The sequence below is a fragment of the Rhineura floridana genome, chromosome 8, assembly GCF_030035675.1.
Source record: "Rhineura floridana isolate rRhiFlo1 chromosome 8, rRhiFlo1.hap2, whole genome shotgun sequence".
Lineage (NCBI taxonomy): Eukaryota > Metazoa > Chordata > Lepidosauria > Squamata > Rhineuridae > Rhineura > Rhineura floridana.
Genome location: NC_084487.1, coordinates 45,239,622 through 46,354,575, shown reverse-complemented (window position 1 = coordinate 46,354,575; position 1,114,954 = coordinate 45,239,622). Strand labels below are relative to the sequence as shown.

Sequence of the window (1,114,954 nt, the reverse complement as noted above, 5' to 3'; positions counted from 1 at the left end):
TCTATAAAACAGCTGTTCTAAAATTTTGTGCAGCACACGTCTTAGTTACTAGGATATCTTGGACTTCTAGCATTTCATTCTGAATGCAGCATCCACACTCATCACTTCAAGCAGCATATCATGGCATTATTTGCACTCACTAAAATTAACTATACAAAATAGACCATATTACATTAATATTCAAACAAGAATGCCTGATGCAATATTGTGTTGTTCCCACAATATTTTGGGGGCTTAGCATATTCCACGAAAGGGTCTCAGGGAACAGACAATATGAAGGAATAATTTGTCCATGGATCACCTTAAGCTGGTGGGTGGTGACTTAGATTGCAAGAGGATCCCAAGTCTTTATCTTTTGCATTCATTGAGACATCCCTGGTAGGGACTTGATTACAAAGCCTGCCTCTGGCCTGGTCTGGAAGCTCCAGCTAGTGCAAAATGTATTGGCTAGACCTGTGATGGCAGCAGATGGCCAACAGCATGTGACAGACACATCTGTTAAAACATCTGCACTGGCTGCTCATATACTACCAGGCCAGGTTCAAGGTTCTTGAGTTGATATATAAAGCCCTGAACAACATGAATACAGGATACATTAAGGGTGCTAGAACTTTGGTATCCGAGCTTGATCACTGAGATCATCTGGTGGAGTGCTGTTAGTTGTTTCTCCATGTTACAGAGTCCTGACTGGTCCCCGCTAGAAGTCAGCTATTTAATGTTCCCAGTTCCATGCCACATTCTTCCAGCAGAGATTCAGCAGGCATCCTTGCTTTTGACTTTCAGACATTTCTTGAGGACTTTTTTATGTCCTGGCCTTTACTGATATTTAAATTGATTAGCCAGTCACTTCAATGATTATCTGTATTGTTTTGAATGGTGTTTTATTGCTGCATACTACCACCACGATATTTCATGACATGGTGATATAGAAATAAAGAAATAAAACTTTACAGCCAAATCTGGGAAAGAAGCTAATCCCACTAAGTGCTGAAATAGTTTTCACATTTGTATCAGAAGATAAAATCCACTTTGTTGATTCTTGATTTACAAAATCCCTTTGTGAGGAAGAATACACACTAGAAAAAGTGCTATTTGCTTGATAGCCAGGGTCAATCCTCTCTAGGCTGATGAAGAAATGAGGCATACAAAACATGACCTACAGCTAAGTAAATAACCTAGTGTCTTCTGTATGGTAAAACATACAGAACATTGTGCAACCAACTTGTTCAGAACTTTCCTTCTGTCCCTTTGATGACAGATAAATTGCATTGAAATACACACATTTGCAACATATCACCCTTTGCAGTGACCTTGAAAACATTCATCAGAAGATAGGTTGGGAAGAGAAAGAGTAATGCTTGGTGTGTAGAACAATGAACTTACAAATTGCAAGCTTCATTGTTGGCTTACTATTATCAAGATATCCCAAAGCTGTGTGCTGACATGTGTTTGCTTCATTCTATTTGCTTGATTTACAAATGCATACTACGTCCAATTTGATCTCCCCAGTTTATTCTGGAGAATGATGCAAACCATTAAAAAAAAACACAGACAATGATTCTGAAACCATTTCAAAAATTCCAGATACTGGATAGAGAAAAACAGATAATTGCTTTCAAACCAGGATCTAGCTTTGCTTCCGTAGTTTTTGCCCCTTGTGAGGGAGAAGATGGGAGAGAACGGAGGAGGATTAAACTGGCTTGAAAGTCAGTTATACTTCTTCCTCTTCACACATGCCAAGTTAAATAGGTAACTCATTCTCCAACAAGCAGCAGCTATTTTGTTACCTTTATCATCACAATCGGGCAGAGATGAAGACATCCCATTTTAATTTTGAAATTTTATTAGCCCTATAATACAAAGGCATAGCTGTTGTATGATACAGAATACTTTACCAAATATTGATTGTCATACTCTTGTAATCAGAGGAAAATATTTCAAAATGCAACTCTATATAAGGATTCTGACACAACAACAGGTACTCAGAATATGAACAGATATTTATGAAAAGGTTTACACTGGAATTTCAGGTGAGCAGATTCCTAGGTCCCTCTCATGAATGAAGGTCTGCAACACATTTACTAGACACGAGTCCCCCACATTACATTAAAAAGTATGAAAACATTTAAATTTAGAAGTTAGGAATAAAAATGTTCCTTATTTTGTTTCTGAGTAACAATAGCTACCAAACACTATAATGTGACACAAGGATACCAAAATTAGAAAATGTAGTTTTAAAAACTTATGCAAAGTGTTTTGAGTCTAAACCCATAAAGTGTTCTCAAGTACCAAAATCTAAAGGCATCCCCACAAAAAAAGCTTCTTGCTGCTAAGAGAAAGTGGCACTAGCAACAAAATATTATAGTATGGAGTGCTCCTGTTCAGGGTTACAGTCAGCCATGCCTCCATTCCTCATCTTTTGTGTTCCCTACCACCACCACCAAAATCAGCATTCCACGCCCATGGAGCATAGTCTTCCCTGGGCTGTTGGGGCATTTTTCTCCATTTTTAGTATTTTTATACTTCTGCAAACTTTGAAACCCCCCCCCAAAGTGTGGATACTTCCCTCTTATGTGTGAACAGTTTTGCTTTATCCTACCAAATATTTTTTCATAGTAAAATGGAACTTCAGGATAAGATATCTTTTCATATACAATACCATTCATACTCTTAACCCCTCATAAGCAACTAGTGATAACAACCATAACATTTTGCTAGTGTGAAACATGCACTGTGTGTAAAACTAAAGGGAAAATATGAGTAGGTGAAATGCAACAGGGAACTAAGTTTGGTGAGAATACAATAAAACAATTCACACCAAGAATAGAATAAGGTGCTTAAGAACTGAAAATAGGTATGTAGGAAAACCACCAGGAATTTCAGCTTTCTTTTGCTGCACAAGGGACATGCAAGTAGAGTGTGGATATTTCAATAACTGGGGGAGCAGGAGAAGATTAGGATGGCCAAAGACTGTGAGTAGTGTGGCACCCTAAAAACATTTATTATGACATGTTTTTTTCAAAAACCAGAGTTGTCTTCATCAAATGCATGAAACACTTTCATAAGAATGTAAGAGTAGCCCCAATGGATCAGACCCAAAAGCCTCTCTATCCTGTTTCCCACAGCTGCCAACCAAATACCTCTGGGGAAACCCACAAGTAAAGCATGAATAACAGCAACTCTCTTGTTGTTTCTCAGCAACTAGTATTCTAAGCTATACTGCCTCTGATTCTGTGGACAATACATATCCATTATGACTGCTAGCCATTAACACTGTTATCCTCCATACATTGGTTTACTCTTCTTTCCGCAGCCATCACTACATCTTGTAAGGAGAAAAGCTATCCACAGTTGGAAGATATACATTGTATCTCAACATGTACACGCACAAAGGAGCTATGCAAACGGTGGCATCAAAGAGAACAACTACTGTCCCCTTACCAGTTGTGTAGGAGGAGGAATGTTAGAAGGTACAACTTGGTGGATTTGCGTGTGTGTGTGGGTCAGAGAGAGAAGCTGCAACTACCATATAATCCCCTCTACCAGGGGCCTCCATACGGGTTTCACGGGCTGATTTGTCACCGACACTCTGACACACGCACCTTCTCAGCCTGGGCTAGGTAAAGCCAGAGCCGCCGCCAAGTGCCGAACTTCTTCCTCTCGCTGAAGTTAAAGGCCATGTCGGGGCTGGCGTAGCGAGAGACGAGAGGCGAGCGATACCGGCAAAAAGCATCTTCCTCGCCAGCGGGAGCCGGAGTCGCCATAGTAACTGGGGCGCAGGCGGGTGGGTTTCCCTCTGAGAAACGGCAACCCCACAGCAGCCAGTCCCAACGATCGGGAAAGGCAGACGACTCTCCTCAGGACCGTATAAAGAGAGTGGAAAAGTCCCGCCTCCCAACTTAACCTCACCTCCTGCTTTTTCTCGAGCTCTTCCCATTGCCCAGCGGCACGCAATGATTGGCCAGGCACGTCGGTGTCGCAGCGGCCTCTGCTGCTTGGGAGGCTGCACAGCAGCTGTCGCTCCTCCCACTGAGAATAAATATGTTGCTGAGAGTCTGTCCTCGTCCTTTCATTTCCTACTGGTTTTGGGAAAACAAAGTCTTAACGAAGGGAAAGCGAAGGGGCTGCTTTTCTTTCCCACGTGTCTCACGCTCAGTCACACTACACCATAGATGTTGGGACTTTTTTAGTTATCAGAGGAGCGAGGAGCTGTATTAAGGCTTTGGGGGATTTTTTTTTAAAGACACGGTTTTAAATGCCTCCTTACCTCGGAAACTAACGGAATGGCGTGTTAACATAAGAAGAGCCTGCTGGATCAAGCCAATGGCCCATCTAGTCCAGCATCCTGTTCTCACAGTGGCCGACCAGATGTCCCAATGGGAACTCCGCAAGCAGTACCTGAGTGCAAGAGCACTCTCTCCTTTTGCGGTTTTCAGCAACTGGTATTCAGAAGCATGGTGCCTCTGACCATGGATGCAGAGCACAGCCATTATGGCTAGCAGCCACTACTACACAAGAGTGGCTGTATACTATAGTCAGCATGGATTTTTTGCATTCTGCAATGTTAAATTGAAAATGCCCCCATGCCATTCTGATCCTTCCCATAAGCTCATTTCAAAACAAAACCTTACAAAGCCTATACTCCTGAACTCAGAAATGCTTGCTTAACAACCTTCTCAATTTTCATGGTGATACACAAACCAGTCAGAGAGAAGCGAGAGTTCAAAGTGTAAAAAGGGAGAGAGAAAAACCAGACCCCTTCTGGACTTTTTTCTGACAGAGTTCTCATAATCTGCTGAAATTAATTAAAAATCAGCCATGTTCACAGAGTACCTATAATCCTGTTACTGACCTGGCCCCATACTCTGACCTTCATGTTCTGCAGTTTATAAGTTTAAAAAATGCCTGGCTGATTTTTAATTAAATTAAGAAATTTTAGCTTGAACTCAATTATGTCAGGTTCTAAAAGCCAGACTTTGCCTAATCATGGGGCCACACCTACACCAGACTTTGAGTGAAGGACTATTTAAAGGAGTGGTGGCAGTATACCTTCTAGGGTTGGCGTTAGGTATAAACTAACCCTGGGAAAGTGAGTGTTTGCCCAGGAAGCAGTGGCCCAGGGAATTGGGACCGTTCTCAGAAGCAAAGACATCCCCTTAGGGTTGCTGAGGTCAAAGGACCCCAGGGGGCAATCTTTGACACTATCTATATTGCTTGTTGACACTCTCAAAGAACTCTAAAAGGTTAGTGAAATAGGACTTACCCTTGCAGAAGCCATGCTGGGTCTGCATCAGCAAGGCTTGCTCTTCTATATGCTTTATTATTTTATCTTTAACAATATTTTCCACCAATTCTCATAGGACAGATGTTAAGCTAACTGACCTATAATTTCTAGGATCCCCTTTAAAAGATTGGTGTTACACTGTCCACTCTCCAGTCCTCAGGTATGGAGGCGGATCTGAGGGACAAGTTACATATTTTTGTCAGAAGATCAGCAATTACAGATTTGACTTCTTTGAGAACTCTGAGATGAATGCCATCTGGATGCAGCAATTTATCAGTTTTCAGTTTATATAATAGGCCTAGTTACCTTTTCACCTCCAACTTTTTTGGGCCGTGCCCAGGAAGTTGGTAAAGCTGTGTCTAGACTATGGTTGAATGCTCCTTCATGCACATTTCCCCTGCCTAGAAACTAGATAGCAGGGGATAGGGTTTCAGCTCTAGTTTCCTGTTTCAAGGATTCACTTCCTTTACTCCCTCTGCCCCCCAAAATGATATGCAACAGAGGAACAGCACAGGTTTATGGTTTCATGAAGTCTTGTAGTGGAGGCTTAGTTCCTGTCTTGATGTGTTGTATCTTGCAGAAATCCCTAATATTGATCTTGGGCAATTTCCTGACCTTGTTTCTGGATGTATTTGGACCTCAACTGATTCCCTGTGCTTGACCTTGAATTGTTTGGATTGTGTGGCACCAGCAACCCAGCCTACGTTACATGGAATAACTCTTCAGCAATAAACCCTCCTTTAAAAAAGAAGAGACGTAAATTTGCTTTCCTTTCCTGGCTGCGAAGGACAGGGGAAAATCCCATCCTATCCCAAAACAGAGAGCTACCTTGGATTCATCTTTCCATCATAACAATGAGTATGCTTAAGAGGAAATCCTGTACATGCACGACAATACACCTAAACATTCCAAATGACTGCTGCTTATGGGCAGCATTGCACTTTATTGATCTGTTGAAAGGCAAGCCAATTTCATCATGTTGTCCCTGGTGGCTTCTTACGATGTGATCAATACTTCCTCTGCTAAATCTTAATACCTGTTGTAGTTGTTTTACTGTTCTGTACACTGCTTAGAGATCTTTTTATATATTAAGCGGTATAGAAATAGTCTAATACCTCAATACCTTGTGGAACGCCTCTCTTGCTACGAACCTACCCGTTCACTTCGTTCAGAATCTAAGGCCCTCCTCTGGGTACCAACCCATCGGGAAGCCCGGAGGGTGGTCACCAGATCTAGGGCCTTTTCTGTGGTGGCCCCTGAGTTGTGGAACAGCCTCCCCGAAGAGGTACGCCTGGCGCCTACACTCCTATCTTTTCGGCGCCAGGTAAAGACCTTTTTATGCTCCCAGACATTTTAATCTTTTAATCTTCTTAACCTTTCTAATCTTTTAATCTGTATTTTCTTTAATTTGTGCTGCATTTCGTTTTTGTCATTTTTTGTTATTTGTATATGTTTTTGTGGTCTTTTATTATGATATATTGTATTTTACTTTGTTTGTTCACCGCCCTGAGAGCTATTTTTGCTAATGGGCGGTATATAAATCGAAATAATAAATAAATAAATAAATAAATAATATGTAGCATCAGCTAATGATGTGAACCTCCGCTTGCAGTGTGAAGTGGTACAGTCCAAACACAGTGATATTTATTTATATAATTTAAATGTTTACATTTTAAAGCATTTATACTCTTTAGGCCAGAGGTAGCCAACGTGGTGACTTCCAGATGCTTTGGACTACAACTCCCATCAGCCTCAGCCAGCATGACTAATGGTAAGGATGAGTGGGGTTGTAGTCCAGTAACATGTGGAGGGCACCATGTTGCTTACCCTTGCTTAAGGCAAAGGGGCACCCAGAGCAGCTCAGAAAAAATATAGTAAGCCTCTACATATTGACTCATAAGTTACAACTGCATTGAACAGAGCTTACTGCCCTTCTGTATTTAGGACTGCTATTCCAATCTGAAATTAGCTTGCACCCATTAGGTTGCTGCTTATAAGACAGCAAGCCCCACTGAACACACCACATTGCACAAATGACTGGGCTCCCCATCTATAAAGAACTTTACAGTAATTTCATTCCTCGCTCACTGGAAATACCTAATATTTCCAAAAACAAATGGTTAGCTGACACATGGTTTGAACTGCAACAAGTGGAGCTATGGCCATTCGACTATTGTCACTCTTTACCTCTCATAAATGTAATTTAAAAAACTGGTTTAAAGATTCTTTGAGCTTTAAACATTTAAGACGAATAAAAGGAATATAATTTTAAACATACTTACCTGGAAGTAATGAACTAATAATTCTTTATGATGCCAAGTTTTGAGTAGTTCAGCCTGATTCTACACCTGTGTGCATAGGATGTAAGGGGTCCCTACTATCAAACCATATCTGGTTCTTGTTTAGTATGAAGTTGTTGAAGATACAAGTATTACTAATTCTGGGGTGATGCATATTTACTTCAGTAATTCATATAGAGCAGTGTTTTTAACCTTTTTTGGGTCACAGACCTGTTTGAGAAGCTAAAGAAAGGTATGGACCCTCTTAAATAAATACAATTTATTTTATTGCATTGAAAATTACTGTATTTTTTCAGCCAGTTCACAGAACCCCTGAAGCCCATGGAGCAAACGTTAAGAAACACAGATATAGAGGATAGCTCATGGGTTATGTTTTGTCAAATACAGCTGTGTCAAAGAACTGAAGAGACTATACAGTGGAGCCAAGCTGGTTGTTGATTGACTTCATTAGGTCACAATAAACAGTCAGCACTCTGAACATAACTGAGGCTGGATGGTTTTCATGCAAGAGTATTTAAAAGGTCACAAAAGTGAAACTGTTGCTTAACAAAAATGTAATTAGTGCTATGCTCAGCCTCATTACCAGCAGATAGAAAGTTGCCATTCTAAATGTTTTTCTAAAATAACAGAACTGGTGTATGTATGAATGTTGGTGGTGAAGCGAAGGGCTCTGGAAAACACAGACCTGCCAACCTAATTTCCCTATCCCATGTAGAGAAAAAATTGCAAGAGGTATAATTAATGCTAGAATTATTAAACAAAGAAGTCCTGCTGAGAAAAAAAAATCAGCACAGCTTCCACACTTGTCTCATCCACCTTATGGGTGTCAAAAAACATGAAGATACTTTACACACTGTATTTTGGTCTTTCACCTCATAAGAAAGCAGGTCCTCTTATGGAAGTGTATCTGATTAAAAACAAACAATAACAGCAGTAGGTAGGAATAAATTGACATATTTCCTCATGGAGGAAAGTAAGAAGTGGGATCTTCAAAGGATATGCATTAGAATGGTACTTTTTAATGTATTCATAAATGGTGTAGATCCAGTCAAGGGTGGATGATGAGGTAACCAAATCTATCCCACAGGGGTAGGCTTACTTCAGTCTTATGCCATCTTTTTTCCCCTAGTTTCCAAAACAACAGTACCCAAACTATGTACCATGTGAAATAAAAGGTGAATTTGACTGAACCCACAGGCTTGCTTGCTTTATCTTTGAATGGTTCATTGCTCTAGCATTGCCTCTATCCAGTTAGCCTCTGACAGTGGCAGGTAATCTCTGTATAAGGTGGGAATGAGTGCATACCTCACTCACTTACCTGTTCTGAGGCTAACAGTGAGTCATGTAGAAACATACTGAGGTTCAGTACCTCTGAGGGTAGTAATTCTTATTTACATATTCAAAAATTAACATGAAAAAAAGTAAGTTATATGAAGTTTGGAAAACTGGTAACTGTGCACCATTCATGTTGCATAATTTACAAAGAGCTCAATAAACCAGCTGGTTTTTATTATTACTGTTCTAAAACAAAGGATTATAGCACCTGGCAGGCAAGTACACGTAGTCGGTGGACAATGCTTGGATTGATAGGCTTGCTCAACCTTGGACCATCCCTACACTCAATGCTAAGTTTTAGGCCAGAGAAGTCCCAAGCAAAGGAGGAAGCTCTTCCAAGCTCCAAAAAGATTTCTTAGCAAGTGTTTGGATAGAATGGCAGACATTATTAAGTGAAAAGTGATGCACAGTTGCAGCACAAGCACAAAATTGAAACTTCATATATACATTTATGAAGTACGTATTGGCTGGAACCCAAGGAAAAAAATTGGGTCACTGTAGAAATCTTACTGAAAACAGCTTAATGTTTTATTGCAGAGGCCAGGGAAGGCCAATTCAATGTTAGGAATTATTAGGGGAGGCTCTGAGAATTCTAAGAAGCCAACAGCAACCTCACTGACAACCAGTGCAATTTTGAAAGGTTCAGTCCACCATCTCGATTTAAAATGGTATCCAATGGTATCCAAACATAGTCAAAAACCCACTCCTTGCCATATTTGGTTACAAGTGTCTGGATCAGTGCATTTTTGAGATTCAGTCTGCCATCTTGATTCAAAATGGTATCCAAACAGAAACCTGCTCCTCACCCTCAGGGACCATCGTGCCAACTTTGGTTATGCTATCTTAAAGAGTTGTCCAAATTAGTGCAGCTTTTAAAGGTTGAGTCTGTCATTTTGTTTCAAAATGGTATCTAGAGGTATCCAAAAATCCAAAGTGCTTCGCACAAAATCAACTTCATTCATTGAAGAATTCATTGCCATGAGGTATTGTGATATCTACTGGTTTAGAATGTTTAAGAACAGGATGAGAAACTTGTGGCTAGGTCAAATCAGTTGTGGTTTGCTGTTCTAACTAAAATCGAAAGAATCTATACGTTGGACACACACTTCTGAGTACAAGATAGGGAGGATAGCCATCACTTTCTTTGTGCGCTTCCAGAGGCAGCTAGGTGGTCACTGTAGGAAAAACAAATCCTGGAGTAAATGGAGCTTTGTTTGATGCAGGAAGAGAATTATTGTGAAGTTTTTTACAAATCTCTGTTCAGCTTTTGATCCCTTTGTGATCTTTATTTTTTTATTTATATCCCGCCCTTCCTCCCAGGGCGGCAATCTTATATGCCAGTTGTTTTCAAGGGCTGAGATACTTCAGTATCTACCATTTTGAAGCTTAAACAATTTTGTTGCCAGGTTTATAAAGTGTGCTGTTTGATCAACTGGCTTCTGATGTGGACATTCTTGACAATTGATAACATTGATATGAGCTTGTTCTGTCAACAGATTAATTTTTCTAGCTACTATTTGTTATGTTTGTAAACTTTAATTCCTCCAAGGAGATTAAAGCAACAATTTCAGCCTTGCCACAATCATGTGGAACCAAGTTAAGGATGAGAAATAGTGAAGGTTTATATTGGACTCTAGCAACATTAGCTTTGCATATTTTTTCCACAGTGGTAAATGATAGCTTGTTTGGAGTAAATCTTCTCTTGTTCAATGTGTATTGTGCTGAAGAATAAGAGATGGTTACCCACATGCTACCTAGAACATGTACTGCACTGTACCACCAGGAAACTCTTGTTAACCTGGGTGGGTGAGAGGGTGAAAAGGGACTTCCCTAGCCACCTTGGGAGCTCTTATAGCCAAAATAAGAAAGTTATTTTGCCCCTACTGAATTCCACTTCATTTGGGTTCAATTATGGAGGCGAGATTTGCTCGTCCAACGAAAGTATATTAATCAAGGTATCGACGGATTCACATCTTCCTGCTAAATAGTGCTTGGAGAGCTTGCACTAGCTGAGGCTTAGTAGGGAGGTTAGACAATGGCTGTCTGGTATCCTTGTTAACCAGAAAAACCCAATCAGATTCCAGAACCCTGAAATGCTTTTTGACCCCAGAATAGCCATGCACTATTGTGATAAGTGAAGATGCCATTTTCTTAGTAAAATCTCTACCTCTAAAGCTATTTGCTCTACTAAGGAAAAGAGTGTGAGCATTTTTACTAGTGCACCAATCTTGGGGCACAATCTATGTTGTACAGGGCAAGAAATCCATCTTATTTTATTTACATAATTGAGGAGAGAGTGAAGGTAGAAGATAATCTATCAATAGGACTTGCTACAAGGTTGTGTAAATAGTGTGTATGAACGCCTGCAGGGATAATGCACAGCCAAGAAAGGTTATTTTCCAATTAAGACAGCATTGTGTAGACCAAACAAATTAACAAAAATAAATTGACAAGGAGTCACAGGATTAAATGCTTAGCAGCCAAACACATTTATTAGTCTTTCTTTTTCCAGGAACCCAAAAATATTTTGTAGTTATAATGTAAGCAACTGAGTTGCACATAATACAATCATATCTTTAAAAAAATAAAAACAAAATAAAAATAAAAGCTGCTTAAAAGCAAAAAAAACCCTTCAGAAAACGTAATATGTATTACACCATCTCTCAATTTCAATGAAATGACGACGACTTAATTCCTTATTACTCTCAACTTGACACACTCCAATAAAACATCACCCTTTTGTTGGTTTGAAATCCAGCATGAGAAATACAGTACCTGCTATGGCAAAATACACATAAATGCAACATTTCAGCTTATTTGTACATTAGTAGAGTTTAAACATTTTATTGTCTTTCTAAGTGAAACAGTGATTTTAAGTACCACTATACTAAAATAAAAATAGAGAAGAGAGGGAGAAGGGGAAGGCAGCATGCCATGCAAGAGCACATAAAGTGCTATGTTTCTGTGTCCATGTGAATTCCTACGACAGAAAGTAAACTGAAATAAAGGTGATATGGGGGAAAATTAAGAGTGTAATCTAATATGAAAACACTGTGCCTCTTCCTACTTTGCACTATTACGCCCTTCCTGGATGCCCAGCTGACAAACAGAGATGGTTAAGTTATTTCAAGTATAAGGAAAAATACTAATAGGTATCTTTGCAGAGAGCCCTCAGTACATGTATTAACTATTATGCCTGCTTAGTGAAGGGACAGTATTTCACACAATAGCATTTCAGCTGTACCTTCGTATTACCTATTTATGTGCAAAGTAGAAAAGCTGCCTTTTCTAATCCAGGTGTTTTAGACATAAAAGATTGTTTGCTTCACAAATAAGGCTAGGTGGAGTTAACTTCTTTCATTTCCTGTTAAGACATTTTCCACTACATGGCTTGTTCACCAAAAATGAAGTACAATTCATTAGTTGGATATCCACAATTGGTCATTTTCCTGATCAGTTCTTTGTAAACACAACCCCAGAGGAGCTCTGAAATTAAAGCAGCATTTCAAGTCTATATCTAAACAAAGGAAGCTAAAGTAGTTCTAAACTCCTTACCCCACTGTTTTTCTTGTCCCTTCCTCCAAACACAGTTGTTTTAAAGTATTTTCCAAAGGAAGCAGTGCACAAGTATTAGCAAAGCAAAGCTGCTGTGTTGGTTTTTGTTAGGTGATATGCACTTCAGTTTTCTTTCCCTAAACTTCTGGAAGGTGAAATCTCGAGAGAACATGCATATACACAGATACGAATACACCCACATCTTGCTGCATTTGATCACTGTAGTATTAATTGCCTAATAATTGTGGACAGGAGCTGCTACTTGGGGAGTAAAGGATTAAAAAGATCAAGGGAGTGTCCAATATGGAGACCTCAAATATAGAATGAAACTAAACCTTCGGTTTTCCAAGATCCAAATGCTGGGCTCAACATCCACATCCCTGAGATGCACGTCTAAGATTGAAGAGAGAACAGTGACCACACTATGATCAGAAAAGGAAGCAACGACGACTCCCTAACTATGGAATTTAGTCCAAACCTCTTCTTCCACCCACCCTCCCAAAGTTTTTGAGAAGGCTGTAAGGCGTATTCACAAGCAGCTCCTATTAATGAACATTACTATGTTTCCATGTTCTGTTGGCATACAATGGCTTGTGTATATTGGGAATGAGGCAGCATATGTTTAACACATAAACAGGGAAAGAAGTGGGAATAATGCCCCCATATTTAAGCAGACTACTGGACTGATCTTGTCATTTTTACAGATCACATGCAAATTGCATGCAACATCTCCTCCGTTCCCAATGAAAGGAAGAGACACGCGTCCATTGTTAGACCTAGCTAAAACTCCAAACCTAAGTAACAGCAAATCCTATATATTCAAATTAAAGAGGAAATATACTTTCTTTTTTAAACGTATCTGTTAAAAGACTGGCATTTTTATTTGCTTGTATGTGGAAGTCAAATGAGGGAGATTTATACAAGGGAAAGGAGATAAAGCCATGTGAATGGTTCAGCTGTCTAGCTTCTAATTGTTAAAAGTAGTTAAGAGTATTTGATGGCTTAAAAAGTAAAATTTAAAAAACATAGTTTCCTCTCCCATTCTCTCTATGCACATCCCTGAAATGCACGTTTAAGATTGGGAATGCAGGTAGCCTGCTAGTTACACCTCCATATAATAATACTTATAAAAAGTACTTTTTCTTTGAAGCACTTCTCAAAAACCTTTAGTCAATCCTCACAAACCCCGTGAGGTAGGCAAGTATTATTATCCCCATTTTCTAGATGGGAAAACTGAGGCAAAGGTTAAATGACTCTTGCCGAAGGCAAAAAAAGGGATGTGTAAAGGCCAGGATTAGAACTCAGGAGCTTTAGCCTCTCTATCCAGGCATCAAACCACTAGGACAACTGCAGGAAGAGTATAATTTCACTATGAAAGAGAATGTAATATTTCTAAAAGGCCAGTTACACTAAAGATAAATGTGCACGAGGTATTTTGCGACAAAGAGCTGAAACCGTTTTTCTTCAACAAAAAAGGCAATCTACCAGAGTAGAAACCTGATAAGATCACATCTGCAAGGCAAGTATGCATGTGAGAATGAGCAATCAAGTCTATTATTCATTACAGTACTGTGAACTCCCAACAAAAATTGCTGCATGAAAAACACTGAATTATAGATAGGAGATTTTCTTGGCTATGATAATGCCAAGGTGAAATGAGGCAGATACCATAATTCACAACATCCAAGGGAGACAGTAAAGGAAACACACCTCCATTAACACAGGAAGCAGCCTCTACATTCTGGAAGTAAGGATGTGAAATATTTTTCCTTTCACAGCAGCTTCTTGCCAGTAAAAGTGTCCACAAATTTTCTTCTTCTAGTCACTGCTATCACTCACCTCCATTTTATTAGTGGTAGCACTAGATCAGACAAGTCACAGATGGTCACTAGAATGTCCAAATCTTCCTTGACCAATTTTGATAAATATTAGAAGACAAGGAATTAAATAATGTCAGTGCAGTATTTCCAAACTGGCATTGCTCCTTAAAGTTTCGTGTGTGATGGGAATTTGTAGAAAATTTTAGGACAAAAAAATTGGAAATGCAAGAAAGGAAAAGCCACATTGCAATTCTCCTGAGGAACAAGGGCAGTTGTAATGGACAGCAAGTAGTAGAGTAATCCTTAAGACAGTGCATGAGGTGCCATTTCCTGAGGTTGAACAGAGAATGGAGGAGGTGCTGTGGCGATAAATTCTCTCCTTGTTGAAAACAGGGATGTTTCGTGTCATGCTGTTGATCCTGGTCTAACACTGCATGGCAAGAATGCATAGTCCTGTGGAACAGGCAGACAATACTTCATTTCTGAAGTTGATGCCCCCCCCCCAAAAAAAACAAAAACAAATCTGCCTGGCAATCAAAGAAGTCAAGTTCTGAAGAGATAGGTTCCCAAGAGTCCTCCCAGGACATCAACCTCTTTCCTCCTACACCATGTGGGAATTCAATGGACACAGAAACAGTTTCAACAGTTTAGCAGGGCTCTCTTTTCTTCCCCCCAACCATCTCTTGCTGAATGCATAGTTTACAATTCACTTACAAGATAAAGAAGCAATGCTGACCACATATGGGACCTTTTTTTTGTTTGAAAAAGAAACAACCTCTTCTTAAAGTTCAGTATCAAAATTCACATTTGCATAATAATACATTTCAAGGCCATTAGAGAGGAATGAGAGCGAAGCAAGAAAGCTGCAGCATCTCTCCTCCCTTTGTCTTCCTGAATGGAGATGAAGAGAGCCTGCTAGAGCTTTCATTTGGGAAGGTTGCTGAGAAGTGCTACAGCAGCTCTTGATTTTGTACACCTTGCATTTGAGGTGGGGAGAAGAAGAGGTGGAATATACACGAAAGAACAAATGAAAATAGACACTGCAGATTCCCATGTTTAGCTACAAACAGCTTCAAAGAAACAAAGTATTACTTTTTGATTAAAAAACAACACTTCTTCCTCACCATTTCAAAAACATCTTATTTTCTTTTGTAATACCCTGTTCATTTAAATGGCAACATTAAGTGTGCTAGAAGTTGGGTAGATTTCTTTTCTATCATCAGGACACTGATAGAGGGCAAAAGTGTGTCTACACCCACGAATGGCAGAAGCTACAAAATACCTTCTTCTCTACATGCATAAATGTGTCTCAACATCACTGCGTTTCAGTTTTCCAGTGCTTAAAAAAAAAGTTAAAGCAAGCCACATACACAAATGTAATACATAATACAGATACAAATTCAACCAGCAACTGAGCGCTAGCCTAAAAAATGTTAATGTGTGAATTATAACTCATCCACACCTGGATGCATCTGCCACACACAACTGCATACTGTGCAGCTTAGAGACCAGCCCCCAAAGACACTGTCAAAAGGTACCAGCAGGCTGGAATCTTTGCATTTGACCTTTAGAGAATAAACCGACCACCCTCTCCCCCTGTCAAGCCCAAGCAGTCTCCTTTGAACTGACAGTCACGTACTCACAAAGGCACATTCAGAGATACCACATTTAACTTACTGCTTGTTTAAAACTAAAAGAAGAAAACCCACAAGGGAATGTTAAGCGCTTATATCCCAAATCCCATACCTACTGACCCAGCAAGAAGCATCACAACGTATCACTTTGTGAGACCCTACTCTACCTTCAGAAGGTACATATTTCTTTAAGAAGTTAACACTTCTTTTTGCATAAATGATTTTTTTTTCATTTTTGGCTTACACAATTTGGAATACAGCACACCCTCACTATAAAGCTCTGTTGTAAGGCTACTCCCTAAAGTAAGGCTGCTCTACCTTGGCTCCCTTTTATTTCCTTTATGCCCCTGCCCCCTCCCACCCAAAATTCAAAGCACTCAGCACTTAATATAAAAGGAGGGTGAGCCAATCTGGCTGGGATAAGGAAGGAGAAGAAAAGCACTTGATATTCACAACCATGCCACAAAAATTATTATCCAGCAAGCTAAGCGATCTTTGTAAGGACGACTCAATTAACAGTTGCATTTTCTAATACAGAAAATATCCATTTATCTTTTCTGATTAAAACATGGTAAGAAATGAGGAACTTGGTTATTTGAATGCATTGATTGGTACACTATTACCTAAGATGAGGCACTAACAGCTTAAAAAAACCTCTTGCTCAACACTGCTCACCTGTGTTGTTTATCCATGGGACATTTTCCCATATCCTTGTTTTATTTTGCTCCACACATAGCCAATCATGTATCAAAATATACCAACAGGTTGCCTGGCACAATGCTTTAACTTCAATAACCTGGTTTTGTGTTAAAATGGATGGTTGTCAGGCTCAAGTAAAACCACATTCAGACGGTATGGCTAAAAAAATACATTAAAAAATTACAAGGATATAACCCTAGCTGTCACAACTACCAAATATATGAAGAAGAAACTGGCTCTTAGTTGAGGTTGATTCTTTTGATCCTTCTATGGCGCATTTCTTTGAGAGATTTGTAAATATATGCTGTACTGCACAAACTCAGGAAGCAGGTATGCTGATGGTTTCACATCACAGATTTGGTTATGTCCCTGGTGCCCATTAAACATTTTCCTGACCATGTGGAAGCTACTTATCTGTTAGAGAATCCAGTATGTCTGGGGAGAACTTTTAAAGGGCACTTATGTTGGTCTGACAACTGCTAGCATTTAAGGCCTGCCAGTGAGAATTTTGTTCCCCTTTGTAGCTTAAGAGGGGAAATGAACTTTTCAATTTGGCTACTGCTTGTACATGCTTTAGCAACATTCTGAAGGAGGAAAACAGTTATCTTCAACACAAAATTTGTTTACTTCTGTACTTTCACTCAGCCTTAAGAGCAGTACAGAATTTTCTTAGAAATTTGAAAGTTCTTAACAGATTAACAATTGTATTGACCAAACTGTATGGATAAGATTCAAAGGTACTGTATTTTTTTATATATAAAAAACCCCCTTTATCTGAGAAGGTTTAAATCTTTGAGATGGATTGCTACAGTAGGAAGTTCTGTAAAACGTTCCTGGAGTAGAGATTACACAACAGTATTAGGTCTTTGTTGATTAAACCTTGTATTCAACAAGTACAACTGTAAGATTTAACACACTATCAAATCCTATTGCTCCCTGTATCATTAACAACATGGAGGCTAACTAGCACGTATGAATAGATGTTCTGTTGGAAAATTAGGGAAGGCAATATTATAGATTCTATACAATGTTCCTTCAACCAATACCATTCAAATCAATTCATGCTTCTATGAGTATGTATTAGTTTCAGAATGCATCATTTTAACTGCATTTTGGGTAGCATTTATATTACATGCAGAGGATTTTTGTTGTTGTTGTATTTAATGAAGGAGCAATACAGCCAAGCTACACAGAACCTTATCAGGGAGAACAAAGTACTTCCATCAGCCATTATTATAAAATATAAAGGTGGGTTATTTGAATACTACTGTTTGAATGTCCAATGAAAAGGTACAAATAGAGGAAACTGGGTAACATTTGTCAAGGCAGTGGAGGACAGAATAGAGAAAGCTGACTTGAATGAAGAGTTAATACTTGTCACACTTGCCAGTTCAAATGCCTGCATTTAAAATCAAACTGGAAATGTCTGTTTCTTTACATTCATCAATTTATTTTTTAAAACTTCAAAGATAATCTGAATTAAAAAAGTGTTCCAATTTACAGTAACAATAAAATTTCTAATCTTTGATGAAGCTACTGCGGCCAAGGTGAACGGTTATGTTTCAGGTCAAGAAGCAGAGGAAAGGCATGCTTTAACATCTGCCTTAAGGAAACCAAGGACAAAAAACCTCACACCATCCATTTTATACAGGTGTGCTAGAAGAGACTGCAAATTTCCCAGTGATATCAGCATGTCATATTAAGCAATTTTCTTGAAATACTACTGTTATATAGGAAAGATATTATAACAAGACAGAAGAGGAAGACCAAACCCATCCAATTAGATTCTGATCCTGGCATGAGATTTATATAGGCCATACTTTAAAGAGGGTAAAGAACCAAAATAGGCAAGGGATTAAGGGTTGAATTTTAAGTTGGAGATGGCGTTTACAATCTATTGCTAAAAAATGGAAAGACGAAGTATCAATATGGACTGTTTCTCCTTTCCTTGTAGGAAACAACTTGTCAGATCAGGAATAATTTGACATGTATCTTCAAGCTGGGGAGGGTATAGTGGCAATTCTAAGAGGTCTCCAACACCCCACACTGCTCTTGCCTTTATGTGTGTATAGAACATACATGAAAGTACAGTAACACCATCCACAAAACAAAACATTTTTCCTTGAGTACAGGTTGGTGCTTATGTTCCCAAAAATATCACTTTCAACGGCCAGAGGGAGTATGGTGGATTTAAAACAGAAACGGTGTTTGGAAACCTGTATTGCTACAGTTCAAAATGGGCCAACTAATCAACTTCAGTACGCATAGGTCAAAATGTTGAGACATAAAGGATGCTTTTAATGTGACAGAATTACACATTTACTGTTCTACCTTCTTCAGCAGTTGTCAGCCAAGGCTCTTGTAAATAGGCTTAGGTTATTTCCTACTCAACAAACAAAATCTTCTGGGGGATAGTAAGTCAAAGCCTCTGACAAAGCATTCAGATAAATAGCTTCCTTTAAAAAACAAAAAGAAACTCTCATTGGCCTATCACACTTGGAATTAGTTGGTGCATCTTTTTAAATGTGCACTTTCATGAAACAATGCAACACACAGCTATAGAGGGCAAGTGATGTCACAGAACATCCAAGCTTTACTTCACGCTTCACTATTTCCCCACACTGAGATGGCATTAGTGTAAGAAAATATGAATACAGTAATGTGTAAAGCGAAGCATGAGGAATTTTGGGAATGTAGGAGGAGTTATCAGCACACCAATGAGGAAACTGGGATAGGAATTTTGTGCCACACTTCACACATTCTGGTAAACTAGTATTTTCCTATATGAAGAGTATTTCAAAACAATATAATAATGCATGAAGCTGCTCTTAGGTTTCCAAAGAAAAGTTTTTTACATGTATGTCATTTATGTGTAACTCTTTGCATGGCAGGCCTTTGAAGCTTCTTTTCAGCATGCTCAGAGAAATTGTTTTTACTAAGAAAAATGGGTTCATTCATTTCCTTGGAGTGACTGGACTGCATATATCTTTTGCAGGATGCAAGGATGTATTACAAAGGCACTAGAGTGGCTTGTTATTTTCATTCTACCAAAATAACCTTCAAGCAGATTAAGTCCTTCTCTCTATGTGCTGGAAGCTCAGAGCTATCCATCTCAGAACAGAGCTGCATTGAACTAGTTCTTAAGGATGGGAGTCCCAACAGTTGGCAGCAACAGTTAATATATCTTATCTCCTCCCAATATCCTGCAATTTCTCATTTAAATAACCCTGGCTGAGAAATGAAAAAAGCAAATATGAAAATCTTCAAAAAGATGATTAAAATAAATCAAGCCAATTTTTCTTCCATGTACACTTCACTGAATTCTCCCATAATCACTCTTTCTCATTAGCTGTTTTAAAATTAATATAAGTTAAAACTCCTCCATTACTGGGACACAATAAAGGTACTGGTTATCTAAAGCACTATCAATTTAAATGTTGTTTCAAGAAGCATCATCCTGTACTCCCAGCAATTCCACTTAACTGTGGTTGACTTGCTTAGTCAAATCAAAATGCATTTTATATATATGTATTTTGTTTTTTTATATAAAAAGGTGCTTGGAGGAAGATGTTATGTTCATTATGAAATAACTAAATGTTTATAGTTTCATTCATACACAACCCTCTCCCCCACTCAACTGTGCACACACACTCACTTGAGACTAAGCTCTACAAGTATAAATCTTCTCACAACCTGGATTTTTAAGAATATAATGAATTTTTGTTGCTGCTATTGAGAGTTGTTTTGTAATCAATTTATACTTCTAAAAAATCTAATCCCCAGTTCTGATAACAATTGGAGTTTGTATTTGTTAATTTTGTTTTTCAAATTTTTTGCTTTTTGTAAAGATTTTTTTTTAAAAACTTTTTGAAGATTCACGAACTTGTAAAAGTTTATGAAAGAAACAGCCATCTATCTAGGATAAGACAAAGGTTAAATAAACCATCTTCAAAAACTGGCTTCCTACCCTAGAATTCCTGAGAATGCTTGCAAATTTAAAGCAGGAAAATAAATGTTAAAACACAAAAACACTGTTAAATGCTCCCAGAGTTAGTCTTCATCTTATATATATATATCTATATCTATATATATATATGCACACGCACTTTTTGGTCTTTTAAAAATCAGTTTTAATTTTCCCCACTTTAAGCTTGCGATGGAAGAACATTTTAGCTTTTCATTTTCTAAATATTTTATATCCCTCATTATGTCTTGTAAACAAGAGGGGCTCTAGCACCCGGCTTTCACCGTAGTATCGTAATGAACTCAACAAATCCAAAGTGCAGGCAAAGGGACTGTAGGGCAGTTTGGGAGAGAGTGGTAACACAGTAGTGAACCAGCTTGTGTGTCAAGTCACTACTGGAGCACATAGCTGTTTTCTAGGCTATGAGGTGCTGCAATTTGATGTCCTCCCAGCTCAGGGCTTTTTCTAAAGTTTGTCCTACATGTTTTCAACACTGAGGCCCCAGGGACAAATATAGCTGTTTTAGGAGCTGGCATGTGTAGGGGTTGCAAGGGAAACTTCACTGGCAGGAATGGGGCAGGGACATTTTGCTTCAACATACAAGATACCGTGAGAGAGGGAGAAATAAGAGAAACACTTAAAGATCCACATAATGCTGCAGATTCTGAAGGTTAAATACACAACACCTGTCTATGTTTACCACCCAAATTTACAGCAAAATAGGCAGATGTAAATGCAGCAATCCCCTTATTTAGTCTTTCTTGTGACATTGAGTTCATGTGCAGAATTCACAAAGTCCTCCCTTTTGATGTAAATCTATGGAATTTTGCTTTAATTTTGCCATCAATACTTATGTTTATATAGCAAACATGGCTGTACTTTTTAATGAAACTGCTGAAGGAGAAAGACACTTCTGTTGTGATCCTATACATTATGATTTGCTACTTCCACGTGCCAGAGTACATAGGTAATTGCTGGTACAGAATATTGCAGCACTTTTGTTATTCAGTATAATGTACAGCTAGTAAAAATCCAGAGCTAAGCTCTAACACTTCAAAGAATAATGCCTCCATCTCCTTGTTTTCATCCTGGCTGCCCATCTTCAAAACTGCTTTGTGTAAAGGAAATGTTTGCTACAGCTTTCTTTACAACAAGCAATTCTATTCCCAGTGCACACACTGGCTATCTTCTGAATTTATAGGTCTCCCCTATCCTGCCCGGAGTACTACTACACTGTTGTTTAAAAAAATAAAAACAACAACAACAACATACAACCTTTCTTTAAATACCAACAATAAAAAGCAACAGTACAGGGAAAAGTAAAAATAATAAAGGTGCAATACTTTATAAACAAAAGAAGTCTTTGCTAGTTATATGCCTGCCTAAGCAAAGCCTAAGCAAGACATACACAGGAAATACACAGAGAGAAAAAATGCTCAAAGTACACACTGGTTTAAGAACATTCGTAAGTAAACGTTTCTGTCAGTGATGGTCTGGTGCTGTAATACACCTAGGCCTGGCACAGGTAACGCTCACTATGGAGAAAGGAGAACAAAAAGTTGCTGCATGTGCTTTCACAATGAGATAGGCCAGCAAACTACTGACATTTTAGTTTTGTCACAAACAGCAGATCTCTTAAGAAAATACAAGAATTTTGGTGGATTTTCCATTAATGGATTACAAGAACCTTTGTATACAGACTTGAGGAACAGGTACAGGATTCAGTTTTTAAGTACTGCAGAAGCTTCAACCATTACATAGGTCTTTGTCACAAAGAAATGTGATGCCCGTTACTCAGCTGTTTTCCAAAAGGTGAAAGACCTTGTCATAAAAAGTTAACTTGGGTTCACCAAAAAATTCTCATTAGAGACACAAATATACTTCTAGGCAAAACAGAATATCCCCGCTCCCCCCCCCCAAAAAAAAACTCTGAATATTCACACTGGCACCCCTCTCACCAAATCCTTAGGATATGGCAGTGTTTTGCTCTGTGTCAGGGTCAGAACAAGATCTGTACGGCACTGAATACCCTGCCAAAATAAAAATACCACCAACTGTCAGCTTTTAACACAGGTCAATTTGATTTTGCACCAGTCACAGGCACCATCATTATTCAGCAAGAGTTTAGCCAGATAGGTTGCTGACCAACAGCAATGCAGCTTTCCAAGACAAAAATGCTTATATACACACACACATACACACAATCATGCACACATACACGCTCTCACAGAAACACACACACATGGGCAGTTACATGTGCCAGAACATACTGGTTTATATCAACCAGCCAATCACAAAGTGTTTTTTTTTCCTTTTTTGTTTTTTAAAGTGAGGCTCCGTCAAGTCTTCCCACCCCAACCCCAATTCTTTTGAACCCCGCCCGTTCCCGACATAGTAGACCTAAGGACGGAAACACACCCAGTGCAAACGAAGTTAAAAAGCTATTTTTCAGTATATATGTTTCTTAGCAACAACTTCTGTATAACATGAAAAAGTGAAAAACTAGAAACTAATTTTTTTAATTTTTTGTGTTTAGATTTAAATGGTATGTGTACTTGCTTCACATTGTCTTTCTAAGTTGGCGTTCATGATTCAAGTATTTCAAGAGTGATATGTTCTCTTTTTGGATTCATATTCCAAACAAAAAAACTGAAGTTATAAGGGAGGCAACTATGTGCTCAGACAGTCCTGTCAATGACCCACCTTTTTTCTCTCTCCATTTTCTTTTTTCCTTTTAAAATGTATTTATTGCAAGTTGAAAAAAAAGAAAAGGTCAAGTTAGTGCTGCTGCTGTTCCAAAAAAAGGTCACGAGGTCAGAGTTGAAAGTTTTAAGTTCAGATTGAATCCGACCCTCCGCCTAGAAGGTCTCCAGGTAGTAAGGGAGCAGGGCTTCCCATCCTGTGGGGATCTTCTACACTTTGAACCCCCCACAAGCTTGAAGAGTAATTTGGGGAGGCCCATAATGAAGCACCAGCAAGGTCACCCCCACTGCTGCTGCCACCACCGCTGCTCCACTGCCCAAGCCCTGTTGACCCTCCAAAAAGATTCAAAGCAGGTCCAACTGGATCTGTCTGGTTCTGTCCTGTCTCTAAAGACTGCCAGCCTGTTGCAGGTGTGCTGGGTGTTGCTGCAGGTGTAGAAGGCTGAGCTTGTGCCAGAAAGCGACTAACCTCTTCGTCTGTGGCAAACTCAGCCAGGATGGTAGTGTTTCCCAAAACGCACCTACAAAAAATAGGGTACAGTGAAGAGAAAGAAAATTTAATAGAAAAAGATATAAAAAAAATGAGCAGGATTCACAGTTTTTAACATTGCATGGAAAATTATGCTGGTGCACATTTGCAAAGCAAGAAAGACCCAGCTCATAGGCTGTTGCAAGCAGGGTCCTGGTCACCTCACAAATGTGAGCGTCTGCCACCTTCCCCAAGCGTCCATAACCTTATCTGGGGCAGAAGAAGAGGGCAGTTGCAGGAGCCCCAACTGCACAACAAGGATTTGCATGTTTTCCATGCATAAAACATTGTGCGAACGTAAGAGAAAGTAGAAGAGAAGAATGGGCTAGCAGAGAACATGCCAGCCCTAAAGAATAGGTGCAATGCAAACCTGAACTTTAAGATCTATACAATAAGATCCCAACCATCTGGGCAACTGAACCAACCACAACCATATTTTCTCTCTCTGAATAACTTTTTTTTTCTATGTGCCGTGTCTTTTTCATTTTTAGCCATTGGGCAGGGACTGCTTTATTACTGATTTCCCAGCCTATGGTCTCAAGACACATAAGGCCAGCTCCCTGCTGAAACTAAAAAGGGTCAGGTCTGGTCAGTGCCTGGATGGGGGACTGCCTGGGAACCATATGTAAGCCGCCTTGGGTTTCTATCATGAAAAGAAAGGTGGGGTGCATATGTAATAAACAAACAAACAAGCAAGCAAACAAATGGCCTTTTTGGGCTGAAGAGTGGGGTAAAAATGTTTCATATAAATAACTATTTTTAAAAAAATTAAAAGAAAACAAATGTGTCAAATAATAATTAAGCCAAACGGAACAACTTAGAAAAATGGCTATAAAAACAGCATGGTGATTCATCTCATTTTAATAACAAAGGTTATTTTCAATTGAAAGCCATCTTTAATTTAAAAACTGTTGCTTGGATTCAAAGAACTATATAGGGTATTCCGTTTGTGCCTTTCCTGCTGCAGTCTCTTATGCTTCTGAAAATCTGCTCCTCAGAGTGAGGTAGCCCTGTGGAATGGCATCCAATGCAGTACAGAGGACTGCAAACTGGGGTCTGTGTGGAACTGGCACATATGGCACAATTGGAAAGAGTCCTCCACTCATGCAAAGGTATTCTGAATCCAAGCCTGAATCTTTAACTGACCCTTAAAGTTATAACTCTGTTGATAATTGTTTACTACAGTTGAGGTTGGGATTAAAGAGGCATGACAACCTCTCCCAAATCTGAAAAGAGTACATAGATTATTCCATAAAATGCCAAGTCCTTAATGATTCTATGGTTGCATTCAGATGTCCAAACAAAGCATGGTTTGCCATGACCAGAATGAACCAAGGTCTGCCTCTGACTTGCATGCTCCCATTCCCCTTCATTCACAAGATTTAAAGCTACCAATCACCGTTTGAAACCCCTGCAGCTTCCCATTTCATTTAAATAGGGGGAACTGGTTTATCTAAAAACCAAGAAAAACAAGTTCTCAAACTAGGATCAAATGGCATTCTGATATATTAGTTTGGTAATTAACTGCAGTTATACAAACCATAATTTCCTGTATTCAGTTTGTTTCAAATAGTGACTGGAAGCTTTAAATTTCTTTTTCCCCCTCCCATGCAAAGAAGGGAGGAGGAAGAACATAACTGAGGTTTGCTGTGGCTCTGGCAAATAATTACAAACCATGCTTTGTCATTTCCGAATCAAAGCCCTGACTCAGTTAATCTCTTCTCAGCTCTAATCTCTCTAAAAGAATCAATTGAATTGAAGTTATTCAGCCATGAGAGTGGCTGTATACTATAGCCAGCATGGATTTTTCACACTCCACCATGTTAAATTAAAAATATCTCCCATGCCATTCTACTGCTTCCCATGAGCTCATTTCAAAACAAAATCTTTCAAAATTTAAAGTCCTGAACTCAGAAACGCTTGCTTAACAACCCTCTAGGTGTTCATGGCGACACACAGAACACTAAGAGAGAATCTAGAGTTCAAAGTGTAAAACAGACCCATTGGACTTTTTTTCTATCAGTGGTCTCATAATTTATTGAAATTAATTAAAAATCAGTCATGTTCACAGAATACCTGTGATCCTATTACTACCTTTGCCCCATACTCTGGCCTTCATCTTCTGCAGTTTACAAGTTAAAAATGCATGGCTGATTTTTAAAATTAATTTAAGTAGTTTAACATTAGAATCTATGATAGAGCAGGCATGCTCAGTAAAAACCAACTGTCAATGTTCTAAAAGCCAGTCTAACAGCTGTTTGGCTTAGCTAGTCAGGGGGCCACACCCACACAGACATTTTTTTCTACTTTAAACAGCCATGGCTTCCCCCAAAGAATCCTGGGAAGTATAGTTTGTGAAGGGTACTGAGAGTTGTTAGGAAACTCCTGATCCCCTGAAAGAGATACAATCACCTGAAGAGGGCTGACTGTTAAACCACTATGGACCTGTCAACAGTTAGCCCCTCTTCTGGTGATTGTAGCTCTGTGAGGGGAATAGGGCATCTCCTAACAACTCTCAGCACCCCTAAAAATTATACTTCCCAGGATTCTTTGGGGGAAGGCATGACTGTCTAAAGTGGAAAAAATATCTGGTGTGGATGTGGCCAGTGACAGCTTTGGTTTTAATTTGAGTGGAAAACTACACACATCTGCTGCAGAATAAAAAGGTGGGGGAAACCCCGAAAAATAATGATACTGTTAACAATGTTTTCCTTTTTCAAAAGGAAAGGGGATTTTCCTCTTCCCAGTGCCGACCCACCCACCCAATCTTCTCCCCTCCCTCCCCCTGCCCCAGGTCAGTCTCGCCTATCTTAAGCATGATTGTGCAGGAATAAATCCCATTAAACTCAATAAGCATGCAAATGATCAAACCTACCCTCCCCCGTTCAATCCCCTCCTTCCCTTCTTCTCTTCCCCTGTGGTCAGTTTCACCTTTCCTAATCATGATTGCATGGGAGGAAATCCCACTGAACTCAGTAAGCATGCGAATGATCAGACCTGCCTTTCCCCTCCCCCTCACCTCTCCCTTCTTCTTCCTCCCCTGCTCACTCCAGCCCTCCCTTCCTCCTGCTTCTCCTCCTGCCCTGTGGTCAGTTTCACCTATCCGAACCATGATTGTACAGAAGTAAATCCCACTGAACTCAATAAGCATGCAAATGATGAAATATGCTCCCATCCTCCCCTCCCTGCTCCCATCCTCCTCCTCTCCTCTGACCTTTCTCCCCTGTGATCAGTTTCACCTATCCTAAACATGACTGCAAGGGAGTAAATCCCGTTGAACTCAACAAGCATGCAAATGATCAATCCATTCTCGGCAAACTTGTAAATGATCTAATTTCTTACCTCCCGGATTAAAAAGCAGAGAAATTCACTAATAGGCAAAAAAACCCCTTGCAGTTTAAGAACGTACCTAATACGTTGCTACTTAAGCAATGAATCTAGCTGTTGGAAAAAACAAACTTGGCCTGCCCAAGATACAAGTGTTCAGCCTGCAATGCTTAAATCACTCCACTTAAGGAAGGGTGGACATGGTCAATTAAAAACAAAGAGCACAACCAGAAATTTGCTAGAATATATTTCATCTTCCACCATCTTATCTTGTGCAAAGTGAGACACTCCTCATGTCCACTGGAGACTATTCTGCAGTGCCATTATTCCACAATTGTTTTAGTGTACATTATGCAAAGTGTTGTTGTACTTCACATATTCACAGAACCAGAAGCAAAAGAAAATAATTTACTATAGGAAACATCACTAACATTGCAAAGTAAATCAGACATATTTAAACTGACTATCTGAACTATATCAACTATCCTGAATATTGTTGCTTTCTCCCTGCTAAAACAAGATCAGCACAGCACATGTCTTGTTTCTGTTATTTGGGCTGATTGCAGGTGTTGCCACCACTCATATGCTCAGAGGCACATGTTACCAAATTCTTCCAAGCTACACAGGAAGTGGACTGAACTGTAAAAGACCAGCCAAAATGTGTTTGTATTTTTACAAATTTGTAGGGCAGTACAATATCTCAGCAAGGAGGTAAGGTCTCCTGATCCCCTGGTGCATTCACTATAGCTGCCCAATTTCCCTGCTTTTTAAAGTTTGATAGAAATATCTGTTGGCTTATAGGCCCATTCTTAAACCGCAAGGGTTTTTTTTTCTATTAGTGAATATATATGGAGACAAGGCTGACTACCTTAACCAGAATACAGATTGAACATCCTTTTGGGAGTCCTGTTAAAAATTAATTAATGTTAAAATATTTTAAGTTAACGGAAAGATTTCAAAAGCTTTTAAAGAGAACTAATTGGCTTTTAAAAAGAGCTACACCATTAACAGAAATATTTTTTGTTTGCTTTTTCAGATTACCTAACTACTGGAAGGCCACAAAATGGACTTTACCTAGAGTTCAGAACAGTTCAGCCAGATAATAAAATACTCCCCTACCTTCTGATACTGTGCAAGAGCCCTGTTAGGATTGGATGGGCAGGCTGTCTAGTCCAACATCCCATTTCCAAGTAACCAACCTGATACCCATAAGCAGCGCATGAAGGCAAGAATTCTCCTCCACGGTTTGGCCCACCAACTAGTGTTCAGAGGTCTACTGCCTCTGAACATGAAGGTTCCTTTTACGTAACCTGGCTAATAAGTGATAGACCTATCATCCATGAATTTGTCTAATGCCCCTTTAAAGCCACCTAAACCAGTTACCACCACACTTTGTGGAAGTGAATTCCAATATTTAATTGCATGTTGTGTGAAGTACTTTCTTTTGTCTGTCTTTAACCTACTGCCAAGCAATTTCATTCAGTGACCCAAAGTTCCAGTGTTACGAGAGGGGGAGTAATTTCTATCCACTTCCTCTACATCATTCACAATTTTTAAAAATGTCAATCATTTTCCAGTTTAGGCACTACATCTTACATCCTGAAAAGTCCCCAATGCTTTAGCTTTTCTCCATAGGTTGCCCTTTTCTGTATCCTTTCCAGCTCTATGATACCCTTTTTAAGATGGGTCTATCAGACCTATTTCATAGTATGCCAAATGCAGCTGTACCAATCAGTGATTAATAACCTAAGATAGAACACATCAATTCTGATCCTAAATGGACCCATTGCAATAAAAGAGAATCAATATATTACAAATTCATACTAATTACTTTTCTAGGCAAGAATCATTATTACAACCAAAGCAATATAAAACCATCATATTTGGAAGGTAGTCCTGCAATAATAAAATTGCAGCTAATCTGAGGAAAACCTGTGAATGAAGAACAATTAAGCCTAAACGTTCCTTCATGACTTCTGCTTTAGTTTTATAAGGAAACTGAAAAGCATAGTCCGGCTGTAGTTAAAATATATGCTAAGTTTAATCAATCCCCACAAAAAAGGGCCTCTTATGAAAAAAAGAACTGCTGAGTGCACATGTGTCAGTCATATCTGGGCACTAGACAGACAAAACACACTACTGAACCACCTCTTGCACCCATCTACCGACAAAATGAGGCTGTGAATGGCTAGAGAATGCTACTGGTGTAACTCACATGTGCAGTGCAGTCTGGGCCTTGGCTGCCTCCTGCTTGGTGCTGTATCGGATAAGAGCGGTGCCTTGGGTCAGGTTCAGATGGAATGTCAGCAGTGGACCATGCTGCATGCAGATGGTCCTCAAAGTTGACCCATCAATCTTGGGAAGAACAGGAAAGATAAACAGCAGGCTTATTGAAAGAAAGTCTGTACATTTTTTTAAATCTGAAAAAATAATTGAAATAGTATGGCTAACACATAAAGCAATACCATCAGGTAATGTAAATGCCACAAGAGAAATAATCTGAACTCCAAAGATTGATGAGAATGCATGGTGCCTCCAGCCTTATTAGTGTATCCTGATTTTGTGTAATCTAAACATCAACAAACTGCAGAAATGACTTTTTTAGAATCCAGTATAATCTCTCCCACCCCCCACACACATTCTTGCATTAGCTATAAAAATACAAACACTCTTTAACTAACTAGTTTGGTTCACAGCATAGCAATACTCTCCTTTCTTGAGCAGGAGGCAGCCTGTTCTCAGCTAAAGGTTATGTAACTAGAGGCAGCAAGTTTAATACTATGAACAACTTGGTTCATGGCCTTGAAGCACAGCATTATACTAGCACTAGTCCTAGCACTAGAATATCATCATCATATCAATATAGATTTCAAATTTGAGGGCTCATGCAAATGTGGCCAAAACTGCATCACCCATGTACAAGAAGGAGCTATTAGCAGACAGAGTAACCCTGGGGTTTGCAAGTTCAAAATAACCAGTGCTAGTAGTACAGTATTATCTGAATATCTTAAATTACTGATATTTCTCCCTCCAATTTTCACATCTCTTTCATCTTGGTCCAATCCCGCTTTCCGTATGATTTGTTCTGCGTATAGATCAAACAAATAGGGTGATAAAATACACTCTGTCTCACACCCTTTCCAATTGGGAACTAATCATTTTCACACTGTCCTTACAGTAGCCTCTTGTCCAGAGTACAGGTTGTGCAACAGGACAATCAGATGCTGTGGCACCCCCATTTCTTTTAAAGCATTCCATAGTTTTTCATGATCTACACAGTCAAAGGCTTTGCTGTCATCTATAAAGCACAGGGTGATTTTCTTTTGAAGTTCCTTGGTTCGTTCCATTATCCAACATGGATATGCCACGACATTCAGAGGCTAGGCGGCAGATGCCGGAAAGGTGCTAGGGGCAGGTCAGGCCAGTTTTGGGGAACAAGAGATAGATGCATAATATCCATCCCGTTCCAGGCCTGCTCATGACCCGAAGATAACTGGGGGATGTACAGCTCCAACCAATCTTTGACTGCTGTTGTGTAATGCCAGGTCTGTGGTACAGAAAACATCTCTCATCCATGACATGATCATGGATGAGAACGCAAACCTGATATGCATTACGGAGACATGGCTGGACGAGGCCTCAGCTCCTGTGCTTGGGGCCATGTGTCCAGCCGGTTTCCAGTACGCGCAGCAGCCGAGGATTGGTAGGCGGGGAGGGGGAGTGGCAGTTATCTATCGGGGGTCCTTGATTTTTGCCAGACCCCCTCTCCACGAGACCAAGTTTGTTGATTGCATGTACTGGAGGTTGGGCCCTAAGGGCAGTTTAGGGATTCTTCTTGTGTACCGCCCACCCCGCTACACAGCTGACTCCCTGACCGAGGTGCTGGAGGTTATCTCGGCTGTGCGGGTTCTCTCCCCCAACCTTTTGGTTCTAGGGGATTTTAACCTGCATGCCGAGACGGATCTCATAGGAGCCCCTCGGGATTTCATGGAAACCATGACTTCCTGGGAACTGCACCTTAGACTATTTCCAAGTGCCTGGAGTCTATAAGTGAATGGATGGGAGGAAACAGGCTGAAACTGAACCCTGACAAGACCGAGGTACTGCTTGTGGGAGATAAGAGGAGGATAGGAGATATTGACCTGACGCTGAATGGGGTTAGATTGCCCCTGAAGGACCAGGTTCGTAGCCTCGGGGTCATTCTTGACTCCCAGCTGTCCATGGAGGCTGAGGTGTCAGCGGTGAGCCGGGCAGCTTGGTATCAATTACATCTGATACAGAGGCTGTGACCCTACCTTCCGGTCCATCTGCTCCCACGGGTGGTGCATGCCCTGGTCTCCTCTTGCTTAGACTACTGTAATGCGCTCTATGTGGGGCTACCCTTGAAGACGGTCCGGAAATTACAACTGGTACAGAATGCGGTGGCACGGTTGATTAAAAACAGCCGCCGCCGGGATCGTATCACCCCAGTGCTGGAAGATCTGCCCTGGCTACCAGTTGTGTACCGAGCCCAATTCAAAGTGTTGGTGTTAACCTTTAAAGCCCTATACGGTGTCGGTCCAGTTTATCTAAAGGAGCGCCTCCAGCATCACCAAATATGCCGCCTGACGAGATCTGCCTCACAAGACCTTCTCTCGGTCCCACCAGTTAAGACAGCTAGGCTGGTGCGGACCAGAGAGAGGGCATTCTCAGTTGTGGCCCCCACCCTCTGGAACTCTCTGCCATACGACCTTCACCATGCCCCCTCCCTGGTAGGTTTCCGCCAAGGATTGAAAACTTGGTTGTTTCAGCGGGCACACAAGTCTCCTAGATAATTTTAGTTTACAGTGTATAGATGTAGGTTGGTGGATTATAATTGTTTTATATGTTAAAACTGTATTATATGTTGTATTTTTAATTATGTACGCCGCCTAGAGTGGCCGTTCATTCGGCCAGATAGGTAGCCTAAAAATAAAATTTTATTATTATTATTATTAACATATGTTTGCGATATGATCTCTGGTACCTCTTCCATTTCTAAATCCAGCTTGGACGTCTGGCATTTCTTGCTCCATATATGGTAAGAGCCTTTGTTGTAGAATCTTGAGCATTACTTTACTTGCATGGGATATTAAGGCAATAGTTCAGTAATTACTGCATTCCCTGCAATCCCCTTTCTTTGGAATTGGGATGTATATGGAACACTTCCAGTCTGTGAGCCATTGTTTTCTTTTCCATATTTGTTGACAATTTTTTGTCAAAATTTGGACAGATTCAGTCTCAGTAACTTGTAGCAACTCTATTGGTATGCCATCTGTTCCTGGTGATTTGTTTCTTCCAGGTATTTTAAGAGCAGCTTTCACCTCACATTCTAAAATTTCTGGTTCTTCATCATACAGTTGCTCCATGAATGAATCTAGTCATCTTCGCATCCCTTTTATATAGTTCTTCAGTGTATTGCTTCCATCGTCCTTTTATTTCATCTCAGTCAGTCAGTGTATTCCCCTGTTGATTATTCAACATCCCTACTCTTGGTTTAAATTTCCCTTTCATTTCTCTAATCTTTTGGAATAGGGCTCTTGTTCTACCTTTTTTGTTGTCCTCTTCTATTTCTATACAATAACTATTGTAATAGTTCTTTGTCCCTACGTACTAGTCGCTATATTGCATTTAGGGTTCTAACCGTGTTTCCGTCTTTTTTTGCTTTCCTTCTCTCTTTAACCATTTTAAGAGTCTCTTCAGTCATCTAATGAGGTCCTTCTGTTTTTTTATGTCTTTTTGCATTCTTCTCTGATAATGTCTCTGACTTTAATCCATAGTTCTTCTGGTTCTCCATCAACTAAGTTTAAAGTCTCAAATCTGTTCCTTATGTAATCTTTATATGCTTCTGGGATGTTATTTAAATTGTATTTTGGCATTATCATTGCTTTGTTGTTCTTTAGCTTTAATGAAGAGGACATATCCTAGCAAGACGGAGACGCTGTGGGTTGGTGGTTCCCAAGTTCAGATAAATGGTCAGTTGCCTGCTTTGGATGGGGATGTACTCCCTCTGAAAGAGCAGGTTCTTAGTCTGAGGGTGCTCCTGGATCCATCCTTGTTGCTAGAGGCCCAGGTGACCTCAGTGGCTAGGAGTGCCTTTTACTAGCTTTGGCTGGTAAGAGAGCTGTGGCAGTTTCTGGACCGGGATAGCCTGACTACTGTTGTCCATGCACTGGTAACCTCCAGGCTGGACTACTGTAAAGTGCTCTATGTGAGATGCCCTTGAGATTGGTCTGGAAGTTGCAGCTGGTGCAAAATGTGGTGGCGAGACTGCTCACTGGGGCAGGGTATCGCCAACATGTCACCCCGCTGCTGAAAGAATTGCACTGGCTGCCCATTTGCTACTGGGCCAAGTTCAAGGTTCTAGTTTTGGTGTACAAAGCCCTATACAGCTTGGGACCAGGATACCTGAAAGATCATCTTATCCCTTATATACCTAGTCCATCACTCCACTCTACAGGTGAGGGTCTCCTGCACATACCATCTTACCAGGAGGTCTGTTCTGCACAACATAAGAAACGGACCTTTAGTGTGGCGGCACCTACCCTGTGGAATTCCCTCCCCTTAAATATTAGACAGGTCCATCTCTGTTATCTTTTCAGCGCCTATTGAAGACCTTCCTCTTTTAACAAACCTTTTAAGTTGAGACCTTATCCCATCTGTGTTGGAATTGCTTTTTAATATGTTTTTAAACCCTTAAAAAAAGTTTTTAACCTTGTAAGATGTCTTCAAAGCTTTTTTAAAAATGGTTTTTAAAAGTGTTTTAATGTATTTTAAAGTCTGTTTTTATGATATTTTAAAGTGTTTTTAGTGCTTTTGTTTGCCAGCCTGGGCTCCTGGTGGGAGGAAGGGCGGGATATAAATCAAATAATAAATACATAAAATAAATAATCTGCCTTCAGATTTCTCTTCTACCGATTTTTCAGAAGAAGATGAGGGGGCAAGTATGGCTAAGATGATGACTTTCTTCTTACCCACCACTTTTCCCTATAGTTTTTGCTGTTGCAGTTCAGGAACAATGGCCTGGGCTGCTCTGCACTGCACTGCATTTGAGCTTACATCCCTGCAGTGTCTCAATCAACATTGTCCAGATCTCAGAAGGAATCAGAGGCTAGGAAGAGTTGAGGTGTTTCCAGGTAATACTGATAGCTGCTTTGTTTACAGTTTGTAACTGACAAGATTTCTATTCCACAATGACATTCTGAGATCAAGCAAAAAGACAAAGGATTGAAAGCACCAACAGTGTGTTCTAAAAACAGTAAGGCAAGGATGTCGTATGGTGTCTAACACACTCAACTGATAGACTTTCTTTAGCTACTAGTTCAGAGGAAGGCAGCCTCTTCCAGTGTTGCCCTGATAGCTTTTTTGTCCTCCGGGTCTTGTTCAGCAAAAAACGGACTCAAAGGAAAATGCAAACCTGCATCTTCCATGAAGGCAAGGAGGAAGGTGTCCACCTTTATTTAGGATTTTAATACAACCTTCTTTCTCATTATTGACAGACTCCTGTTTTTCCAGTGTCTACTGAATCATCCTGACATTCATTAATGCTTACGAGACTTTCTTTTCATTTCAGCTGAATCAAAGCTCTACCACTTCAGTGCCTCCATGTTTCCTACAAAGAAATGTACAGATGTTGCAACCTCCTACTCCGGTTAAAAATATTCCATGTTAGGGACTTATTTTCGCTATGAATAGCAATAAGCTGTTGAAACCAAGGATGCAAAAGAATTTATTCTGAATGAAGAAACTGAGACACAAACAAAAGCTGAAGTACCCTTACTAGGCTTCATTTTTGGCAGCAGTGCTGGAAACATTGTGTGATTTCTCTATGGAAACATAAGGAAGGAAACTGGCAGTCCTGCTTAGCTTTGACAATGTCCTGAAGAAGCTGGAACTTTTGTAATAAATACTCCATCTTTCATTCATACCATTATTTACTTGCCTAACTGAAACATGCAGTGCAATTAATTCACAATCCAAGAAAAAATTAAGCTGAAAATAAGGTACCTGATGTAAACCAGTGTCTCATGTCCTAAACATACTGTCATATTAGTTAGCTCATGTTGCTACTGAGGTAAACATAACTGCAAGGATATTATTTAAAACTATCAATAATTCAACTTGTCTAGTATCAGTAATGAAGAGGAGGCAGAAAATAGAAATACCTGTGGAGTGAGATTGTGAAGAACCAGCCAGTGGCTGGGACGAACAGATCCACCATCACTCCATGTAGAGGCTGCAAACGATTAAATAGCAAACAAGATACATTTGGATGAGATTTGCTTTAAAACTTTATGTTAAACAAAAACCAGAATCAATTCTGTGCTTTACAGAAACTATTTCACTTGCCACATTTAACATGAAAGACAGGTTGCTTACCTGTAAATGTTCTTCAAATGGTCATCTGCGCAGTCAAACAAATGGTTTCTGCAGCTATACAAAGCATGTTCAAGACTTTCAAGAGCTTAGTAACGTTTTGGCAAGAAGCCTGCCAACTCTCAGTATACACATTGAAATAAGTGTGGCTTCCACCTTCCCAGTAATTCCCAGTAATGTTGCAGCAGCTATGTAAGAAAACATGCGATTGAGAGCAGACCAAAACGACACTTGCAGTAAGGTAGAGGGTGGAACTATAGCTGCTGGGGACCATGGCATGAACAAGTTCCCATGGAGCAGATTGCTGGTCTGCATTTACCACTGGAAGCAATGCAATTGGGGGGCGGCAGCGACAGGCAAACAGCTCCCACGGGAGCATGACAGAACCCAGCAGGGCTGATGCTGGCTGCCACAGCATCATTTCCGTCTGCTTGGAGAGTCGGGAGGGGGGCAGGCAAGAACATACATGGTTAGGGATTGTCATTTTATTATTTTTACTTTGAATGTGTATTGTCCTTTTCTACAACAAAATGGTGCTTAGCCCCAAGTAAAAGTGTTTAGTTTCAGGGCTGCAGAAGCAAGGCCCAATGTATCAGGAATGTAAAACCAGTTGTAAAATGGAATGGCAGAGAAGGGGGAAGGCACACCTACCAATATGGGTGTTAAATCCAATTAAAACAGGCTTAAGATATTGTATACATGCTTTTATTGTAATATTCATGTGAATTTTTAGATATATTTTATAATTGTAAAATTCTTTGTTTTGTATATGATTCACTTTGGTCTCATGTTATGTATATTGTTTAGAGATTTATTGCTCAATTATGCTACTTAAAATGTAGATTATTGTTTTTCCTATTATTAGCAACTGTATTGAATGTAAAACTTATATTGATTTTTGTTGAAATGTAAACCACTTTGAGATTTTTTGAAATATAAGGTGGTATACAAGCTAAATAAATAAATAAAACCTAAAGAGAGAAAAGATGAGGCATTTTACCTGGGAGTCCACCCCTGGTTGGAACACATCCAGGAACCATCACTAAACAGCACACATTCTCAGATGGGTAGAGATGACACCTTTTAAAGCCATTAGTCCCAGGAACCTCCAGATCTGGGTCTAACAGCCGTGTCAGTAGCCACCCCAATAAAGCAGCAATGGAGAAACTTTTTTAGTTGAAGGGCTGCATTTCCTTCTTGGCAATCTTTCGAGGGCCGTATGGCAGAGGCAAAAGTGGGTGGAACAAATGCAATTTTTACCTTTGTACAGTAGGATACAATCCCCTCTATTATGTATCCAGGCAAGCAAGAGGCATTATCAGAGTTCAAGGACACATTCCAGCCATGCAAAAACATAGCCAATGAAGGGTGTGGCCTAGGAAGATTTCTGAGCCCAAGATAGAAAGACTCAAAAGGCTGAACTGGGCCATTCACCCCTGAAACAAGGGTTTAGACTTAGACACAGAAGCATAACCATCTACAAGAATCTAAGAGAGCACTACTGAACTTGAGGTGATGTGTAAATGAGTCTTTGACACATTAATACAGAAGTCCAGAGTGCTGAGGAAGCAAAACATAAACGCAAGTTGGTCAGTCAGTGGATGCAGTAGGTAGGCAGTCAACCAAGTATGAGAAAATCAAAATCCCTTACTGATAGATGTGTGCAATTAGGTTGACTGAATTAGAAGCTGCAGCCCCCCAGAGTGAAGTGAGGGAAGCAGCAATTCCTCGGCTGGATGGCTACATGAAAGGAAGCATCTTTCCAATGTATGCATGCAAACCCAGCTCTGACATGATGGATGCTTACTTTGACATAGAAGGTTGACAAATGTTACCTTCCTGATAATTCTTCAGTCTTATGAAGCAATCAATGTGCTGAAGATCCTCAGTGTTCTGGGGGATGGTGAAATATTTAAACAGAAGACCTAAATTTACAGGGCACTGGGTACTAATTATGCTATCCCCTTTCAGAGGAGGATTTTGATTTCCTCCTCCGAAGAAAAGCCCATCTGGGGGAAGCAAGAACAACTCAATTGCACACCCTTATGAATGATAGTAAGAGGTCCCCATGTTGTGTGGTGACTGCACACGTCAAATATCTCCAAAGTGGTGGTGGTGGGGAGAAAACAGAACTGGAAATCCGCAAAGCCCTCCAGCTACCTCTTACTTCAGAGGAGGCATGATGAGTCCCTTACTCCTGCGTAGGAGGTTTGGGCACTCCACTCATCACAGGTTTCCCTCCAGCAGATTGTGATTTCTCGTCTCCCTCATTTTCTTCCCAGGATTCCATCAGTAAGTTCCTTCCCCTTTCTGGCTTGCCACTTCGTATTTAGATACAGTACAAGTTGCCCTTTGCTTGGCTGATTTCTTCCGTCCGTTGTCCCCTGCTGCGTTAGAGGCTCCAGCTCTTCTGCAAGTCTTCACCTTCCTGTTGGCTGTGCCAGCTCTTTACGCAGCCATGGGGGAGGCTGGACAGAAACATAGGACACTGCCATGCAAGACTCTGTGTGGTCCATGTAGCTTGGTACTATCTACACTGACTGACAGCAGCTCTCCAGGGTTTCAAACAGGGAGTCTCTTCCAGCCTTACTGAGAGATGCTGTGGATTGAACTTGGGACCTTCTTCGTACCAGGCACGTGCTCTACCACTTAGCTACAGCCCTTCCCATGCACTGCAACAGACAGTTGCTATTTCACCATGGCTTCATGGGTTGCCATTGTACTGCTAGGCTGGAACTTCACTGATGGGAGTAACTGCTTGGACCCAAGCAAAAATGACTGAGGGGAGGTTGGTGTCCTTGGTGATCAAAATATAGGACATCTGGAGAAAACTCCCTGCCAGAGCAAAAATGTTGGTGGAGGGAATGCAGTTGTCAGAGGCTTGTGTTACACACAGCGGTGAGGAGTTTTTACACCTCTCCAGGGTGTTGGTTTTAGCATGGAAGAGGTTCTCTTATCTGAACCATGATCTGCTATGTGCAGGAAATGGGGATCTGTAGTTCAGCCATATGACATGTCTCATGTTGGAAGACTTATGCCATCTCAGGTGACTGAAGGAGCATGGCATTTTCTCCCAAAGGAAGTTTTAGTACTAACACACATTATGCAGAGAAGAGAGAATGTGGGCTGTGGTGGAATAGAAATTCTTTCCCATAACATATAACTGTCTGCCCTGGTGGACTGTTGGGGCAGAGTGGGGCTTTTGTTGGGACTTTCACTGAGTGTCTTCCACAATAAAAGAATTTGAGTCTGGATGCTTCAATTGAAAACCATTATCTTATAAATTATCCCACCATCTAGAGAGAGATGTAAGAAGTTTTTCCATGACTCCCTTGCAACCTGGGGCAAAGCGGGAAACATCAGAATGCAGATGCAGAGGTATCTGTGTGGCTCAGCTGTAACTATGCCATTCACACAGCGGGTATAAAAGCTCCTCACTGTTGTGTGTAACATAGGCCTCTGACAACTGATGGGGCTGCTTGATTTCCAGCTGCTTGGTGTTAAGACCTAGTGTTCTCTATGGGTGAAAGGAAAACAAACAGCAACAATGATGTCAGATGAGGAGTTAGAAACAATGTTAGAGGAGAGGGACACAAAGTCTATTAAGTAACCATTGATATGAGACGAAGGAGCAACCTGTGTCAAGTAATTTAATCAAGGCAAGGAAGAGAATATCAGTAGCACTGCAAATGGAGCAAGAGGTTTCAATACCGAGGACACAGATGATATAGAGGTCAGCTCTGAGGTCAACACTAAAAGCCCTAGGACAGAGATCACGGCAGGTAGTAATGAGGTGGATGAACCAGATTGAAATTAATCAGCTAAAGAAATGCACAACTGAAGGGTGCATGGAAAAGAGATGAGAGACTGCAACAAAGAAGTTGTAACCATGGTAAGAGCTACCTCCCTGGCATTGGTAGATGTTATTGTGTGAGGGGATTGCAAGACTATTGCTGGATAATACTGAGGAAGCTCCCTGAGGTGCAAAAACCGGATCCTGTGACGGCAACAGTGAAAATGAGACCCATAAGGCCAGGGATCATGCCTTGTGGGTATCTGCAAGAGTCCTGGGGTCATCTTACAGCCCTGCCGGTATTACTGGAAGTGGGAATACTGATATCAGTGGAGCTCCTTGGTAATAGGATCCCAGGGATATACTGGGTCAAGTACACATAGCTATGGCTGTAATGGCAGAAGTCCCTGAATGACCAGGACCTGGGAGAAGATGGGAATGAAATGTGGTGAGCACATTATAATTTATTAAATTCTTCCGAAAAGGGTCCAGGATGAGAGTTGAACTATATGGGAAGAATTTTTCCATCTGGGAGGGATTTAATGTCCAATTGCACCTTTGGACAGCAAACTGATAACCTGGCCTCACTTGGGTCTTTCAGTGTCATTCATCTGGGACTGGATGTTGAACAGGGGAAGGATTGACTTGGAGGAAACTGAAGCCTTATGTTCTGACACGTTAGGTTGGAAGGGTCTCAAGTGCTAATTCCTGAAACAGAGACTTATCCCCTTTATCCCTCTTTTTCTTTTTGGGGCTTTGAAGCAAGCAAGGAAGAAGACTGTTTATCCTTGTATTTTAGCATCCGATGTGCAATAAATAAGATTGCTCCAGTGTTGAGGTAACTGTCTGCATGGCAAGCTTTGAAGCCAATACTGGTACCAAAGTGGAAACAGCCATGCCCAATGTCAAGGGCAGGTCAATTTCCATGACGGCAGTATAGTAGGCAGGTGAAAAGAGACAACCATAGCACAAGCAACTTTTTCAATGCCATCAACAACAACATGGGCAGAATTGAGGTGGAGCAGGGTTGTGAAGCTTGTGGTGCTTTGGAGCCCTTGACCTTGGCACTGAAAGCCAAGATGGCCTGCTCCCACAACATTCCTTGTAGCTGAAATAAGTGATTTTAGTGTGTCTGCTTAACCAAATATTGACATTTCTCCTAATGCTATCACTGTAGCGATCAGGAAAGAGGTGGGAGCCACATCCACTCTTTTTTAGCTTGTGTACTGAGGGTTGGAGGTTGCCTTCCAACGAAAATTCTTTCACCTAACTCAAGGAAGTGCTGACTACTGCTTTGTGCAGATCTGTGGGCCTGCACAGAGATCATAACAACACAATGGGTGGTATTCAATGCTAGCCCTGCTCAGAGTAGACCCAATGAAGTTAATGGATATGACTAATAGGTGCATTACTTTCAAAAGGTCCACTCTGAGTAAGACTTAGTTGAATACAAACATATCTTTTCAAAATCTCACCCCCCCAAAAAAAGCACACACACAATCCAATACATGTTCCTCACCTGCTTTCAAGGATGTTTTATGATAGGAAGGTCTAAAAGTGTTATGCTAACTCCTTCTCACTAAATTTCTCCAGCAGTTACTGACAAACAACCAATATAACTGTTGATGTCATTTTAAGAAAGGGATATACTTCAATTCATTGAGCAAACAATCCTTTCTCACCTGAAAGTCTTATCATATCCATACTAATGATGCTGTGGAACTTTCACATCATTTATGGTCAAGTAATGAGATTACTAGGAAATTCTACTCACCAGAGGCAAGCCTTGAATCCTGTGCTCCCCACCCCCTTAGTGAGCGGGGTGCTGTGCTACTCCAGGGAGAGGATGGTTTTGGATTACTCAGACCAGGAGGTGGGCGGGGCAGCCCTGTAGTGTTTCTTGAGGAAATATGGTTTTTCCACATCTTGTTGGAGAGGTGAGTGGGATTGGGTCCTATGGGATCTGGGGACCATGTTGATTTGTAATCACTGAACTTTGCTATAATAGAGAAAAGGAAACAATACATTAGCGATAGTTAATACACATAATAAAGATCATCATCATTTTAATTTTTGCCAGCCGGTTGTTATAGTATATCTACATGTGATACAATTGCTCGCTCATTCCTGGCTCAACAAACACGTTTGGGACAATTTTAATATGTGAATCTGTAGAGTCTTTATCAGAGAGGTATTTAACATGTGAACTCCCTATGATTCAGTCCTGTAGGCTGAAATGCTCAAAGATGATACTAAGGCAGGACTCAGGATGCCAGATATCATCATGTTACCTTCCGAAAAATTACCCTTTTAGATGATTATCCACAGGAATTGTGCATGCATATCTAGTAAATATATATGCATAGTTATTTGAGCATGCTACAATTAAAGTGCCGTCACCCCACTCCCTTCTATTTAAATAGTGTAAAGATGCAACTGAATTGTTCTGTCTTAAAATATTTACAAGTATTTCAATAAAAATGATTTCCAAATAAAGCTTTGCATTTGAATAAAACATTTAAAGCACAGTAAGTGTGTTTAATTTTTTCCTTAACTATTTCAGTTCAAATAATTTTGGCTATTTGCGAAGTGCTTTGAGATATTTATATATCCTGTAAAATTAACATGGCATGCTTTTTAGTTTCATTTACCAAATACAGGTGAAGCAAACATGTCAAATCAGAGTCATATTAAGCTAGTTAGAAGTACTTTATATAGCACAATTTAAGACAGTTAAAGTGATGATGCTTGGCAGTTTCAAAAAGATCTATTAGCCAAGAACATTTAAACTCAGCAACTTCTAACTAGAAACTACTATAGGAAAAGTGTTATAGCTTACTCAACTCTGGCTGCTAAAGTGAGCTTATTGCTTCTTTGCCATACAAACAGGATACAGTAGGGCCCCACTCATACGGCGGGTTACTTTCCGGACCCCCGCCGAAAAGCGAAAACTGCCGTAAAGCGGAACTCATTAAATAGAATGGCGCGCCACGCCCGAAAGCTGCCGTAAAAGTGGAACAAGCGCCATACGAGTGGGGTTTTAGTCTAATTTCATCTAATTGAGACCGCTGCATTAGCGAAGTGCCATAAAGCGAAGTGCTGTAAAGTGGGGCCCTTCTGTACTATGTATTTCTTCACCAAATAAAACTCATTCCAACACTCAGACATAATGGAGCAGCACTTGTATTTCCAGTCATGTACATCTCTAATGGGAATTTAAAAAAACGCTTAACATCCAGTTGGTTGGATTTTTCACATGGGCCTAATTTATATGCAATGCTGAACCATAGTTTAGTGTCAAGGGAATAAGCCTTGGGCTTGCCCCCCTTCCTCCTCCAGGCCTGTAAGGAACATGATAAAACCTGCACTTTAGAACTAAACAGAGCCCCATGAAACCTGAATTTGGATAAATTGTGGTTTGTTCTAAGTAAGGTTGGTCAACAAACCAGAATTATCAAGCCATGATTTGAGATTTGTTTTTAACCAGCTATAGTTAGAACTAACTACAGTTTCCAGAATTCAGATGTTACAGGGAGTTATGGATAGTTCAAAAGTGAAAGCCTTCAACCCACCCAAGACTTGTTCCACTAGAATGAAACAATGGTTTAATATGTCTGAATTGGCTGCCTGTATTAAGTTAATTACAGCTAGCAAATACCAAACAGACACCAAAAGTAAACTGGAATTAGGAATGCGTACATTCAAGCAAGGCAGCAAAAAGTTGATATAAAATATTGCTTGCATCACCAGGGCTGGTGCCAGACACGTCTCGCAGGGATGGAGCTTCTTCCACCTGCCTGTTCGCTGGCTCCATCTCTCCTGTCTTTTGCGGCTGCACGGGCTGCTATGTGTGTGCATCGCTGCCATCAACCAAGATGGTGGTGGAGGCTTCAGTCCCTTAGGGAAGCCTCAGCCACCATCTTGATTAATGGCAGTCCTGTGTGTGCAGCCCGCACAGCTGCAAAAGACAGGAGAGACGGGTAAGTGGAGCCAGCGAACAGGCGGGTGGAAGAAGCTCCCTGTCTGTGATCCATGGGAGCTACTCTGCCGCGAATCACAGAAAAGGAGCGCTACTCCTCCCCAACCCTATTGAGAGGCCCTCAGGGGCCTCTGTGGCTCCAGGGACCCTCACCCAGGACCTGACCTGGCCACCCTCTGAGACCGGCCCTCTGCATCACTATTTTCCACTGCATCAAATGAACAGATTGTTATTCATAGAAGTCCTAACAAATGGATGATTAACACCTTACACAAAATCCAAAATTCTTTAAAGACATCAAAACAAAGCTGGACTAGAGATACTATCTAAGTAATATGAAGTGCACAAAATAATATATTTTGTCACTGCTGTAGGTAGGCTGGCCGGGATCACATGGAGGTGCTATCTGTAAGAACTAATGCCTTCAAATGGGGGCTGTAACAGACACTCTAGGCAGACTGTTGAACTTATGACAATGCATCACCCAATTTCAGACAGAAGATATGGTGCTTCTGTAGTAATGCATGGTCTATTTGTCTAAAAGAAGTGACTGTTCAATACTATTTTTTTTTAACAAAAACCAGTCATAATGGGTGTTAGGGTTACTGAGGGTAAGGGAAAAACCCAGTTCACTTTCTACCATCCAAAAACTATTATATATGACTATATCCGCTAACTCCAATATCTCAGTGTCTTCCACCTAAAATAGAAAAAGTGAGTTAAATACATTGATAATGAAAACCCAGATACCTGAAGTGCTATGAACATTTGTGAAGGAATTGTCAGAGGCACTGTAGGGCCAGGCACCAGGTGAAGGCAGCGAGGTGTTGAGGGAAGAATTAGACCCTACAGCAAAATAAGGTAAGGAAAAACATTATAGAATAAAAGGAATGTATGTAACAGACATCTTTCAAATCTGAAGACAAAGGTGTTTCTAGCAGTGACACTGAACAGCAGGAACATGCTACGTATTTATATAATTCTCCGGTTTGCCAATGCTTATCCTTCAGACAGACTGTTCCCCATTTTTCCTCCAGCTGCAAATAAGCCTGGCTGGGAGAAAAAGTGGCCTGGCAGAAGGAGTTATAGGGAAGAATCAGTAGTTGTGCAGAGATTAAACATCCTGAGTCCTTCTGATTCTACCCTGCAAATGCCTCCTCACTCCAACTGTGAGCCAGCAAGCAAATGTTTGCTTATGCTACATATTATTCCAATTTTAATTGTTGAAGGGAAACAAAAATTCTATTATATAATATACAAACCTGTGTTGTTGTCCCGTAGAAGTTGGTGATCAGTATCTACAATGGGGGATGTGGCTGTACCCCCAAGCACACTTCCTGGGGTCACATAGGGGTCAGATTCAGGGTCAATGTTTGGAATACCTTTCCATGGCACTCCTGGCTGAAACTCTGAAACAAAAACAATAATTAGATGATATTTCAAATAAAATGTTCAAGACTTTATTTCAGGTTGTTGAAATCTTCCAACTAAGTTATGTTCTAGGATGTCCCGAGGGGGGGGGGGAGGAGAAGAGAAACAATTCTAGTTCTGGGGTTCTTGAGAGGAGTTTGTGAGTGCAGCTACCATGTCTAAAAAACCCCAACAGGATTCTTCTGGTCACAAATACTAAGGCACAAATGTGTTTCCTAGTCTCTTCAACATGATCAGACCTTCCCCTCCTTCCTGCCCTTTATGCTACAATTAATCATATATACATAATTGCTGTGTGCATGTCAATCAGCCAGTTTTTTAAATTGTTTGTAGCCAATCAAAGAGAAGGTTAAAACATATCAATGTTCAAAACCTCAAATTATCAAAACTTAAAACAGTAAAGTTGACCCAATTGTTAGATTAAAAAATCCCCTTGACAGTGTGTGCAATATAGATATAAAATGTACACACACACACACACACGTGTTTGTTTGTATCTTATGCCCTGAATTTATTTTGAGCACAAAATCTGTACTTTCTTGGCACAATGGAAAATGGAAAAGCAGTGGGAGAACAGTGGGAAAACACTGGACTGGACACAAAAAGTCTTCCCTTCAACTTCAATTTTTTGTTAGCTGCGCCCCTTTATGGCAGCAGCAGATTCCACTGCAACCGGATTTGTTGGGCTATCTTCTTTTCTCGGCAGACCAGATAAAACTCCAGTGTTGTGAATTTTAGTCTTTGTATGCATCCTAGAGACACTTGCATTTCTTGGCAGCTTCAGTTCTCTACTACTCCACTTTGGGGACTAATACCATAGAAATTAATAGAAATAATGACAATATATCCCTAGTGTACTGTAATGTACTCTATATGGGGTTCCCTTTCTGATTCCTGTGAGTCAGGAATTGGTTAAGTAGCAGGAAGCAAGAGTAGGAATAAATGGACAGTTCTCCTAATGGAGGGTTGTAGAAAATGGAATTCCCCAAAGATCAGTATTCAGACCTATGCTTTTTAACTTGTTCAGAAACGATCTAGAGTTAGGGGAAAGCAGTGAGGTGGCCAAGTTTGCTGAAGATACTAAATTGTTCAGGGTTCTTAAAACAAAAAAAGTTTATGAAGAGCTCCAAAACAGCCTCCCCAAACTGAGTGAATCGGTGGTAAAATGGCAAATGAAGCAAGTGTAAAGTTATGCATATTGGGGCAAAAAATCTTAATTTCACATCTATGCTCATGAAGTGGGGGTGACTGATCAGGAACAAGACCTTGGGGCTGTAGTGGATAGGGTCAATGAAGATGTCGAGCCAGTATGCGGCACCTATGAAAAAGGCAAATTCTATGCTAGGGATCATTAGGAAAGGTAATGAAAATTAAAGCTGCTGAGATCGTAATGGTGTTGTATAAATCTATGGTGCGGCCACAGTTGGAATACTATGTACAGCTCTAGTAGCCTCATCTCAAAAAGAATACTGTAGAGTTGGAAGTTTCCGAAAAGAGTAACCAGAACAATCAAGGGGGTGGAACAGCACCCCTATGTGGAAAGGTGGCAACATTTGGGGCTTTTTGTTTTAGAGAAAAGGAGAGTCAGAGGTGACAGGATAGAAGTGTATAAAATTATGAATGGCATGGAAAAAAGGATAGAGAAAAGTTTTTCTCCCTCATAACACTCAAACTCATGGACATCCAACGAAGTTGAATATTGGAAGTTTCAGGACAGACAAAAAAAGTACTATGTAGCTCATAGCTAAACTGGAATTCGCTCCTGTAAAAGGCAGTGATGGCCACCAACTTGCTCTACTTAGGTTCTTTCAAGATGATTTAGAAACTTCTGACTGGCTTGCCCACTCTCCCCACCACATGACCATTTCATCACCAAATGCCCTGTGGGAAGGATTCTTATGCCTTTTTTGTTTGGTGATACTGTTTACAATTTTTTTTAAAAAAATGTAATTTAATGTTGCTTATAAGCTGCCTTTGTACCCTGGAAGATGGGATATAAATAACTGTAATAAATAATTAATAAATGGTTTGGGATTGGGTGACTCATATGAACCTGCTCACAACTTATGATCTGCAAAGTCCTGCTTGTGTAAGATCAATCATCTTAGCAGGTACGCAGGGGAGAGCCATCTAAGTGGTGGCCCCATATTTGTTGAACTTGATCAACAAATCTCACATGCAGTCCTACAAGCCCCATTGCTACAAGCAGATCTTGAAGACACTTGTTCTCTTTTTTTATGGAATCATTTTAATTGGAGTGCAGAAATGGTGGCACTGTTTTATTCCGATTACATAATGTTTTATTATTGTAATGAGCAATCTTTTATGGCGCTACTATTTTAAGATTATTTAGAGTTTAAAGTTTTAAATAGTGTTTAATATTTTCATTACATGTTGTTTACAGTATACATTTCTGTTTGCTACTTTGTGAGGGTATCTTCCTAAAAGCAAGATAAATATGTATTAAATAAAAAGTAACACCTCATTCACTTTTTTTAACCAGATGTTTGCCTAATTTGAGGTTTCCATTAGCTAGAAAAACCTGCCTATGAAGAAACTGTCTCTGAGGGCAGCAGACAAGCATCCCTCACTATCATGGTTGAAAAAATAAGCAAAGATAAGCAACTGCATTATGGAAACAAGTTCTGTGTAGAATCAGTGTTGTGTGTATAATGATTCCAAGCAAGTAGTAAGGTACTGAGCAGCTTCAAAAAAAGGAAGTACACCCCAAACAAGTGTTAAGTCCTCATGGTCATGAAGATGTTTGTCTGTGCAGAAGTGGAGAAAGAGACAATGCCTACTGAAGCTTCAGAAGCAGAGGAACTGCTAAATACCATTTCCAGCGGTCAAGCGTAAGGCTTTGTTGTTAGGTGCAGCTCCTTGATCCTCCCCCAAAATAAAGTATGCAGAATGAAAACAGGTTTGATTTACATAATTTATATAGGCCATAGAAGTTTGATTTCTTTGAAATGCAGAGTGAACAAAGCCCTGTTCAGAACTCTGACAGTTTTACACAGTCTTTGCAGACATGCAAATGGTCCATGATCTGAACAAACTTCCACTATTCAATTCTGCACAACAGCAACTTGCTGTAAATAGAACGCCATTAGTAGGAGAATTATCCATCCACTGGGATGTACAATCTTTGAACAAATTTCAGGGAGCTCAGGGAAATTACCTGGAGGCCAACTGGCATTGCTGGATTTGCTTCCAATCTTACTTGTTGGTGGAGATTTGGCTGGTAACCAACTATCTCCAGCAGGACCTGTATGGCTGCCCAGTGGGTCACCAGGGATTATATCAAATTGATTATAGGGTGACCCCCCTCGGGCTTTTCCGGGGGGCACAATCGTCCCTGGAAAGCAGAAGAAAAACATATTTTGGCACAAGGAAATCATGGCATCATCTGAGGGAGGGCTCCAGACAACATGAAAGCAAAATGCCAATTCACACCAGCTTCACAATAATTAATAAAGCCACTATGGCAGGGGTTGCCAATCTTTTTTGGCTAGTGGGCACATTTGGAATTTTCAGGAAGTGCCATGGGTGGCAGTCACAGTATGGCTGCTGTGGAGATGTGCAGGAGAGGACACACCTGCACAAACAGGAAATGAACAGAAGCAGCAGTTTCTCATACATTGTGGTTTTTGAGGGGATATTTATTAACACCTTTCATAGATGCCATAGGAGATACTGCTGGGCAAATTGGCACCCACAGGCACTGCATTGGCAACCCATGCACTAGAGTGAGAAAGAAAACAGAATACAGATAACTAATACAAGAAAAAATAGAATATACATATATATCTAACAATTTGGGTTGGATGAAAGGCAGAATCACAAGCAACTAAGCTTACAAAAAAACAGAATGAAATCAGTGGTAGCATTTAAAAAAAAGTTACCAGGACCAAACACACATTATGATGTATTCTGAAGATTTATCTCTAACCTTTCCAAAAGCATTTGCATTGCTAAGAGCAGCTTAGAACATCTTAGAACAATTAAAATACAATAATCCCACAATAAAAACAACAGCATAGCAGAAGTTGCTGTTATTCTAGTGTTTTGCTAGAGGTGACAATGCAAATCTACCCGTGTTAACTGTTTTTGATAACATAAGCTGGAATCTCTCACCATTTTTGTGCATACTGGCATCTTGGGAAGCTACAGATGGCAACCCATCCATCATAGAAGTCCATTGTTTAAAGCGAGATTCTGTTCCAGTTTCTTTCCCTCCCACCATGCCATAATCCATGCCACTTGAGCCAAAACCTGTGAAAACATCACAATATTAGTTTTATTTTATTTATGTGTGTGAGATCAATTATAGTGTTAACTCAAATAAAACTAGGAAAGCCAAGTACCTCTGCATACTGAAAAGATCTATGTAAACAGCTCTATTCACTATAGTCCCTATCCTATGCCAAAATATACCCATTAAACTGTTACCAAATCTTAGGTATTTTTCATGCCACCAGTGCTGACAAAGAGAGGAATCATGTTCCATAATGACAAGGTGAACAATGTACAGACCCAGAACTTAACTATGATAACCCAAATATGTTTTTGAACACAAAATACAGCAGCTGGAATAGCAGTTTTAACTACTTCCACAAGGAAAAGTGCTAACACTGAACCACATATGCCATTTCAATGAAATTTATCCTATTTGGATAGATTCTTTTGGAGAGTTTCGCAATTCCTTATTTGTTTCTACAACAATAAATAATCTGGTGCCAGCCACAAACATGGCTGCCTTATTCATCCTAACTCTAGTTCATTTAGAAGAATGAGGGGAGAGGAAAAAGCGTCTCAGTTATTGAAATTCTCTGTGTGGGTGCCAAGTCTACAGTGGGAGTACATTATGCTCTTACACCTGTGCCCTATTCTTCCTTCGAAGACTGCGGAGTGGCTTAGATGTGGTCTTTAGGCAGTACTCAGGGACACATCCACAACTTCAGTATGTACCTTCAGACAATTCCTTGAGCCCAACATTACAATCCATCCCCTCTTCGTTTTGTGATCTTGTTGGATATGAACACAAGACCCCTCAGACACTAATACCAATACTTCTAGAGCAGGGAATATTTGTGTAGATAAGTTCATAGATTTAACATACATAGACACTCAGAAGTATTAGTGTAGAGGCCACTGACTAGAAATCAAGCAACATAGGTAATTCTAACTAACACCCAGCAGCTTTCCTTGGACTTTATTATTGAGTGAGTTCTATCTTACAAGTTCTGTTCTCTTCCCTTCATTATTCTGACATCATACAGAACTAAATCTTTAAATATGACTGTGGACACCATTTTCTACTGTAATGGTTAAGAACTGTAGCCACATTCCAACAATTCACTAAACCAGCAATGGGGAACTTGTGGTCTTCCAAAAGTTGTGGGATTCCCAACTCCCATCAGTCCTAGCCAGGACGTTCAATGGTCAGGGGTGATGGGGGCTGTAGACCAACATCATCTGGAGGGCCACAGGTTTCCCACCACTGCTTTAAACTAAAATGATCTCTGATTAGGCTTTTAAACTATACCGATGGCTGTGATGATGCAACCCCTCAGTCACACTGCAAGGCTAGTTTACACTCTTGTACAAGTAAAGTTATCTGTGAAATGATATCCTGGATTAAGCAAGGTGGTCTTAAAATAAAGTTAGGCAGTTTACATAACACTGAGTTATACTCTGCAGGAAGCAACTACAGCTAGATAGTTCTATGCAGCAACACTGTTTCAGCAATGCAACTGACACAAACAAGAAATCCAGTAATTGACTTTGCTCCACAGATTCTTAGTGCATTAAAAATTGGTGCAGGTTACAGAGTTTTAGCTCTTTGCGGTACTTACTTGAACTGTATCCAGGAATTTGCCCTTTGGTGGGTATATCCGAAAGACTCACATTCAGACCACCAGGTACTATGCTGTCTAAATGTGGCTTAGATCCAACTGGATGGGATGGAGAATGTTTCATGCTAGGTTGCCTCTGCTGTTGCTGAAAGGCGCTCACCATACGGGCAATCTGCAGTCAAAGAAATAAGAAATGATTTACCTTAGTACAAACAATTACATTTAGAGCAAGTAATCAAGCTTTAGAAACATCTTCCTTGTATATTGCCAGACTTTATTATACACAGCACTCACACCTTACTGATTAAATATTGTACCTGCTGCTCTTGCTGTTGTCGTACAACTTGGGAAATCTTTCTCTGACTCTGTAACAGTTGTTGTTGTTGTTGTTGTTGCTGCTGCTGCTGGAGGAGGAGTTGACAAGCCTGCAAAAGGCAAGTAGAGAAGAAAGAGAAGAAGTTTATTTGCAGGAATTAACTGTTGGCAAACAATCTTTCTGCAGACTTAAACAGCATTATGAGTTCTTTATAATAAAATAATATTACTACAAAAGGTTTAGACTCTGGAGGAGCACAGTGCTTTCTCTTTTACATCTAATGAATTAAAAATAGTATTTCTAGTATCAAGTTTAATTTATTGTAAAAGGTAAGTCATGTCATTGCAAGAAAGTGCTCCCCACACACAAACTACATAAATGACTTTTTTGTGCATTATCAAGCACAAAGTGTATCTTTTCAGAACATATCCAAACTAAAACCTATTTCCAAGACAATTAAATCTACAATAACAGGCACAAGAGTTTATGAAATTCAGTCTGCTACTGTAGGAAGATACTTACAAGCTGAAACTGGGGAATCTGTGGAAGTTGGCTCAACATAGCAATCTGTTGAGGAGAAAGCTGGGGCCCCATATTGAAGAGTCCTGGGTTCAGACCACTGTTAGGAAATTGCTTGAGCATGGAGGCAGACACCTTAATAAAAAGAGTAAAAACATTTATGATTCAAACAAGAAACTGACAGAACTCCAAAACATTTGTAGTAGAAGAGTTCATGCAAAAGCAAAATGTCTTTGTTGAAAATTGGAAAAAAAGGAAACCAGATCTTAATCATAATGCAATGAAACAACGAATATTACAATTACTTGAAAATTAAATAAAAATGTGATACAAGTACAGACAGAAATACGATAAAAATATAAACGACTATACTTGATGAATTGGAGATTTGTTTCATTGAAATTTTACATAATGCACAAGCATTTTGTGTATTTAAAGAAAACTATCAGTTTAATGTGGAAGATGGAGTTAACATATCCTATTTCAGTTTGTTACAGCCCTGGTGGACAAGCAGTTTCACCAGTACATGTTGAAATGTGTGTGCATGTGTGTGCATGCACACACACACACACACACCATTTGAAATGTGTGGGGGAGGAGGAGGAGAAGCAGAAGAAAGACTGCAGGAGGAAGGACCAACTTGTTCAAGTGAGGAAGACGACCAGGAAGACAGATTGTAGACAGTATATACTAATGAGGTTTCCTATTCTTGCTTACTCCTGTTTCTCTCTCTCTCCTGTAATGGCTATGAAATTTTAACAAAGAGCGAACGGGAGAAAGGTTAGCAGCTTAGAGTGGGGAGGGGGCAGAGAACATCCCTTAGGGGGTTAAACTAAACAGACACAGAATTTAAATCCTGAGTCACAACAAAGCAAATCTGCAACAAATCTGCTAGTTATTTACTACCAAAGGCCCTTAGGGGACAAGACAGCAGGGTTGTTTCAACTATAAATAATCCTTTTATTTGTCCTTATGCCGACACTTGCAATGAGACAGAACCTTACAGAAAGCTCTGGCAGGGTGAGGTTGTTGCTAACCTCTCTTCCCTTCAGCCTCATCTTTTTCACTTTCAGGATGAACTAAGGAGTGGGGCTGTCAAACCATGGGTAAACATTAAGTGATTTAACATGAATGAGTAGCATTGGGAGCAACAAACCACAAGCTTTGGCTTATCGTTACATGTGAACTTGGCTCGTGGTTAGAATTTCCCAAGGAAAACATAGTGGTAACCCAAGACCAAACCTTGGCTACCAGTCATGGTCTGTTACTCCCACTGTGGAGCAGCAGAGGAATGAAGTGAGAACCTTTGAGTAGCATGAATCAGCATACTGCTCATTTGTGTTAAACATAGTCAAACATAGCTCACATTATGTGTGAACTGGGCCATTATCTTGCTCAGTACATTATGAATGTAGACTCAATGTACAGAGCAAGAAAATGATTGCCCCATTCCTTAGTTCACCCTAAAAGACCATCCCCCACCACCCCAAAAAACCATAGTAGTTTGTGATTTGGAAGCAATGTTGGGTTGTGCATTGAATGTGCAGTCAGTGTCAAGAAAGCCCAAGCTTTGAATGAGACTTCTCTGTTTTGGAAGGGGCTAGAGAAGCAGGCAGGACAGATTTGGCAGACATTTAGGCTAAGCAGTTTCAACACCACCTTCTACACTAGAATTCAGATATGGTTGCTATGCTTCTTAATGAAGCATGAACAAATGGAGTAAGGCTCTACACTATGTTCCTCACCCAGATTGGAGAGAGACGGTTTGTTGCCACGGACAGCTTAACTCCATCATAACACCACTTTTAAAAACTGGCCCTCAGCATCATGAAGTAGAGATTATCTGTCTTTCCAAGGCCCTCTCAGTGGTGTCATTTGATTTCTTGCCCACCCTTAACCATAAAAAAGGTAAAGGTGTCCCCGCACTTGTAGTGCGAGTCGTTTCCGACTCTTAGGGTGACGTCTTGCGACGTTTACTAGGCAAACCGTATAAATGGGCTGGGATTGCCAGTTCCTTCGCCGGCCTTTCTTTACCCCCCAGCATATGCCGGGTACTCATCTTACTGACCACGGATGGATGGAAGGCTGAGTGGACCTCGACCCCTTTTACCGGAGATTTGACTTCCTTCTTCCATTGGAATCGAACTCCGGCCGTGAGCAGAGCTTCGGCTGCGTTACCGCCGCTTACCACTCTGCACCACGGAGGGTCTTCAGAGCAGGTTACAATGATGTAAAAACAACCTCTGAGTTATAATAGGTTAACACAATATAATAAAAAAACACTATTAAACAAAAACCAACAAGAATTTTTTAAAAAACTGCAAAACTGTAAACTAACATGGGAAGGCCTGGGAGAAACAAAATGTTTTCAACAAATGTTGGAATTATAATATTGGCTGGATAGTAGGTGGGCAGTACACCAGCAGCATCCCCTATCTGTTGCGATGGCCCAATACCAGATGCAGTCCGTCCCATTCTGATCCCAAGCAGAGAGGTTTCCCAGTGAGGGACATGGAATTCTTATGGACCTCGGCAACATCCCTTTTCCGACCCACTAGTTTGTTGATGCTATACCAGGTACCCAGGTGAGCAGAGCTAGGTCAGATATACTCCACCCAGGTCTCAGTGATGCACATCAGGTTGGTGCTGTCATCTAAGATCAAATCCTGGATGAGCAACGGCGTATTGTGAATCAATCTGGCATTGCAGAACACCACCAGAAGACTGATGAGCACCAGTGGCAGAACAACCACATACATGAGAGTCACAGGAAGAATCTATCATTCCTTCTGGCATCATAACTGCCTACTCATTCCACATGTTATTTCCCCATTGCTGGAACCACCAGAATTAAAGTTCTTCCCTCCCACCCAGAAACTAATATTCCCCCAATGCATCCCAATGATAGAATCCAACAGTAACTCACCCATCAATAGTCTAACTGTGCATTCTAGGACACCAACCCGTTCCTACCTAGACTGTTCTCCCTTAAGTGCTCACCAGAAGATAGGTTAGAAGTCACACCCTCCCTCCCTATGGGAACTCCTCCCTCTCACCAAGGAGTACCCATCACTCTCATGCCCCCACTGCACTCCCATAAATACAAATTAAAATAAATGGAAAGGGGATGGCGCTCTCACTGGTATGACATCTTTGGATTCCCTTGTTATAAGCTTTGAAATGAAACCAACTTGTCCTAACATTTAAAAGGCAACAACAGAAAACAGCAGCAAATGCAGATGAAGAAGGAACCGATGTAATCAGAAAGATGTAGGAAGGCATTGTTCCTACTCTTTGACTTCTGATGAGCCATACAAAATATGTAGCTATGGGAAAAGGACTAATGCCTCCTCAGTAGGCCAGAGCTTTCTGTAATCTGCTCGAGTGCAATGCATATGCAAAACCAATGAGACCATAACAAACTATTTACAGAGAAGCTTTTAAATTGCTTACCTGGGGAGAAAGAAACTGGGGAGGCACTTGTGCCCGGATATTTGGGGAAGAATTTAGTGGCTGCACTGGTGGGTGCATTCCTCTCGACTGTGTTGTGCTGTTTCCATACAGACCTTGATTGCCACCCTAAAAAAAAAAAGTCAAATCAAACTGAGTAAAGTTGTTTAAATAGTTGGAGCCTGGAGTTAATATGACTGTGGGAATATTGCAATGAAGCCAATTCTATTCTACACAATCTATAACATGCTAATGTCAGTCACCACTATTTCATCTTGATTCCTTTGGCTGGCATTTTTTCAAATTTATCCCCTTCTATAAGGTTTGATATCATACTATATACATTTGAAAGTTGAGAGAAAAAGGCACAGAGAAAATATAAAGGCACATGTTACCAAATTCTGCAGAGGTCAGGTCTCCTGCTCCCCTGGTGCATTCACTATAGCAGCCCAATTTCCCTGCTTTTAAAAATCTGATAGAAATATCCATTGGCTACAGGTATGTTCTTAAACTGTGAGGGCTTTTTTCCCTATTAGTGAATTTCTCTGCTTTTTAATCCCGGGGGGGGGGTAAGAAATGGGTTCCTGTGCGAGTTTGCTGAGACTGGATTATCATTTGCATGCTTAGTGAATTCAGTGGGATTTACTCCCCTGCAATCAAGTTTAGGATAGGTGAAACTGACCGCAGGGGGGTGGGGGAGGAAGAAGCACAGGGGGAGGAGAGAAGGGGGGAGGAGGAAGGGCAGAGGAGGATGGGAGCAGATGGACAGGTTTTATCATTTGCATGCTGTTTCCCTAGGTTAAAGAAAGGTCAGGCTGTTCTAGGTGGGAAAACAACAAACACAAAAGACCTGCCTGGAAGGCGCAGCCCCTTGCTGAGATTAAAAGCAGCCAAAAGCTTAAACAGCCCCGCCCCTCGCTCAGGAAGGAAGCCTGAGAGAATACTAAAGAGTTAAGCCCCAGCTGATAGCCATCAGCCTCAAGTAACACATCATTGGCTGGCAGCAGTAGCTGGGAGGAACCAGCCACACATATAAAGTCAGAGCACCCTAGCGAGGGAGCCTGCTCCACGAGCTAGAGGGAGCCCCAGCTGACGAAGCGTCAAGGCCCCAGCTGACGAAGCGTCAAGGCCCCAGCTGACGAAGCGTCAAGGCCCCAGCTGACGAAGCGTCAAGGCCCCAGCTGACGAAGCGTCAAGGCCCCAGCTGACGAAGCGTCAAGGCCCCAGCTGACGAAGCGTCAAGGCCCCAGCTGACGAAGCGTCAAGGCCCCAGCTGACGAAGCGTCAAGGCCCCAGCTGACGAAGCGTCAAGGCCCCAGCTGACGAAGCGTCAAGGCCCCAGCTGACGAAGCGTCAAGGCCCCAGCTGACGAAGCGTCAAGGCCCCAGCTGACGAAGCGTCAAGGCCCCAGCTGACGAAGCGTCAAGGCCCCAGCTGACGAAGCGTCAAGGCCCCAGCTGACGAAGCGTCAAGGCCCCAGCTGACGAAGCGTCAAGGCCCCAGCTGACGAAGCGTCAAGGCCCCAGCTGACGAAGCGTCAAGGCCCCAGCTGACGAAGCGTCAAGGCCCCAGCTGACGAAGCGTCAAGGCCCCAGCTGACGAAGCGTCAAGGCCCCAGCTGACGAAGCGTCAAGGCCCCAGCTGACGAAGCGTCAAGGCCCCAGCTGACGAAGCGTCAAGGCCCCAGCTGACGAAGCGTCAAGGCCCCAGCTGACGAAGCGTCAAGGCCCCAGCTGACGAAGCGTCAAGGCCCCAGCTGACGAAGCGTCAAGGCCCCAGCTGACGAAGCGTCAAGGCCCCAGCTGACGAAGCGTCAAGGCCCCAGCTGACGAAGCGTCAAGGCCCCAGCTGACGAAGCGTCAAGGCCCCAGCTGACGAAGCGTCAAGGCCCCAGCTGACGAAGCGTCAAGGCCCCAGCTGACGAAGCGTCAAGGCCCCAGCTGACGAAGCGTCAAGGCCCCAGCTGACGAAGCGTCAAGGCCCCAGCTGACGAAGCGTCAAGGCCCCAGCTGACGAAGCGTCAAGGCCCCAGCTGACAAAGCGTCAAGGCCCCAGCTGACAAAGCGTCAAGGCCCCAGCTGACAAAGCGTCAAGGCCCCAGCTGACAAAGCGTCAAGGCCCCAGCTGACAAAGCGTCAAGGCCCCAGCTGACAAAGCGTCAAGGCCCCAGCTGACAAAGCGTCAAGGCCCCAGCTGACAAAGCGTCAAGGCCCCAGCTGACAAAGCGTCAAGGCCCCAGCTGACAAAGCGTCAAGGCCCCAGCTGACAAAGCGTCAAGGCGAGTTAAGCAGCAGAGCGAAAAGAGGGTAAGTAGCTCCCATTTATTCCATTATTTAATTGAAGTAAAACAGCTCAGAGCAATAACTAATAAGGGCAGCCCAAGGTCACCCTGAGCTAGGAGCCAAATCCTGAAAGAACCTATATCTTAGGAGACGGATCCTAGGAGAAGGAAGCCTATAGAAAGCTAGTTTTCAACACCACCCTAGCAGGAAAGCTTCAGGGGACACTGTAAACAAGGCTAAATTCCAGTCGGAGAGAAGGGGGAAAAGGAAACTCCACCGATACATACAGGGAGAGAGTCGGCTCAGTCCTTGCTAAAAAGGCCAGCTTCAGCCTTCCTGAAACACAACCACAAGCTCTGTTTCCCTAGGTTAAAGAAAGGTCAGGCTGTTCTAGGTGGGAAAACAACAAACACAAAAGACTTGCCTGGAAGGCGCAGCCCCTTGATTAGATTAAAAGCAGCCAAAAGCTTAAACAGCCCCGCCCCTCGCTCAGGAAGGAAGCCTGAGAGAATACTAAAGAGTTAAGCCCCAGCTGATAGCCATCAGCCTCAAGTAACACATCATTGGCTGGCAGCAGTAGCTGGGAGGAACCAGCCACACATATAAAGTCAGAGCACCCTAGCGAGGGAGCCTGCTCCACGAGCTAGAGGGAGCCCCAGCTGACGAAGCGTCAAGGCGAGTCAAGCAGCAGAGCGAGTTCGGCAGCAGGGCGAGGAGGCCAGGGCCCCCCACTCTGCCCGTCTGTTCCCTGACCTCAACTAAACCGCAGTCTCCAACCCATTGACATAATAAATCTTAAACAAAACTATGCAGGTAAGAAGCCAGCAGGCGTGTGGGGGCTTTCCAGTGTTTTGCACCGCCTGCAGCATGTACGACTATCTGCCTGTTGGACAGAAGTCATGGGTATGCTCTCGGTGCAATGAGCTCCTGGTTCTCCGGGAATGACTTCATTTCCTTGAGGCCAAGGTGGCGGACCTGGAAAAGCTGAGAGAGGCAGAGAGGTGTCTGGAGGAGGCCTTCAGGGACGTTATAGCTGTGTCCCACTCCAACGATGATAGCTGTCCTGTTATCATGGAGAACGATGGTCTCGGGGAAGGAGAACATCCAGCTGAGGAAGAGGGAAACGATCCCTTAGAAGGGACCCATTCCTTGGGGGATGAGCAGCTATCCTCTCGTGCCGAGGATATATCTCCAGGGGGTGGAGGGATCCTTGTAGTGGGTGATTCGATCATTAGGAACATAGACAGTGGGGTGTGTGATGGGCGTGTAGACCGCAAGGTGTTTTGCCTGCCTGCTGCGAAGGTTGCGGATATCGCCCGTCGTTTAGATAGTTTGGTAGACAGTGCTGGGAAGGAGTCAGTGGTCGTGGTGCACGTTGGCACCAACGACATGGGGAAATGCAGCCGTGAGGACCTGGAAGCAAAATTTAGGTTGCTAGGTAGGATGCTGGAAGCCAGGACCTCCAAGGTGGCTTTCTCTGAAATGCTACCGGTTCCACGCGCAGGACCAGCCAGACAGGCCCAGCTTTGCAGTCTCAATGCGTGGATGAGACGATGGTGTCGGGTGGAAGGGTTTGGATTTGTTAGGCACTGGGGAACATTTTGGGACAAGCCGGGCCTGTACAAAAGGGACGGGCTCCACTTGAACCAGAATGGAACCAGACTGCTGGCACTTAAAATTAAAAAGGTGGCAGAGCAGCTTTTAAACTGACTGAGGGGGGAAACCCGACAGGAGCTGAGAAAGGTCCGGTTCGGAATAAACCTCCCCCCTGGGATAAAAACCAAAGAAATGATGAAATTTTAAAAGGGGTAGGCCTAGAAGTAGGCATTGTGAGAGCAGGGGCACAGGATATAAATTCAGAAGAGCAAAATTACCACAGGCCTAACCACAAGTGCCAAAGACACTTGAAGAGAGACACTGCTTACAAGTGCCTGTACGCCAATGCTAGGAGCCTCCGAACCAAGATGGGAGAACTGGAGTGCTTGGTCTTAGAGGAGAGCATTGATATATTGAGCATAACCGAGACCTGGTGGAATGGAGAAAACCAGTGGGATACTGTTATCCCTGGATATAAACTATATCGGAAGGACAGGGAAGGACGTATTGGTGGCGGAGTCGCTCTATACGTGAAAGGCGGCATTGAATCCAGCAAGCTCGAAACCCCAAAAGAGGCAGACTCCTCCACAGAATCGTTGTGGGTGGTGATACCATGCCCCAGGAGGGACTTAATACTGGGAACGATCTATCGTCCCCCTGATCAAAATGCTCAGGGAGACCTGGAGATGAGATATGAAATTGAGGAAGCATCCAAACTAGGAAATGTGGTAGTAATGGGTGACTTCAACTACCCGGACATAGACTGGCTGCATATGTATTCCAGTCATGACAAAGAAGCAAAGTTTCTAGATATTCTAAATGACTATTCCCTAGACCAGTTGGTCATGGAACCGACCGGCAACCCTGGACTTAATCCTCAGTGGGGACCGGGACCTGGTGCGAGATGTAAGTGTTGTTGAACCGAATGGGAGCAGTGACCACAGTGCTATTAAATTAAACATACATGTAAATGGCCAATTGCCAAGAAAATCCAACACGGTCACATTTGACTTCAAAAGAGGAAACTTCACAAAAATGAGGGGATTGGTAAAAAGAAAGCTGAAAAACAAAGTCCAGAGGGTCACATCACTCGAAAATGCTTGGAAGTTGTTTAAAAACACTATATTAGAAGCTCAACTGGAATGCATACCGCAGATCAGAAAAGGTACCGCCAGGGCCAAGAAGATGCCAGCATGGTTAACGAGCAAAGTCAAGGAAGCTCTAAGAGGCAAAAAGTCTTCCTTCAGAAAATGGAAGTCTTGTCCGAATGAAGAAAATAAAAAAGAACACAAACTCTGGCAAAAGAAATGCAAGAAGACAATAAGGGATGCTAAAAAATAATTTGAGGAGCACATTGCTAAGAACATAAAAACCAACAACAAAAAATTCTATAAATACATTCAAAGCAGGAGACCATCTAGGGAGACAATTGGACCCTTGGATGATAAGGGAGTCAAAGGTGTACTAAAGAACGATAAGGAGATTGCAGAGAAGCTAAATGAATTCTTTGCATCTGTCTTCACAGTGGAAGATATAGGGCAGATCCCTGAACCTGAACTAACATTTGCAGGAAGGGATTCTGAGGAACTGAGACAAATAGTGGTAACGAGAGAGGAAGTTCTAAGCTTAATGGACAATATAAAAACTGACAAATCACCGGGCCCGGATGGCATCCACCCGAGAGTTCTCAAAGAACTCAAATGTGAAATTGCTGATCTGCTAACTAAAATATGTAACTTGTCCCTTGGGTCCTCCTCCGTGCCTGAGGACTGGAAAGTGGCAAATGTAACACCAATCTTCAAAAAGGGATCCAGAGGGGATCCCGGAAATTACAGGCCAGTTAGGTTAACTTCTGTCCTTGGAAAACTGGTAGAAAGTATTATTAAAGCTAGATTAACTAAGCACATAGAAGAACAAGCCTTGCTGAAGCAGAGCCAGCATGGCTTCTGCAAGGGAAAGTCCTGTCTCAGTAACCTATTAGAATTCTTTGAGAGTGTCAACAAGCATATAGATAGAGGTGATCCAGTGGACATAGTGTACTTAGACTTTCAAAAAGCGTTTGGAGCAAAAAATCTTAATTTCACATATATGCTCATGGGGTCTGAACTGGCGGTGACCAACCAGGAGACCTCGGGGTTGTAGTGGACAGCACAATGAAAATGTCGACCCAGTGTGCGGCAGCTGTGAAAAAGGCAAATTCCATGCTAGCGATAATTAGGAAAGGTATTGAAAATAAAACAGCCGATATCATCATGCCGTTGTATAAATCTATGGTGCGGCCGCATTTGGAATACTGTGTACTGTTCTGGTCGCCTCATCTCAAAAAGGATATTATAGAGTTGGAAAAGGTTCAGAAGAGGGCAACCAGAATGATCAAGGGGATGGAGCGACTCCCTTACGAGGAAAGGTTGCAGCATTTGGGGCTTTTTAGTTTAGAGAAAAGGCGGGTCAGAGGAGACATGATAGAAGTGTATAAAATTATGCATGGCATTGAGAAAGTGGATAGAGAAAAGTTTTTCTCCCTCTCTCATAATACTAGAACTCGTGGACATTCAAAGAAGCTGAATGTTGGAAGATTCAGGACAGACAAAAGGAAGTATTTCTTTACTCAGCGCATAGTTAAACTATGGAATTTGCTCCCACAAGATGCAGTAATGGCCACCAGCTTGGACGGCTTTAAAAGAAGATTAGACAAATTCATGGAGGACAGGGCTATCAATGGCTACTAGCCATGATGGCTGTGCTCTGCCACCCTAGTCAGAGGCAGCATGCTTCTGAAAACCAGTTGCCGGAAGCCTCAGGAGGGGAGCGTGTTCTTGCACTCGGGTCCTGCTTGCGGGCTTCCCCCAGGCACCTGGTTGGCCACTGTGAGAACAGGATGCTGGACTAGATGGGCCACTGGCCTGATCCAGCAGGCTCTTCTTATGTTCTTATGTTCTTATTGAGTTCAGTGGGATTTATTCCCTGCAATCATGCTTAGGATAGGTGAAACTGACCGGGGGGGGGGGAGGAGGAAGAGCAGGGGGAGGAGGAAGAGCAGGGGGAGGAGAGGAGGGGGATGGAAGCAGGCAGACAGGTTTGATCATTTGCATGCTTAGTGAGTTCAGTGGGATTTACTCCCTGAAATCATGCTTAGGATAGGTGAAACTGACCGGGGGGGGGAGCGAGGAGGAGAAGAGGGAGGACTGAAGTGGGCAGGGGCAGGGGTGGAGGAAGGAGGAAGAATGGAGGAGGAAGGAGGAAGAATGGAGGAGGAAGGGAGAGGAGAGGGAAATGGAGGAGGAAGGGAGAGGAGAGGGAAAAGGAGAGAAGGGGAAGGAGAGAGAAGAGGGGGAAGGAGCGGGGAAAGGCAGGTCTGATCATTTGCATGCTTATTGAGTTCAATGGGATTTACTCCCGTGTGATCATGCTTAGAATAGGTAAAACTCACCATGGAGGAGGAGGAGGGAGAGGGACAGGAGAGGGAGGGGATTGGAAGGGGATGGGGAGGGACAGGAGGGAAGGGCAGGTTTGATTATTTGCATGCTTTTTGACTTCAGTTTACTCCTGTACAATCGTACTTAGGATAGGTGAAACTGACTTGGGGGAGAGGGAGGGAGGGAAGAGGAGAGGGAAGGGGAGGGGACTGGATGGGCAGGCATTGAGCAGAGGGAAAGCCCCTTTCCTTTCCAAAAGGAAAACATTGTGAACAGTACCATTGTTGTTCAGGGTTTCCCCCATGTTTTTATTCTACAGCAGGCAGTCTCCCACCCAAATTTAAACCTAAGTTGTCCCTCACCACATCCATACCAGGCCTTTATTTCACTCTCTAGACAGTCAAGGCTTCCCCCAAAGAATCCTGGGAAGTGTAATTTGTGAAGAGTGCTGAGAGTTGCTAGGAGAGGCCCTATTTCTCTCACAGACATACAATCCCCAGAAGAGGGGCTGACCGTTAAACCACTGGAACTCTGTCAGGGGAATAGGAGTCTCCTAACAACTCTCTGCACCCTTCACAAATTAACTTCCCAGGATTCTTTAGACATGACTGTCTAAAGTGAAATAAAGGTTTGGGCATGGGTGTGCCCCCCTGATTAGCTAAGCCAAACAGCTGTGAGTCTGGCTTTTACAACACTGATAGTTGGTTCTTACTGAGCATGCCCGACGTAATAATAAACTTCAATGTTAAATTTCTTAAATTAAAACTCAGCCAGGCATTTTTTAAACTGCAGAAGATGAAGGTCAGAGTATGGGGTCAGTAACAGGATTACAGGTACTCTGAACATGGCTGATTTGTAATTAATTTCAACAAATTATGAGATGACTGACAGAAAAAAGTCCAACAGGGGCCTGAACGTTTTCCCATTGTACATTTTTAACTCTCAGTTCTCTCTGACTGCTGTGTGTATTGCTATGAAAACTTAGGGTTGTTAAGCAAGCGTTTCTGAATTCAGGACTATAAGTTCTGAAAGATTTTGTTTTGCAATGAGTGTAAGGGAAGCAGCAGAATGGCATGGGGACTATTTTCAATTTAACATTGTGGAATCCGAAAAATCCATGCTGGCTATAGTACACAGTCACTCTTGTGGCTGTATAGTAACAATGGAAAGTGCCTCAGAGGTCTTAAAGAGCCCCCCAATTTTTATTTTTAATCATATATACCAGTTCCAATTTTCAGAGAGCAAAAGAGAGAGTTAAGCAGAGGTTTCTTAAGTAGCCAAAATGGCACCATCAGCAGATTCGGGGAAGCTTAAGCAGGGGGAACCCCCCAAAACAACCCAATGAGGACTGAGCATGCTTAGTGGCCTTATAATGTAGATGGTGTGTGTGTGGGGAGACCCTAAAACAGGGGGTGGGGAATGGACTGAAGTGACTGGAATTCTGAACAGGGAGTACTCCACTGCAGCATTTTGTGTCATGCCCCACTTGTAGATTCTATTTGTAAACAAATTCCAGTAGAAGTGACCCAAACCCATGCTGGGATACATTCACTCTACATATTAACCTTAGAAAAACTATTTGTAGATATGGTTCTAGCTTGCATCATTGTTTCTAGAGATATCAAAATTGACTGAACTGTTAGTCTTCTGTTTTTATGCCTCAAAACTGCTCCAAGAAAAAATTAAAAGCAAACAGAGACACACACAAACAGCACCCACACAGCACAAATATAAAAAAAACCCTCCAAGTGATATCTAAACAAAGTCATTCCTGCACAAATATAGTGTGAGGTTTTAGCATCAAATTTGGTTTTTAGAACAAAGGCAAAAGTGTTTATTCTGGCACTGTGTTCCAATAAAGTTATTCACTGACTTTTAATGAATTTCCTTGAGAAAGTAAATCCACAGAAACTGTTGTGAGGTGTTAGCAAAAATAACATACGCAAGCAACATACTGAATTACTAGAAGGATGAAATAAAGACTGAGCGACTCTTGAATTTGAGACTTATTTATCTTAGTACATTTTCCAAAAACAAAACGCATAAAACGCATATTAGTTTTTAAAAAATGGGTGAAAAAAATCAGCTGACCAGGATTAAATACAGGATGCAGCCAAGCAGTAATATAATCAAGAATGTGACCTCCTTACTTGTCTAGCAGTGAAGGTTTGGGGGTTGAGCCCTGAGCCGATTGCCCCAAGGCAGACGCTGGGTAGTGTGGAACCAGAGGGAGATAGCTTGTAGTTGGGAGAAGGGGAGAAGGGAGAGCAGGGAGCCTCATCCCCAAGGCACCCATCTTGATTGGAGAAAGGCAAAGTCAGCTGAAGCGGTAAGTAGCCAATCAGCAGGAGTTGGTTAGTGAAGCAACAGAATGCAAGAAGAGAGAGAGAGAGTGATTGTGAGTGACCAAGATTATGCAAAAGTAGTATGATTTTAAAAGGATAAATTCCAACAAACTACACTACTTCCTTTGGAGATACAGCCTAAAAGGAGACAAGTCAGAACAACCATTTCAGGCATTAAAAACCTTCTCCCGTAGCTAATGCTGCCCTGATTATGGAAATAATCTTCAACAGAAGAAATGAGTTTTTCTTACTGACAAATTCTGTTTCTCTTCAGTAGATCTACAACTGATATCTACAGTAGATGAGGCGAGTCGATCAATCCAGGCAGATAAGGAAGCAAATTTTCCCACAATAATATCTGGATTCTTGGCAATTTTAAGGCCTTCCATCCAGTACATTATTACAAACCGTACTTGAGTGACACTAGTATGTCCATCTTTCTTAGGAAGCAAGAAGATGAACATGTTTGCATTGAGTTAGCAATTTGCTATCAAAAGCTCTTGAAATGCACTTTCATGAAAGAAGCTATGTAAGAAAGGACAAAAATATGAAGTAACCCCCAATGTCTCTTCTTTGAGACCTAACTCTTTCTGGGTAATTCTGCTTCAGCCACCTCTACATTTGTCCTTCTCCAAAAATACATTACAGAAACTCAATGGTGACAAACAGAGCTTTTGAATTTGTCTCTGTTCTTAAAGAGCAAAGGTAGATGCAGAAGAGAGTCACTACTCCATCAGCCACAGAACAGGCCAAATGGCAAACGGAAACCAAGAAGAGTAGACTATAAAGGTGCCTCAATCTTTTAAGCTGTATGCCTTGACATATCAGACTCAATTCTTTTCTGCTCACATTGGATGATTCTGGCAAACACAGAGGGCCAAGAACATTGAAGAGTCCTTCTTCATTAACAATTTTATTCACCTGCATGTTCCATGGTAATTGCAATTTTGTTTGGAATCCTGCCAAAAAGACATGGATCAGTTATCTTCTTTCTGTGGGTAAAGTCCTAGCATTGAGTGATATAAATGGAAATGCAGGTGTCCAATATTTATTCTTGCTCTAAGACCACAATTAACAAATTAAGCAGAGGCAAGTATGTTTACATTGTATCAGGACTGCCACACCAAAAACTATCAGAAGCCAGAAAAGAACAGCATTAGGTGCCATCTTAAGCTGAAGATCTGACACTAATAAAAGAGTATCTTACAATAGTGCACTGATGGATTTCTTGTGATATGACAGATTCAGAGATGACCCAGTGTGAAACCATTTTCATGGTGATGTAGAATTATGCAAATAAGTTACATCTCCTGGCACTAAAAAAACAGATTAGTTATCATGGGTGGAGAGGTCCACTGCAAATGCTTTCTCGTGAAGATGATCAAATCCTGAGATAGTGTGATGGCTCCTACTTTCCAAGTAATGTTGACTAGAAGTATGTTTCTTGCTCCCAAATGAAAACACATCTTAAGTAAGAGGGATTTGAAGCCTGAGTTTTTAAAAAAAGTTTAACTCTATCCCAGAGTGAAGCTTTGGGGGCAGATAAAGATCTTGGACTGTTGGACAATATTAACATCCATACATTTTAGCTAATCCATGTGTACTGACAGTATGGTCTTGTCATCTAATGTGTCACAAAAACAAAGTTGAAATTTGTATGGAACTCCAAGAATTTGGAAGATGACAGTCCTTTAATGGAAGAAGTAAAAGGTTCCAGGAGATACAAGTATGTTCCAATGGGGTCAAAACTGAGAGAGGAACCATGGCTGTGGTCATGGCCCAGACCTACAGCAGAAAGAATTTTGACAGAGATAAGAAGGCGACAGCCAGGTTGAGCAAGCCAATATCAGAGGCAATGGACTAATTTTTTTATGAGTTTGGGGTTGAGATAGATGATTTCTATGAGTCCCCTACAGCCTCTGATTTGGAACCCTGCACCTGGAGGTGAGAAATCTGCTCTGCTGGCCAGATCCCCCTTTGTTAGTCTAATAGAGTGGCCAGATGAGTTAATGGGCCTATCAAGTGCCCATTAACTGGGGAATGAGTCAGAGAGATCCTATTGTTATTGAAACCCTTCAGGAGAGCCCCCCCACCCTTCCTGAGGCCAAGGAGAGGCTTGAGTTTGGAGTAGAGTCAAAGTAAAAAAAGGCTGGGGACTGAAGGCAGGCAGAGAGGCTCTCGGCACCATGACTCTAGGGTGTCTCCTGTATGGAAAAATGCAAGAACTATTGGACTGCTGATGCCTTGAACCCCTCCATCCTAAGGTCAGGTTGGAGTGTAAATAAATAAATCATATTTCATAAAGACACCACAGACTCTGTTGACCTTCTTTCCAACCAAACCCTGGACAAGCACAGGGACCCCTGGAAATCTCTCACTGCTCCAAGATTGGGGTGGCGTGCAACACTATCAATGGTGAGCCTGAAATTTACAGCTAGAAGACCCTGGAATACAAGGTCCCTTAATTGGGATTCCTAGAAAAAACAACCCCAAGCTGCACTCCTCAGAAGAACCAGAGCTTTCATCAGGGACTCATTCTCCTCAATCCCTCACACCAGCACACACATATGGGAGCAAATAGAGTGATGAGGTGCTTGGCTCAAGGGCTGCCCATTTAAAGCTCCATTGCTCTGCCAAGGAGATTGGACCCAGGAGGGGAAATCAGGGCCAGGTAGTATATAAAAACTCACATAAAATTGAGACTCCACGAGAACTGATCAGCTCATAATGAACTTTCCAGGATCCTGACAACTCTATCTTCCTGTTCTTGAATTTTATTTCTGTTTAATGCTTGCCTTGTGGTGCTTTCTGCCTCTCACTCTTTGTGCTCCGAGAGCTGGATCACATACTGGATTCTAACTGTCCTACCAGGACCTGCTTTCTTAATCAGCTTCAGATTACTGACCACCTTATGTGTCCTATTGACCTGCTTCCTCAGGACATAGCAGTTGTAATGGTGTCATCTGAAGGCAAAGATGAGCAATGTTGAAGGTGGTAGGTACAGCCTTGTATTTGAATCTAATACATGCTTTACTATTAAGATGAAAAAAAGAGTGTTGCTTATCTCAGGGATCTTTGGCATCTGTGATAGTGCTGGGAACATGAGAAGGGCAAGTGGAACTGCCACATTAAAAGAAATTATTTGTTTGGAATAAAGCCAATGGTCTCTGTTCACATATTAGCCACAGTATGTTCTGGGAAGGTTCTGAGGCAAGATCTGAATCACTGAAGGATTCAGAATTGTCTTTGAAAATTGAGCCTACATTTTCCTTCTGATGAAGATATTGAGGGTACCTTTGAAGATACTGATATAGCTTGAGTCAATGACAGTAACTAAGGCAATGCAACTGCCTAGGTCTGTGTCTTCCAGGTCTCTCTTCTTGCTACTGCTGGTAAAATCCTTGCAAGGATCCTCGCAAATTGTCTCCTACCTATCTCAGAAGATATCCTCCCCGAATCTCAAAATGGTTTCCACCCTTCCAGGGGGACAGTGGACACGATCTTCCTGCACGACAGCTTCAAGAAAAATGCTGGGAGCAAAACTAACCTTTATACAGTAGGGCCCTGCTTTTCGGCGTTCTGGTAATACCGTCCTCTGCCCCCTTCTCCTCCTCTGGGAGCGGCGGCGAAATCAGCTGTAGTGCGGGGAGCTTCAGGGGCCAAGTGCTGTCAGCTGGAGCATGGTGGCTGTAGCTCCCTGCACTACAGCTGATCGATCACCTCAGCCTGCTTCTGTGCCGGTGCGATCAGCTGTAGCACAGGGAGCTTCAGGGGCCAAGCACTGTCAGCTGAAGCATGGTGGCTGGAGCTCCCTGCGCTACAGGTTATCAAAGCCTGCTGCTGCGTCGGCACGATCAGCTGTAGCCCGCAATCAGCTGTAGCGTGGGGAGCTCCAGCTGACAGTGCTTGGCCCCTGAAGCTCCCCGCACTACAGCTGATTGCACCGGCGCAGCAGCAGGCTTCACTCGCTCGTGCTCTCTCTTTCTGGATAGGCTATATTCCACTTTTCAGCGGGGATCAGGAACCTAACCTGCCGTATGAGTGGGGCCCTCCTGTATATGGAATTTATTGATCTGACTAAGGGCTTTGATACTGTGAAGCAAACTGCTCTCTGGGTCATCCTTCTGAAAACTGGATGCCCTGATAAATTTGTGAATATTCTGCAACTCCTTCATGACAGCATGATGACAATTTTGGATTAACAATGGCTTTCAGAGCGATCCATTCAGAGTCAGATCAGTCATAAAACAGGGATGCGTCATTGCTCTGACCTTATTTGCTATTTTCATTGCTATGATTCTACATCTTATTGAGGGGAAGCTTCCTACTGGTGTGGAAATCATATATCGAACAGATGGAAAGCTTGTTAATATTTATTTATTTATTTATTATTATTTTTACCCCGCCCTTTTTCCAAAACTGAAACTCACAGCGGCTTCCAGATACAAGAACACATATAATTAAAAACATACAAAAGTCTAGATTAAAATAGAATTAAACTATTTACAGTATTAAAACCATTCATACATACAGTTAAAATAAGTGCAACTCAGTTTAAAATAATACAATTAGACAATAGCAATGCAGCACCCTTCAAGCCCTGTCCTTAACAGCCTTCAGTTCCAAAGGCTTGTTGGATTAAAAAAGTCTTTGCTTGCCGATGGAAGGACTGCAAAGAGGGGGCCATTCTTGCCTCCCTAGGAAGGGAATTCCAAAGCCTTGGGGCAGCCACCGAAAAGGCCCTATCTCGCGTCCCCACTAGTCGTGCTTGTGAGGACGTGGGTATTGAGAGAAGGGCCTCTCCTGAGGATCTCAGGGCCCGGGCAGGCTCATATAGGGAGATATGGTCTGACAGATAGCCTGGCCCTAAGCCGTATAGGGCTTTATCACCAGCACTTTGAATTGTGTCCGGAAACAGAGTGGCAACCAGTGGAGCTTTTGTTAATCTCACTGTGGCCACATCTATCTGGTCTGTGGTCACATCTATCTGACCTAAATGTGTAATCTCACTCCCCTGTGGTAACATGGATAATGTTGGCAGGGAAATTATGATGTATACAAGGAGAATCATCTCCTAATGTTCAATCTAAATAGTCGGTGTGTTGTTAATCTCTCCTTCCAATATGGAAGCCAGAATCTGAACATCCAAATTTGTACAGAATTATATGGACAGAATATTGAGCACAGGAAAGATTCAAGTCAATGTGGGGGTAGGGATGGTTACACTTCACTACCATGCCATTTCTTTAGGTTCATCAGAAGTCTGAGGATCTATCTCACCATGAAACGGTGGTTGGATAGAGTATGGGACACAGCTCTCTCCAAAAAAATTAATGCATCACAGATGTGCTGTCAAGAGACCAATCATACAGAGAAAAATTTGACAACACATGGCACTCTTTTTTGGCATATATCAATAGAACTTTGCCTATTGTCTCCCCACCCACTACCCATGTCTTTGTGGTGCAGTTATGTATTCAGGTCTGAGAACTAGATTTCTGTGACTGTGAAGCAATGCGAGACAAAGGAGGCATCATTCATGACTAACTGCAATTGCTCAGGAGAGTAAAATATAAATCTCCTAATATTTTGTAAACTAGGTAATTGTACGCTGTGACCTTGTTTCTGTTTGTTCATTTTTATTTAAAAAATTAATAGAAAATATTAAAAAAGAAGTCTGAGGATCCAACAGGTCAAAAGCTTGTGCCCCCTTTCACGGTTCTTGACCACTCCTTTGGATGCTCAGCACCAAACATGGGCCCAGAATTGGCCTTCAGAGATAGAACCAAACCAAGTGGGTATGTCAGGGTTTAACTATGGTGGGTAGCAATGGCAGCAAGGCCAGTTTGGTAGCCTTCAGGTGACACTCAAAAGTGCCATATCCTCATAAATGGCAGCTAAAGTCCACTCCCACCCAAAGCAAAGCACAGATTTGGCAAGTGGCTCCTTGGGGTTGTTTTGTAAATTTCTGGGACCATGGTATTCCCAATCTCTATGTATGGACGTGAAAGTTGGACAGTGAAAAAAGTGGATAAGAGAAAAATTAACTCATTTGAAATGTGGTGTCGGAGGAGAGCTTTGCGCTTACCATGGACTGCGAAAAAGACAAATAATTGGGTGTTAGAACAAATTAAACCAGAACTGTCACTAGAAGCTAAAATGATGAAACTGAGGTTATCATACTTTGGACACATCATGAGAAGACATGATTCACTAGAAAAGATAATAATGCTAGGGAAAACAGAAGGAAGTAGAAAAAGAGGAAGGCCAAACAAGAGATGGATTGATTCCATAAAGGAAGCCACAGACCTGAACTTACAAGATCTGAACAGGGCGGTTCATGACAGATGCTCTTGGAGGTCACTGATTCATAGGGTTGCCGTAAGTCGTAATCGACTTGAAGGTGCATAACAACAACAACAACAAACACATCAATCACCATTATGTTTCTTCCCCAGAGAGATTAACTCATAGCTGTGCTTCTCTGAAGTAATGATTTTATAGTGCAACCATGATATATTTAAAATGTGATCTATTGTGCCACAGGTACATGGGCTTGAAAACAAATACTAGATTTCCTACAGAAATAAAAACATTGGTGTAGCCATGCTAGCTAAACCACCAAACAAATGAAAGAGGGGGGGAAACTCCCATATGAGACAACAGACAACAGAACAAAACTTTTGAAACAAGTCTCATAAAAGGCTCTCTGCAATCATTACAGCAAACAGAAAAAACTACATTTTAGGGCTTAAGAGCAAACTCAAAAAATGCAATAGTTTCTTGTCAAACTTTAGTAAAGTATATCAAGGGTAACTCTGCACATAAAATTGAGCTGTTTGGTGTGGAAGGGTAAATGCTTTTGCTTTAGTAAAACAACGATTAGAAATATACCCAGTTTTACAAAAGATACAGCTGCGGCACAGCAAAGTACCCACGTATATCTGCCAGCATGGCCAACAGTCAGGGATGATTATTTAATACATCTATATCTATGCAGTTTCAGGAAATAATGTATCCTTGGAAAATAATACCCTGACTATTTCTTTAATCAGAGTCAATGTATAAAAGATCCATCGTTTATTATGCTAAACTTTCACTGAAATAAGCTTCTTCAACTCCTTTCACATGTTAGTTTGTTCCTTGACTTTGCTTATGTATTTTGTTTTCAGCTGATATAGAAGATGGATGGATCTGAGACAAGTGAGAGGCATAAGGCTATGCTGTACAATGATCTTGCCACAATGATGCTAGAACAATATGATTGGCAGGTTTTTAGGTTCCCATTCCAGAAAGAACCAAATAACAAGTATCTAAATGTGTTCTGCATTTTCATTATCAAGTCCTTTTGCTTAAGTAAACCAATCAAATGCAGAAGCAACATTATCATCATCATTTCTGTATTTCAATCGAAGACCTACAGCTTGTGATTTTTTCTGCAATATTATTTTTAAAAACTGCTTTAAAAAGTAATTAATTTAACTTATTCTGAAATATAAGGTGGTTTTTCAACTTTTCCCAAGATTTCCAAACCCACCCACCCCCATTTCATGCTGGGGCTGGGGAGAGGGAAACGAGAAATACACTACTCAGCCCCAAATTTAATTCTTCCCTGGGCCTTCACATTTCTAAAGAGAATTGAGAAGTACCTGTCCCATCCCTTCGAGAGGCCAATCTGCTCTATTAGTAGGGAAGAGGCAGAAGTGCCAACCTCCTGACTCAAGCTGTAGATCAGTTATGGGAAACCTGTGGCTTTCCTGTGGTAGTGGTTGGACTACCACTCCCATCACACCTGACCATTGGCCATGTTGGCTTGGGCTGATGGGAGTTGGTCCAACAATAACTGGAGGGCACAAGTTCCTCAGTCTAGCTCTAGATGATGCCACAGCTGCTCTATGCAGGCACAGAACCCAACTGAAGGACTGCACAGAGACCATGAAGATGACATAGTATCACTATGTATTATAAAAATGTAAATGTACTGCCTTCAAGTTGATTCCGACTTATGGCGACCCTATGAATAGGGTTTTCATGAGGTTGAGAGGCAGTGACTGGCCCAAGGTCACCCAGTGAACTTCATGGCTATGTGGGGATTCGAACCCTGGTCTCCCAGGTCCCACTACACCACACTGGCTCTGAAGTAAAATTTATATAGTATCCTAAATTAAGATACTTTCTAAATTATAAACCTATGTATTATTTCGAATAAAAAGAACGACCATTTAGAGGAGTATTAGGCTACTGCAGTTTATAACAAAAGTCACAGGGAAATTATGAGTGAAATGAATACAATCTTGCATATTGGTGTAAATTAGAAGTATTGTTTCAGCATGTATATTCAGAATAAGAATTAACCTCTTTTCACTCACACGCCCGCGCGCACACACACACACACACATGTATGAGGAACCTTCAGGACAAGTGTTATCCCAGAGTAGCAATTATTACCCCAAAGATTTATCTATGTGTTCAGTTCACCATATTCTCTCTAATTTGCCCCATATTAAGCATTGTTTTCCTTCAACGTCTTGTATTAAAACATTGTCCTCATGTTCAGAGATGGAATGCTAAAATTATTATCAAGAATAAGCAGCCATTTTTACAGCAGATTTTTACAATCAAAATGTGTCTCACCTTTTCAAAGTAAGGCCCACCATCTGGGGTTCCCATGTCTTTGGAATTAGGAGGACGAAAACCAGACCGATTTTTTCTCATTATGTCATTAAAATCCCCAAGATTCACGCCTCGTTTATCCACATCAAATTTCTTATCCTGGAGACCACCTGAAGGGCAAAAGTGGAAATTAGAAGCATTCACACCAATGGTTGTTATATGTTTGGGCAACACTTCAAAAATTACTCCATGAAGCATTTTTCGCTCATACACATAATTGTACTTAAAAATTCCCCTAAGAGTCTATTTATTTTAGGTGTTTTTAGCTACCATATGATCTCAGGTTGGATTACAATATAGTTAAAAACAAATAATGCCAATAAAATTAAAGAAGCAGGTAAATAGTCACCACATCCATAAAAATTGAACTCCCCCCCAGACTCACCCCTAATTACATAAGTAGATTAATATGAACATCTTTGCAAAGGCTCAGGCAAACAGGTGAGTCTTTTCTTGGTGCTGAAAACGCCAGAAGCATTAGTGACAGTTATAGTTCTAGGGGGATGGCATTACATAGTCAGGGTGATGCCAAACAGAAGGTCCTATTTCATGTCACTACAGAATATAGTATACAGAATATACCTGTCCGGATGGTGGGATGCAAAGGCCTTGCTCCTAGATCTAAGGATCTAGGCAAGCTGATAAAGGGAGAGACATACCTTCAGATACTTGGACCTGAAGTCATTTAGGGCTTTTTAGCTCAACACCAGTGCCTTAAATTCAGCCCAGAAGCATACAGGCAGCCAATGGACATATTTGAGAATTGGAATTATGTGATTTGAGCTAGCTGCCCCTGCTGCAGCTGCATTCTGCACTATTGTAGCTTCCAGACCATTTTCAAGTGTGGTCCCATATAAAGCACATAATAATTATCCAAATGTGAGGTTACCAGGTATGTCTCACTGTGACCAGACTACCTCTGTCCGGGAACAGCCATAACTGGCAAACCAGCCAGAGCAGTAAAAAGACACTCTGTCATTGGAAGCCTGAGGACTTCAGCAACACAAAGCTAGATCAAGAAGTATCCCCAGACTATGCACCTGTTCTTTGAGGGGGAGTTCAACCCCATCTAGACCAGATTGCCTAACCAATTCCCAGACCCCAAAACCTGGGCCTCTGTTTTATTAGGATTCAGCCTCCTTATATTGGCCCTCATCCAGCCCATTACTGCCTCTGGACACTGGTCTAGTACCTACAAAGTCTCACCTGACTTAGATGACAATGAGAAATAGAGCTGGATGTTATCAGCATACTGTTGATTCTGCATTCCTGCTGGGGGAGGTCATCTCCTGATGACTTCCCCCAGTGACTTCATATAGATGTTAGAGGGCATGGGGTACAATATCCGAAACCCACAATCTACCTTTATAAGACCCTGTTGGATGATGGGAAATTTTATGTGAATGGTCCGAGGGAGGACTGGAACACAGTGCTAGAACACCCTATACTTTTGAGACAATAGCAAACTGTATGGTTTTGCTCATTATAGTTTATGTCTAATTCAGCAAAAGCTTGCCTTTTGGTAGATTGGATTCCTCATCACCTTTGCAGAAACCTATTACAACCACAGATATTTGTTGGTGTTTTGTTGGTGATCTGGTCATGCCTTGCACATAAGTTATCTATATTAGCTTGGTCCAGGAAAAAACCTTAAAACTATCAGATGTTCATACTATACTCAGTTACATTACAACTTTGTGGGCTTCAACAGAGGGGCAATGTAACTGGATCTTGCACAACCTGTTGGTGGCTAAAAGACTGGTGGTATGCACTGGAAGGAACATATGGCTCCCCTGACTGCTCAGTGTTTGGAAGACCATCTACTCTTGCTACGTATGAAAAAGCTACTAACTTTGTTCTCGTAGTGTCTCAGACATGTGGAATCCGTATTTGGAGTTGTATGCATTATGTGCTTGCCGAGCCTACTCCCTGCCCCAACCCTTTTAGTTGTCTTCTGATGGTATTCACTTTTAATTATATGGCATTCCACTATAAGTTGCTATGGTCTTTTTAAAGTGCTTTTTTCACTGATTGTATTAAGGGATACGAAAGAAAAACCAATAAATATATAAATAAAAGGAGCATGGGGGACATGATGGAACTTTCTGCAGGACCCCACACCATAAATGACATAGGACTGAGCAGAAGTCCTCCAATATTACTTTCTAGAATCAGCCTTGCCAATTTATGTATTGGTCTATGTTTATCCTCCAAATTGCTTTAATTTTACTAAGATTTGTCAATATTCTCTAAGCAGGGGAAGCTTTGCTTAGGTTAGCTACAGCTTTGGGGGGGGAATACTCTGCTCTGTGTATACACACAGGCAACATCCTAAAAGAATTTTGTCTTTGTAATGTCACTAACCAAAATAATATTTCTTTTTTACACAGTGGATCCTTTATATTGCAATTTTCCCCAGAAGTCCATGAATCATTATACACTGTTCATCAGGATGAAACCCAGTTATCACAAGGTAATTTGAGCAAGGACAATTTACTTACCAATGCGCACACACTCAGTAACCAGACTCAAGTCCCTTCCCACCATCCTAGCTCAGACTCCCCTTGCCCTCTACCACAGCAATTACCAGCCAAATTATAGAAATGGTCTATATTTATTCAAAAATTCTTTTGCAAGACCACATGCTGCTCAGTTATGCTGTTTTAAAAGCCATGCATTTGATCCTCAAAAAACCTTTTTCTTGCTGTATTAGATACACACCTACTGATAAGTCCATCTTATTGCCTGGAGTGTCCTCAGTTTGATTCTGGAAAAGAAAAAAATACACTAATTCTTAGAAAACTAAACCTAGTTTGGGACAATTTTGCGAGAAAATGTATTTCAATATAAAATTCAGTATTGGGGAAAAACATGCATTTGCAAGAGCTGAGTTAAATGGACAGGCCTAAAAATAGAGGGCTAAACTAACCTGGAACACAGCTTATTCTAATTGCTGCTGCTGCTATGTGTCAAAATATACAACCAGAAACGCATGAACCAATTGCAGAGAGACACAGACAGATAGAAAGTAATAGCTGGACAGCTATTCTGGACACAAAACTCTCTATCCTGACATTTCTATGGGCAGGGATTATAAGAAGAGCAGCCAGAATATTACCTCATCCTCAAGATGCAACTAGTTTTATGCAGTGCTGCCAAGTAATTTTTCTGTTGGTAATTTGGGACAGGATGTTCCCATAACTCTCAAAAGGTACAACTGTTTAACCCAATGTGTTGGAGTTTGTATTGACACCTACATGCTCTTTGATACCAAACTCTGGGTGACTCTCACGGGCACCATAAGCATTATCACAGCACTATAATATCTAATTTTCCCAATTGAGACTTGGATACAAAAAAATCTTCCATGTGCCAAGCAATGAGTTCTCCAAAAATTTTCATGAAGTGAAGCATAGAGACCTATTCCCATGTCCTTTTCAGACATTTACAGTAGCCCAGACCTAGCCTGTGTCAAGTACAATGACCTATATTAGAAGTAAAAAGAGACTCCAACTGTGATCCCATTCTTATCCAACCAAAAATGTATACATAATACCCTCAAGGTTTAAGCTAATTTGATATTACACACTGTTTTCAACTGGACTGCACCTATAAAAAGCATACATTTAACCAAATAAAAAAGAACCTCATCTCATCCACCTAGCAAAGGTTTCCCAGTTTGGTCACCTGGAGACAATTCTTACTTACCACAGGTGCTGGGATTGATAGTTGTTTAAAAGACTGTTAAATACAGGTCAGTAAACTATTGTTGTAAATATAATTTTGACATTTAAAAGGCCTTACCAGCAATCCCATATTTGAAATCTGATCAGATAAAGCATTCATCCATGAATCATTACTTCCTCCTTTTAACGAACACTAAAGCAAAGAGACAATTTATCAATTTATTTCACCACAGTGATCATGAATGGGAGCAAAAAATGGAATTCCCTGGTTCAAGTATTGGCCATCATAAGTAAAACTAGGTATGCTTTAGATACGCTACTATCTCACAGCTTTGGTTCTAGGGCAGATGATAAATTGCAATAAGCTGTTGAATACTTTTGTTGAAAGACAAGGAAGAAATCTCTTTAATGTGTTTATTCGTTAGCATCATGTCAAGAAAGACCAGAACCCATTATCTGAATTTAATAAGAAATAACTCCATCAAATGCAAAGGATCAATTTAACCACCAAGAGTGGAAACAAAAAAAAGAAGAGAGCAAGTCCTGCATCCACTAGCTGGCATGATTCCTTCAATTCTGGACTCAAATGTAAGATTGTAAAAGCAGTAACTTGCTAGCCAGGCCCATAATCTGTCCATTTACCTGAACACCACACTTAAGAGTTGAATCCAACACTGCGCAAGTGGAGTTCTGCTCATGCAGCAGGGCTTCTGCTTCTTCTCCTTCCCCCATGCCCCCTCCAAAATCTGCTCCAGAGGGTCCCCAACCCTCCGGAGCCAATTTTGAGGGTACACGGTGAACTGGAAGGGATAGGAGAGGAAAAGGAAGTTCTATTGTGTGCATGGAAGTTTGTTGTGCCAGCAGAGCTGTAGCTTAATGTTCAAAGATGAACAAGTCAGCGTAACAGCATACGATTTCTTCATTTATTGCCAACAGCTTGTCCAGGCTTCAGGCCTGGACATGGGACTGAAACAGCCGTGGTCGCCTTGGTAGATGATATGAGGAGGGCGTGGGATAGGGGCGAATGCACCTTCCTTGTCCTCCTTGATCTCTCAGCGGCTTTCAATACCGTTCACCACGTTATCCTCCTGGACCGCCTGAAGAGGTTAGGCATGGGGGGCACTGTATTGCAGTGGTTCCATTCCTTCCTCTCTGGTAGGTACCAAAGAGTGGCATTGGAGGATGAGGTTTCGGATCCTTGGCCTCTCACTTGTGGGGTGCCACAGGGTTCCATCCTCTCCCCGATGCTGTTCAACATCTATATAAAGCCGCTGGGGGCAATCATCAGGAGATTTGGGCTGCAATGTCATCGGTATGCGGATGACATGCAGCTCTATCTCTCATTTAAATCTTCACCGAGGTTGGCTGTAGAAACCCTGCCCAAGTGCCTGGAGTCGGTGAGTGGCTGGATGGGAAGGAATAAGCTGAAGCTGAACCCTGACAAAACCGAGGTACTGTCTGTGGGAGACAAGGGAAGGCTGGGGGATGTGGACCTGGTGCTCAATGGGGTACGTTTGCCCCTGAAAGACCAGGTCCGCAGCCTGGGGGTCATTCTTGACTCCCAGCTGACCATGGAGGCTCAAGTCTTGGCTGTGAGCCGGGCGGCGCTGTATCAACTCCATCTGATACGGAGGCTGCACCCCTACCTTCCCAACCATCTGCTCCCACCGGTAGTACATGCCCTGGTCACCTCTCGCCTAGACTACTGTAATGCGCTCTACGTGGCGTTACCCTTGAAAACAGTCCGGAAGCTGCAACTGGTACAGAATGCGGCGGCTTGTCTGATTAAAGGCAGCTGCCGGCAAGATCACATCACTCCAGTGCTGAAGGAGTTGCACTGGCTACCGGTTGTTTACCGGGCCCAATTCAAGGTGTTGGTTTTGACCTTTAAAACCCTATACGGTTTTAGCCCAGTCTATCTGAAGGAGCGCCTCCAGCATCGTCAGGGATGCCGCTCAACAAGATCAGCCTCAGAAGACCTTCTCTCGATCCCACCGGTTAAAACAGCTAGACTGGTGAGGACTAGAGAGAGGGCTTTTTCAATAGTGGCCCCCACCCTGTGGAACTCTCTCCCAAATGATCTCCGCCATGCCCCTTCTATGATAAGCTTCCGCCGGGCCTTGAAGACCTGGCTCTTCAGGCAGGCTTTTGGGGTGGGTTAGGTTTCTTACTGTTATGGTTTTAAATTTTAATGTTTTAATGTATTGTTTTATCTTGTACGTCGCCCAGAGTGGCTGGACAACCAGCCAGATGGGCGACTAATAAATTAATTAAATAAATAAATAAATAATAAATTCTATTGACTGTAGCTTAACTGCCTGTATCAAATGTGACAAATTTCTTAAACAGATTATTTATTTATTTAGTACACTTATCCTGCTTTTCTACCATCATGGAAATGAATACGGTGTACATAGGGCTCCCACGTGGTCTCTCATTCAGGCACTGACCAGATCCACACCTAGTTAGTTTCAGCAAGGTGGCTGCAAAATCTGCCCTCAGATTGTGCCCTGTGGTACAACTTGCGTGTAGGGAAACTACTGTTTTCTCCCATGTATATGCAGAAAAAAAAGAGACAGTTTGCCTATAGCAATTTCCACACTTTTCTCTATATAGGAAGTTCATCACATTTGAAGAACTCAAAGTACATTCAGCTTACCTTCTTTAAAAAGAAACTATTTAGTTATTTTCTTACTTTACACAGATGTTAGGCAGTTTTTCAGCATTGTTGGTTTGCATTTCTCATATGTTTTGGTCCGACAATGGAGAATTAAGGGCATTCAGGGCAGAATTCTCCCAGTTTTTGACCTTGACTTATAAATTCTTTTATGCTTTAGCTCTGCGCTTTGTTTTGACACTGCATTTCTCTGATTTTTTAGCTTTCAGTTAGAATTTCAGAAGAATCAAATTTCCATGTGATGCATGCTGCTGAATGACAAGCATTATGCTGCACCAACCTTCCCCAACCTGGTGCCCTCCAGATGTTTTGGACTATAACTTCAATCTTGCCTTACATGGGCTTTGTGGTTAGGACTGATGGAAAGTGTTGTTTCAAACATCAAGAGGGCACCAAGTTGGAAAAGGCTACTACACTGAAGACAGTTGTCAGCTGGGCAACCCATTATGACTGTCAAAGTGCTTTGCTCTGCACCTTACTTCAGATGTACATTCTCATCATGGGTGAAAATAGTCTGAATGTCATAGGTTGCATGTTACATAACCTCCCCTCCCCCGAAGGCTTGATTACGCATAGCCGTCGCTGGGATCATATCACCTCAGTGTTATTAGATCTTCACTGGCTACCAGTTGTTTACCGGGCCCAATTCAAGGTGTTGCTGTTGACCTTTAAAACCCTATACGGTTTCGGCCCAGTATATCTGAAGGAACGCCTCCAGAATCACCGATTGTGCCGCCTGACAAGATCAGCCTCGCAAGACCTTCTCTCGGTCCCACCGGTGAGAACAGCTAGGCTGGTACGGACCAGAGAGAGGGCATTCTCTGTTGTGGCCCCCACCCTCTGGAACTCTCTCCCTTTCGATCTCAGACATGCTCCCTCCCTGTCCAGCTATCGCCGAGCCTTGAAGACCTGGCTGTTCAGGCAGGCCTACAAGATTGGGACAGATTAATTTATGTTCTGAATTAATGAATGGTTTTTTAGCTTAAAATTTGATTATGTTGATCTCTATGTATTGTTTTTATTCTTGTTGTTTGTCGCCTAGAGTGTCCCTAACCCGGACAGATAGGCGGCTGAAAAATAAAATTTATTATTATTATTTCAGAGGCCTAGCCTCACAGCAGTTCAGTGGATACTTGAAGCCCAGCTAACTGATGCTTTGGAGTGTGATGTCATCAAGTGGAATAAGCAACTTGGGGCATTCTCTGCCAAGATGCACACTCTGATTGTGAAGCCTTCATGCCTAAAAACATTTTGTAAACACCAAAAGACACAAGTAATAATGTGTTGTTTTCAACAATAAAACCAGTCATTACACATAGCATCTTTCAATACCAGCAGATATACTTAATTAAGATTCCTTATTGCTAGCAGTTAAGGTAAAAGGTTTGATGTATTCATTTATCCAGTGAAACTTTATATCATGTAAGCATTTTCTCACCTTAATTGGTGGTTTCTTTCCTCCTTGTCCCCAGCTTGTTGAATTATGGGAGGAACTGCTTCCCTGAGAGCCTGCTGTGTTCCAGACTCCTCCTTCATCCTCTTCTTCCCAGCTGGAATGCCGTGTTCCTGTTACTGGCCCATCATTATCCCCCCAACCATCTTGAGGTGGTTTGGAACCTTTGAAGGAAATGAAAACATTGTCAAAAGCTAACCACATTTGTCAACCAATTTGATTTTATTTATAATTACATGGCAAAATCAAGGAGTGACATGAGAGTCCTCATCCTTTTGGGGTCATGGGCACATTTGAAAATTTAAGAAACTGTTTCACAGAACAATTGTGATGCTCAGAACCGACACTCCACCCCCTAACACAGCACAAAAATAAATCAATCAAAGACAAATAGGCAATACCCCTGAACAAAAAACAAACTGTTTAAAAATTGGGAAGGGCAGAGGGCCTTGATGAGTGCCAAGAGGGTGTTCTGAGGGTGCTATGGGTGATACTCTGAGGACCCCAGGGCTATAATCATCCCTTCCCATTTTTATTCAAAAGTTCAGTCTCCTTGTATTTAGTACAGATTAGTTCAAAGTAAGTGTGCATAGGATTACAGTAGGGCCCTGCTTGTTGCCGTTCCGCTAATATGGCAGTGCTAGCGGGGCGATCAGCTGTAGCGTGGGGAGCTCCAGCGACCGCGCTCCAGCTGACAGCGTGCTCCAGCTGATCCCTGTCAGCTGTAGCGTGGGGAGCTCGCACGCTCCAGCTGATTGCTGGCAGCTGGAGCTCCCCGCATTCCAGCTGATCACGCAATCAGCTGTAGGGTGGGGAGCTTGCGCATTCCAGCTGAGTAGGGTCCCACTTTCCGGTGGTTTTCGCTTTCTGGCGGGGGCCTGGAACGGAACCTGCAGTGAGTGGGGCCCTACTGTATAGGTTTTAGTTTCCTTTACTCCTTATCACAAAATAGTAACAAAAAGTCACAAAATATCACAATGCATAGGTTTTGGTGTTAATTAATAGAAATTTCAGCTTCATGTTCTATAGTAGCAGTCTGTTATAACAACTTTTTTAAAAAAGTAAGCAATTCCCTCACATTATCAAGGAGAACCTCTCTAGTGCAACATAATACTACCTGAGAGGAGAACAGTCAGAAAGGTAAACTGGAAACTAGTCACAAAGAAGCACTAGAATATGATAACCAACATAGTGCCTTTCAGATGCTGCTGGACTTCAACTCCCATGAAGTCTGACCATTCACCATGCTAGCTGGGGTTGAGCGAAGTTAGAGTCCAACAACATCTGAATGGCACCAGATTGGCTAGCTCTGTTCTAGAAGACTGCCCTATCTGTTAGTGACTAGAGTGTAATGGCTAATTTGTAGTCTAATTTTGCACAATAGCGTGTAAGCACAGAGAATGGTCCCTTGGACCCACCTGAAGGGTGATTTTCACAGGTACGCCTGCCATCAGATTGGGTAGTACTGCCATCTAGCGTCCGAAGGCAAGAATGCACTAGAGTTAAAACCTGGGTCTCGAGCCCCTCCCACTCCAGTCTTCATGATGACGAGTCCGAAGTGGTAATCTGAAAGTAACCAAAGGGCAAAAGCCCCAGCAGCAAAGAAAATATACATAGCAAATATCATAGAACTTGCAACATAAGAACAGGTTTTAAGTAAAGAAAATCAGACAGAGCACGAAGCACATAGATTGAACTATATACGAAATACTGAACCAATTTCCCCAGAAATCCCCCACAAGGGAGGGACGTGATGGCAGGCGTACCTGTGAAAATCACCCTTCAGGTGGGTCCAAGGGACCATTTTCCACAGGTAGCCTGCCATCAGATTGGGATGTACCAACGTAGCCCCCTAATAGGGAGGGATTCCTAGGAAGTTACAAATCAGAAATAACGTGTTGCAGGACACGTCTCCCGAAAGAGGCGTCAGCTGAAGCATAGCGATCAATCTTATAATGCTTCACAAAGGAGTTAGGGGTAGCCCATACCGCCGCTCTGCATATGTCTGTAAGAGGAGCATTAGTTAGGAAAGCCGCCGTAGTGGCAGCAGACCTGGTCGAATGGGTCGTGATGTTAGACGGCACTGGCAAATTAAGTGACTGATATGCAAGAGAAATACAGGCTCAAAGCCAACAGGACAAAGTGGATTTGGACACCTTTTTTCCCAAAGATCTCGGATGAAAGGATACAAATAATGCGTCTGTCTGTCTAATATCCTGGGTGCGAGAGAGGTAAACTTTGAGCGCTCTCCTAACATCCAGCGAATGCCAGGCCTTTGCGAGGGGATGGACCGGCTTTGGACAACAGGATGGAAGTACAATGTCCTGGCTACTGTGGAACACTGAGTTGACCTTAGGACAGAACGATGGATCCAGCCTCAGGACTACAGAGTCCTTATGGAATACGCAGAGATGACGGGCCGATGACAGGGCCTGTAACTCCGAAATCCGCCTCGCTGAAGTGATAGCCACGAGGAAAAGGACTTTAAAAGACAACAGTCTTAGAGGCACTGAGGCAAGAGGCTCAAATGGAGGTTGCTGTAATGCCTGCAAAACTTTGGAGAGGTTCCAGGATGGAAAGTGGAGAGAGGTGGGTAGCTCCTCTTAAGAAGCGTTTGATGAGCGGGTGAGTGCCCAGGGGTGCTGCCGATGAAGAAACAGACAGAATTGAGGAGATGGTGGAGGCCTGTCTACGCAGGGTGTTCGGTCTGAGTCCCAATGTCATGCCTCTGTGTAGGAACTGTAGAACGTGCTGTACAGTGGCTTGGGGTGCTGAAAAACCTTTAGAAGTGCACCAGCTGGAAAAAGTACGCCAAGTACTCTGATAGATTTGAGTAGTTGACGGACGCTGAGATGCTAAAATAGTGTTTATGACCCCTTGAGACAGACCAGCAGAGATTAACTGTGTCCGCTCAAAAGGCAGGCTGTCAGTCTCAGCCAGTTCGGGTCCGGATGCCAAACTGGTCCTTGGGAGAGAAGATCCGGCCTGATTGGAAGAGTCCAGGGAGCCGCCATTGACATCGAGAGGAGGTCCGAAAACCAGGGTCTGCGAGGCCAGTAGGGTGCTATGAGTAAAATCCGTGTCCGTTCGAGTCGGAGTTTTGTCAATGTCCTGCCTAGGAGTGATATAGGCGGGAAGGCATACAGGAGCCCGTGTGGCCATGGTGTCGTCAGCGCATCCACTGCTTCCGCCGTTGTCTCTAGGTACCTTGAGAAGTAACGAGGCAGTTGGCAGTTTTGGCTGGAGGCAAAGAGATCCAGTGAGAGGGGGCCGAACCGCCGAAGGAGGGTGAACACAGCTGGATGAAGTTTCCATTCTCCCGGATGGATCGTTTGCCTGCTGAGCCAGTCGGCCGTAACGTTTAGCGTGCCGCTGAGGTGTTCTGCTTGTAATGACAGGAGGTGGGACTCGGCCCCGTCGAAGAGTCGTGCCGCTTCCTCCTATAGAGCCCTGGACTTTGTGCCTCCTTGTCTGCTGATGTGAGATTTCACGCAAACATTGTCCGTGCAAATTAGGACGTGTTGTAGAGCGAATAGTGGCTGGAAGTGTCTTAGAGCGAGATGAGCAGCCCTGAGCTCCAGCCAGTTGATGTTGTAACTTAGTTCCTGGGTTGACCACACGCCTTGGACAAAGGTGGAGTTGCAATGGGCTCCCCAGCCGGACAGACTGGCATCCGTGGTGATTAGGACTCTGGTTGGGTCCCAGAACGGTGTCCCCTTGGTAAGGGAAGTTGTGGATACCCACCAGCGGAATGATTGCGTCAGAGATTGGCCCAGAGGAATTACGCGATGGTTGGACTTGGAGATGTCCGCTTGAAAGGGTAGGAGAGCCCATTGTAAAGGTCTGGAATGATGTCGGGCCCACGGAACGATGTGGATGGTGGAGATCATTGCCCCGAGAAACTGGGCCAGAAACATGACATCTGCTGTGGGGAGATGTAGAAGTAAGTTTGCCATGGCTGTGATGGAAGCAATATGGTCTGGGGACAGAAAGGACATGGCTAGGGATGTGTCCAGTATTGCCCCTAAGTGCTGGAGGCGCTGAGTTGGTTGTAGATGACTCTTTTCCGCATTGATCAGCCAGCCGTGAGAGTGTAGTGCCTCTAGGGTGAACTGGATCTGCCTGTTGGCCAAGTCCCGGGAGCCTGCTCGGAGAAGGAGGTCGTCGAGATAAGCATAAATATGGACCCCCTGGAGGTGGAGATACGCCAGCATGGTGGCCATCACTTTGGTGAAGACTCGGGGGGCCGAGGAGAGACTGAATGGAAGGGCCCGGTATTGAAAATGGAGGTGGCCTAGTGCAAATCTCAGGAACCGTCTGTGACCCGGGCAAATTGGGATGTGTAAGTAAGCGTCCTTCAGGTCGATGGATGCGATAAAGTCCCCTTGTTGTAGAGCCTCTACAATAGACGCCAGAGATTCCATCTTGAAGTGGCGGTATTTGACGAAGCGGTTGAGGCCCTTGAGGTCTAAGACCGCCCTCCATGAGGAGTCTCGCTTGGGAACCGTAAAGAGGATGGAGTACACGCCTTGTAGCCGTTCGGATGGGGGAACAGGCTCTATAGCGGCTATCTCTAGTAGATGTCGTAGTGCATCCTGCATGATCTTTTTGCGTGCCCTGGAGACGGGGGAGATGCAAAATTTGTCCGGTGGTGTCCGCCAAAATTCTATATTGTAGCCCTGGGTGAAGAGAAGTCTGACCCAGGAGATGTTTGTCAAGTTTAGCCAGATGCTGGAGAAGAAGGAGAGTCTGCCTCCAATGGGGATGGAGTCAGAACTGCCTGCGTTGACGGTTTCCTCTGCCATATGCCTGCCTGCTCTGGTATTGGCCCCTGTATTGTGATCGTTGTCTGGACCAGGGTGCCTTGAAGGGACGGAAATTTGTAGGCCTGGTGTCCCGTCCTCGTCCACCGGGTCGTCCTCTCCGAAAGGGTTGGAAGGAACGGTAAGGGGTAAACCGTCGTCCGGGTCTGCGGTCGTCTCTTTTGGCCGTAGCTAGTGCAGGTGTACGATTGTCCTTGGGGTCGATAAGGACTGCTTTGAGAGCGTCCTCGCCGAAGAGCATATTTCCCGAGTATGGAGCTAAGGATAAGTTGGTTCTGGCAGTCGAGTCGGCGTCCCAATGTTGGAGCCATAGAGTACGACGAGCTACAATTTCGGCTGCAAGGGCACGTGCACCGTGATGGGAAGCGTCTAATGTGGCGTCGGCCACAAAGGCAGCAGCCTTGTGTATCTTGAGGATACCTTTCCTTAGTTTGGCGGGATCCGGGTTGGGTTCGTCAAGGATATCCTCTAACCACATCATGGAAGCCCGTGAGAAGATAGAGGCAGTAGAAGAGGCCCGGATGGAATGAGCGGAGGCCTCATGGATCTTACGGAAGACAAAGTCAAGCCTCCTCTCATAGGGGTCCTTGAACAGTGATTCGCCTTCCTTTGGAAGGAGAGAACGGGATACAAGATTGGAAATAGGTTGGTCCACCCCCGGGACGTTCAGAAAGGACATGGATTCCGGGTCCAGGGTATAGAGCTTGTTGGCTAAGGAGGAGGAACGACGTGGACGAAGGGGACGGGCCCATTCTTCTCTGGTCAGTTTTTTAATGGGGTCTGGCACGGGAATGAAGTGCTGCACTGATCTAGGGGACTTGAGAACTCTGGCACCCTTGACAGGAGGGACAACCGGTTGAATAAGTTCTGGTTGAATGCCAAGAGCGTCCAAGACTCTACGTGACAGACGAGAGAAATCCGCCGGGTCAAACAGGCGATAGGAGATCTCTTCCTCCTGGTCAGATTCCCCACTCCATTCATCCAGGTCAGTCTGAAAAACGTTCATGTAGTCATCAGACTGAGATTGTTCTACGTCCAATCTACCCCTGACCACCTCATATGGGTTAGGAGAGGGTAGTGGAGCATCAGTATTGTCACCGGGTTGTCTCGCAGAGCTGGGCTGTCGTGAGGTTCCGGGCTGAGAAGACAAATGTAGAGTAGGCTGGGGATGAGATAGGCACCCCAGCAGCTCTCGTAGTTGTTGCAGGAAGTCAGGGGTCAACTGTATCCCTGGGGGAGTGGAAGAAGGTAGTGCCTGTTCCTGAAGAGGAATTTGAGGCTGCCCATGCGGAGTTTGAGGAGCTTGACAGGGGAATCCTTCAAACTCTTCCTCTGAAGACTCAGAAGGAGACTGGAAAAGTGCAGGAACGGCTGCATGGCGAGGTTTCTCTGGGAGTGATGATACGTAGCGTGCTCTCTTGGGTGCTCCGTGACCAGACAGGTGTTTAGTCTTTGCTTTTGCCTTGGCGTGTTTATGTTTAGCTGGCTGGCGTGGGGATGGACGGCCTGCTTCAGGGGATATTGTCACCTCAGGGTTCAAATCCACCATGACAATCTCTGAATGACGCCCACAATGGGGATGGAGCGGTAACAGAGCCAAGGTAGAAATAGTATAGGACAGACTAGAAACAGTATGACAGGAGTGAGTATGCCCAGTACGAGAAAGGTAACAACTCGGGTAAGGTTGGCGCCAAGCTAAGTACACGCACACAATGGGGAAGGTGCGAGACCGCTAGTTACACTGCCAACTTGGCCTTGAGCTAAGTACACGCACACAATGGGGAAGGTGCGAGACCGCTAGTGACACTGCCAGAGAGGTAAGCTTTATTTAAAAATCGCAGTGTGGCCAAGGTTAGATACACGCACTCAATGGGGAAGGTACGGTACCACCAAGGTGCACAGACTAGTCAATTGGATGTGCACCTACAAATATACACACACACAGTGGGGAAGGTGTGGTATAACAGGGCTACTGGATGTGCACCTACAAATATACACACACACAATGGGGAAGGTGTGGTATAACAGGGCTACTGGAGGTGTACCTACGAATATACACACACACACTGGGGAAGGTGTGGTATAACAGGGCTACTGGAGGTGTACCTACGAATATACGCACACACAATGGGGCAAGTGTGGTATAACAGGGCTACTGGAGGTGCACCTACAAATATACACACACACACTGGGGAAGGTGTGGTATAACAGGGCTACTGGAGGTGTACCTACGAATATACGCACACACAATGGGGCAAGTGTGGTATAACAGGGCTACTGGAGGTGCACCTACAAATATACACACACACGAAGAGGAAGGTGTGGTATAACAGGGCTACCTGATGTATCTGAAGGGAATACTGATTAAGTGAATATAAATTTGATAACCGGAGACTACACAAGTCCCACAACAGGGCTACTTGCTGTGTCTGAGGGGAATACTGAATAGGTGAGTATATGTTTGTTAACAGGAGAGCACGCTGCTAAAAAACAGGCGAGAGGGGCGATATCAGTAAGCGTAATTGAGCCCAAGCCGGGTTGAATGAACAGCAGGGCTGAGGGGCTTCTGTAAAAAAATAGAAGAAATTGCAATGGCGGCCGCCGAGGGAGCCGCAGCCGCAAGCTTCCCTAAGGACAGAAATAAATAACAATGGCGGCCGCGATATAGGGGTTGGCGGGAAAAACGGGAGCGCTACAAGAGGCTTCAGAACAGGCGGGGTGTCTACGAGGGAGCCGCAGCCGCAAGCTTCCCTATGTAGAGGCTAAAATATAGACTGAAATAAGGAGGGGGGAGACCGCAGCCGCGGAGCCCCCGCTAAACGAAAAAACAGCAACCGCTGCTGTTGGAGCCTAACAGCCGTGGAGCCCCCGCAAACACGAGAGAGCAGCAGCCGCTGCTGGAGGAGGCTGAGTAATAAACGGCAAAAAGGGGGAGGGGGGTACCGCAGCCGCGGAGCCCCCGCTAAATGGGAAAGAGCAGCAGCCGCTGCTGGAGGAAGTTCTGAAAGCTGAGTAACAAACGGCAAAGAAAAAAGGGGGGGGGAAGGATCGCAGCCGCGGAGTCCCCACTAAATGTAAAAGCAGCAGCTGCTGCTGGTGAAGCCTCAGGGAAGAGCCCCGAAGAAATCAAGAGGTAAAAAGATAAGAAGAGTAACAGAATGGAAATAAGACTTAGCTACGCTCTGTCTAAATTCAGATCTGCCTCGGACGGAGGCAAGAATGAAGACTGGAGTGGGAGGGGCTCGAGCCCCAGGTTTTAACTCTAGTGCATTCTTGCCTTCGGACGCTAGATGGCAGTACTACCCAATCTGATGGCAGGCTACCTGTGGAAAAGTACAATACTGGTACTATAACTTTAAAAAGCCATATTCTTATACAGTAATCCCCAAAAACATTTTCCTCACTGACCACTTGAAAATTGCTGAGGATCTTGGCGGACCACTTAAATTATTTTTCTGCCTGTTGCAGCAATTGTAATGCACTGTGTCAGGGGCTGTATGATTTTAATTGTATTTTTAATGGACATGATGTGGGCCTGGAACCTCAGTCTGGGAATTTCTGTTCTAACACATTAATAATTTCATCTACTAAAGCTAGTAGAAAGATTTCTTGTATACTACACTTGCCATAAAGCTTAAACATTTCTATTAGATGCCATTTAATGCACTAATTAGGCTTTACAATTCTGTAAGATTAAATATTAGGCAGGCGCCATCTGTGTTATCTTTCCGGTGCCTTTTGAAGACTTTCCTCTTTCAACAAGCCTTTTAAGTTGAGACCTATCCCAGTCTGTGTCTATGTTGGAATTGCTTTTAATATTTTTTTAAAAAAATGTTTCTTAACCCTTTCTAAAAGATATTTTTAAAGCTTTAAAATTTTTTTAAAGTTGTTTTGTTTTCATGTATTTTAAGGTCTGTTTTTAGGATGTTTTGATGTGTTTTTAGCACTTTTGTTTGCCACCCTGGGCTCCTGCTGGGAGGAAGGGTGGGATATAAATCAAATAATAAACAAACAAACAAGATGACTTCTACCTCCGACTCAAACACAAGACTAATCTGATACAGAACACTAAAAGTTTAGCTGACCAGAGGGGAAGAACTCACCTAAATTGATGCACAACAATGTTCGTAATTCTGACCCACTGAAGGAATTAGTTTTCAGAAACTATAAGTTGTCATGAGCTTCTTCAGATTAACAAAACAGCCTTTAACTGTCAAAACTATATTTTAGTGAGAACTGTATTTTATTGAGAACTTTGTTTTATCAACCATTGTAGCTTCCTGTTTATCTACTTTATAGAAAAGCAAGTTTAGGCTGCAATCCTAACCATGCCTACTCAGAGGTAAATCCCTTTGAATTCAATGGGGTTTTCTCCCTGGGGTTAGGGCTGCAGCTTTAGTTGTTCAAGAGCATAGTTTCAGAACTTAAGGAAGAACATGGTTAATTGCATTTCAGCCAGACCATCCACATCCAGAAAGATATGACTTTTATCTAAAAGAATAAAAACATCCAGTAGTCCACCTGCTAAGTAACATATCAACTCTAAACCTAATGCATTTTCTGCATTTAGTATCTAGTTTTACTAATTCAAGGACTTGCAGAGTGCTTTACCTTTTCCCTACCCCTGATATCCTAGGGATCACTGGTAAAGTTTTATCAGAATGAGAGGCTTTGATACTATAAACTCTACTGTTGGGACTAAATCCAGTATTTCACATTATATAGTAGGACTGCAGTATCCTCTTTAACAATTAAAGTTTTAGTTTAGAAATATACCAGGAATACTTAATTTTTAGAACTGTCTTCCAATTTCTAACCAAATAACCCTCTAATGGGATTATTACTGTACCCTTTTCTGCAATTTGTCCAAAAGGATAAAGGCATTAACATGGAATAAAGTAATTATATTAAACACTCTGCTAGATCACAACAACATATATAATAAGAGTTACAGCCAAAGAAAAGGAATAGGGAACCTGTGACCCTCCAGATGATCCTGGATTAGAACTGCCATCATCCTTGGATGTTAACCATGATGGCTAGGGCTAATGGGAGTCTATTCAATATCTGGGGCGCCACAGGTTCCCACCCCTGATTGCTAAGTGATGGAAACAGCGTGGCCTACCCAGATACAAACTTACATTTTACTTTGTCTTTCTTCTCTGCCTTACAAGGTACCAGAGAGTTCCAATTAGTGACTAATTACCATGTATTAACTTAACAAAAGGAAGATCCTCCATTGGCCCCTTGCCCAACATGCCACTGAACAACATGCCATCTTTGCACAAGTCATAGTACTAATGCAATCAGCCATGTAAGATTTCCTCTATTGCCATGATGGCACTGAAATAAACACAGGACATGGGCTTAGCACCACACCCTCATTCAGAAACATCTTTGTTTTTATCTAACTCACATAAAATTGTTACAGAAATGGCAACTAGAAAGTACTCACTAGGTTTTATGGCATTTGGTGCACTGGAGGGCCCATTTCCCCAACCTGTAGAAGCCCCTGTGTCATCAACTTCACCCCATCCAGGACTGGCTTCATTTGGTTCACCCCAAGCAGCTGTACCATTATCTGCAGCAGGTGTGCTTTTGTTCCAGACTTCATGTAAAAAGAGTTTTCATTATGTACTTTTAATGAACAGAAGTTACTTTCTGACATTTAGCACGGAATCAACTGGGAAAAAATCTACGTATTTCTATACTACTGACTCCATTCTGTCATACTTCATACTTGTTCTAGACCTTACCCCACTTGATTTTTAGTGCTGGAAGAAAGCACTCCATGTGATAATGCAATCTACTGTATTAAGATGATAATCTGATTCTACAGGTTCACTCAGTTAATATTAGATGTTCAATATACTAGGGCAAGGAAAAACTGTAAGCAAATGTTTTAAAATATAGCTGAGCAAGGTCAGAACATTTGTAGTACAAGAGGCAAACTACATGTTACATTGCAGTAAAGTGAAACTAACTGCATCCGTGGGCATTCGTAGTCTGCTAGGAGAACATGGGTCTGCAACAGTGGGAAGTAAAATAAATGAGGGTGATTATCCTTCAGCTGATTGTCGGATGCTATGGAAAATATGTGCAAAACACTTTGAAAGCCCTGTGCTTGGCTTGCAAAGGGCTTTGCATAGCACTTCCCAAATGCTTGACAACCAACTGATTGTTTAATTTTTGGGAAGTGCTGCATGAAGGGCTTTGCAACAGCTGTACTTGGCACTTCCCAAGCACTAAGCAAAGGGCTTGCAAAGCCCTTTGTTCAGCCCTTCCCAAGTGCCTGACAACTGGGCACTTGGGAAGCGCTGCACAAAGGGCTTTGCAAAAACCCCTTTCAGCCAGGCTCTGTCCTTACTTGGCTTGGCGAAACCAACCTATGCGGAGGCCTGGCAACCCAAATTTGGCCTGCAGGCCAGCAATTCCCTACTCTGCTTTAAATTAATTGCAGGCCCAATGCTGTTTGTAGATGAAACTATGCATTTCTACTGACAAAAACAAGGACTCACAAAAATCATCATTACTGTTAATAATGTATCTTGAGAGACAATTCCCCTCTCTCACATTTCAACGCGGACTCCACACAACAGTCGGCTCTATGTATCAGTTGGCAGCTTTGAAAGCACCAAACACCAGCTGGCTAAGAAAGCTGAATTCAATCCCCACAGAACCTTCACTACTACTCCTCATGACAGTGATCAGAATGTAAAAACTGACAATGCCAACCATTTGCAAGGTAATAGATGAGGTCCCAATCCAGCAGCTAAAATAGTGCATGCAATCCTGGGGGTTGAACAATGGGATCCAGCTATGATAACCATGGACACAGTTCCTGATCCAGCAAGGAATACACATACAGAAGCCTTCTACTGCTCACAGATCCCCTTGAGAGTAACAAGTGAATATGTGAACTCAAATTTGTACTAACAGGAAGCTAGCAGCTTGCAAAAACATCCCTTTAGGGCACAGCCTCACCAGCTGGATTTGCACTGACTATACACAAGCATAATAGGATCAGGATTGCATATGGATGAAATTTCTGTGTTGACAAACAGCTTTTCAAGCAATACTGGCACTAGATAATTCTGTGTCACACGATTCCTTCTTTAGGACGTTAAAGATACCTAGGACTCCCCACTCCCTTTTCCTATCACAGCCTTCCTTGTGAACGGTGAACATTTCACAAGAAGCCATAATTAGATAGACACCTCTTATATGAATGTGTGTCTCAAAGATAAATTTAAACAACACAGTTAGCTACAGAATGCAGGTTACCCTTTTATCATATTTAGATGTGCATTTAATAGTTTGAATTATAACGAAGAAGGCAACTGAACAAAATACCTGAGGTTGCTACTTTGCTAGATCTTGGAGTTGGGAGATTCTGTTCTCGTGGAGCTTGCCCACCTTGTGAGTTCTTGTCCCACAGGTTCACATTCTTGTAGTTGTAACTGCTGGGATCTCCCCATGCTGAAGTGCCATCATCAATATCCATTTTCCGGCTAATTGTTTGGGGGGATGGTTCTTCCCAGCCACTGGGCTCCTCTTCCTTTGAGGCAGTTGGCTGTGGCCCACTGTTCCAGTTAGGATTGGGTGGCCTCCCATTACCAGGAGGCTGTGGTGGTGGGCCCCATGAGCCAGGTGTTTCTGACTGCGGATGGTGTTGGTGTTGCTGATTATTCCAGGAATTGGTTTGTCTACCAGCATCATTCCATGCTGGAGTTCTTTTACCATTATCCCACCCTCCTTTTGAAGAACAGTTTACATTTGCACCATTACCCCAAGTCCCAATCTCATTTTGCCCAGCTTCACCCCAACCAGACATTGGCTTGTTTCCTGAACTTTCCCAATTACTGTTTTTTGTTTGGTCAACTTCCTCTCCCCAGCCATTCTTTCCAGAAGACCATCCCTGATTAGGTGGCCGTCCATTCCATCCTGGGTCTTTGTTAGAATTCTCATTCCAAGATGCTGTCACTTTTTCATCTGGTCTTCCTCCTCCCCAGTTAGAACAATTGTTCTTGAAATCATTCCATCCTCCAGTGTTTTTGGGCTCTTTCCACTCTGTTGGAGTAGAGAGCTCCCCCCATCCAGACTTGATTTGATTGCTTTGGCTGGGTGCATCTCCCCAGCCCCCTGAGCTCTTTGTCTGCATGGCAGAACTCTCCCACCCCTCAGTTCCTTTATCAGCCTTTCCCTCTGCCCTTGGCATCTCTTCTATGTCCCAAACAGTATCTTGCTTGATTTGAGTTTGACCCCAGCCAGTATTTGAAAGCACTCGAGGATCCAAATCAGTCCTGTTTAACAAAGTTTGCAAGACTGCCTGACAATCAGGATGTGTAGGCCTATACGATCGACGTCCAGAATTGTGACTGTCGCTACTTCCTGCTTTATGGTTGCTTCCAGTGCTTTGACCTCCAACCTCACTTCCTGTAGAGCTAGGAGATCTACCCCAACAGGGAGCCTGGGAATTGCCTTGGCTTTCAGGAACGGGATGGCCTCTTTGATTGTCCCATGCTCCAGTGCTAGAATTTGGTTGGTTTGGACCACTCCATTCGCCAATCTTCAGTTCATCAGACCCAGACGGCTGTTTCCATTCTCCCTGAGACACCCCTGATGTCATTTTGTTCCCTTCACTCCATTTACTTTCACTAGAGTGTTGAGGGTTAATGGTCCAAGACCCATCACCTGTAGACCTGTTACTATTATCCCAAGAATCGTTTCTTGACCCATTCGATTTTTGAACAGAAGCTCCCTTCCACGAGTCCTCCCTATCCTTTCCATTGTTCCCATGATTTCCAGAGTTGCTTTGACCAGAGACACTGTCCATTCCAGAAGGCCCCCTAACTGTACCCCAAGACCCAACACTCCCAGTCTTTCTCTCCCCAGTGCTTTGTGAAGGGGCATCAGTGCTCCTGGAGGGGTTCCCAAATCCCATTTCAAAGGACATTCCCTTATTCTCCATTGGATTTGGTGAACTTAAGTTCAAGGAGTTAGTGTTTCCACTTTTTGGTCCATCAGTGTTGTGAATTTGAACCTGTTCTCTGCCAGAGACAAAGTTAACACCCGCATTTTCCATCTTTGACTGCTGTTCCCTAGAAGTCTGACCTGCTGTAGTAATCTGTGCATTGGAGCCACCATTATCAGCTTCCGAAGTTCCTTTCCTTGAATTGCCCTCTTGAATTAGTGCTGGCCAAGCAGATGGGTTGCTATTTGGGTTGAAATTGCTGAAGCCAGAACTGGGGCCAATTCTGTCCTGCCCACTCAAGTTCCTCCAGCTTCCTAGACCACTGTTACTCTCTGCTGCAGGATTGGAAGATTGAACACATTTAGCCTTAGGATCAGATTTCCAGACCCCAAGATTACATTCGTTACCAGGGCTTCCAGACTGGCACTGGTTTCCTTTTCCTTTGTTGCTAGTGGTGCTTCCTGGCTGAGTGCTCTTCTCCAAGCCAGGGTTTGAGGCACTGTTGTTGTCTGTGGTGTTTTCGGAAGAAGACTCAGTATCTTTGCTGGCAATACAAGGCCACTCTTCCATGTCAGACCTGTCTACAATCACCTTGTCCCAGATGTGAGTTGGGTTGGCATTGGTGTTGTTGGAGGCTCCAGGACCCCAAGTGGAATTTGCATAATTTGAAGAAGCACCACCTCCAGTTGTTGAATCTAAAAAAATGAAACATACTCAGAATTAATCATAAACATATGGAGGGCCTCAAAGAGCACATACCAGTTGTTTGTTCATCATTTGAACTATAAATTTACAAACTATCTTTTATACCACAAAATATGAAATTAACAATTGCAAAATCTGTAACTGGTAACATACGGCTTTTTAAAAGTATTCAAAAAATTCATGGAAGGTGTGTCTATCAATGGTTATTAGCCACAATAATCAAATGGAACCTCCATATTCAGGGGCAGCCTGGCTCTGAAACAAAATGGTGGTAACGAACACAAGACTTTTGTCTTCAGGCCTGCTTATGCGTTTTCCAAAGGCGCATAGTTAGCCCCTGATGGGAACAGGATGCTGAACTAGATGGACCTTTGGCCTGGTCCAGAAGGGCTGCTTTTTGCTTCTTAAGAATGCCACTTTTGTATGCTTTCTCTACCCTACTCAATAAAAGAGTGCCATATCAAATAAAAGATTATTCTATCCCTGCAAATTCCAGTGGACAATATCAATTGCAATAATTAACTTTGAAGGACAACTCGTGGAAGATGTGCAAATTGGATGAAAAAACAAAATGAAAGTATTAGTATAGAGTTTCTTTGCAGAGGAAAAAATCCTTAAAACATTAACATCTATCGCATTTTCAGTTAGCCTTTGCAAAAGAGTATTACACACTGAGGATCTGTTTACTTGGTAACTTCTGGAGAGAAATTTTAACCCATCTCAACTTTTCAGTAACCAAGCCCCTCCTCAAAGGCAAGGGGTAGTGAACAACCACCTAAAAGCAGTATAAGAACTGTCTTGTAGGATCAATCTCTATCGCATTCAGTATTGTCTGTTCAAAACGTACTAGCCGGAAATCTCTGGGAAGCAGAGGACAAGCACACTGGCCTTTTCCTGTCTATTCCTAGTCTCCAATATTTAAGGCATAGAGTAGGGCCCCGCTTTACAGTGCTTCGCTTTACGGTGCTTCGCTAATGCAGCTGTCTCAATTAGACACAATTAGACTAAAGCCCCACTCATACGGCACTTGTTCCACTTTTACGGTGGTTTTCGGGCATAGCGTGCCATTCTATTCAATGGGTTCCACTTTTTGGCGGTTTTCACTTTTCAGCGGGGGTCCGGAACGTAAGCCGCCGTATGAGTGGGGCCCTACTGTACTGCCTCTGAACACGGGTGTTTCATTTGGCTATCGTGGCTAGTAACTCCACAAATCTATTTCTTTTAAAAAGTCATCCAAGCCAGTGACCATCATGGTGTTGTGGTAGTGAATTCTATAAGCTTTGTTGTTGCTGTTATGTCCTTCAAGTAGATTAGGATTTATGGCAACCCTATGAGTCAGTGACCTCCAATAACATTTGTCATAAACCACCCTGTTCAGATCTTGTAAGTTCAGGTCTGTGGCTTCCTTTATGGAATCAATCCATCTCTTGTTTGGCCTTCTTTTTCTAATCCCTTCTGTTTTTCCCAGCATTATTGTCTTTTCTAGTGAATCATGTCTTCTCATTAGATGTCCAAAGTATGATAAACAGTTTCATCATTTTAGCTTCTAGTGATACTTCTGGTTTAATTTGTTCTAACACCCAATTATTATTTTTTTCGCAGTCCATGGTATCTGCAAAGCTCTCTTCCAACACCACATTTCAAATGAATTGATTTTCTCTTACCCGCTGCTTTTTTCACTGTCCAACTTTCACATCCATACATAGAGATCAGAAATACCATGGTCTGAATGATCCTGACTTTAGTGTTCACTGATACATCTTTGCAATTGAGGACCTTTCCTAGTTCTCTCATAGCTGCCCTCGCCAGTCCTAGCCTTCTTTTGATTTATTGACTATTGTCTCCATTTTGGTTAATGACTGTGCCAAGGTATTGATAATTCTTGACAAGTTCTATGTCCTCACTGTCAACTTTAAAGTTACATAAATCTTCTGTTGCCATTACTTTAGTTTTCTTGAGGTTCAGCTGTAGTCCTGCTTTTGGGCTTTCTTCTTTGAACAGCATTCATTTCAAACCATTATTGGTTTTTGCTAACAGTATGGTATCGTGTGCATATCTTAAATTATTGGTATTTCTTCCTCCAGTTTTCATACCTCCATCTTGATCCAATCCCGCTTTCCGTATGATATGTTTTGCATATAGATTAAACAAATAGGGTGATAAAATACACCCTTGTCTCACACCTTTTCCGATGGGGAACAATCTGTTTCTCTATATTCTGTCCTTGTAGTAGTTTCTTGTCCAGAGTATAATTTGCACATCAGGATAATCAGATGCTATGGCACCCCCATTTCTTTTAAAGCATTCCATAGTTTTTCATGATCTACACAATCAAAGGTTTTGCTGTAATCTATAAAGCACAGGGTGATTTTCCATAGGAGGTGGGCCATCACTATGGGGTAATAGTTCCACCTATCGTGCGAAGGCAAGAATGTTTTTGAAGTCAAGACTAGGGGCGTCAGGCCCCTCCCACTCTCCAGTTCATTCTTGCCTTCGTACGAACAAGATTGAGATCCTAAGATTGAGATCCTATAGCATAGCATTTAGCTAAGTTTTCTCGTATTTGTTTATTTGTTTTGACTGGGTGCAAGCCCAGTGTTACTTGTGCGTCTTCCCAGTCCTTTTTTCCCTGCTTGGTGTTTAACTTGTTTTTTAAGTTTATTTCCCTTGCTTGTCTGAGGGTTCCCTCAGAGACCGCGGCTGCGGTTCTCCCTCTTTTGTATTTAACTTGTCATTTAAGTTTATTCCCTTGCTTGTCTGTCGGTCCCCACAGAGACCGTGGCTGCGGTTCTCTACGTTTTTTGGCCGAGAGCTTCGGGAGATCGTGGCTCTGTCTCTCCCGTAGCGTTTTTTCTGCCTCAAGCCGCGCTCTGTGGAGCCCTCGGAGAGGCCGCGGCTGCGGTTCTCTCCCAGGCGGGAGTTTGCGGCTGCGGCTCCTTGCCTTTTCCCAGCCACCTAATTTCAGCCTGCCGGGGTTCTACCTCACTGGAACCTGTTGATACGGCTCTCTTTCTCCCTCTCTCTCCGTGACTTTAATTTCGCCGCGGAGAGCTCTGCTCCAGGCGGTGGCAGCGGCTTGCCTCCTGCTGCCTTATCCGTCACAGGCTTCTCTTGGCACTCTCTTTCTTGGGGTCTTTTGGAGCTGCAAGTGCGGCTATCGGCCCCGCGGCTCCTCCTGCGAGACTGTGCTGGGCAGCCCTTCCCCCAGTTCGTCCCCAGACGGCCGCCATTGCTCCTTCTCTCTCCGCCATTTTTGGATCATTTTTCCAGCTCTTTTTTCTGGGTGCCATTTTTGGTTGGATTCAAATTTCCCGCCTTTTTTGTTACCCTTTATTAACCAACGGATACCTTCCCTGCAAGCTATCTGTATGTGTGTTGTAGACAGGCTTACACAGGGCTTACTTACACACAAATTTACTGTGGCTGTATCATCAAGTCTGGAGCTTTAACTTCTGTGGCTGCCTCACACAAATCTACTGTGATTGTATTACAAATTTACTGTGGCTGTATCAAGTCTGGAGCTTTAATTTCTGTGGCTGCCTCACACAAATCTACTGTGATTGTATTATCAAGGCTGGAAATTTAATCTTAGTGGCTGGTTTTGTATTCTCAAGGCTGGAGAATTTAATTTTAGCGGCTGACTTGCACTAAATCCGATTTATATTCGGTACATCCTGCCCCCTCTGTGGCCGTGTATCACGCCTGAAATCCAGCCTACAGCACTAATCTGAGTGTACCAAGCCTAAAATACAGCCTATATTATTACAAACGCTGATACCATAGTGCATCCTGCCCCCTCTGTGGCAGTGCACTTAGCCATCTGCCAGTGTATCCTACCCCCTCTGTGGTCATACGCTGTGCCAGTTCGGGTCTTTACATCCTGCCCCCTCTGTGGCCGTGTACTGCACCCAAGTTACTATAAGATGGCGGAACAGCCAGGCATGTCGCAATCAGCCAATTTGATGGCAGATCAGCCAGGCATGCCACAAACAGCCAAGCCACAACATTCTAAGGCGACTAAGACCAGACATGTTAAAGCACTGGCTAAGACAAAACATTTTTCCAGCCATAGCAAACCAAAGCGCCCATGCTATGACTCTGTGCCAACCATCACCACAGCAACTCAGGCACACATAAGCGATATACTTCATTCCCCTGCCGCTTCTTCTGACGAGGAAGATTTTGCTGGCTTTCCCACTCAGCTTTTGCCTAACCAGCCTCCCTCCGTTCTACCGCCCCAAACATCTGTTCCAATAGCTACTCAGGCACAAACATCTGCCACATCCGGGCTGCAGCTGTCTCCTGATTTCCTCTCCCAACTTCAAGCCATGCTGGCATTTTTCACCCAAATGCAGTCACTACCACAAGTTCCTGCCATACCTCAACTCAACATGGACCAACGTGCGTGTCATGAAGCTCATCCTTCCTGTTCACCAAATCCCTTCGATGTAGCCAGAGGCCGATGTTTTGACGAAGCCTCATATGCGGAGGAGTCAACCTTCACTGACCATGTTGAAGGAGACGACTGGAGCGACTATTCAGATCATGAGGAGGATACATCGTATCGCTTGTTTAATGCCTCAGACTATCAGCCCCTGGCACGCAGGGTAGTTAATACCCTTGGACTCCAGACTGCGCCTTCAACTTCTTCCACCCCAGCTATCAAAGGGGCCAAGGTCCTCAAATCCCCTGCACCTACTGAACACTACATCCCGGTGCCGGACCCAATTGCCAAATTGGCCTCTGAAGAATGGGCTCACCCATTCCAATCTCGACGCTTCAAGAACCTGGCTGACAGGCTTTACGCCCTAGCTCCGGACTTTGCCACCAAGTTAGACGTCCCTGGCATAGACGAACCAATCGCTCGCCTCGTTTCCCGATCTCTTTTGCCCAGGGAAGGGGAATCCCAACTAAAGGACATTACTGAGCGACGAATAGACTTCACCCTCCGCAAAAATCACGAGGCCACTGCCCTCTCCATGCGTGCCTCCGCTTCAGCCTCCATTTTCTCCAGAGCAGCTATGATGTGGCTGGATGATCTTCTAGAGGACACTAACCCTGATCCTGTCGCCCTCAGAAGGTCACTGATAAAGTTGCGTAAGACAGCAGCTTTTGTGGCCGGTGCCACCTTGGATGCCACTCAATTGGGGCGCGAGCCATGACGGCTCAGATAGTCGCTTGACGGACTCTCTGGCTTCGCCACTGGCAAGCTGATTCAGCGGCCAGAATGAATCTGTCCAGGGCTCCTTACTCCGGATCTTTACTCTTCGGCGAGGAAGCTCTAAAGGCAGTGCTGGTTGATCCCAAAGACGCCCACAAACCGGTTCTGGCCACCGTCAAGAACATCGACCACAGGCCTTTCAGGCGATTTCCTCCCTTCCATACTAACCAGCCCTTTCGAGGAACGCGGCCAGGAGGACGAGGCCACGACTTCAGATCCTATGACCCCACTTCATTCAGGGGCTCCTGGAACCGGCGCTTCCAGGGCAGAGGTCAGTACCAAGGGCGCAGGGGCAACTCACCATCCTCATATAGGGGAGGTCCTCGCCAACGCAAGCAGTATCAACACACTTCCCATAGGTGGCAGATTACTTCATTTTGGAGACCGTTGGTCTCTACCGTTGGTCACTACGGTCTCCTGGATCAGGGAGCTTTTCAGTTATGGCTATGCCATAGAGTTTTGGGCAACCCCATCAGACAGATTCCATCCGTCCCCTTGCCCAACGGCACCAGCCAGGCACAGAATCATGCAGACAGCTATACACCACCTCTTGGACATAGCGGCAATAGAGCCAGTCCCCACAACGGAGAGGTCGGAAGGGGTGTACTCCCTCCTATTTGCTGTGCCAAAACGAGATTTATCATGGAGGGCGCTATTGGACCTCAAGTTTGTCAACCGTTTTGTAACATATCGCAGGTTCAAAATGGAATCACTCCACTCCATTACAGAGAGTCTGCATGAAGGAGACTTCCTGGCTTCTATCGACCTTAAGGAAGCGTATCTCCATGTGCCCATTTGCATACCCCACAGAAAGTTTCTTCGGTTTGCTTTTGGCCAGCAGCACTTTCAATATAGAGCGATGCCATTCGGCCTCTCCTCTGCTCCAAGAGTGTTTACCAAAGTGCTACTCATCCTAGTGGCTTATCTCCGGACCCAAGGGGTTCATCTCTACCCATATCTGGATGATCTGCTAATACGGGCCAAGTCTGAGGAGCTGGCTCATCATCATATAACGATCACCCTCAATGTTTTGCAGGCCTACGGCTGGCTTGTCAACTTCGACAAAAGCCATCTCCAACCAACCCAACGCCTACTACATCTAGGGGCAATGTTGGACACCCTGCAGGCAATGGTTTTCTTGGCTCCAGATCGCATCACTGCGATCACAAGCATCGCAAGGTCCCTGATGCAACAAACATCCGCAGACATCATGCTTCTCGCCAGAGCGCTCGGAATGTTCATCTCTACAATCCACATTGTGCCATGGGCTCAAGCCCACACACGGCACCTTCAATGGACTCTGTTGCCCTTTCAAAAGGACATTGCCAGCTCCAACCATCGCAAAGTTCATTTGAGCCCCGCACTGCGTCTCTCCTTCCGCTGGTGGACCAAGGTTCAACACCTCTCCAAGGGCACGTCGTTCAGGGAACCCTGCAGAACCGTTGTAACCACAGATGCCAGCCTCATCGGTTGGGGAGCCCACTGCAACTCCCAGTACGTTCAGGGGGTTTGGTCCACCGCAGAGCAAACTCAAAGCATCAACTGGCTGGAGCTAAAGGCTGTCCACTTAGCTCTACGTCATTTTCAGTCTCTGTTCCCTTTGGACCATGTGCTCATTCGAACAGACAACATTTGAACAGACAGGGGGGCACCAGGTCTCGTCCTCTGCAGGACTTAGCCTTCCTCATCTTTGTCTGGGCAGAACAACATCTACAATCCCTGAAAGCAGAACATCTCAGAGGGATTTGGAATGTGACAGCAGACTGGCTCAGCAGACAACAGGTCTTTCCGGGAGAATGGAAACTTCATCCAGACATTTTCCATCGTCTCCAGTGTCGGTTCGGCGTCCTCTCAGTCGACCTGTTTGCTTCCAGTCGCAATTGCCAGCTTCCCAGGTACTTTGCCCAATACCTGGACTCAACAGCGGAAGCAGTGGATGCTCTGACAACACCGTGGCCAGACGGTCTCTTGTACGCCTTTCCTCCCATACCATTGTTAGCCAAAACCTTGAGGAAGGCGCGAACCGAGAGGGCACAGCTGGTTCTAATAGCACCATTTTGGCCACGCCGACCGTGGTTCTCAGATCTTCTGGCAATGTCAATGATGGATCCTTGGACACTTCCAGTCAGGCCAGACCTTCTATCCCAGGGTCCAGTATGGCACCAGGACCCTACTTGGCTCAATCTAACAGCGTGGCGTTTGAACGGGGACATTTGAGGTCAGCTGGACTGTCTGACGCTGTGATTGATATTATTTTGGCCTCGAGAAGACCATCTACCACTCGTATTTATCAACATACCTGGGTGGCTTTCTCCAAGTGGTGCCAGTCCCACCACCACGATCCATCTCAGGCCACTGTGCATCAGGTGCTGCAATATCTCCATAGCGGCTTTATGATGGGACTTCGACCCAACACTCTACGTCGACATGGGTCCACTCTGTCATCCATTCTCTCAGTGTCCTCTCCTGGAGATCATATTTCCTCACATCCGTTCATCAAACTTTTTTGAGGGGAGTCGCCCTACGCTCTCCGGCTGTTGTCCATCGGTTCCCCTCATGGAGTTTGCCTAAAGTTCTGCAGGCTTTGCAACACCCTCCATTTGAACCCATCAGGACTGTGCCCCTACGTATGCTGTCCTTCAAGGTCTTGTTCCTGATCGCAGTCACATCTGCCAGACGCGTTTCGGAGTTGGGCACATTGTCTTCTGCTCGACACCTCTGCGTCTTCCATAAGGACTCTGTTGTGTTGAAGACTGATCCTTCCTTCCGTCCCAAGGTCGATTCAGTTTTTCATTGCAACCAGGACATTGTTTTGCCTTCCTTTTGCCCGAATCCTACCCATCCTCTCGAGAAGGCTTGGCATTCGTTAGATGTCCGGAGGGCTCTCAAGACCTACCTGTCTAGGACCCAAGAGATTCGACGAACGGAGTCTCTGTTTGTATCCTTTCATCCAAGATCTATGGGGCATAAAGTATCCAATCCTACCTTATCCCGTTGGTTAAGGGCATGTATTACTTTAGCATATGAGTCTCTGAAGCTGTCAGTTCCAGCTAGTATAACGGCTCATTCTACCAGGTCAGCTGCCACTTCGGCTGCTTTTGCCACTAATGCTCCTGTTGCCGATATTTGTAGAGCTGCAGTCTGGTCTACCCCACACTCGTTTATAAGGCATTATAAAATTGATCGTTATGCCTCTGCTGACGCATCTTTCGGCAGACGAGTGTTGCAACAGGTTCTTAATGAGGATTAACACATGGGTGGTCCCTCCCTGTATGGGCTGCTTTGGTACATCCCATAGTGATGGCCCACCTCCTATGGAAAATGTACCATTGGTCTCACCTGAAAGGTGATTTTCATAGGAGTGGGCCATCACGACCCTCCCAGTTAGAGGATGACTAGATAATTTTAATGGGTTACATATTATTGTTACGCTATTATATTTAAATGTAAGAGTGAAGTCAAGACTTTTAGTCTGTTATATTGTTATGTTAGAGTCATGTTATTATGCATGTGACTACTGTGTTATTTTCCTGGCGGGTCTGTTGGCCTTGTTCTTGTATTTTTAGGTATCTCTTTTTAGACTCGCTACGAATGAACTGGAGAGTGGGAGGGGCCTGACGCCCCTAGTCTTCACTTCAAAAACATTCTTGCCTTCGCACGATAGGTGGAACTATTACCCCGTAGTGATGGCCCACTCCTATGAAAATCACCTTTCAGGTGAGACCAATGGTACATTTCCTTCTGAAATTCCTTGGTCAGTTCCATTATCCAATGTATGTTTGCGATATGATCTCTGGTGCCTCTTCCCGTTCTAAATCCAGCTTGGATATCTTGCATTTCTTGCTCCATATATGGTAAGAGTCTTTGTTCTAGAATCTTGAGCATTACTTTACTTTCATGAGATATTAAAGCAATAGTTCAATAATTACTGCATTCCCTGGGATCCCCTTTCTTTGGAATTGGGATGCATATTGAACGCTTCCAGTCTGTGGGCAATTGTTTAGTTTTCCATTTTTGTTGACAAATTTTTGTCAAAATTTGGCAGACTGATTTTGTTTAGAAGTACTTCCTTTTGTCAGTCCTGAACATACTGGCAACCAATTTAAGAAACAAAGTTCTATTGTTAAGAAAGAAAAATCACCTTTTACTCACTCTGCGCTATTCATCATTTTGTAAAAAAACCTGTAACATGCCCCCTTCATTTTCTGGCCTCAGAAAGTAAAAAACTCCAAATGCTTCAACACCATCTATACATAAGGAAGGTGCTCAGACCTTCTGATAGTTTTCCTTTTCTGTGGTTTTTTTTTTTTTTCATTTTTAGGACATCACTTTTCAGATGGAGTATCTCCCTATCCACCCAATCAAAATCTTTCTTGAAACAGAACAGGATGCATTCAAATGTAGTTCAGACTTGTTCATTCACTGCTTTCTCACTGCAATGGTCTATTTAGTCCAACATCTGATCAGCCAGATGCCCAAGATGCTATTATCCTGTGTTTCCATATCAGCTGCACAGAAGGGGGTACTGTCAGCATGGAAACACAGGGCTATATCATTTTTAGGAGAAGGGCCATAGCTCAGTGGAAGAGCACCTTCTCTGTATGCAGAAGGTCCCAGGTTCAGTCCCCTGCATCTTCAGGTAGAACTGGGGGAGACCCTTGCCTGACACCTTAGAGAGTCGCAGGTCAGTGTAGACAATACTGAGCTAGCTGGACCTATGATCTGATTCAGTATAAGGCAGCTTCCTATGTTCCTACTTACAAGGCTGGATGAGCCCTTAAAAGGAACTAATCTACAAATATAAAATGAGAGTATCGTAAATGAATTATTTGAATTCCTCAGATATTTATTATAAGTTATACTGTATCAGTCTCAAAAAAGCAAATATTAAATAAAGTTCCTTGAATCTAGCTCTTCGTCACACTCAGCACTCTGCTTTAGACCTGTGAAGGCGATATATGAATACATTCTAGATGATGCAAATTGATGGCGGCATGTCCCCCAGCCCAGAAACTACATAAATCAGTGACAGAAAAAGGTTTATATCTGTGCTGGTAGTGTTACTTAGTACCCCATATTACTTCATCCTAAGCAACTGGTGCCCCATGGGATAAAGTTCTACACTTAAGGGAACTGTTGAGGTTGGGACAAAACAGGGGTCTCTATGATATATGGCTCCTTCATGTTTCAACCCTCCCCCAATCATAGTGACAGAAATGTTGCTGGTTTCACACAATCAATACAGGTGCATGGAAGCAAAATTATCAGTTTTTGGAGATTTTAAAAATATTAAGAGGGTAGTTCAAAAGTATTATTCAATATCCTATAAGCATTAGAATTATGTAGCAAATGTTTCAGAAATAAGAGATGTATTTGTTGTTATCATTTCTGTGTTCCACTTCCGATTATTGTTTTTTTTTGCAATATTAATATTTAAGATGTTTCCACGGTTGCCCACAATATAAAAAGCGTATCATTAAAAATAAAATGCAAAATTCAATAAAATATGATGGAGCATAAAGTTAAACTCCAAATCAAAGAGGAGGAAAAAAAAAGCTTTCTTACCTGTCGCAGTCCCACTGTCACATGGCAGCAGCACTCCTGTTATTGGTTGTGCGTTGTTTGGATTTGCTCCAGGTGCTGGAGAAAGAGGTGGCCCAACTCCACTCCCAAGGAGCATACAAGATGGCGGAGGGGGCTGCCCACGTTTCAGTAACACTTTGTGGTCCTGCTGGCAACGGAATCGCGGTGGCACCTCCCGAGGCATGTAGCGGGCGGTGCTTGGCGGTTGACCGTTCGGCACTGCCACCCTTTTGGCATTGTTGCCACCATTGACTGGTGGCGATGGAGAGCTGCCAATTGGGCTGGCGGTCACTGGTTGGCTTAAACTTGGTTTCGTCGCTTCGGGCACTACAACAAAAAAATAAGTTGATGTTCTGAACTGTTCTGCAAGTTGAACCATATTTAATATTATATTAAGTTATTACAAACAATTTTTAGCATTATGTATATTAGAAGCATGAAGCCATGTTCACTGTCAAATGGGTTCACAAAGGCAAACAAAACTGATCAAAAGTGAACCTTCTATGCCAATAAAAACTACTTAAGTTTCCACAAACATCAGCTAAAATAAATCTAAGATCACTGCCACCACCAGCCAGAACACAAATACATTTAAACCCACCAAATCCCAATCCATCAGGAAAGACTCACAGAAAAAAATGCCCTGTAAAAATAATCAGACCCCCGACCAATGCTCTCATATTACTGAATTACAAATGGTACATTGTAATTTTGTTCTGAATGATATTTTATTTTGAAACACTGAAACTCAAAATCAATTATTGTAAGGTGACATTGGTTTTATGTTGGGAAATGTTTGTAAGGAACATAAAAAACTGAAGCATGTTGCTTGCATAAGCATTCAACCCCTGCGCTGCGGAAGCTCCTAGTTTACACAGATGAAAGAAATTGCCCTATCGAGGACACAATTACCTTACCATTGGCCTCCACCTGTGAACCATTAAAGTTGCTGTCACATTGTCAGGATAAAAACTCCACTGTTGAAGGATCATTGGTCAGGCTGTGGATCTGAAGGAAAATGAAGACCAAAGAGCATTCTACACAAGTGAGAGATAATGTAATACAAATGCATATATTAGGAAAAGGGTACAAAATAATATCCAAGTGTTTGGATATTCCAGTGAGCACAGTTGGATCAATAATCGGGAAATGGAAGTTGCATCAAACCACCTAGGCATTGCCAAGAAAAGGCCATCCCTCAAAACTCAGTGCTCGAACAAGAAGGAGATTTGTGAGAAGCCACAGAGAGGCCAACAATCACTATGAAGAAGCTACAGAGTTCAGTGGATGGGAGTCAACCATATTAAGAGCTCTGCATAACTCTAGCCTGTATTGGACGGTGGTAAGGAAGAAGCCGTTACTCCAAAAGTACCATCTGAAAGCATGTCTGGAGTTTGCCAGAAAGCATGAGAGTGCCCCAGGTGCGATGTGGGAAAAGGTTCTGTGTTCAGATGAGACCAAGATAGAGATTTTTTTGGGCAAAACTCCAAGCGCTATGTGTGGTGCACACCTAACATTGCCCATGCCGCCTCAAGACACACCATCCCTACAGTGAAGTATGGTGGTGGCAGCATCATGCTGTGGGGATGCTTCTCATCAGCAGGGACCGGGCATCTTGTTAAAATTGAATGAAGAATGGATGGGGCAAAATACAGGGAAATACTGCAAGAGAACCTGCTTCAGTCCATATAAAACTGAAGCTTGGGAGGAAATTCACTTTTCAACAGGACAATGATCGCAAGCACAAGGTCAAAGCAACATTGGAGTGGCTCAAGAACAACAAGCTCAATGTCCTACAGTGGCCCAGTCAAAGTCCTGATCTCAATCTCACTGAGAATATGTGACCCACTTTGAAAATTGTGGTTCACAAGAGATATCCAATCAACCTGAAAGATCTGGAGCAAATCTGCCAAGATGAATGGACCAAAATCCCTCCAGCACTGTGTGCAAAGCTGGTATATACCTACCCCAAAAGACTTAAAGCTGTTGGTGCAGTGAAAGGTGGCTCTACAAAATATTAATGTGTGGGGGTTGAATACTTATGCAAGCAACATGTTCCAGATTTTTATGTTTCTTACAAACATTTCCCAACATAAAATCCATTTCACCTTACAATAATTGATTTTGAGTTTCAGTGTTTCAAAATAAAACATCATACAGAACCAAATTACAATGTACCATTTGTGATTCAGTAATATGAAAGCATTGGTCAGGGGTCTGATTACTTTTGCAAGGCACTGTATGTCAGGAGTGGGGAAGCCTTTTCCGTCCAAGAGCCACTTTCATTCTGGGCAAGCTTCTGAGGGCCATATGCCAGTGGCGGGCAGGGCCAGAGGCAAAAGTGAGTAGAGCAATGCATGTAAATATTACCTCTGTACAGTAGGCTAGTTTCTACACACACTCACAAACCCTCTGTCCTCCATCCAGAAAAGCCAAAGGCATTATCAGACTTCAAGGACAAATTTCAGGTAGGCAAAAGCACTCAGGGTATGAAGCAGAGCCAGTGGTGTGGCCTGGGAAGACTTCTAAGGGTCACACTGGGAGGCCTGGAGGGCCACACTTGGCCCCTTGGCCTGAGGTTCCCCATCCTTGACATAGCTCATTGAACTACTTCTGTTCTCTGAGGGTGGCTGTATTCACACACATTAAGCTACAAATCTTGACTTAATAAGTCACGATATTCACAAGCTGCATGTGCGTGTGTACAAAACTCCTTTGCAACCTCTGTGCTAACAGCTGAACAAGCTAGGATTCAGCACTTAACCATAGCCTCAAAAGTTAGCATCAATGGCTTCAGAACAAGCCATGATATGAAGCCATGGTTTAAATTAGGCTGAATATCCTGTCTTATTTTGAAGCCATTAATCATAGTTTCCAGGTTTGCACCATGGTTAACTGCTGCATTCTGCTCATACAAAGGGAGAAATAAAGCAACTGCAAAGGAGCTCTATACACTTACACACAGCTTGTGCATATCCTAACTTACTAAGAGAGAATTTGTGGCTTAGCATTGCATATGAACATGGCAATGTATTACAGACGTGGCTATTTACCTTCTGGCACAATCAAAACAGAAATGTAAGCAGAGTGCCTGTTTGTGTGTTCATACATGTACACAGGCACCTACATGTGGCAGAGAAGAGCTCACTTATCCCTTAGCTCCAGCTCCAGCCAGCAGCTCCTCAGGGAGAACCATAAATTAAAGCAGCATGTCTTAGTGTTTGAGGAAGATACTATATTACTAGCACAAAATGACCAACAATGCCACTTGTTTCAGGTAAAAAGTCAAGCCAAGTAGCAATCTGAGGGATACATTTCCACAAATATAGAAAGAACAGAAACCTCTTAAAGTAACAGAGGCAAATAAATCAGTCAAACTATTATTAGGATTGTTAAATGAGAAAAGAGTGAAAATGTTGTAGAACACACAGGGAAAATGCAAAAAGTTTGAATTTATGTGCTTTAGTTTTCATTTCAGAAGTTATGGGAAACAGCAGGGGTTGGCAATGCTTACAGGTAGCCCAGAACCTGAGTTTTCATTTTAAAAGAAGTTAGTTTCTAACCCTCCTAGAAAAAAACATTGTGGAGCAGAGTGTATAGGAATCTTTCTAAGCAATTTCTGTGAAATGAGGCAGTCTACCTCCTGGCTATCAGTATCATTAGCCAATGAGTGAACTCAAAGCTGTGACTGATAAGCGAGTTCTCTGGACACCAGGCAATAGGAATCCCTGTAGTCCTAAAGAGCTACAGTTCTGCCCTTCCTTTTAGTACACTTTTTCTGCTTCTGTCTTTTTTCTCCATAGTTTGCCTTTCCCCTAGCAACCAGGATGCATCTTTCCTGTGCTGGGTTCACCTGAGATCAGGTAGTGGCTAGAAATTATTTTCTGCAAATACTACTACACAATAAGCGTGGGTGAATGTAAAAGAAAAACAAATGTGAAAACTTGGCAAAGAAGCCTAGGTATATTTTCTGCTGTGTAGGAGCTAAAGACCAGGGACTCGTTAAGAATTTACTGTATAGTTAACTTACAGTACAATGGTATATATCCTCAGAAGACTTTTTCTGTTCATTTGGGCTTACTTCCAGGTAAATGAGTACAGGATGGCAGCCCAGCTGTAGTTTATGGTTAGAATTGGGGGAAATGGTTCTTGTGTATTTAGCAGCTGTATAGCAGACAGAAATTTAACTGGTCAAGCCTTTTCTAGTATGGAAATACAATTATGGAAAATGCTTCACCATCTCTATTCTTTAATTTTGTGTTATGCCACACCACCATGGTAGCCATTTTGTAACTGGTGTCCCCAGCACTTTCTCAAAATTTGAAATGCGCCCTCTGGTCTATAAAGGTTGGTGGCCCCTGGGAAAGTCTCACACCTAAGCCACTATGTTGGTGGGATGCGCAACTAAAATAAATGATGAGAAATAGAGGTAAGAAAGAATGAAGTTGCAGAACTTACAAATAGCATCACTTAAATTAGCCTTCTTACCAGACATTCGAATTTAACCCAAAAAAATAAATTACAATAATACACACACACTTTTATAAAGGGGTGATAGATTATTATTTCAAATTCCCACAGCCTCAAAGGGTGCCTAAAGCAGCTCACAATAACATTACATAAAAACAATTTAAAACAGCACTGTAACATAATACAGACAACATTTAAAGCCAACAGTTTAAAAACTTCTTAAAACTATTGGCTAAAAGCCTGGATAAATAAGAAAGTCTTCACACATTTCCAGAATGCAGGAAGAGAGCAGTGTCGCTTCCCTTGGATAGGAATTCTATAGCCAGAATCATTAAATGAAGAGACATCCAGGAAGTTACAGGTCTCTGAAACTAACATCTTTCAAGATTAGATGGTGGAAAGCATTAATGTCCGAGGGTGGGGAGCCTTGGGATAGGGTCAAATGGGGGCCTTGAGACTCTCCCCAGGCCACACCCCCAACCAGAAGCCACACTCTGCCTTGAGTGCTTTTGCTCAGCTGGAATGTGTCCTCGAACTGTGATAATGCCTCTTGCTTACCTAGAAGGAGGGTAGATGGGTGAGTGTGTTTAGACACCTATTGAACAAAGGTAAAGATAAAGATCCACTACTTTGCCCACTTTTGTATCTACCCCCATGCAACACTGGTATGTGCCCCTCAGAAGGTTGCCCACAAAGGAATGTGGTTCTTGAGCTGAAAAATCTTCCCCAACCCTGAGCTGTGCCTACACTTGTTAAATCATATAGAACAAGGGCAGGGAACTTCAGAACCGAATACAGCCCTCCGGGCATCTTAACTCAGCTCCCCAGGACTTTCTGCAGCTGTACCACCTCTCTCCAGGCCATGCTCCACATCACCCCTCCTTTGTCCGCTCCTAAGGAACCCTTTTCCTGGATCAAATATGTCCCTGAACTGTGGCAAGGCCTCTTGCTTTCCTGGACAGAGAGAAGTGGGTGGTGTGGCTGTGGAAACCTGTTTTTTTGCCTAGCAGTCATGTAGCCTACAATACAAAGGTAAGAATTCTATCTGTTGCTCCACCCACTTTTCTCTCTAGCCCCACCCACCACTAATATGAAGCCACCAGAAAGTTCCCCATATTTGCAAGCAGGCCTTTCTTTATAAAAGTAAAGGCAGCTTGGCTCACAAATAAGAAACGTAGAATAAGGTAAAATCAAAAGCCATAATCATCAGTGCAACAGACAAGGGATATAGGATATGTTAGGCAATCATATCCTTGATTAAGCCGATACATGAGTAAGACTTTTGTTTGCACATGCAGCCGCTTACTGCTCCCTGCACAGCACAAGCAAATGGACTAGGGTACCTCAAATTACCTATAGCTTACTCTTTCGTCCAAACTGGAAAACTACAGCTACCACTTCAGAACAAGCCAGGATATTAACTCATGGTTTGAAGTTGGTTTAATATCCTGGCTTATTCCGAATCTGGTAACACCAGTTTTCTGGTTCAAAATAATAAAAAAATAGGAAACAATAAGAGTCTCCCTGGTTTAATCGCAGCTCACATAAAAAGTCTATGTGCGAAAGGAAATGGCTCGTTCATGTCTCAGCTTATTAAGCAGAAAGATGACTGTCTGAACCAGCTCAAAACAGGTGACAGCAGCAATACTAAAAAGCCAACATAAAAGTCCTAAAAAGCCATCTTCCAAAACACCAACACAGGCCTTTCTGAACAGAAAGGGTTTGACACCACAGGAGATGCACAGTAAGGAGGAGACAAAGGGAGCTCCAAGGTCAGGGTACAGCAATAGAAAAGACCCCCTTCCATCATTCCCATCAAGTGTCAGCTTGTAAGAAAGGAGGATGACCTATGTGGATTATCTTATTGTGCAGGAAGGCTAATATGGCAGCAGTGGTCTTTCAGTTTGCGATCTTGACCATATATTGCTTTAAAGTTCAAAACTAGCCCTCTGAATTTGGCCTGGAAACAAACAGGGAGCTAGTGCAGTTGTTTATCAGTGAAGTCACATGCTCCTGATACCTGACTTCAGTCAGCATTTTGACTTCAGTCAGCATCTTATTTGCTACATTATGAACAAGCTAAGTTTCTGCACACTTTTCAAAGGCAGTGCCATACAGAGCACACTGCAAGAGTTCAATAATTATGCAACTAAGGCAGCCTTCCCCAACTTGGTGCCCTTCAGATGCTGTTGGACTACAACTCCCATCATCCCTGATAATTGGTCATGCTGGCTGGGGCTGATGGGAATTGTAGTTTAACAATCTGCAAGGCACCACACCCTATTCTTGGGTTACCTGTTCTACCAACTAGATATTTTGTCAGAATTTATTTTCAGTTTATTAGCCCTTATCAAGTCAGTAGAACAGCTAACCCAAGAATAGGGATTCAGCTAGTGCTGAATGGAGTACTTGGTGCACCAGGTATGTGTTTTGGCTATGGTGACACATCCCCTAGTTCAGAGGAACGAGTGTTTTTCACTCTTAAGCATTATTCACATACCTACTACTTACATTCTTACAAAAGGTACTAAAAAGGGCACATCATGCATGATAATGCTTTGAGAGATTTATGCTGCTTTTGAATTTATCAAAAGTTTTGAATATGAGAAACTGACCCCTTGTCCCCAATCAAATAGAACATACAAGTGTCACAGGACTCCAGAATGGGAATCTTCGGGGATTGCAAATAACACTAGCTACCAAGTAAAAACAAAATCTATTAAGCCCTAGGTATGTGAATAATGTTTAGGAGTGAAAAACATTCTTCACTTTTATTCTGCCACCTCTGGAACAAAATTACAAAATGTATTTAAATGAAATTAAGTACATTAATAACATAAGAAGCACGTCAGGATTCTTTGTTTTTTTTTTTAAGTCAGCTATGGTTATAGTGAAGGGCATATGTGGGGATTCTGATTCCTGCAGATCTGGAAGATATATGTAGTTCAGGAGATTTATGATGTATCAGAAGCTAGACTGTATTGCAACAAGCACTGGTATATTGTTTAAACTTGTGCACCTTGAGATGTTACTGGACTTCAACTCCCTTCATCCCTGATGACTGGCCATGCTGGCTGGGGCTGATGGGAATTGCAATGCAACAAGACCTGTGGGGCCACAGGTTAGCCACCCCTGGTTTAAACTGTGTACTTTAATTTCCCATTTTGTTAAAGCATAAATTTTCTTATATCAGCCAGCAAGCATATTTCACAATGGCTGAAAAAAGTAGGTAGTTATGCAGGGTTGGGGAGCTATGAGCATTAATTCTTGCCTTTATTGACATTATTGTATTCAATTAAAACACAAGCCATTGCCAGGACAAGGGCTTTCTGGGCCAGATAAGATGAGCTTGAATTAATGTACAAGGAAGAAGTGTGTATCCCAAACACTCCTCTGATTCAGACTTTTCCCTTTGATGGTTTGGCTTATGGAAAGACAACATATTTGCCCCTTATTTTCAAAAATAAATATTTCATGCCCTGCTCATATAATGGTACGTCATATTGGAAGGAGAAATTCACCTTTTCTCTAATAGGATAGAGGAATGTTAGAAGAATAGAAACAAAACTGCTCAAAGACCAAGAAATATTTCTAAGTTCAGAAAAATTAAAGGTCTCTTACCTTTGGTTTTTTGATCTGTGACCTGCAAGTAAAATGATAAGAATAAATAAAAACAGTCTTCTTAATGTTAAGTTGAAAGCGAACCTGTTTAGGTATGTGCAAATATTAAGATGTCAGTCAAATAACTTACTGTTTCAGTAATTATACAATTTATTTTAAAAAGATCTTTTCCTCCTTTTACAAATATCTTGGTATTACTTTCATTTTGCAAGTAAGCATATGAAAGGAAATGGACACTGATGTATACTGTATAATGGCACCCTGATAGGCAAGAAAAAATATTTCATTTAATAATGGAAGTGTTTTAGAAAATATCCCCTAAGAAATACAGTCTCTTAAAGCATAAGCCTACTTACTATCCAGTAAAGGATTGTTTGAAGAAGAACTGCGTATTTCATGAAATTCAAGCAAACAAACATAAGCAAGAATGCAAATTTGCAACATAAGCTTCCAAGGGCCACTCAGAGAACATCAGTTAATCTCCTTGCAGAATAACACACGGCTTTCTGACACAGAATGGTCACAACTGGAAACATCTCAGGATTCTAGCAGTATTAGATTTTCAACAATTCAATACAAGTTGCAGACAAAAGTTTCACTGGGGTAAAACACCTTTAGCAAGTAAAAGTCAATTCAGAAAGTCAATTTAATGTGAACTGAAAACCAGGCCAAGTGTTGTATCCAGTGCTAGTCCTACTCAGAGTAGGCCCTTTGAAATTAACTGCTATAGTTAACTTTGGTCTATGAGCACATAAAACCAGTAGCTGTAAAGATGTAGATATATATATTCAGGCATTTGTACAGTGCCCTTCTGCTTCTATGAACAAAGGCAGCTGCCTTATACCAGGTCAGACCACTGGTCCATTTTGCTCATCATTGTTAACAATGACTGGCAGCAGGTCTCCAGTGTTTCAGACAGCTCTACCTTCTCAGCTCTACCTGGATACACCATGGACTGAGCTGGAGACCTTCCGCATTCAAAGGATGTATAGCCCTTCCTTTAAGAGCAGAGAAACAGCGGACAGATCAGAGGTCTACTACTCTATGGCTGGAGTCAACTGTAATGAACTGTGAGATAAAAATCTTGTTGGGAGGAAGCAGGAAGACAGCAGAGTGCGCTTCATTCATTCTTTGGCTTAATTCCGACAAATCTCTAAACCATTTTTTGGAGATTGAGACTGTGCCATGTTCTCATGCACTTCCTTTTTCCTTCTTGTGTATGGATTCTCCCCACCCCTTTTGAATAGTTCTAATAATAGTTTACCAGGAAATATGAATCTGGCAACTATAGTTAACATTAACCTCCCTATCATACTTTGAAATGTGGTTGGAGATTAGCAGTAACCATAATCTGACCAATTTGGACATATAATTGTGCCAGGGGGACAGGGGGCGGGGAGAGAACAGGGTTGATTTGATTTAAATCAAATTGATTTAATTCATGATTTAAATTTCTTCTCTGAAGGACTCAATTTTAATTATTTAAATCACAGTTTAAGTCACTAGCAAGGAAGATTCAATTTAATCATCATTTTTAGTAATACATAAATATAACCATAATCCATATTCAGAGATTAGGTTTCATTAAAAAGTATATATATATTAAGCAATTATTCTGAATTGTTTTCGCATCAATTTTCATCAAAAACAGGATGATATTTTGGTCATTTTAGTACTAAAGCAGAATGAACTTGTGAAGTCATTCAGGAGATGAACCAGCCCCAACTGTTCAATTAATCATGATGTTTTGATTAATTGTCATGATGTGCCAGAATAACCACCACCAAACAGGCTTTTAGATTGTACTAATAAGATTGTTGAGTAAGAGTAAGAAAATAAAACATGTACACGGATTTTGGAATGGTTAATTATTTCAGCTTTTAGGTAAATGTAAAGTTCTTTAAAAATAAAATTTAGGCCATTTCAACCAAATCAACATGAGAAATATTGGGTGGTACAGTTAACTCAGTCTTCTTCACTTCTGTCTTCCTTGTCTGTTGTCTGGAGAAGAAATACAAGCTTTCCTGCTTTTTCAGTGCCCAACTTATTTATCAATTTAGAATGAAATTAGTCCAAAGGAAGAAAAAGATTATTTCTTCACCTGCAGAACAGGCTTCTGCTGTTAAGAGCTGGATTACCACTTCAGTGGTCTCCTCCTTGTTCAGTTCTACTCCATCTCCCCAAATTCTCTATTCACTGACCTTCTCTAATGAAATTTAACAAGGATAGGTGCAACGTTTACACAGGGATAAATGCAAAGTTCTACACCTAGGAAAAAGAAACCAAGTGCACAGTTATAACATGGGGGATACATGTGAAAAGGGTCTGGGAATTGTTGTTGATCACAAGCTGAATACAAGCCAACAGTGTGATGTGGCTGCAAAAAAGGCAAACGATATTTTAGGCTGCATTAACAGACGTATAGTTTCCAAATCACATGAAGTACTAGTTCCCCTCTATTTGGCACTGGTTAGGCCTCATCTTGACTACTGCATCCAGTTCTGGACATCACACTGCAAGAAGGATGCAGACAAAGCGAACAAGGGCAAAAAGCATGATCAGGGGACTGGAAACAAAGCGCTATCAGGAAAGACTGAAAGAACTGGGCATGTCATGTTTAGCCTTGAGAAGACTGAGGGGAGATATGACAGCACTCTTCAAGTGCAAGGTTCTCAAACAGAGGAGGCCCAGGATCTCTTCGCAATCATCCCAGAATACAGGACACGGAATAATGGGTTCAATTTACAGGAAGCCAGATTTCAACTGAACATCAGGACAAAATTCCTAACTGTTAGAGCAATACAACGATGGAACCAATTACCTAGGGAGGTGGTAGGCTCTCCAACACTGGAGGCCTTGAGAGAGAATGTGCACTTCATGCACACCACCTGCAGAATAGGACTGATCAGGCTATCTCCCATCTCCATAAACCACTGTTAACATTCACAGAATAAAATTAGAAGTTGTACAATTAGTATTCATGATGGTATCTTTCACCTAAACTCTTTTTTTACAATTTGTTTTAATAAAATATTTTAATAAAATGTTGATATATGATTTAAATTAAAAATCTGATTTTTAAATTTATTTATTTATTTATACTTCTTTAAAATTCATTGATTTTTGTGAACCCTGGGAGTGAATAATTGTGCCAGTGGCAGGGATCAGCATGTGTACTTACAGCATGTTCTCAATCCTCCAAATCATGGTTTACTTTTAAATGATTGGAAAGTGATGCCATATAGCACAGAAACAGTGGCTTCTCAGTGCCCAAACCGTGAATCCAGGTAGCTCCAAAGAGATCTCTCACATGCATCAGTCCAGTCAATGTTTAAATTCTCCCATGTGAAAAAGCTGGATCAGATGTGCTGAGCATTTTAACTCTTATTGGCATGAAGCAGAACAAAAATGGTAAATTCAGACCAGCTAAACACAAAATATAATTGAATAAGTTGTTTAATTGTTCTACTCTATATACAATTATTCAAACCTTCTACTTGTGATCAGCTCCAACATACTACTAGTAAGTTTCCTTAAACTCTGTGTTTTACGCACATCTAAGTGTTGAACCTTTTAGTAAGAGCACTTTTACATAAAAAGTGGAAAAACCCAAGATCATAGTGTGTTGTTTTCAGCTCCCTCTTCTTAAAAGAATTTGCTGTGCTAGCACAAATTCTAGTTGAAGCAGTGCTGCAGTATATAATAAAATTACAATGTGAATTTATTCTTTGAACCAACCAAGCCAAATCTCTCTTGTTCAATAAAGCAGACTTACAAAAACCCTCCTCTTTTCTTGTTGCCCTTCTCCCAACTGAGAAAAAAACAGCACAACATACCCTTCTATTTGAAACAGGGCTTCTCACAAACAACTTTGTCCCATTTATTTTCGTAACTCTTTTAGCCTAAAAAGAGTTAACAAAAGCTTACAGGTATGTTTTCCAAAGGTAGAAGCAGGCCCTAAAAGGCTGCAGGCAGACCAGAGATACAAATCCAAAGGCAGAAACAACTTGAGAGGGCAAATTTAAACACAAGTGTTATAGAGGATACACAGGTTCCAGTAAAGTCATTCCTCCTCACATAGCTTAGGAAGGGCCACAGGGGGGGTCCAGCTCAGCTAATTTAAAGATTTGCAGGAGAGAAAAAATGAGTAAACCAAGGAGGAACAGTTAAGGAACAGAAGGACTACAGTATCAGAACTTGTGGGACATTCAATGAAGCAAAACGTTGAAAGATTCAGGACAGGCAAAAGGTAAAAAAGACAGACAAAACTTCACACAGCACATAGTTAAACTATGGAATTTGCTCCCACAAGAGGCTGTGATGGCCACCAACTTCAATGGCTTGAAAAAAGGATTAGACAAAATTATGGAGGATAACGCTATCAACAGCTATTAGCCACGATGGCTATGTTCTATCTCCACTGTTGGAGGCAGCAAGCCTTGAATACCAGTTGCGGGGAATCACAGGTGGGAAGAGTGCTCTTGCACTCAGGCTTCCCGTAGGCATGAGGTTGGTAACTGTGAGGATGCTGGAAGGGATGGGTCACTGGCCTGATCCAGCAGGCTCCTATGTTTTTACAGGAGAGGTATAAATGTCATAAAAAATAATTTTTTTTTCAAACATGGACTGCAGACACAAAAGCTGCTCCTGCATCTGCTTTAATGAAAACAGTGTATGAGTCAATAATCCCAGGACTTCAGCCACTGGAGTTTGGGAACCAGTCCCAACAGTTTTGATTCATGTGCTCATGTAAGGAAGTTAGCCCAAAGAGTATAGCATTTATGAATGTAAAACACATCCTGGGAAAACTTATCAATCCAGAAACAGATTCTGGGTAGTTTATTTTGTTAAAGTAAAGTAATCTTATTACATAGTCACAAGAGTGGCTGTATACTATAGTCAGCATGGATTTTTCTCATTCCACAATGTTAAATTGAAAATACCCCCCATGCCATTCTGATGCTTCCCATAAGCTCATTTCAAAACAAAACCTTACAAAACTTAGTCCTGAACTGCTTGCTTAACACCCTCTAAATTTTCATAGTGATACACATAACAGTAAGAGAGAATTCAGAGTTCAAAGCGTAAAAAGAGAGAGAGAAACCAGACCCGTTTCGGACTTTTTTTGTCAAGAGTTAATTTGTTGAAATTAATTAAAAATCAGCTATGTTCACAGAGTACCTGTAATCCTACTACTGACCTTGCCCCATACTCTGACCTTCATCTTCTGCAGTTTAGAAGTTAAAAAAATGCCTGGCTGATGTTTAATCAATTTAAGAAATTTAGCATTGAAGTTAATGATAAGCCCGAGCATGCTCAGTAAGAACCAACTCTGTGTTCTAAAAGCCAGATTCACAGCTGCCTGGGTTGGCAAATCAGGGGGCCACACACACACCAGTCTCTTATTTCACTTTAGACAGCCATGGCTTAATCCTGGGAAGTGTAGTTTGTGAAGGGTGATGAGAGGAGACAAACTATTTTCCCCAGGATTCTTTGGGAGACGCCATGACTGTCTAAAGTGAAATAAAGGCCTGGTGTGTATGTGGCCAGGGCCAGCTTTGGTTTAAATTTGGGTGGGAGGCTATGTGTGCCTGCTCTAGAATAAAAAGGTGGGGGAAACCCTGAAAAAGAAGTATACTGTTCACAATGTTTTCTTTTTGGAAAGGAAAGGGGCTTCCCCTCTGCCCAGTGCCCACCCACCCAATCTCCTCCCCTCCCCTTCCTGCCCTCCTCCTCCCTCCCCCCCCCCAGGTCAGGTTCACCTATCCTAAGCATGATTGGACAGGAGTAAATCACACTGAACTCAAAAAGCAGGCAAATGATCAAACCTGTCCTCCCCTCCTATCCTCTCCCTCTTGCCCCTTCCCTCTCCTTTCTTTCACCCCTCCTTTCCCCTTCCCATGCCCTTCTCCTTCCCCCCTCCCTTCTCCCATGGTCAGTTTTACCTATCCTAAGCAAGATTGCATGGGAATAAATCCCATTTAACAACATAAGTATGCCAACAATCAAACCTGCCCTCCCCTCCTTCTCCCTCTCATCACCTCCCTTTTGCCCCTTCCTTCCCCTTTCTTCACCCTTCCCCTCCCCCTCCCCTCCTTCTGTTCCCTCTCCCCCCCATCCCTCTACTCTCCCCTCCCCCCCCATGGTCAGTTTTACCTATCCTAGCCATGACTGCACAGGAGTAAAACCCACTGAATTCAATAAGCATGCAAAAGATCAAACCTGCCTTTCCCCTCCTTCCCTTTTCTCCCTTCCTCCTCTCTTCCCCTCTCTCTCTTTCCTCCTGCCCTGCCCACTCCAGGTCTCCCTCCCCACGGTCAGTTTTACCTATCATGATTGCATGGGAATAAATCCCATTGAACTCAATAAACATGCAAATGATCAAACCTGCCCTCCCGCCTGCTCCCATCCCCCTCCTCCCCGTTCCCATCCCCTGTGGTCAGTTTCACCTATCCTAAGCATGATTGCACAGGAGTAAATCCCACTGAATTCAATAAGCATGCAAATGATCAATCTATTCTCAGCAAACTTGCACAGGATCCCATTTCTTATCTCCCAGATTAAAAACTAGAGAAATTCACTAATAGGCAAAAAACCTTGCAATTTAAGAATGTACCTATAGCCAACAGGTATTTCTGTCAAACTTTAAAAAGCATGGAAATTGGGCAGCTATAGTGAATGCACCAGGGGAGCAGCAGACCTGACCTCCTCTCTGAGATATTGGACTGCCCTACAAATTTGTCAAAATGCAAACACCATTTGCAAAATGCAAACACCAAAGTCCAATCCAATTCCCGTGTAGCTTGAAAGAATTTGGTCATATGTGCCTCTGAGCATATAATGAGTGGTGGCAACACCTACAATCAGCCCAAATAACAGAAACAAGACATGTGCTGTGCTGATCTTGTTTTAGCAGGGAGGAAGCAACAATATTAAGACAGTTGATGCAGTTCAGATAGTCACTTTAAATATGTTTGATATACTTTGCAATTTGAGTGAAGTTGCCTATAGTAAATCATTCTTTTTTGCTTCTGTTTTTGTGAATATGTGAAGTACAGCAACACTAAAAATAAGCTCCAAAAACAATTGTGGAATAATGGCACTGACTGTTCTGCAGAATAGCTTCCAATGGACAGGAGGTGTGTATCAGTTTGCATAAGATAACACAGTGGGATTAGAAATATATTCTATCAAACTTCTAGGTGTGCTCTATTTTTTTAATTGACCATGCCCACCTTTCCTTAAGTGGAGTAGCTTAAGCATAGCAGGCTGAAAACATGCACCTTGGCAGGCCAAGTTAGTTTTTTCCAACAGCTAGAGTCATTGCTTAAGTAGCAACATCTTGTAATCAATCTGATTTTACATCAAACTGCAGTTTTATATTCAACTGTTAATGCACCCAAAATTGAAATAGAACATAACCTCCAATTTGAAACACAAATGGCTGTCTTCACCATCATATGACATTGACCAATAAAAAGGCTTTGAAATTAATAAAAACAAATTTGACACAGATTTCTAGGATGAATAATGAGAAAAATATTATTTTTTAGGTTAGATTCTCTGTAGAAACAGTAGTAACACAGAAAAGAAGCAAAGTAAGAAGAACAACATACATACAAAAATGTAATCCTCCATCTTTGGAGATGGCAGGTGTTGCTACTACTCACCATATGCTCAGAATCACGTTACCGAATTCTTCCAAGCTACACAGGAAGTGGATTGGACCACAAAAGACCAACCCTAATTGTGTTTGCATTTTGACAAATTTGTAGGGCAGTATCATATCTCAGAGAGGAGGTCAGGTCTCCTGCTCCCCTAGTGCATTCACCATAGCTGCCCAATTTCCCTGCATTTTAAACTTTGATAGAAATATCTGTTGGCTATAGGTATGTTCTTAAGCCGCAAGGTTTTTTGCCTATTAGTGAATAATTTTCTACTCACCTGCATTTCTGAGAATAGCACCAATTGTTGCCACGCAAGCACCCAACTGGAAAACTACATAAAAGGAACAAGCTGCTTTTGCAGTTCAATCAGCACTGATCAATGTTTAACATAGCTTGGCTGAACTGACTGCATGAAAAATTCAGGATGTCTCCTCTTTTAACTTTAAAGGACAGGCATTCTAATGTGACAAGACAGATGCTGAGCTGAGGCGTACACAGAATCACAGAGTTGGAAGGGTCCTGTAAGGGCATCAAGTCCAACCCCCCGCTCAATGCTGGAATCCAAATTAAAGCATAACTGACAGGTGGATGTCCAGCTGCCTCTTGAATGCCTCCAGTGTTTGTGAGCCCACCTCCTCCCTAGGTAACTGGTTCCCTTGTTCTACTGCTCTAACAGTTAGGAAGTTTTTCCTGATGTTCAGTTGAGATCTGGCTTCCTTTAACTTGAGCCCATTATTCTGTGTCCTGCACTGTGAGACATAAAGCATTATTGTGGCGGACAGTGTGAGTATACAATAGTTACACTGTACCTGACACTCATTGGCCAACTATTAAAAATGGATGCCCGTAAAAAGTATGATCAAACAAATACCTGGCATACCTTCTGAGTAGATTCCTTCTTTTTCTTATCCTCTTTCTTTCTTTTCTTGTCTTCCATTAACTGTTCTTCCTTTTCTTGCTCCTTCTCTCTGTTAAAGGTTAAAATTACAAAAAACATTCCTATATATATATATATACACAAACACACACATACGCTTTATTCAAAAAAACAAGAGAACAACACTTCTGCAATATCAAAGGGATATTATCCCTATACTCAGCAGATCACCATGCAATGGTTAACTTGAAGGACTACCTCTCCACATATGAACCTACCAGGACCCTGCAACCATCATTGGAGGCCCTTCTCCATCTGCCTCCTCCAAGGAAAATGTGGAGGATAGCAACAAGACAACAGGCTTTTTCAGTGGTTGCTCTGTTTGTAGAATGCTCTCCCTAGGGAAACACATCTAGTACCAACATTGTCAGCTTTATTGTTTGCCCAGACCTTTAGTCTTCAACTTAAATCATATTGTAGTATGATTTATGGCTGCATCTATTAGTGGGGTGGAGTGGGATTTGTCCTTTTTGTTCTCATTGTTGAATAAACACCTCAGGAAATGTTTGTTCTGTTGTATTTTATTCTATGTATTTGGTTTTAAATGACTGACAAGCTGCTTGGCATTTTATATATTCACTAACAGGCAAAAAACCCTTGTGGTTTAAGAACATACCTATAGCCAACAGATATTTCCATCAAACTTTAAAAAGCAGGGAAATTGGGCAGCTGTACTGAATGCACCAGGGGAGCAGGAGACCTGACCTTCTCTGAGATACTGTACCACCCTACAAATTTGTCAAAATGCAAACACAATTTGGGTTGGTCTTTCGCAGTCCAATCCACTTCCTGTGTACCTTGGAGGAATTTGGTAACATGTGCCTCTGAGCATATGAGGAGTGATGGCAACACCTGCCATCACCAAAGATGGAGAATTATATTTTTGTATGTTTGTTGGTGTTCTTACTTTACTTCTTTCCTGTGTTACTACTGTTTCTACAGAGAATCTAAAGTAGAAAATTGTATTTCTCTCATTATTCATCCTAGAAATCGGTGTCAATTTCATTTTTATTAATTTCAAAGCCTTTTTACTGGTCAATGTCATATGATGGTTTAAAGTTTGATAGAAATATCTATTGGCCTTAGGTACGTTCCTAAACTGCAAGGTTTTTGCCTATTACTGAATTTCTCTGCTTTTTAATCTGTGAGGTAAGAAATGCTATACACATTTGCTGAGAATGGATTGATCATTTGCATGCATGCTTATTGAGTTCAGTAGGATTTACTCCTGTGCAATTATGCTTAGGATAGGTGAAACTCAGCTGGGGTAGGAGCAGGGAGGGAGGGGAAGGAAGAGGGTAGGAAGGGGAGGGGGAGGGAGGGAGGGGAAGGAAGAGGGTAGGAAGGGGAGGGGGAGGGAGGGAGGGGAAGGAAGAGGGTAGGAAGGGGAGGGGGAGGGAGGAAGAGGGAGCAGAGGAGATTGGGTGGGCGGGCACTGGGCAGAGGGGAAGCCACTTTCCTTTCCAAAAGGAAAACATTGTGAACAGTATCACAGGATTGTGAACAACATTGTGAACAGTGCTTTTAGTGCTTTTGTTTGCTACCCTGGGCTCCTGCTGGGAGTAAAGGCGGGATATAAATAAATAAATAAATAGTATCATTTTTCTTCAGCATTTCCTCCACCCTTTTATTCAACAGCAGGCACATGTAGCCTCCCACCCAAAGTTAAACCAAAGCTCTCACAAGACCTTTCATTTTAGCAGTCATTGCTTCTCCCAAAGAATCCTGTGAAGTATAGTTAAGGAAAGGGGGCTGAGAGTTGCTAGGAGACACCCTGTTCCTCTCATAGAACTTCAATCAGAGCGGTTGACTGTTACTCTGGCCACTGGAACTCTTATCAGGGGAATACAAGTCTCCTCTCAGCATCCTTCATAAACTACACTTTCCAGGTTTCTTTGGGTTGGGAAAGCCATGACTGTCTGAGCCTAGCTTTTAGAACACTGACAGATGGTTCTTACTGAGCATGCCTGGGGTTATCATTGGCTTTAATGTTAAATTTCTTATTTTAATTAAATCAGCTAGGCATTTTTAAAAAACTTTTAAACTGCAGAAGATGAACATTAGAATATGGGGCAAGGTGAGTAATACGATTACACGTACTCTATGAACATGGCTGAGTTTGAATTAATTTCAACAAATCATGAGACCACTGACAGAAACAAGTCCAACAGGGGTCTGGCTTCTTTTTCTCTCTTTTTACACTTTCATCTCTCGATTGTCTGACTGTTGTATCACCATGAAAATTTAGCAAGTTAAGCAAGCATTTCTGAATACAGGTCTGTATGTTTTGTAAGGTTTTGTTTTGAAATGAGCTTATGGGAAGCATCAGAATGGCATGGAGGGTATTTTCAATTTAACATTGCGGAATGTGAAAAATCAATGCTGGCTATAGTATAGTATATGGCTATATAATTTGTAAGTTGCTTAGAGACTTTTTTTTGTAGAAAGCATTAAATAAATGCAAAAAATAATCATGACAATTTAATGCAGGACTGTCCACTCTGGGTCTAAAGCAGAGGTGTAAAATTCCTGGAAATATGAAGCCTTGGAGAACAAAACCTTTTTTTCTGGGGGGTTGTGTGGAGAAAATGGAAATTTCAGGGAAAATATACTATACTTTTTTTAGTGCCCTCATAGCAACTGAAAAGACGACTGTACATGTGGACATCACCAAATGGTCAATATAGGAATCAAATTGATTATATGATTGGTAACAGAAGATGGAGAAGTTCCATACTTTCTGCGAAAACAAGACCAGGAGCAGACTGCAGTACAGATCATGAACTGGTAATATCAAAAATCAGAGTAAAGCTAAAGAACAACAAAGCAATCATACTGCCAAAATACAATTTAAAAAACATCCCAGAAGAATATAAAGATCAAATAAGGAACAGATTTGAGGCTTTAAACTTAGTTGACAGAGAACCAGAAGAATTATGTAGTGAAGTCGGAGATATTATCAGGGAAGAATGCAAAAAGACAGTACCTCTAATTAAAAAGAGAGAAAGACCTCAATGGATGACTGAAGAAACTCTTAAAATGGTTAAAGACAAAGGGAAAGCAAAAGGAAACAGAAACACAATTAGAACCTTAAATGGAATAATACAGCGACTAGTATGTAGGGACAAAGAGAACTAATAGTTATTGTACAGAAATAGAAGAGGACAACCAATAGGGCAGAACAAGAGCCCTATTTCAAAAGTTTGGAGGAATTAAAGGGAAATTTATACCAAGAGTAGGGATGTTGAATAATCAACAGGGGAACACACTGAGTGACCAAGAGGAAATAAAAGGAAGATGGAAGCAATACACTGAAGAGCTCTATAAAAGAGATGCAAGGATGACAGATCCATTCACGGGGGAAGCATATGAAGAACCAGAAATTTTAGAATGTGAGGTGAACGCTGCTATTAAAATACTTGGAAGAAACAAATCACCAGGAACAGATGGCATACCAATAGGGATGCTACAAGCTGAGACTGAATCTGTCCAAATTTTGATAAAAGTTTGTCAACAAATATGGAAAAGAAAACAATGGCTTTTTTCTAATGCATGGTTTCTGCATACCTAGGTTGGCTTATGGACCCCTTTCTCTCTGGGCAGTCCTATTTCACTGCCATGCTAGTTGGCACTAAGGCCACTCACTTCACTTTCAGATAATTCATTCCCATAGGCAAATAAACTATTGACGCCACGGGTATTGAATGATGAACTTGACTAGAAAAATCAATCCCTGGAATAGAACTATAAGACTCTAGTGCATTTCTACTTCATTCTACCTGTTGCATTTTTTAATGTAAAACCTGACCAATTTATTTTTATTTATTTTATTTATTTATTAAATTTGTTAGATGCCCATCTGGCGGGGGTTATCCTGACACTCTGGGCGACATACAATAAAATATAAATACATTCCATAAAAACATAAGCAGAAAAATTAAAACCACCCCTAGAACTGCAATCTAACAACCTACCCCCCCCCCCAGCCTGGTTGAACAGCCAAGTCTTCAAGGCCCGTCGAAAGCACAGCAAGGAGGGGGCCTGGCGGAGGTCAGTTGGCAAGGCATTCCATAGCGAGGGAGCCACTACAGAGAAGGCTCTTGACCTAGTCCTCTCCAGTCTAGCTGCTTTTGTTGGGGGAATAAGGAGTGAACCATTCGTGGACAATCTTGTTCGACGGTGCCCCAGGTGAGAATGGAGACGTTCCTTTAAGTAGAGAGGGCCGGCTTCAAATAAGGTCTTGAAAGTTAAAGTCAGAACCTTGAATTTGCCCCGAGCGACCACCAGCAGCCAGTGCAGCTCCCTGAAGACTGGAGTAATATGATCTCGGCGGCTGCCTTTAATCAGGTGAGCCGCCACATTCTGCTTACGGACCGTCTTCATCACAACCTCCCCCCACAACTTCATCACATATTTGATCAACAGTAGTCACACCAAATTTCCAGATGCAGTTACAGCTGAGGCATCAGACATAATTCGAATCTTGAAACAAACACTGAAATAGCAACTAGTGAAAGAAAAGTAATTGTGTCCAGTAAGACAGTAAACTTGAATTAACCATTTATTGTACAAGGTCCATGGATTAATTCCTATAATACTAAAAGTCATTTTGTGCATTATGCTATAATTAATACTGAAGAACAAGGGAGAAGGCTAAAGTTTATGAGCTGAATCCATGTTGACAAATTTCAATGTTTGTAAGTACAAGGTCATGTCATAGCATAATATGATTAAGACCAAATATCTAGAAATTTAAATAAAAATATGAAGCTATAACCTCAGTTGAAAAATAATCTTCATGAATTAAACAATTTTTCTGCATTAACCAAAACATATAATGTAATGGTTTATATATAATAAGATTTTACATGGAAAATGGAAATGGACTGCCTTCAAGTCAATTCCGACTTATGGGCGACCCTATGAATAGGGTTTTCATGGTAAGTGGTATTCAGAGGTGGTTTTACCACTGCCTTACTCTGAGGCAGTGACTGGCCCAAGGTCACCCAGTGAGCTTCATGGCTGTGTGGGGATTTGAACCCTGGTCTCCCAGGTCGTAGTCCAGCACCTTAACCACTACACCACACTGGCTCTCTATGTCATGTAGAATGGTCTAATAAAACCCCAACTAATCACTAGGATTCTTCCACAGCCAACAACTAGACCTAGTTACTTACCTGTTGCCAGTTGCTTCTTCATAGTCTTCACCTAGCTCACCTATTGCTGCAAGAACACTAACATACCTGAGTGCCAGGATTTATAGCCTCAATGTACTGTATACCTCAGTCCAGTATATATATGGTGATGTAAGGTTTTTGCCTGTAATTCCTCAACATCTAATAGGCCTGCTGAATTGCCCCTTTGGGATCTAGGTATTACAATACTGGCCCTAGAACATTAGAGTAAAATGAACACATTTAAAGGAGGGTTCCTAATTTTTTCTTCTCCTTGGTTCTTTGTGTTGTAGGGTAAATAAGAGGAATGGAAATCTGGTGTTTGTGGCAGAAATTCCTGAAAATGGAAATGGACTGCCTTCAAGTCAATTCTGACTTATGGCGACCCTATGAATAGGGTTTTCATGGTAAGTGGTATTCAGAGGTGGTTTACCATTGCCCTCCTCTAAGGATGAGAGGCAGTGACTGGCCCAAGGCCACACAGTGAGCTTCATCCCTGTGTGGGGATTCGAACCCTGGTCCCCCAGGTCGTAGTCCATCACTCTAACAAATGAACTGCTACTTTGAGGCTAAAAATTCCCTAAGGTTGTAAGAGTTCTATCTGATATTCAAAAAGTTATTTGAGATGTAGAGGAACACATGCGAGGGAATAATTAAGATTCTTTGTTGTTGTTATATGCCTTCAAGCCCATTCCCAGCTGGGAGGAATTTGGAAGCATTTACTTCTAGGCCAACAAACTGCATTTAGTTCAAAACCAATATGGCTTATGGAGCTGGCTTGTTTAACAATGATTAGTTTATTGTTAACCAGAGTTCTGGATGCATGCAACACAACTAACTGCAGTTAACAGAAGAGCAGAAGCTTCTGAATGCCTCCCTAAGCCATGCAGTGGGAGAAAAGGGGTGGGAGGAAAATGCATTGTGTGAACCCAGCCTGTGTTGACTGCTATTAGCTTTGTTATTGTAATTTGGCATGCATTTGCTATTGGTTTTATTTGTCTTTAACCTCTTTAGGATCTTTGTTAAACTACAGGATGAAAAATCACCAAAACAGACATATTTGTAAAATTACGTGGCACTGCTTTCATCTTCGCTGGAAAAGGTTATGGTCCACAATTTCCCAAAGCATAATCTTTCTACTCATCACCAGTCATTTTGCAATTTATAAATATACTTGGTAGTGCTGTTTAAGGCCCTGAAGGCAGTGTAGTTTAGATAGGATACAGGATAGCGAAGTCCCTGATTAGTCTATGAAATGGCCATCTAATCTGATGTGATAAAGAGGACAGATAGTTTGAGAGAGGTCACAGACAGTTTAATACAGCAAGGCAACCCTTTCCTGCTGTATTAACCCCATAATCTGCTATGAAAATTGTATGTGAGAGCTGGTGTAGGAGATTTCCTGCATACACTGCAGGTGTACTGTCTGTAAGAACTTCACACATTTAAAAGTGGAAAGTATCAAACAAAACCCTTATAGTTTCATAGATTCAAGAAGAAACCATTAAATGCCTCCACGAGTGGAATTCATGTGTTCCTCACATGTAAGGCATAGCAGAGTTGTTGGAGGACCAAGACCATGTTTTTAGCCCCAATCCTGAGGTCACCACACCTTTCTGAAGACCTGTGTGTTTTTCTTACAGACAAAAGAGGCAGACTGAATATGGAAAACACGAACTGATTATAAAGCCAACACTTCATGCCTTAAAACAGGGTGGATAATGACATGACATCAGTGAATACAGAGACTAAATCAGGAGAGTGGGGCTTGGGAGAGAAGATGAAATACCCATCCAAAATATAAAGGTGGGGGGCTATATAGAATTCAGTGAATGGGAAAGCTGTGACATACAGAGGAAGAGCTAGGTGTCCGTGTAGAAGCAATACTGCAAGCTACAGGATTTGATGAGATCATCCAGAGGCAACATGAACAGGTCAAGAACAGATCCCAGACAGATACTGGCTGAGGGGGGAAAAAAGAGGAAAGCTCCTCCCCACCCCATTGATTGCACTGAGCTAAATCAACAATTAGGTAAAAAATAAGCCATGGACAGCCAACATGATGCTGTCCAGAATTTAATGACTCCAGCTTTTATCAGTTTCAGCCTGCATGGCCAATGGTCAAGGATGATGGAAGGTGTAGTTCACCCAACACCTGGAATGGTAGCATGTTGGTTACCTCTGGAATTACGGGCAGAATCACAGAAATCTTGGGCAATGGAAGCAGATAAGGGTAATCAATTGTATAAGATAATTTTGCATCCAGAAAGTCCCAGCTTCAAATCTTGACATCCCCAGCAAAAATGACTTCAAGTAACAGGTGCTAAGAGGGACCTATGCCCAAGACCTTAGAGAGCTGCTGCCAGAGAGAGTACACAACATCAGGACAAATAGCCTGAGGTGGTATAAGGCAACTTCTATATCCCTGTATTTTGTTTCAGTATGGTATAGTATTTAGTAACTGTTTTAATCACAGAATGAAGCACTGACAATACACACCAGAAGATTTAAGATGAACAGCATGAAGTGCAACATTTATTTATGATCAAAGCAAGTCTAGTCCATGAGATCAAACTGCTATTATCAGAGATGTTATTCTGAATAAATTTTGGGCAATACATCAAACTGGGCAACTTCATTAATGTATGCTTTACCTTTAGCACAATTACTTTAAGATTCTAAACACAAATACAGAGTATTCACTCAAGCAATTCAATGCTATACAAATGGGCAAGTCAAAAATATACTAAATCCATAATCTGTATTGTAAAAGAATCATACTATTTGTCTATAGTGCCCTTCCTGAACCAATGAAAGGATGGCTTTTCAGTTATAATACCATAAATGCTCTTCATGTTTCACCTGCATTTAAGAAGTTAAATGCAATCTCCTCTATTTCTAATGTTCAGAATTCCATTGCTTACGTAGCCAGAGCACCACCTATGCACAAAAGGGAGATATGAACAGGCTTGGGGGAAATCCAAAGCTTTGCAGGTATACAAAAAATCTTTAGAAAGACCCTGAGTGGGGGACCCAACCAGAAAACCAAGACTAAGCATGTTCAGTGACCATCAAATGCTGCTGACTATTGGGGAAAAGAGATAGAAAAACAGATGGGAGGGAGAAATGCAGTGTTGTGGAGAAGGGCATGGCTGACTGGAACAGTGAACAGGCGCACTCCACACTTCAACATATTGTTATAGGTTCCACTTGTTCCATATAATCAGAGCGGTTTTAAAAAACTTAGTATCAGGGGGGAAATCAATTCATAACATTGTCTCAAACTAACACTTAGACTTCAGTAGAATTTTGATTTACTGGAAATATTTTTATATAAATTTTGAGTTTCCTGTTACCTATAAAACTGCAGCTCAAATATCTGAATGATTACAAATATGCTGTAGCAATTAAAGTCCCCACTTTTCAAATCTTCAGAGAAATGCGAGTACTGCAATACTCACCAAGTCAGCTCAAATGCTAGATCTGTTTTTGTTCAAGTTCTAAAATCTTCACTCCCCCACAATTTAGTTCTAACAAAGAGCTAGGCCTGTAACTTGTCCCCAGAAGCTTCAGGACAATCATCCTTATCCTTCCAGAACCCAGCAACTGCTAGAGATGAACAAGTCAATTTGTCTTTTTCATCAAGATATTAAAATATATTCTGTAGTATCATGTAGAAAATTGCTTCAGATGAAAGTATATTAAAAACTACAGCAGCACAAACGCAAAATATGGCACTGTCAGAATGCAATGTCCCACATGAGTATGCCAACTGCTTCTCAGAACTAGTTTAACTTAAATCTGAAATGCATCTACTACACTTTTTTCCAGAAAGAGATTTCCCCCATCTATTTCTGAATCTGCAGCAGCACATAAAGCTTTAAAGACAACTATTAAGTCCCTCTTGAATTAGGGCTGCTCCACTATAGCCCTATTACCAACCACTCATGCAGTTAGACTGGGAGGAGGATATGGAAGAAGTTCAATGATGTGACTGGCTGCTATAAGCAGATTTGAAACCGCATCTCTCTCATCACTGAGCTTCAGAAGAGCTATTCAATGAAAGAGAAAACACATTTAAGTTATTTTTAACTACAGCAATTTAACAAAGGAACAAAGCTCCTTCATACTGAAGGATTTATATTTCACCCAAGGGTATCTTCATCTCGCTTATTCGCTCATGGAAAACCAGAAACCATTCTAAAGAAATCTAGAGTGAAGAGCACTTAAGAAAAACAGCAAAAGACTTCAGGATTCATTTTAAAAAATCAGTCTCTCTGAAACAGTGATATGGGTTTTCCAGAAAATTTTCCAAAGCCTTAAACAGATTAGAATCAAACTTGGCATGTTTGGCTTATATTTAAGTAAAAAAATACATGTCCATTTTTATATTACATAAACATGTTAAAAATGTAATACCCAAAAACTTAACTATAAAATTTGTTTAGGAATAAACTCAAACCACACTTAATATGGTTTAGGCTACAATCCTACAACACACTTACTTGGGAACAAGTCTCACTGAACTCAGTGAAATTTATTTCTGAGTAAGATTGCATAGGATGGCATCCTGAAGCGTTAGTTGTCAAACAAATTTACTCTCCTTACATTAGCTTGTATTTTATATACAGCTTTAATTGCTTGGCAGGGCTGTGGAGTCGGAAGCAATTTGGGGTGGAGTCTGAGTCAGTAGAAATGTACCAACTCAGATTTTGGCTTCAAAATAAATTTTGATTGACAAATTTTTTAAAATATAAATTCAAAATGTCAAGCTTCCCATGAAGTCAGCTGTAGTTGAGCATTTCACCATAACTCAAGATGGAAAACATTTCGTGTGTCAGTGTATGACACAGGACCCAGATGAAGACAAATGCTGTGATGCCAAGATCAGTGCATATTCAGGCAGTGATAAAAATGCTCCTATGAGAGCTTCCAATTTAAAAAGACATTTACAGCCCTTTCCAGGGCTGTGGAATTGGAAGCAATTTTGGGTGGAGTTGGAGTCGGAGTCGGACAGTAGAAAAATAGAGGAGTCGGAGTCGAAGATTTGGCGTACCGACTCCACAGCCCTGATTGCTGGTCTTTGTTTTTTATTCTGATCTTGTATCTTTATTGTGTACCTTGTAACTAACTGCCCTGAGAGTCAATTGTTGAAGGGTGGCATACAAATACATAATTAAAAACTAAAATACAAAGTTTTACTTGAAAATTATCTTTATAGCAATATTTTACTCAAGTATTTGAGTAGTTTACTCAAGAAATAAATAGCATTTACATTTTCTCAAATCTAGCAGTGAGTAAGGTTTGGTTTTGCACAGCATGACAGCAAAAAAGGGCCAGGGAGGAGTAAAGCAGCTGCAAGCTTCTTGCTTGCAGGATACACACATCTAGGATGCACACCTTAAGGTGGTGAGGGGGTTTGAGAGTGTTGAAGAAGCTGAGAGCAATGCCATCAGGAGTCTAGACGAAGAGGCTAGACTCCTAGCAGGGGCAACCAAGGCGGAACGGTCAAAGCTGAGACACCAAACAAAGATGCATCCAGACTCAGAGGAAGGCAATGGTAAACCACCTCTGGATATCTCTTACCACGAAAACCCTATGAACAGAGTATCCAAAATGCAACACAAGATAGTGTTGGAAGATGAGACCCCCAGGTCAGAAGGTACTCATCGAGCTACTGGAAAAGAACGAAGGACAAGTACGAGTAGCGCTGTGACTAATGACGCAGCTGGGTCAAAGCCGAAAGAAAGCCTAGAGGCTGATGCGCACAGATGCGAAAGGAGAGTCCGGAGTTGTACGATCCACACAATAGGAACATGGAATGTGAGAAGCATGAAGCAGGGAAAGTTAGAAATTGTCAAGCAAGAAATGGAATGTATCAACATTTCAATATGGCAGGAGTAAATTAAAATGGACAGGAATGGGACAACTACAAAATATTTTATGCAGGAAATGAGAAATTAAGAAGAAATGGGGTTGCTTTAATAGTGAGAACTGATGTAGCAAAAGCAATTAGGAGCTATAACGCAAGGTCTGAGCGAGTGATATCAATGAGATTAAATGGGAAACCTATTAACATAACCATCATCCAAGTCTAATATCCAATGACAAAAAGCAGAAAAAGAAGAATTGGAGAGATTTTACACAAAAGTACAAGAAGAAACTGATCACGCACCAAAACAAGATGTGCTGATAATCATGGGGGACTAGAATGCAGAAGTAGAGAACAGAGAAGAACTAGGAATTGCGGCGAAATGGGGCTCAGGAGACAGAAATGAAGCAGGAGAAAGACTTATTGAATTCTGTGAAGCCAATCATTTGTTTCTTGCAAACACATTTTTTGAGCAACCGAAAAGACATGTGCACATCACCAAATGGTCAATAAAGGAATCAAATTGATTATATAACTGGCAACAGAAGATGGAGAAGTTCCATACTTTCTGCAAAAACAAGACCGGGAGCAGACTGCGGTACAGATCATGAACTGGTCATATCGAAAATCAGAGTAAAGCTAAAGAAGAACAAAGCAATCATAATGCCAAAATACAATTTAAATAACATCCCAAAGGAATATAAAGATCAAATAAGGAACAGATTTGAGGCTTTAAACTTACTTGACAGAGAACCAGAAGAACTATGAAGTCAGAGACATTATCAGGGAAGAATGCAAAAAAAAAGTACCTCTAATTAAAAAGAGAGAAAGACCTCAATGGATGACTGAAGAAACTCATAAAATGGTTAAAGAGAGAAGGAAAGCAAAAGGAGATAGAAACACAGTTAGAACCCTAAATGCAACAATACAGCGACTAGGAACAAAGAGAACTATTACAATAGTTACTGTACAGAACTAGAAGAGGACAACAAAAAAGGAAGAAAAAGAGACCTATTCCAAAAGATTAGAGAAATGAAAGGGAAATTTAAACCAAGAGTAGGGATGTTGAATATCAACAGGGTAATACACTGACTGACCGAGATGAAATATAAGGAAGATGGAAGCAATACACTGAAGAACTCTATAAAAGAGATGCCAGGATGACAGATTCATTCATGGAGGAACTGTATGAAGAACCAGAAATTTTAGAATGTGAGGTGAAAGCTGCTCTTAAAATATTTGGAAGAAACAAATCACCAGGAACAGATGGCATACCAATAGATTTACTACAAGCTACTGAGATTGAATCTCAATTTGTCAAGAAATATGGAAAACTAATCAATGGACCACACACTGGAAGCATTCAATATACATCCCAATTCCAAAGAAAGGGAATCCCAGGGAATGCAGTAATTATCCAACTATTGCCTTAATATCCCATGCAAGTAAAGTAACGCTCAAGATTCTACAACAAAGGCTCTTACCATATATGGAGCAAGAAATGCCAGATGTCCAAGCTGGATTTAGAGAGGGAAGAGGCACCGGAAATCATATCGCAAACATATGTTGGATAATGGAACGGAGCAAGGAATTTCAGAAGGAAATCACCCTGTGCTTGATAGATTACAGCAAAACCTTTGATTGTGTAGATCATGAAAAACTATGGAATTCTTTAAAAGAAATAGGGGTGCCACAGCATCTGATTATCCTGATGCGCAACCTATATTCTGGACAAGAGGCTACTGTAAGGATAGAATATGGAGAAACCCATTAGTTGCCCAAAAGAAAGGGTGTGAGACAGGGGTGTATTTTATCACCCTATTTGTTTAATCTATACACAGAACATATCATACGGAAAGCGAGAATGGACCAAGATGAAGGAGGTGTGAAAATTGGAGGGAGAAATAGCAATAATTTCAGATATGCAGATGATACCCATACTACTAGCAGAAACCAGTAATGATTTGAAATGACTGCTGATGAAAGTTCAAGAGGAAAGCACAAAAGCAGGACTACAGCTGAACATCAAGAAGACTAAAGTAATGACAACAGAAGATTTATGTAACTTTAAAATTGACAATGAGGACACTGAACTTGTCAAGAATTATCAATACCTTGGCACAGTCAATAACCAAAATGGAGAAAATAGTCAAGAAATCAGAAGAAGGCTAGGACTGGAGAGGGCAACTATGAGAGAACTAGAAAAGGTCCTCAAATGCAAAAATGTACCACTGAACACCAAAGTCAGGATCATTCAGACCACGGTATTCCCGATCTCTATGTATGGATGTGAAAGTTGGTTATCAAAAAAAGGGAGTAAGAGAAGAATCAACTCATCTGAAATGTGGTGTTGGAGGAGAGCGTTGTGCATACCATGGACTGTGAAAAAGACAAATAATTGGGTGTTAGAACAAATTAAACCAGAACTATCACTAGAAGCTAAAATGATGAAACTGAGGTTGTCATGCTTTGGACACATCATGAGAAGATATGATTCACTAGAAAAGACAATAATGCTGGGAAAAACAGAAGGGAGTAGAAAAAGAAGGACAAACAAGAGATGGATTGATTCCATAAAGGAAGCCACAGACCTGAACTTATAATATCAGAACAGGATGATTCATGACAGATGTTATTGGAGGTCACAGATTCATAGTGTAGCCACAAATCTTAATTGACTTGAAGGCACTTAACAACAACAAAGCTTCTGGCATCCTCACTATGCAAACTTTTGGCTTGGCATGGTATGTGAACCAGGCCAACAAATGGATATAAACCCAGTGAAGTCGATATAAACAAGACCAGTAGATAAATTATGAAAATGCATTTTAAGATATGGTAATTTTTCTGTTCTACATCACTAGGCACAGATGGGTTTCATGCCATTCCCCCCAAATGTAGCATCTTCCATGCCCCATTAACGGAAAGATCTTTTTCTTCTTCTTAAGTAGAGCACTAGGTAACAGAAAACTAATTACAACCTTTCAAGACTTTGGACTTCCTTGTAGTCGTAACAGTGTAAATAGCAGTTCAACAGCAAATAGTTCTGTTTTTATTAGAATTATAGAATATATTTGAAGTAAGTTTTCCATTTACTAGCACTGGAGGCTTCTACGCGTGGAGCTCCTTAACTGTGATGAGCTTTTACCTTAATACAGCATTGCAATAGGCTTCAATGATGCATTATATTATATGGTAACCAACAGTACCTCATTCAGAAGCTGTACCACGCTACTTTGTGACAGTCTTGTGTTTGCATGTATATTACACACATTATATGAATAAGGATAAAGTGGGGTAGTTTACCTTCTTCCTGCTACTAAACATTGTACTGAGTTATCCATGTCTTTTTAAGAAGTAGGTTGCTGGTTTACAGTCAAGACAAACTGGTTGTTTCCTCAATGGGAGCTAATGGTTAGGTTAGCTTGGAATTAGTGTTTGGATAAGATTTCACTGTTGCGGTTAAATGAGATGGCTGTCAAAACTCGGGGAAGGTGACTGCGGGGCATATAAGGTTCATGTGTGTTTTTATATAGAGAAGCTATGTGTATGTGTTGTAACAAAAACAGATAGAGAATGTGTGCAGTGAATTGGTTGAAGGCATCTTTAGGAGTGTGGGATGTTTTATGCTCTAGTTTTAAAAAGAGCAAATATTAAAACAATAAAGTCTCCACTCCTCTCTCACCCAAAAGGAAACCAAATCTAGGTATCGCTGCCCCTGGAACTAATAGCCAAGGGCATAGGAGGGGGGGGAAGCAAAAGGCCTAAAAACAGTAAAATCTGAGGAGAGAGTGAAAAAGGCCCCACCATCACAGACTTCAGACAGGGCCAGTCTGGAGGGCAGGACGATTCCTCCCCCTGCAGAGGAGGCAACAGGCTTTGAAGTCCCTGCCTGTCAAGTCCGGTAGGAGGGGTAATCCCAATAAGAAATGCCATCCATCGCTATCTGGCAAATATGCTATATACACACAGCTGTTATTCCAAGGATTGTTATATGGGCACTTTAATGTCCTAAATCAATGAACTAAGTACAGATGGACTTTGACAGATTAGTATAGAATGAATCTTGCCTAAAGAGCCTCCATAATTTCATCATCTGGAAGTAAAACTAATACTGATTAAATTAAATTTCAACATGTGAAACCTTGGATCTTAACTCTCAGCAAATTCTAAACTTTCATCTAGCCAATTACTTAGTTGTACTAATTTTATGTTTGCTCGAAAAAGCCAAAGCAGGTGAGGGCGTGTCATCAGCACTGATCTAAGATTGAACTTTATGTATGTGCAATAGCAAATATTTTATTTTTCCTGTATTGTCTCAGTAAATATAAATGTGGTTTAAATCTGTGTGGTGCTTCTATTGATTGGTTCTATAGCAGACAGTACTTCTCATCAGAAAAGTTCCACTGTAATTATCACCTTGATCAGATAATGCTCACCTCTTTTCCTATGTAGTTGGTTAAACTGTGTGCCACTTTAAATCTCCATCCCTGTTTTTCCTCAACATGGAAATGCACATTCAGTGAGGGTGGAAACTCATAGAAGAGAAAAAGTGAACCTTAATGATACTACAGAAGGAGATATAAACAAGTGAGGTTGCAAAATGCTCTATAACTCCATTTCAAATCCAAGGCTCTATGTTACACAAATACACAGACTGGTTTACCACAAAAGATGCCTCAATACATACTACTTTGGAGAAAGTAGTTAAGACTGGCATTTCAATAATAGTTGCAACTATCTTGATGGCAAGCCAGAGATCTTCATCCATAAGCCACTGCCTCAATTTAAATATTTGACTTTGCCTGACAGGAGGTTTGTCTTGCAAGATTTCCGGCTAAGGAACTGTCAATATAACACACCATAAGAAAATTGCATGAGGATTTGCATAGGAATTAGAAGTTCAATTATCAATATTGACAACTGATGTAACTTCTCTCCAATACAGTGGATGCCACTTCAATCCACCTTGTTCATGCCTGTAAGGACAGTTTATTTCTTTCACACATATATGCAAGGAACTGTTCCTGATACAGAATAGCCTGTTTCATGGGAAGAGGTTTAACAAAATGATGTACCACTATCCTTTCAGGTCTACAGTGTTTCTTTTGTAGGATGAACCAGAGAGAAGCTATCGTATTGAGGAATTTACTGATGCAGCAGTAGCGCCAGTACCCTTTCATGACCAGGGTGTAAACATTATGAAGACATTCAGTTATACTAATCAACCATCAGTGAAGATTTTAAATGGCATCATGATACATGCGCAACCGCTTGAAAGTGAGTGAAAACACATTAGCAATGTAAAAATCTATGCATGGATGTTCAAGACACATGCATGGACACCCAAGACACACCATGTGAAATATTGGGAACCCTATATACCCTTGTACTATTAAGCCATATTCAGAAGACTTTCCCCATTGCTCCATATCACCTCTTCCCAGTACCTTGTGAACCTGGGTTAAGTCGGCCAAACTTGCCCTGCCAGGGATTCAAATTTGGCCTATGCCTTAAAGTGTGCTCCCAATTGTGCATTGGAAAGGGACAGCAGACTTTGGCTGATGGACGTTAAGCGTTGAAGCCTGCTGGATTGGTTGTGCTAGCGAGTTCTCTGCCTGCCATAAACATCTATCAAATTTGGTGCACAAGGCTAGGATCTGATAAGGATCTGGCCCACAGAGCCAAAAATTCCAGGATCCTCCCTGGATATCTTTTTAAAGATTAGTGTTACATTGGCCCCTTTCCAGTCCTTGGTTATGGAGGCAAAACTGAGGGATCAGTTACATATTTTTGTTAGAAGGAAGGCAATCATACATTTGAGTTATTTGAGAACTTTTGGGTGGAAGCTATCTGGATCCAGTGATTTGCCAGTTTTATTTTGTCTGTTAAGTCTAAAACTTTATCTCTCATCACCCTTATCTGTCTCAGTTCCTCAGACTCCCTTCCTATAAAAGGGAGATCAGACACTGAGATATATCCTGTATCCTCCACTGTGAAGACAAATGCAAAGAATTCTTTTAGGTTCTCTGTAATCTCCTTATCCTGCTTTACCACACCTTTTACTACCTTGTCATCCAAGGGTCCAACCACCTCCAGAGCTGTCTCCTGCTTTTAAATGTATTTTAAGATTTTTTGGGGTAGTTTTTATGTTCTCAGCAACGTGCTCCACAAATTCTGTTTGGTATCCTTATCATTGGTTTGCATTTCTGAGGTTAAAGTTTGTGTTCCTTTTCATTCTCATTTGGACAAGTCTTCCTTTTTTTCTTTTTTGAAGGAAGCCTTCCTGCTTCTAATAGCATCTTTCACTCTGCTTGTTAATTACACTGACATCCCCTTGGTGTTGGTGGCATCTTCGTAATCTGAGTACATACTTGAGTTTCTAATATTGTGTGTTTAACTCTCAAGCATTTTGAAGTGATTTGACCATCTGGACTTTGCCTTTCAATTTTTTTTACCAGTCCTCTCATTTTTGGGAAGTTTCCTCTTTTAAAGTCAAAAGTGACCATGTTGAATTTTCTTGGCCATTATGGTCACTGTTCCCAAATGGTTTGACAACACATCTTGCACCAGGTCCTCGGCACCACTTAAGATTAAGTCCAGGGTTGCCGCTCCTCTGGTCAGCTCCATGCACAACTATTCTAGGGCAAAATTACTTTTCTGTCATGACTGGAACACATGGTATTCCCAATCGCTATGTATGGATGTGAAAGTTGGACAGCAAAAAAAGTGGATAAGAGAAAAATTAACTCATTTGAAATGTGGTCTTGGAGGAGAGCTTTGCACATACCAAGGACTGCGAAAAAGACAAATAATTGAATGTCAGAACAAATTAAACCAGAACTATCACTAGAAGCTAAAATGATGAAACTGAGTTTATCCTACTTTGGACACACAATGAGAAGGCATGATTCACTAGAAAAGACAATAATGCTGGGAACAACAGAAGGGAGTAGAAAAAGAAGAAGACCAAACAAGAGTTGGATTGATTCCATAAAGGAAGCCACAGATCTGAACTTACAAGATCTGAACAGGATGGTTCACGACAGAGGCTATTGGAGGTCACCAATTCATAGCGTCGCCATAAGTCGTAATTGACTTGAAGGCACATAACAACAAACTAAGTAAGGGTAGTTGAAGTCACCCATTACTACAACATCTCCTAGTTTGGATGCTTCCTTGTTTTCATTTTTTATCTCAATATCTCCCTGAGCATTTTGATCAGGGGACAATAGAACTTAACTTCCCCAGTTCTAAATTACTCTCCCAGCATGACTGCCCATAACAATGTTGTGGAAGAGTCTGCCTCTTTGGGGGTTTCTAGGTTGCTGGATTCATTGCCCTCTTTCACATATAGAGTGACACCACCTCCAATAAGTCCTTCAGGTACAGTTTATATCCAGGGATAACAGTGTCCCACTGGTTTTTCCATTCCACCAGGTTTCCATTATGCTCAATCTATCAATGCTGTTCTCCAAGACCAAGCACTCCAGTTCTCCCACGTTGACTTGGCAGCTTCCAGCATTAGTGTATCAACACTTTTATACAGCATCTCTCCTTAAGTGTCTTCGGCACTTTTGTTTTGGCCTGTGGTACTTTTGCCTCTTTGGATTGATACTCTATGCCCTTACATCGTAATGCCTAGTTCTAGGACTATCCCATTTAAATTTTCATCTTTTTTTTGTCGTCATCCCAGGGGACAGATTTGTTCTGAGTCAGACCATCTTCAGCTCCTGTCAACTTTTCCCTATCAATCAGTTTAAAAGCTCCTCTGCCATCTTTGATTTTAAGCACCAGTAGTCTGCTTCCATCCCAATCCAAGTGGAGCCTGTCCCTTTTGTATAGGTTCCAAAACATTCCCCAGTGCCTAACAAACCTTACCCCCTCCTTCTGACACCACTGTCTCATTTACACCTTGAGAGACTACAGAGCTGTGCCTGTCTAGCTGGCCCTGTGTGTGGAACTGATAGCATTTCAGAGAAAGCTACTTGGAGATCCTGGTTTCCAGCTTCCTGCCTAGCAACTTAAATTTTGCTTCCAGTACCTCACAACTATATTTCCCCACATCACTGACACAAATGTGCACCACAACCAATGACTCCTCTCCAGTACTACTTAGAAGACTATATTTTGATTATTGCGGCCTCAGGATGTGGACAAGCTACTTGAAGTACAGCCACCCACTCACCCACCCTGGCTTCTTAAGAGCTAGCTGTAGGGAGTTGACTGGGTGGGTCCAGGGAGTGATCAATGTTTCACTGGAGGAGAGTAAATATCATCTGCCTTGAAGGAGGTGGTGGTGTGTCCCCTGCTTAAGATGACTTCCTTGAACCCAGAAATGTTAAACAGCTATTGCCCAGTGGTGAATATCTGCTTTTTGGGTATGGTGCTTGAGATGGTGGTGGAAGTCCAGTTTCAGGCATGCTTGGAGGAGACTGAATATCTGGATCCATTCAGTCTGACTTTAGGTCCAGTCACAGCACTGAAACAGCCTTGGTTGCCCTGTCTGATGACATTTGTCAGGAGAGAGATATGGGGAGTGCAACCCTGCTCATTCTTCTTGATCTCTTGGCAGCTTCTGATACTATTGATCATGGTATCCTTCTGTGGCTCAGAGACGTAAGGGAAGGGGCATTGTATTTCAGTGGTTTTGCTCCCACCTACAGAGATGTTTCCAGAAAACAGTGATGGGAGGCTACTGTTCAACACCATATGGAAGCTTTCCTGTGGTATCCTGCTGGATTCCATCTTGTCCCCCATGCTATTTAACTGCCACTGGGAGCTGTCAGCAGGTGTTTTGGAGTGAAGCATCATCAACATGCAGATGACATCCAGCTTTATCTCTATTCCATCTGAATCAGGAGAGGCAGTTTAGGTGGTAGACAGGTGTTTGGAGGCAGTGATGAGCTGGATGTGGACCAGTAAACAAACTGAATCCTGAAAAGACAGAGGTATTATGTCTTCCAGGTTCTCAAGTCTAGAGAGCCAGTTCTGGATGGGGTTGCACTCCTCTGGAAGGAGCAGGTTTGTAACTTGGGGGTACTCCTGGATCCAACACCATCATTTGAGGTGTCTTCAGTGGCTAGGAGTGCCTATTTCCAGCCCTGGCTGGTTTGCCAGCCACAGACCCTAATGCACTGTGCTCTGCTACCTTCCAAAATGGATTACTGTAATGCGCTCTATATGGGGCTGCCCTTGAAAAAAGACTTGGAAACTTAAATTGGTCCAAAACGCAACAGCCAGATTACTGGCTGGGGTTGCTTTTAGAACTCAGATAACCAATTCTAAATCATCTGCATTGGCTGCCAGTTCATTTCCAGGCCCAATTCAAGTTGTTCATGCTAGTGTAAACAAACTAGGCCCCAAATATGAGAGCCTCGTTGGCAGTTCCACCATCCTCAAAAGTTTGGGAGACGGTAGCCCGGGAAAAGGCACTCTGAGACAGCCCCGAAGTTGTGGAATTCCTTCTTCAGAGAGGTGTGCTGTACAGTGTTTGATAAATGCTGAAGATGCATCTCTTTATCCTGGTCTTTGGCACTTGATATATATGTTTTAAGAAGCCACCCTATTCCTGTTGATTGTAATTTGTTTTAATTGTTTTTAATACTGCTGGAACCCGCTCTTGGACCTGCTGGTGAAGAACGGGTAATAAATAGTATTTATCATCAATGAATAAGCAGGCTACATTACTGGAGAGATGCCTATGCCGTAGAAAAGGGGAAGAAACAGTAGATACCATATGGAAAAGTTACAACATGTCATTCTGAAGAAAATAGAAGGCAACTACGAGACTATGATATATCAAAGGCGGAAACCAGTTTAAAAGACAATCTGTAAGGACAGAACCAAGAGATTTGGTGTACTCTGAAAAGTAGAGGCAGTCCAGATCTACACATATTTGCAGCTATGAAATTGTAGGATTGACCTTAGATCAAGTATATGGAAATTTCAGGAAATTTTTTGTTCTCCTTCCAAACTTCTGTACCGAAGAATGCGATACCTATCACACAAAAGGTAACGGACCTTTTCATTATTTAACACTTGAACCTGAATCCGATTCAAATAAGTACCCTCAATGGAAAAGCCATTAAAGTAGGAAAATGCCCATTTTCCCAAGGATGATCAAATCCAATGGCTACTAATCAACTCTTCCACCTAGATTCAGAGTATTACTTAATGTAGGACACACATACCAGTTTATATTTCCTAGTGCTTAGCACTGGATACTACTCCCATTATACATTTTTATTAGCTGCATTCCAGTGGAGAACAGTTTTCAATTTCATGTCCTTTTTCATGTTGAAAAACTATATCCAATCCACCCAGCTGGAAATGAGGACATGATTTCATAGAATGAGGGAAATCAAAGACCACGGAGTGCACTGTTTGCTATAAGGTGGATAAAGATTCTTTTAAACCGAGGCTTAGTTTAAAAATGCAATTAAATAAAAAACAAGTTTACAATGAAATCTCAATTCAATACAAAACAAAACATATTTATTTATTTATTTATTATTTGATTTCTTTCCCGTGCTTCCTCCCAGTAGGAGCCCAGGGCGGCAAACAAAAACACTAAAAACACTTTAAAACATCATAAAAACAGACTTTAAAATACATTAAAACAAAACATCTTTAAAACATTTTTTTAAAGCTTTCAAGAATCTAAAAAAAGGTTAAAAATATATTGTTTTAAAAAAAGGTTTAAAAACATTAAAAAGCAATTCTGACACAGATGCAGACTGGGATAAAGTCTCAACTTAAAAGGCTTGTTGAAAGAGGAAGGTCTTCAATATGTGCTGAAAAGATAACAGAGATGGCTGTCTAATATTTAAGGGGAGGGAATTCCACAGGGTAGGTGCCGCCACATTAAAGGTCTGTTTCCTATGTTGCGCGGAACGGACCTTCTGATAAGATGTATTTATTCCTGTTGAATTTCATTCTGTTGTTTTCAGCCCAATGCTCCAGCCTATCAAGGTACCTTTGAATTCTGTTTGTCTTCCATGGTATTAGCTGTGCCCCCCAATTTTGTATCATCTGCAAATTTGATAAGCATGCTCTGTACCTCCTCATCCAAGTCATTAATAAAAATGTGGAAGAGCACTGGGCCCAGGTCCGAGCCCTGTGGTACCCCACTCGTTACTTCCGCCCAGTTTGAGAAGGAACCACTGATAAGCACTCTGAGTATGATTCTGGAGCCAGCTGTGGATCCACCTGATAGTCATTCCATCCTGCCCACATTCAGCTAGCTTGCTAATCAGAATATCATGGGGCACTTTGTCAGAAGCTTTGCTGAAGTTGAGAGTATCGTCAGCATACTGCTGACACCTTGCCCCAGGGATGACTGCTCCCAAGGGCTTCATATAGGTGTTAAACAGCATGGGGAATAAGATGGCACCCTGCGGCACCCCACAGCACAACTGCCAGGGGGCTGAAACATAATCACCCAATGCTATTCTCTGAAAACGACCCTGGAGACAAGATCGGAACCACTGTAAAACAGTGCCTCCGATATCCATCTCACCAAGTCAGCCCAGAAGGATACTATGGTCAATGGTATCAAAAGCCGCTGAGAGATCAAGTAAAAGTAACAGGGTCGCACTCTCCTGTCCTTCTCCCGATAAAGGTCATCCATCAAGGCGACCAAGGTCGATTCAGTCCCATAACCAGGCCTGAATCCAGACTGAAATGGGTCAAGATAATCTGTTTCATCCAAGAGTACTTGCAATTCCTGCACCACACCCCTCTCAATCACCTTGCCTAAGGGGTATTGGTGACTGGTCGGTAATTGTCGCAGACCAATGGGTCCAGGGTGGGCTTTTCCACACCCTGGATTCACTTGGTCAAAACCCCTCTGCAAGCTTTAATAGGCCAAGAAGGACAAGGGTTGAGAGGACACGTTGCTAGCCTCATCATCGCAAGCACCCTGTCTACGTCATCAGGCCACATCTATTGAAAATGTTCCCAAGAAGTTGCTGCAGACGTTGCACTGGACACCTCACTGGGGACTACAGTAGATTTGGATGGGGCCATCAAGAGTGCTGTAGAGGTGAGTAACTTTACCCTCAAAATGCCTTGCAAACAATTCACAGTTGGTCTCCGAAGGTTTTAAAACTCCATTTCCTACAGACCCCTGACAATAAGGAAAAGCTCCACTGGACAGCTACTTGAGGATGCGATGGAAGCAAAGAAGTGGGCCTTCTTCGCCATCCTCACCAGCACACAGTAGGCACCATTATGATGTTTTACTCATGCCCAATCAGCCACACAGCACGTCTTTTGCCACGCGCTCTAGCCATCATCCTGCCTGTTTCACTGCCCTTATTTCACTGGTGTACCAAGGTGCAAACTGGGATCCACAATGCCGGAGAGGGCGCTTGGGGGCAACCATGTCAAGAGACCGATGCGCCTTGCTGTTCCGCAGCGTGACACCTTGAAGTCTACACGTAGATTGAGATCAAGATTCCTCCTCCTCTCACACAAAAGCAAAATGCAATGTGTCTCTGGTTTGTTAAACCACTCTTTCCCACTACATATGGACCAGGGCATTGTTTTAAACTGACTGCAAACCAAGCTCTCAAACCAGACCTGATTCGTAGTTCAAGATTAGAGCAGTTTTCCAGTTAATATGCAATGGAAAATTATCGCTTAACAAACCTCCGAAGTCTCATTACAACTCATGAGGTAGAGAAGGAGGGAGCATGTTGTCACAACCTCTGTTCTCAGTCAAATAAAATAATGATTTGGGCTTTAGACATTATTCAGTTTTAAGAGACTATCAAATAGGCTGCTTTTCACCATTGGGGAAGAATATCCAACTTAAGGGAAACTAATTATAAACTAAAGTAAGGAGTTGTCAACCCTTTTGGACCCATTTGCACTGGAGAAACTATTGTGGGCACCACACACACCCTATTGACAACAAAATGCGTCTTTCAAGCCTAATTTTTTGGGGAAGAGACCCCTGAAAGCACAGGAGGCAGCCTCTAAGGGTGCATAAGGACCTAGAGGTACCATGCTGGGGACTCCTGCATTAAGTCATGTATTTATTATAATGGACTTTCTACTAGACACAGGGATCAGCCAAGTCAAAGGTGACAGAATCCAGGAGCTGCCGTCATAGTTACCTACTGAGTTCATATAAGCGATCTGGAAAAGGTGCTGGAAATAATTGAATTGGAAAAGGAGAAGAGTAGCCAAAATGATCAAGGAATTATACCACCTTCACTATGAGAGAAGGGTAACACATTTCAGGGTGGGTTTTTTGGCTTAGAAAAAATGACTATGAGGGTGGGAGATAGATACGAGAGGTTTGCAGAATTATGATATTGAGAGCAGACTTGCTCCCCCTCCCCATAATGAGGTCACCTGATGAAACTACATAGCAGTAATTTCAGGACAGACAAGAGTAGTTTATACACCAGTATATGAAATTCACTGCCACAAGGTATTGTGATAATCACTAGGCAAGATGGCTTAAGAAGGGGGATTAGACATTTATAGAATATAGGTCTACCAATTACTATTGGCCGTGATGGCTAGATAGAACCTCCCTGTTCATGGGCAGTATGCTACACAATACCAATGGGGGGGGGGAGACAAGAGAGGGCTACTGATTTCATGCCCTGTTTGTTGGCTTCCCAGCATATTGGACTAGATAGAGCTCTGGACTGAGTCAGCAGGGCTATGCTGTTATTCTGTACCCCTATTTTATGCCCTGCACTACATGAACCCAGAAAAATATTCAAGTATGAATGTTTATTACGAATCAGAGAGCATGTACATCTACCTTCCATCTCATGGAGAAACATGTTGGCCAGTAACCACCACCACTTACTTGTGGAATGTTCTGGATATATAGAGTCTTATTATGCATGTTTACTCAAAAGTAATGCTACTTTAGAACCAAGTCTGAACTAGATGTATATAAGATTGCAGCTTCCATCTTAAGTGATCTTGCTTAGTATCCTTACATGATGGGCACAGAGAACCAAAAATACCAACTCTTGTCTCCTAAGCAAACATAATTTTCAGTGCATGTGGCTGAATGACCAGAGATTTCAAATTATGCTTCTAGAATGTATAAAGACTGTCTGGTCGCAAACCAATGTTTTACTTATTACAGCAACTAGCATGTTAGTTTAGAGAAAGAATTTCAGAATGGTGTGCAGTCTTTTTTCTTGGTGATTTAAAATCAATCACCTTGGCCATAGCTTTCTGCACTCCTCTCTCAGGAAACAGCTCATATTAATCAAACCAGCCCAACAGCCTGCATGGCTCAAACATTATTCACTATTTTTGCTGACTTCTAAAGGCTATCCGTATTTCTTTAATGTTAATTCTATGCCCTTCGCTACATCTAATGATACAGAATTTTTTGACACAGAAGCATGCAAGCTGCAATGCATGGTTAATTAAGCTAACCCTCAAAACTGAGCCAAGGTTACTTGTCTTAAGTAGGTCATCCACTTCCATACATGTGTGCACGCACACATGATGAATACATAACAAGCTGGGGGGGGGAGACACTATCAATAGGACTAAGACTCAAACACAAATAGGGTTTATTTTATCAAAAAAATGTATAACCCAATCAAACAGTGGTTAAAATCCTGGTAATTGTGCTCAATTGTGCGAGCTGACTAAAAATCTGGTTAAATGGTTCATTTGTGCTGTAAGAAACATAGAAAGATTCAAGAAAAGCATCAAGCTACCATAAATACTTTAATTTCAACTAATTATTCTGGTAATTTATCACAGCACAAAAATTCACACCTCCTCTCTATAATAAGAATCACAATACAAACTGAACCAAGGCCCTTTAGAAAGAGGGAGAAAAATACATGACAATCAAAATGTACATTGTCCTATTCTACCCCACAGAGAGGTGCATTACATCACATTCTCACAACGCAAGGGGAAAGGCTTGCCCATAGAAAGCAAGATTTACAATTATCTCTAGTTAGCAATCTGCTTCCTTTGGAGAGAAATATGAAACACAACTTAATTTTAAAGGGAAAGCATTCGAAATCCATGGAAAATACCGTCTTTATTCTGCTCGTATGAATATTAATTTTACATAGCATAGTGTATTTAATATATAAAAATATTTAAATATGTTTATAAATATTTTTATAAATAAATGTACGTATAATATATAAAAATCAAGGCCTTATTTCACATGTTTTTAAAAGATTGATGCTAAGGCAGTGGGATTTATAACTTCCAGAGTAAGAGGGAAAAGCAGCTCAAGAAAAGGGACACTAGTACTGACTAGCAAGATTGCTCCTTTTGAACTCTAAATGGCATGTTTACAGGACACAACTATGTAGTTCCAACTGCAATCCAGATAAATGGGTCTGGTTACAACGGAAAAGGGGGAGGGGATACAGTCTGACGAGGGGGGGCACACCCGCACGCAAGAGAATGTGCACCCGTATACATTGTGCATGGTAGGCTTTGATCAGTAGGCATCTTCTAAAACATCAAACCGCTTCAATACTCGCTTAAAAGCCGTATTTTAAAAAGGTGCTAGGAATGCTGCATTTTAGCCTTCTGAGTCTCTCAAAACTACAGCTATATTGTAAAATATGAATCCCCCTTTTCACAGCCAATCCTAGCAGCAAGAAAGAATGCAAGCCGATTTATATTAATTTATGCTAGTTTTTACAGCAGATTTACAAGCCTCAAGTGTATAGAGAGGACAGAGCCTTATGAAAATAAATTTAATACAGTCAAACGCTTTAAGGTAGTTTGCATAAAGACATTTTAAAGGCATTTAAAACCTCCCATAACATGCCACGTATTTGTTTTAGTTTTTTCTTCAAATTCTGGCAACTGCACTTGAACCAAGATCAAAGCGTTTCACAGACGCTTATGCGAAGCAAACGTCATGGTGCAAATATCAGATGAAACGGTCAAACTAAACGCCCCCCCTCCCCAAATCAATACGCTACCAAAAAGAGATAGAACTACTACTAACCTCATAAAGTGCAACAGTGCTTTAATCCAGCAAGTTGAGGCATACAAGGTAAAAATGGAAGTTAAGCGATCTCAAAATGATTTTGCTATATTTCTATTAGAAATGTTCAAAAGCCAGCAAAGTCTCCGTCGGCCATTTTGGCTTGAATTCGTTCTCTCCCTCACGCACGCACGCGCGCATTCCCTCTTGCTCGCTCTCCCCCTGTCTCTATAAAGGAAGCTGCTTTTTGTGACCTTCAAACAGAGGCAGGTCATGTGACTCGGTTACGCTGTCAATCAGGAAGGGGGTTGGAAAGCTATAATATTAAAGGAAACTCGGCTCTTTTATTTTCTCCATCGTGAAAGCGGTAACAGCGCACGTTTTCTATTTCTCACGTGCGTAACCAACAGCATTACACATTTTAAAATAAAAGTCCAGTGACAAGTTGAAGTTTTTACCCTACCTAGGGTTTAAGCCAGCTGAGTTTTAAAAAAAAATCTTTAAAATTAGACACAAGTTCTCTTTCTATTTCTTACTTATGCTACCTTACAGGGTACATAAATCTGGACAAAATGTACAGGAAAAGAGTCAGCGAGAATGAGAACAAGAGATATCGTTAAACCCACAGGATATAGTTAGCTGCTAATACAAGTATGCAATCCACAATAACCTTATTACTACTATAATTTGTATACCATCAGTTCTGTCAACTACTCAGTCAATAAAGGTAAGACTCTGGTGACAGCAAACTGTGTGGTTACAGACTGGGAATAACGATTTCAGTTTTTCAAAAACACCACAACCAAGAATGTGCATTTGTAATTTACAATTACAAACACTTTAAGAAAATCACTCTTCAGAGCTCTGATTTCATTTTCCAGATGCTGAAAATCTATTATTTTATGGCTCTGCGATACAAACCACTGTGACTCAAATATACAAGGATTGCTCCATGTAGTTCTACAAAATGTATACTTGTTTCTAATTCTTTTAATTTAATATATGCAGTAGCTACTTACATATTAAGACAAACAAAATTGTGAAAGTTAATTGTGCCCATATTAAGATAGCTTAAAACTCCTTTAACTCAGTCTAACAGAATCCATTTTGGCAAGCAAGTAGTATATAATTATTCATATCCATTGTTTAGCAGCTTTTACAACTTATCTATATTACCATTCCTAAAACCTGAATATCATTCCATAATGCATTTCAATGCACAAAATGCTTTAAAATACTCAGTCACTACAAGTTCCTTGCAAGGTAGGCCAGGCTAAAACACAGTGACTTGCCAGAGGCCACCAGTGAACTGCATGACGGAGATGGAATCTGGCCTCTGTCTCAAGTCCAAACCACAAGCTATAAATTTGCTACATAATGCAAGAGAATTAATGGACTCCATCCTTCAGTGTCATTTTTTTTAGCGTAGCTACAAGATTAAAAATGAAAATAAGGTCATGATAAGTACCACAGACAGAAGCAGATTAAGACAATCAAGGGTTAGAAACCTTGGAAAATAAGAATCTTCACTTGACATTGAAATGACAGAGTGGGTGCTCAGTGAGGTTTCTTGAGGTAAAGAATGTAAGAAAAGCCCTTCTGGATCAGGTCAAAGGCCCATGTACTTCTCACAGCAGCCAGCCAGATGCCTATGAGGGTTCCTGCTTGCAAGACTCAAGTGCACTAGCACTCTCCCCACTTGAGAGTCCCAGCAACTGGTATTCAGAGGGAAGACAAAGATTTCCATAAGTCAAGCACCTCAAAGGAGAAGGCTCTCTCCTATTGGAGCCTTCTCTCCAATCAGCATCTGCTTCACTTCAGATGACAGAAGCACTCACTCAGAGGTTTTTAGAAGAACAGAGTGCATGGGCAGGTTGATGTGCGAGTTTTCATCAATATAGGGCATTTACATTATCCCATCTGTCCGTGTTATTTCCATTTAACTAAAATAAGAATTAGCAAGACATCAACACTCTTCAGCCAAAAGCTGCTAGTTAACATCTGAAGCCTATCCTACCCCACAGGGATTTTGTGAGGAGTGTGTGGAAGTCCTGTTAGCAAACAGGGAAACACAGTTCTGAACCCTATTAAGGAGGGAGGAAATACAATATGAATGAAGTCTCGTTCTCACAATATAATTTCTTCTTCAGGTGAATTTACAGTTATTCTAATCACTACTAGCACATAATAACTTCTAGCAACTAACAATGGTCAATGGCGATAGTACCTTAATACTGGGGTAGGAGATGCTCATGTTTAGGTGCTCAATTCCTTGTGAGGCAAGGGGCCACCTGTACAGTTCTCATTCTTCAGAATATTCCACACACATACATGTTCCACATATACCTGCAAATGCTTCTAAATTTGTGCCATTTCTACACACTGATAACTGCTCAAATGTGAAATATTTCATTAACATTCCTGTTCAAAAATACAAGCCCTTTAGCTCCAGAATAGCACATTTGTTTTGTTTTTTAAAACCTACCTTGAGGGAACACTTTCTATCCCTCCTCAACTTTAAAAAGGAGTTGGTCTGTCTGATTATCCATTAGGGAAAAAATCCAAATGCACATTCACCCAATTCAAACAAGCAGTGAGCAAGCTTACTAGTTCATCAGAACTGTTTCAGGCTAGATAAAGAGAATTATTTGTTACTTGTCATTTAAAAATCAGCCCAAAGTACTAAATTGAACTTGCAATGAGATGCAGGGGAGGGAGCAAGGTGTTTAGATCATTAGCGATCAAAACCTGAACCTTGAAATGTGCCAGAACTAGAAATACATTCCCAACAATATATACCTATTAGCAGGTAGGCTGTTGGGTACTATGCCAGCTGAACCTTCAGCAATCTCTAAAGTGAGCACAACGTAACAGCACATCATCAATCTGGAGCAATCTTCCCCAGGCTGGTGCCCTCTAGATGCTTTGCACTAGAACTCCTAGTGTCCTTGACCATTGGCCATACTAGCTGATGGGAGTTGAGGGCATTATGTTGGAAAAGGCTAGTCTATGACCTTACCATATAGATTCATTAATAGTCAAAAACAATAATGCTGGGAAAAACAGAAGGGAGTAGAAAAAGAGGAAGGCCAAACAAGGGATGGATTGATTCCATAAAGGAAGCCACACACCTGAACTTACAAGGTCTGAACAGGATGCTTCATGACAGGGGCTATTGGAGGTTGCCGATTCATAGGGTCACCATAAGTCGTGATTTACTTGAAGGCACATAACAACTAGTCAAAAAAACCCTTGTGGTTTAACAACGTACTTATAGCCAACAGATATTTCTATCAAACTTCAAAAAGCAAGGACATTGGGCAGCTATAGTGAATGCACCAGTGGAGCAGGAGGCCTGACCTACTCTCTGAGATATTGTACTGCCATAGAAATTTGTCAAAATGCAAACATAAATTGGGTTGGTCTTTCACAGTCCAATCCACTTCCTGTGTAGCTTGGAAGAATTTGGTAACATGTCCTCTGAGGCGCCTTCCAACTCTACTGTTTTATGATTCTATGAAAACAGATAAAGCAGGAAGGGAACTCCAAAATGTGGGCACCACTACACTAAAAGGCCTAAATGAAAGCATAGCTGGTAATTAGCTTATCTCCAATGTGATATGGGCGGGGGGGGGGAGAGAAAACAGCAAAGGAAAGATGAAAGATTATATTTTTACAGCAGCAAGAAGCAAATGATTAGTTATTACTTGATGTGGGCAGCATATAAACACAAAATACTCCTCTATGAGATGGTTTCCATGGATTTTGGCTTGGGCTGTAACTGTGTAGGCCAAGCTTGCTACTTATGAGTAAACAGTAAAGTATGCAGACCTTTAAAATTAAACTGTCTCATCATTTATATGAAACACACTGTGGATTACTCACATAATCTGGCATTTTAGGACAAAAAGAAACACTAGAAATACAACACAATAATTCCATAATAGAAGCTAATTTTCTTCTAAAGTAGCTCTGAAATGGAAGCAGTTGTGCAAATACAGCATTTATTTTAGTTTGCATGTTATGATCTGCTTCTTCTAGAAAGTTTAACTGGCATCAGGTTTCTGAACAGGACCAAAGGAGCTGAGGCACAGGAACTCTGCAACCAGTTTTGGCTACTGACTATGAGCACTGGAGCAGTGCTAAAATTTGATAAAAAAGTTTTCCCTGAACAGTCAAAATCCAATCTATGGATATTCAGATTTAGAAATAAGGGAAAAGGATTGTGGTACCTTTCAGGCTACTTGGCTTAAGTGAACAAACCTTCACATACAATAACCTATTAAAGCCAAGGAGAGAGAGAGACTGACAAAGACATACCTGCCTTCTACACTAGCCAATTTTGGGATTCCCTATATGAAGAGCACAAGAATAGGGAGTCCAAGGTATGCCAGACACCACTGCAAGTTTAGATATCTACGGTCATGAAACTTGGTGTATCATCTATGGTAACTATAAAAACTAAAACTCAGTAGCATAATTACACAGAAGTAGAGTTAGTTTATCAATCGGCATATGCAAACTGGTGCTAGATCAACCTGCAGCACCTGCCTAAAAGTCCTTTGGGAATTGGCTCTGATCTTTATCAAAACAGTGAAGTCAGAAACTATCATATATTCTTGGCTCCTGTATATAATTTACCACTGTAAATTGTTAATGGCTCCAGAGAATGGGAGCTTGAATTTCACCAGGCCTCTTAATATATATATACAGAGATCTTACATTATTTCCTTAAAAGCAGAGCTACTGTGGAAGTTAAACAGATATTCCCTTCCCAGCTGTAGCATTGGGATTTGAGTCATTCTGTATTTATCTTGCCATTTCTTAGATTCACCCCCACCCACCTCAGAAAATTAAAAAGGAGGAGCCATTTTCTATGAACTGAAATAACTGCACATATCTTGGAAATTCTATTCACCATAAACCTCTTGAATTGATGACTCATTGAATGAACCTTGGATTCCAACTACAAGCCAATTATCTAGTGGTATCATCAGATGGCAGTAACCAACTCACAAAATGGGTCAGAGAAAAACAGAATGGTTAAAAACTGAATCTGTTCCATCTATTTTGGTAGATATAAGGAAAAATGGAAGGCTCTTGCCTGTAGCACTTCTGATCTTGTTAGCCATATATTGTTATTACGTGCCTTCAAGTCAATTACGACTTATAGCGACCCTATGAATCAATGGCCTCCAACAGCATCTGTCATGAACCACCCTTTCAGATCTTGTAAGTTCAGGTCTGTGGCTTCCTTTATGGAATCAATCCAACTCTTGTTTGGCCTTCCTCTTTTTCTACTCCCTTCTCTTTTCCCCCCAGCATTATTATATTTTCTAGTGAATCATGTCTTCTCATTATGTGTCCAAAGTAGGATAACCTCAGTTTCATCATTTTAGCTTCTAGTGACAGTTCTGGTTTAGTTTGTTCTAACACCCAATTATTTGTCTTTTTCGCAGTCCATGGTATGCGCAAAGCTCTCCTCCAACACCACATTTCAAATGAGTTGATTTTTCTCTTCTCCGCTTTTTTCACTGTCCAACTTTCACATCCATATATAGAGATCGGGAATACCATGGTCTGAATGATCCTGACTTTGCTGTTCAGTGATACATCTTTGCATTTGAGGACCTTTTCTAGTTCTCTCATGGCTGCCCTCTCCAGTCCTAGCCTTCTTTTGATTTCTTGACTATTGTCTCCATTTTGGTTAATGGAGGTGCCAAGGTATTGATAATCCTTGACAAGTTCAATGTCCTCGTTGTCAACTTTAAAGTTACATAAATCTTCTGTTGTCATTCCTTTAGTCTTCTTGAAGTTCAGCTGTAGTCCTGCTTTTGTGCTTTCCTCTAACTTTCATCAGCAGTTTCAAACCATTACTGGTTTCTGCTAGTAGTATGGTATCATCTGCATATCTGAAATTATTGATATTTCTCCCTCCAATTTTCACACCTCCTTCATCTTGGTCCAATCCCGCTTTCCGTATGATATGTTCTGTGTATAGATTAAACAAATAGGGTGATAAAATACACACCTGTCTCACACCCTTTCCGATGGGGAATCAATCGATTTCTCCATATTCTGTCCTTACAGTAGCCTCTTGTGCAGAGTATAGGTTGAGCATCAGGACAATCAGATGCTGTGGCACCCCCATTTCTTTTAAAGCATTCCATAGTTTTTCATGATCTGTACAGTCAAAGGCTTTGCTGTAATCTTTCAAGCACAGGGTGATTTCCTTCTGAAATTCCTTGGTCAGCTGCATTATCCAACGTATGTTTGCGATATGATCTCTGGTGCCGCTTCCCTTTGTAAATCCAGCTTGGACGTCTGGCATTTCTTGCTCCATATATGGTAACAGCCTTTGTTGTAGAATCTTGAGCATTGCTTTACTTGCATGGGATATTAAGACTATAGTTCGATAATTACTGCATTCTCTGGGATCCCCTTTCTTTAGAATTGGGATATATATTGAATGCTCCCAGTCTGTGGGCCATTGTTTAGTTTTCCATATTTCTTGACTTATATTACTTAAGAGGAAAAGTATATTGTAGCTCAGTATGTCCAGTGCCCTAGTAAATGCCATATCCAGAGGAGTGAGATTTGAAAGGTTAGGGGGGGGGGAGAGAGAAAGCTGTGTGTGCACATGGGCATGTGAAAGAACTGGGCAACTCTCTCTTTATCCACTTTGAGCAGGATCTTACCCAAGTGTGTATGCCTTCAGTTGAGGGAGCTACATCACATCAGTGCTGGCCAAACTTTCTCTCTAATCCATCCCTCTTCTGTTAGAACATTTCAACAAGGCTACACATGACTGAGCTCTTTCACCCATTATATCAGCAATACACACAGTGTCTCCCAAGAGATAACATACTGCAGGAAGCCATGGCCAGTTCTCTGAAGTATGGACATGTATTACACATTTTCAACAGAAAACATTTTTGTATACAATCCAGGTACACACTAAAAGCAATGCATGGATCGGCTACATTAATTGTTTTCATACTATGCCATTGCAATTTTGTTTTCATTTGTACCACCAGTACTCTAACCTTCTAATTAATCAGTGGCTTGGGCACAGATCAGTTCTTACTAACACAATGCAGTATGGCACTTAAGTCACTCGACAATGTATTGAGGGTAGTGAAGTATATCAAAGTTGACTGATAATTGTTACTGCTTAAATGAAGGTTTTTCTCCATTGATACAAGAGGAAAAGCCACCCATATGAACCTACATAAAAAGGTCTGAGCATCATGAATGCTATGGCTTTTTATCCACTTCAAAATCTCATGAAAAGAATCCCTTTTGGCAAATGGTTTTGCCAACTACACCTTCTAGGTAAGGGGACCATCATTTGAATGCCAACATCATTTGGACATTGACAATCAAGAACTTATATTTGCCCATTTATTTCAAACAAAAATGCTTGGGCGGGAAAGGAGGTTTCACATAAAGACTCTCTTCCAGAATGACATGGAGAAGCCCAAAAGCAGCATCTTCCATGCTTAGAAAAATATCACATAATACAAATACAATAACTGCCTACAAAGACTACCTCCATGTTAAGCTGTAATTCTACTTATCTCAAAGCTCAATATGGTACAGAATGTCATTCCATGCAGTAGCATCATGGGTCAGCATGTGATGGCCCTCAACATTTATTCCAATGTATCACTTCAACTGTTAGATAGGAAAGTCCCAGGTGCAAGAATCAATTTAGGCTGCAGTCCAAGACACACTTACCTGGGAGTAAGTCCCATTGAACCCAGTGGAGCTTGCTTCTGAACAGACATGTATTGGATTGCAGCCTTAGTCATAACTCACATGCCAGCCTTCAGCAAGTTAATAAATGTTGTTCAGATGTTACTCTTCACACATGCATGCAATTCATATGCTTTCTCCCTCTGTTCCCTCACAACAAGTAGAAGTGAACACCCAAAGCAGGAAATTGCACAGAGATCACCTCTACCCCTGGATAACGAAACCCTTTCCCCTGCACCATACCAAAACATAACATCTAAGTGGCCTTCCTCTCTTGCCTAATTTAAGTAAAAAGATTGTTAATTTCAATTTCATTTAAGAGTAGTTGTATTAAACAAGTCTTATAGAAATGATTAATAGTGTAGACCCCAGCAGCCAACTTCTCCTGAGCCATGTCCCAGCTTAAACCCATCCACAACATTGCACATGATTTTAAAAACTTTTCATTTTAAGAGTAAAGGTAAAAATCGTAATCTAGGTCTGTCATCTTTACCCATGTTCTTTGAGAGAGAAAAGGATAGGGAAGAAGAGAAACAGTAATACAACTGTTGATACAACTTAACTTTGGTCACAGAGACTCAGAAACAACACACCAGTTCAAGACTAATGATGTAGCCAACTTTCTCTAATCTGGTGCCTTCCAAATGTTGGAACTCCCATCAGCCCTGGCCAGCATGGCCAATGGTCAGGGACTATGGGAGTTCCAGTCCAAAACATCTTGAGAGAACCACATGGGGAAGGCTGATGTAGACCATGTGTACTCAAACCTCTGCACTCTGTCAACATACAATTACAGGTGTTATTTTAAAGTACAACCATGAAAGTAGGAGACATTATGGCCAGATTTTTATGAATTATCTAATGTAGTCTGGCATCTACTCCCTTAGAATTAGGTTTATTAACTCTTCTGAAACCTGAAACAGGCACATTCCTGTTATTCCTGCATAACGTAAGACTGCTGCAAGATACTAGGTGAATCCACAGTAGGCAATCAACGTTTAAGGGCATTTTTAACCAACATATATTTTAGCATTTTCTACCAAATTTGTGACAAGTGCTGAAATGGCCCTCAAGAAGTTCCAGATCCTCAGACTATACACAAAAACAGAGCAACACTCCACGCTTTAATGACAAAAAGTAAAAAATATTACTATCAACAAAAAACAGGCAACAGTAAATTATAGAACACATAACCGGTGAAATTTTGCCTAACATAAAATGTCCTGAATTTCAAAACCCAAGTGTTTCTTAGAGTGCAATTCCATGGTCTATAGCTCCCAGAGACCACAAAATTGCTCTGAGAACCTTTTGGACATTGCAAAAATACCTTTATGTGAGTACAAAGGAGAACCAACCTGGAGGCCTCCTTGGTGTGACTGTGAGAACCTTTCTAGGCAGCACTCAAGAGCAGTAGAAAGGGAAAAGGCATGCATTTGGGACAGATGGAATCTGCAGTATCCAAAGCCCTCCCATCCCTCTGGCACACCCCTGACCAGGTAGGGAAAGCATGCCAGTTCTGGAGTTGGTGTACTTTTTTCCTCTCTGGCTGTCCCCACCTTCTGTGATAGCTGGTGCAAGACCAAGAGGGCTCTGGATTTTCTTCTGCCACAGATTCTCCCTCCTCTGGTACCACTGGATTTTTGTCATGGGTAGCCACAGACAATGTTCTCCAAAAAAAAATAACAGAAAGCACAGAGTCTTAACATAGGGACTCTTAAGAAGTATGAGTTCAACATGCTTTAATCCCCAGTTATCCTAGTACCCATGCAGTTCTTAACTAGCGACTGTTAAATTTTTACAGTTTCCATGAATAGCTGCATTCACTTCTACAAAAGGTGCTGGAAAATGTAGGAAAAGATAGAACTGCAGATGGCATTATTTGGAATATACATTTTGAATGTATCTTGCACCTTTGAAACAAGAGATGCTTGTACCAATCAAGTTCATTAAATATATCAGTAGACTGCAAAAGCACAGATAGCAGAAATTGTCCTGGGTCTGGTTTCAATTACAGCAGTGTGTAGGAGTTCACAGGTTTCATTCAAATTACAATGACAGAAGAGATTTTAAAAAAATGTTTAACTGAACTACCGCTGGAATACATTGCATTTTAGACATTAAATCGAGCCAGTATAAATGATTAGAATGCTGGTCTATGGCCAGGGAGACCAGGGTTCAGAACCCCCATTCACAGCTCATGAAGTTCACTGGGTGACCTTGGGCAAGTTTCTCTTGACCTCATGCTGGCTGGTGCTGATGGGAGTTGGAGCCCAACAACATCTGGAGGGTCACAGGTTACCCCATCCCTGAGCTACTCCACACTGCCACTATTCTGGTTGCAAATGCAGGAGAATTGTTTCACCCATGATTTGTTCCAAGAAATTCATGCTATCTTAAAAAGACAGTCTACCAATAGAAGTAACTTGAATAAAGCATGTGTAGATAGTATAAGACAGCCTCCTATATTCTGAGTCAGACCACTGATCCATCTAACTCATCATTTCAGACAGACTTCTTTCCCAACCCTATCACCTGATAGGATAGCACCCGATAATCCTTGGGCCATGGTCCCTGGCCATAACACCCTGGCAGAGTGCACTGCTGATGCTTGCCCTAGACCCTTCTATCTTTATTTCCCCCTGCCCTTGCCCTCAGCATTTCCCACAATGCTGCCTGCAATCACTGCCAGGTAAGCCCCCTAAGACCTACTGACTGAGGGTGTCCAAAGTGGTCTGGACTTCTTCTAAGCTGGAACAAGCACCGCAGACATCTACCTCCTTTCTGCAGCAGCCTTCTGCATTTCTAGCTGTGTTTAGAAGAAAGGGCTTGCATCCTTTTGGAGCACAATTTTTTATGCCTCTTGGTTTCTATGCTGTGTGCAGAAGAGGGATGGACTGTTCAAATACCTCTTCTGTCAGCATGCTCACATGTATGGAATTCCTGTCACCTATGGTTACCAGCTAATGCTTAAACACATGACTAAAAAACCCTTTCCCTTAAATAGCCTGATCATTTATCACACATCATACCACTACAATCCAACTGTAGCATTTACCTTTAATACACTGGAACTAGTTATAGCAAAGATGGGGAACCTCAGGCCCAGGGGCCAAATTCTTTAACTTTAGACTACGCCCAGGCCATGCCACTCACCACACCTGCTTCATGCTTTCAAATGCTGGCTGGAATGCGTTATAATCTGTGATAATGCCTGTTGCCTGGACAAAGTGTAGAAACCTGACTTTTACATTTCTATAATATTACCTACTACACAAAAGAACAAACGTTATTTGCTCCTCCCACTTTTGCCTCTGACCTTGCCCACCATTAATACAAAGCCCCTGAGAGAATGTCTATGAAGGAATATGGTCCTCTGGCTCAAATAGGATCCCACACCTGAATATAGCCTGCATATGTTTGTATATGTATATTGCCTGCAAATGCACCCTCCCCTATTGGGAAGAGACTTGATAATATTGCAGATGTCAAAAATGGGTGGTGGGGTAGGAAAACCAGCAATGGAAAACCGAAAACCATGCAGGAGTAAAAAACACACAGAGAGAGGAAAAAGCTGTGTGCTGTTGGTAATGAAGTGCAGAGGTAAGGATGACAGACACGACAAGAGGCTGAAGGTTAGGAAGCTGAATATGCATGCCTAGGAGGGAGCAGAACAGAAGACAGGGTATAGAGGTAGAGTAGCTGAGGAGGACAGAAGACAGCGTGGAATGAGATCTAAGAACAATCAGTAGTAGTAGAGAAGGCTAATACAGCTATCAATTCAACCATATACCTTCTTGTATTATTGACAATGGAAACACTTTTTTTCCTACAGGAGCTGCAAAATCAGACTGTACTGCCCAAAATAATTCAGTATGCCACCATACTCGAATACATATTTCAATGTTTGTGTATATTAAAAGTAAAAAATCTGAATTTGGGGTTGAAATGTAAGGCCCACATTTGAGAAAGGATCCTGCACCTCATAAATTAACAGACAGGGCGTACTTTATATCCTTCTATGCTTTTTCTAGGAAAGCATTGTAAAGTTCTATATACCACTTGTGATACAGCATGTTCTCCATCAAAAGCATGTTTATTCAGAAGTAAATTCCACTGTGTTCCATGGGGCTTCCTCCCTAGTAAGAATGTTTAGGATTGCAACCTTATTCTGGCCACATAAGATTTAATATTAACACAACTAATTGGTGAATATGTTAAGGAAACAATGCTTCAGATACATTTACTCCTGAGGCTTTCGTATCCATTAAGGCCCTTTTTAAAGAAACATGACTCACTGTTTGTTTTCTTCACCAGGAGGTGGAGTCTTGCCATGCCCTTCCATTACAAAATCCTCATGTTCCATCTGCAAAGGCAAGCATTGCAAGTCAGCATTGATGGAGCAAAATATGCATTGTCCACTGTGGCCCTTTTCCCTATCAGAATTTATCAGTGTTTTCAACTATTAGCCCTAACAAAGAGATTGTCATTTGTAGTTTAACAAATGCACACCCCACAGTTGTATTGCCACTCTTGTAGTATATGTGCTCATAGCTAGATAAGACAAACATGAGAAAAAGTTTTAGATGAAGCATGAAATTAGTAAATATGGGAGGTAGACTCTTTACTTCTTCATAGAAGGACTTTCCACATTTTTGTATAAGTTAAAGAATCTGGCTGTACAGTTGTGTTGACTGCTCATACATTAAATGATTTCCCCCATCATTCTAAATTTGGTATACAGTATTCTCTTTAGTGAAGGGTCCAAATTGCCCAAACTTGAGAAAATGAACATAACTGCCAACTCAGTGTCTAAGTCATTTAAGGATTCTTTCCATCTTTTAAGGCAGCTTCAAATTCTGCCTGAGTTCTAGTTTTCAAAAATTCAAGTGTGCCACTGAGGTGTGCCTTTCATTTAATTTTTGAAAATCCATTGTGGACTTTTAATGTTCCCTTGCTTCCAGTTTCCAAATTATACAACTGAAAGAGATGCAGATTTAGCCTATATTATGCATGCTCAGTGGTAACAGCCACTTTGGGTCGTGCAGTATGTCAGTAAATCTGATGAACAGGGATCTAGTCAAGTAGTATATCATCCCAGGAGAGGTAAAATGTTGCTGCCATCACCTCTCTTCACACATAGATCAGAAGGAGGCTCAAGTAGGAAGAGTGAGGGCAAAGCAAGCCTTGATTTGGGGACACAGGCAGAGAAAGACTGAAAGCACACGGGAAAGCACAGACTGGGACATTTGGTTCAGTTTTCAGCAAGAAAAAGATGGATGTGGAGAGGGTCTCCTGCAAGGAGGAAATTTTTTTGCAACTATCTTTGAAAATAATTTGCAGATATTCACCGCGTATGATTTGATTGAAGGCCCACTCTGTAGCGGATCAGGCCACATCCTGCCCTGCCATCCAAGGCCTAATTGTCACTGAGATGACAAGCATCGCTACAGACTACAGACAGACTCACATAACTGAATACTTCTCTTATCCAAAAAAATCCTGTATGTAAGAAAGCAGAATACCAGAAGAGGCCAGACTAGAAACTGTCTTCCTGCATTATACAGAATCACAGGAGTAGCTGTATAAATAAGGCATTTCACACTCTCTGTCAAGCTATCAAATCTATTCCTTATGAAAACTGAGATGATTTTGTCACATCATTATCTTTATCTGTTTATCTCTATCGTTATCTTTATCATCATTATCTGTTATCTTTTCAGTGCCTATTGAAGACCTTCTTCTTTCAACAAGCCTTTTAAGTTGAGACCTTATTCCAGTCTGCTTCTGTGTTGGAATTGCTTTTTAATATGTTTTTAAACCTTTTTTTAAAGATGTCTTCAAAGCTTTTAAAAAATGTTTTTAAAGTTGTTTTGTTTTAATGTATTTTAAAGTCTGTTTTATGATGTTTTAAAGTGTTTTTAGTGCTTCTGTTTGCCACCCTGGGCTCCTGCTGGGAGGAAGGGCAGGATATAAATCTAATCATCATCATCATCATCTTTATTTTTTAAATGGAGCATCTCTTTGTCAATTACACACAACTCAAATGTCAGAGATTAGATGAAAAATGGCTGCAATATACCAGTGTCAAGAACTGGAAAGGATCTCTCCCCACCCACCCCCTGGGTGTGGCCACCTTTTTGCTGTTGACTCGGAAAACAATGTTTCAAGTTAACAGTTGGGAAGCAGTTTAGAAAATGCATGTACCCTTGAAAGTATTATTTCAATTAGTTTTTAAAACTCCACTATGTATTTTTAAATGTTGTTTCCTCTAGTACATTTTATTCAATAGAAAGTAGGGAGAGAGGGAAGGAGGGAATGACATCAATCACACATGCAACGCAAGTGTCAGATACCAGTAGGGGGGGGGGGAGACATTAAGTGCCACCCTATCTGGTCCCCCTAGTACTTTATTACTTTATAAATAAAGGCAGCCAGAAGGTGCCTATACCCTACTACCAACACTTCCAGGTTGAGATGTCTAGCTTCATGCTGTCTTTCAGAATGTGCAAACACAGTCAGAGTTCAGGAACTTCCTCACCATGGCTGTGAGCGCACTCAGTACAGAAGAAATGAATGAAGCCAGAAGCTCCAGAGTAACAGCAATGCAGCAGTGACAAGCTCCACTATGGCTCTTTCTTCCTATCTCTAGGCAGCAGACAATGGAGGAAGGCAATGCTAGGGTGGCTCAAGTTGGGGTTGCCCTGTGAACACGGGGCTTCAAGAAGGAACAACAAGGCAAGCTTTGCCTTTCTGCAAAGTTTCTCCTTCCAGCAATGCTTCCCCCTCCTTTTCAGCACTAGCCATAGTTAGTGCGACATATGCTATGATCTTACTAACCATGATCAGAATTAGATTTGTGAACTCTGGCTTCCAGCTAGTCATGGCTAGCACTGGTATCAGTGCATGGATTAAGACAATTCATAGATAGGAGATCATACCGCATTACACCTGCTCTGGACAAAATACTTGTTTATAGATTTGTAACTGTGCGCTTAAGTAACTGATAGGTTCCCCTTTCAGAATAGAAACCACACAAAGATAGTCAATGTGGTGTCTTCTGGATGTTGTTGGATTCCCATCAGTCCCAACCAGTATAGCCAGTGGTCAGGTATGACGGGAGCTGTAGCTGAAACATCTGAAGGCATCACATTGGCTACCCAAGTGACGTTTAAAACAAAAGTATTGTACTTGTTGGCTTTCTCTGAAACTATTTACATGTGCCACCTCCAGAGTGGGGTAGTGGATTATCCAATACTACTGTACATACATTCCGAGATGCAGCTTTGTTTGCTGGATTTTTCGGATAGCTCTCGGTTATGAGTTCGAGCCATTAGAATTCCAGATTTCACCTCTTTAGGCAAGCATGTTACTTTGCCCACATATTTCAGTTTTTTACTTAAACAGTGAAGTTGCTCATTACTTAAAAGACTCAGGGCACAGGCCCATGACACATGTGGATAAAATACTATCCTAATTTATATTAGTTTGTTTAAGATATTTATACACCATTTAATTATTAGCATTTCAAAGCAGTATAGATGTAAATTTAGGCCAACTTTCAGAGGGGGCAAAACTCTTGCTTTGGGGGTTTATTCTTGATGTATCAGATGCCAATAGGATTTTTTGGGCTCAATATACTGTATATGGATTGAGCTCTCCACTTCGCTTGCACTCTACTAGAAAGAACTACTGCTTATGTGCACATTAAGAAAAGGCTTGTCCAACATCCAGTTTTCTTCTCTCTCACATACCTTCCCCACATATCTACTGCATGTTCTTTGAAGTTCTCTGTCATCAGCCAATATCATTCACATTGAACACAATCTGTGCCACAACCAGAAAGCAGGGAAATATCCTATTAGCAGAGTAGATGTCTCAAGAATACAAGTCAAACCACATGTGATGTGCATTATACCAAGAAATTAAGCATGTAGAGAACCTTCCAGAAAACATCTGCCCATTTTAGAGATGGGAACATAAATCTAAGGGTCGGGAGACACACAGGAAATTGCTATTATTCTTATATCCTACTTGTGCATGTCCCAGAGACATTACATTTTTATCCTGCCCATTCCTCAAGCAGTTCAGTTCAGTGTTCCTTGTCATTAACTGTGCCCACTTCATCCTAATCACCCTATGAGATTGGTTAGGATGCAAGCGAGTTACTGGCCCCTTGGACTCAGACAACAGACTACTACCCACATGATGGACCGGCATCCAGGGAAAATTAAAGCGTTACAATTCAAACAAACTATAATATCAAGAATTTTAAAAGCTACATATCCCATACCTATCAAGTGCAGTACCACAGAATTGAGTACACAGAATATTCATACTTATACCTGCAGATTACCTTGTTTCCTTTTTTTTAAAAAAAGCCTCTCAAGTGGCAAATCAATCTTGTTTTGGGATTAGAGAAGCTTCACCTACAACTTTCATTGAAGTCTGCCTAACATTAATTTGCAGAATGCTTTAAAAGAGCTTCATACTCAACCATCAACAGCTGAGTAGCTAAAAGGGTTCCAAACTGCACCCACTCTGCATTTAACCAGATCTCCAGACACCTGGGTGAAGGCAAGCCTTAGTTACAACAGCATTCTCCTCAAACAAACCACAGAGTCAGACACTGTGCCAGTTTTGGATTATTTCTACACCTCACAAGAACAATTCAAGATATGAAGTGGCAGCTTCATTACAAAGGATAACATAATTACTGTCAACACATTACTGATGGGGACACATTCTGGGACAAGATCATAAACGTATTCAAAATAAAAACCTAGGAATCCCCTATAGAATAGAAATCCTAGATATATGGATTCTTACCTCATGACTTTAAAGTATATAAGTCCCTGAAGCTAGTTTAGATAGAACTCTCAAATTGAATATATGAACAGAAGGAGAACAATTAAGACATACCTGCTAAAAAGTAATAGTCATACCTGTTATGGAATGCATAAGATCATACAATTAAAGGCTAAACCTAAAAAATTACTGAAAGGAAAAGGGAAACAATGCATATGACAATATTTCTTGGTCTTCAAGCCATAGATGATTCATAGCAGGCTCTTCCTTTTCTGATCTAAGCCATTTAATCAATTCTACTAATACCTTACCTTTTTAAGATTTCACAAATTATTCCATCTCCATATTTCTCTAACCTCTACATCCCTAGAGGATCCTCAGAATTCTCAAAACTCAAGAGGCCTCTGCCTTAAGTGAGAGCCTAAACACCTTGCTGGGCTTTAGTGATAAGCTCTTATCATCCTCAGACATCCACTGTTTGGTTGTGCAACATGAGATGGCCAATTTTAAACTCCTGACTTGCATAACCAATAGGAAGATTGTAACTTCTTGCCATTTTACATGTTAGAATCCAATTTGGCTGAATTCATTTCAAAAGCTTATTTCAAAGATGAAAGCAACATGCCACAAGTCAAAGAATAAATCAGGGCAAAAATATGGCTGGATGACTATTACCACAGGGGGTAATGCATCATATAAAATGTATTATATCAGCTTTTCTTTTACAAAAGTATTGTGAAGTACCTGAAATTGGTAGACACCGTGCAAAATTGACACTGTCCCACAGGCTTACAACGAAGACAAAACCAAGACACATTAGGGAAAGTCCTGTCTCAGTAACCTATTAGAATTCTTTGAGAGTGTCAACAAGCATATAGATAGAGGTGATCCAGTGGACATAGTGTACTTAGACTTTCAAAAAGCGTTTGACAAGGTACCTCACCAAAGGCTTCTGAGGAAGCTTAGCAGTCATGGAATAAGAGGAGAGGTCCTGTTGTGGATAAGAAATTGGTTAAGAAGCAGAAAGCAGAGAGTAGGAATCAACGGACAGTTCTCCCAATGGATTGGGCTGTAGAAAGTGGAGTCCCTCAAGGATCGGTATTGGGACCTGTACTTTTCAACTTGTTCATTAATGACCTAGAATTAGGAGTGAGCAGTGAAGTGGCCAAGTTTGCTGACGATACTAAATTGTTCAGGGTTGTTAAAACAAAAAGGGATTGCGAAGAGCTCCAAAAAGACCTCTCCAAACTGAGTGAATGGGCAGAAAAATGGCAAATGCAATTCAATATAAACAAGTGTAAAATTATGCATATTGGAGCAAAAAATCTTAATTTCACATATACGCTCATGGGGTCTGAACTGGCGGTGACCGACCAGGAGAGAGACCTCGGGGTTGTAGTGGACAGCACGATGAAAATGTCGACCCAGTGTGCGGCAGCTGTGAAAAAGGCAAATTCCATGCTAGCGATAATTAGGAAAGGTATTGAAAATAAAACAGCCGATATCATCATGCCGTTGTATAAATCTATGGTGCGGCCGCATTTGGAATACTGTGTACAGTTCTGGTCGCCTCATCTCAAAAAGGATATTATAGAGTTGGAAAAGGTTCAGAAGAGGGCAACCAGAATGATCAAGGGGATGGAGCGACTCCCTTACGAGGAAAGGTTGCAGCATTTGGGGCTTTTTAGTTTAGAGAAAAGGCGGGTCAGAGGAGACATGATAGAAGTGTATAAAATTATGCATGGCATTGAGAAAGTGGATAGAGAAAAGTTCTTCTCCCTCTCTCATAATACTAGAACTCGTGGACATTCAAAGAAGCTGAATGTTGGAAGATTCAGGACAGACAAAAGGAAGTACTTCTTTACTCAGCGCATAGTTAAACTATGGAATTTGCTCCCACAAGATGCAGTAATGGCCACCAGCTTGGACGGCTTTAAAAGAAGATTAGACAAATTCATGGAGGACAGGGCTATCAATGGCTACTAGCCATGATGGCTGTGCTCTGCCACCCTAGTCAGAGGCAGCATGCTTCTGAAAACCAGTTGCCGGAAGCCTCAGGAGGGGAAAGTGTTCTTGCACTCGGGTCCTGCTTGCGGGCTTCCCCCAGGCACCTGGTTGGCCACTGTGAGAACAGGATGCTGGACTAGATGGGCCACTGGCCTGATCCAACAGGCTCTTCTTATGTTCTTATGTTCTTAATCTAGAAGTGAGAGGGTCAATTGGGATAAGTGAGAGGAAACACATGAATTTTCCAATGATGCTTGAGTGTACAAACAGAGAGCAAGGCTGATATCATTTGAAACAACATTCCAGTGATAGACAGCTGCACACAGAAAAAAGGATGCAAACAGGAAACGACTTAACTAAAAGATTGGTATTTGTAGAATGAAGGGTCCGAGGAAGAGCATTTAAAGAAGTGAACATGTTACAGTAGAAAAGCAGGACCAGTGATGCATGGTGAATGCTTTCCCATTTTTAGGGTGCTATCCAACTAAGTCATATTCAGATTAGGCCCACTGAAATCAATGAACTTGTCAATGGGTCTACTCTAAGTATGACTTACACTGGATATCACACTAGAAATGTATCATTTAATAAAATTGGGAGCAAAGAATATAATGCCAGTCAAATTAAAAATCCAAGCTGAAACTAACTTCAGGTGACTACCCCTAGGAAGAATATTCAATGATGAGCACAGTTCTTTAGACATACAAAAATTAGTTAAAAAGTTTATTAAATGAGGAGGAAAGGCAAACAGTGTAACATATATTGAGTTGCCATGTTAATATTTTAAGACAAGTATTCCAATAAAGCGTTCCATATACATCCCAATTCCAAAGAAAGGGAATCCCAGGAAATGCAGTAATTATCAAACTATTGCCTTAATATCCCATACAAGTAAAGTAACGCTCAAGATTCTACAACAAAGGCTCTTATCATATATGGAGCAAGAAATGCCAGATGTCCAAGCTGGATTTAGAAAGGGAACAGGTACCAGAGATCATATCGCCAACACACGTTGGATAATGGAACGGACCAAGGAATTTCAGAAGAAAATCACCCTGTGCTTTATAGATTACAGCAAAGCCTTTGACTGTGTAGATTATGAAAATCTATGGAATGCTTTAAAAGAAATGGGGGTGCCACAGCTGATGTCCTGATGCGCAACCTATACTCTGGACAAGAGGCTAGTACAAGGACAGAATATAAAGAAACCAACTGGTTCCCCATCGGAAAGGGTGTGAGACAGGGGCGTATTTTATCACCCTATTTATTTAATCTGTACGCAGAGCATATCATACGGAAAACAGGATTGGACCAAGATGAAGGAGGTGTGAAAATTGGAGGGAGAAATATCAATAACTTAATATATGCAGACGATACCATTCTACTAGCAGAAACCAGTAATGATTTGAAACGAATGCTGATGAAAGTTCAAGAGGAAAGCACAAAAGCAGGACTACAGCTGAACATCAAAAAGACTAAAGTAATAACAGAAGATTTATGCAACTTTACAGTTGACAATGAGGACACTGAACTTGTCAAGGATTATCTATACTTTGGCACAATCATTAACCAAAATGGAGACAATAGTCAAGAAATCAGAAGAAGGCTAGGACTGGGGAGGGCAGCTGTGAGAGAACTAGAAAAGGTCCTCAAATGTAAAGATGTATCACTGAACACTAAAGTCAGGATCATTCCGACCATGGTATTCCCGATCTCTATGTATGGATGTGAAAGTTGAACAGCGGAAAAAGCTGATAAGAGAAAAATCAACTCTATTTGAAATGTGGTGTTGGAGAAGATCTTTGTCCGGATACCATGGACTGCAAAAAAGACAAATAATTGGGTGTTAGAACAAATTAAACCAGAACTATCACTAGAAGCTAAAATGATGAAACTGAGGTTATCATACTTTGGACACATCATGAGAAGACGTGATTCACTAGAAAAGACAATAATGCTGGGGGAAACAGAAGGGAGTAGAAAAAGAGGAAGGCCAAACAAGAGATAGATTGATTCCATAAAGGAACCCACAGACCTGAACTTACAAGATCTGAATAGGGTGGTTCATGACAGATGCTGTTGGAGGTCACTGATTCATAGGGTCGCCATAGGTCGTAGTCGACTTGGAGGCACATAACAACAACAACAACATTCCAATAAAAATAGTTTCCATGTCAGGCTTTGAATTCAGACATTTAAGCCACATTAAGCGTGCTTTATTGACCCCCATCCCTATCAAATTATACTACTTTTGGCAACTGATAGAATCTTTTATACGCTCAGAGTGTGTAAAATTAACATGGCATACTTTTTTAGTTCTCTTTACTAAAAGCATGTGAAACATTTATAAATCAAATCTCTATCTAGGGCAGTGGAAAGTTTTCAAATTAAAAAAATGTCCAAATATAGAGACATTTGAAAAGAAGTACAAAAAGTTTTGGCTGAAGATGAGGAGAAACAAGGACTGAAACAATAAGGACTGAAACAAAAAGGTACATAATATAATCAGAACAAGCAGCAGTGTTTAAGGGCTGAGTAGAGAGGTTTTAAGAATAGAAGGAAGGCCAAGAAAAATATTACAGCAATCAACACAAGAAATTAGAGCCAATTAACATTTTGGTAAGATCACTAGAAAGGAAAATGTGAATTCTAGATCAATTCAAACTGACAGGGGCCTGGCAACAACTTGGACATAGGGAGAAAAAAGATTTTGGAACCTTGCATTTTTAAACTTGAGAGAAACAAATAATACTATCAAGAACAAGTGACAGTTCTATTGAAAGGTGGAGAAGCAAAAGGAAACACGCAAGTTCAATTTTAGCAGAGTTAAGCTTAATAATATGTGCATTACTATATTCCAATGAGACACAGTGCAGATAACGACAAAAGGAAAAAGGCAAAGTTGTAGGGCAGAGTTGACATGAAGGGGGTTTTGAAGACCAAATATAATGGGAACAAGACCATAGGTAATTTTTAAAAAGAGGATGCTACCATAAATTTTATATGGTATTTAACAAGAAAAAATGCTCACTGTTCATGTGCATTTGTTAAATCATGTAATTGACCATTGTCCATGTGTTACATGGATACTGAGTTGATAAAAATCTACACCCACAGCAAACTGATTTAAGAATAACTGTCAAACCCAGGGCCTCTGCTAGAGAGGAGGTATTAGTCTATGAATCATCATCACTAGTGGATGATCTTTTAATGTATTATTGCTGGTTGTAGAAATATTCATATGAATGTTATAATTGTAAACAGCTTTGAAACTCATGGAGAACAAAAACTATTACCCCTACTTCACATTTTTCTACACCACTTTTTGAATTAATTTCAAACTATCTTCAGGAAAAGATCAGATACACAGCCCTGGAGATACTGGAAACCAGAATATTAGAATCACAGAGCTGGATGGGGCCTTGCAGGCCATCTAGACTAAGTCCCTGATTGATTTAAGAAATCCAGAGCTAAAGCATCCAAAAGGTGGTTGCACTGTCTTTGCCTTAAGTAGTTCACTAGTGTCCCCACCACCACATCCACAAAGTGGTTTTACTGTTTAACGTTTTACCATTAAGCACAGTCTCTGAATGTTCAAATGAAGTCTACCCTTCTGTAGCTTAAGCCCACTGAAGCTAGTCCTGCCCTCTGGGGCAGCAAAGAAAAAGTATTCGCCCTCTTCCACACATTAGCCTTTCAGGTATTTGAAGAGTTATCATATTCCCCAGTAGTCTCCACCAAGCTAAACAACCTAGTTCCTTCAAACTTCCCCATAGGATTTGTTTCCTGTACCCTAGCTCACCTTCATTGGCCTCTAAACCCATTCCGATTTACCTACATCCTTCTTGAAGCAGAAGCTATTTGAGCATCAAATAGAATCAAAGAATACTAGAGTTGGAAGGGGTCTATGACCTATAAGGCCACTGAGTCCAACCTATTGCTCAATGCAGGAATCTAAATTAAAGCATATCCGACAGGTGGCTGTCCAACTGCCTCTTAAATGCCTTCAGTGCTGGAGAGCCCAACACCTCCCTAGGTAATTGGTTCCACTGTCATACCACTCTAACAAGAAGTTTTTCCTGATGTTAAGCTGAATCTGGCTTCCTGTCACTTGAGCCCATTATTCTGTGTTCTACACTCTAGGATGACTGAGAAGAGATCCTAGCCTTCCTCTGTGACAACCTTTCAAGTACTTGAAGAGATCTATTATATCTCCTCTCAATCTTCTCTTCTCCAGGCGAAACATGCCCAGTTCTTTCAGTCTCTCCTCATAAGGCTTTGTTTCCAGTCCCGTGATCATCCTTGTTGCCCTCCTCTGAATCAGTTCCAGTTTGTCTGCAGCCTTCTTAAAGTGCGGTGTTCAGAACTGGACACAGTACTCAATCTGAGGCCTATCTAGTGCCAAATAGAGCGGAACTAGTACTTCATGTGATTAAAAACTATACTTCTGTTAATGCAGCTTCAAACAGCACTTGCCTTTTTTTGCAGCCCTATCGTATTATTGGCTCATCTTTGGCTTGTGATCAACAACAATTCTAAGACTCTTCTCGCATGCAGTATTGCTGAGTCAAGTATCCCCCATCTTAAACTGTGAATTTGGTTCCTTTTTCCTATATGTAGAACTCTGAACTTATCACTGTTAAATTTCATTCTGTTTTCAGCCCAATGCTCCAGCCTATCAAGATCACTTTGAATTTTATTTGTCCTCCAGGGTATTAGCTATCCCTCCCAATTTTGCATCATCTGCAAATATGAAAAGCATTCCCTGCAACTCCTCATCCCAATCATTAATAAAAATGTTGACGATCACTGGGCCCAGGACCGAGCCCTGCGGTACTCTGCTTGTTACCTCCCCCCACTTTGAGAAAGAACTATTGATAAAACTATTGAAAGAACTCTTTGAGTACGATTCTGTGAAAGTGACTATTTTATACTTGAGTTCCTTATTTTAAAGGAAGCAAAAGCTGAAAGTAGCCATACTTGTCTACTAAACTTCAGGAAAGCCGACTGTAATAAACTCAGAATAATAAATAAGGTTCCATGGCAAGCAACCCCAATGAGAAAAGGATTCCAAGATGGGTGGGAGTTTCTAAAAAATGAAATTCTAAAGGAACAATTGCAAACAATTCCAAAAAAGAAACAAAGGTGGAAGGTCGAAGAAGCCAATGTGGCTTCACAAAAAGCTTAAGAGATGACCTGAAAACTAAAAAGGATGCATATAGGAAGTGGAAGGCCAGATACAAAAGAAGAGTACAGACACGTTGCATGGAATTTCAGGGATGGTGTCAAGAAGACTAAAGCTGAGAACAAGCTGGGGTTAGCGAAGGATGTTAAAAGCAACAAAATAGCTTTCTTCAGGTACATCTATAGTAAAAGACAGAAAATAAATGGTGGTACAGCTACTCAACAAGGATGACAAAATGATTAACAGATAACAAAGAAAAGGCAGAAATGCTCAATTCCTACTTTGGCTCAGTCTTCTCCCAAAAGAGAGTCAACGACCCTTCTGGCAACCGTGAAGAACAAGTTGAAGGGCAGAATTGTAGCTTGAGATAGATAGACAAATGGTCACGGATTACTTAATCAAGGAATACCTAAATATCCAAGACAAGATCTTAGAAAGTTGCAAGATTTAGGAAACGCCACTATAAACATGGTTATAAGAACCCCAAGAGTTGCACCCCAGGCGCAAGGGGAGATAGATCAGGGAGAGGAGTCAGATGAGGATAAGGCCCCTGGGGATGTTATAGGAGGAGGGGCTCTGTCAGCCCGCAGACTTTCTCACCCATCCCTCCTGCCGAGGCAGATCCCGCCCCGTCTGCGAGTTCATCTGAGCCATTGCGAAACGACCCTCTGAGCGTGCCAACCCTACCAGTGCCGGAAACCCCACCTGGCACTTCAAACACTTCCCCGCCAACCAGTTTCCCACTCCCTGAGGTCGCGCCATCACCTAGCAAAACCACACCGTGGGATGGGGTGTCGGAGGCTTGCCTCCTCTCACCTCACGCGAGAAGCGGGTCTCCCAGAGGGTGGAACTGCAGAGGAGCCGTCGGATACGGGCGAAGACCTTCCCTACTTAAGCAGGTGCCCACCCAGACTCCAGTGCCGAGTCAGCTCCCCCCACATGCTGCAGAGACTGTTTAGGTAGCTTTGCTAGTGAAAGTAGTGAGCTACAGTAGACAGGTTTATGAAGCGCACTGCTTTGGATGTAACCATAACCCTAATAAAAAGAATTAAACGAAGCCTTGCCTCCGTCTTGTGTCTCGGGCTCTGGGCAGGACACCAAGCTCCCCACGCAATTTAGCGGAAAGCATTTCTATACTGAAACATTGGTCTGCATTTCTCATGATCATTGCAGACTACCAGGACGTCTTCATTAAACTTAAGATCATCAGAGAAGGTCAAAGGACTGGAAGACAGCATGTCAACAATGTATCAGCATAGCAAGGATTTACTAGCCACAACTGCTTCACAAACAAAAGGCACTGAAGAGAACATATGCACGAAGAGAATAAGGAATGCTACTGTCACTCTGTGCATCGCCACAATAAAATGAGAATGCATTCTATACAGGGGAGAAAAAAAGCAGTATAGGCATTTTCCATTCAAAGTGAATTTGCCTACCATGTAACCTCAGACACTGCTGGCTAGGAAGGAGGGTTCTGGATGCCTAGAGAAAGTTTGTTTTAGGATTACTTTGGCAGAAATATTAATTGGGAATAGCAGTCTGTTTACACTTTGTGTTTTTATTGTGGTAAGCCAATTGGACAGGCTTTGCCTAGAAAAGCAGCATATAAATAAAAATTTTGATAATTCAGTTTGTTTTTGTTGTTGTGTGCCTCCAAGTCGACTACGACTTATGGCGACCCTATGAATCAGTGACCTCCAAGAGAATCTGTCATGAACCACCCTGTTCAGCTCTTGTAAGTTCAGGTCTGTGGCTTCCTTTATGGAATCCATCCATCTCTTGTTTGGCCTTCCTCTTTTTTTCTACTATTTGTCTTTTTCTGCTCCCATGTTTTGTGTTTATTTGGAGCTATGCCCCTGCTTGCTTTGCTCACCAACCCCACTTACCCACCTATCCCCAGCCCCCCTTGCCATCCCCCCTTTAATGGTCACCAAAACTAGACTTCCTCCTCACTCTCTTTACTATCCAAAGTCAAACCTCCTCCTCTCTCTACACCTGCCTCCCACCATCCAATCCAGTTCAATTCAGGTGCATGGGATAGCTCCCTGCAGGGAACACATTCATCTTAACATACTCCGTTTCACTGGGCTTTGAAGTTCCAAAGTCTGGATAAAGGTCTTTTAGCAATGTATTGCTGCCTGTGAGGTGTTTTGAAGTCCAGGCTCAAAATTAAGAAAGTGGCTGAAAATCTGGAAATAACTATGTTTCAGAAAATAATGGATGAGATTGAGATAATGAAAATTGAATTGAGTAAAATGAAGCAGGAGATTAAAGATATAAGGGTCCCTGTGAGAGAGGTGACCCTGGAAGGGGTCCCTGTGAGAGAGGAGACCCCGGAGATTGGAACAGGGGTCCCTGTGAGAGAGGCGACCCTGGAGACTGGAATAGGGGTCCCTGTGAGAGAGGAGATCCCGGAGATTGGAACCAACGTGGAACAGGAACAAGATTTGGAGTCTATGGACTTTAGAAATAAAATCTATTGTTTGGAACTCAATGTTATCTCTGAAGAAATGAATGAAGATTCTAGAGATAAAGTTATCAATGGCATGGATAATCTTCTGGACTGGAATGATGTGATGGAGCCCAATATAGAGAAAATCTATGGAATTATCTGCAGCCATGTGACAATGGAAAAACTTTTAAGAGATGACCCAGTGTATTTTGAAAAAAAGAACAGAGATATGATTTTACAGCAGTATTTCAGCAACCTATTCAGAATGGATGGCAAGAAAATATTTGGGATAGAGGTAATCCCCATCAGACTCTTACTATATGACTATGGCTTTGACAGCAAGATTATTATGGAATACTGATAATGGAAGATTGGATATTGAAATTACTGGACTTAACAAGACTACTGAAGATGGAAGATGGAAAATGGAACTAATAGAGATAATAGAACAATGGCTACTGAAATTATTGAACCTAACAGATTCTGATGTGATGGATTAATTGAAATGTTTATTTTGACTATGGTTATGACAATAAGATTATCATAATTAGTAATGAGATGGATTAATCGATATGCTTATCTGGAAAAAAAAATTGATAGATATATTTCTTAAAGAATTGAAACCTCTCTTTGACTTTTTGTGGAAAGAATAAAGTAATGTTTATGAGATTTGATGATTAAGTAAGATAACTACTGGAGGAAAGTGATTTTATAATATGACTTAAGAGACAGGATTGTTATATATTATAGACTTATAACTGATTTGATCTTTGACAAATGGGAAGTCAATATTTTACTCTTTATTTTTTATTTTTGTTTTTTTTTTCTTTTTTTCTTTTTGTTTAACTATTTTTGATTTTGTTTTTTGTCTTTGAATGTTTTATGATTTTGTCTTGTATGTTTTATGAAAATCTGAATAAAAATTATTGAAAAAAAAAAAAAAAAAAAAAAAAAAAAGGACTTGAAAGTCCAGCAAAACAGAGCATGTTCAGGTGAACAAGAGAGTACCCTGCACGAAGGACCAGGCATGCACAACCAAACACAGCCCTTTGCAAGCTGCCCTGCACAGCTCCCTTCAACAGCGAATGTGGCTATCCCTGTTGCTCCTTCCCCCCAAAGTCCTCCTACCCTCCTCTTGAGCTCCCCTTAAGTCACTTCCTCCTTAGCTGTCCACTCTTCTTCCTCAACCTCCTCTCCATCACTCCCCGTCCTGCCTCTTCCTCCCAACTGTCATCTCACCACCACTGCCCATCTCTGCCTCAACCTTCTCTCCTCCTCCAACTTGTCATCATGCTGTAGTTCACAGGGCTAGCACCATTAGTCAGCAGCCACGCAAATTACACTGTGACAATACTCATCTAAATGTCTTACATGAATATATATTAGAATAGATATTTTCTCTGTGCAAGTTGTTTTGACACCAGATAATAAGTTTAAAATTTCCAAATGGGCTACTTCCCTTTCATGGGTATGATTTACAATGTGTAGTCCACTGGATCGGTTTATGCATTTAATGGCAAATTATGTTTTGACAGTTTGTGGTTCAGCCCTTTGGCTCATCACTCTCCTGTCACCTTGCATTTTTCAGTTCTTTCACTTGAATTGTGGAAGCCAAAATTTGCTTCCAATTCTTGTTTTCAGGAATGGTCTGCCCAGTTTAAGATAGAATTATTTCTGTTAAAGATGTGAGGGGAGAATATGAGCACACAAAAAGATAAATTGCATAAAACTGAAGCTTGGGCACAACAGTGGCAGAAACCATGGCTTCCCTTATGTGTGAACAGAGTTGTGGAGTAAACCCAAATTTAAAAGGTCTCCAAGTATCAGATGACAGGCAACAGACAGCTGCAGTGCTCACTTAGTATTCCTATCCATGGAAAAGTTTTGACTACTTCATGAATATGCACATCTACAGAGCATTGCAAGAAGCTCCATATGTCACCATGACGTCCCATAAGGATTTTTTGCTGGCCTGAGAAGAGATCTTAAAAAGACAAGGTAACTTTGAACACTGCCTTGGCCAGATCTACTTAAAACCCCACAAATAAGCATTTCCCTTATTTAGTTCCCATCCATCTTTCCAAATACTGTAGGCCAGTGCTTCTCAAACAGTAACCCCTTGCTCATTTTCAGGAAGGTCTCAGTGCCACAGACTGCCCAGTGCCTTCTCATTCACCAGGATTGCCCCCTAGCTCTGCCATAGCCTTTTGATTGGACAGTGCCAGCACCAGCAGTCCCTTGCATGCTGAGTAAAGGTGACCAGGAGACAGAAAGGATCTGGGAGGAGAGAAAGGTTTCTCTCCTCTGTACTATAATATTTTTTTTTAAAAAACCCAATAAATGCAGTAATAACAATTGGAATGTACTGCTCTAGACTATCAAGTACCAAAACATCAACCTTCAATATTTTACTTTACATTTTTACCCTATTCTTCCCCTAAGTACAGTGTGGCTCACATGGTCCTCCTTTCTCTCCATTTCCCCCATCCATTTTATCTTCACAATAGTTCTCTGTGTGTGCATGAAACTAAGCAAAGTTGAGGTTCATGCCCAACAGGAGATATGAATAGGACTCTCTTCATTCCTAGTCCAATCCCTATGCCAAGCTGTGGATTTAGGAGTTGAAGGAGGTGATGGTATAGCACTGTATATTAAATTTTTACGTCACACAGCCAGGTGACAAAAGAGTGGGACTACAAAATCAGTTGACAGATGTAATACTGTATGTTGATAACTAGTGACATTGAATATAATCTGAAGTAAATAAATCAAATCTGCAATCTTGTCATGGTAGCATTTCAACTATTATAAAAAAGACAGCTGAGTGTTTCACTAGTGTCTAGTCCAGCGTTTCCCAACTAGTGGGCCACCAGATGTTGTTGGACCACAATTCCCATCTTTCCTGACCATTGGCAATGCTGGCTGAGGCTGATGGGAGTTGTGGTCCAACAACATCTGGTGGCCCACTAGTTGGGAAAGGCTGGTCTAAAATGCATTGTTACCAACTGCTTTGGCAAAGTCTAGCACAAGACCATAGTGTGTAAGATCTTCTACTCTGCCCATTTGTAACTGGGATTAATTTGAGAATTTAAATTGTATGGATTTCAGAAGGAAAAACTGACAATTCTAAAGCAGAATTGCAAAAATGTGTTTATCAATGGGGTCTAAGGATGCAACGAGCAGGCTTTGCAATATAATTTCACATGCTATACTACAGTTTAACAATAGATAACCATATTTCATAGATTTTAACTCACTTACAATACCTGTAAAACGTCTATTCTGCCACAGTCTGGCAAGGCAGAGTTTTCCCATGCAGTGTGGTAACAATATTCATTAAGACCTTCCTGGCCTCACATTGCTGTCACCCTGATAAGCCATCCCTGAGGTTCCCCATATCTATTTGCATGTCCTAGGGCACCACAAACTACTAATCTAAATGACTTAGTAGAATAATTTGCAAGGGCTGCATTGGTTTCAGGGGTTATCAATCTTTTTTGGTCTATAGGCACTTTTGCAAACCAGAGAAACTGTCATGGCCCCAAATACACATCAAATTATTATATTGGTCACAATAAAATTCTTCTTTCAAGCTTAATTTTAGTGGGGGGAGGGGAGCCTGTGGGCACATATACACCCACAGATGCCACATTAGCAACCCTTAGCTTATAGTGATCTAAAATGGTTGCTTTTGGGAAAAGTACAAAAATCCAATTTATGGAATCTCTTAAGTTGCTTCTAAACTAGACCATCCTCCAATTAATACCTGCCAGTTGCATATAATGGCAAGGCCCACAACACACTGCACACATGGGAGGAGAAAGCAGCTTCCTGCCTTCTTCAGTAATCCAGGTATCATTTGCCAGACCCAATGCAAGAGAGGCATCTCCACCCCCCTTTTGCACTAATTAAAGTGGAAACAATCCCCCTGTGATATTACACAAAAGCACAAATGAAGACAAAAATCATCTCTGGCTATAAGAAAAGCAGTCTTTGTAATAGTGTGGATTAGAAATTTGCTTATAGAGAGACACAAATTCTCAAAATTACAAATTGTGTTAGTTTTAACAAATTACATATAGTACACTACCTTAACAACTGCCTTGGTTTTTAGTAACTATTCACATTCTCTTTTAATTTTTTTTATTTTGGATAAGCATGGATCAATCCTATAAAAGTTTAGAAAAACATGTTAATGTGGACAAGTAGTGACACAAAGCTGCTTCCTGGTCAGTATATTTAGAGATCATTTAGCAATGAAAGTATTTGAAAACCTGGTTCTCTCCCCTTCCAATGACACGATTAGCTAAAATGTTTCACAAAAGAGGCTGCCTTTCTGTCCCTTTACAAATATCAGACTAACAAAAACTAAATGTGTTTACCCATGGACAAAGAAGCACAAGCCAAATCATCCTCAATGGCCCAGAGGGAGCTAAGCCCCAGCAGTAAACTGTCCAAATTGACAACTGATCACAATGGATTAGCCAGCTTGGAAGATCTCAAAAGAAAATCAAATGTGGAAGAACTAGGTTAGATTGCTTCAAACAAATATTACCATAGCACTTTTAGTTTTCCAACTGTTTTACAGCTATGCCTCATTCACCTTAACAACCAGTGATAAAAGTGTGCCTTTTACTGGGGTGGAATGCAATTTGCCTCATACTATCCAGAAAATTGCCAAGCAAGAAGTTAAAACTCATGGTTGATATTAAAAATAATTCAACATAATTGACCAGCAAGTACTCAGGAAAAACTTAAAAACAAGTTTCAAAAGTCTTCTTTTAGATTTTAAAATAACAAGGACAAGGCTGGATAATGAACCAATTTGCATGTGCATGCTCTTTAGCTCATGTAGCATATATAGCCTCACTGATTTTTAGTAGCACAACATAACCCATTCAGTTTCTGCCAAATTAAGATACTAGTGTGTTTGATTGTGGGGAAGGCCATAGTTCAACGGTAGCAGACATGCTTCGCACAGATTACAGTACGCTGCACTTCCAGTTAAAAGATCAGGTATCAGGGCTGTGAGACCTGTCTTGAGATCTTGGAGAGATGCTGCTAGTCAAGAATAGATAGTACTGATCCAAATGGATGAATGTTGTGACCCCATATAAAGTAGCTTCATATGTTCAGTGCCAAAAATATATGTCCAACATTGGTTTCAGCAATGTAATTTGTTACTTGTGACAAGCACAATTATCCTGATAAGTGGCTATTATACTTACATAAATGTTGTATATTGCCTCACACACTGAACTCTGTTCTACAACCTAGATCAATGGTTCCCATTTTCCCCCTGCAGACCACTTGAAAACTGCTGACGTTGTTGGTACACTACTTCTTGATGTTTTTGCCTGTTGTAGCAATTGTAAAGCACTGCACTAGATACTGTATGTATGATTTTTAATTGCATTTTTACAGATACTCCAGGGACCACCTGAATGAAGCTTGCAGACCACTGGTGGTCCATGGGAACCCTTAAACTAGATCTAGCATAAAAAGGTTTGATCAGAACACAAATTTATGCTGCTGCATTTTCAGGACTGACTAGGTTACAAATTCTAATAGTAGCAGTAATGAGCCAGTTTTACAGACTGCAACTTTTCACTGAATACTTGTTCAGTACTATAATGATAATTTGTTACATTTGCAACTTTTGCTATAGATAGATAAAACTAGTTAAAGTGAAAGATGTTAAGTTACCTTAAGGCTTACATGAATTGGTTTGAAAACAATTATATATGTGCTTCTTCATTAGGTAAGCTTATTTACAAAAATTGATTGAAGCCAGTCCAGGTTACTAATCAACAAAAGAAACGTCTAGCCAATGCACCCCTGTATTATTTATAGTACATCAATGGCCTAGAAGTAACACTCAACTCTTCCAGTTTATCAAAATTTCACTGCCCAGTTGCCTAAAGACAACATTTTCTTATCACAAGCAGCCAGGTGAGTGACTATATCCTCATTTGGAATGTGTATAGTGACCTGGAATTGTTGCTGCATACAGATGAGCAATATCTCCAAGATATGAATATCCCTGTGAAAACAGCATTCCTGTATTAGCTGCCATCTTCTCTAGTCTTGTTAATATTAGCACAGGTCTAAAACAGACTTTTTATTTGGAATCGCCCTGTATACATTTCAAACCTACATATTAACAGTAATAGTCACTCATATCAACATTTATCCAAGTCTTATTCTGCTAACTCACTGACCTTGGAACCAGCTTTCGACAAAATTTCTCCTTCATCAGTTTGCATGAGAACAGAATCTGTGCAAAACTCTGCTGAAACACGAAATTCTGTCTACAAGAAATAAAATGAAGGAAAGCACATTATAATAAAATAGTAGGGATTTTTATGAGTCATACTGCACATTGTAAATATTGAAAATTCTTGGACCATAAAAATATCAGATATTTCAGTTGCAATCAGGGACATTCAGTAGATGGCACAAATGTCTCAGCAGTAAAAGCTGATGTACACAGATGTTTAAAGAGGGCTGGGACTGGTAGATGCAGTCTGTGGAAAGATCGTTATTCACTCCCCTGCTGATTAGCATGCACTTTTAGAATATGAATAGCTTTTTTTAAAAAAAATCCTTTTTTCTATATGTAGACTCTAATACCATTGATCTGTGGAGGGATGCCAAACAGGTCACCTCTGAGACTACCCATGCTGGGGTATTCGCAGAAAGAAACACGTGCCCAGCATTTGTACAAGCTAAGCGATAAGCCTTGTGGTATAAACTAAGATCTGGAAAATTAAATCCTCCTTCCAAAATTTACAAGTGACTGTGAAACAATGAGATGAAGAGGACCCCCATATAAACTTCTGAAATCCTGCATTAAACCTTCGGGGAATTTATAAAGGAATGCCATGAAGCACATAAGTTATCCATGGCAAAACAGTCAAAACCATCTTTCTAAATCAAAATCTCCTTCAACAATCTATTTAAATTCAATTTAATCATTTTAAAATTATCTCTAGGAACCAAAACACCTAAATATGTTATAGTCTCTGGGCACCAATGAAATTGCTAGTTAACATACATACTGTATAACCTTATAGTGCCCACTGGCATTTTGACCAATTAATCATATATCCAGAAATTATAGCAAATGTATTAATCCATTTTATTAATTCTGATAGATGATTTGGGCCTACTGGTAACAAATTATCTGCATATGGAGCTATTTTAAATTCTACTTGTCCATGTACAAACCCATAAATGTCATTCATTTTATTATTTAAAGCAACCAAGCTCGCTACTAGCCTTAAATTATCTGTTGCATAAACCAGCAGCTCCTGACCCAAATCTAATATCAAAGCAAAAAGGACAGCTCTGCCTTGTACCTTTCTAAACCAAATGTACTCAAAAGAATTCCATTTGCCCTCACCTTTGATTTAAGGGACAAATACAGAATTCTAATCCATTTCGCAAACAACTGAGGAAACCCAAGCTTTTCCAAAGTAACAAAAATAAACCACCAATACATTTTGTCAAATGCTTTATCAGCATCAAATGAAATAATTACAGCTGTGTCATTTCTTTTATTATTAAGAGCAACCAAGTTTGCTACCAACCTTAAATTATCTGTTCCCTGCTTGTGCTGAATAAACTCATCTGATCTGGATATACTAATATAGCCATTCAGGGTCTGAAGTCTGTTAGCAAGAATTGCTGTTGGTATCAGCATCTATATTAAAGAAATTGGCCTGTAATTTGCACAGCTAGTATGGTCTTTTCCAGCCTTGCCAATTACAGATATGAGAGTCATGCACTGAAAGTGGCAAGGTCCCTGACTCAAAGGCCTTTTACTAAAAGGCAAAGCAAACAGGGAACTAAGAAATCTGTATATGCCTTATATCATTCTACAGGAAAGCCATCTGACCCCAGGACTTTCCCATTCCTCATACTATCAATAACCTCCTTAATTTCCTCCATCCACAAAGGTTCTGCAAGAAATTCCCTTTGTTATATTTACAGATAATTTATTTAAAGAAAAAATGCCCCCACCTAGAACTCAGAACAGCCATTATAACTAGTAGTCACAATAGCCATGTTCCTATCTTGTCTAATCATTCACTTAACAAATTCCTAAGAAGACAGGCTTCATTCTCATTGTGGCTTCTATTTTTAATCTACTGAAGTAAGAGTTTAATGTTATCAGTCCCAAGAAGCCTGTCCTACCTGTGACACATGGTGCTCTGAAAGGTGCAACATCTTTCATGAGCAAATTCAATTCTTTAATAGGGCAAGAAATATGCCACCCTATCAACTGAAAGTAGGTGGAAAGCAAAAATGTAAATTGTTGTACAAAATAGTTCCTGACAAATTACTTCAGTGTTCCTACTGTATGAGTACATGCACTTTCAGATCTTGTAGTACAGGTTACTGAACAGACTAAAAATGCTGCAATGCATTTTTGCAGTATTTGTAGAAATATTTTCTTGCTAGGAAGTATGAATAATTCCTACTGAAATCTGATCATCATGTTTTAGGGATCAAAGTGTGGTTTAGCCAGCAACAGTAGAGGTAGACCTATGCTGTAGAAGGAGCAGAACACAGAAAGGCAGAATAGAACCCCTGTAGAAGGAGTTAGTGAGAGAAACTGCCAGGGGCTGAAGCCTGTGTTGTCTGCAGTCTGCATGGGAACCCTTAACTACAGATCTCCAGAAAACGCAGACTACCAAGAGAAAAAAAGTGCATTGGATGTGGTTTGTGTTGGGTTTTGTGATGCTAGGATACAAGGCTGTGCTTTTGCTACACACTGCATTGTATATTTTTAATAATGTTTAAAATGCCCGAAGTTAACAAACTGTTTATAAATATAATAAACAAACTAAGCAAATGTACATATGAAAGGCTACTCAACATTCTGTTTTGGGGGGAGAGGGGCAAAGTGAAAAACATCCCATCCTTCATTCTCTTCACTGTTACCACTAACACTATATACAAAGTGTTAAATTAGTAGCAAATTTCTTTAACCTTAAAAGCAAGCCATGAAACTTGTTATGAGGCAATTGAGAATGCTACAAAACCACATATTGTTGCTATTATGGGGTAACTTATACCATTTATATAATTGGCTGTTTTGGGGATACAGTACTGGGTGTTATGTGTACGAGGGTCCAAGTTGCAATGTCCTAAAAGAACAGTCAGAGATAGTAAACCTGAGTCATTGCACAGGGTGTGTATCTGGGGTTTGGAATTTACCTTACACCAGTGATTGATTCAATTGTACAATACAATGTAGCAAGAGCAAGGGTGGGAAATTGGATCCAGCCTGCCGATCGGGCTGTCAGAGCAAACCCCTTTCAAGTAAGCAGGGCTGAACCCAGATTGAAATGGGTCAAGACAACCTGTAAAGAAATCCTAGTTTTAGGCCTAAAAACATGGCTCTACTATTTTGAATTATGGGTAAAGATCCTGTTGCTGGGAACAGTCTGCTCTCCTCAGCAAAGGAATAAGCTTATGCTGCAGTCATCCACATTATCTTTGCAAAGCCATGCTTAAGGCCACAGCTGAAGCTTGTTAACTGGGAATGTTAGCTGGCTGAACATTTGCTATGGTCAGGAAGCCCCTGGAAAGTTCCATCCCAGGAGCCCCGGGATTGGCCCTGAGGCTTCCATCCAGTTGCTATGCTTTTTTCTACAAAAAGTTAGCTTCTGCCTCATATTTTTGTCCCCACGTCTTCCCTGACATTGCATCTTGGGTGATGGACTCCACCAGGAACGGCAAAGCTCATCTTCCTCAGCTATGCTGGTTTGTATGTTAGAGCCAGCCTTGATTAATTTGTTATTTTTATATTGTATTTAATTCTCAGTGCTGGTGTTTTACTTCTTTAACTTTTATGGGTGTTCTGGGTTCTTTATGTCATTATTCTTAATTAGTCACTATTAATAAAGCTACCTTGAATCGGATTATCTAGACCCTTTTCAATCAGGCTTCAGGCCTGGTCATGGGACAGAGACTGCCTTGGTCGCGCTGCTTGATGACCTATGCTGGGCATCAGACAGGGAGAGTGCATCCCTGTCGGTGCTGCTGGACCTCTCAGCGGCCTTCGATACGATTGACCATGGTATCCTTCTGGGCCATCTAGCTGGGATGGGATTGGGAGGCACTGTTTTACGGTGGCTCCAGTCCTAACTGACAGACAGGACCCAGAAAGTGGTGCTGGGAGACTACTGCTCGACCCCCTGGCATTGGCCTATGGAGTACTGCAAGGTTCCATTCTGTCTCCCATGCTCTTTAACATTTATATGAAACCGCTGGGAGAGGTCATCAGGAGATTTGGAGTACAATGTCATCAATATGCTGATGACATTCAGCTCTATCTCTCCCTACCACCTGACGGCAGGGAGGGAGTGCTCATCCTAAACTGGTGCCTGGAGGTTGTGAAGGGCTGGATGCGGACTAACAAACTGAAACTTAATCTAGACAAGATGGAAGTACTGCTGGTCAAGGGAAACACTGCACCAGGGACAGGTTGCAACCTGTTCTGGATGGGATTGCACTCCCCTTGAAGGAGCAGGTCCGCAGTTTAGGAGTCCTCCTGGATCCTGCCCTGTTGCTTGAATATCAGGTGGCTGCGATAGCCAGGAGTACTTTTGGCCAACTCAAACTGGTCTACCAGCTGCGTCCATTCCTGGAGGCAGTTGACTTGGCCACAGTGACACATGCATTGGTGACATTGAGGCTTGATTACTGTAACGTACTCTATGTGGGGCTGCCTTTGAAAACGGTTCGGAAATTGCAGTTGGTTCAAAATGCAGCAGCCAGAATGTTAACTGGAGCATGGTGCAGGGAGCATATCACCCCTGTGCTTTATTGACTCCACTGGCTCCCAATTTGTTTCTGGGCTCAATTCAAAGTGCTGGTACTGACCTTTAAAGCCCTAAACGGCCTTGGACCAATATACAATTCATCATGTGATGTTTTATTGTTCTTTTTACTGTGATTTTAGAGTTATTTTTATTACTCCGATTTTAATAAAAATCCCAAGTAGATTGGATTTATTTTATTTGGAGTATTTGTTATCTGACCAGAACCCTCAGGTCACAATAAACGTAGCCAGTTTTTTTGCAGCAGCTGTTGAGTGTCGAAAAGCAATGATTAAACAATTCTTTTTAATTCTAATATTTTAATTTTATTGTTTTAATATGCAGTAAGAGGGTACCTCACAAGAGTGATTATGTTTAATGCTTCTTTTAAGTATTGTTGTGCATTTGTGTATTTGTATATGTTCAGTTTGGTCTATGACCGTAAAAAATGAAAAAATATGTACCTGAGGGACCACTTACGCCCGTATGTACCTGCCCGGGATTTAAGATCATCTGCCTCTGGTCTCCTCTGCATGCCTGGAATAAAAGATGTTAGACTGACAGGCACGCGGGAGAGAGCCTTTTCAGCTGTGGCCCCCAAGTTTTGGAATACCCTACCACAAGAAGTCCACTCTGCTCCCTCCCTGTTGGTTTTCCGGAGACTTCTGAAAATGATTTTGTTCCAGAGAGTCTTTGGGAGGGACTGAAGGTAGAGCCTGACACTGATTTTATGCCTTCTACATTAAATTTTACCTTTCTAGTCCCTTTAGTACCACTCCCTATATATATATATATATAGCATCAATCACAGTTGCTTGGAGCATACAATTAAAAAAATATCTGATTGGAAATTAAGCTAGAAATCTTAGCTAAAAGATGGAGCCTGGGTAGGGAACATTTAATCTAGTCTACTTGCTTTTGGCAAAAAGGGTTTAAGTGCCTTCGGGCCAGGCCAGTCACCAGAAGGCCATTGTAGGAAGAAAGGAGCCTAGTGTTGTGGAGATGTTAGATGGGAGCATTCGGGAGTAAAGATGGATGCCCCTGAAGGCTGCAATTCTAAGCACACTTACTAAGGGACTAAGCCCCATAGAACTCAACAGGCCTTACTTCTGAGTAGATATAGTTTAGATTGTGCTGTTGGTAAAGCTTGACTAGGGATCCTCTGCAAAGACATCCATATCCAAGCAGGGTTGGCAACCCCCTGCCTGGAATGCCCTGCCCTTATCTTTTAATGTGGCTGCTCCAAACTTCTTTACAGATTTGACCCTTCACTTCAGAAAGAGGTCTGAGAAATGAGTAAGAGTAAGAAGATTCTCTACCCTTTCTGTCTACCCTGTGGGCTGCTACAAACTCACTTTGACAGCCAACCCAATTCCAGTGAGTAATAATTGATAGAGAGAAAACACACATGATTTGGACTACCTTCACAGGCAGCAGCTTGGGAACAACAACTGCAGCCACACTTTCAAATATGTGAATTCTCTTTTACCACTATTGGGCAAGAAACAAACTGCCATGCAACCGACGCATCATCAATAGGCTTTAGGGGGTTGAGCTGAGCACATTCAACCACTGCTGTTGCTTCTATGGATGTAAGGGAGTGTGGTTAAATGTTAATGAAATGCAAACAGGAAATGAAAAACAACATACAGTGATGCTTTCCTAAATGCAATACGATACCAAACACAACAAGATTCCTATGAGTAAGGCAGACAACTTAGCATCTCACAACCAGTCAGGATTCATAACTGAAAACCAAAACTAAAAAAAAATCATTGCAGCCAGTCAGTTAATGCAGAATGCTGCAGCATGATTGCTGACATGAGTGAGATCCTATCAGTACATAATACCTCTGCTCTGAAATCTGCATTGGTTGTTGAAGTTCAAGCTGTGCGTTCCATGTTATGGGTGCCATATAGTACTTGTTCTGCTCTTGTAAGAAATCAGTCCTGTAAAGTGGCAGCATTTTGGATACTCTATTCATAGGGTTTTTGTGGTAAGAGGTATTCAGAGATGGTTTACCATTGCCTTCCTCTGACTTTGGACACATATCGTACTTTGGACACATAATGAGAAGACATGATTCACTAGAAAAGACAACACAGAAAAACAGAAGGGAGTAGAAAAAGAGGAAGATCAAACAAAAGATGGATTGATTCCATAAAGGAAGCCACAGACCTGAACTTACAAGATCTGAACAGGGTGGTTCATGACAGATGCTATTGGAGGTCACTGATTCATAGGGTTGCCATAAGGCAAAATTGACTTGAAGGCACGTAACAACGAAGTGGCAGCACCTACGCTTTGGAACTCCTTGCCTATTGACATTAGGCAGACGCCTCTTTTCAGCACCTGCTAAAATCATTTTTGTGCAATCCTATGTTTGTTTACTCAGAAGCAAGTCCCAATGTATTCAATGGGGCTTACTCAACCAGGGAAAACTGCAGCTTCAAGTGATAAGCAACTTGTTCTTTTAACAAGCCTTTTAAGTTGAGACCTTATCCCAGTCTGTGTCTAGGTTGGAATTGCTTTTTAATATGTTTTTAAACCTTTTCTTTTTTTTAAAAAAAATGTTTTTAAAGCTTTTAAAAATGTTTTTAAAGATGTTTTGCTAACATATTTTAAAGTCTTTTTAGTGCTTTTGTTTGCTGCCCTGGGCTCCTACTGAGAGGAAGGGCAGGATATAAATAATAAATAAAAATAAATAAATAAACTTCATTCACTCAACCCAAAATTCAGAATCATGTCACTTTAAGCTGTTTTGCAACTGTTTATACTTGTTTTATGGTAATTGGTTTTTAAAGGGATTTATTTCTTATTGTGAGCTGCCTCGGCTTCCAATCATCAACCCTACCTCACAGGGCTGTTGGAAAGACTCCATACACACACACACACTTGTAAAAATACACCCCATATAATAGTCTATTGTCAAACCAGTTGGTGATTGCAGAACATTTTTTTTAAAAATCAGTATTAGTTTCCTACATAATAAAAAATGTGATACCTAGGTAAACCTTGCCTAATTGCTTTAAAAATAGGATTGGGGAGAGAGAGAAAGATTTACAACACAAACACTTCTTTGTTATGTTTACTCAAAAGTCCCATTAATTTACAGTATAATCCTAACCATGTCTACTCAAAAGTAAGTCCTAATGATTCAATGGGGTTTACTCCAGGTACATGGGATTAGTATTGCTTTACTCCTAGAAAAGAAAGTATTGGATTAAGTACTTTCACATTGCCAAGGTTTTCAAAGCACTGCCCTCTCCAACAGCCCAGGGTCTGACACTTGCACACAAGAAAAAAAAACTTTAAGCCATATTCTTACTAACTCAAACTGACGATCTCAAAGCCACCATTTCCTGACATTGCAATGAAGTCTAGGCACTGCCTGGGTCAACAAATCACAACCCTGGCTTCACTTATTGGCTACAATCTTGAATTGGCGGGGTTAGAGCTAGGAGCTGCTATACAGATCCGTTAAACAGATTTAACAGTCCCACGTGGGGGCGGCGGCTGACGTTTTGGTATATATCTCGGGAACAAGACCACCTAGAAACTTTAATTTTAAAAATTGAAGCTGAGAGTCCGGAGGTTAAGGTGAGTTACCCAGAGGGTACATATTATATTTTATGTATTTTAATTGTATTTTATGTATTTTAATTTTAATGTTTTTGTGATTTTACTGTTTACAATTTTATTATGTACATGTTTGATTTTATTTTTGTAAGCCACCCTGAGTGCCCTATTATAGGGTAGAAGGGCGGGATGGAAATATTTTAAAATAAATAAATCAGCACCAGCCTTTCGGCTATTGCTACTGAATAGTCTGCTTGGCTTGGGGCTCCAAGAAGCAGAGAGTCTAGCTTTTAGCTCTTGCCTCTGTGGAATCCGAGGGATATCCATTTCATTGAAGATTTGGGTTTCCCCGGCCCAAACTGGTGAAGTGAAGGGTGGTGGCAGCGGCGCGATCTACCTTACAGGGTTGGTTTGGGGCAGCCTTTTCCAACCAGTGTGCCTCCAGATGTTGTTGGACCACAACTCCCATCAGCCTCAGCCAGCATTGCCAATGGCTGAGGCTGATGGGAGTTGTGGTCCAACAACATCTGGAGGCACACCAGTTGGGAAAGGCTGGTTTGGGGTATTTTCCAACTCTAGCAAGTTTGGCAACTGAGGATGCCTTATAAGAGCTGGGGTTTCCAGGGTTTGGGGACCCAGTGGTGTTGACAGGCACAGCTTGTACAGGAACAAAAGGGGACTCACTTTAAGCTCCCAAATGTTCCTTTGTAGTTGGGGGTGAATGTCTTCACAAGTGCCTACACAAGTGCCTACAGGCAGATACTCCAGACTCTGAGCTTTCATTTTTAAAACGTCAGTCTCTAGCCCACCTAGAAAGAAAGTTGTGGAGCTTTCTGCAAATACTACTACTAAGTGCAGATGGATATTAATAAGCTCAGTTTTGGGGGCAGATCTTTGTGCATGGTGAAGATGATCACCCAAGAAGCTGTGGAATGGAATGGAAGAAAATCCTGGTCAAGAGACTCTGACTCATGATAGAAATAGGCCTGAATGCTTGTTTGGAGGGCAAAAATGTTTTTCTGTCTGAAGCGCGTGAGAAGCAGAAATGCTGGCAGGGCCTTAGTTGAGCTAAGACAATGCACTTGTGTGAAGAGGGTACAAGATTGGTTCTTCTATGTGGCTAGCATCACTGGATGCCCTTCATGAGACTCCCTGTACCAGATAAGGCTTGGCATGATGTTAACCCTTAAAACAATAGAAAACTGTTTCTGCAAGTGTTTACCCCATATGATGTCATTTACCAATACCAGTCAAACTTTATTGTATATAGCCAAAGAGCTTAACAATGTATACAAAATATTGCTTAAAATACCCGTTTTAGCATTTACCAATACAGAACCAAATTTAGTTGTCAGCAAGGGGCAAACTAAAAATAAGCCAATCAGTGAGCAGGTAAAGGTTTTGGGGATGTTAGGGTACAAAGAGAAATGGTAGTTTCTTGTCTGGACTCCATCTTAGCTATATCTCTTTTCCACACAAGCAGGTTTTTCTGATGTCTTTTTGTGCTGTAATTTATCTCTTCTCTGGAAGACATACACAGAAGAAAACTTTGTTTTTAGATTCCATTTTTCCTGCTTGTAATAATTCTATACTGGGTTAGGTTTTTCTGTACCGAGTTTTCCATATGCTTACAGCTCTGATTATTTTATTCCTGCATGATGATCCGATTCAGGCCTCACTCTTTTATTTTTAAACATTTTTCTATCGTTTTTATTTGGACTCATTTTCTTATTGGATTTTTCTGGAACCCCGGACACCAGCTCAATTAACATGCTTCTAAGACCATAGCAGCCTGATTACTGGAATGTCACTCTGGATTGGTAGCTACATTCTTCTCTTAAACTAAAGGATCATGTAGTTAGGAAAGCTAAGGTAACATAGTAAGCTTTAACAAGCATGCTGGTAAAATTTAAGTGGGCTGATGTAGGATTCAAGTAATGGTGAAGTTATTAATTTTCATCCTGCATATTGTCTTCCGAGTATAGTTAAGTTGCATATTCTTATTCTATTTTGTTTTTCCATATACTGTTCCTTATTGTCCCCTTCCCCAAGATTCATTCATGTATAATGTGCTATTGATTTTTTTTTAATATTACTTCACTCGTATCTTTTATATACCACAGTGTATTTCTGGACTTCTGCTTATGTATTTAAAATAAATCTTTCCACACATATTTTAGTCTTTTGAGTCCTCTCTGGTCATTATCCTCTCACCTGTTGGGGCAATTTAAAAACCTCATTTTCAGATGTTAGAGAATCCCCTTCCCAAATGGCAAATGCAAAATGAGAAAACTTTGCGAAGAGGTTTAGGCATGTCTCTTGCTATGCAGGACCTAAAGCCACACACTTATTAAGAATTCACTGTATAGTTAACTTATAGTATAATGGTATACATGCCTACTTCAGACGTATGTAAACACAAATACATACTTCTGAAGTAAGCATGTATACCATTACGGGTCTTACACATAGCTAAATGGATACAGAATGGTAAGCTAGGTTTTGGTTTAGGATTAGCATTGGGGGGGAAGTCCCTGTTCTCTTTACAGCTGTATCTCCACAATCAATACCAGCAGGACAGAGCTGATTTCCCATGGTAAGCATAAGGAGGAAGGGGGAGAGAGAAGCAACAATGACTAATTTTATGTTATGCCATGCCCCCATGGCAGCCATTTTGTGACTGGTGCCTCAACACTCTCAACATGTGCCCCCTGGTCCAAAAAAGTTGGTGACCACTTTTTGGAGCCATGAACTGACCCATACCTGATGTCACATATGCCAAGTGTGGGGCAGGTGGCCATAGTTTGGGGAAATGGCCTTGCAGGCCAAATTAAGACTTTTGCCAAGCCTAATTAGGCCCACATGCTGGAGGTTCTCCATCCTTGAGCTAGAGGATAAGGATCTCCAAAACTTATTTAGTTGGAAGCTTCCAGCTTACAGGAATACCCCGCTATACGGACCTTCACTTTACAGACACTCGTGAGTACGGACATACTTACAGTAGCACCATTCCCCTGTTTATGTACTTCGCTTCACAAGAAGAGACACTTAACCTTTGGTTGTGGCCTGTTCTTTCGGTGGGGGGATGGAAAGAGACGCGATTGCATGACTGCGCATCAGCTGGGAGGCGCGATCAGAATCAGCTGGGAGGTGCGGCCGCACAACAGCAGAGGCTTTAGCGCGGGGCTTTGAGGCTCCGCGTGAACGAGAGGTGGCACAGTGGCGGCGCAAGTGAAGAAAGGTAGTCCTTCACTTTAAGTACATTTTCGGTTTACATACTCACTCTGGAACCATTGCGTACATTAATGCGGGGTATTCCTGTATATGCATGCAACTCTCCCACAACATCTGATTAGCTGAAAAGTTATAGTATAAAGAGCAAGACTGTTAGAAGTCTGGATGACTGTATTATTGTAGGCACATATTTATTGACAGCACGTGAATATTGACATTTATCTGAATATATCATGCTCGAGCAATGCCTACACTATAGATATAAAGCTTCACATAAAACTGGACAAGATAATATTTCTGTACTAATAAGGCATTCTGTGTGACTCCTGCATCATCAATATATCACAATTCCCTTCAAAACAGAGTGTATTCCCTCAATTTCACAAGATATTGAATACAGAAATTACTTTACTACATCATAACTTATGTTCAAAAGTCACACAAATGTCAGTACACATTTACCTTTGCCACCACCTCTGCCTTCTAGCAGCACACTTGTATTTTAAACAGAAATTACCTTAACAGCTTCTCAGGGCTGCTGAAGCCCGTAAGGATCTGTTCCAGCTACATTCAGTGCAAAAGTCAAACCACTGCAAAAGAGAAGGGGAGGAGAACTGTTACTACTATTGAAAATACATAAGCATGACAGGCAAGAATTCCACTTTGAAGTCAGGGAAGCTTCTAAGGTTCCTCTCAAAAACCAAGGCAATATAAGTAATCCTGGTGGTTTTGCAGCCAGTACTTTTAAGGCTGCCAAAGATGGCAGGAAATTTCAGGTCAACAGTAACATGACTGCACTTGCTATTTGGAACTGACAATAGAAAAGAAACACTGAATTACAGCACTGTTCTATAAATTTGCATAATAAAGTAACTGGCTAAAATACATTGTGACTGTTAAGATCAAACAGTTCCTCACACTAAGTACTAAATTACACCCTGCAGCACCTAAATCAGCAAAACAACTTGAAAGGTGGGAAACAGAAAGCCATAGTGGCAACCACTGACATGCAGTTCAGCAGCCTGATATTAATGAAAAACATAAATCACGTTGCAGTTTAAGTTGTTCTTCACGAGAAGCCACACTAACATGTTTTATTCCAAAGAGGACTTGCTACAGATATCATATTGCCCAATCAAGTAAAAAAGTGTAATCTGAAGTTACTAGATCATTCAGAACAGGCTTCTACATTTGTAAACATATACTTATGTAAGGGAATATCTCAACAGGTAGTTAAGGGAAGTTGCAAGTAAAGAAAATTAACATGCTTCAGAGTTCAGAGACCTCACATCAAACGTCCACACCAAAGAGGCTGCAGAGAAGCATTCTTGACAAGTATCTTATGTTTTTCATCAATTTAGCTTTCTGTGCTTTGTGTATTAACGAGAATGCAGACAATACCACCATGCCAGTTTGGGTGGGCTGATTTCTGATTCTGACAATAAATTGAAAAGGCAGATCTACTTCAAGGTATATGCTCTCAGCTGTATATTATACTCAGACCTAAATTAGTTTCATATTGTATTAGCTGATAGCTTAATTATTTATGGAATTCATGCTGTTAACAGAATCCACATACACATCTGAGTACAAATGTTTCACTTTTGAAGGGCAAGTTGTTCAGCTCTTACGATTACAAAAAAAACTCTGGAAAACACACACACAAGAGCATTATAACTACTCTTGCCTAATACAAAGCAGTATTTGAATTTTGTTGGCCACTGTAGCAGGAGATGAATGAAGGGAACTAGACAAGTTGCAGCATTGTCCAGTGCCTTCAGGCATGCAGGGGTAGCCACTGTCCTAGGTGAAGACATAATCAATTTTATATGCCACTAATATTTGCCAAGGTGAATACTTCCTTTGGAACAATAAAATAATTTCCATCCCCTAAAACAGATGCAAACAAGTTTCTGTAAGGGCCAGAAGGCCACATTTGACCTCCATCCCTGAGGTCCTCCATCCCTGCCCTGCATAATTAGTGCAAAGTACTCCTAGCACTACCAGTCTCCACTCTGCCAACACCTCCCAACCCCACTCCTGAGCATGTCAGAAATAGCAGAGTGAGAGGAGAGGAGACACTGCTCTGGGCTAACCTACAGTATGCACCACAAGGAATTCAAATAATGAAGCAATCAAATAATAAGGTCTTTTCACAACATTATGACTCATACAAAAGCAACCAACACTTAAGGGATTTATACTCTGCTTTGCAAAAAATCCTCCACCAGGTAGTTGATAATTCACCAGAATAATTAAATGTTATGATTTTTAAATGGTGAATTATTTTAAGTTTCCATATAATAGAAATGCCATTTTTAAAGCAAAGGCATCACAAAAAGTATATAGAAAGTTAAAACTCGGATGGCAGGCACACATCCTGCAAGAAAAGACATCACACTGATAATTTCCTTATGGTCAAGAACAATCCGAGGTCATCCCAGATGCATACAGTACTCCCAATTGCCGCCCTGGGCTCCTACTGTGAGGAACGGCAGGATATAAATTTAGCAATAATAATAATAATAATTCAGAATAGAAAAATAGGACACTACTACCCCATAATAATAAAATCCTTAGCCCACCTAGTTAACAATATTAGGATCCCACCAAGTGCATGAGACCACAATACATACTCCAATGAAAATTCTACATCCAAACAAGTCACACAAGGATTGGCATTTCCTTTTAACACTTATTTTTAAGTATTATGCAGCAGATGAGAGACAGAAGGCCAACGCCCAACAAAACTCAATGTAAATAATTTGTTTTACTTTGCAGTAATCAGAGAATAAGAGTACCCTACTGCTCCATACCCACACTTTTCAGCACGTTCTTAAAAGATTAGAAAACTTCATTGAACAAAGGTTATGCCTCAATTTTAACCCTAAAACGTGGATTTGAAACACAGTTCCATCACTGATGTCATTTTACAAGAGCAAGTAAATGTAAATTTTACCCTATACAATCCATATGAATAGGAAAGCAGCTTAAGTATGGCAAGAGTAGGCCATTGCCTACAGGTTCCCAGTAACTGCAGTTCAATCATGCCCTGTTCAGTACCTAACATAAAATCTGCAACAAAATATTTGGTATCAGAAAAAGAATGGGGCACTAAAACTATAGTATATTTTATATCAGCTGTTTCTCTACTCCTAGAAAGCTGTTTTCACGTTGCTTAGCAGAAAGCTCTTCTGGACTTTGCTACTCCCCTCTTTCATCACACTCGTTTGATCCAAAATATGTAGCATGATTGCATATAGTATGGTAAACGATTATCACGGTCTCTGGCACTACTGATAAATGGACCCCGCCCCCAAGGAGACATCTCTAGCATTTCTTATCTGCTTCTAATATTATTATGCAACGTGCAAAATGAGTTACTCTCGAGGCAGTCATCACACCTTGGGTGGACGCGAGTCTCGACGACGGTGGCGAGCACAGAAAAAGCCCGTCAGCCGGCTATGTTTATTTATATCTCTTAGGATCATTTTTCATACTGCATTGGAAGGGCTGGGACTTGCTACAACCGGCGCTACTATAAATAAGACTTTAAAAGCAACATTCGGGGTTCTTGGCTGTTTTCAGCAGCAGCTCTTGGTCTTGACTGGTTGTACCACAGAAGCCGAGTTTCCATCCAGAGTTATCAGAAGTCCCGGGAGGGAAGGGGAGGAGGAGAAGAATCACACAATTAGGGGAGGGATAGGAAGAAAAGCCGTCATCCCGTTGCCCTTTTAGGCGTTTTAAGATCATCATCATCCAAGGAACGACTCTCAGGTCCCACTCCAAATACTAAACTATCTCCCTTTCCCTCTTCCTCCTCCTCCTCCACCACCGCTAATAATATCCTCAGAGAAGGAAGCGCCATTGCGCACGCCAAACCAACGGAACCCCCCAATAGCTTCGTTTCAGTTGCTGAGCGCAGCTTCTACAGCCACAGCCATGGAAATCGAATGGGAGAGGCATCCCTAAGATCCCACCAGTAACGTAAAAATTGTACTGTTATAATGCTAATAACAATGACACCCTCGTAACTGAGAGACAGCTGGAGGGACCGAAAAGCCGAAGCAGCCGTTTGACTCCTCTGAGGAGGACCTGCAGTCTCTTCTCAGAAGAAAGCGGAGAAGCGTCCACGTTCTCCAGTTCGAGCAACCCTGAAAGAGCGCGGGTCGGGTCCCCAAGGCCTGCCTCGCTACTCACCTTTCAGGTGCCACGGCCGTCGCCTCCTTCGCCCGCAGCGGCGCACAGGCAGAACCCACCTCTTTCCCACTGCCGCTGCTGCAGAGCCACTTTTCCCGCCCGTTTTATCCTCCAGGGAAATTGAGCCACCAGATACCGAGATCAAAACAAACGGCGAGGGGAAGAGGAGGGGGGAACCACCACCAAAAAATAAACTTTCCTCGTCGCCGCCGTCTCACTCCCTGGAGGAGCACGAACCCAAACACATCGAGACCCGCCCTCAATGTCATCCATTGGTGAGCACTGCAATAATGTTAATTCCAATTGGCTTAGTCATCTAGCCGTCTTAACACGACCTCCCCTTCTCTATGCCCTCCTCAGTTCCCATTGGGTGACTTTTCAACCATCTTACAACTCATTAGTCACAGTAGCTGCATATCAAGCGAAGCTCCGCCTCATAAGCTTATGATAATTATTGGGCAGCGTGTAAACCATACGACTCCTTATTGGTGAAACCAACTACCTCTACTTTCTCCGCCCTAGCTTTTCTCTAAATGTAAATGTACTGCCTTCAAGTCGATTCCGACTTATGGCGACCCTATGAATAGGGTTTTCATGAGGCTGAGAGGCAGTGACTGGCCCAAGGTCACCCAGTGAGTTTCATGGCTATGTGGGGATTCGAACCCTGGTCTCCCAGGTCGTACTTGGTCAAAAATACCACCCCGTCAGGCTAAGTCATGCATTTGTCCCACCCATATTGTACTTTGCTCCAACACTATTGGTTACACATTCCGTCATTATAACCAACCAATCACGGCCGCCGAATTCGCCCCGCCGTAAAACTGGAGGCTAAAAAAATAATAAATACGTTAAAGGGCGTGCGCATGGTCTTCGTTTCGCCTGCCCTCTTTTTTTTCATCATAAGCTACCCAACTCTGTGGGTTTAAATGCGTATCTTCAAAGACCAGGTGAAACGATAAGACAGTATGAAGATGTCAATCAGTGTTAAGCCTTCTAATCACATATCTCAAAGACTTCGGTGCGTCCGAGTGGTGTAATACGTCTAGCCTGAAAACGAGTAACGTAATTGGTCCCCTAGGTGACCAGCTTGAAGGGGGTCTGGACTAATTTCTCATAAGGCGACGTATGATTGGCTAATATGCTTTGGTTCCTCAGACTCTTTAAGAGCAGCCTCGCCTTATCTTTTTTTTTCTTGGGGGGGGTGACAGCAAATGAGCATATCTGTTTTACGCAGCCGCAGTGCTGAGTGCTCCGTGCAGTTAAAGTACAACGTGAGGCTTTGTGGCCGGTGTTTGCACGTGTCCTTGGGCAGACTCCACGTGAGGGTGCTGGCGTCCAATTAGGGGATGCTCTGCTTTCCCTTTCTCTGACTTGCGTGCCTCAGTCCGCTCATTTTTCCCGGCTCCAACCGTGGCCTTCTCTCTTGGCGCGGGGATGATTAGCTGCTTGCCAGTGATCCTCACCATACGAGAGTCTCACTTAATACTTTAAGTAGTGTCAAAGATATTACTTATCCGCACGTAGACAATTTGTTGCAACGGTGGTGGGGGGAGAGGACGTCAAAATAAAAATGTCTGGGCTCGAGATTTTTATTTATTATTTATTTAACGTGTGTTATATACTGCTTAATCACCAAAACTCTGAAGCCCTTTACATAAACCAGCCAAATCTACCACACATCGGAGCTAACGGTGTCAACAAACCAGAGCATGGAAGTAATTCGTTGTAATTCATTACTTTTTTGAGGAATGAGTGGGTAATTACATTTTGATTGTAATAGAACTAGGAGTAATTTTATTACTTTTGTGGAGTAATTGTAATGTTTCCAGCATTACTTTGGGGCATGGGGGGGGAGTCTTCTGCTCCTCTGATTGGTGGAGGAAAATCATGTGCCTCAAACTGGGCTTCTGTGCAGCGTTGCTCTTCTCTCATGCTCTGTGGGTGTGTAGGAGGCGATGACAGAGGAGGTGGAAAGTGAGACAAGGTGGAGTGGAAAAAACAATTGTTTTAAAAAATGGATGGTGGTGGTGAAGAATGGTGTGTGTGTATGTGTGTATGTACGTATGTTTGAATACTGTGTTTGCACTTGGCACACAAAATGGCCTCCACCACCCTCTCTGGCTACTGTGTTGTATTTGCAGTATTTTAACTTTTTTGCATCTTGGGAAAATGTTTGCTTGGGTGAGTGTCCCTTAGTTAGTGGCAGGACAGGGTCTGGGAGGTGGTTAAGTGAGAGAGATTGCTTGCTGGCTGAGTGGGGGGGTTGCACTTGGTTTGACATGCAAAGATCTGAGCTGTGGCCTCTGCCTCCCTCCCCACCTCCTTTACCAGCGGAGAGACCACCATTGCTATCTTATGGATAAAAAGAATTATTCTACTACCTCTGTATGTGTGTGTTTATTTTTAATGTTGTTTTAGGCTACTTAGATGTGCAGCAACCAAGGCCAGCACCTTGTAGGCGTTTTTTTTTAAAATTAACAAATGTAATTGTAGTGATTACTTTTGAGAAAAAGTAATCAGTTTCAGAGCAATTGTAATGGTAATTATTACTTTTTGGGTCATGTAATTGTAACTGTAATTTATTACTTTTTAAAAGTAATCTTCCAAGCTCTGCGACAAACTATGTTTTTATTACATTTATATCCCACTTTCCCTCAACTCGGATCAAAGCAACATCCATGGAGTCTTCCCTTACTTTTTATCTTGACAACCTGTGAGAAAGGTTAGGCTGAGCAATGATGACTGGTATTAGGCCACCAAAGTTCCCCAGTTGCAGTCTGACACAAAACCACTACATGCTGGCTTGTATATTGTTGCTGTTACTCTTACTATTATTTACCATCTAAATATGTGATACTTTACAAAGACCAGGAGGATAGGCACCAGCGTTTGGAGGCATGGGGAAGGGTGAAACACTGAAGGAGAGGAGACTTGTTTCTCCCACCCACCCCCAAAATGAGAAGTATAGTGCCTGTACATTTTGCTTTATATGTCAGGTTCTGCCCTCTCTTCCCACACCCACAGGAACAGGTTCCCTACCCAAAACGGCTCACAATCTAAACCTGGAGAGGGCAGGCTTCAGGGTTGCAGAATCTTGTGTGTGTGTGTGTGTGTGTGTGTGTGCGCGCACACACACACACACACACAGGTGTTTTGTTTAACTAGAACTCTAAAATCCAACAACTAGAGACTGATAGGAAAGCATATACTTCAAATAAAAGAATTTGCAGGAATTTTATTTTTGAGTACCATAACTGAATGGAGCTCAAAGTCCTTTCACCCTAAAATCCACTCATGGTTACCCCAAACTTCCTTCATTTCAGCAGTATAAGGGGTGCATGCCATTTTTTGCTTTTAATGTTAAACAATTGGGAATCAGAAATCCTTGTAAATCTTCCGAAAACACCCAGAGATGATGTAGTAGATCCAGATCTACCTTATGACCCCCCTCCATGATTTAAACATCACTGATCCAGTGCTTCATATCACTGCCATGGCAAAAAAGAAAAAAGATCCTCTTGATTATTCTATGGCATTTCACCCCACCCCTCTCAAAAATGGGATCCAACTGCCTTTCACAGAGTAGAGCCATGGGACTCTAGGTTTATTTAAGCATCTCTCTGGAATAATGAATGTTTGCAAGGATAGGGCTTTTAGGAGATGCAATTTGAATTTGGATAGTGCTATGACAATAACTGTTTATCAAGCACCTGCAAATACAGGGTGATTACTAGATACCTGTAAGTTTTGTGCTTCATTTTCCCTTTTGAGGTCCCATTTCATGTTGTTGGCAGTCGTTAATATATCTATCATTCATTCATTCATTCTGCTAACGAACATTTTCAATACCTAAAACATTTCACTTTTCATTGTTGGTGGCATTTAATAGTTCTGGGGGTTACCAACCCAGTGTCCACAGGCACCATGGAACCCACAAAGGCCTTCAGTGGTTCCCCCAGCAGGTGGTTTAGACTCTGAACTTCCACTTAAAAAAAAAAGTTTCTAGCTCTCATTGATACTTATGAAGCAAAATGTGCAGGCACTCTTCTAAGCAATTTCTGTTAAATGAGCAGGCCTGGCTATTCCCACCAGTCAGTGTTATTAGCCAATGAGTGAAGTCAGAGCTGTGATTGATAAAACAATCCTTGAAGTTTTAAAGAGCTGCTGTATCTCGCCACACCACACACACAAAATTATGGCAAAAACTTTATGACTACATTCTAATTTTGTTATGCCGTACCCCCATGACACCCATGTTATGTTACACCACACCCCCATGGCAACCATTTTGTGTTTGGTGCCCCCAGCACTTTCAAATTTTGAAATGTGCCCAATGGTCAAAAAGATTGGTAATCTCTGCATTAGCCAATGTGTATGTAACATACTGTTGATAGTGTGTGTGTGTGGGGGGGGGGTGTTGCACAAAGTGGCCCTTGTGTGCATAGAATCTCAGAATCGTAGAGTTGGATGGGCCTAAAGGCCATCGAATCCAAGCCCCTGCTCAATGCAGGAATCCAAGTTAAAGCATAACTGACATGTGGGTGTCCAGCTGCCACTTGAATGCCTCCAGTGTTGGACAACTCACCTCCTCCCTAGGTAATTGCTTCCATTGTCGTACTGCTCTAAGTTATTTTGTCCTGATGCTCAGACGAGATCTGGCATCCTGTAACTTGAGCCCAGTATTCTGAGATGATTGAGAAGAGATCCCGGCCCTCCTCTGTGTGGCAACCTTTCAAGGACTTGAGGAGTGTTATCATATCTCCCCTCAATCTTCTCAAAGTTAAACATGCCCCATTCTTTCAGTCTCTCCTCATGGGGCTTTATTTCCAGTTCCCTGATCATCTTTGTTGCCAGCCTCTGAACCAGTTCGTTTGTCTACATCCTTCTTAAAGTGCGGTGTTCAAAACTGGACGCAATATTCAAAATGAGGGCTGGCCAGTGCCAAATAGAGGGGAACTAGTACTTCACGTGATTTGGAAACTATACTTCTGCTAATGCAGCTTCAAATAGTATTTGCCATTTTTGCAGTCACATTGCACTTTTGGCTCCTATTCAGCTTGTGATCAACAATTCCAAGATCCTTCTCACATGTAGTATTGAGCCAAGTATCCCCCATCTTATAACACTGCATTCGGTTTCTTTTGCCTAGGACCAATGTAAACCTTGCCCTTATGCCTGTTAATTTTCATTCAGTTGTTTTCAGCTCAGTGCTCCAGCCTATCAAGATTACTTTGAATTTTGTTTCTGTCTTCCAGGGTATTAGCTAAAAAAAAGAAGGTTTAAGAACATATTAAAAAGTAATCCCAACATAGATGCAGACTGGGATAGGTCTCAACTTAAAAGGCTTGTTGAAAGAGGAAGGTCTTCAACAGGCGCCGAAAAGATAATAGAGATGGTACCTGTCTAATATTTAAGGGGAGGGAATTCTACAGGGTAGGTGCCGCCACACTAAAGGTCCATTTCCTGCGTTGTACAGAACGGACCTCCTGATAAGATGGTATCTGCAGGAGACCCTCACCTGCAGAGCGCAGTGATTGACTAGGTATATAAGGGTCTTTCAGGTATCCTGGTCCCAAGCTTTGTACACCAAAACTAGAACCTTGAACTTGGCCCGGTAGCAAATGGGCAGCCAGTGCAATTCTTTCAGCAGCGGGGTGACTTGTTGACGATACCCTGCCCCAGTGAGCAGTCTTGCCACTGCATTTTGCACCAGCTGCAACTTCTGGACCAACCTCAAGGGCAGCCCCACATAAAGCGCGTTACAGTAATCCAGCCTGGAGGTTACCAGTGGATGGACAACAGTGGTCAGGCTATCCCAGTCCAGAAACGGCCACAGCTCTCTTACCAGGCAAAGCTGGTAAAAGTCACTCCTAGCCACTGAGGTCACCTGGGACTCTGGTGACAAAGATGGAACCAGGAGCACCCCCAGACTACGAACCTGCTCTTTCAGAGGGAGTACAACCCTATCTGAAGCAGGCAACTGACCAATTATCTGAACTTGGGAACCACCAACCCACAGTGCCTCCATCTTGCTAGGATTCAGGCTCAATTTATTGGCCCTTATCCAGCCCACCACCGAGTCCAGGCAGCAGTCCTCTCTCAATTCAGATATTACAGAGAAACAGAGCTAGGTATCATCAACATATTGCTGACATCTTGCCCCAAATCTCCTGATGACCGCTCCCAAGGGCTTCATACAGATGTTAAACAGCATGGGGGACAAGACGGTACCCTGCGGCACCCCACAGCACAACTGCCAGGGGGCCAAAAGACAGTCACCCAGTGCTATTATCTGAAAACGACCTTGGAGATCGGATTGGAACCACTGTAAAACATTGCCTCCCGTACCCATCTCATCAAGTAGGCCAAGAAGGATACCATGGTGAATGGTATCAAAAGCCACTGAGAGATCAAGTAAGAATAACAGGGTCACACTCCCCCTGTCCTTCTCCTGATAAAGGTCATCCCTCACGGCGACCAAGGGTGATTCAGTCCCATAACCAGGACTGAACCCAGACTGGAATGGGTCAAAATAATCTGTTTCATCCAAGAATACTTGCAACTGCTGTGCCACAACCCTCTCAATCACCTTCCCTAAGAAGGGGGTATTTGTAACCAGGCGGTAGTTGTCACAAACCAATGGGTCCAGGGTGGGATTTTTCAGGAGTGGTTGGATCACCACCTCTTTCAGAACAGCTGGAACCACTCCCTCCCACAATGATGCGTTGGCCACACCCTGGATCCACTCGGTCAAACCCCTTGGCAAGCTTTAATAAGCCAAGAAGGGCAAGGGTTGAGAGGACACGTTGCTGGCCACATCATCACAAGCACGTTGTCTACGTCATCAGGCTGCATCAACTGAAACCAATCCCAAGAAGTCACAGCAGACATTGCACTGGACACTGCATTGGGGACTACAGTAGATGTGCATGGGGCATAAAGATTGCTACAAGATTGCAACTTTACCCACAAAATGCCTTGCAAACAATTCACAGTGGACCTCCAAAGGGTCTAACACTCCATTTCCTGGAGTTGATGTCAACAGACCCCTGACAATACAGAAAAGCTCCACTGGATGGCTACATGAGGATGCGATGGAGGCAGAGAAGTGGGCCTTCTTCGCCGACCTCACCGCCACACAATAGGCAAAGTTATGTTTTATTCATGTCCGATCAGCCTCACAGCACGTCTTTTGCCACTTGTGCTCTAGCTGTCATCCAGCCTGTTTCATTGCCCTTAGCTCACTGGTGTACCAAGGTGCAAGCTGGCTCCACAATGCCAGAGAGAGTGCTCGAAGGCAACCATGTCAAGAGTGTGATGCACCTTGCTGTTCCACAGTGTGACAAGGGCTTCAACAGGGTCACCTGCTCTATCTACTGGGAACTCCCCCAGGACATTCAGGAGTCCTGTGGATTCCATTAGTGTCCGGTGGTGGACCATCTTAATCTGTCCATCACCCCTGCAGAGAAGGATTGCAGCCATAAGTCTAAACTTTACCAGGAAGTGGTCTGACCATGACAATGGGGTGACATCCACACCCCCTATCTCCAGAATACCCCTTCCTCCATCTGGAGCAAAAGCCTAGTTGAGGGTGTGCCCTGCCCTATGCGTCGGGCCGGTGACAACTTGAGACAGTCCCATGGTTGTCATGAAGTCCCGAGCTGGAACACTAGAGGCAGCCTCAGCATGGACATTGAAATCACCCAGCATTATTGTTCTGTGGCCCCCACCCTCTGGAATTCCCTTCCTTTCGACCTTTACCATGCCCCCTCCCTGATAGGTTTCCGCCGAGCCTTGAAGACCTGGCTGTTCAGGCAGGCCTATGGGATCCCTGGGGTGGGTTAGTTTTTAACACTGTTATTAATCAGAATTGTAGTGTTTAGTCTAATTATTGATTGTGGCCCTCATTGTTTTATATTGTATTTTATTGTATTGATGTACGTCGCCTAGAGTGGCTGTTAATTCGGCCAGATAGGCGACTCATAAATAAAAATTTATTATTATTATTATTCCAACACTACAGCCAAGACAGCCTCTGCCAGCTCGGTCAGAGAAGCTGCCGGGCAGCAGGGTGGACAGTATACCAGCAGCAACCCTAGTTTACTGTCTCCTCAGCCTGACACCAGGTGCAGGTCCTCACAGCCAGCTCCAAGACAGAGTGGTTTCCTGGTAACAGAGATGGAAGTTCTGTAGACTCCTCCCCCCGTCCTTGCAGCTTGTGCTGGTGTTGCACCGAGTATCCAAGTGGGCAAAGCTGGGTCAGATCAACTCCTCCCAGCTCACCCACCCAGGTCTCGGTAATGCACACAAATCAGCACCGTCATCCATGATCAAATAATGGATGAGTATGGTCTTATTGTGTACCGATCTGGCATTAAACAACACACACAGGCCAGCGGGCACAGCCGATGAGCAACAAGGAACCCATACGTAAGAGGAGTGGCAGCAAGGCACAAGGCACAGATAGCCTTGCACTCATCTTCTATGGCAATTCATCACCTCCACATGGCTATACTTCCCTCTATCCCTAATCACTGAAATTGGGATGGCATCACCCATATTCTTCCTTACTAAGACTCCCCTAAACACCTGATAATGGACCCAACAAGAACCCACCAACAAAACCTACCTGAGCCAATTATCCCAGTAGGCCTCTGCAAGAATTGGGAACAGTAAGACACATTCAATATTTTTCACACAGGGCATATCTACTCCCCTCCGACTCACACCCAGGGAAGGCCAGGCTTCTGCCAATTACATACTCTCACTCTGAAGGCATCTGGCAACTTTCTCCTATCATTCAGTTCACTACACAGGCTCTCACCCTGGGCAGGAACTACACATGTGCCACACACCCTCCCCACCACCATTCTCCTCTAGATTGGTTTAAAAGAAAAAAGCAGGAGGGGGAAGGAAACATAAGGGGGTAGTGCCCTCGACCTCAGGACTCCCTAAGGGGCTCCCCAGGTTCTTCAGCCAGTTCCTTCATTGCTTTAGGATGCAGTTCATCGGGCCCTAGAGATTTGAACTAATTCAAAGTAATTATATATTTCTGGACCATTTGTCTATCAATCTCAAGGTGCAATCCTTCAACTTCTACTTCACATTTGCCAGGAGGCTCACAGACCCTCAAGGGAGAAGACTGAGCCAAAGTAGGAATTGAGCACTTCTGCCTTTTCTTTGTCATCTGCAATCATTTTGCCATCCTCACTGAGCAGCTGAACCACCATTTAGTTTATCTGCCTTTTACTATGCATGTACCTGAAGAAAGCTTTTTTTGTTGCTTTTAGCATCCTTCACTAACCTCAGTGAGGTTTTCTTTCTTTCTAGGTTTATAATCAGCAATCATACATACAGTTTAATATTGTGTGTCGTAGTCATTTTCCCCCATACAATTTTATATTAAATGTTGTACCTTATATAGTAATGCAGTTGCATTCTTTATCACAATAGATGTATGCTTAGGAGCATTATATTATTTATTGACAATGGTTGCATCTATATTTCTCCCCTCAAAAAAAAAAATCACCACCAAATCACAGTTTGCATCCTTACCAAGTAGAAGGTGGATGGTAGGCAAAAGACTGCTCTGGCTTGTGATGCCATCAAATGACAGTTTAGGATTTAGCAGATCCTGGGACAGCTCAGCCCTATTTGGGGGCTTTCTGCAGGCTACCACAAGTGGTAGTTCCACAGGTGGTACTTCCATCCACCCGGACATTTGGTGCAGTACACAGCAGAAGCAAGAGGGAAAGGGAACAGTAATTGCCTGTGTGAGTGGGACATTAAGAGAGAGAGAGAGAGAAATTATAAAGGGTACAATACATTCAATACTGACTTTGATATGGCCTGCAATGCCCATGCCCTAGTTAAAATGATAACATTATGGAATGTGCACCTGACCAATGGGAAGGCAAGCTGTGAGTAAAAGAAGGAGAAAATTGGGAGACTTAAAGATGAGGGCATCTAAGAAACAGTTGCAAGAAGAGGGAAACAGAGAACCAAGGAAAAGAAGGTTCAGGAAAGCAAAGCAGTCAAGAGAAGCAGAAAATGGGGGCTACATCTCTTACCCCCTCCCTTGTCATGGTCAGATCACTACTTGGTGAGAGTAGACCTTTTGATGCCACACACCCTCCGCGGGGGTAAAGGACCCATTAGGATGGTCTGCCCCAGGCGCTTGATGGATCCTGATGGATTCCTGAATGCGCTTGGGGACTTTATGGAGCCTGCAGACAGGCACTCAGGTGAGACCATGGTGGAGGAATGGAATAAGGCGATCACCGGGGCATTAGACCGGGTGGCTCCGAAACGCCCTCTCCCCCTGAATAGAGCTCAGACAGCACTGTGGTATACTCCATGGCTGCAAACTCTGAGGCGGGAGGTGAGATGGCTAGAGCGCCGGTGGCGGAAATCTCACTCTGATGACGATTGGACATGGGTTAGAGCAGCTGCAGCAGCCTATCATGTGGCAATAAGGACAGCAAAAAAGGATTTTTATGTTATTTATTTTATTTAATTTTATTTAAAACATTTCTAACCCGCTCTATTTTCCTGGGAAACTCAGAGCGGCGAACAATCTGACAATAAAAAGACATAGAAAAATAAAACACAATGCAATTTACAATCTCTATAAATAATTAGTATACTATAAATTACAATCAATAAACTCATATTTACTATCAAAAACAATCAAGTTAAAAAATCTTATTCCGTATTCGATTTAAATGCAACCCGGAATAAAAACGTCTTAACCAGGCAGCGAAATGCAAAAAGCGAAGAGGCAGATCATATCTCCAAAGGTAAAGCATTCCAGAGACTAGGGGCGATAACAGAGAACACCCTATCTCTGGTCCTAGATAAACGAACTTCTGTAGCAGAGGGGATCCCAAGAAGGAAGTCATCAGATGACCTCAAGGGACGGGGAGGTTCATAAAAGGACAACCGATCAGACAAATAGACAGGGCCCAAGCCGTGGAGGGCTTTAAAGGACAACACCAGCACCTTGAATTGGGTCTGGAAGCAGATCGGTAACCAGTGAAGCTGTTGTAACAGGGGGGATGTATGGGCACAAAGGCCAGCCCCGGTCAGCATCCTAGCTGCTGCACGTTGCACCAGTTTAAGCTTCCGAACTATCTTCAAGGGCAGCCCAACGTAGAGTGCGTTGCAGTAGTCCAACCGGGATGTAACTAAGGCATGTGTTACTTTCGTCAAGTCAGACATCTCTAGAAATGGGCGCAGCTGGCGGACTAGTCTTAACTGGGTGAAAGCACTCCTGGATACAGCCGAGATCTGAGCTTCCAGGTTCAAGGCCGAGTCCAGAAGCACACCCAAGCTGCGAACCTGGGTCTTCAGGGGGAGTGTAACCCCATCCAACACAGGTAAATTCCCTGTTGCCAGTTCAGTCCCACGACTGATGAAAAGCACCTCTGTCTTGTCTGGATTTAGTTTCAACTTGTTCACCTTCATCCAATCCATCACCGAAGACAGACACTGGTTCAGGGGTTGGACGGCTTCCTTGATATCAGGAGGGAAGGAGAAATAAAGCTGAGTATCATCAGCGTATTGATGGTAACACACTCCAAACCTCCGGATGACCTCGCCCAGAGGCTTCATATAGATATTAAATAGTAAAGGGGATAGAACAGAACCCTGCGGAACCCCACAAGTCAAAGGCCAAGGGGTTGAACAGGAGTCTCCCAACATAACCTTCTGGGTCCTGTCCACCAGGAAGGAACGGAGCTAACCCAAAACAGTGCCCCCTAGTCCCATCCTGGATAAACGATCCAGAAGGATACCATGGTCGATGGTATCAAAAGCCGCCGAGAGATCCAGAAGAACCAACAGGGACACACTCCCCCTGTCTAGTTCTCTGCGGAGGTCATCCACCAAGGCGACCAAAGCCGTTTCTGTCCCGTGACCAGGTCTGAAGCCGGACTGGAATGGGTCGAGATAATCCGTTTCATCTAGAAAACGTTGAAGTTGAGTGGTCACCACCCGCTCCACTATTTTACTTAAAAAAGGTAGATTGGAAACTGGCCGATAATTACCCAAACACAATGGGTCTAAAGAGGGTTTTTTCAACAATGGTCTTACAACTGCCTCTTTTAGGCACCTTGGAAAAGAGCCTTGTTGGAGAGAGGCATTAACTACCCCACAGACCCATGAGACCAGACCCTCTCTGGCCTGTTTTAAGAGCCAGGAAGGGCAAGGATCAAGTGGGCAGGTTGTAGGTCTCATCCTTCTAAGAAGCTGGTCGATATCTCCAGGTTGAACAAGTTGAAAAGAATCCATCTTAATAGAACAGACAGAGGCCGAAGGTACATCCAAGGAGACTGCATCAAAATTGCCATCCAGGTCGGAGCAGATCTGATCGATCTTGTTTGCAAAATAAGAGGCAAATTCTTGACAACGAGATGGCGAGAGGTCCGCATCAATCTCTTGATGATCAAGATTGAGCAGGCCTTTAACCACTCGAAAAAGTTCCGCTGGTTGATTAACGGCTGTGGAAATAGACATTGAAAAGAAAGCCTTTTGCGTAGTTCGTCTTGTAGATGAATAAATTTTTGAGAATACTTTAACAAGAAGTTGGTCTGATTCGCTTCGAGTTTTCCGCCAACGTCGCTCTAGACCCCTACGAGTGCGCCTCATAGCTATCAGTTCATTGGAAAACCATGGAGCTGATTTTGCTCTGATGCGCACAAGGGGACGCTCAGGAGCAATTGTGTCTATTGCCCTGGTCATCGAGCTGTTCCAAAGGTTGACCAGGGCATCGGCAGGATCGCTTACTTGAAGGACAGGGAACTCCCCAAGAGCTGCCATGAAACCAATCGGATCCATTAATCTCCTGGGGTGGACCATTCTAATAGGTCCCTTCTTCCTGCAGGGGGTATGAATCGCAGTTAATCTAAAACTGACCAAGAAGTGATCTGTCCAAGACAGTGGAGCTATTGAAAGATCCACCACTCCCAGATCATTATCATCCTGTCCCGCATAAAAAACAAGGTCGAGGGTATGGCCAGCTGTATGGGTAGGGCCAGATATTAGTTGAGACAACCCCATGGTTGTCATGGCGGCTATAAAGTCCCGGGCTTCTCCATAAAGTACGGACTCCGCATGGACATTGAAGTCACCAAGAACCAACAGTCTAGGAGATTCCAACATCAACTCAGAGACCAGCTTAGAGAGCCCGGATAGGGAGAACACTGGACATCGAGGGGAACGGTAAACCAGTAAGATCCCTATCCTGTCTCGACCACCAAGCTTAAGGTAGAGACCCTCGAACCCAGTAAATTGCGGGAGAGGGCACCTGGTCATGGGGATGGAGTCACGGTAGACCACTGCGACTCCCCCACTCCGACCCTCCGGTCTAGCTTGATGTTGTACACAGAAACCTGGTGGACAGAGATCAGAGAGATTAACCCCACCTAATTCATCCAACCAGGTTTCTGTAATACACGCCAGGTCGGCATGTTCATCTAGGATAAGATCATAAATGATCGAGGTTTTACCATTTACCGACCTGGCGTTAAAAAGAAGAACTAGTAACCCAGGGGAACTGTCATCCAAGTACACCTGTCTATTTGCCCGAGGAAGTCGTACAGGGATCGATAACCAGTGATGGGATTGATTCCTCTTGGGATGATATGAGACTTTCCTCATATCATATCTTCCTCTACCGAGCACAGTTGTCATAAATTCCCCGACAGAAGGGTCCCTTGGGGCCATTGATGAGTCCTCGTTGGTGGTCCCTAACAACGCTACAGGAGAAAAAGGCAAGATAACTGGTTGAAACATATGACATCAAGTTGGTCTAGGTTCCTCTTGGTGGACTGAAACTGGATACTGACTAGCAGCATCCAGTAAAGCAACATTTGCTGGTAATTCTATAGTATGGACTTTATAAGATAGCTCAGGTCCGGAATCCTTAAGGGAACAAACGGACAATCTCCTATCCTGTAAATTTCTTAGAAGTTTTTGCAAGTTACTAATAATATCTTGCTGGGCATTATCGGAAAAGCTAGTAAAATTAGACAATAATTCATCTGGTCCATCATAGGGGGGTACAGATAACATGTCCTCAAGGTGACCCTGAGTAGATGACTCTAATGGTGACAGGACTAAATTATCTATAGCTAAGGGGCTAGTAGAGCCACTGTAACTATCCAGGACAACAATATCACTACTTGTGATGTTAAAATGGGTAGCTGTCATAGATATATCATTGTCCTGGAAAGACTTCTCTTGGACTAATGGTTGAGTATGGACTGTTAGATCAGACCGACGCCAATTTACACATAAAGGGCGTGGTTCTGCTACATTAGTAAAATGTCTTTGGACCTGGATACCAAACCACAACAGGGAAGATCTATTAGCTAAGAATATATCAGCCATTCTATAAGAACTAAAGGTTAATAGTGTCAGCAAATCAAAAGACGTTACAGTAAGGATTTCTACTTTAAATATATCTTGTAGTTTAATTGGGGTCACATTCAGGGATTGTAAAAATTTAAAAATATAAATTTTCCAATTTACGTACTGGTCCCTATTACTAGGACAAGGGAGATGAGATAGGACTATTTTATTCCGACTAAGTCGCAAGGACCAATACTCTGAATCATCTTTTTTAGAAAAAGTCCTGGCAGGAAGAGCCCTCTACCTCTTAACAACCATGGATGGTGGTGTTTCACGAGGCGTCATAGACGTCTCGTGAACTAAAAGCGATAGATTGGCATCCTTCTTAGGTGACTTCTTAGACAGCTTCTTCTTCGTAAATATATCCAGACAGTATCGCGGTTGTATTTCAATTGAACTATCAATCTCACCAGAACAGTGAGATTGTACTTCAGTTGGACAGTCAGTGACAAAGAGGCAATCATTTTGATGCTGACCAGAAACCGGCTCAGACCTCAAGGGGGTCAGTTCAGGTCCAGGCACTGGTGGAGCAGCAGAGGTCATTAGTGAAAGCCCAGATTCGGGTTTCGACCCGATCCGATGAATCGCGTTGGGGGATCCCGTTACTGAGGAGGATGAGGACAGCGAATGTGCAATTGTATCCAAAATCTTAAAGAGAGGTTTATAATTCATTTTTTTATAACAAGACGGCCTTTGATTTTTAAGATTCTTAGATTTTTTTATTTTTTTCTTCGTTGTGGCATTCTTTCTTTTAAGTTTATAAACTGCTATATTCCCTTGTCTGTCCTCATTGGGGGGAGATTTCTCTACCCTGGTTTTATCCTCTTTGGATTGAATAAGCATGTTGACAGCATCCACCAGGGTATTCAATAAGCTGTTACATTCGGAGATGAACCCTTTAACAAGATCAAGTTCCTCAAGTGTAAGGAGAGACCAACCCAGAGGGTGGGCATAATTTCCAGAAGAAAATATGGAACTAGTCACAATATTTCCAGATCTATTAACCACAGGTGTGCAGGGGTTACAACGTGATGGTTCAAGGATTTGAGGGTATATTTATCTAGGAGCCTCCATCACATATGATGACATATCCTTATCAGAAGGAATATAAAAACCTGCATCCTGTAATTCGTTTGCTAGGTTTTGAGAAGAGGAGTTTCCATCTGAGTGATATATTCCCAATTTATAATCCAATGACCAATCCAAAGGAGGTTCAGGAGGCAATAAGGGATCCTGTAATACCTCTTGGGTACAGGGATTGTCTTGCTTGAGTGGAGAAAACTGCGCATTCTTTATTTGTTGTGGGCTAGGAGATTCTTTTCCTTCGTATTGTGTCATGCCCAGATCTTTACACTTCTGCCTTGTGAGCACCATTAGGATACTATTTAGAATCTTCTTATCAGTAAAAGTATAGATTGATGAAAACAGCTGTTATATTGTGTTAAAAAATGGAGTTTTTATAAAATGGATCATCAACCTTAAATTAACTTCGGTCCCAGTTCTACCACAGCCTTCAACGTTGATCTCTATCTTATTCTCTCAGGTTATTAATTCTGCTCATTCCCATAATTATTATTCTCTCCAGATTTTAATTCCAGCCTTGGATTCCTGTTATTTAAATTCCTAAAAGCAGAGGAACGATATTTCATCCTTATCTAGTATTAAGTATTAGATGTATTGCTGCTAATGCTGTAATTGGAGTTATCACTTTAAATATATGGTTCTCATCTACGCTTCTGGAACAAGTTCAATAAGCACCAAAGGTAGTAGTAAAAACAATGAAGCTGTTTTTAGGGCTCGAAGGTTGTTTACATTCAATTTAAGCACTAATAAGTTGCAGATTAAAATAGTAAATTTAAAAAGTGAGCAAAAGTCTCTTTCAGTGTAGATAGATGGGTCGTTCCGTTGAAGATATAAATTGCTACTTACAGTGGCGGGCTAGCAAACAGCAGACAACATCCATCCTCCTCTCTCTCCACCTTATCTTTCTCCACCGTTTACATCCAGTGATTTCCTTGCAACAATAATATACTCCCCATTACTCTCTATTGCGTCCGCAGAGTGCTGTCCAAGGAGGCTTCGGAACCTATGGAACATTCTAAGACCTCCTGTGATGAGTTTGCAATGCACTTTGCAGATAAAATCGATCGTCTAAAGAGTGCGATTCCGCACGCTATGGATACAGTGAGCGAGCCAGAGTCGGCCAGTGGTTCTCCGGTGGTGTGGGATCGGTTCCAGCTTCTTCCTTCTGATGAAGTGGACAAAGTGCTTTCAACCTTAAGGCCAACCACCTGCTTACTCGACCCTTGCCCGTCGTGGCTCATTATGAGCTGCAAGGACAGTCTGGGCGAGGGGATCAAGGCGGTGGTAAATGCGTCCTTGGAAGAGGGCGTAATGCCATCAGCCCTCAAGGAGGCAGTAATAAAACCAATTTTAAGGAAGCCCTCCTTGGATCCCCAAGATTTGAACAACTTTCGCACAATCTAACTTACCATTCTTGGGCAAGGCGGTTGAGCGGGTGGTGGCGAAGCAGTTGCAAGCGCAATTGGAGGAAGCAGATTATCTGGATCCATTTCAGTCAGGTTTCAGGCCTGGACATGGGACTGAAACAGCCTTGGTTGGCTTGGTGGATGATATGAGGAGAGCATTGGATAGGGGTGAGTGCACCTACCTCATCCTCCTGGACCTCTCAGCAGCTTTTGATACCATTGACCACGGTATGCTTCTGGATCGCCTGGAGGGATTAGGCGTAGGGGGCACTGTATTGCAGTGGTTCCATTCCTTCCTCTCTGATAGGCACCAAAGAGTAGCATTGGGGGATGAGGTTTCGGACCCTTGGCCTCTCACTTGTGGGGTGCCACAGGGCTCCATCCTCTCCCCGATGCTATTTAACATCTATATAAAGCCGCTGGGGACTATCATCAGGAGATTTGGGCTGCAGTGTCACCAATATGCGGATGACACGCAGCTCTATCTCTCATTTAAATCTTCACTGAGGTTGGCTGTAGAAACCCTATCCAAGTGCCTGGAATCGGTGAGTGGCTGGATGGGAAGGAATAAGCTGAAGCTGAACCCTGACAAAACCAAACTACTGTTCGTGGGAGATAAGGGAAGGTTAGGGGATTTGGACCTGGTGCTCAATGCGGTACAATCGCCCCTGAAAGACTAGGTCCGTAGCCTCGGGGTCATTCTTGACTCCCAACTGTCCATAGAAGCTCAGGTTTCGGCTGTGAGCCGGGCAGCGCTGTATCAACTCCATCTGATACGGAGGCTACGCTCCTACCTTCCCAATCATCTGCTCTCATCGGTGGTACATGCCCTGGTCTCCTCTCGCCTTTGTTGTTGTTATGTGCCTCCAAGTCGACTACGACTTATGGCGACCCTATGAATCAGTGACCTCCAAGAGCATCTGTCATGAACCATTTGGTGATGTCCACATCCATGTTCCTACTGTGTGCGTCATACAACTCCGGACTCTCCTTTTGCATCTGTGCGCATCAGCCTCTGGGCTTCCTTTCGGCTTTGACCCAGCTGCGTCATTAGTCACAGCGCTACTCGTACTTGTCCTTTGTTCCTCTTGCCTAGACTACTGTAATGCGCTCTATGTGGGGCTACCCTTGAAAATGGTCCGGAAGCTGCAACTGGTACAGAACGCAGCGGCGTGCCTGATTAAAGGCAGCCGCCAGCGAGATCATATCACTCCAGTGCTAAAAGAGTTGCACTGGTTACCAGTTGCTTACCGGGCCCAATTCAAGGTGTTGGTTTTGACCTTTAAATCCCTATACGGTTTTGGCCCAGTCTATCTAAAGGAGCGCCTCCAGCATTATCAGCTATGCCGCCCAACAAGATCAGCCTCAAAAGACCTTCTCTCCATCCCATCAGTCAAAACAGCCAAACTGGTGAGGACTAGAAAGAGGGCTTTTTCAATTGTGGCCCCCACCCTGTGGAACTCCCTCCCAAATGATCTCCGCCATGCCCCTTCTATGATAAGCTTCCGCCGGGCCTTGAAGACCTGGCTCTTCAGGCAGGCTTTTGGGGTGGGTTAGGTTTCTTACTGTTATGGTTTTAAATTTTAATGTTTTAATGTATTGTTTTATCTTGTATGTCACCCATGATGAGTTTCCACCAGTCCTTGAAGACCTGGCTCTTCAGGCAGGCTTTTGGGGTTGGCTAGATTTTATCTTCATTGTTTTTAGATTTTTAATGTCTAGGTATTGTATGCCTATTTTGTACGTCGCCCAGAGCGACTGGACAGCCAGCCAGATGGGTGACTAATTGAAAAAATGGGAAAAACTGTTGTAGGCAGTACACATAACCTACAACAACTAAGAAGACATCACAACCTATTCTACTAGCTACAATAGAATGCTTCTTTCAAGCATAATTTCAGCAGGAAGAGGAGCTTGTGGGTGGCAGAAGGCTTTTGTGGGTGTATGCAGTGCCATGTTGGCAACCCCTCCATTAGAGTATTTATAAATAACTTTCTTTTTAAAACTCCTACAGTGCTGATGTTGATTACTCCTGCATCTCCTCCATTCTGAAACTCCCTAATCAAACTTGTGTGCAGTACCGGCTGGCCATTATTTGTTATATGAAAAATTGGTTGATTTCTCAGATCAGAAAACACTGCAGTGTTTGAATACTGCTTGGGGCAACAGAGCAGAGGTGTATATTGCTCAATTTGCTGGTTTTCATTGTCATATATGAGAACCCAATTGAGATGTTCTAAAAGTTTAGGTGCGCTATCCCATATAACAAAGAGGACAATAGGGTATTCCAACTGATTAAGGTATGTTTACAGATTAGAGGCTCACATTTTGAACTATACTGACAGAAATATATAAAGGAGAATACATTTTTCAGCATAAGCAGAAATGTCACGTGATGGTTCTCTGAAAGTGTAAAACTGAAGACTTTGTATTGGCCCAGTACTTGATGCTTTGAAAAAGGAAAAAAGACAGATGGGTGGATTAATGGGAAGATTATTTTGCCTTTTGTTGAAAAGTTCAGATAGAGTGAAAAGGGGGATTCTCATCAGAGATGTTGCAGGTGACCCTGCTTAAATGCTGATGAGCAAGGCCTTGCCCCTAACTGATTACTGGCCACAGATGGTTGGCAAAAATAGGCTTCCATCCAGAAAAGGAAGCCTTGTTCATGGACTGGGTAGGAAGAAACCAGCTCTCAGCCCCTCTTCTCTATCTCATTCCTATAGAGAGTGGTAGAGCCTCTTCAGACACATCTGAAGTCAGGTGCCAGAAGTGCAGCCTTTAAGGGCTACCCATCAAGAATGACAATGTTGATTCTCAGGACTTGACCAAATCCCATGGGACAAAACTCTCATTTCAAAAAATAATGTATTATGTGTGGCATTCATTTTAAGGGGGCACATCGTACACTCTGAGCACTCATATCAATACATTTTTCCTGAACTAACTGTTCATCTAATGTGATCACCAAATGTGAACCCTGCTAGATAAATTTATTGTACATTATATAATCTCTACAATAGCCCTGTGAGGCCTGATGATTTTGGAGATGAAAAGATGCTTTGCAATCTAATTTATGTTACTTAGCTGAAATGTTTTCCTACCTTTTACATAAATTATGCTACCCCCTTCTCCCCTACCTTGACCAGATAGATTCAAAATCCAGTTCATGATAACCTTTGGGCTCTTGTTTTAAGGATATTCTTTTGTGTTAGGTAATACCCTCTTAGATATGTAGCATCATCCTGTATTATTGCACCTGAAAAATAGTTCTGTGTATTCAGAACTCATACACTGTCAGTAGTGTGAACATGCCCCCTCCCCAAAAATGTTATTTTATTAGTTTTGTTGGTTTTTGTCGTAGTTAAAAATGTGAAGAACGTGCATTACATCCGTTAGCCACTGTGTGTCACCATTATACTGTTATTTGCCTTCAAGTCGATTACGACTTATAGCGACCCTATGAATCAGCAACCTCCAACAGCATCTGTTATAAATCACCCTGTTCAGATCTTGTAAGTTCAGGTCTGTGGCTTCCTTTATGGAATCAATCCATCTCTTGTTTGATCTTCCTCTTTTTCTACTCCCTTCTGTTTTCCCCAGCATTATTGTCTTTTCTAGTGAATCACGTCTTCTCATGATGTGTCCAAAGTAGGATAACCTCAGTTTCATCATTTTAGCTTCTAGTGATAGTTCTGGTTTAATTTGTTCTAACACCCAATCATTGGTCTTCTTTGCAGTCCATGGTATCCGCAAAGCTCTCCTCCAACACCACATTTCAAATGAGTTGATTTTTCTCTTGTCCACTTTTTTCATTGTCCAACTTTCACATTCATACATAGAGATCGGAAATACCATGGTCTGAATGATCCTGACTTTAGTGTTCAGTGATACATCTTTGCATTTGAGGACCTTTTCTAGTTCTCTCACAGCTGCCCTCCCCAGTCCTAGCCTTCTTCTGATTTCTTGACTATTGTCTCCATTTTGGTTAATTAATGACTGTGCCAAGGTATTGATCCTTGACAAGATCAATGTCCTCATTGTCAACTTTAAAGTTACATAAATCTTCTGTTGTCATTACTTTAGTTTTCTTGATGTTCAGCTGTAGTCCTACTTTTGTGCTTTCCCCTTTAACTTGCATCAGCATTCATTTCAAATCATTACTGGTTTCTGCTAAGATATCATCTGCATATCTTAAATTATTGATATTTCTCCCTCCAATTTTCACACTTCCTTCATCTTGGTCCAATCCCGCTTCCCATATGATATGTTCTGCATATAGATTAAATGAACAGGGTGATAAAATACAACCCTGTCTCACACCCTTTCCGATGGGGAACCAATCGGTTTCTCCATATTCTGTCCTTAGTAGCCTCTTGTCCAGAGTATAGGTTGTGCATCAGGACAATCAGATGCTATGGCACCCCCATTTCTTTTAAAGCATTCTATAGTTTTTCATAATCTACACAATCAAAGACACATTGTTGCTGACCTAACAGTCATAATTCTCCAAAAAATAACTTCACAAAGGGATTCAAAAATGAAATTGCTCAACTAGTTTATTAGTTTGATTCTCTTTGCTTAGGACTCAGTTGAGACCAAGGTTCTCTCTTGCTTTGTATGTTTGAAATGAAATGAAATGAAATTTATTGTTACAGTCATTTGACCATTTCAGACAGACAAGATACAAAGACATATGTCAATAGAATAAAATGGGTACAAATAATTTCAATATTTAGTTTGACAATAAAATAGTTAATAATTGATTCACATTAGGAACTAGTATGCAGCTATATGTTTCACCATTGCTTTCCTACGTTGAATAGCAGCAGCACTAAATTTGGTGACTGCAAATGTCACCGCAGGTGAGTAGTCTCCTAGTAAATAATCAAGATAAAATGATTCAGGTCTGCCTGGGTAAGGCAATAAAATAGGTAAAATCAATTGCTGTCTTAAATCACAATAATAAGTACATCTAAAAAAGACATGTTCATTGGACTCAATTTCTTCACCAGCACATGGGCAAAGTCTCTCAGGATATGGAATTTTATTATATCTGCCCGTAAGCACAGCGGACGGCAAGATGTTTAATCTGGCTAACATAAAAGCCCTGCAATAATTGGGTAATTCCAGGGTCGAAAGATATGACATTAAAGTACAAAACTTCGGGTTGTGTCTTTGTTTTTTAATGAGCAATAGATGGTTCTGGAAGTCAATGTCATTAAGCCGTTGTTTAACTGTCCCACGAGCAGATTCATAACCCAATTTGAGAATATAGGATAACGAGAAACCTAAAGTTAATAACTTATCATGTATAAGTTTTCCCCAAGGGGAATGAAAGTTATCAGACAGGACATGGGGAGCCAACCCAATAGGGTTGAAAATCAGTTTCAGCCATAGAAAAATTCTCAGCTTCCATGCACAGGACTCTATAGATGGAAGTCCATATTCTAACCTCAGAATATGATTAGGGACACAAGTGGGTACACCTAATATAGTTCTTAGAAAGGAGTTTTGAATAGCTTCTAGTTTTGAGAAATTAGTAAATGTGGTAGTTTGAACACCATATAGAAGTTGCGGTATAATTTTTGCAACAAATATTTTCTTGGCCGGGAGGATGAGTTGGCCCCCTTTTGTGTAAAAAAAAGATATTAAGGCCTTTGTTGTGCGTCTAGCATTCAGCAGGCTAGAGGTGATATGCATCTGTTGTGAACCTGATGATTGGAAGATAACTCCAAGGTATCTGATGGTTTTTACCTGTTCAATAGAATGAATACCTATCCTCCAAACATGTTTTATCTTTTTTTTAGTAAAGACTAGGGCTTTGGTTTTCTGATGATTAATTGTTAGTTCCTCCTCTAGGCAAAATGATGTTAATGTCGCCAACAGTCTTTTGAGGCCAACAGGTGTCTGCGAGAGCAAGACTATATCATCCGCATATAATAAGCAGGATCTTGGAACGTGGCACAACATTGGTGGGTGTGATGAAATAGGTGCAAGTTTGGTAACTAAAGCATTTATATAGATGTTAAATAATAAGGGTGCAAGAACGCATCCTTGTTTTACTCCCTTTGAGGTAAAGATTTGTTTTGTTAAATGGCCTTTGTTGTTACAGCGGACTTGTACAGAAGTGTTATGGTGGAGCCCTTGGATCAAAGTTAATAATCGCTTATCTATTCCCCAATTTTCTAGTTTTAGCCAAAGTCTTGATCTAGATATTGAATCGAAAGCTGCTTTTAAATCAATAAAAGCGGTGTATAAGGAACGGCCATTGATGTTACTATACTTAGTGATTAAATGCTGGAGAACCAGAGCATGATCACCTGGTGATCGTCCTGCTCGAAAGCCTGCTTGCTCTGGTGCTAGGAGGTCGATTTGGTTAACCCAGTCTAAAAGTTTCTTATAAAGGTAGGTGGCATAGAGCTTGCTTATTATATTGAGCAAACTTATTGGTCTATAGTTTGCTGGATCTAAATATGATCCTTTTTTATGGATAGGTATTATAATTGCAGCAGTCCATCCTTCTGAGATGACCATGGAGGTGTTGATGTTGGTAAATAGGGCCGCCAAGATGGGAGCCCACCAATTTGCGTTTGCTTTGAAGACCTCTGAAGGTATATTATCTGGTCCTGGTGCCTTATTTAATTTAAGAGTGGCTATAAGATCTAGGACTTCATCAATGGTGACAGATGGCCATAGCGGGAATTCCATTTGTGAGCCTATAGAGGCTTTCGCCATCGTGGTACTATTATGGTATAAAGTAGCATAGTACTTTTCCCAGACTGCTGGAACAATGGCACAATCCAATTTAAAGTTGGTTTTAGGCCACTGTTGGTCTATTATATGCCAAAACAAGGTTGAGTTTTTTAATCTGGAGGCCTGGATAAGACTATGCCACGTTTGTCTCAGTGTGAGATTCTTTTTTGTTTTTATTAGTTGCTTAAAACTTTTCCTAGACTCCCTAAATTTATCTAAGCATTCTTGAGATCCATATAGTTTATATATTTGATGCGTGAATTTAACTTGTTTCCTAAGTTCAAAGCATTCCCGATCAAACCAAGACCTCTGTCTGTAACTAGAGCTGGCTGGTATTTCAGTTGAGTTCCTCTTAATCAAATCTTGGATCTTAGTAATCAATTGGTAAAAGTGGTGGTAGTAAAGAGTGTCATGGGAAGCTGAATTAAATTGGTTTTTGATGGTCTCTATTTCTAAAGAATTGAGACCATCTGAAATCCCCTTCTGAACTTTAGGAACCCACTTTAACCGAGGTGGGCGTATTTCCACATCCGTTATATCAAATGTTCTTTGAGTCAAGAATGGAGATTTGTTGTTACCATGGATTGTAAATATTACCGGAAAGTGATCACTTTCCGGTCGAGCCAACACTTTGCAGTAATCAATTAAAGTAAAGAGTTCCTGAGAGATGAAAATCATGTCTATAGCAGAAGCTATAGTTTATCTGCCTTTTACTATGCATGTACCTGAAGAAAGCTTTTTTTGTTGCTTTTAGCATCCTTCACTAACCTCAGTGAGGTTTTCTTTCTTTCTAGGTTTATAATCAGCAATCATACATACAGTTTAATATTGTGTGTCGTAGTCATTTTCCCCCATACAATTTTATATTAAATGTTGTACCTTATATAGTAATGCAGTTGCATTCTTTATCACAATAGATGTATGCTTAGGAGCATTATATTATTTATTGACAATGGTTGCATCTATATTTCTCCCCTCAAAAAAAAAAAAATCACCACCAAATCACAGTTTGCATCCTTACCAAGTAGAAGGTGGATGGTAGGCAAAAGACTGCTCTGGCTTGTGATGCCATCAAATGACAGTTTAGGATTTAGCAGATCCTGGGACAGCTCAGCCCTATTTGGGGGCTTTCTGCAGGCTACCACAAGTGGTAGTTCCACAGGTGGTACTTCCATCCATCCGGACATTTGGTGCAGTACACAGCAGAAGCAAGAGGGAAAGGGAACAGTAATTGCCTGTGTGAGTGGGACATTAAGAGAGAGAGAGAGAGAAATTATAAAGGGTACAATACATTCAATACTGACTTTGATATGGCCTGCAATGCCCATGCCCTAGTTAAAATGATAACATTATGGAATGTGCACCTGACCAATGGGAAGGCAAGCTGTGAGTAAAAGAAGGAGAAAATTGGGAGACTTAAAGATGAGGGCATCTAAGAAACAGTTGCAAGAAGAGGGAAACAGAGAACCAAGGAAAAGAAGGTTCAGGAAAGCAAAGCAGTCAAGAGAAGCAGAAAATGGGGGCTACATCTCTTACCCCCTCCCTTGTCATGGTCAGATCACTACTTGGTGAGAGTAGACCTTTTGATGCCACACACCCTCCGCGGGGGTAAAGGACCCATTAGGATGGTCTGCCCCAGGCGCTTGATGGATCCTGATGGATTCCTGAATGCGCTTGGGGACTTTATGGAGCCTGCAGACAGGCACTCAGGTGAGACCATGGTGGAGGAATGGAATAAGGCGATCACCGGGGCATTAGACCGGGTGGCTCCGAAACGCCCTCTCCCCCTGAATAGAGCTCAGACAGCACTGTGGTATACTCCATGGCTGCAAACTCTGAGGCGGGAGGTGAGATGGCTAGAGCGCCGGTGGCGGAAATCTCACTCTGATGACGATTGGACATGGGTTAGAGCAGCTGCAGCAGCCTATCATGTGGCAATAAGGACAGCAAAAAAGGATTTTTATGTTATTTATTTTATTTAATTTTATTTAAAACATTTCTAACCCGCTCTATTTTCCTGGGAAACTTTGGGGGCAAAGACAACATAAATAGGAGATTTGTATGGGAGATCTAATAGACACAACCCCAGGCAGCAGATAGCAGCCTCAGTCCTCATTCACCAGGTCTGCTTCTTCCTCTGTAAGCAATTCCCAACATGGCAAGTGAAACCCAGACCCAGAGGTTCTGCTTTGGACTGGATTCTGGTTGGGGGGTCATCTGCAACTGTTCTATCAGCAGCAGCAGACATCAACTACAGATAAATGCATCCCAACTACTATTAAAGAAAGGTATCCCTTGGACTTTTATAACTTACCTCACCACCACTTTGCTTTCCCCCACAAATCACATACCATGGAGAAACACCAACTTCTGCTGGTTGCAGTAGACCATTTGTTGAAACTTCAAGCAATTGAGCCTGTCCTAGTGACCCAGAAATTCTTAGGATACCAGTCATTTTTCTTCATTGTGCCAAAGAAATCTGGTGAATGGAGGGCTACTCTGGACTTGAAGGTTAACAGGTTCCTAAAGAAGTATGGATGGAGACTCTCAGGACCTTCCTGAAGGGTCCCCAGAAAAGAGATCTTCTGGTTTCTTTAGCTCTCACAGAAGCCTACCTACATGTTCCAATCCACCTTAGCCACTGCCAGTTTCTGCACTTTGCTTATTAAGGGTAGCATTTTCATTACTGGGTTCTTCCCTGCTCCCCAAGTGTTCACCAAACTGATGGTGGCAGTGGTGCTGCACTTCAGAAAACAAGGAATGCACCTGTTTCCCTGTCTTGATTACATTCTAATCCATTGTTCATTCCAGCAGATGACCCAGGATGTGAAATGCACAATGGCCTATCTCAGTCACCTTTCTATTAAATATCAACAAGAGCCAGCCAGTGCAAGAGTTACAGCAGTTGGAAGCACTAATCAACACCAGATTGGGAGTGACCTTTTTTCCACAAGAGAGTCTCTAAACTATGCAATTCTGTGAGATTAGTCTTGTCAGCCAGGAAGGTAGATGTCCAGTTTCTGGAACTTACTGGGATCCATGGTGTCTTGCATGGACATTGTGCTGTGGAGTAGGAGCCACTGAGACCACTTCAGTGTTCCTTCTCTACTATCATCCAGACATTGCTGAATGCCGCCATCACAAGGTGGGAGTATCATCCCTAGTAGTCACTTCAGTGGTGGCTTTCCTCTGCCCTCCTGAAAGATTTGGGATCCACCTCGAGTTCAAATAAGCACAGATGCCAGGCTCAGAGGTTGGGGGTCTCACTTAGGGTGTCACCTTTGTCAGAGAAGGTGGTCTCAGAAGCTCTACCCATATATCTACTATAGTAAAGGGCTATTCATCTGACTCTACAGTCCTTTGCCTGTCTTACAAAGGGAGAACATGTCCTTGTACATGTACATACTGTACAATGCAACCACAAAAGCTAATGTCAAAAGAAAAGGAGGAACAAGCTCAAAGGCTGTCACGGGGGAAATGTCAACTCTAGTAACTTTTCAGGCATGGAGAATTCCAGGACTGACAGGCTCAGCCCGGAAGACATCAGGCTCAGCCAGGAAGGCATCAACCAGGAAGAGTGGAGCCTGCAGCTAAGGCATTTCACCAGATTTCCAACAGATTTGGGGTCCCAGTGTTGCATCTGTTTGCTTCTGCGCTGAACCACAAGGTGAGGAAGTTCTATTCCTGATACCTGACAATACAAGCCAAGGGGATGGATGTCCTAACTCGTCCATGGCCCAGGGACTTGCTGTACATCTTCTCCCCTACAGCCATGTTACAGAGGACCCTGAGGAAAGTCAGGCAGGAACAAGCAGAACATCTACTGGTGGCCCCTTTTTGGCCTGAAAGGCCATAGTTTGTTGACACTGGAGACCTATCACAAGGAGAACTGTGGGCCCTTCCATCCAAGCTGTATATCCTAAGCCAAGGGGAGGTTTGGCATCAAGATACCACTTGGCTACAACTACATGTTTGGCACCTGAGCAGCAAAGACTACAATACTTCTGTGATTCCACCATCCTAACCTTCAAGCAGGTTTCCACCTAATGCATTTATGATCTGACCTGGAGGACTTTCATCCACTGATGCTGTAAGAAGGAGAAGGAACCAATACCCTTAAGACTGCCTTAGCATCAATTCTTACCCCGGGGAAGAATGGCAACTTGTCCTCTCACAATCATGTCAAATGCTTCCCTGCTCAAGTCTCCAGTGGTGCACTACTTTCTTCATGGGATCTCCACAAGGTGTTGAGAGCTCTAAACCCACCTTTTGAGCCCTTCTAGTTGGTGTCTCTAAATCTGCTGAGCTAGAAAGTTTTATTTTTAGTGGCCATCTGAGTTTCGTTTATTGATAGTCTGTATATAGCCATTGGCTGTTACAAAAGAATAACAAATATAAATATACATAAAACAATGAATAATACAGTAAATAAAAACTCAATATTAAATTAAGTCAAATTAAATAAATTTTAAAACATTTATTGCTCATAAATTTTTAACATAGCTGGCTCTAAGCTTCTTTGCCGCCAGAGCAAAATTGGCGGTAGCAATCATTATATATGGTTGATCCGAGGATAAAAGAAAGACCACAATCTGGGACCCACTTAAGTCTTTGTTCCTATGAATCAACGGAAATAAAAATTGTCCTCTAGGGACACTGAATAATGGACAGATTAGCATGTAATGAATTAAATCCCCAGGAACCTTACATCCTGAAACACATAGGTGCTCAGCATAAGGAATTCCGAGGTATCTACCTTGTAAATTCGCAGAGGGCATAACCTGGAATCTCAATTCCGTGTAGGCTCTGCGAAGAGAGGCCTTCGTTAGAATATCAAGGTAAGGAGACCACTCATAGTTGGTTTTAATGAGTGGAAACCAGGTAGAAAAGGGTGCTGTGGTAATAACTGCTCTATCTTGTTGTGCCTCATGGTCAAAAATCTGAATGCGAAGTGCCTTAGAATTAAGATTACTGAGGAGGTTATCTGTCAAATAGTAATTTGGGGCTAAGACAGAGAAATTTGTCGCCCAACCCCCATTTTCCAAATGCTCCTCCCAGCAAAGCCTAACCAAGGACCGTGAGTTGATTGTAAATAATTTCTGCCAATAACGTAGAAAAGCCAGGTCTTTTCTAGCCTTTAAAGAAGGTAAGTTAAGTTCAGCTCTCACATGGGCTGCAGGGGTGTCTTTAGGTAAGCCCAAGATTTGTTTAAATAAAGTATTTTGAATTTGCTCCAGGGCAAGACGTAAGGCGGGACCCCAAATTTCAGATCCGTATAAGATTATCGGGAGGAATTTTGCAACATACAGTTTGAAAAATGGTCTTACCAGTTGCCCTCCCCTGGTATATAATTTTTTTTTCAGTTGCCCTAGGGCCTTGGTTGCTAGCAACTTAACATATGCTAAATGGTGGGACCAAGCCAAATTATTATTAATGTGGATACCCAGATATTTAAAAGTATTTACCTGTTCTAAACAGTAACCGTTTAAATACGAAGTAGATTTAGATCTACTGTTTTTCCTGCATACCATTATTTTAGATTTGGAATAGCTGATATGCAACACATGCACATCACTGAATTCTAGGAGGGAAAGAAGCATGCGTTTAAGGCCTATCCTGTTTTGAGACAAGAGAACTAGATCATCTGCGTCCCATCTGAGTTGAATGCCCTTTACTGTCACAAAGAACTGTGCATTTTCCAGAAGTACTGTGTAGTAATCAAAGTTGACCCAATATTCATACCAAAAAATTATTCTTTCTTTCACAGGAGCCAAGATGTAGTTCTTCCATCTTTCTGCCTGAATCATAAAACTCCCAAAGAGAAGGAATGGCAACCTACCACCTCCCTAGATTGGTTCCATTATCATCCCACTCATTTTTTTTCCTGTGGGAGTAAAAGCTCTGAGCAGGTGTGTGTTTTTGGTACTGGGGTTCTCTCCTGTTGAGGGAGGAAATACAGTTGCTTCTTGGGGAAGTTTAACTGAGCACTAGAGGTAGAGGTAGAGGTCAGGTTTCCTCTGGAGTGCTCTTTCATCTTCCTGCTTTGTTCTTTTTTGCATTCTTATGTTCTTCACTGTTGCCTTGAGGTTGGTGTTTTTTACTGCACCTATGCCACTTGGAACTGAAGGGATCTGTTCTCCCATGCACAGAGGTAAGACTCCCTAATTTGCATATGACCTTTCTAGTGATTGAGGAGGGACAACCCATCCAAGGAGCCCCTTCGTCCACAAAAAAAAGAACTTACCATGGTAAGTCCAATGTTCTAATTTCTGTAGTTTACCCTTCCTTTTTTCCCTAGCAATGAGAATGTATTTTTCCTGTGGTGGGTTCGTCTGAGATCAGGAACCCCCAGGTAATTTTCTCAAAATACCATCGCATAATAGGTACAGCTGAATGTTATTGAATCCCCTCCTGAAACAGCAAATATAAAATGTGAAATCTTTGAAAAGAGCCTTAGGCATTTCTCCCGCTCTGCAGAATCTAAAGCCAGGCACTCATTAAGAATTCACTATGTAGTTAATGTACTGTAAAATGGTATGTCTACTCAGAAGTAATCCTCTTTGTGTTTAATGAGGCTTATTCCCATTAAGTACAAGAAAGCAGTCTATGCTAGGCTTTGGTTTAGGATTGGAACTGGGGAAAAACAGGGTTCTTATACCTATAGAGCTGTATAACAAGTTAAGCAGGCCCAGCAGCAGGCAGCTGGGTGAGGAACTGGCTGGGTGGCCCCTCACCAGCCTGACACTGACCCTTACTCAGTCACTGCCTCCCTGCTGCATTGGGTAGGCAGCATAGGAACCACTCAGCTCCCATACGTAGTGGCCACCCACAATCAAATTACCCAATATTCAATACCTGCTCAAGATATTGCATATTGGGTAATTTGACAGCAGGCACAAGCAGCTACGGTATATGGGAGCTGAGCTTGCATCTGGCTCTCATTCAAAACTGCTAGCTTCTTGCTTCCTGGAAATCCTCTTGGGCAATACTTGGCCTTAGCAGTGAGAACAAGACACTGTGGATGGATCCTTCCTTCCCTTCTGGGCAGGCCACAGCAAGAGCCACAAAGGAGGAAGAAACTAGTATGACTAGTAGAGCTGTTATCACTACTAACTCAGAAGCGGGTGTGATGTAATTACTGGAGGGCAAAGAGAAGTCAGTGAGAAAGGGTGAACTCTCTTAATGCTATCTATGACCTTTGTTGGGAGAGGGACAGGGGAATGCAACCTTGTTAGTTCTCTTTGACCTTTCAGTCGCTTTTGATAACGTTGACCATTGTATCCTCCTGAAGTGGCTCAATGGTTGGGAGTTGTGGGCACCGAGTTACAGCAGTTGCACTCCTACATCTGAGGCCAACTACAGACAGTAGTAATGGAGACTACTGCTTAGTGTCTTGGGAGCTAACTTGTATGGTTTCCCAGGGATCAATGTTGCCCCCATTCTTTTTAACGTCAATATGAAGTTATTGGAAAATGTCATCGGGGGATTTAGGCTGAGGTGCCATCAGTATGCTGATGCCACACAGCTCTCTGTCTCTCCATTTCATCTGAATCAAGAGAGGCAGTTTAGGTACTTGACGATTGCCTGGAGGTGGCAGTGGGCTGGATGTAGACCAGTGAATGGAAACTGAACCCAGACAAGATGAAGGCATTGTACATTTCAGGTTCTCAAGTCCACGAAGTAGAGAGAAGGGCATTTCTAGATGGGATTGCACTCCCTTGGAAGAAATAGGTGCATAGCTTGGGGATACTCCTTGAATATCTATGTTGCTTGCTCCTGCCCAAGAGGCCAGGAATGCCTATTTCCAGCTTGAGGTGGTTCACTCTTTCCTGGATAGTGACAGCTTAGGCAGTGATCCATGCTCTAGTAACTTTCAGAGTGGACTATTGTAATAATCTCTATAGGGGGCTGCTCTTGAGGATGGTTCGGAAGCGGCAACTAGCGGAGAATGTAGCAGCAGGGCTGCTGCTGCTATCTCTGGCCACACATATATTATGTTGGTCTTGAAAGATCTGCACTGGTTGCCAATTTCCTACCAAACCCAACTTAAGGTGTCAAACACTGAGATATAGTCCTGATTAATTTAGGACCCACATATCTAAAGGAGCACCTTCTCCCATATCTTCCTGCCTGGATATTACGTTCAGAGGCAGCCCTGTTGGTAGTGCCACCTCCATTTGTGATTGTAAGGGCAGCAGCGTGTGAGAGGGCCTTCTCTGTTATGGGCCCAAGTTGTGAAATGACCACCTCTCTAAGGTTAATCTTACACTATTACCATATCCACCATCGCTGTATCCAGGCCTTTATGTGAATGGTATCTTCCTTCCTCCTGCATAGCTGAGTTTTCTGCTCTGTTTTGTGGTTTTATTTTACATTTTTAATGTCATTTGTATTTGTTTTTAATTGTGGTAATTTTGTAACTCACTGTGGGAGCATTTGGTGAAAGGTGGGACATAAGTACAAGTAACTGATAAATAGGTCCCACCCAACACACTTTGCTACACTTTGGGATAAACAGAAAAGCAGTTCTCACACTGCATTTGTAATAGCTAAAGGACACAAACACTCACTGTAGAAAGACAAAAAGAGAAGAAATGTGCATGCTTACTTATTTAGGCAATTTCAATACCGCTTAATATATAAAAATATCTAAGAAGTGTACAATAAAGAAAACAAAACGTTACAAAAATACACAATAAAACCATTAATACAAGTTACTAATAAATCCATACATAAATTCCTTATTCTGACACACTTCCCCATTGAACTTCTCTCACCCTCCTGGGTCTTGCCCAGGCCCCACACAAACTCACAGATCACCCCCATCATCTCATAACACAGAGGGTCCCTGGAACTGCTGACATCACCCTAGTCTTTCACTCTAGAGTTTATGGACAGGCACAAAGGTATGATAGAGCTTCCTCAGGTTGCCCACTGCTATGTCCCATTCAGCACTCAAATCAACTGAGCAACACGGGGTCCCAAGGATGGAAAATAGGGCACCCCTCCACTAGCAATTCTTTCTTTGGCCTCTGCACACCTCTCTTCCAGTCCACATTCATGGAACATAACAAGGCCAGTAGCTGGTTTGAGGTCCTCAGATGGGTGAATATCTTCATACCAATGGCTCTTAGGATAGAAATGGGCACTGGGGCTGAGGGAAAGATGTCACCCTCCACTAATCCCAGTAGGATAATTAATTGAAGGGTATAAATTCTCAAAATAAATAGATAATCTAATTACTGATTAACTGTGCTGTGGAGTACCTAAACAGCAATGATAAGAGGGTGAAAGAAGAGATGCTTCCCTATCTGAGTGTGTTACTTCTAGACAAATTTGAGCCCTGGCCAAGTGATGACCCTGGCAACTAAAAAATACCATGTACATTTCATATGAGAAAATATACACCCAAGCTTCCATGTATGTGACTGCATGTGTTTTTATTCAAGAACTCTCCCAGTCCATTTACAATCACAAGCCAGAAGATATTTTGGCCAAATACCAGCATTTTAAAAGTTGGAAAAGTCTAGAGCACACACATTAAATATTTCTGCTGAGAAAACCTGTGATTTGTTGAAATGCTCCCTACCAAGATTCCTTTCCCTTGCTCTGCATTTATTACTGTGTTCCTATCCTGAAAGGATAACAGCAGACACTTTGGTAGACTGAAGACGAAAAAAGGTCATTTTGTTTCACTGCTGCAACAATCAGAGCTTCTACATACTGAGTATTTCAACAGATGTAATGTGTAACTTTCTGACCGGGACAAAGCATGGGAATAGACTCCTGTGAAATACAAATGGTTGAATCATTTACAAATTGCTAGAAAATGTACTGAGGAGAATAATGGCACTGGAAAAGAGCAAAGGACAAGATGACCCCATGCTTCCCCCCCTCTGCTTTACTTTGTGCGATTGCTGCAGTTATCCCTCATTGCACTAAAACGGACCCATCATTCCATTCTTTCAAGCAGTAGCACAATGCTAGTAATGTCTATGCAAAATCAGAGCAACTGATGTTTCTATACAAATGCAGCACACTTAAGTAAGGCAGCTAAGAGTGATCACATTTTGTTTAGACTCATCCCCCCCCCGCCTTTCAACTGTAAGCATTGTTGGCAGATGGAGTTTCTGGCAGAAGGCTAGAGATAACTGAGCACTCGGTTTCTCTTGAATTTGAGAGTATGTCAAATACTTTAAAAGCAAAGCCAATCATTTTTGAAGACTGAGTAATTTTCCTGTCAAAAATATAGGCACGTATATATTCTCTCCATGGATATCAAAATCGTTCTAGACTTTGGGATGTTCTAATCAGTCTCACAAAAAAAAAAGCAATTGTAACCTTTCTGATGGTAGCCCTGGGCCAATTTCAGCCAGGTCTCAGCCCTGGCACTCATTCCAAGCCTCAGGGTTCTGCTTCAACACAAAATCATAAGACTGCCTTTGGGCATAGGAAGAGTACTTCCCTGGAGGTGGTAGTGGTGGTATTTGACTATCAAAAAATAATAATACCACCACCTCTACAGCACTTTCTCATTTTAAAATTATCCTGCCAATCAAGACAGGCTAAATACAATTTTTCTCTTGATGTACTATTGACAAAGTGATAGGTAACAGTATAGTCACTTATTACTTAAAAATATGAACCTATTTCATAATGCTACTACACACACAGTGCCTTGCAAAAGTACTCAGACCCCTGAGCAATGCTCTCATATTACTGAATTACAAATGATACATTGTAATTTCATTCTGTATGATATTTTATTTTGAAACACTGAAACTCAAGATCAATGATTGTATTATCAATTATCAAGGACACAATTACCTTACCATTGGCCTCTACCTTTGAACCATTAAAGTTGCTGTCACATTGTCAGGATAAGAACTCCACTGTTGAAGGATCAGTGGTCAAGCAATGGATCTGAAGGAAAATGAAGAATGCATAGAATGCATAGATTAGGGAACGGGTACAAAATAATATCCAAGTATTTGGATATCCCAGTGAGCACAGCTGGATCAATAATCAGGAAGTGGAAGCTGCATCACACCACCCAGGAACTGCCAAGAAAAGGCCGTCCCTCAAAACTCAGTGCTCGAACAAGGAGACTTGTGAGAGAAGCCACAGAGACACCAACAATCACTTTGAAGGAGCGGACTTCTGGGAAGGGTGACTTAGCCTGTGCCTGCTTTTGAGACGGGCTCCTGCCTCAAAAGAAGCTTATTCAGATATATCAGTCAGTTTTTTCTTTTTTTTTTGACTGATTAAACTTCTCCCGGGTAGGGAGAAACGAAGAGATTAACCTCAAAGCCTATTTTTGTTGGGACGACCAGATCTCATTAATTTATGGGACGAGGTCCAGCCGACGAAGGTGGGACGGATTTTTAACAGCAAGCTCTATCTGATAAAGCGAACGTTCACCTTATCTTCTAAGAGAGAACGCACTAACAGGCAAGCACCCTTCTTTCTATATTTTTCTTTTACTTGACTTAAATTGTTGCTGTTTAAAAGAGATTTGCCAGATTGATCAGTTTTTGACATCTCACTGGGGAGCCATAACTTCTCTCTGCTACGCACTAATTAATAGCTTATCTCTGTTTTTGTTGCAAAAAGCTGTCCTGGATTTGCATTCTAAAGATATACACAGAAGAGGGATTTCTATTCCAGATTTTTATTTTGAAAAATATTATACTGTTTTGAGACTACTCTCTTTTTGGTCTATTTTATTTTGACGAATCTGTTTCTTGACGATTGCCATTAATTGTTTCGATCCTGGGAACTGCATTTTGTTTACTTAACTATTGGAGAGATAAGGCTGTCTGCTCTGTTTATACTGTGATGTCACCAAGTTTGGAGTATTAACCCAATTGTTGCTGAAATAAGAAGTGGTTTTCCTATATTTTTCTTTTAAAATGGCAATTAAGAAAGTGGCTGAAAATCTGGAAATAACTATGTTTCAGAAAATAATGGATGAGATTGAGATAATGAAAATTGAATTGAGTAAAATGAAGCAGGAGATTAAAGATATAAGGGTCCCTGTGAGAGAGGTGACCCTGGAAGGGGTCCCTGTGAGAGAGGAGACCCCGGAGATTGGAACAGGGGTCCCTGTGAGAGAGGTGACCCTGGAGACTGGAATAGGGGTCCCTGTGAGAGAGGAGATCCCGGAGATTGGAACCAACGTGGAACAGGAACAAGATTTGGAGTCTATGGACTTTAGAAATAAAATCTATTGTTTGGAACTCAATGTTATCTCTGAAGAAATGAATGAAGATTCTAGAGATAAAGTTATCAATGGCATGGATAATCTTCTGGACTGGAATGATGTGATGGAGCCCAATATAGAGAAAATCTATGGAATTAACTGCAGCCATGTGACAATGGAAAAACTTTTAAGAGATGACCCAGTGTATTTTGAAAAAAAGAACAGAGATATGATTTTACAGCAGTATTTCAGCAACCTATTCAGAATGGATGGCAAGAAAATATTTGGGATAGAGGTAATCCCCATCAGACTCTTACTATATGACTATGGCTTTGACAGCAAGATTATTATGGAATACTGATAATGGAAGATTGGATATTGAAATTACTGGACTTAACAAGACTACTGAAGATGGAAGATGGAAAATGGAACTAATAGAGATAATAGAACAATGGCTACTGAAATTATTGAACCTAACAGATTCTGATGTGATGGATTAATTGAAATGTTTATTTTGACTATGGTTATGACAATAAGATTATCATAATTAGTAATGAGATGGATTAATCGATATGCTTATCTGGAAAAAAAAATTGATAGATATATTTCTTAAAGAATTGAAACCTCTCTTTGACTTTTTGTGGAAAGAATAAAGTAATGTTTATGAGATTTGATGATTAAGTAAGATAATTACTGGAGGAAAGTGATTTTATAATATGACTTATGAGACAGGATTGTTATATATTATAGACTTATAACTGATTTGATCTTTGACAAATGGGAAGTCAATATTTTACTCTTTATTTTTTATTTTTGTTTTTTTTTTTCTTTTTTTCTTTTTGTTTAACTATTTTTGATTTTGTTTTTTGTCTTTGAATGTTTTATGATTTTGTCTTGTATGTTTTATGAAAATCTGAATAAAAATTATTGAAAAAAAAAATCACTTTGAAGGAGCTAGAGTTCAGTGGATGGGAGTGGAGTAATGGTGCACCAGTCAATCATATCAAGAGCCCTGCATAACTCTGGCCTGTATGGGAGGGTGGCAAGAAAGCAGCAGTTACTCCAAAAGTACCATCTGAAAGTTGGAGTTTGGTCAGATGAGACCAAGATAGAGCTTTTTGGGCAAAGCTCAAAGACTGCCCGTGCCTCAAGACACACCATCCCTACAGTGAAGTATGGTGGTGGCAGCATCATGCTGTGGGGATGCTTCTCATCAGCAAGGACTGGGCATCTTGTTAAAAATGAAGGAAGAATGGATGGAGTGAAATACTGCAGGAGAACCTGCTTCAGTCCACTTAAAAACTGAAGGTTGGGAGGAAATTCACTTTTCAGCAAGACAATGAATCCAAGCATAAGGCCAAAGCGACACTGGAGTGTCTCAAGAACGAAAAGGTGAATGTCCTACAGTGGCCTAGTCAAAGTTCTAATCTAAATCCCATTGAGAATCTGTGGCACTCTTTGAAAATTGCAGTCCACAAGTGACATCCAACCAACCTGAAGTGAATCTCCCAGGAAGAATGGGCCAAAATCCCTCCAACACTGTGTGCAAAGCTGGTACATACCTACTTAAAGCTGTAATTGCAGCGAAAGGTGGCTCTACCAAATATTAATATGTGGGGGCTGAATACTTATGCAAGCCACATGTTTCAGTTTTTTGTTTCTTACAAACATTTCCCACCATAAAATCAATGTCACCCTACAATAATTGATTTTGAGTTTCAGTGTTTCAAAAGAAAGTATCATTTATTGTTATGTGCCTTCAAGTCGATTACTACTTATGGCAACCCTATGAATCAGCAACCTCCAATAGCATCTGTTACAAACCAGCCTGTTCAGATCTCTTAAGTTCAGGTCTGTGGCTTCCTTTATGGAATCAATCCATCTCTTGTTTTGACTTCCTCTTTTTCTACTCCCTTCTGTTTTCCCCAGCATTATTGTCTTTTTTAGTGAATCATGTCTTCTCATTATGTGTCCAAAGTATGATAACCTCAGTTTCATCATTTTAACTTCTAATGATAGCCTGACCACAGTTGTCCACACACTGGTAACCTCCAGGCTGGATTACTGTAATGTGCTCTATGTGGGGCTGCCCTTGAGGTTGGTCCAGAAGCTGCAGCTGGTGCAAAATGCAGTGGCGAGACTGCTCACTGGGGAAGGGTATTGCCAACATGTCACCCCGCTGCTGAAAGAATTGCAGTGGCTGCACGTTTGCTATCGGGCCAAGTTCAAGGTTCTAGTTTTAGTGTACAAAGCCCTACAAAACTTGGGAAAAGAATGCCTGAAAGACTGTCTTACCCCCTACATACAGTCAATCACTGTGCTCTGCAGGTGAGGGCCTCCGGCAGATACCATCTTATCAGGAATTCGTTCTGCACAATATAGGAAACGGACCTTTAGTGTGGCGGCACCTACCCTGTGGAATTCCCTCCCCTTAAATATTAGGTAGGCGCCATCTCTGCTATCTTTTGGGCGCCTTTTGCTCTTTCAACAAGCCTTTTAAGTTGAGACCCATCGCAGCCTGCGTCTGTGTTAGAATTGCTTTTAATGTTTTCTTTAATATGTTTTTAACCCTTTTAAAAAGACGTTTTTAAAGCTTTTTTAAAAAAATGTTTTTAACATTGTTTTGTTTTAATGTATTTTAAGGTCTTTTTATGATGTTTTAAAGTGTTTTTAGCGTTTCTGTTTGCTGCCCTGGGCTCCTGCTGGGAGGAAGGGCGGGATACAAATCAAATAATAAATAAATAAATAATAGTTCTGGTTTAATTTGTTCTAACACCCAGTTTTATTTTATTTTTGCAGTTCATGGTATCTGCAAAGCTTTCCTCCAACACATTTCAAATGAGCTGATTTTTCTCTTATCTGCTTTTTTCACTATCTAACTTTCACATCCATACACAGAGATCGGGAATACCATGGTCTGAATGATCCTGACTTTAGTGTTCAGTTATACATCTTTGTATTTGAGGACCTTTTCTAGTTCTCTCAAATAGTTGCCCTCCCCAGTCCCAGCCTTCTTCTGATTTCTTGACTATTGTCTCCATTTTGGTTAATGGAGGTGCCAAGGTATTGATAATCCTTGACAAGTTCAATGTCCTCATTGTCAGCTTTAAAGTTACATAAATCTTCTGTTGTCATTACTTTAGTCTTCTTGACGTTCAGCTGTAGTCCTGCTTTTGTGCTTTCCTCTTTAACTTTCATCAGCATTCGTTTCAAATCATTACTGGTTTCTGCTAGTGGTATGGTATTGTCTGCATATCTTAAATTATTGATATTCCTCCAATTGTCACACCTCTTTTATCTTGGTTCAATCCCACTTTCCGTATATGTTCTGCATATAGATTAAATAAATAGGGTGATAAAATACACCCTTGTCTCACACCCTTTCCGATGGGGAACCAATCGGTTTCTCCATATTCTGTCCTTACAGTAGTCTCTTGTCTAGAGTATAGGTTGCGCATCAGGACAATCAGATGCTGTGGCATCCCCATTTCTTTTAAAATATTCCATAGCTTTGATCTACACAATCAAAGGCTTTGCTGTAATCTATAAAGCACAGGGTGATTTTCTTCTGAAATTCCTTGGTCCGTGTCGTTATCCAACGTATGTTTGCAATATGATCTCTAGTACCGCTTCCTTTTCTAAATCCAGCTTGGACATCTGGCATTTCTTGCTTCATATATGGTAAGAGCCTTTGCTGTAGAACCTTGAGCATTACTTTACTTGCATGGGATATTAAGGCAATAGTTTGATAATTACTGCATTCCCTGGGATCCCCTTTCTTTGGAATTGGGATGTATATTGAACTGTTCCAGTCTGTGGGCCATGTTTAGTTTTCCATATTTCTTGACAGATTTTTGTCAAAATATGGACAGATTCAGTCTCAGTAGCTTGTAGCAACTCTATTGGTATGCCAATATATATAAAGTGCAGAATTAATAAATTTTCATATGAAATCATGTTTGTACATGAATTAGTGATACTCAACTAACACTGAGCTAGTGCATGTTCAGTAGGCTTATCACAAGGTTGAGTTCAGTAAGTGGTTTGCACTTCTCAGCCCACTCCTTATAGCATCTTGTTGTTTTATGATTGCCCCTATAAGAACTGAGGATGGTTGGTTCAAGCCCTTTCAAATACTGTACCTAGGTTTAGAAGCAACAAAAGCAAGTTGCTGATGAAGCCTCATTTGTAGAAGGAACAAGAGGGAAGGAAAAGGGCTACTTTTCTCAACTGCATTTGGACTAACATCCACAGCTGGGCAAACACCTTTGTTAAGACCAACCAATATGTTATAATAGAGACAGCAAGCTTTCAAATTCTTCAGAATTCTTCACCAGGCTAGATGCCAAACAAAGCAGGAAGAGGGAGGGCACTAACCATATACCATGAACTCCCATTTAAAAGGACACTACCTCTCTGTAACATGTACTTTCCTAATAGTTTAAAATCTTTTTCATTAGCTCCCCCTCTGTTCTAGGATCAAAAAGCTACAGTGCTGTCCATGAGCAAAATGAACTTCTACTTGTTCAGTGGGGCTTACCCTTCATCTCCTCCCCACTGAGCCCCTCAAAAAGCTGCACTGGAAAGTTGGGGCATCTTTCACAGCCAATTTGGAGGATAGGAAGTCCTGTTGTACAAGTGGAAATCTACATGCATATTATCCCTTCAGTTTAAAAGAAAAAATTCACTAATAGGCAGTGTAAGAACGTACCTATAGCCAACAGATATTTCTATCAAACTTTAAAAAGCAGGGGAAATGGACAGCTATAGTGACTGCACCAGGGGAGCAGGAGAACTGACCTCCTCTCTGAGATATTGTTCTGCCCTACAAATTTGTAAAAATGCAAACAGTTTGGGTTGGTCTTTCACAGTCCAATCCACTTCCTGTGTAGCTTGGAAGAATTTGGTAACATGTGCCTCTGAGCATATGGTGAATGGTGTCAAGTTAGAGCTGCACAAATTGGTAAAATAAAAGTTACAGATCATGCCCCTGTAAGTTTAATATTGAAACAGCAAATTTCTGCTAAAAGGAGTTATAATTGGAGGCTTAATCCAAATTTGATTGCCTTATCTCTTCTTTTGAACTGCAGATTTTTTGATCCTAGAATACAAAATATAGGAAAACCCTGTCTAAATGGCTACGTCTACCATTCATCCAAACTAGGAGAGAATTAGGGCAAAATGAGTTGAATAAACAAATGTGATATTTCCATTACATGTGTCTGCCTGTCAACATATAAACAGAGTGCAAGATCTATTTTTTTAATCAGCAAGAAGTAGACAAGGTGAGCTCCCTCCCCTGACTATATCACTGCAGGCTATTTTTTCCTATTGCAGCTCTCAGACCAGACACAGTCTGAGGAGAAAAGTGCCTCAAGTATTGAGATAAGGCAGGAGAAAGGGGGCAAGAGCTCAGCTCCCCTCATCTGCAAGTACCTTATCTTATCCAAATAAAAATGTGTCATGCTGCAGTTTGCAGCACCGCAGACAGGTGGCACTGTGAACTGTAGCATGCTTCCCCCCCCCACTTGCACACTGCTTGCATCACCTGCTTTGGCAAGTAGGTAAGGCAGCAGTGGCAGCCTAGCTGGGGAGGGGGTGGCTGGCTAGCCAGCATGCTGAGCAGCAGCGGCATTTGTGGGGCAGCGGCAGGTTGGGCGAGAGGCTAGTCTGCTGCCTTGCCCAGGCTGCAGCACTGTTTGTCTGGGGCAGTGGCAGCAGAGGAACAGGTGAGGGGGTAGGGGTTGTACCTGCCTGCATCACATCTACTTTCACAGAAACAGAATGTGAAATAATATGCAAACTGCTGGAACTCACAGACTATTTTACTCACAGAGTAATAGAATATGGCCAAGCACCTGTTATAGATGCCCCAGTGTCTATATACAAGACAACTTTAGAATTCATAAAGAAGAGATTCGAATAAAAAAGGACCAGACTGCCACAATCCATTTACAAATTAAAAAAGAATTGATCACATTTGGAGAGATGACACCCTGTGGAAAAAAAGATCTATTTAGAACACAGTATCAAATTTGTTATATAAAATGCATTTGTCATGACAATAAGGCACAAGTACGTTTATGCATAATAATCTAGCACACTATCATGAGGTTGCCCACCACCGCAGGTTTGCTGTTGCCAGCAACAGCCAGTATAGGCTAGGGCTAGCCCATGTATCTAAAAGGCATGATCAATTTCGGCCTTGTGAAGACCAAAAGGGGAAGAAAGGATAAAGAGCTACCTTCTCAGTGGTGGCCCCCAAATTATGGAATGATCTCCCTGGCGAGGTGCGCCTGGCACCAACACTGTTATCTTTTCGGTGCCAGGTCAAGATTTTCCTCTTCTCCCAGGCATTTTAGCATGTGTTTTTAAATTTTTTAAATTGCGTTTTTAAATTGTTTTTTGTGTTTTTAAATTTGTATATTTGTTTTTAATGTTTTTAATTGCTATAAACCGCCCAGAGAGCTTCAGCTATGGGGCGGCATATATAAATAAATAAATACATACATACATACCTTCCTTGGCTCAAGGAAAGCCAACAGCATTGTTTCGTTGCAATGTTCTCAGTCTATTCCACCAAAGGGGGAGATTAGAAGGTTTTGTGTGTCTATCATTCAATAAAGCTTCAAATGAAGTTTCCTAAGGCAAAAGCCACAACTCAATGAATGGATGATTTCTGGGAAGCTGCATCATGGTGGGTTTCTTTTGGGGAGCTATATGTACATCAGCCTTCTGCTATTCAAGCTTCAACCCTGGAATGATTCCCTCCACCAATTATCTGTACTCCAGATAGGTGCATTCACAGCTAGCAGAGGATGTGCAGTCACCACAATCTGATATGTGTTTAAGGCTGAAGGCTTTATTGTACCATACCATGCTTTCCCCCCCCATGCTTCCAGCCTAGTGCTACAGTCCCAGAGCAAAAAGCATGGCACAGTCCTGTAAAGATCAGATGCACCCTGAGACACAAACTGAAAACCTTATCAAGTTTTCCTCTCCTGTACTTTGTTAGCAAGGGAGATGCCACACAGATCCATTGCACAGGCTACTGCTACATATTTCTCAAGGGTTAGAAATACAAAATGAATGAGACTGGCAAAAATAAATCATAATTATTTCCACCATCACACCCATCACTGATTTCATGGAAGCTGCCAGGAAGCTTCAACACACACTAAAGTCCTGAACTTTACACCAGAAAGTCTAAAGTACATCCATGCTGTCAACATGCACAAAAAAGTTTCAACTGAGGCAGTCAAAGAAGAGAATTGGTATTAAAAACTACTGGAGTGTGAGAAAGCAAGTGTCACGGAAGCTACATGAAATCCAAAAAGTGTAGAAAGGAGTGTAAAAAAGCAAAACACTGTAATAAGATCCAAGATTAAATGCCATAAGCTCAGGCTCAGAGAAACCAATTTCAAGATCCACTAAAGATCTGTTCTTAGAAAAGGATTAAGGCATTCAGAGTATGTTTTTAAAGGTTGGGGGAAATACTGCAGCATACTTTCATGTTAACCACTGAGGCCAATGCTTTGGGCCGGGGGCGTGAATTGTTTTCCTACAGAAAGGCAGCTGATAATCCAAGTTCTATCTTCATGTTATATATGAAGTGGCCTAAGAGGTTTTATACTCAGGAAAACACTCAGTAATTTTATATGTGAGCATGGGGTTAATTTAAATAGTTGAAAGACAGTTGGGAGATTTCATTTTAAGCCTAACCTTAACAGAAAATGCACAGCAAATAATTTTTGGATAAATAGGAAGTATTGAAGACCTTTAAAAATATTGATGAAATTATTCAGAAGATGGGTATACAATAAGTCAACAGACTGTGAGATGAATCTTCAAATAAACTCCTGAGAACAAATTTAATCAAAGCCTGTTAGTCTTGAAGAAATGGAATGTTTCATAGAATAGTAGAGTTGGAAGGGGCCTATAAGGCCATCGAGTCCAACCCCCTGCTCAATGCAGGAATCCAACTCAAAGCATATCCCACAGGTACCTGTCCAGTTGCCTCTTGAATGCCTCCAGTGTTGCAGAACCCACCACCTCCCTAGGTAATTGGTTGTACCACTGTTCAGTCAAAATCTGGCTTCCTGTAACTTGAGCCCATTATTCTGTGTCCTACACTGTGGGATGATTGAAAAGGGATCCAGGTTTCAAGAGTTTCAAGGACTCAAGAAAAGTAGTTAAAATTTTAAATAAACATTTAACATTTTTTACAATAATGACCAGATCCACTTCTCTTCAGTCCTGTGAATGTAATGAAATAATTCCCAAATATATACAACACATTTAGGATTAACTACAGAGGAAGTGCACTGCACAAATAAAATCACTAAACATAATTTGCATAACATTCACATAAACATGACTGATTCAGGACACCTCAGTTCCTCTATGCTGCCAATTTCCAGTGCAAGAATAGAACGGATGGTTTATAAGATGATCATCAATTAGTTGCAATCTCAGACGCAAATCTTGCTCTCAGTTATGCCTCTTAATTAAACAAATAGAACTCTGGTGCATTGTTATAACATATAGATTTTCAACTTGCACATATCAAAGGCTTAGCAATGACAAGGTCTGCTTACTAACATAATATGATCAGCTTCAGATGTTATTAAAAGCTTCAGTAAGCAGATGCCCCATGCTCTCACTAAGTTAACCAGACAATTATTATATACACACACTAAACAGTTGTATCCCAAGTCAGACTATTTGTCCATCTAGCCCAGCATTGTCTGACAGGAGCTCAGACAAACCACTCCAGGGCCTCATCACTTAATACCCAAGATCCTTTTAACTGGTGGTGCCAGGGAGTAAACCTGGGACCTTCTGCATGAAAAGCACCATGCTACAGTCCCTCTTCAAAGTACATGATAGAAGTTCTTATTACTATGTAGAATGACACAACCAAAGCCTAGAATGAAAGACTTGATAACAGAATAATTTGTTCACCCCGGGCATAGTTTGGTTGACTATCATACTACTTAGAATTAAGGAGAACTTTGTCACACAACTCTGGTAGAATGATAAAATGGTTGTCTGTACAAGTTTCAAAGGGCAATTTGTGTGGCATTGTTTTTTTGTGCAAGTGTTAGGTACACATAGAGCTTGCACGTCTTTTCCCAAGATGTTTCTCTTCCAACACCATTGTCTAAGTGCAAGCATCTTGTACATCCGATTATTGGAACGTTTAATTGCACCTGAAGCTGCTCATAAAGGAGGAAGGTTGTATACAAATGTACATAATTTGAGGGTAAACCCATCATAGAAACATACTAATGTCTTTCTTAATAAATAAAAGCTTCTCTTCTGGAACAAGTTCAGGAGAAACCTTTAGTGTGTTTGCAGTGAAAGCACAGCACTAACTGGCCTGAAACAGGTGACATACTCACCTCCCACTCCCCCCTGAAACAGATTTCCAGTGTTTTTAAAAATGTTCTGCTGTTAAAGGGGTGGATTAATATATATTTGGAGTTTAAAAATGTACATTTTAAAATGGTGGACATGGGAACCAAAACGAGACAGACTACTGAAGGGGCAGGTAAGGTGGTGCACTCCAGATAATGTAGGACTCCAACTCCTATCAGCCCCAGCCAACATGAGTAATGGTCAGGGATGATGGGAGCTGTAGTCCAATAGATGGAAGGCACTGGATTGGCTACACCTGGACAATAGAATGAGAATTTGATTTGCTGGCCTGTACATCTATCAGATAGGGGAAACTGAGCTTCAGCTGTGGAAGAAAAACAATCCAGTCCCTAGCTGCATGCACACTGCATGCATCTAAGCATATTCTGAATTGCATTCCAATGGGTAAACCTATCTAAAGTAGAATTCCAGTACCAGACTGAGCAACCATTCTGCCTGGGTTTTTTTTATTTCAGCTGGATGTTAAACATTCAGACACACCAGTTCCTTGATATCATTTGTGGGTGCACAAAAACATGATGTAATGTTGTTCAAGATTTAGTTTCATTTCATTTTGGGATTTTTTCATTTCTACAACAAAATACTATCACATTTAAAAAGTGTATCTCCATAATCATGAAATACTTTTAAAATAAGTGTGGCCTTTTTTTAGGATCCTGAACAAAACTAAGAGCCACAAAAACATGGATTGGCAGAATTCATAAGAACCCCCCCCCATTGTTACTTGTTCTAAAAACAAAAACCACGTTAATTTATAGTTTTTCAGAATGCCAAAAACCGAACCCTGCAAATACTTGCATATACATATGGAATTTAAATACACAAGTTAGTTTTTTTAAAAAAATAATGACCTTTTAAATATAAATTTAAACATGTACATATATTCCTATAGGCAGAGGCATGTGTATGTAGAGCTACTACTAAAAAACAGACTATCAAGGGAATTGAGGCAGTTTCCAAGTAAGCATACTGTTGATGTTCAGCATAAGTGAAGTCAGAGGCTGTGGCTATTACAACTCTGGTTGCACTGATAGGTTTTCAAAGTACAATTATCTCATTTGGTAGCTAAACATACTGCATACATATGCCACCTCTGTCTGAATGTTAGCAGTATGAATATAGATGGAGAAGTGGGCAAATTCCATTGCAGTTTTTGTACACTGCTCATCTCCATAGCGTCCACTATAACTGGCCATTTGAACAGAAGGGAAATCACTGTAATGAAGAGCTTCCAAGCAGAGTACAGCATGAGCCAGCATACCATTAAATCAATATCACATGATTGGCTAAGGCCTGAGCTCCTGTCCCCAAGCCCCCCACCAGCCACCCAAAACTAATCAATTGCTACAAGATCCTCTTAAAAATCAAAATGTCTGTGACATTTTCTCTTGGACATATTTCTTCCTGAACAGAACTAGCATGTGTGCTAAATAGGGATGGAAAGATCTGTCAGTTGCAGTTCTCTGTTTCTTATGTTTCCAATCTTAAATTAAGTTCTCCACATTTCTGCAGCAATTTGTGATTTTTTTAAAAAAAAACTTCATGAAAATTCTCTAGCATCTTAGCATTTCTCCTAATAAATGCATTTCTGTAGAGTTTTGACTAATGTACACATTTTTGCAAGCTATTTCTCATCATATAATGCATTTTGGCATCTTATTTTTCACTCATATATTCATTTTTATGCACATTGTCCCCTAACATATGCATTTTTTGTAAACATTGGTTGGAGAACTGTATTGCCAAATTTGAAAATTTGAATTTTGAAGGATTACTATGTTTCAATTCTCATATTGTTTGGGAAAGTGCAAATTTGATAAATTCAGCTTGAAATTATAGATTCAGCTTCTTGCCCATCCCTAGTGCTAAACAAGCCTAACTCTGCACCTCTCTCTCTGCTAGATTAGTATGCTATCACAGACAGAACACCAAAAGGCAGACAGTCATCGTCTTACAGGACAGACATTTGGAAAACAGATTTATTTATTTATTTATTTATTTATTTCATTTTTAAACCGCCCATAGCAAATAGCTCTCTGGGCGGTGAACAAAACAAGATTAAAATACAATATTACAATAAAATTACAATAAAATCAGCAACAAGTTAAACGAAAAAAAAAATTAAATGGAACACATTGAACATTAAAATGCCTGGGAGTATAGCCAGGTCTTAACCTGGCACCTAAAAGAAAGTACCGAAGGCGCCAGGCGTATCTCCACAGGTAGGCTGTTCCACAGTTTGGGGGCCACTACAGGAAAGGCCCTAGATCTAATAACAATCCTCTGGGCATCCTGATGAGTTGGTACCCGGAGGAGGGCCTTATAGGAGATGTCCCTATATTGAATAAAACCCACTGAACTTGTACAAGTAGCAAGAATCTCTGTTGGATTTTTGCACTAACAATCTTGACCTTTTAAGTCAAATGAATTCAGGCACTTTTAATCATTTGTCATAACTGTGGGTAAAGATAAAGAGATCTGTGGAAAGATTAAATAATGCTCTTTACAGCAGCCAATCTTGCATTATTTTGCCACCTGCAATTCTTATGATTGAATCTTTGAAGTTGTTCCATTTATGGAAACCATGCAGAATCTAAGCAGTACACCACAGTATTATGACCCTTGCCTTCATCCAAATAACTGTTTTACTGCATAATGTTTTCTTAAAAGTCAAGCTCTATAAGGAATGAAGAGAACTTGTATATAAATTCCATTGACCACTGGACAGAGCATCTTAACAGACTGTTGTCAAGAGGAACAACAAACATGCACAGAAATGCTTAGGCCATTTTTATCAAACGGAAGGAGCAGCAAGAGAAGTGGGGGCAGCACATGAAAAATTCAGAGATTTTCATAGGCATATAAATTCCACCAGCTTAGGGATAGCCACTTTTTTTGGCAGAACCCTGCAGTTCCTTCTGGGCAACCTTCCATAGGCAGAGCAACATATGTTAATTTTACCTTTGTGTAGTAGACTTGTTTCTACACACATCCCTCTCTGTCCTTCATCCAGGCAAGGAAGGGTTCAGGGACACATTCCAGTCAGGCAACATACTCAGGGAGGATACAAAGCAGGTCCAGCAAGGGGTGTGGCTGGCCCAGATAGAGAGGCCTAGAGGGCTGCATTTGGCCTCAGGTTCCCCATCTCTGAACTAGTGCAACAGTGCAGCACATATGCAGCTCCCTGTACCAGAGTATAATTTTGTATAGTCCAAAGAGAGAGCTATGCAGATCAGCAGCAGCACAGGCCGAACTCTATACTGTAGTCAGGACCTTGACCCCAGTGGATCTTTTCTAGACATACCACAACCCCTTGTTGCCTATGTCACTACCAGAAGCCATGCCACAGGTTGGCTACCCATAAATTAAGGTTACAGAAAAGGTTGTGGAAGGTGTAGAAGACCTAGTAAATTTTAAAGGTATGTGGATGGTTGGAGATTTTATGAAGTTTGAGAAATACCAAAGCAAACAAAATCCCCAGGTATGACCATCTTCACTAGATTTTATCTTTAAATTTCTAACTCAACAAATTAATAAAAGTGCAGTACAGTTATCAACGATGCAACAATGTTCTTTTGAAGTCTGTAACCAGACAAACTGAAATAGCACCACATGGAAACAGAAAGCTCTCCTGCATGTATGTCAGTATAGAATTAAACTCCAAAATCCAGTTATCACAGTTATTTAATTAATGCTACTACCCCTTCACATAGCAATCTTCCAGGTCATGTGTTTTACTCCACAGGTGTGCTTTAGCTGGAAGTACCAGCTCTGTCTTTGACCATACAGTGCTTATACAGACCATTGTGAGGAAACTGGACTGCAGGTTTGAAAGCCACCCAGAGCTGTATATTCCAGGAAGCCCCTTTGGGTTCTCAGTTTTTCAGTTGCTGTTTTCCTCAAATCATGAGACCACACAGGCTGACTGTTTGGCTTTTTCCCCTGGAAGGGAGCTTGGACTCATTTTGTCTGTAGCAGAAAAACAAAAATAAATTCAATGTTTCTAATTAAAGATTTCAGGCATGTTTTTTAAAAAGGAAATTCACACATTTAGCTATGCCCTACAGGATTCTCACTTTTTTCTTCTTCTGTAACTCGTGATACCCACCCACTCAATCACAGGAAACAAACTCCATAAACACTTCCATAGAGGAGCTTCTTTTCAAACTATATTGATTGTTCATTCCTAATTAACATACAAATTTCATAAGGTATAAAATAAGGTCTTTCAATATATTAGCAGAGCTGCAGATACCCTTGAGGAACCATTTTTAATTAATCATACTTTTTATAGAGTTGTGTCCATTTGAGGGATTCTTGTAAATAAAGCTTAACTTCAGTATTTAAGCATTAGACAAACTGAATGCATCCAGTTCAAAACAAAATTATCTAAGTTAACTGCATGTTACATGAAGGGCTGGCCCTATCATTAGGCAGAAAGAGGCAGTAACCTCAGGCAGCAGATACTTGGGGTGGTAGCAGTCTCTCCTGGCCTTTCCTACTGAGCTTCCTCCTGCTGTTCTCATCCTCTTTAGCTGATTCCCTGGCAGAGCAATGCCTAGTACCCCCTTCCCCCCGTGTGTCACAGACAGAGCCACTGGGAAAGCCCCCTAGCTGAGCAAGCAGGCAGGCAGCTCTCACACACGTACGTGTGTGACACACGTACGTGTGTGACACACACTGGCATTGCTACTTTTGCACTATAGCATTTGTTTGAGCAGATACTGAGCAGGTGCCAGGCAGAGCAATTCAGCGGTGCCAAGGTGTTGGAGAGCAGAGCTGTGTGTGCCAACTGGCCTGTCATGTACCCCCTAACTTAGCCTACTGCCCTGTTGCGAGTTATGAAGTAAGATTCAACTGCCAGTCCAGTCAGTTTCTGCATGTGGAATGCTCAGGTAGTAAAATGTTCTGGGCCAGTCTGGCTAAATTTGCTGCATCTGAAGAATTCCTTTGTGTTCTACACCCAGCTTTGCCTCAGGGGAATAAGTATGCAAATACATGTATCAGAACATTTAAAATGCCTAGTTTGGGAGAGAGAGAATCTGGAACAGAAAAGCAGCAAGGAGAGGAATATTTAATCCTGTCCTTGCCTGCCATTTTTTCCTACTATGTACAGAGTACCTTCAAAGTGCTTCCCCCACTCTTCCAGTGGGATACCAAATGCATGTTTGCCTTCCAAATGACATTTTGCATGCATCAGACAAGCAGATATTTAATGTGCAGCCCAGCTGGCCATTTCATATTTTAGTTTTTGACTCAGCAGAACTCCAGTGGTGGAGAGGGACTGTTGCTCAGCAGCAGAGCACATGCTTTACATGCAGAAGGTACCAGGTTCACTCCCCGTCATCTCCTATTAAAAGGATAATGGAAAAGAACATTCTCTGCAAGAGAACCTGGAGAGCAACTGCCAAACTAGAAAATACTAGGTTAGTTGAACAAATAGTTTGACCTGGCGTCAGACCTGTAAAAAGACCCAAAGAAATAGCATGTTTCCAACCAAGCAGCCCTGTGACCTCCTACAAACCTCTTCCAACTTCTCACATTTACAGCAGATGCCACCTTGTGCCACATCCCAACTTATACCTGAACATTGTTTCCTTGCATAGTCTCCTCTGAAGATTACTAGACAATATCTTGGCACACTGGTACCAGGACAGTAGTCCATGTTCAAAGGTAAGCTTTAGATTCCCCCCACCAATAGTCAGAAATCTGATTTCAACAACTCTGAATAATTAGGCTTTGGGTGAGGAAGTCATCTTTAACTTGCATATCAATGTGCCCATTAGGCATCTGAGCTGAACTGCTATTTTTGTGCTTTAATTGCTGGAAAATAAGATTGGGCAAAACTTGTTTTTTCTCTGTAGAGAATGACAATTTTCTACACTCAGAAAGCTTTACTAACCTTTGCTTTGTATTAGATATCCGTAAAAGCCTCTTGTTATTTTCTAGTTTTGTCACTAGGGGCTGCTGCAAGCCCTCTGGTCAAATTTAATAAACTGTTACAAAAGATAAATTGTTTTCTCTCTGCTATGAATTGCCTTGTGTTATAAAGATTTCTACTGAAAAGTAAAACTCCCCATATCCAAGAAGGGTCTCAAAATGTATCAACTGAAATATAAATAAATTTTCTGTGTCACATTTCATACTCTAGTGGGTAATTTTGGTGCCTCAAACCATCTTTTCCACACTAAAACTGTAGAATTCTCAAAATGTCCAACCAGAATCTCTTGGGCTTCCTATTTCCTTTCTTCAACAGCTGGGAACCTCCCCTTACACATTCTAGTAGGGAAAACTCTAGTTACATGAAATGTCTCTTCCCAGGGGTGGAAAGCCTCAAGCCCAGAGGCCAAATGTATCCCTTTAGGCTCCCCATTTGGCCCTTGGGACTCTACCCAGGACACAATCCCTCTCTTCTGCAGTGCCTTTGCCTGACTGGAATGTGTCCTTGAATTGTGCTAATGTTTCTTGATTGCCTGAATAAAGGATGGAGAGATTGTGGGGTATATGAGCATGTGCATGAGTGCACAGAAACCTCTTGACTTTTGTATGGCTGGACTGAAACCTACTGTACAAAGGTAAGAGGTACAGTCACTTTTCTGCCCAACTTTTGCATCTAAACCCACTAACCACTGGTAAGTGGCCTCCAGAAGGTTGCCCACAGCTGAATGGGACCCTTTGGCTGAAAATGGTCTATCCCTTCCCTTACCCCTCCAATTTTAACTGGAGTTAAATTAGGATAACCATCTGTATTTGTCAAATCCAGGCCCACAGCTAAAGAATGTCCCCATTGTGAATTGTCTTCTCCAGCAGAAGTGAACTGCAGAAGTAAAATACATTCCAGATTTTCCTCTTCAGTTTTAACTTTGATTTTCTTACTTAAGTTAGCATATTATATTTCTGAATTTATACACTTTCTGAACACGTAAATATTGATCACCCTTTTTTTAATGTAAAAGAAAAAATCTAAAGGGCTTTTGACAGAGATAAACTTTGTTTTAAAACTTTATGACCCAACTGTAATTGTCCCGCTGTCCTCAAGTTCATTTGGGGCCTCCTCAACTCCCAGAGTGATCTTCAGCTTTGTCAGGACACAGAACTAGTTTATTACCCTCCCAGTTTGGGCTAGTACCTTGCTTTGGTCACAGTTAGAGGCTACACTAGGCAGTGAACTGACTGACTTCAAAGCAGGGGTGGCTAACCTTTTTTGGGCCAAGAGCCACAATGACCCATGGTCAATGCTCCAGGGGCCACATGTCAAAGGAGGTGTGGTGAGAACTATCTTCGCAGTTTCCCATCAGCTATTCTACATATCTGAAATACTTTTACATCATTCATTATTCTATTATTAAATTTAGTTTCTAAAAATCCATTTTTTTTAATACAGTAGGGCCCCGCTTCTCGGCGCCTTGCTTTTTGGCATTCCACTAATACTGTGCCAGCGGGGTGATCAGCTGGAGGGGGGGCTGGAGCTCCCTGCTCTCCAGCTGATCTCGCCAGAGGAGGGGAAGATCAGCTGTAGTGTGCTACATCTGATCTCCTCCTCTTCTGGCGCAATCAGACTCCCGCGCTCGATCTGATGGCACTGGAGGAAGGGAAGATCAGCTGTAGAGCACATCAACTATGTCCTCTTCTGGTGTGATCAGACTCCCACGCTCGATCTGATCATGCTGGAGGAGATCAGCTGTAGAGCACATCAACTATGTCCTCTTCTGGTGTGATCAGACTCCCGCGCTCGATCTGATCGTGCTGGAGGAGGAGAAGATCAGCTGTAGAACGCTTTAGCTGATCTCCTCTTCTGGTGTGATCAGACTCCCGAGCTTGATCAGATCGTGCTGGAGGAGGGGAAGATCAGCTGTAGAGCACTACAGCTGATCTCCTCTTCTGGTGTGATCAGACTCCTGCGCTCGATCTGATCGTGCTGGAGGAGGAGAAGATCAGCTGTAGAGCACTACAGCTGATCTCCTCTTCTGGTGTGATCAGACTCCTGCGCTCGATCTGATCGTGCTGGAGGAGGAGAAGATCAGCTGTAGAGCACTACAGCTGATCTCCTCTTCTGGCGCAATCAGACTCCTGTGCTCAAGCTGATCGCACTGGAGGAGGGGAAGATCAGCTGTAGCGCTCTACAGCTAATTTTCTCTTCCTCCTGCACAATCAGCGGGATAGGTTCCAGACCCCAGCACTGATCTGCTTTTCGGTGGGGGTCTGGAACCTAACCTGCCGTATGAGTGGGGCCCTACTGTAGACATATTTGTGGGGGCACAAAAACCCTTCAGGCATCATAGTATCACAATGGGAGAACATATGGGAGCAGACAACAATGTTTTTTTTTACAAAAATTAAATGTAAATTGGAAAATTCAGGGGGGACAATATGGGGGCACAAAAATGCTTTCAGCATCACAGCAGGAGTCATCAGCATCACACAGGATACATCAATTTAAAAAACTGTTTACAAATTTGGAGAGGTTCTGAGGGCACAAAACCTTTTGGAGGTCATTCGCAGCCCACATGTTAGCCACACCCACTTTAGAGGGAGTACTTAGTAGTTACAGGAGTTTTTGGTCATTTAAAACTATAAAAAATACTATCTGATAATTCAGGGATAAGAACCTGTGGCCCTCCATATATTGTTGCACTATGGCTCCCATCATCCCTGACCATCGGCCATGCTAGCTGGGGATGATGTAAACTGGAATCTGACAACATCTGGAGCACTAAAGGTTAGTAGCCTCTGAGTTATGGGGGACTAAATAACTGTAAGTCATACCTCAGCCAGTATTTGTAAGTAAAATGGGAAGAGATGCTGAATGGATTTGTCATAGAATCATAGAGTTTGAAGGGGCCTATAAGCCCATTGAGTCCAGCCCCCTGCTCAATGCAGGAATCCAAATCAAAGCATTCCTGACAGATGGCTGTCCAGCTGCCTCTTGAATGCCTCCAATGTCGGAGAGCCCACTCCCTCTCTAGGTAAATGGTTCCATTGTCGTATGGCTCTATGTCTGCTCTGACATGTCTCATTTCTAACCCCATGCCATTAATAAAGAGATCAGAATTCCACCCTTCACACTTTCAGGGTGTAAGAAAGCAAATACATCATGGGATCTTACAAAAACAATTATAAAATAATTTAGAGAAGTCTATTTAGGACTCAGCTGGTACATTAGGGGATGCATCTTAAATAAGGACACCTCCCATGATTGTCACAGCAACACTCTCCCCAATCATAGAATCATAGTAGAGTTGGGCCTATAAGGCCATCACATCCAACCCCCTGCTCAATGCAGGAATCCAAATCAAAGCATTCCTGACAGATGGCTGTCCAGCTGCCTCTTGAATGCCTCCAGTGTCAGAGAGCCCACTACTTCTCTAGGTAATTGGTTCCATTGTTGTATGGCTCTAACATAGGAAGTTTTTCCTGATGTCCAGTCGAAATTTGGCTTCCTGCAACTTGAGCCCATTATTCCGTGTCCTGCACTCTGGGACAATTGAGAAGAGATCCTGGCCCTCCTCTGTGTGGCAACCTTTCATGTATTTGAAGAGTGCTATCATATCTCCCCTCAGTCTCCTCTTCTCCAGGCTAAACATGCCCAGTTCTTTCAGTCTCTCCTCATAGGGCTTGATTTCTAGTCCCTTGATCATCCTTGCTGCCCTCCCCTGAACCTGGTCCAATTTGTCTGCATCCTTCTTGAAGTGCTGAGACCAGAACTGGACGTAGAATTCAAGATGAGGCCTAACCAGTGCTGAATAGAGGGGAACTAATACTTCATGTGATTTGGAAACTATACTCCTGTTAATGCAGCCTAATATAGCATTTGCCTTTTTTGCAGCCACATCACACTGTCAACTCATATTCAGCTTGTGATCAACGACAATCCCAAGATCCTTCTCACATGTCGTATGGCTGAGCCAAGTATCCCCGTCTTATAACTGTGCATTTGGTTTCTTTTTCCTAAGTGTAGAACTTTGCATTTATCCCTGTTGAATTTCATTCTGTTGTTTTCAGCCCAATGCCCCAGCCTATCAAGGTCCCTTTGAATTTTCTTTCTGTCTTCCACGGTATTAGCTATGCCCCCCAACTTTGTATCACCTGCAACTTTGATAAGCATGCTCTGTACCTCCTCGTCCAAGTCGTTAAATGTTGAAGAGCACTGGGCCCAGGACTGAGCCCTGCGGTACGCCACTCGTTACTTCCACCCAGTTTGAGAAGGAACCATTGATAAGCACTCTTTGAGTACGATTCTGGAGCCAGCTGTGGATCCACCTGATAGTTGTTCCATCCAGCCCACATTTAGCTAGCTTGCTAATCAGAATATCATGGGGCACTTTGTCAAAAGCTTTGCTGAAGTCAAGATATATTATGTCCACAGCATTCCCACAGTCTACAAGGGAGGTTACCCGATCAAAAACATGAGATAAGATTAGTTTGGGAGGATTTGTTCTTCATAAATCCGTGTTGGCTCCTAGTAATCACTGCATTGTTTTCAAGGTGCTTACAGACTGACTGCTTTATAATCTGCTCCAGAGTTTTCCAGGGATTGATGTTAGGCTGACTGGTCTTTAGTTCCCTGGTCCCTCCTTTTTGCCCTTTTTGAAGATAGGGACAACATTTGCTCTCCTCCAGTCGTCCAGCACTTCACCAGTCCTCCATGATTTCGCAAAGATAATAGACAGCGGTTCTGAGAGTTCTTCAGCCAGTTCCTTCAATACTCTAGCATGCAGTTTATCGGGCCCTGCCAATTTGAACTCATTCAAAGTGATTAGGTATTCCTTGACCGTTTGTCTGTCAAGCTCAAGCTCCAATCCTGCCCCTTCTACTTCATATTTCCCAGGAGGGTCATAGACCCTTTCTTGGGAGAAGACTGAGCCAAAGTAGGAATTGAGCACTTCTGTCTTTTCTTTGTCATCTGTTATCATTTTGCCTTCCTCATTGAGTAGCTATGCCACCATTTCTTTTCTCTTTCTTTTACTATGGATGTACCTGAAGAAAGCTTTTTTGTTGCTTTTAGCATCCCTCGCTAACCTCAGCTCATTCTCAGCTTTAGCCTTCCTGACACCATCCTTGCAATTCCATGCTACCTGCCTGTACTCTTCCTTTGTGGCCTGGCCTTCTTTCCACTTCCTGTATGTGTCCCTTTTTGTTTTCAGGTCATCTCTAAGCTTTTTGTGAAGCCACACTGGCTTCTTCTGTTGTTTTTCCCCTTTTTTCCTTGTTGGAATTGCTTGCCATTGCGCTTTTAGAATTTCCTTGTTTAGAAACTCCCACCCATTTTGGATTCCTTTTTTCATTACGGTCGCTTGCCATGGAACCATACTTACAATTGTTCTGAGTTTATTGAAATCAGCTTTCCTGAAGTCCAGGGCGCACGTATGGCTACTCTCAGCTTTTGCTTCTGTTAAAATCAAGAATTCAAGAATGGTGTGGTCACTTTCCCCCAGAGTTCCCATAACTGCCACTTCATCCACCAAATCATCTCTATTGGTTAGAATCAAGTCCAGGATAGCTGATCCTCTGGTTGCTTCCTCCACTTTCTGTAGGAGAAAGTTATCTCCAACACAAGTCAGAAATTTCTTGGAGGGGCTGTGTTTGGCAGAATTGGTCTCTCAACAGATATCGGGTTAATTGAAGCCCCCCATTACTACTACATGACTCCTCGAAACACTGGCAACTTGCTTTTCAAAAGTTACATTCTCGTCTTCTCGTTGATTGGGTGGTCGGTAGTAGACTCCAAGCACCACATTCCTTTTATTACTTGCCCCATTAGTTTTAATCCAGATACTCTCAGTGGAGCTACCAAGTTCATCTTCCTGAATTTCTGTGCATGGATATACTCCACCTCCCTTTTTTTCCCTTCTGTTCTTTTTGAAGAAGTTATATCCTTCAATTGCTGTATTCCAGTCACGGGAGTCATCCCACCAAGGTTCAGTTATACCTATGAAGTCGTAATTGCTCTCCTGTATTAAGAGTTCAAGTTTGTCCAGCTTGTTTCCCATGCTCTGCGCATTAGTATACAGACATCGAAGACCATGTGATTTATGGCTTGGCTTCTTTACTACTTTTTTCTGAGGACTGTTACTGGGCCCTCTTAGAGCTGATCTCTCTGTTCCCATTACTGTGCACAAGCCTTCACCAGTCGTTACCACCAAGTTTATGTCTCCCTCCCCCTTAGGATTCAGTTTAAAGCCCTCCTGATGAACTTCTCCATGCTGTGGCCAAACACATTCTTTCCAGTCCTTGTGAGATGCAACCCATCACTTGCCAACAGTCCATCTTCCAGGAAGTATAGCCTGTGGTCCCAGAATCCAAATCTCTCACGTTGGCACCACCTTCGTAGCCATTCATTCACACAGAGTATTTTCCTTTCCCTTTCTACTCCTCTTCTAAGTACTGGAAGGATGGATGAAAAAACTATCTGGGCCCCAAAGTCCTTGAGTTTCCTTCCCAGAGCTTCATAGTCTGATGTGATTTCTTCATAGCTCCGTTTGGCAGTATCATTTGTTCCCACATGGATGCGGAGAAAGGGATACCTGTCGGTGGGTTTGATGAGTGATGGTAATCCTTCTGTCACATCTCTAATCCGTCCTCCTGGTAGACAGCATACCTGGCGACTCCACAGATCTTCTTGGCATACTTGGGTTTCGATCCCTCACAGTAGGGAGTCTCCCACTACTAGTACTCTTCTCTTTTTGTTGTGGGGCGTGGTTTCATTGCCCCTGCTTGACTGAGCTTCAGCCTCTTGCTCATTATTGCATGGGGTCTCCTGTAATTCTTCCTCCACAGGCTGTCCTCCAGTCTCATCCTCGAGTGGTTGAAAGCGGTTCCATAGTTCCACTGGTGAAGGGTGTCTTCTAGCTCTTCTCCTCCTGTCACCCTTTCCCATGGAGTTTCCTCCACTTTGTTGCTCCTCTCCAAAGCAGTCTCCTCTTCTGCTACTTCATGCTGTTGCTCTTCCACCTCCACTTCTCTTTGCTGCTGTTGTTCCAGCGTTCTGTCTAAGAACTCCTCATCTTCTCTTATAGTCCTCAGTGTGGCCACCCGCTGTTCCAGGCCTCTCACTTTTTCTTCCAACAATGCCACGAGCTTGTACTTGTTGCATGTGTACACCATGTTGTTCTCAGGCAAGAAAACAAACATGGTACACACCTTACAGGTCACAACTACTGGAGCATCCTTCCCATTCATTCTCTCTTCTACCTTTTGCTTCTTTCTAACTACTTGTTTTGGAGTGGCCTGTGCTTTGTCCTGTCCTATTTCAGGGTAAACTTGAGAGTCCCACTGGTATGTGCTGCACAGTACAAGGGGAAATAGTATTTTTTCTTTTCTTTTTTTAGGGACCTCCCCCTTGACCTCTCCTGTCGAACTCCTTTGTCAAACTCCTGTTTGTTCTGTCTGTTTGCTCACTCTCTGAAAGCTGGCTTGCTTATATCTCCTCACCTGTAGACCAACTGAAACAGCTCCCTCTGCTTTGTTAGGAGTCAGGAAACAGAATGCAAGTCCCAGCACACACAGCTGCTGCTTGTTGCCCTCAGCGGTTCTCAGGCCACACCCTTGAGCCAATAGCTATCAGGCCACACCCCTTCCAATCAAGCTGCTATGGAGCCCTTCAGAGCACACAGTTGAGAGCACACGGCTTCAGAGCCCTCTTGGCGTTTTTCCTTTCCTCGCTACAGCTCCTTTGTCAAACTCCTGTTTGCTCTGCCTGTTCACTCGCTCTCTAAAAGCTGGCTCGCTTATATCTCCTCACCTGTAGACCAACTGAGACAGCTCCCTCTGCTCTGCTAGATATAAAGCTGTTTGGCTGGAGACATCTCAGTCTTGTTAATAAACCTGAACACACTCTCACAATTCAGTATGACAAACTGCTTCCTCCTTAGAATCAAAAGACGTGATTACTGAATCTAATTTATGAAAGGGAGAGAAATGTAAAATTCTTCCATTAGCCCCCAGGTTTTGTTAAAAGAAAGCTATCAAATGAAGTTACTCAAGAAGTACCAGGCTTCAGGATTATACTAATATTGGATACAGCTGCCCTTCTTCCACTCTGCCCTTAACAGACAAGGAAGAAAAATTATGGGCTCATCACTATACATTGAGTGGACCTATTAACCAGTAGGGAAGTTTAGGGATGTGAGAACAGAAGAAAGGAAAGGGCATTCTTTTCTGAAAAGAAATCCTGAAAGAATAATTATTTGTTGGTAGAAATTAGAAAGACTGAGTCTTCTCCAGGATGACTTACCTGAATTGGCTCCACTACTACGAACACTAACAGGGCGAAAGCTAGCTTGGCTTTCCTTCCCTGTTTTCACAATCACAAAATCTTCAGCAGTTTCACTGGCAATAGAACTGGCATCGGCACTGAAAGGTGGTGGTCGCTTGGCCCGTCTGAAAAATCCACTGCCAAACCTCTTGCCTGGTTTGGAACCAGCCTCCCCATTGGCAACATCGTCTTTCCTGAGGTCACGGATGGACTCCCTGGATTTGGATTTATCTTTGAAGTCCAGATGGAACCTGGAAAATAGCTTCTGAGGACTCCGGTTTGCAATATTCAGGTCCTCAAGTGGAGGCTCAATATCTGGCAATACCTGATCCACTGTTAAAAGATCATTCAGAAAAACGTGTAGTCGCTTATCTGACTCACTTTCTTCTTCCTGTCCTTCTTGTGTCCCTTGTGACTCTTGCCTTTGGCGGGAGGCCCAGCGCATCATTTCACCTGGGGGAACTCCTACCACTAGTCCATACTTTGGGTTAATGACCTTCCGAGCCACTGTGGAGGAAGAAAATCCCATTTTCCCAACACCTTGGCGGAAAGGGCATGGAAGGTTCAGTTCCTTGTAGAGGTTGACCTCCTCTGAAATGGCATAGAGCTCACGGAATTCAATATCAAACATCTCCACTTGCTGCCCAGTCAAGTACAAGACGATGTTTCTGTCTACGTGGGATGAGATCCATGTGAAACTATAAAGCAAGAGAAGTTGTTGTTACTCAGAAACAGTTCCTTTCTCAAACCCAAGCTCTTACCACCCAGGAGCACATGTCGTAGTAACCAGAAATCATATTTACCTGTCCAAGTACACAATAAGAGAGCTTGTTAATTTTACATTTTTAATTTGTAGACCCACATAACAGAGGAAGGCTAGGTAGGAGACATTCAAATTATGGAACCTGAAGCATTTCTATTAATTACTTTATATTACATGAAAACTAGCTACCAAGGAAATTCTCCTAGCACAAAACTGCATTTTGTGACTTCTGCATATGCTTGAAGGACTGCATATGAAGACCTTTATGTGGACTTCCTCAAGCAAACCACAATTCATCTATATGGATAGCACAGCAACATCCATTCAGCTCAACAAGCTCCAGGCTACACATGCATACACAGGGCTGCCCTTGAAGAGCATTTGAAAACTGCAATTAGTGCAGATTGTGACAGCAAGGCTATTGGTGGCGACCCAGTTTTATGGCCATAATCAGTGTCATCTCTAGTAGTCTGCCCCACCCCTCAGGTCAGATGAGTGAGCAGGCAGACCCATAAACACAACAATGGGGAGAAGGCAAACGCAGCACAAGGGTTGATATGTATGAGGGTGGGGGGCGTGCAATGCAATTTCCTACTTTGCAGCAGTTATCAAATGCTCATTCACTGCCTAAAGCAAGGCACTCTATTCCCACTGCTGAGCAAGAGTGTCATCACTGCCGCTTTTGCTTTGCACTGCTCCAAAATGTTTGGGGCACCTACAGCACAGGTGCAACTTGGGAGCCCACAGTTTCACCTGCCAACAGCCCTGGCTTCACAAAGTGTTCCCTTCCTCATAAGGGAAATTATGAGCTTATCACCCTGGAAGTGGGGAAAAGAGCAGTACCAGGAATGTATGCAGCTAGAAATTTAGCTCTTGTTGGATGAAAGCAAAAGAGGAGCAGAGTGGGCAGCCGTGATTCCCGTCCCTTCTCCAAGATGTGTGTATTTGCCAAGATATGGCTAATGATGGAGAAGTGGCCCTTAATCCACAACTGCCAGCTCACCTTTCCGTCCCTGTCCAAAGTATGTGCCTTCTGGAATACAGCACAGACACATTTCTCTCTGCCCAACATGCAAACTGAGTCATCCACCAGTAAATCCACCAGATATCTGCATGTTTATTAGGAAGTAAATCCCAATGAATTCAGGGGGGCTTACTCCCAGGTAAGTGTGCAGAGGGCTGCAGCCGTATCTTTGTCATTTTTGTGTACATCTTTTCTCTTATATTCCTCCTTCCCTTTTCACTCTTAATCTTGCTTCTAATTGCTCATATGCTTGTCTTCATCCCTTTCTGTTTGTATTGCATTTCTCATTCCTTTTACACCCTCTTTTCCTCATTCCATCTGTATCCGGTGCATTTTTACTTAGAAGCAAGTCTTGCTGAGTTCATTGGGACTCTCTCCCAAGTAAATGTGCATTGGCTTTCAGCCTTAATGTTTTGCTACCTGCACACCTTTTCACCCTCTTCCACCTTTCCAAAGGCTGCCTCTCAGATTTCTGCTTCTAGTGCAGTGCTCTTTCTATCCCCACTAGACAAGCTCATACAGCCCCTGTACACTGGCATTGTGGTTACCAAATGCCAAGGAAAAAGCATTCTGTACATGCTTTAAGGCAAGGGTGAGTAGACGTCAGGTCTCATGGGTGCTACTTTGCTTTTTTAGGTCCATAAACTAGAGCCAGGTGCAAAATAGTGCCTCAGGCAAGTGGCCATTTGCTAAGAACTAAGGTGCAGGGATCCTCTGAGCACATGCTCAGCTAAGGAATATGTTGTCAATATCATCATAAAGATCTTTTTGTTCAATCCCCAACACTTCAAGCTATCTCAGAGAGCAGGGTTAGGAAGAACCAGTGCCAGGCAAAGAGTGTACAATCCTGGGCTAGATGGATGAAGTCTGACTTAACATGTGAAAAAGTGTCCCTGTTACCTGAGGGGAAGTCACCTATCTACCTTTAAAGGTCTCCCATCCTGAGTTATCAACCAACCTGTAGGATCCAGTGAGAACTTTTTCACCATCCACCATCAGGAAACGAGTGGCCAGGTTGCCTTTGATTTTCCCTGATGGCATGTAGAACCCAACTCCAGTCACACAACGCACACGGATATTCTGACAGAAGGAAAAGACACAGTAAGCACTGCAATAAAGAAATCTTATGATGTCCTAGAGGTAGGCACCACTTTTATCACTTCGCTTTCCTATGTTCCCATCTGACATCACACCTGGGCGAAGTATACTTTTGGGGTCCCCTATTCTGTCAGTGGGTTGTGGCAGGCTTAGCTGGCTACGATGGCAGCATACCAAACAGTATAGGGCAGTTGGGTCTAGCCATCCTTTTTCATTTCCCACAATGCTTCAGATTACACTAAGTCAGCAGCAATGTAGGAAATTAAAACCATGGCTAGACCCAGCGGCCTGGCACTTCTTGAAGAGCCAGGCCAGAAAAACATGGGGGAAGGATGGTGATGCAGGAACAGTGAGCTCTGCGACAGCCACCTGGCAACTGCCGAAGGTGCTGCCACCAGCCCTATATACACTTTCACATCAGCCTTCATAGGGCATGGGGAGAAGTTGGATGGCAGTGGCATATTCATCACTGGGCTCTTCCTCTCATGACCCAGCTTATTCACTGTTTACAACACAGTTCATTTAAAAGGTCTGTTTATTTTTAACTCTGTTCTACTCAATTATTCATATTAATAGGCTCTAGGTAGCTGAGTAACCACATTTGAGGTTTGGCTCAGATAGCCGAGACCAAACTCTTTTGGATGAATTCGTAAGAATAAAGGAGGTCAAGAAACTAAGGAACGTGCGGTTAAGAAATCTAAGGCAGAAAAAAAAGTAATGAGGAAGCCAGTGGCCATAGTTATATGAAATATAACTATCTTTTTTGACACATGGTATCTTGGCCATATTGCAAGCTTGGATCCTTACTTGGCATTTATTTATTTGCAGATTTATAAACTACATCACAATCAAAAGTTACTGAAATGGTGTAACAATAAAATAAAATGCAAAAAAGGATTACAAATTCAGTATATTAAAACCCATAAAACAATTTCTACAATTATTCTTCTACAAAATTATCAGGTCATACGTCAGGGAAAGCCTTCTTAAGTAAAAATATCTTCAACAGCTGTCCAAATGTCAAAACGCTAGGCACTTGTCCAATTCCCTTCGGTAACTAATTCCAGAGGTCTGGAGCTGCAACACTAAAAGCTTCGTTTCTAGTCTATACTAAGCACACATGTGGGGCATACAGTACTCTAAGCAATGCCCTATCTGAGGAGTGAAGTTGTCAGGCAGGGATATATAAGACAGCGTGTTTGTTTGTTTATTTATCTTGCATTTAGCCAAAGGCCATTGCAAATACAACATACATCACAAATACAACAAATACCACAAAATGTGATAAAATAAAATAAAATCAGCCACCGTAAGACCCATGTTGAGCCTGGTGGGTAGAAATAAAACATTTTAAAATTTCAGGGTTTCTGATTTTGAATATAAATCGTGCGTAACTTTTTAGCTGCCAAGGCAAAGTTAGCTACGGCGATAGTCACATGTTTAAAGTTATCATTTAGGAGCTCTACTACTAGCTCCTTAGGGCATTTAACCAAAGGAGAATGGATGAATTGGGCCAAGAATTTCTGTCTGGGGTCAGCGTACAGTGGGCAAAATAACAGGTAATGGATAATGTCCTCCACAATATTACACCCAAAAATACATTTCTGTTCCTCGATAGGGATTCCCTTATACCTCCCTTCCAGGTAGGCTGAGGGCATTAATTGGTACCTAAGTTCCAGAAATGCTTTACGAAGAGAGGGATGGGTGAGTATCTCAAAATAAGATGATCTAGCATGATTGAGTTTGAGTTGGGAATACCAAATAGAGAAGGGGGCTATTAAAATGTCTACCTGATCTTTCCTCGCTGCATGATTGAATATCCAGTTCCTAAGGGCTTGGGGGCTAAGGTTCAGTAGCTCACCCGTGGGGAGGTTATATTGCTCCAGCAGTGCCTGGCTGGTATGGGACCACCCACCCCTTCGACAGCTGTTCAGACCAGCAAAGTTTGGTGAGGGAATTGTTGTCCATTTGATATATTCTCCTCCAATATCTGAGGTGGGCTAGATCTATTCTGGCCGCAAGAGAGGGTAGCCCAAGTTCCGCTCCGAGATGTGCGGCAGGGGTTCCCAGCGGGAACCCTAGAATTTTCCTCATAAACTGGTTTTGTAAAGTTTCTATTTGTTGCTTAGCCACGGACCCCCAGAGTTCGGCCCCGTACAGTATGATGGCAACTGTTTTGGCAACAAAGACCTTAAGCATCGGGGGAACCATTTGCCCCCCTCTAGCATAAAAAAATCTTTGAAGTTGTACTAAGGATCTCGCTCCCACAGTTTGATGGCCTTTATGTGGGGGGGTTCCATGAGGAATTCTCGCTAAGGCAGATGCCCAGATATTTGAACATGCAAACTTGATCCAGCGCATGGCCTTCAATTGACCAACTGGAAGCTGCCTTCTTGTTGCCAAAGATCAAGATTTTGGTTTTGGTGTGATTAATTGTGATAAGGTGCTCCTTACAGTAGGCACCCAGGTGAGTGAGCATCCTTTTAAGGCCAATTTTATTTAAGGAAAGTAGGGCCAGGTCATCATCGTATAACAATAAGGGAATCTTACGAGAGCCTATTGAGGGAGGAAAAAAGGACGCGAAAGCCATAGCAGGGATGATGTTGGGGAGGCTACAGGCCGAGGGAGAGATGCAGCCCAGGGAGCTCCCTTTGATCGTTTACAAAGGGGCCTAATTTATTATCTTATAACTCACTATTTGCTGCCTTGCTGCCGTATGCTGACCTCCCCTCTTCGACTGCTGCATGCCAGCACTATTTTTTCTGGATTTTTGACCTTAGAGGGCAGTTTTGTGAAGATAGCATTCCTCCCCTTCTGCCTTGGCCTGCTCTGGACGTCCATACTGAGTGAGTAAACATCGTTAGCCACAGATAAGGAGTAATCCTTCTACTACCCAGCAACAGTAACCTCTAAAGGTCCTTAGGATTTTTACACCATTTCCCTGACTCTTCCATTTGGTCATTGTTTACAAGCTCTAGTTTGCAGCGTACATTTTAATTCGTTTTATCTCATTCACTTCAAGGTTCACCAAATATGGACAAAATGAATTAGCAGCCTTAAAGTAACAGGGTTGAATTTTCTATAATTATTATTATATGTTTAGTTTAAGCAGTTAATCCTGGAGAACCTTTTAAACTAAGCGCAATGGTCCTTACCAGGAAGGGCTACAAGTGGCACGGCCTAGTCCTCATGGTAGAGGACAACCAGTTAGCCAGTAAACAAGAAAACCAACGCATGATTACAAACTTTTTTGGCCCAAATTTAACTGTCCCCCTTGTCAAGCGTCTATCGGCCCCGACGCCTTCAGGAGAAAAAGGAGAATGACTTGACTGGACCCTGGGTTCATCCCATTTACTGCTTTCATTGCATGGGGCAACCACCCGGGTGGATGAGTGCTCCCTGGCTGTAGAATTGGATCACACCCAGTTTTCACTTGTAAATGCTGGTTTGCCCGGTAGCCCCAGGCAAGTTTACACCTCTCCGAACTCTACTCTGTTTGATGGTGAGGAGGCTATGGAGGCTCCTAATATGTTTAGCGGTACCCTCCCTATATCTCAGCCACACTCTCCACCAAGATACCAACCTGCAACTCACAAAGGAGTCCACCATGAACCCCCGGCATTAGAGCCGATAGCAGACCTCCTCAACGCACAGCTCGAGTTAATCAAGAACTTGTTTATTAATTGGTCGGAAGACCTATCACAAATCAAGAGCCTTCTTACATTATGCTTGCACCAGTTGGACCATCTTGGACCATCTTTGACTAGACCAAGGGGAACAAGTCTATCCCCTCCAGCTAGCATGGCCAACTCCAAGCAGGCGCCAATGCCCTGTACCGATCAGACTGCAACTTACTCTTATGGTCTTATCTCTCCTATCGGGGCACCAGCTCGAGATACACAACGTCGTGATGGAGCTGCTTTAATTACTTCAAACCCTGCTCCCACCTCCACGAAGCAAGCTTCCAACGTGATGGCCTCACCTAAAAAGGGCCCAACTTGGAGCAACTCTAAGACCCAAACAAAACTGAAAAAGAAAACGAAAAACATCCAAGGTCCTGGTAATCTCAGGAAAGGATCCAAAATGAACTTTAACAAACTTTTCAAGGTCCTGGACCTGGAGGAGAAGGGGCACAAAAATCCGGGCAGACCTCAGTATTCAACTGGGAATAGCCAGAAAACCAAGCTTGCTACAGTCAGATCCAATCAGACATCCAGGCTACCTAACTCCTCAATATTGCTTAATGAAAACCAAGTCCCAACTCGTCTGGAACTCCCGCTCACCGTGCCTTCTGTGACTCAGACCCCTGCCTTCATAAGCGGAATCGGGAAAGGAGAGCTACAGGTGGTAGCTAGGCCAACAACTTTAGGACAAAAGAAATGGCGACTACAATTAGATGACAGGACCTTAGCTTTTACCAACTACCCGAAGCCACCCGGCCGGATGTCCCAGAGGGAGAGGAAACTGTATTTTTTGAAGACAGCGTGGTACCTTAGGTAACCTAGTCCCAAGTTGTTTAGGGCTTTAAATGCTAAATGCAGAACCTTGAACTATGCCCAGCAGCATATTCACAACCAGCACAGGCTCCCTAACAGAAGTGTATGGTATTGATGGGATGTCCCAGTCAACAATCTAGCTGCTGCATTCTGCACTAGGAACCGTATGATGAAGAACCAGAAATCTTAGAATGCGAGGTGAAAGCAGCTCTTAAAATACTGGGAAGAAGCAAATCACCAGGAACAGATGGCATACCAATAGAGTTGCTACAAGCTACTGAGACTGAATCTGTCCAAACTTTGATTAAAATCTGTCAAGAAATATGGAAAACTAAACAATGGCCCACACACTGGAAGCGTTCAATATACATCCCAATTCCAAAGAAAGGGGATCCCAGGGAATGCAGTAATTATCGAACTATAGCCTTAATATCCCATGCAAGTAAAGCAATGCTCAAGATTCTACAACAAAGGCTCTTACCATATATGGAGCAAGAAATGCCAGACGTCCAAGCTGGATTTACAAAGGGAAGAGGTACCAGAGATCATATCACAAACATACGTTGGATAATGGAACACACCAAGGGATTTCAGAAGAAAATCACCCTGTGCTTTATAGATTACAGCAAAGCCTTTGATTGTGTAGATCATGAAAAACTATGGAATGCTTTAAAAGAAATGGGGGTGCCACAGCATTTGATTATCCTGATGCGCAACCTATACTCTGGACAAGAGGCTACTGTAAGGACAGAATATGGAGAAACTGACTGGTTCCCCATCGGAAAGGGTGTGAGACAGGGGTGAATTTTGTCACCCTATTTATTTAATCTATACGCAGAACATATCATACGGAAAGCAGGATTGGACCAAGATGAAGGAGGTGTGAAAATTGGAGGAAGAAATATCAATAATTTTAAGATATGCAGATAATACCATACTACTAGCAGAAACCAGTAATGATTTGCAACAAATGCTGATGAAAGTTAAAGAGGAAAGCACAAAAGCAGGACTACAGCTGAACGTCAAAAAGACCAAAGTAATGACAACAGAAGATTTATGTAACGTTACAGTTGACAATGGGGACACTGAACTTGTCAAGGATCAATATCTTGGCACAGTCATTAACCAAAATGGAGACAATAGTCAAGAAATCAGAAGAAGGCTAGGACTGGGGAGGGCAGCTGTGAGAGAACTAGAAAAGGTCCTCAAATGTAAAGATGTATCACTGAACACTAAAGTCAGGATCATTCAGACCATGGTATTCCCGATTTCTATGTATGGATGTGAAAGTTGGACAGTGAAAAAAGCTGATAAGAGAAAAAGCAACTCCTTTGAAATGTGATGTTCGAGAAGAGCTTTGCGGATACCATGGACTGCGAAAAAGACAAATAATTGGGTGTTAGAACAAATTAAACCAGAACTATCACTAGAAGCTAAAATGATGAAACTGAGGTTGTCATACTTTGGACACATAATGAGAAGACATGATTCATTAGAAAAGATAATAATGCTGGGAAAAAGAGAAGGGAGTAGAAAAAGAGGAAGGCCAAACAAGAGATGGATTGATTCCATAAAGGAAGCCACAGACCTGAACTTACAAGATCTGAACAGGGTGGTTTGTGACAGATGCTCTTGGAGGTCACTGATTCGTAGGGTCGCCATAAGGCATAGTCAACTTGGAGGCACATAACAACAACAACAAAAAATGATGAAATGCCATCCCCCTGTCGCACAATACCTACTTGGACAAAGAGATGCCTAGGCATCCCCAGACATCTGCAGGCATCAGATCTGCATATTCCTCTTTCAACAAGCCTTTTAAGTTGAGACTTTATCCCAGTCTGCGTCTGTGTTGGAATTGCTTTTTACTATGTTTTTAAACCTTTTTTAAAAAAAACCAATATATTTTTAACCTTTTTAAAAAATGTTTTTAAAGATGTTTTCTTTTAATGTATTTGAAAGTCTGTTTTTATGATGTTTTAAAGTGTTTTTAGTGCTTTTGTTTGCCGCCCTGGGCTCCTGCTGGAGGAAGAGCGGGAAATAAATCAAATAATAAATAAATAATCAACATCTGATGGTGGCTCATCCACTTCATCCTGCCCCCTTCAATGAGTCAGCAAATTTTAAACTAATGTACATGCAGGAAACATCTGGACGGTTATGGTCATTTCAGACTGTCCAAGGGCACTTCACCACAGCATAATCATATTTTTCTACAAATTGTTAAAAGGGATGGGCAGGGAGACAGCTTTTAAAGGAAAGAAAATTACCCTCAATTCAAGATTCTTAAAATGCTGCTCAAGAAGCAGAATCCAAGCTCTGACTCTTTTTTGTCATCCCCATATAGCTGAAACTCTAGTCATGCAAGATAATGCACACCCTTATGCAAAAATGTCTTCCAGTAGAGTCTTCCCCTTGGTTTTTAAAGTAAAAGTGCTGGAAGTGAAACCAAAGTTCAAAAGTTTAATTAAAAACAAAACAACAAAAAGGCAAGCTTATCTGAGCCTGGAAAATTAGTTGTCTGGCAAAAGATGAGAATCCTCAGGATTATTTATTTATTTATTTATTTATATCCCACCCCTTCCTCCCAGTAGGAGCTCAGGAAGGCAAACAAAAACACTAAAGACACCCTAAAACATCTTTAAAAGCAGACTTAATATATTAAAACAAAACATCTTTAAAAAACATCTTTAAAAACACATTAAAAAGCAATTCCACACAGATGTAGATTGGGATAAGGTTTCTACTTAAAAGGCTTGTTGAAAGAGGTAAGTAGATGCCGAAAAGATAACAGAGATGGTGCGTGTCTAATAGTTAAGGGGAGGGAATTCCAAAGGATAGGTGCCACAACATGTTGTGGGGAACAGACCTCTTGATAAGATGGTATTTGCAGGAGGCCCTCACCTGTAGAGCACAGTGAATGATTAGGTATATAAGGGGTAAGGCAATTTTTCAGGTATCCTGGTCCCAAGCTGTATTCGGCTTTGTGCACCAAAATCAGAAACTTGAACTTGACCCAGTAGCTAATGGACAGGCAGTGCAATTCTTTCAGTAGCGGGGGACATCTTGGCAATATCCTGACCCAGTGAGGAGTCGTGCCACTGCATTTTGACCAGTTGCAGCTTCTGGACCAACCTCAAGGGCAGCCCCACATAGAACGCATTACAGTGATCCAGCCTGGAGGTTACAAGTGCATGGATAACAATAGTCAGGCTATCCCAGTCCAGAAACAGCTGCAGCTGTCTTAGCCAAAGTTCATAAAAGGCACTCCTAGCCATTGAGGTCAACTGGGCCTATAGAGACAAAGATGGAACCAGGAGCACCCCCAGACTACAAACCTGTTCTTTCAGAGGGAGTACGACCCCATCCAAAGCAGGGAAATGACCATCTGAATTTGGGAACCACTAACCCATAGCACTTCTGTCTTGCTAGGATTCAGACACAGTTTATTGGCCCTCATCCAGCCCACCACTGGTCCAGGGCTTACATGGCATCTCCCAATTCAGATGTTACAGAGAAATAGAGCTGGGTATCATCAGCGTACTGCTGACACTTTGCCCCAAATCTCCTGATGACAATTCCCAAGAGCTTCATATAGATGTTAAACAGCATGGGGGACAACATGGTACCTTACAGCACCCCACAGCACAACTGTCAGGGGGCCAAAAGACAATGGTCCAATGCTATTCGCTGAAAACGACCCTGGAGATATGATTGGAACCACTGTAAAACAGTGCCTCCAATACCCATCTCACCAAATTGGCTCAGAAAGATACCATGGTGAATGGTATCAAAAGCCACTGAGAGATCAAGTAAGAATACCAGGGTCGCACTTCCTCTGTCCTTCTCCTGATAAAGGTCATCCATCAGAGTGACCAAGGCCGATTCAGTCCCATAGCCAGACCTGAACTCAGATTGGAATGCATCAAGATAATCTGTTTCATCCAAGAGTACCTGCAACTGCTGCACCACAACCCTCTCAATCACCTTCCCTAAAAGGGAGTATTTGCAACCAGGCGGTAGTTTTCACAAACCAATGGGTCCAGGGTGGGCTTTTTCAGGAGTGGTCGGATTACCACCTCTTTCAGAACAGCTGGAACCACTCCCTCCCACAATGATGCGTTGGCCACACCCTGGATCCACTCGGTCAAACCCCTTGGCAAGCTTTAATAAGTCAAGAAGGGCAAGGGTTAAGAGGACACGTTGCTGGCCACATCATCACAAGCACGTTGTCTACGTCATCAGGCCGCATCAACTCAAACCGATCCCAAGAAGTTGCAGCAGACATTGCACTGGACACCTCATTGGGGACTACAGTAAATGTCGATGGGGCATAAAGATTGCTACAGAGGCGAGCAACTTTACCCTTCAAGTGTCTTGCAAACAATTCAAACAATTCCGAAGGATCTAAAACTCAATTTCTTGGAGTTGATATCAACAGATCCCTGACAATACAGAAAAGCTCCACTGGACGGCTACCTCAGGATGCGATCGACGCAGAAAAGTGGGCCTTCTTCACCACCCTCACTGCCACACAGTAGGCATGGGTTATGATGTTTTACTCATGCCCGATCAGCCTCACAGCACATCTTTTGCCAGTTGCGCTCTAGACATCGTCCAGCCTGTTTCATTGCCATTAGTTCACTGGTGTACCAAAGTGCAAACTGGGCTCCACAATGCCAGAGAGGGCACTCAGGGGTAACCGTGTTAAGAGCCCAAAGGGTCTTGTTGTTCCACAGAGTGACAAGGGCTTCAACAGGATCATCTGCTCTATCTACTGGGAACTCGCCCAGAGCATTTAGGAATCCAGTGGATTCTGTTAGTCTCCAGAGGCAGAGCATCTTTATCTGTCCATCACTAATGCAGGGGAGGACTGGAGCCGTAAGTCTAAACTTCACCAGGAAGTGGTCTGACCATGACAATGGGATGACATCCACCCCCTATCTCCAGAACACCCCTTCCTCCAAGTCGAGGGTGTTCCCTGCCCTATGTGTCGGACCAGTGATAGCTTGAGATAGCCCCATAGTCGTCATGGAGGCCGTGAAGTCCCAAGCTGGAACACTAGAGGCAGCCTCAGCATGGACATTGAAATCACCCAGCACTATCGTTCTGGGCTCCTCCAATACCACAGCCAAGACAGCCTCTGCCAGCTCGGTCAGAGAAGCTTCTGGGCAGCAGGGTGGATGGTACACCAGCAGCAACCCTAGTTTACTGTCTTTGGCCCTACACCAGGTGCAGGCCCTCACAGCCAGCTCCAAGACAGAGTGGTTTCCTGATGACAGAGGTGGAAGTTCTTTTTTTTTTTTTTTTTTTCCAATAATTTTTATTCAGATTTTCATAAAACATACAAGACAAAATCATAAAACATTCAAAGACAAAAAACAAAATCAAAAATAGTTAAACAAAAAGAAAAAAAGAAAAGAAGAAAAAAAAAAAATAAAATAAAAAATAAAGAGTAAAATATTGACTTCCCATTTGTCAAAGATCAAATCAGTTATAAGTCTATAATATATAGCAATCCTGTCTCTTAAGTCATATTATAAAATCACTTTCCTCCAGTAGTTATCTTACTTAATCATCAAATCTCATAAACATTACTTTATTCTTTCCACAAAAAGTCAAAGAGAGGTTTCAATTCTTTAAGAAATATATCTATCAATTTTTTTTTTCCAGATAAGCATATCGATTAATCCATCTCATTACTAATTATGATAATCTTATTGTCATAACCATAGTCAAAATAAACATTTCAATTAATCCATCACATCAGAATCTGTTAGGTTCAGTAATTTCAGTAGCCATTGTTCTATTATCTCTATTAGTTCCATTTTCCATCTTCCATCTTCAGTAGTCTTGTTAAGTCCAGTAATTTCAATATCCAATCTTCCATTATCAGTATTCCATAATAATCTTGCTGTCAAAGCCATAGTCATATAATAAGAGTCTGATGGGAATTACCTCTATCCCAAATATTTTCTTGCCATCCATTCTGAATAAGTTGCTGAAATACTGCTGTAAAATCATATCTCTGTTCTTTTTTTCAAAATACACTGGGTCATCTCTTAAAAGTTTTTCCATTGTCACATGGCTGCAGTTAATTCCATAGATTTTCTCTATATTGGGCTCCATCACATCATTCCAGTCCAGAAGATAATCCATGCCATTGATAACTTTATCTCTAGAATCTTCATTAATTTCTTCAGAGATAACATTGAGTTCCAAACAATAGATTTTATTTCTAAAGTCCATAGACTCCAAATCTTGTTCCTGTTCCACGTTTGTTCCAATCTCCGGGATCTCCTCTCTCACAGGGACCCCTATTCCAGTCTCCAGGGTCTCCTCTCTCACAGGGACCCCTATTCCAATCTCCGGGGTCTCCTCTCTCACAGGGACCCCTTCCAGGGTCACCTCTCTCACAGGGACCCTTATATCTTTAATCTCCTGCTTCATTTTACTCAATTCAATTTTCGTTATCTCAATCTCATTCATTATTCTCTGAAACATAGTTATTTCCAGATTCTCAGCCACTTTCTTAATTGCCATTTTAAAAGAAAAATATAGGAAAACCACTTCTTATTTCAGCAACAATTGGGTTAATACTCCAAACTTGGTGACATCACAGTATAAACAGAGCAGACAGCCTTATCTCTCCAATAGTTAAGTAAACAAAATGCAGTTCCCAGGATCGAAGCAATTAATGGCAATCGTCAAGAAACAGATTCGTCAAAATAAAATAGACCAAAAAGAGAGTAGTCTCAAAACAGTATAATATTTTTCAAAATAAAAATCTGGAATAGAAATCCCTCTTCTGTGTGTATCTTTAGAATGCAAATCCAGGACAGCTTTTTGCAACAAAAACAGAGATAAGCTATTAATTAGTGCGTAGCAGAGAGAAGTTACGGCTCCCCAGTGAGATGTCAAAAACCGATCAATCTGGCAAATCTCTTTTAAACAGCAACAATTTAAGTCAAGTAAAAGAAAAATATAGAAAGAAGGGTGCTTGCCTGTTAGTGCGTTCTCTCTTAGAAGATAAGATGAACGTTCGCTTTAACAGATAGAGCTTGCTGTTGAAAATCCGTCCCACCTTCGTCGGCTGGACCTCGTCCCATAAATTAATGAGATCTGGTCGTCCCAACAAAAATAGGCTTTGAGGTTAATCTCTTCGTTTCTCCCTACCCGGGAGAAGTTTAATCAGTCAAAAAAAAAAGAAAAAACTGACTGATATATCTGAATAAGCTTCTTTTGAGGCAGGAGCCCGTCTCAAAAGCAGGCACAGGCTAAGTCACCCTTCCCGGAAGGGATGACAGAGGTGGAAGTTCTGTAGACCACAGCAATGACTACAAACACACATGATTAGGAAAGGCTCTTTGTACCAAAAAAAAAAGTTGTTGACAATATTTTAACAATAACAATTTCTGTAGTATGTTGGATATAAAAAGTGCTTTACAGTTCTTATTTTGTTCACATAAGCTACTCTGTAAAGTAGGCAGCTCATATTCCAATTTGACAGTTAGGGAAGTGAGGCTCAGAGGCATTGCCTTGTATTGCCCAAGACTAACCAGGACTACAGATGTGAAAGACAGTGAACAAAGATGGTATTTTCTCTCTAGAAGGATGGCAGGGCAACTCTTTACCTAATGAAAGAAAACATGCCGGCATCTGCAGAGAATGCTTAAACAGAAGAAAGAAACCTCACCTCATGTATGCAGAGAGAACAGTTAGTGGCAGAGCAGGATTCCAGGCAAGGGCTCCAATCCTGAGCACAATTATTTAGCAGTAAGCTCCACTGAAATCAGTGAGAATTCTCATGCACATATGGACAGCCATATTTTTTCCATACAAAGGTGCTGGAAACCATGCTGTGCCATCATCTAGCAATGTTCCCAGGGCCATTCTGAAGCAATTTTAAAATCAACTGGCAGCTGTTGTCAAGTATAAAGGTTTGCCTTTCTTTAATATTAAAAAAAGGAAAACGACTGAATAGTCACACAACCTCTTAACATTTTCAACATGCTACTATCCAAAAATCAACAGAGTTTAATTTGGTCTTTTGGGGCTAAATACTTGTATTTTCTCTAAGGAAGCTACCTTATATTAAGACAGAATAATTGGCCCATCTAGCTCAGTAGTCTACAGTGACTGGCAGCAACCCTCCATGTTTTCAATGGACATTCCCCGTCCTACATGGAGATGCTGGCGATTTAATCTGGGACCATTTACATGCAAAGCATGTACTCTACCACTCAGCTTCTGCCCTTCTCCTGAAACTTATTTTCTTGCAATGAAATGTATTATGCTCTTCATTACAATAAAATGGAATTTTATTACATAAGCTGTGTTTGAGGTGCGGGGGAGAAGTAGACAACATAATCCAAGGTTTTGTGAATGTGAATCGCTAGTTGACTTCACTCAACAACGTTGACCTTGGCTCTTTCCATATGAAACTGTCTTATCCAGAGTCAGATCATTAGCCCATTTACTTAAATAATTTCTATCTCACAATTCTACACCAAAGTATAGTCAAGGTGGCTTGCAATAAACTAGCAACCAATCAAAAATACAAAATAATAAACACAGGATAGTAGAAAGCAACAAGTAATACAATGAAGAAGCTAGGTAGAGGATCTGCTTTGAATGCAGAAGGTCCCAGTATCAATCCCTGATATCTCCAAATAGGGCTGGAAAAGTTCCCTGTCTGGAACCCTGGATAGCTGTTGGCAGTCAGTTTAGACAGTACTGAGCTAGATGAACCAATGGTCTGACTTTGTATAAGGCAGCTTCTTAGGTTCCTATGTGGGAGAATGCTTGCTGGAATAAAATCATCTTCACTACCTGCAAAAAGGCAAGCAGTTGCACAGCCTAGCACACCTCCATTGGCAAGCTGTGCCACAAATGAAAGAGTCCCCTTGTGCATGCTCACTCACCAGACCTTGCATGGCAAGTGAATATGGAGTAGCGGTCAGGACATCTGAGGAATATTCACTACAGAGAAACAGAGTTCTTGGACAAGTTTGTAGAAGAGGAAGATATTCAGAAGGTGTCCTGATCCCATTTTCAAGGGCAATCCCAAGTAAAGTTCACTGTAATCCATGGGGTGGGGAACCTCTGGCCCATCTTGGCCTGCTCCAGGAGGGGGGGAAGGTCCAAGTTGGCCCCCAAGGCTATTTTACCCACACAATGCCTACCCCACCCATCACATGATGTCACCTGATAGGTGGGAGGGCAGGGTTAAATCCTGCAGTGGCTGAGTAAACTTGTTCCCAGAAGGCAATCGGACACACTGCCAAAGCAGCAAGATTTAATCCGCCCCTGCCCACCAGTTAAATGATGCTCAGTTTGGGTGAGCGTCCTGTTCCCTACTGGGGTTTGCATGGAATCCCCTGTAAAATGATTTCCCCCCCTCCATTTTAGTATGCAATTTTGGTGCAAACTCTCAGGAAAGGGTTTGCATCAAAAGCCCTGCTAAAACAGAGGAAAAACCCTTAGTTTTAGCAGCACCTTTCATCTCACTTCATTGTGGCATCTGGTGATTGACAGGTGGGTGCCCCCCCACCTGTCAAAGTTGGCCCACAAGACCAATCCCAATAAGGACCTAGCCCATGTATCCAAAAGGATTCCCCACCCCTGTCGTTATCCAACCTGATTAAGGCATGAATTACTGAATCTAGATCTCACTGCAGGTAAGGGCACAGCTGGCACATCAGCTGAAGTTGGTAAAAGGCACTCCTGGCTATTGTCACCAACTGGGCATCTAGAAGAATGCTAGATTCAGCACTCCCAAGCTGCAAACCTGCTACTTCAGAGGGAGTGCAGCTCCATTCAAAGTAGGTTATACCTTCCTCCTGAACCATCAAATCACCAGACTAACAGTGCCTTATCTGGATTAAGCTTTAGTTTGTTCACCCACGTCCACACCAAAACTTTCACCAGCTCCCTGAGATCTCACCCAGAATTGTCTACTCTGACTGGCAGCAACTCTTCAAGGTCACAGGACAGAAGTCTTTCCAGCCCTGCTGAAATATATGGGATTGTATCTGAGGCCTAGAACCGATACCTGGAAGTTCAAATACTATAAGAGAACAATTCACATGTCTGCAAAAACTTACTCCAACCTAACATGCAAATTGTGCTGACTCCCTTTTGAGAAAGAAATATGTATTATCTTTGTAATTAAGTTTCCAAGTTCATATGCCAATGTTCTGTAAATAAGATTTTTCATTCATGTACTCTGGATTCTAAGGAACCAATACAATAACTTAAAGCAGGGGTGGGGAACCTCTGGCTCGCGGACCTAATTAGGCCCACCAGGCCCCCTCATTTGGGCTGCAAGGCCATTTTTGCCAAGCCATACCTACCTGCCCTACACCCAATGATGTCATGTGTGGGGTCAGGCAGGTAAAGACATGGCTCAGCCAAAAGAGGATTTGCACCTGCAAAGCCCTGAGCACTGGGCTTCACAAGACACAATCAGCTGATTGTTGGCGTTTTGTGATGTGTGCCTTTGCCCTCACATTTAATTTAATTTCATGTGAGGGCAAAAATGGGTCGCCTGACTGGCCACCTGCAAACTGTGGCTTGTAGGGGAGGGGGAGATTATGAAATAACCGCATACAAAGTTCTGAAAGACTTGACATTTTCACATCAGAAATTGGTATTCAACTGGTGGACTATAACATACAACTTGTTTAGACTTGTTTGGATATTTCTTGGGGCACACCAATGGCATTATCATGGCCTTGTATTTGACAGGTTGCCCAGTAGCCATAATGGAAATGGACTCCCTTCAAGTCGATCCTGACTTATGGCTACCCTATGAATAGAGATTTCATGGTGAGCAGTATTCAGAGGGGGGTTACCATTGCCTCCCTCGGAGGCTAGTCCTCCCCAGCTGGCTACGGCCTGCTCAGCTTGCCACAGCTGCACAAACCTGCCCTTTCCTTGTCTGCAACTGCCAGCTGGGGGGCAACTGGGCTCTTTGGGACTACACAGCTTGTCCACGGCTGCACAGATGGCAGGGCACATAACCCCTGAGCCACTCACTGTGGGGGTGATCTTTAGCTGGCCCTTGACACCCAGAAGACAAGCAGGGATTTGAATTCAGACTCTGGACTCCCAGCCAGGCTCTCCTCCCCACTGTGCTATACCAGCTGTCCAGTAGCCATAAGCGACAAAGAATTCTGTGCAAGTAAGCGAGCAGGCTGGTAGAAGAGGGATGAATCTTTCTATCCCTCCTCTGCCAGTCTGCTTAGCTTCCATACTGGCCATGGATGAAGTGAAGCCCATCTGTCTCTCTTCCATCAGCCTGCTTGATAGAGGGCAATGCGGGGTTTTTTACTAGCTTGCAAAGAGGCTGGAATCCTGCGTTTCTATGCTTGTCATACAAAAGGCTTTCTGTCCACTGAAGCCAGCATTAAAATACAGGATACTAGCCTGTTAGCAGACAATTTTTGTTTGCAAGGTAGCAATGTTGTTGACTTATTTACAAGGCTGCACTATCATCATTTTCTTTTTTGTTATTTAGAAGAAAAGGGGGGAGGAGAAAGGAAAAAACTGAGAGAAAGCAGGAAACAAGATAAATGGTTAATAATTAGAAATGGTTGCCACACTATAGATTATAGTTAATGGTGAATTCTGGGTCTAAAAATGTTGAATACTAGTACATTTATCTCAACAGCTTAACTAACAATATTAGGCTCAGTGGCTCTACAACTTGAATAAAGAATCAAATCTTCCATCAAGACGTCAGTTCTTCAGTCTGTCTCAAAACTTATATTAAAATCTGTGCTCTGATCTCTCTTGGGTATGAACTTCATTAATCATTACAAAGTGCATTCTGTCAGCTTACCCGGATATAGAAATCACTGAGTTCCAGGCCTTTGCACATCTCCAGGAAGAACTTAGAACCTTCTTCATCCAAGATTATATAGACAGGGATCCGACGCTTGTATGCTGCATCTACAATATCCCGAAAGATGTCCCTGTCAGTAAACTGGTCCATGACTACTGCAATGATCTGGGCATGGACAAAAACAGAACATACAGTTATGTTAAAAAGCAACATTGCAATAAGGTAGAGATTTGTGTCTTTAGGCCATCAGGGCATATCACCGTTACCTGTGACACCCAACACGCTATAAGAAACATATACTTTAACATATTCAAGACTACATTATTTCTTAGCATGGTTTTCTGCTGTTAAGTTCTTGTTGGCAGCCACCCCAGGATTTTTATGGAGTACTCCATCTTAAGTAGTGCCTGGAAAACGCTGCCATAATTTTTTGCTCTGTTTTTCATTGCACAGCCTCCTGGCTTCTCACAATGTTTTAATGTAAATCGTCTGGAAGCAACGTACTCATCAACTCCCAACAAACCAATCTGGTACACCCAACAGGAATCATAGTCAACCTATAATGCAGGATTTAATCAAAATACCATTTTATTTTAACAGTCCTCACCCTCTCACTTTTACTAAAAGAAAATATAAATAATGAGATGGAATGCTAAAAGTCATGATTGACATGTTGGCAGTTAATAATGGTAATAATCAACTACACAAATGTCTGTAACTCAGTGGCAGAGCACATATCTTGGCATGCAGAAGATCCCAGGTTCAATCCCCAACAAAAGGATCAGGCATGTGATACAAACATCTTGGCCTGAGAGCCACTGCTAGTCAGACAATACTAGGCTGGATAGACAAATAGTCTGAGCTGGTATACAGCAGCTTCCTATGGTGGATTCAAAAACTAATATTGCTGGTTCCATATAGCAGAAGGCAATTTCACAGTATGTCTGCCCCCCAAAAGGAAGTTTTTTAAAATTAACAGTATATATAAACATCAAGCCCTAAATTGCTCCCCTCCTATCATTGGGCAATTATATGTAAAACTAGTACTATTCTTACAGTGAAGTTCTATGTATGCATACTCATAAGTCCCACTAAATTCAGTGGGACAAACTCAAGTTAAGTGCACTTAAGCGCATTTGTTTCTCAAATAATGCACTGCTTTTGAATTAGGAACATTTATTTGAATGAGTATCTCTTTTGCCATGTTGAGCCATTCTGAATATCAGAAAAATATTGTATATGTTTGTCAGTGTTACAGACAGACTGATTTAACTCAAATATTAGCAACATTATCAGTCCTGCTTTGGTGCAGATTCCTAATAGCTGCTTTTCCTCCTAAATTAGATTCTTTGGGAATCTTGCTTGTGCCACGGCTTGCAGAGCTGCCAGTCCTGATAGAGGTCAACTGTGCTTCAAAATGGTTAGAACTTGTTAAATGTTCCTCTGAATGAAGACAAGACCATACAAGCAGAACAGAGGGCCAGCAAGAACAAGTGAGAAACAGGGAGGTGCTCTTCAGACCTAAAGGCAAATGTACACATGCACTACCTATTGAGAAGCTCATTACCTTGGAAACTGGGAGAGTTGCAGAGCCCAGACACTACTTATTAAACAGGATCCCTCTTTCTTTGCTTTGGGGTTTTGATCATTCTGCATCACTGAATTACATTACTACAAAGGCAACCATCTCTTTTCTATTTGTTTGGACACAGGACTGAGAAACAATGTACTATTCTGTCGCATATCCATCGCCAATTTACTTAACCCCTCTAGATTATGTGCATCTCTAAACAGAGTGGGGGAGGCATCACATTTTTGTAAAGATGATACCTCTCATAAAAGGTATTATGGAATCAGAAGGTTTGGGCTTATGATGGTGGAGCAGTAAATATGTTGGAAGACAGATTTGCAAAAGCAAACGGAGGGACTCAAGTTTAAAGAGGAAACCAGACAGGGGAAGAATTTAGCATTCCCTCTCCCAGCTTCTTCTTCACTGCACATTTGCACCCTCCCACAGCATGTTACCACTATATCAGAAGAAGAGGGAGGGAGGCATGCATGAACCTACAGCCTGATCCCAATTTTCCAAATCATGCTTTTGAATATAATCTTAATAGAGCTCTCTGTCTCACTTCCTTAACCCATTAAGGTGAGGATATGGTAAGGGGTAAAAACAGGGCTCTGCTCTACAATATTCAATTATTATGGTATTCAAAGTTTTCAGATATCATTGTATCAACGCCAGTCAGTCAGAATTATCCAGGATTCTCCTCCATATGAAGCCACTTTAGAATGCAGTCACTACCTCAATTCCAGTAAACAGCTCACATTAAAATTTACCTGCATGTTCCCACTGGTGTAAAAATCGACCACCATGGCATTTGATCTCTACAAACCCTGTAATGCAACATTTGTACTTATAATACTTAGAATCATAGGGCTGTATCCCACTCTGCAGCTCCATTCACACAACAGAACTTCTTCCATCCCCTCTAGCCTCCTGCACATCCTCAAAATCAGATTTTGAGGGAGGGCGGGGGAAGGGGAGGAAACAATTCCCGTTGTGCAAGGAGAACTCCACTTACACAGAGTTGGATAAAACTCAAGAGTTGGAAGGGACCTCACAAGTCAACTAGTACAAGCCCCTGTCAAAGCAAGAAATCCACTGCTAGAGCATCCCTGGTTGGTGGCCCTAGCCTCTACTTAAGATGATTTAGTGAAGTCGAGTACAAGAGCAGCTCATACTGTACAGAAGTTCTTGTCAGTGTTCAGTTGAATTTCTCGTCATTCGAACCTGTTGGTATAGGTCCTACCCTCTGGAGCAACAGAAAACAAATTTGCTCTATGTGACAGCCCTTCAAATATTTGAAGGCGGCTATCATATCACCTCTTAATCATCTCTTCTCCACACTAAACATGCCCAACTCTTTCAACCTTTTCTCCTAGAACTTGGTCTGAACACAGATAATGTCAGCCAAATATCTCAACACTTATAGAGAAATATAAAAAGAACCTTAGGATGTTACTACATGAGCACAGTATTAAGATACCTGATGACTCTCATAAATGCAAGCACCTTCAGGCTCTGTTGGGTGGAGATTTTCCTGATTTTTTAAGGCAGCAAAAAACAAAACACTGAAATTACTAAAATTAACTCGTAAACCTGCAGCATCAGCTGCTAAAACACACAATCTTGTAAAGCATTGTTGTAGCTAATGGAAGAATGTTTGCTCCAGTGATACAGGCACACGCATCTACAACACTGTAACAGATATTCCCATCTAAATCACGTTCTTGTAAATGACTTCACAGCCTTGAAGCATGTATTAGGGGGGGAGGGAGGGGAGAGCTAAAGGCTAAACAGGTTGTTTCCCAGTATAATACTATGCTGAACATTCATAGCCTTAATTTCCAGAAGGATAAATGTTGCAGCAAAACACACCTTTATGGCACTTTAAAGACTAACAAGCGTACCACGGCATAAGCTGAGGTGGTTTTCTGTTGTCCACAAAAGCTTATGCCATAACAAACCTGTTAGCCTTTAAGGTGTCATAAGACTCTTTTCATACCATTCAATCAGATTTGGTTTTCAAATTGCTGGATATATTCAGGGAGAAGGGGTAAGCTATATTTCCTATAGAAGGCAGACTGAGAAGAATTAGAAAAATTGTTGGGGGAAGGAGGCAAATGGGGGTTGGCATTGCAATCTTTGCCATGTCCAACTTGACTCTAGGCAATTTCCTAATTCTCTGAAAAATTTAGCTGCACCGACATGCATATAACATGAAATCACCTAGATTTTTCTCCACTGGTCTGCTTTCTGGCATGCCTATGTAGACAAAAGGTCATGCATAGAACATAAGACTACCAGACTAAAAACTGGAAAACTCAGGAGGAAACCTCCTGAGTATACAGACAGTTAGTGTTCCATGTGTTTTATTTTAAAATACCGCTTTACCAGGCAAAGCAATTCACAACAATGAAAACTGCAAGTAAAAAAAAAGTATTACTAAAATGAGAAATGGAACAGAATTCATAAAATAAAAACAGAACTCCATCATCATATTTGAGCCTCCATTCAGCAAAATAATTTCTCATGGAGGCCAAGAGAAACAAATAAGTCTTTAAGGCCTCCTGAAAAGCCTTAAGTGTAGCCACCCACCGCAGCTTTTCTGGAAGTGAGTTCCAAAGGCATGGAGCCACTGTAGAAAAGGCCCCCTCTCTCTAGTCTGCCCACCTCACAAACCTAGGAGGTGAACACATCAAGAGGGCATCAGATCTCAGTGTGCAGGCACAATGGTGCATATGTGTGTGTGATATATATGAAGCAGATTCACTGGAGGCAATAGCCGAAAACAATAATCAATCAATGGATAGCTCAGTAGTGAAGCACATGTTTTGCATGCACAAGGTCCCAGCTTCCAACCCTGGCATTTCCAGGTAGGGGTGGGATGAATTCTTGTCCGAGTCCCTGAAGAGCCACTGCCAATCAGTGCAGTAAGCCAGACAGACTAATGGTCTGACTTGGTAAGGCATCTTCCTCTGTTCCAAATCCAGCTTTCAATATAGTACCCTGTCCAGGATGTAAATTCTTACCTGAGTCATTTTGATAAAAGAAAAAGAGTTTTTCATTACTAATGAAATGGCAGGACATAGACAGAGGCTTCACTGAACACCAATTTAATAACACTAAACTTAATCAGTGCCTAGTTAATGGAAAAGAACTCCTTCCATGAACTTTATTTCACATTTACTGGCTTTTTAACATTTCTGAGACACACCTTTTATTTTTCCATTAACTGCTTCTTGGGTCAATGAATTTCCATTGAGAGCAGCAGTACAGTCTCATAATAAGATCAGAGAAGCATGTAGTATACTAGGGAAAGGCAGGTTGCTCCATTCCCCTGCCTGAGAGTGAGCATGAGAAGCCAGCATATGGATGGCAGAGTCTAAGCTGGTCCCAGTTAACAGTACAGATCCAGCAGGAACTTGTCACTCAAGAAGGAAGTGAGAAGGAAACCAGAAAATTTGAGCATAAGCAAGGATCAAAATAATCAGGAAACAGACAGGAAGGAAACAAAGATTTCCAATTATTTTCACAGCGGAGCATCACTCTGAACATTCAGAAATGACAAAATAAGAAAAGGCAAAAGAATATGACTCTATGAGGCATAGAAGAGCAATTAAGAAACCTCCATGGACATGTTTTTCTATGGCTTCAGTTGTTATCACTGAACACAATGTAGAACAAATATGAAAATCTTAAGCCTTTAATTAATTAGTTACAGAGCAATTCAAACACCCCTAATGCTGAGCTGGGGTGGGGGGAATTAGGTCACCCACTAGTCACAGTGGGCACCAGCCATCATTGGGAAAAGAGTTACGAGTTGCTGTGAACACTAGATCCATTTTCAAAATGGACTGAACAATGGATAATATAACACCTAATAGACAGCAAGAAAATCTCTTTGCTGCAAGAAAGGTGAGCTCCCTTATTTTTACCAAACATAAAACTTGCTGATTACACCTTCTACAGAATTAAGCCACTTTAAGAAACAACCTAGAATCCTCAAGTACTGTTCAGCGTCCTGTATTAAAGCTATTTTATTTAGAGCTGGTCAACATGAGTTGCAGGCTCCTCAGGGCATGTTGCAAAGACCAAGCCTCCATTTTTAAATGTACTGATATTGATGGTGGATAATCATAAATGCCCCCCTCTAGGATGCACACCTTAACGTGGTGAGGGGGTTTGAAAGTGTTGAAGAAGCTGAGAGCAATTCCGTCAGGAGTCTAGACCAACAGGCTAGACTCCTAGCAGGGGCACCCAAGGCGGAATGGTCAAAGCTGAGACACCAGACTAAGATGCACCCAAACTCAGAAGAACGCAATGGTAAACCACCTCTGAATAGCTCTTATCACGAAAACCGTATTAACGGTTTGTATCCCAAATGCAACACGACATAGTGTTGGAAGATGAGACCCCCCAGGTCAGAAGGCACTCAACGAATAACTAGGGAAGAACAAAGGACAAGTATGAGTAGCGCTGCGACTAATGACGCAGATGGGTCAAAGATGAAAGGAAGCCCAGAGGCTGATGCACACAGATGCGAAAGGAGAGTCCGGAGTTGTATGACGAACACAATAAGAACATGGAATGTGAGAAGCATAAACCAGGGAAAGTCAGAAATTGTCAAGCAAGAAATGGAACGTATCAACATTACAATAATTGGTGCGAGTGAATTAAAATGGACGGGAATGGGATGTTTTTAATCAGGCAACTACAAAATATTTTATGCAGGAAATGAGAAATTAAGAAGAAATGGGGTTGCTTTAATAGTGAGAAGTGATGTAGCAAAAGCAATTAGGAGCTACAACGGAAATACTGACTTGCAGGGCTGTGGAGCTGGTATGTCAAACCTTGAACTCTGACTCCGACTCCTCTATTTTTCTACTGTTCGACTCCGACTCCTCTATTTTTCTATTGTCCGACTCGGACTCCTTCATAAATGGCAATTAATATTAATATTAAAATATTAATTTTATTTTGAAGTCGGAGTCAGTACATTTCTATCGACTCTGACTCTACCCAAAATTGCTTCCGACTCCACCCAAAATTGCTTCCGACTCCGACTCCACCCAAAATTGCTTCCGACTCCGACTCCACAGCCCTGGGTCTGAGCAACTGATATCAATGAGCTTAAATGGGAAACCTATTAACATAACCATCATCCAAGTCTACTCTCCAACGACAAATGCAGAACAAGAGGAATTGGAGAGATTTTATGTAGAAGTACAGAAAGAAATTGATCACACACCAAAACAAGATGTGCTGATAATCATGGGGGACTGGAATGCAAAAGTAGGGAACAGAGAGGAACTAGGAATTGTGGGGAAATGGGGCCTAGGAGACAGAAATGAAGCAGGAGAAAGACTTATTGAATTCTGTGAAGCCAATAATTTGTTTCATGTGAACACTTTTTTTGAGCAACCGAAAAGACAACAATACACATGGACATCACCAATGGTCAATATAGGAATCAAACTGATTATATAATTGGTAGCAGAAGATGGAGAAGTTCCATACTTTCCGCAAAAACAAGACCAGGAGCACACTACGGTACAGATCATGAACTGGTCGTATCAAAAATCAGAGTAAAGCTAAAGAAGAACAACAAAGCAATTATAATGCCAAAATACAATTTAAATAACATCCCGTAAGAACATAAAGATCAAATAAGGAACAGATTTGAGGCTTTAAACTTAGTTGACAGAGACAGAATAACTATGGAGTAAAATCAGAGACATTATCATGGAAAAATGCAAAAAGACAACATCTCTACTTAAAAAGAAAGAAAGACCTCAATGGATGACTGACAAAACTCTTCAAATGGTTAAAGAGAAAAGGAAAGCAAAAGCAAAATGAGATAGAAACATGATCAGAACCCTAAATGCAACAATAAGGCAACTAGTACGTAGGGACAAAGAGAACTATTACAATAGTTATTGTATAGAAATAGAAGAGGACAACAAAAAGGGAAGAACAAGAGCCCTATTCCAAAAGATTAGAGAAATGAAAGGGAAATTTAAACCAAGAGTAGGGATGTTAAATAATCAACAGGGAAACACATTAACTGACAGATGAAATAAAAGGAAGATGGAAGCAACACACTGAAGAACTCTATAAAAGTGATGCCAGGATGACAGACTCATTCATGGAGGAACCGTATGATGAAGAACCAGAAATTCTAGAATGCGAGGTGAAAGCAGCTCTTAAAATACTGGGAAGAAACAAATCACCAGGAACAGATGGCATACCAATAGAGTTGCTACAAGCTACTGAGACTGAATCTGTCCAAATTTTGATTAAAATCTGTCAAGAAATATGGAAAACTAAACAATGGCCCACACACTGGAAGCGTTCAATATACATCCCAATTCCAAAGAAAGGGAATCCCAGGGAATGCAGTAATTATCCAACTATTGCCTTAATATCTCATTCAAGTAAAGTAAAGCTCAAGATTCTACAACAAAGGCTCATACCATATATGGAGTGAGAAATGCCAGATGTCCAAGCTGGATTTAGAAAGGGAAGAGGCACCAGAGATCATATCGCAAACATACATTTGATAATGGAACACACCAAGGGATTTCAGAAGAAAATCACCCTGTGCTTTATAGATTACAGCAAAGCCTTTGATTGTGTAGATCATGAAAAACTATGGAATGCTTTAAAAGAAATGGGGGTGCCACAGCATCTGATTATCCTGATGCGCAACCTATACTCTGGACAAGAGGCCACTGTAAGTACAGAATATGGAGAAACCGATTGGTTCCCCATCGGAAAGGGTGTGAGACAGGGGTGTATTTTGTCACCCTATTTATTTAATCTATATGCAAAACATATCATACGGAAAGCAGGACTGGACCAAGATGAAGGAGGTGTGAAAATTGGAGGAAGAAATATCAATAATTTTAAGATATGCAGATAATACCATACCACTAGCAGAAACCAGTAATGATTTAAAACGAATGCTGACGAAAGTTCAAGAGGAAAGCACAAAAGCAGGACCACAGCTGAACGTCAAAAAGTCTAAAGTAACGACAACAGAAGATTTAACAGAAGATTAAAGTTGAGAATGAGGACATTGAACTTGTCAAGGATTATCAATACCTCGGCACAGTCATTAACCAAAATGGAGATAATAGTCAAGAAATCAGAAGAAGGCTAGGACTGGGGAGGGCAGCTGTGAGAGAACTAGAAAAGGTCCTCAAATGCAAAGATGTATCACTGAACACTAAAGTCAGGATCATTCAGACCATGGTATTCCCCATCTCTATGTATGGATGTGAAAGGTGGACAGTGAAAAAAGTGGATAAGAGAAAAATCAGATCATTTGAAATGTGGTGTTAGAGGAGAGCTTTGCGGATACCATGGACTGGGAAAAGGACAAATAATTGGGTGTTAGAACAAATTAAACCAGAACTATCATTAGAAGCTAAAATGATGAAACTGAGGTTATCATACTTTGGACACATCATGAGATGACATGATTCACTTGAAAAGACAATAATGCTGGTAAAAACAGAAGGGAGTAGAAAAAGAGGAAGGCCAAACAAGAGATGGATTGATTCCATAAAGGAAGCCACAGAGCTGAACTTACAAGATCTGAACAGGGTGGTTTGTGACAGATGCTCTTGGAGGTCATTGATTCATAGGGTCGCCATAAGTCATAGTCGACTTGAAGGCACATTACAACAACAATCATAAGTGCATTGTAGTTTTGAATTACAAGTAAACATGCTTAGAACTATACCTGTATATGTACTAAAATCCTACTGAAATTAGCGAACTTGCTTGCATATATAATGTCCAAGATCACACCTTGAAAATAAAATTATGAATGAGTGGTATCCCACTAAGTCACACTCAGGATACACTCATTGAAAAATCAATGGACTTAAGTTAGTCAGACTAATCTAAATCCATTAATTTAAATGGATGTATTCTGATTATGACTTAGGGCTCATCTACACCGTGGTATAGTTTGTGTTTGGTGCTATTCACATTCCCTTTTAATTCGCATGGTTCACATGATATTACTGGCAAACAGAAGGTATCACGCAGGTTTTCAATCTTCTCATAATATGAAAAGGGAAGGAAAAAATATCTTCACTCCGTATCTCTAGTGCTTGCAGACGGTTTGCTCCAGTGCTTTTAGGTGGGTGTTGTGATGTTCCTGCTTGTAGGGTAAATATGGTAAGTGCTGTTTATATAGAAGACATATGGTAAGTGGAGTGAAAGAGGAGGGGGGAGTACATGAGCAGTAGAATGCTGGATGATTGGCTGAGCGTTTGAATGGCTGGGAGTATAAATGGAAGAATGACAGTTGAATCTGGGTGGATGTTAGTAGGGTGGAGAAGAAGGTGTTTGGTGGTGGATGTTGGGAGTGTGGAGAAAGAGGTGTTTGAGGGTGGAGGTCAGGAGTGTGGAGAAAGAGGGAGTTGGAGTTCTAATTAATAATAAGTCAAGTACAAAACAGGAATAGATGAAACCATACGCTTGTGAAACATTCTAAAACTAATCTTATTATTTCTGATATTTAATAAATACTTATTTGGTTTACCAAAGGCCTGATCCTTGGCTGGGGGATATACATACCAGAAGGGAGGACAAGGTAATTACCAAGGCTGAACAGAAACAGTATCTAATGGTGGCAGCGGTGAAGGGAGGAATAGTAACAATTCAAGTATCCAGAGCAACCCAGAGTTGTATGCGTTATCTATAAAGATACAAGGGGGTTGGGAACAGCATAAGCACGCAGTCACAAAAGTAACCAGCTAGAGAGAGACTCAGGCAAAGTCTCTGGGAGTATTGGTTATACGACGCGACTGGTGGTGCTGCCTAGCAGGGGGATCTAGTGAGATCTGTGCTAGAGCGGCGTGAGAAACCATATAAAGGACGGTCTGGACTGGTGGTATCCCTGGTGGTGCCTAGTGAAAGGCAGTAGCCACAAGCAGGTGGGAACCTGACAGGGAGAACTGGGGAAGGACGTCACAGTTGTGTCAATCATTCCCCTCTCCACGCCTCCTCCTCCTTTCATTTCATATCCTGTGGGCTGAAGAGCAACTTCCAGCTGCTTTCTCCCGTACTACTGGCATTTTTATGTTGCTGCGAATGGTGCCTTTATTTTCTTTTCCCCCTAACTTGTGTGTAAAAGCATAACACTACTACTCAAACAAAGATTTGTATTTCAGCTGTATTGTACCAGTGAAAATACAAATAATCGCACTTCCAGGTTGTTTTTTAAATGAAACTAACTGGTAGAACAAACGGAGCATGCTTGGTTGCCAGGTAATCAGAGGGAGTGGAAATGTTAAATTAGAGGGCGTGGTTATTAGGAAACAGCATGATTGATCCTTCCCCTCAGTGTAAACAGAAAACACTGTGTTTGCAACTGGCAGAGTCCTTAATGTGGACGGTGCAAATAGAAAATGGAGGTAAAAACAGCATCTTTAGTATGAGGTAATGCTTCAATGTGGATAAGCCCTTAGTTGAATACCACCCAACTATAACAAGATTACATATCCAAAAGAGAGGATATGATACTGATTCCCAAGTACATAAAATTGCATATTGGATCACACCTTTAAATTCAGATTAATTAATCCACAATGTTATGCCACTGTGAACAACTTGGAGGAACAGTAGGTTAAAAATATAGTAGTAATAATATGGGCTTCTACGATATTTTAATGCCATAGCAGTCAACATGGCATCTAGAGTCTTCAAATGGGATCACGAGGGTTAAAGGTAGCTCCTCCAAGTGCCAACTATTCTTTTAGGAAGTTCTTAAAAACATGCAATGAGCAAATTGTCAGAGGACCTACCTTGGCCTTGTTCCAGCCAGTTTCCCTGCCTAGAACTTATTTTTATATTTCATACTTCCTTGGAACACTTTTACGTCAGTATTTTTCAAAGCTTCCAGGTTTTCCCTCATTTTTAAAAACTGAGCTTATAGCTTGATCATAGCTAAGCATATTTACTCTGAAATGAACTTCACTGAAGTCAATTAATTAAGTGCAAATTTAAACTTATGGTCCAAGAGAAAACTAACCACCGCTAAGGCCACTGTCCCTGACATACATACACCACAATCCTAAAACATACAGAAAGCAGCAACGATGGGCCTGAGTAACTGTTGTAGTTATATTTTCAAAAAGGAGTGATCAGCCATTATTTGTTTCTTTATCCCAGCAGCCCTTGGTGTCCTGGTTGGAGTACCATTTACTCCAAAGAATCCCCACAGATTCTTCCCTCAATGAATCTTGGGACCTGTAGTTTACCCCTAACAGAGCTACAATTCCCAAGACCCTTAACAAACTACAGATCCCAAGATTCTTGCATAGGGGGAAGCCATAACTGCTAAAGTGGTATTAAGAGTGCTTTTTGTATGGGGTGTATGTGAGGTCTGCGAAGACCCAGGTTCAAGTCCCTACTCAGGCAAGCTCGCTAAATGATCTGCAGGCACTCACCATTTCTCAGCCTATCCTAACTCACAGAGTTGTGACTTGTGAGGTGGGTTAAGGAAGTGGGGAAGGACCATATATGCTGCCCTGTAGTCTTTGAAGGAAGGAAGGAAGGAAGGAAAGGATAAAAGTGTCATAAAACAAAATGAAAGGTACAAAATCCACTGGCCAGTACTTGTACTTCTGGCACTCATGTCAATGGGGCTTTAACAGGAGAACACAACGGACTGTACATTTATGGTTATAAAAACTGCCCTTACTTGGAAGATGTGTGATCAGGGCATATAATCAGAGCGAGAAACCCATATGGGATAATGAAATAATTTCTCAGATGAAAATATCAAAACACAGGACACTAAAAAACATGGCGGGGCTTGTTCCTGTGGAGTTGGTTTGTTTCAAATAAGACATCTACAACGTTTATTGGAATGCGAAAAAAGAGGCAATCCTTTAAAATAACTTATATCCTTGAGGAGTTTACCTGTTACGGCAGAAAGAGAGAAGCGCGGTTTGTTGTAACAGGAGAAACGACCTAAGTCCTGAGGAGCTGAAAAGGACTGGCCTAAGGAAAAGTCCCTTTTGGTGCCACAGTACCTTTCGCCTACGAAAAGAATTGATGTGGCAACCTTAATCCACGCTTTCGACAATAATGCAAAGAGCAGGCGACTTCGATACCTCTGAGGAGGCACACATTCCCCTCGTCTCGGAGGGTCTCGAAGGCGAGATACCCACCTTCTGCGCCTGCTGGATCATTTCGCGCGCCACTTGCTTGACATGAGGCGCCTTGTCTTCCTTGCGCGGGTGTGTATACAGCCCCAAGCGGGTGACTCCTCTATAGAAAATGTTGTTGGTCCACCCCAGGTCCAGCGGAGAGATCTCGGTGTCGGACCGCGCGGGCCAGTAAGCCAGAGACAGGGGCTTGCCCGAGGGTCCGATAAGCCGTTTGCCACCGTCGAGGTGGGCATCGTAAGCGCGCCAACCGCCTCGCAAGGCCTGCAGCTCCCGACTGGAGAGGAAGTCGCGCAGCTGGTCTTTCTTCAGGCTCTCCTTGTACGCCTTTTCCCCCTGAAGTACTAGGGCCTCCACCGCCCTCCGTTGCTCCTCGCTGTAGTAATAGCGCGGGTGATGCTCGCTGACCCTCTCGTTCACGTGAGCGTCGTCCAGGCAAAGCAGCTGCGAGTCCGCCATTCTCCCCCCCACCGCCACGACTCCTTCAACTGTCGAGCTGGAGTTGCCAACGACACCTGGAGCCCGGCAAGGAGGGGAGGAGCCGGCTTGTCCCGCCTCGCCTCACCTGGTCTTGCACTCGGCTCAAGGTGCTTCGTCTGAGCTGCAAAGTCAGCAAAGGGCTGCGGGTGCAGGCGTTGCCACAAGCGCACGTCCTTTTCTCCGCGTGGGAAGACCGAAAAAGAGAACAAGCAACGCGTGCCTTGAGCTCTAGAGTTTTTGGAGTCTAGTAGGCCTCATTCTGTCCCCTTCACTCACCCAGAAGCTGTATTTTGGCGAAGAGGAATGCAAAAATCTGCATAGATATAAAGGCCAAATGGAAATTCAATTCATATATTAAATTATATTGACTGCTACTGATTTTACTGTTTTAAAATTGTTGTTTTATTGTAGTATGAACCTGTGCTCTATTGTTTGCATTCTGTGTTATATAAGCCACTTTATGAGGGGTCTCCCTTAAGAGGCAGCCTAAAAAAATTATGTATGAATAAATTCATATTTTATTATCTGTTGATTTGATACATTTTTAACCTGCTCTTCAGCCAAAAAGGCTCTGAAGAGCAACTTGCATACAGTCAATTAAAACAAGACAGTCCCTACCTGCAGGCAATCAGAACACAAAAGAAAAAGGGATGGAGAGGGAAGAGGAAGAAAAAGCAAAATCCAGGAACAGGTCTTAAAAGTAAAAAAAATTCTGCCAGTGATAATCTGATGTGTATCTTAGCTTGCAATCCTACACTTCCTATGCGGGAGTAAGTCACATTCATTTTGGAGTAACTTCTGAGTACACATGTATAGAACCATGGTGTTAGAAATGCGTTGACATATAGACTTTATTATTCTGGATGAAATGTTATTTATTGGTATGGTTGTTCTGCTGCTACTTTATGGCTACCGCTGCTTTTTAAAATGATGCTTTATGATGACTGTTTTTATATTTTATGTTTGTATGATATAAGGCTCTGTCAGTCATTCTAGATGTCCCTATTACACCAAGAGTTTTGGGGTCATTTGTGTTAGGATGCTTCAGGTGTCTCATGTCAAAGTATAAAACGTCATATCAAGACAGGCTTTAGATGCAGGTACTACAGAATGCTACAGACTACTTAAGAAAGGTAGCAGATAGTATATTCTGTTTTGTTAACAGCCTGATTCTCATTCAATTTTTTTAAAAAATTAAACTTTACTTTTGGTTGTTGTTATGTGCCTTCAACTCAATTTTGACTTATGATGACCCTATGAATCAGCGATCTCCAATAGCATCTGTTATAAACCACCCTGTTAGATCTTGTAAGTTCAGGTCTGTGACTTCCTTTATGGAATCAATCCAACTCGTTTGGCCTTCCTCATTTTCTTCTCCCTTCTCTTTCCCCCAGCATTATTGTCTTTTCTAGTGAATCATGTCTTCTCGTTATGTGTCCAAAGTATGATAACCTCAGTTTCATCATTTTAGTTTCTAGTGATAGTTCTGGTTTAATTTGTTTTAACACCCAGTTATTTGTTTTTTTTGTGGTCCATGGTATCTGCAAAGCTGTCCTCCAACACCACATTTCAAATGAGTTGATTTTTCTCTTCTCCGCTTTTTTCACTGTCCAACTTTCACATCCATATATAGAGATCGGGAATACCATGGTCTGAATGATCCTGACTTTAGTATTCAGTGATACATCTTTGCATTTGAGGACCTTTTCTAGTTCTCTCATAGCTGCCCTCCCCAGTCCTACCCTTCTGGTTTCTTGACTATGGTCTCCATTTTGGTTAAGGTATTGACAAGTTCAATGTCCTCATTGTCAGCTGTAAAGTTACATAAATCTTCTGTTGTCATTACTTTAGTCTTCTTGACGTTCAGCTGTGGTCCTTTTGTGCTTTCCTCTTTAACAGCATTCATTTCAAATCATTACTGGTTTCTGCTACTAGTGTGGTATTGTCTGCATATCTTAAATTATTGATATTTCTTCCTCTAATTTTCACACTTCCTTCATCTTGGTCCAATCCCGCTTTCCATATGATCTGCATATAGATTAAACAAATGGGGTGATAAAATACACCCCTGTCTCACACCCTTTCCGATGGGGAGCCAATCAGTTTCTGCATATTCTGTCCTTACAGTGGCCTCTTGTCCAGAGTATAGGTTGCACATCAGGACAATGAGATGCTGTGGCACCCCCATTTCTTTTTTTAAAGCATTCCATAGTTTTTCATGATCTACACAATCGAAGGCTTTGCTGTAATCTATAAAGCACAGAGTGATTTTAAACTAATAAAATAAGGGAGGGAGCCCCTTGCTGGGTCAGCACATATATTCTCATAACCCAGTGTCCTGTTTATGATTCCATCCTTCTCTGAATTATTTAAGGAAATGAAGAACAGCAGAGAATGCTAATAACGTACTCCATTCCGGTGGGTCACTTCCATCTTGCAACCGTTTAAATGTTAGGAGCAATTTTGACAAGGCAAGGTATTTCTATAGCAGCCATTTTATAGGATTCTGTGTGTAAGGCTCTCAGTGCAGCCACAAGTAGAGATGGGGTTCGCTCTTGGTTCCAGTCCATGTTAGTCAATCCCGATCCAAAGACACAGGATTTACAGATTCTGACAATTCGGTTACAAATCCGAAAATGCCGAAATTCACCCCCATCTCTAGCCACAAGGGAACAACTTTGTCACTTGTGCCTTGTATAGCAGTGCCATATATGAGTTGCTGTGTGGGAAAGCTCAGTTTAAATTAATAGAGGATACACATCAACAGTGCTTGATGGATCACACTCCCAAGTGCTCTGTGATTTTTAATGGCAATACAGTTGCTAGAAGCAGAAGGAATTGCTTTCTTTAAGGTATTTGAACTTTTACAGTGTAAAATGCTCTGCTGGGTTACTATCATGTCAAATTGGTTCCTGAGCTGAACTGCTCCATTGCATGTATTGGACAAGTAATATTTCTTGGGAAAAGATGATGAAAAACAGAGAGGAGAAAATAGCAAATGTTTTTACTTGCACAATTTATTTGTTTTATTTTAACGACTGAGGTGACTGACAGCCTGCTCAGCAGAGAGGAAACGTCTAGAAGTAGATGAATTAGGAGGCAAAGGTTGGTGAGGCAGTAAAATGTGCTTGATGAATGCAATTTATGGCACAGATTTGTAGTTTGTCAAATACATTGCTATGTCAGTGGTGTATCTGTGTGTTTGCAGTATGCATTCAGTGTACACTTAGGCCATCTTCTAATAGTTCACTTTTCTGGCAAGATCCCTAGAGAACCTGTATCTGTGCCTTTCAGAAGGAAAGGTTTGTTTAATTATTTCATTTATATACCACCTTTTATCGAGGGAACTCAAAGTGTTGTACCTGGCTTTCCCCCTCTCCATTTCATCCTTTCTCAACAACCCAAGAGACAGTGACTGGGCTAAGGTCACCCAGCAAGTGTCAGGGCTAAGTGGAGATTTGAACCTTGGTCTCCGAGGTCATAGTCCAACACTAATGATTACACCACACTGTTGTGCTAGTTCATGTGGCAGAACCAATGCAAAATGAAAATTCCAAATTCTAACAGGTTATGCAGGGCTAGGGCTATAAGACTGAGAATATGCATTTAAACAGCTTTTACTCTGGCTAAAGCCAGTGAAAGCAATACCTTGATACAGACCTTTTTGTTCCAGGCTTTTAAACTGCTGTTTTCAGCTGTTGTCTTATCATTTATTGTATTTCTATATTACTGTATTATGGATTCCAGTTAATAACAATTTCTGTTGTCATTTGCTTGACATATCATGTATTGTGATGTTGTAGTGGCACAGCCACGTTCTAAGACCTTACATGCTGGTCCAGCAACTGTTAGAATTAGGTTGTGAGTCTGGATGAAGATTCTTCAGCTTAAGTGCTTTGTAGGTCACACCATGATCATGTAGACATCTTTTTCAATTCAGGTGGTACCTTGAAGTTCTAAACATCGTGTCACTGTCAGAATGTTCCTCTAGTGTTGCCTTTGCCAATGTGTTTTGAACTACAACTCCCATCAGTCCCAGTCAGCATACCAGGTTCGCAAAGACTTCCCTAAAACTGTGCCCCTGCCTGACGTTGTTGGACTTCCAAATCCCATCAGCCAAAAGATGACCGGATGCCTTTGAAGTAATACCTTCCACAAAGTTAAATTTCTGTTGTGTGGAAATTTAATCTTCCCAGCAATGAAACCATGGTATCATCTCATTGTTAAAATGCATTACCCCTATTCCCATTTGTGATTGAAAGAGATTTTGTTTAGATTGTAAGTGCATTGTGGAATGCAGTTGCACTAGTATCAGGCAACCTGTTATGTCACTTGTGATGAACTCACCATCTCCTATCTTTATGCCCAATGCCATTTTGTGATGTTTTAAAAAGCAATGCAGTATATTTAATAATATGTTTTCATTTTACATTTTAGAGGCTGACTGCTCCCATCCTATACTATTGCAAAAAGCATAAACCAGAGAAGTGGCCCTCTCTACACTTATACATTTTTCCTTAATTTTATAGTCCTCTTCCTTCCTGTTTTTAGCATTTCAACACTTTGTTTCTTGTGTCCTACATTGCAGCTCAGACTGTAGTGTAGGATTGTAGGGCTGTTCCACAAAGGCTAAAATGCCATATATGTTTTGCAAGAATCATGTGGATAAGCCCTAATAATTAAAAAAGAGATGAACTAAAACGATAATCTTCTGACAGAGTAACAATATCAATTTAATGATGTTATTGTCTGAGGATCACAGAAATGTTTGGCTTCACTCTTCCACAGGTGTGCTTTATTGTCTGCACATAATTAGACCCAGTGACTTGAGAGGGATTATTCACAGAAATTAATTGTATGCAAATAATGAGACAGAAGGCCAAAACCTGACCTGTTTCCACGCCTTGTAAAAATAGTCCCATTAAACTTCAGATGTATGGCAGCTTGAATGTACATGAAAGCTGTGTTATAGAGTCAAGCCATTGGTCTGTCTAGCCCAATATGATCTGTCTGGCTTCAGACAAGATTTCCCTAGCCCTGCTTCTCCAACTAGAGTTTACCAGGGATTGAACCTGGACATTTCTGCATGTATAGCATGTGCTTCACTACTAACCTATGGCCCTCTAGAAATCTGGCTACAATCTTCAATTTCTTTGAGTCACAATCTACAAACCAACCGGACTCAAGTACCCTGATATCTGACCCTCCCAATATTCCAGCATCTGATGTAAGGAAGAGCCCTCACTGCACAGGTGTGAAGACCAGAGAAGAGAGACAGACACAGGGGTACCGTTTTTAACGATTTAGAGTTAACATGTTCCTCCTGCTGACAGTTTTTGATGTTGTGTATTTAATTTAATTGATTGGATTTTTTAGTTGCCCATCTGGCTGGCCATCCAGCCACTCTGGGCGACGTACAAAATGAACAAAATAACACAAAATGACACACCAATACAATAACATTAAAATCTAAAAGTGATAATGGTAAAATCTAGCCCACCCCAAAGGCCTGCCTGAAGAGCCAGGTCTTCACGGCCCGGCGGAAACTCATTGTAGAGGGGGTTATTTTGGATGGGGAAGCGTTTTATATATTTGTATAATATTGGCGGGGTGGGTAATTCATGTGCTTATTTAATTTTATTTATGGATTTTTAATGTTTTATATGTTACAAGTCACCTAAAGGTTTTTGGCATAAGTGACACACAAATTTAATAACAATAATTCCTATGGCAGATAGATTGGGAAGGGAATATTCTTCATCAACTCCTCTCTGTCAAAGAGCCTGCTATCCTAGATCAATATATATAAATGTAGGGAAAAGGGCAAGAGAAAAGGAGAATGGGCATCCTGCAAAAATTAGGCCTAAATAGCTTAGGGTGGCCATTTACACATTGTCATAAACGAGGCAAAGATTTGCATAAAATTTGCATATGCTTATTTATATGCATAGACACATATTTTGAAATAATTCCCATAATTTAAATAGAAATATAGTTAGCCTGTCTGCCTGCTCAATCTGCTACCCAGGAACTAATAGTCAATGGGCAACTTTAAGGCTCTTGCTCTCCCTTCTTAAAATGTATTTAAACCAGGCTTGGGCTAGGCAACCCTTCAAACAGTAGACCTGGCCACCCTACAACTGCCTTCCCTAATCTCCCTAAATTAAGTAGGCAGATAAAGGGCCATGGATCAAGGGAAAGGCTGTGGCTCAGTGTTAGAGCCTCTGCTTGCATGAAGAAGGCTTCAGGTTTAATCGTCAGCATCTACACCAGGTAGGGCTAGGAGTAACCTGGGTCTGAAGCCCTGAAGAGCTAATGACAATCAGAGTAAACAATACTGAGCTAGATAGATCAATGGCGTGACTTGGTTTGTTTATTTAAGGAAATTGTACTTTTGTCAGAAAATAGAAATAATAGAATAACATACATAGTGTAATGGCTTCCTGGAATAAAGTTGTTTTAACCCAGCTTCTGAAATAGCAGGGATGGTACCTGCTTGATTTCCAATGGGAGGAAGTTTCATAAGTTGGGCCTGCTACATTGATGGCATGGCTCCTCATGGACATGAGTCATGCATGCTTCTAGTCCATGGATGACCACTAATAGTGGTGCCCAGATGATCACAGTGATTGGCTTGCGACATATGGTGTGAGAGCTTCCTATGTTCCTAAAACTTGCCAAGGCCTACCTGGCAGGTCTGGGGCAGTAAGGCAAGAACAAGAGGGGAAGAATTAGAGGAGCTGTTCCCCTGGAAGCAAGGCACAATGATCAAGAAGGGCCTTTTAACACATGAGACTTAAGCATTTTTGCCTGAACCAATTTGTAATCTGAATGTAAAACCTACATTGACAAAGAATGCATATTTAAATTAGAAATAACTCTCTTCTGCTGTCTTCCATGCTAACATTAATAAGAAATGCACATCAGTAATGAGAGAGAGGCTTAAAGGTGACCATTTATGTGCAAAAACACTCTTAATTCTTCTTACCTGGCCTCCAACAGAAGACACAGTTCTGAGTTATCTAAAACAGAGAAACAAAACTTATTTTTTAGCAGGCAATACACCTGAAGATGTGAAAAGTACACAATAATGTCTGTTCCTTCCTACCATACTTTTACTTGGATTCATTTCTTTATATGTCTACTTTTCATCACATTGTCTTTAACAGGCATAGGATCAGGAGACATATGGAATAAATAGTATAAAAGGCCTATTTCATGCCTCTATATACGCTGGATTTCTCCCAGGCAAATCTTACTGAGTGTACGCTTATGTTCCTGGTTTGATTCCAAATAATTCCCAAAGCTACCAAAATATTATTTCAAGAAACATTGCCTCTCATTGAAATCTTCCCTTTACTCTTATTACTTAGCTTTGAACCTTCCTCCACCAAATGCCTCCCACATATATTCTGGTTACTTGGCCCTAATTACTTCACTTTACAGCGGCTTGTAGGTTGTGTATTAGATAAAAGATGTGACACCTTATATTTAACATTTAATTGTAGCTGTGTTTGTCTTAGTGTATGTGTCCCTTGCCAGTTTCTCCTGTGTAATTTTAGTCCCTAAATAGCCTGCCTCATGGTATATTCTTAGAAAAATTCCCTAGCAGTGTTTTTCTTTTCTTCCTTGTAGGAATTTCTGTCACAAACTCTTGTTATAAAACTTTAGATGCCCAGTTCTTTAAATGCAAAATCCTCATTTACTGCCTATTTGTTTTTAAAGCTAGCTTCCTGCTCAATACCATCAACCTCAAATGCATCAATAAATAATTTCTGTGCTGAAAACGGTGAATGCATGTGGCAATTAAAAATGAGCTTTGAGAAGGAGAGTGGATGATGATTAGGATGAGAGATAAATTCACTAATAGGCAAAAAAAACCCTAGCAGTTTAAGAACATAGCCAACAGATAACTCTGTCAGACTTTTAAAAGCAGGGAAATTGGGCAGCTATACTGAATGCACCAGAGGAGCAGGAGACCTGACCTCCTCTCTGAGATATTGTAAAGGTAAAGGTGTCCCCGCATTTGTAGTGCGAGTTGTTTCCGACTCTTAGGGTGACGTCTTGTGATGTTTACTAGGCAAACCTTATATACCGGGTGGGATTGCCAGTTCCTTCCCCGGCCTTTCTTTACCCCCCAGCATATGCCGGGTACTCATTTTACCGACCACGGATGGATGGAAGGCTGAGTGGACCTCGACCCCTTTTACCGGAGATTCGACTTCCTCCTTCCGTTGGAATCAAACTCCGGCCGTGAGCAGAGCTTTGGCTGCATTACCGCCGCTTACCACTCTGCGCCACGGAGGGTATTGTACTTCCCTACAAATTTGTAAAAATGCAAACACAATTTGGGTTGGTCTTTCACAATCCAGTCCACTTCCTGTGTAGCTTGGAAGAATTTGGTAGCATGTGCCTCTGAGCCAGAGCTTGGAAAAGTTACTTTTTTTTAACTACAACTCCCATCAGCCCAATCCAATGGCCATGCTGGCTGGGGCTGATCGGAGTTATAGTTCAAGAAAGTAACTTTTCTAAGCTCTGCTCTGAGCATGTGGTTAGTGGTGGAAACACCTGCAATCAGGGCTACATCTCCAAAGATTGAAAAATACATTTTTATATGTTTGTTAGTGTTCTTACGTTGCTTCTTTCCTGTTTTACTACTGTTTCTAGAGAGAATCTAACCTATATTTCTCTCATTATTCATCCTAGAAATCTGTGTCAAATTTATTTTAATTAATTTAAAAACCTTTGTTTTGGTCAATGTGATATGATGGTGAAGACAGCCTTTTGTGTTTCAAACTGGAGGTTATGTTCTATTTCTTTTTTGGGTACATTGACAGTTGAATCTGAAACTGCAGTTTGATGTAAAATCAGACTGATTACAATATGTTGCTACTTAAGCAATGAATCTAGCTGCTGGAAAAAACAAACTTGGCCTGCCTAAGATGCATGTTTTCAGTCTGCTATGCTTAAACCATCCACTTAAGGAAAGGTGGGGATGGTCAGTTAAAAACATAGAGCACACCTAGAAATTTGCTAGAATATATTTCAGCTGTTTTATCTTGTGCAAACTGAGACACTCCTCATGTCCACTGGACACTATTCTGCAGAATAGTCAATGTAATTATTACACAATTGTTTCTAGACGTTTGTAGTGTAAATTTTGCAAAGTGTTGCTGTACTTCACATATTCACAAGAACAGAAGAAAAAGAAAATGATTGATATAGGAAACTTCACTAAAATTGCAAAGTAAATCAAACATATTTAAAGTGACTATCTGAACTATATCAACTGTCTTAATAATGTTGCTAAACCAAGATTAGCACAGCACATGCCTTTTGGGGCTGATTGCAGGTGTCGCCACCACTTACCATATACTCAGAGGCATATGTTACCAAATTCTTCCAAGCTACACAGGAAGTGGATTGGACTGTGAAAGACCAACCCAAATTGTGTTTGCATTTTTACAAATTTGTAGGGAAGTACAGTATCTCAGAGAGGAGATCAGGTGTTCTGCTCCCCTGGTGCATTCACTATAGCTGCCCAATTCCCCTGCTTTTAAAAGTTTGATAGAATTATCTGTTGGCTGTACGTACATTCTTAAACTGCAAGATTTTTTGCCCATTAGTGAATTTCTCTGCTTTTTAATCCGGGAGGTAAGAAATGGGATCCTGTACAAGTTTGCTGAGAATGGGTTGATCATTTGCATGCTTGTTGAGTTCAATGGGATTTACTCCCCTGCAATCATGCTTAGGATAGGTGAAACTGACCATGGGGGGATGAGGAAGGGAGGAGAAGGAAGCATAGGGAAAAGGGAGGAGGGGGATGGAAGCAGGTGGGAAGGGGAGGGAAAGAGGAGGGCAGGTTTGATTATTTGCATGCTTATTGATTTCAGTGGGATTTACTCCCGTGCAATCATGCTTAGGATAGGTGAAGATGACCAGGGGGGAGAAGGAGGGGGAGGGAGGAAGGGCTGGAGTGGGCAGGGGAAGAGGAAGGGAGAGTAGAGGGGAAGGAGGGGAAGGAGGGGAGGGAAAGGAGAGAGAGGGGGAAGGCAGGTCTGATCATTTGCATGCTTATTGAGTTCAATGGGATTTACTCCCGTGCAATCATGCTTAGAAGAGCTAAAACTGACCATGGAGGAGGAGGAGGGAGAGGGGACAGGAGAGGGAAGTGATGGGGAGGGAAGGGTGAAGGAAGGGGGAGGGGAGAAAAGGGTGGGGATAGGAGGGAGGAGAGGGCAGGTTTGATCATTTGCATGCTTTTTGAGTTCAGTGGGATTTACTTCTGTACAATCATGCTTAGGATAGGTGAAACTAGCTTGGGAGAGAGGCGGGGAGAGGGGAAGGGGAGGAGATTGGGTGGATGGGCACTGAGCAGAGGGAAATCCCCTTTGCTTTCCAAAAGGAAAACACTGCGAACAGTATCATTGTTTTTCAGGGTTTCCCTCACCTTTTTATTCTACAGCAGGCACATATAGATTTCTACCAAAATTTAAACCAAAGCTGTCCCTGGCCACATCCACACCAGACCTTTATTTCACTTTAGACAGTCGTGGCTTTCCCCAAAGAATCCTGAGAAGTGTAGTTTGTGAAGGGTGCTGAGAGTTGCTAGAACTGGCCCTATTCCCCTCACAGAGCTACAATTTCCTGAAGAGGAGCTGAGTGTTAAACCATTCTGGCCACTGGAGCTCTGTCAAGAGAATAAGAGTCTCCTCTCAGCACCCTTCACAAACTACAGTTCCCAGGATTCTTTGGGGGGAAGGCATGACTGTCTCAAGTGAAATAAAGGTCTGGCTTGGGTGTGGCCCCCTGATTAGGCAAGCCCAGCAGCTGCGAGTCTGGCTTTTAGAACACTGAAAGTTGCTTCTTACTGAGCATGTCTGACATTATAATAGACTTCAATGTTAAATTTCTTAAATTAATTAAAAATCAGTAATGCATTTAAAAAAACTTTTAAACTGCAGTAATAGGATTACAGGTACTCTGTGAACATGGCTGATTTTAATTAATTTCAGCAAATTATGAGACCACTGACAGAAAAAAAGTGCAACAGGGGTCTGGTTTCCCCCCCTCTTGTTTTACACATTGAACACTCAATTCTGTCTGACTGTTGTGTGTACTGCCATAAAAACTTAGAGGTTGTTAAGCAAGCATTTCTGAGTTCAGGACTATATGTTTTGTAAGGTTTTGGTTTGAAATGTATTTATGGGAAGCAGCAGAATGGCATGGTGGGGTGTTTTCAATTTAACATTGCAGAATGTGAAAAATCCATGCTGGCTGTATAATCCCTGGCAGACACTGAAGAGCAATGAACTTCATACCTTTGGTCTTATGCTGTGGTTGTTGTAGCCCAAACGTTTATGTTTGATTGTGGTTAAGAACATAAGCCCTGCTGGATCAGGCTAAAGGTGCATCTAGGCCAACATCCTGTTCTCAGTGGCCAACCAGGTGGCCATGGGAAGCTAGCAAACAGAACCTGGATCCAACAGGACACTTTCCACCCGTGATTCCCAGCAAGTGGTATTCAGAGGCATACTTGTATGGATAGCCACCTCTTTGTAATATAGTGGTTTCTAAACTTAGATATACATTTGCAAGGTGGTTTTGAAGAGTGGCAGATGTATATGCTTGCACCTTCGTTCTCTGCAGGACCCCTACCTGTCCTCACCTGTTCAAATCAGAGGCAATTGCAGGACCAATATAGATAATAAGAACAGGTCATACCCACACCATACATTTAAAGCATATGGCTTCTCCCAAAGAATCCTGGGAACAGTAATTTACACCTCACAGAGGTACAGTTCCCAGCATTCTTAAGAAACTACAGTTCCCAGGATTCTTTGGGATAAGACCAGTGGTGTGCTGGAGCCGGCTTGTACCGGCTCGTGAGAACCGATTGTTAAAGTTTCGAGAATTTTGCGAGCCGTTTGTTAACAGAGGGAGCAGGGGAAGTCTTCTGCTCCTCTGATTGGTGGACGAAAGACATGTGCCAGAAGCATGGGCTTCTGGGCAGAGCTTAGAAAAGTTACTTGTTTGAACTGCAACTCCCATCAGCCCAATACAGTGGCCATGCTGGCTGGGGCTGATGGGAGTTGTAGTTAGAGTTGCCATATTGCCCGGTTAGCCGGGTTTTACCCGGATTCTTTGCATGCCACTCGGCACCCGTTTAGCCCCTTAGGTGGCCCAGATTCTTAGCTTTAATTAAAAAAAATTGAGTTTCTAGGTGGTCCGGTTCTCGAGATATACATAAAAACGTCAGCCACCCCCCCACTGTTAAATCTTTTTTTAAAACTAATCTGTCCTTTATAGCCCTTCGTAGCTCAGTCTAACCCCGCCCGTTCAGGATTGCAGCCAATCAGTGTGAAGCCAGTTTGGTTGACTTGGGCAGTGTCTAGAAAACCTCATTGCAATGCCAGAAAATGCCCCCCCCCGGTTTATCTGAAAATCTCATAAATTGGGTAAGTATATACAGTTCAGTTTTTTTCCCTCTTTTGTGCAGGAGTCAGATCCTGGGCAGTGATTTCAAAACCTTCCCAATACTTGCTTTTGTGGGGATAAAAGCAATACTAATCCCATATGCCTAGAGTAAATCCCATTGAATTCAATAGGCAGTGGGGTAGCTAGAGCTTTTGCCACCCGGGGTGGTCCCTGAGTTTGCCGCCCCTCGCCCGTCCTTCGCATGAGCCCAGAACAGACTCGACACAGAGCTCTCCAACACTGGAGGCATTCAAGAGCCAGTTGGGCAGTGACCTGTAGGGTATGTTTTAACTTGGATTCCTGCATTGAGCAGCGGGTTGAACTTAATGGCCTTACAGGCCTCTTCTAACTCTACTTTTCCATGATTCTAAAGCAGTCTAACTTGGTGGCCATGACTTGTGGTAGTCAATTCCACAGTTTAACTGTGCACTGTGTTTACAAATCCTTCCTTTTGTCTTGAATCTCCCCCAGCTTAATTGTATGACCCCAGGTTGTGGTATTATGAAAGAGGGATAAAAACCTTCCTCTTTCAACAAGCCTTTTAAAAAGAGACCTTATCCCAGTCTGTGTCTGTTGGAATTGCTTTTTAAGATGTTTTTAAAGCTTTTTTAAATAGATGTTTTAAAATATATTTTGTTTCAATATATTTTAATATATTTTGTTTTATAGTGTTTTAGTTTGCTCCTACTGGGAGGAAGGGTGGGATATAGATTTAATTAATAACAACAACTTCACAGTAGCCGCTTTCTCCACATTGTGTATAATTTATTCACCTTTCTTCCTAAACTAAAAAGCCCCAAGCATTGTAACCTCTCAAACGGCAGTTAATAATTCCTACAGAGGAGGAGTTATTATTGTTATGATTTTTATCCTGCCCTTCATCCCAAAGGAGCTCAAGGTTGTAAACAAAGTGATGTAAATATTTTAAATTTTTTTTAAAACAATCAAATATTCTCTCAGCTAAATAATTTTAAAGTTGTCAGGAACAATATCTTTCAAGACTCAAATACCTGGGTGAACAGATTTTTTTTTACATTCCACCTAAATTTTAACAATGAGGCCTCTCCAGGTATCCTTTTTTTTATTGTGCATTCATGATGATTTGTTCTCATGATGGCATAGGGGCAATTATAAGCAACCTCACTTTCAATACCGTTTGCACCTACAAAAGTTTCAGGACAGACATAATGCTTTATTTTCCATTGGTGCATATCCCACAATTTCCCATTAAAATCCTGTAACTTTTGATACATTCATAATGTTGGGCGTTCATAACATTGGGGAGAGGTCCTACTTTTGTTGCACCAAAAGGCAATAACGAGGTCACACTGGGGAAGCATCACAAAACAACTAATAAAGTAGAACGTTGCGAGGCTAGTCCAGTATAAATCCACCACAAACTTACTATTACTGTGTCAATGACATGATGCAGAATACACCCGCCAAAAAAGGGTGGGGAGTCAGTCTGAACGGAGGCTACCACCTACTTTAGAACAGATTAGGTAGGCTAGTTTTGCCCAGCCCCTCAACTCTCCCCCCCACTCTGAACCCAAAGCAGGAAGCAAACTGAAGACCAGAGAATCCTGCGAACTGTAGTTTACCCTTCACAGAGCTACCATTCCCAGCACCCTAAAAAAACTACAGTTCCCAGGATTCCTTAGGGGAAGCCATGTAGTTTAAATGTGCTTTACATGTGTAGTGTGGATGTGAACCTTCACACAAAGGGGTATTCCAGCCGCCACGTCTGCTGACTTCGAAGCCCGAAAGCAAACAGTAAGGCTATGCCCAGGCTTGAAGGAAAAATCTGCCTGAAAACCGCCCAGCCGATAGGAAAGCGAAAGCGCTTAAAACGAGAGCGCCTTGCCTTGGCCCGGCCACGTTGGGCTTAGAGCCAAACCGCGTGGTTATAAAGGGAGGCTGCTCTCCTCCCACTTCGGCCAGGGAAGGAGCGCCCAACCCAGCCGCCCCAAACCTGGCCACCTCGTTCCTACCTGGTGAGGCGGCGAAGAGGAGGAAGAAGAGGAGTCGCCCTGAGGGTTTTGGTGTATCTTCCGCACCCGGTACATGCAGGTGGGGAGGTGCACATGAAAAGTGCCGCCCCCAAAAAAGTGCCACCCGGGGCAGACCGCCCCCTCCGCCCCCCCAACTACGCCACTGTCAATAGGACTTACTTTTGAGTAGACATGGTTATGAATGTGCTGTAAATTAATGGGACTTTTGAGTGAATATAAAAAAGAATTGTGTTTGTGTTCCAACCCTTTCTGTCTCCTCTCCAGTCCTATTTTAAAGCAAGTAGGCAGGTATTACAGTTTTTATTCTGTAGGAAACTAATACTGATTTTTTTTAAACTGATTTTTCTGCAATGACCAACTGGTTTGACAATAAACTATTATATGGGCTGTATGTATTTATACATCTGCAGTGTGTGTGTGTGTATGGAGTCTTTCCAACAACCCTGTGAGGTAGGGTTTATTTATTTATTTAATTTAATTTATATACTGCCCTAAGCCAAAAAGGCTTGGGAAACCAAAGCAACTCTCAATAAGAAATAAATCCCTTTAAAATCCAATAACCATAAAGCAAGAATAAACAGTTGGAAAACAGCCTAACGAGGCATGATTCTGAATTTTGGGTTGGGTGAATGAAGTTTATTTATTATTTGATTTATATCCCGCCCTTCCTCCCAGTAGGAGCCCAGGGTGGCAAACAAAAGCACTAAAAGCACTTTAAAACATCATAAAAAACAGACTTTAAAATATATAAATACATCTTCGAAAATATTTTTTAAAAGCTTAAAAAAAATCTTTTTTTTAAAAAAGAAAAGGCTTAAAAACATATTAAAAAGCAATTCCAACACAGACTCAGACTGGGATAAGGTCTCAACTTAAAAGAACAAGTTGAAAGAACAAGTTCCTTATCATTTGAGGCTGTAGTTCTCGGCACACTTCCCAGTTTGAGTAAGCCCCATTGAATTGGGACTTGCTTCTGAGTAAACAAACATCGGATTGCACTATAAATATATTTACAGATTGTGTAATTCATAAACATATTTGATAGTCATGTTTATATAAATATTTCTTCATACTGTGTCCTAATAAGTATTTGATTTCACACTATGGTTGCAGATGATTTTTTCCTCTACATTTTAAGTGTGCCCGTCTTCCTCGGGGTGGTCATGGTTCTCCGTTGTTTTCATCCTGAGGGGAGGATAGGCTGAGAGATGGTGAGTAGCACATTTAAGGTCTCTTCACCTCCCCCCCTTTTTTATTTGTATTTATTTTATATTTCTCCAATATCTTCCTCTGGCTGTTTTTATGTATTTTAAATATTTTTAGATTAAATAAATAGGAAATCATAATTCTGAACCTCCCTAAAAGCAATTTACCTATCCTTATGTTTTGGCAAATTGATGGTGTGAAGGCATGCTGGTAGAACAAGAGACCATGTTTGAGGCTGTCGTGTCCAGGACTGGACTCAGGAACCAGACCAGTTGGTGAAAGCAATTCAGTCTTTATTAAAGTAATATCCAAACAGAAACTACACCTTCTCATGAAGCAACACAATAACACGTGTCCAGTGACATGCAAGAGAGTTGACAGAACAAGGAATCCCTGCTCCCCCTGACTCTTATAAAGGGGGCTTTCTGGCGTGAATTCTCTCACTCTGCCTCAAGGTGCTCTCTTCCATACCCCTCCTCTCTCTCCCCCTTGCTCTTTTTTGTTTTCTCCGGGTTTGTGGTGAAGGGGGAAGCGCTGCCCCCTCCCCTTCTGATGATTCTACCTCTGGTATTGGGGAAAGAGGGGGGTGGACGCCATGCCCATCAGGCGGGCTTTTCTCTGGCTGAGGAGGGAGTTGAATTCCCCCTCCTTCCGTTTCTAACTGCTCTGGCCTGGGAAGGGGGGTGAGCGTGGGAAGTTCCTGGGAAGAGTCTGTGTCTGTGTCAGCTAGAGTTTCAAGGTCTTTACTGCTGGGCAACACTAACTCTGGGATTCCATACCCCTCCTCTGGTTCTTCTTCACACAACTCTGGGAAAATAATCTCCTCCCCCTCCTCATCCTCTGAAGTGCCAGGACCCCAATCCTGCATCCGGACAGAGGCATGTTATAAGGTGTTTGAGGACTTTGTCACACATTCCTTTTTGAGACCTGTAGATTCATGTTGGAAAGAACACATGCACGTATTGAATGGTGGCTTGGGTGCTGTTTTTTCAGTCTACGCTGCATGCGTAGGGAAGGCGATACATCATCTGGCAGCTAGTTTCATAACGTGAGAATGAAAAACATTTGGATCACCATTCACTTGTTTACTTTTCTCACTATTGAGACCACTTCATATATTACTTTTTCATACACAGAAATTTAATCTTTGTATAGGAAAAAGTATTTTGTAAAATATGAAGGACAGTGGCTGCCCAGTCAGTATAACCACTGTACAAGATCTACTCAGCCACTATAATTACCTTTTTGTTTTGAGTGCCCTGTTGTTTGGGTCTTAGTTCAGGTGTGTATCCAATTTTGATGTGCTTATGGAAGGGGTGTGCAAGTAGTGCCCCCCCCAAGTGTGCAGGCTTGGACAAACATTGTGTTATGGAAAACCAAAGTCTGTGTGAAAGTACATATTTGGGAATGCCATCAGTGTAATCCTAAACACATGTAATAAATAATATCGCACTTGCACGTCACAAAATATTTTATGGTCATGTCCATAAGCACCAGGAGGGTAGTCACCCAGGGGGTCTTAGTCCCCCTGCTTTTTTAGGAGCAGGGTCCCTATGTCTCCAAGCATCCTACAATCAGCATGAAAAGGGAGTGTGTTAGTCACTGAGAAGAGTCTTCTAATATGCTTCCTTGTCTTTCCTGCTGATTGGAGCCTGAAAGGAGGTGAGTCAGCCACTCAGAAGACTCTTCTCAGTTGCTAACGCTCTCCACTTACATGCTGATTGGCTCCTAGAGATGTTCGTTGTTGTGAGAGAATGCATTAACAAAGATCTCATTCTTAATCCAGGAGCAAAAAAGGATGTATGTGGCTGCAACTATCATGAAGGGACTCTGCATTTCTGAATTTTCTACTAAACAACTGATAAATACCTATGTAACTTTGTGTCTGGAGACTTATTATTAAGAATCACTTTTCATAATTGTAAGGAGGTATGTCCACACACATGCATCCCAGGCACCTAAATGAGGGGTGAGAGCAGCATAGGGACATAAGCAGATGTCTTATACCAGGGGTTCCCAAACTTTTCTTCTACATAGACCACTTGAAAATTGCTGAGGGTGTGAAAGTATCTGAAAATTTACTATGGGCATATGCAAGATAATTAACTCCCATTAGTGATAAGAGCAAGAATTTATAATTATTATTTTAATTAAAACAAGAGGCTTATCAGTACTTTGAAGAGGTTGTTGTTGTTATGTGCCTCCAAGTCAACTATGACTTATGGCGACCCTATGAATCAGCAACCTCCAAGAGCATCTGTCATGTACTACCCTGTTCAGATCTTTGTAAGTTCAGGTCTGTGGCTTCCTTTATGGAATCAATCCATCTCTTGTTTGATCTTCCTCTTTTTCTACTTCCTTCTGTTTTTCCCAGCATTATTGTCTTTTCTAGTGAATCATGTCTTCTCATTATGTGTCCAAAGTATGACAACCTCCGTTTCATCATTTTAGCTTCTAGTGACAGTTCTGGTTTAATCTGTTCTAATACCCAATTATTTGTCTTTTTTGCAATCCATGATATGCACAAAGCACTCCTCCAACACCACATTTCAAAGGAGTTGATTTTTCTCTTATTCACTTTTTTCACTGTCCAACTTTCACACCCACACATAGAGATTGGCGATACCATGGTCTGAATGATCCTGACTTTAGTGTTCAGTGATACATCTTTGCATTTGAGGATCTTTTCTAGTTCTCTCATAACTGCCCTCCCCAGTCCTAGCCTTCTTCTGATTTCTTGACTATTGTCTCCATTTTGGTTAATGACTGTGCCAAGGTATTGATAATCCTTGACAAGTTCAATGTCCTCATTATCAACTTTGAAGTTACATAAATCTTCTGTTATCATTACTTTAGTCTTCTTGACGTTCAGCTGTAGTCCTTCTTTTGTGCTTTCCTCTTTAACTTTCATCAGCATTCGTTTCAGATCATTACTGGTTTCTGCTAAGAGTATGGTATCATCTACATATCTTAAATTACTGATATTTCTCCCTGAATTTTCACACCTCCTCATCTTGGGCCAATCTCTCCATATGATGTGTTCTGCATATAGATTAAACAAGTAGGATGATAAAATACACCCCTGTCTCACACCCTTTCCGATGGGGAACCAATTGTTTTCTCCATATTCTGTCCTTATACTAGCCTCTTGTCCAGAGTATAGGTTGTGCATCAGAACAGTCAGCTACTTTGGTACCCCGATTTCTTTTTAAACCGTTCCATAGTTTTTTGTTATCTACACAATCAAAGACTTTGCTGTGATCTGTAAAGCACAGGGTGATTTTCTTCTGAAATACCTTGGTCCATTCCATTATCCAGCCTATGTGTGCAATATGATCTCTGGTGCCTCTTCCTTTTCTAAATCCAGCTTGGATTTTTTTTCCCGGAGAGCTGGTTGTTAAATATTTACCAACACACCACTGGATAAGACTATCTACTCCAGCATCATGCTTCCCACAGTTGCCAACCACCAGTTCCAGCTCCCCCAAATCAGATAACTGATTGTTCAAGTAACCCACCAGAGAATTGTAGCTCTGTGACATAGAAAGCCTAAGGAGTTTTTGGCAGCTTGGCTCCTCTTCATCTTGTATGTCAGTGTTGGAAGAATGCATGTTGACAAAACCAGTGAGATTTCATACATGTTGTTTATACTGATTAAATGGGGGGAGGAATTGATAGCTTACTCTGCAACATAACAGCTGCCAGTATAATGGCAAACCTTAAACCTATGTCATGCAGATTAATTTTTTAAATATACAATATACATTGAGTCAGGAATGTAAAATACACATATATATTGTATTGCTTTGGTTCTATCTTCGCTTGTTCCTGTATGCTGATTTAAAAAACACGACAACAAATGCATAAAATAAAATGTGTGTTTTGGGAATGGAAGGTGCCAGGTTTTTTCCAAGGTACCCACTGCCTCCTTTTTCTGCATTTTCCATTTTAGTGTACAAGCTGAAAAATCAAGAGAACTGGAAGACTGTTGCCTGGGTGGTGGCCCACCTTTCTGGTCCTAGGCAAGTTCTATTTTATTACTATCTGGCAGATATTTGTGGTCTAGTTGTTGGATCAGGTATGCAATTACCAATAAGTGGAGACATCACTGTGTCTTAGTTGGTATTTCTATTGTAGCATGAAGCCTTTGATCTTCTAAATGGTCAACAGAGACTGAACTACTTAGCCTTGTCCAAGATGACTCGACTGAAAAGATGCTTATATGTTAAACCAGTTGCATGGCAGCTGTCTCATAAGATTTTCAATATGCAAGAGCTGAATAGTCAGCATATTTACAGTAATATTTATATTGAAGTTTCACAGCTGTTTAGCCTGTAGTGTTTAACCACAAATCCCTCACTGAAATGAGAGAGCTTGTATATAACCATTAATAGGTGAAATTGTGCCTTAACATACCATCTCAAAGGTGTCCAGAGATGCACAAGTTACATTGATGCACCATTTTAATTAAAATACCATGTTCACTTTACTCACATTTGGATTAACTGAGTTTTTACTCACTTGAATTTTCGGAGCCTTTCTAGATTCATATATGGGTTAACACATGTGTAATTGTTGCTTATTTGTTGCACAAGATCCAGATGTTTTCCCCCTCAAAGCAGCACATCTGTTTCAGGGGTACTGCATTTTCCCAGTGCTCAAACCATAATATGTAATTTCTTTCGATTCTAGTGGGTCTATTGAAATGTGGAGTGTCATCAAGAGTGCCTGTGACATAGTGATAATGAGCCACATATTTCTGGCCCCCATCCATGTCATATTATAGAATCAGAGAATAGTAGAGTTGGAAGGGGCCTATAAGGCCATTGAGTCCAATCCCTTCCTGCATGCAGGAATCCAATTTAAAGCATATTTATTTATTTTATTTATATCCCGCCCTTCCTCCCAGCAGGAGCCCAGGGCGGCAAACAAAAGCAGTAAAAACACTTTAAAACATCATAAAAACAGACCTTAAAATACGTTAAAACAAAACAACTTTAAAAACATTCTTTAAAAATGCTTTAAAAACAGCTTAAATAAAAAGGGTTAAAAATATTGCTTAGAAAAAAAGTGTTTTTTTAAAAAAAACATATTAAAAGCAATTCCAACACAGACGCATATGATTGTTATACCATTGTTCAGCGTACAAAAAGTAGACGCATAGGTGTGGAACTGACTAGTCACAAGACAAACATGGAGAAGCCCTTTGTCTTTTTTGTTCTATGGCAGAAAGCCTACAGATTTCATGGAACATTACCTAAACTCGCTGGATTGATGAAAATGACAAGGGTGTGCTTCAGACATTGCCTTTAGCTTTTTAAATGGGATTGTGGGGAGGATGTTGCATGGAATCCTCCTTTGCTCTATGCCTATCCCCCTTCTAATAAGACTAATCTCCCCTCCCTCCGTTATAAGCAGCCTGCATATCATCCTGAGGTCAACATCTGAGACCCTTATCTGAGACACACACACCCAAGAGATTCAGAAGATAGCAGCAAGAGAGCAGGCCTTTTCTGTGACACCACTCCAATTGTGGAATGCTCTCCCCAAGGAAGCATGCCTGGTGCTGACTTAGGGCTCGTTCACACGGAGGTTTAGTGCGGATCTGGTGCTATTTGCAGACCCTTTAAATTTGGATGGTCTACATGACGTTTTTGCCAACGTGAGTGCATTCAGCTGCTTTTCCCTTTAAATCCAGATTTAATCGATCCGAAAAAAATGCAAAACATGTTGGAAAATCTATCCCCACTTCGGTGCCCACCTACCATGTAGTCACTTTTCTTTGCTGTTTTTGGCTCTGCGGTTTGTTTGCCATTTTAGATCCTCCTCTTTCTCCACCCATTACACTGTCTATGGGCCTCATTTTGTTTCGTGCCACTGACGAACAAATTTCTGGTCATTCTTGCCTTCCTTTCTCCCATTCCCCCCCCAATAAATTTCCTCCCCTGCTCCTTTAAACGAGTGATAATATTAAACAGGTGATGCTGCGTTTAGTAGCTATTTTTAATGTCTCTAAAGATATGTGTTTGTATGAATAGCATCCCCCACTGTCTCCCGCCTTAACGTGCAATAGACAGAGAAAGCCCGCCCCTTGCCCGCCTCCAGAGTTAACATTTTAATGGGGGGGCATGGCAACAAGGAAACAGCGATAGCAATAAAAGCGAATGCATGTAAACGCTAAACAGCAAAACAGTGAATTTATTTAGAGTGAAGGCGGACGTATGTGAACTGTCAAAAACAATCGCGATGGAAAAAAACAGCGTTTTTACTCTGGATTTTGGCTCCTATGTGAACCTGCCCTTAGTCATCTTTCTGAAGCCACACAAAGATGAGTTTATTCTCCCAGGCATTTGTACAACACTGATGATCAGGCTTTTGGTGGCTGTTGATATTCATCCTATGCGGAGGGGTTGGAGTTTTGCTGTTTTAGATTACTTTTGTTCATGGATGAACACTTTTAGTATTTCATATTTGTATTGTTTTATTGAATGTCTTTGTGTTTGGATTCTTGTAAATTGCTTTGAGATGCCTCTGGATGTGGGAAGCGATATATAAATATAATAAAACTATACTAGACTATTGCACTTGAATCAGATCTAGTTGAATTCTGTTTTAAAATTTCTGTCCTAGAAGCTGAATGTTTATGTTAAAAAGCACTGGGAACATGACGAAACTTTGTAGTATTCCCCAAGGAGTGGAGCAGTCACCCAATGCTACCCACTGCAACCATACCGTTATCAGATAGGATTGGAACTACTACCTCTTATTGCCATCTATTCAAGGTGGTTCAGAAGGATTTGAGTAACTAAAGTGATAAAAGGTTCAGAAAAAGCAACAGGTCACAACCCCTCTGTTTCTGTTAAAAAGCTAAACCTGAAACTTGACTGATCTGGAAAATTGCCTACGAGGGTTGGTTCAGGTGTAATGATTCTGGCTTAAAAAAGCATAGTTTATTAGTTGGGGACATGTGCACTCGCCACTTCTCTTGCACAACAGCTTCTGTGTTTCGATTGGGGTTACATCTAAAATGGGTAGCTGTGGTTTATTAACCAGGATCTGAAGTCATATTTTGATCCTGGTTTCAGATCTAGTTTAGCTAACAGAATTTAAACCGCAGTTCCCTGTTTCTGGTGTACCTGGAAACTCCGAATTAATAAACCATGAACAAAGCTAGTGCATGAGGGGAAAGGGGGGGAAGTATGTGGGACTCATGCCCTTACCTAGCCTAATAAACTTATGGTTTATTAAGGCAGGATTGTTATGTCTGAACTAGGCCTGTGCACAGCTCCTCCTACTGTATTGCCAATCACCACAAGAAATCTAGATGTACACTGAGGAGATTAGAAATGACACGTGAATTAGGGTTGCCAGGTCAGAAGCAGAGGTGGAGGCACACACTGAAGCCAGCAAAACTGCAAGTGTGTCTCTACTAGGGTTGCCAGGTCAGAAGCATCCCAAACCCTGAGATTTTGGGGGCGGGCATGAGTGATGTCATGGGGCGGGTCGAAGTGACATAATTAAGCATGATACATTAAGCATCAACCACAGTTGCTTGGCACATACAATTCATACACAAAAATAAATCTGATTGGAAATTAAGATAGAAATCTTAGCTAAAAGATGGAGCCTGGGTAAGGAACATTTAATCTAGCCAATTTGCTTCTGGCAAAAAGGATTCAAGTGCCCTCAGGCCAGGCCAGGCCATCACCAGAAGGCCATTGTAGGAAGAAAGGAGCCTAGTGTTGTGGAGATGTTAGTTGGGAGCACTCAAGAGTAAAGATGGATGCCCCCGAAGAGCTGCGATTCTAAACATACTTACTAAGGGACTAAGCCCCACAGAATTCAATAGGACTTACTTCTCAGTAGATATGGTTTGGATTGTGTTGTTAGTAAAGCTTGACCAGGGATCCTCTGCAAAGATATCCATATCCAAGTAGGGTTGGCAACCCCCTGCCTGGAATGCCCTGCCCTTACCTTTTAACATCCAAACTTCTTTACAGATTTGACCCTTCACTTCAGAAAGAGGTCTGAGTAATGAGTAAGAAGATTCTCTACCCTTTTCTGTCTCCTCTGTGGGCTGCTATAAACTCACTTTATCAGCCAACCCAATTCCAGTGAATATAATTGACAGAGAGAAAGCACACATGATTAGGTCTACCTTCATAGGCAGCAGCTTGGGAACAACAACAATTGCAGCCATGCTGCCCAGTATGTGAATTCTCTTTTACCACTATTGGTTGAGTGGAGCGCATGGAACCACTGTTGTTGCTTCTATGGAGGAAAGGGACTGAGGATAAAGGTAAATGAAATGCAAACAGAAAAAGAACAAAAGACAATGATGATTTCTTAAATGCAATACCATACCAACCACAAGAAGATTCCTACGAGTAAGGCAGAAAACTAAGCATGTCACAACCAGTCAGGATTCCTAACCAAAACTATGACAAATGAAGAAATATTTGTATAAGCATAGCTATCAAATATACTTATAATTTACACAACCTGTAAAGATATTTATAGTGCAATCCTACATTTATTTATTCAGAAGCAAGTCCAATGTATTCAGTGGGGCTTATTCAAACAGGGACAGAACTGCAACTTCAAATGATAAGCAACTTCATTCACACAACCCAAAATTCATAATCATGCCACTTTAAGCTGTTTTGTAACTGTTTATACTTGCTTTTATGGTTATTGGATTTTAAAGGGATTTATTTCTTATTGTGAGCTGCCTTGCTTTCCAGACTGCAACCCTACCTCACAGGGTTGTTGGAAAAATTCCCATATACGCACACACACTGGAGATGTAAAAATACATACACCCCATATAATAGTTTATTGTCAAAACCAGTTGATCATTGCAGATCATTAAAAAAATCAGTATTAGTTTCCTACATAATAAAAACAGTGATACCTAAGTAAGCCCTGCCTAATTGCTTTAAAAATAGGATTGGAGTGGGAGAGAAAAATATACACAAACGCAATTCTTTGTTCACAAAAGTCCCATCAATTTACAGCACAATCCTAACCATGTCTACTCAAAAGGAAGTCCTATTGAATTCAATGGGGTTTACTCTGGGTATGTTTACTCTGGAAAAACAAGTACGTACTGCATTAAAGCTTCAATTTGGGAAGTTTGCAAAACACTGCCCTCTTCAAAATTTAAACCTGTCTGACTCCTACACATAAGAGAGAAAAAGACTGAAAGCTTACTTAGTCAATTTGTGAGATGTTCAGAAAAGCAGGAAAAAGCATGTTTTCTGAGCCTTGGGCCAGTCACTGTCTCTCAGCCTCAGAGGGAGGCAATGGTAAACCCCGTCTGAATACCGCTTACCATGAAAACACTGTTCATAGGGTCGCTATAAGTCGGAATTGACTAGAAGGCAGACAATTCAATTTGACTCTATCATTTTTTGGTTCTATAATTCATTGTCAAACACAACCCTGATGTCTTATTGGCTAAAACCCCGCTTGCATTGGCTGCCTGTATGTTTCCGAGCTCGATTCAAGGTGCTGGTTTTGACCTATAAAGTCTTACACGGCTTAGGACCACAATACCTGATGGAACGCCTCTCCCGATACGAACCCACCCGTACACTACGTTCAAGATCAAAGGCCCTCCTCCAGGTGCCTACTCCAAGTGTTGAACTACAACCTGGGAGACCAGGGTTCGAATCCCAACACAGCCATGAAGCTCACTGAGTGACCTTGGGCCAGTCACTGCCTCTCAGCCTCAGAGGAAGGCAATGGGAAAACCACATCTGAATACAATTTACCATGAAAACCCTATTCAAAGGGTCACCATAAGTCTGGTTGACTTGAAGGCAGTCCATTTCTATTTTCAAACATGATTGCACAGAAATAAATCCCATTGAACTCAAAAAGTATACAAATGACCAAACCCACCCTCCCTTCTCCTCCCTCCTATCCCCTCCCTCTTGCCCCTTCCATCCCCCTTACTTTGCCCCTCCCTCCCCCTCTCCCCTTCCAATCCCCTCCTTCCCCTTCCCCCTCCTCCCCTTCCTCCTCCTCCCCTTCCTCCTTCCCATGGTCAGTTTTACCTATCTTAAGCATGATTGCACGGAAATCAATACCATTTAACTCTATAAGCATGCAAATTATCAAACCTGCCCTCCGCTCCCCCTTCCTTTGCCCCCTCCAATATGCTCCTTCCCCCTCCAATATGCTCCTTCCCCCTCCCTCTCCCCTTCCCCCTCCCCTTTCCCCATGATCAGTTTTACCTATCCTAATCATGATTACATAGGAGTAAATCTGATTGAACTCAATAATCATGCAAATGATCAGACCTGCCTTTCCCCTCCTTCCCCTTTCCTCTCCCTTCCTCTCCCCTCCTCTCTTCCTTCTTACTCCTCCCCTGCCCACTTCAGCCGTCCCTCCCTCCCTCCCCCTGGACAGTTTTACCTATTCTAAGCATGATTGCACAGGAGTAAATCCCTGTTTATTAACATGCAAATGATCACATCTGTCCTTCTCCCCTCCCCCTCCTGCCTGCTCCCATCCCAGTCCTCCCCTCTGCCTTTCCACCCCTCCCTCCTCTTCCTCCTCCCTTCCCCATCCCCTGTGGTCAGTTTCACCTATCCTAAGCATGATTGCAGGGGAGTAAATTCCATTGAACCCAATAAGCATGCAAATGATCAATCCATTCTCAGCAAACTTGCACAGGATCCCATTTCTTACCTCCCGGATTAAAAAGCAGGGAAATTCATTCATAGGCAAAAAAAACCTTGCGGTTTAAGAACGTGCCTATAGCCCACAGCTATTTCTATCAAACTTTACAAAGCAGGGAAATTGGGCAGCTATAGTGAATGCACCAGGGGAGCAGGACACCTGACCTCCTCTCTGAGATATTGTACTGCCCTACAAATTTATTTGCCTATGAGTGAATTGAACATATAGCCTGGAGGGAGAGAGGAGACCTTGCTTTTCCTCCTCCCGACCGAGATGGAGGTTAATTCTGCAGGGTGCTCTGATGCCTCCTCCCCTTATCAATGCCTCAACAGAAGCATTGATGGGGGGGATTCATCACAGTACCCTCCAGAATTGACTCTGCTGAACAGCTGATCAGTGGAGGGGGCAATCCTGTGCAGGTGATGCTCTGCAAAATGCTTTCCTAAGGAAAGTGCCTTGCAAACCACGCACACATCAGGATTGCTCCCTGGGCTCAACAGCTGACAAGCCGAGGGACCAATCCTGTGTGATGCAGATTTGCAAGGCAAACTAGCACCCACAGTGATCCTATGGGGTGGTGACGGCACAGGGAGGAGAACTGTGGCGGCCTCTTTTCCCTGTCTGATGCCCCACCCTGACAACCCCAGGTCGCTATGAGTCATTGAATCTAACCCATATCAATCCGTGGCTGTTAGAACCCAACTGAGGCTCAAATATATCCAAATGGCCACACTTTGGCTCAGGACTCGGTTGAATCCAGAGCACAGTCCTAGTCCAAACTGACCTGTAAAGAGCAGCCTATTGCAATAATTTCTCATGTTTTGGTATTAATGCACAGGAATGTTACATCACAATAATATTCCATAGAAATGAAGGATTATCTTATTTATTTCTAACATTTTAACTTTCTCACATAAAAATGCTCAAAACAACAAAAACATCTAACTAATTTTCTCTGATAAACTTCTGGGTTGGAACCATTCCTCCTCTATTTCTCCTGAGTCTTGGGGTCAGTACCTTCTAGGACATTGTCACAAACAGCTTTACAACACCCCCAAATTTCAGCCAGCTTCTACAAAAAACAAAAAACAAAACTACCTGGGGTCAAAATACAGCCAAGAAATGAATTGAATGTTGCCATTGGGGTCTATTTTGACCCCGGCCTACGTTAGTGGTCAAAAAAGATCCAATTGTTTTTTATAGAAGAAGGTCAGGGAGAGGTAACCAAAGACCACAGGAGTCAAATTACCCCTCCCACCTTTGCAAGGGCATACAAGCTTGAATTTTCATGACAAAGGATGGGCAAAAAACAAAGGAATTACTAATTGCTGGAGTTTGAATCAACCAAGAAGGAAGGATTCAAGTTTTGCTGCTTGAAGGAAAACATGACTTCTACAAGCAAAATAAGTTTTATTTTATAATTGGTGGTAATTATAAACCCCTTTCTTTGCCCGAACATCCACCCAATGTGACATCTACCTTGGCAGGCAGCCTAGAAGGACATGGGAAACCCAGCTTGGTTACAATGTTGTTACCAAGCTAGTAGAACCATGGTACAAAACTCGTAGAAGTTTGGTTTAGAAATGTAGTCTGGGACAACATCTTCACCAGCGCTGAGTTGGCTGAACATTTGTTTCAGCAAGATCTAACTCATGTCGGTACCATGAGGAGAAATAGACCAGACATGCCAAATCCCCAAAGGCAACTTTTGGTTTTGCTTTGATAGTGAACATACACTTGTGTCATATGTCCCAAAGAAAGGGGAAGCAGTCCTTCTGCTATCAACCATGCATCATGACATGGTAGTGTCTGGTGAACAGCAGAAACCAGACATCATCACACATAACAATGTAAATAAAAGTGGAGTGACTACTCACAGAACTTTCCCGACTGGAAGCTTACATCTAAACGGCTTAGAAAGTGCCTAGTGCTGACAACTCTGGGGAAAGAACGAATTGACCCAGAGACAGACTGAAGGATACAACTTGTGGATTCTCCAGACCCAACCATCCGGGCAGCAGCATCTGCTCTTGGTCATGCAGTCTCATCTCAACCTACACCTGCAGCATCCAGACAACATGCACACTGCCATGGTTGCACTAGGGAACAGGATTAAAAAAAAAAACCCAGCAAACAGTACAACAAGTGTAGAAAGTTATGTTGCAAGAATGACAGCATGCCAGAAATGTATTGTTGGGGGCAAGGTATCAACAGGTTGGCACACACTATATAGTGTTGTTTGGGGACATTTCCCTAACCAAAAAATGTTTTCTTGCAGGTTAATTAATAGAGTCAGAAAATATCCCACAAAACCATCAGTGTTACTTCTCTATTGTAATAATTTGTTTCTAAACAGTTTACACTGTTTTCATGACATTTTAACCTTTTTTTACTTTAAAAGTTTTTGTTTGTAATTGAAAATAAAAATCATAGCTTTTAAAGGACCAGAAATTGTGTTATTTACAATATGTATAGGGAAGGGACAAGCATTTACTGCTCAGAAAAATTCAACCTCCTCGAAATAAGTATTTTATGGCTCTGGGTTTTTGGGTATTGTCCAGCACATTTGCATTTAAAACCACGTTTATCAAATGCACTTTCCAAAACAATATGAGAAGTGAAACACAGCCATCCTTTCAAATTCACACTTATCTAATTTTGTAATGCAGTTCTTCAACTAAGCAGCATTTACAAAAAGGCATATATCGGGGAAAGTGTGCATAAAAATGAATATATTCATGAAAATAAATAGAAAAATGCATTATATTAGAAGAAATTGCTTGCACAAATGTGTGCATTAGTCAAAACTGCATACAAAAATGTGTTGATAGGAGAAATTTGCACTAAAATGCTGAAGAACGTTCCTAAGGATTTTTTTTTAAAGATAATTGCTGCAGAAATATGGAGAACTGAATTTAAGATTGGAAAAATGAGAAACTGAGAGAACTGAAACTGACAGATCCTTCCATCCCTAGCTGACCCCCTCCCAAAGGTTTACTGGGGTAAAAAATGATCCCCACCTTACCAATGGAAATCTCGCTGAGGACAAAATATACCCCAAAAACCAATAGTGTGATTCCCCCCCCCCGACTCAGGATGAAGATTAAGTGGATCAGTAATGACTGTGAAAAATTGTGTGAACTTCTGGCTCCATCCCACCCAACTTGTATAATGAGTATGAAAGTGACAGAGTTCCCTATTGGGAACCAATCGGTTTCTCCATATTCTGTCCTTACAGTAGCCTCTTGTCCAGAGTGTAGGTTGTGCATCAGGACAATCATGCTGTGGCACCCCCATTTCTTCTAAAGCATTCCATAGTTTATGCATGCTTACTCAGAAGTAAATATCATTATGTTCAGTGGGACTTACTCTCTGGTAAGTGTGTTTAGGATTATAAACTTTCACTGGTGCAGATCTTCCTTCATTGTAAGAGGATCCCAAATGTAACCCCAAACTTGTTTACTTAGAAGCAAGTTCCACTGGGTTCAGTGTGGCTTGCTTTCAAATAAGCGGGTCTAGAGTTGCAGCTTGAAGACATGTATTTAATCACTTTGCAGCAGTGGTGTGCATTATTTTGCCTTTAAACTGATTGCAACCGGATCCCAAATAGTTAATTTTATATAATGAAAAGTAGAGTATAAACTTTAATATATATTTTTAAAGTATTTAATAAGAAATCTCTTTTAATTTAAGTAAAAGAGATTGGGTTCAGAGGCTAAACTGATGTAATTCCCAATATTTCTGCTTTTACCAGAGTTTTGGAGTTGTCAAGGGATAACTTGTCCCAGCAAAGTGCCTTTGGTAGCTTCAGCTGCTGTTGAAGGGTTATTTTTCATTTACCTGGGACAAGCCACTGATAATTGCTAGAGAAAGTTACCAAGACCATGTTGTATGCCATGATCTGCCACTTCCCTTGTGCCTGCTTAGAAATCCACTTCCTGGTTATTTCTTTTCTCTCTGCCCCCACATATTATTAAGGAGGAAAAAAGCTTTCCCATGATTGACAGCCTAATGACTGGACAGGTCCAGTGTAGCCTTTTTTTCTTGGCCATTTTCCCACCTCCCTCCGAGGGTGGGCAGAAGGCAGATCAGGATCTACTAGTAGATCTCTCGGGGAGTTGTACTAGATTGGCAAGGGTATCTGGCTCCCAGTAGTTTAACAATGGAAATGAACTGCCTTCAAGTCAATCCCGATTTATGGTGACCCTCCAAAAATTCAAAATGAATTCATTCATCTTCTGGGAAATTACGTCAAAGAAAAAATAGTGGTGGTTATTAAAAAAGCAAAATACTCTGGAATTCTTTTTGATAGCACTCCGATGTTTCACATGCTGATCAAATGTGTGAAGTGATCTGATACGTCCATATTGAAGATGGTAAAGTTGAAATAAAGGAATCATTCTTGGGCTTATTTCTTATTTCCAGGAAGACTGCTGCTGAACTCACAGAAGAGATCTTGAAACAACTGGATAGTGATGGACTGGACATAAACCTCTGCCGTGGTCAAGGATATGACAATGCTGCAACTATGGTCGGTATTCACAGTGGTGTTCAGGCAAAAATCAAAGAAATTAATCCCAAGTCCTTATTTGTGTCAGTAAAGACAAATTTTAAAAAGTTAATCTCAACCTTTGAAGTACTGTGTGATCCAAAAGAAAATGTGAACATGAGAGGATCAGCTCAGATTTTGCTCTCTGCTGTATGCGATTTTTCTTTTCTGAGTTATCTTTTTTTCTGGTGTGAAGTTTTAGATGAGATTAATCAGACACAAAAATATTTGCAAGCAGCCGGAATTAGCCTTGAACAATGTACAGTGAAACTCCAAGCTTTAAAATTGTTCCTTGAAGATCGGTGCACAGAAATTGTGGAGAAGGCCATTAACTATGCAACAACAAAATGTAAGGAAATGGACATTTAAATAGAAAAAAGAATCAAATTTTGAAGAAGAGAGAAACAACAAAAGATGCTGGTCTTACATTGCCAGAAAAAATCAAAAGGGCAATGTTTGAATGCCTGAATCATTTTCACCAAGAACTGGACACTCATTCTAAAGCAATGGATCAAATAATGTCAATGTTCGCTATAATTCAGCCATTTTCTCTGATTTTTGCAGAAGAAGAAAAACTTTGGAAGTTTTTACCAAATATAATAGAAATTTATGATGAATTTTCTGATGAAGATATTTTAGTGGAAATTTTTCGACTGCGGAGACATTTGACAACCGCTAGAATCGATCCCGAAGAAACAAAGACATAGACAGTATTGCAATTTCTGGAATTTATTGTGAAATGGGATTTTTATGAATCTCTGCCAAACTTATCCTTATGTTTAAGACTTTTCCTAACTATTTGTATATCTGTTGCTTCATGTGAAAGAAACTTTTCAAAATTAAAATTAATAAAAAGTGTTCTTCGATCAACTATGAGTGAAGATAGATTGACAAATCTGACTATACTGTCTATTGAACATGAATATACGAAGAAAAAGTTTGACGAGGTCATTGACAAATTTGCAGATGTTAAGGCTCGAAAACAGAATCTGCGACAGACCAATATATGTAGGTATATGTTTTCCCCCTTTTTTCAAAAAATACATTAATGTAATTAAAAAGTATTAATCCATTGCCTTTTTCCTTTTTTGTACTGTAATATTTTTTATTTATTTTATTTTTTTACTGGCATGATTATATATATGAAGTTCAATAAAAGAAAATTTTCACTGTCTGCGTTTCTTTTCTGGCCATTATTATTATTTGTTTCATTTCATGATTATTACTGAAAATAATTTAGTCGTATAGAGGAGGGGGGTGTTAAAAAATGATCCGCTCCGGGTGTCAAATACGCTAGGTACACCACTGGGAGCAGGGCTTGTAAGTGATGTGGTCTGGGTAAGGGGCATGGCTGAGAGGGAGTCTGAGGGCAGATAGAGTGATCTGGAGGGCCATATTCCCCCTGCCCTACAACCCCTGCTCTAGACTCCTAGGGCTAGTCTAGACAAAAAATGGAGAAATACAGTTATGTAACAAAATGGATGGAGGCTGACAGGTTCTAAACTGGAGGAAGAAAATGTGTCAAATGATTTCAGCCTGTCTTGCAGCTCAGCCTCTGGCAGAAAAAGCAAAGTGCTGATTTGGAAAATTGCCGTAGCTGAGTCACACTGTGTTCACATGACCCTTCTTTTTCTGTCTATGACCCAGGAAAATCAGGCTTTTAATTCCTTTCTTCACCTACTGCTCTAATGCAGAGGAGTAAATTGTGGATCTGACTGGTGAGCAAGAAAGAACAAAAAGGTTTTCAGGCTGATTTTTCTTGGCGATTCTTAGAGTGGAGATAGCAAGAGAACAAGTCTGTATGTATTTGTCTTTTGCTTGTTGTTCTAGCAGTTTAAGTTACAGATCGATAAGACAGGATCTTTTTTTCCAGGCATCATCATTACTTTATTGCACAAATAGATAAATTCACATTTGGTTTTCATTTGTTTCACAAAGTCTTCATAGCTTCCCCTCAAGATAGTGTTTCAGTTGTGATTGTTAAATTGTGAGATATTGTTATTGGCATTTGGGAATGTTTCCTAACTATACAGCATCCTTCGCCAAGCTGGTACCCTCCAGACGCTTCGGATTACAACTCCCATCAACCCCTGCTAGCATAGCTGTGCTGGGTGCGGCTGAAGGGAGTTGTAATCCAAAACGTCTGGAGGGCACCAGGTTGGAGAAGAATGCTATATATTTTCATTGCTTTAATTTTGTAGATTGTAGCTGTTAGGTTCAGGCAGGCACCAAAAGAAGCCTTGTCTGGTCTTAAATAAAGTTCTGAACCCTGCTGAACTGGCTGTTGGTGAAATTATTTCATTTGTGATATTGGACTTCCCGCCCCCCTTTCCACAGCAATCAAATGTCACTATTTTGTACCTGAAAAGTAAGCTCTTCACCTGAATAATACATTCACTATCATTTTAATTGCTGGATGGAATGTGTCTGTGTGTGATCAATTAAATTTAAATAAATAGTTGCCTATTATCAAAAATGGCTGGTGGCTCCATGTCAGTGGGGCAGTAGAATCTGCTTGGACAGTAGAAGCAGAATGGACTGTTCCTTGAAAGTTCAGATTAAAACCCAGAGCAGGTTCCATTGCCCCACTGACATGGAGCCACTAGCCTGAACATAGGTACTCTTCTGAGATACTGAATGGAGATGAATTTAGCAATGAAAAGCTACCACTCACTGACAGAGGAAAAGAGCATGTTTAATACTTCCTTTTTCATTTCCTATTGTCATAACATCCCAGAACCAAATAACCTTAATTCTCAGCTACACTGATTAAAGAGGCTGCTCCCATCACTTGGATACTATGCATCTCCTACTGCACAGTCCCAACACAGTAGTACTTAGAGAGAGAGAAACACATTAAGCGGCAGATGCCAATCAGCAAATTTGTTTTCCTTCACAGCAATGCTCTGCAGTTTTGTTGACAGTTTGATGTATTTTCAACAGTGAATTTACACTATTTGTCAGGGGTGGTACAATCCCTTCGTACTACACTGAAGCACAAATGTCATCAGATTTTTAAAGGGGAGACACAGTAACCTGTCTGGCTACTGACAGCACAGGGCATTTTTTAAGGAATTGTTACCGAGTGTCCATTTTTTTCATTCAGATAGCTTGCAAATGGAAGTCTCTACAATGTACAAGCCCATGTACAAGAGTTTTAAACAAAACAAAAACAAAACAAAAAAACAGGAAATATAGCCTTGCAAATGCATTTACACAAGTTACTATCCTAGCAAAATTTTTACTAGCCTGCCCATCTACCAGTAAATACATGAATTAAACAGTAAATTAAAATTAAAAACTGCTGCTTATGATCCATGCCCTGCTGTAGCAGAATTCTTACAGGAAAAAGAATCAACATACAGAAAACTAGACATCACAGTGTACAGGGAGAGAGAATTTAAGACTTTTTCAGAAAGAGTGGTGGTTTGCAATAATAATTGTAAGAATTATTGTGTAATGTGCCCCTATGTTCTACTGTTTCTATTCAATTTCACTAAAATTTCATACCTCTAGTCAGTGTTTCAGTGGCTTCTAATCTGAATTTGTGTTCTTGGTTCTCTGATTAAATTTAATGTGTCCATTTGTGTCCACTGGGTGTCCAAAAACTACGACTGGGTGTCCATTTGGACACAAAACTGTTACTTAAAATATGCCTTGCGACAACAGATAGGGCTAACTGTAGCCATTGCTGTTTGCCACACCCCTTTTAGAAAATCTGCTCAGTGATGTTAATTCTTGGCAAACCATCCAGGATTAGGGAAGAAAAAGAATTATGTCTAACATCTGAAGATTAGATGCCAGATATGCAGATTAACACACTTAAGGGTGCCTGTGATATAGCAGGATCTTAAAGATGGATAACTGGTCTAGGAAGGAGGATCGGATCGGTTGTAGAAAGATTTCTGTCTAAAAACAAAAAGTAGGACTGTGTACACACATTTTATTCTAGAATCAATGAGACTGAATATTTGTTTTTTTCTATGTAGTCCACGCACAATCTAGATCTATCATATATTTTTTGCCCCTGAAAATCACTTCTTGAGAAATTGTTTCATTCTGAAAATAAAAGTGTGTCCATTTGAAAACAGAGGTCAACAGTTCTGACAATATGAAGTGTACCCACATCAGCCCAACGATGTGAGTGGGTGTATACCAAGATTGCAAACACCACTTCCTTCTTCAGTCACCTGGGCCATGTGCAGGGAGGAAAAGGTGTGGCTAAGCTAATCAAGGGGAGGGTTTTCAAATATATATCAAGTAGCCACACCCACCCTTGTGGATGGAAGGATCTAGAATCAATCTAGATTGAAAGCAGCATGTTGAGGATGAACATGAATGATTCCGGGATGAGAAAAGCTACATTTTTGTGCTACAAGTAAGTTAGTGTGTATGCAGCTTAGTGGACAGGCATGTGGTAAGAAACCAGGTGAAGAATCTTTATGAGGACAAAGCTTGTACCAGAAGTAATGATTAGTGTGCTAGGAGACTGACATTGTAGACCAAAAGCCCAAAAGAACTTCTATTTCTCCATCCACCCCCGTAACTTTGTATCTGGGTACCCTGTAAAAATAAAACTACTACCACTTTTAGCCCTCTAAGCATCTGAGAGTAGTAATACTAGACCACCTCACATCAAACAGCTACACCACGCCCCTTTTGAGTTTGACAGGTGACATCAGAGGAAGGCCCACCAGAAGGCCCACCCCGGAAGGCCCACCCCGCCATTTCCGTTTCCCCTGATGACCTCACCGGATATCCCATCCCCCAGAAGCCCCAACCCTCACGCCCCACCCCGGAAACGGTGACCCCCCAGGAGCATGTGGTCCTCACTGGACCAATGGGCATATTTTTACTCAAAACGGGGTCCCAGATTGGTCCCTATAGGGGCATGTGACCCCTCTATGAGCACGTGGATGCCTGGGGACCAATCTGAAGAGGTTTAAAACCCAAAGGTGAAAACAGGGTACCGGAATTGCACCCCGAAGGGGTGCATTTCCACCCCCTCTCCGGACTGCTCCCTATAGGGGCATGTGACCCTTCTACGAGCACGTGGATGCCTGGGGACCAATCTGAAGAGGTTTAAAACTCCTAGGTGAAATTAGGGTGCTGGAAATGGACCCCAAAGGGGTCCATTTCCACCCCTCCTCTCCAGAACAGCCCAATAGGGATAAGTAACCCCTCTACAGCTATGTCACCCAAGGGGGGAGGTTTTGAATCCCTAGCCAATCAGAAGAGGGGACGGAGAGACCTGATACAGAAGTGCATTTTGCATGCCCAGACACGCGCTGAGGATCGAACATGGAACCAGCCAGCACCCCATCGAGTCCTATGGAATTAACTATGCCGCCACCTACAGAGAGACCTAACCCTCGAAAGCGTTTTATTAGCACAACTTCTAACGAAGATGAATGTTTTTCACCAACTAAACTGCTAAAAGAGGAAGAGAACAGCCAAATGTGGAACAGCATGTTGGAGGCCATTGCAACAGATAACGCTGTAATGCCGGTAAGATTTAAGTGTAAACTACGTGCATGGAGAACTGCATAATATAGGAGGGGGTAAAAAAAAATGTGAAAACATGTCCTTACTTTTCTAGGGATCTTCAGTAACTGAAAACTCTGCTGCAGCGAGTTCCCATCCATGTCCAACACCCCTGTGGAAGACGGTATCAACAGAAAACATTCACATGCAGGTTTGTAGAGTGATTATTTGCATGTGTATTATAAAAACAAACAAAGGTATGTGTTTGATTTTTCTATTTTTTTCTTTTCTTTTTTAGAACTCTGCAGATCTGACAAGAAATCATCCCAGGCATATCATCCTTAGAAGCATTCTTGGCATTCAAACCCATGAAACAGACAATATTTTACCAAGAAAACGGAAGACAGCAATGAAATGCATTGTCAGAGCAGCAGTGTATGCCATTTTGAAGCACTGTTTAATGCAAAATATGTATGATTCTTGTGAGGGCTGCCTAATTCAGGCCCCAGCTCAGAAATCACATCCGTGTCTGAACTGGACAAATCCTGTCCTTTCTAGAATGTTGAGAATTATATGTGGAAAGAACTGTTTTAAAAGTGTGCTCCATGTTGTTATCTTAACAGCATACAGTCTGAATTGTCTTGTTCTAACACAAGCAACTGTTGATGAAGTATTAAGCCTTGTTACCAGAGTAGGCCGTTCCCAGAAGTCTGTCAAAGTTGTTGAAAAGATACTGAGAGACACTGACCAGTCATATCTAAGCCACATTTTAAATGTTATTAAGAACAGAAGTTACAAAACTTTTCTTACATCTCTCAATGAATCTTCTGAATAAAACGCTCTTTTGGAAACACAGTGTGTTTTTCTTTCTTTTTTAAAAATAAAGATGTAAATACATGACTCCTCCTGTGGAACACATGAATGATTAAATTAGGACAGGGCTCACGGTGGTGAGTTAATCATCCTCACCATTTCTGTTTTAATGCCAAAAGTAAATAAATATATAGACTGCTGACCATGAGCAGCTTCCTAGGATTTAATCCTATATGGTCAGCTTCTCCTAGGTCTTAATTCAAACTGTGGAGATTACTGTTTAAACAGAATAAATGTACAGGATCTGTTTTTTATATCCCTCTAGGTAAATCTCTGAAAACTAAAATATAGGGTTACCTGTGAGCTAAGGATGCTGCCCCTGCATGCAGCATGCTTGTAAGATGTAGGGTTTTTATACTGTATAATCTGAATGAACTGTGTTAAATTCAGGCTTACCAGAGAGCTATAGCAACCCCACAACAACAAAAAAGAGCCACTTTGCAACATACCTGTAATATTGTGGAACCAATCACAGATCAAAGATACCCAGTTTAGCAGTGTTTTTCAGGATGCAGTTATCCATGGTTATTTTTGTAAAACACATGGTTTTTGCATGGCACCCTAGAAACTAGCCAGCCATACAGTGTAAGGTCCTGGGGAAAATGGCCGTGACCACATGGGCCAGAAAAATGGCTGTGATCACATGGTATTGGATTGGCCAATACAGGCCGGTCTCTATAGGTAAAAAAAAATAGCAGTTCTCCAGGGCGTAGTATAAACCAATCACAAAGCCCAGGTCTGCATACATTAGGTGTTGTGATATAAAAGAGCCTACACAGCCCACGATCTCTCTCTCTTTTACCAGGCATCGGTGAGTACCATCTATTGTTTTTCTAGCATGATTTAATAAGTTTGAGGCCATGTGGCTGTTTCTAGCACTTTTTAAAATTCTTTTCCCCCTACAGTCTGCAAACACCCTCTAATCTTCTAGAAGGTAAATTGTTTATTTCATTAATGTGGTGCATGGTTTAAACATAGTATAGATTAGCCCACAGCAATTATTTGCAAGGATGTATTTTTCCCTAGCACTTTTTAAAATTCTTTCCCCCCCGCAGTCTGCAAGCACACTCTAATCTTCTAGATGGTAAATTGTTTATTTCATTAATGCGATGCATGGTTTAAACATAGTATAGATTAGCCCACATTAATTATTTGCAAATATGTACATTTTTTCCCTAGCACTTTTTAAAATTCTTTTTAAAATTCTTTCCCCCCCCCGCAGTCTGCAAACACACTCTAATCTTCTAGAAGGTAATTGTTTATTTCATTAATGTGGTGCATGGCTTAAACATAGTATAGTTTAGCCCACAGCAATTATTTGCAAGGATGCATTTTCCCCCAACACTTTTTAAAATTCTTTTAAAAATTCTTTTTCCCCTGCAGTCTGCAAACACGCTCTAATCTTGGGTAATTGTTTATTTCATTAATGTGGTGCATGGTTTAAACATAGTATAGATTAGCCCACAGCAATTATTTGCAAGGATGCATTTTCCCCTAGCACTTTTTAAAATTCTTTTTAAAATTCTTTTCCCCCCGCAGTCTGCAAGCACTCTCTGAGCTTCTAGAAGGTAAATTGTTTATTTCATCAATGTGATGCATAGTTTAAACATAGTATAGAAAAGTCCACAACAATTATTTGCAAGGATGTACATTTTTTCCTAGCACGATTTAATAAGTTTGAGGCCATGTGGCTGTTTCTAGCCCTTTTTAAAATTCTTGTTAAAAAACCTTTTTTCCCCACTGGGCTATTTCTCTCAGTAAACACTCTCTGAGCTTCTAGAAGACACATGTTTATTTCATTATTGTGATACATAGTTTTATTTCATTAATATGATACATAGTTTAAACATTGTATAGAATAGTCCCTAGCTATTAATTGGAAGTATGTACAGTTTTCTAGCACGATTTAAAAAGTTTGAGGCCGTGTGGCTGTTAGCGCTCTGCTGCGATAACATGGTTTAAATTTACTTTTCTTTTTAAATATAGTATAGAAAAAGCCCCCAGCATCATAAGAGAATGTCTGCAAGTAAGCTCTTTTTTTTCTCGTCAAGTTTGCAACATATAGTTTATTTCTGGTCCCATGTGAAGAATTCCCCCTTTTTTCCACAGATTCTGTTCTTCAGGGTGGGAAAGCATCAAAGACAATGCAGCAAAATTTATCCAATCTGTTTGAAGGTAATTAATGCTTGTTTATATAAAGAAATCAGGCACGAGGTCTAAAGACCGGTTCATAATGTTATGGGCCTTGTACATTTATTTCTCAGCTAGAAATTATACAGGATATATTAAACAGGGTATATTAACCAAAACATGCTATAGTAATTCTTGAATAAGTCCATGATTCTGATCTTCACATTGTGGAAAGGTCTCTCAAAATGCTTAACAAAACCGTATTCCTGCAATAAAGATAGAGAGTATTTATTGTTATGGCTGAAGGCAGCTAATTTCTCAAACTTAAGAACAATATATTTTTGTCATACTCACCCATCCTCCATTTTCCAAGATCCATTCTGATTTTGTACTTGTGATGTATGCTGTGATGTAATGTATAAACTGATCCTCATTGCTTTGTGTCAGAGGAACTCCACACATCTGTAATTTTTTAGCGATAATACCCCCAAACAGAAGGGTTGTTAAAAGACGACCCCAATTTGATTTTCCATCAGCAAATACTGATCCTGCCACTCTGCCAAAAGTATTGCATGCTGCCTCTGTAGATTTAATTTCAAGAGAGTTCAAAAATGGGGCTATTTTTTCTTCAATCTCATCTTGAATTGGGCGGGCAATATTTTCAAAAACTAGGACCGGTTTGAATTGTTGTATCTTAGGTACTGTTCTCCCACAAACAAAATTTAAGGAGCTTTGAACCATGATGAATGTATGATTCTCCATCTTTTCTGAATGTGCTGCTAAACCCTAGTTATGCTATGTATTGGTTCCAAGGGGGCAGGTCTCAACATGTATTCCTTATCTTCAGAATCTCCAGGTCCAAGCTTTCGACATGTTTCTAAACTGAAGAGAAAGATAAGCACCACCCCTTCCAGGATCTCAATTAATAATGACATTAATGGTATGATAAAGGGACTATGAAAAGAAACAATTTCTAATTTCAGTAAAATTCTCAAGCGTGTAACGCAGATATGTTTTCTGGCTGTAGGTAACAGGGTTCAGGAAATTGAGGTGGCAGGACCGTCCCTTAAAAAAACAAAGAAAACGCACCACATAGAAGTACCGCAGACCTCAGATGGTATAGGTAAATAAGATATTTCAAGTTGTAGTGGTCATTTAAGTTCAATAAGGAAACCATCAAAAGAGCTAATATGGTTGTTATTCCTCACAGTGTACATCAGCAACAAACCACCACCAACAGCAGAAGTTACAGACATAGAGATCCAGGCTGTTCCTGATCCAGAACCTATACAGAGAAGGTGTGACAGCCCTTTACATTCATCACAAGGATCCCTAAAATTATGGATTCCCACACAGGGGCCTGAGGAGCAAGATCTACATAATTGTGTTGAGCAGTATAGACTGGTATCAAATACATATGAAGCTATTGAGAACATGGTTAAAAAAGCTAAGAATATGTTTAAAAAAGCTAGCATGATGATGATGAATGCCAAACAGTATCAAACATCTACAAATCAGTTTTGTAGAGGGGGCTGTATTGATTCACCAGCCCTGACAACACTTCTTAAAGAGATTAAAAAACAACAACAGTATCACTGCAGTGCTAATAGTATTGCTAAGCATGTACAAAGGGGTGGTGGTAAACCCAAAAAAAGGTTCGGGAAAACCAAACCAACCCAGTCCCAGCTGTACTGGAGAAGGAGAATTAAAAAAATACTGTGCATGGCTAAAAAAACACTCTCAGCCTCTAAAAGCCATAAGCGTTCAGGTAAAAAAGGCTGTAAAAATACTCCACTAAAAATACTTTAGCTGTTCTAAAACATTTCCAAACACCACAGGATGCAGGGTCTTCAGGCTCACACATGTCTACACCAGCTCAGGATGTGGAGCCTATAGGGACTGTCTTGCATTCATCTACACCACCCCCGGATAGTGATGGTGAATGTGCACCCAGTGATCATGAGGGACTGGTATGTGTAGAACGTGTTGCAACATACCAGAGACATTTTGAAGGCTTCCAAGCATTGCGCGTTACTGAGGTATTCCGATTTATTAATCTAGACCGTATCAGATCATATGCCCACGCTGTATCCGAATTATACAATGCCATCCAGATGGTTCTACAAGATATTAATAGTAGAATCGCTCCTGAGGATTTTGTTCAAATAAGGTTAGAGGGTGGGGGTCTATCAGATCCACTATTTTCAGTCAGAAGGAATAGGGATGCCCTGAATGCCGAGGACTTTCTAACGCACATGAGCAACCTCTTGCAGAGCAATGTACAAATACTTGCAGATGTCTCTCTGCGTTTGGTTGTTACAATTGTGAGGCCTCCAAATGGTGGAGGCCATAGGGCTATAGGTTCTATACCCAACAGTGCAATCATCAGTAAAAAAAGACAATATCTGGTAGATTTAAACTCCATGGGTAACAATCTCTGTTTTGCAGGGGGGGCTCTTAGCTGTTATGGCTGAGAAGACCCGTACAGATAACGAATTGTTGACAGCAGCAGGGGAGTTGCATAAGGAACTAGGCTGGAGTGATCAAAAGAAAGTTGCCCTTAATGATGTTTCCTTTTTTGAAGACCTTCTAAAGGTCAACATCCAAGTAGGCCACTTCAATAAAAAAAAAGGGATGGAATCTGTATCACACAATAGGACCGAAATACCCTAAAACCTATACTATGCTTCTCCATGATGAACATTATTATGGAGTACACAATGTAAAAGCTGTTTTTGGATCTAAAAACTATTGTGAGTATTGCAATACGTTATACACACACATGCATAATTGTATGTATCGCTGCAGGCTTTGTCTGAGTACAGAATGTGCTAGTAATGTTGGTACACTGCAGAGATGCAATAATTGTAAGATGGTTTGCAGATCTGCATCCTGCTTATTTAGACACAGACAATTGGCCTCTAAGAAAAGTGTAAAATGTGAGCACAGAATCTACTGTGTAAAGTGTTCCTCTCTCCAGAATCCAGGGCATGATGACCAAAAATGTAAAGGAAGACAATGTAGTGTTGCTGGGGGTTTATCACATTGGACAAGAATCATCAGTGTTACATGGCACCTATTAAGCAACCTAAAGTGTCTGTAAAATACGTGTTTTATGATTTTGAGTGTCATCAGTCAACAGGCGTTCACATTCCAAATTATTGTTTTGCACAAGCGTTTGCAGGGGAAACTGTGGAATGTTTTAAGGATAGACGCAAGGACTGCAAAAAGAAAGGGGGGAAGAAACAGAGGAAGAAGCCATGCCAGAAAAAGAATGAGTGGCCCCCTGCAGGCAAATCTTGGGAGTTTAAGGGTGAGTCATGCCTTGCTGAGTTTATAAACACCTTCACTAAGGATAGCCAGTTCAGCAACTGCACATTTATAGCTCACAGCTCTAAAGGTTACGACTGTTATTTTATAATTAGTCAACTGATCAAGGAAAAAATGGATGTAGATATTGTTGCTCAAGGTGGGTTCAAAATTCTCATATGTTACCTCTGGATGTGCTAAGGGATATTCTTTATTTTTAAGGATGAACAGATACAAACTGCAGACGTCAAAATATTTTATCTGTTCTTCAGCATTTGGTTTATAATAAAGACTGATAGCATTAGTGCGTCCACCATAGAGAGCGGTGGTGAGAGCATCGCTGGAGGAGACATCCTGGCCTGGCGGTGGTGAGAGCACCGCTGGAGGAAACATCCTGGCCTGGCGGTGGTGAGAGCACCGCTGGAGGAAACATCCTGGCCTGGCGGTGGTGAGAGCACCGCTGGAGGAGACCAGGCTGTCATTACGGCCCGGCTGGCGGCGGCGGCGGCAGGAGAACGTTGTGAAGGACAGCACCTCCTGCAGACGAGGCTTGCTATGGAGGAGGGTTTTTAATCCCTATTGAAAAGACTTATACTTTTCTGTTATCATCGCCATCTGGATCCTTCGGAGGTAGCGTTTTTCGTGAGAAGGAGAGAGATCCAGAGTTGGCGCCTACGCGCACAGAGTGCGGGACTATGTTTGTTATGTTGGTTTGATTTGGATGAGTGGGTATGTGTATATTGTGTATATCAGTTTTTTGTATTTATATTTTTATTATTCTTATTTTATTTTTATTTACGTGCACAGAGTCTCGGACTGTGGTTGTTGTGTTGATTTAATTTGGATGAGTGGGTGTGTGTATGGTGTGTGTAAGGTGTGGAATGTGAGATGTGTGTGACAAGAATTGTATGTGGGAATGTATGTAGGTGTAGTGGTTATAACTCTTATATTTTAGTAGTGTTGTTGCAGTTGGATGTACCCTCCCATTAATTGAGGGATTAGCTGATTGTTGTCAGCGTGTATTACGGAGGTAGGCCTCCGTTTTGTATATTGTTTAGGGTGGGTGGCCTGTCCATTAAGCGGACAGGATTAGGGGCATGTGTAGATCTGGGGGGGTTATGACAGAGAGGGAGGGGGGCCAAGCTATATCAAGATTGGGCGGCAGACGCTGGGTTGATGCTGGGGGCAGACCATGTCAGTCTAGAGGAACAAGAGATAGATGTATAATATCCATCCCTTGTTCCGGGTCTGCCCAAATCCAGAAGACAACTGGGAGACACAGGATTCCTACCGACCTTTGACTGTTGTTGTGTAATGCCAGGTCTGTGTCACAAAAAAATCTATCATCCATGATATGATTTTGGATGAATGCGCAGACCTGGTGTGCGTTACGGAAACTTGGCTGGACGAGGCCTCAGCCCCCATTCTTGAGGCCATGTGTCCGCCGGGTTTCCGCTACGCCCAGCAGCCGAGGGTGGGAAGGCGGGGAGGAGGAGTGGCAGTCATCTATCGGGAATCTTTGGTTTTTACCAGACCTCCCCTCCCGAGGACCAAGTTTGTTGATTGCATGTATTGGAGGTTGGGCCCGAAGGGCAGTTTAGGGATTCTGCTTGTGTACCGCCCGCCCCGCAACACAGCAGACTCCCTGGCCTAGGTGCTCGAGGTGATCTCGGATGTACGAGTGTTGTCCCCAGAGCTATTAATTCTCGGGGACTTCAACGTGCATGCTGAGACCACTCTCGTTGGAGACCCTCGGGATTTCCTGGAAACCATGGCTTCCTGGGAACTGCACCTTAATAATACTGAGCCCACCCACGTAGCCGGTCATGCTCTCGACCTTGTATTTGTCCAGGGAGAGGAGGGAAGTGTTCTGAAAGTGGGGGCTATTTCTTATACCCCTGTGTCATGGTCAGATCACTATCTGGTGAATATAGATTTCTCGTTGCCACACGCCCTCCGCAGGGGCAAAGGACCTATTAGAATGGTCCGCCCCAGGCGCTTGATGGATCCTGATGGATTCCTGACTGCGCTTGGGGAATTGGAACCTGCTAAAGGTCGCTCGGTTGAAACCCTGGTGATGGAGTGGAATGAGGGGATCACCAGGGCATTGGACCGAGTTGCCCCGAAACGTCCTCTCCCCCTGAACAGAACTCAGATAGCGCCATGGTATACACCACGGTTGCGCAATCTGAGGCGGGAGGTGAGACGACTAGAACGCCGGTGGCGGAAATCTCGCTCCGAAGGTGCTCGGACACAGGTCAGAGCAGCAGTAGCTGCCTACCAGGTGGCAGTGAAGGCGGCAAAGAAGGATTTCTTTGCTGCCTCTATTGCATCCGCCAAGTGTTGTCCCAGGAGGTTGCTCCAGGTGGTCCGAAGCCTGGTCGGTCCAGTTGCTCAGGTACCCCTGGAACATTCTAAGACCTCCTGTGACAAATTGGCAAAACACTTTGCTGATAAAATCGAACACCTAAGGAGCTCAATTCCATACGCCGTGGATGCAGTGAATGAACCAGAGTTGACCATTTGCAATCCGGTCCAGTGGGATCGGTTTCGGCCTCTCCCTTCTGAGGAAGTGGACAAGGTGCTTTCATTTGTGAAGCCTACCACTTGTCTGATTGATCCATGCCCATCATGACTCCTTGTGAATTGCAAGGAGAAACTGGGCGAAGGGATTAGGGCGGTGGTAAACGCATCCTTAGTGGAGGGTGTGATGCCACTGGCCCTCAAGGAGGCAATTATAAAACCTATCTTAAAGAAGTCCTCCTTGGATCCCCAAGTTCTGAACAACTTCCGCCCTGTTTCGAATTTACCATTTTTGGGCAAGATCATTGAGCGAGTGGTGGCTAACCAATTGTCAGCACACTTGGAGGAAACGGATTATCTGGATCCATACCAATCGGGTTTCAGGACTGGACATGGAACTGAAACAGCCTTGGTCGCTCTGGTGGATGAAAGTGCAAAATGTGAGCACAGAATCTACTGTGTAAAGTGTTCCTCTCTCCAGAATCCAGGCATGATGACCAAAAATGTAAAGGAAGACAATGTAGTGTTTGCTGGGGGTTTATCACATTGGACAAGAATCATCAGTGTTACATGGCACCTATTAAGCAACCTAAAGTGTCTGTAAAATACGTGTTTTATGATTTTGAGTGTCATCAGTCAACAGGCGTTCACATTCCAAATTATTGTTTTGCACAAGCGTTTGCAGGGGAAACTGGAATGTTTTAAGGATAGGCGCAAGGATTGCAAAAAGGGGGGAAGAAACAGAGGAAGAAGCCATGCCAGAAAAAGAATGAGTGGCCCCCTGCAGGCAAATCTTGGGAGTTTAAGGGTGAGTCATGCCTTGCTGAGTTTATAAACACCTTCACTAAGGATAGCCAGTTCAGCAACTGCACATTTATAGCTCACAACTCTAAAGGTTACGACTGTTATTTTATAATTAGTCAACTGATCAAGGAAAAAATGGATGTAGATATTGTTGCTCAAGGGGGGAAACTGCTCTGTGTGACAGTAAACAGTCTAGGTATCAAATTCATTGATTCCCTTAGTCATTTACCCATGGTCCTCTCTAAATTTCCATCTGCTTTGGGTTTTGAGGGTTGTAAGGGCTATTTTCCCCATTATTTTAATACTCCAGAGAACTGGAATTATGTGGGACCGATGCCCAGAGTCGAGGACTATGGTGTACATCAGATGATGCCTGAGGAAAGGGAGAAATTTTTAATTTGGTATGAGAAGAACAAATCAAACATTTTTGACATGCAGAAAGAGTTGGCATTTTATTGCAAGCAGGATGTAACAATTTTGGTGCAAGGCTGTACCAAGTACAGACATGAAATCATAGAAATGACCAAGGCTCAGAAAGCAGCAAAGTCTGGCAGTGAATGGTGCGCTATAGATCCATTCCAATACCTCACACTGGCTAGTGTGAGTCTAGCAATGTTCCGGTTTAAGTTTCTGAAGGAGGACACCATAGCCCTACCCCAACCAGACAACTATCACAGGCAGTGTAAGAGATTCTCTACCTCTTCAGTACAATGGCTATCATACTTAGAACATAAAGAAAATATTCAGATTCAGCATGCCCTAAAGGGTGGTGAATTCAAAGCTGGTGATTATTTTCTTGATGGCTATGCAGTCATAGACAATAAGAAAACGGCTTTTGAATTTAATGGGTGTTTTTGGCACGGCTGTGTCCTATGTTATCCTCCAGAAAATAGGAATCCTTTGATGGGTAAATCTTACGAGTCTCTTTACAACTCTACAGAGGAAAAAAACTGCTGAACGTAGAGGGTTGGGGTATGAGGTCAGGAGCATATGGGAGCATGAATGGAAGCAAATGTTGAAATCAGATAAGGAGCTTAAAAACTTTCTGACTTCAGCGGAGTTTCCTGAGCCTCTAGAACCTAGAGATGATGATAATAATAATAATAATAATAATAATAATAATATAATTTTTAGGCCGCCTATCTGGCCAAAGCCACTCTAGGCGGCGTACATATTAAATTCAATAAAATACAAAATACAGTAAATACAATAAATACAATAAAATACCAATAATCATCAGTGACAGAATAGCAGCAATTGTAATACATAGCAGCTGGGATTGAGTATATAATTAGCCCATCCCGATAGTCTCAAAGGCCTGACCAAACAGCCAAGTTTTTAATGCTCGGCGGAAGGTATCCAGGGAAGGGGCATGTCGAAGATCGAACGGGAGGGAATTCCAGAGAGTGGGGGCCGCCACCGAAAAAGCCCTCTCTCTAGTCCCCACCAACCTAACTACTTTTGTTGGTGGGATTGAGAGAAGGCCCTGCGTGGCAGATCTTGTCGGGTGGCATAGTTGGTGACGCTGGAGGTGCTCCTTCAGATAAACCGGGCCGAAACCATATAGGGATTTAAAGGTTAACACCAACACCTTGAATTGGGCCCGGAAAACTACTGGAAGCCAGTGTAGATTAAATAATATTGGTGTAATATGATCACGGCGACGGCTGTTTGTAAGTAAACGAGCCGCCGCATTCTGTACCAGTTGAAGTTTCCGGACCGTTTTCAAGGGTAACCCCACGTAGAGCGCATTGCAGTAGTCTAATCGAGAGGTGACCAGGGCATGTACTACCAGTGGGAGCTGATGAACAGGGAGGTAGGGTTGCAGCCTGCGTATGAGGTGTAGTTGGTACCAGGCTGCCCGGCTCACTGCCGAAATCTGAGCCTCCATGGACAGCCTGGAATCAAGAACAACCCCCAGGCTGCAGACCTGGTCCTTCAGGGGCAATTGTACCCCATTAAACCTCAGGTCAACAGAACCCAGCCTACCCCTGTCTCCCACAAGCAGTACCTCGGTCTTGTCAGGATTTAGCTTCAGCCTGTTCCTTCCCATCCATCCACTCACGGATTCCAGGCACTTGGACATGGTCTCCACAGCCAACTCTGGTGAAGACTTAAACGAGAGATAGAGCTGTGTGTCATCCGCATATTGGTGACACCGCAGCCCAAATCTCCTGATGATAGATCCCAGTGGCTTCATGTAGATGTTAAATAGCATGGGAGAGAGGATAGAACCCTGTGGCACTCCACAAGTGAGGGGCCAAGGGTCTGAAACCTCATCTCCCAATGCTACCTGTTGGTGCCTGTCAGAGAGAAAGGAACGGAACCACTGTAAAACAGTGCCTCCAATTCCCAGTCCTTCCAGGCGATCCAACAGGATACCGTGGTCAACGGTATCAAAAGCCGCTGCAAGATCTAGGAGGACAAGAAAGGTGAATTCTCCCCTATCTAATGCCCTCCTCATATCATCCACCAGAGCGACCAAGGCTGTTTCAGTTCCATGTCCAGTCCTGAAACCCGATTGGTATGGATCCAGATAATCCGTTTCATCCAAGTGTGCTGACAATTGGTTAGCCACCACTCGCTCAATGATCTTGCCCAAAAATGGTAAATTCGAAACAGGGCGGAAGTTGTTCAGAACTTGGGGATCCAAGGAGGACTTCTTTAAGATAGGTTTTATAATTGCCTCCTTGAGGGCCAGTGGCATCACACCCTCCACTAAGGATGCGTTTACCACCGCCCTAATCCCTTCGCCCAGTTTCTCCTTGCAATTCACAAGGAGTCATGATGGGCATGGATCAATCAGACAAGTGGTAGGCTTCACAAATGAAAGCACCTTGTCCACTTCCTCAGAAGGGAGAGGCCGAAACCGATCCCACTGGACCGGATTGCAAATGGTCAACTCTGGTTCATTCACTGCATCCACGGCGTACGGAATTGAGCTCCTTAGGTGTTCGATTTTATCAGCAAAGTGTTTTGCCAATTTGTCACAGGAGGTCTTAGAATGTTCCAGGGGTACCTGAGCAACTGGACCGACCAGGCTTCGGACCACCTGGAGCAACCTCCTGGGACAACACTTGGCGGATGCAATAGAGGCAGCAAAGAAATCCTTCTTTGCCGCCTTCACTGCCACCTGGTAGGCAGCTACTGCTGCTCTGACCTGTGTCCGAGCACCTTCGGAGCGAGATTTCCGCCACCGGCGTTCTAGTCGTCTCACCTCCCGCCTCAGATTGCGCAACCGTGGTGTATACCATGGCGCTATCTGAGTTCTGTTCAGGGGGAGAGGACGTTTCGGGGCAACTCGGTCCAATGCCCTGGTGATCCCCTCATTCCACTCCATCACCAGGGTTTCAACCGAGCGACCTTTAGCAGGTTCCAATTCCCCAAGCGCAGTCAGGAATCCATCAGGATCCATCAAGCGCCTGGGGCGGACCATTCTAATAGGTCCTTTGCCCCTGCGGAGGGCGTGTGGCAACGAGAAATCTATATTCACCAGGTAGTGATCTGACCATGACACAGGGGTATAAGAAATAGCCCCCACTTTCAGAACACTTCCCTCCTCTCCCTGGACAAATACAAGGTCGAGAGCATGACCGGCTACGTGGGTGGGCTCAGTATTATTAAGGTGCAGTTCCCAGGAAGCCATGGTTTCCAGGAAATCCTGAGGGTCTCCAACGAGAGTGGTCTCAGCATGCACGTTGAAGTCCCCGAGAATTAATAGCTCTGGGGACAACACTCGTACATCCGAGATCACCTCGAGCACCTAGGCCAGGGAGTCTGCTGTGTTGCGGGGCGGGCGGTACACAAGCAGAATCCCTAAACTGCCCTTCGGGCCCAACCTCCAATACATGCAATCAACAAACTTGGTCCTCGGGAGGGGAGGTCTGGTAAAAACCAAAGATTCCCGATAGATGACTGCCACTCCTCCTCCCCGCCTTCCCACCCTCGGCTGCTGGGCGTAGCGGAAACCCGGCGGACACATGGCCTCAAGAATGGGGGCTGAGGCCTCGTCCAGCCAAGTTTCCGTAACGCACACCAGGTCTGCGCATTCATCCAAAATCATATCATGGATGATAGATTTTTTTGTGACACAGACCTGGCATTACACAACAACAGTCAAAGGTCGGTAGGAATCCTGTGTCTCCCAGTTGTCTTCTGGATTTGGGCAGACCCGGAACAAGGGATGGATATTATACATTTATCTCTTGTTCCTCTAGACTGACATGGTCTGCCCCCAGCATCAACCCAGCGTCTGCCGCCCAATCTTGATATAGCTTGGCCCCCCTCCCTCTCTGTCATAACCCCCCCAGATCTACACATGCCCCTAATCCTGTCCGCTAAATGGACAGGCCACCCACCCTAAACAATATACAAAACGGAGGCCTACCTCCGTAATACATGCTGACAACAATCAGCTAATCCCTCAATTAATGGGAGGGTACATCCAACTGCAACAACACTACTAAAATATAAGAGTTATAACCACTACACCTACATACATTCCCACATACAATTCTTGTCACACACATCTCACATTCCACACCTTATACACACCATACACACACCCACTCATCCAAATTAAATCAACACAACAACCACAGTCCGAGACTCTGTGCACGTAAATAAAAATAAAATAAGAATAATAAAAATATAAATACAAAAAACTGATATACACAATATACACATACCCACTCATCCAAATCAAACCAACATAACAAACATAGTCCCGCACTCTGTGCGCGTAGGCGCCAACTCTGGATCTCTCTCCTTCTCACGAAAAACGCTACCTCCGAAGGATCCAGATGGCGATGATAACAGAAAAGTATAAGTCTTTTCAATAGGGATTAAAAACCCTCCTCCATAGCAAGCCTCGTCTGCAGGAGGTGCTGTCCTTCACAACGTTCTCCTGCCGCCGCCGCCGCCGCCAGCCGGGCCGTAATGACAGCCTGGTCTCCTCCAGTGGTGCTCTCACCACCGCCAGGCCAGGATGTTTCCTCCAGCGGTGCTCTCACCACCGCCAGGCCAGGATGTTTCCTCCAGCGGTGCTCTCACCACCGCCAGGCTAGGATGTCTCCTCCAGCGATGCTCTCACCACCGCTCTCTATGGTGGACGCACTAATGCTATCAGTCTTTATTATAAACCAAATGCTGAAGAACAGATAAAATATTTTGACGTCTGCAGTTTGTATCTGTTCATCCTTAAAAATAAAGAATATCCCTTAGCACATCCAGAGGTAACATATGAGAATTTTGAACCCACCTTGAGCAACAATATCTACATCCATTTTTTCCTTGATCAGTTGACTAATTATAAAATAACAGTCGTAACCTTTAGAGCTGTGAGCTATAAATGTGCAGTTGCTGAACTGGCTATCCTTAGTGAAGGTGTTTATAAACTCAGCAAGGCATGACTCACCCTTAAACTCCCAAGATTTGCCTGCAGGGGGCCACTCATTCTTTTTCTGGCATGGCTTCTTCCTCTGTTTCTTCCCCCCTTTCTTTTTGCAATCCTTGCGTCTATCCTTAAAACATTCCACAGTTTCCCCTGCAAACGCTTGTGCAAAACAATAATTTGGAATGTGAACGCCTGTTGACTGATGACACTCAAAATCATAAAACACGTATTTTACAGACACTTTAGGTTGCTTAATAGGTGCCATGTAACACTGATGATTCTTGTCCAATGTGATAAACCCCCAGCAAACACTACATTGTCTTCCTTTACATTTTTGGTCATCATGCCCTGGATTCTGGAGAGAGGAACACTTTACACAGTAGATTCTGTGCTCACATTTTACACTTTTCTTAGAGGCCAATTGTCTGTGTCTAAATAAGCAGGATGCAGATCTGCAAACCATCTTACAATTATTGCATTTCTGCAGTGTACCAACATTACTAGCACATTCTGTACTCAGACAAAGCCTGCAGCGATACATACAATTATGCATGTGTGTGTATAACGTATTGCAATACTCACAATAGTTTTTAGATCCAAAAACAGCTTTTACATTGTGTACTCCATAATAATGTTCATCATGGAGAAGCATAGTATAGGTTTTAGGGTATTTCGGTCCTATTGTGTGATACAGATTCCATCCCTTTTTTTTTATTGAAGTGGCCTACTTGGATGTTGACCTTTAGAAGGTCTTCAAAAAAGGAAACATCATTAAGGGCAACTTTCTTTTGATCACTCCAGCCTAGTTCCTTACGCAACTCCCCTGCTGCTGTCAACAATTCGTTATCTGTACGGGTCTTCTCAGCCATAACAGCTAAGAGCCCCCCCTGCAAAACAGAGATTGTTACCCATGGAGTTTAAATCTACCAGATATTGTCTTTTTTTACTGATGATTGCACTGTTGGGTATAGAACCTATAGCCCTATGGCCTCCACCATTTGGAGGCCTCACAATTGTAACAACCAAACGCAGAGAGACATCTGCAAGTATTTGTACATTGCTCTGCAAGAGGTTGCTCATGTGCGTTAGAAAGTCCTCGGCATTCAGGGCATCCCTATTCCTTCTGACTGAAAATAGTGGATCTGATAGACCCCCACCCTCTAACCTTATTTGAACAAAATCCTCAGGAGCGATTCTACTATTAATATCTTGTAGAACCATCTGGATGGCATTGTATAATTCGGATACAGCGTGGGCATATGATCTGATACGGTCTAGATTAATAAATCGGAATACCTCAGTAACGCGCAATGCTTGGAAGCCTTCAAAATGTCTCTGGTATGTTGCAACACGTTCTACACATACCAGTCCCTCATGATCACTGGGTGCACATTCACCATCACTATCCGGGGGTGGTGTAGATGAATGCAAGACAGTCCCTATAGGCTCCACATCCTGAGCTGGTGTAGACATGTGTGAGCCTGAAGACCCTGCATCCTGTGGTGTTTGGAAATGTTTTAGAACAGCTAAAGTATTTTTAGTGGAGTATTTTTACAGCCTTTTTTACCTGAACGCTTATGGCTTTTAGAGGCTGAGAGTGTTTTTTTAGCCATGCACAGTATTTTTTTAATTCTCCTTCTCCAGTACAGCTGGGACTGGGTTGGTTTGGTTTTCCCGAACCTTTTTTTGGGTTTACCACCACCCCTTTGTACATGCTTAGCAATACTATTAGCACTGCAGTGATACTGTTGTTGTTTTTTAATCTCTTTAAGAAGTGTTGTCAGGGCTGGTGAATCAATACAGCCCCCTCTACAAAACTGATTTGTAGATGTTTGATACTGTTTGGCATTCATCATCATCATGCTAGCTTTTTTAAACATATTCTTAGCTTTTTTAACCATGTTCTCAATAGCTTCATATGTATTTGATACCAGTCTATACTGCTCAACACAATTATGTAGATCTTGCTCCTCAGGCCCCTGTGTGGGAATCCATAATTTTAGGGATCCTTGTGATGAATGTAAAGGGCTGTCACACCTTCTCTGTATAGGTTCTGGATCAGGAACAGCCTGGATCTCTATGTCTGTAACTTCTGCTGTTGGTGGTGGTTTGTTGCTGATGTACACTGTGAGGAATAACAACCATATTAGCTCTTTTGATGGTTTCCTTATTGAACTTAAATGACCACTACAACTTGAAATATCTTATTTACCTATACCATCTGAGGTCTGCGGTACTTCTATGTGGTGCGTTTTCTTTGTTTTTTTAAGGGACGGTCCTGCCACCTCAATTTCCTGAACCCTGTTACCTACAGCCAGAAAACATATCCGCGTTACACGCTTGAGAATTTTACTGAAATTAGAAATTGTTTCTTTTCATAGTCCCTTTATCATACCATTAATGTCATTATTAATTGAGATCCTGGAAGGGGTGGTGCTTATCTTTCTCTTCAGTTTAGAAACATGTCGAAAGCTTGGACCTGGAGATTCTGAAGATAAGGAATACATGTTGAGACCTGCCCCCTTGGAACCAATACATAGCATAACTAGGGTTTAGCAGCACATTCAGAAAAGATGGAGAATCATACATTCATCATGGTTCAAAGCTCCTTAAATTTTGTTTGTGGGAGAACAGTACCTAAGATACAACAATTCAAACCGGTCCTAGTTTTTGAAAATATTGCCCGCCCAATTCAAGATGAGATTGAAGAAAAAATAGCCCCATTTTTGAACTCTCTTGAAATTAAATCTACAGAGGCAGCATGCAATACTTTTGGCAGAGTGGCAGGATCAGTATTTGCTGATGGAAAATCAAATTGGGGTCGTCTTTTAACAACCCTTCTGTTTGGGGGTATTATCGCTAAAAAATTACAGATGTGTGGAGTTCCTCTGACACAAAGCAATGAGGATCAGTTTATACATTACATCACAGCATACATCACAAGTACAAAATCAGAATGGATCTTGGAAAATGGAGGATGGGTGAGTATGACAAAAATATATTGTTCTTAAGTTTGAGAAATTAGCTGCCTTCAGCCATAACAATAAATACTCTCTATCTTTATTGCAGGAATACGGTTTTGTTAAGCATTTTGAGAGACCTTTCCACAATGTGAAGATCAGAATCATGGACTTATTCAAGAATTACTATAGCATGTTTTGGTTAATATACCCTGTTTAATATATCCTGTATAATTTCTAGCTGAGAAATAAATGTACAAGGCCCATAACATTATGAACCGGTCTTTAGACCTCGTGCCTGATTTCTTTATATAAACAAGCATTAATTACCTTCAAACAGATTGGATAAATTTTGCTGCATTGTCTTTGATGCTTTCCCACCCTGAAGAACAGAATCTGTGGAAAAAAGGGGGAATTCTTCACATGGGACCAGAAATAAACTATATGTTGCAAACTTGACGAGAAAAAAAAGAGCTTACTTGCAGACATTCTCTTATGATGCTGGGGGCTTTTTCTATACTATATTTAAAAAGAAAAGTAAATTTAAACCATGTTATCGCAGCAGAGCGCTAACAGCCACACGGCCTCAAACTTTTTAAATCGTGCTAGGAAACTGTACATACTTCCAATTAATAGCTAGGGACTATTCTATACAATGTTTAAACTATGTATCATATTAATGAAATAAAACTATGTATCACAATAATGAAATAAACATGTGTCTTCTAGAAGCTCAGAGAGTGTTTACTGAGAGAAATAGCCCAGTGGGGAAAAAAGGTTTTTTAACAAGAATTTTAAAAAGGGCTAGAAACAGCCACATGGCCTCAAACTTATTAAATCGTGCTAGGAAAAAATGTACATCCTTGCAAATAATTGTTGTGGACTTTTCTATACTATGTTTAAACTATGCATCACATTGATGAAATAAACAATTTACCTTCTAGAAGCTCAGAGAGTGCTTGCAGACTGCGGGGGAAAAAGAATTTTAAAAAGAATTTTAAAAAGTGCTAGGGGAAAATGCATCCTTGCAAATAATTGCTGTGGGCTAATCTATACTATGTTTAAACCATGCACCACATTAATGAAATAAACAATTACCCAAGATTAGAGTGTGTTTGCAGACTGCAGGGGAAAAAGAATTTTTAAAAGAATTTTAAAAAGTGTTGGGGGAAAATGCATCCTTGCAAATAATTGCTGTGGGCTAAACTATACTATGTTTAAGCCATGCACCACATTAATGAAATAAACAATTACCTTCTAGAAGATTAGAGTGTGTTTGCAGACTGCGGGGGGGGGGAAAGAATTTTAAAAAGAATTTTAAAAAGTGCTAGGGAAAAATGTACATATTTGCAAATAATTAATGTGGGCTAATCTATACTATGTTTAAACCATGCATCGCATTAATGAAATAAACAATTTACCATCTAGAAGATTAGAGTGTGCTTGCAGACTGCGGGGGGAAAAGAATTTTAAAAAGTGCTAGGGAAAAATACATCCTTGCAAATAATTGCTGTGGGCTAATCTATACTATGTTTAAACCATGCACCACATTAATGAAATAAACAATTTACCTTCTAGAAGATTAGAGGGTGTTTGCAGACTGTAGGGGGAAAAGAATTTTAAAAAGTGCTAGAAACAGCCACATGGCCTCAAACTTATTAAATCATGCTAGAAAAACAATAGATGGTACTCACCGATGCCTGGTAAAAGAGAGAGAGATCGTGGGCTGTGTAGGCTCTTTTATATCACAACACCTAATGTATGCAGACCTGGGCTTTGTGATTGGTTTATACTACGCCCTGGAGAACTGCTATTTTTTTTTACCTATAGAGACCGGCCTGTATTGGCCAATCCAATACCATGTGATCACAGCCATTTTTCTGGCCCATGTGGTCACGGCCATTTCCCCCAGGACCTTACACTGTATGGCTGGCTAGTTTCTAGGGTGCCATGCAAAAACCATGTGTTTTACAAAAATAACCATGGATAACTGCATCCTGAAAAACACTGCTAAACTGGGTATCTTTGATCTGTGATTGGTTCCACAATATTACAGGTATGTTGCAAAGTGGCTCTTTTTTGTTGTTGTGGGGTTGCTATAGCTCTCTGGTAAGCCTGAATTTAACACAGTTCATTCAGATTATACAGTATAAAAACCCTACATCTTACAAGCATGCTGCATGCAGGGGCAGCATCCTTAGCTCACAGGTAACCCTATATTTTAGTTTTCAGAGATTTACCTAGAGGGATATAAAAAACAGATCCTGTACATTTATTCTGTTTAAACAGTAATCTCCACAGTTTGAATTAAGACCTAGGAGAAGCTGACCATATAGGATTAAATCCTAGGAAGCTGCTCATGGTCAGCAGTCTATATATTTATTTACTTTTGGCATTAAAACAGAAATGGTGAGGATGATTAACTCACCACCGTGAGCCCTGTCCTAATTTAATCATTCATGTGTTCCACAGGAGGAGTCATGTATTTACATCTTTATTTTTAAAAAAGAAAGAAAAACACACTGTGTTTCCAAAAGAGCGTTTTATTCAGAAGATTCATTGAGAGATGTAAGAAAAGTTTTGTAACTTCTGTTCTTAATAACATTTAAAATGTGGCTTAGATATGACTGGTCAGTGTCTCTCAGTATCTTTTCAACAACTTTGACAGACTTCTGGGAACGGCCTACTCTGGTAACAAGGCTTAATACTTCATCAACAGTTGCTTGTGTTAGAACAAGACAATTCAGACTGTATGCTGTTAAGATAACAACATGGAGCACACTTTTAAAACAGTTCTTTCCACATATAATTCTCAACATTCTAGAAAGGACAGGATTTGTCCAGTTCAGACACGGATGTGATTTCTGAGCTGGGGCCTGAATTAGGCAGCCCTCACAAGAATCATACATATTTTGCATTAAACAGTGCTTCAAAATGGCATACACTGCTGCTCTGACAATGCATTTCATTGCTGTCTTCCGTTTTCTTGGTAAAATATTGTCTGTTTCATGGGTTTGAATGCCAAGAATGCTTCTAAGGATGATATGCCTGGGATGATTTCTTGTCAGATCTGCAGAGTTCTAAAAAAGAAAAGAAAAAAATAGAAAAATCAAACACATACCTTTGTTTGTTTTTATAATACACATGCAAATAATCACTCTACAAACCTGCATGTGAATGTTTTCTGTTGATACCGTCTTCCACAGGGGTGTTGGACATGGATGGGAACTCGCTGCAGCAGAGTTTTCAGTTACTGAAGATCCCTAGAAAAGTAAGGACATGTTTTCACATTTTTTTTTACCCCCTCCTATATTATGCAGTTCTCCATGCACGTAGTTTACACTTAAATCTTACCGGCATTACAGCGTTATCTGTTGCAATGGCCTCCAACATGCTGTTCCACATTTGGCTGTTCTCTTCCTCTTTTAGCAGTTTAGTTGGTGAAAAACATTCATCTTCGTTAGAAGTTGTGCTAATAAAACGCTTTCGAGGGTTAGGTCTCTCTGTAGGTGGCGGCATAGTTAATTCCATAGGACTCGATGGGGTGCTGGCTGGTTCCATGTTCGATCCTCAGCGCGTGTCTGGGCATGCAAAATGCACTTCTGTATCAGGTCTCTCCGTCCCCTCTTCTGATTGGCTAGGGATTCAAAACCTCCCCCCTTGGGTGACATAGCTGTAGAGGGGTTACTTATCCCTATTGGGCTGTTCTGGAGAGGAGGGGTGGAAATGGACCCCTTTGGGGTCCATTTCCAGCACCCTAATTTCACCTAGGAGTTTTAAACCTCTTCAGATTGGTCCCCAGGCATCCACGTGCTCATAGAAGGGTCACATGCCCCTATAGGGAGCAGTCCGAAGAGGGGGTGGAAATGCACCCCTTCGGGGTGCAATTCCGGTACCCTGTTTTCACCTTTGGGTTTTAAACCTCTTCAGATTGGTCCCCAGGCATCCACGTGCTCATAGAGGGGTCACATGCCCCTATAGGGACCAATCTGGGACCCCGTTTTGAGTAAAAATATGCCCATTGGTCCAGTGAGGACCACATGCTCCTGGGGGGTCACCGTTTCTGGAGTGGGGCGTGAGGGTTGGGGCTTCTGGGGGACGGGATATCCGGTGAGGTCATCAGGGGAAACGGAAATGGCGGGGTGGGCCTTCCGGGGTGGGCCTTCCGGTGGGCCTTCCTCTGATGTCACCTGTCAAACTCAAAAGGGGCGTGGTGTAGCTGTTTGATGTGAGGTGGTCTAGTATTACTACTCTCAGATGCTTAGAGGGCTAAAAGTGGTAGTAGTTTTATTTTTACAGGGTACCCAGATACAAAGTTACGGGGGTGGATGGAGAAATAGAAGTTCTTTTGGGCTTTTGGTCTACAATGTCAGTCTCCTAGCACACTAATCATTACTTCTGGTACAAGCTTTGTCCTCATAAAGATTCTTCACCTGGTTTCTTACCACATGCCTGTCCACTAAGCTGCATACACACTAACTTACTTGTAGCACAAAAATGTAGCTTTTCTCATCCCGGAATCATTCATGTTCATCCTCAACATGCTGCTTTCAATCTAGATTGATTCTAGATCCTTCGATCCACAAGGGTGGGTGTGGTTACTTGATATATATTTGAAAACCCTCCCCTTGATTAGCTTAGCCACACCTTTTCCTCCCTGCACATGGCCCAGGTGACTGAAGAAGGAAGTGGTGTTTGCAATCTTGGTATACACCCACTCACATCGTTGGGCTGATGTGGGTACACTCCATATTGTCAGAACTGTTGACCTCTGTTTTCAAATGGACACACTTTTATTTTCAGAATGAAACAATTTCTCAAGAAGTGATTTTCAGGGGCAAAAAATATATGATAGATCTAGATTGCGCGTGGACTACATAGAAAAAAACAAATATTCAGTCTCATTGATTCTAGAATAAAATGTGTGTACACAGTCCTACTTTTTGTTTTTAGACAGAAATCTTTCTACAACCGATCCGATCCTCCTTCCTAGACCAGTTATCCATCTTTAAGATCCTGCTATATCACAGGCACCCTTAAGTGTGTTAATCTGCATATCTGGCATCTAATCTTCAGATGTTAGACATAATTCTTTTTCTTCCCTAATCCTGGATGGTTTGCCAAGAATTAACATCACTGAGCAGATTTTCTAAAAGGGGTGTGGCAAACAGCAATGGCTACAGTTAGCCCTATTGTTGTCGCAAGGCATATTTTAAGTAACAGTTTTGTGTCCAAATGGACACCCAGTCGTAGTTTTTGGACACCCAGTGGACACAAATGGACACATTAAATTTAATCAGAGAACCAAGAACACAAATTCAGATTAGAAGCCACTGAAACACTGACTAGAGGTATGAAATTTTAGTGAAATTGAATAGAAACAGTAGAACATAGGGGCACATTACACAATAATTCTTACAATTATTATTGCAAACCACCACTCTTTCTGAAAAAGTCTTAAATTCTCTCTCCCTGTACACTGTGATGTCTAGTTTTCTGTATGTTGATTCTTTTTCCTGTAAGAATTCTGCTACAGCAGGGCATGGATCATAAGCAGCAGTTTTTAATTTTAATTTACTGTTTAATTCATGTATTTACTGGTAGATGGGCAGGCTAGTAAAAATTTTGCTAGGATAGTAACTTGTGTAAATGCATTTGCAAGGCTATATTTCCTGTTTTTTTGTTTTGTTTTTGTTTTGTTTAAAACTCTTGTACATGGGCTTGTACATTGTAGAGACTTCCATTTGCAAGCTATCTGACCCCTTTGGGGTCCATTTCCGGCACCCTAATTTCACCTAGGAGTTTTAAACCTCTTCAGATTGGTCCCCAGGCATCCACGTGCTCGTAGAGGGGTCACATGCCCCTATAGGGAGCAGTCCGGAGAGGGGGGCGGAAATGCACCCCTTTGGGGTGCAATTCCGGTACCCTGTTTTCACCTTTGGGTTTGAAACCTCTTCAGATTGGTCCCCAGGCATCCACGTGCTCATAGAGGGGTCACATGCCCCTATAGGGACCAATCCGGGACCCCGTTTTTGAGTAAAAATATGCCCATTGGTCCAGTGAGGACCACATGCTCCTGGGGGGTCACAGGGTTACTGTTTCCGGGGTGGGACGTGAGGGTTGGGGCTTCTGGGGGACGGGATATCTGGTGAGGTCATCAGGGGAAACGGAAATGGCGGGGTGGGCCTTCCGGGGTGGGCCTTCCGGGGTGGGCCTTCCGGTGGGACTTCCTCTGACGTCACCTGTCAAACTCAAAAGGGGCGTGGCGTAGCTGTTTGACGTGAGGTGGTCTAGTATTACTACTTCTGAGGTTCCTTAATTCCCTCTATACAGTAGGGCCCCACTGATATGGCGGGTTACGTTCCAGACCCCCGCTGAAAAGCAGAACTCATTGAATAGAATGGCACTTGATGCCCGAAAACTGCCGTAAAAGTGGAACAAGCGCCGTATGAGTGGGGCTTTAGTCTAAATGTGTCTAATTGAGACCGCCGCATTAGCAAATGCCGTAAAGCGAAGCACCGTAAAGCAGGGCCCTACTGTAAAATCAAAATATCCATGAGTAGCATTCAGCACAGCAAAGTATATTATTATTACTGTCCCTATGTCACCAGCATCCTATGAGCCAATCAGCATGAAAGGGGAGGGGTATTAGCCACTGAGAAGAAGCTTTTAACTTGCTTCCTTCTCCTTTCCTGCTGATTAGAGCCAATCAGAGGGAAATAATCTCTTCTCAGTAGCTAACACTCCCCCTTTCATGCTTATTGACTCCTAGGGATGCCTGTTGTTGTTGGAGAAGGCCTCACAAGACCTTCTCTCGGTCCCGCCAGTTAAAACAGCTAGGCTGGTGCAGACCAGAGAGAGGGCATTTTCGATTGTGGCCCCCACCCTCTGGAATTCTCTGCCATGTGACCTTCGCCATGCCCCCTCCCTGGTAGGTTTCCGCCGAGAATTGAAAACCTGGCTGTTTAGGCGGGCCTACGGGACTTTTGAGTAATCTAGTTTTATTCTGTAAAGATGTGGGTGGGTTTAGATTAAGTAGAGTTTGATGTTGTATTTGTATTTATATGTCATATTTTAATTTTCTGTACGTCGCCTAGAGTGGCCGTTAATTCGGCCAGATAGGAGACTTAGAAATAAAATTTTATTATTATTTATTATTATTAACAAGGATGCTCCTGGATCCATCTTTGTTGCTAGAGACCCTGCTTACCTCATTGGCTAGGAGTGTCTTTTACCAGCCTCGGCTGGTAACACACAGCTATGGTTGTTTCTGGACCGGGAGAGCCTGACCACTGTTGTCCATCCACTGGTAACCTTCAGGTTGGATTAGTGTAATGCGCTCTATGTGGGGCTGCCCTTCAGATTGGTCCGGAAGCTGCAGCTGGTGCAAAATGTGGTAGTACAACTGCTCACTGAGGCAGGTTATGCCAACATGTTACCACACTGCTGAAACAGTTGCACTGGGTGCCCATTAACCACCGGGCCAACTTAAAGTTTCTGGTTTTGGTGTACAAAGCCCTACACAGCTTGGGACCAGGATACCTGAAAGATCATTTTACTCCTTATATACCCAGTTGGTCACTGTGTTCTACAGGCGAGGGCCTCCTGCAGATACCATCTTATCAGGAGGTCCATTCCTCACAACATAGGAAGTGGACCTTTAGTGTTGTGGCACCTACCTTTTGGGATTCCCTCCTCTTAAATATTAGACAGGCACCATCTCTGTTATCTTCTTGGTGCCTACTGAAGACCTTCCCTTTCAACAAACCTTTTAAGTAGAAACCTTATCCCAGTGTGCACCTGTGTTGAAATTGCTGTTTTAGATATTTTAAAGCTTTTTTAAAAAAGATGTTTTTGAAGATGTATAGTTTTAATATGTTCTTAAAGATGCTTTGTTTTAACGTTTTTTTAAAGATGTTTTGGTTTAATATGTTTTAAAGTATTTTGTTTTTATCAATGTTTTAGAGTGTTTTTAGTGTTTTTGTTTGTTGCCCTGGGCTCCTTCTAGGAGGAAGGGCAGGATATAAATTAATAAATAAACTAATAATAAATAAATAAATGTGCAAAGGGAAGAAACGTTTTTATAAACATGCACTGAACATGTCCGAAGGATTCTCAGCTGCCTATGACTCTCCAGCACATTCCATCATCATACGGGAGCTGCTGTAATACAGTGGCTAACAGAGCGAGCTGAGAATCAGGGACTCTGATTTGAATCTTGCCTCTGCTACTAATGCACTAGGTGGCCTTAGGTAACCTATTCTCTCTCATCTGCAGTTTCTCCGTCTGTAAAAGGGGTATAAATATACAGGCTTATCTTACAGGGTTGTTATAATGTGAGGATTACAACTAGATCATTCATGTGAAGCTCTTTGAATACTTGGATGCAAATGTTAAATATTATTTTATTATATGACCATGTGTCTTTAGAGATGTTAATTTCTCCTTCTTTCTTTATGTTGTCATGAAGAGATATTATATACACATGTCTGACATGCCAGCCATGTAAAGTGTAAATTGGCTCTAAGAAAGCATTAGATTTTTTTAATTGAGCAGACCGCTTGTTAGATATGATGTTGAACATGCTAGATATGAACATGCTACTCCTATGAGGATTGTGCTGAACAAATAAACTGACTAATTATCTTCCAAATGCCTGAATGGATTGCCTATGCTAACTTCTTCAATCCTCATAGCAGTGTTCATTCAATGAATGGGAAAAAGGAATGAACACTGCTATGAGGATTGAAAAAGTTAGCATAGGCAATCCATTCAGGCATTTGGAAGACAATTAGTCAGTTTATTTGTTCAGCACAATATAATATCCTGAGATATATTCCTGGTGAATGAATTGAGCTTTATTGCCTCTCCTGCTCCATCCGTAAAGAAGAGGTTAATATGCACAGTCCTCTCCTTCCACCACAGATTTGAATGAGCAAAAGTTCCATGTGTTTGTTCAGTGCAGCCCAGACAGCACATGGGAAGATAAACCTGGTCTGGCCCCCTGCATTATCTTTTACGAGTGCCTGGTTTATGTGATCTAAATTGCATGGTCCATTGTGTGATGCCTTTGTGTGATTGTGTGATGCCAACATAGAGTTCTCACATACTAAACAGCAATTACCTTTTTGTAAGTTTTCTCCTATACTTCCATTAAGAGCACAAACAAGACATTTTTATACAGGGCTCAAGCTGAGGAAGTCAGGTGGCATACCCTGCCCTTCTTAAGTTCATTATTTGTTGGCGATTTAAATGGCTCATGACCTTGATCTGACCTCAGTCTGAATTGCTTACACAGCCAGTTAGGCACATACATTTGTGCAGTAGGTGAATGAAAACAACACCAGAACCTGAGTCAGTCAGCATGTTATGAAGCAATATAATGTAGAACAAATATAGGATGATGTTACTATCAGGAATGTGTCACATGGTACACTGAAGTATTTCTTTTTCTTTCATATTGGACATTATTTCAGACATCCAGGGCATAAGGCTTCAGGGCGTTTTGTTTTGTTTAGAGCAGTGGTTCCCAACCTTTATGAATATGGAACCCCCTTTGTAAGCTAAAATTTTTTCATGACCCTCCCCTACACTAATTGTAATTTTAGTCTCTGTTAATTGAAAAAATGGTGCGTGGCAAAATCATATATCCAAATATCCCTTTCCATTAAAGCTCCCTGCAGACAGGGAGGTGTTGCTTTCTTTTCTTAATGCAAAGATCCAATCAAATTGGCATCCCCCCGCCCTACAGTCTGAATATGTACAGTTCTGTCTTCCAACACCAGTGGGTTACAGTGATGGACTAAGATCCAGGTTTAAGTCCTCACCCAGCCATGAAGCCCACTGGGTGATCTTGGGCCAGACACAGTCTCTCAGCCTGACCTCTCTCACAGGGTTGGTGTAAGGATAAAATGGAAAGGGGGGGCATGTGCACCACCTTGAGCAACTTGGAGGAAAGGTGGGATATAAATGCAATAATAATTAAATACATTTCTGCTGAAATACCAGAATCCCAGCCTCAGCCAACCTGCTGAACTTTTTTTTCTTTAATAATAATCAAGAAGCAACAATGTGTTGGTGATGGGGATGCTAGACTGTGCACTGCAGACAACAGGGTGCAGAGACTGAGGAGGGTTTTTTTAGTGCTTTTAGGCATTAGGATGATCATCAGAACTGATGACTTGGTTAGCGTGCACTTGGGGAATGAGAATGGAGCAGAAGACAGATCAACACATACACACCTGCCCCACCTGCCCCACCTGCATGCATCTGCAGGACAGCATGCGTTCCAGCACATGGGAGCAGGGAAGCTCTCAACTGCTGCAGCGTCTTGGAAAGAGAGATTGGGGGGCGGAGTGTAGGTAGAAGAAAGGAGGCACACACACTTAGCCTCGGAAATGGAGGGTGAGCATGTCCTGCGCTTCCTCACTGCTTCATGGCTCTGTCGGAGCTGAAAGCGAGATCTGGGCGGCCTCGCAAATAAGAATAATTTTTAAAAGGAGGTGGCAGCAAAGCAGGAGCCAAGAAAGGCAGGCAGGCAGGCTGCCAGGAAGGAAGGGGGAAACAGCCTTTCCTTGCAGCCTTGCTTATTTTTGCTTAACGAAAAGCCCTCTCCTCTCATTCTGAGCAAGGGCATCGTCAGCAGTGCCAGTGCAAGGAGACGGGAGTCGGCGATAGTCATCCCCTCATCTTCCTGGTAGCTCCGCCCTCAGCCTCCTTCGGCATCTGCCATGTGTTTTATAGGCAGACACCTGCCCTCGGTGTATTTGAACGACTGCCGTTTCAGCAAAAGTCCTCCCCTCTTGTTTGGAGCAAGGGGAAGGTGTCGTCTGCAGTGGCAGTGGGGAGCAGACAGCATCCATGAAGGGAAGACCTTTTTAAAATAAATAGATAAATAATTTATTTCTTTACTGTTCATAGCACCCCCAGATTACTTCGCAGCCCCCCTGAGGTTAGAGTAAACATGCTAGCTGGGGGTGAAGGGAGTAGCATTTATACGTTTGAAATGTGGTATGTCTCTAACAGAACCCCTACTGGAGAAAAGATAGCAAATGTATTGCCTGCAGAGCAATCATTTGGAAAGACCCTAAAGCCAGATTCCAGCTCTGCCCAGTACTTAATAGGGATTAGATCTGACTTATGTACAGTTTCTGGTGCATCATGTGTTGCCAAGGAAGCACATTCCCCAGCCATTTTGAGGGGTTCCTCTGCACTTTGGCTAAAAAAAGCTCCAATTTGCCTAGGGAAGTGAGCTAACAAAGAGGACTGGTCATGAAGAGCAAAAAAGCAGCAAATCTACCCTGGCTGTCCTCTATACTCCATGGAAGCGGTTCCGCCTCCCCCCCCCCCATTCAGCAGGCCTGGGGCATTCAGAGTATGTAAGTGTTATGCTCCTACTCAGCTCCCAGTTCCTGATGCAATTAAGCCTCACGGCACATCTATCTATTGGCAAACCAAAGCCCTGGAGAGAGACAGCATCATGCAGGGCAGGAAGCACTGTGCAGCCAAAAGATAAGGCAATACATAGGGGCACTTCCAGACTGTTCACTATTTTTGTGTGGGATTCAGTCATATGCCAGCAAATTCAGGATGTGCAATTATAGTTGATTGGGAGGTCTTGTGCAACAAACCTGCCTTCACAAAAGAGTGGGCTTTTTCCTGTAAGGACAGTGAGAGGAAAATGCACTGGTGAGTGTGGGATAACACTTGCTTTGACACATCATCATCTACCTTCCCTGCAAACAAATCAGAATGAATATGCCATAAAAAGCCAGTGTCGTTTAATCTCCCTGTAAACAAACCAGGAAGAATGCTCAATAAAGAGACTGCCAAGAGGGGTCTATTAAATGCACCTACTCCCATTAAAGTTTGGAGCCTTCACCCAAAAAGTACACACAACCTACTCTTGTACTTTTGCACTCATTGCTCTCAGGGGGAAACCCCATCAGTGTCATCTACCTTCCTTTTGCTTTTCATTTGTGTGAGGAAAACTCCAAGCACTGTACAAAAAAAAAACAAACCACACAAGGAAAAGCCACCCGCTACCCCACCCCTTGTGAATCAGCTTGAGCAAGGACAACTATCTCTCATTTGTGCGTGCCTGGGAATGGAAACACCCTTCAAATATGACCCTGTTCCTTGTAAGCCTTTTGTACTTAACTGCCCTTGCATGGCAGAATTCTCCTTACCTGCTGTTCTCCATAGGATTCCGTCAACTCCTGAGTCTCCCTACAGTTCTCCAAATGTGTGCATGTTGTTAATTTTCTGGTTGACCTGCTTTGGAGCTCTCAATTGGTTCTCACCTTCCCTGCCTTGAATCATTGTCCCTTTACTTGGATTTCAGGCAGAACAGTTAGGAAGGATTGATAAATTTCTTTTTCTACATTTTCAAAACTCTTTTCCTGTCCTCTTTTCCTAAGTTCTGCTTAGGGATGGGCAAGAATTTTGATTCAGTTGGCATTTCAAACTGAATCTTGCACTTTCCGAAACAATATGAGAACCAAAACACAGCCATCCTTTGAAATTCACACTTGCTCGAATTTTGTGATGTAGTTCACCAACCAATGTTTACAAAAATGCATATATTAGAAGGAATTGGGCATAAAAATGAAAAGATGAGTGACAATAACATGCAAAAATACATTATATGATGAGAAATGGCTTGCAAAAATGTTTACATTAGTCAAAATTGCCTACAAAATGTTAGGAGAAATTCACACTAAAATGCCAGAGAATTTTTATGAGGATTTTTTTTGAAATAGCAAATTACTGTAGAAATGTGGAGAACTGAACACTGGAAAAATGAGAAAATGAGAGAAATCTGGAAAGCCTCGTATGTTTTATTGCTATTTTGCTATATTTCTCTTAATAAAAAAACAAATTATCTGGAAAAGCTCTTATTTCTCATATTCTATACTTCTCACCTGCTCTTCTTTCCTGCCTGGTCTGCCAAGAGAGGCACATGCTTTTCTGTTCTTTTGACTCATTCATTGCCCATCTAATCTAAATGCTCCATGTGTTTTGTTTATATATTTCTGTCATAAATCATGTTTTTAGTACTTTAAATTCTAACTTGCTGGCCTCATTCACACAAGTTAAGGCAAACCTTACAAATGTGTGGATATCGGAGATGAGCTCATAACCACTGTGCTTCTCTCCCTCATTTTTGTCCCACACTGTTTTGAGCCAAACTAAATTTTGGCTTGGCATGTTGTCTCAACTGGGACTTGTGGTTAAGCTCTCTTCTCACTAACCATGAACTGAACCAAACCAAAAGGTTTGGCTTAGCATGCTGTCTAAACAAGACAATTATCTTGTTGATCGTTCTCCCTTCTTGAAATACCATGTCTTGCTGCGGCATGCCATGACATAAAGTACAGACACAGCATGTGTTCCCTGGGTGTACATGTGTAGCAGCGTACATGTTCATTCATTCACTTTATTAATAGCTTCCATGAAACATCCCAAAGCAATTAACAATAAAAACATCAGCAATATTTATCTGTACACACACACACACACACACATACTCTACTCCAATGCAACTAAAGACTGCAACTAAAATATGTAACTTGTCCCTCAGGTCCTCCTCCATGCCTGAGGACTGGAAAGTGGCAAATGTAACGCCAATCTTCAAAAAGGGATCCAGAGGGGATCCCAGAAATTACAGGCCAGTTAGCTTAACTTCTGTCCCTGGAAAACTGGTAGAAAGTATTATTAAGCTAGATTAACTAAGCACCTAGAAGAAGAAGCCTTGCTGAAGCAGAGCCAGCATGGCTTCTGCAAGGGAAAGTCCTGTCTCAGTAACCTATTAGAATTCTTTGAGAGTGTCAACAAGCATATAGATAGAGGTGATCCAGTGGACATAGTGTACTTAGACTTTCAAAAAGCGTTTGACAAGGTACCTCACCAAAGACTTCTGAGGAAGCTTAGCAGTCATGGAATAAGAGGAGAGGTCCTCTTGTGGATAAGGAATTGGTTAAGCAGCAGAAAGCAGAGAGTAGGAATAAACGGACAGTTCTCCCAATGGAGGGCTGTAGAAAGTGGAGTCCCTCAAGGATCGGTATTGAGACCTCAGAGGAGCTTGGAAAAGTTACTTTTTTGAACTACAACTCCCATCAGCCTCAGCCAGCATGGCCACTGGATTGGGCTGATGGGAGTTGTAGTTCAAACAAGTAACTTTTCCAAGCTCTGTGAGACCTGCACTTTTCAACTTGTTCATTAATGACCTAGAATTAGGAGTGAGCAGTGAAGTGGCCAAGTTTGCTGACGATACTAAATTGTTCAGGGTTGTTAAAACAAAAAGGGATTGCGAAGAGCTCCAAAAAGACCTCTCCAAACTGATTGAATGGGCGGAAAAATGGCAAATGCAATTCAATATAAACAAGTGTAAAATTATGCATATTGGAGCAAAAAATCTTAATTTCACATATACGCTCATGGGGTCTGAACTGGCAGTGACTGACCAGGAGAGAGACCTCGGGGTTGTAGTGGACAGCACGATGAAAATGTCGACCCAGTGTGCGGCAGCTGTGAAAAAGGCAAATTCCATGCTAGCGATAATTAGGAAAGGTATTGAAAATAAAACAGCCGATATCATAATGCTGTTGTATAAATCTATGGTGCGGCCGCATTTGGAATACTGTGTACAGTTCTGGTCGCCTCATCTCAAAAAGGATATTATAGAGTTGGAAAAGGTTCAGAACAGGGCAACCAGAATGATCAAGGGGATGGAGCGACTCCCTTACGAGGAAAGGTTGCAGCATTTGGGACTTTTTAGTTTAGAGAAAAGGCGGGTCAGAGGAGACATGATAGAAGTGTATAAAATTATGCATGGCATTGAGAAAGTGGATAGAGAAAAGTTCTTCTCCCTCTCTCATAATACTAGAACTCGTGGACATTCAAAGAAGCTGAATGTTGGAAGATTCAGGACAGACAAAAGGAAGTACTTCTTTACTCAGTGCATAATTAAACTATAGAATTTGCTCCCACAAGATGCAGTAATGGCCACCAGCTTGGATGGCTTTAAAAGAAGATTAGACAAATTCATGGAGGACAGGGCTATCAATGGCTACTAGCCATGATGGCTGTGCTGTGCCACCCTAGTCAGAGGCAGTATGCTTCTGAAAACCAGTTGCCGGAAGCCTCAGGAGGGGAAAGTGTTCTTGCACTCGGGTCCTGCTTGCGGGCTTCCCCCAGGCACTTGGTTGGCCACTGTGAGAACAGGATGCTGGACTAGATGGGCCACTGGCCTGATCCAGCAGGCTCTTCTTATGTTCTTATGGATAAAAATCTCCACTTAAATATGCTTGTTGGAAGAGCATGGTCTCCAATAGGTGCAGAAAAGTTAATATTTATTTATTTATAAATAACAATTTGGGTCCAGGATACCTTAAGGACCACCTGAGCCCTTATATCACTGAGATGATCCAGAGGAACACTGGTGGTTGTCTCCTGTGTAATAGACGCCGAAACACTTCCAGCAGAGATTTGGCAGGCATCTTGGCTTTTGATTTTCAGGCATCTCTTGAAGATTTTTCGTGTTGTCAGGGCTATGCAGCTCTTTAAAATGTTTTTTGAGCAGCCAGTCATTTTAATGATTGTTTTGTATTGCTTTTAAATGTTTTTATGTTGCTGTACACCACCCTGAAGTTTTGCAACAGGAAGGGGTTTATAAATACTTTTATTTATTGATTCATATACTACTCTCTTGCAAAATGTCAGGACAATGTACAGCAGCATAAAAACATTTAAAAGGAACACAAAACCATCATTAAAATGACTGGCTACTCAAAAAACATCTTAAACAGCTGCATATGCCTGTTAGTAACAGAGATTGCACCTGTCTGATATGCAATGGGATGACGTTCCAAAGGACATATAGACAAAGGATAGCGCAAGCTTTGCTAGAGCTGTTGAACCATAATCACAACATGGGTCAAACACTGAAAATATGCCAAATGATAAGAACTATAGTAACTCATGCTTAGCCATTATTCTCTATTTCCCAGTGGGGTTTATTCCCTTAAAAATCTTCTCAATGCGACTAAAAACCCACTTTTTTTTCTCAAACTAAGAAAAAGTAACTTTTATAGATTAATCTGTGACATTTTTCCCCTGCACCCATTTTATATTCTAATCCATTCTTAAATATTTTTAGCATAACTGACCTTGAACACCTAAAATGTGTGTTCATTATGCGTTTTTAAACTATTTGTCATGCAGTGGTCACTAAAGGATGCATTGTGTAGCTGCTCTAATGGTATGGAGAGCTTGCACCTGTAGGTTCTGTCCACACTGTGAGGGAAATATTGACATGCTGCCGCTTTCATAGCAGTGAGCATCATTCCATGTGGTTCAAGCTACCACAAGGTCAGTTTTGATTTAACCACCACAGCACAGATGCCATCTGAAACTTGTTTTTGGAATAGTTGCAGATCTTGGGAACAGGAGCTAATAACCAGACCCTTACCATGTAAAGGACAAAGCTAGTGTTTAACAGGCACATTCACTCCTTGTGCAATGTGTCAGCAACATTCTACTAGAATTGACTATGGTCAGTACAAGCTTCACAATTTCAGAAACCCAAATGAAACCAAACAGGGCTTGGCACACTCTTCCCCCAAAGACTTAAGCATTCATGCATAATATGCATCAAAGGCTAAACTAGATGTGACGTGGAAGATCCATGACTGGAATAATCCTGGGGAAAGGTGTTTTTTTTAAAAAAGCCTTCATCATTTCGCTGATAAAAGTTACTGTGAGCTTTGCTGGGGGGGGAAGACAGGCACCTAAAATGTTCCTGTTTTTTCCGCAAGCTACCAGTCAAGAACCAGATGATAATGTGTAGAAGGAAGAAAAAAAGTCTAAATTCAGTAACAAATTTCTTCATTGAGACTAAGAATAAACTTTTCTCAGGGAAAAAAGTACATTTTATAGATTAATCTGTGACATTTCTTTCCCTACCTCCATTTCATATTCTAATCCATTCTTATTTTCAAACCTTTTTAGCATTAAGTTTTTGTAAACCAGTTCTTTCATTTGTTCTCATTCTTACTCTTCATTGTGGGTTTCCAGACTATATTGCCTACAGTCAGTAACTTGTTCTCAAAAAAGTTATATGGTTTATTAGAGTGATGTTTATGTTTCTCACAGTGGTCAATACAAGATCCTTCAGCAGGACATGAAAGAAAATACATAGAAAAAGGCCTACATATGCCTGGTGCAAAGTAAGGCACATTTTATGGAAGATAGGGATACCAGCAGATATTGACTAAGATGCCGAAAGCATTTATCCTACTTTGTTGGCAATTTCCAGAGCTTAGAAAGCAAGAGGTTGGGCTGTTTTGTAACACAGATAGGTCTCTATGCTGTAATATACTCCCTCAAGCATCTGAATCGATACACAATCAGAGACAAGATAGTATCAGTACAGGTCTTCAGAAAACTTTCCATAAAATAATCCTTCTGTCCTTTCAAGGAGTCAGTTGTGGGATTTGAGGTGGGGCAGTGGTGCTGCACCATTCTTCCAGCTTCGGCAGATTGGTGACAATGGGCATAGATGCATGTACACTTCTGCCAGAAGCTGCTACCAACCTGGTGCTCCCCCACGCATGCTATTGTTCTTCCCCACACCATCCCAGTCCTCGTGAGTGGTAGTGCCTCTACAGCCAGGTGGGTGGTGCAATGGCAGTGCCCCATCTCATGTGCTGCAACTGCATGCAGATTAAGGCGTTCAGCAGGTACCAGTTATATTGACTGTGTACCGTCTCTAGTGTCAGAGGCAGCATGCTTTTGAATGCCAGTTGCTAGATAACGTGAGTGGGAGAATCCCATTGTGCTCATGTCCTGTTTGTGAGCTTCTCATAAGCATCTGGCTGGCCTCTGCGGAAACAGGATGCTGGACTAGATAGGCCTTTGGCTTGATCCAGCAGGGCTCTTCTTATGTTCTTATATTTTTATGCCTTGCAAATCTACCTTCAATATATTCCATTCACAAACAGGACAGTATCCCGATCACAATATTTATACTTAGTCTTATTATACAGAGACTTCTTCATCTGCAAATCATTAATTTGCCTTGTAACATCACTGTAAAGAAGGTAATGGAGTATCATTATCCCCCCTTTTTACAGATTGGGACAATAAAATACACAGGTGAGTAATTCTTCAGACACAGTCACCTCCCCATAAGAAAGTCTGCACCCACAATTAAATGAATACTATGTAATCAAAGTAGAATTCCACCAACTCACAAAATGCAGGACAATAATTGATTCAGTAAAATCAATTAATGCTACAATATGTTTTTGCAGAATGCTCAAGGTCCCACTTCCTATCCCAACCAGTTATCTGGTTTTGTCAGATTAATTCTCTCCATCTCTTTTTTTTTAGTTCAAGTACAAATACCAAGTGTTCGCTTCTTGTCTTACAGATCTCATATCTAGTGAACTCAATGGTTTATCTAAACAGAAAGTAGCTATAACTGGTATGGTTCTTTCTTTTGTGGCCTCACATCAGAAGTGACAGTGAAATGTTCACAGTCAGCATTAAAACACTGCTGTTACAATGCTTTCAGAATGATGAAAACTATGCAGATTCCAGATGATAGGTTCCTACTATAATTCTGCTCATACTATGTTCAAGATGTGTAAGCATTGAAGGGTTTAACAAACTGATCAACAGAAGAGATAGGTGCACCCAACCCAAAGGGATATCAACAACAAGAGTTACTCGTTTAGCCAGTCTGGAGCGCAGCGAGAAAATCTCTACCTATGAGCATGTCTTAATTCCCTCTCCCATCCCCTCTCCCAAAATACACAACTGTTTGGACAAACTGAATGTGCCCAACACAGATGCACAATTTACTATATACATTTTAGATTCCAAGTGCAAGAATCTTGTATGTAATTAAAGGACTTCAGTTGATTTTAAATAGGCTGTAACCTATAATTGGCTTCATCCAGGGGTTCCCAACCTTTTGGTGCCTGAGGCCAATGAAATGGTCACTGACACCACATAATGCACATTTCACAGTAGAAAAACTGGCAGTGTTGAGCACGCACAACCTGTCAAAACGCATACACAAATCTCCCCAGAACAAAACACAGACAAAAAAGGAGGACCCCCCCCCAAAAGACACCACAAGTCCAAAACCTCCTCAAATAGTAATACTTGGGAGGAAATGATGGCGAACGTTGGCAAGGGTGATGTCTGAAGGTGTCATGGTGGTGATGATGCCCACAGGTGCCACAATGGGACTCCAGGCTTAATCGATACTTTTATCAACTAAAGCTTTAGTTTATGATTCATGGGGCCAATTTTAATTAGTGGGGTTGCATATTAGGCACTCTTGTTTTTCTTTTTAAAAGATTATCTTGGCTCTGGTATCTTATTGTAGAAGGGAGTTAAAAATATAATTTTATAGAGTTTATTTTTCTTTCAGCAGTAAGGCAGGAAGTGACAGCTTTTGTTTACTAAGCTGAAAACTCTCTTATACTTCAATACCTCAAAAGGGATATGGCTTTGATTATAAAGACATTTTCAGCATGATTGAAAAATCCACCATGCCCCTGCTATGATGAACTTCCACCGGGCCTTGAAGACCTGGCTTTTTAGGCAGGCCTTTGGGGAGGGTTAGGTTTTTATTATTCTTGGTTGAGATTTTACTGTTTTAATGTATTTATATGCTTTTTCTGAACGTCGCTCAGAGCGACTGGACAACCAGCCAGATGGGCGACTAACAAATCTAATAAATCAATAAATAAATTTGTTAGTCAAAAGCCAGATGATTACTCAACTAAAAATCCTTTAGTCACCTTTCATTTCTATCCATGTGACTATATTTTTGTAAAAGTTTGCATGGCCAGATGAGATAGCATGGGCAGCAAGAGAGAGAGTGGCAGTATGAGCAGCCACACTGAGCTCAGGGGTGGGGGTGCAGGGAAAGGAAGGGGAGGAAAGGCAGCCAGCCAGAAAAGACCTAGTGGACAATGGGAGAGCAAGTGAGCATGGCAGACTGGGCAATCCACAGAACCGCTTCATGGGAGGGCATCGCTACTGTTTGGCCTCCCTTTCCTCCAGGCCAAGGGGGGAGGAAGGAGGGCAGGTGAGTCTGGGCAGAGAGTGGGGGGAGGTGACTTGGCGACACGGAGAAGGGTTTGGTGCACAAAGCAGGCAGGGGCAGAGCCCCAGTTAAAAATGTTTTAATCAAATATTTTAGAAGAGAGTTTCATTTCACGTCAGATTTAAGGTTGTATCCAACTAAGTTCTATCAGAGTAGACCCACTGAAATTAATGAACACACATTAGTCACAGCCATTAATTTCAAAAGGTCTATTCTGAGTAGAACTTAATTGGACACAATCCTTGTTTTCTAAGCCAGTGCCCCCAAACTCGCTAAGGGGCATATGCACATGGAAGCTGAATTTGTTTACTATCTTGGTGGCTGAGGAGACATGCACACAAACCAATGCTGTGCCTGCATTACCAAGATTGATCCCACAGCTAAGGCAGCAGATGCGTAGTCCTGGAGAGGAAATTTGTAATAGTAATAATCAGCTGTTTATGAGATTCTAGCAAAGGAATGTATTTAGTTTCTCCTGCTCCCTCACCCCCCCTCAGATAATTTAGTCAGTGCTACCATGTGTATATGTCAGCATTGACACAGGTGATGGTGAGTGCTACACAGACCACAAAAATGAAAAAATATAACTCAATTTTATTCGACATTACAATAACTACAAGGTGCAAAAAATTTGTCTACAAGGTTCCGCTACGATAACTTTGCCTACAAGGCTTCAAGCATGTCAGGGGATAACTGCTGAATAACGACTCACTGCAGCTTCTTCACACCTGCAGCAAAAGGGGATAAGCAAAAGGGTAAGCCCTCCGATCTTCAGGGGGAAGCAAGACCTATTTATTTATAGAAAAGATTTATATACTGTCTGTTACAATCTATTTCAAGGCAGTGTATACTTTAAAATTATAGAACAGTAAAATGATAGAATAAAATCACAATAATGTTAATTAAATGCAACTGATAGCCAAAGGGCATGATTAATTTATTCCTGATGTTACACACCTGCGGAGACTTGAATGCATAGGTACGTTTTAAACAAGTGCTGAAACATCATAAGCATTGGTGCTTGTTAAACTCCAGAGAGGTGGGGATTCCATAGGAAGGGAGCCACCACAGAGGTTGCACCACCACCAAGAAGGCCTCTACAGTTGACCACAATGCTTGGACAGTAGCACAATACAGACCAGTTCCTGCACATAGATCTAGACATCTTCTGATCACACCTGAGCAAGGCTTCACCCATGGAAGACAGACAGACTATGCTGGAATCTATCAGCGAGAGACTTCTTTTTGAGAGCCTAAGTGTCACTTTATTTTAAATCAACCCAACTGGAGCTGACTGTGTTAGAGGGTAGAGACTAAGGTTACCAGACCTCCATTTTTCAGAGACTCAGGTTTTGGGGGGTCCCCTCCGGGTCTACGGGTAACTCACCTTAATCCCTGGACTTTCAGCTTTCATTTTTTAAAAAATAAGTTTCTAGATGGTCTGGTTCCAGAGATGTACACCAAAATGTCAGCCACCCCCACAACTTCTTAGGTGCTCTAAGTTCTGCTCTAATCTCTGCCCTTTCAGGCTTTTAGCCAATAAGACATCAGGGTTGTGTTTGACAATGAATTATAGAACCAAAAAATGATAGAGTCAAATTGAATTGTCTGCCTTCTAGTCAATTCCGACTTATAGCGACCCTATGAACAGTGTTTTCATGGTAAGCGGTATTCAGACGGGGTTTACCATTGCCTCCCTCTGAGGCTGAGAGGCAGTGACTGGCCCAAGGCTCAGAAAACATGCTTTTTCCTGCTTTTCTGAACATCTCACAAATTGACTAAGTAAGCTTTCAGTCTTTTTCTCTCTTATGTGTAGGAGTCAGACAGGTTTAAATTTTGAAGAGGGCAGTGTTTTGCAAACTTCCCAAATTGAAGCTTTAATGCAGTACGTACTTGTTTTTCCAGAGTAAACATACCCAGAGTAAACCCCATTGAATTCAATAGGACTTCCTTTTGAGTAGACATGGTTAGGATTGTGCTGTAAATTGATGGGACTTTTGAGTGAACAAAGAATTGCGTTTGTGTATATTTTTCTCTCCCACTCCAATCCTATTTTTAAAGCAATTAGGCAGGGCTTACTTAGGTATCACTGTTTTTATTATGTAGGAAACTAATACTGATTTTTTTAATGATCTGCAATGATCAACTGGTTTTGACAATAAACTATTATATGGGGTGTATGTATTTTTACATCTCCAGTGTGTGTGCGTATATGGGAATTTTTCCAACAACCCTGTGAGGTAGGGTTGCAGTCTGGAAAGCAAGGCAGCTCACAATAAGAAATAAATCCCTTTAAAATCCAATAACCATAAAAATAAGTATAAACAGTTACAAAACAGCTTAAAGTGGCATGATTATGAATTTTGGGTTGTGTGAATGAAGTTGCTTATCACTTGAGGTTGCAGTTCTGTCCCTGTTTGAATAAGCCCCACTGAATACATTGGACTTGCTTCTGAATAAATAAATGTAGGATTGCACTATAAATATCTTTACAGGTTGTGTAAGTTATAAATATATTTGATAGCTATGCTTATACAAATATTTCTTCATTTATCATAGTTTTGGTTAGGAATCCTGACTGGTTGTGACATGCTTAGTTTTCTGCCTTACTCGTAGGAATCTTCTTGTGGTTGGTATGGTATTGCATTTAAGAAATCATCATTGTCTTTTGTTCTTCTTTTTCTGTTTGCATTTCATTTACCTTTATCCTCAGTCCCTTTCCTCCATAGAAGCAACAACAGTGGTTCCATGCGCTCCACTCAACCAATAGTGGTAAAAGAGAATTCACATACTGGGCAGCATGGCTGCAATTGTTGTTGTTCCCAAGCTGCTGCCTATGAAGGTAGACTGAATCATGTGTGCTGTCTCTCTGTCAATTATATTCACTGGAATTGGGTTGGCTGATAAAGTGAGTTTATAGCACCCACAGAGGAGACAGAAAAGGGTAGAGAATCTTCTTACTCATTACTCAGACCTCTTTCTGAAGTGAAGGGTCAAATCTGTAAAGAAATTTGGATGTTAAAAGGTAGGGGCAGGGCATTCCAGGCAGGGGGTTGCCAACCCTACTTGGATATGGATATCTTTGCAGAGGATCCCTGGTCAAGCTTTACTAACAACACAATCCAAACCATATCTACTGAGAAGTAAGTCCTATTGAATTCTGTAGGGCTTAGTCCCTTAGTAAGTGTATTTAGAATTGCAAGCTCTTCGGGGGCATCCATCTTTACTCTTGAGTGCTCCCAACTAACATTTCCACAACACTAGGCTCCTTTCTTCCTACAATGGCCTTCTGGTGATGGCCTGGCCTGGCCTGAGGGCACTCAAACCCTTTTTGCCAGAAGCAAATTGGCTAGATTAAATGTTCCTTACCCAGGCTCCATCTTTCAGCTAAGATTTCTATCCTAATTTCCAATCAGATAAATGTTTGTGTATGAATTGTATGTGCCAAGCAACTGTGGTTGATGCTTAATGTATCATGCTTAATGATGTCACTTGGACCCGCCCCATGATGTCATTTGGACCTGCCCCATGACATCACTTGTCCTGCCCCATGACATTGCTTGGGCCCGCCCCCAAAATCTCAGGGCTTGGAATGCTTCTGACCTGGCAACCTAGTAGAGACACACTTGCAGTTTTGCTGGCTTCAGTGTGTGCCTCCACCTCTGTTTTCTGAAAGCACAAATACACAATGCCAGGCAAACTCCACCCCCTTTTACTCCAAAACCTCAGAGGTGGCAGCTGCAGCACATTTTACCTCAAAGTTAGCTTCACACTGACTTCAAAACTAATTGGCCATCAACACCAATGCCAGTGATTGGCCCAACTCTTTGCTGTGGGAGGTCCTAATCAGCAGGGGAAAGGGAGACTTGTCCAGCCATAGGCAGAGTTGTTTCAAAATGCAGCCGGAAAAACAGTCTGGCTGCTTTCGAAGCAGCTAGTGTGTGCAGCCAAATTGTTCTTAACTCCCTCTTTGTCTTTCCCCAGTCTGTATACCGCCTCCTCTTCATGCAAGTTTTTCCCCACCTCCTTTTGTAACTAAAAATAATTTATTTAGGTCTGTGGCTTCCTTTATGGAATCAATCCATCTCTTCTTTGGCCTTCCTCTTTTTCTACTCCTTTCTGTTTTTACCAGCTTTATTGTCTTTTCTAGTGAAGCATGTCTTCTCATTATGTGTCCAAAGTATGATACCCTCAGTTTCATCATTTTAGCTTCTAATGATAGTTCTGGTTTAATTTGTTCTAACACCCAATTATTTGTCTTTTATGCAGTCCATGGTATGTGCAAAGCTGTTCTGCACCACCACATTTCAAAGAGTTGATTTTTCTCTTATCCGCTTTTTTCACTGTCCAACTTTCACATCCATGCATAGAGATCAGGAATACCATGGTCTGAATGATCCTGACTATAGTGTTCAGTGATACATCTTTCCATTTGAGGACCTTTTCTAGTTCTCTTATAGCTGCCTCACCAGTCCTTGCCTTCTGATTTCTTGATTATTGTCTCCATTTTGGTTAATGACTGTGCCAAGGTATTGATAATCCTCGACAAGTTCAATATTCTCATTGTCAACTTTAAAGTTACATAAATCTTCCTTCTAACGTCTGCCAAATTTGCATATATTAGCCATAGAATTAGTTCAAACTAATTCCACTATGTCAGCATCTGATCAGGGCATCATCTTTTAACTACAGGTCACCGACTTGTAAGTACATCATGCCGTTGTTGTGTTCACTACATTCATAACCATAATATTTTGTACAGATTCATAGGAACAATGGCATCACTTGTACCAGGGCAGTACTCTCACTAACTGCATAAGGACTCTGTGTGTGCACACAGGTGAATGTGCATAGTAATTTCCAAACTGTGGTGCAGCACCCTCCTGCTTTGTGGCATGCTGGACATGTGAAGGGGATGAGGCGAATTCAAGGGAAGGAGAAGCTCCTCAGACAGATGGTATCAAACTTCCTCCAGTAACCAAAACTTAAGCACTGGATGTGTAGTACCTTAGTTCACTGGAACAGTGAATGTGTAGTACCTTAGCAACTCTATGTTCAACTGTTTTACAAGAACCTTCACAAAATCACTTGTGAAATTGACTACTGGTACTGGGTTGTAGGGGGCAACGGGTAGAATAAGTTCAGAAGAGTTTGCTCAGTGTTTCAAAAACACTGATATATCTGGATGAGGGCCAATGCTCCTTACACTTATTTTACCCCATATTTAGGCAATATTCCACATTTCTTTTTGGTGGACATTCTGGAAGGTTTACTGGCCAGGGACTTGCCATGTGTTGTCTTCTGCAATACTTTGCACATCTTTCCTAGTACATCCTTTGTCAGGTTTGTGGCTTTGATTTCTTGTTAGTGTATTGCATACAATGTGTTTTGAACATTTCTTTTGCACTCGGTTCACTGTGAGTTCTTGCTTCACTTGTCGGTTTCCTGCAGACAAGTAGCTGACAGGTACATTTGCAGCCCTTTCCGGTTGTCAGTTCTATTTCTGTAAATGGCATTTTTCATGTTTCATGCAAATTAACCCACTTCACAAAGCTGTCTCCTTAAAGACTCCTCTGAAAGTGAAAGTAACTGGGAATGCTTTGCCATTTTTATGAACACTGATAAATATTGTATAACATGGTGATTTTCTACTTGTTTCCTTTTGCAAAATTTAACTTCTCAGCCATTAGAGTGGTTTGGTTGTCAGATAATTCTTTTTGAAAGTTCTGGTATCATTTGGAAGGGTAAATGTTTATTTGATTCCACTTTAAAAGGGCAAAAAGCTGGTCTCAAGAACAACCCAGCTGAGAGCAATATTTAAAACAACCTGTGCTTTTACCAGCCTTTCCTTTGTAGTCAAAAGTGTCAGTCTTTTCTAACTAGTGTTTGCCTTTTCCTTCATGTGGGGAAAATGCCCTCTCTTTCCCATATACTCCCTCAGCTCTTGTGTACTGTATGTAGCTCATGTATTGTTCTTGGAGGAAAGTTCTCTAAACAAAACCTTTGCCTATTTTTATTCTCTTTTCCAGCTGTATAAACAGACATCAGTTCTAGACTATTTTGTTCAGAGCTTGGAAGTAATTTGTTAGGAAAAACCAATTACTTGTAATTTATTAATTTTTTTAAGGGACCAGCAGGTAATTTTTGATTGTAATAAAACAAGGAGTAATTTTATTACTTTTGAGCTGTAATTGTAAGGTTTCCAGCATTACTTTTGGCATTACTGGGGAGGGGGGGAAGCATTCTGCTCCCGATTTGTGGATAAAAATCACATGTTTCTGTGCAGTGTCATTCTTCCCTTGTGCTCTGTGGGTATGTAGGAGGTGATGAGGGAGGAGGTGGAGAGTGAGAGGGGGTGGAGTGGAGAAAACAATAGTTAAAAAAAAAAAGGACGGTGGTGGAGAAGAATGGAGTGGAGGGAGAAAGGAGCCAGAGGGCAAGGAGGCAGCAGCAAAATGGACATGAAGAGCTGTGGAGGTGAGAGACAACGGCGTGTGTGTATGCGCATGTGCGTGTGTTAATACTGTGTTTGCACTTGGTGCAAGGGAGTAGCTTTCCTTTGCTACTTTGCTGCATTTTCAGTGTTTCAACTTTTCCCCATCCCTGGGAAATTTTTTGCTTTGCAGCAGGGCAAGGTCCAGGAGGTGGTTGAGTTGAGCTTGCTGGCTAAGAGTGAGGGTTTGTCCTTGGTTTGGCACACAAAGCTCTAAGCGATGGCCTCTGTCTCCCTCCTCTCCTCCCTTGTCTTACCAGCAGAGAGACAAGAGACCACCAGAGCTATTATTTATTTATTTATTATTTGATTTATATCCTGCCCGTCCTCCCAGCAGGAGCCCTGACCCAAGGCTGCGAGGAGGTTGTTAGCTCTGCTGCTTTCTCTCTGAGCAGCTCCGCTACTTCTGGGGTGGCTAGTGAGTGGAGGCAGGTAGCGCAGCAATTTCCAGTACCCTTGGATGAAACAGATTATCTTGACCCATTCCAATCTGGGTTCAGGCCTGGTTATGGGACTGAATTGGCCTTGGTTGCCCTGATGGATGACCTTTATTGGAAGAAGGACGGGGGAGTGTGACCCTGTTACTCTTACTTGATCTCTCAGTGGCTTTTGATACCGTTGACCATAGTATCCTTCTGGGCTGACTTGGTGAGATGGCTATCGGAGGCACTGTTTTAGAGTGGTTCCGATCTTGTCTCCAGGGTCATTTTCAGAGAATAGCATTGGGTGATTATCTTTCAGCCCCCTGGCAGTTGTGCTGTGGGGTGCCGCAGGGTGCCATCTTATTCTCCATGCTGTTTAACATCTATATGAAGCCCTTGGGAGCAGTCATCCCTGGGGCGAGGGGTCAGCAGTAAGAAATTTGCATTAAAATGCTGAAATTTTTTCGTGAGGATTTTAAAAAAATGTAAATATTTGCAGAAATCTAAAATTGGAAAAATGAGAAATTGAACCAAAATTGACAAATCATTCTATCCCTACCTTTGATAGCACTGAGTATTTTTTAGTGGGTTTTCTCATGGAGGGCCCCTCAAAGGGATCCTCAGTGCTACACACATATAAGGTTACCACCATTTTGTCATTTCAAAAAGAGTACATTTGGCTTTGATAAGTGAAAAGTAAGAGTATGCTGCTGTACCATCTCAAAAAGAGTTCATGTACTCTTAAAAGAGTATGGTTGGTAACCCTACACACATATATAGTAGTACATGCATAGGGCCACGTTTATACTAATGCCAAATGCATGGCTGCTGGGGAGCATGAACATCAGCTACATAGTGGTGACAGCATAGTCAGTGGATGCAATCCTGCTCCCATCCTCATGTTTATTGTAGAGTGGGGGGTTGTGTGCAATGCATATCCTTAAGCTTGCTAGTGAGAACAGTCACCTACAACTGGTTTCCCCCTCTCTCCCCATAATGAACCAACCCTAATTACCTCTCCCCCCATGAGCCAATCTGGAACCTATGTTATTCATCTGAGGCCCTTCTCTGTGTGCCCCTCTGAGGGAGGTGTAGAGGGTGGCAACACAAGAACGGGCCTTCTCAGTGGTGGCTCCCCATTTGTGGAATGCTCTCCCCAAGGAGGCACACCTGGCCCCATCACTATCTATCTTTAGGGCCAAAAACATTGTTGTTCTCTCAGGCATTCGGATGTTAATTTTCTGCTTATTTTTTAGCGGAGGGGGGGTGCTCAGTTCGATCTGTTCTTTTATATATGTTAATTGTGTATTTTAGGTGTTTTTTATCCTTAGTTTTACACTTGTTTTACACTTTTTTGGAAAAAAAGCATCACCATCATCATAATATTCAATAAGGAAACTACATGGACATCATAATATAATGCATTTTCTTGTCCCTTCTCCAGTGGTAGCCACTACTGTAGAGTGGGGCAGGGAAACACATGGCATGATGTCGCACATTTCTCTTACTATAGGGATAGAAAGCTGGCAAATTGAATGCAGAGTTGCCATTTTTGTTGGCAACTCTGTGATTATTATCCCATCTAGTTCTTCCATGTGACCTAACCATTATGTACATTAAATGCATGCACTGTGGTAATGCATTATCTGCATTAAATGCATGTACTGAAAGACAGTTCTTCCTTCATATATTATTTCTGTTTCACATTTGCTGCTGAAAGATAAGTAACCTTACAAATCTGGCAATAGTATATATGCAAGCTTTGCTGGTGAGTGCTCAAAAACGGCTTGATATTACTTTGATTCATTTGGACTGATAATGAGTATGCTCATTTCTTAAGGTACTGGCATGGTTTTGCTAGCTGATATTTAATTCCAAAAGAAAGAAAAACTTAACACTGCCTTACTGAGCTAATATGACTGGCTGACACAATTAGCTGAATTTTAGCATAATTACTTCAGATGCTTGGTTTTAGGATTTCTGATGTCTTTTTTATTGTACTTTTGACAACTCCAATTTTCCTTTTGCTGTATATTTTCCTCTTTGTTTCCATTGTGCTAAATAACCATCAATTCAAAATAATAGAAATTCAAGATTTTTTTAAAGAGCAAAACTTTATACATTCTCAGGATTACAGAGTAGCTCCTTCTGGGGCACTCAACAGATAAAAAACATATAGCAGTAAAATTGTTGTTTACAGCAAGCACATAGTTTGTCTTCACAACAAAAAGAGAGCGCTACGGATGCTGGGGTGTAGTTGGATTATCACAACCTAACAGGCAACAGCTATAGACAATGGCCTAGTTTGCACATCATGCTAAGCCAGACTATGGTTTAGTGCAAATGCATGGACATACAAACTCCCAGAGAGGACAAAGCCTTTGTATAGCTCGTGGTTAGTATGGAGAGAGCTAAACCATGAGCCTGGGTTCAGATAGCATGCTAAGCCAAGCCATGGTTCAGCTCAGTGCAGCGTTGCAGCAGAATGACTGGGGAGGAGCAAAGCGGCTGCAATATCTCTTCTGGAGCCCACATACTTATATTAAGCCATGGTTTGACTTAGTGTGATGTGCAAACCAGGTCAACGAGAGCAAGAGAAACCTGTTTTGGAAATTTGGATACTTAGAAAGCTTTCAGACTTTACATTCACCACCTATAAATGCAATGTATAGGATCACCCTCTTTCTTCAACCACTTTCCATTGTGGCATGTATTAGCAGCCTAAGAGAACATATGCATGTCTGCCACAAATAAATAAATGCATGACATTAAAACATTTGCTACACAAACACTAGGGATGGGGGTGAATAGCCTCTAAATCAGACTCAGTACTGGATTTTGACTGAATCTGACAGTCCGCTGCCTTTTCAGACCGGAAGATTTCTTGCAGCAGGCCGTGGCTGTAATCGGCACAACTTTTTCCTTTGATTCCCCCCCCCAGTTTTACATAAATATCTTTGTAATTACAATTGCTGTAATCCATTAACTTCCATGGATTTACAAAAGCATTTATGTTAAAAAGTATGTGATTTTTTTCACTGCCGAAACAACAACAGCGGATCTAATTTGCAAGTGCAAAAGCAAGAGGCAACAAAAAAAAGGCGGGTTGGGATTGAATGATGGGCTATTGGAATACGAAGTGGATCAGAACTGGGCAGCGAATCCCATCCCTAACAAGCACAAAATGAATATAAATGCAATGCCTTAAATCAGCCACCTTACTGGTTTCCTGTAAGCTTGGTTTGACTTGGAAAAAAACTGTGGGCAAACCTATACTGGATTGAGAGTCATTCCTTCTCCCAAAGGAACCTTAGAAGCTATAAAATTCTCAGCACTCCCAACCACTTTCCATTTCCCAGGATTATTTGGAGGGAAGTCATTACAATTAAACTGGTATCAGTGGTCGCTGGTGCTCACTGGGTCTGGTAGGACAGAAGGCAGGGAGGCCAACAGGAGATGGAACCAGAGCCAAAGAGAGGAAGGGATAACTAAGTCTGGTTTTGTCCCTATCCTCCTTCCTGCTGAATTCTGTAAGGGCAACGGTGAGACTGAGGAGGCAGAAGCTGACAGCCAGTACCACCCCCTGGAGTGGATATAAGTAAGAAGGCAGTGGCCCATTTGCCTTAATGGACCAGGCACCAAGGACTGATACATGTTTTCAGTGTGGGTTCACCCTGGGTGTTTATGTGGATCCACATAGTTACTGAAAAGAGATAATACAATTGCTGTCTTAAACCCAGTGACCACAATCCAAACTGCTCCATATATATGGGGCTCCTGCTGCTAACTGCTGCAGAAGAGCTCTGTGAAGAAGAGCTTTTTCATTCCATGCCTAGTACTAGAGAAGCCCAAGCCAAATAAAAAACAAAACAGCAACAACAAATCACAAGTCCAGTTCAAGACACAAAATTGAAATGTTCTCAGGCGATGAATTATTGAATAAAGTAAACATGCATATGCACCTTTGCAACAGAATCTGCAATGGCAACCCAACCACAGCATGAATTCTGCAAAGCTTTTTAACTTGGGAATTGTATCATATTGCAATAAAGGAGAAGCAGGGTGTGTAAAGATGTACCCAAAACAAAACAGGAGTTACACTGCATTTCCCCCCATCAAGGGAGCTTCCTCCTATGTTTGAAATGCAGATGACAGGTGTGCTAATCAGTGAACTGAACACTGATTCAGTCATTTGCCTAGCTTCTCCCCTTGTGTTTCAGGTGAGCTATCTGAGTTAAAAAAAAAATCAAGCACTGTATGTACATTTATAAAATTAAACATACCTTTATCCACTTTTTAAAATTAAAAGCAAACAATCAATTTTAAAGTAGTTTAAAGTAGTTGATAAATTGTTCCAAGGAGGATCCTTGTGCCATCACTGGTTCAAGCCAATCAGAGCTGTGCATAATGCTCTTCTGCTATGAAACATGCCGAACTAGTCCCTGAGCTCCCCTAGTGGTGACTGTGCTTGCACAGAAAGCTCTCCGTTCAAATTATGTACATCTGTATGCACCATTAAAGATAGAATTGTACCCAAGTGTACCCAAGTGTTCATAGTTCAGCTGTGACAGTCGTAACAGCTGTGAAGGTGGGGTGACTCACAGGGTGCTTGAAGTGAAACCAAAGGTTTCTCTGAAGGATTTCCTAAGACTAAAAGCACTTTTAGCCACTAAAAGCAAGATGCATGTTAGCTTAGATCTGTTAAATGAGGGACAACACATAGAAGTTCAGTGAGATTTTTTTAGACAATCTAAGGCTCTTGCCACCATTAAGAGCAAAAAGATCAGCTCTCCCCTTTGATAAGCTCTTTTAATATTGAATACTGAACAGCTGTATGTTATGCTTGTGAAGACTATATATGTCACCCGGATGCATGATTGAGATTTCTTCTGCTATTGATAAGATGAAGCATCCTCATTAAAACAGACACAGTTGCAAACTATGCAAATTCACCAGGTCACTGCCCCTACATAGTTGGCAGGGAAGAGTCCAAATTCTCCATGTAAACAGCCTTTCCACCAAAATGCATCAGAGTTGTCCACAACTTCAATGATATCTCCAATGCAGAAGCCTAGCTCGTCATTCTCCACTGCCTCAAAGTCATACAAGGCACGGACCCATCGTGTTCTCTAATAACAGAGTAAGAGAAAGAAATGTGTCAGGCATAGCTATGAATCTTACCAGCTTTCACCCAGCATAATATGCCCTCGCCAAACCACTGAGAGGCTAGAGTAATGATGTTTGTACAGTAAATATGGGAATGGTTGCTTCTCATTTGTTGAACAGAGTCTGTGCACTCTCCTTTAAGGTTCCATGGATATTTCCTGCAAGCCAAATATTTTGTTCTTCAGAAAATAAGATGCTTGCCCCAGATATTCCATTAATTCCCTGGCACCTTTGTATTCCTTTATCTTTTTTTGTCCCACTCTGCTACCCTATATTTTGTCAACCATGAGGTCATGAACATTTTTTTTTATAAAAAAAAAATTATGTAAGGCATGTAGTCCTTTTGAAAGACAGTATAAATGATTTTAAAAGTCACAGCTACATCTAAAAATATAGAGAAAAGTTTGGGATTTCACTACTCCTTTCCCACCATAGATCTAACAGGACAATTAAGTTCCTGAACTTTCACATGTGTTTTGCATAACTTTTCTTTTCAAGTGACATATGCAGAATAATACATTTAGCCTGGTTCTTTGAATAGAAACTTGCTTCACATCTCCCACTGATCTAGACTCTACCTCTCAAAAAAAGACAGGTACCGGCCATACCTGTGGTTGCTGTGCTGGATCATTGTGCCTCCGGAACATAGATGGTGCACTCCCTTCTCCATGGTTTCTTTGGCCCTGAGGCCCATCTTGAATATCCAGACTCCTGCCACGTCGGTCCTAGAAAGCAAAAAGAATAAGGTAACCATGAGCATATTCAAATGAGGAACTGAGACATTTCCTGCTAAGCAGGAAATCCTTAATTATAATTCCTGTCTATGGCTGAGAAAAGCTAGTGCAATGCAATATGTAGTGACTGACACTGAGGTATTTGTGCCCATTAATTTTTTTTAAATGAACAGCTAGAAATCCCTTTCCTATTTTTTCTTTAGGGCTGACAACTTTTCCACCTCTGTGCAAAATCCCAGTCTACACTGCAGTTCACTGCAATTCACATTTGCTAAGTTTGGGGCTAACGTGGATGTCCATCTCCATGCATTTATCCACAATGGTAATACAAACTTTTCTAAAAAGGAGTTAGGGTCGCCATAAGTCATAATCAACTTGAAGGCACATAACAACAACAACAACAACAAAGGAGCACAACTTGAACTATGCAAACTTATTTTTTCTTTTCTGATTTCCAAATATTATCAGAATTGCCTTATGTGCCACCTACCAGTTAAATCAATACAGCACAAAGATGCTATAAATGTATAATGCAGACAAGGCATTAGATTCTTCATCTTAAGCACAGATAGGTGACTCTTGGTGTCCCCTAGGCCAGGCATATATTTGACTTGTACTGCTCATAGAGGAATAGCCCAGATACTTTACGAAATGCTGGGTCTGACCTGGATTTGACAGCTCATCCTGCCTCTTGCATTAGTGTACAAGTAGGATTTATTTTTATTTATTTATTTATTTTATTTAATTTATATACTGCCCTAAGTCCGAAGGCTCTCTGGGCGGTGTACAAAAAGATAAAAAACAAGCAATATATAAATACAATAAATACAATAAAACAAGAAAACAAAACAAACAAACAATAAAAGAACCAAACAACATCCAAAAATACAAATAATGATGAAAATACCATTAAAACGCACTTTAAAATGCCTGGGAGTATAAAAAGGTTTTCACCTGGCGCCGAAAAGATAGTAGCGTCGGCGCCAGGCGCACCTCATCGGAGAGGCTGTTCCACAGTTCGGGGGCCACCACAGAAAAGGCCCTGGTTCTAGTCACCACCCTCCGAGCTTCTCGATGGGATGGCACTCGGAGGAGGGCCTTAGATGTTGAGCGCAGTGTCCGGGTAGGTTCATATTGGGAGAGGCGGTCCACCAGGTATTGCGGTCCCATGCCGTGTAGGGCTTTATAGGTCAAAACCAGCACTTTGAATCTAGCCCGGAAACAAATAGGAAGCCAGTGCAGACGGGCCAGAACAGGTGTTATATGAGCGGACCTTCTGGTCCGCGTCAGCAATCTGGCCGCTGCATTCTGGACTAGTTGTAGTTTCCAAACAGTCTTCAAGGGCAGCCCAACGTAGAGCGCATTGCAGTAGTCCAGTCTAGAAGTTACCAGAGCATGAACAACTGAGGCGAGGTCGTCACTGTCCAGATAGGGACGTAGCTGGGCTACCAGGCGAAGATGGTAGAAAGCATTCCGTGCCACTGAGGCCACCTGGGCCTCAAGTGACAAGGAAGGATCAAAAAGAACCCCCAAGCTACGCACCTGTTCCTTCAAGGGGAGTGTAACCCCATCAAGAACAGGATGAACATCCTCCATCTGGGCAGAGAAGGCACTCACCAACAGCATCTCGGTCTTGTCTGGATTGAGCTTCAGTCTGTTAGCTCCCATCCAGTCCATTATCGCGGCCAGGCAGCGGTGTAGCACGTTAACAGCCTCACCTGAAGAGGATGAAAAGGAGAAATAGAGCTGCGTGTCATCAGCGTACTGATGACAACGCACCCCAAAACTCCTGATGACCGCACCCAGCGGCTTCATGTAGATGTTGAAAAGCATGGGGGACAGTACCGATCCCTGCGGGACTCCACAATGGAGAGTCCAGGGCATCGAGCAATGTTCCCCAAGCACTACCTTCTGGTGGCGACCCACCAAGTAGGAGCGGAGCCACTGCCAAGCAGTACCCCCAACTCCCAACTCCGTGAGTCTTCCCAGGATACCATGGTCGATGGTATCAAAAGCAGCTGAGAGATCAAGGAGAATCAACAGAGTCACACTCCCCCTGTCCCTCTCCCGACAAAGGTCATCATACAGGGCGACCAAGGCTGTTTCGGTGCCAAAACCGGGCCTGAAATCGGATTGAAATGGATCAAGATAATCAGTGTCATCCAAGAGCCCCTGGAGCTGGCCGGCAACCACCCGTTCTAGCACCTTGCCCAGGAACGGAACATTCGCCACAGGTCTATAATTGTTCAGGTTATCTGGGTCCAAAGAGGGTTTCTTCAGGAGCGGTCTCACAACCGCCTCTTTTAGGCAGTCAGGGACCACTCCCTCTCTCAGAGAGGTGTTTATTAACTCCTTGGCCCAGCCAGCGGTTCCGGTCCTGCCAGCTTTCACCAGCCAAGAGGGGCAAGGGTCCAGTACAGATGTGGTCGCCCGCACCAGTCCAAGGATCTTGTCAACATCCTCAAGGATGATAATTTGGTACATTGTGCATACTGAGGTAAGCAGAAAAGACATCAGTTTGACCCCCCCCCCATGGTTTTCTAGACTATGGAGGTGGACTAAGCCCAAGAGGGATATTGTATCATGAATTGGATGGAGCCTGTGGTGTCAGTGGTCCTTAGAAATACTGTTCCTCCCCACAAGCCACTAGATGGGAATGCTGAGATTCACCCAAGGGCAGGCTGGTGTCAAATTAGTAGGGGCCATTGGTTACAAAGACAAGATAGGAAAGAAATTGATTTACATTTGGGCTCCAGAGCCTGATATTCCTTCCATTTATTAATTTATTATCCCGCCCTTCCTCCCAAAGGGACCCCACAGCAGCAAAGAGATGACACAACACTAAAAACATCTTAAAATGTTCAATACAATTCCAGAACAGATGCAGACTGGATTAAGGTATCTGTTTGAAAGGCTTGTTGAAAGAGGAAGGTCTTCAGTAGATGCCAAAAAGACAACAGAGTCTTTTGAGCTACACTGTGAAATATTTAATTTTATCGGCTTATACCAGGGATGGGCAATCTTTCAGTATTAGGGATCTTGTACCTTTAATGCAGAGGTGAGGAGCCTCTGACCCTCCTGATGTTGCTGGACATCATCCCTGACCATTGGAACGCTGATTGGGGCAATGGGAGTTGGAGTCGAACATCTCTGAAATCTCATCTGCACAACAGTAAAAGGTACAGGAGATCTGATACTGAAAAGTTTGTTATCCAACCTTTTTTATACTGTACAATGATATTACCCCATATATGTTCACCTCATTCCCTTCTCTCTGTTCCATCACACTAAATTCATCAGTGCCAGGGCTGGCCCTATTATTGGATAAAGTGAGATGGCAGCTTCAGGTGGTAGATGCTCATACAGCAGTGAGATGAGGACAAAGTTGTTGTGTCATGTACCTCTAAGTACAGAGTACAGAGCCACTGTGGTGTAGTGGTCAGAGTGCTGGACTAGGACCTGGGAGATCAGGGTTCAAATCCCCACTTGGCCATGAAGCTTGCTGGATGACCTTGGGCCAGTCACTGCCTGTCAGCCTAACCTACCTCATAGGGTGGTTGTGATGATAAAATGGACAGGGAGAACCATATGCACCACCTTGAGCTCCTTGGAGGAAAGGTGGGATATAAATTTAATAAATAAATAAATAATAAGTTTGCATACTGGTTGTTGTTATGTGCCTCCAAGTCAACTGCGACTTATGGCGACCCTATGTATCAGCGACCTCCAAGAGCATCTGTCACGAACCAGCCTGTTCAGATCTTGTAAGTTCAGGTCTGTGGCTTCCTTTATGGAATCAATCCATCTCTTGTTTGGCCTTCCTCTTTTTCTATTCCCTTCTGTTTTTCCCAGCATTATTGTATTTTCTAGTGAATCAGGTCTTCTCATTATGTGTCCAAAGTATGATAACCTTCAGTTTCATCATTTTAGTTTCCAGTGATAGTTCTAGTTTAATTTGTTCTAACACCCAATTATTTGTCTTTCTTGCAGTCCGTGGTATCTGCAAAGCTCTCCTCCAACACCACATTTCAAATGAGTTGATCTTTCTCTTACCTGCTTTTTTCACTGTCCAAATTTCACATCCATACATAGAAATCAGGAATACCATGGTCTGAATGATCCTGACTTTGCATTTGAGGACCTTTTCTAGTTCTCCCATAGCTGCCCTCCCCAGTCCTAGCCATCTTCTGATTTCTTGACTATTGTCTCCATTTTGGTTAATGACTGTGCCGAGGTATTGATAATTCCTTGACAAGTTCAATGTCCTTATTGTCAACTTTAAACTTATATAAATCATAAGTCTTTTTGACGTTCAGCTGTAGTCCTACTTTTGTGCTTTCCTCTTTAACTTTCATCAGCATTCTTTTCAAATCATTACTGGTTTCTGCTAATAGCATGGTATCATTTGCATATCTTAAAATATTGATATTTCTCCCTCTAATTTTCACAACTCCTTCCTCTTGGTCCAATCCCGCTTTCCGTATGATATGTTCTGCGTACAGATTAAACAAATAGGGTGATATTATTATTGTATTTTCTAGTGAATCATGTCTTCTCATGATGTGTCCAAAGTAGGATAACCTCAGTTTCATCATTTTAGCTTCTAGTGATAGTTCTGGTTTAATTTGTTCTAACACCCAATCATTGGTCTTCTTTGCAGTCCATGGTATCCGCAAAGCTCTCCTCCAACACCACATTTCAAATGAGTTGATTTTTCTCTTGTCCACTTTTTTCACTGTCCAACTTTCACATCCATACATAGAGATCGGAAATACCATGGTCTGAATGATCCTGACTTTAGTGTTCAGTGATACATCTTTGCATTTGAGGACCTTTTCTAGTTCTCTCACAGGTGCTCTCCCTAGTCCTAGCCTTCTTCTGATTTCTTGACTACAGTAGGGCCCCACTCATACAGCGGCTTATGTTCCGGACCCCCGCTGTAAAGCGAAAACTGCTGTAAAGCGGAACCCATTGACTAACATTGACCAAAATGGCGCCCGACGGCAAAAAAATGCCGTAGAAGCGGAACAAGCGCTGTAAGAGCGGGGCCTTTCCGCAATTGACAACCGCTGCATTAGCGGAACGCTGTAAAGCGAAGCGCTGTAAAGTGGGGCCCTACTGTATTGTCTCCATTTTGGTTAGTGACTGTGCCAAGGTATTGATAATCCTTGACAAGTTCAACGTCATTGTCAACTGTAAAGTTACATAAATCTTCTGTTGTCATTACTTTAGTCTTCTTGACGTTCAGCTGTAGTCCTGCCTTTGTGCTTTCCTCTTTAACTTTTATCAGCATTCATTTCAAATCATTACTGGTTTCTGCTAGTAGTATGGTATCGTCTGCATATCTTAAATTATGGATATTTCTTCCTCCAATTTTCACACCTCCATCTTGGTCCAATCCCGCTTTCCATATGATACGTTCTGCGTATAGATTAAATAAATAGGGTGATAGAATACACCCCTGTCTCACACCCTTTCCGATGGGGAACCAGTCAGTTTCTCCATATCCTGTCCTTACAGTAACCTCTTGTCCAGAGTTTAGGTTGCGCATCAGGACAATCAGATGCTGTGGCACCCCCATTTTTTTTAAAGCATTCCATAGTTTTTCATGATCTACACAGTGAAAGGCTTTGGTGTAATTTATAAAGCACAGGGTGATTTTCTTCTGAAATTCCTTGGTCCATTCCATTATCCAACATATGTTTGCAATGTGATCTCTGGTGCCTCTTCCCTTTCTAAATCCAGCTTGGACATCTGGCATTTCTTGCTCCATATATGGTAAGAGCCTTTGTTGTAGAATCTTGAGCATCACTTTACTTGCATGGGATATTAAGGCAATAGTTTGATAATTACTGCATTCCCTGGGATTCCCTTTCTTTGGAATTGGGATGTATATGGAACGCTTCCAGTGTGTGGGCCATTGTTTAGTTTTCCATATTTCTTGATAGATTTTTGTCAAAATTTCGACAGATTCAGTCTCAGTAGCTTGTAGCAGCTCTATTGGAATGCCATCTATTCCTGGTGATTTGTTTCTTCCCAGTATTTTGAGAGTAGCTTTCACCTCACATTCTAAAATTTCTGGTTCTTCATCATACGGTTTCTCCGTGAATGAATCTGTCATCCTGGCATCTCTTTTATAGAGTTCTTCAGTGTATTGCTTCCATCTTCCTTTTATTTCATCTCGGTCAGTCAGTGTGTTCCCCTGTTGATTATTCAACATCCCTACTCTTGGTTTAAATTTCCCTTTCATTTCTCTAATCTTTTGGAACAGGGCTCTTGTTCTACCCTTTTTGTTGTCCTCTTCTATTTCTATACAGTAACTATTGTAATAGTTCTCTTTGTCCCTACATACTAGTCACTGTATTGTTGCATTTAGGGTTCTGACTGTGTTTCTATCTCTTTTGGCTTTTGCTTTCCTTCTCTCTGTCCTTTTGAACAGTTTCTTCAGTCATCCATTGAGGTCTTTCTCTCTTTTTAACTAGAGGTATTGTCTTTTTGCATTCTTCCCTGATAACGTCTCTGACTTCATTCCATAGTTCTTCTGGTTCTCTGTCAACTAAGTTTAAAGCCTCAAACCTGTTCCTTATTTGATCTTTGTATGCTTCTGGGATGTTATTTAAATTGTACTTTGGCATTATGACTGCTTTGTTGGTCTTCTTTAGCTTTACTCTGATTTTCGATACGACCAGTTCATGATCTGTATCACAGTCCGCTTCTGGTCTTGTTTTCGCAGAAAGTATGGAACGTCTCCATCTTCTGCTACAATTATATAATCAATTTGATTCCTATATTGACCATTTGGTGATGTCCATGTGTACAGTCGTCTTTTTGGTTGCTCAAAAAGTGTGTTTGCAAGAAGCAAATTATTGGCTTCACAGAATTCAATAAGTCTTTCTCCTGCTTCATTTCTGTCTCCTAGGCCCTAATTCCCCACAATTCCTAGTTCTTCTCTGTCCCCTACTTTTGCATTCCAATCCCCCATGATTATCAGCACATCTTGTTTTGTTGTGTGATCAATTTCTTTCTGTACTTCTACATAAAACCCCTCCAATTCCTCTTCTTCTGCGTTTGACGTTGGAGCATAGACTTCGATGATGGTTATGTTGATAGGTTTCCCATTTAATCTCATTGATATAACTCGCTCAGACCTTGCGTTGTAGCTCCTAATTGCTTTTGCTACATCAGTTCTCACTATTAAAGCAACCCCATTTCTTCTTAATTTCTCATTTCCTGCATAAAATATTTTGTAGTTGCCTGATTGGAAATGTCCCATTCCCGTCCATTTTAGTTCGCTCACACCAAGTATTGTAATGTTGATGCGTTCCATTTCTTGCTTGACAATTTCTAACTTTCCCTGGTTCATGCTTCTCACATTCCATGTTCCTATTGTGTGCATTGTACAACTCCGGACTCTCCTTTCGCGTCTGTGCGCATCAGCCTCTGGGCTTCCTTTCGGCTTTGACCCAGTTGCGTCATTAGTCACAGCGCTACTCGTAGTTGTCCTTTGTTCTTCCCCAGTAGCTCGGTGAGTGCCTTCTGACCTGGGGGTCTCATCTTCCAGCATTATCTCGTGTTGCATTTTGGATACTCTGTTAATAGGGTTTTTGTGGTAAGAGATATTCAGAGGTGGTTTACCATTGCCTTCCTCTGAGTATGGATGCATCTTAGTCTGGTGTCTCAGCTTTGACCATTCCGCCTTGGGTGCCCCTGCTAGGAGTCTAGCCTCTTGGTCTAGATTTCCAATGGCATTGCTCTTAGCTTCTTCAACACTCTCAAACCCCCTCACCACGTTAAGGTGTGCATCCTAGAGGGGGTGCATACTGGTGGTGGAGGACATTGTCTCATCTCCAGGTTTGCAGTACAAATTTTGCAGTATACCCTGTGAGGTGTAGGGCCTGGAGCAAATCATACTGTGTGGGCCCTTTATTGCCATCAACTACGCCCTGCCTCCCTCCTCCTCTTCATGGCAACGGCAGCAGGGCCTCCCCCTCCCCTTGGCTTATGTTGCTGTTTCTTTTGCTGCCATTTTAATGGTAGTACTGACCTTTTCCTGTCCCCCTCCCCTCGGCTTGCATTTTTTCCCTTTTGCTGCTGCTTTAGCCTCCTGCCTCTTCCTCCCTGCCTCACTCTAGAGAAGCAAGAGGTGGGAGGCAACAGAGCCAACCAGGCAGCATGGCTACCAGCTGTGGCTGCTGGTATGAGACATGAGGCCCTTCAAAGCACAGGCCCTGGGGTGGTTGCCTTGATTGGCTTCCCTCTAGGGATGGCTCTGGATTCATCTACTAGTCCAGTTAGCTTCTACAAATGAAATTTAGAAGGCGGGGGAGTCACCATCTTGTCTTTTCCCTTAGGCGGAAAAATGTCTTGAGTCAGCACTAAACAGTGTGTTATATCTTCTTTGGTGCCTGTTTCGTTGGGGCTTGTGGGAGGAATTCAGAGGTGTGGCAGAATCCATTACTATGTCAAATGTATTAGTCAATCTGGAATAAAGCTTTTGTCAGAAATGTTTGTGGTTCACATCTATCCTCTGAGGCAGCCTTTGCCAACCTGGCGCTCTCCAGATATTATGCTCTACAACTCCCATCAGCCCCAGCCAGCACAACTGATGGGAGTTATAGTTTAAAATATCTGGAGGGCACCAGGTTGGCAAAAGCTGCACTGAAGGAAAGAAAGGCTTGTATGATAGCCTCTTTTGTCCATAAAATAACTCCTGACCTTTAGGTCTCCTAACATCCTTGTTTGTAGCTCTGGAAGTATTTTCCAATTTCCTTTTACAAAATGTAACATTTCAAACTGCTCCTGAGGGTGTCTTACCTGCATTTCAGCCAGCACGAAAGGTCAGTGTGACTCAGTAAAGAGATGTATGTCAATTATTCTCTACTAGAGATGTTAAGAGTGAGTCAAACTCAGTTTGACTTTAAACAAGGGGTGTGTGTGTGTAATTCACTTTTCTGCTTGTTGTCAGACATAGTTAGCATGCTTGTTTTTGATGAGATATAACCTATTATAGAGGGCACTCTTGTATACACATGGTGTACTGTAGGGCATTTTTACTCCATTATAAGAACACCCATTCTTGGATTGTGAAGCATTTCCAAGTTCCAGCTTGAGGTGTGAGCCACCCTTTCTCCGCTTCATGACCTCTTCCACTCAGATCAACTAGAATTCTCAGAATATTTTTCACATCCTCCTGTTTGTATCACATGGACAACCTGGACAAGATCCAGGGTAAAATCACTCTATTTAATTTATTTAATATATTTAATATGTTCTGAGCTGCATAGTTATGGCTAAAAGATTCACAAGAAATTGATTTTGAGTTATTATTATTATTATTATTTATTGGATTTATTAGTTGTCCATCTGGGAGGTTGTCCAGCCACTCTGGGCGACATACAGCCAAAAATATAAATTACATTAGACAATAAACGTAAAAACATTAGCACATTAAAATCACAACCAATAGCCACAGAACCTACAGAACCTAACCCACCTCAAAAGCCTGTTTAAACAGCCAGGTCTTCAAAGCCTGGCGGAAACTCATCATAGAGGGGGCCTGGCAGAGGTCATTTGGTAGATAATTCCATAAGGTGGGGTCTACAATTGAAAAGGCCCTCACCCTAGTCCTCACCAGTCTAGCTGCTTTGACTGGTGGGATAATGAGTAGGCCTTTTGAGGCCGATCTTATTGAGCGGCACCCATGATGCTGCTGAAGGCGTTCCTTTAAGTAAACTGGGCAAGCACCATATAGGGCCTTAAAGGTTAAAGCCAATACCTTGAAGTTGGAGTGCATCAGTTTGGGCCACAGCTCAGTATGACTGAGTGTAATCCCAGGATCATGCAAATACAAAGGCAGGGATATGTCATGAAAATACTAATATGGATGACACAAGAACATAAGCCCTGTTGGATCAGACTAAACAGTGTGTCAGTGTGCATGCCTGCCATCACCAAAGATGGTGACGGGGGCTTGTTGATGCCCCTACCACCATTTTGAGTGAAGGTAGGCATGCATGCTGATGTGCAAAGTGAAGTGACCAGGCATATTTAAGTGCCTGCCAGTTGCGTACATAGACGGGGATGATGTTGTCTGGGAGAGTGGAGCTTCTGCTCTGCAAGCTGCATTGCCATTCGGTCGTGGCCCATGACCTGATGCTGGCAAGGATTGCATAGTGGGAGAAAAACCCTCTCAGCTTCAAGGGCCCTTGGCTACAGTCAGGGGTCCTTGGCCAGCTGCAGGGCCCTCAGCCAGTGCCCAACCTGGCCACCCACTGGCCCATCTAGTCCAGCATCATTTTCTCAGAGTAAATGGCTAGATGCCTATGGGAAACTTGCAAACAGGACAATGCACTTCTGGTCCAGCTCTGCCCACTTTATGTTACCTGCTTATGCTGCCAAGATGCAGAATGATCCACATCTTTCTTTTGCCCTGATGCTCTCGCTTCTTTCCCATGTCCTCCATTCAGGTGAAGCACTTCCTGTGTCTTTCTGGCCAGGTTCCAAACACATGCTTCCTGGAAAGAAGGTGGTTTCCCTTGTTAACATTTCCCCCCCAGGGTGCTTCCAGATAAGGGCTTTATAACACAAACAAGTAATGCATTACAAAAAAATTTCTTTGTGCATGATTGGCATCTTAGCTTCCATACATTCAATTTTCTCAAGTTGTTGATATTGGTTGCTATTTTACCATTTACCATTCACACCTGTGGGCAGAACTAGAGGGAATGTATCTATACAGTGTTTTTTTCTGTCCCTTTCCTCTCATTTATAGTCATCTATATCACATGAGGAGAGCCAGTGTGGTGTAGTGGTTAAGGTGTTGGACTACGACCTGGGAGACCAGGGTTTGAATCCCCACACAGCCATAAAGATCACTGGGTGACCTTGGGCCAATCACTGCCACTCAGCCTCAGAGGAAGGCAGTGGTAAACTACCTCTGAATACCGCTTACCGCGAAAACCCTATTCATAGGGTTGCCATAAGTCGGAATCGACTTAAAGGCAGTCCATTTCCATTTATAGCACATGAGATAGTGTCCAATGCAATTTGAGCCTCACATGTAGAAACATTCATAGCTGCCGCTTATCTGGGGACTTGCACTGAGAAATCTGGCATGCCCAGACTCTTTACTGCCATACTAGGAAAAACAGAAAACACTGCTTTACTAAAGATATGTAGGTATAGATCTGATCAGCTACCTCATGCAGCTACACACATACAATATATATATTTGTTTTAAAAAGGAACTGCTTAATATTTTAGATGTTATGCCAATTTGTGTAATAAATGCATGAAAGGGAGACTCATGTACCTAAACACAGCACACATTCAGCATGGAGCAATGGCCAAGTGTGTTACATTTAACTTCGTATTCTTGCTCTCAACCTCCCCAGCAAGTCCTGAAATATTTAACTCTTTGGAAAACTGAGGCATATTTCATTGGGTTTAATCATACATAGAGCTTCATCAATGTCTAATCTTAATCACTGGTGCTTACATTTTGTTTCACAATTGAACTTTTAGGCTTAATTAGTTTCCGCAACTGGATCTGCAAATATTCCTACAATTCCTTTAATCCTAGCAAGCAAGTACAGCATTGGAGTCAGGCAGACAAACCTTCTCTATCCTTCAATTTATGCATCAGCTATCACTTTTACTTCCTGGTATTTTCACCTTTGAGCCTCTCTCGTGCTATTTATCTGAGCATGGGATCACCAATGCGGAAGAGAAAGTTGATAAAGACACTTTTGTAATGCCAATGGGCAGTTCAGATCCATGTAGGCTTTTTATTCACAATACAAAGTGGAGGCAGCAAAAATGATTTAAGTCCCATGTGTGCGGGCGTGTGTGGGGGTTTGCTAGGTACTAAAAGGACTTGAGTCATAGGGCCCATGTCATCAAATTTGCACATTCTAATTTATGGATAGATGCCTCTGACCATTTTAGAAGGGTTGCCATGTCAGAAGCATTCCAAATCCTGAGATTTCAGGGGCGGGCCCTAGTGATGTCACAGGGTAGGCCCTCAGAGCTGGCTGCATCCCATCAGGGAAGCAAGGAGGAATTTTTTTCTCCTTGCCTCTCCGATGAGATGAAGCCGGTTCTAAGCTGGGATGGTGGTGGTGCAACAATGGGCCTAAATTTCTCTGGGGAAGGGAGATTTGGGCCTGTTGACATGCCCCACCAGCTTCAGAACTGGCTGCATCTCATCAGGGAATGAGGAGGAACTTCTTCCTCATCCCCTGATTGAATGCAGCTGGCTCCAAAGCTGAGGAGCTGAGTCAATGACCCTAAATCTCCCCAAGAAGGGAGATTTGGGCCCATTCTCATACACCCTGGTTTTGGAGGTGGCTGCGTTTGATTGGGGAGCGCAAGGAGGAACTTCACCCTTGCCCCCCCCTACCACCTCTGAAGCTGAGAGTGTGTCAACAGACCTAAATCTCCCCGGGGAAGGGAAATTTGGGCCTCTTGTTGCATTCCCCCAGCCTCAGAGCTGGCTGCATTCGATTGGTGGAGTGAGGAGGAACTCCTCCTCACCCCACCAATCAAATGTAGCCAGCTCCAAAGGAGGTGGTGGTAGTGCATCAACAGGTACAAATCTCTCTTCCACAGAGTCTTCCCAGTCCCTGGTCACTGGGGATTGCTTGTGGCCACAGTGGTGGTTGTGGGTGTGGTGGTGCATGTGCGGCCAGGCAGCTGACTAGAAACCTGGAGGTTGACGTGACTTGCTCAGAGACCTGAGGAGGACCCAAAAAACCAGGCCTGGAGTTCTCCATCCTTGCCTTAGTCAGTTTTTAATAGCTGCTTCACCCTGTCAGTCATACTTCCTCCTAACTCAGTTATCCCTGGTGCAAATATTTCATGCAATTTTCCTGTCCTTTCACAGAAATGTACTTCTTTACATTCCAAGACAGTGTTTTAAAAATGAATATAACACTGAAGTCTACAAATATATATGGCTTCTCTTTGAAGCCGGTAAGGAAGTGCTCCTTCCTGCACAATGTGGGTTATGAAACCTCATTGCTATTGTGAGCACATATTATTTTCTGCTTTGCCTCAGCATTCACATCCTGGTAATTTAATATCTGAGTCCGCTTCCTGGTTAAGCAGGGCTCTGGTTACTGTAGTTACCGTACATTCTCCCTCTCAGTACTGCACTGTGCGTAATGGTTTACAACCTGTGTGACCTGTTCCTTCCTTGTTATTCTGGCACAGATTGAAATAAACTTGGAATCTTCCTACTTCTCAAATACCTTTTGCACACTCTTTCTCTCCTCGTTGTAGTGTTTCATTCACTCCAAATCTAGTTTTTTTCTTTTTGTCACTATGCTTAAACCATGTCCCTGTCTCCAACCTCAATGCCCTCTTTGCATTTTGGGTAGATTGCTATGAGAATAAAGTAAAACAAACAATAAACTGCAGTGACACAAAACCTTCAGCTCTAACAAAAAGTGTATTCAATGAACCAGCATAAATACTTCTCCCCCCAATTTCCACTTTTTGTTCTGTTGAAGATATTGAAGATCTTCCTTTTTAGGCAAGCCTTCCCAGAGAAGTAATCCCAGACATGTCCATTGTCAAATTTCTTGAAATTTACTACTCATCATCACTTGGTCTGGAAAGGTCAATTCCTGATTCACACAGAGAAGCTATTTTAAAATGTCCTCAGGGATGGAAGAGAGAGCTGCCCACAGGCATCAATGGAGATTAAATATTTTAAAACTTAATGTAGCTGAGATTAGGCACAATGCTGTCCACCCTACAACTCCCCCCCTCCACTGCAGTGGGGAAAGCAAATGGAGAACCTCACCCAAAAACAGCCTAGTGAGGATGCTCAGTGGACACAGAATGCTGAATGACTGGGTAGGGGGTGGGGATGGAATGGAGTGTCTGGGACTCTGAACAGGGTTACTGAGGTGATAAAAGTAAAGCCTGAAACTCTAAAGCACTATATAAATCAGGGGTGGGGGATTCTTTTGGCCCAGCAGGCCAGATCTTTTTCTTCCTGCACCCAACAGACCAAACTGGATAGTCCCACCCACCTTGTCAAAGCTGGCCCACGGGGTTGAGGGGAAAGAGCGACCAAGCAAGATTTAACTCCCCATGCATTACCTAATGCATGGGGAGTTCAATCCTGCTTTCTGCAAGTTTGGGTACACGAGAGACTTCCCCGCAAGAAACTGTTTCACGGACCCAAGCCAAGCAGGAACGAACTCATCACATGTCAGCTGAGGGGCTGGCAAGCTGGGGGTTCAAGATTGCTTCCGGCAGGTTTCAGGTGCACAAACAACCAATCCAGCCACGCTTCTACCTGTCCCATACCTAATATCACATAGGTGATATCAGGTGGGCATGATTTGATGAAACCAGCCTGAGAGGCCAAATGGTGGGCCAAATTTGGCTTGCTGGCTAGAGATTCCCCACCCCTAATATAAATGCTAAGTCTGATTCAGGAGTGGCCAGCATGGTGAGGCTGTGCTGTGACACCAGCCTCCAGATAGGTGTGGGGAACTACTACTTCTATCATCCCATTGACCATGCTTGCTGGGACCACTGCTTTTTAACTTGTTCATAAATGATCTAGAGTTAGGTGTAAACAGTGAGGTGACCATGTTTGCTGATGATATTAAATTGTTCAGAGTCATTAAAACACAAAGGAATTGCAAAAGCTCCAAAAGGACCCCTCTAAATTTAATGAATAGGCAGTAAAATGGCAATTGCAATTCACTGTAAACAAGTTGTGCATATTGGAGCAAAAAATCTTAATTTCACATATACACTCGTGGGGTTTGAACTGGCTGTGACTGACCAGGAATGACACCTTGAGGTCATAGTGGATAGCTCTTTGAAGATGTCGACCCAGTGTGCGGCAGCTGTGAAAAAGGTAGATTCCATGCTAGGGATCATTAGGAAACGTATTGAAAACAAAACTGCTGATATCATAATGCCGTTACATAAATCTATTGTGCAGCTGCATTTGGAATATTATGCACAGTTCTGGACACCTCACTTCAAAAAGGATATTGTAGATCTGGGAAAGGTTCAGAAAAGGGCAACCAAAATAATCAAGGGGATGCAGCGACTCTCTTATGGGGAAAAGTTGCAGTATTTGGGGCTTTTTAGCTTAGAGAAAAGTCAAGTAAGATGTGACATGATAGAACTGTATAAAATTATGCATGGCATGGAGAAAGTGGGTAGAGAAAGGCTTTTCTCCCTCTCTCATAACACTAGAACTCATGGACATCCAGTGGAGCTGAGTGTTGGAAGATTCAGGACAGATGAAAGAAAGTACTTCTTCACACAGTGCATAGTTAAACTATGAAATTTGCTCCCGGAAGAGGAAGTGACGGCCACCAATTTGGATGGCTTTAAAAGAGGATTAGATAAATTCATGGAGGATAAGGCTATCAGTGGCTACTAGCCATGATGGTTATGCCCTGCCACCATAACCAGAGGCAGTCTGCTTCTGAAAACCAGTTGCTGGAAGCCACAGGTGGGGAGAGTGCTCTTGCACTCAGGTCCTGCTTGCAGTTTCCCATGAACATCTGTTTGGCCACTGTGACTAGATGGGCCACTGGCAGGCTTTTATATTTCTATGTCGGGGCTGACGGGAGCTGTAGTTCAGCAACACTGGGAGGCCCAAAGGTTCCCCAGCCCCGCTCTGTCAGGTGTATTTTGGAGGGGGGATGCTTCGGGAGTTCGACCCGTTACTTTTTCCACAGCCGCCCCCCTGCCGGCCCCCTCCAATCCACCACCCACCCACTCACACACACACACACACACCAGGGTGAAGGAGGAGGCAGGAGGGGGGAGGGCTCCCCAGCCAAACCATACAGCAGAGGCTTCTGCAAAGCTTCTCCAAGAGACAGGCTGTCGGCAGAAACCAGCAAAAAATCTGCTTAATTTCACTGGAGGGGGACCAGAATGAAGCAGATATTTGCCCGCCCCAGCCTACAGCCTGTCTCTTGTCCCGCAGTGTGGCTGTTCTTCCTCCTCCTCCCTGGGCTAGCACTCCAGGGAAGGATATTGCTGAGGCCTCCGCTATATGGATGTGCGGGGGGGGGGGCTCCTGCCTCCTCCTTCTCCATGGTAGCGGGGGGGGGCAGATCTGTAGCAGCACAGTGTGAATGTGTGTGTGTCTGTGTGAGAGAGGTGGCATGAAGGGACTCTGCACTTGAGATAAGGAGTTTACGCGGGAGAACGGTGGCAAGGATGATGGAGGTGATGGATCAGTTCAGGTTTCAGAAGAGGAGGAGGGGCACATTAGTTGCAAAGCATTCAAGAGGGATGAAGAATCGTGCCCTTACTCTCTCTCTCTTAAAAAAGAGGCGTTAGAAGTTTGTGAGATCTTCCCGCCTTCTCCCCACATTTGAACAAGGTAAAAGAGGACAAGGCTCCTACACCTTTAATAGATATGTAGAAGAATCTTTTACAGCTGGTATAGCACAGTGGGGAGGAGAGCCTGGCTGGGAGTCCAGAGTCTGTGAGTTCAAATCCCAGCTCGTGTCTCCTGGGCGTAAAGGGCCAGCTAAAGATCACCCCACAGTGAGTGGCTCAGGGGTTATGTGCCCTGCCACCTGTGCAGCCGTGGGCAAGCTGCATAGTCCCAAGGAGCCCAGTTGCCCCCCCAGCTGGCAGTTGCAGAGAAGGAAGGGGCTGGCTTGTGTAGCTGTGGCAAACTGAGCAGGCCCTAGCCAGCTGGGGAGGACTAGCCCTAGCCAGCTGGGGAGGACTAGCCCCAGAGGGAGGCAATGGTAAACCCCCTCTGAATACCACTTACCATGAAAATCCTATTCATAGGGTAGCCATAAGTCGGAATTGACTTGAAGGCCGTCCATTTCCAGAAGAGGGAACTTCAGCAGATGGCATGCAAGGTGCATCTGCTGAAATGCTGTCTCCTACACAACTATTGCAAGTGCAGCAGGCCACTCTAATAAAGGATCATGCAAAGGGCATCCTCTGACCCTTTGCCCCTTAAGCACCTTGCTCTAGTTAGGGTACTGATTTTCCACCAGAGGTGGCTGATACCCCAACCTAAGGTGGATCACAGCAGTGGCATCACCACTGTTTTTTTCAGCCATGTTTGTCTTAGGGTAGCCAGATAATGTCATGCTTACTGGAATTCCCTCTTCTACACAACTATTGAGGGTGCAGAAGCCCTACTCTCTTTAATATGGCATTTGCACCGTTAATAGTTGTTGTGTATAGTCTAGAAGAGGGAATTCCAGATGGCGTAGCTTGGATGATGTGACACCTACTGAAATTCTCTCTTCTGCACAAGTATTAAAGATAGATGCAGGAACCATCCTGGTTTGTTTTTGAGAAAGACATAGAAGGAGTGACCAGAGGCAAGGCGACAACAGGGCTCCTGTGCTTTGAATTGTTGTGTAGAAAAGGGAATTTTGGCTTTTCTTGCCCCAGCATCCCTTGTTCATTGTAATTATTACAGGTACAGGAGCTCCAACTTCCTCTGATGCCTCTGCATCCCACCCTTCACTGCCCCCTTCATCATGAGGAGACAAGGGGATGATTCTTCCACCATTTAAAAAGTGCATGGCGCCAAAGGAAGAGGTGCAAAGAGCAACAGTCTTTCCCACTTCCTTTTCAAGCTGTTTGGGTCTTTTGAGGCTCAGATTAGTACCTGAGCAGCTGAACAGAAAGTGGAATGACAGAATAGGAGGAAAAGTAGGGGACAGAAGTGAAATGGGGTGGGTAGGAGGGAAAGGGGAGTGGTCTGAGACTGAAGGGGGAGGAAAGTGGAGCAACAGGTGGGGGTCAAGAAGGAGAAAGTGCGGGTCATATCATCAGAGTCAGGTGGGAGTGCCAGAGAGAGAGAGAGAGAGAGAGAGAGAGAGAATGGGGTGCTCGAGAGAAGGCACAAACTAGTATGCACACGAACACACACAAGCACACACACACACACACACACACACACACACGATCTAGTGAAATAGATCCTTTTGACATGGCATAATTTCTTCACAGACTCTTCCTCCCTTCCCCCAAACTACCATCAAATTACATTTGTCTCCATTGATTGAACTTCTGACATAACAAATCCAGTGCTTTACAGCTTTACCATGGCATAGATTCTTATGGCTCTGTTGGGTAAAATTAGAAGTTAGAAGAAATAAAGCTGATTACGGTTTATTTGCCCCTCACCTGCAAGGTTCCCAAGCAACTTCACAAGGGAAACAGGATACACAGAAATGAGTAAATTCCACTCTTTCATGTTTATTGAGCTTTACCAGAGATATGTCAAGGGATGAAAGCCCCTGCCCTCACAAGTATGTATCGAATGCCTGATTGAGGCTTGTTTGTTTAGATGTCCCCTGTAAATCTGCTCCCAGGCATCCTGGCACCAGTTCTTATCTCAAGGCTGTATAATATGCAAGACTGATCTCAAAAGGGAGTAGCATGTCCCTGGCATTTGTCCTTTCATATTCCCCTCTTCCTCTTTCCGACCCCTGCCTTGATATGTATATTCCTTTGTGTTTTATGACGTTTTACTCCCCTACACTGTAACCTCTTGGGGAGGGTATATAATCTGTACTCTTTCAATAAACGGGGTTTCCATCTCTGAAAGGCATCTTGCTGGACGGATTGGGACCCCTTTGCAAAGGTATACTGTGTGTTTGTTTTCCTGGGGACTCTGGCAGTGGGGAATAGATCTCTCAACTCTGCACCTTCCCGGGTGAACGAGAGGTGAGTAGGTTGTGACGGCTCGTGGTTGGGTTTGGACCTAACAGCTCCTTATGATTTTTACAAGGGATCCCCCCACAAAACCACAATCAAATGTTGGTTAGGATGGGCAATGTGATGATTGGGGAGCGAAGTGACCAAATGGAAAGGTGCACTCTCTCAAAATTCCAAATAGCCTCACAGTCCCTAAAAGCCTAGCAACCTCTGCCCTGGAGATAAAAGGTGGGAAATGGCTATATAGGATTAAACATGTTTTTAGAAGTGAGATTTGTTTAAAAGTGAGCCCGGGATCTGGAAAGTTTTAAAATTACTCAGGGGATAACAAGTGAATAGTCCTTCTAGGCTCAGTGGTGATGTGCATATAATACCGCTGTGGTTCTCCAGTACAGCATAAAACATTGCACCAGGAAATCATGCTATATAATGCAGGGAAGGGGAACCTGTGACTCTCCAGACATTGTTGAGTTCCAAAATCCCATCACTCCCAGCCAGGATAGCCAAGGGTCAGGGAAGATGAAAGCTGTAGTCCAACAGTATCTGGAGGGCCACAGGTTCCCCAACCCTGATGTAATGATAAAAACTAATAGGTGAGTTAATGTCATGGCAAAACCCATTAGGATGTATAATTACATGCTTCTAAACTGTGAATGCAGGCAGACCTGAACTTACAAGATCTGAACAGGGTGGTTTACAACAGATGCTACTGGAGGTCTCTGATTCATAGGGTCGCCATATGTCATAACACAGCACACACACACACACAAACTATGAATGAGTGAACTTTTCCTCCATGGCTCTGTAAAAACTGAGGTCTCTGAGATTTACCTGCTGTTCTTTCTGGGTCTCATCCCGCAGGAAGATCTGTGTGTGTCTGGAGATGGAAAAAGTCTTGTAGTACTCCACAAGTCCATTTAGCGACTGGAACTTTTCACTCCATAAAAAGTAGTTGCCCTTTGAGTCCTTCATCACTTTAAAGTGCTGGACATCCTCTTCATGCCTGAGTATCAAGGGGAGGAAAAAAACAGTGCTGGAATTATGCTCATCTGATTTTTAAATGGCTTTGTTCTGCTTTGTATCCTGCATTAAGGACATTCATAAAGGTCACATATTAGATGAAAAGTGGCATTTGGAGCACTTGTGAAACTGCTCTCAGTGCTGGTGCAAACCAGCATGGGGTAGAGCACTAAAACAATGCTTAAAATCCCTAACATTTAGAGTCCTTTGGAAGTCCTTTATGAAGTCCAGACCCTTTTACTAAATATTAAGAATTAATCACACAATCCTCATAGAATCATAGAATAGTAGAGTTGGAAGGGGTCTATAAGGCCATCAAGTCCAACCCCCTGCTCAATGCAGGAATCCAAACCAAAGCATTCCTGACAGATGGCTGTCCAGCTGCCTCTTGAATGCCTCCAGTGTCGGAGAGCCTACTACCTCTCTAAGTAATTGGTTCCATTGTCGTATGGCTCTAACAGTTAGGAAGTTTTTCCTGATGTTCAGTCGAAATCTGGCTTCCTGCAACTTGAGCCCATTATTCTGTGTCCTGCACTCTGGGACAATCAAGAAGAGATCCCGGCCCTCCTCTGTGTGACAACCTTTCATGTACTTGAAGAGTGCTGTCATATCTCCCCTCAGTCTTCTCTTCTCCAGGCTAAACATGCCCAGTTCTTTCAGTCTCTCCTCATAGGGCTTTGTTTCCAGTCTCCTGATCATCCTTGTTGCCCTCCTCTGAACCTGTTCCAGTTTGTCTGTATCCTTCTTGAAGTGCGGAGACCACAACTGGATGCAGTACTCAAGATGAGGCCAAACCAGTGCTGAACAGAGGGGAACTAATACTTCACACGATTTGGAAACTATACTACTGTTAATGCACCCTAATAGAGCGTTTGCCTTTTTTGCAGCCACATCACACTGTCAACTCATATTCAGCTTGTGATCAACGACAATTCCAAGATCCTTCTCACATGTTGTATTGCTGACCCAAGTATCCCCCATCTTATAACTGTGAATTTGGTTTCTTTTTCCTAAGTGTAGAACTTTGCATTTATCCCTGTTGAATTTCATTCTGTTGTTTTCAGCGCAATGCTCCAGCCTATCAAGGTCCCTTTGAATTTTGTTTGTCTTCCACGGTATTAGCTGTGCCCCCCCCAATTTTGTATCATCTGCAAATTTGATAAGCATGTTCTGTACCTCCTCATCCAAGTCATTAATAAAAACATTGAAGAGCACTGGGCCCAGGTCCGAGCCCTGTGGTACCTCATGGCTATTTTGAATCACCATCATCCATCACTAAAGGGGATACGATGGGGGAGTAACTTTTTTGGCATTTGTTATTCTAATAATAATAATTATTATTATTATTATTATTATTATTATTCTAATAAAGTTAAACCAGTGCAATATAAATCATCCTAAACCAATAGCCAATATTAAGCCCACTAGCACAAGCACCAGTTCTCCACTAACGGCATGTATGATACCTGGCCTGATAGAGAAAGGTGAACCATAGCCCTATTGTGTCAGTGTACTTTATAAAAGCTCAGAGAAGAAGGAAACTGTTTACATGGTTTCTTGTTGCCAGACCCAGGAGGGAAAGTCCCTGCTCACCAAACGTTTCCCCACTTCGGTCATATTTGAGAATAAAGTGGGTCACTTAGACAAACTGTAGCTCAGTGGCAGAGTACACATGGATTAGGCAATACCCGGCTTCAATATGTCTGGGGCAAGACCATCCTATCCAAAAGGCAAACACCAGGCTCTTATGCATTGCTGCTCATGGGATACCACTGGGCTCCTTCCTAGTTTAAGCTACTGCCAATGCCTGCTACTAGAGCAGCCAGAGAAGCAGGGTACGAGTGAGTGGAACAATTGGACTGCTCCCTATTATTTGGATTTCTTTCAGCTTTGTCTTCCATTTGTTCATCTTCCTCCACAGCTCAGAAGGCTACATCAGGTTTCCACCCAGATTACTCCCTTATTTTAAGTTGCTGCCTGTCAATACCAATGTGGTATTGTGGTTAGAGTGCTGGACCAGGACCTGGGAGGCCAGAGTTCAACTCTCCACTCGGCCATGAAGCTCAGTGAGTGACCTCGGGCCAGTCACTATCTTTCAGCCTAACCTACCTCACAGGTTGTTGTGAGAATAAAATGGAGCAGAGTGCTGCCTTGAACTCCTTGGAGAAAAGGCAGGATATAAAAGTATTAAATAAAATAAACAAACAAAATAATTTGTTGAAAGGCAATGGGCATGGGAGCCTGCTTGTTCAGAGTGAGAATTTGATATTGTGCAAGCAGTGAGTGTATTGAGGTGGATAGGCTCATTGTTTTATTTCATAGATTGGAGATTGTGTTGGGAAAAATATAGTCTAGCTGCAGCTGCACCTAGCAGGGTTGTTGTAAGGGAGGAGGATGTGGCACTGGAAGACAACTGAGAAGTGTTGAGATATGAAGCTTTAGATAATTGTGTGTTCCCACCCTCTTCAACAGCACACCCAACACAGGGAATGTGAAATGCTGTCTGAAATTCCACCTTGGTGCTGGTGAAGGTCTGATTAGTGGCTAATAAAACAAGCTTCCTCCTTGATATCACTGGGGAGGATACAGCTGTCCTGGCTTGTATCACTGAGACCCGAATGAATAACGCTGGTTTGCCTGTTTTAGTCCAGCTTACACCTGCAGGAGTACCAACATGGGACTGGGAGTGAGGAGTAAGAGATGAGGAGTGGCCATTGTATGCAGACTTACTGTCTCTGTTAGATATCCAGTGGCAGAAATGAAGTACTGCTAGTGTCGATCCTTTGTGTTGGACATCTGAGAAAATTTTATTGTATTGTATTCTGCTGCATTTTACTATATGTACGTCGCCTAGAGTGGCCATCGGCCAGATAGGCGACACATAAATTAAATTTTATTATTTTTTTATTATTATTAAAAGTGAGAATTCAGCTGGTATACCACCTGCCCTGCAGAGTCCCTGGATGAGATTGCACAGGCAATTTCCAGCTGGCGTTATGGTTCCCCAGGTTATTGTAGCTCAGGTCCTTCAACGCCATACTGAGACTAGCATAGTTCAGGACCTCATAGCTGCCATGACAACCAAGGGGTTTTCTCAGTGTTTCACTGGCCCCATACACATTTCTAATCATACACTTGATCTAATGTTTCCCTAAGAATAGCAGAGTGACTGTTTTGTGTATGTGTGCCCACGTGTGTGTCCGCAGGGTGTTCTATACCTCTGTCATTGACAGATCATTATATGGTGTTGACCTGTGGGATACTACTATGATCCATCTTGTCTCCCCGCTTTTAAAATTCCATATGCAATGACTAGAAGAGATAACTCTGACGTTTTAAAGGGCAGCATCCTGATGGGACCCAATTCAATCTTCCTTTGTCAAGAAATCTAGAAGAGTGCCTGGCTGCCATCAAGGTAGGAGGGCTAACCATTGGCCCTTCCAGATGATGACAGACTACAACTCCTGACTCCTCTACCCATTGGCCATGCTGGCTAGCACTGATGGGAGTGGGAGTCCAACAATATATGGAGGGCTGTGACGCCCTTCCCTGGCTCTCCCTGTCAGGTTCCTACCTGCGCGTGGCTACTGCCTGTCACTAGGCACCACCAGGGACTCCACCAGTCCGGACTGTCCTTTTTTATTGTTTCTCTCCCCGCTCTAGCACCGATCTCAACAGATCCCCCTGCTAGGCAACCACCAGTCACGTCCTAATACTAGTATTCCCAGAGACTCTGAATACTGGTATTGTTATTCTCTTCACCGCTGCCACCATTTGTTACAGTTTCCCTTCAGCCTTGGTCATTACCTTACCCTCCCTTCTGGTCTGTGCAACCCCAGCCAAGGATCAGGCCTTTGGTAAACCAAATTAAGTATTTATTAAAGATAACAAAGCTAACAAGATTAACAAGATTTCTTCTTAAGGCACATAAGCATATGGTTTTACTCAATACTAATCCGAACTCCACCCCCCTCCTTCTCCACTCTCTCCTGGCAAACAACTCTCTAAACCCCACCAAGCAACCCACTCAGTTCACCTCATCCACCACCACCACCTCCCAGATTCCGCTGTCTCTCTTCCTTTTATACGTTCAGCCATTTTAAACACTCAGCCAATCATCTAGCATTCTACTGCCCATTCACTCCCCCTCCTCTTTCACTCCACTTACCATGTATCTTCTAAACAACCAACACTTACCATATATACATTAATATAGGAACATCACAAGGGCCACAGGTTCTCATCCCTCACTTAGGGAGAGGGTCCACTCATGTTCCATTTTTGCCCAAATAAAATATATAAGAACTAGGAACAAGGCCTTTTCTTTTACGCGATGTAATTCATAGCCAATGGAACCTGGCCTGACCATCTGATGTGTGGTCTGCCAGTGGACTAGTGCAGACATTTGTATTATGGTCCTGCTGTTCTATTTTATTGTTCATATTCTTGCTATGAATTATCCTGCTGACTATTTCCCTTTTTGGCCCTGCTTATTATATATTTGTACGTTTCTATAGTATTGTCACATTTATTTCAGCCTGTAGTTAGTTAGTTTGATTGGCTATTATTTAAAGCTGGGCTTCATGCTGATGTTGTAGAGATAATGATGTACTTTGTATTGTTTTATATTTCATTTTGCTTTTTTTTTTTTGGCAGTGGTCTTTGGCAGAGAGGCAACTCATAAACATCAGAAAAGATGGTACAATGGCCTACCCTGGAAAGCAGCAGCATCACACAGTCCCTTTTGAGGCACACTGTGCTCTGTTTTCAGTTACAAAAGCATGGATGGGGGAGGCTGAGAAAACAACTTGAGGACAAAGTACTGGCTAGAAGGTCCAAATGGTGGTTGCTTCAATATAAGGCAGATTCACGTGTTCATAACATACTGGGCGTGAAGTTTTATTTATTTATGATTTATTTCAGATATTTATATACTGCTTTTCAGGCGAACCTCACAAAGCGGTTTATTTAAAAAAATTAAAACAGTAAGCATCAATCAAAACTATATAAATAAAACAGCCAAGACAAGCATCAAGGGCAGAAAAACTTTTTGAAAACTAGATCTCTCCTCCACTTAGGGCAAGAAGTTCCCTGGCAGCCCTGTGGTGATAGCTGGGACCTGCTTCTGAGTAAACATGCATAGGATTGCGCTATAAATATCTTTACAGGTTGTGTAAATGGTAAACATCTTCAACATTCATGCTTATATAACTATTTCTTCATGCTGTGCCTTGATATGTATCTGATTTCACACTATAGTTGTAAATTATTATTTACAAATTATTATTTCCTCTACATTTTAAGTGTGCCCTTCTTCCTTAGGGTGATCCTGCTCCCCCTCTGTTGTTTTCATCCTGAGGGGCAGATTAAGCTGAGAGATGGTGCATAGCCCATGGTCACCCAGTAAACGTTGTTGCTTATTTCCATTAAAAAAATTAATTACAATGATTTATACGCAGGCAAAGTTTATGAAGTAATGCAGATCCACATAATATATTAAAGTACATCCAACTCGCATTTAAAGCACATGACTTCGCCCAAAGAAACCTGGAAAGTGTAGTTTCCCTCTCACAGTTATAGTTCCCACCACCCTTAACAAACTACAGTTCCCAGGATTCTGTAGTGGGATTCATGTGCTTCAAATGTATGTTGACTGTGCTTTAAATGCAAGGTGTGGATCTGCTCTAGTATGCTGTGCATTCATTAGTGAATTGAAAAGAACAATTTTAAAATATAAGTTTTTAAACAGGGCTACAGTTCAGTGGTAGGGCACATGCTTGGCATGCAAAAGTCCAAAATTCAATCTCTGGAAGAGACTATTGCCTGGAATCCTGGAGAGCCAATGCTAGTTCATGTCATCAGTATTGAGCTAGATGGCATCAAATGGCCTGACTTGGTACTCAAGAGGAAAGAAACCCAAGGTGCACAGTAACTCCGAAATTTGTTTATGTATTTTATTTACATTTATATACTGCTTTATTGTAAAACACCTCAAAGCAGTTTATATTTATTTTATTTTATTTATTTAATTTAATTTATATACCGCCCTAAGCCCGAAGGCTCTCTGGGCGGTGTACAAAAAGATAAAAAACAAGCAATGTATAAATACAATAAATACAATCAATCAATCAATAAATCAATCAATCTTTATAGAAAGAATTAAAACAATAAAATTATTGGCAAAAACAGTTAAAGACAGGTATTTAAAAACATTCAAAATAATAAAACAAACAATGAGTTAAAAACAGATAAAAAACATAATAGCTTTACATGCCTGGGTAGGCTTGCCTAAACAAAAATGTTTTTAGCAGGTGCCATAATAAGTACAATGAAGGCACTTGACTAATGTAAATAGGCAGGGAGTTCCACAGCATAGGTACTACCACACTAAAGGATCAATTTCTTACAAGAGCAGAAGAGGTATATGTGGAAACTGTAACATGGAAACACCTTGAACATGGCCTGGCAGCAAATCGGCAACCAGTGCAGATATCAGAGCAGAGGTATTATGTGCTGATAGGGTCTCATTCATGTCAGCAATCGTGCCGCAGCATTCTGTACTGACTACAGCTGCCAGGTCAGTTGTGCTACATGGGGATTTCTATGACCTTGCTGACTGGCTGCCAGGATTTTTTTAGTTTTAGTTAGGAGCCCTGACTGGTTGTGGGATGCTGAGTTTTCTGTTTTACTCATAGAAATCTTGTTGTGATTGGTATGGTATTGCATTTAGGAAATCATCACTGTCTTTTGGTTGTTTTTTTCTATTTGTACTTCATTTACCATGTACTCCCTTACATCCATAGAAGCAGCAACAGTGGTTCCATGTGGTCAGCTCAACCCCCTTAAACCTACTGATGATGCATCTTGTTGGTTTCATGACAGTTTGTTTCTTGTCCAATAGTTGTAAAAGAGAATTCACATACTGGGAAGTGTGGCTTCAGTTGCTGTTGTTCCCAGTCTACTGTCTGTGAAGATCAAACCATGTGTGTTTTCTCTCTGTCAGTTATGACTCACTGGAATTGGGTTGGCTGTCAAAGGGAGTTTATAGCAGCCCTCAGAGTAGGCAGGAAAGAGTAGAGAATCTTCTTAACTCTTACTCATTTCTCAAACCTCTCTCTGCAGTGCAGGGTCAAGTCTGTAAAGACGTTTGGAGCAGCTATGTTAAAAGGCAGGCAGGGCATTGCCAACCCTGCTTTGATATGGATATTGTTGCAGAGGATCCCTAGTCAAGCCTTACCAACAGCACAATCCTAACAATATCTGCTCAGAAGTAATTCCTGTTGAGTTCCATGAGTCCCTTAGTAAGTATGTTTAAAATTGCAGCCTTCAGGGGCATCCATCTTTACTCCTGAATGCTCCCATCTAACATCTCCACAACATTAGGCTCCCTTCTTCCTACAATGGCTTTCTGGTGACTGACCTGGCCTGAGGGCACTTGAACCCTTCTTTCCAGAAGCAAGTAGGCTGGATTAAATGTTCCCTACCCAAGCTGTCTAAGCAGGTGAGAAGGAATAATCCCGTCAATTCAGCTGGACCTAGAAACACCCTAATTTAGCTAAGATTTCTATCAATTTCCAATCAGAGAAATTTTTTCGTTTGAGTGGTGTGCTCCAAGCAACTGTGGTTGATGCTTAATGTATCATGCTTAATGATATTACTAGGGCTCACACCATGACATCACTAGGGCCTGCCCCTGAAATCTCAGGGTTTCGCATGCTTCTGATCTGGCAACCCTACCCCCTACACACACACACACACACACACACGCACACACAAAATATTCAAGCTGCCGATTGCCTTGGCTAAATTAATAAGCTCTCATTAGGCTGCCTGGGCCTTGGAGACCCAGCTGACTCACCTCTCTGCTTCTTCTCAGGTCCTAGTCTAAGCCCAAAAGCCTAGGCACACCCATTAGATGTACTAATAACACCCACCACCTACAGAGGTTGGCTGAACATTGCAGAGGAGGGGAAGATGCTCTGCAGTGCATAACAATCTGTCCTTCCCCCCTTTCCTTCCTCCAATTGCAAACCCTTAGGTTTGCCAACTCCCTCCCCCATTCATCAAGATTTGCATTCACTTCACTCACACTTTCAAGTCTTATATTTGCTGTGTTCACATTTCCTTGGTAACTTTGCCCTGCTCTTCTCTTTGAATGCTTAAACTGTATTTCTAAAAGCTCAACTGAAGTTTTAAGTTACTGCAATGCTGGAAATTTGGGGACTGAAGGAAAATTAAATTTGCAGGGGGCAGAATTGTCATCTGGGGGGCAATGGCCTCATTTGCTCCCCCCAGTCGCTACACCCCTGGTGCATCTGGCACCTACATTATACAATTTTCATCCTATTCTGAAGACACACCTCTTTATCCTGGCCTTTGATTCTTGACAGATATATTTTTAGGACCCACTCTGTTCTTGTGGTTGTAATTTGTTTTAAACTGTTTTCAATGTTGCATTTTAAATTGTTGTGACTTCCCCTGGGATCTTAGGTAACGGGTGGTATAATACTAATAATACTAATAATAATAGCAGCAGCATTGACCAAGGTAGCATTAACCAAAGTTCACTAATATAAATTCATTTGTAGGCTTAACAATGAAATAGGGACTTATCCACATGGGAACATTACTTCACACTAAATATGCTGTTTTTACCTCCGTTTTCTATTTGCACTGCCCACAGTAAGGGCTCAATGCCAGCTGCAAACACAGTGTTTTTTATTCACACTGAGGCGAAGGATCAATCACGCAGTTTCCTAATGACCACATCCTCCAATTTAACATTTCCAGTCCCTCTGGTTACTTGGCAACCAAGCATGCTCAGTTTGTTCTACCAGTTAGTTTCATTAACTCCCCTCCCCCAAAGTATGATTATTTGCATTTTCACTGGTACAATACAGCTGAAATACAAATCTTTGAGCAGTGTTATGCTTTTCACACAAGCTAGGGGAAAAGAAAAATAAGGCACCGTTTGCAGCAACAGAAAAAAGGCTTGCAGAATGGTAGAGAGCAGCTGTAAGTTGTTTTTCAGCCCACAGGAAATGAAATCAAAGAAGGGAGGAGGAGGGAGTGGGTATGGAGAAGGGAGCGATTCACACACTCACCTAAAAGCATTGGAGCACAGCGTCTGCAAGCACTAGAGATATGGAGTGAAGACATTTTTTCCTTCCCTTTTCATGTTATCAGAAGATAGAGTTAGTACGGATTTACAAGGGGGAAACTGTGTGATACCTTCTGTTTGCCAGTAACGTCATGTGAACCATGCAAATTAAAAAGGGATGTGAGTAGCACCAAACACACATTAAACCACTGTGTAGATGATCCCTAAGTTTCTCTTATGACTTTACATCCTTGATCAAGAATTTACTTAGGAATGTCACTTTCAAATGTTTCATTTTTTCTTTACTTCGTTCTTTTCAGCTCTTCTCTTCATTTAAGTTCATAACCATTTCCTTAACAATACACAACAAACTTCCATTGGTCGGTGAAATGTTCTTAAACTACAACCATGATATGGCCGTTTATGGTGGATCTTCTTCTGTACTGTGCATCTCTGGTGTCAATGGCTCCCTTCTGTATGGCACATTTAACTTCTTTCCCACTAGCTTGTCTTGCTGGAACCAGTGTTCTTTGACTTGTGACTAAATTTAATCCTGAATTCAGTTTCTGTTTCCAGAATAAGATACATTACACAACCATTACACAGTGTAAAGACTGTGCTTAGCTACAGAGAAATGGTTTACCCAATTAATTCTAAAGGTTATATACAGTTAGTACATCTTCAAGATAATTCTTCCCTCTGACTGGAATGGGAGTCCATGATGCTTTATCACCATCTTATGGATGGCTGTAGCATCAGCAGGCTAAGAAATCTGATTTGGCCATGAATCAGTGCACAGCCCTGGGAAGCAAGCCTCAAAATGAAAATAAAAAGCACTTATCAGACGAAGAATTGGAACGTTTTTGCCAGGAAGCATTTTACCACCATGGATAACTTGCAACCAGAGCACACCCTCCTCCTCCTCCTCCTCCAACTAAGTTCTCTCAGAAATACAGGATAGGGTTCAGCCCTGCCCAAGTTTCGAAACAGGGTTACCTTGGAGGAGGAGAAGAGGCAGGACCCCTAGCCGAACACAACACTGTCAGTGACCCTGAGGCACCTTTGGATCTAGACATTTCAGTCACAGGACTGGAAGTCTCCAGACTAGTTGCCTGGAGTTGCTGGCTAGCTCTCTAAAGATGCAATACATAATAATACATAGGGTTATGCTTTTAATATATCAATTTTATTGACTAATATTTTTATCATATTGTAAGTCAGGCCTCCTTGGAGGAAGGTAGCAGGAAACCAATTCTTAAATAAATAAATGATCTTTCTCCTACAGAGAGACGGAAAGCACAACTGTTTCAAGATGCCTATGGGAGGGAGGCCCCCTCCATCCCAAACATCTTTCTTAAAAAAATAGGAAGGGAAGCTACAAGTCACAGGTACCTGACAGAGATGGAGAAGTCACCTGGAGAATTCTGAGTAGCTCGGACGATGAACGAGCCGACACCCTTGTCCCTGAGCATATTCTCAGCCTTGTGGCGGGACACTTCTTCATGGAACCAACTGTCAAGTGTGACAAATCACATGGAGATGAATGTAGGTAGTAAAAAAAATAGGGGAAGGAAGGAAAGAAGGAAGGAAGGAAAATAAAAGAGAAGATTTACAGTGCATCAGGAAAAGGGAAAAGGAAAAAGGGTACAATGGTAGAAAATGCTGCATGATTCCTTCTGAAACAGCATGACCCCACTGTTTGCTAAAGAAAGAATGGGTAAGAAATAAATGCACCCCTTCCATATATTTCCAAAGTCCAGCGTGAGCTGCTTCCACAAAATCAAATCAGCCCCTTTCTGAGAGCAATGCTGTTAGGTAGGACTTTGAGGCAGAACTCCAAGGTCCCAGTCAGCAGTTTGAGCAGGAAGACCCTCACGTGCCATGGGGCTGCCATACTACATTTTGAAGCTATACACATTACCATCAAAAGAATGGGGGAGGGGGGAGACCATTAATCATGAATTTACCCAAATTCACAGTGATTTTGAAGCTCAAGCTGGAAACATGCAATTCCTGTTGTTAAATGCATGCCTGCATGCATCCCTATTGTATCAAATTCTTAGAAGAAACATTTAGCTCCATGTGCGGAGACCAATAAGTGATATAGTTCAGGAGGCTCATAGAACTGAGTGTGTATCATCCTAATGTAACAACCCAAGGCACAGGCACTTCTAAGAGAAAAATGGATCAATTTGGCTAAAAATAAAATAAAATACAGACCTGTGTTTATTTATTTTTGAGGTCTCACCCTCAACTACCAGCAGATGGAACTGTTCTATACAAATAAGTCCTTTTGGTTCTATCCAGCAGGAGCCAGTGGTGGAACACAATGAAGAGCACAATCCCCCAGAGCCTAGAAATATTGCTTCTCTTGCACCTGCTCCAGGTTAATAACATGCCAATAATTATTTAGATGTCTACACTGCCCTACTGTAGTCAAGCCACTAGGCATAATCTCTGCTACAACACAGTACTCTCAGAACAGAAGCTTTTAAAAAAGGCTGCAGAGTTGTTTGGTTGTTGCTGTTACCTTTAAATTTGCGGAGGAAGATCATAAACATGCATATAGTACTGTACCATAGCATATGAGCATGGGAGATTGAGAAACTTCTACCATGCGCTATGAACATGTCTTAATTAGCAGCTATGATGCAAACCATAACTTACTTAGGGCTACTAAAGCATTTGTACTTGACAAATGACTGAGATGTCCCTCTCCACCTCATATACCTAATAAATCCTCTTTTTACAGTGGAGCAGCAGCAGCGGACTGAAGGTCAAACTACACTTTGTTTAATTGTGTGTCTAGCAGTCACCTCAGGGGATTTCAAAATTTTAATTCTTGGCTGGCCTCCACCCAATTTTAATGAGGACCACAGTGCATAAGAAGGGGAGTTTTAACAAATCCCCTCATGCTACAGTTAGCTTTAGCGGAGGGGGAAGCTTGCACTGGTGTAAGTGGGAGCTTTCCCTCTTATGTTATCCTTCTGACAGTGTAGGCTTCTGCAATCCTAGAAGTGTTGTCAGGATTGAGGTTATAGAGGGAAGGGTTAAACCTCTGCTTAGGTGAACTGAAAGAAGTTGCAGTCCCTTTAAGAAGCATTAAATGAAGAGATTTTCTTGAAAGGTTTCTGGAACCAAATCACAGCTGTCTTCTTTCATGGAAGGGTTAAACCTCGCTTCCCCCACTCCCCAATACAGTACAGCTTGTGTGAAAAATCCTCCTCTCCCATACACAGAATTAGTACAAAAAATGTGTGTGTGTGTGTGGGAAGATATGGGCCATTTAGGCTTCCTCCTTTGCACCATCGGAATTGCTTTTTAAAATGTTTTTAAAGCTTTTTTTTTAAAAAAAGATTTTTTAAAATATTTTATTTATTTATTTATTTAATTTAATTTATATACCGCCCTAAGCCCGAAGGCTCTCTGGGCGGTGTACATAAAAGATAAAACAAGCACAGTGTATAAGTACAATAAATACAATAAATCAAGAAACAATAACAAACAAACAATAAAAGAACCAAACAACGTCCAAAATACAAGATAATAGTGAAATACTGTTAAAATACACTTTAAAATGCCTGGGAGTATAAAAAGGTTTTCACCTGGCGCCGAAAAGATAGTAGCGTCGGTGCCAGGCACACCTCATCGAGGAGACTGTTCCACAGTTTGGGGGCCACCACTGAAAAGGCCCTAGTTCTAGTCACCACCCTCCGAGCTTCTCGATGGGATGGCACTCGGAGGAGGGCCTTAGATGTTGAGCGCAGTGTACGGGTAGGTTTATATTGGGAGAGGCGTTCCACCAGGTATTGCGGTCCCATGCCGTGTAGGGCTTTATAGGTCAAAACCAGCACTTTGAATCTAGCCTGGAAACAAATAGGAAGCCAGTGCAGACGGGCCAGAATATGTTTTTAAAGGTGTTCTGTTTTAATATGTTTTAAAGTCTTTTGTCTTTAAGATGTTTTAGAGTGCTTTTAGTGTTTTTGTTTGCTGCCCTGTGCTCCTTCTGGGAAGAAGGGCAGGATAGAAATTTAATAAATAAATAGATTTTCAAAATCCCCTGATGTGCTGCTAGCCACACAAATAAAATAACATCTAATTTGGTCCTGAGCTGCAACTTGCTGATCCATCTCCTAGTCTCAAAATGGCCTGCTCTATTAAGCATAAATTATGAGACCGGAAAGCCTTCTGTGTGGCACAGTACTGACAAACAGCAGTTAAAGGAGACAGCAAGGGTCACATGGTTGATGTTAGTGGGTGACTTACACTCCCACGACAGTGCTTGGAACCAAATGTCTAGTTAATAATCTATAGCACAGAACAGTTGCTCATCAGATCAGATTATGAGAAAAATCTGCAAAATCCAAGGTGTGGTCTAAGAACACATGATGGAGTCACCTTGCTAAAGCAAAGCAAGGCTGGGTCTGGTCAATGCCTGGATGGGAGACCACTTGGAAACACCATATATGCTGCCTGGAGTTCCATGGTAGAAGAGAAGTGCAATATAAATGTACCAAATACATTAAGCTACTGCCATGTCTGTCTCTTCTCACATCAACACAGACTTTTCTGTAGCATCACAGTAAAAGGAGGCGGGGAAAGATCTTTTTGAACACCTTGTGTTCTATAGTGCTAGAAAGCGGAAGACAATTTAGGGGTAGGTAAGCAGATGCTTTGGTACAGCTAAGTAATTTTAGATCTTGGATTTAATGGTTTTATTGCTCCTTCCCCTTTAGGCAGCTGTATATATTAGTTCACAATTAATATTTTTCATCTCCCCACCCCACCTTTTCATGCTTTACAATTGCCTTTGCATTCCTGGCTGTGTATACACCATACATTTAAAGCACATTATTCCCCCCAAAGAACTCTGGGAACTGTGATGTGCCTGATGGTCGTGCCCTCCTTTGTCATTCATTTCTGCATTCAGTGTGCAAGAAAGGGCCCTATGCATGTACCATCATATGTGCTTAGAGTTCTTTCATGCAAGGTGGGATCCTGAATGGCCAAGGTTGGCACACATGAAGGGCCCCTTCTCATGTGTGTCAAATGTGTGGGCAGTTGGGGCATGGCTGGCATGTACATCAGTGGCAGAGGGAAGCAGCTACCAAGTGCAACCCCGCTGCAATCCCCTCAACATGTGAACAGTGTGCCTATGAACATATATCACATGATCCACAGATTGTGGCCTCCTATGACTTTACAAGAAATCCTGGGATATGCCCAGTAGGGGCTGGTGCTCATTAGGACTGGTAGGGTGGAATGCAGGGAGGCCAACAGTAGGGGGAGCCAGGCTGCCAGAGCAAATGGCTAGCAGAGCTAGAGGTAACTAATTTTGCTTTTGTCTCCATCCTCCTCTGTTGAGCTCTACCAAGGCAACACTGAAACTAAGGAGGAGGCGGCTGATAGGCAGTGCCACTCCCTAGACTGGCTGCAAATAAGGAGGTAGGCAGGTGGGAGGTGGCTGAAGGCAGAGTGAGTTTGGTGGGGCAGTGCCACACCTGCCCTAATGGACCAGTCTCCACTGGGCATGCTGCTTAGATGGCATGCCACTTTCTTGGTTTCTATGAAAATATTTCTGTCCAAGCTCCCACTTGTACATTCAGGCAAGCCCTGACAAGCAGAATGTGGATGGTTTGTCATTTGTATAATATCCTTAGAGAGTGTAATGTCCCCATGAGTTTCTTTCAGCCTTGGCGACTGTTACATTGGGACAGTGGTGGCTGATGCTCATTGGTAATGGTGGGGTGGAAAGCAGGGAGACCAACCTCACGGACTGCCTTTTCCCATATGACCTTACATTTGGCATCTGAAGCCCTTCTTCCTATACCCCTCTGAGGGAGGAGCAGGGGGTGGTGACATGAGAATGGGCCTTATCAGTGGTGGCCCCCGTTTATGGAATGCACTCCTTAGTGCCTGGTGCCATCATTATCTATCTTTAGGTGCCAGGCAAAACCATTTCTCTTCTCCCAAGCATTTGGCTCTTAATTTTGGAGGGCTTTTGATGTTGAAGCCTCTTTTTGGGGGTGGGCTGCTCCACCGCCTTTTATATCTATGCATTGTATTTTTTAACTTTTTGTTTGGTTTAGTTTTTTATATTGGTTTTAATTTTTTATTGATTGTACATTGCTTTGGGCTCACTTCTGTTAAGAAAAGCAACTAATAAATTTAATAAATCATAATAAAATAATAATAGTGGAGCCAGAGCCAGTGACAAAGCCAAATAATTCTAGTTTTATCCCCAACCTCCTTGCTGCTGAGTCTTACAAGAGGGCAACACTGAGACTAAGGAGGAGGAAGCTAACAGGCAGTGCCACCCCTGGGACTGGTTATAACTAAGAAAGTGGGGAAGTGGTGGCATGCTGAGGGCATACCAAGGTTGGTGGGGCAGTGCCCCATTTGCTCGAATGGACCAGCCTCCACTGCATCAGGGTATCCAACATGGTACCCTCCAGATGTTGTGGACTACAACTCCAGTCACCCCTGATCATTGGCCACACTCACTGGGACTGATCAAGCTGTAGTCAAAAACATCCGGAGGGTGCAGCTAGGGCTGGGATCCCCTTGTTGTTTCCAGTTCAATTGCATTCTGTCAAACTAGAAGGCAGTTCCATCCAGAGCTTGGAAAAGTTACTTTTTTGAACTACAACTTCCATCAGCCCAATCCAGTGGCCATGCTGTCTGGGGCTGATGGGAATTGTAGTTCAAAAAAGTAACTTTTCCAAGCTCTGGTTCCATCCCATGTTTGTTGGTTTTCCACTATTTTCTCCTTTTATCATTTTGATTTTTTCCTCCTTAAAAAAAATACTTGTATCATTTTTTCTAACAATGTTTTCCCTTACGAAAGGAAAACGGCTTTCTCTCTGCCTTCCCAGTGCCCACCACTCACTCCCCCACTATGTCTGTTCCTCACCCTCACCCTGAATTGTATTGGATTGTATTCCCCACCCCCACCCATGGGAGAAAGCAAGAGAAACAGAAAGATCTTTTGGTCAATTTCACATTAGCAAAGCAAAGAGCAGGCTGGTTAATTTCATCCATTCTGTGCCAGCTCTTTACCTGGTGCCTGCCCACCTGCCTGCTGATCCTGACTACCATCCTGGGAATTTGGAAAGAGCTGCTGCTGCTGCTTCACCAACAGATCTGTGGCACCAAGAGAGTCGGGAGTGTGAGCCGAGGAGAACCATGTGCCTGCCTGCCTATTGTTTGTTTCCCATCGGCTACGGGCTTCAGGGTGGGCTTTTGTGTGGGTATGTGTTTGTGTGTGTGTGCTGTTGTTGCCGTCACTGCCAAGTGTGCCAAATAAAAACTGAACACACTCAAGATAAAGCACCTTGAAAAGATGACATACTTACGTCGGACTGTGAAAATCTATGAAATTTTTTGGGACATATCCTTCATAACTATTCAGCTCAGCCTTGTACCAATCTTCCTTAGAGCTTAAGATCTGTGCATGAAAAGGAGAATCACAATTGGTTTAAAGACATATAGGCCTTATGTCAGCCAGGTTTTGAAAGCCCCATGCCTCCCCAATCCATATGCAGCACATTCCTCACTGATAGCCATTGTCAGCTTGTTCACAAGGCTCTGAAACAAGCTTCAGCAGTTCTCTAGGTGTAAAAAACCCCCTCCATTCTCTCTCCTTAGAGAGAGAGCATAGCATAGCCACTGTGCCTAAATAAGAGCCCCCTTCATACATTAATGCATGTGAAGGGTGCTCCACCTTGTCAAGGACCAGTGGGGCAGCACTGCTCTCCCTGCCCCTGAGGTTGCATAACTTCCCTGGCCCCATCTCAGATGTCCACACATTAGCTGTGAAAGTCTGCACGGGGGATGCCCATGCACTTAGATCTCTACATGCGTAGGCTTTCCTGGGAGAAGGAATCCAGCTCTTGGGAAAACCTCTCCATGCCTAATGTGGGGATGGTGCAGCCCTTGTATAGTGCAGTAACAAGTATATTGTACAAAGGCAGCTCATCTTCATATGATGCAAGGACATAATTCCAGTAACAGACAGAAATAAGGTTCCCAAACTGAAGGCAGAGAGGTGTTGCTGAGGACATGTCCTCAAAGCATGTCATAGCTAGAACCTACCTAAATTAGGAAACAGACTATTAAATCTTCCTTAGCGTGTGATTGGTTAGTTGCTGTTGCTGGGGGAATGGTTCAAGGGGTGATAACCCTGCTCCTGAAAGTGATATGTAAAGGGTCTTCCCACTCATGTTTCACCAGATCCCTTAGCAAAGTTTTGCTATGAAAGTAAACTGATATCTTCAGGAGTCACATGTACGAACACAGACACTTGGCCAGCATGGAAGACTTCTGCCAGACTCATCAGCTGCACTGAACTTAACTGAATGGCAGTGTATATACTATCTCTATAAATGAGTTTTGTTTAACAGTTGCTTCTGCCTGTCAGTGACTAATTACAGTGCTGCTTCAGTCCTGCCTGATAACACTGCGTTTTCAGCCTTCATACAGGTATGGTCACTCAGCCACAGAGACAAGCAAGCTTCCTCTGTCCTGAAGTGGTAATCTCACACCACACCACAGCATACATAATTTTCTGCTTCACATGTGGTGCAGGCCACATGGGACAGCTGCTCTCCCCCATTCATCACCCTCTGACTGCAGGGAAGCATAAAAAATAATAGGTGCTGGGAGTAGCATACATGCACTTGCTACACAAAGCACTAAGCAAAGAGGCCAACTTGGCTAAGATCCTGCTCTGTAACATAGTTAGCCTAATATTTAATCCACCCTGTAGAGAACCTGACTTCAAAGGTAGGCAATTCAGTCAAAAGGAAAATGAAACAAAATCAATAATTTGTAACGACAATTATAGACTGCATTGGGATTGTGGAGCTGCTGATATCAAGAGCTCTTCTAAAACAGCAGCCATGGTGGAAGCTAAACATTAATCAGAAGAAGTAAAACTATGAGGAAGACACATATACATTAGAGGAAGTGCTGTTTAGTTGTGCCCAAATTCCTACAGACTTCTTCAGATGGTGGAGGAATCCTGAATGAGTATTTCTAGTAGGTCTGTGATGGAGTTCTTGTTTTGAAGATCTTACAAAAGGCTTAAGGCATTGTGTGAGAGTTATTTTTAATAGGTTGCTTTATTTTTATTGGTCTGCTCCAGCAAAATACAAACCCTTTCATTTAACTAACATGTGGAAGAAAGCTAAAAAATCTCCCTGATGTATGGAACAATGTGCAGTTCCTACATTAGAGAAATTCAGCAAGACCCTATGGATGTTTACGGGGAAGAAAGTCCTACTGATTTAAATGGGACTTACTCCCAAGTTAAGTGTGTGCAAAATTGCTTTTGCTACCGTGCACCGAGGAAGCTGAGGCATGGAGTAAAAAATGGCTCAGAGGCTGTTTGTTGTTTTGACCTGCATGTGTTCCATTTTCCATGGATTGCAAAACATACCGAGCTCAATTCAATGCAGAGAAGTGCACTTTAGTCCATTGATTTCAATGTTTAAATATCTGTGTTGTATGGTGGCCATTGTGTTTTGGCTCTACCTCTTCATGTAGCAATCCCTTTCCAAATTTGGTAGCATTTAAGTTCTTTATACAGGTGTAAATGACAAGAAGGTAGAAAGCAACGAATAATTCCTACAACTACATTCTGCGTATAAATTCTCCCTTTATTTTTCTCCTCACAGAAATAGCCACAAATTAATTAACTAGTGAAACTTAACAATATCACCTGCTACCAAACTACCAAAATTTGTACCACTACGAATGAGGTGGGAGAGCTACACCAGCGGCTAGAACTACAGATCCTTTATTACAACTACTTTTCTTCCATGGGGGCCCAGTGCTCATATTACGACAGTACTAAAAGTGACATCTGTTTAGCGCTTGCTTTGCTGGAACTAGGGATCCAGACTTGCTCTGGTGTATGGAGGACTGGCTTCTGATGGTTTCTTTCACAGAAGGGGTTGCAATGTGGGGAGATAGGTTTCCTCCTCACAGTGAACCTCACACTTCCTGACTCTTTAATCTCCACATCAATGCTGTGACCCATATTGCTTTTCAAAAACAGCTTGATACTCTCCAATTTTGTGTGTACATGTTGTGCGAGAAAGAAATATTTCACAATTATGTTGCTGTTTCAAAGGACAGCTTTCCCCCAGCCTGGTTGCCTCTATATTGTTGTGATTATATCTCCCATCAGCCTCAGCCAATATTACCAACAGTCAGGGATGATGGGAATTGTAGTACAAAACATTTGGAGGGCATCAGGTTGGGGGACACTGTCATGGGATTTGGAGAACAAACACTGGTGAACAAGATTCCCCCACCTTTATTGTTCACTTCCCCTGGAAATTGTCCCAAATTATTTCATAGAATCATAGAATAGTAGAGTTGGAAGGGGCTTTTAAAGCCATCAATTCCAACTCCCTGCTCAATGCAGGAATCCAAGTTAAAGCACACCTGACAGGTGGCTGTCCAGCCTCCTCTTGAATGCCTCCAGTGGTGGAGAGCCCACCACTTCCCTAGGTAATTGGTTTCATTGTTGTTAGGAAATTTGTCCTGATGTTCAGTTGAAATCTGGCTCCCTGTAACTTGAGCCCATTATTCCGGGTCCTGAACTGTGGGATGATCGAGAAGAGCTCTTGGCCCGCCTCGTGTACTTAAAGAGTGCTATCATATCTCCCCTCACTCTTCTCTTCTCAAGGCTAAACTTGCCCAGTTCTTTCAGTCTCTTCTCATAGGGCTTTACTTCCAGTTCCCTAATCATCCTTGTTACCTTCCTCTAAACCTGTTCCAGTTTGTCTGCATCCTTCTTAAAGTGTGGTGTCCAGAACTGGACGGAGTATTCAGGATGAGGCCTAACCAGTGCCAAATAGAGGGGAACTAGTCCTTCACACAACTGGAAACTATACTTCTGTTAATGCAGCCTAAAATAGTATTTGCCTTTTTTTGCAGCCACATCGCACTGTTGGCTCATATTCAGCTTGTGATCAACAACAATTCCAACATGCTTCTGTCATGTAGGATTGTGAATATTTCCTTGTGAATAACTTTTCCACTGTTTGTGATTGCTTAATATCTTTATAGGAACTATCACCTTGAGTCTTTGTTCTTCTTGTTCGTCTTTGAAATGCAAATTTAAAGTATGGACTAAGAGGAATTTTCTTTTTATTTGTTTTATTTGTTTAACAATATATATACCACTAGATTGCAATAAAACCTCTAAGCGGTTTACAAAACATAAAATTGAAACATTACTATTATCAATAAAAGACTGCTAAAAACAGGTATTTAAAAACATTCAAAAGTTAATTAAAATCAACAGTAGGCTAAAAGTATGTATTTTAATCTGAACTTCTACAAGTCTGGATAGCCTTGCCTAAACAAAAATGTTTTAAATAGGCACCTAAAAGAGTTCAGCAAGAGTGCCTGCCTGATGTCACTGTGCAGAGAGTTTCAAAGTGTAGGGTTGCCATATGAAAAGATTGATTTCTTACAAATGCAGTATTATGTGGCACCTGTAATAATGCCATGTCTGTAGATAGAAGCAGTCAAGTGGGCACATATGGAATAAGGCAATCCCTATGCAGCCTTGCAATTATCAGTGAACTGCTAATCCACAGATGCCAGTTTAGGGTTTAATGGCTTGTAGAATGGATGGTTAATACAATCCCTTAAGCATTTAGAAGAGCTTACAGTGTTAGACAGAAAATACTTTGGTGAAACCTTGGTTGGCACTTACCTTCAGAACATCTCCAGTCCGGAAACTCAGTTCATTCTCTCCTGTTGCATTGAAGTCAAACTTTGCAATAGCTTCCATGCTGTCTCCTGTGAAAGAGTCAGTTGGAAAGAGTAGGATAGTACTTACAACTATTATGAGGAACTGTATTGGTCACAGGAAAATTTGGTATAGCCCATTTATTCAGAGGATCTTTGGATGAACTCATTCCTCATTTATGCTGCCAGCCACTTGGACTGGCTGATCCTATGGCCTCACTACACTGGTGGCGTAACCTAGTCACAATCCTAAATTCAACCTGCAGCAGAATCAACAATACATCAATAGCCAATGAAACAAAAGCTAAGCATAGCAGCACCAAATCAGTCACTATCTTGGGCAACATCATCACCCATGCAGGAAAGGCATTACTGATCAGCATGCAGCAATGGCCAGATAATACCATTTTATGTCTCCCAGCCTAGTACACATACGCACATGCTCTCGCTCTCTTGCACAAGGTGCTGTGAATAGATGTTCTGAATGGAGCAACCATAGGCATCTCAAGAGAAGGGTTTGAGCCATGTTGAAGGAACAGTAACTCCACACTGAAAATTTCCATAATAATACACACAATCCAGTTTCCAATTGGTCTTCAAGAGCTGCAACTTTATGGACAAAGCACTACAATAGCCTAGCTGTGAAGTTATCAGTACATGTGTAACAGTGCTCAAATAACATTTTCCAAAGAGAAGGACCAGCTGGAGTATCAGCTGAACCTGGAAAAAAACAGCAGAGTGATCCCTCCCAGTGGATCACGAACCAGTTATGATTGCAGAGATGAGCAGAGGTCAAAGACATCATCACCTCAATTCTTTCAACAAACAAAAGGCGCAGCAGCCATCTATGAACACCACAGAAAGAAACAGCCAGGGTATTTCACGATAGTACATTAAACAATTGATCTTCTGGATTTGTAGGAGAGACAGCCAGAGCAGTACATGTCAGTCTACGAAGATCAACATTGTTTCATACAACCAGAGGACACTTGCAGTGTGTAGCCTTCTGACACTGTAATGCCTAATGTGTACAGAGCAATAGCCAATTCATGTTCTGCACTCTCCCCAGCCACCTGCCTAGCAGAGATGCATTCCAAGAAGTCCAGAAATCAATGTTCCGAGGCTATATTGCAGGCTGTCCTGGTGGAATCACTGAATAAGTTCAGGGCAGGAAGGCAACAGTGTTGTAGGGACAGCATTGCTCTTATGAATGTGCTGAAGCTAATTGAGAAGAACTCTAAGAATAACATGGTGGTATACCAAAAATTCGTTGACTCCTTTCAGGTCACAAACAGCCTTCTGGCCACTGCTGTGAGTACGCTTCGGGGTTTGTCATGGACAGTAAAAGAGCAGGCTATTGTCCAAAACTATTGTGGTAAGGATATAGGTGACGGCTGCTGCAGCACAACATATGCAGGGCCGGAAAGTGCTGCAGCAGCAAGTACAGATGGTATAGAAAAAGACAGAAAAAGGCAGGCATTCCACATAATGCATCAAAATTCAACAATGTTTTTAATGATGGCAGACCATCCAAAATAAAAGTAAAGAAAAAAAATAACAGGCCAGAAACCTCTGGTGTGAGGAGTTAATTACAGAACCAATTCTCTCAAAAATTATCCTGGTAAAGCGTTCTGTGCTGGAGTTGCTTTCAAATATGTTTTTAAAAGTTTTTTTTTTTTTTTAAGATGTTTTTAAAGATTTTTTAAAAGATGTTTTGTTTTAATATGTTTTTAAAGATGTTTTGTTTTTATATATTTTAAAGTCTGTTTTAAGATGTTTTAGAGTGTTTTTAAAGTTTTGTTTGCCACCTTGGGCTCCTTCTGGGAGGAAGGGCGGGATATAAATTTAACAAACAAACAAATAAAAAGGCAGCTCAAGCCACTGTGTGAAAAAAGCTTCAATTTCCTTTGAGATAAAAAGATTCTTGAGAAATATAAAGACAAAGGGAAGGATATTAGTTTTCACAGCTGTCAGAACTGCAAAGTTGTTGTACAACAGAGGTGGAGAACCTGTGGCCCTCCAAATGTTGTTAGACTATAACTCCCATCATCCATGAATTTCACCATTTTGGCTGGGGCTGCTGGGAGTTGAAGTCCAACAATATCTGGAGGGTCACAGGTTCCCCATCCCTGTTGTACTGAATGTAAAGATATCAAAATACCTATATGTGTGCACAGGATCTTTACAAGCATTTTATCTTAGAAAAAACAAGAGATATTTACATAATGCAGGGGCTGGGAACCTTTGGCCCTCCAGATATTGCTGGTCTACAACTCCCATCATCCCTGACCATTGGCCATGCTAGCTTAAGCAGATGGGAATTGGAATTCAACCAGCGGTATCACTAGGGTTGGTGTCACCCGGTGCGGCCCGCAGCGCCTTCTCTCTGAGATTGTGAGCGACTGTGATCGCGCGCACACAGCGCGCACACGGCCTCTACAAGCGCGCGGCTGAACGACAGGGCCCGGGAGCGCACCGAGGCCTCGCTGCCACCGCTTCCACCTTCTAGCAGCCGGCGCGCCACGTGAAGGCTCTCGTTGGTGCCTAGGCGGTGCCTGGGGGGTCGGCTCTGGGGGTCACCCCCGTCTGGTGGTGTCACCCAGTGCGGCCCGCACCTGCCACACCGCCCTAGTGATGCCCCTGAATTCAACTACATCTGGAGGGTTGCTGCCTGCTTCCCCACAGCTGCCATTGTGGAAGAAGTCATCAATATGAATAAACTATGTATTTTACTAGTAACTGTATAGCTATCTTCTAATAATGCATTCAGGTGGATCAAATGTATAGCCCATGAACCCATATCAAATAAATGCACTAGTGTCTGATTGCACTGCAGACAAAAAAAATATTTTTATGATTTCTGTAGATGATGCCAGGATAAGGGGCAGGAAAGCTCCTCTTACCATTTCCTGCTGACATGGTTGTGATATGATCTGAAAGGGCTATAGATGCAACAGTCCCTTTATCTCAATCTGCTCCTCATCCCTGCTTAAACTGGCAAAAGCAGGGCAGGAAGTGGCTCAGTTTATAGCACATGTGAGAGGCTGTAATGTGAGCTGCTGTTAAGAAACAGATAACATGGCCCTTGCAAAAATATGCATAATGTGTTTCATTACCCATAATTCTTTTTTATCAACTTATGTTCATCCTCTAAAATGGGTGGGCAACCTCTGGCCCTCTAGATGTTGTGGATTACAGCTCCCAACAAGCTCTAGTCAGAATGACCAGTAATCAGGAGTGATGGGAGTTGTAGTCAAGCAACATGTTTTCAAAAATCACAATCCAAAAACACAACATTTCTAAAAATTTATAGCAGTTCAAAACTATCCCTTCCTCATGGGAAGTGATTCATAAATGAAATAAATAAGTAAATAACATCTGGAGGGGCAAAGGGTGGCCACCCCTGCTCTAAGATATCCTTATCACTTTTAGTAACTTAAAGCTTTATGTAACACAGCTAGTAGGACATCGTCATACACATAACCTTTTAAAAAAATGTTGATTAATAATCATCACCATACTGAGTAGCTGCAATAAGTTGTAAAGGGTTCAGTATTATGACACATACATTTTCTCAATAATCCTTGCAACAACCAGGTAAAATAAGTCATTATTTTTATTTCTAGACAGGAGTTAGGGAGCCAAGGCTGAGTGAGAGTTTGTCCAAAAGCAGGGATGAAGAACTTGTGGCCTTCCAGACATTGTTGGACTCCAGCTCCAGTCAGTCCCAGCTAGCATGGCCAACATTCAGGGCTGATGGAGTTGTAATCCAGCAACATCTGGAGGAACAAACGTTAGCCAGTTTTGGCCTAAGACCACTGAATGACTTCATAGCAGAGAAGTAATTTGAACCAGGGGCTTCCAGGTTAACAGCTCAGTCTCTTAAGGCAGAACTACATGTGGCATGGCAGACCCTGGATTGCTGCCAAAGAGCAGTAAAGCAATGGGGTGGATGGTCTGCAGTGAAGAATTGTGGGTGGGTGAGAACTGAACCCTTCCCCTATCTGTAACCCCCCTCCCACAGCATAAATTTTATCCCTGCTGTTCTTCAAGATCAGAAATAAACCAAGTTGGAGAAAATGGCTTGGGCAGGGGAAAACCTGTGGCCGTCCAGATGTTGTGGGACTACATCTCCCATGATCATCCCTGAATGTTGACCATTCTAGCTGGGGCTGATGGGAGTTGTGGTCTAATAACAGCTGGCGGAACACAGGTTCTCCACCACTGTGTTACATGATAAATGAAACAGACGATGATGATGGATGATGATGATGATTTAAATATATATCTTACCCTTCCTCCCGAAGGAGCCGAAATTGTAAACCCTTCAAGCATAGGAGTATGGGTATAATAATGCTGGGCTTTATCTGCATTGCCGTTGGTGGAGTAATTTTTTAAATGTTTACACACACAATGTCCTGTCTTTGCTGCTACTCCACAATCACAGCTGCACTAAAATCTAGGACACCTGAATTATTTTAGGTGGGGCAGCAACTGCTTCTCCATAAGGGAAGACCAGCAGAAAAGGTTTCAAAACATTTTATTAACTTTGTAATTTTATTATCGTATATGTTTCTATGTTTGCCGCCCAGAGAGCTGTTTGCTAGTCGGGCGGGATATAAGCTGAATAAAATAAAAATAAATAAAATAAATAAAACAGACTATGGCCGCTCCTCTCTAACCTTCTCTTTGTCTAATTGACTAGATCTGCTTTCCTAAATGTCAGTCATTAATTGCTATGATTTCATTCATTGTCTAAAAACATTAAAAGGCAGGAGCAGGTTAGTTTCTCACTAAAACAACATCTCAGGTGCCACAAATGCTAGAAACTTTTTTTTTTAAGAAAAACAAAACCTAGGAATCGGGATTATGGCTCATCCAAGCCCCCCCCCCCATGCCCTTCGTCATCAGTCAGGCAAGTCTACCTCAACCTTTTCACCACATTTTATTTATTTATTTTATTTATTATTTGTTCTATATCCCCCCTTCCTCCCAGCAGTAGCCCATGTAATGTTAACAGGTAGGATTTCTTACTCTTCATTAAAAGGGGCGGGGGGGGAAGCAAGCGGTCTTCCCCGTGAAAATACCATGAGACACCACACAGAGATGTGCATATAATCTTTTAAAAATCTAGCATTTGAGCAATCCTTTGGTGTACATGTGGCAGCTTTTTGCTATTAAGCCACATGTTTTGCCAATCATTCTGCAGAAAACCTGTCACTAAAGCCACCAAACTGTTCCAATCTAGGGGGGGGGGGGAATTCAATGTTACCTACGTTATATCTATATTATCAGCTCTTTTTTCTGTCTCATGCTCTCATAGTTTACAGTTCAGTGAATCTGGCCACCAGCTCCTTCTAGTACTCCCATATTAGCAATGGATTCTGTGTCATAAGGCAACTCTGTAGTCCTTAACGAAAGGGTAGAATACTTTTGTGGAATAGTAACTTGGGCATTTGCACTTTTTCTAAATCGGTGCAATTTTCAGCATAATACCATATGTGCTACAACATTTCCCAGTTGTTATAACTGAATATGACACAATACATGTTTCAAATACCTAAAATGGTAACTGATGCATGGTAAACTAGCAATGAAAACATGAAGGTGTAAGGTTTTATGTCCAACCACCAATCATGTACAGAAGAAGAATCTGTTTTTCAGAGTCTGGAAAATTGGTGGATATCCTCTTCACTAGTTCATTCAACATTCATTCATATTCTGCCATTTGACTCCTCTGTGTATATAGGTTCTAAACATGGTGGATCATGGGAACTTTTAATGTGAACTGGATCCTTTGTACAACGATAAACCCAGTTTCTTTAGGACATGGGACTCATTCCTAAATAAGAGAGCATTGAAAGGAGTTGGCAGCCCTATATAATGTGTTGTAAATTATAAGAACCAATGTGAATGGGACAGAGCACCGTAGCAGGCTCGTGAGGGTGGTAATCAAGCATGACAATTCTGAGGAAGTTTGGTAACCATTTATTTATTTGTTTGTTTGTTTACTTACTTACTTACAAATAGGGGAGTGGAAAATGCTGGGCCCCCAAGACACCAGCATTCATTCTGGAGAGATTTACTGAAATTAACAAGAAAGACAACTTGTTGGCTGAGTGTGAGAGTATCATACACTCTGTAAATAACCAGGAACTCAGGTGTTTATTCTGTTCGAAGTTGATGAATACTTATTAAGTAATTTAGTGAAAACTTCATTAAAAAGACATTTCCCCCCTAAAAAAATCACCCACCCTTTTAAGGCTGCGGTCCTATATACACTCAACCTGGAGTAAGTCCCATTAAACTCAATGGGTCTTACTTCTGAGAAGATGTATATAAGATTGCACTGCCTTAATGGTCTTTTAGCTTCTATTCTTATCCTTCTTTTTTGGTTATATTGTTTTATCTTTTTGCTCTGCTATTTCTATCTGATTGTCACTTAGAATGTATCATTTATTAATGTTATTATTTTTACCAAAGTAAGCTCCCTTGAAATTTGGTTTTACAGCAAAGAAACCTCAAGGAGATTTCCCCATCTCCTCCAAATCACAGGAACGCCATCAACCCCACTCATGAGATCTGTCTGCTGAGAAGAAAGAGAGTAAGGAATGGATCCACGAGTAGGACTTGTTCATGTAGGCCCAAAGCATATTAAAGGTTCTGTGTGTGTGCACATACACATACCCATGCATGAGTCAGAAGCTTGTTCCTGTGCTCCACCACATATAGAACCTATATGCCAAACTCTCACAAGGTCCCTCCAGAATCCTTTTTGTGTTGAATTCATGATGATTTGTACCCAGGATGCTATCAGGGCATTCTGCTTTTAATACAGTTTGCACCTGCAAACATTTGGTGATCACCCTGCTTCATTTATAATCAGTGCATATCCTGTAATTTCCTGCTGAAATGCCATAACTTTGCATACCACAAATGCCCTGGTTCATTTTTGTCCTGTCTTTGTCTCAAGACAGCAATAATGTGGTAGCATTTGGGAAACATCACAGAACAACTAATGAAGCGGAATAAAGCCACCACTAACACACTATTATTGTTTCAAGAATATGTTTCAGAATATGCCCATCACCAGTGTGGAGGGGCCTTAACAAGGAGGCCCATCACTGCCTCTCACAGAAGAAGTAAAATATACCAGTAGGGATCTTCTTCACACACTTCCTCCTGGGTGTCTTTCGGCACTTTCTGTTTTCATGTTGCTTATTTTAGATGAATTTGAATTCATGTGACAGAACACGAGAGAGGCACAACGGAGGCAAGGTGTCTGGCTGCCTACACACAGTTCAGCTTGCACAATGGGACCCTGTTGTTCAGCATTCTGTTTAGGTTGCAGTTCCTGGGACATACATCCCATGTAGTTCTGCAGTCTTACAGGCTCATTCTATCTTGACTGGCAGGAGCTCCTGAAGCTTCTTAAGAGTTTACCAGTTACACAGATTCAGGCTATGGACACACTTGCAGATGCTGGTTTCAGTGCATCTCCATCTTTGTGTTGTGAATCTGGGGACACACAACGTCAGTCAAACTCCTCCTCTTTTAACTCAAAATTTGGGATTTTTGAAATTGAATGTATTTTCCCTTCAGGCCAGCTTCATACCGACTTCAAAACTATTTGGTTTTGAATCAACCCATCACAATTCCAAGGTGTGTCCAATGGAAACAGCTTTGCTGTGGGCCATCCTAAATGGTCTGACATCAGCAGTGTGGGTGGGTGTATTCCAATCAAACAATAAAGATGTGTACAGTGGGGTGCAGATTTGTTTCAATCTGTACCCAGACAAACTGTTCTCGCTGCTTTTTAAGGAACTAGTGTGCAAATACAAAAAGTTAGAGCCATTTAATTCAACCCACTGCTTCATCTGCAAGCTCCCCCCTCTGCCCTGACTAGCCTATAAAATCCAGTATGTAAGCATAGTATACACTTTGGAGAGATCCTCAAAAAGCTAACAGTACATAGAATAAAGAAAAGCATCCATTAAGTAGCTATATGTGTTGATTTACAATCAGACACATAAAACAAGTATTGTACACAAAAGCAGCAATTGCACCAGGAAGGGGGAAAACAGTTTTAAAGCTTTTTTTCAATTAAATGGAGTCAAATTCTATCATCGGTTATTATAATAATACAATGTGTATAACATTTTTATATCATTCCAGAAATTTAATGGAAGCCAGTCCACTAACCCTTCATACAGAAAACATAAACGTAGCATTCAGTTGCTATCTATGGGTCTTACAATGGTCCAGTATGGAGAGATTTCTCCATTAAATAACAGAGGAGCAGCTGAGTTTGTCTGTTGGAGTGAAAACAACAAAGAGTCTTGCAGCACCTTAAAGACTATAATATAAATGTACATGGTTGACAGGGTTGGGGGAGAGAACTGTAAACAGCGAGGCCAGAAGGAAAGGAAATGCAGAAAAGTCCAGATGGCAATAATTATGAGTTGTATTCAACTAAGCCCTACTCAGAGTAGACCCATTGAAATCAATGAACCTACATTACCCATGTCCATTAATTTCTATGGGTCTATTCAGGGTAGGATTGGAATTGACTATCACCCTATGATATTAATAGTGACCATTCACAAAAGAATGTTCTGGCATTCATAAGCCAATTCATACAATTTATCAAGAGATTCCTCCTCTAGGATGCACACCTTAATGTGGTGAGGGGGGTTGAGAGTGTCGAAGAAGCTGAGAGCAATGCTGTCAGGAGTCTAGACCAGTGGTTCCCAACCTTGATGAGTACAGGACCCCCTTTGTAAGCTCAAAACTCTTTATGACCCCCCCAAGCTAATTGTATTTTTAGTCTCTGTTAATTGAAAAAAATGAGGGTGGAAAAAGCTCCCTGCAGACAGGAAGGTGTTGCGTTCCTTTCTTAATGCAAAAGTTCAATCAAACTGGGATCCCGCTCCCCCCCCCAACAGTCTGAAGATGTACCGTCCTGTCTCCCAACACCAGCGTGTTACAGTGTTGGGCTAAGATCCAGGTTCAAATCCCCACCCAGCCATGAAGCCCACTAGGTGACCTTGGGCCAGACACAGTCTCTCAGCCTGACCTATCTCACAGGGTTGGTGTAAGGATAAAATGGAGGGGGTGGAACCATGTGCACCACCTTGAGCAACTTGGAGGAAAGGTGGGATATAAATACAATAACAATTAAATAAATACATGTCAGGTGCAGTATGTGAACCCCAGCCTCAGCCAACCTGCTGAGCTTTTTGAAAATAATTATCATCATCAAGAAGCAGCAATGTGATAGTGGTGGGGGTGCTAGATTGTGAAGACAAAAGGGTGGATAGGTTGAGGAGGGGGGTTAGTGCTTTCAGGTCTTGGGATGATCATCAGAACTGATGACTTGGTTAGCGTGCACTTGGGGAATGAGAGGGGAGCAGAAGGCAGATCAGCACACACACACAAACACACCTGCCCCTCCTGCAAGCATCTGCAGGTGTTCATGCATTTGGGCACCTGTGAGGGGGGAAACCCTCAACTGCTGCAGCATCTTGGAGAGAGAGGTGGGAGGGGCAGAATGTATGTGTAAGAAAGGGGGGACATTGGCACACACTCTCAGAGATGGGGGGCGAGCAAGTCCAGAGCTTCGTCACTGCTCCTTGGCTCCATCTGGGTGGCCTTGCAAATAAGAATAATTTTTAAAAGAAGGTGGCAGTGAAGCAGAAGTCAAGAAAGGCAGGCAAGCTGGCTGCCAGGAAGGAAGGGGGAGAGCAGCCTTTCCTTGCAGCCGTGCTTCTTTTTGCTTCACAAAAAGTCCTCTCCTCTCGTTCTGAATAAGGACATCAGCAGCAGTGACAGTGTGAGGAGGCAGGAGTCGAGATAGTAATCCCCACTTCTTCCTGGTAGCACCTCCCTCAGCTTCCTTTGACGTCTGCCATATGTGGTATAGGCAGATGACTGAGCTCGGCATGCCTAAAAAGATGCTCTGGCACTTTGGCAAAGTCCTCCCCTCTTGTTTGGAGCAAGAGGGAGGTGTCATCTGCAGTGGCAATGGGAGCAGACAGCATTCAGGGAGTGAAGACTTTTATAAATAAATAAATAAATAAATAATTCATTTCTTTATTGTTCACGGCCCCCTCTGGATTACTTTACGGCCCCCCGGGGGTCACAGCCCCCAGGTTGGGAACCACTGGTCTAGACTCCTTTTGTACACCGCCCAGAGAGCCATTCGCTATGGGCGGTTTATAAATGAAACAAACAAACAAATAAATAAATAAATAGCAAGGTCACCCAAGGTGGAATGGTCAAAGCTGAGACACCAGACTAAGATGCATTCAGACTCAGAGGAAGGCAATGGTAAACCAACTCTGAATATCTCTTACCATGAAAACCCTATGAACAGAGTATCCAAAATGCAACACAAGATAGTGTTGGAAGATGAGACCCCCAGGTCAGATGGCACTCAACAAGCTACTGGGGCAGAACGTGTAGTGCTGTGACTAATGATGCCACAGTGACAAAGCCGAATGGAAGCCCAGAGGCTGATGTGCACAGATGTGAAAGGAGAACCTGGAATTGTACAACGTACACAATAGGAACATGGAATGTGAGTAGCATCAACCAGGGGAAGTTAGAAATTGTCAAGCAAGAAATGGAATGCATCAACATTACAATACTTGGCATGAGTGAATTAAAATGGATGGGAATGGGACACTTTCAATCAGGCAACTACAAAATATCTTATGCAGGAAATGAGAAATTAAGAAGAAACAGGGTTGCTTTAATAGTGAGAAGCTATGTAGCAAAAGCAAAAAAAAAAAAAAGATACAGCTTTCTAATTCCCTTTTAGATTTTCTTCGACATGTTAAAACATTTCTATTTCGACAAGCTTTTAATATGTAAATGTTATTGATTTATCCAATATTAATTTTTGCTAAGTTTTAAAAGGCAATCATCGTTTTATCCAATTTTAATTTTAATTGATGCTTAATGGATTTGTTATTTAATTTTTTGAGTTTTATTTACATTGTGTGAGTTATATGGTTGTCCGCCGCTTTGAATTCAGTGAACGAAAGCGGGTTATAAATTGGCAAATAAATAAATAAATAAATAAATTAGGAGCTATAATGCAAGGCCTGAGCAAGTGATATCAATGAGATGTAATGGGAAACCTATTAATATAACCATCATCCAAGTCTATGCTGCAATGGCAAACACAGAAAAAGAGGGAGAGGATTTATGCAGAAGTACAGGAAGAAATTGATCACACACCAAAACAAGATATGCTGATAATCATGGGGGACTGGGATGCAAAAGCAGAGAACAGAGAAGAACTAGGAATTGTGGGACAATGGGGTTTAGGAGATAGAAACGAAGCAGGAGAAAGACTTACTGAATTCTGTGAAGCCAATAATTTGTTTCTTGCAAACACATTTTTTGAGCAACCAAAAAGATGACCACATGTGGATATCACCAAATGGTCAATATAGGAATCAAATTTTTATAATTGGTAGCAGAAGATGGAGAAGTTCCATACTTTCAGTAGCAACAAGAGCAGGAGCAGACTGCGGTACAGATAATGAACTGGTCGTATCGAAAATCAGAGTAAAGCTAAAGAACAACAACAAAGCAATCATAATACCAAAATACAATTTAAAAAACATCCCATAAGAATATAAAGATCAAATAAGGAACAGATTTGAGGCTTTAAACTTAGTTGATAGAAAACAAGAAGAACTATGGATTGAAGTCAGAGACATTACCAGGGAAGAATGCAAAAAGACAATAGCTCTAGTTAAAAAGAGAGAAAGACCTCAATGGATCATGGATGAAACTCTTAAAATGGTTAAAGAGAGAAGGAAAGCGAAAGCGAAAGGAGACAGAAACATGGTCAGAACTCTAAATGCAGTAGTACAGCGACTAGTACGTAGGAACAAAGAGAAGTATTACAATAGATATTGTAAAGAAATAGAAACAAACAAACAAAAAGTTAGAACAAGAGCCCTAGAAATTAAAGGGAAATTCAAACCAAGAGTAGGGATGTTGAATAATCAACAATGGAACACACTGACTGACTGAGATGAAATTATTTATTTATTTATTTATTTATTTCGTTTCATTTCTAGACCGCCCATAGCTAGTAGCTCTCTGGGCGGTGTACAAAACTGGATTAAAATACAATAATATAATAAAATCAATAACACATAGCAGCAAGTTAACTAACAAAATTAAACGTAAAAACATTAAAATGCCTGGGAGTATAGCCAGGTCTTAACCTGGCGCCTAAAAGAAAGTACCGTAGGCGCCAGGTGTATCTCCTCAGGTAAGCTGTTCCAGAGTTCGGGGGCCACCACAGAAAAGGCCCTAGATCTAACAACAGTCCTCCGGGCTTCCTGATGAGTTGGTACCTGGAGGAGGGCCTTAGATACTGAACGAAGTGAACGGGTAGGTTCATAGCGGGAGAGGCGTTCCACAAGGTATTGCGGTCCCACACCGTATAAGGCTTTATAGGTCAAAACCAGCACCTTGAATCTAGCTCGGAAACAGATGGGTAGCCAGTGCAAGCGGGCCAGGACAGGTGTTATATGCGCAGACCGATAGGTTCTCGTCAACAACCTGGCTGCCGCATTTTGCACTAGCTGGAGTTTCCGAACAGTCTTCAAGGGCAGCCCTACGTAGAGCGCATTACAGTAGTCCAATCTAGAAGTTACCAGAGCGTGAACAACTGAGGCGAGATCGTCACTGTCCAGATAGGGGCGTAGTTGGGCTACTAGGCGAAGATGGTAAAACGCATTTCGTGCCACCAAGGCCACTTGAGCCTCAAGCGACAAGGAAGGGTCAAAAAGGACCCCCAAACTACGAACCTGTTCCTTCAAGGGGAGTGTAACCCCATCTAGAACAGGATGAACATCCACCATCTGGGCAGGTAAAGGGCTCACCAACAGTGTCTCGGTCTTGTCTGGATAAATAAAAGGAAGATGGAAGCAATGCACTGAAGAACTCTATAAAAGAGATGCAAGGATGACAGATTCATTCACGGAGAAACCGTATGATGAAGAACCAGAAATTTTAGAATGTGAGGTGAAAGCTGCTCTTAAAATACTTGGAAGAAACAAATCACCAGGAACAGATGGCATACCAATAGAGTTGCTACATGTTACTGAATCTGTCCAGATTTTGACAACAATTTGTCTAGAAATGTGGAAAATAAAACAAGAGCTCACAGTCTGGAAGCATTCAATATACATCCCAATTCCAAAGAAAGGACTATTGCCTTAATATCCCATTCAAGTAAAGTAATGCTCAAGATTCTACAACAAAGGCTGTTACCATATATGGAGCAAGAAATGCCAGATGTCCAAGCTGGATTTAGAAAGGGAAGAGGTACCAGAGATCATATCACAAACATACGTTGGATAACGGAAAGGACCAAGGAATTTCAGAAGAAAATCACCCTGTGCTTTATAGATTATAGCAAAGCCTTTGATTGCGTAGATCATAAAAAACTATGGAATGCTTTAAAAGAAATGGGGGTGCCACAGCATCTGATTATCCTGAAGTGCATCCTATACTCTGGACAAGATGCTACTATAAACTCAGAATATGGAGAAACCAACTGATTCCCAATTGGGAAGGGTGTGAGAAAGGGGTGTATTTTATCATCCTATTTGTTTAATCTATATGCAGAACATATCATACGGAAAGCGGGATTGGACCAAGATGAAGGAGGTGTGAAAACTGGAGGGAGAAATATCAATAATTTAAGATATTCAGATGATACCATACTGTTAGCAGAAGCCAGTAATGGTTTGAAACAAATGCTAATGAAAGTTAAAGAGGAAAGCGCAAAAGCAGGACTACAGCTGAACGTCAAGAAGACTAAAGTAATGATAACAGAAGATTTATGTAACTTTAAAGTTGACAATGAGGACATTGAACTTGTCAAGGATTATCAATACCTTGGCACAGTCATTAACCAAAATGGAGACAATAGTCAAGAAATCAGAAGAAGGCTAGGACTGGGGAGGGCAGCTATGAGAGAACTAAAAAAGGTCCTCAAATGCAAAGATGTATCACTGAACACTAAAGTCAGGATCATTCAGACCATGGTATTCCCAATCTCTATGTATGGATATGAAAGTTGGACAGTGAAAAAAGCGGACAAGAGAAAAATCAACTCATTTGAAATGTGGTGTTGGAGGAGAGCATTGTGGATACCATGGACCGCGAAAAAGACAAATAATTGGGTGTTGGAACAAATTAAACCAGAACTATCACTAGAAGCTAAAATGATGAAACTGAGGTTGTCATGCTTTGGACACATCATGAGAAGACATGATTCACTAGAAAAGACAATAATGCTGGGAACAACAGAAGGGAGTAGAAAAAGAGGAAGGTCAAACAAGAGATGGATTGATTCCATAAAGGAAGCCACAGACCTGAACTTACAAGATCTGAACAGGGTGGTTTATAACAGATGCTACTGGGGGGCTGATTCATAGGGTTGCCATAAGTCGAAATTGACTTGAAGGCACACAACAACAAATCAAGAGATTAAATATTATCACTGGTGGATTTTTATCATACTAAATATAATTCAGCAATTTCACATGACTCCAATAATAGAGCAATATAAATTCCCCTTGCAGCTTCTATCTTGCCTTGCTGGGCCCCCTTGACATCCTGCTGACCACTGCCTGCAGAGTGATACCAGTGCCACTTTGTTGGCAGAGAGTTCCCTTCTGTCTGCCAAATATGTGGGGAGGCAGAAATGCCAGTAGGGGTGGGTCTGAGCCAGCGTGGGATACATTGGATCCTAATGCTATCACATGATGGAATTGGGCCCAGAGAGGTCCAATTGCTGCATCAGCTCCAGTCTGATGCAATAATTTACCTGGCCCCACCCCATCTTTCATTCTGGCCTCTGTGCCACTGTGCCTAGCAGATCTGCAGATGCAGCAGTGGCCCTGCCACTCGGTGAAGTCCTGTCAGGCTCGGGGTGGGTGGTTTGGATAGCTCCCTAAGTAGTTAACTGCCCTTATGTTACTTCTATAATTGCTCCTCTGTTATCTGATCCTGGTCTTAATTAAATCCCCTGCTGGGGTGAATAAATAAAATGCTACAGAATCTTCGTATTGGCTCATAAGATTCTTAATGAGAGAGATAACATATTGGAAATTTACAGCTTTATAAGAAATCATTTCACAGGAATATATGAGTATAAATCATTATATTTACAATTTTTTTCTGCTTCTTGCTGCAACTGCACTTTCTTTGTACAATACTTCTTTTCTTTGCCAGTCTATAAGTCAATATCTCATATATATGCATTTGTATATATGTATGCTATTGGTCCTTGCAAACTACACTGCACACAAGTTTATCTCAGAGCTTGGAAAAGTTACTTTTTTTGAACTACAACTCCCATCAGCCCCAGCCAGGATGGCCACTGGATTGGGCTGATGGGAGTTGTAGTTCAAAAAAAGTAACTTTTCCAAGCTCTGGTTTATCTCCACATAGTTACAGTCTCTGCACACCTATTTGTGCTGCAGTTAAAGGGGATTGTGTGGGACATGCATAGGTCACTGAATTGCTTCAAGAAACTACTTCTGTGTTTGGTTTTCCCATGCCATGTCATTCCTGCTCTGTCAAGAGCTCTTATGCTAAGGCAGCCCTCCCCAGCCTCATGTCCTCCAGATATACTTCCATCAGCCTCAGCCAGAGCTTGGAAAAGTTCCTTTTTTGAACTACAACTCCCATCAGCCCCAGACAACATGGACACTGGATTGGGCTGATGGAAGTTGTAGTTCAAAAAAGGAACTTTTCCAAGCTCTGGACGGTAGTTGTAGTCCAAAGCATCTGCAGGGCATCATGTCTGGGAAGGCTGTTTTAAGCCATCAAGGCAGGTGCATGGGAAACGTCCACAAAGATATGCCCCAGTAATAATTCACAACTCCTCTGATACTTCATTATTCATGTGCTTCTCTTGCCTGTAAAACGGCACAATGGCTTATCATTTGAAGCAATTACACTGTCAGAAACAAAGGACCTTTATTACTTCTTGAGGAGCTGACTATATATTTTAAAATCCTTTACAGGAGAGGCTAATATATATTATATATTATATTATATTATGAGATCCAGTGTGGCAAAGTGGTTAAGGTGTTGGACTGTGACCTGGGAGACCAGGGTTCAAATCTCCACACAGCCATGAAGCGCGCTGGGTGACCTTGGGCCAGTCACTGCCTCTCAGCCTCAGAGGAAGGCAATGGTAAACCCCCTCTGAATACCGCTTACCATGAAAACCTTATTCATAGGGTCATCATAAGTCGGGATCGACTTGAAGGCAGTCCATTATTTACAGTATATACTAATTATATTATATTATATTATATTATATTATATTATATTATATTATATTATATTATATTATATTATATAAGCTCAATCTCAGGACAGACATGTGATGGCTGCTGCTTGGTGAATCAGTCAAGAACACCCTGTCTAGGGAGTCCTTTGATAACAGCTGATTTTTCAGGAGCACTGGGATACTGTGTGTGTGTGTATGTGAATGTGTATGCACATGTGTGTGAACTCATGTGCAGTGTTCTTCAGATTATGAAGGGGAAGATGAGGATCTTTGCACTCAGGTCCTGTCAGGCCCAGGATGGGACTCAGGAACCAGACTGGTGGTTGAAAGCAATTCAGTTTTTATTAAGGTAATATCCAAACAGAGACTGTGCCTTCTCATGAAGCAACACAGAGTTACAGGTCCTGCGACGTAGAAAGAGAGTTGACAGAGCAAGGGACTGCTATCCCGCCTGTCTCTTAAGAAGGGGCTAAACGGGCGCGAAGTCTTTCACTCCGCCTCAAAGTCCCCTCAGTCACCACCCTCCTTCCCCCCTCCTTTCTTGTCTTTTCAACTGTTTTGAGTACGCGGCGACGGGGGAAGCACGGGCCCCTCCTCTTCTGAAGTCTCCGACTCCGGTATGGGGGAAAGGGGGGGCCAGGTTTTAAACTGTCTTGCGGTTTTTCTTTGCTCGTCTCTGTCTTGGGCGGCCCTCCCTCTTCCCCCGTCTGTTCTGAACTTCGGAGAAGAGGAGGCATGGGAACTTCAAGGGAAGGCTCTAAGACTGTGAAGCCTTCAAGGTCCCCGTTGCTAGGCAACTCTATCTCTGGAATTTCCTCTGCTTCGTCTTCACTCCACTCTGGCGAAGTGACCCCCTCCCTTCCCTCCAGTTCTTCCGAATCCCCAGGACCCCAACCCTGCACCCTGACAGGTCCTGTTTGTAGGTTTTCCCTGGGCAACTGGTTGGCCACTGCTAGAACAGGATGCTGGACTAGATGGGCCATTGGCCAGATCCAGCAGGCTCTCCTTATGTTCTCATGAATCAGCTGTTTGTTTGCTTGAATAGTGATCATTATAGCTTTGTGGCTGAGCCAATAGCCATGCAAAAAACTTGATGATTTGCTTTAACTAACTAAGGATAACACAGAAGAGGAGAGCAGAAGACATTCCTAGAGATAAACATGGGTTTTCATTAGTTTATGACATTTTCCTGGCAGCATGGGGCTAATGGGCAAGAATCAGGACAGACGTGTGCAACATTGCATTGACGTTTTTTAAACCTCAAGCAACTTCAGAAGGCTGTGAATCTGAGTGTATTAGCATTGGGAGGGGGGAAAGTGGGTGCTTAACCCTTCCTCTACCAGCTCTTTATATTTTCTTCCATGTGGGGTGGTGGTGGTGAATAGCTTGAAATGAAATTTTGAGCAGAAAATGGCAAACAAAGAAAGGGCTAAGCATGCTGTGCTCAGATTTACAGTACCCCCCCATGCCACCAGGTTGCTTTAGTTTTAAAAAAAGATGTTGGGAAATATGACATTTGGCCTTCAACAACGAAAATGTGTCCTGGATCCTCAAAGGGAAATTTATTTATCTTCTGGGGAAGGGCCATAGCTCAATGGTAGAGCATATGCTTTGCCTGCAGATGGTTCAACGGTTAATCTTGACATCTCCAGGTAGGGCTGGGAAAGACCCCTGTCAGAAGCCCTGGATAGCTACTGCCAGTCACTGCAGATTACTAAACCAGATGAACCAAAATTAAGATGGACCAAAGCTAGAAGGTTTGACTCTGTAAAAGACAGCATCTTATTGTATTGCCGCAGGGACAAAGGTTCTGTAAAGGAATCAGGCAGGCAATGAAAGAAACACCAAATATGCTCTTTAACAGCATTTATTCATAGGATGAGGGCAAAAAGCATAAAGCAAAGCATAAACCAATATCTTCCAGCCCCTTCAGTTGCTGGACAATTCCCCCTCCCCTCTGATTAGCAACGAGCCAAACTCTTGACAATCATAAATCACATCCTCCACCAGATATCCCCTCCTCACGGTATGTGGTGGAATCTCAGAGAGTAAGGAATACTATAAATCTTATAAATACAGTATATCATTGACAAAAGCTGAATGGCGCATTAATCACACCCACTTATGTCATCGGCCTAAACAATGTCTGTGTGGTCATGCCAGGTTAAAGGATTAATTGCCTGGCAAGCAGCCAAAGGAGATAACTATGATGTCATTTGGCTACTATCACACAATTCCCAGATATTTCAAGGGTTGGTAGGCCACCACCATCCACTATCACTGTGGAACTCTGCCAAAACTTAGTTCCAGTGACCTTATGACCTGAAGCCCCCAGCCCCTTGCATTCTATTCTAGTTAACTGCAAAGAAGTGGCAAACAGCCAATAAAGATAACTGGGTGTTCCTGTGCTAATCTTGTGCACTGCTAGTGGCTTTGATCATGTTGGCAAGCAGCCAACATAGGCTTACTTTAAACACACTGTCTTATGAGATCTTATGACATCATGCAATTCCTACACAGAATTAACTCCTTGCAGGACATAGTCTACAAGGATACTCATATTTCCAATGACACAGCAACATATAAAAGTATATACATACTATTAAGCAGATTTAGGCCGCTACTTAGACCTCAGATGGGGCATTAAAGGGGCAATTGCTACCTGTCTCCTCAAAATACGATATTCTTGCACATAGTTTCCAATACACTTATATCTGAGGATCCTGGTAGCAAAAACCAATCTTTTTTTGAATAAAAATCAGTTTGAAAAATAACTCCTCTTAGGCATTACAGCTTTAAGAGATACATGTTGGAAAGAAAGGGAGAGAGAAAGAGATGGTTTCAACCTCCAAACAGTTATTAAAAGTGACATTTGAAGTGGAATCCCTTAAAAGGAACAGTATTTGGAAAGTGTAAAAGGATGACTGGCTTGTTTTCAATATCAGTGATTCCAACTTCAATGAGAAACTATGAGACAGAGTCTTCTTCAAACAACCTAACAGATGGATTTTTTTTTATTGCCAGGGCTGGATTTACACATGACTGAAATATCATACATGGTAGTCAGCTTGGCTGATAAACTGGTATTGCACTAATACCATTGCCTAAAGCTCTTTTTCCCCCTACATCACTCCTGGGCCAGTAATTTTGCCTTTGAACAGCTCCCTAACACTTTCCATCAAATGAACTTCAAGCAACCTCTAAGCCTTGCCTTATGGTTCTCAAAGACTTGTACTGGATTGTTAATGAAAGCTTTTTAGCTAATGATTCATTCTTCTCTAGGCATATGAGAGTTCCACTCTGACATTTGTGGGGTTTGATTCTCCTTGCTTTTGTCTTTACTTATGTATCTCAAGAACCTTTTATCCCAGAGGATATCAAAAACCACACTGTGAATGAAATTGTGCCTTTTGCTATGCTGACATACATTTCTGAAATGTAACAAAGTTAACTGTTGGACTCTATGCAGTGTTCAGCTCTGTTTGGGAAGCTGCTTCCATTCCTACACACAACTGGGCATAATTTGGAAGAGTAAATTACCAATTGGGTATATTCACAACAGCATGAAAAATGTGCTTGTCATGGTGGTGGTTTACATAGATCAAAGGTGGGAAATCTTAGGTCTCATGGCCAAATATGGCCCTTAGGACTCCCCCCAGGCAACACCAACAACTCAGCCACACCCCTCTCCTTGAGTGTTTTTGCCAAGTGGCATGTGTCCTTGAACTCTAGTAAATACCTCTTGCTTACCTGGATGGAGGACAGAGGGGGCTGTATGAGTGTGTGTAGAAACTAGTACACTGCACAAAGGTAATATTTACATTCTTTGTTCCACCCACTTTTGCCTCTGATCCCACCCACCACTAGCATATGGCCCCCAGAAGGATGCTCAGATGGAAATGTGGATCTTGGTCTGAAAAAGGTTCCCCAACCCTGAAGTAGATGCTATCTCATGCATAGGTACTCTTTGGAAAATTGTTCTGAGGGTACATGTGCAACTTCATTGTATGAATATCGCACATGCTTGTTGGAGACAGAAGCCTATGCTGGATAGGTCCAGTCAGGAAAAGAAGCAGCTATGACTTAAACCTGTTATATGAGAGCCATTCTTGTCATTATGCAGAATGAGATGGTAGACTGAGGCGATGGACTTCTGGACTATACTATTTCAGATTGCAGGTCAGGATATATATATATTTCTTCCTCACACAAAAGCTCCCTAGATGTAGTAAATGAGCACATTTGAAGAGGTCTATACCAAGCCTTCCTCCATGACTTGCTAGTTTACTATGTGCAAGTTGCTTTTTATGAGGTGGAGTAGTCAAAATATGACACCCCCAACCTGCAGTCTGAAGTGGTATTGTTCACAGTCACAGTATATCACCTCAGTCTACCATTCCACAAAGAACAAGGTGTAGAATGGCTCTCAGACAAAATGTGTCAACACCACTATCTTTTGTATAAGAGTACAACACAATTGCCAGGCCCACACAATAACAGAAAGTAAAGTTGAATTATATATAAAACCACTGTCTCCCATGCACTTTTGGATATAAAGGAAGCATACTCAAGTTAACTGAATTGAAGCATACTCAGTTAACATTATGCCATTATAAGAATTACAGAACAATTGCTCCTTAAGATAGTTTTTTTTTTTTGGCAGGTTAATATAGACCCAGAGCCTAGTTTAAGAGTTCCATCCATAGTCACTATACTCAAACTAAATCACAGAGCCAGTGTGGTATAGTGGGTAGAGGGCTGGACTAGGACCTGGGAGACCAGGGTTCAAATCCCCACTCAGCCATGAAGCTCACTGGGTGACCTTGGCCAGTCACAATCTCCCAGACCAACCTACCTCACAGGGTTGTTGTGAGGATAAAATGGCGAGGGAGGAGGACCATGTACACAAGCTCAAGTTCCTTGGAGAAAAGGTGTGATATAAATGTAATAAATAAATACATAAATAAATAGGTGACACCAATGGAGTGAGTGGGTAAGGTGTGCTGTTTTACTGCCTTTCAATCCCAGCAGTCCAGTTATATAGGTTGTTTCAGTGGCCTATACGTGGTTTTCACAGCCAACAGGGACTGGCACAGAACCACCACTGCCTGTGCAGTCTGTATGGTGGGCTTCCTGTGGCAAGCATGGGCAGAGAAGTCTCAAGGCAATTTGCTGCCCCCAAATGGTTGCACCATATATCAGAGAGGTGTGCCCAAGGATGCTTTTCAATGTTTCACAGCATGCTGACAAATAGCTCACAGGAAACTGCACACTATTTCACTGGTGCCTCTAAAAAAATGCTCCTCCCAGTGAGCACTTGGATTGCTTGTGCAATCAGGCCTCTGCTGGACCCAGAAGATCATTGGAGGAAAGGGTGCATGCTTTTCTTGGGGCAGTTTCCATTCTTCTGAATGGGTCCTGTAGTGCTCAACTGGGAATGCAGAAAGTTGCTTGCTAGACATGCCCTGAAAAGGGTTAGAAAGAAGGCTGCCTCAAAACAAGCAAAAAACTCCAGTAAATGCAGGAAGCAGAAGTGTCCTCTTCCAAACCAGGGCAAGGTAACATCAAACAAACACAAGTCAAGTCTAATACATTCAGTGATCATCACCTGTACTGATGAAGTAATTGCTTTCTTCTCCTCCCCTCCCCAAGCAGTAGCCTTACACTAGCTGGGGGAAGAGACCAGGCATGCACAAACAAGTCCAACCTTCTCGGGCAAGGATTTTGTGGTGTTAATGTGCTTCACTGAGGTACATGTCAGCCAATCTATGTCACAGGGCAGAATACCATGCTAGGAGGTGTTCTACGCCACATCGATTGCACCAGCCTTTTGCCAGATCAATCTGATGCGTGCTCTCACCATATTGTCAGTCTGAAGCTACATTAATTTTCGTGACCAGGAAACTATCTGGGAGAGAACACCTCTTTGTTGTTGTTGTTATGTGCCTTCAAGTCAAGTATGACTTATGGCGACCCTATGGATCAGTGACCTCCAAGAGCATCTGTCATGAACTTTTTATTGCATGGTTGTAATTATAGGATCTATTACCTACTGAGAATCCCAATGAGAGAGGTCCTATGAACTGACCATTACCCCAGCCATCTGGCAATGTAAAAAACTGGCTAATTTCCGACATAGCTGTAAAAAATATCTCATGGCAAAATCTTTCCACCTCTCAACCCATGATTTCAGTACCATATATACAAATGAAAAGAGCCAGTGATATGTAATGGCAAACCTCCAAAAAAGTTTTTGTTAATTAAATATTTTTTAAGATGGCATTTTTATTTTTAAGTTCACCATCCTTGTTCTACAACACTAGCACCTTTCATGTTGGTTTGTGCTGTTGTAAGAGATGAGGGTTATACCACAACTGCATACGAAGGCCTCATCTAAATGGGACTGGCTACACTTTATGGTGGCACCCTGTGCCAGTGGCAAAGTTGTGCTGAAAATCTATAACGGGGTGGGAGGAATTGAAAGCAAAGAAGCAGAAGGTAGGAGGTGCTTCCCACACCTGTACCTTTCCTACCAAACCTACCTGTCCCCCATCAATGTTCTCTTGGACCAGTTAGGAGTCTCAGAGAACCCATAAGAAAAAAAAAAACTAGGGGAGAGTTTCAGGGGGAAAAGTGAGGGCAGATAAAGAATTCAGCATTCTCCTGTCAGCTTTTTCTAAGCATTAAAACCCCTCCCACTTTATAGAAATTCACCAACAACCTGCATACGGGATCTGCCACCAGCACATCCACTTAGCATCTGAGCTACTTTGATTTAACTAAGGTAGTAAATTTACCCTTATGCCTTTGAAAATGAGTGCCAGTCTCCTGTGGTGGACATACTCTTTTGAATTTAAGAGTGGCTTACTGCAGTGTTAATTTAATTACAGACAGAGTTAGCCAAAACAGAAAAATATAATAATAATGTCATCATAGATATGTTCATCATTTTAACAGCATAGGTTTCAATAAACAACTAAAATTAAACCAGTAGAAGTGCATGAGTATTACAAGGCGTTTCTTTTCACAGTAATGTTTCATTTTTTAAACCTCCCCACAAATGTTTATGTCTTTATTAAAGACACACAGATTATTGTTACCAGCACAGCAACACTGGTTCAAGTGTTTCCCAGAAATCACAATACAAGCGAGTCATTTAGAAATGAATGAGACTCTCTTTAAGAAAATTTAATCTATATCTACAAAACTGGAATAGAAATATCTTACTAAGACAACACCTGCTTGGTAATGGTCCTACAGTCTTTGATTTCTTGATGAATTGTAGGTGTCAGGATAAAAAAAATACTCTCTCTCTCTCTCTCTCTCTCTCTCTCTCTCTGTGTGTGTGTGTGTGTGTGTGCTTATGGCTTTTTTCCACTTTAGTTTTCTGTTTTGAAGGGTGAAATAGCCATAAAAAAATTAAAGTGAATTTTGAAGAGGAACAAGAGTGCAAGTTTCCCCCAGCTCAGATTGCTTCAGTTAACATTTGAGGTTAATTGGAGTTTGGCTCTAGGGCTCTCTTTTTAACATCTAAACTGGTCCAACCTCTTCTTAATTAGTTTGGCTCAGGAAAAGTAATACTGTCAAGAAGTGAAGAGGCAATGTACAAGAAGGTGTGATCTTGGAATTGAGGGGATTTTCAGTTGTCATGTTTTGTAGTGAGCAACAATTAATCAGCCAATGGATGAGAGAAAGTGTGTCAGGCTGTAAATTCACAACTAACAGAGGGTTATGAATGGTTGCTGTCCACTTTTTCCTGATCTTCCGTCTATTTCTGTCCTATGCTCAGATGTGTTCCACATACAGCAATTAATCCTCTTCCTGGCGGCATCTCTCTAAACAAGAACAGCTGGTTTAGGATGCGCGTAATGGCAAGTCATTAATGGTCAGTTATTCCTTTAGAGAAAGATCAAGTGCACATATGTGTCTGTGCAGAGCATTACCAATATATCTTTGTCAAGGCCTGCTGCAGCTCCTGCTTTCTGGGTTCTGCCCTCAAATCTCTCTATGTGACAAGTCGGCTGCACTACTCACATCTGGTGTAATGGGTTCATCTGTGCCAGTTGCTTCACTGCAAACCTGCAAGCACATTCAAGCATGGCCTGGTTGTTATTAATCCTACCCACCCCATTCCAAATCCTGGCACTAATTTAATTGTTGGCTTATGCACTTTGAAAATTTTGTATAATAATGACCCTGACCCCATAGAAATATTGGAAGCCAGGGACACTCAGGGAGGGGTGTGTGGGAGTCATCCAGTATTACAGACTGCAGGTGATTGTCACTCAGGAGCACATAGCTTCCTTCTTGAGTGATAATGTTTTTGAATGGGGCAGTACACTGGCTATGTATGCCAACAGTGAGAATCCCTTTGCTTAAAAGATAAGGAGAAAAAAAAGATAACCTAGGCTGAGAACACTGTTGTAGTTATTATGGGGTTTAAAAAGTAAATGATGGAAATCTTTATTAAGGATTTATTTTAAACGATGGCTTATATATTAAATGAGAACTGTAAAGCTCAATTGCTTATGTTTTATGTGTTTGCTTCAGACATTTTTTCTTGCTTTGTACTATTTGCAATGACTTAGGGCTACAACCAATAAATATTTATTGATTGGGGGGGGGAAAGCAACAAATGCTCTTAAAGTACACTGTTGTTTTGTAATTTCAAAATAAATATCTTCAAGAATAGAGCCTCTGTACCCTACTGAAATCTCCTTGTACCCTCCCCATCCCTACCAACAGTGGAGGCTGGTGGCTCTGATTCTAGGAGAGCGCTTTTAAAGTTCAGAGTAAAACCCAGAGTGGATTCACTGCCCCGCTGACATTGGAGCCACCAGCCTCCACTGCCTACTGAATTGTAAAAAAATCACTTGGGGAGTGAAATAAGACCAGAAAAATTCTGCAGAATCAGACCAACGGTCAATTTAGCCCAGGAACTTGTGGCCCTCTAGATCAGCCTTTCCCAACCAGTGTGCCTCCAGATGTTGTTGGACCACAACTCCCATCAGCCTTAGCCAGCATTGCCAATGGTCAAGAAAGATGGGAATTGTGGTCCAACAACATCTGGAGGCACACTGGTTGGGAAAGGCTGCTCTAGATGTTATTGGATTCCGACTCCCCAGACCAGCCAGCAATAGTCAGGGGTGATGGGCATCGCAAGCTAACATCTGGAATGTCCAACATGCTGGTTTTCACATGCTTTTGGGAAGCCCACAAGGAGGGCATGAAGACAAATGTGCTATGGAAAGATATTGATACTATTAGTTAGGCTTTTTAAACAGGTGCAACTTCACTGGATGTCTATGAGGTATGTGGTCTGTTTCCATCTGTCCTTGTTCTTGAAATATTTTAACTTATTGCCTCAAATTTTGAAATCCTGTAGTAGACAGATGGTAGAGAAAGAATGTAACACCATCGGTCAGTAGTCAGTTATGTATCGCTGTCCTTGCAGGAGAGGGTGGAGAGAAATTTTCATAAAAAGGAAAGTCTTGGATTTAGTTGGAAGGGGACCAATGCTTGCAGATAAAAATAAAGATGACACTTGCATCACTGACAGGACCATGGACCTGAGCAATGATGACAATAGCTAATCCTGCCTTCTCAGTATTGCTCGATAACAGTTTGTGCTGCTGTTAAGATGAACAGGGACAGCATAGCCACCAGAACAAATTTAAAATGTGCCGCATGGGTGGCTGATTTTCTCCTCTGCCAGTCAGCAGGAGAGAAAGAAAGACTTTTTTCTACTGCTCTGAAATTCTAGCCTGAATCACTCAACCACACATTAATTTTCAGAATGTAAATTATCCTTCTGATGAGTGGTCTGTGATTGTGGGGTCTGCTAAGCGTCATCTTTGTGGCAGGAAAGGATAATCTCTCTTTCTCCTCTGCCCCCCCTCTGTCTTTTGGCTTTAATCATGATAAATCTATTCTAATGTGCTTCATAAAACAGACAATGCACTCCTAATCTACCATGATCTGGGCTCTGGCATCACTAAGACCAACCTGCTCGTTGTTTTGCAGAATGCAGAGTTAATATGCTCCCTTCCCTTTGTTATGGAGTGGAGTCCCTCCCCCCCCCCCCTCTCACACACACAACTTCAAAGCTAGCAATTGAAAACTGCAACTTTTAAAATAGTAAATGTGCTTAAAATGCTTTTAAAAAAAATAAACACAGGTGACACATTGCTTGCAACCTCTCTTCCTCTTTAAACACAAACATGTGACAATTGTATCCTTTTTATGATCTGGTTGGGCTGTGGAGAGAAGGAAAGAAACACATCCGCATGGCTTGAGCTGTGTATGAACCATACACAGAACCAGGGCAAGGGGAGTATTTTTCTTGTTGATGTTTTTGTGATGTGGGGTCAGTTCTGCTTTTACTTCCTTACTTTCTGCTCCTGCCCCAGTTTTAAACATGCTGCCCAGGGTCTGATTCATTTATGGTCATACCTCCCACCCACCCCTGCCCAGATGGCTGGTTATTCAAAGACAGGATTTGTTCAAGTTTTTTTTTAAAGTTATTTAAACTTGTTTTGGTTACACTCTGAAATCTGCTGCCAGGGGGTGGGGACGTTGTGGAAGTATATTTTTATTTTATTTACATACCACTTAATCATTCACATTTCCAAGTGGTGTCATAATGGTCAGCCAATCAGCATTGTGTACAGCCCTGCTCTCAGAAGGGAGGGGAATAACTTCATGTTGAAATAGAGGTTGTCCTACTACCTCTGTGCAAATTTAGGGATTAAAATATTGCACTAGGGTCCAAACCAGATGAGAAGACATTATATATGTGTCAGAAATGTGGTGAGTGTGCTTCCCCAGATGGGACACTACTTCAATTATGCCTCTCTGTAGACATCCTTATCCTAGTCAATTGCCTTTCAGCTTTGCTCTTTTGAGATTCTTTTCCATTACTGACTGGAATTTTCCTAAGGCAGTGTCTTCCAAACTTTTGATACCCGGGGAACAATTTTTTTCTAGATTAAAATTGAATGTTCAGTTATACACATCTAAATAAATACATTGGGCAGTAGGGATGGGTGAGAATTTTGATTCAGTTCTCATTTCAAGCAGAATGTATCAAATTCACAATTTCCGAAACAATATGAGAACTGAAACACAGCCATCCTTCGAAATTTGCATTTATTAAAATTTTGGGATGCAATTTGCCAACTAAACAACATTTATAAAAATGCATACGTTAGGGGAAAGTGTGCATAAAACATGAAATGGTGAAAAATGGCTTGCAAAAATGTGTACTTTGTCAAAAGTGCCTACAAAAATGTGTTTATTTGTAGAAATTCACACTAAAATGGTGGAGAATTTTCATGAGGATTTTTTTAAATTTGCACATTGCTGCAGAAATGTAGAGAACTGAATTTAACATTGGAAAAATGACAAACTGAGAGAACCAAAATTGACAGTTCTTTTCATCCCTACTGGGCAGTGATCCTTCTTGCAACTGTCCCAATATAGCTTCAGTGTCTCACCCTCCTCTTTGCATGGCAACTGCTAAGATTCTCTCTTCTGTACAACTATTAAAAGTATAGGCACCCTATCCTCTCTTGCACTTGTCCATTCTGTTTGCCGCAGTCACTTAGGGATGAGGCTACAGCTAGCCACTAGGCTTTCGCACAATGCTTCAAGGATTTCCCCCATTTTTGTCAACTGTAGTGGAGGGTATGCCACTGTTCTCATCATGTCCTTCCTGCCTTCCTCAAGATTATATTATGCTGAAGTCTGAGTCAGATTTTTCTCTCCCCCCCCACATACCGAAGCTGAAGCTGTGACCCTTCTGTAGTTCATATCTGACAGCCAATTCACACCTATATGTTCAGCACTCAATATGTTACCACTCAATGACTCACACTTAGGAATGGAAAGATGTGTCAATTTCGGTTCTCTCAGTTTCTCACTTTTCTAATGCTAAATACAGTTCTCTACATTTCTGCAGCATTCTGCAATTTTTTTAAAAAAAAAATCCTCATGAAAATTCTCCACCATTTTTGTGCAAATTTCTCCAAATAAACATATTTTTGTAGGCAGTTTTGACAAAGGCACACATTTTTGCAAGCCATTTCTCATGTCATCATGCCTTTTCGCATGTTATTTTCACTCATATATTCATTCTTGAGGCCATGTGCCCGCCGGGTTTCCGTTACGCACAGCAGCCGAGGGTAGGAAGGCGGGGAGGGGGAGTGGCAGTCATCTATCGGGAGTCTTTAGTTTTCACCAGACCTCCTCTTCACAGGACTAAGTTTGTTGACTGCATGTACTGGAGGTTGGGCCCGAAGGGCAGTTTGGGGATCCTGCTTGTGTACCGCCCACCCCACTGCACAGCAGGCTCCCTGGCCGAGGTGCTGGAGGTGGTCTCGGCTGTACGGGCGTTGTCCCCAGAATTATTAGTGCTGGGTGACTTCAACGTGCATGCCGAGATCACTCTCACTGGAGCCCCTCGGGATTTCCGGGAAACCATGGCTTCCTGGGAACTGCACCTTAGTAACATTGGGCCCACCCATGTAGCCGGTCATGCTCTCGACCTTATGTTTGTCCTGGGAGGGGAAGGAAGTGCTCTGAAATTGGGGGTGGTTTCTTCCACCCCTGTGTCATGGTCAGATCACTACCTGGTGAACATAGACTTCTCGATGCCACACACCCTCCGCAGGGGTAAAGGACCTATTAGAATGGTCCGCCCCAGGCGCCTGATGGATCCACAAGGATTCCTGACTGCGCTTGGGGAATTGGAACCTGCTGAAGGCTGCCCGGTCGATACCCTGATGATTGAGTGGAATGAGGGAATCACCAGAGCAATGGACCGGGTGGCTCCGAAACGTCCTCTCCCCCTGAATAGAACTCAGTTAGCACCATGGTATACACCATGGTTGCGTAATCTGAGACAGGAGGTGAGACGACTAGAACGCCGGTGGCGGAAATCACGTTCCGAAGATGTCCGGACACAGGTTAGAGCAGCAGTAGCTGCCTATCAAGTGGCAGTGAAGGCAGAAAAGAAGAGGTTCTTTGCTGCCTCCATTGCGTCTGCAGAGTGCTGTCCCAGGAGGTTGTTCCAAGTGGTCCAAAGCCTGGTCGGTCCAGTTGCTCAGGAACCCTTGGAACAGTCAAAAGCCTCCTGTGACAAATTAGCAAAGCACTTTGCTGACAAAATCGAACACTTACGGAGCCTGATCCCGTACGCCGTGGATACAGTGGATGAACCAGAGTTGACCAGCTGCAAGCCGGTCGAATGGGATCGGTTTCGGCCTCTCCTTTCTGAGGATGTGGACAAGGTGCTCTCAACTGTGAAGCCTACCACATGTCTAAATGACCCTTGCCCGTCGTGGCTCCTTATGAGCTGCAAAGAGAAATTGGGCAAGGGGATTAAGGCGGTGGTTAATGCATCCCTGGAGGAGGGTGTAATGCCATTAGCCCTCAAGGAGGCAATTGTAAAGCCCATCTTAAAGAAGCCCTCCTTGGATCCCCAAGTTCTGAACAACTTTCGCCCAATCTCAAATTTACCATTCTTGGGCAAGGTCATTGAGCGAGTGGTGGCTAATCAGCTGTCGACACACTTGGATGAAATGGATTATTTGGATCCATACCAATCGGGTTTCAGGACTGGACATGGTACTGAAACAGCCTTGGTCGCTCTGGTGGATGATATGAGGAGGGCATTAGATAGGGGAGAATTCACCTTTCTTGTCCTCCTTGATCTCTCAGCGGCTTTTGATACTGTTGACCACAGTATCCTTTTACATCGCTTGGAGGGGTTGGGAATAGGGGGCACTGTATTGCAGTGGTTCCGTTCCTTCCTCTCCGATAGGCATCAACAGGTAGCATTGGGGGAAGAGGTTTCAGACCCTTGGCCTCTCAATTGTGGTGTGCCACAGGGCTCTATCCTCTCTCCCATGCTATTTAATATCTATATGAAGCCGCTGGGGACAATCATTAGGAGATTTGGGCTGCAGTGTCACCAATATGCGGATGACACTCAGCTCTATCTCTCGTTTAAATCCTCACCAGAGTTGGCTGTGGAGACCTTGTCCAAGTGCCTGGAATCCGTGAGTGGATGGATGGGAAGGAACAGGCTGAAGCTGAATCCCGATAAGACCAAGGTGCTACTCGTGGGAGACAGAGGAAGGTTGGAAGATATTGACTTGATGTTCGACGGGGTGAGATTGCCCCTAAAGGACCAGGTCCGCAGCCTTGGGGTTGTTCTTGATTCCAAGCTGTCCATGGAGGCTCAGATCTCGGCAGTGAGTCGGGCAGCTTGGTATCAATTACACCTCATACGTAGACTGCAACCATACCTTCCTGTTCACCTGCTCCCATTGGTGGTACATGCCCCGGTCACCTCTCGTTTGGATTACTGTAATGCGCTCTACGTGGGGCTACCCTTGAAAACGGTCCGGAAATTACAACTTATACAAAATGCGGCGGCTCGACTACTTACAAACTGTCACCGCCGGGAGCATATTACTCCAGTGCTGTTCGATCTGCACTGGCTCCCAGTTGTTTTCCGGGCCCAATTCAAGGTGTTGGTATTAACCTTTAAATCCCTATACGGTCTCGGCCCAGTTTATCTGATGGAGCGCCTCCAACGCCACCAATTATGCCGCCCCACAAGATCAGCCACACAGGGCCTTCTCTCAGTCCCGCCAACTAAAACAGCTAGGTTGGTGGGGACGAGAGAGAGGGCATTCTCAGTGGCGGCCCCCACTCTCTGGAACTCCCTCCCGTATGATCTTCGGCATGCCCCTTCCCTGAATGTATTCCAACAGGCCTTGAAGACCTGGCTTTTCAGACAGGCCTTTGGGACTTCCGGGGAGGGTTAATCACTATGATAAATTGCCTAGTACTCTGAACTGTCATTGTTTATAGTTTTATAGTTTTATCGTTGTATTGTTTTATTATGATGTATTTTATTGAAACAAAGATGTACGTCGCCTAGAGTGGCCATTGGCCAGATAGGCGACACAGAAATTAAATTATTATTATTATTATTATTATTATTATTCACACTTCCCCTAATATATATGCATTTTTATAAATATTGTTTAGTTGGTGAACTGCATCCCAAAATTCTAATAAATGCTAATTCCAAAGGATGGCTATGTTTTGGTTCTCATATTGTTTCAGAAATTGCGAATTTGATAAATTCTGCTTGAAATGCGAACTGAATCAAAATTCTCACCCATCCCTACTCACATCTGCATGTAGAGTTGCTAACCAATCAGAATGTTACAGGCTTGGCTAGTGGAGAGCTTTTGGCCCTCCAGATATTGCTGAACTACAACTCCCATCATCCCTGGCAGGGGTATCACTAAGGGGGTGCGGGGGGTGTGGGCCGCACCCGGGTGACACCATGAGAGGGGTGACACCCAGAGCTGCCCCGCCCCTAGGCACCAGGAAGCGGGTCAGCCGAGTGGCTGATTCTTCCGCAACCCAGCCTCTTAGCTTGTCGGTGCTCCAGCTTCGGGGGCCTGGGGGGAGTCCAGGGCTAAGGAGGAGCCGGCCCGGCCTGGCCTGGCCTCCACCACCACTGCCTCTTCGCGGCTCCTGCTGAGGCTGCCAGGCTGCTTGGGCACTGTCTCGGGAGTGGGCAGGGCCAGGCGCGGTTGCTAGGAGACGGCGCCTGAGCGGCCTGGCAGCCTCAGCAGGAGCCACGAAGAGGCGGTGGGGGTGGAGGCCAGGCCAGGCCAGGCCGGGCTGGCTCCTCCTTAGCCCTGGAGCCGGTTCCCCTGCTCCGGAAAGGACACCCCACTTCACCCCTCATGCTGTGGGGGCCGCTGGGCAGGAGCAGCCATGATGGCCCCCCCCAGGCAGAGCCGCCACCGCCACTGCTGAGCCGAGGGAGAGATGGGTGAGGAGGAGCGGGAACGCGGGGCTCTGGGCAGCAGAGCGGGTGAAATATTTAATGGAGGGGTGAGAATTCCAGATATTTCTGGGGCTTAAAATGGCTTTTAAAAATGGATTGGACTGATTAATGGGTGGAAATTGCAAAAAAGCAGATTTCTGCTGAACGTTAGGAGGAACAAATGGATGGTAAGAGTTGTTCAACAGTAACAGACTGTCTCAGGAGGTGGTGGACTCTTCTTTGCTGAAGGTATTTAAGCAGAGGCTGGATGGCCATCTGTCAGGGATGTTGTAGTTGCATCCTGCATTGGAGCAGGAGGTTGGACTAGATGGATATTCATCAACTTTGGGTCACCTGATAGTGTGGGTCTACATAATGTCCATCAATTTTTGCCAGTGATCAGGAATGGAATTGTAAGTCAACAATATCTGAGGAACCAAGGTTGAAGAATGCTGGACCATATTATGTCCAAGGTCCCTTCCATATCTATGATTCTAATGCACGAATAGGTATTTTGTACAGCTATTAGCTGTCACAGCTATACAGAATCTCCTAGTTCATAGGTTAGTATTTCTCTAAAAGATATGTGTGTTTGTGTGTGTGTGATCCATTCATCCTACAGTCTTCCTGAAAACGTCTGTCTGCTTTCTATGGAAAACAAGGTGTGCATTAGATGGGTTTTTGCCTTGATCCTTCAGGACTGTTGAGTAACTGGTGTTTCACAGACATGCTTAACTGAGGAATGTAATGATAGCCACCGGTTTACAGTGCAATCCCAACCATGTCTACCTGGAAGTCAAATTGAATTCATTGGGTTAACTCTTAGGTAAATGAGATTAGGATTGCAGCCACAGATGGACAAGCAACAGAGGAAAGATATCACCTTTGTCTCCTGTCTACAATTGTCCCAGAAGCTGTGACTGATGGAACTTTGATCTGGCTTGATGAAACCTGGATCTTATTCAGCTCTTGTATTGACTGCCCACATATTGGCCTATAACTAAGCAGCACCTCTGCATGATGGCTCTTTAAAACATGCAAAGAAACCTCTTGGATGATCTAGTGATAGTCCAACATAATATTTGTAATAGCAGCCAATCATATGTCTTTTGGAAGCTTACAAGCCATAAAGGCAGCAATCTTCCCCTTGTTTGTCCCTAACATACTGTAGTCTTAAAATATGCTGCTTCTACATGGGGTGTCTATTTAGATCTATTCAACAGCTATGAGTCAAGATATCTATAATCCATGCATTTGTTTAATGTTTTAAAACCATGTAAACTAGTGGTCTTATCATCTCATCTTGTGACATTACTTCATCCTGGAGTAATGAATCTAATCAGTTAAATTCTGGAAATAAATGTTTTATTTTGTCAGTCCTGATGGTATTGCCAGGTGTCTTTGTTGAACAGTGCTGGATTTTAGAATTATGGGAGAATGAGAAAAAAAATCTTGTCTCCATTCATAATTTTTACTAACCTCCATGACAGGTCTCTCTTTCTTTCTAAACTAAGTTCCACATGCTTGTCTTTCCTTTTGAGGAACTTGCTTCAACCTGAATACTTTGAACATTTCAGTCCTACGGTGTCCTTTCCGAGATGGGGTGACCAGTGCACAGTATTTCCAATGTACATTTCTATAAAGATGTTGTGATGCTATTCATTTTGTTTTCAGTTGCTTCCCTAACTATTCCAAACAAGATGGTGTGCATGGTGCCCCTGTCCTCATTTTATCCTCCCAACAACCCTGTAAAGTAGGCTTGCCCACTGTGAGAACACGATGCTGGACTAGATGGGCCTTTGGTCTGATCCAGCAGCCAGGCTCTTTGTATGTTCTCTCCCCCCCCCGCCACTCCTAGTTTAATTTTATTCCTCCATAAGAATCTGTTTCCACCTTTTAACAGTTTATTTAAATAATAATAATAATAATAATAATAATAACGACAACAACAAAAATAACAATAGCTGGAAACTCTGCTGCAACTCCATCCCCTTTGCTGTAGGACTTCCTCCCAAGCCCACCAAAAGTTGGGTATCCTTCTCGGAGAAAAGAAGGGGGGGAAAGCACACTGCACATGAACAGAGGAACTATTGTTTGTTTTTGTTTGTTTTCTCACATATAGGGGAAAGGGGTGAGTCTTGCTGATGACAACAGGTCCTGGGGTTTAGTTCTGGTGTGCCTCAAATCAAGCCCCCTTTATGATCCCACTGCCCCATAGAAAGGTGATCACATCCAGGCTTCAGACTGTTATGAAGTTCATTCATTCCTAGTGCAATCAGAGTTATGTCTGGGATCTTTAATGAGGCATTAGAGAGCCTGTTTCCATTGCCAGGGGACCCAGCCCTGGAATAAAGGAAGACAGTGCCTCTGAGCATGTACAAGCTGCTGTACTGCAGCCCCACTGTGTATTTCTAACATTAGAAAGTGGGGCGGGGGGCTTCACATTAGTCTGAGGTCAGAAAATGTGTCTGTTCAGAAATTAATGCCTGCCTTTGTCGTGCTGTCTGTTAACCCCTAACAGACATGAGTGTCTTAAGCATGAGTGAGTGTGCAAGTTTATAAGGGATTGTTCATTTTCCTTCTTCATTTTCTTTCCTTTTGTTGATTTTTTCCCCACATATGCAACCCTTGGGCAGCGCATTGCTAGAACTGTATTGGTGGGAGCAGGAGCTTCCGTTGCATTCTTGTTGTAGGTAGAGTGGGGAGCAGAGCCCCATATGCCAAGCCCCACAGACTTTGCCCTGGTGATTTGCCTGATACGGGAAAAGCATTGCGGTCATTGTCCCTCTCTTATTTAAAGCAAGTTCCCTTTTTCTGAAGGCCCCTGCACTGTCATCATATCTGTAGAACTGTTGTCATACCTGCAGAACCAGCAGAACAGTGAGTGCTTTTCTACCCTATATCTCAGTGGTAGGCTGAGCATGTGCTTTGCATGCAGAAGGTCCTGGGTTCAATCTTTTGCATGTCCTTGTGAAAGGGAACAAATATTCTAGGTTGTTTGTGTGACGATCCCACAGGTGGCTCTGTGTGTGTGTGTGTGTATGGAGTCTTTCCAACAACCCTTTTTATTGTGCAGGGATATTCTATCATGACACATGTAACAGTAAAGTTTAATGTTAAAATGAACATAATTTTGATGTAGTTCTTAAACGTTTTTACTTTGAATTCTATTGTTTTCTTACCGAATTTTCACTTTAACCACATGAAACTATGTATAAATGTAAATACATTTAGGCTGTTCGTATGATATTGTAATTTAATGGTGTAATTTTAATTTTGCTAGTTGTTTATGTCACTACTATTGCCATTACATTCAGTGACATACGGGAATTATGATTTACGAGTAACATTAGTACAAAAAACATTACTAAGGATTCTGTATGGTCTGGTACGGGAGGGGGTCCATGGGGGTGACACCATGAGTTACCGCACCAGGTGACACCAACCCTAGTGACACCACTGATCCCTGGCCATAGCCATGCTTTCTATGGCCAATGGGAGTTGTAGTTCAGCAACATCTGGAGGGTGAAAGATTCCTCACACCAGGACTAGAATTTTACTATGAATTATGTCACTGAAGATCTAAGAGAACTGTCTTTTGTCCTAAATCTTAGCATCCTCCCCCCAAATGTTTTTGCATCTTCCTGATTGGGGATACGCAGAAGAGTACAAGCTGTTGGGATGGGAAGAGGCCTCTCAATCCAGGTTCCCAGCAGTCACTTGCCTCTGGCACCATCCACTCTGTTTCCACTGCAAGCCTGCCTGCCTGCCTGTGCCCTGTACTTCAGGGATACTATAAAGGCTAGAGGTGGCCAATGTGTTATCCTCTGGATGATGTGACTGCAACTCTCATAATCCCTGATTATCAGCCACACTAGCTGGGACTAAAGAGAGTTGTGGTCTGAACTGTCTGGAGGACACCACATTGGCTACCCCTGATCAAGGCTGTGGTTCCAGTTGCCTGAGAACTCAGTCAACTGACCCCCAAAGACTAATCTTTTCCACCAGACCCTATAAAGTTCTAGCTTCCTTCTCAGTGACTTGTTTCTTCTGTAAGTACATTGCCTAGCTAAGTGCCTGCTCCCTTTCTCTGAATGGTGCCTTGGATCTTGACCCCTGCTTGGTTTTGACTATAGACCTACTTCTCACTCTCCTAACACTTTATTGCTGCCTTGGATCTTAATCCCTGCCTCTTTGGACCATAGAACTGCTTCAGGTCCAATTGGCTTGACAAACACACCCCTTTCCAGTTCTGGAGCCTGAGTCCTGGAGTCTGTCAGGGTCAGCTTTTAAATAATTGGGAACCACAATAATGGAAGAAGAGGTGTATATGTGGAAGAATAGGTGCAAATCTACCAGTCAGTTCAAGGAGCAGAGTAAGAACCAAACTAATTATTGTGCTGTTTTAAATTGTTTTTGTGCAATTTTATAATTGTGAGCTGCCCTGGGCCCTTTGAGGCAGATTATATGTTTTAAACAGTAAACAAACAAAAAGCAGGTTATATTTTTCCTCAGAATTGTATCACATAATTATATGACAAAAAATAGCTGTTTAAAGAAAGGGAATGAATTACCATAAAATAACTGGACACTCTTTGGGACTTTTCCTTTTCCTGAATTCACTCTTGTGCCAAACAAATTAAACCAGCATAGTGAAAGTAGTTGCTGTGCAGAGGAGATATACTGAGATTTAACATCTGTCAACCAAGCACTCTCATTAATATCAAATTAATTGTTTCTGGAACAGGAGTAATGGTTTCTGGACCTTTAATCCAGATGAGCGAAGCAGGAAAGTTTAAGAACCCCCAAAGCTCCAGTGATACAGGATGAAAATGGTCTTTGCAGGAGTTTAGTTCTGTTATTTGGTTTCATCGCATGAAATCTCACCGCTACGCATTAAGATTCTAACTGACTCTGTTCTGAACTACATTTAGTCACCTGGCTTGCTTCTTCTTTGTATTCTTAGCTGTTTCTTACACATGTCACTCAAAGTAGTTTATTCTTTTCTTCTAACTGCACCATGGCCTTTAATGTATAACTAGGATCCTAATGGATCAGAGGTATGAACAGAGCTGGGCTCACCCACTAGCCTATGACAGATTGTAGCCATAGCCACAAGCTCAAGCTATTATCCAGTTTCTTTTACGCCAAGAAGGTAAGCATAGATGCCCTTTTCTTAGTATTCATGGCATGTTTTTCATTCCCATGACAACAATGAAGCCAATGATGTTGCAGCCTGTCCAACAGCTTAGCTGCAGCCTTATTGTGCAACCAAACCACATGTTACAAAAGTAATCAGTAATCTACCACTTTTCTGAGATCTTATCTGATGAGGATCTGCAGCAGGGAACTACATGCTCTTCAAACCTATTTGTCAGAATGCATGTGGCAAAAATTGGAACTTTGTGCAAAGTGTATGATTCAGTCATTTGACATTTTTCAGGTTGACTGAAGACGTTTGCTACATTTATTTGAAATCTCAATACACTATCCACATTCACACATTAAGCACAACAGGAAGAAACTCTTCTCTTTGCTACACACAAGCAAAAATGCAAGGAGATGCTATCTATAGATGATGCCACACATGTGTGGGGGCAAGTCCTTGCAAGCATAAAGGGCAAGCTCTAGCTCTGGAATTGCCTGGATGGGAATTCCTCTCTACACATCTTTCCTTCCTTTCCACTGACTCTGTGCCCCTCCTATTGTCTCTCCATCCCTGCTTGGACCAGGAGCCTCTGCTGCTGCTTTCACTTCAGCCCAAGGACAGGAGAAGGGGAAGGACAAGTAACCACCCCTTTCTCTTGAAATCAGTGGCAGCTGTTGGCTCCATGTCAGTAGGGCAGTTGAATCCGCTCTGGGTTTTAGTCCAAACTTTTAAGGAGCTGACCAAGGCACTTCAGCTCCTTGAAAGGTTGGACTAAAAGTCGGACTGGATTCCACTGCCCCTCAGACATGGAGCCCCCAGCTGCCACCGCTTGAAATGTTGCTAGTTTTAGAGATATTAGGAGAAGCAGTAGTTGCACAGAGATATAAAGAGAAGAGCTCTAAGCAGCCAGCTTTCAAGTGCTACTGGTGGGTTATAATGGATCACTAAGAGATGCATAGCAGCCGTGGTGAAGGACAACCAGAAGTGTCCCTTCCAGGGCCAACACCCGGGACAAACATTCAGTTTGTTCAATGTGTGGGTCTACCCTTCATTTATATAGTTTGTGTGATGATGTTTAGATCAATAATCTCATTTGTCTGCAGCAATGAGAAGAAACACATTTTATTCATATAGATCAGCCTTTCCCAACCAGTGTGCCTCCAGATGTTGTTGGACCACAACTCCCATCTTCCTGACCATTGGCAATGCTGGCTGAGGCTGATGGGAGTTGTGGTCCAACAACATCTGGAGGCACACTGGTTGGGAAAGGCTGATATAGATGCTTGGTCTCACGTTGTCTATGACAACCTTTTCCAACCTGGTGCCCTCCAGATGTTTTGGACTACAGCTCCAATCATCCCTAGCCAACATAGTTTTGGACTACAGCTCCCATCAGTTCCAGTCAGCACAGCCATGCTGCTGGGGATGATGGGAGTTGTATTCCAAAACATCTGGAGGGCACCAAGTTGGTGAACATAGTCTATGTCTATGAACATAGCAATATGCTAATTATTTGCCTATAATTTTAGTAATTTGTGTGACTGTGAACAAGTGCAATAAGGAGTAGGTATGCCTATAGCTTTCACAGTGTTACAACTAACATTTACAATACAATGTATTCCTATCCATGTCTACTCAGAAGTAAATCTCACTGAGTTGAAATTAATCAGGCTTACTCTCAAATAAGTGTGTATATCGTTGTGGTCTGTTTGCTCAAAGATGCCCTTGAACTTCAGCACCCCACACTGGACAGCTTGGCAAACCATCTTTAGATGGCCTTAATTATTTAGGCTAGGGATGTTGAAGATAGGCAGATTCCTGTTTTACATATTTCATATGGAACATCTGACATGTATCCTTGTTGAATTTGCTAGAACATATAAGAGACCCATTATGGTGTATTGGCTAGACTGCTGGGGATTTTGGACATGAGAACCCGGGGTTCAAATGCTATCACAGATATGAAGCTCTGTGGGCAGGTTACTGTCTCTTAGCCTGCACTAACATGGTTGTTGGAACTCCTTGGATAAAGAGAAGTAAGATGTTAAAAATAAGTTCATGAATAGTAAAATAAAAGTCAATATAAACAGGGGACCTAGTCTTATTTGTAAAGAGCCATGACATTAATAGGTAGGTTTGAAAGTTTATATTTTTATTTTTTAACCACACACCACCGTTGATTCATGGACATTCTTTCAAAATTAAACTTTACATGTAGACATCTGAATGGCAGAATCCAAAGTTAAAATTTTGAATTCTGAATTGTATTACAACCATGTGTACACTATGGATGCATGTATTGGCACTGTGATATTTTCGCTAATGTTTTTCTAATACTCCCTAGCACTGTTCATGTTCCCCCCTTATTTTGTTAATGTTGCTGCACACACTGAGCTGACATTTTCAGTGAACAATTTATAAAAAAGGTCTAAGATTTCTTGGTTTGTGGTAAGAGCAAATTCACGACTCAGCATTTTGTATGTATGGTTATTTTTTCTAATGTAAATTGCATTACACTTATCAACACTGAATTTCATCATTTTATTGCCCAGGCACCTAGCTTTGCAAGACCCTTTAGTAATTCTTGATATTCTGCTTCTGACTTGACTATTTCATTAATTTTGCATACTCTACAGATGTTACCAGCTTGCAATTCACTTTCCTGCTCTCATTGCTCATCTATATATTAAATAATGGAGGTCCCAATACAGAACCTTGGAGCCAGTCCCATAGCTGGGGGGGGGAATGGGGGCACCCCCTTAGAGCTGTCCTTTAACCCCCCTCCATGATTTTTTTGGAAATTGCATAATTTGTGACATGACAGACAATGACAGCCTCCAATTAAAGAATGACAGCTTGTTTAAGAAAAGGAGCAGTTTAAGAACAGGACCCTCTGAGGCAAGGCGAGTGTACAACAAAAGCTTCATCTGGAAGACCCGAAAAAGTGTGCTCACTCAAGATTTTCCCTGACTGAGGATAGATTTTTCATGCTCTCAATCACCCTATAAGTAAGTGATCCTGGAAAAAACAGCCAGTACAACAACATGACCCTTGAAGAGTTAAATATCAGAATTTTGTATTATGGGCTAGAGTTAGACTCCACCCCTTGGACTTTCCTTTGCTTGGCTTTTCAGTTTCAATTTCTGATGTATTCTCTACTACCCAGTCAGCAATTGTTTGCCTGCAGTAAGCAGTAAGAGTTTGTTTGTTCTGCAGTTATTATGAGTAGAGCAAGACTGGGTGCTTATTGCTAAAGAGGGAAATAAAGAGATAACTTAAAGTGATATGAAAAAAAGTGGCTACTGTAAGTTACCCATAGTAGCCGTTTTTTCTTTTTCTTGAATACTTGATGGCCAAAGATGAAAATAGCCCTACAGGAACAGAAACACTACCATGCACGCTACAGTTAGCTGGCTGGCCGGCCACCTAGGCTGTAATTCAGGCCTAATTTCTGATCTGCCCGATAGGAACAGCTCAACATGAGGCCTTTTCGGGGTTCAATAATTCACAAGCATGTAGCAAATTTGGTTTCTCTTGCATTTGAAAAAGGACAGTTAACCTTAATTTTGATTTAAAAAGTTATGTTCATTTTAGATAAAACAGAAAGCTGCAACTGTTCTAAAGTATGATTGTTAGTTGCTATGCATTTTTTTCTTATGGAAAAGGTGTATCGTGAACCTGTCATTCAGGAAGTTTTCTTGCATGTTTACCAAGCATTTTTATAAGTTTACAAAAAAAAGTCTGTTATGCAGTAAATATTTTACAGAGTTAAGGACTCAATCTCATTGACTTTCACTAGGAAGTTATGCATATTGTTACATAAGAACATAAGAAGAGCCTGCTGGATCAGGCCAGTGGCCCATCTAGTCCAGCATCCTGTTCTCACAGTGGCCAACCAGGTGCCTGGGGGAAGCCCGCAAGCAGGACCCGAGTGCAAGAACACTCTCCCCTCCTGAGGCTTCCGGCAACTGGTTTTCAGAAGCATGCTGCCTCTGACTAGGGTGGCACAGCACAGCCATCATGGCTAGTAGCCATTGATAGCCCTGTCCTCCATGAATTTGTCTAATCTTCTTTTAAAGCCATCCAAGCTGGTGGCCATTACTACATCTTGTGGGAGCAAATTCTATAGTTTAATTATGCGCTGAGTAAAGAAGTACTTCCTTTTGTCTGTCCTGAATCTTCCAACATTCAGCTTCTTTGAATGTCCACGAGTTCTAGTATTATGAGAGAGGGAGAAGAACTTTTCTCTATCCACTTTCTCAATGCCATGCATAATTTTATACACTTCTCTCATGTCTCCTCTGACCCGCCTTTTCTCTAAACTAAAAAGCCCCAAATGCTGCAACCTTTCCTCATAAGGGAGTCGCTCCATCCCCTTGATCATTCTGGTTGCCCTCTTCTGAACCTTTTCCAACTCTATAATATCCTTTTTGAGATGAGGCGACCAGAACTGTACACAGTATTCCAAATGCGGCCGCACCATAGATTTATACAACGGCATTATGATATCGGCTGTTTTATTTTCAATACCTTTCCTAATTATCGCTAGCATGGAATTTGCCTTTTTCACAGCTGCCGCACACTGGGTCGACATTTTCATCGTGCTGTCCACTACAACCCCGAGGTCTCTCTCCTGGTCGGTCACCGCCAGTTCAGACCCCATGAGCGTATATGTGAAATTAAGATTTTTTGCTCCAATATGCATAATTTTACACTTGTTTATATTGAATTGCATTTGCCATTTTTCCGCCCATTCACTCAGTTTGGAGAGGTCTTTTTGGAGCTCTTCACAATCCCTTTTTGTTTTAACAACCCTGAACAATTTAGTGTCGTCAGCAAACTTGGCCACTTCACTGCTCACTCCTAATTCTAGGTCATTAATGAACAAGTTGAAAAGTACAGGTCCCAATACCGATCCTTGAGGGACTCCACTTTCTACAGCCCTCCATTGGGAGAACTGTCCGTTGATTCCTACTCTCTGCTTTCTGCTTCTTAACCAATTCCTTATCCACAAGAGGACCTCTCCTCTTATTCCATGACTGCTAAGCTTCCTCAGAAGCCTTTGGTGAGGTACCTTGTCAAACGCTTTTTGAAAGTCTAAGTACACTATGTCCACTGGATCACCTCTATCTATATGCTTGTTGACACTCTCAAAGAATTCTAATAGGTTACTGAGACAGGACTTTCCCTTGCAGAAGCCAAGCTGGCTCTGCTTCAGCAAGGCTTGTTCTTCTATGTGCTTGGTTAATCTAGCTTTAATAATACTTTCTACCAGTTTTCCAGGGACAGAAGTTAAGCTAACTGGCCTGTAATTTCCGGGATCCCCTCTGGATCCCTTTTTGAAGATTGGCGTTACATTTGCCACTTTCCAGTCCTCAGGCACGGAGGAGGACCCGAGGGACAAGTTACATATTTTAGTTAGCAGATCAGCAATTTCACCTTTGAGTTCTTTGAGAACTCTCGGGTGGATGCCATCCGGGCCCGGTGATTTGTCAGTTTTTATATTGTCCATTAAGCTTAGAACTTCCTCTCTCATTACCACTATTTGTCTTAGTTCCTCAGAATCCCTTCCTGCAAATGTTAGTTCAGGTTCAGGGATCTGCCCTATATCTTCCACTGTGAAGACAGATGCAAAGAATTCATTTAGCTTCTCTGCAATCTCCTTATTGTTCTTTAGTACACCTTTGACTCCCTTATCATCCAAGGGTCCAATTGTTTCCCTAGATGGTCTCCTGCTTTGAATGTATTTATAGAATTTGTTGTTGTTGGTTTTTATGTTCTTAGCAATGTGCTCCTCAAATTCTTTTTTAGCATCCCTTATTGTCTTCTTGCATTTCTTTTGCCAGAGTTTGTGTTCTTTTTTATTTTCTTCATTCGGACAAGACTTCCATTTTCTGAAGGAAGACTTTTTGCCTCTAAGAGCTTCCTTGACTTTGCTTGTTAACCATGCTGGCATCTTCTTGGCCCTGGCGGTACCTTTTCTGATCTGCGGTATGCACTCCAGTTGAGCTTCTAATATAGTGTTTTTAAACAACTTCCAAGCATTTTCGAGTGATGTGACCCTCTGGACTTTGTTTTTCAGCTTTCTTTTTACCAATCCCCTCATTTTTGTGAAGTTTCCTCTTTTGAAGTCAAATGTGACTGTGTTGGATTTTCTTGGCAATTAGCCAGTTACATGTATGTTTAATTTAATAGCACTGTGGTCACTGCTCCCAATCGGTTCAACAACACTTACATCTCGCACCAGGTCCTGGTCCCCACTGAGGATTAAGTCCAGGGTTACCGTCCCTCTGGTCGGTTCCATGACCAACTGATCTAGGGAATAGTCATTTAGAATATCTAGAAACTTTGCTTCTTTGTCATGACTGGAACACATATGCAGCCAGTCTATGTCCGGGTAGTTGAAGTCACCCATTACTACCACATTTCCTAGTTTGGATGCTTCCTCAATTTCATATCTCATCTCAAGGTCTCCCTGAGCATTTTGATCAGGGGGACGATAGATCGTTCCCAGTATTAAGTCCCTCCTGGGGCACGGTATCACCACCCACAACGATTCTGTGGAGGAGTCTGCCTCTTTTGGGGTTTCGAGTTTGCTGGATTCAATGCCTTCTTTCACGTATAGAGCGACTCCGCCACCAATACGTCCTTCCCTGTCCTTCCGATATAGTTTATATCCAGGGATAACCGTATCCCACTGGTTTTCTCCATTCCACCAGGTCTCGGTTATGCTCACTATATCAATGCTCTTCTCTAAGACCAAGCACTCCAGTTCTCCCATCTTGGTTCGCAGGCTCCTAGCATTAGCGTACAGGCACTTGTAAGCAGTGTCTCTCTTCAAGTGTCTTTGGCACTTGCGGTTAGGCCTGTGGTAATTTTGCTCTTCTGAATTTATATCCTGTGCCCCTGCTCTAGGCCTACCCCTTTTAAAATTTCATCATTTCTTTGGTTTTTATCCCAGGGGGGAGGTTTATTCCGAACCGGACCTTTCTCAGCTCCTGTCGGGTTTCCCCCCTCAGTCAGTTTAAAAGCTGCTCTGCTACCTTTTTAATTTTAAGTGCCAGCAGTCTGGTTCCATTCTGGTCCAAGTGGAGCCCGTCCCTTTTGTACAGGCCCGGCTTGTCCCAAAATGTTCCCCAGTGCCTAACAAATCCGAACCCTTCCACCCGACACCATCGTCTCATCCACGCATTGAGACTGCGAAGCTGGGCCTGTCTGGCTGGTCCTGCGTGTGGAACCGGTAGCATTTCAGAGAAAGCCACCTTGGAGGTCCTGGCTTTCAGCATCCTACCTAGCAACCTAAATTTTGCTTCCAGGACCTCACGGCTGCATTTCCCCATGTCGTTGGTGCCAATGTGCACCACAACCACTGACTCCTTCCCAGCACTGTCTACCAAACTATCTAAATGACGGGCGATATCCGCAACCTTCGCAGCAGGCAGGCAAAACACCTTGCGGTCTACACGCCCATCACACACCCCACTGTCTATGTTCCTAATGATCGAATCACCCACTATAAGGATCCCTCCACCCCCTGGAGATATATCCTCAGCACGAGAGGATAGCTGCTCATCCCCCAAGGAATGGGTCCCTTCTAAGGGATCGTTTCCCTCTTCCTCAGCTGGATGCTCTCCTTCCCCGAGACCATCGTTCTCCATGATAGCAGGACAGCTATCATCGTTGGAGTGGGACACAGCTATAACGTCCCTGAAGGCCTCCTCCACACACCTCTCTGCCTCTCTCAGCTTTTCCAGGTCTGCCACCTTGGCCTCAAGGAAATGAAGTCGTTCCCGGAGAGCCAGGAGCTCATTGCACCGAGAGCACACCCACGACTTCTGTCCAACAGGCAGATAGTCGTACATGCTGCAGGCAGTGCAAAACACTGGAAAGCCCCCACACCCCTGCTGGCTTCTTACCTGCATAGTTTTGTTTAAGGTTTATTACGTCAATGGGTTGGAGACTGCGGTTTAGTTGAGGTCAGGGAACAGACGGGCAGAGTGGGGGGGGCCCTGGCCTCCTCGCCCTGCTGCCGAACTCGCCCTGCTGCCGAACTCGCCCTGCTGCCGAACTCGCCCTGCTGCCGAACTCGCCCTGCTGCCGAACTCGCCCTGCTGCCGAACTCGCCCTGCTGCCGAACTCGCCCTGCTGCCGAACTCGCCCTGCTGCCGAACTTGCCTTGACGCTTCGTCAGCTGGGGCTCCCTCTAGCTCGTGGAGCAGGCTCCCTCGCTAGGGTGCTCTGACTTTATATGTGTGGCTGGTTCCTCCCAGCTACTGCTGCCAGCCAATGATGTGTTACTTGAGGCTGATGGCTATCAGCTGGGGCTTAACACTTTAGTATTCTCTCAGGCTTCCTTCCTTCCTGAGCGAGGGGCGGGGCTGTTTAAGTTTTTCGCTGCTTTTAATCTAATCAAGGGGCTGCGCCTTCCAGGCAAGTCTTTTGTGTTTGTTGTTTTCCCACCTAGAACAGCCTGACCTTTCTTTAACCTAGGGAAACAGAGCTTGTGGTTGTGTTTCAGGAAGGCTGAAGCTGGCCTTTTTAGCAAGGACTGAGCTGACTCTCTCCCTGTATGTGTCGGTGGAGTTTCCTTTCCCCCCTTCTCTCCGACTGGAATTTAGCCTTGTTTACAGTGTCCCCTGAAGCTTTCCGGCTAGGGTGGTGTTGGAAACTAGCTTTCTATGGGCTTCCTTCTCCTAGGATCTGTCTCCTAAGATATAGGTTCTTTCAGGATTTGGCTCCTAGCTCAGGGTGACCTTGGGCTGCCCTTATTACTTATTGCTCTGAGCTGTTTTACTTCAATTAAATAATGGAATAAATGGGAGCTACTTACCCTCTTTTCGCTCTGCTGCTTAACTCGCCTTGACGCTTTGTCAGCTGGGGCTCCCTCTAGCTCGTGGAGCAATGCTCTTCTCCAGATTTTACTGTGTTTACTCATAAGTAAGCTCCATTCAGCAATACTCTCTTGTAATATTAACTTCCCTTTTGTTGGATCTGTCCCTTTCACTACTTCCTGTTCTGTGTGACTGGAGAGGATTACTGATGAATAGCCTGTTAATTAGCTCTTAATAGTGTGCATGCTTTAGTTAATGGCTTTCTCTCATTATTATTTCTTTTATTGGAAAATAGCATTATTTGCTATTAGAATATGAAAAAAGAGGAAACAGTAATTAAAGCTCCTGCCAGAGAACAGGGACTGGCGTTACAGGGCAATTAAGAGAGGTTATTCATCAGTAATGTTGCTGCATGCCCAACAGGAAACAATTACATGGCCAGAACCTGCAAGCAGGACAATTCTAATTAAAGATATGCTAGCCCTTTAAAGACTCATTAGCACCTTGCCAGTTGATACTGGGAGGTTGGTGTTGCAATTGCATATTTTCTAGATTTTCTACAAAAACTTGGTGAACAAGGAATGCCAATTCTCAACTAAACTTCTGGTGTGGAACCAAATTTTCATCAGGTCTTCTCATACTTTGCCTTAAGATGACAGTTTCTTTCTTAGTGTTGACTTCTGCAGTCATTAGGTGATGGGTATCAAGGGGGATTTGATTTTCGGAAAGGATCCAATGCATGGTGGATTTCACAGCCCCAATGCATTGAAGAAGCTAAATTAAGTATAGGTGTGTGCAATAAAAGCTAGGGATTATGAGGAATATGTTGGTTTATGCAACACACTATTCACAAGGTTGAAATGTCAGCCCAAGCTTCTTCTCTAGAATAATTATGCTTCCCAGTAGACCACAGCTCTTAAAAGGAGAGACAGAGGATAATGGTACAATAGATCAGACACTGAACTCGGGTAGGCTATCCAGATTCAGTTCCCATCTGATGCTATCTCTTTCTGCAGACTTGAGATAGTCACCTTTTACCTTCTCACATCAGAAAATGAGAGATTTGGGGACTTTTGCTCTCTTTCCTTTTGTCCAACTTAGAAGTCCAATATCTGAAATGCAAGCCATTTCCTCATCCAATTATGGAGAAACTTGCCCTCTCAGGAGCTTATAACCTAGATGAACTTTGTCCTCTCCTCAACGTTCTGAAAGATTTTATATTATAGCCTACATGGTTCGTCTAATGAGGTGTAATGCTTCATTGGTCTCCCTAGTTATTCACAATTCACTGCCATCTTTTCTAGCCTCTCTCCCTCCCTCTCTTTCTCTCTTTCTGTTCCTGTGTACACTGGGGATAAGATGAATCCCTGTGGACTTTTTTTGTCTGCTGAGATACTTTGGGGGAGGCAATTTTTATATGATACAAAAGTGGACCACAATTTCATGTGACAAAAATAAAATAACTTTACATCTTGTAATCAATACCAGTGCTAATTTCTAAAATAATCCACATACTAACCACATTTGTCAGAGAAAAGCAAAAACTGCAGGTGCTGCTGTGAAATGTTTTGAGCAATGTACTCTTCATCAGGGGTAAAAAAAAAAGTCCATAAAATTACTTAAGGTAATGATGTCAACCATAAATAAACTTTCCACATTCACAAAATGTTTAACACTAAGCAAGATTAAGTGCCTGAGTACTGAATAAATAATGCATACTTTTAAAAGGTAAAATTCATAGCTAAAATCTCACAAGAGTACATCACTGCAGTAATGAAAAGACCAGAAATGCAAAATGAAGCTGAACAACATTGCAACATGAATTAAAATAAACAGCTTGCGAGTATCCAATCAACTCTCAATGCCAAGCAACAGCAAAGCAATTGTAATCCCTGATCTACGTTGTTGCTGGTGGCTAGAATCTGGTGGGAGTCTCCCTCCGCCATGCTTGAACATGGTTTGCTGGCAGGGGGCTTCACTGGTGCAGAGATCCCTACTGCATCCACCAAAAGCACAGATGTGTGCATGTTATTGCCAGAAGTGTTCCTACACAGGGTGATGATCAAGGCCCTGAAACTGGGTGTTAGAGAGATGGAGAGGGACTGGTGATGGATACATTGAATCCAAAGCTGGGTTGTTTCTCAGAAAGAGGTACCAGCATGAAACTGGCATAGAAAAAATGGTGAATAACTATTCCCTTATACAGGCACCTTTTGTTTCAGTAACTTACAGTTAACTGACCAATTTCTAGTATATTAGGGTATCAAGAAGTGGAAAATGATTAGCTCTAATTTTTCATGAAGTGAATGTCCTTTAATGCTTTTGATTCTTGAGGGGGCTTTGTTTTTTAATGGTAAATCATAAATATATCTATATAAGCTATCTCTGTAGTTCCTTTTCTTTTCTTATATATATATAAGCTCGCAGAGAAAACAGCAGAGTCTGTTACCACTTGATGCTTTAAAGCAGGGGTGAGGAACTACCCTAGCAAGCATGGCCAATGGCCATAGATGATGAGAGTTGTAGTTCAGCAACATCTGGAGGACCAAAGGTCCCCATCCCTGTTTTAAAGGAAAAGAGAGGTCAAGCCACTCATTTGAAGAGTTTGAGTGCCTCCTTCTTTGTGTTGCCCCCCTTCTTTGTGTTTTTAAAATACATTTTATTATTTAGTAGTGGCTGCTATTCAGTTGCTTTCTCCTACAGAATGTGAGAAAAAGAGAAGAAGAACAAAGGGTTTGTGGGTGTGTGGTTCCCGGATCCGGGACACAGGCTAGTTGCCTGCCCTGGATGGGGTTGTACTCCATCTGAGGGAGCAAGTACATTGTTTTGAGGTACTCCTGGGACCATCTTTGTCACGAGGTGCCAGCTGCAGACAAGGGGGAGGCCACCGAGGGGGAGGCTATGGTGGCCGTGGTGGTGGCTGCCGTGGAGGTTGCAGCAGGTGGGAGGGCTGTAGCCTGGGCCTGGGAGTAGGAGGGTGGTGGTGGCGGCAGTGACGGCGATGGCAGCAGCCCAACAGCTGAGACAAGCAGATTGGGGTGGTGAGTGTCTCTGTTCTAGGGGTGGCAGTGGCGAAGGGGAGGGCGGTGGGGAGGGGGAGTGTGCATGTGTGTGCATGTGTGCGACAGAGAGGATCCCTCTGTGTGTATGTGTGTGTGTTTGGGAGTGCCTGGTGTGCATGTGTCTCGGGGGGCAGGGGAATTTGGTGCCTCATGTTTTCTGGTGATGCGTGGGGGTCTTAGTGACCCATAGGGGGGATTTGGTGACCTGTGGGAGTGGGGGCCTTTGGCAACCTGTGGGAGCGTGGGGAGATATGGTGACCCCTGGCAACAGTAGGCAGGGTTGGCAAGTGAAGTGAGCAGGGATGGCAGCCCCTAGTAGCACCAATATTTATTACCAGTATGCGTGCATTAATTTTATCATGATAATTTATTGTTTTGTACTTAGTATTAAGACCAATCTATTGATATTGGAGCAATCTCCTCCTGATTCTGTGCATTGCATTGTCATCACAGTTGACAGGAATCTGCATTGGTAGAAGTGGAGCATCTATCACTATATTGGGAAAAGTCATGACCACCAGGTGCAGCATTGCGATGGCAAATAAAATGGCCACATAATGTAGATATGGATGTAGAATATGGCTGGGTGGATATGTTGGCCACCATGGAGCCATGTAATGTTTGCGCAAAAGTATGCAACTTACATTAGCACCTTTTGAGGCTACCAGTATATTTTCTACAGTGCCCTTAAATGGGGGAGGGGGACCCAGTGCCTTTTCAGAGGCATGGGGGCTGTCAGCTAAGGATGGGTGCGAAATCCAATTCAGTTTGCATTTCAAGCCTCATCTATCAAATTCTCACTTTCCAAAACAATATGAAAACTGAAACACAGCCATCCTTCAAAATTTGCATTTCTTTGAATTTTGCAATGCAGTTTGCTGACCAAACAGTGTCCTATGTTAGGGGAAAGTGTGTAGACAAATGAATATATGAGTGACAATAACATACACAACTGCATTATATGGTAAGAAATTGCTTGCAAAAATGTGTACATTAGTCAAAACTGCTTATAAAAATGTGTTTTATTAAGAGAAATTTGCACTAAAATGCTGACGAATTTTCATGAGGATTTAATTTTTTCAAAAACCACAAATTGCTGCAGAAATGTGGAGAACTGAATTTAAAACCGGAAAAATGAGAAACCCAGAGAACTGAAATTGACAGATCTTTCCATCTCTACCTGTCACCCTAGCACCCTGCAGGCTGCTGAATGGCTAGCAGTGCCCAGTGCCATTGATGACATGGTCAGCTTCACTTGCTACACTGTTCATTGCTAGCCATTCAGTAGGTGGACACCTGCACAGAGCTGAGCTAAGATTCCTCGTGCCTCTGATGCCACCTTGCAATGCCCTCCTCTCAGAGTCCTTCCCCCCTCCACTACATAGTGGCATTCAACAGTGGATGCTGCTGACCCTTCAGAGAGCTGCCTCACAAGCTGCTGGCTGGTGATATGTAAAGTGATGATAAGTAGTTACAACGGTACTAGAGCTGGTGCAGAGCATAACCACCCCTCCCTTCCCCTTGCACAGGATTCCTCTGCAGAACAATCAGCACACAGCGCTTTGTGCACTGGTGCCAAAGCTGCATGGAACTTCAGGCTCAGGCTGTTAAAAATACAGGGCTGTCTGCAGATCTGAGGAGGCCTGCATTGGGCAAAAACCAGTCTGGTGGGCCCCTTCCTCCCTCAGTAAGCCCTAGTGGGCTTATGTGGTGGCATTGGCAGGAAGCAGCAGGCAGGAGATGCAGTCTAACCACCCCTTGAATTGTTCCCGATGTAACACCAGTCTAGAGCATTATGGGCCGGGGCTGGAAAATTTGTTTTAAAGGAAGTCCCAGGGCAGGTACCAGTGGTGGTGGTGCACACAAAGATGCCAGGTGTTGATCTGGCCCTGTAAAAATGTGACAGAGCACATCAAAAGAGCAGTACTGCAAGAGCAGAATAAAAAAAAAACCCAAACACAGAAGCCCAGGTGCAAAAGACACATATGTTAATACCAGTGGTAGTTACTACAGGCACCGTGGCTGTTTACAAGTATAAAACCAATGGTTTCCCCTGATGAAGAGCTATTTGCTTGAAGTGCTGGTATTTATACAGCAGGCATTAACAAGTTGCCTCCTGCAGCTCCTATTGGACTTCTGTGTTTTTATTTATTTATTTTATTTAGTTTAATTTATATACCGCCCTAAGCCCGAAGGCTCTCTGGGCGGTGTACAAAAAGATAAAAACAAGCACAATATATAAATACAATAAATACAATAAATAATAAAAACAAACAAACAAACAATAATGAACCAAACAACATCCAAAATACGGAAATGCCGTTTAAAATACACTTTAAAATGCCTGGGAGTATAAAAAGGTTTTCACCTGGCGCCGAAAAGATAGTAGGAATTCAAAGTACATTTGTAAGCGTACAAAGACAAGTCTCCTGAGTTCTGTTTTTTTGGAAGCTGTCATGGTAAATGCATTTAAATTAAACCATGAAACAACAGCAAGAATAAAGAGGTGACATCCAGCACTGCAAGGGAAGATGCACTAAACCTGTTAGTATTTTTGCAATGTCTTGAAAAGGGAGCATACTGTAAAATGTTAAAGGTGATGTGCAAACAAGATTTGTTTGCCACCAAGGGAATAAAGGAGACCCCCCTTCCCTCCCCTTAGCACTGGAACTGAGGTAGGCTTCTAATATTCTCTCTGTTTTCATAGTTCTACATAGCTGACCCGTGATCTCAGTGCCATAATAATGTATCTTTCTCAACAACGCTCTGAGGTTAATTTCTTCTGCTGTTATATTTAAACAGTTGTCAGAATGCCTGCCTAATATGATGATAACAATTACATTTTCAAAGAGGACTCAAATACAAGAGCAATTGCTTCCATAGGGATTTAATATTTTTGCAGGAGGACAGTTTTGCAATGACTCTGGCTTTGATGATAATGACCATTTTCCCACAACGAGGACAAAACCAGTGCTACTTTAATTAGTGGACTCCACATAGACCATCTAGCCAGAAGCTAGCGCTGGCAGTATTTGAATAGGATCACATGCCACTTTAAAATCCTTTGTTATGTCACAGTCACAGGAATAATATGCTGGAACAGAAAAGCTAATAACCATTGCAAATATTTGATCCATCTAGTATCAGGTGCTGCTGTACTGTTTGTCTATACTGTATTCTACAGTACTGTTTGAGGAGGGGAGGGGCTGTAGCTCAGTGATAAAGCATCTGTTTTGCATGGTGAAGATTCCAGGTTCAATCCCCACCATTTTAAGGAAGGATGGGAAAATCCCTCCTGCTATGTTTTTATTTCAAACTATTGAGGGCCATCAGACTTGACAGATGTGATAGGACAAAAAGGAAGGGACAGGGAGAAGAAGGGCTTTGCCAAGAGAGGATGTAGCCCAGCAGGTCACAGCCCGGTAATGGGGGATGGGAGAGCAGATTAAAAGGGCAGGGCATGCAAAGTGAGAAGTTGATCCAGAGGGAGGAGGCCCCCCAAGCAAGAGTGCAGGTCTCCTGGGCTTCACCACTTCCCAAATGAGCTCATTTAAGAGGTCAAAGCTTTCACCTTGGCTGGCCCCCCTCCCCACCCCTTGTCAAGTCGGAGCACCATATGAAATCCAATTGGTTTTGAGACATGCCAAAATATGTAGTGCATGTATAAAACACCAATGCTATCTAGCAGTTTGAAATCAACTGGAATTTATGCTTGAGGCAGCTGCTTATTTGGTCTATGAATCTGTCATATCGTTTCTTAATAGTGCCTCATGCGCATCTGAAACATAATAACATTAAGATTACTCATTCTCATTCTAATTTAAGACATGGTGCATAGCATGGCATACAGCATCACATATACTCCACCAAGTCTAATGGATCATGATAATAAGAATGCAAGTGTACAGGACTCATGGGCAATTAAATCAGAACAATTATAAAGCTTTCTTTCTTCACCTCTTCAGAATTATGAGAATTATTATTAGAGAAGAGAAGCTCAGGCCACGGAGTTCCTGGAGCATATACCAAATTACCAGAAAGATTTTAAAAATTGTTATTACTCTATTGTTTTGATTTTTGTATCATTTTTCTTTTTAGCAATTTAAATTCTAAATGGCTTTGGGTGCATCTGTAGAAAGGTGCCACATAACAGTATGTAGGTATGTATGTGTGCATGTTTGAATGATTGCAAGGGCCAGGATTTAAAGTTTGGGGCCCCCAACATGGCACTTGTGGGTCCCACAGTGCCCTCAAACATTTCCTCTGGTACCTGCCAAGGTCCCCCGGTTGTCCCAATTTTTAAAAATTAAGTGGGACGTTTTTGGTTGTTTGATGGGGGGGAGTTGCCTGGTTCTGGGGGGATGTTTCCTGCTTTTTTGTCTTTGTTGAGGTATGTAGGTGTTTTGCCTGTGTTTGTTGTGGGGGTTCTTCATATTGCCAGATTTTCTTCTGTGAAACAGGGATTTGTGGTGTCTGTGTTAGATTTCCAACTGTACCTGGCTGCCCTCAGAAGCTTGGGGACAACTGACTTAAAGCCAGGTGTGAGCTCGTTGGTTGGCATCTAGTCAGGTGAATGATTACCTGCACTGATGATCAAGGCTGGGTTTTCCTCCCCCTTTTCCTAAAAAAAAGCCATTTTAAACTCCAGAAAGCCCTGAAGAGAAAGGAGGAAGATGAGAAGTAGCAATAATCCCAACAGGTGTAAAAAAGCAGTATCTTGCAGATTTGATGGGGGCTAATAACAGGGAACAGCCAAAGCTCTTGGCATTATTGAGGCCATAATTCAGCAATTAATGTAAACTAGAGATTGCATTTTTGAGGGTCCTAAGGGAAAATTAATGCCTGAATGGGAATCACATGCAGTTGACACTGTGTCAGGCCTTTTTATTTCAGGTGGATCCTGGGGCTTTTGCTACAGCTTCCTGTGTTTGATGGCCTTCTGCTGTTTCTAAGCCAGCAAGCTAATTTCTGGGATGCCTGTGTTACCCAAGGAGAAAATGGTTTGAATGGAGGAGGGTTGAACTTTTTCTGTCAAAAAATAGCAGTAGCCCAGAACCATAAATAGGGCCAATTGAAGATAACGGAGATCTGGAAAAAGAGATGGCCGTACTTCTACATGGGAAAATCAAGCACACTCCCCAAATCACTTTTTTATATAAAGAGTGAAGAGAATGTAGGCAGGAAGCGGAGGACCTCTAAAAACGCTGTTCTTTCTACTCCAGTCACACTGGTGAACAAATGACACTATGTATGTGGCATCTTTCATCTCTTAGTCCAGCCAATTCAACAAGGTGGGCTAAAAGCTGTTAAAAGCATAACAATGGGGAGGGATGCGTTATAAATATAATAGTGACCCCCGTCCATTTTGAACTGCTCTTCTGCTGAAAGAGTGTTGGCCTGTTGTACAAGATAACATAAAGAACTTCTCACAGAGTGCGCAAAATGAGCCCAAAATGGAAGGAAATTAGAATGACATTTCTTCACAACACATACCCTGCTACAGGAGTGGCTAACCTGGGGCCTTCCAGATATTGTTGGACTACTGCTCCCACCATCCCTGACTATTGGCCATGCTGGCTGGGGCTGATGGGAGTTAGAGTCCAACAACCCCTGGAGGGCCACAGGTTAGCCACTCCTGCCTCACTATCATGCCATGCCATATTCTGATGGGGCTGTCTCTCTTAAATATGGTGTGCTTTGAAATTTGCAAAGAACATCACCATGATTCATGAAGCAAGGATTATGTTTGTTCTGGGCCCAGTCTCAGCAACTCATTCATTTTAATAAGTCATTTGGTCAGACCTAATGATCCCCACGTGAAAAGCTTTCCAGTATCAAAGTTACATTGCAGTGGTTTGAAGCTGGATTCTACTGCATTGTCTAACTTTGCATTCTGTATTTTCCTGCCCATGGCTTGAACTAATTATGTCTATATACTATTGTATAGCTGATTTTTCTTTAACAAATAGCTGCTGGTGTGGGTGGGGCAGATTGAGACTGTAGGGAGAGCTAGGCTGTAACCCTTTGTCCTCACCTTGGTCTTGACCTGAAACAGAAGCCTCTGCACCTGCTGTTTGCAATTTGAGGTGTATGCCTATGGCAGAGAAGCCCTCATTTGCACCATAGCAGGTGCTGGGGAGGGAGAATTTCTAGTTGGAACTAGGGAGCAAAGAGTTATGTCCCTGCATCTCTAAACTCATGGTCCTGATTTGGATCATCACCCACCCCCCAACACCAGCCATTTGTTTAAGAAAAAATAACTTTTCAGGGGAAAATTGTAACAAACATCACATCTGCTTTGTTGTGGACTCAGATGTTGAATTTTTATTTTATTTATTTAAATATTTACACACTGTACTTTCAAGTAAAACCTCACAAGGTAACTTAAAACTTAAAAACACAGTATGACAGTAAATCCAGTTGAAAAATGTCAAACAAATCAGCAAAAGCTATTTGACAAAGAATCTCAGGTTTAAAAGGCCTGTCTGAATAATACAGTTTTTAGAAGATACCTAAAAATGAGCAGGGATGACTCCTGCTGAAGGTGTTTTGGCAATGAGTTCCAAAGGGCAGGGCTTGCCACACTAAAGGTTTGGTCCCTGGAAAAGGCCAGTCAAATCACAGGGGATGTGGGACTACCAAAAGAGCCCCATCAGAAGACCTCAGCGATCAAGGTGGAGCACAAGGAATCAGATGGTCCTTCGGGAACTTTGAGTCCAAGTTGAGTAAGGCTTTGTGAATTATGACAGCTATGGAGCCAAAATGGGGCTACTGAAAAACAAGAGGGAGCTATCAGCACACTTGAGGGAACCCCAAGCCTTGCAGAAGTAGAAAAAATAGGATAGAAAACCCAGGGGGCACTCCTCAAACAGTCCAGCAAGGACTGAGAATACTGAGGGTGGGGAAGGTACAGAAAAGCAGGGGGAGAGGGGGATGGAATGGAGTATCCTGAAAGAAAATATGGCTGGCTAGAACCCTGAATTGGAGCACTGCACACTGCAACATTTTGTGGCAAGTCCCACCCATTCTGCCTATTGTCACTTGAATTTACAAAAACATTAGCCACATACCTTTTGAGAGCAGATTAGGCTGGAAAAAGTCGCTGATTTGCTTCTTTTTATTAGATCTCACCACAGAATTTATGAAGTAAAACTATGCTGGAATTGTGTTTCATAACACAGGATCAGCCTGCTCTTTCCTTCACTCTAGGCTCTTGCAAAGCATAGAAAATTTCAGAGCCATTCATGATCACACCAGGCTTTCATCTCCCCCCGCCCCCACTTACCCCTCTCAAGCCAGTCACACAATTAAGAAGGAAACCACAATCACAAGCCATGGAGGAACTTGACGTGACAACTCAGAAAGCTGGGTGTAGGCTTAGAGTTAGTTAACTGCTGTGGTTCTCATTATTTCTTTTCAATGTCAAGTGATATATTGTTATGCAGTTTCATGAGGCTGAGAAATTTCCCTCTGCGTGGAATTGCCTCATGTCTGGTATATTTGGATTTCCTCTTATTTCATAACATCACAGACCGTCACAGACCATCAAATATAATGAGTATCTTTGAGACATAATTAATCTATTTGATAATCTATTCTAGCAGGACTCTCTCTACTTATAAATTATACCTGACAAGATGAGATATTCCTCCATAAAAGGTGACTGCACAATAAAACTGGGCAACTTGTTCTATAACTCAACAGTTTTCAGTGTTGGAAAGTATTTTATATAACCAGCTTAAATTTGCTGTGCTGAAACTTATTTATTATTGGTCCTTAAGGATAGAAAGATCTGTCAGTTTCAGTTCACTCAGTTTCTCAGTTCAGTTCTCCATATTTCTGCAGCAATCTGCAATTATTATTACTATGATTATTTTTTTTAAAATCCTTGTGAAAATTCACCAGCATTTTAGTGTGAATTTCTCCTAATAAACATATTTTTGTATGCAGTTTTGACCAATTTACACATTTGTGCAAGGAATTTCTCCTTATATAATGCATTTTTGTATGTTACTTTCACTCATATATTCATTTTTATATCAACTTTCCCCTAATATATGCATTTTTGTAAACATTGCATGGTTGAACTACACTACAAAATTCAGATAAGTGCAGATTTTGAAGGATGGCTGTGTTTCGTTTCTCATATTGTTTTGGAAAGTGTGATTTCGATAGATTCTGCTCTAAATGCGAACTGAATCAAATTTCTCCCCCATCTCTATTGGACACCTACTGTATATATGTACCACTTTCGATCACAAAGTAACCTCAATGTGGTTTACATAAAGTGCTCAAAAGAATAGAAATACAAATCCTAAATACAAACTTTAAAACCATTGCACTGCAAATAACAATTTTAATCAACAAAACACTACCAAAAGGAAACAAGAACCTAAACGTGGTTGCCAAAAGCTTGGGAAAACAATGTCTTCACCATGCAGTGAAATTGCATGGAGGATAGAGAGGGGTGTGGGTGTGTGTATAGAAACTAGCCAATTGGACAAAGATAAAATATAATGCTCATTGCTGTACCCCTCACTAGTACATGGCCCCTGAAAGGTTTCTCAGAAGGGAATGCAGGCCTTGGGCTGAAAAAGGCTTCCTACCCTTGATCTAGGGGGAGGAAGTTCCATAGCTGGGGTACAACCAGGGAGAAGGCCCTGCTCTGGGAAACCTATGCCCATTTCTTCTTGTCCTCCCCTGGTTGGCCCCTGGTTTATTTGTGCTTCATTTTTGGCAGGGCTTCTGTGTCATTATCAGATGCATGACGTTAACAAAGCAAGAGGGCAATTTTTTACTTGATGTGATGCACTAGTGTCACCTGCTGAATTTCTGCTTGTTACGCAGCTAAGAAAGGAATCTCAGCCCTGCCAAGAAAAGATGGCAATCATAAGTATGCCTAGAAAACCATTATGAAGAGCTATTGTTTCCCAGGGCAATTGCTGATTGCCCCCTTTATTAGGACATTTTCCAAAGGATTGTTATAATCAGAATGTTTGAAACTTGCTATCATATGCCCCTTCATCTTTGTTTTCTCTAAACTACATATTTCTCTAAGCTCCTTCACCATTTCCTCATATATTAAGTGGCTTGATAATCTTTATTTCATGACAGCCATAATAGCTTTGCAGTGTCTTTTTGAAAATTTGGCCTGGCAAAATTTCCAAAACATAGATTCAAGCTTTATTACAATTAACAAATAACATTCTTTAGTCCATAAGGGCCAAACTAGATATTGCCCACAAGACACACAGTCTCCTCTGTCCTTTTATCTTCTGGATAAGAAGAAAAAAGTGAGGAGGTATTTTTAGTGGATAGATAGTTGGAGGGGAAAGGGTTAAGCAGCCCTCTCTGCTCTTCAGCTCCTGCTTGCAGCCTCTAAGCTGCTTTTCATTAATAAAACCATATGAACATAAAAAGAAACTGGTGAAATAGACCAAGGGCCCATTTAACGTGGGGAAGGGGTGCAGCTCAGTGGTAGAGCACATGTTTTGCATGTTAAAGCTACCAGGCTGAATCCTTGGCATCTCCAGGTAGGGCTGGGAAAATACTCCTGTCTGAAACCTGGAAAGCTACTGCCAGGCATTGTCGACTGTACTGAGCTAGATGGACCAGTGGTGCTACATGGTATAAGGCAGCTTCCTGTGTTGCTTCTTATGTTCCCAATCCAGCATCCTGTTTCCAAAAGTGGTCACTTGTATGATTCCAAGAAGCCCACAACCAAGGAATGAAGGCAAAAGCTCTTCCCTGATAATGTCCCCTGATATTGAGAAATACATTGCCTTTGAACACAGAAGGTTCATTTAGCTAACATGGCTAAAAGCCATTGTCAAACATCTCATCCTTGAATGTGTCTAATCCCTTGAAAACCTATCTGAGCCAGAGATCAGAACCTGTGGCTCTCTAGATGTTGTTGGACCCCAGTTGCCAGTAGCCCCAGTTAGCATGGCCAGTAACATCTGGAGGGTCATAGGTTTCCTGTCTAAGCAAATGGTTGTCACCACTGGCAATGGCCAGTGTTGGGAGACTCTATGTCATCTCCTGTATAACATCTAGTTTGTTCTTTAAGGACTGGAGATGACACTGGGAAACAGATCGTTAATGTGAGATTGATGGAGATCAGTGGCTAGCCATGTGGGAAAAACCACTATTTAAATAAATATTGGCTCATACCAGGAACCAGTTGGTACATCGTTGGTACACAAGTCCATTGAAATTATCTCATGTTACTAAAACACAATCTAGTTTATGCTGGAGGGAATGCAGAGAAACAGGTTTCTATTTACATAAGTGGTGGTCCTCTCCATGGTTACAGGACTTTTGGGGAAAGTTTTGGAGGAGATACAGGTCATCAGCCTACTAATAGAACTAACATCACAACTTGCCCTTCTTAATCTATTTTTCTACACAACAAATCTTTAAAAAATAAAAATCTTATTTGTCACCTTCTAAAGGCAGCAAAGACACTCGTTGCGAGAACTTGGAAATCTGAAAAATCTAGGTCTAGACAGGTGGCGGTGTGCTCAAGTGTGGCACATGGTCCTGTTAGAAAGGTTAACTGAAAAAAGAAAGTTGGTTAGTGGTCAAAAGAAAGCAGATACATCTACTTCAGTCTGGTATGACTTTATTGTATTTACAAATCAGCAATTAGACATCCACCCCCACCATATGTACAGTTACAGTTGTCATAGAGGTATAAGTGATATTGAGTCAGCAACTTTGTTCCCAGGAAAACTGCAGACAACAAAGGGAGACAAACATAAATCAGTAATTATTAAATATAAATTGCAGATATATAACCACATAGCAAGGGTCTCAGGAGAAAACTGTTATAAGGCGACCAGGATATTAATTAGATGCAACTCGCTATTTCTTTTTAGGGATAATAGTATAACTTTAGGAACTCAGGAGAGAGGTTTTCAAAAACTTTCCCCCCTTTTTCACTAGTTTTTTAATATTTGCTGGGAGGAAAGGGTTATTATTATTATTTCGTATGTTAAATTTAGGGGTTTTTTCCTGTGTCAATGTGTATTATCATGAACTGATGTATAATGTGGACACAGATTTCCTTTTGGAACTAAATTGTTTATATAACAATTTTTGGGTGATTAAAAAAAACCTCACTGGCAATCACCAGTGTTGGGAGACTGTATGTGCATCTCCTGTGTAACATCTAGTTTGTTCTTTAAGGACTAAAGAATGACTGCATCACTCGTTCTTGACATTCTAGGCAAGCTAATTACATGATGCAATTAATGTATCTAATATTTACAATGTAAATAGCAGGGGTGTGTGTGTGTGTGTGTGTGTGTGTGTGTGTGTGAGAGAGAGAGAGAGAGAGAGAGAGAGAGAGAGAGAGAGAGAGAGCACGGCTGGGACTGTGGTTTGTGGGAAAGTTTTTTTTTAACCCTTTCCCTCCAAACCATGATCCCAATGAAAACCACCCCGTCCATCAAAGCTGCTGTTAGTTCCAGGAGGGAGGCTTCCACTGGCACTGAGGAAAACTTCCCTTCTGAGGATAATAGCAGCTTCAGCAAAAAGGATGGGATGATGAATGATTTTCATTGAGATCACAACATTTGGGGAAAGGGTTAGTCCTCCCAATGGTCCTGAACTTGCTTGAGCACCCTGTGGCTGCTATTTACATTTCAAAAACTAGACATATTAATTGCATTCATGTAATATATGTCTAATTTGGCAGTGCATAGTTAAATGATGAAATTTGCTACCACAAGCTTTAGTAATGGCCACCATCTTGGATAGCTTTAAAGTGGGTTCACATCCATGAAGGACACAGCTATAAATGGCTACTAACCCAGATGACTGTGTATTATGTCCCATATTTGAGGTGATATGCCTCTAAATATCAGATGCTTAGGAGCACAAGGGGGGATACTGCTGTTAGCTTATGTCCTGCTTGTGGGCTTTCATAGGTTTCTGGTTGGCCACTGTGCTCAGGATGCTGGACGTTTAGTCTGATCCAATGTTCTTACTGAAATCAATGGGCTTGTGATAAACCTTTGTGCTAAATTATGACCTCCAGAAGAGATAGATTGATTCCATAAAGGAAGCCACAGACCTGAACTTACAAGATCTGAACAGGGTGGATCATGACAGATGCTTTTGGAGGTCACTGATTCATAGGGTTGCCATAAGTCGTAATCGGCTTGAAGGCACATAACAACAACAACATGACCTCCAGATTTATTTTCTGAGCTATACAGGATGCTTAAAATATAGGCTCCATCCATATACAGGGCTAATTTGATAGATCTGAGTCAGTATAAGGTAGATTCCTTTGTTTCTAAAAGTGGAAAGAGACCCAAGGGCCACAGTGACTCCAAAAGTTATTTATATATTTTATTTACAACATTTATATACTCCTTGATTGTGAAAAAACCTCAAAGTGATTTACAGAAGGCATTAAAATAATAAAATTATTGGCAAAAACAGTAAAAGACAGGTATTTAAAACATTCAAAATAATAAAACAAACAATGAATTAAAAAGATAAAAAAACGTAATAGCTTTTACATGTCTGGGTAGGCTTGCCTAAACAAAAATGTTTAGTAGGTGCCAAAAAGAGTACAAAGAAGGTGTCTGCCTAATGTCAATAGGCAGGGTGTTCCAAAACGTAAGTGTTGCCATACTAAACAATCGATTTGTTATAAGAGCAGAACAAGTACTATGTGGAACCTGTAACATGGCAAACACACCCTGACTTGGACTGGTGGCAAATTGACAACCAGTGCAGATTTTAGAGCAGAGGTATTATGTGCTGATAGGGACTCACTCATGCCAGCAATCGTGCTGCAGCCGTCTGCTCTAACTGCAGCCTCTGGGCCAGGTTGTGCTGCATGGGGATTTCTGTGACCTTGGCTGACTAGCTGCCAGGATTTTTTTAGTTTTAGTTTTTTGTTAGGAATCCTGACTGGTTGTGGGATGTTGAGTTTTCTGCCTTACTCATAGGAATCTTGTTGTGGTTGGTATGGTATTGCACTTAGGAAATCATCACTGTTTTTTCTTTTCTATTTGCATTTCATTCACCTTTAATCTCACTTCATTACATCCATAGAAGCAACAACAGTGGTTCCATGCACTTAGCTCAATTCCCTTAAACCTACTGATGATGCACCTTGTTGGTTGCACGACGGTTTGTTCTTTGCCCAATAATATTAAAAGAGAATCCACATACTGGGAAGTGTGGCTGCAATTGCTGTTGTTCCCAAGCTCCTGCCTGTGAAGGTAGACCAAACCATGTGTGCTCTCTCTGTCAATTATTACTTACTGGAATTGGGTTGGCTGTCAAAGTGAGTTTATAGCCACAGGGTAGACAGAAAAGGGTGGAGTATCTTCTTACTCTTACTCATTTCTCAAACCTCTTTCTGAAGTGAAGGGTCAAGTCTGTAAAGAAGTTTAGAGCAGCCATGTTAAAAGGCAGGCAGGGCATTGCCAACCCTGCTTTGATATGGATATTGTTGCAGAGGATCCCTAGTCAAGCCTTACCAGCAGCACAATCCTAGCCATATCTACTCAGAAGTAAGTCCTGTTGAGTTCTATGGGGCTTAGTCCCTTAGTGTGTTTAGAATTGCAGCCTTCAAGGGCATCCATCTTTACTCCTAAGTGCTCTTATCTAACATATCCATAGTACTAGGCTCCCTTCTTCCTACAATGGTGTTCTGGTGACTGGCCTGGCCTGAGGGCACTTAAACCCTAGTAGGCTAAATCAAATGTTCCCTACCTAGGCTTCCTAAGCAGGTAAGAGGGAATGATTCTGTCACTTCAGCTGGACATGGGGACCCCATGTTTTAGCTAAGATTTGTTTATTTGCAACCAGAGAAATGTTTTTGTTTGAATGGTATACTCTAAGAAACTGTGGTTGATGTTTGATGTATCATGCTTAATGACATCACTAGGGCCCACCCCATGACATCTCTAAGGCCCATCCCTGAAATCTCAGGGTTTGGGATACTTCTCACGTGGCAACCCTTATCCATCTCTCTATGTAGCAGTTCAGAGAGACACATGCTCACAACATGGACACAGAAGAAAGGAGTGTGTTGCCTGAGAAGAACAGGAAGAGATGCTCAGACAAACAAACAAGGTTGCAGGGTGGTCAATGAGAGGAACACAAATATTACTTTTTCTGTCTAGCACCCCACATCCACTTGTTCAGGAAACGAACTACAAGCGTTGTGGTCTCATTCCAATATTGACCTAGGTCTTTCTAGCAATTCTTCATTTTAAAAATCAATGCAGGATATTTGTGATAAAGACTAATCAGTGTTTAGCAGACTGCATAATTGCATACACAAGTTGCCCCTTATTTTCTGCCAGGAATGAAACTGCTCAGTTCTTAGAAAACTGGGCGACTCTTTGGTATAAAAAATGCTACAGTTGCCAGCCATTGGGAGATGTAGAAGGCGGGGCTAGACAAGTGATAGCCAGACACTGGGGATCAATCAGGGCCTGAGAGCAGCACATCTCTAGATGGAAAGTCCTGTTTTGAAACAAGGAAAGGGGTGGGGCTATAGAAGCAACATTCTGATTGGAGGATGAGTAAGAGTGGGTGGATTCTGTAAATGACCGATGGCAGTTTCAAATGCAGGGGGAAAATGCCTTAACTGTCACAGCTCAGTTCTCTCAGGTAGGATAAAATTAGTGGAGCAAAAAACTGTGTGGGGCTGTGACTGGTCCTTTGCAGAAAGCTCAGGAGTGGGATTTTTCCCTTTGAGAAACCAGTTTGTACTTTGTGTGTGTATGTGTGTGTACCTATATATTTGCCTATGTAGCCCAAGAAATATTAGCTGTCTTATTTATACTATATATTTATTTATGTATTTATAGCATTTTTACCCCATTCCTTAGTCGAAAAAAGCTAACAGGGCAGTTTACAAATATCAACAATGACACAGATATAGCTAATATAATTAATGTAACTATGTAATAATGTGAAATAATATCATAAATAATGATATAATAATATGACTAATGTGTTTGTATACTGAATGTCAAACTGCTAGATTTTATAATTTGACATGTGAAAAAATGTACAGAGATCTGTGGGGTGTAACAAGGGTTACCATACCTTATTTTCAAGCATGTTGATGTTTTGAGTGGTGTGCCTCTGAGCATCTACAGAGTGCCTTTCTACAAAGTGAAACAGTTTATGGAACTCCCTCCCTAGAGAGGTTAGGGAGACCTACTCAATTTTGGTTTTTAAGGGGTTAGCTAAGACTATAATGTTCTGGCCAGTATTTGAGGAAAGGTGAATTTTATTCCAGAATTATTTTGTCCTGCTGCTGCTGTTACAGATTTATAGCGGCTATTTATGCTGTTAGGTTTTTTTTACTTTTAATTGATTTTATTGTATTGCATTGATTGAATTTTAGTGCCATATGGAGTGTTGCTGCCAAACAACTGTGTCGCTATATTATGCTACATATCGACTATATATTTGTTGTTCGGGAGAGTACTATAAAAACAAATGAGAAGCAGTCTCATAAAAATCAAAACAGGTTGGGATTGACCTGTGATAAAAGGCAGTAGGGTCAACTGTTCCTTTGTAACAAGTTATGATTCCAACAGAGTTATCTTTGACTTGTGAAAAAACAGATCAATATTTGCTGCTGTATAACCAACGTCACAGTGCATCTCTGCCTGAAAGGAGAGAATGATGCATACAAAACCAAAGAACAAATCCTTTGATTGAAAAATTTAATGGATTCATTGAAACACATTATAAAATGAAAATTATCCCTGCATGAGCAATACAGATACAATCGGTTGCATTTGAAGTGCAAACAAGAGAAAGTATTGGCAAGTGATAGAATGTATAGTACCCACCTAATAAAGATTCCTTTCTCTCCTGCTTCTTGGTATCTGTGGTTTTTCTTTCTACCAAATCTTAATTAAACCACTACATTTTCCATCTAGCTCCTTACTTGAGGGTGTGTATTCTGTGATCAAAAGGATAATTATCTGTATGTATTTTTGGAAAGTTTACAGTAACATTTTTGCTGCAAATTCCTCCTTGGACCTGGATTTAAAACACCCTTATTCGAAACGTACAATAGCGGTCAGAAAGGACAACACTGTTAGTATATAGAGGTATACCAAATGAAAAACAAACCACATTTGTCATGAATTTTAACATTTTGCCATTTGTGCATGTAAAATTTGATTATAGATTGTGTCTCTGGTTGAGGCTGGGTGCATGTCAGAGCTTGAAATCAATTTGATACATGATCGTGGCAATATTCTCTGGCGACTCCGTCAGGAATTGCACAGAGACCTTCCCACCCTGATGCCAACTAATGAAAAGAAGGGCAGGGAGGAGGAGGAACATTTCATAAAAGATGTGATCTAGCAATTCACAATGATTTAAGCTGTTTGGAGGCTGCATTCTTTTTTTATGCCCTCACGGCAGCAAATAAAATGTACACCTGGTTGCTGTGCCAGCTGTGAAACCCAACAGAGTCAAGCTAATCAGTACAGAAACACTATTTCCACAGTGGCTATCAGGCAATGGGCTTTGGATTTCCTTTTTCCATTTCTTCTTAATTTTGGAGTCCCCCCCCCGAATGTTAGATGACAAGAAATGCTTAACTCGTTTTCTGTGGATGCATAAAATGCCTCTATATATCTGCCTTGATGCTGTCAGATCAGGGTAAACAAAATGCTTAGATCTTAATGATAATTCTCCCCTATTTTTTCCCTAGTCCCTTTGCTGTATGTGTGCAAAGTGTTACATTTTAGTAAAGCATTAGAGTAATCTCCAGAAATACTTTTGAAACAGGGAATCTACTGTGTATGGCAGATCCACACCATATATTCAAAACACATTTAACACACATTTATAGTACCTGACTTCCCCCAAAGTATCATGGGAACTGTAGTTTGTTAAGACTGCTGAGAACTGGTCGCTCTGTGAGAGGGAAACCACAGTTCCCAGGATTCTTTGGGGAAGTCATATGGTTTAAATGTGTGTTGGATATGTTTTAAATGTATGGCTGCCAGATTAATAATTAGCCTAACATACAGCAGAGTTGTTTGCACAGTCTTGAATGATTTCAGATGCCATGTTTCTGATCTGGGAAACCGAGCTTGTGTGCTCCCTCTCCTTTATTAATTAGATGTTTTTACCCACCATTCACCATCTTACAGTGGGTTATACTTACAACAATAGAATATACAGTTATAACAATAAATAAAAATGTTGTAATTATAAAACAAAACTGTTTTAAATGGAACAGAACAGTAAAAATTCAGCAAACAGGTGGGTCCCACATAACAATTTACCTTAACTGTCAAAGGCCTGGATAAATGGATGTGCCTTCAGCTTATGGCAAAAGTTGTATAATGAAGGTGCTAGATGCACCTTTTCTACTTTGCCCTGATATCAGAATCTTCAACTATGGATGAGTGTTAATGAAGAATGGTTCCCAAACCATGATTTGAAATGGGTTGCAAACGATCATTTGGAGGCAATCCTGACTAGTGCTAACCCATATTTTGTCTAATTTGAATATTGTGGCAAAGTATGGTTATTCAAACTGAGAAAGGGAGGAGCAAATTTATGAGCAAGAGGGGAGCAAGGAGCATGCATGCCCACAGCACCATGGTTTGTAGGATCAAGGAAAATGATTTCTTAATTTAGCCATTCTTTTTCAGGTGGTCTTTTATCCAGAAATTAATAATAAACTCTCTAATAATATCTAAATTCCCAAAACTTTCATTCTCACAGTTCTTTGCTGAGAAGGTAAGCATTTATGATTAATGTTATACAGATGGGCACAATAAACAATGGAGAGGTTTTGTTCTGATAGACTAAAATTGTCAAATTAGTTGCAAGGACATAGTTGGAATTAGGATCAACATCATCTCCGTAGTATCACTCTCTTTTACAGATTACCAAAGATGTTCATTGTTGTTTTCCTCAAGTTTTCAAATATTTGAATGCAATTATCATAATCACAGTATTGTTTGCTTCTGGTTATTGGGAAAGGATACAATTATTTCATATGATCTACTCCATCAACTCTGTCTACAATAAGTGGCCTATTCTATATTGGCACTTTTCCCCTGAGCGATGCTCTGTGTCTTTAACAGTTGCACAGTAGGTAAGATATTCAACAGGCTACTCTTTCCACCCCTACACCAATTGTCTTTCTTGTATCTCCCAGGGCCAGGGCAGGGCTGAGGTAGCCATCTCAAGCAGCTGATTTGGGATGCCATGAAAGGGCAGAAATGTTTTTAGTTACTTGCTTTATAATGGTTGTATTTTTACTGTTAAGGTTAGGGGAAAGTCCTTGTAGTATTTTCTGCCTCAGGTGGCAACATAACTTGACCACCCTTCTGTACCTTGACTGGGGGCACATTTGCTGCTATGCCTCAGGCAGCAAAATCTTGGGTCAGCCCCCCGGCATAGCATTTTTTATTTTAAGACGTGGTAACTCAGGGCCCGTTTATACCTTCTTCCAAAATTCTTGAACGTTCTCATAGCAATCTGCTATTCTGTTTGCAGAATCATAGCTGTTTGCTGCATGGGAGAATGGAAAGAGACAGTGACATCTCAGGAAAAAACTCTCCACATTTCTCATCAGTTTTTTAAATCAAGTAACCATTTGCCACATTCATGGCACTCAGGAGGCACGTGAAGAATTTTGTGAAAAATTATTCTGAAGCTGAGATAAAAGTCAGAGAAGCAACATCTAATGATCCCTGGGGCCCCTCTAGTTCTCTGATGTTAGAGATAAGTGACCTGACTTTTAACACAGTTTCTCTTACTGAGATTATGAGTGTGATATGGCACAGGATGAATGACCATGGAAAGAACTGGAGGCATGTGTACAAGTCTCTCACGCTCTTGGACTATCTCCTCAAGAATGCATCAAAGAAAGTCATACAGCATTGTCAAGAGGGCTTCTTTAACATTCAGGTGTTAAAGGATTTCCATCATTTAGATGAAGCAGGAAAAGATCAAGGTAAAACTACCAAGTATTTTTAGAAGTTCCTTAAAGTTGTGGTGTGTGTGTATTTGGGGTTAGGGTTAGGGAAGATACTGTTACTGTTATTGTTTACTTAATTTATGTGTCTTAAACTTGAACATCTCAAAGCGACATACATATCCCCCAAATTGTTCAGGGGTTAAAAAGTTCTGAACCAAGATTCCATGTTTAGACATGGGGAGAGGCTATAGCTTAATAGTAGCACACATGCTTTGGATTCAGAAGGGTTCAGATTCACTCATCTCTAGTTAAAGTGATGGGGAAGACCACTGTATTAGCCAGTGAAATCTACATGAACATTGCCAAAAGTTGCAACAGTAAATCAAAAGGGACACAAGGAGGAGCAAGTGACCAAGCATCTCATACCCTGTAAATACCCAAGATCCTAGACAATATGAGTCAAATAAAGATTGGAAGGCCATTTGCACAAAATGCTAGGTAAGTGATAAATATAATTGAAGCATCTGTTGCAGCATCCAGCAGGATGGATTAAATAGATGGCATGTTAGATTAAAAGAAAATTATGTAAACTCATATATGAATCCAGTAATGTTAGAAAAACTGTTGGTGTCATAAATAATTAAAATATTGCACTAGTAAATGCATTAAATTATTAACAGCACTTGCTGAGAATATCAGCAGCTGCTAGATGAAGCAAACAGTCCATCAGCTCTGAGTCTTTTCATGAATATCTGCTGTCAGATGAATTACAACCCTATACGATGCATGTAAATAAATTCCAACTGTGACCAACTTAATTTATGTTTTAATGATTTAGATGTGCCAATTATTTTTATTTATGTGTTCTCTGGGATAAGAAAATCATATAAGGAAGGAAAGTCTCAGCACTGCTTTTGAAATACTGAAGCAAAGTTATTGTATTGCTTCATCTCCTATTGATATGAGTGACAAAGCAACTTGCAAACAAATAATTTCATTGTCTTGCAAGACACAGTGCCTCTTTAGCTTCACTCTGATAACAGATGGAACTGATACATGAATCATATTGCCAGTGCTAGCTAACAGCTATTTCATCTAAAAATCTTCCTTTTCACAAATTATATAAATCTATGCTGTAGGTTAGGTCACAAACTATGGTAGAGAGTATCCACTAATTGGGTAATAATTTGCAATGCCTGGACACCCTTACAATAGATGCAACATGCCATCTATTAAAATGTGTCAGTTGGCATTCCCTCCAGACAGAACACTTATTTTCATTGACATTATATTTATCATTTTTCTGAATGAGTACAAGAGCTATGATATGATTATGAACTAAATAATCTCTTTAAATAATCTCTTTAAATATAGAAATCTGACAACTGTTGAATCTTTGTTTTTCTAGCTCATTGTCCTAGGTATCAAGAGCTTCATGTTATCAGACACGTGGCATCTTCTGTATCTACAGAGTTCTATAGCAGATTTAGTCAGCAGATACAGATAGTGGTAGTAAACTCTTGACATATTTACCAAATGTTTCTTCAATTTTTTCCAACAGGTTATCATGTGAGGGAGAAGGCTAAGCAAGTCATTGTTTTATTAAAAGATGAACAACTGTTGCATAATGAACGTGAAATAGCCCGTCGGACTAGGCGCCGCACTTCATATGCAATGCTTTCCCCCACAAAGGCTTCTGGCAAAGCTTATTTTCTATCAGCGCCTGCCTCAGATCCCATTTCAGAGTTCCCTCCGTCAGAGGACATCCAACGTAAGCAGCACAGTTTTAAATTGCAATGCAAGTATTTGCATTTCAGAGCTTCAGTGACTGAAGTCCTAGCATGATCCACTAGGTATTCTTGGGCCACATTCATGCTACATATTTATTCCACTGTTATTCCACTTTACACAGTCATGGCTTCCCCCAAAGAATTCTAGGAAGTATAGTTTGTGAGGGATTCTGTTAGGAGACTCCTATTCTCCTCACAGAGTTACAATTTCCAGTGGTTTAACAGCCAGTCCTCTTCCCAGAGAAACCAGAGAAGCCTCAGTAGTGCTTTATTAGTTCACAATGGACAGGCTGACAGTGTAATTGTAAAAAATGTAAATGTACTGCCTTCAAGTCAATTCCGATTTATGGCCACCCTATGAATAGGGTTTTCATGAGGCTGAGAGGCAGTGATTGGCCCAAGGTCACCCAGTGAGCTTCATGGCTATGTGGGGATTCGAACCCTGCTCTCCCAAGTTGTACCATGAACCAGGTTTTTTTTTTAATGGGAGGACAATTCAGAAGACTCTGAAATGCAGCAATTTGGCAACATTGTCTGGATTGTGTGTAAAAACTGAGTGAACAAAGGATGGCAGTCGTGGATAAAGCACCTAGTCGGGAAACAACCAACTCTTTGTGAATCAGCGCTGTTTGCATCTTGTCATTCATGAATGTACAGATTTAGCCAGTCAGCCAAACACCATAATTGATCCTGAGAAGGAAATCCTGAAAATGTTGCTGAACCAGGTCTGGAGACACTTACTGCTGCTTCATCTTACTTTTTAAAGATGTGTACATACTTATGTGTCACATATATGCTTGAAGACAGGAGCAAAGCAAAGGAATGTGAGAACCATAGATACCTCTGTCTCTGAGGGAAATGTGAGCTGAGCTATAACATGCAAATTGCCTTCTGTAGTACACTAATGTCTAGGGACCTGTAATGTTAAGACAAGCAAATAAATATATCATTTTGAATAATTGTTTATTAACCATTAAAATATGTAAAGTATAAGAGAGCTTTTTAAAAATTGTTAACAGCAATTAATTAATATAGAAATGAGAGGGCAGCATCAGTTCATTTATTGCAACATATTTCTATTTGTTTCCAGATTTAAAAAATCCCTGTCACAGGACTGTGGCTTTAAAGTTTTCCATTATCTTTCAAGTGGTGTCTAAATTCCTTTTTAGCTGCTCATAATGTGAAACACAAGCTTGCCATGCTGCAGTAATAACACTCCTTTTAAATACTAATTGGAAGATTTGATGGCAGAGAGGAATGATACTGGCCCTAGTTTTCTAGTTTCTTCCATATAATTTTCACCTAAACAACCAGAACAGTTTGTTCTTTATGATAATTTGCCCCTTTTGAGGAAAAAAATTAGACTTGTTTCACACACTGAGGATATAAGCACAGTTAGCAGGTAAGAACAGTAAAGCCTTGCTGGAATTTGATTCTGTCTGGGTTTGTTGATTATCATAGAAATTATAAAAGCTTTTAGCATTCCAATCTAGCTACTTGGCAGGCAGCATTGTAGCTAATGGACTGAACCAGACTTTTGAGGCATTTTTTTGCCCAATTAACTCTAGGAATTTTAACATCTGTCTAATTTTTTTTCTTTTTACCGAAATATGTTTTAAAATAATACATTTCTTTGACAGATGTTCTCCCTAAGGCATCGTCTGCAGGAGAGCTAAGCCAGCCAGTTCAGGCATCAGGCAAAGCAGAGATAGTCCAAGAAACAACAGCACTGAATGTTGTTGCAAACAAGTCATCAGAGGTAAATCATACACTGCATTTGCAGGGAAGAAGTAGATAAACGTAGCATTTAATCAACTGCTCCTATAATGTATTTCACTACTGATGCAATTTACAGAGCAATTCTATGCATGTTTATTCAGAAGTAAGGCCTGCTGTGTTCAATAGGGCTTACTCCCATGTCGATAAGATTGCAACCATAGATGGTAATTCTCTCATGAATGTCAGAGGTCACGTGGGTTCTATAGCTCCCCCTACAGCTTGAAGACAGGAACACCTCAGGAAATGATTTTACTTTGCTCCTCCCTCATTGCTTAGTCTCAGTTTTCTTTCCTGTCTCAGCTCGGAGCACACCCTTTTGGCTGTCTCCCTTCTTACCTTAGCCTCTCTCCTCCCGTTTTGTTCTTCCAAGCCTTTCTGTATATCTTTCTTCACAGTTTTTTCTATTGCTTCTCTCATTATCCAAAAATAAAATAAAAATTTCTTTCTTACCTTGGTCGCCCTTCCCCAGCCTGTCCTTCTCTAGTTTCATTTTCCCTCGCTCCGCTCCCCGCAAGACATGGAAAAGGCAGCGCGTTACTCATCAAAGAAGAAAAAATCATCAAAAACGGCAGGGCAGTACTCACCCTCGGTTATAGTCAGCTCCCTCCCGCTTAAGATTCCCGCCAGTGTTCAGCAACAGCTGCTTATTGGTGCGGATTACCCCCTGGAAGGGACTTCGTCTCGGATGGACTCCATCGCTCCGTGCACACTGGCCAGAGACAGTGAGTCCACCCAATCTACCTCCCCTCTCCAAGCAACTTCAGCGGTTCCATTTTTGGCCTCTCGCAACATGGCGCCCGGCATTTTGATGGACAACCACAAGGCGGCCGCCATTTTGGAATGCCAATCCCCCGTGATTTTACAGGCCGCTCCAGCGCGAAAGTCACAAAAGGCTCATATTGGGGCAGATGCTTCCCCTGAAATGCCTTTGCTACTGCCTCAACATAGCGCCATGACTATTTCAGCGGCAAGGCCTCTGCGCTCCCCCCCACCCCCCCGTGGGTCTAGGGAATTGGAGCATCTCTCTTCTGAAGACGAGGAGCAAAGAAGGTATGATTCCCCTCACCAGGGCACGCATACCCCCGCCTTTCAGCCTGGCCATAACGCAATGCCTCACCAGCAGTTATTGTCTATCTCTGACTTGTTATCCCCTGCTATATTACAACAGCTTAAGGAGGCCATGATTGGGGAGCTGGCTGCAGAGTTAGCAAGTGGCAGGGCGTCCAAGAGGCCTTCTCCCTCTATGCAAGGCAATGCTGACGCTCTCCCCCCAGCATCTAAAAGACCAGCAACTGGGCATCTATGCCTTGATAGGGTACCCTCCCCCTCCCCACATGATGTTGCCAGGGGCCTCAGCACTCAGCAAGGTGCCTCCCAGGACACAGACCAGTCTGATGCGGACAGAGACCCTGATATTGAGGAAGGGGAATGGAGCGAAGGCTCAGACATAAACGACCTGGGGTCTCCTAGACTGTTTGTAGAGGCTCACTTTGCCCCTTTATTCCATAAAGTAGTGGCAGCTCTGGACCTAAATGTCACACAGAAACAACAGGAGCCCCTTTCTAAGAGCTCTATGGTTCTACCCGTCCCTAAACCTTCCACTAGGTGCATGCCCTTGCCCACCTCTTTCCAAAACATTATGAAGTTAGAGTGCAACCTGCCTCTTCAGTGCAGGAAAGGTATTAACTATGCCAACAAGTTCTATGTTCTAGATGCTGCGGTTATGAACCAACTTCGCATTCCTACCGTGGATGGGCCCATATTGGCTTTACTGTCCCATGCCCTCTTGCCACGAGATGGAGATGCTCAGCTAAAGGACCCCATGGAGCGCAAATCAGACGCGGCTCTGAAGCGCTCCCATGAAGCTAATGCGCTATCCATAAGAGCATTGACTTCTGCTTCTGTATTCGCAAGAGCAGCACTGCTATGGATTGAAGACCTACTCGACGACATTAATAAAGATCCAGCTAGAATCAGAAAGACCCTGCTTAAGTTATCTAGATCACTGGCATTCATAGCGGATGCCACGATGGACTCCTCCCAATTCTCCCACAGGGCAATGGCAGCAGCAGTTGTCGCTAGGAGACATCTCTGGCTCAATCACTGGGACGTGGACGCAGCCTCACGAGCCAGTCTAGCCTCTGTTCCTTTCTCGGGCACTAAGCTCTTTGGCGATGAGGTACTTAAAGAGGTCCTTGTAGAGACCAGGGATAAAAAGAAAGTAATGCCATCTCAAAAGTGAGAAGACAAGTGCACATTCAAACGCCCTGCCTCCTCCTCTTACTCATTTCAGTCCTTTCGTGGATCCAGGTTCACCAACAGAACACGGGACTTCAAAAGTGGGCGCTCTTGACTTCCGGGAAGGGTTGCTTTGCCTGTGCTGCCTCTGAGACGAGCTCTTGTCTCAGAAGAAGCTTTTTCAGCTTTAAAATCAGTCACAACACTCTTTTTGACTGGTAAAGATTTTCTCCCGGTCAGGGAGAAACGTAGAGATTAACCATAAAGCCTGTTTTTGTGGGGAGGACTGGATTTCATTTATTTATGAGAGAAGGTTCAAACTGCAATGCCGGACGGACTTTCATCAAGCTCTTGTTGATTACAGCGACACGTTTATCTTTTCTTTAAAGAAAAACGGACTTCAACAGGCAGATAAGCATCCTTCTTTCTATTTTCTTTTTTTACTTGGTTTAAATTGGTGTAGCAAAAAAGAGATTTGTCAATGAATCAGCTGTGAAGAACTTCTAGGTGAGTTTATGGCTTTTCTCTTTCACTAACGAAATTAAGGAGGAAAGAAATCGAAAAAGCTTATCTTTGTTTTTATCACAAAAAGCTGTCCTGGAGGTGCATTCTAAAGATACCAACGGAAGAGGGATTTCTATTTCGAGGAGGGGGGAACAAAAACTTTTTTTTTTTGTCTATTTCATTTTGACGAATCTGCTTGTTCACGACGCCACTAATTGTTTTGATGTTGGGAACTAAGTTTGTTTTTGTATTCCTGAATACATAGAGATAAGGCAGGCTGTAATGTCTACACTGATATAAGCAAGCCTGGAACATTAACCCAATTGCGGCTGAAATAATTTTTGTTTCTGTGGTTTTAAGAAAGACAACCAGGAAAGTGATTGAGACCATGGAAGAAATTATGTTTCAGAAAATAATGGCTGAGATTGAGATAACGAAACAAACCCTGAGACAGGGTAGACAGGAGATGAAAATTGAATTTAACAAAGTGACGCAGGAGCTTAAAGAAACAATGGATTCTGTGAGAGAGGAGTTTGATGGGATAGGGAAGCTACAAGCCCTGGAGATTGGAACAAATGTGAAATTGGAAAAAGATTTGGAGTTTATGGATGTTAGAAATAAAGTTTACTGTTTGGAATTCAACGTTGTCTCTGAAGAAATTAATGAAGATTTTGGTGGTAAAGTTATCAATGTCTTGGATAATTTTCTGGACTGGAATGATATGATGGAGCTTGACATAGAAAAAATCTATGGAGTTGGCTACAGATATGTGACAGTGGAGAAACTCTTAAGAAATGAGCCAGTGCATTTTGTAAAAAAGAAGAACAGAGATATGACTTTGCAGCAATATTTCAGCAACATACTCAGAATTCTTGACTGGAATGATGTGATGGGGCTTGACATAGAAAAAAGTTATGGAATTAACTACAAATATGTGACAGAGCAGAGATGCACCCAGAGCAGAGATGTGACTTTACAACAATATTTCAACAACGTATTCAGAATTGATGGCAAGGACATATTTGTGATGGGGGAAATTCCCATCAGACTCTTGTTATATGACTATGGCTATGACAGCAAGATCATCATGGGATACTGATAATGGATGAATGGATACTGAAACCACTGGATTTAACAGGACTATTGAAGATGGAAGATGGAATTAATATTGATAATGGAAGAATGGTTGTGGAAATTATTGGACTTGGCAGATTTGACGAGATGAATTAATTGATATGTTTGCTTGGACTATGGCTATGACAACAAGATTATTATGGGATACTGATAACGGAAGAATGGCTACTGAAATTACTGGACTTAACAGGATTATTGAAGATGGAAGATGGAATTAATATAGATAATGGAAGAATGGCTATTGAAATTATTGGGCCTAACAGATTTGAATTAGATGGATTAAGCGATATGTTTATTTGGAGAAAAATTGAAAGATATATCTCTCAAGGAATTGAAACCTCTCTTGGACTTTTTGTGGAAAGAATAAAATAATGTTTATGAGATTTGATGATTAATTAAGATAACTACTGGAGGAAAGTGATTTTATAATATAATTTTAGAGATAGGATTGTTATATATTGTAGACCTATAACTGATCTGCGACAAATCGGAAGTCAACATTTTATTTTATTGTTTGTTTTTGTTTTGTTTTGTTTCTTGTCTTTGAAAATTTGAATAAAAATTAATGATAAAAAAAAAAGTGGGCGCTCTTACTGGACCAGACAGAGATTCCCTCAGAAACCTCAAAATTCTTCTGCCAGAACCTCACCCAACCAGACTAGACAAGGGCACCAAAACCAACGTTTCTGACTCACTGCCGCTACTGCAAGTAGGAGGCCGCCTAATACACTTCGCCTCCCACTGGTAAGACACAACCCAGAACAAGTGGGTACTATCCATTGTCAAGCAGGGATACAGGATAGAACTCACAGAGTACCCGCCTGCCAGATTCCTTCCTTCCCCTGTAGCCAAGTCCATCACAAAACACCAGACGATCTCAGCAGAGATTCTTCACCTGTTGGATATCTCAGCCATAGAAGAAGTACCCTCAGAAGAGATGTTCTTAGGTCTTTACTCCGTCTTCTTCTTGGTTGGGAAAAAGGATGGATCCTGGCGCGGGGTACTCGACCTCAAATTCTTGAATCAATTTGTGACTCACAGAACTTTCTGGATGGAGACTGTTACGTCCATAAGAGAAGCCCTTCTACCACAGGACTTTCTAGTGTCAATAGACCTAAAGGAGGCCTACCTCCACATACCCATTTTTCCGTCTCACAGGAGACTACTCCGATTCTGCTACGACGGACGCCATTTTCAATACAAGGCCCTACCATTCGGCCTGGCATCGGCTCCATGCCTATTTACCAAAGTCATGGTGACGCTAGTAGCAGCTCTTCGAATACAAGGTCTGCACATATACCCTTATCTAGATGACCTCCTCATCTGGTCCAATTCGTTCTATCAAGCTCAACAAGATGTCCAGATATCACTACAAGTTCTACACGATCACGGCTTTCTCATAAATTTTCAAGAGAGCCACCTGGTTCCTACCCAGAGACTGCTCCATCTCGGGGCGATTATAAACACGGCTCAACAGTTCATTTCCCTGTTGCCACAGAGGGTACAGAATATCGCATCACTAGCAACTATCCTCTCACGGCGTCGATCCCCAGAAGTGATGTCACTTGCCAAACTCCTAGGCATGATGGTGTCAGCGATAGGGATTACTCCTTGGGCACGCCTGCACTCCTACCCACTCCAAACCTTTCTACTTCAGTTCCAATCGGACATTGCTCTACGCAACCATTGTCACGTTCTCCTTCCAGCTCAGGTCAAACGCTCCCTCATCTGGTGGACGGCCATACAGAATCTATCCAGAGTTGCAGCCCTGTTAAAAAAGAACATCTTGAAGTGACATACAAATGTTAAAAATATATAATCTCAAACTACACTACAGTAAAATATAAAACAGTGAAAAGATCAGAGGACAAGATTATAAAGTCTTCCTGAACAGAAATGTCTTGACCTGGCCAGAAGAAGCATGCACTGTTGGAGCTTGATATATTTCCAGAGGCACTGAATTCCATGTGGCACAGTGAAAAAGTCCACTCTTCTGTGAATGAATGGACATGTGACCAGCAGAACTAATCCAGTGCTCCTGCCTGTATGTTTGCATTGCACCACTCTCCCTACAACCTTGCCCTTCCCCTCCTCATCCCAGTAAGCAGCAGTGACTCACCTGCCCAGAGTTCAGGTAAGCACCTCCGCCCCACCGTGCCATCTGCTATTTCATTTAGGAACCACAAAATGGAATAGGGCATTTGGATTGAATTCCTCAATGGTGCATTAGGTTCTCTAGGTGGTTAAGTTCTGTGAAGTGAGCCATAAACACGGAATAATGATTTAATTAAAATAAAATGGAGCAAGAAGCAAAGCAATATAATGAGAACAATAATAATCAAGAAACTCAAATGACAAGGTGCTGATTATGAAGAATTAAGTGATATACAAGGAAGAGCACAAAATGAATCAATTTAAACATAAAATTAACAATTTCAAAATCATTATATGGAATCATAATTTTAAAAAGTTTTAAGAGCTAAGAAGTTGAGAAATAATACCATAAATCATCGTCTCTCAGTAGTCTCCTGAAGTTTAAACATTCTCCATTCCTTTTCATTCTTCTTCTCCAGCTTTCCTCTACTTTCCTGATCTTTTTGTTTGTTTCTTAATAACTAACAGTGCAAACTTAACCATGTCCACTCAGAAGTAAGTCCTACTGAATTCAACGAGGTTTACTCCCAAGTAAGTGGGGTAGGACTGCAGGCAAATTCATTAATTTAACTGGAAGTCCATCACATGCTGGGGATGACAATGTTGGCTGTGGGCACAATTGTGTGACTTGTATTGCTCAGGATTTTGTATCTATACCAGTTCTGCATAAAGAAAAGGAGGGGGGAGTGCTGGAGCCTATTTCCATACTAGATTTTCATAGGTTAATACTTGTGGACTTGATGACCTAAATTTAGATTAACTGTGCTGGAATTGAGGAGTCCTAAATTTATAGAAATCATAGCACAATCTAGATCATATGGCCTTGAACTACTAAACTGGGAGTAAATCAAACCAGAGTAGGAAATGAGCATTAAGGCATTGGGTAGTGTGAGGCTAATAGCTCAGTAATAAATGAACAGGCTAGAATGGGTAGCCAAGCCATTCAGTTTAGATGTAGAAACAAGATAAAATAGGAAAGTGTGAAGACCTTAATTACAGATGGACGATGAAGTGACTATAGACTTTCTCTAATATCAGAACTCCTTCAGCTCAATGCTGAACCATTCTTCGATTCTTCCAAATTCTTAATAAGAAAGTCTAATAAATATTATTTAATTCCTAGCTTCTTTGTATACCATACAAGTAATCTGCACGTGTGGAAATCTCCTGTGTTTCCATAAGCATGTGCAGTTGTAGCCAAGTTGAAACAGCAAGACATTTACGTAATAATATTATTCCATTATTGATTTCATTTACAGAAACATTACAAAATACGTTTAAAGAATGCAAATTATAATATCACAAGTTCCAACATTTTGGGATACTGATTGCAGGTGGTAATTGCCAAGGTCCACAGTAGTTATTCCACAACAATCTCATTACCTTTGCCCGCTTGTTATTTAAATTGTTAATATCTGCAGTTAAGCATCTTGAATGTCTAATATTTATTTATTTATTTGATTGATTGATTAAAATAATAGACTGCCTCATAACCGAACCTCTTGAAGTGACTGTAATAATAGTATTTATTATTTTTTCAGTGCTTAAAAATATCTGTAAGGCTCTGTACCATATGGATAGTAAATAAAAGACGTCAAAGCCCTGCATGAGCTTTACAGACTACATTGGATAACTTAATGCAGGGCTGGGGGAAATCTGTGGCCCTCCAGGTATTGCTGGACTCAAACTTCCATCAGCCTCAGCCAGCATGCCCAATGGTCAGGGATGATGGGAGTTGTAGTCCAACAACATCTGAAAGGCCACAGGTTGCCCATCCCTGCTTTAACAGGTTGATTAACTGGACTGTATCCAGCAACCTTGCAGTTGTTTCCTTAACACAGACCCATAGCAAGTTTTTCTTGAGGTTTAAAACATTATGACTGGTGTGAAGAGAGAGGGCAGAGAATTTGTTCTGTCTCTCGTAATACTACAACTCAGGATCATTCAATAAAATTGGAAGTAATTCAGGACAGTCAAAAAAAGTACTTCTTCACACAAAGCAAAATTAACATGGAAATTGCTGCCAGAAGATGATGTGAAGGTCATCAGTACAGATGGTGTTAGTGTCATAGAGGGATAGGTCTGCAAGTGGGAATTAGCTATGGTAGTTAAATGGAATGGCCATTTCTGAGAAGCAGGTGCTGGGAACAAAGATCCAGGGATGGCCATCATCATCATACCCTGCTGGTCAGTTACTATTGGGAACCAAATGCTCATCTAGATGGACATTACATTGGTCCAAGCAATTCTTATGTTCATATCCTAATTCAGGGGTGGAGAACCTTCAACCTGCGGCCCAAAGTTGGCCTGCCAGACCATTTTTGGGGAAGCCACACTGACCCACCCTACACCTGATGTTATGCATAATGTCAGATATGGGGCCGGTAAGGGGAGTCTTCAAAGGAACAATTGGGAGCTTAAAATGGACTCCCAATTGCTCCTTTGCTGGAGCAAGGTGTGCTCCTAACTGCCCATCAGTTGATGGGTGGTAGGTGCATGCCTTGCTCAAGGACAGGGAAGCAGTTTCCATTCAGTGGAAGTCACTTTTCCCTTCTACTGCTGTTCTTTGAAGCTGCCCCACGCAGCTTCTTTCCACCTCCAACATAAGAGATGGAAAGCAGAAGTGTGAGGAGGCTTTGAAAGCCCTTTTGCAATCCTCCCCTCGCTTCTTGTTGGCACCTCTAATATTAGGGGTGCAAAGGAGACAAGACCGGGGGGGGGATCTCAAAGAACTTTGCAATCCTTCCCATTCTAACATTGGAGGTGCAAAGAAGAACCACAGGGAGTATCACGAAGCCCTTTCCTGCTCTCCCTCTTTCAAACTCTGATGTTGGTGGTTGAAAGGATCAGCACAGGGCTTTCTTCTGCTGTTGCAGGTTAAAAGGGGGAATGTTGGGGGGCCCTAATTATTATTGCAGTCATTATTAATTAGACTTTTATTGCACCTTTCCTCCCAAAGGAACCCGGGGGGGGGCAAACTACAAAACATAATTAAAAAACAACAAACCAAATATTATCACAATTAATAATTTCAAAGTTGTCAGAAACTATGGGTGATATCTATAACTTCTGTTCTGGTCATGCAACAGATTTCTCCTTCCACAATGGAACTTCCTCCTCTCCTGTCCCCTGCAGTCCCCCACACACCCTCAAAATCTGCTCCAGATTGTTGTGGGACCATCTGGAGCAGATTTGGGGCACTCATGGGGAGAGGAAGCTGGGGTCCAATTTTACAAAAGGAACACTGCACACACAGTGTTGGATACAACCAGGGCCAGCACCAGCCCATTGCTGGCCCCCACCTCCCCCCTCTGTGTGTGCACACACACCTGAATACACCTGGTTGTGCCACTTTGCGCATTAGCATGTCAGTGTACATGGCTGCCATCACCCAAGATCATGGTGGGGGGGTGCTGACCCACCACCACATTGAGTGATGGCAGGCAGGCACGCTGATGCATTAGATGGCACAACTGGGCGTATTTAAGTGTGTGCTGGCTGCACACACGTGGAGTTGATGTCAGCTGGGAGATTTGAGCTCCTGCTCCGCAATCTGCACCACTGTCTGATTGCAGTGTGCAACCCAGTGCTGGTGGGGATTGTGGTGTAGGAGCTCCACCCTCCCAGCCCCTGCCGCAGGGGCCCTCGGTTAGCTGCAGGGGTCCTCAGCCAGTGCCTGACCTGGCTGCCCGCTGGCACAGGTCCTAAATACAACCCTACGTCTTTCAACCACCAAATTATTTATTATTGTTGTTATTATTTAATTTATATACTGCATAATGTCAAAGTAGGCTACTAATAAGTTTTCAAAGTATGAAAAAACAGTTACACAAACGTTAGAATATAAACACCCATAATTAAAATATGGAATAAAAAAATAATATTGAAACTTTAGTACAAGCAACTGCTGTAAAACTGCATATTTTTCGCCTTACACTTTTTGTGATAAATGGTGTCTTTGCTTTGGAAAGAGGCTTGGAAATGTGAGGGCATATTTCTTTGAAAAGCGTTCTGTTGTATTACCCTTCCCTTTTTCTCCTGTGCAGTTTCTTTTATTAATAGAGTAGGACTTGTCACAGTCTGTTCAGAAGGAGTTCCATATGATTAAACTTGGTGTTGCCATTCATGTTGTCTTGGTGTGGTGTGAGATCTTAAACAAAGAAAACAATGGTGCACCAATAGGGAGTTGAAAAGTTCTCATCTCTATGATTGCAAAAATGAGCACAGGGAAAACCTGCCAATATTACAGTTTGAAACATGATTTGAGATAAACAAGTTGAATTCATTTTTTCCATGCACTTAATAGAGATTTCATTTCTAAGCGGAATATTCTTTTTCCTTCTGTTTGGTTTTCATAGTTTATCATACTTCTTACATATATGAAGAGCCTCACAGTTTCAAGTCACTGTTGCTGATTAAGCATCAGTATCACCATTTATGTCAACATTTACCTAGATAATGTACTGCACCATAACTCTTGAGATAATGCATTTATTTTCTCTTTTATAAATAAGGAATTAACACAGTGGCCTGGTTTGGGACATAATGACAAAAAATGGTTTATTGTTACATGTACAAGCCTTGGCTTATGAACTCCTCCCTCCCCTTTCCTCCTCCAGTGTGGCTTCTGATTTCAATTAATTACAATTTATCATTGCATCCAAACCTTAACATTTGGTCAATTTAACTATGGTTAGTTGAAACAAGCAGCTACATAAACTATGGTTTGAAGTTGGGTTGTTTCAACTAACCATAACAGAAAGAAGACTAGCCACACTTTGTCCAGGTTGTTGTTGATGATGAAATAAAATTTATATCCTAACCTTCCTCCCAGTAAGAGCACAGGGCAGCAAACAGAAACACTAAAAACACTCTAAAACATCTTAAAAACTGACTTTAAAATATATTAAAACAAAACATCTTTAAAAAACATTAAAACAAAACATTTTAAAAAACATATTAAAACAAAACATTTTTAAAAACATCTTTTTAAAAAAAGCTTTAAAAACATCTTAAAAAGCAATTCCAACACACATGTAGAGTGGGATAAGGTCGGTTATAAAAGGCTTGTTAAAAGAGGAAGGTCTTCAGTAGGCGCAGAAAAGATAACAGAGATGGTGCCTGTCTAATATTGAAGTGGAAGGAATTCCAAAGGTTAGGTACCACAACACAAAAGGTCCCCTTCCTATGTTGTGCAGGACATCCTGATAATATGGTATCTGCAGGAGGCCCTCACCTGCAGAGACCAGTGATCGACTGGGTGTATAAGAGGTAAGATGAACTTTCAGGTATACTAGTTGCAAGCTGTATAGAACTTTGTACACCAAAACCAGAACCTAGAACTTGGCCCAGTAGCTAATGGGCAGCCAGTGCAATTCTTTCAGCAGCAGGGTGACATGTTCTTGATGCCCTGCCCCAGTGAAGAGTTGCGCTGTGGCATTTTGCACCAGCTGCAGCTTCCGGACCAATCAAGTTCAGACGTAACATTTAACTGTTATAGTTAAAATGCAAGTAAGTTTTCCCTCCCATAAAAGGCACTTTTGAGAGCTTGCAGTCCCCAAAACTTAGTTCATACATGGAAGTTTGTTCCATTTTCTGTAGATTATATTACTCTTAACTGAGGAAAGGAAGAAAGACATGTCCCCTTTTCAAGAGACTTAAAGAAGTTTCAGCCATCCAGAGCAATCAGCCAGCAATCTCCCTAACCATCTGTTCACTTCACAACTATTAAGGGAGTTCTAGTTGTGTAATTCTTATTCTACCTAACCCCCCATTTATACAACAGTATAATGTCACTCCTATCATGAATGAAGCTGCTATGTTCTGCATGTGCTCATCTGCATGTAATGCATGTGCTATGTTCTGCAGGTAATCATGAAAGCAAATTCTAAATAGCATGCATCACAGTAGTCTAATCTGGAAATTATGAAGATGTGAATAATTTCCATAAGATCTGCTAACTGAAAGGACTGCAGTCTTTTCAGAGATGTAGTTGGTAAAAAGTGGTCCTGAGTACCACCATCACAACAAATACTGGAGAACCCCAGACTACAAATTGAACTGACCAAAGAAAAATGAACATGATTCATAGATTGGACGTTCTAGTGATAATTCATTAATAGGCAAAAAAAACCTTGCAGTTTAAGAACGTACCTATAGCTAACAAATATTTCTATCAAACTTTAAAAAGCAGGGAAATTGGGCAGCTATAGTGAATGCACCAGGGAAGCAGGAGACCTGACCTCCTCTCTGAGATATTGTACAGCCCTACAAATTTGTAAAAATGTGTATCTTGGAAGAATTTGGTAACGTGCCAAATAAGATACCAGATATTCTAATACAGAGGTATAAAATGCAAAGATAAAATACACCACATATCTCAAATAATTTGCCAGACACATTTCGACTGAGACAAGTCTTCTTTAGTGGCATCTATTTGGAAAGTTTCTCTTTGAGCATGGACTTAGATAAGGCAATGCTTATAAATATAAAAAATATAAAAAACTTTTTATTAACATGAAAGAACATACCAATTCATATTTAAAAATATACTTAAAATTTAAAGAAAGGCTTACCAAGTGAACTAGGTTGCTGCTGCAGATATCATCTATGGAAAATACTTTACAATCCTTCCATAATGCAGCAAGATCCAGGCATATATGAACATAACCATTCAGGATTATATTCCAATTCAAACAAGAATTTAAAATAAAAATAAAATTTATCTCAATAATCCAAGAAACGTTTACTCACCCAAATGTTATAATTCTTTCTCTTGTTTTTGCTCCTATTCTGCATGCATATGCTTTCTATTCTAAGTCCCCGCTCAGAAATAAACTGATTTATATATGAATTTTATATGGTTTTTTAAATAATGACTCTGCATCTAGTGTGAGGATGATGCAATGTTAAATTATCCAGGACTGGTGCAATACTAACACCCCTGTCTTCATTCTGTCAGTGCTTAACATATTTAGTACAATGATTTCAATTTACAGAACTTAGCATATAATGCAATATATATACAAACCAACTCACAGACAAAAGCTAGGAATAACCAATAAATGAATCTATGAACAGGATAGATATAGTTCTATATAATAAACTGAATGTATTTGCTTCATATATATCTGCTTAGGTGTGAGGCTGCAAAAAAATGATCACAAGCAGTTTTTATTAATCATTAAGAACTTTCCCCTGGATAAAGAGTTTCTTCAAAACATCCATTTGGGAAGCTATCTCTTTTATCTTTGCCTCCCCCGGCTGTAATTGATCCTCTGTTTTTGTGGGAACAATTCAAACCCTAACAGAAACTGCAGTGATAAAATTAGGAAATGATATACTGGGAAGGAATTTATCTTTCTGTCTAAATTCATTGGCAGTGCAATATTGCACATGTCTACTCAAAACTAAGTCCCACTGAGTTCAGTTGGGCTTGCTTCCAGGTAAGTGGATATAAGATTGCAGCCTTAATTTCAACCTATATGCAAAGTATATTTAATTGAGGAATTATTAAATAATAGGGTTTAGGAATGATTTTTGGCATCATGATGCATAAATTACACAGTCTATGCCAGTGGGAAGAAAATTGCTTTTCTTATTCCATCTGCTGTGAAATATCAAACATACTTCTCTCAGACTAGAGAATATATCAATCCTTGTTTCCCCTTAAATCTAATAATATGTTCCTCCAAAAACTCTAGCCCTCTAGTCATATTTCGCAGTGTTGTTTCTCCAATCTCCATACTAATACCTGGAAACTTTAATATTCTCCTTGTAAATGTATTCCTACTATCTCTAATCTAATGAGAAAGTAACTATAATTATTCCTCTTTTTTATTTTGTTTAAGTGTAAAAATGTGTTATTGCTAGAGTTCACTCTGATTTGTTTCTTACTTTTCTTCCCAATGATTACTAATCTAATGATGTTTTAAAGACCTGTTCAGATGTAATGAGGAATCTCAGTTTCACACTCTTTGAATAAGCCCTGGCAAGCCTTGTGCTCATACCTGCCCCCTCCCCTCTCCTTCTCTTTTGTGCTTGCATGGAGGAAATCTGAAGCTTTCCAATTTTAAACAAACTACAGTTCCCTGTGACATCAGAACTTGGGAAACTATGGTCGGTTTGTTCAAAATGTGGTTTAAGAACAGGATTTGTTACCATGGTTTGTTACAAGTTTGTTTTCACTAACCATAGCTTAAGCCATGGATTGTCAATGCAGCACCCATGGGCATACCTGCAAGTTCAGAAGCCTTGCCTAGCACCCATAGGGTCTTGTCTCTACCTATTCCTCCCTCACTGAAATTAGGCTTCAAATAAGCCTTCTGTCGTAGCTAATAAAAGACTTTGTTCAAGCCTAATTGTGATGCAGTGTGTGTTCTTTGATATCTGTATACTAATGCGCAGAGCATGGGAAACAAGCAGGACGAACTTGAACTCTTAATACAGGAGGGTAATTACGACTTGATAGGTATAACTGAAACTTGGTGGGATGACTCCCATGACTGGAATACAGCAATTGAAGGATACAACTTCTTCAAGAAGAAAAGAAGGAATAAAAAGGGAGGTGGAGTCGTGCTACATGTTAAAAATATATATCCCTGCACAGAAATACAGGAAGATGAGCTTGGTAGCACCACTGAGAATTTCTGGATTAAAATTAATGGGGCAAGTAATAAAAGGAATGTGGTGCTTGGAGTCTACTACTGACCACCCAATCAAGGAGAAGACAAGAATGTAACTTTTGAAAAGCAAATTGCCAATGTTTCAAGGAGGCATGATGTAGTAGTAATGGAGGACTTCAATTATCCCAATATCTGTTGGGAGACAAACTCTGCCAAACATAGCCCCTCGAAGAAATTTCTGATTTGTGTTGGAGATAACTTTCTCCTACAGAAAGTGGAGGAAGCAACCAGAGGATCGGCTATCCTGGACTTGATTCTAATTAGTAGAGATGATTTGGTGGATGAAGTGGCAGTTACAGGAACTCTGCGGGAAAGTGACCATACCATACTTGAATTCTTGATTTTAACAGAAGCAAAAGCTGAAAGTAGCCATATGTGCACCCTGAACTTCAGGAAAGCTGATTTTAATAAACTCAGAACAATTGTAAGTACGGTTCCATGGCAAGCGACCCTAATGAGAAAAGGAGTCCAAGATAGGTGGGAGTTTCTAAAAAAGGAAATTCTAAAAGCGCAATGGCAAGCAATTCCAACAAGGAAAAAAGGGGGGAAACAGCAGAAGAAGCCAATGTGGATTCACAAAAAGCTTAGAGCTGATCTGAAAACAAAAAGGGACACATACAGGAAGTGGAAAGAAGGCCAGGCAGGTATCATGGAATTGCAGGGATGGTGTCAGGAAGGCTAAAGCTGAGAATGAGTTGAGGTTAGTGAGAGATGCAAAAAGCAACAAAAAAGCTTTCTTCAAGTACGTCCATAGTAAAAGACAGAGAAAGGAAATGGCGGTACAGCTACTCAGTGAGGATGGCAAAATGATAACAGACGACAAAGAAAAGGGAGAAGAACTCAATTCCTACTTTGGCTCAGTCTTCTCCCAAAAAAGGGTCTATGTGTCTCCCGGGAAATATGAAATAGAAGGGACAGGATTGGAACTTGAGATTGACAGACAAACAGTCAAGGAATACCTAATCACTTTGAACAAGTTCAAATCAGCAGGGCCCAATAAACTGCGCCCTACAGCAGTGGTTCCCAACCTGGGGGCCGGGACCCCCAGGGGCCCCCGCAAAGTAATCCAGAGGGGGCCATGAACAGTAAAGAAATGAATTATTTATTAATTGCTTTAAAAAGTCTTCACTCCTTCTACACTCTGCTTTCCACTGCCGCTGCAGATGACACCTCCCCCTTGCTCCAAACGAGAGGGGAGGCCTTTTGCTGAAGCTCCAGAGCTTCTTTCAGGCGCACTAAGGGCAGGCATCTGCCTATAAAATACATGGCAGATGCCAAAGGAGGCTGAGGGTGGAGCTACCAGGAAGAGAGGATTACTATCTCTGATTCCTGTCTCCTTGCACTGCCGCTACTGGCAACGCCCTTACTTAGAATGAAAGGAGAGGGCTTTTTGTGAAGCAAAAAGAAGCAAGCCTGCAAAGAAACGCTGCTTTCCCCCTTCCTTCCTGGCAGCCAGCCTGCCTCCCTGGGGGGAGGGGGTCACAAAAAATGTTCAGCTTATAAAGGGGGTCCCATGCTCATAAATGTTGGGAACCACTGCCCTAGAGTATTGAAGGAACTGGCTGAAGAACTCTCAGAACCGCTGTCTATTATCTTTACGAAATCGTGGAGGACTGGTGAAGTGCTGGATGACTGAAAGAGAGCTACTGTTGTCCCTATCTTCAAAAAGGGCAAAAAGGAGGGACCAGGGAACTAAAGACCAGTCAGCCTAACATCAATCCCTGGAAAAACTCTGGATCAGATTATAAAGCAGTCAATCTGTAAGCACCTTGAAAACAATGCAGTGATTACTAGGAGCCAACATGGATTTATGAAGAACAAATCCTGCCAAACTAATCTTATCTCGTGTTTTGATTGGGTAACCTCCCTTGTAGACTGTGGGAATGCTGTGGACATAATATATCTCGACTTCAGCAAAGCTTTTGACAAAGTGCCCCATGATATTCTGATTAGCAAGCTAGCTAAATGTGGGCTGGATGGAACAACTATCAGGTGGATCCACAGTTGGCTCCAGAATCGTACTCAAAGAGTGCTTATCAATGGTTCCTCCTCAAACTGGGCAGAAGTAACGAGTGGGGTACCACAGGGCTCAGGCCTGGGCCCAGTGATCTTCAACATTTTTATTAACAACTTGGATGAGGAGGTACAGAGCATGCTTATCAAATCTGCAGATGATACAAAATTGGGGGGCACAGCTAATACCGTGGAAGACAGAAAGACAATTCAAAGGGACCTTGATAAGCTGGAGCATTGGGCTGAAAACAACAGAATGAAATTCAACAAGGATAAATGCAAAGTTCTACACTTAGGAAAAAGAAACAAAATGCACAGTTATAAGATGGGGGATACTTGGCTCAGCAATATGACATGTGAGAAGGATCTTGGAATTGTTGCTGATCACAAGCTGAATATGAGCCAACAGTGCGATGTGGCTGCAAAAAGGCAAATGCTATATTAGGCTGCATTAACAGGAGTATAGTTTCCAAATTGCGTGAAGTATTAGTTCCCCTCTATTCAGCACTGGTTAGGCCTTATCTTGAATTCTGCCTCCAGTTCTGGTCTCCGCACTTCAAGAAGGATGCAGACAAACTGGAACAGGTTCAGAGAAGGGCAACAAGGATAATCAGGGGACTGGAAACAAAGCCCTATGAGGAGAGACTGAAAGAACTGGGCATGCTTAGCCTGGAGAAGAGAAGAGTGAGGGGAGATATGATAGCACTTTTCAAGTACAGGCATACCGCGCTTAACGTCGCTTCACTTAATGTAGCCTCGCTATACCATACATGCTCCATATGCCTGTATTTCTCCAGAAACGCAGCGCAGCAGCAGAGGCTTTAGCGCGTGGGGGTGGAAATAGATGCGATCGCGCCACCGCAAATCAGCTGGGGGGTGCGATCACGATCAGCTGTGAGGCACAGCAGCGCAGCAGCAGAGGCTTTAGCGCGGGGCTTTGAGGCTCCGCATGAAGGAGAGGTAAAAGTTTTAAAAGGTAGTGCTTCACTTTAAGGACACTTTCGGTTTACGTACTCGCTCTGGTCCCATTGAGTACGTTAATGCGAGGTATTACTGTATATGAAAGGTTGTCACACACAGGAGGGCCGGGATCTCTTCTCGATCATCCCAGAGTGCAGGACAGGAAATAATGGGCTCAAGTTACCGGAAGCCAGATTTCAACTGGACATCAGGAAAAACTTCCTAACTGTTAGAGCCATACGACAATGGAACCAATTACCTAGAGAGGTAGTGGGCACTCTGACACTTTAGGCATTCAAGAGGCAGCTGGATAGCCATCAGCTGGGAATGCTTTGATTTGGATTCCTGCATTGAGCAGGGGGTTGGAGTTGATGGCCTTAGAGGCCCCTTCCAACTCTACTATTCTATGATTCTATGATTTGGGGGGCTTACAGCTGGGGAGAAGAGAGTTAATTTCCCTCCAAACCTGTGATCCCTACCCCCACAGTTAGACTTCTAAGAAGGGGAGGGGAGAACTACCCTTTTCCTCCCCAGGTGTGACCTCCATCTCCTAGACCCTTCCCCGCTGAAATTAGACTTGAAAGAAGCCTTATATTGGCTCCAGTAGAAGGCTTTTTTTCAAGCCTAATGGGTTTTGTTTGTGTGTGTATGGGTGTCGGGGGGTGATCTTCATGGGCACTGCAGATGGGAACCCGCAAAATCTCCCCAACCCACAAAAAACAGCTTGGAACCCCCCCATTTTTCACAGCAGGGAGGAACAAGATAGTGTATGCACAGGTGGTTGCGATGCGTGTGTGTTTGTAGTTGCCATACTTGTATGTGTGCCTGGTTGCAGCATATGTATGGACACCAAAACAGTTTTTCAGTTCGCAAATGTGCAAACAGGCCCCCAAAGGTTGACAAACTCTGATTTAAACAAACCATGCTTCCCCAAGTTCAAACAACACAAAGAACTCTGGTTAGTTTAAAAGTGGAAGCATATGCTTCCAGTCTCCTCCCTTGTGACTGAAAAGAGAAAGAGAGGGGAGCATGTGAGATTGAGGCTTCTCAGGGCTCATTTGTGTAGCAGGAAACCTTAATTTCCCATTATTTTGAATGGGGACACTGATAAACTTGATTCACAGCAGTGAACAGTGACCTATAAACTTGGAGGGATCCACAATGGAACATCTAGATCCAAAATATACTTAGAACAATCCCATATTGTCTTAGGGTAGCCAGCTCAGAAGCATCCTAAACCCTGAGATTTCAGGGGTAGGTCCTTGTGATGTCATGGGGGTGGGCCCTACTGATGTCATAGTGGGAGGCCCTAGTGATTAATTAAGCATGACACATTAGGCATCAATCACAGCTGCTTGGAGCATACCACTCCAACAAAAAAAATCTCTAATGGGAAATTAAGATAGAAATCTTAGCTAAATGAGGGTGTTACTAGGTCCAGGTGAAGTGATGGGATCATTCCTTCTCACGTGCTTAGAGAGCTTGGGTAAGGAAGTCCACCAAGACCAATGGTAGATGTGCACAGGACTGCAGCCTTAGTGCATATAGGAATATGCTTTGTTGGATTCCTGCATTGCGCAGGGGGTTGGACTTGATGGCCTTAGAGGCCCCTTCCAACTCTACTATTCTATGATTCTATGATTCTAAGGCAGGTGTGAGGAACCTTTGGCCCTCCAGATGTTGCTGAACTACGCTCCCATCAGCCCCAGCAACCTTGGACAGTGCCTAGAGATAATGTGGGTTTTAGTTGAGCAACATCTGGAGGGCCAGAGGTTCCCCACACCTGCAGTGAGGCCCCAATTCAATTACTGTTCAAAGGAAACCGTGAAATACCGCTCACATGTGGACAAGCCCTTAATTCATCATCTAATTTAGAAATTGTTAGTTTCCTTAGTGATGACACCATAATACCTTCCATGATTGTTAAATCTAGTCATCACCACATAGGCTAATTAAAGTTTGTTAGGCTAATTTGAGCTGATTCTGTTGCAAATTTTTAACAATCATTTTCTTCTCACAATCACAATAGAGCTGCACAGTCTGATATAAAACAATGGGCACACCTTTTGGTAAAGATTGGAACCAAATACATAAATAACATGCGAAGGGAACTTACATGAATATCCTAGTATATTCTAGTACAAAATGTGTCAGCGTATCCTAAGACAAGAGCTTTGGACAGTTCCTCTAAGCAGAGTTGCATATTTGTGTGTGTGTGTGTGTGTTTGGGCTCTACAGCTTTCTGCTCTTAATTTCCATCCTCTTTCTCTTGAGGAATGCTGTCCCACTTCCTTGTGTCAAACATTCCTTCAAGCATATCTTGGAAGATCATATGCTTGCATTTCATTTTGCCTCAGAGCTGACATCCATACTCCAAATCAAAATTATACCTACATCAAAAGAGATGCCAATCTCCTGGGGGTTATTTAAGGAGGTTATTCTGAAAATGCAAACTTCAATTTAAGCAATAATACTTGATAGAAATACCTTGACAACAAAAGTTAACCTGTTGCCATTGTGATTTAACTGTAAGCATAAGCAAAACAGGCAATATTTAGGATTGCTTCAAAAGCTGTGGTTTAAACAGTGCTGAATACAGTTAACTACACCTGTGGTTAAAGTGTTTTCTGTATTGAGCACTTCTCCTTCTGACACCTGTTTAGTTGTTTTTCTATTCTAGAAAAGGTTGGAATAGTTTCAAGCACTACTTTTATTAATCTTCACATCTAAATCCACTATATGTTTTCCATTGCTTTTAACATTTCCTACAAAGATTAGAAAGTAGATAAGGTCTGTACAAAATAAAAATATTATCTCTAAATTGTAGCACTGGAGTGTGTGAGCCCTGATCAAACACAGAAAATATTGTAATCTGATACATTTTATGACTGAGAGGCAACATTTTTTGGCTTCTTGATACAGGAAAACCGAAGATTTCATACATGACTTATCACATATACATGTAACAAATACACATTGCAAATACGTGACTGAAAGAGATACATATTATGGGGAGCTTGGATTGACTGGATGTGTAAAGAGGGTGCAGATATGTTTGATGCTGCATGTATGAAGTAGCTCTTAGACCACAATTTCCCATATTTTGTTTTCCCTATCTAACCTAGTGTAACTCATCATAGCTTCTTTTCTTGAGCAAGGTTCTGCTTGCTGAAGACTTGACCCAATATATCAGATTGCTTAATTAAAAATAAATAAATCAGAAAGCTTTTCTTTCTAGTAATATGTTGTCATATCCTGTGAAATGTTTTGGAATGTTTTCTCCATCTCCCTATCTGGAAACATAACATACTAGTACCTGTGGGACTGAGGCCTGCATTCTTTAGCAATTTTAAACTGTCACAGGAGTCATGAAGGGCACTGTGCAATTTCAAATTATCAGTAGTACAAAATAGCTGTTAAACATTGAAAGTCCTTATTAACACAAACTTTCCAAAGGCAGAGAGGAAATACACAAGACATACTGCCTTTTCTAAGACATTGTGTAACATAACAAGCTCCTTGGGAGTTTTGTGGTAGCCTGGAAGATAACTGATTAGGAAAGCTCTTTTGATGTCCCTCAACCTGTGTGCAGAACATAACAAAGATCTAGTTGAGGTGAGTGGCAGGAGTGCATCTCATTCCTGCCAGAAATTTAAAAGATTCTATGCATTGATGAGGTCTAAGTGGTTCCATTTTCAAATGTATGACTGCACAGAAACCCACCTGAAGAACAATAGTTTTGGGTAAGCGTTTGGATTCAAAGATCCAAATGCACATGGGGATCTCTGGATCTAACTAAAGGAATCATCTCCCTCTCCAAACTAGAGTACCACAGGAACCTATGGCACAAAGGTTATCACTATGGGAGGACATCCATCTTCCCCCACACAGACAGAGGGCATTTCCACTCACAAATTATGGAAGGAGTGATATTTTCTTCTGGCGACAGCTTCTCACACCTTATTGGATGCACTGCCAAAGGCTTCCCTTTATGTGTGTGTGGGCAGTCATGGAGGGATGCCACTGGAAGAGGAACCCAGAATGTGCAAATGGCATGCTGCATGTGGCAGTTGGGATCCCAACCATGATGGTTCCATTACAAATGACATGCAGTAAAACCTCACCGTTTTCCAGTGGTCCTTTGTGTGTACTTTATGGCTGTGGGCACACTAGTCACTTCAAAAGCAATGAGAATGTTTTTTTCTGGTTGTGTTTTGAAGTGACTCTGCCCTCAGCTGGACGCATCTCCCTTCCCACTGCTGACTTCAGGACTGCCCACATTGCCAATCAATGTCTCTGCCTGAGCCTACAGCAAAGCATTTTCATTGGCCACACCTGGAGGGGCAATGGGTTGATCTACCAATCAGTTGTGAAATCTAGCTGAAGCTGAATTTAAAAAAAAACACTCAAGCTGATCCCACCAGGTTTCAGAGTAATAAGGGACCTCGTTTGACTAGTGTTGTCTGCCTGTTTTCAGAAAACAGATGGAGATGCACTAGAATCGGCATAACAGTAAGTGCGACTCTCTCTAGCCTATATTTATGTCTTTATGGATGAGCCTATGCATGTAATATAATTGGGCAAGTATATCTTCACCTAATAAAATAAATAAATAAAATTATTGAGTCTCAGGATGCATGGTCTCCTCACAATTACTTCTGGAAGCCAAGGGGAGACCCATCCTGTAAGCCAAACTGCTGAGAAAACTGGAGGCAGGGAAGTAAAGATCAAACTATATGCAGATGATAGAATGATTAGCTGTCAAAACCCTGTGAAATCGTCTGGGAAACTGTCTGAGGTTATTCACCAATTTGATGCAGTATCTGGATGTAAAATTAATAGAAACAAATTAGAATGAACTGGTCTGCACTTTACTGGCTTATGCAAGCTGGAATTAACCCCCCCAAAAGACATAGGTTAGAATGTTCTCAAAAACCGTTCAGTGCCTCATAATGTATTTATCAGAAGACCTGAAGTTGTTTGTGAATAATTGTGAACCAGTCATAAAGAGTAAAAAACTATTGAAATAATCATGGTTTTGCAAATGAATACAATTCCAAAATGGTTATTTTTCATTTAAAATAATTCATTTTTTACTTAATCTGTTTTTAAGAAATGGGCAGATGATTATAAATGTTTTTATTTGGAAGGAGAGCAAAATCCAGAGTGAGCATTCTAACATGTCAAAAGGGGAAAACAGTGGTTTTGCTATGCAAATATTGCTTTGTGTTATGAGTCTACACAGTTTACATGGATACCATTGTGATTGACATCAATACTACCTAGACTAGAGCAACTTTGTGTTTCAACTTCATAAAATACTTCATTATATACCAATAAATGATTATGGGAAAAGGTTTGGAGAATGTAGTATGTAAGTTGCGGATGGCAAGGGATAACAAGGGAGGGTTAGTCCTAATATATCAGTCACCTTTAAGGGTGCAATTCTATGCACACTTACTTGGGAGTAAGTCCTATTGAATTCAGTGGGGCTTACTTCTGAGTAGACATGTATAAGATTGTGTTATTAGCTTCTATCTTGGACCATATTTAGGCTCTGGTACAAAAAAGTATATACATTTATGGATATGATAGACATTAATTTTATTACATTTAATGGACATAGAGGACAGAGGAAGCTTCTTTTATTAGAGTAAGGTAATTTTTGGATCCAACACAGCCTTTCTTCACTATGTATAGCTGAGGCATTTTCTGACCTCTGCATTTTAATGAAGAATACAGCTAAGGCTACAAGCTGAAATAAACACACTATGAAGAAATTTATTTTTTAATTTACATTATTTTGTAGTCTGTCCTATAACAAAAATCTCTCTGGGTGGCTTACAATAACAATAATAAATCTAAATATAAAAATATAAAGCCATAAAAATTACATGGTTCAGAAAAAAAAATCCATTGTGCCCCAAAGTTAAAACACAGATTTAAAAACTGATTAGCCCAGGCTACGTAAGTTATTTTAAAAGCCTCGGTGAACACAAAAGTCCCACTAAATGCTGTGAGACTTTTTTCTATGTAAATTTGTAAATGGTTGAGTTGCATGTCAATTAACAGAAGCTGAAAAATCTTTATTGATACAATTCAAAGAAACATTATACTAAGGTTGTATAATTTGTTAGTTCTAAATGTGACAGATGTAGACTAGTTTACAACAGATTAGACAATGGCTGCATTAGCGTGTCTCATTATATCAAGCATGGGGACCTGTAACCCACCAGATGTTCTTGGACTCCTCCTTTTCCTGTCATCCCTGACCATTGGTCATGCAGCCTGGGACTGATGGGAGCTGTTGTCCAATAACCACTGGAGGGTCAGAGGCTTCCCATTCCTGTGCTCAAGCATAGTTTAATAGCATCAATGATAGGTGAGTGACAGGCTCCTTCCCTTGCCTCTCCTCATCCCACAAAGCTGTAGTTTGGGGGGGGAAACCCGCTTTTGCTTAACCATGTTTTGTTGTTTCATCAGAACCAATGAGTTTTGGTTAACATCAACTATAATTTGTCTGAAACAAGCCAACTTGAAACTGTGAGTTCTGACAAAACAATAAACCATGGTTAAGCAAAAGGACAAGTGAGAGCTATGAAATTCCTTCTGGCTGTGTCAGACGAGTAGCGAGGAACCATACATATGCAAATGTGGCCAAGACAATGACTAGTATTATCACAAAATAATAGGAAGTCTATCATACAATCTACAAACAAATTTCCATATATCAAAATATAAGATACAGTCATCATACTCATCTATTTTTATACTTGACTCCTGAAAGCTTGTTTCATCAATATATATGTGGATGTTGGACATGTACTGCCTTCAAGTCGATTCCGACTTATGGCGACCCTATGAAAAGGGTTTTCATGAGGCTGAGAGGCAGTGACTGGCCCAAGGTCACCCAGTGAGCTTCATGGCTATGTGGGGATTCGAATCCTGGTCTCCCAGGTCATAGTCCAACACCTTAACCACTACATCACACTAGAAATGTAATTCGGTCATTGGAAATGTAATTGGGTCAGAACAAATCCATTACATCTTTGGTGGCATGTCCTATTGTTTAAGCTCACAGATGTGATACTCCAAATTATAAATATAACAGGTTTTAGCCTCCTTGGTATCTCTAGAAAATATCTTAGGCAGCAAGGCTGAAAAAGATGTCTGCCTAAAACGCTAAAAAGGCCACTTTGAATAGTCAGCACTGGGCTATATGGATCAGTGTAGGAAGTTCCTTATATCCTAATTTTGAAAGTTTTTATTCCCCTGCCCATTACAATAAATGCCACATAAAGTTCTCTCTCTCTTAATATAGCTTATAATTACTTGGCTGCTTTCCCCCCTCTCTTTTGTATCAGGACTTGATAATCTTTAGTGAGGATGAATCTTCTACTACTGCTGTGCAATCAACATTTCCAGCTAAGGTTTCTAGAGAGGAATTGGCAACAGACACAAAGATAGCAGCCAGGAACTCCTGGAATGCAAGTAAGTAGAAAACAAAAAGCAGAATGCAACCAGGTGAAAGAAGACTTATTTGAAGGCTTCTTTCATACACTTCTAGAACTAGGGGTCATCCAAGTACATGGGCTGACAGTTGGTTCAGGACTAACAAAAGGAAGTATTTCTTTACAGAATATATATTTAGCTAATGGCATTTATACTGAAGACTTAGGTGGCTTAGTACATTCTCTGTGACCTCATCAACTGTTGCCATGGAGACAATCAATGTCATACAAGAACACAGAAGGGTTCTCAGGTGCCAGATGATATTGATAGAAAAATAAGCAGTTGGAGCTGATGAACTCAAAAAAACAGGGTTCTGTTTTCATGCCAACCTAATCCTTAGTAATAAGTTGGGGGGGATGACATTAGAACCTTCATTTATTTTTTATTATTTTCTTTCTTATCCTACCCATTTTTGCCTTTACAAATGTGTAGATGGGGAGACATCTATACACATATTTGTGTATACAGAATAGGGCATAAATGTATCTCTCTAAAACCCATTCTTAATTCTGACCGAGGAGAACCAAGAGAGGTCATTACACCACTCCTATAAGACCTGCAAGTCAAAGTGTCCTACAGTAACAATGATTAAACAATAAAGGAGTTTTACAGCTTATTTTGTCATCTTGTAGCCTAAAATAAAGTTGGGATATTTGGAGACACAGGGCCATTTAAAATTAAGTTAATTTAAATTGAAAAATGAATTCATTTTTGAAAAATAATGAAATATTCTATTTTCACTAACGTTCAGGAGGTGGGGGGATTCACTGTGAAGAACAGACTGTCTGCAGTCAAATTTCAGCATTACCCCTCATTATAACAAATTGTACATGGGTTATAGCCAAATCTGTTGTATCTCCATGAATTTGTTTTGGAGAGAACTTAACTTGTGCCTTCACTTAATGCCAGTGGCACAGCTTTTATTTTCTTAAGACGCCATGGATTTAATCTAAAGCACTTCCCTGGTTTTTTGTTCCTGTGTGGCTTCTTTCAACAGAGAATGTGCACAAGTCAGATATCATTCATAGTTTAAGAACTATGGCATTATATATATACAAAGATGGTTATCAGTTTGCTCTCTAGAGACTTTCAGATTCATTAGGTTTCAAACTGTGATTTTGTCAGCAGGAATATCTTTTTGAAAGGTTAGGTAGACTGACAGATAGTAGAACAGAGAAGTAGAGTAAATGCAGATTTGTAGTAAGTATAAACCACAATCCATCTGCTGGTTTTTTAAAAAATGAAATAAGAACATAAGAACATAAGAAGAGCCTGCTGGATCAGGCCAGTGGCCCATCTAGTCCAGCATCCTGTTCTCACAGTGGCCAACCAGTTTTAAACCATTGCAAGTGATAACTTCAGTGAAGTTGCATCTTTCTTGTAAGGGTACAAATAGGGCTGGGCATGATAGGAGTTGTAGTCCAACAACATCTAGAGTCCCAAGGTTGAAGGACTCTGCTGTAGAAGACTTGCTGAGCTTTACAGTACTTTTTCAAGGGTATTCCAGAAATAGCAGGTTCTCTTTTTATGTTGTCTCTAAAAGTAAATTTTAGAAAGAATTGCACAAGAAAAAAGAATTGCACACACAAAAAATTATCCTTGAAAAAGAACGGTAGAGCTCTAATTGCTTCAGGCCTTTTTCTAAAAAATAAAACAAATCTACACTACCTTTGAACATTTTCTTCTTATTTCTGTCATATATTTAGAGCAGGACACAGAATGTCATCTCCCTTCAAGGAAAGGCTAATGACTTCTAGAAATTTGTACAAGGTTGTGCATCAGGGTGGAATTGTTTTCTAACCTCTTGAGAGGAAGGGAAGTATCTCTGTTATCTTTTCGGTGCCTTTTGAAGACTTTCCTCTTTCAGCAAGCCTTTTAAGTTGAGACCTATCCCAGTCTGCGCCTGTTTTGGAATTGCTTTTTAATATGTTCTTTTAAAAACAATATGTTTTTTAACCCTTTTTAAAAGATGTTTTAAAAGCTTTTTAAAAAAAATGTTTTTAAAGTTGCTTTGGTGTATTTTAAGGTCTGTTTTTATGATGTTTTGATGTGTTTTTTGTGCTTCTGTTTGCCACCCTGGGCTCCTGCTGGGAGGAAGGGCAGGATATAAATCAAATAAATAAATAAATAAAAATAATAAATAAGTACAAACATGGGAGAGTGCAATCCTGTCCCATGTAGGTGCAACACTTCTACAAGGAGGGATCCCCATAGAGCCCTGCTTTGCCTCCTCCCGTGTGCATGGAGACAGTAGGCATAACTTGACCGAGTGGAAAGTGGGCTGTTTGGAGATAGGGGAGGTGCACACAGACGTCTCATTATTTGGGTTGTCTTGGTGTAGTGCCTTATGGGGATCTCTCCACATGCAGGCATTGCAGTCACAAAGGGGAGTATTATACCCAAAGGGCATTTTCACACATGAAAGTGTTTTTGGCATTTCTCATACCTGGATAGAATTTAAATTTGCCTTGCTTTCATTTTCTGCCCTGTATGATTTCATTTATTTAGGATATTTATTACATGCTCTTTACTGAGGTAGTGATCCAAAGCAGTTTAAACTAATAACAAATAGGCACTAATATCCAGCAAATGCCTGAGCAAAAAGATGGATCTTCACTAAGGATGGGAGAGAATTCCATTGAAGTCAGATTCAGCACTGGATTTTCCAACAGTTCTCATATTCACTGTAATTGTGGCACAATCATGCTTACTCCAAACTTCAACGACTTTTCCTGACACCAGATTTTTAAAAAAATCTCTTGAATGTAACAATATTGTTCTTATACTGATTTTACACACAGCACAACATGGCACAGTGCAGCACGGCATGGCACAGCACAGCAGTAACTTATACAGGTTTCTCTTTCCTTCACTCTCCCTCTGCTGCCTTTACCTATAGTCAAATAATCTAAACTGCAAGCTGAGAGGCAGCAAGCCAAGGCTAGCCTCTCTGTGTCTGCTAGGGGGAAAAAAATCACCAACCTGTCTGGAAGTACAGCATTCAAAGGGTTAATACTACAGCTATTAAAAAGGCAAGCCTAGAAAATCTCCTTAACGTGGGCAAGACTCTCTAGGCTTGCCTTTTAATCTCTGTGGTAATAACCCCTTAAATTCCCTTCCATCTTGTTCCTTTCCTCTCCCCACTCATCTACGTATAATAGCAGATTGTCAAAACCAGTTGATCATTGCAGAATTTTTTTTAAAAAAACAGTAATAATTTCCTGCCAAATAATAGCAGTGCCACCTAAGTAAGCCCTGCCTAATGGCTTTTAAAAAAAGGATTGGGGATATAGACAGAGAGACAGATTAACACCACAATCTTCGTATGTCTACTCAAAAAGTCCCATTGACTTTCAGAAAAGTGAGTTAGAATTAAAGCCTAATGCGTGGCATGCAAGCTATGAAGCAGGTCAGTCACTTGCAGGAGGAATGCAGAACGGCCCCTCACCCAGAGATTGATACCTCATCCACTCTCACTCTTTCTTCAGTGTCTGGCAGCTGAGATGGTAGGGGTGGAGGTGGACTGAGAGAGGGTCTCTTGCTCATTCCTCTGCTCGTCCCTTCAGCTGCTGGGCTCAAGGCAAGGGATACTTGTTGCTGCTGTGCTGCTGGATCAGCTTGCTTGCCTCATGCAACTCATGCAGTTGTTTAGCAGTGTGGTGGTGCTTGTACAAATGTACTCCCTATACCCTGATTACCAGCCCTGCTATTAGATATTGCGAGCGCTGTTCCAAATCACTTAAAATAATGGACATTTTGCATTGATGCAAATGGGATGGTGATGTGTGTGTGTGTGTGTGTGAGAGAGAGAGAGTGAGTGAGTGAGTGAGAGAGAGAGAGAGAGAGAATTCTCAACTTCCTGGGTATGGTTATTTGCTAGAAAATCAGCTTTTCACATTGCTCCAAGGAAAGCTTTTCTCCCCACAAAAACCCTTCCCAAACTCTTACTTGCTTCAACCCTACTTATACAACTCCACTGAAGTTTGAACTTCTCAGCTGTGTGTGTGCTATAAAACAGCTTTCGATTCCTGGTGGAGTTCACTTATCAATCACAGCTTTGATTTTACTCACTGGCTAAAAACCTGAAGAGGCAGGGACTTGGAGCTGCTTACATTCTTGTGTCTAATTTTTTTTCTTAGAGCACATAGAAAGTTACTCTTTTTTTAAAATGAAAGCTAAGATTCCGGGCCCCCTAGAAACCGACCTTTTCTACCCATCTGTCAGCGGCCCTGGGCCAGTTATAACCAGAAAGGGAAAGATACACAGACACAATCATTCCTGACCCTCCTTTCCTGTCCCACCCATACTGAGGGTAGAGACACACTTAGTGTTCTGCCAGTTCCAGTTCATCTCCACCTCTCTTTTCTGAAAACGGGGCACATGACACTAGTCAAACCCCACCCCTTTTTACTGTAAAACCTGCCAGGATCACCTCGAGTGCGTTTTTTAAAAATTCAGCTTCAAAGAGATTTCGCAAATGATCAGATCACCCTGCTGCCCCTCCAAGTGTGGTCAATGTAAACGCTTTGCTGTAGGCAACTAGTGTGCTCACAGCTTAAGAAAATTAGGTTTTCATTTTGCACACATAACATTTGCATTGTGTCTTAACATGGGAGTTTTCAGGGAAGATAGGAGAGCTGTAGATGGATGTGGAGTTTTGTATCTGAGGGTAAAAACACATTCACTGCTCTGTTGGTTCCAGTGCGCCTCCACCTCTCTCTTCTGAAAACGGGCACACAACGCCAGTCAAACCCCACCCCTTTTTCCTGTAAAACCTGGTGGGAGCAGCTTGAGTGTGGGTTTTTTTTAAAAAACTTCAAAGAGATTTCACAATTGATCAGCAGATCAACTCATTCCCCTCCAAGTGTGGCTTACAGAAACCCTTTGATCTGGCGACTAGTGTGTTTGCAGCCTGACATTGGGAAAAGGGAAAGCTGAGAAATGCACTCCCTATTTACGTACTTCCTCAAACTGCCCATTGCTTGGGCCATGTCAAAGTAGATGGCTTCAGGGAAGACTGAAGGTGACATTTTCACTGGAAGGAGGTGAACATTTCTCCCCTGATCCTACAGTCAGGAAGCTGGTGGGGAATGACTTATCTTTTCCCTGAACCCAGTCTTTTACTTTGCCTTCCAAACTAAGCATTTGGTTTGAAGCATTTTTCTGAGCTTGATGCTCATGTGGGAGGTCAGGTTTATGGATCTTTAATGTCAGATATTTCCAGCTCTCTGTCCTCCCCTCCCTGCTGTGCCTGCACATAGCCTAGTTCCTTATCACTTTTGATAAATCTTTTGCTTTACTGAAATTTGTACAGTATAATAAGCTATTGAATGAAACTGGTATGGTGATTCCTGGGAAGAAAACCTATTCTAGGTGATTAGCATATAAATAGGACAGATAGCCATTAAAGGCTATATTATATGCACTAAATCAGTGTTCAGCTTGAGAAAGACAAATTTGAATACAATATTATTATAGCTCATAATTACAGATATTTAAGTGCAATAAAACAGATGGGTTACATGAAGCCAGGGTTGAAATAACAAGATTTCTTCAGATCAGATTCAAGTTGTAGTGACAAAAGATTTAAGGCTGATTGTATCTGAAATGGCTGCAGAACATCTCTCAGTATTGTAATGGAATTGTTGTCTTCAACATATACATTAAAAGTATATGTATATTTAACCATATATTGTTACAAACAGGGAAATGTTCTAGAAAGTTATTTTTAAAAAGTGTTTGATATATGGCGTATATTTATGATGATCCTATCAAAAGGGTGGTCTCCACAAACTAAATCCCTGTTGCTCTTGAGTACATATGTATACATTATACTTCTAGAACAAATTGTCAGACCCTTTGGGAAAATGCAGAATGCAGAACCTGTTTACGGATAATACTGTCAGCCATATTCTATTCCAGTTTCTAGAGAAAGATAGTTTGGAATTGTAAATGGATTTTTGCTGGAATCAGTAAACATTTCCAGAACTGGGTTTTATGTCATGTAAATAAATGGAAATGGACTGCCTTCAAGTCGATTCCGACTTATGGCAACCCTATGAATAGGGTTTTCATGGTAAGCGGTAGTCAGAGGGGGTTTACCATTGCCCCCCTCTGAGGCTGAGAGGCAGTGACTGGCCCAAGGTCACCCAGTGAGCTTCATGGCTGTGTGGGGATTCAAACCCTGGTCTCCCAGGTCATAGTCCAGCACCTTAACCACTGCACCACACTGGCTCTCTGTGTCAGTGGTCTGTGGGGAAAAATGTTTGGGAACCACTGATATAGAAGATATAGAAATCGCTGATATAGAAATTCTTTAACATGGTTAGCAGGTGCCCTTTTACCTTTCAGAACTCATACTGACTAAACTGCATCATGGTAAAAAGAAGACGATAAAATCTATTGATTTGAACTCAAAGTCTCCTGAGGCCTAGATTTGTATAACATATACCACACTGGCTCTCAAAGAGTGTGTTTAAAATCTAGACATTATACTTCCCCCTTACATTCTCCTTATGTATTTAAAGTACTCTCACTGTAATGGCTTTTAATGGTTTTGGAGACCCTTTCTGCTGTTTTATGGATATTTTATCTGGATTTTTATCTGCTGATCTTACTGTTGCTTTCTATTGTTTCTATTCTATTTCTATTGTTGTATTTCTGTTTTTTAGCTGTGTAAATCATCTTGAGGCCACATGACAATCAGGTGGGATATAAATATAATAAAGGAATGGAACCAACAGCACACTCCATTCTAAAAATAAAGTTGTTTTTGGTGACATAGCTTTTGTTACCTTGCAGGTACTTCTTTGAGTCCCTCAGAAAGAAATCAGTTATCTTTTCAAAAATGGGATTCAGAGAGGAAATCAAGGAGTTCCATTGTTTCCAGAGTTATGGCTAAATCTCCTCCAAGGACACAGTCCAGTGTCTACACCCACAAAACTGCAGGAACTTTGCTTGATCTTCGGTCATCAGGCCCAGAAGAGTTTATCACTACCATTAACAAACAGGTCTCAAAACCAGACTATGTTTGCTGTCGCACTGGAGCTTCTGTTGAAACCATCTACAAATCTCCAACTTTTCAAACCTTTGATCCTTTGGGAAACAGTGTAACAAACACCATGAATTCAACTCCAGCTTCTTCTAAGCAGTTCTGTGGGCCTAGCGAAGATAGCCTACAAAACCTCCACTTCTTAATACCAAGCACAGTACAGCCAGCTGGGTTAAGCAGTCAGCCCACCCCAAGGCCAGGTGAGCTTGTGGTCTCCATGTCTATCACAGAAACATGTCTGTTGTTTCTCCATCCAAATTCATGCTCTGTAGCTTATGCAAAACAATAACACTTTTGTGATAATATCCAGGTAGCTGGCTTCCATTGATTCTAGATGTTAAGATACTGTTACCAACTATCTGTGACTCTAATAATTACTTTTATAGCTGATAAAACTCTTACAATATTTAAAGGGAGGTCAGGTGAACATTATTTTGGAGAGGTTAAGTGGCCTTTCTGAAGCTTCAGAGTGAATATTAAATAACAGCAGCCAAAGTGAAACTTAATGAGTTTAGTGGCATTAGAAAAAGTTGGATAACTATCCTTTCTTGCATGCAGAATTCATACATAGGTCAAGGAAGAATTCAGCCTTGTCTGTATGATGTCAAATTTTGGGCCAGACCAGACAATACACAAAATGTGTGTATGCATTTAATATGTTTTGTTTTAACAACAGATGCAGGGTATCCTATCAAGAATGGGAGTGTAGCATGATGGTGGTGAACTCTTTCCACTTGTGATGCAATTTGGGTTAAAATCATCCTCCAAAGCTGCCATTTCTCCCAAGAAGGAAGATGCCATATGTTCTAATTTGGCCCAACAATTTTCACTGTTATGGTACAAGTGGAAAAGGTTGACCCCCCATCCCGCTGTGTGATCATGAAAGCCTCCTGCCATTATAAACGAGGCATGTTAAATGAATACACAGTCATGCCTAAGCTGTTAATTTGAAACTAGTGGTCTTTCATTGCAATACCCACATCCATTTCCCTAGTCTCTTAACATTTTGACCTTTATACCATGCAACTTTATAAAGTGTGACATATGAACAGATTATATCCATTTGCTTTCTTCACAAATGAAAAAATGTCTATGTAGAGAAAATGCCATATGTCAGTAATTGTCTGTTCAGATTTTGAGAATTACTGGATATCCTAAAGTGAAGAGTTGTAAACAAGGAATTAAAGTTTGCAAGCATTTTTTTTTTTTACTATTCAGTGAAATGTTTGGAAGGTTCAAGTGTTGAAACAGTGAAAAAAGCTGAATTATTACACACAAAGCAGTTCATGTTCATGAGCAGAGCTGGCTCTACCATTAAGCAGAGGGAGATGGCAGCCTTAGGTGGCAGATCCAGTGGGTGGGGAGTAGAGGCAAGATGCTGGAGGACAGAATATGTGTGCCATATGGCCTGCCCTGCACCTCCTAAGCTAGTCTGTTGACCTTGGTTACGGTGAAGGACACTGTCCCATCCCCAGTGATGATGCACTTTTCACTTAGCTTCTTTATGTGGATCAGGAAGGGGGAGACCTTCTAGTCCTTCACCTCTGGCAGCAAAATGTCTTGGGCCAGCCCTATTCACGAGTCTCAAAAATAAAATGCAAAATTCTCTTCTTTAGTGTGAGAAAAATAAAATAAAAAGGATACAAGGAAGAAAGGAAAGCTGAGGTTATGTGGGAAAAAATGAAAGGGGATGCAAAAAATGACAGGCAGGAGAACACAGGAGGACGGCAGAACATATTGAATGCCAGCTCAACAGAACAGTCTGCAAACTTTACTGCGTTACTGAGTTCATTCTCATTCTCTAGCAAGTGATTTGACATCACAGCTTTGTCACATGGAACATCTCTCATGTCAGTTGCCACAAGTTCCACGCTATTGAGCAGACTCACATTTTCTATGCACAGTACAGATGTGAGCAGTTTTTGCTGGTTGTAATGCTGCCTGAGGTGAAGGAAAAGACCCCCCCCTTCCCTGCATTGATTAGATAGTGGTGCAAGGTCTGATCACTTCAAGGCATATCCATTGCCAGAGTTCTGCTGTTTCAGGGGAATGTACCATTGGTCTCACCTGAAAGGTGATTTTCATAGGAAGGGGCCATCACTGTGGGAAATAGTTCCACCTATCGTGCGAAGGCAAGAATGTTTTTGAAGTCAAGACTAGGGACGTCATGCCCCTCCCACTCTCCAGTTCATTCGTAGCGAGTCTAAAAGAGATATCTAAAAATACAAGAACAAGGCCAACAGGCCCGCCAGGAAAATAACATAATAGTCACATGCATAACAACATGACTCTAACATAACTTCATAACATAACAGAACTAAAAGTCTTGACTTCACCCTTACATTTAAATATAATATGGAAACAATAACATGTAACCCATTGATAAAATCGCTAGTCATCCTCCAACTGGGAGGGTCGTGATGGCCCCTTCCTATGAAAATCACCTTTCAGGTGAGACCAATGGTACATTTTCCATAGGAAGTGGGCCATCACTGTGGGATGTACCAAAGCAACCCATATAGGGAGGGACCACCCACATGTTAATCCTTATTAAGAACCTGTTGCAACACTCGTCTGCCAAAAGAAGCATCAGCAGAGGCATAACGATCAATTTTATAATGACTTATAAACGAGTGTGGGGAAGACCAGACTGCGGCCCTACAAATATCGGCAACAGGAGCATTAGTAGCAAAAGCAGCCGAAGTGGCAGCTGACCTAGTAGAATGAGCTGTTATACTAGCAGGAACTGGCAGCTTCAGGGACTCATATGCTAAGGTAATGCATGCCCTTAACCAACGGGATAAGGTAGGATTGGATACTTTATGCCCCATAGACCCTGGATGAAAGGATACAAACAGAGACTCCATTCGTCGAATCTCTTGGGTCCTAGACAGGTAGGTCTTGAGAGCCCTCCGGACATCCAACGAATGCCAAGCCTTCTCGAGAGGATGGGTAGGATTCGGGCAAAAGGAAGGCAAAACAATGTCCTGGTTGCAATGAAAAACTGAATCGACCTTGGGACGAAAGGAAGGGTCAGTCTTCAGCACAACAGAGTCCTTATGGAAGATGCAGAGGTGTCTAGCAGAAGACAATGCGCCCAACTCCGAAACGCGTCTGGCAGATGTGATTGCGATCAGAAACAGGACCTTGAAGGACAGTATACGTAGGGGCACAGTCCTGATGGGTTCAAACGGAGGGCGTTGCAAAGCCTGCAGAACTTTCGGCAAACTCCATGAGGGGAACCGATGGACAACAGCCGGAGAGCGTAGGGCGACTCCCCTCAAAAAACGTTTGATGAACGGATGTGAGGAGATATGATCTCCAGGAGAGGACACTGAGAGAATGGATGACAGAGTAGACGCATGTCGATGTAGAGTGTTGGGTCGAAGTCCCATCATAAAGCCACTGTGGAGAAATTGGAGCACCTGGTGCACATTGGCCTGGGATGGATCGTGGTGGTGGGACTGACACCACTTGGAGAAAGCCACCCAGGTATGTTGATAAATGCGAGTGGTAGATGGTCTTCTCGAGGCCAAAATAATATCAATCACAGCGTCAGACAGTCCAGCTGACCTCAAGTGTCTCCGTTCAAACGCCACGCTGTTAGATTGAGCCAAGTAGGGTCCTGGTGCAGTACTGGGCCCTGGGATAGGAGGTCTGGCGTTACTGGAAGTGTCCAAGGATCCATCATTGACATTGCCAGAAGATCTGAGAACCACGGTCGGCGTGGCCAAAATGGTGCTATCAGAACCAGCTGTGCCCTTTCGGTTCGCGCCTTCCTCAAGGTTTTGGCTAACAATGGTATGGGAGGAAAGGCGTACAATAGACCGTCTGGCCACGGTGTTGTCAGAGCATCCACTGCTTCTGCTGTTGAGTCCAGGTATCGAGCAAAGTACCTTGGAAGCTGGCAATTGTGACTGGAAGCAAACAGGTCGACTGAGAGGGCGCCGAACCGACACTGGAGACGATGGAAAATGGCTGGATGAAGTTTCCATTCTCCTGGGAAGACCTGTTGTCTGCTGAGCCAGTCTGCTGTCACATTCCAAATCCCTCTGAGGTGCTCTGCTTTCAGGGATTGTAGATGTTGTTCTGCCCAGACAAAGATGAGGGAGGCTAAGTCCTGCAGAGGACGAGACCTGGTGCCCCCCTGTCTGTTCAAATGTGATTTTACACACGTGTTGTCTGTTCGAATGAGCACATGATGCAAAGGGAACAGAGATTGAAAATGACATAGAGCCAAGTGGACAGCCTTTAGTTCCAGCCAGTTGATGCTTCGAGATTGCTCTGCGTTGGGCCAAACCCCTTGAACGTACTGGGAGTTGCAGTGGGCTCCCCAACCTATGAGGCTGGCGTCTGTGGTCACGACGGTTCTGCGGGGTTCTCTGAACGACGTGCCCTTGGAGAGGTGTTGAACCTTGGTCCACCAGCGGAAGGAGAGGCGCAGAGCGGGGCTCAAACGAACTTTGCGATGGTTGGAGCTGGCAATGTCTTTTTGAAAAGGCAACAGAGTCCACTGAAGGGGCCGAGTGTGAGCCCGAGCCCAGGGCACAATGTGGATTGTGGAGATAAACATCCCAAGCGCTCTGGCGAGAAGCATGACATCTGCGGATGTTTGTTGCATCAGGGACCTTGCGATGCTTGTGATGGCAGTGATGCGATCTGGAGCCAGGAAGACCATTGCCTGCAGGGTGTCCAACATTGCCCCAAGATGTAGTAGGCGTTGGGTTGGCTGGAGATGGCTTTTGTCGAAGTTGACAAGCCAGCCGTAGGTCTGCAAAACATTGAGGGTGATCATTAAATGATGATGAGCCAGCTCTTCAGATTTGGCCCGTATGAGCAGATCATCCAAATATGGGTAGATATGAACCCCTTGGGTCCGAAGGTAAGCCACTAGGATGAGTAGCACCTTGGAAAATACTCTTGGAGCAGAGGAGAGGCCAAAAGGCATCGCTCTATATTGAAAATGTTGGTGGCCAAAAGCAAACCGAAGAAACTTTCTGTGGGCTATGCAAATGGGTACATGGAGATACGCTTCCTTAAGGTCGATAGAAGCCAGGAAGTCTCCTTCATGCAGACTCTCGGTAATGGAATGGAGAGATTCCATTTTAAACTTGCGGTATGTTACAAAACGGTTGACAAACTTGAGATCCAATACCGCCCTCCAAGATAAATCTCGTTTTGGCACAGCAAATAGGAGGGAGTACACCCCTTCCGATCTCTCAGTTGTGGGAACTGGCTCTATTGCCGCTATGTGCAAGAGGTGATGTATAGCTGTCTGCATGATGTTGTGCCTGGCTGGTGCCCTTGGGCAAGGAGATGGGTGGAATCTGTCTGATGGGGTTGCCCAGAACTCTATGGTATAGCCATAAGTGAAGAGGTCCCTGATCCAGGAGACCTTAGTAAGGCGCAGCCATCGATCTCCAAAATTAAGTAATCTGCCACCTATGGGGATGGCGTTAATACTACTTGTGTAGGCGAGGACCTCCCCTATATGAGGACGATGAGTTGCCCCTGCGCCCTTGGTACTGACCTCTGCCCTGGAAGCGTCGGTTCCAGGAAACCCTGAATGCGTTGGAATCATAGGGTCTGAAATCGCGGCCTCGTCCTCCTGGCCGCGTTCCTCGAAAAGGCTGGTTAGAACGAAAGGAGGGAAATCGCCTGAAGGGCCTGTGGTCGATGTTCTTGACTGTGGCTAGAACCGGTTTATGGGCGTCTTTTGGATCAACCAGAACTGCCTTTAGAGCTTCCTCGCCGAAGAGTAGAGATCCGGAGTAAGGGGCCTTGGACAGGTTCAATCTGGCCGCTGAATCAGCTTGCCAGTGGCGAAGCCAGAGGGTACGACGAGCGACTATTTGAGTCGTCATGGCTCGTGCCCCTAATTGGGTGGCATCCAAAGTGGCATCGGCCACAAAAGCTGCTGTCTTACGTAATTTCAATAGTGCTCTTTTGAAGGCGACAGGATCAGGGTTATCATCCTCTAGAAGGTCATCCAGCCACATCATAGATGCTCTGGAGAAGATGGAGGCTGAGGCGGAGGCACGCATGGCTAGGGCAGTGGCCTCGTGGTTCTTGCGGAGGGCGAAGTCTATTCGACGTTCAGTAGTATCTTTTAGGTGGGATTCCCCTTCCCTGGGCAAGATAGATCGTGAAACGAGGCGAGCGATCGGTTCATCTATGCCAGGGACCTCTAACTTGGTGGTGAAGTCTGGGGCTAGGGCGTAAAGTCTGTCAGCCACGTTCTTGAAGCGTCGAGCTTTGAGCGGGTGGGCCCATTCATCGGAAGCTAATTTGGCAATTGGGTCCGGCACCGGGATGTAGTGTTCAGTAGGTGCAGGGGATTTGAGGACCTTGGCCCCTTTGAGAGTTGGAGCGGACGAAGTTGAGGGCGCAGTCTGGAGACCAAGGGTATGAAGTACCCTACGTGCGAGCGGTTGGTAATCTGAGGTATTGAACAAGCGATACGATGTATCCTCCTCATGATCTGAATAGTCGCTCCAGTCGTCTCCTTCAACATGGTCAGTGAAAGTTAACTCCTCCGCATACGAGGCTTCGTCCGTACATCTGCCTCTGGCTACATCGAAGGGATCTGGCGAGCAGGAAGGATGAGCAGCATGGAACGCGCGTTGGTCCATGTTGAGTGGGGGTATGGCAGGAACCTGTGGTAGTGACTGCATTTGTGTGAAATAAGCCAGCATGGCTTGGAGTTGGGAGAGGAAATCAGGAGACAGCTGCAGACCAGATGTGTGAGATGTATGTGCCTGGTGGGCTGTTGGAACAGATGTCTGAGGCGGTAAGCCAGAGGTAGGTTCGTTAGGCGAACCGTGAGGGGGAAAGCCAACAAACTCTTCCTCGTCAGAGGCAGTAGCAGGAGAATGGAAAATATCACTTATGTGTGTCTGTGCTGTGGTGGTTGTTGGCACAGAGACATAACGAGGACGCTTTGGTTTACTATGGCTGGAAAGATGTTTTGTCTTAGCCAGTGCTTTGGCATGTCTGGTCTTAGACGTGTTAGTATGTTGTGGCTTGGCTGATTGTGGCATGTCTGGCTGATCTGGCACCATGTGTGTTGATGGTGACATGCCTGGCTGTTCTGCCATCTTATATGAACCTGGGTGCAGTACACTGCCACGGAGGGGGCAGAATGTAAAGACCCGAACTGGCACAGCGTACTACCACGGAGGGGGTAGGATACACTGGCAGATGGCGAATGCACTGCCACAGAGGGGGCAGAATGCACAGAGGTATCCGCGTTAATATAATATAGGCTGTTTTAGAGTTGGCACACTCAGATTAGTGCTGTGGGCTGGGTTTTTGGCTTGTTCACGGCCCCATAGGGGGCAGGATATGTAATGTAAATCAGATTTAATACAAGTCAGCCACTGATATTAAAGTTCCAGCCTTGATAATGTAATCCAGCCACTAGGATTAAAGCTCCAGCCTTGATAATGTAATCCAGCCACTAGGATTAAAACTCCAGCCTTGATAATGTAATCCAGCCACTAGGATTAAAGCTCCAGCCTTGATAATACAATCCAGCCCACTAGGATTGGAGCTCCAGCCTTAATAATACAATTCAGCCACTATGATTACAGCCACAGTAAAAATGTGTGTAAATCAGCCTTGTGTAAGTTTGTCAGCAGCACATATACACAAACATACAGATAGATAGCCTGCAGGGGAGGTATCCGAAGCTAAATAGATGGGAACAAAAAAGGCGGGAATTTTGAATTTCAAAAAATGGCGCCCAGAAAAAAAAACGGGCGGGAAAAAACGATCAAAACGGGGCTGAGGGAGAAGGAGCAATGGCGGCCGTCGCAAGCGAACTGGGGGAAGGGCTGGCCAGCACGGACTCGCCGAAAGCCGCAGTAGCGGTTAGAAAAAACTCTGGAAGAGCAGGTAGAGGAACACACGGCAGCCGCCGCAGAGAGAGCCGCCGTCGCGGTCTGTAAAGCCCTTTGCAGTGGGATTTAAGCCACGTAGCGAGGGCGATCTGCGGTAAGGTAGTAACAGCGGGAGCCGCAGCTGCAAGCTCCCGCAGAGATCGGATCAGCCGCAGCCGCGGCAACGATCGGGGGGGGAGGGAGAGGGATTCCCCTTCCCTCACAAGCGATCAAAAGCGATCTTAAAAAAAAAAAAGAACCGCAGCCGCGGTCACCGAGGGAGCCCCCTGGCTACGGGGGGGGGGGAGGGGGCTTGAAACTGCAAAAATAAAGAGAGCCGCAGCCGCGGTCTCAGAGGGAGCACCCCAATCAAGGGAATAAAAGAAATTAAATAGCCCTGAGGAAAGGGGGAAGAGAGTCGCAGCCGCGGTCTCTGAGGGGATCCTCAGTAGGCTAGACACAAAAAACAGAAAAAAGGTTTTGAAGAGAAAAAGAGAAACAAATACGAGACTTAGCTAAATGCTACGTGAAATTCCAATCTTGTTCGTACGAAGGCAAGAATGAACTGGAGAGTGGGAGGGGCATGACGTCCCTAGTCTTGACTTCAAAAACATTCTTGCCTTCGCACGATAGGTGGAACTATTTCCCACAGTGATGGCCCACTTCCTATGGAAAAGTTCCCAGCACCAATAATGTAAATGGTCAAGCCCCACCCGGATGAACATCTGACCAGGTAATAAATAAATAAATCTCACTATCTTAAGTGCCAGATTCCATTGTGTATTGGATGCCATGGTTTGCTTTCATTTTGTTGTTTCTTTGAATATGGGACATTGTAAGTTAAGATATTTAATTTGATTTGAGCACTGTCCAGGAGTCTTAAAAAGGAATGCACGCTTTTGGCAAATAATGTGTAACACAGTGTATTTTTCTTTTATGTACATTTCAGATTCTGCCAGCTCATTGGGAACAACATCCTCTTTTTCTACTTTCTCCATGTCATCCCCTGAGTCAGCTGTTCCAAACAACACCCCACAGCCTCATTGTTTTCCTTCCCATGGACCGTCCTATTTGCTCACACCACCACATGGACTGTCTTCTCTTTTCTTTAAAGATCTCAAAGACAGGATTGCAAATTCCTTTTCTCCTTACCCAGTGTCTGATGTATTTGACAATGCTAGCATCTTAAGCCTTCTTCCAGATAATTCAAAATGTTCGATCAAAAATTTTGATGGTTTTAGGAGTAGAACTTGTCGTGCTTCAGGTGAGAGTTGGGTAAACAGTTTAGTGCCTGATACAACTTCTGTGCCTGACCCTAGTGTGCCTCCTGCAGCTGATCTTCCTGCTGCAGACCTCCTTTGTATGAGCACTGAACAAAAAGGCATGACCATTTTGGAAGAGATTAAAAATGCAGTTTGTGGACTTAGAGGGGACTTCTGCAGTGTGGCACAGGAGCTGCGTACTATCAGTAGTGAGTTGACAAATATGGTGGCTTCCATTCAAAATATGAACAAATTCTTGGCAGCTCCCCAGACTGCTGAAGCTGACCCTGACCAAATGTAGCACTCGCAATAGCCACTTTTATGGCTATATGGATCTTTTAAGTATCTTTCCTTGCTAATCTGCTTTATATAGCTCACCAGATCTTGTAGTTTAGAGTTGAAGTAATGTTTTACTTTAGATTGATGTTTTTATATATGTGCATACACAGATGTGTATCTGTTATTCCTGTTATGGAAAATAAATTGTTTACATTTTGTTTTTTATTGAGGTTTAATATTGTCATTATTTAACATCTCTTTATTTGTTGAATATTTGAAACCCACATATCTCTGAATTAAACACCAGAAACAAAGCATTAGTCCGGGAAATATCAAAGAGTAATTAATTAGTGGTTGGAAAACCAGGCCATATGTCCTTCTATTCCTGTGTACCTTTACGTACATAATATTCCATGCTACCCACAGAACGATATGAGGATAGAATTCACCATTTTGTGCAATAAAAGGGTCTGAAATAGATCTGTGCACAGGGCCTCTTTGGGACGAACACATGTACATGAGAACTACCTGGCTGCTTTGAGGTCACATGAAAAAAGTACACTAAATGATAGCTCCGCCCCCTCACTTTCTTGAGAGCCTCTGCAATGGGAAACAGTAGCAGAAATGCCAATAAGAAAACTAAATTGTCTTGATTTCAAGTGACAGCTTATATATATAACATCTGATAAAGAACTTAACAGGACAATAAGAGACTAGTGAGTTTTGCTCACAAGTGAGAATAATACTGATGGTCACACCCTAGTGGAAAACGGAGACATGATTAATCACCAGTTGTCTGCGAGTTGATAATACATTGCTGCATGCTCCACACTTCCCTACATGGTGAGAAGTTCCAGGAACAGTGCTAGTGAGGTTTTGGGTTTCTTTTGAGGAGAGAGCACTGGAGTCTTGGACTTCCCAGGAGGATCCCTCCACCTGTGCTGCCTCTGAGACGGGCTCCCGTCTTGGATGAAACTTATCCAGTTTTAAATTCAGTCAGAAGGGTTTTTTCTGACTGGGGATGATTTCTTCCGGATAAGGAAGAAGCGTGAGATCTGCCACATAGTTTTGTTTTGATTGTTGGAGCCTGGAATTCGTCAGAATTGTCTGTCTTCCAGCAGTTCAGACAGAGCGAGGATTTTATGCTAGCTCAGCTGGATAAGTGACCCGTTTTTTTTAACGGACTAGCAGGCAAACCTCCTGTCTACATTTATCATTTTCTTATCTATATAGCTAAAGAGATTTGTCAAAGTAACAGCAATTAAGATAACCTAGATGAGGTAAGACTTTCCTTCTTTATTTACGGAACTAAGGGGGAAGAAAATATAAATAGCTTATCTTTTTTTTTATTGCAAAAAGCTGACATGGAAAATTGCGTTTTAAAGATTACAATGGATGAGAGCTTTCTGATTGGGAGAGATAAGAAATCTTTTTGATTTACAAGACTTTTGTGTAATATATATAAGGGACTATTTTTTCTGATCTACTTTTTTGTTGTTGTTGTTGACGAATCTGCTCATTCTCTCTGCTACTAGTTATTTGAACGCTGTGAACTAAAAGCTGTTTTTGCACTTCTGGACATTTAAGAGATAAGGACTGTCTAGTGTGTGACGTTAGTTGGTTGGAAAGATTAACTCCTTTGTAACTGGATAAAGAAATAAACTGCTCTTTGCTTGGGACATTGAAAATTGAAGGAGTTTTGTTCTTTTGGTTTTAAGAATGGCAATTAAGAAGATCATGGATGTACAAGAAGGGACTTTATTTCTAGACATGCTTCAGAAAATAATGGATGGGATTAACTCAATAAAACAAGAACTGAGAAATAATAGACAAGCGTGGAGAACTGAATTTCATGAAATGAGACAGGAGCTGAAAGAAACTCAGGATTCTATGAGAAAGGAGAATAAAGATAGCTCTGGAAAACAAATAAAGGATGAAAGAGAAATTAAAGGCAAGGTTCAATCTATGGAGATTGGCTTAAATATGGACATGAAAAAAGATTTGGATTTCCTGGTTGTGACGGATCCTGGAGATAAATATTACAGTTTGGAATACAGCGCTGTCTCTGAAGGAATTGAAGAGATTGGAGATAAAGATATTATTGGTTCAAAAAAATTCCTGGACTGGAAGGATTTCATGGAACTTGAAATGGAGAAAGTTAATAGAATTAATCCCTGTTTTGTGTCAATGGAAAAACCTTCAAGAAATGTACTAGTGTATCATGCGGAAAAGAGGAGCAGAGATGCGGCTTTGAAACAATACTTCAGTGTTACGTTTGGATTTGATGGTAAGAAAATATCTGTGATGGAGGAAATTCCTATCAGACTTTTATTATATGACTATGACAGCAAGATTTTTGGATGCGTAAAGATGGAAGATGGACCCAATATGGATAATGACAGAAGAGCGATTTGAAACTACTGGACTCAGTAGATTTGATGAGTTGGATTAATTGACATGTTTATTTAGAAAAAAAATTGATTGACATATATCTCAAGGATTGGAAACTTCTCTTTGACTTTTTGTGGAAGATTAAAATGATATGATGTTAATGAGATTTGAAACCAACTAAGATAACTGCTGGAGGAAGGTGATTTTATAATCTATTAAGAGATAGGTCTGTTATATATTATAGATTTATAGTTGAATTATAGTGTTTTGAAATTACTGGATTTAGTAGATTTGATGAGCTGGATTAATTGGCATGTTTATTTAGAAAAAAAATTGATTGATATATATCTCAAGGATTGGAAACTTCTCTTTGACTTTTTGTGGAATATTAAAATGATATGATGTTAATGAGATTTGAAACCAACTAAGATAACCGCTGGAGGAAGGTGATTTTATAATCTATTAAGAGATAGGTTTGTTATATATTATAGATTTATAGCTGAACTATGACAAATCGGAAGTCAATATTTTTATATATATGTATTTTTTTTGTATTGTATTAGTTATTGATTTGTGTTGTTTTCTTTTTGTATTATTTTGGTTTTGAAAATTAGAATAAAAATTAATTGAGAAAAAAAAAAAGGAGAGAGCACTGGAGTCTTATGGTGTTTTTGCAATAAATTTATAAATATATAAATGGAGGCAGCTAGCAAGCACCTCATTCTTACAAGACAGCAGATCCTTGTGGATCTGCCTAAACAAGGCCAGCTATTCTTCTGCAACAATGATCCTGGATGATGCTACATAGCATCTTTCCAACAAGTGGAGCAGGGGAAGGGACTCGCTTCTGGGCGGTTTGCCACATTGGCAAAAACTATGTTAAAGGGGAGCGGAGAAAAAGGGGAAAACTAGCCTCACCATTTTTCACTGTAAGTCCTGTTGTCCCCCATATATTGTGATTTCCCCTATCCCTCTGAGCGTTTTTGGGGGGTTTATCACTAGTTTCTGCATACATACAAGCATACCCTAATTCTCTTCTCCTCAGCTGGAGTGGGGTATGTCATATTCCCCAAGCTCTGATGACTTCTCCATTCAAGATACTTGTTGTGAAGCCGCCCTTCACCAGGGACTATCCCTTCTGAAACCCCACGCTTGGTTCAGGAAATCCCCACCCAGCCTGGATCAGATATGCTCTCTGCACCATAAGTTTCAGCCCTTCCACCTTTTGTCCCACCCAAAAGGTGACCACTGGTGTGCCCTGTTAGCACAACTGGATGTGGAGCCAGTGTGGCGTAGTGGTTAGAGTGTTGGACTAGGACCTGGGAGACCAGGGTTTGAATCCCCACACAGCCATGAAGCTCACTGGGTGACCTTGGGCCAGTCACTGCCTCTCAGCCGCAGAGGAAGGCAATGGTAAACCACCTCTGAATACCGCTTACCATGAAAACCCTATTCATAGGGTCGCCATAAGTCGGAATCGACTTGAAGGCAATCCATTTCCATTTTTCACAGGAAATGAATAGGACCCTCATAAGGTAGCACACGTGACCAGGCAGGCACACAGGAAGTGAAATGAACCAAATAACGTTATTAAAATATAAGATGCTAAATATAAGATGCTAAATAGTATATTGATGTATAGTCCCTAGTAAGTATATTGATCCATTACATTGATGCATAATATAATATAATATAATATAATATAATATAATATAATATAATATAATATAATATAATATAATATAATATAATATAATATAATATAATATAATATAATATAATATAATATAATATATATATATATATATATATATAATCCACCCTTTTCCATCCAGCTCACTCCCATAACACAACCTCCCTTCTTCCATTCCAAATCCCAACAACAAAAAGCTCCTAATTGTCAAAACCAACCCTAGAACTCTGACTTCCACCCACCCTCCCACCTGGCAGTCTTACATCACTTATACTCCCAGGCACTCCATTAACTCCTTTAAACCTGTAACACATTTAGTAACAGTTCCCAACACGTCATTTTGTTACAATACTCTAAGATGATTTTTGCATCAAGGAATCATCTATAAATTATACCATCACAACCAAGAAATATCACCTAACCATTCTGGGCCATTAACAAGCAATCTGTCTGACAAAGAAATGGCCAGCAGGTAGCCATGTCACCATTTAAAAATACACACACATAGTTGGCAGATTGCTACTATGGGAGGAAGAAGGAACTGTTGGCCAGCAGTTTAACTAAATGAAGCAGTTTGACTCCTTGATTTCAAATCTTTCCTTAATTTCCCAGTCAAAGGCTCATAGAAAAAAATCTTCTGGTAATCATCTGGATTCTTCTTAGGGAACACAATTGTGTAAAATAATGTGTAAGGCCTAAATGTGAGTCACATCTTCCTCATGTCCTGGCAAATTCCAGTTTTAACAATTATAATATGCCTGAATTCCTATGTGACTTGTACTGAAGAATAGATGCAAGATGGGTGGAAATATGAACTGTTTTACTGGACCTCTTAGTTTTCAGTACCAACCATGGTGTCTTTCTGGACCATGTATCTGGGATGGGACTGAGTCCAGAAGGCTGTGCTGCGGAGACTTCTGTTCAACCTCTTGGCCTTTGGGGTGCCCCAAGTTTCTATGTTCCCCACATTTTTCAACATCTATATAAAACCTCTGGATGAAATTATCTGGGAGTTTGGACTGTGATGTCATCATGACATGCTGAGAGATCAAGGAGAATGTGCAGGGTGCCACTCCCCCCCATCTCTTCTGTTAGCAAACAGGATGACCATCATCATCATCATCATCATTATTATCATCATCATTATTATTATCCTGCCCTTCCTCCCAGTGGGAGCCCAGAGTGGCACCATGGCAGTTTCAGTGCCATGACCAGACCTACAACCAGACTGAAATGGATCCAGATATTAAGTCTCCTGCAAGCATCCCTGAAGCTGGACTGTCACCACCCTCTCAAGTACCTGACAGAAAAAGGGGATATTTGTCACCGGAAGATAGTTTTTTAACACTTCTAGTTCCAGGGAAGTCTTCTTAAGGAGGGGATGTACCATTGCCTCCTTCAAGGCAGATGGCACTCCCCTCTCCTCCTATAATATGTTATGATACTGTTTTGCGCCACCCCAATCTCTAAGCGCTGAGAGATCTCCAGGGGTCCCTGCACTTGCCCAGGGCTTGGTTTCCTTGGAAAGAAGGTCAGTGGAGTCTGTGGTGTCTTTATGAAATATGTTTTATTTATTTACACACATTCCAACCAGCGCTTAAGATGGAGGGGTTCAAAGTATCAGCAGTCTATTGGATCTTGCATTTTCTACCAGGCTTACAGGAGGTACCCTAAAGCCATGGTGCAGAGAGCCAGTTTCTCTGCCTTCCTTTAGTTCCCAGCCTTTCCTCAGACTCAACTAACACAAGCCTCTCCTTGGGCTCAGGAAGGGGGGGGGCTCTCCTGAAGAGTTTCAATAACAATAGAATCTCCCTGGCTCATGCACCAGTTATTGGGCACTTGATAGACCCATTAATTCACCTGGCCACTCTATTGACTAACAAAGGGGACTCAACTGGCCAGCAGAGCGGGTTTCTCACCTCCAGGTGCTGCGTTCCAAATCAGAGGCTGGAAAGGGACTCATAGAAATCATCCTTCTCAACCCCAAACCCATAACAGTACGTTACCTCTCACTTTTTATAATTTCTGCTTTTTCTTTTATTGTTGCCAGTTTATTTTTTCTTGCCTTATTCATGGTAGAAGAAGGCATCAGCTACTAAATTCACAGAAGATCTAGTTATCTTCTGGTTAATCCACTTATCACATTGCATTAAAGGATTGCAAGACAAAAACATACAGCCCCATGCAAGTGTTTAAAGCCCTAAAAGATTTAGGCCTCAAATATCTGAGGGACCACCTTCTTCCCTACAGACTAGGGATGTGTTAGAACTCCACCCAATTCGGATTTGGTACCAAATTTTCCATTAATTTACTTATTCTCTATAGTTGAGGATTGGATTTTAATGTAGCAATTTTTTTAAAAAAAATCTACCTCTAAAATATTGTAAGAATGCTGATTTGTCTATAGTTCTTTTAAAAATGATATTTCCTTCAAAATATCAATATTTTTAAGGAAAAATGTATATTTCCTTTAAAAATATTGATACTAATATTGATATTTTTTCTGAGCAAAAAAATCACATGGATTGGTAAAAGCAGTGGCTATCGAAACTTGAATCGATGCCAGCTTGTTAGGTCGATGGAATGCTTTCGAACTGGCAATGGCCAACAGATCCCATCCCTACTACAGACCATTTCAGGTGTTAAGATCAGCAGAGGGATCCCTCTTGGTAATTCTGCCACAGAAGTTCAGGGGATGGTGGCCAGGGAGAGGCCAGCCCCTATAAGCAGCATCTATATAAAACCTCTGGGTAAAGTCATCTAGAGATTTGGGCTGTGAAGTCATGATGACATGGAGGACTTACCTCTCCCCACCTCTTATAACCTCCAGGAGATGGTGGCAACCCTGAATCAGTGTCTGGGGCACTTTTGTTCTGGATGGCGGCATACAACTAGTCTTGGACAAAGTCGCACTCCCCCTAAAGGGCCAAGTATGCCCTTTGGAAGTGCTCCTGGATTCAGTATTTTCAATGAAAGTGCAGGTTTCATTGGTGGTCAGGAATGCTTTTTTACCAGCTTTGGCTGGTTTGCCAACTGTAACCTTACCTAGAGAAAGCAGATCTTGTCTCAGTGATATATGCACTGGTTACATCCAGGCTGGATTACTGTAATGTACTCTGTGTAGGTGTAGGGCTGCCTTTAAAGATGGTCTGGAAGCTTCACTTGGTGCAGAATGCAGCAGCAAGGGTTCTTGTAGAAGCTAGGCATTCTTTTTTTTTTTTACAATAATTTTTATTCAAATTTTCATAAAACATAGAAAACAAAATCATAAAACATTCAAAGACAAAAAACAAAACAAAACAAAAATGATTAAACAAAAAAAAATAAAATGTTGACTTCCCATTTGTCACATATCAAATCAGTTATAGGTCTACAATATATAACAATCCTGTCTCTTAAATCATATTATAAAATCACTTTCCTCCAGTAGTTATCTTAATTAATCATCAAATCTCATAAACATTACTTTATTCTTTCCACAAAAAGTCAAAGAGAGGTTTCAATTCTTTAAGAAATATATCTATCAATTTTTCTCCAAATAAACATGTCAATTAATCCATCTCGTTAATAATTATAATAATCTTATTGTCATAACCATAGTCCAAATAAACATTTCGATTAATCCATCTCATCAGAATCTGTTAGGTCCAATAATTTCAATAGCCATTATTCCATTATCCCTATTAGTTCCATCTTCCATCTTCAATAGTCCTGTTAAGTCCAGTAATTTCAGTGTCCAATCTTCCATTATCAGTATTCCATAATAATCTTGCTGTTGTAGCCATAGTCATATAATAAGAGTCTGATGGGAATTTCCTCTATCCCAAATATTTTCTTGCCATCCATTCTGAATAAGTTGCTGAAATACTGTTGTAAAGTCATATCTGTGTTCTTCTTTTTTACAAAATGCACTGGCTCATCTCTTAAGAGTTTTTCCATTGTCACATGGCTGCAGTTAATTCCATAGATTTTCTCTATATCAAGCTCCATCACATCATTCCAGTCCAGAAGATTATCCAAGCCATTGATAACTTTATCTCTAATATCTTCATTAATTTCTTCAGAGATAACGTTAAATTCCAAACAGTAGATTTTATTTCTAAAATCCATAAACTCCAGATCTTTTTCCAATTCCACATTTGTTCCAATCTCCAGGGCTTGTATCTTCCCTTTATTTTTTCTTTTCTCATCTCTGATCTCATTCTCCTCTCTCACAGGATCCCCTATTTCTTTAAGCTCCTGCGTCATTTTGCTCAGTTCAATTTTCAGCTCCTTACTACCCTGTCGCAGGGTTTGTTTCGTTATCTCAATCTCATCCATTATTTTCTGAAACATAATTACTTCCAGATTCTCAGCCACTTTCTTGATTGCCATTTTTAAAACCACGAAAACAAAGCAAAACAAAAATAAAGAAGAACCACTTCTTATTTCAGCAACAATTGGGTTAATATTCCAGGCTTGATGACATCACAGTATAAACAGAGCAACCTGCCTTATCTCTCTATGTTCAAGAATGCAAAACAAATTTAGTTCCCAGCATCAAAACAGTTAGTGGCGTCGTGAAGAAGCAGATTCGTCAAAATAAAATAGACCAAAAAGAGAATAGTCCCAGACAATATAATATTCCTCGGAATAGAAATCAGGAATAGAAATCCCTCTTCTGTTTATTATCTTTAGAATGCACTTCCAGGACAGCTTTTTGCGACAGAAACAGAGATAAGCTGTTAATTTCGTGAATAACAGAGAAGAGCTATATCTCACCCAGAAGTTGTCCAAAGCCGATCAATCTGACAAATCTCCTTTTGCTGCAACAATTTAAACCAAGTAAAAAAAATAATAGAAAGAAGGGTGCTTGCCTGTTAGTCCGTTCTCTCTTTAAAGAAAAGATAAACGTATCGCTTAAGCAGATAGAGCTTGTTAGGAAGTCCGTCCGGCATTGTTGGCTGGACCTTATCTCATAAATTAATGAAATCCAGTCCTCCCAACAAAAACAGGCTTTGAGGTTGATCTCTACGTTTCTCCCTGCCCGGGAGAAATTTCATCAGTCAAAAAAAAAAATGTTCTGACTGATTTATATCTGAATAAGCTTCTTTTGAGGCGGGAGCCCGTCCCAAAAGCAGGCACAAGCGAAGTCACCCTTCCCGGAAGTCCTAGAAGCTAGGCATTCTGACCATATTACTCCTATTCTGTACCAGTTACATTGGCCATGCAATAGAATGGCGCCCTATGCCCGAAAAATGCCGTAAAGTGGAACAAGCGCCGTAAGAGTGGAGCCTTACTCTAATTGAAAGCTGCTGTATTAGCAGAACGCTGAAAAGCGGGCCACCAAAAAGTGGGGCCCTAATGTAAAGAAAGGCCGGGAAAGGAACTGGCAATCCCACCCCATATATATGGTCTGCCTAGTAAACGTCACAAGACGTCACCCTAAAGAGTTGGAAACGACTCGCACTATAAATGCGGGGACACCTTTACCTTTACTGTACTTCAAGTTGTATACTACAGGGCCAAATATGACCAATGGATAGAAAAATGCTTTATGGACATGTGACAGGAAAACCTTTGGTTTTCATATGACAACTCCATTTAACCTTTGTGATCAGAATTCTATGGACAGGGACTGAACGTGATGGTTTGGATGTAATTTGAAAGCTAAAGTCTACAATGTGGTGCCTTCAGATGCTACCTTGGAACCAACCAAAGGCCATCCAATGTTTTTTTAAGAAAACAAATTGTTGCTTTTCTGTAGTTTGCCTGTTTCTGAGGGTGTGTTGCCTGCTTTTTTTGCCTGTGTTTTATTTGTTGGGGGAGTGCAGTGTTTGGTTTTTTTCAGGTGGAGTGGAGGGTTTCTTCTGTGCAAATGGATATTTTGTAGTGACCATGACAGTTTCCCAGAGTTCCAAAAATGCACCCAAGACCAAAGTTTGGGGACCCCTGTCTTAAGCAATAGTTAGGAGTCTAGCATTACCACAAGCCCATGTGCTTCTCTTCCCCTGCTGGCATGTCTATGAAAAGGAGTTTGGAAGCTTTTGATTGTGTTTTTACTTAATTGCAGCTTGCTGAATCATCTAAACGTGGACAAACTATGGTCATTCTTAACTATGGTTAATGGAAACAAGCCAACTTCAAACCATAGTGTATGAAGCTGGTTTGTTTTCACTAACCATAGTTAAGATCAACGTTAATTTAGGGTTTGGATGACACATGAAACTATGAGTAGTCTAAACTGGAAGCAGATCTCTTCACAGCCATACCAGAGGAGCAGAGGTGAGGGGAAGTGTGTGTACTTGGGGAAGGCTAGGCTTGTTCTTATATCACTTAACCATGGATACAGTCAATGTTTAACCACATAATATTCCCTTTTTGGGTCAGGTGCTTGAGAGGGTGGTGGTAGTCCAGCTTCAGGTGTGCATGCAGGAGACTTAATATCTGGATCTATTTCAGTCTGGCTCTAGGTCTGGTCATGCATTGAAACTGCCATGGTCATCCTGGTTGCTGACATTTATCAAGAGAGAGATGGGGGGGAGTGCCACCCTGAAGGACACTCTGCCTGGGGCAGAGCTTGGAAAAGTTACTTTTTTAAAACTACAACTCCCATCAGCCCCAGCCAGCATGGCCACTGGATTGGGCTGATGGGAGTTGTAGTTCAAAAAAGGAACTTTTCCAAGCTCTGGCTTGGGGATACTCCTGGATCCAGCATTTTCAATTGGCCCAAGTGGCCTCAGTGGCTAGGAGTGCTTATTTCCAGCTCCCACTGGTTTGCCAGCTACAGCCCCTTTTGGACAGAGATGACTTTGCCATAGTACTCCACACTCTGGCAATTTCTAGATTGGATTAAAGCAATGGGCTCTACATAGGGCTGCCCCTTGAAGATGACTTGGAAACTCAACTGGCCCAAAATGCAGCAGCCAGATAACTGACTGGGGCAGCTTTTTATAACCTCTATTCTAAAACATCTGCTTTGGTTGCTAGTTCATTTCTGGGTTTATTCTAAATTGCTCACGCTAGTGTTTAAAACCCTAAGTGATTTAGGCTGCAATGCAATACACACTTATGTGGGAGTAAGTCTCATTAAACCCAATAGAGCTTACTTCTGAGTAGACTTGTACTGGATTGCAGCCTTGGGCCCCAAATATCTGAGAGACTGCCTCCTTCCCTACAGACCCTCTCAGGTGTTGAGATCAGCACAGGGCGCCCTCTTGGTATTTCCACCATCCTAGAATTTTGGGGCATTCAAGGGCATTCTCTGAGGCATCCTGTAAATTGTGGAATTCCCTCCCCCCACAGGTGCATTTGGCATCTTCATCATACAGTTTCTGGTGAATACTGAAGATGCATCTCTTTACCCTGGCTTCTGACATCTGAGATTTCAGAGCTTTCCCAGCTCTACCTGAAGATTCTGGGGACTGAAACTGGGAACTTCTCCATACAAAGCAGATTTTCCACCACTGAACTACAGCTTTTCCCAAGGCAGTTCACATTCACATCCTGTATCTTCCACTTTGTTCTGTATCCCACAAACCACCTCCAATTTACACCAGGCAATTTGACTCATCACTGCAGTTCTATCTATCTATCTATCTATCTATCTATCTATCTATCTATCTATCTATCTATCTATCTATCTATCTATCTATCTATCTATCTATCTATCTATCTATCTATCTATCTATCTATCTATCTATCTATCTATCTATCTATCTATCTATCTATCTATCTATCTATCTATCTATCTATCTATCTATCTATCTATCTATCTATCTATCTATCTATCTATCTATCTATCTATCTATCTATCTATCTATCTATCTATCTATCTATCTATCTATCTATCTATCTATCTATCTATCTATCTTAATATGAAACACATTGTATATGCTTAATTGGCTTATTAAAACATTCAGATCAAATCATTTGACAGCTCTGCTGCTCTGAGAGGTTCAGATGAGAAAAAATTTCAATGAGCAGTCATACACTATTAGAGTACCTAGACTCTGTCAGACTTTTGGAGGCATTATACAGTCCTTTGGGACAGAAGATGACATACAAATAACATTTGAATGAAGTCAGCAGTGATTAATACCTTTACAAAAAGAACCACCCAACTGTCACAAAACTAGCCCTTACATATGCTGAGCACTAAAAGTAGAGATGATCTTGGTGTGACATCCCCCCCTCCAATAATTCTCAGTTTAGCAGCTGAGCTCATGAGGCTTATAATGTCATGGAGTACATTGAAATAACAGTCTTGTGGCATGCCTGCTTGCCATCCTGGGCTCCTGCTGTGAGGAAGGGCGGGATATAATAAATAAATAAATAAATAAATAAAAAGACTAATACATTAATTGTCATGTAAGCTTTTGCAGGCAAGAGCCTACTTCATAAAATGAAAGCAGTAACTTGTATCCTTCAGTTCAAATAAATTGCATAAATTGTATTGTTGTCTTTAGAGTTTCTCTTTCAAAAGCTTCAGCAGTAGCAACAACAACAACACACTACGGCCCTGAAAATATATATATACTCCTCTGATTCAGCAGAACCTGCCACCAATGTGCAAAACATGACTTCTCATTAACATTTCAGAGACAGTACAAAGTGTGTGATGAATTGTATTGGTAACTGGAAGATATTTCACAATTGTTTGCATGTGTGCTTAATTAACTGACAAAAAGAAAGTGAGAAAATCCCTAGGGGAAGCAAGCTATCCCCTACATGCTTTAAAGTGTTTATATTCGGTGATCTACTTTTGGAGTAAGGAGAATCGAAAGAACACAGTGGTGCCACAGGGATTAAAGGGAGAAGTTTATTATGTATATATACTGTGTATGTCTTGAACTCATTCGAGCATTCATGTCAAACAACTACCACTTATGTCTTGAGGCAAACATCTAGACTAATTGAGCTTTGAAAACAGCTCCCTAATGCTGGCTGCAGAAGCCGTGTGGCCCTGAAAAGTGGGGAGAATCCACTGAGAATGCTCAGCAATTTCCCTGTAAAGGTAAAGACATTATAGAAGGGGACATGTGCAGACTGTGTTATGAAATGGAATTGCTTACTCTGCTCAGTGCAAGGAAGGCTGAAGGGAAGAAAAATTCCACGTAAGAAACATTTCCACTACATCAATTTCCACGTAAGAAAAAGGAGATATTTACTAACATCATTTGAAAGGCACCTTTTTATAGGAGGAGAATACAAAGATATAATGGATGCAGGAATCATCTCTGTATATTTATTTCAAGTATTCTTGAATATAGAGTGATTTTTAAGTTATGAAATAAAATATGTCAAGGTTATTCACATTTAGCACCCACATCCACACTCTTGTTAGGCATTGTAGAATATAGTGCAGGATCTGAGTCCCTGGAAACCTAATCTTAACCTCAACCACTACAAGTTGGAGAAAACCCAAAGGTCTTGGAGAGGCTCCAAAATATGTTCAGTGTTAATTGACACAATCATATTATAATGGTGATGTGTGTTACTGTGAAAGTCGCAAGTGCTGAACATGTAACGTGATCATTCAATTGCTCTACCACACACCCTGTGCAACTAATCACATCTCTGCAAGTGTTCCAAAACTGTGTGGTGGTTTGGTGTACTGTCACCTGGGTGAAAGATGGAGCAATCAGCTTACCAGATCATGCATATTCACACTCACATTTGTCCAGGAATACAGATGTTCCAAGCCAGAAATGGATTTAGCTTTCATTGAGTAAACTTAACCAAGGTAGGTATAGACTCCTTTTGCCATGAGTCTGCTTGCTCACAGACTCCCAAAGAACAAGCAGTGTTGCTTGCTTATTATACAGCCACAAGAGTGGCTGTATACTATAGCCAGCGTGGATTTTTCACATTCCGCAATGGTAAATTGAAAATTCCCCCCATGCCATTCTGATGCTTCCCATAAGCTCATTTCAAAACAAAACCTTACAAAACTTGCTTAAACTCTTGCTTAACAACCATCTAAATTTTCATGGCGATACACAAAACAGAGGCACATGTCACCAAATTCTTCCAAGCTACACAGGAAGTGGGTTGGACTGTGAAAGACCAACCCAAATTGGTTTTGCATTTTGACAAATTTGTATGGCAGTACAATATCTCAGAGAGGAGGTCAGGGCTCCTGCTCCCCTGGTGCATTCACTATACCTGCCTAATTTCCCTGCTTTTAAAGTTTGATAGAAATATCCATGGGCTATAGGTATGTTCTTAAACCACAAGGTTTTTTGCCTATTAGTGAATATCAAAATAGATCAGTCAGACAAACTAACTGATTCTGACCCCAGAACATTGGCAAAAGTCTCCAACGCATCCAAGCTGCCTCTTTATTCAAACTGGCAAGTCTCAAAGATTATTCGAGACCAGCCTTAATTACTTTGTTGAACACTTTGAGCATATCAACAATAATTTCTTCATTCTTCCACAAACATAACATGCTCTTTTAAGAGGTCTGATAGGCAACTGGCTTGTGCATAATCTGAGTTGTGAGCCACTTGCACTTCAGATCCTTTATCCACATATTTCATCCATAAACTATGGAGACAAAGTGACAGTCAAAAGCAACCATACTGATGGCCAATATCAACTTGTAGTTTTACACCTACGGATGGGGGATAAATTCAATTCAGTCTGCATTTAAAGTTGAATCTATCAAACTTGCACTTTCTGAAACAATATGAGAACCAAAACACAGCCATCTTTCAAAATTTACACTTACCCAAATTTTGCAATGCAGTTCTCCAATCAATGTTTCCAAAAATGCATGTATTAGGGAGAAATGTGACAAAATGAATATATTCATGAAAATAACATACAAAATGCATTATAGAGTTTTAAGAGAAATTGCTTGCAAAATGTGCACGTTAGTCAAAACTGCATAAGATGTATTTGTTAGGAGAAATTCACACTAATATGCTGAAGAATTTTAATGAGGATTTAAAGTCACAAATTACTACAGAACTGTGGAGAACTGAATTTCAGATTGGAAAAATGAGAAATGGAGAGGACCGAAACTGACCAATCTTTCCATCCCTATATACATCTGTTCAGCTCTTTGACATATTAGATGTTAAAATCAATGAGTATATTCTCAAAGTTTTGAAATGCAATTTGTAAGTGTCTGGCAGCAGGTAACCAAAGATAATAGCTCAAATATTATGTTGCCAAGATGTGGCTCAAACACAACACACCCATCTTTGGAGAGGGAGATCTGAATAATTCTATGGCCCTTGGGACACCCTTCTAAGGATCTACAGCCTTAACTGACTTCTTGTTAGAACCTCAAAATTTAAAAAAAAAAATCGTCCCCGTGAAGCCATCAGATTCCAGTTTTGAATTTCTGAAGTGCTGTGAAGTATATTGTAAGTGTTTCTTTGCAAATGAAAAAAGTTATTCCTTTTTAAATCACACAAACATGCATCTACCAACCCCTCGAGTCATGTTGGCAGTAAAGTGTGCCATGGAATGTGGCCAAATGTTTTGTTTGGTTTTTGTTGTTACAAATTCTGTTGTTTGACCTTTTGCTTAATATGTTTCCCTGCCTCTGGCATCTGAGATGCGCAACATTCCAAAAGGGAGAAATAAAATATAAAATGCAATTAACAAGAAAAAGCCAACCTTTTCGAATCTATGTTCTCAATGCCTGATTCAACCAGGTGTTGAGACAGAAATAAAGCCACCAAGCTGCTGTAAAACAGCATTTGACAAAAATCAAGAATTCAAAGAGGGGAAAATAATACTTTCTGAGATAACTGTCCAATGATTCTAGAGGACATTTAATCCATGGTATATGAAAACAGACAATTGATATCATTACCCATGTGCTAGAGACACATTTGCTTGAAGATGGCCTGTTTTCAATATAATCATCGAACTGCACTTTTTTTTTATGAAATTCATGAATCCTATAGTCATATTTTTGTATGTCACTGCCTTGCGCAGCATTTTAGGAAGGATTTGTGCGACTAACCACTCACACAACTGAAATTACACTCCTTTGTTATAGGCACAAGGGTCCTGTGAACTGGCTTTCAAATGCTGCTGTGATGGCTGCTATGGCACATTTTAGAATGCATTTATTGGGGGAAGGGTTACCTATTGGGTGATTTTCTGCATCATTCATGTTACTGTTAGGCATACAGTCTCATTCAATCAAGATCATAAAGAGGCTCAGTGTATGAAGCTTCAGGGGACCGGTTTGCCCTCAGTGAATGTACCCACTACTAAAAAGCCCTCCTCCCAAAAAATAACTTTAAGAAGAGCCCTGCTGGATCAGACCAAAGATCCATCTAGCCCAGCATCCTGTTCTTACTGTGGCCATCCAAATGCCCATGGGAAGCCTGCAAGCAGCACATGAGGGCAACAGCTCTCTCCCCGCTTGTGATTCCCAGCAAGTGGCAGAGGCAGTAGCAGGCAGTGGGGGTTCACTGCTCTCCTGGCTTCCCAGCGCTGCACGCTGCTGCTGATTAACAAGAGGGGAAGAGGCAAGACAGCAGGAAGCTTGGGATGGTGTGGTGCAGCACAGTGGTGGAGCCAACCCCATGCTTCTGGCACTGTGCTTGCACTGTGTTGAGCTTCCCGCTGCCTTGCCCCTCCTCCTCTCCCTCTTGGTAACCATTAGCAATGTGAGCTGTTGGTAAGGTGGGAGAGCAATGCAGCCTCACCTGCACAGCCCCTCCAGCTGCTAATGTTCAGAAGCATCCTAACTCCAACACCGGAGGCAGCATCCAGCCATCATGACTAGTAGCCATGGATTGCCTTATCCTCCATGAATTTGATAAACCCCCCAAATTAGTGGATTAGTGGAACCTGCAGCCCTCTAGATGTCATTGGACTACAACTAGATCCTCCCTGACCCATTGGCCATGCTGACTGGAGCTGATGGGAGTTGGTGTCCAACAACTTCTTGAGGGCCACAGGTTCCCCATCCCTATCTTATAACCAAACTAGATGCAATGCAGGAGACCTGGGATTACTAAATAGTATCCCCACAGGGAAATGGTGCTCTTGGCAGGAAGTCTGACCACACTCAGACAAGGGGCTTATTGCGTTAGTTTTACGGATTATAATGGTAGCGCTTCTGTCCTGATTTCTAAAATTTCTTTCACACTGCAGTACCAGGAATCATGGCTACGTGTCTTTCACACCGCTGCAACGAATGACTTGTTTCCATCATTCAGCCGTTATACACATGGGTGCTATAGTTCCCCCAGAATTCACTGCATGAGTGTATCTTGACACATCTGCATGTGACCCTCCTCCTTTCGTTTCTGACATTTTTGTGGGGAGTATGTGGGGAACTGCTACCCGTGCCTATGCTGGAACATGCTGGAATACCACTATAATTTTCATGAGGTTAAAAAAAAAGAGGGCAGCAAAATGACAGCACAAAACTCTGGCGATTCTCTGGATTTTAGGGCTTGCAAATGAAATATTTCTGGAATCGTTTATCATGGAAACAAGTGCTAAACTGCCAGTACTTTATGCTAGATTTCTGGAACTGGCTTCAATGTTGTGTGAAAGACCAAAAAAAAAAAAAAAAGGCAAAAATTATGAGGTAAGGAATCATCAGGGAAACAGATTAAACTGCTGTCCGAAAGTACCATTTATCCCTTTCCTCACATGCCCATTCCCTAACCTCAGTCCTGACCCCTTCAGCTGCTGTTACTTTGAGAGGGAAAAAATAGGTACTGTATCTTTCTTTACTCCCCCCCCCAGCTAATAGCAGTTGGGGGAAGGGAAGTTAGGTTGAGGAAAGGGCCCAGGAGAAAGGGGTCATACAGCCATGCCTGGAATGCCACTTCACTGATCTTCAAAATAGCCTTGTGGGTTTGCTATTTAGAAAAATAAAAAACCCTCTCCAGGTCAAAAGCAAGAGACAAACCAGTTGCTTACCGGGCCCAATTCAAGGTGTTGGTTTTGACCTTTAAATCCCTATACGGTCTCAGCCCAGTCTATCTAAAGGAGCGCCCCCAGCATCATCAGCTATGCCACCCAACAAGATCAGCCTCAAAAGACCTTCCCTCCATCCCATCAGTCCAAACAGCCAAACTGGTGAGGACTAGAGAGAGGGCTTTTTCAGTTGTGGCCCCCACCCTGTGGAACTCCCTCCCAAATGATCTCCGTCATGCCCCTTCCATGATGAGTTTCTGTCAGGCCTTGAAGACCTGGCTCTTCAGGCAGACTTTTGGGGTTGGCTAGATTTTATCTTCATTGTTTTTAGATTTTTAATGTCTAGGTATTGTATGCCTATTTTGTATGTCACCCAGAGTGGCTGGACAGCCAGCCAGATGAGCGACTAATAAATTCAATAAATAAATAATAATAATAATAACAATCTTCTTCTTCATATAGAAATAGCAATCAAGGGATATAGGTGCAAATGGGGCAATTTTCTCTGAGACCACAACATTCAGGGAACTCCCCAACCATGATCCTCATGAAAATCACTCACCCCATGCTGCAAATGGCATTTGAATAAAAGCTCCCATTGGCGCCAGTGTTTAGAAACTCCATCATGATTGTTAACTCCATATTTACATAGGAAGCTGCTTTATACTGAGTCAGATCATTGATCCATCTATTAATTCCACTGACTTGCAGCAGCTGTCCAGGATTTCAGATAGGAGTTTCTCCCAGTCCTACCTGGAAATGCTGTGGACTGATCTTGGGAACTTCTGCATGCAAAGCAGATGTGCAGTTTGACTCTAATTTGTCCCTTATTCTTAAAAGAAACCAGGCGTCCTATGCAATCTCTTGCATCCATCTAGTTCAAGCCGTCCCCTCTCTGGGAAGAGGGACTGACTGTTAAACCCAATAGTGTAGTGGCAAATTCAGAAGTGCAGGGTCCCTTCATGTTAGTCACACTCACACTCCCCCCTTTTTGCTGCTGGGATGAGAACCAGATCCTTGTTAATTCCTTCTCCCACAACAACACATCCATGCCTAGGAGCCAATAAGCCTGAAAGGGGAAAGTGTTAGCTGCTGAGAATCATAGAACTGCAGAGTTGGAAGAGGCCTATAAGGCCATCGAGTCCAACCCCCTGCTCAATGCAGGAATCCAAATTAAGGCATACCTGACAGGTGGTTGTCCAGCTGCCTCTTGAATGTCTCCAGTGTTGGAGTGCCCACCTCCCCTTCAACGCAACTCCATCATGAGAAGTACTTGGGGTGCCCTTATCACAACAAAATTGCTCCAGAGAATCTCTCGTGAAAATTCTAAACATTCTGACCAATTGGGCATACTACATAGGATGATAGAATAGTAGAATTGGAAGGTGCCTAAAAGGCCATCGAGTCCAACCCCCTGTTCTTTAAAGCATACCCAACAGGTGGCTGTCCAGCTGCCTCTTGAATGTCTCCCGTGTTGGAGAACCCACCACCTCCCTAGGTAATTTGTTTCATTGTTATATTGCTCTAACAGTTAGGGCATTTTTCCTGATGTTCTGTTGAAATCTAGCTTCCTGCAACTTGTGTCCATTATTCTGTGTCCTGCACTCTGGGACAATCAGGAAGAGATCCTGACCCTCCTCTGTGTGGCAAGAGTCTTCTCAGTAGATGACTCACCTCCTTTCACTCTTATAGTAGTAGCAGTAGTAAGTTTATTACGGTCAAAGACCAGCACTCTTATTGGCTCCAATCAGCAGGAAAGGACAAGGAAGCATGTTGGAAGACTCTTCTTAGTGACTAACACGTTCCCCTTTCATGCTGATTGTCTCATAGGATGCTGAAGACATAGGCACCCTGCTGGGACCCTGCTCCCAAAAATGTAAAGGGTCTGAGACCCCCTGAGACTCTGTACGACTACACTCCTGGTTAAACCACTCTGGCAACTGTAGCTCTGTGAGGAGAACAGGAGTCTTCTAACAACCCTCAGCACCCTTCACAAACGACCCTTCCCATGATTCTTTGGTGGAAGCCATGACTGTTTAAAGTGGAATAATAGTAGAATAAATGTACAGTTTGAGCATGGCCATAAACTGCCATAAACTCAGGTCTACACTTTATCAAGAACATTGACTCTATTAGTTCCCAGCTGCTCTAAACATCTGGCTGGCCACTGTGAGGATGGGATGCTGGACTAGATGGGCCGTTGGCCTGATCCAGCAGACTCTGATTACGTTCTTATGAAGCATCACAACAAGGCATGGATGCACTCTGAAGAAAGCCACCAGCTGAACAATTATTATCCAAAGTGAGCACTATCATTTTTCTGCTTCGTGGCAAGGTTCATTATACCTTGTTTACAGCTATCCAGGACCAGGACTCTCCTAGTTCACAATGCATTTTCGAGGCAGGCCTTGAAAATGATTCTGTTTCAAACTGCTTTTAATTAAGATGGTAGGTTAGGGTATTCGTGGGAAACCTTTTTTCTGCCTGGGGGTCACATGCCCTTGTGGACAGCCCTCCAGGGGCCCCGTGGCAGTGTTGAATGGGGCCAGGGCAATGAATGTAAGTTTTGCAGTAGGATTGTTTCCACACACACCCCTCTCTGTCCTCCATTCAGGCAAGCAAGGGGCATGATCAAAGTTTAAAGTCCAGCCAGGTAAAAACACTCAGGGTGTGAAGCACGGCCAGTGAGGTGCATGGCCTGGGGAGAGTTCCAAGGGCCAGATAGAAAGGCCTGGTTTAGGGTTTCACTGCGCTGCTTTCATGGCTCTGCTTATATTTTTTAATGCTACATTGACTAGCTCAACTGAAATGATTTTATTTCCCTTTGCAGCTTTTTGTTTATTAATGTTCTTGTCTGTTTTGTAATTTTAATGTTCATATGAGTTTTAATTTATTTTATTATCCCTTTGGTCCACTGCCTTGGGAAAATTTGTTTTTTGAGAAGCATCTTATAAAGCTGTAAAATAAATCAGTAAAATAAAACATTATAAGCCCTCTTCACCTGCCAGTCATGCACAGGCCTACCTCCCACCAATTATTTCCTGTTTTGTGTTTCTGCACCTGCTTTTTCCTTTCTTACATTCTTATGTATCATATTTCCACATTTGCTATGATTTAACCCAGGGCAGATAATGTTGGGCTTGAATTCACTTTTACAGAATAAATAAAGGAAGTTAAAAGCTGTTAGAATCAAAGCATCTGGGATCAAAGACTATAAATCCCCAGTCATTCCTTGACAGAGCTGATCTAGAGATAATAGGTCCTGGCCAATTAAAGGAAGGAAAAAGGTATTAAGCAGGTAGTAGGAGCCCTTTCTATCTCAGATGTTCGGAACCAATGCCTTTCACATTTTGTTTTAAATTGTGGAGTTGCTACAGTCTGTTTACCAAGGTTTGATTTAGCCTCTCCTCCTGCTGAAAAATCAGACGAGGACACAGCTGGAGGATGTATCACAGATCACACTAGTCTGACCCTTCTATTTCTAACTCAGTCCTGTAAAGCTAACTCTAAGATCACATTGCTATGGGGATCATGCAGGTTGTGGGGTGGCTACCTGTACATTGCTAAAGAAAGAGGAAATGTATCACCCAAAGGGGACACGTATTTGTATGAAATGTGCATATGATAATTATCCTCCAAGTTTAGAAATAATTACTACAGTTTGCATAGAACTACATCTCACCATAGTGACGCAGACTGTGACCAGGTGACCTCAGTTTGTCGAGGTGCTAACTACTGGTGAGCAACTTGGAGGCTCTTCTTGCTCTCCTTTCTTATGGTTCTTTATCTTCAAATGGGTTTGGACTGGACAGTCCTTCAAATAGAGGACGCTTATACCTTATAATAGGTACTATTATACCTCTAACATGGTATAATAACAATGTTTTATCCTGTGCTCCACCCACAACTCACCCTATTTTACTATGCCACTGCTGGGTGAGATCCTCTGGGCCTCTGATCTAACAACCACCACCAGTTCCATGCCTTACTATTGGCCCAGCCAGATGTCCTTTTTATTGTGCATTCATGATGATTTGTGCTCATGGTGGTATCGGGCTGGTTATATGCAATCCTGCTTTCAGTACTGTTTGTACCTGCAAATGTTTTGGGGTAGACACACTGCTTCATTTCCAGTCAGTGCATGTCATATAACTTCCTACTGAAATCCTATAACTTAATTAACTTCTCCAGCCAGGCCGCACCTCTGAGTCAGCTCTCCAGGAGCTGGCATCCAGGATCATTGCTGATTCTCTTAAAGGGGCCACATGTCAGATACTTAGTTGATAGTGCAGGGATGGGGACTCTCTGGCCTCCGGGCCAATTATGGCCCCCAAGGGGTTCAATTTGGTCCTTGAGGCCATTTTTCCTAAACCATACCTGCCCAACCACCAGCTGATGACACTAGTGAAGGTGGATGTTTGAAGGCATACTTCCACCTGCCCTTCAGCCGATGGGCAGATCAGAGCGTGCCTTCAACCCCCTCTGTAGGTCTCTAACAGGCAAGCACCCTTCTTTCTATATTTTTCTTTTACTTGACTTAAATTGTTGCTGTTTAAAAGAGATTTGCCAGATTGATCGGTTTTTGACATCTCACTGGGGAGCCATAACTTCTCTCTGCTACGCACTAATTAATAGCTTATCTCTGTTTTTGTTGCAAAAAGCTGTCCTGGATTTGCATTCTAAAGATATACACAGAAGAGGGATTTCTATTCCAGATTTTTATTTTGAAGAATATTATATTGTCTGAGACTACTCTCTTTTTGGTCTATTTTATTTTGACGAATCTGTTTTCTGACGACTGCCATTAATTGTTTCGATCCTGGGAACTGCATTTTGTTTACTTAACTATGAAGAGATAAGGCTGTCTGCTCTGTTTATACTGTGATGTCACCAAGTTTGGAGTATTAACCCAATTGTTGCTGAAATAAGAAGTGGTTTTCCTATATTTTTCTTTTAAAATGGCAATTAAGAAAGTGGCTGAGAATCTGGAAATAACTATGTTTCAGAAAATAATGGATGAGATTGAGATAACGAAACAAAACCTGCGACAGGGTTGTAAGGAGCTGAAAATTGAATTGAGTAAAATGAAGCAGGAGATTAAAGATATAGGGGTCCCTGTGAGAGAGGTGACCCTGGAAGGGGTCCCTGTGAGAGAGGAGACCCCGGAGATTGGAACAAACGTGGAACAGGAAAAAGATTTGGAGTCTATGGACTTTAGAAACAAAATCTATTGTTTGGAGACACAGGAGATTAAAGACATAGGGGTCCTTGTGAGAGAGGAGACCCTGGAGACTGGAACAGGGGTCCCTGTGAGAGAGGAGACCCTGGAGACTGGAACAGGGGTCCCTGTGAGAGAGGAGATCCCGGAGATTGGAACAAACGTGGAACAGGAACAAGATTTGGAGTCTATGGACTTTAGAAATAAAATCAATTGTTTGGAACTCAATGTTATCTCTGAAGAAATTAATGAAGATTCTAGAGATAAAGTTATCAATGGCATGGATAATCTTCTGGACTGGAATGATGTGATGGAGCCCAATATAGAGAAAATCTATGGAATTAACTGCAGCCATGTGACAATGGAAAAACTTTCAAGAGATGACCCAGTGTATTTTGAAAAAAAGAACAGAGATATGATTTTACAGCAGTATTTCAGCAACCTATTCGGAATGGATGGCAAGAAAATATTTGGGATAGAGGTAATTCCCATCAGACTCTTACTATATGACTATGGCTTTGACAGCAAGATTATTATGGAATACTGATAATGGAAGATTGGATACTGAAATTACTGGACTTAACAAGACTACTGAAGATGGAAGATGGAAAATGGAACTAATAGGGATAATAGAACAATGGCTACTGAAATTACTGAACCTAACAGATTCTGATGTGATGGATTAATTGAAATGTTTATTTTGACTATGGTTATGACAATAAGATTATCATAATTAGTAATGAGATGGATTAATCGATATGCTTATCTGGAAAAAAAAATTGATAGATATATTTCTTAAAGAATTGAAACCTCTCTTTGACTTTTTGTGGAAAGAATAAAGTAATGTTTATGAGATTTGATGATTAAGTAAGATAACTACTGGAGGAAAGTGATTTTATAATATGACTTAAGAGACAGGATTGTTATATATTATAGATTTATAACTGATTTGATCTTTGACAAATGGGAAGTCAATATTTTACTCTTTATTTTTTATTTTTGTTTTTTTTTTTCTTTTTTTTTTTTTTGTTTAACTATTTTTGATTTTGTTTTTTGTCTTTGAATGTTTTATGATTTCGTCTTGTATGTTTTATGAAAATCTGAATAAAAATTATTGAAAAAAAAAAAAAAAAAAAAAACCCCTCTGTAGGTCTCATTCATACCTCTGTGGTCTGAAGGAGAAGTGCGGAGGGAGGACATTTGAAGGCATGCAGTAAAATTGGCGCTTCAAGGGGAAGCATCACCTGATGCTATTATGATGTCAGGTGACTGACAGGTGGGTGGCCCCTGTCAATTTTGACCCACCAGGTGTTGGGGAGATGAAGATCTGCCTCTTAAACCAAAAAAAAGTTTGCCACCCCTGTGATAGTGCATATGTTACAGTCTTGGAGGGAGCCTATATCTATTAGCAACCTAGGAGCAACGGTGTCAGTCTTGAGTAGTGTTTGAGAGCAGTGGTGGAATGGATGAAAGCTAACAGACTGAAGGTGTTTTCAATAGGATATATGCCCTAGTTCCTAGTAAACGTGCATAGAACTGCAGCCCTAAAGGCAAAAGGGGCTGCAGAGGAATAGGATCTGTGATAATTTGACCATGGGCAGACAGTGAGCGAGAGAGCAAGTTCAAAGTTAGGGCCCTGGTCCTCCTCTTCTAACTCCAAAGAATAGCAAACTCAATCAGTAATCATCAACCACAAAACCCATTTTAGTTTTATTTTTGCTCTAAATACCCATTTTTATTATTTGCAGAGCATCATCAATGCACATTCCATCTTCATTCATTCATTCATTCATTCATTCATTCGATTTACATCCTGCCCTTTCTCTCAGTAGGAGCCCTCTTTTGATAAAGAGCTGGCTGTAGCTCATAAGGGTCCAGCATTTTAAATAGTAGTATGGTGGCAAATTCAGAAGTGCAAGGTCTCTTCGTGATAGTCACACCATGCCCCATCACAACCATGCCCCATTTTCCACTTCCCCACATCTCCTCCCTGTCATTTGCGAGTCCACGCTCCACTATAACAGATATCCCTGGGAGCTAATGAACATGAAATAGGCTTTGTGTTAGCTACTGTATACCCTGTGCCAGTATATTGTATTAGCAAGCTAGAATAGCCTTAAAGCTGATCAATATAGTCAGAATTCAGTATGTATTTGTTAGCTAGCCTGGAGGCTTGTATTCCCCTTTCAGGCCCCAGCATCCTTGGGTATGTCAGATCACCTCATAGCCACCTGCAGTCTAATCTAGGTGTTTTAATGAGGATATGATGGCTTGCCCAGTATGATGTTGGGAATGTATCTTGTTAAAGAGCCCAATTAGGCATATGTTCAAGTATATGTTTATCAGTAGGTATTTCATAGTTGGTTTGCCCAGTATGATGCTGGAAAGTACCTTGTTAAACTTCAGAGAGCCCTGATAGGCATAGATTCAATGGATGGGTCGAAGGACGGTCAATGGGCAGATAGTGCAGCTGTGGCTTGTTAGTGCACAAGTCAAGTAACGGTCAATGATAAACTATGCTTGTTAGTGAAGATGAAGATAAAAATGGTAGCTATGTAGTTTGCCAAGGGAGGATGCCAAGGTGCACCTGGAAAGATACTATAGTTTTCTAATAATTAGTCTGCTTTGAAGATGTTCTGTGAAAAGGTCAGAACAGCCAATTATATGCAACAGATGTCATTATATGTTACTTCAAAGTGTATACTCTCATTAATCATATATGTAACCTCATGTGTATGCCAATGTTATGTGCCAAGATTTATGCTATATAAACATGACCTGTGCCCAGTTTGGGTGTTCAGTCTGACACGAGCTACTGCAGAGCCGTGTGGCTGATCCACTTTTATTGGGAATACTTGGCTGAATGCTGTAAGTTACTCAATAAATTTTAACTCTTTGTAAGCAAACCTCTTGTCTGCATCTCATCTCTGGTAATCCAAAACAACCCTGAAGGTACACAGCTACTCAGAAGAGTCTTCTCAGTCACTGACTCACCTGCTTTCATTCTGATTGGTTCCAACCAGCATTAAAGGATAAGGACTCTTCTCAGCGGCTAACATATTCCCATTTCATGCTGATTGGCTCATACATAGGGACCTGGCTGGGACCCTGCTCACAAAAATGTAATGGGCCTATGACCACCTGCAACCCTGGATGACTACACCCCTGATTTTAAACGAACTACTGACCCCACAGAATGCATCATTTCAACCATTCTCTGCTTCTCATATAAATGGAACTTGAGGTCTAGGTATGCATGAGCGATTAATGGATCTTTCTCTTGGTGATTCTAATCTTGCCCAATAAATCAACCCTTTTGCACTTTTCTGTTGTTCTCTGACTATCCTCCAGAGCATCCCGATAGCCTGCACCATTGTATGCAGGATTCTTAGAAAGCCCCCAAGTACCAGCAGTAAGCAACTCATACTGATTCAGAGAGAAAAACAACAGTGCTCACCCATCCATGGCCTTCATACCCCCACTGTTTCCTACTGTTTCCAGTACTCAGAACATGGGAGCAGACAAATGAGCGAACAGGAGTTCCCAGTTAGAACATGACAGGCCCTGTTTATCCTGTCAGCAGCTTATTCTTCTGGAACAGGAAAGTCTTAAATTGTGCCACAGATCAATTGACCTTCCGTTTCACTTAATCTTCCCATGGATGTGGCTGACAACATTAGGTAGGAAAGGAGGAAAAGAGCAAGGAGCATGTAAACAGCAAGATTTGGCTTTCAATTTGGAAAACAAGCTGAAGAAAGAGTTCACATTGGATGTCAGCTGAGTGTTTCTCACTCTTTGGTTCAAGATGCAAGGTTTGGATCATCGGGAAAGGTCCCAACCAATCAGCACTTACTTTTCTACTAGCAGTCATCTGCATCAGAGCAGTGGGTCCTTCTATTCCATAGTATGATGGGACTGAATATGTGGCTTGATTTCAGAATATGTTGTGATTAGTAAAGGCAACTAAAAGCAAGTGTGCTACAGTGGTACTGTTAGAGAATTGACCTAGGACTTAGGAGTCCGAGGTTCAAATACCAGCTCAGCCAGGAAGCTCACTGGGTGACCTTGGGCCATTCACTATCTCTTAGCCTACACTGCTTCATAGGGTCGCTGTTAGGATAAAATGGGGAGGGAGAAAACTATATATGTTGACTTGGAGGGCAGGCGAGATATAAATGTAATGAAATACACATAATAATTGTTGGCAAAGGCTGTCTTGTATAAATCCAGGAGGTTTTGTTACAGAAAGTCTCTCTGGCTTTTAAAATCACACATTTGTGTCCAGATTATAATGTGTCCAGCTTCACAGGCACTCCCCTGTGAGCAAAATGTGAGGGTATTAACAAATGGATAGTACATAACAAACAAAAATAACAACATGCAATTTAAGGGACTGTTTTTCACTGATCAAGTTCCAGGTTCTATGAACTTCCTCACGTCTCTTCCATTGCGATATCCAGGACAGGCTGAGAGCATGCCGGCTTGACTTGCTCATGTTATTCACATAACCCTGCACATAGCTCTCTGGAGACAGACCATGTTGGCAAAGGAAAAAAAATAAAGTGTTTATAGATTTGTTGTACTATACCAGAGAATTTTGAGAGCTGGACATGATGTTGTGTTAAAGAAAATGGTTGCAAGTGTGTGCCTAGACTATGAACGAACATAAACACTAAACTATGGAATGTCCTCTGCTCACAGATTTGACTGGTGCTGATGATCTTGATTGCTTTTTAGTGCCAACTAGAAAGATGACTATTCACCCAGGCTTTTGGTTCATGAGCATACAAGAATACAGTAATATAAAAAGAGCCTGCCAGATCAGGCCAGTGGTCCATCTAGTCTAGAATCCCATTCTCACAGCGGCCAACCAGATGCCCATGGGAAGCCTATGTAGGGGCAAAAAAAAAAAAATTCTGGAAGCCATCTAGATGTAACTGAGGAACTTCAGTGTGGCATGCCCCATTCCCCCTGTCCCATAATTCTTGTCTCATACCCCTGATTTATGGGGTGCTTATGGCTTTTGCAAACTTCTTGCATAGTACATGGAATCTAAGAAAGCTCTGTTTAGAACAGTGAGCTCAAATTTGCAGGCTGCCTGAAGTTCTTCACTCTGCCTAGGACAGGCTGGGAAAGACTGTTTAATTGGTCAAAACAATGAACTCATTGCAGGGGCAGGGGAAGTCCTCACAGCTGTATTCTCAGCTAGCGAGAACAGCTCCAAGGTGACTGGGAGATAAACAAAAGTCAGAAGTGTGAGAGCAATGACACTTGCCTTTGGGAAAGATATAAATCTCACAGGTAAAGGTGCCACCTGTGCCCCTCCCAGAGGGTCTTTTTGGGTATAAATAAAGGACCCTTGATCTGGGTAGATAAGCCTCAACACCGGCTAGAAGCCTTTGCACCAGCCTGCAGGGAAAGAGCGGTGCGGTGTAAATCTAAATAGGGCCATAAGGGATCTCTCTGTCTGCTGTCTGGGGGCTTCCGGCAGGGGAAAAGAGAGAATGTAAAATAAGCTCTGTGCTCTTTAGTTGCTTTAAGTGCTAGCTTTTGCCTGCAAACCAACAGCTTAGCTTCAATAAAGGACTAAATTTTCCTTCTTCACAAATGTGTTTCATGGTCATACTGATCTCGAACTTTCTTGCCTCAGGGAAGGGAAAAAACCCTTTGGCAAACAGCCCACAAGCAAGTGGCCTGCTCTTGTTAATGTGTTGTATTGATGTTGAGTGTTTAAATAATATGGTTTGATCTTATTGTTTATGATGCTTTTATTGGACCCTGTTCTAGGATTTATTTTTAAATGGAGATGATACGATTATGTAATACAATTATTACAAACATTAAAGCAGAGATGGGGAGTCTGTGACCCTCCAGTTGTTTTTGGACTTCATCTTTCATCAGTCCCAGCCAGTATGGCCAATGTTCAGGGATGATGGGAGCTGTAGTCCAACAACATCTGGAAGGCCACAGGGTTCACCATTCCTGCTTTAAAGCTTTCCTTCAAGTCATTCTTGGAATTGTAGTTTGGGTGTGTTACTGTTTGTTGGGAGAAGCCCTTGCGAAATCATGGCACATGGTGTTTCTGAATTACAATGACTAGACTGCTACTTTCCTTAAAACATTTAACCAAGGAAAATTGTAACCCCCCTCCATTTGTTACTTATCTGTCAGGAGGGTCATCCCTGCTTAAGCTCTTATTTTGCATTTGCCTGCACCCTTATAAATCCACAGAACAATTAGAGATGGGTGGGTACCAATAGATGATCTGTTCTAAACACAAGCCCTTAAAACAAGAAGATATAAAATCCCCACCCCCACCCAAGAGAGATGTCTCTTCCTTTTCTTGTTCAAAACCTCTAAGGTAGATGATTCAGCGACTTCCATAGGCGTACAGCTGTCTGAGGGCCAAACTAGATGTGACACCATTCATGCAATTAGTGATTGCATGAATGGCTTTTTAAATGTAAATAGCAGGTGTGGGGCCCCAAATCTGGATCAGGACTAACTCTTAACTAAACCATGCCATGTATTTCTAAATATCTTATTTCAATTCATGGTTAAAATGAGCACTGCCATATGTATAAGGGCTCATTCACATGGCAGTTTAATTTGAGATAGAGCCTTCCCGCATACCTGTGAAATTCGCAGTGATCACATGACATAGGAGGCAAAGGGGAGGTGTCCCGCTGCTTTCCCCTTTAAATCCAAAGCAAATAAATCCACTTTAAATCCGAAAAGGGAAGGAAACTTTTTTTGTGCTTCGCATCTCTAAGGGCATGTAGACGCTTAGTTCCGATGCGTTGGTGAGTCCCCGCCGAGTCCCTCCCCCCCCTTTGTTTACCTTTTCCTGCTGGCTCCCCTTCTGTAAGCATGCTGCAAAGGAAGAGATACTTTGACCGTAAGAGGGTGTGGTCATTAGGAAGCTACAAGATTAACCCTTTAATGGAAAAAAGTGGTTTGAGGGCTCATATAAGGTAAGAAGTGTGAACCTTTAAACCCTATCCCAATGAGAAAAGCTTCGCCATTAATCCGAAATTCAGCTGAAGTCATCTGCAGAGTGAACCAGTAGCTATGCTACTGCAAGTATATCTGCTAGCTGAACCTGCTGAGCCAAGTCTACACATAGCTCCTTGGAGGAATGGCAGGATACAAATGACATCGATAGGAACATAAGATACTGCCTTACAATGGTCCACTGGTTGATCTAGCTCAGTATTGTCTACACTGACTGGCAGCAGCACTCCAGGGTTTAAGGCAGGAGTCTCTCCAAGTCCTATCTGATGCTGGGAATTGAACTGGGGACCATCTGCATGCAAGGCAGATGCTCTACCACTGAGCTATGGCCCTTCCCACATAGACAGATAGATAAGATAGATAAATATGGCAGATGAGAAAACATACCTTTCCAAAATATGGGTAAGGGACTTGCAACAGCATCCTCATTGTTGTATTGCTTCTGTCATATGCTGATGCATGCAGCTCATTACTCTCGCCTTTGACAGTTAAGGTATTTTGGTGGGAGATATCTCTTCGGTTTTGTTTCATCTCTACTGTGCTGCTTTTAAAAAAATCTTTTACTTGTGTTTATGATTGTATAAACTGTTTTACTTGTTTTTATAACTGTATAATGATATTGTTTTAATGTGCTCTGGGACCTTATGGTGGAGGAGTGGGGTAGGAAATGAAATGAAATAAATCCTAGATTCCCATTCTTTCCTATTAAGAATAATATAAAAAACTCTCTAGACTCTGGACCTAGAGGGAGACCTGCTGCAAAGCCTACCCCATGAAAATTGGGTAACCAGTGGTGAGTTGGGCCAATTTCCTCCTATGTTTGGAAGAGAGAAAGATTTTCAGGGGGTAGGGATGTTCTCCCCATAGCTTGCTATACTCTTCATCTAACAACATAACCTCAGCAATAGCTTCCAGCCCTCTTCCACTTTGCGTTATTATGTCTTATTGAAATGCTGTTGCTCCTTCCTGTCCATGTCCCAGTTTCCAGAAGACAACGGGATGGAATGTGACTTGACTTCAAATAGGTTATTCTAAGCTAGGGACAAACAGCCAGGTGCACCCGAGGGCCCACATACATTCAAATGATGCGTTAACCTCAAACATATGCTGATAAAGCTTACCTTGTCGTCCCTCCACATCACAATACATAATCTAATGGAGAGCAAAGATAGGGTAGGCATATTCTCCACTATATACTTGCCTTTCTGTTTTCAGTTGCCTGTTAGGGGTCACTAAAACCTAAGCACAGAATAACCAGAGCTTTTCCTGGAAACAGATCATAATTTCCATTTTTCTTTTGCGGCAATGTTATTTAGAAATGAAAACTTTCTCTAAAATGCTCAAACATGCATAGATTTTTCTTTCTCCTGACCCTGCTTTCAAGTGTGAAAACAGAAAGTATAAAAGGTGCAGAAGACTTTGCAATAAAGCATTTGTTCCTCATGTTGTTGACATGGCACGAGTGCAGGTTTCTCCAGAGGAGATGCATGTATGTTGCTGGTCCCCCCCCCATAATTAGTGTGAGCTCATTGGGTACTCTGGAGAGAGTGGGTGCATGTGTCTGCACACACACATGTACATACAAGCAGTTTAGCAGATGAAAGCAATATTTTAAGTAGGCAAGCAAGGTTCAAACAGAAAATCCTAATCAGCCCAGCATATTATAAATCTCAAATGTCAGGACACAAAGAGTTTAACTGAACACCAGCCACTACGTACAACATAAAATGAAAGCCACACTTGGGAAGACCAGCTCAGGACAGTTTTCTACATCCATTTTTGTTAGAGTCGTAGCTGGGACCTGCCACTCCCACAAGGCCATCATCACCCACTCACTGACCTGAAGCACATTGTGATTTCATCTTAAAACGACTCATGATGCCTATGTGCAGGTAACAATGCCTGCACTTCTTCAGAGGACACATGGAGATGCCTCTAATTTTGGTAGTTGAGGCAATGTGTCAATGGGGCAATGGGGCAATGGCCCCATTCAATACCCCATAGCCCTGGTGTGTGGGTTGTCCCAATCTATGCTGATTATCCATTGACCTCACCTGGGAACTAAGGATGGACAAATCTGTTGATTTTGGTCCTCCACGTTTTTCATTTTTCTAATCTTAAATTCAGTTCTTCACATTTCTGCAGGAATATGTGAATTTTTAAAAAATCCTCATGAAAATGTCAGCACAGTGCAAATTTCTCCTAATAAACATATTTTTGTATGTAGATTTGACTAATATACATATTTTTGCATGCAATTTTTCCTAATATAATGCATTTTGTGTGCTATTTTCATGAATATATATACTTTACTGTAGTATATTCCTTTAGTATAAACATTACTTGGCTGAAGAACTGCATTACAAAATTTGGAGAAGTGTGAATTTTGAAGGATGGCTGTGTTTCAGTTTGTATTTTTTCCCCAAGAAGTGCAAATTTGGCCGTTTCACCTTTAAATGTGAACTGAATCAAATTTCTCCCACATCTTTACCTGGGACTGACGCAAATGGCACACGCTACAAGGTGGACTGGCTGCAGTGTGTGTATGTGGGAGATGGATGATGATACTTGCTTTTCCAAGGCTATGGGACCCAACAAAAAACATAACAAACTGCTGCCTGGACATGCCTTCTATAATACCAGTTTTTTCACTAGGAACATGTTGGTTATACACCTTACATTTAAAGTACATTATTTTCCCTGGAAGAATCCTGGGAATTGTTACAGGTGCTGGGAATTGTAGGTTTATAAGGGATAACCTACAGTTCCCTCTCCAGGATTCTTTAGGGAAAATAATGTGCTTCAAATGTATGGTGTATAGTGTGCTATGTATGGTGTATACGTAGGCAGTATATCCTGGAACTGAGGCTGACTCAGATATTGTACTGTTGTCTTGTTTATTTTGTAAAAAGGTAGGGAAGGAATACTAGAAAGAAACCAAACCAAATAAACTATTCAAGACTCCTGAAAATTGTTTGGCTGTAGAATTTGTGCTTGATTCGAGACTTTTATGCGAGCACGATTCTCTGTGACATTGTTGTACATCCATAGGATTATACACTACTTCAGTACTGATGTCCCTAAAAATATTGGCACTTCAAGTAACCTCTTAGCTTCCTTATTCAGTTGCCTAAGGCTATTTGGCTTGTTGAAAACCAACATTCTTGCCTTAGAACCAGATCTAACAAGTTTTCTAGGACTTGCAAGGCTCAGTAAGCTAGCACTTTAGATCCAAGAGTTGTGTTCAATGCTATGACTAAATTAGGTCCATTAATTTCAATGGGTGTACTCAGAACAAATTTATTTGCATGGTATTGGAAAAAATACGGCTTTGTCCAATCAAAATTGTGTATATTTATTTATTTATTTTATTTATTTATTAAATTTATATACCGCCCGACTAGCAATAGCTCTCTGGGTGGTGAACATAAAATAGCATAAAAATACAATGAATAACAAAATAATACTAAAATACAATCAACAATCCAATACAATAAACATTTTTAAAAGTAAATCAGTGTAACTTAAAATGCTTCAGAGAATAGGAAGGTTTTGACCTGGCGCCGGAAGGAGAGCAGAGTCGGCGCCAGGCGTACTTCCTCGGGGACACTGTTCCATAGTTCGGGGGCCACCACTGAGAAGGCCCTAGATCTTGTCATCACCCTCCGGGCCTCCCTGTGAGTTGGAACCCGGAGGAGGGCCTTCGTAGCAGAACGTAGTGCACGGGCCGGTTCATATCGGAAGAGGCGTTCCGCAAGGTATCGTGGTCCCGCAACGTATAAGGCTTTATAGGTTAATACCAACACTTTGAATCTAGCCCGGAAACATATTGGCAACCAGTGCAAGCTGGCCAGAACAGGTGTTATATGCTCGGACCGCTTGGTCCTTGTCAGCAATCTGGCCGCCGCATTTTGCACTAGTTTTCTAGAGGGGTACAGATATGTACTAGCCTTAACAAATTCTGAATAAGTGCAACGTGTTTTATTATTATTATCACATAATTAAGTCTGAGTCATTATTGAAGTTATGGGAAACATGGGCTGACAGTTCTATGCTTTCTTGTTTTGTTATTTAAGGGGTGGTGTGATTCTTACTTGTAATTTTTTTATTGGCTAGTTATATTTATGTAGTCTTTGGTTTTCACTTCATGAAGAAGGTATGTGTGCTTGATCTGAGTTGCTGTGACCTTTTTTTGTTCACATAAGTTAATTATACTTCTAGCCACTTAAGGAAAATTAACATAAAAATAAAATAAAAAGTTTACCAATTCAATAGAATGGTAAGTTTCAGTCATTGAAAGTGACTGCTCCATCTGATAAATTTCAAAGGGCTTGTCTCTGTCTAGCATTTCTTCATTGGATTATTTTATGCAAGCCTTTGCCAACCTGGCACCCTTCAGATGTTTTGGACTACAACTGGTGCTGTGCTGGCTGAAGGTGATGAGAGATGTAGTCCAAAACAGCTGGAGGGTGCCAGGTCGGCGAAGGTTGTCATATGCCTTTACACCGCTGCATGATTCATTTTCAATTACAATCACAGTCAAACTTGCCTGGTCTGCAGCTCCAGTGCTGGTGAGCTCACCCAGCACTAGTTTAAATAGCAGCTCATCCAGCTGTTGTTTGAACAGCAGCAAGGCTACCTACACAGAACTGATTTGCACTGCTACCCCATTTCAAGAACTTCTACTTTATTTTTTATATATTTTTAAAAAAATCCTTGCTGGCTGTGCACTCCCTTGCAGAACCGTGCCTGTGCTGGAGTTCACAACTAGCTCTTACAACCACATCTCTATCTTTCCTGCACTCCCCTCAGTGATTACATGAAGGCAGGGTAGGAACAGAGGACGCTGCCTTATACTGAGTCAGACCATTGGTCCATCTAGCTCAGTATTGTCTACGCTGACTGGCAGAAGCTCTCCAGGGTTTTAGACAGAGGTCTCTTCCAGCCCTACCTGGAGACACTGGGGATTGAATCTGGGACCTTCTGCGTGCAAAGCCAATGCTACACTACTGAGCTACAGCCCGTCCCCAAAAGATATGAGGCTGGATTAGAGTTATAGCATGTTGAGTGCTAACAACTGAAGTAAAAATGCATCTGGAAAGACCTATAGGATTAATGTTAGCATGAGCATACCATTCACCACCAAGCAGATACAGGAAGGAAGAGTGGTACAACTGCAGGTATAAACAAATGAAAAAGATGGACTTGAATTTATAATCTGCACATCAGCATGACATTCTGTTTAGCTGCTTCTAGTACAAACCTGCTACTACTACTATGATGATGATGATGATGATGCTCCTTTCTCACAGCGTATTTATTGCTAATTCTAGTGCTGGTAACTCATATCTTTTGCCCCTATGGTGTAGTGGTTAAGGTGTTGGACTATGACCTGGGAGACCAGGGTTCGAATCCCCACACAGCCATGAAGCGCACTGGGTGACCTTGGGCCAGTCACTGCGTCTCAGCCTCAGAGGAAGGCAATGGTAAAACCACCTCTGAATACCGCTTACCATGAAAACCCTATTCATAGGGGACTTCCGGGAAGGGTGACTTAGCCTGTGCCTGCTTTTGAGACGGGCTCCTGCCTCAAAAGAAGCTTATTCAGATATATCAGTCAGTTTTTTCTTTTTTTTTGACTGATTAAACTTCTCCCGGGTAGGGAGAAACGAAGAGATTAACCTCAAAGCCTATTTTTGTTGGGGCGACCAGATCTCATTAATTTATGGGACGAGGTCCAGCCGACGAAGGTGGGACGGATTTTCAACAGCAAGCTCTATCTGATAAAGCGAACGTTCACCTTATCTTCTAAGAGAGAACGCACTAACAGGCAAGCACCCTTCTTTCTATATTTTTCTTTTACTTGACTTAAATTGTTGCTGTTTAAAAGAGATTTGCCAGATTGATCGGTTTTTGACACCTCACTGGGGAGCCATAACTTCTCTCTGCTACGCACTAATTAATAGCTTATCTCTGTTTTTGTTGCAAAAAGCTGTCCTGGATTTGCATTCTAAAGATATACACAGAAGAGGGATTTCTATTCCAGATTTTTATTTTGAAGAATATTATATTGTCTGAGACTACTCTCTTTTTGGTCTATTTTATTTTGACGAATCTGTTTTCTGACGACTGCCATTAATTGTTTCGATCCTGGGAACTGCATTTTGTTTACTTAACTATGAAGAGATAAGGCTGTCTGCTCTGTTTATACTGTGATGTCACCAAGTTTGGAGTATTAACCCAATTGTTGCTGAAATAAGAAGTGGTTTTCCTATATTTTTCTTTTAAAATGGCAATTAAGAAAGTGGCTGAGAATCTGGAAATAACTATGTTTCAGAAAATAATGGATGAGATTGAGATAACGAAACAAAACCTGCGACAGGGTTGTAAGGAGCTGAAAATTGAATTGAGTAAAATGAAGCAGGAGATTAAAGATATAGGGGTCCCTGTGAGAGAGGTGACCCTGGAAGGGGTCCCTGTGAGAGAGGAGACCCCGGAGATTGGAACAAACGTGGAACAGGAAAAAGATTTGGAGTCTATGGACTTTAGAAACAAAATCTATTGTTTGGAGACACAGGAGATTAAAGACATAGGGGTCCTTGTGAGAGAGGAGACCCTGGAGACTGGAACAGGGGTCCCTGTGAGAGAGGAGACCCTGGAGACTGGAACAGGGGTCCCTGTGAGAGAGGAGATCCCGGAGATTGGAACAAACGTGGAACAGGAACAAGATTTGGAGTCTATGGACTTTAGAAATAAAATCAATTGTTTGGAACTCAATGTTATCTCTGAAGAAATTAATGAAGATTCTAGAGATAAAGTTATCAATGGCATGGATAATCTTCTGGACTGGAATGATGTGATGGAGCCCAATATAGAGAAAATCTATGGAATTAACTGCAGCCATGTGACAATGGAAAAACTTTCAAGAGATGACCCAGTGTATTTTGAAAAAAAGAACAGAGATATGATTTTACAGCAGTATTTCAGCAACCTATTCGGAATGGATGGCAAGAAAATATTTGGGATAGAGGTAATTCCCATCAGACTCTTACTATATGACTATGGCTTTGACAGCAAGATTATTATGGAATACTGATAATGGAAGATTGGATACTGAAATTACTGGACTTAACAAGACTACTGAAGATGGAAGATGGAAAATGGAACTAATAGGGATAATAGAACAATGGCTACTGAAATTACTGAACCTAACAGATTCTGATGTGATGGATTAATTGAAATGTTTATTTTGACTATGGTTATGACAATAAGATTATCATAATTAGTAATGAGATGGATTAATCGATATGCTTATCTGGAAAAAAAAATTGATAGATATATTTCTTAAAGAATTGAAACCTCTCTTTGACTTTTTGTGGAAAGAATAAAGTAATGTTTATGAGATTTGATGATTAAGTAAGATAACTACTGGAGGAAAGTGATTTTATAATATGACTTAAGAGACAGGATTGTTATATATTATAGATTTATAACTGATTTGATCTTTGACAAATGGGAAGTCAATATTTTACTCTTTATTTTTTATTTTTGTTTTTTTTTTCTTTTTTTTCTTTTTGTTTAACTATTTTTGATTTTGTTTTTTGTCTTTGAATGTTTTATGATTTCGTCTTGTATGTTTTATGAAAATCTGAATAAAAATTATTGAAAAAAAAAAAAAGAAAACCCTATTCATAGGGTTGCCCTTAAGTCAGAATCGACTTGAAGGCAGTTCATTTCATTTTTTCAACATTCTTTGATTGGGAAGGGAAGCAACAGACTGTATTTCCAAAATAAACTGCCCTTTCCTCTGCAGTATATCTCAGCAGCTACAATCAGGAGGGCCGAAAAAAGCACAGGTCACTTGGGAACCTGGAACTCTTGCTATTGCTCCTGCGATAAAGGATGAGTATTGCCAAGGGCATGTTTTCCTCATAACCTAACAAGAAAGCTATTTCAAGAAGATGTCGCTTGTGATAACACAATTTTGAGCCTCCCTTCGACAGTTAGGGTCAAATTAGACAGGATAGGCTCACCCAGATTTGTCGTTCAGGTTGATCTATAATGTCAGCTGTGTGTGTGTGTATGTGTGTGTTTCTAATTTTTACAACAAAAGGTGCAAGTGGGTCAGGGGAAAGGAATTCCCGTCTCCAACCCTTCCTTTCACTTTGTTGCATTTCTCTTCCAGCCATGCACCACCACCACCAAATTGAGCCGGACTTGGGGGTAGGGATGGGCAAAAAATTCGATTCAGTTCGCATTTCACGCTGAATCAATCCACACTTTCCAAAACAATATGAGGACCAAAACACAGCCATACTTTGAAATTTGCACTTCTCTGAATTTTGTAGTGCAGTTTGCCAACCATCCAATGTTCATACAAATGCATATGTTAAGGGAAAGTATGCATAAAAATGAACATATGAGTGAAAATAACATACAAAAATGCATTGTATGATAATAAATTGCTTGCAAAAATGTGTAGTTTAGTCAAAACTGCCTACAAAAATGGGTTAAGAGAAATTCACACTAAAATGCTGGAGAAGTTTCATTAGGTTTTATTTTTTAAAATTTGCAAATTGCTGCAGAAATGTGGAGAACTGATTGGAAAAATGAGAAACTGAGAAAATCGAAATGATCTTTCCATCCCTACTTGGGAGCAAAATAAGTGACAAAGCATGGTGAGATAATGCCAGGGGATGGGGAGGGGGGTTCTTCTTTCCTTGCCTGCATTTTGTTGTAAAATTTAGACTTAATTAGAATAGGGCAGACGTATGAATAAACAAGCTGGTCAAATCTAGTTAAGTATGACATAGAATATATATTCTCTCTGTTTCTGTTTAAAACATGAAAGGATTTTTTTTTTTAATTGTCGTTTGGCCATCAGACAAATGGATGTACAGATGTATTGCTAGCTTTCATGTGAATTTCTAAAGTTCCACATCACATGGGGAGCCTACATGAAAAGAAGCAGGATCTACACTTCCAATGTCACTAGTATTGCCAGGTCAGAAGCATCCCAAACCTTGATATTTTGGGAGTGGGCCCTAGTGATGTCACAGAGCAGGCCCTAGTGATGTCACAGGGGTGGGCCCTAGTGATGTCATTAAGCTTGATACATTAAGCATCAATCACAGTTGCTTGGAGCATACCATTCAAACAAAAAAATTTCTCAGTACCAGCAGTTTCACTGTGCCCCAAAGGCATCTCAGGACTCCCACTCCCTATTCTAAGCCATTTTTACCCTTCTCCATCAAAGTGCATACAACTCTCTTATCAACTTTTTATTGTTTCTCAAATGTTTTTAAATTCTGCAGTGCCATCCCTTCCTACTGCAATCAGAAAAATCTGTGCTGTTTTGAACATATTATTTGGCTCTGAAGAATTGGACTTTAGCAGGCCTAGAATTCTTGGGCCACAATCCAATACCAATTTAGGCACAGACTCAAGAGAGAGTGAGAGTGTAGTGTAATGGTTGGAGGGTTGGACTTTGGCAAGGGAGATCTGGGTTTAACTCTCTGCTCAGCCATGATTCTTAGTAGGTGACCTGAGTCAGTCACTCTCTCTCTGACTAACCTGGTACATCACAGGGTTGTTGTGAGAACATAAGAACATAAGAAGAGCCTGTTGGATCAGGCCAGTGGCCCATCTAGTTCAGCATCCTGTTCTCACAGTGGCCAACCAGGTGCCTGAGGCAGCCAAGCATCCTTTGGACGGTTGCTTGCTTTATTTAAAAGCATTTACATGCCATTTAATATTTCAAAACTCTCCAAGCAGTGTACAGTCTCAAAAACACTATATCATTAAAACATCAAAACAAAAACACAACCTAAAACCAGTAAAATAGCAATATAAAGACAAATAAAACAGAAATGCAGGATATTCAAATACATAAAACAGGGTCCAATCTTATGGATCAGAGAAAGCCTAGGCAAACAGAGAAGTCTTCACAAGATGTCTGAAGCACCTGGTGGTTACTTCACATATGGTAGAGGGAAGGGCATTCCACAGTACAGGGGCAACAGTAGAAAATGCCTGTTTTAGGGTCACCACTCTATGATAGTCTGGAGGGTACAGCGCTACGTGTAAGATACAGGGGCTCTAGCTGCCACCTATACGGATGGGCTCCTGAGGATGCCACTGTAATGGGACTTTTGCAAAGGCACACAATGAAAGCCACACAATTGGTGGACAGTTCTGAGAGAAACGGATTGGAAAGAGAATCTTTGGTCCTCCAGATGTTGCTGAACTACAACTCCCATCATGCCCAGAAGGCATGATCAATGGCCAGCAATGATGGCCATGGACACTTCATGCAACCAATTAAACCAAAAGGTTGTAGAAGCACACCTAAATCTGTGTTGGATGTGGCTGTATTGTGGCAAATCCTGCCCTTTGCTTCTCTTGCTTTTCATTTGGCATCCTCCTCTTCTGTCTGCTTAGCCTTAGAAAACTTTCCAATCCCTTTCTCAAGGAGAATTATGGCAATCCACATAGGTCAAGCTCTGTAGGCTGTCCAAATGGAAGGATTAAACTGCGCTGCTTTCTGTCGAACCATTCTATTTTATTTATGATCTACAAAGGAAAGATGGACTAGTTACTGGATGAGCCAGTGATGCAGGTAGCTTGATAGCTAGGCACGAGCTTCTGCCTTGCAGGGAATAATCTCCCAGGACCTGCTTTCTCCAATTAGGCTGTGGCAGCAGCTTTATGAGAGTCATTTAAGAAAGCATGTGGCCTTCTTGGGTATGCCCTGCCATAATTTCTGAACTAGTTTTTTTAAAACTCCCAGCTAAGTCAATCATGCTACTATAACTACCACCGGTTTGCTATTTCTCCTCCTGGATCAAAAATCATGCAGACAGCATCTATCTATGACTCACTGACTGGTCCCCTTTGGAGGGTCAGTGGTTCATTTACAGGTGGTTTTCTCAGAAAGAAATGCCAATAGAGCTGCAGGAAGCTGGCATTTAGCTTGCCCAGCTCAGTCATTTATATTGTCTCTCTCTCTTACACACACATACATTTCCTGTCTACTTTCATTTGAACAATTTCTCTGTTTATGCGGTATATGAAGACAAACAATCTCAGAGAATGATATATACAGGACAGCAGGGAGATCTCTCTCTCTCTCTCTCTCTCTCTCTCTCTCTCTCTCTCTCTCACACACACACACACACACACACACTAGTTGGAAACACTTGTAACTATTTGTAGTCAACAAAATGAAATAAATAAATAGGTAATAAAACTCTCCCATATGTTAAGGGAAACATTAAAGAGTGGATTCAGTGGCACTGGCTTGAAACCAGAATGATGCCATTGGCCTGTTTATTGAGTATTCATCTTGATTTGTTTGCACAAAGCTTACAGGGAGGATAGACTATATCCTGTCTTAATTGAGAATTTGTTCTGATTTGTTTGTGGGGTGGTTATATGACAATGAGCATTCATCCTGGTTTGTTTGTGGGGCGTGTACACATCTTCCCTTTAATCACTCTTTCATCTCACACTTTTCAGTGCATTTCCCCATCGCTTTCCTAATGGAGAAAAGTCCAATTTTTTAAACAGAATTGTTGTGCTAGGGTGACAGAGTGCTTTAATTCACGTTAATTTCATAAACCTAAATTTCCGGTATGCACCTGCATCCCTCCCGGAAAATAGTGATAATCTGGAGGCACCACTAGTAATCTACAGTGGAACCTAGTTTTCCTGCTCAAATGACATATGTTAATCGTCCCAACAACAGCAAAAAAACATGCTTTTTACCCCAAGCAGATGCCCAGGCTGCAGGCTCCAATGGGAGTCCAGTGTGGAGAATAAGCATCTTAACCCACTTTCCTCCTCCTGTTTTGAGTCTCCAAATCCCCCTTCCCACAAGCTGGTTTTGACACTATCTGGAAAAGATGAAGAATTGGTTCTGTGAATAAATCAAAGGTGGTGAGGTCTCTTCAAATGTTACAAGCTTCATACACAGAAATGTCTGTACAGGAAAAAGCATGGAATTTATCTGTAGCTAATAAAATGTGACCACATCTCTCACTCTCTGCTGTGAAACAGACACACTGTGATTGTGTCTAATGTGACAATCAGCACATCCAGTTTTTACACCATTCCTCCTTAGAAGTGCTTTGAGGTGCTTGCAATAGCCCTCAGTTTTCTGGTGAAGGTGTCAGTTTGGCATCTTTCACCAGCATTGTTCTGTTTACATAAAGAAGCTGGTGGTGAGAGTGGATTATTTCAGTCCTGGAAAATGGAGGATCATATTGTTTGCTAATAGGCAGAGGAAAGAGAACTGCACTACGGACTTGTGACAGGCAGCCAACATCTACCCACTCCCATTGATCCACATGTGTACTCATACTTACCTTTAGTTCTTCCTCCATAACAGTCCTATTGCCATAGCAACAGAAATCTTAGGTCATGAGTCTTTTTTAAAAACAACAACAACCAACAACAACTATGCCATCACTGACTATAGCAGTGGCAATGGAATCTAATTTTTGTCAGAGATATAATAGCAGTTTTGCATAATTGTATTATTAATACTCAATATGACAGTATTTGGTTAAAAGTCATGAGTTCTGTTCTAAAATAAGGGATGGCAGCCAGGGGCTTATTTCTTCTCCTTTTAAAAACACTTTTAAAGCTTGAATTCATATTTTAGCAGGCCCCTTTTAATAATATCAATACTAATGAGGAGAAAAGGGTGCAAAACACACAAAGCGTCCTCAAAAAAGAGGCCGTTTTAATTAAATGTAATTGTCGGTAAACAGGGATGTTGGAGAACTCTGTTGGAAACGGAAATGAGAGCAGAAATTGCCACAATTAGCATGTTTGTCTTAGGTCAGGAATGGAAATCACACAAGTAAATTTGAGTTATATCTGCTGCTGCTGTTGTTTTAGTCCAGAAACATTATGTATATAATTACATTATTTTCTGCATTGTTTTTGAGGGTTCCCTTCCATTGAAATGCACTAAAATCACACTAGTTTTGGCCATAGCAATAGAGAGACAAATAAGTAGTGGAAGCTAAACTGTAGTAAAATTGAAACAGCGTTGATTATGACAAACAAAGAACGGGATGGAAGTCGCTGCTTCTTTACATCCCTAACAGTAACATACAAATTACTCAAGAGGAGTAGAAAATGTAAGTTCTAGTCCTGCGCAGATTGTGGAGGGTCTGGCCACACTCTTCAAGCATCAACATTTTGGGCCTACCCCTAATCCTCTGCCCACCTGAAGGACAGAAGGAGACTATAGAAGGACCAGTGCAGATAATGACATACCCTAGAATAAACCAAGGTGGGGTTCTCTTGCATCACATTAAATCTAGGGGTGTTTTTGTTGTTGTCTGAAGGCTGAAAGTAGTGGAAGAAAAGGAGTAGAAAAGGAGAGTCAAAATGAGGAAAGATTGCAATGTTTGGGGCTTTTTAGGTTAGATAAAAATGGTAAAAAGGGGACCTGAAATAGGTGTATAAAATTATGCACAGTGTTTTGGTAGAGATATGTTTTTCTCCCCCTCTCATAATACTAGAACCAGGGTCATCCAAAGAAGCTGAATACTGAAAGACTTCAGGGCAGACAAAAGGAAGCATACCGTTTGCTGGGGAGCACAAATGGGGAGAATGCTGTAGCCCTCAGGTCCTGTTAATGGGCATCCCAGAAGCATCTGGCCGGACAATGTGGGAAACAGGATGTTGGACAGGTAGGCCTCTAATCTGATCCAACAAGGCTCTTATGTTTTTACGCAGTGTGTCTCAATGCTCTCATTTGCATACACCACTTATCAAGGCACTTTAAGTAATAGTTGTGTGTCCAGATGGACATCCAGTCCTAGCTTGTGGACACCCTATGGTCACCAATGGACACATAAAATATGATCAATGAACCAAGAACACACATTCAGATGGAAGGCCACTGAAACACTGACTAGAATATGAAATGTTTGTAAAACTGAATCGAAACAGTAGAACATAGTAGTACATTACACAATAATTCTTAGGATTATTATAAACCACCAGTCTTTCTGGTTCTCTGTATCTTCATTCTTCTTTTCATAAGAACTTTGCTACAGCAGGGTATGGATCACAAGCAACAGTTTTTAATTTTAATTTGCTTTTTAATTCATGTATTTACTGGTGGGTGGACAGGCCAGCAATCATTTTGCTAGGCTAGTAACTTATGTAAATGCATTTGCAATGCTGTATTCGCTCCCTATATTTGTTTTAGTTTGAACCACGTTCATCTCAGTCCAAATGTCAGGGCATGTATGTGGTAGAGAGGCTTCCATGTGCAAGACATTTGAATGAAAAAAATAGACACCCAGTAACAATTCCTTAAAAAATACCCTGCCACTTATCTAACATAAGAGTCATTTATTTATTTATTTAATTAATTTATTAAATTTATATCCTGCCTTATGGCCAAAAGGCCCTCAAGGCGGCTTACAAAAACACAAATATAACACATCATAAAGCATAAATACAATAATGCAATTCTCAAAATTAAATAACAAATAACATTATTAAAAGAAAAGAAAAAACATTTAAATGTGTCACAATAAGAGAATCAAACACTTTATAAAAAGGCCTAGATAAAAGTCTTCAATTTCCCAGCAAATAAGTAGCATTTTTATTTTTAACATATAAATATACACAGTATATAAGTAGCCAAACAATAATAATAAACAACAAACTAATGAGAACATCTCAATAAATATACAATTAAACAATCCCCACACACTTCATGTGTCATGCTCATTTGTTGAACATCCCTCCCCAATACTTGTTTAAATCCTCTATCCAAGTTAGCCTTTTAATCCTAATAAGTCCAGTGGGCAGTATCCAATGCTCCTGTTCCACTAGTGTGAGGGACTTGTGCTAGTGGAACAGAACTTTCCCTCCTCTTCACTCCCCATGGAACCTTCTGGAGAATATTGGGGGCTATGGGGGAGAAGAGGAAATGGAAGTGCTACTGTACCAGTGGAACTCTGCTGATGCTGCTTTAGATACAACCCAGTGAAATTAGTACTTGACCAGACATTTATAAGAAGCTGAAAATTGCAAAGTATAGGGTTGCCAGGTCTTTGTTTTTTGCCCAAGAAACTCTGGATTTTTGGGGTCATCCCCAGGTCTCTGTGTGAGTCACCTCAATCTGCAGACTCTCAGCTTTCATTAAGCAATTAACAATTAAGTTACTAGGTGGTCTGGTTCATGAGATATACATCAAAACGTCAGCAGCCCCCCACAACTCCTATTAAATGCTCATAGCTGGCTGCTCTAGCTGGCTGCTCTAACCCCGCCCTTTCTGGTTTGTAGCCAAAAAGTGAAGTCAAGGTTGTAATTGACAACGGATTTATTGACCTCCAGGCAATACCTAAAACGCATTGCAAGTCCAGAAAACTACTGTTTTTTCCTGCTTGTTTGAAAATCTCATAAATTGAATATGTTTATAGCTTTCAGCAATAGCAAATTTCTCTCTTGTGTGCAGGAGATCTGAATACTATTACTGTTGTGTAAATTTGTATATTTGTTAAGCAGAGAACGGCAACCGTCTGAAATGAGTGTGTGCCAGTGTGTGCGTTTACCTAAGATAGGAGGCTTTTACTCTGCACTGAGATCACTGAGACGTAAGACTTAGCAAAATAAGAAAAGCTACTTTATTTATAGAAATACATAGTAGATAGAAAGGCATACCTAGTTCTAACTAACTAACTAAGTTGGAGGCGCAACGCCCAGGCTTGGGAGTTGCCCTCATGGCTCAGGAGAGACAGCAGAGACAAAGGTGTTTCCTCTCTCTTGGACAGTCGAAGAAGAGAAGGAGAAGGAAAGGGCGGAAGGAGGAGGGGCAGATAAGCATCCCTAACACATATCAGTCTAACGACGGAAGGAAATCAGTCAGAGCATCACAGGTAAAGGTAATCAAGCCTATCCATCTGGAGGACACTAACTCTATCTCTCTTCTGGAACATAAACAAAAGAACAAAACAGGAGTTGCTCTTGCCCCACTTCCAGCACCCCTTCTCAATGAGTGTTTGGTTCAGCCCACAAGGTTCATTTTGTCTCACAGCTTGCAGTGTCTGATTTTGCCCAACGCCTTCTTGAGAGTGTCTGCAGTCATGTCTTCTGTTGGACAATACTCCATCTGGAGTAGTCCTCTGCGTTAGGTATCTCTAATGAAATGGCCAGCAAGGCCAGTGGTCATGGATGATGGGAGTTAGAATCCAGTAACATCAAGAGGGCCACATGATCCCAATCCCTGTTTTACAGTTACAACCCCTGTACTGTCTGGTTGTGCCTGACACTTTTTTACTTGAAGTCCTAATCCTACTTCTGATTGTATACCCAATGCCAATAACCTCCCTTCTTTAACAGCCACCAGCATAGTTCCACTGATATAATTTTTAATATTTTCTCTTGCTGTGTCTCCCATTCAATGAAAAAAAACACGCTATGGCTTTCTGATGTTATATGTTTGAAAAGGAAAGTTAACCTAACTATTTCAGCTTGGGAGGAGAAAACAAGCGGAAGCTTGTGACCATTTGTAGTCCTCTGCGGTAGGCATCTCTAATGAAATGGTGCTTCACGTCTATGTGCTTGGTTCGTGAACTCACCCCTTCTGATTCCATGAGTCCAATGCATCCTTGGTTGTCTTCATGCATCACAACAGGCCCAGGTATAGAGATGCCTAAATCTTTGAACAGTTCAAGTAGCTATGTCAACTGTCTGCTTGCTTCAGAAGCTGACACATACTCTGCTTCTGTGGAAGAGAGTGCTACAGTCTCTTGTTTCGTACTTGCCCTGCTGATCACAGAATCTCCATAGTAGAAGATGTTTCCACTGGTGGATTTTCAATCTGTAGTGTCTTCATCCCAATCAGCACCTGCATATCCCACTAGTTTGGGATCTCAGGTAGCCGCTAACTTCAATTTCATGGTTGCAGTGCTCTATAGATAACTCGCAACTCTCTTGATTGCTTCCCAGTCCTTTTTAGTTAGTGAGCTGTTTTTTTGGCACAGGTATCCCACTGCTAACACCACATCTGGCCTGCTAACAGTGCTGATATTCAGAAGTTTTCCGATGGCTTGTCTGTAGCTCTCATGGTTTTCCCATGGTTGTTCTGGTGTGGTTTCAGGTATCCTACTTCAATTGGAGTAGGTTTTTTGTTGTGTATCCTTCAGTCCTAGACTCTCGAGAAGGTCTTGGATCTTTTGTCTTTGACTCAGCAAGAAGGATCCATCATCTTCTGTCTCAATTTGTATTCCAAGCTAGTGAGTGACATCACCTAGGCACTTCACTTCAGCCTCCTTGTTGAGATGATTCACTAGTTGTTGCTGGTCTAGAGGATCTTGATAAGCCAACAGTAGATCATCAACGTAAATCAATAAGTAAGTCCATCTGTTGTTCTTGGATCTGCTGTACAGGCATGGCTCTGCTCTGCTTTGTACAAAGCCTTCCTTCAAGAGCATTTTCTCAGTTTCTCATTCCAGGCTCTGGCGACCTGTTTAAGTCCATAGATAGATTTTTGAAGTTTACACACTAGGATTTCTTTTCCTGGAACTTCAAACCCTGGTGGTTTATTTATTTATTTTTATTTGTTTCATTTATAAACCGCCCATAGCGAATGGCTCTCTGGGCGGTGTACAAAAAGGTTAAAATACAGAATATCACAATAAAATCAACCTACCAACAGTAAACATAAGCAGCATGTAGATTTCCTCTTCTATTTCTCCATGCAAGAATGCTATTTTTATATCCATGTGCTCCACCTGCATTTTCTTGTTAGCAGCAACATTCAGAAGAGTTCTGATAGTCGTGTGTTTAACTACAGGAGCAAATGTTTGATAGTAGTCTTGTCCATACTTTTGAGAGTATCCTTTGACTACTAGTCTTGCCTTGTATCTCTCAACATTTCCTTCAGCATCTGGCTTTTTCTTGAATATCCACTTGCAGTCTACAGCTTTCCTTCCTTGAGGAAGCTTGGTCAGTGTCCAAGTTTTATTCTTGTGTAGAGCTTCCAGCTCTTCCTTGGCTGCCTGCCTCCACCTCTCAGCTTCGGCTTTGGGTAAGGCTTCAATTTCTTTCCAGGTGTCTGGCTCTGGAAGTTCATCTCTCATGAGGTAAGCAAGTCTATCTGGTGGTACACCTTTGTTGGTATGTTCAGAGCAACTGGGTGCTGGCGCTTCCGTTGCCCCTTCTGGCTTTGATGCCTTTTCTGGCTTAGATTCCTCACCTTCCTCTGCAGGTATATTATTGTTATACCTTCTGTGGTGCCCACAGCTTTTCGCTGTCATCTGTTTGGTGTGGTGCCCCTTCTGATTGGTGTGCGCACTTTCCTTCATCATGTATACTCCAACTTCGTCAGTTTTGGGATCTATTACTCAATATCCCTTCTGCGTTGAAGAATATCAAATGAATATTACTTCCCTGGCAGTGTTGTCAAGTTTTGACCTCTTTTGTTTTGGGATGTGCACAAAGGCCTTGCACCCAAATACACGAAGGTGAGGCACGCTTGGTGTCCTATCATGCCATACATAGTTCAAATGGTGTTTTGTTGGTTGCAGATGCAGGAAGTCAGTTCTGCAGGTAGGTGGCAGTAACCGCTGCTTCCCCCCCAGTACTTCTTTGGTAACTGTGCATCTTCCAACAAGGAATGAATCATTTGTCCAAGGGTCCTGTTAATTCGTTCTGCAACCCCATTCTGTTCTGGGTTGTAGACAACTGTAGTCTGGTGCTCTATGCCTTCTTCACAGAGAAAGTCTTGCATAGCCCTGGAGACATATTCTCCTCCATTGTCAGATCTTATAATCTGTGGCTTTCTGCCAAATTTGTTGGACATAATTCTGACATAGTCCTTCAATTTTTGAAGTGCTTGACTTTTCTTTTAGCAGGTACATTGTAGTATACCACAAGTAGTCATCTATAAAAGTCAGCATGTAAAAATTTCCACCCTGGGATGGCACTTTCATTGGCCCACAAAGATCTGTGTGAATTAATTCTAGAGAGCTTTTGGTTTTCCTCACTTTTCTTAGGAAATTTTGGTTTTGCACTGTGTCCTTATACAGCATTCACATTTCTCTGTACATTTGCACTGTCCCATTTTAATGCCTTTTGCCAAATTCTCTTTCTCTAGAGTAGTTACTCTGGCTAAGCTAGCATGTCCCATTCTTCTATGCCAAATATGCAAACATTCAGAATTACAGGTTTCCTTGACCATATTTGCATGCATAGCTTCAAGGTATTCTAAATGCAAAAGTCCATCTTTCAATTTTGCAGTGCAACATATTTCTCCTTCATCTAGAACATGGCAAAATTCTCCACTCATATAAAGTTCACCCCCCAATTCTATTATCTTAGTAGCACTTATTAAATTGTCTTTGAAATCTGGAACATATAGGCAGTTTTTAAGTTCAAGCTGTCTTTCACCTTCTTGCGTTTTGCAAAGCAGTTTCACTGTACCTATTCCTTGACAATGAAAAATATCTCCAGATGCGGTTTTTACTTCTTGTGTAAAGTTCTTGAAATACTTAAACAAATTTTCATCTTTTATTAGGTGGGTTGTACATCCTAAATCGATTAAAAATCTGTTTTTATAATCATCTTTCCTTTCATCTGATACATGGTAACTAGAAGCCTTTGTTCTTCCCTTTTCAGTCTGCCTTTGTATAAAGTCAGGCTTTGCTCCTGTCTGATACCTATCGCAATCCCTTTGAAGATGATTTGGAGATCTGTACTTAAACCAGAGATTCCGTCTGTGACCCTTGCCCTCCTGTTGATTGTTGGTGTTGCAGTTCCCCAGGCTGATGGTCCTGGGTGACTTCAACATACATGCCGAGGTTAGACTCACAGGTCCAGTTCTGGACTTCATGGCTGCCATGACAACCATGGGGCTGTCTCTAATATCATCTGGACCAACACATGTGGCAGGACACACACTTGATCTTGTGTTCTGTTCAGGACAGGAAGAAGGTGATCTGAGGGTGGAGGGGTTCTTAGTGACTCTGGTGTCATGGACAGATCACCACCTGACAAGGTTTAGACTTTGTGCCCCCGGTAATCTTCGTAGGGGTGAAGGGCCGATTAAGATGGTCCCCCCCCCGGAGACTCATGGATCCAGATGGTTTCCTGAATGCTGTGGGGGATATTCCCAGCATGGCTGGCGATACTGGCGAAGCCCTGGTCAATCTCTGGAATACGGAGGTGACCTGGGAGGTGGACACTATTGCTCCAAAGCGCCCTCTCCCACCAGGAAAGGCCCATAATAGGCCTTGGCTTGCTCAAACCTTGGGACTGATGAAAAGGCAGGGACGACGGCTAAAGCGACAATGGAGAAAAACTCAGTCCACTTCTGATCGAACACAGGCTAGAGCTCATTTTCGAGCCTATCATGTGGCAGTGATGGCAGTGAAGAAAGTGCACTTCTCTACCATCATTGTGTCTGCTCAGTGTCTTCCGATGATGCTTTTCCAGGTGGTCTGGGGTCTTTTGGGCTCTGGCCCTATATTAGACCCTGAGCCTTGTCGCTCGCTGTGACATGTTTGCGAGGCACTTTGCAGATAAAATTGCTCGCATTCGGACTGACTTGGACTCCTCTTTAACTACAGTTGTGCCAGATGTCCTCGAACCTTCCTCTGGTCATTTTTCTATGGATACTTTTCAGCTTGTAAAGCCTGAGGATGTGGACAGGACTCTGGGAGAATCGAGGGCCACTACTTGTTCCCTTGACCCTTGCCCATCCTGGTTAATCAAATCTGCCAGAGTGGGAGTGGCTGACTGGTTGGCATATTTAATTAACATCTCCCTAAGGGAAGGTTCTATGCCAACATTGTTGAAGGAGGCTGTGATTAGACCTTTGTTTAAAAAGCCTTCATTAGACCCTGTGGATCTTAACAACTTCCGCCCAGTCTCTAATCTCCCCTTTCTGGGCAAGGTGGTTGAAAGGGTAGTGGCTGCTCAGCTCCTAGTTTTCCTGGATGAATCAGATTATCTAGACCCTTTTCAATCAGGCTTCAGGCCTGGTCATGAGACAGAGACTGCCTTGGTCACCTTGCTTGATGACCTACGCCGTGCATCAGACAGGGGGAGTGCATCCCTGTTGGTGCTGCTGAACCTCTCAGCAGCCTTCGATACTATCGACCATGGTATCCTTCTGGGCCATCTAGCTGGGATGGGATTGGGAGGCACTGTTTTACAGTGGCTCCGGTCTTACCTGATGGACAGGACCCAGAAAGTGGTGCTGGGAGACTACTACTCAACCCCCTAGTTGTTGGCCTGTGGGGTACCGCAAGGTTCCATTTTGTCTCCCATGCTCTTTAACATTTATATGAAACCGCTGGGAGAGGTCATCAGGAGATTTGGAGTACAATGTCATCAATATGCTGATGACACTCAGCTCTATCTCTCCCTACCACCCGATTGCAGGGAGGGAGTGCTCATCCTAAACTGGTGCCTGGAGGCTGTGAAGTGCTGGATGTGGGCTAACAAACTGAAACTTAATCCAGATAAGACAAAAATATTGCTGGTTAAGGGAAAAACTGCAGCAGGGATGGAGTTGCCACCTATTCTGGATGGGATTGCACTCCTCTTGAAGGAGCAGGTCCGCAGTTTGGGAGTCCTCCTGGATCCTGCCCTGCTGCTTGAATATCAGGTGGCTGTGGTAGCCAGGAGTGCATTTGGCCAACTCAAAATGGCCTACCAGTTGCATCCATTCCTGGAGGCAGTTGACTTGGCCACAGTGACACATGCATTAGTGACATCGAGGCTTGATTACTGTACTGCTATCTGTGCCTTGTACCTTGCTGCCGCTCCTCTCATGGATGGGTTCCGCATTGCTCATCTGCTGTGCCCACTGGCCTGTGTGTGTTGTTGTTTAACGCCAGATCGGTACACAATAAGACCACTCTCATCCGTGATTTGATTGTGGATGAAGGTGCCAATTTGGTGTGCATTACCAACACCTGGGTGGGTGAGTTGGGACGAATTGATCTGACCCAGCTTTGCTCACCTGGATACTCAGTGCAACACCAGCACAGGCTACAGACACGGGGGGGAGGATTTGCTGTGGTCCACAGAACTTCCATCTCTGTCACCAGGAAACCACTCTGTCTTGGAGCTGGCTGTGAGGGCCTGCACCTGGTGTTGGGCCAAGGAGACAGTAAATTAGGGTCGCTGCTGGTGTACCATCCACCCTGCTGCCCAGCAGCTTCTCTGACTGAGCTGGCGGAGGCCATCTCGGCTGTGGTGTTGGAGGAGCCCAGAACGATAGTGCTGGATGACTTCAATGTCCATGCTGAGGCTGCCTCTAGTGTTCCGGCTTGGGACTTCATGGTCTCCATGACGACCATGGGGTTGTCTCAAGTTGCCACTGGCCCGACGCATAGGGCAGGACACACCCTCGACTTGGTTTTTGCTCCAGATGGAGGTAGGGGTGGTCTGGAGATGGGGGGGTGGATGTCACCCCATTGTCATGGTCAGATCACTTCCTGGTGAAGTTCAGACTTATGGCTCCTATCCTTCCCTGCAGGGGTGGTGGACAGATTAAGATGGTTGACCCCCGGAGCCTAATGGAATCCACTGGATTCCTGAATGTCCTTGGGGAGTTCCCAGGACATAGAGCAGGTGACCCTGTTGAAGCCCTTGTCACACTGTGGAACAGGGAGGCGTGTCAGGCTCTCGACACGGTTGCCCCCGAGCACCCTCTCCGGCATTGTGGAGCCCGGTTTGCACCTTGGTACACCAGTGAGCTGAGGGCAATGAAACAGGCTGGACGATAGCTAGAGAGCAAGTGGCGAAAGATGTGCTGTGAAGCTGATCGGGCATGAGTAAAACATCATAACTGTGCCTACTGTGTGGCGGTGAGGGCAGCGAAGAAGGCCCACTTCTCTGCCTCCATCGCATCCTCAAGTAGCCGTCCAGTGGAGCTTTTCCGTATTGTCAGGAGTCTGTTGACATTAGCTCCAGGAAATGGAGTTTTAGACCCTTCGGAGGCCCACTGTGAATTGTTTGCAAGGCACTTTGAGGGTAAAGTTGCTCACCTCTGTAGCAGTCTTGATACCCCCTCCACATTTACTGTAGTCCCCAATGAGGTGTCCAGTGCAACGTCTGCTGCAACTTCTTGGGAACGGTTTCAGTTGATGCGGCCTGATGACGTGGACAAGCTGCTTGCGATGATGCGGCCAGCAACGCGTCCTTTCGACCCTTGCCCTTCTTGGCTTATTAAAGCTTGCCAAGGGGGTTGTGACAGAGTGGATCCAGAGTGTGGTCAACACATCATTGCGGGAGGGAGTGGTTCCGGGTGCCTTGAAGGAGGCGGTGATCCGACCACTCCTGAAAAAGCCCACCCTGAACCCATTGGTTTATGACAACTACCGACCGGTTGCAAATACCCCCTTTTTAGGGAAGGTGATTGAGAGGGTTGTGGCACAGCAATTGCAAGTACTCTTGGATGAAACAGATTATCTTGACCCATCCCAGTCTGGCTTCAGGCCTGGTTATGGGACTGAATCGGCCTTGGTCGCCCTGATGGACGATCTTTATTGGGAGAAGGACAGGGGGAGTGCGACCCTGTTATTCTTATTTTATCTCTCGGCAGCTTTCGATACCATTGACCATGGTATCTTTCTGGGTGACTTGGTGAGATGGGTATTGGAGGCACTGTTTTACAGTGGTTCCGATCCTATCTCCAGGGCTGCTCTCAGAGAATAGCATTAGGTGAAAGTCTTTTGGGCCCCGGGAAGTTGTGCTGTGGGGTGATGCAGGGTACCATCTTGTCCCCCGTGCTGTTTAACATCTATATAAAGCCCTTGGGAGCAGTCATCAGGAGCTTTGAGGTGAGGTGTCAGCAGTATGCTGACGACACCCAGCTCTATTTTTCCATAACATCTGAATCAGGAGAGGCCGTGCAAGCCCTGGACCGGTGCTTGGACTCAGTGGTGGGCTGGATGAGGGCCAATAAACTGAGTCTGAATCCTAGCAAGATGGAGGCGCTGTGGGTTGGTGGTTCCCGAGTTTGGATAATTGGTCAGTTGCCTGCTTTGGATGGGGTTGTACTCCTTCTGAAAGAGCAGGTCCATAGCCTGGGGGTGCTCCTGGATCCATCTTTGTTGCTAGAGGCCCAGGTGACCTCTGTGGCTAGGAGTGCCTTTTATCAGCTTTGGCTGATAAGACATCTGCGGCCGTTTCTGGACTGGGATAGCCTGACCACTGTTTTCCACGCACTGGTAACCTCTAGGCTGGATTACTGTAATGCACTCTATGTGGGCTGCCCTTGAGATTGGTCCGGATGCTGCAGCTAGTGCAAAATGCAGGGGTGAGACTGCTCACTGGGGCAGGGTATCGCCAACATGTCACCCCGCTGCTGAAAGAACTGCACTGGTTGCCCATTTGCTACCAGGCCAAGTTCAAGGTTCTAGTTTTGGTTTACAAAGCCCTATACAGCTCGGGACCAGGATACCTGAAAGACCGTCTTACCCCTTATATACCCAGTTGATCACTGTGCTCTGCAGGTGAGGACCTCCTGCAGATACCATCTATATCAGGAGGTTCATTCTGTACAATATGGGAAATGGACCTTTAGTGTGGCTGCACCTACCCTGTGGAATTCCGTCCCCTTAAATATTAGGCAGGCGCCATTTCTGCTATCTTTTCAGCACCTTTTGAAGACTTTCCTCTTCCAACAAGCCTTTTAAGTTGAGACCTATCCCAGTCTGCATCTGTGTTAGAATTGCTTTTAATATGTCTTTTAATATCTTTAACCCTTTTTTAAAAGATGTTTTTAAAGTTGTCTTTTTTAATGTTTTTAACGTTTTGTTTTAATGTATTTTAAGGTCTTTTAATGATGTTTTAAAGTGTTTTTAATATTTCTGTTTGCCTCCCTGGGCTCTTGCTGGAAGGAAGGGTGGGGTATTAATAAAATAATAAATGAAATATAATAAATAAATAAATAACACACTCTATGTGGGGCTGCCTTTGAAAATGGTTCAGAAATTACAGTTGGTTCAAAATGCAGCAGCCAGAATGTTAACTGGAGCACAGTGCAGGGAGCATATCACCCCTCTGCTTTATCAACTTCACTGGCTCCCAATTTGCTTCCGGGCCCAATTCAAAGTGCTGGTTCTGACCTTTAAAGCCCTAAATGGCCTTGGACCAATGTACCTGAGGGACTGCTTACATCCATATGTACCTGCCCAGGATTTAAGATAATTTGCCTCTGGTCTCCTCATGCGTGCCTGGAGTGAAAGACGTTAGGCACGCAGGAGAGAGCTTTTTCAGCTGTGAACCCCAAGCTTTGGAACACCCTACCCCAAGAAGTCTGCTTTGCTCCCTCCCTGATGGTTTTCCAGAGACTTCTGAAAATGATCTTATTCCGGAGAGCCTTTGGGAGGGACTGAAGGTAGAGCCTGACACTGATTTTACGATTTTATGCCTTCTACATTAAATTTTACCCTTGTAGTCCCCTTTAGTACCACTCCCTATATATATGTATATATGTGTGTGTGCGTGTGTGTATAGTATTTTATGTATTTTAATTGTATTTTATGTATTTTAATTTATTTTAACGTTTTTGTGATTTTATTGTTTACAATGTTATTATGTACGGGTTTGATTTTATTTTTGTAAGCCACCCTGAGTGCTCTATTATAGGGTAGAAGGGCGGGAAAGAAATATTTTAAATAAATAAATAAATAAAATACTGATTTTATTTTTTTTAAATGTTCTGCAATGACCAATTGCTTTTGAGAATAAACTATTATGTGGGGTGTATGCATTTTACATCTCCAGTGTGTGTACAGTGTGTATATGGAGTCTCCAATATCCCTGTGAGGTAGAGTTGCCAACTGGAAACCGAGACAGCTCATAATAAGAAATAAATCCATTTAAATCTGATAATCATAAAACAAGTATAAAACAGTTGCAAAACAGCTTAAAGTGGCATGATTCTGAATTTTGGGTTGAGTGAGTGAAGTTCCTGATCACTTGAGATTGGAGTTTTGTTTGAGTAAGCCCCATTGAATATATTGGGATTTGCTTCTGAGTAAACATGCATAGGATTGCACTATAAACATCTTTACAGGTTGTGCAAATAAACATCTTTGACATTCGTATTTATATACATATTTCTTTATATAAGAATGGCGTCTACAGGCAGGAGTTGCCCCTGTGGCGGTTGGCCAGCATGGTGGTGCTGCTGGAGGGGCTCGATGCTGTCAATGCCTGCAACCCCCTCACCAACTTCTGCATCCTGGCCATTGTTGTCGCAGGTACGCCGTGGCTCGCCCTCATCCAGCGGGGCGGCGGGTGCACCTTCTCCAAGAGATCTACGTGGCTGCCAAGCAGGGAGGGGCTACTGCTGCCATTTACAACTAGGCCAGCGGGATGGGGAATGACACCATGCCATGACCCACCCTGCTTTTGCAGGACCGGATGGTGCTGGGGAAAGCTTACTCATATTTTGCCATCAGAGAAGCTGATCAGAAGTTCAACTGTAGGTGCTGGACTTGGAAGCACAGAAGGAAAGAGAGAGAACCCACTCACAGCTTTGTTAGGGGCAACCAGAGATGTTTCTGCCACTCCAGGCACCTGCACCACCCTGTATTTTCATTGGAAGTTGTAATTGCTGTTTTTTTAATAATGTTATTTGTTATTTAATTTTTGTAAATTGTACTGTTTTATTGATACATTTCTGTATTTGTGTTTTTCTTGTAAGCTGCCTTGAGGGCCTTTTGGCCATAAGGCGGGGTATAAATAAACTATAATAATTATAATAACAATAATACTGTTCCAATAAGTACCTGATTTCACACTATGATTGTACATTATTATTTCCTCTACATTTTAAGGGATGGTCTTCCTTGGGATGGTCATGGTTCCCCTCTGTTGTTTTCATCCTGAGGGGGAGATTGGGTTGAGAGGTGGTGAGTAGCCATGGTCACTTTGTAAACATTATAGCTCATTTCCATTTAAAAAAATTAATTAAAATGATCTACATGCAGGCAAGGTTTATGACGTAGATCCACACAATACATTCAAAGCACATCCAACTTGCATGACTTCTCCTAAAAAATCCTGGGAAGTGTAGTTTCCCCCTCACAGTTATAGTTCCCACCACCCTTAACAAACTACAGTTCCCATGATTCTGTGGTAGGATTCATGTGCTTTGATGTATGTTGAATATCCTTCAGATGAAGCCCTAAGTATGTTGTGCATTCATTAGTGAATTGAAACAAACAATTTTAAAACATACTTTTTTAAATAGGGGAAGGGCTGTAGCTCAGTGGTAGGGCATATGCTTTGTAGGCAAAGGTCCAAAATTCAATCCCTGGAAAAGACTGTTGCCTGGAATCCTGGAGAGCCAATGCTAGTCAATGTCATCAGTACTGAGCTAGATGGTACCAAATGGGCTGAGTCAGTACAAGGCAGATTTCTTTGTTCCTAAAAGTGGAAAGAGACCGAAGGGCCACAATGACTCTGAAATTTATTTATGTATTTTATTTACAACTTTTATATACCACTTTATTGTAAAAAACCTTAAAGCGGTTTACAGAAGGAATTAAAACAATAAAATAATTGGCTAAAACAGTTAAAGACAGGTATTTAAAATCATTCAGAATAATAAAACCAACGATGAGTTAAAAACAGATAAAAATACTCCCACAAAATACCTGAATTATGTGTTGTATCAAAATGATTTAAGAACCTAGGCACTTAGCATCTGAGGTGAAACTCTACCCAGCTTGCTGCATTCTGTTAACAAATCCAAAAAGCATGGCCAAATCTTCTGAAATTTGTCACTGCTCCCCGCCGGCCCACTTAGTATGAAGTACTCTCTTGTGGCCTACTCAATTTAGTAGGGCCTGCCCCATATCCATCAGTCAGTGTGTTTGGGGCAAAAGTCCGTCTAGCCTGAAATATGCTTGGCTATCAGGGTAGGTTACAGAAACAATGCCTGGTGGTCTTCTTCCAGGCAGTTGGTGAGAATGACGCCTAGGAAGGCCTGCATACTTATGCACTGTGCAGGAGGACTCCAGGGCCATAGAAGGTTTATTTATTTAGACAGGAGTTTTAAGGTACCTCGTTTTAGATATCCTGCTCTTGATTACTGTTTGTTGGAGCTGTTTTGGGTGTTTTGTGGGTTGTTTTAATTGCAATGTTACTGTATAGGGTTGTCAGGTCAGAAGCATCCCAAACCCTGAGATTCAAGGGCAGACCCTAGTAATGTCATGGGGGTGGGCCCTAGTGATGTCATAGTGGGTAGCCCTAGTGATGTCACAGGGGGCGGCCCCTAGTGATGTCATTAAGCACGATACATTAAGCATCCACCACAGTTGCTTGGAGCATACCGCTCAAACAAAAACATTTTTCTGATTGGAAATCAGTTCAATTGGGTGTTTTACAGGCTCCACCTAGCTTCCACCTCAGCTTTGTGAATGGTCAGGACCGCTACAGAAACCTGTCAGGTCAGACCAACTGTGATTTCTTATGAACTTGCAGTTGGAAAGTCAGAATTCCTCATCCAAACCTGCTCAATTCTGCTTCTTCTGCTGTTGTCTTCCACTCTCCCTTATATGATCTTTTCATCCCTAGCAGCAGCAGCAGCACACAAAAAACAAATCCTTTAAGAAAACAGAAAGAAGCTGTCCTACTGCCACTGTTAATGGTGAACTCCAATCCCTGAGGAACAGCTGGAGAATTTCTCCAGCTCCCCGGAGTACACAGGGACATAGGAAGATGCTTCATACTGAGCCAGACCATTGTTCCATATCGTTCAGTATTTTTTACACTGATTGGCAGCAGCTCTCCAGGATTTCAGATGGGTTTCTTCCAGCCCTACCTGGAGATGCCAGGGATTGAACCTGGAACCTTCTGCATGTAAATGAAATACTCTGAGCTACAGCCCTTTCCAGTGCAAAGAAATCCCCCCCAATTTTGCCACCTTCAAATAGGATGGAGAACTTCAAGAGTCCATTAGGTGTTTGAAAAGGGAATTAGAGAGAGAGAGAGTGTGTGTCAAAGAGGATGCTATGTCCATCACTTCTGAAAGAAGAGGAAACCCCGAGCAGATGGGGTTTAAGAACCCCATACATCCAAGGTGAAGATAAACCTGGAAAAATAATTTTTCAGCATGCATTTGAGAAGCACCTTGATTCTATGAGATAAAAGGAGAGAGGGGCCTACTGGGAAAAAAAGTTAAAGAAAATTAAAAAGCAAATCCCAGTGAAGAATAACTGGTAAAGCAGACAGACTTGTCCTGCTGATAAATATCTTTTGCCTTTGCTTCCTAAAATGTTGTGAATAACCCTCCCTTGCTGACTCAACAACTCTTTGCCAGTCAAGTGTGTCTCTTGTTTCTGGCAGGGCCCTTCCTTGGGGTCTGCAGCAGAAGAGAGACGGGGGGGGTATTGCTCTTCTTCCTGCATCCATCTCATACTCCATCTTTTTTTTGCTTCAGGAGGGCATGTCTGATTAGTCTTGCCTGCCACTGCAGTGGAACATCATTACCAGCCCTGGAGTTCCTTAAGGGAGTGAGTGACAGGCAGGAAGAGTTATAGCTCTGTTGGGAGGGAGAAAAAGCTCCAAACAACCCTTTCCATGCAAATTCAGGCCTTAAATCACACAGAACTAAATCACAACACTGAGGATTTGAGTGACTATGCTCCTGTTCCCATTTAGAAGGGTATTTAAGCCTGCTGGATAGTGAATCAGGCGCTTGATCCTGCAGTCCAAACAGCTGTGCCTTTTATTTATGTATTTATTTGTTTATTTGTTTGTTTGTTTATTGATTGATTGATTGCATTTGTATACCGCCCCATAGCCAAAGCTCTCTGGGCGGTTTACAACAGTTAAAAACATTAAAAACAAATACACAAATTTAAAAACACATTTTTAAAAAGCAATTTAAAAACACATGCTAAAATGCCTGGGAGAAGAGGAAAGTCTTGACCTGGCGTTGAAAAGATAACAGTGTTGGTGCCGGGTGCACCTCATCAGGGGGATCATTCCATAATTGGGGGACCACCACTGAGAAGACCCTCTCCTTTGTTGCCATGCTCCGAGTTTCCCTTGGAGTAGGCAGCCGGAGGACCTTTGATGTTGAGCGTAGTGTACGGGTGGGTTCATGTCGGGAGAGGCGTTCCATCAGGTATTGTGGTCCCCAGCCGTGTAAGGCTTTATAGGTTAAAATCAGCACCTTGAATTGAGCTTGGAAACATACAGGCAGCCAATGCAAGCAGAGAATCAGACATATAACTGGACCTCGGTCATGCCTAGGAATGAACCACATCTTGGGCCCTCCCACCTCTATATAATCCTATCACGCATCTGACCACACCTGCGTGGATCAGTCATATAGACCCACAAAAGCAGACATCCCCTCATAGGCTCCATCTACACTATACATTTTAAGCACAATTACACAATTTTAAACAGGCTTCCCCCAGAGAATCCAGGGAGCTGTAGTTTGTTAAGGGCGCTGAGAATTGTTATGAGGCTTCTGTTCCCCTCACAGAGCTATAATTCCCAGAGTGGAGTAACAATCAATCCCCCTTCTCAGGGAATTTTAGCTCTGTGAATGGAGTAGGGGCCTCCTAACATCTGGAGCAGCCACTGGCTTATTGTCTCTTCTCACTTGAGTATTTCCAGCACTCTCAGAGAGAACTGATGGAGCTGGGCTTTGTTCTCTCATCTGGTCCACATGTTGACGTAACACATGGCTGTCTGATGTCTGAACCCTATAGGACAATTGTCCCCTATCTTGGGTCACAGTGGCAGGAATCCATGTCGCACCAGCATCGTAGTTCCTGACATACACCAGGTCATCTGGGGTGAACACCCGTGCCAGGTTTTGAACTGCAATGGACTCCCTTGGTCGGTCCTTGGTCAAGTCAGGAAGCATCCGATCAAGCAGTCATTAGTCATCTGTTCATTAATAGTTCAGCTGGGCTCCTTCTAGTTGTGGCACAAGGTGTGATGTGTTGTGTCAGGAGAAAACTTGCAAGATGTCGGTCCCAGTCACCTTCAACAATCCTTGTCAATGCATCCTTTGTTGTCCTGACCATCCTCTCAGCCAAGCCATTGGTTGCTGGATAAAAAGGGGCTGATGTGACATGCCGACTCAGTCCACTATCCAGGAATGTGCAGAATTCTGCAGAAGCGAACTGAGCCTCATTGTCTGACACAATGGTGTTTGGCAACCCATGTGTTGTGAAAAGCCTGCGTAAGGTTTTGATAACAATACGGGATGTCATTGACGATACCGGAACCACTTCTAACCGTTTGGAGTATGAATCAACAACAATCAAGAAGGTTTGCCCCTGGAAAGGGCCTGCAAAGTCAATATGAAGCTGTGACCATGGCATTTTTGTCAATTCCCATTGGTGCATTGGGGCATGTGGCTTGAAAGCTGACACCTCACATCTCTTCAATCTTGCTGTCCATCTTGGGCCCCCAGATGTAGCTGTGCCCCAGAGCCTTCATTTGCACTATACCAGGGTGTCCGACAGGTAGGGCCTCCAGCACTCAATGTCTCAACACAGTGGGAATGGCAACACTGTTTCCCCACAGGAGGCATCCCTTGTGCACTGATAGCTCATGTTGTTTGGATACAAATGGTCTGAATTTCTCCTCAAGCTTTCCTAATGGCCATCCCCTCCACACCCAGTTGAGAACATGGGCAAGAACTGGATCCTTGGATGATGCAGTGGCAATATCCCCAGCATGGAGGAGTGGTTCCGGTAACAACTCTAATAACAGCACGTCCAGCGGAGGTGTTGCATCAACCCCAGCAGAAAGGAGAGGGATGCGACTCAAAGCATCAGCACAGGCAATGCTCATGCCAGGTCGATGTTGCAAGGTGTAGTCATACGCATTCAGGAAAATCTCCCACTGCAACATGCATGGAGATAATATTTGAGACGTCTGCTAGTTAGGGGCAAACAATTCCAATAATGGCTTGTGGTCAGTAGCAATAGTGAATGGTCGACCGCAGACATAGTCATGGAATTTTTTTAAGCTAGCCACAATAGCCAGGGCCTCCTTATCAATTTGGGCATGATTCCATTCTGTTGAAGACATGGTTCTGGAGTAGAAAGAGATAGGCACCTCACGAGAGTCCTCAAGTTGGTGGCTCAGGACAGCTTCAATACCATATGGAGATGCATCACACATGAGAATCAAGGGCTTCCGTTCATCATAGTGAACCATGACACTGTCAGATGATAACAGGTGTTTTACATCACAGAAAGCCTTATCATGCTGGGCTGTCCACTGCCATGCAGCATGCTTGTCAATAAGGTGATGCAATGGTTCTGCCACTGTGGCCTTATGTTTCAAGAATGTGTGATAGAAATTCAAGAATCCCAAGAAAGCTTGGCATTCCTGTTTATTACAGGTCACTGGAGCTTCATGAATTGCTTTAATTTTTTCTGGGGTAGTCCGAATGCCAGCTGCAGCAATACTGTAGCCAAGGAATTCAGTTTGGGATACACCAAATACACATTGCTCATGCTTTACCCAGAGACCAGCAACAGCAAAACGGTGCAGTACATCCCGCACTTGTATTGCAAGTTCAGCAATGGATTTGCCAGCAACCAAGACATCATCAAAATATGGCATGGCACTTGGTATTCCTTTAAGAATGTCCTCCATTAAGCTCTGAAAAATTGCAGGGGCCACAGAAACACCCAGAACTTGGAAGCAACTAGTTACAAGTAACGAATTACTTGTAATTATTACTTTTTTGAGTAACGAGTGGGTAATTCCTTTACATTTTGATTGTAATAGAACTAGGAGTATTTTACTACTTTTGTGGAGTAATTGTAATGTTTCCAGAATTACTTTTGGGCATTACTTGGGAGGGGAGCAGGGGAAGTCTTCTGCTCCTCTGATTTGTGGATGAAAATCATGTGCCTCAAACTGGGCTTCTGTGCAGTGTCGCTCTTTCCTCATGCTCTGTGGATGGGTAGGAGGCGACAACGAAGGAGGCGGAGAGTGAGACGGGGTGGAATGGAGAAAACAATTATTTAAAAAAACGGATAGTGGTGGTGAAGAATGGAGTAGAAGGAAAAAGGATCCGGAGGTCAAGAACATGGATAAAGGAGGAGAAGGAGGCAACAGCAGAATGGAGATAAAGAACTGTGGAGGTGAAAGATGACAATGCTCGCACGTGTGTGTGAATACTGTGTTTGCACTTGGCACACAAAGTGGCCTCCACCACCCTCTCTGGCTACTGTGCTGCATTTGCAATATTTTAACTTTTTTGGATCTCAGGGGAAAATGTTTGCTTGAGTTAGTGTCCCTTAGTTGGTGGCAGGGTAGGGTCTGGGAGGTGGTTAAGTGAGAGAGATTATGATGACTGGCTGAGTGGGGGGGTTGCACTTGATTTGACGTGCAAAGATCTGAGTACAGTAGGGCCCCACTCATACAGCGGGTTACGTTCCGTACCCCCTCTGTAAAGCGAAAACCACTGTAAAGTGGAACCCATTGAATAGAATGGCACACAGTGCCTGAAAACCACCGTAAAAGCGGAACAAGTGCCATATGAGTGGGGCTTTAGTCTAATTGAGTCTAATTGAGACCGCTGTATTAGCAAATCTCTGTAAAGCAAAGCGCTGTAAAGCGGGGCCCTACTGTAGTGGCCTCAGCCTCCCTCCCCACCTCATTTACCAGCAGAGAGACCACCATTGCTATCTTATGAATAAAAATAATTATTCTACTACCGCTGTATGTGTTTGTTTATTTTTAATGTTGTTTTAGGCTACTTAGATGTGCAGCAGCCAAGGCTAGCACCTTGTAGGTGTTTTCTTTAAAGTAACTGAAATGTAATTGTAGTGCTTACTTTGGAGGAAAAGTAAAGTAATCAGTTACTTTCAGAGCAATTGTAATTGTAACGGTAATTACTACTTTTTGCGCCATGTAACTGTAACTGTAATTTATTACTTTTTAAAAGTAATTTTCCAAGCTCTGGAAACACCAAACTGGAGGCATTTTACCCTGAATGCTCCACGATGAGTGATGATAGTCTGAGCATCAGCAGTAGCATCATCCACAGACAGTTGCTGATAGGCCTGGACCAGGTCAAACTTCGCAAAAACTTTTCCCTGTGAAAGTGATGCCAAAAGATGACTCACCACTAGGATTGGATATGGATGCTGATGTAGGGCTTTATTGATAGTACACTTGTAGTCACCACAAATGTGGATGTCGCCATTGGCCTTCAATGGAGTGACAATGGGTGTCTCCCATGTAGGTTGTGTCACTGGCTCCAAGATGCCTTGCTCTATGAGGCGATCAAGTTCAGCATCAATCTTTGCTCACAGTGCAAATGGAACACGATGGGGTTTCATATGGATAGGAGCCACAGTAGCATCCAAGGACAACGAAATAGGAGGCCCCTTATATCCCCCAAGACCTTTATCAAAAACAGCTTTGAAATCATTTAGGATGCTATCCCATAATGATTCACCAATCTGGTGGAACCCTGTGAGAGCAATGCCCAATGGCTCAAACCAGTCTAAGCCAAGGAGACCGGTGCGATGCCCTTGAGCAACCAATAACTGTAAAGTCCCATGGAAAGTTTGGTAATGCACCTCAGCTTCACAGATGCCTTGTATTGGAACTTGATTTTCCTGGTAATCAGTAAGTATAGAGTGAAAAGGGACAATTTGTGGTCCCTCACAAGGAAATCTCTTCAGGTAAGTTTCCAGTGAGATGATAGTGTATCCTGAGCCAGAATCAACTTCCATGGTGCATGGAGTGCCCTGGATGGTGGCTGTCACCTTCACCTTCTTTTTTTAAAAAAAATATTTTTATTAAATTTTCACAAAGGACAACATATAGCAGGTTGTATTAACTTGTACAAACTTTTCTCAGGTAAACAACTGAACGTAAAATACAAACTTATGTAGTGTGGTTCTTTGAAGATGTAACGTTATCAAATAAATTCATTGGAGAACATTCATATTGTAAACATCTTGCTGACATCAACGTTTTACTCATAATGCATGTACATAACCTCTCCGCACAGTCCCATGTGTACATAGAGGACGAATGGTCCCGTCTTTCGTGTTAACAAAATTGATGAAAGGAGACCATATTTTCTCAAACTTGCCATTTTGTGTTAGGCCACAAGCCACCCTTCTATATGGAGTCAAGTGTTCTGATAAGGTGATCTCCCACACTCTTTCTAACCAGCCTGAGTGTGAGGGACCCGTAGGATCCCTCCAATGTCTTGCTATTTCCATGCGGGCTGCAGTAAACAGTAAAGCAGCTAGCTCCCTGTGATTTACCTTAGGATTCATACCACTTTCCAGTGATATCAGTGCCAAGGACAAGTCTTTAGCCACATTCTGAAGTGTCATTTGGGATACTTCAGTGAATATACATGTCCAAAACTTGGACACCACCCCACAATTCCACCATAAATGCATTAATGTTCCTGGTTCACTGCAACCCCTCCAACATAATGGTGACAAAAAATGTAAATGTACTGCCTTCAAGTCGATTCCGACTTATGGTGACCCTATGAATAGGGTTTTCATGAGGCTGAGAGGCAGTGACTGGCCCAAGGTCACCCAGTGAGGTTCATGGCTATGTGGGGATTCGATACGAGAGAGTCTAACTGGGGTCTAGTGCCATCTTAATAAGGTTTTGATTACTGCCTCTTGTATATGAGTGGATGTAGTTTTCAAGGGGGGAGATGACCACAGATTTTTCCATTTAGTTTCTTCTGTTCGGATGTTTAAGTCATCTTCCCAAGCCTGACGAAAGGTATCATTGTTTCCCATTTTATCATCAACTAGTATCTTATATATAAATGAGGCTGATCCTTTCAATGCAATGTTTGAGGAAATGCAGTGGTGCTCGAATGAAGTGAGGGAGCGAGGAAGTGCCCCACCCCTTAATAGCTTTTTGGTAAAAGTCATGACCTGTAGAATGCTAAACCAATTGATTCGGAGACCACATAGTTTATCTCTCAAAGAGGCTTCAGTTATTGGGTGACCCCTCTCCACTAGGTCTCTGATCCTGAACAAACCTCTCTCTCTCCAGTCTCAAAACTGTTGGTATTTTTCAGGAGAGGAGAATTCTGGGTGGTCAAAAAAGGGGATTAGGGGAGAGTTCCTCAGAGCTAATAATTTCTCCCATCTTTTCCAAACCACGAGGGTAGCATGAGTAAAAGGATATGCTATTTTATGGAAGGCCGCCCAAGACAAATGTAGAAAGGGGACTGCTTAGAGAGAGGGGTGCCCTGGGGTTAATTTGATTTGGACCCACGGAATATTTCCATTTCCATTAATGATATGTGTCATTTGCTTTAATTGAAATGCATCGTAGTATAGTTGTAGATTAGGCATAGCTAAGCCACCTTTATGTTTTAGTCTATATAATGCAGACTTAATGAGCCAGCTTTGCTTTCCCCTATGGCAAATTCATTAAAGATCTTTTGCCAAGCATTTATATTTTTAGCTTTTAAGTGGATAGGTAGGGTTTGGAACAGAAATAATTTTTTTTGGAAGAATAGACATCTTAATAGCCGCTATCCTTCCTAGCCAGGAGAGGTTAAGGTGTTTCCAAGAATGTAGCTCATTTAATATTGAATTGCGAAGGCTGCTGAAATTTCTTCTGTATAATTGGTTGAGATCTTTTGGGATAATTACTCCCAGATAGCGAGAGCCCCCATAGCATGGAGTCTCAATTGATGATCTAAAAATTTGATCTCTCTCCCATTTAGGCATATTTAGTGGAAGGACTAGCAACTTAGAATAATTAACTTCCAGGCCTACCACTGTGTGGAAATCTGCTAGTACTGTCTTAAGGGGTGACAGGGCCTTCAGTGGGTCTATCAGTATTAAAAGCATGTTGTCGGCAAATAGATTGATTCTGTGTTCTACTCTCCTGATGCTTACTCCATTTATTTCTGGATGAGATCTGATGTTATTTGCTAGTACTTCTACAACAAGTGCAAACAGCAGGGGTGACAATGGACACACCTGCTTTGTGCCTCTGCAGAGCTTAATACTTGAGGAGTCAAGCCCATTAATGCCTATTGTCGCTTTTAACTCTGAATAGTACTGGTGAAAAAGATGTAAAAATTTCTCCCCAAAATTCATTTTATGTAGTAGACATTTTAGGAAGTTCCATTCGATTCTATCAAATGCCTTGAAGGCATCTAGTGATATCAGGGCTGCCTTAATTTTTTTATTGGTAGTCTCATAGACTATGTTTAACACTCTTTGAATGGAGTCCACTATGTTACGGTGTGGAATGAAACCCGTCTGGTCTGTGGAGATATATTTCCCAATGAACACATTTAAACGGGCTACCATAACTGCAGATAGTAGTTTTGCGTCTATATTGATTAGGGCTATCGGCCTATATGAGCCTACTACAGTGGGGACTTTGCCTGGTTTCAATATAACTGCAAGCCTGGAGTGCTGCCATGTTTCCAGTATTCTCCCCCGGGATAATATGTCATTGAACAATTTAGTGAGCCTTGGTGTTAGCTCATTACTGAAGGCTTTGTAGAAGTCCCCTGAATTCATTACAAAGAATTGCTAAAGATTAACTGAAGCATTTTAACTACAAGATAACTTCGAAGCTACACCTTGTAATCAGTATGTGAGTAATATGGGTGTTATGATTTCCCCATACCATGGCTATTGAACTGTATGATGAATATTTATAAGAATGTATCACTGAATATATATTTGTATGTTTTAACTTTTAGCCCCTGACGAAGGCCAACTTGACGTGGCCGAAACGCATTTGGCTCGTTTCCTTGGATTTGGAATAATTTTTACAAGCTATATTTCTTGACATCTTGGGGTTTTCTCCCCCCCCCCTTTTTTTCCTTTCTGCATTTAGACATTTGGCCTTCAAAATGTGGTTTGGAAATTTGTTAGGGCAAGGAGAGGGTACTCTGCCTATAGCTTTCTTAATGTAATGTTTAACGCAGCTTTGCCTTACACAGATGCACAGACCTCTGGAATGTAAACACAAATGCTCTCAGGTTTACATAGACATTTATTTTATAAACTCTTAAAGGCTAAAACAGATATGATACTGGAGATCTATAATTAGAGAGAAGGGCCTTCTTGGTGGCTGCCCCTAGGCTTTGGAATTCCCTTCCTAGGGAGGTAAGAATGACCCCCTCCTTACAGTCCTTCCGCCGACAAGCAAAGACCTTCTTATTCCAACAAGCCTTTGGAATTGAAGGCTGTTAAGGATAGGGCGTGAAGGGTGCTGCATTGCTAATGTCTATTATATTATTTTTAAACTAGTTTGAACTCTTTTAGCTATATGTGTGTATGGTTTTAATATTGGAAATAGTTTAATTTTATTTTAATGTAGACTTTGTATGTTTTTAATTATATGTATTTTTATCTGGAAGCCGTCGTGAGTTCCAGTTTTGGGAAAATGGCGGGGTATAAATAAAGACAACAACAACAACAACAACAACAATAATAATAATTTTAAAAATAAATTATAAGCAGCTGAGTGGGACAAACTGGAATGGACAATGGTGATGGGGTGCTATTTTACCTTTTGTCCCATGCTTTTCTCCCAGTTGAAATCTACTACCCCCACGCCTTAAGGCTGCTATTAGTCCTGCTGGTGGGGGGGACCAGGTAACAACACAAGAAGAGCCCTGTTGGATCAGGCCAAATGTAGGGATGGGGGAGAAATTTGATTCAGTTCACATATAAAGCCAAATCTATCAAATTTGCACTTTCCAAACAATATGAGAACTGGAACACAGCCATCCTTCAAAATGTGCACTTACTCTATTCCAGCATTCTCCCTCCTTACAGTGGTCAAGCAGATGCCTCTGGGAAGCTCACACACAGGCTATGAAGGCAATAACCATTGTTGCTCCCCAATGGCTGGTCAGAGGCATGCTTCCTCTGAACCTGGAGCCTGCATACAGCCATCATGACTAGCAGCCATTGATAGACTTATCCTCCATGAATTTATCTAATAATCCCCTTTTAAAAGCTTCTAAGCTGGTGGCCATCTAAGGCAAACTCCTGTATTGCAACAGGTAGGGTAAAGTGTACCATACTATGGTACAACACACGGAAAGCTGTAACAAATTCATTGTTCCCATGTTACAAAACTCTGAACATCAAGCAGCTTTCATGGTGAGTGTCAGGATGTATGGTTGGGATTCTGATGTTTCTGAGGATGAGTTAGGAGAGGGGGGCAGTTGGGCTGAGTTGTCTGGAGGGGAGGAGGAGGCTTCCCAGATAGAGGGGGAAAACCTTGAACAGGCAACAGACTCGTTTCCCACGTACTCCCCCCCTAGGAATGTGAAGCAGTTACAGACAGAGGGGGAGGAGGAGGGAGACCAAGGCCCTTCGTCTGCAGAGAAGGGTAGAGAGAAATCGCCTGAAGTGTTGGGCCAACCCCCCCCCACTCCCTACCATCCTTTCCGAATCAGAAGGGGAGGAGGTAGCCGCCCCCCATCGCCTCGCACCCGAAGACAGTTAAAAAGGCGCCAAAGAAAAGAGGAGGGAAGGGGCGTAGATGTGGGCAGTTTGAGGCGGAGTGAAAGGATCCATGCCCGAAAGCCCCCTTGATAAGGGACAGGGAATGTTTGATACTCTGTTCTATCAACTCTCTTCCATGTCGCAGGTTTTGGTTCATGTTAAGAGTTCATGAGGCGGAGAAGCCTATGTCTGGAAATTACTCTAATAAAAACTGATTTGCTTTCATCAAGTGATTCTGTTCTTGAGTCCCAACCCGGGCGCGACAGTGAGAGTTATGGCCAGAGTTTTAGGATACAGCAGGTATCAAACAACTTGGGATTTTAGTGTACTACAGATGAGCTTGACATTTGGTCAACAAATTATTCATACTTTAAAAGTGTGAGTAGCCTGTGGGCTGCATATTTGCCCACTACCCAGCTGTCATCTTGCTGAATGGTCTCCACAGTGTGTGGCTAAGGGCACCCTTTTAAAAGTGGTTAAAGTAGCCTGCGTTTGAAGTAGAAGCCTGATGGCAGAACAAGGTGCAGGTGGGTGATCCAGTTTACTGCTTTCCTTGTGAGGAATGGTCAGCTTCAAGATGAGGACATTTCTTAGTATCTGCTCTGGTGCCTTCATTTATTTTTACATAATCATTACCCATTATTGCTGAGACTGATTGGCAAACACACATTCATTCCCTCTCCTGGTCACTCGCATGTACGAAGGCTGATATACGTTGCAGACACATATGCTTTGATGCAGAGCCTTTAATGCAGAAGACTAGCCCTTTAAATGATGAGATGAGTGTTATAAATGAAAGTCTTGGAAGTCAGCTAACCATAAAATTATCATTATTGTGAATATGACATCTTTGCATCACATTGAATGCAAAATACACACAAAGCAAGAGGTTGTGGCATTCAGTTCCCTCCTCCCTGCCCCCCTTCAAATATGTGAGCTGTAATGATTTACAATAACCCACAAGGTAAAACAAGAACCTGCAGTAATCCCCAAATCAAGATTACTTCCAATTTAGCAGTTTCCTTCCATATATGTGTTTAGGAATTAATCTTGTGAAGAAATGAATATGGAGCCCATCACATTATAATGGTAAATCCGTTCTTTGAAATTTTTGGAAAAGGTCTGTTTGCAGGAGCCAGCAGAAATTTAGCATCCTATTCCTATATACTGTTCTCTTGTTTGTGAAATACAAAATAGCTTTCCATCCTGACATAACTTTTCCCACGTGTAATACTGTAGTCAAAACATTCCAACACTATTTAACTTGTAAAAAAGCAAAGAAACGGGGCTCAGAATCGGAGAGGCAGAGCGCTAGGCATGGAAGGTGTACCCTAAGCATGGAGACTGTGATGTCTGCAGAGAAGGAAGGGCATTTTGTGCATGCTCAGGAGAGCTTTCTCTTCCAACATCCCTCAAGAATAAAGGAAAAGGTCCCAGCTAATTCGTCTAACAATACAATATGGAATGTATATGCTCTAGTACTGAAAACAATTGTCAGGTGCTCAGTCCATGTAAGCCCTAAGTTAAATTAAGTCCTACATTTCAGAATACTCCTGTTCTTCCGGGAAGCAAATATTTGAACTGGGCATCTTCAGTGATATTTACTGGCAAAATTCTAGAGAAACAGGAATATACTCTAAGACAAGGGTGGGGAGCCTTAGATTGGGGGGCCAAATACAGCCCACCAGGCCTCTCTGTCTGGCCCTTGGAACCCTCCGCAGGCCACGCCTCTTACAGGCTCTGCTTTTTTGCCTGCCTGAAATGCATCTTACAACTCTGACAAGCCTCTTGCTTGTCTGGATGGAGATTAGAGAGGGGTGTGCGGGGGGTGTAGAAACTCACCTACTGTACAAAGGTAAAATGTGCATTTGTTGCCCTGCCCACTTTTGCCTCTGGCCCCTCCCTCCACTGGCATGCAGCCCCCAGAAGGTTACCCAGAAGGGAAGGTGGCCCTCAGGCTGAAAAAAGGTTTTCCATGCTTGCTCTAAGCCTACTCCCATCTTACATTTCTTATATTTCCTCAAAACTAAATCATCCCACCATAAATTAAAGATGTTGAGCTAAAGGTGCTTTTCTATGTAGAAAAGTAACAACAGCAACAATCAGGAAAATGTTTGAGGTTAAGCATCATAAAGTGACATAATAAGGCTACAGTCCTATACACGCTTATCTGGGAGTAACTCCTGTTCAGTTCATTGGGACGTACTTTTGAGTAGACATGCATACAATTGCAAGTAATCACAGGTGGTAGTATCCAGGAGATGTCATTTAGGGCAGGGACACAGGATTATCCACTAGGCCTATTTGGGTGACCTTGTGTTTCTGTTTTATGCTTTCTGAATACGTTACCTCTGCATATTCACTACTCAGCTTAAAAATATTTTTGAAAGTTTATTGATTCTGTTGACCAAATAGCATGGCCTTTTAATTGTCTAGCATGGAGAAACATTGTTTTGCCCAGCAAGTACCTCCCCTTGTTTCTGAAAAGTTCTGGACGCGGCCTTCAAGTGAGAGCAAGTAAGTGATCTTGCTCAGAATTGTTTCATGGATAAAGAGAAAACCAAACAGAAATCTGCATTGCAAATAGCATGTCTGTTGCACAGCCAAAAGGTTTGTGATTACATGCCTAGGTTGTAAAAAGACTTGATTTTGTTGCAAACCAGTATGTTTTAACTATTATAGCAAATAGAATGCACAGGAAATATATGACAAGTTCACAAATATTAAATCACAGCTTAATTTAATGTGAATGGGCAGTGAGCTGGTAAAAGTTACTCAGAAGACCATACTTCCTTTCTTCTCCTTTCCTTTCTTCAGCACACTGGAGAGGAAACAAACTACAGCCTGGCTTGTGCATGTGAACCAGCATTCATGGTTTGTTTCTTTCCTAATAAACTACAATAGCAAGCCTAGGTTTGTTCTTGCCTTACTATTGTGGTTTCTTAGGAAAGAAACAAACCATGGGTTTTGATTCTTATGTAATGGCAAGCTAGCCTCTAGTTTGTTTCCTCCCTGGGGAGCTGGTGAAAGATGTGGTGGAGGAGGGCCACAGGGGCTTCTTAGCAAAGTGTATCAGCACATTGCTTGTCACTTTAAATTACAATTTAATTAAAGTATGAAAACTATAAAGTGACATGTGAGCCAAAATTTCAAAATGGGAAACTTACATTGATTTAAATCAATTCACCCTTGTTGGGCCAGCTTTGTCTCTGGCAAGCTTTCTCTCTCTACTTAGTCACAGCATTTTGAAGGCTAATTTCTCACAAACCTCTGCAATACTTAAACCAGCCTTTCCCAACCAGTGTGCCTCCAGATGTTGTTGGACCACAACTCCCATCAGCCTCAGCCAGCATTGCCAATGGTCAGGAAAGATGGGAATTGTGGTCCAACAACATCTGGAGGCACACTGGTTGGGAAAGGCTGACTTAAACAGACTGCAGTTTTACCTAGTTGGGTATACCAACACTTAAAAACAATAAAACTGAGCACAATCCAGCCCAAATTAAGCACTTTTAAATTCCAGGGTTTATACTGGGATTGTGTCCATTGGCATGTATTACATAAAAAAACACTTATGAGGTAATCCAGTAGGATTTGGTCCTTTAAAATGGCTTGACTAAAAGCCACACATTGAGCCAATTGCTGCTAAGATCTGAACTGATAAGGGCACTCTTGAACTATACTAGCTTTGCAAAGTGTTGGATGGCCACATTTGGTGATGAGCAATCATTAATTACTTAAATAATTTGGAAACATACTTTAGTTCTAATTTGAATTTCTAATGCATCAGCTTTGTGCTTACTTTGGCTTCTTATGCCATCTTCTGCTCATTTAAAGACCTGTTTTGTTTCTATCACTTTCTCTGTGTGAGGGAACTATTTGCACAATGCAATCAAGTCATCTCTTCAACTTTTTCCGGAGGGCTAAACTAAGCAGACTGAGCCCCCTTAAATCCCCATAAGCACTTGGTTTCCAAACAGCCTGACAAACAAATAAATGCATTTTGTTGCCAATCTGTAGCTATTTCATTCTTGAGAAACAGCCCTTACAAAAGTAGAAAAGATGCCAGCTTTTAAAGAGCTGATGATTGGCAGACCCAGATAATTCCATGCAATGTGCTGCTGGCTACCTTCTTTCTTTCTACACTTGGACCAAGGATAACTGTAGACACAGATCACTGACAACATAAAACTTTCTCATGAATATAAATTGTGCATTTAACTGGAGGTCCATTATTAAAGTGTGAGAGTGCTCATGAATATGTTGTTGTGTCAATGTGCAGCGAGAGATGATTTTTTATTTCTTCTCCTGGTAGTGGTCCAGGGGCCATACATGCATTTTGCAACACAATCTGACCTTCTTGTGAGTGGTCACTCAGGCTCTGTAATAAAAAGTGTTGCCATAGTTAGAAAAGAATTTGTGCTTTGACATGGTTAGCAAATTGCATACAAAGCTGAAAGAGAGATATAATAAAAAAGTTCAAAATCTTTTTCCATACACTTTTTGCAAACAAGGTTGGTTTCTTCTGGTATAAAACTGAAAGGAAAACATTTCAATAACATAAGAAAAGCCTTGTTGGAGCGGATCAAGGCCTATGTAGTCCATCATCCTGTTCTCCCCATGGCCAACCAGATGCATATGGGAAGCCTGCAAGCAGGACCTGAGCACAATAGCCCTTTCCTCTTTTTCACAGTTTCAGTAAAAGTTGGTAGGACACTGGAGGCCAGAAAACAATGGCTTATGGGCTTGAATTTAGTTATAATGTAACAATCATAATCAGAATGACCATGTGCTTGAGACGTTTTATTTGGCCCTATAATATTTGGGGAATAGAAACTACTGTCTCCCCAGAGAAAAATATTAATTTAGCCACCTTTTCCATACCCATGTCTAATCTGAAGAATCTTGTGGCAGGGAAAAACCAATGAACCCAAAGTATGTCCAGTACAAGCTCTGGCTTCTGTCAGAATCAGGTTGAGTCTCAGTTCCATCATCGGAAACCATATATTTTCCCACAGGAGAGGAAACAAAGTAGCACTTACAAAGTAAGATTTTAAGTGAAGTGAAACAAATAGGAGAAGCTAGCTGAGTTTGGCAACTGGGCTTAAAACAGGCAGTTGATTGACTCTAAAATGACACCTGCTTTTTCTACAGCTTGCTTTCTGAGTATAATGTGATAAATCTGCTGACTTTGGTATTTAAAAAAGAGAGTTTTGACTAATTTGCATTCCTCACAACCCAGCAGACCTCAACCAGCTTTTAAAAGAAGCAGGAATCTAATGTATAGAGCCTAATTTAAGAAATGTATGGAGTCATGTCTTCTTATGATGAACAGACTAGACACAATGGTAGCAGATTCATGTATTTAAAATTGGATCTGCTCCAATCACACAGAAAGTGGTGGTGGTGGAAAGTGTACAGGTGAGGAGTGCATGTCCCATCCTCCCTTCCTCCCAGCTTTTCCACCCCCAGTTGGTTCCCAAGTCAACCATCCCCTGTCCTTAGCCCAACTCATTTCCAATATCAGAATCTGGCTGTGGGACCCTTCTCTCCCTATTATTTGTGTTATTTAAACCGGACTCCCACGTCCTATTTCTATGTCTTTGGGGCAGATCTGTCATTACATCTTGTTTGGTTCTGTGCTGCCATTCATTAAGTGTAGAGAAATAAGACGCTATACACATGGGTGTGTGAACCAGTACAAACTCACATACTCCATGTATATGCTACACAGCAATTTGTGAAAAGGTTACTGGAGTTGTACTCTGATAAAATAATGGAGGAGGCATGCATTGATTGAATTTTGGATAAGCCTTTACAAAGTATAGAGTGACATGCCAGGAAACAGTTTGCAAATTTGAAAACATGAGATTTCCTGGAGGCCAGAGCAAGTTACTTTTGATTTTTCTGGACCAAACATTTCCACTTGTTCATCCTCTTGGCCATTATGAGTAGATGGCCAGTCATAACCAAACACTTTATTGGAATTAATGTTTAAACTAGAATAAAACAGAAGTTTACCATTCTTAGCTTAGATGGGCTTTACTCTGAGGCAGCTCCTCCAGGACGTTCAGTCCTGAGCTAGATTTCAGCAGGTCTATAAGTAGTAAATGTCTCTCTGGATAGGTTTCAGGAATTAACTCTGTGGTACACCTTCCCCGTCTCCTCCACTTCTGCCCAATATATGATACACTGTAAACACAAAAAAGGGCCTCTCTAGACATCCTTTTTATTGCATATTCATGATGATTAGTGGTCATGATGCTAATGGGGTAGTCATATGCATTCCCACTTTCAATACAGTTTGCACCTGCAAAAGTTTTGAGGTGGTCATATTACTTCATTTCCAATCTGTGCATATCTACAACTTCCTGCTGATATTCCATAACTTACCACAAATATTCTGGTGGTGACCCCTCCTGACAGCAGTAATATGGTAATATGGTAGCACAGAGGAAGAATGGTAGAACAAACAAAAGCAGAATAAATCAACCTCTAATGCACTACTATTGTGTCAATGACATTTTGCAGAATATACCTTCAATAAAACACCAGTGTGGAGGGATTCAAAGGCTTCTGTTCTATGCCTCCTGTGGGTGGCATAAAGGCCCCAAACAACCAAATATGACATGCAAACTATGTACAAAACTAGAACATAAACATTTAGGACCAGACTAGATGGGATGGTGGTAAATCTGTTTCTTCTATCCCAGGTCTACCCTAATCACATATAAATGGTAGTGGTGGGGGGATATTTGTAGCCAAAGAAATTTAGGTTGACTGAGGTGGTAAACCCTAACCATACCTGCTACTTAGCTGCCACCCACCCTAACTGATTTTCTCCTGTCATGTTCTGATAAGTGAGTTCAGCTTGAAAAACACTTTGGGGGAGAGCCTATGGAAAGATAAGCTGGGAGTGTGGGAAGAGTTCAGATCTCCTCACTCTCTCTGCTCCTTCTAGGAGGAAGGGTGGGATATAAACTTAATAAATAAAAAATGGAATAATAATAAAAATATAAACTTCCATTCCCCTGCTGTATAGATGACTGAGGCAGAGCAAGGGTTGAGCAAATGGGTTTAATCATGTATGCCCCACAATTCTATGCGTATTTCTGCAAGAAGTCCCATTTTGTTTACTAGGGATTACTGCCTAGAAAAGGTTTTTACAGCCTTAAGAGTCCTTGAACAGGGCAAGTCTTCTTCGTCTGGCCTCTCTTTGCTGTCCTGAGTTGAGTCTCAATAGAATTCCAAGAAATGAGCCAACCTTGCTGGTAAGTCACCCCCCTATTCTGCTGCTAATCTTGTGGAGGAGTAACTCTGTGGTAGAACAGACATGGTAATAATATGGAAAGAAGTGAGGGCCTGTGCATATTTTCTTTAAGTGCTACAAACCAATAGGCAGTTTCTTTCTTTCCCAAAAAGGGATCCAACTTGGTCCAGAGAAATTGGGCGAAATACTCTCAAGGCAGGGGCATGCATATATGCTCACCCTTCCTTCCTTATGCTGATCTTTGGAGCACAAAGGATGGATGGATCAGTATACTTCTTATCCATGTAAAGTTCACACGTTTATCCATAAGCCCATCCTGTTTCCACATTCATTTGTGATTTAAAAAGCATAATACTTAAATATGATTTAAATGCCTATTAAAAATATATTTAATTAAAATATGTATTTAAATACTATTTTATTGCAATGTATGTATTTCTAAGTGTATTCTGTCCCTAAATACACATTTTAAACTAATTTTGATATTTTTGAGCTGAGAACTATATCACAAAATTGGAAAAGTGCAGAAGCTGAAGGTTAATTACATTCCAGTTCATGTATTCTGAGAGTTGAGGTCAGTTTCTTTAACAATACGGACCAAACTAAATTCTCCTGCATCCTTGCACAAATGTAGCACATGCAGGCACTAGTGCATCTGCTTTGTTAAACATTTAGTGTGAATAAAATTTAAAAGTTCCCAATTTGATGGCAGAGATGTAAGCTTATTCCTAAAAGCCTTTTCATGGGTGAGATGAGAACTGAGAGATCTCTCATTACAAGGCGCTAAGTGTTTCTTTCTGTAGTGTAGAACATCTTCAGTACTCATTGACCTGAATGGGATGTAAGAGGACATAATACCTCAAAGCATTACATAGAAAACAGTTTGAACATCCAAACTTTTAGGTTGTGCTGTGGCACAAAAAGCCCATTTCCTATCTCTGAGATGGTCTGTCTGTTGAAAGAAATCCTTATCATGCTGAAGTCAGTGGTGGGTACCCATTTGTCTGGAAAATGGATTTCCACTTCCTTTGCTTATCCCAAATATACTAAACCTGCCTAACCTATCAGTTTTGTGTTTCATATGTTTGTATCTACATTATTCAAGTCTAAACCACCCATAGTGTGTTTGTTTGCTTGTTTACTTTATCAGGTCTAGGGTTCCTAACTGACCAGAAAATGGTGGCCTTGCTTTTTTAAGAAAACTTTTGGATCAGTTCAGTTGCCAAAAAGGTTTTTGTACTGGGCTCTATCCACTACCAAAAAATGCTGTGTTCTGCTTTGAGGGTCTGCTCGAACTCAGAAGGTTCCACCTCTAGGCAACTCTACTAATCAGTTCCTAGTCTTGACAAACAACTGAAAAGGGTGGGGAACCCCTCCTCTCCCCCCTCACGTGGCAATCATGGTGGAGGGTTGTTGTTATGTGCCTCCAATTTGAGTACAACTTATGGCAACCCTATGAATCAGTGACCTCCAAGAGCATCTGTCATGAACCACCCTGTTCAGATCTTGTAAGTTCAGGTCTGTGGCTTCCTTTACGGAATCAATCCATCTCGTGTTTGGCCTTCCTCTTTTTCTACTCCCTTCTGTTTTTCCCAGCATTGTTATCTTTTCTAATGAATCATGCCTTTTCATTATGTGTCGAAAGTATGATAACCTCAGTTTCATCATTTTAGCTTCTAGTGATAGGTCTGGTTTAATCTAACCCCCAATATTTGTCTTTTTCGCAGTCCATGGTATCCGCAAAGCTCTCCTCCAACACCACATGTCAAATGAGTTGATTTTTCTCCTATCCACTTTTTTCACTGTCTTTTTCACTTTCACATCCATACATAGAGATCAGAAATACCATGGTCTGAATGATCCTGATTTTAGTGTTCAGTGATACATCTTTGCATTTGAGGACCTGTGTCTGAAGAGCAGGAGAAACAACACTACACCACAGTAACTCTTGTCAAAGGCAATACTTTAATGTTCAAAACGTTCTACACAAAGTGCATTTGTCTCCTGTGTTTTGCCTTGTTTCCCTCACTGGGGAGACTTTCCAATGAGACATTTTTTCCTCCCTGTGAGATCGACGAAATTCCCACATGAGCACAGGAACAAGGGACCTGAATCTTCCTGTGATTCCCCATGAAAGGGACCAGATGAGCCCCTGTAGAAAGGAAACCTATCAGGCAGAAACAGACCCTCTCAAGTATGGAACAGAACCTTCACTCTGAGCTAACATACATAAATAACCAATTTTGTTGCATTTTAACAACCCACTCTCTAGGAAGAATAGATGTGCCGTCTTCTTTTTCAAAACCATTAGTAAATAATTAAAAGGGAGAGGCAAAATATTATCCAAAGATAACCTAGTCTATAGTTGCCATGGTAACATCTTTCCTAGGCCAGAAGCCTTTCCCTTTCGTTGTAGAGAGAAATGAAAATGTGAGCAAGGAATTCATTTTTAGAAGGAAGGATGGGATTTGGTTGATGACGTGTAGATGCCTGTGCTGTTATAAATTCAAGTTAAACATCAAAGCATTACGTAACAGAAACTGGCTGGGATGTCTGTAGTCACAAATCGACAGCAGCATCTTCACATAAGAGAGGTGTTGAATATGTGCTGCAATGAAAACCAATAGAGTTTGCAGATTTGAGAAAACAGATGAGTTTTTCCAGCAGCACAGTTCTTGTCTCTCTCTGTACTTATATAATTTTGCCGACTTAGTTGCCAGGTAGTCACATACTAAGGGAACAATTTTGTGCTTACTTAAGGTGTGCATCCTCTGCTTGAAGTGCTATCAGAGGGCAGCGCTCTATTTGAAGGTGTCCCCAAATTTGAAGGACTGTCTGATAAGGATAGAAAGATCTGTCAGTTTCGGTTCTCTCCATTTTCATTTTTCCAATCTTAAATTAATTTCTGCAGCAATTTGTTATTTTTTAAAATTCTCATGAAAATTCTTTAGCATTTTAGTGCAACTTTCTCCTATTAAACACATTTTTGTATGCAGTTTTGTCTAATGTACACATTTTTGCAAGCAATGTTTCCTAATATAATGCATGTATAGGCTATTTTCACTAATACAATCATTTTAATGCAAATTTCCCCTAACATATGCATTATTGTAAACACTGAATGGAGAACTGTATCACAAAATTTAGATGTGTAAATTTTGAAGGATGGCTGTCTTTTGGTTCTCATATTGTTTCAGAAAGTGTGAATTTGATAAATTCGGCTTTAAACGCAAACTGAATCAAATTTCTCCGCCATCTCAACTGTCTCGTCAAAGTCTACTTTAGGAATAAAGAAGCGTAAGAAAGGATGGCATGGCTCCTGAAGTTGCCACCAGCTGTTAGCACCTGAACAGCAGACTGAGCAGGCACATAGGTCACAGTCTACTAATTGCTTCTAGATTTGCATCTGAACATATGATTAGTATATGCAAATTGTATGCAACTCTCTTTTTTGGTGATGTACAAGTGGCCACCCTAGCACACCTATTTGGGAGAAAGGGACATGTAGCTTAATCTGCAAATTTCATCTTCTTAGGTGAAGTAGCCTTTATGTTTGGAAAAGCACCTTCTGTGGGTCATAGGCAGGGGAGGCTTCCTTCAAAATTTCCAGCCCAAATCAGAAGTCCTTAAATAGAAAACCTCTCCTATCATAAGGTTCTAAAACACTTGCAGGTCAAAACTGACCCCCAGAAATGTAAGGGCTAAGGAGAAATAAACTGTTATCAAAATAACTGAAATGTATGAAACAGAAAACACACAGGCCAGATCAGAAAGCCATTCTCAGGCATTCAAGCTATCTAGTCTACAATCCAGAAAACTAACTATACATGTCATGGATGATGACTGAAACCTTGTTTGTTGGGTGGATGGACTGCCTCATCCTGTTGCTCCTGAGGAAACCCCCCCTTGTGGCCCAGTATGGAGGAAAATACTGTCACCTGTCTTTTCTAAGTACAAGTGCAGACACTTGATGAGACCCTCAAGCAGGGAGTCCAACATTACATGGTCCTAGGTTTAATGTGTCTAGAATAACATAATGAATCAAACATCTTCCACATAATATTTGTTACAGAAATAGTGCACAATCCCAGGATCATAGACAACACACTCTGAATAACCTACCCCATCCGCCTCTATTTGGGTGTGTCCCTGGGGCCTAGATGAGAAGATCTAGTTGGTAAGACAGTTGCCAAGAATATTGCATGGAAATGCTGAGTTTATTCTGGAAACCATGATTTCTGAGTCAGGGTGGGGCTAACACTCTCATCTCTTGTTCCTGGATCTTTTGGATGATTCTGGTCATCACATTAGCCTCAAGAATGAGAGCTGTATACCAAGCTCTGCCCACTCTCATGCTAACATGTGTCTCAAGAAGCATCCTTTCCTTTATAATCCCCACTAAGATTTAAAATCAGTTAGTAAGGTCCTTGTTTGGATGCTAGATCAACTAGGAGCAGAGCTTTCTTTGTGGTAGCCCTGCAACTATGGGATGCCCCCTCTAGAGAGCTGCTTGTCTATCTCATTTATCTGCTTTTGTAGACAGGTAATTCTTTTATCCTGTAAAGTATTTGAGAATCAGGTTCATAAACTGCTGGCTACAGCTGCTTATTTGGTTTTGTATTGTTTCTGTTGTTATATTTTAAAGATCTTAATATAAACAGTAGTGTAGTGGCAAATTCAGAAGTGCTGGGTTCCTTCATGATAGTCACAGCCATGCTCTACCCCTTTTCTTTGTTGCTGGATTGAGAATGAGGTCCTTGTTAATAATGCCTTCTCCTACAACAACAGATGTCCCTAGTAGCCAATAAGCATGAAAGTGGGGGAGTTAGCTACTGAAAAAAGTCTTCTCTGTGGTTGACGCATCTACTCTGATTGGCTCAATCAGCAGGGAAGAAGCATTTAGAAGACTCTTCTCAGTGGATAACACACAACCTTTTCATGCTGATTGGCTCATAGGTTGCTAGAGACATTGGGACCCTGCTGGGACCCTTCTCCCAAAAAAGTAAGGGATCTAAGATCACACTCCCTGGACAACTACACCCCTGAATATAAACCACTTTGATGACTACTTGTGTGGGCGATTAGTACATAAATATAATAAACCACTAAAAATAAATGAACACATATTCTTCTTTGGATTAAGAACATTTGATTCTAGAGAAAAAAGAGACCAAGCTGGCAGATCGCCATGGATGTATACAACTTCAACCAAGAATCTTAATGGTTGATGATCTGAACAAAAACACCCAGATTCAGAATTTGTTCAATTTCTCTGAGAGTTTGCTCAACCAAACAGTGGTTGTATTCAAAATTCTGGTGACCTGTTCTGTAACATACATGCCTTCCTGTGTCAAGCTGGAGGTGCCATGCCGTCCTATCTGTTTATCAGTTTGTCTGTCTGTAATGTCAGCAAAGCCAGCTGAACACCCTGCGTTCCATCAAATTGGTATTTTTTCTGGCTTCCAACTTTAATCGTATCACTTGAGTCTCTTGATGCTACCCTGAGAGGTTGGCATCTGTTATGATCAAGATATTAGGTGGGTTTCTGAGCAGTCCCCCCTAAAGACAGATGAACAGATGAGCCACCACTAAAACACCTATTTAATTTCTGATGTGAACATAATTGGAAGATGAGGTTGCTGGGTGATCTGGTCCTGAAAATGCTGCAAGAGCTTCTCAGCAATCTTGCACTGACCTTGCTGAAGTAACAACATCATGATAGGCCAATGGTATATGCTCAGTCCCTTGGGCTAATTTCATCAGGCAAGATCTGATTGTTTGACTCCTTTGTCTCCCACCTCTGTTTTCCACTGCTGAAACTACTGTTCAGGATAGGTGATGAGGAATAACGTCCTGTGAGAGGGATGGATAGGAAAATGAAGGTATGCCACAGAAACATTACTGAAGCCAGGATGTCATTGGATCCAAATGAAATGATACTCTCAAGCAATGTGAAAATTCTCCCTTTCAGCCCAGTCCCTGGTTATGGAGGAAAATTTGGTTTTGTCTGAATTTTTAGTGATCTGACCTAATTTGCACCTCATGGACTAATTGGAATGCAATAATCCTTCAGATTTCATATATCTCAGAAATTTGTGATACAGTTCTCAGCTCAAAAATGTATACATTTAGTCAAAATATGTATTTAAATATTATTTGCTGATAAAATATGTATTTAAGTACGTATTAAAATAAACTTTTTGTAGATTTTTTTTTAAAAAAATCACAGATCAGTGTGGGAACAGGATGGAATTGGCATATGAATAAACACATGGAAATTGCCCCAGAATAGACTGATTGGTCCATCCTTCTTTAAGGAAACAGGAAATGAGAGAAAGACAAAATGGTCAAAAATGTAGATTGCTGAGTTCTGAACAGAACCTGCATGGTTATTTGGGCCAGTCTGGGAATTCTGGAGGAAAGCCCTCCACCTGATACCTTGCTTATGCCCATGAGAAGACTGTGCTTTCTCAAGTATGGAGACTGAAGACCCACCCCAGCACCACTGGAGAATGAGAATTACTACTGACTAAACATGCATAGAATTGGACTCTGAGCTATAGAGGTTTGAATCCTCCTCTGCTCTTTGATGATAGGTCATTCTCAGGGCAGAACAACACATAACAATACAAACACAGAGTTCTCAACGCTATTGCAGAGACAAACTGGTGGGCACAATAGGGGTTAAGCACCCCCTCTGAATTCCTCAGACTTCATAGCCATTCCCAATACAAAACAATATAGATTCCCAGGATTTTTTCAAGAAGACCTTCCCATTATTTAAGGCTACATATGAAGTAACTGAGAACAACATTACAAACTGTGTCTATGTTGTCTTTGCGTATAAGTGGGCTCTCTCACTCTCACTCACTCCACTTTTCGAGTACAACTAAATACAATTTCAATATCACATATTCAGTTTACACCGTGACATTTTGGAATGATTCTGTGAGCTTGTAGATGTAGATTGGGTTACCCATGGAGTTTTCCCAAGGATTTTCATAGGCAGGAATGTAAAATCTCTAACTACTCTTTTGGCAGGCAGTGTGAGGGCTTCTGTGCCTGCGCTGGTGACTGGTGTTTGGCATTGGGGCTGAAGTTGCCATCTGATTCCTTCACCATATACACAAATGGCCAGAAAGTCCATGATAAACAGAATGGATTGGGCCCAGCCTGGCTTCAACATGGGATGGAGGTGATGAAGTTGATCAGTTTCAGTCTCCAATTATAATGTTTTGAAAGGGACTGCTTCCTTGTCCTTTTCAGATGAGTGCATACCTTTTCAGGGGATTGCCTTTCTTTCTCCCTGCCCCTGTCTTCCACCTCAAAGAAAGAATAGGCAGGAAACATGCCACAAAGTCAGCACAAAATAACATTTAAGATTAAGACTGCTGTTATCGCTTTATTAATGCAGACCAATGGCTTCTCTGAAACAGTGGGGGCTCCTGATCTCCTGGGGACTCCTAGACACACTGCTCAGTTCAGCTTTAGTATTCTCTAAGGAACACATATTACTTTCCCAGAGATGAAATCACCATAATTCCCTCTCCTGTCCGTTGACACATTTGATATTTACTGCCTCATGATATATAGAACAAAAAAGCTATTTTGACATACAAATATTGGGACTATAATCATGGCTGCTAAAATGGCCTTGACTCTGGGCCCAAGCCCCTAATATAAAGAAGGAGTCCACAGAGGCAGGCGTGGTCTACTCCGTGTAACAAGGGAAACAAGTGTTCTGTTTTGAAAATAGGCACCCCTTTCCCCCCTGACCCCCTGCCCTTGATGGCATGTGCCTTTCAGCAAAGAGAGACATGTTGGAAGGAAAGGGAATTATTTCCTACCATCTGTCGTTGTCCCAAAGCCCTTTAATTTGGTTGCCAACTTTTTTGCCAGTCCCTGTAGACATGCTATGAATAGTGCATTGATCTGCAGCAATAAGGAAATGAAAGTGAAAAGCTTCGCTTGCTGATTTTGATGGATCATGCTTCTGTCAAAGCCATGGGAGTCTGCCAGATTGCTTTTTTCCCCCTGGTCACTTGGCAACCCTGTCTTTTAAGTTATGTCTCTGAATGCCTTATCCCTACGTTAAAACTGAATACATACTTTCCAGAAATCAATCTTCCTGGCAGAGGGTTTGGCTAATTGTAAAAAAAGCAAGACTGGATACAAAGGCACCCTGAAAGGGGGAATTAAATCACTAGGAATGTGTTATATAATAGGGAAAGAAGCAAACCTCTCTGATTTTTTAGTGATCCCAATGACTGAGCAAATTTCATCTAACCAGTCACTACATCCCCTGAACCACCCTGGTGATCAATCCATCCTCCATTTGCAAACTACAGAAAAGGTGAATACCAATCCTTCTAAACATTCACTAGTGAATAAAAAACTCATTGTATTGCATATACATATACTAGGGATGGAAGGATCAATTTTGGTTCGCTCAGTTTCTCATTTTTCCAATCTTAAATTCAGTTCTCCACATTTCTGCAGCAAACTGTGAATTTTGTTTTTAAAAATCTTCATGGAAAATTCTTCAACATAATAGTATGAATTTCCCCTAATAAATACATTTTTGCAAGCATTCTAATATAATGCTTTTTGTATGCTATTTTCACTAATATATTAATGTTTATGCATACTTTCCTCTAATATATGCATTTTTGTAAACATTGGTTGGAAAACTGCATTGCAAAATTTGCATAACTGAATTTTGATGGATGGCTGTGTTTTGGTTCTTGTATTGTTTCAGAAAGTGTGAATTTGATAGATTTGGTTTTAAATGCGAACTGAATTGAATCCCCCCCCCATCCCTAACACATACATTTATAAACACACACACATGCACACTCACTCAGGGCCAAACTACATGTGACATTATGTAGTTTGGTGTTGTGTGTAACTTTAAAACTCTATATACTCCTCCTGGGAGGATGGGTGGGATATAAATGTAATAAATAAATAAATAAATAAATAACGTTGTGAGGCTCAGTAATGACTGATACTGCAATATTTCCCTCCTGCATCACAGACCCAAAGCTGAAATTTGGCATGAGAGGGAAGCTCCCATTGGTGCCAGAAAGGGCTTCCTACTCGTGCCAACTAGCAGCTGGGGGTGGGGAGTTTTGTCACGATTGTGGGACAGAAGGAAAATAACACCTCTCTGTGTGCACTGTGGTCCCAGTCTGCCCTGCTCCCTGTCCTGCTGCAGCAGCTATTTGAAGTTTTTAAAAGATACACACAATGTCCAGCCACATGTGCCATTTGGTCCCCTCCATCAATTTCTGCTGTCAGGGCCAAAAAAAATGCAGATTTTTTTTAAATTCTGGAGGTATCTCACCTGACACAATCCAAGAGTCACCTCAATGAATTAGAATACAAGGTCATAAATAGCATCAGGGTAGAACAAGGCTCAGAGTACTTCCCTAGGATTATTCAGAAACAAATGTGTACATGTCAAAGTATGATCCCCAGCTTGGACACAGAGAGCTAATGACGCTTCACATTTGAGGTTCCTCTTCCTCATTCTCTCAAGTTTTATTTTTTTTCCCTTTCAATATATTCGTAAAAAATAACATACCTTTCTCTAGAGATGGTTTTTGCACCTTTGGGCTTCTAAAATAGATTCTTCACAAGTACTGAATGATAAGGAAAATAAACTATAAACCCCAGACCCTTAACAGTACAGAGTAGTTCCCCATAAGCAGCTTTCCTTCTCAGGTTATTTTTTTTTTGCAAAAAATCAATGAGAACCAGAGCATTCAGTAGTTTCCACGTGACTTCTTGTCACATTTCCCCTTATTTTTTTTAAAGCTGAACAGCTATCAATGTTCCATGGCTCACCAAGACTCTGCAGTCAGATGAGTAAGATCCTCACAGCTGATATTTAAGAAATGGAGCTTTCACTGGCCCTGCCTGAAGAACTCAACTACCCTGAGATGACAAACCACAGCTGCAGGTTTCATGATGCCCCACCCTATGTATCTTCATGGAGCACTTTCAGATAGCTAGCTGTCCTCGGCTCTCCCCTGCCCAAATATCTGGGCAGTAGCTATTTTAATTTTTATTTTTCAAACAGAAACACTGAATGATATGATTCAGTGATACATTCATAACACTGAATGATATGAAAGAGATGCCCAAACCCTAAAACCCAGCTTGGTTCCTGATTTCATTTTGAAATTTATTTTCCCCCAAGTCCCTGCCCTTTTCATGCTTAGCACTTTCTGGAAGTCCTAAGCTCTCTGTAAAAAAAATAAATAAATCATTCTATATATCTGTACATATATAATTGTATATGTAGAGGAGTAAACAGCTGCCCCGGCCAGAGGTTCTTCCACCCTCTTCACCCAGCATTGCCATCTCTTGATTCTTTTTTGTCCCACTGTTGGCTTTGCAGAGGTGGTGGACCTGTGCATGGGTGGGGTGTTCACGTATTGCTTTCGCTCTCTCATGTCTCTGAGGTATGGTACAGTACAAAAGTCTTTGTTCTTCACACACACACATACACACACAGGTATTTATATTTTGTGTGCTTGCTTGTTTCCTTTCCACAGTCCCTGCACATGGAACTGCTGTTAGGAAATGACAGCTAACACACCCCCTCGTTCAAGTTTCCCCCGTCCTCCCTGCCCCAAGGGAGTGGCCTCATCTATTCCTCTTGCTGACGCCACTCCCCAGCTGCAGCTCAGAAGGAATCGGGGAGCTGTGTTCTGCAGTCCCAATTCTGTCCGAGCCCTCTGGTACGTCACCCTCCCTTGGAGAAGGGCTGTTCTTGCAGAAGTCTGTTACCCAGGAAGGCATGGATAAAAAACCCCTTGGGTCAACCGAGTAGAATTGTTTGCTTTCAGTTGCTGCGGAGCCCCGTGAGGAAGGGTTGGCATGGAGGCTGCTGGTGCTGCTGCACTTCTTCAGAAGTGCCAGGCCTTGGGGTGGAGGGGGTGGCGAGAAAAGAGAAGTCAGAGAGAGGCTGCTAAGAGTCTCTGATTGCTCACTGTTGTTGCCTCCACCCCTTAGGCTGCTTCCTGCCCCCTCCTCGTCGGACGGGTCCATGGAGTCATGGTAAGTACAGCCTGGGCTAGTGCTTCCTCCACTGCTGTGGCTGCGCTGGTGCCGCCTGATGTTCCGGAGAGTGAAGATCCCACGGCCCCTCAAGCTCTGCCTCCGAGAGGCAGGGGAAAGTGGTGCCACCAAGGCTCTTTGGGTGGCTGCTGCTGGCATGGGACACAACGCAGCTGGGAGATCCAGTGTGCACTGGGGTGAGTCACTAAGGTTTAAGCTGTCCTCCAGTGTGGTCTGCAAGCTGCCTTCTGAGCTGTTGCTCCTGCAGTCTTCTAAGGAGGTGTCGCTCTCTGTGGTCTGCAGGGCCAAGAAGCAATAAGGGAAGCAAAACGGTTGATTTCTCAGTTGTCATCACACTGGGTGAGGGGAATGGGGCATCAGCTATAACCAAGTGGGAGTCCAGTGTTGCCTGCCCCCAAGTCCCCACTCCCCACCTAGCAGTGCAAGCCAGTAGGTCAGTGGTTCTTAACCTTTTCCACTGCCAGCACCCCTTGGATTTCCAAAATATGGTCTCGCACCCCCTGAAAAAATACTGTTCATTTTTAATTTAATTTGATTTTTTTATTTTAATGTGTGTTTTAGCCTAACTTAACTAAGATAAATGACAGTTTTCCAAAATCTTTGGTTGTATAGTTAATTTTCTGCTTTTATTTAAATGAATTTTTAAAATCTCTTGAACAATGCCTTGCACCCCTACAAAAAGTGTCTCGCACCCCCAGGGGAGCGTGCACCTCAGGTTAAGAACCACTGCAGTAGGTATATGGACACTGTTACAGTCCTTAGCTGCTAATCAGCAGTGCCATCTGAGAACAGCAGTATGCAGCGCCATCACATAGACTACTGTTGGCCAAAACCTCCTTTGTCATTTTAAAAATATAGGGTTGTATTCAACTAACACAGCAATTCAGCTCAGGGGAAGCTGGTGGAGGAGGAGCTGGCGGGAAGGTCTGCAGCATCCATTTGTCGTTTGGGAGCCACCAGGCCGGTGGAACGTCGGCTCAACTGGGAGCTGTGCACATGAATGTGAAAGAAAAGGCCAGCTCTCACGAATACCCCTACTGGTGAGTAAGCGCTCTCCATAGACTTCCATTATAATTATTTTCTGAGACCGACATTTTTCTCAGCATAACTTTGGCCCAGATCAGGACCCACAGGAGCGCTCTGAACGGGAGTTGGATGTTGTGTAAATCCCACCTTGGCCCCTCCTTTGACATGCCCCGGAACATCCCCTTTTTCAGGCTTTACATCGAGCTGGGCTTCCCCAGCAGACCCCTGGTTGAGCCAGGGTGAGGAGCTTCTGATCCTGCCAGCTCAGCCGTGGGTCCGCCACATCCAACTTCCCTCAGCCCAGTGTAAATATGAGTTGGATTGCACCCTTAGTCTTCCTCAGAGCAGATCTATTGAAATTAATGAACCAAAGTTAGACATGTCGATTCACTTCAGTGAGTCTACTCTGAGCAGGACTAGTGTTGAGTAGCAGCCATAAGGATGGCCTTGATGGATCAGATGAAATGACTTCAGTTTCAACACACTGTCTCCAGCTATGGACAGCTAGATAATCGCCATCACCCTGTTTGTCTCTAGATCCTAACAGAGGTACACAATCTCTGGACATGGAAGTTCATGTCTTATCAGTCATGCTTAGTAGCCATTTGATAGATCTATCGCCTATTGATTTGCCTTTCCTTTGAAAAAGGTGGCAGAGATAGCAGTCATCACATCTTGCGGTAAATATATGGCATTAAGTTAATTATGAACTCTGTCAAGAAATACAGGCATACCCCGCTTAACGTCGCTTCACTTAACGTCACCTTGCTATAACGTACATGCTTCATATGCCTGTATTTCTCCAGAAACGCAGCGCAGCAGCAGAGGCTTTAGCACGTGGGGGTGGAAATAGACGCGATCGCGCCACTGCAAATCAGCTGGGAGGCACGATCGCAATCAGCTGGGAGGTGCGGCAGTGCAGCAGCAGAGGCTTTAGCGCATGGGGGTGTGACTAGATGTGATCGCGCCACTGCAAATCAGCTGGGAGGCACGATCGCGATCAGCTGGGAGGCGCGGCAGTGCAGCAGCAGAGGCTTTAGCATGTGGGGGTGGAACTAGATGTGATTGCGCCACTGCAAATCAGCTGGGAGGCACGATCGCGATCAGCTGGGAGGCACGGCAGTGCAGCAGCAGAGGCTTTAGCACGTGGGGGTGGAACTAGATGTGATTGTGCCACTGCAAATCAGCTGGGAGGCACGATCGCGATCAGCTGGGAGGCACGGCAGTGCAGCAGCAGAGGCTTTAGCACGTGGGGTTGGAAATAGATGCGATGCGCGCCACTGCAAATCAGCTGGGAGGCACGATCGCGATCAGCTGGGAGGCACGGCAGTGCAGCAGCAGAGGCTTTAGCACGTGGGGGTGGAAATAGACGCGATCGCGCCACTGCAAATCAGCTGGGAGGCACGATCGCGATCAGCTGGGAGGCACGGCAGTGCAGCAGCAGAGGCTTTAGCACGTGGGGGTGGAAATAGATGTGATCGCGCCACTGCAAATCAGCTGGGAGGCACGATCGCGATCAGCTGGGAAGCGCGGCAGTGCAGCAGCAGAGGCTTGAGCACGGGGCTTTGAGGATCCTCATGAAGGAGAGGTAAACAAAAGTTTTAAAAGGTAGTGCTTCACTTTAAGGACATTTTCAGTTTATATACTTGCTCTGGTCCCATTGAGTACGTTAATGCGAGGTATTACTGTACTTCTTTTTGCCTCTCCTTAATCTAGTGCCAATCAATATCATTAGACGCCCTGCAGTTCTATTACTATGTATGAAAGAGAAATTTTCTTTCTATGCTTGTTCTCAATTATCTCCACACTATTCATAATTTTATACATCTCATTCAGGCCATCCCTTTAACCATGGTTTAGCCAGCCTGTCAATATTTCAGTGCTATGTAAAAATGGACTTGGGAGTCCTCCAGGTGCATACATTTTTCACATGCTTAAGGTCAGAATTATGCATCCTCCAGCAATCTATTCTTGTCTTAGGCCACATCTGTACCATACATTTAAAGCACTATGATACCACTTTAAACAGTTGTGGTTTCCCCCAAAGAATCCTGGGAACTTTAGTTTGAAAAGGATGCTGACAGTTGTTAATCACATCACAGAGTACAAGTTCCCAGAGTTCCCTGGGAAGAGAATGTATTGTTTAAATTGTATTTGTTTTTATTTACTGTAAACTGCCCAGACAACTTCAGCTATGGGGCGGTATACAAGTATAATAAATAAATAAAAATAAACCACACTGAGAATTGTAGGTCTGTGAGGTGAATAGGGGTTTCCTAACAATTCTTAGCACCCTTGGTGAACTAGAGCTCCCAGGATTCATTGAGGGAAGCCATGACTATTTAAAGTGGTATCATAGTGCATTACATATAAAGTGTGGATGTGGCCTTATAATGTGGGCTGCAACCAAACAGCTGTAAAATTGCAGGTTCTGGAAAGGGAGGAGTGCTGCCTGGGAGTAGGTTGCTGAGTCCTTTTTCTATCTACCTTTTCCCCTCCCCCTACAACCCCTCTCCCATATGAAGTAGCATTTATATGTACATTCATTGTCCACAGGATTAGAATCAGGACAAGAAAGAGGCAGTTTAGTGTTTGGTAGCAAAAGACGGGGAAGCTCATGCCCTGATAATTTGGACCCACATGGAACATGGATGTGATGTCAAATGGGCACATCGATTTGCTCAATTCACTACTGATCAAGGAAGACTCTTACATGCTTCAAACAAAGGTACCCAGCAGCCTGCTTATCTTCTCACAGAGAGACAGCTCATACCCTTTGTAGGAGTAGATTATCTCTGAGAGTCTGGAGAAGAATAGGCCACTGATTAAATCTTCATCAGGTGTAGAAGATACTCCATTGATTGTTAATGGACATGGACACTGATGTCCAGCACCCGAGGGTAAAAGCCCATAGAAAGGAGAAGAACTCAAAAAATATTTTGTATAGAGATCCCCACCCCTGCATGCAAGGTATGCGAGAGTGGTTGGATCTTGGCATAAACACTTTTTTAAAATAGGGAAAATTAAGAGAATAGAAGAGCACTGCTGGATCAGACCAAACGCCCATCTAGACCAGCAATCTATTCTCACAATGGCCAACCAAATGCCTATGGGAAGCTCACAAGCAGAACTTGAGTATAACAGCACTCTCCCCACCTGCAATTCCCAGCAACTAGCATTCAGAAGCATGCAGCCTTCAACAGTGGAGGAAGAACATAGCTATCATGGCTAATAGCCATTGATAGCCTTGTCCTCCATTAAACTGAGACATTGAAATTGTCCCTGACTGAGACAGGAGAGCATTATCCTCTACTTTTGTAGCTCCAAAATAAAGGTGGAATTCTGCATTCCACCTTTGTGTCTTTAAAGGTAGGGCCAGGTGTCTAATCTGCAGCAGAAAAGCTTTGGGGCTTGAGGGTCAGATTCTTGGTCAAAAGGCAAGGTATACGTTAAGCAAACAAACGATCCCTTTCCCTGATCCACCTGCAGCTTTCCACTATTCTGCTTTCCCCAGATTTCCGCTGCCTTCACAGTGCCAATTTAAGACATAAGAGAGAAAAACATGGTGTGGGCAAGCAAGGGGAAAGTTCTAGCATTATCTAATATCCAACCCTTGTAGTGTGTATATAGTTCTGAAGGTCTCATTGTTCCATAAACACATGGAGTTTTATTACCCCCTTGTGAAATAAGGACATAACATAGTGTATATGTCAGCCTTTTGAGTAGATACCTTTCTCAGTCTGCATCTGCAACTGGAATTGTTTTTAAGATGTTTTATTGCTTGTTCTTTGCTTCCTTGGGCTCCTTTGGGAGGAAGGGTGGGATATAAATGTATAAATATAAATATATATTTAAAAACCTCTGTCTCTCCATAGGAAAGAATGCAAAATCTAAGTGTGGTGGTCATCTCTTTCATCTCCACACAACATCTTATTTCCCCCACCCCCATGTCTGTGTGAGGCTAAAACATCTGGCAATGGACAGATGGAGGGATGGTAAACATAGGAGCCCTTACCTGGTGGCTGAGTGAGCAGTTTACACTTGGAGATTGCAGTGATGCCCAGGAAGCTTGCAAAGAGATTTTAGGGAGACTCTCTGGGCAGGAAACTTTCTCTTGACTTGGCTGAATGGCAGAAACAGCTGGAACAAAAAACTCTGGTCGTACTGGTAACAGAGGATTGGATGCATCTGGAGAGAAGGGGATGTGAGGACCTGGGAAGAAGAAATCAACACAGAAAGAGAAAAGGTCAAGATTCACCTTTCAAGTCTATTTTTCCCATGTCAGAAATCTACAGAGCACATCCTCATGCTACTCTCTTAAGGAGGAAACACAGGCAATCAAGCTCAATTATTGCTTGTAATCACTCTTGCTTCCTTACCCACCAAATAATTTTCCTTCCTGTGTAGCCAATACTGCAAGTCTGCTGCCCTTCACCTTCATCCAGCACTTCCAGCAAGGAGATAACATAAACAGATAGCTTTATTGGCTAGCAGTATCTCTATTCCAGCTATGTTTCTGATTACCAAATCTTTCTTGAGTAGTCCATTAAGGGCAGATCAGCCAGCACTAGAGAGAACACAGCTGGTAATGTGGACATGCCCTAATTCAGCATCTACCAGCACACCAACATGAGGAGTGCAATCTTCACTTACATCAGGTTTTACTTTGAAATTATTTTGGCTTTAAAGAAGAGAAAGCCAAAGCCAATTCTGGGGTGACTAATCTATATGTTGCCATGAAGCTCACTGGGTGACCTTGTGCTACTCTCTCTCTCTCACTCTGAACAACACAGGTTGGTTGGAAAAATACAGACCGTGTATGGTGCCCTCAGGTCCCTGGAAAAAGAGTGCGACATAGAAATGAAACAAACAAACATTGCCATGACCAGGAGGCTGAATTTGCAAACTGAGTTAAGAGGACCTAGTTATTAAAGCACAGGCTGAGAGGCCTCTAACTGAATCCAAACAAACAGTTTTAAAAGAAAATGTCATAATTTCATTAGTGATCACTCGTGGCTGAGTAAGATTGTCTTCCAAGATAAGGTCTTTAACAGTGGGTCCGTAAGTGACTGTGGAGGCCAATTATAGATCCACACAGCCGCCCACAGTGAGGACATAGGTTTCCAGATGGAAGATGGTCGCAATGAGGATTTGTTTGACGTGCCTTCCGCTTAGCTTGTTTGTCCCGTTTGCCCTGTATTCATGCTTCTTCAAAGTCCATAGCTCCTTTGATAATAGCCTACCTCCATTTGGGATGTTCATGGGCCAAGACTTCCCAGTTCTTGATGCTCATGTTACATTTTTGTAGATTCACTTTAAGAACATCTTTAAACCTCTTTTGCTGTCCACCGATATTCCATTTTCCATCCTTAAGTTGGGAGTAAAATAGCTGCTTTGGAAGATGGTGATCAGGCATTCAAACAACATGACCAGTCCAGCAAAGTTGATGTTGAAGGATCATTGTTTCAACACTGGTAGTCTTTGCTTCTTCCAAAACACTAACATTAGTCTGTCTGTCTTCCCAAGTAATTTGCAGAATTTTCCAGAGGCAGCGTTGGTGGAATCTTTCAAGAAGTTGGGAGTGGCATTTCTAAATGGTCCATGTTTCACAGGCATACAGTAAGGTCGGTAGTACAATGGTTTTGTAAATAAGCATTGTAAATAAGACTTATTGTAAATAAGACTGTAAAGGGCTAACTGCATATTGTCAGTTATTGGCAATCGATCTGTGCACCATTCAAGGGTTAAAATAAAGTTGGGAACATGACCTGGAATATGATTTGGATGAAAGTGTATGGGCAAAGATATGGTAAATAACCCTATGCGTTCACTGTTCAGTGTCTGCACTGGCAAAGAAAATGACAATTATAATTATTTCTCACTGCCATTTGACTCCTGTTCAATTTTCCTACCTTACCCACATCTCCTTCCAAAATTGTTGGAGGTGTGAAGTAGTGAAGGGTATGTATTTTCACTTGTGGTGGGAATGTTCCCAAGCAGCAATGCTTTGATGCTGGGTCTTTGAAGAGATACAGTGAATTACATACCGAAATGTTTTCCCAATTCCATCCCTAGCAATTCTAAATGTTTGAGATGGTCAAAATATCAATTGTAAGAACGAAGAATTAGTTAGCTTTTTCTGTTAGCAGCCAGGTTAAACGTAATGAGGTATTAGAAGTATCTGGAAAAACCAAACCTGGCATACTGGTATAGCAAAGGTTGGTTCTTAGCATTATCAGAAAAATTAACCCAAAAGTTTCATTTATACAAAGGCATATTAAAGAAAGTTTCATTTTACTTTGCTTGGTGTGACTTTATAAAATATGTTAACAAAGAAGCCAACAAGATATGCAAGCTTGTGGAACTCTTTACAAGTAATCCATACAGCCTTTGAATTTCAGGACTTTGAAACTACCTGATGCTTCAGAATGATTTTGTGGGGAATTAAAACATAAAGGGCAGATTTTTATGAGACAAAATTGAAAAACACTATATTTCAATTTTTAGTATTCTTGAACATTATAGAATCATAGAATCATAGAGTTGGAAGGGGCCTTGCAGGCCATCGAGTCCAACCCCCTGCTCACATCAGGAAATCCACAGCTAGAGCATCTCCCGCAGATAGCTGTCCAGCCTCTGCTTGAAGACATCCAGCGAAGGGGATCCCACCACCTCCCTAGGCAGTCGGTTCCATTGCCGAACTGCCCTTACTGTCAAGAAGTTCCTTCTAATGTCCAATCTGAATCTATGCTCCTGCAACTTAAAACCATTAGACCTAGTCCTACCCTCTGGGGCAGCAGAGAACAAATCTGTACCCTCCTCTATGTGACAGCCCTTCAGGTACTTAAAGAGTGCAATCATGTCACCCCTCAGCCTTCTCTTCACCAGACTGAACATGCCAAGTTCCTTCAACCTTTCCTCATAAGACTTGTTCTCCATACCGGCTATCATCCTCGTCGCCCTCTTCTGAACCCGCTCTAACTTGTCTATATCTTTCTTAAAATGAGGCGCCCAGAACTGAACGCAGTATTCCAGATGAGGCCTGACTAATGCAGAATATAGTGGGACTATTACTTCCCTCGACCTGGAAACTATAGCTCTGTTTATGCAGCCCAAAACTGCGTTTGCCTTTTTTGCCGCAGCATCACACTGCTGGGTCATGTTCAACTTGCGATCCACTACAATTCCAAGGTCCTTCTCACACGCACTACTGCTAAGCCAGGTATTTCCCATCCTGTACCCGTGCATTTTGTTTTTGTGGCCTAAATGCAGAATCCTGCATTTGTCTTTATTGAATGTCATTTTATTAATTTCAGCCCAATTTTCTAGTCTATCCAGGTCCCTTTGGATTTTATTCCTGTCTTCCATTGTGTTAGCTATCCCTCCCAATTTCGTATCATCCGCAAACTTCATAAGGCTTCCCTCCACCCCATCATCTAAGTCATTGATAAAAATTTATCATTTATTCCCATTTTTCTTTTCTTTTTCTTTTACTTTATGAATATATCTGTTTAATCCTCGTTCTTAGAAGGATGCTAAAAGTGGTTTTTATTTATATTTATGTATTTATTTTGTTATTGTTATTGAAAACTCAATTAAAATAAATATTTTAAAAAAAATTAAAACCCAGGAAGATGCAGCACCCCCCCACACACACAAAAAGGACCTACAGCTCACAGATTTAGGGAAGAAACATTTCAGAAGCTCAAATTTCCAAACCCAATCTTGCAATTAGGAATGGGGAGAATTTGCCGCTACACTACTGCATGTATGTATTTGTAGTAAGCTTTCTGTACATGAGTACAAAATACATCATAACAAGTGGCCCCCTCATTGCACTGTGGTATTGCCCAATGGAACACTAGGGTATCACTTACCTTGGTTGCTCTCATTCTTCAGCCAAGATTGGACTGGACTGAAAGGGATTTTATCCATTTCACACAAACAACTTTCTGGAGTTGAAGAAGCTTCCATATTTGTTAAAGGGAAGAGACATTCCTCCAAACCTACCATCCCCATGGAGTTAGGGCTGTCTTCAACATCCTAGACAGAATAAAGATATTTGCTTTATGACATTTTAAATATACCCAAAAAGCGAGAAGGAAAAGGAATAAAATCAGGGCCAGGTCTGTGGGTTATGTTCAATTAAGTCCTACTCAGAGTAAACCTATTAAAATTAACTTCCATGGGTCTACTCTGAGTAGGACTGGCATTGAATATTGCCCCATTATTTGAATTAATTTGTAGAATGTGCCCTGGGCAATAGGGCCCAGTTGCCAGAAGCCTCTGCACAGTGACACGGTATTTGCCACAGAGGATAATGCTGGGATCAAAGGGCACCCAGCAAAAGGGATGATAATCTTTTCCTGCTCCCACCAAACAGTTTATCTCCTTGCTTCACCCTGTCCTTGGGGATTTGCCTTCCTTTAACATCTCTAGTGCTTTGACACTTACCTGTAGTGACCACTAACTGGCAAAAAAAAGTTGCATCCAAATCCCATGACAAAATGCATCGCCTGCACCCAGATACGTTCCAGTTAGCAGAAATAGAAATGTATGAAGACGTGCAGATTATTTTGGTAATAATGGTAATACCCATTTCCTCTTCACAAACACTCTCACCACTTACCCCATTCATACCAGCACACACTATTTGTTCCATTCTCTCACACACATAAAGCACTCACTTCGATTGCTCTGGGCGCTGCTATGTCTGACCCCAGGAAGGTTCTTCAGTTTAAGGAAGGGTTCTTCTATGTTCTCGTAGACCTTAGTTATAGTGAACATCTGGAGGGAGTGCTGGTTTCCCATCACTGTCTCTTGCAGCTCCCAAATAGCAAAAAATCTTCTCAGACTGAAGAGTCCGGATGGTTTTCCCCTTTCAAGTAAGAGATGGGGCTAGGAAGCATAATCTTTAGCCTAAGAAGGTGCTGTAATAGTGCCCATTAGCGGCTAGGGTTGGTGATGAAACCTGAGACAGTGGGAGAGTGCTAGTGCCATGTGTGTATCAGAGCACCTGCAGAGCTCTGAAACTGGGCAATTGTTTTGTACGTTCTCATGAACCTGTATCAGAATTATCTCACTGAAACAACTATGGCAAAATAAGAAAACGAAAATGGTGTACTTCATGAAGGAAGTCATATCAGACAGCATGGAGAATGTGTTTATTTGAAAGCATGTATAAACTGCTTAATTTAAGCAGGGTACAATATCAAAACAAACTATCATTAAAACAAAGGGACAACCTAAAGCCAATAAAACAGCAGTACAAAAGCATATAAAAACAAATAAAACAGGAATCCAGGGGTCCTGAATAAACTCATAATAGAGGGTCTGATCTTATGGGCCAGGGAAAACCTGTACAAAAAGAAGTTGTTGCAATATGCCAGAAGCAAGTGATGGTTGCATGGGAGAGGGAAGGGCATTCTGTAATACAGGGGCAATAAGAGGAAATGCCTGTTTCAGGTCACTACCCTATAGGGATGGGGGAGAAATTCGATTCAGTTTGAATTTAAAGCTGAAACTATCAAATATATAGTTCTGATGCAATATGAAAACTGAAACACTTCAAAATGCCTACTTATCCACATTTTGCAATGCAGTTCTCCAACCAAATAGTGTTTCCAAAAATGCATGTATGAGGGGAACATGTGCATAAAAATGAATATACATTATATTAGGAGAAATTGCTTGCAAAAATGTGTTCATTAGTCAAAACTGCATATAAAATGTGTTTATTAGGAGAAATTTGTACTAAAAATGCTGAAAATTTTCATTTAGGATTTTTTTTAAAAAAATGCATTGATTGCTGCAGAAATGTGAACTGAATTTAAGTTTGGAAAAATGAGAAACTGAGGGTACCGAAACTGACAGATCTTCCCATCCCTACTACCCTATGATGTTCTGTATGGTGCGGTGCCATGAGTAGAATTTCCCCAGATGATCTAAGTGATCTTACAGGGTAGGTCGTCTTTCAGGTAATCTGGTCCTAAGTTGTTCAGCACTTTATGGAGATTCTCAACTCATGTTACCTAAGAAAAAACAGAAAAAGTAGTCCCCCTCTCCCTGTTACCACTGTACAGAATTTCCCTTCCAGGGTAAAAGCTTAATCAATAGGAACGCAGGAAGCTGAGTCAGACCATTGGTCTATCTAGCTCACTACTGCCTACACTGACTGGTAGCAGCTCTCTGGGGTTTCAGGCAGAGAATCTCTCCCAGTCCTATCTGGAGATACTGGAGATTGAACTTGGGACCTCCTGTATGCATGGGAGATGCTCTACCACTGAGTTATGGCTCTTCCCCTATCTTTGCTCCTCTGAAGCCTAGTGACACTTTCAAAGGAGGTTGGTGAAGATATATGCACCTAAGCCCTCAGAATGCTTACCTTGGTTTCCTTAGGACTTGGCTGATTGACACTGTGGGTGTCTCCATCATCAAGAAGAATGGAAGACTTGTCAGAGTTTAGTGATAAGGCTTCCATTTCGGCCAGCTGAACCTGTAGTAAGAAATGGGGGAAGCCTGTTACACATCACAGATAAACTCCATTGCTCAGGCAGTCAGATTGCTTTAATGAAAAGGAGCAAGACCACACATGAGGTTTATGGAGTCCTAACCCAATTCTGCATACAATGAAATAAATTGTTTCTGGAAAGAAAAGAAACAACAAAACAGCCCCTGACATTTCTCATGGACCGTTTCAACTGAAGTATTCACTGTCAACATCTTCTTTGGTTGGAATGTAGAGAGGTCTTTCATTCAGCCCTAAGGATTTTGGCTCCATGACTCTGAGTGCAACTGAGACTTTACCAGTGGAGGAAAGACAGAGGGATTCTCCATACAAAGGATCATGCAGTATACCCTGTAGGAAACTGATGAGGAAAGGACACCCTTCTTTGAGGACAGAAGGACCCATCCCAGTTAAAACGGATGATGAGGGATGCCTTCATTCCAGCAGCAGTAACTATGTTTCATGCAATCCATACCAAAATCATGCAGCTGATCAACTCTTGACTTGGCCTCTTCCATCTATTTCCTTCTGGATTCCCTGTTTCTTCTTTTTCTTTTCTTTTTCTAATTCCAGCATACTAGAATGGAACTTAAAAATTACCCTATAGTCTGCTGTCATTTTACCTCCCTGTCCTGCTTGTCTGCTTGTTGTTTTTATTTCATTTAGCAAGGTAATATTCCTTGTTTTCAAGTCTCTGCCCCTATGTCTTTATTAGCTTTGGTTTCTTTTGCACCATAACTTCACTCCCTGGCATCCTCTCCCCATCTTTTCTCATTTCATTTCTTTGATTAGTTTTTCCTCTCATTTTTCCTTTGATTCAGCCTACCTACCTTTCAAAAGGCAGTAGTACTGGTCTCTAGAGAACTTCTACTAATCTATTCTGGCATTTGAAATTTTCTGGTTGTATTTTATCTCCATTATCTTGACCTAGTTTTCAGGGCTCCTCGGACAAGGTCTTTGCTTTCCTGTGTTTGTATGCATGTGGTGTATGCAAATAGTGACAAAAGATGATATGGAGAGCTGATGGCTTTGGACAGGAAGTATAGCAGAATCAGTGGCAGTGCCATATGTTAGGACTCCTTCAGACTGATAGTTCATTTGGAATGAATGAAAGATATGCCTGAAGTAGATTTCCAAAAAGGTAATCCATCTTCATGAAGTAATCCAGTACAAGGACACAATGACTGCAATCTTCATAGCACTAACACTACAGTACTTCCATGGAAGCTATCTACTGAACTACTCTGGTTGGAGTATTGTGGGCACAATCCACTGCATAATCCTGTGTGCTCAAATCCTTTGAGATCAATGAGATTTTTGCAGTGTGTACTGGATTGTGTCCAATGTTACAGGAAATGTAAATATTTACCAAGTTTAACCACCACCAATGATCCAAACATTTTTTAAAAAGAAAGGAAAGGAAAATCACAATTATACCACATCAACACACAACATAACTACCAGTCACGATATCTATACGCAAAACAAGGAAACACAATCTTTGTTTGAACCACTCATCTAATGAGTTTTGTCAACTATCAAACTCATAACTGAAGTTCATATCAAAACACCCTCAACTCTGCCCCTCTGGGAATGTCGATATTACATCTGCAAAAGACTGTAAACTAACCCTTCCTGATTTGTGACTTTTAAAGATACCCTGGGATTACAAACACTAGAACAGTGAATCTTTGCTGTACTGCTGCTTTGCAAGAAGTGACAACCTTTTCAATTGAAATCTGCACAAAAAGAAGCACCTAACAAATTCATAAGAGAAAAACATTATGCTCAGAGCTACAATTCTCTATTATGCGTTGACAGACCATGTGATGCCAATTAAACACTCCATGTGTCGATAGTATGAATTGTTAGCATACATGCATATGACATAAAGACAGATAATGAAAATAGACTAATGTCGGGAAAGCAGCAATGGGGTTAGTGTGGTGAGAAAATGTCTTGTGTTTTAATACTCTAGCTTGTTTAGACTATAGAATACTTGCATATTTGATTATTTTAAAAATACAAGAAAGCCCGACTATTTATAGAATAACAGTTATTGCCATAATAAAGTTGTTTTTAAAGGGGGAACTCAAAATTACTTTTAACATGGGACTATAGTGGACCCACCATATCAAGTGTACAATGTAGTTTGGCCATAAAAACTTTGCGCTTATGTTTTCTCAGTTGATTTTTTTAAAAAATAATGGTTTTGTGGGAATAAAAATAAGCATTCTTTCTGCAAGCAACTAATATAGAAATATGTGTTTCTGAAACACTCTCAATAATAAAAATTCTAACGTATACACTTTAAAATTTTGGGAAAATGTATTTAAAGTCAGAATGGGAATGTTCATAATCCACCCTCAAATGTTGATATGTTTTGAATGACAAATATTTCTTAGCACTTTCGAGAATTAAAAAATCAGTTTGATTTAAAGTTGTAGAATGTTCCGCAATAATTTCCATCACTTCTACCTAGATATAATGTCATGCTTTATCATCTTAAAAATGTATTAGACCAAAATGTAGCATAATAAATGAAAACATCGTATTTAAATTATTCTATTGCAAATATTTTTTAAAAAACTAAGGGTTCATGTATTGATCCTGCAAAGTCCAGCCCTTTTCCTATATGCAACTGGCCATCATCATCCATGTAGCTCATTTAGTTGGCAAAGTCTTACTCTAACTGCCCAGCTGCCCTTTAGGTCCTTGGGAACAGCTGCAGCACTGGGGGACTGGAGAAGAACTGACCTGGGAGTGAGTATTTGAGCATCTGGGTGCTTCCTTGCTCGCTGCTCTGGGTTGCTCTCTCTTGAGACAGCTGAAGTCTCTGGTAAGTGCTGCAAGAACTGGGACCCCTTGCCTGACCCTAACTCCAGAGACAGGCAGCTGTAAAACTTGCAGCCTCTTGCATCAGCTCTTGGCTGGGTCAGGACACCAAAAGGGGTCGTCCCTTGGGCAGCTCCTTAGGGAGTCCCGAGGATGAGGGCACTACCATGTCTATTTTGTTGTTGTTGTTGTTAAACCAATCTAAAGGAGATTGGTAGTGGGGAGGGTGTATTGTGCATGCATAGTTCCTGTGCAGGGTGAGAGCCTGTGCAGTGAACTGAATACTAGGAGAAAGTCGTCAGATACCTTCAGAGTGAGAGTCTGCAACTGGCAGAAGGCTGGCCTTCCCTGGGTGTGAGATGGAGGGGGGAGTAGATGTGCCCTGTGTGAAAGATATTGAATGGGTCTGACTGTTCCCAATTCTCTCAGAAGCCTACTGGGATAACTAGTTCAGGTAGGTTTTGTTGGTGGGCTCTTGTGTCCATATCAGGTGTTCAGGAGGAGACTTAGTAAGGAGAAAGATGGGTGATGCCACCCCAGTTTCAGAGACCATGTGTAGAGGGAGGTATAGCCATAGGGAGGACGTGAACTACCATAGAAGATGAGGGCAAAGCTATCTACACCTTGTTCCTTGCGCTCACTCCTCTCATGGATGGGTTCCTCATTCCTCATCTGCTGTGCCCACTGGCCTGTGTGTGCTGTTGTTTAATGCCAGATCGGTATACAATAAGACCACATTCATTCATGATTTGATCATGGATGAAGGTGCTGATTTGGTGTGCATTACCAAGACCTGGGTGGGTGAGCGAGCTGGGAAGAGTTGATATGACCCAGCTTTGCCCACCTGGATACTTGGTCCAACACCAGCACAGGCTGCAGGTGGGAGGAGCTGTTGTGGTCTACAGAACTTCCATCTCTGTCACCAGGAAACTATTCTGTCTTGGAGTTGGCAGTGAGGGCCTGAACCTGGTGTTGGGACAAGGAGATAGTAAACTAGGGTTGCTGCTGGTGTACCATTCACCCTGCTGCCTGGCAACATCTCTAACTGAGCTGGTGGAAGCCATCTGGGCTGTGGTATTGGAGGAGCCCAGAATGATAGTCCTGGCTGATTTCAGTGTTCATGCTAAGGCTGCCTCTAGTGTGCCACTCGGGATGCATAGGGAAAAGCATACCCTCGACTTGTTTTTTGCTCCAGATGGAGGAAGGGGTGGTGTGGAGATAGGGGGGTGGATGTCACCCCATTGTCATGGTCAGACCACTTTCTGGTGAACTTTAGACTTACAGCTCCGATCCTCCCCTGCAGGGGTGGTGGACAGATTAAGATGGTCCCCCCCTGGATTCCTGAATGCCCTGGGGAAGTTCCCAGTATATAGAACAGGTGACCCGTTGAAGCCCTTGTCACACTGTGGAACAGAGAGGCGCGTCAGGCTCTTAACAAGGTTGCCCCCGAGTGCCCTCTCCAGCACTGTGGAGCCTGGTTTGCACCTTGGTACACCAGTGAACTAAGGAAAATGAAACAGGCTGGATGATGACTGGAGTGCAAGTGGCAAAAGATGTGTTGTGAGACTGATCGGGCATGAGTAAAACATCATAACCATGCATACAGTGTGGCAGTAAGGGTGGCAAAGAAGGCCCACTTCTTTGCTACCATGGCATCCTCAAGTAGCTGTCCAGTGGAGCTTTTCTGTACTGTCAGGGGTCTGTTGACATCAGCTCCAGGAAATTGAATTTTAGACCCTTTGGAGGCCCACTGTGAATTGTTTGCAAGACACTTTGAGGGTAAAGTTGCTTGCCTCCATAGCAATCTTGATGTCCCATCCACATCTACTGTAGTCCCCTTAGAGGTGCCCAGTGCAACGTCTGCTGCAACTATTTGGGATCAGTTTCAGTTGATGCAGCCTGAGGATGTAAACAATGTGCTTGTGGCGATGTGGCCAGCAATGTGTTCTCTTGACCCTTGCCCTTCTTGGCTTATTAAAGCTTGCCGAGGTGGTTTGACTGAGTGGATCCAGGATGTGGTCAACACATTGTTGAGGGAGAGAATTGTTCCAGCCACTTTGAAAGGGGCAGTGATCTGACCACTCCTGAAAAAACCCACTCTGGACCCATTGGTTTGTGACAACTCCTGCCAGGTTGCAAGTGACTCCTTTTTAGGGAAGGTGATTGAGAGGGTTGTGGAGCAGCAATTGCAAACACTCATAGATGAAACAGTATCTTGACTCATTTCAGTCTGGGTTCAGGCCTGGTTTTGGGACTGAATCGGCCTTGGTTGCCCTTATGGATGACCATTATTGGGAGAAGGACAGGGAGAATGTGACCCTGTTATTCTTACTTGATCTCTCAGCGGCTTTTGATACCATTGACCATAGTATCCTTTTGGGCCAACTTGCTGAGTTGGGTATCGAAGGCACTGTTTTACAGTGGTTCCGATCCTATCTCCAGGGTTGTTTTCAGAGAATACATTGGGTGATTATCTTTTGGGCCCCTGGGGTGCCATTGAGTACCATCTGGTCCCCCATGCTGTTTAACATCTGTATGAAGCCCTTGGGAGTGGTCATCAGGAGATTTGGGGCAAGGTGTCAGCAGTATGCTGACAAAACCCAGCTCTACTTCTCTGTAACATCTGTATCAGAAGAAGCTGTGCAAGCTCTGGACTGCTCCTGGATTTGGTGGTGGGCTGGTTGACGGACAATAAACTGACTCTGAATCCTAGCAAGAAGGAGACGCTGTGGGTTGGTGGTTCCCGAGTACAGATAATGGGTCAGTTGCCTTCTTTGGATTGGGTCGTACTCCCTCTGAAAGAGCAGGTCTGTAGTCTGGGGGTGCTCCGGAATCCATCTTTGTCGCTAGGGACCCAGGTGACCTCAGTGGCTAGGAGTGACTTTTACCAGCTTTGGCTGGTAAGATAGTTGCAGCCACTTCTGGACCAGGATAGCCTGACCACTGTTGTTCATGCACTGGTAACCTCCAGGCTGGATTACTGTAATGCAATCTATGTGGGGCTGCCCTTGAGGTTGGTCTGGAAGCTGCAGCTGGTGCAAAATGCGGGGGCGCAACTGCTCACTAGGGCAGGTTATTGCCAACATGTCACCCTGCTGCTGAAAGAATTGCACTGGCTACCTATTAGCTACCGGGCTAAGTTCAAGGTTCTAGTTTTGGTGTGTTGTTGTTGTCATGTGCCTTCAAGTCTGGAACCAGGATACCTGAAAGACCGTCTTACGCCTTATATACCCAGTCGATTACTGCGCTCTGCAGGTGAGGGCCTCCTGAAGATACCATCTTATCAGGAGGTCCATTCTGCACTACATAGGAAACGGACCTTTAGTGTAGTGGCACCTATCCTTTGGAATTCCCTCTCCTTAAATATCAGACAGGTGTCATCTCTGTTATCTTTTTGGCACCTCCTGAAGACCTTCCTCTTTCAACAAGCCTTTTTAGTAGAGACCTTATCCCAGGCTGTGCCTGTGTTAGAATTGCTTTTTAATATGTTTTTAAAGCTTTGAAAAAAATGTTTTTAAAGCTTAGATTATTTTTTTTAAAAAATATGTTTTTTTAATATGTTTTTAAGGATGTTTTTAAGTTTGTTTTTGCGATGTTTTAGGGTGTTTTTAGTGCTGGGCTACTACTGGAAGGGCGGGTCTATTTTGTCCTTGTTCAGGAGTGTTTAGAGCCAATCCCAACATTACACTTTCATACTGTTTTGAAAATTCCTACAGGGAAGTGGCTCCTAATGAGGGAATGTCAGATGGTGATTTGAAATGTATGGATGGGTAGGAAGGCCATGGGAACATTACTAGTTGTTTGTGTCGGATTCACATCTAACTGTTCCCACACTGTAAAGAGTCACTTCTCTGGGAATTTTCTTACCACTTCCCGATATGCATTGTTGAAACACATGTAAGGAATGGGATAATTCAATGATTCATTTTCAGATGGTGATCCAGAGCAACAGAAAATTGAATGCACAGTCTCTGGGACCACAGTCAAGCTGCTTAACTGGGCCAAAACCCTCTAACAGATGTAGTATATTAATTGCAAACATGTGAATCATTCTAATTCATCCTTTGGACTAAACGTTGAAGCTGAGAGTTAAAGGGTTACTTAAGAACTTTGCTGGGTTGGCATCATTGCTTACAGTACAATCCTAAATAATTCTGGGATAAGATGAGTTTTATACATCCTATTAAAATTCAATGAGGCTTGCATATATCTGGATGACTTAGGAGGTTTTCTGGGTTTTGGATGTTTTGCCACTTTATATATTACCACTGCAAGAAACTGCTTGGTTTGTCTGTGTAACCCAGCCCAGTCCTTGATTTGAAATATTTACAGCTAGTAACAATATGGGTGCAAAACAGATAAAGGTAGGCATAGTTAAGGGATGCTCCTTATGCTACACTTTTCTTATATAAAGATGATCTCCAAATAGGAAAAATGGGTCTGAAATGTGGTGCGCATGGGTTTTTTTTTTGCCACAAGTACAATTATTTGATGCCTGCATATTTGTTTATCTTTGGATATGTAAGAACAATGAAAAATTCTCTTAATACATGTAAAACTTTATAGCTCACACATGTTTTCCTACATAGAGATTTTCTCCATGTAAGAAGCAAATAATGTAAAAAAGTAGAGCGAGTTACACAGAACTCAAACTAAATGCATAGTTAATGAGGGTGCAGTTTTCTCTGGGTTGTGTTATAGTTGTAATCAATGAGTCTTTAACAGACACACTGAAGTTTGTGTATATTAAACTAAAATACATATATGCATATTAACAATCTCTAGGGCTCACTGAATCCAGACCTATAATAATAAATTCTATGGATCTCTATTAACTTAATTATTTCCTTTACAATATTTTTACAACTTCTGAAATTCCTGTTGCAATCTTCTTTTAAATGCAAAATGAAAGTTTCAACAGCTAGTGATCATGATAAAAGTGTAGTTACAAATTAAGAAAATTATCATGCATGTTTTTAAAATATATATTATAAAATCTAGTACTCTCACTCAGGAACATGTAGCCAATCTGGCTTCTGTCGGCATAGACATGGCAATAAACTATCAGTGATAATCTTTGTTAGCTTCTTTGACTCTTTGAAATCAATACAACTAAGACATTCAAATTAAATGGAGAGATATGACAACAAATTGTTATGTTACCTGTGAGAATAACATCATCATCATTTATTTGTATGCCACCTTTCCACAGCTGAGCCATGCTCAAGGCTGCTTACAATGTCAAAAAATTACATGATTCATTCTAACAGTTACAAAAATAAAACAAAATATAGTCAAATCACAGTCATAAGCAATAAACTAATGAAAACATCTCTATAAATATACAATAAAATTAAGCAATCTCCACATACTTCATAATAATGTCTAACAATAAAAATACAAAGCTATACTCCCTAAAACAGCAAAAGTGCACCTCTAAAATTAAATCTAGACTTGAGTTCTTGACATCTCTCTGAACATTTTTGTAGCATTTCCATACAACAGTCACTAAAACCTAGATTACAAATCCAATTTCTCCCACTGTAACCACTTCCTATGTCTTTCATTAGCAATTGTTGTCATACACAAGGCCTAAAGCCATTTGCCAGCTAGACAGACAGACAAAGCAAGATGTTAACCAACATCTTAAAAACTGGATGGATTTTAATCCCAAACTATACTTTTTGTTATAAATTTTGCTCCATAGATACCAGCAAATATTTAAGCATATGCTGAACAACATGCCCAAGCCCCATCAGCTGAAATGGGAATTAAACAGCAGAGCTGGACTTAAAACTAAGCATGCAATGCCTATGCCTTGTTGAACTGATAGCTGAACCTTGAAAATGGTGAGACAATATAATGCATTTTTTGTCTCACAAACGTCTTTCCTCAAAATGAAAAATCAAACCTTGCCTCCATAAAAAATCCTCTTTGCTCCATATATCTGCATATTCTTTTTTGCCAGCCTTGCTGGTCTATCCGTCTTTTAATTCAACCTTCAGCCGATACCAACATGCCTTTCCCTCCTGCCAAGGGCATCACTTCAAGAACACACTTCAGTAACAAAACTCAAGGCTTCTGTCCTAAGTCATCTACAAGCAGGAGACCATCCCAGGGAGATCTCAAAGGCGTAAGGGTGTGTGGGTGTGTTTTCGCACGTGTGGGGGGTCCCCCTCCCATATGCTCGCACGCAGGTTACCTCTTGCTTGTCATGGTTACACTTCTCGCACATGGCCGGCGAGGAGTAATGATGGAAGACGGAGCCCGATAGGTTATCGATGATCATTAACTCCCCGTCGAAGGAGTCCTTAATAATTAAAGAGACACTGTCCAGCCATAAGTTCTCCTAGGGGACAAGAAAGGGGGGAGGATGGGAGAAATAATTTTAAGAACTCCGAGTTTTTGTTTGTTTCAGTGATCTTCTGTGTGAAATTTATCCAGAAGGCTATCAGAGGTCATATGGTCTTATAAAATGCAAGTAAAGTAGGCAGCATGTGGCCCTGCGTGATGTTGTAAAATGGAGGGGCTAATATGGCTACTTGACAGCGTGTAGAGAGGCACAACAGAAGCTTCCTATCCAAGTTTGCAAGGATTCCTCAGTCCTCAGTCTTGCCCTGGAGTACCCCCTGTGCTTTGCTATCACACTTCCACTAACACACTTTAATCCTGCCTCACAGCACCCCTTTTCATTCCAGTTTTGAACTCCTCACCGAACCCTGATCTCAATCCTATACAGCACCCGCTCCGGTTCCAAGTTCTGGTTCTGTGTGACTCTGTCAGTTCATCAGAACACTCATCTTAGAGCTGAATGCAAGCCAATCATATGGTTATAAACATGCTGTTTTCCATCAGCAGGCTCTACAGTCACCTAAGCTGCCCTTCCTCTACCCACATTAATGTGCCAAAGTCTTGCTAGTTAGCAAGAGAGACAGAGACAAAGAGAGACAGGCAGAGATAGAGAGACAGAGGAAAGGTCCACCTACCTGTGCAGGAGAGTAACATGCCATGCACAGATGTCCTTCAGGATCCACTCTCCCACCTCCTCCATCTCGTCCAGCAGTTGGTGAACCAGAACTAAGGGGGCAGAGACCGTGTGCCATTTCAAGCTCAATCTCAGCATCCATTTCTGCATCCTCTTGTGCTTCCTTGTTGCTGTCATCTAGGTGTTTCATAAGTACAGCTACTACTACATTGATGAGGACAAACTGGGCGGTGAGCACAAAACTGACAAAGTAGAGTGGTGAGATGAACTGCAGGTTGCTGAGACAGCTCCGGTCATCATTGGTGCAGTCACGTAGTGTGTCCTTGAGGAGCATGTTAGGCCAAAAATGACCGGGGGGGGTACCAAAGAACACCAAACAGAAAAACCCCAACACACAGACACATTCACAGAGAAAGAAGAAGAGAGAAAATGCTGAAGTAATGCATGCAAATGTGGTTGCTCTCTCAGACCAACTACGTAGACAAGGATGCTAGACAAGGATGCCTTAGTGTGCAGTGCTTCTGGACACAGAACTCTCTCCCCTTCTCTAATTCCAATGTTTCCTGGAATTGCAGGAAGGCCACATTCACACCATACATTTATTCCACTATTATTCCACTTTAAGCAGTCATGGCTTCCCCAAAGCATCCTGGGAAGTATAGTTTGTAAAGGGTGCTGAGAGCTGTTAGGAGACCCCTGTTCCCCTCACAGAGCTACAATTCCCAGAGTTATCTGAAAGAGGTACTGACTGTGAAACCACTCAGGGAATTGTAGCTCTTTGAGGGGAGTTAGGTGTCTCCTAACAACTCTCAACACCCTTCACACACTACACTTTCTAGGATTCTTTGGATGAATGGGGGAAGCCATGACTGTTTAAAATGGAATAAATGTATGGTGTGAATGTGGCTCCATTCTATCAACTTCTCTGGTATTTTCTAGCATGCCAACTAAAAGTCAATTCCTGTTAACCCCAAATGGGTGATCTGTCTACCTATCAACTTACATACTTTGTTTGCCACCCAGTAACAGTGTTTTCTAGATGATTTACAATAATAAAACAATTAAAAAAGTAATTGGCAGCAAGTAAAACAATATAACAAGATGTAAAGCATCACTAAAGGCAGTTTGAAAATTCAGTGGATTAAAAGTACAAAGATATAAAAAGCCTGGGAAAATAAAAATATATTCACTTGGTGCTGCCAATAATATAAGGCAACAGGTGAGCATCTCTGGAGAGGGCATTCCATGATTGGGATGCCACCACTGAAAAGGCCCTTTCCTGAGTAACCATCCATTGCACCTTGCTTGGTGGGGGCACCTGGACAAGGGCTTATTTATTCCAGTACATATGAACTGGAGCACTGCTGTTAACATATTTATTCTTGTCCATGTTCCAGTACTATTGAAAAATTGCCCATTTCCCCCTTTGTGAAATACATTTCACAAGGATAGGGATTTAGCATTGAATGTTACTCATTTAAGTAACTAGAATCTATGTAAATGTATGCAGAAATAAGGAGGATTCTTGCCCTCCCTGTTCTGGAGAGCTCAACCATGTGTCTTACTGTCAGGGATCTAGTCTAAGTCTGGACCAGGGTCAAAACTAGGGCAGGCATATGGTGGGGATCCTTGCCAAAGTGTCTTTCAGAGGCCCTGATCTAATTTCATATTTGCACATTACTCTGAAACCGCTTTCTACCAGAATGGTACATTTTTTTTTAGTTTTCACATAGTAACAAAACAATGTGATTTCACCTGGAAAGAGGTTGCATTGCCACAAGAATTCTTATTATGATTCTACAGAATGGTAATTTGTGTAATGGGGTAAGAAGGATAACCACAGTGGCCTGTCCTGATTTCCCAATTCTATTTCCTTTCTTCTTGCCAGCTTCTGCTTCAAAATTCAGATTCCATACAAGCTGTGATAATACTCTGAAAATTCACCACTTGCCCCAAGGTTAACTCAATGCACCAAGTTTGGATCTGCTCAGGTTCCACCATCAACACCCAATGAAGCACCAACACTTCTTGCCATACCCATGTATCTGCAGCCACAGACTGGATGCCTGCAACGTTCCTCAATCCTACCATCTTTTACACACACACACACGCACACACACACCCTTCTAATAAGTGCTGATCAGTTTTCATTTCAGGATACAATTTTCAGGATACAATTTCTTGGAACTACAGACACGTCTGATCAGTGGCCTAAGTTACCTTCATGATTCCATTCCAGTTGTCACCAGTGGAGACCTGGAAAAGTGTGAGGAAGGCCATCCCAAAGTTCTCAAATGTGGCATGACGGCTCATACCCTCGCAGGGGTTCTCATCATTGCATACTGGAAAGAAGAGAATTATAGGGGGTAGTGGACAAGTGGCTATATTTCAGTGAAGGGCAAGAGCTGAAAAAGTTATTTGTAATATTAATTCTATCTTTATATCCAAGCTTTCATAAAAATAGCTTTCACATACTGTTATTGGCCAAAGAGCTGGAATAGCCAAAATAACCAACATCTGATTAGCTGCTAAATTTATCAGGATGAAAAAAAATATTGTTTCTGCAATACTTAACATCAAGCTTTCCAAATATCTGTCCATTATTATATTTGGAAAATTCAAACTGTATTCCTCTATAACTACTGGATGCTCTTCTGCAAAAAATTTTGTGTTTGCATTGCCCATTAAAATTAATGGACTATTAGCATGCATAGACTTCAGTCAGCAAATGTATTGGAGCCAGATGTTAGAGCCAGCAAAAGTAAGTGACTGAAGTTTTAATTCACTTAGGGATAACAGCTACAACTTTACAGAATGTTTGTTCAAGAGTTACAACAAAGTGTACATAACATCCTCATGAGTTTAAATTATGAGGAACTCTATGCTTCAGCTCAATAATTCCAAAATGAATGGTCACAGCATGCATCAAGTTGGTAAATATATAAATTATATCTATCAATCATTTTGAGGATCAAGACTCACATCTCTAAGATAAAATAGTTTTTTGTACAGGAATCATCTATAATTTCTTCTTAAATAATATAACTTGTTCAAGCCTCCTTTTGTATATGAAAGTAGCTGTGATGCAGTGTAGGTTTGCACTTCCTAGGAATTAGGAATTAACCAGGGCTGACCTGAAACTCAAGCCGTAGCTTTGCAGCTTCATTTGTAGGCTGCGAAGTTGACCCCAAGAGTGTCACAAACAGGAAAAGGGGGCAATTTGGAGTCCCTCTCAACGATCAAAGAAATGGACCCCCTCCCCTGGCTGCATCTTCTGCAACAGCATGTTGTTTGAGTGTTGGGAAAATACAGAATCTGTGCAATTGCTGCACAAGCTGGAAGACATGTGCATTGCCTTTAGAAAGATAGTAAGTTTGTGCATTCCCTCCTGAATACAATATCAATGGGGCAGTGGAATCCTGCTGAAGCACCTTGGACAGCCCTTTAAAAATTCAGACTAAAGCCCAGAGCAGATTCCACTGGAGCCACCACCCACCACTGCTAGAAAGTAGTGAGTAATTTTCATAATACAAAACTCAAAGTTATCTATTAGTATTTCTTTTAACAACTCACTGGGGTAGCTGCTACATGGGAAGCAAAAGCCACCCATCTTTGAAACGGACTGAGGGTGGCCAATAAGCCATGCTAGAGAAATCCCTTGCCATGCTAGATTTCTGGAGAGGGTGAAGATAATCAGAAATTCCCACTGACTGGTTAACAGCACTGAAAACCCAATGCATAATGGGAATCCTCCTCGCATCTTGTGTTCTGCCTCTGTGCTAGAAAACTTACCAAGTTTCCCAAACAGCTCCACTCCTAGGGCGGCATAGATGAAAAAAAGGAGCATGAAGAGCAGGCCAAGATTCCCCACCTATGAATAAATCAAACATACAAGCCAAATTCAAACCAGACTAAGGTATATGAGACAGGAGTCATTAAGAGAAGACAAAAAGCATAGGAGTCTTTAGAGACTGAAGGGAATAGAGAGCTGGCTAAATGGGTAGTTTGATAGTTCAGCAGGAGTAAAAATTGTGATTTTGTATAATCACCACTTGATCCACATGAGGGGAAAACATACACTCTTGTAGTTTGTGCTTTTTATAAATGATTCAGACAACATATTCAACCCATGCTATTGGAGTGATTATGACACACATACACTTGGTGCCATGCAGAATGGGTATTTGAATTAGTATTGTGTCACTCACTAAAAACAAATTAAGGAAAGAGGAATTTGCATCCATACAATCTCAACACACATGCCTAACATGCAAGCCTCAAACTTCTGTGTTTCTTTTTATCCAGGAGGTTGTTGAACGAGTTGGGTAGGGGAGATATTAGAGGCCGACTAGCACCTAAAACTTTTGCAACTTGGTCTACTGCAAAATTTCAATAAGGAAAAGAAAGACAGACAGAAAAAGTAATATATTGAAGAATTGTACTCGTTGAAATTCTTCAGTGCATCACCATTCTGTGGGTGGCTGTTGCTTCTCTTCTGGCTTGGAGTCTACAGTGCTTACAGAAAATTATCGACTGAATTGTTCACCAGGACGAAAACCTTTATATGCCACCCCTTCATTAGGGAAGAGGCTTGTGTTTGTGGTAGGGTGTGTCAGTGTCATGACTAGGGGTGGAAGGGTTTATCAATTGAGATTCTCTCTGTTCTCACTTTTCTAGTCTTAAATTTGGTCCTTCAAATTTTGGTAGCAATTTGCTTTTTTTAAAAAAAAACAGTTCATGAACATTTTTCAGCATTTTAGTGCAAATGTCTCCTAATAAACCCATTTTTATGCAGTTTGAATAATGTACATGTTTATGCAAGCAATTTCTCCTAATAAAATGCATTTTGTATGTTATTTTCACTATGTTCATTTCTAAGCACACTCTAATGCATGCATTTCTGTAAACGTTGCTTGATTGGAGAACTGCACTAGCAAAATTTGTGAATTTTGAATTGTGAATTTCAAAGGATGGTTGTGTTTTGGTTCTCATATTGTTTTGGAAAGTGTGAATTTGATAAATTCGTCTTTAAATGTGAACCAAATTCAGTTTATTCCTCACCCCTAGTCATGACCCTAGGTTTAGATTCCCCTTCTTCAGAGGATGAGGCTGGGGATTTGGAGAGGGAATTGTCCACAGTGCCAGATCCAGATGTGCATACTAAACCAGAAGCATTTGGTCAGTACCTCTCCAGCCCAAGGAGGTTGAGTTACGTTCTTCTGATTCTGAGGACTCAAGTTCAAAAGCTCTAGTGGAACCACAGTCTCTCCTACTTCATTGGAGTCCTTGACTGAAAAAAGCAGGGCTCGCCCAATTTAAATGAAGATGCTTCTCTCATGGAAAGTGGAGCTAGCTGCTAAGATAGTGGCTGCATACACACTATATACTGAAAGCACACTGAAAGCACATGACATCCCCCAAACACTCCTGAGAGTTGTAGTTTACATCTCACAGAGCTACAATTCCCAGCACCCTTAACAAACTACAGTTCCCAGGATCCTTTGGGGTAAGCCATGTGCTTTAAATGTATGGTGTGTACGCTGCCAGAGCTGCAGCTCCTATTTGAGATGTATTAGCTCTGTTCTTTATGGACTCTCCAGCCTGTGCAGAGTGCTCTTGAAGACTTGCCTCAGCTGCATACTACTAAGGCTGACACACAAAATAGTACAATTCCATAGTTTGTGCTCTTTATATTCACCATGGTATAATCTGATCTGAGGGAGGGTTCAGGACAGGCTCAAGAAATTTTGCTGCCTAAGGTAGGGCAGCCAATGCCCCCCATTCCCAGTCAAGTCCAAGCCTGGTCAAGTTATTTGAGCACCTGTGGTACAAAATCTGACAGGCACTTCTCCCTCTTCCTGGCAGAGAAATATGCAGCAATGCATCACTCTGCCTAATGATAAGGTCAGCCCTGGAGAGGAAAAACACAAGCCATGTGCCTGATGGCTGGCAGAATTAATCCTGTGTCAATCACTCCATGGATGGAGGAATCTGAATCCATACACTCTTACCATACATGCAGGGCGCGTTCTAAAGGGTGGCCAGGTGGGGCACTGGCCCAAGGGCCCCTGGAGCTACAGAGGCCCCTAAGGGGCCCCTCCGCTCCCCTTCTGTGATCTGCGGCAGGAGCTACGGATCGCAGGACAGGAGGAGCTTCCGAGCCGCCCGCCATCCCCCCACTTTACCTACCTTTCTCTCTGCTGTTTTTTGCAGTGCACGCAGGGTTGCCATCAATCAAGATGGCAGCAGAAATTTCCGTAAGGGGCTGAAGCCTCTGCCGCCATCTTGGTTGATGGCAGCAATGCACACACGTGCGTGCCATCAACCAAGATGGCAGCAGATGCTTCAGCCCCTTACAGAAACCTCGGCCACCATCTTGATTGATGGCAACCCTGCGTACACAGTGCGTGCAGCCGCAAAAAACAGCAGAAAAAGGTAGGTGAAGCGGGGGGATAGCGGGGGGGATGGCGGGCGGCTCAGAAGGTCCTGTCCCACAATCCACACTCCTGACATGGATTGCGGAAGGGGAGCGGAGGGGCCTGGGGCAGGCTAGTGCCCAAGGGCCCCAGCATGCCTGGAGCCGGCCCTGCATACGTGCCTAACATGCAAAACTCAAACCAGTGAGTGCAGCTTGTTGCATGGGGACCTGGAGCAGGGCCTTCTCCACAGTTGCACCTGGTTATGGAACTCTCTTCCCCTAGAGGCCTGGATGGCTGTTATAATGTTGATATTTTGCCATATGGTAAAATTTTAAACTGTTTTTAGAATGCTTTTTAAAGAGTAGTTTTATTGTCCACATGTTTGTTGCCCTGGGCTCCTTTGGGAGGAAGGGTGGGATAGAAATTAATAGACTGACTGACTAATTTCCTCAAGCTTTAGGGGGCCATGTTTAGGCTACTTCAGTCCTTGTCTTTCTTTAGTATTGCTGTGTTTACAAATGTTTAATTGTTGTGGTTTTAAATTGTATTTTAGGATTTGTATTTATTTTTGACTGATGTATGTAAATAGCTTTGAGGACACTTGGACAGAAAACAGTGTACAAAAGCATTAAATAAATAAATACTGAATGTTTCTTCACCCCAAAAGAATGCTGAATATAGGGCAACCCTGAAAAATACTTCATAGAAAAAAAGTCTCAATACTGTAAAGTCTCAAAACTGGAAAATACATAGAATAGCTGCACATTGTTAAGTCTTTTAGATTCACATGGATTTGGTAGTACAGTTTTCGGTATATTGATGCTGAAAGTGTCTGAAATCAGAATAATGATGGCGTCTTTGCAATCCTCCAGTGATTGCTCATGTTTAATCTGGTATAGCACAGTGGGGAGGAGAGCCTGGCTGGGAGTCCAGAGTCTGTGAGTTCAAATCCCCACTCGTGTCTCCTGGGTGTCAAAGGCCAGCTAAAGATTACCGCACAGTGAGTGGCTCAGGGGTTACGTACCCTGCCACCTGTGCAGCCATGGGCAAGCTGCATAGTCCCAAGGAGCCCAGTTGCCCCCCAGCTGGCAGTTGTGGACAAGGAAGGGGCTGGCTTGTGCAGCTGTGGCAGGCTGAGCAGGCCCTAGCCAGCTGGGGAGGACTAGCCTCAGAGGGAGGCAATGGTAGACCCCCTCTGAATACCGCTTACCATGAAAACCCTATTCATAGGGTAGCCATAAGTCGGGATCGACTTGAAGGCAGTCCATTTCATTTCAATTAGGTTATTTATTTAAATATTTATGCATTGCTTTCTGTCCCACAAAGTGGGACCCTAAAGGTGGCTAATAAATAAACATTTAATACACAGCAACAAATTAGGTAGGAATTAAAACATCAGCAGCAAGACACACTTCTCCCGCATGTTAACAGTGCCAGCATAAGAAGCTCCCCTGGGCTCCTACAGGGAGGAAGGCTGGGGTATAAATTAAAAAATAAATGAATAAACAAATAAATAAAGGAGGGGATATTTTCAGTCATTTTATATAATGAAACAGAATGGTCTGAACCAGAAGTTGAAATGTCAACAGAAAGAGGGTCAAGAGAACCTCGCAATCTCTCACTTGTTCTGCTCATATTGAGATCTACTCAGGAGGTGTGACTCCTGGGCTGCTTCCTCTAAACCAGAAACATATGAAGTTTCCCAAAAGAAGGTATGATGCAGTGAGCAGATGGCACTGAACCTCCCTATTCCCCCCGGCCCCAGGGACCACAATCCCACACATCTGTAGTGCACATGGCTTGCAGCTTGGAAGGCTGACTGCTAAGTGGTTTGCTAAGATCATGTCTGTGCTGGGATTCCCAAGGAAGAAAAATAAGGGACATAAGACCAAAGATTTGAAGGAGAGAATGACAGGAAAAAGGATCTCATTTTGAAGTACTTGCTCTGCCAGAGTTCATAAATCTTTTAGAAGAATAATGTTATGTATAATTTGGTTGTCCCCTGCAGAGTCAGTGTGCAAAATATGGAAACTCAATCCAATCATTTAAGTGCTGAACATTTTATTACTGCCTTGAGTGAAACTCTCATTGTAGCCTTAACTATGGCTTCATCTTGTTGCCTCCATAATGCAACTTTATTAAATTAGGTTGCCCTTTGACTGTAAAAAAATAAAAAAGGAGTATGCTTTCTAGACTCCTCTGGTGCTCAAAGAACAACACAACACAAGCTTTTCAGAAAAACGTGAGGCATGCATTTAGGAAAACTTGCCTTCAGATGCTTATCACTTGGGGACACTGCTTTGCAATGGTTCTCACCCTGACTAAGAAGGTAGCACTGGGTGGCTGCTGCTCCACTCTCTGGGCCTGGAGTGTTGCACAGTTCCATCCTGTCCCCAATGCTTTTTAACATCTCTGTGTAGCCATGGACAGAGATCATTCTTCATTTTGGAGTGTGGTGTCATCGGTGTGCTGATGGTCTCCGGCTCCATTTTTACTTTTTCATCAAACCTAACACCAGCAGTCAGAGACCTAACCTAGATGCTGTTATTATCTAGACGTGAATGAGTAAACTGAGTTGAATCATGAAAAAAAATGGAACAATGATGGTAGGCAGTCGAGTCCAGGGGACTCACACACTCTTACTCACCACTGAATGAAGGAATTACTGAAGTTGCCAAATCAAAGGGGGGGGGAAGCTTTCAAAATCAGCACTGTGGCCCCAGTCCAAATCAACCCCCTCCCAGCTGCTTTTAGGAAAATAAAAAGATGTCAGGCAATCAGAGCAAGAATGGCTCATATTACATCCAGTTTAGCTGACTCTAATGTTCTGGGCACTGACATCTAGACAGATCTCCCAAACCTCTTCTCACCACCTAGTCATGTGACCAAAACTAATTTCCCTTTGAGAAAGCATTTCTGCAACAAAAAGGGCCAAATATATAGTGCTAAAGGCGGAAGATATTTCTAAAGATGGAAGATATCAGATAATTAATGGATACTGGAAACAAAGTTCTCTGATTCACAGATAATATGATTAGAGGATAGCTACAGTACCTGTGAGTAATGATGTTAATCCCAACCTATGCTGTAGCTATTGACTCATTCACATGGCCATTTGGGATGTAGTAAGCCTTATTGTCTTTTATCATCACCCTCATCTCACATGGAGGGCAATTTATCAGAAATGGCTCCAAATAATAAAACAAAAGTTTCTATTTAATAGAAAATCCTGATTTTGAAAGGTTTTTTTCCTCCTGATGTGGTAACTTCAGTAATTTTCATACAGGGCAATAATTTCATGCAAGTGGCTCCTCATATACAACTTATGTATTACATATGGGTGGTAAACTCTTTCCTCCTTAGGGCTATATTCTCTTGGGGGAAATCTATCAGTGGCTACATGCCAGAAGTGGGTGGAGCCCGGAGGCACCTCTCTTCCCTCCCTCCCTCGCACACACACACACATCCCTTTCTTTCTTTCTTTCTTTCTTTCTTTCTTTCTTTCTTTCTTTCTTTCTTTCTTTCTTTCTTTCTTTCTTTCTTTCTTTCTTTCTTTTCCCCTCCTTATCTCTCTCCTTCTTCTACGGAAGTCTAGGATTTTACCACCCCAGAAACAATGTGAATCATAGAATTGTAGAATAGGAGAGTTGGAAGGGGCCTATAAGGTGATTGAATCCACCCCCCTGCTCAATGCAGGATTCCAACTTAAAGAATACCTGACATGTGGCTGTTCAGCTGCCTCTTGAATGCCTCCAGTGTTGGAGAGACCTCCCCCCACGTCATTGGTTCCATTGTCATACTGCTCTAACAGTTGGGAAGTTTTTCCTGATGTTCGGTTGAAATCTGGCTTCCTGTAACTTGAGATCATTGTTCCGTGTCCTGCACTCTGGGATGATAGAGAAGAGATCCTGGCCCTGCTCTGTTTGACAACTTTCCCAGTACTTGAAGAGTGCTATCATATCTTCCGTCATTCTTCTCTTCTAAAGGCTAAACATCCCCAGTTCTTTCAGTCTCTCCTCATAGGGCTTTGTTTCCAGTCCCCTGATCATCCTCGATGCTCTCCTCTGAATCTGTTCCAGTTTGTCTTAAAGTGTGGTGTCCAGAACTGGACACAATACTCAAGACGAGGCCTAACCAGTGCCGAATAGAGGGGAACCAGTCCTTTACACAATTTGGAAACTACTTCTGTCAATGCAGCCTAAAATAACATTTCCTTTTTTGCAGCCATATCGCACTGTTGTTGGCTCATATTCAGCTTGTGATCAACAACAATTCCCAGATCCTTCTTGCATGTAGTATTGTTGAGCCAAGTATCCCCCATCTTATACCTGTGTACTTGGTTTCTTTTTCCTAGGTGTAGAACTTTGCACTTATCCCTGTTAAATTTCATTCTGTTGTTTTCAGCCCAATGTTCCAGCCTATCAAGATCCCTTTGAATTTTGTTTCTGTCCTCCAGGGTATTAGCTATCCCTCCCAATTTTGTATCATCTGCAAATTTGATAAGCATTTCCTTCAGTTCCTTATCCAAGTCATTAATAAAAATGTTGAAGAGCACTGGGCCCAGGACCAAGCCCTGCAGTACCCCATTCATTACCTCCCCCCACTTTGAGAAGAAACCATTGATAAGCACTCTGAGTATGATTCTGTAGTCATCCATGGATCCACCTGATAGCTGTTCCATCCTGCCCACATTTAGCTAGCTTGCTAATCAGAATATCATGGGGTACTTTGTCAAAAGCTTCGCCAAAGTCAAGATATATTATGTCCACAGCATTCCCACCATCCACCAGTGAAGTTACCTGATCAAAAAATAAGATAAGATTAGTCTGGTAGGATTTGTTCTTGATAAATCCATGTTGGCTTCTAGTAATCACTGCATTGTTTTCAAGGTGCTTACAGACTGACTGCTTTATAATCTGCTCCAGAATTTTCCCAGGAATTGATGTCAGACTGAATGCTCTGTAGTTCCCAGGTTCCTCCTTGAAGGTAGGGACAACATTAGCCCTCCTCCAGTCATCCGACACTTCACCCATCCTCCTCGATTTCACAAAGATAATACTGGTTCTGAGAGTTTTTCAGCCAGTTCCTTCAATACTCTGGGATGCAGTTCATCAGGCCCTGGAAATTTGAACTCGTTCAAAGTAATTAGGTATTCCTTGAATATTTGTCTATCAATCTCAAGCTACAATCCTGTCCCTTCAAGTTGTACTTCACATTTGCCAGGAGGATCATAGACCCTCTTTTGGGAGAAGACTGAGCCGAAGTAGGAATTGAGCACTTTGCCTTTTCTTTGTCACCTGTTATCATTTTGCCATCCTCATTGAGTAGCTGTACCATTGTTTTTTTTTCTGTGTTTTACTGTGGATGTCCCTGAAGAAAGCTTTTTGTTGCTTTTAACATCCCTCGCTAATCTCTGCTCATTCTCAGGTTTAGTCTTCCTGACACCTTCCCTGCAATTCTGTGCTGCCTCTCTGTACTGTTCCTTTGTGGCCTGGCCTTCCTTCCACTTCCTCTATGTGAATTTTTCATTTTCAGGTCATCTCTAAGCTTTTTGTGAAGCCACATTGGCTTCTTCTGCTGTCTTACCCCTTTTTTCCTTGTTGGAATTGTTTGCAATTGTGCTTTTAGAATGTTCTTTTTTTAGAAACTCCCACCCACCTTGGGCTCCTTTTCTCATTAGGGTTGTTTGTCACAGAACCTTACTTATCATTTTCTGATAAGTGTATGACTACTCTCAGCTTTTGCTTCCTTTAAAATCAAGAACTAAAGTATAACATGGTCACTTTCCCCCAGAGTTCCTGTATCTGCTACTTCATCCACTAAGTCATCTCTGTTGGTTAGAATAAAGTCAAGGATTAGCAGGTCCTCTGGTTCCTTCCTTCACTTTCTGTAGGAGAAATTTCAGGAACTTCTTGGAGGGTCCATGTTTGGCAGAATCTTCCCTATGAACTTTTATAATTTGGGACCCACAGTCCCTCTGTGCCATATAATCCCCTCATTTGCAAAGGTATCTGTTTTCAGAATAGGAAGAGATAGCCTCTTGCTTGTACATACACAGCACACTAAAGGCAAGGATTCTATCTCTAATCTTGAGTCTTGCAAGTTGCATTAGATAGCAGAGCACTGGACACAGGAATGTGAGATCATACACAAGTCCTCATGTGTAACTATTCACAATAAAGTCTCAGCCTCACCTCATTCACAGAGATAATCAAATAACCAATCAACTGGCAAATTGTTTTTAATTTTTTAGACAAGATAGAAAAAACTACCTCTTTGGGGCTTCCTGATCTGATCAATGATCGGAAAAATCTCTTGTGTGCCATTATTTATTCTTTAACAAATATCTCCAAAGAAACAAAGTGCATGTGCGTGTGAGAGGGAGAGAGGGAAAGCGAGAGAGATCCCAGTTTCCCAAACCTTCATCCATCAAGTGGAATTCTGTCAGCCAGCTCCCAGATTGGTACCCATGAGAACTGTTTTTGTGTGCATGTGCGGGGAGAGCAGCATCAATAGACTTAGTATTTCTCTTGAGCAGCTGCCTTTTGCAAGTCATGCAAATCCCCCTATCCAGCTTCTGGCTTTCAGATGACATTTTGCTACACACAAAGCAAGACCCAGATGGAGGAGAAATTGTTTCTCATAGGACAGAAGTCTTCATAACTGATCAGGCATCAGATGGGAGAAAGAAAGAATAGAAAATGGAGGAGGCATATCTAAATGCCTGTTTTTATTCTTTTTATTTGGTGCTCCCACTTTACAGTTAAATTAAAATAATTAAAAGGGAAATGAGAAAAGAACAATTTACTTATAACTGCATGGAACCGCTGCTCATTGTGTTTACCATTCTGAGCATGCTCTAGTACTTGGGTTAGTGCTGGAAGGGAGGTTTTGTGCTTTTTGTAAATTAGGGATGCGCAGCTGGCAATCTGGGAAGCCATTCTAGCCCCTATAAGCTTCCTGGGTGGCCTCCAAAATAGCCACAGATCTCACCCACCCTTGGTTATGATTTATTTATTACATTTTATGTCTTGCCTTTCATTCAACACAAAACTCAGGGCAGTATACATGGGACCACTGACCAGAGCTAGACCTGCATAGCATAATGTGTACCAGTGATTATCCACTACAGCTGCATTCTCATGAATCAAGACATAGCCAAAAAGCTCTTTAACCCGACTCTGCACTCCAGGTGAACAGGAATTCAGCTAAAGCAAATGGAAATGAATAACTATTGTGCTGAAGTGGAGAGCTCTGCTGAAGCCTCTCCTGCTGTCCATAATGGGGGATGGAGGGGAGTTATAGAGTCCAGCACCTGTCTTTTAGCTCACCTGGGAGGGAGGAATTAGTGGTCTTTGGTCTTTACTCACTTCAAAATATAGCTCCAGTTAAACATAGACACCAAACTGAGCCAATTTGGGGTGTCTTCCTATAAAGATCTCCTTATGATGCGACTCCACATAAACTCTTACAGAAAATCTTCCCTCAGTCACCAGGGATTGACTTTTGCAGTTACTTTCTACTTGTCAAGCCCCATTCACTCACCTCTGTTTTACTTTGTTTGCATTTGGTAATTATCATGTTTCAACTGTCTGAGGAGGAACTGTATCACTTATATATTCTGTGTGTCATCAGTAGGGATGAGTGAGAGATTTGATTCAGTATGCATTTCAAGCCAAATCTATCAAATTTGCACTTTTCCAAAACAATATAAGAACCAAAACATAGCTATGCTTTGAAATTCGCACTTATTCGAAATTTGCAATGCAGTTTGCCACCAAACAATGTTTACAAACAAGCATATATTGGGGAAAGTGTGCATAAAAATGAATATATGAGTGAAAATAATATATACAATCCATTATATGACTAGAAAGTGCTTGCAAAAATGTGTACATAAGTCAAGGTAAAGGTAAAGGTTTCCCCGCACTTATAGTGCGAGTCGTTTCTGACTCTTAGGGTGACGTCTTGTGACATTTACTAGGCAGACCATATATATGGGCTGGGATTGCCAGTTCCTTCCCTGGTCTTTCTTTACCCCCCAGCATATTCCGGGGCTGTGAGCAGAGCTTTGGCTGCGTTACTGCCGCTTACCACTCTGCACCACAGAGGATCATCATATAAGTCTAACTGCTTACAAAAATGTGTTTATTTATACTAAAATGCTGGAGAATTTTCAGGATGATTTTTTTTAAAAAAATTGCAAATTGCTGCAGAAATGTGGAGAACTGAATTTAAGACTGGAAAAATTAGAAACTGAGAGAACTGAAATTGACACCCCTAGCCATCAGTATACCAGATAACACATCACATAGATACTAAATGCATGTTGAACCGTGGTAGTAGGGAAATCTGTTGCAGAACTTCAGTTGCAGAGGAACAAATAGATGCCACACTATGATATCCCTTTTGAAAACCAGAAAAAATGATTAGGAATAGAAGAATGATCTGAAAGGATGCTTAACCATTCACCATTTTCCTACTCAAAACTGCCCTCAAGAACCCCTCCCCACACTGAAATTCCCATGGGGAAGGTGGGGGAGCTACTTAGGGGTCTATCTGGGTACAAATAGGGTTAAATAGGGTTTCATTCATTTCATTTTATTTGTATATAGCCATAGGCTGCTACAAAAGAGCAGTACAATCATAACATTTAGCACAGATACATTTCATGATTAAAATGTGAAAAATTTAATTTTTAACTATTTGTCTTAATAAAACTGGTTCTGAGTTTCTTAGCAGCCAAGGCAAAATAAGACATAGAAATTACCACGTCCGGCTGGGGCGAAGATAAAAGAAAAATTACTTTCTGAAAACTATTAAAATTAGTTAACGTATCGAGAATTGAAAATAAAATTTTTGCCCTTGGATAATCAAACAATTGGCAGTCTAAGATATAATGAAATACATCGTCAGGGACAGAACAACCGGCTATACATATCCTTTGGTCGTATGGAATACCAAGATATCTACCTTGCAAATAAGACGAGGGCATCACTTGAAAGCGGAGTTCAGTATAGGCTCTACGCAGTGAGGCCCTCTTCAGGATATCTAGGTAATTGGGCCAATCGCAATTAGGTTTGATATACTGAAAACATTTGGAGAAGTGAGAGTTTGCAATTATTACTGTGTCTTGGTGTCTATCCTGGGCGTAAATCTGATTGCGAAGAGTGGTGGGATTGAGATTTGAAAGGAGAGAAGGGGTTAGAAGATACTGTACACCTAGGGCTGGAAAGTTTTTTGCCCAGCCACCCTTTGCCAGCTGGTCCTCCCAACATGATTTAACCAGAGAGGGAGGATCAATAACCAAGAGTTTCTTCCAGTAGCGTAAAAACGCTAAGTCAATTCTGGCCATTAAAGAAGGGGAATTGAGTTCGGATCTCAAGAAAGCTGCCGGAGTGCCTTTAGGGAGGCCTAAAATGTGTTTGAAGAAGGTATTTTGGAGAGGTTCTAAAGTAAGACATAAAGAGCGACCCCAAATCTCGCTCCCATACATAATTGCCGGCAGAATTTTCGTTGAATAGAGTTTAACCCTGGGTCTCACTAGTTGGCCACCCTTGGTATAGAAAAATTTCTTCAGGAGGCCGAAGGCCCTTAATGATTGGAGCTTAATATGGGCCAGTTGGTGGGACCAAGACAGATTATTATTGATATAGATGTCCAGATATTTGAAGGTGTGGACCTGTTCCAAGCTATGGCCGTTTAATCGCCAGGTGATGATGGTTTTACTACCTTTCCCGCAGACCATTATTTTAGATTTTGAGTAATTTATTTTAAGAGATTGTGAATTACAATAGTCTTGTAGGTGTAGTAGCATTCGTTTGAGACCTATCTTGTTCTGTGAGAGAAGGAGAAGATCGTCGGCATAGAGTAGAACAGGGATCTTCTTTTGATTAATTGAGGGTGGAAAGAATGATGGGGAGGCCATGGCTGAAACAATATCATTGATAAAGAAATTGAATAAAAAGGGGGCCAATATACAACCCTCTCTGACACCCTTTCTCATGTGTATTTCTTGGGATAAGACACCATTAAAGCCAAGTCTAATTTTTATATTGGTGTCATGGTGTAAAATTTGGAGGAGATATAGTAATCTTTTGTCTAGGCCAGCCTTATCTAATTTCCTCCAAAGGAGAGAACGGTCAATTGAGTCAAAGGCGGCAGCAAAGTCGATAAATGCTAGATAAAGCGAATTTAAGGCTCTCATTTTAACTTTCATGATGAAGTGGTGGAGGACATACAGTTGGTCTATTGTGGAAGCCCCTTCTCTAAACCCCGCTTGGGCGTCTGATATCACTGTGTGTTCCCTGTCCCAATCACTAAGTTTATTTAGAAGATATCGCCCATAGAGCTTTGCCGCCACATCCAGCAGACTAATGGGGCGATAGTTAGAAGGATTGGCAGGATTGCCTTTTTTAAAAATGGGAATTATCACGCTCGTTTTCCAACCAGGGGGGGTATGTCCAGTTTCGTTTATTTTTGTAAATAACCTTGCTAAGATCGGACTCCACCAGGAAGGAAAGGTTTGGTATAGGTCAGGAGGGATCATGTCCTGGCCAGGGGCTTTCCCCGGACGGAGTGAAGCGATTAGACTGGCAATTTCATCTTCAGTCACCGGGGGCCAGGTTGGACAGTCCATGGGAAAAAGTGGTGGGGCGAGGCACTGGGGGGATAATTCTCGGAAAACCTTTTGGAAATGGAGAGTCCATGTTTCGGGGAGAATTGGAGGGGTTGTAATGCATGGTTTATCATATAAGGAGCCTTGTACTAGACTCCAGAACTCTCTCTGGTTTCCCTGGAGGGCTGCCAAGCTAAGGCGTTGCCAAAGAGTGGTAGTATAGGTTATTCGTTTATATTTTAGTAAGTTGTTATAATCTTTTTTTAGTTTTAGAAGTTTGGTTATAGCCGTTGCCGAATAGTGATTTCTGGTAAAGCGTATATGGAAGGTAAGTTGCTTCTTTTGGGCTAGGCAATATTTATCAAACCACGGTTTTCTAGTGGAACGTGCGTTAGCCTGAAAAGCGTTTGATGTGGTCACTGCCGAACAGAGATGGTCAAGAATTTGTTCAAATGTCTCCATAATATCGTTTGACGGTATGGAGGTTTTTGTACAGAGGTCCATCATAAAGGGGGAGGATAAAATTGTTTTAACCTGTTCCTCCATTAATGGCGACCACCTTCGGTGTTTTGGGCCCTGGAATGCCTCTGGGTCAGGGAATGTCTGTGGGTGAGTCAATTGACCAATTGAGAATGAGAATTTTATTGCTAATGGGAGATGGTCACTTTCAGGTCTATCCTCTATGGCAAACTCCTTTACCCAGTCTAACAAGGGAGGGGAGATCAAAATGTAATCAACCACGCTGGCCCCTCTTTTAGTTAGGAAGGTGAAGAAACCCTTAGACGCATCAAATTTTGTCCCATTAAGGCAGAAAAGATGGGCACTAAGTAGTAGTCTGTATAGGGCATGGCCATTTTTGTTTATCACCTTATCTCGCGAGGCGTGGGGCAGTACTACCATGTCGCCCAAACACAGGGCAGAAGGCGTCAAACGAGAGGGGAAACTGGGGCCCATCCTGGCATTGAAGTCTCCACCAATTATTAAACTGTGCAAAGGATATTTTTGTTGGATTAATGTAATAAATTCAGAGAAATCATGCCATGCTTGAGACAGAAGGGAAGGACCATGTGGAGGGAAATACATATTAATAATTATCAAAGGGGGGTACGAAGATTTTGTTGGGGAAGACAAAGGTGTAGAAAATATAATGAGAGCCTGGCAATAGTCATGGGACGGAGATAATACCTCAGAGATAGTAACATTTAGTTCAGTGGAAATTAAGAAAGCTAAACCACCACTGGGTCGGCCTTTCTGAGCCAAGCGTTTGGCAGGTTTAGACCAACATTTAAACCCTTTAAGGTAGAAATCTTGATCATCTGTTAGCCATGTCTCCTGAAAACACAAAATGTCAAAAGAGCGGACATAAGATAGAAACTCAGGGTCCGAGGCTTTATTATTCCACCCTGCTATGTTCCAGAATATTAAACTGGAACCTGCGAGGGAGAGAGTGGCATGATGGGCATGGCTTAAGAGAGGGGCTTGTTGGGAAACTTTCAGAGGTTGAATGGTGACCGGAGGTGTGGAAGGAATTCAAAGGATTGAGTCATCAAAAGGCTGGATTTGATCCAATTCCGGTCTAATTACACTGACATTTGAGATGGGCAGGTTGCCCCCTCTAATAGTGGGCTGTATGGGGATAGAGGGTACATTGGGAGACAGATGAGACATTTCTTTCAAAGTTGGGGAAGGTGGACCTATGCCACCTAATAATGGTGTATGAGGGGGCACCTTTAAATTATCTTCAGGAGGGGGGGAACAGTATGGGGTTTTTTTTGGTGAAGTTGCAAATCTGCCTTTAGACGATCTAGCCTGAGAATTATTTTGGATTGCTCTTCTTTGGATAGCTCTGGGAAAACTGCAATTAGTTCTAGATCTTCCGACTCCCGTGATTCATTTAGTATATCATTTGAGAAAGGGGGAGGCTCAAGATCAGATTCTTGCATAATAACAGAAGAAGAAGTAACGGATTTGCTTGCAGGGATAATTGGTTGGGAAGGTCTATGGACCAAGGGAAAAGGGGGAGCTGTATTTTTAAAACAATGAACAATAAATAAACCATGGGCAGCCAAAAGTGTTTTGAAGGAAAAAAATTTTTTTTATATCTGTTTATTTGTGAAGGTTATTATCACTCTGGTCGTGGAGTGATTGCTATGCAAAAACAGGAGACTAGTGATGTCTGTAGGAGCAATTTGAATCGGTGCGAAAGAGGTTAGGAACTCGCATAAGCGATATTTATCTGGGTAGTGGCCACGTTTCCTCAAAAAGTTAGGTAAATTTAAGAGGACCACTTTATTTGATTCTATCACTAAGTTCATATGGCAAGAGGACAGTGAAGATTCTGTTACCTTTTGTGGTATGGGTTTTTCAATTTTCATGACTGGGTGGTCTTTTCTTGTTGGGAGGCCAGCCTCCACTTGTACAACAGGACAGGAATTTTTGGAGATGTGGGGTTTTGGGGAAGAGGGAGTAAGGGGACAATTGTTCAAGCAATTTGGGTAATTAATAGTAGTAACTTTACCCTGGACGTGGGAGAATGACTTGGGCGTGGGTTGCCTTGCTGCAGAATCTAGGACTTTCAAGATTTCAAACAATGGTTTAAAGTTAAATTTCTTATAGGCAGGAGGCTTCCAATTCTTCACATTCTTTGGTTTCTTGCCTCTATTTCCAGGATTCTTGGACCTCTTACTTTTCCTTGAATGGGCTGTTTGGTTGGGGGGCTCAACTTGCTTTGGGGAGTTCATCTTGGTGGATTTTGATATGTCATCCGTTGGCGTGAGTGAGTTGTTTGTCAGGCATTTTTTTGCTATTAATGTTAGAGTCTTTAGGAGGGCATTACATTCCATAAGGAAAGATTTCATTGTATCAAGTTCATCCAGGATCACTAATAAAGTACCCATGCCCTTTGCAGGCGAAGGAGCCTCCGGTGGATCCTCAGTCATCGTACTGTTATTTGAGACCACAGCTGGTGGAGAAAAAGGAAGGAATTCCGGGTGGAGATGAGCCGAATGTAAGCGACTGAGTATATTCCCCTTAGGTAGTGTGTCGGCTGCAGCCAGTTCTGTGCTAAGGGGGGTTGAATAGGAGTTTTCTCTCAACGACGTAAGTTCATTTATGTGGCTTACAGACCAATCCATAATCAACGGTGGCGTTGTCGGGATAGATTCCGTCAGTGTGTCTGTTGGGTTGAGACTGTCAGAGGGAGGCTCGTGAATGAAGAACGAGGTAATTTTTGGTTGGAATGATTGTTGTAAAGCCAGTTGAGTCTGTTGTTGGCTAATTGCCAGCTCTTTTTGTCTTTGTCTTGTAAGAACCATTTTGGAAGCCCAGATTGTAAAATTGGGGAATAGAAACCGCTAAATTGCAATTTAGAATAGGGCTATAAAGACTTAGTTCGTTGGAAATTGATAAAGTCCTGAACAATGTTACTCCCTTTTCCCTTCTCTCTTCTCAAGCCGCCGGCGAAGCGGGCTAAAAGCTGGAAAAGTAATCAATTAGGTTTGAGAGGTTTATGACCGGGAGTGTCTGGTATGAGGGCAGTAAAAACAGGAGCATTCAAGGTCGATGACTTTAAATAGTAAAGCTCTAAGATTATCCAGAGGTTGTTGAAGGGAAAAGTAATCCTGGCTGTTTAAAATAGATGCCAGGAAAGCAGAGCGAGATTTTAAAAAGCAACTTACGGAGAGCGAGTTGAAGAAGCCCGATGCACAATCGCCATCTTGTCCCCGGTTAAGTACCTCCTTCCCCTGCCATTCTTCCAGTCCAAAGTTTCCTTTTGGAGATTGGGCATGGTATACCCAGTTTCAAAAGGGGCATCAGGGTGATGTTACCTGAAGCATCCACGTTGGCCCCAAGAATTTTCAAAATCTGCTTTCTAGCCCTCATGGTTAAAAAGAAAAGGCCAACAAAGGTGAAGTTTAGACTTATGGCTCCGATCCTTCCTTGCAGGGGTGATGGACAGATTAAGATGGTCCACCCCCAAAGACTAATGGAATCAACAGGGTTCCTGAATGCCCTGGGGGAATTCCCAGTAGATAGAGCAGGTGACCCTGTTGAAGCCCTTGTCACGCTGTGGAACAGCAAGGTGTGTCGTGCTCTTGACATGGTTGCCCCTGAACACCCTGTCCGGCATTATGGAGCCAGGTTTGCACCTTGGTACACCAGTGAGCTAAGGCCAATGAAACAGGCTGGATGACGGCTAGAGTGCAACTGGCAAAAGACATGCTGTGAGGCTGATCGGGCATGAGTAAAACATCATAGCCGTGCCTACTGCGTGGCAGTGAGGGCAGCAAAGAAGGCCCACTTCTCTGTCTCCATTGCATCCTCAAGTAGACGTCCAGTGGAGCTTTTCCGTATTGTCAGGGGTCTGTTGACATCAACTCCAGGAAATGGAGTTTTAGACCCTTCAGAGGCCCACTGTGAATTGTTTGCAAGGCACTCTGAGAGTAAAATTGCTTGCCTCCGTAGCAGTCTTGATGTCCCATCCATATCTACTGTAGTCCCCAATGAGGTGTCCAGTGCAACATCTGCTGCAACTTCTTGGGAACAGTTTCAGTTGATGCTGCCTGATGATATAGACAAGGTGCTTGTGATGATGCATCCAGCAACGTGTCCTCTCAACCCTTGCCCTTCTTGGCTTATTAAAGCTTGCCAAGAGGGTTTGACTGAGTGGATCCAGGGTGTGGTCAATGTATCACTGTGGGAGGGAGTAGTTCCAGCCACCTTGAAAGAGGTGGTGATCCGACCACTCCTGAAAAAGCCCACCATGGACCCACTGGTTTGTGAAAACTACCGACCGGTTGCAAATACCCCCTTTTTATTTAGGGAAGGTGATTGAGAGGGTTGTGGCGCAGCAGTTGCAAGTACTCTTGGATGAAACAGATTATCTCGACCATCAGACTGGGTCAGCCTGGGATAGCCTGACCGCTGTTATCCACGCACTGGTAACCTCCAGGTTGGATTACTGTAGTGCAATCTATGTGGGGCTACCCTTGAGGTTGGTCTGGAAGCTGCAGCTGGTGCAAAATGCAGTGTTGAGACTGCTCAGTGGGGAAGGGTATCGCCAATATGTCATCCCGCTACTGAAAGAATTGCACTGGCTGCCCATTTGCTACCGGGCCAAGTAAAGGTTCTAGTTTTGGTGTACAAAACTCTATACAGCTTGGGACCAGGATACCTGAACGACCGTCTTACGCCTTATATACCCAGTCGATCACTGTGCTCTGCAGGTGAGGGCCTCCTGCAGATACCATCTTATCAGGAGGTCCGTTCGGCACATAGCAACAACAACAAATATTAGGCAGGCGTCATCTTTTTGGCACCTTTTGAAGACTTTCCTCTTTCAAAAAGCCTTTTAAGCTGAGACCTATCCCAGTCTGCATCTGTGTTGGAATTGCTTTTTAATATTTTTTTAATATATATATATATATTTAACCCTTCTTAAAAGATGTTTAAAAGCTTTTAAAAATGTTTTAAAAGTTGTTTTGTTTTGGTGTATTTTAGTGTCTGTTTTTATGATGTTTTGATGTGTTTTTAGCACTTCTGTTTGCCGCCCTGGTCTCCTGCTGGGAGGAAGGGAGGGATAGAAATCAAATAATATATAAATAAATAAATCAACAATGTGGAGGCAGACATTGCCTAAGCTTCAGAAAACAAATGTGGCCATGGATGAACAGACTTCCCTTTTCCTCTGACATTCCAGTCACTGCCAGAATAATTCCAATTCAGATGAAATCGGAACATATGATGTAAAATTACATATCATTTTTCTATTTTTGTGCTATTTATCTTGAGCACCAAATGTATGCATTGTTAGTGCAGAGTACATCCAGTTAAGAACATATTGAGATAAAAAAGGAAGAAAAATAGCAGTAAGATCATTTAACACTGTGTAAAAGCACTGTGTTCAATGAGGCTAAAATGGATAAAAGTATCTACAGGGATCAAGAGCTAATTACCTGAATATTGTTTCTCTTCCTGAAGTGTGAAATGAAAGCAAGTGGAGCGAATGGACGTGAGCATAGTTGAGCAATTGTAGTGTTTTTGCAAGTGGCAGGCATGCTGAATCAGTATGACTGAAACTCACAATCTACACAGGGTTGGAGCTGATCACTGTTAGTCCAACGGTTCCCTCTTGTTATGGGTATCTGGAGTTTTGCACAACAGTTGATGTTAGGGATGGGGGAGAAATTCAATTCAGTTTATATTTAAAGCCGAACCTATCAAATTACACTTTCCAAAGCAATATAAGAACTGAAACACAGCCATCCTTCAAAATTCACACTTATTTGAATTTTGCAATGCAGTTCTCCAACCAAGCAATGTTTACAGAAAGGCATATATTAGGGGAAAATGTGCATAAAAAGAATATGCTAATGAAAATAAAATACAAAATGCATTATATTAGGAGAAACTGCTTGCAAAAATGTGTACATTAGTCGAAACAGCATAAAATGTGTTTATTAGGAAATTTGGACAAGTGCGAATTTTGAAGAATGGCCATGTTTTGGTCGTCATATTGTTTCGGAAAGTGAAAGCTGAATCAAATGTCTCTCCCATTTTATTTGGGAATAAGCCATCTTGAAAGCAATAGAATTAACATCTGAATAAATGAGCGATTGTGCAGAGGTGGTGGACAGATTAAGATGGTCCGCCCCACTGGATTCCTGAATGCCCTGGGGAGTTTCCAGTAAAGAGAGCAGGTGACCCTGTTGAAGCCCTTGTCACGCTGTGGAACAACAAGACATGTTGGGCTCTTAACACGGTTGCCCTGAGCGCCCTCTCTGACACTGTAGAGCACAGTTTGCACCTTGGTACAATAGCAAACTAAGGGCAATGAAACAGGCTGGACGATGGCTAGGGTGCAAGTGGCAAAATACATGCTGTGAGGCTGACTGGGCATGAGTAAAACATCGTACTCTGTGGTGGTGAGGGTGGCAAAGAAGGCCCAGTTCTCTGCCTCCCTCGCATCCTCAAGTAGTCATCCAATGGCGCTTTTTCGTACTGCCCGGAGTCTGTTGACATCAACTCCAGGAAATGGAGTTTTAGACCCTTCAGAGGCCCATTGTGAATTGTTTGCAAGGCACTTTGAGGGTAAAGTTGTTCACCTCTGTGGAAATCTTGATGCCATCAACATCTACTATAATCTTCAGTGAGGTGTCCAGTGCAACATATGCTGCAACGTCTTCGGATCAGCTTCAGCTGATGTGGCCTGATGACATGGACAAGGTGCTTGTGACGATGCGGCCACCAATGTGCCTCCTCAACCTTTGCCCTTATTGAGGGGTTGTGACAGAGTGGATCCAGGGTATGGTCAATGTGTCATTGCGGGAGGGAGTAGTCCCAGCTGCCCTGAAAAAAGCAATGATCCGACTACTCCTGAAAAAGCCCACCCTGGACTTACTGGTTTGTGATTACTGTCTTGGTTGCAAATACCCCCTTTTTAGGGAAAGTGATTGAGAGGGTTGTGGCACAGCAATTGCAAGGACTCTTGGATGAAACAAATTATCTTGACCCATTCTGATCTGGGTTCATGCCTGGTTATGGGACTGAATCACCCTTGGTCGCCCTGATGAATGACCTTAATCGGGAGAAGGACAGGGGGAGTGCAACCCTGTTATTCTTATTTGATCTCTCAGCGGCTTTTGATACTATTCGCCATAGTATTCTTCTGAGTTGACTTGCTGAGATGGGTTTCAGAGGCACTGTTTTACATGGATCCGATCCTACCTCCAGGGTCATTTTCAGAGAATAGGATTGGGTGACTGTCTTTTGGCCCCCTGGCAGTTGTGCTGTGGGGTGCCGCAGGGTACCATCTATATGAAGCCCTTAGGAACAGTCATCAGGAGATTTGGGGCGAGGTGTCAGCAGTACACTGATAATACCCAGCTCTATTTCTCTGGAACATCTGAATCGGGAGAGGCTGTACAAGTCCTGGACTGTTGCCTGGACTCAGTGGTGGGCTGGATGAGGGCTAATAAACTGAGTCTGACTCCTAGCAAGATGGAGGTGCTGTGGGTTGGTGGTTCCCGAGTTTGGATAATTGGTCAATTACCTGATTTGGATGGGGACATACTCCCTGTGAAAGAGCAGGTTCATAGTCTGGGGATGCTCCTGGATCCATCTTTGGTGCTAGAGGTCCAGGTGACCTCAGTGGCTAGGGGTGCCTTTTACCAGCTTTGGCTGGAAAGACAGCTGCAGCTATTTCTGGACCAGGATAGCCTGACCACTATTGTCCATGCATTGGTAACCTCCAGGTTGGATTACTATAATGCGCTGTATGTGAGGTTGCCCTTGAGGTTGGTCCAGGACGTGCAAAATGTGGTGGCAACTGCTCACTGGGGCAGGGTATTGCCAACATGTTACCCCGCTGCTGAAAGAATTGTATTGGCTGTCTATTAGCTACTGGGCCAAGTTCAACGTTCTGGTTTTGGTGTACAAAGCCGTATGCAGATTGGGACCAGGATCGTCTTACCCCTTGTATAACCAGTTGATCACTGTGCTCTGCAGGTGAAGTCCTCCTGCAGATATAATCTGATCAGCAGGTCTGTTCCGCAAAACATAGGAATCATACCTTTAGTGTTGTGGCACCTACCTTTTGGAATTGCCTCTCCTTAAATATTAGACAGGGACAGTCTCTGTTACCTTTTCAGTTTCTACTGAAGACCTTCTTTCAACAAGCCTTTTAAGAAGAGACCCTATCCCAGTCTGTTTGTTTTGGAATTGCTTTTTAGATGTTTATAAAGCTTTTTTAAAAAGATGTTTTAAAAGATGTTTTGTTTTAATATGTTTTAAAGTTTTTTTGTTTGAGATATTTTAGAGTGTGTTTAGTGTTTTTGTTCGTTGCCCTCCCTTTTGGCCCTCTCTCAACCATTTCTCAAGGAACTGGCCAACCCCTTTCTTCACAATACCCTGCCGTATGGATAAGGTAAAGTCTTGCACCCCCTCGCCTTCACCCATATTTAGATCATCCAGAGTTCCTTAAACTGGAATTTTATTTTTTGCAGTTTTGGATGTGGGAGGAAGTGGGAGTGACAAGTCTAAGAGATCTTGTTGAAGAGGTTAAGCCCAAGTCTCCTTAGAGCTTTTGTCAGTTTTTCAAGACCCTCTGAGGCAATGGTTAAATAGTATTCAGCTATATAGTTTAGCTAAGATAGTATGTGCCAGGTGTGATTTTTCTCACCGACTAACACTTTCTGAAGAAGAGTGTTTGCAGGGCTTTACAGATAGAAAGGGGATTATCTCAACCCTTTACAACATTCTTCTAGATGTTAGATTCAGACCCTTACAAGGTCTCTGTTTATTGTGGGAAGCTGATATAAGGGAACCTCTTGCTGATTCAGTGTGGTCCTCCTTGTGGACATCTGCAGCATTTAAAACACTCTCAGCTTGTGTGAGAGAGGCAACTTTAAAAAGCACACACTGTTGGTATCTAACCCTGATTACACTTAACTACATGAATCCCTTTTTTTCTCCCAAGTGTTGGAGGGGGTGCAATGAAAAAGGAACATATATCCATATGTGGTGGTCTTGCTCTTTTGGTTATGAATTTTGGGATCTTGTGTTTAACCACATCTCTAAAATTACATGACAGACTGTTCCTAAATCCCATTCCATAGCCCTTCTCTCTGTTTTTATCAGCCCTATTCTGCTTTAAAAATACCTTATTATTTACCTATTAGTGGCAATATGTCTCACAATAGCTGCAGAGTGGAAGTCTTCTACAGCTTTCTCTCTTGGAAACTGCACTTGTGTGTTTGGCACTTAATGCTGCTGGAAAAGTTAACTTACTCTATACGTCTGGCAAGAGATGAGGCGAAACCTGATGCCTTTGCAAAGGCTTGTTTTCCTTTTATTTCCTTTATTAATTCCTCTTCTGATGGTATTAAGCCCCCAGCATTCCATGCTAATTTATGATGCAATTTTATATAACAGTGTTTGGTTGTTTTATCTTGCTACTGTTGATGTACTGTATTTTCTTTGTGTCATACTTTGTATGTATGACCCCCTTTCCTTTTGTTATGACCTGCATTTGTTGCTTATTTTTGAAATACATTTTAAAAATGGGGGGGGGAGATATGGCTTCTTTTACCTGTGGCAGTGCTTGCACAACTGTATCCAGTAAAGCTCGCATCCCAGTTGCCATCTTCAGAAGCTTCAAAACTGTCATGAGAAAGAAAGCCAAGTGGCAGCTCAGTGCTGGGGAAGCACACAGTGCTTTCCTTTTCACGTAGAAGCAGCACACCAAGCAGTAGTTCTATTGCTGGTCTCTCCCCCTAATGAAACTGATTAGAGAATACTCCTGCCAACATCTCATCTTTTTCTCTCTACCACCCAGTTTCTTTTACTTCTCAGCCATCAACCACCTCTCTGTTGAACCCCCTTCTATTTTTCTCTGTCCTAGAGATCTTCCACATCTCTCATTTGACTTCCTTTCCAATTAGCTTTTTCTCCACACCCCTAGTGATATAGAAACTTAGCATACTGCAATTTCCCACTTTCCACAGGTACAGTTTTGAGAAGAATGCATCACTGTTTGCTGATGAGTCATCGACAGATATACTACTGCATGTAACCGCTTTGGGTATGCAGCACCTGTATGCATGCAGGGGAGCACTGGTCTGAAAAAAATTGCATGGAAAGGATTTGGTGATGGGCTCAGGTTGGAATTGGCTTGCCTATAATTAGCTTACTTAGGCTCAGTTTGAATTGGGCTCAAACTGGTTCATTTAAACTCTGGCTGATTCTCAGCTCCAGGCCTTGTTGTGCTTATGATGGAATTACTGGAAACATGAGAAACCCTGGGAAATGATAGTTCCCAGGAATCATGGTGTGTAACCATGATGCAGATCAGCATGCTCTTGAATACCAGAGTTCATAGGAAGTGGATCCTTACTAATGATCAAAATTATGATACCAAGTGGCCTTAGCATCCTCAGTGCTGCTCCATAGCCCACTGAAGGTTGCAACAAATAGCACAGCAGTCATTCTTATGACTTCTAATATCACTAAGTAAATGTCAGTGGGAATCACTCCCAAACTAATGACTACAGGAGCCTAGATTGACTCAGCTCATAATGACCCCATACATTCCTAACTGGGGAAGTTTGTACACTGAACACCCCAGTTTTGAACTCTGGCTACATCCCTCTCAAAGGTGCATGTGATTACAGCACCCATATGTCTGGCAAAATCCCAATTAGTTGGGTGTGTCTCTTTGTGGAGGTTGCTCAGTTGTCATCACAGGAGAAAGGAGCACTGATCAAGTTTGCTGCTGTGGGGAAAATTTAGAACAATAGGAACCTGCATAGTGTTAAAAAAAAAGCAGAGCTACTCATACCGAATAGAAGAATCACACACTGGATAATCATGGTAGGAGAAAGGTGTCTGCATGACTGTATCTGTGTGGCTCTTGCATGCATACAAGACAACAAATTACATAAGCATCAGGGACGTGTGGAGCCCAAAATGTGATTTAGCATAGAGGATGTTTTTAAATTTTCTTCTGTCTGCTCTCCTACTAATTCATTAGGAATATGGTTCAGACCATTGAACCATCTAGCTCAGTACTGTCTACACTGACTGGCAGTGGCTCACCAAGGTTTTAGAGAGGAAGCCTTTCCCAGCCCTGCTGGGGGATGCCAGGGACAGAACGTGTGACTTTCTGCATGCAAAGCAGGTGCTCTCCCACTGAGCCACAGCCCTTCCCCATTCTCCTCCAAACTTGGCTATTGCTCAGCCTGTGCTCTGTAGCTCCCTGGCTCACCTCGGGCAATGCGCAGTACTCTCATGATACGGATGATGGTGGGGTTGATGGGAAGGGCAGCATTGATTTCAATCTCCTCAAGTGTGATGCCCATGACTGAGAGAAGAACAATGGCCAGGTCCAGTTGGTTCCACCTTTAAGAGATGGGGAAGAAAAATCAAGCTTTTCTATCTCATTGTAAGATGGAATCAATTTATCCCTTTGTTAGTTTTCATAAACAAAACACTTCCAAACTAGGAAATCAATTTATTCCTTAAGGCATAGCTTATGAACAAGTTATTTGGAATTTTGTACTAATCAAGTGTTCCAATTTATTAATTGGTATAAAACATGCAAATCTGTGCCTGCTAATTAAGTAAATGGGCATGCCAATTTAATAAATGGGCATCCTTTATTTTGGCTGCTCCATTTGTTTTCATGACTATGTATGTATGTGGTGGGCGGACACAGACTTTTTGAAATGACACATGAACATTCTTAATACTGAGATAGGGTGCCTCTAATTCATTATTATCCACTCTGATTGACAGCAGCATTCCCAGTCGTGATGTCTCAGATTCTTTAACTGGAACTTTCAGGGATTGAATCTGGGGCCTGCGGTATACCCTTGAGCAATGGTGACTAGAGAAAGAGCTAAGAGATGCACATAACACTGGGAGACAAACACTTTGTAAAGGCAAAGAGGTAGGCAGGGTGATGGGAAATGACTGGGGAGTTCTACTGAATGAAGGAATACCCTGATGACTATCCCATCTATATTTCTGTTAGCCTCTAAGCCAATCTTCCCCAACCTGGTGCCCTCCAGGTATTTTGGACTACTACTCCCATCACTCCCAGCAGGCATGGGCAGGGATGATGGGAAGTACAGACCGAAACATCTGGAGGGTACCAAGTGAGGAAGCATTACTATGTAAAAACTTTAGTGGTCACAGTTTTCAGAGTTTTCCCCCAGGAAATCAATGTGTTGTGAACTTCTTCCCTTTTTGTCCACATGCAGAATTTATCCGGTTTCCAACATATTGTGTAGTTTACACTAAACTTTGCTTTTTCATGTAGTCACTCATTTCAGACATCAAAGAGCAATGGCTCTATGTTGGAGCTGGCTCTGAGGGCCTGCACCTGGTGTCAGGCCAAGGAGACAGTATAGGGTTGCTTCTGGTGTACCTTCCACCCTGCTGCCCAGCAGCTTCTCTGATCAAGCTGGCAGAGGCCGTCTCAGCTGTGGTATTGGGGAACCCCAGAACAATAGTCCTGGGTGATTTCAGTGTCCATGCTGAGGCTGCCTCTAGTGTTCCAGCTGCGGACTTCATGGTCCCCATGATGACCATAGGGCTATTTCAAGTTGTCACCAGCCCAACACATAGGGCAGGGCAAACCCTCGACTTGGTTTTTGCTCCACTTGGAGGAAGGGGTGGTCTGAAGATAGGGGGTGGATGTCACCCCATTGTCATGGTCAGACCACTTCCTGGTGAAGTTTAGACTTATGGCTCCAATCCTCCCCTGCAAGAATGGTGGATAGATTAAGATGGTCCACCCCTGGAGACTAATGGAATCCACTGGATTCTTGAATGCTCTGGGGGAGTTCCCAGTAGATAGAGCAGGTGGTCCTGTTGAAGCCCTTGTCATGCTGTGGAACAGCGAGGCACATAGAGCTTCCTCTCTGGCACTGTGGAGCCGGTTTGCACCTTGGTACACCAGTGAGCTAAGGGCAAAAAACAGGCTGGATGACTGCAAGAGTATGAGTAAAGCATCATAACCATGCCTACTGTGTGGCAGTGAGGGCGGTGAAGGTGGCCCACTTCTCTGCCACCATAGCATCCTCAAGTACCTGCCCAGTGGAGCTTTCTCATATTGTCAGGGGTCTGTTGACATCAGCTCCAGGAAATGGAGTTTTAGACCCTTTGGAGGCCCACTGTGAATTGTTTGCAAGGCCCTTTGAGGGTATAGTTGCTCGACTCTGCAATAATCTTGATGTTCCCTCTGTATCTACTGTAGTCCCCAGTGAGATGTCCAGTGCAATGCCTCCTACAACTTTTGAGATTGGTTTCAATTGATGCAGCCTGATGACATGGACAAGGTGCTTGCGACGATGCAGCCAGCAATGTGTCCTCTTGAACCTTGCCCTTCTTGGCTTATTAAAGCTTGCTGAGGGGGTTTGACTGAGTGGATCCAAGGAATGGTCAATGCATCATTGTGGGAGGGAGTGGTTTTAGCTGCTCTGAAAGAGGCGGTGATCCAACCGCTCCTGAAAAAGCCCACCCTGGACCCATTGGTTTGTGGCAACTGATTGCAAATACTCCCTTTTTAGGGAAAGTGATTGAGAGGATTGTGGCCTAGCAATTGCAAATACTCTGGGATGAAACAGATTATCTTGACCCATTCCAATCTGGGTTCAGGCCTGGTTATGGGACTGAATCACCCTTGGTCACTCTGATGGATGACCTTTATCAGGAGGAGGACAGGGGGGAGTGCAATCCTGTTATTTTTACTTCATATCTCAGTGGCTTTTGATACCATTGACCACGGTAACCTTCTGAGCCGACTTGGTGAGATGGCTATTGGACACTGTTTTACAGTGGTTCCAATCATACTTCCAGAGATGTTTTCAGAGAACAGCACTGGGTGATTCTCTTTCAGTCCCCTAGCAGTTGTGCTATGGGGTGCCATAGTGTACCATTTTGTCTCCAATGCCATTGAACATCTGTATGAAGCCCTTGGGAGTGGTCATCAGGAGATTTGGGGCAAGGTGTCAGCAGTACTCTGACCCAGCTCTATTTCTGTGTAATATCTGAGTCGGGTGAGGCTGTACAAGCCCTGGACTGGTGCCTAGACTTAGTGGTGAGCTGGATGGGGGCCAATAAACTAAGTCTGAATCCTAGCAAGATGGAGGCACAGTGTGTTGGTGGTTCCCGGGTTCAGATAATTGGTCAGTTGCCTACTTTGGATGGGGTTGTATTCCCTCTGAAAGAGCAGGTTGGTAATCTGGGGGAGCTCCTGGATTCATCTTTGTCGCTAGAGGCCCAGGTGACCTCAGTGGCTAGGAGTGACTTTTACCAGCTTCGGCTGGTAAGACAGCTGCGGCCGTTCCTGGACTGGGATAGCCTGATCACTGTTGTCAATACACTGGTAACCTTCAGGTTGGCTTCGTGTAATGTGCTCTATGTGGGGCTACCCTTGAGGTTGGTAAGAAAGCTACAGCTGGTGCAAAATGTGGTGGTGCAACTGGTCACTGGGGCAGGGTATCACCAGTATGTTACCCTGCTGGTGAAAGAATTGCACTGGCTGCTACCGGGCTAAGCAAGATTCTGGTTTTTGTGTACAAAGCACTATACAGCTTGGGATCACAATAACTTAAAGATTGTCTTACCCCTTATATACTCAGGCGATCATTATGCCCTGCTGGTGAGGGCCTCCTGCAGATACCATCTTATCAGGAGGTCCATTCCACACAACATAGGAAGAGAACATTTAGTGTAGTGGCATTTACCCTTTGGAATTCCTCCCCTTTAAATATTAAACAGGCGCCATCTCTCTTATCTTTTCGGCACCTACTGAAGCACTTCCTCTTTCAACAAGCCTTTTACTGAGTCTGTGTTGGAATTGCTTTTTAAAATATTTTTAAAGCTTTTTAAAAATATCATTTTAAAGATGTTTGTTTTAATGTTTTTAAAAATATTGTTTTACTATATTTTAAAGTCTGTTTTTATGATGATTTAGTGTTTTTAGTGTGTGTTTTTGCTGCCCTGTGCTCCTACTGGGAGGAAGGGCAGGATATAAATAAATAAATGTATTTTGCCAGCTGCCATGGATATCGGGAATGAGTCTCTTAGACTTTAAATGCTGATTAGAATATAGTAGTAGTTCAGATAGGCAATGTTTTTCCAAATACAGAATGTGTCACCTCTGATCTTCTGTGTACTACCGAATATGACTCACATTCCTTCCTGCTCACCTGTCTTTGAAGAAGCGTCTCAGCCCAAAGGCTACAAGCTTCAGAACTGCCTCCAGGACAAACACTGTGGTGAACATATAGTTGCAATACTTGAGAGCTGTCTCTAGAGACTAGGAATAGAAGAGAAAGTGAACATTAACATTATCAAGCTCCTAACCTGCTCTGTGAGAATCAAGAGGAGGGAGGAGTGGAAGCACACTTACTGATTTTGAGCATGTGTACAACCTTCTTTCCTGGACTGAGTTCAGAAAAGCCATTTTGTTCCAGTTTATAGCAAATATCAGGTGTGCACATCTTTAATTGAATGGCCTTGTGTCAATCACAAACGCCCCTCCTCTCCCTGTACTGGAACAGGGGTTGTGCACTGCACTGATTAACCAGTCCTTGTGTTAATGACACCTCCCCGTTTCTCAGAGCAGTTTTTCAAAAGTAATCTCTCCCACTTTAAAACACACACAATAAAACACTGAACAAATGGCTCCCCCAAGAAGATACTTTAGAAATCAGCTTAGGGTAGAAACCTAACCCATAAAAAAAAGTCATTGGGCACCATCTGCCCTGTGAGAAGGAAGAAGAGAGCAAGGGAAGCTGTACATAGGTGAGGTCTGGTGAAGGCAGGAGAAATCAGGGCTCACCCTGCAGGTGAAAAAACAACCCATGTCTCCTCCTCTTTGCAGAGATATCTGCACATAGCTTAAGTTCTTGAATGATGAGCTATTTGCATCAAAGATTATGTCTACAGTGGTGTACCTCAAGTTTCTTAACATTGTTTCTTTATTGTTCCTTGCTGAGAAGATGTGCATGTTTCAGCCTTGTTTACAGTTGATACATGATTCATCTTGCCATGATGACTGGCTGTTCTTTGAATGTTTTTGTAGCAGGTTTTAGTAGCTTAAAAAACCCCAAACAAATGCCAAATTTGTGCAAAGCCATGTAAAAGCCTTTTACTTACATTGCTGACTTCACTGCTGTAAAAAAAATCTTTTTTAAAAAGTGGCACAAGAAACCCTGCAGTCATGTCTTTTTAAGGGGCTGCAAAACAAATGGTGTATACAATATCTCCCCATATCTCTCAGGTGCATTAAGATCTGTAAGGGAGGTCCTTCTCATGGCTATAGTGCATGGTGTGATGACTCACGAAAGGGTCTTCTTTGTGGTGGAACTCCCTCACTGTGGAAATACTGCCATCTTTTTCACTGACGACTTTTTGCTGACATATTTCTTTTGGCAGGCATTTGGAGGAAGAGTGTAGCTGTAGTTAAGAGTGTTTTGAGAAGGTGCTGCTGCTGATTTGCTATACTTGCTTATTGGTTTAATGTATTTATGATGTGTTTATTTGATTGTTGTATGCTGCCCTGTGACCTTATGGGAGGATGGGTTTACAGTTGATACTTGATTCACCCTTCCAGGATGATTGGCTGTTCTTTTAATGATTTTGTAGCAGGTTTTAGTAGAAATATTTAGTAGAAATATGGATGATGATGATGATGATGTGGGGGAAAACAGCAACACTGAAAAGATGTCTCAGTTTGCAGACTAGTGAATGCATGTGTGCATACTTCGATTATAATAATTTAGTAAACTGCTAAATATGGAAGAGGAAGATGAGCATGATAATTGATACAAGGAGTGAAATATATATCCAAATAGTGACTGCTGGCTCTAAGGCAGGGATGGCTCCAGGCTTGAGGGGGCCTTGGTCAAGCTGCCTTCTGGGGGGGCCCTTGAGGGTTAACTGGGCACTGGTGGGTAGAAGTGATAGAAACAGACCAATGATGCTAGCAATGCTCTGGGCCACCATGGCACCACTGATTTTTTCTTTTCTTCTTTTCCATAGCACAGAAGTGGCTAATACCCATTCTGGGTGGCCTGACCCATTCTGGATGGATCAGAAGTGGCCTGATCCATCCCCCAGACAATTTTTCCCCCTCCCAAGACTCCACCAGTGTGGTGGTGGGAAAAAAATTAAAAAATTAAAATAGACACAGCACTGGAGTGGGATGGGAAGTTTAAACCCAGTGCTCTGATGTAAATCACCTCCTCCCTGGCCATTAGATCAATCATTTGATAAGCAGGGAGGGCACAATAACTCCACTCCCTAATGACCAACTGAGGAGGGAGGCTGTGGGCGCATGTGAGAGTGTGGGTAGTCACACTCACCACTGGCATGCAACTCCATGAGGATTGGCCAGTGTTTAAAGTGGTTTAGCCACCCTTGCCACAAAAAAGGGACTGGGGAACCCAGAGTAGTGCAGGTATCGACATTCCTCCTCTGTTGTTGGTCAGCCATTGCCACTTCTAATTCCCCCACCCACTCAGAGTAGATCTGGCTAGGCTGGGATGGCTGAAGTGATGATGGTCGCCAGTCAGCAAGAGAAGAGAAGCACTATAATCGGTGCTTCTTGGTTCACTTCCACCATTGCCACTTGCCTGGAGTAATGTAGGCAAAGGCTTCGCTTCCATCAACGGCCTGGCTGGATACAACACTGCTTCCACCATCTTCTTCATTCTTCTCAGCGCCTCTGGATCACATCTTTGATGTAAAGCTATGATGGCTGGTGGCTCCATGTCAGTGGGGCAGTGGAATCTGCTCTGGGTTTTAGTCCAAACTTCTCAAGGAGTTGGCTTTGCACCTCAAAATACTGAAACGGATTCCACTGCCCCACTGACACAGAGCCACCAGCTACCACTGATGTAAACACATCAAGGGAAGGGGCCCAGGTGCACTGGAGAGAAGAAAGAGATTGACCATGGCAGTGGTTGTAGCTGCCTTGGAGAGTGCTCCTCTGCAATGCCGGCAAAAACAATGTTTAAAATAAGGAGACTAGTATTGGCACAGGTGGGGCCCCCAGAGCCTGTGGATCCCAGGAATTCATTTAACCAGACTGGGTGCCAAGGGATATTATGGTAAATCTACTACCTCTTCTCTGAAGTACTCATTTTAGCACAAATACCCTGTAGCAGAGTTTAAACCAGGACAGGACTTGGTACTAGATGCACCTAACATCTCATATGAGTCATATTGCATTCCATGGAAATTAGTCACATTGCATCCCATGCCACAAGACAGTTCTGCTCTGAGCAATCTCTGTTTGTCTGAATGATTGTATCTTTGGAAGGTGGGTGGTATGAAAGGGATCATAATACAATTACACAGCACTTCTGATATCAGTATTGTAGGATAGCTTTCACCATAATTTAACTGAGGGTTCTCCAAAGAGAACAATCTATTAGTGGTATCTCCTTGTCATTGCCGAGGAAGCTGAAAACTAACTTTTCTGAAGCATTTAGTGGACCTTTTCAAATTGTATGAAGTTCCTGCAAATCATCCCCCTAAAAGGTTTGGATAATTATGTCTGGCATATCTGGAGTTCCTTATATCTGAGCCATCTTAAAACATTTTATAGGCATTATACAGACATAATTATCCCTTTCTCAACAGATTTGGAAAGTGAGATACAAGGAGGCAAAGGGAGAGGCCTCTCACAGATGAAGATTTGGTGGGTATAACAAAGAGAGAGAAGAGAGATCGGATTATGAGTCTTGCATTGTAAACCAAAAGAAACTGAGATGCAGGACTATAGCATGCTCGGCATGCTTTAATTCAAGGTATAAACTATAGGAGTACTGAACGAATTTGCTTCTGAAGTCTGACAGAAAGAGAAGGCGAGAAGGTGACTGCAGTCCCAGACACTTCAGTTCTTAGAAATTAAAGGCCTTGCTACAAATAGCCTCTTGAAGACAGCAGGCTCTGGAGGCAGGGGTTTCTTGACATGTGTGAACACAGAAATAAGCAGAATATACTTGGGCAGAGGAATCATATACAAGATGAAAAGGTCTTTTTCCTTCATCTAACTCTCTCTCCCTCTCTCTCATTTACCTCAGGGAGCCAAAAATCCCGTTTCTCAACTAAGCTTCTCTAATACATTTGTGAGGGTTTTGGTAACATCTTCCTTTCAGTTTAGGAGAATTAGGCTGTGTGCACATCACAGGCTTAAAATGCAGCAAGGCTGTTTTTTCTTACTGTGTTTCAATTCAGTTTTGCAAATCCTGGTGTCTCCAGCAGCCCGCTGTCTGTACCTGGTTTCCTCACTTTCTCTCCCACCCCAACTCCTCTTGGCAGAGCTTTCATCCCCCCAACTCTGCTCCCATGGAAATCATCTTCTCATTGTTTCTCCTGGTGTTGGCACTTTAAATAATCAAAGTGAGTGAGAGTAGGCGGATCCCTGCTTCTTGTTTACAGAGAGTGATGGATCTCCCCCCCCACATGCCACCTCTTGTTTTAAAATGAATGAGACTTGCAGTCCTAACCCACTGACCAGGGAGCAAGCTTCAAGGAATTCAATGCAGCTTACATGGGTAGGACTGCAGTGGGTAGGCAGTGGGTGGGAAATGGGATTCTCCTCCGCAATATATATGCACACACACATCCTCCTGATGTCAGGCATGTAGGACCTCCCCTAGGAAATGTTTTCACTGTATACACCTGGGATTCACTACTCAAACAGTTTTAAAGTCAGAGTAAAGCTGGTTTTGGGGATACCACATCAAAATGCAGTATTTCAGAAGCCAGTGAATTGTGGGTAATTGTGGGTAATGTCATGTGTACATGGATTCAAAGAACAGGGATGACTGCATTTTAAGCCAGTAATGTGTCCCTACCCTCAGACATGAAGGATTCACTCTCTAAGAACATGCCATTTCCCCCCTACTGGGTGATGAACTCTTTTGGGCATGCAGCTAAATGGGGCACAAGGAGTAGTAAACATACTGGTTCAAGGAATATAAATATCATCCATCTTGCAGCAAACTGTAAAAGCACTACATGCACTGTGATACATTCCCTACATTTCAAAAGAAGAGAAAACAGAGGTGAGCTTTTTTTTACGTACTGCCAAATAGTTTGCGCCGACCTGCTGTAATTATCCTGCTGGTTGGTTCAGTTTAAGGAAAACTTTGCACAGCAACATCCTTCATCAGGTTCACCATGGAACCTTTCAGCTGACAGAGCAGAAGGTAGTATAGCAGGTAGCTCTAGTGAAACTATACAGGAACCAGGCGTATGTTGTAGTCAAGCATGTTTTGTTTTTTGTTCAAAATAAACAGGAGAATACAAGCTGGAAAGTATGAAGAAATGGTAAAAGGAAACTGCTGTAATTTGTTGTGTGAGTAGTTCTTTCTGTAGTCTGTTCCCAACTCATTTTCTAACACCTGCCACATGTTACTTAATTGCTAGACACCTATTTTTGAAAAAATTGTTATTGCAAGAAGCAGCCCTTAACGAAAAAGAGAGAAGGAGAAGGAAGGCATAAAGGCAGGATTTAGTCCCTTGAAGTCACTCACCATTGGTTGGTTGTAGTGTTCCAGGGACATGGTGACGACATTGAGGCAAATGACGAAAGTGATGAAGATGTCCAAGTAGTGGCTGGTGCAGACCGAATGGATGAGGAGGCGGACAGAGCAGTAGGTGGCATAATATGGCAAGCGCTGTGCTTCTTCAACGGGGGTGGGGGGAGCAATCCATAAAGGGGCAGAGAAGTGGGAGAGGGGAAGGATTGAGAGAGAGATGGGGGGAAACAGAGAGAGAGAGAAATGGGAAGAGGTGAAGAAAGAAAGGGAAAGAATGGAAACAAAAGGAAGGGAGAAAGAGGATGCAAGAAGAAAACACAGAGAGGAGGATATGATAAAAAGGAACACAAGTAAGGGGAAGAAGAAGACAGAAATGCAGGTGAACAAATGGAGGGGAGAGGAAGAGATAGGATAGGACAGGACGAGAGTGACAGAAAGAATCCGTTAGTCCTGTATTTGTGGAAATGATACCAAACCAGCATTTCATGCTCCAACAAATTAAGCTTTGAAATCATAAGAGGAAGCAAGCATCTTCAGAAGAGGAAAATCTGAATGAAGGAGAATATAAGGGAGCTCCATGGTTTCAGGATGGAGATGCATTCAAAAGAGTTTTAAGGAGAAGATGAGGGCAGAGAGTGGGTGAGGGGAAGGATGGGCTGATTAATGTCCAGGTGCATTGTTTGGTCTTGTTCTCATTAAATCACACACACACACACATTAGGGGCACAATGAAACAGAATTCTCTTGATCCCAAGGCTGCCTTGGAACATCATTGATGAAACAATTACAGGAAGAAGACACATATTTTTCTTCTCCCCTGTCCCGTCCCCCCAGTGTACTATGAATTAATCTGTCAGAAAGTGGCTGGTGCCAGGGAGCCCATTTATCCAAAGGGAAGCTGATGTTACAGTTTTGGGGAAAGAGTCTCTAAAAAGGCATGAAAGGGGAGGTGCATCCTTGTGGAAAACATGCCATGCATTCCTCAGGGCTCGGAGGTGGAGAAGGGTCAATCTGAATAAGACATGTGTCAGACACTCAGTGACGTTTGACCAAGCAGCAAACAACTCTGAGAGCTTTGACATCCACATATATGCTGTAGAAGGGAAGGTTTTTCTCAGAAAACTTCAGCCTTCAAACCGACAAAACACTTAGGTTATTCCTTACTCCTACGCTTCTTCTCCAGGCGCCTCAGGCGCTTTTCCTCCCGCCGCCGGGCCTCCTCTGCCTCCTGGTGTTGCCGGCATTTGTGGAAGTTCTCCACCACCACCCCTACAAACATGTTGAGCACGAAGAAGCTGACGATGAGCAAGAAAGAAATGAAATAAAGGAGCATCCAAGGGTTGTTGTTGGTCACTGGCTGGAATTAAAAAGGAAAGAAAGAAAATGTTTGTAGTTAGCATGTTATTAAATAGGGTTATGAGGGAAAAGACCAAGATGATGATTTTGTTGTTGGAAATCAAATTTTTGTAAAATAAGGAAGGCGATTAGAATTTATAATTCATATGACTAACAGGAGACCTGTGAAATGTCATAGAAATATGGCACCGCACAAGGCACATCAACCCCTCATGACAACCATATTTGTGGTTTACCAGGAAGAGTCTTTATAGGCAGTCCTTCCTTGACTGCCATGTTCTTTTCTTTCCTGCTACTGGGAAAAGAATAGTTTATATACTGTATGTACAAACAGAGGTACTTTAGTTAGTGACATTCATCCATTCTTTGTCACAAGCACTGCTTTAATTAACAATGGGAACAACGGAAGAGCAGTGTCCTGGTGAAGAGAATGAATACTAAGTTGGAAAGCTCCTGGTTTACTGGGTGGTTTTATGCAAGCCCCTTTAGGGATAACAATAATAATAATAGTGGTATGTCTTTGCAGGTTTCTTGTATGGATTATGAATAATTTATGTGGCTCACACAGGAAAATCAAAACAATCACTCCATCCATTTTTTATCTCCCCCTCCCATTAAAAAGTGCTTTAATCTGTTGCTTTTTTAAAGCTTTCAGATGTATTGGGCTGTTTCACATGATGATCTTGTACAAATTCCAAAATGGTGTTATTCCCCCTCCCTGCAAATCTGTGAACGTTTGATAATCATAGGAATACAATGTCAACAGCGCTTACTTAAACAGATGTCCAAACATGATGTGACATGTGTGTCTGTATGTGGCGTGTGTGTATCTATATGTGTTGGGGTTTGCAGGGATGGCATTAGTATTAATAATCTTGGTATTTGGAATATAGGAATAATAATTATAGTATCAGAGAAGTGTAGGAGAATTATAATAATTGTCTAAAGAACTCATTTAGCAATGTATACACAAAGAATTAATATTCATTCAAAATTATCAACCAAAAGTACCATTAAATATCAGAAATGAGTATGGACACAATAGCATCTTAGAGAGAAATAATTTTGGGGCTGTATGTGTGGTATATTTGCTACCTGAAATGCCAAGGAGAATTTCCAGATGGGAAATAAAGCTAAGATAGAGAGCTTGAACTGTTTAATCTTATCCATGTCTACTTAAAAGTAAATCCTATTGAGTTCAATGGGGTTACTTTCAGATAAATGTGTAGAGGTTCACATCCCAAGGGTCTTCCAGATTATTTAACAACAACAACAACAACAACAAAAACCTGAATTTTCTCTTTGCATCTTGCTCATATAAGAATTCCTGCATGAAATTTTGTTCTATGTCCTCAAGGGGAAGAAGTCTTCTTGTTGTTGGGGCAATCATTCTGTACCCCATTTGTAAAGGGAGAATGCAGAGCCCTCAAAAAATTAAATTAGAACAACAGCAACAAAAGATTGCTTTAGAGTGAGGGAATACATGAGCACTCCTGTGCATGAATGTCATGAGAGAGGAACTTGTTAATAAAATACAATTTATTAAAACCTGACAAATGGCACAGATGGTGGTGATCAGGCTGTCATTGGTAAATAGTGATCTCACAGCCACTATCCAGTAGGTGTCCATGACATTCGAGCAACTGAAGTAATCACAATTGGGGATGCTGTGAGCATTCAAATAGGGGCACCTGCAAAAACTCAGCCCTTTCCTGGACAAATCACAATAGATGTGCAGAGCTGAGCAGCGGAGAACTGCACTTTACCAGGGACAAACACTGCAGATAGACTGCTGGGAAAATACCCTGCAACAGAAGCACAGTTTGGGACCTGTTTACGTGAAGGATTGCTTTAACCCATATATGTCCATGCAACTACTTTGATCTGCAGAACTGGCACTTTTACAAGTGCCATATGTTTGTTTCACTTGAAGGAATTAGTCTTTTAATATGGCACTTTCACTATACTCTTTTCAGAGCCTGCCAAAAACATTTTTGTTTAGGCAAGCTTACCAAAACATAAAAAAGCAACATGTATTTTAATCGGTAATATTAGTTTATAGTGTATTTTTTAATCTGTTGATTAAATTGGCTGGTTGTTATGCACATTAACTGCTCAACTTACATTTCCTTTAAGTTGTTTTTAACTTTGTATTTTATTGACAGTTTTAAAGTATTTTTTATATTCTTTGAAACCTGCTTAGAGGTTTTATTTACAATTAAGTGGTAAGGTATACAAATTCTGTTAAATAATATAAATAAAAGTGTCTTCAGCAATTATGTCTGAACACCCTTCCCTTTCAACAACCGAGTAAACAACTGAATTGCACATTTATTGCACAGCATAAAACAGAATAGTCTGAAAGACCCTAAAGATAGGAAGTCTTGAAGTCACACAGAAACCTCTCTTTAGCCAACTTCTAGTTTTCCATATTTCACTATAAGCATTCATGTCGCTCTTTTTCTGTGTATGGGGAAGAACTGGTTTGTCCACCTGTTTTGGATGTCCGTAGTGCTGTTGTGAGGTTGTGCTAGAAATGGTCCTCTCAAAAGCACTGAGGAGACTAGCTGAAAACTATTCTGCTTTATCAAGTTCACAGTGTGGATGTAATATATCATCAGCACTGTTTTGGCCCTGTGTGATGGCCAGCTGCATTAGGGAAGTAATCTTGCATTATTAAAGGAAGAGCAGCAGATTTCAGCTGCCAGCAATGAAAAACCCTGCTTAGGGTGAGAACTGTTGCAAGTGATTATAAATCCAAAGAGCATACTGTCATGCCCCAAAGGACACATACTATTACTGCAAAGCCATTACAGGATAAATAAGAAGACAGTGATCAACATGGATTTTTGCAAAAGGAATAGATGAGGGAGCATTAAAATGATTTTATCCATGCTAGTTACCTGAAAGATATGCCATGTCTCTGCACATGCACAAAAAAGGTGATGGTGACACCCACTGCAAGTTTGAAAGGCGATGACAAAATGCAGGAAGATGGGATTGGGACAGCATAAAAATATTACCAAGAAGTTAATCAATTAAATAAATAAATCTGTAAGCGTTGTTAAATTTTGTATATCCAAATTGTTTCCTATTGGTCAATGAAGATAATTTTTTTCCCTTTAGAAGGCCCTAAATGGCTGGATGAGGTTTCTTCAGAGGCCTACCATCAGCTCAAATACAGTCGGTTTGATTCTGAAGGTTCAATGACATGTAACTTAAAAAAAAATTAAATAGCAACCAGGGCTTTTGGGGGGGCAGAGAGTGATCAAGATTAGGACTGTGGCACTCAGGGGATGTTTTAACCCTTTATTCCTAACAGCAGTTCCAACAAAAATTACAATTGTTTCATCTCCACAATCAGAACCAGCAAGACACAGCTGACTTTCCATGGTAAGGCTAAGGTTGTCCAAGGTGGGGCAGGGGGAGTAAAAATGACTGTACTCACTCTGATTTTGTGTTATGCCACATCCCCATGGCAGCCATATTGTGTTATGGCATCCCCTCCACTGTAGCCATTTTGTGTTCTACCACACTCTCATGGCAGCTGTTTTGCGACTGGTGCCCACAGCACTTTCTCAAAATTCAAAATATGCCCACTGGTCCAAAAAAGGTTGTCAACCCCTGTCCTAGCACAACAAAACCCACTTTAAAAAAGAAACCAACTTTTCTGAGGTTAAGAAAGTGCTGGGGATAGGCACTGAAAAGTGTGAAATGAATTAATCACAGGAGGATGTGTAAACCACGATGAATGCAAGATGAATGTGCACTGTCATATAACCATCCAGCGAACATATCAAAACAAATGCACAGACATTTCAGATTGTGTCAGAGCAGACATCGTCTAACCACCACATAAGCTTTGTGCACACAAAATCAGGATGAATGTTCAGTAAACATCTGGAAGGGGCAAAAAGCAGCCAGTAAGGAAATACAGAGGGAGGGAATGAGAGTAGAAAAGAAGAATGTGGTCAAAGGCCTTTATATGCACTTATTTTGGTTACACTTGGGAATGAGGATGAAGAGTATCAGCCAAAGGCCATGGAGAAAATGCAGGAGGGAAATGAAGGAAGGGAGAGATGTGACACTAAGTAAGCGTTTAGAGAGGCATTTCAATGCGTACAGCAAGAGGGCAAATTAGCATTCTCTGTCTAGTAGGGCTGCTTGAGGAATTTGTTCTTTGCAAATTCTGCTACGAATTGACCTGACCTGCATCTCCCAGACCAACGTGCATATTAGAAAGTGGTTGTTTTTTGGATTTTGCACTTCTCCAAATTTTGCAATGCAACTCTCACTCAAAAAAATGTACCAAGATGCATATAAAACTGCATGTTTTCATGATAAAATACATTTAGAAATATGCACTTTGTGAGAAAGTACATTCAGGAAAATATGTTAAAAATATGTATTTTAAAATGCATTTTTTTTTAAAAAAAATACAGATTAATGTAGAAATAGGAAGCAATAGACTTATGAAAAAGTGGCATGGACCAGAAAAAGAATGATCTGTTCATTCTCACTCAGCATTTTTAGTCTAAAAAGAAATCAGAAAAATGGTCTCCAGCACTGTGTTATCTAGGGCTGTGTACCGGATTTGTACAAATCACAAACCAAATCAGGCCAATTTGTATCCTATCCAGATCAAGTTGAAGCCACTACAAATCTCTACATAGCAGATCAGCTACTTCCAAATCAATTTGCAGAGATGTGTACAGATCTGTAGCTCAAAACAGTCTCTAGTGAACCTAGACAGGGTGTCTCTGAGCAATGGAGCAATTACAACACCATGTAAGCAGAACACCAGGGTAGGGACAGAGAGGAAAGTTAAAATGCTATCAACCTACCTAATGTTCTCCATCAAAGTGCTTGGATGGGGTGAAGTCTTAAAATGCAGAAATCTTCTGTAAGTTTATCATTTAGAAATGTTTGGTGTGGGATGGATAGCATTTATTCAGCTTGTGTATGTTTACTGTTCTTTCACAATCAAGCCTAGTCCCATCCTTATTTCCATATTTTTTTTAAAAAGTTATTTTTATTTTATTCTATTGTCATTGCTAAGAATTATTATTAAACCTTGTAGGCATATTTAGCCACAGCTTTCTGAATTCAGTACCATTATTATTTTCCAATTGCTACCCACAAACAATAAAAAGCAGGCAGCTTAAGTGGTTATACTTTATGACAGAGCTTGGAAGTAACTAGTTACAAGTAACGAATTACTTGTAATTCATTACTTTTTTGAGTAACGAGTGGGTAATTCCTTTACATTTTGATTGTAATAGAACTAGGAGTAATTTTACTACTTTTGTGGAGTAATTGTAATGTTTCCAGAATTACTTTTGGGCATTACTTGGGGGGGAGCAGTGGAAGTCTTCTGCTCTTCTGATTTGTGGATGAAAATCCTGTGCCTCAAACTGGGCTTCTCTGCAGTGTCGCTCTTTCCTCATGCTCTGTGGATGGGCAGGAGGCAACGAGGGAGGAGGCGGAGAGTGAGACGGGGTGGAATGGAGAAAACAATTATTTTAAAAAATGGATAATGGTGGTGAAGAATGAAGTGGAGGGGGAAAGGATCCGGAGGTCAAGAATGGATAAAGGAGGAGAAGGAGGCAGCAGCAGAATGGAGATAAATAACTGTGGAGGTGAAAAATGACAACGTGTGTGTGTGTGTGTGTGTGTGTGTGTGTGTGTGTGTGTGTGTGTGTGTGTGTGTGTGTGTGAGAGAGAGAGAGAGAGAGAGAGAGAGAGAGAGAGAGAGAGAGAGAGAGAGAGAGAGAGAGAGAGAGATGTGTTTGCACTTGGCACACAAAGTGGCCTCCACCACCCACTCTGGCTACTGTGCTGCATTTGCAGTATTTTAATTTTTTTGCATCTCAGGGGAAAATGTTTGCTTGAGTGAGTTGGTGGCAGGGCAGGGTCTGGGAGGTGGTTAAGTGAGAGAGATTATGCTGGCTGGCTGAGTGGGGGGGTTGCACTTGGTTTGGCATGCAAAGATCTGAGTAGTGGCCTCAGCCTCCCTCCCCACCACCCTTACCAGCGGAGAGACCACCATTGCTATCTTATGAATAAAAATAATTATTCTATTACCTCTGTATGTGTTTGTTTATTTTTAATGTTGTTTTAGGCTACTTAGATGTGCAGCAGCCAAGGCCAGCACCTTGTAGGTGTTTTCTTTAAGTAACTGAAATGTAATTGTAGTGATTACTTTGGAAGAAAAGTAAAGTAATTCGTTACTTTCAGACCAATTGTAATTGTAACTGTAATTACTACTTTTTTGGGCCATGTAACTGTAACTGTAATTTATTACTTTTTAAAAGTAATCTTCCAAGCTCTGCTTTATGATGATGATGATGATGATGATGATGATTAGCCAGCCAGCCCTTGTGGGTATGTAAGCTAGCATTCTGGGTTAAGAATCATCGTCATCATCATCTCCAATTGCTAATCACAGTGAATATTATTAATATCAAATAGTATCTTAATTTTTCTCTCATGCACTACTGCTGTTAGCGATCTGCCCCCTATACGGCAGGGTCTTTTTTTGTTTTAAACCTTTTAAAGGTGGCTAGCATGAAATCCCCTGGAACTACTTATCTGAAATTTGGCAGGGTTAATCCCCTCTATAGGGGCTGCCATGTCCACAAATTTAATGTCCCTATGTGAAACCCCCCCCTCAAAATGTCCATTTTTATTTTAAAACTTTAAGCATTAAATTCCCTGGAACTATCCATCTGCAACTTGGCAGGTTAAATCTCCTATATAGCAGTTACCATGTCTCCAAATTTCTTACCCCTAGATCAAAAAACAAGGAAGTTATGGTCATTTTGGTTTTGCAGTATAAGTAAATCGATTTCCAGAGATTTGTATTATCTGGATTATGTTCTGGATCTGGTTGGACTGGGTCTGACTCTGTCCAGGCTGGATTGCACCTGATCCGTATTTACAAATTGGAGCCACAAATCAGACCAGAGGTCCATGCACAGCCCTACTCTTATCTAAAATGGGGAACCTTTTGCCCTCCAGATGTTGCTGAATTACATCGCCCATAAGCCCCATCAAGCATTGCCAATGGCCAGGGATGATGGGAGTTGCAGTTCAGCAACATCTGGATGTCCAAAAGTTCCCCATGCTTGCCCTAGAACTTCCCACTGATTGGGGAAATGCATAACAAAACAAACATGAGTCATCAAAGGTGTATTATCCACACTATTTAACAATCCAGTTCAAACTAACATGAATAATGAGTTTGCACAGTAACTTCTGTACCTGCTGATCAACAGCCACAGCATCCAGTCCATTATACATAATGTTGACCCATCCATCTTTGGAAGCCAGCACAAAGAGTGACATCAAAGCCTGCAACACATGAAAATGAGAATTAATTTTTGACTGGTTCACGGTTAAACATTTGCTGCACACAAATGAATAACAAAAATAAAGATGTTATTTCCTTCCTCCTTCCTTCTTCCTTCTGCCACCCTGCCAAAGTTGTCCAGGAAATGTTGGGGGGGGGAATTGACTCTGAAACAGGGGACGTAAGAGAAGGAGGAACAGCCAGAGAGCTGTCCCTAGAGAAACACCAGATCAGATCAGTCATACTGCTGGTTTAGCAAACAATATGTTATGATGATATACTACATTCCTTGGTTTGTTAAAATGTCACAAATCTACCAAATCCAAAGGACTGCAAATAGGGATGGAAATATTTGTCCATTTTCATTCTCTCAGTTTCTCATTTTTAAAATCTTAAATTCACTTCTTCACATTTCTGCAGCAGTTTGTGATTTTTAAAAAAAATCCTGAAAATTTTCAACATTTTAATGTGTTCTCCTAATAAATGCCTACCATTTTGAGTAACGTACACATTTTTGCAAGCCATCTCTCCTAATATAATGCATTTTGTAATTTTCACTAATATGTTCATTTTTATGCACACTTTTTCCTAATACATGCATTTTTGTAAATATTGTTTGACTGGAGAACTGCATTGCAAAATTCGGATAAGATGTCTCTGTTTCAGTTCTCATTGCTTTGGAAAGTGCAAATTTGATAGATTTGGCTTTAAATATGAACTGAGAACCCATCCCTAGCTGAACAAAAAGGGAAACAGATGAAAAGTATCAAAAGGAACTCTGTGACAAACATTAAAAAACCTTTTAGAACTGGCTTTGAACATTTCTCTACCACATATCACTCTCCCACAGCCCACTCAGTGCAAAAGTTGGCCCTTTGAAGAAGATTCGGGAAGGCTGTAAAACGTCCCCTCCACCAATTCTGGGAAAAGAATATGAGAGGAGTGTACAGCATCAATTAAGAAAGCCTACAAATTAGATGGTGAATTTCAGCTGAGTGGATGCAAGCAGGGGAATGTTAGAATATTTTAATCAGAAACGTAAAGCATCCCACATAAACACTCAGTCAGTTTGCTCTCTTAAAAACCTCCAGAGACTGAGACTCGACAGTTTCCCTAGGCAACCATTTCACAACCATTATTTTGGGAAAAGAAGATTTTCCTAATGTCCAGTCTAACATATTTAACTGCAACCTCAACACACTATTTCTGGTCCTTGTTTCTTTGTCCCTGATAAACAGTTCTCTCCCCCTTTCTTTGATTGATTTTTTTATACAGTATTTAAAACTCGTCACTGGGGCTCTCAGGGTGGCATACAACATAAAACCTTAAAAACAACATCCCTGTTCACACAAGTAAACAGGGCATGCTGAATATGTGGTGCTGCAAAGCAGGATCATGGTGGTAAGTTCTGCCTTAGCCCTCCATGCATTTTACATATGAGTTGCTGGAAACTGCAGGAGGGGAGAATGCTGTTGCACTCATGACACTGCAGGTTTTCTACAGGCATCTGGTTGGCCACTGTGAGAACAAGATGCTGGACTAGATGGGCCATTGGCCTGATCCAGCAAGCTCTTCTTATGATAATTGGTCACCTCTCGCCTAGACTACTGTAATGCGCTCTACGTGGGGTTACCCTTGAAAACGGTCCGGAAGTTGCAACTGGTACAGAATGCAGCGGCTCGTCTGATCAAAGGCAGCCGCCGGCAGGACCATATCACTCCAGTGTTAATGGAGTTGCACTGGATAACGGTTGCTTACTCAGCCCAATTCAAGGTGTTGGTTTTAACCTTTAAATCCCTATACGGTTTTGGACCAGTCTATCTGAAGGAGTGCCTCCAGCATCGGCAGGGATGCCGCTCAACAAGATCAGCCTCAGAAGACCTTCTCTCAATCCCACCGGTTAAAACAGCTGGGCTGGTGAGGACCAGAGGGAGGGCCTTCTCAATAGTGGCCCCCACCCTATGGAACTCTCTCCCAAATGATCTCCGCCATGCCCCTTCTTTGATGAGCTTCCGCCGGACTTTGAAGACTTGGCTTTTCCGGCAGGCCTTTGGAATGGGTTAAGTTTTACTGTTGGGTTCTTAAATTCAATTTTTAATGTTCATTGTATTTTATCTTGTACGTCGCCCAGAGTGGCTGGTCAACCAGCCAGATGGGCGACTAATAAATATAATATAATAATAATAATAATAATTTTCTGCACAAATCCTGTAGATTTTGTTCAGAAGAGCTGATGGGTGCATGAAGTCAAAAGTGGAACCTGCCACCATGATCCCGATTTGCTGTACATGTTCAGTATATCCTGTTTAATTGCATGAACATGTTTGGAATTAGAATTAAGACTTTTTTGAATATTTGAAATGTGTTCTTTTTATTTATTTTAGTTTAATCCCATGTAATACACCTTTCTGCATATGTCATATGCATATGTCATACAGCAGGAAGGGCTGTAGCTCAGCGGTAGACCTTTGCATGTAGAAGATCCCAGGTTCAATTCCCAACATCTCCAGATAGTCAGGAGAGAACCCTAGAAAGCCATTGCTAGTCATTGCTGGACAATACTGAGCTAGATGGACCAATGGTCTGACTTTGTGTAAGGGGGCTTCCTAAGCTCCTATGTGTTCTAAAACCTCAACATGCTATTTCTAGTCCTTGTATCTTTTAGGCGTCCCATGCCCCAGCTTCTACCACGTGTAAAAAACATGTTTCCCTGATCTCTGATACCAGTTAAATGACTCTTGGATACTGCAATTGTGATATGCTGCTTTTATTGGCTTTTTAAAAAGTATATTTTGAATTGTTTTTGAATTACTGTATTGTACTGAATTGTTTTATTATACGCCACCTTTATATTATTTTAATGAGAGGAGGTATATAGATGTTTTTTTAAAAAAACAAATGAACCTTGAGGCATGGATTTGATCCAAAGTTAAGCACTTTGCATTCCACTGAATTCAATAATGGAATAAAGGCTGCATTCCTTCACCCAGGAAGCCCCACTGAACTCAATGGTACTTACTTCTGAGTAGACATGTATAGGATTGTGCTGTAAGTACATGCTTAACTGCAGCTTTAATTGCTGTTTTTTTTGTATGTTTGGTTTTGTCTGGTTTTATTGTACTGATTTTATTGCTGTTTGTGTTTTATCCTGGGAAACATTTGGCTGAAGGATAGTATAGAAATGTGCAAAATAGATAGGCAGAAGTGCTTAATGTTGGCTGGATTGTACCCTTTGTCTCTCTGATTCGTCTCCTCTGTAATATCTATCTGTCTTATAATGTGGTAACCAAAACTGGATACACTTCTGAAGATTAAAGGTATCTAGAGCAGTTCCGCTACCTCCCATCCTTAAATGTGAGGATCTTGTGAATGCAATCCTAGATACTGGATTCCTGCATTGAGCAGAGGGTTGGACTCGATGGCCTTATAGGGCTCTTCCAAGTCTACTATATTCTATGAATCTATATCTGAAGTTGCAGTCTTTCATTTTGGAATGAAGATGTGCAAAGCCACAGGAGAGCCTAGAATAAGTCTAAGATAACACAGAGAGTTCCACATTTACCTGGCCCAGATTGTCGAAGTTGTATTTGTGATGTACCCACTTGTAATTGGCAGCCATGCAGTCAGACCTATTGGTGATGTTTCGGATGTCCACACCCAGGCAATGATAGAACTTCCCCTTGAAGAGCTGCAAAAAGAAGCCACCTTGTCAGATGCTTTGCCATTAGGAATGGATGTGAGGATGGTGCTCCTGAACCTGGTTATGGGATAAGGAGCTTTATGCCTCGGGGTCACTGATTGCAACCTGATTTGGGGCCCATTGTGACCAAGAGTCATTTGCCACCTGACATCCGTTTGGAAGTAAGTAAATGAGAAAGTAGGCTAATAGAGACTAGCAGAATCAATTGTACCTAATCCTTTTCCCCAGGCCAGTCTAGCATTATTATGTTCCCAAATGGCTACTGTGTTTACTGAATGCAGACATATCACTTGTATGAGTTAAATGTAGGAAAATAGCAGATATTTTAAAATAAATTTACTCAGTGGTGATTACAAAAATTAAATATGTTGTCCCAGTTCCCTTTCCCATATGGCAGGGACTACGTTTATAAAAGCTCAGGGTGACTTCACATGTTAGAGGAAGAGCATCTGCTTTCTAGCACTTCCTGTACATTGTGAAACTGCCATCCCTGGAGCAGGTTACATACAGATGGCTGTGTAAACACCATACATTTAAAGCATGTTGCTTTAAAGAACCCTGGAAACTATAGTTTACCCCTCACCAAGCTACAATTCCCAGCCCCCTTAACAAACTATAGTTCCCAGGATTCTTTGGTGGAAAATGTGCTTTTAATGTATGGCACGTATGCAACCTAAGTACAGCACATTCTTTCCAGTGACAGAAGCACTACCCATTCCTGCAGACCTCTGCAGCAGAATCCTAAAATAAAGAGAACGTCACTACTTTCTTCTTCTTCAAATAGCTGTGGGTGGGTTCAATGCTGGGAATGTGGGGAGAGTCAGGAATTAATGGGGAAAAAACCTTTCTTTTTGTAATAAAAAAGCAGGTAAATATTCTCCTCCCTCATGCATCTCTCTTCTGACCAGTAGTCAGTCTGTCACTTGAGCACTGTGTCCTATGATCCAGCTGAATCTGACTGTAGCTTCAAACACCAACCTTGCTGACTTACTATTTTGCAATTCACTCCTTCCAAGTAGCACATTGGAACTGGACCAAGGTGACTTCAGCGGTTGTGAAGCAATAGAAATGACACCCTGAGCTCATTCAAAGAGGTTCTTGTTTTCTTTGTGCGCAGGGATGAACTAGAAGCCTGCCTCAGAATCATGGCAATCCTAGGTTGATGCTGAGGGAACAGCCCTTCATACACCGTACATGTTGAGAACCATCACTTTGAAGTCTGTTTTGCAAGCGGTTTGTATTCAAGCTGATTGCAAATGGACTTCAAAGTGATGGCTCTCAGTGCCCATCAGTTGATCGGTGCTGAGAGCAGCCCTCTCGGAAGTCCATTTGCAACTGCTTTGAATTCAATGACATCTGCTGATTGAGAGGTGGGTGGCCCCACCCACCTGTCTAAGTTGGCCCACAGAGGGGAGGGAAGGAAGGATGTAGCCTGTCAACTGCACCTAGTTCCCCACCCCTACCATATGGAACAAATCTACTGCTGCAACAGGAGATAAAAACCCTGCTGCACCTCTCTTGGCATATCTCCAGTCCACCTATTTACCTATAATTGGAAAGCAGGCTTGGCTTTAAGTAAAAGGAAGCATATTCTCAACTGCTTTTGTGTTGAGACAAAAAGGTACAGTAGACATATTTCATCACAGATGATAGTAACAATGATACCTGCACCCCAAGAATGCCAAAGATGATGAAGAAAGCACAGCAAATGAGGACAATGTTCCCAATGGGCTTGAGTGATGAAATGAGCGTCTCAACCACCAGCTTCAAGCCTGGTGCACGGCTGATGACCCTGAAAAAAGAAGCACTGTGAGGGGCAACAAAAAGAGAGACATAGCACAGAGATGCTTTTTTCTATATTCTAAGAAGAGTTGTCATGACAAGTATCATGACACAGCTGCCTGTCACTCAAAACCTCTGCAGAATGGCAAATTTTCAGCAAGGACACCATTTCTCTGTAGGAAAAACAATGTTTATTCTGCTGCATCATCACATACGGATGAACAACACACCCTTGTCTCTTTTGCTACAAGGTACGTAGGAAGCAGGATCTGATGGCAGGATCTCAACACAGATACATAACGGCAAAACAGAAATATGTCAGTTCTTCGTATGTGACAACGCACAGGAAGGTTACACATAATTTGCAATTATATCCAGTGTAGAAAATGTGTCATATAGGAGGCAACCCTCTCTGAGCCATAGAAGGATGCAGTAGCAGCTGGTGTGGGTATGTTGCTTTCCTGGCTTTCCAACAGCACACACCACTTCTGGTTCCAGAAAGGGGGGGTGGAAATGCAGCAGGGAGCTTGGCATGGCATGGGCACAACATTGGGAGGAGCAGACTGGCCCCACCCCTTCTCCAAAACTGGTGCTGGGAAGCCAGGAGAGCAATACAGCCCCTCCTAAGCCACTGTGCTGGCTGCTACCACTAGCATATTGTACTACCTTAGCTTACATAGCTTGAATTTAAGTCCGCAACAATACCTGGCTTTGTTACTGAGTGGCACCACGAGAGTGAAATGTGCTTGCTGAAAGGAGCAGCATAGTTAAAACAAACCTCGAATGGAGGAAACTTTTACCAAAATGCCATGTCTAACTAATCTGACTTAGAGCTGCCCTTTTTCCAATTCGATATACTGTTCAAGGAGCTGAATGAGAGAAATGTTATAGAAATGCTGCAGTTTTTGACAGTTGGTCTCTAAAAAGGAAACCATAGAGCTTCACTTCTTGTGCTAGTAGGCCAAGTGAGGGAAGCACTGCCCTCCAAGTCCAGAATAAGGAACTGCAGCTGTTCCACCCTAGCCACATTCTGAATTCCACTTGGAACTACTGGTTTTGGCTGGCCTCTGTCCCTAGCCATTTCATAATACATCCTGAATTGTGCATTCTTTCCTGTTCCCTACTGGCTCATTCTCTGAGCAACTTTCCCAAAGCTCTGGCAAACCTGCTTCATTTGCCAGTTCCCCACACTGCTCACCAGCTTGCTTGTCTGCCTGTCAACCCTGATACACATACATAGGCCCCATCAGTGCTATAAATGTAAAGTTAGTTACCACTTTAAACAGTATTGGCTTTCCCCAAAGAGTCCCGAGAACGGTCATTTGTTAAGGGTGCTGAGCACTCTATTTCTCTCACAAAGCTACACTTCTCCAAGTAGTCTAACAATCAATCCCTCTTCCCAGGGATCTCGGGGAATTGTAGCTCTGTGAAACTACAGTTCCCCGGATTCTTTAGGGGAAGCCATGACTGTTTAAAGTGGTGTAATAGTGCTTTAAAAATATAGTACAGATGGGGACTCTGTCTCTTCCTGCCTCCATTCTTGTTCTTTCCCAGTTCAATAGCTGTTATAGAGTTTATGTCTGCCCTGAACTCCTGGAAGTGACTGACCTTTTTATTGTCCTTACCAAACTCTTTATCATGGCAAAACACCTGGGAGTCCACAAAAGCATTCTCTGAGAGGTCAGGAGTAGGGTTCTTACACAGGAGAGGAGGAGGAAGGCTAGCCTTTTGGATCTCACCTAAGGGGGCGTAAAGTGCGCAGCAGTCGGAGGACTCGTAGCACACCCAGAATTTTGGCTCCACCAGCAGAGGCTACTGAAACCACAATATCGATGATGGATACAAACACCAAGAAGCCATCCAGGATATTCCAGCTGCTGCGCAAATAGGCCTGCTCCCCAAAATACAGGCCAAGGGAAACTACCTAGAGGAGAGGAGAAAATGCATGAGTGTGGAGAATGAATGAGACAGTCAAAAAGAAGAGCTAAGCTATAACCCTAGAATTGCACCATGCATATATTTGAGGGTTTCCCCTGGGCACAGAATTCTTGATAGCAACAGGCAGGAAATCAATGGAAAGTTGATCATTGACACTGCCTTCATGTGTGCCTCTTTTCTCAGAAGAAACCCTGGGGAATAAAAGATGAAAAACTGGGGGCTCTGACTTCACCTCTAACAAGTAGCTTTTAGAAAAGCTGCTTATAGCCATCAAGACCCTGATGATCTTCTTGCTCGTGCTCATGCTATATATTCCATCATCATCAGAGAGATAATTACAAGCTTTGGATTACTGAGAAAGGGTTTCAATTTTCAGTACTCCCAGTCATTCCAGCTTGTGTGAGGAAACTGTAAAAATATAACCAACAAGACATAGGGCCATACTAAATATTTACCCATTTTTATTTTGGGGTTGAAAGTATTGTGTTTTGGTTTTATTTTAGAGGGAATGAATGTTTCCTTGCAAGAGTAAATCCCTGAAATGTGCAAATGTTCACCTTTCTTTCAAAGTGCTGCCATTATTTGCTGCTTCTTGGGTGTCATTTCTGCCCCTGCCTCCCCAGGTTTCTCTCTCGTTTAAAAGTGATTCTAGCCAATCAGGGATCATGTAATGAACCTGATGCTGAAATGCTACACAACTAATCAGATTTGGGTACATGTTGGTATCACCAAGGGCAAGCAAAGCCTATTCATAGTAAGGATAAAGCTTTTTGCGTAGACAAAGGTTTGTAGCCCTAATAGCAGCAATCTACGAACATTCACCAAAAGGACTCCACCCTTCACCTCTGATTAAAATGTTTGCAAAAATGGCACTCCTTTGCAGCTCAGCTGTACAAAAAAAAAAGAAAGGACAAATTGTATGCTAACCTTCCTCCCTGGCAGGCTAACATTATGGAAGAGGTAGTTGGGCCAGTGCAGTGAGGATGGCTTGGTAGCTGTTAATGGATGACTTACCTTCAGTGTCATCTCAGCAACAAAGATCGCTGTGAAGATGTAATTGGATACCGTGAGGAAGATTCTCTCCTGGAACAATAAAAGGCAGCCTCAAAATATATCTAGCAAGAGTTTTGCAATTTGAATTATTGCAACAAACTTGGCAGGTTCTACTTTGTCGTTAAGAACCAAGTGGGACTGAAAGTCTAGGCTATTTTAAGGACAGCTGCCAAAAAGCATTACCCTACCCAACACCTCAACGAAGTTCTAATTTGCTAGTCTAGTCTTGTGACCCAATCAATTTCTATTGGATGTGGCAGAAATAAAAAGTGTACGTGAACTGATCAGTGACTGAGGTTCTCTTCTCATTTATATCCACAAATATTTTTTTTAAAAGACCCAAAACAAAGATATAAACACAACTGTCCTGGAGGTTAAGATTGTGAACTATTAAACCACTGATACATAGACAGAATCCTGAGGGAGATGGTGGTTACTGTTTACAGTCAGTTCAAAACTGTGACTCTTCTAAAGTCTATGCAAACTGTTTGCAGGAACATAGGAAGGTGTCTTATACCAGCACAGTAGGGCCCCGCTTTTTGGTGTTTCGCTAATACGGCACCAGCAGGGCAATCAGCTCTAGCGTGGGGAGCTCCAGCTGCCGCACTCCAGCTGACAGTGATCAGCTGTAGCACGCGATCAGCTGTACTGTACAGCTGATCGCGCGCTATGTCCCACTTTCCGGCGGTTTTGCTGTTTGGTGGGAGGCTGGAACGTAACCCGCTATATGAGTGGGGCCCTACTGTATGTCACCTAGATTCACACAAACAGATTGCCATGAGCTGGAAAATGCTGCATGCTACATGCCCAAGGTTCATGTATGGGATTTCACAGGCCTCATCGGAGGAATGTGGAAACAGTTTTCAGTGTGTATTGTCTCTCAGTTATACATTTAAAAGCTAATTCCAAAAACACTACAGTACAGGTAAAACTAATCTCATTGAATTTCTTCAATGTTTCCATGTACACAAGAAAGTTCCACCTTACAAGCAGTTGCATGGATTCCAAATACAGAAGAGACATATTTTCTTCATTTTTCACTAAAATTGGCTGCTATTCTAGAAATTTAAGAATGTACCTTTCTGAAGTTTTAGACAAGAAGTATTTTCTTCATGTAAAATAGGTATGTTGTCAAGGTCTAGATGCATTTACCTAAGGTATTTTACAAGCATGTGTTCTTTTATTTCGCACAAATTAATCTGAAATAAATATTCTCACTATTACTAATAGAAATTAGAAATACCATCACTCTAATGTAGGAGAAAGGAACCTTTTTCAAGTGGAGCACCACATTAATCTGACAGACAGCTGTTGAGGAATGCCTACAAGTAGTGGGAGCACCAGACGCACACACAGATACATACATATAATCCTACACTAGGGATGGAAGGATCTGTCAGTTTTGGTCCTCTCAATTTCTCATTTTTCTTGCTTTAAATTCAGTTCTCCACATTTCTACAGAAATTTGCAAACTTAAAAAAAAAAAATCCTCATGAAACTTCTCCAGCATTTTAGTGTGAATTTCTCCTTTTAAACACATTCTTGTGTGCAATTTTGAGTAATGTACACATTTGCAAGCATTTTCTCCTAATGCATTTTTGTATGTTATTTTCTCTGATATATTCATTTTTAAATACATTTCCCCTGAATATATGCATTTTTGTAAACATTGGTTGGAGAACTGCATCCCAAAATTCAGATAAGTGCAAATTTTGAGGATGGCTGTGTTTTGATTCTCATGTTGTTTCAGAAAATGAAAATTTGATAAATTTGGATTCAAATCCAAACTAAATTGGATTTCTCCCCCATCTCTCTCTCTCTCTCTCTCTCTTTCACACACACACACACACACACACACACACAGAGAGAGAGAGAGAGAGAGAGAGAGAGCTATTTCCAAAGGAAACAGAGATGCACATTTAATACCACTCAGGTTTCACTTTCTATTTTCTCCATAGATTGTTTTACAAAGTTTGTAAAAAAAGAAAAAGCTCTCCCATATTCTTTATCTGTCCTGACAGTGTAAAATGTAGAAAGAACTCTGTAATCCCACTAGAACAATGCAAATAAAGTCAATGCAAAGCTAACTGCCAGGCCTGCTTTACAGCTATTCAAAGCCTCAAACTTCAAAATGCAGCTGCAGCCCAAAAACTGTGTGCATGCAATTGCAAAATGTACAGATGACATATTTGCATATTTGCAAGAAACACAAGTCTACCCCTTTACGGATACATTTTCTCATCTGCTTTAAGCTTCTTTTAGAGATCAGAGCTGCAAATGCACAATTTGCACAACATCAAATCTCTTTCTCCTCTCAGCGACTCCTCACTGAACAACTGATGGGCGAGAGAGAACCCAAGGGCCAGGTGAAATCTGACTGCGGGCCACACAACCATCTGATGGACCAAGGATTCCCCATACCTACTCTTAAGTTCTTTTGCTGAAGATTTGTTAGTTAATCTGTAACTAACTACTACTATATACACTCTTTTGACATACAAACCAAGTATGAGCAAAGGGGGTTGGTATTCTCCAGTCTTTCAAACCCATCTTTTATGGGAGTGTTCTCACAATCCTATGGTAATCCAGAAATCATGAACACAAATAAGATTGATCCTCTGTCTATTAAATGCTGTTTTGAAGAATGCAAAGTCCACAATCTTTACCATCATGAAAAATGTTTCTGGAAGCCCCCAAACACAGTGCATACAATCATTTTCATTGACAGACTTTAAGACAGACACCCAACTTTTCTTCTGTATCAAGATATGCTGTGGAAAACATTTATGCAGCTGTCCCACAAAAGCTCCCATTAGAACAGGTTATGGTACTCACCGTGCTTCTCTGTTCAATCTGGGGTCTCTCCAGGGCAATAGTGATGCAGTTCAGGAAAATGAAGGCCAAGACAATGTAATCAAAGAGTTTATGGGCAATGATAGTTTGGCAGAGGATGCGAAACCTGGAAGACAGTTTGTTTTTAAAGTGTACATGTTTCTAATGGACTACAGGAACAGTAAGAAGGTTTGGAGGAAGCAGAAGATGAGAAATAATATTGACTGAAACTAGCTGTTAAATCTCAAAGTTCTTTGGATTCCACTTAAATGCAGTGCAACTGATTTAATTAATGTTAGTTCATGACAAGCTTTTGGAATCTCTCAGTCTGAGAGATGGGATAATTTCCTCTGCTTCTATAAGCGTTGTAAAACAATGCAGAATGTATTGTTAAAAATAAAAAAAGTTAACATTGTAAAAAAATACATTATTGTGTCTGTCTGATAATGTAACAGAGAAACCAATTATGCACTCTGATAGATTGACACATATGATTGAAAGTAACTAAATCATTCCTGCATTAGCATTTTAAGGTGGTATGGTAACATCATATCCCAATTCCCCTCCCTCCCAAGCCAAAAGTAAATGAGAAATACCTGTTTTGTGGTGAGAAGAGATAGATGGACCAGGCTTCCCGCAACTCACACCAGTCGGGCTTGTAGGCCTCTATCATCTTTTTGATACGGAAACATAGGCTCTGCAGAAAAAGAAGCAGAACATCAGAAGCTGCCATTACCTTGACTTCCCCACACAAGCACTTCTTTGCTTTCATTTCCCATATGTCTTGCATACCAATAGCTGGAGATCTCAAAATTACTGATTCTTCATCTCTATGGATCATTTGCTACCCACCATGCCCCATGCAGGGTAAGAAAATGAGTTGATATCACAGCCATAGGGGAAAATAATGACGGACAAAGTGTTCAGAAATTTCTCTCTAATCTGACATAAAACTGAAGGGCTGAAAGTTAACTCCAAGGTCATCAGAGCCAATCCCATGCACCACAGCAGGATTAATGAGTTAATTTACCTCTTAGAAAGTAGACAATCAGCATTGCCATTCTGATTTAAGATTGAAAGCCTTGCCGATTGTGCCACCCTTAAGATTGCTAGACTACTGAAAAGCTCAGAGGATTGTCTACTTCACAGAAAATTCCCAAATGTTCCATACAGTTATAGACATTTCATACCTGGTGAAGACCACTGAGAATCTAAGTCCCAAGGGGTTTGCAGGACTATGCAAAGCCCGAGAAAGAGAATTTTATGTAGTGTGTCCTGAAAGGTGGGTAAAACACACACTAAATAAATAAATAAAGCTGGAGTCTATGGCCTGGGCAATCTGGGAAACCATGGAATTCTTCGAAAGGTGATCAGGGTATCTTCCATGACAACATCAAAATGTGCAAGTCTTCCTGGAAGACAGCTTGCCCACCACTAAAGATGGATGAATCTCTCAGTTTTGTTTTATCTGTTTCAATTCTCCACATTTCTGCATCAGTTTTTTTAAAAAGTCCTCATGAAAATGTCAGCATTTTAGTGCAAATTTCTCTTAAAATACATGTTTTTGTATATTTTTGGTATGATGTACACATTTTTACAAGCAATTTTCACTATGCATTTTTGTATATTTTCCCCTAATATATGCATTTTTATGCACACTTTCCCCCTAATATTCACTTTTTTTGCACACATGATTTGGTTGGAGAATTTCACCCCAATGGTTGGAGAAGTGTGAATTTGAAGAGTAACTCTGTTTCTGGCATTGTTTTGGAAAGTGGAAAGTTCACTCCCATCCCTACCCACCACTGCTGATTTTCTACTTCAGTGAACAGATTTGGGGAGATATCAGGCATTTCTCCAGTGCATGCTGTGCAACAGTGAAACCCTGCAGGCCTGACCTTCAGTGAATGGAACATTCTGCCATAGAACACTCCATAGGATACTCTGCAATGCGTATGGAGTTATTTTCAGAGAAGATTATGTGAAAAGCATTTCATGGAAGTAGAAGACTTGGAAATAGGGATGTCAAAGAATTCCAACAGAAACAGTAGTGAAAATTGCCAATGTTTACATATTTGCCCCATGTCCAGAACAGAAATCAATCCAGTGAATATGATTGGTATTCCCCCTTGTTGTTTTCAGTCCACAAACAATACATAATTCAGGACTCCGCCTCCCCCAACCAGGTGCATTGCATTTGCATTGAAGTGAATGGCCTTTGCCCTGGAATAATGTCATGATAATGCCATTAATTATGAAAAATTCCACGACAGGGAACTGCAAGACAAATAACATAGTTTTTGTCAGAAGTCAACAAAACAGAAATAGTGCTGCATGTGACAGGAATGGGTTGGAAAAGAAAATGATGTGTTCTTACATCCCTACTTGGAAAGGATTCTGTTAGAATTTCACTCTGATTTCCTCTTGCACAGTGCAGCTGGGGAGTGCTGGGCTGGCCCTGCTCACCCTCTTATCTGCTGTGATTGTTCTTCTCAACTTCACACACTCTTAGCATCCCTTTAGTGAAAGCAGCAAGTACTTACATAGTCTATCTCCTCCTCATCTTCTCCATGGTCCTTGCGATTGTTCATCTCTGGGAAGATATCCTTAGCAATGGTGGGCATTTTACCATTGCAGTTCTGGTGCTCGCTAGACCCTGTTGTCACACCTATTTTCCGTGATGGCCTGTGACTGGATGGGACTGTTGGGGCCAACTCCACCAGCTCAGAGGAACCTTTGGTGTCCAAGGAGAGGGTCCGCCGATGGTGATGAACTCTTACTGGCCCTTCTCCCTCTGACGTCCTATGTCTCTCCCCAGATAAGAGTGACTCATGTTCAGCTGAAGGAGGCTTGTGTTTGAGGCTGTGTCCCTGTGCAAGGCTGTTCCAGCTGGAGCGTCGGCTTCCCCAGCCCCCACTCCGCCCCCAGGCTCCATAATGAGAACTACGAGAGCTAGACTGTAAGAGATCCAAGAGAGGATTCAGTGCCTTCACCCAAAGGAGGAGGTTGTTTGAGTCAGCATCTTCAGCCATTTATTTATTAAAAATATTTTAGACTGCATTTCTTTAGGAAAATCAAAAGGCAGTTCACAATAACGCAGACCAAGTAACAATGAAACAATAATATAGCAACTCTTACAAAACTGAAACATAGAACCAATGTTGTCATAACCAGGTGAGACATAGGCTCACGTCTCACTCTTCCTAAATTTATAATTTGAGGGTACCATGCATGACCTATCTGGAGGGGGAAAATAGGTGCACTAATAAGATCAGGACAAAAATGGGGCCAGAGTTTAGCTCATTTGCATCTTATTTAGCAACTGAAGCCACTACAAACATATAATTTAAGCATCCCTGACTTTCACAGACATTCCAATGTTTGAGTAGTTAGATCAAGGGTAGCCAACATGGTGCCCTCCAGACATTACTGGTTTTCAACTCCCCAAGTGTAGTAAGACCTGCATAAGCAGTGAGCATTTCCAGAAGGCTGGGGAAGAGGATTTGCCGTCATTGCCCTCCTCAGCATTTCCCCTTTTGCTACTGCTGGTCTCCCCTGGAGGAGAGGAGAAGGAGCCAGCTGTAAAGCCATCTAGCCCAGTCACAGCACCTCTCCCCTCTGGACTGTATCTCAGCCAGGCTCTGCTGAGGCTCCTTGGAATGCAATAAGACCTGCACCTGGAGCTCTATTGTCTGTTCACTGTCTTGCTTGGAAATTAAATCTAGACCGTTTCTTTTGTAATATGATTTATTTTATGTGTTCTAAATGGCTGATTTTTCTCTTGTTTGAATTTATTGTTGCTTTTTGTACACTGACTTCTATTCCCTACCCCAATGTTTTTTAAAAAATATATTTTGAATGTTTGTTGTAAGCCGCTTTGGGCACAGCTTGAGGTGGAAAGGCAGCATATAAATAAACCCCATCAATGGTTTTAATATTTCGATAGTTTAATTATATTTTAATGCAGATTTTTGTATGTTCTTAATTATGTGTACTTTTTATCTGGAAGCCGCCTTGAGTTCTAGTTTGGAAAAAGGGCGGGGTATAAATAAAAATGATGGTGATGATGATGATGATAATAATAATAATAATAATTACTCAATAATTCTGTTCCAGCCAGTATGTCTAATAGTCAGGGATAATGGAAGTTGCAGTCTTGCTACATCTTAGAGGGCACTGTGTTGGCTACTATTAGGTTAGATGAATCAATTAAACCTCTTTTGATAATAGAATATTACAGTTGGAAAGAACACTGGAGATCATCTAGTCCCAACCCATGCTCAGTACAAGATCTCAAATGCAGGATGCAATTACAGCATTTCCCTTTTTCTCACAAGATATCTGCTATGGCACACAATGTTATCCTCAAAAAGCAAAGAACTACTGCTTTTATGCATATACAAATTTAACTGATGTATTAATTGATTAAGTTTTTATGATTAAATGATGTTTTCCTCAGTTGGGTGATAGCCCTATTAAAAGTTGCTCCTATTCTTATCAAGGGTCCCTAAATTTGTCTGCCACTGTGTCTACCAGCTGGTACAGACTACTGTGGAGAACAGCAAACCATAAGTGATATTTGCTTAGCTGGTTTCCCCACTCAGATCCATCACAGGGATGAGAAAGGGAGAAACAGCAACATCATTCAAAAATACCTGGTTGTATTCTCTTGGTAGATAAGTCCAGTGTGAGAGGCTTCACACTTGACCTCACTTCCTCATGGGCCAATCAGCCACGTCAACTACCATTGCCACAGCATCATTATTGTGTCCCTTATTCTCAAGTTCCTTTGCCTATAACAGTTCCTCATTCTTATATCTTTTGTCAAAATATGAAACAAGATGAGGCTTTGAGATTCATGAGGGCAAACCTCATTTTACACAGTTGTAAATGGCCACTGCCATAAGGTTACAGGAAGAGAGAGATTCTGTCCCGTGGAACTTATCAGATGTAAAGTACCCTCATTTTATCATCACCATAACACCATGAGCTAGATTAGACTGAGAAAAATAGCGCCCATAGCCACCTACTGAGCTTTTGGCCAGGCAGGGATTTTTATTTCAGTTCTTCTTTGAGCCCAGGATACTATCCACTTTACCAGCCTTCTCTATCCTGGTGCTCTCCAGTTATTTTAACCCACAACTCCATCAGCCCCAGCCAGAAAGGCCAATGGTCAAGGATGATGAAAGTTGTAGAGCTGGTGGAGCTGGTCGCAGCATTGGTGTTGAGGTTGCCCAGGCTGATTGTCCTGGGTGACTTCAACATACATGCCAAGGTTAGACTCACAGGCCCAGCTCAGGACTTCATGGCTGCCATGATAACCATGGGGCTGTCTCTAATATCATCTGGACCAACACATGTGGCAGGACACACACTTGATCTTGTGTTTTATTTGGGACAGGAAGAAGGTGATATGAGGGTGAAGGGGTTCTTAGTGACTCCATTGTCATGGACAGATCACCACCTGACAAGGTTTAGACTTTGTGTCCCCGGTAACCTTCGCAGGGGTGAAGGGCCGATTAAGATGGTCCACCTCCGGAGACTCATGGATCCAGATAGTTTCCTGAATGCTGTGGGGGATATTCCCAGCATGGCTGGCGATACTGGCGAAGCCCTGGTCAATCTTTGGAATACGGAGGTGACCCGGTAGGTGGACACTATTGCTCCAAAGTGCCTCTCCCACCAGGGAAGGCCCATAATACACCTTTGTTTACTCAAACCTTGGGCCTGATGAAGTGGCAGGGATGACGGCTAGAGTGACGGTGAAGAAAAACTCAATCTGCTTCCGACTGAACACAGGCTAGAGCTCATTTTCAAGCCTATCGTGGCAGCGATGGCAGCGAAGAAAGTGCACTTCTCTGCCGCCATTGTGTCTGCTCAGTGTTGTCCGATGATGCTTTTCTGGGTGGTCCAGGGTCTTTGGGGCTCTGGCCCTACATTAGACTCTGAGCCCTCAGTTGCTCGTTGTGACATGTTTGTAAGGCACTTTGCAGATAGAAATGCTCGTATTCGGACTGACTTGGACTCCTCATTAACTTCAGTTGTGCCAGATGTCCTCGAACCTTCCTCTGGTCATTTTTCTATGGATACTTTTCAGCTTGTAAAGCCTGAGGATGTGGACAGGATTCTGGGAGAATAGAGGGCCACTACTTGTTCACTTGACCCTTGCCCATCCTGGTTAATCAAATCTGCCAGAGTGGGAGTGGCTGACTGGTTGGCATATTTAATTAACACCTCCCTAAGGGAAGGTTCTATGCCAACATTGTTGAAGGAGGCTGTAATAAGACCTTTGTTAAAAAAAAGCCTTCGCTAGACCCTGTGGATCTTAACAACTTCCGCCCAGTCTTCCCTTTTTGGGCAAGGTGATTGCAAGGGTAGTGGCTGCTCAGCTCCAAGTTTTCCTGGATGAATTGGACTATCTAGACCCTTTTCAATCGGGCTTCAGGCCCGGTCATGGGATGGAGACTGACTTGGTCGCCCTGCTTGATGACCTACACTGGGCATCAGACAGGGAGAGTGCATCCCTGTTGGTGCTGCTGAACCTCTCAGCAGCCTTCGATACGTTCGACCATGGTATCCTTCTGGGCCATCTAGCTGGGATGGGACTGGGAGGCACTGTTTTACAGTGGCTCCAGTCCTACCTGAAGGACAGGACCCAGAAAGTGGTGCTGGGAGACTACTGCTCATCCCCCAGGCCATTGGCCTATGGGGTACCACAGGATTCAATTCTGTCTCCCATGCTCTTTAACATTTATATGGAACTGCTGGGAGAGGTCATCTGGAGATTTGGAGTACAATGTCATCAATATGCTGATGACACTCAGCTCTATCTCTCCCTACCACCTCATTGCAGGGAGGGAGTGCTCATCCTAAACCAGTGCCTGGAGACTGTGAAGGGCTGGATGTGGGCTAACAAACTGAAACTTAATCCAGACAAGATGGAAGTGTTGCTGGTCAAGGGGAAAACTGTGCCAGGGATAAGGTTGCAACCTATTCTGGATGGGGTTGCACTCCCCTTGAAGGAGCAGTTCCACAGTTTGGAAGTCCTGCTGGATCCTGCCCTGCTGTTTGAATATCAGGTGGCTGTGGTAGCCAGGAGTGCATTTGGCCAACTCAAACTAGTCTACCAGCTGTTTCCATTCCTGGAAGCAGTTGACTTGGCCACAGTGACACATGCATTGGTGACATCGAGGCTTGATTATTGTAACACACTCTATGTGGGGCTGCCTTTGAAGACGGTTTAGAAATTACAGTTGGTTCAAAATGCTGCAGCCAGAAAGTTAACTGGAGCATGGCGCAGGGAGTATACACCCCTGTGCTTTAGCGACTCCACTGGCTCCCAATTTGTTTCGGGGCCCAATTCAAAGTGCTGGTTTTGACCTTTAAAGCCCTAAACGGCCTTGGACCAATGTACCTGAAGGACCACTTACGCCCATATATACCTGCCCAGGATTTAAGATCATCTGCCTCGGGTCTCCTCTGCGTGCCTGGAGTGAAAGAAGTTAGACTGACAGGCACGCAGGAGAGAGCCTTTTCAGTTGTGGCCCCCAAGCTTTGGAATACCCTACCCCAAGAAGACCACTCTGTTCCCTCCCTGATGGTTTTCTGGAGACGTCTGAAAATGATCTTGTTCTGGAGAGCCTTTGGGAGGGACTGAAGGTAGAGCCTGATAATGATTTTATATCTTCTATGTTAATTTTTACCTCAGTAGTCTGTTCAGTACCACTCCCTATATATGTGTGTGTATATGTATATATATTATTTCATGTATTTTAATTGCATTTTATGTATTTTAATGTATTTTAATGTTTTTATTATTTTTATTGTGTACAATTTTATTATGTACATGCTTGATTTTATTGTAAGTCGCCTTGAGTGCCCTGTTATAGGGTGGGATAGAAATATTTTAAATCAATCAATCAATAATCCTAAACAACTGGAGGGCACCAGGTTGGGGAAGATTGCTGTATCCCATAATGACGTTCAGTACCTCAAATTAGTTCATTTGTAAATGAGAAAAGGGAAGGCTAAAGTAAAGGTGAAGGTGTTCCCGCACTTGTAGTGCGAGTTGTTTCCGACTCTTAGGGTGACGTATTGCGATGTTTACTAGGCAGATCATATATATGGGGTGGGATTGCCAGTTCCTTCCCCGGCCTTTCTTTACCCCCCAGCATATGCCGGGTACTCATTTTACCGACCACAGATGGATGGAAGGCTGAGTGGAGCTCGACCCCTTTTACTGGAGATTCAACTTCCTCCTTCTGTTGGAATCGAACTCCAGCCATGAGCACAGCTTCGGCTGCGTTACCACCACTTACCACTCTGCGCCACGGAGGATCTTACAAGGGAAGGCTAGCATGGTCATAATCATAATTAAATCACAGTATATATTGGCTACCACCAAACAAGAACACTTCCTTCTTCCTTTTACCAACCCCCAACCATCAAGCACAACTCCCATTCATTTCCATAATTCTCAAAAGGAAATGAATTGTGCCCACTCTTACAATGAAAAACAAAGTTCTAAAAAACCAAAGCAGAGGTGCAGAGCACAAATTCATGGAGAATAAAGCTATCAATGGCTACTAGTCGTGATGGCTATATTTTACATCCAGTATCAGAGGAAATATGACTCTGAATACCAGTTGCTAGGAAGCAACAGGGGAAGGGGACTATTATCCTCCCCATGTCCTGCTTATGGGTTTTTCATAGACATCTGGTTGGCCCCTTGTTAAAGGAAAGGACATAGCTTAGCGGCAGAGCATCTAATTTGCATGCAGAAGGTCCCAGGTTCAATCCTTGGCATCTCCAGGTAGGGCTGGGAGATTCCTATCTGAAACCCTGGAAAGGCACTGCCAGTCAGTGTAGACAATACTGAGCTAGATGGACCAATGGTCTGACTTGGCATAAGGCAGCTTCCTGTGTCCCACTGTGGAAAATAGGATGTTGGAGTACAGGTATTTGGTCTGAACCATCAGGGCTCTTCACACGTAGATTGACATTTGCTCACCAAAGACATCACACTGCTTTTCCTGGATTCAAGGGCCACATGGACTTGGTCTGGCTGCAGAGTATTGCGAGAAGGATTCGCCATTCCAGCAGCTGGTCCAGGCTGGCTGAGACAAGGAAGGTTGGGATCAAGATGTCCATTTGGGGTCATGGGAATTGCACAAAGCTTTGGATCTGAGCAGAAAAACACAAAGGAGCAAAAGACATTGCTTTTCCTTTCTCCATCCAGAAAGCATTTGCTTAGATAAATGTATTCATGTGCTTTAAGATACACAAAGGGCAGTGAACGTGAAGTAAATATGTTCATGCACTAATCCCACATAAGCAGATTATGCTGCAGACCTCAGTGCTATCTCCATAGTAATGCCTCTAGGAGACAAGGAGCAATACGGAAGGGGAAGAAAAGCAACCTTCTCTCCCCTTCACCCAGCAGTGCCTTATACTGCTCTCATTAAAGCATAGAAACATTCTCCTCTGGAGAAAGTAAAGCTTCTCCTTCAGGGCCTGTTTGCTAAGCATTTACCAAGTGCTCCTCTACAGCAGAAAGAGAACCAGTACAGTAGCAATAGCTAGCCTCAGTATTAGCAGTTTAACAGTTAAGTAAATGGAACAAGGCAAATTTGCAATAACTGAAGATTCTCCCACCCTTTCAAATTGGAGGCAGCTGCATCTTTGTTCCCTCTGCAGGCTCACTTTATAAAAGAAGACTATACCTAAAAATGAGAGACATTAACCACTTTGTGAGAGGCTGTTTTGCACCCTGGACTTGATAGGCATGTCTGTGTCCCTAAACCAGCATAAGCAAACCTCCTTCGGTCTGTATCTGGGGATCTATCTGAGAAGCTCTACTACCAGACATGCTCTAACAAGAACAGCACCTATTGGACTATTGGCCACAGGGACCCATCAGAAATTTATTTATTTATTATTAAATGTATATCCCACCCTTCCTCCTAGAAGAAACCTAGGGTGGCAAACAAAAATGCTATAAACATCTTTAAAAATCTTTAAAGCAAGACATCTTAAAAGTATCTTTAAAAATAAATCTTTAAAACATCTTTTTAAAAAACAAACTAGAAACAATTCCAGCACAGAAGCAGATTGGGATAAGGTATCTTAAATAGAAAGAGGAAGGTCTTCAATAGGAGCTGAAAAGACAGCAGAGATGGCACCTGTCTAATATTTAAGGGGAGTGAATTCCAAAGGGTAGGTACCACAAGAAATATTAGAGGCTTTTAGGCTACAATAGAACAAGATACCCAAAGTAGTACTCTCCCAGCTGGGCACCTTACAAAGAAGCAGCTAATAAAAACCAAAGTCTAGCAGAACCAGAGAAGTATATTTAGAATGTCACAAGCTACTGGGTTTTAGCACATGATAAAGCTATGCAAAGATCATTGCTCAGAAGAACACAAAGATAAAATGCAATTTCTAACTCAAAGGCAAACTTTATGTGTGCTTCGTGTTCTCTGTTCAAGCAGCATTCCAATGTAGTACAACGTAAGGATTTCTCATGGGAGACTCTGCCCATTGTAGTAGCCCTGGTCCCTTGCTCTGAACCCCCAGTGACAGCTCATATACTGGAGTATTACCTGTTGAATGGTCTCTCTCTCTCTCTCTCTCTCTCTCTCTCTCTCTCTCTCTCTCACACACACACACACACACACACACACACACACACAACTAAGAATATTCAGGCTCATCAGTGGCCTGTGCAGCTGTTTATGCTAAACTGCAATCCACATTCTGTCTCCGCACAGATCTCCACTGGCAACAAAGGTGGGCACAGGGGCCATTTGCAATATTACCAAAGAAGCATGGAGGGTACGCTCTGGCTATCACACAAGCCCTTCCATCCTGCCATAAGGCTGATTTTACTGGTGTTTGAATCCAGCCTTTTGTCATGTCAAATTAGTAGCCACAGGCTATTTTGCACAGATTTTTCATTTTCCTTTTACGTGCTGGTGTGATTTGAACACTAGGGGTTTGATTGAAACTCAGTGTGACAGCCCAGATCCATCAGCAGTTTGAACATCTTTATCATCATTATCCTAGCTCCTATGAACTCAAGTGGAAAAGCCAGCTATCTCATTTTTACCAGGTCTGTGTGGAACACTGCTGTTGCCTTTCAACTAGGTAACCAGAGCTGGTGGCCAAAAGACACCAAACATTCTGTAGTAAATCATTGCCACAACTTTGTCTTTTACAATTAGAAATATGGAATGCATTCAAAGGATTCATCACTGTGGATCCAGAGCAGTTCTCAAAGGAAGGAAGGAAGGGCTATAGCTCAGTGGTAGAGCAACTGCTTTGCCTGAAGAAGGTCCCAGGTTCAGTCTCCAGTGTCTTCAGGTAGGGCTGGGGGAGATCCCTGCCTGAAACCCTGGAGAACCACTGCCAGTCAGTGTAGACAATAAAAAGATAAAGGTGTCCCCGCACTTGTAGTGCGAGTCATTTCCGACTCTTAGGGTGACGGCTTGCGTCATTTACTAGGCAGACCGTATATATGGGGTGGGATTGCCAGTTCCTTCCCCGGCCTTTCTTTACCCCCCAGCATATGCTGGGTACTCATTTTACCGACCATGGATGGATGGAAGGCTGAGTGGACCTCGACCCCTTTTACCGGAGATTCGACTTCCTCCTTCCGTTGAAATCGAACTCCGGCCGTGAGCAGAGCTTCGGCTGCATTACCGCCGCTTATTAAACTTCTATCCGACCTTCCTCCCAGAAGGAGCTCAGGGTGGCGAACAAAGGACAAACCACCCAAAAATCTTAAAACAACTCAAAACCAAAACATCTTTAAAAAATCTTTTAAAAATATTTAAAAATGTCTTTAAAAGCTGCATAGGCCAATGGTCTGACTTCGTACAAAGGAGCTTCCTATGTTCTTAAGGGAGGAGATTTCCAAGATGTTATATGATTTAATATAAAAAGACTGAGGCAGACAGAAGTGTAAGTAGGACCCAAGATTATTCAGCTACAAATGATTCTCTCACAGTGCAATCAAAAGTAAGACCTATTGTGATCAATGGGGCTTACTCCCAGATAAGTCAATATGATTGCAGCCTAATTCAAACTTGCAAGATAGTTGTGCTATTAAGCTCAAACTGCAGCCAATCTGAATGGAATGAAAAAATTTGCAATATGAAGCACTTCTTTATTAATATACTTTATTTACCCACTCTTATGCAAACATATTTTCATGAATTAGAAGGGAGTATCAGATGCTATGCAGCATACAGCCAGACTGCAGTTTTCACTGCAGTTATAGTCATGCAGAATTCTTGTATCCCCTGCTCTTACCTGAGCCATCTTGGAATTTGTCAAACTCCTCAATGTTTGATGAACTCTGATCGTCTTCTGAATATGATCGGTTAGCATCACCCTGAATTGGGAAAATAAATGCAAAGACCTGGAAATTGTGAGCATCCTGACAGCAAAGGAGATGCTTCCCTATGATTCCAGTATTTCATTGTTATAGCTTACTAGGGAATTTCTAAGACAGGCAAACTACTTCATGGAAATAATTGGATGACATGCCACAACACAGAAAAGATTAACATCCACTAGTATTCAGGACATGTAATTCTCATGTTCTTGCCTTTGTGGAGCCCTTTCTTGCAGTTGTTTTAAAAATCACCCTTCACAAACACATGCCTTGGAGGATCACTGAAGATCTGATGCCTTGCCACCCTTCTCAGCTCTTCAGGTTATATCTCCAGCCAGGTATAGACCTATACCCTTCCCTCCCTGAAAGCAGTTATTGTAGCAACTCACCTCGGCCTGAAATCCCTCCACCAGGATGGCCACCAGCAGATTGAACAGAACATAGTTGCCAAATGTCATGAGAGCCACAAAATAAAGAGATGCCCATGGTGAAGTTGAGGCCATGCCGTTATATAGCACAACATTCCAGTCTTCCTGAGTCAAAATCTGAAATGCAGAACCCAAGCTTGCAAAGTCAAATGAAGAATGAAGAATGAAGAGGATGCAGGCTGAAAAATATGTTAATCAACGGGCAAAAGGTATCTAATTATTTCTAACTTTTTGAGCCTACTCATAAGCATGAAAAAGTTTTTTCTAAGGAGATGCATTGGCTGGGTTATACTGTCCCAATGCCACAAGTGCTCTCTGAAATGTAGTAGGTTATTCACTAGTTACTGGAGACTTGCAAAAACTGTGCCACTCTGTAACTGTGGCCACAGCTTGGCTCATGATCATCAGCAGGTTGCAATAGATGGCACCATGGATCTGTTAAACACAGCATCAGGCCAAAAATGCTTCAGATCCCATCCTCTCTCCTTTATCACTCCTTGCTTTGGGGAAGTCATACCTCCTCCTCCCCCCCTTATTCCTCTTCCCCTATCTTGGACTCACCTGGAATACAGTGACTATAGCCCAAAGTAGGGAGTCAAAGTTCTTCCGATCAGGGACAGTATCTCCTGTGTCAGTCCTGAGGCTGAACTTGCACCCAAAGATGTGCATTCCCAGGATGCTGTTGGAAAGAATGTTTTTTTAAAAAAACATAAATACATTTCTGCTGTATTTTTAATTATGAAAGTGTTCTTATTTATTTGTCACATTTGTATCCTATCCTCCTTCGTCCAAAATACTTGGAGCATGTGTGTGTGTGTGTGTGTGTGTTGTGCCAATATGTCATGACTCAGGGCTCTGACTCCTCATCCTCAGGGGAAGAGGTCATGTACAGAAGTTATCTTTGGCCAGGAGGACGATTTGCCCTCAGAACCAGCCATTCATGTCCCTACACCACTGAAAGTTCTAGCACCAGAGAAGCCTCTTATGCTAGTGCCTCTCTGGCCTGAAGAGGTTGCATTGCCTTTCTCAGACTCTGAGGACTCAGCTTGGAGGCCATAGTAGAACCTCAGCCTCTTTTCCACTACTAGAGACAATGGCTCCTACAACAGTTTGGCCTAAATTAAGAGGAGAGGTGCTACTCATTAGGGGCAGGGCTAACTAGGTTTGCTGGTTTTGGAACAACATTCACGTCTGACTGTCAGCCTTGGCATCACTAGGAGCTATCCATGGTACTAACTGTTTTGCTTGCTGGGCCTCAGTCTCCGCTTTGCCTGACTTCGCTTATGTGGATCTACCCTCTGTTTGTTTGACCTTGCCCAGCTGGAACATGACTGCTGCTTCATCTGCCCTTGCTTACTAGATCCTGATCTTGGACTAGTGATAAGTGACCTTGTGTTCCTGGAATCTGTTCCTACCACATGCCCACACTTAGGCTAGAACTCCATCCTCCAACTGGGACCCTGCACAATTGGACTTCCAAGGTCAACTAGTGAGCTTCATGGCTGATCTCGATGCCTCTGACAGGCTCCTCACTTACTGTATCCCAGTATGTGTTTCCAAACGCCCAGTTAGCACATTAGTATTATCCTCCCTCCAAAAATCAGATTGTCAGAATCAAGCTAAGGTTTTAACAAAGTGTACTGATAATTTTGAAGCATATCACACCAATTGCAAGGTCACAATGTTGATGGAAGCGAGGTTGTTCTTACAAGTTATAAATCATAATCTGACAAATCAGAGATCACCAACCCTTTTATGCCCATGGGCACATTTGGATTTTTGAGCAAGTGCTGTGGGTGTCACCCCCTCTGGTCTCTTCTCTCTCCAGTCCCCCAGATCATTCCAACCCTCCACCTCAGAGACAGAAAGAGAGAAAGCACATTCACACATACTTTGCTTTTTGAAAGGATCTGGGTTAAAGTTGGATCTATTAGAATTAATCTGAGCCTTGAAAAACACATAGAGCTGAACAAGGAAATGGGTAAGGCTGCCACTCTTCAAACTTCCTTCTTCAACTCTGTGTACTTTTTAAGTGCGAAAAAGCTAACCGTCCTCACCACTTCATGCTTACAGTGAGCGAGGGGTCTCAGAGACTTCCTGGGCAGCAGGTGAAGACTTCAAGGGTGCCATTGTGCCCACAGGTGCCACATTATAATATAAATGAATAAACAGATTACTACAATAATTAGAATGAGGAAAATAGACTTACTAACCAACACAAGAACAGAACTAAGATGACAAAATGAATAATGATTCAATAAGCAAGTACAGGTTGCACCTAATGACCCAAAAAGAGTCTAAATGTAGGGGTGCCCCAACCCTAGCATGTAACCTGTATGTTTTCTCCTGTAAAGCTAGTTGCATCTTCAAGGAGGCAATTTAGATTGGGGAAAGGTGCAGGAAGAAAGGGTTAAATGCTCCTTTCCCAGTGCCACTTTGCTGATCTTCAAAGCAACCACGTGGGATTGCTAATTAATAGAAAGAAAGAAAGAAAGAAAGAAAGAAAGAAAGAAAGAAAGAAAGAAAGAAAGAAAGAAAGAAAGAAAGAAAGAAAGAAAGATCCTGATCACTGGTCTCTTACCTCATGTCTAGGTTGGCCTTGAAACAGATTCTGCTTACTGACAAGTGATCTAGGGAGTCACTTCTGAGAGTGGCTACCTAACCTTTTGGTGGGCTTTCACCAAGAAGCCCTGAGATAGGTTCCCAGATAGGTTCCCTGATAGGTTCCTCCTCCTCCCAGCCTGCCATACAGTGGGAGAGAGTACATAGTGGTTGCTGCATCTTGCTGCTGCTCATTGCTTGCATGCTTGCTTGCTTGCCTCCCTGCCTGCCTGAGCGAGCAAGTGAACAGCAATGGTGGGTGGCTAGCAACAGCCGCCACTGCCCACAGGAAGAAGGCAAGCAAATGAGAGGTGGAGGCTGCAGCTTGTCATGATTTCTCTCACTTGCCTTGTCAGGGGGATGAGTCAGCAATGATGGCAAGGATAAGAGGCTGCCACCATTGGCTACCCTCTCCCTATGGACAGAGGATGAGGAAGAATCGGCAGTGACAGATGGTGCTGCAGAGGCCATCAGAAGGACCACAATCCTCTCAAGGTGCTCAGACATCTGAGTGCCTTAATTCCTAACTGCTGGAGAGCTGGTGGTAGCTAAGAGGAACTAGTTGCTCCAAAGAGGCTGAGCTTAGGGTCCTGATGTCCAAGCATGTGGAAGACTGGAGGTCTACGGTGTGGGTCTGAGAACCAGAAGCACTAGTCCCACAAACGAGCTCATGATGACCTCTCATTGCAGCACTCTGAGATCCCATCACACCACCCTCCCTCCATGCTGCCCAGTTGTTTGGCACTGGAAACAGCTGAGGATCCCAACAATTTGTGCAATTCTCAGCTGTTGCCAATGCCTATCAATTGGACAGGAGGATGCGGGGGGGGGAGAGAAGTCTGAAGGCTGCAAGGATGGAAGTCAGCCATGAGCCGCATGCAGCCCATGGGCCGGAGATTGCCCACTTGTGATTTAAGAGATTAATACTTCCAATCACATTTATCCCAGACTTCAGTATACTGTGAATTTGATTTCATTATAACTCAGATAACCATCAGTTAAAAAACCCATGCTTAAAGGGTTTGAACATCTACTTCTATACCTACACAGCTCTGTTGCGCAGCAATTGAGGATTTCCTGAATTGCTGTTTTGCACTTATTTTGATGTCATGAATTGTGATTTTAATTGATAATGTTCCGATCCTACCATTATTGCGCATTATTTCCCATTTAAAGGTAGGAAAACCTGGCTTAAATGTACATGATGGCTGAGTGGAAGGCATAGAGAGTCGCTAGCTATTGTGCATTTCTACAGTCTAACTAGCACTTACTCATAGTTTCCCATTTAATTGCTGACAACAATTTTGTCCCTGTTAATGCTCAGTCTGGATGTGCTCCTTACTTGATGCTGCCTGCAGAGGTAGAGGTGATGTCAGCTGCCAGGAGTGCTTTTTGGCAGCTGTGGCCCTATCTAGAGAAAGCTGACCTAGCCACTGCAATGCATGGCTTGCTTACATCCAGGTTAGATTACTGTAATGCACTATGTGGGGCTGCCCTTAAAGATGGTTTGGAAACTGTAACTGATACAGAATGCGGCAGCTAGAACACTTGTAAGAGCTAGACGCTCAGATAGTCTGTATCAGTGACATTGGCTGCTTATTCATTTTGGGGCCCAATTCATGGTCCTGATTTGGGCCTTTAAAGCCCTAAATGGTTTGGGACTATGTTATCTGAAGGACTGCCTGCACCTGCAAGAGACCTGATCTCTGGCCCACCAGTGAGACCCATTAGGCTATTGGATACTAGGGACAGGGCTTTCTCAGTGGTGGCCCCACACTTTTGGAACACCCTTCCCAAGAAGATATGCATGTCCTTATTACTGCTGTTGTTTTTTAAACTCTCTGAAAACAGAAGTCTGTGTTTAGCTGAATTGCACTGCGGGTATATATGTGTGTGTTGTAATTGTATTTTCATGTGTTTGAGTTTTGTAAAGCTGCCTTGTTTGAGCAGTGTGCCTTGAAAGGTGCCTTTTAGATTTTTTGTTATTTAAAAAAACCATACATGAATGAATGAATCAATTTTGTGACTAAACAAGTAAAATGGATCTCATACTGGCTAGTGTTCCTGCACCCAGGAATCTCTCTTCTCACCTGAATATAAAGATAAACAGCATGAGAAGCATGCAGAAGGTAGCCACATTGTCCATAGTCTTCATGAGCACCACCAGCTGACGTCGCAAGGCAGGCATGAACCTCACCAGCTTCAACACCCTCAGAAGTCGGAACGTCCTCAACACTGATAGGCCCCCATCAGCCTGGCCTATGATCTCCCAAATGCTAGAAACCAGCAATAAACACAAGAGAGAGAGGCAGCAAGGGTCAGAGCAAGACCTTGAGAAAGATAATGCCGTCCTGGGCTCCTGCTGGGAGGAAGGGCGGGATATAAATCAAATAATAAATAAATAATAGAAAGGAATCCCAAAGGAGGATGAACGGCAGTGTGGAGATTATAAACAGAAAGAACATTTATTTGGCTAATCTTTAATTAGGATCCAGGCAGACTCTCTCTCTCTCTCTGTGTGTGTGTGTATGGGGGGCAGGTGGGTTTGAGAGATAGAAACAGACAGAGAGAGAAAGAGAGAATTTTTGTTATCAGCTGTACCAATGTCTGTAAACCAATTGTCTCTGTGTGAAAAAAATACAAGATATGTCTCAATTAACTGGAGGATAAGGCTACCAGAGGTTACTAGCTATGATGGCTGTGCTCTGCCACCATAACCAGAGACACTATGCTTCTGAAAACCAGTTGCTGGAAGCTGCAGGAGGGGAGAATGCTCTTGCACTCAGGTCCTTTTTGTGGGCTTCCCATGGGCATCTGGTCAGCCACTGTGAGAACAGAATGCTGGACTAGATGGGCCACTGGCCTGATCCAGCAGGCACTCCTTATGTTCTTAACTGTGTGTGAACATCCTCCTCCTCCTCATCATCAAATTTATATCCCTCCCTTCCTACCAGGAACCCAGGACAGCAAACAAGCAAAATCATATATAAAACATCTTAAAAACAAGGCATCTTAAAAAAAACTTTAAAAATGTTTAAAAACACATTTAAAAACAATTGCAACACAGATGCAGGTTGGGATAAGGTCTCTACTTAATAGGCTTGTTGAAAGAGAAAGGTCTTCAGTAGGCAGCAAAAATCTAATGGAGATGGTGCCTGTCTAATAATTAAGGGGAGGGAATTCTAAAGTGTTGTTGCCACAACACTAGAAGTTCTCTTCCTATGTTGTGTGGAACAGACCTCCTGATGAGGACTTCCGGGAAGTGAGTGCTCTGCTGGTGTTGCCTCTGAGTGAGCTCTGTCTCAGAGGAAGCTTTTTTCAGTTAAAAACCAGTCAAGAGGAATTTTTGACTGGTGTAAATGTTCTCCAAGACAAAGGTGAACCGAAGAGATTATCCACGGAACTTCGTCGAGGTGTAGATAGCTGGAATTGATCAGGAATCCCCTGAGATAAGAAGGCTTATCTAGCAGCGGAAGACGAAGTCAGGACTTCCAGCAAGCTGTGCTGAAAAAAAGCGATACGTTTTTTTTCTTAAAAACGTTCTATAACGAGCGAGCCTCCTTCTGTCTAAATCTTATCATTTGGTTTAAATTACTACAGTAAAAGAGACTTGTCTACGAATCAGCAATTGAGAAACCTGGGTGAGTCACACTTTTTTCCTTTTATATAAAATTAAAGAAGAAATTTTTTTTAAAGAACTTAATTTTTAGCTTAATGACAAAAAGCTGGCTTGAATTTGGAATTATAAAGATTACAACGGATGAGAGGCAACTTATCCGATAAAATGATTTGATTATTTGAAGGAAATATATCTGGGACTATTTTTTTTTCTTTTTTTTGGACTATTCTCTTTGGACGAATCTGCTGTTCGTGTATGTTACTGACGGCTGGACACTGTGAACCAAACTTGTTTTGCATTCCTGGACATGCAGGAGATAAGAACTGTTGCTGGCTAGATTATATTAACAGGCCTGGAATATTAACTCTTTTGTTGTTGGGGGAAAAAAGAAACAGACTGCCTCTAGGTTTGGGAACATTGGTTAATAGCAGAAACTAAAGGGTTTTTTTTTTCAAGAATGACAACTAGGAAAGCAGCTAAGGCCCTGGAGCGAAGAGGTTCAACTGATGCACAGGAAGGGGCTGTCTCCCCAGACATGTTCCAGAAAATAATGGATGGGATTAATGATCTTAAACAAGATCTCAAACAAGAGATGAAACAGGATAGACAAGAAATTAAAGATGAATTTGATAAAATGAAGATGGAATTGAAAGATACAAAAGATTATATCAAAACAGAATTGGATGAGATTAAAGGCACAATTGGGCAAGTAACACAGGAGGTAAAAAATGTTAAAGGAAAGGTGCAAATCTTGGAGAATAGAACAGATATATTAAATCTGGAATTGGAAAAAAAACTTGGACCATATCGCTGTGATGGAATTGAGAGATAAAGAATATTGTTTGAGATTTCGTGCAATTCCTGAAGAAACAGGTGAAGATATCAGAGATAAAATGGTTAATGCTCTGGTAAAATTTTTGGATTGGAATGAAGATCTGATGGAATTTGAAATAAAGTTTATAGAATTAATTCAAGATATGCAACAATGAAAAAAATCCCACGAGATGTGCTTGTGCATTTTGTAAAAAAGAGAACCAGAGATATGGTATTACAACAACACTTCAATAATATCTTTAAAATTGATGGCAAGGAAATACTGGTGATGAAAGAAATCCCTATTAAACTTTTACGCAAGAGAAAAGAATATGCTTTCTTTACAGAAAAACTTAAACAATGTAAAATTCAATTTAGGTGGGATGTTCCAGAAGGAGTGATTTTTACATTCAGACAACAAAAATATCGATTGAATACTGTTCAAAAAGCAAGGGACTTTCTGAGAAAAGCATCAAAAGACATGGAAGAAGATAAATTCAAAGACATGGATATAATTCCTGAGAAACAAAGTCAACAGGAACATGAAGAGGAGGGAAAGGAAGATGATGGATTAAAGGGAGCATCAGGTACTTTTTAAAATATATGCTTAAAGATGGATTACAAATATCTAACTTGGAATATAAATGGAGCCAACACGGCGCAGAAGAGAAAGAAAGTGTTTCATTATTTGAAAAAATTAAAATTGGATATAATTTGTTTACAAGAAACTCATATCAAGAAGAAAGATTCCAAATATTTGATTTGTAAAAATTTGGGTGAAGAATTTATTTCGGCCGGATCAAAAAAAAAATGGTGTTGTTCTTTATATTAATCCACAATTGTTTCCTAAATTGATATTATTGGACGATAGTGGTAGATTTGTGGGGGTTGAAATTACTTTACAGGGTACAAAAATTTTGATAGTGGGCATTTATGCCCCCAATGAAGATAAAACAAGGTTTTACACAAGACTTATGGAAAAATTGTCAGAGTTTTCATATGATCATTGGTGTGTTATGGGTGATTGGAATGGAGTAATTTTACCAAAAATGGACAGACTTTCTGAGAAAAATATTAAAGAGACACAGGGTAAATTACCGAAGATTTGTTTTGAATTGATGGAAAATCTAGAATTGGTGGATGCTTGGAGATATATAAATGACAATGCAAAGGAATTTACTTATTTTTCAGAAAGACATAAAACATTCTCGAGGATTGATATGATTTGGATGTCTAAAAACCTAGTGAAAGACATTTCCAAAATGGATATATTACCAAAAACCTTTTCGGATCACAATCCAGTAATATTGACTTTCAAAAAAAAAATCTTGGATTTAGATAGAGACTAAATGAATCTTTATTACAGAATGATAAAATAGTGCAAGAATGTAAGAAGAAATTAAAAGAGTTTTTTGAACACAATTTACATAAAGGAACAGATGAAAATATTGTTTGGGATACAAGTAAAGCGTTTATGAGGGGATATTTTATTAAATGTAATTCTGAATTAAAAAAGAAGAAACAACAGAAAATGCAATTAATCTTGGAAGAAATAAAACAAAAAGAGGAAGAATTGAAAAAGAATCCAACTAAAGTTTCTATTGTAAATCAAATTAAAATGTTACAGAAACAAGTGTCAATGTTGACAGTTAGAGAAATTGAAAGGAAATTAAATTTTGCTAAACAAAGGACTTTTGAATTTGCAAATAAACCGGGGAAATGGTTAGCATATAAATTAAGAAAAGAACGACAAATAATCTTATTTTAAAGATACAAGAAGGAGATGAGATGTTGACAGACAATATAAAAATCCAAAGGGTTTTTCATCAATATTATTCAACTTTGTACAATGTCAGGAAATTCCATCTGAAAAAATAGAAGAGTATATATTTAAACAGAATTTGCCTAAAATTACAGATTTTCAGAGACAAGCTATTAATGGTCCTATTACATCAAGAGAAATATCTGAAGCTATAAGTAAAATTAAATTAGGAAAGGCGCCAGGACCGGATGGACTATCAGCAGTGTATTACAAATGTTTGGAGGAGGAACTCTTGCTACCTTTACAGTATACAATGAATTTTATTTTGCAAGAGGGGAAGATACCGGACAGTTGGAAAAATGCCAATATAACATTAATACCTAAAGAGGAGCAGGACCTAACCAAAACAAAAAATTATCGGCTGATATCTTTATTGAATAATGACTATAAAATTTTTACAACGATTTTGGCAGAAAGAATGAAAATAATATTGCAACAATTTATTCAGGAAGATCAAGCGGGGTTTCTACCTAAAAGACAATTACGTGACAATGTCAGGAATGTTTTGAATGTGTTGGAATACTTAGAACAACGAAATGATAAACAAGCAGCTTTGATCTTTTTAGATGCTGAGAAAGCATTTGACAATTTGAATTGGAAATTTTTGTTTAAGGTCCTGGAGCAAATGGATTTTGGAGATAATTTTATAAAATGGATTAGATCTATTTATACATCTCAGAAGGCACAGATAATTGTTAATGGGGGGTTAACGGACTCATGTGAAATACAAAAGGGTACAAGACAGGGATGTCCATTATCTCCTCTTTTATTTATCTTGGTCTTGGAAGTGCTGCTTAGAGATATAAGGCAAGATAAAAGGATCTCGGGAATAAAGATAAAAAAAGAGGAATACAAATTGAGAGCATTTGCTGATGATTTGATAATCGTATTAGAAAACCCTTTGGAAGGAATTAATGTATTGATGGACAAATTAAAAGAATTTGGACCGTTAGCAGGATTTAAGATCAACAATCAAAAAACAAAGATGTTGGTGAAAAATTTATCTTCAAGGGAACAAAAAGAGTTGATGGACAAGACAGATTTTAAAATAGAGGAAAAGTTGAAATATTTAGGTATCATTATGACAAATAAAAATTCAAAGTTGTTTCATAACAATTATGAAAAACTATGGACAGAGATTAAGAAAGACTTGTTAAAATGGGATAAATTACAATTGTCATTAATGGGCAGAATATCCGTGATAAAAATGAATGTATTGCCGAGAATGATGTTTTTGTTTCAAACAATACCTGTAATATCCTCTGATTTACCCTTTAAACAATGGCAAAAATATATTTCTAAATTTGTTTGGCAGGGGAAAAAACCAAGAGTTAAATTTAAATTATTACAAGATGCCAAAGAAAGAGGAGGACTGGTATTACCAAATTTGAGACTTTATTATGCTGCCTGTTGTTTAGTCTGGATAAAGGAATGGTTATTATTGAGGAATAAAAGACTATTGGATTTGGAGGGCCATAATCTGAAGTGGGGATGGCATGGATATCTATGGTATGATAAAGTAAAAGTTAATGTGGATTTTAATAATCATTTTATAAGACGTCCTCTGTTGAAAATATGGAATAGATATAAACCAAGGTTTTACTCGAAAATACCATTATGTGTCTCAAGTCAAGAAGCATTTTATAGAAGAGAAATGGCTGGAAAAGAGAAATGGTTAACTTATCAAGAACTTTTAGAAAATGTACATGGAGAATATATAATGAAAGAGAGAGAACAACTGATAAAGGAAGGATATAGTTCTCAATGGTTTGCCTATTTACAATTGTTAGAGAGATATAAAATGGATAAGAAAATGTATGGGTTTGAAATAAGTAAATCTGATTTTGAAATAGGTTTGTGTACAAATGATGAAAATATAATTGCGAAAATATATAAACTCTTGCTGAAAATGGATATGGAAAAAGAACAAGTAAAAGAGTGTATGGGAAAGTGGGCAAAAAACTTTGGTTATAATATACAAATGGATCAATGGGAAAATATGTGGAAAAAAGGCTTGAGATTTACATTATGCTATAATCTTTAAGAAAATTTCTATGAAATGATGTATCGTTGGTACATGACTCCAGAAAAGTTGTCAAAAATGTATAGTAATGTTTCTAATGTTTGTTGGAAATGTAAACAACAAGAAGGATCATTTTATCATATGTGGTGGTTGTGTAAACAGGCAAAATTATTTTGGGCACAGATAGGTAGGATGATGCAAAAAATTCTAAAGATAAATATACAGTCAAAACCAGAATTTTTTTTATCGGGTTTTATGGATAAACAAATAGAAAAGAAATATGGAAGAATAATATTATATATGATTACAGCAGCAAGATTATTATATGCACAAAAGTGGAAAATGGAATCAACACCAACAACGGAAGAATGGCTATTGAAATTAATGGACTTAGTAGAGATGGATAAATTGACATGTTTACTGAGAGAAAAATCGACAGATACATTTCTTAAGGAATGGAAGCCTCTCTTAGACTTTTTGTTGAAAGGTAAAAATGAAATGATGATAATGGGATTTGACGATTAATTAAGATAGACTATGGAGAAAAGTGATTTTGTATGTATTAAGGGACAGGTTTGATATATATTATATATTTATAGCTGATCTGTGACAAGTCGGAAGTCAATTTTTTAATTGTGTTATGTTTTTGATTTTGTTTTGTTTGTTTTATGAAAATTTGAATAAAAATTATTTTTTTAAAAAAGGAACAGACCTCCTGATAAGATGGTATCTTCAGGAGGCCCTTACCTGCACAGTGTAGAGATTGACCGGGTATCTAAGGGGTAAGACTTTCAGGTATCCTGGTCCCAAGCTTTATACACCACATCCAGGACCTTGAGGTTAGCCCTTGTAATCAATATTCTTTGAAGTCAACTATGTGTAACTATACCAATTCACAGGGAAGTACACATGTACCATGGCCACGTTCCCTTTATTTCTTCCTTTAGTCAATTTCAGTAGGTACTTCACTTGCAAATACCTCTCCTGAATGTCACTATATATGGGAAAGACACTATGATGCTCCATAGAAATGAAAGCTTGTTCACAGCCTCAAAAACCAGAAGAACAGGAACATATTGTGAGAATTAGGGCTGAGCTGACCCAATCACACACACCCTTCCATTTGCAGGTGGGAACCGTAGTGGTCGCTTGTGCTTTCAAGGGAGCAGCAATGGTTTTGGGGGTGCTTACTGTGAGAATGACAGCAACGCCTTTTTCTTTTCTTTTTTCTTTCATAGTTTAAACCAACAGCTCTGCAGAACTCTGGCTAGTGAGTGGTAGCCATCTTGCCCTCTCCTCAGAGTGCAGTATACCCAGAATGATGCTAACACAGGCATGTGTCATTCCAGGCACACTGCACTCTGGCATGCAGGAAGTATGGAGGTGGCCAAAGCTCCCCCCCCAATGCTGCCAAAGCCTCCTGCACTGCAAAGAGAGAAGGAAAGAAGAAACTGCAGCTGCCCGGCTCCATAGTAAGTGCTTGTCATGACCCCAGAGTCCAGCAGCAAACAGGACACTGAGCCAGAAGCTACAGGGTTGCTGGTTAAGGAGTCAAGAGTGGCATCTTGGCACTGAGCTGATGCTGGTGATCAGTGGACCACTGAACCTGAGGCTGGTATGCAGGGGCCTACTGAACCAGATGCAACAGCACCAGGGCTCATAGAACTAGAGCAGGACCCTCAGTGGTGCCTTCTTCTGTGTCTGGGGAAGCAAATGCCTTCCACAGTACTTTGCCAGTCTAATGGCCCAGGGAGTGCACCAGGAAGGAGGCCAGGCAGCATAGGAGTGGTGCCTGTCTTAAGATCAGAGAACTGGCCCTTTAAGAGGCTCAAAAGGCTTCAGTTCACTTCCAACCTATATTGGAGAACGTTGCTCTCTAGGAGCTCTCCGTGGTGCTGAGACAAGCAAACTGCGTGGCTGCCCTGTGGGACCAGAGCAAGATGGCACATTGTCCCTTCCCCCTGAATGGTTTGAGTAATTTTCTTCCATGGCTTCCATTTTTGAGGGTTGCCCCTCAATTCCCCCCCTCAAATCAGGCAAAGACCGAAATGGGTTGAAAAGAGACCTGACCTAATGAGAGCTTGGTACACTGCAGGAGCAACAAAGTGCTAGCTAAAATCAGGTATGGACCTGACAAATAATTTTGCTTGCTATGATGTGTACAATAGTGGATGGTTCCATTTTCTATCTGGACAGCAAAACATCTGTGGCTCTGCTCTATTGGCAGTATCGGCTTTAAATTAAACATTGGTACAGCAGCTCCCATGCATGCTACTGCACCAAGTAAAGTTTCAGCGGAATCTTCTGCCCATTGGTTCCATAAAGAGGCCATGCATGGTGGTGAGGGCAGAGCAGGGCCAGGACCCATTTTCACCCATTTTTGTTCCATGCAGAGTCTTTTGGACTCGATGAACCCTGGGAGAGCATGTGCTTTACATGCAGAGGTTCAAGATGCCAGGTTCAGTCCCTTGCACCTCCAGTTAAAAGGACCAGGCTAGCAAGTGATGGGAAAGACTTCGGCCTGAGACCCTAGAGAGCTTCCATCACTCACAGTACATAATTCTGGGCTAGAGGTATCAATGGTTTGATCTGATATAAGAAGGCAGCTTCATCTGTTTCTGTAGGGCAGGCACTGTGAATAGGCGGGGTGGTGATGAAAGGCTTAGAAATTGGCAGATAGTTGCATCTAATGGCACATCTAGGCACAGGGTTCTGTTACAGTTTTACTTACTGTGGCACATGTAGACAGTGGAGACCTTGGGCAACTCTTTGAAAGTTCAAACTAAAACCTGGAGAGAAGTCACTACCCCACTGGCATTGGAGCCACCAGTCTCCACTATATGTAGAGCTATAAGATTGTTTAAGAGATTTATGTAGGTGCAACCATGATATTCCTAGTTTTACATGTAATGAAATAGATGATATTTATAGTGTTAATATGAATTGTCTTGAATGTACCAGAAAATTGATAGCAAGGCTGGGAATACAACCCTGATCTCCATGTTCCTTGATCCTGTACTCTGCCCTCTTGAGGGGTATTTTATTGGTTAAAAGGCTTAGTATAACATAGTGGCATCACCATAGTTCATAATGGCCAGAGGTGTGCTATCCCACCCATCCACCTGCTTACAACAGTTTGGCTTGGAAATAAGAAGAATTATCCTTCCCCCCTCCCACCCTCACAAAAAGCAAGCAAGCAAGCAAAAACACCCTGGAATAAATTCTGCTTATTTGTCAGTGGATTCAAATTGGATGACCCCAAAGCCAACTCTCATCCATCTTTCTTATATTACATCTCAGATACTGATGCATGGCTATGACTGTCATTACCTGATGATGACAATGATGCTGTCAAAGATGTTGTAAGGGTTGCGAAGATAATCGAAGAGACCAAAGGCAGCAAGTTTCAAGATCATCTCCAGGGCAAACATGCTGGTAAACACAACATTGCAGATCTCCAAAATATTGGTCAGCTCTTCTGGCTGCAGGAGAAAGAAACTGAAGCATCAGTTGCAACGTGGAAAACTTTCCATCGTATATTTGTTCTGCATGGTGTGCAAGAAATGGGACCACTGAGGGAGAGAAGAGACTCTTGGTGCTTTTGCAGTTTCTTTTTTTGTTGCAGAATAAATATGTGTCTGAAGACTACAACTTCCAGTGATGCCCCAATATTTCATGACTTCTCACTTTTTGTCCCCCATTTATTTTACCTAAGCTCCTTTACATCCTACGGTGGTTCTGTCTCTAACGTTGTGGTGCATATCCCCCTAGTTTATTTATTTTAATAGTACCTGTTTTAGGGTGAGTAACTGCTTTGCCCTATGAAATGAAGAAATGAGGTTGCAGGAAGTTTAATGTGATAATCTGGTGTTGCAAAGGAGCTGGTGAATATTTGAGGATTACTGTAATGCTCCATAGGAATTTTTCATGCTTACTATACTAGATGCTGGATCCTTACGAATAACGATATGTGAGACAGAAAACTGACCAGTATGATATTGGGAATTTGAAACTGTTTTGAAGATCTTCAGAGCATTGCACTGAGACCCTTATAAGCATATTAAAAGAACTTATATATAAAATTGGCATCTCACCATTGGGAAATGTGGAAATTATTTCTCTTATTTCTTATTTGAATGTACACTTGAGACTTAATAGTTTGCTTCTTTATCTATTAAAGAGCTACAGTACTATGTTACTGATGATGATCTTAGACTGTACATTTTAAAGCATATTCACTGCTGGGTTGTCAAATATCGCTCTATAATGGACTTATTTGTACTGAACCAATAGAAGTACACAATTTAATATTTGTGGTATTTCACTCACCCTTTCTACAAATAATTTGTTTTGCATCAAAATATGCTGCTCTTTATGATCACCAGATTATTATTTTTTCTGGTGTTTGGTTGGAATACACTATTATGCCCTCTTTCCTTTCCTTTTTATCATTGTTTTTTAAAACTATCAACAGGTTGCACTCATCACTTCCACCATCCATTGCATAGGGACAGGATATTGTACCACAAGAACCAAATTGTGATAGTATACTATACCCATAGTTTGTTTAATTTTTTAAAAAGTCATTAAATATTTTATTTGATCATATTAAAGTTTTCAGTTTTCTTTAATGAAAAAATCCATCCATTCATCCATTTTTAGATATGGAAAGCCACTCACCCCAATGTTATTTTTGAGACTTCCTCTGTTTGCAGTAATGCATATTTTCAAACAAAAACTTTCCTCTGCCCTATGTCTCCTGTTTTCTCAATGTTTCCTCAGCTTTCCTCTGTAGTCCTTTTTTTCTACCTGCATTCCTCTAGTAGCAGTTTGCTAGGTCCTATTCTGTTAATCTTTTCTCATAACTCTTTTTCTCTCTTGGCAACAGTCTAAGTAACTATCCAGGGGAGTATCTGTGTGCATGAAGTAGGCAGCAGCAAGGAAATGTCTGCTAAACCATGACAAGAAGGAATAGGAAGAACAAGAAGAGAGAGAGAGAGAGAGAGAGAGAGAGAGACCATTCAACAGGTAATACTCCAGTATATGAGCTGTCACTGGGGGTTCAGAGCAAGGGACCAGGGCTACTACAATGGGCAGAGTCTCCCATGAGAAATCCTTACGTTGTACTACATTGGAATGCTGCTTGAACAGAGAACACGAAGCACACATAAAGTTTGCCTTTGAGTTAGAAATTGCATTTTATCTTTGTGTTCTTCTGAGCAATGATCTTTGCATAGCTTTATCATGTGCTAAAACCCAGTAGCTTGTGACATTCTAAATATACTTCTCTGGTTCTGCTAGACTTTGGTTTTTATTAGCTGCTTCTTTGTAAGGTGCCCAGCTGGGAGAGTACTACTTCGGGTATCTTGTTCTATTGTAGCCTAAAAGCCTCTAATATTTCTTGTGGTACCTACTCTTTGGAATTCACTCCCCTTAAATATTAGACAGGTGCCATCTCTGCTGTCTTTTCAGCTCCTATTGAAGACCTTCCTCTTTCTATTTAAGATACCTTATCCCAATCTGCTTCTGTGCTGGAATTGTTTCTAGTTTGTTTTTTAAAAAGATGTTTTAAAGATTTATTTTTAAAGATACTTTTAAGATGTCTTGCTTTAAAGATTTTTAAAGATGTTTATAGCATTTTTGTTTGCCACCCTAGGTTTCTTCTAGGAGGAAGGGTGGGATATACATTTAATATAGCAATGCCTCTATTACATTGGACTCCAGGATGCAACTAGCCAAGTACCAGCCATTATGATAGACCATGGGTTGTGTTCAACATAGCACTAAGTCAGGGTTCTGTTAGCGCAAGGATTGCCACTGGCACAATGAGTCTTTTCCTTCCTGTGTGCCCCCTAAATCTGTTCTAGAGGTTCTCGCAACCCTCTAGAGCAGATTTGGGGAGGTTGTGGAGCACATCCAGGGGAGAGGAGAAGCGAGAAAGTCCTGTTGTGCTAGTGGTAATTCTTGCACTAATGCAATGAGTTAGTTGAATACTGCCCCACATATTTTTCTCACATAGAAGTCATGGAAAACGATTGTGTGAATTATATTATATTGCAGTGGTGAGCCAATGTGGTATAGTGGTTAGAGTGCTGGATTAGGACCTGGGAGACTAGGATCCAAATATCCACTTAGCCATGAAGCTCATTGGGTGACTTTGGGCTAGTCACTGCCTCTCAGCCTCATACCCCATAGGGTTGTTGTGGGGAATGGAGGAGGAGGAGAAGAACCATGTGCACCAGTTTGAGCTCCTTGAAGACAGACAGACAGAGACATACATACATACATACATACATACATACATACATACATACATACATACATACAATTGAATAGGAACTTGTTATGTTCATGGGCTCAGGCACACACTGAGCCTCTACCCCAGTTCCATAAATTGAGTACACAGCCAGCCATGTCACTTCTTAACTTGTGTATACAGAACAAGTGCATCAAGGAGACAAGTGTAGTGATCTTATTACCCCTGAGCAACAGCCACCTGAAAGGAAGGTAACCTGTGAATAATATATTCTCAGCCTTGAACAAGTTTCTTCCAATGAAGGTTGTCGTGAGAAAGATGCTTGAATCAAATTATTCATCTTTGGTTGCATGTGTTACTAGGATTAAGCTCAGATTCTTTATGGTCTTCCTGGAAGTTGCAAATAACATCCACTCACTGAAGCAGAAAAATAGTTTGGCTTAGTTGATTTTTTTTTAATCATAAATAAGTGATTGAACGAATAGACTGCCCTACTCCCTAGCCACCTGCCCTCCAGTGCTTTCTCCTGAGTTCCTATTCCAGTTCCTGAATGCTTTGTCCCACACAATCATCTGTTCACTTGTACCAAGTGGTTTTGACAACTGCTGTCCAAAAAACCCCTCCCTTTGTACTCTGAAAAAGCAAACCCTTTTTCTTTCCACAACTTCCTAATTCATCCCCACACTTTATTGTGATCAGTGGCTTTGTGCTAATTTGAATACAGCAAGAAGGGGAAAACAGCACACAACTGTACACCTTTCCCATGCCAGATGATTTTTTTTATTAAAGCTGCCAGTTTCCCTCAGTGAAAAAGTAAAGACGGCAGAAGGAGAAATGAGGGCTCAATTTCCACCAGTAATTATGTTTGACTAACAATGCAAGTCCTGAAAGACAAAAGATGGAACACAAACTAACCAAGAAATCCTATGCATGTTTACACAGAAGGAAGAATGTGTTTATAGGATTGTGGCCTAAGACTGTGCACACTGGAGTAAGCCCCAAGTAAGTGGGATTTACTTTGGAGTACATCCATATAGGATCAAGTTCTAAGGGCCATCCCTCATTATTAAAGAAAACTGTCTGTAGCATAAAGAAGAGAAAGACAAACAGCTATTTCAGAGCGGAGTTGAAATCCCATCCCCCATTTATCTTTCCTTGCCATTTTCTGTGCTGAAGAACCAGGTAGAACCAGAACATTTTGAATCATCCCACGAGAGCATTTTAGCCTTGATGTGAAACTCTTGCAAGCTGGTGGGGAGAGGAGCAGCTTTTTGGCTTTGCACAGCACTGAGGAAATGTAAACAAATGCAAGTGAAAAATGGTATCTGAGAAGGTGTTGTCATAAAATCTGTAAGTTTATCTTGGACATGAAGGAACACCAACTTTAATTCCAACATCGTAATCTCCAAGAGTTATATTCTATTACAATATATTTTGCATTTTACCACTCCTGCCCACTTTTGAAAATGTGAGTGGGGAAAAAAGAATATAAGAATAAAATAAAATGTGAGTGTGGTGATTGGGTAGGCTGGAAAATTATGTTGTAAAAAGATGCATGCCCTTCCTTACTGTGATCTCTTAATCTTTAAATCACATTGTAGTGTGTTTTATATTTTTCCTTGTCTTTCTGAAACCAAGTTCATGAATTTGCATTTTCCTTCCCTCCATCTAAAACAGGTGAGGGAGGTCATACTTGAGGCATAGAATTGTGCCCTGAATATGTCAACTGTATTTCATTCTGATCCAGGCCTGTAGTTGGAGGGGGGGGGGCAAATGGAGGCAGCACATGGGCAGTGCTTACAAAATGCAATCACCACCACAGAAGGGATATTGAGGGAAGATGTGTGGGCTGCATAAAACAAGAAACACAGAATCATAGAATCATAGAATAGTAGGGTTGGAAGGGGCCTATAATGCCATCAAGTCCAACCCCCTGCTCAATGCAGGAATCCAAATCAAAGCATTCCTGAGAGATGGCTGTCCAGCTGCCTCTTGAATGCCTCCAGTGTCGGAGAGCCCACTACCTCTCTAGGTAATTGGTTCCATTGTCGTATGGCTCTAACAGTTAGGAAGTTTTTCCTGATGTTCAGTCGAAATCTGGCTTCCTGCAACTTGAGCCCATTATTCCATGTCCTGCACTCTGGGACGATCGAGAAGAGATCCCGGCCCTCCTCTATGTGACAACCTTTCATGTACTGGAAGAGTGCTATCATATCTCCCCTCAGTCTTTTCTTCTCCAGGCTAAACATGCCCAGTTCTTTCAGACTCTCCTAATAGGGCTTTGTTTCCAGTCCCCTGATCATCCTTGTTGCCCTCCTCTGAACCTGTTCCAGTTTGTCTGCATCCTTCTTGAAGTACAGAGACTGAAACTGGATGCAGTACTCAAGATGAGGCCTAACCAGTGCTGAATAGAGGGGAACTAATACTTCATGCAATTTGGAAACTATACTTCTGTTAATGCAGACTAAGATAGCATTTGCCTTTTTTGCAGCCACATCGCACTGTTGGCTCATATTCAGCTTGTGATCAATGACAATTCCAAGATCCTTCTCACATGTCGTACTGCTGAGCCAAATATGCCCCATCTTATAACTGTGCATTTGGTTTCTTTTTCCTAGGTGTAGAACTTTGCATTTATCCCTGTTGAATTTCATTCTGTCGTTTTCAGCCCAATGCTCCAGCCTATCAAGGTCCCTTTGAATTTTGTTTCTGTCTTTCATGGTATTAGTTGTGCCCCCCAATTTTGTATCATCTGCAAATTTGATAAGCGTGCTCTGTACCTCCTCATCCAAGTTGTTAATAAAAATGTTGAAGAGCACTGGGCCCAGGCCTGAGCCCTGTGGTACCCCACTCGTTACTTCCGCCCAGTTTGAGGAGGAACCATTGATAAGCACTCTTTGAGTACAATTCTGGAGCCAACTGTGGATCCACCTGATAGTTGTTCCATCTAGCCCACATTTAGCTACCTCACTAATCAGAATATCATGGGGCATTATGTCAAAAGCTTTGCTGAAGTCGAGATATATTATGTCCACAGCATTCCCACAGTCTACAAGTGCATGCATGTTGACTTTGCTGAAAATGCATTCTGCAGATTGGTTATAAGGGAAAACCTGTATTTGTAGTTTGACGCTCACTTCCATGAAGCTCCCCATCCTAGAGACAGGCACATATCCAAGTGGGCTAAATATATCTATTTTGGGTAACACTTTTTGAGATACCACACTTAACCTATTTGGATGCACACTTGTCTGTTGGTGGCAAACACCATAGAGAAGAAAATAAACTCAGAGCTGCACATGCAAATCCACCCAAAATGACTTTGGCAGAAATGAGAAAAAGGCAAAGGTGCCAGTTCCAGTCAGTGATAATGATAATTATAATGTAGTGTCAGGGTATAATGTTGAATTGTCCTCCTCCCTCTGCTGAGGTGTCCTCTCCTGTGCTACGTCTGTGTCATCATGAGGAACTGCTGTTTTAAAAGTCATCCTTGTCTCTCTCTTACAGAAAAGGTCACCTGTTCCTGCTCACTCACCTTTCCTCCCTGAAATCTGTTTCTCTAGTCAAGTGCACACCTGTTAATCTTTTCCTAATAAGCCATCACTCACCCCAGGGAATGGTTCTACCTAGGGAGTCAAGTAAGAAAAGATGGGTGTAAGAGAGGGAGGCAGAAGACATGAGAACAAGGAGGGTGGGGAAAAGATGAAACTTTTAACAATGCCATGTTCCAGAGAGGAATGAAAAACATAAATAGAAACCAGAGAGCTGTAATACAATGAAAGGAGAAAGCAAGGAGGAAGCCAGAAACAGATTACGGTAGGGCCCCCTTTACGGCGCTTCGCTTTAAGGCACTTCGCTAATGCGGTGGTCTCAATTAGACGCAATTAGACTAAAGCCCCACTCATACGGTGCTTGTTCTGCTTTTACAGTGGTTTGGGGGCATCGAGCACCATTCTATTCAATGAGTTCCGCTTTACAGCGTTTTTCACTTTACAGCGTGGGTCCGGAACGTAACCACCGTATGAGTGAGACCCTACTGTATTAGGATGGGAAAATAATGAGGAAAAGACAGTGGGGGGAAATGTAGGCCCAGGTAGAGCTGCCTACATAGTGTGAGACAATGCGCCCTACATGGAGCAGAGAGATGTCATGTCTCAGCCCGAAGCTTCCTCATCAGAGGATGACTTGGAGGCCTTTGCATTGTGCCAAGCCTCAGATCAGGCTCAATCTCAGGACGAGGAGCCTGGATCCTTGGATGAAGCTGAGGAGGGGCCTTCTGCACCACGCGGGAGTTCAGCTTCTGATGGTGACACCCATCCTTAAGCAATCATTATCTTGCCCTCTCTTCAGCTGGTTCCAGGAGCATAGCAAGGTTGCATAGATCATTGCATAGCCAGAACAACAACCGTATGAGTTGCTCAGTGATATGGTGAGAGCTGTCATGTGGGATATTTTAAACTCTGTTGTCACTGACCGTGTTGAAGGCAGCAATCTGTTTCCATTCTAACATACAGTTTAGGATATATGACTCCAGAAAATTATTAAAATTACAAAGCCACTCAGGGACACAATTAAGAACGTAAGAAGAACCCTCCAGACCAAAGGCCCAACATCATGCTTCCCAGAGTGGCCAGTTAGATGCTTCACTTACAATGTGATCCTATATATACCTCAGAGAGGTCAGTTTCACTGGGACTTACTCCCAGGAAAGGAGATCAAGAATGACAGCCTTAGTGATCTTGGCTCTGTCACTAGCTGTCAGCCTAACCCATCTCACAAGGGTGTTGTGAGGTTAAAAACAGGCAGGGAGAGAACCACTGTGCTTCTTGGAGGAAGGGCAGGCTAAAAATGTACGTAATATTCAGAGGCATACTTAGCTGTCATGATCATTAGCCATTGATAGACCTATCCTCGATCAATTTGTCTCATACCATTTTAAAGCCATGTAAGTTAGTGGCCATCACTATTCCTTGTGATAGGGAAGCCCATACATCCATTGTGCATTGTACAAATGAGTACTTAATTTTGGCTGTTGTGATGGGGCATGTTGATCTGAAACAGGAGTGGGAAACCTGTGGCCCTCAAGATGTTGTTGGACTCCAGCTCCCACCAGCTCCAGAAAGCATGGCCAATGGGTCAAGAATGATGGGAGTTGGAGTCCAACATCATATGGAAGACAACAAGTTCCTCACATCTGATCCAAAAACAGAGGTGTTCAGTTCAACTCTGCCTAGTACCCACTTGCTGTGGTTCCTCAGAGGCAAGGTAAAGGCATACCAACACTATACTAGCTCAGAGTCACCCTCATCTTTATTATTACTTCATATTTTCCAGGGCTGAGTCATGGCACTGATTTTTTTTTGAAGTTCTGGGGCTAAGCTCTGGCAAACAGAGGCTCAAATTATACCCTTCCCAGAGGTCCTAACACATACTGTTGTTGTGTTCTGATGATTATTCTATGAATAGTCCTGAACAGTACATTATCTCAAACTTAGGCAAAATTTAAATGAAGTAACTCATGCCTAAATCGTCCTTTAGCTACGTGTCTTGATCACCTCTCAGTCTTGTGTTTACTGCTTCTGAATACTAGTAGATGATTATCCTGATTGTCCTTCGCCCTTAGTCATCACCAATCAAAGTGATACCTACTCAGCTTCTTTAATCTTTCTTTTCCCTTTAAAAATTGATTTATGTTTTCATATTGCCCTCCTCTGAGCTGGGCATCATTATTTTTAAGAATGAGATGCCTACATTAGTGCTTATTATATTAAGCAGAGGTTCTAATCAACTAAGGGTCCCTCTTAGAAGGCTATGGCCGCAATGTCTGATTTGCAGCAGAATCTGTGCTATGAATATTCCATAAACAGAAAGGCAAGATTGTGGGCAGGTTAGTCAGCAAATATGTATTATTAACCTCGTATATAACAACAACAACAACAACATTTAAAAAACAGAGTGGCATTTTCCAGGCTCAACTGCTGTCTTGTCAAGCTTTTACAGAAAATAAACAAGAGAACCTCGGAGGCTATTTTTTGTTGTAGGGATGTACCGAAAGACAGTATATGTTTCATTTTGTAACAAACTTCCTTATCCTGGATTTAACTCAGCCTCCACTAAGCAGTTGATCCCAAGTTCCTTGACAGGCCTCAGACAGAAGAAACAGATCCCTCAGCTTTGTTGTTTGGTGCTACTCACATCAGGTTGCATCACATGTCAGACATGGGAACCCTAACCTTTGACCCCAGCCCCATGTTACAACCCTTCCCACATCACCAGTCAGTGTACCCTTTGCCCACATGCACTGCCTTCTGCTCTTAAGAACATAAGAACATAAGAAGAGCCTGCTGGATCAGGCCAGTGGCCCATCTAGTCCAGCATCCTGTTCTCACAGTGGCCAACCAGGTGCCTGGGGGAAGCCCGCAAGCAGGACCCGAGTGCAAGAAAACTCTCCCCTCCTGAGGCTTCCGGCAACTGGTTTTCAGAAGCATGCTGCCTCTGACTAGGGTGGCAGAGCACAGCCATCACAGCTAGTAGCCATTGATAGCCCTGTCCTCCATGAATTTGTCTAATCTTCTTTTAAAGCCATCCAAGCTGGTGGCCATTACTGCATCTTGTGGGAGCAAATTCCATAGTTTAACTATGCGCTGAGTAAAGAAGTACTTCCTTTTGTCTGTCCTGAATCTTCCAACATTCAGCTTCTTTGAATGTCCACGAGTTCTAGTATTATGAGAGAGGGAGAAGAACTTTTCTCTATCCACTTTCTCAATGCCATGCATAATTTTATACACTTCTATCATGTCTCCTCTGACCCGCCTTTTCTCTAAACTAAAAAGCCCCAAATGCTGCAACCTTTCCTCGTAAGGGAGTCGCTCCATCCCCTTGATCATTCTGGTTGCCCTCTTCTGAACCTTTTCCAACTCTATAATATCCTTTTTGAGATGAGGCGATGAGAACTGTACACAGTATTCCAAATGCGGCCGCACCATAGATTTATACAACGGCATTATGATATCGGCTGTTTTATTTTCAATACCTTTCCTAATTATCGCTAGCATGGAATTTGCCTTTTTCACAGCTGCCGCACACTGGGTCGACATTTTCATCGTGCTGTCCACTACAACCCCGAGGTCTCTCTCCTGGTCGGTCACCGCCAGTTCAGACCCCATGAGCGTATATGTGAAATTAAGATTTTTTGCTCCAATATGCATAATTTTACACTTGTTTATATTGAATTGCATTTGCCATTTTTCTGCCCATTCACTCAGTTTGGAGAGGTCTTTTTGGAGCTCTTCGCAATCCCTTTTTGTTTTAACAACCCTGAACAATTTAGTGTCATCAGCAAACTTGGCCACTTCACTGCTCACTCCTAATTCTAGGTCATTAATGAACAAGTTGAAAAGTACAGGTCCCAATACCGATCCTTGAGGGACTCCACTTTCTACAGCCCTCCATTGGGAGAACTGTCCGTTGATTCCTACTCTCTGCTTTCTGCTTCTTAACCAATTCCTTATCCACAAGAGGACCTCTCCTCTTATTCCATGACTGCTAAGCTTCCTCAGAAGCCTTTGGTGAGGTACCTTGTCAAACGCTTTTTGAAAGTCTAAGTACACTATGTCCACTGGATCACCTCTATCTATATGCTTGTTGACACTCTCAAAGAATTCTAATAGGTTACTGAGACAGGACTTTCCCTTGCAGAACCCATGCTGGCTCTGCTTCAACAAGGCTTGTTCTTCTATGTGCTTAGTTAATCTAGCTTTAATAATACTTTCTACCAGTTTTCCAGGGACAGAAGTTAAGCTAACTGGCCTGTAATTTCCGGGATCCCCTCTGGATCCCTTTTTGAAGATTGGCGTTACATTTGCCACTTTCCAGTCCTCAGGCACGGAGGAGGACCCGAGGGACAAGTTACATATTTTAGTTAGCAGATCAGCAATTTCACCTTTGAGTTCTTTGAGAACTCTCGGGTGGATGCCATCCGGGCCCTGTGATTTGTCAGTTTTTATATTGTCCATTAAGCTTAGAACTTCCTCTCTCGTTACCACTATTTGTCTCAGTTCCTCAGAATCCCTTCCTGCAAATGTTAGTTCAGGTTCAGGGATCTGCCCTATATCTTCCACTGTGAAGACAGATGCAAAGAATTCATTTAGCTTCTCTGCAATCTCCTTATCGTTCTTTAGTACACCTTTGACTCCCTTATCATCCAAGGGTCCAATCGTCTCCCTAGATGGTCTCCTGCTTTGAATGTATTTATAGAATTTTTTGTTGTTGGTTTTTATGTTCTTAGCAATGTGCTCCTCAAATTCTTTTTTAGCATCCCTTATTGCCTTCTTGCATTTCTTTTGCCAGAGTTTGTGTTCTTTTTTATTTTCTTCATTCGGACAAGACTTCCATTGTCTGAAGGAAGACTTTTTGCCTCTAAGAGCTTCCTTGACTTTGCTTGTTAACCATGCTGGCATCTTCTTGGCCCTGGCGGTACCTTTTCTGATCTGCGGTATGCACTCCAGTTGAGCTTCTAATATAGTGTTTTTAAACAACTTCCAAGCATTTTCGAGTGATGTGACCCTCTGGACTTTGTTTTTCAGCTTTCTTTTTACCAATCCCCTCATTTTTGTGAAGTTTCCTCTTTTGAAGTCAAATGTGACCGTGTTGGATTTTCTTGGCAATTGGCCATTTACATGTATGTTTAATTTAATAGCACTGTGGTCACTGCTCCCAATCGGTTCAACAACACTTACATCTCGCACCAGGTCCCGGTCCCCACTGAGGATTAAGTCCAGGGTTGCCGTCCCTCTGGTCGGTTCCATGACCAACTGGTCTAGGGAATAGTCATTTAGAATATCTAGAAACTTTGCTTCTTTGTCATGACTGGAACACATATGCAGCCAGTCTATGTCCGGGTAGTTGAAGTCACCCATTACTACCACATTTCCTAGTTTGGATGCTTCCTCAATTTCATATCTCATCTCAAGGTCTCCCTGAGCATTTTGATCAGGGGGACGATAGATCGTTCCCAGTATTAAGTCCCTCCTGGGGCATGGTATCACCACCCACAACGATTCTGTGGAGGAGTCTGCCTCTTTTGGGGTTTCGAGCTTGCTGGATTCAATGCCTTCTTTCACGTATAGAGCGACTCCGCCACCAATACGTCCTTCCCTGTCCTTCCGATATAGTTTATATCCAGGGATAACCGTATCCCACTGGTTTTCTCCATTCCACCAGGTCTCCGTTATGCTCACTATATCAATGCTCTCCTCTAAGACCAAGCACTCCAGTTCTCCCATCTGGTTCGGAGGCTCCTAGCATTAGCGTACAGGCACTTGTAAGCAGTGTCTCTCTTCAAGTGTCTTTGGCACTTGTGGTTTGGCCTGTGGTAATTTTGCTCTTCTGAATTTATATCCTGTGCCCCTGCTCTCACAATGCCTACTTCTAGGCCTACCCCTTTTAAAATTCATCATTTCTTTGGTTTTTATCCCAGGGGGGAGGTTTATTCCGAACCGGACCTTTCTCAGCTCCTGTCGGGTTTCCCCCCTCAGTCAGTTTAAAAGCCGCTCTGCCACCTTTTTAATTTTAAGTGCCAGCAGTCTGGTTCCATTCTGGTTCAAGTGGAGCCCGTCCCTTTTGTACAGGCCCGGCTTGTCCCAAAATGTTCCCCAGTGCCTAACAAATCTAAACCCTTCCACCCGACACCATCGTCTCATCCACGCATTGAGACTGCAAAGCTGGGCCTGTCTGGCTGGTCCTGCGCGTGGAACCGGTAGCATTTCAGAGAAAGCCACCTTGGAGGTCCTGGCTTTCAGCATCCTACCTAGCAACCTAAATTTTGCTTCCAGGACCTCACGGCTGCATTTCCCCATGTCGTTGGTGCCAACGTGCACCACAACCACTGACTCCTTCCCAGCACTGTCTACCAAACTATCTAAACGACGGGCGATATCCGCAACCTTCGCACCAGGCAGGCAAAACACCTTGCGATCTACACACCCATCACACACCCCACTGTCTATGTTCCTAATGATCGAATCACCCACTACAAGGATCCCTCCACCCCCTGGAGATATATCCTCGGCACGAGAGGATAGCTGCTCATCCCCCAAGGAATGGGTCCCTTCTAAGGGATCGTTTCCCTCTTCCTCAGCTGGATGCTCTCCTTCCCCGAGACCATCGTTGTCCATGATAGCAGGAGAGCTATCATTGTTGGAGTGGGACACAGCTATAACGTCCCTGAAGGCCTCCTCCACACACCTCTCTGCCTCTCTCAGCTTTTCCAGGTCCGCCACCTTGGCCTCAAGGAAATGAAGTCGTTCCCGGAGAGCCAGGAGCTCATTGCACCGAGAGCACACCCACGACTGCTGTCCAACAGGCAGATAGTCGTACATGCTGCAGGCAGTGCAAAACACTGGAAAGCCCCCACACCCCTGCTGGCTTCTTACCTGCATAGTTTTGTTTAAGGTTTATTACGTCAATGGGTTGGAGACTGCGGTTTAGTTGAGGTCAGGGAACAGACGGGCAGAGTGGGGGGCCCTGGCCTCCTCGCCCTGCTGCCGAACTCGCTCTGCTGCTTAACTCGCCTTGACGCTTTGTCAGCTGGGGTCTTGACGCTTCATCAGCTGGGGCTCCCTCTAGCTCTGACCACAGAACTGCTCAAGAGCAGTGCTCCAGCCCTTCTCCATTGAGGCAGATTCCCAGAGCATCATCAGTCTGCATTCTGCAATAATATTGCCAGTTCCTGTCTCTTACAACTACTCTGAGACACATATTTCACAAGCACTTCAAATGAAAGTTCTATAGGGTGTGTTACAGCAGTGCAGTCCTAACCATGTCTATTCAGATGTAAGTCCCATTGAATTCAAGGGGGCTTACTCTCAGGTAAGTGGGGTTAGAATTGAAACCTAACTCAGGGATGCTGAGTAAGGGTGTGCTCTGCCCAGCTCTCACAATCATGTTACAGTGTGCCAATCACAAATCATGTGAACATGAGTTTGGTGAAAAATGGGTTTTATGCAGAAATCTTTGGCTTGTGTGAAGGGACCATGTCTTTTGATGAGTAATCACACATTCTTAATGCAGATTCTTTGCATAATGAATTGCACAGAGCTTGGAAAAGTTACTTTTTTGAACTACAACTCCCATCAGCCCAATCCAGTGGCCATGCTGGCTGGGGCTGATGGGAGTTATAGTTCAAAAAAGTAACTATTCCAAGCTCTGGAATTGCAATGGCAAAAACAGAAATATAACTATTTTCCACAGTTACAATGTATATTGTTCATTAAAATGGACTTATTTTATTTATTTATTTATTTATTTATTAAATTTATTAGTCGCCCATCTGGCTGGTTGTCCAGCCACTCTGGGTGACGTACAAGATAAAAAACAATACATTAAAACGTTAAAATTTTATAAGACGTCCTTTGTTGAAAATATGGAATAGATATAAACCAAGGTTTTATTCGAAATTACCATTATGTGTCTCAAGTCAAGAAGCGTTTGATAGAAGAGAAACGGCTGGAAAAGAGAAATGGTTAACCTATCAAGAACTTTTAGAAAATGTACATGGAGAATATATAATGAAATAGAGAGAACAATTAATAAAGGAAGGATATAGTTCTCAATGGTTTGCCTATTTACAATTGTTAGAAAGATATAAAATGGATAAGAAAATGTATGGTTTTGAAATAAGTAAATCTGATTTTGAAATAGGTTTGTGTACAAATGATGAATGTATAATTGCAAAAATGTATAAACTTTTGTTAAAAATGGAAATGGAAGAAGAAGTAAAAGAGTGTATGGTAAAATGGGCAAAAAAAATTGGTTACAATATACAAATGGACCAATGGGAAAATATGTGGAAAAAAGGATTGAAATTTACATTATGTTATAATCTTAAAGAAAATTTCTATAAAATGATGTACTGTTGGTACATGACTCCAGAAAAGTTGTCAAAAATGTATAGTAATGTTCCTAATGTTTGTTGGAAATGTAAACAACAAGAAGGATCATTTTATCATATGTGGTGGTTGTGTAAACAGGCAAAATCATTCTGGGCACAGATAGGTAGGATGATGCAAAAAATTCTAAAGATAAATATTCAGTCAAAGCCAGAATTTTTTTTATTGGGTTTTATGGATAAACAAATAGAAAAGAAATATGGAAGAATAATATTATATATGATTACAGCAGCAATATTATTATATGCACAAAAGTGGAAAATGGAATCAACACCAACAATTGAAGAATGGTTATTGAAATTAATGGACTTAGTAGAGATGGATAAATTGACATGCTTAATTAGAGAAAAATCGACAGATATATTTCTTAAGGAATGGAAGCCTCTCTTAGACTTTTTGTTGAAAGATAAAAATGAAATGATGATAATGGGATTTGACGATTAACTAAGATAGCCTATGGAGAAAAGTGATTTTGTATGTATCAAGGGACAGGTTTGATATATATTATATATTTATAGCTGATCTGTGACAAATCGGAAGTCAAGAGTTTTTATTGTATTATTATGTTTTTGTTGTTTGATTTTGTTTTGTCTTCTGAAAATTTGAATAAAAATTATTTTAAAAAAAATGTTAAAATTTAAAACCATAACAGTAAAAACCTAACCCACTCCAAAAGCCTTATAGGCCTCTTCCAACTCTATGGGTCTGTGATTCTATGATTAACTTTCTACAGACATCCTACATCAGGGTGCAGCTAGTATGGGAATATATCATATGGAGGAACAAAACTAATTTGCATGAATTAATTGCCTTTAATAATATAAATTGCAAATTGTTTTCATGAATTTAGCTGAGGCCAAACTACTGATGTTCTCTATGTGATGTGAAAATGCAGAATCAGCCCTTTGGGGGGGGAAAGGGAATAAAAATCCTGAGAGATTAAAAACAACAATAGATTAGGAAATCTTTCCACTGGCTTCACACTTTAGATTGTAAGACTATGGGTAGCATTTGTTCTTTTTAACTTAAAGATCGTACTGGACCCAGCACTTTCTAAATAATAACAACTGCAGCAATCGCTCCCGTAATAATAACTACACTTATAATCTCTTAGTCCATTAGTTATCAGTTTTCAAAATAATTTTTACAACAGGCCTGTAAATGTCCTGTTACAAACAAAATGATCGCTGGAATTGTCACAATTCTAGTACAAATATCTGAGCTCCCAATATGTGCCTTGAAAGCTGTATTCCCTGCCATTCCTATTCTATATGACAGTCCTAGACTAAACAGACAAGACTGCCACATGATAATAGTGGTACATAACAGGCTTTCAGGTTAAGGTTTTCAGTACAAACTTTGAGGTCTGACATAGCTGGCTCTTAGGTTACAATTAGAGTTACCAGATCTCCGGTTTTCAGCCGGAGTCTCTGGTTTTTGGGGGCTCTCCGGCTAGCACCCTTAATCTCCGGACTCTCAGTTTCAATTTTAAAAATATTAAGTTTCTAGGTGGTCTGGTTCCCGAGATATACACCAAAACGTCAGGCCCCCCCTGCAACTGTTTAATCTATTTAACGGATACAAAGCTGAAGTTGGTTCCTAGTTCCCAGTTCCTTATTTGCTTGAAAGTTCAAAACACTAAAAAAGAAGAGCTGACAACTACAGCAACTTCAAACCAAACTTAACATGTCTCTGAACCCCAAAATATATGTTGGGGTACCCTGTATGATAAAGCACTATGATTGGGGGACTCTCCCCGTCAAGAATAACAATACATTTATGCAATCAAAATAATCAGGCTTCTGATATTATCATAAATACATAATGATGTCATAAAATCATAAAAAATAAGTAACTGGGGGTGCCCACCCCAAACTCTGCTCTGGGACAGGACAAAACATATACCCCATGAAAGGGGAGGGTGTCCTCTATGAGATGCCACTGTGTCCCTCCTGGCCCAGAGCTTCTGCTGGGCACAGGGCACAGAGAAGGACATCGATGCAAAATCAAAGCAGACCAAAACATACAGGAAAAAATAAGGAACTGGGGGTGCCCACCCCAAAATCTGCTCTGGGACAGGACAAATCATATACCCCAGGAAAGGGGAGGGTGTGCTCTATGATATGCCACTGTGTCCCTCCTGGCCCAGAGCTTCTGCTGGGCGCAGGGCACGGAGAAGAGCATCTATGCAAAATCAAAATGGACAAAAACACGTAGAAAAAAATAAGTAACTGGGGGTGCCCACCCCAAAATCTGCTCTGGGCCAGGACAAATCATATACCCCAGGAAAGGGGAGGGTGTCCTCTACGAGATGCTACTGCATCCCACCTGGCCCAGAGCTTCTGCTGGGCGCAGGGGAAGGATGAGGGCATCTATGCAAAATCAAAGCAGACCAAAACATGCAGGAAAAAATAAGTAACTGGGGGTGCCCACCCCAAAATCTGCTCTAGGCCAGGACAAATCATATACCCCAGGAAAGGGGAGGGTGTCCTCTACAAGATGCCAGTGCATCCCATCTGGCCCAGAGCTTCTGCTGGGCACCGGGCACGCACGGGTGCATCAATGCAAAATCAAAATGGACAAAAACACATAGAAAAAAAATAAGTAACTGGGGGTATCCACCCCAAAATCTGATCTGGGCCAGGACACATCATACACCCCATGAAAGGGGAGGGTGTCCTCTATGAGATGCCACTGCATCCCACCTGGCCCAGAGCTTCTGCTGGGCGCAGGGGAAGGATGAGGGCATCTATGCAGACAGAAAGGGTAGAGAATCTTCTTACTCTTACTCATTTCTCAGACCTCTTTCTGAAGTGAAGGGTCAAATCTGTAAAGAAGTTTGGAGCAGCCACATTAAAAGATAAGGGCAGGGCATTCCAGGCAGGGGGTTGCCAACCCTGCTTGGATATGGATGTCTTTGCAGAGGATCACTAGTCAAGCTTTACCAACAGCACAATCTATATCTACTCAGAAGTAAGTCCTGTTGGGGGCTTAGTCCCATAGTACGTGTGTTTAGAATTGCAGCCTTCAGGGGCATCCATCTTTACTCCCGAATGCTCCCATCTAACATCTCCACAATACTAGGCTCCTTTCTTCCTACAGTGACCTTCTGGTGACTGGCCTGGCCTGAAGGCACTTAAACCCTTCTTGCCAAAAGCAAGTAGACTAGATTAAATGTTCCCTACCCAGGCTCCATCTTTTAGCTAAGATGTCTAGCTTAATTTCCAGTCAGATATTTTTTTTTAATTGTATGCTCCAAGCAACTGTGATTGATGCTATATGTATCATGCTTAATGACATCACTCGGGCCCGCCCCATGACATCACTCGGGCCCGCCCTGTGACATCACTCAGGCCCGCCCCTAAAATCTCAGGTTTTGGGATGCTTCTGACCTGGCAACCCTAGTTACAATCCCACTCAATATGATGAGAGTGAAATCTGTAACTGATTGGTATATGCTGAGGGTTTGACAGTTAAGAGAGCCTGATTTTTTTTGTGTATTTTGATCCATTATTTAGCATAGTAACATATTCAAGGGTGGGTTCCTGCCCCCTCTGCCCTTTGAGAGAATGAAAGGCCTCATTGAGTTCCATTCATATAGAACTCGCCTGACTCTCTTACACCTTTGTACAAATGGGCTATGCTCATGTGTGTCTTAATTAACCTGGAATGGCAGGCAAACTGATGGATTTGATTTGGAGGAAGCGCCTGCGCTGCCCCCAGAGGCTGTGTTAAATGAAACCAAATAGACTATGGGTTCAGTTAGCTAATGAAGGGAGAAATGAGACTGAAAGAGAGGAAGATGGTGGGAGGTGGGGGTAGCAAAGACACGAACAAGACAGGGAGAGATGGAGTATATAAGGAGGAGAGCAAGAGAAAGGACAGAGATAGTAGGGAGAAAAAGAAAGGAACACAGGAAGCTGTGCATTGTCCACACTGACTGGCAGTGTCTCTCCATGTTTTCAGGTAGGGAGGCTTTCTCAGCCCTACCTTGAGATGCCCGGGATTGAACCTGGGACCTTCTGTATGCAGATCAGATATTCTACCACTGAGCTATAGCCCTTCCCCCCCAAAAAGGGCAGGAACTGAAAGGAAAATATAGAACACGGAAACTACTGTGTGTGGAAGCAAAACAGATGGCATGTGCTTCAGTACGGTTACTTCATTTCATTCTTTCCCCCACCCCATGCTGCTCATTTCATTCATTTATTGAACATGGCCCTTGTTGCCCAGTGATACACTTGTTGCCTCAGTGGGCTTACAAGCTACTTCTGTCCAAAGCCCACAGTGGGGGGAACACCTCTATTAGGACCAACCCAAATGTTACAGAGTTATCTCCAGAACAGAGATCTAACTGATTAACTACCTTATGTCATTGTTTTTAAATGGGGGCATAGCTATTACTTCTTCTTGACCCCAGTAGCTCTTGGTACATCCTGAAATCTGTGAAGCATCCAGAAGAGGCTAACGTAGGGCCTGTCTATATGATTGTATAAACTGCAATGTTATAGTGTTGTGTCCTCATTAATTCACCGTCATCCATATGATGTAGCAGGCTAGTACAGATTTTGCATTCACAAATCCGCATTAGAAATGCCACCGAAAAACCAATATGCTTTCCTAAACCAATAACCAATCACATTAATGTCCATGCACTCGGATGCAATGCTTTGGACTTTCCTGCAATAGGCAGTCCATGAGCGTTCCTCCATCACATGCCCAGCCCTTTGTCTCCTTCCCACCCAATAGCACATCCACAAATCTGCGCATACGTGGGAAATAAAAAAAATGTTTCTGCACTCTTCTGAAAAAGTGCACAAAAAGCAAACAACCATTATGGACCAATCACTGAAAAGGGGCTGACTTAGGGAAGTGGCCAATGCTAAAGCAATTTAGAGGGGGGGGGAAGGCCACATATATGGATGCTTGATAATCAGGTTTTTACAATAATCTGACTACAAACAGGGCATGTATGGACGTTGAGACCACCAACCAAATGTGGAAAATGAGGATTTTGGTAGGTATGGATGGGCCCATAATTAAGTCTGCATAACTCCACCTGCACTCCATCTTAAAAAGACTGTTACAAACTGCAGATTTTGGGCCTTTAACATCACACACGCACATCCATACTCACACTCACACCACAAAGCAATTGTTTACATATCCAATCTGAAGAAGGTGGCTGGAGGAACTCAAAAGCTTGCTTGTCTTTGTGACATTTTGGTTGGGCCTAATAAATATATTGCTCTACTATAGCTTTGGGATTTTTTCCCAGTGAGTCAACACAGTTCCCCCCCCCCCCAATAAACCAACCCAAGATTTTTAGGTGACTTCTTTCTCAGTCACCCTAGAGTAAATGTCTCCTGTGCCATTTGGTCCCAAGTCAGCTTAGTCCTCAGACTTTGGCTTCAGTCCATCATGCGCTATTGGTATTGCAAAGCCTCTATTGGGATTTACTTTGGGGAAGGGCCATAGCTCAGTGGTGGAGCATCTGCCTTGTATGCAGGAGGCCCCAGGTTCAATCCCTGGCATCTTCAGGCAGGACTGGGAAAGACTCCAGGCTGGAACCCTGGAGAGCCCCTGCTAGTCAGTGCAGACAGTACTGAGCTAGGGGGACCAATGGTCTGACTCAGTATAAGGCAGCTTCCTATGTTTCTATGTACTTCCTGCATAATCGGGGGGGGGATGTGCAATCCTGGTTTAGAGTTGTGCACAAGAAATATGAAATATTTCCTTAAATATTAGGCAGGTGCCAGTTCTGTTATCTTTTTGGCGCCTATTGAAGACTTTCCTCTTTCAACAAGCCTTTTAAGTTGAGACCTATCCCAGTCTGCGTCTGTGTTGGAATTGCTTTTTAATATGCTTTTAAAAAAACTTTCCCCCCCAAACAATATGTTTTTTAAAACCTTTTTATTTAAGATGTTTTTAAAGCTTTTCTTAAAAAAATGTTTTTAGAGTTGTTTTGTTTTAATGTATTTTAAGGTCTGTTTTTATGATGTTTTAAAGTGTTTTTAGTGCCTTTGTTTGCTGCCCTGGGCTCCTGCTGGGAGGAAGGGCGGGATATAAATCAAATAATAAATCAAATAATTACATAAGAGAATTGTGATACTAGCTCTAAGGGGAAGTGGCATACAGGTACTTCTTTTCACCTTCTCAGTCTGTCAACTCAAATGTGTTTGTTGTCCAGGGTCCTCAGCCACATGAAAGTGAAACCCAATTTGTACATTGTTGTGTTCATGTCCCCAGCAGATGTCCCAACAACCATAGTATGCTAAATAACATGCAAACTTTTAAGGTACATAGTAACACCTCAGACTACTGAGTAAATTTATTATTAACTGTCCACCAGTCTACTTACCTGTTCATGGTGCTCAATGCCCATGCTGATGGTGTTCACAAGGATGGCAATCATGATCCCACGGTTGAAGTATTTGCTCTCCACAATTCCTCTCAATTTAACCTTCACTTCTTGCCACATGTCACTGCAGAGCGCCACTTGTCCACTCTCTTCTCCATCGTCCTCCTCTTTCTCCAGGTCTGTAGCCCCTGAACTTTCTTTCCTTCCATCTTCCTCCTCTTCACTGGCCTCCCTGCCCTCCTCCTGATCTGAATCACCACTCTCGAGCACAGAGAGTCTGCGGGCTGCTTCCCGCCGGGCCTTGTGACATCTTGGACAGTTGCTGGGGACAGAGGTCAATGTCATTGCAATAGGCTGGCCAAGGCCATGTGGCACGTAATCAACACAGTTGTGTTTTCGACAACGCCCTGAGGAATAACAAATACAGGGATCAAATTTAAGAGGGAAGCATGAATTTTTCAGAATAGTGTAACATTTCTGCATCTTGGTATTTAATTAAGCAAAGCATCTCCTCCACTGCGTTGCTAGCCATTTTAAGAAGGAAGAAAATTATGCACTGAAACTGTCTGCCAAGGGAAGTGTTAAGCTCATCATCACTGAGAGACTTTAATGGAGATTGCTTGTCTCTTAGAGACATGCTCTACTTCAGCCACAATAGATTAGACTCGATTGTATTCAGCATTGTAGCAGGGGTAGAATAATTCTCCAGATGCAAGAATCACTAAATAAGAGGCCATGGTCTGTGTGATGTAAAGAAAGAAAGATCAAAGCTTCTTTTGTCTTTAAAAATCGATGATGCCCTATTGATCACATATAGAAATATTTTTACTCAGAAAACATATTGCAAAAATGGTCTTTTCCTGTATTCATCAAATATATTGTGTTTTTATCAAACTGGTTCTGTTGACTTTAATGCATATGTTACCTCTTATATTTGTAAGAAGAGACAAAGATATGAAGAGAAAGTAAAACAGTCTGATGTGGCAAAATTGTTCATAATGTTCTGCTAATTTTAGGTAAGGATTACAGACTTGTTACTCTTTCGGTTCCTCTCTGCATGGAAATCTAGCAGAAACAGGTGAGAAGGCACAACACTATGCTTCTTTTTGGCACTAAGCGTCACTTCACACTTTTCTTTTTAGATGTAGACCTAAGATTGTTGATACCTGAATATGCAAAGGTGTACTACTACATAATATAGGAATTCACTCTAAGGAGTTCATCTTGGCAACATGGAGCAAAACTGGACAAGCTGGACCAACTTGACAAGCACAGGATACTTCTTCAGCTGCAGTGGCAGCTATGCTATTGCTATAACTAAAGCAATACTATAGAATCTAGGAAGGGGCCATAATTGAGTGGCATAGCATGCCAAAGGGCTCTGGCACCTCCTGGAAGAACAAGGAAAGCCTCCTGACTGAAGCCTAAAGAGCTGTTGCCACTCAATATAGATAGTACTGAGCTAGATGGATCAATGACAGGACTCGGAACCAAACTAGGTGTGACATTAAGTGCCTCTTTAAAAAACCCATTTTGCTCCCTTGAAGCTGCTATATGCATTGAAATTGGTGCCTATAGGGGATATCCTCCCAATGCATATATCTGCTTGTGGGGGGACAACGACCTGAGGACCACAGCAGGGGAGGAAAATGTTAAATACCCCCTCCCTGCCTTCTGCAATCCCAATAAATATCAGCTCCCCCAGCAGACAATATCTACATTTTAAAACACATGCATATTAATGCAAAGACTTGTTTAGTGTTCCATCTAGCTTAGCCCTCAGGATAAGGCAGATTCCTATACTCCTGTGATCAGGCTGCAACTGAAGAGATTGCACCCCAAGCTGATTTTCCCCAAGTCTATTCCAAAGTTTCAGCCTCATCACACTAATACTGTGGAACATAATGGGGGAGGGAGACCAAGACCCACAAATAGATACCTCACAGTCCCCTTCTTTCCTCCCAAACATGACTGGGCCACAAGATGGGGCCCTCTCCATTGCTGCATCAGCTGCAGCCATGTACATTTCAGCAGGAAAGCAGGTAGTGCGGTGGTTTTTGGGGAGGGCTGGTGCCAGGATGAGCCCATTATGAACCAGGCCCAAGCTATGGTTGGGGTTTGAGTTCAATTCATAAAAGGGCTCAGGATGCCAAAACTTTGAGTTTTGGTATTCTGGAGCCACTCTCTTATGACTCTCAGCACTATCATTATTCCTAGCACATCATAGTAAAAGTGTCCGAGTTTTCTTTTAAAATTAGGACAGAACATCAGAACAGGAGTGATCATTTGGAAAGAAATCATCACCTACAGGAGATAAAATGCTCTTATCATTAGAAAGCTTGAGATTGCAGGTTTGGGGGGAAAAGCTATTCCCCCCCCTTAAATTCATCTTGATGGAAAGTTAAGCACTAAAAGGTAGTTTTGAATGTCACTATACTCGGACTCAAATGCATGTTCAAGCACAGCATTTACCAACACCGATTCCCTTGCTGAGCTGCCCCCATGTCCACAGATAGGTTTACTACTGTGGCAGAGGTTTTCCTTTTGCAGAGCCACCTTGGAATGTATCCTTCAAGGAGCACAGAGGCTTTGATGTTATATAAGCAAGAAAGGACCAGGGCAACAGGAAAGGCATCCCAGCAATGGCAGGAGAGCTTGGAGTAAGATGTGGGACGTGGAAGAGGGTACAGAGTCAATTAGAGATGGAGAAGAAATTTGATGCAGTTCTCATTTAAAGGCAAACTCACCAAATTTGCACTTTCCAAAACCATATGTGAACCATAACACAGGCAAGGGCCAAAATTCACACTTCTCGGAATTTTCCAATGCAGTTCTCCAGACAAACAATGTGTATAAAAATGCATATATCAGGGAAAAGTGTGCGAATCAATGTATATATTTGTGAAAAAGTGTATATTTGTCAAAACTGCATTCAAATATGTTTTTATTAAGAAAAAATTGCTCTAAAACGCTGGAAAAAAATTGTAAGGATTTTTTTTAAAAAATTACAAATTGCTGCAGAAATGTGGAGAATAAAATTTAAAACTGGAAAAATGAGAAACCGAGAGAACCAAAAATGGACCCATTTGTCTGTCCTTAGTATCAATAGCATTAATTCACTGGGATTTAAAGATCACAGCTCATTAAAGGGCATGGAAGGCGAGAGGTGAGCCAAGAATCCCAGCAAAGGGTGATTCAATAGTTGACATGGTTTGGGGAGTTGGGGGGAGGGAATACATCCTTCTGGGGCTGGTCAAGATCCAGGACGCCTGAGATGGCTAAGGAGGGAGTGCTAAGCCAAAGAATTCAAGGATCATCTAAGTGATGCTGTATCATTTAAAACTTTTAAACTTCATTTTAAAATCCCTGAGATCCACTCTCCTGAAGCCGGTGAAGCTATTTGTAAAAAGCACTGTTAGTTATGGTAATCTTTTGGATGCCCTCCAGGATAATTTTATATGATCTTGTTTGCTTTCCATGTCACAAATGATTTAAAATGCTTTTTTCCTTTCAACAAATAAGTTGTTTCACACTTCTCCCTGCCTGGATTTTGCCACTGTACTCTACTCCAGGCCTGCTCTCAGACATATCTCATTATGTCAGTTTTAATGGCCAGTAAAGTAGCTTCCTCTTTATTGTAAAGTCTGTTAGTTACTGCAGATGTGTTTCAGTTTGCCTGCCTCATATTCTCTTAATGCAATTCTTTCTGACCTACAAAAGGTGCTGTTTTTTGAAACCTGGGAACCTGATTCATCCTATGTTAAATCAAGGATCCTACATAGCCTGCTCAATGAAAAGAGCTCTCACCAGCAGATTATAATCAGAGCTTCCCCAGTGAATTGCCTTCTCCTTTATGGCTGCTATATGGTTTCCAGTAGCATAGTTCACATGCTTTAAGTATTCTGATCCACAGGAATAGTCTTATCAATCACTATTTTCCCTCTCTTCTCCTGTCACCCCACAAATCTTACTATATTGCCTCTGGTCTTTCCCATTCATGCTCTGCTTGGCAGTGCTCAGCTCCGTTCGGCCCAGGCGTCGATCCTGCAGGCTGTTGTAGAAGCCAAGAGTGCGGCGCTTGGCTTTGCGTACAATATGGCAGACATATTGGAAGATTTCTTCATAGCAGTCTCCTGGTTCCATGTAGCTGGCCACGGTGCTGGAAGACAAGTACCGCGCCCGCTGCTCCTGCATCAGTTGGTGTTCTCGCTGCTTGGTTTCCGAAAACTGTGTGGCAATGACCACCAGACATAGGTTGATCATGAAGAATGAGCCCACCTAGTAACCAGTGGAGAAGAGAGGCATAAAACATTTTTAAATATATATATATATATATATATTATTAGGTTTTATGCATATACAAAGAGAACAAAAGTAACATAAAACATTAATTAAGAAAGAGGGCAGACATAGAAGACTGGAAGGGAGGAAAAGTAAAGATGCAGTTGAAATGCTGCTTCATAGAGTGGGTTCATCTATTATTTACCTATATAGAATGCTTATATCCTGCTTTTCTGCTTGACAACAGGCTTCCAAAGTGGCTGACAATCTTGCAAAGCTCCATTCAAGATGCATTAGGTTGGCGGGCATTAGAAACAAGCCTTTTTGGAGGTGTCCAATACGATGGAACTCACTCCCTAAGGAGTGCACATAGACCCCACACTATTTTTTAAATAAGCCTTGAAGACCTTCATATTTCAAGCTGGTTTTAAACTAATATTCAGAGTGCTCTACATTGTTTTCAACTGTTGCCAGTGTGGTGTAGTGATCAGAATGTTGATCTATGTTCTGTGAGACCAGGGTTCAAATTGCCGCTTGGCCATAAAGCTCACTGGGTGACTTCGGGCCAGTTATTGTCTCTCAGTCTAACCTACCTTAGAGGTTTGCTATGAGGATAAAATTGAGAGGGGGAGCCATGTTTGCATGCCATCTTGAGCTTCTTGGAGGAAAGATGGGATATAAATGTAAGAATAAATAAATAAAATAATGCTCTACTTTAAACTGCTTTTAATTAACATATACAGTGCTGCAGTTCAGTTGCTGCTGTGTTAGTGTTTCAAAGTTCTAATGTTTTAGCATCGATTGCGCTTTATATGTTACTATTAGCATTTTATAGGATTTTATAGGATTATTAAGTTTTTGTTATGATGTGGGCCACCTTGGGAGGGTAAGTCCAAAAAAGCAGTATGCAAATGATGAAATAAATAAAATTAGTTTTTTTAGAAAGGCAGTGGAAACCCTAGGAGGAGGGAGAGAAAGAGAAGAAGATGCATTCCACAGGGGGAAAATAGTGGATATTCTATTTTTGACTCCACCATTATGTAGCTTTGGAAAAAGAATGTTGGGGTGGTGATTGTAGAGGATGTGATAACTAGTTTGATTTAGTTCCCTTGCTTAATCTTTACTTCCAATCTTTCCTGCTTTTTCAGAAAAGTTCCAGATGTATTTGTTTCCACATGTCTTTTGCAATTAACAGAGGTGTTTTAATTCAGTGCCTCTCTTTTTTCATTGCCTCCCCTTGCTCCTATCCTTTCTCTCGTGTATCTATTCATGTAAATTGTAAGCCTGTGAGTACAAGTATGTTGTTTTCATTTCCTGTTATTTTTATTTCTCTGCTTTAACAGTACAGTGTCTTGGCTTTTTTGTAAGTGTTCAAGAAATAATAAATAGCTATATATAAATTATATATTTAAATAGCTATATATATAAACTTAATAATCCTATAAAATCCTATAAAATACGTAATAGTATATAAAGCTCAGGAATATTGTTTTCACTCAGGGCTCTGATATTAGGCCAGGAGGTCTGCACTCCTAATCCTTAATCTTAATGTAAATGACGAGAGAGATTTCTTGCAAAGATGACTCTCATGCCCATAACATTCCTAAGTCTATAGCAGTGAAGGCAAAACTGTAGCTTCATTACAATTAACAGGCAAAGGCCCATTCATTGAATTTGCCCAGGACTAAATCCCGTTGCTCCCAATTATACAATGCAAACTAATACAAAAAGGCTATTTATCTCATCACACACAACCTAACCCAAATGTCAGTATAAGAGTGGCAGATAAACAAGGGAAAACATCTGCCTCACAAGCTGTTGCGTGAGGCACACCAAACTGGAGAGGACTGACCAAGAATAAAAGATAAATGGCCAATTCCACCACCTACTCAACTCACAAAAGCAGATGGGCGAGTGATCGTTTTTCCACCTAGCAGTGTTCAAACATAATTTCCAACAGTACAATATATTGTGATGCCTTTCCACTCCTGGCACCCAGCTCACATAGGCAAAGGTGCCCAAAGGCTCCATCAGAACATTCAATCCAGTAGCTTTTAGCATTTCAAAGGGGACACATCCCTGCTATTACTTGAAGAAGCCTTTCAAGAACTGAAACATTCCTGGCCAGCTTCAACATTAGTACAATACGCTGTTTCAAAATAAAATAGGGAAGTGGTGGTTTTTTTAAAAAAGGTGCTCAAATCCATTCTAAATAGTCTTGCCTTTTTTATTTGTTTGTTTGTTTGTTTGTTTATAACCTGCTTTTCCTTCCAGCAGGAGACTACGGTGGCATTTTCCATCTGATTCTCCTCCACCTCAGCCTATATACACTTTAGAGTCTTGAATATGGCCTTGGGGGAAAAGGGAAAGGAAAAAAATGCTGTTTGGTTTCAAATTACACTGATCTGTAAGGCTTATGCAAAATGCACACGCTCTTCTTGTTTTTAATTGCCAAGGTTGTGAGAATCCATTCCTCTTGTAAATGCATGTCTGCTGCACACATTCCTGCTCTCATCATTCTGACTGAACAAAAATAGTATTTTATGAGACTTTTGAAAGCAGCCTTCCCCAACCTAGTACCAGTAGTGTAGTGGCAAATTTAGAAGTGCAGGGTCCCTTCAGGAAAGTCACAGCCACCCCCCCCCTTTTTTTGCTGCTGGATTGAGAATGAGATCCTTGTTAATGCCTTCTCCCACAACAGCAGACATCCCTAGAAGCCAATAAGCATGAAAGGGGAGAGAGTTAGCTACTGAAAAGAGTCTTCTCAGTGGCTCTCACCTTATTTCACTCTGATTGGCTCCAAGGGAGGAAAGCACAAGGAAGCATGTTAGAAGACTCTTATCAATGGCTAATACATACCTCTTTCATGCTGATTGGCTCATAGGATGCTGGAGACATAGGGAACCTGCTGGGACCCTGCTCCCAAAAAAGTAAAGGGTGTAAGCCCCCCAGAGACCCTGGACAACTATACCCCTGCCTAGTGCCCTCCTGCCTAGTTTGAAAATACAACGTCCATCAGGCCCAGCCAGCATGTTGGGAAAGGCATGTTGTTCTAGAATATAGAGTAAGGCTGGGGAAGCTGCACCCCTCCAGATGTTGCTGGATACAACTCCCATCATCTCTGACTATTGGTCATGCTGGCTGGCAGTTGGGAGTCCAACAATATCTGGAGGGCTGCACCAGAGCTTGGAAAAGTTACTTTTTTGAACTACAACTCCCATCAGCCCAATCCAGTGGCCATGCTGGCTGGGGCTGATGGGAGTTGTAGTTCAAAAAAGTAACCTTTCCAAGCTCTGGGCTGCACACTCCCCAGCCCCAAAGTAAACAAATCTTTCCCCTGCCTGAAAGTTGGAGGGTGAATGGCAAGAGAAGATGGTCCTTTAGATTGCTTTAACAAATTCAGTTCAGATCAGATTTAAAAATGAACCTGTCTAGTTATCACTTCCTGAAATAATATGCAGTCAGATTATTTTATTTATTTATTAGATTTATATCCCTCCCTTTCTCTGAGTAGGAGCCCAGGGTGACAGATATACAGATATCCTTTGAAATTCACACTTCTACGCATTTCTCTCCAAACCAAGAATGTGTAAAAGATGCATCTATTATGGGGGTAGTGTGCACTAAAATGCTAACAATTTTTGTGAGGCCTTTTTAAAAACAAACAAAAAACACCAGCTAATGCACAGATTTGGTGAACTGAACTTAAGTGGAAAAATAAGAAAGTGAGAAACCAATACTATTGTGAGACTTAATTCTAAAACATGTACTTGGAGAAGATTTTTTTTCAAAATGTGTTGGGCCTACAATAGGGATGGATGAGAATTTCAATTCAGTTCGCATTTCAAGCAGATTTTATCAAATTCGCACTTTCCGAAACAATATGAAAACTGAAACACAGCCATCCTTCGAAATATGCATTTATTAGAATTTTGGGATGCAGTCTGCCAACTAAACATTATTTACAAAAATGCATATATTAAAGGAAAGTGTGCATAAAAATGAATACATGAGTGAAAATAACATGCAAAAAGGCATGAAATGCTGAGAAATTGCTGGCAAAAATGTGTACCTTTGGCAAAACTGCCTACAAAAATGTGTTTATTGGGAGAAATTCACACCAAAATGGTGGAGAATTTTCATGAGGAATTTTTTTAAAAAATTGCAGATCGCTGTAGAAATATAGAGAACTGAATTTAACATTGGAAAAATGAGAAACTGAGAGAACTGAAACAGACAGATCTTTCCATCCCTAGCCTACAAAAAGCTGGTACCTGGACTTCTTTTTTCTTTCCTTTTCTTTTTGTCTGCTAGTGGTGCTGCCCTGGCTCTGTGGTTGCCCGAAGTGCCACCTCTACTCACAAGCAAGATGGAAAGATGCTAGAGATTCTGCCTTCTCTTCCTATAAACAGCCCTCTTCAGTTGTTACAAAGGTTCTGGAGACTCCATCCAATTGGCTTCTCCAGTGGTGCCTAAGCCTTTGTGCTACTGTATGTTCATCAGTTCCAGAAGCCAGCACTGATCATTTCAGAGGAAATGCCTTGTGGGAGAACCACCTCTTTCAGGGGCCTTAGAGGGTAGCCATTGGGAGAAATGATAGGTAACATGGACTTGTTGGGGAGGAATTACAGAGTTAAAGCCTGGGACCCTGACACAGGGTTTTTTTTCTAAATAAATAAATAAATGAGGTGTAGGTATAGAGAACAAAGAATGCCATCTCATTCTCAAGAGGAAAAACAAACAAGTACAGGAAAAAGAAACTTGTTTCAGCTGTCACCCTTAATGAAGCTCTTCAATCCCAATTTACAATACTCTCTGCTTTCCTCTTTTCATTAGCCTTTATTGCTTCTTTTTAATCACCTGCTTAGTTCATGCCTGTGGACAGTAGCTTGGAAAACAGTGGCAGTCTAAATGCCTACATCTCCTTGTGATGAATGTGATGAAATGAAGAAAGCTGGAATGACTTCAGCGTAGGTTTAGATCGTCAGTGATTCATCAACATCTTATTTGCTCATTTTATTTAAGTTTAACTGAACAAAAATGAAGGTACCAAGGAAAATAGCACAAAACCCTATAGTCTTTCTCTTACCATAACTACAGTTCTTTCTTCTGCCTTTCACTGTATTCCATGCTCCTAAGTTATGCCTTAGGACAACCTTTGTCAACCTAGTGCCCTCCAGCAGCCCTGCAATCAGCCTTTCTTGTTAGGTGGGGGGTGGGGAGAGGCACATAGTGCCTGTCAATCCTCCCCCCAACTGGTGGAGAGAATGTGAGGGCCAGGACAAGGGAGGGGAAAGGCAATGACCTTCCCCCTCACTCCTCCACCCAGAGAGTATGTTAACTTAGATGAAGGAAGTTTAATCTGTTTTGAGAGATGCCCATGAAAACCAGACTCAAAAGCTTGACTTTACCTATAGATATGCTAATCTTTCACCTGTAGTCTGTCCCTGTATTCTGATTCTTCATGAACTGAATTACTTTGGTAGTGACAGTGAGCTTGACGTTGCATTAGGTATCTCAGTTTTAGATTTCACCCAAAAAGTTGTCCATATTACAAGTTTAGGGAAGGGGCAGAGAGAAAATGAATACTTTAGACTCCTTGAGAGTCCCTCCTTCTACTCTTGTTCCTAACCTTCCTATTGAACAATCAAGGGAAAACTTTTTAAGTAGCTGCTATATAAAGGATGAACTAAGCAACTGGAAGCTAATTGTGGAAAACAATTGGAATTTTTACTAGTTGCTGGTTTATTTTTCTGTCCAGAAAATATCTGTCCTGCACATATTGGGAAAATTAGAAATTAGGCCTGAGTTACAGCCTAGGTGTCCAGCCAGCCAGCTAGTTAACTGTAGTGTACATAGTGATATTTCTATTCCTCTATTTCTATTCTGTTTTCATCATTTGCCATCAAGTACTCAAGAAAAAGAAGAAAAAATAACCACTATGATTGTGAGTATAATGAATACTTTAAAAGAGTAAAGAGCAGCCATTTTTTCAGATCACTTTATCTCTTTATGTCACCCTTTAGCAATAAGCACCCAATCCTGCTCTACTCATTTTAATAACTGCAGAATAAACAAACTCTTATTTCTTACTCCAGGCAAACAAATGTGCTTCTTTATTGCTGGCCTAGTAGACAGCACAACTGAAACTGAAAAGCAGAGCAAAGGAAAGTCCAAGGGGTGGAGTCTAACTCTAGTCCATAATACAAAGTTCTAATATTTAACTTTTCAATGTTCATGTTACTATATAGGCTGTTTTTTCAGGATCGCTTAAGTTATTATAGGGTGATTGTGATCATGAAAAATCCACCCTCAATCAGGGAAAGTCTTGAGTGAGTAGACTTTTGGGGGCTCTTCCAGATGAGGCTTTTGTTGTGTCCTCCCCTGCCTTATTCACTGAATTTTTCAGGGGTCCTATTCGTAAGTTGTTCCTGTTCTTAAAACAAGCTATTATTTTTCCAATGGAGGTTGACATTGTCTGTCATGTCATAAATTAAAAAAAAAATCCTAGTAGGGTGGCAAAGCACAGCTTTGGGTGTCTGTGCCCCCATTTGCCCCCTTTGGCTGACCTCCAGATGTTTTGGAGTACAATTCCCATCAGCTCCAGCCAGTATAGCTAAAAGCTGGCTTAGATTGGTAAAAGCTGCCCTAGGTTGTAAGCTCCTTGGACGGTAGACTGTAGTTTATGGGCGGGTATGGTATGATCAATTATAAACTAACATTTAAGTAAGGCGAACAGGAGGAAAACAACAGAAATGGATTTTTAACTATCTCAAATGAAATCTAGCTTCTCATTCTAAAAAGGCAAAGCTAAATTTGCTTTTTTGATTCCAACTGGAATGGTTTGGCTACTTGGGAAAGAGCCAGAGCCAGAAGTGGAATTCTTTGCTATCTAGAATTACTTACAGTTAACATCTTCTAGCTTTCTAAAGCTACTTTTGAAAAAACGTATGTCACTTTTCAGGCTCACAGATTGATTGGGGCATAGGATCCAATCTGCTTGTGTAGGAAAAGACAATGGACTTACAATGATCAGCAAGATGAAGTAGATGAAGTTGTAGAATGAATGTGCATCCATCACATAGTACATAATCTCCACCCAGCCTTCCAGTGTGATCACCTACAGAGGGAGAAAACAAGAGCAGGGAAAATGTAAATAACTACAGAAAGATAAAAAGATGGAGCAGCCAAATTCATTCCAAGAAGTTCACTGGTCCAGTCCACATATCATGTGTTATTTTGTCAGGTAGAGCATTTTGGACCACCACCCCCCAGCAAAGCAAAGCAAGCAAAGGAAAAACAATACATCCTATAAATTCTTCCAGTCCAGTAAAGTAATATTAATTTGATCTGGGCTAGCATGCAGTATCTCTTCACTATGACATGAATGGAGGAAAATAGCTTTGCTGCTGTGGAGAATAACCGGGGATTCTCTCAGGCCCCATTTGCATGCTACATTTAAAGCAGTATTGCACCACTTTAAACAGTCATGGCTTCCCCCAAAGAATCCTGGGAACCGTAGTTTGTTAAGGGTGCTGGGAGTTGGTAGGAGACACCTATTCCTCTCACATAGTTACAGTCCCCTCTGGGAAGAGGGATTGTTAAACCAAACCATTTTGGAAATTGTAACTCTGTGAGGGAAATAGGGGTCTCCTAACAACTCTCATTACCCTTTATAAACAAAAAGATTATTTGGTGGAAGCCATGACAGGTTAAAGTGGCGTAATACTGCTTTAAATATAAAGTGCAGGTGGAGCCTGAATTTGACACATTTTTCTACATGATCCAACCAAAGTTAAGCACTTCTAAGTCCCACTGATTTCAACAGGAGAGATTTAACTCCTGTTGACTCCTCCAGTGAAATCAATGAGAGAATGCTCAGTGTTAGTCCAGTCATACTCTTAGGCTGCTTTAGACATCAAAGAAAAGAACTGTAAGATTTAGGGTGCATTCCTATGTTAACCTTACTATGCCTTGAAAGCCAATGGCCTGTTTTAACTAAACATGTAGGCCAACTAAGTATGTAAAAAGAAGCAGTTCTCTCTAACACATTCCAGATGCTATAACAGCAAACAGAGGTGCAGCTACTTAATCATCAAAAAAGAGCAGGAATGTCAGCCATTATACACGAATATCTTCATATTTGGAACCCATGAGTGAGATTACACATTCAATTTAAGTGGTAGTTGTGGAAGAAGGAACATATGGATGATCATCATGACGGTATATGCAACCCACTGCTGTGCTGAGTAAATATGACATGACAATTTATGATAACTGATAGTCATATATCCAAGTTATCAAGTTATTGTTGCAGTTAAGTGAAATTTTAGTTCACCCTATTCCAAAGGCTTACTGAATAAGAGGAGGCTTTTATAAATCAACTTAAAAATCAGGTGAAAACAGCTGCAACAAGAAAGATGCTGAAGCTCCACACTCCTATTGGCCTAATCATATCAGACAAAGGCAAAATAACTAACTAATTAACTACTGTGCCAGCACAAGGTGGCATGTTGATGTAAGGCACTGGAATACTTGAACCAGGGACTCAGGCAGCAGAGTCCAAGCAAATTATCCCCTGCACCACCAGGACAGGTCTCAGTTAATGGAGGAACGTGTCAGCCTAATCTCTGCTATGCTGCAGCACTACACATAAGATGGCAGAGCTGGATCTGCAGCTGTTCTGTGCAGCCAGGATGTAAATTGAGGAACCAACAGGGACCTGGCTGGTGTTATTTGACTACATGACTTCCTGCTTCAAGCTGTATTCCTCAGTCTGAGTAACTCATCAGAGTACGTCACTTCATATAATAACTTCTCTGCATTCCTGCCTCTGGCCATTTGCTTCTTTTGTGCCCAAACCAGTGTTCGACGATCAGCCTTTTAACTACATTTTTTGCTTCTGGCCCTTAAGCCTTGTTTGTCTGATCTGGCAGCTCACTTCCAGTTGGTCCCAGTCCACATCTTCTCCCTCTAGCCCAAGAATATGAAACCTGTGGCTCTCCAGATATTGTTGGACTCCATCTCCCATCACCCATGAGTTGGAGTTGAATGACATCTGGAGGACTACAGGTTCCCCATATCTGTTCTAGCCTGTCAGACCCTTGCTGCAGTCTGTTACAAAGGTAGCCTGACAGTTGTGCTTTCATCACCTGAATAACACAACATGTGCTCAAACACATGCTAATATTTCAGAAAAAGACTGGCAAATCATTACTGAGAAGTAATTGTGTAGGCTGCATGTATAGACTTAGCACTGGGTGCTGGACATTCAGTTCAGTTTACCTGAAATATAACAATCCATGCATAGCCAATATTATCGAAGTTGATAGCCCCTTTGTGTGGGTTGGCATTGCCCGTGCGGCACTCATTGTAGTACTGGTTCCAGTTGACACACATGCCGCTAACGTTGAACTCCTGTCTGACAGAGGTGTAGTAGTAATAGTCATCCTTGTCCAAACAGCATTCATGGCCTCGCTCCTTCAGTGGGGGAATCTCATGACAGCCCATGATTCCATTATCTCCTGACAGTGAACAGATGAAGGGCATTTCATCGTCCTCCTCAGGTTGATAATAGGGAGGAAGGGTGATGTTACCTTGTCTAAGGGGACAGAAAGTACACATGAATGATTTTTTTATGGCAAACATCAGAGTTAATAATATCTGTGGAGACTGGGAGTACCACAATCATAATAGCCTTCCATCCATCTATTTCAGCAGAGGAAAAGGACATAGTTTATTAAGACATTTGCGGGTTTCTGTTTAAGACCCAGTGTCACAGGAAACAAGCTGCCAGTTTGTGTGCTCCCTCCCTCCTCCCCCCCCCCACATTTCCCATTTAGCACTGACCACAGTTGGCAGTGATGTCCAACTTGACAAACTATGTTTAGTGCTTTCCTCTTGAAACCAGAATTAGACAACAGGAGATTTCTGATTCTGGTTTTTGGAGGACAAATGCTAATCATAGTTTGCCAGCTCAGGTGTCATGGCAAATGATGCTTGTCATTAAACAGGCCACAGGGAAAGAAACAGCAGGAAGGGGGGAGTGAGCAAGTCTGTGGCTTTTTCAGGATGACCCAAGCTGTGGTTTGGAGAATCATCCAGGTTGAGCTACAGCCCCTAGCTAAAACCAATTTCTACACAGTAGGAAAAAAGATTTTCGGAAAGGCCACAGTCAAAGTGCAAGTTTTTATCTATTTTTTGTCCCCAAGTGGCATACTTTAGTTCTACACATAGTTAGAACTAAAATAGATAGCAGATGCATGCCTCATACAGCAAATGGGTAATCTGGTGCTGTGCCAGTGTATGGAATCATTTAACATACTTATTTCCTAACATCTAATATACTTCCCATAATATTGAATCCAAACTTCAAACTGTAGACGTAAGCCCACAGAAATCAAGATTTGTAAAAAAATAAAAAGAATGAATGCTCTTAAAATATTATAGCATAGCTTTGAATTATGGGATCACTGGCTATAACTATGGGCTGCTTCACCCATTATATTTTGCAAATGTAAGTAAAATATTTTTAAGTACATACCTGAAAATGTAATGTGTATGCAACAAACATGTTAAAAATGTATCATAAAGGTACACCCATTAGGGAGTGAGGACTGGCTTCAGCTCCTGCTATATAATGTGTGAAATGCCCTTGTGGTTGAGCTACAACTTTCAAACTATGCATCTTCAGCATAAGCTGTACTCACATTGTCTGAATTTACAAAGCAGGAGACTTAAAAATGCACAGGGCCTGAATCCTGGGGCCAGAGCCAATAGCCAGATGATCTAGGAAGCCAACCAGAGATCTTGACACTGCCCTCCCTCTTGAAGTTGTCAGCCAGGTTGGCAGAAAACCCTTTTCAACAGCAGGGGACAACTTAGGGAAGCATGTGTGAGGTTACTAAGCAACATCTGAAATGGGGAATGGTAGGGGAGAGAGCCTGGGTGCCTAATATGCATTTACTGGGCAATTCCAATTAAATAGCCATTGAAAAACAGAAGGTTCCACATTAACCACACTAACAAGATTTTTTTTAAAAAAAGACTGTTTTAGAAATAAAAACATATCCCTAGCATCTCTTAGCAAATGGCAGCAACACCCCTCTCAAATATAAATATCCTGTGAGGCAGGAGGAGCAGAGAGTAGTTGTGTGTACCCTAGAAAGGGCAGAACCACATCGTTCACTCAGTAGGTGACCTGAAATCTTGGCCACATAATATGGAGTTGAGAAAAGAGTAAACAGGAATCCGCGTGACAGAGTCCAGTTAGGACCCATTCTTCCTCTGCCTTTGATATGACCTCTTCATTTACCCTTTCTGCGGTACACAATATACAAAGCTGGCAAGACACAGGATGGCTACTGGAAGCAGCTGTCTCCTATGCCAATATGGGCTACTTCCATAGGATACAATGCTCCCACATGTTACAGCCATTATGCCTTTGGTAGGAATGGGTCACAGTTTGTGACATTCTGTAAGTCTGCAATGAAGGCATCCTATGAGTGCAGCTTTGCAGATATTCCTACAGTGGTGTGAATTGGCTTTAAGTTACATATATGATAAATATAATCTGGTCTGAGGGATTGGAAATAATTGTAATAATGGTTTGCTGGGGCTGCTACTTGAGTTATTTTAAAAAAGTATCTGATTTGACAACAATGCTTTAAATAGCTGCTTTGTATCTCTTAACTATTAATTTGTGTTCACGTTGTTTAGCTGAATTTTAGCATTATTTGTTAGCTTCTTCAAGTATTTTTAAATGGAAAAGTGAAAAAGAAATGCTTTGAAATTAAATAATATGGACTCTCAGAAATGAAACTAGTCAGGCCTCATTTGGAGTTCTATGTCTGGTTCTGGGCAGCACATTTTAAAAAGGATGTAGGAAAATTGGAACGTGTTCCAAGGAAGGCTAAGAAGATAGAGCATGGAAAACAGGTCCTATGAGGAAAGATTGGATTGGGGATGTTTAGCCTGGACAAGAGATTATTGAGGGGGCTCAGGAGGGGTGGTGGAGGAATGACTGAGTACTCTTCAAACACCTGAAAGGCTGTCAACATAGAATAGGGCAAACACTTGTACCCTGCTGTCCCAGTGGCTGCAGATACCTATTTTTACTGACAATGCCCTGAGAAAGATGCTACATCATGATGTCAAGTTGTTCCCATTGGGCCATTCTGTTGGCAATGAGAATGCTGACTGGCTGCTGCCTATTGTATTTTGCCACCACTTGAAGCCACTGAAAAGTGTTTATTTTTAGTAAAAGAAAGACCATGCAACTCTCTGCTGTCTTGTCTGACATGGTAATTCACCCTGCCCCCACCAAAAAAGTTAGAATGTCTTCCATCTATCCTTGAAAGTCTCTGAAAATGCTCCCCTACTTTCATAGAAGACAATTAGCCCTGCTGAAAAAAAGGGGAGAGGATTTTTGACTTTGCACTATTTAAGTTACAGGAGGACAGATGTTGGCTGATGTTAGGAGAAATAAACATCTTAACAGTAAGAGCAGTTCAACAAGGAAATCTCACGTACTGGTCTTCAAGCAGAGTCTGGGAAGCTCTCTGCTGGGGATGCCCTAGCTCTGGTTTTCCTGCTTGAAGCAGGTGGCTGGATTAGATGGCCTACAAGCCCTCTTCCGATTCTATTATCCCCATTGGATTTCCTTGCTGATGCCACTTACAGTAGTACAGTGGTGGTGCCAGCATCCCCTCACCTCCTTTTTAAGAGGCAGATATGTCTTTTTTGAAGTTGTACACAAGAAGCATGTGTGTGTGGGAGAGACAGAATGAAATAGTAAGAGCAGAATTCAACTAAACAGAACCGCTATCGCAAGGACTTTTGGCTGCACAAAGAAACTTCCTCTCCAGCTTCTCTCCTTGTGTGTCTGCTGTGGCCCTAGGGATGGAAAGATCTGTTTGTTTCAGTTCTCTCAGTTTCTCATTTTTCCAATGTTAAATTCAGTTCTCTACATTTCTGCAGCGATGTGCAATTTTTTAAAAAAAAATCATCGTGAAAATTCTCCACCATTTTAATGTGAATTTCTACAAATAAACACATTTTTGTAGGCAGTTTTGACAAAAGTACATATTTTTGCAAGCCGTCTCATCATTTCATGCCTTTTTGCATGTTATTTTCACTCATGTATTCAATTTTATGCACACTTTCCCTTAATGTATGCATTTTTGTAAATATTGTTTAGTTGGCGAACTGCATCCCAAAATTCTAATAAATGTGAATTTCGAAGGATGGCTGTGTTTCGGTTCTCATATTGTTTTGGGAAGTGTGAATTTGGTCAATTCTGCTTGAAATGAGAACTGAATCAAAATTTTCATCCATCCCTATGTGGTCCCCTAAATCTGTTCTGAGTTTCCCCTCAAGCCTCCAGAGCAGATTTGGAGAGGATTCAGGGGCACACAGGGAGAGGAGAGGAAGGGGAAATTCTGTTGTGCAAGCAGAAATCCTTGCACTCTCAGGATCAATTGAGTTGGATACTGCTCTAGGGTTTTGGATTGGCTCGGCAACAAAAAGAATGAAAAAGAAAGAGAAGTGAGGCTTGCTTCACAGCCAGCTTAATCTCCCAGACACTCACATGGTCAAGTTCTCTTCCATGAAACAGCGGTTTCTCAGTAGACCAGCCCATAGCTGCACCCCAATGATGCCAAAGATGAAGAAGACGAAGAAACAAAGAAGCAGAACATTCCCCAGCATGGGTAGGGTGTCCAAGAGCAAATTCACCAGGATGCGCATGCCTGCAAGAGGGACCAGGACCAGGGAGGGAGAGAGAGAGACAGATTACAGGATAGCAGCAAGGGTGTTGATTAAGAAAGAGAAAGGGAAAGGATGAAAAAACAGAGTTTGGAAAGAACAGAAAAGACATTATAGGAAAAAGAATCCTGGAGGAAACAAGGTGGAGGCAGCTAGAGAACTATCTACAATTTTGCAGCTTTGAATTAAGTACACGAGCACATTTAGCCAAATGCTTAACCCAGCCCTGAAGCACCCAGGGTATACCTGGTCTTTTTGGAATGTATTACTTATATAATGTCTCAAAATATATGACATACTTTCCAAGAAGCAAGAAACAAGGGACTCAGCCTCTGGGGCTGCCACAGTGATACATTTCTTAAAATTTCAAAATCCAAAGATGCAAAAAAGAGAGGAAAAGCAGTGTAAAAATTTAATTTGTTGACAAACCCTGACATATTTTGAGCCAAAATACATTCTTTACCAGAGAATATTTAGTTCAAAGAAAGCTTCTGTTCAGAGAGCCATTATGCAGGGGGTATGCAATCACATTCTAGAATGGCTTTCTTTGAACTAAATATCCCTTAATATCCCTTAGCTCAAAATGTGCTGGGTTTTGTCATTAAATTATATTTTTGGTCATATGTTCTTTGTTTCCTTTGGATCTCAATTAACTGGATGGTACCCTATGTTAGATTCTATAACATCTTCAAGATACAGCTGAATAAACTTTGGGCTTGTTTCTCTCCTGGATCCCTTTACTTTGCCAAGCTAATGGACTAGCCTCATGGATAGGATAGATGGATAGGGCAGATGCACCCTTTTACTAAATTAATTACATTCTCTGTGTTCTCTTGTGGTCACTTGCATTCTGCAAGCATCAATCACATTCCTAATCCCCCCACATCTACCCCACCTGCTTCCCTTTAGTCTGCTGAGACTCCCTACCACAGGGGTCTAGGGAATTTCATGTTACAAGATGCTGCATGTAGGCCAGCATATAATTAACTAATTAGCTATTTATAACTAGTTCATTACTTCAAATGGCTGGGGAAGGGGAAGGGAGAAGGAAAGATAAGATTAGGATTCAGTGACAATCCCTCTAGGCTTCAGTTAATCCCCTTTTTATGCCCACCGTCAAGTAATAAGCCACATCATGTTGTGCTTTACGCTTTCTCATCTTCCTGTGTTATTTTGTTTCTGTGCCTGGGAATAAAAGACTCTATGAGCTCAAAAAAGAGCCTGGAATTGGGTACAATGAACGATTTGGGCATTCATAGATGCAAGTGTATTTGTACAGGTATGAATATTAAAACATCCAGAGGTTTTTGATGAACAATTTGTGTCCAAGCAATCTCTTTTCTTTAATATCTATGAATTCCAAGCTACAATGAGAAAAGAAATGAAGAAATATCAAAAACTGCTCCCATAACACCAGTGGCAAGAGAACAGCACTTATATACACAATCAATTATCAGTGGCATTAGCTTTTAACTTCAGGGGCTCTGATTTTCATCAATAGTACAAGATTGATTCATAGTCATCTTACCACTGTGTGTCTCATGGAGTTAAAAGTCCCCAGATTTACTCCTTTATAAGCATATTCATGACTAACAGTGAAAAATACTGTTTCCCCCCCTTATTATGGGATTAGACAAATTCATGGAAGGATAAGGCTATAAAAGGCTACAGCATGTCATGGCTGTATTACTACCTCCAGTATCAGAGGCAGCATGCTGAATACCAGTCGCTGGAGAACTAAAGTAAGAGAGGATCATTGTTCTCATATCTTTCTTAGGGGCTTCCCAAATGTATCTGGCTGGCCATAGTGGGAAACAAGAATGCTTGACTAGATAGGTCTTTGGTCTGATGCAGTAGGGCTCTTCTTAAAATCATATTTTGCCATATACTCAGTATCTTAGAAGGCAAAAGCTCTCTGTGGGGGTTTGATTTACCATTTTTCTGTAAGTATTATATGGTCAAGTACAATAAATGACTGAGGAAAGAACTATGGATGTGAATCCCAATTGTAGGAGACGCCTCTGGCAAGAGTGAGTAGGAAAGAACTGAGTATATCTAATGAATCTCCAAGAAGTTTCACAAGGGACAGATTTGTGTGACAATTTAGTCAGTGAAACTACAATTTTGTAACACCTCTAGAAATGTTTCATGCATAGTGCAATGTCTTTTTCAGGTTATCTCATGAACACATTTTCATAGGAAAGTTACAACAAAATGGTCTACCCACTTAGTGTATCTGAGTACATTCGCATTAATAGGATCCAGCAGGAATCTAGGGTGCTTGCTCATGAAATCACTTCCAATAAAGGCTTATATAGTTAATGCATTTCAAAATAACTTTTCTCCTTGAAAACAACCTGGGAACATTTCATATACTCAATGCATGAGCACTATATGTTATGCCATACTTGCCCGTCATATTTATATATGACAAGAAAGTAAGAAAGGTGGAAGAGAACCAGGGACAAATGTGGGTAGGAGCATTTAGGACCTGGCTTTATAATTAGTACAATCTTCAAATGACTGATTTAACCCACAGTGCTTCTCTTTCTTTCTGCCTTGACTTAGCTCATAGTTATCAGTCATATGTCTCATTTGAGAAAGTGCCATTAAAAAAAAGCGGCTTACTTGTGTTCATATTGAATGGAATTTTAATTTTCACTATTAATGGAAATCCAAATGTGAATGTTTTCAAAAAGAGGAATGATCAAATAAATAAATATTCCAACTCCTGGGGCAATTCAAAACTTTAGCCTTTGACCACCAGAATGTAGCATCAACCAGCAGTTAGATTGTTTCTGGGGCATGAGATTATTCCCTACTAGCAAGAATGCAAATGTGAATGTGCTATGAGGAGAAATGAACATATAGTTACTTTGAATCTTAAACTCAGATTCTGAGGTTAGTTCAAAGCCCCAGTCCCGTCTATCAGGATGTGTCCTGCCCAGAGGTGATGGATTCAGACTGAGGCGAGGTGATGTCTTTTTCTCTTTTTATTAAAGTTATAGTTACATCCAAAGCAGTGCACTTCATATACCTGTCTACTCTGACTCACTACTTTCCCTAACTATCCTAGCTAAGCAGTCTCTGCAGCATTTGAGGAGGGGTGACACAGCACATGTGTCTTGGGAGAACTGACTTAAGTAGGGAATGTTTTGGCTCATAAACTGCGGCTCCACCTGAGTTCCACCCTCTGAAAGTCTCTCTTCTTGCTCCTCCTTGGGCGGGACAAGTCTCAAACGACCCATCTGATAGCGGGGCTTCGCTGGGTGACAGCGTGGTCCCTGGAAGTGGGATACTGATTGGCTGGGAAGCGTTTGAAGTGCCTGGCAGGGTTTCCTGCACAGGAGTAGATGGCATGGGTGGAGAGTTGCTTTCCAACTGCTCCGGTGTTGGACTCGCAGGTGGGGCAGGAGTTTCCTCGGTGGTAGTGCCGGGCAAGGGAGTTTGGGGGTTGCCAGAATGCTCTCCACTTGTCTCCTTTCCTTCAGCTCCTCAAGGAGCCTCGTCCTCATCTGACTCCCCTCACTGATCTAACTCTCCCTTTGCCTGGGACACAACAGGACGTAGCATCGGAACCAGTTGCTTGGCTTCTGATGCATCGAATATTCATGAGCAGAAAATCAGAACATCTTGACTGGGGTATATTTTACATACCATTACTCTCTCCTAACTTTCTGATATGCGGCAATAAAAAGAACGATCGTTACCAGGCAGGTGAGGGACTCTGTTAGTTTCTCAAATCAACCAAGACACAGCATCCCCACCTCATATATTTATCAAATCAAAATAGGTACAGTTTTTAAATGATATGAAAAGAATCAGCTCCTCACAGCAAGGTAGAGAGACAGCAAGCAGCAGGAACACACATGGGCTCCGAGAGTTGACTTGCCCTGCTAAACGAGTGTGGCAAAAATAACTTCGCATGATGTATATTCTGCTCTCACCTAAACAACAGATTTTTTAAACTTCTGCATACCACATCCATATCTTTGTCTTTGTTCTGTCATGAAAATCCTGTTCCCATATACCATAATGTTCAGAACATCAGAATTCATTATATACTAGAAAAACTTGCAGTGCTCAGCACCATAGATAAGAAGCATGCTATTCTGTCAGCCAAATGAGTCCCGTTTAGATGACAGGCTTCATAATTTATATTATTATTAAAAGCAATAATTTACTATGTATGAATAAAGTCCCCTTGAGCAACTAGTACACATACAGTTGGGGAATATGTGTACAACTACAGGCTATGGTCTGAAGGCACATGAGGCCACCACCTTGCTGAAGCTAAGCAGGTCTGGGTCTGGTCAGTGCTTGAATTGGAGACGGCTTGGAAAGCACATGTATACCGCCTTGGGTTCCATAGGGAAAGAAAGGGGGGTATAAATGTAACATATAAATAATAAATGAATAAACTACCAACATCAGTATTACCTCAAGTGACAACTTTGCTTGTTTAAAGGCTACCTGCTATCTAGCAGAAGCTTTAATGAGATCTAGACAATTTGTATCAGAATTCTAAAAATCTTTACTTGCATTTATTAAAAAGGCATTTATGGCTCTCACTGTTATTATACAGCCACGAGAGTATGCTTCCCATAAGCTCATTTCAAAACAAAACCTTACAAAACTTATAGTCCTGAAATCAGAAGCGCATGCTTAACAACCCTCTAAATTTTCATGGCGATACACAAAACAGCCCTTTTGGACTTTTTTCTGTCAGAGTTCTCATAATCTGTTGAAATTCATTAAAAACCAGCCATGTTCACAACGTACCTGGAATTCTATTACTGACCTTGTCCCACACTCTGGCCTTCATCTTCTGCAGATTAAAAGTTTAAAAAATGCCTGGCTGATTTTTAATTAATTTAAGAAATTTTGCATTGAGCTGAATGACATGCTCAGTAAGAATCAACTGTCAGTGTTCTAAAAGCCAAACTCACAGCTGCTTGGCTTGGCTAATCAGGGGGCTACACCCACACCAGACTTTGATTTCATGTCAGATAGTCATGGCTTCCTCCAAAGAATCTAGATTGTGAAGGGTGCTGAGAGGAGGCTCCTATTCCAGTGACAGAGCTACAGTGGCAAGACTGGTTTAACAGTCAGCCACTCCGACTAAAGGTCTGTGAGGGGAACAGGGTGTCTCCTAGCAACTCTCAGCACCTTTCACTAACTACACTTCCCAGGATTCTTTTAGAGAAGCCATGACTGTCCAAAGTGAAATAAAGGCCTGGTGTGGACGTGGCCAGGGACAGCTTTGGTTTAAATTTGGGTGGGAGGCTACATGTGCCTGCTGTAGAATAAAAAGGTAGGGAAAACACTGAAAAGCAGTGATACTGTTCACAATGTTTTCCTTTTGGAAAGGAAAGGGGCTTCCCCTCTGGCTAGTGCCCACCCACCCAATCTACTCCCCTCCCCCTCCTCCTACCCTCCCTGCCCCTCCCCTGGGTCAGTGTTGGACTACAACCTGGGAGACCAGGGTTTGAATCCCCACACAGCCATGAAGCTCACTGGGTGACCTTGGGCCAGTCACTGCCTCTCAGCCTCAGAGGAAGGCAATGGTAAAACCACCTCTGAATACCGTTTGCCATGAAAAAACTATTCATAGGGTCAGCATAAGTTGGGATCAACTTGAAGGCAGTCCATTTCCATTTTCAAACATGATTGCACAGAAATAAATCCCATTGAACTCAAAAAGTATACAAATGATCAAACCCACCCTCCCTTCTCCTCCTTCCTATCCCTTCCCTCTTGCCCCTTCCCTCTCACTTCCTTTGCCCCTCACTCCCCATCCCCTTCCAATCCCCTCCTTCCTCTTCCCCCTCCTCCCCTCCCCTTCCTCCTTCCCATGGTCCGTTTTACCTATCTTAAGCATGATTGCACAGGAGTAAATACCATTGAACTCTATAAGCATGCAAGTGATCAAACCTGCCCTCCCCTCCCCCTTCCTTTGCCCCTCCAATTTGCTACTTCCCCCTCCCCCTCCTCCTCCCCCATTGTCAGTTTTACCTATCCTAACCATGATTGCACGGGAGTAAATCCCACAGAACTCAATAAACATGCAAATTATCAAACCTGTCCTTCTCCTCTCCCCCTCCTGTCTGCTCCCATCTGCCTCCTCTCCTCTGCCCTTCCTCCCTTCCCTTCTCCTCCTCCCCTCCCCATCTCCTGTGGTCAGTGTCACCTATCCTAAGCATGATTGCAAGGGAGTAAATCCCACTGAATTCAATAAGCATGCAAATGATCAATCCTTTCTCAGCAAACTTGCACAGGATCCCTTTTCTTACCTCCCGGATTAAAAAGCAGAGAAATTCACTGATAGGCAAAAAACCTTGTGGTTTAAGAACATACCTATAACCCACAGATATTTCTATCAAAGTTTTAAAAGCAGGGAAATTGGGCAGCTATAGTGAATGCACCAGGAGAACAGGAGACCTCCTCTCTAGATATTGTACTGCCCTACAAAGTTGTCAAAATGCAAACACAATTTGGGTTGGTCTTTCACAGTCCAATCCACTTCCTGTGTAGCTTGGAAGAATTTGGTAACATGTGCCTCTGAGCATATGGTGAGTGGTGGCAACACCTGCAATCAGCTCAAATAATAGAAACAAGACATGTGCTGTGCTGATCTTATTTTAACAGGGAGGAAGCAACATTATTAAGACAGCTGATATAGTTCAGATGGTCACTTTAAATATGTCTGATTTACTTTGCAATTTTACTGAAGTTTCCTGTAGGAAACAATTTTCTTTTGTTTCTATTTCTGTGAATATGTGAAGTACAGCAACACTTTGCAAAATTTACACTAAAAAACTCCAAAATAATTGTGGAATAATGGCACTGACTATTCTGCAGAATAGTCTCCAGTGGACCTCAGGAGTGTCTCAATTTGCACAAGATAAAACAGTGGAAGGTGAACCCACTGTAACCCACCCAGAGAGCTTTGGCTATGGGGTGGTATATAAATGTAATAAATATATATATATATATATATATATATATATATATATTCTAGCAAAATTCCAGGCTCTATGTTTTTAATTGACCGTGCCCACCTTGCCTTAAATGAAGTGGTTTAAACATAGCAGACTGAAAACATGCATCCTCTGTTTTCCAACAGCTAGAGTCATTGCTGAAGTAGCAACATATTGTAATCAGTCTGATTTTACATCAAACTGCAGTTTCAGATTCCACTGTTAATGCACCCAAAATAGAAATAGAACTTAACCTCCAATTTGAAACACAAAAGACTGTCTTCGCCATCATGTGACATTGACCAATAAAAAGGCTTTGAAATTAATAAAAATAAATTTGACACAGATTTCTAGGATGAATAATGACGGAAATAAAATTTTCTAGATTAGATTCTCTGTAGAAACATTAGCAGCACAGGAAAGAAGGAAAGTAAGAAGAACACCAACAAACATACAAAAATATAATTCTCCATCTTTGGAGATGGCAGGTGTTGCCACCACTCACCATATGCTCAGAGACACATGTTACCAAATTCTTCCAAGCTACACAGGAAGTTGATTGGACTGTGAAAGACCAACCCAAAATATGTTTGCATTTTGACAACTTTGTAGTGCAGTACAATATCTTAGAGAGGAGGTCAGGTCTCCTACTCCCCTGGTGCATTCACTATAGCTGCCCAATTTCCCTACTTTTTAAAGTTTGATAGAAATATCTGTGGGCTATAGGTACATTCTTAAACTGCAAGGTTTTTTGCCTATTAAAATGTAAATGTACTGCCCTCAAGTTGATTCTGACTTATGGCAACCCAATGAATAGGGTTTTCATGAGGCTGAGAGGCAGTGACTGGCCCAAGGTTACCCAGTGAGCTTCATGGCTATGTGGGGATTCGAACCCTGGTCTCCCAGGTTGCAGGCCAACACCTTAACCACTACACCACACTTGCCTATTAGTGAATACTTAAAGCACAAAAACATGTCAACAGTGTGTCTTAATCATACACAAAGTACACAGCAAATAGTAGATCTTCTTGAATGTGGCAAAGCCAGAGCCACATCCTTTTCTCATCCAAGTAGGCTGGGAAATTCTGCTGCTATAGGGCAGTGTGTGAATGGAAGGAACAAGTCACACTTCCGAGAATACTAGAAACTGTTTCCTGAAACTTTCTTCTGCTTTTGGCAGTGCATATATTAGTAAGATAATATTCCCATTGCTAAACCTTAAATGTAAATTGAGATCATAATTAGCTGATGATGATCTCCCTGAATATCTTAGAACTATTCCTTCACTTTTTACTCAACAGTGGATTACTCAAATGCAGTCTTTGTCAACCTGGTGCCTTCCAGATGTTTTGGATTACTAGTCCCACCAGCCCCAGCCAGGACCATGCTGGCTGGAGCTGATGGGAGTTGTAGTCCAAATTATCTGAAGGGCACAAGGTTGGCAAAGGCTGCTCCAAGTGGTTCCTGAGGCAAAGCGTAAAAAGTGAAGTAGAGACATGTGTCCCTAAGCATCTGGTGGCGCATGTCAGAGAGCTGCAGATTGGCTGAGGCTGCTTTGTGCATGTCACCCAAGAACTGAGAGATGTGTGACTCTTCTTCATACTCGTTTTACAGTGGGCATCACTGGTGGAACCTGGCAGTCACATAAGCAAGTGTCAAATTGGGAAATGGCATAACATGAAAGGTGCAATATGCTCACAACAAACTTATGGATTGTTGGTCTGCATCACATTCACACAAATTTCACGCAAACTGTATTTGCTGTGTTCAAAGAAAACACAAATTAGCTGCAATGCTTTTCTTTATGATAGTAATTTCCAGTGAAATTTCCAGTTGATGATACTTTTGTAATATGGCTCTGAGCTATTTGCCTATCCTTGAGACAAGCTCTTGAAAACCAGACTGTAGCAAAGCCCTCATCACCATGCCCAGAGTCCTGATTAGAAGACAGTTCCATTACATTTTTATCCCTGGGGGCCACATTCAGTGGAAACAATGTGGAGGAGACATCTGGACTGGTACTGTTGTCTCTCTAGTCTTGAGGCAGTTTCTCATAAGCTCTCAATGACAGCAATCCCACTTGAGGACTTTAATTTGAAGGCTGCAAATGACCATCCATTTAATATTCAGAAAGGCAAGAATGCCCTGAGGGGTAAGAAAACTTAAGCTTCTCCTTCTTGTGGGCTGAATGGAACAACTATCAAGTGGATCCATAGTTACCTATAAATCATACTGAAAGAGTGATCAATGGTTCCTTCTTTAACTGGGGGGAGGTAACAAGTGGGGTACCGCAGGGCTCAGTCCTGGGCTCAGTGCTCTTCAATGTTTTTATTCATGATTTGGATGAGGAGGTGCAGGGGATGCTTATCAAATTTACAGTTGATACAAAGTTGGGAGGGATACCTAATACCTTAGAAGACAGAAACAAAATTCAAAGGGATCTTGATAGGCTGGAGTACTGGGCTGAAAGCATCAACAATGAAATTTAACAGGGATAAGTGCAAAGTTCAACACCTATGAAAAAGAAACTAAATGCACTAACATGGAGGATACTTGGTTCAGCCATACTAAATGCGAGAAGGATCTTGGAATTGTTGTTGATCACAAGCTGAATATGAACCAACAGTGCGATGTGGCTGCAAAAAAGGCAAATGCTATTTTAGGCTGCATTAACAGAAGCATAGTTTCCAAATTGTGTGATATACTAGTTCCCCTCTATTTGGCACTGCGTAGTGCATCCATTTCTGGATAGTGCACTTTAAGAGAAACTGGCACAGGTTCAGAGGACAGTAACAAGAATGATTAGGGGACTGGAAACAAAGCCCTGTGAGGGAAGACTGAAAGAACTGGGAATGTTTCGTTTTTAGAAGAGAAGATTGAGGAGAAATATGATAGCACCCTTCAAGTATTTGAAAGATTGTTACACAGAGGAGGGCCAGGATCTCTTCTGAATTGTCCCAAAGTGCAGGACACGGAATAATGAGCTCAAGTTGCAGGAAGCCAGATTTCAACTGAACATCAGGAAAAACTTCCTAAATGTTAGAGCAATACAACAATGGAACCAATGATCTAGGGAGGTGGTGAGCTTTCTAACACTGGAGGCATTCAAGAGGCAGCTGGACAGCTACCTGTTGGACATGCTTTAAATTGGGTTCCTGCACTGAGCAGAGGATTTGACTCAATGGTTTTACAGGCTCCAACTGTACTATTATTTATTATTTATTTATTAGATTTATATCCCACCCTTTCTACCAGCAGGAGCCCAGGGTGCCACTATTCTAATGAGTCTGTAATTCTTAGATTCTTGCTCCTCTCCACTGAGCTGGGCCATAGCAAATCCACCCACCTGCAGCAGTAGCAGGTATAGAACAATTTACCCAATGGCTGTAGCACAATCTGTGATGCATTGCCTCAGCAACATGTATAGGAGATCACTAAGAAAACCCAGGCTTTCTATAATCACTCCACTGAAAATTCAGGAGGTGATTTTGTTGAATACTGTTACTGTGTAGCATTGGCACATAGTGGTATCATTTTTCTGAGACACAAAACCAAGGTCCTGACTCCTGATCAGTTGGTGCTCATTAAAAAGAGTCAGTGGAACAATCCAAACATCACAGGTAGCTTACGGTCTCAGCCTGATGGCAAGGCTGCATCATTAATTCTGCCTGCTGTACCTCAGAAAATTCTATCATTTGTTTTGGTATGTTGTTTTCTTAATTTCCTTTCTTGCTGAAAAATATTGCTGCACAACAAGCAAGATGTAGAATTCACTGCTTTTCAGAAAAAGGAAGACATGGTTAAATCTGTGTGGTCAGTTAATAAAAGTTGCAGTGTGCTTGGGGTTCACAAATGCAAAAGGTGTTATACACATGCAAAATCAGTTTCAATGTTGGACTCCAACATTGGGCTCCACAGACTCTGTGTCTGTGTTGGAATTGCTTTTTAAGATATTTTTAAAGATGTTTTTAAGATGTTTTGCTTTAATAAGGTTTTCATTTTAATAAGTTTTTTAAGATGTTTTGTTGCAATATTTTTAAAGCCTTTTCTTTTTAATTTGTTTTAAAGTGCTTATAGTGGTTTTGTTTGCCACCCTGGGCTCCTTCAGGAGGAAGCATGGGATATACATTTAATAAATAAAGAATAATGCATGTTCATACCAAGCCCTTCCAGCCAAGGTGATGCTGCTGCTGGCAGTCTAGATCAGAATAATGCCTGAGATCAGAGCACTATTTGGGAAGGGTTGTAGCTCAGTGGTAGAGCACAGAGCACATGCTTTGCATGCAGATGGGGTTTGGGGTTTGATGCTTGGCGCCTTGAGGAAGAGCTGGGAAAGACCCCTGTCTGAAACCCTAGACAGCTACTGTCAAACAGTGCCTCGAGGCAATACAGAGCTAGATTGAGAAATGGTCTGCCTGTTATAATGCAGTTTCTTATGTTCTTATTTGCAGTCGAGAAGATTTGGGCAGGAAGAACATGCTTAACCCTTCCCATGCCTGCCATTTCCCCTCTGTAAGTCTCCCGACCAACTGTTTGCCATCTAGTCCATGTTCCCGACCCATGTTTGCAACGAAATACAGATCTGGAACTGGGGTTGGGGGAAAACAAACAGCTGCCACAAGGACACTGCAGTCTGGATTGTGATATGTGAACTCCTCCCAGATCCCCATAGCCTAATGTGCATGCATGTACTGATTAGTTTAGGGGAGAGGTAATGTGGTGCCCTGAAGATGTTGCTGAACTACAACTCCCATAATCCCTGGCCATTGGGCATGCTGTCTGGGTCTGATCGGAGTTGGAGCCCAACAACGTCTGGAGGGCACCACATTGGCTATCCATGGGTTTAGGAAGAAAGAATACTTGCTTATCTATGCCTTTCCAGTTAATGGTTGCAGTGAGAATGGTGCCACGTCCTCCTTTTCATATGACTGTAAAGTCAATCCTTTCATATATCCTTCGGGTCAATGTTGCGACAGCCTCCTTCTACGGGCTCCTTGCACTTCTGGGTGACTCAGAGCAAATTCACACATTCCCCTTATAATGAGGCAATCCTCACATTTTCCTTCTATATCTATTCTAGTCTGAAGTGCAAGAGAAACTGTGCAAGAATCAGAATGCAAACAAGTTGGCTTGGAGTCTAACAGGTGCCTCTTCAATAATCCTTCTGAAATGTCTTGGAAAACTGATTCTTTGCTGTCTTTCTCTCCCGCTGCTTCTGTTTCCTTCATATATATGGTTTTTTTCCCCCCATCAGCCTTCTTCACCATTTGCTTTTTTATTCTTAACATCCTCTCAGTGTGCCTATTTCGCTCGCTGTTCTCCTCTGACTCTCCCTCCTTATAAACTGTTGTTTGGAAGTCTCTATACCCCACCCTCCCTGTTTATCCTTTTCTATTGCCAGAACAAAAGCTATACTAGCTCACAGTGAGGAGCAGCAAATATGAAAGGGACAATGACCTTTTCTAAGGCAGACTTTGGTCGCGGGGGGGGGGAGGGGGGAAGCAGCCATTCCACATGAAGAGAAAGGGGGCCTGGGAGGAGAGCATCATTGAGGCAATAGCTGGCAAATGAAACAGGCATCTAGGGCATCAGATATGAAAAGATTTGATTATCTTCATAGCGAAGAAAAGCGCAAAGAATGAAATATGCATGAACACTGGGGGGGTGTTCTGAAGACAGAGAGAGAGAAGTTGCAACCTCTTTGCCATCCTCGTGGGCAGCATTGCAGGAATAAGGCTGTGTCTGCCAAGGGCACCCGGTGAAGGAGATTTCTAGTTGGCAATTTTCCCCCAGAAGGCACAGCTTGTGAAATATATTTTTAAATATAACACTCCGTTTCGCAGTCGAACTCAGAAAGACATTATGGGTGTGAGGGGAGAGAACTACTAGACTGGTAAAGAGTCTGCTTGCTAGTGTTGGCAGCTAGGATCAAGGAAACAGTCCCACACAGGATGTCACACCTCATGAGCAGAAGGCAGGAGGGACTCTTCCATACCATCCAGACCAAATGATAACAGTTTGGGGGTAAAGACTCTGAATTCCCTTTTGGAGCTGGACAGAGTGAATCTACTGCCTTTGTCTCCTGGTGCCCCAGGGCCCATTCTGACAAGCTTCTGTCAACTTCAGAGAGTCCATGACTCTCTCCAGACAGTTCCTGTCAACCCCTATTAGCTTGGTTGCTGCAGCTGAAGCCATCTTCAGCAAAGCAACCAGCATGTGCCAACCCTCGGGAAAGAGGAAGCGTAGCAAGCAATTTAAAAGGAGGACAGGAGCTGCAGTTAATATGCACAGGCATGGCTTGCAATTATATTCCTACTTTTAAACTATTTTAAGATGCTTCCTTCTCCTTACCTTTTTCAAAGCAGACAGGCTTTCTCTGACTATTGATTTCTATTGTGCCGACTATCCCAAAGTCAAATGATTGGCATATTAGCCTTTTGGGGAGTATTCTGCTCCTAGACAACATTCACTATCATAGCATCAGAGAGTCTTAATGTAAAATATTATAAAACATAACCTTATAACAAAAACAGGCCTGAGGGCCTATTGTTACTGTTTTTTCTCTTTCTCTACGTTCCTTCTCTGCTATTACACCACTGGCATAATGCCCAACTAGGGATGGGCAAACAGGTCAATTCTGGTTTCTCTGTTCTTCGTAAAAAAAAAATCCTCCTGAAAATTCATCAGTATTTCTCCTAATATACACATTTTTGTATGCGGTATTGCCTTATAGAATGCTTTCTAGTAGGTTATTTTCACTAATATATGCATTTTTATGAACATTTGGCTTGAGAACAGCATTGCAAAATTTGGACAAGTGTGAATTTCGAAGGATAGCTGTGTTTCAGTTCGTACATTGTTTCAAAAAGTGCAAATTTGATACGTTTGGCTTTAAATGTGAACGGAACCAAATTTCTCCCCCATCCATACCCCCCAACTCATGACTGAGCGCACAGAGAGGAACAAATTGAGCATATGGACACAACTGTGGAGATTCCTGTGGTGGTGGCAGCAGGGAAAAGTGGTGCAGTGGTCATAGAAATCTTCAGCTGCTTTCCCCATGCCTAGCTTGGATCACACTTTGGTTTTCTCATGTGTCACTGGCAAAAACAAATATCTTCCTGTTTACATTTGCAACTTTGATCAATAAGGGAATAAAATGTCTCAATTTATTCTATCCTCTTCATTTGTTCATACAGGTACACAGTGTTTTCAAGATTAGTGTCTCCCATGGACTGAATTTGTCCCAAGGGGTTCCTCTTTCTCTTTCCATAATGTCTGTCTTTCTCTTTCCTTGCAAAGTACAAACACATAATTGCGCTCGATAGCCTTAGGAAGACAAGATCATGTAAAAATACAGTCAGAGAAAATTATCGGCACCTTTTGTACCGTTCTCTGTCTGAAATACTCTCCATCACTTTTATACAACGCCCAGGCAGGCCTCGTTCTTTCACTTCATGTCTTTTCTCAAAATGTTCCTGGTGTATTACTGTTCTTATTGCTTACCACCCACCTCAAATTTTAAAAGCTATTTGCAGGACTATGTTATGTAAACTATACTTATGATTCATATACCAATGATCCAGTTTTTATTCTATTCCTTTATTTGTGTAGCTTTGCTAGTAGTTTAGGTTTTTCTTATATAGTCATGGAAGTATTTTCTAGGGTTCTGAGTTCTCAAGTATGTTTGTGATTTTATATGCAGGGGGAAAGGAAGGATGTAATATCTATGCCAGATCTATTGCTAGATCCAGACCAGGATTCCAGAATGCTCTGGGCCAGGCATAAACCAGTCCACTCCAGGACTTACAGAGAATTCTGGAAGGAAAAACACCAGTCTGTGTGTAACTGTGAGCAAGGAAAGTACTCTGTTCATTTAACAACCATAGCCTCAGTTCAGGTGCTTATTTCTAAGAGTCCCAGGCCTCTGGACTCAACACCATATTTTTACAAGTTGAATATACAACAGTCAGACATGAGAAGATGCTACACTGTTGTATCTCTGATTCTCTGTTGCCTTCTCTTGCCTACTCTTGCCATGCTGAATTTAAATTTAACCTAAGTTCTGATCTTACAAAGAGTTGCTTGTGCCAGAAGTACAACTTCAGTAGGACTTTTCATACATGTAAAGATAAGTAATGTACTGAACATCCCAAAGCTTACCAGAAGACTACGGAAGTCTTTCCAGTGATTTCAGTGTGATTTGGATCAAACTACATGTTTGAAAGTATTCCCATGTCCAATAGTTTGCAACTGAAAATTATAATTTGTCCTAGCTCACTTGCATTTTGTTCCAAATGCAATGGAGATGAGTGGGAGAGAAACTTATATCACCGTCTCATAATACTTGAATTTGTGGTCATCTAGTGAAGTCTTTTGGCTGATATTTCAGGGTAGACAAAGAACAACCAAATGAGAACTTCTTTACATGATACTTTAATAACTTATGAAATTCACTACACCAATACATGGTGGAAAAGGCATAGATAAATTAATGGAGGGTAAGTCTATTGACCATTATCATTAAGTATAATCTTTATGTTGAGATGGGTAACTTGGGCCCTTCAGGCCATGTCTGGCACCCCAGAAGGTTTTCTGTGGCCACTGAAGACCCGCCCCCAACAACATTCTTCAGTGGTGGCAGCCGTTGCATTGCTTAGGTGCTCTGCGTATGTTTTGGGGGTTTCTTGTGTTACATTATTTAAGAATTTTGCCCCCTAAAAGTTGTTGCAGGCTTTTCCTTGTAATGGGCATTATGCAGCGCCCGGTAATTCTTCGCAGGTATTTCCTGTAGCTTCACATCACTGCCTGTCAAAGACATAACAATCTTGAATGATCGTTCTCAAGAGAAGCCAAACTGCAAAGCTAAAGATTTTATCTCTTTGTCAGAGATTGTATCCCTTCGTCAGGCACCAGCATGAAGCTAGGGATGTTGCAGGAATCTACAGTATTGAAAATGGACTATCTTCCACTTATAATCTAAGGACACTGTGAGCAAAATATTGACAGGATGCTAAACCGTCCTTCCCTGATATCAGGATGATAAGTTGATACTGAACTGTGAAATCAAGCTAGCAAGATAGACTGCAATCTTAACCCCATTTACCTAGGAATAAGCCTCATTGAATTCAATAAGCCTTACATATGAGTATACATGGTTAGAATTGCAGCCATAGATGGCTTTGTGATGGGCCATTAGTCACTTCAATTAACTTTTTATTTAAAGTGCCATCAGGCTCTTTGTTCTTTTTGCTGCAAAAGACTAACAGGGTTGCTCCTCTGGAAAATCATTAACTTTGGAAGGAAACACACGGGGATGGTTATTTATTTATTTATTACATTTATGTCCCGCTCTTCCTCCCAAAAGGAGGGTTAATCAATTATTGATTAATTTGTAAATATCTATTTATGGCTGAGATATGCATGTCTATTGTACCCTATGACATACATATAAAAGCCATGTATATTTCTGCATCAGCAGATAACAAACCAATTGCAGCAGCAGAATGGAAAAGACCAGATGCAAGTGTAAATGAATGTCAGAATGGATTGAGGCACATTTGCACATCCCTAATGAAGCTACAGGAAGTGCATGAGACAAAGGCAGACATCACTGGCAGGCTTCAAGCAATGGAGAGCAACCAAGACAGTATAATGGGGTGAAAGCAGTTAGGAACTGCAAGTTAGTAGCGGTGAAGTATGATTTGGACAGTGGGGTAGGGGAAGGAGTGATGGTGCATGGCATCCTGAATCCAGTAGATTCTCTCTCTCTCTCTCTCTCTCTCTCTCTTTTACACACACACACACACACACATGCGTGTGCATGCGCACACACATACTCAACTGTAGCTCTACCCTGGAATAATCCCCTCGTTTTCTTTCACCAAAAGCAGCTGTGCAGGAAGTAACAGGCAGGTAAACTCTCTTTTTCCTTCTGGACTAGCTAGTTCTCCTCAACTTGTTTTCAGGAAGTGCTGTGACTGCAGCCTCCTGCGTCGACAGTGAACATTTGAATGCACTTCCAGGTGCCTGGTTCTCTCCCCCCCCCCATTTATTGACAGAAATGAAATAACTAAGGGTGGAAAGGGACTAGGGATGGAAAGATCTATTAATTTCTGGTCTCTCAGTTTCTCATTTTTCCAGTCTTAAATTCACTTCTGCAGCAATTTGTGAAGTTTTTTTTATATCCTCATGAAAATTTTCCAGCATTTTAGTGCAAATTTCTCCTAATCAACACTATTTTTAGGCGGTTTTGAATAATGTACACATTTTTGCAAGTCATTCTCATCATATAATGCATATTTGCATGTTATCTTCACTCATATATTCATTTTATACACAATTTCACAATTTATGCATTTTGTAAACATTGATTTGCAAACTACATAGCAAAATTTGAATCAGTGTAAATTTTGAATGATGGATGTTTCAGTTCTCATATTGTTTCAGAAAGTGCTAATTTGATAAATGTGGCTTGAAATGTGAACTGAATCAAAATTCTTGCCCAATCCTAGAAGGGACCACACCCACTTTTATGCTTTGGCCCCACCCACTTTGACATGTAGCCCTTCAGAGGGTTGATCACAGCTCAATGCATCCCGAGGCCCCAAAAATTTTAACTACCCCCACTCTGTATTCAGAGGGGAAAGGGCTAAAGTTCAGTGGCACAACTCAAGCTTTATATACAAAGGGTTCGGGTTTGGCTCCTGGTATTTCCAAGAAATACTGGGAAAGACTGTTGTCTGAAACTCTGGTTTCAGTGTTGATAATACTGAGCTAAATAGACCAATGGCATAGCTCCATAGAAGGCTGCCTCCTATAGATCTAATTCTGAATATCAGAAACTGAGGAGAAGCAGGGAAAGGCTGTCACCTTCCACCTGGCTTGTGAGCGTCAAGAGGCACCTGTTGGAAACTGAATGCTGGACTAGATGGGCCTTGGGTCTGATCCAACAAGACAGTTCTTGCTTTCTTAATTAAAGTCCTGTTTGTTCGGTCCCTCCACATGTATATTGAAGATGTGGAGGTAGAGAGTGGAGTTGTGCCTACTAGCCCTGACTTCCCTCACACAGCAGAAGTGCAAAAGGGGCTTCCAGGTGAATACCATCATAGGCCCGAGGTTCACAGGAGTGAGAACCTTGATTTGCAAAGAGTTTCCAACTGCATGGGGGAGGCTCTTCACATATAGCTGTTCACATTTGGGAAGAAACACCTTCCACACTTCTCTGAATATAAAGAAGTTGGTTAGGGAATGGGGTCTGTGGAAAACATTCCACACATTCAGTATCCACCTGGTCAAACTAGAAGTTACCTTAATTGTGTGGTTACCAATTACGTCAGTTTAAAAAAATGCTATTTTTTATTTAATTATAACAATATATTTATAAATTGCCTTTTGGCCATTACAAGGACTGACAAGATGGGATATAGAAACAAAGCATTAAAACCATCTATAAACAATATTAGGTGTTTATTTTCATCAGGATCACAGTACTGGGGGAGGTTTATCTCTTCCCTGCTAAGCTGCAATCTTGATGAAAATCCCTCCCCCCAACCCACGTAGGCTAATTGGAGCTATTTATCATGTGCAAAGGGGCAATTTTTGAGAGCAACCTGAGATTGGTGGGGCAGTGCCCCATTTGCTGTAATAGACCAGCCTCCACAGCGTTCCACCCTTTCTCCATCAGTGGCTTTAGGAACGCCTACAACAGCAGGAACATGGCCGTATAAAAGTCAGTTTTGTAATACTTCTGCTGATTTGATCACTGTTCTAAAAGATATCTCATTCCATAACCTAATACATCTGTACATAGTAATTTTATATTCAGCTTCCATCACAATGAAGCCCTCAAAGCCATGAGAAAATACATGGGGAAATTTGTCTGCTTCCTTCTGGACAGTTTTTTCCAAGGGATTTTATATGGCATCGAGCAACGTGCTCTGCGCAGGAGTGGAATACAGATCAAAGACTGGCAAGTGAAATGCTGAAGATCACCTTTGCTCACGACCAGCCAACGACAGGGCTAAGCAGGAGGAGAGGTTGATTCTATTTCTGATTCTGTGACTCACTGGATTTTGGTCACACACACCTCCCCACCCAGTGTATAAGACTGGGGCTTGCAGACATTTGCACGTGAAACAATTATAATAGTAATCAACAATGATATAGCATGATTGTATTTGTAATATTGGCTACATTTGGAACACTGCAAGATCCAGCAGGGCAGTTCTTGTAATTTTAGAAAAATAACCAATTCCATTTATATTACTGTTACACACATTTTCTGTCTACATAATATATATATTTATAATCAATGGGGCTGATTTGCAGATATTTACTACAGGCAGGGACCCAGTGAAGATTTTCTGCACTTTTGCTCCCCTGGCCCAGAATACAGTGACTACTAACATGTAATACTTACTGAGAGGCCATCCCAAAGTATGCAAAACGTAGCAGTATGCATAGCAACATTATTATTTTGAGAGAAACCTCCAAGCCAAAGGACACCAGGTCCTCCTTTGCTCTGTCCTCCTAGAACTTATTCTTATCTTAACTTATTTCCCCTCCCCACCCCACCCCCACAACCATGGTATAGTCCCATGGTAGCTATGGCTTTTTCTTCGCCTGGGGATGGATCAGGTGAGTTGAGCAGCAGGAGCTGCTGTCACAACCAGAACTGGGAATTTCCAGCTGGCTGCTCTCTCCAGTCTCAGCCAGCATTGGCTGAGGGTTGTAGGCTCAATAGTAGAGCATGTCCCTTGCATACCAAAAGTCTCAGGTTCAATTTCTGTTTGCACCTTCAGGTAGGAAACTCCAGTCAGAAATCCTGGAGGGTTGCTGTCCATCACTATGTAGACCAGAGGAGAGGAAATGGATCCAGTAAGTGTGCTGGATCTTTAAATCACCACCCCCTATGAGCCTGCTTTGACAGGTTGCTCATCTATCAATCACCTGTCAACTTCTAAGTGTCTTGCTGTAACTGCCAATCACCTGCTCAGTGGTTACAGTGAGCCTCTTTCAAACCCAACTTGCAAATGGAGAGTGGGCCCCTTCGAAAGCGTGCCCACAGAGGGACTCCCTAATGCAGCCAATTCCAGTGGGGCTATCAGCAAATCCTGCTTGCAGAGGAACAATCAGGAGCTTACTTTTAGCTCCCAATTATTTATTTGGAGCTTGAACAAGATAGATTAATTAATTAATTAATTGGATTTATATCCCGCCCTTTCTCCCAGTAGGAGCTCGGATGAAACACAGGAGTGAAAAAGAGGATCCCTCAGTTTTCCCAGCAGCATGACACAGACTAGCTGGCACTGTGCACTCTTGGGAATCAGTTCTACAACAAGTCCTTATCCTCACAGGAGATTTCTGTTCCCCTGTTACTTGGATTGAATTTTAGCCACGTCAATTGCTGCAAAGTACTAGTGGTATGTAACTATCAAAACACAATGCAGAATGAGACAGCATTGACAGTTACAGCTAACATGGTAGCAGAAACAGTGAGAAGAGGCATTTTCTTCCACCAGTGTCAAAATCATGATGGTATGAGAGAAAGATATGATTAAAGGCTTGCCACTCAAGAAGGATGAAAGAAAGAAGAGGGAGGTGAGGGGCAGAGAAATAGAAATATTTTGCTGAGGAGGCCATAATATAGACTGGATGGGATGACTTGCAGCCAGGCCTGTCTGGAGGGACTTGGGGCTGCTTCTCTCTCTCTTGACTGAACTATGTGAAAGATGCAACCTATCAGGCTTCAGGTAAAGAATATGAGAAAGTATGAACCTTAATAAAGGATGCAAGTAGACAGGGAGAGAGCTGAAAAGCTGAGTATACATTTTAAAATTACAAAACAGACCTTCTGTCATTTAGAAAAGTGACGTCTAAGAGCCCCAAGAGTTATCTAGTTTTATTCCTGTGGCAATAGGTTTTGTTGCAAGAGTCATTCTACCCATTATGCAGAACAAGATTCTAGAATTCTACAGACAACAGGTCAGAAATCGTGTTTTTGAATACGGCCCTTTGGAGGGGAAAAAAAAGCTGTCTGCACATAATAAATTATCAGAACAGAAAGATGTGTTCATTGATGTGTTAGTTTTCTTTTGCTGCTTATACACCATACCTTTAAAGCATATTCAAAGCACATTCCCCCTCCCCCAAGAAACCTGGGAACTGTTGTTTGTTAAGGGTGTTGGGAATTGTAGCTCTGTGAGGGATACACTGCATTTCCCAGGATTCTAGGGTGTGTGTGTGTGCTCTGAATGTGCTTTAAAGGCAGTGGTGTCTGGTGCCCACTGGACCTGGTAGGGCTGCTAGGAGGTCATGGGGGCATGGCCAAGTTGTTCTGATTTTCTCCCCATCCTCCTCCCTTCCAAAGATACTATGGACACTTATGCACTTAATTAAACTGAAAAATGTCTTGCTTTGGTTCAGAAGGAGTTCCTGCTGACACAGTTGCTTCTATGCTGGGAAAAGTTGTGTGGGCCCCACCTGTTTTGGTTCTCTCCCTATGCTCTTCCTTTGCAAAGAAACAGTGGACAGTATTTCACTTTCATCAAAACTTAGTGCCTGTGTCTTACTTTGATTCTGAAGGTGCCACTGCTGTCATAAGGCGCCACTGTGGATTCATGGCACAATAAAGGTACATTATTCACAGGGCTGGTGCTGGCGTGTTTGGCGCCCCCCTGCAAATTATAAATTGGCACCCTTACCTTTTATAATTTTTTTTGTTCATTTTTCAATTCAAATGTTATAAAAAATGTAACAAGGCAAATAAGGACAAATAAGAAAATCATTATGGAGTAGGAAAATGTTTTGTGTGAATAGTAAAATAAAGTAAAAAGAAAACAATCTTTTTGTATTGCCTTTATTTAGCAAAAAGATACATAGTTACACGAATTTAGCCGTACATGCTTTCATGTTTGCGAACTTATGAATTTTCATTCATTGGCGAACTTATGAATTAGTTCACTAAAGTTTAATTGGGAACACACATCATTTTCACACCCTTTCCTATTGAGAACCATATTCTGTCCTTACAGTAGCCTCTTGTCCAGAGTATAGGTTGCGCATCAGGACAAACAGATGCTGTGGCACCCCCATTTCTTTTAAAGCATTCCATAGTTTTTGTGATCTATACAGTCAAAGGCTTTGCTGTAATCTATAAGGCACAGGGTGACTTTCTTCTGAAATTCTTTGGTCCATTTCATTTTCCAATGTATGTTTGCAATATGATCTCTGGTACCTCTTCCCTTTCTGAATCCAGCTTGGACATCAGGCATTTATCGCTCCATATATGGTAAGAGCCTTTGTTGTAGAATCTGGAGCATTACTTTACTTGCATGGGATATTAAGGCAATAGTTTGATAATTACTGCATTCCCTGGGATCCCCTTTCTTTGGAATTGGGATGTGTATGGAATGCTTCCAGTCTGTGGGCCATTGTTTAGTTTTCTATATTTGTTGACAAATTTTGGACAGATTCAGTCTCAGTAACTTGTAGCAACTCTATGGGTATGCCAGCTATTCCTGGTGATTTGTTTCTTCCAGGTATTTTAAGAGCAGCTTTCAACTCACATTTTAAGAGCAGCTTTCAACTCACATTCTAAAATTTCTGGTTCTTCATCATACGGTTCCTCCGTGAATGAATCTGTCATCCTGGCATCTCTTTTATAGAGTTCTTCAGTGTATTGCTTCCATCTTCCTTTTATTTTATCTCCGTCAGTCAGTGTGTTACCCCGTTGATTATTCAACATTCCTACCCTTGGTTTAAATTTCCCTTTCATTTCTCTAATCTTTTGGAATAGGGCTCTTGTTCTTCCCTTTTTGTTGTCCTCTTCTATTTCTATACAGTAACTATTGTAATAGTTCTCTTTGTCCCTATGTACTAGTCGCTGTATTGTTGCATTTAGGGTTCTGACTGTATTTCTATCTCCTTTTGCTTTTGCTTTCCTTTTCTCTTTAACCATTTTAAGAGTTTCTTCAGTCATCCATTGAGGTCTTTCTCTCTTTTTAACAAGAGGTATTGTCTTTTTCCATTCTTCCCTGATAATGTCTCTGACTTCACTCCATAATTCTTCTGGTTCTCTGTCAACTAAGTTTAAAGCCTCAAATCTGTTCTTTATTTGATTGTTATATTTTTCTGGGATGTTATTTAAATTGTATTTTGGCATTATGATTGCTTTGTTGGTCTTCTTTAGCTTTACTCTGATGTTCGATATGACCAGTTCATGATATGTACCGCAGTCTGCTCCTGGTCTTGTTTTTGCAGAAAGTATGGAACTTCTCCATCTTCTGCTCCCAATTATATAATTTGGTGATGTCCACATGTACGGTTGTCTTTTTGGTTGATCAAAAAGGTGTTTGCAAGAAACAAATTATTGGTGTTTCTCCTGCCTCATTTCTATCTCCTAAGCCCCATTTTCCCACAATTTCTAGTTCTTGTCTGCTCCCTACTCTTCCATTCCAGTCCCCCATGATTATCAGCACATCTTGCTTTGGTGTGTGATCAATTTCTTCCTGTACTTCTGTGTAAAATCTCTCCAATTCCTCTTCTTCTGTGTTATGCTGTTGGAGCATAGACTTGGATGATGGTTATGTTGATAGGTTTTCTGTTAAACCTATTAATGGGGGCGGGGAGGCAAATATACTACAGGTACTTGTCTACCACCACCATCCACCTTCTGCTGCTTGTAGTAGCTTTAGGTGGGTGGGAGCAATTTAAGTCAGCAAAGCCACACATAGAGAGAACATAAGAACCAAGCCCTGTTGGATCAGGCCAATGGCCCATCTAGTCCAGTATCCTCTTCTCACAGTGGCCAACCAGATACCCATAGGAAGCCCACAAGCAGGACCCGAGTTCAACAGCACTCTCTCCTCCTGCTATTTCCAGCAACTCTATTCAAAAGCATACTGCCTCTGGCCATGGAGGCAGAACATAGCCACCATGGCTAGTAGCCATAAGTAGCCTTATCCTCCATGTATTTGTCTAATCCTCTTTTAAAGCCATCCAAGTTGGTGGCCATCACTGCCTCCTGTGGGAGCAAATGCCATAGTTTAACTATGCTCTGTGTGTAGAAATACTTTCTTTTTTCTGTCCTAAACAGGAGTGTAGTTGTCCAGGGTCTCAGGGAGTCTTAGACCCCTTACTTTTTGGGGAGCAGGCTCCCAGCAGGCTCCCTGTGTCTCCAGCATCCTACGAGCCAATCAACATGAAAGGGGAATGTGTTAGCCAGTGAGAAGAGTCTTCTAACATGCCTCCTTGCCCTTTACTGCTGATTGGAGCCAACCAGAGTGAAAGGAGGTAAATCAGCCACTGAGAACACTCTTCTCAGTAGCTAACCTCTTTCTTGCTTATTGGCTCCTAGGGACTTCTGTTGTTGTGGGAGAAGGTGTTAACAAGGATGTCATTCTCAACCCAGCAGCAAAATGTTACGCTGTGTGTAGTTGTGTTGCTTAATTTCGTTTAAAAGCAGCACCACAGCAAGCAGAGTAACAGCAGATGTTGAAATGCGAGTGTGCCAGCGTGTGAGTGCGTTTACCTAAGAAAGCAGGCTTTTACCCTGCATCAGCATCACTGAGACTGGAGACTTAGTAAAATAAGAAAAGCTACTTTATTTAGAGAAATACATAGTAGATAGAAAAGGCATACCTAGTTCTAACTATCTAGCTAAGTTGGAGGCATAACGCCCAGGTGTAGGAGTTAGCCCCATGCTTAGAGAGAGAGCAGAGACAAAGGGATGTCTCCTCTCTCCCGGACAGTCAGAGGACAAAGGAATGGAAAGAGCAGAAGGAGGAGGGGCAGATAAGCTTCCCTAAAGATGTCACAGTCTAACGACAGAAGGAAGTCAGTCAGAGCATCACAGGTAAAGGGTAAACAAGCCTGTCCATCTGGAGGATCCTAGCTCTATCTTCCTTCTGGAGCACAAACAAAAGAACAAAACAGGAGTTGCTCTCGCCCCACTTCCAACACAAAAAGGGGGGGAGGAGCGTGGTTGTGACTAACATGAAGAGACCCCACACTTCTGAATATGCCACTACACTACTGGTCCTGAATCTTCCAACATTCAGCTTCTTTGGATGTCCACAAGTTCTAGCTTTATGAGAGAGGCAGAAAAACTTCCCCTTCTCTATGCCATGCATAATTTTATACACATCTATCATGTCACCTCTTACTGACCTTTTCTTTGAACTAAAAAGCCCCCAGTGCTGCAAGCTTTCCTCACAGGGGAGTCCCTTCATCCCCTTGATCATTTTGGTTGCCCTTATCTGAACCTTTTCCAACTCAATAATATCTTTTTTGATGTGAGGCTACCAGAACCATACACAGCATTCCAAACACCATCCCACCACGGAGAGAGAAAGGGTTGGCAGATCCTTCCCCAGTGCTGCGACCCTGATCTAAATCCCAACCCTGGCTCAAACAGCTGCTTTGAACCAGAGACAAAGAGATGGATCACCCCGGTCCCATCTAGTTTGGCCCTCAGAAGAAAGCTGGAACCCGGACACTTCATCGAAACCTGACTGTCTCTGCACATGCCCAGAGGCACAGGTTCAGAGAGGCATGCATCCCCAATCTCCAAGGTACAGGTCTCTTCTCTCCCCCCCATAACCTTCCCCATCCCTTCTCTCTTGGTGTCGCCTCCGCTCCTGCCTATGCGCAAAGCACAAACCAGCCGGCAAACAGCCTCTGCCGAGTGAGAAAGACAGAGACCCACACGCCCCAAGGCTGCAGACGGCCGCCGAGGGGACGCGCTCCTAGAGCTGGGATGAGGTGCCTCCGGCATTCTGCTCCCCATCTGTTTGGCAGACCCCAGAGAAGGCGAAGCTGATGTCAGGAGCTACCGGAGGGAACTGGTGGCGGCAGCGCCTGAGCTGTAACGACTGCGAGCGGAGAGGCAGAAGCGAGGGAGGGTGCATGAGAAGAGCTTTTTTCCAAGCATTTAATTTTTTTCCCCCGGGTTTAGGGACGCCTCTGGCACCCCTCAGGCATTGCGCCCTCCTGCCATGCTTACCTTGCTTACCGTGTTACACCAGCCCTGATTATTCAGAAGTAAGTCCCACTGAATTCCATGGGGACTGCTCCCTGATAAATATAACTGTAATGTTAAAGGGAATTCAGACAAAGCATATAGGAGTTCCAAGCCAGGTTTTACTCCAAAATCAGGAGTCAGTGATATACTCTAGGCAAGGATCAAATTAACTTTTTGTTTTTGCAGAACCATTCATGCAGTTTGACAGAGGCTAAGATAGGAGTCAACAGTTATAGAACTCCTCAACTGCCCAGAAGTCCACATTTGCTTTTTCTCCCCCAGAGTTCTACAGTTAAAAGGCAGGCTCAGGTTATTCACATCTAGTCCTAGGCCCTGGAGCAGTTAAAGAGACAGATTTCTGCTGGGCTTTTCTCCTGCCTAATGTATGTTCCAGTTTGTTCTAAATAAAATGGTTTGTATAAAGAGCGCACCTAATGTTCTTAGGGTTGCCAGACCTCCACAATCAGACTGTGGATTTTGGGGGTCCTCTCTGGGTGAGTCATGTTAGTCTCTGGGCTCTCAGCTTTCATTTAAAAATGAAACACCAAATGACACCAAAATGTCAGGCCCCCCACTTCTTTTAAATGAGCTCGTAGCTGGCTGCCCTAACGCCGCACTTTCAGGTTTGTAGCCAATACGTGAAGTCAGGGCTGTGGTTTGTTGACTGCCAGGCAGTAGCTAGACCCCACTGCAAGGCCAGAAAACTGTTGTTTTTTCCTGTTTATCTGAAAATCTCATAATTGAGTAAGTATAAATCTTTCAGTCTTTTTTCTCTTGTGTGCAGGAGTCAAACAAGTTTAAATTTTCCTGGGATGGTGAAGAGGGCAGTGTTTTGAAAACCTTCCCAATATGAAACTTTAATCCAATAGTCACTTTTCTGGAGTAAAGCTGCAATGCTAATCCCACATACCCAGAGTAAAATCCATTGAATTCAATAGGACTTATTTTTGAGTAGATATGGTTAGGATTGTGCTGTAAATTAATGGGACTGTTGAGTGAACACAGCAAAAAATTGTGTTTGTGTTGTAAATCTTTCTCTCCCCCTCCAATCCTATTTTTAAAAGCAATTAGGCAGGGCTTACTTAGGTATCACTGCTTTTATTATGTAAGAAAGTAATACTGATTTTTTTTTAAAAAAAAGTTCTACAATGACCAACTTGTTTTGACAGTAAACTATTATATGGGGTGTATGCGTTTTTACATCTCCAGAGAGAGAGTGTGTGTGTGTGTGTGTGTGTGTGTGTGTGTGTGTGTGTGTGTGGAGTCTTTCCAACAACCCTGTGAGGTAGGGTGGCAGACTGGAAACCAAGGCAGCTCAGAATAAGAAACAAATCCCTTTAAAATCCAATAACTATAAAAACAAGTATAAACAGTTGCAAAACAGCTTAAAGTGACATGATTCTGAATTTTGGGTTGAGTGAATGAAGATTCTTATCGTTTGAGGTTGCAGTTCTATGCATGCTTCACTGTTTGAGTAAGCCTCATTGTATATATTGGGACTTGCTTCTGAGTAAACAAACACAGGATTGCACTATAAATATCTTTACAGGTTGCATACATAATAAACATGTTTGACAGTCATGCTTATATAAACATTTCTTCATAATATGTCCTGATAAGTATCTGATTTCGTGTTATGGTTGTACATTATTATCTCCTCTACATTTTAAGTGTGCCCTTCTTCCTTGGGGTGGTCATGGTTCCCCTCTGTTGTTTTCATCCTGAGGGGCAGATAGGCTGAGGGATGGTGAGTAGCCCATCATCACCCAGTAACCATGCTCATTTCCATTTTAAAAAAATAATTAAAATGTTTTACATGCAGGCAAAGTTTATGAAGTAGATCTACACAATACATTTAAAGCACATGCAACTTGCATTTAAGTGCATGGCTTCCCCTAACGAATCCTGAGAAGTGTAGTTTCCCCCTCAGTTATAGTTTGCACTACCTTTAACAACCTACAGTTCCCATGATTCTGTGGAGTGATTCATGTGCTTCAAATCTGTGTTGAATGTGCTTTAAATGAATGGTGTGGATCTGCCTTAGGCATGATGTGCATGCATTACTAAATTGAAAAGAACAATTTTAAAAGATACTTTTTTAAACAGGGGAAGGGTTGTGGCTCAATGGTAAGGCATATGGTTTGCATGCAAAGGTCCAAAGTTCAATTTCTGGAAATGACTATTGCCTCGAATCCTGGAGAGCCAATGCTAGTCTGTGTCATCAGTACTGAGCTAGATGGCACCAAATGGCCTGAGTCAGTATATGGCAGATTCCTTCGTTCCTAAATGTGGAAAGAGAGCCAAGGGCCACAGTGACTCCAAAATTTATTTATGTATTTTATTTCAAACATTTATATACTGCTTTATTGTAAAAAATCTCAAAGCGGTTTACAGAAGGAATTCAAACAATAAAATTATTGTCAGAAACAGTGAAAGACAGGTATTTAAAAACATTCAAAATAATAAAATCAACAAGGAGTTAAAAACAGATAAAACACAATAGCTTCTACATGCCTGGGTATGCTTGCTTAAACAAAAATGTTTTAAGCAGGTGCTGAAAAAAGTACACTGAAGGTGTCTGCCTAATGTCAATAGGCAGGGAGTTCCAAAGCCTAGGTGCTGCCACACTAAAGATCTGATTTCTTGTAAGAGCAGAACTACATAGTACAGAGTACTATGTAGCACCCATAACATGGAAAACACATCTTTAACTTGGCCTTGTAGTAGATTAGCAACCAGTGCAGATTTCAGAGCAGAGGTATTATGTGCTGATAGGGTCTCACTCATGTCAAGAACTGTGCCAAAGCATTCTGCATTAACTGCAGCCCCTGAGTCAGACTGTGTTGCATGGAGATTTCTGTGACCTTGGCTGACTGGCTGCCAGGATATTTTTACTTTTGGTTTTTGGTTAGGAATTCTGACTGGTTGTGGGATACTGAGTTTTCTGCCTTACTCATAGGAATCTTATTGTGGTTGGTATGGTATTGCATTTAGCAAATCATCACTGTTTTTTCTTTTTCTATTTGCATTTTGTTTACCTTTAACCTCACTCCCTTACATCCTTAGAAGCAACAACAGTGGTTCCATGTGCTCAACTCGGCCCCGTTAAACCCACTGAAGATGCACTTTCTTGGTTGCATGACGGTTTGTTTCTTGCCCAATAGTGGTAAAAGAGAATTCACATTCTGGGAAGTGTGGCTGCAGTTGTTGTTGTTCCCAAGCTGCGGCCTACCAAACCATGTGTGTTTTCTCTCTGTCAATTATTACTCACTGGCATTGGAAATTTGGAGCAGCAATGTTAAAAGGCAGGGGCAGGGCATTCCAGGCAGGGGGTTGCCAACCCTGCTTGGATATAGATATCTTTGCAAATGATCCCTAGTCAAGCTTTATGATCATCACAATCCAAACTATATCTATTCAGAAGTAAGTCCTATTGAGTTCTATGGGGCTTAGTCCCTTAGTACGTGTGTTTAGAATTGCAGCCTTCAGGGGTATCCATCTTTACTCCTGAGTGCTCCCATCTAAGAACTCCACAACACTAGGCTCCTTTCTTCCAACAATGGCCTTCTGGTGACTGGCCTGACCTCAGGGCACCTAAACCCTTCTTCCCAGAAGCAAGTAGGCTAGATTAAATGTTCCCTACCCAGGCTAAGATGAAATGCATCTTTTAGTTAAGATTTCTATCTTAATATCCTACCAGATAAATGTTTTTGTTTGAATTGTATGCTCCAAGCAACTGTGGTTGATGCTTAATGTATCATGCTTAATGACATCACTCAGGCCCACCCCCATGACATCACACAATAAATAATCCCAGGTTAAATAAAGCTGCAAGCACCATTTGCATCATCATCTGAATCAACAAGTTGCCAGACTCACAGGATCTAAAAAGATATACATGACCCAGCATGCTTTTGAATAAAGCCACTCTCCCTTTCCTTTTCAGCATAAGAATTTATTCCATCCACTTTTAATGAGGGTGAACTGCTGCAGGATTAGAAAAGACATTTTTAAAAATAATTTTAAGTTTCTCCTTCCCATCCAATATATTACAAAGAAGAGGCTCACAGTATGTCCAATGGAACTCACTCACACAAATAGGGAGTTCAGTGGAATAAAAATTCACCAAGTATAAATAGCTGATTAGGAAAGACAGAGTCCTGAGGCCTAGTTAAGGCTGTGTGTGTGTGGTCTTCAAGGAAACATCTTTGAGCATGCTTGGACTGGATGTCAAAGCAGCCCTGCTAGTCCAATACTGAGGCTGATATTGGCCTCATAACAATAGGAGAGGGGAGGAACCTTCACAACTGAGGCTGAAAGGCTGGCAGTCCTAATACTTACATTTGACATGTTTTTTCTGCCCCCATGGGAGGACTGCTTTGCTATAGCTATATTTTTGGATTAGGATTGGCATTGTGTCCAACCCCATTCAATGCAGAAAGCCATGTTAAAGCATAACCGACAGGTGGCTGTCCAGCTCCCTTTTAAATGCCTCCAGTGTTGGAATGCTCACCACCTCCCTAGGTAATTGGTTTCACTGTCGATATCATGGGCCCCAAGGGGAACCTTTGGCAAGAGTGGGAGGACGAAGAGGAGGGGGTTGTCAGTATTGAAGGACACACAGGGGAAAGGTCTTCAGAGGCATCTGGGCTTGCAAATAGAATTACTGAGAAAAGCCCGGAACCCTTCCTTCTTTCTCCTGAACCGTCTAGTGATGAATCTGCCTGGGCACAAGCCCAGATTTAGCTGCAGAATAGTTAAAACTCAATGAACTGGTGAAAGCAGTCAGTCTGAGCTGTACTTTATGCTTTCAACAAGATCGAGGCGCTTAGGCAAGCAACAACTTCAGAAGATGCTTTCAGCTCCTGGAAAGAGCCTTTGCCTTACAGCAAAAGCAAGCAAGATGTAGAATTAACACAGAGAAGTAAGTCCTTGCCCTCTCCGAAATAAAAGTCTGGTAATGCCTGTTCAGTGCTGTTGCGGCAACTCCTTGCTGTTGCCTCCATGCCTTGTACCTGAAATAAGCCTAGACTGTTTGGTTTTCTGAAAGATGTTCCAGTATTCTGATTCATACCTAGAGTGTGATGCGGTGATCCTGTATTGACTTCCTGAATAAAGCTTCATGCAGAAAAATTCAGTTTTCTAGTCCTGAACCTGTTTCTTTGGTTGGGAGCCAGGACAAAAGTACTGCTCTAATGGTTAGGAATTTTTTCCTGATGTTCAGTTGAAATCTGGCTTCCTGTAACTTGAGCCCATTATTCTGTGTCCTGCACTCTGGGATGATCAAGAAGAGACCCTGGCCCTCCTCTGTGTGACAATCTTTCAAGTACTTGAAGAGTGCTATCATATCTCCCCTCAGTCTTCTATTCTCAAGGCCAAACATGCCCAGTTCTTTCAATTTCTCCTGATAGGGCTTTGTTTCCAGCCGATCATCCTTTTTGCCCTCCTCTGAACCTGTTCCAGTTTGTCTGCATCCTCCTTGAAGTGTGGTGTCCAGACCTTTCTGGGAAATTCATTTCATTCTGCATTAAGGTGCTTAAAAGAGGAATCAATATTCTATTTCAAACATTTTGCTAATATGTCATCTTTTAAACATTTTGTGTACTTTCTCGGCACATGCATACCTTCCATTTACTTATTTTAAAATATTTATGTTTCACTGTTCCTGAACACAGGAATAATTCAGTACAACAATCTGTGGTGCATTTACATAGGTGGAGTCTTTTCTGACTTCAGTCTTTGTTAATTCTTGTCCAATCCCTCCCACTTTCTTTTTCCACATCCCTTTATATTATTTCTCCCTTTGCTAGTCTCCATGACTCTTCCAATTTTAGCATCATCTGTGAATGTCATTAGCAAGTGTGACTCCTCCATGAAGATTATTAATGAAGACATTAAATAAGGTTGTAGGAAGGACCCAAATGTTCTATCACTAATCCATGCCATGTTTAGCTAGCACCTGCTACCAGCTCAAACCATTTTCCATTTTTCATTATTTTTCAAAGACAATCCTCTCGCCATTTTCCAGTTGTTTAACACTTACGAAGCACTTGTCCTGGCCCACTCTCCCAAAACACCACTTTCAAGTAAGAAAGAGAGCTTTATTCAAGTGGGTATGACACTGGTTCAGCAGTAGGCTCGGGTTACCAGGGTCACCGTACAAAAGTCTGTGAGCAGGGCCCTGAGTTCAAGGCTGGGCGGTAGCAATGAAGATGGCCTGACAAGCTGCCACGCTTTTGCTTTTAAAGAGCAAGACGTGGTGAATTCACTCGTGCAACTCTTGTCCTGTAAGAGAATATTGTGCTTGCAGGTGTGCAGTCCTGCAGGGGCTGCATCTGCTGGTGCCAATGCAGGTAGTATTGAGTCCTTGGCAATGGAACAGTGACCTGCCCCTTGGCTCCTCCTCCTGCCCTGCCACCCGTCCTGACTGGTTGACAACTTCCCTAGTTCCAAATGAAGCTTCCTGCTCTGGGGGCAGGGCAGGGAAGAGAGCTGACAAGTCTGTCTCCACTTCCCTAACATCTAGAGTTGGGGGGGCTGGGTCCTCATCCTCCCTCCCAGGTTGTCCAAGCTCACTTGCATCCTTTGCTTCTTCCTCTTCATTGTCGTCTATCAAGCACTGGTACCCCAACCCACAGCCTAATGGAACTGTGGGGCTCACAATAGCACTTAGGATTTCCGAAGTGCTGTATTAAAAGATAAGGCAGTCCCTTGCTTGCAAACTCAGAATCTAAATAAACATTATATGAACGGAAAAACAAATGGGAAGGGAAGAGGAAAGCAAGCACCAGAGCAGTTGTTGTGACAGCGGTCTTATGCAGATGAAGGGATCAGAATTATTTCTCTAATGACTAACAAAAGCACCTCCTTGAAGAGAAGTATTGAAGAAATGCTCTGCATTGATTATACATCAGGACAAGAGCATATGAAAGCAAAATTGATCCCAGAATAGTGCTAGTGCTACAGAGATATTGATGTGGTTAAGAGGAGAGAGTGGAATGAAAGTTTATGACTAGTTTTATTCATTTGTTTGATTTTTATTCCTGCTTTAACAGGTTATACTTCAGCTTAATGTTAGTAGAATTTGAGCTATTTAAAAATACATAAAATATTTATACTATTACCAATAGTGATGTATGGGCACAAACAAGACTTTCCATTTGGTTTCCATATGTTCTGCATTCATTTGGAAAGTCAGAATTAAAAGACAGGCAGGCATTTATTTGTGTACAGTCTCAAAAGGATCAGCTCGTAGTCTATGAACATTGTCATCTGGAGCTAATTGCTTTGCAGGCCCTCTTTCGGTGGTGCACAGCATAACTGCAGACTGGACTGATCTTCAGAAAGCTGGTGTGGGATTGGCACTGCAATGCTGCAGAGGACTGGAGCCTAGGGCATTTGACTCCCTTCCAATTTTAGGATTATAAGACAGAAAGAAATGTAGCTATGATAGATTTGGCTCTGAAGAAAATAGCCAATGGAAAGCAAAGGAAGGACAAAAGCTGTGATCAGGAGCCAGCACGTTCCTGTTACTCATTTCCCTCCAAACGGGGGCCCAAGCAACAATGTCCCAAAGGACGCATATGTTCCCTTTTGTTATCTCAGAGGCCACAATGACAGCAGCAATGGGTTCCCCTTAAAAGTTGGTCCAGTAGCAGCAGTAATATCCTATTACAGATCAGATAGCTTGGAGATTTCCAAGGAGGCTTGGGGCAGAAACTGATAGGCTGAGGAACCCCAGAAGATTCCTGAGACCCTTGTGGTATAAATCAGTGCAATGAAGGAGGAGCATTCTAATATTTTTTTAAGTGCTGAAAAAGTAGCTGTGGCTGTGGTAAGGAAGAAACAGAGGTGGGGTGAAAAGAGGGAGAAAGAGCAATTCTTGGAATACCCTGAATAGTGCTTTTTATCAGTCACATAAGACACCCACAAGATGGAATGAGTTGTCAAAAATCCATGGACAGAAATTAATACAGTTCCATGTGTGGCTTTATAAATCAATTGCTTTCTCAGTTGCTTTATGTAATCTAGGCCCTGGATATTGTTATGCATGTGTTTTTAAATCATGTTCACATTGCAACATGAATTGTGCAGTTTTAAAAATTCCATAAATATTGAGCTGTTCTTATGAGTACATATTTGATACAAACACCCATACATATTTGGCTCCTTCTGGGAGGAAGGGCTGTATATAAATTTATTTAGTTAATAATAATAAAAACAAGGGGGGAGAATTCTGAGAATATGGATATTGTGAGATGGCATGATGCTTGTTTATGTGTGAAAATCATGAACATTTCTTGGTCCAGTGATCAAGTTTTAGGTTTGTGAAAAGCATGCTGGATTTCAGTATGACCATCTGAATTTTTGGAGAAGGATTTGTGTTTACTGGAACAGATATATTAATACAAATTGTATTTTTTCTTTGAAAATTTCAGCAAGAAACTGAGGAGGACTTCCCGGAAGTGAGTGCCCAGCTGGTGATTTTCTCTGAGAGATCTCTGCCTCAGAGGAAGCTTTTTTCAGTTTAAAAGCCAGTCAAGACGAAACTTTGACTGGCTTAAATGTTCTCCAAGGTATAGGTGAACCGATCAGATTTTCCACAGGACTTCGTTGAGCCGTCGGCTGCTGGAATTGATCAGGAATTCCCTGAGATAAGAAGGCATACCGATCGGCTGAAGACGGAGTCAGGACTTCCAACAAGCTGTACTGAAAAAAAGCGAAGCATTTTTTTTCTTCCTAAAAACGTTCTTAACCAGCGAGCCTCCTTCTGTCTAAATCTTATCATTTGGCTTAAATTACTACAATAAAAGGGATTTGTTTACGAATCAGCAACTGAGAAATCTGGGTGAGTCATACTTTTTCTCTTTTAAATATAATTAAGGAAGAAAGAAAAGGTAAACAATTTATATATTTTTTTACGACAAAAAGCTGGCCTGAATTTGGAGTTTTAAAGATTAAAAACGGATGAAAGGTAATTATTATTTGATGGAAATATATTTTGGACTATTTTTCTCCTTGGATTATTTCTTTTTGGACGAATCTGCTGTTCGTATATGTTACTAATCGCTTGGTGTTGTGAACCAGAATTGTTTTGCATTCCTGGACGTAGATAAGAACTGTGCTGGCCGGACTATAATAACAGGCCTGGAATATTAACTCTTTTGTTGGTGGAGGAAAAAAAAAGAAATAGACTGCCTCTAGGTTTTGGAACAGTGGTTAATATCAGAAATTAAAGGCTTCTTTTGAGAATGACAACTAGAAAAGCAGCTAAGGCTCAGGAGCGAAGAGGTTCAATTGATCCACAGGAAGGGGCTATACCCCCAGATATGTTCCAAAAAATAATGGAAGGGATTAGTGATATAAAACAGGAAATGAAAACTGAATTGATAGATATAAAAGACTATATTAAAACACAAGTGGATGAGATTAAAGGGACAATTGGGCAAATAAAGGAGGATGCAAAAAATACTAAAGAAAAGGTACAAATCTTGGAGAATAGAACAGATATATTAAATCTGGAATTATAAAAAAATTTGGACTACATGGCTGTGATTGAATTGAGAAATAAAGAACATTGTTTGAGATTCCGTGCAATCCCTGAGGAAACAGGTGAAGACATCAGAGATAAAATTGTTAATGCTTTAGTAAAATTTCTGGATTTGAATGAAGATCGGATGAAATTTGAAATAGATAAAGTTTATAGAATTAATTCCACATATGCAACAATGAAAAAAATTCCAAGAGATGTGCTTGTTCACTTTATAAAAAAGACGACCAGAGATATGGTATTACAACAACACTTCAACAATACCTTTAAAATTGATGGTAAGGAAATACTGGTGATGAAAGAAATTCCTATTAGACTTTTACGTAAGAGAAAAGAATATGCTTTCTTTACAGAAAAACTTAAGCAATGCAAAATTCAATTTAGATGGGATGTTCCAGAAGGAGTGATTTTTACATTCAGACAACAGAAATATCGATTGAATACTGTTCAAAAGGCAAGGGATTTCTTGAGAAAAGCTTCAAAAGACATGGAAGAAGATAAACTCAAAGATATGGATATAATTCCTGGGAAACAAAGTCAACAGGAACATGCAGAGGAGGGGAAGGAAGATGATGGATTAAAGGGAGCATCAGGTACATTTTAAAATACACGCTTAAAGATGGATTACAAATATCTAACTTGGAATATAAATGGAGCCAACACGGCGCAGAAGAGAAAGAAAGTGTTTCATTATTTGAAAAAATTAAAATTGGATATAATTTGTTTACAAGAAACTCATATTAAGAAGAAAGATTCCAAATATTTGATTTGTAAAAATTTGGGTGAAGAATTTATTTCGGCTGGATCAAAAAAAAAAAATGGAGTTGTTCTTTACATTAACCCACAATTGCTTCCTAAATTGATATTACTGGATGATAGTGGTAGATTTGTGGGGGTTGAAATTACTTTACAGGGCATAAAAATTTTGATAGTGGGTATTTATGCCCCCAATGAAGATAAAACAAGGTTTTACACAGGACTTATGGAAAAATTGTCAGAGTTTTCATATGATCATTGGTGTGTCATGGGTGATTGGAATGGGGTAATCTCACCAAAAATTGATAGACTTTCTGAAAAAAATATTAAAGAGACACAGGGTAAATTACCGAAGATTTGCTTTGAACTGATGGAAAATTTAGAATTGGTGGATACCTGGAGATATATAAATGATAACGCAAAGGAATTTACTTATTTTTCAGAAAGACATAAAACATTCTCGAGGATTGATATGATTTGGATGTCCAAAAATCTAGTGAAAGATATTTTTAAAATGGATATATTACCAAAAACTTTTTTGGACCACAATCCTGTGATATTAACTTTTTTTAAAAAAATCTTGGATTTAGATGGAGACTAAATGAATCTTTATTACAGAATGACAAAGTAGTACAAGAATGTAAGAAGAAATTAAAAGAGTTTTTTGAATATAATTTACATAAAGGAACAAATGAAAATATTGTTTGGGATACAAGTAAGGCATTTATGAGGGGATATTTTATTAAATGTAACTCTGAATTAAAAAAAAAGAAACAACAGAAAATGCAATTAATTTTTGAAGAAATAAAACAAAAAGAGGAAGAATTGAAAAAGAATCCAACTAAAGTTTCTATTGTAAATCAAATTAAAATGTTACAGAATCAAGTATCAATGCTGACAGTTAGAGAAATTGAAAGGAAACTAAATTTTGCTAAACAAAGGACTTTTGAATTTGCAAATAAACCGGGGAAATGGTTAGCATATAAATTAAGAAAAGAACGTCAAAAAAAATTATTTTAAAGATACAAGAAGGAGATGAGATGCTGACAGATAATGTAAAAATAAAAAAGATTTTTCATCAATATTATTCATCATTGTACAAGTGTCAGGAAATCCCATCTGAAAAAATAGAAGAGTATATATCTAAACAGAATTTGCCTAAAATTACAGACTTTCAGAGACAAGCTATTAATGGCCCTATCACATCAAGAGAGATATCTGAAGCTATAAACAAAATTAAATCAGGAAAGGCGCCAGGACCAGATGGGTTATCTGCAATGTACTATAAATGTTTGGAGGAAGAACTCTTGCTACCTTTACAGTATACAATGAATTCTATTTTGCAAGAGGGAAAGATACCGGATAGTTGGAAAAATGCTAACATAACATTAATACCTAAAGAGGAGCAAGATTTAACTAAAACAAAAAATTATCGGCCGATATCTCTATTGAATAATGACTATAAAATTTTTACAATGATCTTGGCAGAAAGAATGAAAATAATATTGCAACAATTTATCCAGGAAGATCAATCGGGGTTTTTACCTAAAAGACAATTACGTGACAACGTCAGGAATGTCTTGAATGTGTTGGAATATTTAGAACAACGAAATGATAAACAAGCAGCTTTGATTTTCTTAGATGCTGAGAAAGCATTTGATAATTTGAATTGGAAATTTATGCTTCAGGTTTTGGAGCAAATGGATTTTGGAGACAATTTTATAAAATGGATTAGATCGACTTATACATCTCAGAAGGCTCAGATAATTGTTAATGGAGATTTAACGGATTCATGTGAAATACAAAAGGGTACAAGACAGGGATGTCCATTATCTCCCCTTCTATTTATTCTGGTCTTAGAAGTGCTGCTTAGAGATATAAGGCAAGATAAAAGAATTTCGGGATTAAAGATAAAAAAAGAAGAATATAAACTGAGAGCATTTGCTGATGATTTGATAATTGTATTAGAAAACCCTTTGGAAGGAATTAATGTATTGATGGACAAATTAAAAGAATTTGGACCGTTAGCAGGATTTAAGATCAACAATCAAAAAACAAAGATGTTGGTGAAAAATTTAACTTTAAGAGAACAGAAAGAGTTAATGGACAAGACAGATTTTACAATAGAGAAAAAGTTGAAATATTTAGGTATCATTATGACAAATAAAAATTCAAAGTTGTTTCATAATAATTATGAAAAATTATGGAGGAATGGATTTTATTGAGGAATAAAAGACTATTGGATTTGGAGGGCCATAACCTGAAGTGGGGATGGCATGGATATCTATGGTATGACAAAGAAAAAGTAAATGTAGAATTTAATAATCATTTTATAAGACGTCCTCTGTTGAAAATATGGAATAGATATAAACCAAGGTTCTATTCGAAAATACCATTTTGTGTCTCAAGTCAAGAAGCGTTTTACAGAAGAGAAATGGCTGGAAAAGAGAAATGGTTAACTTATCAAGAACTATTAGAAAATGTACATGGAGAATATATAATGAAAGAGAGAGAACAACTGATAAAGGAAGGATATAGTTCTCAATGGTTTGCCTATTTACAATTGTTAGAAAGATATAAAATGGATAAGAAAATGTATGGGTTTGAAATAAGTAAATCTGATTTTGAAATAGGTTTGTGTACAAATGATGAAAATATAATTGCGAAAATGTATAAACTCTTACTGAAAATGGATATGGAAGAAGAACAAGTAGAAGAGTGTATGGTAAAGTGGGCAAAAAATTTTGGTTATAACATACAAATGGATCAATGGGAAAATATGTGGAAAAAAGGCTTGAGATTTACATTATGCTATAATCTTAAAGAAAATTTCTATAAAATGATGTACCGTTGGTACATGACTCCAGAAAAGTTGTCAAAAATGTATAGTAATGTTTCTAATGTTTGTTGGAAATGTAAACAACAAGAAGGATCATTTTATCATATGTGGTGGTTGTGTAAACAGGCAAAATTATTTTGGGCACAGATAGGTAGGATGATGCAAAAAATTCTAAAGATAAATATACAGTCAAAACCAGAATTTTTTTTATTGGGTTTTATGGATAAACAAATAGAAAAGAAATATGGAAGAATAATATTATATATGATTACGGCAGCAAGATTATTATATGCACAAAAGTGGAAAATGGAATCAACACCAACAACGGAAGAATGGCTATTGAAATTAATGGACTTAGTAGAGATGGATAAACATGTCTACTTAGAGAAAAATCGACAGACACATTTCTTAAGGAATGGAAGCCTCTCTTAGACTTTTTGTTGAAAGATCAAAATAAAATGATGATATTGGGATTTGACGATTAACTAAGATAGCCTATGGAGAAAAGTGATCCTGTATGTATATATTAAGGGACAGGTTTGATGTATATTATATACTTATAGCTGATCTGCGACAAATCGGAAGTCAACTATTTTATTTTTATTTTTTGTTGTATTGTTATGTTTTTTGACTTTGTTTTGTTTGTCTTTTGAAAAATTTGAATAAAAATTATTTAAGAAAAAAAGAAAATTTCAGCAAGAAACTTACTTTTATGTTGTGTATAAAAGACAAATATAAACTCTTAGGAGTTACATTCTCCTTTTTAGATAAGCAAATATGTAATTTCAGGAAAATGATAAGCACACATATTGGACCAAACAAAATTGCTGAGGAACCAGCATCAAAATTTAACTGCCAGTTCTCGTGCAGAGCTGAAAATAACATTTCAGATTTGTAGATGTCACCAGTATCAAATTATTAGGCACCCCGGGGACCAGGCACTTGGGATTAGTCAAGAGACCTGAATGCCTATTTCAGAATGAGGATTCACATGCTCCAAGAACTGTGTCTGGAAGCTTGCCCAACATGGCTAAAAGTTTTCCCCCCAGACACATTTATTACCTTTCCAATATTACATTTTCTCACATCTTTAGGCATGGACTCCCAAGACTGTACTTCTGTGTTTAAAATAACGTGTGAGGCTACCTTGAGGAAATAAACCCCACCATAAATCTTATGGCGTTGTCAAAAAAAGAGGTGATGAATGGCTGAAAGTGTCTCAGAAAGCCATATGTGGAAATTGCTTCACTGTATCTGAAACAGGCAGCAATCCCATAGAAGCACCACACATTGTTTTAGCACAATTTAGCAATTCTCTATCTATATAAGCCAGTTTCAAAGACAAGACACTTTTCAGCAGGTGTGTGGAGAACCTTTGCCCTTCAGATGTTGCTGAACTACGACTTCCATAATCCCTGGTCATTTGCTTGCTGGAGCTGATGGGAGATGTAATTCAGCAACATCTGGAGGGCCAAAGGTTCCACACACCTGCTTTATAGCATCACAAGAAAAAAAATGGAACCCAGGGCAGGGATATGCAGGTGAATAGGTGGGACTATGCAGATTGGGTCTGATTTTCAGCTCTCAGTATTTTACATTTAGTTATAAATGTACAAAGCAAAGTGACAAAACAAATAGGCTGCAATTTGAAATACAGTTGAGAGGACCAAAATCTGATACTTATCCCTAACATGTGGGAGCACTAGGGACAAGAACCAGGTTTAGTTCCCAAACTAGGGATTAGCTGCATGTTATATTATAGCCAAAGGCAGTGAAGCTCCAATGGCCCCTTCTCCTTTGCAAAGTACCCTTGGGTAGGGGGATTTGCACCGGGGGGGGAGTGTTTAGCCTGCCAGCCTCTTTCTCCCTGAAACTCCTCCGAACTGATCTTACCCCTGAGGAATGCGACACCTGTGACTGCATTAGGGATAGGATCCATTGAGCCAGGGCCAGCACCAGATGGTGGCCAGATAGGGCTCTGACTGAGGGCCTCTGCAGCCCAAAAGGGCCCCTGAACGGCCTCTCCTTAGGGTGGGAGGGTGGCACTTCCATTTCGTGATCTGCAGCAATGTCGGATCCTGCAACCTGACCCTGCTGCAGATCGCAGAGAAGGAGCTCCCAGGCACCCCCTCAATACAGACAGTGCAGGCGTCAATAAGCCTGCCCACCCGCCCCACCTACCTCTCCTGTCAGTGTGAATGCCATGTGTGCTGTGTGCACATGCCTGCCATCACCCAAGATGGTGGCGAGGGCTTCCCTAAGGCTGTCATCCCCACCACCATCTTAGTTGATGGCAGGCATGTGTGCTGCACATGCACGTCATTCACACAGCAGAAAAGCTAGGTGGGGCACGTGGGTAGGCTTATTAGTCCCGTGCCACCTATACTGGGGGTGTTGGGCTACAGTGCCATGGGCCCAAGGCAAGGTGGTGCACAAGGGCCCAGCCATGCCTAGCACCAGCCCTGCATTGACTGGTGCTGGTTCACAAGCATTCCATAGACCTAATGGGCTGGCACTGATTCAAGTTCGTTCTGTATCTGCTAGTCGCTGCTTTTACCTATCTGAGTTTTTTTTTTGCTTTGAAAAATATCAATATTAATATCAATATTTTTAAAAAGATTGATATTAATATTGACATTTTAAAGGAAATATCGATAGTTTGAAGGAAATATTGATATTTGTAAAGGAAATATTGATGAATTATCATTCTTATAACCAGTGCTTTAAACAAGGATTTTTTAAAAAAAAGTCAGTTTTCAAAAATGCTGCGTAAATTCGCTGCATTAAAATCCGATCCTCAGTGATTAAGAATAAGCAAATTAATTAAAAATTTGGTACCAAATCCAAACTGGGCGGAATTCTAGCACATCCCTAATCTGCATAGTAAAAGCAGGTGGATTGGAGTGGTGGTTGGAGTTTCAGTTTAAAAGTGGTTAGCAGGAAAAGGTTTCAACACTTCCTCTTCCCCCTCCAAAAGCACCTATCCGAGTGCCAAGGCGAACACTGTAGGCTCACTTCTGTTGCAGCAGATACGAAAGTGGCCAACCAGCTGCCCATAGGAACCCCACAAGCAGGACCTGAGTGCAAGAGCACTCTTCCCTCCTGCAGCTTCCAGCAACTGGATTTCAGAGTCATACTGCCTCTCGCTATGGTAGCAGAACACAGCCATCATGGCTAGTAGCCATTGATAGCCTTAACCTCTATGAATTTGTCTAATCTTCTTCTCATTCTGTTACTCTTCTAGCCTGCCAAAGTTTTTCACTAGCCTGCTTTATATTTATAACCAAGGCTGGTAAAGGAGGGCCAGAGTGCTCTGTCTATCCTCTGCCAGCCCATTTTATAAGCAAAATGCAGGTGAGTTAAAAAATAAAATAAAATTGCAGGGCAAACCCTTTAGGGGGCTTATTAGCAAGACTGCTCTAACGGGATTTCATGTGGCAACTTTGTTGAAAGCAAACAGTTTTAGGAAGCTTGTTGCCATCTTGACTTCAAACCTGAAACAAAGGCAGGGTATAAACGTGACAGACAAGCAAAAGCATGCATACGTGCCTACAACCTTTGTTGTTTTCTGCTTTTATAGGTGGAAATAATAATACCAGAGGATGAGGCAGGGGCAACTTTCCCCTCTCCTTGCAAGGTGGCCCCTTCTGAATAACAAAGGGAAAAATGGAAATAGACTGTCTTCAAGTTGATTCCGACATGGTGACCCTATGAATAGGGTTTTCATGGTAAGCAGTATTCGGGGGGGGGTGTTTCTAAATACAGACATTCCAAGAGAGATTTACAATGAATGAGGATACGGCGCCCAACATGTAATTCTTGGTAAGTGTACTTCTGTAATCTTTCCCCTGGTGATCAACAGTTGTGCTTGAAACATGCTGGGATCATTTTATTACATGCCACTGGTGTACATACTTTTGTAGTTTTGTGAGGGACCACTACACCTTTTTCCTGCCTAATGGACATTCCCCGGGCATGTCTGTTGCAGGGTCCTATGCAGACCTGTAGGGGAGAAGCAGTAGAGGATGGTCCATTTGGGCAAATGGAGCACTGGCCCATCAACCTCAGTCTGCCCTCACCTGCACCTGCCTGCCCTTGTCACACCCAGCAGGGGAGAGTATGGGGACAAAACGAGAATTACTTGGCTTTGCTTGTCCTTGCCTCTGCTTTCAACTGCTGTTGGGCTCCCTGCCTTCTGCTCTACTAGTCTCACTGGTCACCAGCCACCACTGGGCAGAGGGAAACCATCCCACTTGAAGCAGGATGATCAGAACCCTACTTGGCCATGAAGCTCACAAGGTGACTTTATGGCAATCTCTCCCTCTCTCTCCCTGACCTACGTTACAAAGTTGTTGTGGGCACATGAGGGGGAGGGGGAGAGAAACTGCCTATGTCACCCTGAACGCTTTGGCAGAAGGGCAGGGGGGAAAAAGATATAAAATCAAGAAGACATATAGATACATAAAATACATAAACATTGAATCCACTGAACAAAGCAAGGAAAGGAGATTCCTCATTCATTGTGGGGTGCAAATCTTTATTTTGCCCTTCTTAGCAGGCCAAGGGAACTCTGTCCTTCTCTGTGACCCTGCACCAAAATAGTTATTAATAATTAGTATTTCATTACCATCTGCTGTGTGATGCATAGTTGTGCAAACACGGCTGACATTATTTGATTGGAGTTAATAAGCACAGTGGAATACCAGCAGAGCTGCAGCTATGACTCCGCGTTACCCTGAGAAGCGAAGTGGTGTTTTAAAAAGGCAAAGGGAACAATTCCTGCTTCTGCTGTGCTCTTCTCCCTTACCCTTCTCCTCCATAGTAACCATTCTACTAAAATATGTCAGTTTCCGTGGCCTGAACCTGATATGCTTTCAGGGGGGGGCGGGGCGTAAAACATTTGTGTGTATACAGACACTGCTCTGTGCTGAGCAATTGCATCCACATTCACATTGTGGCCCAGCAGATCCTGATGGTTCAGTTCCCAGTGTAGTCAGGCTCATGTTTATATATCATGCACACAAAGATTCAGAGGGGGAAGCAGAGACAAAAGGGGAAGCAGGATGTGCATGGGTGGGGTATATGGCCATTATTTCACTCCCCTGCCCGTTTAGGATCTAGAGTAGTTTTAGATTACAGGCAGACTCATGTAGGAGATAGCAAATGTCATGCTCCTCAATCTTTACTTATCCCCTCCCTGCAAAAAGCAAGGCTCTTTCTGTGGCATAGTTTTAGGAGTGCTGTACATCAGATTGTTTCCTTGCACTGATGCCGCTATCAGGTTGGGAGAAGCATGCACTCCATGGGTACACCATCACGGTCCACTTGATTAGTAACATCAGGAGTGGAAAACCTCTTGGACTTCCGGGAAGGATTGCTTCGCTTGTGCTTGCCTCTGAGACAAGCTCTCATCTCAGAGGAAGCTTTTTCAGTTTTAAAACCAGTCAAAAGGTTTTTTTGACTGGTAAAAACTTTCTCCCAGGCAAGGGAGAAACGAAGAGATCACCCACAAGCTTCGTTGTGTTTGTTGGGGGACTTGAATTCATTAGGATCGTCTATGAACGAAGGACCAGCCAGCAACGTCAGACGGAGCCAGGGAATTTCAAGCAAGCTCAAACTGATTAAGCGAGACGTTTTTCTTTTCTTCAAAGAAAAACAGATTTTAACAGGCAAGCATTCTTCTGTCTATCCTTATCATTTGGCTTAAATTGTTGCAGTAAAAGAGATTTGTTAAAAGAATCAGCAGTAAAGAATCCCTGGGTGAGTTATAACTTTTCTCTTTAATACACGGAATTAAGGTGGAAGGAAATCGAAATAGCTTATCTTTGTTTTTATTGCAAAAAACTGGCCTGGAATTGAGCATTATAAAGATACAAACGGATGAGAGGCATCTAATCTGAGGAGAAATTTTTTGATTTATATGAACTTTTGAGTATTATATGTCTGGGACTATTTTTTCTGGTCTACTTCATTTTGACGAATCTGCTTGTTCTTTATGCCACTAACTATTTGGATGCTGTGAACTAAATTTGTTTTGCATTCTTGGACACATAAGAGATAAGGCAGTTTGTGCTGTCTACATTATGATGTCATCAGGTTTGGAATATTAACTCCTTTGTTGCTGGAAAAAGAAATAAATTGCTCTTTGCTTGGGAATAGTGCTATATTGGAAATTGAAGGGTTTTTTTTCTTCTTGGTTTTAAAAATGACAATTAAGAAAGTGGCTGAGACCCTAGATGTAAATATGTTTCAGAAAATAATGGATGAGATTGAGATAACGAAACAAGAACTGAGACATGGCAAACAAGAGATGAAAATTGAATTTGGCAAAATGAAGCAGGAGCTGAAAGAAATAGGGGATTTTATGAGAGAGGAGGTTGATGAGATCAAAGATATAACTAGACAAGCAATAGAAGAAGAAAGAAAAATTAAAGGGAAGATGCAAGTCCTGGAGATTGGAACAGATATATCAAATGTGGAACTAGAAAAAGATTTGGAGTTTATGGACCTTAGAGATAAAGATTACTGTTTGGAATTCAGCGTTGTCCCTGAAGAAATTGATGAAGATATCAGAGATAAAGCTATCAATGTTTCAAAAAAATTTCTGGACTGGAATGATGTGATGGAGCTTGAAATAGAGAACATTTATAGAATTAATTACAGATATGTGACAATGAAAAAACTCTCAAGAGATGTGCTAGTGCATTTCGTAAAAAAGAGGAACAGAGATATGACTTTACAACAACATTTCAGTAACACATTCAGAATTGATGGCAAGGAAATATTTGTGAGGAAGGAAATTCCCATCAGACTCTTATTATATGATTATGACTATGACAGCAAGATTATTATGGATGCAAGGATGGAAGATGGAAGATGGAATTAATACTGATAATGGAAGAATGGCTATTGAAATTACTGGACCTAGGAGACTTGATGAGATGGATTAATCGACATGTTTATTTGGAGAAAAATCAATGGATATATTTCTCAAGGAGTGGAAACCTCTATTTGACTTTTTGCGGAAAGAATAAAGTGATGTTAATGAGATTTGATGATTAATTAAGATAACTACTGGAGGAAAGTGATTTTGTAATATATTAAGAGACAGGTTTGTTATATATTATAGACCTATAACTGATCTGCGACAAATCGGAAGTCAACATTTTATTTTATTGTATTAGTTATTAATTTGTTTTTTTTTTTTTTGAAACTTTGAATAAAAAATTAATGATAAATAAAAAGGAGTGGAAAACCTCTTTCAGTCTGGGGGCTGCATTTCCTTCTGGGCAACCTTTCCGAGGCCATACGCCAGTGGTGGGCAGGGCCAGAGGCAAAAGTGGGAGGGGCAATGAATGTAAATTCTACCTCTGTGCGGGAGGCTAGCTTCTACACACACTCCTCTCTATCCTCCATCCAGGGAAACAAGAGGCACTGTCAGAGTTCAAGGACACATGCCTGCAAGGCAAAAACACTCAAGGAGAATGCAAAACAGGGTCGTTAAGGTGTGTGTGGCTGGGGATGGGATGTGGCTTAAGGAGACTCCCAAGAGCCAGACAGAGAGGCTTGGAGGGCCACATTTGGCCCCCAGGCCTGAGGTTCCCCACCCCTGGGTTAGATGGTAAATCATGTATTCATCTGTATCCTTATGCTTCAGTGGACCCAGACAGGTCTAATTCTGATTGCATTGGAGTCAGATTTACCTTCCAGGTCAATTCAAGTACATGATAAAGTAGGCTCTAGCCTGCTACAAAAGTAACACCCACAATGAATGCATGTGTTAGTTTTAACATGGCAACTGTTGTAGAATTGGAAGGCTTTTTAGAAGTTTGTTGTAGAAGGGATAAAAAGAGCAAGTGACAGGCCAGCTTAGAAAAGATGGCCAAAAGACTGACAATTTCTGAACAGGGTTTTTACAGAGGAAACTCAGCTCTTTTCCTTTCCTCTCTCTCAGTTAAATACCTAACTTCCAAAACAGCTGAGGGCCCAATTGACCCTATTAAAGCCCACAAGGCTTCTCTTAGCAGACAGAGATCCTTACATTATTGCCCTAAATTCAGGGATTTTTTTCCATTCAGTTGTGGCCTCACCTTACTATGGTAATTGGCATGGCATTGAGAAAGTGGATAGAGAAAAGTTCTTCTCCCTCTCTCATAATACTAGAACTCGTGGACATTCAAAGAAGCTGAATGTTGGAAGATTCAGAACAGACAAAAGGAAGTACTTCTTTACTCAGCGCATAGTTAAACTATGGAATTTGCTCCCACAAGATGCAGTAATGGCCACCAGCTTGGACAGCTTTAAAAGAAGATTAGACAAATTCATGGAGGACAGGGCTATCAATGGCTACTAGCCATGATGGCTGTGCTCTGCCACCCTAGTCAGAGGCGGCATGCTTCTGAAAACCAGTTGCCGGAAGCCTCAGGAGGGGAGAGTGTTCTTGCACTCGGGTCCTGCTTGCGGGCTTCCCCCAGGCACCTGGTTGGCCACCGTGAGAACAGGATGCTGGACTAGATGGGCCACTGGCCTGATCCAGCAGGCTCTTCTTATGTTCTTATGTTCTTAATTGCCTCCTAGCCCAACTTTTTCCATCTTCTTGCTTCTATGTCATGTTGGCTGCTTTACAGGAGGTGAGCTACATTATGTGAATAGCTTTCTTGCCACTTGGTAATGCAGTTACTTGATCAAAAGAGGAAACAAGGTTTCTCTGACATAAAAAAAACCAAACAAATTCATGTTGGTTATATTAGTAATTACCCATTATGACCTTGGCCTGTACAAATTGACTCTTTTAGGATTTATTCCTAGATATTGTCGCATAATCAAGTCATGCTGACTGGTCTTCTATTTTCCTAGATCTTTCTCTGCCTTCCCCTTGCCATTTACAAATGAGAACTATATTTGTTCAGTGGTGGAGGATCTGCTTTGAATGCAGGAAGTCACAGGTTCAATCCCCAACATCTGTAGGAAGGGCTCAGGATGTCCTTTGCCTGAAACCCTAGAGAGCTGCTGCCAGTCAGTGCAAATAATACTGAGCTGGACGAATCAGTGGCCTGACTCTGCACAAGGCAGCTTCATATTGGTACATGCTTCATACTGCTACTCCTAGCTTATTTTTCACCTTTACCTTTTGTGTTTGTCCTGACAAACTTGGGTTATTTCTCCTAGCAGACTTCCCATGGAATGAGATGAATCTATAGCTAACTGCCTTATTACTGCCAGATCAGACTATTCACCCATCTAAGCCATTACTGTTTACTTGGCCTGCCAGCAGCTCTCCAACTGCTAAGGTTGCCAGGTCAGAAGCATCTCAAACCCTGAGATTTCAGGGGCAGGCTCTAGCGATGTCAAGGGCGGTCCCTAGTGATGTCATTCCCCCAGACAGTTTCCAACCCGTTCTCCCAGGCATTTTTCCAACCTCCCACTCACCCTGCAAGCACTTTCCCACCCACCCCACTCACCACCCAATTTTGTCAGTGCCCCACTTTCGATGCTTACAGGCCTCCCTTCTGCTCGACCTTGGGGGAGGCCTGAGCTCACATACTGCTGTTGTCTCTCGTTTGTTGCAATTTCTTTGCCATCCCTGCTTCTTGCCACCTGCCTCACTGCCTCTGCCTCCCCCCAGGTCTGGAAATAGCCCCTGGGGCTGGGAGGGTGGAGCTCCCACTCTGCAATCCTTGCCAGACAGTGGAGATTACAGATTGGGAGCTTCACCCTCCCAGGGAACAGCTAGCAGCTGGCATAGCCTAGCTACATCTGGTCCTGCTGCATCACGCTCCCACTGCCAACTTGGGTGATGGAAGGCATGTACACTAACACACTCATGCAAGAGGTGGCGTGACTGGATGTAGGTAAGCCCGAGTGACTGGTGTAGTGTTACCAGGTCTCTGGGCTGCCGGGCTAGTCATTCCAGAAAACCGGAGACTGAGGTGACTCAGCCAGAGACCCAGAGAGGTCCTCTCAAAGCCAGAGTCTCTGGGTAAAAACTGGAGATCTAGCAACACTACCTGCTACCGTTTTGCTTTTGTTTTGTTTTCAGGAAAAAAAACCCAACCATGTAGAACAAAACAGACCATATATCCATTTCAAATGATGTAAAAACAAAAAGGAAAACAAACCTCAAACAGAAAGAAAAAGCCATACACAGAACAGAATTACAAAGTTATACAAGCAAAAAGAATTCATGTAACTGTATATTATCTTGATACTTTGTATTTCAATGATCTATAAATAATCTCCATTTTTAAATAAATTTGTCACACCTTTTATCACAAATTGAGCTGGGTGAAGAAATCTCCTAAAACTATTTCATACCACTGAACGCTTGAAACCTTTCTTAAGCTACCTGATCTTTTTAACTGGAGATGCCAGTGATTGACCCTGGGACTTTCTGCATGCAAAGCAAGTGCTCTAACACGGGAGGGTCCTTCCCCAATGAGAAAAATGCTTGTGAAAGGAGGTCAAGGCCACAGGGGTAACAGGTGAGCCTAACAACTATCCAGGGGACAGAGGGTCATTAATGATCTACTGAGCAAAGCCTTCTAAATCCAAGCACCATTATAACAGAGAATCACACCAATAAAATGGATGCAACTTCTCCAAATACTACCAGCAGAGTCTAAGGAAACAGGGTAAGGGTTGGAAATTCTCCATTCTTTGCCCAAGGCACTAATTTGCAACTGCAAAGCCATTATCTATACACATACCAAATGCTTGTAAATTAGACTTCCAGAGAGAATGTTTACAGTTGGCGTTTAAATCATCCGACTAGTCCTGGGGCTTTGCCACAGGCTCCTACGTAAGCTTCTGATGTTACCCAAACTAGCTGAAAGAGTCTAAACCATTTTATTCTGCACTTATGAAGCTTTCTTTTTTTAAGCTGTGAAGTATTGAAAGTAGCTCAATACACAGAAGACTATTTCAAAGTAAACCTGTGACATGGGATATTACTAGCAAAACTTTACAGATTTGGGGGGATGGGAATGGAGGGGACATTTTCAAGTTAAAAATTCTACATCTAACATTTTAGCCTCAAGAGAATGGAAAAATAATCACACATTTCCAGCATGACCAATAAAGACTGCCACAGCGGCGGCAGCATGAAGGGGAGTTCACTAAAAGGGCAATGCGCTGGTGAAGTCCCAAACCTAGTTCCAGAAATTTCCCCTAGGGTTGTGTAAGAAATGCACTTATACAAGATGCCATCTCTGGCCCTTGCTGCTTGCCATCTATATTAGGAGCACAGGAGGCTGCCACCGGTCCATCTAGAGCAGTACGTTATCAGCTCTTCTGGCTTTCAGCCTTTCCCAGTCCCAACTGGAAATGCCAGGGATTTAAACTGAGACCTTCTGCATGCAAATCATTATTTATTTATTTAGTTATTTATTTTATTTATTATTCATATTCTCTAATGCTGAGTTACCACACACACACACGTTACACTATGCAGTTTCCTGATTTCCCACTTGGATAGGCTGTTACGAACGTAGAAAGCTGCTTATACTGAATCAGATCACCGGTCCATCTAGCTGCATATTGTCTACACTGATTGGTGGTGGGTCTCCAGGATTTTGGATGGGTTCTCTGCCATCTCTACCTAAAAATGTTGGGAACTGACCCTGAGATCTTTTGCAAGCAAAGCGTCAGGGACTTAGCACAGCCACAGTCAGCACTGCATTAGTTGAGAAAGATGTGGAAAAGTAGAGGGACTAGCAACAAAAGCAGCCTCCATGCAGGGACAGCTTCCATGTAGAGTACCCTTTGGGCACACTCAGGTTTCTTCTGCCTGTTCCTATTGTGCCCCTCTGTGTCCCAACTCGTATTAATGATACCCTAGCCATTGGGGCTAATAAAAAGGCCCTTATACAGAATCTGCCAAGAAATCTAGGACAAGTCCAGGTGGAACACAGTAGCCACAGTAGCAGGCAGATACCCAAAGACTCCAGTTTCATAAGGCAGAATAGCTTGGAAGCATCCTTTACAGAAGCTGTTTTAGTCCCATCTCCCAAATTCTTCCTATTGCTGACAGGACCATTCGGTGAAACCTCACATCACCCATATGAGAGACATTTTCTCTACACTGGTGGCCAAGAGTTAGACCATGATCCACAATAGGGTCATGTCCTAATCCAAAGTGAGTCACCCACTGGTAGCACAACCATTCCAAAATGAGGCATTATGGGCTTCTTCAGATGACCTGCTTATTCAGCATTCATCCATTTGTTTGCACAAAGCTTGCACTTGGGTTAGGCTATGTCTGGTGTCTACTGAGCATTTATTATTATTACTTATACAAAAATGAGCATCCATCCTGATTTGCTTGTGGGATGTCTATATACCTTTCCATTAATCCCTGGTTCATCCCACTCTTTTCAGTGCATTTCCCTGTCACTTTCTGAATTGCAAAATAGTCATTTTTCTTTTTAAAAAAGGTGGATTTGACTACTTCATTCCTCACTCCTGACTAGAGATCATTTACTAACAAGTTACAACAGTACCAGTCTGAATACAGATCCTTGTGTGTGTATGTGTGTGTGACATTTTAGTTCCCATTATTGTGAAAACAGTCTGTTTTTACCTCTACCCTCTGCTTCCTTTAATAAGTTAAATGTAAATGTACTGCCTTCAAGTTGATTCTGACTTATGGCGACCCTATGAATACAGTTTTCATGAGGCTGAGAGGCAATGACTGGCCCAAGGTCACTCAGTGAGCTTCATGGCTATGTGGGGATTTGAACCCTGGTCTCCCAGGGCATAGTCCAACACCTTAACCACTACACCATACTGATCCTTAAAAGGACCCATCCTCTTATTTCATGAGTACATTTATGCATGAGTCTTTGGTGTGAGACTTTATCAAAACTATACTTTGGGCAAAAGTATATAATGTCGACCACATCACCCTTACCTATCTGCCTGGTGATGCTCCCAAGAAACTCAAACATTCTGGTAAGCCAGGACTAGGGATGGAAAGATCTGTCAATTTCAGTTCTCTCTGTTTCTTATTTTTCCAATCTTAAACTCAGTTCTCCACATTTCTGCAGCAATTTGTGATATTTTGGGAGGGAAATCCTCATGAAATTCTCCAGCATTTTAGTGTGAATTCCTCCTAATAAACACATATTTGTAGGCAGTTTTGACTAATGTACACATTTTTGCAAGCAATTTCTCATAATGCATTTCTGTATGTTTTCTCATGCATATATTCATTTTTATGCACACGCTCCCCTAACACATGCATTTTTGTAAACATTGTTTGGTAGGCAAAACGCATTGCAAAATTCAAATATGTACATTTCGAAGGATGGCTGTGTTTTTGTTCTCATATTATTTCAGAAAGTGCACATTTGATGGATTCAGCTTCAAGGGTGAATTGACCTGAATTTCTCACTTGTCCCTAGCCAGGACATCCTTTGCAGAAGCCCTGCTGATTCCTTCTTAGTAAGGTCTGTCCCAAAGATGCTTTAATCTTAGCTTAGTGTTTTAGCCCAGATTTTCTTCTACAAACATGGCTCTTTCTCTCAAATGGATTTTGCCACCTGTGCACAACGCATTATTTCCCTAGGCCACAGTTCAAATAGGTGGGAGAGATCAGCATGGCCTGGATTCAGGTACTGGGTGGTAGACAAGAAGATGTCCTTACTTCCCACCTGCCCCCCCCCCAATGCCTGCATGCAGACCTGCCCTAAAAAAGCTTCCTCAGATAGCAGTACAAAGGAGTGGGAGAGATCAGCATGGACTGGATGCAGGTGTAGTGTGGCTGGTAGGGACTGAATGTGCTAGATGAAGACATGTGCTCCCCACCCCATCCTCAGTGTAAACCTTCCCTAAGAAAATTAAGCCAGCAGGAGAAAAGTGTATGTGTGTGAAAGAGAGAGAGAATGAAAGAAGAAAGGCAGATAGACTTACTAGGCACACGGTTGATGGCTTTGAGGGGCCTCAGGACTCGTACAGTGCGGATTGCAGACAAATTGATATTTTGGAGATCCAGAGAATATTCCACCATCCTACAAGAGGAGAGAGAAGGGAAAACAGAAGGTGAGAGACAGGCTTGAAGCTGGCAGGGGAAATGAGGGATGCAGGAGCTGAAGCTGATCACACAGGCAGAATGCCACAAAATCCCTTCAGTGTGCCATTTCTTCCTCATCAGACTACCCTGAGACTTTGCTGGTAGGGAAGTATTAGAAATGAAGCATCACTCCATGCATGTTAATAATATGTGAAGGTGCCCACCCCACCAAGGCTGGAGAGACCAAGCAAATGATTGACATTCAGTGTTGCATATCTCAGGCTGCATTTTGATGAAGAGATGTTGGTGACAGTGTCAGGCTGATGATCCGAGCATGGATCCTTGCTGGGGGACCTTTAGCATTGAGCATGAGCACCTAGTGCTTTATAAAAGCAGGTGCCAAAATCCCAAGATGGAAAATCTGGCTGCCGTGGTCCATGCCCTTTGAAATAAAGATGAGCTGAAAGAGCAGCTCTGATAAGATGTCAGGAACTACCAGCCTGGAGATTCTACTGAGTCCCCTACTGTCACAAGGGATAAGGGGCTTTGCTGTAATATCCAGTGGTTATAGAACACTGCACCCCTTGCCCTTGGGAGAGAGAAAAAATGCAGAGGAAGAGGGCCACTGAGTCTATAAATATTGGAAATGAGCTTTTGAACCACACGGGCTTGCTGGAGGAAGGAGAGACGGGAGTGTGACACTGAGCACAGTGGCATCAAACAGAGTTCCTGACCCAGATGGTGGCACTTGTGTGCGCACAATATATACTCTAGAGCATATATTGCTGTCTAGAGATGGGCAACTAGTGGGCTAGGGGGCAAAATCTGGCTCCCAAAAGCTTCCCTCCCATCTGATCCTCTAAACCCAAGGGCCTCCCCCTGCTCATATTATGCAACTGCCTTTGAAAAGCATCTGGAAACTTCAATTGGTCCATAATGCAGGAGCTTCCTCTGGTAAGGGGCACTCAGATCACTTCTGTGCTCCAGTGCTATTCCAGCTTCACTGGTTACCAATTTGTTTCCAGGTCCAGTTCAAAGCCCTCATTATAACTTTTAAGACACTAAGAAGTCTGAAATCCTGAAGAGCCGCTGACAATTCTGAACTAATGGTCCCACTTGGAATAAGACAGTTTTTCTATGTTCCCAAGTCAGGGGCCAGGACATCTGAAAGACCTTTCCCTCCCTATGAACTCATCTGCACTCTCCCCTATTGATTGTCCCCTTGACAGCCAAAGGATGGTGTACAGAAATGACTTTTTCTTTTCTTTTCTTTTCCTATGGTCATGAGAGGTCTGCCTGTGCATTTCCCTGCTCAGCTTTTGACAAGCAGCAGAAACGTGGCTTTTTAAGAAACTCTTTGGAGCTTCAGAGGTGCATTCTTTGCTCTTCCTGATTTGTCTAGATGTCTGGTTTTGCTCTGTGTTGGTTTCTTTTTTATATTTTTTGTATTAAATTGCTTTATTACAATTTTTATTTTTTATTATTACTGAGATGTTACTAGTTGCTTGGAGGGGCTAGTTTGATAGAAAGGCAGAGTAGAAATGTTTAATAAATAAAAATTAAAAATATAGAAGTAAGTAAGTTAATAAAGCTGTCCCAGGCATGATGTGAAAGGGATGCTGAGTGTGTTAAAAACCCACACACAAAAACTTCTTGGGGCAATGTGCCACGCAACTGGCTTTATGTTTAAATAGGGTTGCCTTACCAGCCTGATCAGCATTAGCAAGCCAGAGACCCATAGTCTAGGCTGGTGCTTAACTATAGTTGCAGATGTAGCTGGCAAGAACATCATTTAAATGGAAAGACAGCTGTATTCAAATGGATGCTTTTTATGGTACATGTGGTGTTAGGCTTCAGTCAGGCCTCACACCAACACCAACTAATATGCTGGCAAATGGCTTTGTAACTATTTCCTTCCTAGTATGAATAACAACAGGAGTTTTGACAGAGTCCACTTTTTAGTGTGAATCTGTCATGACCCTGCCCCTGAGTGGCATGAAAAGGAAGGAATGCAGCTGAGTCCAGAAGACCAGCGGTGCATTGATGCTGAACTCAGACAGGGTCCAACACAGAGCCTTAGCCAGGAGCCGCTTGAGTCAGAGCCCCTAAAATGGGACCCCCAGAGACAGCATTCCTGAGTCAGATTCCCATGAGGAACCAGACCCCTTTACACCAGGGGCCTCATCCCCCCCATGCCTAGTTGACAGTAAGGCAACACACAAGGTGAGAGCTGGCTGACAGATGACCAAGTGGCAGGTTCTGTGTCAGAGGAATATCATTTTAATGTTCCACTTTTCAGGAAGGGGGCACAGCCTTGGAGGAGGAGTCTAGCCCAAGAGAGATAAAGGGCCTCAACTGAGGACTAGTTATCCACTTGGAGCTATCCAAGATCCAGAAATGCCAGCCTGACACTGCCTCCTCCCTCAGTAGGCAACTGATCAACTGAACATCCCTCAGGCATCCTTCATGCCCTATGGGCTCATGGTGAGGTCAGGTCAGGACAAAACCCGAACTATTTGCTGTCATCTTGCACCATGAACAAGATTGAACAGCTAATGACAACAGAAAGAGCCCTTTGCTTGTAGCTTAGTTTACTAATATTGCTGACTCTTCAGCCCTTGCTGAAGTGAAACTATGTCTCCCATTAAAAACTGAGTTGCTTGAATAACTGCAGGACAAACTCAAGACATTTGAGCCTTATGGATAGTAAGGGTGCCACCATCTCTTATCCCCTCCACCTTCTCTGGTGGTGCTCTCCTGCTCACTACCTACCTACCAAACATGCCTACTTTTTCCTTGCTACGGACATACATGGCACCTTGCACTGCTGGGGGAGGTAAACTACAGAGGGGTCTTTCCACTTTGCTGCTATTCATCTTCAAGCAGGCACTTCTGTCCAGTTCCTAGTGGGCAGGGCTGACTGGCATTAGCAGCCTGAACCATCTCCACCCAGCATCAAGCAAAGCTGAGGAAATCCTCTGCTCCAAATGAACCATGCAGATAAAATTACATCTCCTTACTTTGACCAGTTTGGTCCTAATAATGCTATAGCAAGGGCTGAGTACCAGAAGGTAATAATGGAGGGACATGAGGAAAAACGAGAATGGAGATTGAATGCATGTAGGCAGTGGTGTCTGGATCTGACCCTTAGGGCTTATTAAAGGTTGATTTTTCTCACCATCAGGCCATTCCCTGGGAGGGCTAATCAGGCTTCTCTCAGCTGGCTAGACTGGAGGAAGTAAGTGCAGGCAGGAATGCTGAGCTGGGATGAGGCATTCAAGAAGAAAGCGAGGATGGTCACCATCAAACCTTCAAGGAACACCAGTCAAAACAGCCTCATTTAAGGTCTGGGAAAGTAGACGTTTTCCCTCATTGTCCCCAGAACCTTCATGAGTCACCACTGCCATTTGAAAAAACAATCTTACATTGATCATGTGTTAGTTTTCACTTACTGTCAGCCTTCTTGGATACCTGTTGTCAGGTAGAATGGTAGGATATAAATATATAGGGTAGGTAGAAACAGGAAGGAAGGAAGGAAGGAAGGAAGGAAGGAAGGAAGGAAGGAAGGAAGGAAGGAAGGAAGGAAGGAAGGAAGGAAGGAAGGAAGGAAGGAAGGAAGGAAGGAAGGATAGGGATCAAGTTGGAGGAGCGCAAGTCAGAGAGAGAGTCTTGGTTTGGAGCTGGGGTGGTAGCCAAGCACAAAACGTTGTATCCAGTGTTGCACCAAGTTCAAGTCAGTTAGCAAATACTTGTACTGCCAGCGAAATCTTTTGCACTAGCTGAACATTGTTGCACAAGAGAATCTATAAGCAGGTTTCTGGCAACAATCTGTTGCACAGTGAGTTTCTGCTAGTACAACTGTTGCATTGGAGTCCTCTGTTGTGCAACATTAAAACTCACCTATCTGCTAGCACAAGAGCTCTTGTGTTAGCAGACAGAGTATGTTTGTTACAGCTCAGGGTGTTGCCCTCTGGCAAAAGGAAAAGGCTTAATAGGAGCCAAGGTTTCTTATGTAGAAAGAAGAACATGTGGTTGTGTGGCAAATATACCCACTCCTGCACCCATTTTGATTGGTTCTAGAGACATTGGACTGGGTCCTATAGCTGATTTTCTTTACCCCAGTGTAACTCAATTAAAATCATTATATTGACAATAGAAGGCATCTTTCCATTTTTGTGATATCCTTCAGAGACAGACCAGATTTGCAAACCAGCCTGAGACATCACTACTCCTCATTTCCCATCTTGAACCACTACATCTGCATCTCCTGTTGTACAAAGAAAACCTTGAATTAGCTAGACTCAATCAATCCTTATTTGTAGATTAGCTAAATAAGGATTGATTGTGCACAGTGGTGTAGTCATCTGTGGTCTCGGGGGGGTGTCTTAGAGCTCTTACGTTTTGGGGAGCAGGGTCCCATCAGGGTCCCTATGTCTCCAGTACCCTACAAGTCAATCAGCATGAAAAGGGAGTGTGTTAGCCACTAAGAAGAGTCTTCTAATGTGCTTCCTTGTCCCTTCCTGCTGATTGAAGCCAATCAGAGTGAAAGGAAATAAATCAGCCACTGAGAAGACTCTCTTCAGTAGCTAACATTTCCCTTTTCATGCTTATTGGCTCCTAGGGTCATCTGTTGTTGTGGGAGAAGGCAATAACAAAGATCTCATTCTCAACCCACAGCAAAAAAGGGGAGGCATGGCTGTGACTATCATGAAGGGACCCTGAACTTCTGGATTTGCCACTACACTCACTACTGGTTGTGTACACAGCAAATGTTATTTTTAACATTGCTATTTATCAGTGTGAACCAGGCACATTCTCATATATAATCAAGGTCTAAAATAGCAATTGTTTATATTTGATGTAGTTCTATTAGATATGTCTATAATTATTTGACTATGTTTAATCAAAATTGTTGCAAAAGTTGCACTGTATGTTACCTTAGCATATGATTTATCAAAGTCTTTCATATAGTTGGATATTTTGTAGAATGTAGCTTTGTCTTTCTTTGATAATTAAGAAAGTTAGCAATTTGGGAATGTGTCATAAATTTATCTTCTTCAAGGGAAATATTTGGTAGAAATATTCCTTCTTTTGAGCATCTGTTGCTCTTCTTTTTGAGAGGCCTAGACAGCCTTGTTGATTCAGGTAATTATGATTTAATAGGGTTTCTCAGCTCTGCATCAGTCATTTAGAATCGTAATAATAGCAACTGTATTTTAGAATGTTTCTGTGTTATTGATCAATTTCACTTATTTTATTTTCTGTAATGTTTGATTGAGTTCTGCTAAGTAAAAGAAATATAAAGCTTATATGCCTAAGATTCATTCCTGAACTTCAAATTTATGTGTGCTAATACAAAGGGAGGTTAATTCCTTAAAGTGGCATCTGTTGCAGAGGGAGCTACAGAATAGTTTAACTGTCAGACTCAGTGCTAACTAGAAATCATGCTTAGAGTTTCATTCTGCACAGAGCAAATTTGTCATAGTTGTACAGTTCTAATCCTGAATGGAATACAGACTTGTGATGTCTGACTGGCTTATGGTCTCATTCTAGCTAAGTTACAGAAAGACAGTGAGACTGACTTATAAAACATTTTCAGACATATCGCTTGAACAGGCTTGGAGCCCCTTGTATCTTATTTATGGGAATGTATGGTCCTTGTTAATGCAAAAGACAGAGTGGAAGAGAGGCATTTATGTAAGACAAATATGCTTTCTGATTTTTTGGGGGGGGTGTTTTTTGGCATTCAGAATACAAACTGAATGATGAAAGAGTCACTTTAAGCATCATATGTGAAAATGCCCAAGCAGGCTAATTCTATGTACTCAGACATAAGTTGGTGAGCTCAAGCAAATATGTGCATAGGATTGCAGCCTTAGAGGGACTTTGGATGTTATGAGAAAGGCCTGAGAGAATCTCCCCTTGCGGAGGTTTGACTTCAGTGCCAAGTTTCCTCATTGGTGGTCGATAACAAAAGTCTGCTGGCTTCGATGAGGTGAAAGTCTTGTTCAAGGTACAGTTGCAACTCTATTGCAGGCTTGCCCTGTTGCACCCCAATTAAGGGAAACACAGACAAAATAGAATGTCTGGGCTTTTACAAAACCTGGCAGCCCACGCAGTAGGAATCTTTCCTGAATAACCTTTAAAGCAGCACAGTTTCAAGAAGTGGCAGGATGCACACTACTGACGGCGGTGTGAAGGAGGCTGAGGGCTGGCTCAGGCAGTGAGGATGACCCAGCATAGTTTTCTCACCCCTGGCAGCGTGAGAGCTGTTAAAAAAGTGAAATATTTTGTTTCTTTTGCTTTAAAAATTAATTAAGAGGTGAATAGAAGTGACCCTTTTACTCTTCAGAGCGCTGTCACTCCAAAACACTCCCATTTAGATGTACTATTCCATTGAAATCAAGGTCACCTAATACAAAGTCAGTGTGTTTTAAGATCAGGGCGGGGGAAAACATTGCTCTGCAATGAAGTGAGAAGGGGGAGGGGAAGTGTCACAACTCACACGTCAACCTGCAACAGAAAAAGCCCATTTAACAACTGGATGAAAGTTTCAATTAAAGTTAATAATTGACCATTTTAATTCAAAACAAATTAAGCCCATGAATGCCTGTCACAATGACTTTGGCCAAATACAATAAAGTGACAACAGGTTGGCTTCTTGCAGGGCAACAACTGAGAACACGGCTTCTGCTCTTTTCTTTGCATCAACATTGGCAAGCAAACTACCAAAATGTTCAGAGACAATATGCCACTGAATGCCAGGTGCTCAGGACTGGCCCGAGATATTTTGCTGCCTGAGCAGAATGACAAGATGGTGCCCCCCCAATTTCCTTGGGGGAAGGGCCATAGCTCAGCTGTAGGGCACCTGATTTGCATGCAGAAGGTCTCCGGTTCAATCATCCCTGGCTTCTCCAGGTAGGGTGAGAGAGATCCCTGTCTGAAATCCTGGAGAGCCACTGGCAGTCAGAGTAAAATACTGAGTTAGATGGGTTAACGGGTTGACTCTGTATAAGGCAGCTTCCTTCTATACAGACGGTGACAGGACTGGCAGCTGAATCTTACTCTAGCACTGGCAACAGGACAGCGCACGTGAGATGAGGAAGCTACCTTAGGGGAGGCAGGTCAGACAGCAAACCACATACCTTCAAGACCTCATCACTGCTACCCATCATTTGCAGCCTGAAGTGGTTGCCTCACTGTGTCTAGTGGCGGGTCTGACCCTGAAAGTGCTGAGGGGCAACAGTGAGGAGGGCTACTGACTTCCAGGGAAAGCATCAAGTTAACCACTGCGGGAAACAAGATGAACATTGAGTCTGATCCAGCAGGGCTCTCCACATGTTCTAAAGCCCTTTTCTGTAGGCACGTCAGCTACTACCCGGCCCTCTTTAGAGAAGGAAGGAATGAGGCAGAGTGTCACGGCAAAGGAGATCAAAAGCAAAACTCCAAATCTCTGAAGCCCTTCTCCTGAACATTCCAAGCCAAAGGGATTACAGCTGATAGAATTAATTGGTATAATTAATCGATTAATTCATGAATCACATTAAAATTCAGAGCGGTCTCTTGCGGAAGAATTTGCAGGGCTGATGGCACTGTCATAAACAATTTATGTTCCTTTCCCCAATCAGGTGATGCACTTCCAAACAATAAATGGTTTGTCTGTGAGAGTTAGACAACAGAACCATTTCCTTTCATTAAATTGCATCAAAATGTCACATATACTGAAATGCTGTCACAGATATTTTAACCAGTTAATGAACTGGCTCCATTCAAACGGCACATGCCAGCGTCTGCCTACACAAAGCTGTTTTCTTCACTTATCCTTAGCACACTAAAAGAATTCACCCAAATGTTCCACTTAACTGATAGTCAAGGTGTGCCTGTTAAGGGAGTGGTTGGGAAATTACTCCCGTCTTGCAGGAGTCCTCAAGGAGACAGTTACAGGGTATGTTTGCCTCTGCCCACAACAATCCATCTGCTTCTTTTTACTCAGGAGGAGGTGATTTAGTATCCACAAAATATACCTCTCAACTACTTGCAAAGAGAAGAGGAACACACCTGGGCATTCCCCCAGGATGCCTAAACATTCTCAGGACAACTGTGGTGACTAGTCTTACCCTGAAAATTGTTGAGGCCAATGACAAGTGCATGAAAGTTGATGACCGACTGACTGAGACTCTCTGACAGCCATCACTTGAAGAGTTTGAGACCAAGCCCTCTCTGAGGAGGAGGCCATAGCTCAGTTGCAGAGCACATGCTCTGCATTCAGAAAGCCCCAATTTTGGCCTCAGCCACATGGGTCAAGGGACAGTTAATATGACCATATAAGGAGTGCACTCGCTTTAAGCATGAGCATTTAAATGAGTGTTGCTGTGCTCTCACAAGTGCTTTTCATAAATGCATCAATCTGTGCAATTGGAACACAGCAATGGATCTTCTACCTTGCATCTTGAGGAAGCATCAGGCCTGGTTTGTTCATGCACGTACATCACTTGACATATTGTGATGCATTTCCAATACCACTAAAAAGTACTGTATTTGAGGTGATGGGAGGACACATAATATTCCAGCAGAAGAACTGTCACATCAGAATGGCTCAATCGCATACAGAAGTCATCATTTGATGTTGCATTCACGAAATTGTGAACATGTATGTGCAAATAATCCCTCTGTGTTTGGGGTATGTCTGCATACTGTCTCCTGCCTCAGGCCTCTCTTGTGCCATCAGGACAGAGGGCAGAACTGTTCCTACCGTCGCTATGTATACCCATGCACAGTCAAAGAGAACTCATCATAGACTCCTGATCACCCAGAGCCATTGTAATTTAAGCAAAGCTAGGCACAGAGCTAACAATACATTTTTCTTATTCTTAGGAGGAAAACATAACTAGAAGGTCTGTTTACCGATGGCCTTATCCCAATGTAACAGCACAGGGAGCACGCTTCAGTCCTCAGGCCTATTTAATTTACCAGCTCCGGCAAGTTCTTCCAAGCAAGGATATCCATCTACAAAGAATCAAGAGCTTTCACCTCACCACTTATTTATAGATGAGTGGAAATAGCAGCATCGGATGGAGTTCATACAGTGGACTCTGAATTACCCATGCTTGTATAATTGTTTTTTATACTTGTAAACTGCTTAGAAGTCTATTTTGGCATTAGGTGAAATATATATTATTAAAATGATGATGATTTTTTCACCAATAGGTCCCAGGGCAGGTTGCAAAATACAATATTAAAAAGAATTAAAACACATTTCAATCACAAGAATAGGGTGGGTTCTGAAAACATACATCTCAGGAGCTGAAGGCCAGGTGCAGCTCTGTGGGGGGGGATTCCACAATTTTGGGGATGCCACAGAGAAAGCTCCCTCCTGGGCCACTCCCTGAGCCCACTCTCTGCCCCCATATTGACATGGGAAATTGGGACCAAACAGCACTAGCCATACCATGACGGCTCATTTATCTACACGTCATCCTAATCTAACACAACGCATGCTCTCATCTGCCTGCCAGCAATGTCTTTTCTCTATGTGCACAGGCCAAGTAGTTGGGATTTTACGTAATGGGATACATGGACACAAATCAGATATTCAAAATGGTAATAATCTAAAAAATTTCAACTGGCATCACCAGCATGAACATACCAAACTGGAATTTGTTGGCAAATCTGACAATGAAACCCAGCATCAACAAATCCTGGGAATGGCTAGCTACTTACAAAAAGAAATAGGCTCTGCTTATGCTACTGATCTTTCCATGCCTGTCATTGGACTGGCTTCATAGAATCATAGAATGGTAGAGTTGGAAGGGGCCTATAAGGCCATCAAGTCCAACCCCCTGCTCAATGCAAGAATTCAAATCAAAGCATTCCTGACAGATGGCTGTCCAGCTGCCTCTTGAATGCATCCAGTGTCGGAGAGCCTACTACCTCTCTAGGTAATTGGTTCTGTTGTCATATGGCTCTAACAGTTAGGACGTTTTTCCTGATATCCAGTCAAAATCTGGCTTCCTGCAAGTATTCAGTATTAATGTGTGCTCTAAATCATACTACAACATACCAACAGGTATCTTTTGTATTGCTTTAATCTTCTGTACCCATTTTGTTTTGTTTTTTGTTTTTTTCTCAGAAAAAGCAGATTTTTTCTTTCCTGGTCTATATGTTAAGACGAATGGAAGTTGAGCAGTTAATGTGCATAATAACCAGCCATTGTGCACACTCACCAGCCCTCTAAGAGGGAATTATGCACATCTCCTAGTCTATATACATAATATTCAACAGGCCTTTGGAAATGTCCTTATGTCACCTGAATTTTGTACATTTGCTGGCCATTATGCATGATTTCCAATAGGCCTTGGGGAATGACATTTCTCACCTGCATTTTGTACATTCTCTGAGTAATATGCACATTCCTGTTTCAGTATGCATAGTCTCCAAGAAACATTTTTCTCTCTCTTTTCAGAAGTGCACAATCTGCGCCCCCATAGTATATTTATATGAAATATAAATTCAATCCATATATGCATATTCCCCAAGGCCTGTTGGAGATTATGCATAATGACTGGAGAAAGGACAAAATTCAGGTGCAGATTTCCCAATGCCTATTGGAGATTATATAGATTGACAGGGAAATGTACACATTCCCCATGAGGCCTAGTGAATGTGTACAATAGCTAGTTATTATGCACATTAACCACTCAACTTACATTCCCCTAAGCATATACCTGTATACCACATCAAACATGTTACAAAGTGGGGTCAGGCCCATGAAAGCTTGTGCTGCAATAAAGTTGCCGGCTGATACTTTGTTGGTTCTGTTGCAACTGAATCTCATAGCTAATATTCTGGTATTTGTTACTAAAGGATGGGAACATAAACATGGCTATGGGATGTTTCCAAAGCTAGTGTGTTTGGTCCTAAGAAATGAGTTCAAATCCCACCTCAAACCACCCTGCAAATTTACATCTCTGATTTTCAGTTTCACATCTGTAAAATGGGAATAGCAGTGACCTATTTCATAGGGTTAATGTGAAGATGAAGTTTATCAGACATTTTGCAGATCAGGAGTGCTACATGAATGCTTAATTATAATGTGCCCCGACTCTTTTCCAAAAATAAGGCATTTTGTAAGTTCAACAGTACATAATTGCATACCAAAGGCTCCGAGCATGAGACTTGTCAGCACTTAATTCACTTCATGCATTATTAACTATCAAAGTTTTCTGTAGCTGCTGAATCAGCTCTTCGTATCCAGCATTAGGCCCAGGCCTTGTCTTTCTGTGCATCTAACCCAAAGTCTGCTCACTCTCTGGGATTCATCACTCAGCTCTGCTCCTGGCAGAGCTAAAGAGAGTGTGTGTCAAAACCTTACACAAAAAAACTTGTTGGAGGGACACACTTTCAAATGAAATGAGGTAAAACAGTCCAACTGTTGTGCTTGTTTTCTCCTTCATTCTCTGTGCTCGTTTTTTCTCTCTTCCCACCCCAGCCCCCAAACTCCCCCTTTTCTTGTTTGCTCATATTTGGAGCAATTGAGTGAAATGATTCGTTTCCTGAAATGTAGTGGCATAGATGTGTGTCCCCCCCCCCCGACCTCACAGAGAGAGGCAGATGGGATTTTGCAGAGATAATAAAAAATATTCAAGCTCCTGTTAAACAAAAATAACTCAGAGAGACATACAGTAGATGACTCATAAAAAAACCTGAACAGAGGCTGATCATGTAAATAGGAAGTGGGAGATACATAGGGTTGAATACAGCTAAGTTTTACTTAGAATAGACCCACTGAAATTAATGGACCTAAGTTAGTCATTTCCATTAATTTAAATGGGTTTCCTCTGAGTATGATTAACACAGGATACAACCCAAAATAATTGCACACATACACACATGCCCCGGTGCATATACATGAACATCAGTTCATATAGTCACATACAAACTTTGTTTGTTGTTATGCGCCTTCAAGCTGATTATGACTTATGGCGACCCTATGAATCAGCGACCTCCAATAGCATCTGTTATAAACCACCCTGCTCAGATCTTGTAAGTTCAGGTCTGTGGCTTCCTTTATGGAATCAATCCATCTCTTGTTTGGCCTTCCTCTTTTTCTACTCCCTTCTGTTTCTCCCAGCATTATTGTCTTTTCTAGAGAATTATGTCTTCTCATTATGTATCCAAAGTATGATAACCTCAGTTTCATCATTTTAGCTTCTAATGATAGTTATGGTTTAATTTGTTCTAACAACCAATCATTGGTCTTCTTCGCAGTCCATGGTATCCGCAAAGCTCTCCTCCAACACCATATTTCAAATGAGTTTATTTTTCTCTTTTCCACTTTTTTCACTGTCCAACTTTCACATCCATACATTGAGATCGGGAATACTATGGTCTGAATGATCCTGACTTTAGTGTTCAGTGATACATCTTTGCATTTGAGGACCTTTTCTAGTTCTCTCATAGCTGCCCTTTCATAGGGAAAATAACTGACTGCTCAATAAAATTGCCAAGTTACAGCAGCAGAGTTTTAATCAATTACACTCTTCCAGTTAAAAACCGATGCCCTTTAAAAATATCTTCTAGTTATGTTAACTAGCTATTGATAAGTAAATTAAGAAAGACAAACATGCAAATATTTTTGAGGAGACCTGTGCACATCCTTTATTGAGTACTAGCAGCCTCATATCTGGCATTGCTCAAGAATTCTAAGAAACCAAAATATTAGTGCAGTTTTGAAATCAGTGGTTAAAATCAATGCAGTTTTGAAAGGTTCAGTTTGTCATCTTGATTCAAAGTGGCATCCAAATGTATCCAAACACAGATGAAAACCTGCTCTTTGAGCTCAGAAGCCATCCCACAAAATTTGGTTACCATATCTTAAGAGGTGTTCAAATGCATACATATCAAACAACTTTCCAAAATATGTAGTAAACTAGCAGAAAGAACACAGCATTGCTCAGGAATTCTAAAAAACCAAACAACACAGAGATTTATACATGAGTAATATAACTTGTTACTTTCTAGTACTCTGCATGGCCCCCTCGCTACCCCAACCCTGATAACACCTGACCAGGATCTGACCCCAAAGCAATTCAGGGAATGGGGCTAATGTTTAATTGGGGCTTTTAAAACCCTATATGGACAGGAGGGCAGCAGGGGAAGAAGACTACCAACCGCACTGGAGAGCAGGAAAGTCCAATTCTGCTGGGAGCTGATTTGCCAACACATTCCCTGCACAGAACATGATGGTGAAGCAGACCCCTACAGCCAGTGGGAATGCATCCTTGGTGGGTGGCTCCTGCACTGTTGCTGCACGTGCCCAGCTGTAGTGCCAGGCTTGGTTGCCCTCTACTCTGTGCCATCACCCCTCCACCATTGTTGCCCCCATGTCCTGGATCGATATGGCTTAAGCTGCACCAGCACTGTCCTTCCAAATTTGGTGACAATAACTTCAGAAGTATCCAAATCAGTGCAGTTTGAAATTTTTTGGTCCCCCATCTTGATTCAAAATGGTACCAAACAGTTCAAAACATAGGCCAAAACTGCTTCCCTGATTTTGGGAATCATCAGACCAAATTTACCTAAAGAGTCACCTCCACTCACACCAGGGGCACCGGCTTACAAGATCGTCCTTGAATGGTTCGCTTCTTATTCCTCCAACAAAAGCAGCGAGATTGGGGAGGACATGGTCCAGAGCCTTTTCAGTAGTGGCTCCCTCACTTTGGAATTCTTTGCCAACTGACCTCCGTCAGGCCCCTTCCTTGTTATGCTTTTGTCGGGCCTTGAAAACCTGGCTCTTTAACCAGGCTTGGGAAGGGGGTTAGGGTGGCAAGGGGTTAGGGTGGCAGAGGGTAGTTCTGTGAGGATTTATTCAGTTTTTAAATTTTATACTGTTTGCTTTTTGAATTGTTTTTACATGGATTGTATTGTATTTTGTTGTACGTCACCCAAAGTGGCAGATTAAGCTCTGCCAGATGGGCATCTAACAAATCTAATAAATAAATAAATAAAAATAAAAAATTGGCAAAAAATCTCTTCAGAGGTGTTCAAATCAGCAAAGTTTGGAACAGTTTGATCTGCCATCCTGATTCAAAATAGCGACTGATAGTATCAAAACCTAGACAAACTCCTGCTCTTCGAACTTGGAAACCGTCGCATTGTCATGGCCCCGTCAGAGGACTCCTCAGATGAGGACGACTCAGGAGTAACAGCAGCAGACCCAGGTGCAGCAGACTCAGAAGGAGACACGGAGGAGCCTCCTGAGAATCCAGCTCCTTCTCCCCCTCAGCTGCAGAGCACCCCAGATACAGCAGAGGCCCTGCAGCCAGACACAGACAGTGAACAAGATACTCCCCCCTCACCTGCAGAACGTAGACAGCAGAAGGTCAGGCAGAAGAGAGGAAGGCCTGTCTCCTTAAGGCCCAAACGCTGAGGGCTCACACCTGCTGTCCATCCTGCTCTTTATAAGGCACACCTTGGCTGCAGCTTGTTGCTGATTGCAACGTCAGGCGTGGCTTGGTGTAGACCTAGTTTCCCTGCAGCATCTCTTTGACTGACCCCTTGGCAATTGATCCCGGACCTCCACTGATCTCGCTTCTGGACTTCTGACTCGGCAAGTACGCTTCGGATAGGCCTGGCAGATTTACAACCCGACTGCCGGCTAAGGACTTTCCTTCCGTGCCAAAGACCCCCAAAGGGGGGGCCTGGCACTGCTGAAGCAGTGTAGAGCTGACACACATCACACTGGGCAACAATATCATCAGAGGTGTCCAAATCAGTACAGTTTGGAACTTGAATCAAAATGGCATCTGATAGCATCCAAACATACACCAAAACCCTTTCTTTGCTCTTGGGAAATGTCACATCAGATTGGGTGACAATATATTTAGAGGCGTCCAAATCAGCAGTTTGAAACATCAAACCAAATTGGGCAATGTCATGCCAAATTGGGCAACAATATCTTCAGAGGTGTCCAAATTTGCTCAGTTTGGATTCATTCAGTCCACCATCTTGATTCAAAATGGCAGCTGACAGCATTCAAATGTAGACCAAAGCCCACTCTTCCATCTTGGGAACTGTCACATCAAATGGGTGACAATCTCTTCAGAGGTGCCGAAATTGGCACACTGTGAAACTGTCACATCAAATTGGGTGATGGTTACTTCGGAGGCATCCAAATCAGCACAGGTTGGAACAGTTCGGTCAACCATCATAATTTAAACTGGCATCCGAGAGCATCAAAATGTATGCAAAAACCCACTTCTCACTCTCAGGAACCTTCAAGCCAAATTGGGCAATGATGTCTTCAGAACAGTCCAAATCAGCATAGTTTGGAACTGTCATGCCAAATGGAATGATGATATCTTTAGAGGCATCCAAATCAGCACAGTTTGGAATGGTTCAGTTCACCATGGCATCTGGTGTCCAAACATAGGCCCAAAATCTCTCCTTACTCTTGGGAACCATCATGCCAAACTGGGCAACAATTTGTCAAGGTGTGTCCAAACCAGTGCAGTTTGGAATGGCTGAGTCTAACCTTGATTCAAAATAGCGTCCAGTGGCATCCAAACGTAGATGAAAACCGCCTCTTCCACTTCAGGAAGTGCCATGCCAAATTGGGCAATGATCTCTGAAGAGGTATCCAAACCCATAGAGAACAGATAGACAGACAGACCACTTCCCAAAATATATAATAGAATGGAACAACTAAATGCATGCTTTTGTAAATATTGACTACTAGAGGCTTCTGTCCTTGCGTGCTTCGTGCACCAACCTCATCACCTAACCCCAGGAACAGAATCCAAGGCACCCTGCACACCCCTCACCAACCCCCCAATGCCTCCAGGCATTGGTGAGCTCTGCAGCTTGTCCAGGCTGCCGCTCCCCACCTCACCTAGCCACTCCACTGTCCCCTTGCCTAGCCTTGTCCACCTGCCTCCTTCCCTTGCCCACCTGCTGGCCTGCAGCATTTAGAAGGCTGTTATCATGTGATTACAGCATGATGGCAGCCTAAGAAAAATATATGTATGGATATTTCAAGGTGCTTTTGATATGCTTTAGTAGCACAGTATGAAACACATGTATTATAAGATGTATTAAAATAAATGGTATCTATCAGCTATACACACACACACAAGCTAGAATGACAGAGAAATAATCAGAGGGAGTGAGATCTTGTGGGACAGACAATCTATACAGCATGCCACACTTTTAAAATATAGCCTTCTCTTCTCCCCCTCCTCCTAAGTGCACCTTGGCACTAGGAACACCCTCCCCCATGAAGCTTCCAACACATTTTTAATGCCTGTGATGTATTATTCTGTTCATTGCCTCTGAGGAATGCCTTCATTTCTAGAAATTTATATTACATTTACTGAACATGAGAAACAAACATTTTTATACTTGCAGTGAGTATAACTGTCCCCAGAGAGTTAAGGACAGCAAAGTCAGTAAGTATCCAAAATGTATTGCTTTTTCACTTCATTGTCCTTATCTGCATTAAGAAATTAACACCACCTCTCCATAGGAGACATGGCAGCTCTCTGGCAGCTAATAAACTATTTAAGTAAATAAATACATGAAGGAGTTAGAAAGCTTAACCACAGTTAAAGCGGAAGGGAAACTCTCCCCTGTGAAAGGATTTGAGCACAGAACCTGTAAAGTAATTAAATGTATGCAGCATTTCACTCCCACTTGAAAGTACGTTTCCTTTGGATCATGGTATAAATCTCTTTTGGAAGATAATAATCTTTGCACAACCCTGACTCTTCCATAGGGCTTTGTTTTGAACCTGACTAATTATTTCCAGAAACTTTTGTTCAGGAAGTTACCACAATCTGCCAATGATCTACTGCACGATTTACCAGACTCAAGTAGTTACATTGTTGCATCAGGAAAAAAAACTTATCCAGCATCAGACCTGGGAAGTCAGGGCTCCATCAAACAGCTGTAAAGAAGCAGCAGGAAATTTGTACTGGGCAAGAGAAAGATCCAGACTTTAGTCTGCCACCAGCACATATCTGGTTCCAGTCTTAGAATGCAAGTCAACTAGTTCAATCAACTAGTCATACATGTGGAGTACATTGTTTTTTAATAAAAACCCTAAAACCCCCAAACTGCAGAAAAGCTTAAAAAGAAAGGAGTGTTTGTTTTTACTAGTAGAAACAGACACTGCACAAAAAGGAGTCACTGCAGGAATAAGGAATGATTGTGAGAAATGAGAAATAAAGGCAAGTGATGGCACTTAATGGTGACTCAGAGTGATGGCACTCAGAGGTGCTGGGAATCCAGCCTGTTTGGAAGCCACATTTCTTGATCTAAAAGCAGGGCCAGCACCAGAGGGTGGCCAGGTTGGGCCCTGGCTGAGGGCCCCCTGAAAGTAGTGCTCTTGTTCTGCGATCCGTGGCAGCATCTAGTCCCAACCCTGCCATAGATTGCAGAGAGGGAGCTCCCAAGCACCCCCCAATACTCTACCCCGTCTTCGAGCTGACTGTGAGGGGCTGCATGTGGTGTCAGGCCGAGGAGACAGTAAATTAGAGTTGCTGCTGGTGTATTGTCCACCCTGCTGCCCAGCAGCTTCTCTGACGGAGCTGGCGGAGGTCGTCTTGGCTGTGGTGTCGGAGGAGTCCAGAACGATAGTGCTGGGTGATTTCAATGTCCATGCTGAGGCTGCCTCTAGTGTTCCGGCTCGGGACTTCATGGCCTCCATGACAACCATGGGGTTGTCTCAAGTTGTTACTGGCCCAACACATAGAGCAGGGCACACCCTCAACTTGGTTTTTGCTCCAGATGGAGGAAGGGGTGAGCTGGAGATAGGGGGGTGGATGTCAACTCATTGTCATGGTCAGATCACTTCCTGGTGAAGTTTAGACTTATGACTCCGATCCTTCCCTACAGGGGTGGTGGACAGATTAAGATGGTCTGCCCCCGAAACCTAATGGAATCCCCTGGATTCCTGAATGCCCTGGGGGAGTTCCCAGTAGATATAGCAGGTGACCCTGTTGAAGCCCTTGTCACGCTGTGGAACAGCAAGGCGTGTCAGGCTCTTGACATGGTTGCCTCCGAGCACCCTCTCCAGAATTGTGGAGCCTGGCTTGCACCTTGGTATACCAGTAAGCTAAGGGCAATGAAACAGGCTGGATGATGGCTAGAGCACAAATGGTGAAAGACGTGCTGTGAGGCTGATCAGGCACAAATAAAACATCATAACTGTGCCTACTGTGTGGCAGTGAGGGCGGCAAAGAAGGCCCACTTTTCTGCCTCCATCGCATCCTCAAGTAGCCGTCCAGTGGAGCTTTTCCATATTATCAGGGGTCTGTTGACATCAGCTTCCAGAAATGGGAGTTTTAGACCCTTTGGAGGCCCACTGTGAATTGTTTGCAAGGCACTTTGAGGGTAAAGTTGCTTGCCTCCGTAGCAGTCTTGATGCCCCATCCACATCTACTGTAGTCCCCAATGAGGTGTCCAGTGCAACGTCTGCTGCAACTTCTTGGGAACGGTTTCAATTGATGCGGCCTGATGACGTAGACAAGGTGCTTGCAATGATGCAGCCAGCAACGTGTCCTCTCGACCCTTGCCCTTCTTGGCTTATTAAAGCTTGCTGAGGGGTCTGACCAAGTGGATCCAGGGTGTGGTCGACGCATCATTGTGGGAGGGAGTGGTTCTAGCCGCCCTGAAAGAGACAGTGATCCGACCACTCCTGAAAAACCCCACCCTGGACCCATTGGTTTGTGACAACTACCGACCTGTTGCAAATCCCCCCTTTTTAGGGAAGATGATTGAGAGGGTTGTGGTGCAGCAATTGCAAGTACTCTTGGATGAAACAGATTATCTTGACCCATCCCAGTCTGGGTTCAGGCTTGGTTATGGGACTGAATTGGCCTTGGTCGCCCTGATGGATGACCTTTATCGGGAGGAAGACAGGGGGAGTGTGACTCTGTTATTCTTACTTGATCTCTCCGTGGCTTTTGTTACCATTGACCATGGTATCCTTCTGGGCGACTTGATGAGATGGGTATTGGAGGCACTGTTTTACAGTGGTTCTGATCCTATCTCCAGGGTTGCTCCCAGAGAATAGCATTGGGTGACTGTCTTTCGGGCCCCTGGCAGCTGTGCTGTGGGGTGCCACAGGGTACCATTTTGTCCCCCATGCTGTTCAACATCTATATGAGTCCCTTGGGAACAGTCATCAGGAGATTTGGGGCGAGGTGTCAGCAGTATGCTGATGATACCCAGCTCTATTTCTCTGTAACATCTGAATCAGGAGAGGCTGTACAAGCCCTGGACCACTGCCTAGACTTGGTGGTGGGCTGGATGAGGGCCAATAAACTGAGTCTGAATCCTAGCAAGACGGAGGCGCTGTGGGTTGGTGGTTCCCGAGCCTATGGTAGCATTTAAAAGAACAAGAAATCTTAAGGACTGGTTGATCCACACAGAGCATGCAAGGAGCGGTGTTAACAAGTGTCAACCAACGATTTTTCACACATCTAATCCAACAGGACACCATCCATGTGCTCACTGTTCATACTGCAGATTTACTCAAAAGAAAAAATTCTTTGTCAATCCCGACACTGGAAAGCACATTTATATCCATTTATATCCAAGATTTCTTGACCTGTAACTCTGCAGGAGTCATTTACCTCATTTCCTGCCCCTGCAATCGGATTTATGTTGGGAAGACATCGAGACCATTAAAACTTAGAATTGGGGAACATCTGTGCAATTTAAGACATCAAAGAACGGGTTCTCCGTTGGTTAGACATTTTGTTGAGAAACAACACAAGGCAAACGATATAACATTTTGGGCCATTGAAAGAGTTGTGGGTAATAACAGACTACTCAGCAGGAGGGAGTTATTTTGGATCATCTTGAAAAGTCTGGTACCTTGACTTCCGGGAAGGGTGACTTAGCCTGTGCCTGCTTTTGAGACGGGCTCCTGCCTCAAAAGAAGCTTATTCAGATATATCAGTCAGTTTTTTCTTTTTTTTTTTTGACTGATTAAACTTCTCCCGGGTAGGGAGAAACGAAGAGATTAACCTCAAAGCCTATTTTTGTTGGGACGACCAGATCTCATTAATTTATGGGACGAGGTCCAGCCGACGAAGGTGGGACGGATTTTCAACAGCAAGCTCTATCTGTTAAAGCGAACGTTCATCTTATCTTCTAAGAGAGAACGCACTAACAGGCAAGCACCCTTCTTTCTATATTTTTCTTTTACTTGACTTAAATTGTTGCTGTTTAAAAGAGATTTGCCAGATTGATCGGTTTTTGACATCTCACTGGGGAGCCGTAACTTCTCTCTGCTACGCACTAATTAATAGCTTATCTCTGTTTTTGTTGCAAAAAGCTGTCCTGGATTTGCATTCTAAAGATACACACAGAAGAGGGATTTCTATTCCAGATTTTTATTTTGAAAAATATTATACTGTTTTGAGACTACTCTCTTTTTGGTCTATTTTATTTTGACGAATCTGTTTCTTGACGATTGCCATTAATTGCTTCGATCCTGGGAACTGCATTTTGTTTACTTAACTATTGGAGAGATAAGGCTGTCTGCTCTGTTTATACTGTGATGTCACCAAGTTTGGAGTATTAACCCAATTGTTGCTGAAATAAGAAGTGGTTTTCCTATATTTTTCTTTTAAAATGGCAATTAAGAAAGTGGCTGAGAATCTGGAAATAACTATGTTTCAGAGAATAATGAATGAGATTGAGATAACGAAAATTGAATTGAGTAAAATGAAGCAGGAGATTAAAGATATAAGGGTCCCTGTGAGAGAGGTGACCCTGGAAGGGGTCCCTGTGAGAGAGGAGACCCCGGAGATTGGAATAGGGGTCCCTGTGAGAGAGGAGACCCTGGAGACTGGAATAGGGGTCCCTGTGAGAGAGGAGATCCCGGAGATTGGAACAAACGTGGAACAGGAACAAGATTTGGAGTCTATGGACTTTAGAAATAAAATCTATTGTTTGGAACTCAATGTTATCTCTGAAGAAATTAATGAAGATTCTAGAGATAAAGTTATCAATGGCATGGATTATCTTCTGGACTGGAATGATGTGATGGAGCCCAATATAGAGAAAATCTATGGAATTAACTGCAGCCATGTGACAATGGAAAAACTTTTAAGAGATGACCCAGTGTATTTTGAAAAAAAGAACAGAGATATGATTTTACAGCAGTATTTCAGCAACTTATTCAGAATGGATGGCAAGAAAATATTTGGGATAGAGGTAATTCCCATCAGACTCTTATTATATGACTATGGCTTTGACAGCAAGATTATTATGGAATACTGATAATGGAAGATTGGATATTGAAATTACTGGACTTAACAAGACTACTGAAGATGGAAGATGGAAAATGGAACTAATAGAGATAATAGAACAATGGCTACTGAAATTACTGAACCTAACAGATTCTGATGTGATGGATTAATTGAAATGTTTATTTTGACTATGGTTATGACAATAAGATTATCATAATTAGTAATGAGATGGATTAATCGATATGCTTATCTGGAAAAAAAAATTGATAGATATATTTCTTAAAGAATTGAAACCTCTCTTTGACTTTTTGTGGAAAGAATAAAGTAATGTTTATGAGATTTGATGATTAAGTAAGATAACTACTGGAGGAAAGTGATTTTATAATATGACTTAAGAGACAGGATTGCTATATATTATAGACTTATAACTGATTTGATCTTTGACAAATGGGAAGTCAATATTTTACTCTTTATTTTTTATTTTTGTTTTTTTTTTTTCTTCTTCTCTTTTTTTCTTTTTGTTTAACTATTTTTGATTTTGTTTTTTGTCTTTGAATGTTTTATGATTTTGTCTTGTATGTTTTATGAAAATCTGAATAAAAATTATTGAAAAAAAAAAAAAAGAAAAGTCTGGTACCTTTAGGGTTAAATGAGGAGTTGGATTTCTCTGAGTTTAAATAATATCAAAACCAAGGGTCTTTATGAAACTTGTCTGACTCTCTGTAACCTTTGTGCTTGCCAGTCAGTCACTGCAAGTATCAGCTGGACCAGTATAATCTGCAAGCACAGTGATTGCACAGCTGAGCTGATTTACACATACTCTATGGATACTATCAGCATTTGAGTTCCGTTTGTGTTTAGTGTGGGCCTGTTCAGAGAATGTGCATTGCCTGACAGAGTAAAGAGAAAAACAGATCTTCACAGGTCAGTACAGGGCCATTCCCTTCTGTTTTCCTGGGGAGGGGTTGAGAGTGTTATGTTGAAGCTGTCTTGCCACGGCTAGCACAAGATTGTGTCCCTTTTGAGTCACACAGTACAGTTTTTTAAGGTGTCAGTATTATGTCAAAGTTTAAGGAAATAATATAATGACAACATTTTAAATTTTTTATAATGTCTTCTAAATGTTTGTAAAATGAGTCATATGGACTTATATTCTGTTTATGTTCAAGACCACAGTGTTGTCTCTACTACATTGATTTGAGTCTGTTTTAATCTTTGTAGCTCCTGAAGAAGGACAAGTTCCGAAACACATCAAGCTCATAATAAATTTTATCTAGCACCAGAGCTTGTCTCTCTTTTCTGCCCTTTGTCTGGTGCTGTTCCCTTTTGTTTCTGCTATTCTTTAAGAGTGCCATAAACACTTGGTAGTTTTATCTTCTCAATGGTTCCACATCCTCCCCCATATCCTGATCCTTCCTTATCCTGAGGGTTTTTTTCCACATTTTGATCTTCTCCTCACTGCAGTCTATTTTTTTTTAGGGATGGGGGAGAAATTCATGTCTTTTTTTTGCATTTAATGAGAAAGTACCTAATTTGCACTTCTCAAACCAATACTCAAACCAAAACACAGCCATCATTTTAAATTTGCGCTTATCCAAATTCTGCAATGTAGTTCTCCAGCCAAACACTTACAAAAATTCATATATTAGGTGTGCATAAAAATGAATATGCAAATGAAATAACATAGGAAATATGTATTAGATAAGGGCAAATTGCTTGTAAAATATGTACATTAGTGAAAACAGTACAAAAATATGTTTATTAGGAGAAATTCACACTAAAATGCTGGTGGATTTTCAAGGATATTTTTAAAAATTTGCTACAGAAATATAGATAAGCAAATTTAAGATTGGAAAAATGAAAAAATGACAGAACCAAAACTGATGGATCCAGCCCTTCTTTTTTTGCTCTGCAACTTCTATTTTCTGGGTCTTCTTCCCCTTTCTTCTATTTGGTTTAAAATGAAATAGAAACAGTTCAGTAGTTCTATTTCTTAGCCGAGTATGTATTTTGCAAAGCGAAATTAGAATTAACCAGCCCATCTTACCCTCATACAGACTAGCTGGAGAAAAAACAGCTGAGATAGTCTTCTTTGGTAAAAAGTATTAAAAATGTTTACTCACAACCTTTCATATGTTCAGGAAACTTAGGCTCTAATTTGCAGAGAAAAGACAGAAGTAGGTAGTAGATTTAGTCCATGATTGGGATCATCTGGCAGAGAAGCCTGTAGAGGCTTCACCCTCCTGTGGCTTAATGGAGAATTATGCTAATCAGAGAACAACATCTCTTAACAAAGAAGAGGAAGAAAAGAAGGGAAATAACACCTATCAATAGGAAGTTACATCATAGTAAACAAGCATAGAGGTATTTCCAAATCCTGGCTAGAAGAGACATCTCCCTATTAAAAGCATGCAAGCTTACTTATCCCAACACCTTCTGCCTACAGTATCCTCTCAGTTTCTTCCTTTATACCCAATCTGCTTCAGTGGCAATCAGCTTCTTGGACAATCTGTTCACCTCAATACACTAAAGGCCTTGAGTTAGCAGAAAGATAGTTCTGGCCATTTAAACCATGTGTTGACCCATCTGTTAAGAGTCTGACCTGGGCTAGCGTGCACATCAAGGAAGCCTGGTCCATGGCTCCTTCATCACACTGGAGCAGAGAGCAAGCATACTGGGAATAGGGGCATGCCAGGAAGCAACCTGGGGTCAGCAACTCACAATAATGCAACGAAGAAGTCTGACAGGCCATCATTCTGATGGCCTTTCAAAATGATAAAAAGCCAGCACTTTTCTGAAAGCTTTATAAATATGCTAGCATGGATCCTGGGCCAAGAATGCAACATCCTGTTCCCATGTCATGGAAAAGAGGTGGAGAGAGGCTGAAAGAGCCATTTTCCTGCTCACTGCTAAAAGGAGGAAGGAAGGAAGGAAGGAAGGAAGGGGGGAGGGAGGGAGGGAGAGGGAGAGAGAGAGAGAGAGAGAGAGAGAGGGAGAATTGTGCACTCCAGTGCTGGAGATATGGATGCACAACTTTAAAATAAATGCATTATATTAAAAGAACAGGACCACATTATAGGGTTGCCAGGTCAGAAGCATCCCAATCCCTGAGATTTCAGGAGGCAGGCCTTAGTGATGTCATAGGGACAGGCCAAAGTGATGTCATGGAGTGGGTCTGAGTGATATCAGAGGGCGGGCCCAAGTGATGTCATTAAGCATGATACATTAAGTATCAACCACAGTTGCTTGGAGCATACCATTCAAACAAAAATATTTCTCTGATTGGAAATGAAAATAGAAAACTTAGCTAAAATATGGAGCCTGGGTAGGGAACATTTAATCTAACCTACTAGGAAAAAGAAACCAAATGCACAGTTATAAGATGGGGGATACTTGGCTCACTCACTGGACTGCCATCATCGCAAGGGAGTTGAGACGTTTTAATATTGACAAAGCAGCACTCCAAGAAACTTGAAGAGCAGGAGAAGGACAACTGAAGGAAGAAAAAGGAGGTTATACCTTCTTCTGGAAAGGACTGCCTGAACAAGAATGACGAATACATGGAGTAGGCTTTGCCATTAAAAATAATCTTGTGAAGCTCTTGTCAGAAGTTCCTATTGGCATTAATTAACAACTCTCAACTCTCTGGTTAAAACTTGCCAAAAACCAGCAGGCAACTATTCTAAGTGCTTATGCACCAACATTAGATGCTGATGAAGACATCAAGGAAAATTTTTATAACCAGCTGGACACCATCTTATCAGAGATACCTAAGGAGGATAAAATTATCCTCTTGGGCAATTTCAATGCAAGAGTTGGGTGTGATTTTGATTTATGGCCAAAAACCATTGGGAAAGAAGGAGTTGGCAACAGCAACCTGAATGGCATTCTACTAAATGTGCAGAGCATAATCTTGTTATTACAAACACACTCTTTCACCAGAAAAATAAATTTAAAATATCATGGAAGCACCCTCGGTCAAAACACTGGCATCTCCTGGATTACGTAATTGTCTGTGCAAGAGATCGTCGTGATGTTCTCACTAGGGCCATGATGACTGCTGATGACTGCTGGACAGATCACGATTAATTCTATCCACTATGGCAATTAATATTGCTCCTCAATGTAGGCTCCAAGGAAGAAAAACAAGGCATAGAATGAACATCCATGCCCTTCAAGATCCTATTAAGCGAGCTTGCTTTCAAACAACTCTCAAGAAACATCTACCGACGGAACTCCCTGAAAATGTCAAGGAACACTGGGTTAAACTGAAGACATCCATTATTGCAGAATGTGAACAAACTATCGGATACCAAACTAAGAAACATCAGGATTGGTTTGATGAGAATGATAGTGAGATTGAACATATCATTGACAAGAAAAGTAAAGCCTTCCAGATATGGCAGAAAGACATTAACTGTGCTGCTAAGAAAAAAATCTATGCCAGTGCAAAGGCTGAAGTCCAAAGAAGAACGAGAGAATTTAAGAACACCTGGTGGAAAAAGAAAGCTCAAGAAATCCAGCACTTTGCAGATGCTCACGATGCACAGGTTTTTTTTAATGCCACAAAGGCCATCTATGGACCAACAAATTACGGTACAAATTCCTTATGTTCAATGGATGGTACCAAACTTCTTAAGGATAAAGAGTCTATTGCACTGTGCTGGAAAGAGCATTACCACGACCTCCTTAATCATAACTATATCATGGCTGATGAGGTCTTCTTGCAAATTCCACAACAACAAACTAGAGACGAGCTTGCAGTATCCCCTAATTTGGATGAAGTCAGTAAAGCCTTCAATCAAATGAAGAACAACAAAGCTAGTGGACCTGATGGGATTCCTGCTGAAATCTTTAAAGAAGGTGGGCCTGAACTTACACAACTTCATAAACTCATCGAAAAAATCTGGATGAGGGTGGAGATCCTGGAAGACATTAGGGATGCCATAATTATCACCCCTTTTAAGAAGGGTGATAGAACAGATTGTGGGAAGTATCAAGGTATCTCTCTTCTTGCTACCGCAGGTAAATCCTTGCAAGGATCCTCACAAATCACCTCCTGCCGATCTCAGAGGATGTCCTCCCCGAATCTCAAAATGGTTTCAGCCCTTCCAGGGGGACAATGGACATAATCTTCACTGCACGACAGCTTCAAGAAAAATGCTGGGAGTAGAATCGACCTTTATATATGGTGTTTATTGATCTAAGGCCTTTGATACTGTGAATCGAACTGCTCTCTGGACCATCCTTCTGAAAACTAGATGCCCTGATAAATTTGTGAATATTTTGTGGCTCCTTCATGACAACATGGCATCGACAATTTTGGATAACAATGGCTTTCAGAGCAATCCATTCAGAGTCGGATCAGGCGTAAAACAGGGATGTGACATTGCTCCGACCTTATTTGCTATCTTCATTGCTATGATTCAACACCTTATTGAGGGGAAACTTCCTACTGGTGTGGAAATCATATATCGAACAGATGGAAAGCTTTTTAATCTCAGTAGGCTGAAAGCAAAAAGTAAAGTAATGTCAACCTCTGTTGTAGAACTTCAATATGCCGATGATAATGTAGTCTCCGCACATTCAGAGAAAGATCTTCAAACTATCCTAAATGTTTTTTTAGAAGCATATGGAAAGCTTCGGCTCTCGCTTAATATAAAAAAAACCAAAGTGCTTCATCAGCAGGTGCGAACTAGTCCCTCTGTAGCACCATCAATCCAGCTTAACAGTGCAACACTGGAGAACGTTGATCACTTTTCCTACCTTGGCAGCCATCTCTCTGTAAAAGCTGACATCGATGCTGAAATTCAACATCGTCTGAGCTCTGCGAGTGCCACATTCTCCCAAATGAAGCGTAGAGTGTTTGAGGATCGGGATATTAGCAGGGAGACCAAAATACTTATTTACAAAGCCATTGTACTACCAACCTTACTGTATGCCTGTGAAACATGGACCATTTATAAATGCAACTCCCAACTTCTTGAAAGATTCCACCAACGCTGCCTCCTGAAAATCCTGCAAATTTCTTGGGAAGACAGACGGACTAATGTTAGCGTTTTGGAAGAAGCAAAGACTACCAGTGTTGAAACAATGATCCTTCAACATCGACTTCGCTGGACCAGCCATGTTGTTCGAATGCCTGATCACCGTCTTCCAAAGCAGCTACTTTACTCCCAACTTAAGGATGGAAAATGGAATATCGGTGGACATCTAGCTCAGTAATGATGACATGGACTAGCATTGGCTCTCCAGGATTCCAAGCAGTAGTCTCTTCCAGAGATTGAATTTTGGACCTTTGCATGCAAAGCATGTGCCCTACCACTAAAAAATCATATTTTAAAATTGTATTATGTGTATCTGCATTACTTCATAAACTTTGCCTGCATATAAATCATTTTCATTAAATTTTAAAATGGAAATAAGCTACAAAGTTTACTGGGTGACCATGGGCTACACACCATCTCTCAGCCTAATCTGCCCCTCAGGGTAAAAACAACACAGGGGGACCATGGCCACCCCAAGGAAGAAGGGCACACTTAAAATGTAGAAGAATTTGTAAATAATAATTTACAACCATAGTGTGAAATCAGATACATATCAAGACGTAGTATGAAGAAATATTTATATAAGCATGAATGTCAAAAATGTTTATTATTTACACAACTTGTAAAGATATTTATAGTGCAATCCTATGTTTACTCAGAAGCAAGTCCCAATGTATTCAATGGGGCTTACTCAAACAGGGAAGCATGCAAAGAGCTGCAACCTCAAGTGATAAGGAACATCATTCACCCAATCCAAAATTCAGAATCATGCCACTTTAAGCTGTTTTGCAACTGTTTTTATGGTTATTGGATTTTAAAGGGAGTTATTTCTTATTGTGAGCTGCCTTGGTTTCCAATCAGCAACCCTACCTCATAGCGTTGTTGGAAAGACTCCATACACACACACACACTGCAGATGTAAAAATGCATACACCCCATATAATAGTTTATTGTCAAGCCAGTTGGTCATTGCAGAACATTTTTTTAAAATATCAATATTACTGACAACTGCAGGAATATGAGCTGACTTTGCTTTTTGTATTTATATACTTTGCTTAGTTGTTAATAAATCTGTGACTTTTTACCCCATCTGAGTTGTTATTGTATCCAAATCCGCAAAGAACCTTGCCCTTGGGCACCATAGATTACCCTGGGCAACATAGGGTGCTCTTACGATAAATGACAAAATAGGAATATACATAGGAAGCAGCCTCATACCAAGTTAAACCATTTATCCATATAGCTTAATATTGTCTACACTGACTGGCAGAGGCTCTCCAGTGTTTCAAACAGGGGAGATTCCCATCCCTACCTGGAGATGCCAGGGGCTGAACCTGAGACCTTCTGCATGCAAAGCACATAGTGTGATACCATGCTATTGACATCCCTCTGTTTGGCAGCTATGAGTTTTCTACCGTATTTCTACTGAGATGGGGGTGGTCTCCCTTTCGAAATGTTGCATAATGAAGAGTAATCTGATTTATGAGAGAAACTAAGATGTTTCAGGAAGCTGGCAGACAGACCAGCAGGTGCCTCAAAGTTCTGAAGAAACATGCCTAGGGCCAATGTAGTTGTCAAGGTAACAGTGACCCACCCTCCTTTGTGAGGTCTTTTGCTGCTGGCTTAAATGTCACCAACCACAAGTTCCCAGTGTGGGAGTTAGGAGAAGAGCTAGGAGAGGAGGTTGGTTAGGAGAATGAGAAAGTTTGTCTTGTGGAGAGGAGAGGTAGATCTTTTTTATTTATATTTCTTATTTTTTATATATTTTCTTTGCATTCCTTGATTTTGTCTTTATATATTATTTATTTGGATTGTATTAATTTTCTTCAAATGTTTTTATTTCTTTGCATTTCTTGATTTTTGTTTATTTGGAATTTAATTTTCTTCAAATTCTTTGCATTTCTTGATTTTTTCTTTATATATTATTTATTTGGATTGTCTTAATTTTCTTCAAATGCTCTACAGTTCAATTACATATGAAATCGTAGGGTTGTGCCTGCAATTACAAAGCTTGAAATGTATTCGGTCAGCCACATTTCTGTTCTGGCTCTTCTACTATGAATCCCTGCCTTCTCCAGACCTGCCTCCCCCAGCACCATTTCTGGTATTTCTGGTTACAGGCCTCTTTCTCCCAAACCGCCATCTGTTCTAGGCTCAGGTGATTGAGGTACTTTATAAGCAGGAGGAGCAGTAAAGTGCCTCCCTTTGAGGAAGCCAAGACAGCTGAGGAGGTTCCCCTTTTGGGGGGAGGGGGAGAAGGGGGCGGGAGGGAGCTAGGATGGGACCTCAGGGTATAAGATGGAGGGCAGCAAGCACTCAAGCATCCCACAGCCATAAGAATATCAAGAGTCCCAGGGGCCCGACAGAAAGGCCTGGAGGGCTGTATTTAGGCCCCAGGCTGGAGGTTCCCTAGCTCTGTAACAGAAAAGAGTAGAAGCAGAAAGATGATGAGGAAGAAGGTTATAAAAATCAGTTTTAGCAAATACTAAGAAATGAACTTGTCCCCATGTCTTTCCTTGCTTCTCTCACTGCAGCTTCTCAGCAGATCAGGGAAGTTTCCCCATTGCCTGAGGTTAGTAGTTGAGAAAACAGAGAGGTACCTCAACCCTGAGCCCAAGGCAAAGTTCACTTATGGTGTTTGCCCAGGGATCCCAAAATACCCTGCGAGTCTCATTGGGCCACAGAGAAGCCCTTCCCCCAGTTCACAGCCTCTTTCCAGTGTCAGAAGCTTGCAATCAAATGCATCCTGGAGACCTGCACCCTGGCTTCCTTGAAGGGAAATGAACAGTGGCTTATTCAAAAGAACTTGCTGCTCAGGCCATTGTGGCGGGATACTGCATGAGAAAGCCGATGAGGAGGTGGGCGGGAGGTGTGAGGATGGGATTTCTGAAATGTGCTGGGGAAGGCAGGCCTGTGGGTCCGGCTGAGGGGAAGACTGCAGGCATTTGGGAAGGAATTGCCAATTCCAATTGAAATCAGACCTGGAGACAGGAGTTTGGGACTGGAGCAGTCCTCCTGATATCCATGGGGACCTGACTTTTCTCTCCTGCTCTTTGGGGCACCTCGGGATATCATGGAATATCAGGCAAGTTTTTCTGAACCAAAGGAGATCCTTGAAATGGCTGTTGAGGCCATCTTCAAACTGGGATACACTGTTTTTTTCAGCAGATGGTGCATGGTATAGTAATGGATATTTATTCACAGCAGAATCTGATACTTTCCCCGTCATCTCTCCGCTTTCTGAAGCCACAGTTCAAAATGGAGCGAGTATATTCCATTGTCCATGTGGCTTTTTGGGCAGTGTGTGAGGACAAATCTGAAGATAAAGGACAAAACTGAAGATAATGAAGAGGTAAATTGTTAGTCTTTGAGTTTTGACTTTTATTTTCATGGCTGTTTCTTCAGAGACTTGAAGCATTTTATCCACTACTAAAAGTCTGTTCCTTCGTTTTTCTCCTTGGCACATCCTCTCCTCTCCTGAATCCATGGGCTCACTTGGATGAAAATGGTCTTCACCACCAGGATCTGGAAGAATTGTTCAATTTAATGCTTCAGGGCCTCCTCTACAAGGCCGTGACTGTCAGGACCATTTTACAAAAAAAAAAGTGTCTGGAAAAGCCCGATGGCTAGGGCACACAACTGCAAAGCAGTCTTTAAATCCTGGGTTCAGTTCTTTACAAAAATAAATAAATACATCTCTTCAAAAATAAATAAATACATCTCCATACATAAATAAATAACTATATCTCAAATAACAGAAGTGGAAACAAACAGAAAAACTCCTTGGAATCCTTGGGAGAGCTGCTGTCAATCGGTATAGACTGTACTGGGGTAGATGGTCAGTTTCATGTGCTTTAATATTCACCACAAGCTCTTCTGCATGGGTGTTCAGTACTTGTGTGACAATAAGCAGGGTGCTTGTGTATGCAGGCCTTGAGTGTCACCCTGTTATCTCCTCTTCTCTGCTGTGGTCATTTTGTTTCCTGGAATATACTTCACTTACTCCCTAAGATTTAAGGACATTTTTTGAAAAACCTCTGTATCTGCAACTTTATTATACACACACACACAAACAAGGTGGTTTACAATTTTAAAATACTACAAGAAATAAATGATATACAATGTAAAGTTGTCCCTCTTGTGAGGAGCAGTCCAACTGAAGAAAGCCCTGATTTTGTCATTGCTAGTCTCCTCCACTCTCTGCCTTCCAAAGGACAGATGATGTCTGCTGCCCCTTCCATGTTGGCTTAAGATTTGTTTAGATTCCTTGTTGACAAATCAGCAGAGATGATTGTATGGAATCAGACCGTGGCTGTGCACATTTTTCTGCATCAGTATACCCTCCACCTTCTTGGTCTTTTTTTCTGGCGCCAGTTTTGCCTTCCATCCACACTGGAGGCCTGAGGGTGAGGCTTTAAATATCCTGGGTACAAGGTGCTCCTTTTGGGGGAAGAAGGTAGCCGGCATCTGTGTTGTACCAACCACATTGTGAGCATTCCGATGTTTTATTCGCTCAGAGGGAAAAGCTTTTAAAATGATCTGTGTTCAGACGAGTTCATGTGGAAGGAGTATGGTTTTTTTAGAACAAGTTCTTAAGGTCTTTTAGTTGGTCCTTTCAGTTAATGTGTAAGTTGGCAGTCCTTTAGACCCTACACATGTCTCTTTGATTTCCAGCCTTGATCCCAAGCAGTCACATGTATCTTTACTTAGAGTCCCTCGAAGGTATCACTGTGAAGACCTGTTCCCATGCTCCCTGCACTTCTTCCTGCTCCCTTGCTTCAAGACTCTTTAGCTGCCGCCCACGTTCCTCCCTCTCTGGCCTGCTGAGCAAGTTGGAGGCATGGTTTCCCTTCTTCTCCTACTCCCTCCCCTCCGCCTGATTTGAGCGCCTATTGTTGTTGTTGTTGTTGTTGTTATTATTATTTATTATTATTATTATTCAGGAAAACCTTTATCTGAGAAAAGGAAACAACCATCCTAGGTCAAAGCCCTGCAAACTTTTCTGACATCTGATCCAGTAAAAAAAGGGGGGAAGCGAAAGTAGAAGCAGATTAAACCTCCTAGCCTGCCAGCTCCCTAAGAGTCAATTACTGTCTGGTTAGTGTGCCCCATTAGTGCTAATGGCAATGACACAGTGGAGCAAGAGAAGGGCAGGCAAGAGAGCAAACAGCAGCTAAATTGCTTAAGTGGGTGGTGAGTGTCACACAAGATACACGCCATCAGACCTTGTTATGGAAAGTGTGCATCCCTGCTCATCCGCAAAGCGAAAGCAGCAAAGAGCCCTGGAAGCAACATGGAGAGACCGATCCAGTGACTCACAAACCAGTTCTAGGCTCCCGATAAGAAGCTGGGAGCAGGGAATGGCATATATTCAAAATGATGCATGGTTAAACTTGCTACCAGAAATGCAGTGGAACACTGCTTCCCTGCCTCTCAAATATATAAAGCTCAATGCTCCTACTTGCCTGGGTCAGCAGTAGTGTAGCAGCAAATTCAGAAGTGCAGGGTTCCTACATGTTAATTGCAACCATGCCCCTTCCCTGCTTTTTTTTTTTTTTTTTTTTGCTGTGGGTTGAGAATGAGATCCTTGTTAATATCTAGGAGCCAATCAGCACAAAAGAAGAGAGCATTAGCACTGAGCAGAGTCTTCTCAGTGTTTGACTCACCTTCTTTCACTCTGATTGGCTCCAATCAGCAAGAAAGGACAAGGAAGCATGTGAGAAGACTCTTCTTTGTGGCTAACACACTCTCCTTTTGTACTGATTGGCTTGTAGGATGCTGGAGACAATGGGACACAGCTCCCCAAAAAGTAAAGAAGCTAAGACTCCCCGAGATCCCGCCTGATTACATCCCTGTGGGTCAGTAATGGTGGACATCCATTTATTTAGGTATGCAGGACCTCTTACATGCTGGGAAAGGAATGTGGCTGATCCATGCTGGCATGATACCTGAAAGATCTCCTTACCCCTTATATACCCAGTTGATCACTGTGCTCTGCAGGGGAGGGCCTCCTGAAGATACCATCTTAAAAGGTCTGTTCTGCACAACACAGGAAGCGGAGCTCTAGTGTTGTGGCACTTACCCTTTGGAATTGCCTCCCCTTAAATATTAGACAGGCGCCATCTCTGTTATCTTTTCAGCACCTACTGTAGACCTTCCTCTTTCAACAGCCTTTTAAGTAGAGGCCTTCTCCTAGTCTGTCTCTTTGTAATTGCTTTTAAAGATGTTGTCAAAATATTTTTTAAAGATATTTTTAAGAAGTTTTGTTTTAAGTTGTTTTAAAGATGATTTTAAGATGTTTTTAGTGTTTTGTCCTTGTTTGCCACCCCAGGCTCCTTCTGGGAGGAAGGGCGGGATAGAAATTTAATTAATAATAATAATAATAATAATAACAACAACAACAACTAATAACTCCTATACTACAACAGCTTCATTGGCTATTGCTGTTTCTGAGCATGATTCAAAGTACAGCTTTTACCCTATATATTTTGGAATGTTGTTTGTTGGACATGGATTTGGGCATCTCTTGAGATATCATAACCAAATTTTGCTTGATCATTTCTGAGGTTTTTGTGTATGTTTGGATACAAAATTGGATGCCATTTTGTATCAAGATGGCAAACTGAACCTTTCAAAACCACTAATTTTAACCACTCATTTCAAAACTGCACTGGTTTTTTATTGCTGTTTCTTAGAACTCCTGAGCAACACTGGATACAAGGCTGCTACTGACCTATAAAACCCTAATTGGTTTGGGACCAGGTTACATGGACTACCTTATTTATTTATTAAATTTATATCCCACCCTTCCTCCTAGGAAGAGCCCTACCTGTGGGAGAAGCGCTTCCTTCTGCTCCACCAGTATTTCAGACTGGGTGGCTGCACGCAGGCTCTGGCATGTCCTTCCTAAAGAAGCCCATTTAGATCCCTCTCTGATGGTGTTCTGACAAGTAAAGAGCTTCTTATTCAGAAAGGACTTTGGCCTGTCATTTGATGTGATTTTTTTTGTCTTTTGTTGCTAGCATTTAATAGGGTCTAATTGGCTGCAATTTTATTTGTTGCTCTTTTTATCTGCAGTTATTGTTATTGCTGTCACCCTCCTAGCAGAAAGGCAGGAATAACAAATAAGGCTGCAATCCAAGCCCCTTTTGTGCTGGGCTTTATGTGTGCATGTGACAGGATGGATTGGGTGGAAAAGTCCCTCTGCCAGCATAATGCCAGTGTCACTCCACCACTGTGGGGCTCCCCGTTCTGCCCACCAAATGCGTAAACAGGCAGAAGTACTGCTGGCAGACTCCCTACCAGTGGTAGCCTGTGGAAAGCCCCAAACTGGAGCATCCTGAAGGCAGAGAGTGAGAAAGCCTGAGCCAACTCAGGCTCCATGGGATCCTGAGCTGTTCCCACTGCTGTCACTTGATGGCATCAGGCCCAATTTGGGTCTGATCACTCTGCCAGCTCCACCTGGCACAGCAATTTGCCTGCCCAGTGTGAGCACTAGGGCTCTGAATGCGGTGGTGGTTCTGCTGGTCTATCACATCCTGTCATTGCCCAGCCGAGTTTTGGATTGTCCCGTTAATAACTAACTAAACAAGAGAATGGGAGAGGAAAGAGTCTGGATGAGTTATCTGAAGTCCATGGACCTTCGGAGAAATTATCTTTCATCCGCAATGAATAAGTACAATGTTGTAACTCTGAAACACCTTTTCATAGATAGTTATGCAATTATCATATGGAGGCAGAATGCCACTGTAAAACAGACAAACAAGGGAAGGTCATTACCTTTATGCCCTGCATCTGGCTCACTGCTGCTAGACACAAGAAAGATAGTCCTTGTTCTGATCCAGCAATACAATATTTAGTCCTTTTTAATGTTATTGTACTTACAGACAAGAAATTTCTGTTGGTGGCTGTTTGTGGATATTGCCTCAGAGGTTGCCTAGGAATTGAGAACAAGCGGAAACCTGCAACAAAATGTTGTGGAGTAGAGTGCTCCTGTCCAGAAGTCTCTGTTCCATTCCTCCGCCTACCCAGTTTTTTGTTCCCCCAGCTGTTCATCAGTGTTCTGTGGCCACTGAGCATGTTCAGTCAATGGGTTGTTTCAGGGGTGTTCTTCCTCCCCTTAGCTTCCTTCCTCAAAAAAAGTTCTGTTGTACATCTGCAAACCTTGAGGCACACCTTCTTGTGTGTGGAGGGTGCCATTTTAGTTGCATAAGGACCTTGACCCACGGAGTAATGCCAGTGCCACTCCACTGAGATCACAGGTGGGTATATATGCTGCTCAGTCCTTCATAACCTAAGCCTCTCCCAGCTTCTTCGTGCATATCCTTCCCTGCCCAACACATTTCTGTTATGTTCAACTCTCCTTCCACTCTTAGCCCATTTCTTCTCCCAATTCAGCTGCCCCATCTGCCTAGCTCTGTTCTCATTACTGTTCTCTTCTGCAGCACAGTAGCTGCAGAAGAACCCTTGGTGGAACACTCTAATCATAGGGCTAGCAGCAGCTCTCATTAAGGTCCCTTCTACCCTCTTCCCTAAGCTCCCAATCTGAATATAGCTTTCTGAAGACATCAGAGCAGTGAGACAGGATGTAATTTAGACCCTTCCAGCTTCCTTTCTACCAAAAGAGGGCTTTTTGTTTTGTTTTGTTTTGTTTTTTACTCCATTTCTCCTCCTAGCACTGAATAAGACATATCTTCTGGGAGTGAAAAATTAATTACTAATTACACAGTTGCTTTAGTGTGCAGTCCTGGAGCTGAGAAGCTCAACACCCCCAAGTAAGTGAATAGCTTGATTGAGTAAGTATTTTTTTATTTAATCAGGGGTTTATTTATTTCTCTACAAGCAAAGGCTTTCTGAATGCTGCCCAAGTCTATGATACCCATTTCTTGATGGCACACAACTTGATTCTTTCACACCCCTGTTATGTTCAGATTTCTCCCAAGCCTAGACAGGCAAAAATGTCAGACTCCATTAAGAATTTCAGTGATGCTTTGAAGCTAATGTGTGGAGGCAGAAGCGGTCATGTCAAGTGGCAACTTAGCTAGTGTGGATGGCATAGCTCTTGGGGTGGGTGGGATGGGGGTTGAGGATTTTGACCTGAAGCAGATTTTTAAAAGGCAAAAAACACAACCCAGGCAGTTATTTGAAAAAAATAACAGAAATCAGGTGCTTAAATACTATTTTTGTCTTTGAAAATCTATCCTCAAGATCCTGGCATTCAGCCAAAGTGTGATTTTAAATAATAACCGAGGCTGAAATAATTCTGTGAACACTTACTTGAGAGTAGGACCGAATGGACTCAGTGGAAGGACTGTAGTTCAGTGGAAACCTGTTTTGCATGCTCAAGGTCCAGTTCCTTGCATCTCTTGGTAAGACTGAGAGAGACTCCTGTCTGAAACCCCAAAGAGTCACTGCCAATCAGGGTATACAGTACTGAGGCAGATGGACCAATGGTCTGACTCAGTATAAGGCAGCTTCCTTTGTTCCTAACTGACTTCCAGTGCATAGTATTAGAAGTAAATGCACTTGCTCAGAATTCAGCTTTGAATGACTTTACAGTTATATTTTTATTTAATGTTATGACATTGCAATTTTAAATAGTTGTAAGCTGCCCTCTGAACTGCATAGGCATTTGAAAGGCCGGACAGAAATCTTTCTATAAATAAATATGTAAGAAGCCATAGAAGAGCCTGTCCAAGTAGCACCTTTGTGCATTCCTGAGTGAGAAGGTACTGCAATGGAGTTATCCTAGGAACAAGGCAAATTTGTATTCCCTTCTGGCAAGCCCATATATACTGTGGGAAGTCAGCATACCAGCTGCAGAACCTCTAGCAGTCCCTATCAGCTATGAAGACAGTCTGTGAAGCAGTGTGGATGAAACCATCCTAGCACAATTGCTATGTAAAGATCAAAGGCACTGAAAACAGCACTTAAATCAGACCTGGACCCCTCCACATGTAACACTTGTGCATAGGAAAACATTTCCATGTAGGGGAATGCATGAAAGTTGCATGAGTTATCACACTTGAAGATCTACAACAGGTGTGGGGAACCTTTGGCTCACCAGATCTTGCTAAACTACTACAACTCCCTTTATTCCTGGCCATCGGCCATGTTTGCTGGGGTTAATAGGAGTTGTAGTTCAGCAACATCTGAAGGGTCAAAGATTCCCCATATCTGAAATATCATCACACTGAAATGCAAGATGATCATCCCCAGTATTAAGTCCCCAGGAGGGACTTAATACTGGGAACGATCTATCGTCCCCCTGATCAAAATGCTCAGGGAGACCTTGAGATGAGATATGATATTGAGGAAGCATCCAAACTAGGAAATGTGGTAGTAATGGGTGACTTCAACTACCCGGACATAGACTGGATGCATATGTGTTCCAGTCATGACAAAGAAGCAAAGTTTCTAGATATTCTAAATGACTATTCCCTAGACCAGTTGGTCATGGAACCGACCAGAGGGATGGCAACCCTGGACTTAATCCTCAGTGGGGACCGGGACCTGGTGCGAGATGTAAGTGTTGTCGAACCGATTGGGAGCAGTGACCACAGTGCTATTAAATTAAACATACATGTAAATGGCCAATTGCCAAGAAAATCCAACACGGTCACATTTGACTTCAAAAGAGGAAACTTCACAAAAATGAGGGGATTGGTAAAAAGAAAGCTGAAAAACAAAGTCCAGAGGGTCACATCACTCGAAAATGCTTGGAAGTTGTTTAAAAACACTATATTAGAAGCTCAACTGGAGTGCATACCGCAGATCAGAAAAGGTACCGCCAGGACCAAGAAGATGCCAGCATGGTTAACGAGCAAAGTCAAGGACGCTCTTAGAGGCAAAAAGTCTTCCTTCAGAAAATGAAAGTCTTGTCCGAATGAAGAAAATAAAAAAGAACACAAACTCTGGCAAAAGAAATGCAAGAAGACAATAAGGGATGCTAAAAAAGAATTTGAGGAGCACATTGCTAAAAACATAAAAACCAACAACAAAAAATTCTATAAATACATTCAAAGCAGGAGACCATCTAGGGAGGCGATTGGACCCTTGGATGATAAGGGAGTCAAAGGTGTACTAAAGAACGATAAGGAGATTGCAGAGAAGCTAAATGAATTCTTTGCATCTGTCTTCACAGTGGAAGATATAGGGCAGATCCCTGAACCTGAACTAACATTTGCAGGAAGGGATTCTGAGGAACTGAGACAAATAGTGGTAACGAGAGAGGAAGTTCTAGGCTTAATGGACAATATAAAAACTGACAAATCACCGGGCCCGGATGGCATCCACCCGAGAGTTCTCAAAGAACTCAAATGTGAAATTGCTGATCTGCTAACTAAAATATGTAACTTGTCCCTCGGGTCCTCCTCCGTGCCTGAGGACTGGAAAGTGGCAAATGTAACGCCAATATTCAAAAAGGGATCCAGAGGGGATTCCGGAAATTACAGGCCAGTTAGCTTAACTTCTGTCCCTGGAAAACTGGTAGAAAGTATTATTAAAGCTAGATTAACTAAGCACATAGAAGAACAAGCCTTGCTGAAGCAGAGCCAGCATGGGTTCTGCAAGGGAAAGTCCTGTCTCAGTAACCTATTAGAATTCTTTGAGAGTGTCAACAAGCATATAGATAGAGGTGATCCAGTGGACATAGTGTACTTAGACTTTCAAAAAGCTTTTGACAAGGTACCTCACCAAAGACTTCTGAGGAAGCTTAGCAATCATGGAATAAGAGGAGAGGTCCTCTTGTGGATAAGGACTTGGTTAAGAAGCAGAAAGCAGAGAGTAGGAATCAACGGACAGTTCTCCCAATGGAGGGCTGTAGAAAGTGGAGTCCCTCAAGGATCGGTATTGGGACCTGTACTTTTCAACTTGTTCATTAATGACCTAGAATTAGGAGTGAGCAGTGAAGTGGCCAAGTTTGCTGACGACACTAAATTGTTCAGGGTTGTTAAAACAAAAAGGGATTGTGAAGAGCTCCAAAAAGATCTCTCCAAACTGAGTGAATGGGCGGAAAAATGGCAAATGCAATTCAATATAAACAAGTGTAAAATTATGCATATTGGAGCAAAAAATCTTAATTTCACATATACACTCATGGGGTCTGAACTGGCGGTGACCGACCAGGAGAGAGACCTCGGGGTTGTAGTGGACAGCACAATGAAAATGTCGACCCAGTGTGCGGCAGCTGTGAAAAAGGCAAATTCCATGCTAGGGATAATTAGGAAAGGTATTGAAAATAAAACAGCCGATATCATAATGCCGTTGTATAAATCTATGGTGCGGCTGCATTTGGAATACTGTGTACAGTTCTGGTCGCCTCATCTCAAAAAGGATATTATAGAGTTGGAAAAGGTTCAGAAGAGGGCAACCAGAATGATCAAGGGGATGGAGCGACTCCCTTACGAGGAAAGGTTGCAGCATTTGGGGCTTTTTAGTTTAGAGAAAAGGCGGGTCAGAGGAGACATGATAGAAGTGTATAAAATTATGCATGGCATTGAGAAAGTGGATAGAGAAAAGTTCTTCTCCCTCTCTCATAATACTAGAACTCGTGGACATTCAAAGAAGCTGAATGTTGGAAGATTCAGGACAGACAAAAGGAAGTACTTCTTTACTCAGCGCATAGTTAAACTATGGAATTTGCTCCCACAAGATGCAGTAATGGCCACCAGCTTGGACGGCTTTAAAAGAAGATTAGACAAATTCATGGAGGACAGGGCTATCAATGGCTACTAGCCATGATGGCTGTGCTGTGCCACCCTAGTCAGAGGCAGCATGCTTCTGAAAACCAGTTGCCGGAAGCCTCAGGAGGGGAGAGTGTTCTTGCACTCGGGTCCTGCTTGCGGGCTTCCCCCAGGCACCTGGTTGACCACTGTGAGAACAGGATGCTGGACTAGATGGGCCACTGGCCTGATCCAGCAGGCTCTTCTTATGTTCTTATGTTCTTATCATAACCCTAAGAAGTTTGCATGTAGGAAAAGCATTATCTTGTGTGATGTGGTGACAATGCCTCTGACCTCCTATTGTCCATAACTGTTTGGAGTGCTGGAGATAAAAGAGGGCCATGTGCCGATGCAAGGCCTGCCACTGTTCTCACTGTTCAGATAGACTGCTTCTGCTTAGAACCTGTCGCACAAAACCTTTTTTTAAAAAAATAAAGGAATCCCTGCAGGCTACTCATCCGTTGCCACTTAACTCCAGCTTTTCACCCCTATGTGCCAGTATTAAGGGGCTGGCACAGCACAATTCTACAGTGTACTGAAAAGAAAATCCCACTGAGTTCAATGGGACTTAATCCCAGGTAAGAGAGTACAGGATTGCCGTCTGAAAGGGTGAGGCTACAAGCATTGGACCAAGTATGGTGCCTGCCTTGCTGCCCTTGCTAAGCATCTAATCACTTTGTACCAATGTATGACTTTTCATCTACTGCCATGAAAACATACTTAAGTGTTCTGTGCTGGAAAACATGGCATAATTTATTTTTTTATATATACAGCTGTCAATATTTGGTGATCTATTGTCCCATTCTATTTACACTTCTGCAAACCTCAGTGAAAAGGGGCATTATCTACACAGACTTTTGGGGGGAGGGGGAAATTTACATTTTATTAAGGATAATGAGACTAATTATACTGCATTAAATGTATGTTTCACATCAACAGTGAGTGTTGTTTTGCTAGTAATTAATTTAACAAAAATGTCGAATTTGTAGGAAAGTTGTTACATCTTGGCCTTCCCTCTTTCACTCCAATGTTTTGACATAACAGCATGGTTGTGTAATTTGCTTTCCCATTTATTGCAGTGACAGAATAGGCAATTCTCTCCAATGCTTTGTGGAGCATGTTCTCAGAGCGATAGCCACATATGAAATTAATTCATGCTGAGTTATTTGTATGTCTTTTGTAGATGTTAACTAAAATATTAAGGGGTCAGGATGCAATTGTATGTCTGTGGTCTTCTTGATATGTTAATTCTATTCTAGACTTTCACAGCTACTGAACAAGTTGAACACATTTGGAAGCTACTCTTCTCTTATGGCATTTCCAGCATAAAAGGCAATATGTTTTATTATTTAGCTTATTAACAACAACAACACTTGGTGCAATATATTCTCCTTAAACTACTTCTTCTTGTTGTTATATGCCTTCAAGTCGATTGTGACTTATGGCGACCCTATGCATCAGCGACCTCCAATATGAAAAAATAGCACTGTTTCCTCAGAAGTGTCAAAAGGCCAGACATGACAATGCTCACATCCAAATCTAGCACACTGCATGGATCACTTTGTCTGTCATCCAGAGGACTTGTTATTTGGGGTTGAAAAATTGAATGTATGACTGATTGAATAAATATATATGAGGCATCCAAACATGAGCATACCAGCACTCCAGCCCCACCTCTATTGACCCTGGTGATCTACATAGAGACAGCATGTCCAAAGATGATGTACAAAATAAAATATGTGTAGATCAAAATTGCATGATTGATCTCCTGGGGGGGAAACTGGAAAGTCACCATACAATTTTGGCCTATGTGCATTGGATCTTTCATATGAGGGATGTTCTTGAACATGGCATCCCTACAGGGACTGCAGAGGGTGAGAGGGCACGCATGTTCAGGCACTCCTCCATTTAGTATGCCGGATCAGAGGATAAGTATCATCCAGTCTGGCCCCAAATGGAATGGATAGCTCTATCAAGATCTTGTCCCCGTTTTGTCATGTACCTCTTGATCCATCCTACAATGAAGGCTTAAGAGGATCTTGTAGATTAGACAGGGTTTTTTGTTAATCGGGTTTTTCCCCTGAAATTGGTCAAAGCACTTAACTGATCTAATACTTTCTTGATCTAAAAATTTCCTAGTATACAAACTTATTTGTAACAATTCAAACCAGGGATGTGAATTATTCTTTGCCCATTTAATATCTGCCCAAATTTAAGTCCTTTTAAGTCTCCTTTATTGCAATGGGCAGATTTAAGAATGAGGACTTAACAGGCCTTAATTTTAGCCAAATTGTTCCCTATATTAGTATTGTTTTATTGTAGTTGCTCTCATCTTCATCTTCCTATTGTACCTTTAATTAACACATTTTAAAGTTTTAAATAACACAGATCACTGATAAAAGCTTGCAATTGAAAAAGTAGACAAAGAGAAGAGCAACAAGACAAAAGGGGAGGGTTGTTAAAGACTATGGTTAAAACACGTATGCAGTTGGATACAATTACGTACAAACTTAAATAAATTATAGCCTATGATCACCCAAATTACAGTGTATTGCAAAGAGAGAGCAAGAAGGGCTAGGGCAGACCAATGTCAGAGATGCCTGTTCACTGACACTAAGGGGTTCAGTAACATGTACTCAGATGACTCAAGAAAGTAAGGCACAACACCGTATGCCATATGAGAATCATCATTAAAAAACAGATTCCTTAATCCCAAATATAGTGAACAACAGGAAAGAGACTATCAAACTTATCCACTGTCCCGTCCAGAGTCGAACCCAAGTGGCTGAGACGTTGGTGCAAGTAAATCTTATTTTATTAGAGTAATGGAAACATCAAAAGCAGTGCGCTTCATAGGATTCCTACAATAACTCACTGTAATTCCCTAACAATACTTTAGACCTGCTCTGCAAAGTAAAGGAGAGTTGACGCAACACCCCCCTCCCAACTCAGCAAGCTTATATAGGGGAAGTTTTGGAGAGCAATCTCGCACTCCTTCGTACCCCCGCCCTCTGACCAGTGCGCTTTTCCCGCCGTCGAGAGCGGGGTGAAGGGGGGCGAACTTCCAAGGGCTTGTCTGACAAAACAGGGTCCTTATCAACAGACAGGGAAGTAGAAGGCGGGGAAGCCTCAGACATCTCTAAGTTACGGGTGGACAAAGGGGGAGTTACGACTCTTTCACCGCTTGGCAAAGGAGGAGTTACTGCTCTTTCGGAATCCTCCCCTAACGGCTCCGAGAGGCCGTTTGAGCACTATCCTGAAAGGGGGAGGGTTCACCCGTGGGAATTGACAGAACATCTAACACACTCCCTTCCCCCAAGGCTGGAAAAGACACAACAACAGCTGGACCTTCCGCGCCTTCTGGCTGTAGAGGCGCCTGCAATTCATGCCTTCTCCCTCCCCGCTCGTCGAGAGAGAGCAGACGCTCGACATCCACTGTAGTTCAACTGTCCTTATGTAGCCTAACTTTGGAAGGAGTTGCTCTTCAGAAGGCTGGCCAATATAAATTCTTTTCACTGCTAAGTCACTGATTTTAACTGATGAGGCATCGTGTTAGAGGGCATAATTAGATGTTATGAGGTTGCTGCCAACCTGTGTCTCCCCCAACATGGCTTCCTGGTAGGGTCTCGCACAAAAAACGCATGATGTTTTTGTTTCAATCCATTAAGAACATAAGAACATAAGAACATAAGAAGAGCCTGCTGGATCAGGCCAGTGGCCCATCTAGTCCAGCATCCTGTTCTCACAGTGGCCAACCAGGTGCCTGGGGGAAGCCCGCAAGCAGGACCCGAGTGCAAGAACACTCTCCCCTCCTGAGGCTTCCGGCAACTGGTTTTCAGAAGCATGCTGCCTCTGACTAGGGTGGCAAAGCACAGCCATCATGGCTAGTAGCCATTGATAGCCCTGTCCTCCATGAATTTGTCTAATCTTCTTTTAAAGCCATCCAAGCTGGTGGCCATTACTGCATCTTGTGGGAGCAAATTCCATAGTTTAACTATGCGCTGAGTAAAGAAGTACTTCCTTTTGTCTGTCCTGAATCTTCCAACATTCAGCTTCTTTGAATGTCCACGAGTTCTAGTATTATGAGAGAGGGAGAAGAACTTTTCTCTATCCACTTTCTCAATGCCATGCATAATTTTATACACTTCTATCATGTCTCCTCTGACTCGCCTTTTCTCTAAACTAAAAAGCCCCAAATGCTGCAACCTTTCCTCGTAAGGGAGTCGCTCCATCCCCTTGATCATTCTGGTTGCCCTCTTCTGAACCTTTTCCAACTCTATAATATCCTTTTTGAGATGAGGCGACCAGAACTGTACACAGTATTCCAAATGCGGCCGCACCATAGATTTATACAACGGCATTATGATATCGGCTGTTTTATTTTCCATACCTTTCCTAATTATTGCTAGCATGGAATTTGCCTTTTTCACAGCTGCCGCACACTGGGTCGACATTTTCATTGTGCTGTCCACTACAACCCCGAGGTCTCTCTCCTGGTCGGTCACCGCCAGTTCAGACCCCATGAGCGTATATGTGAAATTAAGATTTTTTGCTCCAATATGCATAATTTTACACTTGTTTATATTGAATTGCATTTGCCATTTTCCCGCCCATTCACTCAGTTTGGAGAGGTCTTTTTGGAGCTCTTCGCAATCCCTTTTTGTTTTAACAACCCTGAACAATTTAGTGTCGTCAGCAAACTTGGCCACTTCACTGCTCACTCCTAATTCTAGGTCATTAATGAACAAGTTGAAAAGTATTGGTCCCAATACCGCTCCTTGAGGGACTCCACTTTCTACAGCCCTCCATTGGGAGAACTGTCCTTTTATTCCTACTCTCTGCTTTCTGCTTCTTAACCAATTCCTTATCCACAAGAGGACCTCTCCTCTTATTCCATGATTGCTAAGCTTCCTCAGAAGCCTTTGGTGAGGTACCTTGTCAAACGCTTTTTGAAAGTCTAAGTACACTATGTCCACTGGGGGCTGCTGACTAGTATGACGTTACACCACAGATTTCCTTTACTAGATAACACTGGGGAGACATGGATCAGTAGCACTCATGCATCTCCATAAAATCTAGTTAAGAGACTGGGTTGTTCAAGATAACAAGAACAACTCAGTTCAGATAAATAAATGCAATGAATACATTTACCACTCTGTGTGGGAGACATCAGATTTAAATAATAGTTTTATTCTTCCAGCTTTGCATACGTTGGTCAGTTCCTAAGTAATATTACTGTCAGTTAAAGGAAGCTACTCAAGAGCTAAGTTTACTACATCAAAACAAAACAAAAGGCCTGGCTCAGTTTCTCTGCAAGTTTTGCAGCTTGATAGTGAGTTAATTGAGTTAACTTTTCATTGTCTGAGCAACTAGGTAACTCAGGTCTAAGGTCTTACTTGAAACCAGATCTTGCAATACTTGATCTAGGCCCAGTTCTCATAAACAGATCAAAATATGAATTTATCTCTGGATTATACCAGTTCATGTTGCAGGAGGGAACTCATATAACTCTATTGTCTCCAGATGCCTTATACATTAAAAATGGCATGTAATGAAAAGGCTAGAGTAGAACCTGTCACTTTGACATCTATGTGCATTTTCAACGTTCAGGGATTTTTTTTTCTTCATGAAAGAACTTTCAGTTATATGATCTTCCCCCTGTGGTACGAAGTGGTACAGTCTAGAGACTATTTTACTACTATGCCTGCTATTTGTTAGAACTAGGCCCTGGTTTGTTTATTTATTTATTTATTATTTGATTTATATCCTGCCCTTCCTCCCAGCAGGAGCCCAGGGTGGCTGGGGTTGGGAACCATTTCAGCGTGAGGGCTGGATTCCTGGAGCTGCATGCCAGCAGTGGGCGGGGCCAGAGGCAAAAACTGGGTGGGATCAAATGCAAAAGTGGTCAAAGCAATGCAGGTGATTTACATTTTGACAGAGGGCTACATTCATGCCATTCTGAAGTCAGAGGTTTACACACACACACACACACACACACACACACACACACTTATCCATCTAGGCCAGTGTTACCCAACCTTTTTTGACCCAGCGCCCCTTTCCAAAATCTTTTTGTGCCCAACGCCCCCCTCAGATTAAGTATATGCCAATGCTTCCTATTATACTTAATATACTTAACAACAAACTCATTCAGTTTACCGGCATTGTTTCATTAAACAAGTTCATTTAAACATCACAGAAACAATGGGTAGCAAGTGTGTCCCATTCCTGAAGAAAACCAGCGAATAACTGACTGTCTGCATCACCCGTTTGCACACAGCACTCATCCGTTGGAAAAATGCGCCCTCCACCAATACACCCACCTTATCAAATGTTCTCTTGTGATTGGTTCCAACATCCCTCAAGACAGCATTGGAACATTACCTAGTACCAGGGTGTGGCTAATATCCCCATTCCTTGATATGACACTGGCCGCTGTTCAGAATTTCTTTACTAAAGAGCACACACTATTTATAGTGTTATTTCCATGAATTGAGACTATTAAATACATCTAACTGGGGACAAAACAGTTTAAAAATTAATGATTTGTGTGTCAAATAAACTTAAACTTAAATGCCTCAACTGTTGCATTAGACCGCCAAATGTCAACACCCCCTAATGAACCCAAACGCCCCCCTAAAGTTTGTAGTCATGCCAATGCCCCCCTGAAGGGCTGTAACGCCCCCCAGGGGGGTGCTACTGCCCACGTTGGGAATCGCTGATCTAGGCAAACTAAAGACATCACAGCTCAGGGTCTCATTCCATCCAGGAGAAAGCACTTCAGGAGGGTGCAGAACAGGGCCAGTATGGGGTGGTGGCCTGGGAGTGGGCTTGGCTTAGGGAGAGTTCCGAGGGCCATAGAGTTCTGGAGGGCCACACTGAGCCCCTCTCCTGCCCTAGTTTCTCGGATTTGACAACTTTCCTGGTCTTAATTGCCAGCAACAAGATAAAAGATGCATAGATTAGAACTGATGGAACAGAACAATGATTCAGCCTGCAGTTTAGCTGTGAAACCTGGCAATATCATGCACCCTAAGCACTCTTGACTTTAGCATGCACTCAGGAATATGACTGAAATGCATAAAAACATTAAAACACTTGTCTGCTGATAATAACTGTTAATGAGAGTGAAGGAGTGGGGACAAGGAGTGCAAGATAGGTCTTCAAGGTCAAAAAGAAGGGTCTCTTGCATTTTCAAAAAATTGGCATATATGACACAGACACCAGAATAGGTAAAATATAATTATTTCTTCTGGTCTGGAAAATGTCTTCTCAGTAGAGATTGTGTGGTACCTTATATAGTCAGTGATGGCACCTCCACTGAGATAGGCAAAGCAAGCAATTTAACCTTACACTGAGGTGAGTCTCACCTGAAATAAGATTAGATACCCTGATAGTTCAGCTGGCTGGTGACTCAGTGCAGTAGCATGAATCACCCATTCCACATTAGCAGTGATACATGAATATCTCATACCAAATGCCAAGACAGGCATCCCAAAGGGAGAACAAATTCTAATGTCTGCAAGCAGCAAAATCCAGAGGAAGCCAAGTAGAGAGAAAATTGTAACCTGTATATTTGGAGATACTCTTCCTAGGGTTGGACTTTGTCTCTCTCCTAAACTGGTGATCAGGTCTGTGTGTGTGTGTGTGTGTGTGTGTGTGTGTGAGAGAGAGAGAGAGAGAGAGAGAGAGAGAGATGGGTGAGAATTTTAATTCAGTTCGCATTTCAAGCAGAATTTATCAAATTCGCATTTTCCAAAACAATATAACAGAAACAGAGCCATCCTTCAAAATTCGCATTTATTAGAATTTTGGGATGGACTTCCGGGAAGGGTGACTTAGCCTGTGCCTGCTTTTGAGACGGGCTCCTGCCTCAAAAGAAGCTTATTCAGATATATCAGTCAGTTTTTTCTTTTTTTTTTGACTGATTAAACTTCTCCCGGGTAGGGAGAAACGAAGAGATTAACCTCAAAGCCTATTTTTGTTGGGACGACCAGATCTCATTAATTTATGGGACGAGGTCCAGCCGACGAAGGTGGGACGGATTTTCAACAGCAAGCTCTATCTGTTAAAGCGAACGTTCATCTTATCTTCTAAGAGAGAACGCACTAACAGGCAAGCACCCTTCTTTCTATATTTTTCTTTTACTTGACTTAAATTGTTGCTGTTTAAAAGAGATTTGCCAGATTGATCGGTTTTTGACATCTCACTGGGGAGCCGTAACTTCTCTCTGCTACGCACTAATTAATAGCTTATCTCTGTTTTTGTTGCAAAAAGCTGTCCTGGATTTGCATTCTAAAGATACACACAGAAGAGGGATTTCTATTCCAGATTTTTATTTTGAAAAATATTATACTGTTTTGAGACTACTCTCTTTTTGGTCTATTTTATTTTGACGAATCTGTTTCTTGACGATTGCCATTAATTGCTTCGATCCTGGGAACTGCATTTTGTTTACTTAACTATTGGAGAGATAAGGCTGTCTGCTCTGTTTATACTGTGATGTCACCAAGTTTGGAGTATTAACCCAATTGTTGCTGAAATAAGAAGTGGTTTTCCTATATTTTTCTTTTAAAATGGCAATTAAGAAAGTGGCTGAGAATCTGGAAATAACTATGTTTCAGAGAATAATGAATGAGATTGAGATAACGAAAATTGAATTGAGTAAAATGAAGCAGGAGATTAAAGATATAAGGGTCCCTGTGAGAGAGGTGACCCTGGAAGGGGTCCCTGTGAGAGAGGAGACCCCGGAGATTGGAATAGGGGTCCCTGTGAGAGAGGAGACCCTGGAGACTGGAATAGGGGTCCCTGTGAGAGAGGAGATCCCGGAGATTGGAACAAACGTGGAACAGGAACAAGATTTGGAGTCTATGGACTTTAGAAATAAAATCTATTGTTTGGAACTCAATGTTATCTCTGAAGAAATTAATGAAGATTCTAGAGATAAAGTTATCAATGGCATGGATTATCTTCTGGACTGGAATGATGTGATGGAGCCCAATATAGAGAAAATCTATGGAATTAACTGCAGCCATGTGACAATGGAAAAACTTTTAAGAGATGACCCAGTGTATTTTGAAAAAAAGAACAGAGATATGATTTTACAGCAGTATTTCAGCAACTTATTCAGAATGGATGGCAAGAAAATATTTGGGATAGAGGTAATTCCCATCAGACTCTTATTATATGACTATGGCTTTGACAGCAAGATTATTATGGAATACTGATAATGGAAGATTGGATATTGAAATTACTGGACTTAACAAGACTACTGAAGATGGAAGATGGAAAATGGAACTAATAGAGATAATAGAACAATGGCTACTGAAATTACTGAACCTAACAGATTCTGATGTGATGGATTAATTGAAATGTTTATTTTGACTATGGTTATGACAATAAGATTATCATAATTAGTAATGAGATGGATTAATCGATATGCTTATCTGGAAAAAAAAATTGATAGATATATTTCTTAAAGAATTGAAACCTCTCTTTGACTTTTTGTGGAAAGAATAAAGTAATGTTTATGAGATTTGATGATTAAGTAAGATAACTACTGGAGGAAAGTGATTTTATAATATGACTTAAGAGACAGGATTGCTATATATTATAGACTTATAACTGATTTGATCTTTGACAAATGGGAAGTCAATATTTTACTCTTTATTTTTTATTTTTGTTTTTTTTTTCTTTTTCTTTTCTTCTTTTCTTTTTTTCTTTTTGTTTAACTATTTTTGATTTTGTTTTTTGTCTTTGAATGTTTTATGATTTTGTCTTGTATGTTTTATGAAAATCTGAATAAAAATTATTGAAAAAAAAAAAAAAAAAAAAAGAATTTTGGGATGCAGTTCGCCAACTAAACAATATTTACAAAAATGCTTATATTAGAGGAAAGTGTGCAGAAAAATGAATACATGAGTGAAAATTACATGCAAAAAGGCATGAAATGATGAGAAATTGATTGCAGTAACCTTTGTCAAAATTGCCTACAAAAATGTGTTTATTTGGAGAAATTCGCACTAAAATGATAGAAAATTTTCATGAGAATTTTTTTTTTAAATGGTGGATCGCTGTAGAAATGTAGAGAACTGAATTTAAAACTGGAAAAATGAGAAACTGAAAGAACCAAAACAGACAGATCTTTCCATCCAGTCCGTCCATCCGTCCGTGTGTGTGTGTGTGTGTGTGTGTGTGTGTGTGTGAGAGAGAGAGAGAGAGAGAGAGAGACAGATGCAGGGGAGTGCAGCTCCAGGACTTTTTCCTAAGCAAGAATGATTATGTTATATGCCAGAGCACTAGGGCAATTGACAGTCTTTTCTTGCTCTGGCAAGTGAACGAGGTGATAATGAAGCTTTCATATTTGCAGCAGATTAGCATAGAAGAAGTCACAGAATGTGGAAAATAACCAGGCTGCTTACGTATTTCCTTTTCTTTGATAGAATTCCTAGTTCATGCTAGCACTTCTTAGCAAGATTGTTAGCATTTCTAATTTAAAGCTAAATGTAATAAATAAATAAATTCAACTGGTTCAAGACCTTTTGTAAAAGCTCAGTGTATTTTACCACATGAACGTATGTACTCAAAAGTGAGCATCACTGAATTCAGTGGAAATTATGCGTAGGATTGCAATCTTGCTAATCCTAATGAAGTGAATATCATGCTATGTACTTCTGTTCTTTAGAAAAAGGGGGAGTGGGTAATAATGGAATCAACACAGCTGCCTGCATTTTTGCACTCTCTTTGAGAGCCAGTGTGGTGTAATGGTTAGAGTGTTGGACTATGACCTGGGAGACCAGGGTTCGAATCCCCACACAACCATGAAGCTCATTGGGTGACCTTGGGCCAATCACTGGCTCTCAGCCTCAGAGGAAGGCAATGGTAAACCACCTCTGAATACCGCTTACCATGAAAACCCTATTCATAGTGTCGCCATAAGTCGGAATAGGCTTGAAGGCAGTACATTTCCATTTTGGGGGTTCAAATGAGCTAATGATGAGCTCCTAACACTACATAAGGATGGGGGAGAAATTTAATTCAGTTTGCATTTAAAGGCAAACCTGTTAAATTTGCACTTTCTTAAACAATATGTGAACCAAAAACACCAGCCATCCTTCAATATTCTCACTTCAAATTTTCTGCAGCCACATAAAATGCATATATTAGGGTAAAGTGTGCATATAAATGCATATATTAGTGAACATACAGAAATGCATAATATTAGGAGAAATTGCTTTGCAAAAATGTGTATTTTAGGCAAATTTACATTAAAATGTGTATATTAGGAGAATTTTGCACTAAAATGCTAGTCAATTTTCAGGAGGCCTTTTTTTTAAAAACAACAAATTGATGTGGAAATGTGAAGAACTGAACAAGATTGGGGAGGGAAGAATTGGAGAGAAACCAAAATTAAGTTGCCCACCCCTACCACTACGCTACTTTTGAAGAGCCACTGAAATATAGGTCTACTTTTTCAAAACTGACACCTGATTCTGTATGTTCAGCTTTAGGCATCTTTAAGGACTTAGTTCTCAACAAGTGTGTGTGTGTGTGTGTTGGGGGGGGAGGGTTCTTTTAAAGTAAGATGTTGCTCGGCATGTACCAGTCCTTGAAAAGAGAGCCAGTAATCACAGGAGAACATATCCCAAACATGTGGAAGAGAGAACAGCCTTGTGCTCGGGCCAACACTGGCCACATTAGACACCTGGGTAGCTACAGCATTGTCTTACCAAACGACTGGAGAGAGGTTCCAAATTTCAGACTCATCACCTCTTTGTGCACTTGCATGTTTTATTTAGCCCAGCCAAACAACCAAAAAAAGATCCTTTTGGTTTGGGAGCTGTCTGATTTCTTAAGGGAAACAGCAAAGAAGGAAAATATTGACTTAAGGCCTTTTATTTTAAAATTCACTCCATAAGCCAGGATGTGAGGGAGGGGGGAGGAGATAATAAAATTCTAGTGATGTCAATTCTCATTGCCATGGCAACTGTACATTTTTAGTGACAGCGGAGTCTTCCTCCCAAAGCTGCTAAATTGCATGGTGAGTGGGGGGCGAGAAGGGCAAGGAGCAAACAGTGGGATTTATTTAGGTAAAACTGTAACTCTTGAAATTTCCAGGGGGCGGAGGAAGGGCGGGCGGCAGGGAGAAGGGAAGCAATATAACTGAGTAAACAAAATAGGCATACTTGCTCTTATGTACCCAACAGTGGTATTTCAATTTTAATTTATTTTAGATTTACAGAGCAAGTTGCAGGAGCTTCTGGGCAGTATCTGCAAATGGCTGGATTTCTTCTTTTGCCTCATTTTCATACTGGGAAATATCTCCACAGAGACAAAGATACTGCAGCTGTCTACTGTTCTGTAGCCTCTTCTCAGAAGAGAACATGATTTCTCTGTTTTCAGTCTCTCCCCCCACCCTCAAAAGTATATTTTGGAATTCAAAAGGTAATTTTTAAAACTTCCACGTTTCAGTTTTGAAATGTCAAGGTAATTTCCCCTTAAACATTTCCTTCTCTTTCTGAGGATGGTATAGTTCATGTTACATTTCGTTTTCTGAGGCTGGTTGCTACCTTTTCTTGGGCTTTTCAGCATGGAGCCTCGAAGTCTGGTTGCCAGCAATTCCTTTCCCTCCAATATTTATTATTTACTCATTGCATTTATATACAATATATGCCTTTCTGCCAAGGCACCTGAGGCGTTTTACAATGTAAAATAATAACACAAACAAATGGTGCAAAATATTCTCAGGCTGATTTCAGGAGCTGACGACAGGAGCTCCCTCAGACATCTTCCCGTAGATGTATTCTATTGCAGTGGAAGCCACTTAGCCATACTGCTGCTGTTAAAAGTGTGTTGTTGACAGCAAATAAAATAAAAATAAGTAAAAGCTAGTTAGCTTTTCTTAGCAACATTAGTAAAAGTTGTTAAACAGACCTCTGCCTCAGGAAGGAAGGCTAAGTTAATCCCCAGTTGATAATTGAGGCACCAGCCTCATTCAATCAACTACCTTTGTTCACTTCCCATTCTTCACTCCCCAGGGAGCTAAACCGACTGAGAGAAGGAGTTTAAGCCAAACTCTCTGGACTCACTTACTAGCAGTAGCAGCTGGAAGGAACCAGTCAGACATACAAATTGAGAACAGCCTACTGAGGGAGCCTGCTCCACAAGCTAGAGGGAGCCCCCAGCTGACAAAGAGTCAAGGCGAGTTAAGAAGCAGAGCAAGTTCAGCAGCAGGGCGAGGAGGCCAGGTCACCCCACTCTGCCCGTCTGTTTCCTGACCTTAACAAAACCTAAGCTTCAGTAAATTGACTCAATAAATTACAAAAAACAATAATACAGGTAGGAAGCCTGCAGGGTTGGGGAGGCTCTCCAGTATTCTGCACTGTCTGCAACATGTACAATTATCTGCCTGTTGGTCAGAAGTCATGGGTGTGTCCTTGGTGCAATGAGCTCCTGGCACTCTGGAGCAAGTTTGTTTCCTTGAGAGCCTGAGAGAAGCAGAGTGGTTTGTGGATGGGGCCTTTGGGGTCTTTATAGTTGTGCTCCATTCCCAGGATGATAACTCTCCTGATATCATGGAGAATGGGGAAGGAAAGTGTCCATCCGAGGAAGAGGGAAATGATCCCATAGAAGGGACCCATTCCTTGTGAGGGACAAGCAGATATCCTCTCGTGCTGATGATCCTTCTCTGGTGGGTGGAGGAATCCTGGTAGTGGGTGATTCAATCATTAGGAAAATAGATAGTGGGGTATGTAATGGGCATGCAGACCGCAAGGTGATTTGCCTGCCTGATGCGAAGGTTGCAGATGTTGCCTGTCAGCTAGGAAGCTTGGTAAATAGTGGTGGGGAGAAGTCAGTAGTTGTGCTGCACATTGGCACCAATAACATGGGGAAGTGCAGTCGTGAGGTCCTGGAAGCAAAATTTAGGTTGATAGGTAGGATGCTGAAAGATAGGACCCCTCCAGGGTAGCTTTCTCTGAAATGCTACCAGTTCCATGTATAGGACCAGCTAGACAGGTGCAGCTTTGTAGTCTCAATGCGTGGAAGAGACTATGGTATCAGGAGGAGGTGTTTGAATTTGTTAAGACTGGGGAATATTTTGGGGCAAGCTGGGCCTGTACAAAACAGATGGGCTCCACTTGAACCAGGATGGAACCAGACTGCTAGCGCTTAAAATAAAAAAGGTGGCAGAGCAGCTTTTAAACTGATTGAGGGAGAAAAGCCAACAGGAGTTGAAGAGGGTCTGGTTTGGAACATATCTCCCACCTGGGATAAAGACCAAAAGAATAATGACATTTTAAATGGGGTAGGCCTTGAACTAGGTAATGAGAGTGCAGGAGCACAAGATTGCAATCCAGAAAGTCAAAAGTACCACGGACCAAACCAAAAGTGCCAGAGACATTTGAAGAGAGACACTGTATACAATACCAGAAGCCTCTGAGCCAAGATGGGAGAACTGGAGTGCTTGGTCTTAAAAGACAGTGAGCATGTAGAAATAGAGAAAACCAGTGGGACATGGTCATTCCTGGATATAAACTATATTGGAAGGGCAGGGAAAGAAGTATTGGAGGTAGTGTCACTCTATACATAAAAGAGGACATTGAATCCAGCTGGCTAGATACTCCCAAAGAGGCAGACTCCCCCACAGAATCATTGTGGGTGGTGATACCGGACGCCAAGAGTAATTTTAGTATTGGGAACATTCTATTGTCCCCCTAACCAGATGGTTTCCAAAGGGCTCTGGGGAGTTTTCCAGCTGATAGGGCTGGCACTCCTGTCGAAACCCTGGTTGAACTGTGGAATACAGAAATGACCCAGGTGGTTGACGCAATTGCTCCTGAGCACCCTCTCTTGTGTAGAGCTCGTATGGCTCCATGGTATACCCCAGAGCTGAGAGCGATGAAACAATATAGGAGACGGCTTGAGTGCAGATGGAGACAAACTCCTAGTGGATGCAATTATACACTGGTAAATGCCTATGGTAAGCTGTATTTAGGGGCAGTGAGGGCAGCAAAAAAATAATATTTTGCTGCCACTATCAAATTACCAATCTGCCACCCAGCGGAGCTCTTCAGAATTGTCCGGGGGCTATTACATGCTGGCCCCAAGGATATGGTAGAACCATCTGAGGCCCGCTGTAAGGAATTTGCTAGGCACTTCCAGGATAAAATCTTTAGCATCCACCAAGACTTAGACTCCAGTGTTATAGCAGGTGAATCAAGCGAGGTATCCAGAGCACAGCCTTGTCCTGATTTCTTGGATGAGTTTCAGATGGTACAGCCTGAGGACGTTGACAAGGTGCTTGGACAGGTTTGTGCAACCACTTCTGTGCTGGATCCTTGCCCTTCTTGGCTAATAAAAGCTAGCAGGGATGGAATAGCCGGCTGGGCCAGGGAACTGATTAATGTCTCTTTGCGAGAGGGGGTGGTCCCTGGCTGCCTGAAAGAGGCGGTAGTGAGACCACTCCTGAAGAGACCCTCCCTGAACCTAGAAAATCTTAATAGCTATACGTCGGTAGCAAATGTTCCATTCCTGGGCAAGGTCCTTGAACGAGTGGAGACAGGCCCGCTCCAGACACTCTTGAATGAGACCGATTATCTGGATCCATTTCAGTCGGGTTTCAGGCCTGGTTTTGGCATGGAAACAGCCTTGGTCGCCATGTATGATGACCTCTGTCAGGCGAGAGACAGGGGGAGTGTGACTCTGTCGATTCTCCTTGATATCTCAGCGGTTTTCAATATCATTGACCATGATATCCTTCTGGGAAGACTGGCTGAATTGGGAGTGGGAGGGACTGCAAGGTGGTGGTTCCGTTCCTACTTGGTGGGTCGGCTCCAGAAGGTGGAGCTTGGGGAACATTGCTCGGCACCCTGGACTCTCCAGTATGGGGTTCCGCAGGGGTCAGTTCTATCCCCCCTGCTGTTCAACATCTACAACTGTTGGGTGCGGTCATCTGGAGCTTTGCAGTGCATTGCCATCAGTATGCTGATGACACGCAGCTCTATTTCTCCTTTTCATCTTCTTCTGATGAGGCTGTCAATGTGCTGAACTGGTGCCTGGCTGCGACAATGGACTGGATGAGGGCTAATAAACTGAGGCTCAATCCAGACAAGACTGAGATGCTGCTAGTGGGTGGTTCTTCTGACCGGATGGTGGATGTCCAACCTGTCCTGGATGGGGTTGCACTCCCCCTGAAGGAGCAGGTTCGTAACTTGGGGGTTCTCTTAGAACCATCTCTGTCACTTGAGGCTCAGGTAGCCTCGGTGGCACGGAGTGCCTTCTACCAACTTTGGTTGGTGGCCCAGCTATGCCCCTATCTGGACAGGAATAACCTGGCTTCAGTTGTCCATGCTCTGGCAACCTCCAAGCTAGATTACTGCAATGTGCTCTACGTGGGGCTGCCTTTGAAGACGGTTCGGAAACTGCAGCTTGTGCAAAATGCAATGGCCAGATTGGTAACAGGGACCAGATGGTTTGAACATATAAAACCGATTCTGGCTCGCTTGCATTGTCTGCCTGTATGTTTCCGAGCTCGATTCAAGGTGCTGGTTTTAACCTATAAAGCCTTACACGGCTTGGGACCACAATACCTGATGGAATGCCTCTCCTGACATGAACCCACCCGTACACTACACTCAACATCCAAGGCCCTCCTCCAGGTGCCTCCTCTGAGGGAAGCTGGGCGCAACAAGGGAGAGGGCCTTCTCAGTGGTGGCCCCCAAATTATGGAATGAACTTGCTGACGAGGTGTGCCTGGCGCCAACACTGTTATCTTTTCGGTGCCAGGTCAAGACTTTCCTCTTCTCCCAGGCATTTTAGCATGTGTTTTTAAATTGCTTTTAAAAAATGTGTTTTTAAATTTGTATATTTTTTAATGTTTTTAATTGTTGTAAACCGCCCAGAGAGCTTTGGCTATGGGGCAGTATACAAATGCAATAAATAAATAAATAAATATAAATAACCAAAATGCTGAGGGAGATCTTGAGACGAAAAATGAAATCGAGGAAGCATCTGAACTAGGAAATGTTGTAGTAATGGGTGACTTCAACTACGACGACATAGACTGGATAAATATGTGTTCCAGTCATAACACAGAGGTAAAATTTCTAGATAACTAAATGGCCGTGCCCTAGAACAGTTGGTCCTGGAACCAACCAGAGAGACGGTGACCCTGGACAATCTTAGGTGGTGCCCAGGACCTGGTGTGAGGTGTAAATGTTGTTGAACTGATTTCAACATACACATAAATAGCCAATGGCCAAGAGAATCCAACACAATCACATTTGACTTCAAAAGAGGAACCTTCCCCAAAATGAGGGATTTGGTAAAAAGGAAGTTGAAAGGCAAAGTCCAGAGGGTCAAATCACTCCCAAATGCTTGGGAGTTGTTTAAAAACACAATATTAGAAGTTCAACTGGCATGTATATTGCAGATCAGGAAAGGTACCACCAGTGCCAAGAGGATGCCAGAGTAGTTAACAAGCAGAGTCAAAGAAGCTATTAGAGGCAAGAAGACTTCCTTTAAAAAATGGAAGTTTGTCCAAATGAGGAGAATAAAAAGTAACTCTGGCAAAAGAAATACAAGACAATAAGGGACACTAAAAAGGAATTTGAGGAGCAAATTTCTAAAAACATTAAAACCAACACCAACAAAAATCTTTCAATACATTCAACGCAGGAGACTGTCTAGGGAGGCAGTTGGACCCTTGGATGACAAGGGAATCAGAGGTGTGCTGAAGCAGGATATTGCAGAGAACCTAAATGAATCCTTTGCATCCGACTTCACAGTGGAGGATATAGGGCAGATCCCTGTGCCTAAACTAACTTTTGCAGGAAGGGAATCCGAGAAACAGAGGCAAGACAAGAGCGGTGACAAGAGATAAAGTTTTAGGCTTAATAGACAAAATAACAACTGACAAATTGCTGGGCTTGGATGGAATCCATCCAAGAATTCTTGAAGAACTCAAATGTGAGATTGCTAATCTTCTAACAAAAATATGTTTGAATCTACCTCCATACCTGAGGACCAGAAAGTGGCCAATGTACTGCCAATATTTAAAAAGGGTTCCAGGGGATCCCAGAAATTACAGGCTGGTTAGCTTAATGTCTGTTCCAGAAAAACGAGTAGAAAGTATTGTTAAAGATAAAATAACCAAGCATATAGAAGAGCAAGCCTTGCTGAAGCAGAACCAGCATGACTTCTGCAAGGGTAAATCCTGTCTCACCAACCTGTTACAATTCTTTGAGAGTATCAATAAGCATATTGATAGAGGTGATCCAGTGGACTTTCAAAAAGCTTTCAACAAGATACCTCACCAAAGAATCCTGAGTAAGCTTAGCAGTCATCCTCTTGTGGATCAGGAATTGGTTAAGTAGCAAGCAGAGTAGGAATAAATGGACAGTTTCCCCAATGGAGGGCTGTAGAAAGTGGAGTCCCGCAAGGATTGGTATTGAGACCTGTGCTTTTTAACTTGTACATAAGCGATCTAGAGTTAGGGTTGAGCAGTGAGGTGACCAAGTTTGCTTATGATATTAAATTGTTCAGCGTTGTTAAAACAAAAAGGGATTGCAAAGAGCTCCAAAAGGGCCTCTCCAGACTGAGTGGATGGGTGGTAAAATGGCAAATGCAATTCAATGTAAACAAGTGTAAAGTTATGCATATTGGAGCAAAAAGTCTTAATTTCACATGCATGCTCATAGGGTCTGAATGGGCAGTGACTGACCAGGAACAAGACCTTGGGATCGTAGTGGATAGGTCAATGAAGATGTCGACCCAGTATGCAGCAGCTGTGAAAAAGGCAAATTCCATGCTAGGGATCCCTAGGAAAGGTATTGAAAATTAACTGCTGCTATCATAACGCTGTTATATAAATCTATGGTGCGACCACATTTGGAATACTATGTACAGTTCTGGTCGCCTCACCTCAAAAAGGATATTGTAGAGTTGGAAAAGGTTCAGAAAAGGGTAACCAGAATGATCAAGGGGATGGAGCAATTCCCCTATGAGAAAAGGTTGCAACATTTGGGGCTTTTTAGTTTAGAGAAAAGGTGAGGTGACATGGCAGAAGTGTATGCATGGCATGGCATGGAAAAAGTTTTTCTCCCTCTCTCATAACACTAGAACTTGTGGACATTCAATTAAGCTGAATGTTGGAAGATTCAGGACAGGTAAAAAAAGTACTTCACACAGCACATAGTTAAACTATGGAATTCCCTCCCAGAAGATACAGTGATGGCCACCAACTTGGATGGCTTTAAAAGGATTAGACAAATTCATGGAGGATAAGGCTATCCATGGCTACTAGTCATGATGGCTATGTTCTGCCTTCATAGGCAGAGGGTAAGTGCTTCCAAATATCAATTGCTGGAAACCCCAGGAGGGGAGAGTGCTCTTTGCACTCTGGTCCTGCTTGCAGGTTTCCCATGGGCAATTCATGGGCTGCTTTGAGAACAGGATGCTGGACTAGGTGGGACATTAGCTTGATCCATCAGGGCTCTTCTACTGTTCTTATGCTCTTATGTTGGCATGTGAATGATGCAACCATGTAGGCAGGGCCAATTTCTCACATGATTAGCGCCCACCCTTCTGGTTGGGTAGGAAGGAACAGTCAATGTCTTAGCACTCTGCAGCCATATGCAAGTGCTCCTTGGGGAGGTAGCTCCCACCAATGCTTGAATTATAAAGGGGAAAGGTTAGGGACCCTTAATGAAAAATCCACCTCCTAACTCATGCCACTTCTTTCTGCTTTCTGGGACTCAGTCTCACAGGTCCTCTAGTTCTGGCCTGCTGTTGACCTTTTCTGGTACTCATTCCGGAACGATTCCTCTCTTAAGGCCTGGGTTCACCCCATTTCTATGTTATTCCCTGTGGTAAGTGCCACAGAAAATTACTCTCCAGTGGCACCTTGCCTGGAAATCTTAGGTGGCCTTCCCTCACTCACTCCCTGAACTCTTTCTCCGACAGGTCTAAAGTTCCTTCTTTGACAAGAACAGGCCACCTACTCTGCCACACAATCCCTTCTAAAACCCTTCCCTGTTCCTTATCTCCTTACAACAAAATCTGGAACCCAGGGATACTTGACCTAGGCCAATCATAAGCCTGTCTGACCAATTATATCCCTTTTGCTGCCCAGACATAAAGAAAGTTTTTACCTTATCATGATTGGTTTAGACTCACAGTTGGGTAGCAGGCCTAGCTAATAAGCAGGCCCCTCCTTTCCAGTCTCTCAAGGATACATTTTACAGCCAGCTTAAGCCTCAAATTAGCATCTATTCTGTTTCATATACAACTAAATAAAATATTTAGTTCATCATGGCTGGATAGAGATCCTATTATGTCACAATTATATGTTGAGATTCAGGCTGTGGGCACACTAATTATTTCAAAAGCATGGTTTTTCCAGGTGTGTTTTGAAGCACCCTGCCCTTGGCTTGACACACCTCCCTTCGCTTGTGCTGACTTCAGATCTTTCAGAACTGCCAACAGCAAAGTTTTGGGCTAATCACTGTCTCTGCCTGAGCCTATGGCAAAGTTTCCATTGGCAACACCTGGGGGGCAACATATTGATCTACCAATCAGTTGCAAAATCTGTTTGAAGCTGATTTTTTTTAAAAAAACTGCACTGGAGCTGATCTGACCAGATTTAGAGTAAAAAGGGACAGAGTTTAACTAGCATCATGTGCCCTATGTTCAGAAAAGAGGTGGAGAAACACTGGAACTGGCACAACAGTAAGTGTGTCTCTACCTTCAGTGTCATCTTACATTCAGATATGCAATCTCCTCTTTTAATGAAATTTTAAACAAAATACCAAGAGTTTTGGTGAGCAATGTGGCAGGGTCAGAGCAGGGAGCGGAAAAAGAAAAATGATCCTTGATGAAAATGACAAGAAAAAAAACAAAAATCAAGGTATGAACACACGAGAAACTAGATTAGGGTCAGAGCAGGGGCCAATGGTACTCACAGGAGTTGAGCCAGGGGATCCCTTGCTTTGTGGGAGCCTGGGACAAATTGCCCCAGTTTCCCCCCCCTCTGGGCAGCCTTGCAGCTTTAAAAAGGTAAAGGTGTCCCCGCACTTATAGCGTGAGTCATTTCTGACTCTTAGGGTGACGTCTTGCGACGTTTACTAGGCAGACTGTATATATGGGGTGGGATTGCCAGTTCCTTCCCCGGCCTTTCTTTAGCCCACAGCATATGCCGGGTACTCATTTTACCGACCACGGATGGATGGAAGGTTGAGTGGACCTCGACCCCTTTTACTGGAGATTCGACTTCCTCCTTCCGTTGGAATCGAACTCCAGCCGTGAGCAGAGCTTGTGCAGGATTGCAAAACATGCCAGTGTAACAGGCCCTGCTACTCCCAGGCTTTTCCCTAGCACTGCCTATGAAAAGGGCCCAAATTCCACTTCTTATTTGCTGCTCTGCTTTCAGTGCACTCCTGCTGTCCTGCTCCAGTTTTAGGATCCCAATGATGAAGTCTCTGTCATGTGGTGTGGGTGGCTCTCAAAGGATTACTTTCATGGAGTTGTAGGCCTGTATATTTTTTATTATGTTCACCACGCACACAAAATATCTCCTGTTGCAAGCTCACCTCCCTGAGCTCTAACACTCCCTCCTCAGATATCACAGGTTTTACTTTTAATATATTTTTGTAGCATTTCCTAAATTTTGGTAAGCATTCTTTATTTTAGAATATTCATTATTTTTATCTTTAAAAATAATAAAGGAAAGTTATAAATAAAAAAGTATCCCACTGACCTCTTACAGCTTACGACTTTATTTTATTATTATTTATATAGTGCTTATAGTATTTGAAGTGCACTGCTAAGTGCTTGGTAGCATTGCCTCTAAGTAAAGCCACGTTCCACTGATTTTTACCTAGCATAATTGACATCAAAGTGGAAAATGAAAAAGAAACATACCGTATATTCCGGCGTATAAGACGACTTTTTAACCCAGGAAAATCTTCTCAAAAGTTGGGGGTCATCTTATACGCCCAGTCGTCTTATACGCCGGAATATACGGTAGTTATTTCGCAAGAGTGGGCATTGCTGGACTACAAATTTAAACGGAGCCGCAGCCGCAGGCTTCAATGGTCGTCGCGGCATAATTAACTGCCGCGGAGAAAGCCGGAGGGAGGGGGAGGCAGAGCAAGGGAAAGAGCCACAGCTGCAGGCTCTGGGGCCGCCGAAATAGGTGGCGATAAAAGGGAGAGAGTGAGGCGGCGCGAGGCAGAAAGCCGCGATCGGAAGCTCTCGATTAGACTTGCAGCCGCCTGCTGAGCGAGGGAGAGTCGCAGCCGCGGTCTCCCGGAATCGCCGTTAGGATCGGCAGAGAGCAGCGGCTCCTGCAAGGCTAAACGAGGGCAGAGGAGTGCCGCTGGGTGAGAAGGAAAGCCGTAAGCTCCCTTAACAAAAGGAGACTAAGGCAGCCGCCTTAGAGAGAGAGAACCGCAGCCGCGGTATCTCTGGGAGCCGTAGGCTAAAGTTCTGGGGGAAAGGATCAGGGAAGGGAGGGCCCCCCCCCAAGGAATTCCCCAGGAACAACAAGACAAACGATGTCAAACACAAGACAGAGGGAAGGAAGAAACGTAGGATAGACAGATAACAAAACCTTCACACTCTGGGAAACGAATACACAAACAAAAAACAAGAAACTTAGCTACGCTATCTGGAATAACAAACTTGTTCGATACGAAGGCAAGAATGGCATGTCATAAGCAGGGGTAGTCTTATACGGCGAGTATATCCCAAATTCTATATTTTAACTGGAAAAGTTGGGGGTCGTCTTATACGCCCAGTCATCTTATACGCCGGAATATACGGTACTTTAAAGCTAAATGAAGGAAGATGATTTTTGTAGTTAGTACCCAAACAACTTGTAGAACCTTGGGAAAAAAGGTTACGGACAGTTGCTTTTTGTTACCCTAACTCACTGCAAAGTGGGGTTGCCAGGTGTCCAGTTTTTGCCCAGAATCTCTGGGTTTTGGGGGCTCTCTCTGGGTCTCCGTGTGAGTCACCTTAATCTCTGGACTCTTAGCTTTCATTAAAAAAAACCCAACAAATTAAATTTCTAGGTGGTCTGGTTCAAAAGACAATAACCAAAATGTGAGTCGCCCCCCCTGCAACTTCTGTTAGCTCCAGCTGCTCTAATCCCTGCCCTTTCAGGTTTTCAGCCAATAAGTCAGGGTTGCGATTGACAAGATTTGTTGACCCCCCAGGCAATACCTAAACCCAGTTTCCTTTTCCTGCTTTCAGCAGCATAAAGAGTAGTTTCTCTGTACAGGATTGTGACTTGCTTCTGAGTAAACATGCACAGGACTGCACTACAACAGATGATCACAGCAGGGTCTTGGTAGGCATACACAATGAACAATTTTACTTATAATAATAAAAGTGTACATGCAGGGGTTTTTTAATTACTTGCAAAAATGGCATATTATACCTTTTTATCTTTCAAATAATATTTGAATAGAAGTTTTAAAAGGTGTACACGCTGCAGTATTATACTTTTCTAATTAAGGAGTCAAACAAGTTTAAATTTTACTGGACTGTTGAAGAGGGCAGTTTGTCTTATTCATAACCTGTTTTGAAAATCTTCCCAATATGAAGCTTTTCTGGAGTAAAGATGCAATGCTAATGCCACATACCTGGGAGTTAACCCCATTGAATGGAGTAGGACCTCCTTTTGAGTAGATATGGTTAGGATTGTACTGAAAATTAATGGGACTTTTGAGTGAACATAGAAAAGGATTGTGTTGTAAATCTTTCTCTCCCCCACTGATCCTTTTTTTTAAAGCAGTTAGGTAGGGCTTACTTAGGTGTCACTGCTTTTATTTGACAGGAAAGTAATACTTTTAAAAAAAAATGTTTTGCAATGGTCAAAGGGATTTGACAATAAACGATTATATTATGGGGTGTATTGGGTGTACATCTCCAGTGTGTGTGCATATGGAATATTTCCAACAACCCTGTGAGGTAGGGTTGGAAACCAAGGCAGCTCACAACAAGAAATAAATCCATTTAAAATCCAATAACCATAAAACAAGTATAAAACCGTTGCAAAAAAGCTTAACATGGCATGATTCTGAATTTTGGATTGGGTGAGTGAAGTTCCTTATCACTGAATTACAGTCCTGTGCATGCTTCCCTGTCTGAGTAAACCCCATTGAATACATTGGGACTTGCTTCTGAGTAAACATGCATAGGATTGCACTATAAATATTTTTACAGGTTGTGTAAATAATAAACATCTTTGACAGTCATGCTTATATAAATATTTCTTCATACTATGTCTAAATATGTATCTGATTTCACTCTATGGTTGTAAATTATCATTTACAAATGATTATTTCCTCTACATTTTAAGTGCACCCTTCTTCCTTGTGGTGGTCATGGTCCCCCTCTGTTGATTTTATCCTAAGGGGCAGATTACACTGAGAGATGATGTGTAGCCCATGGTCACCCAGTAAACTTTGAAGCTTATTTCCATTTTAAAATTTAATTAAAATGATTTATATGCAGGCAAAGTTTATGAAGTAATGCAGATCCACACAATACATTTAAAGCATATCCAACTCTCATTTAAAGTGCATGACTTCCACTGAAGAATCCTGGGAAGTGTAGTTTCCCCCTCACAGTTATAGTTTGCACTACCCTTAACAAATTACAGTTCCCATGATTCTGTGGTGGGATTCATGTGCTTCAAATGTATGTTGAATGTGCTATAAATGGATCTGCCCTAGTATGTTGTGCATTCATTAGTGAATTGAAAAGAACAATTTTAAAATATACTTTTTTAAACAGAGCTGTAGCTCAGTGGTAGGGCACATGCTTTGCATGCAAAAGTCCAAAATCTAATCTCTGGAAGAGACTACTGCCTGGAATCCTGGAGAGCCAATGCTAGTCCATGTCATCATTACTGTGCTAGATGGTACCAAATGGCCTGACTTGGTATAAAAGGGGGAAGAGACCTAAGGACCACAGTGACTCTGAAATTTATATTTATATTTATATACTGCTTTATTGTAAGAAGGAATTAAAACAATAAAATGATTGGCAAAAACAGTTAAAGACAGGTATTCAAAAACATTCAAAATAATAAAAACAGCAATGAGTTAAAAACAAATAAAAATACAATAGCTTCTACATGGCTAGGTAGGCTTGCCTAAATAAAAGTGTTTTAGCAGGTGCCAAAATGAGTACACTGAAGGCTCCTGCCTAATGTAAACAGGCAGGGAGTTCGAAAGCGTAAGTACTGCCACACTAAAGGATTGATTTCTTACAAGAGCAGAACAAGTACTATGTGGAACCAGTAAAATGGAAAGCACACCTTGAACTGGGCCTGGTAGCAAATCAGCAACCAGTGCAGATTTCAGAGCAGAGGTATTATGTGCTGATAGGGTCTCACTCATGTCAGTTACTGTGCCGCAGCACTCTGCACTAACTGCAGCCCCCAGGTCAGGTTGTGCTCCATGGAGATTTGTGACCTTGGCTGACTGGCTGCCAGGATTGTGTTAGTTTTGGTTAGGAATCCTGACTGGGTGTGGGATGTTGAGTTTTCTGTCTTACACATAGGAATCTTGTTGTGATTGGTATGGTATTACGTTTAGGAAATCATCACCATTTTTTGTTTTTCTTTTTCTATTTGTATTTCATTACCTCTGGCCTTACTCCCTTACATCCGTAGAAGCAACAACAGTGGTTCCATGTGGTCAGCTCAACCCCCTTAAACCCACTGATGATGCACCTTGCTATTTGCATGATGGTTTGTTTCTTGCCCAATAGTGGTAAAAGAGAATTCACATACTAGGAAGTGTGGCTTCAGTTGCTGTTGTTCCCAATCTACTGCCTGTGAAGGTAGACCAAACCATGTGTGTTTTCTCTCTATCAATTATTACTCACTGGAATTGGGTCAGCTGTCAAAGGGAATTTATAGCAGCCCACGGAGTAGGCAGGAAAGAGTAGAGGATCTTAACTCTTACTCATTTCTCAGACCTCTCTCTGCAGTGAAGGGTCAAATCTGTAAAGATGTTTGGAGCAGCCATGTTAAAAGGCAGGCAGGCGGTTGCCAACCCTCTTATAATATTGTTGCAGAGGATCCCTAGTCAAGCCTTACCAACAGCACAATCGTGACCGTATCTACTGCGAAGTAAGTTTGTTGAGTTCTATGCGGCTTAGTCCCTTAGTAAGTGTGTTTAGAATTGCAGCCTTCAGGGGCATCCATCTTTACTCCTGAGTGCTCCCATCTAACATCTCCACAACACTAGGCTTTCTTCCTACAATAGCCTTCTGGTGACTGGCCTGACCTGAGGGCACTTAAACCTTGCTTGCCAGAAGCAAGTAGGCTAGATTAAATGTTCCTTATCCAGGCTGTCTAAGCAGGTGGGAATGAATGATCCCGTCACTTCAGGTGGACCTGGAAACACCCTCATTTAGCTAAGATTTCTTTCTTAATTTCCAATGAGAGAATTTCTTTTGTTTAAGTGGTATGCTCCAAGCAACTGTGGTTAATACTTAACGTGTCATGCTTAATTACATCACTAGGGCATGCCCCCTATGACATCACTAGGGTACACCCCTGAAATCTCAGGGTTTGGGATGCTTCTGGCCTGGCAATCCTACTGTAGAGAGTACATTCAAAAAAAACAGCCACAGAACTCAGCCTGGCAATCCCCTCAGCTTGCGACTGCCCAGCTTGCCCACCTCTAAGGCTGGCCTTGTATGTGATTAAGTGATAGGAGTAACCTATACAATCCAGTACACAAAGAGCAAAAGATCAACAGAGTGCTAAACTGTCCCTCCCTGATGTCCGAGTGAGAGAAATGAAACACCATGACAAGTTTATATTCAACTGTAAAATCAGCTAGATAGGCTGCAACTTTAACCACACTTATGTGGGAATAAACTCTACTGAATTCAATAGGACTGAGTAGACATGGTTAGAATGGTTGCCAAAGATGGCTGTGTGATGGGCCATTAGCTACTTTGTGTTTCAGGTGCCACAAGACTCTTTTTTCTGCCAAAGAGTAACAGGGCTACCCCACTGAAAATTCATTAACTTTGAAAGGGAACACACAGGGAAGGTAGCTGATTTGTAAATATCTGTCAGTTGGATCAATAAGTGTGTCTATTGTGTTGTATGATATATATATATATATATTCACATGAGTGGGCATTGAAACAGAAGACGGGTGCAAAATAAACAATCTGCAGTAGAATGTGAAATATTAAATGAAAGTGCTAATCTATGCTGGAATGGATTGAGACACATTCATGCATCCTTAATGATGACTACAAGAAATACAAGATTAAATGCGAAGAATAGGAAGGGATGGAAGGAGGAAAGACAGAAAGGAAGGAAGGAAGAACCTGCAGTGTATGAAAGTGGATTCCTCCCAACTCACCTGTGTGGCTCGCTGCTAGTGTTTGAACACAAGAGCTTCCATTTCCTCTCTTTCTTACTACATAATCATTTTTGGTCACACATTTTTAAACATCATCACAAAATGAGGTAAGTGCATTTTGAAGCTTTTATTGTAGTCAATGTGACCATGTAAATGAAATGTTTAGCATCATTGTTGGCTGCCATGTCTGTTTGGGAAGTTGTGCACCAGCCCTTGATTGTGCAGCATAACCTTTCCCAGCATGTGTTCTAGTATCCCTGCGATGGCATAACAATATGGAAGCTGACTGGGGCACATGTGCACACTAGGCCCATTGTATAGTGACAAACTCATTTGCATATATTTCATTCAGACAAAATTGGGGGCAGTTGGATTCTGAATGTGTTGGAACAGGGCTGCTAAACAATCCAATCCACTGGCTGTGAGTGGACAGGAGCTGCTGGGGAAAACTAGTTCCTAATAACAGATGGTGCTTATATCAAATTTCTTTCTGGAGTGTAAGGAGGTGAATTGCACTTTGGCGTACAGCAAGATTTAGCTGCTCTTGCTCTTCTGAGACTTATTGACTTCATATGTTTCTTTGGGCTAACTGCTTGCGTAGGATTTTCCTATGGATTTCCTGTGACTTATTTGGCAGTTATTGAGGATCCATAAATTTATTCTGAAGACTCTGAAGAAGGTGTGAATTTTAAACTGAAAGGTACATTTGAGGTTTTGTGTGTGGGTCTTTTTCTGATAACTTGCTTCAAGAGCAAACAACTGCTACAGAAATAAGGCTTGTTTCTTTATGCGGGGGTGGGCGGGGCTCATGAGTAGACATAGTCCATAAGAAGGGAGGAAGCAAGCCAAGCCTATAATAGACAGTAAAATGCAAGTCCAGCCCTAGAGAGTCCTTAACATGGGAGGGACTCTTTAACCTTGCTTTCTTTGTAATATTAACCCATTAAGCAATTAAAAGGCAAGCCTAGAGACTAGAGAGTCTTGCCCACATTAATGACTCTAGGCTTGGGAAATGGGAGGGCACTGAAAGCTGCTTTCCTCCTTTCCTTTTCAAAAGGAAAACAGCTGGTCTGCTTGCTAATGTGAAAACTGATCAGCCTTAGGCACAGCGGAGGAGGAGAAGAAGCCACTTTCCTTATCTTTATTGATATTTCCTTCTTTGTATCAATATTAATATCAATATTTTTGGGAGAAAAATTTGAGCCAGTAAAAGCAGCAGATAGCAGACAAAGAACAAACTATTATCTATACCACCTGTTACTTCAACAAAATGCTTTCAAAGTGGCACTGGCCAATGGATCCATCCCTAGTGGTCAACTAGACATCTCTGGGAAGCCCGCAAGCAGAGAAGGAATGAGGGGCCTTTCCTGTGGTCATTCTCCAGTAGCTGATACTCAACAGCGCACTATCTCTACACCTGGAGGTTATGGGTGGTATTCAGTGCTAATCCTACTCAGAGTAAACTCACTGACATTAAGAACATGACTAACATTGGTTCATTAATTTCAATGGGTCTACTCTGAATAGGACATAAAAGTCTATGCATTGCCATCATGACTCATCTTCCATGAACCTGTCGCTCCATACTTTGATGGGAAGGGGGTTATAACTGAGACATTTGCTCACTTTTGGTTTAGTTTGATGGGGAATATGATATGCTCACATACACACAAATAACCGGGCTTGAATTTAGGACTGATGCACCTCTCAAAGGAAAAAGCAATTTCTCATTTGAACATGCCACTTAATTTGACTGCATGACATTTGAAATTGGCCAGCACTGAACATTATGGCTGGAATAAACGACGAGGACAACAGAAGCTCGTAGATGGGAACAAACATCTAGGCTGATTTAAAATAAGCCAGGTGACTGGCAACTCTGTGCTGCTGACTCACTAGACTGAATACAAGCATAGAGGAGATAATACTGCCATTCATGTTAAGGGCCTGCTTTCTGCCCAAGCTTGAACCCGTTGCCAGTTCAGCCAGATAAAAATGAAAGATGATTATTCTCTGTGGTGAAAAAAAAAAGGAGAGTTTCTAGGTGTGTGTACAGGGCGAGGGAGGGAGTGATGTCTGTTATTGGGAGCAACAATGCCTTTCCCTTCATATAGCACATTTTATAAAAGAAACCATTCTGCAAAACTGTGCCCACCAGTGCAGGCAGTGAAATCTCACCAAACGTTTGACTGGCAAATCCTTGTGGGCACCTTGTTCAGGGTGCAGTGAGACACATGAAGTGGAAACTAGAGCTTTACTATAGCAACTTGGCTGTTAAAAACACTCAAATGTCAACATGTCCCTGAGGTGTGCTTAGGTGGGCCAATAGGATGTAAAAGCAGAAGCACAGTGCATTTGATGAAGATGCGCTGAATGCCAACACTCTGTAAAAGGAAACCACACTGATTTGATCAAGCAGATTCTTCTCCATTCCCACCTGCCTTACTTTTGCTGCTTCTATTTTCTAGCAAGTGCCCATAATTATGCCCAGAGGGGAGCCATATATTGCAAGGATCTCTAGGGCTGCAACGTGTTTCTATCTGTTCTATAAACATAGACTTATTGCACACTCCCCCAACAACACCCACCCACTCTTGTCAGAGAGGCTAAGCCAACCTTTTTGGACAAGAGGGGACATTTCAAATTTTGAGAGAGTGCTGGGGGCACAAGTCACAAAATGCCTGTCATAGGGGGCATGGCATAACACAAGATCAGAGAATTAACATGGTGAAGCTTTTCCCATAATAGTATTTCCATCCTAGAAAAGGCTTGACCTGCTAAATTTCTGCCTGCCATGCAGCTGTTAAAGGCACAAAAACCCTATTTTCTCCAATGCCAGCCCTAAATCAAAGCTGAGGTTGCCATCTTGTAGCCACTTACCTGGAAGAAACCCCCATTAAACACAGAGACTTACTTCTGAGTAGGAAGGTATACTGTTGTACTTAACTGTACAGTAAATTCTTAATGAGTCTTTAGCTCCTGCAAAGCAGGAGACATGCCTATTCCCCTTTACAATGCTTTCACATTTGCCTTTGGACAGGGGGGGTCTTTAACATTCACCCACACTTATGGTGTAGCAGTATTTGCACAAAATAACTTCTAACCCAGCACAGGAAAGATGCATCCTGGTTGCTAGGGAAAACAGAAGGGCAAACTATGGAGATTCCAAGGACTAGGGGGAAAAGACAGACTCAGGAAAAGGGGGTGGCAAAACAACAGTTCGTCAGGACTCCAGGGATTCCGATTGCCTAAACAACTCACCAATTGTGCTGGCTAGTAAAAGTGACAGGCAGGAGCAGCCAGGCTGGTTCATTTAACAGAAATCACTTAGAATGGTACCTGCACATTTTGCTCCATAACGCCCTTTCTAGGAGGGCTAGAGGTTTACCTTTAAAAAAACAAACACCCAAAAGCTCAGATTGTGGACTACCAGATGGGGGTGCCACTGAAGGCCTTCACAGGCACCCTAGTAGCTGCAGGTGATGGCTTGATGACCCCCAGGCTAAGCCATACAGTGTTGGGGCCAGGATACAATTGATGGATGAAGTGAACCTGCCATCCTGTTCCAGTCACTGGTGACCATAGTCCTGGGAACAGGCTATTCTTCCCTTGATGCATCCTGTTTACTTTGTGCCACAGGATTCAAGGAGAGCAATTGAAAACTCAGCCTACTCTTTACTGCAGGAGGATTAACTCCCATCAGCCGCAACTAGCATTGCTAATGGTCAAGGATGATGGGAGTTGTAGTCCAACACCATCTAGAGGGCTACAAGTGGGCCACAATCCTGGTTTCTTGCCTACCTCTATCTTTGGTTCCATTTGTTGACAACATTTGACTATGCCAGAGAGACAGAGAAATTGCATCTGAGATATAGCACTTCTATGTTGCAAATTACTTTAAAGTTGTGTTTGTACTCACAACAATGTAAGGGAAATCATTGTGATTCCCATTTTACAAACAGGGAACAAAAGCTGAGAGATTGTGACTTGTCCATGAGCATCCAATGAGTTCCTTCACTGTTTGCAATGTTTTCTTTATAATTCTGTTGACTTAACAATATATTGGGGCTACACAGGGAACTATAACCTCAGTTATATTTTGTTCCATTATTCTAAATGTAAATGTAGTGCCTTCAAGTCGTTTCCGACTTATGGTGACCCTATGAATAGGGTTTTCATGAGGCTGAGAGGCAGTGACTGGCCCAAGGTCACCCAATGAGTTTCATAGCTGTTTGGGAGTTCAAACCATGGTCTCCCAGGTCGTAGTCCAACACCTTAACCACTACACCACACTCCCCCAGAATTAATGAACAATTCTACCAGGCTTCAGAGCAGAGGGAAAGAAAGGTGTCAGGGTTATACCATCAGCTCTGCTGAGAGACCGGCTGCCTTAGGCCCTTCCTCAACTGTCACCTAGCAGCAGGCATTACATAAGGCTTCATAAACTGTTTCCTTCCCAGCTTGTCATAAGAAATCTATAACTTTAAGAAATGGTACTTGAGTTTGCTTTTTTCCTCCTCCCTCTCCATTTCCTTTTGTGTTCTGCGTTTTAGATTGTAAGCCGGAGGGCAGGGAATTTTATTTTTATGTATCCACACCATACATTCAAAGCACTCTTATACCACATTAACAGTCATGGCTTCCCCCAAAGAATCCTGGGAACTATAGGTTGTTAAATGATTTCCTTACAACTCTCAGCAACCTTAACAAACTACAGTTCCCAGGATTCTTGGGAGGGAAGCCATGACTGTTAATATGGTATAAGAGTGGTTTAAATGTACTTTAAATGTTGTGGATTTGACTTTCTTTTTGGCTGAAAAGCAGAGTCAAAATGTTTGCTTAAATAAACAAACAAAGGCGCTCAGTTTATACAACAGATTACAAACAGAAGTATATGAGAATCAAATCTACTTGGCCCTCTACCGGTGCAAGACATGCTTATAGATAGAGCCCAGTTTCCATATTGGGGGCTTTCATCCAAAGACATGCTTATCAGAATTTGAAAAAGGAAGGCACGACTTACCCAGCCATAACAATGAAGAAATCCAGGCGGTTCCAGGTGTCTCCAAGGTAGCATTTCTTGCCAAAGATCCCCAAGGCCACCATTTTAAAAACCATCTCCATAGCAAAGAAAATGAAGATGAAGTCATCAAAAACCTGAAAGACCCATAAGAAAAACTGAGGTGGATTTTAAACAGCATTCACTGCCCTTTCTCCCCTTCATATTTGATGACATATTGAGCAAGTATTAATTTCACTGCTTAGAACACACACACACAGGCATAACATTCTTCTACATTGCCTTCCTGATGTATCATTGTCATGGATGACAGCAGTCATGTCTTCCTCCAGCAATATAGTCTAGCCTATAGTCTAGCACAAAAACAGATGTGTTGGTCAGTCCAGAGAGAATTGCCAGAGATGCTGCCAGGTTTGAGAGAACCTTGGACCAAGCACCTTCTGCCCACCCACCCCATTTCTGGTCACTCTCTTTTCCCTCAGAGGGGGAGGGGGCTGCCACTTATCTTAAATGTACAAGATGGCTGAGGGTTCTTTAATTTTTTTCACCTTTAAAAGAAGGGGCCTGGGCCACTGAGAGCAGGCTACTTCTCCCTGTCACATTTCCTGGAGTAGCTTCAGAGCAAGGCAGTGTTACATCACTCTGAAGCACTCCAGGAAGTGTAGCAAAAGGGAAGCAGCCACTGTAAGAGGAGAAAATGGGTGTAGAAGGATTTGCGCTGGTGTAAGTGGTACAAGTCTCTTCTTTTAAAGATTGAAAAAAGAATGAAGTAACTGTTAACCATCTTGTACATGTAAAGTAAGTAGCATCTCTCTCCTCTCCCAAGGACCATGCCTCCTCAGAACACTTGTGTGTGTGGGGGAACTGGGTTGGGGGGGCTTCAGGGGGTGTGGGGGCCTGAACCTGTGCTCCTTTACCTCCTCTTAGCACTACCTCAGATATTTATGGCAGAATCTTCAAAGAATGCTAGTTTGTGGTAAAGCTTGTCTTCAGATGCTTTTGCTGATATTCTTAACTATGCTGTCATTGAAAATATCAGTCAAACCAATGAGAATACTGGTCAAGACCTCAAGGGGTATATGAGGAGGCACCTGTCATCACCTCATGCCTCTGTTAGTATTTTCAGGAAGCTTCCCCAGCAACCTGATCAGGCTCTTCTCTCAGCATACAGAAATAAAATAGATATGCTGAGAGAAAGGGGTGGACTTTAGGGAGAGACAGAGGCAGGGAGAGAACAGATGAAAGGATGGCTGCAGGAAAATCCCCACAGCGTTTGGTGCTTCTAACAGAAACACAGCCAAGCAAGGAAGGCTGTCTTCTTCTTTCTCAACACTGCAGGGTGACAACCACAATTCTAAAGGCAAGATTGCTGGGGGAGGAAAGAAGGAGTAGTACTGTCTGTGTTAATAGTGTATAGGGGCCAGCTTAGGAGAAGAAAAGGGGGAGGGAATTTAGCACACAAAGGTAGAAGAAGCAAAAGTGGATAGGCATTCTTAACGGGGTGGGTTAGAGGGGAGATCACCCCACTGTGAAGTGTAATATGGTGGTTCACTACTGCCATTACAGAGAGGGAACTACTTACCTGCAAAATTTTACATCTGTTGGACAGGCAGTCCATATCATCACAGGGCTGGTACATCCCAAGCGTCACACAGTTCAGTAGAATCACCATCATGCTGACAAACTCAAACCAAGTGGAAGGAAGAAATAAAGTCAAGGAAAAAAAACCTCAGGTACAATCAATGCAACTAAGGGCTTATCCAAACGGAGCAGGATAATCCACGCTTTCCATATTTGGTTTGTCATCTGATAGTCCTCACTTTGCCTTTTAGTTCGCTCTTTCCCAATTAAAAAAAACGCTTTGTTGCACCCGCACCCGCAGCGGTAAGACCCCTACATTATTTTTGCTTTTTCCAAGCTCCGCCTCTAAAACCTCCCCCTATCAACCAATTGGTCAGCAAAAAAATTACGTATGATCCTCTCCCCCTTTGCAATGAAGCACAATAAGGCTGTAAAGGAGTTCTCGCCTGGGAAGGAAAGGCTGCTGGTCGGTTTCACGCCGGCCTTCCCACTAGAATGAAATTGACAAAGCGTTCCGGAGCAGTCTTGAAACCGACCAGAAACACTTTTCTTGTTTGCATTTGCCATATTACACTTAAACAAATGTATGCTTTTCTGCCTCTATTGATATTTAAGGAGATACACACACTGGCAATGCACTTATTTCTCCAAAAAAGCAAGAAATGTGTCACACACATCCTCCTTCTCCCTTTCCTTCCCACAGAGAATGAAACTGACAAAGCTTTCTGGAGCAGGCTTGAAACCAACCAGAAGCATTTTTCTTGTTTGCATTTGCGATATTACACTCATGTATGCTTTTCTGATTTGAAGCAAAAACCCCAGCAAGTAGAATGAAATTGACAAAGCTTTCCGGGGCAGGCTGAAACCGACCACCCTCCCTTTCTCGCTTGCTGTGCATTGCAGATCTCACCCAGAGCAGCCGCCCAGTTTGCAGGCTGGCAAAAAATAAAATGCATCTGTGCAGTAGTTGCAGACCCCCCCCCCCAACACTCCACCATTGTGATGATTGGTTCAATTTTCCCGGGCTTATTCTCGCACATGCGCAAAAGTGCAGATACGTGATTGGCTGGAATGAGGAGAAGGGGCAAGGGGAAACGCCCAAGAACCGCCCATCAGCTGTAAAGTCCGCGGTATTGCATCCTAACTCCTGAAGGCACAGCGGATGATTCCCGATTTTAAACAGCAAATCTCATTTTTGCCGGTATTGCAAGGAGCGGATTTAACCCGCGAAAATGCGTAACAGCGCGAGACGTCATTTGGACGACCGAAAAATAATGAACACACATAGCGGGCGTGTCACACATTTTGCTGTCGTCTGGATGAGCCCTAAGTCCAAAATCTGGCAGAATAAATACAAAATTGATTTTTTAAAAACATACACACACCCCTTCAGACTGTGCAATGTTACACCATCAGGCCAAAGGGACTTCACACACACTGTAGATGAGGATCTAAAACTGTTCCTGGATGTTACTCATCCAAATTGTAGGTGGAAGGTTCAATGTTATTGAATGCTGCTCTATAGAAACAATCCATCCTGCATGTAGAACATTAGATATCAGAGGAGCATCCTAACTTAGCTTCCACTCAGATATCTAGGTAAAAGGAGCATATTCCATGGGGAAGCATTCAACTTTGGATTTCCCATCTACAGTTTTGCCATCTCATCTGCTGTTTGTGTGAACAAAGAATTGATGAACGTAAGAAGAACCAATGGCCCATGTAGTCCAGCATCCTCTTCTCACAATGGCCAACAAGATGCCTGCGGGAAGCCTGCAAGCAGGACCTGAATGCAAGTACACTCTTTCCTCCTGAGGCTTCTGGCAACTGGTTTTCAGAAGCATACTGCCTCTGACTATGGTAGCAGAGCACAGACATCATGGCTAGTAGCCACTGACAGCCTTATCCTCCATGAATTTGTCTAATCGCCATCCCAGCAGGTGGCCATAACTGCCTCCTGTGGGAGGAAATGCCACAGTTTAGCTGTGCACTGTGTGAAGAAGTACTTTCTTGTATCTGTCCTGAATCTTCCAACATTAAGCTTCAATGGATGTCCACAAGTACTAGCGTTATGAGAAAGGGACTTTCTCCATGCCATGCTTAATTTTATACACTTCTATCATGTCACCTCTGACTCTCCTTTTCTCTAAACTAAAAAGCCTCAAATGCTCCAACTTTTCCTCCTAGGGGAGTCGCTCCATCCCCTGATCATTTTGGTTCCTCTTTTCTGAACCTTTTCCAGCTCTACAATATCCTTTTTGAGGTGAGGCAATCAGATCTGTACACAGTATTCCAAATGAGGCCTCACCATAGAATTATATAAAGGCATTGCGATATCAGCAGTTTTATTTTCATTACCTTTCCTAAGGATCCCTAGCATGGAATTTGCCATTTTCACAGCTGTAGCACACTGGGTCAACATCTTCATTGAGCTGTCTGCTACGACCCCAAGGTTCCATTCCTCATCAGTCACAGCCAATTCAGACCCCATGAGTGTACATGTGAAATTAAGATTTTTTGCTCCAATATGCATAACTTTACACTTGTTTACATTGAATTGCATTTGTCATTGTAATGCCCATTCTTTGAGAACTCTTGGATGGATGCCATCTGGACCCAGCAATTTGGCAGTTGTTATTTTGTCTATTAAGCCTAGAACTTCATCTCTTGTCACTACTATTTGCCTCAGTTCCTTAGACTCCCTTCCTGAAAAAGTTAGTTCAGGCACAGAGATCTGCCCTATATCGTCTGCTATGAAGACATTTGCAAAGAATTCGTTTAGCTTCTCTGTAGTCTCCTGCTTTAGCACACCTTTGACTACTTCATCTACCACCCTAGAATAACCAAAGCAAGGCTGTCATAGACTGAGGCGGAAAAACAAGTAAAGTAAAAACATGTATAAATGCAAAGCTGAAGCAATATTCAACATGAAAAGACACAAATATCAATGTTTAGCTGTCTGATAAATCCTTTTTTTGTAGCACTGTTTTATTGAGTTTTCATACTGGGTAATACAGGGGGGAAATAAACAAACCCCTCCCTCCCCGTAAATGACAAAACATATTATAATTTAGTTACAATTACCCTGTCCCTTCTTGGTTGCTCATATTTATTTTGGTTCCCTTAGGATAAAACACCCCCCACCCAAAAAAGCAATCTCTTCTGACGCAATTGGTACAAACATATGAGCCCTCTTAAGGCACTGTCACACATGTGGGACTGCGTGTTGCACCCCATGCCAACCACTTCCATCTGTTGAGGCCATATCTGCCAAACTCACGTAGGTTCCAGCTCGGGAAGACAGTCTGTGTGCTTTTAGCAGGTTGCTCTGCTGCTGATGACAGCATGCCCTCCACTTGTGAAGAGCTTAGGCGAGGGGTGGGCGAGGGTCAGGATGAATGTGCACAGTACTATTCTCCTTCCTCATGTGATTATGGTGATGAGTTTGATAATGCCTGAAGAGGGCTGAGTTCGTAGGTTCGACTTCCCAATATGTGAGTACTGGCCACTACTCTTCCATGAAACCACTTGATTTCTGTCTCCCGTGTTGAATCCTAATTTGGTAAATTACTTTATCTATTATGAATAAATCCCCATTTTTTCAACCCTGCCGCCTTCTATAGGTATTTCTATTTTTGTGTGGTCTTTAAGGATTCACTTATCCTTAATTAATTATCCTTATCACTTATAAGATAGACTTATCCCTCATGAATCTGACTAATACTCTTTTAAAGCCATCCAAGTTGGTGGCCCTTGCTATGTCTTGTGGTAGCAAATTCCGTAGTTTAACCATGTGCTGCATGAAGAAACACTTGGTTTAGTCTGTCCTGAATCTCCCATCTTTTATAGAGCAATACAAACTATAGGAAGTCAGCATAATTATGCCAGCCTAAATTAAGACAGAGTAAATTACCTCTACTCCATACTTCAGCCCTACTTCAGGAGCAGGGCTACTGCCAGCGGAGCCAGCCCCCAAGTCTGGCAGAGGGAAAACATGCCTTTAAAACAGAGTTTATCTTACACCACCCTCCACTGGGTTGCTAGGCCATATGACTGTGCTGAAAGGAGTTTGAATAGAGGTAAGTCTCCCCTGTTTCATCCCACCCCCACTACACCCCTTTTGGGGGACTTATCCAGTCCTCCGCTTACACTGGTATATCTCTGGCTGAGCTGGGATAGGGCATTTTAGCCACCGTAGCCCCACCTGAGCCTGAGCTCAGCCAGCTCAGCTGGAGATCTGTCTATTCCAAACCCCCCTCATCCGGAGGATATTGGATTTAGATTCCTCCCTCAGCTCCACAAGATGTCCCTGGGTTGATGTTTAATGAGACAGAGAGAAAAATGTATTTGTATACTTGCCTTTTTTCTAAACTTCGCAACCTTTCCTCATAGGGGAGTTGCTCCAGCCCCTTGACCATTTTGGTTGCCCTTTCTGCATCCAAAATTCTGCAAGTCATTTCTCAGCAGTGAATGAGGAAGGAGCCCCTGCTTACACTGAGCTTTATGTATGCATCAATGCCCACACTGGAACAGCAGATTGGAGCAATTAGATAGGAAAGATGAGATTTAGAGGAAATGTCTCTCCAACAGTGGGTACCAATGAAAACTAGATTGTCTTCAAATGATTCTCTCTTCCTCTTTCACAAGAACTTAGGCATACTGATTTCTTCCAGGCACCACATTGGAAGGTACAGATCACTGGTCCATCTAAACTGTTATTTTGCTCCCAACAGTGACCAGTGCTGGATATAACTTCCATCATGGGCTTAATTATGTTACACTTTAAGTAGGGGGGACATTGGTTTCCATACCTCAGCTGGTGATCAGTAAACATCCTAAAGCATGAGGATTGATAGACCTTATAATTGTTTTCCTAGTTACTACATGTTGTTCTTGCAGATGCTTATCAGAATGAACAGCAAAGCCTTCATTTTTGGAGGTTTATACCAAGATAATGCCTAATAATCAACAGTCAGAAAGCCACTTCATCCTTATTTTCTTACATATTTTACACAAACACACAAATATTTTTTATTCATTTTAAATTTGTTTGACCAAACGGTACTTCTCTTTGTATGTTATGAAGCACTGCAAACACATGAGAGCATGAATTATTATTTGCACCCCTTTCTATTCTATGCAATCCTGCCCTGATTTTTTCTTTTCCAAATCGAACCATCCTAAATCCAGATTTACATTTACGCTACAAGTTTTCTAAATTGCTGTTGCAGTGGCAAGCAGCCTTAAATTGGATGAAAGTGCTTTATGCTCTTTGTTTTGAAGCTTATACATTTAAATTTAGTTTAAATGAGAATAAAGCCCCTATTATTCCTCCTCCAATCAACGTCTATACAGATAAAAGGACATGCTCAGACTGGGTTTTACTAGAATGTGTAATTTTGAGGTAGATTTAAGATACCCTGGGGTCTGTTGCTCAGTGGGAATAGCAAATAGGCCAAGCAAGATATAAGAAGAAGCAAGGAAAGGAATACTACTTGATAGCTCATTCCTGAACACGTTTGCTTATTTACTTCCTTCCAAGCAGATGTGTTTGCAGCCTTCCATCCTAGTCCTAAAGTTGCAAAGGATGTAAATTCTACTGAATTTAATAGGACTGAGCTTCATGAAATTGCCCTGATTCAGTTTGAGACTCAGGGGGGAGTGCAATGAATATGCCTTCGTACAAAGATTCACTGTGCCTCTAGAGAAATCCTTGAAAAATACAGACCCCCTCTCTTTGCCGTAAACATAAAGGGAATTGGGGGCTAGTAGCATATGTATGGCATTCTAGAAAGTTGAATATTTCTGACATAAGGACTATACAAAATCAATTAACACCATACACTGTTAAGTTCTAGAACAAGCAACCATAAAATAAGGAACTTCTTTCAACAGTAACCGTCCCACCATTTTGAATTCCCATGGGGGCTGCAAAACTGGAACCACCCCAATTTTCATCCTTCAAAAGCTTGGAATAAACATATGCACATTCCCTCTGGGAAGAGAAGCTGGTAGCTGAACCTGGTCTGTCTTGGCTTCATAATTTCTCCAAGGATGTTTCAGCAGCCAAATTCAATGGTTTTCTGCTCTGCATTTTGCTAGGGAGTTCTCCTTTCTATGTTAAATAGTTTGAAGATAGCCTGGATATTTCTTGCAATCATTTGACAATCTAATTTATTTCTATGATGGAGAATAGTGAAAGGCACATATACGACTAGGTTAATGTCACTGTAAATTTATTATAATGTTAATATTATTTATTTATTTGTCTGTTTATTTATTTATTTATATCTTGCCCTTCCTCTCAGTAGGAGACCAAGGTGGCAAACAAAAAAACTAAAAACACTCTAAAACATTATAAAAACAGACTTTAAAATATATTAAAATGTCTTTAAAACACTTTTTAAAAAAAGCTTTAAAAACATCTTTAAAAGCTATTCCAACACAGATCCAGACTGCAATAAGGTCTCTACATAAAAGAGTTGTTGAAACAGGAAGGTTTTCAGTAGGTGCCGAAAAGATAACAGAGATGGCGCCTGTCTAATATTTAAGGGGGGGGATTCCAAAGGGTAGGTGCTACTACACTAAAGGTTCGTTTCCTATGTTGTGCAGCATGGATCTCCTGATAAGGTATCTGCAGGAGGCCCTCACCCGCAGAGCGTAGTGATTGACTGGGTATATAAGTGGTCAGAGGATCTTTCAGGTATCCTAGTCCCAATCTATATAGGGCTTTGTACACCAAATCTAGAACCTTGAACTTGGCCCGGTAGCTAATGGGCAGCCAGTGCAATTATTTCAGCAGTGGGGTAATGTGTTGGTGATACCCTGCCCCAGTGAACAGTCATGCTGCTGCATTTTGCACCAGCTGCAGCTTCCAGACCAACCTCAAGGGCAGCCCCACATAGAACACATTACAGTAATCTAGCCTTGAGGTTACCAGTGAATGGACAACAGAGGTCAGGCTATCTCGGTCCAGAAACAGCTGCAGCTGTCTTACCAGCAGAAGCTCCTAGCCACTGAGGTCACCTGGGCCTCCAGTGACAAAGATGGATCCAGGAGCACCCCCAGACTACGGACATACTCTTTCAGAGGGAACACAACTCCATCCAAAGCAGGCAACTGACCAATTATCTGAACTTGGGAACCACCAATCCACAGTGCCTCCATCTTGCTAGGATTCAGACTCAGTTTATTGGCCCGTAACCATCCAATTTATATCAAATATCTGAACCACAGGACAGATACATCACTACAAAATGAATAATATAGCTTGGTGAGATCACCAGGATCTTTTCAGCAGTTACTTAAGTAGCTGACACCATCTAATCTCATGTGGAAGTGTCAAACTTTCCCAACAGTGCAATCCTATGCAAGTGTGACTCAGAAGTAAGTCCTATTGATTTCAAGGAGCCTAACTCTTTAAAAAGTGGGTTAATGGTTGCAGCCTAAGAGGTTTTGCAAGTATTAATGAATTTTTTCTTAGCTTTCTTTGAGATGCTTCATCTGAACTAGATAGCGAGTTATTGTCCTGCTTGTGGGCTTCCCAGAGGCATTTGGTTAGCCACTGTGAGAAAGAAGATTATAGCACCTTGGTCTACTCTTCTTATATTCTAAACCTCAGAGTGAGCTTTGACTGTGAGTGAAATCCAGGGACAATCAAAGGAGGTACAGAACTGCCCAGAAACAATTTGCTAGCCTTATGAAACCTCTTTTGCCTTGTTCAAAATTTCTCAGATACTTTGCCTGAGGAGGAGCCCCGAAACTTGTTTTGAATTTGCCTCTAGGAGAAATTTCAGCAGCTCAAATGTGAAAGACAGACGAGTACCCAGTTCTGCTGAATCATAGGAGACATCTTCATTCAGTGGGTTGCAGTATTGCAGTGTTCTCAGTTTTCATAAATTGTCTCAGTGGGATTTTAAACCAAATACTGCATTTGTGTGATTCAAAAATGCTATTAAAAACCTTTCTCCCTTTCAACCATATTTTTTGCCCCTAATATAAGTTGGGAGTCATTTGCATGATGGCTTGAGCCCATCCAAGTGCCATCAGCTTCTAGCTTTGCTGCTGCCATGGGCTGCGCTGGTTATGTGAAAGCCAAGCCCAAGTGCCAAGCTGAGCACAATCTGCTTTTTGAGGGGTTGTGAGCGATGCTGAGTGAAAAGCCAATACCGTCTCAGGTTCAGTGTGTAGCAAAGCAGTAGGGTAATAGGAGACTTTCACACTTCCCATTCAGCCTGTGGCAGCACAGGTAAAGGCTAGCATAAGCTGGCTAAAAGCTGTTTCAGTCATGGGCTTAAATGTTTGGATGAATGATTCCAGCATGTCCAAAAGGAATAACCAGAGATAAAATAAGTCAGGTGAGAGAAAAAGACCTTTGTAACCACTACCACCCTGGGAATCAGGAGAGCAAACAGAAGGGGTTAATTTCAACTATCTGCGTCCTTCTATGTGTCTCATCACTGTCAGGCACAAAGACTATCTCTAGTCACCACAGCAACAAACCTGAACCAGGTTTATAATCCTGCCTTTTTGCTATATCTCATCCCCACCACTTTCTGTTTATCTTCCCCCCTGCCCCCAAACCCTCTCCTATGTCTAAGCGTGTAATTAATTTCAACTGCTGACAAAGCCGGTATTCAAAATCCACATCACTCAGTCAGAAGTTTCATTACTAATTAACTTTCTTCAGTTCAAGTTTTTTAACTGGCAATGAACTTTCCTTTTCTGGCTCCCACCATCCAGGTCTTCTAAACTCCTACTGCTAATCTCTTTCTGTGTGCCTCCCTCTCTTCATCTTCTCACTGTCAGCCTGCATTTTGGATGGGGGGGCACAGAGAAGTCAATGACATTTCAGGATAGAGCTGGACCCCATGGGTGGGCAGTACTTAAAAATAAATAAATAAATCAAGACAAGACAAGACAAGAAATAAATAAATCAAGACAGAATTGTCACACTGAATTAGGCCGTCTGTCTGTTTGGACCAGCCTCCTCTTTCTGGGAGTGCCATTCTCCAGATGGTTCACAGGAACTTGCAAGAAACCCTGTTGTGAACAATTATGTAATCATTCACCCTGAGGGGAAGTTTCTTCCTAAAATACTGTTGGTTAGTAGGTAGTTGGTGTCCTTAAGCAAACAAAGGCTTATGCCTTGTTTTATAATAACTTTTTTGTCATCTTGACTTGAAAATGGACTATTCTAGTTAAACCACAATTTCCACTCCATTTTAAAGTCCTCTACAGTTGCTCTTTCCTGATTATATTCACCCACCCACCCACCGAGTTTCTTTTATATTTCCATGCTGTCTTGGTCCAGTAGTGCAATACCTTAATCCCACATAATGCAAATGAACAAATAAAATGATGGTCTGGAAAGGTAAACCATTAATTTTAATTTCTGGTGAAAACTCATTGCAGTTGGTTCTATCTGAAAGAACCACATTTATAATTCCATTTCCATTTTGGAGATAATGACTGCCTCTCACCTCTCTCCTTGGCTACTGGTGGCCAGGATCTAGCTGTGACTCTAACAAGACTACCATTTGTATTCTGAAATATGAGAGCAGAGTTTGGGACTTTCATCTACTAAAAGCCTCATCGTTTTGAGGACAATTAATGAGGTCTACTTTCATACCTCTTGGAGGTCACTCATAGGGTCGCCATAAGTCATAATCGACTTGAAGGCACATAACAACAACAACTTTCAAACCAGACCATAAATGGAGAGTGATCATAAAACAGTTCTAATGCATACACCCATTAGCATTAAACCCTATAATGTATATACTTAAAAAATTCTTTTAAATCTTTTGATGGATTTCTAATAGCTTGGTTCATGGATGTGGACACTGTGATCCAGTACACTGAAAGCTGTACTTAGATCTGGAAAAGCTGGGTTCGCATCTTCACTTAGGCATGGACTGAAAGCCTCTTCAAACAATCCTTTTTTGTATTTGACCTGATATTCCTGACTACAAAATACTTGCTTTACAGGTCTCATTTTACTGTGTATGCATGTATTTTTATATTCTTGTCTTTTTAAAATAAATGCCAGTGGCAATTTGGCCTTTCCCTCTGTGGATTTTAAAGTGACAAGCATATACAAAAATACACGCATACCCAAAACATAGAAGACCCACAACTCAAGTCATTCGTACCTGAGGTTTTTTCCCAAGTGCTACAATTAAGTATTGTTAGAAACAGCCATCACACAAAGCACTAGATCACAATCTGGATTCCAATGTCTGTAATATAAGATGATTAATTACCTTCCTGATGACCAGAGATGACCAATGGATAGCCCATGGTCAGCAACTGGCCTACCAAGGTCCTTCTCCTGGAAAAACTTTCACCAGAACTTGAGCACATAGTATCTGCACCTGCATCTGCGTGCACGCACACACACACGCATATGACAGAGAGAGCAAAATAGGCACATACAAGACAGACAGACAACTGGAGTTGGGTCTGTTCCTTCAGCAGCGAAGCAGCTCTGGCTGGGAACTAAAGACCTTCCTCTTTCCAAAGCCTTTTAAGTAGAGACCTTATTCTAGTCTGTGGCTGCGTTGGAATTGCTTTTTAAGATGTTTTCAAAACCTTTTTAAAAATATGTTTTAAAGATGTTTTGTTTTAATGTTTTGTTTTAATATATTTTAAAGTCTGTTTTTAAGATGTTTTTAGTGCTTTGTTTGCTGCCCTGGGCTCCTTCTGGGAAGAAGGGTGGGATATTAACTTATATACAAGCTGGAGGCTCCCCCATCTCCTGGCTTTAAGCCAGGACCTGATCCAGGCAGGTGCTTCTATGGACTTCCCCATCCTCTACATGCAATAAGCCAGTCACTTCAGTGGTAGCCTTGAAGCTCCTACCTGGGTTGCCATTTCTTCTGCCTGTGGGAGTGATGGGGAGAGTCCAGATAGGGTCTGGGACCCAGCCAGGAATCCAGCCAGCTGGAGTGGGGACCTCCAGTCTTAGGGCAAAGGTGTCAGAATCCAACAGTTCTTCAGGGTCACTGGTATCTGCTGGAGGGTTCTGCTCCTCTGGGCAGGGCAGAACCCTATTGACACAATGGTTTTCCTATACAGAATTACACCTGCATGGGAAAGTCACAGGTAAACTACTTGATTTCTGTCACATGCTTTTTGTGGGGCTCCCCTTGTATCTGATCTGGAAGCAACAGCTAGTACAGAATGCAGGAGCCATTCTTCTCACAGGAACAGGCTACTGGCAATTTTACCTCTCTGCTGAGAGAGCTGCACCAGTTGCCAATCTACTACCAAGGCAGGTTTGAGGTTCTTGTGTTAATTCACAAAGCCCTTTACAACTTGGGCCCACCTTAAAGACCATCTGATTACTTATGCTCCATCCCGATCATTGAGATCCTCTGATGGAGCTCTTCTGGTGGTTCCCTACACTCTTGAGGTTTGGTCGGCCTCCCCTAGGGGCTAAGCCTTTAGTGTGGCAGGCCCCGCCCTGTGGAACATCCCACCATTAAAGGCTCTGCAGGAATTAGCCTTGCTCTACCTTTAGACATCTCATAAAATCTGTTATTCAGACAGGCCTTTGAAACCTGAATTTCATTCTCCAAACCAGTTTTTATTGATGTTATTCTAATTATGTATGTTGTATACCACCTTGCTGTATTTTTATGAAAAGTGTGGTCTATAAATATTTCAGAAAGAAAGAAAGAAAGAAAGAAAGAAAGAAAGAAAGAAAGAAAGAAAGAAAGAACACAAAATGGAAAGATATCTAGGAAAGTAGCATTCAGCAATACTACATGCCAGAAGGATCCTGGAATTGTTGTTGATCACAAGCTGAATATGAGCCAATAATGCAATATGGCTGCAAAAAAGGCAAATGCTGTTTTAGGCTGCATTAACAGAAGTATAGTTTCCAAATCATGTGAAGCATTGGTTCCCCTCTATTCGGCACTGGTTAGGCTTTAAGAAAGATGAAGACAAATTGGAACAGGTTCAGAGGAGGGAAGCAAGGATAATCAGGGGACTGGAAACAAAGCCCTATGAATAGAGACTGAAAGAATGGGGCATGTTTAGCCTAGAAAAGAGAAGACTGAGGGGAGATATGATAGCACTCTTCAAGTCCTTCAAAAGTTGTCACACAGAGGAGGGCCAGGATCTCTTCTCAATTGTCCCAGAGGGCATGACATGGAATAACGGGCTCAAGTGACAGGGAGCCAGATTTTCACTAACATCAGAAAAAACTCCTAACTGTTAGAGTGGTTTGACAATGGAATAATTTACCTTGGGAGGTGGTGGGCTGTCCAACACTGGAGGCATTCAAGAGGCAGCTAGACAGCCACTAGTCACGGATACTTTAATATGGATTCTGGCATTGAGCAGGCGATTGGACTCGATGGCCTCATAGGCCCCTTCCAAATCTACTATTCTATGATTCTATGGCAGCCAGATGTGCACAATTAACCTCTTTCCACATCTCCTCCAAAATCACCACTGTTCACAAAAGCCCATCACAGTTGTCACCTGTCTTTCATAGTGGGTACTCTCCCAGTCAGATGAGCCACCGACATTATTCCTCCCTACTCACTCTGTGCTTCTACCCCACCCTTCAAAGTGGCTCTGTATTCTGGGTTTGTGGTCTCTTCATTTGAATCAGGTTCATGATGACTGCAATTTTCCAACCTCTCCTTTACGCAGCTGTATTCAGAATAGTACAGCAAAGCTCCATCCCTTCCTTGGATTGTCTGTTCTGATACCCTCTATTGTCTGTTCTCATACAGGAACATGAGCAAGGAGCAGGATACCTTTGGTTTGCCGCAAGGTGATTAATATTTCATTTAAAGCAGAAGGAATGGCCTGTGGTATGAATGCTAAATCACCAGACAATGCTAGGCAATAAAGCTCTCTGCCACACCTTCCTGCCATTTTACTGATTTTCTGTTCTCCCTCTTGTCCTCCATCTTCCTATTCTCACTTCTCTCTCTCTCTCTCTGACTGGCTTTCTTATCCTGGCTGGCTTTTTACACAATACATGCGACAGCGTGGCACATCCAGCAGCACAGTCTGAATCTGTCAGTCTGAATGAATAGGGGTGTCTAATTTATTTTACTTCTCAAATATTCTTCTCTTGTGGGGAGGGAGGGTGCGGAGAAGGCTTTTAGTAGACACCAGATCTCCTCAGTCCTCTGCAACTGGGTTGGGAGTGGAGACAGACAAAGCATGTTTCAACCCCTGTCAGAGTTAAGATTGTTGAGCACACTGACATATTTATACACTCTTCCAAGGGAAAATGGGATGCTTCCTAGTAAATGTTTTAAAGTTTGCACCAAGGGAGTGTCAATGTCACTTTCCTAATTTATATCTCTGAGTTGACTCACATGCCTCTGAATACCAGTCACCGGGGAACATTAGCAAGAATATAGGAGCATAAGAAACTACCTCATACTGAGTCAGGCCATTGGTCCATTTAGCTCCGTGTTGTTGACTGACACCAGCTTTCCAGGGGTTCAGACAGGGTCTTTCCCAGCCCTGCTGGAGATGCTGGGGATTGAACCTGTGACCTTTTGCATACAAAGCAGCTGCTCTGCCACTGAGCTGTAGCCCATCACTGAGCTCTTTGAGGATTATTGCACTCCTGTCCTGCTGAAGGGATTCCAAAAGGCATCTGGTGGGCCACTGTGGGAAACAGCACGCTGGACTAGATAATGTATTATTTATTTATTAAATTTATATCCTGCCCTTCCTTCCAGAAGGAGCCCAGGATGGCAAACAAAAGATAAAACACTAAAAACATATTTTAAACATCTTAAAAACAAAACATCTTAGAAACATTTTTTAAAAGTCTTTTAAAACATCTTTGAAATCACCTTAAAAAACAATTCCAACACAGATGCAGACTAGGTTGAGGTTTGGGCCTTTTGGTATGATCCAGCCTTGGCTCTGATCCAGTAGGGCTTGTTTTATGGTTTCATGAATCCTGCATTTCCCTCCCCCTTTCTCAGAAAAACAGCTGTACATCTTCCAACAATGCACAGAGGAAAGAAAGTATATTTGTTCTATATAAAGCGAATAATATGTTAGCATTTTAAAATTTGGTAAGCAAGAGCAAATTTATGGAATATGGCTCACAAGATCAACGGCAGCTGGTAAGTTGGGATGGTTTTGAGCTCAAAACTGGCTCAGTTCAGGGCTGGCCCTACCATTAGACAAATACGTGGAGAATAATAAGGCTATCAATGGTTAGCTGCCATGGTGGCTCTGTTCTACTTCCACCGTTGGGGGCAGTACTCCTCTGAATGCCAGTTGCTGGGAATCGCAAGTGGGGAGAGTGCTGCTGCATTCCTATTCTGCTTGTGGGCTTCCCATAGAGATCTGGTTGGCCACAGTAAGAACAGATGCTGGACTAGATGGGCTTTTGGCCTGATCCAGCAGGCTTTTCTTTTATTCTTCTGATGCAGGAAATTGTGTCCTCTTTTGCATCTGGCCACCCAAGCTGCTGTCATTATTCACCAGCACAATCCTATGCATGTTTACTCAGAAGTAAGTGTCAGTATGTTCAATGGGGTAAGCGTGCACATGATTGCTGGCAGGGGCTGGGGGCAGGATTTGCTGATCTGTCTCTTGCAGGAAAATGTCTTGGCGGGCCCTGAAAGGGCTATTGCTGAGCCCTGGCCCTGTATCAACGTAGCTTTTTGATAAAAGACCAATCCTGGCTTTATAATCTACAGCAAGCCTGTTTGCTTTCTTTTTTCTATGAACACCTGTGGCTGGAAAATAACCTGGTTGGCACATCCATACAATGGGAATGAGCCCAATTCAAATTCTGAGCTTCAATATGTTTCACATCCTTCCTTTGTGAGATCAGCACAGCAACAACAGCACCTGTACCTGAGGACATCACCCTGAGAAGAATAACAGTTGAAATAGATATATCTGTACCAATTCTGTTTGGTGAGGACCAAAAGCTATGGACTGTCTTAGCTTCACTGATGATATTGTTACCCTCTTTAATTGCCTGCCTGTTTCCTGTTTCTGATAAAAAGATTATTTGTCCTAATATCTTCAGCTATTAGTACACCAGATGTCTTTTCTAGCCTCTTAAAATTCCTCAGACTGTTTGGCAGGCAAAGCCGGACTGTTCCATTAGTAGCACTTGTTCATGTTTAAAGGATATTTATTTTGGCCTGAATAAATTCATGTACATGCCCACGTAATTGCTGAAGGGGATTCCCCTTGCTTTGCTTGCTTGCTTTCTGACAGCCTCCTTTTGCAGTGATGCAACTCTTGTGTTGACTGTAGCAAAGTTTGACAGCGATGGGCCTCTAATTAGATCTTCAGCTGCCTCCTTGCTGATGCTGTGCATTTTAAAGTTTCCAGTTTTCTTCCTTCAGGCCACTTCATGCTTCCTAGCTTCATGGGTGACTTTTTCTCTTCTCTAGCTCTGGGTTCTTCCACAGTTTGCTTTTTCCCTCTCTAGACATACTTGCTAAAGTTTTACATATGGGACTTCCAATCCATTTTATCCGTTCACTTAATTTTCAGTGCTTCTCCCTCCTCCCCCTTCAGCTCATTCACTTCCACTGCCAAAACTCTTAGGAACAGATGAAGCTTATACAGAGTCAGACCATTAATCCATCTAGCTCAGTATCGTCTACAGTGACTGGCAGCAGGTCTTCAGGGTTTCAGTCTTTTCAAGCCCGATCTGGAAATGCCAGGGACTGAACCGAGACATTTTGCATGCAAAGCATGTGCTCTACCACTGAGCAATGGATGACCCTTACGCAACCACAGAATCTTCTTAATGTAAAGTGAACACTGGCCTTGCAGGAGGGTTGCCACCTTTTGTTTTTATTGGTCATTTACATATTATATTTCTAACCTATCTTTTCTCCAAGGAGCGCAAGCTGAATTATAGTGACTGGCCCAAGGTCAAGCTGAGAGAGGGTTTGAAACTGGGTCTCTGTTCCTTCTGGAGCCGAGGAACGTGGGCGCACACGGTTCAGTAAAGTTTTCTCTTTATATTAAAGTTACAGTTATATCAAAAGTTTTTTGACTCATTCACCTAACTATGCTTTCTAAGAACTATTTCCCTGACTAGCACTGACTAAGCAAGCCTCTGGTTACAGACGTTGACTCAGCATCCCCTCCTTGTTAATGCCCCCCTTAAATAGGTTTCACTTTCGCATGCAAATGACGGCTCCTCCTAACCACCGCCGGCCATTGTTCTTCACGCCTCTGAATTCTGTGAGAGTGGGGGGAGAGGGGTTGGACCTCAACCTCTCCCTCCAACTGAGGGAGGCTAGCTGACTGGATAGGCGTGGGAAACTGCTGAGTGCCTGGCTGGGAATCAGCAAGTGGATCAAGTGGCTCTTTGGGTGCAGGAGAAAGGGGCGTGTCCTCAGATGCAACCTGTGACAGCTCTCCCTGCGCTTCCATGGGAGGAGTTGGGATTTGGGTGCGCTGAGATCTTTCCGCCCTCAACCCCACACCCGAGTCCTCAAAGTCAGAGTCCTCCTCCTGCAAGCCCTCCCCCCTGTCGTTGGTCACAACAGTCTGCCTGATCCTAGTCTAGCACTCTCAAGCAATATCCTGCACTGGGTCACTCCAGTGCTTTTAACAGTACCATGACCTGCAGACACCAGCTGTCAGGGATGAATCTATCAAATCCACACTTTCCAAAACAATATAAGAACTGAAACACAGCCATTCTTCAGAATTTACACTTCTCTGAATTATGTGATGCAGTTCTCCAACCCACAATATTCACATCAACGCATGTATTAGGGGAAAGTGTGCAATAAAATGAGTATATTGAGGAAAATAACATACAAAAATGCACACACCCCTCTAGGATGTACCCCTCTCTAGGATGCACACCTTAATGTGGTGAGGGGGTTTGAAAGTGTCAAAGAAACTGACAGCAATGCCATCAGGAGTCTAGACCAAGAGGCTAGACTCCTAGCAGGGTCACCCAAGGCGGAATGGTCAAAGCTGAGACACCAGACTAAGACGCATCCAAACTCATAGGAAGGCAATGGTAAACCACCTCTGAATACCTCTTACCATGAAAACCCTATGAACAGAGTATCCAAAATACAACATGAGATAGTGCTGGAAGATGAGACCCCCAGGTCAGAAGGCACTCACTGAGCTACTGGGGAAGAACAATGGACAAGTATGAGTAGCGCTGTGACTAATGACACAGCTGGGTCAAAGCTGAAAGGAAGCCCAGAGGCTGATGTGCACAGATGCGAAAAGAGAGACCGGAGTGGTATGATGCACACAGTAGGAACATGGAATGTGAGAAGCATGAACCAGGGAAAGTTAGAAATTGTCAAGCAAGAAATAGAACGTATCAACATTACAATACATGATGTGAGTGAATTAAAATGGACAGGAATGGGACATTTTCAATCAGGCATCTACAAAATATTTTATGCAGGAAATGAGAAATTAAGAAGAAACGGGGTTGCTCTAATAGTGAAAAGTGATGTAGCAAAAACAATTAGGAACTATAACGTAAGGTCTGAGCGAGTTATATCAAGATTAAACAGGAAAGCTATTAACATAGCCATCATCCAAGTCTACAGTCCAGCAGCAAATGCAGAAGAAGAGGAATTGGAGAGATTTTACGCAGAAGTACAGGAAGAAATTGATCACACACCAAAACAAGATGTGCTGATAATCATGGGGGACTGGAATGCAAAAGTAGGGAACAGAGAAGAACTAGGAATTGTGGGGAAATGGGGCTTAGATAGAAATGAAGCAGGAGAAAGACTTATTGAACTCTGTGAAGCCAATAATTTGTTTCTTGCTAACACATTTTTTGAGCAACCAAAAAGACGGCCGTACATGTGGACATCACCAAATGGACAATATAGGAATCAAATTGATTATATAATTGGAAACAGAAGATGGAGAAGTTCCATACTTTCTGCGAAAACAAGACCAGGAGCAGACTGCGGTACAGATCATGAACCGGTAATATTGAAAATCAGAGTAAAGCTAAAGAAGAAGAATAAACCAATCATAATGCCATAATACAATTTAAATAACATCCCACAAGAATATAAAGATCAAATAAGGAACGGATTTGAGGCTTTAAACTTACTTGACAGTGTACTAGAAGAACTATGGAGTGAAGCCATTATCAGGGAAGAATGCAAAAAGACAATACCTCTCGTTAAAAAGAGAGAAAGTCCTCAATTGATGACTGAAGAAACTCTTCAAATGGTTAAAAAGAGAAGGAAAGCAAAAGCAAAAGAAGAGACAAACATGGATAGAACCCTAAATGCAACAATACAGCGACTAGTATTAGGGAGAAAGAGACCTATTATAGTTATTGTATAGAAATAGAAGAGGACAACAAAAAGGGTAGAACAAGAGCCCTATTCCAAAAGATTGGAGAAATTAGAGGGAAATTTAAACCAAGAGTAGTGATGTTGGATAATCAACAGGGGGACACACTGACTGACTGAGATTAAATAAAAGGGAGATGGAAGCAATGCACTGAAGAACTCTATAAAAGAGATGCAAGGATGACAGATTCATCCATGCAGGAACTCTATGATGAAGAACCGGAAATTTTAGAATGTGAGGTGAAAGCTGCTCTTAAAATACTTGGAAGAAACAAATCACCAGGAATAGATGGCATACCAATAGAGTTGCTACAAGCTACTGAGACTGAATCTGTCAAGAAAAATTTGTCAAGAAATATGGGAAACTAAACAATGGCCAGTGAGCTTCATGGCTATGTGGGGATTTGAACCCTGATCTCCCAGGTCATAGTCCAACATTCTAACCACTATGCCACACTGGCTCTGTAGATCATGAAAAACTATGGAATGCTTTAAAAGAAATGGGGGTGCCACAGCATCTGATTGTCCTGTTGCGCAACCTATACTCTGGACAAGAGGCTACTGTAAGAACAGAATATGGAGAAACCAACTGGTTCCCAACTGGAAAGGGTGTGAGACAGGGTTGTATTTCATCACCCTATTTGTTTAATCTATACGCAGAACATATCATACGGAAAGCGGGATTGGACCAAGATGAAGGAGGTGTGAAAACTGGAGGGAGAAATATCAATATTTTAAGATATACAGATGATACCATACTCTTAGCAGAAACCAGTAATGATTTGAAATGAATGCTGATGAAAGTTAAAAGAGGACAGCATAAAAGCAGGACTACAGCTGAACATCAAGAAGACAAAAGTAATGACAAGAGAAGATTTATGTAATTTTAAGTTGATTACGAGGACATTGAACTTGTTGAGGATTATCAATACCTTGGCACAGTCATTAACCAAAATGGAGACAATAGTCAAGAAATCAGAAGAAGGCTAGGACTGGGGAGGGCAGTTATGAGAGAACTAGAAAAGGTCCTCAAATGCAAAGATGTATCACTGAACACTAAAGTCAGGATCATTCAGACCATGGTATTCCAGATCTTTATGTATGGATGTGAAGGTTGGACACTGAAAAAGGCAGATAAGAGAAAAATCAACTCATTTGAAATGTGGTGTTGGAGAAGAGCTTTGCGCATACCGTGGACTGTGAAAAAGACAAATAATTGGGTGTTAGAACAAATTAAACCAGAGCTATCACTTAAAATGATGAAACTGAGGTTATCATACTTTGGACACATAATGACATGACATGATTCACTAGAAAAAACAATAATGCTGGGAAAAACAGAAGAAAGTAGAAAAAGAGGAAGGCCAAACAAGAGATGGATTAATTCCATAAAGGCAGCCACAGACCTGAACTTACAAGATCTGAACAGGGTGGTTCACGACAGATGATGTTGGAGGTCGCTGATTCATAGGGTCGCCATAAGTCGTAATCAACTTGAAGGCACATAACAACAACATCCAAAAATGCATTATTATATTAGGATAAAAATCTGTACATTAGTCAAACCTGCATTCAAAAAATGTATTTATTAGGACAAATTGGCACTAAAATGGTGAAGTGTTTTGGTGAGGATTTTTAAAAAATCACAAAATGCTGCAGAAATGGGGAGAACTGAATTTGACTGGAAAAATGAGAAACTAAAAGGACCAATATTGACAGACCCTTCCATCCCTATCAGCTCCATGCTCTTAAAAATTTCACTTGAGTTGAGCTGCAATTAAAGGCAAAAGAAGAAGCCAGTGTATTTTTAATAGTAGTTTGACAACTTTTACCTTGTATTCTTGAAGATAATGTAAAAGGGTGTTATGCTACTAGCTTTAGCATGGGAACTGTTATAAACAAAAGAATGGAAAATTAATATCAGAGAAGAAGGAAAATGTTCACACACTGAACACATGGAGGAGTTTACAGTTTGTAAATGCAAGTGCTTGTCTCCACTGCACTGCACATTTACATTTCTACTGCTTTTAAAAAAACCTGGATATGATCTGTGAGTTCATCCACACACAGAAGCATTTATTCAGGGGGCATGTGTTTGGGCAAACTTGTTCTTACAGTGTAGTAGGGACTTCCATGTTTCAACGTTGGCACCAAAATCTGCAGACTTCATCTTGGTGTTGCAGCTATGAATGGAAAAAACTCAACTTCTTGAGTCAGATGGCAAAGAGTTCTACTCACATGATTAATTACTCTGTTAATGTGGTTATAGCTAAAATATGTGCAAAGCCTGTTAACTATTGCTATATCTGTACGTCACGAAAAGATCATCCAGTGAATAGCCACAAATATAATACAATTTATTTATGCATTTCTAATACTTACATTCCACTCTCATCTTTATAGGAGATTTTAGGTGGTTAATGATAAAAACAATTAAAAGTAGACAATAAAGTTGGAAGCAGAATTAAAGCTTTAGTTCTACACAGAACTTAATATAGTATCTTTCCCCATACAAAACCCGTAATGCCCATCTCCACAGGCAAGACCAAAAATACGTTTACTTAAAAGTAGGGATGGATGAAAATTTCAATTCAGCCTACATTTCAAGGCCAATCTATCAAATTCACACTTTCTGAAACAGTATAAGAACTGAAACACAGCCTTCTTTTGAAATTCTCACGTACTCAAACTTGCAATGCAATTTGCCAACCAATGTTTACAGAAATGCATATATTAGGAGAAAGTGCATATAGAAATGAATGAGCGAAAATAACATGCGAAAATGCATTATCTGTTGAGAAATGGCTTGAAAAAATGTACATTAGTCAAACCTACAAAAATGTATTTATTAGGAGAAATTTGCATAAAAATGCTAGAGAATTTTCATGAGGATTTTTTAAAAGCAAACACGCAAATTGCTGTAGAAATGTGGAGAACCGAATTTATTATTGGAAAAATAAGCAACTGAGAGAACTAAAACTGACAGATCTTTCTATCCCTACTTAATGTTCCATTGTGTTCTAGAAAGTGTGCTTAGATTGTAGACATCAATCAATAAAGGTCCCCCCAATTTGTGTGGTGTGAAGCAGCTCCTATTTTTCCTGGCTTTATGGAGATGGCTAATTAAGTCATTTCCTGCTTCCTCCTGGCCACAGCCATTATTGAAATTTGCCCATTAATCAATCATTTCCTAATTTCTCCTGGCAAACCAACCTTGTAATTAATTGTTTTCTTGTGGCAACCAAAGCAATCCGACCAGTTGCTTTCTTATTTTATTTTTTATTTGTGCAATGATGAGATTTTTAGAGAATCATAATTCCAGCTATTGGAGAAGAGATTACATAGCAGGATATGTAATGCAGTACAGTCAGGAAATTGAAGGTAAACAATGCAGAAAGGTAAGTTTTCATTAGTTGTGCCACCAACTGCCTCATGAACCAATCCTCCTAAAACATACATCAATAGCACTGCTAGTCCATGCTGGGTAAGCTGGCACTGCAACAAATCAGAAGAACGTCCAGAAATCAGGTTCTTGAAAAGACAGCATAACACAGAAACACTAAAATACATCTGTTTGATAGTGATATTATCTGGCTTCTCTATGGCAGCCTTCCCCAACCAAGTGCCCTTCAGATGTTTTGGATTCAAACTCCCATCAGTCCCAGCCAGCATGGCCAATTGTCAGGGATTATGGGAATTGTAGTCCAAAATGGCTGGAAAACTCCAAGTTGGGGAAGGCTGCTTTTTAGCAAATGAGTAAGCCAACGCTGTAAATTCTAAAGAAATGGACATTTCTGTTGACCTATGTACCTCATTTAAGGCTTGAACAACAGAAAAACAACTTCCCATTTACAAAAGCTTCCCTACCTAGCTGCCTCCAACTAGATGACCAGGCAAGTAGCTATTCACAAGCCTACACTAATATCAACCCCCTTAAACATCTGCCTGCTTAGAAGTTTCCAGGATCTCCTAAATGCAAGCAAAAATGGATCCTAGTTATATCTCAACAAGGAAAACACACTAGAGACATGGGGCAATTGTAATAAAATTATCATTGAAACAAAACATTTCAGCTTCCGCCTTCATCAGCTGCTAACATACGAATGCTGTTACCAAGGTGGCAGTTATAGAGCTTTGAGGATGGAATGCTCAGAGGCGCTTTGTTTGCAGAAGCTAAGTAGTGGTGGTACTGTCCTCCAGGTTCAGGCCATGTGGTGCCAATGTGTCCAGAGAGTATATCCAAAAGTTCTTCCTTTTAGTCAATGCTGCTGGATCTGCTGGCATCTCTATCACTGTAATGGAAAAGTCCAACAGGCTGTGACCCTCGATGTTAAAATGCTTTGCAACTGGTTGCTCCACTTTTTTTGTCAAGATTGCCAACTTGTGGTATATATGTATTTAGAGTGGCCTGATTTGAGTAACCACAAGTTTCCCAAACTACAACTGGTTTCTCCAAAGTTACATTTGTTTTCCAGCAGCTTTTGCTTCTTGGTTTTGTAGTTTGGGAAGTGTCTGGAGTGGGGTGGTCAAACAAGCCATGGTTAAAGTAGGGTACTGGGTTCACATGTAATGCCAAATAATAGTTATAGCAAACCAAGGTTTTTGAGCCAATAACAAACTATTGCTTCCTATTGTGATTTGTTGGTAAACAAACCATAGTTAAGCTGCTGGACAGGGTTCACATATAACACTAAGGGTTGTAACCAATGGTAGTCATATTCATGAGTAACATTGGTCCATTAATTTCAGTGGGTCTACTCTGAGTAAAACTTAGTTGGAGACAATCCCAAACTATGATTTAATAAACCATGGTTTAGTGGTATGTGCAAACCAAGCCAGTATGAAAAGCCACTACTGGGCTCACACCCTGACAGCATTCACATGAAGGCACTGTTTATAAGAACTAGCTCTTTGATGTGGAGGTTGTTCATGTGGCTGCTGCAGTTTGTGCATCCATAGTTGCTCAAACAAGGGCCACCACAATTGCACAAATCATAGTGGCTAAGCAGATAGCCACAGTGCAGTTCTCATAATGATATTTCTGCATGAGTTCTGCAGGGCTACAACTCTTGTAGTAGCCTCACGTGTTCTCGTAGTCTTTGTGTGGGGCTACCTTCAATCTGAACTAGGGCTATAGATTTCACTTGGCTGTTTAACAGGAACAACAAGAAGCCATAGTAATGTATCCACAGATAGTTAATGAAGCTGTCAAATATCTTGGCAGCAGCCGAGGTCCAGATGACCTAGATAAAAGCTTGACCCAGAGACCATGAAAAGAAGAAGCTGCTCAGAATTGTTTGGCTTGCTGTAGATGCAAAAACAATCCAGCTCAGCCAGGGCCAAGGAAATGAACATACTGACATGTTTGAAAGAAAAATCCCTCTTCCCCCAGAATTGGGCTGAAACTCAGATCAGCTGGACATGTGAAAATGCTAAATTTTGTCCACCTATAACACATTTGCTAATACCCTAATTCACCTTGGGAATGTGCTATTGTTGTTCTTACTATCAAGAGAATGAACTATTGCACAAAGAGATTACAGCATATAATGGGCACTCAAGCCACTCATTTGGATAACTGAAGTCTCCCATTATTCATACAAGCAAGTACATTAGGCTTGCAGATCCATTTTTTTTTAAAAAAATTACATTCTGCATTCACCATGCTGGTTCAGCTGTCAGAGTGTAAGTAATTTGCTAACCTAATTTTTATAAGCTTCTTATCTGGAATTTGCATTCATAATACACATCTTTCTTCACAGTCATTCTCAGGGACAAGGGGCATCAAACCTACCACCCAAATAATGCCTCTCTCTCTTTGTTCTGCCTCACCCCTCACAATGCCCTTGTGGCCCCTGTTATGTTCTTAGCCTCAGCCCCATTTCAAAGGACCACTAGTGATAAGGGATGTCCTTGAGAATAAGCATTACTAGATCAAGGTAGGTATAACAAAGTTTTATTGCTGCAGCAAGGCGCTAGGGAGTCAAGCTCAGCCAACAGCACGCCAAAATGCAAGAACAGAGAATACTTATACACTTTGCCTGGGCTCTGTCTCTGCATCCCATAATTTCAGTCACAAACTGTTACAAAAGAACATTGCCTTATAAGGCCAAGAATACAGCAAAACAACAAGTGCATACGTGTCAAGATGGCGGTAATATTCACGTGACTGCAATGAAAGTAACATTTGAAAGGTACAACATACTAAGGGGGTTATTTATCCTTATCATTAGATATAACATTTCTAAAGGACATGGGAAAAGCCTGATTAATAGTGCTATCCTATGCATGTCTACTCAGAAGTAAGTCCTATTAATTAATTAATTATTATATTTCAAATATTATGTTTCAAATATTTCTAGAACACCCTCTCAAAGGTGGCATACAGAAGAAAAACAATGGAAAATAACCACAATTAATTAATAAAAGCCAGGAATAATTTAACAGCCAGCTAGCCAAAATTTAAAAGCCATAATATAGCCAAGAGCATCAGCCACCCAATAAAACAAGAACTCAAAAGAAAACTAAGGAAATCAAATGGGCCTTTAGGGGCTCAATGGATCCCATGTGGTAGTACATTCCAAATGAGTGGGGCCATTATTACGTTCAATTGTTCTTACTCCCAGGGAGGGATGGAAAGATCTGTCGGCTTTGCTTCTCTCAGTTTCACTTTTTCCCAATCTTAAATTAACTTCACGTTTCTGCAGCCATTTGCATATTTGTTTTTCAACAAATACTCATGAAAATTCTCCAGCATTTTTATTTCTCCGTATAAAAACATTTTTGTTGGCAGTTTTGACTAATGTACACATTTTTGCAAGCGATTTATCCTAATATAATGCATTGTTGTATGTTATTTTTACTCATATGTTCATTTTTATGCACACAGTGTGAATTTCAAACGATGACTGTTTTTCGGTTCTCATATTGTTTCAGAAAATGCGAATTTCATAGATTTGGCTTGAAATGCGAACTGAATTTAATTTCTCACCCATCCCTACTCCCAGATAAGTTATATAGGGTTGCAGACTAAAGAGAGTTTCCTGAGGAGGTGAAAACATATTCCATCTCGAGGAGCAGATAATGATTTGAGATGTTGTATCCTGATTTCAACAAAGATGATGGGGAAAGAAAATGTATATAGGTATAGAGGAGCTGTCATGCATTATGCAGACACATGAATGAGAAGCCCAGTATGTTGTGACTGCAGACCACTGATCTATTTAAAATTGGCAACATGGTCCCCAGACCAAAAAGGATTTCTCATTCTATCTTAATTATTGTAATTGCAATTCTAATTACCCTCACTCCTCAGTTCTTTCAACAGAGGCAGAATACTCACATACATATTATCTTGCTTGACCTGAATATGCATACACATTTTAGCATTTATGATTTACAATTATTAATTATGCCAACAACTCAATATACCTCTCAACTAATTTATTAAAAGCATGTATTTCATCTCAGTGCTATGCATCTTAACCCAGACAAACCAGTTCACTATTCTAAAACATTTTTCCAGGAAACTGAGAGGTGGGGGAGGGGTAAGACAACTCTTAAACATGCAAGTAAAAATCCCTACTAATAATGCAACAGAGAAATGCTGCAGAGAAATAATTTACTACAGCTGTCAACTTTCTTTTAATACAAAGCAAAATGAAGGTGTTGGGCAAAATTTTAATGTAAGGATCAACTGAAGTTTGCATTTCCTGGATTTGGTAGCATTTAAATTGCAAATTTGCTCACAAGTCTGTAGACTTTTGTCATCAAAACTACATAGGGTTGGATCCAGACAGTGTGCATGCAGGTCTCTGGGATAAAAGGTACCAATGTCTTTTCTTGGGACCCCTTCCCACTCTCCTGGCTGTGGCTTCAACAGACAACCAGAATCATAGGCAGCTGCCATGTGAACATGTAGAATATTTTTCATCCATGCTCATAAAGCTTTATTGTGAGATGATCGAGCACCCCATCCTCACCACTATGGCCACAATTCTAAGCACATTACTAAAGCATGTATTATTTTGACCTCACTAGAATTTATTAAGGTAAGTTATAGGCTGTGGCTACTAGGGATGGGGGAGAAGTTTGATTCAGTTTGCATTTAAAGCCAAATCTATAAAATTCACACTTTCCAAAACTATATGAGAACTGAAACACAGTCATCCTTTGAATATGCACTTACCAAAATTTTGTGATGCAGTTCTCCAAACAATGTTTACAAACATGCATATATTAGGGAGAAAAGTATATAAAAATGAGTATAAGTGAAAATAACATACAAAAATGCATTATAATAGGAGGAATTGCCTGCCAAAATGGGTACATTAGAAAATAATGCATACAAAAATTTGTTTATTAGAAATTCCCACTAAAACGCTGAATTTTTTTAATGAGGATTTAAAAAAAATCTCACAAATTGCTGCAGAAATGTGGAGAACCTAATTTAAGACTGGAAAAATGAGAAATTGAAAGAACTGAAATTGACAATTCCTTCCATTCCTAGTGGCTATTTGTGTCTTCCTCAAAGTATAAATTGTCTCCAGTCAGAATCAGACTACTCTACTTAGCATATTACTCTCCTTCTGGTAGTTCTTCCAAGTTTGGTTGGCTTGCCAGCTGGAAAGAAATTTCCTTTTCATGATCATCCATGCTTCAATAACATTGTTCAACTGTGGCAATGTCTTATGTTTAGGAGTGCCTTTGAAACTTATCAAAAACTTCAGCTGTTTCAAAATATGGTGGCCAGGTTACTAATGGGGGACAGAGAAATTGTCATGGGCTCTTTGGAGAGAACCTTTGGCAGAACTGGGAGAATGGAGAGTGGGTTACAGATGTTGTGGAGGATGCCAGGGAAAACACTGGAGAAATTTTTTCAGAAACCTCTGGAAGCTGTGTGTCTAGAGAGTTAATAGATGTCAGTAACTCCCTTTGCCTACGACACAGAGAAAGAAATCCTCACTGGCACTCAGCCCTGACCTAGCTTTTGAATGGATAGATTCTAATGAACAGACTGGACTCTTCCAGTGAGATGAGAGTAGTTTGTCAGAGCCAGGGATAAAAATTTATCCAAGGTCATACAAAACACAAAAAATGAGGCTTCAGCTAAAGGAAAGCATCTCTCCCCAGAAGGAACTCCCATCTTTCAGCAAAGTTTAGGAAGTGGTAGATTATTATTATTATTAATTGTTATTATTATTATTATTATTATTAAATTTATATCTCAGCCTTCCTTCCAGAAGGAACCCAGAGCAGCAAACAAAACACTAAAAACACTCTAAAACATCTTAAAAACAGACTTTAAATTATTAAAACAAAACATATTTAAAAACATCTTTTTTAAAAACAAAAAGCGGTAAAAACATCTTGAAAAGCAATTCCAACACAGACACAGATTGGGATAAGGTCTCTACTTAAAAGGCTTGTTGAAAGAGGAAGGTCTTCAGTAGGTGAAGATAGCAAAGATGGTGCCTGTCTAATAGTTAAGGGGAGGGAATTCCAAAGGGTAGGTGCCACCACACTCAAAGTTCATTTCCTATGTTGTGTGGAATAGAACACCTGATAAGATGGTATCTGCAGGAGGCCCCTCACCTGCAGAGTGCCATGATTGACTAGGTATGTCAGGGGTAAGATGGTTTTTCAGGTATCCTGGTCCCCAGCTGCATAGGGCTTTGTACATGAAAACCAGAGCCTTGAGCTTGGCCTGGTAAGCTAATTGTTACCTCGGGCAAGTACGGTGCCTGTCCACCTCTCTTTTATTTAGAGAGTCTGGGTGTTAAAAGGTTGTTCCGACAACTCTCCATTACTGCTTCTATGCCGAGTTTGCACCTGCCAGTGCTCTGTATCCTGATTCGTGCCTAGAATGTTTGATGCTATGTTCCTGTACTGACTTCTGGAATAAAGCTTCATAAAAACCTAGTCTTTTAGTCCTGAATCAGCTTCTCTGGTCAGGAACCAGGACAAGAATGAATTGTTGTACTGACATTAACAGCTTAATTCTATGCAGAAGTAAGTCTCACTGAGTCCAATGAGACTGAGGTTGCTTCCAGATGACCTTTTTTACTTGAACATTCATCCTGAATTGTTTGCAGGGAGGTTAGACAAAGCTGGCTATTTATTGAACATTCATTCTGCTTTGTTTGCAGAAAGATTAGATGACATTGCATCAAGCTAATGCTATCCTATACTTTCCAGTGCATTTTCCCATCATTTTCCGTATTGTAAAAAGTCCAATGTTATGGGGAAGTGGGTTTGTCGCAGAAGACCTCCAAATCAACTTTAAGTGCATAACTGAATTTGCTGGTATGTGAATGAATCCCACGTGAAAAGAGCAATAGTCTGGTAGCATCCTTATTTCCAGGTGTGTATAGGATTGCACCCCAGGAGATCTTACAGGATTCACATTTTCTTTCTAGTTGGGTAACAGGATAGGATGATTTTGCCCTGATTGTGGAACTTTCTCCCAACGAAGATCCACCTGGTGCCTGATTTGCTACCTTTTAGAAGCCTGGTAAAGCTTATCTTGTTTATTCCAGCTTTTCCCTAACAGGTTGTTTTAGGTGGTTTTTTGAATGGAGATTTTTTTGTGCTATGGTTCTTGTTGGGTGTGGTTTGTGGGGTGCAGCAGGCTCTACTTTGATTTGCTTTTACTGCTGGTTAGATTTTTGCTGGTTTAATTTTATCCCATGCTATTATGTTTTTTTCTGTTGTGCTATATATATTATTTTCTTGAGTTGAAAGCTGCTATGAAAGAAAGGTGGCATACAAATGTTTTATTTAAACAGTATGGGAAGGAGAGTTGAGTGATTTTATGTTTGTTAGCTGCAATGAATTAGTATGATTAAGAGGAAGGATATAAATACTTTAAATGAAACTAAATATGCCTTATGAATAGGGATTCCCTTTTCAAGAATTCCTGATGTTCCCATTCTGGAAGGTGAATATGCCTTATGAATAGAGAGTATCTTTTCAACAAGGTTCAACAGTTCCTATTTAAATCCCCCTTCTCTTCAGCATCTTTCAATGCATTCACTCAGCCTCTAATTCATTGTATTCAGATGGCTGAAGATATGGAACAGGCAAAATTTCAAAACAAAAATCTATTTTTATTTTTAGAGGACATAACTGTAAGCCTGGTCCCTAGAATACTTGCTAGTAAGTAGTAGCCACAAAGTTGTAACAAAAATTGTTTAACAAAACACAGGCCATCATACATTTATTCCACTATTATTCCATTTTGAACAGTCATGGCTTCCCCCAAAGAATCCTGAGAAGTGTAGTTTGTGAAGGGTGCTGAGAGTTGTTAGGAAACTCCTGTTCCCCTCACATAACTACAATTCCCAGAGTTCTCTGGGAACAGGGACTGACTGTTAAACCATTCTGGCAATTGTAACTCTGAGAGGGGAATAGGGCTCAGCCTTCAAATGTCCAGATATCCATTCCATATGAAAGAATAATAATCTCTCAAAAGCTTTTTAGGTGCTGTAAATTGCACTAAGCTTCTGCAGAGACAGTGCTAACTACCAGCCTCAGTTAATCTTTACGTATCTGGCCAAAATGCAGAATGCCACCTGACTCTAGAATGAACAGGACAGCTGGACCACCACAAGTCCTTCCTCAAGGGACTGGTAGTCAATAATAGAGCAAGAAAAGCCACTTAAAGGAAGGGGAACCTTTTACATGGGGTTTAACTTTCCATTTTATAATAGAAGAGAAGATGGGGGGCTGGAATACAAGGGGGAAATGCAACAGATGTATTCCTTGAGAAGCTCTGGAAAAGACTCAGAGGACAAGAAGGTATAAGCATTAAGCCCTTAAAGCTATCTGTAAAGCGTGGATGTTTTTCATTAATATTGATTGGAGGGGAGAGGTCTGATTTTTGTACTTCTGACATATAGATTGTTTTACCTAAGTCAGTCACGTCACTCACTGTACCTTAATTTTATGTGATCAGAATTCTGAACTATGGCATTCTTTCCAGGCATCCCAAAATGGTGACTGACATTGACAAAAAAGAATGAAGAAAAACTGGAACATGTGCCTTTATGGCAAATCCCCCCCCCCCAAAGTGGTTAAGAGCGGCCTAGCTTTAGTATTTCAAACAGCTTTTTTAATGTGAAGCAAAAGCAAACGGAAGGCAAAGCTCTCTCTCGCTTTCTCGCTTTCTCACACACACACACATTTATGGCCAAGAATAAGTCACAGCACAAGGGAAGATGCAGCTAATAAAACCCCAGCCCATAAATTGTTAGATGAAAAGAAAAGAAAAAAACCATTGCCAGCTCCTTTCCAGAAAGAACAGCCCATCCTCTGAGCCATCTCAGAGTCTGAACCCTCTTGGCCACCATGGAACATGACAAATCATCAGTCAATAACCAGATGGCCAAAGTTCCTTATACCTCAGGAACTGACAAAGTGTTGCCAAGGCAACAACTGCCGGCTTGGTTGACAGCTGGAAGTCAGGCCAGATGCTGGGTGCCCGGTGCCAGTGGTACATTCAAAACCCAACATTCTGTGCAAGGCTGATAAGACATTTCTCCTCCTCTACGCTCTCTTTTTCCCACCTGTGTGACATCAAGTATTTCAGAATAGGTAGGTGGAGAGGGGGATCACAAATATTTGCCAATTTGCATGTGTGGTAGAGTGGTTTTTTTAATGGTCAAAACCAAGTTCTGTTTCCTAATTGGTTCTGTTAACCTTTCAGACATACAATTCAGCTTCAGTTGCTGTGCAGTAATTAGCAAAGTAGGCTGTGCTGTCATCTACAAAGCTCCTGTCTTCCTGTGCTTTCCGACCATTTTCAGTGAAGTCTCCTCTTTGTCAAGGATCCTTCTCCATTAGCAGTCACACTTATCTTGAACATGCCTTTCTTTTTTCCCTCCTGGCTGCTGCCTTTCAGAGGTTTCTGTGAAAGCGTGTAAAAAGAAATGATGCACTGTATTGCTATCAGAATAGTCTGCAATTTGCTGCATACACTACACAGCTTTCATAGAAAGAGACACATCTACCCTACCACAGAGCATCAACAATTATGTGATGTGTTGATGGGAAGAGTGACAACTGTGACTTTGCATATTTTCAGGAACATTAGTTTCTTTTGCAAAAGCATAAGAATTGGGAGTTGGGGTCAAGAGTAACAAATGACTAAATGAATGTCGTCTTAGCATGCATTTATAATCCTGTAGAAGCTCCATCTGCATATTGGTCCTGTCTTCAAAACCCTAGTATGGTGAAAGATTCAACTCTCACAAATTAACATTCAAGATAAAAAAATATCCAGAGGTCAGAGAAGCTCAAAGAATCATGGGTTGCATTCCCACAAGATTTTTTAAAAATGTTATACCACTTCAAAGAACAACGTTATTTTAACTTAAACTGTATTAAGAGTGCTGCCGTGGCATGGTGGTGACAAACACTCTTATTATAAAGGGGCCACAGAAGAGAGAGGACTTTGCCACTCAGATTGTCATTGCCCTGGAGAATGTTTGTTGATCTTTCTCAAGCAGCCTCCAGATCAGAATTGAAAGCCACAGTTGAGCTGTTTCCAGCTCTGGTTTGATGACAAACTATGATTTGGGCATTACAGCAAACTAGGGTTACTTCAAATGAGGAAGTCAGGAAGAGAATTAGAATCAATGAAGGGAGGATGAGGAAGCATGCATGTTCAAGACATGGCTCCCTGGTAACTGATTTGGGCTACTGTATCATGTCCAGGGCAATCCAGGAAACATCATTGCTGACTGGGGATTTAAACTTGGCTTTCCCATATCTAAATCAACGCTCTAACTAGCCACTACACCACACTGGTTCTCTTTGATCTAAATTCACTGTACATATTTAAGTGTCAAATCTCTGCTCTGTGAGGAGACACACACACACATATACAAACCTATGTAAACCCCTTCCAAACAACTATGGTAGCATACCTTTTTGACTTCAGTCCATGATTTCAAAAAACTGTGCAGAATGTACTCCTAAAAGAAGGAATTCCTGTTATATAATATTGAATTCCAGTTATTTAGGTTGGTCCACATAGCTTTGTGTGTCCCTTGTAGCTGTAGTTGACACTGTTATTCTGCCCATCTCATAATAGCAATACCTACCAATAGTTAGAGTTTATGCATTATTATTGTTGTTGTTGTTGTTACTGTTGTTATTATTATTAAAAGGCCTGAAAATTGTTAGTGTTAATGCTGGATAATCTTCTCCCTACAACTGCTTCTTTATTAACTGGCAGAAATTGCAAAAGGATCTATGAGCAGCAAACAAGCCTGGATAATTCCTTAGTCACCTCCAGTGCTGGCCAGCCATAAAAATGAAGTGTAAAGACCCAGAAAGAGGTAATTATCATCAGCCTTTTCAGCAATGGCCGAAGGACAAATTGCTCTCCAAATCCATCCTTTTCCACACTTTGCCCCAGCAGGCAGGGTTTCTTGCCTGAGTGCAAAAGGCATCGGGTGAAATATTTGGGGACATCAATAGAGGCAGATACATAGTCTAGAGAGCTGTCAGTTAGGACTGCTGGCAACACATTCCTAATGCCTGGATCCTACACTCCTCCTAAAGGATTCTGTCCCCTCCACCACCACTCTATTTCTGAAGCCCTGTGTTTCTGTTTTATATGAGAGCCTGGCAAGGGCAAGTTCTGTTCCTGGAATTCCTCTTTCATCAGAAAGAGGTTTCAGAATTGACTCGTTTTCTTTCAAATTGGCCCAATAAATATGATCCTGTTTGTGTTAGAAAACATGCTAAGTCTGACTGAAATGGAACACAATCTGTTTCCTGTTGCTCTTCAAACAGGGAAGATTCAAGATTCAGAGACTGCTCCTTCTACAATGAGGAAAAATGAATTTGGTTTATTTGCAGCACAGAGGCAGAGACTGAGTATTCTCTGATATATGAAGCATCTCTTGATTGTGCAAATGCATCCTGATGGTGTCTTTGTGTTCCTGTCACTCCTGATTTATTGGGCCTTTTCCACACAGAAAAAAGAATTTGCATTTCAATTTCCATTACTAGACTCTCTCTCCCCTGCAGTGTTCCACATCTGGAAAGCGTGCATGCTTTGCTTTCTCCAACAGAAATCTTTCCACTTTGGGGAGTTCTTTAACTGCTGGCAGGAAACAGTTTTATGGGGGTTCCATGCTACTCATAGTGGGAGGGGGGCAGTAGCAGTCCGCAGAGTGGTGCAGGCAGGGCAGCATTGCTCACCTGCCTTCCCAACGTCAAGTGTCACTACTGTTTCCTGAGAGGGAGAGGTATGGGAAGCTCAGCGTGATGTGGGCATGGCAACGCCAATCCAACACTCCTGCTGCCGTGCCTGCACCATGCTGAACTCCAAGCCCCTTGCCCCTTCCCCTCTCAGGAATGCTCAGCTGAGAAGGCAAGTGAGCAATGCTGCCCTGCCAACTGCTACTGGCAGGGGGCTTAAACCCTGCCTGTGCTCTGGTTTCCCCTTTGTTCCCCTGGCTTCTGAAATGGAGGGGAAGAGTCAAACAAGCAGTCGGTTCTTGACCCTGTTCCTGCTTTTCCTCATCTCCCAGCAGTAGAGCTAAAGGCCTGAGCTGTCTTGTCCTTGGCCATCTGTGGTCTGAGGGATGGTGGTACATGAGGGAGCCTTTTCTGTGGTGGCCCCAGATTGTGGAATGGCCACACCTCTGAGTTCTGTCTTGCACCATCATTGTGGCTCTGGAGGATTGTGCCACTCTGAAAGGAACTGTGCACGGGATCTTTCCTCACCATGGGTGTTTTCTTTCTCTCACTGCACAAAACAGTGGGAAGATGAGGTGTGGAAGGGCTGCCCAGATTGTCTGCACATGTGAAGTATGGACATAATCCAAAAGAAGTGTGCTGTCAGGCTACTATGAGAAGCCGTTCATGATATTGGCATTCTAGGTAGCATGTCATCCCTCCTGCAACAACTTATATGGATGATGCAATTTTGGCAAACTCTTTGCATGTGTATGCATCCCTAGTAATCATCCAGGGCAGGCAAAACATTGTGTTAGAACTGATGTTAATGATGGAACCATATCCTTTGAGAATGGCATGCCTTGTCTAAGTTACTCTTGCCTAAGAAAGCTGTTTGCTTGGATTCCTAGCAATGGTGTTATTTCTTTAAAGACATTGGCTTATCATTATATTGTGTCTTTTTTTTCCTTTTCTTTTTTTGGAATATTGCTAAAAATATTTAGAAATGCAGTAGGCCATGTTGTCTACCACTGAAAGCCCCCTAGAGGACCCACACCTGGAAAGTAGCAAGTAATTCTGTAGTAGATAATGTTTCAGCCATGTAGGGAGAACAGTGTGCGAGGTTGCAGTGGGTAGAACTGGCACTGGCTCTTACCTCTCTCTATTTTTGGCTACAAATTTTGCTGTCACAAGTAGTAAACTCCAACAGATGAATTTATAGTACTTTGTAGACAAAATCTAGATACAAACTGTTTTTTCACAAGGTTAGCTGAAAACAGAAATCAGAAAGAATTTTAATAATTCAAGACAATTCTGATTTTTTTGTGTGTCAGACAATTCCTTTGGGAAACTATTTATTGGTGGGTTTTGTTTTCCAGCATAACAATGGAGTGCACTTCAAAAAATATAAGAATAGGTAGGGCTTTGCCACAAGAAGCTTATGATGCAACAGGAAATAAATGAAAACTAATAGCAAACCACAAGAGCCATAGTCTACTTACATGCACTGATTTATTTACTTAAAATATTTCTATCCCGCCCTTCTACCCTACAATAGGGCACTCAGGGCAGCTACAATAAAATTGCGCACATATATAATAAAATACACAATAAAAACACAAAACATTACAATAAATTAAAATGCATAAAATACTATTAAAATACATAAAATGCATTATGCAAGAAGCCCAGGATGGCAAACAAAAAAACTAAAAACACTCTAAAAACAAAAGACTTTAAAACATATTAAAACAAAACATCTCAAAAATGTATTAAACCAAAACATCTTTAAAAACATTAAAACACCTTTTTTAAAAAAGCTGTAAAAAACCTCTAAAAACATAATTCCAAACCACAGACACAGACTGGGATAAGGTCTCTACTTAAAAGGCTTGTTGAAAGAGAAAGGTCTTCAGTAGGTGCCAAAAAGATAACAGAGATGATGCCTTTCTAATAGTTAAGGGGAGAGAATTTCAAAGGGTATGTGCCACAACACTAAAGGTCCACTTCCTATGTTGTGCAGAACGGACTTCCTGATAGGACGGTATCTGCAGGAGGCCCTCACCTGCATAATGCAGTGATTGACTGGGTATATAAGAGGTAAGACTATATTTTAAGTATCCTAGCCCCAAGCTGTATAGGTCTTTGTACTCCAAAGCCAGAACCTTGAACAAAACCCAGTAGCTAATAGTCTGCCAGTGAAATTCTTTCAGCTATGGGGTAACATGTTGGCAATATCCTGCCCCAGTGAGCAGTCACACCACCACATTTTGCACCAGCTGCAGTTTCCAGACCAACCTCAAGGGCAGCCCCACATAAAGTGCATTATAGTAATGCAACCTGGAGGTTACTATTGTATGGACAACAGTGGTCAGGCTATCTCAGTCCAAAAATGACCGTAGTTGTATTACCAGCTGAAGCTGGTAAAAGGCACTCCTAGCCATTGGGATCACCTGGGCCTCTAGCAACAAAGATGGGTCCAGGAGCACCCCCAGACTACGAAACTGCTCTTTCAGAGGTAGTATGACCTCATCCAAAGCAGGCAACTGACCAATTATCTGAACTCGGGAACCACCAACCCACAGCACCTCTGACTTGCTAGGATTCAGACATAGTTTATTGGCCCTTATGCAGCCCACCACGGAGTCCAGTCATGGGTCCAGGGCTTGCACGGCCTCTTCTGATTCAGATGTTACAGAGAAATAGAGCTGGGTATCAGCAGTGTACCACTAACACCTCACCACAAATCTACTGAAGATCACTCTCAAGGGCTTCATATAGATGTTAAACAGCATTGGGGACAAAATGGTACCCTGCGGCACCCCACATCACAATTGTAAAACAGTGCCTCCGATACCCATCTCACTAAGTTGGCTCAGAAGGATACTGTAGTGTATTGGCCCTCCAGGCTTGCCATACCAGAAACTGCTGAGTCAGCCCCAGGTTGTGGCAGTTTCAGTTCCAGGCCCGCCTTAGAAGCAGCACCATGCTGTGGGCCTTGTTCTTTGTATATAATTAGTTATGGTAAAGTTCTTGTTATTGTTTAGATTCTCTGTGTGACCTCTTCCTTCATGATACTTTTTACTGGCGATGAGGATGGGATCTACTGAGGCACACAGAGTGTTTTCTTCATGCATTAGAGGCTGAAAGGGAGAGAACATTTCTCCTTAGACTGGATTAGGACATCAGCTTGGGCCTTGTGGAAACCACTGCAAAGCACTCCAGGTCAGTGTGTATCTTGTGGAAAATGGCCACCCAAGGGCATCTTAAAGAATTTAACCCTGCATGTCCCAGCAAGTGGGAAAGTTATGCAGCCAGGCTGGAGTTTTACTTGGCTGCAAATGGCATTACAGAGACAGAGAAGAAGCATGCTGTGTTATTCAGTGTCTGTGGGCGAGACACTTCTGACCTAGCCGAGGCCCTCATAGCACCAGCAAAACTTGCTAATACATATTATGAGGATATCATGAATGTTCTACAAGGACATTTATCTCCAAAACTGTCTGAAATAGCACAACGTGATTCTTTCTACAAAAGAAATCAGGTCCCAACAGAGAGTGTGTCACTGTATGTTGCTGAACTTAGACGCATGGTGAAACACTGCAATTTCCCAAACCTTGAGGATATGCTGCGTGATCACCTGGTCTGTGGGTTGCATGATGAGGGCCTGCAAAAGCGTCTGTTTGCAAAAGGACAGCTCATGTTCAAGACTGCATTAGAGGAAACTCTGGCTACAGAAGCAGCAGTAGCAAGGGCCCGAGAAGTGCGCTTGGCAAGAAACTCACCCTGTTCAGAAACCCAGCTGGCTAAAGATTTAAATCAACAACTTCTAGAGATCCACAGCCTGCAGTGCAAATGCTCATCAGAGTAGGTGCTGTACGACCTCTGAAATCCAGACAAGTTTCTCCAGTGAAATGTATGAGCTGTGGCGGATCCCATGAACGGGTGTGCCTGCTGTTTCAGAGGTGCACAGTGTCCGTATTGTCAAAAAGTTGGGCATATTGAGCGAGTATGCCAAGCCAAAGCGGAAGCAGCTGCCCCCAGAAGTGCGGTGGAAAGGAAAACACCATCAAGGACACAAAGCAGTACCACACGCACTGCACATAAGTTTTCCACATATGACAACGCAGAGGAGGTGATCAACAACATCAAGCCAGGGTTGCAGTACTCCGCCAATGTGGGGAAGGTGAAGGTGACAGTCACCATCCAGGGCACTCCATGCACCATGGAAGTTAATTCGGGCTCAGGTTATACTATCATCTCATCTGAAACCTACCAGCAAATATTTCCTTGTGGGGGACCACAAATTGTCCCTTTCCACTCCAAACTTACTGATTACCAGGGAAAATCAGGTTCCAATAAAGGGTGTCTGTGAAGCTGAGGTGCACTACCAAACTTTCCATGGGACTTTACAGTTATTGGTTGCTCAAGGGCATTGCACCGGTCTCCTTGGCTTAGACTGGTTTGAGCCATTGGGCATTGCTCTCATGGGGGTCCACCAGATTGGTGAATCATTATGGGATAGCATCCTAAATGATTTCAAAGCTGTTTTTGATAAAGATCTTGGGAAATATAAGGGGCCTCCTATTTCATTGTTCTTGGATCCTACTGTGGCCCCCATCCGTATGAAACCCTGCTGTGTTCCATTCACACTGCGAGCAAAGATTGATGCTGAACTTGATCGCCTCATAGAGCAAGGCATCTTGGAGCCAGTGACACACCCTACATGGGAGACACCCATTGTCACTCCATTGAAGGCCAATGGTGACATACGCATTTGTGGTGACTACAAGTGCACTATCAATAAAGCATCCATATCCAATCCCAGTGGTAAGTCATCTTTTGGCATCACTTTCACAAGGTAAAGTTTTTGCAAAGGTTGACCTGGCCCAGGCTTATCAGCAACTGTCTGTGGATGATGCTGCTGTCGATGCTCAGACTATCACCACTCATCGTGCAGCATTCAGAGTAAAACACCTCTAGTTTGGTGTTTCTGTGGCCCCTGGAATTTTTCAGAGGTTAATGGAGGATATTCTCAAAGGAGTACCAGATGCCACACCATATTTTGATGGTGTCTTGGTTGCCGTCAACTCCATTGCTGATCTTGCCTCACGGGTGCGGGCTGTACTGCACCGTTTTGCTGTTGCTGGTCTCCGGGTCAAGCATGAGAAATGTGTATTTGGTGTTTCCCAAATTGAATTCCTTGGCTACAGTATTGATGCAGCTGGCATTCAGCCTACCCCAGAAAAATTTAAAGCCATGAAGCTCCAGTGCCCTGTAATAAAAAGGAACTCCAAGCCCTCTTGGAACTCTTGAATTTCTGTCACACCTTGAAACGTAAGGCTACAGTGGCAGAACCATTGCATCACCTGCTGACAAGCATGCTGCATGGCAATGGACAGCCCAGCATGATAAGGCTTTCCGTGATGTAAAACACCTGTTATCGTCTGACAGTGTCATGGTGCACTATGATGAACAGAAGCCCTTGATTCTCACACATGATGCATCTCCATATGGTATTGGAGCTGTCCTGAGCCACCAACTTGAGGACTCTCGTGAGGTGCCTTTTGCTTTCTACTCCAGAACCATGTCTTTAACAGAATGGAATTGTGCCCAAATTGTTAAGGAGGCCCTAGCTATTGTGGCTAGCATAAAAAAATTGCATGACTATGTCTATGGTTGACCATTCACTATTGCTACTGACCACAAGCTGTTATTGGGATTGTTTGCCCCTAACCAGCAGACACCTCAAATATTATCTCCACGCATGTTGCGGTGGGTGATTTTCTTGAACGTGTGTGATTACACATTGCAACATTGGCCTGGCAGGAGCACTGCCCATGCTGATGCATTGAGCCACCTTCCTCTCCCTTCTGCTGGGGTTGATGAAACCCTTCTGCTGGATGTGCTGTTGTTAGAGTCGTTACCGGAACCACCACCCCATGCTGGGAATACTGCCACTGCGTCGTCCAAGGACCCAGTTCTTGCCCGTGTTCTCAACTGGGTGTGGAGGGGATGGCCATTAGGAAAGCTTGAGGAGAAATCCAGACCATTTGTATCCAAACAACATGGACTATCAGTGCAAAAGAGATGCCTCCTGTGGGGAAATAGAGTTGTCATTCCTACTGTGTTGAGACATCGGGTGTTGGAGGCCCTACATGTGGGACACTCTGGTATAGTGCAAATGAAAGCTCTGGGGCACAGCTATGTATGGTGGCCCAAGATGGACAGCGAGATTGAAGAATGCATCAAGAGATGTGAGAAGTGTCAGGTTTCAAGACCAGCTCCACCTCATGCCCCAGTGCACCAATGGGAATTGAGAAAAACGCCATGGTCACAGCTTCACATTGACTTTGCAGGCCCCTTCTAGGGACAAACTTTCTTGATTGTTGTTGATTCATACTCCAAATGGTTAGAAGTGGTTCCAGTATCGTCAATGACATCTCGTATTGTTATCAAGACCTTCCGCAGGCTTTCCACAACACATGGGTTGCCAAACACCATTGTCATAGACAATGGGGCCCAGTTCACATCTGCGGAATTCCGCACATTCCTGGATAATGAACTGAGTCGGCATGTCACTTCAGCCCCTTTTCATCCAGCAATCAATGGCCAGGCCGAGAGGATGTGATGTGTTGTGTCAGGAGAAAACTTGCAAGGCATGGTCCCAGTCACCTTCTACAATCATTTCAATGCATCCTTTGTTGTCCTGACCATCCCCTCGGCCTGGCCAACAAAGGATGCATTAAAATGGATTGTAGAAGGTGACTGGGACCGATGCCTTGCCAGTTTTCTCCTGACACAACACATCACACCTTGTGCCACAACTGGAAGGAGCCCAGCTGAGCTATTAATGAACAGACGACTAACGACTCTGCTTGATCGGTTGCATTCTGACTTGACCTCCTCTGCTGTCTGGGAGGCTGTTGCTGAAGCCTCCACTCTATCGTTCTGCCCAGAGGGGGGTCTCCTTTCCTGCCTCCTCCTTTTCCATAGTGGCGGGGGTGGGTGGGCATGGAGTGGATCAGTGGCTGCAGATTCCATCCCTGGTTCAGATACAGCCTTTGTACTTATATGTGCAAGGGGATGGGGAGAAGAGTGTTAGATACTACTATATTCATAACAAAAAAAAATCCTTTGTTCTGGTAAAGTTTATCACTGTGCACCCTTCTCTAAAAGTTGCTTTTTTGCTTCATCACACCCTCTTAGGTTCTTTTCAGATACTCTGGCACTGTGTTGTGCCAAAGCAATTCAGCTCTCTAGGGCTGGAACAACATTTCTTCCAGCAGAATAGAGTATTGGCTCATCTACCTGTGTTTAAATGTCACTAGCAAAGGGAGATCCACAGAGGCACCGTTCCAATGGTGGGGGAGGAATGCGGGTAAAGAATTTTCAGTAGAAGAAGCAAGATTCTCAGAAATATTTAGAGGGCTGCTTTTAGTTATCTCAAGATTACATTGCACATACTTTAAGAGCATTTGTTATCATTATACCTAATGGGTGATATCCAGTGGTAATCATACTCAGAGTAGACCCACTGGAATCAATGGACATTTCAGTGGGTCTACTCTAAGTATGGCTTATTGGGGCATTTGTGGGGAAGAGGTGCATAGTGCCAGCCCATCCCCCCTTACTGGTGGAGATGACGTGAGGGCCAGCCAAGGGAAGGGAAAAGCAGTGACCTTCCCCATCACTCCTCCACTCAGAGAGTGTGTTAACTTACATTAATGAAGTTTAATCTGTTGAATTGTCTCACCCTTTTTTGAGAGATCCCCAGGAATACCAAACTCAAAAGCTTGACTTTTCCTATAGCTACAGTCTCCTTTCATCTATGGTCTGTTCCTATGTTCTGATTCTTCATGAACTGAACTACTTTGGTAAAGACAGTGAGCTCCTGAGCTTGGCTTTGATGCTGCATTAGGAATCTCAGTTTTAGATTCAACCTGAAAAACAAACCTGTCCATACTACCAGTTTAGGGAACAGCAGAGAGTCCATCCTTCTAGTCTTGTTCCTAGCATTTAGATTTTCCTTCCTGCTGGACAATCAAAGGAAAATCTTTTAACTGGCTACTATATAAAAGGTGAACTACACAAATTGAAAGCTAATTGTGGAAAGCAATTGGATTTTTTTTTTACTGGTTGCTGGGTTGATTTTTCTGTCCAGAAACCCTGAAAAGGCAAAATGCTGAGCTGCACATACTAGGAAAATCAGAAATTATGCCTGATTTACAGCTTAGGTGGCCAGCCAGCCAGCTAGCTAACTATAGTGAACACAGAAATATTTCTGTTCCTCTATGGCTGTTTTCATCCTTTACCATCAAGTACTCAAGAAAAAGAAGGAAAAAATAGCCACTATGACTGCGAGTATAGTGAGTGCTTTAAAAGCAGTATGTACCCAAATCTGCTTTACTCTTTATAATTGCAGAATAAACAAGCTCTCACTTCTTACTGCAGAAACACAACTGAAACTGAAAATGGAAAGCAGAGCAAAGGGAAATCCAAGGGGTGGAGCCTAACTCTAGCCCCATAATACAAAGTTCTATTTAACTTCAATGGTCATATTACTATACAAGCTGCTTTATTCAGGATCACTTAAGTAATTATAGAGTGATTGTGATCATGAAAAATCCAGCCTCAGTCGGAGGAAATCTTGAGCGAGCAGATTTTGGGGGGCTCTTCCAGATGAGAGTTTTGTTGTGCAATCACCCTGACTTATTTACTGCATTTTTCAGAGGATCCTATTCTTAAATTGCTCCTGTTCTTAAAACAAGCTATCATTCTTTAAATGGAGATTGCCATTGTCTGTCATGTCACAAATTAAAAAGAAATTTCCCCAAAAAAATCCAGGGTGTGTGTGAAGTAAGCTCGAGGGGGCACCCCCCCCAGCTACAGGCCTAACAACGTCTTTGATACCAATGTAGGCATCTCTTCTTATATCCCTTGCAGACAAGTTGCACCTATTTCCTCCTTTTACAGAGAAATCCTATCCTTGATATATGCTCTCTGTTCCTCTGCCCCTGGCACTTACCATGAGCAGAACCAGCACAAGCGGCAGAAAGTGAGCAGAGGGGGCTCACGGGAAAGAAGCAAAGCCTAGACAGACCTCTCTGCTCTCTCTGGGCTCACTCCTGCTCCCTGGAATGTGTAACATTATGTCTGAAAAAGTGGTGGTGTAAGGTAAGACCTTGGATGACTGCCTCCTCAACTCTTCCCCATCCACCCCTACAGCCACAAGAGAGGATTCAACTCTGCAACAAATCATGGCTAGGAATGTAATGGCACAGGTATAGATTACAGATCAGATATATTATATGCAGGTCGGGTGGGGCGATATCACTTTATCCTCATGTCCATCAAACAAATTCATGGAGGATAAGGCTATCAATGGCTACTAGCCATGGTGGCTATGCTCTACCTCTACTGGAGGTAGTATGCCACTGCACACCAGTTGCTGGAAATCACGTGGGAAGAGTACTGTTGCACTCAGGTCCTACTTGTGGGCTTCATTAGACATCTGGTAGGCCATTGTGAGAACAGAATGCTGAACTTGAGGGACCTTTGGTCTGATGCAGTAGGGCTCTTCTTATGTTCTTATATTCTTATAAACTGAACACACAAGTGGAAAATTGTTGGTGGACACACTGATAAAATGCACAAATTTTGGCACAAATACCAAAATGCACAACAAAGCAGTTTGACTTCTCAGACCCCTTACAGATACCCTGCCTCAAAACCCTAGATACAAATACCATCAGGAACCCTTACTCATGTTTACAACTTTTAAAGAAATTATGTTGTATCATAGAAAAGAAAACTTATATTGAATATGTAAAGTTTGATTATGTAATATATGTAATGATTATGTATGTAAAGTTTGAATATGTCAAGTTTGACATGTGAGAAGGATCTTGGAATTGTCGTTGATCACATGCTGAATATGAGCCAACAGTGTGATGTGGCTGCAAAAAAGGCAAATGCTATATTAGGCTGCATTAACAGAAGTATAGTTTCCAAATCATATGAAGTATTAGTTCCCCTCTATTCAGCACTGGTTAGGCCTCATCCTGAGTACTGCGTCCAGTTCTGGTCTCCGCACTTCAAAAAGGATGCAGACAAACTGGAACAGGTTCAGAGGAGGGCAACAAGGATGATCAGGGGACTGGAAACAAAGCCCTATGGAAGACTGAAAGAACTGGGCATGTTTAGTCTGGAGAAGAGAAGACTGAGAGGAGATAGCACTTTTCAAGTACATGAAAGGTTGTCACACAGAGGAGGACAGGGATCTCTTCTCGATCGTCCCAGAGTGCAGGACACGGAATAATGGGCTCAAGTTGCAGGAAGCCAGATTTCGACTGAACATCAGGAAAAACTTCCTAACTGTTAGAGCCATACAACAATAGAACCAATTACCTAGAGAGGTAGTGGGCTCTCCGACATTGGGAGACATTCTCCGTTGGGAATGCTTTGATTTGGATTCCTGCATTGAGCAGTGGGTTGGACTTGATGGCCTTATAGGCCCCTTCCAATTCTACTATTCTATGATTCTATGATTACTATATTTGCCCTAAACAATCACTAGTGCATTTGAAGGACTGCCTGTTCACATCGCTAAAATGTTCATCAGTGTTCCCACCATCAGAGGGTAGGCAGGTGAGAACTGAAGATGGGGTGCCACCACTGAGAAAGTCTGGTGGGATATTCTCCCCAGAGATGCCAGTGGCATCACTAGCCGGGTGCGGGGAGTGCGGACCGCACCAGGGTGACACCATGAGAGGGGGGTGTCACCCAGAGCTGCCCTGCCCCTAGGCACCAGGAAGCAGGGCAGGCGGACAGCGGAGACCTGTCCTGTATGTGTGGCGCGCGCATAGCGCGCTAACACATGAGGGAGCCGTGAGCGCCGTGAGGGAGGTGTGAGCGCTGTGAGGGAAGAGGGCGAATGGCGTTGAGAGCAAGTTCGCAGTGACGACCTGCCACAACCGGACCTTGCAGGAGGAGCAAGCGGCGGTGGCAGCGACTCGCAGCAGATGAGCTGGGCCAGCTTGTACTCCCCGCAGGCCTTGCAGGGTGTCCACCGGCAGCTGGCAGCCTTGAATCCGCTACTGGAGCCTTGCTTCCCAGTCCTGCCCCCGGACCTGGGCGGCTACAGCGGCCTGTGGGCGCTGCTCTTCCCCAGCAGTCCGGTGCTGGCCGAGGTGGAGCTGGAGGCGCTGTGCTGCCACTTGGAGAGGTACCTGGGCTGGGCCTTGGAGATGTGCGGCCGGAAAGCACTGCTGGACTCGCTCTTCGCCCATGACCAGGACGAGGAGGACGAGTATTTCGAGAACCTGCAGGAGTTCCGTAGGAAAGCGCTCAAGGGGCAGCTCGCCACCACCAAGGAGGCCTTGCGGAGGGTACATATTTCTTTGTTTTTTTATTTATCTCTTTATTACATTTCTATCCCACCTTTACTCCAAGGAGGCCTATGCGGGTCTTCTCCCTCTCCGTTTTATTCTCAGGACAACCCTGTGAGGTAGGTTAGCCTGAGAGCCAGTGACAGGCTCAAGGTCACCCCGTGAGCTTCATGGGCCAGTGAGGATTTGAACCCTGGTTGCCCAGGTCCCAGTCCGGCGCTCTAACCACTACACCACGTTGGGATTGGGGTGGCATCAAGGGGTGGGAAGGTGCTTGAAAGGTACTGGCAAGAATGGCTGGAGGGGGCAGCGTACACGCCATGGATTATATTCCATGCTAGGCCTATTCAGAGTAGACCTACTGAAGTTAGTAGACATGGCCAGCTTAGATGCATTAACTTCAGAGTGTCTGCTGTGAGTAGGATTTAGTTGAATCCTGTGAGTTGTCTCCAGTGAAGCCCTGTTTGGAGTAGGCCCACTGAAATTAATGGCCTACAGGTAGTTGTGCCTGTTAAACTTCAATGGGTGCGGGGAGTGCGGACCGCACCAGGGTGACACCATGAGAGGGGGGTGTCACCCAGAGCCACCCCACCCCTAGGCACCCTAGGTCTGGTACGGGAGGAGGTCCATGGGGGTGACACCATGAGTTACCGCACCAGGTGACACCAACCCTAGTGACACCACTGAGAGACGCTCACTTGGTGCTTATTTATAGTAGCTTTTAGGCATCAGGTAAAGATAATTTTATTCTCCCAAGCTCTTCGTGGATAATATTTTAATGTGGCTTTTGCTGCTGATTGATGGCTTGATTGTTGGTTTTGTTTTACTGCAGTTTATTTGGTGTTTTTATCATTGCATGTAGCACTATATTTTAGACTTTTGTGCTGGTGCCTTGGGACCTAGTTTTTCAATGAAAAACAGAGTAGGAAAAATAATCATAAAAATTAGGAGTTTTGTAGGAGATAAAAGGTGCCAAAATATTTTTATCTATTCTTTTTTGTTGTTTATTTTAAAATATTTCTTATCTGCTCATTGAAAATGCAATTCCAGAGTGGGTTACAGTTAGCATACAAGTTCATGTACACAGTACAATCATTTAAGCACATGAAGCAGATCAGTTTTTACAACCAAGCAGTAAATATATGCATATGCTGGCACTCAATTCTTATAAAGGCCTGGATGAACAGCCAGGTCTTCAGCTGGCAGCAAAAACTCAAAAGAGTTGGTACTAGTTGTATCTGAAAGGAGAAGGGGCTCCAAAATGGGCACCACCACCTAGAAAACTCTCCCTCATGATGCTGCATAGGCAGCCTCTGCTCGAGGTAGCACAGCCAAGAGAGCCTCCTGAGTAATCATGTCTAAAATACTAGATATCATCTTTATCAAGTCTGTGGCTTCATTCAAATATGATGCCAACCTATAATTTGGCATTATCTCTGAACCTATGGTTTGTAAGGGGCTGCCACACCAGGATATCAAAACATGGTTTAAAGCTGGTTTGTAAACCACAATTTGTGCTGCCTGTAGTTTGCTGTTATGTCTGAATTCAAAACCACCAATAAACCACAGTTAGGGTCATTACTCCACCTCAAGAGGCTGCTGCACTAAGAAGGATGAATTTATGAGGAAGAGCCATAGCTCAGTGGTAGAGCACAGACTTTGCGTGCAAAAGATCCTATTATCAATCTCCAGCATCTCCAGACAGGTTGAGAAAGACATCTGCTTGAAACCCTCAAGAGCTTCTGTTAGTCAGTGTAGAATCTACACCGTAGATCGGGTGTAGGGCACCTTTGTCCCTCCAGATGTTGCTAAACTACAATTACCATCAGCCCTACCAAGCATGGCCAATGGTCATGAATGGTGGGAGTTGTGGGTCAGCAACATCTGGAGGACCAAAAGTTCCCCACACCTGCTGTAGACAATACTGAACTATATGGATCAATACTCTAACAAAATATAAGGTAGCTTCCTTATGTTTCTGATTTCTGAAGTTGAGTGCTGAGCAGATGGAAAATGAACAAAGAGAAGCAGCGCTAAACCACAGCTTGCCTGCTGTACGTCTATAGAAGTACAAACCACAATGTGGGTTATTAATTATGGTGAGCACAAACCACGACTGGGCATAATGTCTAAACTGAGCCCATGTCTTCCATTTTATGAGATCATGTAAAATGCAACTGAACAGATTAAACTGCAAAATTTAAGACTGTACAAATTAAGACTTAGAGAGCACTACGACCACTTGTACAATTGGGCAGACTGATAAATGTGACATGTAAAAACCAGACTGGGTCACTCTTGCTATTAGCAACCTGAAAGGCTGAGATCTCCCTTATTTGTCTGTGGGGAAAATAGAAGCATAGAAGCAAAAGTAGGCATTTGGACAGAAACTTTTCAATTGGCATGGTTTTGTGATCACAGCATTCATGGCACTCCAAAGTAAAATTCCCACAGGGTACCCTCTAGACCTGGTGAATTGTGGGCATTGAAGCAGCTTGCTCCTTACTGTCACAAGCCAAAGAAGGAACAGAACAGATGTGAAAAGCCAAAAACATTCCCCTATTTCTTTATTGTCTCTGTGTACAGAAACCGCCTGCAGTGCTTGTGGCCCTTAGCATTTTGGGGGTTGGAAATTTCTTTACTTTCACTTCTGAAATTTCTGCAATAGGAAGCAATGCAAAAATGTAAGCTGTACTGCTGTTAGTAGATTTTACTAAAGCATGGTTTGATGGGGTTGTTTTATTTATTTATTACATTTATATCCTGCCCTTCCTCCCAGTAGGAGCCCAGGGTGGCAAACTAAACACTAAAAACACTCTAAAACATCATAAAAACAGGTTTTAAAATATATTAAAACAAAACATCTTTAAAAACATCTTTTTTTAAAAAAAGGTTTAAAAACATCTTAAAAAGCAGTTCCAACACAGACGCAGACCGAGATAAGGTCTCTACTTAAAAGGCTTGTTGAAAGAGGAAAGTCTTCAAGTAGGCACCGAAAAGATAACAGAGATGGCACCTGTCTAAAATTTAAGGGTAGGGAATTCCAAAGGGAAGGTGCCACTCCACTAAAGGTCCGTTTCCTATGTTGTGCAGAATGGACCTCCTGATAAGATGGTACCTGCAGGAGGGCCTCACCTACAGATCAACTAGGTATATAATGGGTAAGAGGCTCTTTCAGGTATCCTGGTCCCAAGCTGTATAGGGCTTTGTACACCAAAACCAGAACCTTGAACTTAGCCTGGTAAAACCATTTGTTTTTATTAATTAAATGCAGAAAGTCACACAAGGAACCTAGCATGGAAAAGGGGGAAATATATAAAGGGAGTAAAAAATAAATAAGTAAAAACCACAGGATGTTCCAGACCAAAAGCTTTAGAAATCTGTATGTTCCAAAGGGTGTAACGTTCAAATGATGCGAGGAGGGGGTTTGGTCCTCTTCTGTGTTTTTAGGGCTTCCATCACTTTTTTCCCAAGTACCCAGAGTTGCAATGATGATAGGGCAAAGAAATGGTTAATCCATGCGAAGAAAGTTGTCCAGATGAAGTACCATTGAACTCAGTGGGAATTACTTCCACATCAGCTTGTGCAGGAGAAAAAGGAAATTGCTAATATCCCTTACAGGTTACAACTGGAGTCTTTTCGACAAGAAGGCAAAGATTCAATCATCAGCATGTTGCCTTTGCATACATTTAAGACTGCATTACTTTGTGTAACGAATATTTGATTTATCCTGCTTCAGTTCTCTTTTGAACTCCCAAGACTTTCTTTAATAAACGTATACTTTTAATTTTACTGGAGCTGGCTTGAAATGCTGTAAATTTTCAATGGAGTGTTAATTTGTCTGAACTGGTAAGCTGGGGTGTTCTGTCCCTTTGAGAACAGCAGATCTGGGTTTTCTGTGGAGATGGGTGGATTGATAGCGGTGTTTTTATTCATTAATTTGTTTTCCCCCCCCCACTTTATTTGCTTTTAGCCATAGGCCATTGCACAGTGTAAAACAAACAATTAAAACCATACAGCTTAAAACAACTTCAAACACACGCTCATGTCAAATTTATGCTCGCTGGGCTTGTACGTAGTTTGCTCTTAGCTTTTTTGCGGCTAGAGCAAAGTTTGCCACGGCCATAGTGACCTGTATATGGTTGTCAGCCAGGAGCTCAGCCACCAGGTCGCCAGGTGTCCTTACTCTGGGGCTAATCAGAGGTGCTAAGAATTTGTGTCTGGGATTTGAATATAAGGCACAGGTAAACATATAATGCACTAAGTCTTCCGGCACATTACAACCAAAGACACAGTAGCGCTCCTCGATCGGGGTCCCCAGATACCTGCCTTCCAAATAGGCCGTGGGCATTGTTTGGAATCTGAGTTCTGTGAATGCTCTTCGTAGAGAGGGGCATGTCAGGGTGTCGAAGTACCGTGATTTAGCGTGGTTGGGTTTAAAACGAGGGAACCAGGATGAGAAACGGGCCACAGCTATCATTGCCCTATCTTGGTTCGCATCATAATCGAACACCCAGTTATGGAGCTCAGATGAGTTGAAGCCTATGAATTTCTTTTGGGGGAGGTCATAGGTTTCCAGTATTGCCCGACCCCCTTGAGCCCAGCCCCCAATCCGAAGTTGCTCTTGCCAGCAGAACTTTGTGAGGGAGGTATACTCCATGATAGAGATTTTCCTCCAATACCTTAAGTGGGCCAGATCGATTTTGGCTGACAATGAGGGGAGGCCTAGTTCGGCTCTTAAGTGGGCAGCAGGTGTACCTCGAGGGAGCCCCAAAATCTGTTTCATGAATACATTTTGTAGTGACTCAAGCCTGGATTTAAGTGAACTACCCCAAAGCTCTGACCCGTACAGGATTTTTGGTAGGACTTTGGCCCTATAGATTTTCAACATCGGGTCAATCAGCTGGCCCCCATGGGTATAAAAAAACCTTCTTATTTGGCCAGTCACTCTGGCACCCAATACTTTGGTAGCCTCCAACTGTGGTCTCCATGAGAGTTGGTCACTGAAATTTATACCTAAATATTTAAAGGTGTGGACCTGGTCTAGTGGTTGCCCATTTAGGGTCCAGGTTGATTTTGCTTTCTTATGCTTCCCGCAAATCATTATTTTAGTTTTGGAATGATTGACTTGCAACCGGTGGGCTTTGCAATATTCCTCTAGGCGGGCCAGCATTCTTTTTAAACCGATTTTATTTAAGGAAAGCAAGGCCAGGTCGTCCGCATATAGTAAAGACGATATTTTCCTGGGCCCTACCGCTGGAGGAAAAAAAGACAGAGAAGCCAGTGCTGTAATGATATCATTTATGAAAAAACTGAAAAGGAAAGGGGCCAGTATGCACCCTTGTTTGACACCTCTCTCAACTGGAATTGGTCGCGAAAGGGTTCCATTCCTCCCCAGTCGGACCCATACAAGATTTGCCTGGTAGAGAGACCGTATAAGCCATAATCTTTTATCGATATTCGGTTGGCTTAATTTGTGCCATAGCAGGTCTCTATCAATTGAGTCAAAAGCGGAGGCAAAATCCACAAATGCCACGTATAGAGACCTGCTGGTCCCAGATATGGACTTTTTTATTAAATGATGGAGAACAAAGGCCTGGTCTATTGTGCTCCTGTTTTTCCTGAAACCAGCCTGTTCTTGGTGAATGATGTTATATTTAGAGTCCCAATCAAGCAGTTTGTTTAGCAAGTAACGTCCGTACATTTTGGATGTCACGGCTAACAAACTTATGGGTCTGTAGTTGTGGGGGTCCGAGGGGTCACCTTTCTTAAATATGGGCACCAGTATGCTGGTGTGCCAACCTGTGGGGAATTAATGTATGTGAAGAGTATTGCTAAGAGAGGACCCCACCAGGTGATTTCGGTGAGGAATAATTCTGGGGGGAGCATGTCTTCCCCCGGGGCTTTGCTGGCACGGAGGGTCATGATTAGGTCCCCGATGTCCGCACTGGTAACGGGAGGCCATGCTGGGAGTGAGGCTGGGTCATCAAGAGGGGACAGCCACACAGATACCGTGCTCCTGAAGGTAGCACGATAATATGCGGCCCATGTTTCTGGGAGGATGGGGGGGACCGGCACAAAGTAATTTGTGTGAGCCCCCCCTGAATTAACCTCCAGAATTCAGAATCATTTCCGTGGCGTACCGCTAGGCCCAGGGCCCACCAATTATTAGAGTAAAATGCCTGTTTTTTCTCTTTGAGTAATCTTTTATATGCCCTTTTTAATAAGAGAAGTTGGGAGATAGCTTCGCCAGTATTATCTCGCCTGGTGGTTCTGATTTGGGTGCATAGTTCTCTTTTCTTGGTTCTACAGTCCTTGTCAAACCATGATGGGGGGCCATTTGAGCTCCTACTTGGCGCTGTTGAAGACACTAGCAGTTTAAGAGCCTTAATAGTGTCCTCGTATACCCTAGGGATGTCCTCTGGGGTATCTGAGGCCGCCTGACGAAGCTCTGTCAGGGTATTTGACTCTAGTAGTCGGTTTATTGCAGACCCGATGACTATGGACCACTTAAGGCGCTTTGACCCTTGTACACTATCCAGCCACGGGGCAGATATGTGTGACTGAAAGACATGGGGGAGGGCGCAGAAGGTTAGTCTTAAAGGAAGGTGATTGCTGTCTGGCCTGGTTTCAACGGAAAATTCCTTGGCATAGTCCACTAATGAAGGTGACCCCAGGATGTAATCCACTACACTTACTCCCTTTCCTGTGATGGAGGTATAGTAACCATTAGATATGTCCAAATACGATCCATTAAAACAAATTAATTGGAATCTAACAATCAAATGGAAAAGAGCGTGCCCATTTTTGTTTAAGGTCTTATTCCGGGACGCCTGTGGTAGAGTCGCCATGTCGCTCGAGAGGGCCCCCTGATTGTTTTCTATGCAGGGATAACTAGCGCCCATTCTGGCATTAAAATCACCACCAATGAGCAATAGATGGGAGGGGTAGTCGCATAAGAGCTTGTCCAAATAGTTCTCCAATTGCGACCAGATGGGCATTGCGAGATGGATATAAAGAGGAGGAAAATATACATTTATGCATATGAAAGGGGGAAAGCCAGGGGGGTGAATTATTAAGGCCAAGCAGATGTCGGGGGCCGCGGTCTGGGGTTCAGTGACGTGAACATCCAGAGTCGTGGCGATTAGGGTTGCTAAGCCGCCACTTCCGCGGCCCATGTTTGCTGTTCTCTTTGCCGGTTTTTCCCAAGCCTTAAAGCCCTGGAGGAAGAGAGAGTTGGTATCTAAGAGCCAAGTCTCTTGGAGGCAGATGATGTCAAAAGACTATAAGAAGCCAGCGAGCTCTATGTCAGCCAGCTTATTTTTCCATCTGGCAATGTTCCAGGATAACAAGTTACTGTAAGAGCCGGGGGAATTGGGATGTCTTGTGAAGGGTGTTTTAGGTGCTAATGCCCGCCCCATGGAGCAAGTCGAGGGGGGTGGGATCCCTTTTGATATTTGGCTCTGTCATATCATGGGATTTCCCAGAGCCGTGATTTGCTCTATGTCTGAATTCAGGATACTTACATTGGAGGAAATTGGGCCCTTCTGGCGAGCTGGCCTGATCGTTTGAGGCACTGGCTTCCCAGGAGATCCCAGTTCCTCCGGGTCTAAATAGCACATTTCCAGCCAAGAGGGACCATCTGCAGGCTTGGCCCTATTGCTAGGGGGCTTGGCCAAAGCCAAGTTCTCCTCATTTTGGGCTGCGGTGTTAAGGGGGATCAGATTAATTTCCACCATTACCTGGTGAGTAGAGTGACTTATAGAGGGTGGCCTAGATTGATTTGCCGGCCTCCCAAGATGTTGGGCAGAACAAGCATCTAATGATTTGGGGTGCTGCAGCCCACCATTATTAAGAGGAATATAATTACCGGCTTGCAATTTTCCTAAAAGTGTTTTTAGGCGTGTCAGCCTCGGTACAATTGCACTCTGCTCATTGGTTGGCAGTCCACAAAAGGATTCATTCAACTGAATTTCTTCCAAATGCAGTGGGTCATCATGGGAGACTGGTGTACCGTCCTGGTTTTCCAATGGAAGAGAAGTCCGCAGGGCCGGGACCCTTGGATGAATACAACATAACGGGCTTCTCGAAGCTGAGAACTCTGTGCCTTTCCTGCTAGTAGTTAAACCCCAGCAGGCAGTATCCAGGGGTTGGGGAGGGGCCACATTCTCAAAAAATCTCCTAATTCGAATCCCCTGTTCCTCCAAGGCACCCCTGCTATCGTAAACTGATCTGGCTAAGCTAGCGTTCTTAAAAGAGACGATGGCACGTGCAGTCCTGTAATTGTTAAAATAATATTCAATATGGTTAATATGAAATGTACGAATCTGTCCAGGAAGAATAGGCTCCAATAAGTCCAGGAGATGGAGTTTCCGATGGTATTGTGATTGGAATCCCCCCGACTTTGGATAATTTACAAAGGCCAGCTTGTCCTGGATCAGGATCAAATTCCAAGGTGCTTTGGGTAGGTACCTCTGATCCTCCCGCCTAAGCAATCCGGTGATGGAGGAGATGCAATGACCTTGAGAATGCCCCAAGACCTTATCGGTTGGTGTGGGCGAAGGCCCTGGCATTTGAGCAAATAGTGTAGTAGTGACTGCTGCCATAGGCTTAGTTGCCTTCGTTCCCTTTAGTGGTTCTTTGGACGTCTTGGCTGGGTGCATCTCAGGAGTCTGGGTGGAGGAGTCAAGTAATTTGAAAAGCGGCTTGTAATTCAATTTCTTATACCGGGGAAATCTTGGATTTTTTATGTTCTTGGTCTTTTTTACAATTGTCCTCTGCCGTCTGGGGGTGATTTTACACTTAGGAGCCCCTTTCCTTGTCAGGGGAAGCTGACTGGAGGTGAGATCCACCTCTTTGTCTCCTTTCCCTCGTGGAGACTTCCCAACAGCGTTCACCAGGATGCTCAACAAGCTGTTGCATTCAGAAATGAAGGATTTGATGAGATCAAGTTCCTCCAAAATCAGGAAGGACCATCCTGCTAGGGAAATATTCTTTGTACAGGGCAGAGGGGAATCCGATTTTTTTTTGTATTTTCGTTGTTCGAATTCCCCCTTTTGGGCACAGAGTTAATTGATTCCAGAACTTATGCCTGTTCACTCACCTGGAACTGTAAAGAAGCCCGATGGTCTGCATCCGCTAGTTCTTTTGCTAGATTTGGAGTGGGGAGGGGTTCTTCTCTTAGCCCATGGATATAGGTTTTAAAGTCCAGGGACCAATCGAGAATAGGTCCCACTGGGGAAAGGGAGTCCTTCTCGTGGGGCTGGATCTCATCCTTCTTAGACCCGAATAATTGTGTGATCTTTGCCTGAGAGTCATTTAAAGGAGCCTCGTCTATTTGATGCGTTATACCTAGATTTTACACCTCCTCCTTGTAAGTACCATAATAGTGGTGGTGCCAAAAACCCCAGCCCGAGCCTAGCGAGGGATATGTCGGAAAGAGAGAGGAAAATGCTGCTTAAAATACAAAAAGCCCTTATCTTTATTTCTCCTTTGTCCGTGACAGGGCAAAATCCTCCCTCGTCTTTCCGGGGTCTAGTAACTTTGGTCTTTCTCCTCAGTTTTCAGCGTGACGCCAGGTTACTTCTGCTTTCTCTTTCCTTTTTCCTTGCCCTCGAGTCTTTCTCCTACCGTATAATATCAGTGGGATGATAACGAGGAGGGCCTCCCGTAAAACTTCAAACACTTTATCGAGGGTCCATTAAGTTAATCATCTTAGGCAGGCTGACGGGAACCAGGCAAGCGAACAAACAAAGCTGCAGCTGTTCCCAGAACGGGGGAGGTATATACCCGCTCTTTAACAGTAAACTGGTTAAAACTATTATCCCTATTAAAACTGGCAAAACTGTTAAAATCAGTTTGGCTGATATAGCTGTTAAAAACTGTTAAAACATCTGAACCTTGGAGAGGAAGTAAAACCGCCTGTAGTGCTTGCCGCCATGTTCCCGTGTTCCCCATTAATTTGTTTATTTACCATATTTATAGTCTGCCCCTCACCCAAAGGTCCCAGAGTGGAAAAACATAAAAACAGTAAGTTCAACAGTAATATTAAAACATATATAGCAAACATGAATTTCATATAAATTAAAATGGTAAGAAATAAAAATCCTGTACAATGTATCTTATCCTCCCCAAAAGGCTTGGGCAAAGAGGTGCATCTTCACATGATGCCAAAACAAGGGCAGTGTTGTGTTAAGTTGCACCTCAGCGGGTTAGCTATTAATCCATTTGATTTAAGTGAATGGCTAGAAGCACCCAAAAATGTGGCTGGTGATTTATCTTGCTGATGGTGGGCCACTTTGGATGCAGGTGAAAAATGGCAGGGTAAACACACTTTCCTATAGACAGGAGGGGGCATTGCTGGGTTAGCGGTATACTATGGCTGTTGTCCCACATGCTCTCCTGGATGGCCTGGAACCAACAAGAAAGCTCAAGGAGATGGAGCGAAGCATCTTGCTTCAGTCCCATCTGCTTGAAAACTCAACTCCCACCAACATTGCTTCATATAGCACAACGTGATACATATTGGAGATGGCATTTGGAAGAGAAATGGAAGCTGTTAACCTATTTGCTGCCTGAAGCTAACAAGGGACAATGGTTTAGTTTTGTTTTTCCAGAGAGCTAAAGGTAGTTTTGACAGAAGGATCACTAGTCATAGGGTATACACAACTCAACCCACTTTGAAAAATGGAAATGGACTGCCTTCAAGTTGGTCCCAACTTATGGCTACCCTATGAATAGGGTTTTCATGGTAAGTGGTATGCAGAAGGGGTTTACCATTGCCTCCCTCTGAGGCTAGTCCTCCCCAGCTGGCTAGGGCCTGCTCAGCTTGCCACAGCTGCACAAGCCAGCCCCTTCCTTGTCTGCAACTGCCAGCTGGGAGGCAACTGGGCTCCTTGGGACTATGCAGCTTGCCCACGGCTGCACAGGTGGCAGGACACGTAAGCCCTGAGCCACTCACTGTGGGGGTGATCTTTAGCTGGCCCTTGACACCCAGGAGACACAAGTGGGGATTTGAACTCACAGACTCTGGACTCCCAGCCAGGCTCTCCTCCCCACTGGTAAATACAGTTTTGTATAGTTTCAAAAGTCTGCAAAACCTGTTTGAGCAATTTTTGTACGTCATCAGAAAAAAATTATCTCTCTCAAAGCACTTTCATTTCTCTTTAAAAAGCTATAGTCTATCTGCAGCCAAAAAGTGTGACACTTGCTTTGTGCAGTCCATGACATGGCCTTGCCCTCCATTGCTACAACCTGCAGCATGGGCAGGAAGAAATGCGTAAGGGATGGGCATGAAACTGCAAAGCATGACACTGCAGGACATGCAGACTGTAAGGAGGAAAGTGCACTTCTTCAACATCATCTTATATGGAATGGAAAGCAGCAGCTGAAACCAGTATTTCTGCTTCTTCTTTCCTGTACAGAGGCATTGCACACTGCAAAATCTGCTGCAGGGTCCCATTTGTCTGTTTTAATTCTAGCCTGCTGCACAAACATGCCCCCAATAGTTTAAAATTCTGATTCTGCAACAAGATAAGAGCCAATAGTGACAGACAAAACTCCACTTCTTTGTCTTTTTCTGTATTATCACTCTTTATTATTAATTCCTGTCAGTGCTTCATTATTCTTGGATTTCCCCATTCCCCAATTATTGCTCATGCAAGGCCCTCAGCAGCACATGTAATGTAATGGATTTTGCTACACATGCCTCAATGGGGGTCCTGAGAGTGCCAGATAAATCATCTGATCCTGATACATAATTAAGAAGTTTGTGTCTAACACATAGTACAGAATGGCTTGTCTTTGAAGTTGCAAAACACTAGGCCTACCGCAGGCATAACAAGCTCCCCCATTGGGCCAACACATATACTGCATAGTTTCAGCAGCTCTTGCCTCCAGGAGCTTTTCAAACAGGATTACTCTTCAGTTCCCAGGAGTCATATCAGGACACTGCAAAAATCCTATCAGTTCCATTCCTAAGCAACATGCAGATTTGTTTCATGTGCCCTAGTGCAGCCTCCCTTTATTCTTCCCCAGAAATCTGTCATCCTAGAACCTTCCAAAATTTCCTCATCATTCCTTCTTTATAACCTGAGATTCAAATTAATTACTTCTTTGTTGAGCAGCTGATGGAGAGTCCCCACTGGCTTCCCTTAGAGTGTTTCTCTTTCAGTGGCTCAGCTAGGCTGCTTTCCAACCAATTTATTGCATGGCATATGTGTACTTATTATCTATTTGCTGCATGGGAGTCAGATATCATCCCTCAAGGAAGTATTTCTACTTCAGGGATACCATTTTCTCCTTCCCGCCAAACATTCAAACCACAATATATCGTTGCTGGGAAATTGCTTACTTTCCCCAGCTGGTAAGGTCATTACCATTGGTTATAAAGTTTGGAATCTGACTGCAGTCATTGAAAAGTGTGCATGTTGTCATCGCTGAGGAGGGTAACACAACTGTCCTACACTCATGCCCTATACCATGATTATACCCTATGTCAGGACTGGTGGTCTAGAGGCAAAGCAAGCTCTGAAAAGCATATAGGCAAATATATGGGCAGGCAAATGCAATCTGTAAACAGCTTGGTCTCAGTTCAAGCAACAGTGCAGGGCCGGCCCAACTATTAGGCAGCGTGAGGCAGCTATCTCAGGCAGCAGATGCTGGGGGGGGGTAGGGTACGTGTGGCAAGGTACTGGGGAACACAACTGTATGTGCCATGTGGCCTGCCCTCTATCTCCCAAGCTAGTCTGCTGCCTTCAGGTGCAATAGAGGACACTGTTCCATCACCAGGATTGAACTAAGATTCAATTGCCAATCCAATTGATTTCTGCATGTGGAGTGGAGGGGGATGCCATTTTGTCTTTTGCCTCAGGGATCAAAACGTCTTGGGCTGGCCCTGCTCAGAGAACCCATGTCAGAGGCTTATATGCCTGGAAGAAACTTTATTGGCCTACTGTTTCTAACCTACTGGGCTGCTGGACTAGTAGTGCCTAAGCACAGAGGAGAGCAAGCCAGCAACCTCCTCCAGTGGCAAGCTACCATGCTGAGAGTAAAGTCCTTGGATCTGGTTGCTAGAGTCCTTGGCTTGAGAACTTTGGTGCCTGCTCTCCAGTAGTTAACTTGCAAAGGAACAGAGACTGGGCTAGCAATGTCTCACCCTGAGAGTTGTTCCAGTTGAACTAGGAGAAAGGAATTACTGGAATTCTTGGTTTGAGTTTCCCAGTAACTTACAGATTTGCATGCAATATGAAAAAGTAAAGCATGGAAAGGTCCCCTGCCACAAAAAAACCACAAAAATTTATATCATGCCCTTATATGGGGCTCTTAGTTTTCTCCTATACAGCCTATCAGTGAGGTCCATACCTGCGTAGCATCAGCAATACCATAGCACTGGGCAATCCTAAACCATTCAGTAGGTGAATGTTATCTCTGTTAATCTCTGTTATCTTTCTGGTGCCTACTGAAGACTTTCCTCTTTCAACAAGCCTTTTAAGTAGAGCTCTTATCCCACTCTGCATCTGTGTTGGAATTGTTTTTTAACATGTTTTTAAACCTTTTTTTAAAAAAATAGATGTTTTTAATTTATTTATTTATTATTTTATTTATATCCTGCCCTTCCTCCCAGCAGGAGCCCAGGGCGGCAAGCTTTTAAAAATGTTTGTAAAGATGTTTTGTTTTAATATGTTTGTAATGGTGGTTTTGTTTTAATATATTTTAAAGTCTGTTTTTATGATGTGTTAAAGTGTTTTTAGTGCTTTTGTTTGCCGCTCTAGGCTCCTACTGGGAGAAAGAGCAGGATATAATTATTATATTAATAATAATAATAATAATAATAGGTGTGCACTTTTCATACTTCATCTTAAGTGCAGCAAGACATACTAAACTGATAATGGGCTTCTCCAGACTTAAGGCTGTTTCTGCACCTTTATAAATTTGTTGCTGAGCCTCTCATGCATTAAAGCAGAGGAGGGGAACTTCCAACCCAAGGGCCTAATTAGACCCACCAGACCTCCCTATTTGACCTGTCAAGTAATTTTGGCCAAGCCACAGTCACCTGTCCTACACATGACATCATATATATGATGTCAGGTGTAACACAGGTAAAATCACAGCTGGGCCAAAAAGGTGGCTGGAGTGTATGTATTATCCAGCCTTTTAAAGGGGGAGGAGCAACAGCGTCAAAGCCATTAATTACATGTGAATTGTATAGCATGGTATTGCCAGTCATCTGGGATTTGCAAAAATGTCACACAAGTATTACAGTGTGAACCGGGCATCCTAGATAAATGATACATAATCACATAGGAAAAGATTTGCTTGATGCTATGTTATATATACTTTTAAGTCAGCAGTGAAAAATTGCTCACACACATGTAAGCACACAAAATCACTGTCACACAATCTGTTACACAATCTGAAAGTGTTTCCAACGACTGTATTTTCACTAACCCCCCCATGCATAACTGTTTTGCAGGGCCAATATTTCAAACTAAGAATCCCATTCCCTGATTAAAAAAGCTCTTTTTATAATGTTAGGATTCCTAGTCAAAAGTACTGAAGTGGAAAGATCCTAAATGTCACATTCCCACTGTGACATTTTCTCTTCCAGATGGGCTAAAATGGATCATTTTATAGCTACTAAAACCATATCAGCAGATTTGACTTCTTGGTTAATCTGTGCCATAAATTTTAATCAAGGCAGTGTCTTTTCAAGACCAGGGTATGGTCTGAAGGCACATAAGGCCACCAGCTTGCTAAAGCTAAGCATGTCTAGGTTGTGTGCCTGGAAAGAGGATTACCTGGGAACTACATATATGCTGCCCTGGGTTCCATGACAGAAGAAAGGATACTGATGCAAGAAAATAAATAGATAAAATTAAAAGATCAATTAATTATCAGTGCTTCATCGAGAATTAGTTTATTTTTATATGCTATTAAGATAAAATTTTCTCTAGTAGTAAGAAAATACTTCACTATGTAACATCATTAAATTTCATTTTCTAAACAGTGAGCATGGGCCTAGATTTCTGAATTTTAAACACTCCCAGTCCCAAACCCAAATATCTTAAATTCTGTAATTAAATCAGGCAAATGTAAGTAAAATTAGTTAAACTTCCTTCTTCATTTCATAAAATAAATGCCATCTTTTATCTGAATCTGGATTTATTTGGAAAGGGTTGAGGTGGCGGCAGCAGAAGCACTATGACTCCAGGTCACAGAGGGTCAGTATGTGTTTTGTGATTGCCTGAAAAGGGATCATAGGAAGACAGGAAGCTGCCTGATACAGAATCAGACCATTGGTCCATCTATCTCAGTATTGCTGACACTGATTGGCAGCAAATCTCCAGGATTCCAGGCAGGGCCGGTTCTAAAGGGCGGCCAGGTGGGGCACTGGCCCGACAGTCCCTGGAGCTACAGGTGGCCCCTCAGCCACCCCTCTGCTCCCCTTCCACGATCCACGGGGCCCCCACACACCCCACTTACCTGTCTGCTGTCTTTTACCATTGCCCTTAACGAAGATGGCGGCCGCGGTTTCCCTAAGGTACTGAAGCCCCTGCCACCAACTTAGTTGATGGCAGAGATGCGCGCGCATAGCACGCACACGTGCCATCAACAAAAATGGCGGCGGAGGCGTCATTCCCTTAGGGAAACTGCGGCCGCCATCTTTGTTAAGGGCAATGGTAAAAGACAGTAGACAGGTAGGTGGGGGGGCATGCATGCGTGTGCGGGTGCACAGGCATGCACACATGCACACACATGCCGGGGGCCAGGGCAAGCTGATGCCCAAGGGCCCCGGCATTCCTGGAGCCAGCCCTGATTTCAGGCAACAGTCTTTCCAGCCCTATCTGGAGACACCAGAGATTGAACCTAGAACCCTTTGCACGCAAAGTATGTGCTCTACCACTATGCTACAGACTTTCCCCGAGGAAGAGACAACAGAGGCCTCTGCGGCATGCTTTCTGTCCTCCCTGAAAGTGCCTCAGACTTCTAATTTCAGGTGTTTTTGCCAATAATATTCACAGACTTGTAAGCCTTTCTCCACAAGTGCCAGAAATGCAGTCTCCCTTCCATGAAAGCTGAGATTCTCCAATATTTGCATATTCACTTTAAACAACTAGACTGCATGCTATGCAGCATGATCACAGTTATACGTATATCCCCTGATGCCTAACAAAACAATAACATGTATTCATCTTTGCAATCCTCATGAACCTTGAACAATTGTCTGCACTTATTTCTTTTTAGTTGTCTTGGCATTGAAAAATGAAAACGACAACTACTAGCCTTCCCAATCTCAAGCTACTTTAGTCAAGAAAAAATCTTTCCTTTGCAAGGACTGAGCTTTCCATCCTTTACACAGTTACAAAATTCAAGCCTTGCCTCAAATCTACCCACCTGTTGCCATAATCACCCCATCTGTAGAATTATTCCTGAGTTACAATTCCTCTTGGGAATGAATGCCTTGAGGGTCCCTAAAATAATTGCTACACTTACCCCAATACTCTAAGCAGGGAGGTTTCAGGGTTAGAGTGCTTCACAGATTTGGTCTCCTTTGGAATGAGGTTCACTGGAGGCTTACTGGCATTTTGTAATGTTTGCATTTATTTACAAATATACAAGTTGAGCATAAGTGGAGATTCACAGCTTAATACTCCAGTAAATGCCCTCTCCAGTCTTTCATAGTTCCAGCTTAGCTCTCTGACCCTCAGTCTGCCTGTCTCAAAACTACACTACAGACTGCATTATCAGCAGAATACATTATCAGCAGAGAAGAGAAGGGGGAGGAAGAAAGATGTGTCCCATTCTCATACAGGAGTGGACAATCTGTGGCCCTCCAGATGTCAGATTCCAACTCAGTCTGTTAACATCTACTCCAGGAAATAGATTTTAGACCCTTTGGAAACCCACTGTGAATTGTTTACAAGGCACTTTGAGGGTAAAGTTGCTCGCCTCCACAAAAATCTTGATACCACATCCCATTCACTGTAGTCCTCAGTGAGGTGGCCAGTGCAACATCTGCAGCAACTTCTTGGGATCAGTTTCAATTGATGAGGCCTGATGTTGTGCACAAGGTGCTTGCGAAGATGTGCCACAGACAAAGAGAGGGAAGCCCTCGAAGTGCCGAGCCAGCAACCAGCTGAAAATGAAAGTGGTAATTGTTTATTGCAGCCTGACATGTATCGGGTATCAAAAAACCCTTTGCCAAGGGCAATCTTGTGCAAGTAACACGCTGCTATCTCATCACTGGATGAGCAATAAACAATTACCACTTTCATTTTCGGCTGGTTGCTGGCTCGGCACTTCGAGGGCTTCCGTCTCTTTGTCTGCGGAGGATTTGGGGTGCCTCCCTCTTTGCTCTCCCGCTTGCAATGATGCGGCCAGCAATGTCTCTCCTCAACCCTTATCCTTCTTGGCATCTTAAAGCTTGCCGAAGGGGTATAACTGAGCGGATGTGGTTAATGTATATTTGTGACAGGGAGTGGTCCCAACCATCCTGAAAGAGGCTGTGATCTGACTGGTTCTGAAAAGGCCCACTCTGGACCCATTGGTCTGTGACAACTACAGTAATACCCCAGTTAACAAATCCTCCAGGAACAAAGTTCCTTTCAATGAAGGATTTTTGGGCATGGGGGGCAGGGGCACACTCTGACATGGTCAGAATGTGGCTCCCTGCCTGCTGGATTGCAGCTGTTGCTACAGGTGCCTCTCTCACATGTGGCTGGAATTGTGCTCCTTGCCAAGTGGCGCAGGTACCTCTGCAGTAAACTGTGCTTCTGATGCCCTGGAAGCCCTTTCTGCTGTAGACACACCTACGTGATCCGGCAAGGAGCGTGATGCCGGCCGTGTATGAGAGGTTCCTGCAGCAGCTGCAGTTGGTAGTCCTCCTTGCCTAGTAGCTGAGAGAGAGGGAGAGGGAGAGGGAGGGAAGGAGAGGAATGGGGAGGGGGTATTGTACCCCATGGTTAGCAAAGAAACCAGGCTGGTTAATTTCTCCACTTTCTCCTCTGTTGGATGCATTCTTCCTTTGCCTGCCCACTCAGTTCAGTGCAATGAAGCTCCGACTCTTGACCCCCTTTCTGTCTCTATTCCCCTCTCTCTATGTGTGTGTGTGTGTGTTTGCATATGTAAAAGCAGCTCAACTGGAAGAAAAACAGCTGCCCGTGATCGCAGTTTGATTGAGATTTACACACACTCACTTACTTCACAGGAGGAAAAGACAGAGAGATAAGGGAGGGAGAGAGAAATGGCTAAGAAGTCAGCCTTTACAAGAACAATGCACAGTTCTTTCTCAGTTCCTGCCTGCCCCCAAGAGCTGCTGCAAGTTGAGGTCAGGCTATTATGTTCTCATTTTTTCCCTTTGTCAACTCAAGACAGCATTCCCCCTCATCATCGTTCTCCTCCTCCTCTGTTCCCTGCTCAAGTGTAGGGGAGGATGGCAGAGAGAGAGAGAGAGTGCACAGGGTGGTGGGAGTGGTGGCTACCTACTTGAGTGTATGGGAGGATGGCAGAGAGAGAGAGAGAACAGGGTGGTGGGCACGGCAACTGCCTGGCTGAATGTAGGGGAAGATGGCAGAGAGACAGAGAGATAGAGAGAGCAAGCATAGGGTGGTGGTGGTGGCGGCTACCTGCTCAAGTTTGAGGAGGATGGCAGAGAGAGAAAGAGAGCATGGGGGGTGGGGGCTGCCTGCTTGAATGTAGGGGAAGATGGCAGAGAGACAGATAGAGCAAGCATAGGGTGGTGGTGGCGGCGGCTACCTGCTCAAGTTTGAGGAGGATGGCAGAGAGAGAAAGAGAGCATGGGGGTGGGGGCTGCTGCTTGAATGTAGGGGAGGATGGCAGAGAAAGAGAGAGAACATGGGGTGGTAGGAGTGGCAACTGCCTGGTTCAATGTAGGGGTGGATGGCACAGAGAGAGAGAGCATGGGGTGGTGGGGGTGGCAGCTGCCTGGTTGAATGCAGGGGAAGATGGGAGAAAGATAGAGAGAGAGAGAGAGAGCACGGAGTGGTGGAGGTGGTGGCAGCTTGCTCAAGTGTAAGGGAGAATGGCAGAGACAGCGAGAGAGAGCATGGGGGGGTGGCTGCCCACTCAAGTGTAGGGAAGGATGGCAGAGAGAGGGGGGAACACCACTTAATGTGTGATTGTTTAAGTGAGATATGCCTTAGAGGTTTATTTATTTATTTATTTATTTATTTATTTATTTATTTATTTATTTATTGCACTTGTATACCGCCCCATAGCCGAAGCTCTCTGGGCAGTTTACAGCAATCAAAAACATTAAAACAAATATACAATTTAAAAACACATATTTTAAAAACAATTTAAAACACAATTTTAAAATTTAAAACAATATAAAAACAATGATCATAGAAGGTACTTTTTATTAAATATATTAGCCTGCCTACATTGTTCATTTGTGGCACCCAGAAAGAACAAACCAACTCTTTCAATGTACAAAACCTTTCCTGTTTGGTTGGCCTGGAAGCGATACTTGATTTGCCTGAAGCAATCAATCAAGTGGCCATTACAAGACAATGATATAATTGATCTTGCTCTTTTATAATGTGTTTCAATGGAGCCTTCTCTTCAGATGATCCAATTTATTTAATTTAATATTTCAGCTTTACAATCAAAATACCGATAACCATCACAAGTCACAAATTCTGAACGATTTGTTTAGGTTCTATCAGTAAAAGATCCTGACTTTGAGTGAAGCTGTATGGTGAGGAGAATTGTGCTCAAAGGTTTAGATTGCTACAGTGAGATGCTACATGATAAAAGTAAAAAGACAACGTAGGGATCCCTGGATGCATTTTCAAAGAAGCCTTCAAGTGGTCTGTAGAAGGTTCAAGATGTTTTTGTTAGCTTATGCAAAGTTAACTTGACCTGGTTGTTTCATTTCAGACGCATATTGTTAGTTTTGAACAAAAAGTTTGCTGAAAGATGTTGAACTGCTCTTCTTTTTTGTGGTGTAGGAACCTATCCCAGTTCTTTCTATGTTATTCCTACCTTTGGTACCAAAGTTTCTTTTAAAGAAGTAATGTCCAGGAATGCATCTACTTCATTATCTGAGGTATTACTGTACTGCCCAGTTGCAAATACTCCCTTAGCTGGACAGATCACTGTTTAATTTGATCCACTGTGGCCATTAATATTGTTCCTCAACGTAGGCTCTACGGAAGAAAAAAGGAAGAAAACTAAGGCATAAAATGAACATCCACGCCCTTCAAGATTCTATCAAGCGAGCTTGCTTTCAAACAACTCTCAAGAAACATCTACTGATGGAACTCCCTGAAAATGTCAAGGAACACTGGATTAAACTGAAGACTTCCATTATTGCAGCATGTGAACAAACTATTGGATACCAAACTAAGAACATCAGGACTAGTTTGATGAGAATGATAGTGAGATTGAACATATCATTGACAAGAAAAGTAAAGCCTTCCAGATATGGCAGAAAGACATTAACTGTGCTGTTAAGAAACAAATTTATGCCAGTGCAAAGGCTGAGGTCCAAAGAAGAACGAGAGAACTTAAGAACACCTGGTGGAAAAAGAAAGCTCAAGAAATCCAGCATTTTGCAGATGCTCATGATGCACAGGGCTTTTTTAATGCCACAAAGGCCATATATGGACCAACAAATTATGGTACAAATCCCTTACATTCAATGGATGGTACCAAACTTCTTAAGGATAAAGAATCTATTGCACTGCATTGGAAAAAGCATTATCATGATCTCCTTAATCGTAACTCTATTGTGGCTGGTGAGGTCTTCTCGCAAATTCTACAACAACAAACTAGAGACGAGCTTGAAGTATCCCCTAATTTGGATGAAGTCAGTAAAGCCATTAATCAAATGAAGAATAACAAAGCTAGTGGACCTGATGGGATCCCTGCTGAAGTCTTTAAAGAAGGTGGGCCTGAATTTACACAACAACTTCATATGGATGATATGGACTGTCTTCAACTCAATTCTGACTTATGGTGACCCCATGGATAGGGTTTTCATGGTATGCAGTATTCAGAGGGGGTTCACCATTGCCTCCCTCTGAGGCTGAGAGGCAGTGACTGGCCCAAGGTCACCCAGGGAGCTTCATGGCTATGTGGGGATTTGAACCCTGGTCTCCCAGGTCATAGTCCAATACTCTAACCACTACCCCACACTGGCTCTTCATAAGCTCATCAAAAAAACCTGGATGAAGGAGGAGATCACGGAAGACTTTAGGGATGCCATAATTACCGCTCTTTTTAAGAAGGGTGATAGAACAAATTGTGGGAACTATCAAGGCATCTTTCTTCTTGCTACTTCAGGTAAAATCCTTGCAAGGATCCTCACAAATTGCCTCCTACCTATCTCAGAAGATATCCTCCCCGAATCCAAAATGGTTTCCGCCCTTTCAGGGGGACAGTGGACATGATGTTCACTGCACAACAGCTTCAAGAAAAATGCCAGGAGCACAATTGACCTTTATATATGGCGCTTATTGATCTGACTAAGGCCTTTGATACTGTGAATCGAAGCGCTCTCTGGACCATCCTTCTGAAAACTGGATGCCCTGATAAATTTGTGAATATTTTGTGACTCCTTCAAGACAACATGACAGCGACAATTTTGGATAACAATGGCTTTCAGAGCGACACATTCACAGTCGGATCAGGCGTAAAACAGGGATGCGTCATTGCTCCGACCTTATTTGCTATCTTCATTGCTATGATTCTACACCTTATTGAGGGGAAACTTCCTACTGGTGTGGAAATCGCATATCGAACAGATGGAAAGCTTTTTAATCTCAGTAGGCTGAAAGCAAAAAGTAAGGTAATGTCAACCTCTGTTGTAGAACTTCAATATGCCGATGATAAAGTAGTCTCCGCACATTCAGAGAAAGATCTTCAAACTATCCTAAATGTTTTTTTAGAAGCATATGGAAAGCTTTGAAGCACTTTGGGTTTTTTTATATTAAGCGAGAGCCGAAGCTTTCCATATGCTTCTAAAAAAACATTTAGGATAGTTTGAAGATCTTTCTCTGAATGTGCGGAGACTACATTATCATCTGTAGCACCATCAATCCAGCTTAACAGTGCAACACTGGAGAACGTTGATCACTTTTCCTATCTTGGCAGCCATCTCTCTGTAAAAGCTGACATCGATGCTGAAATTCAACATCGTCTGAGCTCTGCGAGTGCCACATTCTCCCAAATGAAGCGTAGAGTGTTTGAGGATCGGGATATTAGCAGGGAGACCAAAATACTTATTTACAAAGCCATTGTACTACCAACCTTACTGTATGCCTGTGAAACATGGACCATTTATAAATGCAACTCCCAACTTCTTGAAAGATTCCACCAACGCTGCCTCCTGAAAATCCTGCAAATTTCTTGGGAAGACAGACGGACTAATGTTAGCGTTTTGGAAGAAGCAAAGACTACCAGTGTTGAACAATGATCCTTCAACATCAACTTTGCTGGACCAGCCACATTGTTCGAATGCCTGATCACCATCTTCCAAAGTAGCTACTTTACTCCCAACTTAAGGATGGAAAACGGAATATCGGTGGACATCAAAAGAGGTTTAAAGATGTTCTTAAAACTAATCTACAAAAACGTAACATGAGCATCAAGACCTGAGAAGCTTTGGCCCATGAGCGTCCCAATTGGAGGTTGGCTATTATCAAAGGTGCTATGGACTATGAAGAAGCACAAGTACAGGGCGAAAGGGACAAATGAGCTAAGCAGAAGGCACGTCAAGCAAATCCTCATTGTGACTGTCTTCCATCTGGAAACCTATGTCCTCACTGTGGGATGCTGTGTGGATCTAGAATTGGCCTCCACCATCACTTATGTATCCACCGTTAAAGACATTATCTTGGAAGACAATCCTACTCGGCCACGAGTGATCGCCAATGAATGAATGAAAATGAATGACTCCCTTTTTAGGGAAGGTAATTGAGAGGGTTGTGGTGCAACAATTGCAAGTACTCTTGGATGAAACAGATTATCTTGATTTATTTCAATCTGGGTTTAGGCCTGGTTATGGGACTAAACAGACCTTGGTCACCCTGATGGATGACCTTTATCGGGAGAAGAACAGGGGAGTGTAACCCTGTTATTCTTACTTGATCTCTCTGTGGCTTTTGATACCATTGACTATGGTATCTTCCTGACGTGAGCTGGTGAGATGGGCATCGGAGGCACTGTTCTACAGTGGTTCCGATCCTATCTCTTGGATCATTTTCAGAGAACAGCGTTGGGTGATTGTCTTTCGGCCCCCTGGCAGTTGTGCTGTGGGGTTCCACAGGGTACACTTTTGTTCCCAGTGCTGGTTAACATCTATATGAAGCAATTGGGAACAGTCATTAGGAGATCTGGGGTGAGGTGTTAGCAGTACACTGATGGTACCCACATCTATTTCTCAGTAACATCTGAATCAGGAGAGGCCATGCAAGCCCTGGACCAGTGCCTGGACTCAGTGATGGGCTGCATGGGAACCAATAAACTGTCCCTGAATCCTAGCAAGATGAAGGTGCTGTGGGAAGGTGATTCCCGTGTTAGCGGTGGACTTACAGAACCAGGTAGAACGTAATAGGCAGACGTACACAGGAGCGTAGTTAAACAGAACTTTATTTGCTGCTCACAAACAAGTCCAATAAACAGGCATAGACACTTACGCGGCACAAGCACTTTCAGCAATACACTTCTCATCGACTTTTCTCCTCACACCCCCACACTAGCTGACATCTCTAGCTCCATTTTTATGGCCCTCCAGCAATTAGGGTTGAGTTCCTGCAGCTGTGTAATTGCTGCAACCTGAGCCTTGTTTCAGCTCTCTCTTGTCCTTTTAACGCTTTGTTCCCCTGCATCCTTGGGGATCAAAACCTATGCTTCTTACTGCCTGTCAGCAAATTGGATAATTGGTCTACCGCCTGTTTTGTATGGGTTTTACTTCCTCTGAAAGAGCTGGTTCATAATCTGGGGGTGCTCCTGGATCCATCTTTGTCACTAGAGGCCCAGGTGGCCTCACTAGCTAGGAGTACCTTTTACCAGCTTAGGCTGGTAAAACAGATGTGGCTGTTTCTGGACCGGGATAGCCAGGCCACTGTCGTACATGTGCTGGTAACCTTCAGTCTGGATTACTGTAATGCACTCTATGTGGGGCTGTCCTTGAGATTGGTCTGGAAGCTGCTCACTGGGGCAGGATATCGACAACATATTACCCCACTGCTGAAAGAATGGAACTGCTGCCAGTTAGCTACCGGACTAAGTTCAAGGTGCTGGTTTTGTTGTACAGCTTGGGAGCAGGACACCTGAAAGATCATCTTGCCTCTTATATACCAGTTGATCACTGTGCTCTGCAGGTGAGAGCTTCTTGAAGATCCTGTGTCATCAGGAGGTCTGTTCCACACAACATAGGAAGTGAACCTTTAGTGTTGTGGCACCTACCCTTTGGAATTCCCTCCTCGTAAATATTAGACAGGCACCATCTCTTTTATCTTTTTGGCACCTACTGAAGACCTTCCTCTTTCAACAAGCCTTTTAAATAGATACCTTATCCCAGTCTGAATATGTATTGGAATTATTTTGAAAGATGTCTTTAAAGATTTTTTTCCAGATGTTTTGTTCTTTGGGTGCTTTTAGTGCACCTGTTATCTCTTTAGTGCATCTGTGACATCTGTTTGCTGCTCTGGGCTCCCTTGAGGAGGAAGGGTGGGATATAAAAATTATCCTTTTTCTTATTATTATCACCTGTTGCACCTGACCGTTGGTCATACTGGCTAGGGTTGATGACAGCTGGACTCCAACTACATTTTGGAGGGCCACAGGTCGCCCACCTCTGTTCTAGAAGGAAACTGGTTGGCTTTAGTTTCCTTAAGAATAGTACATGCTGGACAAAATGATGTCCTGGGCTCAAACATTAACTCCCATTTTAGAATTAAGAACTAGTGTGTTATAGACAACCCAAAAGATCATTCAGACCAACCCCCAATCTCATATTCCAGGTAGGGATGGGTGAGAAATTCAATTCAGTTCACATTTCAAGCTGAATCGATCAAATCCTCACTTTCCAAAACAATATGAAAACTGAAACACAGTCATCATTTGAAATTCACACTTATCTGAATTTTGCAATGCAGTTCACCATCCAATCAATGTTTACAAAAATGCATATGTAAGGGGAAAGTGTGCATAAAAATGAATATATGAGTGAAAGTAACAAAAGAAATTAATTATATGGCAAGAAATGGCTTGCAAAAATGTGTACATTAGTTAAAATTGCCTACAAAAATGTGTTTATTAGAAAGAATTCACACTAAAATGCTGGAGAATTTTCATGAGGATTTTTTATTTAGAAAATCACAAATTGCTGCAGAAATGTTCAGATCTGAATTTAAGATTGGGAAAATGGGAGAGAACCAAGACGGACACAATTTTCAATTCCTACTTCCAGACAGTGATCAGAGTGGGATCAAGTGTTCAGTACATTTTCTAGCCAACCAAGGACTTGTTTGCCTTACAAACTGGGAAGTAAATTTCCCTCCCTCACACACATCCTAAACCTCCTCATCCATTCTAAATGAGCTGGGCATTGCACACCAAAAGGCATCTCAGTAATTGAATAACTTTGATGGCTTTGCAGAAATTTAAATGTATTCCTTAATTACAGAGGATCAATAAGGCAACTGCAAGGCCTTTTTCTTCTCCTCATTCTTCATGCAGGCCTCACTCACCATTCCCTCCCCTGGCCCCAACCTCCTTTGAGCACAGACATTCTTATTTACTAGATGGATGCTCTGTCACTGCCATTTCTCATGTAGAATTTGGCAAGGACAGCTGCTCTGAAGAGAAGAAACCTTATACCATATCTTGGCTTGTCTTCAGCAGCAGTGCATCATTTTGCCAAAAGCCGAGTATATTTGAGCACTCAAGAGGGGCTGGGACAGATAAGCCTGGACCGCTAACACTTTCCCCATTTCCCCCCACATCCATAAGAATCACAACTCCTTGCACATGCTTACACCCACACAAAGATTAACTTTTTTTTTACCTCATTGCATGAAATTAACCTGAATTTCACACATTGTTGCAAAATAAGTTCTTTAGTAAGCCTCCTGGCCTTTACCTTGTGGCTATGTTATAATTATCCTGCCCTAGAAAAACGAAGAGAGAGTGCACATATGACAGGGAGGATAAAGGAGGGAAAAGGGACAGTGCATAAAGGGGGACAAGAAAAGGAAAAAGAGATGAAGAGTAAGAGTCTTATCCACAAGTAGCACAGTCTGAAAGTCCTTGCTCCTTCTGGCCTTGTACTTGTGCCACTCTGATTGTTTGTTCTCAGATTAAACGCTCTTTGGGGAAGGCGGCAGAGATCATGCATTTAAAGGAGTCTGGAATAAACCCTGCACAATGTGGGCACAGCTGGAGCTAAATAATCAAATTAATAGGAAGGCAAACAAAAAGTGAAGCAAAACAAATTAAGGAGAAGGATTTCTCTACACGTGGCTTAATGAATTCCTATTTATTAATATCATTTAACCCACCAGTATTAACCCCCATATGCTCATTATCAATAAAAAGTGCCTTCTCACAGAGAAGATTAAACTTTGGGGATGAAGGTTAAAGCTAACACAGAAAAGGCCCTCTGAATTCCTAATAAGGATGTCTGTGGAACTTCACACAGGTTAATCAAACAGGAGAAAACGGCTCCCCAAAGGAGAGATGAAAAAGAGAGTTGGGTCATTTCCAGATGACCTGTTTATTGCGTATTTATCCGGATTTCTTTGCCCAAAAGTTTGAGGGCAGGTTGTACAACATCCGCTGTTTATTTAGCATTCATTCTGATTTGTTAGTGAAGGGGTTATGAGACATCATGTCATGCAGCTGTTCTCCCACACTTTCCTATCCCTTTTAATTGCACAATCTGAATGTGCCAGTATGCGATTGAATCCCACCCACAAAATAGACACAGTCCAGAAGAGGGCTCAGAGGAAAGGAAAACAAGAATAGAACAAAATTTGTGGGGGTGGGAGGACAGGAGAGGCAAACAACAAAGGCTGCTTCACATGACCACCCTATTCCTCACTCACGGTAGATGAGCTGGTTCCTTTTTGGGCAACAAGTGGAAATGGCAGTTTTGCTCACCGCTTCTCAAACCATCCTGAAAAGATTTGTAGTAGCATACAAAACTGCAGCTTCTGCTTATGATGCAAATGGAATAGGGGTGTTACAAATGTGTCTATTCCCACCTGTAAAATCTTGGAGGTTATGGGACTTTATTGGTTAATGTGATAAACAGACAGTAAAAGGAAGATGGTAAAAATGTAAGAGCCCTGCTGGATCATCCAGCATTCTGTGTTCTCATCCAGCATTCTGTGTTCACAGTGGCCAGCTAGATGCCTATGGGAAGCCCACAAGCAGGACCTGAGCACAACAGCATCCTCTCCTCCTACAGTTACCAGCAACTGGTATTCAGAAGCATACAGCCTCCAAAAGCAGAAATAGAACACAGCCATGGTGGCTAGTAGCCCTTGATAGCCTTATATTCCATGAATCTGTCTAACCCTCTTTTAGAGTCATCTAGGTTGGTGGGCATCATTGCCTCTTGTGGGAGCGAACTCCATAGCTTATCTATGTGCTGTGTGAAGAAGTACTTCCTTTTGTCTATCCTGAATCTTCCAACATTCAGCTTCACTGGGTAGCCCCAAGTTCTAGTATTATGAGAGAGGCCCAGTGTGGTGGTGGTTTTCTTTTTTTTAAAAAAAAAATGAGGCGCCAGTATTCATATCTTGATAACAGTGCCTTGTGTGCCAGCACATAATAGTTGCCATGAGCAGCAAAAAAAGAGGTGACAGCACTTGGTACCAGTGAGTACCATTACAAAAAAAGCACTGGAGAGGCCTATCCACTTCTCCACACCAGTCCTAGATATGGATGGTTATGAGCCTGAAGGGCCCAAAATATACTTTGCTGCAGGTTTTGGGGGCAGCAGGCAAGGACTGTTTCATCCTGATAAGAAGACAAATAGGAAGGTCCTGTTCCCAGAGTTTGTATCCTTTCTGACATATGTTTCACACATTTTCCTTTTAACTCACAGTCAATTCGTGTGATTGCTCGGCTTGCACCATCTACTTTTTCACCTGTCTAGTGGAAGCTGTGTCTCTGTTATGAACAGGCTATTCTCACATCAAGAATGCTTGCCTGAGCTGTCCCATTATACATTAATAAAGGCTTGGCTCTCTCGGCTATATGCTATGCTCATTTACCTCCTGCACTAATAGGTTAAAGATATGCTAGTGGGAGGAAAATGCAGTTGTCCTGCAATCTGTTATCTCATAATGAGCTTCACTTGCACGTGACCTTAATGTTTATATGTGTGTTTACATGCATGTGCATTAAAGCCAAGATGCAGCCACCCACTACTGAGAGATTTCACTTTTAAAGACACTGGGAAGGGAGCTGAACCTTGAAAATGACAAGTAGCAGAGGCTGGTCCATTAGGGCAATTAAGGTGCTGCCCCACCAACTTCAGTCTGCCCTCAGCCAGCCCCCACCTGCCTGCCTTCTTACTTACAGCCAGTCAAGAGAGTGGCAGAGCCTGTCACCTTCCTCCCCTTGAATCTCAGTACTGCCATTGTAGAACTCTACCAAGAGGATAGAGACAAACTAGAATTAGTTGGCTCTGCCTGTCATTGGCTCCGGTTCCGTCTACTGCTGACCTCTCTGCCTTTCATCCTAATGGGCACCAGCCACGATTGATGACAAGTCTAGCAACAACTCACAACTTTCACAAGGGAGTCCCTAAAGGCAAAAATTAGGACAACTGGAGCCTATAAGGTCCAATGGGGCCTGCTAACTTCACATTCCTTCTGGAGTTCTTCCCCATTGAGCTACTAGCCACTTACCTTTGAAGCACTGTAAATTAAGTTGCACATTGTTGTGACAGAAACAAATGTCCAATGCACACCTCTAATCCAGACCACACTGCCTGGCCCCCCTCTCCACTGGACCTCTACTAATTCAGCTCTGGACTCCTGTTCCTCAATCTAAACCTCTTAAGAGCAGCGGAGGCAGATAAACGGTATCATAGTCAGGGCTGCATAAAGACCTCAGCCTCTTGGACTAACTCTTTTGTTTGTTGTAAGTCTTTGCTAACTATTATTGTGGGGAAAACTGATGCAGTATTTATGACTAGGACCAGAACGTTATGTGTTTTAAAAAGAGTAACATTATGTGCATGTTTAACAAATATCTAGGTAATAACAGCAACATTTAGGTAATAACATTGAAAGTGGACAATTTATTATTTACCTGATGTTATTTACAAGTTAATATCTGCCACTGCTAATATATATAATGCTAATAATATAATTGCTTTTGTTTGATTTATGTATTCTCAGCCTTAACAGGGCATTAGAGACCAGATAGAGCCACTTATATTTTTATTTGTCTACTTCTCATTTGCTACATAGTCTCTGAAGGGGTTAAAAATTGAGCCCCCAGCCATTTCTCTGGGCAACGCTACCTATCTGCAACTTAATTATAAGAACTTCCATTGAGAGCAGCAGATCCAGTTGAAAACCTATCAGCTTAGACATATTAGATCTATTTTTATTCATTATCCCTTCCACAAGTGGAAGTTCAAGGAAGTTCAAGACTGGTTTTACCAGACTAATTTCCGCTGGAATAGTGGAGAGTTACAGTGGCTTCCCCTTATGACTTGGTGCCTTTCACTGTACTTCACACACCCCATTCTCACTCCATTTCATATATCTGATGAGCAGAGCTGGGAAAAGTTACTTTTTTGAACTACAACTCCCATCAGCCCAATCCAGTGGCCATGCTGGCTGGGGCTGATGGGAGTTGTAGTTCAAAAAGTAACTTTTCCAAGCGCTGCTGATGAGTTAGGCTACTACTATAAAATGGGAACAATAAATGACCTACCTCACAGGACTGTTGTAAGGATGAATTATTATTATGATTATTAGAATTTATTACCCACCATTTATCCAAAGGTCCCAGGGTGGGTTACAACAGTTTTAAAACACATAATTAAAAACAGTTAAAAGCAACCTAAACACTTTTCAAAGTAATAATGCACTATGTTTATTTATTATTCACAAAATTATAACCTACCTCACAGAGTTGTTGTGAGGATAAAATAAGGAGGGGCAGAACCATGTTTGCATGCCACCTGGAGCTCATTGGAGGAAAGGGGATATAAATGTAATTAATTAATTTAATTATGGTTAACTGCTTATTTATTCTCTTGGAACATAAAGGTACATATTACACAATCGTGCCCTACTGAATGGTTCTAACTCTGAATATCTCTGAAGAAATGTGGGGGAGGTGTCTGCTTTGGTTCACTTCAAGGGGGTCACTTTAGAGGGGCCCAGAATGTTATGGCCATTTTGGTTTCCCTGTGAAGTCAAAGGGAGAACCGAACCTTTGGTTTTCTGAATGTTCCTTCAAATTTGGGGTCCCAGGCAAGCTCCCCACAAAGCAATCCAAAGTGAATAGGGACCAGATTTGAAGTGCTGAAGTAAGCCCCAAAGCAAAGTGGGGGGGGGGCCTCGCACAGCCCTACATACAATTTAATCCTGCTATGTTACTTTGGAGATCTCCTTACGGTTTGAACAACAATCCTATTGTGACTTCAGTTTAGAACTGTGGCCTTTTTACTGTGTTCTTACAAATTATTCTACAATCTACATATATGACATATACATATATGACAATATGAGGAAAATGTTGATATTTGGAGTTTATCCATATTCTCATTGCATTATTGGGTTCAGGTGTGTTTTTCTAATTTTAGCAAGTATAATTATTTAGTCAATGGGAAGGGAGAGCCAAGGGGCAGTTATAGGGTGTGCCAATGTCTAATATAGACGTTTTAGTAGTCCCCCCCCCCCTCTTTTGGACATACACTGTTCTTTTTGTTTCCTTTTTCTTTTCTTTTTCCTTTGTTCTTTGGCCTTTTTTGTTTTTGGTTGGTGTAATGAAACCAGGTGTTGGGAACTGTTATTAAAGGTGTTACAAGTTTGAAGGAGTTAATGGAATGCCTGGGAGTATAAGTGATGTAAGACTGCCAGGCGGGACAGGGGGTGGGAGTGAGAGTTCTAGGGTTGGTTTTGACAGTTAGGAGCTTTTTGTTGTTGGGATTTGGAATGGAAGGAGGGAGGTTGTGTTATGGGAGTGAGCTGGATAGAAAAGGGTGGATTACATATTAGTTAGAGTAGAATAGGACAGGTAGGGAAGACAGGGACTATGCATCAATATACTATTTAGCATCTTATATTTTAATAACGTTATTTGGTTCATTTCGCTTCCTGTGTGCCTGCCTGGTCATGTGTGCTACCATATGAGGGTCCCATTCAGTTCCTGTACCTACATCCAATTGTGCTAACAGGGCACACCAGAGATCACCTTTTGGGTGGGACAAAGGTGGAAGGGCTAACGCTTGTGGTACAGAGAGCATATCTGATCCACCCTGGACCCATTGGTTTGTGACAACTACCGACTGGTTGCAAATACCCCCCTTTTTAGGGAAGGTGATTGAGGGGGTTGTGGCACAGCAATTGCAAGTACTCTTGGATGAATCAGATTATCTTGACCCATCCCAGTCTAGGTTCAGGCCTGGTTATGGGACTGAATCGGCCTTGGTTGCCCTGGTGAATGACCTTTATCAGGAGAAGGACAGATGTATATTGTCCTATACATATAGGTGACAGTTACATCGTGGACAGATTAATAGATTTATTATGGCTTTAAATTTTGTCACATGAAATAGTAAGGGCTTAGGCTCTCCTAACAAAAGAAAACAAGTGCTTTCTAAACACAAAAAAAATTAAAGTTGATGAGGCACTACTGTGAGAGACACATCTCTTGGTGGAAGATAAAGGTAGACTGTGTAAGGATTGGATAGGGGAAGTATTGCTAGTGGTCATTCTAAGAATTCTAAAGGTATGCCTATACTTATTCATAAAAATGCTCCTTTTTAAATGTTAAAAACAGTAGTTGATCCAGATGGGTGTTTTCTAATTTTGCTAACTAAGACCTCAAATATTGGGAGGACAGGGGGAGTGCAACCCTGTTATTCTTACTTGATCTCTCAGTGACTTTTCATACCATTGACCATGGTATCCTCCTGGGTCGACTTGGTGAGATAGGTATTGGAGGTACTGTTTTACAGTGGTTCTATCTTCAAGGTTGTTTTCAGAGAATAGCATTGGGTGGTGGTCTTTCGGCCACCTGGCAGTTGTGCTGTGGGGTGCCGCAGGGTACCATCTTGTCATCCATGCTGTTTAACATCTATATGAAGCCCTTGGGAGCGGTCATCAGGAGATCTGGGACAAAGTATCAGCAGTAAGCTGATGATACCCAGCTCTATTTCTCTGTAACATCTGAATTGGGAGAGGCTGTGCAAGCCCTTGACCGCTGCCTGGACTCGGTGGTAGCCTGAATGAGGGCCAATAAACTGAGTCTGAATCCTAGCAAGATGGAGGCATTGTGGGTTGGTGGTTCCCAAGTTCAGATAATTGGTCAGTTGCCTTCTTTGGATGGGGTTGTACTCCCTCTGAAAGAGCATGTCTGTAGTCTGGGGGTACTCCTGGATCCATCTTTGTCACTAGAGCCCCAGGTGACCTCTGTGGCTAGGAGTGCCTTTTACCAGCTTTGGCTGGTAAGACAGCTGTGGGCATTTCTGGACCGGGATAGCCTGACCACTGTTGTCCATGTACTGGTAATCTCTAGGCTGGATTACTGTAATGCACTCTATGTTGGGCAGCCCTTGAGGTTGGTCCAAAAGCTGCAGCTAGTATAAAATGTCGCAGTGACACTGCTCACTGGGGCAGGGTATCACCAACATGTCACCCTGCTGCTGAAAGAATTGCACTGGCTGCCCATTTGCTACCAGGCCAAGTTCAAGGTTCTAGTCTTGGTGTACAAAGCCCTATACAGCTTAGGACCAGGATACCTGAAAGACTATCTTCTCCCTTATATACCCAGTTGATCACTGCAGTCTGCAGGTGAGGGCCTCCTGCAGATACCATCTTATCAGGAGGTCCATTCCACACAACATAGGAAACGGACCTTTAGTGTAGTGGCACCTAACCTGTGGAATTCCCTCTTTTTGCACCTGTTCCTCTTTCAACAAGCCTTTTGAGACCTTATCCCAGTCTGCTTCTGTGTTGGAATTGCTTTGTAATATGTCTTGAAAGCTTTTTAAAAATATTTTTAAAGATGTGTTGTTTTAATGTATTTTAAAGGGTTTTATGATGTTTTAGAATGTTTTTAGTGCTTTTGTTTGCCTCCTTGGGCTTCTGCTGGGAAGAAGGGTGGGATATAAATCAGATAATGATAATGATGATGATAATAATGATAATGAGAAGAAGAAGAAGAAGAAGAGATGCCACCATGTCTCAAAGGCATCACAGATAGCTAGGAGTTCCTCCTCCCATACCGTGTAGTTCTGCTCAGAGTCAATCAGTGCACGGGAGAAGTTTGCACAGGGATGTAAATCCCCCCCTTTGCTTGGCGGGCTGTAGCAACACCGCTCCAATGGCTATGTCCGCAGGGGTGGGGGACCTATTAAGATGGTCCGCCCCCGGAGACTAATGAATCCTGAAGGCTTTCAAACGGCTCTGGGGAGTTTTCCGGCTGATAGGGCTGGCCCTCCTGCTGAAGCCCTGGTCAAATTATGGAATACTGAAATGACCCGGGCAGCTGACACGATCGCTCCCAAGCGCCCTCTCTTGGGTAGAGCTCATACAGCTGCATGGTATACTCCAGAGCTGAGAGCGATGAAACAGCACAGGAGACGGCTTGAGTGCAGATGGAGACGAACTCCTGATGGATGCAATTCTGCACTGGTAAGTGCCTATACCAAGTTGTATTTAGGGGCAGTGCGGGCAGCAAAAAAACAACATTTTGTTGCCACTATACAATCTTCTATCTGCCTGCCGGCGGAGCTTTTTAGAATTGTCCGTGGGCTGTTACATTCTGGCCCTAGAGACATGATAGATCCATCGGAAGCCCGTTGTAATGAATTTGCTAGGCACTTCCAGGATAAAATCTCTTGCATCCGTCAGGACTTGGACTCCAACGTTTTGGCAGTGGAATCAAATGAGGTGTCCGGAGCGCAGTCTAGTCATGATTCTTTGGATGAGTTTCAATTGGTGCAGCTTGAGGACGTTGACAAGGTGCTTGGACAGGTGCGTGCAACCACTTCTGTGTTGGATCCTTGCCCCTCTTGGCTAATAAAAGCTAGCAGGTTTGGAACTGCCGGCTGGGCCAGGGAAGTGATTAATGCATCTTTGCGTGAGGCAGTGGTCCCTGACTGCCTGAAGGCGGCGGTGGTGAGACCACTTTTGTAGAAATCTTCCCTGGACCCAGAAAATCTTAACAACTACAGGCCGGTAGCAAATATTCCATTCCTGGGCAAGGTCCTAGAAAGAGTGGTTGCAGACCAGTTCCAGGCGCTCTTGGATGAGACGGATTATCTGGATCCATTTCAATCGGGTTTCAGGCCCGGTTTTGGCACGGAGACGGCCTTGGTCGCCCTGTATGATGACCTGTGTCGGGAGAAATACAGGGGGAGTGTAACTCTGTTGATTCTCCTTGATCTCTCAGTGGCTTTTGATACCATCAACCATGGTATCCTTCTGGGGAGACTCGCTGATCTGGGAGTTGGAGGCACTGCCTGGCAGTGGTTCTGCTCCTACTTGGCGGGTCGTCTCCAGAAGGTAGTGCTTGGGGAATTTTGCTCAGCACTCTGGGCTCTCCAATATGGAGTTCCACAGGGGTCAGTACTATCTCCCATGCTTTTTAACATCTACATGAAGCCACTGGGTGCTGTCATCAGGAGTTTTGGAGTGCGTTGCCACCAGTATGCTGATGACACGCAGCTCTACTTCTCCTGTTCATCTTTTTCAGGTGAGGCTGTCAAGGTGCTGAATCGATGCTTGGCTGTGATAATGGACTGGATGAGAGCGAATGAATTGAGGCTCAATCCAGACAAGACTGAGATGCTGTTAGTAGGTGGTTCTCCTGAACAGATGGTGGATGTTCATCCTGTCCTGGATGGGGTTGCACTCCCCCTGAAGGAGCAGGTTCATAGTTTGGGAGTTCTTTTAGAACCATCCCTGTCACTAGAGGCACAGGTAGCCTCGGTGGCATGGAGTGCTTTCTACCAACTTCGGCTGGTGGCCCAACTACGCCCCTATCTGGACAGGGACAACCTTGCGTCAGTTGTCCATGCACTGGTAACCTCTAAACTAGACTACTGCAATGCACTCTACGTGGGGCTGCCTTTGAAGACGGTTCGGAAGCTACAGCTCGTGCAAAATGCAGCGGCCAGACTATTAACAGGGACTAGGCGGTCCGATCATATAACACCGACTCTGGCCCGCTTGCACTGGTTGCCCATATGTTTCCGAGCTCGATTCAAAGTGCTGGTTTTAACTTATAAAGCCCTAAATGGCTTGGGACCGCAATACTTGCTGGAACGCCTCTCCCGATACTAACCTACCCGTACACTGCGCTCAACATCAAAGGCCCTCCTCCGGGTGCCTACTCAGAGAGAAGCCCGGAAGGTGACAACGAGAAAAAGAGCCTTCTCAGTGGTGGCCCCCGAACTGTGGAATACTCTTCCTGATGAGGTACGCCAGGCGCCAACATTATTATCTTTTTGGCGCCAGGTAAAAACCTTCCTCTTCTCCCAGGCATCTTAACATTTTAATATTTTAATACTTTTAATATTCAATGTTGTAATTTTTAACACCTTAACATCTTCACATCCTAATATCTTAACTAATTTAATTTTAATATTTATTATCATGTACTGAGTTTTTTAGTTACTTCTGTGTTTAATTATGTTTGATTTATGGTATAATGAATCTATTTTAAAGTTGTTTAACATATGGTTTAAATTGTGTATTGGTTGTTTGTCTGTTGTGCACCGCCCAGAGAGCTTCGGCTATGGGGCGGTATATAAATTTAATTAATAAAATAAATAAATAAATGTCTGAGGCATCCATTTCCACCACAAAAGGCTGGTGGAAGTCAGCATGTTGCAATATGGATTCAGAGGAAAATAATGTTTTAAGATTATCAAAAGCCTGTTGGGGCTGCCTTGGTCCATTGTAAAGGGCCTGAATCATTAAGACAGTCTGTCAGAAGGGCAGTCATGTTGGAAAAGGCAGCTATGAACCATCTGTAGTAGTTGGCAAACCCCAGAAAGCATTGCAGTTCCTTCTTGGTTTTAGGGAGGTGCCAGGACAGCACACAATGCACCTTCCCTGGATTCATTTCCACACCTGTTGGGGTGATATGATAGCTTAGGACAGCGTTTCCCAACTAGTGGGCCACCAGATGTTGTTGGACCACAACTCCCATCAGCCTCAGCCAGCATTGCCAATGGTTAGGAAAGATGGGAATTGTGGTCCAACAACATCTGGTGGCCCACTAGTTGGGAAACGCTGTCTTAGGAAGTCCAAGGTGGTGAAATCAAACCCACACTTCTCCATCTTGGCATACAACTGATGCTCTCTCAGTCTCTGTAATACTGCCTGCACATGAGCCTCATGGTGTTCCAGGGAGTCGGAGTAAATAAGGATGTCATCTAAATAAACAGTCACAAAGTGATCCAAGTATTCCTGAAATATGTCATTCATACAATTTCAAAGAATGCAGGAGCATTCAATAGCCCAATAGCAGTGCTGCCTGCAGTAATCCAACTGAAACATTACGGAAGCATCTCCCCATGAAATTGTAGGATCTTGTTGCGTTAGCCAGGTCATCCCCAGGACCACAGGAAAGCAGATAAAGTGGCAAGGAAAAAAAAGCTGTTCCTGATGCTTTGGTACTCCACAGTCAGCCCCATGGTTGCCTGAGTAATTACCCCCAAGGCCACAGCCTGCTTATCAATAGTTTCCACAGATAGAGGTGTGTCTAGTGAAGTAATGGGGATCATGTAGGGTTGCCATATTCCAGTTCCACAAATCCGGGCAGGTTAATTTGCATATTATGTAAAGTATTTGCATATTATGCAAATTATTTACATATTATTTGCATATTATGCAAATATTTGCATGTTAATACTTGGATTGTCCAGTTGTTTTGTTTTTGTGCCTAGGAATTACCACCAAAAACTGGGGAAAGATGTGAGAAATCTTTTTTTTTAAAGCAACATTTTTAGCCTTAAATGCCTAGACTCTAGTTTCCAACACTATGGAGTATTTATTGATTGATTAAGAGAATTTGTATCCTGCCCTTTTGCTGTTAAAAACAGAGCTCAGCACAGCTTACAAATATAATAAAAACAATAAAAATACACAATCAATATAAAAACATAATAAAAACACAAAATAGCAACAAACATAAAGTAGGTCAGGGCAACAGTACGGTTAACCATATACGATATATTTCAAAGATGTGGTGGGTGGAGAAAAACAAGAAGTCAAAATGTTAGGAAAATGAGTCTTTCACACCACATGCTCAGTTCTAAATACTGTTGCAGCAAGCTTTACAAGTTCCTCCAGTATTCCACTGGTGCAGGCACTCAGACATTCAAAGTATCTGTATGTTTCTTAGGTTTCATAAAAGCAGAGCTTTGCTTAACTCAAAATTTCTTCTCCCTTTGATCAACCACATCTACACAGATTCCACCTCCATACTCAAAATGAAACTGGGCCTGGAAGTGTGCAACAACCCCACACATACCTTGCTAATTAGATTACCAATGCCAGGATGTCTGTCTTATCGACTACTCTCCTGCTCCCCCCCCCCCCGGGCATCATGAAAGACCCAGTCCTGGGCTCAAAAAGAAAATAAATATCTGGTCCTCTTCAAAGTATTGATAAGCCTCTTGTTTTAATTGAAATAATAATTATAAATTCTTGTTCTTATCACTAATGGGAGTTAATTATCTTGCATATGCTGCTGTTGCTTCTATGGCTGTAACAGAGTGAGGTTAAAGATAAGTGAAATGCAAATAGGAAAAAAAAACACAAAAGGCAGTAACACTTTCCTAAATGTACCATACCAACCACAACAAGATTCCTATGAGTAAGGCAGAAAACTAAGCATCTCACAACCAAAAATATGATAAATGAAGAAATATTTATATAAAAGCATGACTATCAAATATATTTATTTTTTACACAAACTGTAAATATATTTATAGTGCAATCCTAGGTTTATTTATTCAGAAGCAAGTCCCAGCATATTCAGTGGGGCTTACTCAAACAGGGACAGAAATGCAACTTCAAGTGATAAGCAACTTCATTCACACAACCCAAAATTCCGAATCATGCCACTTTACGCTGTTTTGCAACTGTTTATACTTGTTTTTATGGTTATTGGATTTTAAATGGCTTTATTTCTTGTTGTGAGCTGCATTGGTTTCCAACCCTACCTCACAGGGGTGTTGGAAAGATTCCATACACGCACACGCACACACTGCAGATGTATAAATACATAGAGCCCATATAATAGTTTATTGTCAAACCAGTTGGTCATTGCAGAAAAATCAGTATTAGTTTTTAAAAAATCAGTATTACTTTCCTACAGAATAAAAACTGTAATACCTAAGTAAGCCCTGCCTACTTGCTTTAAAATAGGACTGGAGGGCACAAACACAATTCTTTTTTACATTCACTCCAAAGTCCCATTGATTTTCAGCACATTCATAATCATGTCTACTCAAAAGTAAGTCCTATTGAATTCAATGGGATTTACTCTGGGCATATGGGATTAGCATTGCTTTTACAAAAAGCAAGCGTTGGGAAGGTTTTCAAAACACTGCCCAAGATCTGACTCCTGCACACAAGAGGAAAAAAAACTGAAATGTATATACTTACCCAATTTATGAGATTTTCAGATAAACAGGGGGTGAAACCACCACTTTGTTTTCTAGACACTGCCTAAGGTCAATGAAACTGAAACACAATCCCTGATTGGCTGCAATCCTGAACGGGCAGGGTTAAAGCTACGAAGTGCTATACTGTTTAAAGAAAGATTTAACAGTCGGGGGGGCGGCTGATGTTTTTATGTATATCTCGAGAACCGGACCACCTAGAAACTTAATTTTTTTTTTAAATTAAAGCTGAGAATCCGGGCCACCTAAAAGACTAGCCGGGGGCCAGGTGGCATGCATAGAATCCGGGTAAAACCTGGCTAACCGGGCAATATGGCAACCCTAGGATCATGTTGCTTAGCAAAGCCCAAGTCCATGAAATTGCTAGATACCCCCAAGTCCACCATGGCTTCTACTAGGATGCTCCAACCCGAGGGTAAGCCCAAACGAAGTGGTAGATGCAAGACCAGCTTTGGCATTGTGGGAACGTTGGGAGGTTCTTTGCTCACAGTCGATCCCAGCTCGTGGACCTCTACGAGAGCTGGGATTTGGAGTTTTCCTGCACTGGGGCTTTCTCGGAATGACAGGCTTTCACAAGGTCTCCCACCTTTCCACAGTATAGGCACAGTCCCTCTCAGCAATGTTTCTGTTTTTCCTCTTCCATAGATATAGCTGTGTCCCTCCGATTTGCATGGGTTCCAACCCTGACCGAGTGGAGGTTTCCACATTGGGAGAGAAGCATGTGCAGGGGAGAGGTATGGGTGATAATGGTTGAGCCAAGGAAGCCTTGCACTCCAAGCAATAACCTTCAAGCCTGCTGTCAATCTGCAGACACAGTTGGGAGAGTTCTGATAAGGTGCTGGGAGCCAAAGTTCACACAAATTCATCCAGTATCTCATCATTGAGGCCTTTCTGGTATTGATACATCTGGGTCTGGCTGACTCGATTCAATCCACTTCCTGTGCCAAAATTCAAAAAGCACTGGTGTAAGTCCAGGGCCGGCTCCAGGCATGCCAGGGCCCTTGGGCTCCAGCCTGCCCCGGGCCCCAGCACACACTGCCATGGATCGCACCGCCCACCCGTTCCCTCACTCTGCTTATCTTTCTGTCCTGTGTTTTGCAGCTGTGCACGCAGCACTGCCCTTAACCAAGCTGGTGGCCTAGGTTTCCCTAAGGGGCTGAAGCCTCCACCACCATTTTGGTTGATGGCACGCATGCATACTATGCACACGCAGGGCTGCCATCAACCAAGATGGCGGCAGATGCTTCAGCTTCTTAGGGAAACCTCAGCCGCCATCTTGGTTAAGGGCAGCGTTGCGCTCACAGGCACAAAACACAGAAAAGGTAGGTGGAGTGAGGGAACGGGTGGGCGGTGCTATCTGCGGCAGCGATTCTGCCACAGATTGCAGAAGGGGAGCACTACTCCCCCACCCTAAAGAGGGGCCAAAGGGCCCTCAGCCAGGGCCCAACCTTGCCGCCCTTTAGAGCCAGCCCTGTGTAAGTCCCAACTGAATCCTTGTCCTGCTGCAGGTTTCTCAACTGGTGGGCCACTGTGACTTTTCTTTGAGGATCTTGAAAGATGTCTGCCATGGCAGCAATGAAATTATCATATTGTCCCAACACTGGATCATTCTATAGCAGCAGTGGGGTTGCCTAACCTCCAACAGACTGATCACAAAGGCCACTTTTAGTGAGTTGTTGGGAAAGTCCAACTGCCGCACTCTGATGTACAGTTTGCACTGAGCAATGAATATCGCAAACTACTCCTGCTTCCCACTGTATCTGACCGGGGTTCCATGGGAGTCTTTATATGAGGTGCTGGCACAGGCTGGGCTGAAGCAACCCCCTGCTGGAGTGACCCTCTGCTGCAGAGCCATCATGTTGTTTTTGAGCTGGGTCAACTGGACTTGCAAGTTCTGATTCTCCACTAGAAGAGTCTGAGTCTCAGTTCGAAGAGTCTGGGCCTCGGCTCAGAGTTGCTGAAGCTCAGCTAACATGGTTTCCAAGGTGTGCTGCATGTCCTCCTCTGCCCCACCGCTCACTTCCATCTCACTCATGGGGTCGTTGGGGAAGGGAGGTAGTGGCTGCGACAAACTGTCCTGCCTGCACTGGTCAAAGACAGACACAGACATGTGGGTGTGCTTTTCCTTAATAGATTTAATGGAAAGTTTCCATTTAGAGTGCTTCATGAATCAGCTTACAGGTCACACAAAATTCAGCATCATTATTAGGAATAGCTAGGCATGGCTACACTGCACTAAGACTTTGTCGCAGCAATTAGACATGCCTCCTTACTACCTTAAAAGTAACGATGGGCGGGCTTCCCACTTGCAGGAGGAAAGTGTCACTGAGGGACAGTGAGAAGTCTTTGGGCTTGCCGGCATGACAGCCTTAGTGTCCAAGGTGAGACAAGGTGGAACACCTCATCAACATCCTTCACCACAGGAGGGGGGCCGTGTGGCGACGGCAGCAGTGTGAGTGAGGAAGGGGGTGAAGGAAAGGTGGAGAGGCAACTTCCAGATCAGGCTGTGCCTTCTCAATGGTAACTGGATCCACTGGGGCAGAGCTGTCACTGTTAGCGGTGCAGAAGCCTTCATGCTCAACAATGTCTGGGGCCGCGTCACTAGTGCCTTCTCCCAAGTCCCAGTATGTCTCATCCTCCTCTTCCTTGTCATTCCACACCCTTTCAATGGGACTCATGACAGCAGCATCCCCTCCCCCAGAACTGAACAATTTATTCTCTGCTAGAGATGAATTTGCATTGGCATGTTTGCTCTAAAGATACTGGAAAAATTGTGAGAATCTGAGTAAGGTATTGGCTTTTCATTTAAAACAACCAAGTGGGAATTATATCCCATTGGCTAAAGAAATTCATTTAGAGTTTTTTCTGAACCACTTAGAAGTTTCTTACAGTCAAGCAGTATATACATTTTGTTAAATAAATAAATAAAAATAAGTATTATTCTAAATTATATAGGAAGAATAATGATCCCATGGGCTGTGAATCTGAAAAAAAATGCTGTTAGTTCTCCCACAGCTAGATAAGTAACAGCCCACCTTGCTGCCCAACAGCTTCCCTAGCTGAGCTGACAGAGATAGTCTCGGAGGTGTTGTTGAGGTCCCCCAAACTTGTGGTGTTGGGGGATATCAACATTCATGCCGAGACTGTCTTATCTGGGGCCGCTCAGGACTTCATGGCCTCCATGACAACCATGGGGCTGTCTCAATTTGTTACGGGCCCCACGCATGTGTCAGGTCACACTCTTGATTTGATCTTCGCCACTGGTCATGGAGATGGTGATCTGGCGGTGGGGTGTTTTTCATCTACTACATTGTCATGGACAGATCACTGCCTGCTGAGTTTTAGACTCATGACGACTCTTTCCCTCTGCAAGGGTGGGGAACCTATTAAGTTGGTCCGCTCCCGGAAGGTTATGGATCCTATTGGTTTTCAGAGGGCCCTGGGAGTTTTTCCAGCTGATAGTACTGGCGCTCCTGTCGAGGCCTTGGTCGAACTGTGGAACACAGAGATGGCCCGGGCTATTGACACGATCGCTCCTGCGCGCCCTCTTCATTGCAGAGCTCATACAGCTCCGTGGTATACCCCGGAGCTGAGAGTGATGAAGCAAGAGAGAAGGAGGCTAGAGTGCAGATGGAGGCGAACTCCAGACGGATGCATTTATGCTTTGGTAAGTGCCTCCACTAAATTGTACATGAAAGCGGTAAGGGCGGTGAAGAAGTCCTATTTTGCTACCTCTATTAGGACATCTCTCTGCCGTCCAGCAGAGCTTTTTAGGGTTGTACGAGGACTCTTACATTCTGGTCCTCAAGATACCATAGAAACATCTGAAGCTCGCTGTAATGACATTGCGGGGTGTGATGTTCCTATATTAATGTATATATGGTAAGTGTTGTTGTTTTAGAAGATACATGGTAAGTGGAGTGAAAGAGCAGGGGGAGTGAATGGGCAGTAGAATGCGAGATGATTGGCTGAGTGTTTAAAATGGCTGAATGTATAAAAGGAAGAGTGAGAGTGGAATCGGGGGGAAGAGAACTGAGTGGGTTGCTTGGTGGGGTTTAGAGAGTTGTTTGCCAGGAGGGAGGTGGAGTTCGGATTAGTATTGAGTAAAACTATATGCTTATGTGCCTTAAGAAGAAATCTTGTTAATCTTGTTAGCTTTGTTATCTGTAATAAATACTTAATTTGGTTTACCAAAGGCCTGATCCTTGGCTGGGGTTTCACAGACCAGAAGGGAGGGTAAGGTAATGACCAAGGCTGAAGGGGAACTGTAACAAATGGTGGCAGCGGTGAAGAGAATAACAATACCAGTATTCAGAGTCTCTGGGAATACTAGTATTGGGACGTTACTGGTGGTTGCCTAGCAGGGGGATCTGTTGAGATCTGTGCTAGAGCGGGGAGAGAAACCATAAGAGAGAGCGGTCCGGACTGGTGGAGTCCCTGGTGGTGCCTAGAGACAGGCAGTAACCACGAGCAGGTAGGAACCTGACAGGGAGAGCCAGGGAAGGACGCATCACATGTGGTGTCAGTAGCGGTGGGATACGAACAACAGAGAATCCAGATACAGTGGTGTGGCAAACAGAAATAACAAAACAAGATTTCTTGTGAGAGTGACTGGCAAAGAGTGTGTGGCAAAGAGTGAGTGAACTCAAACACCATGGCTGAATATATAAAAATGAAAAGAGAGGAGCTGGTGGAGAAGTGCATAACATTCAATTTACCTCACGAGGGTAAAGGGGTAGATGAATTGAGGGTAGCACTTATAGGATTTGCAACTGCCCAGCAAAAACAACCTGTCAGAGAAGAGACCCCAGAAGGATATTTAAGCAATCCCGCTTATATAGAGTACTTGAGAGAGAAGTTAAGATGGGAGGCTGAGGAAAAAGACAAGCAGAGGGAGTTGGAAGCTGAGAGATTGAGGAGGGAGGCTGATGAGAAAGAAAAGCAGCGGGTCTTTGAGGCTGAGGAAAAAGATAAACAGCGAGAGTTGGAAGTTGAGAGATTGAGGATGGAAGCTGAGAAGTTGAAGATGGAAACTGAGAGAATGAGAATGGGGTTTGAGGAGAGGGAGAAGCAACGAGCAGTGGATGCCGAATTACAAGTAGAAAAGTTAAAATTTGAAAGAGAGAAGTTTCATTCTGATGAAACAAGAAAGGACAGAGATGGAGCAAAAATAAAAATTACTCCAAAGGACTTTGCTGTCTATGAACCTGGTCAAGATCCTCAAATTTACCTCAGCACCTTTGAAAAAGCAGCTCAGTTGTGGGGGCTACCTGAAGATAAATACATGCAGTATTTATCAAATCTGATTAAAGGGGAATTGGCTGAGGTATACCAATATTTCCCCTCAGACAGGCCCGTCACCTATGCTGAATTCAAAGAAGCAGTGTTTAAAAGATTCAGACTGGGGCCTGATTATTTTAGAAAGCTTTTCAGAAATTGCCAGATACAGACAGGGAGGTATTTTGTGGAACTGGGAGCAAAGTTGATGGATATATTTGGAAAGTGGATGAGTAGTGCCAAAGCTCAGTCAGTGGAAGAGGTGAAAAGCCTCATGATACTGGATCAATTATACCATCAGTTACCACCAGAAATAAGGCTCCTGGTCAAAGACCGTTCCCCTACATCTGTGCAGGAGGCCGCAGAGATGGCGGATCACTTCGCCTCCAATAGAACTGGCTGGGTGGGGAAAACATCAAGAGAGTTTAAACCCAGACCATATAGTGCTGGCAGAAGGGATGTGGTACCACAGCGAGTGAGTCCTCCATTAAAATCTGAAGGGCACAGGACACCCCAGAGTGGATCTGTGTACCCTAAAAGTGAGGAGAAATTATGTTATAAATGTGGTAGACCGGGGCACCTACGTTTTCAATGTGAGGTTGCCAACCCCATTAGTAATCCTGCTCAGACAAGGACAGTGAAAACAGAGCCCAAGGCTTTAGAAACAGCGAAAAAGGTTCAGTTTTGCCAGATAAACTGGACAGAAGTAACAGACCTTGATTCAAGTCTGAGACAGGAAGTGAGTGTACAAGGGGCAAATTATTGGGCATTGCTTGACACTGGTGCCGCTCAGACGTTACTGAGGCCAGATTTAATAAAATCTGAAGAAATATTACCTCAGGAAACAGTGACTATCCAAGGAGTGAGGGGTCAACCAGAGAGTTTGCCTATGGCTCTAGTGAAAATGGAGTGGAGAGGCTGAGAGGGCGAATATAAAGTGGGTATTAATGCCCAACAACAAGAACCAGTGATACTGGGAAGAGATGTAATGGGAGCGCAAGGGAAAATATATGTAGTGACCAGACAGCAACTTGGCAGAGAAAAAGAAGCCATGTTAAGGGGGGCTGAAGCAAACAGGGTGGAAACTGTTAGCGAGCCTCAGGTCACCATAACAACCACTAGCAGGCCTGCTGAAGGAGACAAACTGTATCAGCTGGTCTCTGGGGAAGAGACAGAGCATTTCAGAGAAGAACTGAATAAGGATACCAGTTTGAATCAAATAAAGGAGCAAGCCCTGACCCAACAGATTCCTTTCACTGACAAACTGAGGAATCAAGTTGTGTGTGAGAATAGGATTTTATATAGACTGTGGATGCCTGCTGAGAGAAAGGGTGAATGTGAACCAGTGAAACAAATGATGGAAGTGGTGAAAGAGAATTTGAGTCAAGCACAGGAGAAGCAACATTACTGGTATGACAGAACAGCCAGGGAACGTGTGTATGATGTGGGAGATATGGTTATGGCGTTCATACCCAGGAAACATGACAAATTACAGGCTAACTGGGAAGGACCATATACCATCAGAGAAAGGCTTGACACAGTGACGTATGTAATTACCACAGACCAATTAAACAAAAGCAAAGTGGTTCGTGTAAATATGTTAAAGACTTACCATACCAGGGATGCAAAGGTGTTGCAAGTTACCTTATTCCCTGAGGGAAGTGGGCCTGAACTTCCAGATTTAGTACAGGAAAGCAAAGACAAAGGAGGGGTAGATCAAGTGGAATGGTCAGAGGAGGTAGAGGAGGAAGTAAAAGAAGAGATTCTGAGAGTTTTGAAAACCTATAGGAATCTCTTTAGCAACAAACCTGGCCGAACCAGTATAGTTATACATTCCATTGATACTGGAGATCATGCCCCAATCAGATCTGTTCTGTACCGTGCGAATGGGAAAGTTTTGAATGAGATCAAAAAGGAGGTGGAAGATATGCTGGAACTAGGAGTGATCAGGGAATCCATCAGTCCCTGGGCCTCAAGTATTGTCCTGGTTCCGAAAAAAGATGGAACGACAAGGTTTTGCATTGATTATCGGCTAATCAATAAAATTACTGTCCCAGATGCGTATCCTATGCCTAGGGTAGACGCAATGTTAGAGTTATTGGGGGCAGCAACCATTATCTCTACACTAGATCTCTGTAAAGGATTTTGGCAAATGGAACTAGACGAGCAATCCAGAGCCAAAACTGCCTTCAGTACACCAGATGGGTTATATGAGTTTGTGACCTTACCCATGGGACTAAGGAACTCACCAAGTTCATTTCAGAGGCTAATCAATACGGTGTTGCGAGGCATGTCAGATTTTGCAGTGGCCTATATCGATGACGTAGCCATTTTTAGCAAGTCGGTGCCTGAGCATGTCCAACACCTGACAACAGTATTGGAGGCCTTAAGAAAAGCAGGCCTCACAATAAAAGCTAAGAAATGCCAGTTTGGACTAAAGGAAGTAATCTATTTAGGACATAAGGTGGGGAGTGGGAAAATCACCCCCTTATGGAGCAAGGTGGAGGCAATACAAGCGTGGCCGATCCCCTTAACCAAAAAACAAGTAAGGGCATTTCTGGGTGTGGCTGGATTTTATAGGAAGTTTGTGAGAAATTTTGGGGAAATAGCAACCCCCTTGCATGAATTAACAAAGAAGAAGTGTTCTGAGCGTGTGGTATGGACGGATGAATGTCAGAAGGCTTTTGATCTACTGAAGCAAGCCTTGTGCCAAGGACCCATATTAATAGCACCAGACTATGAGAAACCATTCATCGTGGCTACAGATGCGTCGGACCTGGCGCTGGGAGTCGTCTTGCTACAGGAGAGAGAAGGCACCAGACATCCAGTGGCGTACCTGAGTCGCAAGCTGACGCCGAGGGAGAAAAACTATTCGTCGGTCCAGAAGGAGTGCCTAGCGGTCGTGTGGGGACTGAACAAGTTGCGCCCATACGTGTGGAAACGAAGATTCACAGTGACTACGGATCATCGGGCCTTGTTATGGTTGCAGACTATGAAAAACCATAACACTATGCTGCAGAGGTGGTCCTGGGCCCTACAGGACTATCAAGTGGACTTCCAGTTCATAAAAGGCAAGGACAATGTACTGGCCAATGGACTTTCCAGGCAAGTGGCTGGGACTGCAGTGACGTGACCAGACAGAGGAACAAAGAAAGACATTTTCCCCATAGAGACTTTTATTTGTTAACGCGACGTATAAATCCTGGAACAGGAATAATACTCTGCTGTTGTTTAAGGGGGGGAAATGTGATGTTCCTATATTAATGTATATATGGTAAGTGTTGTTGTTTTAGAAGATACATGGTAAGTGGAGTGAAAGAGGGGGAGTGAATGGGCAGTAGAATGCGAGATGATTGGCTGAGTGTTTAAAATGGCTGAATGTATAAAAGGAAGAGTGAGAGTGGAATCGGGGGGGAGAAGAGAACTGAGTGGATTGCTTGGTGGGGTTTAGAGAGTTGTTTGCCAGGAGGGAGGTGGAGTTCGGATTAGTATTGAGTAAAACCATATGCTTATGTGCCTTAAGAAGAAATCTTGTTAATCTTGTTAGCTTTGTTATCTGTAATAAATACTTAATTTGGTTTACCAAAGGCCTGATCCTTGGCTGGGGTTTCACAGACCAGAAGGGAGGGTAAGGTAATGACCAAGGCTGAAGGGGAACTGTAACAAATGGTGGCAGCGGTGAAGAGAATAACAATACCAGTATTCAGAGTCTCTGGGAATACTAGTATTGGGACGTTACTGGTGGTTGCCTAGCAGGGGGATCTGTTGAGATCTGTGCTAGAGCGGGGAGAGAAACCATAAGAGAGAGCGGTCCGGACTGGTGGAGTCCCTGGTGGTGCCTAGAGACAGGCAGTAACCACGAGCAGGTAGGAACCTGACAGGGAGAGCCAGGGAAGGACGCCTCACATGGGGCACTTCCAAAATAAAATCGCATGCATCCATAGGGACCTAGACTCTGATGTTATGACAGTTGAATCCATTGAAGTGTCCAGAACACGGTCTTGCCCTTCATTATTGGATGAGTTTCAGTTGGTGCAGCTTGAGGAAGTGGACAAGGTGCTTGGAATGGTGCGTGCGACCACGTCTGCTCTGGACCCTTGTCCATCTTGGCTAGTGAAGGCTAGCAGGACTGGTACCACCGGCTGGGCCAAGGAAGTGATAAATGCCTCCTTGAGGGAGGGAGTAGTTCCTGGTAGCCTCAAGGAGGCAGTAGTGAGACCTCTTTTAAAGAAACCTTCCTTAGACCCAGATAACTTGAACAATTATAGACCGGTGGCGAATGTCCCCTTTTTGGGCAAGATTTTGGAGCGGGTGGTTGCCGGCCAGCTCCAGGTGCTCTTGGATGAGACCGATTATCTAGATCCGTTTCAATCCGGTTTTAGGCCTGGTTTTGGCACCGAAACAGCCTTGGTCGCCCTGTATGATGACCTTTGTCAGGAGAAGGACAGAGGGAGTGTGACTCTGTTGATTCTCCTTGATCTCTCAGCGGCGTTTGATACCATCGACCATGGTATCCTTCTGGGGAGACTCGCAGAGTTAGGAGTTGGAGGCACTGCTTGGCAGTGGTTCCGCTCCTACTTGGCGGATCATCGTCAGAAGGTAGTGCTTGGGGAACATTGCTCGACACCTTGGACTCTCCATTGTGGAGTCCCTCAGGGGTTGGTTTTGTCCCCCATGCTTTTTAACATCTACATGCAGCCTCTGGGTGCCGTCATCAGGAGTTTTGGAGTGCGTTGCCATCAGTATGCTGATGACACGCAGCTCTATTTCTCCTTTTCATCTGAATCAGGTGAGGCTGTGGATGTGCTGAACCATTGCCTGACCGCGATAATGGACTGGATGAGAGCTAATAAACTGAGACTCAATCCAGACAAGACTGAGACACTGTTGGTGAGTGCCTTCCCTGCCCAGATGGTGGATGTTCACCCTGTTCTAGATGGGGTTACACTCCCCTTGGAGGAACAGGTTCGTAGCTTGGGGATTCTTTTCAATCCTTCCTTGTCTCTTGAGGCACAAGTGGCCTCGGTGGCGAGGAATGTGTTCTACCACCTTCGGCTGGTAGCCCAGCTACGTCCCTATCTAGACAGGGATGACCTCGCCTCAGTTATTCATGCTCTAGTAACTTCTAGACTGGACTACTGTAACGTGCTCTACGTAGGGCTGCCCTTGAAGACAGTTCGGAAACTCCAGCTAGTGCAAAACACGGCAGCCAGATTGTTGACGGGAACTAGCCGATCAGCGCATATAACACCTGTTCTGGCCCGTTTGCACTGGCTACCTATTTGCTTCCGAGCCAGATTCAAGGTGCTGGTTTTGACCTATAAAGCCTTACACGGTGTGGGACCGCAATATCTTGTGGAACGCCTCTCCCGCTATGAACCTACCTGGTCACTTCGCTCAGCATCTAAGGCCCTCCTCCGGGTACCAACTCATCGGGAAGCCCGGAGGATAGTTACTAGATCCAGGGCCTTTTCTGTAGTGGCCCCCGAACTGTGGAACAGCCTCCCCGAAGATGTACGCCTGGCGCCTACGCTGCTGTCTTTCCGGCGCCAGGTTAAGACCTGGCTATGCTCCCAGGCATTTTAACTGTTAAATGTTTAAATGTTTATAACGTTACTGTGTGTAGCTTGATTTTATTGTCATATTTTGTATTTTAACCTTTTGTACACCGCCCAGAGAGCTATTCGCTATGGGCGGTCTATAAATGAAACAAATAAAATAAATAAATAAAGGAAATTTTTGCAAAACCATTACAGATGGAAGAAATTTAGAATGTCATTCATAAAATGAAGACTGGGAAAGGGCCAGGGCCATATGGTTTTCCAATAGAAGGTTTAAGTCATGTTCAGATTTCCTGGCCTCTAAGTTTCTTTGTGTTTATCAAAAGGCTTTTGAATTAGTCAGCCTGTCAACTTCAACGTATGACATATATATCTCTGTCATACCTGGAAAAGACCATACTAAGTGCAAATTATAGGCCAATTTCTTTAATTAATGTAGATGTTAAGATACTAAGAGCAATTTTGGCAAGCAGAGTTCAGGCAGTGATAACAGTAGTACATTCGAATCAAGTAGGTTTCATTTGGCATAGACAGGGAGCTGACCGTTTAAGCTTGGTAACCCTTTTGGTCGCCTTAAATAGTCATAGAATGGATCCAGCTGCACTTATTTCCCTGGATACTGAAAAAGCATTTGACAACATTTATTGAAAATTTACACTTGTTACTTTGGAAAAGTTTTGGATTTTCTCAAGAATTTATAAAGTGGAATTGAATATTAGCTGCTAGGCTAAGTTCAAGGTTCTGGTTTTGGTGTACAAAGCCCTATACAGCTTGGGACCAGGATACTTGAGATACCCTTACATACACACTTGATCACTCCACTCTGCCAGTGAGGGCCTCCTGCAGGTACCATCTTATCAGGAGGTCTGTTCTGCATAACATAGGAAGCAGACCTTAAATGCAGCGACACCTACCCTTTGGAATTCCTTCCCCTTAAATAGTAGACAGGCACCATCTCTGTTATCTTTTCAGCGCCTACTGAAGACCTTCCTCTTTCAACAAGCCTTTTAAGTAGAGACATTATCCCAGTCTGCACCTGTGTTGGAATTGCTTTTTAAAATGGTTTTTAAGCTTTTTTAAAAAAGATTTTTAAAAGAGGTTTTGTTTTAATATATTTTTAAGAATGTTTGGTTTTAATAAAATTTTAAGGATGTTTTTATGATGCATTAGAGCATTCTTAGTGCTTTTGTTTGCTGCCCTGGGCTCCTACTGTGAGGAAGGGCGAGATATAAATCACATAAATAAATATTATACCACTCACCTAAATCGCAAGTAAAGACAAATGGAATTCCTTCAGATCTGTTTGGTTTGGAGAGAGGTACAAGACAGAGCTGCCCTCTTTCTCCATTGATATTTGATCTATGTTTGGAACTGTTGGCATGTGCAGGTAGCCAGAACAGGGAATTTTCTGGTTTTATTCATGAGCAAGTAGAATTTAGCTTTGTATGCTGCTGATTTATTACTATTTATCAGTAAACCTGAAACATCTATACCATAATTAATAAAAACATTTTGGCAGAATGTCAGGATATACAATTAACTGGTTAAAATCTGAAAAAATGCCGGTGGGTGTTTGTACTTTGTATACTAACTGGCAATTTCGATCATAACATATCTAGGCATTTTGGTTTCAAGAGATATCCCTCAAATGATTAAAATGAATTTAAATGGGTTGATAACAGATTTATACTGATCTGGAAAGATTAGCATTACTTAAATTTACTTTTTGGGATAAGGCTAACACACTTAAAATGAGTATTTTGCCATGGATAATATAAGCATTACATGGTTTTTCTTTATGTATTCTCCAAGTGTATTGTCAAAAAATTAATGAGATATTTCAGAAGTTTATTTTTGAATATTTTTCACCTCATGTGTCACTTGAATTGTAGCTGCCCGTATCAGGAGGAGGATATAATTTTCTGGACATTAGCTTATATCATAAGGCATATCTTTTAGCACATACAAATGACTGGCAAATTTCTTCCTTTTTGAATACCCCAGCATGGGTAATTATAGAGTTGTTTTACCTACTATCCCTCCTTGGATAGGTAGCTTTGGTGTCTATGTATTAAAAAAAAAAAAGGACTTTACCACCTACGATTTTAGCAACTAAAGAGACATAGCATATATTGTCTCATCAGTTACAATTTGACCCATATGACCACACCAAATTTATTTTATGAGAAAATCTAGATTTGAAGGTGGCAGCCTTTTTTGTGGAAGAAATGAGTTGATTGTGGGATTTAGACATTAGAGCAGCTGATAGGTTTAGATGGATCTTTTTTTATTTAAACCATAATGTGGTTAAAATAAAATTTACTGGTGAGTGCTGAATGGCACTATCTTCAATCACAACACCTGTTGGTATCTATTTATGAACAATCTGCTTTGAGTGCTTTGGCATCTTCTAAATTGTTGGTGGGAACTCATGACTGCTGTTTATAAATGCTTATTGAATCTTTGAAAAGCAGATGTTCAGGAACTCAGAGATGTATGGAATAGGGAATTAGAATGTGCTAGACAACCTAAACAATGGGAAATTGCTTTTGAATCTATATGGACCATTTCTCTAGATTTGAAATTGAGATTGATCCAACGAAAATGGATGTTTGGGGTATATTGGACTCCACATCTTTACAGAGAGGCAATGACTAATATAGATAGATGCTAAAGGCGTAATGCTGAAAATGCCTCACTAGAAGCATATGATGTGGGCATGTCCAGTGATAAATTATTTTTGGTCTGAGGTTGTTATCTGCATCAATTTTGCACTGGCAAAATCTTTGATATTTGCAGATGTTCATGTACTTTTAAATTATATTCATGTAATATGGGGATTAATGGCAGGGCAACAAAAGTGGATTTTGTGAGCTTTTATGGTTGGTAAGAGACTTATACTTTGAGTCTGGAATGATAAACACCCACCGTCTATTATGCAACAGTCTGAGGACCTCACCAACCTACATTTGAACATATTTTCTATAAACACCTATTGTGTGGATACCTATTTGGACACCTGGAAGGTGTATATTAACTTATATGTTTAATTTCAGTTGAATGTACTGATGGTTATTGTATCCTTAAAGTGACCTGACAATGCTTTTTGTTATTGTGTCTTTTCCCCCTTCCCTTTGTTTTTTTTCTTCTTGTTAAATTTAATATTAAAAAAATGAATAAACAACCGCCACCATCATCATCAGAGATCTTCTAAAATCCATAATAGTGAATATGAATGTTGTAGAACACAGAAATTTTTTTGTACAATAACAAGTTACTGTACTTCCAAACTTTCCAACCCTTGTGAAAAACAAGCTTTATATTGGGTGACCACCCATATTTCTTACTATATTCAATGAAGGGAATCCAGTTTATTGCAAATTTATCTTGTTGCTGTCTTTTTTTCTTTAAATCTTATATAGTAGCCTGGTTCACATGGCACATTAAGCCTAACCTTGGCTTAGAGAAACTGTGACTGTGTGGACTCCTGGAGAGGAGCTCACAGCCACTTGCTCTTCCTTGCAGGGCTGGTGCCAGAGGGCAGGGCCCCTGACCCTGCCTTGGATTGCAGGGAGGGGGCTCTCAGGCATCCCTCTCAGTACAGACAGTGTGCTGGCTTCAATAAGCCTGCACACATGCCACACCTACCTCTCCTGTCACTGTGGATGCAGTGTGTGCTGCATGAGCATGCCTACCTTCAACCAAGATGGTGGCAAAGGCTTCCCTAAGGGGCTAATGCCCCCCCCATCTTGGTTGATGGCAGACATGCACTGTATGGCAGACATGCATGAGACTTCACAACATGAAAGGTAGGTGGGATGCCAAGGCAGGCATCATGGGCCTGGAGCAGGCTGGTGCCCAAGGCCCCAGTCATGCCTGGCACTAGCCCTGCTTTCTCAGTCCTTTTTGCGCTGCACTATGCTAAGCCAAAGTTTGATGTAGTGTGTTGTCCAAACTGGGGATCATGGTCAACTTAGCCATGAGCTGTAACCCAGAACGATACACCTCTTTGAAGTTATTTTGCCACTGATACAGCAATGGACAGAGGAAGCCTTTATTGTTCGACTTTATACTGTAAATATATGAACCCATTCACTGGTTAACTACATGAGAAAGAAGGGGGCAGACCCAAAGCAAGTAGAAAAGGAAGGAAGAGGAAGACTTTAAAAGGCGCTGAAGAACAATGACATGGAAACAAATCCACTTGAGAAGCAAAGAGTGTGGGAAAATTTTATTTCTGGAGAGAATAGTTCTGAAGTGAGGAACCCAACCCCTCTCCTCCCTCACATCCAACACTGCTCTATTCTGGATTTTAATTATAGAGTGTACACAGAAGGAGGAAAGAAGCAGTAACTACCCCATTGTAGAATGCATTTCTCTTCATTCTGCTCCTTGTTCTCTGGTACAAGTTTTCTTTAAAAAAAAGTAATTCCTTTGTTTCTTGTAAGAACAAAAAGAGAGAGAGACCCTGCTTTATTTCTCAACCTTATTTTGTTCATTGCTCCACTTTCAACTGCTGCAGCATCTACAAAGCATCTGCCAATTAGGAGAGGACAGGTGTCTCATGTTACAGTCCTAGATGCACTTACTTGAGAGAAGGTATGAGGGAGAAATTCATTTCTGTTCACATTTAAAAGCAAACTTTCCTAATTCACACTTTCCAAGACAAGATGCGAACTGAAACACAGCCATCCCTCACAATTCACACTTCTCTGAATTTTGCAAAGTGTGCATTAAAATAATATGTTGGTAACAGTAACATACAAAAATGCATTGTATTAGGGAAAACTGCTTTCCAAAAATGTGTATATCAGGCAAAAAACCCCATATATATATTAGCAGAAATTCACACTAAAATGTTCCTGAATTTTTGTGTGGGCTTTTTTAAAAATAATAATCATAAACTGATGTGGAAATGTGGAGAACTAAATTTAAGATTGGAAAAATGAGAAAGGGAGAAATCATAATTGACATATTCACCCATGCCACATTTAACTCAGTAGTTCTGAACAGACATGCATAGGTTTGCACTGTCAGGAACATACATTAAGGACTGCAGAGGGAAATGAATGAATGAGAGACAGAAACCAGTTCCTCCCCAATAAAGAATATTCAGAACAGCCTAGGAAATGACAGACTCTAACCCTGAAGGCCAAACTGGGCACTTCCAGACAGGAGTTACTATTGGAAATGGTTTGTTGAGATGTCACAAACAGATCATTGGTATACCCATGAATTTACTAAGAACATAAGGCATTATTTCTTAACCTTGCCACCTTAGTCTTAGGGTTGACCCTCCAGATGTTGCTGGACTACAACTTCTATTATCTCTGTCTATGTGCCATGGTGTCTGATGAGACTTCAAGTCCACCAACATCTGGAGGGTCAGAGGTTCCCCTCACCTTGTCTATAAAATGAGAATGCCCAACTTGGAAATGTTATTGTAACAAAGGGTTACTAGATTGAATTATTATCAATAAAAGGATTCTCTGAGTTTATTGGATCTACTCTGTAGTGTGCCTTGAAGTTCAGAAATACAGAATATGCATTGTTTCTATGGAGCTGTGATAGCCTGGAATAAGAGTCAGATCCTAATCAGAGATGTCTACTACCAAATCTACTGTGAAAAAGAGTTAAGATAATGACTGGCCACACAAAGTTGTATTTATCAAGGCACCAGTCCATTCTTTCACTGATCCACTAGCCCAATATTGTTTCTTAGAAGTCATAGGCAGAGACCCTGCACCTTAACATAATTTAAAGTGGAGTTGAACCTGGGACCTTAGGCATGCAAAACCTATGCCCACTGGCATCGATGAGAGCTTTACTTCCAATGCAAATAGCAGTGTTTAAGGAATAAGACTACAGGAGGGGAGGAAAGGGTTAAACTCCCTCTCCCCACCTGCTGAGATCCTGCTTGTATGCTGCTCTGAGTGGTGGCATAAAAGAAACTGGGGAAAAATGCATGCTAAATGCAAAGATGCAGTAAACACTATATCTGATTTGGTCCTTAGGAGTTATGGATTGCTGGTAAACGGGCTGAGCAAGGCTTTCTCCCTGTTGAAGAGCAGAAGCCAGGGTAGACACTGTGTTGAGCTAGACTCTGACTTGGTATAAGGCAGTGTCATAGATTCAACCAAAGAATGGCCTGGAAGAAAGCCATGAGGACTGTGTGCAACAAATGAAAAAAAATTGTACATTTGCTATGCAATCAACTGATCTTACAGAAAGGCCTGCAGGCTTAGGGGTCTTTTGCAGACAGAAAGTACTTTTTACATGGCAGGAGGAAGAAGATAAAGAGGATTAGGAGAGATTACAGATACATTTTGAAAGCAACATGCAACCTCAAGGAAAGAAAAAAGAGGAACTAAGGAGAGGCATTTGTTTGTAATATATAGCAAATGGGAACAAAAAACCCAATGGATATATGTGGCTGACTTTAAAGCTTAAGAACATGAAGTTTGGAATCTGTTAAATAAAAGATTAGATGGAAGCAAAATGATCAAGCAAGCCACAGAGTGCCCTGGGAAGGTGATGTAACCTTTACCTGAGCTATGAATGTCTATTTTTCCTTCAGAATGCACTAAGTGACCTGATACTGAATGCTCAGCACAGCCTTGCAGCCAGAAGAGGAGAGGATGGGGGCATCACCATCCCTAGAGCTGTGCTTCACCGCCACCCCCTGAATTTTTGGGGGAAACTGCCTTCTTTTTCATTTCTGATATGACAGACCTCAATTTAAAGAATGATAGCTTGTTTTAAGGATAGAAACAATTTAACAATAGGTCCCTTCGGGGAAAAAATCAGTGAATAAGGCAGGGCAAGTGCACAACAACAGCCTCATCTGGAAGAGCTCCCCAAAATCTGCTCACTCAAGACTTTCCCTGATTTATTAAGCGATTCTAAGAAAAAAATTGCCTACATAGTAACATGACCCTTAAAAAGTGAAATATTAGGACCTTGTTTTATGTGCTAGAGTTAGACTCCACCCCTTGGACTTTCCCTTGCTCTGCTTTTCAGTTTCAGTTGTGTCCTCTACCCAGCCAACAATAAACCAGCATGTTTGTTTGCCTACAGTTAGAAGAGTTTGTTCATTCTGCAGTTATTATGATGAGTGGAGCAGGATTGGGTGCTTATTGCTAAAGGATGAAATAAAGAGATAACTTTAAGTGATCTGAAAAATGGCTACCCTAAATTACCTTGTACTCCTTTTAAAGAGTATTCTACTCACAATCATAGCAATATTTTTTCTTCTTTTTCTTGAGTACTTGATGGCAAAGGATGAAAACAGCTCTAGGAGAATAGAAATATTGCTGTGTACACTACAGTTAGCTAGCTGGCTGGTTGGACACCTAGGCTGTAACTCAGGCCTAATTTCAGATTTTCCCAATATGTGCAGCTCAGTATGAGGCCTTTTCAGGGTTTCTGGCCAGAAAGACTAACCCAGCAATCAGTAAAAAAAAATCAAATTGCTTTCCATAATTACTTTCCAGTTTGATTAATTAGTTCTTTATACAGCAGCCTGTTAAAATGTTTTCCCTTTATTGTCCAACAGGAAGGAAAATCTTAAGAATAGGAACATGACTAGAAAGAGAGACTCTCAAGGAGGAGTTAATAAACACACCCAAAAGTATTTATTTTCTCTCTGCCCTTCCGTATACTTGTAGTATGGACAAGTTTGCGTTTGGGTGGAATCTAAAACTGAGATACCTAATGCAGCATCAAAGTCAAGATCAGTAACTATCTTTACCAAAGTAGTTCAGTTCATGAGAATCAGAACACAGGGACACAACACAGGTGAAAGGGGACTGTAGCTGTAGGAAAAGACAAGCTTTGGAGTCTGGTACTCCTGGGCATCTCTCAAAAAAGGGTGAGCCAATTCAACAGATTGAACTTCATTCATGTACGTTAACACACTCTCTCGGTGGAGGAGGAGTGACAGGGAAGGTCACTGTGTTTCCCTTCCCTTTGCCCTCACGTCCTCTCCACTAGTGGGGTGGGGATTGGCTGGCCATATGCACCTCTCCCTCCAAATTCTCCACCTCAAAATGTGGCTGCCCCACCTAACAAGGAATGCTGGCTACAGGGCTGGTTCGGCGTTTTATTTTATTTTATTTTTATCCTTCAAAGGGGCAATATCAGATATGAAGAAAAACAAAACAAAAATCAAATCAGCAATAAAATTTCCATCTAACATGCATGAACAGAAGCTTGGATCCAGCTTCCAGGGAGTTGAGAACATGAGCCAAAAATAATCCCTATGTGGTGTTTAATCAATTATGCCATAAATGCAAAAGAATAAGGAAATATTTCCAAAGGATGCCATGCTTAAAATGCTCTTCCATCGCTAACAGATCAGCAATAACATGCATATTCTTATTGGTGCTAGTGGCACAGAGACACACTCACATTTGTTGTCTTTCCCAAAATCTCATGCTTTTTGAATCAGGCTTTCTTTTTTAAAAAAAGTCTTTGCACTATTAAATTTTATTTTGCCTTTCCTCCAAAGTGCTTAGGGCTGTATACATAGCTTTTTCTCCCCTACCCCTTTTATCCTCACAACAATCCTGTTAAGGATGTTAGGCTAAGTAGTAATGATTGGCCGAAGGCCACCCAGGGAGCTTCATGGCTGAGTAGGGATTTGAACCTAGATCTCCCTAATACTAGTCCAACACTCTAACCACCACACCATGCTGGCTCTCACAAAATATGAAATAAGTTTTCATCTACTTCTCCCACCCACACCCAAATTACACAAGAGCCCTTTTGGTAAAAGAAAATGAGGTGCTGGTATTCATATCTTGGTAAAAGAGCAGTGGGTGCTAGTACAAAATGGCTGCCACAGGCAGCAAAGAAAGAGGTGCCGGTACTCTGTACCGGTGAGTACCATCACAAAAAATGCCCTGCAAAGAAAAATCGATGGTCTGAGCAGGATATATGATCTCATGATCTTCATGTGCATGTGTTGAATCCATGATGGAACTGGAAAGAACTAGGTCATCGCCATATCTGAAGTCATACCCCAAGGGATTATAGTAAACATGCACATCCTCAGTATCTTAGATATGAATATAATTAGGCTACAATCCTATCATGTACAACTCCGAGCAATAGGAGAAGCAGTAGTGTTATCATGGAATCACTGCTTGAGAGGAAGGTGCTGGTGGTAGAACACAGTTAGTGCCTCTTCTGCAAGAGAAATAAAAGCTCTGAAAAAACTTTTGGTGCACCTAGTGGCTGGAGTAATGAAGTTGCTGCTGGTGGGAAGGGGAGAAAGAGGATAGGCTGCTGGAGAAGCAGGAATGCCAGGAGTGGGGAAGGGAGTAGGAAGAAGGTCCAGGTGGTAGGAAGCTTCAGGGTCAGGAGGCCGAAGCAAAGGGGGTAAGCGTAGGCAGTGGGTTGGGGAAAAGGTAACTAAGGCAAGGATGGATGGAGAAGCCAGAGCCTGGGAGGACATGAAGAGAAGTAAGAAAAGGAAGGGCCAAGGACAAAGAGGGCTGTCAGGGCTTAAGAATAAGGCCCTGCTTGTAGGCTTCCCATGGTCACCTGGTTGCCCACCATGGTAACAGAGTTCTGGACCTTTGACCTGATGCAGCATGGCTCTTCTTATGTTCATGAAGACCTGGCAAAAAAAATCACACTGGCTGTCTTTGGGGTATATTTCACAATGAGATTTCCATTGGAAGGATGGGGTAACTTTGTCCCCCAGAGACCATTGTTGTCTGTGTTGTCAGCACAAGTGTGCTTGATGACACCAAAGCACCCTGAGCCAAAAACACCACTGTGTTGTATCCTTTGGCATATCTCTTTTTCAGTTAGTTCTTTTCCCAGAGTAATCCGCACCAGGTGCCAATGCATTTATGGGGTATATTTGGACACCAATGTTTTTCATTTCCAGAAGGAAAAACAGTAAGTGGTAACTGAAATTTGGGGACGTTGTATGGGTGACAGTTTGTGACAATGTCCTAAAAGGACAACACTGTAGGTCTACTCATGTGTAAATTACACAATGAAAAGTGCACCTTAGGCAGAAATTTGCACCCAGGGCTTTTTGCTAGGGTACACTGAGACCCCTGGCGTTTTTTGTTTCCAGAAGGAAAATGGTAAGTGATAACTGGCTGAAATTTGGGGATGTTGTACAGGTTAAAATTTGTGACAAGCATCCCTGTAGTTCTACTTATCTGTATATTACACAATGAAAATTGCACCTGGGGTCAAAATGTACCCCAGAAGTCTGCATGAAGGCGACAGGGTTGAACACTGTTGGCAGGAAAGGCCTGGATAGGCAAGGGAGCTTTCAGGGAATGATTGGGAAGCTGCCTTATCCTGAGTCAGACCATTGGTCCATCTAACTCAGTACTGTCTACACCAGCCTTTCCCAACCAGTGTGCCTCCAGATGTTGTTGGACCACAATTCCCATATTTCCTGACCATTGGCAATGCTGGCTGAGGCTGATGGGAGTTGTGGTCCAACAACATCTGGAGGCACACTGGTTGGGAAAGGCTGGTCTACACTGTGTGGTAGTGGCTCTCTGGGATTTCATGCCCCAGCCCTATCTGGAGAGGGCAAGGATTGAACCTGGGCCTTTCTGCAGGCAAAGCAGATGCTCTACTAGAGCAACGGCCCTTTCACATAGCTTGCCAAAGAAGTCTTCCAACATGAATCTAAACTGAAACAGCTAACTATTTGGTTGCAGGTCTCTCGACATTCTGGAGTATATAGGCAACTAACATGAATACAGTTTTGTCTCTTTTTTATAGTGTCTCATATACCAGTTCTAAAAATATTATTTAGAGGTATTTTGTCTGGTCAAATAAGAGGCTCATATAATTGTTAGAACTGAAAGTGGAGCCCAGTTCAACCCCATATACTTGTAATAATTTAGCTACATCACACAGTTCATAGCATTGTGCAAGTAGATACCAGGGAACAATACGAGTAGTGTCTGAAAGTAGGGCATCTGCTTACTAATCAAAACAATCTTGTATGTTACACAAGGGCATACATTGTACATCTTAAACTGAATGCCTAGGCTTGCAATAGCCAAGCTGCCTTAACCCACAGGCAAACCTAGTTTGGGCCTAAGTGTGGAGAGAGTGGTGTGTGAAAGTGTGTGCATGAGACAGGGCTTATCCGCAGCGGTCTACCCTGAAGCAAGTGTGGACCTCTAATTAGTGCGTTTCTCACGTCCTCACGAGAGGCTGAGCCACGAACAGAGGGAAGCGCGTGTCGTAAGTCATCTGCCTGTTGTTTCGTCTCAGACACTTCCCCTGGTAGACAGAGAGGCTACCCCCGGAGTCGTAAGTCATCTGCAAGAGGCAGAGGGGACTGGGCACGGGAGAGATGGGGAATGGTGCATCGAAGCAGGATGGGGCAGAGGGGACTGGGCACGGGAATCCCGGAGTCGTACGTCATCTGCAAAGGGCAGAGGGGACTGGGCACGGGAAAGTTAAGAAAGGGTTTGGAAAGAGTCAGAAGAGAAAGGGCGATTGGAAAATGACCCCCCTTGAATGTATTTTGCAAAATTTCTCTGAATTTAAGAAAAGTGTTGTCTCTTCTGGAGGGCCGGTCCCGAATGAAGAGCAGTTGTCAATGTTTTGTAATGAAACATGGGTGGAGCTGGGTATTGATTGGCCACTGGGAGGAACGTTTAACATTACAAGGGCTTGGCAGTTGGAAGCCACCCTTTTTGACATGCTGCCAGACGAGTTAACCTCGTGGTGGTATGCTAGAGGGTGGAGAATCATCTGCCTAGACCCACCGTCAGAGTGTGCACTGGAAATGGCTCTGGCTCAATGCCAAATTAATAAGGGAAAGAAATTGGAAATAAAACCCCCAGTTCTTCAGGCAGAAGAAGAATGGCTGGTTTCGCCCACGGCCCCACCTCCGGCCATTCCTTTGCCAGCACCACCAGTATTACCAGTGCCACCACAGGGAATTCAGCCACCACAGGCGGTCCAATTGCCACCAGCCCAAATTGTGCCACCTACCCAGGCTCAGGCTGGATCATCAATTCAGGCTGTTCCATTAGCTCAAATACAGCCCCCAACGTATACCCAGTCCACTAGCTTTGGAACCCCTTCTGGAACTACAGCAATGACACAAGATTTAAGTCAATCACCTATTGCTGGAACTTCGTCTGGAACTGCAGTGACGTTCCAGGATTTGAGTCAATCTTTAAGGCACATAAGACAAGAATATGATATTTTGGATCGTTATGCTTATTCTGTGCGACAAAGCCAGAATTTAGGAGCCTCGCCCCAAATGATTGATCCACGCCTCCAAATGATTGAGGAAGTTAGGAGGGAAAATCAAGGAATGGATGGACACACTTTGCGGAGTGGGTGCACATATAGTTCCACTCCCATAAGTAGAGATGCAGGTAGAAATAACCCTGCATCAGAAGATATTTTGGGCGATACCGCTCATCTTATGGCACCAATGCGGGAGATGCTAGATGGTCAGGGACAAGTTGCTTATGTACATGTGCCCTTTACCACTTCTGATTTATATAATTGGAAAAATCAGATGCCAGGTCTGAGAGAAGACCAAGATAAACATTGTCAATTGTGGGAGACCATTTTTGCTAGCCACCATCCTACTTGGGCAGATATACAGACACTGATGAATACTCTTCTCAGTTCAGAAGAAAAGTCATTAGTACTTTCTCAAGCTACGGCTCTTGCATTGGAAGAGCAGAGACAGGGTGGCAATGCACCTGGTCTAGCCCTAGCACGTGTTTTACCAACTGAGGAACCCCGAAGGTGGATTCAAACTCCAGGAATAGGAGCCCCTGAGATTACTAGATATAAAAGATTGATTTTACATGGACTTAAACATGCCATTCCTAAGCCAATGAATGTGGCGAAATTATATGAAATTCACCAGGAGAAAGAGGAAACTCCCTCTTCCTTTCTTAATTGCCTTACCACAGCTATGCGAAGGTTTACCACTCTTAATCCAGAGGCTGATGAAAATCAACGGCTTCTAATTTCTTTGTTTATTGGCCAAAGTTCTTCGGATATTCGGAAGAAATTGCAGAAGGTGGAAGGAGTGATGGGTATGAGACTGGGACAAATAATGGACATTGCGTTCAAGGTCTATGTAAATAGAGATGAATTAAGTAAGAAGGAAGAAGGAAAGCTAATGAAAAAGCAATGTAGTATGCTTGAAAAACAATGTGACTTGATTGCAGCAGTGGTTGGTGTAAATCAAAGAGACAAAGAAAGAGAGTCAAAGCCAAAGATAAGAGTGGAGAAGGACCAGTGTGCTAAGTGTTTGAAAAGAGGTCATTGGGCAAGGGACTGTAGAAATGAGAAGATTCACAGGGTCCGCCAAGATGAGAGAAGAAGCTCGGGTGGATATAGAGAGGCCCCTGGTTCTCGAGACAACTATAGGGAATCGAGGATAGCCTCAAATTCCGATTTAAATCCACCTCAGGCTCGAATCGCAGTTGCCAGAGGGCAGGAGGAAGAATCAGAATGAAGGTGGACGGGATATGAGGGCAGCTCACGAGAAGAACCATATGTGTCCCTTACCCTGAATAATTCGGTGGTCCAAGGATTAGTGGATACAGGAGCGGCCTTCTCCATGATTCCACGAGCAATGTCCCGTCTACCCTTGACCCTCACTAAAGAAACTAAAGATGTAATGGGAATAGAAGGACATCGTCGTCGAGTTCCTTTGTCCCAACCCATCCAGGTACACCTTCCAGGAAGAGAAGATAAACAACAATATTTTACACATCAGTTTTTGGTTTCGGATGGTTGCCCTATTGCAATATTTGGAAGAGACCTTCTAGCAAAGCTTCAAGCCCAAATCATATTTAAAGGAAAAACTTTGGAAGTGATGATACCAAAGCAACAAGAATGCACTCTCCAAATGATCCTAAGGGGGGAGCTAGAGGTTAAAGAGAAACAACAATGGGAACCTCCGGAAGGAATACATCCTGATGTTTGGGCTAGAAAGAATAATCCTGCTCGTGCAATCAATGCTGAACCAGTGAAGGTCAGATTGAAGCCTGGGGTAGGCCCAACTCCAGTACGTCAATTTCCTTTGAAGCCAGAAGTACGTCTCAGTTTGAAGGAACTAGTGACGGATTTCATCCAATATCAATGGCTACATCAGACCACTAGTCCACACAATACCCCCATATTTGGAGTTCTTAAGGAAGGCCGCCCAGGACAGTATAGATTGGTACAAGACTTGAGAATAATCAATGAAAAGGTTTTGGAAGATGTTCCGGTAGTGCCAAACCCACATACTTTGCTGGCTCATGTACCTGGCAATACTACCCGGTTTACTGTTATTGATCTAAAGGATGCATTTTTTTCAATACCCCTTCATGAAGATAGCCAAGACCTTTTTGCATTCCAATGGGAGGACCCGGTCGACCTCCGACAGTGTCAGCTGACCTGGTCTGTGTTACCCCAAGGGTTTATCAGTTCCCCATCTGAATTTACTAAGGCATTACAGAAGGACTTGGGACCTTGGTATAAACGACAACCAAAGTCAGCATTGCCGGTTTACGTGGACGATCTCTTGATCTGTAGCCCAGATAAGAGGAGCAATGAACAAGATGCTGTGAACCTATTGAATCATTTACATGCCTGTGGATATCGAGTGTCCAAGGATAAGGTACAATGGAACCAGAAGCAAGTAACGTACCTAGGATATCAGCTATCACAGGAAGGACGAATGTTGTCAACTGAAAGGCGGACAGCGATCTGTGGTTTACCACCACCAACCAATGTTAGGGAACTACGATCTTTTTTGGGTTTAGCTGGCTTTTGTCGACAATGGATACCAAACTATAGTAGCTATGCCACTTCTTTATATGAGTTATTAAAGAAGGAAATGGATTGGAAATGGACTAAAGAATGTCACGCTTTTGAAAATATCAAACGAGCTTTGCAGGAAGCACCAGCTTTAGCCTTACCAGATGGGCTTAAACCATATAGACTTTATGTTTCAGAAAATAAAGGAACTGCGAGTGGAGTTTTGACACAGCAGTGGGGCCCTGACCATTTACCTGTGGGCTACTATTCATCTCAATTGGATCCTGTAGCAAGAGGATGGCCAGCATGCCTGTGAATTGTGGCAGCTACAGGAATTCTTTTGAAGAAAGCTGAAAAGATCATGATGGGAGCTCCTGTAGAAGTACTAGGACCTCATGATTTGAAAAGGATCCTGGGAGAGAGGGCAGCAAAAGTTCTTAGCCCAAGTAGGCTTACCCAGTATGAACAACAGCTGCTAGGACGACAAGGCTTACATCTAAAAGCTTGTAATACCTTGAATCCAGCAACACTACTGCCCCAACCGGGAGAGTTAATACATGATTGTATCCAGACACTAGAATGCTCATTGAAACCTCGAGTAGATTTGACTGATCAGCCAATAATGGGACGACATTTGTATGTGGATGGAAGCTCGAAGGTAATAGATGGACAGCGGTATGCAGGCTGCGCTGTGTGTGAGGACCTGAAGCCTATAAAGAGTGTTAAATTGCCATCTACCTATTCAGCCCAGATGGCGGAATTGGCCGCAGCCATAGAGGCCTTGAAAGAATTGGATCAACAAGAGGGGAATATATACACTGATTCTAAGTATGTATTCCAAACTGCACATGCCTTCGCTATGTTGTGGAAAGAAAGAGGCTTTATTAAAAGTGATGGACACAGGATTGAGCATCAACAAATGATAAAAGAATTTTTGGAATGTGTTCAATTGCCAAAGAAGGTAGCTATTATCCATGTGAAGGCCCATGGAAAAGAATTGGATCCAGCTAGGCGAAAGGGGAATCACCAAGCAGATGAGGCGGCAAAGGAAGCCGCACTGAGTGGACAGCCATTGGAGAAGAATTTAAGAGCATCATGATCCCATGGAGAGAGTTGATCCCTCAATATTCTAAGAAGGAAGAAAATGCTGCAGTACAGTATGGGGCTCAGAAATTATCCAATGGTTGGTGGCAATTACCTACAGGATCAATTTTTGTCCCAAAGGCAGTGCTTCGAGCTCTTGTACTAGAGACTCATAAACAAACTCATCTTGGAGGCAACGCTTTAGGGGATCTTTTAATTAGACAAATAGTTGCACCAGGATTGTATGAAGAAACAAAGCGAGCAGTATATGGATGTACTATCTGTGCAGCGACAAATCCTGCTCCAAAGCCACCACCAGCAATGGGAGGAAGACCATGGGCCTACTATCCTTTTCAGAGACTACAAATAGACTTTGCAGAATTGCCAAGATGTGCAGGGTACAAGTACTTGCTAGTTATAATAGATCAGTTGACAGGGTGGATAGAGGCCTTTCCCACGCGAGCAGCAACAGCAATTATAGTAGCAAAGATACTGTTGAAGGAAATCTTTCCAAGATATTCTATGCCAGAGACATTTGAGTCAGACCAAGGTCCACACTTTGTGAGCAAGATAATTTGTGCTGTAAGTGCGGCCTTAGGGTTCAAGTGGAACCTTCATACTCCATGGAGACCACAATCATCCGGTCAAGTTGAACGTGCTAACCGGACGGTTAAGACTTTGTTGACTAAACTTTGCCAAGAGACTAAGCTAAATTGGATAACAGCATTACCTTTGGCTTTGACTATCATGAGAAATACTCCCAGGGGAAAAACAAAACTGACTCCTTTTGAGTCACTGTTTGGCAGACCTCCCATTGAGCCTGGGCCCCAGACAGAAATTAATGGGGAACTGGGGAACAGACAGTTATTGGAATATGTTACTGCCTTGCAGGGTGTTTTGTCTTCTATTCACAGACACAATCGTGAGTTTCAGAGGCTACCCTTGGATGTGGCTATCCACCAATGCCAACCAGGAGATTGGGTATGAGTTCGGAAGTGGAAGCAAGAGCCTTTGCAGCCCACGTGGGGACCACCGGAGCAGATCATTCTGATTACTGAGTCTGCCGTAAAGCTCGTGGGCCATAAGCGGTGGGTCCATGCCAGCAGGATAAAGAAAGCAGAACCTACAATTACCCAGGAACCAGTGAAGGGAGTAGCCAAGGACTCCCCATCTGGAGAGGCGAAGGATCAGACACCTGAAGAAAAGTGGTTATCGGAAACCGTACCGGGTTTCAACCTGAAGCTCAAGTTGAAGAAACAGAAAGACTGAGATTGTATGGGAGATTCAAGGAAACCTTTTCCCATCCAGCCTACTAGTGTACAAGTGCCAGGGGACCCTAGAAGAAAGGTTCCAATAATAGTAATCCAATTTATAGATACAGAAAACAACATCTACATAACATTGCTCGAACCTTTCTGAATTCTGTTCTTCCACCCGATATTGACCTCAGGACTGTACGTCTGAAGTGGTAAATGGGAGGGTCTCCACCAATGTTGCCACTGGAAGCATACCCCAGAAACTGGAGAATTGAATCTTTGCGAACTTGGGGACGTGTTGAAGTAGTTGTCATTTTACCCCATGTTCCATTGATTGCCGAAATACCAAAAGATCCTAGACAGTATTATTATCATCCTGAAATAGAAGCAAATCTTACGTACAGGCGACGAGTGTGGCGTGTAAGGGCAGGTCGCTACATTCTTGATCAAGGCCCTTAAGTCAATGGGAGGAAGTGTTCTACCTTCCCCATTAATCGCAATAATAGCTGCAAGAGACGAAAGGAACTATCAAAGGTATCTTCAAGTTCCTGTGGTGGTAATTCAGAAACGACCACCTTTAATTGGTTCACGCCTTGATAGGCCATATCAGTGGCATACAGTGGTGCGAACTTGGGTAAATCACAGAATTCCAAACAGTGGTATTAGATTTGTGGCCTAAGTTGTATCTCATGTCAAAATGGGAGGAAATTCAGCAGATATTAATTCTTTGGGCTTTAAGCTTATCCTTAGTATTATTTTGTGTCTCACTTCTTTATTTGTGGTATATATCTGCCTCCCAACTCCTTTTTCCACTCAAGAAGCGGGAATATGTAGAGGTCAAAGGAGCTCATTCCAGAAGGAAAAAAGGGAAAATGTGTTTGTTGAACTCGCTCAAGAGGTAGCCAAAGGGTTTAACCTCACAAATTGTTGGATTTGTGGAAGTCCAAAGGGATTTCTAAAATGGCCATGGATTGGATTTCCTCTTGCATCCCGATGGCTCTTGAGTAATAAAAGTGAAGTGCATGTTAATTTAAGCACCTGGACAGAGCCTCATACATGGGATTTGTATAAATCAAGTCTTGGCAAATATTGTCTCCAACAAAACATTTCTAAAGGCAAATATATTGGAGCCAGTAAGTGTAATTGGACATTAGGATGGCGAGAGTATTGTTCCATTAGTGGTTCGTCTGGTTGTCCAGTTACGAATTGTACTAAATTTGCTTCCAGATGGAATAACACACATGTCCAACTTGAAAATGGAACATGGTGTTCATGTATTCCTGATGCACGAAACCGGAGTTCATGTAGGTCTAAGTGTTCAGATCCTTTTACAGATATTCAATTGCATGAATGCCAAGAAAGAAATTTAACTGTTCCTACAATTCTAAAAGATCAAGGTTGGCTATGGAAGCACCTTAATGGAACTGTTATTTCGGGATTTCCGAATTATTGGGCAGTATGGAACCAAACTAATAATGATACCAAATGTACCTACAGAAATGAATCTCAATTATGGAAATGTAGTTTTAATTTGGGAAAAGGGTATCATATTGTTACGGGCCCTCTTGGCTCAAAAGATACCTACTACATTCCTTATAATAAAAACTCCCCAATTCTACACAATACTACTATGCCTGCACTGAAAGGACACTATTGGATTTGTGATCAAAAGGCTTATGCAATTCTTCCCCTAAATTGGACTGGTATTTGTTATGTTGGAATCATACAGCCAATGTATACCATAAAAGGCAGAAATCTAAATCCTTTAATACCAGTATTTGATGAAGAACAATCTGATAGAAAGAAGCGGGCCATTGATATCTCTTTAACAAAAGGCCAAGATAATGGTTGGAGAGACACTTGGCCTCCAGAACGGATCATTGAACATTATGATCCTGCTTCATGGGCACAAGATGGTTCAGCAGGATACCGTGGCCCTATATACATTTTGAATCGTCTTATTAGACTTCAAGCGGTATTGGAAGTAATAACCAATCAAACAGCTAAAGCTTTAATATTGCTTGCTGATCAGTCAACTCAAATGAGAGAAGCAATACTCCAAAACCGGCTGGCCTTGGATTATTTGTTAGCCAAAGAAGGAGGGGTCTGTGGACTCCTAAATTTGACAGAATGTTGTTTGAAAATTGATGACAATGGCGAAGTAGTAAAAGAGATTGGCATTAAAATTAAGGTACTTGCCCATGTCCCAGTGCAAACCTGGAAAGGAATAAATCTTGGAAATTGGGGCAGTTGGTTCAATTGGTTAGGAGGAATGAAGACAATGATTGTATTAGTTGTTTTGATTTTATTGGGATGTATGCTTTTGCCTTGCCTAATGCCTGTAATCATGAATGGTATTCGCAGCATCATAGATAATGCAGTAACTAAAAGTAGTATGCAAATGTATGGCAGAATTATGTATCAGCAAGTGATTCAGAATGAAGAAGCTATATGATATAAATATCAAAAAGCTTCTAAGGGGGGAATTGTGACACTGAACTCTACTTATTTGTGCAAATCTTGTTTAATTATTTGCTTGATTAGAGTGAAAAAGAATACTAGGCCTATTTTGAATCCATAGTATAAATGAACTAAAATTACCTTGTTTGTGTGTTAAAATGTAAAATGCTGACAGTTAAGTTACTTGTGTGTGTGTGGAAAGAGAAATGCTAATATGCTGAATTGTAAAAGCATTGTTTGTGTAAAGCTGTGTCTGCAAAATAGATAACTGTGTTCTCACAGGCTTTTAGTTGCAAATGCACCTGTGCCGAAGAAAGTATCAAACTATGTTGCAAACTATGTTGCACATGTACAAGGTCAATATGAACATAACAAGTTTGGAAAAACAACTTCTAAATATGGTTATTAGGAGGAAATGGGCATGGATTAATGATGTAGTTATGATGTAGATGTGATGAAATTGATGCATGAATAATTAGTAAAACAAAGCTTATAAAAGGGCCAGCACAGCAGAGTTTGTCAGAACGGGCTTGGCCCTTCTCCACGTGCACATGTTAGAAATAAATATACTCTATCCTCCATCTTGTTTTGTTCGTTCTTGAACTCTATTGGGTGAGTATTTGGGAGCGAATCCTCAGCCACAAGGACCCTAAAAGGAATAGGGCGTATTGTTTATAACAAAGGAAGGCAGAAGCAATTGGTCCAAGAATTGGACCAGTATGCTTTTGTCACTTCAGAACAGCAGTGAGTGAGGGAAGGATAGGCCCTCCAATGCTAGAGGGTGGCAAGGAAGATGGCAAGGCACTAGAGGAGGCAAGGAATGATCAAGAACATGCTAGGACAGAAAAAGGCAGCAAGGAATTGAATAGGAAAGGTGGACTCTGGGGCCCATGTCAGTGAGTTAGGAGCTCACGTTATTAGATGCATTATTTTTGCTGTTAATCTGGATTATGTATTTTTGTAATTAGACTTTATAATGAATTATCAGTGGATTCTTTAATTTTATTCTATATTCATTACTATGGGATTTGATTGTCATTACTTTATTGTTTATATGACTATTTAGATTTTGTTATGTATTGTAACTGCAAGTAAATTGTGTAAAACGTTTTGATGTTGTGATCTGCCTTGAGCATGTTTTACTGTGAGAAGGCAGCACACAAAGAGATGATGGTGGTGGTGGTCCTGTATGGAGTCCAAGCTATAGACCCCATCAGGGGGTATCTAACAAATCTGCAGGAATAGGAGGGATGAAAGTCAGCACATATACATTGAGAAGCGGGCAGATGATTTATAATCTCTCTCTTAAGGTTTCAAAATGCCTAAGGCTGTTCTTGCCTAATAATAATACTGGTGAGCATTCACCAAGAATATCACCATTTGCTTCCAAGAGATGAAATAAAACATGGTGACAAAGAAAAAGGAGGCAAGGTTTCTTTTTTAAGAAAAATAGAACAACAAATTACAATTGTGTGGCTATAACTGACAGGTCAAAAAAGCATGAATGTGCCTTGTGCCACCAAAGTAGCATGAAATAATGAATTCTGACTATGAGCTCATGAAAACTGTGAAATAGCTTAAATCTGAGAGTTGGCCTCTTCCCTCTCCCACCCTGAATAATGGTATTTTAATCCCAAAGGCTAACATGTATGTAGTGGCTTACTTCCTGCTCTGCCTACACACTACAATTATTGTTTTCCCACTTTCTGTACTCCTTCATTGCCCAAAGTTCATGCTGGGAATGGCTATCCAATGTTGTTTGCAGTGAATAAAAAGAACACTGTGTTTGATGAGGACAGCCTAGTCCAGCCCCCCCCCCCAGCCTGGTGGTCTCCAGATGTTTTAAATTCCAACTGTCATTTTACCTAGCCTTTGGCCATGCTTGCTGGGGCTGACAGGAACTGGAGTTCAACAACATCTGGAAGGTACCAGGTTGAGGAAAGTCACTGTAACATCTTCTGCCTGTTTGAGTTGAAAGTGGCTACTCAGGATCACAGAATTTTCTGTGCTGTCCCTTTAATATTGGTTCTTCTACTGTAAGTCAGTACTAGAACCAGAGGATTCAGTTATGACTAAATTGGATTTAATACCAAAAAACCAAGGGAACATCTACATTCTTGCCTCATCATGACAGTCTTTGTATGCTTCTTTATAGCTCTAGTATAGAAGCACAAGCACACTGAGAAAATGAAGTCCCACTCATGTGTTGCTCCATTATATATAATGCATGAAGGGGCTACCGTCTCTCTAACATCAGTTCTCATAATGGGATCAGGGTCATCCCACCAATTTCCTGCTCAATAACATATGGCCAGTCCCTATGCTGCCTGTAAATACTTTTCTAATCTCTTAGAACAGGAGAGAGGAACCTGTGGCCCTCCACATGTTGTTGGACTCCAACTCTCATCAGCCATCCCATTTCTTGTAGAGAAAGTGGATAGGGAGAAAATCCCCCCCACTCATAATATTAGATTCCGGGCAGACCAAAGAAAGGTCTTCTTCATATAGTGCATAGTTAAACTATGGAATATGCTCTCAAAAGAAGTAGTGACGGTCAGGGCCGGCTCCAGGGGTGCCGGGCCCTTGGGCATCAGCCTGCCCCAGGCCCCTCCACTCCCCTTCTGCAATCCGCGGCATGAGCCGCGCTGTGGATCGCAAGACAGGAGCTTCCGAGCCACCAGCCATCCCCCCCGCTTCACCTACCTTTCTCTGCTGTTCGTGCAGGGTTGCCATCAATAAAGATGGCGGCCGAGGTTTCCGTAAGGGACTGAAGCCTCTGCCGCCATCTTAGTTGATGGCACACAGCACGCGCATTGCTGCCATCAACCAAGATGGTGGCAGAGGCTTCAGTCCCTTACTGAAACCTCGGCCGCCATCTTTATTGATGGCAACCCCACACGCACAGTGCGCACAGCCGCAAAGAACAGTAGAGAAAGGTAGGTGAAGCAGGGGGATGGCGGGCGGCTCGGAAGCTCCTCCTGTCCTGCGATCCGCAGCTCCACTGTGGATAAAGCTGTCAGTGGTTACTATCTAAGATGGCTACATTCTACTTCCACTATCAAAGGCAGTATGCCTCTGAATACCAGTTGCTGGGAATTGCAAATGGGAGGGCACTCAGGTGCTGCTTGTGGACTTCCCATGGTTATCTGACTGGTCACTGTATTAACAGGATGCTGGACTTGATGGGCCTTTGGCCTGATCCATCAGGGCTCTTCTTACAGCCCCTTCTTACCTACAGGGGCTGTCCAAACTGCAGCATGAGGGGAGCAATAGTGTCCTTTCTCCTGTTTATGTTTCAGTCTGCACCACTGGTGGCTCCTGCCTTAAAGAGGAAGCAGACCTCCAATCCAACCTGATGCTTCCTAGGCCCAGCCCTCTAGAAGAGCATGGAGAACAGAAGTCTGGACAATATACGTCCTCCCAGATGTTGCTTTTCTCCCATGAGCTCATTTGGTCAAACACTTATTCCAATTTGTTTCTGGTGATGTTGTTTTTTCTGGGTCTACTCTGCTTCAAGTTCAACACAGACTTTCAGATAATGGTTATAGTTCTATTCCACTTCAGGAACAAATAAAGGGCTGTTCCAGTTTTTGGTTCAGATTTGGTTTGACTCCCTGATTTCTCCAGAGGTCTCAGTTCAGAAGATCAAAGAAAGCAGATCTTTTCCCCTCCCTCTTTATACTTTGGCTAGTGTGGTGTAGTGGTTAAGGTGTTGGACTATGACCTGGGAGACCAGGGTTCGAGTCCCCACATAGCCATGAAGTTCACTGGGTGATCTTGGGGCAGTCACTGCCTCTCAGCCTCATGAAAACCCTACTCATCGGGTCACCATAAGTCGGAATCGACTTGAAGGCAGTACATTTACATTTAGTACATAGAGGCATGTCCAAGACCCCATAAATGGAATTAACCACATGTGTATTTGCAAGAGGAGCAATTTATCAAAATTAATATTCCTTCATGGTATGCCGGTAATAATGGCTGTCATTAACTCCGTGGAACATTCCTGAAGTGATCAGGAAGAAGAGATAGAATGGGATCCAGGAGAGGGACCCCGTGTTTTGCAACAGGGGGGTGCTGAAGCAGAAGGCTTCAGCACTTTTGTCAATGACAGCTCCTACCCCTTAGCTCCAGAGGGAATCCTGGCTGACCCAAGGCCAGCCCCCTCTCCTCCCCTCCATCTCCCCTGCCCAAGGCACCTTTATGCATACCTCCTTTAGAGGAGGAGGATCTCGATGAGGTGCTAACGCTATCACCCCAAATGCACAGACTGCTGTGTTGGCAGGCACAGAATGTCCCCAGTTTTCCAACTAGGAGGAGTGCTTGCTTGCTCACGCATTCCTGTGCCATGACACCTTCCCCACACAAGTAGAAAGAGCCCACCTTGAACCTACATAAGGGCTTTGGGGGGGCGTCTAATTGCTGTGAAAACATTTCAAGGTTTGAGTAGTCATGCCTAGTTATGCTATGTAAAGATGCAGAATCATGTGTAACCTGTAAGCTGATCCATGAAGCACTCTAAGCTGAAGTTCCACATTAAGCATAACAGATAAAAATACACTAGTGAATCTCAGTCTGAATCCATTGGGGTTGGCCAGGACAATGGCTATGAGTCACCAGTGTGCTCCTCTGAGACCACAGAAAAGGAATGGTGTTCCATTTCAGTGCTGTTATTTGTTTGTGAGTATGAAGTCTTTCAGTGTGATGCTTGGCAATTTTCTCACAAGTACATTCTTCTGAGTTCAATGAGACTTATATTACTCCTTAGTAAGTGTGGTTTAATTGTAATTCTATGCACACTTACTAGAAAGCAAGTCCCATTTAATGCAGTAGAACTTGCATCTGAATAAAACTGCATAGGATCTGGCTATTAGATCCTTTCTTCTATAAATCACTGGAATCTTTCCCCAATTTATTTATTTTTTGTAATAAATTAATATTCATAACACTTGTTGTGCAACACTCAGCACTTCAACAGCTACATATAGAATCTGTCATGCCTTTTGCATATGAATCTGATGCATATTATTATTCTCCTAGGCACTTTCCAAAATCTTTTTTCAGAAAATTGCATACAATCTGTCATTCTGATTAGATACATTGCTAAATGGCAGGGTATATTTAAAATCCATAACACATTTGACAGTGAGCCCATCTATTCCCTTATGTAAATAAAAATGACAAAATGACTAGCCATATTTATCAACATAATTGACCATATATATTGGTTAAAAATGAAAATAAATCAACTCCTAGTGTGCACTTATGTGCATATAGCTAAAATACCTGTATCAAATAACTTTAACCAAAGGCAACAAAATCACAGCTGTGCCTTGAGAAATATCTGCTTATGAAGCCATGAGCTTCCCTCACCTTTCTTTCAGATGTTTAGAAACATACACCAGCCTTGCAAATGAGTGTACTAGCTCACACTTCCCATATGTGTGTATACACTCCTGTATACATCCAGCCATCTCACCGAGCAATGTTCTCACAATTCAAAGAACTGTCTTCTCCTCTGAATCACACAAAAGTCCCTGTTTTTTATTTCTCTTTCCAATTTCATATCCAGTTTCACACACTCAATGACAAACTTACCTGAGGTCAAATTAATGGTTACTGGTTAAGAATACTGTAGGGTAATATGTCCACATCATAACCCCACATTGCCTGGGTATTCTGTTACTTGGGTGTTCTAAATTGCTGAAGGCCAAAGCAGATGTGACCTGGGAGATCTGTGACTGGGATGATGATTTTTATCGGAGCAACAGCTCTTGCAGGATATTTAACCTTTTCCCCTGTACAATGCCCCAAATAAAATATACTCGCCAGTGTTGGCACAAGACATACTGTGAAGGAAAGGGCTTTCCACAGATATACCACCACCACAAGGAAGGCCCTCTCCCACATCACCACATAATGCACATCCCCTAATGGGGAGATGCAGAGAGGGGATGGGAGAGACATTCAGTTCAGTTTGCAGTTTTATGCAAATCTACTTACTTTGAACTTCCTGAAACAATATGGGGACCAAAATGCAGCTATTTTACAAAATTCACACTTTCCCAAACTTTGTGATGCACTTTTCCAACAAAACATGTGTACAAAAATGTGTGTATTGGGGAAAATGTGCATAAAAACACATATATCAGTGAAAATAACATGTATTGGGGGAAATTGCTTGTAGAAATGTGAACATTAGGCAAAATAATGGATACAGTAACTAACTGAGGGCCAGTTCTCCTATTAGCTTTTAAAGGCAAAAGATGCTTCTCAGAGGATATACACCATCGCCCTGATGCTGATATACTGCATTTTGCAGTTGCTATTTACATAACAAAAATCAGGCACAATAAATGCATTCATACATTTAACATATCACTTAGTTTGGCTTGGAGAAGCAACCCTACTAATACCCACAGACTAGGGCTGGCAACTCTGCACGAATTTTCAATGTAGAACCTTCCATGGAGTGCTTTCATGGGGGACTGTTGTGCCCAGGAACTCCTTAATATTTCCTAGTGCTGTTAGGTTGGCACAGCCTCTAATATTTTCAGAAGAAAACAGGTAGATTTAAATGAGCAAAAGGGTTCATAATATGACTGAGAACAAGTCAAAGCTGGAACCTGCAGGAAGATCTGATGGCCAGTGCAAGAAAGGATCTTATTATTATTATTTAAATTTTATATTTATTTATATCCCGCCCTTCCTCCCAGTAGGAGCCCAGGGCAGCAAACAAAAGCACTAAGAATGCTCTAAAAATCATAAGAACAGACTTTAAAATATATAACAACAAACCACCTTTAAAACCTTATTAAAACAAAACACCATTATAAGAAAGCTTTAAAAACGTCTTAAAAAACAAATTCCAACACAGATGCAGACTGGGACAAGGTCTTTACTTAAAAGGCTTGTTGAAAGAGGAAGGTCTTCTGTAGGCACCAAAAAGTTAACAGAGATGGTGCCTGTCTACTATTTAAGGGGAGGGAATTCCAAAGGATAGGTGCCACTACACGAAAGGTCCACTTCCTATGTTGTGTGGAATGGACCCCCTGATAAGATGGCATCTGCAGAAGCCCTCACCTGCAGAGCATGATTGACTGGGTATATAAGAGGTAAGACAATATTTCAGGTATTCTGGTCCCACGCTCTATAGCGCTTAGTACACAAAACCAGAACCTTGAACTTAGCCCAGTATCTAATAGGCAGCCAGTACAATTCTAATAGGCAGCAGCGGGGTGACGTGTTGGCAATACCCTGACTCAGTGAGCAATTGCACTGCCGCATTTTGCACCAGTTGCAGCTTCTGCACCAACCTCAAGGGCAGCCCCGCATACAGCACATTACAGTAATCCAGCCCGCAGGTTACCAGTGCATGGACAACAGTGGTCAGGCTATCCCGGTTCAGAAATGGTTGCAGCTGTTTTATCATACGAAGCTGGTAAAAGGTACTCCTAGCCACTGAGGTCACCTGGGCCTCCAGTGACAAAGATGGATCCAGGAGCAACCCCGGACTACAAACCTGCCCTTTCAGAGGGAGTACGATCCCATCCAAAGCAGGCAATGGACCAATTATCTGACCTCGGGAACCACCACCCACAGCGCCTCTGTCTTGCTAGGATTCAGACTCAGTTTATTGGCCCTCATCCAGCCCACCACCGAATTCAGGCATTGGTTCAGAGCTTGCACGGTCTCTCCCAATTCAGATGTTATAGAGAAATAGAGCTCAAGGGACTTCCGGGAAGGGTGACTTCGCTTCTGCCTGCTTTTGAGACGGGCTCCCGCCTCAGAAGAAGCTTATTCAGATATAAATCAGTCAGAACTTTTTTTTTTTTGACTGATGAAATTTCTCCCGGGCAGGGAGAAACGTAGAGATCAACCTCAAAAGCCTGTTTTTGTTGGGAGGACTGGATTTCATTAATTTATGAGAAAAGGTCCAGCCAGCAATGCCGGACGGACTTCCGAACAAGCTCTATCTGATTAATGCGATACGTTTATCTTTTCTTCAAAGAGAAAACGGACTAACAGGCAAGCACCCTTCTTTCTATTTTTTTTTCTACTTGGTTTAAATTGTTGCAGCAAAAAGAGATTTGTCAAATGAATCAGCTTTAAAGAACTTCTGGGTGAGCTATAACTCTTCTCTGTTATTCACGAAATTAACAGCTTATCTCTGTTTCTATTGCAAAAAGCTGTCCTGGAAGTGCATTCTAAAGATATAAACAGAAGAGGGATTTCTATTCCGAGGAGAAAAAAATAAAAAATATGAACTTTGGAACATTATATTGTCTGGGACTATTCTCTTTTTGGTCTATTTTATTTTGACGAATCTGCTTCTTCACGACGCCACTAACTGTTTTGATGCTGGGAACTAAATTTGTTTTGTATTCTTGAACATAGAGAGATAAGGCAGGCTGCTCTGTTTATACTGTGATGTCATCAAGCCTGGAATATTAACCCAATTGTTGCTGAAATAAGAAGTGGTTCTTCTTTATTTTTGTTTTGTTTTGTTTTCGTGGTTTTAAAAATGGCAATCAAGAAAGTGGCTGAGAATCTGGAAGTAATTATGTTTCAGAAAATAATGGATGAGATTGAGATAACGAAACAAACCCTGCGACAGGGCAGTAAGGAGCTGAAAATTGAACTGAGCAAAATGACGCAGGAGCTTAAAGAAATAGGGGATCCTGTGAGAGAGGAGAATGAGATCAGAGATGAGAAAAGAAAAAATAAAGGGAAGATACAAGCCCTGGAGATTGGAACAAATGTGGAATTGGAAAAAGATCTGGAGTTTATGGATATTAGAAATAAAATCTACTGTTTGGAATTTAACGTTATCTCTGAAGAAATTAATGAAGATATTAGAGATAAAGTTATCAATGGCTTGGATAATTTTCTGGACTGGAATGACGTGATGGAGCTTGATATAGAGAAAATCTATGGAATTAACTGCAGCCATGTGACAATGGAAAAACTCTCAAGAGATGAGCCAGTGCATTTTGTAAAAAAGAAGAACAGAGATATGACTTTACAACAATATTTCAGCAACTTATTCAGAATCGATGGCAAGAAAATATTTGGGATAGAGGAAATTCCCATCAGACTCTTATTGTATGACTATGGCTATGACAGCAAGATTATTATGGAATACTGATAATGGAAGATTGGACACTGAAATTACTGGACTTAACAGGACTATTGAAGATGGAAGATGGAATTAATATGGATAATGGAATAATGGCTATTGAAATTATTGGACTTAACAGATTTGATGAGATAGATTAATCGATAGGTTTATTTGGACTATGGTTATGACAATAAGATTATTATTATTATTAACGAGATGGATTAATCGACATGTTTATTTGGAGAAAAATTGATAGATATATTTCTTAAAGAATTGAAACCTCTCTTTGACTTTTTGTGGAAAGAATAAAGTAATGTCTATGAGATTTGATGATTAATTAAGATAACTACTGGAGGAAAGTGATTTTATAATATAATTTAAGAGACAGGATTGTTATATATTGTAGACCTATAACTGATCTGCGACAAATGGGAAGTCAACATTTTATTTTTTTGTTTAATCATTTTTGTTTTGTTTTGTTTTTTGTCTTTGAATGTTTTATGATTTTGTTTTGTTTGTTTTATGAAAATTTGAATAAAAATTATTGTAAAAAAAAAAGAAAAGAAATAGAGCTCAATATCATCAGCATACTCCTGACACCTCACCGCAAATCTCCTGACTGCTCCCCAGGGCTTCATATAGATGTTAACAGCATGAGGTACAAGATGGTACCCTGCAGCACCCCACAGCACAACTGCCACGGGGTGGAATGATAATCACCCACTGCTATTCTCTGAAAACGACCCTAGAGGTAGAATCGGAACCACTGTAAAACAGTACCTCCAATACCCATCTCACTAAGTCGGCTCAGAAGTACACCATGGTCAATAGTATCAAAGTAGCCAAGAGATCAAGTAAGAATAAAAGGGTCGCACTCCCCCTGTCCTTCTCCCGATAAAGGTCATCCATAAGGGTGACCAAAGCTGATTCACTCCCTTAACCAGGCCTGAACCCAGACTGAAATGGGTCAGGATAACCTGTTTCATCCAAGAGTACTTGCAATTGATGCACTACAACCCTCTCAATTACCTTCCCTAAAAAGGGGGTATTTGCAACTGGGCAGTAGTTGTCACAAACAAATGGGTCCAGGGTGGGCTTTTTCAGGAGTGGTCAGATCACTACCTCTTTCAGGGCAGCTGGAAACACACCCTCCCATAACAATATGCTGATCACACCCTGGATCCACTCAGTCAAACTCCTCTGCAAGCTTTAATAAGACAAGAAGGGCAAGGGTTGAGAGGACACATTGCTGGCCGCATCATCACAAGCAGCTTGTCCATGTCATCAGGCTGCATCAACTGAAACCGTTCCCAAGAAGTTGCAGCAGTCACCTCACTGGGGACTACAGTAGATGTGGATAGGGCATCAAGATTGCTATGGAGGTGAGCAACTTTACCCTAAAATTGCCTTGCAAACAATTCACAGTGGGCCTCCAAAGAGTCTAAAACTCCATTTCCCGGAGTTGATGTCAACAGACCTCTGACAATATGGAAAAGCTCCACTGGACAGCTACTTGAGGATGTGATGGTGGCAGAGTAGTGGGCCTTCTTTGCTGCCCTCACTGCCACACAGTAGGCACAGTTATGATGTTTTACTTGTGCCTGATCAGCCTCACAGCATGTCTTTCACCACTTGTGTTCTAGCCATTGTCCAGCCTGTTTCATTGCCCTTAGTTCACTGGTGTACCAATGTGCAAACTGGGGTCCACAATGCTGGAGAGGGCAGTCAAGGCAACTGTGTTAAGAGTCTGAAGCGCCTCACTGTTCCGCAGCATGACAAGGGCTTCAACAGGGTCACCTGCTGTGTCTACTGGGATGTCCCGCAAGGCATTCAGGAATCCAGTGGATTCCATTAGTCTCCGGGGGCAGACCATCTTAATCTGTCCACCACCCCTGTAGGGGAGGATCGGAGTCGTAAGTCTAAACTTCACCAGGAAGTGGTCTGACTATCAAAGTGGGGTAATATCCTCCATGACCCATCTCCAACCACCCTTTCCTTCATCTGGAGCACAAACTAAGTCGAGGATGTGCCCTGCCCAATGCTTTGGGCCGGAGACAACTTGAGACAGCCCCATGGTCATCATGGAGGCCATGAAGTCCTTAGCTGGAACACTAGAAGCAGTCTCAGCATGGACATTCAAATCACCCAGGACTATTGGTCTGGGCTCATTCAAAACCACAGCCAAGACACCTCCATCAGTATGATCGGAGAAGCTGCTGGGCAGCAGGGTGGACAGTACACCAGCAGCAACCCTAGTTTAATGTCTCCTTGGCCCAACACCAGGTGCAGGCCCTCACAGCCAGCTCCAAGACAGAGTGGTTTCCTGATGACAGAGGTGGAAGTTCTGTAGAACACAGCAACACCTCTCCTCCCCCCCCCGGTCTCTGCAGCTTGTGCTGGTGGTGTACCAAGGATCCAGGTGGGCAAAGCTGGGTCAGATCAACTCCTCCCAGCTCACCCACCCAGGTCTCAGTAATGTACACCAAATCGGCACCCTCATCCATGATCAAATCATGGATGAGGGTGATCTTATTGCATACCGATCTGGCATTAAACAACAGCACACAGAGGCCAGGGGGCACAGCAGGTAAGCTACAAGGAACCAGTCTATGGGAGGAGTGGGAGTGAGCAGCAAGGCATAGATAGCCTTGCCCTCACCTCAATGGTAGTTCACCATCTCCCCATGGCTATACCTGTCTTTGCCCATGATCAAACTGGGGTGACATCACCCACATCCCTTCTTACTAAGACTCATCCTAAACACCTGATATGGACACAACAAAAGCCCACCAACAAAACCTACCTGAACCAGTTATCCCAGTAGGCCTCTGAGAGAGAACTGGGAACAGTCAGACCCACTCAATATCTTTCACACAGGGCACATCTATTCTCACCCCCATCTCACACTCAGGGAGGGCTAGCCTTCTTCCACTTGCAGACTCTCACTCTGAAGGCATCTGGTGACTTTCTCCTACCATTCAGTTCACTGCACGGGCTCTCACCCTGTGCAGGAACTACACATGCATCGTATGCCCTCCCCACTACTAATCTCTAGATTGGTTGAAAAAAAATAGAAGGGGTAGTGCCCTGGCCCTCGGGATTCTGTAAGGGGCTCCCCAAAGGATGACCCTGCCAGCAGCAGACCCACCACCCAAGGGCAGCCAGGGGTCCCAGTCCTTGCAGCACTTACCAGGAACTTCAGCTGTCTCAAGAGACAGCTACCCAGAGCAGCAAGCAAGTAAGCACCCAGATGGTCACTCCCAGGTCAGTTCTTCTCCAGTCCCCCAGTCCTGCAGCAGGAAAGTATTGCCTTTTGTCCAGTAACTTTTGTTCAGTAGTTCTAAGCTGCAGCTTTGAGAAAAAAATAATAGCTAGAAAACATGATCAAAATGTTCAGGACCAGGGACAAGGTACTAATCAGAGTTAGCCGGTCAGCAAGAATCCTGAGATCAGGGGTGGGAACCTCTGGTCAGCTGACCAACTGTGGCTGCCCAAGTCTCCCCATTTGGCCCCTGAGGCTGTTTTGGGGGAGCCATGCCCATCCACCCTGCACCTAGATAATGTCAGGTGTGGGGTGAGTAAGGGCAGGGCTTTAATCAGGAGCTTAAAGTGGGCTCCCAATTGCTCCTTTGCTCAAACAAAGTGTATTCCCTTAACCCAGCGGTGGCAGAGGAGAGGGGAGAAATAATTCTCCACTTCCTTCCTCCGCCCTTCCCCAGTGGTGACGGCAGGATGAATTGAATAATTCTTTCTCCCCTTCATTCCACCTGACACCTGCTGCCACTGTGGCTGCTGCTGTTGGCATAAGGGAGAGAAGAAAGCCTGCATTTTAAATTCTTCCCTTTGCCCCTGCCCCTGGCAATATACCTGTCAATCATGTGATGTCATTTGTGATGTCAAGTGATTGACAGGTGAACACCCCCACCTGTCAAATTTGGCCTGCGGGACCAATCCTGATAAGGGTCTGGCCCGTGGAGCCAAATAGGTTCCCCACCCCTGCCTTAGATGTTGCTCCTATAAGGTCAGTGGTTCACTGAGCCCATAACCACTGCTGAAGGGTGTTGGACGACTTAGGTTAGAGCACCTTAGAAAGGAAGCATGGGGTTCCCAACCTCATGTTTGCCTTGTAAGGCTAATGCAGTGGTGGTAATCATTTGCAGGGGAGACCCCATGGGTAAAATGAGGGAGGTTACCTTTCACTCACCGATTCTCCCAGCCCAGGCCCTTTTTAACCAATTTTATAAGTCTGATTATTTGAGAAATGGCTGGGAGAGTGTAATTTGTAAGGAAGAATTGGTAGGCACCTGAAAGGTTAAGCATCCCCCCCCCCGTTCCACCCACTGATTCTCTTGTACAGACCCCTTGCCCTACATTCATATTATCTCAGCAAACACAGATCTGGAAACATGCCTTTACCAAGGTAGGAAACCCTTTGGTTCCTCCAGCACTATAGTGAAAGCCAGTTAGGAGCTTCCACAGTTCATATTTTGCCCTAGGGCCTAGGCCATGACAGCCACCTCTATTAGTTTTGAATGATTAACTCCCAAGTATATATATCTCTCCTCTGCAAATCAGAATATATACACTTCATTTATATGTTTTTATATTGTGCATTTTTACTGGCACAGCATATCTTATTCCCAAATTGTTCAGTATTTCAGAAATTCAATACGAATGACAAGTAAGCAAGACTATGTTGTATCGGCCCATATAGGTACACAGTTGGCAAGCCTACCAAGTTCTGTACCTTTCCATAACTTGCATGCATAATGAGAAGATAGGTACTATTCCTTTAAAATAGATACAGTTGCGTGGTATGTTTTAGTTATGGGAAGTAAGCCTTCATTTTCATGAGAAAGGATTACATTCATCCTCTTTAGCCTTCCACAAGGCTACACTGTGCTTCTTTAGGTAGACAAGGTCTTAAACTGAGAAGTAAAAAGATATTTAATTAATCAGTGTAAAAGAGAAGCACAGTGAGACAGATGAAATATCAGTGCCACAGTGCAAAGCAGATCTACCAAGTTTTATGAGGATGATAAATTACTATGAGAAATGCATTCCAAATGTATCTATAGTTAATAAGCCCTTAAGGAAACCGTGAGAAAATGACTTTGCCTTCATGTTGGTAAGAGAGACAGCAAGAGGCACATGAGCAGTTAAAACATGCTGATCAACAGTCCATCAGTTTTAAAAGTATAATTTCCCCTAAGCCAGTTGCACTGTCAGCAGATGTATATACCAAAAGATGTACAGAAGGAGCTTTTTGCTAATGCAAGATAAGCAGCCAGATTCATTTGCAACAACATCCTGCTACAAGGCCAGAAGAAACAGCATCCAAACTGAGGAGAAGATGGCAGAAAATACTGGCACCTGTGTATTTGTTGTGTTACTTTCCAGCACAGCAATCAGGGGAGAGCAAAACAGATTTAGTAGAGTACAAGGTACTTAAAATGACTGGGGGGAAAACCAAATCTCTGCCTTCAGGTTTATTAATATCTCACTTCCAGACTAGATCAGCAATACACAGCCACTGAATGCTACAGGAAATCAAATATAAAAATGCCAGTTCACACACAGCACACAGTTTGCCACCAACTGAGGTATAAAAAAAAAGATCAGCATTTCAGGCAATGCCAAGAGGAGTTGTGCTTCCCAGGCTTTGCCTAAAACAATTTACATTTGCGCTTTATTCACTCTACATATCCAGGCTTTCACATCTGCTTTGCTGTCTTTTACCAAACATTTATCCTGTGCTTATTTGCATATATGAGGATATATTATTTGCATACCCGGGGATCTGGCAGAATGTGAAGACCCAGACCCAGAGCACACACCCTTTTTGGTGCTACCACCGCTGGCATACCAAGGGCAGCAGAGGTTTCAGCACCTGTAACAGGGAGGCTTGTAAGGTTGGAGCTCCTCTGCCCACAGTCCTCCCTCTCTGCAGGTGGACTGGGAGCTTGCCTCTGTCCTATGGCCCCTGGGATGCCCTCTTAGGGAACCATAGGATGGATCCCAAAATGACTTTAATGAAGAGTCATCATGAACAGGAAGAATTTTTTATTATTATTGGTGTTGTTGTTGTTGTTGTTGTTATTAAACATTTATATAATCTCACCCTCCAAGGAATTCAGGGCAGCATGCAAGGATAACCCTGTTAAATCCTCACAACCCTCCTGTGAAATAGGTTAGGATGAGAGATTGTACACCACTCTGGAATCTTTTGATGAAGAGCAGTAAAGAGACGTTGTAAATAAATAAATTAAATTAAATAATTGTGACTGGCCCAAGATCACCCAAGGCTGAGTGGACATTTTAACCAAGGTCTTTTCAATCCACAGTTAATGCTTTAACCACCACACTGTACTGTGGTTTAAATGGGAAGCCAACAGATGAGAAATCTATGGGTTGCATTCAACTAAGTTCTACTCAGAATACACCATGTTTATCAGCTTCAAAGTAGGAGGTCTGAGTAGGACTACAAACCACCCTGCGTAAACATGTGCCAATAAACATCAAGAGAGCCTAGTACAGCATTTCATAATTTCTTACCTTAAAACAAATGGAGCAGCATAGAATTTTACAGTGAAAAATGTAAAAAGTCATGCCCCTTCCCTGGATATATTTCGCCGGGGCCTGAAGACTTGGCTTTTTAATCAGGCCTTCGCAACCTTTGAGACCTCTAAGGTGAATCAGCCTTGAACTAAAATGTTGATAAATCTATCATATTGTAAACTTTGTATTGTACTGTACTGACTATATTTATTATTGTATTTTATCGTGTTTTATTGTTCGCCGCCTAGAGTGGCCATCGGCCAGATAGGCGGCTTATAAATTAAAGTTTATTATTATTATTATTATTATTATTATTATTATTATTATTATAGTTTATTAAAATGGAGGAAGTTTAGCCAATGAGTTACAAATCAAGCATATTTCCATATCTAATACACCACATGTCTATATGTGCACCCCAGGGAAAGACTATTTTCACCAGGAATATGCAGAGAATGAAGAAATGCTCACTAAAATACACAGCTGTCATCAAGTTGCTAGGAAATAGAGATAAAGAGCTTCAGATATTTTGTTCTTGCTGTGGAAGAAGCACAAACTGATAACAGATATGATAGCTCACTGAAAAAGTCTGATTGCTGACAAGAGAGTCCAATTCTCAGTTATGGATTTTCAAGACCCAGCTAATGTGAGCATTTCATTCCATCACTAAGATACCGAAAGTTAGTGGGGTGTCTATAAAAAAACTATCAGGACCGGGGGGGGGGATCTCCCAAACGCTCTGTCTTCACCATATCTACCAATACTAAAACAGAAGTAGAAGGATTAATTTCCCAAAGCGCAGATGCTAACAAACAGGCAAACACAGACTTCTTCCCATAAGACACTAGTTATCAAAACTCAAGTAAATACCAAGCTTACAAGTACAGCTGGAAGACAGACAAAACAAACTACATTTTCACTAGGGCAGCTACAAACCCATCGTTTCAACTGACAGTCGGTTACCATGCATGCCAAGGAACGGACAGTAACAGCTGGAGGCCAAAGAGAGTTGTTGGTCCCCAGACACCACTACAATCATATAATGGGGGAGGCAAGTGTTTGAAGGGATGAAAAAAATCATACATATTTTTTTTTAATGCTCACAACATCCTTGGAACCTGTTCCTACAGAAGAATGAGGCAAATACTCGACTCCTAAGGGAACATGGAAGAGAATAAGAAAAACTACCTCCGTGCCAGCAGAGTCATTACATGAATCAGTATTGGCCAGATTGTGAGGACAGATATAAATTACTTGAAGACGAGCTGCGGCCTGCTTTACTCATGCAGCAGAGCGAGGTGGGAATGAAGTGGTAGAGGCCTGCCTTCAGATTGCCAGTGAAGGCTCCCCTACATTGAGGGTGGGGGGCCTCCCTGCATGGAGAAAATGAGCATAGCAAGGACACTAGGCTACAACATCTCTCTTCAACATTCAACTTTCTGGGGTTCCAGAGCTTGGAAAAGTTACTTTTTTGAACTACAACTCCCATCAGCCCCAGCCAGCATGGGCACTGGATTGTGCTGATGGGAGTTGTAGTTCAAAAAAGTAACTTTTCCAAGCTCTTTTTCCACTTGCAGGAAGCTTTTTTACCTGAGGCAGAATTCATGTATCCTCCCTTCCCACATCAAATGGTACAGTCCACTTTAACAGCTCAGTGGAAGTTTATATCCTTAAATGCATTTGTTTGCATTTTTAAAATTAGATAGATAGATAGATAGATAGATAGATAGATAGATAGATAGATAGATAGATAGATAGATAGATAGATAGATAGATAGATAGATAGATAGATAGATAGATAGATAGTGTGTGTGTGTGTGTGAGAGAGAGAGAGAGAGAGAGAGAGAGAGAGACAGGGTATAATGAAATATAAAACAAGAACTTTTCCTTTTTATATAAACGACTGTTTTAAATACTTTTTACTACACCTTTGGGTGTGATTCCTGTTGATTATAACATTTTTGAAGCTTCCTTCACATCCTGATGAGACAATCCACTTTCCATCCCATGCTGAAGTTAACATTTAAAACATTTAGACTGAAAAGTGTTGTGCTTCTTTCACTGTTCACACAGCTGCAGTGCAAACCTCACTGAGTCCCCTGGTTGTGTGTGTGTGTGTGGGTCTTACCTATAGCTTGGTTGGATCATGGCCATCAAGGGCAAATGGAGCAGTTGAGTTTTAATTTGGAAGCCTTGCAAGCTTGATGGCTATAAGGGAAGGCAATATGGTAGCCACAAAGACAGTGGTCCTAAATACAACAAAGTACTGTGCTAGAATATTTGGATAATAAGCAGATCTCCACTGGGATAATCACAGCCTCACCTAGATTAAAGGTGTGAGATGTCCTCATTCAGTATGCCAGAAACAAAAAAAGCACTTCAGTTACTGCAAGAAGCTGCTATTTGGAAGCACCTCAAAAAAGAAGCTATGAAATGGTCACATATCATTTGTGACAACATCAACCCTGTCAAATCTGCTTCTCTGGGCAGCAGACAATCACTACTGCATAGCAAATGGTATTCCAATCAACCTGTGGGATAGCTAATTCCTTGAGCTAAACAAAAACATATGAAGAAGATGAAGGTGCCATGTGGGGAGGCACTATGCCTTGGATAAGAAACAGAGTTTTGATATAATAGAATCCAATGAATTTAGCATTCTCAGTTGCAACAGGAAATTGTGACAAAAATGTTGAAGTGTTTCCAGTTTTCTTCACAGTTTTCTTTTGGCACATCTAAGGACAGAAGGGAACGAAAGGAAAAGGACTACAGAAGTGATTAAACCTTTATCTCGCACAAACCCATGCCAGCACATGATAGAAAACACAACTTCACACACATCCCAACTCCTATTCTCTTCATTGAGAATTTTTCCTAGGGAATAAAATGCCCTGATCCTTGGAAGATGGATAACACAGATAATACCCTGCTAGATACAGGATGTATATATGTTTGCAATCTGGGTTCTGTTCAGGGGGCCTCAGTTCAGCTTTACATGATACAAAATGGGCCATTTAAAGTATTCTGCCATATGCAAATGAGCATGGGATAGGACTGGTGGCAAGCCTGTGTGCCCACACAGGAGTGAAACATAGGAAGCTACCTTATACCGAGTCAGACTATTGGTCCATCCAGCTCAGTATTGTCTACAGTCAATGTGGTGTCCTTCAATATTGTTGGACTGCAACTCCCATCAGCCCCAGACAGCATAGCTAATGATGATGACTGATGGGATTTGTAGTCTAGCAACATCAGGCAGGCACCCTATCTGAGCATTAAACATTTCAATATTTTAACTACGTCTAAACTAAATATTGGGGAGGAGTGCCAAATTCAAAACTTGCAAAACATTGGATTTTGAAATGTATATGAATTTTCATTTCAGCTTTGCTGGGCATCAGAATTAGATACAGATAAACGGTTCCTTGCCTTGAAAGACACACGTGATACAGCCTCAAGGGGTATTACATCTTTCTTCAGCATTATTTCTATTGGACAAAGTGTTTTGCAAAAACAAGAAACAATTCTGATATGAACAGATAAACCCACCCAGAAGTGAACAGCAGCATGCACACTTGTTCTACTTGCATCACTGCAACCTATAACCCAGTTGTTTTCAAGGTACAGGCCCTGTAATATATGCACAGGCTTTAGGTCTAAACATATTCCACTCAGTATGAAGCAACTGATTAGACCAGATGGGTGTCCATAACAACAAAAAACAAATCTGTGCCCTGACACTGGAGCATGAGTTAATCATCCCTCTAGCAAACCCAATTCCCATCAAGAACTCAAGCGTTTAAGAGAGCTATTTGCATGATCATTTTATGCCAGGTTATCTCTAAAACTGACTTTGTCACATACTGGCATCAGTTCCACGAGAGCCAATCAACCAGTATCCTGTGGTTTTCCTCCATGACAGAGGAGATTAGGGTCTTAGCAGGTCATACAGAAACTTTTTTCTCAACTTCTTGGATTTCATTAATAATCATCTCTTCTCCCAGTTAAGTAGCTAGAGGCTGCAGACACACCTGCTGCTACTGCTGCCACTCCAAGAGGGAAGGGAGGGCTAGAGCATAAATGATGCGAGCCTAGAACTGAAAAGAGGATGGGTGGGGAAGGACAAAATTATTTATAAAATACCAAAGCAATGTTGCAAGAGCAGGGGAGTTTTAATGGAATTTGACATGATTTGACCTCTCCCTCCCCCCCATCTAAAAAGCTACTGGAGCATCCCTGTATGAGTGGTGCAACAGCACAGCACTCAGCCTTCAGACCAATCAGAAAAAGAAATCAAAATCTTCACACGCACCCTCCTTTTAAGCACTTACATGTCCATGCAGGAGGAAGAAGAATGTGTTGCTGGTCACCAAAGATGTTATGGGCTGATAGGTGCCTATGACGGTCATGCAAGCACAAGGTTGCATCCAGTAATGTTGTTGCTCAGCTGGTGGTAAGATTTCCATTAGCAAAATGGAATGGGAAGCCATTTTCAGAAATCCCCCTTCCCCCTTGCAGCTCCATATACCCTCCCCCTAAATCTACTCGGTAGAGTCTTCCAAGTTCTGGAACAGATTTAGGAGAAAGGGCTTCAGGGGGAAGGGTAAATGGCCAAAAGTTATTTCCCTCCCTGTTCTGCTGACAGAAGCTTTACTAGCAGCTGAGCAACACCTTTGGATACAACCCAAGCTTTGTATACACAACTGCAACAATGTGGTTGCTCCACATTTTCCTAGTGAAAAGAATGTTGTAGTTAAAATGTTTTGGCAAAACGTGATTCCCCCTGCAACAACTGCTCTTTCTGCAACAAAAATAATCTAGATGAGCCATTACTAAAGAATTGTGTGTCTTCAAACCCAAGCAGTGGTTTAAGGCCTCCCAATATCAGTGCCATGCAACAATGTGGTTGTGCTATGTAGCGATGTGAATTCTGGGGCTCAGTTGGGTTTTACTACCATCTATAGCAGTGGTTCCCAACCTGGGGGCCAGGACCCCCAGGGGGGCCACAAAGTAATCCAGAGGGGGCCGTGAATGGTAAAGAAATGAATTATTTATTTTATTTTTTTTTAAAAAGTCTTCATTCTCTGGACACTGTCTGCTTTCCACTGCTGCTGCAGATGACACTTACCCCTTGCTTCAAATTAGAGGGGAGGCCTTTTGCTGAAGCGCCAGAGCATCTTTCAGGTGCACCAAGGGCAGGCATCTGCCTATAAAATACATGGCAGATGCCAAAGAAGGCTGAGAGTGGAGCTATCAGGAAGAAGAGGGGATTACTATCACTGATTCCCATTTCCTGTCACAGCTGCTGCTGACAACGCCCTTACCTAGAATGAGAGGCTTTTTTTGAAGCAAAAAAGAAGCAAGGCTGCAAGGAAAGGCTGCTTTCCTCCTTCCTTCCTGGCAGCAAGCCTGTCTCCCTGGGGAGAGGGGGTCACAAAACATTTTAAGCTTATAAAGGGGGTCCCGTACTCATAAAGGTTGGGAACCACTGATCTATAGTTTAGGACACCCAAGCTGGTTATTCGCTCAAATGTAGAAGATACTACAGTGTTCTAAGCAAAATTACTGCAACAGACTCAACTGATACTCTCTCTCCCCCCGAAAGCACCTCCTCATTGCTTTCCTTCTCCCAACAATAATTTACTTTAAAATAGTGAGAAACAGATGACATGTTTAGTGATCAAAGCAGTGGCAATGTAATTATTTTGATAATATTTAAAACCTAACCTTTTAATTTTGATAACATTTTCAAAAGCCTAAGAAAAACAATAGAAACAATGAACATATTTATTGTAGTCTAATTATGAAAAACATGAAACACACAGACTCAGAGGAACAACAATTAAAATAGCTGATAACAGTTGCTAATCCATTGTTGTCAGTCTTTGACATGCTCAGTCACTGGATGGTGGGGAAAGAAGGAGTGGTGAACAAGTATGCTACAAAATGCAAGCATTCAAGAAGGTGGCAATCTTGTATTTATATTGTTGCATGCACCCCAATCTCTGAGTGGTGAGAGACTTTCAGGGGTTCCAGCACTTAACCCAGGGTTCAGGTTCCTTGGAGTGAAGGTGTCTAGAGGATGTGGTGTCTTTGTGATATATGGTTTTATTTACACATATATACAACCTAAGCGTAAGATGGAAAGGCTCCCAGCACTAACATGCCAACAGAGTTTGCTTCCCCTTAGGCTTCTAGGGGAGTCCCCAAAGCCACAGCTTGGGATTTTGCACAGAGAACAAGCCTCTATCTCTTTCCAACTCCCAGATCAGACTAAAAAACTAAAACATACAGGCTCCTTCCTGGCTCTAGCTAGGTGAGGGAGGGAGGATCTATCCCCCCTTCACTAGTCATTTGTTCCTATGGCAACACAGCTGCTCTTGACCAAGTCTTTAGACATGTAGATTGGGTCCTTGACAGACTTGGCCAGTACCCATTATTCTAACACAAGAATTGGTTTGACCAGTTCAGCATATGGCTTTACTACAACCTCCATCTCTACAGACACAGAATTACAGGCTTGGAAGATACCCACAGACATCATCCATACCAACCCCCCCAATCCTATAACAATACAGAACTTTTTCAAGTTCTTCATATTTATTTATCTCAGTAACCTCCATGACAAATCCATGCTAAGCCAATAAAACTATGCCTATAGTAGAATACGGCTAAGTCATCCCTAAAGACAAGGGTGTGGAACCTTTGACCCTCCAGATGTTGCTGGACTATGACTCTCACCATCCCTGACTATTTGCCATGCTATCTGAGGCTGATGGGTGTTGGAGTCCAGCAATAACTGGAAGGCCACAAGGTTTCCACCCTTGCCTAAAGTCATCAAAAGGCTTAAGCTGAACCCAGATTTGGACAAATGGACTTTCAGATCATTTTGCTTCATCCCTTTCTGGAACAACTAGGTTATGGATGAGTTGCCAGTGGGCCGGATATGACCCAAATACCTCATACTGCCTGGCTAGGCCTTATCCTATGTTACAGTCAGCTCTAAGTGGATTATGTACCAAACAATTTTCATGTTCTGCAACAAGAGAAGCATTTTTCCCTATGAAGAAAGGTTATATATTCTTGCAAAACTTTGTTATATGTGCTGAAAAATGTACTTTTCTTTGTCACAGAATTTGGATATTTTTATCTTTCTGAAGAAGTCTGGTATAAACATGCAATTATTAAGAATAACTATTATTATTACTATTATGGGTTTGTTTAGCTCTTGTGCCACTCTCAACTCTAGCGCTGGGTACTAATTCCAAAAAGGCAGGGAAAGAACACAAAGCATACACCTTTGATGTATGGATGACATAAAATTACTGGCTGAATTTAACTAGATTTAACAATCTCATAACCGCAAAAAAATTCAGCAAAGATATAAATGTGTCATTTGGTCTTGAAAAATGTGCAACTCTCTGCAAAATTAAATGAAAACATGAAGATCCTCCATAACAGGAACACCTGGTAAACACTAATATGTAGCCTACACATGGTAATAATTCCTTGATAGTAATTCTTGTAAGTACCTGAGGATCAGTCGAAACAAATAGTTCATTCAAGTTTAAAATCCTCATGCTGGCTTCTCTGTAGACAGAAGCTCCTTAAAATACTGAATACTGAACTTACAGGTTAGAATAAAATAAATGCAATTAACACCAGGACAGTCCTGGTTCTAACTTTCTCCATGTGAGTATAATTAAGTGGCCTGATATGGATTTGAAAAGTGATCCTGTCCTCAGATTATTCTCACTGGACAAGATAGATTTGCGTCTAAACCTCTTTACACCAGTGAGCACAGCACTCAGGGCTTCTCCCCACTTCCTGCAATGCTGCAATGTTGTACCTGCAAAAGAAATGATAAAAGTGAAAATGACTTCCCACCACCTCTCTTTCTCCTCCCTCTCTGCCTCCAAGGCTGCATCAAAGAACACAATTCTGATTAACTCTACAGCCAATCACAGCTCATTACCAGAGATACCCAAGACCCAGCCAGAGAATGCTGATATAATTTATCATGGCTAAGTCACTCAGTCATCAGGTTCGTAAAACTTAAGAGCACAGATATGAGAACTTGGTGACAGGTACACTAGTGAAAGTGCATTTTGCACCAACAACCAGCCAATTATGGGATTCCACCTCAGGACTCCAAATACAAATATCTACCAAGAATCTTCACAATTGCAAGAGGGGCTGCAGGGACAAGCAACCCCATCACTCCAAACAGGTAAGCAAGAAAGGAGATTCTATACCTCCCAAGCACCACAAGGAAACACCCATGGCCATGGAGAGAGCCTCTTCCCTACTGCAATTTGGAAAATTGTGCAAAGGTCAAACAACCCACCTGCACAGAAGCTCTTTTGACTTCAAACCCCCAAATACAGGTAAGATCCCATCATTCACCAGTGAAAGCAAGGGGAAGTCCTGCCACCTTTATGGTCAAACACTAGACACTCCATTCCTACTATTGGCACTGCTAGCCAAACACTCAGGATGTATTTTCAGTATGCAGGGTCATAGTCTGGGCATATGGCTGCAGAACAAACAGAAAAGGCAGACAGATTTCAACTGCCGCTCTCTGCAGAGGATGGAATGAGGACTGTTGCATTGACTACACTGTCTTCCCCAACAGGTGCAGTTCCAAATGTAGCTATCAAGAGGACTACCAGTGGTTGAGTGGCTGTCCCATCTGAGCCATGCAGAACAGGAGATCACCTAAATGAAGCAGGCAGAGTTCCACTGCAGTTCGCTATGGTGAGTGAGCAAGTATTGATTCCTCAAATGCAGACATCAGAGAGAATGACATTAAGAATGGGAATATTAGCCAATGCATGAGAAAAATAAGAGCATTTAGGCCAGGGGTGAGGAACCTGGGGCCTCCAGACTCTTGGTCTCCAAAGGCAGGTGGAGCATGGGTAAGGTGGGGCAGAGACTCAGGTGGTCTCAGTTCATTTCTAACCTTTGTAAGAGCAAGTTGCTCACCAGGAGCTCTCCATGGTGTGGCAACAACCAGCCTGCTGTGAAACCAGCAACAGGAGAAGATGACAATTTGCCTGTTATTACTCTAATCAATTACAGCATGCAACTTTGTTGATTCCCAGTTCCATCCTTCCTCTTACATGATTTCTCCATCCCTGCCTCACCCCAAATCCCTTACATGACTATCAACGTGCACATGAAAAATTCCTCTGATTCACTCCTACTTCTGCCTAAACCTTTCATTCTTCACTGGACACATCTCTCCCCGCTCTGGTCTGCTTTCTACTGTTGTTAGGATAAAACATGGAAGAGGTGGAGGCCATGCAAGTAGCAAAGCATAGAGATGAGGAGCTTGGTTTTTTCTGGGGGTAGGGAGAGAAGCAGAGGACAGAAGAAATCCTTAGGTTAAATCCTTAGGTTAATGGGGGGAGGAATCCTTGGTACATATATTGCCCCCACTTTTAGTGATATGTAAGTTTTACAGGCTGCTAGGCTATCTATAGTCCTGCAAGGCCAATATGAAGGCCATCAAACCCGATAAGATGGGATCGGAGCCACCTCAGCTTCTAGACCCCTTCACACATGAATCACATGAAGAGGCTTCACATGTACAAATCAGCTGTGGAGTCATGCTGCTGGCCTCACTCCTGAGGCTGTGCGGCTTCCCCTAGTCCTGCCAATGCATTGGGCATTGACATCTGTAGGCAAGGCCTATGCTTATAAGGCCTTTGCACACATAAACGTTCTGCAGAAGCTGGAACCTTGACTGTGCAGGATTCTAGCTCCTGTGAAAAGTCTATGCGTGTTGGCTTCTCCCTGCAGAACATTCCTTCCTTCCTTCCTTCCTTCATTTATCCCAGCCTTCCTTCCAGTAGCAGCCTGGGCGGCAAACATGTTAGCAACATGTTGGAGCCAGGGGACGCTGTGCAACTTTGGGGATGGTGTCTCTGTGGCAAATACTTGCAGATACTAGACATCTTCCCTGCTCATATCACTTCACGTATTACATATAGCACAAGACCAGACACTCTCTGGATACTGAAACCATGGGGTACTTCATCTGTCAGTACAATATAACATGGCTGAACAATGCAAGTTGTTGCTGCAGGTCCCTCTCTTGCGCTGCTATTGCTTCCACATCTTACCCTTGAAGGTGTGCTAAAGGAGTGCCAGTTACTCCAGATCTCCTAATGCCTTCACTCACACAGACAGGCAGACTCCCCTATTGGAGAAGAAGGTGTTACATGTGCCAGTGAGAAAATACAGGGTCAAAGGGAGGCACAGAATAAAAGACAGAGAGAGCGAGAGGGACATGGGAGCAGAAAACATCCTTCAACAGAGGAGAGAAAGATTGCAGCGATAAAAGAGATAGGCTTAATGGCCCGAGATATCCAGACAGCATAAAATATAGATAAGAATGAAGGGGAAGGTGCCTAGACAGATAAAATGTATGGAAAGATTCTTTTTGAAGGATAACAAACCACTTGAGAGCTGGAGAAAAACGGCCACACAGCCACTGACCTTTCTCACCAGGGTGCTACGCTCTCTTATTAAAACAACAAGGACCTTTTACCTTTAGTTATCCATCTTGCCCTCCCAAACAGTAAATCAAAACTTTGATGAATCAGATTTTTCTGTAACTGGAAACTAGTTGTTTTACTAACAGAAGTTGGGGGTGTTTTGAGGAAGATAAATTCATGCAACTTACAGAAACCTGTTTACAACCCTTTCTTAATGACAAAAGAAACAAACCGTGGCTTGTGTTTTCTGTCTCTGTCAGCCTTGTTCATTCTGACATTTCAGTCATGCCTATCCATGAAAGCTGAATGACGGCAATCTGATCTCAATATCTCAGCCTGTCTTAGTATCAGCCCTGGTGTCCATAGAGTACTCATCCCAAAATGGCATATGATCTTGGCATACAGACAGAACCATGGGAAACTGATCCAAAGTCATCCAATGTAAGGCTAGTTGTGTTCCTCACAATTAAAACTGTTTATACCAAGGGCTCATCCAAACGGAGCGGGATAACCCATGTTTTCCATATCCGGTTTGTCATCTGACAGTCCTCACTTTGCCTGTTTGTCTGCTCTTTCTCGATTAAAAAAAATGGTTTTTTCCACCCGCACACGCAGCAGGAGGATCCATACTTCTTCTCGCTTATTCCCAGCTCTGCCCATAATCCCCCTATCAGCCAATTGGTCCACAAAATATGACATATGCTCCTCTCCCCCTTCACAATGAAGCACAATAAGAGCACGAAAGTTTGAATTTCCTGTGGCTGTAATGGAGTTCCTTGCCGTTCGCCACTCTGGAGCAGGGCCGGCGGGGATGTGTGTGTCTCCAGGTGCTTATATGCCAATAATTGCTGTATATTTTTTTTGCTTGTATTTGCGATATTACGCAAAAACGAATGTATGTGTTTTTGCCTTTATGCATAGTAAACATTCTGGAGATACACACAGCTGGCAATTCTACCTATTTCTCCAGAACTGCGTGTCATGTCTAGGAAGGTAGACCACCAGTCTCTATGGTTGTTGCTGCCTGAGATGCTGTAGCAAAAAACGTTTGAACGTAAGAGGGCAAAAGTTTGAAGTTCCTGTTGATTTGGTAATAGTGGCTGTAATGGAGTTCACCGAGTTTTTGGCTATTTTACAGCTCCACTTACAGCTATTACATTTCTGCCTTGTGCAGTTGAGGGCAGCTGGAGCCCAACGGGCGCCTGGACAGGGTCCTGTGCCACCCTGGAGCCCAGGAACAGCAGGAGCCCGAGCAGCGCCCGAGCAGCCCGAGCCTTGCAAGCTTCCTCATCTCCTGTGGGGTGGTGGTGGAGGAGGCTACTTCACAGCAGCTGCACTGGGGAAGGTTCGGGATAGGAAGTGCCGTGATGTAGCAAGCTCAGCGCGGCTGGAGGTGGCAGTGGCTAATTTTCCCCCCTTCTGGCAACACTGTTAACAAGCCAGGGCTTGGGGGAGGGGGATCTCCGCCTCCCCCCTCGCACCCCCTCCCACCCAGCCCCCAAAGCCTTTCCTAGCTAAGGAACCCCACGCAGCTGCTGGATCCCTCAATTCTTGGGGGCTGCTGCTGGTGGTGCCTACTCCATGGCCTCCCTTCCCCCCTTTTGCACACACACATGCGCGTTGGACACATCCGTTCCCCTTTCTCCACTTTGAAGTGTTCCCTCTGATAAAAGAGACCTGCAAACCACTTATCTGACAATAATTGCTGTATTATTGCTTTCATTTGCAATATTGCGCTAAACTGAATGTATGTATTTTGCTGGGGGTAAACACGCCCGGCAATTCCACTTATTTCTCATGGAACTGCAAGCAAGTAAGGACGTCTCATGTTAATGGGGAGCACCCCCCTTCTAACAGCACCAATTTTTAATAAGGACCCTCCAAAACTCTGGATAGGGAGGGGACACGGAGGAGGAGGAGGGGAAAGAGGCGATCTGCCCTTGCCTTGCGCCCGCTCGCTGGCTCATAAATTCAAATTTCGCTCTTTTGCGTCCCAGCGCAAAGGTCCAAGTGCAAGCAATAGGTTCCAGAGGGAAGGATCAGCCCCAGGCCCGGCAGAAATGGCAGTGGCGGGAGGAGAGGGAAATGTGTGTATGTGTGTGTGTGTGCAAAAGGGGGGAGGGGAAGCCCTGGACTCACACCACCACCAGCAGCCCCCAAGAATCAAGGGATCCAGCAGCCTCGCAGGGTTCCTTAGCTAGGAAAGGCTGCTGGGGGCTGGGGGGGAGGGGTGTGAGGGGGGGAGGCGGATATCCCCCTCCCCCAAGCCCTGGCTTGTTAACAATGTTGCCAGAAGGGGGGAAATGTAGCCACTGCCAGCTCCCGCTGCACTGAGCTTGCTACATCGCAGCGCTTCCTATCCCAAACCTTCCCCAGTGCACTGCAGTACCTGCTTGTGCGCAAATGTGGAAATGCTTATTTCCACATCTGGGAAGTACATGGCTCTGATTGGTTCAGTTTCCTGGGCTTTTCCAAGCACATTCGCGCACATGTGCACAAGTGAAAATCCGTTATTGGATGGTAATGACAGAAGGGGTACTGGGACATGCCCATGGTCTGCCCATGGACCGCCTTGATCTCTATAAACCATGGTATTGCATCCGAGCCCCTAATGTTGCAGCGGATGATTACCGGTTTAAAAAAGCAAATTGCATTTTTCGCAGTAATGCCAAAGCGGATTTAACCGTGCGAAAATGCGCAAAAGCATGCGGCGTCATATGGACAACCGAAAAATAATGAATACACAAAGCGATCATGTTACACATTATACAGTCATCTGGATGAGCCCCAAGTTACCCAGTTCTAATCCAGTTTATGGCTGATAGACAGGAACCCTTAATTTCTTCTCCACTCCCTCACACACCCTAATGCAGTGGTGGGGGAATCCCTAGCCTGTGGACCAAATTAATCCCAACAGGGGTCCTAATTTGACCCATGAGGCTGTTTTCTTCAAATCGCACCCAACTGCCCCAGGCCTGACTTCAAATTTGGGACAGGTGAAGATGCACTTGCAAAGGAACAATCAGGAGCCATTAAGCGCACTCCCAATTGTTCCTCGGCAAGTGAGGCTTGCTGTCAGTGCTGATTAATGCTGGCAGCAAGCCCTGCAGGAACTGGCTGCACCACAGACTTCCTGATCAGGTACTCCCTATTGCAGCCAATCCCTGCTTTCAGCAGGATCTCTGTTACAGTGCATTTCCATTTTCAATGAAATCATAGTAACATCAGATGATAGACAAGTGGGCAGCTCTTTCTTCCTGTCAAAATGGCTTGTGGGGATAGACATCTCAGGATCTGGCCCACCAACTGGATCTGTTCTCCACCTCTGCCCTAACAGGACCAGTGCTCTTCGTCTCCCTCACTCCAACCATAGTTACCTAATTTATTATTTCATGCATGGTTGATGAAAAGGGGGGAGCAGTTACCCCCTTCACTGTGTTTTGAAGGTGTATCTGCACATCGTAAGTCTAAAATGGCCTAGTAGGTATATGATAGCCCAATGACCTCCTATCTCTTATAGATGACCTACTATCACTAGTAGGGACATAATGGCCAGTAAACCTGGGATATTATGACATGGAATGTACAAGTCTTCTACCACTTAATGGATTCACAGTCCTTAATCAAGGGTTCCAACAGCTGGTATAGCACAATGGGGAGGAGAGAGAGCCTGGCTGGGAGGCCAGCTAAAGATCACCCCCACAGTGAGCGGTTCAGGGGATATGTGCCCTTTCACCTGTGCAGCCGTGGGCAAGCTGCATAGTCCCAAGGAGCCCAGTTGGCCCCCAGCTGGCAGTTGCGGACAAGGAAGGGGCTGGCTTGTGCAGCTGTGGCAAGCTGAGCAGGCCCTAGCCAGCTGGGGAGGACTAGCCTCAGAGGGAGGCAATGGTAAACCCCCTCTGAATACCTCTTACCATGAACACCCTATTCATAGGGTCGCCATAAGTTGGGATCAACTTGAAGGCAGTCCATGCCATTTTTCCAATCAAGGGTTCCACCTTCAATATTTACGTAAGTTATTTAAAAATCCTAGTCCACATTTCAGACCTCACAAAGCAATGTAAAATTGTGATTTTAAGCATAACAACATATCAGATAATCAATTTTAAGGCACATACACCACTTAAAATGAACAGCACAAGTTAATTCATAGCACAACAGTCAATAAATGCAGACTTAAATAAAAACCAATTTTGATATCAAAATTATCATCATCTTCACCATTATCATTTCTTATCCGCCCTTTACCCAAAGGTCCCAGGGTGGGTTACAACAATTTTAAAATGCATTAAAACCCTTTAAAAATTAGAAAATTAAAATCCCCAAATAGGGTGGGTCCTAAAACTACATGTCTCAGGTGTTAAAGGTCAGGGTAAAGAGGTGCATCTTCAGCATTCATCTAAAACTGTACAACAAAGTTGCCAGACACACCTTGGTGGGGAGGCAGTTCCACAGCTTAAGTTTTCTCCCAGGCAATTGTCCTGTGGTCCCCTGCATGAACTCTCCACCTATTCTTTCCTCGATCAGTACAGGTTGAAGGATGCCACCATGCCCTCTCATCAGACAGTGTTTAACCAAGCTTGAAGTATTTCCAAGTTGTGTAATCTTTTCCTAAATCAATCTAGCCTATCGTCTTCATCATTTTGGTTCCCCTCCTGTGAACTCCTTCCAATGATAGCTGTGTCGTTCTGTGATGCACTTATGATGCACAGTGTGAATCCTATTGCAATCTCACAAACAAACCTTCCTGCCTTTCTGTTTTTTTTTTTTTAAGTATCCACTGTTTCCAATAACGTGAACAGAGGTGGGAAGGAATACTCTTAAGCTGACTCACTACATTTGTTATTTTGGTACTTGTGAAAAAGAGTGACAGATAGTGTTGGTTAGATGTGTCAGATACTTCCCACACAATTTTACTATGGCCCACCAGTAGAATCACAGAATCATAGAGTTGGAAAGAGACCATAAGGCCATCAAGTCCAACCCCCTGCTCAATGCAGGGATCCAAATAAAGCATATCCGACAGGTACCTGTCCAGCTGCCTCTTGAATGCCTCCAGTGTTGGAAAGCCCACCATGTCCCTAGGTCATTGGTTCCATTGTTGTACCACTCTAACAATTAGGATGTTTATTCTGATGTTCAGTCAAAATCTGGCTTCTTGCAACTTCAGCCCATTGTTCCATGTACTGCACTCTGGGACGATTGAGAAGAGGTCCTGACTCTCCTCTGTGTGGCTATCTTTCAAGTACTTGAAGAGTGCTATCATATCTCCCCTCAGTCTTCTCTTCTCCAGGCTAAACGTGCCCAGTTCTTTCAGTCTCTCCTCATAGGGCTTTGTTTCCAGTCCCCTGATTATCTTTGCTGCCCTCCTCTGAACCTGTTCCAGTTTGTCTGCATCCTTCTTAAAGTGCAGTGTCCAGAACTGGATGCAGTACTCAAGATGAGGCCTAACTAGTGCTAAACAGAGGAGAACCAATACTTCATGTGATTTAGAAACTATACTTCTGTTAATGCAGCCTAAAATAGCATTTGCCTTTTTTGCATCAGACTGTTCGCTCATATTCAGCTTGTCATCAACAACAATCCCAAGATCCTTCTCACATGTCGTATTGCTGAGCCAAGTATCTCCCATCTTATAATTGTGCATTTGGTTTCTTTTTCCTAGATGTAGAACTTTACACTTATCCATTAAATTTCATTCTGTTGTTTTCAGCCCAATGCTCCAGCCTATCAAGGTCCCTTTGAATTTTGTTTCTGTGTTCCAGGATATTAGCTATCCCTCCCAATTTTGTATCATCTGCAAATTTGATTAGCATTCCCTGCACCACCTCATCCAAGTCATTAATAAAAATGTCTCAAGTATAAAATGACTCTTTAGACTTAAATCTGGAAGATAAGTTTAAACATTCTGTAAATTGGAATATAAATCTTGTAATTTCCTCTCAAAATGGCAAAAACAATCTGGAACTGAAAATATAAACTTTAGGGCCACCCTCTGTAGGCTCCTACACAAAGATGAAAAAAAAAATTCTTTACCATCTTAGCAAAAGTTAGTTGTGATCAAGAGTGTGATTCTGTCCCCCACTGGGAAGACATAGGGGCACCTATACACCCCTTGGAATTAGTGGAGGTCAAAGACAAGCCAGGGTTGGGAGTCTCAACTGAAACAGTGCCACAGTGGCACAAACTATCATCGGATTTCTTAAGCAAAGGGAAGCTGGGAGGAATTTGGGTCATGGTGGAGGAGAAGTGGAAATCTGTAGGAATTTCATACTCTGGTATGGGATGATCTCTCCTACAGCAATGCTATTCTAACATTCTTATTTAATTTACATTTTAAATTTTGTACATTGTATGCTTTATTTTATTTTTCCTTGTAGGCCACTTTGAGATACAGTGAAAAGTGGGGTATAATTTTTTAGACAAATAATAGCATAACATGACTCTTGTAAAAGAAGATGCTCAAGTTAAAACATTCCCATTGAAGTCAATGTTGAGGCAAAAAGAACTGCCCACAACCTCCTCCCCTCTATCTGCATAGCCACAGTGGAAGACAATTCAATTGACTCACAACTGCCAACCATGGCACACCACCAGGAATGTATTTTCCCATCCAGGGAGCATTCAGTTCACATATATCAAGATGCCCGGCCCAGTGCAGCATCACTCTGCCCTCAAGTCTAGACATGTGGGAATTTGGGTGATGGGGCACTCAGCATAAATCAACCAGCCAGAGAGAACAAACAGAACGGAAGGGCCCATGAAGGACACTTATCTCCTCAGAACTCTTACAGATACGCCACCTCAGGACTGCAAACACAAAGACCCACAAGGAACCAAAGCATCTTAGTCACAGGGTGTTCCTTCTTGCAGTTCATCCAACAATCAATGGTCAAAATAGAGTGTCTTTCTTCCTACAGTCCTCTTTGCACAATCTTCCCATACACAGTGAGTGATAACTACGTCCCACCTCACCCCACAGGATGCACCTCTGCATTACATGAACCCCTGCTTTATTGCAAGACAGAGATCAGAATTTCCACAAGCATGCACTGGTGAGGGCAGTGGGGCACACAGGACCCTCTCTTATTGAACACCTGTCACTCTACTCCACCTATTACCACAGCTGGCCAATGACTCGTTTCCCCTTGACAGCTAAGATCCAAGGCCCATGGAGCAAAACAGACAGACAGAAACTAGAAAGAGAGCCCCAGTCAATTTCCCCCAGTGGATTGGTAAGGATTGCTTCCATCAAACAAATGGCTTCCCAAAGACAGACATCACAGGATGCCAATAAAAGAGCTGGAGGATAGCTGAGGAATATGCTATGCAAGTTCACACAGAGTATGTGATAGAACCAGTGCAGAACAAAAAATACCCACACACTTGCAACATGTTCACATGAAAGTTGGGGGCACTTTGGTGATTGGAGACACAGAGGGGCAAACCTGCCAATGATGGCAATCCTACTTCTCTAATGTTGGTGGGTGCTATTTTTCTTCAGTGCAAGTTCAACTTCCTATCCAGAACATCCCAGAGTGAGAGCCAGAAGCTTTGCTTCCTGCTTCTACCCTCACTCTGATTTGTCTTCATTATTCATTTACACATTTATTTATTACATTTCTCTCCCACCTTTCCTTCCAAAGAAGCCCACTTCTTGTGCAATGGTCCCACCACAGCAGAACTCCAGTTTTGTTTTTGTTAGAGGGCTTGCAGACCACAATAAGCCTCTTCTTAATCATCTGTTTCATTGCCAGAAGATTCAGGAGGTTCTGTGAAACGTATGACTACAGGTGCTATCCTCCTATCCACTGCATCATGGAAAGATTTGCTCTGACAAGGGTGATGGTGGTGTCGGCACTCCCTGCAATCACATTTGTGTACAAAGAGGTTGCAAACAACAGAAACTACTGTGGCACTTCGGCTGTTGCTGCATGTTGATTGGTGCTTTTTATGTATGGCTAAGGTCAGTGCTGCAGAAGATCATGATTGGTGCGTGGTGACAGAGTTTCCAGGGCTGCTGTGAGAATGTCTGCCATTGTTGCTACATTAGCTTTTGTTTCTAAACCTATTGTCGTGCTGCTGGCTATGCTGGTGGTTAAGCATAGGATAGTGATAGTGTGTTATGAGACAGGATAGTGTGTTATGCCACCATTTTCTTTATTTATTTAATTTATTTATATCCCACACTTTTGCCCAATTGCTCACAATTTTCATTATTTCTACCACAGCCAAGAGGACTAAAAACTTGTGCTTTGTTTTTTAAAACTCTACAATAATTAAAGCTGAGATTCTTACACTTCTGAGTGGCAGCAACCTGTCTGGGCCATCCAGAGCATTTATGGCTAATTTGAAACTTGAACCAACAGTTATTCTGCTCATAGCAGTTATTGTGACTGTTATTTTCTACCCATTCCCGATTAGAACTGCATGCAGGTGGTGAGAGAGGGGACAATTCTGATTCCTTTGGTTTGCGAGAGGGAGATGTTTCCTGTGTCATATTCCCACTTGCTCCCAGCCTCTGTGCATAGCCAGATGTTCACTGTTTCCCCTTCCACCACTCTGATGCCCCTGGTCCTAATCAGTTAGGCAAAACATGCAGTTAAACTGTAGCCCTGTGGAAACAAAGTCAGTGGAAACCTTTCCAAACCCACGTGCAAACTCTTGGAAGAAATCCTCATTCCACCACCACAGAATTTTGTAAGTGTATACAGAAAATGAGACCCGATTGGAATCACACACATGCCCTGCAAGCTTGAGCTGTTTCAAACTGCTTGAACTCCAGGGGCCAAATTACATGATAGCAGCCTTCTCTCTGGGACTAGACTCCAGTAAACCTGGCTTTGTTTTTTCCATGAATGATGCAAGCTAGCAATTTCCTATTATTATGTGTTGGTTATTACTGTACTACACGTTGGCAACAGAGTAATTTATCTCTGTAGTTTGACAGTGATTTGCACTTCACTTCCTTGCTGTTACCATCTCCTCTCTTCATGGCAAGGCAAAGAATAAGAACCAGGAATTAGCTAGTGAACACTTTGCACAGTGTGGGGATTCCTATGGATCTCCAGATGTTGTTGGACTCCCATCAGCCTCAGCCAGCATGGCCAAAGACCAGGGATGATGGGAACTGTCATCCAGTAACATATGGAGGGCCAAAGGTTCCCATCCCCTGGTGCAATCGTGGCTGAAGCTGCCTTACACTGAGCAAGATTATTGGTCTATCTAATATTACCTATTCCAAGTAGCAGCTGCTATCCAAGGTCTCAGGGGCAGAGGCTGGCTAACTGCAGCCCTCTGTGTCTCACCCAGGCATGAACCTCCCTCCCACTGCTCATGCATCCCATTGACAGTGGAAACAAAAAATTGCAATGCACCATAGTTAAATGGCAAGTCTACCCTCAAGTCATTACTCACATGGCTGGTACACATTGGGACTGGTAGGGCAGAAAGCAGAGAGGCCACCAGTAGGTGGAGCCAGAGCCAATAATAGGCAGAGCCACCTAATTCTCTTGTTATCCCAATCCTCCTCCCTGTTGAGTTCTACAGGGACTAAGAGGAGGAAACTGACAGCTAGGGCCACCCTTTGGGCTGCTGTAAGTAAGAAGGTAAGCAGGTGAAGGCTAGTTGAAGGCAGACTTGAGGTTGGTAAGGCAGTGCCCTATTTGCCCCAGTGTACCAGCCTCCGCTGGATCACATAGAGAGATCAGAGAAAATGACAGATAGGTGCCACTACATTGATCCAGAGAATATGATCTAGAGGAGATTATCTGTTTTGGATCCACAGGACTTATTATTTATTTATTTATTTATTTATTTATTTATTTATTTATATCCCACCATCCTTCCAACACTGGAACTCGCGGCGGCTTCCAGATAAAAACACATATAATTAAAACATACAAAATCTACATTAAAATAGAATTAAACTATATCCAATATTAAAACCATTCAAACTGATAGCTAAAAGAGGATCAAAGCCAATTTAAAATAATGATATTTGGCATTAGCAGTGCAGATCCCAGTAGTCCTAACTTTAGCATCCATCAGTACCAAAAGCTTGTTGAAATAGGAAAGTCTTTGCTTGATGCCGGAAGGACTGCAGGGAGGGGGTCATTCTTATATCCCTAGGGAGAGAATTCCACAGCCTAGGGGCCGCCACCAAGAAGGCCCTATCCCGTGTCCCCGCCAGTCGAACTTGAGAGGAAGTGGGTATGGAGAGAAGGGCCTCTCCGGGCAGGTTCATCCAGGGAGATACAGTCTGATAAATAGCCTGGACTAGCACTTTGAATTGTGTTCAGAAACAGACTGGCAACCAGTGGAGCTTTTTCAACAGGGGAGCTGTATGGTCCCTGTAACCAGCCCCAGTTAACAACCTGGCTGCATGTCGGAAGGCAGAGCTGGGGTCCCAATCCCGGGGGGCTGGATCCCGGAGAGTTGGGAGAAGAGTATTCGGATGGATGGCAGAGGGAAGGGGGAGGAACTTCCCCCCTTTGGAGCGAAGACGAAACAGAGGAACTGCCAGTGATAAGGTCGCTTAGCGACGGGGAGCCTGAGCCCTCCCTGGACATTCTCACGCCTCCCCCTCTTTCAGGCTCAGAGCAAGAGGGGAAAGAGGGAGGGCTGCTCACAGCCGAAAAGCGGGGAGGCAGTTTACCATCAGCCCCTCCCCTATCCCCCATCCTGGAATCGGAAACGTCAGAAGAGGAGGGGGTGATGCTTCCCCCCTCACCGCGCACACGCAGACAGCTGAAAAGACAGGAGAGAGGGGGGGGAAGGCGGGCAGTACCTGAGGGGCAGTTAAGGAGGAGCGAAAGATTGCGCGCCCGTTTGGCCCCTTCTTAAAGAACAGGCGGGAAGAAGTCCCTTGCTCTGTCAACTTTCTCCCAATGCCGCAGGACCTGTATCCCTGTATTGCTTCATGAGAAAACGCAGTCTTTGTTTGGACATTACCCTAATAAAACACGAATTAACTACAGCCTTTGGTCTGGTTCCTGAGTCACATCCTGGGCCTGACACTGCAGCACGTTGAACCAGCAGAAGTTTCTGAACAGTCTTCAGAGGCAGCCCCATGTAGAGCACGTTACAGTAATCTGAGCGGGATGTAACTAAGGCATGTGTCACCGTGGCCATGTCCGACGGTTCAAGGAACGGGCGCAGTTGGCGCACTAGTCTTAACTGTGCAAAAGTGCTCCTGGCCACCGCAGAAATCTGGGAATCCAGGTTTAAAGCTGAGTCCAGGAGCACACCCAAACTGCGGACCTGTGTCTTCAGGGGGAGTGTAACCCCATCCAGCACCGGCTGTATCCCTATTCCCTGATTCGCCTTATGACTGACCACGAGCACCTCTGTCTTATCTGGATTAAGCTTCAATTTGTTCGCCCCCATCCAGTCCACCACTGATGCCAGGCACTGGTTTAAAACTGAGACAGCTTCCTTGGAAGTAGGTGGAAAGGAGAAATAGAGTGGGTGTCATCAGCATATTGACTTAGTACAGAAGAAGAAGAAGAAGAAGAAGAAGAAGAAGAAGAAGAAGAAGAAGAAAGCAAATCACTTTCTCTACCCACGTTATAGTTCTTACCTTGAACAATTTCACTGGCAATAAGCATGAAATGGAAATGGACTGCCTTCAAGCCGATTCCGACTTATGGCACCCCTACAAATGGTAAGCAGTATTCAGAGGGTGTTTTACCATTGCCTTCCTCTGAGGCTGAGAGGCAGTGACTGGCCCAAGGTCACCCAGTGAGCTTCATGGCTGTGTGGGGATTCATACCCTGGACTCCCAGGTCATAGTCCAACACCTTAACCACTACACCACACTGTACCCCGAGGAAATAGGCATAGTTTATGCTTAGTAAAGTCTGTTAAGGAAAATCAGTTTATAATTTAACAAATGCATGTGGAGGACAGCACAAGAAGCAATGTAAAAAAATTATTTGAGTGAATCAAGGCCTCAAAAGGCACTATGGCTTCATCTCTCATCATAAAGCCCAGTCCCTCACCACCTTCATTCCACAAAACATCCCCATCATGTGTGGACTAGATATCACACCACCACCTTTAAATCTGGCTAAAATGTGACAGGGCAATCTTTGAACTGATGGCTTAGGAAAGGTCTTGGGGGGAGGGGGGAAAGTTCAAAAGAAAAGAAAAATAATTTAATGGTATCAGAAGAATAAAGACTGCAAGAGTATAAATGCATCTGCTCGTGATCTGGGATCAGCAGGGGCAATCAAGATAGAGAAGAATACTGCAGACAAGCTAAATAGCTTTATTACAGCAGCTTTAGCTATGGAAAAAACCCTTTAACATTCTTAGATAGTGGTTCATTTGACAGGTTTTGAATTCTTGCATTATTACTGCATAAGGCAAGGGGAAAGGGTTGCAGTCACCATAACCTCCAAGTAAAATTCTGTGTTACTGACATCTGAAAAACATGACCAAGTGCACCAATTTGCCTTAATGATCTTGGATGCCTGCTAGGAAGCACGTGGGAGAAAATTTCCCAAATTCCACTGGGAGTTCATCTGTGTATAAACCTCTTAGGCCACTTTGAAAATTCCACCCTAAAATTATTATACCCACAAACCATCCTAGGTTGAAAGTATTCAGTTATGAATTCCTTATTTTCTTTTCATGGTTAAAATTTGGCATCCTGACTTATTTACATTGTCTGGAATTTTCCTCCCCCTCTCATTTCAATCAAGGCGTTTTTTCCTGCAAGTGTACTCTGTGTTTGATCTTCATTCATGTTTGTAGCTAGGATAGACTTGGCAGCCATGCTTTGGGAAAGGGCCATAGCTCTTGCATGCAGAAAGTCCCAAGTTCAATCCCTGGCATCTCCAGGTAGGTCTGAGAGAGACTCCTGCCTAAAATCCTGACAAGCTGCTACCAATCAGTGTAGACAATACTGAGCTAGATAGACCAATGGTGTGACTCAGTATAAGGCAGCTTCCTGTGTTCCTATGAATTTTCCCATCATCCCAGGGCAGAACATGATGAGTACTGATGGAATTTGCAAACAGTTCTTCTGTCATTGCTGTGTTACCCTATGAATCTTTCTTTCCCCACTAGAACATGGCATTGCTGCACCAGAACAAAATCTTCCTCAACTTGCTCAGGTCCAAACTTTGACCTCTCTCTCTACTGAAATATATGAGCAGTTTGAATTCCAGAACCAGCTGGCGGGGGGCAGGCTAAGCTGTGGGGAAAGGGCATTAAATGTGCACAGAGTATTATCTTATAAGATGTTCTTCCATGGAGGCAAGTGCTTTAGCTTTCCGTTTAGAAGTCCAGAAGGTGGCCACATCACAAAGATATTGTGGTTAAAGGTATAGTGGTGAGACTGTTGGACTGTTAGAACCTGGAATACCAGGGTTCAAATCCCCACTCAGGTATAAAGCTCATTGGCTGCCCTTGGGCCAGTCTCCATCTCTCAGGCTAACCTATTTCACAGAGTTGTTGTAAAGAGAAAATGGAGACGGAGGAAGAGAAGCATGTAGGCCACCTTGAGCTCCCTGGCGGAAAGGTTGCATCTAAATGTAATAATTAATCAATTAAATTAAATTGCTGTGATGATCCTGCCAAGCCCTTCTTACCAGTATCTAGCCATGAGCTGAAGCTCAAGGTCAAGTTCAGAAAAGCAGGGCTAGAGCTGGCAGCCGAAGCCAAAGGAGGAGGAGTGCAAGGATGAAACTGGACTGGAGTCATCAGCAGATGGGACAACTAACGCAGTTCAAAGGAAAGAAAGTAGCAGAGAGCATCACAAGACTGAGACGACAAAAGTTTGAGCAAGACAGGGTTTGATCAGAGGGGACACCCAACAATCTGAAAAGAGCTGAGCAGCAACTAAGGAGCATTTGAATCCAGGGTGAATGCTGAAAAAGTGGCGAGGCTGAAAGCCAAGAGAAGAGGGAGTAGGAGCTGGCCAAAAAAGGCTCTCCCTCGTGTTCAGAGGAGTTGGATTATCCCCCACAACCTGCTTTCCCTGCCAGCAGCGCAAGCAAAGTGGTAAGCAGCAAACAGAAGAGACTAGAAGAGAAGAAAGGAGACAGGGAGAGCTGGGGATTAGAGCTCAGTGGGTTTTAACCTTCCCATTAGATGTCAAAATATTGTTACTCTTTTTCCTTTTCATCCTGCATCTTGCTGCTGCCGGGAGATAGGGCTTTTGTTGTTATTTTGTTTTGTTTTATGGAACGCTGTAAATATTTTATGCGGCCTCTTGGCTACTGCTGCCCCCTTCTGCTTTTATTTATTTATTTATTTATTTATTTATTTATTGCACTTGTATACCGCCCCATAGCCGAAGCTCTCTGGGCGGTTTACAGCAATCAAAAACATTAAAACAAATATACAATTTAAAAACATATTTTAAAAACAATTTAAAACACAATTTTAAAATTCAAAACAATATAAAAAACAATTAAATATATATATATATATATCCCCCTACAGCTCTTCTGCTTTATGTCCCAGTGCACCCCCACCCCCACCAGGCCTCTTTGCCTCTTCCTGAGGAAAGCACTGCACCCCCTCTGGGCCTGCTAGACATACACAAGGCAGAGCTGTTTCACCTGCGTGACTCGCCTCATTTGGTATAGACATTGAGAGCGCCGAGGAACTGATTTCTTGATTTCCACAGTTCAGGAGAGAAAACTGCACCCTTTAATGGCATTCAGGGCGTGAAGGACACAAAGGGCTGGTGGATGAAGTGGGGTTGGGGTTTATGGCCTGAAAACAAGATCATCAGACACACCCACCCCATGCACCTGCATGGAGATGGCAGCACGTCCTACTTTGCCACACATAATGGTATCCATGAATGACACCACTTAGAGCTCTGCAAGGCTGCTGACAGAAAGGTGGGGAAACTCTGTAAACACCGTGCTGGGCAGGCATCCATTTGGGGTAGACTGAAATGCCTCCCCCTCAACTCTAGGCCACCTTGCACTCCTTCATTTCATCTTATCTCTTGCAGTTGGTTTTCTGATCGCCCCCCCCCCCCGGTTGAGCCTCCCTTCCCTTTCTTCAGGTCACACTCAGCCAGTGCTAAGCAGAGACAATGAGCAGCAGAAAGAGGATGTCTCTCTTTCCTTCTCTCGAAGCTCTAATCTGCTAGTCCTTCTGTCCACCCTGGCCCCACCATGGCTTACCTGATACCTTCCCTTCCCAATCTCCCCTAACCTTTGCTACTATTCTTCAGCATCCAGAATCTTTGGTCCTTCTTCTCTCATCCCTCCACACATCCCTTCATGAAACATTCATTTGCCCACCCATTTTATTTTATTTTATCTTATTTTGTTTAGAAGGAAATGTACTTTTACGTCTAGGTTCATGTTCTTCAATTCTATCATTTGCTGTTTGGGGTTAAGTAAGAGGAATGTAGGAGAGAGAGAGAGAGAGAGAGAGAGAGAGAGAGAGAAGGCTACCTGTTTTACTTGGCCAAGCAGTCCCAATGGCCTGGGAGATGAAAGTTGGATGCACTGGCAGAGTTATATAAGACTTTTAAGAGGGGTCTTGAGGCCAAGACAAAAAGGCCTTTGCAAAGTCAGAGAACAAGCAAAGGTCAGCCACGATACAGCTCTATAACTCCCCAGCTGAAAAACAAGTGGATTCATTTACATAACTAGAAGTGAACTGGAGGGTTATTCTATTTCCTTTTGTTAATCCCCCTATTCAAGTCACTTGTGCTCTTTTTAATGAGCACATTAGAAGCTGCCCTGATGCTTGGACAAAAGCCTGGGGGCTGTTGGTTTTTTTAATAATAATAATAATAATAAAATTTTATTTGTGAGTCACCTATCTGTCCAAATTAATGGACACTCTAGGCGATGTACAATAGCATAGTAAAATACAATATACAAATCAAAAAGCCATACTCATCAGTTAATCTAAAACCAGCCTTCAATTAATACATCATAAAGACTAATCCACCCCAGCAATCCTATAGGCCTGCCTGAATAGCCAGGTCTTTAAGGCTTGGCGAAAACCCATCAGGGAGGAGGCATGTCGAAGGTCAAAAGGAAGGGAATTCCAGAGGGTGGGGGCCACAATCGAGAATGCCCTCTCTCTGGTCTGCACCAGCCTAGCTGTTTTGACTGGTGGGACCGAGAGAAGGTCTTGTGTGGCTGATCTTGTCTGGTGGCATAATTGGTGATACTGGAGGCGGTCCTTCAGATAAACTGGGCCGAAACCGTATAGGGTTTTAAAGGTCAACACCAACACCTTGAATTGGGCCCGGTAAACAACTGGTAACCAGTGTAGGTCTACTAACACCGGAGTGATGTGATCCCGGCGATGGCTATGCTTGATCAAGCGTGCCGCCGCATTCTGTACCAACTGCAATTTCCGGACCGTTTTCAGGGGTAACCCCACGTAGAGCACATTACAGTAGTCTAAGCGAGAGGAGACCAGGGCATGTATCACTCGTGGGAGCAGATGCACAGGAAGGTAGGGTCACAGCCTCTGTATCAGGTGTAATTGATACCAAACTGCCCGGCTCACTGCCAAGACCTGAGCCTCCAAGGACAGCTGGGAGTCGAGAATGACCCCTAGGCTGCGGACCTGGTCCTTCAGGGGTAATCTCACCCCATTGAGCACCAAGTCTATATCTCCCAACCTTCTCTTGTCACCCACGAGCAACACCTCAGTCTTGTCGGGGTTTAGTTTCAGCCTGTTCTCTCCCATCCATCCACTTACGGACTCCAGGCACTTGGACATGGTGTTCACAGCCAACTCTGGTGAGGACTTAAATGAGAGATAGAGCTGAGTGTCGTCCACATGTTGGTGACACTGCAGCCCAAAACTCCTGATTATGGCTCCCAGCGGTTTCACATAGATGTTGAATAGCATGGGGGAGAGGATAGAACCCTCTCCCCCATGGGGGAGAGGATAGAATTGAGAGGCCAAGGGTCTGAAACCTCATCCCCCAATGCCACCCGTTGATGCCTGTCTGAGAGATAGGAATGGAACCACCGTAAAACAGTGCCCCCTATTCCTAATCCCTCCAGGCGATTTAAGAGGATACCGTGGTCAACGGTATCGAAAGCCGCTGAGAGATCCAGGAGGACGAGGAAGGTATATTCTCCCCTATCCAACGCCCTCCTCATATCATCCACCAGAGCGACCAAGGCTGTTTCAGTTCCATGTCCAGTCCTGAAGCCCGATTGGAATGGATCTAAATAATCTGCTTCATCCAAGTGTGTCTGTAACTGTTTGGCCACCACTCGCTCAATCACCTTGCCCAAGAATGGTAAATTAGAGACAGGGCGAAAGTTATTTAACTCTTGGGGATCCAAGGAGGACTTTTTCAAGATAGGCTTTATCACTGCCTCCTTGAGGGCTGATGGAATTGCACCCTCTTCCAAGGATGCATTTACCACTGCCTTGATCCCTTCGCCCAGTCTCTCTTTGCAGCTCATAATGAGCCACGAAGGGCAAGGATCAAGCAAACAGGTGGTTAGCTTCACAGTAGAGAGCACCTTGTCCACTTAATGCAAAGATTAAGTTGTTTTAAATCAGAGAGATTCCTTAGGTCACCCAGTCAGAGCACTGGAGCAAGCCAGCCACAGCTGCTACAAAGAGGTCTGGTCTTATCTGGGTCACATCCACACCATACATATATTCACACTACACATTTAAAGCACATGGCTTCCCTCAACAAAGAATCCTGGGAACTGTCATTTGTTAAGGGTGCTAGGAATTGTAGGTCTGTGAACTACACTTCCCAGGATTCTTTGGGAGGGAGCCATGTGCTTTAATGCATGATGTGGATGTGACCTTGCGGCTCCCATGGTATATGGTGAATTGATGAAACAATGGGAGTCATTTCAAAATTAGGCACTTAAGGCAGCAAAGACAGTAAAATAAGGAGGAAAAAAGAGGTGGACAATTATTCTTCGCTATTTAAACAGTGCCATCAAAGTACATGGCACTTTGCAGAATAATACAAGCAGAAAAGGGGCAGATCTTTATGGAAGGGTTTACTACTGAATATTTGGCAATGCAAGTGGGAAGCTGTGCAAACACAGTTGAATGTACTTAGGCTTTAGTTTAACTGGGGATGAGGAATAAGGAGTTAAGCCAAAGGGTGTGCAGCAAAGGTGGTGTTTGACAAGAAGCCACGGTTGGTGACAAAGAAAGATTTGAGAAAGGTGACAAGTGGGTTGAATTCCTTCTCATAATTCTATACTCACTACATTTCTTATCCTCCATGGAATGGCCTTGAACAAATTTCCATTTTATGGTTTTTAACCTCCCTCTTCTAGATAATGAATGAAAATATTAAATAATCCCAGGCTCCAACGATTGTACTGTTCTGAGCCACATTATAGTGCCAATTTTGCTCATTAAAATCCATGTGAGAAGAATCAGCACAGTCTCATCTCCAAAGAAACATCTATTCTCCTTTGTACCTCCGTTTGCTACATAAACATTCTGGTGAGCAGAGCTGGTGTGTGAAGCGGCTTTATACCAGATCAGATTAGTGGTCCGGCTATCCAAATGGGCAGTTGCCTTCCAGGTTAGAAACATAGGAAGCTGTTTTATACTGGGTCAGACCACTGGTTCATCAAGCTCAGTTTTGTCTACAGTGACTGGCAGCAGCTCTCCAAGGTTTCAGACAAGGTTATAGAATCGCAGAATAGTAGAGTTAGAAAAATGGAAATGGACTGCCTTCAAGTTGATTCCGACTTATGGCGACCCTATGAATAGGATGTTCATGGTAAGCGGTATTCAGAGAGGGTTTACCATTGCCTCCCTCAGAGACTAGTCTTCCCCAGCTGGCGAGGGCCTGCTCAGCTTGCCACAGCTGCACAAGCCAGCCCCTTCCTTGTCCACAACTGCCAGCTGGGGGGCAACTGGGCTCCTTGGGACTATGCAGCTTGCCCACAGCTGTGCAGGTGTCAGGGCATGTAACCCCTGAGCCACTCACTGTGGGGGTGATCTTTAGCTGGCCCTTGACACCCAGGAGACACGAGCGGAGATTTGAACTCACGGACTCCGGACTTCCAGCCAGAAGGGGCCTAGAAGGCTATCGGGTCCAACCCCCTGCTCAATGCAGGAATCCATAATAAGGAAGACCTACCTGGATATGCCAAGGACTGAACCTGGGACCTTCTCCATGCAAAGCAGATGCTTTATCACTACCACTAACTTATGACTTTTACCCAAAGGTCTTTAAAACAAAGGTCTTCCCCACCCTTTCTACCAAACAGGCCTTTTTCATAGGAGATGCTATGGATGGAGCCTGGAGCCTTTTGCATGTAAAGCCGGGACAGGGGACCTGTGGCCATCCAGATGTCGCTGAACTCTACAGTTCCTATAATCCGTGACCACTGGCCATGGTAGTTGGGGCTGTTGGGAACAGGAGTTCAGCAGCATCCCAGTTCAAGCATGTACTCTGGACACCCACACATTTGGGGAAGCAGATGACAAAGATGCTACTTCTGCCCATCTTGCAGAGGCTGATGGAATGAGTCGTGCATTGCATTTGAGCTCATTCAGAAAAGGGAGGGGGTACTGTCTGACTAACGACAGTGAGTCGTGGTGAGAAATGGAGAGATTTCATTCTGTTTTGATGTTGTCATCTACCCCCCAACTCCCTTTTCCTGAAAGGATCAGAGGTATGATGGGGGGAGCTTACTGCCCGACACATACTCCATGGCAACACACCAGATTTTAAAAGTCAGCTCAGAGACATGCTAACAGGCTTTCTCCTTTTCTTTCCAGCCCTCCTATTCTCTGCTCATTTCCCCTCATGCCTTCCAGCCACCACTGTCTTCTCTAGCAAACTTGCCTTAACAGATTGTGATTCTATTGTTGATAGGGTGTGTGCATGCATGTTAAATTTGTGCTAGGGTCTGCCACATTCACCTGCTACCCTCAGCAGCGTGATCATCCAAGCAATACCGCTCTGCCTACCCAAGCAAAACATTGAGTTCAGCATTACTATTCCACTTGTCATCTAACAAGCTTTTCGCCCCAACCATCTGTGAAGAGTCATGCTTCCCTCTATGGCCGGATGGCACCATTTCACCAGACTTTTTGAAGGTGTGTGCAAGAGCATGGTGTGCTCAGCTGAAATCGGAGCCCATGGTAGAAGTCTTATGTGGCTGCTATGGGGAAAATGCAGCTACAAAGTAATGCAAGGTGAAAAGCATAAGCATCCCCATCAAGAGGAAATTAAGGTTTGTGCAATTAAAGTGGATTAGAGCACTCTGTATCACTGTACCATGACAAGCCCCCTTTAAAAAAGAAATGGGCTTTTTGCAGTTAAGAAAAATAACAGAAATGCATCGAAAAGTTTGGAATGAAGAAATGATTAATGAGAAGACATATAAATACCCTGCAAGGAAATCAGGATGATGCTCATTGTCACATAACTTTCCTGCAAATGAATCAGAACAAATAATAAAGGCCAGATATAATCAAACCCCACCATAACTTTTGTGCAAGCAGATCAGGATGAATGCTTGATAGACAGATCATCTGGAAGAGTCCGTGTGTGTGTGTTATGTGTCTTCAAGTTGATTATGACTTATGGCGACCCTATGAATTATCGACTTCCAGTAGCATCTGTTGTAAACCACCCTGTTCAGATCTTGTAAGTTCAGGTCTGTGGCTTCCTTTATGGAATCAAGCCATCTCTTGTTTGACCTTCCTCTTTTTCTACTCCCTTCTGTTTTCCCCAGCAATATGGTCTTTTCTAGTGAATCATGTCTTCTCTTTATATGTCCAAAGTATTCAGTTTCATCATTTTAGCTTCATTTTATTTATATATTCATTCATTCGTTTTAGCATTTTAAGGAAGAATCATCAGCTGCCTGGAAACCTGCTGCCATCACAGCTCAGTCTCCACTAGGTCTTGATCATCACACAAAATGTCTGGGTTTTTATCTCTGATGGGTGACTGGTTTCATTTCTGTCTTTGTTCATTAAAAGGTTTTTGTGCTGCAATTTATGTTTTGTTCTCATATTTAAATATTGTTATTCATTATTTATTTCTTGTGAGGTGCAGTCCAGAGAAAATAATGTTATTGGGCAGCCTGTATAAATACTGTATAAATAGAGTAACAGCCCAATCCTAACCATATCTACTCAGAAGTAAAACCTATTAAATTCAATGGGGCTTACTCCCACATAACTGGGATTTGGATTGTTGTGATGCCCCTGTAAACGTAAATATGGTAAGTGCAGGTTTATTAGAGTATATGTGGTAAGCAGACTGAGTGAGAGGGGGGAGTACATGGGTTGGAATGTTGATGAGTGTTGTATGATGATTGGCTGAGCGTCTGGGTGTCTGAAGGTATAAATGAGAGGATGACAGTTGTGAGGGAGTTCGAGTGCTGAGAGGGGTTTTTGGAGAGGGTGGTGGTTGGTTCTGGGTTTTGGAGGGGTGGATTGGATTTAGGTGGGTAGTGAGGCAGGTTATTTATGACTAAGAAATATCAAGAGTAACACATCTTATGAAACCACACGCATGTTGACTGAAACTTTACATAATCTTGCTATTCCCTGTGTAAATAAATAAATAGTTCTTGGTTTACCAGAATGCCTGATCCTTGGCTGGGTTTCACAGACCAGAAGGGTGAGCAGGGCATATACCAAGGTTGGGAAACAGTATCAATTGGTAGCGGTGAAGAGATAGTGTAACATCAGCAGGTATCCAAAACAACCCAGGCCTGTAATCGTTATAGGCACAAAGATACAGGGAGGTTGAGGCCTGTAAGTGCACCCAGACACAACGTAGCAATAGGCCAGGAGGAGACTAAGGCACAGTCTCAAGGCAATATTGTGTCAGGTGGTGGTGCCTAGCAGTGGGATCTTGAGAGATCTGTGATAGGGCCGGTGACAGAACCATTTTGAGAGCAGCACCCTGAGGTACACATATACACACCATGCAGGCTGAAACCTTTGCTAGAACAGGACAACCACAGGAGTGGGCTGAGGGCAAAGGCCCCAGCTCAAATCTCAGGGTCCTCGGCAGATCAGTCTTTTTGAGGGAAAATCCAAAGCTCAGTGGCCGTCTAGAAATTGCCCATTCCTGGGCAAGGTCCTTCAATGAGTGGTTGCGGGCCAGCTCCAGACACTCTTGGATAAGACTGATTATCTGGATCCATTTCAGTCAAGTTTCAGGCCTGGTTTTGACATGGAAACAGCCTTGATCGCCCTGTATGATGACCTTTGTCAGGAGAGAGACGGGGGAGTGTGACTCTGTTGATTCTTCTTGATCTCTCAACGGCTTTCGATACCATCGACCATGGTATCCTTCTGGGAAGACTGGCTGAGTTGGGAGTGGGAGGGACTGCATGGCAGTGGTTCCACTCCTACTTGGAGGGTCGGCTCCAGAAAGTGGTGCTTGGGGAACATTGCTGGGCACCCTGGAGTCTCCAGTATGGGGTTCCGCAGGGGTCAGTTCTGTCCCCCATGCTGTTCAACATCTACATGAAACTGTTGGGTTCAGTGACATCCAGAGCTTTGGAGTGCATTGCCATCAGTACGCTGATGACACGCAGCTCTACTTCTCCTTTTCATCTTCTTCAGGTGAGGCTGTCAATGTGCTGAACCAGTGCCTGCCTGCAATAATGGACTGGATGAGGGCTAATAAACTGAGGCTCAATCCAGACAAGACTGAGATGCTGCTAGTGGGTGGTTCTTCTGACCGGATGGTGGATGTCCAACCTGTCCTGGATGGGGTTGCAGTCCCCCTAAAGGAGCAGGTTCGTAGCTTGGGGGTTCTCCTAGAACCATCTCTGTCACTTGCGGCTCAGGTAGCCTCGGTGGCACGGAGTGCCTTCTACCAACTTTGGTTGGTGGCCCAGCTATGCCCCTATCTGGACAGGAATAACCTGGCTTCAGTTGTCCATGCTCTGGTAACCTCCAAGTTAGATTACTGCAATGCACTCTACGTGGGGCTGCCTTTGAAGACGGTTCAGAAACTGCAGCTTGTGCAAAATGCAGCAACCAGATTGGTAACAGGGACCAGACGGTCTGAACATATAAAACTGATTCTGGCCCACTTGCATTGACTGCCTGTATGTTTCCGAGCTAGATTCAAGGTGCTGGTTTTAACCTATAAAGCCTTACACGGCTTGGGACCACAATACCTCTCCCGATACGAACCAACCCATACACTACGCTCAACATCTAAGGCCCTCCTCCGGGTGCCTCCTCCGAGGGAACCTGGGAGTCTGGCAACAAGGGAGAGGGCCTTCTCAGTGGTGGCCCCCAAATTATGGAATGATCTTCTTGACGAGGTGCGCCTGGCACCATCACTGTTATCTTTTGGGCACCAGGTCAAGACTTTTCTTTTCTCCCAGGCATTTTAGCATGTGTTTTTAAATTGTTTTAAATGTTTAAATTGTGTTTTAAATTGTTTTTAAAAGATGTGTTTTAAATTTGTATATGTGTTTTTAATCTTTTTAGGTACTGTAAACCGCCCAGAGAGCTTTGGCTATGGGGTGGTATATAAATACAATAAATAAATAAATAAATCTCTGCTTCAGATCTTGTCTCAGTAAAAAAAAGTGGAACTGCATATTCCATGCTGCATGGTAACGACATTGAAAACAGCATCCCCATACTGATATCTCTTCCATATCGGGACACGTGTTCCTACCTGTACTGGCTTCTGATTTGTTTCTAGGCCCAATTCAAATGCTGGTTTTAACCTACAAAGCCCTACATGGCTTGGGATGCTAGTACCAAATGGTACATCTCTTCCACACTTACCTTCCAATGGCCTAAGATCATGTGTGGAGGCCGTCCACTGCATGCCCACTTTTTCTGGGCCATAAATGCTGGTAATAAGAGAAACGGGGCCCTTTTTGGATGTGTGCCTCTGTCCCCCATCTGCAAAACACTCTCCTTAACAGAAGTTCATCTGGTGCCTTCCTTGATGTCTTTTCAGTGCTGGGTAGAGACCTTCCCTCTACCCCAGCCTTTTAAACATCTCTTAGCATTTTAATGTGATCTTAAATCATCATCTTTTTAACCTGAGTTTAATCAATTTTAGCTTTCCTGGGTTGGGTTTTTTTTAAACGGGGTTCTTAAAAAAACTCTTTTTATATGATTGCTATATGATTGACTCAGAAGTATCCAACAGATGTCAGCTAATTGTTGCGAACTTTTGTGGAATGCCCTTTTCCCTCAGATTTCTATACTATTATTTTATCTCTGTGTTGTCTGTTAGTCTCTCCCCTCTTTAGTTTTAAGATGTTAAATTAGGTTACAGTATTTATAGAATCATAGTAGAGTTGGAATGGTATAAGGCCATCAAGTCCAACCCGCTGCTCAATGCAGGAATCCAAATCAAAGCATTCCCGACAGATGGCTGTCCAGCTGCCTCTTGAATGCCTCCAGTGTCAGAGAGCCCACTACCTCTCTAGGTCATTGGTTCCATTGTCGTATGGCTCTAACAGTTAGGAAGTTTTTCCTGATGTTCAGTCGAAATCTGGCTTCCTGCAACTTGAGCCCATTATTCCGTGTCCTGCACTCTGGGATGATCGAGAAGAGATCACAGCCCTCCTCTGTGTGGCAACCTTTCATTTACTTGAAGAGTGCTATCATATCTCCCCTCAGTCTTCTCTTCTCCAGGCTAAACATACCCAGTCCTTTCAGTCTCTCCTCACAGGGCTTTGCTTCCAGTCCCCTGATCATCCTTGTTGCCCTCCTCTGAACCTGTTCCAGTTTGTCTGCATCCTTCTTTAAGTGCGGAGACCAGAACTGGATGCAGTATTCAAGATGAGGCCTAACCAGTGCTGAATAGAGGGGAGCTAATGCTTCACGCGATTTGGAAACTATACTTCTGTTAATGCACCCTAATAGAGCGTTTGCCTTTTTTGCAGCCACATCACACTGTTGGCTCATATTCAGCTTGTGATCAACGACAATTCCAAGATCCTTCTCACATGTCGTATTGCTGAGCCAAGTACCCCCCATCTTATAACTGTGCATTTGGTTTCTTTTTCCTAAGTGTAGAACTTTGCATTTATCCCTGTTGAATTTCATTCTGTAGTTTTCAGCCCAATGCTCCAACCTATCAAGGTCCCTTTGAATTTTGTTTCTGTCTTCCATGGTATTAGCTATGCCCCCCAATTTTGTATCATCTGCAAATTTGATAAGCATGCTCTGTACCTCCTTATCCAAGTCGTTAATAAAAATGTTGAAGAGCACTGGGCCCAGGACCGAGCCCTGTGGTACCCCACTCGTTACTTCCGCCCAGTTTGAGAAGGAACCATTGATAAGCACTCTTTGAGTACGATTCTGGAGCCAACTGTGGATCCACCTGATAGTTGTTCCATCCAGCCCACATTTAGCTAGCTTGCTAATCAGAATATCATGGGGCACTTTGTCAAAAGCTTTGCTGAAGTCGAGATATATTATGTCCACAGCATTCCCACAGTCTACAAGGGAGGTTACCTGATCAAAAAATGAGATAAGATTAGTTTGGCAGGATTTGTTCTTCATAAATCCATGTTGGCTCCTAGTAATCACTGCATTGTTTTCACTGTGCTTACAGATTGACTGCCTTATAATCTGCTCCAGAGTTTTTCCAGGGATTGATGTTAGGCTGACTGGTCTGTAGTTCCCCGGTTCCTCCTTTTTGAAGACAGGGACAATGTTAGCTCTCCTCCAGTCATCCGGCACTTCACCAGTCCTCCACAATTTCGCAAAGATAATAGACAGCGGTCTGAGAGATCTTCAGCCAGTTCCTTCAATACTCTAGGATGCAGTTTATTGGGCCCTGGAGATTTGAACTTGTTCAAAGTGATTAGGTATTTCTTTACCATTTGTCTATCAATCTCAAGCTCCAATCCTACCTCTTCCACTTCATGTTTCCCGGGAGGGTCACAGATCCTTTTTTGGGAGAAGACTGAGCCAAAGTAAGAATTGAGGACTTCTGCCTTTTCTTTGTCATCTGTTATCATTTTGCCATCCTCATTCAGTAGCTGTGCCACCATTTATTTTCTTTGTCTTTTACTATGGATGTACCTGAAGAAAGCTTTTTTGTTGCTTTTAGCATCTCTCGCTAACCTCGGCTCATTCTCAGCTTTTGCCTTCCTGACACCATCCCTGCAATTCTGTGATGCCTGCCTGTACTCTTCCTTTGTCGCCTGGCCTTCTTTCCACTTCCTGTATGTATCCTTTTTTGTTTTCAGGTCCTCTCTAAGCTTTTTGTGTTGTATTGTTTTATGTAATACTGTATGAATTTACTTTCTGTATTTATTTACATTTTGATTATTTTTATTGTTCTTCATAGGTTGTTTGAATTGTTATACTTAATTGTCCATTTGATATGTTGTGAGCCACTTTGGACAGAATTCTGTGAGAAAGTGGCATACAAATAAACAGCAGGTGATGATGACTGGTATTTGGTTCTTCTTGCTGTTAGCTTGTTATTCTATGAACTGTTTGTATTTTGATGCATTTTAAATTGTTGTATATTTTTATTGTGTGTTGCCTCAAGGCTTTTCACAAGGCAACTGATATCACCACTAACACCAACACAATCTATGTTTCCAATGCCCTCCTCCCCGCACCATTGGCTGGTATGGTGGGGATGGTGAAATAGAATGTGGTGATGTCATGACACAGAACAAATGATCCCATGATGTAAGAAGGGACTTGACAGAGGAAGGCTCCTTTTGGCAGCACCCCTCTGGTATGTGTATGAAATGCAATTCTGCCCTCAGGCTGCTCATATTCCGTAAAGCCATCCTTAAGTCAGGCAGCCCAAAGAAATGAGAGAGGGAAAGAACTCAGCTTAATTATGGGGCAAAGGGAGAGGCCAGCTAATACCAGAAAACACATCGAAGGAGCTGCTGTAACATTTCAAGAAAGGTCTGAAGAAGCTAGATTTGAGGGGTATATGAATGGGGGGAGGAAAGTGACAGTGAACATGGACAGTGATGGCAATCCTGCCTGGCATAAGGAGCAGCACTGCAGAAAGCATGGAATATGGGCAAAAAGCAGGAAAATAATAGAAAACAGAAATTGCAGGGGGGGGGAAGGGAAATAGACATGCCAGTTCAATGATCACTCTTGGTACAGTCCATACTAGGCTGTAATCACTTCAGAATGTGGGTGAAGGAAAAACTTGTTTGAATGCTCTCCTATGTAAAGAGCTCCCTGCACATGGAAAGCTAGCGTGACAAGGGTGAAAGATTTCTTCAGTCACATTATTCTTCCTTGTACATTAGCACATGGATATAGTCATTGCCAGAGGACTACTTCTCTCACTGAAATGTGTCAGAAGGTCTTAACAGTATGCTTAAAAATAGGAGTGAAGCAGTGTTTCTAGCATAGAGATGGTCAGGGCCACAGGAAAATGTGGTGGGGGTGGCAATCCCTCCCATACTATTTTTATACCCTGTATACAACTGAACTAAAGGCATCTGTCTCCCATTTATGGCAATTTTTAGATTATGCTTCTCAGGGCAGGGTTATCTGTTTTTCTTTAATACACCATACACTTTGATGGTGTTATATAAATTAAATAAATAAAACAATAAAAAGGTGGGTACTCCACCTGGCTAATTAGACTGATGCTCTGCCAAGACTATTTGGCCATTTAAAAAAAATCAATTCCAGTGACTTTGTACCAGGGCAGGGGGAGTATTGTTGCAATTTCATGTCGGTTCAAGTTCCTCTTATTGAAAAGTAAAATTTCCCACTCACTGTCCACAGCAGGAATGCCTTATTGTAACATCCTCCTCCATACCCACAGACAAACTGCCTTCTTTGCCACATCCCAGGCATTTGAATATCTCCTCCACAACTTTTTGCCTGCTTTGAAATAAGTTACTGTAACCCATATGCAGAACCCTTCCAAGGAGATGTGATTAATGACAGTATTTCAGATTAGGAGAGGCCACTCATCTCTATAATGGTGTAATAGGAACACGAGAAGCTGCTTTATGACAAGTTAGATAATTGGTCCATCTAGCTTAGTACTGACCAACAGTGGCTCTCCAGGATTTCAGGTCGGGGACATTCTCAGTCCTACCTGGAGATGCTGGGGATTAAACATTGGACCTTCTGCATGTAAAAAAGATGCTTCATCACTGAGCTATGCCCCTTCCCCAGTTATTTCTCCTCCATCTTATCCTTTTTGCATCCAGATACTTTGGTCCTTTTATTTCCAGTGGATGCACTCTGTTCAGGAGCTCTCACTGGGCTGATTCTCAATACCCACCTCCATCATCCTTGACTATTTCAATCTGAGTTGCTTTACATCTGAACCTAGGTCTCCATGTGGGGCATGTGTGAGTGGGTTACAATGTCTTTGGGCCCTGTGTGCAATTTCCAAATATAAGGCAGTATTCACATAGCTTTCAAGGCACACCAATGCAGCACAACAATAATGTAGGCAAGTAGCAGAAACCCCTATATTCTATATGAGACAAATGCACTTGAGCTGCTGTCTGGTCTGCAGATTTGTTGAGCTGTGCTCCTTTCTATGATTTCAGAACTGCATCAAGCACAAATGTGACCTTCATAATGTTGATGCTTTGCTTGTCTTTTATTTAGTTATATTTGTGTATTTCATCCTTGCTCTCAGTTATCTCAAAGTGTCCAAATTGATGAGCATAATAACTGTATCATTCTTATCTAACATTGAAATAGAGACTCTCTGCCATAAATTATGGTGCAGCCCTAAAGACATCTAAATTCTATGACACTAATCTGCTTAATCCACTTGAGAACCCTCCAGATGAATTTTAAGCATCCAGCGGAAATTTGCAAGGTGCATCCCTAGCTCAATTAAAGGTTACCACACACTATACAATCTCAAGGACTGCAATAAGCCAGATAACTGGTTAAACGCAACTGACCTTGTTTGTCAAATGCCCCTTCACACTTAATAATAAATTGCCATTAAGTATTTGAAGGTAGATTCTTATCCATCCATTTCTCTAGAATACTAATTTCACAGAGGACATGCCTCATGCGTCTTGGCTTTTATCACCACTCAGAATATGGCACAATCAGGAGGATCATTTCCACCATTTATTAAAGACTTGTTAATCTAGAACAGGTGTGTGGAACCTTTGACCCTCTGGATGTTGCTGAACTACAAGTCCCATAATTCCTGGCTATTTTCCATACTTGCTGAGGCTCATGGGAGTTGAAGTTCAGCAACATCTGGATGGCCTGATCTAGAAGCAATACAAACCTCTGTTACTGTGATCATTCATAACTTCTCAAGCAATTTGACCATATAACTATCTCTTAATGTCATAATTCCATAAATGGGCTGGGGAACTTTATGTCTCCATCAGCTAAGAGCTGAAGCACAGATCTGACTTGTTAGGGCAGGGATGGGGAACCTGCAGCCCTCCCAGTGTTACTAGAGTACAACTCCCATCATCCCTGACCATTGGCCTTGCTAGCTAGGGCTGATGGGAGTTCTAGACCAAAACATCTGGAGGGCACCAGAATGGGGAAGTCTGTACTAGATCAAGTATTTTGGAATCTAGTCATTCCCAGCATTTGAATTCAGAAGTTAACACTGGACAGGGAAAAAGATTATAGAGCAGCACAGAGCTGCTCAACTGTTTTCTGTAGAAAATACTAAAAGCCACTGTTGTAGCCATGCTGTCAGTAAAAATGTCCATTAGGCATGGATGGAGAACCTGTAGCCTTGCATATATTTGCTGTACTAAAACTCCTGTCATTCCTGACCACAGACCATACTGGCTGGGTCTGAGGTGGTTGGAGTCCCAACAACATTGAGGGGCCACAGGTTCCCTACCTTAGGAAATTTCTAGGTTAGACAGTTATTTCCGCAGTTTAAGGAGATGTTTCCTGACTGGTTAAAAGTGATTCCTTGACCTCCTCCTCACCCCTGCTTTGTCTTCCAAAGACTGACCATAGGCCCTTTGTGGAGAGACTTCTGTTTATTTTCTTTATTGCTATCAATTGGATCTGGTGGCAGAAAGGTCACGTTGCACAGTGCCAACTGCTTCAACGCTTTTTCTGTCACAGTTATAGGAAACTGAAAGTGGTCTCTGACCATTTTAAAGGTGCCATCGTATACTTTTCCATGGCTGGCAAATTCAGTCACAAGGTATCTTAGCACTTATATATGACATATATTGGCTACACACATTTGTACCTCTGAGTTTCTGGAGGGAGACTTTGCCTTCCAATTTTCAGCCACTAGTTTATGATTGCATTCAGTGACAGTCTGTCCTAGTTTAGGATACTCTACAATTGACAAGTACCCTGCTAATGAAATAGCACAGTGCTTTAGTCTAGTGTGTAATATTCAAATATGCTCCTGTGGTTTAATTCTTTCCACCAGTGAACCCTATATTTTGAACAGGAAAAGCATGGTAGAGACCCTGCTTAGGGCAACCCGACACAGCTCTTGAATTAGGGACAGTGCTGTCATTGTTTGTTTGTTTGTTTGTTTCCTTTGCAAACACACATGCTTCACACTCTCTAGTTAAAATGATGGCTGGTGGTAAGAAAAGTTTTCTTTTCCAAGAAAAATAAGAAGTTTCATTACCTAATCATGCTTCTTGGGAAACATTTTCCCTTGACAACTGAAGTGAGCCTGCACCAAACACAATGAACTGCACCATCTTGTCACAAGACACTTGCATTGATCTTACATAGTAAAATCAAAGAGCTACAAGTTTCTGGTACTGAATATCAGCTATCAAGCAGCAAGTATAAATAATAAATAGCAAGTCATATTTTACATAGAGCAGGTGTGGGAAACCTCAGGCTTGGGCCCCAAATATGACCACACCATCTCTTCCAGTGGCAGCTAGAGGCTCCATGTCAGTTGGACAGTGGAATCCACCGGGTTTTAGTCCAAACTTTTAAGGAGGTTCCAAGGGGCTTCAGCACTGCCATCTCTCCCCAATGTCATGCGCCTCGCTAGACCTGCCCTAAACTCTCCTTGTGTGCTTTTGTCTGGTTGGAATGTGTCTGTGAACTGTGGTAGTGCCTCTTGGTTACATGGATAGATAATGAAGAAGTGTGTGTGTGCCTGTGAAGAAAGGTCTGACTTTGCAAGGCTGCAATGTAGCCAACTGTACAAAGTTGTGATTCACATCCATTGCTGTGCCTGTCAAAAATGCCACCGCGGAGCCAAACCCCTAACCCCAGAGCAATTGTCCCAGGCCAGGCACCCCTCGTGCCTCTCCTTACCAGGACTGAATTAATCCCAATGCCAACCCTGTAAGGTAGGTAGACTGCCACCATCCCTTAACTTGATTTCCCACTCTAAGTCAAGGGGAACTCAGAGCACTGACTAGACTGACAGAGATTCCTAAGGGCAAGAGCTAAACTTTACACTCACTGCTCTGGAGCCTCCAGCCAAACCCAATCCAGTAGTCAGTAGCTTTGTAGTCAAGGTACTGGTTTCAGAGCCACAGCCCCAATAACACAAGCCACGTAATATGAGGTAGTTTATTAAATATAATAAAAGTGCATATAAAAGAGCAGCATACAAATTTCTTTAAGCCCAGTACTCTGGAACAGAGAGGCATAGTCGACACATATACAAAATACAGTAAGAAAGTTCAACACAAACACAAAATAGCAGAGCTTACCTAACCTAAGCTAGTATACTAACAAACAGGAAAAGTATAAGAGCCAGTCCCCCTCCCTGCCAAGTTTTCGCCAAGCCTTGAAAACCTGGCTATTCAGGCAGGCCTACAAGATCCCTGGGATAGCCTAATTTTATTGGTTTTAGCTATGGGTGGGTTTGGTTTCGTTTTATATTGTAGTTCTTGGGTTTTTATGTAGTTTGTATGTTGTATTTTACTTGATCTTGTACGCCGCCTAGAGTGGCCGCTTGTGCGGCCAGATAGGCGGCCTAGAAATAAAATTTATTATTATTATTATTATTATTGGCTCCATATACCACTAGACATCACATAAGTAAGTCAAGATGGAATGAGACAATTTTATGAAAGCTAGCCCTTCTTTTATGGGAATTTGCCCAGCAACAGCGAGTGGGCCAATTAACCAATCATGACACCTCTTGATGATGGAATAGTCTGAGAGTTCACCACAAGGCCAGGCCTACTAATTTACGGCTACTCAGGCCTCCTGACCTTGGTACTAGGCACTACAGATAAGGTTCTGCTGCCTCCCTTCTCGGCTAACCAGCTGCAGCTGGACTATGCAAGATGCCCCGGTTTTTCTCGGCTTAGAGCATCCCAGGAACCTATGCAGAATATTCCCCACAATCCCTTCAGGCTGAGCCATTTTACATGGGCCAACCTTGCTGTTCTTGACATTGCCTACCTCTGTCTATGCCTCCCCCATCCACACTTGGCATGCAGCCCCTGGAAGATTGTGCTTGGGCTGAAAAAGGTTCCTCACCTTTGATATACAAAATATCAAATGTTACTTCAAAAATACGTTAAAAACCAAATATATCATTGGCTATTAAATTCTAGAGCTGGTTAATCGAGACAAGACAGAAGTGATGGAAAGAGAGATGGACTCTGGAACAGGATCCATCCTGTTTTGGATGGTATACCACTCCTCTTGAAAAGCCACCGGCACAATTTGGGGATACTCCTGGATCTGGCTTTGGTTCCAGATGGCCAGTGGTGGGTGCATCTGCCTATCTTAGGTGGGGGTGCCAGCTGTGCCCATCCCTGAGAAGATCAGATCTGGCCATAACAGTTCATGTTTTAGTCACATTCAAGTTGATTACTGGAATGCATTCCACATGGGGTTGCCTTTGAAGAATCTATGGAAACTTTGTTTGGTCTAGAACAGGTGTGGGGAATCTGTGGCCCTCCAGATGTTGCTGAATTACAACTCCCATCATTCCTGGCCATTGGCTATGCTTGCTGGGGCTGATGGGAATTGGAGTTCAGCAACATGTAGAGGCCAAAGGTTCCCCACACCTGATGTAGAATGTAGCAGCAAGGATGTTAGTAGGCACTCACCAATGGGACCATGTTACACCTATTCTACAACAGCTGCACTGGCTATCAATTTGTTTCTGGGCACAATTCAATGTGAGGGACCATCTCCTCCCACACTATCCCTCTGGTTCTCCAAGATTTATTGAAGATGCCCTTCCCCCTGGCTCCCTCCAAACTGTCAGTATTTTACAGGAGGGATTCAAACATACATCAGAACTTTGTGCATTTAAAGTGGATTAAAGTGCTGTGTCACCCTAGCACAACAAATCCACTTTAAAAGCTAACCTGGACTTTTCAGGGTTTGGAAAGTGATGGGGAAAGGGATTGAAAAGTGTGAGATGATGACTAATGGGAAGATGTATAAACACCCTGCAACAAATCAGAACAACTGCAGGACGAATGCTCAATAAAGGCTGGATTATAATCTAACCTCCACTAAATATTTGTGGAAGCAAATTGGTTTGAATGCTCAATAAATGGGTTGTCTGGAGGGGCCCTATATCCCATCTGTAGCTGAGGCAAGTTTAATGGGGATGAAAGACAGGGCCTGCACTCAGACTGAGGAATATTTTACCCTAATGAAATCTGTTTCCTCCCTTACTGTTTTTTGCTCACTGATTAAGAGAAAACACCCCACTGCACAGTAGACTCCCTGACCGAGGGGCTCGAGGTGGTCTCGGCTGTGCGGTTGCTCTCCCCCAGCCTATTGGTTTGGGGGACTTCAATGTGCACGCTGAGACCGCTCTCATGGGAGCCCCTCGGGATTTCATTGAAACCATGATTTCTTGGGAACTGCACCTTAGTAATACAGGGCCCACCCATGTAGCCGGTCATGCTATTGACCTTGTGTTTGTCTCGGGAGGGGAGGGAAGTGCTCTGAAAATGGGGGCTGTTTTTTCTAACCCCGTGTCATGGTCAGATCACTATCTGGTGAATATAGACCTCTCAATGCCGCACACCCTCCGCAGGGGTCAAGGACCTATTAGGATGGTCCGTCCCAGACGCCTGATGGAATCTAAGGGATTCCTGAATGCGCTAGGGGATTTGGAGCTGACTGAAGGACACCCGGTCGAAACCCTGGTGGTGAAGTGGAATAGGGAGATCACTAGGGCGGTAGACCGGGTGGCTCCGAAACGTCCTCTCCCCCGAATAGAACTCAGACAGCACCCTGGTATACACCATGGTTGTGGGGTCTGAGACAGGAGGTGAGACGACTAGAGCGCCGGTGGCGGAAATTTATTTATTTATTTATTTATTTATTTATTTATTTATTTATTTATTTATTTATTTTATTCGATTTATATACCGCCCACAGCCCAAGGGCTCTCAGGGCGGTGCACAACATGGATAAAATACAATAAAATCACAAAAACAGCAAAGTATACATTATTAAACAAGTAAACAACCTGATATAGATTAAAAACACAAATGAATTAAAATGCCTGGGAGAATAAAAAGGTTTTAACCTGGCGCCGAAAAGATAAAAGTGTAGGCGCCAGGTGCACCTCATTGTAAAGACTGTTCCATAAATCGGGGGCAACCACTGAAAAGGCCCTAGATCTTGTTACTACCCTCCGAGCTTCTCTGTGAGTTGGAGCTCGGAGGAGGGCCTTAGATGTTGAATGTAGTGAACGGGTAGGTTCATATCGGGAGAGGCATTCTGCTAGATATTGTGGTCCCGCGCCGTGTAAGGCTTTATAAGTCAAAACTAGCACTTTGAATTTGGCCCGGAAACAAATAGGTAGCCAGTGCCAACGAGCCAGAACAGGTGTTATATGTGCAGACCACCTAGTCCTCGTCAGCAGTCTAGCAGCTGCGTTTTGCACTAGCTGTAGTTTCTGAACTGTCTTCAAAGGCAGCCCCACATAGAGCGCATTGCAGTAATCCAATCTAGAGGTTACCAGAGCATGCACAACTGAAGCGAGGTCGTCGCTTTCCAGATAGGGACGTAGCTGGGCTACCAACCGAAGGTGGTAGAACGCATTCCGTGCCACCGAGGCCACCTGCGCCTCGAGAGACAGGAATGGATCAAAAAGAACCCCCAAGCTACGAACCTGTTCCTTCAGGGGGAGTGTAACCCCATCTAGAACAGGGTGAACATCCACCATCTGGTCAGAGAAGGCACTCACCAACAGCGTCTCGGTCTTATCAGGATTGAGCTTCAGTTTATTAGCTCTCATCCAGTCCATTATCGCAGCCAGGCAACGGTTCAGCACATTAACAGCCTCACCTGAAGAAGATGAAAAGGAGAAATAGAGTTGCGTGTCATCAGCATACTGATGACAACCACTCCAAAGCTCCTGATGACCGCACCCAGAGGCTTCATGTAGATGTTAAAAAGCATAGGGGACAGGACCGATCCCTGCGGGACTCCACAATGGAGAGTCCAGGGTGTCGAACAATGTTCCCCAAGCCCTACCCTCTGGAGACGATCCACCAAGTAGGAGCGGAACCACTGCCAAGCAGTACCTCCAACTCCCAACTCCATGAGTCTCCCCAGAAGAATACCATGGTCGATGGTATCAAAAGCAGCTGAGAGATCAAGGCGAATCAACAGAGTAACACTCCCTCTGTCCCTCTCCCGACATAGGTCATCATACAGGGCGACCAAGGCTGTTTCAGTGCCAAAACCGGGCCTAAAACTGGATTGAAATGGATCTCCAAGAGCACCTGGAGCTGGCTGGCGACCACCCGTTCTAAGACCTTGCCCAGGAATGGAACATTCGCTATCGGTCTATAGTTGTTCAAATTATCTGGGTCCAGGGAAGGTTTCTTCAGGAGTGGTCTTCACTACTGCCTCTTTTAAGCAACTAGGGACCACTCCATCTCTCAAGGAGACATTTATCACTTCCCTGGCCCAGCCGGCTGTTCCAGCTCTGCCAGCTTTCACTAGCCAAGAGGGGCAAGGATCCAGTACAGAGGTGGTTGCATGCACCAGTCCAAGCACATTGTCAACATCCTCAAGCTGTACTAACTGAAACTGATCCAATAAATAAGGACAAGACCGTGCTCCGGATACCTCATTAGGTTCAACTGCCATAATACTGGAGTCTAAGTCCCGGCGGATGCATGAGATTTTATCTTGGAAGTGCCCAGCGAACTTGTTACAGCGGATATCTGAAGGTTCTATAATTTCCTGAGGGCTAGGATGTAAAAGCCCTCGGACAATTTTAAAGAGCTCCGCTGGGCGGTTGAGAGATGATTTAATAGTGGCAGCGAAATATCGCTTTTTCGCTGCCCTCACCGCTTCTGTATACAGTTTAGTGGAGGCACTTACCAAGGCGTGATTGCATCCGTCAGGAGTACGCCTCCATCTGCACTCAAGCCTTCTCCTCTCTTGCTTCATCGCTCTCAGCTCCGGGGTATACCACGGGGCTGCCTGAGCTCTGCATGGGATAGGGCGCGCAGGAGTGATCGTGTCCACGGCCCGGGTCATTTCCGTGTTCCACAGTTCGACCAGGGCTTCGACAGGAGCGCCTGTCTTATCAGCCGGAAAATCCCCAGAGCCCTTTGGAAACCCAAAGGATCCATTAGTCTCCAAGGTCGGACCCGCTTAATAGGTCCTCCACCCTTGCAAAGGGAAAGGGCGGCTGTAAGCCTAAACTTCAGCAAGCAGTGATCTGTCCATGCCAATGGGGTCGAAACAAAACTCCCCACCTCCAGATCACCATCTCCATGTCCAGTGGCGAAGATCAAATCAAGAGTGTGCCCCGATACATGCGTTGGGCCAGTGGCAAATTGAGACAGCCCCATGGTTGCCATGGAGGCCATGAAGTCCTGAGCCGACCCAGATAAGGCAGCCTCAGCATGGATGTTGAAGTCTCCCAGTACCAATAGTCTGGGGGACCTCAACAGTACCTTCGAGACTACCTCTGACAGCTCAGTTAGGGAAGCTGTTGGGCAGCAGGGTGGACGGTACACCAACAAAATTCCCAGTCTGTCTCTTTGACCCAACACAAGGTGGAGGCATTCCAAGCCAGTCATCACCTGGACGTCACCTGCCCACCTCCCCAACCCTCGGATCTACCACAGTGCTGAACCGTGTACCCAGGTGGGCAAAGCTGGGAAAGAGCAACTCCTCCCTGATCACCCACCCAGGTCTCGGTTATGCACGCTAGATCGGCACCCTCATCAACAATTAAGTCATGGACGAGGGAGATCTTATTGTGTACCCACCTGGCATTTAGAAGCAGCACTTGGAGATCCGATCTTGCACCGAAGACGATCAGACACTGGTTAGAGCAGCAATAGCAGCCTACCAGGTGGCAACAAAGGCAGCGAAGAGGAATTTCTTTGCTGCCTCCATTGCGTCGGCAGAGTGTTGTCCCAGGAGGTTGTTCCAGGTGGTCCGAAGCCTGGTCAATCCAGTTGCTCAGGAACCTATGGAACATTCTAAAGCCTCCTGTGACACATTTGCCAAACACTTTGCCGATAAAATCGAGTGCCTGAAGAGCACGATTCCGTACGCCGTGGATACAGGAAGTGGACCAGAGTCGGCCAGTTGCACACGGGTCCGGTGGGATCGGTTTCAGCCTCTCCTCACTGAGGAAGTGGACAAGGTGCTTGGTACTGTGAAACCAACCACTTCTCTGCTGGATCCTTGCCCTTCATGGCCCATTCTGAGCTGTAAAGAAAGACTGGGCAAAGGGATCAAGGCAGTGGTAAATGCATCCTTGGAAGAGGGTGCAATGCCATCAGCCCTCAAGGAGGCAGTGATAAAGCCCATCTTGAAAAAGTCCTCCTTGGATCCCCAAGAGTTGAACAACTTTCGCCCAGTCTCAAATCTACCATTCTTGGGCGAGGTGATAGAGCGAGTGGTGGCCAAACAGCTACAGGCTCACTTGGATGAAGCAGATTATTTAGATCCATTCCAATCGGGCTTCAGGACTGGACATGGAACTGAAACAGCCTTGGTCGCTCTGGTGGATGATATGAGGAGGGCGTTGGATAGGGGAGAATATACCTTCCTTGTCCTCCTGGACCTCTCAGCGGCCTTCGATACCGTTGACCACGGTATATTGTTAAATCGTCTAGAGGGATTGGGAGTGGGGGGCACTGTTTTACGGTGGTTCCATTCCTATCTCTCAGGCAGATACCAACGGGTGGCATTGACCCTTGGCCTCTTAATTGTGGAGTGCCACAGGGTTCTATCCTCTCCCCCATGCTATTTAACATCTATGTGAAGCCGCTGGGAGCCATCATCAGGAGTTTTGGGCTGCAGTGTCATCAATATGCAGATGACACTCAGCTCTATCTCTCATTTAAATCCTCACCAGAGTTGGCTGTGAAGACCATGTCCAAGTGCCTGGAGTCCATGAGTGGATGGATGGGTGAAAACAGGCTGAAGCTAAACCCCGACAAGACCGAGGTGCTGCTTGTGGGTGACAAAAGAAGGTTGGGAGACATCGACTTGGTGCTTAATGGGGTGAAATTACCCCTGAAGGACCAGGTCCGCAGCCTGGGGGTCGTTCTTGACTCCCAGCTGTCCATGGAGGCTCAGGTTTCAGCAGTGAGCCGGGCGGCTTGGTATCAATTACACCTGATACAGAGACTGCGACCCTACCTTCCTGTACATCTGCTCCCACAGGTGGTACATGCCCTGGTCTCCTCTCGTTTAGACTACTGTAATGCGCTCTATGTGGGGTTACCCTTGAAAACGGTCCGGAAACTGCAGCTGGTACAGAATGCGGCGGCACGCTTAATTAAGCATAGCTGTCGCCGGGATCGTATCACCCCAGTGTTAATAGATCTACACTGGCTACCAGTGGTTTACCGGGCCCAATTCAAGGTGTTGGTGTTGACCTTTAAAACCCTATACGGTTTCGGCCCAGTTTATCTGAAGGACCGCCTCCAGTATCACCAATTAGGCCGCCTCACAAGATCAGCCACACAGGACCTCCTCTCGGTCCCACCGGTCAAAACAGCTAGGCTGGTGCGGACCAGGGAGAGGGCGTTCTCGGTTGTGGCCCCCACCCTCTGGAATTCTCTCCCTTTTGACCTTCGACATGCCTCCTCCCTGATGGGTTTTCGCCGAGCTCGAAAGACCTGGCTATTCAGGCAGGCCTACAAGAATTTTGGGGTGGATTAGCTTTTTGATATATTAATTAATTGATGTTTTGATGTTAGATTAACTGATGACTGCGTTTTTAGATTGTATATTGTATTTTATCATGCTGTTGTAAGTCTCCTAGAGTGTCCGTTAATTCGGACAGATAGGCGACTAACAAATAAAATTTATTATTATTATTATTATTATTAAAGCAAAATGTTGCCTTACCAGGCAGGTTATTGTTATATGGCAGGTAGATTCTCATTTTATAATTTTTTTCAGTGCATGGAATATTGAATGTCTGATGAATATTTAACCTTAGAATCTGCAGGGGAGGGAAGGATTGGGGGTATATCTGCTTTAATCCCCCCCCAGTTCTAAAGCATATTTATGAAGGACACCATTTATGTAACCCATGAAGCATCTGAGCACGCATAGCGTGCATTTCCCCTCCTACTGAGTAAAAAGGCACTGTTGCTTGGGTGCTCCTCAGGGTGGAAAAGATATAGCAATAAGCTAATAATTGACCTTGGAGGTCACTGATTTATAGGGTCACCATAAGTCATAATCGACTTGAAGGCATACAACAACAAAAAATCACGGCCCAAAATCTGTCACTTCACCGTACCTAATAGTAGGGCCATAGAATTCTTGTAATCCTGCATTGATCCACTCTTCTAGTTTGCATTACACTCTTACCAACAGTTTTGTAGACTGCACACCCACACACCTTTAAAAAAATGGTAGAAAAATGAACCCCTTTACCAGACTTTTAACCATAGTGTACCATGAACCACAGAATGTTTAAAGTCTGTTAAGGATTAATTAATCCATTTCAAGTGCTGCTCTTGAGCATGTCTGCCAATGCAACCTTGTGAATCTTCAAAGCTTCTTGTTTGCTTTTAATTACCATGTCATATTGAAAGAGTAGTATACACATAATCATTGCTATGCTTCCTGGGGGGAGGGGAAATCAGCTGGCCTTTAATTTTAAAGGCTGAGATAGCATATGCTATGCAAAATCATTTACTATGTTAACGATGGTAGGTGGGAAGAATATTCAAACAAAAGTATTGGGGGTGAGAAGGAGAACAGTCTATTACTCTAGTTGGAAAGGTAAGGCAATAGTTATACCTGAAGAAGCTGAGAAGAAGCACCAGACAATGCCAGCCATTCAGGGAGACAAATGTCAGAAATAACTAGCCTTTAAAATACTCTATCTAGTACAGACTTCCCCAACCTTGTACCCTCCAGTTGTTGCTGGACTCCAGCCCCATCTAGCATGGCCAGTGGGCAGAGAGGATGGGAGCTGGAGTCCAACAACAACTGGAAGGCACCAGGTTGGAGACGGCTAACATAGTTCATAGGTTGTATTCAGCTTGGTGGATCTACTTCAAAGAGCTAATTAGGAAGTAGATTTTCCTAACAGGCTACAGTTCAGCTAGCTGCTGAAGTGCTATCTCCATGGACACATGCAACATATGCCTGGCTGCGGAAGAGAGAGACTGCTTTCTATGGCTGCAATTCCAAAACACAGAAAGTACTTGGCAGGACTTACTTTGGAGTACATGTTTATAGGAACAGTGGGCAAAATATTTTATGTAAACTGATGGACTTTTGTAACCCTCGAAAACTGAACCCTGGCTTATTACATATTGCAATCTAAAACAGGCCATTTTATGTTTCTTATATGTGCCTGTATTGCTGTCCTACTGTCCTTCAGTGATTTCCTCAGGGCCAGCTCTACCGTTAGATAGAGTAGGGCAGCTGCCCTAGGCAGCTGAATTTGGGTTTCAGGAAAAGGCAGCAAATTGTTACTTTTCATGTATAGGTATTGCATTTGTACACCCAGGGAGAGGCACCTGTGGGATTTCCTCTTTCAAATATTAAAATAACTTGGTCCCCTTGGGTATTATTGACTTTGTTTTGGTGAAAGCACCATATGCTGTTCCATCTCAAGCAGCAAAATGTTTCAGGCCAGCCGTGGGTTTCATTATTTGTTCTTGAGACACAACCCTGTGCACTACGACTCCGAACTCCTTGGAGGAAGGCTTTTAAAAGAAGCAATCAAAGAAATGGTTGCTGAAAGACTTCCATAAGCTACGTGCTTCCTGTCTGGGGGATGGAAGTACACCCAACTAATCTAATATTGGTTATAACTTACAAGTCCTTTTCAATGCTGGTCCATCTTATTTAAAGAATAGACTTTCTCTTCTTGGAGAAGGTGGTCGCACCAGATCCTCAGCTGTTAGATCTCTTGTTGTTCCTTCAATTAGAGTGGCCAAATTAGCCGGCACTAGGTCTAAAGCCTTTTCTATCGCAGCTCCCTTACTATGGAATACTTTGCCAATTGCCATTCGCCTAGCGCCATCACTTTTGTGTTTTAGGAAGCTGCTGAAAACCTGGCTTTTTGATTAGGTAGGAGGTGCAATTTGTCATGCTGGGTAGTTGAAGGTGTGGTTCTGGCCTTTTGTTTTCCTGATTTTTATTGGATTTATTTATTTATTTATTTATTTATTTCGTTTCATTTTTAGACCGCCCATAGCTAATAGCTCTCTATAATTGACTGTTCTGTATTTTGTGTTTTGACATTTATTATGTATTATACTTTTATTGTACGTCGCCTAGAGTGACAGGATTCTACCTGCCAGATAGGCGTCTAATAAATTTTAGATAATTTTTTTTAGATAATAAATGATTTTAATGTCCAGAAGCCTTGCGGCCACTCACCAGCCTGACCCTGCCATTAAGCAGAGAGAACATATGGAATGATTATGGAATCATTCCATATGTTTACTTTTTTATTATTTAAAAAAATCTTCCAAAGAGTTCAGGATGGTATGCATGGTTCTCCTCTCCTTCCCAAGTTATCCTCACAACAAACCTGTGCGGTAGGTTAAACTGAGAGATTATTACTGGCTCAATATCACACAGTGAGTAGTGATTTAATACTAGTTTGGCACTGTAACCACTGGCTCCTTATATTAAAATGGATGTTAATGAGAACATTTGGATAGCTTGTATCGATTTATATGGTTGATAGTCATTGTATTCTTAATCTGAGTTGATGGGGTTTTGTCCCTTCATTCCCCCCACCATCATTTTTTTTGTTAAATTTAATCATCATCATCTTTTGTATGCTGTTTGACCAAGTGCATAGGCACATCAATTGAATACTGCACAAAAGAATCTTAATGCCATCATAGCAGGATTACATCATGACTGGCTTTGTGTGGAGAGACCAGAAATAAAGAGACAAAACACAAGATCTTTAACCTAAGACTAGTTTATTAAATAGAAAATGTCTGCAGGAATAACTTCCATTCCATTTAACAAGCTCCCAGGCCTTATACTACTAGATGAGCCTACCCAACCAGGGGAAAGGTGGGAAATATGCCACCCTTGCCCCTGTGCCCACACCCTTTCAAGTGAGGAGAAAGACCGTAAGAACAGCCTGCTGGATCAGGCCAGTGGCCCATCTAGTCCAGCATCCTGTTCTCACAGTGGTCAACCAGATGCCCATAGGAAGCCCACAAGCTGGACCTGAGTGCAAAAGCATTTCCCCTTTCTGCGGCTCCTGGCCGATTTTCAGAAGCATACTGCCTCTGACTATGGGGGCAGAGCACAGCCATCATGACTAGTAGCCATTGATAGCCTTATCTGCCATGAATTTGTCTAATCTTCTTTTAAAGCCATCCAAGTTGGTGGCCATCACTGCCTCTTGCGGGAGCAAATTCCATAGTTCAACTATGTGCTGTATGAAGTACTTTCTTTTGTCTGTCCTGAATCTTCCAACATTCAACTTCATTGGATGTCCACGAGTTCTAGTGTTATGAGAGAGGGAGAAAACGTTTTCTCTATCCACTTTTCTCATGCCATGCATAATTTTATACACGTCTATCATGTCACCTCTTACTTTTTCTCTAAACTAAAAAGCCCCAAATGCTGCAACCTTTCCTCATAGGGGAATTGCTCCATCTGCTTGATCATTCTGGTTGCCCTTTTCTGATGCATGTGCAGTCAGTGCCCCGCAACTCGGATAGAGGGTTGCCCCCAGCAGTGAACTGTGTGAATCTGATAATACTGAATGCAAGTCACAGGGATCATTGCCGGCCTGCAAAAGTGCCTCAGGATACTCACCAATTTTGCCTACCTGTTTTCTTTCCTATACATACTTGCTGAAATGGAAATGGGCTGCCTTCAAGTCGATTCCTACTTATGGTGACCCTATTAAGAGGGTTTTCATGGTAAGCAGTATTCAGAGGGGGTTTACCATTGCCTTCCTCTGAGGCTGAGAGGCAGTGACTGGCCCAGGGTCATCCAGTGAGCTTCATAGCTATGTGGGGATTTGAACCCTGGTCTCCCAGGTCATAGTCCAACACTCTAACCACTCTAAAGTTACTAAAACCAATCAACCTATTTAAAATGCCTCCTTGACTAACTGCCCTACCCATGATCCCAGTACAGAGTAGGTGAGAAAATGGTTTTTAATTGTTTTTGATAGTTTTAAATACATTTTTGTTTTATTTTAAATTGTATTGTTTTCACATTTTGATGTTTGCTGGCCTTGGTGCTGAATTCCAACTCCACCTTATTTCACACCCAGAAAGTGGGCTTTAGCACTACATTTCAGAGCACCTGACAATGCATACCATATCCCTCCACCAAAAGCCACCTGGAAAGAAAGGAGAAGAACTAAAAAGAGAAATTTCACTGGGAGAAAATTATCCCCTTAATAGCATTAACAGCAATTGGCTGTGTAGACAACCGCAATCAATGTAATTGCCATGAGGTAAAATAAGATCCTTCATTATGAAATATTGGCAATATACTCAGCTTCAGGTAGTTTATGATATCACCATGACACCTTCTATTTGCCAGCCAATACAAATTATATATGTCTGTACATTTTCCTGTTCATTCCCAAAAATGACTTCAGAATTTGTTAGAGCTGTAGAGCCTCTTCAGCTAAATTCCAGCAAAGAAACATGAATGGAAATATAGTTAAGCTTTTAAAAGTCCCTGCAAGGCAATTACATTTCTCTTGTACTCTTATGCTATAGTCTAGGTGGTACAAGGGAACAGATTTCTCAACCATCACACACCTCAGAAAACATTACAGTACATCCATGTAATCCTACTTTTCCCTGTTCAAAAGATACCTAGCTTTAATGTGCTGTTGTAAGCCAATCAGTGACTCTGAAAAACCTTAACTACAATTCTTGGTAGCTCACAATCTTGTTTCCTCTCATGTTGCTACACATTCTCTCTCTCTCTCTCTCTCTCTCTCTCTCTCTCTCACACACACACACACACACACACACACACACACACACACACACACACAACACACACACACCCATCATTATGAGCGAATTCATTTTGCAAATTAGCAGCAAGCTAATTAGCTTTAAAAGTGGGGCTCCTTCACCACTACTTTGTTCATTTATTTAACATGCACATTTTGTCTTGAATTATTGATGCCAGTGCTTCCTACCTTCATCATTCTTTGCAAAAATAATGAAATCATTTTCAGATGAAACATCACTACACCATTCAGGTATCAATTCTTGTGGAGAAGGATGTAAATTATGTGTTGTGAGATGTTCATGTGAGTTTGTGAAAAAAATGAAGGGGACAAGAAGTCATAATTTAGGAGCTCAGACCTGATACGATACTCTAGTACAGTGGTTCCCAAACTTTTTTCCCCCATGGACCACTTGAAAACTGCTGACAGTCTTGGCAGACCACTTAAATCATTCTTCTGCCCTGCTCCCCGAACTTAATCACAGTTTTGTCTTTTTTTTCTTCCCCAACTTTGTCATGCAGATGATCTCATGCACATTTACTCAGAAGAAAGTCCCACTAAGATAAATAGTAGATGTGCATAGGACTGCAGCCTTAGAAACTTGATCCCATGCACCTTTACTCAAAAAGAACCCTGTGTTCTCTAGGATGCTCACTTGTAAGTAAGCATCATGGTTCACAGCTTGGAAATCTTTATTGGTTTTATCCCTCCTTATATCCAGGCTGTTGAGAAGGAAAGAAGACTTCTGCTTGAAGGGGAGGTGGGCATCATGCAGCTGATCCCATGCATCAGAAGTAAGCCCCACCAAGACCAAGGGTAGATGTGCACAGGACTGCAGCCTTAGTGCATATAGGATTGTGCTTTGTTGGATTCTTGCATTGAGCAGGGGTTTGGACTCGATGGCCTTATAGGCCCCTTCCAACTCCACTATTCTAGGATTCTAGGATTGTAGCCTAAATTGGTTTATCTTAAAGAATCTACACAACAGTGTTAACAAGAAGCCAAAGAAGCTTCCAACTCTAGGGGGAAAGAGTATCTCCACCAACCCCCAAGTGAACTGTCAACTTGTTCACTTGTGCATCTTCTTTGCAAGAATGTGGAGTAAGACAGAAGGATATTAAGTGAGCTAAGTTTCCAAATCCTCACTTGGCCATGTAGCTCACTGGATGACCTTAAGCCAGTCACTCTCTCTCACCCTAACCTACCTCACAGGGCTGTTGTAAGGATAAATTGGGGAGGGGTGAAACCTTGAGCTCCTACATAGCAAACAGAAACTTAGCAGCTGAACCCCCTACCCGAAGATTGTGGTTGCAATCTTATATTACCCAAGAGTAGGCCTCAAGTAAGTGGGACTTACTTCTGAGTAAACATGCACAGGTTTGGACAGTGATGGGGAAGTTTCAAGAGCAGTGATTGGGGGGGAGCAGAAAGGCAAGATAGCAAACAAAAAAGTAAATGAGGAGACTCATTCCTGGGGACTCTGCAGCATAAACCAGCACACACACCCTTGCTAGGCTGGGGTAAGGAAGAGAGAAGGGGACTGCCTGATACACTCCACAATCCTCCCTCCTTTCCTCATCCAATAACACCACTCAGGACAGTCCATCCCACCCTAGTCCTTCTACTGCCACCGCCCAGGCATGTGAGGGAAAGAAGGAGGGAAGAGTGGATATGGAGAAAAGGTCCCATCTGACCAGTCAGCTCACTGCATCCCAGAGGAGAGGAGAAAGGCCCTGGGGGAAAAGCTGCCACTGCCTCCAATACTGGCTTTCCTGAAGAGGGTGTTTGGTGGGAAGGCATGCAGGGCTGCTAGCAGTTCCTGGCCCCCTGGGACACAGCTATGACCTCACTGAGACTTATAGCAGCCAGGCTAGGCTATCTCATTTCACAGAAATTGGTGGGGCCTCAAGATTCACCCATTCCACCCATCTGTTGGTGGCCCTGGCCACGTGTAAAGCCCAGGCTTACATTATATTGCAGCAGCCACTGTTATTCCTGTGAGTTCAAAATCACACCGCGGACCACCAGCATGAAGCTCATGAACCAGAGTTTGGGAACCTCTGCTCTACTATTCTCTGTGTTTTACAGAAACTGTTTCTTTGCACTTTGGCATACTGAAATCCCTTGCCTCATACGTACCCTGGAAGAGAACAGCTGCTGTTTGTTATGAGCTAGCAGCCTGTTTAAATACAAAGGTTATTTTTTTACAATGTGTGCTCAGTTTATCTTTTCTCTCTATGCTTTGCACCGGTGACAAATTCATTCCTGATGTACATACGCTAAACTCAGTAAGCTTATATTATCGAAGTCTATGCTCCAACGGCACATGCAGAAGAGGAGGAATTGGAGAGATTTAACACAGAAGTACAGGAAGAAATTGATCATACACCAAAAGATGTGCTGAAAATCATGGGGGATTGGAATGCAAAAGTAGGGAACAGAGAAGAACCAGAAATTGTGGGGGGCTTAGGAGATAGAAATGAAGAAGGTGAAAGACTTATTGAATTCTGTGAAGCCAATAATTTGTTTCTTACAAACACATTTTTTGAGCAACTGAAAAGACAACTGTACACATGGACATCACCAAATGGTCAATGTAGGAATCAAATCGATTATACAATTGATAGCAGAAGATGGAGAAGTTCCATATTATCTGCAAAAACAAGACTAGGAGCAAACTACGGTACAGATCATGAACTGGTAATATCGAAAATCAGAGTAAAGCTAAAGAACAACAACAAAGCAATCATAACACCAAGATACAATTTAAATAACATCCTAGAAGAATATAAAAAGCAAATAATGAAAAGATTTGAGGCTTTAAACTTAGTTGATAGAGAACAAGAAGAACTATGGAGTGAAGTCAGAGACATTATCAGGGAAGAATGCAAAAGACAATACCTCTAGTTAAAAAGAGAGAAAGACCTCAATGGATGACTGAAGAAACTCTTAAAATGGTTAAAGAGAGAAGGAAAGCAAAAGGAGATAGAAAAACAGTCAGAACCCTAAATGCAATAATACAGCTACTAGTACGTAGCGACAAAGAAAACTATTACAATAGTTATTGTATAGAAATAGAAAAGGACAACAGAATGGGAAGAACAAGAGCCCTATTCCAAAAGATTAGAGAAATGAAAGGGAAATTTAAATCAAGAGTATGGATGTTGAATAATCAACAGGGGAACACACTGGCTGACCGAGATGAAATAAAAGGAACATGGAAGCAATACACTGAAGAACTGTATAAAAGAGATGATAGGATGACAGATTTTTTCATGGAGGAACCATATGATGAAGAACCAGAAATTTTAGAATGTGAGGTGAAAGCTGCTCTTAAAATACTTGGAAGAAACAAATCACCAGGAACAGATGGCATGCCAATAGAGTTGGTACAAGTTACTGAGACTGAATCTTCCAAATTTTGACAAAAATTTGTCAACCAGTATGGAAAACTAAACAATGGCCCACAGACTAGAAGCGTTCAATATACATTCCAATTCTAAAGAAAGGGGATCCCAGGGAATGCGGTAATTATCGAACTATTGCCTTAATATCCCATGCAAGTAAAGTAATGCTCAAGATTCTACAACAAAGGTTCGTACCATATATGGAGCAAGAAATGCCAGATGTCCAAGCTGGATTTTAAAAAGGAAGAGGTACCAGAGGTCATATTGCAAGGCCAAACAAGAGATGGATTGATTCCATAAAGGAAGCCACAGACCTGAACTTACAATATCTGAACAGGGTGGTTTATAATAGATGCTATTGGACGTCACTGATACATAGGGTTGCCATAAGTCATAATTGACTTGAAGGCACATAACAACAAAGTAGCCTCTCAGCCTGTGAACCTGCTCCATAAGGTTCTTATCAATGAGTATTATTTATTTATTTATTTATTTTATTTGTATCACACCCTTCCTCCCAGCTGGAACCCAGGGCGGCAAACAAAGCACTAAAACACTTTAAAACATCATAAAAACAGATCTTAAAATACACTGACAAAACAGCATTAAAAACATTTTTTTAAAAAAAATGAGTATGAGATAAACAGCAGAAAGAAAAAGCAGAGAGGAAAAGGACACAGAGACAAAAGGGAGGAAAGAAAGTGGGGTGGGGATGGTACAGCATATTCAAAATACAAAGTAAGTCCGTCCACTAAAATCTTCAGTGGAAGTAAAAAATGCTTATCCTTACATGAAGATTTGCTGGAGACATACAAAGGCCAATTTACATAGACAACTTGGCATGATGAGCATGTGGACTGAATCTTGTGTCTTTGAATGTATCAAACCAGAGTTGGAGTATGCTCAAGCAGTCACGTAAGCCTTCCTGTACTTGACATGCATATGACACTGCCATGTACTGAGCGGTGACGAGGTCAACTTTTAGCACACCAAAGCAAATATTCAAAACGGTGCATTTATGTTAGTGCAAACTAAATTCAACATATGACAGTGGCATGCACACAGCCACTTCCATACAGTAAGATGTGGAGGAACCTTTTTTTTTTCTGCACAGACATAACACATTGAAATGATAGCAAGAACAGGCCTTTATTCAATTCTGGTATGGTAAGTGTTGGTTGAGTTCCAAATTATGGGGCTGCAGAAGCAACCATGTGAAGAAACTGTGCTCTATCTAAGGCAATCTTTGCTGCATCTCAGAACATGAGTACTTAGGCATTATTCAGATGCCAGTGCAACAACACAAAACATGGCATTATGCTTCTCTTGCATAGCTGTTGTAACCAGCCTCTAATCCTGCAAAACATTCTCCCCGTCTCAAACTCCAAGATGTGTGCAGAATCAAAAATGTCTCCTGTATTAGCTATGAGCAAAGAAGTTAACCTGTACAGTGCAGGAACCCTTCCATTACAAACACTAGGATGATGTGTCACAACTACATGTCCCCTGTCTAATCTAGCACTGAAGCCACCTTAGGCCTCCTTTTCTCACTTCAAACACCACTTACAGTATATATAACAGTAGTCTGAAAAATAACCCTGCTTCTTTATTACTTTCTACAAATGTGAGCTCTGTAGAATAACTGCATTTTTGCCTATCCCCCCCTCAGTTTCTGGTTCCATTAGTCAATGATGGCAACATATAAGGTCAAGGGTGCATGATGATTCCTGGGTGCATGCCGAATCTTTTAAATCTGTTGGCTGCCTCTGATAACATCAATCAAAAGGATTTGTTGACATGGCTGGGACTTTCAGCATGGATTTACAGCCAGCTCTGTTCTTTTCACAGCCAGAGGGAAACTCTGCAAAATCACTTCTTGATTCCCTATAATGTAAAGCATCCTCCTCAAACCTATATCTTCATCTTCAGTCTGTATATAATCTTCCACCTTCCATCCACAGCATTTGGGTTCAACCTGACTTTCTCATTAAACCCTTTGTCTTTTTCCATTGTTTTTCATCTTCTACTATACTACTCCACTTTCCACCTCTCAGTTCCTTCTCTATTGTTCATACCTTCCCCTCAAGTGAACTATCTTCTTTCCTGACCAAGTGATTCCCAAATGGTGGGTAGGGAATCTAGTGGATTTCAAGAGCTGTCACAGGTGGGTTATCAACATCTGCTGGAAACGCTGTGTATAAAGATGGGCCTGCAAGCATGTCGACAACAAAGCCAAAAATATTATCCCCTAATGGAAACAACTATTCTAGTCAATAGTCCTTATGTCTTCCTCCTGTGAGGAATATTCAGCTGCCACTATATGGATATGTTAGGGGTAAATCTAGGGGTAATGCAGTTTAAGTGGTTAATGTGCACATTCACCAGGCCTCATGGAGAATGTGCTCATAAGTTGTCCATGAAGAGGAAATTGTGCACATTTTCTGATCAATGTACATAATCTCCAACAGGTTGGAGAATGTACAAACTGTACAAAATTCAGTCAATATACAGGTATTCCCCAGGGCACCTGAAATATAGCTGATGAGGCTATTCAGGTCTTTCCAGTTTACAGGAGGGAATTGGGGCACTGTTGTGAGCAACTGAGAGATCCTGTTGGTTCAGGCAGCAAAACACTTCCTGATTTCCTTTCAAATTTGGGGAGGTTCTGACACAAAGCTCAGTAGATACATTATGATATAATTCCCATAATAACAGTGCTTTCCATTTTAAGCTACACACTTGAAGAGCAAACAGAAATAGCTATCTGAAAGTATCATATATTGCTCTGTACTTAAGTTCTGCTATTCAGTAATCTTGTGGCTGTTACTCAAAGGGCTGGCTTTGACATTGAGAGGCACAGAAAAATTTGAATTTGTCAAGGTCATGAAGTTCAGCTCCTGCACTACGCCTTGAAGTCTAGTTAAGCCAAGTTTATTTACATCAGCCATAGACTATCACAAAAAGGAGGAATGAAAATATCATGCCTTTATGTTCCAGAGTCATCACCCTGCAATCAATTACATACGCGCGCGCGAAAGAGAGAGATGCAGTAATGTAAATATAACTTATGTCATTACAGATTAAAAACTAAAAAGAAACCAAAATAAAAGATTTCAGGTCGCTAATACTCTACTCCATCTGCGCTTAACTTGGTGTCTTCCAGGTTGCACTAGGCAGGGATATAGTCATCCAGGGTCTCGGGGGGTCTTAGACCACTTACCATTTTGGGAGCAGGGTCTCGGGGGGTCTTAGACCACTTACCATTTTGGGAGCAGGGTCCCTAGGTCTCCAGCATCCTATGAGCCAATCAGCATGGAAGGGGAATGTGTTGCCACTGAGAAGAGTCTTCTAACTTGCTTCCTTGCAATCAGAGTGAAAGGAGGTGAGTCAACCACTGAGAAGACTATCTTTTCATGCTTATTGGCTCCTAGGGACATCTATTGTTATGGAAGAAGGCATTAACAAGGATCTCATTCTCAACCCAGCAGCAAAAGAAGGGGGGAATAGTGTGGCTGTGACTATCATGAAGGGACCTGCACTTCTGAATTGGTCACTATATTACTGGCTCTAGGGCCAATGGAGATTGTAGTGCAAAACACCTGGAAGACTCCAGGATGGGGAAAGCTGCTCTACTTTCATAATGATGATGTTACAATAAATTGTTGCTACTACTACTGCAGCAGTACCATAAATATGCATGATGCTTCACAGAGTATAAGATGGTAGGTCCCTTACCAAGAGACGTACAATTGCAATTCGATGCAGTGGAAAGCAAAAAGTGAGAGAGAGAGGGAGGCAGAACGAAACAGACAAAATACATTCCCTTGGGTTATGCGTACTTAAGCTTAATTAGGTAGGATGTGGGGAAATACCCACTTCTGCTTTTAATTATAAAGGAGTAAATAGATATATCAGAATACATTTGTCAGATCATCAAGATTATTATTTTACAAGATTATCTGGCAGAATAAATGTCAGAACAAGCATGAATTGGGATCACTCAAAGAACCAAGCCATGCTTCACACTAAAACAGGGATGAGGAACTGGTGGCCTTCCAGATGTAGTTGGACTTCACCTCCAATCAGCTCCAACCAGTATTCCCAATGGTCAGGAATGATGGGAACTGGAGTCCATCAATATCTGGAGGGCCACTAGTTCCTCCCCAACCCTGCACTAAAGGGAAAATGAAGCAAGCATAGATTGCCATCCAACACCCCAAGTGACTGGAGAGGAGTTTGCAGAGCAGCTCCTCATAAGGTTCCACTTTAAACTCCCCTTCTCCAGCAGGCCACCAGCAGGCCTGGAGTGCCACTGCTGTGCCAAGTGTGCTCCAACTCTGCAGGTGTCCACTTAATATGAAATATGCCCTCCCACCTCCCTGGAACCTGACACTGTCATGATCCTGGAAGCAGACTTCCCACAATCCAGAGATGAGGCAGAGGACCCTGAGAAGCATGAAGACTAAGAAAGAGAAATTCCTTCAGCATGGACCCTAGAAGACCCTCCCCCTTAACTAGGAGAGCTCCAGGAGTCCTGCCACCTCCTCATTCTGAGGCCACTGTTCAGATGCCTCCATTTCTGAAACTGCAACAGAGTCAAAGTTCCCCCTCCACATCCTGTCCATACCAATGCCTGCAAAATCAGGCAGGGGCTCTTTAAAAGACAGAAGGCATTCCAAGTGGAAGAAAGCACTTTTACTAGGCTAGATCAACCCCCAGTAAGTGCCAGGCTGCCGTTGAAGCAACATCTGAGCCTGCTTTGCTTGGATGCTCATATCAGGCCTGGAACTTTGCCTGGCTCCACTTGGCCACTCTCCATGGTCCTGCTTGCTTGCTTGAATCCCTGCTGTGCTCTTCTGGCATAGCCTATGAACTCTCTGGAACAGGACATATACACCCAGGCTGCTTTCATCAGAAGCAGCGCTGCCACAAGCAAGGGTCTGGGCAAGAGTTGGGCTGCTGTGAGGAGCTGGCAAATCTCATTTTAAAAGTGAAAAATTTGTGAAGTCACAGCAGCGGAATACCAGCTGCAAAGATTATCTGCCAGGAGAGGAGGGGTTAAAATGGAGCCTCATGGGAAGCTGTGCTGGCATTGCAACCTGTTCTCCATTCATGCAAGGGATAGGATTGAAGCCTAAAATTACCAGGAAATCTGATCTGGGGCACGATTCCTTCTTGATCTCCAAATATAGAAATCACAACTGAGTTGAGCAAGCCATTTATTCACAGCCCCCTGCACTGCAAACTGACATAAACATTTCAGCAATGTTAAAGGGACAGGGTGGCTGGTGGGGGGAGGGGGTAAATAGAGATGAACCCCCAAGACATTTAGAAGAAAATAGAAATATTTGCTACTTGTAAGGAAACAGAGTTTGCAGAACAATGAGGATTATAGGCATACTTCCTATAATGTTTATAGCACTTTTACAATTTATTATTATTATCATTATTATTATTATTACCTGCCCTTCACCCAAAGGGCCTAGGGCAGGTTACAACAATTTTAAAACACATAATTAAAAACAGTTAAAAACAACCTAAACCTACACGCTGGGTTTTACCAGCATTGAAGAAGGGGTAGAATAAAGGATATCCAGAACAGAAAAAGTATCTATTTTTCTCTAAAGAGTCTGTTTTTCCACAGACACTCTTATAACTGGCGATGGCTGTCCTAATGTCGCCCTTATCGTAGTTGTCTGCTGGAACTATAATCACTACAGGTGTTCACATAAATAGCCCCTTATAATACCGATAGTCTCAGGAGGGGTGTCAGAATATTTTCATTACGTTTCAACAGAGCCCTCATTTTTGACACATTTAGGAAAACATGGCAGAAGAATATTAGCTAGGTTGGAACCTTTTAATAAAACACTTTGTGAATTAAATAGAGTGTCTATCAAATTGCCATTCTTCTTATTATTCTTATGCCTTCCATTTGGAAAAATCAAATCAATTTATTTTAAATCTTTAAAACAGCTCAGTTATCTTTAGATTCTCCCTGGGAGTTCTCTTCCCTTGCTTGAACATATTGTCACCTTATATAAGGCTTTCCTTGACCCATCAGATCAGCCCTGCTTTATGTGTTTGATTTCTCTGAAATCCTGTTTTCATTGCTTGTGTATGTTTTTATGCTGCTGTTTTATTGGCTTTAGGTTGCATTTTTGTTTTGATTATGTTGTTTGTTTTTATATTGTACATCACTTGGAGATTTTTAAAATATTAAGTGGTTTATCAATGCTTTTAAATAAATAATGCAAAGAGGTAAAGAAAATAAAGCGGTTCTCTTTAAAAAAAAAAAAAAAAGCCTGATGCACATCAAATGTTTTCTCTTCTAGAAAAATTATGTTCCAGTGAATGCTCACAATATGCTCCAGATGGGGTTTTAGTGTTCATTTTGTTACAAGAGTTTAATTTTTTAATGGATGGGGAGGGATTTTCCTTCCTCACTGGCCTTTTAGGCAGAGAGAAGTGTCATCCTCTTCTTATCCCTGGGGACTTTACTGTTCCTTTTCTCCACCCATCCACAAAACTTCACCTTTACATTTGCTCTGTGATCTGACTTTACCACCACTCTATCTAGTGGCTTATACTATACAGTGTATGACACAGAACAGACCCAGCTCTTCACAGATGGCCTGAAGCACATAAGCTACACTCAGTGTAAGACTAAGTAAGCATACAGTTCTATTGAATTCAACAAAGCTAATGCTAATTTGTACCAGTCAGTCCACCCTCCCCTGACCAATCACTGCCACCCCAAAACCAGAATTTGGATCTTTTGGGTTATGAGAAAGAGGCTTCAACTAACCAGTGTGGAATAACTGGGAGATAGCTTTCATTACTTACAGAGCATATTGTTTTGCACTGTTGCTGGCTCTTCCAGGTCTTTCTTCCAATTGGCAAGGATCCCTGTATAAAGTACCCACTTTAGGTCCCAACTTTTTTGCCTGCCCCAACTTCTTCTTTTTGGTTTCATGCCCCACGAGTCAGCCTTCCTTCTATTAGAAAAGCCATCTCTAGACATAGAGGAAGGGGGAGATTTGGGTGCAGAAACCATCCCCAGACACAACAGAGCCGAGAGAGGTAAATGGAGCCACAGCCAGTGGCAGAGCCAACTAATTCTAGTTTTGTCCCCATCCATCTCCTTGCTGAGTCTTACAGGAGGGAAACACCTAAGGAGGAGGAAGCTGACAGGCAGTGCCACCACCTGGGACTGGCAGGTGGTGGCAGGCTGAGGGCAGACCAAGGCTGATGGGGCAGTGCCCCATTCACTCTAATGGACCAGCCTCCATTGCCCAGAAACAGCCCCATAAGCACAAGGGGAAGCTTGGGAGCCAGAAGTGCCTTCAGCCTGAGGAAGTAGCCCCACCCCTTCCTGTGAGTCCAAATACTCCTCCACAGCCCCCTCAACAGTGCAGGACGGCACCTCTTGGTTATCATGCCATCTGCACGGTAACCAAAAGGGGCAGAGCACAGCCCCTTTAAGCACTAATTTCCTCAGCGCTAGAAACATAAACCTGGCAGGAGGATTATTTACACCAGGGGTGGAGAGTCTCAGGCCCAGGGGCCAAATGTGGCCCGACAGGCTTCTTTCTCTATCTGGCCCTTGGAGCTCTCCCCAGGCCACGCCCTTCACTGGCCCTGCTTCACCCCCAAAGTGTTTTTTCCTGGCTGGAAGGTGTCCTTGAACTCTGATAATGCTTCTTGCTTGCCTGGATAGAGAACAGAGAGGGCTGTGGGAGTCTGTGTAGATACTAGCCTACAGTATAACGCTAAAGTGTACATTTGTTGCTCCAGCCATTTTTGCCTATGTCCCTGCACACCACTGACATGTGGCCCTCAGAAGGTTGCCCAGAAGGGAATGCAGCCATCGGGCTAAAAAGATTCCCCACCCCAATTTAAACCCTCAATTGGCTCCAGATCTGGAGCAACTTCCTCATTTGCTGCATGTGAGTGTCCAGCACCCAGCCTGTCTCTACACAACTCCGCAGGGAGCTGACCATGGTACTGGCCTCCTGCAAAGCTTCACAATCGTCTCATGTGGGCCCCAGCCTGGAGCACGAGCTAGCTCTAATGCTCCCTCTTGTGCTCCTTCTCCATCTATGATAAGCAGCAGGATTTCATTGCAGAAGTCAAGCTTTCTCATGATGATGTGGTGATTACAAGGCAAATGGGTTATAGCCCCACGCATGCAGGCCAGGCTTTCCCATTGCCAGGTTATGGAAGACAAAAGGAAATGGCTTCCTATATCCAAGAATCTCCACCTGCCACAGTTAGCAATGAAAGCTCTGAATTCACACAAGCATCTGAATTATGGCCACCATGGACTGCCAAGCTTCCCCCACCCATAAGCCCTTTGGAAAATACTGATAGAGCTTCCCATCATTTCTTGTTGTGCAAGGTGCAAATTAACTTTATGAACTTGTTTTAAAATGTGCACTATTGAAGTACCCTACATACTACTTAAAATGTAAAAATATAAATAAAAAGTATAGGAACAGAAACAAAACAAAGTAAGATATCACATATAGGCAATAATTGAACTCACAAGTGATTTAAGAGGATAGAGGGCATAGGATGATGGAGCAGGGGCCACCATAAGCATATCTAAGAGGGATGCTCCTATAGGTCAGGATGGGGAACCTGTGGCCCTCCAGATGTTCTTAGACTCCACTCCCGTCAGCCCCAGCCACCACAGCCAGTAGTTAGGGATGATAGGACCTGTAGTCCAGCATCATCCGGAGGGCCACAGGTAGCCCATCCCTGATTTGGGTGGAACTCCATATTATTAGAAACATCTTGTGAGGAACAGGCACACATTGGATAAATTGATTACCAGATATATATCCTATATTATCAGTTTTACTACTCCTTTCCCTAGATTTCTGATTGGCTGCACATGTGTGGTAAAATTCTCTGCACCACTTAGTGGGATATAACAGATAACTGGTATTCACTAACAGTTGCTGGAGAAAAGATATTCAAAAGGTCCTAAGTGACACATTGGTCATATCCACACCATACATTCAAAGCACATTTAAAGCACATGGCTTCCCCCAAAGAATCCTGGGAACTGTAGTTTGTTAAGGGTGCTAGAAATTATAGCTCTGTGAGGGGTAAACTATAGTTCCCAGAATTCTTTGGGGGAAGCCATGTACTTTAAATGTGCTTTAAATGTACATTGTGCATGTGATCATTGAAAGAAGACCCATATTACTTACATGTAAACAAATGGGTTGAAAACAGTTGCTTATCCTCTGTTTTGCATGTTTCTAGTGCCAATGAGACAAACTACTACAACATAAACAACAAAATTAGATCAACACAATGACAAATATCCTGAACAAATATGAGATACTTCTGGAACTTTATAGGGTGATCCGTTTACAGATGTGAAGGCCCAGGGGGAAAAAACAGAAAAAAAATCAGGAAAAAAAATACCTTCTTTTTTAAAAACATTTTTGGGGAAAAACAAAAAGGCTTTGAAAAAATGGAACAGCATTTTCCCCCAAAACCTTTTGGTGTTTTTTTTAATTGGGGGAAATGGAAAAATTGGGGAAACTAAAACTCCTTTTTTTTTCATTTTTCCCAATTTTTTCTACATTTCTAGATCTGTTGATGTTGTGGATCAAGGTAAAGGCAGCATCTCTCAACAGCTAGCACAGTCTTCCCATTAGAAAAACAGGCCCATTGTCATCCATCGGGACAGCAAAGAAATTAAATTCACTAAAGTCACTGCTATGTGCAGAGAGCCTATTTACACCAAGGTAAACAAGTTACTTCTTCCACTTCAGCTCCAACATGAAAAGTTGAAGTTCCAGGGGGTAAAAATATGTTTACAATTTGTTTCCACAGCAACAATCTGCAATTTTAAAACTATGTTCTGACAGAGCTCACAAAATAGCAAGCTGAAGATGTGAAAGAGAGATGGTACAGTAATTGCACTTCAGCATCCTTTCCCTAGGAACACAGCAACACTAATAGTGTTTGCCTCTCTGTGTGTGTGTGTGTGTGTGTGTGTGTGTGTGTGTGAGAGAGAGAGAGAGAGAGAGAGAGATTATACACACCCTCCACAGACAGGATCTTGCAGCTAACTCCCTCAAATATGTGATGCCTCAATCCCTTGTGCGCTACCCACAGGGTTTCAGCTTCCCTTCTTAGCTGTAAACATTTTGTCACTACCTCCTGCTGTTGACTCTCCTATAAACAAACTCATACACACAAAAAATGAAACATTCATTTTCCTCTCTGGAGTCACTCAGAACACATTCTGTGAGCTCTGCAGGATGCACTTTCATGTGATGCTTGCATCTATGCCTTTTGATGGAACAAAATGTCTGCAATATCCACATTCTAGTATGTTCTGAAGAGCAGCAGCAATATCTCAAGCCTCCATGTATCAAAAAAGGCCATTTATGTAATGCCAAAATAGCTGCTCTTTTAGACATTTAGCATGTCTGAATGTTCTTTCCCACATATATGGATTCCTAAATAAGACTGTGATCCTTTTGTTTCCACTGTAACAGTTGTAAACTAGGGGAACACTTACCCAAATCAGTTCTGTATATAAAATATACTATGGGGAAAATAGTTTTATTTGTGTTGCAGAGATTTACAACCATCACCTTTGGGTAAGGGACTATTGCTGTGGCAGGGTCTATACACAAAATATTCATTTACAGCCAAAAGTGCAGATTATTTTTATTTTATTTATTTGTTATTTGATTTCCCACCTCTCCTCCAAGTAGGAGCCCACAGTTATTGAAAACTCTGTTGGGAACCAGGGAACTGAAAAGGAATTTTAACAAGACAGTTGGAATAACCACCTGCTCTGAGAAGAAATGTCACTATGAATTCTTAATGTTCACAGATTGGAGGCACCCCTCTGCAGGATGCTGCCCCAGAGGGCTTGTTTGGGTTTAAAACCAGCACAGTTCTCACCCAAAATGACTACATACAAATGATGCAAGACCCAGGCTTTGTGTATATAGATTTCAAAGGTGCTGAGCTGACTTTTCATTCAGGGCCCCTCAAGTCTGTTGTGATTGGTTGGTTGGTTTGCAGGTGTATTCTTGAACATGACATTGATACAATAATAGTGCATTAGTGGTGGATTTATACTGGACCATCCACACATCATTCCGCTTTATTAGTTGCTCTGAAATGCTTCCTCAGTGTTATCACATTATTGCCATAATTGCCACATTATTACTCTTGTGCTACCTCACAACAATGAGCAGGAGAAAGGGAAAGGCACGAAAGCCAACCAACCAGGTGGCTTTACACATGGCCCCAGGCAGACTAACCATCTGCACCTGGCACCAGGGGTCATGCCCCACAAGGCTGGGCTGGGTGCAAAAAGCGATCTCCCCCTCCAACAGCGAAGCTGGGGGAGGGGACCAGGATTGCCGTTACAGGATTTCAGCAGGAAATTACAGGACATATGCTGATTGGAAACAAAGCAGTTTGTCCAACCGGAAACCTTTGCAGGCACAAACAGTATTGAAACTGGGATCATGTATAACCGCCCCAATACCATTATGAGCACAAATCATCATGAATGCATAATGAAAGGTACACTAGAAGGAACTCTCGGTTACCACACTGAAACATGACATTTTGACAAGGTAGAACTTTTTTGTTGAAAACATGGACAACATATGCAAAAGAAAATTCAAAGTTTTTGAGAAGGCAGAATCTTGAAGCCAGGCAAGCCCCAACAGACCACACTCAGAAACAATCAATAGACTTGATACCTGCCCCTTCAAAAATTCAGACAAACCATTTCAAGCGGTGTACCAAAAATTGACAAAATAAAACAGCTTATGTTCATCCAATGTAAACTGAATTTGTGTGAGTGGTTTTAGCCCAGCCATTTATTTCCAGCGTATAGCATAATATTTTGTCTTGCTGGGCCATAAGTGCTTAATTCAAGACCAATGGAATTAAAGGGAAGTTTGTCAATCGCAACAGCTGCAGAAAGAGCAGCCTCCTCTATGAGCAAAGGAGAATGTGCCCAAGTTGCAACAAAAGCAAAGCAGCTGAGTTAGTGAACTGCATAATATGCCGTTATTTTCCCATTCCTTAAATTGACCTTTTTTAATGGCATGCTCATTCTTGTTTTCATACTCCCATCTAAAATATTGACTTCCCATTGAGGAAAGAGGAGGACCTGGGTTTATAGGCCTGTTGAAGATATTCCATTTGCACAAACATTTGAAAGGCAAAGTAAACTTATAATTCAAAAATCCACATTTAGATCCATAGTAGTGGATGCTCATGTGGTGTTCCACTAAGATTGAACTCTGCATTACTGAACAAGTCCCCTTAAGAATACTTTCAGACTCTGATCTGTGAGCAGCAAGTTTTGTCGGTCAGTTGAGATGCTCATGAAGTATAACCACACTTTCACTATCATTTTACATGCTTGACCCACTAAAAATATACATGGTTCTTACTGCATAGTACTTTGATATTTATTTTGACTATACTTCCTATTTCAGGCCCTAACTGTCATGGATAAACTTGGAATGACAATGGAGCTGCACAATGCAATTTGCCACTGCATTGCCACAGAGTAAACGTGATATTCGGAGGCAGCCTATGCCAATCCGATTGTGATTTTCAACTACATGTTATAAAGTACACCAAGATCCTTATGGGTAAGAGACTCTGTTTACCAATACAAAACCAGGGAGAAATTGTTTTCTGTCCTTTTTTGGTAAAAAGTTCCATGACCATGTCACAGATATGTATGCAACAAGGTATGTCACTAGAAAGCCTGTGGCACATTGCCTTAGATCAGGGTTGCCAACATGGTGCCATCTAGATGTTGCTGGACTTCAACTTCCATCAGCCCCAGCCAGCTTGGTCAATGGTCAGGGATGATGGGAGCTGTAGTCCTATAATATCTGGAGGGCACCACATTGGCTACCCCTGCCTTTGATGAAGCAATTTAGAACAGAGGAGACTAGCTTATACCTGCTCAGACAATTATCCCATCTAGCCTCATGTTTTCTACACTGAGAAATTGCTGTCCAAATATTTTTCATGTCATCTGATCCTTTTAATTGGAGATGTCAGAAACTGGATCTGGGACTTGTGTGTACAAATTGTGTGCTCTACCAATGAACTATGCTGCAAGATGACTTCAGAATTTGGATTGCAAGATTTCCCAAACTCCACCACTTCCCCTAAATAGCTGCCAGTTCTGGCTCTGCATTTGACAAGCAAGCTCTTCAGTGACATTAGAATAATCCTGCCAACAGAGACCCACTGTGACCTCATAGCAGACCAACCAAAGGCATGAAGTGGCACAGAGGAGGAGTAAGAAGATGAAGATTCTCAGAAGGGTGACTCACTGACAGTCAAAGCCAGTTACACTGGGTGCTCCTTTGCTAGAGAAACAATTTCCTACCTCAGCCTCTATCTCTTTCCAAGAGGCAGCTGTGTTAGTCTGTTACAGCAGAATCGATGAAGAGTTTTGCGGCATCTTAAAGACTAACAAATTCTTTCTCTCTCTCCAAACTTGGATAAAACTGTAAAGAAATATCTTGCATTTGCCTTTCATTTTCTCATTTCCAGTCTAAATTTTGATCTTCACAGATAAAATTTGGCAAAACCTAGGCTTTGCAAAAGCACAGTGCCTTCAAATGTGATGTTCCAGGGTTGTTTTTAAATGTTTTTAAAAGAAATATTTGTGCAGTAACTGTGATTCAGCCCTTCCAGCTAATGCTGCTAAATACAAATTAAAAATGGAAACAGCAAGAGTGACACTGGCTTGCCTAGTTCTTTGTTCAAATTTCTAAGCAGTGAAAGTAGGTTAAAAACCAAAGCCACCTCCTCCCCTCTCCTTAATGCTGATGACATTCATCTCTCTCGTTATCTGAGTCAGGTAAGGTGGTGCTTGGAGGCAGTAATGGGCTGGATGAGAGCCAACAAACTAAGCTGAATCCTGGACAAGACAGAGGCCTGGAGAGTAGGTGGTTCTCCAGTCTGGGAACTGCGTAGGCAGCTGATGGTTGCACTCCCCCTGAAAGATCAGGTGCATCAATCCAGCCTTGATCACCGAAGTAACTTCAGTGGCACTGAGTGCTTTTTCCAGCTAAGGCGCTGGTTCTCCACCTAAGAACTGTACTCAATAGAGATAACCTAGTGACAGCGCCCCATGTTGTGGTAACTTCCTATATGGATTGTTGTAATGTGCTCTATGTGGGTCTACCTTTGAAAATGGTCTGGAAGCTACAGTTAGTGCAGAATGCAGCTGCCAGAATGTTGACGGGATAGCTAGCAGAGATCATATAACACAAATCCTGAAAGATCTATATGAAAGATCTGCCTATTTGCTTCCAAGCTAGTTGTAAGGTGCTGGCATTGACATATAAAGGCCTAAATGACTTGGGGCCCAATATCTGAAGAAACGCCTCTCCCCTTTCCCTTTATCAGCCTGCCCAGGTCCTTTAATCTATAGAGAAGGCGCTTCTCATGGTTCCACCACCAGGGAAGATACACAAGATGCTGGCATAGGATACAGCCTTTTCTGTGGTGGCACCCTGACTGTGGAATGCACAACTGGTGTTGATGCTTATGTCATGCCCAAACCTGACCCAAAGCCAGACACCAACTCCTTGGAGGATGAACTGGATTTCTTATTGACTAAAGACCTGGGGAAGCAGGCAAGGTCCCCCGTAGCTAGCCTGAAGATCCTTAGAGTCGCAGGAGAAGCCTCCCCAGGGTTGCCTCCAGAGGATCCTCTTGAGGGGCTCTCAGAATGGGTTCCAGTCCTAGTGCTGACTGCCAGTAGATGAGCCCCTGGTGAAGTCAGAGAGACAGACTGAGCCACACTCCAGCCCTTGAGAGCACAGGCAGGCACCTAAAAATGCAACCCTGAGCCAAATGATGAAGTGTGCTCCTGAGAGCCTAAAGTTGCCATGTGACTCAGGAAGACTCTATAAAGGACTCTTTATCAGTAAGCGTATTCCTTGGGAGGAAGGGCTGTCAGAACACATTGAAACCACAGCAGTTGAGATTAGGCGTGACCCTTGGAGGAGAGGCTGAATCAGCCTTTACTTTGAGCTTCCAAGTTGCTGGAACAACACAGGTCTCTAGCTCCCTCTACCTTGCCTAGGTTAAATCTCCTCTATTGCTGATCCCTAGATTGTTACCTTCTGACACTGCTCCTAGATCATGTTTTGGACTGAGACTGATTTCTCATGCTTGACCCCAGTTTGTCTCTGACTTTGTCAAACCGTGGTAGGAGAAGTCAAGCATGCACTCTCTGGTGTTATTTATTTATTTATTTATTTATTAAATTTATATACCGCCCGACTAGCAATAGCTCTCTGGGCGGTGAACATAAAACAGCATAAAAATACAATAAATAACAAAACAATACTAAAATACAAGCAACAATCCAACACAATAAACATTTTTAAAATTAAATCAGTGTAATTTAAAATGCTACAGAGAATAGGAAGGTTTTGACCTGGCGCCGAAAGGAGAGCAGAGTCGGCGCCAGGCGTACTTCCTCAGGGAGACTGTTCCATAGTTCGGGGGCCACCACTGAGAAGGCCCTAGATCTTGTCATCACCCTCCGGGCCTCCCTGTGAGTTGGAACCCGGAGGAGGGCCTTCGTAGCAGAACGTAGTGCACGGGCCGGTTCATATCGGAAGAGGCGTTAGCCTCTTTGGACTCTATAGGCCTCGAGGCCTACTCACAGTCTATACCTGCTAAGGCAGGACAGCTTATAGCATTTTGGCTCCAGGCAAAGATCTATTTATTTGCGTGGGCATTTATGGAATGTTAGCTACATTTATGGAAAGTTAGCCAAGCCTGCAATTTGTGACTGAATTTTAGAGTGATGTTTTTATATGCTCTTCACTATTTCAAACTGTTGTTGTTTCATGTTGTAACCTGCCCTGGGATCATGTGAAGAAGGGCAGGCTAAAAAATTGCACACACACATAAAAAAAATAGTGGGAAAAGCCTGTGAGGAAAGGCGCTTTTTGTAATAAACCCTAGGAAGAAATATCAAAAAGATCAATTTTGTTTGTCAGTGTGGCTTTGCTTATAGATATTTGATTTATATTTTAGTCCATGCATTATGTTATTCTGAGCTACCAATGTTAATGCAAGAAAACACGACTACCCAAGCACATCCAAAAGATCCAAAAAACAATATTCTTGGAATCAAAAGTCAGTGTAGTACAAGGGAAAGCTAGGATTAAAATTCACACTCAGCCATGAATGTATTGGGTAGCCTGAAGTCTAGCCTACCTCAGTTCACACTGTACAGAACTTTGGAGAAATGAAGAGATAGAAAGGCTACACCAGGAACCTCCTATCCAATCAGTGAGACCAATTTACACAATACTTTGGGTGATTTGTGACACATCTGGCACGCATGGAAGATGTTAGTTCTTATCACGAATCAAGTAGCTTATGGATCTGAGTTGCGGGTTCAACAAAATAATGCTCACAGTCATTGCTGTGCTGAATTTGGTAACTTATTGGATCATATGTTATTACATTTCTTGTGTGCAGAATACATAGGAAGCTATACTGAATCAGACCATTGGTCCATCTAGCTCAGTACTGTCTGCACTGACTGGCAATAGCTCTCTAGAGCAGCCTTTCCCAACCAGTGTGCCTCCAGATGTTGTTGGACCACAACTCCCATCAGCCTCAGCCAGCATTGCCAATGGTCAGGAAAGATGGGAATTGTGGTCCAACAACATCTGGAGGCACACTGGTTGGGAAAGGCTGCTCTAGAGTGTCTGACAGGAAATCTTTCCTAGCTCTATTTGGTGATGCCGGGGATTGAACCAGGGACTTTCTGCATGCAAAGCAGATGCTACTGGTACACTGTCCTTCCCTCTAGATCAGGGGTTCTTAACCCATACTCTATGGACACCTAGGGGTTCCATGGATGGGCTTCAGGGGTTCTGTGAACCAGGCACAAAAAAATCAATGAAATAAAATAATTTTTAATTTATTTAAAATATTTTTTTCTTTATGAGGATCCATAACTTTCATCATTAGAGTCTCAAAAAGGTCTATGATCCCCCCAAAGCTAAAGAAACCACTGCCCTAGATTACACCCCTCTAGGGCAAAGATGCCTAAGGCAACAAGTGAACTACTTTATCTTTTCAGGTTTGCACAAGAGACTCAGTACCCAAAGGTCAACATCTACATGTAGGACACATGATCAGTAGCAAGAAATGGGAATCCTGAATTCCATACCACTGTTATGTTCTTCAGCATTAAAGAATGGAAGCTAGCGGGGGAAACCAACAATTGAGAAACAGCAGTGGGATTGTTTGAATTGTCTCCATTTTTGGAATTTATAAAATGAACACCTTTAGATTGACAAATCCAGTAAAGAAAGCTGGCCTTTCCACTACTAGTAAAGTTACCCATTCTTTCTCATGTGCCCATCCAATTCATGCTGCTTTCTTAGCTTGCAATCATCACATCAACAGCATTCCAACTCCCCTTGTCTCTCTACCCACCATTGTTGCACAGGCCATTATTTGTCTTGGACAATAGTACATTCAGTCACACAGCCTTTTACTAGGGTAAGAATCAGATTAGTAAATCTGTGCATACTAATGCAGACTTTTCTCATTCCACAGTTTCAGGGTCCTTACATTCAAACACAATACCAAACCTTCCTAAACTTCTCTCCAAAACAGTTATAATCCAAAATGTAGTTTTTCGTGCCAGAATCAAAGATAGGGTAGAGAGAGACACTTATACTGCCAATTCCAGTGCATCTCCACCTCTCTTTTCTGAAAATGGAAGCACACAACACTAGTCACCCCTTTTTACTGTAAAACCTGGTGAGATCAGCTTGAGTGTGTGTGTGTTTTAATTTGCTTCCAACAGATTTCACAACTGATTGGCAAATTAACTCGTTTCCCCTTCAGGTGTGGCCAATGGACATGCTTTGCTGTAGGCGACTAGTGTGCTCACAGCCTTAGAGTCCAAATCTTGATTGTAAAATCAGTCTCAACACCTGGCTCTTTATTTCCCCCACCAGAACTAGAATCCTACATTCATTTTTTTAGTTAGTACCTAAACCATATCTTACCAATAAGTCCACAAAATATAGCAGCCCACATTCGTTTCTTCTCCTATGACCCACCAGCCATTTCTCTAGTGAGCCCTACGATGATCCATCCATGTGTTGGTGCTGCACCCACATAAGGATGGATTGTGTCCTAAGATTACAGGCTTTAATTGGCAGCTTTAAAGTTTAAGTTGATTAAACACTGATTTCAATCAATAAAGATAAATTTGATTTGGCGAGGCTGTATGTTAAGGGCATACTTGCTCATCTTTGTGTGCTATTTTGATGGTTGTAATAAGGAATGAAATAGACTATGTATTATTGGGTGAGATCTAGCATCACATTAGTGTCAGTGGTGGCTGGTGTCTCCATATCTGTGGAGCAGTGGAATCCGCTCCAGGTTTTAGTCCTAACTTTCAAGGAGCTGTCAGAGGGGCTGAGCACCTTGGACATGGAGCCACCAGTCACCACTAATCAGCACAAGAAGGGGAGAGTTGAAGTTATTGCTGAAGTGGTCACATAAAAGTGGTCCTTTTGATGAGGAAAGCTGGGTACAGGTTTCCTGCTTCAAAAGAGTAGGAGTTTAAAGAGCAACATTATATCCAATGACCTGCTGATTTAATGGAATCCTTCAGCTTTTCAAAGTTTTCAGACTTCTAAACTCTCAGTGATGTCAGTGCCACCTGTAGAATCTAATATGCTCAAATATAGGTATTAAGTATTCCATTTTCTTACTGTGTTTCAACTGAGGAAAGTTATGCTTGTCAGTAGAAACTGGACAACAGATGGGAGGGTTTAATATCCACCATCTCTATCAGGCATTTTCCTGCTGGCATTTTCCAGTTTCCCCTTTTCCTTCTAATGGCATTGTGAATACATTTGTGTGACTTTTTGGCCTTGCTGTATTATTCTCATACTGTTTTTTATTGTATTATTGTATTTTATCTCATTGTGTTTTAACTGTTTTGTACGTCGCCTAGAGTGGTCTTTGGCCAGATAGGCGACACAGAAATTAAATTTATTATTATTATTATTATTATAAGCGGAAGTGAAGCAACAGTAAGTAAGTGAGGTCGTGGTGAGTTCATGCTGGCAAGGAAGGGAGAGGCCATGGCTCTTATAGCGTTTTACACTCTCCAGAGGCTCCTAGATGGTGCAAGTGGGGCACCCATTAAATGTGGCTTCACAGAGGACATGTGGAAGAAATATGATTTCCTGTTATATGCTACGTCTATAAAAACAGTCAAGGGAAAATAACTGCTGCTCCACAACATAGCCATCCATGGGAGTTCACATGTCAGCTGCAGACAGCTGCCACTGCTGCAATCAGCTGATCGTTTCTGCTCATTGCACCCCAACTGCCTTTTCAGTAACCACAACATTCCACTATCTTAGCTGATAGCAGGACAATACTGAGACACATGACAGACTACAAGTCCATGAAGCACTGTCTGGATTTACTGGGATGAACTCATAAGTCTCCAAAAAGTGGCATTGTTAGCCTCATGACTGTAAGAGTGAGGCTGAATCGCCTAGCAGCAGCTTCAGATCTAATCTCAACTATTCAGTAGGAAAATGCCTGATAAAGGGAACTGCTAATCATGGTCACAATCCACAAAGTGTTCCTTCTGACAAACCCCTTTTTAAAAAGTGGCTCTGCAGGGGAGCAATGCTTGGTGGTTTGTAATAAATTAATCTGTTTATTAGAGAATGTTTCAATTACAGATCGGTATACAGGCAATGAAGCAGCATATGTTGGTCCCGTACAAGTCAGGTGCACGCAGAAAAAGTTCTCATGAGCAATGTTATTAAGCAACATATGGTAAGGCATGCAAGTCCTTTTAGGCAAGGTGGCAAGTCCAGGTTAAAGTCCCATAAATGAGTTTTCAGAGTATCAGGAAGGGAGACCAGGGCAGAGCCAATCTACACTGCAATTCTTGCCCAGAGCCCTGCTTTCAGGATGTGTTTAGCCCAGGATTTTAAAAAAGATGTGACTGGATTCACTGGGCAAGCATGTCTTGTATTTTGAGGGAGAACACAGATTGGATACTTCTAGGGTAATAAAAGTTGTTATTTATTATTACCGTTTATTTATTAAATTTATATCCCACCCTTCCTCCAAGAAGGAGACCAGGGTAGCAATTAATGAATTCAATACATATACAAAGGCAACAATTGCTGTACTGAGTCAGACTCGTCGGAGCAGCTTTACCATTAAGCAAAGAGGGGCAGATCCTTCAGATGGCAGAAGGTGAGGGGCAGGGAAGAGCTGCAAATTGCTGGACAGAGTGCTGTGTGTGCCATACAGCCTGCTCTGTACCCCCTAAGCTGACCTATTGTCTCAGGTGTGGCAGAAGATGATGTTCTGTTGGCAGTGCTGATGTAAGATTGAACAATCTTGACATTTTCTGCATAGCTATGTAGGTGACAGAAGAAAGCCTGGAATGGGGAAAGGGGGTGCATCTTGGCCATCATTCCAGGCACCAAGATGTCTTGAGCTGTCCCCGATTTCACCTGATCCAGAATCCTCTTTCTGGCAGTGGAAAAAGCAACTGGTATAACGTGGCCACACAAGATCCTCTCCATAAACCCCATTTTAGTTAATGATCAATATTAGTCCTAAAGTTTCCAGACCATCCACAATAATAGCCAGCTTTTTCCTGTCACCTGCATGAATTTCCAGCTATTGCAGACCTGAACTGCATCCTGTGGCAAAGATGGCTGTGTTGGTCCATTCTAGAGGATCAGAGATCCAGATCATACACCCAGGGTCAGCCCCACCATTTGGAAGAGTGAGGTGGCTGCCTGAGGAGGCAGATGATGAGGCAGTGAGGAATAGACAGAGCTGTATATACCACACAGCCTGCCCTGTGCCTTCTGAGCTAGCCCACTACCCTGGGTTGCAGTGGAGACACTGTCCTTTCACCAGTGTTGAAGAAAGATTTAACTGCCAGAGCCCTGCCAGCTTTTGTACATGCATTGGGATGGGAATTGTCCTATGCCTCAAACAGCAATACTTCTTGGGTTGGCTGCACATATACCTACCAGACAGCTTACTGCTTATCAGAGAAGCATACAAAGTAAATGCGTGGCACAATGCGACTTTCTTCTGGAAATGAGTTTGCACCAATATCACCTATGCTCTGAAGCTTTCCAAGAGTCAAGCTGCCATGCCTTTGGCAGCACAGGAAAAGTAAAGAGTGAAATGAAGGGAAGGATACACTTTAAAATGCCTGCCTCCTCTCTTCTCCCTGCCCCTCATCTCTGTTCTTCTGATTCTAACTGACAGGCGCTCCCTCTGAAGTTCCCTCTTTCACAGGCAGCTCCTTTTGATCGCATATTGCAGCAGCCAAGGCAGTGCTTAAATGCAAGCAGGGAACAAAGCAACTCATTAAATATGTAAGGAACACCGTCTCTTACCTGTCAGGTGCTCTGCAGGGGCAGGAGGACAAAGGGAGGCGAGAGAGGAGAGAGAAAGGATGATTTGATTTGTGGTTTTGAAAGGATATGGATTGCACACCATCTTGATGCACCAGTTCCGAGGGCTGGTGGTCTGTTTTAAGCAGAAGAAAACCACGGGGGCCAAATCAGGATAGGGTACATCTGGGTCCAGCGGAGGCTCAAGGTCGCCATTGTTGTCATCGTCCAGGTCTGGGGATGGTGGTGGCTGCTCCAATGGGGTCAGTTGCTCACTAATTCCCGTATCCACATGCTCCAAGGAGCATAGAGTGGGGTTGCAAGCAGATGGGTTTCCCGGATGCCAGGCAGAGGAAGGGTGGGAGCCATGTTCTGCCATGATGGCATGAAATGAGAATCCCTGGAGAGGAAAGGGGGGAAAGGACACAGGTGAAGAACGGTCCACCACAAAATGCACAGTGCCACTGTCTTTTGCTTTGACAGTGCCGATCAGCAATGTTGTATCAACAGACCTGCTTGCTAATGTCCTTCTTGTTCCAGGCCATATTGAGCAGTTTTCATAACTCCTTTTCACTTTGGCTCCATGAAAACATTCAGGATTAAAAGGCAATAATATTAATACAGAGCCCACTGGCAGCAGAAGTGCAATCTGTCAGCATGTACATTACATATGGCTAACTAGGCTCAGCAAAGGCTTGGAAACTTCATAATAGACCTCAATCTAGGGCTAATTATACCCAACTAAGAATTAGCATGTTGAGGGTGTAGGTTGACCGGATCCGTGACCAATTTGGTTGGCAACTCAACCCACATGTAATAGGCCCCTGCCTATAGTGGGTCGAGTGTTGGAACAATCAACATGAATCGTGTCGTGATCTATGCACACTGTGATGCAATCACCCAACAGTTTCACCATATGCGACCTGACACTGTATAGGATCCACTCAACTCACATATTCAACATGCCACTTTGTGTCACTTGACATTTAATTTTCTCAAATACAGGAGTCTCACCCCGTCTATTCCCTCTTCATCCACTAAAGCCCCTACAGAATCCTGTTGCCAAAGTCATCCTCCTTGCTGATTAATCAAACCTCATCACCCCTTCCCAATCCAATATGTGAGCCGCTTGACCAGACCTACATATTCCCTAAATACCACATTACATTCAAACTATTTTCTGTCTTTTCAAGGCCTTTCAAGCTGAATTCCTGAGTCAAGGTTCTCCAGAGAGCACATTTAGGTAACATCCACGTCATACTTTTAAAACACTCTTATACCACGTTAACAGTCATGGCTTTCCCCCCAAACAGTCCTGGGAACTGTAGTTTGTTAAGAGTGCTGAGAGCTGTTAGGAGAGCGTTGTCACAGAGCTACAGTTCACAGCACCCTTAACACACTACAGTTCCCAGGATTCTTTGGGGGAAGCCATGACTATTAAAGTGGTATAAGAGTGCTTTAAATGTACAGTGTGGATGTGGCCTTAGATGAAATACAAACTTTTATGGTTTTTATTATAAACACCTCACTCTCTAATGCTAACATTTTCTGGAACTTAAAAATGCAGCTGTTATTAGCAAATTTATGAGGAGGTCAAGTTTCTTAGAAAGATACGCAATACCACACTAGACAAATCAGTGTAGTTTGGGTGCTTATTTATTAGATTTCTTCCTTAAGGTCCCTGGGTGGGTTACAACAATACAATATACCAATATAAAAACAGATAAAACTGTTAACAATTGTAAAACTATTCCAAATGGAGCAGAGCAGTGTAAATCAAATAAAAGAGGTGGGTGTCACAAAGCAAAAAAACCTTAATTGTCAAAGAGCCAGAGTAAAAAAAATGTGTCTTCAGCATATGGCAAAAGCTGTACAATGAAGATGCCAGATGCATACCTTGGGAGGGGGGAGTTCCCACAGTTTAAGGGCTGGCACAGAGAAAGCCCTCTCTTGGCTCCCCATTCCCCACACTTCTGAGGGTAGAGGAACTACCAAGAGAGCCCCCTCTGCAGATCTTAAAGGTAAGGATGTAGATCATCTTTCAGATATTTGGCACTCAAGTCATTTAGGGCTTTAAACACTGGTGTGAGCACCTTTAATTGGTCCCAGAAACAAACTGGCAACTAATTGAGCCTGATAGGTAAGCTCCAATACACAGTACATATCAGTGCACTCTAGAAACAAACATGCAAACTGAACAATATAAATGTGGCAGCTCTTCAACAGGTACAGATGGGAGGATATGCTATTGCATACTGCCCTTTTTCATGTCATACAAGGTGCTGCTGTACACAGTGAATAACTATGGAATACCGCCACTTTTTAGCAAGATTAATCAAAAGGCCACAAAAGGTTCAAGAAAAGCATAGGACATAAGGCCCCATCACAATAGCCCTGAAGCACTGCTGGTTCTGGCACAGGGCCCTACCAAACAGCTGTATAAGTCATTCAGAAATACATAATGATGACTGGCTGAATTAGAGGAAATGCCAACAATTATACACATGTCCTTCAAATAATAGAACGCAGAAAAGGAGGAAAGGTCAAGATTTCAACTGGATTTACTTGAGGAGAACATCTGGCCTGTCAGGGGAGAGATCACTACACAAGGGCCCATGGATCTGGAGGGGGGTTGGTGCCCATAAGTCTCCCAATCACTGCATGCAAAAACCCTTAATGCAGCCTTCCCCAACCTCAGGTTCCCCAAAGTTGTTGGCTAAACCCCTATCATCTCCAGCCAGTATGGCCATTGTGGTCCAACACCACCTGGAGAATTAGGGCTGGGCAGTGGAGGCTGATCCTTTAGGACAAATGGGGCACTGCCCCACCAACCTAAGACTGCCCTCAGCCAACCATCACCAGCCTCACTTATAACCTGCCCAGGGGGGTTGCCCTGGCTGTCAGCTTCCTCCTCAGTCTCAGTGTTGCCCTTGTAGAACTCAGCAGGGGAAAGGATGAAAGGAAAACTAGAATTAGTTGGCTCTGCCTGTCATCAGCTCTGGCTTCACCCACTGTTGGCCTCCCTACTAGTCCCAATGACCACCAGCCACTACTGGGGCTGGAGAGGCTGCCTTAGTGGCTAGTTTTCTGGCAGTGCCATTGCTGCAGGGAGACAGCTTTGTTTATTTAAATTTATTAGTGCTTTTCTTCATAAAAATGAACCCAAAATGGAAATGGACTATGTTCAAATCAATCCCGACTTATGGATACCCTATGAATAGGGTTTTCATGGTAAGTGGTATTCAGAGGGGGTTTACCATTGCCTCCCTCTGAGGCTAGTCCTCCCCAGCTGGCTAGGGCCTGCTCAGCTTGCCACAGCTGCACAAGCCAGCCCCTTCCTTGTCCACAACTGCCAGCTGGGGGGAAACTGGGCTCCTTGGGACTATGCAGCTTGCCCACGGCTGCACAGGTGGCAGGGCACATAACCCCTGAGCTACTCCCTGTGGGGTGATCTTTAGCTGGCCCTTGACACCCAGGAGACATGAGCGGGAATTTGAACTCACAGACTCTGGACTCTTAGCCAGGCTCTCCTCTCCACTGTGCTATACCAGCTGTAAAAATGAACCCAAAGCAACGTAAAATAAAAAGATCAAAACCAATATAAAACTAACACAACTAAAAAGTTAAAAAACACAATGCATTGATAAGATGATGAAACAATCCACCCCCTAAAAGAGACTACAATATCAAACGCTCTCCAAAAAGCTTCCAAAAATTAAGAGCCAAATGCCTGGGAGAAGAGGAATGTTTTGCCTGGTGCCCAAAGATAGATTATGATGGCGCAAGGCATGCCTCTCTGGGTAGAGCTTTCCATAAGTGGGGGGCCATCACTAAGAAGGCTCGTTCTTATGTCACCACTTCTCCACACCTCCTTTGGAGGGGGAAGACAAAGAAGGGCTTCAGATGCAGAACACAGGGTCCAGGTTGGTTCATGTGGTTCAGTACCTTGAGGTACTGGGGTCCTAAACTGTATAAGGCTTTATAGGTCAAAGCCAACACTTTGAATAGAGCCCAGAAGCTAACTGGTAGCCAGTGCTGTTGTGCCAAAATTGGTGTTATATACTCAAACCATCTTGCCCTGGTGAGCAATCTGGCTGCTGAATTCTGCACCAGCTGCAGTTTCTGAACTGTCTTCAAAGGCAGCCCCATGAATCATGCATTGCAGTAATCTAGCAACAGAAATAAACAATAGAAGCCAGGCTATCCATGTCCAGATAGGGTCATAACTGGGCCACCAGCTGAAGCTGACGGAAGGCACTCCTCACCACCGAGGCCACTTGAGGGACGTAGCTGGAGAAAGTAATAGAATGTTCCTTGTAGCAGGCTTCTGGTTTGAGATACCCATCAGAAGCAACACAGGCTACCAGGAACATAATGGTTCTGTGTTTGCAAAACAAATTAATAATTGTTCCAAGGAAGGGGATGCCCGTATTGTGCTTAATCAAGGACGCATCAGTCCTCTTGCAGGCATTCTGTACAAGGACAAGCTATTGTGTGTAATCCCATTTTCTCTCTTTTTGAAAGCAACTTCAGGCTTACACCCTAACTGGTCTGATTTCAATGCGCATAAAATACACATGAATAAGTGCAAATATATTTGTATTCAGAATGAGAAGTGTTACATGATAGGTTCTTGGGTCAGGATCAAAGACTTCATATATAGCTCAGTGGTAGACTGAGATCTCTGGAAAGAGATGGGTGGGAAGAGAGAGAAAAAATAAGAATAAAGATCACAGTAGCATCCTTCAAATTCTGACATTAGCTGCCCAGTACCAAAGCATTTTTTTCTCTTTGTCCTCCAGACATCCTCTGCTATTTGAGAATTATACTCTATTGTCTTATATTGACTGGCCACTTGGCTCTTACCATGCTGGAACACACACACGCCCCAGTGCAGAATCCCTTCCTTCTAAATATCTTCCAGATGACCTGTTTATTGAGTATTCTTCCTGATTTGTTTGTGGTGAGGTTAGATGACATCACACAAATGTTATCCCACACTTTCCAGTGCATTTCCCCTCATTTATCACAACACGCCAATTTTGCAGGGAAGTAAGTTTGTTATGCAAGAGCCCCACATCAGCTTTAATTGTGCAACCCGAATTTGCTAGTATGCGATTGAATTCCACCCAGAAAAAGCTACTGTCTGGAAACACTCTGTCTCCTAAATCCATTTTGATTATTCAAATTTTATAAAACAAATACAAATACAACAAAAACAATACAACAGAAAAAAAAAAAACCTGACTTCCGATTTGTTACAGATCAGCTATAAGTATATAATATATATCAAACCTGTCTCCTAAAACATACGAAATTCACTTTTTTCCAAAGTCTATCTTAATTAATCGTCAAATCCCATTATCATTTCATTTTTTTCTTTCAACAAAAAGTCCAAAAGAGGCTTCCATTCCTTAAGAAATGTATCTGTCGTAAGACATGTCAATTTGTCCATCTCAACTAAGTCCATTAATTTCAATAGCCATTCTTCCATTGTTGGTATCGATTCCATTTTCCACTTTTGTGCATATAGTAATCTTGCTGCCGTGATCATATATAATATTATTCTTCCATATTTCTTTTCCTTTTGTTTATCCATAAAACCCAATAAAAAAAATCCTGGTTTTGACTGAATATTTATCTTTAAAATTTTTTGCATCATCCTACCTATCTGTGCCCAAAATAATTTTGCCTGTTTACACAACCACCACATATGATAAAAAGATCCTTCTTGTTGTTTACATTTCCAACATACATTAGAAACATTACTATACATTTTTGACAACTTTTCTGGAGTCATATACCAACGATACATCATTTTATAAAAATTTTCTTTAAGATTATAGCATAATGTAAATTTCAAACCTTTTTTCCACATATTTTCCCATTGATCCATTTGTATATTATAACCAAAAATTTTTGCCCACTTAACCATACACTCTTTTACTTGTTCTTCTTCCATGTCCATTTTTAATAAAAATGTATACATTTTTGCAATTATACATTCATAAATCCATTTTGAGAAGCACCTGTAGATGATGGTCTTCTCCATGAAGAGCCAGTATTGGCTTTCATTCAGCGTTTCCTTTGTTTTAGCATGGTTTTTTTTTTATAAATGTAGGTTCAATGAATTAACTTTGATGCAAAGTGTCTGAGCACCAATTGTGGAGGGGATACTACATAAACATTTATGAGGTCCCTGTTGCTTCCACACACACACACACACTTCATTTGAAGAGCCCTAGCAGGGAACATCACTTGCTTTTTATGAAGCCCATAAAAACATTATAGATGCCAAAGCACAAGGAGAAGTACAATTATGGACAGAAGAATGCATTGTGCCCCCTCCTGGTGCCTTATGCGATGGCGTTCCGGTCTGCTGTGTGAAATGCATCTCTTCTCATTCTGTTATTATGAAGATGGCATCACAGAATGGCATGTCATACTGGGATGGCTTATGTACCAATACAAAAGCATTTTAAAATATCAATTTCTAGTCAAATCCAATTGTCAACAGTACAGGATTTATCAGTGACAAAGATCCAAAACACAGACCTTAACTGTTCATAATCCTGTCTTCACTTTAAAAGCTAAGCATTATCTTTCCTGTGTTTCCCAGATCTTTCTATGCATGAGCTTGTCTTTGTTGTTCTGTTGCTATACAGCCCATGTTCAATCAATGTTGCTTGGTCTAGATGTGTAGCACCTCTTGCTGTTTGTCTACAGACCTTCTTCCCTGTACAGATCTGGTTTAAGGCATCTCAGTCACACCTTGCCCACAGTTGTGCCAACACCTCACACTCTAATCTGTGTGTGTTCTTTATACCTGGACTCTACTTTGTTTTAGTAAATTACATCTCAGTTCTTTCTGATCAGGTTTAGCTAAACACTGGGCACTGGAATTGCATCTATACATGCACAGCATATCATCAAGAACTGCAGCACAAACACAGGAAAGATTACATTGTGTTGGACACATGCACAACTCTTTTTATTCTGTGCAAATGAAAGTATTGTAAGCCCAGGAAAAGTGGAAAAATCTTCATGAATGAAAGGACAGCTTGGACATCAACAGCATGGTCTATGACAGGGGTGAGGAACCTGTGGCTGTCCAAATGTTGTTGGGAGTTGGAGTCCCTGACCATTAGTCATGCTGGCTGTGGCTCTCCAGATGTTGCTGGGAGTTGGAGTCCCTGACCATTGGTCATGCTGGCTGTGGCTGATGGGAGCTGGAGAATCACGTTAGGCAGATCTGGGTCTATTATTTCCATGTATTTTTCAGGATGGCATGGCTTAGACAGTGGGATTTTGAGAGTGTGGGATCTGGTAACAAATGTCCAAATTGAAAAGTTATATTTGAGTTACAAAAGGGTAACAGAGAATAGATAATGTGAACAGTGGAGGCTGATGGCTCTGACGTCAGTGGAGCAGTGAATACACTCCGAGTTTTAGTCTGAACTTCCAAGCAGCTGTCCAAGGTGCTTGGATAGCTCCCTGAAAGTTCAGACTAAAACCTGGAGCAGATTCACTGCCCCACCAACATCAGAGCCACCAGCCTCCACTGAATTTGAAAGAATGCTTGAAGTTAGTTATAAATTACTAGAATCTATTTTAAGACAAATATGAACATGAAAATGTTTTTCCTTATAATAAAAGTAAAACAAGATTGTTATTGTTTTACTTTATTATAAGGCAAATGTATGCATATTTTCATGACCCTTTGAATAATACATTAAGCTCTAAGAAATTGTTTACATAAATTTCATTTGAAATTAAAATGATAGCATGTGTTGCCAGCATTCCATAATATTATACTGATTCTCTAGAGCAGGGATAGGGAACTTGTGCCCTTCCAGATGTTGCCAGACTACAATTCCCATCACCCCTGACTATTGGCTATGCTACCTGGGGCTGATGGGAGCTGGAGACCAACAATATCTAGAGCACCAAAGGTTCCCCATCCCTGCTCTACAGTGACAACTCAATGCCCCTTACCTGCAAATAATTCCCACGAAAAACAACAAAACTTACTTGAGAGAAAATGTGCATGGGATTGTGCTGTAAGAATACAATACTATGCGCACTTACAGTGGAGCAAGTCTAACTGAACTCAGTGAGACTTGTTGCTCCATGCAATGCTGCTTCCTTTTCTGGCAGGACACATGGTTTCTTTTGCCTGAGTATAGCTAACCCTGGTCCCTGAGTATAGCTAACCCTGGTCCCAGATCATTGGACCGCATCCAACCCTGAAGTTTCTTACACAACAGATTTCTATATGCCCAATGGAGTTTCCTTTTCTTCTCCTGTCCCCTTCAGTTTCCACATGCCCTCAAAATCAGCTCTGGAAGGCTGGGGGACCCTCTGAAGCAGATTGTTGGGGAGAGGGGAAGGAGAGGAAACTGAGCAGAGCAGAAGTCCGCTCATGAAGTTGCGGATACAGCCCAATATTGTTTTGATGTGAGACTGGATCAGCAAACACATTGACAAATATACCAAATGGATATGCCATTTATTTATTTAGGACATTTATTAACTGCCTGGTCAAAAAAAATTCTAATACAGTTTAAACAACACATGGCTATATAAGCCAATTAAAAACAAATACACATAAAAGCACCCTGATGGGGGCTGGCCCATTAGCCTCAGTCTGCCCTCAACCAGCCCCCACTTGCCTGCCTAACATCCAGTCCAGGCAGCAGCACTGGCTGTCACCTTCCTCCTCCTCCTCAAGTCTCATGTTGCTGTTGTAGCGCTCAGCAGGGAGAAGGACAGGAGTAAAACTAGAATTAGTTGGCTCAGGCTCTGCCTACTGTTGGCTTCTCTGCCTTCTACCCTCCCATTCTCAATATCAGCCACCATTAATATCATTAATAAAACCACCCACATTAAAAACAAAGATAAAAATAAATAAAACTTTATAAGTAACTAGATCATGTGTCTGGTTCTAAAAGGTTTTTAGTATAATCTACAGATGAGGCCACAGAATTTCCATAATGCCATGGGTGTGGCTACATCACCATCATGGAGAACACAGGTCAGTGGAGCAATGCAGTGTCTTGGTGGCAGGATCGACAATATAAGATAGCCTCATGGCCCACTGTGACCATTCAGATAAGAGTCATGTGGGAGCCCATCCATTCATTCCCATCCCAAATACAAATCTGCCTCCAGCCAACCCAAGCACTAGGACATTTTCACAACAAACCATAAAAATCCTAAGACACCAACTCATTTTTCTTATACGTATGCACCTTTTGCACCTTTGATGATTCATTTATTCCAGATGACCTAGCAGTGACTTGCAAGGCACATCGCCCATAGAGGATCCTTTCTTCCTTTTCCCCCTTTGAGCTGGATTTCTCCTGCAGCCTATTAACATGCTGCTCCCCTATTCCAGAGGAGAAAGGTGAGTGAGGACAGCTGGAAGAAAGGGCTTGTTTATAATGAAGCTCTAAAGGGCTGGGCAGTAGAGGACACTGGCAATTCAAACTACGCTGTGCAAAGCTTCATAATTAACAATACAATACAACAAAGGTATGGAAAGCAACCTCATTAGCATTTCCCCACTCTCTCGCAGGCACACACACAGTTTTATTTTCAGGATTTCTTTTGCACTCTTGCTGCTGCTAGGCATCCGCCAGAGCAAAGAGCAGGACCACTCCCTCTGCCACTGAAACACACAGTTTATGTTTTAGGAGCACTCAGTGATGGAGGAAAGAACTGCCTCAGCAGTTCCCAAGAAATTAATTTTTTGTTATATACAAAAAAGGAAGAAGCAAGAGAATCACTGCATCAGATAGATTATCTACTCCAGTTTGCACAGCCTAAAATAACTCATGAAAGGTTGCGTGGATGCAGAGGCAAATTAACCCGTGTGGGCACAGTGAAGCTAAGAGCACCTTCCTCTTGAGAAAGAATACCCCCCCTCCAAGTCAAATAATATCCTTCAGTCAGCCCACCTCAGATTCTAGCAGGATTGTGCTTAGTTACTTCCCAAGGCATCAGAGTAATGGAATTCAGGGGTGTTTGAGAAGGAGGATGGGGGTGGACAGTCAGGAGATTGGAGTCTTTGGCCCTTAGGGTTAATTCATATGTTAATTGACCCTGTTTGGAGACCACATTCACAAGGAAGGGCGGTAGTTCAGTGATGGAGAATCTGCTTTGCATGCAGAAGGTCCCAGGTTCAATCCCTGGCATCTCCAGGTAGGGCTGCCTGAAACCCTAGAGAGCCACTGCCAGTCCATGTAGACAATCCTGAGATAGGGGCACCAAGGTCTGATGGTATGAAGTCGCTGACTATATTCCACAGTAGAACACAATGTCGAAGGACCACTGCTAAGGGCTTTGTATGCAGAAGGTCTTACATTCAAACCCTAGCATTGCCAGTTAACAAAGGATGAGATAGCAGGCGATGGGAAAGATCCCTGTCTCTGAACCTGTCCATTAGGGGAGTCAATACTGGACTACATGAAGAAGTAGTCCAATCTGATATGAAGCCCCTTCCTTTGATCCTAATATTTTTATTGGGTTTGCAGCCCAACGGCATACAACATTTCCACCCCAAAATTCCACATCCCTGGCAGCAGCTGACACTGGCATGGAGATATGCCATGCAATTAACTCACTTCAGCAGCACTGAAGGTATCTCATACGGCCCCACTGATACTTTATGAAAAAGTCAACTATTTTAGTCAGTGATTAATGCACACACATTAAATATGCAATAATTTCAGCCCTGACGCAAATGTCTTAAAAACAATCACTCCATTTTTAAAAAATAATTCTATTAGTCTGGAAAAATGCAACTAACAGTGCAACCCTAAACATGTCTACTCAGAAGTAAATCCTATTGAATTCAGTGGTGCTTGTTCCCAGGTAAAATAGATTAGGATTGCAGCCAAAGTATCACAAAACCAATCACACCAATCTAAAGGCCACAAAATAGAAATCTGATTGATAGCCAGTGCTGGCACTACTTTTTTTTTTTTAGGGGTGGTAGCACTTACATCATACAAAAGTAGCCACATTTCAGTGATTGAAAAGGTCAGTTATTCCTTGTTATGCCAAGGCTGCAAACAACACTTAGAGAGCAGCCTTCCCCAACCTGGGACCTTCTAGATGTTTTGAACTACAGCTCCCATCAGCTCCAGCCATGCTGACTGGGGCTGATGGGAGTTGTAGTCCAAAACATCTGGAGGGCACCAAGTTAGGAAAGGCTGATTTAGAGGCAATTCAAAACAATGAAAGAGCATTTTATGAATACAAGAATTTGCCTCTTAAGCAGCTGTTGTGCTAGAAAAGAACATTCTAATTAGGAAAATCAGAAAAAACAGTGATTTTAGAAAACTATTCTCAGCAGAGAATTCAAATTCAAGGACTGGTGCGAGGTTATGATTTTTGTCCACTTTTGTCCACTCTGAGTACGGGCCCGTACCATCATGCCTGGGCTCCTGGGCACCAGCCTGCCCCGGGTCCACAGCTCTGGAGTACAACCCCTTGCACATCCCTCCTACCTCTATTGCTCCTGTAAATGATGTGTGCGCTGCACACACATGTCTACCATCAACCAAGATAGCAGCAGGGGCACCAGCCCCTTAGGAAAACCTCTGCTGCCATCTTGGTTGATGGCAGGCATGCACGCACAGCACGTATGTCATTTGCAGAAGCAATAGAGGTATAATAGATGGGGCATGTGTGGCTCGTACTAACTGTATTTGGGGGAGGTGCCTGGGGGCTTCCTCACCGTGATGCGCAGCAGAGTCGGGAGCTGCTGCTGCTGCTGCAGATCACAGAATGGGATCACTACCCTCCCACCCTAAAGAGGGTCCCCTTGGGACCGCAGGGGCCCTCAGCCAGGGCCCAACCTGGCTGCGCTCTGATGCCAGCCCAGTCTGAGTAGGACTAGAATTGAATACCACCCATTATCTCAATGGCTGGAAAAAAGTTATTCTACAATCACAAAGGATGGATTCATCCTGACCACAAACTCAAACCTTGGGGATTATAGTCCTATAAAAATGGCCTTTTAACAGAAAAAAATTACTGTCTCTCAATAAACTTCACACTGCCCAAGATTCTTTAGTGTAAACCCAGAAGTGGTTTAAATCACTTAAGTGATTTAAGTTTGTGGTGTGAGTGCACCTGATGGAATTGGCCGATATTTGTGATGACTCAGCATCACACATTATGTTTGTAAATGCAAGGACACATTCAAGGATGTCTGGGATAACTCACATTGGCAAAAACTAACATTTGGACCTGCCTCAGACTCTATAACCTGTTAATGTTGCTGCCCTCTATCTTCTAACATTTCCGTATTCACATGGCCTCAGGATGGATGTGGTTGTGCATGTACTTCTGTTGGAAAAGTTAAATAGCAGCCAAGAGTTTAGATCCATGGCATTGAAGATAGGATTTCTGGGGGTAAATTCACTATTATCTTGTGTATCGGGACTTAATGAACACCTGTACAGGTCATTGTCGGCATCTAAAATAAAGCCAACCATGAGTCATGAAACAATATGTTGCCCCTAGAAAAGAACAGTGATTGTCTCCTTTTAAAGTCAGTATTTTTTTACCTCTGCTTCTCCTTCTCCTTCTTATAAACTGGCAGAGGCAGATCAAGAGCCAGTGACTCAGAAAAGTTTAATGCGTACCTTAAGTAAAAAGCCAGCTACAGATAAAATTTACATGGAGAGATACTATTATTTCTGACCACAGAAATAGGGCAAGTTTACACAATTATAGATTGGGGTTGTCCTGTTGCTGTTTGGTTAACTATGCACTTTGTCAGTGTGCATTCTCAATGGATTCAAACATGCATTCCTCCCCCATTTGGACAGGTGTTTTAAATAGGCACTAAATGCCACTGTAGCACAGTTTGCACAACTATTACTTAGAAACAAAATAAGTCTTATATTCATAGAAGAAATAAGGAGGAGTCCCTTGAACCACAGTCTATTCTTC

The 1,114,954-nt window shown here is 42.2% G+C and overlaps 6 protein-coding genes and 1 long non-coding RNA gene across 28 annotated transcripts in view; 2 read left to right on the top strand and 5 right to left on the bottom strand.

Moving 5' to 3' along the window:
• Positions 1–3,885, bottom strand: part of ADSL (adenylosuccinate lyase) — a 24,962-nt gene extending 21,077 nt beyond the window's left edge. The window contains exon 1 of the mRNA XM_061582722.1: positions 3,583–3,885. Within this exon, the coding sequence (XP_061438706.1) occupies positions 3,583–3,764 (182 nt within the window). The 5' untranslated portion in view covers positions 3,765–3,885. The remainder of the gene's footprint in view (positions 1–3,582) is intronic.
• An 18,026-nt stretch (positions 3,886–21,911) lies between these two features.
• Positions 21,912–198,391, bottom strand: TNRC6B (trinucleotide repeat containing adaptor 6B). Of its 17 annotated transcripts, XM_061639203.1 has the most exons (27): positions 198,075–198,391; positions 194,392–194,464; positions 182,451–182,540; positions 162,073–162,140; positions 159,334–159,444; positions 122,950–123,046; positions 114,412–114,433; positions 106,303–106,647; positions 93,191–95,506; positions 91,293–91,445; positions 81,000–81,178; positions 77,003–77,077; positions 75,920–75,965; positions 73,160–73,308; positions 64,331–64,501; positions 54,890–55,015; positions 51,440–51,571; positions 50,919–51,026; positions 50,602–50,773; positions 48,881–49,018; positions 47,925–48,101; positions 44,578–44,724; positions 44,066–44,161; positions 41,111–41,335; positions 35,333–35,403; positions 29,365–29,504; positions 21,912–23,814 (listed from the first exon to the last, which is right to left on the bottom strand). In XM_061639203.1, exons 3-27 carry the CDS (start codon positions 182,493–182,495, stop codon positions 23,427–23,429), a joined length of 5,697 nt encoding a protein of 1,898 aa, XP_061495187.1. In that variant the 5' UTR covers positions 182,496–182,540; positions 194,392–194,464; positions 198,075–198,391; the 3' UTR covers positions 21,912–23,426. The 17 variants fall into 17 exon arrangements, with proteins under 17 accessions (XP_061495187.1, XP_061495189.1, XP_061495193.1 ...); XM_061639205.1 differs by lacking the exons at positions 159,334–159,444; positions 162,073–162,140 and adding an exon at positions 183,822–183,934; XM_061639209.1 differs by lacking the exon at positions 159,334–159,444.
• A 47,023-nt stretch (positions 198,392–245,414) lies between these two features.
• FAM83F (family with sequence similarity 83 member F) lies at positions 245,415–290,163 on the bottom strand. Its single transcript, XM_061639199.1, has 5 exons — positions 289,614–290,163; positions 276,852–277,019; positions 260,371–260,492; positions 257,605–258,323; positions 245,415–247,340 (listed from the first exon to the last, which is right to left on the bottom strand). The coding sequence occupies exons 1-5, from the start codon at positions 290,067–290,069 to the stop codon at positions 247,276–247,278; spliced, it is 1,530 nt and encodes a 509-aa protein (XP_061495183.1). The 5' UTR covers positions 290,070–290,163; the 3' UTR covers positions 245,415–247,275.
• Positions 290,164–371,035: 80,872 nt separating this feature from the next.
• ENTHD1 (ENTH domain containing 1) lies at positions 371,036–531,611 on the top strand. Of its 2 annotated transcripts, none has more exons than XM_061639193.1 (7): positions 371,036–371,103; positions 485,789–486,248; positions 487,774–487,983; positions 489,643–489,761; positions 514,833–514,959; positions 521,782–522,231; positions 530,861–531,611. In XM_061639193.1, exons 2-7 carry the CDS (start codon positions 485,900–485,902, stop codon positions 531,472–531,474), a joined length of 1,869 nt encoding a protein of 622 aa, XP_061495177.1. In that variant the 5' UTR covers positions 371,036–371,103; positions 485,789–485,899; the 3' UTR covers positions 531,475–531,611. The 2 variants fall into 2 exon arrangements, with proteins under 2 accessions (XP_061495177.1, XP_061495175.1); XM_061639191.1 differs by lacking the exon at positions 371,036–371,103 and adding an exon at positions 453,045–453,101.
• GRAP2 (GRB2 related adaptor protein 2) lies at positions 373,671–474,543 on the bottom strand. 5 transcript variants are annotated; one of them, XM_061639194.1, is made up of 9 exons: positions 474,334–474,543; positions 417,989–418,074; positions 413,610–413,701; positions 407,647–407,766; positions 396,966–397,137; positions 387,824–387,955; positions 380,487–380,603; positions 377,316–377,432; positions 373,671–376,670 (listed from the first exon to the last, which is right to left on the bottom strand). In XM_061639194.1, the coding sequence occupies exons 2-9, from the start codon at positions 418,064–418,066 to the stop codon at positions 376,491–376,493; spliced, it is 1,008 nt and encodes a 335-aa protein (XP_061495178.1). In that variant the 5' UTR covers positions 418,067–418,074; positions 474,334–474,543; the 3' UTR covers positions 373,671–376,490. The 5 variants fall into 5 exon arrangements, with proteins under 5 accessions (XP_061495178.1, XP_061495179.1, XP_061495180.1 ...); XM_061639195.1 differs by lacking the exon at positions 474,334–474,543 and adding an exon at positions 464,201–464,281; XM_061639196.1 differs by lacking the exon at positions 380,487–380,603.
• Positions 531,612–619,057: 87,446 nt separating the features above from the next.
• CACNA1I (calcium voltage-gated channel subunit alpha1 I) lies at positions 619,058–1,102,367 on the bottom strand. Its single transcript, XM_061582812.1, has 36 exons — positions 1,102,081–1,102,367; positions 892,459–892,570; positions 890,880–891,013; positions 818,327–818,424; positions 765,094–765,253; positions 760,791–761,106; positions 758,533–758,625; positions 751,196–751,502; positions 747,225–747,631; positions 725,990–726,141; positions 716,473–716,658; positions 712,343–712,460; positions 711,743–711,898; positions 711,269–711,350; positions 707,967–708,139; positions 701,500–701,913; positions 699,553–699,653; positions 698,960–699,083; positions 696,086–696,154; positions 694,873–695,057; positions 693,017–693,143; positions 691,214–691,339; positions 687,564–687,653; positions 680,109–680,301; positions 678,939–679,090; positions 673,596–673,705; positions 669,644–669,777; positions 667,970–668,040; positions 644,638–644,716; positions 643,066–643,187; positions 640,847–641,167; positions 640,063–640,209; positions 630,903–631,013; positions 628,396–628,561; positions 624,534–624,730; positions 619,058–619,768 (listed from the first exon to the last, which is right to left on the bottom strand). The coding sequence occupies exons 1-36, from the start codon at positions 1,102,365–1,102,367 to the stop codon at positions 619,058–619,060; spliced, it is 6,531 nt and encodes a 2,176-aa protein (XP_061438796.1).
• On the top strand, positions 840,550–849,806 carry LOC133363402 (uncharacterized). Its single transcript, XR_009757667.1, has 3 exons — positions 840,550–840,610; positions 848,941–849,085; positions 849,256–849,806. It is a non-coding gene; the product is annotated as an uncharacterized LOC133363402 (long non-coding RNA).
• Positions 1,102,368–1,114,954: the final 12,587 nt, after the last annotated feature.

Excerpts from the sequence above, each read along its gene's own strand:
- TNRC6B (XM_061639200.1), bottom strand. The coding sequence starts at position 165,585 with ATGATATTGGCTGATGACAGAGAACTTCAAAGAACATGCAGTAGATAT. Across the intron at positions 75,966-77,002 it reads TTTCAAATATGGGATTGCTG|AATCAAACTGAGGACACTCC; the intron begins GTAAGGCCTTTT and ends TTTCTTTTCCAG. Across the intron at positions 64,502-73,159 it reads GTGGGCCTTACTTTGAAAAG|CTGACTTTGCCTTTCTCCAA; the intron begins GTGAGACACATT and ends TTACCGCTTCAG.
- FAM83F (XM_061639199.1), bottom strand. The coding sequence starts at position 290,069 with ATGGCGGACTCGCAGCTGCTTTGCCTGGACGACGCTCACGTGAACGAG. Across the intron at positions 260,493-276,851 it reads TCAGTGATTTCTATATCCGG|AATATCCGTGTGCGTTGTGT; the intron begins GTAAGCTGACAG and ends TCCTTCTGTCAG. Across the intron at positions 247,341-257,604 it reads TAGTAGTGGAGCCAATTCAG|ACAAAATGAGTCCAAGCTCC; the intron begins GTAAGTCATCCT and ends TTTCTGCTACAG.
- GRAP2 (XM_061639194.1), bottom strand. The coding sequence starts at position 418,066 with ATGGAAGCTATTGCAAAGTTTGACTTCAATGCAACAGGAGAGAATGAA. Across the intron at positions 413,702-417,988 it reads GGACTGGAGATGTTCTGAAG|ATCTTAAGCTCTAAGGAAGA; the intron begins GTAAGTGCCAAC and ends TTTCATGCACAG. Across the intron at positions 387,956-396,965 it reads AGACCCAGAAAGAACAGCAG|GAAGCATGTGTTTGGAACCT; the intron begins GTAAATCTCAGA and ends CCTTCTTTCCAG.
- ENTHD1 (XM_061639193.1), top strand. The coding sequence starts at position 485,900 with ATGGCACTCAGGAGGCACGTGAAGAATTTTGTGAAAAATTATTCTGAA. Across the intron at positions 486,249-487,773 it reads TGAAGCAGGAAAAGATCAAG|GTTATCATGTGAGGGAGAAG; the intron begins GTAAAACTACCA and ends TTTTTCCAACAG. Across the intron at positions 489,762-514,832 it reads TTGCAAACAAGTCATCAGAG|GACTTGATAATCTTTAGTGA; the intron begins GTAAATCATACA and ends CTTTTGTATCAG.
- CACNA1I (XM_061582812.1), bottom strand. The coding sequence starts at position 1,102,367 with ATGGCAGAACATGGCTCCCACCCTTCCTCTGCCTGGCATCCGGGAAAC. Across the intron at positions 699,084-699,552 it reads CTCTTCTCACCACAAAACAG|GTTTCGCATCCTCTGCCAAA; the intron begins GTATTTCTCATT and ends ACTGTCTTCCAG. Across the intron at positions 687,654-691,213 it reads ACTTCGACAATCTGGGCCAG|GCTTTGATGTCACTCTTTGT; the intron begins GTAAATGTGGAA and ends CATGTGTTGCAG.